Below are 1,153,433 nucleotides of genomic sequence, written 5' to 3'. Positions count from 1 at the left end.
TGACCCGCTCTGGTGTGCTGTATGAATGGTGTGAGAGTGTGTGATACGCATTTTTTGGCCAAATTTGTGTGTGGTACGTCTGCTGGTGTACATGGATTGGGTATAGGTGTCCTGTAAAAAATGCGGTGTAATTAGTGTATATAGTTTGTCTATTTTGTATTATATTCAACACACATGCATAAAACATTTTGTGAAAAAGCAATTCTTGATTAATTGCGAAATAAACCAAGTAATGGTGGATTAAAAACATGGACCGTATTATTTTACTCGTATGGTTGTTCAATAAATTTCTGTTTGAGTGCAGCTCAGTACTGGCAATTGTTACGTTCTCTAGGGATCAACCGAATAGCATGACAGACATTGGAGGCTGGCTCCAAGAGTGTTTCTCGGAACCATATTTATTTATTTATAGTTTTATAGAGCCCGAACCAGACCCGAGAGGGTATCAGAGCGCTTTACAGGATTAAGGGGGAGGAATACAAAGTATAAGGATGGGAGGGATCACATTGGGAAAGTTAGGGATACATTGTACGGGAGGAGCACGCAGTATATAGTTCAAGCTACTTGTGGGAAAAATTAAAGCAAGTAGATAAAAAATACAAGGGGATGCATTATACAGGAGGTGCGTGCCGTCAAAGGTCCAAGCTACGTGTGAGATCAATATTAAAGTAGTTACAAATGAAAGCAGGAAGGTATAATATACACGCAGTCTCAGCTTTTGAGGGGCGGCCCCGGACTGCAGGAAAATGTTTCCTCCGTGGAGGCCTTGGATAATGCAGAGGTGGAGGGTGGAACATGTCGATGAGGAGATTGAAAGGTATTCATTAGATGAGGTATTTTCCCATTAAGAACGGTTTGGTCTCCTTTTTAAAGTGTGCCAAGGACGGAAGTCTTCTAATGGAGGGTGGGAGAGAGTTTCAGATTCTTGGTGTGGCCCCAGAGAAGGCCCGATTTCAGGTTTTTTTATTCCGGAAGCGTGTTGGTTGCAGCAGCAGGTCTTTGGCAGATAGGGAGTTTCTGGTTCCTCTGGATATCACACGTTTTTGTGAGAGAAATAAAGGGGAATTGGTGTACAGAGCTTTGTGAGTAATGCAGGACAGTTTAAATTGTATTCTGGCCTCAGGGGGAAACCAGTTCAGTGCTTTGAGGTGGGGAGAGATGTGGTCGAATCTTTTTGAGCCCGTTAGGAGTCTGGAGGTGGTGTTGAGGCAGTCTTTCAATGAGGCCAGAGAGTTCTTGGGTAGCCCTGCAAGAGTAGAGCATCCATAGTCAAGTCGGGAAATGACTAGGGCCTGGGTTGCCGTTTTAGGGTCGGAGCATTTAGGAAGGGCTTTAGGTAGCTCAGGTGGAATCTAGCCATTTTGGCCATAGAGTTTATATGGCCTTGTATATTCAAGCTGCCGTCAAGGGTTATTCCAAGGGTTTTCGCCAAGTCAACAATGGTTGGAGGGCAGTTTAGTGCCGTGATGGTCAAGATCCATTCCTGGATGTCTGGATTGGGTTTGGGTGGGGAGATCAGAAGAAATTCGGTTTTATTTGCGTTGAGTTTCAGCTGGTTGGCAGTGAGCCAATGGACTGTCAGCTTCAGGGCCTCGTTAAGAGAGAGAATGTCCTCAGGGGAAGAGATTTTTATGTAGACCTGTGTATCGTCGGCGTACATGAGGTAGGAGATGTTGGCGGCACGAAGCACCTCGGTGAGAGGTTCAAGGTAAAGGTTGAAGAGGGTGGGGGAGAGGGTTGATCCTTGGGGGACTCCAACACAAACCGGCGAGGGGGCGGATAGATCACAGTAGATGAGGACTCTCTGTGAGCGGTTCTGGAGGAAGGATCTAAACCACTCAAGGATGGTGCCATCCAATCCCATCCTGAGTTTGAGGCTTTCTAGAAGAGTTTTGTGGTTCACCGTATCAAAGGCGGAGGAAAGGTCTAGAAGGATTAGGAGACAAGTTTTGCCTACGTCTAGGGCTTGGAGGGCGTCATCCACAATGTGGAGAAGGGTGGTTTCCGTGCTGTGCCCAGGTCTGAAACCTGATTGGAAGTCATCTAACAGGTGAAAGTTGTTGATGTGTAGACTTAGTTGCCGTTACACACATTTTTCCAGAACTTTGGCAAGGAGTGGGATGTTAGATATGGGTCTATAGTTCTCAGCGGCGGCAGGGTCCAGCGTGGTTTTTTTTTAGGATGGGGACAACTTGGCTAGTCTTGAGCGAATCAGGGATTGAGCCCTGTAGGAGGTAGGCGTTGATTATTGCGCTCCAGGAAGGGATGATAGCCTGAGAGGCAGCAGCTAGGCAGTTAGAGGGGAGAGGATCATAAAAGTGATTGTTCGGCTTTAAGGAGGCAAGAATTCGCAAGATAGAGTGATTGCCATAGACTTTAAAGTTGGACCAGTGCACTCGTTTTTTGGTGAGGTTTGGGAGGACAATGCGGAGAGAAGAGGTGGAGTTGGCCGATTTTGATTTTGGTGGTGTGATGCGGATTTAAGTTCATTTCCTAGAGCAGAGATTTTTTCACAGAAAAAGGTGGAGAATTCCTCGCTTGATATTAGGGGTTTAGGTGTTTCTTTGGCGTTTTTTGCTAGTTTGTTGGATTGGTGTTTGACCAAGTCGAACAGCTTGCGAGGTCGATTTTTTGCGTTATCCAGTTCAGTTCTGAAAAATCATTTTTTAGTGTTAAGGATTTTCTTATTGTGGGCATTTCTGGACTGTCGAAGGAGTTTAAGATGTCCTGCAGATGGGTGTTGTTTCCAGATTTGTTCCGTCTGTCGAAGGGATCTCCTCTCCTTGTTAAGGGATCCATTGAACCAGGGATTTCAGTCCTTGGTGTGGGTTCTTTTAATTTTAGAGGTGCCAGGTCATCTAGAATGTCGGTTATGGTGGAGGAATAATGGTCCGCTAGGTTGGTGACCGATGTGCACTCTGGGGGGTGGTCAGACTCACAACGCGCTGCCAGTTTTCGTGGTCGAGGTTCTTGGTGTCCCTAACCCATCGTTTGGGAATCACAGGTTGAGGTGTCCATGATTTATGGGTGCAAGGCAGGAGGAAAGTGATGGCGTGGTGATCAGACCAATTCTGATGGATTAAGCGGGCCAGGGGTGGGTTTGTAGGTGTGGAGGAGAGCAATGATTTCCTCCTCAGAGAGGTGGCAGGGTTGCTTACAAGGGCGCAAGTGTCTCAGGGATAGTGGTAGAGGGTGGAGGTGGGGCATAGTGAGGGGGAGGTGGTCGCATTCTGTGAGAGCCGTAGATTAGAGAAGGAGAGTTCAGTGATGTGAAGGAAGTGCTTAAGGTCCAGAATCGATTTCTGGATGCTCAGTGTTAGCTCGGAGGATCTGCGGTGGAGTATATCAATATCTCCAAGAGAGGTATGTGCTGGTAGGCCGGGGTCCAGTTGCCAGGGAGCGGTTCTGATGGTATATGCAGGTAGCAAAACAAGCATCCCCTGGTTTTATAGAAATCTAGAGTAGAATGCACCTTGTATCCTTCATGGTCATCTACTAGGTCTGGAAGAAGTGGTGTGTTGGCACGATTATCTGGATGTACTCTTTTCAAGATGGAAACATCGAACACAGTGTGTACCTTCATGGCTGTTGGCAAAACTACCTTCATATCCACTTTGTTTATGACTTTAGCTATGGTTTAAGGACCCAAATCTCGAGGTAGCAATTTATTTGATCCATGTAAATTCAGTTTCTTTATGAACAACTACACTTTTATCACCTACAGCATATGGTGGTTCTGGTTGATGGTGAGTATCGGTTGTCTTTTTAAATGTTTCTTTGGTCTTAGCTAATTCCATATGAGTATTGAACATTCACTTGAGTCCAGAGAGTGAAACCCAGGAGGCACGGGACAACGTTTCCACTAAGAATCAACATAAGGTTGTGCACGTACTTACACATTGTGACTAATTCAAAATCGGCCTGTTTTCACAGAGTATGTAAGGTGTTATGAAACTCCTGCACAGTAGGCATAGGGCTACTGTTAGGAGTTTCCCAAAGAATGATTGGTGGAAGCAGACCTTGAAGACAGTAGAAGGGAGACATGCCCTATGATGTATGTGCTGTGTGGTTATTTGCATATTTTACAGCCCATAGTAACTCAGACCATTCTTTTTCCATGGTGAGTATCAAACAATGGATGTAGTGCTCCTTAGTCTGGTTTGTTCGATCTGCCCGACCATCCATTTGAGGGTGGTAGGCAGAAGAGAGGTGCACATTCATATCTGAAGGCTTGCACAACTTCCACCAAAAATGTGTCATAAACTGAGAACCTTGATCTATAATCAAGACAGAGAGTATACCATGCAAACGTACCACATGTTCCATAGAGGTGGGAGCCAATTCTGCTGCCAAGGGTAATTTCTTTAACGGTACAAAGGGTGCCATTTTAGATAAGTGATGAACTATTGTGAGGATGGTTTTGAAAGCAGTCTTAGTTATGGGTAGATCTACCACGAATTTCATTAATACAGTCTTCCATGGAGATGCAGCAGAGTTAGGTAGTAGTGTTCCCGAAGGAAACGTCCGCACAATTCTTTAGAGTACAGTATTATTTTACATGCACATAATACACGATAAGTCTAAGGACAGCAAAGCAAAGTCGAATACGCAATGGGTGCTAAAGAACCTCCAGGCACCTACTACCTCAAGCTGCTATAGGCACACACAAAAAGTATACGCCACATGAATTAGAATCTCAATTCTCCACAGTCTTCCATGGACTTAGAGGCACTGGAATGGGATGCATAAGGCCAATGAAAGGAACATGTGTGTTTTTTTCTTTGTGCACAAATAGAAAACTGGTCAATGCGTTTTGTATCCTTAGACATGGATAGCCACCAGGATTGTCTTTGTAGGTATTCCAGGGTTTTATGTACCCAGGATGATTAGTGATAAAATGATTGTAACACCGATGCAATGCCTGATGTTGGTATTTGAGGGTAGGTAAGCCTCATCTATTGTCTTTATATAGATGATCGTCTCGATGCCTAAGGCTAGAATTATCAATGGCCCAATCTGCTCTTGTCTTTCTGTCTATCCTTTTGCGTAATTCTGTTGTGCCACGGACCATGGTTCAGCTTGCGATGCTGCCCTCTTCATCACAGCAGACCGCAGTGCAGCCTGCAAAGCCCCCTGCGACGCCGCCCTCTTCTCGGAGACGTTGCAGTGCTGCATCGTGGCTCGCTGTTCCAGCATCGCAGGTACACTCCGTGACGCTTATGTAAAGTCGGGCACACTGCAACACCACACGGCAGTGGCTCGTTGATGCACATTCAACACAGTAGGAATACCGCAGCTCCAGTTTGGGAATTGCAGCTTCCAGTATATTTTATTGGGAATGTCTTCACTCACCTTTGTTTGGCACATTATTCCTGAGCTCTGTTTCTTCTCTTGAGGCCATCTTGTTACCTTCGTCTTACCCTGATTCCTCATTCCTGTTTCCCTGAGGGCCTTGGGAAGGTTTTTGTTTTACCATTTCAAAATGTCAACCTTTCCTAGTCCTTACATTTTCTTTTCCCTATTCAAGATGGCAATTGCTTATTTCCTATTATATCGCTTCGTGCCTATGGGTATTTAAGGGTCTGGATCCTTCATTTCCTTGTCCACACTCCTGTTGGTGTCCTTTACTCCTGCTTGGTGTACTCCTGCTGCCTGTTGCCGCTCCCAGCTCTGTTTGGATTCCTTGAAACCTTCTACTCCTCTTTAGAATTCTTGCCTACAATTCTTCTTTACTTACTGGTTTTTGCCCTTGCCTGTGCTTTCTTTCCCTCCTTTCCTGGAGTCTTCGCCCTCAGCAGAGGTTGTTCCCTAAGGGTTTTTGTTGCTCTTGGAACTCCTTCTGGAAGGCACGGTCTGCTCTGGCTTTTTAATTGTCAGCAGCACTGTGGCTACAGGAAAGGGTCGCCATTACCTCAGAGAGACCAGGACCTTCATAAGCCAAAGTCGGGAATCACTCCAACACGCCAAGACTGGTAAGAAAAGTTAAAACGTTTAAGATTGCGATACCCAAAAACCCGTCTCAGACCTGATGCCATGGATCTTCCTAAGTGTCACCTCCGAAATGATCAGTAGAAGAATCACAGGCCCTAGTGCATACTGTTCAACAGCAATCCCAAGAATTACAACAACTACGCGAGGAAAATGTAGCTATGCACCAAATTTTAGCGGCTAAGACATCTCATGTGCCCATAGTTTCTACCATCACTCCTCGTTACTTCTAAGATCCTAAAAGAGTTGGAAGAATTTCTGGATTCTTTAACAGTATTTTTTGCCTTCCGTCCAATCCAATTCGCATTGGACAGAACTAAGGTTGGATATCTGATTAGCACCTGGTCAGGTCCTGCATTGGCATGGGCAGCACCCTTGGTAGCCACGAAGTATTGTATTAATGTCAAAGCTTCAATCAATCAATCAATCAGTCTACTTGTAAAGCGCACTACTTACCCGTGAGGGTCTCAAGGCGCTGCGGGAAGGGAGGGGTACTGCTACTGTTCGAAGAGCCAGGTCTTGAGGAGTCTTCTGAAGGTGAGTAGGTCTTGGGTCTGCCGTATGTGGGTAGGGAGGGTGTTCCAGGTCTTGGCGGCGAGGTAGAAGAAGGATCTGCCACCGGAGGTCGCACGTTGGTTGCGGGGGACAACGGCAAGGGCGAGGCTGGCGGAGCGGAGCTGGCGGGTGGGGGTGTGGAAGTTGAGTCTGCTGTTCAGGTTGGCTGGTCCGGCGTTGTGGAGTGCTTGGTGTGCGTGGGTGAGGAGCTTGAAAGTGATCCTCTTGTTGACGGGGAGCCAGTGTAAGCTTCTCAGGCGGGGCGTGATGTGGTTGCGGCGGGGGACATTGGCAATCAGTCTGGCGGAGGTGTTTTAGATGCGTTGTAGTCGTCGTAGGTGTTTGGCTGGGATTCCTGCGTATGGAGTAGTTTCTTACCTGTAACTCCAGTTCTGTAGTAGGGGTATCTCTTTTATAGTCATAATCTAGTGAATAGTCCCGCTCATGTGCGGGGACCCCGTAGCAATCAAAAATAATCTCTTAAGCTGTCTTTATGTGCAGTCCTGCATAGACACTTAAGAAAGAATTTAAAGACAAATAATGCAGCCTATACTTATCAGGCTACACTGTCTAGTACTTCAACTAGATATTCCACCAAAACTAAATTCAGCACAGCCTGCCAAGTTTCTCTCATAGAAAAACTTTCCCTTTTACCAAGAAAGTCTCTGGAAGATAGAGAGGAAGGGGTGGGCAGACAAGCCCCATAGGCTGCCATTATGTGGCTTAAAAAGGGATACTGTGCCTTTAAGGAAACTTTCTAGAACTCTCAGTATCCCAGAATGCACAGCAGGTCCCCTCCACTTTCAGTTCTTTTTGGAGGCGTAAAAAGCTAGACATGTAGCATTCAGTACATGAACATCTTTCTCCACCGGGGAGGAGGGTGGGCGCTTATGACTATAACAGAGATACCCCTACTACGGAACTGGAGTTACAGGTAAGAAACTACTCCTTCTGTAGTAGGGGATCTCTGTGTATAGTCATAATCTAGTGAATAGAATGGCAAGCCCATCCCCAACACCAAAGCGGCAGTGGAGAAGAAGAAATACCACACCACTACTGTGCGAACAGATTTCGCAGCGAAGCCTGCCCAACCTGAGCATCTGCCTTGGCATCAGAGTCCGGACAGTAATGCTTAGCAAAGGTATGGACCGACTTTCAAGTGGCAGCCCTGCAGATCTCTGCAATGGGAACATTACGGAGCAAAGCTGTCGTGGCCGCTTTGCCCCTGGTGGAATGAGCCTTAGGCTTACCCCCTAAGGTCTTATTAGCCTTTTGATAACACAATTGTATACAGGACACAATCCACCTCGAGATGGACTGTTTAGAGGTAGCAAGACCAGTCCTGACTGACCCATAGTTGATAAACAATTGGTCTGACCTACGAATATCCTTGGTTTTATCCAGAAAAAAATTCAACACCCTTCTGACATCCAGGGAATGAAGAGATCTTTCCGCTGGAGTGGAAGAATTCTGAAAAAATGTAGGTAACGTTATAGTCTGGTTAACGTGGAAATCAGAAATAACCTTAGGAAGAAACTTAGGGTGAGTACGCATTACAACCTTAGCAGCATGAAATACAGTATAAGGTTCTTGGCAACACAACGCCTGAATTTCACTCACCCTGCGGGCCGATGTAATGGCCACGAGGAATGCCGCCTTCCAGGACAGGTGCTGTAGCGAAGCCTTATGAATAGGTTCAAAAGGTTCCTGCATCAATCTGGGCAGCACCACATTCAATTCCCATGAAGGCGAAGGAAGACGAACAGGAGGAAACACTTTCTTCAAGCCTTCCAAAAAATCCTTTATCACAGGAATTTGGAAAAAAGAAGTCTGTGAAGGGCATTTCCTGTAGGCAGTCAGCGCAGCTAGATGGACCTTAATGGAATGTAAGTTAAGGCCAGACTGCGCCAAATGCAAAAGGTATGGAAGGATGACATCTTCCTTACATGTCGTCGGATCATTGTTCTCGGACTTGCACCAGATGCAGAATCTCTTCCACTTGTAAGCATAAGAAGTCCTAGTGGAAGGTCTCTTAGCCTCCTTCAGTTTGTCAATACAATCCGCAGGGAGATTTAAATGGCCATATTGCACTATCTCAGGAGCCATGCAGCCAAACTCAAAGACGAGAGGTTGGGGTGTACCATCTGTCCCCCAAACTTCGTGAGAAGGTCCGGCCGGCACGGCGGCCGTATGTGAGGAAGAAGAGACCGGTCCGTGAAGCACCACTGTCTGGGCCATTCTGGGGCAATTAGGATCATCCGCGCCCTGGACTGGGAAAGTTTGATAAACACCGCCGGAATCAGGGGAATGGGTGGAAAAGCGTACAGAAATCTGTTCGACCAGTTGATCCATAGCGCATTCCCCAGCATCCCCTGCTGGTATTACCTGGACGCGAAGTCTCGGCATTTGCTGTTTTCGGCAGTGGCGAACAGATCCACGTCTGAAGTGCCCGACCTGACGAAGACGTCTCTGAGTACTTCGTCGTTTATGACCCATTCGTGGTTTTCCTGAATCAGTCTGCTCAGTGCGTCCGCCTGAACATTCTGCACACCTGGCAGATGGGTAGCCGTTATCGTCAGTCCTCTGGCTAGCAGCCAGTGCCAGATCGCCTGCGCCTCCTGCAACAGAGTGTGTGATCTCGAACCCCCTGCTTGTTGAGGTAATACATCGTGGTCGTATTGTCCGTCTGTACAAGCAGAGAGTTGGTCTGAAAGGACGGATGAAAGGCCTTCAGTGCCAAGTGAACCGCTCTGAGTCCCAGGAAATTGATATGATACGTGGACTCCATCGGGGACCACGTTCCTTGTATCTGTAACTCTCCGGAATGCGCTCCCCAGCCGTGGAGAGAAGCATCCGTCACGATGGTCTGACTGGGAATGTCCTTGAGGAAGGGAACCCCTTTGAGGAGGTTCTCCGCTGAACACCACCATTTCAGAGACTGTAGAGCATGCAGAGACAGTCGTATCTTGTCGTCCCAGTTCCCTCGCCTCTGGTCCCATTGATCCTCCAGACACTCCTGCAGCGGTCTCATGTGCAGCCGTGCGTGTGGCGTGAGGAAGATACAGGAGGCCATCGACCCCAGTAGAGAAGACACCGTCCTCACTGTTGTAGATGGAACGGTCATAAGAGCCTGAGCCTTCCGAAGGAGTGATAAACGTCTCTCCTCCGAAGGAGACACGCTTGCTGACAGCGTATTGAAGGAGGCTCCCAAGTACTGAAGGCACTGGACCGGAGTCGGGACAGACTTGGACATGTTGATGTGCAACCCCAGCTTGTCCAAGAGAACGGACGTCTTTTGGAAGTGCGATTGAGCTTCCGCGAAGGAGGATGCCTTGATCAACCAATCGTCCAGGTACGGGTAGACAAACACCTTGTTCTATCTCAGGTGTGCCGCTACCACTGCCATGCATTTTGAAAAGGTCCTGGGCGCAGACTTCAGCCCGAACGGTAGTACTGTGTATTGATAGTGATTGGCGCCGACTTGGAATCGCAGGAACCTCCGGTGTTTCTGTGCAATGGGCACATGGAAGTATGCATCCTGAAGGTCTATCGCGCACAGCCAGTCTCCCCTTTGCAGTTGAGGGTAAATCTGGTGCAAAGACAGCATGCAAAACTTTTACCTGCGAATCCATTTGTTTGCTTGCCGCAAATCCAGAATGGGCCTGAACTCATTCTTGCCTTTCTTGCGTACCAGAAAGAACCGTGAGTAAAGACCTCTTCCCCTTTGAGACAGAGGGACGTCTTCTATCGCCCTTTTTCTTAACAGGGTATTGGCCTCCGCCTGGAGCTCGCACAGCTGAAACTGCGAGCAAACCGGTGGAATTGCTGGAGGTGGGCTGATGAACCGAAGACTGTATCCATTGCAAACAATATTCAACACCCACTTGTCCTAAGTAATTTTTCTCCACTCTGCCAGGTAGTATTGGACACTTCCCCCCACCGGAGTGGGTAACGGATGACGGGGAAGTAGCAGCTCAGGGCTTAGACCCGGCTGGGCCTTTGGTCGCGGTGGCAGATTGCTGCCCACCCCGGCCCTTCTGACGTTTTTGGAAGGGCCTCCTCTGGAACTGCTGCTGTTGTTGCTGTCCAGTTTGCTGGCCTCGCCCCCTGCCCTGCGCCCCGAACCGTCTCTGGAACGGGCGGTAGGTCTTCTTTTGTTTCTTGGGCTTCTCCAACCCGACAGCCGTGAGGGCTTCAGCCTCAGCCTTCATCTGGGCCATTTGATCATCAGCTTGCTTTCCAAAGAGGGTCTCGCCCGAAAAGGGTAAGTTGGCCATCCTCTGTTGGGCCTCAGGTTTCAAGGACGTAAGCCGCAACCAGGCATGACGTCTGTGGTTGACTCCATGGAAGTACCCGTGGGCTGCCAGGAGCGATGAATCGGCAGCTGCGCTAATCAGCTGATTAGAGACCAGCAGCCCTTCGTTCAGGATCTCCGTGAAATCCTCCCTCTTCTCCTTGTGAAGGAGGTCAGGGAACTGTTGGAGGGACTCCCACAGAGCCCGATAGTACCTTCCCAACAACGCCGAGGCACTCGCGGCCTTCATGGATGTGGCGGATGTCCCGCAGATCTTTCTGCCTGCTGAATCTAACCAGCGGCTCTCCTTATCTGGAGGCACGGTAGATGACGGGGTGGTGACATGTTGTTTCCGTGAAGCCGTCACTATCACCGAATCCGGTGCTGGATCCACCCTGAGAAATGCTGGGTGCGAGTCAGGAGCCCTGTACTTCTTTTGGAGCCTGGAGGGGGCTGATTTCGCAGTCGCAGAAGTGAGGAACAACTCCATGGCGGGTTCCTCCAATCCCGTGACTAACGGCAACAGAGGTCGAGACAAATGCTTCCTATGAAGGGTCTCAAAAATGACTGAGGTCGTCGGCGTGGGCACAGTAAGCATTATGCCGAGCTTGCTCGCCCCTCTCAGCAGTACATCCTGGAAGGATATAATGTCATCCAATGGCGTCACTCTCGTCGGGGGGACCACGACAGGGTAGGAGAGTAGCACCTGGCGCTGGACGAATCCGTACGAGATCTAGACCTGCCCCTCCTGTGGCACCGTCTAGATCTAGTAGACGAACGACGGCGACTCCTGGATCTCCCTCTCCATCCGGAGCGGGATCTAGATCTCCTCGGCCTTGGTCGTTTCAGAGGTCTCAGTGGCGGAAGTTGTGGCGGCCTGACCGGAAGCCTCGGAAGAAGAGGCCCTGCAAGCAGAGTCGGAAAGTGCGGCAACGAGGTCGACCTCGGTGGAGCAGGCGGCCGCCCATGAGGTGGGGGAGATGGATTCGGTGGCAGTCCATGAGGCGGCGGAGGAGGAGGATGATGAGGAGGAGGTGGTGGCGGAGGTGGCGTTGGAATCCGAGGGGGCGGATCCTTAGGCAACGGAGGCGGTGGTGAAGGCGACCTCGGTTTAGGGGGCGAGTATACCACAGAGTACACAGAGCCCGGACACTTCTCTCTCCTCTTCTTCCTAGCCTGACCCGACTGGGGAGACTGAGAGGCCGTGCCCCCTGTCGGTGAACGATGTCGCCGCCGTGCCCCCGTTGATCTGGAGGAGCTTCTGCCGTCAGAACGTCTCCTGGAGGACGAAGCCTTTCTCTTAGGCGCCGAGCGCCTCTTCGGCGTCGATGAACGCCTTCTCGACGCCGACGAACGGCGTCTCGACGTCGATGATCTATGTCTCGACGTCGGACTTCTCCTTCTCGACGTCGAAGATCGCCGTGACCTCGACGCTCTTCATCTCGACGTCGATGATCTTCTCGATGTCAACAATCTCCTCTTCGGCGTTGAACGCCTAGTCGACGTCGTCGGCGAACGGCGGTGTCGCCTCAACGGCGAGCGCCGGCGCAGTCGTGACTTCTCTCGACGACGATGACGACAATGAATCTGTACCCGACGTCGACCTCGACGGAGGTCTCGACAACAGTCCCCTCGACGTCAAACGTCAACGCCGCTTCGACCCAGAGCCCTGGGGTGACAGGGAACAGACCGTGGTCATTCCTCTCGACGCCGACGTCAAGGCCATCGACGTCGACGGAGACCGGTGGCGTTTTCTGGCCTTCTTCTCACTGGGGAGCCCCGCAGAGGCCTCAGCACGGGCAGAAGATGCAGATCCAGCATGCCCAGACCCACCTTGACCTTGATGTTTTCTTTGCTCCAGTCCTTGGAGCCTGATCTTCTGTCTGTCCTTCACGGTCCTGGAGGTGAAAGTCTGGCAGATCTCACACTCCTCAGGAACATGTGCAGAAGGGAGACACAGGATACACACCTCGTGTGGATCGGACTTGGCCTTCTTCCTAGAGCACTCAGGGCACTTATCATATTTGATAAATGAGGGCTCAGAATTACCAGAAAAACACCAGTAATTAAAGAAGGCTCAAAAACACGTCGAGCGAACACACTCCAACACTTGAAAAATGCAAAAAAATTGAAATAAAAAAGGGAGAGCTCAATGCCACAGGGTCCTGCTAGCAGGAGCTTGAAAAAAGAACTGAAAGTGGAGGGGACCTGCTGTGCATTCTGGGATACTGAGAGTTCTAGAAAGTTTCCTTAAAGGCACAGTATCCCTTTTTGAGCCACATAATGGCAGCCTATGGGGCTTGTCTGTCCACCCCTTCCTCTCTATCTTCCAGAGGCTTTCTTGGTAAAAGGAGAAGTTTTTCTATGAGAGAAACTTGGCAGGCTGTGCTGAATTTAATTTTGGTGGAATATCTAGTTGAAGTACTGGACAGTGTAGCCTGATAAGTATAGGCTGCAGTATTTGTCTTTAAATTCTCTCTTAAGTGTCTATGCAGGACTGCACATAAAGACAGTTTAAGAGATTATTTTTGATTGCTCCGGGGTCCCCGCACATGAGCGGGACTATTCACTAGATTATGACTATACACAGAGATCCCCTACTAAAGAAAGTGTGTTGCCGTAGTCTAGTCTGCTGCTGACGAGGGCATGTGTCACCGTTCTTCTTGTTTCGGTCGGGATCCACTTGTAGATCCTGCGGAGCATGCGGAGGGTGTTGTAGCAGGAGGAGGAGACGGCGTTGACCTGTTTGGATATGGAGCGGGAGGAGTCGAGGATGAATACTAGGTTGCGTGACCATGAGTCATCCCATGCTGAGGGGGTGGGTCCGAGGATGAGGACCTCCGTCTTGTCCGAGTTCAACTTTAGACGGCTGCTCCTCATCCAGTCGGTGACAGCCTTCATTCCCTCGTGGAGGTTGGTTTTGGCGGTGTGTGGGTCCTTGGTGAGGGAGAGGATGAGCTGGGTGTCGTCGGCGTAGGAGATGATGTTGAGGTCGTGTCACTTCTGCGAGGGGGTACAAAAGGGGATGATGGACGGAGCGTTTGAGCAAATCAAACACTCACCCCCAGTCAACTGATCTGGGTTTAATCCATCACCATTCTTTAGCCCACTCAGCCACCCCATTTCAGACATGGCTATATGCAAATCAGCCTGACCCTTTGCCTCATGGGAAAAGTCCAGCCCGAACTGCCAAGCCATGTCTTCCATGGACCGGAAACAAGCATCCTGGGACCGGTTTCGGATTCATAATCCTCATCAGCCAGGCTATCTTGAATCCAGTGGCCAAGTGAGCAAGGGACTCACGTCTGAGCATACCCTGCCACACTTAGGGCGAACAAAGCGATACAAAAGGGGATGATGGACGGAGCGTTTGAGCAAATCAAACACTCACCCCCAGTCAACTGATCTGGGTTTAATCCATCACCATTCTTTAGCCCACTCAGCCACCCCATTTCAGACATGGCTATATGCAAATCAGTCTGACCCTTTGCCTCATGGGAAAAGTCCAGCCCGAACTGCCAAGCCATGTCTTCCATGGACCGGAAACAAGCATCCTGGGACCGGTTTCGGAATCATAATCCTCATCAGCCAGGCTATCTTGAATCCAGTGGCCAAGTGAGCAAGGGACTCGCGTCTGAGCATACCCTGCCACACTTAGGGCGAACAAAGCGATACAAAAGGGGATGATGGACGGAGCGTTTGAGCAAATCAAACACTCACCCCCAGTCAACTGATCTGGGTTTAATCCATCACCATTCTTTAGCCCACTCAGCCACCCCATTTCAGACATGGCTATATGCAAATCAGTCTGACCCTTTGCCTCATGGGAAAAGTCCAGCAGGAACTGCCAAGCCATGTCTTCCATGGACCGGAAACAAGCATCCTGGGACCGGTTTCGGATTCATAATCCTCATCAGCCAGGCTATCTTGAATCCAGTGGCCAAGTGAGCAAGGGACTCACGTCTGAGCATACCCTGCCACACTTAGGGCGAACAAAGCGATACAAAAGGGGATGATGGACGGAGCGTTTGAGCAAATCAAACACTCACCCCCAGTCAACTGATCTGGGTTTAATCCATCACCATTCTTTAGCCCACTCAGCCACCTCATTTCAGACATGGCTATATGCAAATCAGTCTGACCCTTTGCCTCATGGGAAAAGTCCAGCCCGAACTGCCAAGCCATGTCTTCCATGGACCGGAAACAAGCATCCTGGGACCGGTTTCGGATTCATAATCCTCATCAGCCAGGCTATCTTGAATCCAGTGGCCAAGTGAGCAAGGGACTCACGTCTGAGCATACCCTGCCACACTTAGGGCGAACAAAGCGATACAAAAGGGGATGATGGACGGAGCGGTTGAGCAAATCAAACACTCACCCCCAGTCAACTGATCTGGGTTTAATCCATCACCATTCTTTAGCCCACTCAGCCACCCCATTTCAGACATGGCTATATGCAAATCAGTCTGACCCTTTGCCTCATGGGAAAAGTCCTGCCCGAACTGCCAAGCCATGTCTTCCATGGACCGGAAACAAGCATCCTGGGACCGGTTTCGGATTCATAATCCTCATCAGCCAGGCTACCTTGAATCCAGTGGCCAAGTGAGCAAGGGACTCACGTCTGAGCATACCCTGCCACACTTAGGGCGAACAAAGCGATACAAAAGGGGATGATGGACGGAGCGTTTGAGCAAATCAAACACTCACCCCCAGTCAACTGATCTGGGTTTAATCCATCACCATTCTTTAGCCCACTCAGCCACCCCATTTCAGACATGGCTAAATGCAAATCAGTCTGACCCTTTGCCTCATGGGAAAAGTCCAGCCCGAACTGCCAAGCCATGTCTTCCATGGACCGGAAACAAGCATCCTGGGACCGGTTTCGGATTCATAATCCCCATCAGCCAGGCTATCTTGAATCCAGTGGCCAAGTGAAGCCGTCACTATCACCGAATCCGGTGCTGGATCCACCCTGAGAAATGCTGGGTGCGAGTCAGGAGCCCTGTACTTCTTTTGGAGCCTGGAGGGGGCTGATTTCGCAGTCGCAGAAGTGAGGAACAACTCCATGGCGGGTTCCTCCAATCCCGTGACTAACGGCAACAGAGGTCGAGACAAATGCTTCCTATGAAGGGTCTCAAAAATGACTGAGGTCGTCGGCGTGGGCACAGTAAGCATTATGCCGAGCTTGCTCGCCCCTCTCAGCAGTACATCCTGGAAGGATATAATGTCATCCAATGGCGTCACTCTCGTCGGGGGGACCACGACAGGGTAGGAGAGTAGCACCTGGCGCTGGACGAATCCGTACGAGATCTAGACCTGCCCCTCCTGTGGCACCGTCTAGATCTAGTAGACGAACGACGGCGACTCCTGGATCTCCCTCTCCATCCGGAGCGGGATCTAGACCTCCTCGGCCTTGGTCGTTTCAGAGGTCTCAGCGGCGGAAGTTGTGGCGGCCTGACCGGAAGCCTCGGAAGAAGAGGCCCTGCAAGCAGAGTCGGAAAGTGCGGCAACGAGGTCGACCTCGGTGGAGCAGGCGGCCGCCCATGAGGTGGGGGAGATGGATTCGGTGGCAGTCCATGAGGCGGCGGAGGAGGAGGATGATGAGGAGGAGGTGGTGGCGGAGGTGGCGTTGGAATCCGAGGGGGCGGATCCTTAGGCAACGGAGGCGGTGGTGAAGGCGACCTCGGTTTAGGGGGCGAGTATACCACAGAGTACACAGAGCCCGGACACTTCTCTCTCCTCTTCTTCCTAGCCTGACCCGACTGGGGAGACCGAGAGGCCGTGCCCCCTGTCGGTGAACGATGTCGCCGCCGTGCCCCCGTTGATCTGGAGGAGCTTCTGCCGTCAGAACGTCTCCTGGAGGACGAAGCCTTTCTCTTAGGCGCCGAGCGCCTCTTCGGCGTCGATGAACGCCTTCTCGACGCCGACGAACGGCGTCTCGACGTCGATGATCTATGTCTCGACGTCGGACTTCTCCTTCTCGACGTCGAAGATCGCCGTGACCTCGACGCTCTTCATCTCGACGTCGATGATCTTCTCGATGTCAACAATCTCCTTTTCGGCGTTGAACGCCTAGTCGACGTCGTCGGCGAACGGCGGTGTCGCCTCAACGGCGAGCGCCGGCGCAGTCGTGACTTCTCTCGACGACGATGACGACAATGAATCTGTACCCGACGTCGACCTCGACGGAGGTCTCGACAACAGTCCCCTCGACGTCAAACGTCAACGCCGCTTCGACCCAGAGCCCTGGGGAGACAGGGAACAGACTGTGGTCATTCCTCTCGACGCCGACGTCAAGGCCATCGACGTCGACGGAGACCGGTGGCGTTTTCTGGCCTTCTTCTCACTGGGGAGCCCCGCAGAGGCCTCAGCACGGGCAGACGATGCAGATCCAGCATGCCCAGACCCACCTTGACCTTGATGTTTTCTTTGCTCCAGTCCTTGGAGCCTGATCTTCTGTCTGTCCTTCACGGTCCTGGAGGTGAAAGTCTGGCAGATCTCACACTCCTCAGGAACATGTGCAGAAGGGAGACACAGGATACACACCTCGTGTGGATCGGACTTGGCCTTCTTCCTAGAGCACTCAGGGAACTTATCAAATAAGGCAGGCATATTTGATAAATGAGGGCTCAGAATTACCAGAAAAACACCAGTAATTAAAGAAGGCTCAAAAACACGTCGAGCGAACACACTCCAACACTTGAAAAATGCAAAAAAATTGAAATAAAAAAGGGAGAGCTCAATGCCACAGGGTCCTGCTAGCAGGAGCTTGAAAAAAGAACTGAAAGTGGAGGGGACCTGCTGTGCATTCTGGGATACTGAGAGTTCTAGAAAGTTTCCTTAAAGGCACAGTATCCCTTTTTGAGCCACATAATGGCAGCCTATGGGGCTTGTCTGTCCACCCCTTCCTCTCTATCTTCCAGAGGCTTTCTTGGTAAAAGGAGAAGTTTTTCTATGAGAGAAACTTGGCAGGCTGTGCTGAATTTAATTTTGGTGGAATATCTAGTTGAAGTACTGGACAGTGTAGCCTGATAAGTATAGGCTGCAGTATTTGTCTTTAAATTCTCTCTTAAGTGTCTATGCAGGACTGCACATAAAGACAGTTTAAGAGATTATTTTTGATTGCTCTGGGGTCCCCGCACATGAGCGGGACTATTCACTAGATTATGACTATACACAGAGATCCCCTACTAAAGAAAGTGTGTTGCCGTAGTCTAGTCTGCTGCTGACGAGGGCATGTGTCACCGTTCTTCTTGTTTCTGTCGGGATCCACTTGTAGATCCTGCGGAGCATGCGGAGGGTGTTGTAGCAGGAGGAGGAGACGGCGTTGACCTGTTTGGATATGGAGCGGGAGGAGTCGAGGATGAATACTAGGTTGCGTGACCATGAGTCATCCCATGCTGAGGGGGTGGGTCCGAGGATGAGGACCTCCGTCTTGTCCGAGTTCAACTTTAGACGGCTGCTCCTCATCCAGTCGGTGACAGCCTTCATTCCCTCGTGGAGGTTGGTTTTGGCGGTGTGTGGGTCCTTGGTGAGGGAGAGGATGAGCTGGGTGTCGTCGGCGTAGGAGATGATGTTGAGGTCGTGTCACTTCTGCGAGGGGGTACAAAAGGGGAGGATGGACGGAGCGTTTGAGCAAATCAAACACTCACCCCCAGTCAACTGATCTGGGTTTAATCCATCACCATTCTTTAGCCCACTCAGCCACCCCATTTCAGACATGGCTATATGCAAATCAGTCTGACCCTTTGCCTCATGGGAAAAGTCCAGCCCGAACTGCCAAGCCATGTCTTCCATGGACCGGAAACAAGCATCCTGGGACCGGTTTCGGATTCATAATCCTCATCAGCCAGGCTATCTTGAATCCAGTGGCCAAGTGAGCAAGGGACTCACGTCTGAGCATACCCTGCCACACTTAGGGCGAACAAAGCGATACAAAAGGGGATGATGGACGGAGCGTTTGAGCAAATCAAACACTCACCCCCAGTCAACTGATCTGGGTTTAATCCATCACCATTCTTTAGCCCACTCAGCCACCCCATTTCAGACATGGCTATATGCAAATCAGTCTGACCCTTTGCCTCATGGGAAAAGTCCAGCCCGAACTGCCAAGCCATGTCTTCCATGGACCGGAAACAAGCATCCTGGGACCGGTTTCGGAATCATAATCCTCATCAGCCAGGCTATCTTGAATCCAGTGGCCAAGTGAGCAAGGGACTCGCGTCTGAGCATACCCTGCCACACTTAGGGCGAACAAAGCGATACAAAAGGGGATGATGGACGGAGCGTTTGAGCAAATCAAACACTCACCCCCAGTCAACTGATCTGGGTTTAATCCATCACCATTCTTTAGCCCACTCAGCCACCTCATTTCAGACATGGCTATATGCAAATCAGTCTGACCCTTTGCCTCATGGGAAAAGTCCAGCCCGAACTGCCAAGCCATGTCTTCCATGGACCGGAAACAAGCATCCTGGGACCGGTTTCGGATTCATAATCCTCATCAGCCAGGCTATCTTGAATCCAGTGGCCAAGTGAGCAAGGGACTCACGTCTGAGCATACCCTGCCACACTTAGGGCGAACAAAGCGATACAAAAGGGGATGATGGACGGAGCGGTTGAGCAAATCAAACACTCACCCCCAGTCAACTGATCTGGGTTTAATCCATCACCATTCTTTAGCCCACTCAGCCACCCCATTTCAGACATGGCTATATGCAAATCAGTCTGACCCTTTGCCTCATGGGAAAAGTCCTGCCCGAACTGCCAAGCCATGTCTTCCATGGACCGGAAACAAGCATCCTGGGACCGGTTTCGGATTCATAATCCTCATCAGCCAGGCTACCTTGAATCCAGTGGCCAAGTGAGCAAGGGACTCACGTCTGAGCATACCCTGCCACACTTAGGGCGAACAAAGCGATACAAAAGGGGATGATGGACGGAGCATTTGAGCAAATCAAACACTCACCCCCAGTCAACTGATCTGGGTTTAATCCATCACCATTCTTTAGCCCACTCAGCCACCCCATTTCAGACATGGCTAAATGCAAATCAGTCTGACCCTTTGCCTCATGGGAAAAGTCCAGCCCGAACTGCCAAGCCATGTCTTCCATGGACCGGAAACAAGCATCCTGGGACCGGTTTCGGATTCATAATCCTCATCAGCCAGGCTATCTTGAATCCAGTGGCCAAGTGAGCAAGGGACTCACGTCTGAGCATACCCTGCCACACTTAGGGCGAACAAAGCGATACAAAAGGGGATGATGGACGGAGCGTTTGAGCAAATCAAACACTCACCCCCAGTCAACTGATCTGGGTTTAATCCATCACCATTCTTTAGCCCACTCAGCCACCCCATTTCAGACATGGCTATATGCAAATCAGTCTGACCCTTTGCCTCATGGGAAAAGTCCAGCCCGAACTGCCAAGCCATGTCTTCCATGGACCTGAAACAAGCATCCTGGGACCGGTTTTGGATTCATAATCCTCATCAGCCAGGCTATCTTGAATCCAGTGGCCAAGTGAGCAAGGGACTCACGTCTGAGCATACCCTGCCACACTTAGGGCGAACAAAGCGATACAAAAGGGGATGATGGACGGAACGTTTGAGCAAATCAAACACTCACCCCCAGTCAACTGATCTGGGTTTAATCCATCACCATTCTTTAGCCCACTCAGCCACCCCATTTCAGACATGGCTATATGCAAATCAGTCTGACCCTTTGCCTCATGGGAAAAGTCCAGCCCAAACTGCCAAGCCATGTCTTCCATGGACCGGAAACAAGCATCCTGGGACCGGTTTCGGATTCATAATTCTCATCAGCCAGGCTATCTTGAATCCAGTGGCCAAGTGAGCAAGGGACTCACGTCTGAGCATACCCTGCCACACTTAGGGCGAACAAAGCGATACAAAAGGGGATGATGGACGGAGCGTTTGAGCAAATCAAACACTCACCCCCAGTCAACTGATCTGGGTTTAATCCATCACCATTCTTTAGCCCACTCAGCCACCCCATTTCAGACATGGCTATATGCAAATCAGTCTGACCCTTTGCTTCAGTGGGCTAAAGAACGGTGATGGATCAAACCCAGATCTTTGGACTGGGTGTGAGTGTTTGATTGGTTCAGATGCTCCGTCCATCACCACCCCCTTTTGTACTGCTTTGGCCGCCATAAGTGTGACAGGGTATGCTCAGACGTGAGTCCCTTGCTCACTTTGCCACTGGATTCAAGCAAGCCGGGCTGAAGACGGCTGGAATGCCAGAAACCGGTCCTCGGAAGCTTGTTTCCGGTCCAGGGAAGGCATGGCTTGGCAGTTCGGGCTGGACTGTTCCCATGAGGCACAGGGTCAGACTGATTTGCATATAGCCATGTCTGAACTGGGGTGGCAGAGTGGGCTAAAGAACGGTGATGGATCAAACCCAGATCTTTGGACTGGGTGTGAGTGTTTGATTGGTTCAGATGCTCCGTCCATCACCACCCCCTTTTGTACTTCTGCGAGGGGGGCCATGTAGATGTTGAACAGCGTTGGGCTGAGGGATGAGTCCTGGGGGACGCCGCAGATGATGTCGGTGATTTCGGATTGGAAGGGTGGGAGGCAGACGCTCTATGTTCTGCCGGAGAGGAAGGATGTGGTCCAGTCAAGGGCCTTCTCTAGGATTCCGGCTTCTAGGAGGCGTGTCTTTAGCGTGCGATGGCAGACCGTGTCGAAGGCGGCCGACAGATCCAGGAGGATGAGGGCTGATGTTTCACCATTGTCTAGCTGGCGCTTGATGTCGTCTGTGTCGGCGATGAGGGCTGTCTTGGTGCTGTGGTTTTGTCTGAATCCGGACTGGGAAGGGTCCAGGATGTTGTTGTCTTCGAGGTGGCGGGTCAGTTGCTTGTTGACGATTTTCTCGATGACCTTTGCCGGGAACGGGAGCTGGGAGATGTGCCGGAAGTTCTTGAGGTCCTTGGGGTCCGCTTTGGGTTTCTTGAGGAGTGCGTTGATTTCGGTGTGCTTCCAGCTTTCCGAGAATGTCGCTGTTTCGAAGGAGATGTTGATGACCTTGCGTAGTTGTGGTGCGATGGCTGCGTCTGTTCTGTTGAATACGTGGTGTGGGCACAGGTCTGACAGAGATCCTGAGTGGATGACATTCATGACCTTGCGTGTCTCGTCGTCGTTGACGTTGGACCAGGAGGTCATGCGGATGGTGCTGGTAGTGTTTGATGGGGAGGTGGCGTCTGGCGTAGTTGGGCCGGACGTGGTGTTGAAGCTGTCGTGGATATCAGTGATCTTGCGGTGGAAGAAGATGGCTATTGAGTCGCACAGTTCTTGTGAGGGTGGGATGTCGTTGGTGTTGGCGCTGGGCTTGGAGAGTTCCTTCAGGATGCTGAAGAGTTCTTTGATGTCGTGTGCGTTGTTATCCAGGTGGTTTTGGAAGAAGGATCTCTTGGCTAGTCTGAAGAGGTGGTGATGTCTGCGTTTGGTGTCCTTGTGTGCTGCGTGGTTGTCCGGTGTGCATTCTTGGAGCCATGTTTTCTCCAGTTTCCGGCATAAGCGTTTGGAGGTCTGGAGCTCGTCGGTGAACCAGGTGGCTCTCTTGCTGGAGTGGTTGTTGGAGGGTTTTTTGAGCGGGGCGAGGGTGTTGGCGCAGTCGTCGATCCCCTTTCTGAGGTTGCAGGCTGCGGCGTCTAGGTTGGTGGGGTCGGTGGGTGGGTTCTGGGCGAGGGTGGTGATCAGCTGGTCGTCGGTGACTTTGCTCCAGCAGCGGCGAGGTAGCTGTTGGGTGCGGTGGTGTGTAGTTGGTTTCTTGAAAGTCAAGTGGATGCAGCGGTGGTCGGTCCATTGGAGTTCGGTGGTGTGGTTGAAGGTGACGTGGAAGCCTGTGGAGAATACAGGGTCCAGTTTGTGGCTAGCGGCGTGGGTGGGTGTGGTGATGAGTTGTCTGAGGCCGAGGTTGGCGAGGTTGGCGATCAGGGTGGTGGAGTTGGCGTCGTTGTTATTCTCGAGGTGGAAGTTCAGGTCCCCGAGGAGGATGTAGTCCCTGGAGGCGAGTGCATGGGTGCTGGCGAGGTCGGCGGTGGAGTCGCTGAATTGCGCCCGTTGTCCGGGGGGTCTGTAGATGAGTGTTCCTCTGAGGGTGGTGTTGGTGTCGGTGTGAATCCGGAAGTGCAGGTGTTTGGCGGTGTTGAGGGTGTCGTCAGCGTGGCTGGCCACTTTGAGGGTGGACTTGTGGACGATGGCTATTCCTCCTCCGACTATGTTGGTGCGGTACCTGCGGGTGATCTTGTAGCCTTCCGGGATGGCTATGGCGATGTCGGGTGCCATGGAGTCGTTCCACCAGGCCTCGGTCAGGAAGGCCACGTCTGGGGCGGAGGTGTCGAGCAGGTCCCAGAGCTCGACGGCGTGTTTGCGAGCAGAGCGGGTGTTAAGAAGTATGCGGCGGAGGTGTTTGGGTTCGGAGCGTGGAGGTTTGGTGGTTCTGTCGCATGTGAAGATGCAGGTGCGGCAGGAGAATGGTCCGTGGTTCCGTTTTTTGGGGCCGCCTGGAAACAGGTGTGGTTTCGGCCGGTATGGAGTGCGTGAAGGGTGCTGATGTCATAAAGGAGTCAGGTGGCGTGGCGGTTGCCGGGTCCAGGGGTTCTGGCGCTGGGCGCGGTCCAGGTGCGGACGGGCGCAGAGGGTCTTGCCTTTGGCGCGCCTGCGGCGCAGTCGCGCAGTGTCCGCCATTTAAGGCGGGGAAGGAGGAGCAGCTGGGAGGTAGGAGCGGGGCGGCGAGGGGATGGCGCCGCAGGGGGTCCGCGGTGGGAATCGGGCGAAGGTAGATTAGGAAAGGGGGGAAGGGGGCAGGCAGGGCGCTGAGAGAGAGGGGAAGAAAGCTTACAGAAGCTTACAAACAGTGAAGATGGTAAACTACAGTACTATGTTAAAGGCACACAGCAAAGGGGAAAAAGTGGCAGTAGTGGGAAAACGAGAAGAAAGTGGTCAGCACAGCACAGCTGATAGCAGGATCGAACTTACGGCAGCGATGGGGAGGCACTGGTGCACAGGTGGAGCTGTGCGGCAGGAGGGGAGCGACCTGGCCTGTAAGCTTCCACATGTTGAGGTAATACACTTTTTAGAATTGTGAAGAGACTATCATATTTTACGTGAGGTTTGTTGCAGGATTTATTTGGAAACATTGTGAGAGCTTGGCTCGTACAAGAGCTATTACAGCGATGCCCAGACCCTTGGCTCGGCTCTGCTCACCCTGTTAATGTTTTGACTCACCCATCTCTAGGGGAGTGTTTGTGTAACACAGAACATTTCCCTAAGAATCTGTCATTACCATGTACAAACCTCTTGGGTAGGAGGAACAAACATGGCAGGGACACACATAAACATCACATTAAGGCCTTCTGTTGGGTTGTGCATGAATGAGTCGAATCAGCAGCATGCATGTTGTCATTTCATTATCGGGACTACATCTCCCATAACCTACGGGGCAAGGTTCAACTTGATGCCCATTCACAACGCGAAACTATATAAACTAGGTCTGGGGGGTCTCCACCCGCGAATCGTCCGGCACTTGACAATTCGAATCGGAGTTCAGTGGAGTCATACCATCTTCAATCATGCAGGAGCAAAATAAAAACAGTTTTTTGCCTTTTTTCTTGTTTTCACTCAGGGGAGCGAGTTCTTCCTTGGTTGCAATCTACATTGTTTCCATTTGCCCTGGAGCACGAGGTCAAGCCCCTCCCCTCTGCGGTTGTTGAACTTTTTCCCCACTCTGGAGCATAATCCTTTGCTTCCGACTTACTGGATTTCTCAGGCCGGGTTTTTGGGCCATTTTTCCAGCTTTGGTGGCCTACCTTGAGTCCCTCAAGTGGAGGGAAACTACAGCATATTTTACAGCGGTTGCTCTGTCTGTTCGGATTCCTCCAACGACCGCTATATCCAGTCACCTGGCGTCACAGGTACATGAACCCTATTCTGTGTTGCTCTCTGTGCCAATAACAAAGCGCGATGAAGCACAGCTGTAACACATGCTAATTCCTGAGTTAAGTACATTGTGATATTTCCTCGTATTTGTTGATCATGCCGGAGACTGTTTTAAATCTATCATTTAGTGGTTCAGAATAGATCTACTAACTTTATTCCTGCGGTGAAGCTCTGCCTGTGGGAATGAAATTTCATTTTTGTTTTAATTTTAGGTCTCCTCTAGTAAAAAGTACATCTTGGAATCGCTCTGGACTGACTTCCGGCCTATGGCTTGCTGGTATGCGCACCGGCTCGCGAGCGAACGCGCACCACTCGCGGGACTTCCCGCCTATGGCTTGCTGTTACGAGCGGCGGCTCGTGAGTGCTCGCGCACCACTCACGGGACGCTGTAGCTGCAGTCACGGCCGTGCTTGTAAATGACCTCTTGGAATCTGCTTGGTGCTACACTGCTTCACGTGTGTGTGTGTTATGCTGAAAAGCACCACACCACTCCCGGGCTTGTTTTTATTATTTTATTATACAATTTCAAGTCCAGTCTGTAGGAACTAGCAACGTGACGTCACCAAAGACCCCTGCACCCGTGCATGACATTCTCCCCTGTAAACAGCTCATGCGAGGGGCTGAGTCATTCCGCGCGCGGTTTAATCGTGGAGACACTTATAAAATTAAGAAGCAGCGTCGTCGGAACAAACTGAATAGCAGCACGCATCCGCGATAGATAAATGGGTGCCTGAAACCACCATTACGTAGGTCATCGAGCCCTACCAAGGCTGCAATATGATATAGTATTTTTCTTTCTTGTTACAAGCTGACTTTACAACAAGCTAACTTTAAACGTGCTTCTCAACTGCAGATTTGTCATTGTGAGGGGATATATCTGGTTACCACGTAAATGGGTAGATTTCAAGTCTGTGCCTACTGTGGATACCACATGGAATAGTGCATTACCAGCTTGCGGTTGCTTTTTAGGGAGAGCCTTGGCAGTGCAAGCACTGTCTCTCGACAGGCCGTATTTACTCTGGGGGCTGTTTCTGTTAAGTCTCTGTTTGCTTCCAGTCCAGCATCTTCTTGGAATACACAAGAAGTGAGGTTTCTTTTTGTAATTCAGCACACCTCCACATTTGGTCTAAAAAAACGTAGTGCACTCAAGCCTCTCCGGGCCATATGGGGTAGATCGTCCAGTCCAACTTTTTATTTTGCATTCTAAATCCCTCAGTTTTTATCATGGAATAAAACCAAGGCTGCAAAATCCACAATGCAATGAGAAAATCCAGACTGGTTGACCAACCCGCAAATAGACCTCAGGAACATCGAGAGCATTGCATCAGTAGTGTTACTGTGCTGGAGATATGCCGCGGGACAAGAGAGATTTACAGCGCACTTCACAATATAGTATTTTAGGTTTTGAGACACTATGCACATTATTTATGCACATTTTCTTCTTCATTAACTCTCATGATGTCTGTGGTAATTTGACATTATAGCAATTGACAAATCTTCTTGTGAACAATTTTCCTAATCAACATAAGCAACTGCATTTGCGTAAAATTGCTTTTTAGAGACATTTAAGCTGGATCTCAGGACCTAATTATATTATTCTAATATGCTATTTTAAAGACCATTGAGTAGTCATCTCTTGTAAGTGGCATAACATGCCTAATGCAGTCTTCAACTGTGTCACTTTTTAGAAAACATTGGCAAAGCCAATAGCTCTCTCTATACACATTTATAAGGTCCCAAAGGCGAGACCTATTGGCTATGCCAATGCTGGTTTATCTGCAAACACAACAGTGATGGACAGAATGTGGATCAATGTCACACATTCATGGTGCTGGTTTATCTAGCATGGTTCTTTTTTCCTTTGGATGACTGAGGCACATGGTGGAAGTAAGTCTGTTTTGTCCATAACCCATATTGACACATTCCAAGGGGAAGGGGGAGCGTACAGAGCTTGTACATCGTGTCTTTTTTTTGTCTTGCTGCAGGATACATTGAACCAGGCTGCCTATCTTAGAGAGAATAGACCTGGTTCTTCCTTCCTTCTGTGGATGTCATTCACATGTTGTATCCACCACAGCCTTCTCCTTTTGTTATTTTATCCCTTTTTTCCCTTTCTCGTAAGCGGTATCTTTTGTAAGGGTTGTGTACTTCCTACTCGCAGGAGATACCATACGGGGAAAAATGTTAACCCCTTCCCTGCGGGGCATATTCCCCCGCGGTGCTGGGGGGAGGGGGGCGCTGCAGCGCCCTGGTGCTCATGACGAGCTGAGCTCGTCATGAGCTACGGTGGTCGTGTGCTCATGACGAGCTCGTCATGACCACACCCGTTTCTTTAGAACGCTCGCACAGCAGGGGAATTTGCCCAGCGTGCGAGCATTCTAACGGTCATGAAAAGCTCAGCTCGTCATGAGCTGAGCTCGTCATGAGCATGGAAGGTGTTAAATAGCTTTGTACATCGCCCCGGCTCGCAGCTGAACTTCAGGTTCGTGGTATTCTAATCTGACTAACAGAATCTACTAGACACACCAACTATTGGCTCTGGGAGCATTCAGTTAAGCAAAACACCTACCTCTGGGGCCCCATTGACAACATTGATTTACCCAACTACAGAAATTAGCTTCAAGATTAATGTTATTCTGTGATTTACTTTTGCAGATCACTAGGTTTTCATGTTTCTACTTGTGTAATGTATATATCTTGACAGTCTGTTAAATAATAGCTTTTTCAGCTGTCATTTCTATTTGTTTTTTCTTACGTCTTATAATACTTTCACCTTCTAACTTGCTTTGTTATGCTTTTCAAATATGTTTAAGCGTAGGATTTTGAGTGGAGTGCTTATAATCAATTAATCTTTAAACCATACTAAAAGAAATACATGTATGAACATTGATTCAGTTCTGTGTTTATCTAAAGTAGTTATTGTTTAATCTACGGCTAGTAGGGGTTCTGTTTCTTTTCTACTTTAAATGCACCCTAAGGCCATTTGAGACGGGAAGCAAGGCTCTTCATGACAAAGTACCCCCATCAAGATTTTTCGAGGACGAACGTTAGGTCCCGGGCCTGAAGTCGCTCCTGTGACAAAATATTGTCATGATTTAAATCGTTAGGTAAATCCTAGAAAAAACATAATAAGTTGAAGCAGGCACCACAACAAACGCCAAAATGTTGTTCACCAACTCTCATGCTGGCACCATCGACTATGGATGGTGGCCAACCCATAATGCTGTCCGATGCCAAGATTTTTTCAAACTGTAGGGGTTATGTCCGTTTCGGGGGCCCGGTAGGACGTGCAATATTTTTTCAAAAAGGATTACCTGGCCACCAGTTATGGAACTGCTAATTACTCATGCAGATTTGGAAATACAACACATCACGTCATTGCATTTACTTTCACAGTTGTATTGATTCAACTTGATTTCAAACATCCTTTCATTTTTTTAAGCATGAAAAGAATACACATTTCATTCATTCATTTATACATTCCTCAAAAACTGGACAACTCAAAAACTTAAACATGACGACAATCAATTCAAATCTAACGATTAATTCAAACAATTACACCAGTCGGTGATTCAAACAATGCCTGTAAGCGCTATGATATTAAGCATTGTTCAGTTCGTTGAGCGCTTCAAACAGGTATACTGCGGTGACAACTTTCTCTGGAAGTGATTTGCTCTCGGGGTATATTTCATGTAGTGGCACCCTCTCTAGAGCTTCAATTAAAGCTTGCCGACGCGTTTCCAATCCCCTCTGCCTCAGGGGATTATCATCAGGGTTTGGACCACGGTGTAATCTAAATTAACAAATAATGAGATGTATAAATAACACACTACATCACCCTTTCTCTCTCTGCAATTAACTTTCACATATGCGCGTTTGGATTCTACACACCGTGTTAGCTTGTATTTCCTTCGTTTCCTCTGGCATGCTCCCTCAATCCACTCCTGTTTTCGCCCCGCACTGAGAATCCTGCAGTCAGTGAGAGAAGTGAGGAGCGAGGAGACGGCAGGCAGCAGGCTGAGGCTCCCGGCGGCAGGCTCCCGGTTGCAGCCCCCCCCCTCCGAGCTGAGCAGGTGAGACAGGCGGAGCAGCGGTGGCAGCAGGGGAGGGAGACAGCCTACAGCCCGCGAGCCCGTGAGCGGGTCACAGTGAGTCACAGCGGGAGCAGCGGGAACTGCGGAGCGGCAGGCAGGAAGAATGTGAGCCGCTGCGAACCACCGCTGCGTTAAGAGCACCAAACAGCGGTCCACAGCAGGGAGCAGCTTTGGAACTGCGGCGTTGGGACCGCAGCCCGCTGCAACCCACAACTCAAGAAGGACCGAGGCAGGAAGCACACGGAGACGCAGGAGGCGCACAGAAGGCAGTGGGGTGGACTGCACCAACACCAGTAGCAGCACTCACGGAGGAGGGTGTGAGGAGTGTGTGATCAGTGTGTGATCAGTGCAGGGCAGGGGGATGCCGAAAACCTGCTACGGCTTGGACTTGGGCTCGGTCTCGCCCCCCCCACCTCTCCCCTACACCTCCATACCCCTGTGCTCCTACAGCAAGATCGGCTCTGGCTCCCGGCCTCAGACCTGGACCCGGACCTCTGTCCCACCCCGGTTCCCTAGCTGCCCTGCGTGACTCCTGCTAAAGAGTCGCCGTGGGCCTGCGGGGAGTGGGCAAGCTGGTAGCGGGGAGCAAGAGAGCAAGCCTCCAGCCCCTCGCAGAGCTGCGGGAACAGCCTGGGAACAGCCCGGCACCAGTTCCGCACCAGTCCCGCACTAGCCCCGCACCAGCAGGAGTCACGGTGTGATTACCTCTGAGCAGAGAACGCAGGAGAAGCCCAGCACCTGCACCAGCACCGGCAACCGGTAGTCACGGCAGGGGAGCCACGGCAAGTCCTCCGGGAGCACATCAAGGCAAGAGTCGCGGTGAGACCCCCCCCCCCCCCCCCCCCGGTAAGACACCTGGTAGCAATCCGGCAACCTGGCAACAAGGCAGCAACACTGCAATAGCGGCAACCAAGACTAGATTCCCACAGGAACAGCCCGGAACCTAGGGAGCAAGGGAGCAAGGAAGCTTCAGAGGAACAGAGCACCAGAGGGGGCCGCAGAAGGTCACTCCCGACCATCTTTTTCAACAACCATCGACTAGCTGCAGCGAGGAGGCAAAAGAACATCACACACAGGGAGAGACACAGACACGGAGACACTGAGAGACACTGAAAGGGATTCAGCAGGACCACCATGAGGTCGGGAAGAGAAAGAAGACTTCCAACAAAGCAACCAACTAAACGAAAAAGAAATAACACAACCACGAGCTCAGCGTCACCAGGAAAAAATAAGCGAGCACCTAACACCACCAAAGAAACAGACAAAACAACCAGCAGCACCACCTTGCCGAAAAGTAGACCCAATGAAATCAACATCAGCACAACCGATGGTCTGCCATCTGATATAGATCACAGCCTAACCCTACTTCCATAACAACCCAGAAGCAACAAAAGGAAAAACACTCATCAACTAATTAATTTAGCGGGACAGAAAATGAAAACAAAATACAACTTCCAGCCGAAAATTTACACAAAATTTACCTTTTTAAAAAACCCAGGGAACGCCATCTACTCTTCAAATGACTCCATCACAGGCCTCTAATCCCCATTGCAACCTGCCAGCACAAACAACGCTCTGCCCCAAATTAAAAGCTACACAGCAGCAGAAATACACATGGCACCGACGCCAAGGGAGAGTACGGATCACACCGGAGGTGAAGCAGGCGCAGGGGACCACTGGGCACAAGAAGCCAGAAGGCAAATACCATCAGAAGGTGCCATCAGCCAAGCCCCTTTAATAGAGGAATGCATCAAGGAAATAAACCAAACAAGTCCATCGCCAAAGGGGAACACACCAAGAAAACACGCCCTAAAGCCGGAAGGGTCCCTGGGGCACTACAGCATCAAAAAACACCGCCAGCTATCCTCAACTCATCCCTCCTTACACACTCAGCAGGCGGTGGCAGATGCAACAATAAATCAAGAAACAGTATCCCCTCAAGCACACAACACCCATTCAAATGCAGAACTAAAAACTCAAGGCGACATTGAGGCTCCCGACACACAGGGATCAAAACCCGACCCCGGAAACTCCTCACCAATCATTGCAGAAGGGGATCAAAGTTCCCCAGACAGGGACATGACCTTCCTGGTATCACAAGAATGGAGCGATCTAGTGGCAGCATACAACGTCATGCAACCTACCAACAGCATCAGCGAAGAAAGCTCCCATCTGCCCACAGAGGGGATCAGAGACCCCGTTAACTCCTTTTGGGTAACCTTACTCAACACAATACAGCTGTCATCAACGGCACTCCAGTACCAATCAGACAAGCTAGACCTACAACTGACAGTCCTACAAAGGCTAGCAGAGGCCACCATGGGGATAGACAGAAAACTCGCAGATCTCAACGGCCTCATAAAAAGAGGACAAGAGTCAGTTAAACTAACCCAAATAGAAAGAACAATGTGCGTCTGCTCGCCAATCATCGACAAACTATCATCTCTACCCACGATGTTGGGCAACCTCTTGGAGGACATAAAAACAAACATCAGAAAACCCCCCCCCAACAAACGACAGGTCTGAGAGGAATGACACAAAATCAAACACAATAAAACTCCCACCAACAGAGGCCAGGTCCGATAGCCCTCCCAACAAAAGGGCATCAGGAAACAGCAACGACCCACAAAAAACAATCATGCAGTGGTGCCAGCCTCCAATCAACACAACCTTATCAGAAGAATCTCCCCAGAACACCCTCACAAGAGGACGAATCGAGTTACTGGGTAGCCCACCTAATGCCCGGGACCACCGAAAGCAAAAAAGAAAGGGCCGGAATAGGAAGCTAGCAGAAGCGGACAGCAGAGAAGAGAATAGCCATCTTATCACACCGAGGGACAAGGAGCCGCCAGGAGACAGTAAGCACCAAAGGGAACACACAAATCTTTCACCACAACTTATAAATTCATCGCACACAAAGATGCTAACAGCAGCAGGAACAGGAACCCTCATACTCTCAAATGAGGCACAAGCCTACATTCAGAGCAGAACCCCGCCGGCCAAACAAACAACCCAGCACCCAGAAACCCACCAGAACTGGAACAAAAAGGGCAACGGGTCTGCCAAGCAGCAATAACGCAATCAATCCCGGAAGTCAGTAAGCAGGCCCAAGAGGAGCCTAAACCAACCCGAACAGAAGTTACAACAAATAATCTCTCAAAAAAATGCACCTGCGACAAGACTGAGACCACAATTAGCGAACCAACACAGAATCCCCGAACTACAAGCGTCGCCAACGTAGAAAGCAGTCAGATAAAGGAGCAATCAGAGTGAGTGATTTCCAACTGCAGATCAACAACTTCGCATACCCACCAGCCACACGGGGACACCCAAACCGAGCAACAAACTCACCAGCAAACACCGCCCCCCCTGGGAAAACGACTCGGACACAATCTTATTCATTCCTGAATTTATATCCAGAGGAAGAGTGGACACTCTAAACAGGGGCAATATATTAAAGTTAATCAATTCAATAGACAAATTAAAAAACATAAAAACCTCCGACTTGCTTACACTCGAATTCCAACCAGCCCCTCACCCACAAGGAAACGAAACAACAAAGATTACATGGATAACAAGGGAAGTAGCAAACTCAATCATGGAGGAATCTCCCAGATTCTACCAGTGGGGAATCAAGCTCGAAGCAGTAAAAAGGCTAGCTTATCCTACTCTGCTCCTTGAAGAAAGGAAACAAGAACGCCCCCAATTGGCTAAATCAATACTGAAAGGAGCACGTAGTTACTCTCCAGGACTGGAAAAATATTCACCGCTTTCTCATAACCCAATCTCTCAGCAACTAGCACTACACAGATTAACAATAACACATACCATACCTGGAGGTGATACTAACTGACAAAAAGCATCAGCCTTAATTTCCAACTCTGTGGTCCCCCTCAAAACCAAAATCAAAATATGTAATTGGAATATCAACGGCCTTTCAGATAAACTGGAGGACCCCGACACATTAAACTATTTAAAATCGTTTGACCTGATCCTTCTCCAGGAAACATGGGAATCAAACGACATACCTCTACAAGGCTATACAACTTTGACTCACCCGGCAACCAGAGGATCTCAATATGGCCGCAGCTCAGGCGGACTGGCGATACTTACCTCAATATCAACCATTGGCACAACGGAAGTAAAAAGAGTAAACATTACCCCACCAAATGAAATACAGTTAATATCATTTACAGTCAAAAACAATCAGGTCACCCAACAGCTATATTTCATAAACACATACATACATCCGAACCACAAGAAATCTGGGTCAAGGGAACTCGTCAAAGAATTGACAAGGCTCATGGAGGATGGGGACATGGAGAACATACTTGTGGTAGGAGACTTCAACCTCAACCTCTTTGGAGATAAAACAACAGACGAAATGACAAAGGAAATGGATACCGTCTGGAAAATCCCAAGCCAATCCATCCCCTCCCGAAATAAACACACTAATACCTCAACCTAGCTAGTAAAAGAACTTGAGTAACTAAACCTAAGAGTACTCAACGGACGATTCATAGAGGACACCCCTCCAGCACCAACATATTTCTCATCTAGCACTTCTTCACACCTTGATTACATGCTTGTGTCACTTCCACTGTACGAGAAAATCAACTCGTTCAAGATAGGAGACAGTGCTCAAAGCGACCACTTGCCGCTAGAAGCCAATCTAGGACTGTCTTGCGTGAACGAAGCAGTCGAAAGAAGATACATTGTCACAGAACATACCGCCAACTACAGACAAATAAGGTGCAAGACCACTGAGCCTGAGAAACTATCAACTAATGCAAAAATAATCATACACCAGACATCCAGTTCAAACAAAAACACACTTGACGCCTGGGTAGACTTTGCAACGGAATTAGGAGCCAAACACGCTACAGAGATAAAAATTCAAAAAGGTAACACCCCTAGGTCTACACACGGCAAATTAACAACTGCAGAGACAAAAAACATAAAGCGAGAAATAAAAAAGACTCTCAAACAACTCCAAAAAACGAGGACACTCAAAAGACGCTCCGCACGCTAAAAGCACTGCTAAAAAAGAAGACCTGGGAAAGGAAAAGGCAATTGAATGAAGATCTCTGGATAAAAATTCTTCACAACTCCAAACAGAAGAACAGCTCTGGTTTTTGGAAGATCATCCACAGCCTCCAACAGCCAGGTCACAAAGGCATCAACTCCAACATATCCGAATCCGACTGGGCTACCTATCTATCAGCTCACTTCAACACAGCTGACCCAGCAATGGTCAAGTCAATAGGGGGAGACAGGTTAGATGGAGCGCGCCAGAGCCGCGACAAGATCGGCACACTCAACCACAATGAGAACCAAGTCCGCAGGTGGAAACCAACCCAGGACCATATCTCAACTGAGGTTAAAGGTCTACTACCAACTCCCGACCCACCCGTAAATGGAGAAGAAAATTCAACCCTGGATACAGCAGACAGGATTAGAAAACAAATCTCAAAGGGCAAACTTGAGGGGGCCCCTGGTCCCAACGGGATCCCGCCGATACTATACAATCAAGACCCTGTCTTCTGGAGCAACATCTTGACACCAGTATTCCACGAAATAAGGGAAACAGTAAAAACACCAACATCCTGGAGTGGCTCGTTAATAAGCCCGATCTACAAAAAGGGTGCCAGGAATGACCCAAGCAGCTACCGCCTCATAGCCTTAATCGATACAGAGGCAAAATATTACGCGGGCCTTATCTTGGAGGATTTAACATCTTGGGCAACAGCAAATAACATCATCCCAGCAACCCAAACCGGATTCCGTAGTGGCCAGGGCACCTCGACAAACATCATGGCGCTAACCCTTCTGCCTGACGCAGCAAAAGCCTCCAATAGTTCCCTCTTTATGTGCTTCATTGACTACAGCGTCGCGTTCGACCATGTAGATCGGCATAAACTCTGGCGGAAGTTGGATAGATGGGGAATTCCAGGCCTACTCCTACAGCAGCTGGTAATGCTATATACCAACACTTGGGTCAGGATTAAACTGGGACCCGGCACGCACCTCTCGAGACAAATCAAGACCAGCAAAGGTCTGAAACAGGGCTGCGTCCTAGCCCCCATGTTGTTCAATCTCTTCCTCGCAGACCTCCCTGGCGAGCTGGAGACAGTAAAATCTCACGCTCCTCGGCTAGGCAACATCACGCTCTCAAACCGCCTTTACGCAGACGACCTAGTCCTCATCAGCCGGTCCCCCATCGGCCTCCAACACCTTCTGGACAAAACCAATGCATTTTCCAAAACCAATTCACTAACAATCAACTTAAACAAAATAAAAGTCATGACAACAAACTACCACAGAAAACGGAAACTTGCATGGTTCCTGGACGGACAGAGGATAGACCAGGTAGCCTCTTACAAATACCTAGGCGTCATAATAGACGGAAATGGCTCTTTCAAACACCAACTAGAGGCCATCCGTCGGAAGGGCACGACATTCCACCTATCGATAAAGCCTTTGCAGAAAGCTCTTCCCGACCGGTCACTAGGCCCTCTCCTACAGGTACTAAGAGCTCGCTTACAGTCCATGCTCACCTACGGCAGTGAGTCCATGCGAGGCAATGACGCAACAACACTAGACAATACCATCAGTCGAGCATACAGGGCAATATTTCATCTCCCCATCAACTCATCGCCCGCACAAATCCGTCTCGAATTCGGCCTGCAGAAACAAGCGGTGGAGAGAAGAGGCGCATATATAAAAAGCTGGCGGAAAATCAGAGACGCCGACCGCGGATCTCTAAACGCCCATCTCTGGACCAAACTGTCCGTCAGAGATAACTCCCCTGCAAGGACCTATTTAACGGAATCACTGAAGACCTTAGGACTAACAAACCTATGGGAGTCGGCAACTGACCCTGGCACCTTCAAAAAAGTGGTGTCGAAAGTCACTAAGATGGTCTCATCAATTGAGGATAAAGCTACCCTAGCCAAGACAGCGCATGGATGGGTCGTGTTGAAAGGTTACAGCGCTCTAAAACCACAAGAGTACTTAATAACGGGCCTCACACAGAAGACAAAAAATAAGTTCCTCAACATGCGCCTGGGCAACATACCTATAGCTCCGCACTTTGCATCATGGAAAAGGGAAAACTCTGCAAATCAATGCCGTCTCTGTCTTTCTGGGAAAGAGGACCTCATACACATTATCTGCATCTGCACAAACCTCTTGGACATAAGGCGCTCTCTGCTTCGGGCCCTATGGAACCAGAAGGGCATAAGGAGCTGCAGGCAGGCTGTGATGCTTTGTTTTAATCCCGAAGAAACTCAGCTAATTGCAGAACAATAAAATACTTCGACATAGTGGCCACTAGACTGAATGAAAAATCCAGAGGGTTTACTCAAAGCATTAGCCAAACAAGAACAGTGTAAACCTCCCTGGCTACCTTCGCCTCCGAAATCTGCAAGCACCATGGTCACGTAAACCCCATAGGTCCTTATGTAACCCAAGCTGAGACTTTTACGATCTTAAATACTTGAGCCACAGCTCCTTTTACGTTTTATAAGAAGCTATTGACCTTTTTTAATATTTGTACATTTAAAAATTGTGAGTTTTCATTAACTGTACAATAAACTAAACTAAACCCTCTGCCTCAGGGGATTCTCATCAGGGCTTAGACCACGGTGTAATCTAAATTAACAAATAATGAGATGTATAAATAACACACTACATCACCCTTTATTTCTCTGCAATTAATGGGTAAAATGGGCACTAAGTTTATCTGGTACCTAATCTTCTTTGCTGAAATTCAGTCTCCTAATAGTATCCTCTTAGACACCTAAACATAGGTGAATAAATTGTGTAAGTATGAGGTTTTGAGTCTGGTCATTTTCAGCAGGTATAATTCATTTTTGTCTAAATACATGAGACTTACTGGAGTCTTCGTGTTTACTTGCGATGACGCCCACCTTGTATCCTTATTTGTGATTTAAATTGAGCCAAAATACTTCATTGAGGGCTTTACATTCCACCCCAAAATACAATTAAATTGCGTTATCGTCCAAGATGGCACTGCCCTGACATTGACTGAGGCCGCACACTCCTTTATTTGAGCCACAACAATTTAATCACCCATCTGATTCTCACACAGTACCTCTACCATCCGTAAGGCCACAAGTCCTCCTTGAACTATTTGGCTCAGTCTGATAATAGGGGCTATGATGATGGGGATGAAATTGCCTAGCCATACCAAGCAGAAAGCTGGTATGAAGACATCCAGGATGCCAGTGGTCTGGATATCTCCCCATACACTGGACTCATTTTAGCCGCCTACCCTCTGATGTCACCAAACACAGCACCTCTTTTGCCTAGGTTTTTTGCATTCTGTCCATCATTTGTTTACTGTTACACTTTTCGCCCTAAGTGGGATGGGTATGCCCAGACGTGGGCCTCTTGGTCAGTGTGCCACTGGATTCAAGCTAGCCTGGCTGAAGAAGGGTGACATACCCAGAAACGGGAAATATCCTTTACAACGCAACCATTACATCGCACTACACTTACAACGCAATCATTACATCGCAACATCCTTTACAACGCATGTCACTACAGCGCAGGCATTACATCGCATGACACTACATCTCATGACACTACATCACATGTCACTACAACGCAGGCATTACAATGCATACCATTACAACGCATACCATTACAACACATAGTACCCAAACACTATCCAAAACTTACCCTACTGTTGCACCCCCTGGAGTTAGAATAGTAATTTTTACCCCTATACTATCCAACACTTACCCTACTGTTGCACCCCCTAGAGTTAGAATAGTAATTTCTACCCCTACACTATCCAACATTTACCCTACTGTTGCACCCCCTGGAGTTAGAATAGTAATGTGTACCCCTATACTAGCCAATACTTACCTTGAATGCAATGGAATGGTATGTATTGTAAAGGTATAATGTGATGTAATGGAATGCATTGTAAAGGTAGTTTCTAAAAATGCGATGTAGTGTCATACGATGTAAAGGAGTGTGTTGTATAGGATGTTGCAATGTAAAAACTGTGTTGTAAATGTATGCGTTGTAAGGTCCCTTGCTCACTGTGCCACTAGATTCAAGCTAGCCTGGCTGACGAAGGGTGACATACCCTAAAACCGGTCCCAGGATGCTTGTTTCCGGTCCAGGGAGTACCTGGCCTGGCAGTTCGGTCCGGACTGCTCCCATGAGGCACAGGGTCAAGACTGATTTGCATATGGCTGGGTCCAAACTGGGGTGGCGTAGTGGGCAAAAGAACAATGGATTTTACCCAGATCTTTTGACTGGGGGAGAATGTTTGCATTGTCAGCATTCCGTCCATCATTTGTTTGCTGTAACACTTTTCGCCCTAAGTGGGATGGGTATGCTCAGACGTGGGTCCCTTGCTTACTGTGCCACCGGATTCAAGCTAACCTGGCTGAAGAAGGGTGACATACCCTGAAACCGGTCCCAGGATGCTTGTTTCCGGTCCAGAGAGGACCTGGCCTGGCAGTTCGGTCTGGACTGTTCCCCTGAGGCACAGGGTCAAGACTGTTTTGCATATCACTGTGTCCAAACTGGGGTGGCGTAGTGGGAAAAAGAACAATGGATTTAACCCAGGTCTTTTGACGGGGGGAGAATATTTAAATTCTCAGCATTCCGTCTATCATTTGTTTGCTGTAACACTTTTCACCCTAAGTGGGATGGGTATGCCCAGACGTGGGTCCCTTGCTCACTGTGCCACTGGATTCAAGCTAGCCTGGCTGAAGAACCGTGACATACCCTCAAACCGGTCCCAGGATGCTTGTTTCCGGTCCAGGAGGACCTGGCCTGGCAGTTCGGTATGGACTGTTCCCATAAGGCACAGGGTCAAGACAGATTTGCATACGGCTGGGTTCAAACTGGGGTGACGTAGTGGGCAAAAGAACGATGGATTTAACCCAAATCTTTTTACTGGGGGAGAATGTTCGCATTGTCAGCATTCCATCCATCATTTGTTTGCTGTAACAATAGGTTGTGAGAAGGGCAGAAGAGGTTCTTGACCTTCAGCTCCCTACTCAGGAAGTTAAGACGAATGTCTTGACTGAGGTACTTTCCCCTGGCCAGACAAATTCTGAGCCTCTTCATCCGGTCTATGCAGTTCTAACCTATATGGTTTTAGGGGTCTCGACTAAACCCTGCTCAGGTCCACTGGTTAATTGCCAGCACCACCGCCCTGTTCTAGGTAACCAAGATGTTTTGACTCACCTCCCTACATTGCTCGAGAGCTTTGTTTTGCAGGCTTCAGACAGGAAGGTAAAGCCAAACTCTCTTCCCACTACACCCCCTGATTGAAAATCAGAGGATAGAAACCACCAGTAAAAGAATGTTCTCCTCAACAAGCTTTGCCCTGTGCTGTGTAAACACCAGATGCCCTGTAGGACGCTACCCTTGAGTCTTATGGGACTCAGTATTCCATGTATTGCCCATGGTCTCTGAAGAAGCCCATGAAATCCTTTCTCAGGCCTTGCAGGGCTGTTGTAATGTGGCCGAATTCACCATTCACTCTGGGCCTGATACCACTGATTCTCTGGTTAGAGGTATCAGCACTAGTGAGGTCCTTCGCAGGCATGCATGGATTCTGCCCACTGGCTTTTCAGGGGATGTCGAGTCTCGCCACAAAGATAGCAGAGACACGGCGCACTCTGCCGGTATTTCTGCTCCCACCCGCCAGCCCACCAACAATTTCTGTGCTCTCTTGCTATGACAGAGGCTTCCAGTATCCTCAACAGTTTCAACTGGTGCACCAATCACCTCTGCCCGCTCGTAGTCGTGGCTGCATTGTCCACAAGAGAGAGCAACAGCCACACTGTGCAGCCCAGTCTCCCATCCCTTCAGCTGCCCCCCCCCCCCCCCCCCACCCCTAAGACTCTTTAGCATGTCCTTGAGGCACACATCCACCCTGTCAAAAGCAGGGTCTGACATAAAAAAAAAAAAAAGTTCTTTATTGTAATTTTCAAAATATAATATATAACAAAGATATACGAATAGAGAATGTCAATGCCAGGAGGGTTCCTACCCCCTGTCAACTCCTCCCCCACCCCACACCAGCTGGCCCGGCACACCTAACAAAATATCAGTTCTTCCATTGGCATGGAGAAAACAATATCTATAAAATCACAAAAAACAAATTCATTGCAAACAATTATATCATCATTGCAAAATCAGATAGAATACAGACCCTAATATTTGGGAAAACAATGAATAACAAAGAGGCACATAATGGTAATCCCTCCAAGTATTCAAGAGAAGATTAATCTTTTACTTCTTCTAATACCACAAAAGATTTTCAGTAACTACTTTATTTATTACTTTACTTTTCACTAGTTACCCCCCTCTTCGCTCTCAGGCAACCATCTTCTCAACAGAGTCCAGATTTCCATCCCCTTTTCTCTTGCCCAGCGCCCCTTTCTAGCATATACTGCAGTCTCTAATCTGTATACCGCCAAGAATCTACCTAGCCACTGTTGGTGGAACTGGATCAAGCCAGTGGGTGGCTAGACAGAGTCTGAGTACTGTCACGGCAATCAATAGAAAGGCCAGAACCCTCCCTGGAAGTAGAACGTTGCTCACTCCAAGTACAATCAGCTGTGATGACAAACATATGTACAATGTCTGCAGATTGATAGCCACAGCGAGGGAAGGATGAGCCCGCAACTCCTCCCCATTTTGTAATCTTCTATGGGGTTATATAAAGGTTAAACCATGTGTTAAAACACTGCAGCTGGAGATTAGCTGCAATAAATGACGTTCAGGCCAAATGTAATGAATCTTCCACTTCGCCCAATCCCACCTGTAATCGTTCCTGCCAACAGTCACAATGTTGGTTAAGTCATCCGGCATCGTCTCGTTCAGTCTTTTATACATCCCACCGAGTGTAGTTGGTCCTTTGAGCAATGTCTCGACCGAGATTCACCTTGGCCAATCCCCTGTTGCTGCCCCCATCTTTCTTGCTAAGAAATCTCTTATCTGGAGATATTTAAAAAACTGTCTATTTTCAACCCCAAATGTCTCCTTAATCCTATCAAACGCAATCACCCCTGTCTCACCCATAACATCACCAGTCATCCTATTACCTTTGTTGTACCAGTTTTTCATATGTCAGTCATTAAAGATACTAGGAAGTAACTCATTACTGTACATTGGGGTATAAGCATTAATAAGCCCCAGAGCGAGCATTTTCTGGACAGAAGTCCAGACTTTGAACGCACACATCAGCGTCTTAAACGTCACCCTTTTATAATAGTTTAAATCTGAGACGTTTTAAGGCATGGGGAAATTGGTTTTGGGCCAGGGCCCCAGCCTTTTAGGGGCCCCCAGATAGAGCCAGCTCTGTTCTTGTCCTGATGACCTTGAATAATTATTGGACAGTATGTTGTAAAAAGCATTTTCCTTTATCAATTTTTATTGTGGGTAATATGTGATAGTCTATTAAAGACATTTTGCAGACATATGGTTTGTTTATGTTCTTGCAACATCCTAAATAAACGTTTCTCTTAGATCAATATGGGAACTCACATATGAGAAATGGGAGGGGGTCACAGAGATTATATGTAGTAATATTAGGGAGCTGCTGCTATGTTACAATACTAAAAACACACATCACTGTCTCTGAATATTAGATGTAAATACATTTAGAATTTGGACGAGTCTGCATGTGCACAGTCAGTGACCTGGCTAAGGTAGCCATGAAAGCGCTGAAACTGGATCTTAAAGTCCAAGTGTTACAAACAGGGTCCCCCATAATGCGTTTGGCTCAGGGCCCCCAAATTCCTTAAAACTACGCTAGCGGAGTTTGCAGAGATTAGTTCCACGTAGCGGAGTCAGCTACTAAACTGCACCCACAAATGCTTTCATAAAGCAACTTTACATGCTAAAAAGCATATAACCAATTAACAAAAGTGAAGTTTGAAAATGAAAAATATCAGGCAATGAGAGAGGTGACGATTTTGGGGTCCCCCCCTAACATAGGGGGAGGACCAAACAGATGCCTTCAACACAAAGAGCACATCATGCTAAACGATTCAGTGGTGGTCCCATCCTTGTAGGATCACCCCAAGCACAGTTATGGGCAAAAATACAATCCAAACTAAAGGGCCTGCAAAGCATTATGGGACAAGATTAGCAGTGGGCAGTGAATATTATAGTATCAGATATCAAAATAATTCTACAAAGAGCTGCAGTTCAACTAGTCGTTACTAGGTGTCCCTCACGAGTCAAATGCAAAAGCATTGAAATTATTACATCAAGCTGCAGTTCAACTAGTCGTTGCTAGGTGTCCCTCAAGTCAAATGCTTTTGCATTTGACTTATGAGGGGCACCTAGTAACGACTAGTGGAACTGCAGCTTGATGTAATAATTTCAATGTATTTGCATTTGACATTTGAAAGCAAATATTAGGGAGGAGACTACTAATGGAAACTGGACCCGACATCTCCCCCATTATTTCTACTCTGGCCACAGGGTTGCTATACATTATTGCGATAGCCTTGATAAAGCATTCCCCTAGCCCTCAACTCAGAAAAGTTGCTCATAAGAAAGACTAGGAGACCCGATCGAAGGCTTTTTCCGTATCCAGCAGTAATAGCTCCATAGGGTCTCCGGTGATCCCTGGAGCATCAAAAAGAGCAATCACCCGTTGAACATGGCCGATGGCGCTGCGGCCGGGGACAAACCCATGTTGAGTTGGTGAGACCAATTTCTTTTTAATCACCACCGCAAGCCAGTTAGCTAGTTAGTTGTTTCTCCTCCTTCGGGATCTCCAGCCATACCTTGATGTTTCCCCTCTTATCCCAGCTTTCAGAGCGTCCATACTACCTCCACCTGTGTACTGTCCCTATTCTCAGCTATGAATCTGGGAATCCATATCCTCATATGTGAGATATATTCTTTATTGTAAAGGAGTGCTCTATCGAAAGTCTACCGTGGTGCCACAGACTTTGAAGTTTGCAATGAAATTTCAAGGACTAGCAAATTGTGATCAGACGTGGAAATTTGAAAATCCGGCAGATTGTCGATAGCCCCTGAGACACAAAAAAATAGCCTGGCCTGGCGTGTGACTGGTGTGGGGCAGAGAAAAAGGTATATCTTAAGTCTTGGGGTTCTTGTGTGGCCCAAACATCTATAAGCCATCTATAAGCCTGTGTGTCTTGCATAAATTGATAAGGGACTTAAAGACTTTAGGTTTACAACCATTATATAAACTTGGTCCTAGCTGGATATTACTAGTGCTCATATTTATATTATATTTATATTAAAATCTCCACCGACAATTAAAGGCAGTGGCCACCCAACTAGTTCCGTATTTAGCCAAATAAAAAGGACAGGATCATCAAATACTGAGCCATACACAGAACATAGCATAAAAGAATAGTTATCTGCATAACATTGAGTAATGACCCATCTGTCCAGTTGATCAGCCTTCAAGCGTGGAAATCTAAACGTTTTTCTACGAGACATAATAGCGACCGCTTTTGTATGTGTTCCTTGATTTGTGGTGAAAACCAACTGGTATCCTGCTCGTTTGGCCATCTTATGTATACCAACTTCTACATGTGTCTCTTGCAGACATATTATGTCTGCCTTCAAATATTGCGGGAGTAGTGTCACCTGCTTTCCTCCCAATCTGCCTCTTGCGAGCCATGAGGGGGGCCGCAATGGGTCCCAGCAGTTCCAGTTACAGCTGTGATATGGCGAGTTTGGTGAGGGCTACCTGCTAGGTAAATTGTTATGATAACGTCCTCAGGGTCGGTTTGTGGAATAGTATGCCCACCTCTAGATCGAGTCAACGCCTGAATAGCCGTAATGGCACAGAGCATTGAGAGGATCAAGTGAGGGGAAAAGATGAAAGAATCAGGGAAGGAAAGGAAGGGGACAGCAGGGAGGGAGATCTGTAAGATATAAACAGAGCACACACATAAGACTATGTTTGCATAAATCAGAACTGACAGTAGATATTAAACTACCTTATAAGAGTTATACCTGTAAAGGAAATTATAACTCTTATAGATGTGTAGAGGTGTCTGGCAGCGTAAGAATTGTTGCGGTGTGACTGTAGCAATACAAAAAGCACGTAACAGTAATATAACAATTGTTAACACCTTTCAGCGTCACACTATACATACAACACATAGAGAAGAACCTACCTAAGTATACCTCTAACAGTGCATCACAGGGGAAGAGTGTAACCATACACCTCTAGTATACCCCTGTTAAGTGGAAGAGGTAAATACAATAGTTAGCACCTATACACAATGCAATACACGCTGCCACCTTTTGTAATATCTATTTCCAGAAAAAAGAAACATGCGAAAACCCTTGGTACTGTAGTTCAATTATTCTCCCAAATAATGCCTCTTAGATGGGTTAAAGGGGATAATCCAAAGTATGTGAGGTGAAAATCATTCTTTGGTCCCCCGCTGATCACTAGCGGTGCAAATTGCTTCCCTGACCGGTCCCGCTGACTACGAGCGGAAGACCCTAATTTTAACTGTTTTTTCACCACTTGCCCTGCTGATCACTAGCAGCGTTTTTTAACTTCCTACCTTGTCTTCTGCAGCCAACCCATCCGCTGTTGTTGGACCGCTTGCCGGTGCTCCTCAGCGTTCGTGGGCGCCATTTTGGGTAGGGTTGGACGGCGATCCTCGCCACACCCCCTCGTCTCCTCCCTACTTAGGACCCGCCTTCACTTGCCTCCTGTGATCGCTGGCAGCCCAGTGGCAGTGGGCTTGCACGCGACTGCTGGAGCGCGACTGCTTTTAATTTTAAAATCATTCTTTGGTCCCCCGCTGATCACTAGCGGTGCAAATTGCTTCCCTGACCGGTCCCGCTGACTACGAGCGGCGGACCCTAATTTTAACTGTTTTTTCACCACTTGCCCTGCTGATCACTAGCAGCGTTTTTTAACTTCCTACCTTGTCTTCTGCAGCCAACCCATCCGCTGTTGTTGGACCGCTTGCCGGTGCTCCTCAGCGTTCGTGGGTGCCATTTTGGGTAGGGTTGGACGGCGATCCTCGCCACACCCCCTCGTCTCCTCCCTATTTAGGACCCGCCTTCACTTGCCTCCTGTGATCGCTGGCAGCCCAGTGGCAGTGGGCTTGCACGCGACTGCTGGAGCGCGACTGCTTTTAATTTTAAAATCATTCTTTGGTCCCCCGCTGATCACTAGCGGTGCAAATTGCTTCCCTGACCGGTCCCGCTGACTACGAGCGGCGGACCCTAATTTTAACTGTTTTTTCACCACTTGCCCTGCTGATCACTAGCAGCGTTTTTTAACTTCCTACCTTGTCTTCTGCAGCCAACCCATCCGCTGTTGTTGGACCGCTTGCCGGTGCTCCTCAGCGTTCGTGGGCGCCATTTTGGGTAGGGTTGGACGGCGATCTTCGCCACACCCCCTCGTCTCCTCCCTACTTAGGACCCGCCTTCACTTGCCTCCTGTGATCGCTGGCAGCCCAGTGGCAGTGGGCTTGCACGCGACTGCTGGAGCGCGACTGCTTTTAATTTTAAAATCATTCTTTGGTCCCCCGCTGATCACTAGCGGTGCAAATTGCTTCCCTGACCGGTCCCGCTGACTACGAGCGGCGGACCCTAATTTTAACTGTTTTTTCACCACTTGCCCTGCTGATCACTAGCAGCGTTTTTTAACTTCCTACCTTGTCTTCTGCAGCCAACCCATCCGCTGTTGTTGGACCGCTTGCCGGTGCTCCTCAGCGTTCGTGGGCGCCATTTTGGGTAGGGTTGGACGGCGATCCTCGCCACACCCCCTCGTCTCCTCCCTACTTAGGACCCGCCTTCACTTGCCTCCTGTGATCGCTGGCAGCCCAGTGGCAGTGGGCTTGCACGCGACTGCTGGAGCGCGACTGCTTTTAATTTTAAAATCATTCTTTGGTCCCCCGCTGATCACTAGCGGTGCAAATTGCTTCCCTGACCGGTCCCGCTGACTACGAGCGGCGGACCCTAATTTTAACTGTTTTTTCACCACTTGCCCTGCTGATCACTAGCAGCGTTTTTTAACTTCCTACCTTGTCTTCTGCAGCCAACCCATCCGCTGTTGTTGGACCACTTGCCGGTGCTCCTCAGCGTTCGTGGGCTCCATTTTGGGTAGGGTTGGACGGCGATCCTCGCCACACCCCCTCGTCTCCTCCCTACTTAAACGGCCACTATGTGTCAGCGCAGCGGACGAGCGCAGCGGGCGCGTCGTAGGCGCGCCGGAGTCGCACCAGAGTCAAGCCCGTCTGCGCCCGTCCGCGGCCGGCAGGGGCAAGGGGTAGGGGATGCCAGCCATTACATCTCATATACCGCTAGGCATTTGAGAGAGTACAACCTACCTGGACTGGCTCCCCCTTTAGTCACCATGGGGAAACTCACTGCACTTGGTATTTTATGTAACCCCCCCCCTTATACCTGACCCTCCTATCCATTGACTGCCCCCGCACTGAATCACAACTCCATCCGGGTTCTATTCTTAAACACCCGTTCAATGGTCAGACACCAGGTAGACATTTTCACCTTGTTGTTACAAGAAAGTCCTGACCTCCTCTTGCTTACTGAGTCCTGGCTCACGGAGAACTCTCTCCCTGACATCTTAGCAGCCCTTCCCCCAGATTATTTTATTCTCCACGCTGACCGTATTGCCGATCACCCTGGTGGGGGGGTGGCTGCTATTATTTCGAAACGATTTCATCTCATTTCCTCATCCTCTTTCGCACTCCCACAAGTAGATAATTTGATTGTTAACTTGGGGATGGAAGCTGGGGTTTTCTCCTTCGCCCTTTTATATCGTCCTCCCCGATCCATGCCAGATTTCGCGGAGACACTATGCGAACATCTGACTGCCCTTTTGCCATCACTACCTAGTTTCGCCCTATTTGGGGATTTTAATCATTGGTTCGATGATACCAACGCTGGGGCACAAGCCACAGCATTATCCGAGACTTTGACAAGTCTGAACTTGAGTCAGCAAGTTACCTCACCTACGCATGTAAAAGGCCACATACTAGATCAGGTTTGGACTTTGAATCTAACCCTCTCAACCCCTTCCACACTTCCATGCGTATGGTCAGACCACTTCATAGTCGACACGACCATTAATCTCAGTGGGCGAACCAAGGCCCCATTAATGGCAGGTGGCTCTGCACGTAAATGGAAGAATTATGATTCCAAGGGATTCTTAATCACCCTGGCTTCCACTTGTCCGAACATCTCCCCCCTCGAGGACGTTAATAGGATTGATACTAACATTCGCAATTGGCTGAAAGGGGCTAGTGACCAATTTGCCCCAGTAATTAAGTTCCCCTGTACCAGACACCCTAACGCCAACCGGTGGTTCACTGACAACCTCAAGCAAATAAAACTTGAGGTACGTCAATTGGAACGTATCTGGAGGCGGGATTATTCCCTGTTATCCAGACAGAAATATGTAACTGCTTGGAGAGAATATAAATTGGCTATTTTATCAGCCAAATCGGAGCATATCTCTGATAGAATCTCTTCAGCCGCCAATAAATCTTGCGAGGTGTTCAGGATTATGAACGAATTGACCACGGACGACAGGACCCTTCCAGCTCAAACCCCGTCTAAAGAGACCTGTGATGCCCTCAATCTCTTTTTCATCGAAAAAATTATCAAAATAAAAGACTCTATCACCTCTACCCCACAGCCATCACTATTATTGGATACCCTTCCGGACAATCCATCATCTCTTACTTCATTTCCCATTCTAGATCCACCTACCTTGGCGAAGTTAGCCAACCGTGTAAAATCGGGCTCCCCGGATGATCACTGCCCTCCTGCGGTATTGCGTGAGGTTTGCCTTAAATTGCCTGAGTGTATACTACCCCTCCTGAATGCTTCCCTCACCTCCGGCACAGTCCCTGGCTCCTTCAAGGAGGCCACTCTTGTGCCTCTTCTGAAGAAGCCTGGGGCTGACGCGGCGGAACCCTCAAACTACCGCCCAATATCTTTGCTGCCTTATTTGTCAAAACTCCTAGAAGCCCATGTCACCCTGTGCCTCTCTAATTTCATCGAGAGTTCGTGCTTCCTTGAGTTCAATCAGGCCGGTTTTAGGCCGGCCCATTCCACGGAAGCTGTCATTTTGGCAGTCATGGATACTTTGAGAGGGAATGCAGATGCCAAGAGACCACAGGCTTTGGTCCTTCTGGACCTGTCTGCCGCGTTCGACACGGTGGATCATGACATTCTTCTCCACCGTGTCGGACAAGCTGGCATCCGGGGCTCAGCCCTCAGGTGGGTGGATTCATTCCTGACAGGAAGATCACAAGCTGTACGTCTTGGTCCCTTCACTGCATCTAAATCCCCTATCACCTGTGGTGTCCCCCAGGGTTCTTCACTTTCCCCGCTATTATTTAATCTTTATCTTCGCCCTTTAATTCATTCCCTCCACAACTGGGACGTTATCGTCTTCAATTATGCTGACGATTTGCAGCTCGTCTTTCCACTCGATTCTCCTCAGGCAACTAACAACTTCCATGCCGTTATGACTCATATCCATCAATGGATGAATCTGAACCAATTAAAACTCAATCCTGGAAAGACTGAGCTACTCCTCCCTGGCTCCAGTGCCGCTTATTGGGGTCCGCAGTTTTGGCCTCCCGATTTGGGTTCCCCCCCTACACCACTCAAGGCCGTTAGGAGTTTGGGGGTGACGATCGACGCCGAATTGTCACTCAAGGCTCAAGTGGGTGCCACGATTTCTTCGTGTATGTTCCAACTCCGAAAAATCCAGAAAATCAGGCACCTACTTCCACATGCGGCCCTGTGTCAGGTCGTCATGTCCCTCGTCATATCGCGCCTTGACTTCTCTAACTCCCTCTATCATGCACTTCCGCGATTCCTCTTACACCGCCTCCAGGTCGTACAAAACCAGGCAGCCCGCCTTATATTTAAGATCCCTAAGTGGCAATCTGCGAGGCTTCTGCTCCGCGAGCTTCATTGGTTGCCAGTGAAGGAGAGAGCAGCCTTCAAGATGGGCTGCATGGTATTCAAATCCCTTCATTGTTCTTGTCCTGTGTTCTTAAAATCCCTGATCACTTTGTATCAACCTGCTCGTTCCCTCCGCTCAGCCTCCCTTCATTTGGTTGCTATCCCCAAATTTAAACTTAATACATTTGGAGGCCGTCGATTTGCTTTTCTTGCCCCTAAATTCTGGAACTCTCTTCCCCTGACCATTAAATCCAGCAACTCCCTTCTTCAGTTCAGGAAACTCCTTAAGACCTTTTTGTTCACTCTTTCTGAATAAACTCTCTCTGTTTCACCCATGTCCCTTCAGCCAGCGCCAAGAAACCTTTGGGTGTTAGCGCGCTTAACAAGAATCATTTAACATAACATAACAATAACCACAACAGGTAATGTGCGCCCTGCTCACCCCAAAAACCCCGTCAGGGTAATCTCCGTTGGCCGAAAATACCAACCGGGCCACATCCAAAGTCAAAATGGTCACACAACCTCCTCCACGGTAACAGCCGTTACCGAGTATATCCAAAACGAATAACAAACAATGAGCTCAGCGATCCCGCGATAGCGCTGTGGTGCCAGGCACCCTTACCTCACCAGAAACACCAAGTACTCCAAACGCCGCAATCAAAACTCTGGAGGAATTCCCGACACCGACGGCAGCCGCCGGCTGTCTTTAATGTGTTCTCGTGCGATCGCGGAGTAACGCGAAGGATCACGGGAACTGTAGTTTTCGGCCCAGTGCATGCCGGGAATCGTAGTTCATTCAGTCGCGATCGTGACATAAATGCATGGCTTCCAAACACACAATCAGTAAAGGTCATGAGTGTATGAACAGTGTGTAACATAATTCTTGTCACCCTGCAGGAGACAGTGCGTATGCTGTATGTGACTACATCCTGACTCTGTACCTGAATCCAGCCACTGAAGGGGAGCGGAGGTATAACAGCGCCCACAGAGCCACACACTGTACCATTGAGAGAACAGTTGGAATCCTTAAGAGCCGTTCTGCTGCCTCCATAAGAGTGGAGGAGCGCTACAGTACAGCCCAGAGACATGCTGCAAAATTGTGGTTGCCTGTGCCATGCTACATAATATTGCTACCAAGAAAGGAACCCCAGTGGAGCTCACAGATTCAGAGTCATCAGATGAGGAGGGACCAACTCAACGTCACAGACCAGCAGGTGGTGCGGGCGGCTGCCGGGCACCAGAGACGAGATGAGGTCACACAGAACTATTTCTAGGTGAGTAATGAGGACATAATGCTACAGATTGGTGCTAAACTGTGTTATTTATTTCCTTGCGTGCAGGAATATATCTGTCACACAGCCTGACTTTGTTACAATTGCTACCACATGTTCGTGCCACAGTGCAAGGATGTCAGTCATCCAATCAGTCAAGATGCAATGTGTTGCTTCACATATTGCCATATGCCCCTGAAGTCACTTCACCTCCTGCGGGCACGGCCTGTTGCCCCTCACTCAGGGTGCCCACTGCCCCCCATGGAGTCATCAGCTAGTCTCCCCTGCCGCGCACTCCGGCGTCTGTCTGGTAGAATTGGTGGAGTGATGCTGCTTCAGCTGGACTGATCATCAGTATCCAAAGTGCTCAGTGGTCCTATGCCACCTGTGGCAGCTGCTCGCATCTGGTCCACGGCATGTGTGGCCTCCACCAGGCCCCTGGCCACATCCTGGCAGCGGTGAGCCATTTCATGCTGCATGCTCACACACCAACATGCCAGCAGGGACGTGGCAGTCGACAGGCGGTTCACAGCTCTGGTGTACAAGTCCAGCCGGCTGTGAAGACGCAGTCTCTCCCTGCGCCTGGCTGCCCGGTCTCTCCTTATCTCTCTGCAGAGTCCTAACACTCCACCTGTCATGCCCATTACACCACCCCTCATCTTAGTCATGTTATTATTGTGCGCTGAGAACTGGCGCTGGATTGACTTCAATTTCTTCGCTTGCAGGCGCTGGACTTTGAGCATGCTGCCTTCAAACCCATAGAATGCAGTGTCTTCGCCGACATAAAAAGTGCTGGTGGACGGCCGTGCCTTGCGTCTCGACCCACTCCCTTCACTGAGATGGACAGGGGATTGTGGTGTGTGCAGTCCTGCATGCTGGTTCTGGACTGGCTGTGCCTCTCCTTCTGTGTTCGTTGGCCCTGCCTCCAGCAGTGGTAGTGGTGGCACTATGAGGCGCCGTCTGCCTGGCACAGGGATTGCTGGTCTGACTTCACCCTGCTCCTCCTGCCCTGCCTCGTCGTCATTTTCGGATGTGTCCTCCCCTTGTGCAATGGATTCCTGTGTTGCAGGTGGTGCTGTGAATGTAAATGCACACATTAATTATGTGTCCTGCCTCGCATTGGTAATGCAATACAGTTGACAAATTCTGAGTTACATGAGTGCTATCAGTCTGTTTTTTGCCTTTCCTGGATAACTCATACCTATTCTACCTTGCTGTCTCTCACTGCTCCAGGTTTTGGTGCATGTCACTACATCTCCCATAATGCATTGCTGGCTGTGCTTGTGAACATGAACTGGAGTTGCAATCATGTTTGGTGTCTGGGTGTTGCCTGCGTGTGTGAGTGGGTTGTGGATTAATCAGGGGGGTTATGGCATGCATCTTACCTTGTCTGGTGTCAGGGTGTTCGGAGCTATCCAGGACCGCCACACCACTCACACGCTCGGGCTTAAAGGTGCCCTCCACCAACTCCTCCAGGGGTGTCGAATCTGTTGAAGTGGACGTCCCACCACCAGTCTTTTTTGCCTCTGCCAATCTTGTTGCCACCTTCTCCTTGGACCTTTGACGCATTTTATACCACCTTTTTCTGAGGTTTTCAACAGTGCGGTGGGTCACGCCGATGGCGTTGACTTTCTCCTGTATGTCATTCCATATCTTCCTTTTGCGTGCCTCTGGCACATGTAGGGATTTTTTCCCAAACAGGAGCTCATGACTGATGACCATTTCCTGGATGAGGACCTCCTGCTCCCTCTCACTGAATTTCTGTTTCCTCTTTCTCACATTTTCCTCCTGCTGCTTCTCTGCGCCATGGGACTTCATTTCTCCTTTCAGTTGCAGAGCACAATTCTCCTCCTCTCCTCACAGCCTCTCACTCAGCTTCTGGCAATCAGGTGCAGCATGGCCAGTCACACTTCCTGGTTGTGATGTCATCAAGCTGCACATGAATTGCCGATTCTCTAATTTGCAATTCTTTAATTGCGATTTCGCTATTAAGGAATCGGTGACCATAGGACGGGCGGCGAAGGGTAGGTTACCCACGCGGACTCCACCGGAGAATAGGCTCCTACTATCGAGGCGCCCCGCGATCCTCCCACCTACGTTGAAGCACCTCGAACTAAATAGGGAGGTCCTTCACCTTTGACTACACAAACATAGATAGGTAGTCCATTCTGAATGATAGCACCCAATTAGCTGCATCATTTTAGTGTAGATATTTACCACGAACCCCCTTTGCACTTAGCACACACACATAGGTCCTGAAAAATTGCCACGGTACTAACAGACCAACAGGGCAAGAAACATGTCGACCCAGAGAGAAGAGCACAATATTGAATGAATAGCCCTTGTTAGGGCCAGTGCCACTCTATTTGTATATTTCTTTTAAACAAGGTGGATTACCAACCACAATAAAACACATTGTTTTGGAATATCCAACCTTTTTTAATTACACCCACAGCACCACTCATTATCTACACACACACGGGCCACTCACCCCACTTCACCATATGGCAAAGGAACAAAAGATCTCCGAAAAAGAGCCCCTTCGCGGGTGCCCGTTAAACATTGCAGCGCCGGGAGCAGGTCCATATGATGAAGCATGACACCTAGCTTGCTGGGTGTGTGAGGACCCTAGTTCCGCAAAAGCGGGATCCCCGATCCCACTACCTCCTTCTCTACCTCCCCCCCCCCCCTTTTTCCAACTCACCACCACTAATTAGTTGGCAGGTGATATCTAGGTCAGAAGAACAGCTTCAATTTTTTGTAGAGCATGACTCATGTGGGCACGGAGCCTGGACCTCTTTAATAAGCCCCCCACTGATCCCCCTCTTTTGGCAAAGCTATTAGGGAATCGCAATTTAGGTATTCCCATTATTATTCTGCGAATTTTTGAGAATCGCAAAGTATTTGCGATCTTTTATGTAATCGGGTTTTCCGATTCTCAAGATGCGATTTGCCAAAAATCGCTATTTGAGAATCGCAAAATCAGTTTTTCATACATATGCCCCCTAGTAGGTTTAGTAACTCCCACACAGAGATTGACACAAAGCACCCAATACCTTAAAAAAGAAATCACAGTAAATAGCACTAATACACAGTGGGCCCCGGGGGGGACCAAACCATATACTTAGAAAGTGGTATAAGAACCATGAATTGAGATAAGACAATGTTGAGAGGACGTAGAATAGCTGGGGACCCACAAACCACCCAAGGTAAGTAGATATTGACACCACAGAGAGGGTGTGCAATGTGTGAACACGACTGCGTGCTCCGTACAAGTCTATAAGCAATTCGCGGTTGGATATTTAAAGTTTAAGGATCCTTCCCGGTAGACCCCGAGGAAACCTCGTGGGTGACTGAAGGTTGGTGAGCCACCCCACCCGTGGATACCGTGGTACCCAATTTACCTATCCCAGAGAAGCCGGGTGCATAGGTGTGATCTGGCGTCGGAAACCGCCATCTAACCCAAAGAAGGAATTTGGGAAAGGGCAGCAGCTGGAAGAGGAAAAGATGTGCAGAGGAATCCAAATGTGGATTCTTGAAGAGGAGTACCTGAAAGCAGAGGCGACAGAGTCTATGTCACTCAGAGGTGACCAGGCGACTTGGAATACAAATGCCCTCCGATGTCGAGTGATTCAGCAAAGAGGACGGTGACCTTGACTCTGCAGCTGCAAGACAGGTGACGCTGAGGACGACCAGGACCCGGATCCGAGCTGTCCCACTAAGGATGTAGAGGGCTGAGGGAGCACCAACAAGCCTTGGCAAATGCAAACCACGCAGGAAGTCCAAAAGGTGCACGGTTGGGACCAGCAAGGTCCAGGAGACTCACCAAAAGCAGGGGAGTCAGGGCAGGCCTCGAGCAATCAGGGGAGCCCTAGGAAAACAAAGGAGACCCTCAAATGGAAACACATGCCGGAGGCAAAGGAGTCGCGAGAGGACCTCAAGCAGCTCGCCAAAAGATGCAGGCCACGATGCGGTGTGGCAGAAGATTCTGGTTACTGGAGGTGCTCCAGGTTGGGGCAACTTGGAGCCTGAAGATCTTCTTGCAAAGACGACAACAAGCCTTTGCAACTTTAAATCAGAAAATAAATAGAACAGTAAACTGAGCCCCATGGTTCAATTCTTCCTTGAGGGAACACAAAATAAAACTCCGCCTTTTAGAGAGACGCTGGAGGAAATCAAATGATCCCATTGACAGGGATCATTATAAATCTTTCCTTAAATTGTACAAAACCTGCATTCGGTCAGCAAAAGCAGATTATTATGAATCCCGAATTAACAACGCGGATAATGTACAAAAGGAAACTTTTAAGATCTTATCAGAGTTGAGCAAGAAAGTAGAGATCAGAATTTCCAATTGACTGTAACATCTTTCAACACTACTTCCTCGATAAGGTACAAACTATTCTTAATGAGATCCAGAATACTTCCAGCAGTCACTCCTCTCATCCATATCCCCAATTCCCTTCGCCAAACCACACTATCTCTGAGTTCCCTCTGATTGATTCCACAGCTCTAGAACAGCTTATGAATCGAATAAAGTCTGGCTCTCCTGCAGATCCATGTCCCCCTAGCATCTTTCGCCTGGCGCTTCCTGCTTTAGAAAGTCACCTTGTTTCCCTTTTAAACAAATCATTAGTCACTGGCCAGCTTCCATCCAGTCTCAAAGAAGCATGAGTTAGGCCCCTAATAAAGAAGCCGGGGGCTGATCCTACCAACTTAAAAAATTATAGGCCTATATCCCAGCTCCCTTTTGTGGCTAAGATTTTGGAACAGCACCTTTTGAGGTCTCTTTCATCATTTCTAGAGTCACACCATCTACTCCAGGAACGTCAAGCAGGTTTTCGAGCACATCACAGCACCGAATTGGTGATGCTCTCGGTGCTTGATGAGCTCAGAGGTATGGCTGACAGTAAAAAACAGAGTCCCCGATATTATTAGATCTGTCAGCGGCATTCGACACTGTCAGCCATGCCTTGCTTCTGGACAGACTGGCCGCATTTGGGATTCAAGACGTAGCCTACAAATGGCTCAAATCCTTTCTTTCTGGAAGATCTCAAAGGATTCAATTGGAGGACTGTATATCAAACTTGGGTATTCTGGAGTGTGGAGTCCCTCAGGGATCCGCCTTGTCCCCTCTCCTTTTTAATCTTTATTTGCAGCCCTTAATAGACTCCTTGGTAAGCATGGACTGTAAAACCTTCAACTATGCTGGCGATACCCAGTTGCTACTCAGTATTGATAACACAGCATCCGCACAGACCCACGCTCAAGAAATACTTAGGCATACGGTGAGCTGGATGACAGCAAATTCATTGAAGATCAATCCGGAAAAGACTGAGGTCCTGGTGGTTTCAACTGAGGCGTCCCCTTGGGGTGATCTGTTTTGGCCTCAAGACCTTGGGCCGACCCCTAAACCTTGTTCCAACGTAAAAAGCCTAGGCATAAAGATTGATCATGAGTTGTCAATGGTCAGCCAGATCTCGTCAGTGGTCGGGACTTGCACTAACTTAATTAGACAGCTACGTAAGTTAGTCCCTCTGCTTTCCTCCACCACGCTCCGTACTATTGTCACTGCTACTATAATCTCAAAATTAGATTATGGGAATGCATTGTATTTGGGCCTCCCCAAAACACTGACAAATAGGCTGCAAGTGGTCTTGAACGATGCAGCTAGGTTAATCTTTAGGCTACCCAGACGCACTCATGCATCTCCACTGCTTTGCAAGCTACATTGGCTCCCCATAAAACAACGGGTGGAGTTTAAAAGTTTGTGCATTGCCCACAAGGCAATTTATGGTCAAGCACCTGCTTACATTAAAGAACACCTTGGAGTCTATAAACCTACACGATCACTAAGGTCTTCGAACACTCAACTGCTGTCCTGCCCCCACTATAAATTAGCAACGAAGGGCGGCAGATCCTTCTCAGTGGTAGTACCACAGGTCTGGAATAGACTCCCCGAGTCTCCTCGTAAGGAACCCAACCTGTTGTAGTTTAGGAAATCGCTAAAAACACTCCTGTTTAGGGAGGCCCTAAGCTCTTCTTCGTGCCAGGGCTTTACGTATCTGCTTTTCTGTCAGCATAGCTTTCTTCTGTCAATAGCGCCTTGAGACCTGACGGTGATTTGGCACTATATAAGCTGTAGTTAACAACAATAACAATAACAATAAAGGGGACGTTGTACTCAGGGGTTTGGTTATTGCAACCCCCACGAGGACTACTGGCCTCAAACTTGGTGAGAGGGTACAGCAGGCCTTGGAACCGGGGGAAAAGCACCACCGGTGTTGCAAAGCCCACGACTCTGCAACACATCTGAAGACCGGTCAACTTAGTTGCGGTGCCTGCGAATGCAGCGGAGTGACTCCTTCACTCCAATGGAGATTACTTCAGTAGACCTTGATGCTTCACAGATCTTGGAAGGTTCCTGTATGATGCACAGATACAGACGGTGCAGCAGACTGGAAAGAAGATTAAGTCAGGCCCAAACAAAGTCCAGAAAGGTCCAGAGTGCCCAGACAGTAGAAGTGCAGTGGTTTCAGTTCTGAATCTTATCTAAACTAAGAATCTAGGGACCTACACCCAGGGAAGCCCTTAAGTACCCTAAGGAGAGGATTGGGAAGACTGAGGGGACCCCAGGGGAGGGGAGGGACAGGGGGGAGGTTACTCCCATGTCCTTTGCCCAGTTTTGCGCCAGAGCGGAAGCCAACAGTTCCCAGGACTGGTTTGAACTGAACTATGCAGAGGGACACCAAATGTACCCCTCATCCAGACTTTCAGGTGCTGGCAAGCGCACCCACCAAGCCCTAATACAGTGAATCCTGTGTGGGAGGTGTCCACACCTCCCTGGACAGGATGCCTAGTTCTACCTTCCCCTGCTCGAGCTTGACTCAGCAGCAGGAGGGCAGAAATGTGTTTCTGGTGGGCATAAACTCATTTTGTGCTGTCCAGGACTAGAAGGCTGGTACTGGGAGCACTAAGAGCCTAAGGGAGGGCTCTTCTAGTGCTTGGAATCATACCCGGTATGATTCCAACATGTTTTAAAACAAACATGATAGGATTCGGTGCAGCCGTTCTCGAGATGGTCACTGCGCGATTACGCAGTGCACCTCCATATAGCATATGGCTGCTTTACTGACAGAATGAACTCCACAGGCTGCAGAGATGTCCTGCTCATGCAGGGGCACCCTCTCACTTAGAACCAAGCACCCTGCACTCCGGTTTTAAAGCCCCGCTATAGGGGTGATGTGAAGGGACACCGATCCAGACACGACCTTGGCCCCTACAACGTAAGGGAACCCGTTTACCTGTAAGTTCTAGGATCCCAATCTCGCATGTCCGGAAGATAAACACGCCCCTTTGTCCTCTGCTTCCACAGGAACTAGTTCTACGTGACGCCGCAGGAGGAGGGAGTTACCCCGGAAGGACTGACCCGGGGGCGGAGAAAAAGAGCGAATCAGCTTCCAGTAGGCACGAAGAAGCCGGGGTACTGGAAGAGACGGAGAGACGAGAGGACGCGAAGCTGCAGGTCATCGAGGAATTTCGAGGAGAAGACGAAGAAGACGACGAGTTGTGGTGTGAAGATTGATGGACCCCACAGGAGGAGGTTCGAGAGTGGCCGCAACTCGGAGGAGAGTTGCGGCGGAGCCGGTGAGTCACTCGGGACAGAGAGGGGAGGGGAAGGCAGAGGGGTGGTTAGGGAGGGGGGACTGCAGGCGCAGAGGGGACACAATGTTTCTTTTGATGGCACGCCTTTTCACGACCCTACCCCTATTTTGAAATCGCCTCATTTATTCGGCCGCAATTGACTGAGTGCATGACCTCTTTTCGATTCCACCCCTATTTTGATACCGTCTTATTGACTCGGGTCGATACAGACCTAGGTCTCAATAACCGTACAGCCTACCTCTCCTTTTAAAACCTCCTTTCTAGTCATGATAAAGATACCCTTTTCTCAGCCTCATCAAGACTTCCTCAGCATGACACAATGGTGTTTGGTGATGGGATAGCCATACAGTAAAGGCATAGGATAGTGAACAGGACTGACGGCTCCTTCTCTCTTTTCCTCTCATGAGCCTCCGTGGTAGACACCTTGACCTAGGAGAAGACCGTGTGGCAGAAAAAGATTTGGAAGGAGAAGGTTCCGAAGATCCTGAGGAAAACACTGAACCCACTAAATGTGTGCCTACCATCTTGCGAACTGTTAATAAAAGATCTCCACTGGCCCACTACATACAGCCTCCTTGTCTGTTTATCTGGCCCGCTCTCCCACAGGTGACTTAAAGGTTTTAGGTGCAGTGACCCTTATATATAGTAAACCTATATCTTTAGTAAGTGGTGCATGCACCAACTTACACAGGCTGCAATGGCAGGCGTGTATTCTGCATGGTCTCCCATAGGTGGCATAATGCATTCTTCAGCCCATGGGAGACCTCTGGGGTACCTTTGTCCTGGGTACCTTAGTACCAAATACTAGGGACTGATAATGGTACCCCAGTATCCAATCTGTTGTGTACCTAGGTACTCAACACAACAATTTAGGGAGAAAGCAGATAGGCTGGGGTCCTGATTAGCAGGATTCCAGTCAGCCTAGTCAAAAACAGCATCACATCAAGCAAAAAGTGGGGGTAACCATAAGAAGCAGATCCTACTTTCCTGCACAACCCCTCCCCCCCCCCCCAACGTAAGGGGATGAGACTAACCTTGCCTAGTTGAGTCTTCATTTTCTAAGTTCAAATATCTGGAGAGTCCATGTGCATTTGCATGGTTACTCCCAGGTCTGTCTTCCACTGTATAGTCCATTCCCCTATAGGGAAATGGATCACCTCAAAAGTTTGGGGTTTTCACCCTTAATCTGTTTTAGCCATAAGAGGTGCCTATGGTCTGTCTGAACAATGAATTCAGTACCAAACAAATATGGCCTCAACTTCTTCAGGGCCCAGACCACAGCAAAAGCTTCCCTTTCTATAGTTGACCAACGTTTCTCTCTGGGGGTCAACCTTCTTCTAATAAAAGCTACTGGTTGATCCTGGCCTTCTGCATAAAGTTGTGGCAACACAGCCTCTACCCTTCAACTCAGATGCATCTGTCTGGACAATAAAATGCTTGGAGTAGTCTGGACTCTGCAGAAAGGGAGCAGTGCACCTGGCCTGCTTGAGATCATTAAATGCCTTTGGACAGCTAACTGTCCACTAAACTTTCTTGGACATTTTCTTGGAGGTGAGATCATTCAAGGTATTCACTATGCAACGATATCCTTTTACAAACCTCCTGTAAAACCCAGTCAGGCAGAAGAAAGCTCTGACCTGAGTTTGGGTAGTTGGAGCAACCCAGTCCATTATAGTCTGGATTTTGCTCTGAAGTGGTTGAACCTGGCCTCCACCCACAAGCTGGCCCAGGTACACAACCTTGCTTTGCCCTATCTGGTACTTATTAGCTGTTAGATGTGGGGGTCTCTAGTTGACACGGGTAGGTACTTATGACAAATAGGGACCCTTGCCTCTAGTCAGGGTAAGGGGGTACACTCCTAAAATAACCCCTGCTCACCCCCTTGGTAGCTTGGCACAAGCAGACAGGCGTATTTCAGAGGCAGTGGCCCAGAGACGACACTACAAATGGACACCACACAAGGTTTATATCAAAAATAAGTATTCTTTATATAGACTTAACACAAGACGATTAAACAACTGAAATCCACAATATTATACTTGAGATGGTAGTTTTAGCTTAGTTCAATTCAGTTCTTAAGATGCAACACTTTGCGTCAATGTACCTTACGATGCGTTGTGCTTCCACAACAATTAATTTTTCAGCGATGGAAATGCAGCAAAGTTCCGGTGCAAATAAATAAAGACATGAAGATCTTCCAGATGTGGCACGCTTCTCCAATGATGCGAGAAGTCTCGATTCGATGAGTCTACTGCAGCGGAGACACCCTTGTTCAGTGATGAGACGGCAACTGCTTCAGCTGCGACACTCTTCTCCAAGGTTTGCGAGCAGCTTCCGCTCAATGCGACAACCACACGCTGACATCCTTGTTCAGAAATGCGACAGCACAGCTCCGACTGTGGTGTGCTTCTCCGGGAATGCGAGGCGCTTTCCTTGATGTGGTGCAATGCGACAGTGACTGCGGCGACACCCTTGTTCAGAGATGCGACGGCAGCCACAGCGACGGCGACATACTTCTTCCTCGTTGCGAGACACTTCTCTCGATGCGGTGCAATACGACAGCTCCAGCGTGACACCCTTGTTCAGAAGTGAGACGGCAGCAGCAGCGACTGCAACACGCTACCTCTTCGTTGCTAGACGCTTCTCTCGATTAGGTGCAATACGACAGCTCCAGCGGAGGCACCCTTGTTCAGAAGTGCGACAGCAGCAGCAGCGACGGCAACGGCGACACACTTCTTCCTCGTTGAGTCGCGCTTCCAGCTCCTTGCGACACGCAGTCCCTCAGAAGGCCCAAAACAGCAGCAGGCACGTCCAAAGAACCCTGGGGAGCTGGTGGGTGAAGTCTGTTGTCCCTGAGACTTCAGCAGGAGGCAAGCTCTTTTCCAAGCCCTTGGAGATCCTTCACAAGTTGAAAGCCAAGTACACAAAGTTCCTTTCTCCTTCCTTTTGCAGTCAGGCAACCACTGCAGGCCAATCCCCTAAGCAGCACTTCAGCTTAGGAATAGTCTCTCCTCAGTTTCTTCAGGTTCCTCTCCTCAGCAAAGGTTTCTTCTTGTAGTCCAAAAGTGTTTTAATTTCTTTGGATCAGGGTCCCAATAGTTATACCCCAAAAGCCTTTGTTCTCTGAGGGGAGAGGGGCCTTTGCCTAGTCCAAACCAGTTATGGAGCACTCTGTTTACAAGACTCCTTCTTTCCTTTCACAGTGCAGGGCAGAAACATCAGACGCTCCACAGGAGGTGGAGCCAGCATTGTGTAGGGAAAGCACAGCCCTGGAGCACTTTGTTGACAGCATTCCTTGTCTTCTTTCACTGTGCAGGACAGAGACATCAAAAGCACCCCATGAGGTGGAGCCAGCATTGTGGAAGGCAGGCACAGCTCTATTCAAGGTTCAGGTGCAACTCCTCCCACCCATCTAGATGCAGATCTCTCTATTCACCACTGGGCTGACTAAACCGGTCTCTTGGAATCCCCCAGCCCTGTCTCTCTAAAACACCAGACAAGAAATACACAATCTAGCAGAGGGAGGCCTGAAAGGTTAGGCAAGAAAATACCTACTTTCTAAAAGTGGTATTTTTAAACACAGAATGTTAAAATCAACTTCACTAAAAGATGCATTTTATCATTCTGAGTCCAGGCATACTATACTCGAATTTCCACCATGTTCTCTGAGTCAGTTAGGATTATAAGAATGTAATAATCTAACTGCCCATGCTGGCCTATGGAGAACAGATAGCCTTGCAAAAGTGAAAAACGAAAATGGCTGTAATTCACTATTAAGACATACCACACACATCAGGGCTTATCCTACCTTATACTTACAATGCACCCTGCCCTTGGGCCTACCATAGTAGTGTCTGATTTGAAGAAAAGGGAAGGTTTAGGAACTGGCAAGTGGGTGCCCAGTCAACATCACAGTACCAGATTGCACGCAGGCTCTGCAATGGCAGACCTTAGACACATTTTACAAGGCTGCTTCTGTGGGTGGCACAACCCGTGCTGCAAGCCCACCAGCTGAATTTTGATTTACAAGCCCCGGGCACACTCAGTGCACTGTACTAGGGTCTGACAAGTAAACCAAACAAGCCAATCATGGAATCACTAATCCATACATCAATTTACAGTAGGAAGCACTTGCACTGTGGCACTGGACAGCAGTGGCACAGTACCCAAAGCATTTAACACCAGCAAAAACACATGAGGCAATAGCAACAACGGAAGTGAAACCCACGCCCATGGTGCCAGGTCTAACATGTGTCCCCTCCAGCTGAAATGTGGGGAGAATTACCCTAACTCCTGGGAATTCTCATCACTAAGGCGGAAAAATCTGGATAGACCATCAGTGTTGGCGTGTTCTGTACCAGGGTGGTGTTCCACCATAAAGTCAATACCCTGTAGGCAAATGGACTACCTCAACAGCTTTGGATTCTCACCGCTCATCTGCATTAACCATCTGTGGGCCTGAAGTATGTCTGAACCCGGAAGTGAGTCCCAAACAGGTATTGTCTCAGCTTCTTCAGTGCCCAGACCACAGCAAATGCCTCACGCTCAATAGCACTCCACCTCTGTTCCTGTGGAAGTAACCTCCTACTGATGAAGGCTACAAGTTCATCTAGGCCCTCCTCATTCATCTGTGACAAAACAGCCCCCACACCATGCTCTGAAGCGTCTGTCTTAACGATAAACTCTCTGGAGAAGTTGGGTGCCAGGAGCACGGGCGCCGCGAACATGGCAGCTTTCAGGGCCTCAAAAGCTTTCCGACAGGTGTCAGTCCAAATCACTTTCTTGGGCTGCTTCCTGGAAGTCAGCTCTGTCAAGGGTGCAACACCCCTTGACAAACCTCCTGTAATACCCTGTGAGTCCTATAAAAGCTCTCACCTCTGTCTGGGTTTTGGGGGGCTCCCAAGCCAGGATGATTTCAATTTTGGGTTGTAGGAGCGCCACCTGGCTACTCGCAACTTGGTGTCCCAAGTACACCACAGAACCCTGCCCGATCTGGCACTTACTCGCCTTGATCGTGAGGCCTGCCTTCGCAGCCCCAACAAAACTTCCCAGAGGTGGCGCAGATGTTCCTCCCAAATGGCACTGAACACTGCGATGTCATCCAGGTAGGCGGCACTGAACTCATTCAGCCCAACCAACACCTGGTTGACCAACCTCTGAAAGGTGGCAGGGGCATTCTTCATCACAAAGGGCATAACACGGAACTGGAAATGCCCATCTGGTGTAGAGAATGCTGACCTCTCCTTTGCCCCATCAGTCAAGGCGATCTGCCAGTACCCAGACGTTAAGTCAACCGTGCTGAGGTACTGTGCAGCCCCTAGCCGATCAATGAGCTCATCAGCTCTGGGGATGGGGTGCGCGTCAGTCTTCGTGACTGAATTGAGCTCTCTGTAGTCCACACAGACCGGAGTTCGGGTGTGGCACCCGGCGCTGCAGCCTTTGGGACCAAGACCACTGGGCTGGCCCAAGGACTGCTAGAGGACTCAATCACCCCTAGGGCAAGCATCTTTGAGACCTCCTCTTTGATGCAAGCCCTCAGCCTGTCAGTCACCCTGTAAGTTTTATGCTTCACAGGTAAGCGGTCTCCTGTGTCCATATCATGGCCGCACCAATATGTGCCACCAGGAACCAGGGAGAACAGATAAAAAAACTGTCCCAGCAACTGGCGGCAGTCATTCTGTTGCTCATGGGTCAGGGTGGAAGAGAGGTTAACACCATCCACTGATCCATCTTGCTCTGTTGCAGACAGGTCAGGAAGAGGCTCAATCTCCTCCTCCATTCCAGCATCTGTTGCAAAGAGCATGCCCACTTCAGACTTAAGGCGGTTGACATGCAGGACCCTCAAGGGGTTCCTGGGAGACCGCAAGTCCACCAAAGTAGGTAACTGGACACTTGTGCTCCACAACCTCAAATGGTCCGGTCCACTTATCCTGGAGAGCGCAAGGCTCCACTGGGGCCATGATCCACACTTTCTGGCCAGGTTGAAGCTCTACCAGAGTGGCATTCTGGTCATACCAGCACTTCATCTCCTCATGGCTGGCTTCCAGATTCACCTCAGCGAGTTGCCTGAAACGCCTAGCGTGGTTCCTGAAGGCGAGCATGTAGCTATATACATCCTGGGGAGGTTTCCTGGGAGATTGCTCCCAGCCTTCTTTGACCAGACTCAGAGGTCCTCTGACTGGGTGTCCATAGAGAAGCTCAAAGGGACTGAAACCTAGAGATTTCTGTGGCACCTCACGGTATGCAAAGAGTAGGCATGGTAAGAGGATGTCCCACTTATGCCTCATGGGTTCCTCAAGACCCAGTATCATGCCTGTCAGGGTTCGGTTGAACCCATCAACCAAATCGTTTCCTTGGGAGTGGTAAGGAGTGGTAAACTTGTAAGTTACCCCACACTCCTGCCACAGGGACTTCATATACTTAGAGATGAAGTTGGTCCCCCGGTCAGACACTACCTGATGAGGGAATCCCACTCGGGAGAAAATTCCCATCAGTGCTCGTCCCACCACGGGGACCGTCACTGTCCTCAGAGGTATGGCTTCCGGATACGGGGTGGCATGGTCCACCAAGACCAGGATGAACCTGTTGCCCATGGCTGTCTTGGGGTTCAGTGGCCCCACAATGTCAATCCCCACCCGCTCAAAGGGGGTACTGACCACAGGGAATGGCTGGAGAGGAGCCTTCTGCTTCCTCCCACTCTTTCCACTTGCCTGGCAAGTCTGACATGTCCTGCAATGAGTGTCTGAACTCTTGCGCATTTGGGGCCAATGAAAGTGGGTGACAAGCCTCTCAAAGGTCTTGTCCTGCCCCAAATGTCCTGCCAATGGTACATCATAAGCCAGCCCCAGAAGGAAGGCTCTGAAGCTCTTGGGTACCACCAGCACACAGGCTGACCCAGGCTCAGCAACCTTAGGCTCACCATACAGGAGACCATTCTCCCAGAAGATCCAATGTGATCCACACTGATTACCTGCTGCCTGGCTTGCAGCCTGTTGCCGCAAGCCCTCAAGAGAAGGGCATTCTCTCTGCTCCCAACAGAATTCTTCCCTGGAGGGGCCTCCTTCCTGCTGCCAATGGGTCAGCCCAGGCAGGTCCCCCAGTTCAGCTACCTGTTCCCCGGTAGGCTCCAGGGCATCCCCCTCAAGGTCTACCTCCTCCTGGGCCATGGGAACTTCAGGGGCCGGTTTTCCCGCGTCCTCTGCCACTTCTCTCGAAGGCAGGTTCCTGGGCCTCCCTCTCAGGCTCCAGGTCGTCTTGAGCACCCCTACTGGCTGCCATTGACCTGGGTGGTCACGCACGCCTAGTCAGGCAGACCCACCATCTTCAAATGAGTACTCTTCTCCAACTTCTCCCAAGGTGAGCTCTCTAAATCGTTCCCCAAAAAACAGTCAACAGGCATGGCCGGCCTCACAGCTCCCTGAGGAGTACCAGAGCCCCCCCCCCCCCCACTCAAAGGGATCCTGAGCCATTGGACAATGGCTCTCTGTGTTGACTGCGGCAACAACTCTGCAAAATGTATGAGGGACAATCTGCTCTTGAGACACCAGGTGACACCTGACAGCTGTCACACTGGCTCCTGTATCTCTAAGAGCCTACACCTTATGGCCATTGATGGTCACCCACTGCCCATATTTCTTAGTGATCCTGGGCAGCTGAGTTTCTGAGACCATCTCACAGTCTCCTAAAGAGACGAGGGTAATCTGTGCGGGACCCCACCCACCTTGGACATCAATCTCCTCCCCCAAGGCTACACTCACCATCTGCCGGGGTGGAGCACCAGTGGGTGCTGGTTTTCCAAACATGTGGCACCTGGGATAATTCGCCTTATGACCCAGATCACCACACTTGTAACATTTCAGGGGTCCCTGTGGAACAGGACTACCTGTCGGGACCCCTTGCTTTCTCTCAAGGGGGCGTGGGGGGGGGAGGGGGGAACCTTTCCCTTGGTTCCCTTGGGGAATACTTTGGGCCCCTTGCATGACTCCTTTTGTTTACCCTTGTCCCCCCACTCTTCTGCTGGGGACCCTGCCCACCTTTGGCTGAGCCTCCCATGTGACCCTTGTGGACCCTGGTGCTCACCCAGCGGTCCGCCTCCTCAGCAAGCTTCCTAGGGTTAGTCAGCTTGTTATCAATCAGGTGCCGGCGCAGCTCTGGAAAACAATTATTGGACAAGTGCTCCTATGCAATCAAATCAAAGAGACCTTGAAAATCATTAACCCTGCTGCCCTTTACACAACCATCCAGTGCTCTACAAAAGAAAGTGACATATTCCACCCACGTACTCTTCTCTATTTTGTTACAAGACCTGAACCTCTGCCTATAGAGTTCAGGGGTCAAACCATACCTAGACATTAATGCATCCTTCATGTGGCTGTATGAATTGTGGACTTCAGAAGGCAAGTTTAACAGTGTATCCCGCCCCTCACGAAGGAACTTTCCACACAACCCCGCTCCCCAATCTCTCTCAGGGACCAGGTGGGAAGACATGGCTACCTCATAGGCTCTGAACCACTGCCCAATATCATCTATCTATACTAATATAATAAAGAGAGAGTCCAAACCTTTGAGGCGGGTAATCTCAGGAACCACAGCACCAATCACAACACCCAATACAGCATTGGAAAGGGCGGTTGCAGCAGAAGGACATAGGCTATGCAGACGCCCACCATATACATTTAAATGGTAAAAGAACCGTGCCAGCAAAGTAGTCCCTTGTGGGCGTGTTTGGTTGTGCTGTGGGCGTGTGCTGGGGGGCGTGACAAATGCTGGGGACGTGTGGTACGTTCCGCCCTTCATGCCATGTCTCATATCGTGTGCTGTGGGCGTGTGCTGGGGGCGTGGGCGTGTGCGGGGCGCGGGATTACGGAGAAAAAAAAGAGAGCGTTGTGCCCAATATTTCATTGTTTTTTCTTCCCAGGTTCTGTACATTCCAGCTCCGGGTGTCCACCCTGCTCCCTTTAAATACCCCTGCACCCCATAATCATAACCCACCCATACTCCTTAAAATACCCCAACACCCTTAAACACTAACCCTTCTTAACCCTATAAATATACCCTGTACCCCAAAACCCAAACCTATCCCTAAACCCTAAAAATACCCTTGTACCCCAAAACCCAAAACTAGCCCTGAACCCTATAAATATCCCTGTACCTCAAAACCCAAACCTACACCTGAACCCTAAAAATACCCCTGTACCCCAAACCTATCCCTGAACCCTAAAAATACCCCTGTACCCCAAAACCCAAACCTACCCCTGAACCCCAAAACCCAAACCTAGCCACGAACCCTTAAAATAACCCTGTACCCCAAAACCCAAACCTACCCCTGAACCCTAAAAATACCCCTGTACCCCAAAACCCAAACTTAGCCCTGAACCATAAAAATAAAACTGTACCTCAAAACCCAAACCTACCCCTGAACACTAAAATACCCCTGTACCCCAAAACCCAAACCTAGCCCTGAACCCTAAAAATACCCCTGTACCCCAAAACCCACACCTAGCCCTGAACCCTAAAAATACCCCTGTACCCCAAAACCCATACCTATCCCTAAACCCTAAAACTATCCCTGTACCCCATAACCCAAAACTATATTTGAACCCTTAAAATACCCAAACACCCCAAAACATATACCTCAGTACCCCAAAAAATATACCCCTATACCCATACTTACCTTATCCAAACATTTAAAAAAACATGTTTTTACCATTCATGCATTTACAACGAATTTCGTTGTAAACGTATGCGTGGTAAAAGCATTTAAATGAAATGCCATGCGTTATAATGGCATTGCGGAGTCATGGTACTTTCGTAATGAAAGTATGTGGAGTGATGGTATGCGGAAAGAACGTTGCGGAATAATGGGTGTTTACCCTCCACCGGTAAGTACATTGGTGGCACGGCGGCCCACATCTCCAGCAACATACTCATATTGTTTCACCACCGATTTGAAAAATGCACAGGTCTCTCTCATTGATGGCCAGCTTCGACATACACTTTTAGACACACCTCCCGCCACAAGTTCTAGAATTGCGAACTTTAGAGCTGGGGAGCTACGTTCGAATCTCGGCATCAGCTCAACATCCTGTGATTCCAGGCAAATAGCTTTGTCTCCCCGTGCCTACCACAAATGAATGTGTTCTTCTGTAATGTAAATTGTGCTCATGCCATGTTGTCGAGTTTGCGCTATATAATATTGCAAGGAAAAATAAAGTAGGGAAACTCGAGTTCACACACTACTGAACGCACACTCTTAAGTGCATCAGCAGTGCACTGTGAATCGGAGCGTTTCACAGGCCTGTCACAGATAAGAAATGCTATCCAAACGAAATCCTACAAAACAATATACTACTGGCCGACAGCAATTCATACCCGGACAACGTCGGGACGGGCTGCTAGTCATTTTTATAAAACTCTTTCACCACATCCTTGGGAATATACACCCTAGCTTCCACAGGTACTGACGGTATGCTGCCACCAGAGGGAGTAACCTCTAAACTTTGGTTTAAAATTCCAACTCCCTCAAAACCTTTTCATGCTCAAACTGCAATTTCTTTTCCTCTATGTCTAATCTCCTATTTTCTATCTCCAGTTGCCTATTCACCTTCAACTTGGTCATCTCAATTTCATGCCTCCTAGACTTCTCTCTCTGTCCTCCAGCTCTTCTTGAAACAGACTTTTGTCAGAAGCACTGATACCTGCGGGGGAAGGTGCCTTCCTACCTCCTGAGCCCAATGGCCCTTCCTGCTGTACATCTGCATGGTCATCCTCTTCCTCAATCTCATGGGTTTTCCTTGCTTCTACCCAGGCCCTCAGGGCCTTGTAGAACTCCTCTTTTACTTTGAATCCAGAAGTGGAAACATTGTATTTCTTGTAGAAGTACTTCAGGTGTCTTACTTAGTAGCTTTTTAGCTTCTCTTCCCATTCACAATCAATAGAGGCTATGGATTCTACCCTCTACACGACAACTGAATCTGGCATCTTTCAAAAATAGAAAATCCAAAAAGGAATCTACCAAAAAGTATGTGGTTGCGTTATGGTCTGCACTCACTAAGTAGTGTTCACCAATCACTGTACATAAGTCACAATTGCATGTCCAGAATCCTCACCGCTGACCACCAATGTTAGATTTGGGGGTCTCTCGTTGGCACAGGTAGGTACTTGCCACAAATAGGGACCCTTGCCTCTAGTCAGGGTAAGGGGGTACACTCCTAAAATAACCCCTGCTCACCCACTTGGTACCTTGGCACGAGTAGACTGACTTATCCCGGAGGCAGTGTGTAAAGCATTTTTGAAGACATACAGTAGCCCAGTGACAACACTACAAATGGACACCACACAAGTTTTATATAAAAAATAAGTATACTTTATATAGACTTATCACAAGACCATTAAACGACAGAAATCCACAATACTATACTTAAGATGGTCGTTTTAGCTTAGTTCAGTTCTTAATATGCAACACTTTGCTTCAATGTATCTTACGATGCGTTGCACTTCCACAACAAGTAATGTTGCAACGATGGAAATGCGGCAAAGTTCCGGTGCAAAGAAATAAAGACGTGAAGATCTTCCAGATGCAGCACGCTTCTCCAATCATGCGAGAAGTCTCGATTCGATGCATCAACTGCAGCGGCAACACCCTTGTTGAGTGATGCAATGGCAACAGCTTCATCTGCGACACTCTTCTCCAATGTTTGCGAGAAGCTATCGCTCAATGCGACAACTACAGCGGCGACATCCTTGTCCAGAAATGCGACGGCACAGCTCCGACGGTGGCGTGCTTCTCCGGGGATGCGAGGCGCTTTCCTCGATGCGGTGCAATACGACAGTGATGGCGGCGACACCCTTGTTCAGAGATGCGACGGCAGCCACAGCGATACGCTTCTTCCTCATTGCAAGACACTTCTCTTGATGCAGTGCAATACGACAGCTCCAGCGGCGACACCCTTGTTCAGAAGTGCGACGGTAGCAGCAGCAATGGCGACACACTTCTTCCTCATTGAGTCGCGCTTCCAGCTCCTTGCGAGACGCAGTCCCTCAGAAGGCCCAAAACAGCAGCAGGCACTTCCAAAGAACTCTGGGGAGCTGGGGGATGACGTCTGTTGTCCCTGAGACTTCAGCAGGAGGCAAGCTCTTTTCAAAACCTTTGGAGCTCCTTCACAAGTTGAAAGCAAAGTACACAAGTTTGGCAGTCAGGCAACCACTGCCGGCCAATCCCCTAAGCAGCACTACAGCTTAGGATTAGTCTCTACTCAGTTTCTTCAGGTTCCTCTCCTCAGCAAAGGTTTCTTCTTGCAGTCCAAAAGTGATCTAATTTCTTGGGATCAGGGTCCCAATATTTATACCCCAAAATCCTTTGTTCTCCCAGGGGAGAAGGGCCTTTGCATAGTCCAAACCAGTTCTGGAGCACTCTGTTTACAAGACTCTTTCTTTCCTTTCACAGTGCAGGGCAGAAACATCAGACGCCCCACAGGAGGCGGAGCCAGCATTGTGGAGGGAAAGCACAGCCCTGGAGCACTTTGTTGACAGCATTCCTTCTCTTCTTTCACTGGGCAATGCAGAGACATCAGCCGCATCCCAAGAGGTGGAGCCAGCATTGTGGAAGGCAGGAACAAGTCCTATTCAAGGTTCAGGTGCAACTCCTCCCACCCATCTAGATGCATATCTCTCTATTCACCACTGGGCTGACTAAACCGGTCTCTTGGAATCCCCAGCACTGTCACTCAAAAACGCCAGACAAGGAACACAACCTAGCAGATGCAGGCCTGAAAGGTTAGGCTAGAAAATACCTACTTTCTAAAAGTGGTATTTTCAAACACAGAATGTTAAAACCAACTTCACTAAAAGATGCATTTTATCATTCTGAGTCAAGGCATACTAAACTCTAATTTCCCCCATGTTCTCCGAGTCAGTTAGACTTATAAGAATGTAATAATCTAACTGCCCATGCTGGCCTATGGAGAACAGATAGCCTTGCAATAGTGAACAATGAAAATGGCTGTAATTCACTATTAGGACATGCCACACACATCAGGGCTTACAATGCACCCTGCCCTTGGGCCCACCATATGGGTGTCTGATATGAAGAAAAGGGAAGGTTTAGGGACTGGCAAGTGGGGGCACTTGCCCAGTCAGCATGACAGTACCAGACTGCATGAAGGCTCTGCAATGGCAGACCTTAGACACATTTTACAAGGCTGCTTCTGTGGGTGGCACAATCCGTGCTGCAAGCCCACCAGCAGCATTTGGATTTACAAGCCCCGGACACACTCAGTGCACTGTACTAGGGTGTGACAAGTAAACCAAACAAGCCAATCATGCAATCACTAATCCATACATCAATATACATTAGGGAGCACTTGCACTGTGGCACTGACAACAGTGGCACAGTGCCCAAAGCATCTAACACCAGCAAAAACACATGCGGCAACAGCAAAAATGGAAGGGAGACCCACGCCAATGGTGCCAGGTCTAACAGGCTGACTTTCTGCAGAGCCTCCAAAACATTCTTCAGTTGGACCAGGTGATCCTCCCCAGTGGAGACAGCTATATCATCAAGATATGCTGCACTATAGGCTTCCATACCTGTGAGAACTTTGTTCATCAGCGTTTGGAATATGGCAGGTGCATTTTTCAAACCAAAGGGCATCACAAATTGATAATGCCCACTAGGGGTTGAGAATGGTGTTTTTAGTTTGGCCTCCTCAGCTAGTCTGATTTGCCGATAACCAGCAGTTAGGTCAAATGTGATCAAGAACTTGGCAGAGGCAAAAGTGTCAATAAGCTCATCTGCCCTAAGAATTGCATGAGCATCCGTCTTAGTGATTGCCTTGAGTCCCCTGTAGTCAACAAAAAACCTCATCCCTCTCTTATCACCCTCGGTGTGAGGTTTTGGTACCAAGACAACTGGACTACCCCAAGGGCTATCTGATGGCTCAATCACTCCCAATTCTAGCATCTTGTGGACCTCTGTCCTGATGCAATCCCTGACATGGTCAGGCTGCCTGTAGATTTTTATTCTAGACAGGCAGACTCTTACCTGTGTCTACTTCATAGGTACACCACGTGGTTTGACTGGGTGTCAAACAAAACATATGCCTATATTGATTAAGGACCTTCCTGCAATCAATCTGTTGTTGTTCAGTGAGGCTGTCTGCCAAGGGTACACCATCAACTGACTCATCATCATGGTTTTGTGAAAGGAGATCAGGGAGAGTGTCACTCTCTTCCTCCTGTCCCTCATCAGTTGCCATGAGCAAGCCCATGTCAGCCCTGTCTAAAAAAGGTTTGAGCCTGTTCACACGGAGCACCCTGTGGGAGCTCCTGAGAGTGCCAAGGTCCACCAGGTAGGTGACTTCAACTTTTAGCTCAATGATGGTGAGGGGTCCACTCCATTTATCTTGGAGAGCTGTGCCCATACCTTCTGGCTTGGCTGATAAACAATAAAGACAGCCTTTTGGTCATGCCAAGCGTTTTGCAATTCTTGACTGGCCTCCAGGTTTTACTTGCCTTCTTCATGTACTCAGTCATCCTGGAGCAGAGACCAAGTACGTAGTCCACTATGTCTTGTTTGGAGGTTTGAGAGTTAGCTCCCATCCCTCCTTCACCAAACATAAGGGACCCCTAACTGGATGCCCAAAGAGAAACTCAAAAGGGATGTAGCCAACCCCCTTCGGAGGGACCTCTCTGTAGGCAAAGAGAAGGCAGGGCAGAAGAGCATCCCATTTTCACCTAAGCTTTTCTGGGAGGCACATGATCATGCCCTTCAGGGTTTTGTTGAATCTCCCAACTAACCCATTGCATTGAGGATGAAAGGGTGTGGTGAATTTGTAATTTACTCCACACTCCTTCCACATTGCAGTGATGTAATTTGACATGAAATTTGTACCTCTGTCAGTTAAAACATCCTTAGGGAAGCCCACTCTGGAATAAAGTCCCTAGTGGGCCCTGGCCACCACAGGAGCTGTGGTGGTTCTAAGGGGAATGGCTTCTGGGTACCTAGTGGCATGGTCCACCACCACTCAATCAAGCAGGGAATTGTGAAGCGCACTACTCACCCTTAGGGGTCTTAGACCAAGGTGCTGGAGGGGGGGTGCAGCTCTGGTCAGTCGAAGAGCCAGGTCTTGAGGGTCTTCCTGAAGATGTGAAGAGTGGGGGTGCGTCTGATGTTGATCGGGAGCTCGTTCCAGGTCTTTGCTGTGACATAGGGGAAGGCTCTTACACCCTTTCTGGCTCTGTGGATGCGTGGGGTTTCTGCGAGTGCAGCAGATCAGAGGTTTCTATTGGGTACGTGGAAGGACCATTGAGAAATTGGGGTCCGGTGCTGTGGAGGCATTTGTAGGCGTGGGTGAGTATCTTGAAGGTTACTCTCTTCTTGACGGGGAGCCAGTGGAGGTCTCACAGGTGTTGGGTGATGTGTTTGTGTCAAGGGATGCCAAGAATGAGTCTAGCAGGGGTGTTCTGTATGGTCTAGAGCCTGCGGAGCAGAGATTTGTTGATCCCAGCATAGAGGGTGTATTCGTAGTCCAGTCTGCTGGTTATGAGTGCAAAAGTGATGGCCTTTCTAGATTCGGGGGGGACCCATTTGACGTTCTTGCAGAGTGTTTTGAAGCTGGTGGAGGCGACGTCGTTGATGGTGAGGGAGAAGTCGAGAATGATCCTCAGGTTTCGGGCATGGTCCGTGGGGGTGCTGCAGAAGTCGGTGGATCACCAGGTGTTGTCCCATGCAGAGGGGGAGGGTCCGAGGATGAGAACTTCTGTCTTTTCCAAGTTAAGCTTCAGGCAGCTGCTGCTCATCCAGAATGCAGCATCCTTCATTCCTTCCTGGAAGTTGAGTCTGGTTGTGAGGGGGTCCTGAGTGAGGGAGAGGATGAGCTAGGTGGCGTCGGCATAGGATACTATGCTGAGTCCATGCTGTCAGACGATGGTGGCAAGGAGGGACATGTAGATGTTGAAGAGCGTGGGGCTGAGCGATGATATTTGGGGTACTCAGCAGTTTATCTATGTGGGTTCGGAGAGAGAGGGCAGAAGCCTGATTCTTTTGGTTCTGCCAGTGAGGAAGGAGCAAAGCCATTCGAGGGCGGTTCCCTGTATGCAGGCATCGTGGAGTCTGGCAGTGAGAGTGCGGTGGGAGACGTTGTCGAAGGCTGGAGAGAGGTCAAGTAGGATGAGGGCTGCAGTGTGGCCTAGGTCAAGGGTGGTGTGGATGTCGTCTGTGGTGGTGAATAGGGCGGTCTCGGTGCTGTGGTTGCTGCGGTTGCTGCGGAATTCGGATTCGGAGGGTTCTAGGATGGAGTTCTCTTCGATGAATTTTGTTCGTTGGCCACAAAAGGGAGTAGAGAGATAGGTTGGTAGTTCCTGTGGTCCGTGGGACCTGCTGAGGGTTTCTTGAAGAGGGGTTGACTTCTGCATGTTCCTAGTCATCAGGGAATGTGCCTGCTTCGCAGGTGGCATTAATGGTGCATTGTAGCTTAGGTGCAATGGTGGTGGCGGCTCTGTGGAAGATGTGTGGAGGGCAGGGGTCTGTGGGGGCTGTTAAGTAAATAACACAATGGACTCAAGCGAAACCGCTTGACCTCTGCGCACTGTTACGTCTCCAAAGTGGATCTTTGCATAATATTCAACTTTATATCAACATAACAAGTTGCATGAAAAACTCTTAGACAATAAAAAATTGTAGTTCATGTATCTTTTACTGATTTCATCTCAATTAGACTACTCTTGATTCGTTTAGTGTAAGATAAGTACAATTCGCTCATCAAAAAACAGGAAATTTGATGTTTACATCACACCAATTTGTAAATTTTCATCTCACAAGGTTGCCCTGCCCAATGCATTTCGGGCCACATGGCCCTTCGTCAGGGGCGGTATTTGGGTAATAGTAAACAATGATGGCGTTATGTGTGAACTGGAGACCAAATTGAGGGTTACCGGTATGAAGAGCATAGCGGGTCAATGTGATGTCAGTTAAAAAGACGACTGGATGAAATAATCCGAACGGTCCTAAGGTCATAAAAGGGAACCTGGAAGGCTGGAACACACCTCAGTGTCAGTAGCGCATATGGAGTTGCCTGCTTAATTTTAACAACGCGGTGAGATTCACCCAACTTTACACGCACGAAGTATGACCAAGTGATACCCGGCTTCCTTAACTCAAGAAATGCATTGGGCAGGGCACCCTTGTGAGATGAAAATTTACAAATTGGTGTGATGTAAACATCAAATTTCCTGTTTTTTGATGAGCGAATTGTACTTATCTTACACTAAACGAATCAAGAGTAGTCTAATTGAGATGAAATCAGTAAAAGATACATGAACTACAATTTTTTATTGTCTAAGAGTTTTTCATGCAACTTGTTATGTTGATATAAAGTTGAATATTATTTCCAATCCAATCCAAAAAATCTTTATTTCGGCCATTTAGACCATAAAAGATACATGCAAATATATACAGCAATATTTAAAAAAAAAAATCATATAGTTAAAATACATAAACAGGGAACAGCATAGTTCATGACATGGGACTAAAATAAACAATATAATAAAAGGCATTTACCAACAGAAGCCATATATTACAGTGGGGCAAAGGCAAGGACATTCATTCTATATTGGTTTATCCTTAACGAGCTTGGACCTAATACGCCACATGGCAAGGAGAAATTTTGAAACTGCAAAAACAATGTGGGGGGAGGGGTCAGATTTCAATATTCTGTAGGATGTCAAACAGTTCCTTATAGCCATGTTCCTGCATAAGGGCACCAACCAATATTTCCTTGGGGATTTATAGGTGGGGCAAAAAAACAGAACATGGATTTCCTCCTCATCACACAGATTGCAGCCAGGGCATAGTTTATCCCCTCCATTGGTCCATTTACTAGTGAAGGATTTAATAGGTAGAGAGCCAAACCGCCACTGTATGAACAGCTTCCTTGCCATGATCGGATATATAAAATCCAAAAAAGTTTCAAATTTATAAGAGTTTTTGGATTGAGTAAAACAATTAGTTAGGGTGCCAATATTAAGTGCAGTCATGTGGGATGCAAGATTTTGTTCCTTGTATACTTCCACTAGTCTTTTCCTGGAGACCTTGTTACAACCAATTTCTGGAGTCACCCACAGCTCATTAAAGCCAAGCCTATACAATTCTTTTTTAACAAAGGCTAGCCAGGGGATCTTGTCATTGTGGTTTAAGCTCATAACATGTACAAGATCTTGCCTGTAGTGACTAAGCTCCTTTGTTGACCAGAGTCTATGCCAGAATCTTATAGGTTTGGATTTGAGATCCTCCCTAATGGAAGGTAAACCCAGGTCAAGACGTAAGGGGAGCAGGGGAGTTGCAGTTGGGAGGGCCAAAAGACGCCTCATAAAACTATTTTCGGCACTTACCAGCTCTGTTGCCGCTTGGTGCCCCCATAGCTCGCTACCGTAAAGTGCAGCAGGTTTGACTTGCACTTTATACATCTCAACTGCAGGAGCTATAGGTTTATATGTTGAGGTGTTAGTAACCTTTAGAATAGCCCCGGAGAGTTGAGAGAGACTTAATCGCGAGCTTGCGATCTGAGGGCCCCATAAGAGGTTCTCTTGGAGGGTTACACCCAAATACTGAAATGTTTTAACCCTCTCTAGGACCATAGAATTTAGGGATGGATTAGGTCTGGTTGTAGGTGAAGGGTTAAAAATCATATATTTGGTCTTCCCTGCGTTTATCTCAAGGCCATGCTGCCTGCAGAAGAGATCGAAGCCATCAAGGATTCTCTGGATTCCCATGGGTGATTTGGAAAGCAGGAGGGTGTCGTCAGCAAACATGATTGCTGGTACTCTCCTGCCTGCCAAGACTGGGGCGTCATTATCCCCAACATTAGCTAAGTGTGAGATGACGCTGTTCACATACAGGCAAAAAAGAGTAGGGGCAAGGACGCAACCCTGCCTAACACCCCGGGAAACAGGAAACCTATTTGTCAGTGCTCCGCCCCGCCCACAGCGTACCTGGGCGAAGTTGCCCTGGTGCAGTCTGATTATAGCCTGGAGTAAATTAATGGGCACTCCCAACTCCTTCAGGACCTCCCAGAGCTTTCCTCGTGGTACCAGATCAAATGCTGACCTTAGGTCCACGAACACCATGTACAATCTCCCGCCCTCGATGGTCACCGTTTTCCAGAAGAGGAGAACTAGGCGGAAGATTTGGTCCATGGTGGACGTATTTTTCCTAAAGCCAGCCTGGAGAGGACTTAAGATTTCATTTTCCTCCATCCAGTCCAACAGTTGGTCCAGTAGGAGTCGCGAATAGATCTTCTGGGGAACATCTATCAGGCTGATTGGCCTGTAGTTGGATGGGAGCAGAGGACAGCCCTTCTTGAAGATAGGGACTATCTCTGCCCCCAGCCAAGTCCAGGGGATCGCCATACCACGTGCAAGTGAGTTAAAAAGGATGTGAAGGTAAGGCGCCCAGATCTCTGGATGGGACCTAAAAAGGTCACCAGGTAATTTATCAAGGCCGGGGGAATATTATGCAAAGATCCACTTTGGAGACGTAACAGTGCGCAGAGGTCAAGCGGTTTCGCTTGAGTCCATTGTGTTATAAGTTGTTGGCGCAGTTTGGACATTGCGTCTACCTCCGCAGCACGCATGTTTTTTGAGTATTTAAACTTTTGTTCATTAGAGATTAATCAAGGTGTGCCTCTCCTATCACTAATTTTTGGCTGTTAAGTAAATGCCTTTCATTGTCTGCACAGTGTCTTCGGTGGTGGCTGGGGTCCAGGAGAAGATGGTGGGCTGGTTGGTGTTGCTGGAGGGAGGAGTGGAGTGGGTGTCCGGAGTCTGTTTGTTGAAGTTGTCGTAGAGGGATCCAATTTTCAGGTAGACGTAGGAGCAGAGTTTGTTGCAGAGGTCCTGGGAGGGTGTGATGTTGTGGCTTCGCTGGGGGGCTTGGTGAATTCATGAATGATGTTGGAAGAGTTCCTTGTCGTTGCTGGCGTTGGTGTGGATTTTGTTTTGGATAAAAAGGTCCTTTTGGTGGATCGGATGAGTTGGTGGTATTCTGAAGTTTTGCTGTTTCTCAAATTCTTCTTGAGACATCTGCAGTTGAGTCTGTATTGCTGGAGGTCGGCGGTGAACCAGGTGGCCTTCCTGGGGCGCGGTCTGTCAGGGTTGCGGAGGGGGCGAGCTTGTCTGCGTAGTTGGTGATCCATCTGTGAAGTTCTTTGGCAGCAGAGTTGGCGTCTGTCGAGGTGAGGGGCATCACGGTTGAGGGTGGAGTGGAGGTGCTCCTCGGTGACCTTGCTCCAGTTCCTTTGCAGAGCGCGTGGTGCAGGATAGGGGTGGTGGGTTTGTCGACGTGGAAGTATACGCAGTAATGATCCACCCAGGGGGGTTGCGTGGTGTGGTTGAAGTGGATGTTGTTGCCTCGGGTCGAGGGTGTGTCCTGCCTTGTGGTTAGGGGTGGTGACGAGTTATTTCAGTCTGAGGTTGGAGAGCTTGTCCAGGAGGGTGTTGGAGCTGGGGTCACCAAGGTTGTCGAGGTGGAAGTTGAGGTCTCGGATGAGCATGTAGTCCATAGAGGCAATGGCGTGGTGCCCGGTGAGTAAGCGAGGGTAGTATTGAACGCGGTTCAAGGTCCGGGGGGGGGTATGTAGGCAAGGGTGCTGAGCAGGGTTATTCTGGGGCTGGTCTGGATCTGGAGATGGAGGTGTTAAATGGTGGATGGGGGGGGGTCGCTCATGCTGGAAGTGGTGAGTCGGTGGGAGCTCTTGTGTGCGATGGAGAGTCCTCCTCCTGGGTGGTTGGGGCGGTCCTTCCTCTGGATCTTGTATCTATTGGGGATGGCGGTGGCGATGTCAGGCGCGGAGGTGGGGTTGGTCCACATTTCCATGAAGAAGGCGACGTGTGACGAGAGGGTGTCGAGGAGGTCCCATATCTCTATAGCATGTCTGTGCAGGGAGCGCACGTTGAGGAGGATGCACCTAAGGGCTTCGGGGGTGCTAGGGTTTGGCATGAGGGCGGCAGCCATGGGGGTACAGAGGATAGTGAAGGTTTGTCTGCAGTGTCGACAGGAGAACTGGCCATGGGTGGTGTTCAATGTAGACAGCTGGCAGTTGTTGTTCCTTCCGGGGGTGAGGAGGGCAGCTGAGTGGTAGAGGTGGGTGGCCAAAGAGCCGAGGTCCCTGGCGCTGGTCGAGGTCGGGTCGTGGACGGATGCAGACAGGCTTGCCTTTGGCGCACCTTAGGCGCACGTCTGCTGCAGGAACCAGCAGGGGGGAGGGGCCGCGGGGGCAGCATCGGCAGGAAAAAAATGGCCCAAAACGGGCAAGGAGGACACGAACAAAGGCAACAGGCACAGACACGCATAAAATTAAAGGCAGAAAATGAAAGGCACAATAACAAAAAGACAGACACAAAACTGGCACAAACACGAAGACAGACACCAGCGGACCAGCAGAAGAGCAAGGCTCTCCCACTGGACGACCAGGGATGAGGCGCAGGCAGGAGCCTGCCGGTGGAGGAGGGCCTCGAACACCTACCTTCACAGAGAAGTGTAGGGGCCAACGGCAGACTAGCAGAGCTGCTGGGGCAGACAGCAGAGTCCCTGACCAGTAGGTCAGAGGTCTTGCTGACACATCCGAGCAGCGGCCGCAATTAAATAAGGAAGGGGGAGGGAAGCACAGCTGGGAGGCGGGAGCAGGAACCAGCAGGGGGGAGGGGCTGTGGGGGCAGCAGCGGCAAGAAAAGGACAGCGAAAAACAGGCACGGAGGACACAAACAAAGGGCACATGTACCGAGACACATACAATTAAAAGCAGAAAAATAAAGGCACAATACTAAAAAGACAAAACAAAAAGACAGACATAAGACAGAAAAACTGGCACAAACATGAACTCAGACATCAGCAGAGCAGCAGTAGTGCAAGATTATCCCACTGGACCGACAGAGATGATGTGCTAGCAGGAGCCTGCGGGGGGAGGTGGGCCTCAAACACCTACCTTCACAGAGAGGTGTAGGGGCAGCAGCACAACAGTGGAGCTGTTGGGGGGGGAAGAGCAGAGTCTCTGACCAGGAGGTCAGAGGTCTTGCTCCACTGGTATGTAGCTGTGCCCAGATGCTGTAGGAGGGTTCATGGGTCCAATTATATCAACCCCAACCCTCTCAAAAGGGAACCACAACCACTGGACGTGGTATCATGGGATTTTTGTGGTGCCACCTGCCTTACCACTGCCTTCACATGTGGCACAGGAGCGACAAAACTCATTTGTGTCTTCAGACATGTGAGGCCAGTGAAAGTGAGGGACAAGCCTGTCCCAAGTTTTACTTTGGCCTAAGTGTCCTACTAGGGGAATGCCATGTGCTAGGGTGAGTAGGAAGTCCCTAAACTTCAGAGGTATAACCAAACCCCTGGTAGCACCAGGATTGGGGTATCTACCCTCTGAATAAAGGAGTCCCTCATCCCAGTAGATCCTGTGGGACCCACTGACATTTCCAGCATCCTCAGCAGCAGCTTGCTGTCTGAGGGGTTCAAGAGAGGGGCAGGTTTGCTGCTCCATACTAAAGTCTGCCCTGGAAGGGCCCCTTGTCCCTGAGAACTCAACCTGATTAAGCTCAAGCTCATCAGGGACTGTTCCTTCACAGGGACAGAAATCATCTCCCTCAAGAGACTGATCCTCACTTGGAGTCTTTGAGACGGCCTTACCCCTCCTGCTTCTTCTCTTTGAAGGCACCTGGTCCATTGTCCCAGGATCCAGGGCCTGTTCAGTGGATGCCAGTTTGGCATGTGACCTATTCCCAGCAAACACATCTGCAGAGATGCTCAACATTGCTGTGTGAGTCCCAAATTCAACCTCAGCCCAGGCTGAAGTTTCCAAATCATTGCCCAACAAACAATCTTCTGGTATGTCTGAACTTACCACAACCTTCTTAGATCCAGTTACCCCTCCCCAGCTGAAATTAACAACTGCCAAGGAATGATCAGTACTGACACTGTGTGCATTAATCACTTGGTACATTTCACCAAGTATGATCTGTCCAGGAGATACAAGTTTTTCTGTCACCATGGTGACACTGGCCCCTGTGTGCCTGTAGGCCTTTGGCTCTGTTCCATTGATCAAAGGCTGTTGTCTGTCCTTGCCCAGGTTACTGGGATTGACAAGTAAGGTGGCAAGATCTATGCCACGATCACAGACTAGTACAACCTGAGCTGGAGGTCTGACTAGGTCAGAACTCACCTCAGATCCCAAGGTTAACCCTAATACTCCTGTGTTCCCTGTACCACCACTTCTACTTGTGCTAGGGGGAGCAGTTGCCTTAGGGGCGTTGGTGGTCTAAGTAGTTTCCTTGGCTTTTGGAAAATCAGCATATTTTATCCAATGGGTTTTTACCTTACAAAGGTAACAGCAAGGTTTCTTTTTGTCTTTTCCATTGCTCGATTGTGGCTGACACCCCCTCCTCCGCCAGATGCAGGTTTTTGGGGCCCTGACGAAGACTCTTTTCTGTCTTTACCCTTGTCCCCACCCTTATCTTGAGTTTTTTAAGAATATTGCTTCTTCTTGTCACCACTATTGCTCTGGTTTTTTTGCTTCACTTTGGTCCGGACCCCTTATCTGCCTTCATTCCCATTTCTTGGGGGTCCACCATGTATTGATGCAATAGCTGATTTTGGCATTCATTAAGGATCTGCTCCCTCATAATCCACAAAGTCTACCCCAGTCATGATTCTGTTCCCTCTGGGTGTCACTGAACTTAATCCTGTATTGTACAGTGGTTAAGCCAAACCCATCAATGAGAGCACTCTTCAAAACTGAGTCACCTGTCGTATCCTCTGGGAGGTTGGAGTTGTCCAGGTGAGAGTCCTCGGGCTCCATTTGGTCAGGGGTAGATTCTAGGTCAAAGAACCCTATCTTCATTCCCTGGCCCAACCATGAGTGCAGTAGAACTTACTTATTCTAAGGTTGTATTTATATATGCCTAGTACTAGTGATGGTTTTCAGTCAATCAATATAAAGATGTATCTGGTTAACCAATGCAGGCTTGAATCCCAACCACTGAACACCAATGTGAGAAGCTGGCCCAGTTTACTATGCCCAATGATGTAAGTGGGCACCTTGCACCAGTCCAGACAACCCTTATGGCGATTTAGGAGGTCTCAGACAACCTTAGAAAGCTATCCAAGTGGTAGCTGTGGAGAGCAGCCTTCAGGCGTAGTCTTGAAGGAGTGTAAAGCAGTTTGTTTTCCCAGAATGCAATCCTGTAGCATACATAGATTAAATTAAAAAGAACCACACAAGGTATTTATAAAAATATGTATTTATTATATAACACTATCTAGTACGTTATAATATCTCACGGAGATAGAGACAAACCACACACAATACCTTAGCAAAGACATAACAGTACATAGCACTAATAAACAGTGGACCCCAGAGGGGACCAACCCATATACTAATAAAGTGGTATAAGAACCACAAATCGAGTCAAGACAATGTGGAGAGGATGTAGAATTGCTAGGGACCCACAGAACCACACAAGGTAAGTAGATAGGGACTCCATGGAGAGTGTGTGCAGTGTGTGAACACGACTAAGTGCTCCGTACAAGTCTATGTGCAAGTCGTGGTTTGATTTTTAATGATTAGGGACCCTTCCCAGTGGACCTTGAGGAAACCCAGTGGAAGACATAAGGTTGGAGAGCCACCCCACCTGTGGATACTGTGGTACCCAAGTTACCTGTCCCAGGGAAGCCGGTTGCATAGGTGTGAAGTGGCATCAAAAACCGCCGTCGAACCCAATGGTGGACTTCAGGAAAGTGCTGCAGCTGGAAGAGGAGAAGATGTTCGGAGAAATTCAAACGTGGATTCTTGAAGAGGAGTACCTGAAAGCAGAGAGGACAGAGTCTATGTCCCTCAGAGGTGACCAGGCGACTTGGAAGACGAACCGCTTCGGTGTCGGGTGCTCCAGGAAAAATGACAGTGACATTTGACTCTGCAGCGGCGAGGACCAGGCAATGTTGAGGACCACCAGGACCCGGATACTAGCTGTCGCACGAAGGATGTTAAGTGCTGAGGGGTCCCACACGCCTTGGCAAATGCAACCCACGCGGGAAGTCCAGAAGGTGCACGGTTGGGGCTAGCAAGGTCCAGGAGACTCACCAAAAGCAGGGGAGTCAGGGCAGGCCCCGAGCAATCAGGGGAGCCCAAGGAAAACAAAAGTGAACCTTAAATGGACCCACAGGCATGAGGCACAGAAGTTACAAGAGGACCTCAAGCAGCTCACCAAAAAGTGCAGGCCATGAAGCACCCGATGTTGTGGGCCTGAAGATTCTGGTCACTGGAGGTGCTCGAGGTTGGGCCTACTTGGAGCCCGAAGATCTTCTTGCAAAGACGATGAGTCTTTGCAACTGCAAAGGGGACACGGTACACAGGTGTTCGGTTATTGCAATCCCCATGAGGACTACTGGCCTCAAACTTGGTGAGAGGGTAGGGCAGACCCTCCCAGGTCCAGTTTCGCGCCAGAGTGGGAAGCAATGACTCCCAGGACTGGTTTGAACTGGACTATTCAGGCGCTGGAAAGCGCACCCACCCAGCCCTAGTACACTAAATTCTGTCTGGGAGGTGGTCACACCTCCCTGTGACAGGATGTCTATTGTTCTACCTTCCCCTGCTCGAGCGTGGCTCAGCAGGAGCGCAGAAATGTGTCCCTGGTCGGCAGCAACCATTTTGTGCTGTACAGGAATAGACTGGTACCAGGAACATTGGGAGCCTAACGTAGGGCTCTTCCAGTGCTTGGAAGCATACCTCCCACACCATTCACGGTGTGAGGGTATGATTCTAACATGTTTTGCTACCAAACATGATAGAATTAGTTGCAGCCGTTTTTGAGATGGTCATAGCTCGATTTTGCGATGCCCCTCTATATATTATGTGGCTGCTTCACTGACAACCCGGGAGAATGGACTCCATAAGCTGCAGGGGTGTCCTGCTCATGAAGGGGTACCGTCTCACTCAGAACCAAGCACTCTGCCATCAGGAATGTGAAGGCCTGTTATAGGGGTGACATAGCTTGTAAGTGCAGTGACCCTTAGATATAGTAAACCTATATCTTTAGTCAGTGGTGCATGCACCAACTTACACAGGCTTCAATGGCAGGCCTGTAGTTCCATTTTGCATGGTCTACCATGGGTGGCATAATGCATGCTTCAGCCCATGGGAGACCTCTAGGGTACCTATGCGCTGGGTACCTTAGTACAATATACTGGGGGCTTTTAAGGGTACTCCAGTATGTTATGCTATGTTAAGGGTTGTCTTATAGAGCGCTCAGCTACTCGGGCAGAGTGTCCCGGCGCTATAAGACCTGCGGGGCCAAAACCGAAAAACGCAGAAGGCTACTGTCCAAACAACCATGTTTTGAGCTCTTTCCTAAAGGAGAGCAAGTGGTCAAGCTTCCTGAGAGACGGAGGCAGTTTGTTCCACAATTGGGGTGCCAAAAGTCCATAGGAACGTCCCCCAATGCGAGCTTGTTTTATTGTTGGAACAATAGCCAGGGCTTGGGAGGCGGATGGTAGAAACGTACTCTTTTCCTTAGATAGAAGGCGCCGGTGCCATGAAGAGATTTAAACGCCATGGTGAGAGTCTTAAAAAGAATGTGTTTACGCACCAGCAACCAATGAAGTGAGTTTAAAAGAGCAGAGATGTTAGACCTACGACTGAGGCCAAAGATTGCTCTTGCGGCAGAGTTTTGAACAGATTGTAGGCGAATGAGGAGATACTACGGGAGGCCTAGATAAAGTATATCTGCATAATCCAATCGTGATCCAATCAAGGCCTGTACCGTGATCCTCCTATGGACATGTGACAAAAAGGGAAGAAATTTCCTAAGAATTTTAAAAGGCCAAAACATTGTCCCACTACACCAAGAATCTGGGGTTTAAGAGTCAATCCATTGTCCACTTTCACACCCAGATTTTTTGCCATGGGGGTAGCAGCTGATGGAGGAAACATATCAGCGGGCCACCAAGATTTCCAGTTGGCATCGGGGGGCAGCCGAAAAAAAGAACCTCTGATTTGTCAGAGTTGCACTTGAGTTGATTCAATTGGGCCACCAAGATTTCCAGTTGGCATCGGGGGGGGGCAGCCGAAAAAAAGAACCTCTGATTTGTCAGAGTTGCACTTGAGTTGATTCAATTGGAACCACGAAAAAAACTGCCTTGAGGCAGCTCATGATGTTAACGCCGTTGAAATCAGTATTCTTGTCACAGGTAAAAAGTAGCTCCGTTTCGTCGGCGTAAGATACAATCTGGGCTCCATAAGACTCCACCAAGGCAGCAAAGGGTGACATATATATATTAAAAAGAGTAGGACTCAAGATTAATCCTTGTGGGACTCCCACCTCCAGAGGTGGAACGGAGGCTGAGAATGGAGGGGCCCAGATTGATTGTTGGCGGTCAGATAGAAAAAAGACACAAACCAACTGAATACCGTCCCTCTCAAACCAATCTCCTTGAGTCTTAAAAGAAGACGGTTGTGGGGGACGGTATCAAAACCTGCCGACAAATCTAGCAGAACCAGCATCGCCTTCCCTCCATTGTCCAAAACCTCCTTAATAGATTCAGTAACCTCCAGAAGCGCCGTTTCCGTACTCAAATTTGAGCGAAACCCGGACTGAGTGTGATGGAGGATATCATGAGCCTTGAGGAAATTAGAGAGGGAGGATTGGACATGTTTTTCTTCAACTTTGGCCAGGGCCGGGAGTAACGAAATTGGTCTATAGTTAAAATGGGCAAGGTTGGGTTTTTTTAATAATGGGAGGATGAGAGCCTTTTTCAAAGTGCTAGGAACAATGCCAGTATTAAGAGAATGATTAAGAACCGGATTGATTATGGGATTGATGACATGCGCTATCTTGGCGAGGAACTTTGCAGAGCAAGGATCCGTCGGCGAACCGGATTTTAATTTGGATAGAAGTTCCAATGATATTTGTGGGGAAAGGGGAGGAAAATTTGTGAGCAAATGGTGCTCAGAATTAGAGGAAGGGGCCTGTAGAATAGGACCAGGATCGCTCGGTGGGCATGTCAGCATAAATGAGGCCTGAATGTTTTTAATTTTGTTAGCAAAAAAATTGGCCAATTGTTTAATCCAAAGTTCCAAAGGAGATAATTTGGAGATTGAGATTGAAGGGGAAGTAAATTCCTTGACAATAGTAAAAATTTCCTTTACTAGTGTTAGCTGCTGCTTCAATTCTTTTAGCGTAATGAGACTTTTTTTCAGAGATGATGTCTTTATGGTAAATTTTAATGCGTTCCTTGTAAGCCTCCTTGTAAGCCTCCTTGAGTAGAACATCATAATTTTTGCGCCAAGCTCTCTAAGCTTTCTTACAGAGCCTTCTGCTTTTGTGTAACGCCGGAGTAAAGCAAGGAGCCGAGGCACGAGAATTATGTTTGTGGCCGATAGAAGGAGGTGCCAGCTCGTCAAGGCGTTGTGTGAACCAGGTCTGAAAAAGATCTAAGTCATAGTCCAGATCACCTGTGAGCTGGCAAGGGTGCAAGGCCAAAGACTGCGCTAGCATGTCAGGCGACACACGGTGATAGGAGCGGGTAGCAGTGGACTGCGGACTGAGGCCGTTGATGGTCGACTTGGTCACACACAAGATATCAAAATTCACTAAGTAGTGATCTGACCACACCAAAGGTAGAGGAGGGGAAGAGGTGATTGGGATAGTGGAGAAAATTTGGTCCAGAGTATGGCCTTTATTGTGAGTGGCCGTGGTGAGATAAGGGATCAATCCAAATGGATTTGTAACATCCAGGAGTTTAATGGTATCAACCGCATCTGCCACATCCATGTGGATGTTGAAATCCCCCAAAAGCAAACAATGCTTAAACTTCATGATTATTGAGGAGATAGCAATATGAAGTTCATCATGAAAAGATCCAACATGGCCAGGTGGCCTATACAACAATAGCTCGGAACAAGAATGATGGGGCGAGAAAGACAGACAAAAGTCAAGAGACTCCACCCCATGAACATCTTCCGTTGGAACAATTGAGCAAGTGTAGCGGCTATCCACCACGATTGCAACTCCCCCACCCTTGCCCTTCACCCGGTCCTTTCTCAGAATATAATAGTTTTGGGGAAGAGCATTAGATAGATCAGGGCTAGAGGAATCTCCAAGCCAAGTCTCAGTCAGAAAAAGACACGCGGGATTAGACTCAGTTAATAGATTAAAAAAGATCAAAAGCATGTTTTGCCAAAGACCGCGTATTGAGTAGCATACATGAGTAATTTTTCTGAAGATTTTCCCCGAACAAATCCGGGACAGCCGGATTAAGAGAACACAGGAATTCCTTACTAGATGATTTGTTCAAAGGAGTCCATCCACAGCTGGAACAGCGAATGTCGCCCTTGAAGTTATTGGGGAACACAGGGCAGCGGCAGCCAATAATGCCCCAGAGAGTTTTTAAGTAGCCTGACTCATACATGAGCACATTACCAGAGGTGACGGCTAAGGATTCCACCACCCGCCCGACGCCTCCGGGACGCTGATGGGTGCAGACGGGCTTACCTTTGGCGCACCTTTGGCGCGCATCAGGCGCGCCCGCTGCACTCGTCCGCTGCACGTCCTCGGAGGCATACGTAAGATATAGGGAAGAGGAAGTGAGTCAGAGGACGCTAAAGACTAGCGTGCTGACCGCAGTTACACCCAAGATGGCGGTCGCGCTGTAAGCAGCGTTTTAGCCGGAGTGTCCAATCGTGGAAGGGCTAAGATATTCAAAGAATCGCTTGAATGTCAGCGCAACAGAATGCTAGACAGTAGCTGCGAAAACACACTGTCACCAAGAATAACATCAATGACACACTGTCACATAATATTTAAAAATACACAGCCTCAATCGTAAATGTATCAGCTAGCCTAGCGCGCGCGTTCCCGGCTGAGCCTCAGGAACAGGTCTAAGGCGGCGCTAGAAAGGGGGTGTTTTATGGTCAGAGGACGCTAAAGACTAGCGTACTGACCGCAGTTACACCCAAGATGGCGGCCGCGCTGTAAGTAGCGTTTTAACCGGAGTGTCCAATCAGGTAGGGCTAAGATAGTCAAAGAATCGCTTCAATGTCAGCGCAACAGAATGTTAGACAGTAGCTGCGAAAACACACTGTCACCAAGAATAATTTTAAAAATAACATCAATGACACACTGTCACATAATATTTAAAAATACACAGCCTCAATCGCAAATGTATCAGCTAGCCTAGCGCGCGCGTTCCCGGTTGAGCCTCAGGAACAGTATCCAATCTGGAGTGTACCTAAGTACTCAATACAACAATTTAGGGAAAAAGCAGATAGACTGGGGACCTGATTAGCCGGATCCTAGTCAGACTAGTCAAAAACAGCATCACATCAAGCAAAAAGTGGGGGTAACCATAAGAAGCTGACCCTACTTTCCTACACTGACACTTACCATGTGTGTTTGATTTATGTATTTAGAAACTCACCTTCCTGGGTTGATTTGGAATCCGCTGTTGACATCGCACCAGATAACCACCAGGTGTGCCTGTATGTGTGCTTCAGTTACCTCCAAGTAGACAGTGGTATTCTAGGGTGGGTGTTACATAGGGGATCTCACACTCCTTCACTTATTGATATGTATACCCTTACACTTTATGGTTTACTGTTGTATGCAAAGGAGGGACTTCCAATCACGAACAACCAGGACCTTCTACCCCGTGCCCCAGCTTCTCTTCCTTGTCAAGTAAGAGGTAAAGGTTTGTGGGGTTGGCCCAAATCGTCTCTGCAAGGTTAGGCTGCGGAAATAGGGTAAGATTCGCGGTGGTCTGACAAATTCAGGCAAGCCAGCTTGCAGATGACAGCTACCCTTAGGCTGCGTGCAAAAAAAGGGAACCATGCAATGAAATTGCAAGAAATCAAATTAAAAAAAATAGTATAATGTCAGAAGATACCTGCTATCCTGAAGAAACATGAAAGCTAAACAGCATTAAAACATACCAAGACATTTAAGACTTACCAAGACATTAACTCTGAACCATTCAAACATTGCATCCATTTTCAAATAAAACTGCGAAATTTTAGAGAAAGGAAATATTAGACAAAGATGCAATAGTGCTAGCAAAGTAAAACAGATACAAGAAAAGTTGTGAAGTCAACGGCCTTTTCTCAGTATACTTGTTCACACCAACTTAGATTTGTACTTCTACATAGACTGTCACTACTTTGACCACTATCTGGGAATGGCGCACTGAACAACTGGAGTGTCTGTTTGCCATAAACTGAATGTCAAATGGGGTGGTGACCATTGTTCCCTGTAAGGTGTGCACATGCACCCGTGGGCTCCGCCAAGCTCGCAGTGCCGTGTGTGAAGCACGCACACATTGAGGGGTGATTGTGATACCTCACATATGCTTAACATATGTGAGGTATTTTTCCCTGGTGGGAGAAGTATAATGGAGAACTGGTGTTGGTGGTTGTAGGAGGCTGGCTTAGTATATGGTGAACACCCTCAGGAGTGATGCACCTTGCACTATTCCAGGCAACCCTTATGGTGGTTTTAGTGGTCTTTGATAACCATAGAAAACTCACAAAATGGTGGCTGTGGACAGGAGCCTTCAGGCTTATCTTGAAGGAGTGTAAAACAGCTTGTTTTACCACATTTAATCTACAGTGTAGATTAAGTGAAAAAGAAACACACAGTGTCTATAAAAAGTAGTCTAATAATTATGTAACACAATCACTAACACATTAGCATATCTCCTCCCTGGAAATATCAACAATACACACAAGCAGGGGGTGTGGCCAACCGCCGGAGGAAATGGCAGCTTCTTGAGGCGCCTCTGTCCGAGGGCGCCCGTTTCTAAAAATATCTGCTACATACTGATCCCATGACTGGTGCAGTGAGCCACCGGAGTGCAGCACAAGATCCTGGGGACCCGAGGAGACAATCCCCGTGAATTTACGTTCTGTAATCGCGGAGATCTGGCCGGTGGCACTACTGGCCTGTGTTGGAACCGCCTCTCCGACGGCACGGCCTATGAGGTGCCGCGGCTTGCGGCCTGGAATTGGACTGCCTGCTGAGCTCCGGACATCGCATGACGCTCCCGGCGCCTGGGGCCGGCTGGAACGTGCGCTCCCGGATCTTGCGACTGTGTCGACGTCCCTTGCGACGTACAGACAGCGAAACTCAGCTATCTGTTCGATGGACTGCCGCCGGCTGTAGAGAGACCCAGCCGCCCCCGTCAGTGATGACAGTGAGTGAAGATCCTGGTGGCCCTCGTCTGGGCACCAATCGTTTTGCAGGGAGGCGGTGTGGCCTCAACCTCTTCTCAACGCGACTTGATTCCCACAGAGTGACTCAGCCTTCGTGGCGCAGCTACCCTTTTAGACTCCCGGTCCCACCCCACACAGTGTTGCTGGTCCCGCCACCTGGTTCATCTTCGATGACGCTGCGGGGGCTGGCTGCGGACCCTTTACTGCCTGTGGAGTGCCTGCGGCGATTTCACCTCCGTGCTGGACTACTGGGGCAACTGCATCGTGTGGTAGCCACCTTCTGCAGGCAGATACTGTTGGGGGTGTTGGGCCCTCACATTAATGGGGGCCATGTGGAACTGTCGGGCCCGGCTGGTCGAGGGCCCCAAACAAGGTGTGCTTTGCCGACACCACCAACCTAGATCTCAGGCTGGGGGTGCCTGGGTGCGCTGCCAGTGCCTGTGTGCCGGTACTCCCTGACCTCTATTGCTCCATCTGGACAGGCTTGCTGGTGTTCGGGGGACAGGCCGTACTTCGCGCCGCCTGCACAGGCCGGACCTCTGCCCTTTGTACTTTGTACTCCACTTCTCCAGAGCTATGGCGGCGGGCCGCAGTTCCAAGGCAGAGGTGCAGGCCAAGTTGACCAAGTATGCGTGGGATGGTGGCCCCTGTATTAGCTTGAAGGAGGGACCCGCCACTCCAGAGAAGCCGCAATCAGGCAGGAAGAAGAAGGAACCTACGCTGCAGGACATTATGGAGGCCATAACGACGGTGAGTACGTCTCTGGAGTCACGCATCAATGCTGTTTCCTCGGAGGTGTCCCTTATGCGGGCGGACATGCGCTCGATGAACTCACGGTTGAAAGACGTTGAGGTAAAGACGAGTTCCCTAATCGAGGACACCTCTGACCTGCAGGGCAAGATGGAGGCCATGCAGGCCCATGCCACAAAACTGGAGGCACAGCTGGACAATTATGGGGGGCGCTCCCGGTGCAATACTGTTTGTATACTTGGGGTACCGTAGCGGGTAGAGGAGCGATCAACGGATCTCTTCGTAGAAGAACTGATCACGACCTACCTGAAGCCAGCTGGCATTTCTAATTTCTTCTCAGTTGAAAGGGATCATCACGTGCCGGACGGCCAACCGAAAACCTTCCCCCCTCTACCCCCCCTCGGCCCTTGCTGGCTAGGATCTTCAATTTGCAGGACCGAGATGTCATCCTGCAATGTGCCCGGTCGTCGGCGCTGGTCAAATCACCTTCTTCCCGGACTTCACCCTAAGGGTACAGTGTCAGCGCCGCAGGAACAGAAATATGCCATGCTCTTCCCCGCCAAGCTGAGGGCGGAATCAGAGGGGACGGCTTTGTTTTGCACTACTCCTGAAGAGGCCTGGGATTGGCTCGAGGGGCATTCGTGTTCGGAGAGCGAGGCTAGAGGAGGGCGCAAACATCCGGCAGAAGTACCCCGCCTAAACAGCAGGAGGAAGCAACTGGTGGTCCGGAGTGACCGGCTTTCCCTAGGGACAGGTGGGTTGCTCCTGTTTCGGGGTATTGACTGTAATTATGCCTTCTCCTCCTGTAGGAGAGTAGGTTCTTCTTCCTATGGTTACCCCCACTTTTTGCTGTGGTTCTCTGGTTTTTCGACTTTAGTATGGCTTTAGCCTTCCAAACTGACACCACAGCTCTGTTCTTACAGCCTGGGTAAGGTGGTGTAGTCACCCCTTACTTAGATATAGTATACCTATAGCTATAGACACATAGTAACCTATAAGTCACTCCTATGGCAGGCCTTAACAATCCTGGAGGCAGAGTGCTTGGTTTTATGTGAGAGGGTGCCCCAGCATGAGCTGAGCTCCTCTGCAGTTTTCGGAACCATCTCCTTATAGCTGTTCTATAATATAGCCATACCATATACTCTTAAGTGCATTATAATCCTTGCGGTTAATGCTAACTTTGGTTTGGCTTTATCAAAACATGTCGTGTAAGGTGTCAAACACTTTGGAATACTACCCCTCCACCCCGCCAGTCCTGGCAGCAGGGGTAGCATTCCACCCTTCTAGAGGGAGAAGACATGTAGTTACTGGTAAACCAGTTAAAGTTAAACAGAGCCCCAGCATTACAAAATGGATGCTGCTACCACAGACACAAGTCTGCCCTCCTGCTGCTGGAAGAAACTCCGACAGGGGAAGCCTGGACAATAGGTTTGCTGCCCAGGGAGGTGCTAGCACCTCCCAAGACAGGCTTTACTGTATTGGGGCAGGGAGGGCTGCATTCAGTGAATGCTTTCCAGACATTGCCTGGGGCACACAAGGTGCTCCAGGCATTTCCCAGTTCATTTCCCAGTTCAAACCGGTTGCTGGGGCACTCAGCCCCAGCTCTGGTGTGAAACTGGATAAAGGGTAAGGGGTGTAACCACCCCCTCCCCAGGTGCACCCATAGGAGGGACCTTAGAGTTTGTCCAACCCCTAAACTTACTATAACTATAGAACCCCAGTCCCTAGGACTTTAGATTACCCTGGACGAAACTCTGCAACATATATCTTGGACCTTCGACATTCCATATCGACTGGAAGACAGAAGAAATCTCCCATGTGGTCAACGAGTAACCACCCTTTTCAAACAGGCACCAACAGCATCTTTGCTGGTCTGCATTTTCGAGGCTCCCGCCAGATCCCGAAGAATCTGGGGCACAAGATACGGACTTCCAGACATCTCTGACGCTGACCTGCGCTCCCAGCAAAGCTGAGAGCTGTGGCAGACACGAGGGACGTGGGACCGGAACTCCTGGACATCCTGCATTTTGCTACCTGCACCGACTTCCCGAGGTATCCCGAAGTTGTGCATTGGGGTGCTTGAAGCCCCAGCCCGAGCACCTTTTGCACCGAAGCTCAGAGGCCCACACTCCATGAGTGTCCCGTGGGCCCGCTTTGTGCATTTCAGCTCGACGCATCTTCGCAGTTCCTAGTCCGTTGGCTAGTGTGCCGCCAAGAAGAACAATCCTTGATTCACTTTGCTTTCCGGGTTGCCCCAGGCTTGCTCCAACTTCTCCCCAAAAGAGATATTCCTCAGACCTTGCTGGTCTGCACCAAAGCCAATCTCGACATCCTGCGTGGATTGCCTTTGCCAAGGCTTGTTGAGTCTAATCCGGATACCGACACCTTTGTGGGACACCTCGAATCCAGCTCCTGGTCGTCGTCGACGCCTTCTGGTCCTCATGGCTGAAGAAACAAGCTTCACCTTTTTACCTGAAATCACCCGCCATCTGGTAGCATCTTCCTTTTGCCGCCCTGGTCACTGGCTAGTGGCCCAGACTGTCTCCTCTGCTTTCAGGTTCTTCACATCTCCGATCCACCCTTGGATCCACCCAGAACTTTTCCTCTGGTCGCCTGCAGCACTTCTTCACAGCTCTCCATTGGAAATGACGACGAAACCAGACACCAAAAGGGACCTATGCACCCCGCTTCCCTGGGTGAGGTAACACGAGTACTCCGGTGCTCCCGTGGTTCTTGACTCTCGAACTGTCCTAGTCTAAAAGGGTTCATTCGTAGTTCACCTGGAATTGTCCTTAAATTGTAAATTTGTAACTTGTTCGTTTCCCGTAGAAAGTCAATGGTAACCCGAGGCTGTGTTTAGACACAGCACGCGTCTCCCGTGGGCCTCCTACATCCTAACCTTCGGTTGTTCCTAGAAGCCCCAGTGATTCCACAGGTCCCAGGCCTGCTTTCTAACTCTCATGTGGTTCTAATACCACTATTTTAGTATATGGTTTGTGAGGCCCCTAGGGCATAATGTATACTGTGCAACTTATCGTATGCTAATTAAGTTCCTTGTATTGTACTTTTACCTCTGACCTCACAAAGAGTGCAGAGAGGTTGTGTTTAGAATAAATACATATATATTTGATATATACCTTGTGTGGTGTGCTTTCATTTTGTACTCAAGAGATTATAAAAGGTAAAACAACTTGCTTAACTCGTCTCCACGTCTTAGCCTGAAGGCTGCTCTCCACAGCTACCACTAGGATAGCTTTCTATATGTTGACTTTATAACCTACCATCAATAAGGGTCGATTGGACTGGTGCAAGGTGCCCACTAGAATAGTGGACATCATATACCAGGCCAACTTCTCACACCTCCTACGATGTTGTCCATGCCTTCGGACTGCGGCTTGACCCTGTTGGGGACTCTTCCGTCATTGACTTTATGTGACTTTTCTTTATTGATCTTTGGCCCTTGGTTGTGTCCACATCATGTTTCTGGGGGATTTATCTGATGCTTCCAATTGCTTTCATTCTTCATTAGATATAAGCACCAGTTGTTAGTTGCTTAGACGGGTGCTTGATGAGCACGCGCTCCCACAAGTTTGGTAGGGGGCGGTGGGAGGTTCTTACACAGTCAAGCAGGGAGGCAGGGTGGGGGGGATTGGGGCTGGTTTCTTGGGTTGGGGGGATTGTTTTATTGTATGTTGTAATTTTTTGTTATGTAGGCATGGCACAATTTATTGGTTCATTCATGTGGGTGGGTGCGGGTTCCTCGTTTTGGGGACACAATTCTGTGAATGGCTTGTGACACATGGGACTTTCTTCCTTCCAGGGTCGCTCCTGGTGGGTCCCTCCGCACTTCTGTCTTCATTTGGAGTTAGGTAATGGGTACGACAACTAGACAGAAGCTTAAGTTACTGTCATGGAACGTCAAAGGGCTGGGTGACAAAATTAAAAGGGGGGGTGGTCCTCCAGTTTGTAAAGTGACCCGCCCCTGGCGTGGTGCTCCTACAAGAGACGCATTTGTTGGGCAATACATGCAAAGCCCTTTCCCGTTGGGGTTTCAGTCTACTGGCCCATTCGGCCTTTGGTTCTGGCTCCTGGGGGTGGGCATCTTGGTCCGGAAAACGTTCCCCCTGACTATAGCCTCGGTCCACAACGATGCCCTGGGTAGATACGTGGCCATCTCTAGGACATGGGAGGGGTGCACTCTTAACTTAGTTTTGGTCTATGTACTGCATACCCAGGCCTTTATTGGCCATGGTGATCTCCATCTTGGTTTGCCAGATGGCAGATTACTAATTATGGGCGATTTAACTCCATTATCTTGTACTCGCTTGACCGCTGGCCCCAGAGGGATATACCTCCCTCTCGCAAGCGGATCCATAGCCTCCTTGACGCGATGGGTCTTGTTGACGTATGGAGGGGCTTACATCTGACTGATCTGACACGCACTTGTCAGGGCCCCACCATAGCATGTCCGGAATAGATTATTTGCTTACGCTCGCCCACCACATCCACCTGGTTGGAGACATTCAGCACTTTGCCAGGGGGATCTCGCATCACTCACCCATTCTATGTTACTTGGAGGTCGGGGAACCAACGGTAGGCCGGGTAGCCCCGGTCAATTCCTGGTATCTGGTAGATCCCTCTGCCAGAGACACGGTCCTGACCGAGACGGATCTCTTTTTCCAGGAAAACGAATGTTCGGTTGACTTGCCAACGGTGTTATGGGAGGCCTACAAAGTGGTTATACGGAGAGTGGTCCTGTCTTATATTGCAGGACAACGCAAGGAACGAGGAGCCGCCGTGGCGTGCTTGGAGGCGAAAATCCTCGATTTGGAATGCGCAGTTTGAACCAATGACTCGGCAGAAACACGTCAGAAACTTTGCATAAAAATCAAGGAGTTTTGAGACCTAGCCTCAGCGGCCGCTAAAGCATACCATCATGCCGCACTCAGTAAGATTTATGATGTGGGAGACAAGGCCGGCAAACTGCTGGCCTGGTTGGACCGCAGGAACAGGGCCCAGCGGCGTTCATTTGTGTTCACTGTACCCCTTGTTAGCAGAACGAATAATTACGAAACACTGACTGTGTTATCCCGCCAGCATAAGACCCATGCACATATGTACACGACAGCTATTTTAGGCACCATGGCCTCTCTGACCGTTTGCTAAACCCCCGACACCCCTCCCCGCGCGCACTGCTCATGCATCAGCCACGAGACCCTCTCCCTCTGCGTGACCCTGCTCTAGAAGTAGCACTCCTGCTTGACCCACACGCCCCCATTTCCTCCCAGGAACACCCTTCCCCTCAGCTGACAACCCCCCCCCCCCGGCTGCACTTGACCTCTCGACCCGGTCCCAAGTCCTAAGACCAAGCCTCGTGGATGTACATCCCCCTTTTCCCTGCCCAGCATAACAAAACCGTGATACACCAACCGAAGTGTCCGACCTTATCACCTGACCAACCTTTGACCTGATCATCCCCCTCCTGCCCTCGTGCCCTGTAGGAATGTCCAGCTGAGAGGTCACAATCTCTTGTTACATTCAGGAGGGGAGGATGACATCTGAGCGACTGGTATGGGAATAGGCCTGAAGCTGGGATTCCAAGCATGCCTTTTCCCACTTCAAAGCGTCTTTATTGTAATAAGGAATGTTTGTGCATCATAAACATGTGTATAAAAGACGAAGCCTCAGAGAACTTGTTAGAGCACCTCCTGAAGACACTATGCGAGTGTCTGAAATGACAGGCTCTCCTCATGAGCAATAAAACTCTATTCTTGTCTTCCTGCTTCCAGCGCCCGTCTCTTTATTTGGTAATTGTTCAAAATGGGAACTAAGAGGCGTCTTGCGCCAGCAGCCTGGGCATCAGGTGTGTTATGGGCTGACTTTTCCTCAATTGGCGCCCAACGTGGGGCACGAACTGTTGAAAATGGCAATGTATGTGTACATATGTGGCGTTCATTTGTGTTCACTGTACCCCTTGTTAGCAGAACGAATAATTACGAAACACTGACTGTGTTATCCCGCCAGCATAAGACCCATGCACATATGTACACGACAGCTATTTTAGGCACCATGGCCTCTCTGACCGTTTGCTAAACCCCCGACACCCCTCCCCGCGCGCACTGCTCATGCATCAGCCACGAGACCCTCTCCCTCTGCGTGACCCTGCTCTAGAAGTAGCACTCCTGCTTGACCCACACCCCCCCATTTCCTCCCAGGAACACCCTTCCCCTCAGCTGACACCCCCCCCCCCCCGGCTGCACTTGACCTCTCGACCCGGTCCCAAGTCCTAAGACCAAGCCTCGTGGATGTACATCCCCCTTTTCCCTGCCCAGCATAACAAAACCGTGATACACCAACCGAAGTGTCCGACCTTATCACCTGACCAACCTTTGACCTGATCATCCCCCTCCTGCCCTCGTGCCCTGTAGGAATGTCCAGCTGAGAGGTCACAATCTCTTGTTACATTCAGGAGGGGAGGATGACATCTGAGCGACTGGTATGGGAATAGGCCTGAAGCTGGGATTCCAAGCATGCCTTTTCCCACTTCAAAGCGTCTTTATTGTAATAAGGAATGTTTGTGCATCATAAACATGTGTATAAAAGACAAAGCCTCAGAGAACTTGTTAGAGCACCTCCTGAAGACACTATGCGAGTGTCCGAAATGACAGGCTCTCCTCATGAGCAATAAAACTCTATTCTTGTCTTCCTGCTTCCAGCGCCCGTCTCTTTATTTGGTAATTGTTCAAGATGGGAACTAAGAGGCGTCTTGCGCCAGCAGCCTGGGCATCAGGTGTGTTATGGGCTGACTTTTCCTCAATTGGCGCCACAACGCGGGGTCCATCAGCGACATAAGGTCCGGTAAGAGAGGTCCAGACGATGGGGTGAACATCTAAACGATTGGAGTATACCTGCCTTGAGAGGGCCCTCGTCCGGCTGCCGATTGAATGAACTTCACCGATTCTGAACGGACCTCTCTCAAGTGACCTACTGTCCTGACTGGAATCCCACAGGAATGCTGCGGTAAAAACATGGAGAAAGAGAACGATGGGGCGCTGGAGAAAGGAAGGCGAAGAATTGCCCACATGGTCCGGTCCGGGTAAGGTTAAGTAGGACGTCTTTACGTCCGATTGGTAGGATGGCTTTATCCATCTGATTGATTGATTGATTGATTGTTTTGAAACCAGTATTTAAAATACTGGTATTGTTCATTGATTGGTTCATTTAGCCTTGGTTGCTACTTGAAGTATTGGTTCTCTTGGAGACATTCTCTGTTTGCAAACAGCGACGAATAGGAACGTTCCTCTCTCTTTGCAAATAGTGAAGGAGACCGACACTCCTCCGCTTCTCACTATGCCCAAAGACATAGCGGACACGCTCGGCCATTACTACCAGGCACTTTACATGTCCCGCACGACGTACTCTAAGGAAGACACCGCTTCTTACCGAGGAGGAAACCTCCGACAAGGATCTTGAGATCGCGGTGGAGGAGGTCGAGAAGGCCATCCACAATCTGCGGGGAGGGAAGGCGACGGGTCCCAATGCATACCCATAGAAATGTTCAAGATTATGGCAAGCAGGAGCGAGACGTACTTGGTCGCCATGTTTCGTGACAGTGGGTATCCTGCCCGAGGACCAGAGGCTGGCCAACATAGTAGTCATCCCCAAAGCGGGTACACCCGCTAACAAATGTTCATCTGATAGACCCATCTGATTGCTCAACTGTGAGGTGAAGATCCTGGTGAAGATCCTAGCCACTCGGTTGCTCAGGGTCCTCCCACGCCTGGTCCATTCGGATCAGTCGGGATTCATGCCGGCGAGAAACACCTGTCTTAATTTGCACAGGCTTCACTGGGTTATGGGTACGGTACCCACGATTCAGGAAGATGCGGTTGTGGTGTCCCTGGACGTCGCCTCCGCTTTTGACACCATCGAATGGCCATATTTGTTTGCCGTACTCCCCAAGTTGGGGTTTGGGTCCGAGTTCACTGACTGTGTGTGACATCTTTATTGCCAACCGCTTGTACAAGTTGTTGTCAACAACAGGAAATTCCCTGTGTTTGCTCTCGGTAGGGACACCAGACAGGGCTGGCCCTTATCGCCACTTCTCTTCGCATTGGCCCTAGAGCCCCTGGCATCTTGGGTCCGTCGGTACCCCGCTATCCGGGGCCTTCGTTGGATGCAGGGGTGGGGAGACCGTATTTACCTATATGCCGACGACATCTTGCTATACTTGGCCACCCCGGCGGCCTCCCTCAACATTGTCTTGGACATATTTGGTGTGTTTGGTAGATTCTCAGGGTAAACCATCAACTGGTCCAAGTCGGTGCTCTACGTCTTTTGTGGTGAATGGCACTCACTCTCCCGGGGCTGCCAGCTTGGGGCTGCACCTGACGGCTTCAAATATTTGGGAATCTGGGTCTCAAAAGACCTCCCTGGATCATATAACAAGAATCTTCGACCACCACTGGAGCGTTTTAAAGCCGATGTTCTCCGCTGGAAGTCGCTTCCGCTGACGCTCCTAGGGCGCGCAGCCCTGTTCAAGATGATGTCCCTTCCAGATTTCTATATGCAGTACAAAACACTCCCCTTCTAGTCCCAGCATTGTATTTTAGAGACCTTGACGGTGCGGTATGAGACCTCTTGTGGGAGGGTAGACCACCACGCATTGCCACTCATAAACTTACGCTTGGATGGTTCGATGGGGGTAGAGGGCTACCTGACATTAAGTGATATTACTGGGCGGCGTACCTTGTGGTGACGATTAATCAGTGCACATATAGGTTGTATACCGCCCCAGCCTTTCAAATTGATAGATGGATCCTTCCGGGGGGCAGCTTCAGTGGTGCGATCTATGCTCGACCCTTGCGGCCCGCTCCCACTGGTCCGACATGGCACTCGGTGACTATATGGAAGGCGGCCAACAGGAGTCCGGGCTGGGAAGGCAAAATTACGCAAGCCACGCCATTATGGCACAGCGACAAACTCAGTAGATTGATCCAGTCCAAGGGCTGTGACAAGTGGGACCTAACTGGCATATCCAGGGTTGGCGATCTCTGGAAGTCCGGAGATGTGGTGCCCTTTGCTCGACTGCAACAAAAATACGATCTGGCCACATCTGAGTACTTTCGTTACCTTCAGATTAGGTACACCCTGCTTGCGGTTCTTCCCAGAAGTAGTGATCGCCCCGAAACCTCCCCGCCGGAAGATAGGATACCTGACGGTGATCTACCGAAGAAGGTCATCTCCCTTGTTTATAAAAAACTCATTAACAATAAGGCGGACACCCTGACCAGCTTGCAGGCTAAGTGGGACCACAATGTCGCAGGTCTGGATGACGAGGAATGGCAGGTGGCGGTGGCCTCCCCTCATGAAGTGGCCATTTCCTACCAGCTCAGATTGGTCCAACTTAAGCTGCTTCACATGTCCTACCTGTTGGGACCTCTGCTGGTTCAGATGGGTTACGTCCCAAAGGGCAGCTGTGTGAGGCAATTCGGGAAGGAAGGTACGTTTATACATGGAGTGTGCGTTAATCCAGGGGTATTGGAAACGGGCGGCGGGCCGGATGGAGGTAGCACTGGGACAACAGATTCACTGTAACAAAGTTAGCACTTATTTGGGACCCTACTGACTTGAACTCTAAAGAGCAACTGTGGACGACGCATGGGTTCATGATTGTCAAACGAAATATCGCATGGCTTTGGAGAGCTCCAAAGTCGCCGAAACTTGTGGACTGGTCTAACGATATGGATTGGTGCATGGTGACTCAGAAATCTATCTACGAATCCAGGGGATGCCCTAATAAATGGACTCAAGTCTGGGTCAGTGGGTCTCTTACAGAGGGGAGATTTGTGCACCGCCATGGACCAGAGAGGACATCAGTGTGGGTTTAGATGTTGTGTACAAGGTCACTATCTAGCTATTATATTAGGCGCTCTGGGAGAGGTTAGATCATGACCACTGTATGAACCGCCTTGATTGCAAATGTGTTGTTTTTGTAACATGCCCTATTACTCAATTTAAAAAAAACAATACCCACAAGCATACTTCAAAATAATCAGGTAAGTAGCACACATATACACTGGTCTCCAGGTGGAGACCAACCCATATAGTAGGAAAGTGGAATGTGAAATGTAAAGGAGAACAGGACTTGGACAAGAAGACTCAGAAGAGCCAGGGACACAAGGAACGACCCCAGTTAAGTACCCAGGAACCCCACGGAGGATATGTGTAGAGTGGAAACACAGCTGCATGCCTAATGGAAGTCAATAGAGAAGTCACGTTGTAGTTTTAAAGAAGAAGGACCCCTCCCAGAGGACCCCGAAGAAACCCTTTGGAAGACCGGAGGTTGGAGAGCAACCCCTACTGTGGATGCCCCAGGAACCACATTACCTGCACCAGGGAACCGGGTGGATGGTGGTGAAGTAACAACAAAATCTGCCATAGGCGACAATGGAAGACTTCGAAGAAGATGCCTCGGGAGAAGCCTGTGGCGGCGTACAGTAGAATCGAAGACTGGATTTTTGAAGAGGAAAACTTGCAAGCAGAGGGGACAGAATCTATGCCACTCTGAAGTGACGAGAAAGCCCGGAAGCACAATGCCCACCGATGTGGAGAGCTTCAAGAGTAAAGATGGTGACGGTGGCGCTGCAGCTGTGAGGACCAGGCGATGCTGAGCAAGACCAGGAGCCGTTCACGAGTTGTCCCACATAGGGTGTCAGTGTCCAGGTGGTCGGTGTCTGGAGGGAGCGCCGAAAAGCATTGGTAGCTGCAACTGCTGTGGAAAGCAAAAAGTTGTAACGGTTGGGACCAGCAAGGCCCAAGGGACTCACCAAGTGCAGCGGAGTCAGCGTAGGCCCCAGGCAAGCAGGGGAGCCCACTGAAGCAAAGGTGACACTCGAGAGGACTCAGAGGCCGAAGGTACAGGAGTCACAAGAGGACTTCACGCAGCTCACCAAAGATGAGCGTGCAGAGGATGCAGGGAGGCTGAAACTTCTTGTAGCCAGGAGATCTCTGGAGTGCAGAGTCAACAACCCTTGGCTTCGGCAAGTCGACACTGTGCACAGGGGTTTGGTCCCAGCAGCTCTGATGAAGGATACTGTCCTCATAATTGCAGAGAAGACAGGTCAGACCTCTAAGGAGCTGCAGAATCACCACGTGTGTAGCTGGGCCTCGGGAAGTCTGTACGACGACAGGAACAGCAGACCGGTCAGCTTTGTTGCAGTGCCTGCAAATGAAGGGGAGTTACTCCTTCACTCCAAGGGAGATTACTTCAGATGTCCTTGATGCTCACAGGCCTCTGGAGAACCGGGATGAAGCACCGACACAGACGACACAGAAGATTTGAAGAACAGCGAGTCCAGGAGCAGCAGGAGTCTTCTTTGATGCGGTCTCGGTTCCAGTTGAAGTCCAAGTGTTCAGAAGGTTGAAGAGTGTCTTGGTTTCAGGGGTGAGTCTTGTTCCACAATAAATCTGAGGACCCACCCATAGGGTGCTTTTAAGAACCCTAGGGAAAGGGTTGGAACGACTCAGGGGTCCTTCCAAGAGGAGGGGTTGGACAGAGAGAATACCTCCCTGTCCTTGTCCAGTCTCGGCCAAATGGTATTGCCTCAACTTCTTCAAGGTCCAGACCACAGCAAAGGCCTCCCTCTCAATAGCTGACCAACGCTTCTCCTTGCGGGTCAACCTTCGGCTTATAAAAACTACTGGTTGATCCTGACCCTCAGCATTAAGCTGTGATAATACTGCACCTATCCCTATCTCAGAAGCATCAGTCTGGACAATGAATGGTTTGGAGTAGTCAATACTTGGGAGCAGAGCACATGGCTTGCTTCAGGTCATCAAATGCCTTCTGACAGCTAACTGTCCACTGAACCTTCTTATGAATGAATGAATGAAGGATTATTTATAATGCGGGAACTTAGCCCAAAGGGCATCAAGGCGCAGACTAAAACATAAAAAATACATAAACAGAAAAATAGAGTTAATAATAAGCCTGAGAGAAGAGCCAAGTCTTCAAAAGCTTCCGGGAAGTAATCAAAGAAGGTTGGTTTGAAAGCTCGGGGGGGAGGTTATTCCACAATTTGGGGGCCAGAGTGGAAAAGGCTCTTCCTCCCCATTTCACCTTTTTAAATCTGGGGACCGCAAGCAGATTTCTTGAAGATGAGCGAAGGGTTCTCTTGGGAGAATAGGGACTGACCAGAGTCTTTATACCATCAGGGCCAGAGCTGAACACGGCCCTGTGGGCCAGACATATGAGCTTAAAGGAAATCCTGGCATATATGGGTAGCCAATAGAGATCCTTTCTGGCCTGAGTTGCGGATGATAGCCTTGGAAGGTTTAGGACCATCCTAGCAGCAGAGTTTTGAACCATCTGAAGACGATGGAGGGCTTTCTTGTTTATGCCCCCATACAGCGCATTGCAATAGTCAAGCCTGGAAGATACCAGAGCAATAGTTGACTGCTTGCGAGCGTCAGTTGATAAGTAGGGGGCAATCTTTTTTAACATGCGGATGGTATTACAGCAGGTGGATACAGTTCTATTTACCTGAAGGTCAAAGGAGAGGGCCGAGTCAAAGAGAACGCCAAGGTTCCTGGCCGAATTGGAGGGTTGGGGACAATCTCCCAAAGAGGCAGGCCACCAGTCTTTGGACCCGATGTCATGGTTTCCTCCAAAGACTAGGACCTCCGTCTTCTCGCCGCTGAGCTTCAGGTAATTGCGTACCATCCACTGAGAGACCGCTTCCATACAAGTTCGAAATTTGGAAGCGGCCTCCATGGTCGGTGAGGTAGTAGAGATGATAATTTGGGTATCGTCTGCATAAGACAATATTTGATACCCAAAAGATCTTATCACCTTGGCAAGTGGGGTTACATAGATGTTGAATAACAGGGGACTCAGGGCAGAGCCCTGAGGAACCCCACATTGCACATCTTGGGAAGAAGACAGAAAGCCACCGAGCTGAACCCTTTGCTGTCTCTGAGAGAGAAAAGAAGACAGGAGACTCAGGGAACTTCCCCTCACCCCTATCCCCTTCAGCCGGTCAACCAGGATAGAAGGGGATAGGGTATCAAAAGCTGCTGTAAGATCGAGGAGCACCCGTAAAGTGGTCCGCCCTCTGTCCACCTCAGTGCGGATGTTATTAGCCACGACAGTGAGGGCGGACTCGGTGCTATGAGCAGCACGGAACCCATGCTGGGAAATGTCAAGAAGACCCATCTTTTCTAAATATATGGTCAAATGAGAATTAAGGTGGGCCTCGAGCATCTTTGCCGGGGGCTGGAAGCAGAGATATTGGCCGGAAGTTTTTTAAGACTTCTGGATTAAGAGAAGGTTTCTTTAGGAGGGACTTTACAACTTCCGATTTCCATGGAATTGGAAAGGATCCCTCATCAATGGCCATATTCATAACCTGCAGGAGGGGAGGGAGAACGGTCTCTTTGCAGGCCTTCAAGATTTTTAGCGGACAGGGATCAAGAGGCGAACAAGATTTAGTGACATCAAGAAGGCGATTTAGTCCCTCATGCGACAGGTGAGGGAAATTGGGGAAATTTGGCAGGGAATCAGAATCAGTGGTTTCCGTATATGAGGGGGGAGAAGGGGAGGGCAAGGATGTACTGTTGGCATCTAGTGAGGTAATAAGGGATTTGAGAGAAATGTAAATATCCGAGATTTTAGAGTGGAAGAATCCTGAGATATCGTCGCGGAGCTCTTGCGACTCATTCACTGATTCAATTGTTTTAGGTGTGGCCAAGGTGTCAATAATTTTAAAAAGTTCCCTAGAGGATTTCAGTGAGATGGTAATTTTATTGAAGTAGTTATTTTTTTCTTCATCTATAGCTTTTTTGTACTCTCTCAGGGCGGACTTGTGTAAGTTTTTCCTCAGGGGGTCAGGACGGGCATACCAGGCTCTTCCCTTCTGTCTACATTTCTGCCGTAGTGATCTTAAATGTTCAGAGAACCAGGGTGACGAGGGGCTTTTCCTGGCCGAGTAGTGTTTTTTAAGGGGTGCTAGCGAGTCCAGGGCATTAGTAAGAGCGGCCGAAAGAGCCATAGCAGCCTCGTTTGCATCAGGCAGAGAGAGGGGATGAATGTCTATCAGGAAAGGGGCGAGTGTAGTATTAGAAATGTTATTGTGGTTCCTCCTAGTCGCCCATCCTTTTTTATTGGTTCGATCAGAACCAGGGGGAGTAATAGTGAAATAGAAAGGAATTGCCGAGTGGTCAGACCAGGACAGGGGGATCGGAATACTGATCCCCAGTCTGGTATCGTTGGAAAAAATGCCATCTAGGGTGTGTCCAGCAGAATGAGTAGGACCATCAACTAGTTGGTTCAGTCCACAGGAAGTTAGACCCTCTATTAGAACTTTAGTGTTGTTATCCTCTAGTAATTCCAGATGAAAATTAAAATCACCTAGGAGAGTAAACTTAGGCTTGCTAATGAATGGTTCTAGTAAAGTGAGTAAATTGTGACAGAAATTAGTCCTTGGGCCTGGGGGCCTATAGCAAAGGATACCAGCAAAGGAAACAGAGGGAGCTAACTGTATGGTGAAATGTAGTGCCTCATAATTCTCCGTAGGGGATGAGAGGGGATCAATACGGCAGGTAAAACAATCTTTGCACAATATTCCCAGGCCTCCACCCCTACGGTCGGTACGGTCCATTCTAGTCAAGGCATAGCCATCAGGAATCGCCTCTACTAGATCAGGGCCGGCCGAGGTAGAACCCCAGGTCTCTGTAATGAAGACCCAGGAAGGCTTCCTCTGTACTACAAAATCATTGAAAGCGATTTTGTTTTTAATCAAAGATCTGGCATTGATAAGAAAGCCAGTTAAGTTTTCCAGATGTTCAGAGGACATCGCCTTGGCCTGACGTTTTCTAGATGATTTAGGACGGGCGAGTGGGGAGGAGTTACAGCCACATTTGGTGAGAGATATACCTTCTGGTGGTAATGTGTGATGACATGGCAGTGAGGGAGGTCTTAATGAGAGCAAGGTGGTGAGAATACCTGAATCTTGATTGGTGAGAGAGCAGGAGAGACCGTCTTATGCCTCCTTTTGGAGGTGAGATCATTAAAGGGTGTCACTAGGGATCCATAGCCCTTAACAAATCTCTGGTTGCACCCAGTCAGGCCAAAGAAAGCTCCGACCTGAGTCTGGGAAGTGGGAGCAATCCAGTCCATGATGGTCTGAATTGTGCTCACGATTGGTTGAACTTGGCCTCCGCCTACAAGGTGGGACAAGTACACAACCCTACTCTGCCCTATCTGGCACTTTGTGGCCTTGATAGTAAGGCTTTGCCTGACGCGTGTAATTATAAATAATGTGGGTGTGTCAAGTAAGCACAATCTCTTTGTCGAAGCCTCTGATGAGGGCGGATGCCCAGAAACGCGTCAGGCAAATAAGTGTCGACATGAGGACCTAGAGGACAAAGTGAGCAGAGAGCCTGTATCCGGAGTTGTTGTTGGAGGGTGCTGACGTGCCGGAGGGCAAGTTGGAGCTTTGAATCTATACGCGGCCGGCCCGGCCGCGACGTCTTGCACCACCCCGTAAGAGGGGGCCACGGGGCCAGAATCCTTCTGGGTCTCACATGGACCAACAACAGGGATTGAGGGCTGATGAACACTTTGGGGGCCCATCAAGGACCCTTGACAGTCGAAATTCGTGCAACCATCATGGGATTAATGCAGCTACGCACCACACAATCCAGAATGCAATGCGTTTTCACTCATCTGAGCGAGCCCATCAATGGGCTTGTAATTATAAATAATGTGGGTGTGTCAAGTAAGCACAATCTCTTCGTCGAAGCCTCTGATGAGGGCGGATGCCCAGAAACGCGTCAGGCAAATAAGTGTCGACATGAGGACTGAAAGGACAAAGTGAGCAGAGAGCCTGTACCCGGAGTTGTTGTTGGAGGGTGCTGACGTGCCGGAGGGCAAGTTGGAGCTTTGAATCTATACGCGGCCGGCCCGGCCGTGACGTCTTGCACCACCCCGTAAGAGGGGGTCACAGGGCCAGAATCCTTCTGGGTCTCACATGGACCAACAACAGGGATTGAGGGCTGATGAACACTTTGGGGGCCCATCAAGGACCCTTGACAGTCGAAATTCGTGCAACCATCATTGGATTAATGCAGCTACGCACCACACAATCCAGAATGCAATGCGTTTTCACTCATCTGAGCGAGCCCATCCATGGGCGTGTAATTATAAATAATGTGGGTGTGTCAAGTAAGCACAATCTCTTCGTCGAAGCCTCTGATGAGGGCGGATGCCCAGAAACGCGTCAGGCAAATAAGTGTTGACATGAGGACTGAAGGGTGCTGACGTGCCGGAGGGCAAGTTGGAGCTTTGAATAATATATATATATATATATATATATATATATATATATATATATATATATATATATATATATATATACATACATACACAACCATTTTTATTTTAGTGCACATTACAGGAAAATATGAATCGTGGCGTTGACACTTAAGTGCATGCAGTTTAGTCGGAAACGGAAATGTGATGAGTCAAAGTGACGTCACTCCGAGTGCAAGAGAGCTGACCCCTTGACCCACGCTGCGGGTATTGCGCAGAAGCAGGAGGGTAAATCTGAACTGACCAATGGCTGAAGAGGGCTGACCCAGAACCCCACTGTTTATGTTTGTTTTTAGGATTTTTTTTTATATTATACGAGGTTTGCATGCCAACTAAAGCTGTTTCTGGGCCAAGGCAGGCCTAACAAACGCAGGTGAGCTTTTCGGGCATGCACCTACGAAACAAGGAAGCTTCGAGTGTCTTTAGGGTTACTTCAAAGCGGTACATTGACTTGGGTTTTGGAAGACGGTGGTCATGGACTGGGGTGTTTCAGAGGCTCTGCGGATTGGAGTCAGACGCAGAGCTCGGATGTGTTCGCCAAAAAGATCTGCTTTGAACAAAAAAGCAAACAAAAAGGACACGTTATCACATTATAAATCATATTATCTCCCTTTTATCAGAAGAAAAGGGTGCCGCGTTAAAGCAAGTCTGTTGGGGGGGGGGGGGGATGGCAGCTCCCCATAGCTGGCCTTAAATAGGATGCAGGCGGTGCCATTAGGCACTCTCGGCCCTCGTGGGGGCCTCCGAGGTTTTATCACTGGCCAGCGGCCGGGAGCGAGGCGGGCCCAGAGAGGCCTGCAACTGCTGCAGCTTCCAGCTTGTAAAAGTGGGGGTCATTCAGAGGTCAAACCGGGAGGGGTTCGTTGCTTGGACACCCAGGGCCGTATTTAGAAGCTCCTTGCACCGCCGGAGGGTCACTTTTATAATGGGAGAAGTGACGTACAAGCGGCGCAATGGGCTTGTAAATAAGCCGGGGGCAGATAGTGTGCACGAACATGGACGCCTAAAAACCCTTTAAACCATTCGCGTCGCAAGCGAAGACATGATGGATATTCACAGCTGCCACTTTCCCACCGCCAAGCAGTCTTGGTGCTATGGGTAACATCATGATGCATTCTGGTATTCGTAGTTTCATTCTGAAATGACTCGAAAACCTCGACTCAAGAGTGCTGGTGGCGTATGATGACGTCACACATGGCCTGGGGTCACCCGACACCTTTGTAGCGCCTGGTTTGCTTTATTTTGCACCTGCTGACGTGATGACCGCTGCGACCAGAGCTAGCAAGGGCAGTTCGCGGGATAGCAAGAGCAGCGGCTGCTACCCCTGACGATCCTTGGCACCTCTGAAGGGAGCGCCTGAGGTCGGGTCCCTCCTTCACGCAGCCCACTGAAGGCTGCTTTTAATGTGACGGTAGCTTGTTTCCTTTCCAGTGTAAGAATTGGCTTTGTAGTTTGGTTTGCCCTGTTCCCATCATGCACTGGGACAGGAACAGACTAATTTGCATACAGCCAGGTTCTGAAACTGGGATGATGCAGTGAGCTAAAAAACGGTGTTGGATCTAGCCCTGATCTCTTGACTGGGTGAGAGTTTTCTGCTTAATTCAGAGACTCTGTCCATCACCACCCCTTGTTGTTAATTATTTTGTCCACCCTAAGCGTGGAAGGGTATGCTCAGACATGAGTCCCTTGCTCACTGCACCATCAGGATTCAAGCAAGCCGGGCCGAAGAGGCTGAAATGCCAGAAACCGGTCCCCGGTAGCTTGTTTCCTTTCCAGTGTAAGAATTGGCTTTGTAGTTTGGTTTGCCCTGTTCCCATCATGCACTGGGACAGGAACAGACTAATTTGCATACAGCCAGGTTCTGAAACTGGGATGATGCAGTGAGCTAAAAAACGGTGTTGGATCTAGCCCTGATCTCTTGACTGGGTGAGAGTTTTCTGCTTAATTCAGAGACTCTGTCCATCACCACCCCTTGTTGTTAATTATTTTGTCCACCCTAAGCGTGGAAGGGTATGCTCAGACATGAGTCCCTTGCTCACTGCACCATCAGGATTCAAGCAAGCCGGGCCGAAGAGGCTGAAATGCCAGAAACCGGTCCCCGGTAGCTTGTTTCCTTTCCAGTGTAAGAATTGGCTTTGTAGTTTGGTTTGCCCTGTTCCCATCATGCACTGGGACAGGAACAGACTAATTTGCATACAGCCAGGTTCTGAAACTGGGATGATGCAGTGAGCTAAAAAACGGTGTTGGATCTAGCCCTGATCTCTTGACTGGGTGAGAGTTTTCTGCTTAATTCAGAGACTCTGTCCATCACCACCCCTTGTTGTTAATTATTAACTATGGTACAAGCAGCAGTCACTGAGCTCCGCCAGACAGAAGTACTGCGGCAAGCCTCTGACATCACACAGGTATGACTGGTGCCCCATGAGCAAGAGAGGGCAGCGGAGCTCTGGGGTCAGACGGCGCAGTCATTCACAAGCGCCCGGGGCATCCTGAGGTGTCCACACGGGATCAACAGACAAGTGTGCGTCATCGAAGCTGTTGGCTAAAGGAATGAGACACCCATACAATGTGTTACATACGAAATGGGGCCACTTGGCAACTATGAACTGCACAGCAGTCACTAGAGTGGATTAAAAGCGCGAGAGCAAGAACGTTTTCTTACTTGTTGAAAGAGATGGGCTTCTCCTTGTCGTACCTTCCTGCAACCGTAAGCTGAGCAGGACTGCACCATCTTCACACCGAGCACTACGACTGCTGCTCGTTTTTAAGAGAGGACGAACAACATCGATATGTGCCTTTTTGTTTTAACAAATACCTCGTTTTGCGCTACCATTTGATTGCGTCTTCATTTATTGAGTTAAGGGAAATAGACGCCCTTCTCCAGTCACCAAAATGGCCGAAGCAGCTTCATTAGTGAATGTCACGTGATTGAAAGAGATCCTTGCGTCATAGGCTGAAGCTATTCTCACCATGACTGTGCTGCGATTGGTGTGTAGTTTGCTAGTCCCGCCCCTTGATCAATCATCGCCCCTTCAGCAATCACGATGTGGAGCAGAATACTTTACCAACTCGGAACTGGGCGGAATAAAAAAACAGGTGGGCGCACGCACTTCCGCGCAGGTGCAGAGTGATATTGACCGCTTCTCCGCTTGCTGATGGCGTACAAGAGGTGATGGACGGGACGAGAGGAGCCCAAGACACTCGGTGAGTGGGGGGGGGGATGCACGTGTGTCTATGTGTGTTTGAGTGTGTCTGTGCGTGTGTCTGTCTGTGCGTGTTTCTGTTTAAGGGGGGTACATGTGTGTATGCAGCGTGTGTGCGTGTGGCTATGTATGTGCGCATGCGTGAGTGTAGCTGTGTTTGCGGACCTCAGGGAATCTGAGGCAGGGGATCGGCACGGCGCCGGGCTGGGCGTGCGCGCCCGTGAGGTGCAATCGGCGCGTGTCCGAACCCTGTCTCAGATTCCCAGGAAACTGAAAACAATAGTTGTCGAGCTAGACCGCATGCTACGCATGCGCAACTCTAGCTCGACCTAAAATGGCATATGTTGGGCCATTTTCATGAGCGAATGTAGTTTTACAAACCAGCTGAAGCCTTGAAGCGATTGAATGTGTGCCTTTTACTGAATCACAGCACAACAAAGGCACTGGCAATTCATGTCATGGTGTGTGTATATAAATTGTAAATCTGCCTTAAGACCCTTCACATGGCACCGTATGGTTGGAAATGCACTCTATTGTCACTTTTAGAAGTAAAAGTTTGGTGTGATATTTGGTGCTGAACCCACATGCGTGGACTGGTTACTGACACATATCCTTGGCTGCAGTGTACATAGACCTTACACTGTTGCACACAGAGGAAAACAATTTGAGGGAACATTGGTGGTGACAAATGTTCCCTCTAAACAATTTTTCTCTGTGTGGAATGAGCTGTGGATTTTTAAAAAAATGGTCAATTGTCAGGCTCTGTCTTCCGAGGGAACATGGTGTTTACTTTTCTTTCTCTGACTTCAGAATGAGAGGATTTCTATGATAATCTTCTTGCTGGCTACTGAGGGTGTGCTGAACGGTGTGTTTTTTAGGTCGAGTCTAGAGTCAGTGTGCATGAGCTGCTCTGCGAGGCATGCAGTAATCGCTCTGTGGAGTTTTAACACACCTATCACTTTTATATTGGTTGCCTGGTCAGCCTTTCCAAATTGCATTGCTGTCATTGGTGAACAGTGTGCATTTGTCCCACCTTGTGGCTGGTTTGTTGCCCTGCAATTGACCATACTACATGGATCATATCATTAGTGCCAAATGTTTTGCTTCAGTCCACTATTTTTTCTTACGCCCTCTCCTTGCAGATCACGTGTTTTTGTTTCCTGTGCCTGTCTTCGGCACTGTCGCAGTGTGGGAACAAAATAATCACATTACAGGGCACCATCCTATTTAGAAGGGACAGCAGAGTCTCATTATGCAGGGCTGTTAATAACCTGTGTGTTTATTTTTACTTTAAGGCTAAAAGTAAAGAGCTCTCTCTACTTCCAAACAATGGACAGACCATTCAGACCTGGCACTTCCTCTGCTCCGCCAAAAAAAACAACTGCCATAAATTACTATGCCGGTGAGGACTGGAGCATGGTGGGTGCTGGGCCGGAGGCCTCAGTACCTAGGCTATCCTTGTGCCCACATTCCTATTAATGCTGAAGGGGCTGCATCTATTTAAATCAGAAACTACTGTCCTGTAAACTGCTTCTCTATCTTTTTTTAGGATGAGCCTAGCGGCAGCGCGCATGCACAGCTCACTCTGCGAGGCATGCTGCATTGGGCATGGAATAGAAGCTCTGCCAATTTCCCCGCCCATCTTTTCAAATGGCTTATGTTACCGTCCTTCCTAAATCGTTGCTTTTCTTTGGTAAATAAGCTTGCTAGTCCCGCCTTGTCTGCATTTGTAACCTCCAACAAGGACTGGACCTTTTACTTGTGGTGGTATGTGGTGTGCTTTATATGGTCAGTGAGCACTATTTTCTTGCACCAAGGCTGTACAGGGAACGTGTTGATTTGCTCCTCCGCCCTAGCTGCACTAGTAGTCTAAATGTTTCCTCCTGCACTAGCACCAAACTTTTAGTTAACATGGCAGCAAGAAGCCAGACCTACCCGTACCCCCGAGGCCCAAGCAAAAGTAGGGTGGAGGAGGCTTAGACTTTGCGCAAGTTATTAACAAGTGATAAGACAAATCGGTTGCCAGCTTAACTTTGACAGTGTGATTGACAGTGCAGGAGAAAATGTTGCCCTGCGATGTCAATCATACTCATAATAAAATGTTCCCGTTGTGGCAGAGAATGAAGAATGGAGGAAAAAAGTGAATGAGGATAAAGGTACAATCTTTCAAACATTCAACAACACCAGAAGAGACATCGTCAGAAGTGCTTCATAAGTAGCGCTGAGAATGCACTGCACTGACCAAAAATCGGTGGTTAAGACCAGGGGCGCGACCAGATCTTAACATTTAAAAAAAAGGGGCATTGGGGGGTTTACTAGTACTAAACTGTGGTAGTGGGGCTATTGGGTAGTGTGGCCACATGGCATGGAGGCAAATTCAAGAAAAGACTGTAAAAAACTCAGAACTATGGGTCAAAACTAAGGACAAAAAGTACATTCATTTTACAGACACATCCGAGATGTAGCCATTCCCCACTACTTTATTAATTCATTTATTTACTATTTTTAAGTCTAGCCTAGCGGCAGCGCGCATACTCTGCTTGCTCTGCGAGGCATGCTGTATTGGGTATGGAATAAAAGCTCCGCCCATTTCCCTGCTCATCTTTTCAAATGTCTCCTGTTACCATCCTTCCTAAATCGTTGCTGTTCATTGGTAAATAAGCTTACTAGTCCCTCCTTGGTACCACCTTGTCTGCATTTGTAACCTCCCGCAAGGACTGGACCTTTTACATGTAGTGTTATACGGTGTGCTTTATAAGGCCAGTGAGCACTGTTTACTTCAATAATCTTTCCCTATTACAATCACAACATCGCAGCTGGCCAAGGCGCCACGAAGCAGGCGCCCACTTTTTTTCTTGTTAATTAAGTATTACTTTGCATTCTTTTTTAACAGTAAATAATACCGCATATAATTACAGCTGACCGAGAACTAAGCAAACAATGGTGGCCGCACGGTTCGCCCAACTCCGTCAACATCTCCGCTTTTATTTTCACAACAGAGGCGCCACGCTTTAGTTTGCACCACGGTGCCCGCTTTTCCACTATTTGCTCCTCCTTGCTGTCCCACACCCAGGCTCATCTTTAAGTATTAACAACACGGGCGCCGTGCTTCATATTTTAGCAGACGCCCGTGCTAGCCTTTAAGGTAAAGAGATTTTTTTAATGATTACTCTTTGGAGATTAGAAGTGCTGTCATTGTATAGTGCCAACACGTCAGCTTTCTGACACGTTACAGTGCATCGCGATCCTGGAGTGCAAAAAAAGTAATTGCTGTATATTCCCTAGGAGCTCCGTTTGCCTGACTAGACTTCCCAAACAAGCATTTGCAATGCAATAGGTCTCACATATACACAAGTTGAAGCTATAAGCATTGTAAATGACAATGCATTTTATTTATGTTTTAAAAACCAAAACATAAATAAAAGGAATTGTCATTCACAATGCGAATAGCTCAAACTAACATAAATGCGAGATCTATTGCATTGCAAATGCTCGTTAATGTCTCCTTTCAGTCAATTAGCCGAGCAGTTGCACACATTTCTACTTCTTCCCCCAATTCTCGGACTGTTTTTTACACCACCATTTGCCCCAAATGGCAAATTACCTGCCCTTTTAATTGCAAAACAGCTGCCAGCCTGAGCGGAGGTAACAGGCAACTTGCCAAACACACTCATGTCTCATGTAAATGCAGGCATCCTTTTATGCCCCTAGTACACCCCATTTTTTACAGCCTTTACTGCTAACAATAGCGAATTTCTTCACATATTCAGACCTGCTGAACTAATAAAAGATGCACATTCCCGTCTCTGCTGCCCTGTGTGGCAAAAATAAACATCACACAGGCACACGTGTGAGCATAGACACATAGGCAAACTTGCAGACACAGACATGAATGAATGAATGATGTCATTTATAGAGCGCAGCTATCACTCCGAGGAGCATCTTGGCACTAATGCGGGGGGCAGAGGTATGAAGGTCATAAGAACAATCAGGAAATGATCTGATGAGTGAAAACACTATATTATCTGGGGAAGCAAAAATCCAGGTTTTCAAAAGTTTCTTGAACACAGGTTATGACTGTGAGAGTCTGACATGGGTGGGTAAACTATTCTAAGCTTTTGTTCCCAGGACTGCCATTGACTTTCCCCCTCTGGACGTAAGATGAAAGCTGGGAGGTGCTAGAACATTTTCAGAGGTTGATCTCAGTAGCCGTTGGGTAACATAAGGTTTGATTCTCGTCCTGAGGTATTTAGGTCCAATTCACCTTAAAGTTCTAAAGGTAATTACTAGGATTTTTAAAAGAATCATTTTGTGTATGGGAAGCTAATGGAAGGTTTTGAGTGCTGGTGATGCCGAGGACCCCCTTGGCAGTTTTAATACCAGACAGGCTGCTGCGTTTTGGACTATCTGTAGTTTTTTCAGAACTGCCTTCTTGGCTCCCGCGTATAGGCTGTTACAGTTATCCAGACAAGACAGGATTAAGGCCACTGCGACTGTCTTTCTAGCTGTAACTTATTTTATCATTAGGAAGCAAGTGCCGGCTACCGAGAGAGCTTGCTGTTGGAAGGACAATGAAGTATCAAATCTAATCCCCAAGTACCTCACAGTATCCACTGTATTAGGAGGATGTATTGTGTCAGTCGGCCACCACTGTTTGGGCATGAAGATGTTAGATTTCCCAAGAAGAATGATCTCTGTTTTTTGGCTATTGCATTTGAGATGGTTAGATTTCATTCAGTTGATGACAGCAGAGAGGCAGCGCTAAAAGTACTCCTTTGTCGCGGTGGAATCTTCATCTAGATTTAAGATTAGCTGAGTGTCATCAGAATACGAGATAGACTCGATGTCAAAAAATGCAATCAGATTGAGCAGAGGTACCATATATATTGAAGAGTGTTGTGCTCAGGGCTGAGCCCTGTGGAACACCAGAGAGCAACTGTTTCTCTATCGATTGGTAGTTGCCTAGGGTTACTATTTGTTTCCTGTTGTCAAGAAATGATTTTAGCCAGGGCAAGCCCTTATATGCGATGCTACTTTTAACTAACTGGTCTCCTAGGATGTGGGAGACAGTGTCAAATGCATACTATAGATCCAACAGAATCAGCACGGCATTTGTCCATTGATCTAGGACAAATGTTAATGTTTCTGTAGTATGTAGCAGCGCTGACTCTGTTGAGTGTCCAGGCCTAAAACCCGATTGCCTAGGGTGTAAAATGTTAGCTTCCTGGAAAAACTCATTTAACTGCGTATTTACTAGCTTCTCTTGTATTTTACTTAGACATGGTAGCAGGGAGATGGGCCTGAGATTTGAGACGGTTCTCGGTCCGGTAATTGCTTTTTTTGGAGGGGCCTTACTGAGGCAATTTTTCAATTTGCTGGTACTGTTGCTTGCCTAAAGGAGGAGTTTATTATTTGATTGATAGTTGGGTTTATAATACTGATGATTGCATGCAAAACTTTAGAGGGGCAGGGATCAAAAGGGGAACCCGATTTACATGGATAGCTTGGCGAGACTGTTCAAGACTAATCTCCCTGAAGCATGTCTTTAGGACACACCTTACAAACCAGCCAAGGAGGTGTTCTAAAATCCTTGCACCCGTGGACAGCTGGCTGCCGGGTAAGTGTATCTACTTTGCCTTTATCCTGCTTTTAAAGTATGCCTTTTGTCTCCCGGCCATCTTTCCCTGAGCTTAACTTAAAACACAAGAATTTTTAATCTGTAGTTTCTGCAGTCACATAGAACTCTGATCATTTAACAGAAGACTGCTTGGATAGGGGGTGCTGTTACCACATGCTTTGCTGTTGTAGTTTGCAAAAACATCTTTCTTTGTATGTAATTTCCTATTTTAAAAATGTTTTGTTTTCGTTCCGCATTTTGTTGTATTCAGGTGGAAGCAGGAACCTTGAGAAAATCCAAAGAAACATCAGTGAGCTGAGCTGGCATCGAGTAAAATAAGGGGGAGGGGCCCCCTTAGCCTGGGACATGTTTAGGTCGAGCCTAGAGTGAGCACGCATGCGCTGCTCTGGGAGGCATGCTATATTCTCCCTGTGAGGTTTGAACATGCCAACTTAGCTAACAAACATTGGCAAAACCAATAGCTCTAGCTAAACACTTATAAAGTCCCAAAGGCAAGACCTATTGGCTATGCGAATACTTGTTTAACTAGCACACAAGGAAATGAACTGTGCAGATGTTTCAGAATATATCAGAATTAGGGAAGGACAAATGAAGCACATTTTGTGGTAATTATGAAGTGTGGTGGAAAACCAAATATTTTAATACAATAAAAAAAACTATTCAGTCGGTGATGATAATTCCTCTTTATCATTTATACGCAATACACTTTCATCAATAAAACTGTATGTACAAATGTAATGGTAATTTCAACTGAAGATGTGTTGTATGTAATGGCAGAGCGCTACCACACCATGGATACTCCACTTTACCCCACTCCACTCTATGTACCACTTTAACCACTGCACTCTACTCTGCATCACTCCACATTGCATCAGTGCACTCTAATCTGCACCACTTCACTCTACATCACTTCACTCAACTCTGTAACACTCAAATCTATGCCAATGCATTATACCCCACTCCACTTTATGCCAATACATTCTACGCCACTCTAATCTGCACCACTCTACACCACTGCACTCTACTCAACTCTACTCTGCAACACTAACTACCTGCCACTGAAATCTACTCCACTCTACTCTGTACCACCACACTCTATGCCACTGAACTGTACTCTGCATCACTCTACGCCGCTACACTATATGCCTCTCTAGTCTGCACCAGTCTACTCTACATCAGTGCACTCTACCCCATCCTACTCTACAATGCACCACTGTCCTCTTTGCCACAGCGCTCTACACCTCGATTCTAGGCCACTCCAATCTACTCTACTACACTCCGCACTATGACACTCCATTGTATACCACTCTACTCTGCAACACTGCACTCCGACAATATACTCTACTCTGTATCACTCCACTCTACACTGCACACCACTTCACTTTATGCTGCTCAACACTAATTTACATCAATATACTCTACACCTCTGTGCGCTACACCCCTCTACACTAAATCATTGTACTCTATGTCAATATGCTCTGCACAACTTTACTGAAAACCGATGCACTCTACACCACTGCACTGTACGCTACTATACTCTACAACACCATACTCTACGCCACTGCACACTCCGCACCTTATTTTATTCATTTTTATTTATTTTATTTTGAAAGTTTTATAGAGCGCGAACAAGACCCAAAGGGGTATCAGAGCGCTCTACAGCGTTGTAGTAAGCAATTATACAGAACATAATGAAGGTAGCATTAGTATCAGGGTGCAATTTAGTGCTACGAGGAGACAAAAACAACAAAACATCTTACAATCAACAGTTGATGCAGTTAAAGGGGTTGTCTAAGATTAGAACAAAAAGAAGCGAAAAATATGTCATAGAACATCAGTGAAAAATATTTCAAGATTTTGGTTATTAACAGAATGTACTAACATGATCAGCTCGCTAACGTTCGTTAATTAGAAGCCTTTTAACCAGTTTTTTAGAGGAAGTAGTTGAAGGATTTGATCTGATCTCTGTTGGTAAGGAGTTCCAAATTCTTGGAGCAAGACCGGAGAACGCACGGTTGTACGATCTTTTCTTTTTGAATCTTGGAGGTTTCAGAAGAAGGGTGGACGTACTTCTGAGGTTCCTGTTAGAGCTCAATAGTGCAGGTTTATTAGCTAGATAGTATGGTGTATTGTAGTGTATGGCTTTATGAGTCAGACAGGCTATCTTGAGTCGTATTCTTGCTTCAATGGATAGCCAGTTTAGCTGCAAATTTCCTGGAACCCATTAAAAACCTGGCCGATGCATTCAATGTGGCTCGGAGAGGAGCCAAGCTAGCTTTGGGAAGTCCTGCGAGGGTCACCAGGCCATATTCCAATCTTGGGATAATCAGGGATTGAACCGCCGGTCTGAGATCTTCAGGGGGAGAAATGGTTTGATTTTCTTCAGTGTGTTGAGTTGAAAATTGGCTCCCCTAGTAGTCGCACTGATGTGTGCCTGCATGTTTAGGTGCTTATCCAAGATTTGGCAGAGTCTACAATGTGAGGAGTGCAGTTCAGAGCAGTTAGGTGTTTAATCCAGTTTAGGGTAGGAGCTGAGTGATTAGGTAGGGTGATCAACAGAAATTCCGTTTTGAGAATATTTAGTAGGAGATTTTTCTGAGATAGCCATTGTTGAGTTTGAGCAAATGCAGTGTTTAACATTTTTATGTCCTCTTGCGAGGATATCTTCAGGTACAGTTGTGTGTCATCCGCATACATGTGGTATTGGATGTTGGCTCTGTTCAAAATGACCACAAGAGGTTCCATAAATAGATTGAAAAGAGTGGGCGAGAGCGTAGAACCTTGAGTGACTCCAATAAAGACAGGGGTACTGGAAGCGAGGGCATGATTAACTTTGATCCTCTGCGTGCGGTGTGAAGGAAGGAGGAAAACTAGTTTAGGACCGGGCCCGACAATCCCATCCTATGTTGTAGGAGATCAATCAAGTTTTTGTGTTTGATGGTATCGAAGGCTGAGGACAGGTCTAGAAGGATCAAGAGACAAGGGACATTTTGGTCGAGGGCTCTCACGGCGTCATCAACAATGTGAGTTAGTGCCATTAAGGTGCTGTGCCCCGCTCTGAATCCTGACAGATGGGAATCCAGGAGTTGATATTTCTCAATATGTTTCCATAGCTGAGAGTGAACACATTTTTCAAGCAATTTTGTTAGGGTCATGCTGCTGGTGATAGGTCGGAAGTTGTTTGGATCTGATAAGTCCGCATTAGGCTTCTTGGGGACGGGAGTAACTTGCCCAGTTTTTAGGCAGTCTGGAATCTTTCCCTGTAAGAGAGATTCATGAATGATCCTGGACCAAAGAGGGAGAACGGCTGAGATTAAATCTTTATAGAGCTTGGCGGGGAGAGGATCACCAAAATGGTTTGAAGGTTTGAGGGATGCCATGTTGCGAAGTAACTCAGTGTTGTCTGGTAGGAGAAAACTGCTCCAAGAGGCGTTGTTCTTGATGTCCAAATGCGAGTGTATTGTCGTGGGTTCTGCCACCTCTCCTGCCGGCAGTATCTTGGATAGCAAAGTTGGGGTAGTGTGTGATAGCTCCAGCTCAATTTTCATTGTTTTTTCAGCTAAGTGAGCAGTAAAATCATCACCACTAGGGAGCAGGGATAAGGGAGTCGAGCTCTGGTTAGAGGATTGGTTAGATTGTTCCTTAATGATTTCGAAGAGTTTTTTCGGTCTGTTTTTGGCTCCATCCAGTTGAAGTCTGAAATGATCGATTTTCATCAAGCTTGTTGTAAATGCTTTTCATTTTCCTCAGTTGAGACAGATTTGAGGTGGAAGGTGAGTCTCTCCAGAGTCTCTCCGAGAGTGTTAGATTGCGCCGTTCATCATTCAGGGCACCATTAAACCATGGCTTAGAGAATTTGACTGGGTTCCTTTTGAGCTGTTTCGGATTAACAGAGTCAAGAATGTTAGAAAAAGTGTTAATGTAATGCTCCGAAAGATCACCAAGGTTGGTTAAATTAGGGGGGGGTGTGGTCTATTTTTAGTGATTGAGGTTATCAAACTAACATCGAGGTATCTTATATTGCGAGTCATTGCTTCGCTTTAAGGGCTTGTCCCTGTCTACCCAGTCCCTTGTCTAGGATGAGGAAGGGAATTTGAAAATGGTCAGACCAGTCACAGGGTAGGATTTCTCCTATTTGTAAGAAGTTGTCTTTGGCAAAGATGAGGTCTAGAGTAGCGCCTTTACTGTGAGTAGGGCCTTTACAGAGCTGTGAGAAATTGAGGTCAGAGAGGAAAGTCTTAAAGGAATAAACAACTGGATCGTTTGAGTCATTCCAATGAAGGTTGAAGTCTCCGAGGAATATATGACAGGGTTGATCCGATCTCGATCTAATAATCTCCATGACTTGCTCTGTTAAGACTAGATTTTCACCAAGAGGGTGATAGATCGAGTGTAGCACACAAACCTTCTTGTCTATGTTCCACATTTCAGAGACTAGCTGTTCACAGGAGGATAAGACTGTACTGCATGATTGTTTTACTCTAAGGTTAGAGCGATGAATGCAGGCAATACCCCCTCCTGTTTTATCTAGTCTATCACTTCTGAGTATTGAGTAGTCGGGAGGTATTAAGATGTCAAGAATGTAGTGATCTACAATTGAGAAGCATTGAGTTGATGTGCAGGTTAGATGTCACCACTTTTTCGTGTTTATATGACGTAGGTTCTCTATGTTATTTATTTATTTATTTATTTGAGGGATTTCTAAAGCGCACTATCACCTGACAGGCATCTTGGCGCTAGTAACACAACGACCATAACAACAGGAAGGAGGCAAAGAAACAAACAAACAAACATTGTTTTAAGACCTGAGATTAAGGCTCGGTTCCCTATTAGGGTCAGCAACGATAGAGGGTATGTTGAGCATAGATTTGAGTTGGAAGAACGTTTTAGAGTTAGAGTAAGACCCAAGCAGGGTGAGAATGTCTTCATCAGATAACTGAGGTGGGGGTCTGTGGGGCCGAAAGTGGTGGTTGGGTAGAGGTCTCGAGCTCAAGCTTGAGTTAAAGGTAGGAGCATAATGAGGTAATGCCTTTGGTAGAGTAAATCTTTTGTGGGATGTGGATAGCATTCCTCATCGTGGGGGGTGAAACCCAATGTTTCCCTGTCTCCAAGGAGAGCTGCAGAATGCTTTGCACCAACTCTTTCATTACCGAGATATCATGCTTGAGGTCATCAATCTTCTTCTCAAAGCCATGATTGTTCAGGCAGTTATTCGCCGCAATAGCCCATTCTGTAGTGGTAGGATCCACTTTTGTAGGGTTACTAGAGGTTTGGGTGGGACCATTGGCACAGATACATAGGGAGATAGGGTCAGACTCGAGATGGGGATACGAGCTAGGAGTGTGAATAGGGAGAGACGGAGTGGAAATAGTCGGAGTAGAGGGTGGTGAGAAGTGTTGTGATAACGTGGGTGATTGTCTGTCATTGATCAATGTAACGGCTGCACCAACAAGGTTCCTTGCCCTGAGATTGGAGGATACAGTGCATAAGGGGTGAGTATCAAACCCAAACTGTCTATTAGGGTTGGTAGGGTGGTCATCACTCCCTTTATTGCAATGAATAATGTGTGATATAGGGGATTGAGGATAGGAGGTGGGGCCATGTAGAGGAGGGGAATTGGAGTGGATAACAATAAGAAGGGAGGTACTCAGGTCAGTTTCATCTTCCTCTGCACGATACAGACGTTAGTTTTCCAGGTTCGTAGTGTTTGGGTTTGGGATGGTATCTGTTAGGTTGGGTCGTGCTGTGGGGAGCGTGTTGACAGACAGGAGCGTGGGCAGTAGGGAGGAGGAACCTTCCATCACCTCAAGATCTGAGCCATTGAGTGGAACATTCTGACTGAGTGTTCTTGAACTTCAAAAAAGCATAAATGAATAGCTTGATGTTCAGGTCCGAAGCTTGAATAAGAACATTACCATTATTGTACAGGAAGATAGTCAGCTCCGCCATAAGGGCCAGGGATGGAAGCGTGGTTAAACGAAAACCATGTGGAGTTTTGGTCAGTTTGGAACGCAGCATAGAGGTGAGGGTCTTTCTCCGCTACACTCTTCTGCTGGTGTAGAACATGATATCCGTCACTATAGCCTTTATTTGAGATATATGTGTCCGATATCAATGTTTCGGGCCATCTCTTGAGGATATTGTGTTTAAAGGTCTTCTTAGCCTTTAATGATAGGTTGGGGGTAGATAATCTTCACTGAGTTTATGCCAGATTGGACAAAGCGGTTAGAGGCGAGATAAGTACTGTGTGCCATAATAAAAGAGGAGTGTCGTAGGTAGTAGTAGGCAGAGATTAAAGGCGTAGTAGGTGTAGGAGGCAGAGATTAAAAAGAGCCCAAAAGTTTGGGAGGTAGCCAAATTAATAGGGCTACCTGGAAGAGATATTTCAAACTGTTAAATAAGATACTAAAACTGAAACTTAGGTGCTAGGTGTGGGGGAGAAGGTGAAAAAGATCACTCCAAGATGGCCACGAAAAGTTATAATTGGAGCAAGCTCTTTATCCATCCTTGGATTACAGAGCATAGAGCAAGCTTATTTCTCTTTCCATGGCTTGCAAAGTGTGGAGCAAGCATTTCTGTTTCCCGAAGCAGAAGCAACAGAGGGAACCAGCATAACCCCAGGAGTTCAACCACAGCCTGCGCATCCCTCCTCATCAATCAGCTGAGGTCAGCATGTTCTTTTTCAGCTTTTCAGTGTGTCTGTGGACGTTTAATGCCTAGGGTGCGGCGGCCATGTTGAGGTCAGGCATACAGATGACAAGGAGTCCCACCTTTGGTGCCAGAAAGCCTCAATCACTCATCAATGCACCTCTCACTAAAACCCTATTCGCCCCTTTAGTGTCCTTGCAGCAAACCAACCCGCCCAGCCATTACCTGCACGAAAGTGTTTTGATCGAGTTTAGAGCGGCCGCCATGTTGAAATCAGGCATCAGTCCTCCTCGTGTGTACCGAGGCTTCTTACCAAATTATGTTATTCCTCAAAAAAGCGGGTGGGGGGGAATCCCAGTCGTGGACGGCATATAAGTGATGATATCTTCACGCTGTTGGGGGCCGGCTCACGATGTAAAGCACAGTGACTCCGCTGTCCAATCTCCCTCCACCAGGATCTCTTCAGCGCCGGCGGACAGGATCGTCGGTCTCAAATTCCAACTCCTTGCTCGAGAGTCCCCACCGATCACAGTCTCCGCGCAGCTTTCAGGATCCACGAGCTGCAGTAAGGCAATCTCCCCCACGGCAGCAGCGCTCCTCGAAAAGCACAGGTGCCAGCTACCAGTGAAACTTCAGAATTTACATCAGCATCCCCAGCGGCCCGGGTATTCAATTCCAACCACACTGCGGGACGAGGGCAATGAATTGCTGCAGAGTTGATTGGGCCGGCAGCAACTCCAGTTATCAGCTCCACTTATAGTCAAGAGGCTCCATTGCACTCTATATCACTGCTCTCTACGACACTCTTCTGTACTCTACACTATTGCGCTCTGCACCACCCGACAGCACTCTATGCCACTTTACTCTGCACCACTCAATTCTATGCTGCTCTAGGCCAATGCACTCTACGTCACTCTGCTCTACGCCACACTACATCTCGCCACTACCCTGCACCACTCCACTTTACACCACTTCAGTCTTCTCTGAAACAATCTACTCTACAAAACGGTACTCTATGCCACTCAATTTCACTCTGCACCACTGCACTTTACGCTGCGGCACTCCATTCTATGCCAGTCTACCCTACACCACTCTACTCTACTCTACATCACTGCACTCTATGCACATCACTTTACTCAGAATCAATGCACTCTATGCCTCTACACTAAATGCCAACCTACTCTGTACTTTACACCACTTCACCCTTGGACACTTTACTCCATTCTATGCCCCTCCATAACACTCTCCTCCACTCTGTCACGCAACAACAATACTCCACTCTATAACGCTCTACGCACCTCCCTCTACACCAAGGCACTTTACTCCACTCTATTCTACGACCCACTACTCCACTCTATACCATGCCACTCTATGACACTTTACACCACTAAACTCTGCGCAACTCCACTCTACAACACACTACTCCACTCTAAGACACTCCACTCTACAACACTCTAACCCATGTAACGCAACACCCTCTACTCCACTCTGATCTACGCAACTCAAATCAACGATACTCCAATCGACGACACGCTATGACACTTCGTATGGTCGAGCTCCATAGGACTCTGAAACTGCCTCAGCAGGAGGCAGGAAGTTTAAAACAGGCAGATACCGGAAGAGAAGTTAGTTACATGTAGGGCAGTGAAGGTATAGTGTGTGGCTGCCTTTGGCAGTCACTATAAAAAATAAAGATTCAAAACAACACTCCTTGTGTCATGTCATTCCTACTGCATAGACACGATAACTGGCAACAAGACTTGCTATCCTGCCACAAGTATGTCGCGCTCCGACGCTGGCCAGCTCTGGAAAACCTTAAGAGAAGGTGAGCATTTGCTCGTGCAGCGATCTACCAGGCCTACACTCACCTGAGTGCACGTAGCGCTTTGACACTAGCCGGCCCTGGTGTATTCTTGCATGAACCACTGCAGTCACCTCATTTAATGGCCCTGTGCGGCATATAACTAAGCATTGCATTTGTCCAAGTCCTTGAGCCTGCCGCAGCATTTTTGACCATACTCCTTGTCCGCCGGCACCTTGGATAGGGAGGCCTGCCCAGATAAAGAAACTACCTTATCTGACAGCAGCCATTTTGAATTGGGAGCTGTTTGTCTTATGTCAGGTCTCTTTGACTGCAGGTGGCCATCTTGGACTGGGGTGGCCCACTGCTGCCGAACCGGTTTCCTGCTGACAGCCATTTTGGATTGGGAGACCCATCATCTCCTGATTTTGTGTCTACTCTGCTTGGCTGCCGTGCAGCATTGCTCAACAGTCAACATCGTTGCCACTGCAACATTCCTGGCTGTTTCCAGCTCACGACTTTCACCCATTATTGCCTGCTACCTCGGGTGTGGCCAGAACATGCCTTGTTATCATTTCTTCACTGTAAGTGCCCCATGCACACAGTTCACCACATGTCATTATGTTAGCTGACAAGCGGCCTGCATATGATGCTGTTGCATTCCTAAAAACACCACCATACACCCAAAAAGCTCAATATTGGGGCATGGTAAGCTGACTGGATTGAGATATTTGACCACTTCATTGAGGCCTTGGATGCCAAAATATTTCGCCATCTCAAAAACCTTGCAGGGAATCGCGTCAAAGAAGCCCTAAAGCAAATTCCCAAAGAAGGAGCCAGCACATAACGCTTGATCAAAGAAGAACTTGCAAAGCACTTGCAAAAAAGTTTGATCCTTCCACCAATGTGGACTATGAACAGTACATATTTGATAAGGCTTGCCAACAGGCAGGGGAATCGATGGATGACTTCATCGACAACCTGGAACCTTCATTAAACACTGCTGTTTCACCAAAATCTCCAATGAGGAGGATCATAGACGGTTGTCAATCCAAAGCCTTTCGAAGGCGAATGCTTTGAGAAACTCACTCTTCAAGATGCTCACCACAGACTACACAGAAGAACATGCTGACAAGCAGGAGGCTGACATCGAAGCAGATGGAAGCACTGTAAAATATGTACTGGCCATAGCATCCGCCACCAGGTACAAAAATACAAACCCAAGACACAGCTGTAAGATACCCCATTATTCTAACACTCCTCCAATCGCAGCAGACGCAGAGAAAACTGGGTAGCGAGCACCGACGGCATTTCAAATCAAGTGACAACCCACGCTTTCACTTGTAGGCTGTTCTCACCAGGCCCATTGGTCAGCCGCCAGCATCACCATCCTCTCAATCCACCACATCACCGGCTAGCGATAGTGAGGAAGATGGATACCTCATGATGAAGACAACATGCAGACCTGCGACCTCGAGTCCTACCGTCACCCTCTCCTTGAACAGTCGACTCATGAACTTCATCGTCAACAATGGTGCCGCTGTTAATGTTGTCAGCCAACATGATCTTGTCTCTCTCCAAGGCTGTGTACAGTTGATTGACACTTGAAGGAGATACATGTGTGCGTACAAGATACGCCAATACGCTGCCTAGGGAAGTTCACAATATCCCTCAAGTAAAGAGAGCGAAGCAGCACTGCTACTTTCTACATTCCAGACTGCTGAGTACCCATGCCCAGAGTCCTGGGACTGAATACTGGCACTAGCCGGGTACTCGTGCAAATACATGCGGGTATCAAAATGATTCAATCAGGTACACCTTCCAAACGCCACAAGCACCTACCCAGTTGTGCATCTAGTTCTGAATGGGCAATCCGTACCTTTTATTATTGACAGTGGGGCATCTATCAATGAAATATCCTTCAATAAATTCAACGTACTCGACCCAGCATCAAAACTCGCCCACTCGCCTGTCACTGTCTATACTTGACCTGCATCCAAGCCTCAACATAGCCGCAGTTCCTTCACTGCTACCTTGTCACATGGCAAGAAATCCATCACAGCTCCCATCCATGTGCTACAAGGAAAGACATCTGGAGCTTGTCTTCTCAGCTTTGCCATGGCAGCTGCAAAGGAACTAATCTCCATCAACTTCCACCTTGAGACAGTCCCAGACATCACTCCTCTTTTCCCAGCCCTCTTCACTGGTGTCAGCAATTCACATTGACAAGAGTGTGCACCTGGTTGTGCAGAGACACAAAAGAGTCACATTACACCCCTAAGAAAAGGTGGAAAGAAAAATCAACAATCTCCTCAAACTTGAAATCATTGAGGCATCTGAGGGCCAAATTCCAAGGGTTGTCTCCCATCGTGATTGTGCTGAAGAAAAACAATCCAGGGGCTGTCCACATATGCGCAGATATGTGCCAGCCAAACAAGGCATTACATTGAGAGAAGCATCCTGGTCTGCATATTGCAGACATAATCACCCAACTCAATGGTTCGTAGCTCTTCTCCAAACTGGACCCCAACAAGGGCTACCATCAGACTCAGTTGTATGAATGGTGCCATGACATTTACCACTCGCTTGAGCCTTTTTTGCTATAATAGACTGATCAACAGCAGCTGAATTCTTTCAGGAAGTAATTCGTAAAATCATCCAGCCGTGACCAGCCCATTAAACTACAGTGACAACATACTCATCTTTGGGGGCCACCTGTGAGGCACATGATTGCCCACTGGACAAGGTCTGCCATCTACTCTGCGAAGCTGACCTCACCTTCAACTCCAGCAAATGAGAATTCCACAAAAGCAAGTTAAAATTATTTGGAACCTCTTTTTAGAAGAGGGTAGAACACCAGACCCAGAAAAAGTTCTGCTACTTCTTGGGCATGGCCAGCTACTATGCCAGATATATCCAGCACTATGTCGCTATCAGTGCCCCTTTTCGAAACCTCACAAGGAAAGGGGTAGCTTTTCTGTGGTCACCGGACTGTGAACAAAGTTTCCAAAAAATAAAGACTGCTCTGGCTAAAGCTACCATCATGGCTTACTTTAACCCCATGCTATCTACAGAAGTAACGGTTGACGCCAGCCCGGTAGGTGTTGGTGCTATTCTCACTCAGGAACCCAGGAAGCCCAACGTCACGTTGTTGCTATGCTAGCAGAAGCCTCTCGGATACTGAATTGGCCTATTTTCCATCAGAGAAGAAAAGTCTTGCAGTGATTTGGGCCGGAAAGCCCCTCCATGTCTTCCTGCAAACAAAGTCAACATCAAAACAAATCATCCGGCCCTCCTACCTTTGGGAACACCAGAGGCAAAATGGCCCTTAGGACTGAACGTGGAGAATACAACTCCAATAATATGACTACATCATCATCCACAAGCCTGGCAAGGAACATAATTCCGCCAACTACTTCTTCAGAAAGCAACAGAACTTGCAGAAAAGACACACATCCAGGACTGAGGAATACCTATAAATCATACTCAGCACGAGTACATATCCCGTGCCCTCAATTCCTCAAACCGAAGAAGCCACAAAGGATGACAGCACTCTGATGCTCATCATGCATCTGATGAAACAAAAGTAGAAACGCAGCAGTGTAGTGATGACTCTGAGGAGATCAGGGCATTCTACAACATCAAGGATGAACTAGTAGTCAATCAAGAAGGACTTTGACATACCAGAAGGAGTGTGGGAGAGGGTAGTGGTCGACATCTGTGGCCCACTAGAGTCTGGTAAATACCTCCTAGTGGTGATCGACTAATAGTCCCAGTCCCACTGGTAAAGATGGTCTAACCAAGGTCCTCAAAGTTATGAATGACATATCCTATGGGTTTAAAATCTGACAACGGGACGCCATTCACCAGTGGTGACTTTATATAGACTTTATGAAATGCCTCGGTGTTAACACAAGCAAATAACCCTGCTTTGGCCTCAAGCCAATGCAATAGCACAGCAGTTCATAGGTATCCTCAAGAAAACTGTGGAGAGAGTCACAGAGGAGGACCTTGTGCTGAAGAAGCCCTCTGTCGGATTCTGAGGACATACCTGACCAACCCACTCTCAACAACTGGAGAAAGTCCGGCCACACTCATGTTTGACAGATCCGTTTATACCAAGCTCTCGCAGTGGACTTCAGAGCAACACGTGAGCTCTGCTGTGGTCAGGGTCACAGACTGAGAAAAGAAAAAGAAGAGGAAAGCCTTCTTTTAACCGGGTGATTCGTGGTAGCCAAGCAGAGGCAACGGAAGAAGGCAGACAACCCATTCAACACCCAGTCACCGCAGTTAAAGAGAGCATGGTCACAGCGTCTCAACCTGGAAGATAAATCACCTGTAATACATCACACTTCAGGACCACAGAGCATAGTGTAGACCATGCCATGATTATTCCTCACCGACAACAGTGAGCTCTGATGTACCAGCTACCGTCCTGAGTGACCAGAGGTGTATACTGCTGACACAGCCACTGACAACTACCCGGTCCGGCAGAGTGGTGAATAAACCTTACAGATTTATTGAAGGTAGCTGATTTTGTAAGAACATTGCAGCCATGTTTAAACGATAGAGGAGTAAAGTCTGGCTCTCTAGGACACAGAATCTGATTCCGGCAGTGTCATAACAGCCTCAGCCAGAGGCAGGAAGTTAACAAGCATTGGCATAGCCTTGGGGACCTTATAAGTGTTTAGCCATACAACGGTTGATGTTGTTACCCCAAGGATATTGTGCTGCATAACTAAATACGTATAAGGTCCCAAAAGTGAGACCTATTGACTATGCCAATGCTGTTTTAAAATTGAAATCAGTGGGGGCATGCTCTCTTCCCATTGAGGGTCAGGGCAGTCTTCAGTCCTTGTATACTGTTCTGCAGATCCGGACAAGCAGCTTGAGTCCGATAGCCTGAACTGGGTTCAAATACATCCAAAGAGCCACCCAGGAAATGTTCTGCTTTTGGCCTTGTAAGGATCCTACAAAAATGTTGATGAACGCGGTTTGTTTGAGGGTCGGATGAACTTTATATTTTTTTACGTAAATAAGGTGAGATCGGCCACCCCTTGTTGCATTTTCTTGACTCGCACATATAACCAACTGTTGCTTTACATTGGAAGGCCCTTTTAAAATGTTCACTGGTCTCTTTATTGCTTATGGTGGTACTCATGTGTTAAACTGGTACTAATGGTGTAAAACCTTTGTCCATGCAGTATTAACATGTAAAAATGACAAACTAATGGAGCAATACCATCACAAAATGCACTGCATTATGCTGCATAATGTGCCTTGTTGTGCTCCATAATTGGCTCCTTTCCTGTTGCATAATTCAAGTGGCCTTGCAGGTACCATATTGCACCAACATCACTATGGGATTAATGGGGAGCCTTAACTGTCCCAAATGTAATGGTAACTATGTGACATGCACTGCCATACTTAAGTAAATACATTCTCGCATAAAGAAACTAAGGGGCGCACAACAGAGCAGACCCAAGTCTTCATCACTAAGCTACGTGCACTATGTACAGCAGCGTCACATGCACTACTCACACAGAAAAGCACTTTCCTCTGTCCAACACCTGAATCGGATCCCACTTCTTGCACCCAGCGTGACTTCTCCTCATGCCTTACATCCAAAAACCACACAAAACACACAAAGCCCACAGCCTGCTCCAGAACCCTTTAGCCTCTTAAACATATACCAAGTAATTTCCTTGCATCCAACTAACACACATTCTCCTTTTATTTGCCTGGGCACAGGCATGGAGGACTGGGTACAGGGACATACTGTACAAAATTGTGTGTGCAATAACAGAGATCATAAGTTTCTGAGGCTAGGATGGGTTCTCCCAGGAAGTCGGTGAAATTAAAGTAGTTGGAGATAGCCACCAAGGATTGGACAGGGTAGGTGGAATTCTTGTCAAGAGCAAGGGGTAGTCACAAGTACCCTGAAGAGAACATGGCAGTGTTGGAGTACCAAGAAAGTGAACAATATTAACATGGGTGGAGTTCACGTATTTCACAGATAAGCTTAAGTCGGCTGAGAACCGCAAAGGAAAGGGTGTTAGGAGAACATATGGTAAAACAACCTATCTCTAGACCAACACCTTCCACACAGCAAACCAATCCCAACATCCACAAGGTTCCTAATCAACAAAGCACCCACAAGACCACAACTTACAACAATCCGCAGCATTTTTACACAGTTTCTGCTCCTTTCACCAGGTCACACCTTAAGTGCTCGCCTCCTTAACACCCACAATGTTCCTTCAACCACGAAGACCCAAACTGACTGCTGGACAGAAGTGTGACAAAATATTTTAAAGAACGTGAAATAAACTAACTGAGGAACGAGTGTGTGTGTATACCGCAACTTACAATCCAGTGTGTGCCTCACAAGAGGAACGGAGCGGGCTCAAATTGCATTTTGGGCCCTGATAGTTTGGGTTCCTGTCTAGAGGTTGGAAGTCCTCTGCTCGACATGTCGGAGCACACCGTCTCCCACTTCAAACACAGGATGCCCGCTGTGCCCTCCAGCTACCTGCCCAGCACAACAATTACAGCGAGAGCCGACACTCACCAGCAGCAACTGGTAATGGGGAGCAGGCCCGCAGCTCCAGATGGCACGCTCAGCTTTCACTATTAGAGCCGAGCCGTGGTTATTTTCAGAAAGAGCATTCCGTGCTCAGAAATGACCGCTTTAACTTAACACGAGCACGGTCAGATAGTGCACAACATTCCCATGTAAGGAGCATAAAATGGCATAAAAATGAAGTGCTCGATTTCAATAAAAGGCAAAAAGGTCGACCCATAATACCGACCACTACGTTTATTTTGATGTTCAAAAGAAAGCGCTGCATTACGAGGGAAACTGAAAAGCGGCCTTACCATTTTCCCGTTGTAGAAATACATCAACGAGTTGGTCCCCATCCTGGGCACAGGATAGCCACAATACATGTTGCTGCAGGAAAGCGTGCCGTGGGCTGGTAAAGTGCACCGCCTCTCATCAAAGCACACATCCACCCGCTCAGACAGAGCGGCTTCTCCTGTATGCGGAAGCCATGTTAGATATTAGTCGACAGACATGAACATCGCCGGCGCCATCTTGCTTAGCGAGAGCCACTGTATGCGCGTAAGCGGCACCCATTTTAGGCATCGCGGCCATTTCGTGCTCTGCGAGTCACCTATGATTCACCCTGACCTCGCAATCATCCCCAGCGCCCTGACTAAGCATGACCAAACGTACTGGGGTTGTAAAACCTTGTCCTCGTTACAAAGCCACCAGCAGCAACTGGTAATGGGGAGCAGGCCCGCAGCTCCAGATAGCACGCTCAGCTTTCACTATTAGAGCCGAGCCGTGGTTATTTTCAGAAAGAGGATTCCGTGCTCAGAAATTACCGCTTTAACTTAACACGAGCACGGTCAGACAGTGCACAACATTCCCATGTAAGGAGCATAAAATGGCATAAAAATGAAGTGCTCTCTTTCAATAAAAGGCAAAAAGGTCGGTCCCATAATACCGACCACTAAGTTTATTTTGATGTTCAAAAGAAAGCGCTGCATCACAAGGGAAACTGAAAAGCGGCCTTACCATTTTCTCGTTGTAGAAATACATCAACGAGTTGGTCCTCATCCTGGGCACAGGATAGCCACAATACATGTTGCTGCAGGAAAGCGTGCCGTGGGCTGGTAAAGTGCACCGCCTCTCATCAAAGCACACATCCACCCGCTCAGACAAAGCGGCTTCTCCTGTACGCGGAAGCCATGTTAGATATTAGTCGACAGACATGAACATCGCCGGCGCCATCTTGCTTAGCGAGAGCCACTGTATGGGCGTAAGCGGCACCCATTTTAGGCATCACGGCCATTTCGTGCTCTGCGAGTCACCTATGATTCACCCTGACCTCGCAATCATCCCCAGCGCCCTGACTAAGCATGACCAAACGTACTGGGGTTGTAAAACCTTGTCCTCGTTACAAAGCCACCAGCAGCAACTGGTAATGGGGAGCAGGCCCGCAGCTCCAGATAGCACGCTCAGCTTTCACTATTAGAGCCGAGCCGTGGTTATTTTCAGAAAGAGGATTCCGTGGTCAGAAATTACCGCTTTAACTTAACACGAGCACGGTCAGACAGTGCATAACATTCCCATGTAAGGAGCATAAAATGGCATAAAAATGAAGTGCTCGATTTCAATAAAAGGCAAAAAGGTCGGTCCCATAATTCCGACCACTAAGTTTATTTTGATGTTCAAAAGAAAGCGCTGCATTACGAGGGAAACTGAATAGCGGCCTTACCATTTTCCCGTTGTAGAAATACATCAACGAGTTGGTCCTCATCCTGGGCACAGGATAGCCACAATACATGTTGCTGCAGGAAAGCGTGCCGTGGGCTGGTAAAGTGCACCGCCTCTCATCAAAGCACACATCCACCCGCTCAGACAAAGCGTCTTCTCCTGTACGCGGAACCCATGTTAGATATTAGTCGACAGACATGAACATCGCCGGCGCCATCTTGCTTAGCGAGAGCCACTGTATGGGCGTAAGCGGCACCCATTTTAGGCATCACGGCCATTTCGTGCTCTGCGAGTCACCTATGATTCACCCTGACCTCGCAATCATCCCCAGCGCCCTGACTAAGCATGACCAAACGTACTGGGGTTGTAAAACCTTGTCCTCGTGACAAAGCCCCGGAGCCACTTCCCGCCCTAAACCCGTTTGTCCTTTCATCCTCCGCACACGAGCAAGCCCTTCTGATAACCCCCTGACCGGACCTGGCAGCTCGATCCAGTCCCACGCACTAAACCAATCCTTGTGGACATAGTTTATTGCCCCCACATGGCAGGACTTGTTGTATGAACAAACGCCTGATCTAATCAATGGCGCGAACCCTTAGATCTGACCGATTCCACACATTTACAGATCCTGTTGGAATGCCCAGCTGCGAGATATCGATAATTTGTTAGACCCGGGTGGGGGGACGATAACTGTTGGGTCTGTGTGAGAACCTGCTGGAGGGCGGGAATTCAGAGGATGTTTGACCACCTATAAACTGATGTAAACGTGTATAAAAGACTAAAGCTATAGTTCAGTACTTTGACCAGAATGTAGGGACGGTAGAGAGTGCGGCCACCCTATAGAAAGCATTCAAGGCCACTATTAGAGGTGTATGCATAGGCACAACGACTGGCATCCTACGTGACTTAAGAGAGCAGCTAAGGAAAACAGAATCCAAGTTGCCCGACTTGGAAGCCTCATATGATGCACTCCCTTCACTAGATACACTGGCACGCATTCGGGAATACACCGAGGAGCATAAAACTCTGGCGGAGTCGGAAATGAAGTACATCTCAAAACGGCATGTGGCGAGGGCATATGGGGAGGGGGGCAGACCAGGCAGAGTACTGGCCAACCGTCTACAGGAGCGAGAGAATGCACCCCCATAGATTACATTGAAGATGCAGACGGCACTAGACATCTCACCACTGAAGCTATACTGGGGCAATTTCACACATTCTATGAACATTTATACACATCCCGGGGTGACACTCCTTACTCGGACATGACGGACTACTTACAGGACACAGCCTGTGCCTGGTTATTGGATGCCCACAGGAAATATCTGGATCTGCCTATTGATGAGGCGGACGTCAGAGAGGCCATATTTGCCCTGCCGAATAAGAAATCTCCTGGCCCAGATGGGCTGACGGCGGAATTTTATAAACGCTACGCCGACCTCCTGGTACCCCACATATTGGCCATGTACGCGGAGGCACATGAGGTGGGATATCTTCCTCCGTTGTTGAGGCAGGCACTGATTGTCACTCTCTTAAAAAAGGATAAGTCCCCCTCAAGCTGCGAGTCCTATCGTCCGCTGTCCTTGATCAATATTGATGCTAACATTCTCGCGAAGATACTTGCCACCAAACTCCACCCATTGATGCCGATGCTTGTCCTGCCCGACCAGTCTGGCTTCATACCAGACGGCTCCACGTTTTGGAACCTTCGGACGATTTTTGCCATGTTCCATGTCCTCAACACCGATTTACATGCCGTGGCCGTGCTGCTAGATGCGGCTAAGGCCTTCGATTCGATCGAATGGCGGGATATGTTCTTTATCTTGCGCAGGATGGGCTTCCCCCCGGTCTTTATCCGTTGGATACAGATCCTATATACGGATGTCTCGGCACGGGTGAGGGTGGGTGGCTTCACCTCTGATCCACTGACTATACAACGTGGTACCAGGCAGGGGTGTCCCCTTTCCTTTTTGCTCTCGTGCTGGAACCTCTGGTATGCCGCATCCGACAGCAGCATAGGGGTGCGGCGCTAAACTTTAATAATAGACCGGTGGGTATCTCTGCATAGGCGGATGATATGGTGGTGTACGTTCGGGAGCCGCGCACCTTCCTGTCGCGGGTAATTCGTGAGTATGTCCGGTTTGGCCTATTCTCCGGATTGAGCATAAACTGGGAGAAGTCGGTTATAGTTCCCCTCACGTTGGCCACCCCCGCTCCCACGATGGAGTACCCTTTGATATGGACTGAGGAGCCGGTCAAGTACCTTGGTATCTGGATCCATAGAGACCCCGCCGTTGTCATACGCGAAAATTACGGGAGGGCCTATACTGACTTGGTGCAGCAGGTAGATCGGTGGGCTCACCTGCCTTTGTCACTGGCGGACCGCATTGCAGTCATAAAAATGGTGATACTCCCCAAGTTTCTGTACCTCTTCTGTAATATCCCCATTCGCTTAAATAAAAAAAAAATCGCGACATTGCAAACACAACTGCTCCGCCTGGTATGGGGTGCGCAACCTCCACTTATAAGCTGGAGCACCCTTACATTGCCATTTGATAAAGGGGGTTTTTGTGCTCCAGATTTTCACATTTATTACTTATGCTGCCTGGCCCACTTTGCATACTTCTGGTTCAGACCACATGGCTTCATTCCGCATGTGCGTGGAGGAGGGGGATGCAGGAGACACTCCATTATTGAACATAATAATGCACACACACAGACACACACCTAGAATGGAGATCAATACGATTGACGCTACGAATTCAGCCTGGCAGGAGATAGGCAGACGCACTGGTCGCCTGCCACTGTATGCACCGAGCATGTACATCAGGGGACATGCCGCCTTTTCAGTGGCACAAGAACCTGGCCCAATGCGAACGCTCACTGTGGCTGGCATCTCTCTAATGGGAGACCTGTTTGTGGATTGGACCTATATAACTGGTGGTGACCTGAACTATATTACTAACTGTTCACCCCTGTTCACATACACATGTTATAGATTGCGTAGAGCTGTGCGGGACCATTACCCCACTTTTTCACGGGAGCCTGTCGCCTCTTAATCATTACAGCTGGTCATTACTGCTGCCACTAGAAAGCATTTACTCATTAGACTATACAGGGCAGTGTTTTCAGAATTGGTCCTCCCAAGGGACAGTAGCTTAGCTCGATGGAACAGAGCACCTGGTATACAGTTGACAGAGGAAATGTGGGCCCAGATTTGTTCCACCAGGGGCAGGCTCTCATCTAACAGTAATTTGCGTATTATACACTTGAAGTTCCTCCATCAGATCTATCACACTCCCACTAAGCTTCACAGAACAGGCTACAGAGACACTGATTGCTGCAGGCGGTGCGGGCTGGCTGGGGCTGACTTTATACACTTATCTTGGCAGTGCCAGGCTGTTCACTCCTATTGGATAGCGGTTCTGAAAATGTTAGATGTCATGACAGGTCACACTTTGGACTGTACGTCCCTTCTGTGTCTTCTTGGACATATCCCTGAGGTTAAAGGGGTGCTGGGCCGCTTTGTGCAGGTGGCCCTGCTGTTGGCGAAACGAAGGGTGCTGTTCACGTGGGACGGGAAACGCTGCCCTAAGGCGTCCCAGTGGCTCAAAGACTTGATTTATTGCCAGGAACAATTGAATACATATTCGGAAGAACTTCCCGAGAGCTCTAGTCCTAAGGACATCTGGTCACCATTGAGAGAATACCTGCTGGCGTGCGGTGAACACGGGGAAGCCACCGAAGCTGCTATACAGAGTGAGGTGGTCTGGCGCAGTAGATACAAGTTGCCACACTGCTTGATTGTGGAGTTTTAATCATGGTCGCAGCCCAGTATATTCTGAATAATCTGTGTGGACGGGTGAATGTTATTGATATAGAATGTCTCAATTGCAGAATGTAGGGACTGGGGGGGGTGGGTGGGAGGTGATTGTTCTATTTACAGTTTGTTCTATATAAAATGAAAAACGGTCTCTGTATCTTGTAATGACGCTGCATTCCACTTGCTGTCAATAAACAGATTTTAAAAAACGTGTATAAAAGACTGAGCAGCGGAGAAGTTGTTAGAACACCTCCCAAAGACATTCCGTGTGTTCGAATTGATGTGTTCTCCTCTAGAGCAATAAACCTGTTCTTGCCTTCCAGTTTTACAGCGCCTGCCTCTTTATTTTGGTAACTAATATTGACGGAAATTAAAGGCGTCTTACGCCGAGCAGCTTTGTTAATCGTTAGAGAATGGCTGCTTTTTCCACAGTTGGCGTCCCAACGCGGGGCCCATCAGCGACACGTGGGTTCGGTAGAGAGGTCCTAACGACGGAGTTAACATCTAAACAATTGGAAGTTAACCTGCCTTGAGAGGACCCTCGTCTGGCTGCCGAACAACCTAAACTTCACAGGTTCCGAACGGACCTCTCTCGAGTGACCTGCGGTCTGACTGGGGTCCAACAGGAGTGCCGCGGTAAGATTGGAGTAAGAGGACGATCGGGCGCTGGAAGGGAAAGACGAAGAACTGTCCATACGGTCCGGGTAAGGTTGTGAAAAATGACTGTTATTTGATTGATTGATTGATTGTCTTGGAATTGTTTGATTTGAATACTAGTATTGCGCTCTTTGGTTCTTTGGTTCTTTTGAGACATTCCCTGCTTGCAAACAACGAAGAATAGGAATATTCTCTCTCTTTGCAGACAGCGAAGGATAGATAGTGCGGACCTTTGTCCGCGACAGTTTGAGATTTTTTATTGACCGCTAATACGTCATGCCTATCTTCTCCCCACTGATTGGTAATTGGTTCAGCCCGGACCGTTTATTAGAGGTCAGTCATCCGGCTCCACCGGAGGGCACCCCTAATAAGGACATGTACGTATAATACGGATTAATCGCTGTAGCTTATAGCAAACTATGGCATAAACACACTAAGAAAGATCGAGAAAATCAGTTGCCACTGACGGGATCTTTTGACCCCGCTAAAATAGAAACACTAGAAATAGCCCTTCGCAAAAAGAAAACTACACAGACCATGCTTGACAGCTTCGGTTTATGGCGAAAAGAAGCAGTTCAACGAAGGAAAAGAGACAAAGCGAGAGTAGATAAGGAATTACGAAAATCAGCTCACCTACCTAACAAAAAGTTAGAAGAAGAGATAAAAGAAAGAGAAAATGCTAGAAAGGAGCGAGAGTCAGGGATTTCGGGTCAATACCCCGTTAGAACGCCCTCGGCTCTTTACCCTGCACTACCATCGAAGCAAAGAGTAGATGATGATTTACTATTAGGCCCACCAATTATCTACATGCCACTTCCTTATGCCCCATCTCATCCTGTAGTACAACATCAGGAATCACAGAACATAGCCGAAGGTAGCGCCAGGGCCTCGGTATCCACGGCCTCTGCGCCTACCGAGCCTCTTGTGCCTGATACCTCGTCAAAAGACACGCTAGTAGGAATCGAAGCAAAAGAGAAAGGGCCGGTAAGAATCCCACGATTAAGTAAGAACGAACGAGCAGGCATCGAGAAAATAGCTAAAACCCTAGTAGACAGAAAGGAAATGGAAGAATACATAGCCGACATATGTAACTCCTACACTGACAATAACAAACGACACTTTGTCGTACGTCTTTGTTACCATACTCTCACAGCTTATGAAGAAAAATACAAGAATATAGGGCCCGACCGACTCATGGCTCTTTATAGGAAATTGGATACGGGAGATGAAAATGACTGTGATATAGCTTAACTCTTCTCATACACATTAGAAGTCTTCCGCCACCTCATAGAACAAGGACGGGTAGTCAAGGACACGACATCTGTAATGACAGAGCCCCGATAGAGAGGCTAGATAGTATGATGCAGATAAAAGAAGCTGCCCCCTATTGGGTCCCCCCTAGAGGACAAGGAACAAACGATGACATAAACCACCAGGACGCTAAAGGGAGGGTGGTCTACAACTGGGTATATCAACCCTGGGACAGACAGGACATTCTGACGTTCCGAAAATCCTTACCGGATTTAAGAAAGAATCCCACCGAGTTTTAAACAGAATTAGGTAACGCTCTAGGATCGACCATTATGACACTTGCCGACATTGATTTATTCTTTGGGCTATGTCTGCCAGCAGATGTGTGGAAACAAATCAGGAAAGTAGACCACTCAGAGCTGCTCGGTCATACCTGGGAACAACTCGGTGTGCTGGACAAACAACGAAACCCTGGGCAGAAACCGGTAAAAGCCATATTAGACCTAAAATAGTGCAAAAAGTAAAGACGATGATTCCCGAGAAGAAGATAGACTGGTCCATAGTAACCGCGTGCCGCCAGAAACCTCAAGAAGATGTTTCAGAATACTTCTCCCGGTTCAAAACAGTGTGCGACCGGATATCACTTGTTCGTACAAAATTATGTCAAAGGGCTGTTGCCGGAGGTATCGCAGAAGCTGCAGATCAGCGAAACCGGTTGGGCGGCCTCTAAACAGCGGCCTTCCTCCAGATGGCCCATTACTGTGAACATCAGAAAAAAGAAAATGATAGGGCTGCAGAAAAAAACAAGCATTTGCAATGCAATAGGTCTCGCATTAGGAAAGTTTGAGCTATTGGTTCTGTAAATGACACATTTTTTATTTATATGTTGGTTTTGAAAATAGCGAAATTAATAACTTTGTCATTTACAATGCCAATAGTTTTACCTTTCGCATATGTGACACCTATAGCATTTGTAATGCAATATGTGTTGTATTTACGTGACTTAGATGTATTGATATTATAAATAAAAATGGCTTTTAATTTTTTAAAGAATGAATACTTAAAAGGTATTGTAATTTATAATGGCAATAGCTTTTGTAAATAACTTTTGTGAAGATTATGTTCATTGTATTTTATTGTGATGAAAATCCAAGAACAGAAGTGAAATATTACCATCTTTTTGTGACATTTGTAATAAAGCTTGAAACATTGAGACAACATATTTGAACCAGTTGTTGTTGAATGGTTGCACATATTGATGCTGTGGTGGCGCTGAGTGATGTTGTGGTGGTGACGTGTGATGCTGTGGCATTCAGTGATGCTGTGGTAGCGCATAGTGATGTTGTAGTGCCCCTGAGTGATGCTGTGGTGGTGCTGAGTGATGCTGAGGTGGTGCGATAGATAGAGTGAGTGCGATAGATAGATAGAGGGAGGGCGATAGATAGATAGAGGGAGGGCGATAGATAGATAGAGGGAGGGCGATAGATAGATAGAGGGAGGGCGATAGATAGATAGAGGGAGGGCGATAGAGAGATAGATAGAGTGAGGGGGATAGAGTGAGTGTGATGGATAGACAGATAGATAGAGTGAGGGCAATAGATAGATAGACAGATAAAGTGTATTTATGTTGCATTGAGTAGAGTGTAAGTATGAGGTGTGCAATTATATGGCACTGAGTGGTATTATGTGGAGTGTATTTACGTTGCATTGAGAAGAGTAATTATGTGGCGTGTAATTATGTAGCACTGAGAGGTAATATGGGGAGTGTATGTTGTATTCAGTAGAGTGTATTTTGTGGCGTGTAATTATGTGGCACTGAGTGGTATTGGAGTGTATGTTGCATTGAGTGCAGTGTAATTATGTTGCATATAATTATGTGGCACTGAGTGGTATTTGGAGTGTATGTTCCATTGCAGAGTGCCTGAGGGTGCAGAGTGCGTGAGGGTGTAGAGTGTGTGAGGGTGCAGAGTGTGTGAGGGTGCAGAGTGTGTGTGCAGGTGCAGAGTGTGTGTGGGGGCGCAGTGTGTGTGCGGGCGCAGTGTGTGTGCGGGCGCAGTGTGTGTGCGGGTGCAGTGTTTGTGAAGGTGCAGTGTGTGGGGTGCGGTGTGTGCGGGTGCGGCGTGTGCGGGTGCGGCGTGTGTGAGGGTGCAGTGTGTGTGAGGGTGCAGAGTGTGTGAGGGTGCAGTGTGTGAGGGTGCAGTGTGTGAGGGTGCAGTGTGTGAGGGTGCAGTGTGTGAGGGTGCAGTGTGTGAGGGTGCAGCGTCTGTAAGGGTGCAGTGTGTGTGAGGGTGCAATGTGTGAGGGTGCAGAGGGTGTGTGTGGGTGCGGTGTGTGTGTGGGTGCGGTGTGTGTGTGGGTGCGGTGTGTGTGTGCAGTGTGTGAGGATACAGTGTGTGTGAGGGTGCGGTGTGTGAGGGTGCGGTGTGTGGGGGTGCGGTGTGTGAGGGTGCGGTGTGTGAGGGCGCGGTGTGTGAGGGCGCGGTGTGTGTGAGGGTGCAGTGTGTGTGAGGGTGTGCAGTGTGTGTGAGGATGCAGTGTGTGTGAGGGTGCGGTGCGTGAGGGTGCGGTGCGTGAGGGTGTGGTGTGTGAGGGTGCAGTGTGTGTGAGGGTGCAGTGTGGCTACAGACATGATCTATCAGCCATAAATAGGACCAGGCTGCTGTGTTCAGATCTTAAAGGGAGCAAACTTTCCAATGAATGAAGAAAATAACAGATAAGATGTGTGTGAGGGTGCAGTGTGTGTGTGTGAGGGTGCAGTGTGTGTGTGTGAGGGTGCAGTGTGTGTGTGAGGGTGCAGTGTGTGTGTGTGAGGGTGCAGAGTGTGTGTGTGTGAGGGTGCAGAGTGTGTGTGTGAGGGTGCGGTGTGTGTGTGTGCGGTGTGTGTAGGTGCAGTGTGTGTGTGGGTGCGGTGTGTGTGTGGGTGCGGTGTGTGTGTGGGTGGGTGTGTGTGTGTGCGGTGTGTGGTTGTGGGTGTGTGTGGTGTGTGAGGGTGCAGTATGTGCAGTGTGTGAGGGTTCAGTGTGTGTGAGGGTGCGGTGTGTGAGGGTGCAGAGTGTGTGTGTGAGGGTGCAGAGTGTGTGTGTGAGGGTGCGGTGTGTGTGTGTGCGGTGTGTGTAGGTGCAGTGTGTGTGTGGGTGCGGTGTGTGTGTGGGTGCGGTGTGTGTGTGGGTGGGTGTGTGTGTGTGCGGTGTGTGGTTGTGGGTGTGTGTGGTGTGTGAGGGTGCAGTATGTGCAGTGTGTGAGGGTTCAGTGTGTGTGAGGGTGCGGTGTGTGAGGGTGCGGTGTGTGAGGGTGTGGTGTGTGAGGGTGCGGTGTGTGAGGGTGCGGTGTGTGAAGGTGCGGTGTGTGAAGGTGCAGTGTGTGAAGGTGCAGTGTGTGAAGGTGCAGTGTGTGAAGGTGCAGTGTGTGAGAGGGTGCAGTGTGGCTACAGACATGATCTATCAGCCATAACCAGGATCAGGTAGCTGTGTTCAGATCTTAAAGGGAGCAAACTTTCCAATGAATGAAGAAAATAACAGATAAGCTGTGTGTGAGGGTGCAGAGTGTGTGAGGGTGCAGAGTGTGTGTGTGGGTGCGGTGTGTGTGTGGGTGCGGTGTGTGTGTGGGTGTGTGTGTGTGTGTGCGGTTTGTGAGGGTGCAGTGTGTGCAGGTTCAGTGTGTGAGGGTGCGGCGTATGAGGGTGCGGTGTGTGAAGGTGCAGTGTGTGTGTGAGGGTGCAGTGTGTGTGAGGGTGCAGTGTGTGTGAGGGTGCAGTGTGTGCGAGGGTGCAGTGTGTGCGAGGGTGCAGTGTGTGCGAGGGTGCAGTGTGTGCGAGGGTGCAGTGTGTGCGAGGGTGCAGTGTGTGCGAGGGTGCAGTGTGTGCGAGGGTGCAGTGTGTGTGAGGGTGCAGTGTGTGTGAGGGTGCAGTGTGTGTGAGGGTGCGGTGTGTGAGGGTGCAGTGTGTGTGAGTGTGCAGTGTGGCTACAGTCATGATCTATCAGCCATAAACTGGACTAGGCAGCTGTGTTCAGATGTTAAAGGAAGCAAACTTTCCAATGAATGAAGAAAATAACAGATAAGCTGTGTGTGAGGGTGCAGTGTGTGTGAGGGTGCAGAGTGTGTGTGTGTGTGTGGGTGCGGTGTGTGTGTGTGTGTGCGGTGTGTGAGGGTACAGTATGTGCAGTGTGTGTGGGTTCAGTGTGTGTGAGGGTGCAGTGTGTGAGGGTGCGGTGTGTGAGGGTGCGGTGTGTGAGGGTGTGGTGTATGAGGGTGCGGTGTATGAGGGTGCGGTGTGTGTGTGTGTGAAGGGTGCAGTGTGTGTGAGGGTGCGGTGTGTGAGGGTGCGGTGAGTGAGGGTGTGGTGTGTGAGGGTGCAGTGTGTGTGAGGGTGCAGTGTAGCTACAGACATGATCTATCAGCCATAAATAGGACCAGGCAGCTGTGTTCAGATCTTAAAGGGAGCAAACTTTGCAATGAATGAAAAAAATTACAGATAAGATGTGTGTGAGGGTGCGGTGTGTGTGTGCAGTGTGTGAGGATACAGTGTGTGTGAGGGTGTGGTGTGTGAGGGTGCGGTGTGTGAGGGTGCGGTGTGTGAGGGTGCGGTGTGTGAGGGTGCGGTGTGTGAGGGCACGGTGTGTGAGGGCGCGGTGTGTGTGAGGGTGCAGTGTGTGTGAGGGTGTGCAGTGTGTGTGAGGATGCAGTGTGTGTGAGGGTGCGGTGCGTGAGGGTGCGGTGCGTGAGGGTGTGGTGTGTGAGGGTGCAGTGTGTGTGAGGGTGCAGTGTGGCTACAGACATGATCTATCAGCCATAAATAGGACCAGGCTGCTGTGTTCAGATCTTAAAGGGAGCAAACTTTCCAATGAATGAAGAAAATAACAGATAAGATGTGTGTGAGGGTGCAGTGTGTGTGTGTGAGGGTGCAGTGTGTGTGTGTGTGAGGGTGCAGTGTGTGTGTGTGAGGGTGCAGTGTGTGTGTGTGAGGGTGCAGAGTGTGTGTGTGAGGGTGCAGAGTGTGTGTGTGGGTGCGGTGTGTGTGTGTGCGGTGTGTGTAGGTGCAGTGTGTGTGTGGGTGCGGTGTGTGTGTGGGTGCGGTGTGTGTGTGGGTGGGTGTGTGTGTGTGTGTGTGCAGTGTGTGGTTGTGGGTGTGTGTGGTGTGTGAGGGTGCAGTATGTGCAGTGTGTGAGGGTTCAGTGTGTGTGAGGGTGCGGTGTGTGAGGGTGCGGTGTGTGAGGGTGCGGTGTGTGAGGGTGCGGTGTGTGAGGGTGCGGTGTGTGAAGGTGCGGTGTGTGAAGGTGCGGTGTGTGAAGGTGCAGTGTGTGAAGGTGCAGTGTGTGAAGGTGCAGTGTGTGAAGGTGCAGTGTGTGAAGGTGCAGTGTGTGAGAGGGTGCAGTGTGGCTACAGACATGATCTATCAGCCATAACCAGGATCAGGTAGCTGTGTTCAGATCTTAAAGGGAGCAAACTTTCCAATGAATGAAGAAAATAACAGATAAGCTGTGTGTGAGGGTGCAGAGTGTGTGAGGGTGCAGAGTGTGTGTGTGGGTGCGGTGTGTGTGTGGGTGCGGTGTGTGTGTGGGTGTGTGTGTGTGTGCGGTTTGTGAGGGTGCAGTGTGTGCAGGTTCAGTGTGTGAGGGTGCGGCGTATGAGGGTGCGGTGTGTGAAGGTGCAGTGTGTGTGTGAGGGTGCAGTGTGTGTGAGGGTGCAGTGTGTGCGAGGGTGCAGTGTGTGCGAGGGTGCAGTGTGTGCGAGGGTGCAGTGTGTGCGAGGGTGCAGTGTGTGCGAGGGTGCAGTGTGTGCGAGGGTGCAGTGTGTGTGAGGGTGCAGTGTGTGTGAGGGTGCAGTGTGTGTGAGGGTGCAGTGTGTGTGAGGGTGCGGTGTGTGAGGGTGCAGTGTGTGTGAGTGTGCAGTGTGGCTACAGTCATGATCTATCAGCCATAAACTGGACTAGGCAGCTGTGTTCAGATGTTAAAGGAAGCAAACTTTCCAATGAATGAAGAAAATAACAGATAAGCTGTGTGTGAGGGTGCAGTGTGTGTGAGGGTGCAGAGTGTGTGTGTGTGTGTGGGTGCGGTGTGTGTGTGTGTGTGCGGTGTGTGAAGGGTACAGTATGTGCAGTGTGTGTGGGTTCAGTGTGTGTGAGGGTGCAGTGTGTGAGGGTGGTGTGTGTGAGGGTGCAGTGTGTGAGGGTGCGGTGTGTGAGGGTGCGGTGTGTGAGGGTGTGGTGTATGAGGGTGCGGTGTATGAGGGTGCGGTGTGTGTGTGTGTGTGAAGGGTGCAGTGTGTGTGAGGGTGCGGTGCGTGAGGGTGCGGTGAGTGAGGGTGTGGTGTGTGAGGGTGCAGTGTGTGTGAGGGTGCAGTGTGGCTACAGACATGATCTATCAGCCATAAATAGGACCAGGCAGCTGTGTTCAGATCTTAAAGGGAGCAAACTTTGCAATGAATGAAAAAAATAACAGATAAGATGTGTGTGAGGGTGCAGTGTGTGTGTGTGAGGGTGCAGTGTGTGTGTGTGAGGGTGCAGAGTGTGTGTGTGAGGGTGCAGACTGTGTGAGTGTGTGGGTGCGGTGTGTGTGTGTGTGCGGTGTGTGTAGGTGCAGTGTGTGTGTGGGTGCGGTGTGTGTGTGGGTGCGGTGTGTGTGTGGGTGGGTGTGTGTGTGTGTGTGCGGTGTGTGGTTGTGGGTGTGTGTGGTGTGTGAGGGTGCAGTATGTGCAGTGTGTGAGGGTTCAGTGTGTGTGAGGGTGCGGTGTGTGAGGGTGCGGTGTGTGAGGGTGCGGTGTGTGAGGGTGCGGTGTGTGAAGGTGCAGTGTGTGAAGGTGCAGCGTGTGAAGGTGCAGCGTGTGAAGGTGCAGTGTGTGAAGGTGCAGTGTGTGAAGGTGCAGTGTGTGTGAGGGTGCAGTGTGGCTACAGACATGATCTATCAGCCATAACCAGGATCAGGTAGCTGTGTTCAGATCTTAAAGGGAGCAAACTTTCCAATTAATGAAGAAAATAACAGATAAGATGTGTGTGAGGGTGCAGTGTGTGTGAGGGTGCAGAGTGTGTGTGTGTGTGTGGGTGCGGTGTGTGTGTGGGTGTGTGTGTGTGCGGTTTGTGAGGGTGCAGTGTGTGCAGGTTCAGTGTGTGAGGGTGCGGTGTATGAGGGTGCGGTGTGTGAAGGTGCAGTGTGTGTGTGTGAGGCTGCAGTGTGTGTGAGGGTGCAGTGTGTGTGAGGGTGCAGTGTGTGTGAGGGTGCAGTGTGTGTGAGGGTGCAGTGTGTGTGAGGGTGCAGTGTGTGTGAGGGTGCAGTGTGTGCAAGGGTGCAGTGTGTGCGAGGGTGCAGTGTGTGCGAGGGTGCAGTGTGTGCGAGGGTGCAGTGTGTGTGAGGGTGCAGTGTGTGTGAGGGTGCAGTGTGTGTGAGGGTGCGGTGTGTGAGGGTGCAGTGTGTGTGAGTGTGCAGTGTGGCTACAGACATGATCTATCAGCCATAAACTGGACTAGGCAGCTGTGTTCAGATGTTAAAGGAAGCAAACTTTCCAATGAATGAAGAAAATAACAGATAAGCTGTGTGTGAGGGTGCAGTGTGTGTGAGGGTGCAGAGTGTGTGTGTGTGTGGGTGCGGTGTGTGTGTGTGTGTGCGGTGTGTGAGGGTGCAGTGTGTGCAGTGTGTGAGGGTTCAGTGTGTGTGAGGGTGCGGTGTGTGAGGGTTCAGTGTGTGTGAGGGTGCGGTGTGTGAGGGTGCGGTGTGTGTGTGTGAGGGTGCGGTGTGTGTGTGAGGGTGCGGTGTGTGTGTGAGGGTGCAGTGTGTGAGGGTGCAGTGTGTGTGAGGGTGCAGTGTGTGTGAGGGTGCCGTGTGTGCGAGGGTGCAGTGTGTGCGAGGGTGCAGTGTGTGCGAGGGTGCAGTATGTGTGAGGGTGCAGTGTGTGTGAGGGTGCGGTGTGTGTGAGGGTGCGGTGTGTGAGGGTGCGGTGTGTGAGGGTGCAGTGTGTGTGAGTGTGCAGTGTGGCTACAGACATGATCTATCAGCCTTAAACTGGACTAGGCAGCTGTGTTCAGATCTTAAAGGAAGCAAACTTTCCAATGAATGAAGAAAATAAGAGATAAGCTGGCCAGCTCGACAGGCGTGGGGATTCCTTGCACAATAAGTGTGAAGAAAGCTAATTGCATTATGAAAGTTGAAAACACGTGTGGGTTGTGGGGGTCATTTGGCTGCTGTGCAGGCAGGCAACTAGAGCCAAATTTCGGGGGGGGGGGCTGAAAAAGATTTGGGGGGGGCTAATTCTGCACCAACACACCAATGTCTAGTGCAGGCCCGATCCTCTTTGGGCTAGGATTTTGGGACCATTTACATTGAATGGAGTTTTAAAACTCGGTTCCTTACAGTCCATCAGGCATCTATCTATCAATCTATCAATCAATCATGTGGCTTGTAAAGCATGACTACTCACCCTTAAGGATCTCAAGGTGCTGGGGGGATGCGGGTCAGTCAAAGAGGTTTTGATATTTCCATGTCCAAAATTCTGCCCAACTGCTCTGTTGTTCCCTTACTCTCTAAGCATTTCCTGCAGCTGCCAGTGGGACACACTCATTCAAGAAATCCAGGTGTTCTACAAGTGACTTTGTTCAGCATAAGTTTCTTTTACCCAATTTCAGGACTCAGTCCACGTTGGGGTATGCCCCTATAGAAACCAGGGGCGTAATGCCAACCCCTGCAGCCCCTGGGCTGCAGGATGCCCCTCAGCCCTGGTCCCATTCAGCCTAAGGTCACTGGATATGTATCAGATATAGAAATGAATTCCCAAATGGCAGAGTGGGTTCAATGAAGGTTCCTAATATCAAGGCACTATTGATCCCTCCTGCGGTTACAGTGGACAATACACTCATGTCTTTAGGATGTCCCCATTATGAAAGTAATATTCAGGACAATATTCCCCCAGAACTGAGCTGACTGAAATGATTCTCAAACATATAAGGATGCCTGACCAGCTGAAGCCCCGTTCTGTGGTTTCCCTAGATTTCGACTAAAACTGTGACTTGTCACAGCAAGTTGGAAATGGGACTGGGAACTTATTATGATCCTGTTCTGCCTGCACCTGACGGTAGCTTCCGCAGACTATCACGTTCATAGATCAAGTGATAAACGTACAAATGCGATTGCGTGTGAATGGGCGTTGAATCGTGCACTCTAAATGGGAGCGAACGTGTGAAGGGATGATTTGAACACTGGGTTGTGAAATACCAAATAAAATACACGTGCAACCAAGCGTACTGTTAGACGGGGACCTGGAGGGTCGGCCGAGCACAGTGATCGCACAGACAGGTAACTTCCCCCCCACAAATGGACACCACACAAAGCTTATGGTAACACCTTTTATAGGCACTTCGGGTAGTAGAGTGGTACGATACAGGGCGATCAGGACACGATGATCCTCTCAATTCTAGTCTCTAGTAAGGGAAGGGGGTAGCGGGACAGTCTTGGTACCCACGGGTACGGGTGTGTAACGGTGATAGCTCACAATCCTCGAGCTCGGTGTTCGGAGGGGTCAGACCGCGGCAGCGCCGGCAGGTCCCGAAGAGGTCGTAGGTGGCACGGGCCGCGGCAGCGCCAGCAGGTCCCAACGAGGATGAAGGTTACAACGGGCCGCGGCAGCGCCAGCAGGTCCCACGAGAATGCAGGTTGCAACGGGCCGCGGCAGCGCCAGCAGGTCCCACGAGGATGAAGGTTACAACGGGCCGCGGCAGCGCCAGCAGGTCCCACGAGAATGCAGGTTGCAGAGGGCCGCGGCAGCGCCAGCAGGTCCCACGAGGATGAAGGTTGCAGAGGGCCGCGGCAGCGCCAGCAGGCAGGACAATAGTTCACAAGGCAGGGCTGTGGCAGCGCCAACAGTCCGTCAAGGATGAGTTCGTCGCGGTGTCTCTCGACTCCAGGATACAACTGCCTTCCTGTCCTGGGGCTGCCTCAGTTATAGGTCTGGCGCCCTTTGATGTCCGGACCCTCGCTCTTGGAGGTCGGGAGGTCTGGGATGAGGGAGTCCAGACACCCAGCAGGGGGGTGGAGCCAGCGCCCGAGGAGGCTGGGGGTGCTCGGCACCTGGCGGGGGAGAGCCATCGACACTTCGTACTCCCATTGACCTGCCAAGTGGGCCGTTCACCTCCTGGGTGGAGGGTGGTGCCGGGATGTCGGGGCCTGGCCAGGCCCAGGGTTGGGGTCGGGCTGAGGCCGCGCGGCCGCGTGGTGCCGTGTCCAAGATGGCGGCTGGGCCGGGCAATGGTGCTGACGGTGGCTCGGGCCCTGTCCTGCGGGGAGGGAGCGAGCCCTTCATGTGGCCTGTCCAACGTGCGTCCCCCCCAGCTGAAGGCGGGGAGAGTCACCCATCTTCTTGGGGACTTTCCTCGTCGAGGCGGAAAAAGCGGGACAGGCCATCCGCGTTGGCGTGGTCTTGGCCGGGTCGATGTTCCACAGTGAAGTCCATCCCCTGCAGGGAGATGGACCAACGTAGTAGTTTCGGGTTTTCCCCCCGCATCTGCATGAGCCATTGCAGGGGTCGATGATCGGTCTGGACCCGGAAGTGGGCGCCGAAGAGATAAGGCCGGAGCTTTTTGAGGGCCCACACCACGGCGAAGGCCTCCCTCTCGATGGTGCTCCAGCGTCGTTCTCGGGCCAGGAGCCGTCTGCTGATGAAAGCCACTGGCTGGTCAAGTCCTTCGGGGTTCAGCTGGGAAAGGACTGCCCCAACGCCATGGTCGGAGGCATCTGTTTGGACGATAAATTCCCGACTGTAGTCGGGGGCCTGGAGCACCGGGGCGGAGCACATGGCGGCCTTCAGCTTCTCGAAGGCCGCTTGACAGTCTGGGGTCCAGTTGACCGTCTTTAGTTGGTTTTTGGAGGTGAGTTCCGTGAGGGGCCCTACGATGCTGCCATAGTCCCTCACGAACCGTCGGTAGTAGCCCGTGAGTCCCAAGAAGGCGCGGACCTCGGTCTGGGTGATGGGGGACTGCCACGACTGGATGGCCGCGATCTTGAGTTGCAGAGGGGCCACCAGACCGCTTCCCACCTGGTGCCCGAGATAGGTCACGGACCCCTGGCCAATTTGGCATTTGCTGGCCTTGATCGTGAGGCCAGCTCGTTGGAGGGCCTGTAGCACCTCTCGGAGGTGGTGGAGGTGGTCGGACCAGTGGTGGCTGTACACAGCGATATCGTCCAGGTAGGCGGCGCTGAATCCTTCGAGTCCTGCCAGGACCTGGTTTACTAGCCGCTGAAAGGTTGCTGGGGCATTCTTCATGCCGAATGGCATGACCTTGAAGTGATAGTGGCCATCCGGGGTAGAGAATGCAGATCGTTCTTGGGCCCGGGGTGTGAGACCGATCTGCCAGTAGCCCGCTGTCAGGTCGAAGATGCTGAGGTAGCGGGCAGCTCCCATGCGGTCGATTAGTTCATCGGCTCGGGGGATGGGGTGTGCGTCTGTTCTGGTGACCGCATTCAAGCCCCGGTAGTCGACGCAGAACCGGAGCTCCGGCGTGGCGCCGGGGGCGGCCGCTTTGGGGACCAGTACCACTGGGCTGGCCCAGGGGCTGTCTGAGGGCTCGATGATCCCGAGTGTGAGCATCTTGGCCACCTCCTCTTGGATGCAGGCCCGTACCCGATCTGGTACGCGGTAGGCCCGATGGCGGATAGGGGGACTGTCTCCCGTGTCCACGTCGTGTAAGCACCAGGGGGTGACCCCTGGGGTGAGGGAGAACAGGGTGGAGAACTGTAGCAGGAGGACTCGGCAGCCTTGGCGCTGTTCCAGGGTGAGGGCCTCCGAGAGTCGGACCCCGTCCACGGAGCCGTCCTTCTCCCGTGACCGTAGGAGGTCAGGGAGGGGTTCGGAGTCCTCCTCGGTTCCATTGTCGGTTGCCATCAGGAGGCTGAGTTCGGAGCGTACAAAGTGGGGTTTCAGTCTATTAGCGTGGGGGACCCGGAGAGGGTTTCGGGAAGATTCCATATCGATGAGATAGGTGACAGGGCTCTTGCGCTCGATTACTTTGAAGGGCCCCGTCCATTTGTCTTGCAGGGCGCATGGTTCGGTGGGAGACATTACCCACACTTGTTGACCGGGTTCAAATTCGATGGAGGATGCATTTCTATCGTACCACCTTTTCATGTCCTCCTGACTGGCCTCCATGTTTGCTTTTGCCATCTCTCTGAACCTTCTGGTCTGGTTGCGGAGGGTTAGGAGGTACTTGAAAACATCTGGAGGGTTCTTTAGAGGGGGCATTTCCCAGCCTTCTTTGACTAGGCTGAGCGGGCCTCGCACCGGGTGTCCATACAAGAGTTCGAAAGGGCTGAAGCCGAGGGACTTCTGGGGGACTTCTCGGTAGGCAAAGAGAAGGCACGGTAGTAGCACATCCCACTGGCGACGGAGGGGCTCTTCCAACCCCCCAATCATCCCTTTGAGCGTGTGGTTGAACCGCTCAACCAGTCCGTTCCCTTGAGGGTGATAGGGGGTCGTGAATCGGTAGGTGACCCCACACTGTTGCCAGAGGGACTTCATGTATTTTGAGATAAAGTTCGTACCCCTGTCGCTGACGACTTCTCGGGGGAAGCCCACTCGAGAGAAGATCCCCATCAAGGCTCGACCCACTACTGGGGCTGTTATCGTACGAAGGGGGACCGCCTCAGGATAGCGGGTAGCGTGATCCACCAGGACCAGGATGAAGCGATGTCCCTGTGCTGTTCGGGGGTCCAGGGGCCCCACAATGTCTATTCCCACCCTTTCGAACGGGGTGGTCACCACGGGGAATGGTTGTAGGGGTGCCTTGAGTTTGCGGCCGCTCTTCCCACTGGCCTGGCAGGTCGGGCAGGACCGGCAATGGTTGGATACGTCGTTCCTCATTTTGGGCCAAAAAAAGTGAGTCACCAGGCGGTGGTAGGTCTTGTCTTGGCCCAGGTGCCCGGCCAGGGGGACATCGTGGGCTAGGTTCAACAGGAAGTCTCTGAAGTGGAGGGGCACCACCAGCACTCGCCCGGCCCCCAGTTCTGCGATTTTCTGTTCGCTGTACAAGAGATCATTGTCCCAATAAACCCAGTGGGCCCCGGTGGTGTCTCCTTGGCTCTGGGCGAGCGCTTGCTGTCGCAATCCCTCGAGGGAGGGGCAGGTCTTTTGCTCCTGCCGGAATTGTTCCTGGGTGGGCCCCCCTTCTTGACGCCACTGAGCCAGGTCGGGAAGCTCGGGGGGCTGTGTGGACCCCTCTGGGGTGGGGTCCGGGTGGTCGGTCTGGAGGAAGTCTTCTTCTGGAGTGATCGAGGGCGGAGGTGCTGCCCATTCTGGTTCTTCTGGTCTAGGGATGGTGCGGGTGGCCATGGACCGGGTGGTTACGCATGCCCAGTCCGGGAGACCCAACATCCCCAGATGCTCTCTTCTTTCCACAGCGGCCCACGGGGAGCTCTCGAGATCGTTCCCCAGGAGGCAGTCTACGGGGGCATCGTCACGGACAGTTACTTTCAGCATGCCGGACACTCCTCCCCATTCGAAGGGGACGCAGGCCATCCGACACAGGCTCTCCGAGTTGTCTGCCGATCGGACGGGGCAAAGTACGTTTGGTAGGATTTGTTCTGGGGTCACCAGGTGACAGCGGACGGCCGTCACACTGGCCCCGGTGTCACGCAGGGCCTCGGCCTTGCGCCCATTGATGCTCACCCATTGGCTGTACTTCCGAGTGTTGGCGGGCAGGGGAGTCCGCGGGACCATGTCTCTTCCTCCCAGGCATGCCAGGGTCATGGCGGCGGGTTCCCACTCGAACTGCTCCGACTCATAGGTCTCCGTGTCTTCGGAGATTTGTTCTTCTCCCAGGGCGGCGGCCGCCATCTGGCGGGGCCCGGGGACCTGGTTCTTCGGGCAGGTCGGGTCACTGGCATAGTGGCCGACTCGCTGGCATCGATGACACGTCACGTTAGCTCGGAACCCCGGGCGCATCGGGGGGTTTCCCCGGCCTGATGGGGCCGGGGTGGCGTTAGTGGGTGCGGCCGGGGCGGCGTCTCTGCCCCGGCCCGGGCCTCCTCCTCCTCCTCGGGGACGATGGTGACCTTGGTTGGTTCTGTTCTGCTCATTCGGCCCACTCCGGGCCACTCGGGTGCTCTCCCACCGGTCAGCCTCGGTGGGAGCTGCCGGGGTTCAGTCAATTTACTGTCGAGGAGGTGCTGCCTGAGCTCGACAAAGCAGTTGTTGGAGAGGTGCTCCCATACAATGAGATTGAAGAGTTGTTCGTAAGTGGTTACGTTGTTACCCTTGATCCACCCCTCGAAGGCTCGGCTGAAATAGTTCACGCATTCCAACCATGTCGTACCTGGGATCCGGGTGCAGTTGCGGAACCTCTGGCGGTACATTTCGGGTGTAAGTCCATATCGACTGAGGAGGGCGGCCTTCATATGGTCGTAGGACGTCATTTGATGGTCCGGAAGCTGCAGCAGGGCATCACGACCCTCGTTGACGAATCTCCCCCATAGACCGGCTCCCCAGTCACTTCGAGCGACCCGGTGGGCGGTCATGGCAATCTCATAGGCTTTGAACCACTGCTGTATGTCGTTGTTCCGGTGATATTCCCGGACCACATCCTTGGGGATGTGGACCTTCTGCTCGGTAGGACCCGGGGAGTGCGGTTGCTCGGGCACCCCTAGGTTTTTGTTCAGTTTGCGTATTTCTATCTCCGCTAGTTTGCACTCGTGCTCGTATGCCAGTCTTTTTTCTTCGAGGTCTCTCTGTCTCTGTTTTTCCTCTCGCTCTTCTCTGAGCCGTAAGTGTTCTAAGTTTATTTTTTGTTCCGCCAGTTTCAATTCTCCGTCTAATCTGAGTCGTGCCAAGTCTAACTCGTGTAATCTATTTTTTTCCCGCTCCTGGATCTCTTCATGGGAGGGGCCTGGTCTCCGTTCCTCCGTCCGGGTGGTGTTGACTTCCGGGGCTGCGGGGTCCCGGGGGGTTGCGGTATTTGTCTCTGTCCAGGCCTCTAGGGCGTTTTTGAAGTCTTCTTTTGTGCTTAGCCCGGTGGTAGCAATGCCTAAGTCCATGCAAAATTGTTTGAGCTCTCGGTGGTTGTATTCTTCCAGCTTTTCCATCTGGAACTTCTCCGCCGATCCGCTCTCTTTGGTCGTCATTGTGGTTTTAGTCGTAGGGTGAGTTACTGTCTGTACGGTACGCGTTGGTTCGGATCGCGCCGCTAGCCACCAATGTTAGACGGGGACCTGGAGGGTCGGCCGAGCACAGTGATCGCACAGACAGGTAACTTCCCCCCCACAAATGGACACCACACAAAGCTTATGGTAACACCTTTTATAGGCACTTCGGGTAGTAGAGTGGTACGATACAGGGCGATCAGGACACGATGATCCTCTCAATTCTAGTCTCTAGTAAGGGAAGGGGGTAGCGGGACAGTCTTGGTACCCACGGGTACGGGTGTGTAACGGTGATAGCTCACAATCCTCGAGCTCGGTGTTCGGAGGGGTCAGACCGCGGCAGCGCCGGCAGGTCCCGAAGAGGTCGTAGGTGGCACGGGCCGCGGCAGCGCCAGCAGGTCCCAACGAGGATGAAGGTTACAACGGGCCGCGGCAGCGCCAGCAGGTCCCACGAGAATGCAGGTTGCAACGGGCCGCGGCAGCGCCAGCAGGTCCCACGAGGATGAAGGTTACAACGGGCCGCGGCAGCGCCAGCAGGTCCCACGAGAATGCAGGTTGCAGAGGGCCGCGGCAGCGCCAGCAGGTCCCACGAGGATGAAGGTTGCAGAGGGCCGCGGCAGCGCCAGCAGGCAGGACAATAGTTCACAAGGCAGGGCTGTGGCAGCGCCAACAGTCCGTCAAGGATGAGTTCGTCGCGGTGTCTCTCGACTCCAGGATACAACTGCCTTCCTGTCCTGGGGCTGCCTCAGTTATAGGTCTGGCGCCCTTTGATGTCCGGACCCTCGCTCTTGGAGGTCGGGAGGTCTGGGATGAGGGAGTCCAGACACCCAGCAGGGGGGTGGAGCCAGCGCCCGAGGAGGCTGGGGGTGCTCGGCACCTGGCGGGGGAGAGCCATCGACACTTCGTACTCCCATTGACCTGCCAAGTGGGCCGTTCACCTCCTGGGTGGAGGGTGGTGCCGGGATGTCGGGGCCTGGCCAGGCCCAGGGTTGGGGTCGGGCTGAGGCCGCGCGGCCGCGTGGTGCCGTGTCCAAGATGGCGGCTGGGCCGGGCAATGGTGCTGACGGTGGCACGGGCCCTGTCCTGCGGGGAGGGAGCGAGCCCTTCATGTGGCCTGTCCAACACGTACACATACAGAAAAGATGCGCGTGCGCGGAAACAGACAAGAGAACAGAGGATGCAGAAGCATAGTTTGCGGCTAGAGTGGACAACGGACTCAAAGAATACAAAACAAGCGTTTACAATGCAATGGTTTTGCCTTTGTTAAAGTTAGAGCTATTGGCATTGCTCTTGACATTATTTTTATTTATGTTTTTTTTAACATAAATAAATGGCATTGTCATTTACAATGCCACTAGCTTTATCTCTCGCAAATGACACACACAAACACACACACAGAGCCCCCCCGACACACACCCACACAGAGCCCCCCACACACACAGCCACACAGAGCCCCCCACACACACAGCCACACAGAGCCCCCCACACACACAGCCACACAAAGCTCCCCACACACACAGCCACACAGAGCCCTCCACACACCCACACAGAGCCTTCCACACAGCACAAGCAGGCAACAGGGGCACACGGAGGCACAAGCAGGCAACAGGGGCACACGGAAGCACAAGCAGGCAACAGGGGCACGAAAACGGAGGCACAAGCAGGCAACAGGGGCACACGGAGGCACAAGCAGGCAACAGGGGCACACGGAGGCACAAGCAGGCAACAGGGGCACACGGAGGCACAAGCAGGCAACAGGGGCACACGGAGGCACAAGCAGGCAACAGGGGCACGAAAACTGAGGCACAAGCAGGCGACAGGGGCACAAAAACGGAGGCACAAGCAGGCGACAGGGGCACGAAAACGGAGGCACAAGCAGGCAACAGGGGCACACAGAGGCACAAGCAGGCAACAGGGGCACACGGAGGCACAAGCAGGCAACAGGGGCACATGGAGGCACAAGCAGGCAACCCTACAACCTAAAAGACTACCCCTGCACAACCCAAAAATACTACACTTACCTCTCACTCCTCCATTGTGCCTCTCTTCTCCGGCTTCCAGCGACATCAGATCTGCACGTCGTTGTTTGGAAACGGAAACGCCTTCCAAACAACGATGTGGATAGCGCATACCATTACAACTCATGCGTTGTAACAACGCTTGCGATGTAACAACTTGCGAACTAATGGTACGCGTTGTAAAATCGCAAGTGTAGTAACGCTTGGGAAGTAATGGTATGCGCACTAGCAGCTGCACACTAAAGGTCGTTTACCTATTATATGTAGCGTACAAAAGTGTGAATCTTCTGCCTAACTCAGGAGAGTTTGCAAGTATACTCGAAAAGTGCTCAAATGTACGGATAATACACCTGCTAAATGGGCTTAAGATCTGACGTCACTTCTTGTGTTGCCACTCCCTATGATGTCACGTGTGCATGCGACCGATGGCATGTGGGATGATGTCATCAGCTGTGATGCCACTTGCTTACTGATTAACTAGGTTAGTCCCCGCCCTCTTCTTTTTTTAGAACTTGTGCCCTGTTCATAACCCATAGGAACATTTCTTAAAACGTCAAACCACAAACAAATGCTAAACCACAAACAGCTTGGCTATCAAAGCAGCATAAGGAGATGTGTGGGTCAGCGTCACAGCTGCTATGCTGACTGACTTCATGGATATCACATCTAGCACGTGCAAGCTAGACCACGTAGGCCGTGGTGGAAAGGGGGGGACTAGAACTACAAGTCCCAAAATGTAAAGGGCTGCTGGATGGAAGCCAAGACAGGCTGCGGGTGTCACGCATGACACAGGGCTATTGATAATCTATTCAATTAGCATTGTATGTTAGAACACCCTCGTGTTTTTTTGGGGGGTTTACCTGGTCATTGATAGCTCAGTTGACAGATAAATAAAAGTACGAAAATATGCGCGAGGCTACCGCACCGTAGAAACTGTAGGTAGGTTTGTTGGGGGGGGGGGGGAGAGGGGGGGGGGTATTTTGCGTCTTCCGCTCCTGTGCCAAGTAAACGTGCTCGGGACTGGAGGTAGGCACAGGGGCTACCGATCCTCAGCTGCCCAAGCAGCAGCTCCGCCTCCGTGTCCTGCCACTGCGCTTATTGTACCTGAGGCGGTGGGGAGTCAGAGCATATCTGCAGAGAGGAGGCGGAGGGGGCGGGCCAGGATTCCGCTCGGCTTTCCCCTCTCTGCAAACTCACCGGATCCGCCAGCTGAAGGAACACAGCTCCGCTCCTGCCGTCTCTTCCCCTGGGGCTCCCTCAGCACACGGGAGCCCCGCACCATCCAGCACTTCTCCTCCGGGGCTCCATGCGTCTCCGGGCGGGGGCGGGACTTCCGGCCAGCCGCGCCAGGATTGGCCGGCCGGCCAACCACTCCCGAAATGACGGCGGGTGCCGTCGCCTATGCCCACGCTTAGTAGAGCGACCAGGAATCAATGTTAGAATTTCCAAAATAGAGGCGCTTTACCCATTGAAATGCCTGCTCTCGTGAGATGACTCAGGACTACAGAGTGACGTCACAGCGTCTGCTCCTGTAGTTCTAATGTGTCGTTGTTCACAGGAATTTGCCGTCGATGCCGGACCAGATTCGGGGGCGTTCCCGAGAACAGGCTTTCGGCTGACGTAGCCAAAAGCCAAAAATTCTCGGGAACGCCCCCGAATCTGGTCCGAGATTGACGGACAGAGCCCTCTCCCAATGGCTAGCCTCCATTTATGGAGCTAGCCAATGGGAGGAGGGGGCGGATACCCGGCCCCACACACAGATCATAAGATTTTTCCTAGCGCATGCGTACTTCGTACGCATTTGCCAGGCAAAACCTAAAAAACAAGCAGACTGAACTCCTTTCGCCTGCATTGGGCATCATATTCAACAAAGGCCAAGGACTTAAAGGCCTTGCACACTGTATGCAGAGGCTAGTAACTGATTATGCACGGAGCAAGGGTGGCCTCATCTTTCCAGCAGAGAGGCCACACACTGAATGGACACGACCCCATCCTTCCAGCTATTGAGACCAAGGGCTAAATGTACACTGGATTCCTTGCCGTGTAAGTAATCCCTTCAGAGATTTATAGCAGCCTGCCCCTCGTTAGTGTTGAATAAAATGTCATCTTATTATTTTTTATGAGAATATTCGCCCATGAAATTGGTGCCTGCCTCGCGGGCGGGCTCAGGCGCAGTCATGGCCTCTGTTTGTGCTCGGAGCTCCGACGGACCTCTCTCTGCACGGGATCAGGTATGACTGCAGCTAATAAGCTTTGGTTGCACCGACCTCGGTCCATCCCCCCCCCCCCCCCCGGCAGCCCGTCTGTGCACCGCATACGAGGACGGCGCGTGGACAGGGATCCCTGGCTAATTGAGGCAGAATTCCCCGGGAGTTGGCAGAGGCTGCGTTCATTTCAGTAGCAGATTGGGAGCACCGTTTCCTTCCGTCAGAGTCAGACCATCAGCCCACCAATGTAACATGCTCTTTTCATATAGCGCTTACTGCAATTGCTGTCTCACTTTGTAGCGCTGTGCATATTTTATTGACTTGTATCTACAGCCTCACAAAACTATACAATCTATAGACACAAGAATGATTTTAAATGCTTTTTAACATGCACGATTTCTTTACAAATGAAACTAAATGTATCGCCATTGAAAGAGCGACTAGCTTCTGCCTGAGATTTTTAACCTGTGTGACCAGAACACTACACAGGCCTGGGCAGATGTTCAGTCTACTGAGCTACAGTCTCCAACTTTGATCTAATTTCCGAAGCTCCCATTGGTGGACTTTCACCAGATAAATATCCTTGGACAGGACATATGCACCTGCCCTGTCCCATTGCGTCTGTGATGTGGCAAAAGTGCCCACCGCTGGTACAAATAAGGAACATTACCACACTACAGCGCTTGGGAAGTAAAACACAAGGTGGGTCCCTAACATTCTTGGAGCCACTACACCTGCTGCACTGTTTGTAGCTAGTGTCCAGCCCAGCACCACAGCCAGCAAGCAGCGAGAGGGACGCTTTAACTCAAGACCTGCATAACAATGCCCTTTCCTCGATTGTAGCGGCTGGAAACGTATTATTTTATACAACATCTGTTCTTAAAAAATAAAAGGAGGGACAAAAATAACGTGACCTGCTCTTAATTGAACGCATTGTGCCCTATAATAATAAGTTCCTTCCCACGGCGAGGCACCAGCGTAGAAGAAATCACAGAACAATGCTTCCCCCGAGCTGTTGCTTTTCAAGGCCCAGAGATTCTCTCTGCCTCGCTCGCCCCCACCCAACCGACTCGTCGGTTGTCTGCATGTAATCTCCCTTTCCCTATGTCCCCGGACCACCCACCGAGGTCCCCAGCAACCCGGACACACTGCTGGCAACACAACTGACCTGCTTCTGGGAGCGCGCTTGTGCCTGCCGCTGCAAGAGAAACAAGCATTGTCCGCGCGGCAGTAAAGCTGCGCGGCCGTGAAAGGATCATCTGCATTTAAAAACAAGACGTGCGCGTGACGAACACTGCCGTGGGGCGGGACTTCCGTTTCCTGCTGGAAGCTTGCGCCCACGGAGTGGCTGGCCAGGAGAGGAGCAGTGGTGACGCGGGCGGGGCTCCCATGCCCGAGGGAGAGCCCCGCGGTGGCGGCTGAAGTCCGGAGTTGCGCCCATGCGGTAAGTGGGGCTTAGTTGAAGTGGGGGTGGCAGCAGGGGGTGGCGGCAGGGGAGGGGGGATGGGGGGGTGTGCGCGTGTGTGGGTGTAGCTGTGCGTGTGCGCGTGTGTAGCTGTGCGTGTGTATGTATATGTGTGACTGTATGTCTGTTAGCTGTGCGTGTGTATATGTGGGGCTGTGTGTCTGTAAGTGCGTCATGATGCATTGTGCCTGCATGTGTGTTTGTGTGTGTTTGTGCGCATGCGTGAGTGTGGCTGTGTGTGATTAAGAGAAGCTGTGAATCTGAGGCAGGGGATGTGCACGGCGCCGTGCGCGCCCACGAGAAGAAATCGGCGCTCGTGCCCATCCCCTGTCTCAGATTCCCAGGAGACGGGCGACAATAGTTGTCGAGCTAGACGCATGCTTCGCACGCGTATTCTAGCTCGACCTAAAAAGAAAGACTTAAAAGAAAGGGTTATGATTGCGCAATTTCAAGGGGTGAATACAGGAAGGGAACAATAAAAGGGAGGATATCAGCAGAATTCCCCTAGAGCACCACCACCCAGAAATAATTCATTGACGCCGTACACCGGACGCCGAGACTTAGGACAGGATCAGTGCGCATTTTGTAAGGGGTACGGACACTGGAAGTCTCAATGCCCGATCCTGTTAGGAATTGATAGGGAAAAAGGGGCGAGAGAACTAGCAAATGGACATAGAGGAAGGGGACATGGACAAGGGTACGTGAATGACGCTAGTGAAGAAAGGCCAGGAAAAACAAATACATTTGATCACCCCGACGGAATCAGTACCAACAATCAGACTACGACAACACGTACGACTTTGCATAGGACAGCCAAGGGCAAGGGAGGGATCCAGTCGAGTTCTATGTTGATCAGCAAGGCCCATATGTTGCAGCAAAGGTCCTGGGCACAAAGTCGCCATTTCTGGTAGACACAGGAGCAACACGTAGTGCACTATCCAAACGACTGATTCCAAGGGCACCCTTGTCTGGCTCACATGTGACCTCAATAGGATTTGATGGTACGCCCTCCACCAACCCTTTGTCTAAACCGATCCCTTTCAATCTGGAAAATAACATTATCGACACAACATTCCTTCTCTCCTCCAATACCCCAGACGCCATTATGGGTCTCGATCTGTTGAAGCATTTCTGTGCAACTATCAGATGTTCACCGGACGGAGTACGAGTCATCTTATATGACAACCACCAACACCAGAGAGATAATCCTTCCCAACATATGTATCCCATTTCCAAGGCAGACACGTCCCTACTAGACACTTTACCATCGCACTTATGGGCTAGGGCTGACTCAGATGTAGGACGAATGATGATTGACCCAGTACACGTGACAATACGACAAGACGCACTCTACCAAACGTACTAAGAGTACAAGATCTCACCAGAGGGTGAGAGAGCACTGACAGAAATAATACACTCACTGGTAAAAGAGGTAGTGAGCAATGTGTGTAACAGTCCTATTCTGCCAATCAGAAAGAGACACAGAGAGGGAGATGGGAAAGCCTACCGCTTTATCATCGACCTATGGGAGATAAACAAGATCGTAGTGCCTCAGTATCCGGTCGTTTCCGACATCACCACCATTCTGACCCTCATTCCGTCCACTGCTACCACTTTCACTGTCATCGATCTCAAAAACGCATTCTTTTCCATACCTATTCACAAGCACAGCCCCTATCTTTTTGGATTTACCCTAAGATCCCGCTCATATAGATTTTGTAGAGCACATCAGGGGTACACAGAAAGCCCGAGCATTTATAGCCAAGCACTCAAAAGACAGTTGGATGCCATACAATTACCAGATGGAGTAGCACTGATACAGTATGGAGACGATATCCTGTTAGCAGCAGACACCACTCCAATAGCTGTTGCTGCCACTATCCAGCTACTACATTTCATTGCTGAGAATGGTCACAAAGTCTCCCGAAAGAAATTACAGTTCTGCAAACCATAAGTGACATATTTAGGACACCTTTTGTCGAAGGAAGGGAGAACACTCACACCAGACAGAATCCAGACCATTCTAGATACTCCCGTACCCAATAACCAGAAACAAGTCCGCTCATTGATAGGCCTCACCTCATTCTGTTGACAATGGTTGCCGAACTTTAGCCTCATTGTCAAACCCCTTCTCGCCCTCCTAGCCAAAGACATCCCCTTCCCACTCCCTTGGACACCCGAATGCCAGTCAGCATTCAAAGAATTGCGAGATGCTCTTTGCTCAGCACCCGTTCTAGGTACACCAGACTACTACAAACCATTCTCCCTCTACACACACGAAAGGGAGGGATGTGCATTGTCCGTTTTGACACAATCGATCGGCCACAAGCAACGCCCCTGTTCGTATTTCTCTGCCACCCTCGACCCAGTAGCTAGAGCACTGCCAGCGTGCTTGCGCGCTGTAGCAGCCGCAGCAATATCGATACGACAGAGCGAGGGAATAGTGCTCTCCAACTCAATCATAGTGTTAGTACCTCATGCAGTCGACACACTACTGAACCAGACCAAGACACAACACTTGACAAGCACCCGACTGACAGGATAGGAGTTGATCCTGCTAGCACCACACATCACTCTGAAGCGATGCACCACCCTCAATCCAGCCACATTGCTACCCCTACCAGAAAATGACCCTAGTGTAGCTCCATTGCACGACTGCGTGACACTGACTGACGAACCGACAAAGAGTAGGGTAGATTTCCGAGACACTGCCTTTTCAGAACCAGATGGGGAACTTTGGGTAGATGGTTCATGTATCAAACTCCCCGACGGCATCACCTCAGCTGCATACGCTGTCACCACAGCCCAAACAGTACTAGAGACAGCCCGCATTGCCCAACGATCCGCACAAGCAGCAGAACTCATTGCCCTCACACGAGCATGTATTTTAACAGCAGGCACAACAGTGAACATATACACCGACAGTCAATACGCCTTCGGGGTAGTTCATCATTTTGGGCGCCTCTGGAGGGAAAGAGGGTTCCTGACATCACATTGCACTCCCATCCTGCATGGAGATCTAGTCTCCGCCTTGACCGAAGCAGTCCTCCTCCCTAAGCAGCTAGCAGTGATTAAATGCCAAGCGCATAAAAAGGTGACAGATCTCATTGGACAGGGAAATGCACTAGCCGACATTACTGCAGAGCCACAGCCGAGGACCGAAACACGACACGAATGTATGTGACCAGGTCACAAGCTGAAAGATGGACTGACGCTAGAACGACTGTACGAGATATACAAATGACAGGCACACAAGACGAACTGACTGAGTGGGCACGGGTGGGACTAAAAGACGAGGAAGGCTGCTGGAGGACTAAAGAAGGAAACAAATGGCTGTTACCAAACGCATATCTGATCCCCATACTGACCATGGCACATTTACCTGCACACATACAGTCCGCCCCCATGACCGAATTAATCACTAGGGTATGGCATAACGGCAGGATAGCAGACTCAGCAAAACGCCTAGTACAACAATGCATGGTATGCCTACAACACAACCCAGGGAAAGGGACAGCAGCACCACGGGGAGGGTTTGGAGTCCCTGACCATCCCTTCAAAATCCTCCAAATGGATTATATCCAGCTAGAAAGGTGCCATGGTCTGAAATACGTCCTAGTTATTGTGTGCGCCTTCAGCAAATGGGTGGAGGCATACCCCACTCGCGACAACACTGCCTTAGCTACTGCAAAGGTATTGCTGAAGGAATTCTTCCCTAGATACGGCCTTTGTCTAATTTTATGGAGCGACAATGGCCCCCACTTCGTAGCAGAAGTAATACAAAACATTCTAAAGGGTTTGGGGGTAAAGCAAAAGTTCCATGCTGTCTTCCACCCCCAGTCAACGGGCCTAGTAGAAAGACACAATGCCACCCTAAAGTTAAAGCTGGCAAAGATAGTCGCCACAACTGGGCTGAAATGGCCCAACGCCCTCCCACTGGCATTGCTATCAATGCGTTCCACCCCAACCAAACATAGACTGACCCCATACGAAGTAGTCTTTGGCAGGCCTATGAACATTTGGGCGGCACCGAAACCAACCTCCATTAATGATGTTCCGGACATATTAATGTCGGATTATCTGTACAAACTGACAAAGAATTAACGCTTATCCAACAGGTGCAGCAGGCCATACCAGACGTGTCCAGGGGCCCAGGACATGATATCAGACCTGGAGACTTCGTGCTGACCAAGAATTTTCAGAGGACGAAGAGTCTGGAACCCAGGTGGACGGGACCCTGGCAGGTCTTGATTGCTACCTGAACTGCACTTCGAGTGGAAGGAAAGCGAAACTGGCTCCATGCCCACCACTGCCGGAAGATCTCCCCAACACTGACAACCTGCGAGGAAGTGGACGTCCAAGAAGAGCTCCTGACGAAAGATCGACCAGCCCTGAACTGCTACCCACAAACAGAGACACTTGAACTCGCAGAGTATCCCGACCCTACAGTACAGTACCATCCAAGAAAGGGTACAACTTGAGGTCAACAAAAGGAGGGCGTCTCGACACGCAGACCACTAACTGAGTCAAAAGTCTCAGATCGGTAACTTACACTACAAATGCTACCAGGAGAAACGCTAGACGAAAGTATGTGGTCCTGTGAGACATCGAGCCCCTTGAAGGTGATGGAAGAACCCGGACGACCGAAGAACTGTCGCGAAGACTCCAAGACTGCCAAAGTTCACAGTACAAAGACAATTGCACTCGTAGCAGCATCTCTCGCCAGTCTCTTGCTAATGGTCACAGTCTGGATCATTGAGGAGAGTGCTCCTGCTTACCGAACACTGTCACCCACCATGCAACCCACCACTAAAAGAGAACACTATCTGGTGTCACTGTCACCACGCCTCCGAGAACGACGCAAATAATTCTGGAACAACTCTTTCGTCCAACTGTTGCACCAGCACAATCCTGCCGCAAATGCCAAAGAACTGTTGGGTCTGTGGGCTGCTACCACATGCCACTGAACATTCCATTCCTTTCATCCCTTCACCCTTCCCTGTTCATGGGTCTTGCCTTGCTTGGTTAATGCTCCTACAAGAGAGCTACAAAGACAATGCCACATGCGATGGGACAATCAAACAATTCTACAACGAGTTCTGGCTAAACAAAACTGGAAGAACAACTGCTCCCTTTTGTCCTCTCACTTCAAATGCAACCTTCCCAATGAACATTCCCGCCAAAGAAAGAGTTGAAATGCAAGTGTTTAACAATTCAGCCAGACCAACCTTTTCCTTTTTAAAGAAGAGAACAGCTGCAACCATGACAGTGGCCCTATCTGTGGTGAACGTCTCAGGTCTTTTCTGCATCGAAGGCCATGGGACGAAAATTGTGGGCCACAGCACTTGCCAAATCACAAGAACTCTGAACACTGCCGACCCTCCTTCATTTGTTGCATCACCCAACATGTACCAAAAGGCTGGGGGGCACATGCTACATCACCTTTGTTCTGCCTCCTACCTACACAGCACCTGCTGGACACCACCGAGAAAGGCGGTCCGAAGACACGACCAAGCAGACTCTGCTGCATCTCAGTTTCTCGATGGAGCAAAAGGCCTTGTCCCGCTCTGGGGTCCAAGGCAAACAGCCGGGCCATTCGACACCTGTCTCAAGCAGTAGAACGTCACAGCTGGCATCCTCACCAACAACACTGCCGAGCTTCAGGCGGTCCGCCTTTTGGCTTTGCAAAACCGTCTTGTTCTAGACGTGCTACTAGCAGACCGTGGAGGAGCATGCCGCATCATCAGTGCCAGCTGCTGCACTTTCGTCCCTGATAATTCACCTTCAGTCTACAAGGCAATTGAACATCTTCACAGGCTGGCATCAGAGATCCATTAAGAATCAGAGACTTGGACACTTGGAAGCTGGTTTTGGGGCATATTAAAAGAATGGGGTTGGAAAATATTGATGGTCCTCTTGGTTCCAATTTTCATAATATGTGGCTGCTGTCTGGGGATACACTGCCGCCCTTGTGTTCTCTATGTTTGAACTCTTTGTGCCCTAAGACTGTGAATACTGAAATAGAACGAATTAACGCAATATATGACACAGAGATACAAAACATTATGGGGATTGAAATAGAATAGCAAGATGGCTTAAGTAATGTTCAAAGGGGTGACTGTTAGATATTAGTCGACAGACATCAACATCGCCGGCGCCATCTTGCTTAGCGAGAGACACTGTATGCGCATAAGCTGCACCCATTTTAAGCATCGCGGCCATTTCCTGCTCTGCGAGTCACCTATGATTCACCCTGACCTCGCAATCATCCCCAGCGCCCTGACTAAGCATGACCAAACGTACTGGGGTTGTAAAACCTTGTTCTCGTGACAAAGGCCCGGAGCCACTTCCCGCCCTAAACCCGTTTGTCCTTTCATCCTCCGCACACGAGTAAGCCCTTCTGATAACCCCTTGACCGCACCTGGCTGCTCCATCCGGTCCCAAGCACTAAACCAACCCTTGCGGACATAGTTTATTGCCCCCACATGGCAGGACTTGTTGTATGAACAGAAACGCCTGATCTAATCAATGGCGCGAACCCTTAGATCTGACCGATCCCACACACTTACAGATCCTGTCGGAATGTCCAGCTGCGAGATATCGATCATTTGTTAGACCCGGGTGGGGGACGATAACTGTTGGGTCTGTGTGAGAACCTGCTGGGGGCGGGAATTCAGAGAATGTTTAACCACCAATAAACTGATGTAAACGTGTATAAAAGACTGAGCAGCGGAGAAGTTGTTAGAACACCTCCCAAAGACATTCTGTGTGTCCGAATTGATGTGTTCTCCTATGGAGCAATAAACCTGTTCTTGCCTTCCAGTTCCAGCGCCTGCCTCTTTATTTTGGTAACTAATATTGACGGAAATTAAATGCGTCTTACGCCGAGCAGCTTTGTTAATCGTTAGAGAGTGGCTGCTTTTTCCACAGTCACATATGAACCTACTCACACAAAAAACAAGCTCTGAAAGACAAATTTAAAGAGTACTCGTGCATGCAGAGCGTTTGCCTTGCGGAAACGAGCAGCAAGGAGCGATTATTGCAAACAGATGGTGAAGCTGCTCGCTCCCGCAAGGCAAACGCTCTGCATGCACGAGTACTCACTGGAAACAGTGCAAAACATGCACAAGTTTCCAAGAAAGTACAGAATGATTCCAAGAGGTCATCTCCTAAGTAGCTCTGGTGCGCGGCGTAGCCGAGACCTAAAAAGGGGAGGACACCAGAAGAGAAGTTAGTTACATGCAGAGAAGTGAAGGTATAGCATGTGGCTCCCTCTTGCTGCCATGATAAAAAATAAAGACTCAAAACACTCCTCATGTTGTATCATTAGAACTGTATAGACAGGACACACTTAACTCTATGACACTCTACTCCAGAGGCACAACTAGACTCAAAATTATTTTTTGGGGGGGTGGGGGGTGGATAAGAAAAAATTTCGGGGGGGCTGAATCTTTAAGCAACATGCAGAGTGGAGCTGCAGGGGCTCTTAGAAGGGGTGAAACAACAGCAAGGCCTCATTAACATGCAAATGGTCTTTTAAAGACCTGTGAAGTACTCGGGTGCGGCTGTGTGGGTACCCGGGAAGCTGTCTCATCCCAGGCTGCCACACACCACGAGGAGAGTGGGAGGGGAGGGGGAGGCTGAAGCCCTTTGAGTCCAATGGGTGTTGCACACCTTCTCTACTCCACCACTTTACGACACTCTACTCCCTCCAAGACATGACACTCCGTGAAATTCAACTCTATGCCACACTACACCATTTTTACCCTTTATGCCAATAACTATTAGCTACGCTGAACAGCAGCCACGCTGGTGTTCAACATGGCTAAAACAAATTTGCAACACAATAGCTCTTGCAGAGGCGAGATCTATTGGATTTGCCAATATGTGAACTATGTTAAAAAAATAAATACAACTTGGGCAAGGGGGATATACAAAAGTATGCTCACATCGTAGGCGGCTCAATGACAGCAACCAATTTCACCGATGTTATCTTTCCACTCTCCAACGTGAAGTGTGCTTTTCTTCTCTGGGACAAAGTAAACCTAACTCCGCCCACCGCTGTACACGTGCATAGGTTTTAGGGAATAATGAATGACATCAAAGGGGTGGGCGGTAGGCGGAATGAATTGCTCCTCCTCAGAGCACCGGACCGGATGGAGGGATGACATCTACGTCACAAATATGGCGGCCACCAGGTATCGTCGCTTCCTGAAACTCTGCGAAGAGTGGCCACTGGATGAAACGAAACGTGGCCGGGACCTGGGGGTGTTTCTGCGACAGCGCGTGGCCCAGGCCTTCCGTGAGGGCGAGAATACTCAAGTAAGCTCACTGGAAGACCAATTTAGGAGATAATCACCCGAGCCCACTGCAACCCTGTAGCGCGTGCGCAGCAGTAGAAAAACAGCTGGGCCAATCAGCCTCTGCCTTTTCTCACTGCTTTTAAAAGTAGAATATCATTTCGCTCACGTTGAGGTGATTGAGAGGCGTGGTGTTTTAACTAGGTGACTCAGTCTGACAGTCTTATAAGTGTAGCTACCAAAGTCAGTCTGTCTTTTAATATATCAATTTGTAGTCGTGTTGCACCTCAATTGGACTACATCTGCACATCATAATAATATATCGAAGGAAGAACTACAGAAATTGAATGCAGTTTATTGATGACGTCGGGCCGTTTGTTATAGAAAAACAAAAAAATATGGATTGAATGCTTGAATACATTTTAGACAGCCGCTGCTACTGTTAACCACTTACGCTGTACTCCAGTGAAGTTTGTTGTGATCCCCTCTATGCTATAGCAGAGATTAGCAATAGGCAAATCAGTCTTCCCTTTTGCAGTAGAAGCAGGTCAGGTCCCTGTGGTGTCGCAGAGCAGGAGTGTTGACACAGACTCACTGTTACGGGGTAACGGTACAACAGTAACATACGGAACCCCCATTTTCGGGGTTCCGACCTATTGATAACTTTCACATGCCAAATCATTCTTGCAGGGTCCGTGTGGATAACCTGGACATCACCCATCTCAGTTGTTTACCCTGGTGGGAGACAATCCCCAAATGCCCCCTCCAGATTAGGACACAAACCCAGGCAGGTTTTGGGCTTGTTGGGCCTCATTGGTAAGTGGTTGCACTAATTCCTGTGAGTAAATGACCCAGCTCTGGGGGCATACCAATCATAATTGGAGTGTTTCACTTAGGATCACAAAAGATGATGGAAGACATGCTTGAATTAATCTCTGTCGCTGGTGCCCAAGGCCTCACTTTTGCCCATCATATTTTGACCACCATATAACTCCAGCCATTTGCAAATCCGTTTTAGACATGCTACCAAAAGAAACATCCAGCCTGAACTGCCAAAGCCAGTGCCCATAAATGGGAACAAAAGCAGGCCAGGTTTGGCATTTTTGGGTTTCTTCAGTAAGGCGCTGCTTGAGTCCTGTAAAACAGTGAGCATGTTACTCATGTCTGGGTAACCAGCTGCACTTAAGCCGTCTCGCATAGAAAACAAAAAAAGTGATTTGTGTAATGCATGAATTAATGCAATAGAGCTATCTGGTACTTTAACATTGATCCATATCTTCTGGGCATTATATTTCCAGCCCTAACGTGCTTCATTGCAAATCCATTGTCAGTTGTGTCAATCTACTTAGCTCAACAGCAGCATTAACCGCAAGAATTCACAAGTCTTTCAAATGAAAGTCTGGGACTGAAAATGAGCAGCGCTCAGATTCATGACTCGCAGGTGAGCAACTGAAACACTGAGTTATTCAACTCTTAAATAAAATTCCTTGTCAACTCTCTATTGGAGCTGTGAACAAAATGATGTTTATGAATGCTTTGAAATGAGAACAAATAAAAAAGTTATCTTAATGATTAAGCTTTGAGACATACTTTCATGCGTTTAAGAGTATACTGTGCCACAGTTGTAGGTGTAGAGGGACACTGTTCTGACACATAGTTGTCCACAATTCCCTTCCTCGAAAACCACGGTGTCCTGAGTTACCTGGTAGTGGTATTGGATTATTAAGTTTGCAGTTATTGATCCCTTGTACAACCCTACCTTTTGGATGGAGTCTTAGCCCCCGAAGCTGCCATCTTTGTTGATCGATTAACCAGTTGATTTATTGCCCTGTTCTGTGCACTAGACCAGTGGGGGAAGAAGATGGTGGTGGGGGACTAAGTGGTGATTGGGCATGGACAAGCACAGTTGATATTATTGTGCACAATCTATGGATATAAAAAAGTAGGCACAAGCCTGTTGATTATGAGGTTCTTCATAGGACACTACTGTCAGGTCCGGGCTTGAATTGTTTGGTCCTAAAGTGGTTACTTCGTGTCAGAGGTGTCAGTACGCAGTGGCTGGTTTTTTTTTCTCTCTCATCTCCCAAGGTTTGGGGCTCATTCTTTTTCTATTTATTAAAAATAGCTTGTTTTTGGAAAAAAAAGAAAAAGCAGCAATTATGGTGGAGGGTACCATCTGTCGAATGTTTCACATGTTGACAGGAACGGCTGTGGCAGCGGTTCCGGTCAATGTACAGAGTTTTCCACAGGGTCAGTAGACAACTCAAAATTTGGTGGATGTGATGGGCCATCACTGGCATGATCGGAGGGCACAGCCCTACATACACTTGAGGAGTAGGCTGAGTCCTCCCTCTATGCAAATGGTTGCATCCCTCCTGTTGTTGGTCTGGATCCTGGGCAGGGAAGTCGGGATGCCTGGGGACTTCAAAGGGGCAACTCTAGAAGCTTCTCCCCCTACTTCAAAGGCACAACCGGGTATAAATATTGGATCTCAGACACCAACTCCTCAGTACACTTCTAGACCTGTGAATACTCTGCCAGGAAGAACGACTGTTGTGCTGCTGAAAGGATTGCCCCTTTGCTAGACTGCTGCTCTGAAGGACTGTTGCCCTTCTGTGCTGACCTGCTGCCCTCTTGTATGGTTGAGAAGGACTGGCCCTGCATCTCTTGAACCTAGAAGCCCAGAGTGACTCTAAGGGCTAGTTGACTGGCCTCCGGATCTGAAGCCTCAAAACACAACAGGCTTCCAACCAGCTTGCACCTGGACTCTGCCATCTATGAGTCTACTTTGCCAAGTGGTGCTGCCCTAGTCCTGGCCCCTTGAAAGTGGGCCCAAGGTGCTTTCTCAGCCCTTGTGGATCCAGTGGAATTGATGCATTTCCCCTGCTGAGTGGCGTAACCCCAAGCAAAGCAGGCTTTGAAACTAAAACAGGATTTTACACTGTAATGTCAAAAAGGATGCACACAGCCCCATCCTGCATGGTATGAGAGGTTCAGAGGAGTTATCTCTGCCCTTTCTGGTCCGTCTATTCTTTGCTCCCCTCACCACCTCGTTGGTTAGGGCCTAGGAGCCATTCCCACCCCCTAGCTGCCTTTCCAGGTATCTGTCACGCAGTGCAACTCTGTCATCTATTGGTTGGTCACTACATTGCCCTTGCATTCTACAGTCCTATGCTCCAAAATTTTCAAGTACCCAAAACACCACTCCATTTACAGACCTCAATTGATTGTTTTTTCATAGGTATACAGTTAAGTCACCAAATCGTCTATCCTCAAAAATAGTCCACAAACACTAATCTGATAAGTGCATTATGATGCAGGGGCTAAATGATCAACTTCAAAATGCATTTCTCTTTCCTACATATGTAGTTTATTTCGAAACGTAAGAAAAATGTATCATAGCGATTGGTATGAACAACAATCTTGAAACGGTCAATGTCAGCTAATTATTTTGTGGCTCATTGAATAGATGGCACAGATTCTGTGACTGCTGTATATTACTGATCTTGATGTTCATCTTATTGAGAAAGGACCGGATATGTCACTTGAAAAAGCTTATACCCATTTTACTATATGCTGTGTGTTCTATATGTTGACGACAAAGTGCTTCTATCCCAAACTGCTGATGGTCTAAAAAGATTTGACACTTTTTTGTTTTCTTTATGGAACAAATGAATTTGGGAACCAAGGTTGAAAATATTCACCATAGTGTCTGGTCCTAAAATCTTAAGGACACATACTGCTCAATTAAAGGAAAGTTTATTGAGAGGGACATAGGGGTGTCTTTTGACTCTGCCATCACGTGAGTTTCTTCCTAATCTATGAGGAAGCAACTTTTTGCACAGTCCATTGGATTTTTATTTTATCTGGCAGCTAACATTAGAAACAAAACAATTGCCCAACTTAAGTACATTTTTAATAGAAAATGTTTGCCTGTTTTGACATGTTTCTGGACATTGGAGTTACAATGATGTGAGTAGCTTACAGGGCGAAGAAAATAATATGTATTTGCGCCTCTTGGGCATACATCACATGAAGCGCTGTGACTAGGTCATGGGTACTCGTAAACACTTCCCCCGGGGGCTGCAAAGTACTGCCTGTGGAATGCCCGAGGCTCAGGGTAATTAAAGGTGGGCATAGGGCCACATGAAGCCAATGCATGTTGTAGACCACAAATCAAAACTTCACATAACTACTGGCTGCCCCAACGCTCTATTCTCATGCACCAAAAATTTAAGTAAAACTATTAACTTTTAATGGAAAACAAGAGAGGGAAAGAGATACTCATCTGGTGGCTGAATTGCAAAGTGTGAAACCAGAAAACGTGGTATGCGTCCTGCCACCCAACTTGATGAAATTGCGTGATCTTAGGCAATTGTCAATTTCACTTTGCCTTTATTTCTTCACTACCACATATTTGAGCCCCTTAAAATATACAAGTTTAAGATGTGTGCTATACAAAACCTTCACTAGTGTTTTATTTAGTAAACTATAATGTTGTTCAAACTATACAATTAACAAGACTACACACAAGGTGCACTTGACAAATGACTTGCCTCTTGGTTCACTAATGACATTGTTTTCAGAATGGGGCGGCATGAATGTTTCCAAGATCATATTTGAAAACTATCACTGGTAATAAATGCCTCTTGATTCAGTGATACAATCTGATCTACTATGGTAAAACGCTTATGCGTGTTAATAAGATACACTTTTTTTAAAAAGTTTGCAGACTTCATCATGTTTTTACATGTTTAGTGCAAGATGTCTTTAAAACTAAAGGTGTTCCTAAAGATAAGTTGTCTAGGATACTTTATTTTCTTCTTTACATTTACTTAATGTGTAAATTAGGTTTGCCCATTTGTTTCAAAGCTTTCTGAATGTTCCTGCTTTGTCAAGTTATCAGCAGCCAAGTGCCGCTGTTCTCCAGAGGGCTGCTAGTAAAAGTCTATTGGTGCCTTTTGGTTTTATGGAATTCATTATGGTGCATCTAATTGCATCTTTAAATAAAGCAAAAATACAAGACCATTAGGCTTGTGGCCATGGGCTGGAGCTTCCACAGATTGCATACCTAAAGTCTGGTACTGAGAAATTGGGTAGGCCTGCTGTGTTTACTGAGCCATCTGAAATGACACCTATAGACAAAAGATGGTTTAAAGCGTCTTTCTTGAAAACAAGGATCCAAGAAGGGAATGAGGATGAACTAAAAAAAACTCTAATAAAGAGTATTTTATGACTCAAGCCTGTCCACATTCGGAACAACAGCTAGACTTGGGTTTACATTCTTGGGAATGCTCGCTCCTCACTTGGTTTAGATTTGTATGCATAAGATGGCAACTCTGTTTCTCCTTGGGACAATACGACAAAACAGTAACAATTTGCAATTGCCATGTAACAAAACCTCATCTCGGACTCTTCTTCACTTGGTGTTTGCTCTGCAAAATGTATGGCGTGTATTCACAATTTTATTCCTGATTTTATAAAGGAACTGGGTTGTATTAAATCCAGACCAACATTGTGGTTAAATACTTTATTGCGTTATTAATAAAAATCATTGCAATCAAAACACTTCACAATCATGTAATATATAAAACAGGGGAACTCAATACATCAAATATTATTAATAATTGGACCAATGCATTCATAAATATCCTATTAAACAAAATATAGACCGGATCATACAATAAGAACTGATTCCAAAGAGAAACTCATTAATTTTTAAAAATGTCAATGATTATTATAGCAAGATATCGCACATATTAAAGTGCCAGCATGCATAAATGGTTAATCCATAGCTCAATGATAAAGTGCATCAATTTTGTTAGACCCAGGATTATTTTTAAAGAAAGATTCCACAAATACTATAACAAGATATCACACCTCATTGTTGTTAAAGTGCCAAAGTGTCATTTGTTAAAATTTCATGATAACAGGACACTAGTAAAGTGTAACAAGTATATCCATCCCGAAATAGGTATAGTAGGTTCTGTTTGTACTACTAGGTGTCTGACTGAATTTAGTTCATCTCAAACCGGCGATACCAAACACTTTTCAGCTGCATTTAAAAATGTAATTAACTGACATAACAACAGAACTCCCCAGATAAGGACCTAACAAGTGCCTGACTTGCAGATCTTAAAAAAAAGGTGTTTTAAATAAAGACGCCGTTATTGGAATTCTTGGACTTGGCCCGGGGGGGGGGGGGGGTGTTGCTCAAATGCTTTGCACATTGCTTATGAGATGAGCTTGACTGCTCATGCCAAGCTGCCAAGGGGGTGAGCAGGGTTTATCCTCAGTGTGTAACTCCCTGGCCCTGACTAGAGTGGTGGTTTCTGCCTGGCCTTGGCACAAGTCTTAGTCAACCAGAAATCCCATTTCTAACAGTAATCCATTTACCGGCAACTTGCACAATTGTCTTTTACTCACTGTATAATGTGTTTTTAAGTAAATACAGCCACCCACCTCCTTTCACGCATCCAACCCCCTCAGCAGAAGGATACACCACACCCCGAAACAGCTAGTGGGCCACAGAAACTATGGCTTCTCGAAGAAATCCCGATCATAGATTTCACTACCCTGGATAACATTTTTCGGGGAAATCAAATCAGGATCTCCTAGCGACCCAGCGCCCGCACACATGCTAAAGAAAGTCAAGGAAACTATCCTCCCAGTACTCCTGGAAATGCTCAACCTTTCCCTGACCACTTCTACAGTACCGGTAAGGTGGAAACATGCAATGGTGAAAGCACTTATGCAAAAAAATATCTGAATCCAGATAACTTGGGGAACTATAGACCGGTTTCACTCCTTCCATTCGTCAGAAAGATACTAGAGAAACACGTGAACAAAAATACTGTCCCACTATCTGGAATCACAAGACATTCTGCACAGATCACAGACAGGCTTCCGACCTAACCATGGGACGGAAACAGCACTCCTAACGGTAATGAAGGAAGCTAGGAAAGTGCTGGATCTTGGAGGAACAGTGGCAGTTATCCTGCTATATCTTACGGCCGCTTTTGATACGGTAAACCACAGGATCCTATTAGACAGACTCATAGAGATAGGAGTCGTAGGAAAGGCCTTAGCATGGTTGAAGTCATTCCTATCAGATAGAACGTTCCAAGTGTTCGAAGGCAGGTACGCATCAAGAGAGATTCCACTTACCTGCGGGGTTCCGCAGGGTTCATCTCTAAGCCCCACCCTTTTTAAAGTGTACCCAAAACCACTGGCCGAGATAGTACAGCCTTATGGAGTCAGAATAGTTCCATACGCTGACGACACCCAACTGGTAGTAGCCCTAGCACACCCTAAGGATAACCCCATTGACCTTAAGTCCTGCCTGGAGCAGGTAGCCACTTGGATGGACCAATCGTTCCTCAAACTCAATGGGGACAAAACGGAGCTAATGATACTCGGAAATAAAGCCGAAACACATTCAAGCATAAGTTGGCCAAGCTGCCTCGGTCCCCCCCCCAAGCCTAAAGAGAAGATTAAAAGCTTAAGAATCTGGCTTGACAGCTCGCTCAAGCTTGATTATCAAGCGGTTCTAGAAGCAGCCGCATGCTTTGGCATCCTAAGACAACTAAGAAAGATTCTACCACTTCTCCCGGATACTGTGCGCAGAACCATGGTACAATCCCTGATTCTCCCCCAGCTGGACTATTGTAATTCACTCTACCTAGGAACTCCTAAAACCACGATTAGGAAGCTCCTGATAGTGCAGAACTCCGCAGCCAGACTACTTCACAATATTCCAGGAAAACAATCTGCGAAACCAGCATTAATAGCTCTACACGGGCTGCCCATAGCAGAACGCGTTAAATTCAAAGCACTATGACAAGACGCTCTGGAATACAGGCCCTAAAATAAATCATGCCCTCCTACGTTTTCACCGACCCTCACGTAACCTTAGATCTGCCAATCTTTTCCAATCCAGTGTTCCTAAAACGAGGAGAGCAAGAGCAGGCAAACGCATGTTCTCGCACAATGCCTCCATCCGATGGAACTCTCACCCGACCAAGCTCCGATCCATTCCTGACCATCTAACGTTCAGGAAACAACTAAAAACATGGCTATTCCAGAACACACATTAAAGTCTCCTTTCTTGTCCGTTTGCTTGAGAGCGCTGGGATGCCTATGGGTAGCCAAGCGCTCAACAAGAATTAAATAATAATAATAATGACACACACATACTAAATCGACTAATGATTCTTGTGACCATCCACATAATCTGCAGCTAGTACCCTCCCATTGCTCAATCCAGGGCTGCCTATACTCTTTTTTCAGATTGTATTCCCATTCGTAGATTTAAGAAACCATTTTTTTATATTGGCAGAGAAATATGCCATCAAATAGGGCTGAATTAGTAACGACTGATGTGAATTAATCACATACCAAGCATGCTTTTTCTCTGCTAATGTGGTTTGATTCAATTTTAATTCGTTTTTTTGTACGTAACTTTTAATTAGACGGTGTGAATTCCTGAAGGGCTACTTGCAGACTAATATCCCTTAAAATGTTAAAATATGGGATCTCCATTTTACAGTATGGATGGTCTTATTTATATCAATGCAGTAGTAATTTCCCAGGGAGGCAGGGGCAGCAGAAAACATAGAGTACATACATTTAAAAAATACTCCAGCTGACACCACAGTCAGAGACCGAACTCAAATCTAACTCTTGCTTGCCCTACTGTCTCGGGAACCCAAAAATGGTTTTAAAAGCCTTGACCAGCAATAAATCTAAAAGTTTTACATCTTTTCCCCCTGGTAATGGGAGAACCATATCAAAGAGTTGGTTCTAACTTAGCTTTCATGACTTTAAGAATATAATCAGAAGATTGACAATTCAACAATTTTTTTAAAAACTTTTAAAAGTATGAATTAAAACCACTGTTTTTGCTCTTAGTTCTTTAAAATGAAATTTAAAAGAAACACTGTTATCAAACACCACTCCTCAATGTCTGTATGTTTTAACAACTTCAATTGGTGCTGCTCTAGCTCTCCATGTATCAAACGTTTGTTTGGTAAGTCCAATTTACATGGTTTTAGTCTTTTTATCATTCAATTCGAGTCTATATAAACATCAAAAGCATTTATGAGTCGTTGGAGAGCGATAGGTGTGTGGTTGAGAAGGGTAGTATCATCTGCATATTGGAGTTAGCTAATTTGCACTTCCCCCCCAACCTTGGCACATGAGCATTTACAGAGTCTAAATGCTGAGCAAGATCTGCTAAAAATAAGTTAAAAAGCCTAGGAGGAAGGACACACCCCTGCTTTAGGCCAATATATGTACTAGTTTTCTTTGTTAATGATCTACCATCACCCAATTTAACTTGGACCCAGGTATCCAGATCCAAAAGAATAATGTCCCTGAACAATTTGCCTGGGATTCCACAGCCTAGTAATTTTTTCCATAACAGATTTTGTGGCACTGAGTCAAAAGCTGCCTTTAAATCAATAAAGACTATTAATACATTTTTAGGTCTCGCCTGTCAATGCGCATGCGCATTGAGCAGAGCGAGACTATAGGGCTTTAAACAAAGTTTACCTAACTGCGGCGATTTGGTGCTGTGCCCGTGGCTTTTAGGTCAATGCGCTTGCTCATTGACCTAAAATGCGCGTGCACATCACCAAATCGCCGTCTGTTCCCTCAGCCGCATTCCTCCCACACCTTTTGAAGTGAAGCTTAGCTTCACTTCAAAGGCCCCGGCTGCTTCACACCCACATGCCGCTCTACCCGCTCCGCCCCCTCCCCTGCCCGCCGTGTCGCATTTCTCCTCCCCCCTCCCCTTCTCTGCCTTCTCTCCGTCTTGCTTTTTTTTTTTTTACCCGCTCCGCCCCCTCCCCTGCCCGCCGTGTCGCATTTCTCCTCCCCCCCCTCCCCACAGCAATGCCCTCCGCCGTCTCCCGTGTTTCTTTTGACTCGTTTTCGTTAGGGTTGGTGCTGTCTTTTCCTGCTGCTTCACACCACCTTTTGCAACAATACTTGTGTCTTGATTTGGGATTTTATCTTTTTACACCGAGTTGCAATAGGTTCGTGGTGAATTCACATGTTATATTGTTCAGCAAAGTGGATTATTATTATTCCAATCTGTAAAGTTGCAAAACAACCCCCAGTAAGAAACGTGAAACTGTAACTCGGGTCAAGAACTGCATCTCCGTCATTACCGCATGCGTTCATGCTTCACCGTGTCACTGATTAAGGTAAATCAGCAGTTAGTTGTATCTTTGAATTTGGAGCAAAATGTCATTGGCAAACCTCCTATTTTTTTTTATTAGACTGCATCATCTAAAGAGCTCCTATGCAGAGCGAATAATCATGTTATGCCGCCTCTCCCGATACTAATTTACTGGAAGTTTCTACTAGACAGCTTTGACTATCTATCCCAGCTGATACAATGTCAATCAGAAAAGTGAGCGAGTCAAGGATTTTAATCATAACTATTTTTATAACCCTTTTAACAAGACACGGTTTTATGGGCAACTCAACATTTCATATAAAAAATAGGAGATTAAATTCCTGCTGCTTCACACCCTCATCGTCTACACACACACCTATAAGCATTCCTCCAAGTTGTCTCTCTCTTCAATCATGTGTGTTGTATCCTGCACGAGCGCCGCGTCAGCTGTGACCCCGCTCTGTTCATGTGGACGCTGTGAATGTCCCTGCGTGTGCGCTCCACTCGTGTCTTTCTATGCAGGCTGCCTTCTGCTGTGTGCATGCGTCTGCTGTACTCGCAGACTGTATGGGTGCCTATTTGTGACTATGCCCGCAGGCGTGCGCCATGTTTTGTATACTCTAAGTGTGTGTTCTCTAAAGGAATGCATTTACTGTTGTAGGCACAGTTTGTGTGTACATTCACTTCGTCATCTGCTATGTAGGTATACCTTATGCACGCTGTGTGCGTGAGCCTTCTGCGATTGCCGTACGTGCAGCCTCCTGTGTGTGTTTGCGCCGTCTGCTCTGTCTGTCTCACCCTCAACCCCTCACCCTCACTCACCCTCAACCCCTCACCCTCACTCACCCTCAACCCCTCACCCTCACTCACCCTCACTCACCCTCACCCTCACCCTCCCTCAACCCCTCACCCTCACTCACCCTCACCCTCAACCCCTCACTCACCCTCACTCACCCTCACCCTCACTCACCCTCCACCCCTCACCCTCACTCACCCTCACTCACCCTCACCCTCACTCACCCTCACTCACCCTCACCCTCACTCACCCTCAACCCCTAACCCTCAACCCCTCACCCTCAACCCCTCACCCTCACTCACTCACCCTCACTCACCCTCACCCACCCTCACCCTCACTCACCCTCAACCTCACTCACCCTCACCCTCAACCCTCACCCTCACTCACCCTCACCCTCACTCACCCTCACCCTCACTCACCCTCACTCACCCTCAACCCCTCACCCTCACTCACCCTCAAACCCTCACTCACCCTCACCCTCACTCACCCTCAACCCCTCACCCTCAACCCCTCACCCTCACTCACCCTCAACCCCTCACCCTCAACCCCTCACCCTCAACCCCTCACCCTCAACCCCTCACCCTCAACCCCTCACCCTCAACCCCTCACCCTCAACCCCTCACCCTCAACCCCTCACCCTCAACCCCTCACCCTCAACCCCTCACCCTCAACCCCTCACCCTCAACCCCTCACCCTCAACCCCTCAACCCCTCACCCTCACTCACCCTCACTCACCCTCACTCACCCTCACTCACCCTCACTCACCCTCACTCACCCTCACTCACCCTCACTCACCCTCACTCACCCTCACTCACCCTCACTCACCCTCACTCACCCTCACTCACCCTCACTCACCCTCACCCTCACTCTCACTCACCCTCACTCACCCTCACCCTCACTCTCACCCACCCTCACTCACCCTCAACCCCTCACCCTCAACCCCTCACCCTCACTCACCCTCAACCCCTCACCCTCAACCCCTCACTCACCCTCACTCACCCTCACTCTCACTCACCCTCACTCACCCTCAACCCCTCACCCTCACTCACCCTCAACCCCTCACCCTCAACCCCTCACTCACCCTCACTCACCCTCACTCTCACTCACCCTCACTCACCCTCAACCCCTCACCCTCACTCACCCTCAACCCCTCACCCTCAACCCCTCACTCACCCTCACTCACCCTCACTCACCCTCACTCTCACTCACCCTCACTCACCCTCAACCCCTCACCCTCACTCACCCTCAACCCCTCACCCTCACTCACCCTCAACCCCTCACCCTCACTCACCCTCACTCACCCTCAACCCCTCACCCTCACCCTCACTCACCCTCACTCATCCTCAACCCCTCACTCACCCTCACCCTCACTCACCCTCACCCTCACTCACCCTCACCCTCACTCACCCTCACTCACCCTCACCCTCACTCACCCTCACTCACCCTCACCCTCACTCACCCTCACTCACCCTCACTCACCCTCACTCACCCTCACTCACCCTCACTCACCCTCACCCTCACCCACCCTCACCCTCACCCACCCTCACCCTCACCCACCCTCACTCACCCACCCTCACCCACCCTCACCCACCCTCACCCACCCTCACCCACCCTCACCCACCCTCACCCACCCTCACCCACCCTCACTCTCAACCCCTCACCCTCACTCACCCTCAACCCCTCACCCTCAACCCCCACTCACCCTCAACCCCCACTCACCCTCAACCCCCACTCACCCTCAACCCCCACTCACCCTCACCCCCCACTCACCCTCAACCCCCCACTCACCCTCAACCCCTCACTCACCCTCAACCCCTCACTCACCCTCAACCCCTCACTCACCCTCACTCACCCTCAACCCCTCACCCTCACTCACTCACCCTCACCCTCACTCACCCTCACCCTCACTCACCCTCACCCTCACTCACCCTCACTCACCCTCACCCTCACCCTCACTCACCCTCACTCACCCTCACTCACCCTCACTCACCCTCACTCACCCTCACTCACCCTCACTCACCCTCACTCACCCTCACTCACCCTCACTCACCCTCACTCACCCTCACTCACCCTCAACCCCTCGCCCTCACTCACCCTCACCCTCAACCCCTCGCCCTCACTCACCCTCAACCCCTCACCCACCCTCAACCCCTCACCCTCACCCTCACTCACCCTCACCCTCACTCACCCTCAACCCCTCACCCTCACTCACCCTCACTCACCCTCAACCCCTCACCCTCAACCCCTCACCCTCAACCCCTCACCCTCACTCACCCTCACCCTCACTCACCCTCAACCCCTCACCCTCACTCACCCTCAACCCCTCACTCACCCTCACAACACATATTGTGTTACAATAGGTGTCACATTTGCGAAAGATAAAACTATTGCCATTGTAAGTAACAAAGCTATTAATTTCGCTATTTTCAAAACAAGCACATAAATAAAAAATGTGTCCTTTACAATACCAATAGCTCAAACTTTCCTAATGCGAGACCTATTGCATTGCTGTGCTTCTCTCCCCTGCTGCACTCTCCTGCTTTCTAGAGATGTGGCCTAACGACCAGAGCTGCCATCTAAGTGACGTAAATACAAAACATGTTGCATTCCAAATGCTATAGGTGTCACATTCGCGAAAGTTATAACTATTGGCATTGTACATGACAAAGCCATCAATTTAGCAATTTTAAAAACCAACAAATAAAATATGTCATTTTACAAGACAAATAACTACAACTTTTCTAATGCGAGACCTATTGCATTTCCAATGCTTGTTGTTATTTTGAGACCGCTTTCTCTGCAAGTAGAGTTAGTGTCAATAGGTTTGTAGTGGTAGTTTGGCCCTTCCGAAATCTAGTTTGGTTAAACGGGATGATGCTCAGACCATTTTTCCAATTCTAATAATATACATGAAGCAAAAACCTTTGCATCAACATCCGGTAATGAGATTAAACAATAATTAGCGGGATTGTCAACCATACCTCTTTTATAGACAGGCTGCAAGATTGTGCCCTCAGGCACGGTTTCCAATGTCAATATATCTTAAACAAATTGGACAGAATGTCGGCCCAGTTGTCCAAACTTGCACGAAACAAGGCATTGGGCACCATTAGGACCTGGTGTTCCATTTGTGCGAAGCCCACGTAACGAAATAACTAATTGATTACTACTTACACTTTCTAGCAAATTATTCATATCGAGGCTTGAATCACTAATTTTAACAGGAGTAGTCATCCCCTTACATATGTCACTCTCCATATTGATTGTTGATGTACTTTTTCAATGTAACCACTACACACATCTTGTTTTGCCTCTTGACTCACCGTAGCATACTATTTTGAAATTAAAGTTACCCAGTCAGACTCAGAGACATTTACACAAAATGCCCTATTGCCCCCCTTTCAAGCTTATTTATTAATTATTCAGAAACTTTTTGCATCATTCCGTTTGGAGGCGCATAATAGACTATTCCAAAGTTCTGCTTGACAATTGAGTTTACCCTTCCAAACTTCACATTTGTATGCTTTTCTAAGCTCCTTCATATTTTCTTTATAAGCAGAGTTGGAATGTTGAAATCTATGGACATACACCTCCCGCACATCTCATTAAGGGACTTTTTTAACCTAAATAGCTTGAGGGAAAACCATTGGTTTGTAGATGTTTGTTTCCTATGTTTAATGGCAAAGGTCTCTACCAAAGATGTAATTATGAAGTTCCATTTGTCGATCATATTAACGTTCCCCCGATCACATTGATCTACTTCTTTTATCATTTTTTCTTCTTTGTCCATATGCCAACTTAGCCTCTTCAGATTATATGAGGAGTGGGCCACATTGGGAAGTTCTATATATCTAGTGTTACATTTTACTAATGAATTAAGGGCCACCATCTGAGGATTATGAGCACTTTCAAGCCGGGGAATTACTGCACATTCAGACACTTTTGTTTTTAAATTGTCTGAGATAATGTATAATCAATTATTGATCCTTGATTTTAATTTTTGAATGATGGGGTGAGCCTAGATTTTTCATTTAACAAACTAAACCCCGCCTGGGAAATTATATCACGGCATTCTTTTTCAGTTCCCTTAATCTTATTTACTGAAACGGAATAAGATGTAGATTAAATTCGCCAGAAACTTTAAGGCCTGCTTCTGAGTGCTTAATAATTAATGAACCAAGAACATCTCGTAGAACATACAGCTGCATGATTTTATTTTTCTTAGCTCTGAAATATACATTGAGTATGATTAAACTAAATTCAGTAGTGTATAAATCTAGTCACTGTAGCCAGTCCAGGTCAAGATCAACCACTTCCACTATTATGTTTAAATCACTCGCTATATAGCATGAGAGCCCACACTTTGCATGACCCATTTTATTTGTTCGTACTGCCTGGAGACTATACTCAAAGCCAAGTAAGGGGGTAATTTGCTCACTCCACGTTTCTTGTAATAATAAAATTGTAAAGATATTTAGAAATGATAATGTTTCGTAGTCCGACAATAAATGCGTCAATCCAGGGACATTCCAAGAACATATTCGTAATTGCACAACATTATCATCAATATCTTAAAAACTTTCAATATTCATCTCCTCTATGTACATTCGCAAGGGTAGCTGGTAACCAGGACCAGTCTTCTTTTCTAACATTATTTTTTGGCAACCACTCACAAATTCTGCTCTCCGAGTGCAAATTGGTAATCGGAAAACCTGAACTGCAAGCTTGGGTAGCTGATGCTCCTTTCGCTCCTCTAAATACTGGATTTGGCTTATAGCTTTCCACCTTTATTCTCTCCTTATCTACCTTGGGGGCCAATACCTCTAGCATCGGGTAAGTAATCTAAAGGGATCCACTTCTCCATCTTAATACCAAATTCCAGAAAATAACAACTTAATCTAAATTTGTATTCACAATTTCATTTGGCCATCCAAGTTGTAATAGTAGACTCGCAGGACGCGATTGTTTGATCTTGACCGATGCTAAATCTGAGGTTTTGATACATGCTAAATACGGGATAGTTGATAGTATTTTGAATATTACGCCCCAATTGAGGCTATCCTGGCGACTAGGGGATTCATACAAAGGGTGTAGTACCAGTTTTGTTCCCAGAGTATTTATACTATTATCCTGTATACTGCCTTGGATTCTTGATGAGAGTGATTTGCTGTCTTTATTTAAGGGGATATTTGAGGATACCTTTAAAGATGTTAGACTTTGGATGCCAATGGGCTTAATCGTTTCGTCCATACTTAGGCAATTCTGAGGGTGTCTACCTAATCTTGAGGGGTTGGCAGAATTTCCAGAGATTTATTAACGTATATAGACCCCTTTCCTTTCTTGGTCCCACCTGTTTCATGATTCTTTACTACCATTTTGTGCCTCATGTATTGAGTATTTCACTGGGCTGGATTGGCGAATATGAGGCTCCATGCCATCATGGGCAGGGTCCTGAACTGGGCATTTGTTATTGACACAATTAAAAAAAACATTCGCATAGCCAATAGATCTCCCCTTGGTGACCTTATAAGCCTTATAGCCGCACAGACATGCGATCAAAAATTATATCAGAGGTGAGAGAACTGGATGCCTTTATTCCACTGAGGTTTGGGCAATCCGGTAGAATACAGGCAGTACTAAAGGGTTATAAATTTGTGGATATGGCACTTTGAGTGGAACTATCCAAGACTTGCCGAGTTGCATCTCAGACTCCACAAACCCAGCATAGGCCTCAAAGTACTTACAGTGGTACTGGACAGCAGCAAACCAAGAATTCCACAGGGTACTGCAAGGGTCAGGTGCCATCCGTGCTTTCATCCCATGGTTCTCAGCAAGATGATACAGGTACCTTCTCTTTCTGCTACCTGCCATTTAAAAGATGCGCGAGAAGTACATAAGGAAAGCATTTAGCTCCACAAAAACTTCCTAAACGACTCTCCAATAAGATTCATTATGTGTGCCAAGCAGGTGATATGTATGGAGTTTGTATACAGATTTCTCAACACTGTGTTGTATGCCTTGAGCATGTATGCCGCGTTGTCAGTGTTAAAGGAAATAACGTTCTAAAAGGCTGTGAGCACCTTCACAACTGCTTACGCTACAGTCCCATGGTTGCACTGTGAGAGGAACACTGTGTCTGCCAGGTGGGTATGGGTCTGACGGCCATCCTGCGCAGAGACCACTGCAAATAACCCATTCAATACACACCGCCCTTCGACATCACGTGTTTCATCAAATATACCTCTGATCTTCTGACCTTACAATTGTTGTTCCAGCTCATTTTTGGCTTCTATATATCTCTATGGGAGATAACTTTCCTGAAGCTGATGACTTCCAGGTATCGGTCCACCATTCCATACTTTCTCGTGTATAAATTTGCGCAACACAGGGTGGTTGGGTTTGCTCACGGAATGTTCAGCGCTGTGCAGACATTGACCCACTTACTTATAATTTCATGATTTGAAGCACCGGCAGCTGTACTCTTTGTGAAAAGCGAGTTCACCGAAAAGAGCTGAAGAAAAAGAGAAACGCCTACTTCAGGAAAATAAAACACTCAAAATCAGACTTCTTCAGCCTCCAACTCAACCAAGCAAAAAACCGCCCTAGAAAACTGTTTGAGCTAATCAGAACACAATCCAAGGAACAACCCCAACCGCTCAACACTAGGCATGAGGCACCCTCCTGTGAAGACTTCGCTGCTTTCTTCATCCAAAAAACTGACAAAATAAAAAGCGATCTCCTCATTGACGCAAGCCTCTACTCCAAACCCCAATGCCTAGCACCCACTGAACCAAAAAACAATGCTACATGGGCAACCTTCGGCACATACTCGGAAGAAGAAATCGGCAAACTGCTCAGCACCCTGAAACCATCCAATCACCTCACGGACCCCCTCCCTGCCTCCGCAGTAAAAGACTTTACCCCTTTGCTTCTCCCTCTCTGGACTAAAATTATCAACAGCTCTCTCCAACAAGGAAGCATACCTGACTCCCTCAAAGTTGGTCAGGTCACACCTCTACTAAAGAAACCTACAGCTGACCCCTCTGATCTCAACAATTACCGGCCCATCACCAATATTCCTACTCTCGCCAAACTGTTGGAAAAATGCGCACAACTACAATTGACTAAACACATTGAGCAATTTGATCTCCTCAACACCCACCAGTCAGGCTTCCGAGCAGGACACAGCACAGAAACTGCTATGACTCACATAATTGACGACGCACTTCAAATACTAGACCAAAACGACACCTGCCTCCTCATCCTTCTGGATCTCTCTTCAGCATTCGACACCGTTAAACATGAGAATCTACTAGAACTACTAAACACAAGAATGGGTTTATCTGGAACTGTTCTCAAGTGGTTCACTTCCTTTCTTCACAACAGGTCGCAGAAATTCAAGAGCAACAACCTGATGTCCTCGCCAATACCTGTAACGCTAGGCGTCCCCCAAGGATCCTCTCTATCCCCAACTTTGTTCAACCTAGTCATGGAACCTCTCACCTCCTTGCTACATGCATCCAACGTAAACTTTCACATGTACGCCGATGACACTCAGCTATATCTCAAGCTACAATCCCCCAAAGACATCTTGCGTCTGAACTCAACGATCAGAAGCACCCAATCTTGGCTGGCTGACAACCACCTCAAACTCAACGCTATGAAGACTGAGTTCCTTCTGATCTCACCTCCCACGAAAATATCTACCACACAAACATGGCTTAAGCACCTAACAGCACTCAATGTCCAACCGACCATAGTGGATTCAGCAAAATCCTTAGGCATAACACTTGACACCAACCTCAACATGCAGCAACATATCAGCAAGGCAACAAAGGGAGCGAAATTCCAGATCAATACTCTGAGGAAACTTAAACCCCACCTCCCAGCCAAAGACTTCCAAACAGCAGTACAAGCGCTAGTCATCCCACGTATTGAATACGGCAGCACCGCCCTCTGCGGACTCCCCCGAACTACTACCGCACCACTAAGAGCTTCTCTGAATGCTGCAGCGAGACTCATCACTGGATCAAAAAAGCATTCCCATATTACCCCTGACCTGAAATCCCTGAATTGGCTGCCTTTTGAAGCCAGAATACATCTGAAAATCGCCTGCATGACACACAAGGCGGTACACCTAAACTCACCCGGCTACCTCGCTCAGAAACTGACAATCTCTGGGGGAATTAGAAACACGAGAGGCACAAACAATCTTCTGCTGAAACCTCGAAGATTCAGGAAGGAAAAAACATACAAGCGCTCCTTCTCAGGATTGGCGCCTAGGATTTGGAACTCACTCCCTCCCGAAACCAGGCTTATCTCTTCCACTACACTCTTTAAAAAAGAAGTAAAAGCTATCCTCATGGCTAAATACACTTGATCTATTATCTCGAACTCTGTTAACACCCTGCACCGATCTGTACTACATGCTTGACCCATCTACTTATTTGTATGAGTTGTCTTATTACTCACGTGATGGGCTTTGCAGCCACCTATCTGTACTGTACTGTTTGACTTTTTGTTTGACTATGTTCCCTCATGTACCCCTCTATTTAAAGCGCTCTGATATCTGTGAAGATCTTGTTCGCGCTATATAAAACTTTGAAAATAAATAAAATTAAAATAAATCTGACGGGCACGTTTTGGTGAAGAGTGATCTGAACGCACTTCAAGTGTTTTTGGGACTGCGCACGCATATCCACTGTGTGTTTCCGGATGTGGTCCACCGCCACATTGCACACACTGCAAAACAGCACGCTATCATCAGCATGCATCACAGTACTGTACTCTCTGGCCCGATCTGCTGTGGTTATATGGGTAGGTAGATGTGATCGGTGCTTCACAGCCTTCATAGGATGCAGAAACTTCTCCATTCTGCTTTTGTTGTGCTGGCTTATTGCTCCATTGGAATCCAAAAGATATTGGCGTTGTGGCGCAGTCACATAACTCACCTACAAATATATTTGGTGTTACTGGATGTGTTTCACAGGGGAAAAAGGCATTGCAATTGTTGAATGGAAAGTTAAGGAAGCGTAGGGGAGCAATGATTAAAAATGCATGTAACTCTGAAGCACCTGCAAATGGCAAAAAAATGGAAACCCTGTTGGGACAGAACTGCAATGGGAAATGGCACTCCCCAAACCGAGTTGAGCAAATGGTGTTAAAACAGCAGGGTCAGTTGCAAAGAAAGGAGAACGTGAAACCTTTTGAAGCGAATTTACATACGTGGAGCGTTAATGCATACAGGTAGGCAGAAGTCCTGCCACATGTCTTGTTGGTTCCTTTCGGCAAGTCTAAGTCCTCTTTATGGGGGTGTGGCGCAGTCGCGTAACTTGCCTACAAATATATTTGGTGTTACTAGATGTGTTTCAAAGGGGGAAAAGGCATTACAAATGTTAAATGGAAAGTTAAGACGACGTGGAAAAGCAATGATTAAAAATGCATGTACTTCTGAAGCACCTGCAAATGGCCAAAAAATGTAAAGCTTTTTGGGATAGAACCGCAATGGGAAATGGCACTCCCAAAACGGAGTTGAGCAAACAGTGTTAAAACAGCATGGTCAGTTGCAAAGAAAGGAGAACGTGAAACCTTTTGAAGCAAATTTACATACGTGGAGCATTAATACATACAGGTACGCAGAAGTCCTGCAAAGTGAAATGGCACATTTGTGTGGTCCCACTAGGCAACTTTGAGTCGTTTGTGGAAGGCAGTGGGGGTGAAAGGTAAACTTAAAAAACTTAAGGCAAAAATGTTTTCCGAAAAACAACCAACCCTTCCCCAAAGTGCCTGCAAATAAAAAAAGTAACATGACAAAGGTTGCATGGGTGGAGAAAAATGGACAAAAAAGGGCAGGATGAGCCACCTGCAAAGACAGTGAAAACTAACCGTCCAAAACATATTTGTACAACTGTACTTTGTAGGAGCACATAAGCTAGGCGTTTACACTCGGGGGAGGAGAAGAGTAAGAGCAGCCAAGTGCTTAACGGGTATGTATGGAAAATCCCATAATTGCCCAAAACAAAATAAACAATTATGAAACCCATTATTCATCTCCCCAGAAGTGTACAGAACACAAAACTCACCCGCGCTGTGCAGCAGCAAGCATATATTAGCTGCCAGGCGGCCCAATGGCTCTTGAACCAGCAGATTATTTCCTCCGAGACACTACAAAAGAAGAAAAAAAGAGTTGGAACAGGCTCGGCTAGCCCTTTCTATGTTACCTCCGCCACAACACTGCCACTTATCCCCCTACGCCTCCTTAAAAACCACAGCCCCCCCCATATGCCCCTGGGCTTGCGTCCCTAGTGTATGGCGGGCCCAAAACAAACATAAAAATAATGCCCCCCCTGGGCCTGCCGCACACTGGGCACCCAGCGTGCCCAACATGAACTTAAAAAATTAATTATGCCTGCAGCGTGCCCCGTATACCCAACATAAACTTAAAAATAAATAAAAATAGTGCCCGCCAGGGCCCCTCACGTCCCCCGTGTGTGGCGGGCCCAAAAAATAATACACACTGGGCACGTGGTGGGCCCAACAGAAGCTTAAAAAATATATATAGGGCCCGCCACGTGCCCCATGTGCCCAACATGAACTTTAAAAGAAAGATAATGCCCTCCAGGGCCCACCATGTGGGCATGGCTTAAAAATAATGCGCCCTGGCATGCTACGGGCCCAACATGAACTTTTAAAAAATGTATTATGCCCACGAGTGCCCACCACGTGCCCCAAAAAAATCCCACTGCGCATGCGGTGGGCCCAACATAAACTTAAAAAATTAATTAGGTCCGCTGCATTCCCTGTATAAGGCGGCCCCAAAAATAATGCCCCCCTGGGCTCGCCGCACACTGGGCACATGGCGGGCCCACAGCAACAAGCAGCAGCAGCACCTACCTGGGCCCGATGATGCTCCAGCCAGAGACCAGTCCCCTCAGCCCTCAGGAAGAAAAGCAGCAGGGCAGGTGAGCAGTGTAAATAAACACACCACCTTGCCTGCCTGCTGTGAGGACCCTCTTATTGGCTCCGTGGCGAGAGCCACAGGAGCCAATAGAAGGCGTCGGATTTTGCAGGTGCTTTTGTAAAAATCGCTGCATTTTTTCAGAACTGTAGATTTGCTATTTTTTTGCAAATCGCAAAATCCTGGAGGGTCTGCCCAGTGTGAGCAGGCATTCTGAGCAGCCCCTAAAGAGCATATTGTATAGCATTTGCCCGCTGCCCTCATTGATAGCACCGGGTACGCAGGTGGAAAAGTGCCTATCCTATAGAGAAAAAGCAATCAGATAGGCAGACTAGAGCGAGAGAGGAGATGAGGCGAGAGCGATAGATGGAGAGACCAATGGATGGAAAAAGAGAATTTACACGAGGAGATGAAGGGAGTGATTTCAGCATCTTTGCCATTGCTGCCTTTGATTTCCCAGCTTGTAAAGATATCAGTAAAGATTTCACATGGGCTGCTTCGTCACGGTCTTAGTGTTTACACCTCTGTATTGATTAAAAATAAATTGTATCAGTTAAACACTTGGTAGGCTTTATGCATGTCTGGTGGCACAAATTATATTTCGAACTAACCGGAAACCCATAGGAATATGGCGTAAGAAACAGAGCTGCCGACTTTGTGCCTGGGGAACAGGGTTCGAGTCTCCACTTTGGATTTACAAAAATCATGCAGATGGTAACCAATAAAGGTAAACTCTTATTATTATATTTAAACATGTACAGTTACCCAATCGGGTGAACAAATGGTGCTGGAGCAAAAGAAAACAAGGCGGGGAGGGAATTCATGGAACAGACGCCATCTGAACTCGTCTGATAAAAAACACACACATTTGTATTTCTTTGTTTATCTCTAAAGCCATTGTGGGAGTGGGAAGTGCAGGGAACAGATAGATACCTTCGGAATGTGTCTGATGAGCAGGAAACGTGTTAGCTCAAAAGCGAAAGTCAACAAAAAAATGCATTTGAAAAAAAAAGCACGGCGTCGCTTTCTGTTTAATTAGTACCCTGATCCAGGCCCGCCGCTGCTAGGCTCCCGAGACCCAGACGCCATGGGAGTCTGTGTTTAGAGAAAAGGCGGGACATGCACCTTCCTTTGGCCAATTGCATGCTTTCATTTTTGAAAGCCACACGCAAAGGCCAATAGAATATGTGCAAGTTGAAACAAGCATTGGAAATGCAATAGGTCTCGCAGCATTAGAGTTAGTGCTTTTAGAATTGTTTATGGGTTTTTGTGTAAATCTTTAGCATTTTTGTTTCCTGTAGCCAATGCTAAAGAATTAAAAAAAAAAGCCATAAACATTTCTAAAAGCTCTAACTCAAATGCTCCGAGACCTATTGCACTGTGTGAGGGTGAGGGGTTGAGGGTGAGTGAGGGTGGGTGAGGGTGAGTGAGGGTGAGTGAGGGGTTGAGGGTGAGTGAGGGTGAGGGGTTGAGGGTGAGTGAGAGCGAGGGTGAGTGAGGGTGAGTGAGGGTGAGTGTGAGTGAGGGTGAGAGTGAGTGAGGGTGAGAGTGAGTGAGGGTGAGAGTGAGGGTGAGGGTGAGTGAGGGTGGGTGAGGGTGAGTGAGGGTGAGGGTGGGTGAGGGTGGGTGAGGGTGAGTGAGGGTGGGTGAGGGTGAGTGAGGGTGGGTGAGGGTGAGTAAGGGTGAGGGGTTGATGTTGAGGGGTTGAGGGTGAGAGGGTGAGTGAGGGGTTGAGGGTGAGTGAGGGTGAGGGTGAGTTAGGGTGAGGGGTTGAGGGTGAGTGAGGGTGAGGGGTTGAGGGTGAGTGAGGATGAGTGAGAGTGAGGGTGAGTGAGGGGTTGAGGGTGAGTGTACAGCCTGCTTCAATAACCACGTTTTCAGGTAGTTTCTAAACTTCACACTTCCATACAGGGAGAGAAACGAAACAATTCAGAAATATTCAGAATATTGGAAGAGCGGAAACTGTGGAGGCTGGGAGGGAGGGGGGAGGCGGGGTTCGAAAAATGGTAGACATTGTGAGAATTGGCAGAGTACTACAGAGAATGAGAAAAATAAATTGTGGGCGTGGAGGGTAATTGAAGAGCGCAATCGGAGAGGCAAAGAAATAATGACTAGAACTAAAGCGACCAAAGGAATTAAAATGAACGGATTAAACAGATATGAAATAAGTGCATCCATTGCATGTGCTTGTACTATCAAATTAACTGTGCAGTTCTACGCTGTTCCCCTGTAAACACTTGTAAAGCACGCAAAGTCCTTCTTAGATTTAAAGATTTACTTCTCAGCACGAGCTTTTCTTGGTCGCAGTTTTCGATTTTCTGTATATTCTGATATTTCGATCCATTAGCTATTTCTGGGAGAGTCCAACAACATATGACAGGCTGTGAAAGGAAAGTAAAAGTTAAAGAGACAGAAAAGCACGAGACACGGAGAGAATTTCGCGTGAACTAAATCCCGCGGGATCCGAGTTTAAGAGGGCCTGCACGAGGAGAGCGAGCCGAGCCGTTCCATCTGAATGGAAACACTTCTGCAGTGCTCTGAAGCTGGCTATAAATATTTGAAAACATCAAAGGCGGTTGTGTTAAATTAAAAATGCTGTCGCACAGATAGGAACTAGCCGCGGGGGCTGCCAGCTCCGACATGTGGGCCTGGGATCAGACACAAAGAGGCAGAGCAGCAGCAAGGCAAGAAGAGAGCCGGGGAGTGAGCGAGAGAGAGAGCGACAGCAGAGGGGAGAGCAACGGAGAGACGTGGGGAGAGACCAGGGGTGAGGGGATACAGCAGGGGGGGGGGGGGTGAGGGGATACAGCGGGGGAGGCAGTCACAGCACGCTAGGAAGAGAATAGACTCAGAGCTTCATATTGTCTGTTTGGTCACGGATTAGCAGCGTAAACTGTGAATAATCACGTTTTTATCGAAAAAACAGTGGTGTGGAAAAATGTATATTTACGACTTGGCTCTGATTTTAACATGGCCATAGCAAATAGTTAAGGCAGCACAGTATCCCATGCTTTCTAGCGGCAGGCAGGCAGGGGAGGAGAGGAGGAGGGGGGAGGAGAGTAGGGGAGGCACGGCCTAGCGGCCGTGCAATCAAGTAGTGAGGGGGCGGAGCTGGGGGAGGGTGCGAGAGAGAGTAGGCAAGGCTAGCGGCAGGCAGGCAGGGGAGGAGAGGAGGAGGGGGGAGGAGAGTAGGGGAGGCACGGCCTAGCGGCCGTGCAATCAAGTAGTGAGGGGGCGGAGCTGGGGGAGGCTGTGGAAGAGAGTAGGCAAGGCGACACGGCGGGAGGGGGCGGAGCGGGTAAACAAAGACGGACATGCACGCGCCCGTGACTTTTAAGGTCAATGCGCATGCGCATAAGCTTAATGCGCATGCGCATTGACCTTAAAAGTCACGGGCACTGCAAGGAATCGCCACGATTCCTTGCAGTGTGGATAAAGAGTGGATGAGCCCCTATAGTCTCGCTTGCTCGATGCGCATGCGCATCGACAGGCGAGACCTAAAAAACCACACTGACAAGTTTTGAGAAAGTCTGGAGTGACTGCAAGAGGCCTCCCCATAGTGCAGCGCATGCGCACTCTGCTTGGCTCGACCTAAAAATGGGATAACAGTCCTTTAAGTTTATTGCTGTAACCACAACCGCAGCTGACTTCTTAGCCTTATTAAGGGCTTTCCGTAACCTTTCACTTACCCTCTTAGATAATAGAGAACAATCACTGAAACTAACCCCAGAGCTTGAACATGGAGAATTAACACACTGACTTGGCTTAATTTCCTTTTTTCTTCGAGAGACATGACCTTCATCGTTTTGTGTGTCTAAACCCAAGCAGATCTCCAGGGCTCACCGGATTCTTCCGGTTCCCTAATAATATCACTATTTACATCTATCAGGAGTTGTTGCTGATTCATAACTATACCGGATGCACCCATTCCCAAGGCTTCGTGTGACAGAGATTTTATCAGAAAAAGTATTCCCCACTGATTTTTTTCACTTCATTCTCAAGTGATCCTACTATTGTCGGAAGGTCGGCCACCTTCTCTAAAATATGAGAACATGTACATCTTATTAATTGATCGTTGACTTCATTTTGAGCCTTCACCACCAAGCGTGCTAGATTTTGCATTTTTTTTTATCAATGCCTGCCACATAGATGGATAGAGTGTTTAACAGCTCCACCTGTATTTCCAGTTTGTTAGATTGGAACTCGAGCGCAGTTGTAATAGCGTTCATTGTATTTAGTAAATTTTGCCATGCATCGTTATCTGCATTTTTATGGATAGTAGAACGCTCGTATATTATAGACCGAGCGTCCTATTTTTCCAGAAACTAGAGATCTGCGGAGTTTAATGAATTATCCATGTGCTCCGTGGTCTGTGTACCAGGTTGATTATTTATGACATTACTTTTGAAGGGGATTAGAGGGGAATGGGCATCTATAACCTGATCCCCATCACAGAATACTTTTGAAGGGGATTAGAGGGGAATGGGCATCTATAACCTGATCCCCATCACAGATCCCTGAGCCAAATGGACTCCATGTTTGCTTATTAATAGATAACTCCAACATAGACGAATCTAGATTCTCACAACCCCTATATTTGGTACATGAGGTTTCAGGAGACTTTGCTCTACAGGATTTATATACAATTCACCCACACAAATAACAGAATCAGTACTAACATTTGAGAGACTGTTACACCTGGATATATCTGAAGGAATATCTCCCGCCTGTTGCACACAATTCAGACTACGATTCAGATTGGATTGGGAAGCAAACACATTTACCTGCCAAACTTTGGGGTCATTATGAATTTGAGCTATAACTACTACCTCACCAGGTACATTTTGTGCTACAGGTGAATTAGTGTGAATTAAACACTAAAGGCAAACCACCAGCTGACTGTTCTCCAATGACTCGTCGCAATTTAAAGCAGAGGACGCATTTGATTTTAATGACATACAGCTTGCTGACAGTCTTCCTGTGCCTCTGTTTGTTGCAGTGCAGAATGGCAGCACCACAAAGTGTATGGACAAGAGATACACACATATTTTCTAATTCAGGCGTAGAAAGAGGAAGTTCGGTTTCATTTGTGCCTTCAAACAGAGCAACATCTTTTGCTTTAAAGAAATCCATTATACTTGACTGGGAAGAATGTGCCACACCAGCCCTCCCTACGGGGGATTGATTGCAAACTACTCCCACAACACTCTGTATACCCATCAGACTTTTTAAAGGCCCATCTGTGGCCTGTAAGTCCTCCTTTTTTGGACTTAAAAGTAAAGGTTGCACACCGCCCAGGTTTGGTCCACAGAACATCAGGGTTGACCAGGCCCCATCCCCCACCAATCAACCACTAGGACTGAAGTGGTCATTTGCAGGGGCTTCGCCGGTGATACTATGGGACCCCCATAACGGAAAACTGATTGTGGCATATGCCCCCAAATAGAGAATGTCACACTATGTCCAAAGAAAAGGCCTCTGAGTCGGGCCTGAAACAAGGTACTATGGACCGAGCCGCGGCATTGCAGTCCGCTGTTGCCATGGACGCCGCGTCTGGTCTTCCAGATAATGCAGCCCTCCTGGCGGCCATCACTCACAGTCTAGGCAGGCGCTGGAGACCCAGATTGGTGCAGTTGGGATTGAGGTCACACTCCTGTGACAGAACCTCCGTAACGCCGTTGATCACATCTCAACAGCCAAGATGAAATTTGAGGGGGTGGAAGATGCTGTAGCCACACTACAGCACAAAGTTACCTCCCTTGAACAACTGACCAAGGGACAGGCCCTCTGAGTGGAAGATGCAGAAGGTTGTGCGAGGAGAAACAATCTACGCTTTGTGGGTGTCCCTGAAAATTGTGAGGGCAACGACTCAGGAAAGTGCCTTGTGTTGGAGCGCGCACATAGGGCCCTGCAGCAGAGGCCTCCACTGGAGGCCAGGCCACGATCCATGATTGCACGCATCCTACATTTCCGGGATCGGGATGTCATCCTTCAGTGGGTGAGGACACATGCCGATCTTATGTTTGAGTCGCAGCGGATCATGATATTCCGGGGCTATACAAAAATGGTGCAACAACAGCGTTAGTCGTTCACAGCGGCCAAGGCGCATCTTCGCAACCTCAAGATCCCCTACATGCTCCTGTACCGATTAGTCTACGTGTGATTTTTAACTCTTTTTTTTTTTTTTTTTTTTTTTTCTTTTTTTTTTTTTTTTTTTACTCTCCTGAGGAAGTATTTAAATGGACTGACGAACAACAGACCCTGAAGTTGCATACTCCACCATGCAGAGACTTCGACTCCTTGACTGTAGAGTTGACTAGACCCCCGCCGAAGCCAAAAGACTGATGACCCCATAGGTCCCGAACCACCTGGCGCACTAAGAACAATAAAGTAGACGACGAATACATGCAGACTAAACAGAAATAAGACTGGGTATTATTAGGCTCTATTCTCCACTAGGGTCTGGGCACCGTTTTACTTTGGATGACCTGCGTTGGTATGCAAGTCTCAAAATGGGCCCTACATGTGGGTTAGCTCATGTCCCCTGTGTAGAACCCGGGCTAATATAGGGACTCTGATCCAATGGGGAGCTAGCGATCCGGCCACTTCCCCCGCCCCCTTTCCCCATGGGGGGGTGGGACATAGGGCTTCCCACGAAAGACACTTAAGTTGTTGCAAGGTATTGGAGTGGGCTAGGGATGGGTGGGTTTGTTGAGCGAGTTAGTGACTATGTTGCCTAGTTTTATGTATGCTGCGATGCTCAATCGTCCATAGGATCACACGCACTCTGTTTTGCTAACATATCATACAATCCCTAGATACAACAATGGCAACAGACTTAACAGGATGCTCTCCAGGCCAGATGCATGTTGTGGGATAGAATACGAGGGGTATGCTGGACAAGATTAAATGGGGAGTGGTGCTCCGCCATGCTAAACACATAGGAGCAGATGTCCTCTTTTTGCAAGAGACACACATGCTTGGAACAAAGGCACTCGGTCTTGCCAGATATGGATATGTACACGCCTTCCATGCTGGATTTGTGAGAGGTTCCAGAGGGGTTGCCATTCTGGTTCATCGCTGGGTCTCATTTACACTGCTATCAAAATTGGTTGACCCAGATAGTAGGTTTATTTTCGTGCATGAGGAGGTCGCAGGAGAGCAGATGATGCTTGGTACCTCTGGGCCACAGTTTTAAGGATCACTTGGCTAATATATGGGGTGTCATGCCAGAGGTCCTGGCGGTAGTAGGCGTGGACTGGAATGATGTAATGTTTCCAGAGATAGATTTGTGGCGCCATACGGGAACCAAGACCTACCCGCCCAACACTAAGCTCCGTACCTGGATAGAGATGGTGGGTTGGGTAGACACCTGGTGATCACACCACCCCAAGGAGGCCATCTACACTTACTTTTCTCACACCCATACCTCCTATTCTAGGCTAGACTATATATTCGTTCCCCCGTACATACGCCCTTAGAGTTCCAAATGCAATGATTTTACCAAGGAGTCTAGCAGATCATTCGCCCGTAGCTATACATGTTCTGACTGGCCACGGCAAAATCCCCTTTCGGTGGCTGCTCTCCGCATGGCATCTACAAACCCTCGACATATAGAGCTCATATACATAGCGCAATTTCTGAGTATATATCAAATAACACAGAGACAGTGCCATTGGCATGTACCTTCTGAGAGGCCATGAAGCCAACACTACAGGGAGTGGACGTAAGTTTTTGTACGGCGGAGCGTCGTAGGCATCGGCAAGCACTCACTCAGTTAGAAGCTCAGATTACGACAATGGAACGGCGGACCCGGAAAACAGATGATGCGGCTCTGCATCGGCAACTGCAGGTTTTCCAACAACCATATCCAAGCATGCAGATGGATGTGGCGCAGAATGTATGGCTTGCTACACAAAGCAGAACCTATCAGTGGGGAGACAAGTCAGATAGACTTCTCTTTCGACTGGGCCAACAAACATGTACACATGCTCCCATGCCCTGCGTCGGAGATTCTGATGATGCACTGATTACTGACCCTGCGGTGTTGGTGGACAGTTTTGCAGATTATTATCAAGCACTATATGCCACCAATGAGGTCCTTGACACCAATGAAATAGCAATTCTTTATTAATATCCCTCCAGAGGCCCTTTTCGAAGAGGCCCGCTAATCGCTTGAGGCCCCCCCCCCCGTGTCACTCGAGGAAATAACCGCTGCAATAGCCGATCTACATATGGGTAAGGCGCCGGGCCCAAATGGCCTTCCCAGCTAATTTTATGTCGCTTATATTGCCTTGCTGGGCCCCTTTTATCTGGAGGTCATACAGGAGGCAGCCCAGACTGCTGGCCTGCCCCCTGATTGGCGGCATGCCAAAATTGTTGTGTTCCACAAACCAGGACGCCCCCGAGAGCTCCATGCATCCTACAGGCCAATTTCTCTTTTAAATGTTGAGGCGAAGCTCCTGGCAAAAGCACTTGGTTCACCTTCCGGATCTGATCTACACGGATTAGGCCGGCATTATGCCCTAAGGTTCCACGCGGCATAATATACGCAAGGTACACAATGCAATCGCGGCTGTAGATCGCCTCCATCGCTCGGCCGCCCTATTGTTGGCCGATATCGATAAAGCATTGGACCCGGTCAGCTGGATATAGCGCCTAAATTTTGGCCCAAAATTCATATCGTACATCCGCTTGCTATATCATGGCCTGACTGCTTCTGTGCATGTTGCCGGTAGGGTCTCTACGCCATTTCCAATCGGCCAGGGTACTAGACAAGGAAGCCCACTCTCCACCCGGCTGTTTGCCCTGGCCATTGAACCGCTAGCAGCCTGGATTCGTTTGGACACCCAGGTTCGGGGATTTGAGTGGACTGCCAGAGAGTCTGATCGGATTGCGTTATACGCCGATGACATCCTTTTCTTTATGACAGACCCTCTTATCTTCAAATGATGCAAATATTTGGCGAGACTTCAGGGTTCTTCATAAATGTAAACCAATCTACACTATGGCCCTTGCGTGGGATAGAATATTAATTTTAGATGGGCTTCAGACCTCTTGCAGACCTGAGAAGTGCTGAAATGTCGAATGGTCTTCGTCACAGATAAACAGGGCATGGCGGTGCCCATAATCTAGACCAGGTCCTTATTAACATGAAGCCGGGATTGAAATCTTGGCTGGGCCTACCCCTCTCCCTATATATGGACGATCAGCTATATTTAAGATAATCACTCTCTCCAGGCTCCTCTATCCGCTCCAGAATCATCCATATCCCATTCCACAAACGTGGTTCAGACAGATAAATTCACTTTTAAATGGGTTTCTTTGTGTGTGTGTGTGGGGGGGGGGGGTTAGGGGGGACTGTCAGACTGGTGCATCACACATGTTTTCTTTCCACATATTGTGGTGGTATAGCAACGGCCAACATTCAATTATATTACTTGTCTGCCCAGCTCCAGGTGCTTAATGATTTGTGGTACTGCTCAAGAGGGGAACCTTCATACAATGTCGAGAGACTGCTATTGGGAGACCCATCGTTATATGAATTCCTCCATGGGCGTGCTAATACCCGAGCCCTTGCATCAGCCACAAGGGTGGTACTCGCAGTGTGGCGACCTTCTCTTTGCCGTATTGGCTGGTTAGATAGGCTCACGGGTAAGGTTGTACCACCTCTTCCCACAACTACAAGGTTTGCAGGGCTTTCAGGGATGAGACCAAATTGGGATGTCTACATTAGGGGACGTCCTACAAGGCACTACCCTTTAGTCATTCTCAGATCTACAGAAGGAATTCTCTATGCCACGCACCCACTTTTATAAATATTTACAGTTCCGCCATGCACTCTCCCCTTATTTTAAAAAATCTCCCAGACTTACCCGAATTCAGTCCACTGGAGGACAAACCTTCTTATGGGTGACCTACAAGAACACAAAATGTCTAAAATATATATCAAGCCCTGGTTACGCATAGTGCATCGTCATTGGAGTCCCTTTGGTAGGCCTGGCAGGCGGACAGTGGCCCGATTGACAATGATGACTGGAGGGAGGCCCTGGAGTCCCCCTGAGGAGCGGCCATCTCCCTACGATTGCGGCTGATATAACTAAAAGTTTTACACAGGCTATATTACACACAAGTATGGCGGTACAGAGCCGGGCTCATGGTTTCCCCTGCGTGTCTGCACTGTGGAGACTTGCACTTGCTTACGGTCTGGACATGCACGGGTTTAGACAGGTTCTGGACGGGGATTCATAGATGCTTAAATGAGTTGCTGGAATAGACCATAAGGAGAACACCACAATTAGTCTTATCCATATTGCAGAGCATATTGAGGACAATAGGTACAAGTGGCACTTTTTGTTCTTAGGATTAATCCTGGCTAAACAAGACATTGCACGCTCCGGGAAGAGACCCTCAGTACCGCTCGCTACTAGGGGTATGGATTTTTGTATGGGATTGGAAGAACTCCTCTTTAGGGCCCTTGGCTAGACTCAAAAACGTATGTGCATATGGCAGCTTTGGGCGTATTATAGAGAATTAGTACTGCCCCAAACCCACCGACTCCACCACAAACCATACTGGACAATTGTCACCCATTTCATAACACTGCTTTTATACATCCTGTTAACTTATTGATTGAGCAGATAAACCGGGACAATATCCAGGGACTGGCTTATTATGTAAAGATGTACTTTTATTTTGCCTTGATCGCAATGGGTTGGGTGTTTTTGTTCGATTTCAATTATGTTGTTAAATTAAGTAACTATTATATTCCTTATATATGTCAACATTATTTCCGGCCAATGATTGTATATTGATGTACCCAGAGCATGATGTGGACAGACAAAACTCAATAAAATATGTTTAGAAAAAAAAAGGATGAAGTGAAACGGTTACAAAATGTGCCGCTTTATGGCGTATTATTGACCTTTTCTTGCTGCGTAATTTACTCAATGCTGCCGCATAATTCAAGTGACCATGGCTATACAATAAAAATTCCAAAACTAGTTTTCTAAAAATCAAGAAATGAGAAAAATTACCCAAATTATTCAAATCCAGTCAGTAAACTAAACATTTTTTTTTTACAGTTTAGTCAAACTCTTCGCGACCAAAACTAGTTGCAATTTCAGGATGACAGTGATATAATGGTAGGCCGATAAACTGAGCGAAATGCCCTAGCCAATTTTCTTTACCTTATGACTTAGTCTACTTTTTGGAAGTCAAAATCCTCTGGTGCTGCAAATTAAAGTTTGAAGGTTGTGTCTGTTGAGGGCACATGAATTCGTTGGCCGAGGTACCACTGAAGCCATTGGTGTGGCAGGAAAAGTTTTGAGTGGGAACATTTTAATTTTGTTGTCGCCAAAACTGTCTAGTCAGTCAGATAATTTTTGCAACTTCACCAAGTCAAAAACTCTGTTTCTGTTTTTTTTCTGGAGCTCGGTAAACCTCCACCACCTGAAATGCATAACCAGGTTGATGTCACTGAAACCAGATACCTTGGCTACGAGAGTTGAAATATTCTTTCAGGTGGCAAAAAGCTCCAAGCGAGACCCACATGATTTTCTAGCCTGCTTAGGTTTTGCCTTGGATGATTCTTCCCAGTCCTCAGGCGATTTGAAAGTTGTATTTTTTTCCAACTTTCTGCAGTAGCTCCTCTTGGTCACTTCTAAGGCTCCCAGGACCTCGGGTTAGCACTCAAAGTTCAGGATCACCTCCAACAGAGGCCACCAGCACAGTCCAGTCTGGGTCCACTTGCTACTGGTAATTTCAGGAAAAAGCCTCTTGCAGTTTTTGTGTCCAGGAGGCCAGTCGGCGAACAATTGGAGTCAACTTCTTAGTCCTTGGTATAAAGTGAGCACGTTGAACACTTTAGGTCTCATACAGGTCACAGACAGAAGGTCCGTCCCGCTTCTGTTATTCTGCAGTTCCTGATGTGTTCAGATGAGCTGTTGCTTTTCTGCCACTCTTGTACAGTTAACTAGCCAGTAAGTAGATGGGGGTCGTGGGGCAGGGGTTTTAGGGAGGTGACTCTAAGACACACCAAACAAATAGGGAAAATGTTCCAAAGGGCAAACCTTCCCTAGGTTGGATTGCATACTGTTTGGTTTGCTTCATACTGTTTCACAGTTCACTGTTCTGAGGGAAAATCAAGATAGCAGATCTTCCTGCACATGGAGGAGGCTGCTGGCTCACCCACAGGTGTGTGTAGGAAAATGGACAGTCCCCTCCACCTTAACCCCTCCGGACTGGTTCTGAGACCAGTTTCACGTTGAAGCTCCTGAACCCTCCCCATCTACCTTTCCTGAGAGTGGATGAGCTACATACTGACAACCAGGTCTCAAATGGGCCAAGTCATTGTTTCTGCCCTGTGAGCAATTTTTACAACTAATCAAAGGAAAAGCACTGACAGGGAACCCAGCCTCGGCAGGCTAATGGCAATGAGGCAACTGAGGCTTCAGGTGTGCAAAGTCTAAATTTTGTAAACTTCTTTTTCCTGTATATGTTAGCAAAAATCCAGCTTCACCACTGAATCTGATTTTTACTAGATATTAAAAATAATGGTTGAGTGGGCTATGTAGCTTATTCCACCCAAAGTGACCAAAAATAGTACCTTAATTGTACTTTAGTGGGTCTCATAGGAACATCTACATACCTATAAAGGGGAAATAGCTTTTGGGAGTTAGTCACTGTAAGAACATGCCTACTAGAAATTCTCACATGTTACACATTTAAATACTAGGCAGCCTACCATATGGCCTACTTACTTATTAGTTAGTTATTTAATATTCCAAAAGGGGTTATTTTGACAGGTTCAGCCGCAGATTTAAAAGCTGCAGTAGTCAGGCTGTTTTCTTGGCCTGCCTATTGAATGGCACATTATGTGCTGCAGTCTACAGATGAATATTTGACTTACTTGGCAATGTTGTATTACCTGAACTAAAGCCATACATGAAAGCTAAAAAATAAAGAAGCTAAATATGCCAATTGGGTATTAGCCAATTTTACCGTGTTTTAGAGCCCTTGTTAGCAGTGCCCAAATGTGGTAGTTAAAAAGAACAGCAATACCACTCAGCATAAAATGGGGATGATGACGCACAAAGGCATTTTCTAACAATAAGTTTCCCCCACATTGTGTCTGTTTGAATGAGGGTCTCACTTAAGCAATTCATTTTTATTTGTTTTGTATTATGCCTCAAACTTTTTCAGTTCTTCATACTGCGCAAAAGCAGGACTGTGGCTCATGGTCTGACAGTCGTCTGCCTACTGGACATAAGAGCCCTGCCATATCAGGTGGTAAGTTCCAGCTCTCAATGTGTAACTGTAATAGCAAATCGTGTCCAGTAAGCCATTAAATTCTAAAGTCCTAGAAAGAAGTGGAGGGTTTGGATTATGGACGCAGACTGTAGTAAGATGCCGAGCTTCTTCCTTGAGACTGGTTGGACAGGTCTTGGGCCATCTGAAGAAGTCTTAATGACAAGTGGGTGGGAAGGGATTCGATCCAATGCATCTATCCGGACAGCCATAAAAAAAAAATGCCAATACCAACACTGGTAAACTGCGTTATTGCGCAAAGCAGCTTAGTGCGCTTTTTAGGTTTTGCCTAGCGAAAGCTGCGCTCTGCGCAGCTTTTCGCGCAGGCGAAATCCTGTTGAGAACTGTAGGGTGCTTTGGGTCGGCCCTCGTCATTGATTGGCTGGCTCCGTAAACGGAGCCTTGCCATTGGACGAGGGGCCTGTCCGTCAATGCCGGACCAGACACGGGGGCGTTCCTGACATTCTTTCCCTTTTGCCGACGTCACGCGACGCCGGGAACGCCCCCGAGTCTGTTCCGGCATTGCCGGCACCTCCCTTGCTCTACTGTCATCACCACAACACTGCGCCCATTTTATCCCAAGCTAAACACTCGGAGAGGCGCAGTGACCGGGTCTTTGAAGGCCGCTCTCCCAATGAAAACAAGTTTTCTCTCCGAGTCAGCACGAGCAGGAAGACGAGCAGCGCGCCTCCCAGCTGGCCTCTCGCATCAGCATCCAGAGCTGCCCTGCGCGGTGTGTAGCTTCAGTGGAGCTTCAGAGTGCAGAGTGGAGCTTCAGAGTGGAGCTTCAGAGTGGAGCTTCAGAGTGGAGCTTCAGAGTGGAGCTTCAGAGTGCAGCTTCAGAGTGGAGCTTCAGAGTGCAGAGTGGAGCTTCAGAGTGCAGATTCAGAGTGGAGCTTCAGAGTGCAGAGTGGAGCTTCAGAGTGCAGATTCAGAGTGGAGCTTCAGAGTGCAGAGTGGAGCTTCAGAGTGGAGCTTCAGAGTGCAGAGTGGAGCTTCAGAGTGCAGAGTGGAGCTTCAGAGTGGAGCTTCAGAGTGCAGAGTGGAGCTTCAGAGTGCAGAGTGGAGCTTCAGAGTGGAGCTTCAGAGTGCAGAGTGGAGCTTCAGAGTGCAGAGTGGAGCTTCAGAGTGGAGCTTCAGAGTGCAGAGTGGAGCTTCAGAGTGGAGCTTCAGAGTGCAGAGTGGAGCTTCAGAGTGGAGCTTCAGAGTGGAGCTTCAGAGTGGAGCTTCAGAGTGGAGCTTCAGAGTGGAGCTTCAGAGTGGAGCTTCAGAGTGGAGCTTCAGAGTGGAGCTTCAGAGTGGAGCTTCAGAGTGGAGCTTCAGAGTGGAGCTTCAGAGTGGAGCTTCAGAGTGCAGAGTGGAGCTTCAGAGTGGAGCTTCAGAGTGCAGAGTGGAGCTTCAGAGTGCAGAGTGGAGCTTCAGAGTGCAGAGTGGAGCTTCAGAGTGGAGCTTCAGAGTGGAGCTTCAGAGTGGAGCTTCAGAGTGGAGCTTCAGAGTGGAGCTTCAGAGTGGAGCTTCAGAGTGGAGCTTCAGAGTGGAGCTTCAGAGTGGAGCTTCAGAGTGGAGCTTCAGAGTGGAGCTTCAGAGTGGAGCTTCAGAGTGGAGCTTCAGAGTGGAGCTTCAGAGTGGAGCTTCAGAGTGGAGCTTCAGAGTGGAGCTTCAGAGTGGAGCTTCAGAGTGGAGCTTCAGAGTGGAGCTTCAGAGTGGAGCTTCAGAGTGGAGCTTCAGAGTGCAGAGTGGAGCTTCAGAGTGCAGAGTGGAGCTTCAGAGTGCAGAGTGGAGCTTCAGAGTGCAGATTCAGAGTGGAGCTTCAGAGTGCAGAGTGGAGCTTCAGAGTGCAGAGTGGAGCTTCAGAGTGGAGCTTCAGAGTGCAGAGTGGAGCTTCAGAGTGCAGAGTGGAGCTTCAGAGTGCAGATTCAGAGTGGAGCTTCAGAGTGCAGAGTGGAGCTTCAGAGTGGAGCTTCAGAGTGCAGAGTGGAGCTTCAGAGTGGAGCTTCAGAGTGGAGCTTCAGAGTGGAGCTTCAGAGTGGAGCTTCAGAGTGCAGAGTGGAGCTTCAGAGTGCAGAGTGGAGCTTCAGAGTGGAGCTTCAGAGTGGAGCTTCAGAGTGGAGCTTCAGAGTGGAGCTTCAGAGTGGAGCTTCAGAGTGGAGCTTCAGAGTGCAGAGTGGAGCTTCAGAGTGCAGAGTGGAGCTTCAGAGTGGAGCTTCAGAGTGCAGAGTGGAGCTTCAGAGTGCAGAGTGGAGCTTCAGAGTGGAGCTTCAGAGTGCAGAGTGGAGCTTCAGAGTGCAGAGTGGAGCTTCAGAGTGCAGATTCAGAGTGGAGCTTCAGAGTGCAGATTCAGAGTGGAGCTTCAGAGTGCAGAGTGGAGCTTCAGAGTGGAGCTTCAGAGTGGAGCTTCAGAGTGGAGCTTCAGAGTGGAGCTTCAGAGTGGAGCTTCAGAGTGGAGCTTCAGAGTGGAGCTTCAGAGTGGAGCTTCAGAGTGGAGCTTCAGAGTGCAGAGTGGAGCTTCAGAGTGGAGCTTCAGAGTGGAGCTTCAGAGTGGAGCTTCAGAGTGGAGCTTCAGAGTGGAGCTTCAGAGTGGAGCTTCAGAGTGGAGCTTCAGAGTGGAGCTTCAGAGTGGAGCTTCAGAGTGGAGCTTCAGAGTGCAGATTCAGAGTGGAGCTTCAGAGTGCAGAGTGGAGCTTCAGAGTGCAGATTCAGAGTGGAGCTTCAGAGTGCAGAGTGGAGCTTCAGAGTGGATCTTCAGAGTGCAGAGTGGAGCTTCAGAGTGCAGAGTGGAGCTTCAGAGTGGAGCTTCAGAGTGCAGAGTGGAGCTTCAGAGTGGAGCTTCAGAGTGCAGAGTGGAGCTTCAGAGTGGAGCTTCAGAGTGCAGAGTGGAGCTTCAGAGTGGAGCTTCAGAGTGGAGCTTCAGAGTGGAGCTGCAGAGTGCAGAGTGGAGCTTCAGAGTGGAGCTTCAGAGTGGAGCTTCAGAGTGGAGCTTCAGAGTGGAGCTGCAGAGTGCAGAGTGGAGCTTCAGAGTGGAGCTTCAGAGTGGAGCTTCAGAGTGGAGCTTCAGAGTGGAGCTGCAGAGTGCAGAGTGGAGCTTCAGAGTGCAGATTCAGAGTGGAGCTTCAGAGTGCAGAGTGGAGCTTCAGAGTGGAGCTTCAGAGTGCAGAGTGGAGCTTCAGAGTGCAGAGTGGAGCTTCAGAGTGGAGCTTCAGAGTGCAGAGTGGAGCTTCAGAGTGGAGCTTCAGAGTGCAGAGTGGAGCTTCAGAGTGGAGCTTCAGAGTGCAGAGTGGAGCTTCAGAGTGGAGCTTCAGAGTGCAGAGTGGAGCTTCAGAGTGGAGCTTCAGAGTGGAGCTTCAGAGTGGAGCTTCAGAGTGCAGAGTGGAGCTTCAGAGTGCAGAGTGGAGCTTCAGAGTGGAGCTTCAGAGTGCAGAGTGGAGCTTCAGAGTGGAGCTTCAGAGTGGAGCTTCAGAGTGCAGAGTGGAGCTTCAGAGTGCAGATTCAGAGTGGAGCTTCAGAGTGCAGAGTGGAGCTTCAGAGTGGAGCTTCAGAGTGCAGAGTGGAGCTTCAGAGTGGAGCTTCAGAGTGGAGCTTCAGAGTGGAGCTTCAGAGTGGAGCTTCAGAGTGGAGCTTCAGAGTGGAGCTTCAGAGTGGAGCTTCAGAGTGGAGCTTCAGAGTGGAGCTTCAGAGTGGAGCTTCAGAGTGGAGCTTCAGAGTGCAGCTTCAGAGTGGAGCTTCAGAGTGCAGAGTGGAGCTTCAGAGTGGAGCTTCAGAGTGGAGCTTCAGAGTGGAGCTTCAGAGTGGAGCTTCAGAGTGGAGCTTCAGAGTGGAGCTTCAGAGTGGAGCTTCAGAGTGGAGCTTCAGAGTGGAGCTTCAGAGTGGAGCTTCAGAGTGGAGCTTCAGAGTGGAGCTTCAGAGTGGAGCTTCAGAGTGGAGCTTCAGAGTGGAGCTTCAGAGTGGAGCTTCAGAGTGGAGCTTCAGAGTGGAGCTTCAGAGTGGAGCTTCAGAGTGGAGCTTCAGAGTGGAGCTTCAGAGTGGAGCTTCAGAGTGGAGCTTCAGAGTGGAGCTTCAGAGTGGAGCTTCAGAGTGGAGCTTCAGAGTGGAGCTTCAGAGTGGAGCTTCAGAGTGGAGCTTCAGAGTGGAGCTTCAGAGTGCAGAGTGGAGCTTCAGAGTGCAGAGTGGAGCTTCAGAGTGGAGCTTCAGAGTGCAGAGTGGAGCTTCAGAGTGCAGAGTGGAGCTTCAGAGTGCAGAGTGGAGCTTCAGAGTGCAGATTCAGAGTGGAGCTTCAGAGTGCAGAGTGGAGCTTCAGAGTGGAGCTTCAGAGTGGAGCTTCAGAGTGGAGCTTCAGAGTGGAGCTTCAGAGTGGAGCTTCAGAGTGGAGCTTCAGAGTGGAGCTTCAGAGTGGAGCTTCAGAGTGGAGCTTCAGAGTGGAGCTTCAGAGTGGAGCTTCAGAGTGGAGCTTCAGAGTGGAGCTTCAGAGTGGAGCTTCAGAGTGCAGAGTGGAGCTTCAGAGTGGAGCTTCAGAGTGGAGCTTCAGAGTGGAGCTTCAGAGTGGAGCTTCAGAGTGCAGATTCAGAGTGGAGCTTCAGAGTGCAGAGTGGAGCTTCAGAGTGCAGATTCAGAGTGGAGCTTCAGAGTGCAGAGTGGAGCTTCAGAGTGCAGAGTGGAGCTTCAGAGTGGAGCTTCAGAGTGCAGAGTGGAGCTTCAGAGTGGAGCTTCAGAGTGGAGCTTCAGAGTGGAGCTTCAGAGTGCAGAGTGGAGCTTCAGAGTGGAGCTTCAGAGTGGAGCTTCAGAGTGGAGCTTCAGAGTGCAGAGTGGAGCTTCAGAGTGGAGCTTCAGAGTGCAGAGTGGAGCTTCAGAGTGGAGCTTCAGAGTGGAGCTTCAGAGTGGAGCTTCAGAGTGGAGCTGCAGAGTGCAGAGTGGAGCTTCAGAGTGCAGATTCAGAGTGGAGCTTCAGAGTGCAGAGTGGAGCTTCAGAGTGGAGCTTCAGAGTGCAGAGTGGAGCTTCAGAGTGCAGAGTGGAGCTTCAGAGTGGAGCTTCAGAGTGCAGAGTGGAGCTTCAGAGTGGAGCTTCAGAGTGCAGAGTGGAGCTTCAGAGTGGAGCTTCAGAGTGCAGAGTGGAGCTTCAGAGTGGAGCTTCAGAGTGCAGAGTGGAGCTTCAGAGTGCAGATTCAGAGTGGAGCTTCAGAGTGCAGAGTGGAGCTTCAGAGTGGAGCTTCAGAGTGCAGAGTGGAGCTTCAGAGTGGAGCTTCAGAGTGGAGCTTCAGAGTGCAGAGTGGAGCTTCAGAGTGGAGCTTCAGAGTGGAGCTTCAGAGTGGAGCTTCAGAGTGGAGCTGCAGATTCAGAGTGGAGCTGCAGAGTGCAGATTCAGAGTGCAGAGTGGAGCTTCAGAGTGCAGATTCAGAGTGGAGCATCAGAGTGCAGATTCAGAGTGGAGCTTCAGAGTGGAGCTTCAGAGTGCAGATTCAGAGTGGAGCTTCAGAGTGCAGAGTGGAGCTTCAGAGTGCAGATTCAGAGTGGAGCTTCAGAGTGCAGAGTGGAGCTTCAGAGTGGAGCTTCAGAGTGCAGAGTGGAGCTTCAGAGTGCAGAGTGGAGCTTCAGAGTGGAGCTTCAGAGTGCAGAGTGGAGCTTCAGAGTGCAGAGTGGAGCTTCAGAGTGCAGAGTGAAGCTTCAGAGTGGAGCTTCAGAGTGGAGCTTCAGAGTGGAGCTTCAGAGTGGAGCTTCAGAGTGGAGCTTCAGAGTGGAGCTTCAGAGTGGAGCTTCAGAGTGGAGCATCAGAGTGGAGCTTCAGAGTGGAGCTTCAGAGTGGAGCTTCAGAGTGGAGCTTCAGAGTGGAGCTTCAGAGTGGAGCTTCAGAGTGGAGCTTCAGAGTGGAGCTTCAGAGTGGAGCATCAGAGTGCAGAGTGGAGCTTCAGAGTGCAGAGTGGAGCTTCAGAGTGCAGATTCAGAGTGGAGCTTCAGAGTGCAGAGTGGAGCTTCAGAGTGCAGAGTGGAGCTTCAGAGTGCAGATTCAGAGTGGAGCTTCAGAGTGCAGAGTGGAGCTTCAGAGTGCAGAGTGGAGCTTCAGAGTGCAGATTCAGAGTGCAGAGTGGAGCTTCAGAGTGGAGCTTCAGAGTGGAGCTTCAGAGTGGAGCTTCAGAGTGGAGCTTCAGAGTGGTGCTTCAGAGTGGAGCTTCAGAGTGCAGATTCAGAGTGGAGCTTCAGAGTGCAGAGTGGAGCTTCAGAGTGCAGATTCAGAGTGGAGCTTCAGAGTGCAGATTCAGAGTGGAGCTTCAGAGTGCAGATTCAGAGTGGAGCTTCAGAGTGCAGATTCAGAGTGGAGCTTCAGAGTGGAGCTTCAGAGTGGAGCTTCAGAGTGGAGCTTCAGAGTGGAGCTTCAGAGTGGAGCTTCAGAGTGGAGCTTCAGAGTGGAGCTTCAGAGTGGAGCTTCAGAGTGGAGCTTCAGAGTGGAGCTTCAGAGTGCAGAGTGGAGCTTCAGAGTGGAGCTTCAGAGTGCAGCTTCAGAGTGGAGCTTCAGAGTGGAGCTTCAGAGTGGAGCTTCAGAGTGGAGCTTCAGAGTGGAGCTTCAGAGTGGAGCTTCAGAGTGGAGCTTCAGAGTGCAGAGTGGAGCTTCAGAGTGGAGCTTCAGAGTGGAGCTTCAGAGTGGAGCTTCAGAGTGGAGCTTCAGAGTGGAGCTTCAGAGTGGAGCTTCAGAGTGGAGCTTCAGAGTGGAGCTTCAGAGTGCAGAGTGGAGCTTCAGAGTGCAGAGTGGAGCTTCAGAGTGCAGATTCAGAGTGGAGCTTCAGAGTGCAGAGTGGAGCTTCAGAGTGCAGATTCAGAGTGGAGCTTCAGAGTGCAGAGTGGAGCTTCAGAGTGCAGATTCAGAGTGGAGCTTCAGAGTGCAGAGTGGAGCTTCAGAGTGGAGCTTCAGAGTGCAGAGTGGAGCTTCAGAGTGGAGCTTCAGAGTGCAGAGTGGAGCTTCAGAGTGGAGCTTCAGAGTGGAGCTTCAGAGTGGAGCTTCAGAGTGGAGCTTCAGAGTGGAGCTTCAGAGTGGAGCTTCAGAGTGGAGCTTCAGAGTGGAGCTTCAGAGTGGAGCTTCAGAGTGGAGCTTCAGAGTGCAGAGTGGAGCTTCAGAGTGGAGCTTCAGAGTGGAGCTTCAGAGTGGAGCTTCAGAGTGGAGCTTCAGAGTGGAGCTTCAGAGTGCAGAGTGGAGCTTCAGAGTGCAGAGTGGAGCTTCAGAGTGCAGAGTGGAGCTTCAGAGTGGAGCTTCAGAGTGCAGAGTGGAGCTTCAGAGTGCAGAGTGGAGCTTCAGAGTGCAGATTCAGAGTGGAGCTTCAGAGTGCAGAGTGGAGCTTCAGAGTGGAGCTTCAGAGTGGAGCTTCAGAGTGGAGCTTCAGAGTGGAGCTTCAGAGTGGAGCTTCAGAGTGGAGCTTCAGAGTGGAGCTTCAGAGTGGAGCTTCAGAGTGGAGCTTCAGAGTGGAGCTTCAGAGTGGAGCTTCAGAGTGGAGCTTCAGAGTGGAGCTTCAGAGTGCAGATTCAGAGTGGAGCTTCAGAGTGCAGATTCAGAGTGGAGCTTCAGAGTGCAGAGTGGAGCTTCAGAGTGCAGATTCAGAGTGGAGCTTCAGAGTGCAGAGTGGAGCTTCAGAGTGGAGCTTCAGAGTGCAGAGTGGAGCTTCAGAGTGCAGAGTGGAGCTTCAGAGTGGAGCTTCAGAGTGCAGAGTGGAGCTTCAGAGTGGAGCTTCAGAGTGCAGAGTGGAGCTTCAGAGTGGAGCTTCAGAGTGGAGCTTCAGAGTGGAGCTTCAGAGTGGAGCTTCAGAGTGGAGCTTCAGAGTGGAGCTTCAGAGTGGAGCTTCAGAGTGGAGCTTCAGAGTGGAGCTTCAGAGTGGAGCTTCAGAGTGGAGCTTCAGAGTGGAGCTTCAGAGTGGAGCTTCAGAGTGGAGCTTCAGAGTGGAGCTTCAGAGTGGAGCTTCAGAGTGGAGCTTCAGAGTGGAGCTTCAGAGTGGAGCTTCAGAGTGGAGCTTCAGAGTGGAGCTTCAGAGTGGAGCTTCAGAGTGGAGCTTCAGAGTGCAGAGTGGAGCTTCAGAGTGGAGCTTCAGAGTGCAGCTTCAGAGTGCAGAGTGGAGCTTCAGAGTGCAGATTCAGAGTGGAGCTTCAGAGTGCAGAGTGGAGCTTCAGAGTGGAGCTTCAGAGTGCAGAGTGGAGCTTCAGAGTGGAGCTTCAGAGTGGAGCTTCAGAGTGGAGCTTCAGAGTGGAGCTTCAGAGTGGAGCTTCAGAGTGGAGCTTCAGAGTGGAGCTTCAGAGTGGAGCTTCAGAGTGGAGCTTCAGAGTGGAGCTTCAGAGTGGAGCTTCAGAGTGGAGCTTCAGAGTGGAGCTTCAGAGTGGAGCTTCAGAGTGCAGAGTGGAGCTTCAGAGTGGAGCTTCAGAGTGGAGCTTCAGAGTGGAGCTTCAGAGTGGAGCTTCAGAGTGGAGCTTCAGAGTGCAGATTCAGAGTGGAGCTTCAGAGTGGAGCTTCAGAGTGGAGCTTCAGAGTGCAGAGTGGAGCTTCAGAGTGGAGCTTCAGAGTGCAGAGTGGAGCTTCAGAGTGGAGCTTCAGAGTGCAGAGTGGAGCTTCAGAGTGGAGCTTCAGAGTGCAGAGTGGAGCTTCAGAGTGGAGCTTCAGAGTGGAGCTTCAGAGTGGAGCTTCAGAGTGGAGCTTCAGAGTGGAGCTTCAGAGTGGAGCTTCAGAGTGGAGCTTCAGAGTGGAGCTTCAGAGTGCAGAGTGGAGCTTCAGAGTGGAGCTTCAGAGTGGAGCTTCAGAGTGGAGCTTCAGAGTGGAGCTTCAGAGTGGAGCTTCAGAGTGGAGCTTCAGAGTGGAGCTTCAGAGTGGAGCTTCAGAGTGGAGCTTCAGAGTGGAGATTCAGAGTGGAGCTTCAGAGTGCAGAGTGGAGCTGCAGATTCAGAGTGGAGCTGCAGAGTGCAGATTCAGAGTGCAGAGTGGAGCTTCAGAGTGCAGATTCAGAGTGCAGAGTGGAGCTTCAGAGTGCAGATTCAGAGTGGAGCATCAGAGTGCAGATTCAGAGTGGAGCTTCAGAGTGCAGAGTGGAGCTTCAGAGTGCAGATTCAGAGTGGAGCTTCAGAGTGCAGAGTGGAGCTTCAGAGTGCAGATTCAGAGTGGAGCTTCAGAGTGCAGAGTGGAGCTTCAGAGTGGAGCTTCAGAGTGCAGAGTGGAGCTTCAGAGTGCAGAGTGGAGCTTCAGAGTGGAGCTTCAGAGTGCAGAGTGGAGCTTCAGAGTGCAGAGTGGAGCTTCAGAGTGCAGAGTGGAGCTTCAGAGTGGAGCTTCAGAGTGGAGCTTCAGAGTGGAGCTTCAGAGTGGAGCTTCAGAGTGGAGCATCAGAGTGGAGCTTCAGAGTGGAGCTTCAGAGTGGAGCTTCAGAGTGGAGCTTCAGAGTGGAGCTTCAGAGTGGAGCTTCAGAGTGGAGCTTCAGAGTGGAGCTTCAGAGTGGAGCTTCAGAGTGGAGCTTCAGAGTGGAGCTTCAGAGTGCAGCTTCAGAGTGGAGCTTCAGAGTGCAGAGTGGAGCTTCAGAGTGGAGCTTCAGAGTGCAGAGTGGAGCTTCAGAGTGGAGCTTCAGAGTGCAGAGTGGAGCTTCAGAGTGCAGAGTGGAGCTTCAGAGTGCAGAGTGGAGCTTCAGAGTGCAGAGTGGAGCTTCAGAGTGCAGAGTGGAGCTTCAGAGTGGAGCTTCAGAGTGGAGCTTCAGAGTGGAGCTTCAGAGTGGAGCTTCAGAGTGGAGCTTCAGAGTGGAGCTTCAGAGTGGAGCTTCAGAGTGGAGCTTCAGAGTGCAGCTTCAGAGTGCAGAGTGGAGCTTCAGAGTGCAGCTTCAGAGTGCAGAGTGGAGCTTCAGAGTGCAGAGTGGAGCTTCAGAGTGCAGAGTGGAGCTTCAGAGTGGAGCTTCAGAGTGTCAAGAGCAATGCCAATAGCTCTAACTTTAACAAAGGCAAAACCATTGCATTGTAAATGCTTGTTTTGTATCTATTCTGTAACCTGCGATCATTACAAGTTGTCAAGGAGTGGCCTCTGAAGGACATATAGAAGTTCAAACTTCTGGAAATTAAAACATTTACTCTAGAAATCTATGAACTTTGGAACTTGGATTAAAAACAAGCATTTGCAATGCAATAGGTCTCGCATTAGGAAATTTTGAGCTATTGGTATTGTAAATGGCAATTTTTTTTATTTCTGTGTTGGTTTTGAAAATAGCTAAATTAATAGCTTTGTCATTTACAATGCCAATAGTTATAACTTTCGCAAATGTGACACCTATAGCATTTGTAATGCAATGTGTGTTGTATTTACGTGACTTAGATGTATTACTGTTACAAATAACAATGGCTTTTAATTTTTTTAAATAATTAATACCTAAATAAAAGTTATTGTAATTTATAATAGCAATAGCTTAAACTTTTGTAAATAACTTTTGTAAATAACTTTTGTGAAGATTGGGTTAAGTGTATTTTATTGTGACGAAAATCCGAGACATTGAGAGAACATATTTGAACCAGTTGTTGTTGAATGGTTGCACAGATTGATGCTGTGGTGCCCCTGAGTGGTGGTGCTGAGTGAGTGCGACAGATAAATAGAGTGAGGGCGATAGATAAATAGAGTGAGGGCGATAGATAAATAGAGTGAGGGCGATAGATAAATAGAGTGAGGGCGATAGATAAATAGAGTGAGGGCGATAGATAAATAGAGTGAGGGCGATAGATAGAGTGAGGGCGAGAGATAGATAGATAGATAGAAAGTCCCTATAAATAAACCCATCAAAAACATAAACACCTAATAAACAAAAATGCCTGATTATTGAAAAGGAATAGACCAAGATAATAGATTTGTGCAAATACAATAAACAGAAGCAAGACCGTGGAGGGGCAGGAGAGAGTGAGACGGAAATGGAGGAAGAGTGGAGAGGCCAATACAGTGAAGGGGCAGGAGAGAGTGAGACAGAAATAGAGGAAGAGTGGAGAGGCCAAGACAGTGAAGGGGCAGGAGAGAGTGAGACGGAAATAGAGGAAGAGTGGTGAGGCCAAGACAGTGAAGGGGCAGGAGAGAGTGAGACTGAAACTGAGGAAGAGTGGAGAGGCCAAAACAGTGAAGGGGCAGGAGAGATTGAGACAGAAATAGATGAAGAGTGGAGAGGCCACGACAGTGAAGGGACAGGAGAGTGAGACAGAAATAGAGGAAGAGTGGAGAGGCCAAGACAGTGAAGGGGCAGGAGAGAGTGAGACGGAAACAAAGGAAGAGGGAGAGGCCAAGACAGGGAAGGGGCAGGTGAGAGTGAGACGGAAATGGAGGAAGAGTGGAGAGGCCAAGACAGTGAAGGGGCAGGAGAGAGTGAGACAGAAATAGAGGAAGAGTGGAGAGGCCAAGACAGTGAAGGGGTGGGAGAGAGTGAGACAGAAACGGAGGAAGAGTGGAGAGGCCAAGACAGTGATGGGGCAGGAGAGAGTGAGACGGAAATAGGGGAAGAGTGGAGAGGCCAAGACAGTGAAGGGGTAGGAGAGAGTGAGACAGAAACGAAAGGCACATGGCGAATTGCGAACAAATGTGAACATTAACATTGCAAATATACAACAAAGCAAGGCGAAGTTGTGGTGTGCATGGACCTACACTGCATGCAGCTCTGCTACACCCAGGAATACCCACGCCCAAAGAACAAACTGCAGGAAGAAGCTGCCTCAGCCATGTCTGGAGGATGTAAGAAGGGGTCGACAGAAGGCCATTCCTGGGGAGGCAGCCATTGTTCCAGTGTCGTCCCCTTTACATGGTCAGTAGGAGCAAGTGGGAGGAGGGAGTGGGAGAGGGGTGGGAGATAGATCAAAGCCTTTACTGTGATCAGTGGCCGCAGGCTGCCAGTGGGAGGGAACGAACATTTGGTGAGCGGCGGGGGCGTCTGGTGCGAGGCGTGATGGGCGGGGGAGGTGGAGCAGGCATATGGGGTGTGAGTGAGGACAAGCGCGCGCCTGGGGAAGCTTTTAAGCTCCAGTACACAACATGCATTGAAGGAAATCCGGCTTGTTCTAGAGAGTTTGGTCACATGTAATAGGTTTCGAGCAATACATTCCTCTACCTAAAAATAGGTATTCTGCTTATACAATGTTCTGCTAAACTGGCCAGGGGGTTACTGCTGCTAGAGGCTGATTTTCAAGTTTCAGCACATGACGAAATAGATCATATGTGCAACGCATGGAGCACAACCAATGCTTATGTTGCTCCATTTTGAAAATATGACAATTTTTAACATGTTTAAAAATGTCATGCATTTTTAACAGATGTCTCCGTCAATCAATTGCACACTTATTTTGCCCCCATCATAGTAATATAACCTTTTTATATGTAGGTACTCACAAGCCCTTTGTTTTGCTACATTTTACCATTTTAATGAAGACACCATTCATCTGCGAAATAACTTCTTTTCTACGTGGCAGAGAGAGCACTAGGGGATAAAAAAAATCCAATTAGCGTGTTCAACCCATCTGCTGTAAAATAGGACATTCACTAATCTGAAATGATTGGCTAACCTCCAAGAGTGACTGAAATTAATTTGATTTTAAAATGCATGTAATTAGGAAAATGTTTTAAGAATTAACAATTCAGCAACCACTTGATGTTATTAATCTTCCGGTTAAGCATCTGGCCATGATAGTAGTTGCACATCACATTGTCTTACATTACTTATGCCCTTTCTGGCTCCTTGAAGGAAGATTAAGAAGTTGGGCGAAGAATGTTATTTTTGCGAGGATGTCAGGTATGCAGTTACGTTGATAGCGGTGCAATGTGCAACACATCATAAAATGCCTGCTAAGGCAGAAAATAGGAAAAAGCATGATTGAGTAAATATGTGTATCTAGTGACACATCTTGCTGTATATGCTTCAGGATCTGTAGTGGATAGGTTTCCCTGAAATGAGTGGAATGCCTTATGGACCACTGACCGATCAATTAATATTTGCAAAGCGTTGGCGATCGAGGGACTTTGTCAAGATGAACAGTGATGCAAGATGTCACACACCAGTATTTGTACATGACGGAATTCTTCGGACTGCTCTGTAGCATCAGAGAGAACCGACTACAGTGAACATATGGCGAGCGGCGGGGGAGTCGTGCGGGGCGGGGAGGGGGAGCAAGCATATGAGATGTGAGTGAGGCCAAACGCGCGCCTGGGGAAGCTTTTACGCTCCAGTACACAACATGCATTGTAGGAAATCCGGCTTGTTCTAGAGAGTTTGGTCACATGTAATAGGTTTCGAGCAATAAATTCCTCGACCTAAAAAGGGAGAATCTCAAGGGGCAGTGGCACTAGAAGCTGATGTGATTTATTTATTTATTTATTTATTTATTTTTGAAAAACCTTTATTGTTCGAAATGCATATTACACAGCGCTTGGCTTACAACCCCTCCGGGCCAGCCGCGTTAGTCAATGATCAGGGAAGGTCCATTTGTGGAACACAGCCTCAAGGCCGACAGCCCTGAGGTTCGGCGGCGCATTTTGTTTCATGGCAGCATTTCACATTGTGCATAGTAGATCGTATTATAAACATATGAGTCCGTAGGTTTTTCATTTTTTTGTTTTTAGTTTAACGTATTTCCTTGGTCACCAAACTGTGGTAGTACTTCTCAGTGGCGTCACATGGACAATGGCCCTTACTCACTAATCGGTGCTATAGGTGACTGTGCCGGCGGAGTCCACCTGGTAACAGGGCATGATGTGTGAATATCGGAGGATATAGCAGTGCGACATCTTAAGTGAATCGATGTGTGAGTGTCTATGTGACATGTCAATCCTAGCAGGAGTAATGAGAGCTGGTGATGGTGTCCAGTAGGGATCACTCCTACTCTAGGCTGTTGCGTTCAGAAGTCCCATAGTGCGATGTGTCTGGGGACAAGCCTCAAGTAGCTCGGTCAGTAAGAAAATGGGACCAATGTAACAATAAAACAACAGAGCGATAAGTTTGGGAGTATGCGTGAAAGGGAGGGGGGGAGCCTGGGCGGACATGTCCTCGTGCGCACTGAAAAACGCGCGATGTCATTGCGTCAGTAGTGTTCTGATGGGCGGGCCGGAGGGTGTAGTGTTCGGTTCGTACATGTACCTACTTGTGAAGGGGGTGTTCCCCGTCATGAGGGCGTGCAGACTGTAACTCCCGGGCCATGAGGTGGGCCTTGGTCAGAGTACACACCAGGAGTTGTGTATTCGGGGATGCGGGTGGGCAAGGGGGCCCAAAGGCGTCACCACTAGATGATCAATTGAGCAACATACGCCTGTCGAAACGTGGGTTCAGCACTGGTGGTCGTTAGTGCGGTACGTGGCATGTGATGATGGTGTATATGCGCAGGGGGGATGGCAACAAGCCATAGGAGAAGGGGGGGGGCTGGTGGGTATATACGTGTTCCGCATTGACTCCCGCAGTGGGGGTACTGAGGTGGGGGCGCCACTTCTTTTATGTGATCCCCTGTTCCAGGCATGCGTGTCGGAAGGATTGAAGGATGTCATCCCACTGTTGTGCAATAGGGAATTTCCTAAGCCCTGCCGTCTCCTCTCGGCGCAAGACCGTGCTCTCCGCTCGCGCCCAGTTCATGAGTGAAAGGCACCAATGTCGTAAATGTGGGGGTGTGTCGGCTTTCCACCGCTTGGTGAGCAGGCGCTTGGCTGTGATCAGCCCAAGATCCCAGTATCGGGCCTGCACTTTGTTCAACTGTGTGCGTCGATATAGGCCCAGTAGACAGGCCTCCCAAGTCCGTGGTACACGTTCGCTAGTGCATTGTGTGAGCATCGCAGTCACCCTATCCCAGTACTGCTGGAGGTCAGGGCATAGCCAGAGCATATGTAAGAGGTCTGCCCCAACCAAGGAGCAGCGTCCACAGGCAGTGTCTGTTACCGAGAAGTATCTGTTGATTTTGTCCGGGGTTAGATACGCGCGGTGCAGTATGTATAGCTGTATAATTTTGAAGCGGGGGTTGCGCGGGACATTGACCGGCCCAACCAGTATCATTGCCCATTCCTTTTCCGTCCAATCCCTCCCTCGGTCCGCCGCCCATTTGTCCCTCAGCTGTACCGTAGTAGGTTGGGTGTGGAGGAGAAGAGCTTGTGCCAGCCAGTGTATGATGTGGGAGCCATTGCTCATAACGTGCAGGTATTGTATGAAGTGGTGCATAGGCGGCTCTTCGGTCAAGTCACCCCAGGCAACAGTCAGTGTACGGACGAGAGACGCATGTAATAGGAACTGCCCAGTCGGGAGAGACGTATCCTCTGCAAGATCCGCAAAGGGGAGGAGAGCACCATCTGAGAACAGGTCTCCCAGCGTGTCCACCCCTGCAGTGGTCCAGCTATCTAGGACTGCCGTCGTCAGTGTCCCAGTTGCTGTCGGTGTGCCAAGTAAAGGGAGGGTTGGAGCATATGGGATCGTCTCCCGAATAAGGCGCAGGCAGCGCTGGAAACATCTGCGCGCCACTGCCAGATATAGCTGAGAGGGACGGGGAGTCCGGGTTAATGGGTGAAACAGCACATGGATCTGTAGCAGAGTCCAGACAGTAGTATCGGTGGCCGTATTCCCCCAGGTTTTTACCACCCAGCCACCCCGACACCCACTGCATCTGTGCCGCTAGGTAATATAGCTCCATATTAGGAACTGCTAGTCCTCCTGCGTCTGGGGGCAGATAGAGCTTCGTCAGCGCAATGCGTGGTCGGCCTTTATTTCAGATCAGGTCATGAAGCAAAGCTTCGAGGTCCCGGAACACCCGGTTGGGGACGTAGATCGGGATATTTGCAAAATAATACAATAGTCTGGGTAGGACTATCATTTTTACCAAGGCAATCCGGCTGGGGACGTTTAGCGGCAGAGTTTTCCAGAACCCTATTTGCGACCGGATGGATGTAATCGCCCGCATCAGGTTCCCCTCTAAGATATCCGGGGGGGTTCCGGTAAATGTGGATACCTAGGTATCTAAATGTCGTGGGATACCACTGTAATCTTTCACCACCCAGGTATATCTCGCATTCGGGCGCATCCGGATCAAAGGAGTGGGCCCCCGATTTAGCCCAATTAACCTTCAGTCCCGACATCTCTTCAAAGGTGTAAAAAACGTCAGCAAGGGATGCTGGGACATCAGTCAGATCTTTATGATAGAGGAGGAGATCATCCGCATACAATGATACCGCATGAAGGCCATCCGCCATCGATATGCCCCACTCTGCGCCTTGGGACCTAAGTATTGCGGCCAGGGGTTCCACAGCCAGGGAGAATAGCAGGGGCGATAGGGGGCATCCCTGCCTGGTGCCCCTCTGCACCCGAATGGGGTCAGAGAGCAGCGATCCCGTACGGACGCGGACTGTGGATCTACGATATAGTAGCCAACCATGGTCTCGTAGTCGTCCCCCCAATTCGAATTTATCCAGGACTGCCCGTAAGTATGGCCATTCCACCGGATCAAACGCTTTCTCCAGGTCCAGTACTAGGCAGCCAGCGCGTGGCCATTGGAGTGTAGCGTATTCTTACATGCGGAAGAGGCGACGGATGTTATAGGAGGTGTGCCGTGTTGGTACAAAACCGTTTTGATCATGATGCACTAAAGTAGGCACCAAGGGGGCCAGTCTTCGGGCCAGCGTGGAAGCGAGTATTTTATAATCTGTATTGAGAAGGGCCAGGGGACGGTAGGAACCCAGTCGAGAAGGCGTCCGCGGCTGCATTGTACATTTTTAACAGTTGGGGAATGAGGATATCCGAGCTGGCCTTATAGAATTCGGCTGGCAAGCCATCAGGGCCCGGTGATTTACCATTCGAGAGGTTGAAAATTGCATCGCGAAGTTCCTCGGGATCCAGTGGCGCTCCGAGGTCATCTTGCTGCGTAATCGTTAAAACGGGCAGGGGTATGGGCGCGAGATATTCGGTTATGGCAGGCAATGGGAGACTCAGCCGGGAGCGATATAGTTCCGAGTAATGTTTTATGAATGCCTCATGTATATGGCGCTGCGTGTAGAGTAAGCCGCCCCCTCTGTCTGTATTGCTGAAACAGGTGTCGCGCGGTATTCACGCGCGATTAACCAGGTCAGCAACCTGCCAGGTCTGTCTCCCTGGTGATGTGTGCGAGCGGAGTGTGCCGCGAAATTAATGTTTCGCAAGCGCTCCAAGAGGCGATCGTGTTCTGCTCTGGTCGGCGTCAGGCGATCATCTGCACCTCCCACTGCTTCCCGTTCATGGTATAGCAGTTCAGTCTCCAGTCGCGTCAGATCGTCTGCTAACTGCCGTCGTATGTGTCCCTGCGTGCCCAAACAATGTCCCTGTGTTACCACCTTGAAGGCGTCCCACTCTATTTGGGGGGAGGATGCCGTACCAACGTTTAGCTCAAAGTACTGAGCTGTTTGTGTGAGTAGGGAATCGCGAAAAGTCGCGTCCAAGAGAAGGTCCGGTTGGAGGCGCGAAGTGGGGATAGGGGGGGGTGGACGTTCCCATGCAATATTCAGCGTGTGAGGGTTGTGATCCGAATGTGTGCGGCCCATATAATGCGTGTCTGTGACTAGAGGGAGGAGGTCAGAGGTGATCATGTATCGGTCTAAACGTACATGTAGTGCATGTGCACCCGACCAGTAGGAGTACGTCGGTGTCGTAGGGTTTCGTGTCCTCCATGCATCATGCAGGTCCCATTGTGTGGCCCAGTTAATAAGGGTTTTCGTAGTAGCGTGTGCTTGGGCATTAGCTGGGGGTGCGGAGGACCTATCCAGGCCTACATCTAGGACACAGTTGTAGTCGCCCCCCAGGACCCATGGGATCCCATGCCAGTCCGCTAGCGCCATTGAGAGGCGGGCAAAGAAGTTGCCCTGCTCGGTGTTTGGGGAGTACAGTGAAGCCAGCACTACAGGATGTCCATCGAGTCTACCTCTGACCATCACATACCTGCCCTCAGTGTCTATCTGCGTGTCCATGGTCACCCAAGGGGTGCCCGGTCTAACCCACAGAAGCGCCCCACGGGCAAACGAGGAATACTCAGTGGCGTAAAGCTGTCCGCGCCATCTTCGGCGCAGTGCTTGTACCTCTATCTTGTTTAAGTGCGTCTCTTGTAGTAGGGCTACATGAAATTTGTGGCGTTTCAAGTAGGAGTATATCTGATAGCGCCGCAACGGTGTGTGCATGCCCCTAACATTCCATGTACAGATCTTGATATCAGCCATAATCAACATTAGAGTGGGAGTCAGCTCACCCTCCATCCCTTAGGCGCGTATCTCCACTGGTCTCTAGGCGCCCCTCCTCCGCCCATATCAGACACAGGCATTGTCACTTGTAAGATGAACCCAGGCACTTCCCCAAGGGTAAGGTTGGAATAAAAAGCATACAGTCCAAACCATGCAAAACAATAACAAATTCCAAAAGGTCGGCTCCGTAACATGTCGCCGTCCAAACACTCTAATGAGCTAAGAAGCTATACAAGTCTAGGGGGTGGTAATTGGTCGGTAGCAATGGCAACAAGGTATTGTTGTTCCCAATGAAGAAGGGTAGAGAGGGATAGGGGGGATGGGGGGCTCCGCCGCCCACCCTAGGCCGTAGAAGTCTAGCCACAGCTGATGGGCGTCCCCTACTGCCACCCACCAATTCGAATAGGAAGAAATATCCACTCACAGTCACATTCTGCAGGAAGAGAGGCGCAGAAGGCACAGGTCATCAGCAAGCAGTGTTCTCACAGTTCCACCAGGAGGGTGGTCCTAGTAGTAGGAAAAGGGGTTCTAGTACTTCTAGCCAAATGTGTAGGATGGATGCAAGGGAGTACTCACTGCGTCTCGTCGTTGGCGGCAGCTGGCGAGCAAAGGGATCCCACCCATACCCATTCCCGACAAACTTCTAGTAAACAAAGGTGTGTCCGGGTCATGTCACTGAGGCCAGCCGCTGCAGGGCTTCGAGTGTGGATGTCTCGGCGGTCACCCCTCAAGCCAACCGCTCCGCCATTTGTGGTGTGATGTCTGGGAGATCGGCAGATCGTTGAGAGTCCGGCAATCCATAAATGGCCTCGTCGTCGCTGGGGAAAGCTCGTGGCCTGGTATGCGGTGCGGAGGAGGGTGTCGTGGAGTTGCTGATCTCCGATACTTTGCGCAGTGCGTCCCGTTGCTCCTGTAGTATCTGGTCCGCCGGGGGGGGGAGCAATGCCGCCGCTTCTTGTGAGTGTTGTGGCGTTGGCGATTTGTGCAGACGGCGTCGTCTCTGTCCTCTGGCGCGCGGCATCGTGGCAGTGCCTTTGGTCTTCCTCGGCGTCCCCTCCACTCCGCCGTCCAGCCAGGCTTCCACCTCTTCGGGATCCGTGAAGAAGTGTTTTGTCCTGTGCTACCATGCGTAGTCTAGCCGGGAAGAGGTGAGAGTATTTAGGGCCCAATTGTCTCAGCCTGCGTTTCGCCGCCAGGAAGGAGTGCCTTTGTCTCTGCACCTGAATGGTGTAGTCAGGGAAGAACATCACTGTGGTATTGTCAATCGGGATGTCTCCAAGTTTCCTGGACTCACGCAGGATAGTGTCCCGATCCCTGTAGTTGAGGACATGGAGGATCAGCGGTCTGGGGTTGGAGCCCGGGGGGAGGGGTCTGGTAGGGACACGGTGCGCTCTCTCCACCACGAAATGGGGCGATAACACACCCTCCGGTAGGAGGTCTTTGAGCCAGTCTTCCACGTGCCCAGTGGGGTCCGTCCCCTCCCACTTTTCCAGTATACCTACGAGTCTTATGTTGTTCCGTCTCGCCCGCCCTTCCGCGTCCTCCACCCGCTCTTCCAGGAATTCCACTCTATTCAGAAGATCGCAGACAGCTTCTCGGTCTCATTCACTCCGGGTTCAAGTGCAGTCATCGAGCCCTCCAGCGTCGTAGTGCGATCCTGTAGCTTCTTATGATCAGCTCTCAGATGTGTCGGGTCAATCGCCACATTGTCAATCTTGGCCTCCAAGGAGGTACGAGTCTGTTGGAGAGACGTTTCCAGGCGTTCCATTACGGCAAGAACGTTGTCTAATTTCGACGTTACGGCGTCCGAATTCATCTTAGGTGGTGACTTGGCTTGTTTCCCTTTAAGCAATGTGCCACCCGTGCCCGTGCGTGTCCTCACTCCCCCAGACATGAGCAAGACGTGGCAAGAAGGCGCAGTCTATGGCGATTTGATTAGGCAGAGGGTCTAGCGCCGCAATGGATGCGTATGAGCCGCAAAGGCGCCAGATCATCAATCTTTGTGAGGGACACCAAGCCGTGTCCAGAGGCAGAGCGCGGTGGCGGCAGTATCCAAAGCTCGCTACCTGTACCTCAGTTACTCAGTTCTCGTCCTGCAGGCAGCTTTATCAGTGATCTTGTCACAGTGGGTGGGTGGGGATCGGCGGTTTAAACGAGGGGGGCCCGCACCCAGCGGGGCAGCGTCGCGGGGCAGCACCGCAGCACGCTAATGAACCGCATTCAGAGAAGCCTGTGTAGGTCCCCACAAGTATGTGTCCGCAGATGCAGGCTTGTCTCACCCAGCCATCGGAGGAGGCAACCAGGTGGGCTCACCGTGATTTCAGCGTGTGTCCACTGTTAGCAGGGCGGGGGAGCGCGGGGGAGAACTCCATGCTGCAGCGCCACTGCGGTAGGGGTCGGTTGTCTGCAATTGTCTCCCCTGCGCCCGGCGCCCACCGCCCACGTGTTCAGTCTCCTTACCCTTGGAGGATGTCTATGTAAATGGCGGCCGGCAGGGCCGAGGCACCGCTCGTGTCTCACTTCAGTTCCCCACCGCCTCCAGGGTCGGCCACCCGAGTATTCAGTTCGGGGGTGGCCGGAGTCTCTCCACCCACTGGCGCCGCTCCAATTGGTGTTCCGAGGAAGCCGGATTGTGTTCCCTCAGCCCCACGGAGGTCGGGGCCCAAGGTAGCCCTCCGCTGTTCACCGGCTGGTCGATGCTCAATCCGCCGAGCGCAGCCTCTCCCTTCGGTTCCTCCAGCGCGTGCGGGTGCCTCTCCGCACCACCCGTCCCGCAGCAATTTGCGAGGCTAAGCGGAGGCAGTGCAGTAGGGGCGAGATAGCAAGCGTGAAGTGGCCACTTGGTTATTTCCGACCCGCTGTTGCTGGGATGGATGTGACATCAGGCCTTCCGCGCCAGCCAAAGCCCCGGCCTCGCTTAGCTAGTCATCCCGGAGCAGGGTCCACCCAGTGCGTCTGCAGGGGACGCAACCTCTGCCGGTGCGGCTCCCGGCCGGGGAGGCGCTGCAAACTCGGTCCAGGAGTCGGTGGGGGCTTCCCCCGGTTTAGCCCACCGCTGTGTCCCAATCAGGATATTATTGGCGGAGAAACGGCCTCGGGAAGGGGAGCCCAGAACGGAGCTCTACCCCTCCACGTCCGTCACCATTGCGCGCCAAGCCAAGCCACGCCCCACTAGAAGCTGATTTGATGGCAGCAGCCCATTTGTCCCAATGAACGTGGCAAGTAAAAATGTGCTTGCAAAGCTATCGTACTTAGTTTTGAATATATGTTGCATTTTAAGATAGTCTTATGGTTAAGGCAACTTCAAGAGAAATAGATGTACATCCAAGTTTCAGGGTAAAATATTGGTAGGATAGCTCAGGTGGTTAATGCAGTTGCACCCCGCCCCCTTGAGAATGGTGTGTAAGCTCTAGTCAGAGGTTTGAATCATCATAAAATATATTTGAGGGTTAACGGGTCTGCTACACGGCGTTGGGATTAACATGCAGATGACCGATTTGTGTGCATGTAAAACAGGCTAATGGTTAATGCTTGTTGCGAGTCCTCATGTATCCTGCAGTTCACAAGTTGTAATTCTGGCGAAATTGCTGAGTGAGTTGACACCTGCAACTATAAATATGTTTGAACTGTTGCAGGTTTTTGACTAGTTCTTTGCTTTTTTTTTTTTTTGTTTTTACCAATGATGACAGAGATGTTTTGCTTTGGGTAGTAATAATCCCTTGTTATTAAGTGACCTACATATTCAGTTTGTATTGTTTCGTGTGTAACAGCCAACCGACATGAATGAATGAATGAATTTGTATTTATATAGTGCATGGCTACCCTGGGGCCTCCAACGCTGTGGACTGCCGCAAATGGATACCGGCAGAAAACTTAGAGAGCTCCCTTAAAAAGGCAAGTTTTCAGAAGTTTCCGGAACGCCAATAAATTTGGCTCCTTCCGGAGACTTAATGGAAGAGTGTTCCAGAGCTTAGAGCAGAGGTCTTCAAACTGGGGGGCGGGCCCCCCTAGGGGAGCCTCAAGTGATCCCAGGGGGGACGCAAGGCTCTGGCCAGAAGAAACATTATGCTCTGTTTTCAGCCTAAAAAAATGAGCAGCAGTATGCACGTCTGTAATGGACCATCATTAACATCCTTTGTCATTTAAATCTTGCCTGGGAGAAGGTGTCAAAAGGGAAGGGACTTCAAATTTTCTCCAAGACCCACACTACCATTTTGAATAACCACACTGTGGATCCTTTGCACATTAGTAAGGCCTGCCTCGCCGGAGTAGTATGTTTGGAAATCATGTATTTTTTTGCATTTCTAAAACCGTGACAGAACCTAGCTGCATTGTTTAAACAAATCTAGACATATTTAAACATTGAAAGTTAAATAGAATAATTGTGAACATTTTTGAGGGGGGGCCCGGCGAATTATTTTTCTACACTAGGGGGGCGCGGAATTAAAAAGTTTGAAGACCACTAGCTTAGAGGCATTGAAAGAAAAAGAGCGTCCGCCCCAATCTTAACGTCCGTATTTTGGTGGAGACCACAAGAAAGGAGGAGCTAGAGTTTAGGTTCCGTGACGGATGGTACGGGATGATGAAGGAATGGGTAATGGCCAGAATGGGTAAAAAGCCTTGTGCGCCAGGCACATGGCCTTGAATTGTATTCTTGCCCCGATAGGGAGCAAATGAAGGCTCCTCAATGCAGGTTTGGTAGATTGCCTGCGGGGGATCTGTAGAAGCAGGCGGCCGCACAATTCTGAATCACTTGGAGCTTGTGTATGGTAAAATGGGGCGATCCCAGATAGAGGGCATTACCATAGTCTAGGTGAGAGAGAATAAGCGCCTGGACCATAATCCTTCTCTCCGAAAAAGAAGAAGGAGAAAGATAACGTGTATCTGTAAAGCGCACGTTCACCACTACGGGCATCTTGGCGCTGAATAACAGATGTTTGTTGTTACCCAACTCAATGGTACTCATTTTATCGACCTCAGATGGATGAAAGGTTGAGTGGACCTGCCGGGAATCGAACCTGTGACCATGAGGTCGAACACAGGCCCCTGCAGTGAACGCATTAGTCCACTGAGCCACCAGACCCGGATCTTACACAACATCCTCCTTAAGCCGTAAAAAGTAGCTGAGAGATTGGTAGCCTGGAAATCAAAACTGAGAGCACTATCAAGCCACATCCCAAGGCTTTTAATCACACCTGTCACACTCCTACATTGAATGCTTAGACTTGCACATCTTAAATATAGTTTACTCTTTCAGATCTTATGCTTATGTCTTGCAGTTTATGAAGTAGCTTGCTGGGCTTATCTTTGTTTTTCCCCTGATGGGAAGCTGAGTGGGTGCAGTATGAGAATAACTATCCACACTCTGCTTGAGCTTGGCCATCTGCCTCCAGCCGCAACACAACCTGTCCGTGAAGGGGGGGCATTTTCAGTCGGCCTTTATTTTGCTGACGTCAGAATAGAGATGGGACACATCACAAGAAATCAGTCCCAGGACAAGAATGGGTGCGGTAACTAGAATGCAACTGGTTCTTCCCTCAGCGCTGTTTGTAATACTGAGTATGCATGGGCAGTAGTGTTCGCCAATAAATGACACGTGTCTTCATCTATCCTCTCTTTGTACAGATCGCCAATCCTGAGACCTGTGACTTGATGTACGAGAGCTTGGCCCGCATCAACAGCAATTTCTACAGGGAAAAGGTGATGATTGATTGCTTATTTGTTGTTTGAAAATTGTGTTGCGTGTTTTTTGGCTTGTGCAGTTAAACGCAAAATGCAGTGATAACTAATGGCACAGTGCAGACAAAAGGACTTTGGCGTTTTTGTGAAGACATTTTTACCTTATAACAGACTCCCCGTTTTCTAATATCCACAAGATACTTTTAATGTTTACCATGGATGGCTCTGAATTCAACCACCATGTTTGAGAAGTGTCCAAGTCACGTGGGAATGTAAAAGATGCCTCACTTCAGCACTAGTGTCTCAGTAAGGTAGGTTGACAAAAACATGGCAACATTTAGTGCAATTATTACTTGAAACGGATTGTGCTACAAGTGAGTGGGAGAAATATGTTTAAAAGCCTATTTCCGTTAAGGATTACAAACATGCAATAATTATAAGGATCTGGGAATATGTCCGTAGTTGGAAGACACATCCTACAAGAGCATCAATCAAAGTTTCCTGCTAGCAAGAAGGGAAATTGATAGGAAATGGGGCAGCGCGATATGCCGGAACTCTGAGACTGGGAAAAGGGCATATAATGTGTCGAATGAGAGAGAAAATGGCGTGCGAGGGAATTGACTTCCCCCCACAAATTTGAGAAAGTATAGGGGAGGTGGGGCACTGAGGAGGAGAGAGGCATAAGAACTAGACCTGTACCCCAGGGGATCACCAGACCCCCCCAACCCCCACTCTGCTAAATGGCCAGACACTGGAGGGAACCGGCCCTCGTACTGGAGATATCATGGAGAGGAAATATGTTGGAATGGTGTAACGTATGCAACTCGTAGTATATGAGGGGTGAGTTTGAAAACCAGGCTAAACGTGACCGATATCGCAGACACCGATCAGCTTTGTTAAGGTTTGTTGGTTTGCAATGTTATTTGACAATCTGTCAATTACATTTTTTTTTTTTAATGTAATATATTAAAAAAATATATAAGGACATACAGAGCTGGCGGCATTTTTGAGTTGGCCGATATAGTGAGTAGAATGAGGGTTTATGCAGTGTTCTTATGCAGCAGTGCGGATAGTGATTTGGTTTATTACTGCATCTACGAAGCTAGGTTGAACGTTTGAATCACCAAAATTGTAGGGGTGGTGGAAGTGATTCAACGCACCCTTAAGCATGCAATGACCTAACAGAGTTGAATTGTTGTCCCCGTGGATGTCAATTTACCAAAATGCCAGCGGTAGCAGAAGAAACCTCACTCGCCCTTTGACAAATACACACTCACATAAACACTTGGTCTCTCACAAGCATGCACACAATGTACATTACAAATTATTTTTTTTACTTACAACAGCTGTCAGGGAAGGTCATATTCCAGCTAATTATACTCCATTTTTATTACATTAATAGTGAATAGAATATTCCATTATTCACTATCAGTGTAATTAAAATTGACAGAAAACAAGGAGAAGGAGCTCCAACCGTGGTCCAGAAGGACAAGCTGCTGCTGTATTCCAAGCACTGATTTTTGCCACCTCTGAGGTCAGGGGCCACAAAACAAGTGCTAGAGGCTGCAAGGGGCAAGCCAGGAGTCTGAGTTGCGACTCCTAAAATACGTTTACCGTTGTCCCACTCATATCCCATCAGCTGCCCCATCTTTGCTTCCGGGGGTCTGTAGGAAGAGCAACATGGAATTTGCAGAGAACAAACAGGGGTTTTCGAACCCTGTTCATTTTCAGTGCCATGGTTTAGCAACCTTTCAGACTAGTGGCACCAGAGGATAAGTTGCAGTAGCAACTCCTATGCCTCACTGACGTTAATGTATTTAAAAGATGTATGCCCCGTTGTATTGGGCTTGAAGACGTATGCTCAAATATACCCTGCAAAATCAAAGACCCAGTGTACTGTGAAAGGACAATATTACCAGAGATGTTCTTGTCTTTTTAATTGGACGAGTCTATGCGCTACACCTACGTACTCCAGCTACACCCCTGACGAAGCCCAATGAGGCAGAAGCACCTTTGGGGTTTCTTGTATGCCAATGCAGTTTTAAACAGCCTGCTACTTTGAGGACCTTATTCGTGGCTTACTTTTTGCTTTGCATGAAATTTGAAGGCGATTTAACATCCATAGAAGTACCGTTAATATGCAGTGAGACTGTTTTCCTAAATGAAATCCTGGACTGGTTAGACTGATTTTCATATGGTTCGCTTACTTCATAACGACAGACAAGCTTAAATTTAATGAAATGGTATCCGATGGCATAAAGTAATAGCTCTTCAAGCATTACCAAAATGTGTCCCTCGCTGTGGCAACTGAATAATTTCCCAAAACGTTGCTGCCAAAAAATAATGACCCATTACCCTGGATCGTAAAATAATATACAATGAAAGGTCATTATGCTACAATAGTTTTGCTACTACACAACATTAGAAATTGACAGCCTCTGTACACCATGTGTACTGTGTGGAAAAACACATCTCTTTTTTTTTAGTCTACCATACACCTTATGCATGTAGAGCGAGCCTGTTACACAACTATGGCAGGTGCCTGGAGCACATGGGGAAAGAATGCTGGCAAGTAAAGTCTTGGGTGAGTAGAAAGGATTCACCCCCTTCTTTTGCCCTGTGCAACTACCCGAGTTCCTTCTTCCCAACTTGATATAATCAATCTTGTATCGCCTCCCAGAACTCTCATAGATTTCTAGCACCATATGACAGCTCCACAGCCAGGTTTAGCAGTACAAGACTACCACTAGAGCAACAGGACACAGTTTCTTTCATGGTTCAACAGGTTTGTCTGGGCAAGATTTGATTCATCTGTTCTGGAAAAAATTCCAATCACGCACTGGTTTTTTTGTAGGGTGTTTATAAGGATTTTTCTGACACTCTGTTTCAAAGAGTTCACTAACTCTTTGAAACAGAGTGTCAGAAAGAAAAATCATTATAAACGCCCTACACAAAAACCATTGCGTGATTGGAATTTTTTCCAGAACAGATCAATAAAATCTTGCCCAGACAAACCTGTTGAACCTTGCTTACATTAGGGGGTTAGGGGTCTTCCCCCTGTCAAGGGCAAGAACCAGAAAAGAACATCTACGCTCATATGCTGGCCAGTAAGGGATTGGGACCTTTTTACCCCTACCTCCACAATTTCTTTCATGGCTTCACTTTCTTCAGACAGATTCCACTGGCAGGAGGCAAAAGAATGATCTGGGGTTGAACCAGTACTGGAACAAATTGTATTATGCTTCTATTGACTCCTACTGTTTGCGAAGTCCCACTATTGGTTAGGCATAGTTTCAATGGAAATGGTGCTAAAGAGTGTTCTTACACGTGCCCTCCTGCTGCCGTAGATTAGTCCTTTTTTTTTTTTTTTTTTTTTTGGACAACAGCAGTGGCTTGAATGCTTGGTTAGTGGAATGTAATACTGGATTCAATATTTAGACCTACAGTGTGACTTGAGGCAAGAGTTCAGTTTCAAGCAAAATCTGCTATCCTTTTTGTGTCAGTTTTGTTTTGCTGATAAATACAGATTGTTTTTAAGGATTGCTGAACCAGAGTTTTGCTCAGACCAGGGCTTGCTTTAGGCTGCTTAGGGTGGAGTTTCCATAAAGCTCAACAAATTTCCCCTCTCTCTTTTAGTATCCCCGTCTGAAGGACACAAGCTTTACCGGCGTGACAGCAGAGGAGTGCCGAATGGTGCTAGCAACGGGTAACAGTGCTTTGCAGTGTTTTGATAAGTCTTCCTAGAGAACTAAGAGTGATCCAAAAAGAAGCAGGCAAATATTTGTGTGTCTCTCTCGCTGTGGCTTTCAAGAGGTTGGAGCACCTGGAAGAGGGATATCTCTATGGAGAGGAAAAGGGACCTACTCTTTCTGCTTTCATGCTCTCATCTTGATGATTTGTATCAGGTTCTTCCTTAGCAATGCTTGCTTTTTCTGTAGGGAACATTGGATGTTGTCTTTACCCTGTGATCGGCAATGTCACTCCACTGCTAGAGCTATTGCTTCTTTCTCTACTTGTGATTACGAGTTGAGGAGGGAGGTGACATCACCATGGAATCTAACACTGCTAGTTCATTAAAGGGCCAGTTAATACATTGCTTCTAACAGACAGCTCATTCTTTTGCTGGACTAATTCAGAAATAACATTAACAAGTTTTATTGTTTTAAAGTGAAAAGCTACAGATTACGTCTTTCACTCTTTTCAATGTAAAGTATGTAAAATGTAGTCTTAGTTGAGGTAAACGGTAAAACTCCAGTGTACTTAAGAACGTGAAAAGCTATAAATTAGCGCAACATAGTAGATTCAAATAAAATCTAATTTAGTTTAGAAAACAAAGCGTTTAGAAGTCACAATTTAGAAAACAAAGCGTTTAGAGGTCACTTATTAACCCAGTGTAAAAGCACATGATGATTGTTTATACACTGGATTAAAAAGTGACCTCTAAACGCTTTATTTTCTAAATTCGTATCAACTGTTCCGGACTAAGCATCAGGACAAAGAGTGTCTCCACTTGCCTAAGTGACAATTTAATATATTTTAAAAGGTAACAATATATATAATTCATAAATATTAACTGATCAACTCATATTTTCCAATTCCTTCCATCAGAATTAAATTTATTAAAAATCAGTGAAGTTCTCAAGACATTGAAAGAGATTTTGCCTGGATTATACCTCAAATTTATTTTCAATGCATTGAATCTGCTACTTTATTTTTCAATGGACGTGTTGGAATTGCAGTGGAGAGTTGATGCAGAAGCAGGGCCCATGCAAATAATTTCACCCCATGTTTTGCCACACCCTTTAAATTCCATAGCATGGGCAATCAGGCACCACCCTTGGGTGGCTCTCCTGGCCTTGCCATTGAATCGTTCACATTTATGTTGCCCTGGCTAAGACCACAGTAATAGCTGGAGGACTTAATCATGGAAACCCTAAAAAAAGCATCCCTGAGACTAAACTGTCACCTGGAATTCCAATTAAGACCCTGAGACCTAACCATTATAATCCTGTTTTAAATTTAGGTAATTTTTTTTTTTTTTCAAAGCTTTGATGATTGGGTGAGCAAGAATTATGCCAACTAAGTTTACGCAGACCTGGTGTGTGAGTTTTCCGGACTTCAGTGAGAGAGGTAGTGGGGCAGTTAATAACTGAAACTATGACCTGGATTTCTTTCTCTGTCACAGACAGCTTGGATCAGATGGAAGATGACAAGAAGGGCATTTGGAAGAAACTGATGGAGAAGTTTAGCACAAAAGGCCCGGACGAAGCCCCCAAAGTATAGATATCCTCTGCACGTCAGACGCCTAGCCCATGCGTAAGGACACAAGTCTATCCGCATCATAGCCTAAATGAAGTGTATATATTTATAATGCTCTGTAAATTGCTGCAAAACCTTCATATTAAAGTAATCCCCATTTCCGATTGTTTCTGCTCTGTTTATTTGGTGATTGACAAAGCCATACACCCCTTTTCACCGAAATGCAGCCCTATGGTTGCTTGTGAGAAGAAGAAATAATTAATCTGTGGCTAATGTTGTTGGTTTTTCACTGTGCAATATTTTCATCTCCTCTCCCATAGGTTTGTCTTAGAACATCGGTCATATATACAACTGTTTAGAAAAATATCACTGTAGATCGCAAGTATGTTCCATAGATCTGGCACAGTAAAGAACGGGTTTAGGGACGACCCTGCAGTCTGAGAAATTGATGCAAACTAGGAATACTTGTGTATTTTTTTTAGGTGCTAGTTTAAGGTAGCACAACTATCTTACTGTGGGGAGAGTACATTTGATGTTGGATTTAAATAGGGTTACTTGAATTAACCTTGTTATGTCCTTGCGGTTATTCCTCGATCCATGGGTAAGGTGGGGCGACTTTGGCCACAGGAGTCTGTGTCCCACACCGTCCTCTTTAAGCCAGTAGCAGGTCAACTGGGGCTGGGCTACCAAGCTCCATACTCAGCGGGTTCAGTGATATCCTTTGCTGAAGGCTGGGGTCTGTCTTTGGCCACCAATCTGAACTTGGACCATACTCCCAGGTCCAGTAGACTCTGGTGCAATTTTGGACCATCATGGATCGGTCTCTTGGTGAGCCTGCGGCAGTTCGAAGAATGTGGCAATTGACTTGCCGGTGTGGCTTCTTCAGCTTTGATGGCTCTGATGCTGGTTCCAGGGAGTCATCTGACTGACCCTTGGAGTCACTGCTTTAGTCTGGGGCCCAGGAACGACTTTTCCTCAAGCCAGGAGCCACTGGCACAGCCCTCCCTTTGCTAGCCCAAGGTGCAGCAGATACAGTCCAGCAGTCAGTGCAGACTCACTTTGCCAGGTCCTGGGGTCAGCAGGGCAGTCCTTCTTTGGTCCTTTCTCCAGTTCCATTGTGATCTGAGATTCAGGGTCCCATATTAATGCCCAGCAAGTGACCTGTGGTGATGATGCAGTTGCTTGCCAATGGGTTACCAGGATCCTTCTCACCCTGTAACAACTTGTGTGGCATGTACCTATCCTAGAGTGCACTATTCTGCCCACTCTCAAGTTATCGGAACCCTTCCTCGGATGTTAGGAGCTTGGTAGCCCACTCTAGGAGTGTTGTGGCCCTTGGTCTACAGTTCCATAGAAAAAGCAGTTTTTGGTACTGGTCTCCCTCTGTGTTCTCACCGCCAGCCTGTCTACCGGAAAAAAGCCACCTTTGGTGGGCAAAATCACGATTTGCCCACCAAAGGCGGCTTTACCTTTTGAAGCTTGCCTTTTGGGTCAACAACCTTTGTGGCTTCCTGCAAGGGGGGCGTACCACCTCCCTCTGTTGCAGGCTATTTTCCCGAGCCTGGGAGTCGTTCATACAACTACCCAGGAGGCTGTCTGGTGGCCAGCAACTGTGCAAGGCCACCGGACAAGCTGTGCAACAGAGGGGCAACTTTTTAAAAGTTGCCTTTTCTTACAAGTGACATTAAATTTGAATTGAGTGTCAAGCCTGGTTTAATGCCAGGATTAGTTTGATATTTTGAGTACCCTTTTCACAGTAGTCCCATTCAGAAGTCAACTAACCTAGAGGTCTGGCGGTAAATCTGTGTTAGCCAATGGGGCTTCTAACATTTCCACAGCAAAAATGACAATTTGGAAGTTTTGATGTTGGGACATAATAAGAGTATATATCTTACTTAATATACAGCTCCCTTGTAGTGTAGTTCCTATATCCCTAATAGGCTCTGCGCATTGGAATAATATACGCTATAGTTTTGACATAGGACTGAGGTCAGTATGTCTCTATCGAGTATATCAAAATTAAATACTTTTGTGTCCAGCTAACTTAGAGGTCACTAGAAACTTTCTCGAATGAACAAGAAGGGATTAGTTTCTGACAACCGCATAAACATGACAACTTTGTTTCCCTTAGTCGGAACAATATCTTCAGAGTTGTGGAAATAATAGATTACAGTTTCACTCAGTCAGTCGTGCATGATTCGTTTCTACAGAGTTGCATAGAAATAGACCGGGCATTCAATAAAAAGGGTTTATTGTACAGTCTTATCTCTCATGCAAGAGATATGAACTGCTACAATCGTAGTAAGTCAGAATGCGAAGTATAATGCGTACAGCGTTAACATTAATATAAAATAATACAGTAATAGCATGGTCTGTAGCTATGACATATATAAAAATACATACATAAATAACACAGGCTAAAATACTCAACGGGTGCTTCTAAAATAACCCTACCCCAGTGTACCTAACCTAAGTCTAGTACGAGGGAAGAAGTAGGTGCTGTTTAGCTATAGTTTAGCTGTGCCAAGAATTGCCAAAGGTTTATCTAGGTTCTAATCCGCTCCATACCTTAGAATGAGAGCAGTTGGCATCTCTTTCCCAGGACTCGATCTCTAACACCCCTCAAGGGGAGTCAGAAACACTGGAGCTGGATTCTCGGCGAGGAGGATGATGGTGTCTGGTCAGTGCATCAGTTGGGGAGTTGACTTCCTTTGGGACTTGCTGTGGCAAGCCTCGTCATGCAAGTAGGTAGCCGAACCGTGCCTTGCCATAGCAAGTGAAGGTATATTTCTGCCTTTAAGGCGTTTAGGAATGCCAGTATTGACGTAAAAGTCGGGCATAAGAACGTCATGAATGAACCCCTAAGGAATAGATGTTCGTGCATAATAAATGAGTTCTTGGAGAAATCAATATCCAAGCAAGGGGAAGTCCTAAAGGCTTAAGCGTCTGGTTTTCCAAGAACATGTATTGACTTAGATGAACAGATGTAAGTAGCCATGCCTGTATTTGGGTAGCATGGACTATGCCTAAATAAGGGCTGATTTCGTATGCCTAAATAAGGGCAATGCGAATTGACCCTATATAAGGGCATGAATCGGGAAATTCATACAGAATCTAAATCGTTACACAAAACCCACTCCTCTTTCTTATGTACGATGTTACTAAATACTAAACTTGTTGAACATATCTAAAATATATTTACACATGAAAATGCATTGGTGCTGTACACATTAAAGCAATGTTTCATTCTGAGCATATGTTGACATTTGAAATGCAAATTGAATGAATCATGAAAATATACATTTATGAAATAGCTTGTAAATACAGGCCAAAACCATTTCATGTCGGATTACATAAAATTGTTTGTTTATGGACACTGTCACATATTGTCTCTGGAAGTATTCAAATAATTCTTGTTCTCTATGAATAGTTTTACTATAAGCAGATTACTTGTGCCAAAAAGTGAAAAAATAATCGTAGGAAAAAGTTCCAATGTTAGTACCTTCTTTTGAAAAATGAAGGTCATGTTCAAAGTCTCTCAGAACACTGTGTGCCAACATCAAAAGTCAGTGTTAGGGCTTGAAGAAAACATGAAATCTTCTATGTCTGTAGACAAAAAGTCGTCATTGTAGGCAAAAGTTGGATTACCTTGTTTAGAAGATTAACTGCGCATAGATGTGAAGCATCGCCTTCAGCATTGGTCGTATCAGCAATGTTCATACGGGATGTTACCTGCGCGCCTGTTATTTCCTCTCGTACCCCATCATCCGCATTTTGCGTCTGTGAGATCTCAATGAATGCTGTCATCCGAATTGGTAGCCGCTGGGGACAACACAAAGCATGGGCTGTTACTGGGCCCAGCAGAGTATCGATATTCGTAGGCATGACTGATGGGAGTGTTAGACAGATGTCTAGCATGCATTCTTCACCGCAAAGCAGGCAGCGTAGAACAGGAAAGATGCAATCTTGCCAGATTGGTCTGAATGACAGAAACCATGTAGTATTTAATTCTCGTAGATGAGGTAAACCCAGAATTTGAACGATACACTCACGACACTTCATCTCCAATAGAGCTCTCTCTATGGTACTTGGAGTGGCGTTGGTGATTTGGCTTGCCATATCGTAGCAGTAGGAGCAAAAATAGTATTTCTGCAACGAGTCCCAAAAGGAGGGGCAGTCCGCCAAACACAGAGTGCACGAAGTTTGGAATTATTGCGAGGATTGCTTGAAAAGGTGCTTACAGTCCTAAACATACGTTCTTAAATAGATTTAAAATACCGCTCGTATCAGACATGTTTAAGATGCGACCTAACATTTCTGAGAAATGTATAGAGCAGTTTGTATTCAAAAGGGCATGTATCTCGGCAGAAGTCCTTGCGACTTGTAGATCATAGGTTTCTTTGGCCGATGTCAGTGACATAGTTTTTTGCAAAAGAATGGCTTTCATTCTGCTTAGAATATCAATTCGTATAGAAGAGATGTTCAGTGAAGGCCATCGAGGTGACTCCCTGACTGTCTTGGTTTGTGGAAACAATACTTGCATATAGCAAGTGACCCTGGATGACACAGTTACTAGGTATGGAATACCTGGCAACATGCCACAGCAGCTGTGATCGTTCAACATGAGGTAACTTCCATTTGAAAGTTGTCCAAAAATTGGCTCAATCACTGCAGCTGGTGAACCTTGCAGGTGACGAGATAAGTTGTTAAAAGAACCATCGCAGGCCCCGTGTCAATTAATACCCTGGCAAAGGAGAGAACCGCTTAGTGCGTTTTCACAGTTTGAACCGCTAAGAAACATTTCACGTCCCCCACTCCATCTGTGTGTGTGTATGGTAAATCCCAGGATGTCTTGATTTATTCTTTACCCAACCTTTCATATTTGCCTGCTGATATGCATTTTAGGCAATACTGAAAATGGAAAATTGTAACTGGCAGAGTGATTGTTCAGTGTAAAATCCATTCAGTAGCCGTTTTTTCTGCCACTGTAAATGGTCATCTTTCCAGTGTTTCAATGCTCAGCACTGTATAGTCTGCTCCCCTTTGTGCCAGTTTGATCTGTTTATTAGTGAGATTGAATTCTGAAAACAGTGACGTAGTATTTATTAAACGCCAAGGCACATATCCTGCATGCAAATTTTGTAGCGTCCAGCCTAATAGCATGATAGAACATAACTGAGACTGACCATGTTGCAACATGACCAAGTCTTGTTCCATGATGTCTATATCAGAAGACCCAATGCTGTCGAATGAATATCTCCTGGACGACAGAGTCGTTAACCCTTTGTCTACTACAGAGAGAGATTTCTCTAAATTAATACAATCAATTTCTCGTATTCGTTCTGCAGACTCTGCTTGCGTAATCTTCCATATTTCGTTATGTGCAGCATATTTACCAGCATATATGAAACGTTTTCGAGACGGTTTTCTTGTCCTAGCAAGAATTCCCTAAGGTCTGCGCCATCTTTAAGTAAAGATAAGTGTTGGTTTACATCCTGTAGTGTAGCTTTTTGTTGCCAATCAAGGCATAGCTTCCCTACACTGTATGTTGTTATTACCCCAGGATGCTGTCTTTGAACATATCTTGGGTCTGCCCTATTAACTTTGAAACCTTGAGTTTTGTTCAGGAATCGATCTTGAAATGTATTTGTGTCTATGGACCAGAAGAACCATTTGTTCCAATATGGATCTGATCTGTTGTCATGCAAAATATTATGTACGTCGACCCCCCCCTCCCACACACACACACACACACCTCCGCCCCTCCCCGTGATGAGCTATTACTTTCAGCTATTGGTATGGTTGGTGTGTTCATATTTTTGATCTTGGCTAACCCAACTCAAGACGTTTGTTGGACAGTGTAATTCAAAAACATAATTTGCCCAGGGAAGAAACAGGTCCTAAACAAAGCTTCTACCCCCTGTACTTGCCAGTCTTTTGAACCCCAGACAGTTTTTGTCTCAATGTTGTCTTTCCAAAAGTCAAATCTCTGTCTAGACAGTTGGGTAAAAAAATGCTGCAGAATAAATCTGTTTTGTATTGGTTAACCTAATTTTCATTCCTGTTTTGTTCACATTTCTAAAGTAAAATGTTTCTGCATTGGATACATTGAACCCTGAAAAATATGGAAACTGATTCGCAAACTTTTTTGAGCTACCCCTTGGAGGTGTAGGACAATGTTTCCATTGGTTATACATATATACATTTCTAGGCATTGTAGATTTGTGCAAGAAATGACCATAATGGTTATAACAATACATTTGTTAAATCTCTAATGAACCTTCTAAATATTCATGATTTGTGAATACTGCAGATACCTTTAGATCAGACATCATATTATCAACAGTCCCAATCATCAATAAAGGTACTAGAGGTAACAAAGTCACTAAATGAAATCCTGAATAAATGTGGAATCAACAGCTCAGACGGGCCAAAAATGTCATTCTGTTTTGTCCCGAGCTATACCATCGGGTATAGTTTCGGCTGTGATGTTCACTGCTGACAAGTCTCTTTGTTCACGATGAGATGACTTGTGTGGCTGGAAAAGTAAGTTCACTTGTGTACCTGCTGTGTCCATTTTTACATATCTTCCATTTATCAGCATACCCAGAGTTATTACCAGAGCTAACGAAAGTTGAAAAAAAATATTCTCAACACCATCCATATTTCAGTCCGTGGTGAAACCAGATAAGTTTTTTCCAGGTGATGAAAAAAGTCAGTTGCTTGTTCTTTGAAAGTTCTTTTTGCTGGCATCATTTCAGGCTTACTGGGATCCTCAGAAAACGCATCAAAGTTAATGACATAGCCAGAGGCAGTTCTGTCAGTGGTTGGAATTGCATCCGGATTTGTTGAAAACGCTGGAACCACTTGATCACTTGTTACTTCGTTGTAAACAGGTGCTTCAGGATGAACTGTTATTTGGGTCTCAAGAGGAATGAGTTCCATAGCTTTGTTGCTTAGTCCTTCTTTTCTCACTGCAGATTCTTCAATGGTGATGAGTCTCTCAGTTTGAACCTCTTGGATTGTAGCTAGAGGAGTGTGTCTGCTACATTGTCAGAGTCCACTTGGCCTACTGCATAGTATCGGCCACATAGTGTGGTTTGATCAGGTTGATGGACACAAACCTGTTCTTTTTAACAGCAAGTGGCGGCAGTAAAACTATTCTTGATCCGTGGATTGCTAGAAGAGGTACTGGTTGCCTGCAAGAAGGCCCAAATTCCTTCTTGTCCGCGATCTTTTCTCTGACTAGAACACCAAGCTTTGAGATCAAGACAGGCCTTGCTGGGACAGTTGGTTTTTCCCCAGTGGTGGTTGGCTTCGGGAACACGTTGCTTTGTTTCGTTCTTAGTTCATTTGATATCAAATTTTTTAATATCCACCACTGCTGTATGACAATCAAGGTCCGGAATCCACATTCTTGTCCCAAATAGGACCTCATATGGAGTGATGCCTCCTAGAGAACGTCTTGGCAAGTTGTTAAGAACACGTTGAAACCCAATGAGATGTTTGACCCACCTGTCACCGGAACCTAATACCCTAGCTGTTATAGAATGCTTTATGTCCCGTTTTTTTCTTTCCACAACAGAATTTCTCTCTAGATGGAATGGAGAAGAGTACCGCAATCCAATGCCCAAACTGGCCATGGCTTCTTTGTAAGCTCTAGAGCATAGGTACTCATAGTACGGCCCGCGGGCTGCCAGAGGCCTGGCAAGCCTGCCTTGGCGGCCCGCTGACCTTGCAGACATTGTACCAGTGTTTTCATTTTTTTTTTTTTTTTTAAAGAGTGTCTTCAAACACTGCCAGTTGCAGCAGCGCGACTCAGAGACTCTGCTGATCTGTGGGGACCGTGCAGGGGGCTAAGAGGTGAAATACAACAAAGCCTCATTAACATACCAATGGGCTTTTAAAGACCAGTGAAGTGCTCGGGTGTGGATGTGTGTGTGCCCAGAAGCTGTCTCAGCCCCGGCTGATACACAGTCAGGGTAAGATGACAGAGGGAAAGGGATGGAGGGATAGGAAGGGAGAGGGGAGGCAGGGGAAGAGGGAGACCGAGACAGAGTTAGGGAGGGAAAGGGAGACAGAAGGAGCGGGAAGGAGGGAAAGGGAAGAAGAGGGAGAGGGAACAAGAGGGAGGGAGGGAAAGGGAGTGGGAGGGAGGGAGACCGAGGTAGAGGGAGGGAGGGAGGGAAAGGGAGGAAGGGAGAGGGATGGAGGGAGGGAAAGGGAGGGAGGGAGAGTGAGGGTGGGACAGGGAGACAGAGGGGGAGGGAGGGAAAGGGGGAGAAAGGGAGGGAGGGCTAGGGAGGGAGAGTGATGGAGGGAAAGGGAGACCGGGGGAGGGAAAGGGAGAGTGAGGGAAGGGAGGGAGAGGGAGTCACAGGGAGAGTGAGTGAGGGAGGGAAAGGGAGACTGAGGGAGAGTGAGGGAGGGAAAGGGAGACAGAAGGAGAGTGAGATTGGGAAAGGGAGACGGGAAGAGGGAGGGAAAGGGAGAGTGGGAGAGGGAGACAGATGGAGAGTGAGGGAGGGAAAGGTAGACAGATGGAGTGTGAGGGAGACATAGATAGAGGGAGGGAGACGGGGAGGGAGGTAGAGGGGGACGGAGAGGGAGGGTAAGGAAGGGAGAGGGAGAGGTAGGGAGAGTGAGGGAGGGAAAGGGAGACCGGGAGAGTGAGGGAGGAAGAGGGAGGGAAAGGGAGACGGAGGGGAGGAAGGGAGAGTAAGGGAGGGAGAGGCAGGGAGGGAAAGGGAGACTGAGTGAGGGAGGGAAAGGGAGACCGAGTGAGGGAGGGAAAGGGAGACCGAGTGAGGGAGGGAAAGGGAGACCGAGTGAGGGAGGGAAAGAGAGACAGAGTGAGGGAGGGAAAGGGAGACGGAGTGAGGGAGACAGAGTGAGGGAGACAGACCGAGAGAGAGAGAGAGAGAGACAGACAGATGTGTGTATGCCAGGTCTGGTGGCTCAGTGGACGAAGGCGTCCTCTGCCGGGACCAGTGATCAACCTCATGGTCAGTTTTTTTTTTGTTGCTCTAGCCCCGCCCCCTCCCCACTGACTCTGCCCCGATTGGTGCGGCCCTCGGACACAAACCACACTGTAAACTTGGCCCCCGAGAGAAAGTTTGTGAGTACCCATGCTCTAGAGCTAAACGCAGGGCCCTGGTAAGAATGTAGTTTGCCTATGGCGTATGTGCCAATAAAGACTCACAAATCTTTTATAACAGTTCAAGTGTCAGCCGAGCGCTGAAGGCACATACAAAGGAACCTATATTCAGTGTTTGTGGGACCGCATTCGTCCATTAAGGAAGACTGCATGTAGATAGTCAAATGCTGTCTAACAATGGTGTCTGTACTGGGCTGGCTATGCTATAGTTCGGTATCTGGCGGCGTTCTGTGCTGCGATCTCTATTGCATACTAAATGAGTTCTAAATCAATATCCAAGCAAGGGGAAGTCCTAAAGGCTTAAGAGTCTGGTTTTCCAAGAACTTGTAGTGACGTAGATGAAAGGATGTAAGTAGCCATGCCTGTTTTTGGGTAGCATGGACTATGCCTAAGTAAGGGCTGGGTTTCTATGCCTAAATAAGGGCAATGTGAATTGTACCTATATAAGGGCATGAATATGGAAATTCATACGGAATCTAAATCGATACACAACACCCTACCTTAGTGCTTCATAGGCCTTCCTTACGGGAGACATGTATATTAAGGGAAGTGGTGAATTTGCCATTGCTTTAGATGGCAAAGTTGAACTAGCAGTTTTAAAACTGCTCTTCCAGGCTGCAGTGGAAGGTAGAGAGCCAGTTTGTACTATGTCACACACAAGGTGGCACCATTCGTGCTGCAGCCCTGGGGGAGGTACTCTGTCTTGCATGCCCTGGTCACCCTTGGTACCATATACCAGGTACTTATCAGTAAGACACCCTATGCCAGTTGGGGGTAGACAATTCACCATACATATTGTAATGTGTGTGCGCACTAGCACCAAGGTTTGGTTAGAAGGCCGAAGTGCACTCTAACGGAAAAGAAAATCAGTAGTATCAGTCCAAAACTTTGGGGTTTAATGCAAAAAGAGGCATTACCTTACAATAAATCTGATTAGTACTCCTGTTATTCTCCTCAGAAGAATTTAATACTTTGTCATGCAGACACAATAAGTCGTTCACTCTCTCAACTTCACTTACTGTCAATCTTGATGACACAGAAGTCTGACAGAATAACCCTCAAGTTAGGCAGGGTCTGCCAGCAAAGTGTTCGACTTACTGTGAAGTCCTGCACTGCCATATTGTACCCAGATATTCTCAAAAACACATACAGCAGGGCTTAATGTATACACTTACTAATGTCATTCTACAAGCAATACTTTACTAAACACCAATCGCGCACTACGAAAAAGTTACCTGCAATTGTCAAGAAGCTGCCTCACTCGCAATAAAACCTGTCAGTCAATAAAATACCTCACTTGATTCTAACTAAAAATGGTACAGTCCTTAGAAGTGCTCTGTTCTCCAAGCTAATCTTTGTCACAAAATAGACCTTCATTGATGCGATGTCCATCAAGGTTTCTGGATGGAAAAGGTCAATTTTCCTACTCTATCGTTTTCTGTGGCTTCGGTGTGCACATCACCGTGGAATAGCAGCTCATCTTCCTCTCTGTATATGCTTTATCTGCCAGGTGCAGACACCGGCATAAGTACACACAGAATTGTCTGTACTACGACTTCCTACCATCCCTGGTTTGTGACTTCAGGCAAGGGACACTTGTTGACTCCATTCTACAGTAAAATAATGCCACATCTGTTTGACATAGTGCCTACCTCAGTTTGCTTTTGTTATCACCTTCAGAGAGATGAAAGTGGTTTAATTGCACCTTTCTTACTATCCCCTGCCATACTAGCCGTCAGAGGCAACATCCTGTTATGAAATTTCTACTATGATCTAACATTTAATTGTATTCTACTAAATGTACAAATTTAGGCGTGGCTAGCAACCAAACATGGCGGCAGCATAGCGTGAGAGCTCCTGAGGGCACTGCGGCCTAATCTTTAAATCCGACGCATTAATCCGCTACATTACCCACCCGAAGCGGCAGTGATCGGGTCCGGGTTCGGAGCGGCATCGCCAGACTAACTTTTGGCGGAAACCGAGGACCGGAGCCCGCCCAACTGCGCTCTGGCGCACTGAGGCCTGTGACCAGAAAGACAGCACCGACCTCAAGTGATCCTCCGGCCCCGGCGGAAGTGGGACCGGGCCGGCTTGCCTGAAGAAACACTCCCCGGCGCCCTGCTTGGAGCGCGAAACTGCCCACATCAGAAACCGGGACAGTGGAGACGTCCTCTGAGACGCTACCGAAGGCGGCATACGGCGTGTACAACTACCGGCGTCTACACACGGCCGAAAAAGGGAGAAGGCAGACTCGGAAGCGAGAGAAGAACGGAACTGCTGACAGCGTGCTGCAAGACGGTGAGCACCCCAAGGGAACGAGCGATCAGCCCAGAACGTCCGTGCCTACACACCGGCGGCCACTGCAGGTGCGACAAGCCTCATTCAACCTCAGGGACAGTGCGGCCGAGTACACTGAAACTAGGCCGAGTGCGGTGAATGCGGGTGCCCCCGGGGGACGGAGGGCTACGGTGCTAGCGCTCACAACAGCACGAGGGAATGCCAGCAGCGCCCACCCTAACATGACGACAGTGGCGAACCGGACCCACTAGAGAGGGAACGGACCTCAAGCAGGAATAACAAACACCCCGGCGGGGCCTCAACCAGACCAGTGGTGATAACACCGTAGAGGGCACATCGGTGACGTGCGCACCCGACAAGGAATTCTGTCTGGCGGCGTGGCGGCTGGGCTGTTCCAGCCCACGAGATCCAACAAACATACCGCTGACGCCGTACCTGCTCAAGAAGCAACCACAGACAGAAAGCGACACAGTGCGCTGGACACTGACAGTAGAGGAACAGGATGCCACGTTTACCACGGCCACTGCAGCGGCCTGCCGGACGATACCAGCACGACGATCCACAAATACGGGCCTGAAGCACGACTGAAAAAGAGGTCGGGGCAGTGGAAGTGAGTGGATGAGAGGAAAGTCCGTCCAAACGCTCGAAATACAGGAGTACACACCGACCCATTGTCCCTCGGACCTACACGCAAGAGACAAAGACGATCACCCGACGTTGACCACGGCGCAAAGAAGGACGGCCCCAGACCCCGCAGGCCTCGACGGAATGACGGGCAGAGGAACTAGGAGTGGCACCACACAGGCCAAGTTGGATAAGTTTGCGTACACCCACCACGGACAACCGCAAAGCAATGGGCGCAACTCCATGGGTGCTACCCCAGAAACAGAAGGGACACAAAAGGTAACATTCGAAGACATTATGAAAACCCTTTCAGAAGTAAAAGCCACGGTGGGCTCCATCTCCTCTGAAGTCGCGCTGTTGCGAGCGGACTTCCAAAAAATGACTGAAAGAGTATCCCAGGTAGAGGTGGTCACGAAGTCTCTTGTAGAGGACACGTCGGAACTACAAATAGCCATGGAACGCATGGAGAAAGTCACCAAACTCCTACAGGATAAGCTGGACGACCAGGAAGGGAGTTCCCGAAGGAATAATGTACGCATCCTTGGACTTACAGAAACTGAGGGGAAGGGGGCAATGGACCTCTACATCGAAGATCTCATACAGACCAAACTGAAACCCAAAGGCCTATCCCACTTCTTTTCGGTGGAAAGAGCACACAGGGTTCCGGGCGGAACACCTAAGCCGGGAGCGGCGCCACGACCTGTGCTGGCCAGGCTCTTCAACTTTAGAGACAGGGATGCAATCCTACAAGCAGCGAGGGTCTCCCCACCTGTTAAGATTCAGAACGCAACCTTGTCCTTCTTCCCGGACTACACGGCGGAGGTGGCCAGATGGCGCAAATCTTTCACGGAGGTGAAAAATGCACTACGGGACAGAGAATTGCCGTACTCCATGCTATTTCCTGCCAAATTACGGATAGTAGCCGATGGTAAAGCGTGGTTCTTCGACACACCTGAGGTAGCCCAAGACTGGCTGGAAGGTTGGAGACAAGAGGGACAACGTCAACGTCCGCACAGGGATCGGCCTAATCACCGTAACGGCAAGCAAACGGGCAGCCAGACCAGCCACTCGACACATCAGGATGGCACGGCAGCAACAGAGTCTGCCACTTCACAAGTCCCGCTGGACTCTGGACAACCGGCTCCGGTCTGAGAATTGACTAGATAAGGACAGAACTGAGCGTGCCGCAATGGACCTTGGACCTGTTGCGGCTGAGTAAGGTGGGCGCAGTTAGTGCCTGTAAGGGACTCACCAACCCCAAGAGCAAGTAAGATAGTTGGGGAGGGACTAAAGCACTCTGCATTGTTGGGGAAGCGGGCGGGGTTTTGTCCGTGGAGCAGTGGAGCAGGGAGGAGGGATGGGGGTATAGTTTTGTTGTTCAAGTTTCTATTCATGGTCATCACTCAATCCACACGTCATACTACCACTCTACAAATCAGCGGACTCCTACGCCCCATCGCGAGAGGCTACGGCTGCACGGAACCTAACGACACACTCCACACGACATTATCCCAACGATTACATGGCCCAACCACTTCAGGCTACACCCACTGAGGGTGCCCCGGTGACAGTAGGGGTCCCCCCATTGCGCATGCTAACTTGGAACGTCAGAGGCCTAGGGGACAAAATTAAAAGGGGCCTGGTCCTACAAGCCATTAAACGTCAGTGCCCGGACGTAGTTCTACTCCAGGAAACACACCTGGCAGGGACGACATACAAAGCGCTTGATAGGCGCGGTTACACAATGGCAGTACATGCAGAATTTACTTCTGGGTCCAGGGGGACAGGGATCCTACTGAAAAAGACGTCGCCCTTTATAATTACGCATCGAGCGACGGATGACCAGGGACGCTTCGCAGCTGTACATGGCCAATGGGAGGGCAAACCGCTTAATGTAGTATCAGTATACATCCCCCCGGCGCTCCACTCCATAGCACTACCTGCCCTGGGCAAATTCCTCCTAGATTTCCCTGAGGGGGACACAATCATAGGGGGTGACCTGAATGCAATAGTAGACCCTGCGATGGACGCCTTTCCCGTTAGAGCCCGCCCAAGAGGGAATGCATCGCTCCCTGACTTTTTAGAAGCACTGGGCATTATAGACGTATGGCGACATCTACACCCCGCAGCGTCCCAATACACTTTTTACTCCGCCGTACATAATAGCCTATCTCGTATAGACTACTTTTTGTTCCTGGGGGTGGGACTGGGATCGGTGGACAAAATAGATATCCTGCCCAGAGGTATATCTGACCATTCCCCAATCGTTGTAACTCTTACCACCAGAGAAAAGAAATGCGCTAGAATCTACCCAGTTTACCCAAATTATTTGAAAGTCCCTAAAATTCGGAGGAAACTTAAACTAGCGACGACACATTACTTTGCTGAAAACAGGGGAACGGTAGCTTCACCGTCACTCCTGTGGGAGGCTTATAAAACCGTCTTTCGAGGTGCTGCAATAGCAGCCATTACGGGACACAAACGAGATTCCCGGCAAGAACTAACAGAAATAGAACTAGCACTCCACGATGCAAACCCTGAGCATATGACGAACCCCTCTCCAGCTACGACACACACACTGCTGTTACGGCAACAGCAATACCAGGCCCACCTCAAAACGACAGTGCAAGGCTACATCACGAACACTGTATATAGAATATATGACGTGGGCGACAAAGCAGGGAAAATGCTGGCATGGTTGGACAAGAGAGGGGGTGGCGCAAGAGGTATTCAGAGACTGTGTACTAATGACGGCCGAGAACTGACACATCCGGAAGACATTGTGCGCACTCTGGCAAAACATTTTCAGAACATATACACCCCAGACCACATCGTCACTGCACAAACGGCGGCAATGTCAATAGCGGACATGGTCATCCCCAGCATAACACCAGAAAATGTGCAAGACTTAGAGGCAGACCCAACAGAGGATGAAATTCAAATGGCGATTCAATCACTACAATCATGCAAAGCACTGGGTCCCAATGGACTGCCAGTGGAATGGTATAAGTCAATGGCCTCAGTGCTCAGTAGACCCCTACTGGACATGTATATGGAGAGTAGGGAAAAGGCGGAATTGCCGCTGGATCAACGCACGGCCACAATAGTGGCCATACCAAAGCCAGGAAAACCTTCCACCGAATGCACCTCATATCGCCCGATATCATTACTCAATGTGGAGGCCAAGGTGCTGGCAAAACTTCTAGCCAACCGTCTGCTGCCACACCTGCGCACCCTGATCCACCCCGACCAATCGGGCTTTATGCCCCATAGAAGTACAGCGCTGAATCTCCGGAGGGTGCATGGAGTGTTGGCCCGTTCACACCTCCTCTCGGAGAAGGCTGTAATTCTCTCCCTAGATGCCAAAATGGCTTTTGACCTAGTAGAATGGGAATATCTCTTTGAGGTACTTGCACGTATGGGCTTTGGGCCGAAATATATAGCCTGGATAAGACTGCTCTGCACGAAACCGGTGGCGCAGGTAGTGGCTAATGGCCACATCTCGCCGGCGTTCCCGTTGGGTAGAGGGACCAGACAGGGATGCCCCTTGTCGCCCTTACTCTTTGCGTTGGTGCTCGAACCCTTGGCAATCCTGATTAGAACAACGCCCCTATTTAAGGGCATTAAATGGGAGGAGGGATGGGAGGATAAAATCTCCCTATATGCGGACGACGTGCTCATTTATATGGTTGAACCTGACGACGGGATCCCTGCCCTGCTGGAACTTTGCAACACACACGGGAAATCATCAGGCTATACCCTGAACTGGTCTAAATCGGTGATATATACACTCATGGGCCCGGCACCAAGGCTACAGGAGGACTGTCCCCTGGCGGCACCGACGACCTCCTTTAAATACCTAGGCGTGGTCATCACACATTCTGAAGCGGAATTCTTTGCTGCCAACCTCAAACCACCTATGGAGCGCTTACGAGCGGACGTTAAGCACTGGGCGACCTTGCCCCTCACCCTTCTGGGAAGGGCAGCATTGTATAAGATGATGGCACTCCCTAGGTTCCTATACATATTGGAAAACACCCCACACCCTGTCCCACCGCGATATTTCAAACAGATCGCTGCGTTTGTCTCCAACCTACTCTGGAACAATGGCCCAGCACGCATAGCCTATGACAAACTGGTGAAAAGTTGGTATGAGGGAGGGATTGCGCTTCCCAGTATTCAGCTGTATTACTGGGCAGCCCAACTTAAAGTAATTAACCACTGGATCCACACCCCGAGAGACGACCCAGCGTACCGGGCAGACTGGTCACAGCTGGGGACGGATTGTATGCTCTCGGTACTGTATAATAAACCGCAACTCAAACATCTGCACGGTCCAACACAACACACAGCGGCCCTCTGGCATATAGCACAGGCACGACTGGGATGGAAAGGAAGAATCACCAAAATGACACCATTATGGGACACGAGGTCACTGGGGAACCTTAGAACATGTAAAGGATTTGCGCAGTGGGACTATATAGGTATCTCCACGGTGGGGGACCTCTGGGACAAAGACACGGTAATAGCGTTCCCACAACTCCAGCAGCAGTATGGCCTCAGACCCACTGAAACATTTACGTACGTATTAGGCACGCACTACTCCAGGCGATCCCTACGGGCACTGATCTGCCGGAATCTTCACCACTTGAGGACAGACTATTGACAGAATTTATGCAACAGAGCGCAACTTCCCTCACATACAAAAAACTGATCAATAACTTAGAAGACCCCACGTTGAAACTTAAAGAATAATGGGAGGGAGAAATAGGCGAGGCGGATGAATCGGCATGGAACGAAGCCTTGGCCTCCCCGAGAGAGGTGGGCATATCGGCAAAGTTTAGACTGGTGCAACTAAAAATTTTACACCGCATCTATTACACCAGGACGCTACTCCGTAAAATAAATAGAGCACCCCATCCCTTTTGCTTGAGGGGTTGCGGGGAGGAGGGAACACTATTTCATACACTGTGGGAATGCCCGCACATACAGGAATTCTGGAGGCAAATACTGCGCACAATCTCACAGACACTCAAGATTTCCATTTTACCAGAACCACGTAAATGCCTCTTGAACATCTGGGACCCCAACGACCTAGATAGATATGGGGTACTTTGGGCTACACTGGCCATGAGGGTGGCTAAGCGTGATATTGCACAGAAGTGGGGGGCTCCGGACCTACCCACTGCGACCAGATGGGCTAAAAACATGGACATCCTGATGGTCACGGAGAGAACGGTATATGTCCTTCGAGCTTCCCCCCGCAAATGGAACACGGTATGGGCAGCATGGAATGTTTATAGGGGTGAGATTTGTGAACCCTTACCGGACGAAGACGACCTGGACTCTGAGGGGGAGGATGAGTGACGAATGGAGTTGGGGAGGATTGCTTAAACGAACCAAATGCAGCAACGTATAAGAATATCTCACCTGTGTGAAGTAGAGGGGGCACGGAGTATTGCTGATGGGAGGGGGAGTGTGGAAACGTAATCAAAAAGTGATGACTGAAGTTTGGGGGGTTGGGGGGCTTTCTCTTGTAGTTATAGGATAGCTGCACATGTTAGTTAACACATAGCGGGAGAAAATAGACGAACTATGATAACTCATGTACAGTTATACGGAAGAGCAGATACAGATTTTAGACAGGTAGACAGACACAAATGCAGAATGGATAATACAAGTTAATACTTCAAGAAATGTATCAAACAAACACGATTATAACAGCTTGAACGTACCATAATACCTGTATACATTGCCTTCATGTTAATAAAGATTATTAAAAAAAAAAAAATTTACAAATTTAGAGTTCCTTCAGATTTCCGAGAAGCTCATGCCTCCCTGCCACTCTCAGATTAGATACAGACCTCTGCTCTTCTTTTTTATAGAGAACCAAATAAAGATCTACTACCTAAATCCCTGTCAATAAGCAAGTGGTGGTTTTACTACCAGCGGAAAAACCACCAGGAGAAAAACCACCAGCAGCGAGAGTCGTCGGTCGGAAGGCTTTCACAAAGTCTGAGTTTGGCGGAAAGTTAAACTGTAGTATTTGAGATTTATTTTGGAAAAGCAGATACAGATTTTAGACAGGTAGACAGACACAAATGCAGAATGGATAATACAAGTTAATACTTCAAGAAATGTATCAAACAAACACGATTATAACAGCTTGAACGTACCATAATACCTGTATACATTGCCTTCATGTTAATAAAGATTATTAAAAAAAAAAAAATGTACAAATTTAGAGTTCCTTCAGATTTCCGAGAAGCTCATGCCTCCCTGCCACTCTCAGATTAGATACAGACCTCTGCTCTTCTTTTTTATAGAGAACCAAATAAAGATCTACTACCTAAATCCCTGTCAATAAGCAAGTGGTGGTTTTACTACCAGCGGAAAAACCACCAGGAGAAAAACCACCAGCAGCGAGAGTCGTCGGTCGGAAGGCTTTCACAAAGTCTGAGTTTGGCGGAAAGTTAAACTGTAGTATTTGAGATTTATTTTGGAAAATCCATAAACTCACACAAAATGCATACTATAAATATAAAACAAATTTCCTCTATACATATGTGCATACTTATAAATCGATCCAAATCAAATAAGACTATTTTATAAAGTACTCGAATAATTAGCATTGGGGGAGAAACATTGTTGATAATAACTTCCAATATCGTCAGGCTTTCAGGGTGTAATTTAACGTCAATTGTACTGACTTAACAACACAATCTATACACAGAGTTGAGCGCTTCACTATTTGAAACGTGTATTTGCGGAAGAAATCAAATTCTATGTGTCAGCAGCCCTAACCTCCTCAAAAATCAGAAGAACACTTCACAGTTTGGAAATACCTGATCTTAAACATGTCAGAAAAGTAAAATACATGTTGATAGCTGCGATTAGACCAGTGTGGTGAGCTTAGCCATAGAACACCAGGCAAGGAGGCAGAGCAGGGCAGCACCCTCAGACTAAGGCATAATGTTTAGCATGTTCATGGAGTGACTTTAAATGATAGATTCTTGTCTGAGCCAGTTTTTTTTTATTTATATATTTGGAAAGTAAAAGATAACCATTTGTACATCGTGTTAAGCCCACACATGTTAACATCGTGTATCATCTATTCCTATCTTGAGAATGTTTAGGACTATCCCAATTTAGCTGCAGCATAATATTTCATCCGGTATTGGAGTTCAGAACTCATCAGTGGAGACAACATGTATCAGTGCTTCACACATGGAAGAGGCAGCACAACAACAAAGAGGACTCCCATCAAAAGCATGAGTTGACTAGTAAAATCCACGTCCCTATATGGGCACTATTTACTAATTTGCAAGTATAAATCAGCCAGCATTGTAGGCTTGGTAATCTGTTCTAGGGCCCTGAGTTGAGTCTGCTATGTCGTTTCTGGTTTTTCTCGTCAGCCTTGTTTCACCAAGAGGCTTTGAATTGTATTTTTTTTAAATCACAAACTTAAATAATTATAGTGATCGGTTTATTGAAAAAGTACTAAATCTTCACATATAGAAGTACTCTATTGGTAGTAGTAGGCTTGTACAGATATTGGTATCTTTGAATAGAACCAAAGCAATACCTATTTAGTGGCGAGTCTGTGAGAGCACTCATACCAGAAAATTCAGCAGGAATGAGCCTACAAAATGTCCCTCTCGCTGAACCTCACTGTCCAGACAATAATGGTTGCTGAACGTATGGTCGATGAGTTGATTGAACAACTAGGCGAGGCCCAATATATCACCACACTAGACCTCACCAAGGGGTATTGGCAGGTTCCTTTGTCTACAAAAGACCAAGCCAAAACAGCGTTCACAACCCTCTCCGGACTGTATGAGTTCACTGTCCCCCCCCCTCTTTGGTCTTCACGGGGCTCCGGCCACGTTCTAGAGACTCATGGACATGGTTTTGTGGGTGCACCGGGGTTACTCCCCCGCATACCTGGATGACATTGTGATATACAGTCCTGACTGGGAACAACACCTAACGCATTGCCATAGAGTACTCGATGCCCTTATTGAAGCTGGGCTCCATGTGAACTCCAGGGTAGGGTATCAGAAAGTCTGCTACTTGGGTTACCTACTGGGGAACGGGTTATTGAACCACAACAAGAGAAAATAAAAGCCTTCACCAATACCCCTTTCCCCACAATGAAAAGGGACATCAGGGCGTTTTTGGGTCTGCTGGGGTTCTATCGTATATTCATTCCCCGTTACGGTGAGATAGCATTCCCTCTGACCGATCTCCTCCAAAAGGACGTTAACCTCTAAACCGCAGTGGCAATTCCGCCGCAATGCGGCAGTTTAGCACAGTGGGTGGGGCCGCGTCAGCCAACAGACAGGTAGTGCGCGCGACGGCCGTGGGCCATCAGAAACAGCGAAGGGGTTAAAGCAAAATACCTCCTTTCTCCCTCCACCCTAGCACGACAGGCCTTTCAAGATCTAAAACGATCCATTACCTCCAGTCCTGTCCTGATATCCCCTGATTTTACGAAGCCCTTCATCCTCCAGACGGATGCTTCTGACTCAGGCCTAGGGGCCGCGGTATTGCAGCTGTCGGAGGATGGACTGAAGTTCCCAGTGGTATTCATCAACAGAAAACTGTTTACCCATGAGATGAATTACCCTATCATTGAAAAGGAGTGTTTGGCAGTCAAATGGGCGGTAGATGATCTCCGCTATTACCTGGAAGGCGCACCCTTTGTCTTGTAAACAGACCACGCCCCCCTTTAGTGGTTAAGCCAAAACAAAGGGAACAATCCCAGTGTCCTAAGGTGGTTCCTCTCCCTCCAGCCCTTTGTACTCCGAGGTTCCGCCATCGGAAAGGTGCTTGCAACGGGAATGCGGACCTCCTATCCTGTGTTCCCCAGGTCCCCGAACGTGAACCGTCAAGGGGGGGAGATGTGTCAGGCTGTGCCTACCCAGGACAGGGAGGAGGAGGAGGAGGAGGAGGAGGAGGAGGAGGAGGAGGAGGAGGAGGCTGATTACCTTTTCCCCCCTTATGCCTCTCCTGTACTTTGTTTGCAGTCACCATTGGTACACTCATCGCTGGACAGTAGCGGTCTCTTTAACTTCCCCTACTGGCGTAATTCCGGGCCGCCCCACGTGACTCCATCACATGTTCCAATGAATGTGAGAAGTTGGTCTGATGTATGATGTTCACCATTCTAGTGAGCACCTTGTATCAGTCCAAACAATCCCTTATGGTGGTGGTTGTAAAGTCAACCTTATAGACAAGCTATCCTAGTGGTAGCATGGACTAAGCAGTCTTAGGCTAAACTCAAGAGGGCATGTGAAGCCAGTTGTTTTACCATAAACAATCATGTAATATCAAATGAAAGGACACCACACAAGTTATATATTATAAAAATACATGTATTTATTACTAGAATTATCCTCTGTACTCTTTATGAGTGCAGAGGCACAAGCGTTTAAACAAAAGCACAGTTAAACATATGAAAGTTGCACAATTATGGATAGGCCCGGTGGCCACTCAAACCATATATTAAATAACTGGTATAAGAACTAGTTTACGAACAATGGTAAGACCTAGGGCCTTGGGAATTGCTGGGACTACACTGGGCTAACAGTAGTTAGGACGGGAGTAGCCCGCGGGATTCGGGTGCAGCGCTAAAAGCACACGCATGCACCAATGCTAATTCAATGGTGTGTAAAAGTTACAAAGTTACTGTTTTAGAAGTCTTCCGACTGGCCTAGAACTTAGCCACTTAAAACTAGGACACTAGTGGTGTAAACCACTACAGGAGCACCGGCGTTCAATCGTTACCTCACCCACAGGAAGCGGGTGCATAGGTGCCAAAGTGTGGCGGGTTTCGTCGTGGAGATCTATGGAGCCTGGAGATGAAGATGCTGCAGGCGGCCAGGAGAGAAGAGTCCGGTTGGATCCAAGGGTGGATCGAAGATGGGAAGTACCTGAAAGCAGAGGGGACAGAGTCTGGGTCACTAGCCCGTGGCCAGGATGGAACCAGGAAGGAACCAGGCTATGTCGGGCGCAATCAGGTGGTTGTCGTGAAGCTTGTCTCCGCTGCCACGTGGACTCTGGGGCACCGAGGATGACCAGGAGTGGATCACAAGCTGTCCCACGAAGGCTCTCGCTCTCGGCGGTGTCGGCTTCCGGATCGGAGTCAACAGGCCTTGGCAAATGCAACCCACGCAGGAAGTGCAGATCGCTTCTTACTCGGACCAGCAAGGTCAGAGAGGTGGCTCCTTTTTAGGGAGTGAGGGCCAGTCTGGAGCAACCAGATTAGCAGAGTAGTTTCAAAGATTCATCGTCGTAGAGGCCACTAGCCAACAGGCAAGTAACCGGACAGACGCGTCGAGCAGCAAAATGCAAAATGGCCCCACGCAGCACTCGGTAAGTTTGGAGGGGTGAGCTTCGGTGCACGAGCTGCTCGGGGCTAGGGCTGGGGCTTCTCAAACCCCAATGCACAGCTTCGAGGATACCTCAGGAGCTGCACGGTCAGCACTTCGCAGTCTTTGCAAGATGGCCGGTCCCACATCTCACATCGCCTCCACGGGTCTCAGCTTTGCTGTGGCTGTGGATCGGGCTGTTGGATGTCTGGGAATCCGGTTCTTGACGATCTCTGTCGCTCGAGCTCTGGATGGAGCTGCAACAAAGCAAACCATTGGGCGCTGGATGGTGCATGTATGCACAGGGTGGTCACTCCTTGACCACAAGGGAGATTCTTCAGTCTTCCACGTCATGTGGGATGTCGAAGGGTCCAGAGTTCTGTATCAAAGTTTCAGTCAGGGTAAATCTATCTTCAATGGGCACAGCTCCTACCTTTATTCCAAATCAAGGGGCTGGATATCCTGCTAGGTCCCTCCTATGGGTGGGACCCAGGAAGGGGGTGGTTACACCCCTTTCCCTTTGTCCAGTTTCGTGCCAGAGCTGGGGCTAGAGTGCCCCAGCACCGGTTTGAACTGGGCTATGCATGGGACACCTTGTGTGCCCCAGGCAGTGTCTAGTTTCATTCAGCCCTCCCTGCCCCAATCCACTATCTCCTGTCTGGGGCGGTGTAACACCTCCCTGTGACAGGAAACCTTTTGTCCAAGCCTCCCCTGCCAAGTTTCGGTCAGCAGCAGGAGGCCAGACTTGTGTCTGTGGCAGCAGCATCCATTTTGTGATGCTGAGGCTCTGGTTACTTTTAACCGCATTTACTGTTACCCGCATGTCTTATCCCTCTAGAAGGGTGGAATGCTACCCCTGTCGCCAGAACTGGCGAGGGGGTAGTATTCCAAAGTGTATGACACCTTATACGACATGTTTTGATAAAGCCAAACCAAAGTTAGCAATAACCGCGAGGATTATAATGCACTTAAGAGTATATGGTATGGCAATATCCCAGAATAGCTATAAGGAAATGGTTCAGAAAGCTGCAGACAGGCTCAGCTCATGCTAGAGCACCATCTCACATAAAACCAAGCACTCTGCCTCCAGGATTGTTAAGGCCTGCCATAGGAGTGACTTATAGGTATATATTGTATTGTATTGTAATTGCATTTATATAGCGCTTACTACCCCTGACGAGGCGTCGAAGAGCTTTTTCGGCGGGTAGCACGCTACTCCGGGACCCACAGAGGATTAGTGTTGAATTAGTATAGTGAAACATGCAAGTACATTTTAAGTGGTAGATAGGTTAGTCAGTTATTTGGATTTGGAATGATAGCAGAAGGATAGAGTAGGACAAAGGTTTGTATTTATTTATCGCTCGCTTGTTGACGCATGCTATTCAGGGAGCCTATAAAGGATTAGTGGTGAATTAATATGGTGAAATATGAGATAATTTCAGTGGTGGATATTAGTTCTGTTACTTGGAGTGAGAAGGATAGCGGATGGATAAAAGGGTAAGAAAGATTTGCATTCATATAGCACTTGTTACCCCTGATGGGTGTTGAAGCGCTTTTCTGGCGAGTAGCACGCCATATGTGTCCAGATATAGGTTTAGATATAGGTATACTATATCTAAGCAAGGGGTGATTACACGACCTTGCCCCAGCTGAGTGATCAGCCAGTTGTGTCCGTTTGGATGGCCAGCCAGGGGTGGCAAAATATATGCTGCAGCCCCTGGTAGGCCTTGGATGCACCTATGCCCTGGGTACCTATAGTACACTGTACAGGGGCTGATAAGGTGACCCAATATCCAATTAGTTATGCACCTAGGGTACATGGAGTCCCTTTTAAAGAGAGAGCAGATAGCCTGGGGGTCTGATTAGCAGGGTCCCAGGCCAACTAAGTCGAAAATCAGCTAAACACAAGGCAAAAAATCTGGGGCAACCATAGTCAGGTATTCACCTTCCTACATACCCCCCCACCCCCAAACGAAAGGCGATAAGGCTATCCTTGACCAGGTAAGTCTATATTGCCTAAGTGGCCATATAAGGAAGTACCTGCACTAGCATGGGTACCCCCTGTCTCATGGTCCACTAAGCAATCCCTCACCCTAGGGGTATCAGAGGGTCTCCACCATTGGGAATCACTACCTGTGGTGTGTTTTGGCAAAGCAAAAGGCTGGTGTTGAGATGGAGTACTGAAGTGAGGCTCCACTAATGTAGGGCTCAACTTCCTCCAATCACTGTCCACCATGGATGCCTTTCTTTCCGTGACTGAGTTGCACTGTGCTCTCAGGATCAACCTCTGGCTGCCTACAGCTGGAGGCTGGGTCCCTTTGGTCAGCTTACTAGAGGGACAGGACAGGTTAGGTTTGGGGCCTTGGGGTCCCAGGTTTGGCTGTGCCCAACAGTGTCCATCTGGGGGAGGTCCCTAACTAGTTGTAAGGGGGATCCCTCAGGAGTTTTTGAATTTTTCACCTGGCTAGGGCTGCTAGCTTTGGTGCCCCTAATCTGCTGATGGGGGTGTTTTATTTGACAGGGGGCCCTTTGGGGTCCACTGACCTCCTTGACCTCTGCAGCCCTGGGCTGGCTGAGGCAGGGTAGAGAGGGGCAGGTTACCTGCTCCAGACTGGGTCCCACCTTGGAAGGGTTCATTGACATCAGGGGCTCTGCCAGGCTAGGCCTGACTACCTCTGGGGCAGTTTCTTCACAAGGGGTAAGATCAGTTCCCTGAGGAGGCTGATCCTTTCCTAAAGTCTGGTGGGAGGGAGATTTCTCTTCCTCCTCAATGCTCTCTGTTTGTGTGGAGTGATCCATAGTTTCAGGCTTCACAACACATGAATCTGTTTGAGTTTGGGCTGTGGCCATCACAGCCCCACCAACCTTTTCAGGAAGGGACTCAGTTTGGGTATGGGCTGTTACCATCACAGCCCTGCTAACCTTTTCAGGGAAGGAATCTGTTTGAGATTGAGCTGAGACTGGCACAGCCCTCCTAACCTGTTCAGGAAGGACATCTTGGATTGGGGCTGTGGCCATCACCGCCCCACTAACCTTTCCATGGAGACTTACCATTTTAGAATGAGTTACTTGTTCTACCTCAGCCCAGGCTGAGATTTCTAAATCATTCCCAAGTAGACAATCTACAGGCAAGTTTGGGGACAGTGCCACTCTCTTTGGGCCAGTGATACCTCCCCAGCTAAGATGTACTACTGCTATGGGATGATTTGTCTGCACTCCATCAATATTAGTCACCTGATATGTGGCACCAGGTAAAAGTTGCCTTGAGGGGACTAGATTCTCAGTCACCATAGTGATACTAGCCCCTGTGTCTCTATAGGCCTCAACATTTTGACCATTGATGAGGGGCTCCTGTCTGTGCTTGCTCAAATTGTTTGGGGGCACAGTGAAGTTGGCAAACCCCATGCCATTTTCACAGACAAGAGTAGCTGTAGTTGGGGACCTGGTTAGGCCAGAGTCCACATGAGTTCCAAAAGTAAACCCAGCCAAATTCTTGGGGGTGCTCCCACCACCTGGGGGATAACTACTAACAGTAGCAGTAACAGGAGGTGTTGGAGCCTTACTTGGAGGAATATTTTCTTTATTGTTATTCTTTGGACAACAGCTATCTGTCTCCCAGTGGCCAGTCCGCTTACAGGCATGGCAATAAGGTTTCTTTGGGTTAGAGGAAGTGTTTTGGGACCCACCCCCATCCTTGGAGTTTTGGGGCCCTGTGGGAGACTTGTCTTTTGATTTATCCCCGCCTTTCTCTTGAGCCTTGGAAGTATCCTTCTTTTGGTCATTACCCTGATTCTTAGGCCTAATCCTGGTTCTGACCCATTTGTCTGCCCTCTTGCCCAATTCTTGTGGAGAGGCCAGATCTGAGTCCACCAGGTGCTGGTGCAAAAGCTGGTTTTGACAATTACTAAGGATCTGCTTCCTCATAATCAAATTATACAATCCTGTATAGTCATGTACTTTGCTGCCAAGGAACCAACCTTCCAGAGCCTTAGTAGCACAATCTACAAAATCAGTCCAGTCCTGAGTCTGAGCTTTTTGGGTATCTCTGAACAACAACTTGTATTGCTAAGTGGTTAGGCCAAACCCATCAATAAGAGCACTCTTCAGGACCGTGTAGTTTTTAGCATCCTCAGGTCTAACTGTGAGGAGCTTATCTCTCCCTTTTTCAGGAAAGGAGTACAATAAGATTGCTGCCCACTGATCTTGGGGAACCTGCTGTACCATGCACGCCCTCTCCAGAGCAATCATCCATTTGTGGATGTCATCCCCTTCCTTATAGGGGGGCACAATCTGTGTCAGGTTTCTATTGTCATAGGACCTGTCTTTCTCTCTAGGAATATTGCTGCCACCAGTGGAATCTAATCCACTCAATCTTTGTTCCCTTGCTAAAGCAAGTTTAGCTTGGGCCAGGGCTATCTCTTCCCTCTCTATCTTGAGTTTGACAGCTCTCATCCTGGCCTTATGCTCTTTTCTCTGTGGGGAAGTCATTCCCCTTTGAGAAGCCCTTGAGGCATCAGAAAAGTTAGAGTCCCTGGAAAGGGATCTATCTCTTCTGTTGCCAGGGAGTATTCTGCTATTGAGTCTGGGGAGGTGGTTACCCTCTCCATTCCCATGTAGGCTCAAGTTAGCTTGGCTAAGCCTTCTAACCTGGACCTGGATGTCCCCCTGAGTATCTGACTCATGACCACCTCCCTCTTCTTCTTCCTCCTCCTCTTCTGGGGTGATGTTAGAATCATCTGGGGGGTTCACTCCTTCTCTTACCTGAGGGACCTGCACTAGCCTTCTCAAGATCATCCCTTTCTAGGACTCCTATCAGGATTGGAAAGGTAGGGTTGTGACCCTTTTTCAGCCCCCTTGTAGTGCACAAGACACTCAAGTCTCTGAAGCCGAGTTTGTCATAGCTGGAAGGTGCCTTGGTAAGGTCACCTGTCACAGGTAGAGAACTGGGTTGCTCACCTGTGCCAGACATGACTCTAGTGAGGTGTAAGTGGTGCACTTACCTACACTATGTGTTTTCCTACTAGAACCTTGCTAGTGAGTTGTAGTCAGGGTGTGCTAGGCCCTTTAATCTACAACTACTAAGTTCAGTAGAACGTAAGTATGTAAGCTTTGTTTATATGTACCTATGGTACTTAATGTGATCTTTCAAATGATATAAAGATTGCAATGGTAAAACAACAGCAAGCTCAAATCCCAACCGCTGCACACCAATGTGAGAAGTTGGCCTGATGTATGATGTTCACTATTCTAATGAGCACCTTGTATCAGTGCAAACAATCCCTTATGGTGGTGGTTGTAACGTAAACCTTATAGACAAGCTATCCTAGTGGTAGCATGGACTAAGCAGTCTTAGGCTAAACTCAAGAGGGCATGTGAAGCCAGCTGTTTTACCATATACAATCCTGTAATATCAAATGAAAAGACACCACACAAGTTATATATTATAAAAATACATGTATTTATTACTAGAATTATCCTCTGTACTCTTTATGAGTGCAGAGGCACAAGCGTTTAAACAAAAGCACAGTTAAACATATGAAAGTTGCACAATTATGAATAGGCCCGGTGGCCACTCCAACCATATATTAAATAACTAGTATAAGAACCACTTTACGAACAATGGTAAGCCCTAGGGCCTTGGGAATCGCTGGGACTACACTGGGCTAACAGTAGTTAGGACGGGAGTAGCCCGCGGGATTCGGGTGCAGCGCTAAAAGCACACGCATGCACCAGTGCAAAGTCAATGGTGCGTAAAAGTTACAAAGTTACTGTTTTAGAAGTCTTCCAACTGGCCTAGAACTTAGCCACTTAAAACTAGGACACTAGAGGTGTAAACCACTACAGGAGCACCGGCGTTCAATCGCTACCTCACCCACAGGAAGCGGGTGCATAGGTGCCAAAGTGTGTCGGGTTTCGTCGTGGAGATCTATGGAGCCTGGAGATGAAGATGCTGCAGGCGGCCAGGAGAGAAGAGTCCGGTTGGATCCAAGGGTGGATCGAAGATGGGAAGTACCTGAAAGCAGAGGGGACAGAGTCTGGGTCACTAGCCCGTGACCAGGATGGAACCAGGAAGGAACCAGGCGATGTCGGGCGCAATCAGGTGGTTGTCGTGAAGCTTGTCTCCGCTGCCACTTGGACTCTGGGGCACCGAGGATGACCAGGAGTGGATCACGAGCTGTCCCACGAAGGCTCTCGCTGTTGGCGGGGTCGGCTTCCAGATCGGAGTCAACAGGCCTTGGCAAATGCAACCCACGCAGGAACTGCAGATCGCTTCTTACTCTGACCAGCAAGGTCAGAGAGGTAGCTCCTTTTTAGGGGAGTGAGGGCGAGTCTGGTGCAACCAGACTAGCAGAGTAGTTTCAAAGATTCGTCGTCGTAGAGGCCACTAGCCAACGGGCAAGTGACCGGACAGACGCGTCAAGCAGCAAAATGCAAAAGGGCCCCACGCAGCACTCGGTGAGTGTGGAGGGGTGAGCTTCGGTACACGAGCTGCTCGGGCCTGTGGCTTCTCAAACCCCAATGCACAGCTTTGAGGATACACTTCGCAGTCTTTTCAAGATGGCCTGTCCCACGTCTCACGTCGCCTCCACGGGTCTCAGCTTTGCTGTGGCTGTGGATCGGGCTGTTGGATGTCTGGGAATCCAGTTCTTGTCGATCTCTGTCGCTCGAGCTCTGGATGGAGCTGCAACAAAGCAATCCGTTGGGCACTGGATGGTGCCTGTTTGCACAGGGTGGTCACTCCTTGACCACAAGGGAGATTTTTCAGTCTTCCACGTCGAGTGGGATGTCGAAGGGTCCAGAGATCTGTATCAAAGTTTGTCAGGATAAATCTATCTTCAATGGGCACAGCTCCTACCTTTATTCCAAATCAAGGGGCTGGATATCCTGCTAGGTACCTCCTATGGGTGGGACCCAGGAAGGGGGTGATTACACCCCTTTCCCTTTGTACAGTTTCGTGCCAGAGCTGGGGCTGGAGTGCCCCAGCAACGGTTTGAACTGGGCTATGCATGGGACACCTAGTGTGCCCCAGGCAGTGTCTAGTTTCATTCAGCCCTCCCTGCCCCAATCCACTATCTCCTGTCTGGGGTGGTGTAACACCTCCCTGTGACAGGAAACCTTTTGTCCAAGCCTCCCCTGCCAAGTTTCGGTCAGCAGCAGGAGGCCAGACTTGTGTCTGTGGCAGCAGCATCCATTTTGTGATGCTGAGGCTATGGTTAGTTTTAAACATTTACTGTTACCCACATGTCTTATCCCTCTAGAAGGGTGGAATGCTACCCCCGTTGCCAGAACTGGTGAGGGGGTAGTATTCCAAAGTGTATGACATCTTACACGACATGTTTTGATAAAGCCAAACCAAAGTTAGCAATAACCGCGAGGATTATAATGCACTTAAGAGTATATGGTATGGCAATATCCCAGAACAGCTATAAGGAAATGGTTCCGAAAGCTGCAGACAGGCTCAGCTCATGCTAGAGCACCATCTCACATAAAACCAAGCACTCTGCCTCCAGGATTGTTAAGGCCTGCCATAGGAGTGACTTATAGGTATATATGTGTCCAGATATAGGTTTAGATATAGGTATACTATATCTAAGCAAGGGGTGATTACACGACCTTGCCCCAGCTGAGTGATCAGCCAGTTGTGTCAGTTTGGATGACCAGCCAGGAGTGGCAAAAGATATGCTGCAGCCCCTGGTAGGCCTTGGATGCACCTATGCCCTGGGTACCTATAGTACACTGTACAGGGGCTGATAAGGTGATCCAATATCCAATTAGTTATGCACCTAGGGTACATGGAGTCCATTTTAAAGAGAAAGCAGATAGCCTGGGGCCCTGATTAGCACGGTCCCAGGCCAACTAAGTCGAAAACCAGCTAAACACAAGGCAAAAAATCTGGGGTAACCATAGTCAGTTAGCCACCTTCCTACAATGAACTACGAGGAAGACGAGATAGAGGACTTCAAAGCCGGATGTACCAGGACGGAAATGAGAAGCCGGGAATTCCAGGAGGACGAGGAGCCAAGGACCCGAAGGAGTGAGCAGGAATTACTACTACGGAGAAGAGGCGTCTAAGAATACCCAGGGCGAACCGGGCAGAGGGTGTTGTTAACCGCTCCAGGGTCGCGGGACTGGGAAGCGAAGAGGGATCCGGACCCTATCCGGTACCACCCACAAGCCAGCCACACTCCCAGAGGAGCTTGGCTACCAGAGGTGCGAGCCCTCATCCGGGGGTGGTTGAGGAGGGGAAGCGCAGCAGCGTGACAGCCAGTAGTAAGGGCAGAGGAGGGATAAGCGCGTAACAAACAACCCCTTCGTAGCATATTCATGCAAATGTTAACAACCACCTGGTGACGGTAGTGAGTGTGGGTGTTCGTCCCTCACTCCCCTCCCTATTAAAAACGTGCAGACGATTGAATGCACACCCTAAATCCTATTTTATTTATGCTTTGATTTCATGCTTCTTGGGACATCCTGCCTGGACGATGACTGTGTTGGCCTGCTGCCCAGGCCAATACCACGAGCCGCACAGTATACTGTTCCCCGGTAGCGAAGAGAATATCCCCTCCTTTCTCAGAAATACAGCTCCCAGTGTGATATTCAGAATACACAACCAAGAGTTTATATCTCCAAAAAATGAAAGGACCAAGAAGAACCATAAAGAAGTCCCAATCGCAGCCAATAAGAACAACTCCCGCCAAGGTGAAAGCTAGGAAATAAAAAGAACAGATATTTGTCAGAGATAACAATGCATACTACTAAACATATACATCTGAACATATTTCTATTAAGTTGTGCACTCTCCCCCACTTACCCGGTATAATACTGGTAGTGCCTTGACGAATGGTTTCTTGAAATAAAAGTTAGTAACAATCCTCTTTCTTAGCAGAAATAAAAGGAAATCCAGATAGTAAGCTTCTTCTGGTAAAACCTCAATGTCCTGGTCCCCCAAGAGAGTTCATGCACTCCTGTGCTATTCTCGAGGGAAGAGTAGTGTTGTCCAAATAAATTAAAAAAAATGGCCCAAAAAAAGGTCCGAGCCTACGCGCAATATCGCGGTCAAAATACAAAACTAAAGTCTGTACTTGGTAACATGGAAAGCCGTGAAGTGAAGCCAAAGAAGGCGGGGTGTCCCCCGTGGAAGGTCTGATGTTGCTTCACCGGAGCCTGGGAGAGAATAGCTGCAACCAGTAGCGTATTTAATAAAAAGAAACACACGCACGATAAATGTGCAGACTCGCAAAAACAAAACCGTGAGTAAATGCCAAAAATAATAGCGCGTCAAACACACGCTACCAGAAAAGTTGCTGAGGGATATTAGGCTGGGGACGGGTAGGAATGAGACTGGAGATGGGTGGGATTGAGGCTGGAGTATGGTGGGGAAGAGGCTGGAGAATGGTGGGTAAGAGGCTGGAGAATGGGGCTTTGCGGGGGGTGGCCGACCGGAGGGAGGCTCGCCCCCCGGGGAAGTTTGGGGCCCCGGGAGGAAGGGAGGGGGAAGACATTGACTGGGGGACAGGAAGGAATTTTGGGCTGGTTGGGCTTCTTGGGCTGGTTGGGCTTCTTTTCGGCTGGGAGGGTATAATTACGGCCATTTTGGGTCACTGGGCACCATTTTGGTGACAGTGACCCAGCAGCCGAGATTAGGAAGTTGTTGTGTGGGTAGTTGGTGGTGGTTTATTGTGGTTGTAGGTTGGTAGGGTGTAGTTTAGGGTGTAGTTCAGGCGTCGGAGCGGGCGTGTTGGTCAGGCGGAGGAGCGTGGAAGGGCTGAGCGGCAAGGCAGCGGTGATACGATTGAGCCGGTTGTGGGACGCAGGAGCGGTAAGTGATGGCGGAGTCGGCGATCGCGGACCCTCGCGTGCGGGAGGCGTTGCGCCTCTTGGGAGAGGCGGGCAGGATGGACCTGCTGAAGGGAGAAGTGCAGGTAAGGCACTCGCGGCGCGCTGCAGACGGCGCCGTGGCGGAAGTGGCGGCCTGTGAGCCACCGCGAGCGAGAGTGCGGAGGGAGGAGGGGGGGTGGGGGGGGAGGGGGAGGGGCGGGTCGGCGGGCGGCTGGGCGGCTGGGCGGCTGGGGCGGCTGGGGCACCGGGGAAGGCACGGAGGCCGAGGGAAGGACGTGGGGGCGCGAAGAAAGCGCCGCTAGTGTTTGTTGAGATGGCGGAGGGGTGGGGGGGGGCGGGCAGTGGGGGGGGGCACAGACCTGACACGTGAGGGAGGCGCTGGGGGGTTGGGGGGGCGATGCGAGGAGGGGTGAGGGGGGCACGCAGGAGACGTGGAGGGGTACACAGCTAGAGGTTTTGGCGGGGGGGGGAAGGGGGGCAGGAGCCCCGGGTGCAGGAGGAGGGGTGCGTGGAGGGGGTACCGGGGGTGTGCAGAAGGGACATGGTGGGGCGAATGGGGGGGGGCTGAGAGGGGGTTGCCTGATTCACGGGAGGGGGGGATTGGGGAGGGTGGGAGGGGGTGACGCAGGGTGGGGGTGGGGGTGAGGGGTCCGGGGGTCCGTTGGAGGCAGGGGCGGGGCTCCCCACTGCTGATTGAGGAGTCGGAGGGGGAGGGGGGGAGAGGGGAGGAGAGCGACCTGGACTGGGGATCTTCATCAGAGGGGGAGGGGGACATGGTTGGGCCCAGCAGGCCGGCGTCGCCGTGGGGCGGGCGGGGGGACGGAGGGAGGAGGGGGGGTGAGGCGAGGGTGGGCGGGGGAGGGGCGAGGCAAGCCAGAGGGGAGCGGCTGGGGGGTGGGGGAGGGGAGGTTGCAGTGAATGGAGTCGAGGGGGCGGGGGGGTTCGGGGGTGGCCAGGGTGGATCGTGGGGGTGCGGGGGGTTGGGGGGAGGTGCAGGGGAGGGATGGGGGGGCGTGGGGTGGAGCTGGGGGGAAGGAGGGTGGGGGGCTTCCGGCACGACGGGGGGGCATTCGGCGGCTTGGGGGAGGGGCGCGCCAGGAGGCTGGGGGGGTGAGTTTTCCTCGGCATGCTGGACTTCCCCAAATTTTTCTTGGCAAGAGCAGTTGGCAGGGGGCTTGAGTGAGCAGCATGCGGCTCCGACCCGCCGAGAGGATGGGCCGGCTCTGCCTTGTACGGGCGGTCGCGCTCCAACGAGGGACCATGTGCGTGAGGACAATGGATGGCAGGGCCATAGGTCTCTGCCGCCCCCCTCCCGATGGATCGAGACGGCCGCCGGGGGACGGGGTTGGAGCGATAATGTGTATGGACACTCGGATTACCAAGCGGAGAGGGGGAGAAGGGGAAATGTGGACCTGGGGGACTTGATGACAGCGTGCAGGGAAAAAGCTGGTTTGTGCAGGGTGAGCACTGGTCGGGCGAAGCAGTGGGGGGTTGGTGAAGGTGATGGGGAGATGGAGTCGGAGGAGGAAGGAGAGTAGGGGGAGGGGGAAACAAGTAATGCTGTTGAAAGTATCTTACAGGTATGCCCCCGGCAGTTGGTGCCGGAGGGACGGCCCCCCCAACGGAGCTGGTTAGGCGGCGGGATCCGGTGCGGACGCCAGCCTTGACGCCAGGTAAGGCCAGTACACGGTTGGGGAGTGGTTTGGGCGGGCCTCATGGAGGGCAGGTGCTCGGAGAGACGGATGGTGGGGGCACGAGGGGGTGTGGCCAGGTGTCTGTGGGTACGGATGCAGAGGGAGGGGAATTGGTGCGATTGGTGAAGGGCAGGTATGTGGTGGATCCGGGGGTAGGTACGGGGTCGGAGGGGGCTGCGGGTGAGGCAGCAACGGCGAGCGCGGGAACGGGAGTCGCGGTGCAGTCGGCGGGGTCGGCGTCTGGCGTCGGGGCGAAGGAGAGTTGCGATGTGCCAGTCAAGAGGATGCCGTACATGGGGGTGGCAAAACCTTTGGGGGCGCACTTGTCCCTGGCGACTAAGGAAAAGATTTGGAAGGGGGAATATGTGGAGATTTAAAAATTGCTACACAGGGAGTTGATGGCTAAGGAAGGTTCGAAGGAGGAGGAACAGGAGTTGGCTAGGCGCCCCAAGGTGCCCGTAACCATTGAGAACTGGTCGGCGGCTTTCTTGATATACGCCAGTGTGTATTGCGAGAAGTATCCGGACAGGTCGGTTGCGTTATTTAAATATATGGATGTAGTGCGACGGGCGCAGGTGACGTACAGCAGTTACGCGTGGTCACATTACGACGAGGAGTTCCGAGCGCGTATGGCATCGGACCCCGAGGCAAAGTGGGGGGAACTGGACGCGGACCTGTATCAGCAGACGATGAGTGGCGCAAAGTTTGGCCGCACCATCTACACGGCCAGCGGGCTTCCGCTGGCGCCACCACCCTTTACGGCCTGTCCCACCCGGGGTGGGGTGGGGTCGGGGGATACAGGAAGTGCGAATAGCGTCGGGGCCTGCTGGGACTTCAACAAGGGGTCCTGTCTCAGGCAGGTGTGCCGTTTACGGCACGAATGCTCTAAGTGCGGGAAGAGACACCCGGTGGTGTGCTGCTTGGGGGAGGGCCCCCACAGGGACAGCAGCCGGCTGCGGCTTCCTTTGGCGGGAGGGGGGAAGACGGGGGGGAGCGGTGCCTTGGGAAAAGGCTCATACACCGGTTAGGCTGGACAGGCTCAAGCTGCTGTTGGCGGCTTATCCGCGGGCGGATGATGCGGACGTGCTGCGTCGGGGTTTCAGGGATGGTATTCGGCTGGGGTATGAGGGTCCCAGGATTGCTTGGTGGACGGAGAATCTGAAATCCGTGAATGCGCACAAAGGTATCGTCCGGGAGAAGCTTTTCAAGGAAGTTAAGGAGGGGCGGATGGTGGGCCCCTTTCAGGAGCTGCCCCTGCCGGCCTTGATCATTTCACCGATTGGGGTGGTCCCAAAGAAGGAGCCGGGTCAGTTTCGGCTGATTCAGCATTTGTCTTGGCCAGAAGGCTCGTCGGTGAATGACTACATTTCGGCGGAGTTGGCGTCGGTGTCCTACTCGTCCGTGGACGTTGCGAGGAGGCTGGTGACGACGGCGGGGCGGGGTGGGCTCATGGCGAAAGGTGACGTGAAATCGGCGTTTCGGCTGTTGCCGGTACATCCAGCGGATCATCAGCTGCTGGGGATACAGTTGGATGGCCTCATTTTCGTCGATAGAGCTCTCCCTATGGGGTGCTCTGTGTCATGTGCATTGTTCGAGAGATTTAGAACCTTCTTGCAGTGGGCTTTTTCCTGGCGCACTGGCTCTGAGGCGGTGACGCACTATCTGGACGACTTCTTCCTGGTGGGTCGGCCCGGTTCGACGGACTGTCAGTGGCGACTGGACAGTTTTACGGACTTGATGGGTTACCATGGGGTGCCCCTGGCGCCAGAGAAGACTCAGGGTCCCAGCACGGTGCTGTCCTTTCTCGGGATAGAGCTCGACTCTGCGGCCATGGAAGCACGCCTGCCGGAGGATAAGCGGGTGGTGATGGTGGACTTGGTGACGGGCATGCTGGGTAGGAGGAAGGTGACGGTGCCGGAGGTGCAGGTGTTGCTCGGGCATCTGAATTTTGCGTGCTGGGTCGTGCGGGCAGGGCGGACGTTTTGCCGCCGGCTAGGTTTGGCTTTGTCCGGTATGACGTTACCACACCATCACGTGCGTCTCTCCGCGGGGTCGAGGGAGGATTTGCGCATGTGGCTGGCATTTCTGGAGCGTTTCATGGCGCCGCCGGAGGATTGGCAGTGGGATGTCACTATGTCGTCGGACGCGGCGGGTGTAGGTGGCTTCGGGCTTTACTGGGCAGGGGGATGGTGCGCGGAGCAGTGGCCGGCGCGGTGGCAGGCGGGGGGAAGGAGCATTGCGTTTTTGGAGCTATTTCCGTTGGTGGTGGCAGTGACGGTGTGGGCGCAGGAGTTGGCGCACAAGCGAGTGGTGTTCCAGGTGGACAACAGGTCGGTGTTGCAGGTGGTGAACAGGCAGTCCGCGAGGGAGGCCCAAGTGCTGAAGTTGATGCGCGTCTTTGTTTTGAAGTGTCTGGAACATGATATTCTGTTTCAAGCCCAGCATGTACCGGGGGTGGACAATGACATTGCGGATGCTTTGTCTCGTTCACAGTGGCAGAGGTTCCATGGGCTAGCCACGGAGGCGGACGCAGTCAAGACGGAGGTGCCGGAGGAGCTTTGGATGGTGGGAGAGCGCGGGTCGTTCAGCTGGTGAAGGCGTCAGTGGCGGCGTCCACATGGATGGCTTATGAGCAGGCTTGGTTGGAGTTCCTACGTTCGGGTGCGGTAAGGCGGCGAGGCAGGTGGCGTCGGGAGGAGCAGGTGGTGCGGTACATGCTCGGCCTGATGGACAAAGGACAGGCGAGGGTGACGATTGCGAGGAAATTGGCTGGGCTGGCGTTCATGGGGAAGCTCTGGTGGGGTTATGCGCCTTCGGCGGGGGAGTTGGGGGTAGGCTGTTGGAAGGCTGGGAGAGAGAGAAGGGGGCGCGAGTGATCAGGCGAAAACGGTGTTGTTTTCGACATTAATGTCATGGATGTTTTTGGTGCCTTCCGGGTATCGGAGCTGGTGGGGTTGCGCGGGGGCACGGGGGTGCGTTGGTCAAAGGTGGAATTGCGGGGCCGGGAGGTAGCGGTGCGTTTGCGGCAGTCTAAGACGGATCAGCGCGGAGTCGGCACGTGGGTGGTACTGGGTCCTGGGGGGTCGGAGGCGGTCTGTCCGGTGGAATGGGGGAGACGGCTGGCGGAAGGGCGTGATCGGGACGGGGCGGAGGTGTTTGGCCGGCGGGGGGCCGGGCGAGTGACGGCGGCTCAGTTGCTATGGGTCCTGCGGCACGCCCTACGGTCTATGGGTGAGGATCCAAAGGAATTTGGGACACATTCCTTTTGCATCGGTGCGGCGACGGAGGCGGCGCGACGGGGATGGGGTACGGAGGAAATAAAGCGGCTGGGGCGTTGGAAGTCGGACTGCTATAGGAAGTACGTCAGGATGGGTGGAGTGAGGTTGACATGTTTGGCCCATTACTTACATATGTATCTTTGCAGGTGCGGTGGCGATAGCAATGAGCATTTACGTGGTGGGCCATTCCTTTGTTAAGAGAGCGGAGAGGGCTGAATGGGAAAAACACAGGAACCTCAATCTGGAGCTGGATGAACAGTTGTTTAGGTGTCATTGGCGGGGAAAAGGGGGTATGCGTTGGCACTGGTTTTAAACAATGTGGTGCGGGGAGGGGTCTGTCCAGATTTGGTGGTCATCCATTTGGGTGAAAACGATTTGGTGCAGTGTAAGGGACTGGCGCTGGTGAAACAAATGAAAAGGGACTTGATGGAGATCAGGAGGCAGTGGGCAGGGTGCTACGTCATCTGGTCAGAATTTATTCCTAGACGGTCCTGGAGAGGGGCAGAGAGGCCTGCGGCCATTGACAGGACACAGAGGAAAATCAACAGGGAGATGAGGGTTTTTTGTGAGAAAGAAGGCGTGGGTAGGATGGAGCATCCGGAGTTGAGATATGGGGCAGTATATTTTTTCAGGGAGGATGGCGTGCACTTGTCAACGTACGGGATGGAGCTATATATCGTGCAGATGAAGGAGGCAGTGGATCGGGCGGTGGGGGTGTGCAGGCATCCGAAGGTGCAAGGGCCCTAGTGGGGGGGGATCGAAAGCTGTTTGGGGCTTTCGAGTGGCGCTTTTCCTAATTAGGGGGGTAGGATAGGAGGAATGAGGTTTCATGGACAGAGGGTGAGGGAGTGTACAGTGGCAGGAGTTTTAAAACAGTTGAGGCAGGCGTTGGGGTAATTGGTAAATATGTATATGTTGTTGCGGGGGAACTTTTAGGGGTGGGGGTGGGGGTTGAGCAGGTATGTGTTTAATTAGTTAGGACTAGTTTTGTACGGCAAAGGCCAAGGATGTGGTTTTTAAGATGCACCTGTTCCTAATAAAGCGGCCTTTATCACACCTTAAATTGTCTCCGGTCGGTCTTTTCCCTGCCCGTCTCCCGATGGGCCCCAATGGAGCTTTGTGGGGGTGGCCGACCGGAGGGAGGCTCGCCCCCCGGGGAAGTTTGGGGCCCCGGGAGGAAGGGAGGGAGAAGACATTGACTGGGGGACAGGAAGGAGTTTTGGGCTGGTTGGGCTTCTTTTGGGCTGGGAGGGTATAATTACGGCCATTTTGGGTCACTGGGCACCATTTTGGTGACAGTGACCCAGCAGCCGAGCTTAGGAAGTTGTTGTCCCACCCGCCTGCCCCAGGAGGTAGATTATGGGGGGGAGGGTGCTTGGGGGTTTTTCCGAGTACAAGGGGGTTTTCTTGGAGGGGTTTTGTTGGGAGCAGGTGTGTTGGTTAGGTTGACGGTATGATGTCGCTGGGGGCAGGTGCTGGAAATGGTTTTGTGATGGCGCTTTTCCTAGTGGGGGGGGGGTAGGATAGGAGGAATGAGGTTTCATGGACAGAGGGTGAGGGAGTGTACAGTGGCAGGAGTTTTAAAACAGTTGAGGCAGGCGTTGGGGTAATTGGTAAATATGTATATGTTGTTGCGGGGGAACTTTTAGGGGTGGGGTGGGGATTGAGCAGGTATGTGTTTGATTATTTAGGACTAGTTTTGTACGGCAAAGGCCAAGGATGTGGTTTTTAAGATGCACCTGTTCCCAATAAAGCGGCGTTTATCACACCTTAAATTGTCTCCGGTCGGTCTTTTCCCTGCCCGTCTCCCGATGGGCCCCAATGGCGGGGAAGTGGCTGGAGAATGGCGGGGAAGAAAAGCACGAACTCGCGCTTCACAAGAACCAATGGCAGGGACTTGAAATCCAAAGCAAGAATAGGAATTCAAAGCAGGAATAGCTAGGCAGGGATGCAGCAAACGACGGAAAGCCAAGCAGTGAGTCACTGCAGCTGCTGGCTTAAATCCTCCCCCTCACTTGACCAAACCAGAGCAGTGTGGGAGAGTGTACAACGCCCCCTTTGCCTCTACTCCCTCTGGGTGATGTAGTGTAAGAATCCCACGTGAAGCCTGACTCCTAACAGACGGGGTCCTCCCCTACAACCTTCCTCTGAAGCAAAGACAGGAGAGAAGCCAAACTGTGTTGTACAGTTTACCTCAAAGAGACTTCGTATAAAACCTCTTGTGCACAGCATTTCCTCTCTGGTCCTTCATTGCCCATTACACAGGGATAACACAACGCACACTCACACAGTCAAAACACAACACACGCATACTACCACTGACCACTCGAACAGCGTGCATACACATTGACAGACAACACAGTAACTTCACTTAATTTTGCGAACTTACCTTGTGCCGTTCAGGCTTTATTCCCCAATTTTCAGCCTGTAGCCAGCTGGTCACGATTGTCTCTCTTCTGCGTGCTGCTCTATCTCTCGAGGCTGCTGTTTACTGAAGTCAAGCAAACCTAACCAGTCCCGCAGCTGCTCTCCTGCTGTTTTCAGCATGAGAGAAGCATCAGGATTGGATGGAGTAGGCTAACCCAGTGCTCCTTTTGCAAGTGGGAGTCTGTCTGCAATCCCCCAACTGTTAACACAGCTGCTTGATTAGTGCGGCCAGAGGTGTGCTTGTCAGGCTGGCCGTCGCCACACAGTCCACTCTGCACTTGTTGTATCATCCCTGACCCGGCTACTGCCAATCAATCAGCACAGCAGGAATCACCCACCCTCACACTTACCAGTGAGCACATCATAAAAATAGTAATACCATTTTATTAATGTATCCATTTTTGTTTAAGGTTTATTGCTGCGCTCGCAGCAGGCGGGGAGACGCTCCTCCACCACAAAGGAGGAACTGCTACTGCCTGGTAGAATGATCACACAATCCTTCTGGAGGAAGGTTTTTGGCCAATACATAGCAGATCGTAATGTGGAGCATAATACAGCAGGAGACAGTTCTCCTCTGCACTGTCCTGCCTTTTTTCACTCCAGAGAACCCCACACAGAGCTGATGTCCACCCAGGGGTTCTTAGTACAATTGATATAGCAGCTCAACACTCTCTTGTTGTCCAGGCCATGCATTTTCTTCTCCTCCTTAGAGGTCTGAGGCAGGGCATAGACCACAGGCAGGGTGATGGTTAGACTGATGGGAAACGGTTAACTAAAGTTGGGTGAAGAGAGTCCTCAGGCGTTCACACCTATAAATCTAATCTGAAACAATTACACATATCCTGCCGTGCATTCAAAGAGGGAGAATATTCACCCAAATTCCCCAAGTTTTCAATCAAAGAGTGAATAAAACATTTTACAAATTCTTAAGCACACGCAACTTATAACAACAAAACAATACATATATCTGAAGGAACAAATGATTCTGTTTCTTAAGGCTTGTTCGGTCCTTTATTATACAAGATCTTCCATTCCCTTATGCCAAAGCGTTTTGCTGTCTTTGGGCATGAATGCTACGACTTCCTCAGGGCTGGGAGTAATACAGACAATCTATTTGTAATATTTCAAAAAAATACAGATACCATTTACATGATGTAAGCCCAAACATAACCTATTTTGCGTCAAGGGACTAGTCAAGGCAAAGAAGTTGTGTACACGGTACATGCTGAAAAGTGAAAATGCCTGTGTAAACGTATATACGCATCAATAACGTTCAAAATTTAAAATAACAATTCTACAAAAACATCCAATTCTATTCTGACACCCTCATTTACGTGAGTCCACACAAAGTTAGGAGAACAAACAATGTGCAGTTTATGTTAATGAACCACAAGTGCATTACATGCACAATTGCAACACAAATACATTAAAGATTGAAAAGGATGGTACCTTCATATATTACGCCAAAGTCGTCACTGCAGGGTCAAACTGCAATGAAAAAGCCTAAGTTAGCTTTAAATACTCCAGGCATGAGGCATCAGTCATTCATTACGTCATATCATGATCACAAATCACCACACTCCCAAGGTAACGCTTACCTCTCTAAACACTCTTGATTCCCAATATAGGATAATCTTTGTAACGTAACGTTTTCAGTAAACAATATGTTAAAACCCCAACCTCAACCCTGGAAGGGAACGCAAAGTATTCTTATAGCCTATGCAATGTTACCCTTCCATATATTTCTCAAACATAGTGCTTACCCGTAGGTATCACGGAGTATCCAAACATCACACCATCAAAATTCCAAAGCTCATGAATTCAGTTTCCAACATCGAAAAAGGATTCTCAATATATGCCAATGATCCCTGGAGTACGGGGCACACAATAATGCACACATTACTTGAAACAAACTCATCGTCCTGTTCACGATTCAAATAACATGCCCAGAAATCAAAAAGGTGTCTACAATACTGATACCACCAGCGCCATATTGGAATGGCTGGAAAACAGTAAATCTACTATTAAATTGTCAGAAAAAACGTATATCGCTACCCCCTATTTGAAGTTATTAAAATATATACATCTAACTATTTCTATTACTAAGAGCTTTATCAAATTCAAAAGTATACAAACATTCTAGTGAGTTCTTTTATAACAAAATTCTATATTGACAATAAGATATAGTTACATATAATGAGCAGTAGAATGATATTAACCACTCACGAGTTTCAAGAAAAAGCTACTATTCATATCCCGCAACTTTGCACTTCCCTTTTATCTATTGTTTTGCTATGCCAAACTCTGATAAGGCGAGCGTACTTATCCAAATCTATTCGTGAACCAAATAATTACGGCGCGCTAGTATCAACAGCGCCATCTTGAAAGGGTTCTAATTACATCAAATCTAACCATGGTTATCTGTCAACAAGCTGATAGCTCTACCCTCTATTAAACAAAAGGGTTTTTTGTTATATAAAAGTCAAATACTCTGACTACAAACAAATGTATATTGAAAATGATAACTGTTACTAAACAATTTCCAAGTTAATGGTATCTTGACTTTAGTCCATCCGAGGCTGATATATCTAATCATAATATTTGGCAAACTTACAGCAATTTAATTCTTCCTTCATCCCTAGACCATCTTATATTGAGATGCAATCTCTTACTCTATATGCCTCATTATACTGAGGTCACTCAATGCCTCACGCACTTCAATTCCAGTTTATAACTAGTGAGCTATATATCAATAATGAACAAATAAAATAATGATGCCATGGACACTACACCCATTAGTCACCAAGAAAATAGAACATATTAAACTAGATCCAAATAGTGGAAACAGAGAGCTGAAACTGCGGAGGCATGAGGCGCGGTGGATCATGCGTTTGCTGGCTGTGGAAAAAGGGCTCAATTATGATCAGGAATTGCAGTATTTTCAGACTAATGGCTGTAGTGTCCATGGCATGGATGTATTAATTTGTTCATTATTGATATATATAGCTCACTAGTTATAAACTGGAATTGATGTGTGTGAGGCATTGAGTGACCTTCTCAGTATAATGAGGCATATAGAGTAAGAAATTGCATCTCAATATAAGATGGTCTTGAGATGAGGGAAGAATTCAATTGCTGTAAGTTTCCCAAATATTATGATTAGATATATCAGCCTCGGATGGACTAATAAGTCAAGGTACCATTCACTTGGAAATAGTTTAGTTACAGTTATCATTTTCAATATACATTTGTTTGTAGTCAGGGTATTTGACTTTTATATAAAAACCCCTCTTTTGTTTAATACAGGGTAGTGCTAACCGCTTGTTGGCTGATAACCATGGTTAGATTTGACGTAATTAGAACCCTTTCAAGATGGCGCTGTTGATACTAGCGCGCCGTAGTTATTTGGTCTACGAATAGATTTGGATAAGTACACTCGCCATATCAGAGTTTGGCTTAGCAATATGATAGATAAAAGGGAAGTGCAACGTTGCGGGATATGAATTGTAGCTTTTCCTTGAAACTCGTGAGTGGTTATTATCATTTTACTGCTCTTTATATGTAAATATATCTTGTTGGCAATATCGGATTCCATTATAAAAGAACTCACTAGAATGTTTGTATACTTTTGAATTTGATAAAGCTCGTAGTAATAGAAATAGTTAGATGTATATATTTTAATAACTTCAAATATGGGGTAGGGATAAACGGTTTTTTCTGACACTTTAATAGTAGATTTACTGTTTTCCACCCATTCCAATATGGTGCTGGTGGTATCAGTATTGTAGTCACCTTTTTGATTTTTGGGAATAGTATTTGAATCGTGAACAGGATGAGGAGTTTGTCTTCACCTTATCGTGGTGTGGCACGAGGATACTTTCTTACAGGTACGTGCAACGTTGTGGTTCTTATTGACATTGGGAGCACTGGGTCTTTTTTATAGCCGGCATTGACACTCAACTGGCTTGTTTCTTTATTTACTTTTGCACAGGATGCCCCATAATACAGGGGCCTGTCGTAAATAATGGAATTACTATTTCCATTCCTGTTCTCAGCCTAAGAGACTTGGACTTGGATTTGCTTGTTTATTATATGAGTGGTAAGCTTGACTACTGTGTCAACTTGATGATCAGCAAATATTATAATTGCTTGATAAGTAATGTGGGCATTATTTTGTGCCCCGTACTCCAGGGATCATTGGCATAGATTGAGAATCCTTTTTCGATGTTGGAAATTGAATTCATGTGTTTTGGAATTTTGACGGTGTGATGTTTGGATATTCCGTGATACCTACTGGTAAGCACTTTGTTTGAGAAATATGATATGGAAGGGTTACATGGAATAATCTATGAGAATACTTTGCGTTCCCTTACAGGGTCGAGATTGGGGTTTTAACATATCGTTTACTTAAGACTTCCCGTTACATTACAAAGATTATCCTTTACTTGGAATCAAGAGTGTTTAGAGATGTAAGCGTTACCTTGACAGTTTGGTGATTTGTGATCATGATAATGATATGACGTAATGAATGACCGATGCCTCATGCATCATGCCTTTAGTATTTAAAGCTAACTTAGGCTTTTTAATTGTAATTTAACCCCTGCAGTGACGACTTTGGCGTAATATATGAAGGTATCATCCTTCTCAATCTTTAATGTATTTGTGTTGCAATTGTGCATGCAATGCACTTGTGGTACATTAACATAAACTGCACATTGGTTGTTCTCTTAGCTCTGTGCGGACTCACGTACATGAGGGTGTCAGTATAGAATTGGATGTTTTTGTAGAATTGTTATTTTAAATTTTGAACGTTATTGATGTGTATATAAGTTTGCACAGGCATTTTCACTTTTCAGCATGTACCGTGTACACAATTTCTTTGCTTTGACTAGTCCCTTAACGCACAATAGGTTATATTTGGGCTTACATCATGTAAGTAGTATCTGTATTTAATTTTGAAATATTACAAATAGATTGTCTGTGATACTTCCAGCCCTGAGGAAGTCGTAGGGTTCATGCCCAAGGACGACGAAACACATTGGCGTAAGGGAATGGAAGATCGTGTATAATAAAAGACAGAACAAACCGTAAGAAACAGAATCATTTGTTCCTTCATATATATGTATTGCTTTGTTGTTATAAGTTGTGTGTGCTTCGGAATTTGCAAAATGATGTGAAACAGTGCCACAATTTTCTGTCTGCAAGAAGGGTGCCCATGTCTGTTGAACCAGTTTGTCTGGGAAGAAGACAGTGTAAGGTGGATTGACACAAAGGGCCTGAAGCTCACTCACATGCTGTGCCGAGGTGATGTCAATAGGGAACATAGTCTTGATGGAAAGGAGTTGTAAGGAACAGCAGTTAAGCAGTTAAAATTGAGTGCACATCAGATAAGTCAGGACCAGATCATGGTCCCATTGTGGCATAGCAAAACTCAAACCCAGGACTTCTGGAAACTATAGTCTCTGTGACCAATCCAGACCAGTATGATGCCTACTCTGTCCTGATCTTCTTGAGAACTTGGGGCAGGAATTGTCTTGGTGGAAAAGCATACAGGAGTTCCGAGTTATACACAAGGGGGAACGCTTCTCTAAGCAAGAGACACCTTGGAAACTCCAATGTGTAAACGCTCAGACATTTCACATTCTCAGCTGTGGCAAATAGATTGAGTGAAGGTTCTCCTCATTCCCAGAGGGACCTTGCTCCACCTCCGGGTGTAACTGCCATTCATGATCCACTCTGTTCTGGCCAAAAGAAGCATTATGCTGATAAAAGTGCTTTGCTTTCAGCAGTAAGCCGCTCTGTAACGACCATCAATAAACATTTTTGTCACTTTAATGCTGGCTGGGAGAAGGTGTCAAAAGGGAAAGTACTGACAGTGGAAGAATGTGCTGAGCCATGGAGCTGTATTGCAGAAGAGTATGGACTCCGGTTCCAAGACTCCTGGCAAAGCCAGCGACGTAAGCATCCAAGCTGCCCTTAGCAAAGCGTGCCAGTGCTTGCCTTCCACTTCACTATACGGGAGTGTTATATTCAATACTACTCCTGAGCCTTAGAGTGGGCCCTGTACTGTTTCCTGCTTCAGTCCAGATGCGCTATGTCCACCATGGACTCCTGCCCAAAAAGTAGCAAAGATCCCTGATTGGGTGGCAACGCTTTGCAGAACACATTGGTGGTTCCCATGCCATGCTGGATGTCAGACTCGCCTATATCTGCCGTGTTCTCTCCATATCCAAGCCCATTTACAGCCTCATACTAGAAAATAAAGGACAGAACAGTCTTAAAATTAAAAACAATTACAACTAAAACAGAAATATGAAAAGAAACATGAGTGCCCGGCGACTGTCGGAGTGCCTGAAAGTAGCAACTGAAAAGGCCACAAAAAGAAACAGGAAGTATGTGAAGGAGAAGTGTTTATAGAGGGTTGTTCACACAAGAAGCATGAAAAGACAAGAAGCTTTAGAAAGTGGTGATGAGTAAATTGCACGAGGCTAAACCTCAGCTACGTAGGTAATGGGATGAGGAAGGAGATGAGGAGGTAATTTAAATCTTTAAATCCAAAAGTAAGAGTTGATCAGACAACCATACTTTCCAAAACCAATCCTGAATCCTCACAAACACACCTTCAGATGTAACTATACCAGCACGTGAACTGATAAAATCAGGATTCAGATATCTGTATAAGCCGTAGAGCATACTCTGTGTTCGTATGTCTCGCTGTCTTATACATCTACTGCATGATGCGCATAGCAGTGCGCTGTGCAGGACTGCTCCATAAAGTAGTTGTATTTTGAACAGCAGATATTTACGGTAATGATTAACCTGGTCAGTGATGTGTTCTTCGGACAATGCCTATTGATATTTTGTGAAAGAAAATGTTGTGAATGCACAGTGTATTGGGCATTAGTTTACTCAGTCCTCTCAAGGATGAGAACTGCAATCACATCCATAATCCACCCAACCAGATGTAATTTGTAAGCCCAGCATCGTTTTCTCTTCAGACCTCCCGTATGACAGGAGCAGTGTCTCCTGGGATAATATCTAGCACTAGATGTACAGCACTATTTCACACTGGCCTGGCCCGTGACGTTAGTAGTGTTGGGAGCTGAATCTGTGTTCCTTGCTGTATGTGGCCAGCAGCCACTCTGCCTTCTGTGCGAGTTGTTTCTGATCCAGATTTTGAGGTTGAAATCCTCCTGATACGTACTCTAAATGATCCTGTTAAAGAAACATAGTCGTTCATGCTGTCATTGTAGTAGGCGGACCTCTCCCTCTGCTGTATGCATATTGAGCTGTCCCTAAACACCTTGCATCTCTCTGCAAGGCAGGTTTCTCCTGCATCTACAACATTGCTTTGCTGATGTTTCGTTGTATGCTCAGGATTTACATACAAAGTCCAACACCTTGCTGTTGGGTCAGTGGATTCTAGCTGCAATGCTTTGCACCTGTGAGTCCATGTAATATGGCTCACAGATGGCCGCAGCAGGATATAATATGGGCACCGAGCTCCCGCCCATGTCCTTGAACTGTTCCAGTGCATTAACAGATATAGTGGTCAGAAAATGATATACCTGGAGCCTGGAGGCTCCCTTTGTTTTCCCCGCAGGTCTGGACTACCAAGTGTGCTTTTTCTCACAATGCTATGGCGGGTCTCCTGTTAGTCTCGTCCCTGTTGTTCTATTCTACTCTTTTTTTTTTCCTCATTTATGCAAAAGTTGAGATCTGAGTAGACAAGATCCCAAAATTTCCAGTCTGTTTCTGACTGACACTTTCGAAGAAGAGGTTGCCTTCACACCTTTCTGTGGGAGTATATCTTAAATCTCCAAATTCCTTAAGATGGTCTTTCATGGAACCACCAAGGTTACCATCTCCGAATTTGTTTTTATTGCTTTATTTTATTTACTAAATACATTTGGCGAAATCTCCGGATACCAGGTCAATCACCAGAAAACCAAAATAATGGCATGGAACTCTCGATTACCAACAGTAAGTACGAAAAACAGAATAAAATATTTAGGCATTGAGATACTAAATAAAATCGATGAAATTGCTCAAGTAAACTTCGCTATAAGAGCGAAAGAAACAAGGAAGCTGTTGCGATCTTGGGGAGGTCTACCCCTTTCTTTTATTAGAAGATCAAACATCATAAAAATGTCCATTCTGCCAAAGTTTTCCTTAATCTTTAATGCTATCTCCTAGGAGTGTGGAACTCACTGGAATAAGAAGATTCAAGGCGACATAATTCATATGGGCCTCAAAAGGAGTAAGGATTGATGGAAGAAATTACGCTGGAGAAAAGTCCAAGGTGGTATTGCCAGTCCAGATATTTTTTTTATTACAAGGCTTTTCAGCTTAAGAATATCAGAATTCTTCTCAAAGATCGTTCTTTCTTTACACCCTACTTACAAGCAATTACAGGCATTAACCATGTAATAAATAAGTTGGGTCACCCAAAGTACTTCAAGAAAGTCAAATTGAAGGTCCTATGGGCAGCATGCAAACAGTGGTTTGAGATCAGGAGAATACGGACATTTCGTACTATAGCAGTCTAGCACCCGTTTGGAATTCACCAGGAACCCACGAATGCCTGAAAGACATCTTGGCAGATGCATTAAAAAAGGCCGGCATCACAATGTGGGGGCAATTGCTTCAAGCAGGCTCCTTGAAAAGCTGGGACTCTTTACCAGCAAGTACGGATGGAAAATTGGCCAGATTTAAATACTACCAATTGGCAAACTGGGCAAAAGATCTGAAAGACCCCCAGGAGGATAAAACAGAGTTGGAAAAAGAATTACTAAGTGCACCAGCAAGAAAAGAAGTATCGAACTGGTACTGGCACATGATACAAGCAGGAGAAGAGGAAGTTACTCTACCAATGGACCAATGGAAGAAGAATTTCCCTGCACAAGACCTGCAACAGTTATGGCAAGTATCTTTTTCTTTACCATGGCATATAGTAGTATCTGCACCTCTCAGAAAAAAAATCTTTTCACCCTACACAGGACATACTGGGCACAGGGCATACCTGGCACAAGGCATACTGGATGCCAGAAAAACTAACCAAAATGAATGGGCAAATGGTGAAAAATGGTTGCTCTGCTAATTGTTCGAGAGGCCTTTTTTGTGAACATTGTAGCATTGACTCACCTTAATGCAGATAGGATTTTAAACCGCTGTAAATAGTTCTTCAGTTGCTTCCCGATACCAAAAAGGAAATGGATTTATTTTCCCCAGCCTCGTTTTTCTATTACTGTTTTACCTATTGCACAAATTGAAAGTTTCATAACAATCCCTGGATACCTTTCCACCTACTCCAAAGTACCTGTAGGCCAGAGAGCCATAGTGTGTAATACTGAGAGGATTTTATAAGAAACTTAGTTTTGTCGCCCTGTGACCACCGAAACGCTGCATTGAAGCACTTTTAAAAAAGTTCACTGTTAAGTAACCTTTTCAGGTGTATAATTGGGAGAGTCCAGTTGGATGCAGGAAATTTCAAAAGTGTTTGAATGTCTCTTGCCCTGGCGCACTGCTGTCCTAGCTTGGCACAGCTTGTGGAAGTCGATCACGGTCACTAGGCCTGAAACTTCCCGTTGGCAGAGGTTGGCACACATGTGCCTGGAGGGCCTGCGTGTTAGAGGTGCTACAATGGGCAAACCAGATAAGACGCAGCCGAAAACCAACTTTGAACAGCGGAAATCTAGACGTTGTGAGGACACAGCGGAATCTGTGATGTCTGAGCCTGACAACTTACCCGTAGATCCTATTGGTGATATAAAACAAATCATAGTGTCCATACAACAGGGCCTGTCGGCCATCGACGCTAAAACCAACACTTTGGCCTATAGAATGGACAGAATGTCGGAGAGGGTCGACAAGCACTCAGATCGTTTAGACATGGCGGAACGTCGCATTATGGAAACGGAGGAGGCCCAGTCTGACTTAGACGCTGCCCAGAAGCGAGTGGAGAAGACCTGGACTGTTTTGCAAGACCGAGCTGAAGACTTGGAAGCAGGATCGCTGCGTGTAATATCCGCATTACAGGCCTGGCAGAATCCACTGCGACGGGGAATATGGAGACCTTTGTGGAAAAATTACTCACGACGTTGCTGGGCGCTGATACTTTCTCTCCTATGTTTGTCATGGAGAGAGCACACTGATCGCTGGGCCATAGGCCCCAGCCCGGTGCCCCTCCGCAGCCCATCATTCCCAAACGTTTTAATTACCGCGAAAGGGATGCTGCGTTGCGGAAAGCGAGAGAACTGGGCAGCTTGCAATACGAGGGGTCATCTCTCTCCTTATTCCCTGACTTTACTCTTTGGGTACAGGAAGCCAGGAGACAATTCACTCTCCTGAAGCGGAAGCTGAGGGATCAGAAAAACGAGTATGCAATGTTATACCCTGCACGGCTCAAGGTGGTGTTTGATGGGAGAGCTAAAATATTCTCAGACATGCAGAAAGCTCTTAAAGACCGGGACAAAGCTGGCAGACATGGATCGGGACGGAAAGGCGGTTCCAGCGCTGATGATGCAACAGGTGACCTTGATGACAATGACTGATGTGTTGGTGTTGGAACCGGGCAAGTTCAAGTATGCTTTTGGCTATCAATTTTGGGGGTCGCTGTATGGGGGATCTATCAACTCATTGTGTCGCCTGAGGTTATTTGGGACTACATGCAGTGTTCACTCTGTCCTACAGTTCCTTGTTGGGGTGGGATTGTTTCTGCTATGTGTGGCTGCACTATGCAGGGCCTACCTGATTGGGGCTCAGATATTGATGGGCTACCCTAGATCTTTACGAAGCTGCTAACTCTTGCAGAAGACTTTTTGGAGATGCGATTGGGATTGACGCACATGGATTGGGTTAGACTGACGACTTATCGAACTGCTGTCATGGATGGTTGTCTGGTGTCAATGCCTGGGCAGCTTATGAGGAGGCTGACAGCGGCCGGATCCCTCCTAGTTCTCTATTCTAACATATTGCTGTGGGATGTGAACTACGATAGTTTACTATGAAGACTGCTGTCCTACTGCGCTGTTCATTGTGAATCTTTCATACTCCTGGCTACTTGGTTATGTGTATAAAATTGTAAATGTAAATTGATACTTGTATAGCGCACTACTCACCCACAAGGGTCTCAAGGCGCTTGTACGAATACCGCTGTGGAACCCATCCTGGCTTTCCCTGTGAGGTGTCCACTCCTGAGCACCCCCAAGGTGGAGGCCAGGCATCCTTAGCGTTGTGGGGGCCGTTGTGGAGATTAAGCAAGCTATTGCCCAGAGTTGCAGAGTGGGACTCAATGATTGGAATAGGCACCGAGGCGAGAATTATCAGGTCCGTGGAATTTTTGAGCCCAAGACCCGCCGAGGCGGGGAATTGAACCCTGGTCCCGGGATAGACCTCTGCATCAGGGTCTGCTGCTTTAACCATTGAGCCACACTTCTCCACTCTGTATACATCTCTGTTGCTGGGGCAAACTACTACAGAGTGCTCTGATTGGGGATCTGGTTCTAGCAGGTTGTGCGATTTTGGTAATATGGGTATCTCCCACTTGTCGCTGTTACTACTGTAGCATAATGTTTGCTGTTTGGTGGTGGGGCAGGAGATGAACTAGTGTGATATTGCTGGGTAACATCCGCCCCAATGCATCACATGCTGTTTTCTTCTGCATTTTGGAAGTTCATTGTTTTATCTATGTGATATATTTGAATTTGTTGTATGTCTCAGTTGAGGTAGGGTGGGCTGATACTTGCCTTTGCCTAGTTGGGGAATGCAAGGCGTGGGTGTGGGGTGGGACTGGGGTGCTTTTTATATTTTTTGTTTCACAGATCACATGTCGCAATTTGACCATGATTGGGCAGGGCAGTCTACAAAGTACTACAGGTTAGCGACAATGTATATAAGCACTCACTATATGGCAGGTCAGCATACTAAACATGGAAATATTAAGAGATTGAGCCTCATGACATGGAATGTCAGGGGCTTACACGATCACAGAAAGGTACGTAAAATACTGGCATATTCGAAGCGGAAGGAGGTTGACATCGCTCTGCTCCAGGAGACCCACCTTCACCCTGGTTATGCATTGCTCTCAGGCAGCACATTAACAGGTCCCTTTCACGCTGCATGTTTTACTTCCCACTCTAGAGGTGTTTTGACATGGGTTAACCCTAAATCGGGGCTCCACTTAGAACACTGTGAAACTGACATGGTGGAGGTATGTGATATCCAGATGCTATGGCAAAGAGCAGAATTTTATTATTGTTAACTCCTATGGCCTGAACTACGATAATCCACAGTTTTACCAGTCCATTTTTACACTTCTCAAGGACTGTTCTCCCTTACCGCTACTATGGTGGGGGGACTTTAATTGTGTCCTAGACCCAGCACTTGATCAATCAAGGGGTCCACCTTCTCCAATTGGTCTCGGTACTTTATAACTCACCTATGGCCCGGGTTCGAATTGGGCACACGGTCTCTGCCCTAATTCTAATATCATGGGGCACTCGTCAGAGGTGCCCCCTCTCCCCACTATTGTATGCAGTGACTGCTGAACCTCTGCTGCGGGCCGTAAGGGAGTATCATGGACACAGAGGACTACACTTTCCCACATACAACTTATTTATTTCAGCCTATGCTGATGACATGCTATTGTATATTTGTGACCCTGAGACACATCTTGCTCCTGTGATTTGTGAAGTGTTGCGCTTTGGGGGTCTTTCAGGTTTAAATATCAATTGGGATAAGTCCATAATTTGTCTGTTAACTCCGGCCACGGTGCCGACCCCTCTCGACTTCCCGCTCCAATGGATGTCTGACCCAGTTTGTTACCGGGGTATCCAAGTTCACTCCAATGCTGACCTGGTGCATAAGGCGAATTACTGCAGGGCTATTGTCAAGCTGGGCGAGGATATAGACAGATGGATTTGCCTCCCTCTCTCACTTATGGGAAGGGTTTCCTTAATGAAAATGGTGGTGCTTTCTCGCTTTCTTTTTCTCTTCATCAATATTCCCATAGTGTTGCCCCAACACATGTTTAGGGAGTTGCGTGCTCTGATGAATAGGCTGGCATGGGCGGGTAAGTCTCCGGTCATTGCACTAGACACTTTCATTCTGCCATATTCGGCGGGTGGACTGCGTGCGCCTGATTTAGAGCTTTATTACAGGATAGCGCAGGCCTCACATGCCCATAGTTGGGTCCATGGCCCACCGGATCTGCCTCACCTCCAGATTGAAAACGTTGCTGCTGTCCTGGACCCTCTACCTCGCTTCTTGACTAAGGCGCCCATGAGGCGTTGTGGGGTTTTAGACTTGGTGAACTACAGGGTCCATGCCTGGCATGTATTCCTTAAAACTTTTTCTGGTGCGCAACTTTATTTGCCCCGGTTGCGAGTTGAGTGGTGTCAGTGGTTTACTCTCAGCTCTGAGCGTGGAACTCTTTGCTCGCTGCACGGCCTACATATACATGAGATGGGTGGTCTGTTTAAAAATGGGCGGCTGGTATCATGGGAGGAGGTGGTTGCTGGCATGGCGGAGCCCTCAGCCTAACCCGCTTCCATTTCTTTAGAACTCGCCATGCTGTGCGCTCTGTATTGGGAGATAAGCTTCTAGAGCCAATGGAGATTCCACCCCTGTCCAAAATATTGCGCTCACAGTCGTCTGTTAAGCAAGTTTCACGTTTGTATCCTTCGACAGTACTTGCTAAAGCGACTCCCTAAACGAAAGCACGACTGGCCTGGCAGACTGACATAGGGATTCCACTCACGGATGATATTTGAGGTTACTGTTGCGAAGTTACACATAAGGTCTCCCTCAACGGACGGCACAAGTTACACCACTTTAAATTTTTAAACAGAGTACATTACACTCCACAGCGCCTACATAGATATGGGTGGCGGGACACAGATAGTTGTGAAGGATGCAACATACCAGATGCCGTTTTTTTCCACATTGCCTGGCAATGCCCCCCATCAGAGAATTTCTGGAGGAACATTTTTAGATTATTAAATGCTATTGTTGGTCTCTCTCTCACACTCCGGACTCCCTATTGGTGCTGTTGAGTTATACGAAACCTCTCCCAAAGAATGTTCGCAAACTGGTTGCTATAGGTCTCTTCCTGGCAAAGGGTAGACTCACAATGCAGTGGATGAGGGATCCAGTTCCCACAGTGGCTGAATGGGAAAAAGACATGTTGTATTGTAATACCCAATCGGATGTCTATAACAAACTGCTTCCGCCCTGCAACCAGCCAGAAGGTTTCTGGGAGCTTTTTACACAATATCGGATGATACGTCGACACAACGATAAGGAGCAGGAATGATGCTATTTATGTAACGACCACTGTCCATTGGATTTGCCTCTCTGGAGTATTGTAGTTATGCCGACTGTGCCTTTTTGTTTGTAATGAGCTGCCTTTCTATGTATATATCTGTCGCTGCTTGGGAATTGTAGCATTGCTGTACACTAGGCCAATTCACTGTGATGCACGCCAATGTGTTTCTTACTTTTTATGTGCACTATATTAACGGTGCGGCTGACAATGTGATCTGCTTTATTTTGTTTATGATGTATTTGCTTATGTTTCAAAATCAATCAAAACATTAAAAAAAGATAACTCCCCTGAACTTCCCAGAATATGCCGAGCAGGGCTTTGAGCATCCTTTTTGACATTACAGTGTTGACTTCTGAAGGAGTGTTGAATCCTGCTTGACATTTCTGCTGGCAAAGGAGAATGCCAAACAACTCTTGTGTATCTGTTATGTTATGTTACTTTATTTCTTTTATAGCGCACGGCAACTCCAGAGGAGCATCCCGGCGCTTTGGCAAAGAAAAACAGCATAGAAAGCAACCACACAACAGAAAAGAGCAGAAATAAAAAGACTATTTCCCAAAAAGCCATGTCTTCAAATCCTTTCTGAAAGTAAGAAGACAGGGGGCCGATCTCAGGGACAATGGCAATTCGTTCCATGCCTTGGGTGTCAGGTAGCGAAAAGATCGACCTCCCAATCGTGCACGGCGAATTGCAGGAACAGTAAGCAAAGACAGACCAGATGATCTGAGAGTCCTGCTTGGCACGTACCAGGAAAGACGTTTCCCAATATATTTGGGGCCAATACCATGTAAGGCCTTAAAGGCCACAGTCAGGCATTTAAAAAGGATTCGCTTGGAGATAGGTAGCCAATGAAGGGTGTTCAATAAGGCAGTGGCACCAGCTCTCCTCGGGAGTCCAAAGATGGAACGGGCTGCCGAATTCTGGACAACTTGCAAACGGGTCATAAGATATTTTGGTAGACCCAAGAAAAGAGCGTTTGCGTAATCCAGTCGCGACCCGATTAGTGCCTGAACGACTGTTTTCCTGTGGTTGAGTGATAGTAGAGGAAGAAATTTCCTCAACATCCGTAAGATGCCGAAGCATTTCCCAACAATGGACAGGATGTGAGGTCCAAAAGATAAATCACAATCTACTATCACTCCCAAATTCTTGGCCTTAACAGCGACCTTGTCAGGGGGAAACATATCCTGCGGCCACCAAGATTTCCAGTCATGTTCCGGTGCGCAACCGAAAAAGAGCAACTCTGACTTATCAGAGTTGCATTTTAAGCCATGACCTCTGAACCACTCAAACACCGCACCAAGGCAATCCCTGATCTTTGTGCCATCAAATGACCCACCCCTGTCGCATGTGAACAGGAGTTGGGTGTCATCGGCATAAGACACGATCTGGGCGCCGAAAGATTCCGCGACTTCCGCCAGAGGGGCCATAAAGATGTTAAACAGCATAGGGCTAAGAATGGAGCCCTGCGGGACTCCCACCTCTAGCGGAGCCATATCAGCGGAAAAAGGAGGCGCCCAGATCGTTTGTCGGCGGTCGGCCAGAAATGATTTTAGCCAGTTCCACACCGTTCCTCGAAGGCCACACTCCCAGAGTCTTACAAGGAGGACATCATGAGGAACGGTGTCGAAAGCCGCCGACAAGTCAAGCATGACTAACACGGCCTTTCCCCCCAAATCGAGTACTTCCCTGATGGCATCAGTGACCTCCAGCAGAGCGGACTATTGTCTGGTTATTGGAAAACTCTATTTTTGGTCTACCAGATCTCTGTCTCTGTCTTTATTGTAATTGTATTTATATAGCGCTTACTACCCCAGATGAGTCATCAAAGCTGCTCCGGAACCCGGTAGGTGATGTGCCGGCCGACCGATTTTAAAAAACAGTCAGGAAATGAAACGGAGGACGGTTGATACCGACTGACCCCCTAACGTGAGAATTCAGCAATCAAATTTAGACTAAACATCATATACTGTATTTGAAATTTCAGATACAATCAGATTTTAAAAGGAGAAACCACACCGATTAATGAATTCAGCACAGACCGCAAGAATATTTGTTTTTTACCCTGGAGAAGTCCGAGAGGACGAAACGCGTTGGCTACGGTCTTTTTATCTTGCTGAAAGAGAAGCTATGATTAAAGAATTTGAAGAAAACAACTCTGCTGAACTGCCATTCCTTTGATGAAATGTGATTTACTAATGTGTGTATAAAACTAATTCCTTCTTGTGAACCTCAACTGAAATGAGAGTGCTGGACCATTGTGTGTTCTTTATGGGATGAGTAAACGGAGAGATGGAGGAGGGAGGAGTCTCTAGAAAGGGATTTGAGAGATCATAGTAGTAAAATGAAGTTTGGGTTGAGTCAAAGGAATGGTACATGAGGGACGAATTTAGAAAGGGTTGTTTAGGAGACCATAACAGTAAAATGAGGTTTGGGGTGAGCCAAGGAGGGATAGAGGAGTGAAGAGTCTAGAAAGGGTTATTTTTGGGGATCATAATTATAGAATGAGGTTTGGGAAGAGTCAGAGAGTAGAGGTAAGGGATATATTGAGAGATTCAAAAGTTTTTTTTCTCTTCTACAGTAGGACTTTCAAGTGTTGCTGTACTTGAAGCTAATTTTTTTTTTTTTCTAACTATTGCTTTTGTTTATATTTTAGCTTTTCCTCAGTATTACAATAGTGAAGCATTAGTGGATAAAATACTAATCATACTATTTACATATTGTGATATATAAATTAAACAGAGACCCATAAGCAACTAATCAAATAACCTAAGCAGCTAAGAGGTATTTATATTTTCCAGATTAAGTAGGCGCATCTCCCGGGTTACCACTAGATGATGGATTCAAAAAGTTGCTGTGTGTCGGCAATGAGGCGAGCGGTGTTACCCCCTGAACCGCTCCAACAGGATGATCAGCAAGCTGATCTTCACAAACGGAAAGTTAAACAACTATGCCCCTGCACATATACACATTCAAATGTCCTGATCACGTTGTACGTCTAGTGTTATAGTCACAAGAGTAGATAGTAGCATCAATATCAAACGCAAATAACTCTTCAAGAATCAATAATTCTAATTCTAGATGTACAGATGGATGTCCAGTTTCGTTGGTGTAGATACTTCTGTTTATTGTTCCATAACACAAGCCAACACGTGTTTCATCGCAGGGAACAGTCTGCGAATCTTCAGGGCTTCAGAGGAGATTACTAGTACAAAGGATGGCACCCAGTCGGGGCGTTTAGTCAAAAGTAGTCGTCGACCATCTGTACATCTAGAATTAGAATTATTGATTCTTGAAGAGTTATTTGCGTTTGATATTGATGCTACTATCTACTCTTGTGACTATTACACTAGACGTACAACGTGATCAGGACATTTGAATGTGTATATGTGCAGGGGCATAGTTGTTTAACTAATCAAATAACCTATATGTTATGTTATGTTGTCTTGTAAAGCGCATGGCTACCCCAGCGATGGGGCGTCCCGGCGCTGTAGACCACTGGGGAACCCGTCCTGGCTTTCCCTGTGAGATGATCCCTGCTGGGTATCTCCAAGGTGAAACCAGGCATCCCCGGTGTATGTGGGGGGCCGTTGTGGAGATGAGGCAAGCTAATGCCCAGAGTTGCCGAGTGTGATCCCTGGTTAGAGTAGGCACCGAAGCAAGAATTATCGAGTCCGCTGACCCTGGTCTACGACCCTGCCGCGTCGGGAATTGAACCCTGGTCCCGGGCCGTCCTCTGCTTCCGGGTCTGCCGCCTCTAACCAGTGAGCCACACCACTCCACATGAAAACTATTCAGTGACCTATAGACATGATAAACATAGAATAATATATATATAGTTTTAAATATCGACAGAAACTCCTCCAAAGAAAGAGCAGAGGCCGCACTGGGGACAAACCAAGGAGGCACATTTATTCAAGCTTTACAGCGGCGAATGCATTTCGGCCCAGTCGGCCTTCGTCAGCGCCAAATGTGTTCAGGAGGCATTGAAAACAACACGCTATGTAAGTCCTGCTCAATGCTGATTAGTCAAAGCCCGCTCCACCCCTGATGTATAGGCTCACCAATAGCAGGTCACAAGGTATATGTGAACTGCAAGTTTTAAATATATGTAACTATAAACAATATATGCATTTGTTAAGCAGAACTAAAGAGTATCTGTATATAAAAAAAAAATTAGTTATACATATCTGGACGCAAAAATACGCATATCTAGATACATACATATAATCAAGTTATTAATGTTTACAAACACAGGAATATGCTGTACATTAGTGTTTGATTATGGTGGATATGTAGGAAAGAGACAAGTCTTGTGTAGCCTTCTGAAGATGAGATCCTTGGATTGTAGGTTTGGGGGTGATGAGTTTGATAGTTTGGCTGCTTGTACAGAGAAAGGTGTAACACCCATGGGTTTTTTCATGCATGGGGGGTTTGAATTGAGGTGCCACTCTTGCTCAGACGTTCCTTTGTTGAAGGTATTTGGTGATTTTATTCCTGATGAAAAGTGGTCCTGTTCCATGTATTGCTTTGTGACTGATACAAAGCAGATTGAATGTGTATCTTCAGGCTATCTGTAACCAATGTAGGGCCCTCAAGGCAGGGGAGATGTGGGCTTTTGACTTTACATGTAGGAGTAGTCTGGCAGCAGAGTTCTGAGTCTGTTGTAGTCTTTTCATTGATGATAAAGAAGATCCATGGCAGAGGTCAGTGGCGTAATCAAGTTTAGACAGTACAAGAGAGATAGTAGCCTGGACCTTGTGTGGAAATCCCAGGTGAGGGAAGATGCGTGCAGAGTTACATGTAACAAAGCTTGATCTTGCTAATTTGTATACTTGGGCATTCATTGATAGCTTGAAGTCCATGGTAATCCCAAGGTTTCTTACTTTTTTAGATACTTTAGAAGGTGGTCCCAGATCCTCAGGCCAGGCGCAGAGTGGGACATAATTTTTCCATCTGCCACATGTGAGTATTTCAGTTTTGGAAACATTCAATTTGAGATGGCTCCATGTCATCCACACTGATCAATGGCTCTGAGGCAACAGAAGATTTCTGAGTTTCCAATGTCTTTGGGGCTTTCCAGTTTAAGGAGTATTTGTGTTTCATCTGCATAGTTATAGCAAGGGAGCTGAAATGTATTGGTCATTGCTGGTAATAACTTCATGTAAATATTGAAAAGCATGAGCGAGATGATAGAACCTTGAGGGACCCTGCTTTTGTGAAGTACGGTTTGGATAAGAAAGGCTGGTGTATAGATAATATTTTTTCTGTTTTGAAGCTAGGATGAGATTCAGTGGAGAGCAGTACCCTCTATGCCAGCTTTGTAGAGTTTTTGTATTAAAGGGTCATAGTTAACTGTGATAAAGGCAGAAGATATGTCCAAGAGAAGTAGTGCAGCAACTCCGTTCCATTTTACTGTGGTTTTAAGGTCTTCCCAGATGTGGGTGAGGGCAGATTCTGTACCTGTTCCTGGGTGGAATCCTGTTTGGTAGTCTGAAAGTATGGAGTTATCTTCACTGAATTGTGACATCTGGGCGAGTGCTGCTCTTTGTATTAGCTTGCCCAGGAAAGGTCCATTTGTAATTGGCATGTAGTTGTCTGGATCATGTGAGTACATGGTATTGTTCTTTAATAATGGGCATATGCATGCCTTTTTAGGTCTTCTATAAAGATTCCCATACTTAAAGAATTATTGATGATTCTTCTTACTGGTGGGGCAGCTAAGGTATTTAAATTAATGTTTTTGAAGATTTGTGGTAGACATATTGTGGGTACAGTATCTACCCCAAATTGAATTTTAGGGCTAGATTTGGGATGACACTAGGATTACCATAGTATACACACACCCTGGCCCTCAGAGGCAAGTTTAAAGTAGCCAAAGACTTTTGCAATCCTAAAAATATCCCAAAGGGGTAGGTTTGGTGTTGTAGGCGGGGAAACTTAAATAAAGAAAAAAAGGCAAGACTCCTCTTTGACAAGGCAAACTCAGATTTTTACTGTCACGAAAGGGAGAGTAGCTGTCTCCACACAGGCAAACAGCTGGTCTCAATTTCCTGCTTTAAAGGCAGCCAATTTTATACTTAGTCAGACAATGCTTGTGCAGTACACATGGAAAATGCATTGGATTATTTATGTACAGGAAGGTGCCCCTTCCTGTACATAAATATTCTGTTAAGAAAATGCTATTTTGTGACTTCCATGTGTGCTGCATTAAGAATATGGCATTTAAAGATTGTATAATAAGTGTAATAAGACCATAAATTTCTTCACGTCTACAAACACGAGTTGTTCTTTAACTAGAGTCTTGCAGGTCATGCACTCTATTTTCAAATGAACTCTTCATCTCTCTGGCATCGGCACAAGATTTCGGCCTGCACTGCTCTTTCACCACATATACTTTTCTATTGCTTTTTACTGATGTCTGCTGTAGCGTAATTTCTTCACATATCATTTCCTTTAGAACATTGGCCATCAGGAACGGTTACTACATTGGTACGGGCATACCCAAGAGTCATTCCCAGCCAGAAGCTTGTGCCAGGCCTAAATGTGGCATCTCCAGGCAGCCATTTCTGAACACTTCTGGACAAGAGGAAGAACAGGTGACAGGACCTACTGTCTCTGACCTGAGAGGAACTCTGAAACACTAGATCTGCTCCTTCTTGTACCCAGGACAAAGAAGTGTACTCCAATGGTCATTACCTGATGTCCTGTGAAAGCTACAGGGACACAACAAGCTACAGAAGGAATTTTCCTGCAGCTGACCAGTGGGTAGTGGACCTTGCTGTTGGCCTCTGCCTGAAACTTTGCGGGTCTCTAATTGCCTCCCTTGAGGGGATTTATAAGTTCACTCCTGTGATGGATTGGAACTTAAAAGACTAAGTCAGAAAGTAAAATCAGGTCAGGGCGAACTTGATTGGTGTATCCGACCCGTGCTCCATCGCCGCCAGCTTCAAATTGCACTTAGGTCACGGTCTACTCTAATGAAACCGTTGACTATCATTGCCATTTTGTGCTTCTTGGCGGTATTGCTACTTAAAATTTTTAAATCTCATATATCCAGTTCCCCTTATTGGATTTTTTTCATTTTATTTATTGAGTTTTAGTCTATCTTTCTAATTTGGTTTATAATTTTTGTTATTTTGCGTTTAGACGTTTTACCGTTTTGGTACTGAATGAATACTTTACATGTTGCCCTAAGTTAAGCCTGTCTGCTGTGTTCCATAGCTACCAGAGTGTGGAGCTCAGGCCGGCTTAATTAGTTTTAGGGTTTACTCTGACAATGATTATTCCTTGAGGTAGGTAGTCACCCACCCAAAATAATAATACTATTTATTACAAGCCCCATGGTACTTGCTGCAGAAAACCTTTTGAGGGAAGTTAGGAATGTTAATATTAGGTTTAGTGCTCAATAATGGTACACTTGTCTACTGCATTTTCTGGGGAAATGAGTAACAGTTCATGTACATGCTTATACTTTCTTCACTCTAGAGGCTTTGATCTTAGGAGGCAGCCAGCAGAGTTACAGTCAGCGATGTTCTGAGGAACTTCTCGGTTAGTATAGCATGTTGTGGTTATGTGACTGCCAGCACTCAACTTTGTACGCGCTTCACCTGATGCAAGTCCAACTATAAAAGATTGGGGTGTGGAATGCTCTGTTGATTTTGAGGATGAAGAAAGTTGTCATCATTTTTGTAGGAAATTAATCTGAAGGATCAACTAGGATGAAGCGGTAGGAACTGTGCAATAAATAGATGCTGGGACAGTGTGGAATTCTGTGGGTGATTGACTTTGAATTGGAAAGAGGCTAGATAGACCGTTTGTGATCTCTGAGATTAATGAAGAATTCTAGTCCCAAGCTTGTTTATAAATGAGTCATATAGATGAGCCATTAGGACGGAGAGGTTTACCGAGTCAAATGGTAATGAGGTATCCATGGTGATGAGTGCTCAATGTCAACCTCATTGTTGTGAGCATCCATCCGCCTCTGTGTCTGGGTGATCCGAATTTGAATTGAGCTTTTTCTCATAGGTCAGTTTGGACTGGCATGATAGAGGATTGTTTGAGATTATCTCAAATCAATCTGGATTTTGTGGTTTAAATCTAAGGTTCTTTAGAGGGTAATATATGCTCTTTTAAATTTGATGAAGAACATCCCTCTTTTTGGTGAGGGTTGAAGAAAGAGAGTTAAGTTATCACAAAAGTGGCTGACATCAGGCGGTCCTTGAAGTCAAATGGTGGGCATGGTTCAGTGGTGAGCCAACTATCCCGCTGGTAAAGACTAGTTTCTGGAATTCTGAAATGGTGAAGAGGGGATAGACATTCACTGTTACTTGTGTAGGGTAATGTGGGTTGCAGTGTTGTTAGTTCTGTTTTGTGCTCTTAAAAGTTTTTAATTTTGAAGGACAAACTCTTGTGGATTTGACAGTCTGTTTCCTGTGGCCAGCAGGCATTCATGCAGTTCGACAATGCAATAAGAGAAAGCCAAGGGCCTTGTTCATTAAAGTACTGTCCTTTGCCCTAAAATATCAGTACACCATCCCTCATTATGCACTATTCTGGTATACTGAAAATTCCAGCTACTTAAACTTACACTTTACAAGCTTTTTAATATGGAAGAATTTGCGCCAGAAACAACTTCCCATCATTTTGATTTTAGTATATGCAGAGCAGTGTCTAACCTGTGCAAAATGTTATTAGGGCTTTCAGTCCAGTTTTGTAGCAGTTCTCCGTGCCTTTTACCAGTGGCACCAATGTGCCCTATTTCTGCCTGTGGTCCTGTTATGTAGTTGCTCTATTCTTGACTTTGGTGAAACTGCAGTAGGAAGTATTTATGCATTCTTAATGTGTGTCTGACTACTGCGTTCCAAGTGTGTTTTAATGGTAGGATTTAAATAGTGAGACCACCTCACTCCATGTCATCTTGGAAACTGTTCCCAAAGATAGGATTTTAACTAAGAGCCCTTGGCTGTCAACTGGGTTAAGCGAAGTAGGTAAATGGAAGGAAACTGATGGAGCAGGGTTTTCCATAAATAAACCTGCTTGGATTAAACTTCCCATTGTGTGAAAATCATTAGCAAAGTTTTGAAATTAACTGAAAAAATGTTTGCTAATATAGTTGAGAGAAAGAAAAATATGAAAGATGCGGGATAATGACAATGGGTTTATGTAGGCCATAAATGATTCCTGCATGAAAAAACAGCAAAATTAAGGGCAGAATGGTATTTTTCATGAGCAAATAGGAAATGAGAAACGTGTTCTTTTTATCGCTTAATAGAGCAATATTAATTACATAGAATAATAGTTTTAAATTATTGCATTATAATAGACTAATGAAAGATTGAAATGAAAATTGAATTGGAGATTTATTTTGAGCAAATAACCCTATCTGTTTGTTTCTCCTAGAGAAAACTGCAATTTTACAAAGAAGTCCTCCAGCTGACTTTGCTTTAAAATGTAGAAATGCCGAAATATTTTCTTTATTCTTTAAAAATGACTATTGTGTTCTTTCTTATCAAATGGCTGCTGCGTGTTTCAAGTATCAGAGTAACTTCCTACTGCCTGAAGCAAAATAATAATTTTGTGGATAACTGTGCTAAGAAATGTTACAACCTTTTTCAAATGTTTGCCTGTCAAGGAAGAAGAAGAATTTGATTTCCTCTGCTGAAGGATGATGACAGCATGAATCTAAACAAAGAACCTTTGAGAGAAAAGAGCGACGGAAGTGGTGTGACTTGACACCCTATGCTCCTAGACCAATGAGAGCGAGACTTTTCTGCATTTTGTTACCAAAAAGTTGGGATGGACTTTAATTGTAGGGTATAACTATTAGTGATAGATCCCATGTTTGGGAGGAACGCGGTGAGGGAGACCGAGAAGCATTTGTGTGAGCTGTTTCTTTGAGATCCTTTAGCTGAAGCTGTCTGTAAGCTGACTCTTTATCTTTGCTCCTCATACCTTATGAGGATTGCTCCAGCTTTCCCTTCCAGCCTTAAGGTTACCTTTTCAACTATTAGCACGCTGTGCTATGGATTTCTTAGTTTTGAATGATATTCTATAATTGCATTGATCATATGAAAATGCTCTTTTGTCTCTTACTCTATCCACTCAACTCATGCTCCTTAAATGAGATGTTATTGTGAATTACAGATTTGTGTTCTCTTGTGTGATGATTCTAATTCATTACTGTGCCTGTGTTTGACCATTTCATATGCTTTACAAAGAATAATAGATAAAAGCAAAGTAACAGAGAAACTGAGCCTGTCATCATTAATTATTGTAAATAATGAGATCTATCATAGTTATATATAGTGTGGTTTGAAAAATATTTGTTCTAGGTCCTCATGAGGGGGATATTCATCTAGATCTTTTGCCAAATCCCTGTCAACTCTTTGATCTGTTGGAGGACCTGATGTTGATATGGGCCAAATTCCAGTCTTACGTAATAGAGATTTATAGACTGATGCAGCACGTGTTGTAAAATACACACTCTACATTAATTAGCCAAACCCCATTTTTCAAAGCCAAGACGACAATACCCAGAATGCATTAGGTCTGACACCATCTTGGAGCATATCTCCATAGACAATGACTGAGACATCATCTTGGATCAGTGAAAAAGCCAAGATGGCCATGAGGAACATAAGGCCTTGGTTGGTGTAGAGGTCTTCTGGTTTTGAGAACAGCAATGCTGCAATGGAAATTGTAGGGGACACATTCTGTAATATCTTCATATGTGGCAATTATCAACAAATAGTCTTGCTTTTATAGGTGCATGCCAGGCTGCTTGACTGCTACTTTTCTCTTGCGCCTCTATACTTGGCTGTTGATTGATTTCTGTGGTGGTTTCTGTTGTATTTGCTACTGTTGCAAAGGCGTCCTTCAGTTTTTCCAGCATACCATGATAGACGGCAGCAGATGCTGCATCGTCGGTTCATGTAGCCACAGAAATATATATTTGGGATTGAGCTATCTAGGTCACTGGATCATGAGAATCAGGCTGCTTTGAGATTAGACCTACATGTGCTTCCTGAGTGGTGTGTCAGCACTCAAGACATATTAGTATTTTCCTTTAAGAGTTTTTTTTTTATATAGTGCGAACTAGACCCGAGCCATCGGGTATCAGAGCGCTTTACATAGCGCCAGTTTAGTTACAAAAGGCCACATTCAATTTTGTTAGGCACAGGAAGATTAAGTGATTTGCCCAGAATCACAGGAAGTTGAGTGTCGTTGCCGAGACTTGAACCCGGTTCCCCAGCTTCCAGGTCGACCGCTTTAAGTCTGTAAAAGCGGAATAGCCATGGACCTTGATTCACAATTGGCGGTGTTTACCACATCTAAGCATCCTTTGTAACAGGTAAGACTAGTGATACATTTGTTTGTTCTGTTTTGAACTAATGAAGCTTGTCCAAGAAGTGCAACTTTCATTGCGCCAAAAAGGCTGTAAACCCCTTTGAAACACTTATTTTTCAGGTGACCACATTTCCTGAAAAGTAGGTGCTAATGTCGAGGTTATGGCCTCAACAGAGGAAGATCTTGTAGTATATCGTTTTAGATTCCGAATGGATTTTCCCAATTCATGCCCTTATATAGTTACAATTCACGTTGCCCTTATATAGGCATAGAAATCCAGACCTTATTTAGGCATAGCCCATGCCACCCAAATACAGGCATGGCTACTTATATCCGTTCACCAAATGTCACAACAATTTCTTGGAAAACCAGCTTAAGCCGTTAGGGACTTCCCCTTGCTTGAATATTGATTTCTCCAAGAACTCAGTTTTACAATGAACACCTATTCCCCAGGGATTCATTCATGACGTTCATATGCCCGACTTTGCGTCAAACATGGCATTCCTAAACACCTTCAAGGTATAAATATACCTTCACAAAGCACGGTGGTTCGGAGCAGTTCAATGACCTACCTACCCGAAGCAGCTCGCTACAGCAAGTGCTGAAGGAAGCCGACTCTCCAGCTGACGCACTGATCAGGAAGCTGCCCTTCTCTGCCGAGAATCCAGCTCCAGTATTTCGGGCTCCCCTAGCGGGGTGTTGGGAAATCGAGTCCCGAAACAGAGATACCAGACCTCTTTCATTCTAAGGTACGGAGCTGATTAGAACCTAGAGAAACCTTTGGTAGATTCTTGACAAAACTAAACCTATGCTAAAGACCATACTTACTTCCTCCCTGTTGGACAGGCCCCACGAAGGGCTCGCTCCCTCCCCGCATGACAGGGCCCAGACACCGGCTCTCCGGGGGCTACCCGCAGAAGCAACCCGCAACCCGTCCCCTCCGGGACGCCTGCTCCCGGATATCTCTGTGTCACGGGCCCGGGCCCCCGGCAGCCCCATTGCCCGGCCCAGCCGCCATCTTGGACACTGCACCACGCGGCCGCGTGGCCTCAGCTCGACCCCAACCCTGGGCCCGGCCAGGCCCCGCCATCCTGGCACCACCATCCATCCAGGAGGTGAACGGACCACTTGGCAGGCTAATGGGAGAAAGAAGTGTCGATGGCTCTCCCCCGCCAGGTGCCGATCGCCCCCAGCCTCCCCGGGTGCTGGCTCCACCCCCCTGCTGGGTGTCTGGACTCCCTCATCCCGGACCTCCCGACCTCCCAGTGCGAGGGTCCGGACATCAAAGGGCGCCAGACCTATAACCGAGGAGCCCCAGAGCAGGAAGACAGTTGTATCCTGGAGTCGAGAGACACCGAGAAGAACTCATCCTTGACGGACTGCTGGCGCTGCCGCAGCCCTGCCTTGTGAACTATCGTCCTGCCTGCTGGCGCTGCCGCGGCCTTCTGCAACCTTCATCCTCGTGGGACCTGCTGGCGCTGCCGCGGCCCGTTGTAACTTCCGTCTTCGTTGGGACCTGCTGGCGCTGCCGCGGCCCGTTGCCACCTACGATCTCTTCGGGACCTGCTGGCGCTGCCGCGGTCCGACCCGTCCGACCGCCGAGCTCGAGGATTGTGAGCTACCGCCGTTTCACCTCAGTACCCGTAGGTACCAAGACTGTCCCGCTACCCCCTTTCCCTACTAGAGACTAGAATTGAGAGGATCATCGTGTCCTGATCTCCTTGTATCGTACTACCTTACTTCAAGAACTGCCTATAAAAGGTGTTACTCTGATCTTCGTGTGGTGTCCATCTGTGGGGGGGGGAAGTTACTTGTCTGTACGATCGCTGGAGACGGCCCTCACCGGAGGCCTCTCCCCTTGTGCTCGGCCGACCCTCCAGGTCCCCGTCTAACATTGGTGGCCAGCGGCGCGATCCGAACCAACGCGTAACCGTACAGAGAGTAACTCACCCTACGACTAATCCACAATGACGACCAGAGAGAGCGGATCTGCAGAGAAATTCCAGATGGAAAACTGGAAGAGTACAACCACCGAGAGCTAAAACAATTTTGCATAGAACTAGGCATTGCCACCACCGGTCTGAGCACAAAAGAGGACTTCAAACACGCCCTAGAATCCTGGGCAGAGACAAATATCGCCGGACCCCAGGACCCCGAAGCCCCGGAGACAAACACCACTCTGACGGAAGAAAGGAGAACGGATCTCTCCCGGGAAGAGATCCGAGAACGAGAGAAAAATAGACTACACGAGTTAGAGTTGGCACGGCTCAAATTAGACGGAGAATTGAAACTGGCAGAACAAAAGATGAACTTAGAACACTTACGGCTCCAAGAAGAGCGAGAGGAAAAGCAGAGACAGAGAGAACTCGAAGAAAAAAGACTGGCATACGAACACGAGTGCAAGCTAGCGGAGATAGAAATGCGCAAACAGAACAAAGACCTAGGGGTGCCCGAGCAACCGCGCCCCCCAGGTACTACCGAACAGAAGGGCCACATCCCCAAGGATGTGGTCCGTGAATACTATCGGAACGACGACATACAGCAGTGGTTCAAGGCCTACGAGATCGCCATGACTGCCCACCGGATCGCTCGAAGTGACTGGGGAGCCGGTCTATGGGGGAGATTCGTCAATGAAGGCCGGGATGCCCTGCTGCAGCTTCCGGACCATCAAATGACGTCCTATGACCACATGAAGGCCGCCCTCCTCAGTCGATATGGGCTGACGCCCGAGATGTACCGCCAGAGGTTCCGCAACTGCACCCGGATCCCGGGTACAACCTGGATAGAATATGTGAACTATTTCAGCCGAGCCTTCGAGGGATGGATCAAGGGTAGCAACGTAACAACCTACGAACAGCTCTTCAACCTCATTGTGTGGGAGCACCTCTCCAACAACTGCTTCGTCGAGCTCAGGCAGCACCTCCTCGACAGTAAATTGACTGACCCACGGCAGCTCGCCGCCGAGGCTGACCGATGGGAGAGCACCCGAGTGACCCGGAGTGGGCCAAACGAGCAGAACAGAACCAACCAAGGTCATCATCGTCCCCGAGGAGGAGGAGGAGGACAGGGCCGGGGCAGAGACGCCGTCCCGGCCGCTCCCGCCAACAACACCCCGCCCCCGGCCGGCCGGGGCAACCCCCCGATGCGCCCGGGGTTCCGAGCCAACGTTACGTGTCATCGATGCCAGCGAGTCGGCCACTATGCCAGTGACCCAACCTGCCCAAAGAACCAGACCCCCGGACCCCGCCAGGTGGCTGCCGCCGCCCTAGGAGAAGAGCAAGTCTCCAAAGAGCCTGAAGAGTATGAGCAGGAGCAGCCCGAGTGGGAACCTGCCGCCATGACCCTGGCCTGCCTAGGGGGAAGAGACCTGATCCCGCGGGCTCCCCTACCAGCCAACACCAGGAAATACAGCCAGTGGGTGAACATAAATGGGCGTAAGGCCGAAGCCCTGCGTGACACAGGGGCCAGTGTGACGGCCGTCCGTTGTCACCTGGTGACCCCAGAACAAATTCTGCCAAATGTTCTTTGCCCCGTCCGATCGGCCGACAATTCGGAGAGCCTGTGTCGGATGGCCTGCGTCCCCTTCGAATGGAGAGGAGTCTCCGGTATGTTAAAAGTGACTGTCCGCGACGATGCCCCCGTGGACTGCCTCCTGGGGAACGATCTCGAGAGTTCCCCGTGGGCAGCCGTTGAAAGAAGAGAGCACCTGGGGATGTTAGGCCTCCCGGGCTGGGCGTGCGTAACAACCCGGTCCATGGCTGCCGACACCATCCCTAGATCTGAAGAACCCGAACCGACGCTCACCCCATCCCCCGAGCCGACGAACTAGTTGACCGCATGGGGGCGGCCCGCTACCTAAGCATCTTCGACCTGATGGCGGGCTACTGGCAGATCGGCCTCACCCCCAGGGCACAAGAACGATCCGCTTTCTCCACCCCGGATGGACACTACCATTTCAGAGTGATGCCATTCGGCATGAAAAACGCTCCAGCCACGTTTCAACGACTTGTGAACCAGGTATTGGCGGGCCTCGAAGAGTTCAGCGCCGCATACCTGGACGACATCGCGGTGTATAGCCGCCACTGGTCAGACCACCTCCGCCACCTCCGAGGGGTCCTGCAGGCCCTCCAACGGGCCGGCCTCACAATCAAGGCCAGCAAGTGCCAAATCGGCCAGGGGTCCGTGACCTACCTCGGACACCAAGTGGGGAGCGGTCTGGTGGTCCCCCTCCAGCTCAAGATCGCTGCCATCCAGTCCTGGCGCCCCCCCGTAACCCAAACCGAGGTCCGAGCCTTCTTGGGGCTCACCGGATACTATCGGCGGTTCGTAAAGGACTATGGCAGCATTGTGGGGCCCCTCACGGAACTCACATCCAAGACCAACCCAAAAACAGTCAACTGGACTCCCGACTGTCAAGCGGCCTTCAGAGGCTGAAGGCCGCCATGTGCACCGCTCCTGTGCTCCAGGCCCCCGACTACAGCCGTGAGTTCATCGTCCAGACTGATGCCTCAGACCATGGCATCGGGGCCGTCCTCTCCCAACTGAACCCCGAGGGAGTCGACCAACCAGTGGCCTTCATCAGCAGACGCCTCCTGCCCCGAGAACAGCGCTGGAGCACCATTGAGCGAGAGGCCTTCGCAGTAGTATGGGCCCTCAAGAAGCTCCAGCCTTACCTCTTCGGAACCCACTTCCGGGTACAAACAGATCATCGGCCCCTGCAATGGCTAATGCAAATGCGGGGGGAGAACCCCAAACTATTGCGATGGTCCATCTCCCTGCAGGGGATGGACTTCACTGTGGAGCATCGCCCTGGCCAAGACCACGCCAACGCGGATGGCCTGTCCCGCTTTTTCCGCCTCGACGAGGAGAGTCCCCAAGAGGATGGGTGACTCTCCCCGCCTTCAGCTGGGGGGGACGCATGTTGGACAGGCCCCACGAAGGGCTCACTCCCTCCCCGCATGACAGGGCCCAGACACCGGCTCTCCGGGGGCTACCCGCAGAAGCAACCCGCAACCCGTCCCCTCCGGGACGCCTGCTCCCGGATATCTCTGTGTCACGGGCCCGGGCCCCCGGCAGCCCCATTGCCCGGCCCAGCCGCCATCTTGGACACTGCACCACGCGGCCGCGTGGCCTCAGCTCGACCCCAACCCTGGGCCCGGCCAGGCCCCGCCATCCCGGCACCACCATCCATCCAGGAGGTGAACGGACCACTTGGCAGGCTAATGGGAGAAAGAAGTGTCGATGGCTCTCCCCCGCCAGGTGCCGATCGCCCCCAGCCTCCCCGGGTGCTGGCTCCACCCCCCTGCTGGGTGTCTGGACTCCCTCATCCCGGACCTCCCGACCTCCCAGTGCGAGGGTCCGGACATCAAAGGGCGCCAGACCTATAACCGAGGAGCCCCAGAGCAGGAAGACAGTTGTATCCTGGAGTCGAGAGACACCGAGAAGAACTCATCCTTGACGGACTGCTGGCGCTGCCGCAGCCCTGCCTTGTGAACTATCGTCCTGCCTGCTGGCGCTGCCGCGGCCTTCTGCAACCTTCATCCTCGTGGGACCTGCTGGCGCTGCCGCGGCCCGTTGTAACTTCCATCTTCGTTGGGACCTGCTGGCGCTGCCGCGGCCCGTTGCCACCTACGATCTCTTCGGGACCTGCTGGCGCTGCCGCGGTCCGACCCGTCCGACCGCCGAGCTCGAGGATTGTGAGCTACCGCCGTTTCACCTCAGTACCCGTAGGTACCAAGACTGTCCCGCTACCCCCTTTCCCTACTAGAGACTAGAATTGAGAGGATCATCGTGTCCTGATCTCCTTGTATCGTACTACCTTACTTCAAGAACTGCCTATAAAAGGTGTTACTCTGATCTTCGTGTGGTGTCCATCTGTGGGGGGGGGGAAGTTACTTGTCTGTACGATCGCTGGAGACGGCCCTCACCGGAGGCCTCTCCCCTTGTGCTCGGCCGACCCTCCAGGTCCCCGTCTAACACTCCCTCGTACTAGACATAGGTTACGTACATTGGGGTAGGCGTATCTTAGAAGCACCAGTTGAGTATGTTAGTCTATGTTATTTATGTATGTATTTTTATATGTCTTAGAAACCATACAATGCTCTTACAGTATTATTTTATAATACTATTCTCGCTGTATGCATTATACTTTGCATTCTGTCTAACGATTGTAGCAGTTCACCTATCTGGCATGAAAAAGAAGACTGTTCAGTAAAACTTTTATTGAAAACGCCCATCTCACTATTTCTCTACAAACTCTGTAGAAACGAAGCATGCACAATTGACTGCTTGAAATACTTATCTATTGTTTTCACGACTCTGAAGATAGTTATTCCAGTCCTAGGGAAACAAAGTTGTCATGTTTATGCGGTTGTCAGAAACTAATCACTTCTTGTGAATTCGAGAACTTTTCTAGTCACCTCTGACCTAGCAGGCACTCACACTTAAGTTTAGTATATTCGATAGAGACCTACTGACCAAGTGCTATGTCATATCTATAGGATATATTATTCCAATGCATAGAGCCTATTGGGAATATAGGAACTACACTACAATCTAACCCCACAATCCACAGGGAATGGCTAAGGGACCTAGTCCAAGTGAGTCCCAGGTAAAGGTAATGTAAAATGTCATGGCAGTCTAATAAAACAGCCCTTTCTGCTTTGCAGTTTTCTTTTCTTTATGTGGAGTTTTAATGGCTTGAACCAAGTAAGCAAAATGTTGGTTGTTGGTTGTGGGACCGGTGCTGACTGTGCAAAAATGAAGCATTGGGTCCTAGAATGGTGGCACACAAAGGAAAACAAAAAAAGGAGAAAGGTGTACTGCTTGAATTAATCCCATCCACTGATAATTACTCTGGGCCACAATCAGCGTTAATTCAGCTGCAGGTTTGGCCGCAGGGGATTCTGGGAGCATGTGCCTGCAGTGCATGGAGCCAGATTGGAGCGTTAGAGCCAGATCAGTGTGTGGATACAGGTAAGTCATTTAAAAAAAATGTGTCTGTCCCCTGTTCCCCCCACCCCACAACTTTGCCCTGATACAGGCCAGTACTGGCCGCAATACAGTCCATTGTTTATTTGCATACCATGCCAGTTATATGCAAATCCACTCTAGCCCTCCTCTAATAGGAACAGTCCGGGCTGGTCTGCCAGGCCAGGTTCACTCTGGGAACATAAGCAACCTCAGACTTGTTTCAGTCTGTTTGGCCTTCATAATTCACTAATCTTTAACCATTCTCTTTTCAAAAATGTGTTCAGGAAGGGCAGGTCTAAGATATTGTTCAAGGAATTTTCCATCAAAGTTATTATGTAATGGAAAAAGCATTCCATTCCCCTACAAAATTAGGGGACGTTTTGCATCGCACATTTCAATAGTGAGAGGATTTAATGTCTTGCATGAAGATGGATGTGTTAGGATGTTGGCCATTTAATAGGGGGAGAGTTGCAGGCCTGGGGGAGAGTAAGTACGTAATTTTGACAAACAATCATCAGGATGCATTGATCTGATTATAGGCTTCCATTTCTTCAAGTAAGCCACCAAATAATCCCTTGACTGCAGTACTGGACGTCTGTAGCATCAATGAATCGCAACAGGTGTGGAAAGGGACAGAGGTAGAATACTGGTTCTGTTTTCCTCTGCCTGGTACTCTGCTCAAAAACAGACAAAACAAGCATTTCCAGTGCAATAGGTCTTTCATTACTGAAAGTTTGAGCTATTGGTATTGCAAATAATAATGCAACACCAATAGCTCAAACTTTGAGTAATGTAAGACCTATTGCTTTGCAAATGCATTGCAAAGCAAGGCTGCAGGTGCAGCAGCAGATTGAAGGGTTGATTTGAATCAATTGTTAAGTAACATAGCTCTGAAAAATAACCCTTTCCGGAGTGAACTGAGAAGCCATCTTGGTAGGGTCTCTTCCCCTTAGAGCATGTCCAGTGGCACAAAGAGCTAACCATAACAGCCATATAGACAAAGGTCCCATCTGGATCAGGTTGTTAATAGGCATAATGTGGTCCCTGAGAGCGTGGGTCCCTGGGCAGTGATCCTAGTGTTAAAAAAAAAAAAAAAAATAGAACATGTCTGTGCTCACTCCTCCTCCCCGCCGCCTGGCTCAATGTAATAGATAACGAGAAGGATCTTCCTAGTCACATAAACTATCTGAGGTTTTGCACTCGAGAAAAGCAAGGATACAAACACCTCCCTTCAAGGATTAAAGCTAACTTTTCACGGTGGCAATGTGGAGAAAACACACTTGCTTATCCTTGACCACGTGCACGCCTACATTGCAGAAGTGGAGCTTTAACTCAGGCACTTGTTTTCCTTATTTATCGAAGTGCTTCCTGTTGAGGTTTAAGTTTTGTAACTCTGACCTCCCAGGCACCAACAGCGATTAGATTCTGCACCAGGAACGTCAAGAGGACAACACCTACGCTGCGTTATAAAGAAGCTATCTCGGAGTGGTGGTGAGGGGCAGGCACAGTGTCGCAGGAGAGGTGGAAGGGTCAGCATGCTTAAAACGAAAGCAAGTAATACAGGCATTTGTAATGCAATAGGTCTCACATTTCTGAAAGTTACACCTATTGGCGTTGTAAATCATAATGGCTTTTATTTATGTTTTTTTTGTTTGCTGGGGTGGAGGGTACAAAGGAAGCTGTGCGCCAGAAAAAAAAGAAAGGCGTTGCTGCCATTGTTGCTGATTAGCAGCGGTGTACCGCAGTGTTTAAATAAAAAACGTAGAAAGATGTTGGAAAACAGTTGGGCGAGCTGTGCTGCAGCCATTGTTGAAAATTTTGTGCGGCATGTCGCACTACTGTAAAAAAAATGCTAATACTAATTCTAAAGAAATCAAAAAAGCGGGCGCCTTCTAAAATATTAAGTGTGGCGCCTTTGATGTTAATATGAAAGTAAAAACCGGGCGCTGTGCTCCAAATAAAATTTGGCGCCCTTGTTGTTAATATAAAACCAGGCGCTGTGCTGATACCTAAACCATGGCGCCCTGGGGCTGGATGGGGATGAAGGGCTGCGAGCCATGGGTGCCATTGTTGACAGTGTGTTCATTGATTTGGGTGAGCCGCGCATAACAAAGGAAACGTGCGGCCACCATTCTCAAACCTAAAGCGTTACTCGCATTTGAAAAAGAGAACATAAAGCGAGTCTTAAAACAACAGTGCTTTAAAAAATATATATCATGACGTGAGCTGTGTTAATGGCGCGGCCGCCATTCTTGAAGAAAAAAACATAACATAAAGAGCTGCTTAAAAAGTTGTGTGTGCAATAGGAGAAATTCATTTAACAAAATAGTGGCCACAGAGTGTAAATAAGTAAGTAACAACACCCATAAGAGAGACAGTCCTCATGGGAAGTTACAAAAGGAAGATCTAAGGAAGGACTACCAAACTTATTCACAAATCAAAAGCAACCATTTACAACGGACAGTGAAAGGAGCCAATTGAAAAGATGGGCGGAAAATGGGTAGAGCTCCAAATTTATACCTGAATACAGCATGTCTCGAAGAGAGAGCTCAAGCGCTGCCTAGGCGAGACGTAAAAACTGATGCTTAGGGGCTATCTGTGGGACTGTTGACTGAAGCCTCGAAAACACATGGCGCGTTAGTGAAACTTTTACAAAGCTCAGGAAGTGGCCTCATTCTGCTTTAAATGCTCAAACGAGGAATTGTGCCTCATCACCAGTCAGGATCAGAAGAAGCTGCCTTAAATTTTGTTAAAACTGCTTTTCCTGTCGATGGGGCTGATTATGGCTTTGCCCAGGCTTCCTTGATGTGAGGTAGCAAAGCCTCACTGAACTGCCAGATTGACTCAGAAGTGAGCTTATCTTTAAAAGCAACGTAAAATGAGGCTGTTCTACGTGCATGGGCAAATCAAGAGTAGGACTTTGGATAACCTGGAAAAAATTGATCTCTTTCTAATGATGTATTCAGAAGTTTTAGGCAGGAGAAAGAAGATGAAGCAAATCCTGTGAATCGCTGCTTTAATCATGTTCACCCACCTGTGGGGTGTTGTTAAACAGGCTTGCATACTAGTCCAAGAAGGGCCATACATCCTCGGAAATGCATGCTGTTTGGTTAATTTAGGCATATGGGGTTACTTTCGTTCACATAAGGAGCAGAATGCTTGAAGGAGATGCTCAGGATCAAATGAGTCACCTTCATTGCGACAGATTTCATGGGCACTGAAAGTGCCTCTTGCATCAACCTTGTAAATGTCACTACTGGCATTGAAGCGAGTGTCCTGGGCTGAACCACAGGTGTGGCGGTCAAGACCAGTCTCGAGGTTCAGGCTGAAGCTGTTGAGGTAGAAGTGCAGCACATCACACCTGGCTCCTTAATGGTCGGCAAACCCGGGCCTCTGGAATCCTGAGAAGCTGCACCAGAAGGCGATACTTTTGAAAGATATCAAATATAGCCTTTTAAAAGGCTTCAGATGTGAGCCTAGATGCCTCCCACAGAAGCTAATGATATTCTGCAGATTAGTCCCTGTCTCTCCCACAGACCTTGATCTCTTGCACCTTCTTTTCTGTTTATGAAAAGAGAAGAATGTTTCATGTGTCTTAGTTGACCAAACTTGGGGCACTGACTCCTAGAATGGGATTTTGAAGGCACACAAGATGGCTCCGTCAGACTTGTCAAGGTGACTGTTGCCTGCCGATTTAGGATTCATCTGTTCAATCAATCAATCAGTGAATTTGTAAAGCCCACTACTTACGCGTGAGGGTCTGAATGCGCTGAGGGGAGGGGGTGCTGCTACTGTTTGAAGAGCCAGGTCTTAAGGAGCTTCCTGAAGGTAAGCAGGTCCTGGGTCTGCCGCAGATGAGTGGGGAGGGTGTTCCAGGTCTTGGCGGTGAGGAAGGAGAAGGATCTGCTGCCGGAGGTCATTCGTTGGATGCGCGGTACAGCGACGAGGGCGAGGCTGGCGGAGCGGAGCTTGCGGGCGGGGGTGTGGAAGTTGAGTCTGATGTTCAGGTAGGCTGGTCCGGTGTTGTGGAGTGCTTTGTGTGCGTGGGTGAGAAGCTTGAAGGTGATCCTCTTGTCGACGGGGAGCCAGTGCAGGTCTCTTAGGTGGGAGGTGATGCGGCTGCGTCGAGGGATGTTGAGGATCAGGCGGGCGGAGGTGTTCTGGATGCGTTGCAGCTGTTGTAAGTGTTTGGTCGGGATTCCTGCTTAGAGTGCGTTGCCGTAGTCAGCCTGCTGCTGACGAGGGCTTGGGTCACCGTTCGGTTTCGGTCGGGATCAATTTGTAGATCCTGCGAAGCATGTGGAGGGTGTTGTAGCAGGAGGAGGAGACGGCACTGACCTGCTTCGACATGGAGAGGGAGGAGTCGAGGATGAATCCTAGGTTGCGTGCGTGGCCCGTGGGTGTTGGTGCTGTTCCCAGTGTGGTCGGCCACCAGGAGTCGTCCCAGGCAGAGGGGGTGGGGCCGAGGATGAGGACTTCTGTTAACTTGTGGTTAAAGCCCAATCACCAAACTTAAGGGTCATGTAAGTCAGTACTGACTATTTGCTTTCAACACCAATCAAAGGGGCATATTATCAAGGGGCTTTATCTCCGCATTTTTGGCTTTAAAAGCCAAGAAAGCGGAGATAAAATTATCTCCCTATTACCAAGCTGTCGCTAACACCAGTTAGCGACAGCTAATAGGAGATAGTGACCATCTTGGGCCCCGCTTTGCATGTCAGTGATATTTATCACTAATGACATGCAAAGTGGGCGTGCCAAGATGTTAGCGACTGGAAACAGTCGCTAACATCGCTATCTCCTATTACCAACTAAGCGCGAATATCTCCAAAAGCTAACACCTGCCCTGAGCAGTTCTTAGCCATGTTATCTAATGGGAGGTGGATAACATGGCTAAGAGCATTTGCTCGATAATGCATGAATATCGCTGACTTTTCAGCGATATTCATGCATTGCGGCCGTTTTTTTATCGCATTTGCGATAAACCTTGCTAATAGCAAGGTATATCTGCGATAAAAATCGCCGATTTGCGGCGATAATGTTTGTCTCTAAACAAGTTAGAGACAAAAATTATCTCTATTGGTTGGTAATATGCCCCTCAGTTCTTAAATCCAAAAGATTTTGAAAGGGAAAAAGTGTCTCAAAAGCAAAATCACCTTCAGGGGAGGAATATATACGGATCCTGTGTCTGCAAGGAGCATAAAAATGGATCTGGCATTAGTAGCACCAGTGGCTTGCTTAGTGATCTCCTGACATCACTTTTTAGCAAGCACACATCAGACATGATTTTATGAGGCACAGCATGATGCCCTTTACCTGTTACTGCTGTGGAAAACATGTTGGATCCAGAATGACGCCTTGGAAAGGTCCACTGAAGGAATCTGTGGCATCTAACATCAATTGAAAATGAATTTACCCTGTAAGACTTTATGCCATAATCATTTATGATCTTCCTCCTGTGAAGAATGCCTTTCCTCAACAAGAATCCAGTAGTAACGTGGACCTATACATGTTTAACACCACCTCAATGAGGAGAACAACGCCTAAGCCCCATTTCCAAGGACAAAGATCAAAAAATGTAGGTGCTTGGCTCCAAGTGGGTCAATCCAGGGGCCTCTTCCTGTGTATACTGACAAATGAGAACTTTAGTTCAGCCTTTACCTTCAAGACAACTGGGTGGTGACAGGAATGCTTGAATAAATCTCAGCAACTGTCAATTGCTCGGACCGCGTTCTAGACCCTCTTTGAGCCTTTACCTCAGCCAACTCCCTTCCTAGTCGAGTTAGTTCAAGCATTAGGCTGTATATGATAGAAGATACTATTCAGGGCGTCTGAAAATTGGAGTATTTTCAAGATGAAATAAAGTAACTCTTTACTCTTGCTTTTTATTGATGACCTGCTTTTCAGACTGTCTTTCTAAACTATAGTAGTATCAGCTTCAATGCCTAGCTTAGTCATTGGTATACTGCAAGGTACGTTCTCCCACAGACAAGTGAATGATGGATTTCGTGGCAGACTTTAGAGCCCAAGTTAAAACGCTGACTGGGGAGCCCCCTCTAAACAATATGGTGTCCTACTACAAATAAAGTCTACAGATTAGTTGTCATGTCTTTGCAATATAATGGTCCTTGCTACTAAAAGGTCTTTCCGCATGCCAATGTGGTGACCCACACCTTACTCCAAGGTCTTTAACAACTGTACTCTTAACTAAAAGTTAGTCTGTGTCTGCATGAGTTGTGTGGACCACCAATACATTTTACCAGGATCTGGTCAACAAACGACTTACTGGTGTCTCATCCATCCACTTCTGATAATTCGTCCAGTTTCCATCTTTGTTCTTTAAGTACCCACGTTTCATTAAAAGTTCTCTCATTTTTATTTTGTTAAAAGAAAATGTACATCTTACATCTCAAGTTTCAGAGATCAATAGGACATAACCCCAAACAATAACATACACTCCCTCAGTTTCCCTCCGCCATTGCACAACAAAAAATCACAAACACCATTCACAGTGCACCTCACCTCTGTGCCTTCCTTGATATGTGTCTGACTGGTTAATTAAGACCCGATACAGGGTAATCTATTCACACCAACAACCCTCCGCGCCATCTGTTTATGTTGCAGAGATGCAGAGAACAAATTGAACACATTGGATTGAGCACTCCGAAAAGGGAGTCAAAAGGTCATTTGGAGAAATTTCTGAGGTACAGCATGTGGCACAAATGTTTGGAATCCTCTCCTGGATGAAAGCAATAAGTTAAATCACCTACTTTACAATAATGACCAAATGTGATATTGCTTCTGTCTTCTTGATGTGTACTTACAAGCAATAATATGTAGTGTGTGTGTGCGTGTAGAGCGAATAAAATTTACAGTATCAAAACCTTCCCGTCCATATATACAGTAAACAATGATAACAAACCTGTCCATGGCATGGCAAGAAAGAATAGTGCCATCAATGTGGTCAATATTTGTTTGCTAGGTAGGGGTTGCCCACTTGGCATTTGCAAAAAACCAGGGAAGCTTTAGAATTCAGAACTAAAGGCCCCACCTCCGAGCCTTATCCTCGCAGATTCAAAATCCAGCAGAAGCCGCTCTAGAGGAACTAGACATAACTGTCAGTGGTCACTAGGATGTCTAGTTCTTCAGAACATTAGGAAGGGAGATAGGAATTCAGTGTTTGGACGTGAGCTAACAGCTCCAGTGGACAAAGGAATAAAGACTGAGAACTCAAAGGAGATGACAAGTTGAAGATGAGGGATTAAAACAGTCACCCAAAGACAGGATTCCTAAATAAATTCTCTCTCCACACATGCTAAAAGGTGATCCAAAGGATAGTGGTTTGCAACACATCTGTGAATTTGTGATGAAGACCTCAACAACTCCTAGTGATGAGAGACCACTGCATTCCTATGTGCATGCCCATCCCCCTTTCTTTCTCTCTGCGTTCTAATGCGTTTTAGAATTCATGAAACCTAGAAACTCGGGGATAAGATTTGTGGGCACACGGTCATGTATCCAGCCACCTAGGTCAGGTAAGAATGGCCCATTGTCCACCTCCACTGCTGAGCAGTCAGAGGTCTTGATTCCTGGGAGAGGGAAGGGATGGCTATCTGATCATTTCAGGTTGGGTTCTTGCGATCTGGTTGCTCCCGCTCGTACTGTTCTGCACGTCCACGAAGCCCATGCGCTGCCGTCGTTTCCTCTGCTCCGTCATCTACACAATCCAAGAGAGATAGAACCACGTTAGGAATGTGGAAAATAGTTGATTGGTTGACTATATTTGTTTATGCCCCTATCCTCTGCTTGGTCCTCAAGGAAGAGAGCTACATCAGGAAACATTAACATGTTGATGATAAAAAATATAATCATCAACGAGGATGTGAGACTTAACATTAACAAACTAGTCTCCTGTTAAATCTTTATACAATGCACACATTAAGAGAAGTTACAGTTAACTTACACAGCAAGAAAAATGAATCACTGAAAACGACTGCATATTCTGAGGCATTTTGCCATGCTTCTGCTTTGACTCCTTACTGTTTTTTCCACATCAAGTCTCCTCTCTTCCTTTCACCCCCTTCTTGCCCTTAAAGCATCACAATTGTTTCTGCTTTAATGGGATATCTGGTGCCAAAAGTGGCCTCAGAGGCTCTACTTATTTGCTAACATTCCTTGACTAAAAAGGGGTAGATTTTTCACACTTCTAAAATGGTATATAGAATAATGTTGACATCACAGCAATGACATGTGCCCTTTAACTTGACGCTAGTACAGGAAAATAACATTGCATTATCTTCGACCAGACAATGATCAGGGGCGGCCTTAGGCTTGTGCAAGCTGTGCACCTGCACAGGGCCACCAAACCCAGGGGCCACCACGCCAATATATATCCTTAATATAATAATCCTCTGAGGATGGATACATATTTGCATGGCGGCCCCTGGCAGGGATTTGGCGGCCTCCGGCTCTGTTCTACTTCCAAACACCCTGACCCTCCCCCCCCTCTTCTTTGGCCTCCGTGCCCCGCCCCACCCGGACCCCCTCTTCCGGGGCCCCCTACCTACGCTCCCTGCCCAGGGCCGCCATGAGCCTAGAGCCGCCCCTGCAATGATAGAGGTGGACATAGTTCTTCATGTCCAAGCATGCCACAAGTCTCACATTGAGCTCTTCAGTCTCCCAGGGCCATCACTGATAGTCCCAGATCGCAAAGCAAACACTTATACTAGATGAGCTACTCAAGCATGTACTTGGGAAATGTAAGAGCTTGGCTGACATAAACATATTATTATAAAACACTAAGGCACTCCCGCAACAAAAGGCCACAAGAAGCTAGGTGCTGGGAGTGTGCAGTGACAGAAGAGTAAGCCCTTTTATAGAACGCGGTATCCGCTTCTACAGCGCATTGTAAGGAGTGCACAGAAACTCTACCGGAGGGGCGTGGCTTGAGCGCCGCACAAGATGGCGGCTTAGCGTCGGAGCTCCGCTTCTCGAGCACCGATTCCGGTGAATTTCTCTCGCTTTCACCGGAGTACTTCAGCAATAAAGCCCTGTATCACTCGTCGGAGCATGAGGTGAGCCAGTAGCTCTGCTCCTTTCATTTTCAACTCGTAGCCATGTGCTAAATTTCGCCGTGACGCGGACCGCTTTTACCGCGGCCGCCATTTTGTTTTCTTCCTGACTCTCTGCAACTGCCGATTTTTTCCAACGACATGTTTCCTTTCTGCATTTTGCGGCCCCTCATGCTGTCTGCCTCCTTTTTTCTGCAATTTTCAGGACTCTATATGATACGTTAGCATTCTACTTCTCCTTTTCGCCTACTTTATTCCGGCCGCCATTTTGAATGGAACTGCATTTCCTCAGCATTGCTGTGTCTGTTTGGCGCCTTTTTTCAACACATTCCATTATGAACATTGACTCTTTGTGTGCCTCAGTGTTTTTCTTTGAGCGCTAATCTCACGGAGGTATTTCTGAGGACTGTGGCTGTGACATTGCATATCCTCTTCTTACATGGGAAAATTGCGTACCCTCAAGCTTACCTCTTCGGTTAAACCACGCAATTCCTCAGATTCTGAATCAGCACCTCTAACTATGGAAGATTCTGCTTCTCACAAATCTGACTTAGCGCCTGGGGCAATTCCAAAAACAATCTCTTCAACTAAACTTCCGCAGTCTGCTTCGACAAAGCGTCTGAAGAAAGATCCCTCCTCCCCAGGTTCCTCATTACATTCTGCCTCTATGGATCTCATTCTTGAGGAGATTCGTGCGCTAAAACCCTTCATGGCTGAAACCACTAGGACACTGCAATTTCTTCATGATAAATGGTCCTCTCTTGAATCGCGTGTTCTCTTAGTGGAACAATCCACGGAGTCCCTTCAGGCCTCATGTTCTAGGATTTCACTTCTGGAGAAAGATGTTTCACTTCTGAGGAGGCAGACAGAGGAGTTGGAAAATCGAAATCGCAGGAATAACCTACGAATTTATGGACTTCCTGAACATACAGAGGGGTCCAACCCTACTGCATTTTTTCAATCTTTTCTGCCAAAAATTTTGGATCTTCCTCCCTCCTCTTCACTCAACATACAACGCGCGCATGACCAGGTCCTAAAATCCCTGCTAAGCCTCGCGGCGTCATCATGCTGTTCCTGCAATACACCGATCTCCTTAAAGTTCTTTTCACCCCCGTTCTTCGTTCTGTATGTGTTGGTATGTTTCTTTTTTTGCTCTGTCCGTTCTTTCTACTATCTCTTACTTTTCTATCTCTTTTCTTCATTCTTTTCTCTCCTTCTTTCTTCCTTGATTCTCTCCTTTTTCTCTTCATTTGCTTCTCTTACCTGCCTCTTTACCTCAACTTCCTGTACTCTCATCTCTTTACATCATCTCCTTTCTCTATTTTATCTAATTCCCTATATCATTTCTTTCTTGATTTACATTCCGAGTAGTTACATGGAACGTTAAGGGTTTAAATAACCCCATTAAACGTCAACGAGTTTTAACACATCTTACTAGACTTAAAGCTGATGTAGCTCTCCGCCAAGAATCCCACCTTTCGGAAGAGGAGGCTTTGAAGCTAAAACGTTGCTGGGTGGGTCATGTTTTTCATTCTCCAGCTATTGGTAAGAAAAATGGAACTGTAATACTATGTCATAAGAAGTAAAATGTTTCTGTTATATCTCAAGAATGTGACGTAAATGGTTGTTGGGTACTTGTTAATCTAAATATAGATAAGATACCTATAGTTATTTTTAACATTTATGCTCCTACTGGTGTTGATAAACTGTTTTGGCCTGCTATTTCTGATAAATTAGTTACACTTGATGAGAAATATGTTATTTTCGGTGGTGACTGTAACCAAGTGCTCGATCCTATTTTAGACAGGAATTCTAAAGTCAAATTTGTTACCTCCAAAATGCACTCCCAATTCACTACATCTATTCATAACAATGCTTTAGTAGATATTTGGAGACTTTGCAACCCTGACCTCAGAGAATACACCTTTTATTCCCCTACTCATCACTCCCAATCTCGTATTGATTACCTTTTCCTTAGCAAATCCTTAGCTCAACTTGTCCTTCACTCTGATATTGGTTCCATTTTAATTTCAGATCACGCTCCCGTTTTTGTTGATATTGACCTCATTTCCTTTTCTCCCCACCCTGGGCGCTGGAGATTTAATAACTCCTCACTCCTTGACTCTGATTTTTGTACCCAATTTAATGTTTTTGCCACTGAATTTTTTACACTTAACCAGCTCCCTGATTCTTCCTTTGTGATGGTTTGGGACTCTTTTAAAGCAGCTGTCAGACGCTTTGTCATTAATTATGTCTCCCAAAAGAAAATGAAATCAATATCTAAGTCAACTCAACTTCTGGATAAAATTAAACAATTGGAATACGATTATTATAATTCTGGCTCTGAAAATTCCCTTCGTGAACTCATCGAAGCTAAATTCGCTTTTAATAAATTCACTACGAACGCTGCTTCTAATTCTTTACTAAAATGCAACTCCCGCTACTATGGAGGCCAGAATAAAATGGGAAAGTTACTAGCCAATTACCTTAAGATTCGGAAAGAAAGGACAAAGATTGAGTCTGTCCAAGGCCCTACTGGAGTATCTTTGTTTAAAGATAAAGACATACTACATGAATTTGTTTCTTTCTATCAAGATTTATATACTCCTGAATCCTGTCCTCCACTGATCTTCTCGCATATTTTCAAAGCATTCCTCCCCCCTCTCTTCTCATGTTGATTTTCACACGCATGATTCAGATATCTCGATTTCTGAAAGTTTGCATGCTGTCTCTGTGCTCCGCCGTGGTAAGGCGCCGGGACCTGACGGTTTCACTATCGAATTTTACAATAACTTTTCCTCTCTTCTCCTTCCTAAGCTACTCCTGTTATTTCAATCTTTTGTTGATTCTGGCTCTTCCCGGGGGACCTTCCAGGAAGCGTTAATCTGTTTAATTCCCAAACCAGACAAAGACCATACCTTGTGTAAAAATTATCGCCCTATTTCCCTTGTAAATACAGAATATAAGATTTTCACCAAAATTTTAGCTCTTAGATTAGATCCCCTTTTACCTGAATTACTTGGCCCAGAACAATCCGGTTTCGTTAAAGGTCGTCTTTCGTCCGATAATTCTCGTGTTTTCTTTGATATTTTAAGTAAGGCTCCTTCACTTTCCTATCCCTTGGCCGCTATTTCCCTTGATGCCGAGAAGGCGTTCGATAGGATAGGATGGGACTTCATGTTTCAAGCTCTTCGTTGGACAGGTTTTTCTTCTAAATTTATTTCTCTTATTTCTTTACTTTATTCCAGCTCTCACGCATCAATTTTTGCAAACGATATAGTGTCGGACTATTTTCCCCTTCAAAGGGGCGTACGACAGGGTTGCCCCTTATCTCCTCTATTGTTTGTTTTAGCTCTAGAACCCTTTTTGACGAAAATCAGACTCGATGAAAACATTTCTGGTTTCCATTTTGGTTCCCAGCAACAAGTTAAATTATCAGTTTATGCCGACGACATTTTGTTATATTGTTCTGACCCACATTCCACCCTTCCTTTCTTTTTAAATCGTTTCCTCCTTTTCTAGTATCTCCGGATATCGTCTTAATATTGATAAATGCGAAATTTTAGCCCTAAATCCTCTTTGTCAAAAGCACCTCTTTGACGCTTCTGGATTCTCCTGGCAACCTTCTAAGATTAAATACCTAGGTGTTTGGTTTGCTCCACGTCTCTCGGATACTCTTAAGTATAATTTTGATTCTCTTTCTACAAAATTAAATAAGGCAATCGTCCGCTGGAATCCTCTATTCCTTTCTTGGTAGGGGCGTCTCAACTCCATCAAAATGATGTTGGCTCCCCTTGTGCTTTATTCCATTTCCATGATCCCCATTCATATTCCCGACTATTACTTCAAATCGATAGACTCTATTCTACTCAAATTTTTGTGGAAAGGTAAAAAACCTTGAATAGCTCTTGCTGCTTTGAAAAAAGATAAATCACTGGGAGGAGTTAAATTTCCTAATTTTAAAATTTATCATAACGCCTTTTCAATAAAACAAGCTTTACGCTGGCTCTCTTCTGACCTCCCCTTCTACCCTCCTCTTTGGCTTAAATTAGAATCTTCCTTCCTCATTCCTTTTGATTTTAACGAGGTTCTCTCTTTCTCTTCCAATGTGACCTCTCTTCGCTCTCCTATCATTTCTCACTCTCGTACTCTTCTTGAGCCATACTTACCATCCTCTTACCCCTCTATTTCCTCCACTCATGTCCAACCTATTTGGCATAATAAGCATCTTAAAATTCGTAATCGTTCTTTATTTTGGAGAACCTGGCACTCTCATGGCTTAAAATGGATCTCTCAACTTCTTTCGGGTAATCAACCACTCTCCTTTCAGGATCTCCAGAAGCAATTCTCCTTACCCTCCTCCTCTAGTTCACAATATATCTCACTTCTTCCTAGTCTTACCCAATACCTACATTCACTCCCTACTGCAAATTCTATCCCTACTGTGTGTCTTCCCGTGTCTAATGCGCTCGAGCACTCACCCTCTGCTTCTTTTCTCTATAAATCAATTCAATTTTCCACTGATAGAATCAAATCCAAGGTTGAGTTGGCTTGGGAAAAAGATTGTTCCCAGACTTGGTCTCTCCCTTTATGGGATAAAATCTGGTCAAAAATTCATAGTACCTCTAGAGCTGCTAACACTACTCAAACCCTATTTTTTATTTATAACCGTACCTTATTTACTCCATCAATTTTGTCATCCTTCTCTCCAGACACTCCTTCTACTTGTTGGTCCTGTCCCTGCCCCTCAGCTGATTTGAAGCACATGCTGTTTGATTGTCCACCCATTTTACATTTCTGGCACTTGGTCTGGTCCCAGTTTAAGAAGATTTTCAATTTTCAGTTTCCTTTTTCCATTCTCAACATTTTTCTTGGTTCTCTCTCCCCCATTTTTACCAATTCCCCACACCGCTATAAATTAATTGACATTTTAATAGCTATTGCTTTACATCATATTACCTCTCATTGGAAGCAAGCCAATGATGTTACGTTCCATGCTTGGTGGAATGCAGTATGTTTTAACCACCGTCTAGATACCAATTTTGTCTCCCCCATTTCCCTGGCAATCGAGCGTGATCTCTTATGGCTACCCCTTACTAATTATTTATCTAAAACTGCTGTAATTCCCCCTATCCCCCAAGTTCACACTGATGAAGTGCAAAAGCCACCGTGACTTTTCTTTTCAATACACTTAATGTTTTTTCATATCATCTTCGTGTTTTATTTTACAGGTCATGACTTCATTTACTTCTTTATCTGTAACATTATTGCTTAATGTGTTTTACATTCTGTTTTATCAACCATATATATTTCATGTAAGAGATACTTTCCTGTTTTTTAACTTTTGATTGTTTCTTCATTTTCTGTCTCTGCCTCTTTCTATTTCAATAAACTCAAACTTAAAAAAAAATAAGAAACTCTACCGGAGAGAAAAGGGGGAAAACAGTTCATCGTGCTCAGGGTGACCGGTTTTACATTGTTGGTACCGGGATTACTCCGTCATGCAGCGTCAACCCAGTCTCTTGCCACCATCGCAGATACACACCCTGCGCAGCGCATGTGCTTGATGCGTTTAGCAGAGCCCTGACATGGTCGGTGCCGGCATCAGTAACCTGTGTCTCGGAACCAGGATACGATTCTGACCACCTCTTCACCGCAGGGTGGCCCTGTTCAAGGTCCTTTGGATCTTTGTGACTTGCTACAAATCCTTCTCGAAGGGTATCCTGAATTTCCACCTAGGGTGGCAATCCCTTATAAGCACCTAGTTTCCTATCTGGATAGTTGGGATGCGAGCCTTCGGTCTTTACTGGCTGTATCGTTTGTTTCTCTATGTTTTTGCTGGGCTGATGCCGCATCCAAAGGGTGGAATGCCAGGCAGGATGTGCCAGAATACTGTCCCCAGTGGGTCGCTAAATCAGAAGGTCAATGGGGGCGCACCCTGTAGTGCTGCGGGGGTGGTGTGTGTATTCCCACAGGAACTGGTGTAGGTAGAACTCGAGGTCATTTCCTTGATCTACCCCATTGCGTATGGCCAGATTAAGGGTGCACATGAAGCACTCTGCTTCCCTGTTGTCCTGAGGCCACTGCAGTGCGACTTTCAGTGCTGTAATCCTAGGCTAGTCACGTATTTCTTGAATTCTTAACCCTGGGATGGTGGGCCATTATTTGTTTGATTTCGTCTGGGAGGCCAAACTGGGCAAACACCTTTTCAATGACGGGCTTTACTCTACTGAATACCTTGATTGGGTCAACTCTGCCACAGGGCATTTGAAGTGGCTGACTATGATGACCACAGTTTCCCCCCCATCAGGAAAGCTGGCGAAGTCCATGCTCAGGTGGGCCCAGGGGTGAGGGTGGAAGCCCTTAGTTATGAGAGGCATGGGCCTGGTCCTACCACCTGTCACCTGAGAAGGATGGCACCACTACACTTTCTCCTCAACTGCCCTATCCATCCCAGGGAACCCGACTCTGTGTCAGACTCTCGCCTTTGTTTTGGCCACACCTTGATGCCCTGGTGAGCAAAGCTGATCACTCAGGCCCACAAGGATCGCAGGACAACAATGCACTGGTTTCCTGTGTAGCTCAACTCATCACGTACTCGCCTCAGTTGGTTCATCACTTGTTTGTCAACAGTTTCCCATAGTTTCGCTTAGTTTAGAAACCAGGCTTTGTGGTGTGGCTCCTGCACTACTTTCTGTAAGTTTGAGCCTTCAGCCATGGTAAACTGGATCTCCTTCAGCGGCATCACCGTGGGACAGGTGCCCAGTGAGACGATCTGTAGTCCTCTGCTTACTTGTCCTCCTCTTTGCAGCCATGGCGGTTTTCCAGAGGGTGTGTGGACTAGAAATTGACAGGAGTGGGTCCTCTGGGTATTACACAACATTAAAGGTATACAGCTGTAGATGAATCATCCCCTTCTAGATCCTTTGTGACGGGCTTCATGACGTGCCAGCAAACAATTGAACCAGTGGTTTGTGGTCAGTGATGACCCAGAACTGTCTTCCATACAGATATAGGTGACAATGTCAACATCCCTATAGGATGGCCAGTGCTTCTGGCTCGATTTGGATGTAGTGGGTCTCAGTGACTGTTAGGACGTGACTGGCATACAGAACCTATTGCCCCTTGCTATTTTCCTGGAGGAGTAGGCTGACTGGGCTAATGTAGACTATCAGTTCTGTGTTGCATTGCGGGTTGAAATAGACCACAGGCGCACTCCGCAGCAGACACATGTTGTGAATGAGTTGGTTACAAACTTCTTTGAGTTGATCATTATCCCCGCATGTGCTAGCTAGTGCTCTTATTCTTGACTGGAACCCATTGATTGTCTCATCCTCATGCTGTCAGACCTGGCGCTATTTAAAACTTTCAAAGTTGGGGTTCAATTTCAGATCAAAGTATACATTTACCATTCCGCTGCATCATACACATCATTAGTACCTTTGGCCAGGAGTGTCTTGAAGAATTGATAGATCTCCTCACCTCCAAAATGCAGCAGGAATGACTGCTTGACAGTACCGTCTGTTTTGCAAAAGTAGTAGTTCAACCTGCCAATCCACATCGGTGGCACTTGCCGGGTTCAGGGTAGGACTGGCCGTAGCGGCCAACAGGCGTTTCCCCGGTGGGCCGCCAGGGTGAGGGCCCCTATGGGGCTGTTTATGTTACCAGGGTCCGGTTTAGCAGCATTTGCAGCAATATTGGCCCCCTATAACAAAATCGGCTGAAACCGTCCCTAGCAAACAACTCCGCCCCCCTCCACCCGCCAGGGGATGGCCGAGCACTTTGCCAGGGCCGGTTTCGGTTCCCCCTCCAGCCCTGGCCGGGTTAATGAGGGCACTTAATGGTAGCTAAGCAATCATGGATGTATGGATGCCTCAGGCTGGCAGCTGTGGGTGAAGTAGGCTTAGTGCTGTGCAGTACTGTCAACCATCGTGCCACCTGTAAGAATGTTAGCACTCATAGAGGACTAGTAACTGTTTACTTCCTTCAACCAGCACTGGATATTAGGGGGCCAAATACTTGACTGTGCCATATCGTTGACTTTAGCGTCTGCCTCTTCTGCGCAGAGTCCTTGGGGCTGGTTCTGATCTGGAGCGCTGTGTACAAGAGGGCCATGCCTGCTGTGCTCCCATCAGCCCGAAGGTGGAGCCGTTCATTTGGTGGGAATGCAGTGAACAGGTGAGGGCTACTTCACCCAAATTGGCATATAGGCACTCCAGGCATGGTTGGATGTGTGTCCCCAGATGGGAGAGTGGGCAGAGGCAGTCAGGGTGGCGTGGCATTCCAGCACCACCTCACATTGGGAAGGTGTGGAACCCCTGCGGCCACGTTCAAGATAAACACATGGGCACCACTGTCTTACACTTCAGGGTACGGTATGGGGCCTTGTCGCCAGTGTAAACTGTGGTACTAGGTTATGCAGGATACAGTTGGGCCAACGAAAGAACACTTACATATGTACACTCTGTTACTCGTGTAGGACTGGCCTCGAGCATTCCACCCAAAGTTTATTTATCCCTTTATCCCATTAATTCTGAGAAGGAGGCTGGTAGATGAGGGGGACCGATCCAACTGGCAAAGTGTTGGATGATATGTCACTGTCTGGTCAGATGTGCCTCAGGCCTTGTGTTTACTGCTGCTGGCGTACCTCTCTCGCCTGGACTTGGAGACATTTAATTTGGACTCAGTTATAGGCCAGCGGTGGGCTTTAAAACAGCTGTAAGGATGACATGTAAAGTCGTTAGGAGGTAGGTATCACTAGATAGTGGTAGCCTACCTTCTAAATCAGTAGGGTTGGCAAATATGTCTTCACTTGCACACAACTGCCCCAAAGGTCGCATGGCACTATCCCACACCTTTTACTGTTGTAAGGGTATAATGTTGTAAGGGTATAAGAAGCCACAACGAGATTATCACAGGTGCCCAGAAAGTGTCAATATTCTTGGTCAATGTGTGGGTCAGACTACATCAGCTCCAGCCATCCCCTGACTTTAGATTCACCTGCACAATCACCTGCTGACAGGCATCTGCCCCAATACACCAAACACTTTGCACTTGTGCTTTGCAGAGCAGAACTAGATAATAGGGCGGGTTCAGCGACAGCTACACGAGGAAAAGTAGAGTGTTTTTTCTGGGTAGGCAGAAACAGCCTGCACACCTCTCTAATGCTCAGAAGGGGTCATGTTTATCTATATTTAACTGCTAAAGATGCCTTTCCGTTACAGAGATCTGAAGTATATTAGGAAAGACATAATAGTGCTGATATTAGATAAAATGTCATGCTCAACTTGGTAAACATTTTAATAATATTTTAAGACCTATTTATACATTCTTGGCCTTATATAGATTTTCAGGAAGCCTTGACATAATTTAGATAAAAACATATCTGTTTAGGGGATATCTGTGCACTCTTGTCACGTAGCGCACAATAGGGTGTGGTATGTACCAAACAGTTGGTAAATTCCAGTAACCCAGGGTAAGGTATTTACCAAATGTAGTAAAAATTTCCAATTGTCTGTTTTCAACAGAAAAATTATAAATAACATGCAGAACCATTTTTACACACATTCCGCATGTTTTAAATTTTTTTCTGGCCGTTTTCACACAATACATTTCAGCTGGTTTGACCTGCCAGAATCTGCCACGCAGCTTGTAAATACGATACCTGTGCAAACAAGAGTTTGCACAGGGATGGGAATTTAATCTTGAACTTCTGACGAGGACCTATGTGATTTAAAGAGGTTTGATGTTAATACTGACATTAGTTCTTGTACGTTTTGGTGTACAGTCCATATAATTAATGGTATTGCCCGGTGACTTTGTATAATTTCATGCTAGTTTATGACAACCAATATAGAATAGGGACACATTCAGTAGTGTAGCAAGGGTTCCATGGGTCTTACTGCAAGCAGGGGATTTATTATGGTTGTACTGACTGGGTGAAGTGGGCCAATCAGAGCCCTGTGCCCTTGGTTCCACTGCACCTGCTGCACTATTGATAGCTATGCATTTGGATACATGTACGTGTTGCAGCAATTATTTGCCGGATTTTTCGTGAAGGTTGGCACATTTTATAATGATGTGGAGGTATTGTTATTACTGTAACTAACTTGATATTAATGTAACTACCTAACCTAACGCGCTTAAAAATGATTCCATAATGTTCTTTTCAGTAACCCTTTGGGAAAGATCCCATCAGTATGTACAGATATTTAATCTCTACTCTGGTGAACAAACAGGAACTCGTGCTTTAAAAGTGCTTCTAGCCCTTTCCATTGTTTCACAATAATTCATGTGGTTATCACATCTACTATTTACGACAGACCTATGCCCGCACTTAGGGCCTCATTTATGAAAAGTGACGCATCGCTGCGTGAAAACAGCGATGCATCACTTTTCATTGCGCCCTCCTTGCGACACCAATGATGCGTTATATTTACAGTATGATGCATCATGTCGCAAGGAGTTACAGAAACGTCAGTATTTCTGACGTATCTGTAGGCGCAAAAGTGACGCATTGCTGGAGTGTGTCACAAAAGTGACGCAACTCCAGCAATGTGTCCTTTCACATGGGGCAAGCCCCATGTGAAAGGGCTTGCGCCAATCTTACGCCTGCTGTGAGGCTGGCGTAAGATTTTGACGCATTCGAGTCCTAGAAATGGCGCAGTGAAATCTCATAGATTTCACTGCGTCACTTCCATGACCCTTTCTTGCGTCAATACGCCCCCCCCCCTTACATACATTATACCTGGCGCAGGTATAATGTGGTGCAGGGGTTTACAAAGTGACGCATCTACCTAGATGCGTCACTTTGTAAATATGGCGCAACAAGGTGCATTTTTTACGCCACTGGTGCGTCACAAAAAGTGACGCACCGGCGGCGTAAAAGTGACGCACAGCCTCATAAATGAGGCCCTTAGCATTTTGGCCTTAACACATCAGCTGTGGGTGAACTAGGGGAAACGTTTGCCTTCAAGAAAGAATCATTCTACATTGAAGTGCAACCCAGACCCTCTATAAAAGTAACATTTTTGAGCTTTCTGTGAGAGGACACATCCCTGGTCTTCCATGTCAGCGATGTGGTGATAACTGTATGTACTGGACCAATACCTGTCCCCTTACCTGTTCCCTTATCCCACTGACCTGTCAGATCAGAGATAACTGGGCCTAAGTCTGTACCTGTTCCTTTAGTTCGTTGAGTTGCCCGGTGAGATGGGACACCAGCCTCATTGTGCCGTTCAGCTTGTCCTGCAAGCAGCGAAGCTCATTCTGCTCCCCTTCCCCTTCATTGCTGACCAGTGACATGGCTCGCATTCGAGGGAACCAGTCCAGGTTCTTGCTCTGAAAGTGAGTGAGAGATGTATTAGCTCATGCCCATTAGATAAATTCCCATGGTCACAAGAGTTTCATTCAACCTCTGCCGAAGCTTCATTTTACTATCTGCTTCTGTACTCTGTTTCCCTCAACTACCCTATTTTATATCATACCCTTGCCCTCATTTCCTCATCACACATACTCTTGTTTCCACCTTGTTGTCAACTACTCTTAATTATCACTGCCTATACTTTAATTTCTTTCCTACACTTAGTCTTCCATATTTCTGTGCTCCCCTCTTATTCCTACCCTTTTCTCTTGCCTCCTGTTGCGCTAATTTCAGACCCTCTAATCCCTCCTTATTCTTTCATACTTTCTACTTGTCTTGCACCTCTGCTCCCTTCTTCCTCCATGTCTTCTTATTTTATTGCTCATTCTGCCTATTGTTCCTCTTTCAGATAATATCATGTATCTATCACTCTTGCTCTAAATAGACATTTGTTGTTATCGCAAGCTCTGTGCCCTCTTTCACTATAAAGGTTCTTCTGCCTTCCCTTGACACTGGAGCACCTCACCCTTTTAAAAAATATTTTCTGTAAAAGGCCAGATAATCAGTGACAACCCCAAATCAATTGCTCAATGAAGGTAAAAGCCCTCCTCCCTTCCGATCCCACTGTGCACCTTGATCATCTGAGCGACGTAGCTCTCAGGCCCAGTGTAGTCCGTCTTGTTCTTCACCCGCACCAGCACAATGAAGTACAGGTAGTTCCAGATGTTGTGCTCCAGCTTGATATGCTCCTCAAATGACACCGTCTTATTGTCAAACTTATCTCTTTCTAGACCTGGAAAAAGAAGGGATGAGATGAGATCATTGGAAACAAAAATCCAGGCGCTGGCACCGATTCTGGTTTTCATGCTACCGTGATGCCTCAGGGAATGTCAGCTTGTGTGCTTTACCTGCACATACATGTTCTCGAATTGATTGCTGCTACTCTGGGATAGCCTGCATTTCGTTGCTTTTAGAATGCCTGACATGACTACACGTGAATCTTCAACATTTCATACATGTAGCCCACATGGTTCGTTACTGCCTACAAAGGCTGTTAACTTCAGGCCTACCTGCATCTGACATATTAGAATTAATTTGTATGCTTTTACGAGAACTCTTGCACATTCTTGTTCTCTTCTGTGCCTACTTTAGGACTGACTGTACAAGTCAGACTTTGATGTTGCCTTTTCTGAAACTACCCACACCTCACGATTTGTATTTTTCTGTAGAAGTCTGCGCAGATTGTCTAACACTGCTTGTTCTAGTCTATTTTTAAATTAACTTTTCATGAATCCACTCTGCGACTGCTTTCATATGCCTACCTCGGCACTTGCTAGATACTGCCAATTTCGTTTTTCACTATTGAAAGGCTATCTTGCCACGTAGGATAGAATGGGAGAAGCTTTGTAACAACGTAGAAGTATAACTTCCTGTTGGGATAAGATAGAGTAGTAAAGTTTAGATTCTCTGAGCTCAGAATTTAATAACATATTTTAGTAAAGATGGTTTTGAAATTGTGTGTTTGAAAATGCCACTTTTAGAAAGTAGGCATTTGCTTTTTTAACCATTCTGTGTGCCTCTGCCTGTTTGTGTATGGACTGTCTGGTTTTGGATTGACAGGGGCTGGGGATGTGCATTCTCTTAGCCACCCACTGGGGGTTGATGTGTGTCCTGCTTCTCATGAATGAGTCAGGGCTGGGCTGAAAAGACTGGGCTGCATTTAGAGTAGTGGGAGGAGATTTCCTTGCACCTGAATAAGGCCTTCTCCTTTGCACAAAACTGTCTCCACCCCCTGTGGTCATATTACACCAGTGAGGACAGAACTGGATTGGACTGGGCTCAGAGACCCTTGCACAAAGAGAACAAAGACCTTTTGAGGTATACGTATCAGACCTAAAACCCCCGAGATTTAGATTACTTCTGGAATCAAGAAGGACCTTTACAAATGAGAAGAGCTGGAAAAACTGGAGGAAGAGTACTGCCCCTTTGCTGTGTGCTGTCTGGGGTTGACATGCAGTAGCTGTTTCTGCCAAGGAAAGGACAAGGACTCTGCTGTGTGCTGTGTGTCCCTGCTTGAGGAAGATCTCCAAGGGCCTGAGTAGAGCTTGCCTCCTTCTGAAGTCTCAGGGTCACAAAGACTTCCCCCCCAGCTCCCCTGAGCTTCCTTCCTGGGACTTCTGACATGCCAAGAGGTGCCTGTGACTGTGGTGGGACTCTGGAGGTTGTTCCTGCTGTTGGGAGCTGGAAAAGTGCAACTACAAGAAAATCGACGCATCGCTCTTTTCGCGGCTGTTTTTCCGACCCAGCACGCTGTGCGAGAAGAATCTCCACGCATCGCTGCGCCGCTGATGAAACAGGAGCAGTGCCTATCGCCGCTGCCAGAACTGACACATAGAGGGATCACGGCTGAAGAAACCACCAATCAGCGGCGCTTGACACTGCCACATCGATCACCGATGCATCCTGGATTTCCACACATCGTACCTGTGCGGCAAGTTTTCCCGATGCATCACATATGGAAAAGAACCTTCTCGGAATTGACACATCACTTCCCCATACAGACCGAATTCTAAGCATCACTTCTGTGTGCAACAGAACGGTTGCATCGCCTCCGCAGGGTCTCAGGAACTGACACATCTCTTTGTTTTTTGACACTTCCCATCTCTGTGGCTGTTTGGCCTTGTGAATTTTGTCGCAACTACAGGTACTTTGAGAGAAATCAAGCATCCATCATTTTCTATGGACCAAGTTGTTTGAACCCTTTTTAAAGTCATATTCTTATTGCATGTATGTTGGATGTTGTTGAGTTTAGATAAAGATACTTTATTTTTCTAAACTGGTGTGGTGTCCATTTGTGGTGTTATCACTGTATTACTCTGTGTTTTGAGTACAAATACTTTACACATTGGCTTTGGGATAAGTCTGTATGCTCTTGATCTATGGTTCCATAACAGTAAAGCCCTAATAAACTGCCCAAGATGAAAGCCCCCACAGTGAAAAATGCAGAATATTTGTGCAGCTATCTGGCCTGTTGGACAAGTAGAGAATAGCATCTACAACCTCTAGCTATAGAGATCTTATTCTCAAGCACTACAGGGTTACCAATTCATCGTTACTATCATGGGGGCACAATAAGTTCCAGAAGTGTTCTCTCTACCAAGATATTGGCCAGATGCCATTTTCCCATTTTTAAACCGTTGTTCCCATTCAGAATGTCTTTGAGGTCCAGTCCAGCACCTCCATATCAGGGTCTAATAGAAATAGTGGAGGCATGTAACAAAGTGACATGTGACGTAACCCTGATCCCTCGTTGGCCCAGAGCAAGAACACATATAGGCCATACTACATAAACATTCCTTACACAATCAGGTACACATAAGAGATCAAAACCTACCAAAGGTCCTGAGTGCGAAGAACTAGGCAAAGGACAGAAGTATATAAGCATTTTACACTCCGCCCCTAATGTGTCCCTAAGCAGAAGCTCCCATGTTTTTTGCAGACCTAAGGAAGAAACGCCAAGAACCATATATTAAGGATTGACGAGAAATCAATCTATAGCAGGGACATAATATGAGCCTTGTGAAGCGTTAGGAAACAAAGCATGGCCTTCAGTTACACAACAAGACAAACAGGAGAACTCCGATGACATAATCAGAATCTGGGAAAAACAAAAGAAAATGATGGACGAAGCGTTGACAATACAAGCACTCACCCCCAGTCAACTGATCTGGGTTTAATCCATCACCGTTCATTAGCCCACTCTGCCACCCCAGTTCAGACATGGCCATATGAAAATCAGTCTGACCCTGTGCCTCATGGGAACAGTCCAGCCCGAACTGCCAAGCCATGCCTTCCCTGGACTGGAAACAAGCTACCGAGCACCGGTTTCTGACATTTCAGCCGTCTTCAGCCTGGCTTGCTTGAATCCAGTGGCAAAGTGAGCAAGGGACTCACGTCTGAGCATACCCTGCCAACTTATGGCGAACAAAGAAAAACCAAAGGAAATTATGTACGGAGCGTTGACAATACAAGCACTCACCCCCAGTCAACTGATCTGGGTTTAATCCATCACCGTTCTTTAGCCCACTCTGCCACCCCAGTTCAGACATGGCCATATGCAAATCAGTCTGACCCTGTGCCTCATGGGAACAGTCCAGCCCGAACTGCCAAGCCATGCCTTCCCTGGACCGGAAACAAGCTACAGAGGACCGGTTTCTGGCAATTCGGACATCTTCATCCCGGCTTGCTTGAATCCAGTGGCAAAGTGAGCAAGGGACTCACGTCTGAGCATACCCTGCCAACTTATGGCGAACAAAGAAAAACCAAAGGAAACGATGGATGGAGTGTTGACAATACAAGCACTCACCCCCAGTCAACTGATCTGGGTTTAATCCATCACCGTTCTTTAGCCCACTCTGCCACCCCAGTTCAGACATGGCCATATGCAAATCAGTCTGACCCTGTGCCTCATGGGAACAGTCCAGCCCGAACTGTCAAGCCATGCCTTCCCTGGACCGGAAACAAGCTACCGAGGACCGGTTTCTGGCATTTTAGCCGTCTTCAGCCCGGCTTGCTTGAATCCAGTGGCAAAGTGAGCAAGGGACTCACGTCTGAGCATACCCTGCCAACTTATGGCGAACAAAGAAAAACCAAAGGAAATGATGGACGGAGCGTTGACAATACAAGCACTCACCCCCAGTCAACTGATCTGGGTTTAATCCATGACCGTTCTTTAGCCCACTCTGCCACCCCAGTTCAGACATGGCCATATGCAAATCAGTCTGACCCATTGCCTCATGGGAACAGTCCAGCCCGAACTGCCAAGCCATGCCTTCCCTGGACCGGAAACAAGCTACAGAGGACCGGTTTCTGGCAATTCAGCCATCTTCATCCCGGCTTGCTTGAATCCAGTGGCAAAGTGAGCAAGGGACTCACGTCTGAGCATACCCTGCCAACTTATGGCGAACAAAGAAAAACCAAAGGAAACGATGGACGGAGCGTTGACAATACAAGCACTCACCCCCAGTCAACTGATCTGGGTTTAATCCATCACCGTTCTTTAGCCCACTCTGCCACCCCAGTTTAGACATGGCCATATGCAAATCAGTCTGACCCTGTGCCTCATGGGAACAGTCCAGTCCGAACTGCCAAGCCATGCCTTCCCTGGACCGGAAACAAGCAACCGAGGACCGGTTTCTGGCATTTCAGCCGTCTTCAGCCCGGCTTGCTTGAATCCAGTGGCAAAGTGAGCAAGGGACTCACGTCTGAGCATACCCTGCCAACTTATGGCGAACAAACGTGAGTCCCTTGCTCACTTTGCCACTGGAGTCAAGCAAGCCCGGCTGAAGACGGCTGTAATGCCAGAAACCGGTCCTGGGAAGCTTGTTTCCGGTCCAGGGAAGACATTGCTTGGCAGTTTGGGGTGGACTGTTCCCATGAGGCACAGGGTCAGACTGATTTGCATATGGCCATGTCTCAACTGGGGTGGCGGAGTGAGCTAAAGAACGGTGATGGATTAAACCCAGATCAGTTGACTGGGGGTGAGTGTTTGTATTGTCAATGCTCCGTCCATCACCACCTTTGGTTTTTCTTTGTTCACCCTAAGTTGGCAGGGTATGCTCAGACGTGAGTCCCTTGCTCACTTTGCCACTGGAGTCAAGCAAGCCCGGCTGAAGACGGCTGTAATGCCAGAAACCGGTCCTGGGAAGCTTGATTCCGGTCCAGGGAAGACATGGCTTGGCAGTTTGGGCTGGACTGTTCCCATGAGGCACAGGGTTAGACTGATTTGCATATGGCCATCTCTGAACTGGGGTGGCGGAGTGAGCTAAAGAACGGTGATGGATTAAACCCAGATCAGTTGACTGGGGGTGAGTGTTTGTATTGTCAACGCTCCGTCCATCACCACCTTTGGTTTTTCTTTCTTTCTATAATCAGAATCTGGGTTATTCTCTTTTCATTTGCCCTTAATTACTTTGATGTGCCCCTCTCTTCTGTAAGCTTCATGGGCAAAGTACTACCCACCGAACTGGGCTGAACTGGGGTGGCGGAGTGAGCTAAAGAACGGTGATGGATTAAACCCAGATCAGTTGACTGGGGGTGAGTGTTTGTATTGTCAACGCTACGTCCATCACCACCTTTGGTTTTTCTTTCTTTCTATAATCAGAATCTGGGTTATTCTCTTTTCATTTGCCCTTAATTACTTTGATGTGCCCCTCTCTTCTGTAAGCTTCATGGGCAAAGTACTACCCACCGCTTTGCTACAGGACTCCTTCCCCTTCCAATTGTAGGTGTTAAGTATGTAAACCTTTCTGTTTATTTATTATTTTGTGTATAGATACCATTTACGTTCTGTAATTGTTCCTATTATGTTAATGTCTAAGCACAAATGGTAAGCAGGCTGGGTCATAAAATTTGATTTGTATCAAAGTCTTCCTCCTCCATAAGAACAATGATGGTACAAAGTGGCCATGCCCTTTTACATTTTCCAGTCAATGTTAGGCCAGGATCATTCAAAGGTGGTTTATTGAATCGTTATGTGGTCTACATCAACAGAGGCTTCCACTCAGCGCCTTAGTTGCGATACAAAAGCCCCAAAACAAGAGTTTCAGGGGATGAAACAAACCAAAACACTGCAATAATCCACTGGCAAAAAGCAGAAGCTTAAGGAAGTCAACTGTGCCTAAGAAAAGCAAATTTGGCAAGATTATCTCATAGTAAACAGCATTTCTCAGGCAAAATACTCAATTGCAACTAGCTAGCCAATTTACACAGATAGGTGCTCCTATCCACCTCCTGCTCCGAACACTTGATTGATGTCCTCACTTATGCACTACACAGGCAAGATACTCTCAGGGCTAATAAAACATCTCCAGACCTGAGACTTGCCGGTTAGCTGCACAAAGCCTCATGCAGAGATGCACTTCATGTGCAGTGTCATTGCAGCATCAGTTTTGGCATCTGCTAATGTATGTGTCGAAACCAAATGCAAGACTGGCGAAATGGAATTCCTTAACATTCTTAGGCCCAATGGGGTGGGGGTTCTTTGTAATGCATCCATTCTTGTTTGTCACACTCAAAGGTCTATTATAGCATCTTTTGCTGAATAAATTACTGTGGTTTATGTGCTTTACATTCAGGGAGCAGACTTGTTACATGAGTTTGCTGTGCAAGTTTCTTTAAGACAGGTCGTTTCTTACCATGAGTTTGTATACATTAATTGTGCTGATATACGACCTGAAGAAGAAAATGTTTGACTTTTTTTTAGAAAGATGCATTCTAATTCTATGTGAATGGTGGTGTTTAGTTAAAGAACCCTTGCCCTCAAAGATGGGGGTATATCAGTGATCCAAAGCTACGTCATGTGTTTTCCAGAATGATAAATGTGACAGAGCGATCATCATTTAGTGGATCCCTACCCCCGGGTCAGTTGTTTTTTAAGCAAAGCTCTTTCTTAGTGCTATAGTACCAAATCAACTAATTTCTTTGTTGTAATATTACTCTGTGTTTTTTTCCATATGTGTTATAAAACTATCATAGTACTGTTTGTAAAATATGTGGGCCTCGTTTGTGGTGACCGGGTTTAGAATTAAATTATTTTCGCACATGATCAGGCGCAATAATGATCACGTTACAAGTATTGCCAGCAAAAAGGGGCATAGCGTGGATATGGGTGCTAATTGCACCCAAAACTGCCTGTCCTTGTATTTTCTCTGCATTTTTTTCTGGGTAAATATAAGCATGCCGACATTTTTATCTAGGGGCTGTCTATTTGAGTGCAACCGATACCGACCGGATGCCATAAAAAATGCACAATTCAAAACAGTTAGTATGTGCTACAATGTTATGCATTAAGTTGATTTGTTACAACAACCGATTTGTGTATCTGCTCTGCACGTGTACGTCTGTGCGGCCGTTTGGTCACCGCCTCTTTGTCGCTGGTCTCTGCTTGGCCCTCGGCAAAATCACACACAATGCAGGTATCGGTAACAAATCACTGATCACCGATTTAAGTGCCTCCTCTATGGCTGGTGGTGTATGTGGCTTGCCTGTCACTGCCTGTGGGTGAGTGCATCTTCTTCATAATTTTCAAAATGTTCCTACTGTCTGACTGCATGCATGAATAGCTGCTCAGCAAAAATATCCATCTGCTCTGTTAGTGGCCAGTGCATAGGGGCCGAGAGTGGCGTGCATGACCTATATGTTGCAAGGAGTCATGAGAACAACTGATTCGGGGCTTTCCATCTTCCATTTTCCCATGTTTGGCACTCATTCATTCCCTGCCCTTTACTCTGCTGTTTTAGCAAAGAGGAGTTAAAAGAGCCCTTATCAAGAGGCAACCCCATGCAGCACTCCTTACCGCAGATGAAACAGGTAGTCTTCAGCACCTCCTCCTTCTTCTGCTTCTCACTCCTCAGGTCAGCAAAGGTGTCAATGATGACCCCAAAGATGAGGTTCAGGACAATGATGATGACAATGAAGTAAAAGAGCAGGTCATAGACCACTCTGGCAGGGAAGAGTGACTCCTGTAAGGAAAGAGGAAAGGAAAACTTCATTTAGAGAAACTGAGAGGCAAATATGCCCTTATTACGTTTAAAGTCTGCTTAGCTCTCTTCTCTTCAAAGGCATACACCCTCAGTGTCCTCAGTTTTCTGTCAAGCGCACACAGTGCTCCTTCAGGCAAACATGAGGTCACCTCAATTTCCAAAAGTGAAAGAGATTTTCTTAATGCCCCTTCAGCAATCCCTTAACCACATACTGTCCCTCAGGTCCTCCTTCACAAGCAAGGTGTCTTTGGTGCCACTTCAGACACACAAGTTCTCATTAATGGCACTTAAGGCATTCACAGGATCGCTTGAGTCCTCCGTTCAACCCGGTCTCAGTGCTTCATCTGCAAACAAGATCTCATCCGTTCTAAGATGTGCTCTGTGATCCTTCAACCAAATAAGGTTGTGCCAATGTCCCCTAAGACACTCTGAAATCCGTTGAGTGCTGCTTCAGACATACATGAGGTGGTCTCAGACCAAATTCAGACTCACAAACTATGTCTTTGGACATGTAAGGCCTTCTTATTGTTTTTAAATGTTATTTATTTTACTAATTTATATATAGCTCGAACTTGACCTGAAGGTATTGGGTATCAGAGCGCTTTACACAAGCACCAGTTGCATTACATGAGGACACATTCATTTTTGTTAGGCACGGGGAGATTTAGTGCTTTGCCCAGAATCACAGGATGTTGCGCATCCTTGCCGAGACTCAAATCTGGTTCCCCAGATTGGAGGTCGACCACCCTAGCCTTTAAGCCAACTCCTCTCCTCTTAAACTCCTTCAGAAACTACTTATCTTTTTCTTTCACCTTTGAACACAGAAGGTCTCCTCTGTACTCCTTCGTACATATGGAGCCTCGTCAGTGCACCTTCAGACACACAGGTTGTCTTCTTAGTGCTCCTTAAGGCACACAAGATCTCTATAGATCTACGATGTATGTATATAGGAGGTTTTCTTATTGCTCAAGCACGCACATGGATATAAGGCCTTCTAGGGAGCTCTGTACATTCAGATAATGGATTTACTAATGTTCATGTCACATCTTCTGTGCTCTAATGTACATGACAGGATGTTTCCAAAACAAGAGGTGTCCTCAGTGCCCACTTACACGTGTGTGAATATGTTTAATTCATGAGTACAGACATCCCATCAGCACTTCAATACAGACTTCAAAGATGTTTCAGTAGTGCTGTGTACAGCTAGAGAGGCATCAATCATTTGGGAGACATATTCAAAACTTTTCTTTAGCAACCAAGCCATCCAGTCAACTACGATCTGACCAAGCCATGCATCTCACAACCCCAAGCAAATATTTGCAGGCCAGCAGTTTTCTGTCCTATCTCCAATCTTTTCTGACTCCAACCTGCTGTATACCAATGCAGAGTAAGACCAGCTTTTATTTTGATGAAAAGGAAACCCACTTGTCCAGCCCACCCACTGAATCTGATATTTCAAGTTTCCCCATTCTATGTGCGAGTGTCGCATCCAGTGCGCATTTTTTTCAATGCATTCGGGTAATTGTAGCCCTGAATTCTTAGTGGGATGAACAGGACTTCAAATATCAGAAAGCAAAGAACACACTGAGATGGGGGAGCTACACAGGCAAGAAATTAGGAAAACTGAGAATTTATGGAACCTGATGAACACCAGCATTTCCTCTTTTCAAATGCCTCTTGGTCTTCTCTTCATATCTTTACTTGTTTTTCCTACCTGCATCCCCATCCTCCACCTAAATAGCCCCTAACTACTTCCTACATCCTTAAATGGCCCACATCTCACTAATTCCACACCAACGCTGCACATTGCCATTTTGTAGGCGCTGCTACAATGGATGCATTACACATGGATATAAAATTGCTGACCACGCTGATCAACAAATCAAACTATGTTTTACTTTATTCTATATAATACAGTACCATACCGATTCTGTACAAATTGTTTCTTTTTGACATGTTTCAAGAAACAAAAATACAAAAAAAACTGGACTGTATCCAGAGACACGTGTAGAAAAGGCCTTCTATGCTCACATTCATATTATGGAGATATCTCTGTTTCTAAATAAATATAAAGAGAGTCTCATACACATATTGAAGTGGTCATTAAAGCTCTTGTACATATATTTATGAGCACCTGTTAATGCTCAAAAGCACATAATAGGATTTCCATAGTTCGTATGTACACACTTATAATAGGTTTATTCAGTGTTCATATACGTATACTGAAATTCTCCTTGGTGCCCTTATATATATATATTGAAAATGTATTGTCAATGTACATCTACCGAAGAGGTATTTCCTTGTCAAAAGGAATACACTGAGGAAATCTCTTTACTACATGTGCACGTATTAAGTAAGATGCATGCGTGCATATGGAACATACCCTCAACGTTCAGAAACACACATATTGAGAAGTCTTGGTTCTTGTACGATTATTCAAAAAGGTTTTCTAAGTGCCCGTACACACAAATTAAATAAATATCATCTGCTCGTGTCCAGTGAACTCACATCTTTAGAAGGCTTTCTCAGGATGTCGCCCACGCCGCCTCCGTTTCGCAATCCGTGGTTCATTACCGTGACTATGCACATGAGCAGGGTGTCACAGGCCCGCTCAGTATCATCCTCCTCCTCTTCTGGAGTACAAACAGTGGGAAAAGTGATGTTAGGTTTGGGCAGTTGGAATATTGATGTTTTTTTATTTCTTTAAGAGTTGTTTTACAAAAGCAAGCCCTGCCAACCCTGTTTTTTGCACGTTGTACAATTTATTACAATCCTTGAAGACCAGATGATTTTATTTTTATATTTAAAGAGTTTCATAATGTAATACATTTTTAATCCGAGGAACAAGTCTGTTCTGGTATATTAAAAAAGCTACTACCAGGTCAGACATTAAAACGCATAAATGCTCTCAACCGACAGGTTGGGACCCAAGAGGTTCAGAATGTGCTCTTCATCAGTTACCTTCCTGGGGGTCAGGCAGCACCATTCCAGCTGTGCAGCTCTCTTTATCACCGCTGCACGTATCTGCGAAGGCAGTGCCCATGGACTGTGCCATGCCGAGAGCACCTGTGGGAGAGGAGTCTTTATCATTTAAACAGCCTCGTGCAAACACCCCTTTGATGTTTAAAGTCCAGAAAAAATGCATACAACTTCCAAGTATAAGAGTAGAAAACTGGAAACGTTCATAGATTACAATGTGTCTAGCACCAATAAAACCTCAGTAGTTATTTCAAATTATGCAATTCTCTGAGTGGCTCACTGAGGCCTTCACTGAAAATCCATTCGCCTGTTGTTCGTTAGTGCTTGAAATTACTCTTAAAAATAGAAAGCAGGTAGATGCAACATCACACTTCACCTATTACTTGTAGGTATTCTGTGATAAACGCGGTCTTCTGCCAATTTTACCCGAATGCTAGTAAGACTTATTAAAGATGAAAAACTATGCCATTTTTAACACATAGAATTATCTCTACATTTCTCTAACACAACACAGCTCCTTTTTACCCTCTTGAACCTTATTGGGGCACAGTGACAGACCACGCTAAGAGTTTAAGGAGCATTGATAGACAGTTCCATGAACTTGAAGCACATGGCTAGGCAGTGTGATAGGCACACATGAACTTAGAGTGAAAACCTTACACGCAAACATACAAAATTGAGTTTTGCTAACCGCGCAAAAAAAACCGCCATGATTACTGCTCATCACTATATTGCCATATTTATGCTCTAAAACCTCTAGCAGAACTCAGGAAAACTGGTTGAACATTGTTTAATTAGAGCAACCTACAGCGTGTGGCGATCACTCGCTTGAGAATTTCTGCAGCAGTACTCAAAAATGTTGCTTATAGTACTCAGGTGTTTGGGGATATTCCTGGTCTACGGAGGGAATAATATGGCTTCTAGTATTGTCTCTCTGGTCGTGTGGAATACAGCAACTTCGCACGTCTCTCTTTGGGCTTGCAAATCCACATAGCTAATTTCTCTCAATTGTGAAGTCTTAGGGCACATGGACAGGCCGTGTGAGAAGGTAACGGAGCATGGAGAGTGTTAAGAACTTGGAGCGCATGACCAGGTTGTGTGGGAGACTCATACAAAGACAGTGGAAAGAGCTGGACACCAAGCAAATATTGTAAGGAGCCTGGAACAAATATCCAGACAGTATGAGAAGCTTTGAGTAATGTGTTATGTCCTGCTATTTGTTGTCCCATCTTTGGTTGCATGAACCAAGGAATAATCATGCTCCTAGGCCCAGCTGCCTCCCTGTAGTAGTTTTATACATGGTTGGGGGCATTTTGTTATTTTGCTCTGCGTATAGTGTGGTGATGTGTGCTTTAGTTGGCATGTTTGTGTTAATTCCTCTTTCTTTCTGTGTATCTTTGAGATGTTGCCGGTTATTGTTCTGTTGGTTTTCAGTATGTTGTATGGCCTGAAAAAGGTATTGAGCACCCCCCGCGGTGTATGCACACCAAATGCCACCTTGCTTAGTGGTATATAGTTTTGGTTAATCATCAGGAGTGTTGTGTGTGTACCACTATGGCTGGTGTAGATGCTACACACCACAACTGTTGGCCAATGTGTTTTGCATTTTCATTGGTTTGAATGTTGTGTTTTTGACCTGAACAATAAGTTGTATGCCACTCTAGCTTATTTACACACGTAAACACCGTGGTTGGTGGTGAATCTGTCATACCCTCTTTGGTGTATGGTTGTGTAATTGCTTTGTGTATTTATTAGTGTATTACGTGTGAATCAGTAGATATTTCGAGAACAGATAAACTGCTGAATATCCATTGCCATGCATTACTCATGTGGTAGTTGAAGTGCATTTTGTTCAACAGCCCATCAGTGTTTAGGAACTGTCATATGGAAAGTTCAGGGCATGATGGGGTTTGCTAGTATGTTCATGCTAGGCATAATTTGGTATTGTGAGTGTGTTGAATCACTGGATGTCATGTGGTGGGCTCTTCTGAGTGCTGGTTGAGCATCACCTATGTATTACATGTATCATATACTGCTGTTGTGGGCTGGTTGTATTTGTATGCAATTAGGTCTGCTCCTTTTCACAGTTGCTTCAATGTAGGTAGTCTGTGCATTGCCTTGTGATTTCTGATCTTCTGTGTTGTGTGATGCTGTACACTTTAGTTGGAGCATTGATGTGTTATGATCTTTAGTTTTGAAATTTAAAATAAAGGGAACTTCGGTACTGTGGAATGCATTTGATGAGAATAGGTAGGGCGGGAGCTGACCAAGAGAGAGCACTACTCCATAGGGTGTGAACTGCATGTAAATGGAAGCTGTGAACTTGCTGAATTGACCTATTTTAATGTAACAGCTTATGGCCATTACATACGTATGATAATGATAATCATGTATTGGATGAATGTAAAGTAGATCATCTAGAAAGATCTATTTATCCCCTTCCTCTCCTGCTACTCTCTCCTACTCTGTAAGACCTCAAAGCGGGTGAACTTCTGCTGCAATAAGCGTGGGAAGAATTCTAATAATGTAAGAAACCTTAATCAAGGGATCAGCAGAGCTAATCCTAGTTAGCCATAAATGTGTCTGTCTATCTCCCATACCCCCTCATCCATCACTGCGCTAAAGGCAGAGTACCGCAGAAAGATAAGATCACTTCTCTTGTCACTCATGCATGATACTAAAACATTGCCCACATAGCCATACCACAATCGCCAACACTCTCGCAGCCACGCACTCCAGCGCAGTGTAGCGTGCTACCAGTCTGTCTGTGAATGCGCTTCAGCTTCTTGCCCGTTGTATAAATACTAATGTGCAATACCATAGAATGGATGAACAAAGGACTTATTCACCAAACAGACAGTATGCGGAGTTTGAGGAACATGGACATAGTTAAAAGCATTGGCTGCATTAAAAGACAAGGCAGGGTTTTGGCACATGTTGAGAAAGTGTCAGGCGCTGGAATTAAAATTAATAGACAATATCATAAGCCCAGACACTGGAATGATCTGGGAGCAGTGTCAGCAGGTGCATGGTTATAGCCAAGCAACGTTAGGCCTCTGCCTAGTACACCATCAGCTAAGGGCTATATTGTCCCCAGATGCACACAGCATGGTTATATTGTAATTTAAGAGTGGTGATAAACTGCCACAGTGCCCTCTATGTGAGGAGTGTGGAACCTTCTGTACATTGTGTGAAGCCACCAGCTCAGACACTTGGACAGACAGTATTTGGGGCTAAGGGTGCTTAGTGTGAAGAAGCGAAGGCAGATATGTAGCTATCATACATACTGTTATGACAGGCTCCCTGCATTTGCACTTTATGGAGGTAGATAGTATTAATATTTTCTGTGGCTATTTTTAACTTTTTGTACTAATCAAAAAAACGATTAACTACACTTCCAGGAGGAGTCGGCGTTACCTTATAAACTGAGTATATATATTCTTTATAATGCTATTTACACTCCGTCCAGATTGTTCCCACCATGGCAACATCTGTCACCATTGAGAAAAACCCACTACCATGAAAGCCCTCTAAAAATAAAGCACACCTTCACCTACAGAATACCTACTGCAAACATCTCTAAATGAGGCCCAACGGAGTTGCTGGACATAAATTGCCACTAGGTTACGAGGATTTCATCATTAGCCACACAGGTCCTAACTCTGGATGCCCAATTCTATAGCTTTGTGCTGTTGCCAGTCAGGTATTGCTGTTTGGTGCCCTAGAGGTACCAGGTTGAATGTATGAAAAAGAGGTACCTTTGGGTTTGGGTAGTTGGTCCACTTCCAATATGAAGTCATCCTTGAGGAAGAGAAAGCCAACAATGGAGAAGAGGTAGACGAGGATGAGGGCCAGTAAGGCAGTGAGCAGGATGGACCGCCCGTTGCGTGTCACACTTTTGATTACGTTGAACAGCGTCTCCTCCCGGTAGATCAGGTCGAAAAGCTGCAATCAACCAGCAATGATATTCATTTGTTTATCAAATACTTTCCAGATAGAACAAACTGGATTGCTTGTATGAATCAGAATAAGCCTTCATACAAACAAACAAGCTGGGCAAAGAAAGTAAAATGGCAAAAGAGAAAATCCCACAAGGAAAACTACAGACAATAAGATAATGAAATAAAAAGTTTGTAAAATATTGAGTACGTTTGTGCACAATAATAGATTCTTTTTGTTAGCAATAAAATATATTTAAATGAGAGAATCCCCTAGCTCCAGATATGGTAAGTTTCAACATAGAGGAGTGTAGTTTTATGGCATCATAGCACACATTTATTAGTTTTCAAGGGGTGCCCAGGTGATGCAAAAGATAATATCTATTGACTTACTATTTATTGTAAAGGTGTGTGTGCACAGCGCTAAACTGCGATGTATAGCACCAGTGCCAATGCAGCTTTTAGACAAAATAGGCCTATCTCTATTGTGAAATTTTAACTTATTATTTTGAAATGCACACATTTAAATTAAGCCAGTAAAACAAAATGTTGTAAGTAGAATTCTTACAGATCAAGGGTAGAGTTGTCAATTATCCCCACTATATATTAACCTTGAAGTCAGACAGATGCCTTCATAATGCGACGCATGCATTCCATACTACGAGCCGCTCTTCCGACATATCCAGTGGCACTGTACCCTGTGGCCCCATTAACGCTGATAATTGAGTGTGAGATGACACTCATCTAATTTCTAAAATGTACAGAGCATGCCTCAATGTACGTCCAATCGCCGACGTCAACATTCGCACTGCTTGGGAACGTGATCTAGGCCGGCCCATATCGGATGATCAATGGGCTCAATGTTGCATGGTCACGAAGGAAATATCCCTCAACAGCAGGCTCAAACTCATTCATTTTAAATTTCTTTGCAGACTGTACCACACTCCACCCTGGTCGCACAAGATAGATCCTTGTAGACCACACCATTGTTTGAAATGTTCTGCCCCTCAAGCGGACTTTGCCCATCTTACATGGACTTTTCCAAAACTACAGCCGTATTGGGAACAGGTGCATGCCACATTAGGTGACATGACTTCCCTGTGGTTGACCGCTACTCCGGAAATCGCACTTAAGGGATACACGGTCAACTTCCCCAAGAAGATAAGGAGGTTTGCGGCACTTGGGTTTCTGCTGGCTAAGCGGGAGATAGCGCTGGTATGGGGCAAGAGAACTGCTCCCTCATTGCAGGCCTGGCTGCGTAGCCTAGCTTATTGTAATGTAAATTGTGAAATGTACGCTTCATTAATGCAGAGCTCCTCACGCCCCAAAGACATATGGGGCCCATATAGGGCGTATATTGCTGAGAGGTGCAGGGACACTGAGACACAAGTTGAATGTGGCATTGTGCCAGAAGGGGTGGGTTGAGATGATATAATATAGACATCTAATTCTTTTTATTTAGTGTGCTCTATACTCATATTTCTGTCATATGCTTATTTCATTGGGTGAAACAGACTACAGATTGTGTAATTGCTACATTATACCAAGACACGCCATGTTAGTGCATTTCTGAACGGACGAACTAGGGACCTGAAGTTTGCTAAATTCCTTTGCCCTTTGGACAGGTCTTCCTCTGATGATGCCACATATTATGATATGCATATCATAGAGTAATATTGCTATGTGATGAAATGCCTGACAATGTACCGCTTCAATATTATATCCTGATTATTGTGTATTAAAACTGGAAAATAAAGATACAAAAAAAAACCTTGAAGTCAGACTGTAAGTGGTTGATCAACAGGAGTCAGGGAGCAAGCATCGGATTGTTTGGAAAAATCCTTGCACCAGCTTGGCCACGGGTGTAAAGTCAACCATTTAAACAAGAGACCCTAATCCATCATCTTCTAAGAGTACATACACCTTTGAACTATTAGAATACTCCTAATGCTACTGGGGCACATTCCCCCAATATACATGGTTACCTTCTTCCAGTAGAAAGAAACATCCACCAAGGTATTTCCTTCCAAGACAGTTCTACTGCACTGTGCTAAGATGCTATCCCTCCATATAAGAGAACCTTTCTACAATAAATGACTGGTGGTCCACAAAAAACACATTGTATTGAATGTCATGAAAGGGAAACATAAATGGAGGGCCTGAAACACTGCACAGCACTTGATGCCTGATAGATGCTTCTAGGGAATGGATGACAATGACAATACAACACTGTTGGTCTTCACTACACTATTCTTTGCTGAACCTGGAGACAACACATATCTTGCCATGTGGTTAGTCATAGAAAACAAAGCTAGGTGTTCATAAATTATAACTGTACCATCTACTCTTGGATACATTTTTTACGAAGGCCTGGTCAGGCAACATGAATGTCTCTGTTACTCATACAGGCATGTTCCATTCCATGGGACTTGGGCGACTCTTTTAAACACAGTGGAATTTTGCTACCGTAAGCAATTCAAATGAACACTAGAATTTCTCAGAGCTGGTGCATTGACAAACATGGTGACCCAGACTCAGTTTTCTAACACAGCTGTACAGGAAACACTTCCTGATTCGTTTTGCTGCCCAAATCCTTCTATACCTTATAATCCCTTTGGTAGTGTTGTGGATGTTCAAGAAAACTATACTCAGAATATCTAATAAGCTTATCACATGCCTCGGTGCCCTCGTGTTTTAGCAGAGATGTGAGTGTATGCTAAGATACGTACCAGGATGCTGTAGAAAAGCTCATTCGCGAAGATGCCAAGCACACTGGTAAGGATGTAGGCGACGTGGTAGAGGAACTCCATATCCATGATCATGGCCTTGTATCCTCGGATGAAGGTACCACGGTTTCCCACAAAGCTGACCACAAACACAATCTTATTGGTCAGCTGTGGGCAAATGAAATTAGAATATTTAGCATGAGATTGGTGGGGTAAAATGTTAAGAATCAGAAAAATACAACAGAATGATAAACTGACAGATTCAAATGTAAACCGGAAAACAGGCTGAGATAAAGAAAAAACAGTGTGGCCAAAGAAAGAGAAGAAAACACAGATAGAGAGACAGTTCATATTGAGAGTGATAACCCTGAAAAGATGAAGAAAGAGTAGGGACACGTTAGCAGAATAATGAACCCCTAATTACAAAGACAATAGAGAATAGAAATATTTAGGCAATAGATGAAAGTGTGAGAGAAAGAAGGGTCAGTGCAGAGGCAGCAGAGAAGGATTGTTTGGTATTGTGAACAAACAACAGTATTAAATGTTATGTAAAGACATGAAACATCAAGGCATTGGTGTAGTGGCATAATGAAGGGGATTCCTTGCAGACTGTGGTGAGGGGCCCCTGAGACTTTCATATCTCATAAATATTTGTAGGCCTGGGGCTGAAAGGCGCTCATTGAAGGATATGTGCCTCCTTGTGCCTTAGGGCCTGAAGGGGCCTGAGTTACACTACTGCATTAGAATATATTTTGGGAAGTGAGTGACTGAGAGAGGTGGAAAGTTTAAAAGAAAATCAATGCAGCTAAGAGCGGAAAGAGTAAAAACAGAAATAACTTGTTTATACCATTTACAACTGCAGGAAAAGAGGTCCTTTGCAGGCTTCTATCACTGCATTTGCAGCTGTTAAGTAGGATTCACAGAGGGAATACTGCCTTATTAAAGCATGGCCTAGGGTTACTGCAAATCTTCCCAAAAGGGTGTTATGGACAGGGATAGATTAGTAAGTCCATCACAGACAAAAATGATCCTTGGCTTGCTTCATCGATACTGCTAAAACAAACGCTTCTGAAATACAGCCCCTAAGTATGCAAATCTAAATATCCTAATTTGCAAAGTGAATAAGTAGGTTACACAAAGACCAATAAACGTGAGAACCCTCTTCCTACATTTCGTGTTAAATACCATAACCTGGATCGCCATGTAAATATCCCACATATGTAAATTCCCCAGGAGATTGCAGCAAGAATCTTTCTGAACATGTTCTATCACTGCTTTTCTTCTTTTGGCATCCTTCATATTGGGGCTGGTGTACTAGAGCAACTTTTCCTACTGCCAACAAATCAAATGATGAATGGGTTTATATCACTCACATTGAGGGCACCGAGCAAGTTCAGGGTGGGCCCAATGCCCAGGTAATAGACTGAGCGCAGAATGAGTGCCACAATGAGGGGCCTCAGTCCGTACCGTCGGGTGAACAGGGACATGACAGAGAAGCCGATGAGCATCCAGAAGAAGACGGTTGTCAAGGGTGAGTCCAGCACTCCTATGTAGAAGAAGCAAAAAGAATCAACAGAAATCCGTATTTTCCTGAAGGACTCCTGTGCAAACAGTTTATGCTGTCTTTGAGGGTATTTGTAAAGCCAGTGCTTTGATGAATAGCCAGAATCTTTTATTCAATCAGATTTTTGGACTATAGTTGTCAGTAAAAAATATGTTCACTTTAATAGTGCCCCTTTGCAAATTCCATTATCTGTATGCTAAGGTATAAATCACAGCCATACTATATCCGTGCCTATTGAGCTGTAATATTATCATTTCATAAGACCCCATGGCTAGATTATGCTCAAGCATAACATGTCCCTTGATCTCAAACCTCCTGGACTTCGTTGGGTAGATATCATGCTCAACCTCAGTTCTTTATGATGTGAACTTGCCAAAATATTTCCACCAAAGCTTCCTTTAAATTTTAGCCCAGACTGCATTCCTTAGCTAGAACACCACACAGAAATCGGTTATCATCAGATATCTTCACAGAACCCTACTTAACACTAATGACAAAGTGCCCATGATCGTTTTTTGGTCTCCTGCTTCAGACTAAACTATATTCATCATCTATTGGCAGTACCGGCAGGTTTCATCATAAATCCAGAAGAGAGGGGGCCCTGCGGCTGCGACAGTAAGTCTCCGCAGGACACCCTTCACTTAGTTTTACTCTGCCCGTACTATGCCTTTTCCAGGAAACTGTTTTTAAAAGGCCTGATAGGAAAAGCTAGATTTAGACAGGCACGGGTAGCCTTGTTGTTTTTAAAACTGTCATCTGACGTCTTTACCCTTTAATGTGTGGCAAATGTTTTAAGAGGCGCTCTAAGGTTAAGAACAACAAGGGGGGATGGAGTATATTAATGAGTTTTATTTCACTGGTGATACATAGTAGGTCATTGATTTTTTAGTAATGATATTGTATTTTAGTCATTTTAGTAAAGTGTATTTTTATTGATTGTTGTTTATATGCTTTTATGGGTTGTGTATCAAATCGAAAAAAGCTGTTATTATTATTATTATTATTATTATCTTCACAGAGCCAGAGCTGGATCCAATATTCCAGACCAGGACAAAACTGAAACTATTCATATATTTGCAGATTATTTCAATTCCACATTTTTTGCTCAATGCAATTTTCCTGTAGAAGACCATAGACAAAGAGGACCATCAGAACCTACAGATGGTGACTCATTAGGATATTAATAGAGACATCACCCCAAATGTTCTTCAATTGAGGTGGTTGGCCTGTAAGACACTTCTGGGTACAATGTCATTGAAATTCCATTTTGGGCAGAAAGAGGAGTTAACACCTCAATCAGTATTACAAGTTGTGTGAAGTACATTATTACATGCCACGATTTTCCAAACAGATGTTTTGCCAGGAAAACCTGGTAAAATATGTGAGTGGAAACACCACACAATCCGGAATTTTGCAACACAAAACAAATGAATGTATGTGGTTTTGCTCCATTATGCCCCGTTTTAAGCTACGAAACTCAGACTAATGCAGAAATCCTGAACCTAGTAATTACATCCTCTATCGTATCAGTAATTAATGAGTGCGGGATTATAACCTCAAAATCCAGGGCACTTTTAAGGAGCCCTCTTAGTGATTGGATACTGTGCACCAGCACGATTAAATGCCAAACATGACTTTCAGTGTATATAAGAGGGACAACCATGAATATGAATCAATATGAAATTCATAGAAAGATAACTGCGGCAATCATTACATTTACTTCTTCCTCTAAGGTTTACTAACACATATAAATGTAAGAATCCTCTTCAGAATAATGGCCTGTAGACACAATCGCATTATGTGGGGTGTTAACAAGATTGAGATGTCTCCCTGGTATAGTAGGAGCAATGGGGTGTCTACTTGCGATGTTTTTTCCATAGAGAAATCACTTGTTTAAGCTGATTGGTTTATTTCGTTGATTGAGCTGCTCTAAGATGTTCATTCTTTATTTGAATTTGACTTACCCATAGAAGTGGCCTCCACGTAAGGATAGAAGAAGGCAATGATAAGGTTTATGAAGACAGCCAAGTTGAATGAGATGGTTCCCCATAGCGTCATTCGACGGGAGAACCAGAACATGAGGGGCATACCTTAAAGGGTGAGGACAAAAAGAGAGAGCATTAGATTTATACCCTGAAGAGGTTTGTTTAGCAGGCCATATGGTCACATACAACATAATTTCTCAAGATGTTTCTACTCCCGTATTTTGTCAAATAAATATAAAGAATATGAGTTATTCCATTTTATGAAGCCCTTGAACTAAAACTCATATTTGATCTACTGAAAAGTGGTTAATTTTTTCAAACCAAATCCAATCAGTTCATTGAAAAGCTCTTACATTATCTGAATAGCTCTGTAGAATGGAAACCACTAATATGCTGTGTAAAGCTACATTTTGATACTTAATAGGCTCAAAAAGAATGAAAAATTGGTGCACCCTGAGATCCATCCTCATATCAAACCAGCCTATCCTCACCGGCGACGTTCAGAACAACCTAACCACATTCAACAACTGCATCTCAGACTGCTCCAACACTTTGGCTCCCCTAAAGATAATCAGGCAAGCAAGAATTCATGCCCAAGCATGCTGGTACATGGAAGATCTAAGAGACCGCAAGCGCTACTGCAAACAACTAGAGGTAAGACAGAGAATCAGCGAAGATACACTCTAGAGAAGTCTACAAATCTGCAGTCAGGAGGTACCACACCCAGATTAAAGAAGCCAAGAAAGCTGCCCTCGTACTGAGACTAGAAACCTGCTCCAACTCTGGAAAAGAACTTTATAACATCGTCAGAGATTTCACAAATCCACGGCAACCACCAACTCCATTACCCCCTCACAGGACTTCTTCGATGACCTTTCTGACTTTTCCACAACATAATACTCAAGATCTACACTAACTGCGCACCACAATCCGCCACAGGGGACATCATCATGCAGCCACACATCACCAGCAATGCTCACCATCTAACAAATTGGAGCCTCCTCACCACAGAACAGTGTTATAAATAAGGGGAAAGCTACAATTTATCAAGAAAAACAATGGTTCACTAGGATATAAATCAACACAAAAGAACAATATGTCTCTATTCATTCAGGACACATTATGTTGTACCCAGCGCAAGACAAAAACATATTATGTAAAAGCCAAGGCAGGCAATATGTACTGTATAATAATCTATTCAGTAAATACTTTCTCATATCATTATAATGATTTTTCTGTTTGTCAAGAGATCCAGCGCTCACACACAAGTGAAAAAAGAGAACAGTGATAGGTGATATGAAAAGAAACAGTACATCACAGATAAAAATACATACGACTCCTTTCTGCTACTATTACCGTTCACGGAGTGGAGTCTATCAATTCTATTGTCTACAGCATTTTGACATCTGGCAATATGAGGTCATCTTCAGGATGGGGGCTGAGCACCCAGTAACTGAGACATCTGTGAAGCGGGACTCAGTCCCAGGGTGAATTGCCAGTCCTATTGTGCAATGCTGGAATACGTCCTAAGACTTCTTGCAATGCCCCTGTAGAAGGGGACAAGCGATCCTAAATCGCATCCGTGGAGCAAAACTGCTTGAATTTCAAATTGAAAGATGGCTTCCGAAGAAGTCAAGGCTTGGGAAGTGCCCAGGGAGGAACAGTCTTGTACGCAATGGCCAGCTCAGGCCCAATTCATTTAGTTGGGCAAAAGGTTCTCAGTGGAGGCGGATGGCTTTTCAGGTACCGCTATAGTCTAGGCACGGTCCCTAACATAACATAGACTGGTGTCTATTTGTTTTTTATTCAGCTCCAAACATTTCTGTATGTCCACTGGAATTCTAAGCCCAGTGGAATATGGATAAAAGTATGTAAGGAACCTCTCAAAAACAAAACTGAGTAAAAACGAATTATATGGATAAGTAGAGCACACCATTTGGCCACTAATAATGGAATAGTCCTTCTCATGTCATTTCCTGCATAGTACAGTCTAACGCTCCATCCATTTAAGCTCTCTTGGCCACTCCACATCAAGCTTGTCTCCTGTGCTCAGTCTATTGAAATAGTCTGACACTTCTAAATAATTCCACAAAACAAGGAAACCTCCACTCTAATCAAATGTATGGAGCACTTCAAACACAAAATGCATCTCAGCTATCTACTGCAGTATACCACCCAGTAAAATATTAAAAATAACAGTCCCATCATTCCACACACATACCTGTCACCCATTTATAGTGGAATGGGAATGGCTGACCCCTATATTCAAAAGCTCATTGTGACCGATCCCTCTTTCCATGCAACAGGATTGTCTACTGTTTTCATTGCAAACAATGGAAGAGTGCCTTCTGCACCCAATGCAGTATTATCTAAATTGATAAGTATAAAATACTATGTACTGGTATATCTTAATTTATATTACATGCAATGGAACTATCTAACAGAACCCTATGCAATTAGATTTGCTACTTTATTTTTCAATTAATGGGGTAATTAGCTCCACACTTTCCCCCACCTCTTTCTCTGCCTTCTGCTTGCCAAAATAAAGCAACAATTGTCAAAGAATATTCAGCAGAATTGGCTTATTCAGGTTTGACTTAATCATTGCATCCTTTCACAATAATAACAGCAGTAAGGTGGGGCAAGTTCCAGCAACTGTTGACCCAGTGGGACAGGTTCATGGATAGTCGTGACCTATCCATAAATAATACCAAATCTTACGTGATGCAGGTGGGGAAAGGAGCTGAAAAACAGTACCCTTTTATGGTAAATGGCACCAGGGTGCCTTTGTGCACCTCTTTTTCCTACCTGGGTGTCTATTTGGATCACCAGCTGAATTGGGCCCCTCTCTTAAATAAAAAAAGGGGAGAGGTTATAAGGGCTAATGCAGCCCTCTTTGACTTTGCTGCGAGAATGGGCAACAGACCAGTGGGGGCCATGCTGAAGGTTTATCGTGCAAAGAGCGTCTTGATAGCCAGTTATGGAAGCGAACTATGGGGATACTGTAATCTAGAGGGCCTCCAGGTGGTTGAAAATAAATTTCTAAAACAGCTCCTGTGTGTCCCACAGGGGACACCGAATATGTCCGTGCATGAAGAGACTGGTATGCCTTTCATTAGTGACACCTTGTCCATGCGTCCCCTTATTTTTTGGTTACAATGCTGGCTCAATAAACAGCTTGGTTTAACTCATAGTTTCTTAAAAGAGACATTGAGCCTAGATTGTATGACCAAGATTCCCTGGATGAAATATCTTAAAACTAGTTTTGGGAACGAAGGACGCTTGGACTTGTTTTTTAAACCCGGAAGGAATCACTAGAAATGATGTAGCATATATAAAACAGTCTTTCATTACACGAAAACGAATGGACAGGCAAAAAAAGTACCTGTTGAAGCCCAACGTGTGTCTCCAATTGATGCTCAAAACCTCGCTTGGCGAGAAACCATACCTACTTTGACCACTAACAGTACATGAGCGTTTTTTATTAATTAGGTTTAGGTTTAATTTGTTTCACCTTTTAATAGCAGTCCCCAGGGGGTGTCATAGAGGGACAGTGCTAGCACCCTGTGGCTGAGACAATTTGTCTCCACAGGATCTGCTGCACTTTATGTTTTTTTGTAAATATTATGAATTCCCAAGGGCTTTTTATCTTAAACCCATTTTAACCACATGGCTGCTAGAGCGATTCCCCTGCTGTGCTGGACAGTAACCAAAACGGGTGTGGTCATGACGAGCTCAGCTCGTCATGAGCACCTGAGAGGTATATGCCATGACGAGCTGAGCTCGTCATGAGCACCGAAGGGGTTAGAAAGATTGCATATTGTACAAGCTCGCCCTGCCCTATTGTACCTACAACTGTTAAAACCCGAATGTATACCCCATGTGACCGGCTTTTTAAAAAGCTCACTGAAGTATAGAAAATGTTTGGATACATAGAACTGTATAAGTAAATCCCCTGAATGATGTTCTTTCTAACATGTAATAGATGGATTTTAATGTTATGAAACACTTGTTTGAACTATTGTATATTTTAACATGTCTTTTTTAACTCAAAGCTTGAAATATATCTTGTCATGAGCTTTTATGGTTTTCTACAAAAAAAAAAAAACGAATAAAGTACTTTTGAAATTGAAAAAATTGAGTGCTTTCTGCACCCAATGCAATATTATCTAAATTGATAAGTATAAAATACTATGTACTGGTATATCTTAATTTATATTACATGCAATGGAACTATCTAATAGAACCGTATGCAATTAGATTTGCTACTTTATTTTTCAATTAATGGGGTAATCAGCTCCACACTTTCCCCCACCTCTTTCTCTGCCTTCTGCTTGCCAAAATAAAGCAACAATTGTCAAAGAATATTCAGCAGAATTGGCTTATTCAGGTTTGACTTAATCATTGCATCCTTTCACAATAAGAACAGCAGTAAGGTGGGACAAGTTCCAGCAACTGTTGACCCAGTAGGACAGTTACTGACCCATCACAAACATCTTATAAAGGGCAGTCACAGCCTATGTATTTTTATCCACTTCCACAAGCTGGTCCTCTGTCTCACCATGCAAGTCCCAATCACTTGATGGCACTGTGGACACATCCCAAAGTGGGTCACAGTATTTGACTTTTGTTTATGGCCACTCTGATTTGGTAACATATCTGCATGACATTCACCACATTGGAGCCCACACCTCCCCAATGCAATGTAATGGACAACTGATGAGATGACACCACTTTTCATTAACTAAGACTGAAATGTATCATTTGGCAAGGCCTCATATAAGACACCTATTTAAACACCCATATGACGGGACACAGGACCCTTACTGCGCAGCTTTCGTTGCCACTCCATCTCATTGTGCAGGAAATCGGACTGGTCGAAAAAGTCACTGACTTTGCTGCCCTGTTCATCCTGTTCGGTGGTGGTGAAAACCCGGTGTTTGGTCTCCTCAGTGAGAAATTCACAGATGTTGGGCACAGGAAAGACAATCTGCTCCATGCTGCGGTCCAGTCGCACTATCTGATTGGGGCACAAAATGAAACAGTTATTTAATACGGTATACAAGGCAAATGGTTGAGTCTCCTTTAATTCCCAAACAATGGAGACAGCCAATAACAATGTGACAACTGGAAGTCTTACAGTTTTGTTGTTGCAGCTGTTACCTTGTATTACTGGAATGTAGCTCCCACTGTTGGTGCCATCAAAGAATGAAATAGAGTAACGTTCTATGACTAAATCCTGTTGAGTGTTCAGGATTTCCAAAATGAATACTGAACTAAATTTAATTGCAATGGATTTGGATGTAGAAATAGGTGCATATTAATTGGTTACATTCAAAACCTTGTAGGCGGTCTACGAGGACTATCAGGCAAAAAAAAATCCACTTTGATGCCATTTTTCTTCCAAGTCTGACACACACAAATCATTGTTATATACCGAATTTCATCTTGACAACAGTTTCATTTGCCTCAGCCATACACTGACCTTTCATTCAGCTACCACCGAACTCCACTTTCCACTAACGCTCCTGTTTACTTTATGTAATACAAGACCATGCAACCCCTTTCAACCAAGACTGACATATGGGTTAACTCCAATACACTAACCATCCATAACTTTATTTCCTGCCTCTCCTCTTTTGACTTCAAACAGTCCATCGCAGAAGCTACACATGGTGTAGGCCATTGCTTAAACTAACTCCTCTTCTCATTATTTAGATCATCTCCTTCATTTATCACTGTCCTTCAATCTTCAGAGACTTCCTTATATGAACATCACCCGACTTTGTAACTAAAAATCCATCTTAGTTCTGGCCAAAGAAACAGGACTAGTTCTTTCCTTCCCATTTTTCATGTACATTTACTTACAATTGTCTCCTTGGTCCCTTCCATATATAACAAATCAAAATTATTCCATACATCCTCACTTCTTGACATCAATACACCACACTTCTGAAAGAGCACATATCATCTGGCAATGGTATTACAAATCTTCTGACAGTATCCTTCAAGCCATGAAGTGAAAGCACATTGAAATAGAGGAACAAAAATCTCAGCTTGGTAAGTATGGTCCATCCTCAATAGGTACCTGTTTTCCCCCACAAAATAGATCTTTCACACCTTAGTCTAGATGTATGAAGCCATTTTGCTGTCTGACCAATTTTCTACGGTGAGTCATCACCTTCGCCTGCTGAGAGACTCAGATGCATAGTTATAGGCACATCATGTGAACAAGAAAAAGATAAATCATGAATTTAAATGTTTTATATAGATTCCATTCACCATCTACACTCCTTTACCTTGGACTGGGAAATGTTTAGCAACTAGGGCCCATGCCATTGGTGTAGCCTTCCAATCATAGCTTCTTGCATTACAATTCGATTTCAGGGCTGTCTGCCCACCCATTGAAGCTGCATAGGCCATTTAAATTATCTTGTAGTGTCGTGAACGAGCACTCCTTTCAAGTGTGATGAGTCTACTGCTGCACCCGCCTTACTGGTTGAATAGCACTTCATATTGCTAACTCCTACACATCACAGATTCCAGGCTAGCGAAGGTGGGAAAGCGAACACACAACTGCCATCTTCAAATGCTACACAACCATCTCCGCGTTTCTCGATGCATCTTTTTCAAATACTGACCCTAAATCACCATGCTTTCATTGGGGCTGCCACAACCTATTGTGGCTTGAGTGGAATATGTATAAAGCAGAGTATCACTTAACCCGTGTCTGCACTAGAATATAACAACCTATAATAGGACAGATTATGAAAGAAAAGGGCAAGTGATACATGGAAAAGGGATTTCAGGCCTTTATAAAAACAGGGAAATAAGGTAGAAAGTGATAAAGCTACAAAGAGTTCTAAAAATAGTGCTCACCCACTTGATAAATAACACTGATTAAGGTCTCTGTCAAAGATTCCATGGCCAAAGAACACAAATATCCCCAGTCTGAATGAACACTAACACATTTAAATGAAAAAGAAAACAAGACCAAGCCAAAAACTTTAGGTATAAACACAGTCCCGATGGTCTACTTTTGGAACCGAGAGTCATCATCCGAGTGCTGAAGGCTTTTTTAACGCACAGAGTTGGTTAAATCAGTGTTGTGAACATTTTGCAGGCGTATGCACTCGTTCAATCTGTCACACATTGCCCAAGAACAAAGCAATCCATGTCCCTCCTGTTCTTCACCTCACACTAGAAGCCCCTGCCCTTCAAGAAAAAGCATGGTAAGGCTATTGAATGGTGAATAGGCTGTCCTGTGACAACACTGGAGCACTTGGAGGTTTAAATGGACCATATAAATATCATTTTATTTCATTTAGTGCCACCATAATACCGACTGTACACCACTCAAATGAAAGTCGCATTGCAGAACCTCTGTGCCACCGACAGGGCACTGCTAGATCTCATACCCCTATCTTTGCATACCTCAATCTGTGCTGTGTGACCTTCATAGTACGCCAGGGGGTCCTCCTCTTCCTCCTGCACAGGAGTTGTCGATTTTAACATCTGTGTCAGCTGTTTGTTGTTCAGACTGAGCTGGAAAGACAAATTTTAGGATTAGAACCTAGATTCACAACAGTCACAGTGCATATAGTGATGCACTTGATTTCCACTGTACTCTGGCAAACCCCACTAGCACACTCTCTACATCCTCAGATAGAAGGCTGTGGAGATAAACCTCCAGACACTCTAGAAATATTTTCTCTACAACCTTAGACTTTGGAACCTAAACATTTAGCAGCATAAACACGCTTGACTGGAGATTTCCAGAAGAAAACAACTGGAGCTTCTATGATGTGCAATAAGGTAATAAAAGTACTTGATAAGTTTTCTACATCATACTGACATTAAAACTACTGTTTAGTGATGTCCTACTGCTAGGCTTCATCAACACAATACCAAGGTGGTTATCACTGCACAGTGAAGTTCAAATCAAAATGTGATATAATATGGAGGAAATCAGAGTACTGATCACTTGTATGAGAATGGAAGACTTTGCACATCATCGTTTGTCCTCAGCATCAATGTCTTACCATAGATGAGATGCTTTCCTCCTCTTCTTGTATTCGCTTCACGGGTTTCAAGAGTTGCTGCAGCTGCTTATTGTGACGAGACAGCTAAAAACAGAAAAACAAAGCAACGCTTGATAAGAGTATAGCAACGCTCAAGCCAAACATTGGAAGGGTCATGAGGCAGGCAGTATCAGGTGGTCGCCAGCTCTTGACTATTCATGCAATGTGCACAACTGAACTGTTTATGAGGAGTTGGTGCCGGGATGGACATGCACGAGTGCTTGAGTCAATGTAGATCACATTAGAGCTCATAATTGACATTTGAGGTTTGAGGGCAGTGGTCCATGTTTCAATCAATAGCCATGTTCGAGATGGGAATCAAGTGTGGTCTATAGTCCATTATAACATTTGTAACCAGCTCCACCAAATGCTCCTAGTTTAGAGGCAGGTGACTTCAGGTCAAAAAGCTCCAGAAGCATGAAATGCCCTTGTTACAAATATGACAGCAAAAAGTGGCGGCCCAAACTACAGGAAGGAGACAAAAGAATACTTTTCGGGCAGGCTCTTGAATAACCAAACATGCCTAGATGTTCGCTCACCACCATACTGCAGATGTATCTGCAATTATGTAGGTGGCCTCTTTATGTCATTGTCTATGATCTACACTGCTGTGAAACCGAAAGTAGACCATGTTTCAGTGTATTTTCCTGAAATGAATGTCATATTCATAGATGTGAGAAAGATGTGATGATGATGCTTTCTTTTGAGCAATCAAGTATGAAAGGAAAGGCTGGGTTTGAAGTACAATTTCACATAAGCTAAGTTAAGGTTTTGTTTTTGGTTGAGGGGTTTCTTGTGTGGATGAACATATATTTATCTGTTTTATACAATATCTGTGGCATAACTAGGTGCCTTAAAATAGACTAGAATAATCACATAAATCAACAACACACATTTACACAATAATGGGCACACCATCAAAACTGATAAAAAATGATAGAGAGATGAGTGTAGATACGTGAATGAGGAAAGTCAATGGCACCTTTTTGACCTGCTCAAGCAATACAGACTGGATGATCACATACTACGAATGATCTGACTTTTGGCAGCGTGCCAATGGTGCGAGTTTGAACAAGCATACTTGTATTGTCCGCTCTCAAACTCTACATGGGTACCAAGCCGGGATGCCCGCTATCCTCCCTCCTGTTTGCTCTTGCTCTGGAGGCTGCCATCAGACTGTGTGAGGGGGAATGACATGGGGTATCCCGCTCAGAGACCGGACCCAGGGGGATTTCCACTAGTTGGATGACATCCTGCTCTCTATCCGAGACGCAAGATCTTATCTCTCAGACATCGCAGGCACCCTTACTGGGTTTGCCTCTATATCAGCCCTTCACGTTAACTGATAGAAACCTGCCTTTTTGCCGGGTCCCAGCACTGATGATCCGGGCGAAGTTGTGGGAGGTAGGCAGATGACTTGGCAACCATACACGTTTCCGTGATCTAACACAAAGCGGAATCCCTATTTGATGGCAACCTTGGCAGAGCGGTGATGGTCATTCAAAGCAAGACCTTCTTCTAGCACACTCTGTCCCCTCCCTAATGCCAGCAGAGTAGTCTTTCTAAAATGATAATTCTACAGTGCCTGTTGTACTACTTCACCAATCTGTCCCTCATATTGCCAACCTCGTTTTGTTGTTTGTTGAACAAAATCTTTGGTGACCGTATTTGGAGAGAGGGCCATTGCAGGGTGGTCTTGACCAAATTTGTCTTACCCACAACACGGGGAGGCCTAGGAACTCCAAATTTTGAACACTACTACTTGGCATCCCAATTGCAATGGGTATGCCAGTGGTTTGCGGAACACTACATTGATGACACTGCTTCAACCCTCCAACCCTGGTGTCTAGTCCTTGTGCTTTGCCTGTTTCATCCAGCTCAGACCAAGCCGCTCACAGCACCTCACCTTCTTCCCATTTCTATTCTATCAGAGAAGCTTATGTATCCCAAACTCTGCACTGACGTATGCTTCAGTCATTCCTTTGAAGGGCTTCCTGGGCACCTGGGGGCCGATGTCACAATTGTTGCTTGGTGACTAGCAAAACTGGGGGGCATGATGTCATCCTGGGTGACCTTCCCGATGACGCCACCCTTTTGTCTTACCACGACCTTACTGAGCAATGTAACATTCCTCAGGACACTTTTTAAAATATCTTGCCTTATCCCATGCATAATGCACCACTTGGCATTTCATAGACACCGAGCCCCCATTCCATACTCTTATCCAAAACCTCCACAATATGGGAAACAGCAGCCTGTCGGGAGTCATTTGAGATCTTCACCAGATACCCCTTAAGACTTGCATGGAAAATGGGAGGTGTACCTTTACTGACCCCTTCCCAACAAGGAATGGAACAGAATATTAGCTTATTCGGCAATGGTATCAAGGAGCGCTAGATTTAAATTTCTACAGTTCTTCACACTGAACAGGGCCTGCCTAAACCTGGCAAAGATTTCCCAGGAGTAAATGCAGTCTGACATGGTCCTGCGCCGCATGTTTTGGGCGTGTGATTGGGTTACACACTTTTGGATAGCGATCAATGCCCACCTCGCACAGCTGACCTACTTAGCACCTCTTCACACTTGTGAGGCGTACGCCATAGGCTGCTTCCCATGCCCTGTGAGGTGCCAAGTTGGGGCCTGTGTCCTGGACCCAGCCCTGATTCAAGCCATTTTGACCCCTTTGGGAGCTGACTGGGCCCCATCCCCATCAGTGTGGCAACTCTTGCTCCTGGCTTGGGATGATGCTGATCGCACCCTGCTCTGCAAGGAGTTAGCTTGGGGACTTCGCAAATACCCTACTGCTATGGAATGGGATGCCCTGCTGCTTACATTTCAGGAACTGGAGGCTGTAAATACTACTCCATTTTAGCAGTGCCTTCCCCACCAGGCCAGTAATGTAATGCACTTGCCCCTCTGGAGGATTACGACCTGCCTCCGCCTCTACCCACTACTGATCCCAGCAACACTCTTTAGGCATCACACACTCCCAAGAAAGGTTGGTATCTTGTAATAAACAGAGTTGGCTCAAGCTTGATATGAACAAAGTTCATTGAGCAATCTGTTTTGCTCTCAGATCATGGCTAGGCTAGTGATCCTAAGTTGCTGGTATTATTTCAGGTACGAACTGAGCTTGGAATGTGATCTGTTGTGTGGTATTAATTGTGGTACAGATCAGAGAAAGTGTTGGGAAGAAATGTACAATGTGTTGCTGTCTCTGCTTCAGGTAATGGTAATTTGTGGTATAGAGCCCAAATATGTGGTGTTTTCCGGTTTGCAATGTTGGTCAGGGAGGGTGATATGTTTTAATGTCAGATACAGTTTGAGGTTTTGGTTTTGCATGCCCTGGAGTTTGAGTTATTATAGGAGGCAGATATGTGTTATACTTAGTGTCTTAATATTATTATTACAAAGGGTAGTGGAAAGGTGTCATTTAAAATAGTTTCAAGTTGCAAAATTATTTTTGGCAGCAAGTTATTTCTTCTTTTGAAATGTGAGCCATTTCTAGTTTTACATGCTGGGCATCCTTCAAAGCAATATTCCCCATTCTCTGAAAATGACTATTTTCTTGACCTCAGCTAAGTCTGGCTGGTGTTGTGTGTTTGGCTGCATCAAAAATATGGCAAACTCATAAAAAGTGATGGGTGGAATGCTTGCACATAGTCTAATCGCTGTGAATCGCTTGGGGTAACATTTCGATCCATCATTCTTCGTCCGCTGGGTGTTTGATGTTATGCAGTAAGTGGCCATGGATATGCCCAGACATGTGTCCCCTGCTCACTGTGCCATCAGGTCCACGCTATAACTCACTGATGAGGCCTGTTAAGCTGCTGCGGCTGCCCCATTTGTGTGGAGGAACGTTGCCCCCTCCTGATATGGGCACAGAAAAAAGTGAAAAATAAAATGGTAATAAAGTCACTTTATTACCATTTTTTTTCTCTGCCAACCACCAGAGAGGAGTGTGAGGGCATTGCGGGGTCTTGCTGCAGTGCAGCCTGGAAAAAGGGAGGATTGGTGCCTGGCTAAACCATTTTAAACTGTGCATGTCACTTTGGCCGACTGTCTTGCGACAGCCAGCCTGACATGCGCAGTTTAAACTTCTCCAATCTGAGTTGTGTTAGACAGCCGGGTGGATAGACAGCACAGGACCCCAGTGCCAGTATGAGCACTGAGCCAGCCTGCTCCATCAATCCTGGCGCTGCTTTCATGCTGGTTAATGGAATGAGAGCAGTGTCGGGATTGGTTAGGGGAGTTGGCCCTGGGGACGTCACCCGGGCCATGCTCGGAGCCAGATGACTGGAGAAAGTACTGGTCTCTGCGTATCCCACTTTGAAAATAGTAAGTGGCCATTATAACAAATAGATTTGAAAGGACCTCCACCATTAAAGGCTACATGTGGGCTCGGCAACATGCATACTAATGACATCATTAGGACCGAGTGCTTCAGAGAGCATATGTTTATTTTGTTATGGTTCCCGTCACCTTCCAAAACGAAATTGTTAATATGTGTTTTTTAATTCAATTAGCACGAAGAGCTAATTTTCTTATATTTTTTCAAAAATAGGTTACATGGTTGATGTGGTTCTGCCTCCAGTTTTTCATGTGTGGGTGTCACTTCTAGCAGAGAGCACTCCTTTTTCGTGGCATTGAACTTGAACTCTGTCGACCGGTCTATAATGAGTGAATTGAAAACATCTCCTTTCGGAATGCGCCTTGTTAGACACTGGCTTCCCCGGATTGTATTAATCTGATGAATTAAAGGGTCTGCCTTGCATTCCGAAACCAAAACTACATCAAATATTGTACAGCATGCACGCATTTCTCTCCTGAAAAAGTCCTCTCTCATTATGACATTATGACTAGTGAGTGACCCAGGAGGACACCGTAGGCAGGTGCATCACTGCACCGCACAGAGGTAGCGCACCAGAGCGAAGATAGGCATGACCTCCTTGATCAAGAACATGACTTGGTAATCCGCAGGTAAGCTTTTTTATGTACACTGGAGACTTGTGGGTTCTAAAACATCCAGGAGCATTCGGAAGCATTGTGCATGCTGAAAGGGAACCCACCACTTTGAAATGTCATCAGCCACACCTGCTGTTAAGGCCGAAATCTGCCTGGTGTTGGTTGTGTTGCCTTTAGGCTGGGGCCACGCCTCGTAGTTCAGGAGTAGGGTCAGTACTGTTTTGCTTAAGGCAGGCCTCTGTCTAGAGTTGCACAGTGGCGAGAAAGCAGTGGGCCACACCCCTCCGCCCTAGTGGAGGAGCCGCCACTGCACAGTGGGAGAAAAACAATGGGTTGCAATGTGATTGCAGAGTGATTGCCAGTGGTTAGTCTATTTGCAAGCATTCCTACCATCTACCTTATGTGTGTTTGCTGTAATACTCCTAGTGGCCAAGGGTATGGCCAGTCATGCTCTGCTCGCAGTGACATAGGATCCAAACTATATCTCACTACCAAGGCCTAATGAGGCTATAACTGGTCTGGGGTTGCATGTGTTCTCTTCTGGAGGGGGACTCGCTTGGCAGTTCATTATGGACTGTTCCCACCGGAAGCACGGTCAATACCAATGTGCATAAGGCGGGCTTCGTTTTATAGTAGCACCTGATTTACCTGCTCAAATGTCCGTGCGGACTCCCGTGTGTGAGAAAAATAAAAACTCGCCTAACGAAACACAAAAGTGCAATTAGAAATAAGGTAATGAAAGCGCTGATTGCTTCACATTTTGCTGCCAACAATCATAATGTGAGCCAAATCAGATTCATGGTTTTGGAGACGGTCTCTGCAAAACAAGGCTTTGATAACAGAAAGAGACTCTTACAACAAGAAATGTACTGGATTAAGAAATTAAATTCATTTAACCCGAAAGGGTTAAATGACCGGATGGAATACAGTTGCTTCTTATGATTCTGTAATATCTTGTGAGAAATGTCAGTTTATCTATTTAAGGTCATATGTGTATTAGACTAAGCATTTTGAAAAGTATGATCTATTATTAATGCACCTTTCACCCATTTAGTTACCCTCTTGTTACTTGTCTCTATGAGCTCTGTTTTCTACACTCACACATCACACCCATTGGGTTACACAGTCATACAGCCCTCTCCAAGATGGCCGACACTTTCACTTTTCGAACCGCCTTTTTTTCCCCGGTTTTTACTCCACCATTGTCTACCGACTGATTGTGGACAATGCATCCTTACTGTCTGGTTTCCACGGTTTATTTGTATTTTATTTGTCACCAGGACTGCGGTTTCATAAACTCATTACGAGTTTAGAAGATTGGATCAGTCCGCTTTTTACCGCTACATATAGAGTATCAACACGCATGCGTGGCGTTCGACCAACAACTTTTTGCAGAAACCCAGACAGGACAGTCACCGATACTTTTCCGGTAAGCCGCCGTTACGGGGCACTGTAGATAATTTTTCACCATCTGGATATTTGTTAACTCACAGGGTCTTTAACTCGGTTTCCGAACGTGGGGCACTTCTTTCCATTTCTTAGCGGCACCCTGATCACCGCCATTAGAGTCTCTTTGTTTATACACGATTCATTGCACTTTTTAAGACTGTTCTCCATTTCGTTTTTACACTCGACACGGGGGTTGTGTGAAGGTCTACCACAGTCGACACTTTCACGAGTACTTCCTCCCCAAGCATGCACAGGTTTTTTTGCTTATGGATACGTGCTTCCAGTTTGACAGTCACCATTTATACTGCTTCACTTTTTAGGATCACACGTATTCTGTTCTACGCATGTGACTTACATGAATTCGCTCTCTTCTTATTTTTTCACTTCCTATAACCCTTATCTACTTCCGTATCATTTATACTTGTTCTACCATGTTTCGATTTATAGATTCACCACTTTCCCCTGATGAAGTGCATGAGCACGAAATGCGTAGGGATTTAAATGAATTGGTTCAAGATGAAATATGAAGATTAACATCTGGATTGTATATACTATGATGGAATCCAATATACTGAATTGTTGAAACGAACCCAAACGTGATGATTGAAAATCAAATAACCCATTGAAATATACTATTGATTATATTGTTTTATTTGGAATACCCAGGACTACTATTTTGGAAATGATTCAGTGCCACGAAGGAGTGCGACGGGCTGCGTTGTCAGTTCTTGCCAATGTGACTCACTTTCAATTATAACTAGTGACCCAGGAGGACACCGTAGGCAGGTGCATCACCGCACCGCACAGAGGTAGCGCACCAGAGAGAAGATAGGCATGACCTCCTTGATCAAGAACATCAAGAAGCACGGTCAATACCAATGTGCATAAGGCGGGCTTCGTTTTATAGTAGCACAGTGGGGGGGGAATAATGAGTTAGGAATGCTACCCCAAGTGACTGCCAGTGGTTAGACTATTTGCAATAATTCTTCCAATTACCTTTTGTGTGTTTGAAGCATCAAAAATACAGCCTTTTCTACTTGATGTCAATCCACTTTTTTAGTGTCAATGTAGTCAATCTTTCATTTCAGTGTTGAGCTTTAGACTTTTTTTCAGCGTGATGATTTACCACTCAGTTACATTATTTCTTTGGTACTAATGTGTCAAAATCTATTGTCACCTTCAGGCCGACTGTATCAATATGGCACAAATTGTTTCTTTCCCACTTTCGCTAGAGCCTATTTAAAGGTGTGCCGTGGTGAAAACAGGGAAAGTGTGCCGTAAATGTAATGCGGTCCCAGGTGTTTTTGCATCAGTGCTGTAGTCTTAATCTGTCTGAACTGTCTCCAAAAGCTGTGTGCTGCAGGGAACCCCCAGGCCCAAAGTCACTGTGTTTTTCTTTGTGTGTTATTAACAGAGAAGCAGTAAGAGACCGGCAGCAAGTGTCGCCATTATTCTGAGGAAGACACAAATTACATACAACCTGTGTGTCTTCTCAAAGGTACGGACTGTGACGCCATGAGCAGACCTTAAAAGGTGTTTTGTAAATCACTAGCCACAAAGACACAAAATTATAACTCTGCAAACATTCTAAATAATCTGATTAATCTGGTAATTACCAAAGACCCAGGCTTCTGTAGGGCAGACGATTCGTAGGCACCAGCATGTAATACAGATATTTATGGTTCCAGTGCTCTGATAGTGACGAGTCTGAAGTGTATGTAATCTGTTCTTCAGCTGAACTGTAAAAGGGCGTACATCACAGGTAATTCCTAAGGTTCCTCTGTTTTAGGGCTCTTCTACAGACAGCGTTTAGCTGTCTGTTGTTGATGACCTGTTGTGAACAATGCCAATACTTACAGTGGACTTTGGGATAGCCAACTGCGTACCATTACTTGGTTTGCTTGTCAATCGCATTTGCTTGCTTCTTATTCAATAGCTTTCTTTTCGCGTTTGCATTTGTCATTCCTCTGGAGCACAGCTTCTTTGCCGTCCTTTTGTTGGGATGATGTATATCCTTCACTACTCACATTCAGGGTTCCAGTTATTTTATTTTACTTTTAGCCCTCTTTGAGAGTCAGTGTGTCTCTCCTGGTGTGCTGCTTTCACCCTCATGTTCCTGCCCCCCTCCCCACATGTTCTCTGTTACTCCATGTTGCTCCTTCATGGCTTCCACCACTCTTTCCTGCCAGCTTCTTTTTGCTTTTTATTTCTTTAATTCTTCCCACCCTGAAGCTTCTAGGTTGCCCCTTCACATCTCTGATCCATGTTGCTCCCCCTGAGTTGACTTCTCCTGGGACGTGCTCCCCTTTTGCTCTCCGCACACATAGCCTGCAAGACCTATTGGCTTTGCAAATGCTTGTTATTTTTTACCTCTCATACAGAACTTACAAAGACAGCAGCGAAAAATACAACTCAAAGATGGCATCTCCATTAATGGAATTGCAGAATTCAGGTCAACCTCATCATAAGACATATTGGTTCTGCAAAATATTTATGTCCCAAGATGTTACTCATCCATATTACTCTTTTTGAGAACAACCACTAGGTGGTCAGATTATGCATAGTGTAAACACTCTTTTCCCCAAATATCAGCAAAGTCAAAGAACCCAATGTGTGGCAATTAAAGCCCCCCTCACCCCCCCAACCTCACCAGAAGCACTGAAACTAGAGTATGCCCAACTCTCTATATTTGCTTTGAAACACGCAGAGCCTTTGATTGGTTTCTCATCAAAATCATACAGCATGTACACATCCTGTAAGGAATCACTCATCAGTCCACTCCAAGTATCTAAGAATTGTAAATAAAATTAATTGCCTGGCGTAACAAGAAAGAACATGCCAGTAGACTCGTCCCAGAACTGAGAGACGCTGACGGATCCCCTATCTCGGACCCCCAATCCATAGTCAATCACTTTGCAGCACACTTTCACTCAGTCTACAGCTCGGTGGCGCCCTTCACAGAGTCAGACTCCTCGGAACTCATCAGAGATATCTCACTTCCAACCCTCTCTGAAACTGACCGAACTTTCATTGACAGTGCCCTTACCACGGACTAAATTGCATTGGCGATCCAAACACTCCAACCGGGCAAGGCTCTTGGCCCAAAAGTAATTCCAATTGAACTGTACAAGCTCCGCCCCGACAAATTAGCCCCTTATCTGAAACTCATGTATGAAGACAGCCTTGAAAAGGGTGCGCTGCCCCCGATCAGAGAATCGCCACTATAGTTACAATCCACAAAGACGGAAAGCCAAAAACAGACTGCGCCTCCTACCGCCCCATATACCTTCTGAACGCAGAACCCAAAATCCTAGCTAAAGTATTCGGTAACAGACTGGTTAAAGTAATCGGGGATTTAGTGCATCTCGATCAATCAGGCTTTATACCGCGAAGGAACACAGCTCTGAATCTGCGCAGAGTGCATGGGGTGCTAGGTCGAACTCCTACTATATGGGAGGATGCAGTCATAGCCTCCTTAGATGCCACTATGGCAGTTGACACACTTGAGTGGCCTTATCTCTTTGCAGTACTTAGGAAAATAGGATTTGGTCCAGTTTTCTGTCGATGGGTGCGCTTGCTGCATAGTGGGCCTATGGCTCAAGTAGTTGTCAATAACAGGAAATCTGAGACATTCAAGCTCAGCCGGGGAACCCATCAGGGGTGCCCCCTCTCACCGTTGCTATTCGCTCTGGCCCTCGAACCCCTTGCAGCGTGGATCCGCAAGGACGTAATGATCCAAAGGATGTGATGGTCGGCAGACTGGGAGGACTGCATCTCCCTATACGCGGATGATATTCTCCTTTACCTTACGTCCCCCAAGAGATCTCTCATTGCCGTTTTTGATTTCCTAGCCACCTTTGGCAGGTATTCCGGATTCCGTGTGAACTGGCAGAAATCTCTCCTCTATGTTCTACATGGGGGTTCTCCTCCATTGCCCCGGAATTGCCCCATACCTATAGTCTTGGACGGCTTCAAAAACTTGGGCATATACATATCTCTCGACCTACTAGCCAGACATGCGCGTAACCTTGCCCCCCCCCTGCAGCGACTCAGAAGTGACATCACGTATTGGAAGACACTCCCGCTTTTACTATTGGGTAAGGTGGCCCTTTTTGAAATGATGTCCCTGCCTCGCTTTCTGTATGCCATGCAAAACTCTGCTGATCCTGGTCTGAACCCGTATTTTAAAGAGATCGAAATGCTCCAGCGAGACCTTTTGTGGGGCGGAAGACCGCGTATTGCCATGCACAAACTTTTGCTCAGTTGGTACGATGGCGGTATTGGGTTACCTGATGTCAAGAGGTACTACTGAGCAGCACACCATGCGGCTATTAATCATTGCACATACGGCCGTCCAGATGATCCGGGTTTCATTATGGACTGCTGGCTCCTCCCAAACGGGTCTTTTACCCGTGCATTATACTCCAAACAGGACAGATACCCACTCAGCGGCCCTACAGAGCACACAGTTAAAATTTGGCATGCTGCAACTAAATCCCTCGGTTGGAGTAATACATTGACCCTCGCCACTCCGTTATGGGACTCGCAAAAACGAGGAGACTTGCGAAAATCTAAGGGCTTCGACAAGTGGGACCTAATCGGTATCTCCCACATCAGAGACCTGTGGAACTCTGAGGGCGTTAAACCATTTGCCACGCTACAAAGCCAATACTCCCTTGCGAACTCGGAGCGCTTTCGCTACCTCCAAGTCCGGCACGCACTAAAGACAACACTGCCCCGTGATGTCCCCCCCCCCAGAAAGCTTCCCATTGAAGGACAGACTGTTGGATGGACACCTACCTGAGAGGGCCATTTCCCTTACCTATCGGAAGCTGATCAATAATATAGGTGACCCCCTACTGGCACTGTTTGAGAAATGGACTAGGGATGGGTTCGAAGTAGATGATGAGGACTGGCAGATGGCAGTCTCCTCCCCCAGGACTGTTGCTATCCCTGCGCGGCTCCGCCTAGTACAACTTAAAATCCTTCACAGGGTGTACATGACTGGACCCCAATTAGTACACATAGGTGGGCTGACAGACGACTCGTGTAGGCGGGGATGCACTCAGACAGGCACATTCATGCATATCCTCTGGCACTGTGACTCCATCCAAGAATACTGGCGTGCCATCCATGCGGTCATGAGCGAAACATTGGGGGTCAAAATCAAACCAGAAGCACCCAGGTGCCTTTTCAATGCCTTGGAACCAACTGACCTCACTACACATGCAACACAATGGGTCACTCTCACCTGTATGATCGCCAAGAGGAATATAGCACAGCTCTGGGGGGCCACCCTTGCACCCACGGTCACTGATTTGGAAAAAGACCTTGATTGGAGTATGTTACGTGAAAAAACTGTCTATGTGGCCCGAGGCTGCCCCCGAAATGGTCTAGGATTTGGGCCCCTTGGAATGCATACCGTGGGGACATTTGTACTCCCCCTCGTGAATTGGACAGCGATGATCCACCCTCCCCGTAATTTCCATTGAATTATTCTATTGCAATCATATGCTTTTCTCTTGTAACCTGCTGTACCCTACCCACTAATCATTGTGACAATGTACCTTGATGTCGAGATTGTTTAATAAAAAGATTTATAAAAAAATTGTAAATAAAAAATCAGTCATGTTATCGTATTAGGAAAGACAATTTTTCCATTCTTGAGAGGTCTAGAATGCATAGGTTTAAGAGGCCTTGGTTTATACCTTCAAGAAACGGCAAGTTCTAAAAATGAGAAGTGGTAGGTAAAAATTATAAAGTAATGCACCTATTGATTAACCTTTCGGTACCTAAGCACATGCTCTAGAGGGATGGTTTTGGGAGAGGTCAGACACTTACACAAAATTTCATAGCTTTGTACCAGTGCTAGGATCGTAAATATCCTACAGACATCTCTCTAAGCTTTAGTGTCTCCAGGGCTTTCCCTTATCCCTCCTTCACTCTCCAATGTTGTAAGCTTGATGGAAGACACAACCCTTACCTGCAGTGCTAGGATGTAAATGTTGTGTCCTACTTCGCGGGGAGAGACATCAGAGTTTTCACATTCCTCTTCCTGGTGATAAGCCTGCTTGATGACGTCAACCTGAAAAGAATTACCAGTAATGAGCAAGAGATACAGTTAATTTTCCAGAATAATTATAAACAGTTGATAAACCTCCTCCCTAGACCGTACATGGGCCTTAGATCTATTACCTTTTGTTAAAGCAGAAGTCGAGGAACATGTGATTTAACCTACTGAGTTAGCTGTCACTTTGTATATTTAAATTGCCACACATGCTCTTATACAAAATACAATATAAACCATCCCACTCAAAACTTTAAATCCCAGGTCAGAGACATCACACTACTTACCAACTCAACTCATTTACCATAGAAGAGCCACTCTAGTAGTTACAGTTTTACTCAATGTGAAGATTACCTTCAAGATTTAAGGTACTACTACCTCACTTCCCATTTCAAATCTACCAATAGACAGGCAAGTCTCAGAACAACTCCAGAGCTACCTCCACGTTGAAAGGACTTGCGCCACTTCCTCTTGTTACTCTCTGGTTTACATCACTTGCTTTAGACTAGAGAATCTGTTTGCTGGCTGAGAGGTCCATAACCTACTTCCATTGTAATTGTACTCACTAGAAACAGACATTGCATAACTTCTCAGTACAACTCTGCCATTAAGGAAGTCAAGCCCTCAAATTTACTTAGGAATTTTCTTTTTAGATTCTTTTATTATTCATTCAAAAAACCCTCTAGATTCATTCTAGATCTTCTATCTCAAAAGTGTTAGATTATTCAGTAAAGTAGTTTTCAGCGATAATGGTCTGAAATTCACTGTTCTGTAGTATTCTGAAGACCACTCATTCTCCTTTGGGTGCTTACCAATTCCTGCGGCCGGAGACTAAGCAGAATGCGCTCTGCATTCTCGCTATCGTGTCGGCTCTCCATTAGGGCCAACAGTAACTTTGAAGCATTGTCCTAACAAAAAATAAACAGAGAAAGCAATTGATGCATTTGAACATTATAGCAGAATAGAAATAAAACATACCAGATGCTTTCAACGTTAGTTTGAGCGATGTGGTAAATTTCCAAGGTAGGCAAACACTTGAAATCACACATTTCACACCAATTGCGCTTTGACATTGGGGTTTTAATCATGCAGCTTCCGTCAAGAAATTCCCTGGTGAAATTTACATGGCCAAAACAGTGAGGGCTAATCCCATTCTGATTGCAAAAACTGTTACTTCATGTTATTTCGTTTTAACAGTGGGGAATCTCAAAATTCGGGGAAAACATGAACTCCATATCATGTGGCAATAGTAGCTGAATGAGCTTTAAATCCAATCTTACCACCTCACCTGTAATAAACCAGAAGTATGCAAAGATCTAGATTTTATCAGGTCATGTACTACACTTCTTGTAATGGAGAGGAGCACTGGCCAAGGGATTCATCACTCACAGTGGACGCCATTCTGCTACAGGCATGAACAGTCATCCAGTGGATTCATGACCCACTGGCCCATCCATCAGAAATGGAATAGCAAGTTACATATGTTCACCTTGTGCAGGATAGGTGCAGGATAGTGTTTGTACAGTCAAATAGACTAGAATATGTAAAAGCAGCTCTAGCTTCCATTAAGATGACTATTGCTACCTCATGATATCTATCCCATTGTAATTTCCTTGGGATTCGTGTGCAGCACAAGGTTCTTTCACTTTCCAGAATGGTTTCCATTTCCCTACGTTAGGGCAAGTGTATGTTATGTGTTTTTATAAAGCACACGTTTGACTGGTACTCAGAGCATTTGCTCGTCTTGTGGTGTTGCTCAAGGAATGTTGCAATGAATCAACAAATGATCTGTCATTGCTAAATCACTGCTGTCTTAGGATAGGTGTTAATTCAAAGAATGAAATCTTCTCATTTGCTAATGGCGTCGCACTGACACCCAACAACTACAGAATGCAGTTTCATTGAATGGTAGACTCTAAAATGAGGTACCAGTTGACATGACTGCGTTCTGCAGCAAAGGCTTGAGTCAAGCTACAGTGTGCTTCTGCTTCAACTACAGCAATTGCCTTGGTGAACAGAACATTTTTCATTTCCTCATGATTACTGAGTTGATATCTACTCCTGCCCTGTAATAGGTTATTATCGGCCTACAATAGACTTAGGGCCTGATTTAGATCTTGGTGGATGGGTTACTCCATCACAACGATGAAAGAAATCCCATCCGCTGAAATTTAAATCCCATAGGTTTTAATGGGATTTATATTTCGGCGGACGGGAAATCCATCACCCTTGTGACAAAGTGACCCATCCACCAAGAACTAAAATAGGCAGTTACTCACACAAGGCATGTCTGAACAACCATGCTTCTCTATAGCACCTGTGCACTGGCGACCCCAAAGTAGTGACCTTGATATTGGACCAGTCTTTCTGCAAAAGGAAGTATATGAAATCACTAGTTTGCTTGTATTGTCCCTCTTTCTACCTTTAGCTGAAGCACCAGGTCCATTCGGTACTTGCACAAGGGGCTGATGTCATTTAGGATCAACGCTGTGATGATGTCAATGCCATTGGACTCATGTGTCACGATGCAGCTCTGTGAGAGACACAAATAATGAGGTAAGTTAATTTGTTGATGAATAATGTTTAAACACAAACTCCATTACAGCTTCCTAAACATGCAGTAGCTTTCCAACCGTGTCAGGTCCGAGGCACACAATAATGAACTAGAAACAAAATACCCAACTCTAACAGCGCTTTCTCGATTGGACTAGGGGGCCCAATTTGCATAAATGAGTTGCACATTTGGGATGCTAAAATACTTGTTACAAATGTGTGGCTGGATTTGTTTGCTCGCATATTCTGCCCTTCTATCCATGAATAACAGAGCCGCGGACAGAAGCTCTAAGCTATGTTAGACATTGCTTCCCATGAGCCACATGGGCATGACCACGTGATGAGGTTTGGCAGGTATGGGCTTAGAGGACCTATATATGTCGAAGCTTAGATTTATATTTCAACCTAAACGTTAGTGGTGGGAATATAAATCTGTATTCCTCCCTCATGTATGTCATAAGTGGTGAGTAAGTAAGGAGTCTGAAACACAGGCAGTGGACTTTTCACATGTGGCAACCATATGCTAATGCAGGACTGCCACAAGGGAAGGGGAGATGGAGCAGGTACACATATCACCACATCCATCCATAAATGAAGTATACCTTGGAATCTGCACATCACTGACCACATAACCTGAGGGCCAGGTTAAGTTCTTGTGTGTACATGGCAAAATGCATGTGCGCAGCAAATTGTGTGGATGTGTAGATTTGTTTTGCAAATGTGTTTCTAACCAACCAGAGACTGGTTGCACATTGCCACCTTTAGGAGCATCATTAAAGATTGGGCAAACTTCACTGCTTATGTTGGAAAGATTCAAGAACTAAGAAGAGGCCTAAGTAACTAACCAGAAATAGATCCTGTCACGCCTTGTCACATACGTACATACAACCTACCAAAAGATTCCACTTTTCACTCTATCTACATAGAAACAAGAGAAAGTATGTCGACTGTTTCATGGACAGTAATGACGTTTAAAAAATAGGCATATTTAAAAGTAAATTACACCTTTGCATGGAGAAAAAGACATAGTGTCTAATAATTAAAAACCGACTTGATGTTCTCTATCTTGAAGCTCAGTAACAGAACAAGAGACAGACTCTACCACCATCTATCGTGGACAGAGTAGTTTACCTTGTGAGAGAGATGCTATTGGTCCCCTTCTAGACTGTCAAACCTATTCGCATACATAAATTCACATATGCAGATTTGCTCACCTTTAAAGTCACTCTTTCACCTCTTCACTTTTTGTTAGTGACCCTTTCCGAGTTTAGATTCACCCCTAAGTGTATATTTACATGTCTCCACCTTAGTGCTGAATTTCTAAAACAGTAAGTGCCTGGGCTCAAGGATTTGCTCAGAGGCTTGTGGCTTATGCTGAAAATATTGGCAGTGTTTATACCAAGGCTGTGTAGTCTTAATTCCACTTTATGCCTCTTTGATCCACCAACAGACACTCCCTGCCCCTTTATCTCACTATTGCATGTTCTTTTTCATCCCTGCTTTCTACCTTTGTCCCTGGTTTTCTGTCTTTTTCTTCTTCTTTCTTTCCATCATTTGTGTTTTTCTCCCCACTGCTCTGGAATGAGTGCCTGTGAGCCCACCTGTAACCACTGACACAAATTAAGCACTGCTCCACCCCCAAGAAATCTAAGACTGAATTTACCAGTGTACAGTTACTATTAATAATGTTCAGAGATCTTGAACACCAGGCCTGAGATCGTCATATGGTAAAGTATAAATAAAAATGATACTGTTTATTAAATTAAAAAGAACATGTTAAAATACGTTAATGTAACATAAATTGTACATTAATTTAAAATGATTACTAAACTAGAACTAATAAAATCATGTGACGGCACATTAACTCTTCAAATTAAAAGTTTATTACATTTTTAAATAATGAAAATATTAATTTTAGTCTCTAAATATTTTAAACACAATTTAAAAATCTCATTAGCATGTCAATATTAATATTTAGTAAATATATTTTAAAAGTTATATTTAATTAGACCAAATTCATTTTAACTTCTTTTTGCTTTTTGAATGTTCAATTTAATAATTTTTTTCAAAATTGGTTAATAGCTAATATTTGTATGTATATATTAGAATTTAATGTTTACCACTAAACAAATATATATCTATATATATAATTTTACTTTTAAAGTGAAATTATTTAAATTGATATAACATTATTTATTTTAAGTCCTTGTCTTGATTATTTTCTATGTGTTGCAATATCTTTGAGTGGCTATATATGCTGCTAGACGTACGCCAAGGCTGGGGTGGAGTACATTTTCCTGTCACTTCCCCTAGACCCACACAAGTTTCCTAAGAAGTAAACTTACATGTGCACAGATCTCCCCGATGAGGAAAAGACAGACGAGGTGAAGGTAGAAATCTTCACCCTTAGGTTTGTGAATTGCATTAGAAAGAAAGTAATACTACTGTAGTACTACTTTATGTACTACAAAATGTAGTTTGTGAGTTGGGTCCAATGTATATAGCCATGAAAATGCTCTTACTCAAGCATGCTGCCACATTTGATAAATTTACTGGTTAGACCTATCAATCTGGCAATTAGCAACTCTTCTTACTCCAAGATCTATTTTGTAGACTGGACCCCAATGGGTTTGTGTATTTCTGTTTGGTGAGATTTCATTTCCTCTATAGATTAAAAGGCATTTTGCTCACTATGGCATTTCACCTTAGGCTATGAAACATTTGGATTTGTACATGATGTTAATGATGTTGCTGCTCTCATATATGAGGAGAGCTGATGAGGATACAACAACCCCTCATATGTGCCCACAACAGCCCTCTGATGCTTGGTTATTTTCTACTGACCAAAGTTAGGGCAGCTTTTACCAGATAAGACACTCTCCCCATTGGTCAAAGAGCTCCATAAAACAATCTTAAAAAACATTACCTCATGCCCACTACGTGAATTAGGAGAACTTTATGAATCTGGAGTACTGCAAACTAGTCTCCCAAAGGTTTCCCATCAAACTCTGAAGACTTAGCAAGGTTTTTGTTGATGTTTCTGCTTGGTTGCCCAGACAGTAATAGGATAGTGTGTTAGAAAAAGAAGAAGCAGCTGTTGGAATGCCATCGCCTTCTGATCTTTGGGGTATTCCTTACCTGTCACTACATTGATGACTGAGGAGCCGGGTTTAGCGCTGGTGACGCCCGGTGAGACAATCAATTTTTGCACCCCCATCAACTCCTCCTCGGATTCCCTCACTACCACAGGGCAAAAGTGCCACTCAACTCTCCCCTCTCTCACATGCATTTAATTTGTTTTAAAACAATAGTAAAGGCTGGCTTTACTAATATGAATGTATATCTACCCAAACGAACAATGTTTAGCAATATTAGGAATAGTTAATGAACGACCAGGGGAAAAAATATAGAATCCTAACCTATTATATGCAATTTGCATGCAGCTCTTTGATGACAGTTTGTAACAGTCACTGTTCTATATCAGGGTTGTATCTTATGAACTGCTGTAATAATTGGATCTCTGTGACAAAAGCAGTAATCCACTCAGCTATCCAGATAAAATACAAATCTGTGATCTGCACGGTGGGTGTTCCTTGCAGCAGGCATATTAACCCTTTGGGCTACTTTATGGCGCGTCTAAACTGCCACTAGACAAAACTCCATTTCTCTCTCTAGCAGGAACATGAGTCACAAGAGTAATCCTGAAACTTTTATTGCTGCCTGAAAGCTGGACAAATAAGGAACTCTGCAGCTGGAGTTTTTAAATTGTAAGTTATTGCTAAACACAGCACTTCCCTTGAGGTCAGCGCACCCTGGGCTGGCTTTAGCCCTGGTGGCGCCCAGTGCAACAATAATTTTTGGTGCCCCCACACCCATGACTGCCTCGTCGGATTTCCTCACTACCACCGGGCAAAAGGGGCCCTCATCTCTCCAATCACAGGTCATTGCTAAACACAGCACCCCCCCTGATGTCAGTGACCCCTTCACAGGTCAGCGCCCAGTGCGGCTGCACCCATCGCACTGCCCTAAAGCCGGCCCTGAGCGCACCTTTCCCCAGGTCAGCACCCAGTGCGGCCACACCAGTCACACCGTCCTAAAGCCGGCCCTGCTGAGCCGAAGAAGGGCTGCATTTGCTGGAGATGCGTTTTTTTGGCATTGATGGTAAAACCTAGGTTGTGAAGCAAAGAGGCTGCTTTTTTAGTGTGCGTTAGGCATTGTTGTTTCCTGTGGCTCTTGATCAGCCAGTTGTCTAAGCATGTAAAGACGTGAATAGCATTTCTGCACAGTTGCACTACTACAACTGCTAAGTACTTTCTGAACACCCTTAAGGCTGTAGTGATTCTGAACTGAAAGTGGAGTCCACTTACCACAAACCAAAGGTACTGCTGATGTGCTGAGTGGATCAGGATATGAAAGCATGCATCCTTCAGATCCAGCATTCATATGATGTTGCCTTGGATAACGTCTTCTAGAGTGACCATGTGAGAGTTCGAAGAAGGTAGTCCCATTCAGTGGCTAGGGGTCGCAGATTGGTTGGAGGGAGCCAATCCTTTTTGGAGATTAAAAAGTATAAGGATTACACCCCCACGCCATATTGGCGTTCAGGTACTAGTTCTTTTGCGCCCTTTTGTAAAAGTGCCTAAACCTCATTCATCCCCCCAACGTCTATGCAAGGGCTTATGCTATTGGCAGTCCTCATAGGAAAAGTTGGTATTGTTGATAAGGGGGTCTCTGGCTTGTGTCTCCTGTTTTGAAATCTCCACTGGTTTGTTGCTCCAGGAAAGCAGACTTGGGACTCAGGGAGCTTTGTTTTTATGCTTTTTTAGTTTTTCAAGCATCTGATCAACCAAAGGTCTGAATAGGTGCCCGCCATCACAAGGTATATTTAAGAGGTGCTGTTGCACTTCAGACCTAAACCCCAACACCCTAAGGCAGGTTTGCCTGCAGGGGAGAACCCTAGTGTTGGTGCCCCTAGCTGCTGTGTTAAGAGCTGCTAACAGTTTTGCCCTCATTGACCTGCTCATGTCCCCTCTTTTGGTCCTCTGGTAGGTGCTTTACCACCTCCTCCATCTCCTCCCAGTGGTAGCAATAGTACCTGGATAGAAGCCACACCGACCTGGCAAATCACCAATGTGTGGCTGCCCCAAGCAGTACACACTTGCCAGCAATGTCCATCATCTTGGACTCCTTGCCAGGCAGGGGACCTTCTCCTATGGCCGGTGCTGGGGGGCTATTACAGGCAGTATGCAGCACCAAGGAGCCTTGGCCTTTACTAGCTCCTTCAGGTTGTCACTTGCTGACTTCAGCATACTTTTAAGCATCAGTAGATACTGTACCATGTGTATGGTTTAGGACAAGGATTCAACCTGAAAGTGGTCCTCGTCCTCCATTATATTGAGTTTTACATGGCAGTGATGTGTGGTCCTCTGAATTACTGCATAGTATGCTGAAGTGCCTTCTGGTAGGGATGGCTTGGCAGGGCATGGATCTAGGTCTGAAACATCCTGTGGGTTTAAGGCATAACCCTCCCATGGGTCATCTCCCCCTTGTGGCCTAAAGGGTTCATCATAGGTAACCTGGGGGTAATATGGACAGCATGGCTTTAAGCCAGAATCTTGTGGCAGAGGAGAAGGGAGCTGTGGTAGTAGCGACAGTGGTAGAAGAGGAGGTATGGCTGGTAATGATAGGAAAGGAATAAGACAGGTAGCCAAGTCTCTAACCCTTTTGTAGCTCAAGGGCATAGGAGGTGAACGGTGAGGCGTTGCTTCATCACTATGTGAATGAGTCCTGGTGCTAGTGGCTTGGCAGGAATTTTGTCTGTGTCTGAGTGAATGACATCAGCCAGCTTTTTGAAGACAGACCCATCCAAGATGTCCAACTTCATGGTCGAGGGCGGCTTTGATGCTGAGTTTGGAGAAGGTTGCCAGGAGGTCTTCCACATGAGTGATTCTGACAAGCAGCGTGGCTTTTCAGTGCTGAGAGGGTGGCCAGCATGGTGAGCTTCAGTGCTCTACCGTGGGTCCTTCATGGATAGCAACAAAATCTCTAAAGTTCAGTGCGTACTGACTGGTGGTGCGGGTCATAAAGGTTTATGCTGGTTACGGATATATTCCGGGCTCGATGCTCAGCTCCCATACCAGTATATTTTACATTACACATAGGAGAGAAGTAGAAAAGTGTGCATTCCATATAGTTGTCCTAAGTTCATTCTCGAGTGCACCTCAGCGGGACCGTGGAGAAGATGGTGGCTCGAGGCGCAATGCATTGAGGTGTCCCTCGCATTGGGCATCAGTTCTTAAGTCCTGAAGGTGTGAACTGAAGCTTTCTTCAATGCAGAAGCTGTTTTGGATGTTGGGTTGTAAGAGGGAGCTACTGGACCCAAAACAGACCTGAGAAAACAAGAAATGTTGTGTGTATAAATGTGTCAACTTCGGAGTCCGTTAGCGGAAGAAAATAATCTGAGGTTGACCCAGTGTGCTGGTGCATTGCGTACCAAGGGTGGAGTCACAACAGTTCTTATGACTCAAAAGTCTTTGAAGAAAAACAAGTTGCAAACAACTGGGGCCAACACTAGACGGTAGGAATATGCAGAGTATGTGTATCTACAGTCACACATGCTACAGACGTAGGGGCAGATTTATGAGGCTCTTGCGCCTCCTTGCGCCGCAATTGCGTCACGTAATGTGATGCAACGGCGGCGCAAACAATGCGCCCTATTTACAACGTGACGCATCTAGGAGATGCGTCACGTTGGAAACCCCTGCGCCATAAGGAGGCGTTCCTGCGCAGGGGGGGCGTTCCTGCGCAGGAACGCCTCCTAAAAGTGGCTGAGTGAAATCTATGAGATTTCACTCAGTCACTTTCTACGTCAATTCCCTACGCCTGCTTGAAGCAGGCGTAAGGGTGACGCAGCATGCATAGAATAGGTGGTTCCTGTGCATTGCAGGAGTCATGTCGCACCTGCGACATGACTCCTGCAATGCGCCGCACGTAGGCCGAGAGATGCGTCACGCATCCTCACTGCCTTGCACCATGGTGCGCCGCATCATAAATGCGGCGCACCATGGGTGGCGGAGCAGTGGCGCACTGTGGCGCATGTTAACTGGCGCATCCCTGGGGATGCGCCAGTTAACATAAATCTGCCCCATTATTTCTTCTGAGATGCCTTTCCTGTTTCACTAGATTGATTGCTAAATACATTATCCATCCTCTTGACCGAGGAAGGTTTGCTTGTTGAGGTTGCTGCCGCACATCCCAGGAAAGTTTTTTAGTTCATCATTCCCTCTGAGTGCTAAGGAGAGCATATAGGTTGACGTTTGAAAGACCACACAAAGATTAATTTGTTGGGATTTTTCCTGAGACCACAGGAAGAATCTTTTATAAATGTGCCTATCCCCGATCTATAGGAGGTTAGTATGTTGAGTGCCCTACCATAATTATTCATTTTAGAGATGTTTGTCTAGTGCCTTGGGAAATGTTTTGATAAAAATCATTACTCGTCCTTATGTACTATCAAGATATGTTAATTTCCCCTCCTCAAGATCTCCTGTGAGACAACAGGTGATTCCCTCCATTCTGCCACCTTTGTTGAGACCCAGAGAGATGCCCTGTGAATCTTAGTTTAGACTTATGTACCTTTACCAGCACATGCACCTGGGCACGGGGTGAAATATCACTGTCACCCCTTGTGTGATGCTGACGTTTCAGCACTCAAAGAAGCTGACTCTACTGATGAGCGCAGTGCTGTACCTGGTTCTCGTGGCACGGACCCTGGCAGTACTCGGTGAGTGTTTCCAAGGTTTGAATGATGAGCTCTACATTTTTCTCGTTGATGTAGAGGCCGAGGAGCCCCAGGCCCCCGGTGGTGCTGCCACACATGATGTCCAGGAACTGGAGTGTCTCACACACCAAATTATAATTGGCCTTATTGTTCTGGCTTCGTAAGAAATTCTGTCAGGAGAGAAAAACATAAACCATCTGTTACACTCCAGATGTATGGGTAGGGCTGTCTCTTTTTACTGCTGTTACAATATGTATAGATTGCATGCATGCGTGATCCTCTATTATAGAAACATATGTTCCTTTGATCATCTTGCTCATCATAACAGTATGGGGCTTTCACTAAAGCGATAGACTGGATCACCAGCATGATGTCAGACACCTCAACCCTGCTTAAGAGCAGTCCACCTTCCCCCTTTTGGCCCTGAACCTTCTTTCTTCGCTCTACCGATTGGCTGCAAGAGCAGTCCGCCACCCTGCACAGGGGCGGCCTTAGGCATGTGCAAGCTGTGCACCTGCACAGGGCCACCAAACCCAAGGGGCCTCCACGCCAATATATATCCTTAATATAATAATCCTCTGAGGATGGATACATATTTGCGTGGTGGCCCCAGACAGGGATTTGGCAGCCTCCGGCTCTGTTCCACTTCCTAACAACCTGACCCCATCCCTCCTGAGCTCCGGGGGGCTCCTCCCCGCCCACACCCCCTCTTCCGGGGCCCCTACCTATGCTCCCTGCTCAGGGCCACCGTTAGCCTAGAGCCACCCCTGCCCTGCAGCACTGGAAGGGTCGTGTATCATGGCGCTTTCACAGACTGTCAGTGCAACTGATGTCATATTTACAGTTTATCACCACACAGCAGCCGTAATCAACAGAAAGAGCCCTAACACACTCAAAAAAAGTTAAACCGCGGCTGCCTCAGGCTGTAATAGCGCTACTGCTCGAAGACTCAGGGTCTGTACCACCCTACTGCTGAAAAAGGGATACAGAAGTCTTGAAGATAAATATTTCTTAATTCCTGAACAGAAAGCAACAGTAGACAAATGAATGGGATGATGCAAAATAGCAGCACATCCTGAGTTCCAGTCTTTGTCCTAAGAGACCTTCCTAAGGACACAACCTGGCGTGAAAGTGTTACACATCTTTACCACTATCCAACATCTCACCATTATATACAGGAGTGTGAAAAGAACATGACTAATGCTGCAAAAACGGTGTTCCACACTGAGCTGTGCACCACAAAAACAAACATATAAAATGCTTATTTGCTATGCTTCCCTTTGAATACCTGCAGGCAGAGGTGTACAGTTAATACAGAAGAGGGGGCAAACTACACAAAACAAAGTCACAGTGTTCTTGTGGGTGGGGAATGGGCCTCTCACTCACCTGCAAGTTTGGTTATGGCACCATTCCCTGACTTGCAAATAGGGCTGGTTTGTGATTTCTGTCGCACGTGTGCAAGTCAGGGTTCAGGCTTATTTATTAATTTCGAATTTTCATAAAGCTCAACTCTACCGAGAAGAGGAGAGCGCCTTGTACAGAGAACTACTTTAGAGTTGGGTTATCTCTAAACAGAGAGAACCCATGAAAAAAGCTAGAGTCAAGTCAAGTCAAGTCAGAAATTTGTATAGCGCGCTACTCACCCAGAGGGTCTCAAGGCGCTTAAGGAAGAGGGGTTCGCTACTGATCAAACAGCCAGGTTTTGAGTTGCTTTCTGAAGGAGAGGTGGTTCTGTGTGAGACGGAGGTGGGTGGGGAGGGAGTTCCAGGTCTTGGCCGCCAAGTAGGAGAAGGATCTTCCTCCCATGGTGACTTTTCGGATGCGTGGAATTGCGGCGAGGGCTTGGTTGGACGAACGTAGTTGGCGGGTGGGGGTGTAAAAGGTAATAATAATAATAATAATAATAATCCACATTTGTAAAGCGCACAATCACCCGTAAGGGTCTCTAGGCGCTGGGGGCCGTCGGGAAGATTAAGCAAGATATTGCCCAGAGTCCCATGGTGCTGGGCTAATCTGCTGCCGGAGCCGGGGATCGAACCGTGATCCCCAGATTCCAGAGTCAGTCGCCCTGGCCGCGGCGCCACACCTCTTCCAGGCGAGTGTCGAGGTATCTAGGTCCTAGGTCGTGGAGGGCCTTGTGTGCGTGGGTGAGGAGACGGAACGTGATTCTCTTGTTGACGGGGAGCCAGTGCAGGTCTCTCAGGTGACCGGATATGTGGTTGTGGCGAGGTATGTCTAGGATGAGCCGAGGGGAGGCGTTTTGAATGCGTTGAAGTCTTTTCTGCAATTTGGCTGTGGTTCCGGCGTAGAGGGTGTTTCCATAGTCCAGTCGGCTGGTGACAAGTGCTTGGGTGACCGTCTTCCTTGTTTCGGTGGGGATCCATCGAAAGATCTTTCGGAGCATGCGTAGGATGTTAAAACATGATGATGAGATGGCGTTGACTTGTCTGGTCATCGAGAGGGAGGAGTCTAGGATGAATCCCAGGTTGCGAGCATGGTCCGTTGGTTTGGGTGCGCTGCCTAGGGCCGGGGGCCACCATGAGTCGTCCCAGGCAGAGGGGGATGATCCTAGGATGAGTACTTCCGTCTTGTCGGAGTTCAGTTTTAGGCGGCTGTTCTTCATCCATTCGGCTACGTCTTTCATCCCTTCGTGTAGGTTGGTTTTGGCGGTGGTTGGGTCTTTGATAAGGGAGAGGATCAGCTGGGTGTCGTCTGCGTAGGAGATAATGTTGAGGTTGTGTTGGCGTGCGATGGCTGCGAGGGGGCTCATGTACACGTTGAAGAGGGTGGGGCTGAGCGATGATCCTTGTGGAACGCCGCATATGACTTCGGTGGCCTCTGATCTGAAAGGGGGGAGGCGGACTCTCTGGGTTCTTCCGGCGAGGAAAGAGATGATCCAATCCAATGCCTTATCTTGTATCCCGACGTTCCTGAGGCGTTGTACAAGTGTGCGGTGGCAGACCATGTCGAACGCTGCGGAAAGGTCCAGGAGGATGATGGCCGCAGTTTCCCCGTTGTCGAGCAGTGTCCGGATGTCGTCTGTGGCTGCGATGAGGGCGGTTTCGGTGATGTGGTTGGCTCGGAAGCCACATTGTGAGCGGTTGAGGGAGTTGTTAGACTCAAGGAAGGTGGCGAGCTGACTGTTGACGGTCTTCTCTATGACTTTGGCGGTAAACGGGAGGAGCGAGATGGGGCGGTAGTTCTTAAGTTCGGTGGGGTCTGCTGTAGGTTTCTTCAGGAGGGCGCTGAGCTCGGCATGTTTCCAGCTTTCTGGGAAGGTAGCGGTGTTGAAGGAGCAGTTGATAATGTCCCGGAGTTGGGGTGCGATGACGGAGTCGGCCTTGTTGAAGATGTGATGGGGGCATGGGTCGGTTGGCGGTCCGGAGTGGATGGAGTTCATCCGGTGGATAGTGTCATCGGTGCTGATTGGGGTCCAGGCGCGGAGGGTGGTGGTGGGGGGTTTCGGTTCAGTTGTGAGGGGAGTGGGCTGGTCACCGAAGCTGTTATGTATGTCTACAATCTTGCTGTGGAAGAACGAGGCTAGAGAATCGCAGAGGTCTTGAGAGGGAGTGATGCCGTTGTTGCCGGCGCCGGGATTGGTGAGCTGTTTGACAATGCTGAAGCGTTCCTTGCTGTTGTGGGCGTTGTTGTCTAATCGATCCTTGAATGTAGATTTCTTGGTGGTGCGGATCAGCTGGTGGTGTTTGCGGGTGGCGTTCTTGAGGGCGGTCATGTTGTCTGTGGTTGGGTTTCTTCGCCAGGCTTTCTCGAGGGTGCGGCAGTTCTTTTTGGAGTTCTTGAGGTCGTCGTTGAACCAGGAGGCTTTTTTGCTTCCTGGATGTTGGAATGGTTTTTCAAGGGTGCTAGTTCGTTAGCGCAGTGGGTGATCCACTGTTCGAGATTGATGGCTGCTTGATTAGGGTCCGTTGATATGGCGGGAGGGTTTTGGTTCAGAGATGTGGTGAGCTGGTCGGTGGTAATTTTGTTCCAGTTTCTGCAGGGAACCTGTTGCGGGTGGTGGTGGGTCGTGGTCTTTCTGAAGCTGAAGTGGACGCAGCTGTGGTCCGTCCAGTGGTGCCCCGTGGTGTGATTGAAGGAGATGTGCTTGCTGGAGGAGAAGATTGGGTCGAGCGTGTGTCCGGCGTAGTGGGTGGGGGTGTTCACCAGTTGTTTGAGTCCGAGATTGGCGAGGTTCTCCAGCAGGGTGGTGGTGTTGTTGTTGTTGTTATTCTCCAGGTGGAAGTTGAGGTCCCCTAGGAGAATGTAGTCTTCGGAGGGGAGGGCGTGTGGGCTAACAAGTCAGCAATGTCTTCGCTGAATTGTGTGTGGGGTCCTGGAGGTCTGTAAATGAGGGTGCCTCTGAGTGTGGTCTTGGGGTCGGTGTGTATCTGGAAGTGGAGGTGTTCGGTGGCTATGAGGGTGTCGTCGGAGTTGGTCGAGATGCGGATGGTGTTCTTGTGGACGATGGCGATGCCTCCTCCTGTTTGGTTGATGCGGTCTCTTCGGATGATCTTGTATTCGTCCGGGATGGCTATGGCGATGTCGGGTGCTGAAGAGGCATTCATCCAGGTTTCCGTGAGAAAGGCGACGTCCGGTGAAGTGGTGTCGAGTAGGTTCCATAGTTCAATGGCGTGTCTGTGGACCGAGCGGGTGTTGAGCAAGATGCACTTCAGGTGGTTGTTCTTGGAGCTCTGTTTGGCGTTTGTGGTTGTAGAGTGGGTCCTGATGCAGCAGAACTTGCAGGATTGGCAGGTGAAGGGTCCATGGGTACGGCCTGGGGCGGCTTGGTGGCAGTCGTGGAGGCGGCCGGTGTTGAGTGCAGTGAGGGTTGCGGCGTCGTAAGTTCGGCGGGAGGGGTGGAGTTTGCGGGATCCAAGGGGTCTGGCGCTGGGCGCGGTCCAGGCGCGGACGAGCGTAGACGGGCTTGCCTTTGGTGCGCCTTCGGCGTGCATAGGGCGCGCACGCTGTGCGTGAACGCTGCGCGTATGCGACTGCCATAAGTGGAGAGCGGAGGGGGCGGAGGGAGGGAGGAGCAGCTGGGAGGCGGGAGCGGGGTTGCGAGGTCCGGAGATGCTGGAGGGAACGGGGTGGGGCCACGGGGGAGCAGGAGAGGCACAACAAATGGCACCAAAACAATGCAAGACGGGATCGGGGGCACAATCTGGCACAGACACGAACCACCAAAGCAGCGATACCAGGCAAAGCAAAGTAGAAATGATACCAGGCAGGCCTAGATGCGACTCACAAAGGCAGTGTGGATACGATACCAGGCAAAGCAATTTAGAAACAAAATTAGGCTAATCAACGTAGAAACAATAGCAGGCACAGCAATGAAGAAAACGATACCAGGCAGCCCAGGAGCGAGCAATGCAGAAGGAGGTAGCAATATGGAAACGACACCAGGCAGCTCAGGAGCGGGTGGAGCGACCGGTTCTGACCAGGTCAGGAATGCTATAATGCCATAAGTGAGAAACAAGTTCATAGGAGACAGAAAATAAAGTCTGTAGGGATTGGTGGTGGAAAGAGGATGTGGCAAGGGATGATGAAAAATGCAACAATAAGAATAAGACAGACAGGATGGTTGATTTTAAAAAGATAGAAGGCAGATAGTGAATGCTGAATGTGCGAGGGGAGATTGGAGGAGGACGGATGGTCATCAAACTGAATAAGAGTAAAAAACAGCGGAGTGGGGGTTGATAGAGAAGAAAGCAATAAGTGAAGGGAGCGGAGACATGTATTATTTATTTATTTATATATTTAATGTGACCTGCATGGTGCCTTTCGTTCCTGTCAATCACATCACAGTCGAGAGTGTGGCTCGTGCCACTCACTTGCAAGTCAGGGCATTGGCTATGGCCGGTCACCTCAATGGATACCTGTCATTCACCTGTAGTCATGGTGATAGTTCCTGTCACTCACCTGTAGATCCGGGTTATGGTTTTCGCACAGCAGTTGAAGGAACCGCAAGATTGGCTTCATGATCAGCACCACCGGCCCCATCTCGTTGCTCTCGCCGCTCTCGCTCAGCTCGTGCCCTTTGCGGAACTGCGTGCTCACTGCGTAGCGCGAGGGGGCGGGAGGCAGCATGTACTGGTTGCTCCGTCCTAGTTAGAGAGGCAGAGCATGGGTTAAAGAGCTAGAAGATGCTTCAGAGTTCAAGCAATGGCGCCTGTGCCTCCCACCCGGTGCCAGAAGGTGAGCTGGATTGGCATGAGGTGATTATAATGCGCAGAACCTCAAAATATTGATACCATCTGCGCTGCAGTGCTAGTACATTATCATCCATGCGGAGGGTCACAGTGCAGGGGTCAAAAGAAAAAGTCCAAAGTACTAGGCTGGAAACCGTGCCTGGCACAGGAAGGATAAACGTTGTGGGTGCCCTGCTAATCACAGAGCAGAACTTTATCCCAGGAATCCCAACCTCAGCCACAGTTGATCCAGCCATTACATGGATAGAACACAGCAAACGTTTAAAGAGACAATAAACCACCTAACTTCTAGGCTTAGTGACGTAGTAGTAGGGTGCGCCTTACAGATGCTGATCCCAAAGTTAGTGCAACAGGGTCTGTTCGGGGTTTAAAGGAAGAGCCTAGTTCTGCAAGAGATGGGTGGCTCCCGGATAAAGAAGCATTGCTCAGTGCCACAGTGGCAGCGCGTCCTGAATACAAAAGCAGAGGCGAGTGAGGGAAGAGTGATAGACAGAGAACTGGAATCCAGAGAGACAGTCGCACCATGAGCCCTGGACAGAGAGAGGAGCTGGGAGGAGGGGAGGCGGGGGGGGGGGGGGGGGGGGGGGGGGGCGGTGCACCTGAAGAGTGAGCAGACCCCAGGGTGAGAGCAGGAGCATGCGTCCGTGATAGAGACTGAGGCTCCCTATTAGAGAGTGAGGGCACATTCTGGTGAGTACAGAGCAGCGAGGTGGGTTCAAGATAGACGCAGAGCTCAGGAGTAGAGAAGGGCACAAGACGAGAAGAGGTGCTGATTTTAGGTTCAGAGCTGCTGGATGCGTCCTGGACATATATGCCAAGGTCAGAGAGAGAGCAGCACGACATGTCCTAGACAGACATGTAGAACTCAGGGTTAGAGACAATCCACCAGGTTTGAGCACTAGAATGAGATGATTGTGATACTGCAGCTTCAGCATGCAAACCAGAGAGGAAGCGGAAGCGAGGGGCTGGAGCAGGATGCACAACAATGAGGGAGAGAGCAAGGAGACAGCTGAAAAAGTAAAGCACTTCCGGGTCGATGACCAGTAATGATGGAGGAACAAAGAGCACAATGAGGAGAATGGCAGAAGAACTGGTAGAGAGAGAGCAGGAGGCGAGAGAGAGAGGATCAGAAAGAGATGAATACTGTCATTGGTAGTGGATGCTTGTAATGCCATTCATCTTTAGATGAGAGTTATGTGGCCAGCTTGCTCATGTTTAGACATGCGCTTTGGAGCTGTCTCTCTCCCTGTTAGCCAAGAGGGAGTCTATCCCACCTTTAGACATTGCCATGTAGCTGTCTCTCTCACCTTTGGACATGGACTGTAGTCACCTCTTTCTTTAAACATGGGCACTGTCAGTCTTTTTCATCTTCATAGGGCAATTGATGATCTTTTTCTCCCCATAAGATGTAGGCAGTGTGGGTGTCTCACCTTTCGACACGCTCTTGGAGGCAGTCTCTCTCACCTTTAGACATGCACTCAGTGACAGTTTCTCTTATCTCTAGTCATGCCCTCTGTGACCAACACATCCACCTTTAGACATGGGCACTGACAGCAACTTTCTCCTCTTTAGAGGTGAGCATTTGGGTGCACGGCCGGACTGGCTACCGGGCAGTTGTGTGTGCTGCCGAGCTAGGGGCTAATTTCTCTGTGGTGGGGGCTTATTTCGTTGATGGGGACCTGCGTGCAATTTAAATAAAAAAGCAAAACAAATTTCGTTTTGCACACTCAGGACCCCATCAACGAAATTAGCCCCCAGCACGGCAGCACACTCAACTGCCCGGTAGCCAGTCTGGCCCTGTTTGGGTGTCTCGCTCACCTTTCTCACCTTTAGAAATGGCCTATAATGCATCTCTTTCCCCTTTAATAAATTGTAAATTGATACTTGTATAGCGCACTACTCACCCACAAGGGTCTCAAGGCGCTTGTACGAATACCGCTGTGGAACCCATCCTGGCTTTGCCTGTGAGGTGTCCACTCCTGGGCACCCCCAAGGTGGAGGCCAGGCATCCTTAGCGTTGTGAGGGCCGTTGTGGAGATTAAGCAAGCTATTGCCCAGAGTTGCAGAGTAGGACTCCATGATTGGAATAGGCACCGAGGCGAGAATTATCAGGTCCGTGGAATTTTGAGCCCAAGACCCGCCGAGGCGGGGAATTGAACCCTGGTCCCGGGCTAGACCTCTGCATCAGGGTCTGCCGCTCTAACCATTGAGCCACACTTCTCCAATCTCCAGTCCTTTAATCATGGACTCTGTGTCGGTCTGTCTCACCTTCATACACAGGGTCTGTGTACACACTTTGGACAGGAAGTAGGGCTCTGTCTCTTGCCTTTGGATATGGCCTCTGACATAATCTCTTTCACCTTCAGATGGGTCAGTCTCCTTTACGTTCACCCATTCACTCCCTCTGTGGCCATCTCACCTGTAGTCGTGGGATCTACAGTAGTCTTCTCACCAGTACATACAGGCAATGAAGACAGTCACACCTTTAGGGAGGGACATGTAAGGGTGTCTCCCACCTATCTCACCTTTGAATATAGCCTACAAAGGCACCTCTGATGTATGCTCTGTGTCGGCTCTCTCACCTTTGGACGAGGGCTCTGGCACCGTTTCTCTTTCCTCCTGGTTGCCCAAGTCACTCATGTTCACCGAGACCATAGATTTAATCTCTTGCTGGGCGCTCTTCATGCGATCGTTCAGGACCTTGAAGAACTTCTCTGATTTGTTGTCCCCCTTCATCAGGTTGTAAATGGAATTCTAGGAGTGAGAGGGAGTCGAGAGAGCTTTAGTAAGTTCTGGGGTACAGCTACAATTGAAACAGTAGAGTGCATCAGTATTTGGGTCAAGAGCAGCTGGGGCAGTGTAATTTGTGCACTGTGGAGCTCTGAGGGTCCAGTGCCACTCTTATATGCCAAGATATTTCAGCCTAATTTGCCATTTGTCACTCTGGTCTGCTTTGTAGTGTCACACGCTCCCTGGTTGTGTATGTGGTGGGCATGGGAGGTGTGAGGACATATTTATTGTCTGAATGGAGGCTCATTGCATCTTTGCTAAGTCACTGAGGCCCTCCTTTAATGTTGCCTACTAAACAGCGCATTTGCTTTCTGTTGCAAGACAATATGGGTTTACCAAGAACATACACGTGACTTGCTTACCACTGGTTGACTTTCCTATCACTGTCATTTGCCTGCTTCTAATTTGTATCCCAGTTTGTCAATCTTGTGTTTGCCCCTCCCATGAAATATAGCCTCTTAGCCACCTCTTTTGCTGGCTTCTATGCTTCCACTGCTTTTGCTTGCTGTTTGTTTGCTTGCTTTTAAAGCACTACTCTTTTCTTTTTGTTTAGGCAAGCTATGGGAATGCATGTATTTTTCAGCATTGTCTCCTCCGCATTCTGTGTTGATCCCTGTCACCCATGTGCTTTTCCCCACCCCTCCATGTTGCACTTGTCACTGTGTACTTCCCCCTATTGCTTTTTTGCCCATGTACTTTCCCTGCCTGCTCCACGTTGCTCTTTTGCCATTTTGTTCCCTCGATAGTCCATTTTGCTCTCTCTCTGTCCTCTGCTTCTCCTCGCCTGCGTCCTCCGTTGCTTCCAAACCCCCACCCACGCCTCCATGTTTCGTCCAGTCTCCTCATCTGCATCCTCCAGCATTTTTTCATCGCCACGATCCTGTGTTGCTTTCACCCCACCCTGATTTTAAAAAAAAGCTTTGCACATTTTTATGTTTTAGTTACCGATGCTACTCGGATTGGTAACTACAAAGAAAACAAGCATTGGAAATGCAATCGGGCTCGGATTTATTTGAGTTTGAGCTAATGGCATTGTAAATGGCAATGTCTTTTCGCCATGTGTTATGGAGTGTGTGCATGTGGTGTGTAGTGGAATAATGTGGGTTAGATTTGAATTGTAGCAATGGTGGCATGCTGTGCTTTACATGAATATGTTTAAAAGTAAAGTGTACCATACTGAGATTGCTACAATAGTTAATTGTGGATGCGTTAACAATTGATGCGTGCACTGATGGCTGGTGGTGTGTGTGACTATGCCACACTGGTGCCACTGCACCTGCTGCACAATGGTAGCTACGCCACACTGGTGGTACTACACCTGCTGCGCAATCATAGCTAAGTAACACACTGATAACACCTCACCTGCTCCACGAATTGTAACTACGCCACACACTGGTGCCACTGCACCTGCTGCACAATCATAGCTAAGCAACACTACCACTGCACCAGCTCCACCAATGCTAGCTACCAATCACCGGTACCACTGCACATGCTGCACCAATGATAGCTACGCCACACTGGTGCCACTGCACCTGCTGCACAATCATAGCTAAGCAACACTACCACTGCACCAGCTCCACCAATGGTAGCTACCACTCACCGGTACCACTGCACCTGCTGCACCAATGATAGCTACGCCACACTGGTGCCACTGCACCTGCTGCGCATTCATAGCTAAGTAACACTGATAACACCTCACCTGCTCCACGAATGGTAACTACGCCACACACTGGTGCCACTGCACCTGCTGCACCAATGATAGCTACGCCACACTGATGCCACTGCACCTACTGCACAATGGTAGCTACGCCACACTGGTGGTACTACACCTGCTGCGCAATCATAGCTAAGTAACACTGATAACACCTCACCTGCTCCATGAATGGCAACTACGCCACACACTGGTGCCACTGCACCTGCTGCACAATCATAGCTAAGCAACACTACCACTGCACAAGCTCCACTTACTGTTTCTTCACTCCCGCTGCCTACTCACAAGTTGTAATTTGCTATCGTGTAAAGGAACTGCCACTGTAGATGAAAAGTCAAGTAACATTTATTTAATCTCTCCCCCGTACTGAACGAGTGGCTTTCCTGCTGCATTTTGAAAAAAATGTTATGCACGACTGCTGATATGGCCGGATGATGATTTGCCTCTTTGTAAAATCATATTTTGTAACAGCTTCCAGAGAGGACTGACAGTTTGCACGTTTTAGCCTTCTGCCAGAAATGTATACATAAACACGGTTACTTCTATACGAGTTGTCAAAACACTAGACCCTTCATTTATTTGCAAAAGGTGAAAATTGATAACGAATCAAATTGTGTTCTGCCATCCCTTAGCCCATACCGTATACACTTACACATGAAACGATGCACACGAACGCGCGCCCTCAAAACGCACTGCAGAATGGTGAATGCGCCCAGAGCATCTGGATTCCATTACAGCGGCTCCCTGACAGCTCCTAATTAAAATTTATGGACGGCCCTGCGCGTAACCGCACACGATATGCAGGAAGTGGCCCACGAGTAAAATATATGGCCTATTGCATTACGACTAATATAAACACGGCACAGCGAGGACCAATTACCATTCAGATTGGAACTAAAAGTACTGAAAAATCTCGCGCACTAAGGAATTTTTCCTGCACGATTCAGAAACCCCTTAACAATAGGAGCTCGGAGCTCCGCCCCCTGCTGACGCTGGGGGGGCGTAGGCCGAGCCCTAAAAAAGCGCCCATGTAATTTTGTAGGCACGCGCATGAGTGGTGTGCACACTTACATAATGACATGGCCGTGGAAAAGGCTTTCTTTTAAATTCTTTAGCCAACCATTGACAAAACCAATAGGTACCAAAGGCTTTGACAATGCTTGTTTGGAGTATGTAAGGCTATTTGTAGTAATACCACAGTTGCAAACGTTTGCATTATTTCTGTGGAGGCACAGTGTAAGAGCTTTATCCAGAAGCTACAATAGCTTACTGATGTAGAGGAGTCATTTTACTGTATTTGGGGTTGTGATACACTTTTTCCCTAAATAGAAACTTTGTGTTTAATGTGCAAAATATTTTCACCCAGTTAACATAATTTTTACATTCCAAGAGCTAATTATCTCATTTAAAAAGTATTCTTCACGGCCAGACACTCTCTACACTGTCGGAAAAAAATACACCCTTTTCTTATACATTTTTGTGCATCTGACATTTTGTAGCACTATTTATGAGATGCACTGGAAGCCAATGCAAAGGCAATAATGCTAGCTAGACAACTCAGGAGGCTAAGAAGGTTTTCCATCTAGCCCACCTCAGAGCTTCATTATCATGTTTGCATAGAGACAAAACCGCTAGGGTATTACAGCTCGAAAGTAAACTATGAGCATGCGTTTTAACTACTCATCTGAACACCGTAAAGTACCGTGGGGACCTTGTCTGTACAGATAGATCAGTCCTCATGTGAGAATATTCACAAATGGAGACCCGCTTGTTGGCTAAACTCACTTGTAATGTATGTACAGAGTGGGAGAATCGAGAGGGAAAATGAGGGATACTGACTTAAGCAGCTACAGTGATGCTTATCCAGGTGACCAGGCTCATGCTGATCTGTTTTCGTTATTTGCTGGATTAGTTGATGGTGTAATGATCAGAAACCTTATTAATGGAGCTTACCCCTAATTCGTAAGCGCTTTCATGTAGATGATCGAGGAGGGCGCTATATGAGAAGAAACATACAATTTGGAAAGAAAGGGTTTGCAGGGAATGATTGAAGATGATCCATAACACGCAGCTGGAGTCGAAGGAGGAATGAGGAGTTCTCATCTGGGAGTTTTCTTGTCACTGGTGAATGTAGGGCTGTTAAAAGAGAGGAGACTTCAGCTCCTTTTTCAAATGGAGGAGTGAAACTGTGCACTCGTGTGGAACAGAAGAAGGCAGAAGAATGTAAACGGAGTAAAGGATCAACCATGAGAAGGGCAGAGGGAGCAATCACTTCTTGCATACCAGGAATGCCATAAGGATGCAAAAGCACTTTCTTCAACTTTGATTGACAGTAAGCTTGGAGACGAGCAATAAACAAAACATAATGCGCTGCCTAGAGTCATAGACACGTGTCAGTGATACGCCAGATGCTGAAGGAGGTCGTACAGTAAGGACATGGCAGCCTTAGGACCAATCAATGGCGTTCTTTTTAGTGAAGTCTAACCATCTGATCATCAGAAACGGCCTCGGAGGAGGAAAGTGAAATGCTAATGGCTGCGCTCCAGTGAGATCGAAGTACACCGTAGGTGTGTGCAGTGATCTATATAGTGATGTATATTCGCCTGTATCTATTACCTGCTTCCCTCCTTATCCCTTTGTTGTGGCTCTGCAGTTTCTGTCTTATCTCTGTGTTTGTTCTCCTTCTTTCATAATTCGGTAGAGCTGCAAACGGCCTGCCAGAGTCACCATAAACGTTTTTTTAAAATATTTTTAGCCAATGGAAGTTGCATGCTGGAACTTGTAGTCTTGTTTTCTCCATTAATGGTATGGCCCCCCAAAGCTGCGTATGCAAAGTGTTGTCATTCAAAACGCTAAGAATTCCTGAAAGCCAACCTTATGGTATGGAATGTGAATCGTTGTCAACTATGGTTTAGGCTACTCATACTTCAATATATGTATTTGCCATTTTCTCAGGTTAAAATACCTTAGGAAACAACAACAATTATGTTGAATGCTTCTCTCATGAAAATACCATCTCATTTTGACCCACTTATACATTTTAAGCCAGATAACTATCTCTCCCTGCCTGCTATTCTGAATCCAATCAATATCAGTACTGTACGTATCTGTGATTATACCCCACTCACTGCATAAGGTGCCTCGCCCCAGCCTAGTACCTATTCATTAGTGCAGTCTAGCATGGTCTGCATTTTGCGTAAGTGTTACTAATTGCAACATCTGAACGTCCTTTCACCCAAAACCCTGTAATTTGGTCGCCCAAGTAGCAAGATTGTTTTACACCTTGTCGTCTCTTCAGGATCGCCTCATAAAGGTGTCCTCAGCCAATGTCCTCTCTGTCATATCTCTAATCCAGAGAGCTGTATTAGTGTTTCTTGTCCCCAGCCACCCTATAGCTATGCATCCTTTTGCTAACACCAGTGCTAAATGCACAACTTTATATTGCATCCTTTTCTTCTTTAGTTTTGCTACTATACCCAATAGACACTGTTTGGGAGAAGCTATATAGATATCTCCGTAGACCAATGCAGCCTTTCTGCAAATTTAGTCTAATCGTTCAAAATGTTTGTCTCAAGTACACATGAGGTGCATGAAGAAGGGCCCTTCGACCCCACACCAATGGGGGCACTTACCAGACCTATTTGGATAAATTCTCCTTAATTTAATCAGAGTTAGATATGTGTGATGCACATAGTTGAGATGTGTCGATTTAAATCTAGCATTACCAGAGATCCCTTTAACCAGGGCATATGTCGTAGCCCACACCCTATCAGTGAGTTGGTCACCCAAACCACCCTCCCAGGTTAGCCCGGTGCTCAACACCCTGTTGGGTACCTCCGCCTTCAGGGAATTGCACATCAAGATCATCAAGTGTCCACTTGTTCCAAGTCACGGGACTGCTTATAGTATTTCAGTCCGGAGAGGCGTATTTGGAAAGTCAGTCCAAATCTCTCTGGTTGTCCTGGCAATCCTGGTGTACTTCAGTAACTGACAGGGGCCCACTGTAAATGCCTCATGAGCTTCCTGAAATGTAATGAATATCTCCCCCATCTAACTCATCCTGTTGCTGAATCTCCCTTCCTTCCAGCTCATCACCGTCAGGCCTGCACTTGTGACTGCTCTCAATAAAGAGAGCCTTCAAGAGACTCGAATGACTAGGATAAATGTATGTGATCTAGTTCTTTTATAGGGAACTGGCTATCATGAATTTCAGGTGTGGCCTAGAGACAGCTTTTTTTAAATTGCTTTATTTTTTGGTTGTACAGAAAAGAGAACATAATTACCAAACATCATTAACTGCACTCTTGCAAAATCGATGAATGCAATTACGTTCCACCACTTTCTAAGTTCACAAGCCACCACTGCATTTGAAGGGCTGTTCATCCCACAACTCCAATTCCTTTGCAAAAGGCAATCGCTTAGGGACCCTACTAGTTCTGCATTCCCAGACCAGAGCAGTCTGTCTCACAATATAGTGGTATTACCTGGGCACCCCGGCTCTCCTCATGAGCAGTTCTATCAGTGGTGTATCATCACATGTCTCTTTTAACATGCATTTTTGTCAGTTATCCTCCCCAATCCTCAATGAGCAGCATGTTGCATGTCAGCAGCATAATAATACAATTCCATCTCCGGGAGGCCCAGCCCCTCCCCCCCTTCTCCTAGTTACATTTTAGCATATCCAAGGCTACTATGTATTATGTTCTGGCTCACACCAAAGACACCAGCAGCCTGTTCAGCTTTTGAGAAGTGTCTGGAAGCTGTGGACACGCTGCATTTTTCAAGATGTAAAGGCAACGCTTGAGGAACACCATTTTCGCAATAGCAATCCTCTCCATAATGGAAATGGGAAGCTCATTCTAAATACCTATTGATGTCTGCAAACCTTTCGGCACTCTCCCCCAATTGTACTAGTATTGTTTATCAGTGGAAGTTGCTACCATAAAACTAATATATCTGTATATATCCGTTTCCCAGTTAACGCCCGACAGGCAGCTACAGCCCTGGGCTCTCCACCCATGTCCCCAGTGGGAACAACAATGTTTTTTATATTAATCATAAGCCATGCTTTGTCACCAAACTCATCAAAGCAAACCAACAGACCATGGGACCAAATTGCTGGGCCGCCTCAAATAGAACAATACAGCATCTGCATTTAGGGAGACCACATGTGTGATGTCGCCAACCTTGATCTCCCTTCCTCCAATTTCTTTCCTGAGCCTCATCCACAAAGGCTCCATTGCCACGGAATAGAGTAGGGGTGAAGGAGGATAACCCTGCCTAGTACCTCACCTATGTCTCAGGCTGTGGAGACCATACCCCCACTCATAACCCAGGCCCTGGGATTTGTATATAGCAGTCACACCCAGCTATGAAAAATCCGTCTGACTCCCATAAGTTGCAGGACCTCCATAAAATATACCCAGTTTAGTGTGTTGAATGCCTTTTCAAGGTCACAATTGCAAGCTCCTCTTCCATATTTCCCAGCAAATGGAGGATATGTCCCGGCCTATAAATATTTATAGCCATACTCCAGCCCAGTGTGAAGCCGGATTGATCCTTGTGGAGCAAAGAGCCCACCACTGACCTCAGCCTCCCCACAAGGACCTTACACAGATCGTTATTTTTACTATTAATTATCGTCAGAGGCCTCAGAGGGTTACACTGGGTCACCACCCAGCTTGAGTATCATGTAGAAGCAAGGTGCCACTCATTCTAGCACCCCTAAATACCTTCAAAACGTCTCAGATAGCTTTGGTGCAAAAGTCTAAAGGAACTCCACCGGGAAGCCATCCCAGCCTGGAATTTCGCCTTTCTGCTTAGTTTTCAGGGCCTCCCTCAACTTTAAGGCAATCTCAACTTCAAGCCCTGCACTGAGTGGATCAGGGAGGTTTGGTAGCTCCACCATCCCTAGGATATCAGTAACCTGATCAGTCATGTCAGGGTCTGCCACTGCAAATGATCGCAGAGTGTACCGTTTATTGCAGCTTCCCATACCATCCAAACGAGTAATGCCTGTCTGTATTTAAGTATCCGGGCCAATAACCTACTGGACTTGTCTCTCTCCTTGTGTAGTCTCTGGCCATACTCTTTTGGTGTCAGGCCATCTAACCTGCCCCATAATTCTTCCAAGATTCTTCTGAACCCTAACAACTCAGCCTGCCTCTCAGGGGATGCAGTTTGACTGTGTTGCACCTTCTTCTGTAGCTTCAGATCTCTCTGCAGTTGCTGCTTAACCCCATAGACCTTGCCTAGGCATTCACTCCTTACCAGAGCATTAATCGCCTCCCATATATTGGCTCTATAATCTGGCAAACCCTGGATGGTCTCCAACCAGGCAGCCAATGAGCCATCCAGAGCATCACGGCATGTAGGGTCCAGAGGACCCCCTGAAGGCATTCTTCTGGATGATGGTGCTTCCTCTCCCCCTCAAACTCAAACAATAATGGAGAGGGGTCAGAAAGGAACCTGCCCAGATAATGCGCATCATGAATCTAAAATCTGTTTTTAAAAAATTGTTTACTCGTAAATTTTGCACTGTGTAACCTGCCTGCCTGGCATAGTTGAGGCGCTTTACAATACCTGTGCGAAGCATACCGACGGCCGATTTAGGGCTCCACTCGGTTGTAGACAGCCACCCGGAGGGCGACGACTTTGGCCGCCATCTTAGGGGAAAAGGCACGGTTGGCGCACTAGCGGTCGGGCGAATCACGGCCCGAGCGCTATAAATTGGTAAGCGCCAGCACAAACTACAACCTTTCTCACTCATAACAGAGACTCCTGAGGCGGAAAGCCGGGAGTTAGGCCTCAGACCACTTGTTTTTATTTTATGCCTATTTGCACTAAAATCTGTTTTTAAAAATTGTTTACTCGTAAATTTTGCACTGTGTAACCTGCCTGCCTGGCATAGTTGAGGCGCTTTACAATACCTGTGCGAAGCATACCGAGGGCCGATTTAGGGCTCCACTCGGTTGTAGACAGCCACCCGGAGGGCGACGACTTTGGCCGCCATCTTAGGGGAAAAGGCACGGTTGGCGCACTAGCGGTCGGGCGAATCACGGCCCGAGCGCTATAAAATGAAGTCCATTTCCCGTCCGCGCAGCGGGTGGGCGCAGCGGGCGCGCCGATGGCGCGCCAGAGGCAAGCCCGTCTGGGCCCGTCCGGGCCAGACCGGGCCTAGGGCCTACCACTATGCCCGTGGACCCTACGGGACCAATAAGATATTCAAATAAAGAACCCCTGGCGCTACAAGACAAGAGCGGTCAGTGGTGCCACCAGCTTGATTGGACTAACAAACAACTTTGTCGGTGCCTACTTTGTCCTGACTCCATCCCCGTGGGGACTAACGGTAAAGTGGCCGGCAGGGAGGTGAGGATGGCGCTACTAAACTGCAGATCACTACCTAAGCATGCGGTAGAGATCAATCTATTGATCGAAGAGTGCCGCCTTGACCTGCTCTTCTTAACGGAGACATGGTTATCTCCCAACGCAGAATTTATTTGACATTATCTCTGCTCTCCCAAGTGGATTTCATATTCAGAGTCAGCATAGCGACAAAGGGAAGGGAGGTGGTCTTGCTTTAATTCACAAAGACTCTCTGATCTGTGGATTTGAGGACTGTGGCATTTTAGATACAGAAAGTGCCTATTTCAGCATTCAGCTTACCTCCACCTGCTCCCTTTCAGGATTTCTTATCTACCGTCCGCCGGGCTGCATAAAACATTTTACAGACTCTCTACTAGAAGCTACTTTAGCTGCAGCAGCTCGGGCATCCAACTTTCTGGTTTTGGGAGATCTGAACCTACATTTTGATGATCCCAATGATAAAATGGCCACAGACCTCATCCTCAATCTCAAAGCCTTTGAATTGACACTGTTAAATAAAGAAGCCACCCATATCAGGGGACACTTGCTGGACCCGGTCTTTTCAAATAATAACCAGCTTTGAGTCAAATCCCCACTGCCCCTACCATGGTCCGACCACTTTGTAGTCCCATTCTCGTGGGAAATTCGATCGGAGGAGAGAAGTGCCCCGCGTCCTCGCATATTACAGAGAGCCTGGCCAAAGCTATCGGTGGAAGCTCTGAAACAAACGCTAGAACTATCGGCTCCTGCTGCAGAATCAGATGTCTTGCTAGCAGATTCAAATTTTCAGAATTGGCTTAATAGCGCCCTGAATACGGTTCTGCCTCTCAAAATGGTGACAAAAAAGAGTTGCACCTTTAAATCCCCATGGTACACCACAGAGCTAAGAGAACTCAGAAAATCCTGCAAAAAGTTTGAACGCATCTGGAGGAGGGACTGGGCAGCCAACAGCAAAACCTCCTACCAGGCCGCCTTAAGACTCTATAAAGCTGCACGGCAGAAAACCAAGGCATCTTTCTTTGAGGAGAAAATTAAACTTTCGGCTAACTCCTCTAGGGAAACGTTTATGTTTGTTAATCAACTTCTTAAAATCCCGTCCCCACCAACCGCACAAGAGGACACCAAAGCAAGGTGTGACCAGCTGGCAGAATATTTTGATGATAAAATACAGAAAATCCTCGATAGTCTACCAGAAACGGCATAACTCCAACCACTGAGACCCCCCCCCTCTCAACAACTAGTCCCCGGCTGGATCTGCTTAGATGCATTACCAGGGAGGATTTCTGTAAAACTCTAACCTTGGTGCATAGCGGATCTCCATCTGATCCAGCGCCCATGCACGTCCTTAAGCAAATCGCTGACACCATTGCCCCCCTTGCCACAGATCTGTTAAACTCCTCATTCACCAATGGCGTAGTCCCCCCGAGCTGGAAACAGGCCAGAATTATAACGCTCCTAAAGAAACCGGGACTAGATACCACCAACCCGGCTAATTTTCGCCCGATCTCCCTGCTACCGGGATTGGGCAAAATCGCTGAAAAGCTAGTAAATCAACAGCTCTCAGGATTTTTGGAGTGTAATGGCCTACTGAGCGACTCCCAAACGGGTTTTCGCCCAGGACAGGGCACTGACACAGCCCTTATAGTAGTGGCGGAGGAGGCAAGATGCATCTTAGATTCGGGAGGATCAGCGGCCCTGATCCTCCTGGATCAGAGCGCTGCATCTGATACCGTGGACCATGCAACATTGGTCCACCGGCTTGCCAAACTAGGCATTGTAGGGTCAGCTCTCAGATGGCTGGAATCCTTCCTGAACAATCGATCCTTCAGGATTTGGGAAAATGGCATTATGTCAAAGTCTACACCCCTCCAGTGTGGGGTCCCTCAGGGATCCTCCCTGAGCCCCACGCTGTTTAACGTTTACATGGCCCCGCTGGAGGAGGTAGTAGCCCCTTTTGGGATCAAATCCATCAGCTATGCAGACGACACACAACTAGTCGTCTCGCTGACACAACAGGAGGGATGCTCAGACAACCTCTCGAGCTGCCTTACTGCAATCTTCACCTGGATGACCGGCTTGAAGCTCAAATTGAACGGAGCAAAAACCGAGATCATGGTTTTGGGTCATCAATTCACATCCTTGCCCACAGAGTACTGGCCGTCCTGCATGGGTGAACCACCCCCATCAAAGGAGAAAATTAAAAGCCTTGGGGTCTGGTTCGAACCCCAATTAACTTTCAAGACTCAGGCACAGAAAGTGGCAGGTGGATGCTTTGGCCTGCTTCGCGCAGCACGGAAAGTCCTCCCCCTCCTGCCTTTTCAATCCAGGAAGCTACTAATCCAGGCCCTAATTTTATCCAGACTGGATTATGGCAACGCCCTTCTGCTAGCAGCACCAAAGGCCACAATTAACATCTTGCAGCGGGCGCAGAACGCTGCTGCCAGGCTGCTTATGGGGGCGCCTAGAAGAGCTTCAGCCAAACCATTGCTGAGAGCCCTCCACTGGCTCCCAATTCAAGAACGAATCGCCTTTAAATCACTTTGTATCACGCACAAGACACTGCAAGGCAAGGGCCCTCCGGCCCTAAGGAATCTGATCTGTCCTTATAGACCGGCCCGGGCTCTACGGTCCGATGGGGACAATCTTGCAATTGTCTCAAGAGTAAGGAAGGCTTGCACTGGAGGCCGTCGCTTCTCACTGAATGCAGCAAAAACCTGGAATGCTCTCCCCAGGGATATCCGGATGGAATTCTCTTATCTTCATTTCAGGAAATCCCTTAAAACATTTCTTTTCCCCAAATCACCATAAAAATCCCGATACCCCCAGAGTCTTCTGTTATTAGTTAGTTAGCGCTGGGACGCTCTAGGGCAGCCATGCGCTTTATAAATCAAATTTCATTTCATTTCAATGGGGTGACTCACCTGAAATCAGGAAATGATCCAGCCTATTAAATGTGTTATGCATCAAAGAGGGACACAAGTATTCCATATCTGTGGTGTGTTATTCCATACACACACCGCATATTTGCATCACCTCCTCCAAGGCTGAAACCATAGCTGTTTTAGCACGTTCCTTTGAGGGGTGTTTATCCATAGTTCCATCCAGCACACAATTGCAATCTCCCGCCCTTAGTATCACGGCATCCATAAACTCAACCAGTAGGTATTACACCTTGCAATAGAATGCTCTGTCATCATTGTTAGGAGCATAATTATTGACTATACACAGTTCTCTTCCATCTAATGTGCCACGTTGGAGGATGTATCTGCCCTCTATGACAAACCGGAAGAGAACCCCAGGTGCCACCAAATAGGCACTCCTTGAGCATACGAAGAGAAAGGGGAGAAGTAAAACTGGCCTTTCCACTTTTTCTGGAAATAACACCTATGCTGCCTGAGAAAAGACGGCACTCTGTATAGATTTTTTAGCCAATGAGACCACAGACATTCCACATAACTATCTTGTATTGTGCAGTCATCTGTGAGCTTGCTGGTACTCAGTGCATCTACCATCCCCGCTCACCTCTTTTTATTCGGGGATCCCTGATACATTACCCTCCAGCTGCAGAGGATCATCCGCGTTGACCTTCCATCCACAGTCCCCATTCCTACTCATGCGGGGCTGGAGCCCTCCCATTTTCGTCAATGGCAACTTGTCCTGTAATTGAAGCCACTCCTAGACTTTTTGTGCTCATACTTATTTCTATATGTCCCCTTTACAATGTTCGTACATTCCAGGCTAGCTTATAATTGTATGTTTTAATTCCTCGACGTTGTAGTGCTAGCCTGTTCCAGGTTTACACTTTTATGTCTTACTCTCTCCCTCACCACGTTAGTTTGTTCTTGACTATCACTACTTATCAGGGTCGATTTCAATCCCTTAATAACCTGGTGTGCTGAAAGTTTACCTATTCATCCTTTCCCATCGTTATGTTGGTATGCTCCACTCTTAATTGCGTTTATTTGAATGCATTAAGGTTTCCCGAACTGTGTAAAGAGGAGATTGCGACCTCATTTTCCTGCAGATGTAAAGCTTTACGGGGCTGTACCCTTCTACTTCCATTTTCAACAATACCAAGTTTGTTATTAATTGATTGCACAAGACCCACCAGGTGGCCTCATCATAGACTTGAGACACTGGTGTTCTGAATCGTGGATTAAAGAAATGTAGGTCTAAACTGCACACTTAACTGCTCCCGTTACCGACGTCTATATGTGTTCTTACACACCACTATATCAACTTGTACCTAGATACTTAGGCATATCTCAATGTGTATGTGAATCTACTCCAGACCGGAGTATCACCTGTGCAGCCCCTCCTCCCTTCTCCAGGTTGATCGGCATCCGGCTTTATTTGCATAGCTCTCTCAAACTGAAATTCTTTTTCATAAAAATCTTGCTCTCAATGTGTACAAACCCTTCTTCATCGGATTAACCTATTTCAGGCCTACCTGGATTTCTATTTCAGTTTGCTATTTAAATGAAGATATACTCCACCCTTTACTCTTTCGCTTCTGCTCTTACTTTTGCCTACTTTACCCCACCCTACAGTTAGCTGAATCTGCACAGATCTCCGCTTATTCTGTCAGTCTCGCCTCCAGAATCTAGGATCCCCATCCCCCAACACTATGTTGATCTTCTCCTTTATTGTGAGGATCATTCTGCTAATTCCTGTCAGCCTGTGCCTACTCCTCCTCATTCACTATCAGGATCTTCTCAAGATTAACTCAACTGTGACCATTTGGTGTATTGGCCCCACCCCTCCTCCAAGCATGTTGGTTTGCTCAAGAATAGCTTAGATTGTGTTAAAATACAACCTCTAGTTTGTTTGATCTAGGCCTTCCAGCATTTGTATACAGTCTCGTATCCACTGGATTCGCCTACCACAGGCATACCTGGATCTCAGTGTTCCCTCCATCCAGCAATCGGATGGCCAGAAGGATGCTCTCTTGGAAAATCTTGTCATTCTTTGAGTTCATTATCAGGTCAGACACAAGCTTTGTGGCTCCCTCCCGGTCCAGCTTGCATTGAACTGCAGCAATAATTGCCCAGTCTTGGTCTTGGCCTGTAGAGAAGGGAAAAAGCAGAGCTGAAATAGGCCTGTACAGCACCCAATGGGATGAAGAACAATTGAGGAACAAATCTTCTCTTGTTTTTATGAAATGTTGACGTTTTATTGCAAGCTCATTAAAAAGTTATTTCTTCTCCTCTACCCAGCAGTAAAATCTGATATTACATTAGCTAAAGTCATGAGTAGCTATCGTAACTAGCAGATTCAATATTCAGGAATTTACTTAGCACACGATTAATATCTTGTAGCTCAATAACTCCCAGTTTGCATGAAAAAGATCCACAAACCTTAGTTTACTGCACCTTTATCGCTCCATGAGGGTGAGAAGGTTTAGCACTATCATATATCGATGGCACTATTAGTGAACACCACTAACATCAATACAATCCTTAGAGAGTAGGATTGGGAGGGATCCATGGAGAGAGAATAACAAAACACTAACAGTGATTACCAAAGTGAACAATGCACACAAGATCCTGAGCTGGTTCTTTAAAGCATGTTCACAGTCTTGTGGCTGGTACGTTACTTACTTCAACAGAGCATTACCAGGGAGCCATAGCATCAGGTGGATGTGTATGCAGAGCCACAGAGCCAGAAGCACAAAACATTATTACTTATCCACGGGGCCAGCAGCATACCACATTCCAGACAGGCACTTAGGCAACAGAGCACAACACTAACAACGAGTCACAGCCAGCCTCAGTTCTCGCCACTTTCTTACCTCCGACCCCAATGTCAAGGATTTCCACCTTAGGGTTTGACTTCTTGTTTTGCAGATAATTACTTAAAAGCATTTTTCTCAAAACTCCCCCCTGACAAGAAAGAAAGGAAATTAATTTTATTCCATGAGATGGCCTCTGCACATAAAATATTAACTCATAAGAGAGAACACCATTGTCCATAGTGCACACATCTAACCCGCTCAAACGTATCTATAGGTTGGGTGACAGAGCAGAAGATACTCTTCCCCTCCTACATTGCAAAGCTAACTACAATACTTCGCATGCAAGCTATGTTATACACTCAGCATGTCCCACCTCCTGTATTGACCTTCGTGCCTAACCAGCCCCTATTTTTGTTTCCTATCCTTGTTGCTCTTATACTCTACTTTTCTTCTCGTTTCACTTTGATTATAGACTCACTACTCATCATCTACCCTTTCTCTTTACACTACCTGTACTTTAGCACTTTCCCTCCACACCTGGCTGCACTATCCCTGTCCTAACTGTTCAAGGATCCTCCAGCCTTGTTTCTTCATGTACCCATTTCCTATTCCACCTACTCTTGTACTTTCTTTTTATCATCTGCTCACTTACTCACCCGGTCCCCAAAGTTGTTCTTTTTGACCAACATCTGCTGCAGAGTTCGGAGCACCTTAATGCACAGCTTCTCCTCACTTGACATAAGATTCTTTGTGTGCTGAATCAGCCTAGAAACAAACAGATATTGGCTTAATCAGATGGGGAATGCAGCAAGAAAAACAGATACATTCTGATGAATTGTTCTGCAAAGGTGGAACAAATATTTTCTTGCCTGTAGGTGTAGTTTTGCAGCTTGAAGATTTTTCTGGATTCACATTATTCTGCCATGTAGTGGTTGGGTCTGGAACTCTCCACTTTTTTGTAGTCCTTCTTGTTTTGGTTTTAGTTATTGTTGGGCGTTGACAAATCCTCCATTTGGTGCTTCTTGTGATGTCGTACCCACCTTTGGTCGCCATCTTCGGATTCTATTTTTTGTCGGTTCTCTCCTTCAATCTTGTTGGTGGAGGCGGGTGGGTCGCTTAGAATCAAGAAAATCCTTCAAGCTGCAAAACTACACCTACAAATAACAAACTATTCATTTTGCAGAGTGAATCTTTTTTGGATTCACATGCTGTGCATTGAAACTGTAGCATCTTTGTTAGTTTAGCAGTGGTTGGGTTGAAGATGTACTTAGATTTGTAGACAGTTGTTTTAACACTATTTGTCCCATTTGAGCGTCCTTGTTCATTTGAATGTCTTTTCAGTGGTGCTTTTGAACATGTGTACAGAGCAACACGTTGCTGTCATACATATATCCTTTGAGGGTGTATTTGCTTGAAAGGCAATGGTTGCTTTTTTTTCCTTGTTAATTGTGCCTTTGGGGTTAAGGTTAGCGAGTCCCCCGTACTTGTGTGGCATAGTTGAATAGTTTTGTTATCCATCTGGCAATTATGCCCTTTGTTACAGGTTTTCCCCTATTGTTGTTTGCAAAAAAGACAAATAGTTTCTTTATCTTCCTGCTTGTTTTTGTCTTTTCAATGTAGTACATTATGGCACAATTCTGCTTGAATTTTTGGGTGTTGGAAAAAACTTGGAATTTGTATTGTTTGATTTATGTGGAAGTGTAAAAGTATCTTAGGTAAGAGAAGAGTTGTGCATCTGTCCTCATGACAATTATTTCCTTGGGATCCTGTAAATATGTCTCTTGAATTGTGAGGTCTTGTATTCCACTCACCCTGCAAAGAGATGTTACAGCCACCAGGAATGCTGTTTTTAGCCTGAGCATCTTTGAGGTAGCTTTGCGTAAAGTCTCAAAGGGTGCCTTCATTAGTTGAGTGAGTACCAGATTTAGATTCAATGTGGATGCAGGCTACCATGGGCGTCCGCAGGGGGGGGCAAGGTGGGGCGCTTGCCCCCCCTGGATCCAGGCCTGGTTCTAGAGGAGGGGCCCACGTATCTTGGCCGACTTTCCTGCTGGGGCAACACCTGAAAGGCTGCTGCTACAGCCCGAGTGCGACTCTCAGCAGGTCACAGAGTCAGCCGTTCCTCATGGGTAGAATGACAATGGGCCGACAGAGGAGAAACAGCATGGTGCATCTCCTCCCATCCCAGGTCTTAGGAGATGATGTTGAGTCCTTGGGGAGCTGCTGATGCCTACGAGCAGCACAATTAGAAAGTCTTAGGCAGGGGATGTGAGCTTTAGTCCCTCACAGCAGGCCACAACGATCAGATAAAAAGCTACGGGGCGCGAGTGGGGGCGTTTGGGGAGCAGGGTTAGTGCCAACATTTGTAGTTTAAAAACTGTGAAGTGACAGACCGGATTGAAATTGAAAATTTCTTTCTTATGAAATTCCATGAGTGCTGTATACAACTAAGAGTGAAAAAACTCTGGAAAAAACACTAAGGACTGAAATAACTACATTTAAAGAACAATATGACAAAAATTTGAATAAAAAAAGGAAAATTCGATTTTGACAATGTTGTAGTGAAAAATGTCATTAACCCTCCATGTTGAGACAAAGGGAGGTGTAAGAGCAGAGGAGAGATAAAGAGAGAGACAGAGCCAAAAGGAAAAACAAGCATTTGCAATGCAATAGGTCTCGCATTAATTAAGTTTGACCTATTGGCATTACTAAATATTGCAACACCAATTGCAACAAAAGTCAATAAATTGTAGGAAAAAAATGTGTATTTATTTTTGTAGTAATGATAGCATGCTGCACTTTAGATGAATATATTTAAAAGTAAAGTGCGCCATACTGCGATTGCTACAATAGTTAATTGTGGATACGTTAACAATTGATGTGTGCACTGATGGCTGGTGGTGTGTGTGCCTGTAGAAATTGTGCACTGATGGCTGGTGGTGTGTGTGCCTGGTGGAAGAGTGCACTGCCAGCTGGTGGTTTGTGTGCCTGGTGGAAGCATGCACTGACGGCTGGTGGTGTGTATGCCTGGTGGAAGCATGCACTGACGGCTGGTGGTGAGTGTGTGCCTGGTGAAAGCGTGCACTGATGGCTGGTGGTGAGTGTGTGCCTGGTGAAAGCGTGCACTGACGGCTGGTGGTGTGTGTGTGCCTGGTGAAAGCGTACACTGACGTCTGGTGGTGTGTGCCTGGTGGCAGCGTGCACTGACGGCTGGTGGTGTTTGAGCCCGGTGAAAGAGTGCACTGACGTCCGGTGGTGTGTGCTGGTGAAAGCTTGCACTGACGGCTGGTGGTGTTTGTGCCCGGTGAAAGCGTGCACTGATGATGTGGTTGTGTGTGTGGTTGTGTGTGTGTGTGTGTGATTTTGTGTGTATGGGTGTGGTTAGGTGTGTGTGGTTGTGTGTGTGGGTGTGTGTGGTTGTATGTATGGCTGTGGTTAAGTGTGTGTGGTTGTATATGTGGTTTGTGTGGTTGCGCGTGTGTGGTTGTGTGTATGGGTCGGAGACAGAGGAACGGAGAGGGAGACAGGGAGAGAGAGAGGGAGGGAGACAGATAGAGGGAGACAGAGAGAGAGAGGAAGATGGACAGAGTGAGTGAGACAGAAGGAGAGAGAGAGGGAGAGAGAGAGGGAGATGGAGAGGGAGGGACAGAGAGAGAGAGAGAGAGAGGGAGGGTGGGAGACAGAGACAGACAGAGATAGAGACAGACAGAGACAGAGAGACGAAGAGGGAGACAGAGGGATAGAAACAGGGACAGATAGAGACAGGTACAGACAGATAGAGGCAGAGACAGGGACAGACAGAGAGACAGAGAGGGAGACAGAGGGAGAGAGAGAAAAGGAGGGAGACAGAGGGAGGGAGTCAGACAGAGGGAGACAGAGGGTGACAAAGGGCGACAGACAGAGGGCGACAGACAGAGGGAGACAAACAGAGGGAGACAGGCAGAGGGAGGGAGACAGAGGGAGGGAGGCAGAGGGAGGGAGACAGAGGGAGGGAGACAGAGGGAGGGAGACAGAGGGATGGAGACAGAGGGAAGGAGAAAGAGTAGGAAACAGAGGGAGGGAGAGAGAGAGATAGGGAGAGGGAGGGAGACAGTGATAGAGAGAGGGAAGGAGATAGAGATAGAGAGAGGGAGGGAGACAGAGATAGAGAGAGGGAGGGAGACAGAGATAGAGGGAGAGATACAGAGAGAGAGAGAAAGGGAGCGAGAGAGAGAGAGTGAGAGAGAGAGAGAGAGAGCGAGAGAGAGAGAGAGAGAGAGAGAGAGAGAGAGAGAGAAAAAAAGATGTGTGTGTCCCGGTCTGGTGGCTCAGTGGACGAAGGCGTCCGCTGCAGGGGCATGTGTTCAACCTCATGGTCACAGGTTTTTTTGTTGCTCTAGAACCCCACCCCCTCCACCACTGACCCCGCCCGGGCCACAAACCACACTGTTAATTTGGCCCCTGAGAGAAAGTTTGTGAGTACCCATGCTCAAGAACCACATCAACCTGATTTAGAATGTTTTTGATTTTTTCCGGCCATTTTTAGTTTTTCCCTCTGTTTTATTGTAGTTGCCAGGTCGTCTGCTGTGTCGCCTCACAAGATTTTTCTCTTCCCCCTTTGGGTTTCATTGTTTATTTAAGAACTTTGTCTTATTAGATTTTTCTTAATGTATTTAATACTTGTGCTCAATCATGTCGGAGGATGGTGATGAAGTTAAAATGTTGCCCCCCCCGGAAACATTTCTGCGGATGTTGGTGATGCAGTTCTTTGCCCCTTCTAAAAACCTTTTTATTACCGAAGCTGCAAAGAAGCTTTTTCCTATGTGACCTCTCGTGTAGGTCACTATTGCAGCTAAGAGTATTTGCAAATGTTAACTTGCAGTCTAGTAGGTGTGTTAGGTATTTTAACACCATTGTATCCTCAGTGTTTTTCCTCAATAATGCCTTTTTGAGGCACAACAAGGAGTATTTCTTCCATTATGCAATGTAGCACTTCCTTGTTCTTGGCTTTCTTGCTTACCTAAGAACAGCCATTATGTTCTCTGGTGGTTTTACAAGACCAAAGTCTTCAGGAGCCAGGATGAAAGACTCCGGTTCTGTTCTGGGTGTAGTACCCTTCCTTCTTTGATTGACAATAGGTCTTGTTCTGTTGATAGTTTTAGAATGTTACCATGTGCCATTTCAATCAGCTCTGAAAAATATGTCTGTACCGCCCATTGAGGGGCAATCAGTATTAGTGTCATTCTGCTTTTCCTGCATCTGTCCTCATGACAATTATTTCCTTGGGATCCTGTAAATATGTCTCTTGAATTGTGAGGTTTTGTATTCCACTCACCCTGCAAAGAGATGTTACAGCCACCAGGAATGCTGTTTTTAGCCTGAGCATCTTTGAGGTAGCTTTGCGTAAAGTCTCAAAGGGTGCCTTCATTAGTTGAGTGAGTACCAGATTTAGATTCAATGTGGATGCAGGCTACCATGGGCGTCCGCAGGGGGGGGCAAGGTGGGGCGTTTGCCCCCCCCTGGATCCAGGCCTGGTTCTAGAGGAGGGGCCCACGTACCTTGGCCGACTTTCCTGCTGGGGCAACACCTGAAAGGCTGCTGCTACAGCCCGAGTGTGACTCTCAGCAGGTCACAGAGTCAGCCGTTCCTCATGGGTAGAATGACAATGGGCCGACAGAGGAGAAACAGCATGGTGCATCTCCTCCCATCCCAGGTCTTAGGAGATGATGTTGAGTCCTTGGGGAGCTGCTGATGCCTACGAGCAGCACAATTAGAAAGTCTTAGGCAGGGGATGTGAGCTTTAGTCCCTCACAGCAGGCCACAACGATCAGATAAAAAGCTACGGGGCGCGGGTGGGGGCGTTTGGGGAGCAGGGTTAGTGCCAACATTTGTAGTTTAAAAACTGTGAAGTGACAGACCGGATTGAAATTGAAAATTTCTCTCTTATGAAATTCCATGAGTGCTGTATACAACTAAGAGTGAAAAAACTCTGGAAAAAACACTAAGGACTGAAATAACTACATTTAAAGAACAATATGACAAAAATTTGAATAAAAAAAGGAAAATTCGATTTTGACAATGTTGTAGTGAAAAATGTCATTAACCCTCCATGTTGAGACAAAGGGAGGTGTAAGAGCAGAGGAGAGATAAAGAGAGAGACAGAGCCAAAAGGAAAAACAAGCATTTGCAATGCAATAGGTCTCGCATTAATTAAGTTTGACCTATTGGCATTACTAAATATTGCAACACCAATTGCAACAAAAGTCAATAAATTGTAGGAAAAAAAATGTGTATTTATTTTTGTAGTAATGATAGCATGCTGCACTTTAGATGAATATATTTAAAAGTAAAGTGCGCCATACTGCGATTGCTACAATAGTTAATTGTGGATACGTTAACAATTGATGTGTGCACTGATGGCTGGTGGTGTGTGTGCCTGTAGAAATTGTGCACTGATGGCTGGTGGTGTGTGTGCCTGGTGGAAGAGTGCACTGCCAGCTGGTGGTTTGTGTGCCTGGTGGAAGCATGCACTGACGGCTGGTGGTGAGTGTGTGCCTGGTGAAAGCGTGCACTGATGGCTGGTGGTGAGTGCGTGCCTTGTGAAAGCGTGCACTGACGGCTGGTGGTGTGTGTGTGCCTGGTGAAAGCGTACACTGACGTCTGGTGGTGTGTGCCTGGTGGCAGCGTGCACTGACGGCTGGTGGTGTTTGAGCCCGGTGAAAGAGTGCACTGACGTCCGGTGGTGTGTGCTGGTGAAAGCTTGCACTGACGGCTGGTGGTGTTTGTGCCCGGTGAAAGCGTGCACTGATGATGTGGTTGTGTGTGTGGTTGTGTGTGTGTGTGTGTGATTTTGTGTGTGGTTGTGTGTATGGGTGTGGTTAGGTGTGTGTGGTTGTGTGTGTGGGTGTGTGTGGTTGTATGTATGGCTGTGGTTGCGTGTGTGTGGTTGTATATGTGGTTTGTGTGGTTGCGTGTGTGTGGTTGTGTGTATGGGTCGGAGACAGAGGAACGGAGAGGGAGACAGGGGGAGAGAGAGGGAGGGAGACAGATAGAGGGAGACAGAGAGAGAGAGGAAGATGGACAGAGTGAGTGAGACAGAAGGAGAGAGAGAGAGGGAGAGAGAGAGGGAGATGGAGAGGGAGGGACAGAGAGAGAGAGAGAGAGAGGGAGGGAGGGAGACAGAGACAGACAGAGATAGAGACAGACAGAGACAGAGAGACGAAGAGGGAGACAGAGGGATAGAAACAGGGACAGATAGAGACAGGTACAGACAGATAGAGGCAGAGACAGGGACAGACAGAGAGACAGAGAGGGAGACAGAGGGAGAGAGAGAAAAGGAGGGAAACAGAGGGAGGGAGTCAGACAGAGGGAGACAGAGGGTGACAAAGGGCGACAGACAGAGGGCGACAGACAGAGGGAGACAAACAGAGGGAGACAGGCAGAGGGAGGGAGACAGAGGGAGGGAGGCAGAGGGAGGGAGACAGAGGGATGGAGACAGAGGGAAGGAGAAAGAGTAGGAAACAGAGGGAGGGAGAGAGAGAGAGATAGAGAGAGGGAGGGAGACAGTGATAGAGAGAGGGAGGGAGACAGAGATAGAGAGAGGGAGGGAGACAGAGATAGAGAGAGGGAGGGAGACAGAGATAGAGGGAGAGATACAGAGAGAGAGAGAGAGGGAGCGAGAGAGAGAGAGAGAGAGAGAGAGAGTGAGAGAGAGAGAGAGAGAGCGAGAGAGAGAGAGAGAGAGAGAGAGAGAGAGAGAAAGAAAGAAAGATGTGTGTGTGCCAGGTCTGGTGGCTCAGTGGACGAAGGCGTCCGCTGCAGGGGCATGTGTTCAACCTCATGGTCACAGGTTTTTGTTGTTGCTCTAGAACCCCACCCCCTCCACCACTGACCCCGCCCGGGCCACAAACCACACTGTTAATTTGGCCCCTGAGAGAAAGTTTGTGAGTACCCATGCTCAAGAACCACATCAACCTGATTTAGAATGTTTTTGATTTTTTCCGGCCATTTTTAGTTTTTCCCTCTGTTTTATTGTAGTTGCCAGGTCGTCTGCTGTGTCGCCTCACAAGATTTTTCTCTTCCCCCTTTGGGTTTCATTGTTTATTTAAGAACTTTGTCTTATTAGATTTTTCTTAATGTATTTAATACTTGTGCTCAATCATGTCGGAGGATGGTGATGAAGTTAAAATGTTGCCCCCCCCCGGAAACATTTCTGCGGATGTTGGTGATGCAGTTCTTTGCCCCTTCTAAAAACCTTTTTATTACCGAAGCTGCAAAGAAGCTTTTTCCTATGTGACCTCTCGTGTAGGTCACTATTGCAGCTAAGAGTATTTGCAAATGTTAACTTGCAGTCTAGTAGGTGTGTTAGGTATTTTAACACCATTGTATCCTCAGTGTTTTTCCTCAATAATGCCTTTTTGAGGCACAACAAGGAGTATTTCTTCCATTATGCAATGTAGCACTTCCTTGTTCTTGGCTTTCTTGCTTACCTAAGAACAGCCATTATGTTCTCTGGTGGTTTTACAAGACCAAAGTCTTCAGGAGCCAGGATGAAAGACTCCAGTTCTGTTCTGGGTGTAGTACCCTTCCTTCTTTGATTGACAATAGGTCTTGTTCTGTTGATAGTTTTAGAATGTTACCATGTGCCATTTCAATCAGCTCTGAAAAACATGTCTGTACCGCCCATTGAGGGGCAATCAGTATTAGTGTCATTCTGCTTTTCCTGCATTAGTTGATCACTCTGTGTAACAGTGAAATCAGGGGAAAAGCGTATGCAAATATCCCTGACCTGTCTATCATTAGAGCATTCCCCAGGGATTAGAGGTATGGCTGCCTGGATGCAAAGTGTTGGCCTTTTGCGTTCTCTGGGGTTGTGAATAGATCTATTTTTGGTGATCCCCAACTCCTGAAAATCTTTTTGAGTACTGTTTGATTAAGTTTCCATTCGTGTGAGCATGATGCTTGTCTACTAAGCCTGTCTGCTTCTACATTGTCCTTGCCTGGTAGGTGAACTTGTGTTATCTCCATTTTCTTCTGGATTGCACATGTCCAGATTGTTCGGGATAGATTTGAAAGGGAAAAGGATTGAGTCCCCCCTTGCTTGTTGATGTAAAACATTGTAATTTTATTGTATGTCTGGATGAGTATTGTCTTTCCCAATAGCTCCTGCTGAAAGGTTTTTACGGTTAGGAACAGCGGGCCTCATTTACAATATTTTGACGCACGGCAGCGTAGCAAGCCTTCCTGCTGCGCTGCCATGCATCAATGGAAAAGGGCAGGAAGTCACTGTATATACAGGATACGGCACATTCCTGTCTATTTCCCTGTATTGATGCACCATGGGCTGCCATGCACCAACCCAGGCACCCTTGCGCATTGGTGCAAGGGTGTCTGGTTGTAGGGGTGATTGTTTTTGTGCAGGAAGAAACACCTTAGAAAAAAAAAGGGAAAATGAGGAGAAATAAAGGTATTTCTCCTCACTGCGCCTCCCTTACGCCTCTCCCGGGGAGGCATAGGAATCTGATGCATTCCCAGGTTTACAAAACCTTGTAAATCTGGGAATGCGTCAGGTTCCATGGATGTTGCGTGGGAATACCCGCAGCAACACCCATGGAATGCCCATTTCACACAGAGTAATGCGAGAAAGGGGGCATATTTACAAGGCCATAAAAGCCACTCATGTGGGTTTATGTGGCCTTGTAAATATGGTCAGGCACGCTGATCCGCCGGTGCATCAAAAAAAGTGACGAACTGGTGGCGCAATGGGCTTGTAAATAAGCCTCACTGTCTTTAGTTCCAGGATATCAATATGCTGTACATGCTCCTGTTCCTTCTAGACTCCTTGTACTTTGAGTGTGCCCATGTGTGCTCCCCAACACACATGAGAGGCATCTGTTGTTATTGTTACTGCTGGGGTTGTGCAAATGTCCTACCTTGTGTTATCTCCTGATGCAGTTTCTACATGACAACTACTAGATTCTCCCAACTCCCTGTGGCTTGTGACTATTGGTTCTGAAGCCATTCCTGAATTTGTCTCATGTGTAATCTAGCACATGGAATTAAAAGGACTTCCCCAAAGTCCTTACTGACAGAGCTTGTCCCTTCTGATAAACGCAAGTTTTCACCAACAGTGACTAAATACTTTTCTTTGTATAGAGTTGATCTTTGCTCTCAGAAACATTTTTTCTTGTTCTGGGGTTGGTGATGACTTCTCAATGATTATAGAGAAACCCAGTGAGAATAGTGTAGTAATTACCTGCTGTATATGATCTTTGCACTTGTCGTGGGAGTTTGCTCTCACTAACAGGTGGTCCAGGTAAGGATAGACATGTATTCCCTGTCTTCTTAGGTGAGCTGCTACTGCTGCTAGACACTTTGTAAAGACCCTTGGTAATGATTTTATACCGAATGCCAGTACTGTGAACCGGTAGTGAGTTGTGTTCACCATAACCTCAGGTATCTCTTGTGTTTTGCATTCATTGGGATGTGCAAGTAGGCATTTTTTAGATCTATAGTTGCCATGTAATCCCCTTTTTGCAATTGTGGGATGACATCCTAAAAGGTTGTCATTTTGAATCTTTGCGTCTTTATAAACTTATTTATGAATCTGAGGTCTAAAATTGCGTGTAGAAACTAGTCTACCTTTGGTATCAGGAAATATGTTGAGTAATTTCCTTTACTGTTCTCTGTCTTGGACACCTTTCCTATAGCTCTTTTTCCAGCAATTCCTCTACCTCTTTGAGTAGCCAAGATGTCTCTTCCTTTGAATGGACCTTCTGTTTTGGTCCCCTTGCTGGAGGTATAATTTCCCATTCTATGCAATATGCAAACTCAATGACATTTAAGATCCATTTGTCTGACATTATCTTCCTGCACTCCTGAAGAAAGTTCTTGGCCCTGCATCTCACTGGTGTTGTGTATAGGATGCTGTGTGTTTATGGGAAGTTACTTGTTGGTAGGAGTTGTGCCTCCCCTGTGAGGCTGTCGCCTTCCCTGTGCTCTTCCTCGAAAGCACTGCCTTCCTTGCTGCGGATACTGCCAGTGCTGCTGGGCTCCAGAAGATTGGCTATTTCCCTGGAAGGACTGGTGTGATGTGCCCGTTTGGAAGACGCCTCTACTAGTAAGCCAATGATGATGACATAGTATGATCTCCTCATCTCATCATCTGCAGCTTCAAATGCCGATTTCCGGCATTGATTGGGGATATTTTTACCCGCTTCGACAAGGTGTGCAGCTCAATTTCTGTATTGATTTTACATGTGCTTCATCAGCTCTGCCATCTCCTCCCAGAGTTGGTAGGCCTGTTTATTCAGTAGAGCATTTGAATTTGTGATGCGCCATTGATTGGCTGTGCTGCATTAAAATTTTCCGCCCAAAAGGTCCATCCTCTGGCTCTTCTTGTCAGGAGGGTGACCAGATGTTGAGGGGATGTTGGCCCTCTTCCGTGCTGTAGAGATCATAATGGAATCAGCCGGTACTGTACCCTTGAAGTACGCTGGGTCCTTAGAAGAATATTTATATTTCCTTTCCAACCTTGGAGTCACTGCCCTACAAGTGGTGGGTTCCTTAAATACCTCCCTTCCTTGGTCCAGGACACTAGGCAGCATTGGAAGAAATCGGTTCTTGGCTTGGGAAGGCAACAGAGTTTCCAACAGGAAACAAGATAGTTGTTTGTCCTCCTCCAGCTGCACTCCATATTTGTCAGCCGCTTTTTTGATGAACTGGTTGTACATTCCAATGTCATCCGGAGGTGAAGACCTCGATGTATAACAGTTTACTCCTTCCACAGGGGAGTCCGTCTTCAGGTCCTGCCACTAAACCCCTGTGTATTCAGACTCTTCTGAGTCCTGAAACATCCACAGTCCTTCTTGCTCCTCTTCTTCCTAATAGAAGAGGTCTTCTTCCTCTTCCTGTAGCTCAGGTGTTAAATGAGGTTCGATATCTTCGACGTTCTTTCCTCCCTGGTCTTTAGGTATCGACGTTTTCAAAGGAATTCTATTTTCCCTCAAGGATTTGTTGACGTCTTTCTTCTTCTGTAACAGCACAGCCATTTCTGCCTTGAGGTGCCTCTTCTTCTTCTCGATCTCCGCCAAATGTTGTTCTGGATCGAGAGTCAACGTCGATGTTCTCTTTGACTTCAAGGATTCTGTCGACTAAATATCGGTCATCGAGCTTCTTTGCTTGCCTCAAGAGCTTTCTCGCTTTGAAGTCAAACCATCTCAACCTCATCTGTCTGGAGACATTTCTCCTGCAGTCTCACTTTCGAGGGATCTGAGGGTTTTTTCCTCTGGGGGCCTGCCTTTGGTCAGCGAGTTTTTCAACGAGGCCCTCTTCAAAACCTTTGAGCCTGTTTCTTGAGACCCATGCAATTTTTGGGGAATCAGTGTGTCTTCTACCTGTGATCTCTTGTCTTTCTTGGTTGCCTGGGCTTCCATGATTCTTAGGTCTGTGTCTGATGTTACCCCCTCAGCACCTTCAGTGACGTTTTCTTCCTCGTCGCTCAACAGTTCCAGGTCTCTCTTTGCTTCTCCCTCACCCTCAGTTTCTTTGACTTAATCAGGTTTTGCAGTTGTCACTTCGATGATCTATTGGTGGGCAGAGGTTGCAAACGGGTTGGTGGTCCACCTGCAAGCATTTGTTGACAATTCAGGCAGAACTGGAACAGTCTTCTCCATTACGTTGAACAGGGAGCCCCCTGCCCAGGCATTCCCAAAACCATCAAGGAAATCTTCTCCTTTAATTTAGGAATCTCCTCCGTTACCTCTTCGTCGATGTTCTTGTCTCAATGTTGTCCAACATTTCAATGAACTTCTCACAAACCTTTTCGTCCTCGTGTGGGAGAGCCTTCAGCCAAGTATCCAGACCCAAAAGTGTAAAAAAATAATATGGAGATGGTGACTAGGGGTGAGAGCTTCCGGGGGAGGGAGTACGTTGTCACAGGAAGCACCAAATGGGGGATTCGTCAATAGCCAAAAACAACAAAAACAAAAATATCAAAGAACTACAAAAAGGTGGAGAATTCTGGACCCAACCACTAGATGGCAGAATAATGCACAGCATCTGAATCCAGAAAAGATTCATGCTGCAAACCTCCAGAGGTGTATCCTGCTTAGATACCTAGGAGTTGACCCACACACATAAGAAGGCCTACCCCACAGAGTTTTATCTGGGAAGGGCCCACTAACTGTGCACTCTTCTAGTGGAGAGCTTTTAGAATGTACCCATGAGAAAGCACTTGTCGAAAAAAACAGCTCCCCAGGAAGAATATTTTGAGAAGACTAGTCAAGGAAGGCACCCATGATACTGCATAGTGGGGAAGGTATATCTATGATGATAAAACCAAAGAATGATGCATGAAATATTGATGCAAAAGATATATCACTGAAGGTTTATATGAGAAAAAAATAAAAGAAGTGGCAAGCCACACCTGAGAATACACATCTTTGAAAATATATATTTAAGGTGGTATTTGAGCAGATATGTTTGAGGAAAAGTGTTGAGGAAGACACATCTAACAATATACAGCTATGAAGACATCTGAGAAGTTACAATTGATAAGCTATAACTCAGAAGATGTATCTATGAAAGTGTATAATCGATTTCTGAGATATATTAACTAGTATATATTTACCCATATACAACATATATTTAGTACACTTAAAAGACAAAGTTAAAGTGTCATTATGTTGAAGAATTAAAACTGAAAAAAGACTGGAATTTGCTAGTATGTGTTAGGACCAATATTGTTAACTTGCACAACAGCCATGCAAACCAAAACTGCACACCGAGTGGTCCAGCCAGCAAAGGCATGTTGGAGAGAGCAAAAGAGAGACTCAAATACACCAAGGCTCTCATCAGACAATTGAACCCTGGTCTTACCATTGTTAGATTCTCAAATTGCCTCTAAAAAGAGGGGTAAAGAAAGTTAGCTTTTATCAGTAGGGATTACTGGATACAACAGAGTCAGACACTTTATTGGTAATGGGCTCCATCCGTGCATGAAAATTAATAAGCTGGTTTTAAGACTCCATTTTCAAGCACAATGATATTAGTCACTTATAAGTGTGCAGGAGAACTCTAAGTATCATGTTCTTGTAATTTGTGCCTGAATATTTAGAGAGGTGAGTGGAGTGGGTAATTTTAAAGTAATCGGGTCCTCTCTTGGATTGATGTTTAAGGAGAGGCGAGTGGATGGAAAGTGTTATGAAGAAAATAAGGCCCAGAAAGAGGGGACAAGAAGGGAGTGATGGGGCAGTATCAGAAAAAACAGTAAGCAGCATACTGTGTGCCCAAGCAGCATATCAAAATCAGACAACTAGAGCAAAACCTCATTAAAATAAATAGTTTTATACAGCAGATAAGCCATAAAACAATAGACCGTCTTCAGCTCGGTGCCAAAGGAGTGAAGAACCATGACATCCAGCAACATGTCTAAGATAAGCAAAAATATAGTCAATCTCCTTTGAGAAGGTAGTCTGGGGTCCAGGCCCATTAACTCTGCTGCAGCAGATGCAGGTAAACAAAAATGGAGGCAGGACAGAGGCCACAATTCTGTTGCGCTCTATTATAAGGGATGCCATAGTGAACCAGTCCACCAGATGCTGGGGAGGAGCACTGGGGGACTTCTGAGAATTTCCATGATTTGCGATCCCGGGCCAATCTGATCAGAGTTGAGTTGCCATCTTGTCAGCCATCTTGAAGACCTAAATCTTGTTAGCTCTTTAGATTGAAACACTTTTACAATCAGTGTGGTCTCTCTGCTTCAGTAGAGTATGAACCTGGTCAACAAGAAGCGTGTTGGATCCCATTGAACCTTATAGCTGGACAGTTGCAGCCCTTTATTCACTATTGGTTGCAGTGGTTTAAGTATGTTTCAGAAGTGTCACATCAAGGAATTTTATGATGAAAGGAATTATATTGAGTTTACTTAGCAAATTATTAGTAAATTTAGCATGGACTTGTGTGATGCACCATTAATTTCCTGAGGCAGGAGATAATGGACATTTTGGTCACAGGCCTATGTGCTTATGTTTTTTGCTGTATCTTCTTCTAAGATAAAATGGGAATGCGAATCTTCCAAGTTATTGTTCAAGGGCTGGTAGAGTGAGTTCACTGTATGTTTAATATGTGGAGCTTTTTGAATTCTGTATGAGAGAGGTGAATCCTGAGAAAGCACCTATGAGAATTCACAGCTGGAAGGCATTACTGGGGGTTATAGATAGATAGATAGATAGATGGATGGATAGATAGACAGATAGATAGATACGACTTAGAGAAATAGGTAAACAGATAGCGGTAAAGCTAAAAAGCAGAAAACACAGCCTTTGATGACGCTAATGAAACAGTAGAGGGTTTTATAAAATTAGCAAGGTGAGGTGCAGAAAAGTCCTCCAATGTCTGAAGAAGACTCTCTCAGCACCATCTTATAGCTTCTTACTTGGAGATGAAGCCTCCACTTTCACATCGTATCCGGGCATCGGTCCCTTCCATAAATAGCAGCTCTGGGTGGTGAAGCACATCCACAAGCACTGAGAGTTCAGCCTCGACTAGTGGCTTCAAGCGTTCCTCTAGGGTGTTAATGACTTCCTGTGGAACAGAAAGGACACTGACCATAAAGACCTGCTTATGTACCAAGTTCCATTAACCACAACATCTGCTTGTGCTCCATCGCTGAATAAGCTAGAAGAATTATCCCAGAACCTCCCTCTGAGCTGGTGGCAGAATTGGATCCAAAAGAATACCATTTAGAAGCGGACTGTTATTCTTCCATGCTTCTATAATCAGAGGGAAGTTCTACCTTTTAAGTTTTTATAACTTAATCATTCCTCCCCACATCTTAATCTTTTATTATGCAGTTTTGCTCAGTTGTGTAACTATAAAAAAAATCTGCCAGTCTCAAGCTATGTATAAGATGACATAAACATATTTTTAAAGAGCACTTTCCCCCTTTGGGGCATCTCAGAGCTGAGTAAAAGAAATGTAGTCTTATCCAACTTATTGGTTCTCATTTCATCGACTTGGAAGCCCAAAAAGCTTAATGGACCTGCTGAGATTTAAACCTGTGAACCTGGTGTCAAAAACAGATTCCTTGAGTGGGTGCATTAGTCCATAGAGCCACCAGGCAATCCTACTTCTTCACTGTATGTAGACAATTAGATGCATTTATGTTTTTATAAAGAGGTAAATATGCAACTCTACAACCAGAAAAGTTGCCTAATCCGTATCTGCATGCTATAGATATGCTGTTCTTTGTCTCAGCGAGGAAAGCATTGATGCCACAACTCTATGGGTGAAACGTAAGGCAGTGGTGGGGTACAGTGTTGTATATTGAGCTGTTACATGTTCTTAGTAGTGTACTATGGTGTTGTATAGTATTCGTTTAGTGTGATGTTGAGTAAGGAGGGGTGGCAAAGGGAAATGGTGTTTTAGTTATTGTATTATTCTAGAGTCAAGGTCATTTATAAAGCACCAAAAACCATGAACACCTAAGTGCCAGCACGGCAATAAGCAGAAAAGATTAGGAAATTAGAGGAGGAATGTCTTTAACATGCCAGCCTTTGCCCTGAGACCTTCATCCTGGCCTTCCATTCAACCTACGATGATCAGAACTATATAGAAAATTAATGTGAGTTACCATAGTCAGACCCAGTGGTTACCTATGGGCAGCTGTAGAGCATATGAAAAGTGGATCTGATGCAAACCCATTGATTTAGACAATTCATGCAACAACCGTCTGTTGTTTTTGTAACTGTCCCAAAAAGATTTTTCCTACTATCTGCGAAGAGGTTCCTACAGTAAGAAAGTCTGGATGCCTCTAGCTAGTGTATCATCAGCATAAATATGAATTCATAACCCCACAATATTAGGAGATTTTGAAAGGTCTGCATGGGCCTTATTTACAACACATTTTGCTATGCCGAGCTGCGTCATTTTAAAAGCGCAGGGATGCGTCCTATTTACAAAAATTGGCTGCCATGTGCCATTGTGCCTGTATGCCTCCCCTGGAGAGGCTATGAATTCTGACGCATTCCCAGGTTTATGAAATGTAAATCTGGGAATTCGACAGAATCCATGGGTGTTGCTTGGCAACGCCCATGGCATGCCCCTTTCACGCAAAGTGATGCGTGAAAAGGGAGCATCTTTATAAAGCCATTAAAAGCCACGCAGGGTGACTATGCATGGCGGTGCACGGAGCTTGTAAATAAGCCCCGATATATATAAAAAAAAGTGCAGGCCTTAAGAGAGAGTATTGTGGCACTCCACATGTCGAGTCAACATAATCACCCCTGATGTCCTATCCACAAGATATGAATTACACTAATTAGTAACACTGAGCTTTCCCTGCCTCTAAATGAAGTGGGAATAACTAAGAGGTAGGCTCATGGAACATCCATAAGTTCTTGACAGATGTCCTGTTACCGCCTTGCTCTAAATGATGTCCTAAAGCATGACTTCACCTGTAAGCTTAATGTTGTAAATCAATTTAGTTTTGCAGATTGAATTAGCTAAATAGTTCAATACTTTTCTATATCTCTTGGTGTTTGCTTTATATCCCCATACAGACACATCTATTGATCTCTTTCTATGAACAGTCAATCCTACAACAGTCCCTGTAACTATGAAAAGTTAATGTTGCATGCTTTACAAGTATCTATTTCTGATCATGTTCCTGCATCTTATCATAATGCAGATTAGTCTGTGTGTGTTGTGTGTGAGTCATTAGACACTTCTACCATGTTATGCAGTCATAGAGTGTATAATTCACTCTGTGTTGTTTTCATGCATGCATAACTTTAAAGGCTTGCACTTCATCGAACAACAAGCTGCATACCGCTCCTAGCATTGGTGGCCCGTACCTGCAGCTTCTCAATGATGTTCTTGTAGTCCCACTGGTTCTGTGTGTTGGTGACTCGTGGGAAGGAGCGGCCACTGGAGGCGGTCTTGAAGGTGGATGGGTTTCTCTGCAGGGAGCTGTTGGAACTGTTGAGCAGGTAACTGACATGCGTGTCCAGGTCCATAGGGAGGGCAATGGCGCGACTCTTAGCTGAAACCAGGAAAGGCCAATACGGAACAATCAGAGTCAAAGGAAACGAAAGACAAGTCAGAAGTGGGTCTTTCCATGAGAATCAGCATGGCACATGATTGGTTTTGCAAGAGACATCAGTAATAAATTCCAGTCACTCCATGAAAACTACGCCATCAAATACAATATGTCAGTTTCCCTGCCACCTCTTCTCCCTCAATTTTACTTAGTTTTCATCTCTTTATGCTTCAACAAGTGTGAAGGGCAAAGGATTAGGGCACAGTGATATTAACTCATAATAATGGATTACAAATGTGAATAATGAGAACAAATATCTTGTTATGTTATGTTACCAGGGTATTTGTAGAGCGCGCAGCTACTCGGCTGAGTGTCCCGGTGCTGAGTGAGTGTGACAGGCTGACTCAATAGAAGAACGTGGGACTATTGCTGGAACAACCACGTCTTAAGGGCCTTCCTGAAGGGAAGGAGATTGTGCATCTGTCTTAAAGTAAGCAGCATACAGTTCAGAAGCATACAGTTCCAAAGTTTGGCAACTTGTACCTGGAAAGATCAACCTCCTGTGCGAGAGCGGAGGAACCTGGGGTTGCTTACTAGCGATAGGGATGAGGAGCGCAAAGAGCGCTGTGGGCAATCAAACTGGACTCTTTTCCTAAGGTAGGTGGCCCGGTATCGTGTAGGGCCTTAAAGGCCAGGACAAGAGCTTTAAAGAAGATCCTCTTACGGATCAGGAGCCAATGGAGAGATTTCAAGTGGGGAGACATCCGCGTCCTGGGGCCAAGTAACTGAGATATCTCAAGTAACACGTAGATTTTGTTGTCAAAGTCTAGGAGTAACTGCAGCAATTTTGTAGAGAAGCTGTGCGGTGGGAGGCAAAGACCTGGCTACATTCAGTGCAACAACTTCTAACATTAGACACCGGCTGAAGAGACGCTTTCCTTTCGGTATACGAAGACTCTCCACAACACTACAATATAGTAAAACCTAACATGTGCACAAATGACAAATGTATCTCATTGGATGGTGCTGCAGCTGTCTTTTATGTGCTCTGGCCCTTAACTTGAATTAGTAGTGGAGGGCACTGCAAGTCAGGTCCAAAGTGCAGATGATGGGAAGGAGAATACAGTGGACATGTGTGTCAGGGGTGAGAGGTAGGTACGTACTGTGTTTGTGTTCGTATATGTGTGCATGTGTATGTGTGTACACAGCAATACTGGAAAGGTAGGGTTTGAAGAAAGTTAGCAATTAAATGCAATGACTGGACCCCTACAATGCCAAATCAGAATGTGTTGCAGGTCAATTTGCAGTTGCACACAATATTGCTTCTTGATTGGTATAAAATCCCAGAGAAAACATCAGTACCAGTATTACAAGATTACGGAATATCTTGCTTTGAGAGACAAGATATCGTTGGCATAGAAATTGTGGGGCCTTTTTGATGGGTGAATCGGAATGGAAATGCTAAGCTGTCAGTGACTCAACACACTCTTAATGTCACCATTTTTATAAAGGTCATTTGGTTTAATGAATGGTTCAAATTTAAATGTAGCCGATGGTAAACCACCTTCACCCCACATCCGTGACCACGCATGCAGTCACAACGCGGTCGTTAAAACGACCGCATTGTGACAACGCATACCATTACTCCGCAAGTCGTTACAACGACTTGCGTAGGGGGGGGAAGGTTTTAGATTTAAAATCCAACTCCTTCCCTAAAGTCTGCACCGGATAATGGTATGCGGAGTGAAGAGGCATATTCATAGCAGATGCTACAGGAAAAAAGTACTTTTTACATTAACTTTTGTCAGATATGAAAAGTCCTAATTTATATTTTTAGTCTAATAGAAGACCATTTACTTTCCAGTGTTTTAATGTTTACATCTCTCGAAGTAGTAGACAAATATTGATGGAAAATGTCCTAATTTTTATTTTCAGTCTAAGAAAAGAGTGGTAATCAAGTTTAATCATTTATTGCCCAGTGTTTGAATGTCAAAATAGTCGACAAATATGGTTTTTAGGGATTGTTGTAATATTTAGAGCTGTCTGAGTAATCACGATTCATTATCTCTACTAATATGAGGCGATTCGTGTCACTAAGATGGTGAGAGAAGATTCTGGGTTCCAAAGAGGAAGAGGAGTGAACCTCTAGTATGAAGTCAACAAGGTGCTTGAGTTGTTGCTCCTCACACTTAGAGAGAGAAATACAGATGTTTGTAGTACTGTCCAGCAATAAGCTGATCCAAAAACTTTTCATAAGGAAACGCTAGCTGACCACAAGTGACTCAGCTAATCAATATGTCCCTGCCCATTACCAACCCTTTAAATTCAGCAAGCTGGCCACCGATAAACCCATGAATATGTACACACATTTCACCCAGTGACCTTGCTGACATAGCCATTCCTTGGCTGCCATGTTCTTTGGTATCTGTAGTATGCAATACATGCCTCGCCAACAGAACTTCTACTAAACAAACCACAAATAGCCATCAGGAACCCTACACACCTGGCCACTTGTAACTATGAATAAACCTACATAAGCTCATGACTAACTCTGGCCATGATACAAAACTGGGTATCAGTCTTTGTGCCAATTTAGTAGTCTTCCTACAAAGACATATACCAAGAATTCTGCCAAGCCTTCCAGGCCTATTTCATCAGTACATCACCCAGTTAAATTATACTCCAACCAAACAAACTAACAGCCATTCCGTGCCATGCGGGCCTATGTTACGCCACTGGCCATCCTTCTAGAAATGATAGAAACAGGTGGTGTCAGGTAGGAAACCTGTGGCCTTCATACTTACCGACCATGGCAAGGGCCCGGATACAGGCCTCCACTGAAGCCTTGTACTGCTGCTGAAGCCACGGACACTCTAGAAGCCTTATGGTGGACTGCAGCAGCTGCACAACAATCGCCTGGTGGGTCTGTAAGGCAGAAGAGATCAATTTTTTTGGCTGCTCTGACCCAGATCTGCATTCCATTAATAGCACATGCTACTAAATTTATAGCACAGAGATGATAACTGTGTGGTACATTAAGAATACATATTGTAGCTCTGAAAGTGCTTGATTTATCTGTAATGAAAGCAAGCTATAAATTCTGTTTCTATTGAATATGTTACCTTTTTAGTCTAATGGGACATCATGAGCTGTGCACAGGCACTTCAAACTATCCACTTTTTAAAATTAATTTGTCAACCTGTGACACTTTAAAATATGTGTTTTCAAACCCCATGCTTTTAAGTACAATGAGGTACTTATTGGAATTGGCTAGTGGGGAGAAAGACCCCGTGGGCTCGATAATAAAGCATGAAATAAAACAAACAGCTGTTAGTCTGGCTGTATGTTCAAGCCAAACATTATCACGATCGCCAAACCTAAGGGCCAGGGTATAATAGAGAAGGCATTTATAACAGCTATATACGATATAAAAAGCTACATTAAATTGTTATTTATTGAGCCAATATTTGGTGTGATTTCTATTAAAGACCACACTCTTATTTTCCCAATGGTTTTTTGATACTGGATGTATTTTTCTGCATTTGTAGTATGAGACAATAAACCTATGACTCAATAAGAAAAGTAAAAAAAAAAAAGACCACAGTCAAGACCCCATGACAGGTGTAGCGGAGCAATAGAGCTTCAAACATGCAAAATGTACATATAACAATTGTACGAGCTTCTCTTGCATACAGAATACAGGCAAAGCATGAACATCTGGAGATTTTCTCAAACGAAATCCAGGTGTTGTATGGACAGCAGTACTGCTAACATTCCTTATTCACACCAAACAGGTACAGCTTTATTCAGCGCAAGCTTCCCTCATGCACAGGATAACTTCAGCCCTGGCCTGCAGACGGCACCGAGAGATACACTTTGCCCCTCATGCTTGTTCCAAGGCCTGGATCCTCCTGACCAACCTCCACCGACATTTGCCCCACTTACCTGGAGTGAGGTGCTGTTTTCGGAGAATGGTGAGTTGAAGAATGACCTGATGGTCTCCAGTACTACAGTGAGCACATACTTCTCCAGTTGCGTGTCAGAGGAACGCTTCTCTCGCTTGCTGCAGACCTGCAGAAGGAACGCATGTTAGTAAGGAAGATGCACGATTTCCAGAATTACAGTCACTAAAGCATTTAAAACCTCTGAATGGCATCAAGTCAACATCCTGCATGTTTTCCATGTGGAAACTAATGTGGCTGCCATGATTGGTTGAGAATGTTGTGGCCTATCAGGTCACACATCTAAAACCCAGCAGTTCTGGATGTAGATAAGAGAAGGGTGATGTCTCCTGAGGATACGCTCTGGCATAACTGTGGCATATTGAGACTGCGCAATGCAATCGATTTTACTTTCTTTGATGCATGACATTGTCTACAATTATTTCTCTTCCTTGAATATATGTGTGTACAAATGACCCAAGCCGGTTAAACAGTATCCCCACCCATCTTTTACCTATTCCATGTCTAGAGCAGACAATGTAAACAGTCTATGCTGGGGCTTCAAAATCCCCCTTATAAGGCATCTGTAAAGACTTCAAAATGCTGCAGGATGCTTGTTGACAAATCAAATCAAATCAAAGCATTTGTATAGCGCGCTACTCACCCGGAGGGTCTCAAGGCGCTTGGGGAGGGGGGGTCCGCTACTGCTCGAACAGCCACGTCTTGAGCTGCTTCCTGAAGGCGAGGTGGTCCTGGGTCCGGCGGAGGTGAGTCGGGAGGGAGTTCCAGGTCTTGGCGGCGAGGTAGGAGAAGGACCTTCCCCCTGTGGTGGCTCTTCGGATGCGGGGGACGGCGGCGAGGGCGTGGCCGGTCGATCGAAGCTGGCGTTTGGGAGCGTAGAAATTGAGGCGGCTGTTGAGGTATCCTGGGCCTTGGTTGTGCAGGGCTTTGTGTGCGTGGGTGAGGGGACGGAAGGTGATTCTCTTGTTGACCGGGAGCCAGTGCAGGTCTCAGGTGTCTGGAGATGTGGTTGCGACGGGGGATGTCCAGGATGAGTCTTGCTGAGGTGTTCTGGATCCGCTGGAGTCTCTTCTGGAGTTTGGCGGTGGTTCCGGCGTAGAGGGAGTTGCCGTAGTCCAGTCGGCTGGTGACGAGGGCCTGGGTGACCGTCTTCCTGGTCTCGGTGGGGATCCACCAGAAGATCTTGCGTAGCATGCGTAGGATGTTGAAGCACGACGAGGAGACGGCGTTGACTTGTCTGGTCATGGAGAGGGAGGAGTCCAGGATGAAGCCCAGGTTGCGTGCGTGGTCTGTTGGTTTGGGTGCGCTGCCTAGGGCGGGGGGCCACCAGGAGTCGTCCCAGGCGGAGGGTGAGGATCCCAGGATGAGGACTTCCGTCTTGTCCGAGTTCAGTTTCAGGCGGCTGTTCTTCATCCATTCGGCTACCTCTTTCATCCCTTCGTGTAGGTTGGCTCTGGCGGTGGCGGGGTCGTTGGTGAGGGAGAGGATCAGCTGGGTGTCGTCGGCGTAGGAGATGATGTTGAGGTTGTGTTGGCGTGCGATGGCTGCGAGGGGGCTCATGTAGACGTTGAAGAGGGTTTGGCTGAGCGAGGAGCATTGAGGAACGCCGCAGATGACTTTGGTGGCTTCTGATCTGAACGGGGGGAGGCGGACTCTCTGTGTCCTTCCGGAGAGGAAGGAGATGGTCCACTCCAGTGCCTTCTCCTGGATTCCGACGTTGCTGAGGCGCTGTACTAGGGTACGGTGGCAGACAGTGTCGAAGGCCACGGAGAGGTCTAGGAGGATGAGGGCCGCTGTTTCTCCGTTGTCGAGCAGAGCTCGGATGTCATCGGTGGCTGCGATCAGGGTGGTCTCGGTGCTGTGGTTGGCCCGGAAGCCAGACTGCGAGGGGTCGAGGGATCCGTTCGTCTCGAGGAAGACGGCCAGCTGCTTGTTGACGGTCTTCTCGATGACTTTAGCGGGGAACGGGCGTAGCGAGATGGGTCGGTAGTTCTTGAGGTCGGAGGGGTCGGCTGATGGCTTCTTTAGTAGGGCGCTGAGTTCAGCGTGCTTCCAGTTCTCCGGGAAGGTGGCGGTGTTGAAGGAGGTGTTGATGATGTCCCGCAGGTGGGGTGCGATGACAGCGTCGGCCTTGTTGAAGACGTGGTGAGGGCAAGGGTCGGTCGGAGATCCGGAGTGGATGGAGTTCATCGTGCGGACGGTGTCTTCGGTGCTGATCGGGTTCCAGGCGCGGAGGGTGGTGGTGGGGGGCGGTGGGTCGGTCGTGGCGTGCGTCGGTTGAGTGCTGAAGCTGTTGTGTATGTCAGCGATCTTGTTGTGGAAGTAGGAGGCGAGGGAGTTGCAGAGGTCTTGCGAAGGGGTGATGCCGTTGTTTCCGGCATTGGGGTTGGAGAGCTCTTTGACGATGTGGAAGAGTTCCTTGCTGTTGTGTGCGTTGTTGTCCAGTCGTTCCTTGAATGCAGTTTTCTTGGTGGTGTGGATCAGTTGGTGGTGTTTTCGGGTGGCGAGCTTGAGGGCAGTCATGTTGTCCGGTGTTGGGTCTCTGCGCCAGGCTTTCTCAAGGGCTCTGCAGTTCTTCTTCGAGTTCTTGAGTTCGTCAGTGAACCATGGGGCTTTCTTGCTGCCGGGTCTGCTAGGCGGGGTCCTCAGATATTTAAGGTGTGATCTTATCTCCCCTGTGCTGTACAACCTACACTATCTCCTCATGGAGAAAAGAGCTAAAGTATAGGGAGTGTATAGCCCACCGGGCCTTCAGCAAGACTGGCTACTTTATTTTTTAAGGAGTGCAGTGATACAGTATTGGAAGGCCTCTACAATGTGCCACTGCCCACCTCTTCACATTGCCATTATATCAGAATGTTAAAATAGGCAGCAGAACCATCTAAATACAGAGATCATTTCTAAGGAATAATATGGCACAGGATTTTGGAAGTTGATTTCCAGTTTTGTAATTCTGTTTTTCTCCAATACTTCGAAATTTATATGGAATTTTAGATAGGAAATGCCCTTTAAATGTCAAAGACACTTGATTTCAATGGGTATATATTTTTTCATGGGTGGCAGTCAACCCGAATTACTACAGCAAGCCATATCTCAGGAATAGATGAAAGTTCATAGCAAAATCCTTGAACCTTCCACCATTCATTGTTGGGCATTTCCTGCTTTAGTCCACAGACAAAGCAACACAATGGGGTACCATTTTTGTCAGGAGAAATGTAAGGATTGCAGTTGGTAGGACATTTGTCGATCCCTGCAGATTCATTGAAATGTGAGGAAAATTGACATTTAAATTGCATTACTATAGCGCTTACTACCCCTGACAAGGTGTTAAAGTGCTTTCCAGCGAGTCTCATGCCCAAAGTTAGCAGTTAATCCATTGGTTATTGGGATTAGTCTAGTGCTCTCAAAACATCAATGTATTTACTACAGTTTCTTTATGATACATTGATGACTTCAGTGTGATCATTTGAGAGGGTTAGGTGAGAAACAAATGGTTGATGGAATGGATAAATACTGTTAGGTTCCAGGGATATGGTTCCAAACAAGGAGAGATTAAGGTAGACATGTGATTTTGAGAAGTCTACGTATATAAAAGAGTCATGCACAAGTTAGGAGCAAAGTTGAAACGCATTCAAAATAAACATGGGAGGGAAAAATTGGAGGTCTAAGTCAAGGTCAATATTTCATGCAGATTTTTAGGAATATAGCAAGGAGATTTTATGTGATAAAGTGATTTCAGACAAAGTTTACCATTTTCAAGGCATTCTGGGTAAGAAGAACGAGAGGGACTGAAGTCAGCCCATGAATCCTGGACTTCCCCGGTTCTTTAGTTTTCAGACATTTCCAGGTTTGGTAAGGTTTACTGGTTGCTGCTCACCCCAGACACAAATACCGCAGCTACCCACATCCACAGAATGATTGAAATTTAAAGAAGAATCTTGATGTATCGCATTGCATTTCAGGGCTCTTCCTGTTGCATGCGATAGGCCCACTCACACAAGTGAAGGACTCTTTTTATTGGGAGATATGTTGGAATGCTAGGTGGTATGACTTTTGCTGATCAAAGCAGATTCCAGAACCTCTCCTCATGAAAATGTTAAGATATTCTTTGATTTTAGTCGAAGTTAGACCCTTGGAGGATATCCCAGGTGTGAAAAAGTAGTGAGAACCATGCAGGCTGCTACACCCTGGACTGCCCTTCCCCTGGGTTTCTACGTTTCAAAAATGTTTAGGTTGGTACCCTACCTTAAGTGCCAATGAACCGCAAGTCCTAAATACCACAGTTACCCCATCCTAAGAATCTATGAAAGTCAAATAAAAAATGTTGACGTTTCCTTGGTTTGTTTTTGTGCCTTTCCTGTCCTGTGCAATTGGCCCACTCATACATAAGGTACAGTTTTTATAAAGAAAGGTATGAGAATGCAGATTAGTAGGACATTAGTTATTATCGATTTAATTTCTTTGCATATTTGGCTTCCGAATGCAAGTGAGTCTACACAAAACAACACAAATCCTAACATGCCCCTCTAAATCACGTGATGTTAAGGGTGACGCTAAATTCAGATAATTATGAATACCCCTATTCCTAAAAACACACTCTTTGGCATATTTTAAAAGTGCATACCATTCCCTTATACATATTTTTGTTTATAAAATGTCACCTTTTGAAGTGATGCATGGTCACCACAATCTAAAATTATATGTCACAGCTTAGTTGATGACTCTGGGTAGCATGTTTTTTCGACAACATAAAGACACTGCATATTTATGCGACTGGACGAGACTTACAAGCTTAACGGTATGCTACAAGTATACAATGAAAAAAAGGAAAGTAATCTATTTTTTCCATACTTACTTTTTCCTACTTTTTTAATACAATCAGCCAGATTCATCTGGCGAAATGCGCTCGCAAAAGGGCCAGATTCTGAGAATCTGGCCCTTTGCGAGTGCAATTTTTGCATTTGGGATTCATCATCCCAAATGCAAAAATCGCTAATAAATAATTCGCAAATTTGCGAGGATTAGCATTTAAGGAATCTCTACTAGAGATTCCTTAAATGCTATTCATGAAACATTTAAAAATTGCGAATTCGCAATTTAGGACCGCTATTTACCACGAAGTCAAACCTCGTGGTAAATAGCGAAAACTTAGAAAAATGCATTTAAATGCATTTTTCTAAGTTGCATGCAAGCTGATATAAACCTATCTTTTTACTGGAATTATTTTTAGGCCTCTAATTGTTTGCAACGGTTTGCACAACACCCGATTTGGACATGTGTGTGCACAACATCAGTGTAAATTTACATTTCAGGGGTGCTACAGGGTGTCCTTTGGACACCCCTGCACCCTTGAAATCGCATCCTTATTTGCGATTAGCAAATTGCTAATCGCAAATAAGGAATAACTCCTCATTCATTCCTATGGGCCTGTAGGCCCATAGGAATGCATGGGGAGTTATTCCTTATTTGCGATTAGCAATTTGCTAATCGCAAATAAGGAACATGTAGGAATCGCAATATTTTTTGCAATTCCTACATGAATCCCGTTTTGCAAGTCCTTAATAGCGATTCCTTATGAATCGCTATTAAAGACTCGCAAAACGGGTCTTTGATGAATCTAGCAGAATGATTAGTTCATGTGAGAAAACTATGAGCGATCTACACAAAGTAACCTTTGCTGATATCGGAATTGTGTCTAATATTCCAAACATTATAACTTTCTGGGTTCACCCATGAGCTGCACATCTCTTTCCTCACAAACTGCAAGTAGATTGAAACCCCAAAAATAGGAACTATTGACCATCTCTTAGTAAAATGCAAAACCTGTAGTGTAAAATATTTTTTTTGCATATCTGCCAGTTTCTGAATGCAGGAAAGAGGGTGATATGACTGCAGCTATCCGTTTTTCTTGTTGCCAGTTTTTGGAGAAAAAGCACACATTTTCTTGCACAGCACTTTTCCCCATTTTTCCTGAAAAAACAACTAATTTTTTTATGAAGTTTAACAATTTTTTTAGTTCCCTCTTGGAAAACCCCCAAAACATGGGTATTTTCACAATTCCCAACACTTGGGAAAAAGTAAGCAAACTTAACATGGATATTTTTTTTGAGAACATGTTTTTTATAAAGGCTGAAGTGCGAATAGCCCTAAATATAAAATAAGGGAAATCCCCAACATCTAAAGGGTTAACTTATCATATTCCAATTCCGTTTCGGAAGTGAAACATCTTCTGCTGCCTTCTGTTACGTCGGAAATTATAACGTTGTTGATTCCCCAGATCAACAACAAACAGAATGATTCAAAAACCTTTATTGCTTCTCAGCTGTTGCTTTACCTGGCATTTTACGTTACCTTATTTCCTTAGTTTAGAATCGGTATTTGATGCCAGATGCACATAAAAGCATTCATAAGATAAATTAATGCATACAAAATTGCATGTCATTTAACCACGTGCTGAAATACCCCTTCGCTTCTTAGGAATTACCTAATTCGCAAAGCTTGAATTATTTGCTCGTACGTGATGGGCTTCAACGCTTCCAGAGAATCGCGCGAGTGTCTCTTTCAGCAGGTTGGCACTCATCTTAGGATAAAACACCTCTACTATCTCTCTGATCCTCTGGCCTCCGCTAGGCAGAGGAGATACACGATTCTGAGGACTGGAGCACCACAGTGTGCATTTGCCTTTAGCTTTGAAAACCTGCATCACTCCTTCGTGTCTCTCCTCTGACTATGTGAGATGCTGTAAAAGCGTCCAACCAGTCAAGCTCATGACATCACATCAGTTGCTGAAAATGCTAATGCCATAGCAAAGCATTTATACATGTACGAGGCCAGTGAACCCCTATGTAAAACAACCATTTAAAATATAACTATCCCAACATATACTGCAAAGTGATACACAATACAAGCATCTCTTTGTACAGCGAGAATATCTAATTGAAACTTGTGGTTTGGAACATTCAAATAATTGCCAGGTGGAATCACTTTTTAAATTATAGAACATGCATTACCTGCCTGAAAACACACATACATATTGTAAAGCATCAATGTATAATTTTGCTAGTTGTTTAGTTGTATGGCGCCATAGGCAGATTGCATGTAAGAGAGTTTTTCTTTAAGGCCACGCTGCGAGCAAGTGTGGCATTGATCTGGTAAGGAGAAGAAATGAGCCAATAGCTCAGCCTGGAAGGACAAATTGTGTCCAGTCACTTTAAACTCTGCCATGTCCTTGTCGGGGGAGGGGGGGGGTAATTAGAAAGGACAACGGGTGACAATTCATCACCTTGCTGACCGTACTGGTGAGGCTTTGAAGAGTTAGGCTCTTTGATACAATATGTGATTCCCTGTTTACCTCCACTATTGACATGACCTCATCTCCTTCGACCCAGAGAGGCAATGATTTCCTCTCCTGGACGCGTCTGACGGGTCTGTAATGCTGAGCCATAAACTCTGAATCTGATACTTCTTGGAAGTGCACCTTGCACTATGCATGCACAATACATTTTTGCCAATTTGTTTGTGCATGATAACTATTTTAATTTTTTTATTTTACAGAGTTTTATATAGCGCGAACTTGACCCGAATCGGGTATCAGAGCGCTTTACATAGCACCAGTTGCATTAAATGAGGATATATTCATTTTTGTTATGCACGGGGTGATTAAGTGATTTGCCCAGAATCACAGGGTGTTCAGCATCATTGCCGAGACTCGAACCCAGTTCCCCAGATTCGAGGTCCACCGCTCCAGCCGTTAGGCCAACTACTCTCCCCAAACTATATCGCCTGAGGAGAATACTTCTCTTTCCCATTGTCTGTTTGTCCCATTCCCAGTGTCCGTTTCTACGTAACCACCTTCGGTGTGTCCCGCTTTCACCAAGAGTTTGACCATAATACATTGTCACTACGGTTCCATCACAGGGTCGTAATGCCCCCTTCTTGCTTAGTGGTCAATTTGTGAAAAAATAAATGCAGGGCTCTCCTTAGGGGACAGCTTGCACCAGCCTATTGCTCCTATTAGTGCTGCCTATAACAGAACAAACTAGTAACCATGAGACCCTACAAGTGGGGATAAGATGTGGCGTAGTGGCAAGAGATGCCAATTTTGGAGCTGGAGAACCAGGGGGTGTGGGACTTGGCCCTTTTCCCAGAAATTTTTCGCTTTTTATTCCTTTAATTTAGGGTGCCCCCTATGTAACAAAAGTGAATAGGCCTTGTGTAGTGGAGATGCCCTGCGTAATGTTAAACTAATGTTAAGGTGCAGGTGCCCTCTTCCCCTAACATGGCTGCCCCTGACCCCTGCTACTGCAGCGTGGTCCTTTCAGGCGCATTCTAGTAGCCAGGAGCTGGCTGGAACCCTTCAAACAATGTATCAATACTAGCCTGCCCATAGCCAGAATGGTGGAACCTCCTAGAACCTCCCGGAACCTTCTGGAACAGGTGAGGTGACACCAACTGCCACTGCCAACTGTCAACTGGCACTATATAAGGAAAGGGAGGGAAACTTTCCTGTCAGATTGAGGGAGCACGGACCTGGGGGAGAACCTACGCAGGAGTTTTAGACAGTGGGGCCTAAGCAGGGACCTATGACACTGGGAGTGACAGGGCTAAGGTGCTGCCTTCCAAGTGTTGAGGAATCTTGAACTTACCCTCTGATCTGGCCCGGTGGGAGGGGAACCCAGAGTCCACCTGAGGAGACTGGCTGAGGAGATTTGATACCAGCCATCAACTCAACCCCCCCCCCTTTTTCTAAAGGGATGAGGATGCTAATGTCTTCACCATGTGATGCTAGTTCTCCTGCCAATGAGGAGTTACTTAATTGTCATTAAAGTGTTTAGGCCTGCAAAGGAAGCTGTTGACTCAAGGCCTCCAGGTATTTAAGGAACTGCTTAGTACTGAATAATGAAATGTTTCAGTTACCTATTTACATGTTTATTACTGTGGAACGCTCACCCTTGTTTGGTGAGAAGTGGGTAAAATGCCTACAGAATTAATAAGAAGCCATGTCATTTGGTTGTGTTTGTGATGTATTCCTTACAGGTGCTTTCGAGGAGCAAGGCGGAGGTCAGACCTGTGTTTATCTATTATATAATATTATCCAATATTTAATATTTATTCCTACAAGTATTTATTACAAAGTGTTGAAACCTATGTATTCTGAAGGAAAACTAATGAGATATTGATACTGTAATTCTTGATTACCCTAACTCTGCTCTATATATTGAAGTTATTTAATTTCTACACATACTCACTGGAGTGGCGTCAGTCATTGTGTGCCCATTTTACTGTCTCAGTGGTTGTGTGTGCTGTATAGTCACTTTACACGTAAGCTTTCGGATGCCTACCCGCTCGTGCCATGCTACCCTCGGGGAACTGGTGACCCCAGTTCCAACATATTGGTGTCGAGCGGTAGGATCCAGGACCTGTGGCCATGCAGCACCCTCCAGTGGGACAGGGTGCACAGCAATTAGGCTACACACCCATTGTGTGTGCAAGCCTAAGTAATTGACCCCTCCACTGTCTAGCCTGTAGAGTGTATCAAGACCTGTTTGACCTAATCCTGTCACCCACGTCCTGGTATCTTTTCCCAGATTTATCTGAGTCCCCACTTGGCATAATGGAGTTTTGTCAGGGGATAGGGGTGCCTGTTGGGCGGAGAACCGGGAAGAAGGAACTCCGTACCGCTTTGAGGGCATGGGTGGGAGCCCACCCAGAGGGGAGAGGGGTTGGGGAACAGGAAGGGCAGGTCACACCCAGGGAGGCGGGCACACCAGAAGACCCAGGCCTACTCAACATTGTTGTGCCTGACAATGTGCTACCGGGAAGATGTTCGGGGGCAGGGAGTAGAGTATCTGGGGGGTGTGCGTCATTGAAGATGCTAGAGCACGAGAGGGAGAGTGAGAGCCTTGCAATGGAAGAAAGGAAGCTGGTGCACAAGCTTCAGCTAAAGGAGTTAGAGCTGGAAGCCTTGGAATCATGTGTGCCAGGTACTCTTAATGGTGGCAGCGTACCCAAGGTTCGGGGTTCAGACCAGTCACAGGGTGTAGAACCTGGACTGGGGTTTCAGGTTCAGGAGTTGCCTGAACTGGCGGGTGGCTTACCGGTAACTAAGGACCCTACCGGTGAGACTCCCAGGGGCATCTCTCCGGGTAGAAGGGTGCGGAACTCTGGGAGGGGGTGCGGAGGGAGGAAGGACTCTCCTCTGGCATTGGTCCAGCCACAGGGTGTAGATCCCGGGTTGGGTGGCCGGGTTCAGGGGTTGACTGACCTGGCGGGAGGGACCTCTGTACTCAGAGTCCCCCCAGTGGTGACTCTCAGGGGTACTACTCCAGTTGGGAGGGTGCAGAACTCTGAGAGGGGGTGCAGGGAGGGGGAGGACTCACCCCTGTCACCAGTTCCACCTAAGGGTTTAGACTCTAGGTTGAGAAGGAGAGTGGTCCAAAGGTACCATGGGCCTGGCGCTACTGCCCCCCACTCTGAGAGAAAGCAAGGGCCAGAGGCTTCTGGATTGCCTAGAGGTCAGTCCTGGCCGCATCCCACTAGGGAACACCAGTGGGGTGGTTTGATTAGTGAAGAGCTGGCGGATGCCATTGAAGTAACGGGCCTGCGTCCACCTTTTTCCGCCCCAAGCAGGGAAGCCCATCAAGGTGATGATCGGTCTACCCTGGCTTTTGGCTGGGGGGAGACGTGTGGGACTTGGCCCTTTTCCCAGAAATTTTTCGCTTTTTATTCCTTTAATTTAGGGTGCCCCCTATTGTAACAAAAGTGAATAGGCCTTGTGTAGTGGAGATGCCCTGCGTAATGTTAAACTAATGTTAAGGTGCAGGTGCCCTCTTCCCCTAACATGGCTGCCCCTGACCCCTGCTATTGCAGCGTGGTCCTTTCAGGCGCATTCTAGTAGCCAGGAGCTGGCTGGAACCCTTCAAACAATGTATCAATACTAGCCTGCCAGCCTGCCCATAGCCAGAATGGTGGAACCTCCTAGAACCTCCCGGAACCTTCTGGAATTGGTGAGGTGACACCAACTGCCACTGCCAACTGTCAACTGGCACTATATAAGGAAAGGGAGGGAAACTTTCCTGTCAGATTGAGGGAGCACGGACCTGGGGGAGAACCTACGCAGGAGTTTTAGACAGTGGGGCCTAGGCAGGGACCTATGACACTGGGAGTGACAGGGCTAAGGTGCTGCCTTCCAAGTGTTGAGGAATCCTGAACTTACCCTCTGATCTGGCCCGGCGGGAGGGGAACCCAGAGTCCACCTGAAGAGACTGGCTGAGGAGATTTGATACCAGCCATCAACTCAACCCCACCCCTTCTTAAGGAATCAAGAGACTGGTATTTACAAGGGCGCAAGAAACATAAAGTGCCAAGAAGAAACTTTTCTTCTCACAGGACTAATAAGGGATCAACCAGGTATTGGTGCTGAGTCACCCCCTGCGCTCCCTGACGCCACCTGGGTTCCTTTTGTTGGTCTGCCACTGTTGTGTGGATTGTCCTGTTCGAACTATGAACTGCCTTCACCTAAAATAAACTACTGGTGTAGCGCTGTTAAAGAAACTGCCCAAACGCTGTATCGCCCCTCCAGCGCTTATCTACTAAGGCACTGTGAGAAGCACTGAGCCTGCTGATGCTGCCAGAGTGCGCTGTGATCCTCGAGGCTATAGTGACCCTGAAGCGCTATATCTGCCAGAAATGCTGTGTGAGGGCCACCTTGCATTCACCCTGGCGCTGTGAGCGGAGACCTGCTACCGGCCTGAGCACCGTGTCCGTGACTGTTGAGGCCCAGAGGCGATATAACTGCCCCGCGCCGTGCTGGCCTGAAAGAGGCTGTCACGCCCAGAACACGCCGCTGACTTACCGCTGCAATGCTGGAATCCACTGAATCTTCTAGCCTCCCCCGGTGGCCCCCGATGTCAGTGGAGGGCCGCCGCTGCATTGCTGTGGGCCGGAGTCTCTGCCGCGGCCTGGCCGAGGAGTGAAGAGTCACTTTGGCGGCCTCTGGTACCCTCAGAGGGCCGCCGCATTGAAAGGGAAGGCCGCCTTAGGCCTCGCTGAGCCCACCGAAGCCTCAACCCCGCATCACGTGACGGGGGAGCGCCGCATCATCGACCGCACCCCCTACAAGGCTGAGGAGAGAGTCGGAACTGCCCTGGGACCGGAAGGAGGCCCGGCGGGAAGAGCGCTGGGGTAGCGCGGGCCTCCCCTGACCGGTCCACCTTACCCGAGGCCGACGGACACTGAGGGAGGGCTCCGGGGAGAGTCGGAGTACTTCCCCTGGCACCGGAAACACCTTGGAGGGCCCTCCACTTCACCAGAAACCTCCGCAAGGGTCTTGAGGAGGCCGAAGATTAAAGGTAACCCCCAGGGGAGGAGGGCAGGAGGCCGCGGAAGGCCCGAGTTCGCCCCTCCCCTGGGGAACACTGTCAATGGGCCCCGTTGGCCCTAATTATTTATAGACGCCCCCTTCTGACATGGGCAGTAGCCCTTAATGACAGGATAAGAACCCCCAAAATTCCTCATTTCGTGACTGGACTGAGGAAAAAGTAGTCCCTAGTTGTGGAATTACTTTAGTCAGATTGCTTCTTAGCAGGGACTGAGTTTCACAAGGAGAAATCCCCTGCGGGTTCATGATCTATCCAAGCCTAATTAAATGTTTGGCCTTTTGAAGGGGTATTTACCTGACGGAATGTTTGCTTAACTGCTGAAATGGGAATGTTTATTCCAGGTCACAAAGATGTTTTCTTTACCTCTGCTTAGGAGGTGGTTCTTCCTGCCTGATTGTTAATGGTCGGTTTATCCCTGGGTGGTGGGATGTTGGGTTATGCCTACTGATATGGCTATTCTTCCCTAGAGAAATGTTGATGCATTGCCTACCAGTGTAAAATGAAATGCTCTACCCTGGTTTATTGATATGCAAAGGTCTGACGCAATGCAAAGTTAAATGGGAGGAAATGAAATGCTGAGCCTTCAAAGAAATGTTCATTCTTGGTGAAATAATTTAACGAAATGATCTGCATTTGATTAATGCAAAGGTTACCGCGTCAGGTTATATTGAATACTGAATTGCTCTCTGGATGAAGGAAACTAAGGGAAGGTTTATCTTGGGTGCACTGTTTATTCAGGCATCAGGTAATGGGACGGTTTTACCCTACGGAAATGGTCGTCCTTATCTACTGAATGGGTTACTTCTAGAGAAGGAAACGTTTATTCCAGCCTGACCAGTAATGAAATGTTCACCCTGGTTCACTGAGAAAAGGTCGCCTGTGTTCTAAAGGGATGAGGATGCTAATGTCTTCACCATGAGATGCTAGTTCTCCTGCCAATGAGGAGTTACTTAATTGTCATTAAAGTGTTTAGGCCTGCAAAGGAAGCTGTTGACTCAAGGCCTCCAGGTATTTAAGGAACTGCTTAGTACTGAATAATGGAATGTTTCATTTACCTATTTACATGTTTATTACTGTGGAACGCTCACCCTTGTTTGGTGAGAAGTGGGTAAAATGCCTACAGAATTAATAAGAAGCCATGTCTTTTGGTTGTCTTTGTGATGTATTCCTTACAGGTGCTGACGAGGAGCAAGGTGGAGGTCAGACCTGTGTTTATCTATTATATAATATTATCCAATATTTAATAATAATTCCTCTAAGTATGTATTACAAAGTGTTGAAACCTATGTATTTTGAAGGAAAGATAATGAGATATTGATACTGTAATTCTTGATTACCCTAACTCTGCTCTATATATTAAAGTTATTTAATTTTTACACATACTCACTGGAGTGGCGTCAGTCATTGCGTGCCCATTTTACTGTCTCAGTGGTTGTGTGTGCTGTATGGTCACTTTACACGTAAGCTTTCGGATGCCTACCCGCTCGTGCCATGCTACCCTCGGGGAACTGGTGACCCCAGTTCCAACAGGGGGCATATTATCAAGAACAGGCGATAAAATTATCGCCGCTTTATCAGCAGGAAACTGCCGCTAAAGTGGCGATAATGGGCTTGATAATATGCCCTTGTGAATTCCCATAGCAGCCCAGGTTAACACCAGAACCTGGGCTGCTATGGGAATTCACAAGGACATATTATCAAGCCCATTATCGCCGCTTTAGCGGCAGTTTCCTGCCGATAAAGCGGCAATAATTTTATCACCTGTTCTTGATAATATGCCCCCAGGTTCGAGTTTTGGCATAGGCTCAACATCCTGTGATACTGGGCAAATCACTGAATCTACTGATGCATACAAAAAAATGAATGCGTCCTTAACTGGTGCTCATGAAAAACGCTCCACTACCTTTGGGTCGAGTTCGCGCTATAAGCGCTGGTGTTGACACATAAGTGCTGGTGCCGAGCACCGGAAACCACCGGCACAAATTAGGCACTGGTCTTGCTGCTAGTATAATTGGCCCAGTGTCAGTGTGTCCCTATCCCATTGCCCAATTTGTACTATTCCAGAATCAGATTGTAACTGTGTGAGTGAATCTCAACGCTAGCATCAGTTCTCCCTGGTCTGGTGTAAGTGTGTTCATAACAGTTTGTCTGGATAACCCTGTACTGGCAGAAGTGTGTCCCAGACCAATATTAATGGGTCTCTATCTGGTGCCAGTGTATTCCTACCTCACTGTCAGAGTCTCATCGAATTGGTGTCCGATAGTTATTGACCAACTTCCTTTGAATCCCCTGATTTCTGCTCTGAGAAATGTCTATGTCCATCAAGGCTGGAAACATGGGTGGTGGATTATGCTCAAGTAAAAGGCAAAAGTGGGTGGGGGGAGAGGTCATATTGTTGACTGGGTAAAGGGGAGTCCATAACGTGGCAGAGATGAAGAGAGTTGAGATGATGTGCTTTTATATGTATACACAAATGTGGTATTTGTATAGTGCCAACCTATTCAACAGGCAGTAGACAGGGTCTGGCGGGGAGATAGCACGGGACTCTTGGCTGGAGAGCACAAGGCTCATTTCGCTCACCTTGTGTGTCACAATTTTCTATGTTACACTGTCTGAAAATATTTTGTGTTCCTTGCATTACAATTGAAGTCTAAGACCCTCGTTTCATTTTAGTGAAAATTTCAGTCACTGGGGAATCTAAATGGGATGCAAAAGGAGCGCCCAAGAATCAGCGAATAATCAAGGATAGCAAAGAGCTATTATGGAGGAAGCAGGGTGCTGTGAGTGGAAGAACTGAGCAGATGCCTGCTGGGCCTGGACTCTTTTCACCATAGCAGGCCCATCCCCAAGTAAAGAGAAAATGATAGTCAGGAGCAATATCTTTTTTTTTACCTACCCTTGCCATGTCCAGAGTAAAATTCTCAAAAAGAGTCCAGATGTGGTTGCTAGTGTAGATCTCCTTCATCTCTACCTCTGTGTCCACGTAACAGTGGTTTACAAAGTTCACATAGGAAATCTTAACCTGAAAGGGGGGAAAACAAATCACCAATTGGTATAAGCCTAAACTGCACTAGTCCTGGAATACAAATTTCGATCAAGTCCACCAGATCTCAGAATTGGCCAACATGCACAGCAGAAATGTTAAGGAGGTTTAACATACTTTTGAATTCCTTAATTTTCTGCCCACTATTCATTGAAAATGTCAAGAAGCATTCTCACAAGTCACTGTCAACGTTCTCTTCCATTATAACCCAGCCAACCTTTAAATCCCCAAACTTGTATCACCTGACGTCATTATCCAAATTTTACAAGTGTGACTTTACAAAACATCGTCTAGCAGTGATACATCCCAGACTTATTCAATTATTTGGTCAGCATGTCTTCAATGTGTCTCCTTCTTACGGTATCCCTTATGTTTCCCTGGTTTGGAGTTTATTTCATTAAGGCTGTCGGGTATGACTCATCCTTCACAGTCTCTTCCCTTACTCAGTGGTCGCGAGTACCTCTGTAATGCAGTCCTCATCAGTCACAACACGGACAACATCTTCCAGTGGTAGCAGGGACGTGCACTTAATCTCAGTGTACACATTCTTCCCTTCAGCACAGGCAGCCAGCAGTTCAACCAGAGAGATGTGGTACATGAGGGGGCTGTTTTCGGGAACACCATCCCGGGCAGCAGTCATCATCTCCACCATGTTGGCATAGGCAGCCTTGTCATTGTAAAATACCACAACATCATCTCCAGCATTTGTCAACTGTGGGACAGAGGTAGAAACATGTGTTTTATTTTTGGGGAAACACGAGAAATACCGACGACTTTTTCTCAGTACTTAGTAATGCTCATTTTGAAACAAAAGAAATTTGCAAGTGAATAAGCAACACAGGTTTCAGTGCCAACATCATAATCCCTTCATCAAGGTACATCAGGTACATCACCTCTTCCAAAACTGTAAAACCCACAAGTAAAATTGAATGCTGAACTACCTACTAGCAACACTTATGCAAACACAAGGCTGAGATCAGGGACAGCAGTGGCTACTGTCTTCTACAAGCCTGATCTACAAAAAAAGTGCCACCATAAAGAATGCTGGCACCAATGCTGGGTCTGGAAATACCAGAAGACACAACGAACCCTGAGTTTCAAGGACTGGCTATTCCACCCACAATAACCTAAAATGTCATGGGTTACCAACTTCAATGGTAAAAATACCAGGAGCAACAGCTGTGGAGTCCCACAGGAGTCAATCATCACTCCCAAGTTATTCTATTTCTACTTGGAACCACAAATGCTTACGGTACAGAGATGGAATTCTTCATCACAATACAGCACAATTCGAGGAGCTCCTACGAAGATAATATCAATGTTCTAGCATCCAGTTATAGATAACCTCAGAAAACCCCAGAAAAAAGGTCCTTCCTTTAGATTTAATTAACTTTTTATTAGCATCTACAATTGAATTGTTCTTTCACTTCTTCTTGACAGTCAACTGTCTGTGCCTTCACAAGTTACATTGTTGGCTTTATTTCCGATACTAAGCTAACACTTTGGAAGCATAGGGAAACATTTTATTATCCCCATCATATATAAAAAAACATGAAACCTCTTTTACAAATAGCTGGAATTTGTGTGGCAGTTCAATCCCTTGTAATGTGATGGGTCAATGAAGTTAAAGCTCATTTCCAAAGTGTACCCAGCACTATTATTGCTTCTCTGAAAGTTTTCCACACTCAGTGACAAGAGAAATATCAGCAGAGTAGAAAACCACATCTTACTTTTGCTCTTCTATGTTCTCTCCATACGATACTCCTGCATGTATGAATCAAATTTAAAGTGTGCTGTATCACACAGAAAGCTATCCATGACCAGGAGCATCATTGCCTCTCTGAAAATTGTCTGTGACAAAGGAAACAAGACAAAGCAGAAACAAAGAATCCCTCAGCATACCCACGGTCAATAACACTAATGGCCTGATGTATCAAATGAAATTCCCTATTCGGTGTCTATGGGAAAATGTTAGTACCTAATTAGTACTTATGGACCCAAGATGCTTAAGCCAGCCACCTCCTGCACAGTTCCAAATATATTGATGTCTTTCCATACAGATATTTGCTTTGTGCCTCCACTATTCAGGAAAAAAAGTTGGAAAAAGTACTATGTACCTCCTGCTTGGAGAATGATTGTGCAGTCTTAAGACAACGAAACTCATGCAGGTTTTTCTATCTTCCTTGCTATGTCTTCAAGTTCTTCCATTAAAAGCGCTTAGGTTTAATTAGATTAGGGTGAGCTACATTAATATCTGAAATTAACCATCACAACTCCTGAGTCAGAAACACCTGTGTTGTAGAAGAGTTGTACCTTTAGGAAAACGTACACAGCTAACACTTATAGAAATACCAGCATCCTCAATGAACAATGCTTTCCAAAAAACAGCTCAAGAGCTAACTGCAACCCAAGCCATGCAAATTATCAACACCTCTAGAAAGAACTAATGTCCACATAATTCTGAAGTCCTGCCAGTGATGAAATCAGTGACTACATAGCACAAATGTCGGCCACTTCAATGGTGTGTGCGCACAACAAATCAAAATGCCCATTATCAACGCCATAACAACCAACATTATAGTTAGCAGCATTTTAAAACAATACTGTGCATAAACATCACATGCGGAAAAAATAGAAACAGCATTGGGCAAAGATTGGCTTTCAAAACACAACAGAGACCGGTATCACAACAATAAAAAACAAAAGCAAGATTGACTCATGATGTCTAATGGTCACATGCCCAATAAGCAACAATTGGTTCACCAGTATCATCTAAAGAACTGCAACATGCTAGATAGCTCCACAGGGTCTGATTCAAAAAGATATTTCCATGTGCAAGTCTGGCTAACATGAGTGAATACAATTTTGCAAAACGTCAAATGCTGGTATAGCACTTGCAATAGTATTGTATCCCAAAGCTATTCTTGTGATGCATCTACTTACAGGGCCGAGAAGTTGTCACTCCAGGGTTGTTATGCTCTGCAAGTTTGTGCACAATAACAAACTTTTTTCTGATCCTTTCCCACCATAAAAAAAAGTCACACATTTATTCCTGAAGAAGACAGGAGTACATTCCTTCTAGGGAAACCCTCCGAATTGGTGAGTATGCCAAAGAAGGTATATTCCATGTTTATATTTGCTCAAACGAAAATGAAATTCACAAATGTTTTCCAGAAATATGGCTGGAAACCTGCAAGCCAAGTGGTAAAAGTCACAACAACCCCAAAATGGCAATGCGGGGCAATCTTAGGTAGTAGCATTTGTTTACAACAGATATTTATTTTGTGGCAATTAACTTGAAAATGTAACTTATTTCTTTTAGGGAAATTTTACTGAAAACAGGAAGCAGAATACTGGACTACAGTATTTGGTTGTAGAAAAAAACTAGAAAGATAATGGTATAGTTAAAAATGTAGCATTTTAGAATGAAGGATATTTGCTGTGCTAAACACACATTGTTGTAAAACAAGAGATCGTTGAAGCTGTGCTCTGCATGGTTCAGCTACAATGGGCACTAAAGTTCAAATTTTGTTTATTTATCATGAACACAATTTTGTATAAACAATGGTAAAGGTTGCCAGAGCGGGTCGCACTGCTAGTAAGAAGATGACACCTATATTTCAAAGTGACCAGTAAAATATTTTCTAGATGGTTTTTCGTCCCTCTGCATTTTGTGTAATTAACAATCACAAACTCATTATATCACAACACGCAGATAAACACCTATGAAAGGGAGACAATGATAAGGATGCTATCAGTTAGAACAAACATGCTAGTGATGCCATGAGCAAAAGTAAAGTACCACCACCACTACCATCACAGAGATTATCAACACACAGAGTACCTACAAAGCTCACTCATGGTACATTTTTTGTCAAAATACCACACACAAGGGAACTCTTACCTCAGTCATGATCATGTCCTGGCATTTCTTGATGTATTTGTTCTCTGCCTTGATAATGGTGTGCAGGAAGTCTAGATACTGCACGTGGCGACCATGTGTGGCCAGACAGTGAATGAAATGCTGCAGTACTGTTTCACTGATCTCAGAGCAGAGCTGGTAGTTGTTCAGAAAAATGTGCTGCATCGTCTCAGCCTCCATAAGCTGTGAAGAGGCCAAAGAAATTGCTGAATCAGAATTGGGAGAATTAGTCTAGATCATCGCAATACTGCATGGACCAATCTCTGCTCCCTCCATCAAAGATAAAACCACAGAGAAGACCTGTAAACTAATTTGAAAATCTACAGCTCCTTCTACCCCACATTAAGCCTGAAAAAACTCGACCACCTGATTCAGCTGAAGGGGACAATCATAGATCTAAGGCAATATACCCCAATAACCCAAAACTCCTTTTCCTTAGTTAGATCCATCTAAACGGAAGAATGACGGACCCCAAAGACCCATCTTTACTACACCTTAGAAAATACATTGCATTGGATGAAAAGTGTAACACGGATACTCTGACATAACTAAGAATACAAGATTTCCACTCCTGTCACACTGAATTTAGACCAAAGTCAAAGAGTGGTGTGACTACTTAAAGACATCAAAGGACAATTTATTCTATACCAGCTCAATGTTAAGCAGCCTGGCAATAGCTAAAAACCTTCTCAAGATAGACTTCAATGAACTATTCATTTCACCGCAGATCAGTCTTTATTAGAAGACCTACAGATCATATCAAAACTCCAAAGAATATTTGTACTGCCTTTACCTCCTATTATGCATGATAGAAAGGAACAAACACAACCACCCCAATCAATCAGCTACCATTCTCTACTTCAGTCCACTCACAAGGCTATACATGGTCATCTTACATTCGCAACGCAAAACGATTTTCTGCCAACCTACGAGTAATCCTTCTCACACACTGTGCACCTTCATTTTATCCCTTGCATTTGTGACTTTTAGAAGCTTGAAAACTTCTTCAGATCATCTCACAAATTGGAGTGGGATAAATAATTTCCAAGCAAAATATGGATAATTTTCCCAAAATAAACATATGTTCAGAATATATTTCACTGGTCCGCACGAGAGTTGAAGACGAGGACATAATTCACACACAAAAGTCATGCAAGGTACTGGCATGAGACTGGTTCAAGCAAAACTGGCTATGAGACAGCAGTGCATATCAGTTGTAGAGTTCCTGATAGACTTTTTCTCCATCAATCAGTCTCCTGTGAGTGAAAATTACATCAAAAAGTGTAACCTGGAGAAAGAAGAAAATGATGCAAAATACATAAAGCCTAACAATCAAGAATTATGTAACGTTTTTCTCGTATAACAAACATGTCAACAATGCCTACTCATTATGCTGCACCATAAGTATCTCATCTATTTTAATTTAGGTTGACATCTCAGGCCATCATGAGGCCGAAGTGGGTGTCTACTCATTGTCCTTGGATCAGACTGAAGAACAATTACAGCTCAAGACTCCAGACCATGTCTACGTCCTCCAACCTCCATCACACTGTAACAATACATTTCTCTCTCTAGAAGGGCACTGCATGGGCCACGTTATTTGACTATTCACAGTGCCTGGACATAATAACCGGTCCTGCCCACTGCTTTATACAATGCCCCCTTCTTTTAATCACATTCTAATTATGCACTATGACTGACAATTGCAGAGTACACCAAAAGCCCTCGACTAGAAACATAGGCCCTGATTTACTATTATTTGGCAAAATGCAGCAAGACAACTTGCTATCCCGCGCCAAATGGAGAAAGCAGGAATGCATCGTATTTACTTATATATGGCACATTCCTGCTCTCTCTCTCTGTGCAGGCGCACACAGTACTAGTGCCAACAAAGACACCCTTTCGCCATGGTGTAAGGGTGCCTGTGTTGCAGGCAGAATTGTTTTTGTGCAGGAAGGGACAACTTCCTGCACAAAACAATCCTGCACAAAACAATCCTGCACAAAACAATCGCAAGAGGTATTTTCCTCTTTCTAGTGTGCTGCAGAATTAGGCACATGTAGAAAGAGGAAATAACAAGAAGAAGAAAATATATTTCCCCTTGTTACTCTAGATTAGCTAAGCCATGCACAGCCATATAAGGTGGCTCTGCCTAGCTAGGTAAATCTCACTTAAGTCCTTGTGTTGCCTTGTGCCATCTCGTATGACGCAATAGAAACATAAGGGCTTAATAAAACTAGGCCCAGGTATCTAGATGACATAGTGACAAGTCATCATTCTAAGAAGTCAATCAATACCATTATTTGTGAAACTATCATTCACCTTCGACATAGGGGCCTTTGTAGAAGGAAGTGGCGGAGTGAGGCATTAGCAATCCTGGCTTTACGCCTCACTTGGCCACTTCGAAATGCAAAGCTGCACCATATTTACAAGGATATAGTGCAGCCTTGGGTTTCCCCCTGCGCTGGCGCTACACTTAGCAGTGTACCGACAATGCAGGCACCCTGGCACAATGGTGTGCAAGGGTGTCTGCGTGCAGGGGAGGATTGTTTATGTGTAGGAAGATGTCCCTTCCTGTACATAAACAATCCTAAAATGCCATTTGGTCACTTTTATGTGTGCTGCTTCATGCAGTACACATGAAAGTCACAAAATGGCATTTTCTTTTACAGATTGTTTATGTACAGGAATGGGGACCTTCCTGTAATGGCAGTTTACTATTTCCATGTGTGCTGCACAAAAATGAGGAGAAATAATGTATTTCTCCTCGTTTCGCCAAGTTAAGACCAAGTTTTCACTGGTCTTAATTTTGGGGCAGCCTCCTATGTACGCTGCCCTTGTACATAGGGGGCAGCGTCAAAATCATTGGGTGTTGTGGTGGAACAACATCCGCAACACCCACCGTCCACCCCTTTCACGCTAACCATAGTGAGAAAGGGGGTCTTATTTAAGTGGCTTAACGCTACCTTGTAAATAAGGCTAAACCCCTATCCCCACCACAAAGTCGGAAAAAGTGACTTTGTGGTGGTGATATAGGCTTGTACATATGCCCCACAGTCTCAAATTCTCTTCTTCTCTCTAGACTGTCGGAGGTCAGTATTAGTGAATTAGCTCAACTGTATTGTAAATCCAATCTACAGGATAGCAGTCAGGCTGCGTACCTCCCACTTTATAAGCCAGAATTTAAAACATTAACTCAGGTTGTCACTAAGGGGTCAGTGCTGAGCTCTACATTGTTTAATATCTACATTTGTCCTTTGAATAAACTAGTAGGATCTTTTAGACTGCATGACGTTTTCAGACAGTACTCAAATAATTATCTCCATGGATCAATAAGGGTTGGCATTTAATGACTACTTCCATCTTTGCATGTCTGTGGTCACTTCCTGGTTGTGCTACAATGTGCTTAATTAGAGCGGCAAAACAGAGGTCCTTTAAATTCTTCAAAGTCTCCCTTCCTGATCCTTGCCAACCTATTCCTGGCCTATATATTGGTCTGTGTCACATGGTCCAATGAAATCACTGCAAAATCTTGGCTTTTTACTGATCTTTCTTTGGTAAGACAAGTTAGCCAGCTCTCGTCCACATGCTGCTTGTGGTTACGGGTACGGAGGAAAATGTTGCCACCTCTTCCTGTTGTTTGTCATTTAGAGGTACAGGTGACCATCCTTAGTCACCTTGACTACTGCAAACTCATTCTTTCTGGGTGTATCATCAGGCCTGTTGATGAAGCTCTAACGCATTCAGAATGTAGCAGGCAAACTTCGTCTTGGTCTTCCTTCTCTGCTTTATCTACTGTTGCATTGTAACAATTGCATTGGTTCCCGCTGTTGAAGGGGATTGCTTTCAAATCTCTCTGTCATGTTCATCGATCCTTTAATTACACTGGTCCAAAATATCTGGGAAATAAGTTCACACATTATGTCCCAGGCCGTACTCTCCAGTCCACGATGCTTCCCTTCTTTCACTACTCAGATTTAACCGGACTGCTGGCAGGGTTTTCTTGTTCTTAGAAGAGCCAAACTGTGGAAAGCTCTTCCTGTACCTTTACATAAAACCCAGAGAATGCTGGACTTTAGGAAAGCCTTAAAGACATGGCTATATGCTCAGTAGCCTCTTTTCCTCTTCCTTCTTTCTGTTTTAAGACACCCGTATAGATAGCAGCACTTTGCATAAAATTAATAACATAACATTAATCAGAATGAAAATGGTGGGTAACATTTTACTGATGTGAATGAACCTCTTCCTCCTTCATGTTATGCCCAGCAGAATGCTTTAGCATATGCCATAATGCCCTTCCAAGTGAAGACCACGCGATTGTGAGTGACAGATTGCCATGCTGTACTCATACCAGGACTTTGAGAACCTCTGCTAAGGCACACCTGATAATTCCAACTAAGACACCCTTAAATGGGACTAAGCCAAGATGGAACTCCCTTCCTCTTGAGATTATGTTAATACGAGACCCCCTCATTCAGAAGATAGCTAAAAACATGGCTGTTTGTTAAATCGGTTATTTTGTTCCTGGCTATATCTCTTTTCTTGCACTTACCCCTGGAGTGAGAAAAAGGGACAAATGTTTGTGCAGCAAAGCCTGATTCTCCGGATTCCCCAAGCAGAACTTCTGCAGGAACTGGTGGGTGTACTTCAGAATCTCCCGCATCTTAGTGTCAGTCTGAGGGAAGGAAACAAAGTAAGAGATGAGGAGAAGCAGGTGTGTTCATATGTAGTCCCCAACACATTGTCACAACACCATTGTACTCTAGTCGTTCATATGTTGCTACTCAAAACAAATATAAAATGGCTTTACTTCAGAATAAGGACACTACCCCAAGTCTGGGAACTTTTGGACTAAATTCATCCTCAGTGAGGAGTGCAGTGAGTGAGTGACTTCGTATAAAACAATAGGCACAGCCAGTGAATCTTTTATGCATTTTGTTTAACTTAATGAAGTTCAGGAAAAGTACAAATTAGCTCCAAAAACTTAAGCAAGGAAATCGAAGGCCTCCATAAAATATACTGTTCTTTAAATAAGAATTCTAGATGTGAAGCCTCTAAAGTATTCTTTAACCACCCTGCATTCCTTGTGTACAGCTTAGGACTGTTACAAATCCCACTGATTGAATGATATCATATTTTGCCTGGGAATTTAAAAACGATATGGCAAGAGGACGCCATACGGGTCATCACTTAATTCTTAACTTCCAATTTAACCAATGAAGATATGTACATCTAACATTTTATGGATGAAACCAGTTTGACGTTCCAAAAAATTGAATCGCTTTTAGCATTCTAGGTATTAAAATGTATGGTTTTCTTTTGAAAAAAAATGTGACTAACAAGATGGGTACAGTCTTCGCTGAGCAAAAGTATCTAATAATCTACAAAACTATGTATTCAGTGCATTAGAAAGTAAATCTGTATATTCACATAGCTAGTCTCTGTAGAGCACTTTGAAGAAGGCCTACAAACCCTCAATGATGAACCAAAGGTATATCTTTTTTACAAGAAGAAAGAAGAGAGAAAAGAAAAAGAAGGAGCCTCAGCTGCAAAATCTCCTCTACATTTTTAAGCTGGAGGTACAACAACCATTGACACATGCATGATAGTCATTCCAGGGTACACAATTCCAATCAAGGAAACTGGAAGAAACAAGCTACTTTCTGTAAAAACTGTTTCGAATCTGGAAGACTTTATAGATGTACATGCAGTACATCCTACTTCTATCTAGAGATTAAATTGGTAAACGCTTCTTGATTACTTAACCCGTTTACCGTGAGGGCAATTCCACCGCGGTGCTGGCTTTCGACGGAGAGGGCGGGGCTGCGCCGGTCAACGGTTGCGCGCAGCACCCAGCAGGCCATTGGCCGATGCGAGCACAGAAGGGGTTAAATCTTAAAACTTTTAATGTCGACTACATTATGACATCACCCGAAACCCACTATGGCCAAGAGTTTAGAGACTATATTTAAAATAGCACAGTGGGCAAACAACTATGGTATTAAAAGTTATCCCTAGAGATTGCCAGTGATTAGATTGTTTATGAGCATTCAACCCATTGCTTTTTGGGTGATTGATTGCCAGTAGTATGCTTGGAAACCTTAGACTGACATAGCTGTCCAATCCCACTACTGCCAAGGTTTATGAATTTTATAAAGTAGTACATTTGCATCCATTCAAGAAGTACTTCTATGGGTGTAGATTTTCTACTTTTTTTGTAAACTGGTAATGAGGGGGCAAATTTACAAAGACGTGGAACAACGCAGTGCCGCATGCAAATTTGCTGCAATACACCACCTGAACATAGTTCTGCTCTCTCCGTGACCTAAAGTATACAAAAAGGTGATGAATGGAAAGCTTGAGATAATCTCAGCCACTGGAAGTTACTCGGGCCGCATCCCAATCCATCGTTATTTCGCACACCTTTCCACTTCCGTTTGGCCCCAGCCATATGCAAATCAGTCTTGACTTCACTTCAATGGTAACAGTCTAGCCTCAATTGACAGGCCAGGTCCTTCTTGAACCGGAACACAAGCAACTCAGGACTGGTTTTGCCCTAGTTAGGACTCATCAACTAGGCATAGCTTAGTTCCAGTGACACAGTATGCACAGCACCCACGTCTGGGTATACCCACTAAAGTATACAAAAAATTATGGATTGAATGCTTGAATTAAACTCAGCCGCCACTGGTAATTACTCGGGCTGCATCCTAATCCGTTGTTAGCTTGCAAACCCTGCCACCTCAGTTTGGATCCAGCCATATGCCTAGTTAGGGCTCATCAGCCAGTAATACCTTGGTTCCAAACTGAGGTGGCAAGGCACCTGCCCCAGCCCCCACAAAGCTAGGCCCCTGTGTGCATATCTGATATATTACTAACAAAAGGCAAGTTTTAACTTTCTTATGTGTACAATGCGCCCTTGGCCTCACGTGTACTGAGCTAATGAATAATAACTAAATCCAATTTAAAATACTAGTTTTGGTATAATTGGATGCTATTCTTGTTTCAGCTTAGTTTTTATTAAAAACTAACTTTTGCACTATCATTTTATTACTTTATAGCCCTCCTTACAGCTAGTGTAGGTAGACATATTTCTGGTGCTGATCATGGATTAGGAATAAATGTTTAGAAGCATTTTTAATATTGAGCCTGAGCACAGCTCCATCCATACTAATATTATGAAGAGACAGCCCAAACCTTTGAGGCGGGTAATCTCAGTAACCACAGCACCAATCACAACACCAATACAGCATTGGAAAGGGCAGTTGCAGCAGAAGGACATGGGCTATGCAGACGCCCACCATATACATTTAAAAGGTAAAAGAACCGTGCCAGCAAAGTAGTCCCTTGTGGGCGTGTTCACGTTGTGCTGTGGGCGTGTGCTGGGGGAGTGACAAACGCTGGGGGCGTGTGCTACGTTCCGCCCTTCCTGCCATGTGGGTTGTACATACAAAATAATCATATCGTGTGCTGTGGGTGTGTGCTGGGGGCGTGACAAACGCTGGGGGCATGACAAACGCTGGGGGCGTGTGCTACGTTCCGTCCTTCATGCCATGTGGGTCGTACATACAAAATAATCATATTGTGTGCTCTGGGCATCTGCTGGGGGTGTGACAAACGCTGGGGGCGTGTGCTAAGTTCCGCCCTTCATGCCATGTGGGTCGTACATACAAAATAATCATATCGGAAAAATAATACAAGGCTCACATTCACAGCTTGCGCCGGGCCTCAAGCGAGACCACACGCGAATGAGAGTGTCTGCGGGGAAAATTGCTGCAGCGTCTCTGGCGCGCTGTCACTCAACTGTGTGCATAATTTAATTTACATACAGCGACCGAAAAATGCACGGGAGCAAAAGCGTTCAAATGGGCGTTTGCGTTCATCTGGAGGCGCGCCAATTACGCAATTGTGACGCATCAATGGGCGTCACAAACGACAGTGGGCAAGGCAATTGCGGATTGCACGGAAGCAAGGGGCGTACACAATGTGCGCAGCAATCGGCAGCCACCAATCGCCACACATTCTAAAAATAGGATACCAATCGCGCACCTGGGCGTATGCCTTCAATGGGCGTCTGCGTTCACCTGGAGGCGTGGTAAGTAACCGTTCGCTCGACTCCCTTGGGGGACTGCACGTTGTCTCACACATACTGGGGACGACTGCAGTGTGCGCCTTGGCCTGGGTGCATCTCAAAGGGCCGAATGTAGTGTGTGCCTTGGACTGGGTGCGTCATAAAGGGCCGAATGCAGTGTGGGCCTTGCCCTGGGTGCGAATCAAAAACACTCGGGCTAAAGACCGTCGGTGTGGGTCTTACAGATATAATAAGAGCGGGAAAAAACTTTCAAGGCTCACACAATTCTAATTGTTATACGTTCGCCGCTGGGCCTCAAGCAGGGGCACACGCGACTGAGCGTGTCTGAGGGGACAACTACTGCAGCCTCTCCTGCGCGCTGTCACTCAACTCTCTCATTACATGAAATTACACGCGGCTGCTAACATCAACCAGGGCTGCTGCTGGGACTCAAGCGGGGGAACACGCGAATGAGCGTGTCTGCGGGGACAATTACTGCAGCCTCTCATACTCGCTGTCACTCAACTCGCTCATTAAACGGATTTACCCACGGCTGCCAACATCAACCGGGCTCAGGTGGCGGCTCACTCCACTTTGCGGCACTGCTGACACACTAAACTTAACACAGACTGCACTTTCACATATGCGCTGACTCTATACCGCGCACTGCATTTTGCATCCACCATTAACAAATCTCAAGGTCAAACGTACAAAGTCATAGGCATTGACTTACGAGAAGACTGCTTCACTCATGGACAGTTATATGTCGCACTCCCTAGGTCCGGCAATGTTCAAAACCAATTTATTTTCCGTTCAGATTCAAATGAAACAAAAAATGTTGTCTACCGCGAGATTTTAAAATAAATTGCCCTTGCCAAATACACACATTGCACACATTCTATTTCATACCCGGACAACGTCGGGACGGGCTGCTAGTTTTTAATAATTTGAAAAAATGTCTATTACATTGTTTTTCAAACGTCTTTCATCACTGAACATTATATCCAAGTTCTAAAAGGACCAACCTTTGACAAGCCATACAAACTCAGAGCCCTGTACAGACAAGGGTTACACTCCGCCAGGCATAATATTGTTTACCCAATATTCCCAGGCCCTGCACAAATATTGCTAGAAATTAACATGATTGGTCGAAAAAATGCTTTAAAACACAACATGCAAATAAGGAGAAGGGCAAGGGAAAAGGGGGAAAGGGTAGGAGGAGGATACAGAGCAGCCCCAAGACGCAAATGTGTACTGGGGAACCAAAAGCAGCCCTGGCAAAAATGCTCAAACAGGCTTGATCCCTTTGTCTCCTCAAACAATCTCTCTCCATCCATTCTCTCATCCTCCTCTCTTCCCCCTCACTCATCGCTTCTCTCTCTACCTGCCCCCTCCCTTGCTTTTTTCCCTTTCTTGACGTCTCCCCATACCCGCTGCAATTAACATCAGGAAGTTGGGGAAAGTGACAGAGGCACCAGAAAGCAGCCCTAGTCTCTCAAAACTGGTCTTCAAGGGCTTCAGCCGACCAGGCAAAGGCTCGATGGAATAATTGGCCAGCCCTTCCCTGCCAAAATGAAGTCAACACTTCCTACCATTCATACAGCACAGAAAACTGCCAAACATTTCATACAGCATACAGTCATGCCCCCTATGTTCCCTTTTGATATTAACGGTATTTTGGGCAGTACAAGATCTTCAAAAGTATCAGCCACAATAGCAAGGGAGAAAAAGGCGACTTATTCATCAAGGTCATCCATAAGGTGTTGCGATTTCCTCAAAATAAGCCTTGGCCACCTCGGGTTTGGTGAAGATGAAGGAATTGCATTCTTGGGACACTTTGTGTTGGGCTAGGTTCCACAGGTATGCTGGTGTCCCTAAGTGAAGAAACGTCTTGTGCAATTCCACAAGTTGTTTCCATAAACAATAATACACAACTACATTTAATCTGACTTAGGATGGCGACCTGTCTCAGGATGTTTTGCAATTAAGGATCATTGACGGTGCCCACTGTCTGCCGTCAAACAGTGTTTGCCAATTTATTGTCTTTTCCACTGCGAAGTTAAAACATTCAGGTACAGTCATGAGTCACAATCAAATCACAAACCACAAAAGAAACAATCTCTTTTTCTGACAGAGGGGTAGAATGTATCATCCTTGTTCATCTTGCTTCTCTCATGTACTTCTGTTCGGTTCTCCAACTGTAATATTGTGCCCAAAACCCTGTTCTGGAAGACCTGTAGTTCTTGGATCTGCAAGACTGTCTTAGCCCCTGAAACCTCCACTCCTGCTCTCTTTTCTTCCAACTTTCCCACTCATGCTTCCTTTGCAGTAACACACTTCTTCACGGTGCTAAACTTTTTTGTTTTATTCTACAGTGGTCATCAGACTCTTGCCTTTCAACAACTTGTCACCTGCAAATCTCTTCCAAAATCTCCACCATCTATCCTCTGCCACGGCTTTAAAAAATATAGCTTTTATCTTCTTAACTGTTTACCAGGCATTACATGAATAACTCTAGTCATGCCAATATAACTCCACCTCAGAACACTTTCTGAGCCTACCGGTCAAGCATGCACTCTTGGGGTTAGACTTTACTCCTCCTGCCCGTCATTCTGACCAATGCACCTCAGCTCAATGGTGGTTAAGTTGGCCTGTGCTTTGAGCTCCCACCGCCATATCCTGAGGGTGGCTGTGTGAGGAGATGGCAACCAAGGAGGATGGGGTACAATGCTCTAAACACCTGAACCTGAGTCCCTGGTGCCTCTTTCCCCACTGTCTTATCAATACATACAATCCTGAAGAGGGAACCTCTTGGTTGCTACAGTTTTCTCACAAGATGTTGCAGAAGCCAATGACAGGACCAGGCTTTGTACCAACATACAAGTCTCTTGTCAGAAGCATCACTTGGTGTTCAGCAGCCCGCAGGGCCCAAGGTGAAAACCAGCAGCAGTGCATGAGCAGCCATGGTTGTTACCTTAAGGAGTCACCCCTGCAATCCCATTGTTAAAGGCTGAAGTTCACTGATTGTACGCTACGATGTAATTGCTATTATAAAGCCATTTTATTGTAATAAATGTTTGAATGTGTACTTATTCACTGGTTCAAGTGCCACTGATATAAATTGAGGGAGCATTATATTTAAATCCTAGCAGGTGATGTGGCTGTGTAAGAGCACTGACCCATTTAAGTGACTCCAAAACATGTAGTCAGTGAAAAAGCACCACATAACATTAGCTGTTAGCTCCAAAAGACATTGCACATGCATCTGCATCTGCAGAAACTTGGGACAGAGACTAGGAAATAAATATTAAAATGAGGAGAAATGAGGACCAAACAAATTACTCTTGAGAATCCCTTTTTGTTGATATTATACCTTACCCATGCATTACAGAGAACATAGGACTGTTGGATATGTTTACTGAAAACAAGCGTGTGCAACAAAACAGTCACAGTTTCCAGAGACATTGGGTTGTGTCAATGTTGAGATCTATAAATGTGCACCACCAATTTGGATAACACCAAGAACTATCATGTACATTAATTTAAACCTGGGAGATGTTCGCATGTACGAAGAAACACATACTTATTTTGCTCATCCATGAAGAGAAGGCTGATGTTTTCTGTCTGCTCACTCTTAAAAATGTCTTACTCTTAAGAAGGCCGAATCTTACCTTCTCATATGGGATCTGCAGCAAGTCTAGCATCACTTTGTGGGCATCCATGTTCTTCAGCAACCTCTGCTGCTTCTTGCGCATTTGCTCTCCGACACCACACATCTTATTCAATCGTTCCAAAATCTGTAGGGTACAGAAGTCAAGGAAGTCAAGGAAGGAGCGAAGTCAAAGAAGAGCCATCCAACAGTGGTCCAGTCCACTCAGCTTCTTCCAAATGCCACATCACCCCATTATTTTGCCGATCCTTCAGTCTGTCCCTCGACAGGAAATTGCACTTTAATACATTGAAACTGCAATGGTTCACATACTTTGGAAAAGAAGATTCATGCAAATTAAATTGCCTTTTAGGCACAGACAAGTTATCAGAGAGCATGTATTCTCAAAATTACAGACTTGTTAATGATGTCAACTTATAATATTCTCCAAAGTCACCCATTTTATTTGGACTATACTTCTGACATTTTCACCAGTGTCATTGATTATTCTTCCTAGCTCTTGCTGGGTTTTGTAAGGAGTGGATTACATCAGGAGAAACATCTCTGGAATGGCTCTTTAATTTGATGGTTATGAGGACTTTCTGAGGTGTGCATGGGTGCATCTGTCTGAAATGAGGGTTTTGTAGGAGTAAACAGCAGCAACACTCCGCCTCCTCTCTCAACAACATACGTATGTGGGAAGATGAGCTGTGGCCAGCTCCACTGCCTCCAGTTGCGTACTGTAATGGAGTGATCCAAACAGGAAACAAAGCAAACTGCTTATCAACCCCCAGGGGCTGCTTTTGATGGTTGGTCCTGGTGCCAAGACTGGCTTTAGATTGTCAAAGATAGGAAAGAGGGGAAGGCTGTCGTGGTTTCTGAGGAATGCCTACTTTCTCAAACAGCTGGTAAATAAAGTATGGAGCTGGGGCAATACCAGAGAACACATGAAGAGCAGCAACACCACTGACATCCCATAAACGTGTCTAGATGAAATGCCTGCATACCTGGTAAAGAAAGGCAGCAAGATAAACAGAGAAATTGTCGAATGCATGGCAGAAACAATGGGTCATTGCAGATTTGGTAGTGGGAGATATGGAACTGGAGAAGAGGCTGACCTGGAGATATGGAGGAGAATAATCAGAAAAATGAAGATGCGGAGGTAAAGACAGACATGGAGAGGTGGCAGCTAGGGCAAAGGAAGGGGAGAGGTAGAGAAGGATATTATTGGGGAAGTATGGAGAAATAGGTAGAGGGAGAGGGGTTGGCCTAACGGCCAAGGCGCTCGACCTCGGACCTGGGGATCTGGGTTCGAGTCTCGGTAACGATGCCAAAAACCTCCTGTGATTCTGGGCAAATCACTTAATCTCCCCGTGCCTAAAAATGAAAGTGTGTCCTCATGTAACGTAACTGGTGCTATGTAAAGCGCTCTGATACCTGATTCGGTTCGGGTCTAGTTCGCGCTATATAAAACTCTACAAAAAAAAAAAGGTATAGGTAGAAAAGGATAGGGGAAGGTATGGTAGCAAAAGATAATGAGACAATAGTACCAGTGAAAGGAAGACATGGAGAAATGGAAGAAGGACTCAACAGAGATATGGGAATGTGCCGGAAATGACTGCGGAGAAATGGAGGAGTACACAAAATGGTGAAGGGAAACATGGAGAAGTAAAAGTTGACGGAAACATGAAGACATGGAGAAATGGAGACCTGGTTAGAGGAAGACATGGCAAGATAGGGTTGGGGAAGATGTAGAAGGGATAAAAGTGTAGGGAGCATGGAGTAATAGACGGATAGTGTAGGAAAGAGAATGAGTGAGGAGAGAGACACATTGGTACAAGTAGAGGGAGGTACAAGGGTAGGAGTAGACATGGATGAGAGAATAAAACAGTGACATAACAGGGGGTATAAATTAAACCTACCTCTTAAATTTATGTGGATTCTGACTAATTCCAATAAGTAATTCGGCATTTGGAATTCAGTGGCAGAATGCAATTTGACGTTGACTTCCCCGGGCTGATCAGTATGTGAATGGCATTTACAATCAACCAGTGTTTGAAAAGTGAGATACTCTTAGACAGCTCTGTGAAGACAAAACTTCATTGCCTTACAAGGTCCTCCAGAGTAGGCTTTCCCTTTGTAAAAAGTCTGGCATTTGAGGAATTAAACTCCTCCCAGAATAACATTTTGACACATAAGCGCAACATAAGATCAGCCTACAAAAAATGCTTTAGAGGCCGAGATTGAGGAGAAAGTCAATATCTTCCAACTTAGAGCAGGTATATGTAGAAGTTATTTGTGGGTAGACATAAAATACAATTAAATTAAAAATAGGACCACTTATGCATAGTCAGTTTTGAAAGGTTCTTGTAGAGAGGTGCACCTATTTAAATTTCTAAATGATCTTTACCATACCCCATATCGGTTGTATAAAATGAGGTTAAGGCAAGATGGAAAATGTTTTAGGTGTGGGGAGGAGGAGGGCAGAGGGGTACATATCTTTTCTGCTTGTACAAGGATACGTGGGTATTGGGATTAAATCTTCTAGAAACTGAATGGGATATTGCAAACTGATATTGTCTGGAATTGCAAAATTATCATACTCTTGATTCCATCAGAGGTTGCGGGGATTTATTTTTTTGCTATCTTGCTGGCTATATTAGTCTTGGCATGGCATTGCTTGCTATGCAAGGCACCGCACTCACAGTTTGGGAGGCATGAATTTGTTAACGCCTGCACTTTATAAATCTCCATCCTAGAAAGTATAAGCCTAAGTTCCAAATTGATACACATGTGGAACCCTAACAGATATCAACTACCATTACATCAATTCATGAAATAGTGTATCATTCACTAAAAGTAAGTTTCAATGTCCATAAATTTGTTCAATTTCCTTTAATTATAAGATAGTGACAAGATGGCGCCCGTGTAGAACGCCGGGTTTCTGTTAGGAGATAGAAGCATACGACTTATGTCTATTAAGTGGGAGACTAGTAATAGTACAATTTTTAACTGCTTTACATGTGGTTGACAAGGAACACTCTAATCAAGTCGGCAAATGGTTTCTTTTTGATTCCAGACCACGTATGCGTGTGATTTTGGAGAGTACCTTAGTGTTATGAACTGTGGAGTTTCGGGTGACTTGCGAAGAAGGGTGAGACGGCCTTCATTGTAATATGCTTGACCCAACTACTGAAGTATCGGGGATATATTTTGAATATAGACTTTCACCATGCAGTTGCTTGGTAATATATGACTTGATTTAGTGGAGAGGTACTCGGAATATATTTATTGGATGCCCTTGATGTTTGTTATTTTCAGATTCCAGAGAGGAGTCTTTATTATACGAATACATATGAGAATTGGGACATTCGTTCGTGAATATATAATGCTGAGTGTCGACAATGGAGGAATTATGATTTAATGCATTATGTCTACTTGGGAGAGAGAAATGGTAACGCTTTGCGCAGTTTAATATTCAACTTAGGGTCTTTTCATCTATAATTTAGGGTGTTAATAAATACAAGAACTTTTTTTTTATAGTATACGACGGAGTAACGGGTTCACGTATTTTAAATGAGGAGGTTCGTGTATGTTACATATTGCAATCTCTTTAATAAGCGAATTGACCATGAGACTAAATCATGATATTGGGGGATTGTTTTGTTCTTACTGGAGATGTACTTTTGTTTATCAAGTTTTGATATTGTGGTTTTTGATTTTACAGATATAGAGTTATGCGTTCTATACAGGAGGAGATACGTAGCTTTCATACTTTGTTATTCGAATCTCAGGTGATTTGATTATATTAGTGAACTAAATTTATACTTAATCTTTGCTCTTGGGCTTTCACGTTCTCCGGTGTCTAAGCGAGGGATACTTAGTGCTTTGATCTATACTTTTGAGCTTTTACTGGGACTTTGTTCTATTGCACAATGGGTGATGGTTTACTATGACAATTTGATTGTCTTTTCATTACTCTTTAGTTTAAAGTTTTATTATAATTGAGGTTGACTAATGTGTATTTACCATACTTTAGAAATAATGTTGCTTAAATTTTGCTTATTTTGGTTTGCAGCCCTGAAGAAGTCAAGGATGCTTTACTTTGCATGACGAAACACGTGTTGGCTGCTCTGAATTTTATACACTGAAGAATTGCCTTATTGAATGTTTTGGATACTTGGTTATGGACAGTTTGCTGTACCAAGAGAAGAACAACTGAATTAAAGGAAATTGAACACATTTATGGACATTGAAACTTACTTTTTGTGGATGATACACTATTTCATGAATTGATATAATGGTAGTTGATATCTGTTAGAGTGTTCGGGGAGGATATTTCTTATTTGTTTTTTACCCGGGTTTGAGGGTAAAGGTAGGGTTGTTAGGTAACCAACCTTTCTTTCCCTATGAGCACCACAATTTACTTGTTGTAATTTGTTACACTGTCCGCGATTCAGAGTTGAGCGCCCGTTCTGTGACCTGGTTACCTAGTGTCTAGTTGTTACACATATAGAACCCGATCAGAGCTTGGATATCGGAGGTTTATTCTGGCCATGAACCATCACTGGAATGAATTGTATCATTCAGATCCTTCTTTTGATTGAAATGTATACATTATATTATTAATTTAAAAAAGAACTGACTTCTCCCACCATTGCTTTGCCACAGTTCAATAACACAGAAGGTTCATCTTAGTGCAACTATCATTCTTTCGCTGAATTTCTGGATTTTGTGGTCACCACAGCGGTTAAATTGCATGTGTTGTATTTACTTGATAAAGAAGAAGGACATGTTTTGTACCCAGTGTGGGTCCTTCTAGCAATTCAGATACACAGAATGTCAGCTCCCAAAACTAACAGAACCTTTGTAAGTCGCACCCAGAAAGCTTAAGTGATACTTTACAAAGATACAAACATGTTATCCATTTCACCTTACTACGTCTGCCGTAGATTGACATTTTCCATTTGTAGTTGGTTTGTTGTATTAATTTAACAGAACAATATCTCCCCTTAGGCATATGGGCATCAGAGTAAAGTAAAAATTAAATATCACAGAATAATAAACAGACAATAACAATTGTCCATAATCAGTAGGAGCACAAGTTCCTTTTCATACGGATATCACTTTCACATCATGGGGGTCTTACCGCTTTCACCGTCTGGTAGTTATCACTGCTCTTCTCAACAGCTGGTTTCTCAAACCCCTCTTCACCCTGCTGTAAAGAGTAAAACACAATGAGACCATGTCAGGTAAGAACCCCTTGGACCATTATTCATCTCTCAAACAGATATAAAAAAAATGTCTAAAGGCATGGAAGGGTTCCAATTCAGTGGATACCTCCTCTGGCAGTGGTTGATGCTGGCACAGAATCATCAAGTCTTGTCAGGGACAAACATCTACTACAAGTCCATGCTTTGTTAGGTGGTTGATGGGTTCAGTTGCACCAACGTATCGGAGAGGGGGTGGAGGTGGAGAGGGCAAGGAGAAGGACTTTAGTTAAGAATTATTTTCTTACTTGGAATAGATTCAGAAGTATCCCTGGAGAACCTTGGTATAGTGACATCTGTGTGCTTGGAATGGACTCAGGAGTATACCCACAGGGACAGAACCCTGAGAAGTTATTGTCTACCTGAACCTGACTTAGAAGTAGTACTGGAAGCTTAACAACGGCACCAGAAAAGGAGCGCTAGTAGATATATCCTCCAGCCACATGAAATAAATACACTATAAACCTCAGAAATAGTAGCTCCAGGAAAGGAGCAAGTCTGGTAGAAGAGGCAAACGTATCTTGGCTTGGAATCATTCACCTCTCCCCACATTGATTACAATTTTGGGAAAAAAGAATCTGACCTCGGCCTTGGAAACTTAAGGACACAGCCCCATCCCAGAAGCCTACTCTGTGCTCACCTCTTTCTTTTCCTTCTTGCTACCTTCTTCTGTGCTGCTTCCTCCGGAGCTGCCCTTCTTATCCACCCACAGTTCGGATTTCTCCACCATTGTCCGGAGACAGTCAAGTTCAGTCTTGATTACTTTGTAGTTTTCAACATCCTGTGATGAGATGAGGAGCTGGACCTGATGGTAAGAGGGAAATAATATGGTGCAGTGAGAAGAGAAAAAAATCCTGAAATGAACAGTGTTGGCTGTTTTTATCACTGCCTAATGTACATGTTTGGAGAATTGCACACAGTTAAAAAAAAAAAAAACACGATCGCGGTAGATCAGACTCTGGGAGTCACCTATAAGGCAACTGGGTAAAAGTGCTAGGACAATGATTCACTCCTAAACAAAACTGAAATAAAGTGAAAAGTGGCAATGCCTGCTATGTCACCGATTGCTTAAAATTCTCTTAACCTCCTTTCAAAATAGATGCACCTTGAACAGCTCTAAAATTCAGGTTTTTAGACAAAAGTGCACAATGAAACATCATTTATTTAACTCGCGATAGGACAAGGACTGGAGCAGGCATTAAGTACACGTTCTTATATACTTTTGATTTAGACAACAAATCTGCCACTTCGGTTTAGCCCTTGCAGGGTGTTTCTATGTTTTCACCTGCTTAAATGTGTGCAGCACCTCCTGCCTCTGGCTGAAGTGTTTGAAGAGCAGCTGCAAGGAGCCAGATACCAGTGAAGGATAGTCATTCATTGTCAGGCGGATCAGCACTCGCAAAAACATCCGCCCACCCTCGTCGTCCACCTCTAGCATGCTGTTGCTCTTCCTGGTGCAAAAAGAACAAACCATGTATTGAATCATACCATTGAGGAGGAAGTCTAAGGTGATTGGTCAGAGAAAAGATTACAAGTGCCCAGTAAAACAGTAGACAGGGATCTAAGATGCACAAAATATGTATCTTCGTACAATTTAAATTTCTCATACATGTGACCATTAGAGAGACATCCATTATCTGAAAACAGGGGAAGCAGACATGAAACTCACCCTACGCCAAACATGGCTTCTGCCTGCTCTCCTAATCGATCCAGATTCATCGAGGCACCTGAGGTAGAAAAGTATGTAACATAAGAGGTGCCCCAATAGCTGTGTCATGGCTCTATAGCTGCAGAGATTGGGAAAATAGTAAGAGAAAGAGATATGAGGGTAATAATGCAAAGATAGTGGGAGAGATCATGACAAGGAGAGGAAGTGCAAGATAAATAAATACAAAAGGAGAGAGAGGCAGTGTGTATGTGTGTGTGTGAGCGTGATAAAAAGTTAGAAATTGAGATGAAGAGGGCAGGGCATTGATAATGAGAGCTCCAGTCACTGAGGGGCATATTATCAAGACAGGCGATAAAATTATCGCCGTTTTAGCGGCCTATGGAATTCCAATTAAATCACATGTTAGATGTCCTTCACATCTAACTTGGGCTTCAATTGAAATTCCATAGAGCGCATTATCAAGCCCATTATTGCCGTTTTAGCTGCAGTTTTCTGCCGCTAAAACGGCGATAATGTTATCGCCTGTCTTGATAATATGCCCCTAAATGTTTCTGCATCTAACTGGCCCTTAGGTGTGGAAAATGTTTAAATTGCATTTAGACAATTTAAATCCTAATTCAAATAAAGGTTTAGGGATGTTCAGAAGCTCATACTCAATTATCCCAAAAATCAGAACCAGTAATTCTGAATTGTGAGAGGGAAAATGTGAGGAAAGAGATGTCATGGGAAGTAAAGAGGGTAGAGTGGATGACGACAGGACAAACACTTGTGCACTCCACAACTTTATGCACAGAGGTTTCATATCATATTTTCCACCCAAAATCACACAGAAACTAGTCTGGCAAAAGATAGGCACACATATGCTTCTAGGCTGAGGAAAGAATGGTAAGGGTGTAGCTGAAAGACATTAGCCAAAGGTTAAACGTTTTTACATGTTGAGTTTTACATGTATGCTGTACTTACGTGGATGTCCACCTGATGGAAAATCTGCAGGTATAAATGTAATATGTAGGAGTAGTCATTAAACTCATTGACTCTCGTGCATTGCACGAGCACTCCACAGGAATTTTATGAATCCCAAAAAGTTTGAAATCTATTCCAAATACTGGAGGAAATGTACAAGGATTTCTGACTTTTTAAAGTCTGTCAGTAAATGAGACCATGGAGACATCCCGATGGTGCACAAACAATCCGAGTAGCATTTCCTCTACCTTTACAGAAAATATGAGTAAAATAAGGACATATTGCTTTTCATCACTATCAGCAACATTTTCTAGGTTAGTGCCATAAAAGCAAATAATTCCAAAATCATAAAAAAGTCTTACTCAGCAAACTACCTATTGACAAATCAGTAACAACTACAAAGTTGAATTTATGAATTTGAAACAGTTTACGATCATGTATCAAAAATGCTCTTTGAGATCACAATAAGAGAAGATGACAACCTAGTAATATTTTGGGAAGTTAAACTTTGTTTTAGGAAAAGAACACTTAGGTGCAAGGAGTAGGGCCAATCTGGGTGGAGTTGAGGAACACGCTTGAAATGAATTTATATATAGGGTAATCCAATTCAGGAAATGTCCCCAATATTTATTGTGAAGGCACATTATTTATTTGAACTATCTCGGTGACCATTGAAATGCAAGCACTTGCTTCATTTGTTAAAAAGAAGGTAAACCCTAATAAGGACTGAACAACTCTCTAGGCTAATGAATGGACACGATGATATCATGTTTGTACTTACTTAGATTTTTGTGTGATTCATTTTGTGTCTTATTTAGTATGTCATACACTTTCAAGATTTCATGTCTTCCCAAGATGGGTTTTTATAAATACTTAAGGATAGTGGAAAAGAAATAAGGGAACAGACAGCAGAAAAATGTAAGTAGAAAGTCAGCCATGGGAGCCACACACCTATATCTATGCATAAATGTGAAGTCTCAATGAAAAAACATCCTCAAGACCAACTATATGTTAATGGCAATTATGAGGGCATTTGATCAGTACAGTGATAATAAATACAATCAATTAAGACTTAAGCACAGCCCCAGAAAGAGAATATTACTTGTAGAGTCATAAGCTGGGGCAGTGCCGTCGGCTGCGCTATCCTGCATGGGGAAAACCTCCAAGAATTCCTTCCTGAACACTGACAGAAGAAAAGAGATCCGGTAATCCAGACGCACATTCAGGATGAACTGTGGAGAGAAAAACAGGATGCATGAACCGCCCGTGGAGCCATTGGCTTTGTGGTATTATTGTGACATGTTCGGGTACTAATGAGTAGCTGTCTAAAGTCAGCAATTTTAACACAGAGACATGGTATCTTGCTCCATGTGAAAACGAGACGATCATTTTCCAATGGGAAGAAGGAAAGGAAAGTCCAGAAATGGATAGAAAGATAGAACCAAGAGTCTACCAGAAGAAGAATTAGGTAGGATATTGCTGTTGTGCAAAGTGTGACATGTATAGAGGGTCGTGTATGGTCCAGACAGAGGGCCTGTCATCCACCAGAAATGCTAGAGAAGAATATACACGTATTCCAAGAAGACAGGCCTCGAAACAGCAGAGTATGGGGACAGGGGTCACCAGCGAGAGAGAGAGAGACATGAAGGGACAGATAGGTAACCTACAATAGAGATAGGCAGAGACTACATTAGGGTTTCGGCATCTCCAAACGGATTAATTGTAACATCTACTGCTTAGTGACGTATATTGCATTCAAAACAGCCTTGATGGTGTCACAAACGAAAGCAGCTCTGTGAGCCATCCATTGTGCTTGAGTTGCTGCTGCACCTGCTGCCTGATGGATAGGTATGCCTGGTGTGGGCCACATTTGGTCCCCGAAAATAGTGGTTAAATTGGTACAAACAGGATTTTTCTGTCGTTTTAGCAGTATGATCTAGAACTGAGTGTAAACTGTTGTAGTCCCCAGGATGCACTCACTTCTCAACAGCTCCTACCTGGTTTAAACACAAAGCAAGAAAAGGGCAGAAACAGTTGGCACCAAATTGTGAAAATACTGTTTGTACACACAATTCCCTATCTATCTGCTCACGTAGAAATTGGCTGCAAAAGTACTTTTTATTAGACTCTAAATCCTCCCTCAGATTTTAACCCCCAAATTACATTTGCAAACACCTGCAAAGTCATAATGTCAATTCAACTTTTTCTTTCATTTGATGCACTTGATTTGTAGGGCCACCCTTCATCGGCATGGTGTCCGGCCCATTTTTCACTTTGGTTCAATTATCCATAACTGTCCTCTTAAACTATGAGACATCTCTTTCACTTGGGTGTCAGTAATGGAAACATAATAATGTTCGAGTTTTGCTTTGATATAGGTAAGACAAAGAGAAAAAAAACAAGAGAGAGTCAAAGAGAGGTTCTCTCAGAGAAATATCACAGGAGCGGTTGTAGCATGACGTCTCAAAGTGAGCAATAAATGTAGGATCTCCAAAGAGAGGGACACTTCAACAAAAGAACGTTAGGAAACAAAGATACTGCAAAGAGGGTGGAATACATACCCACCCTAAGACAGTAGGGATAGGTACTCCGCGAGAGGAAGAGAAAGTCAGGGACAGGAATCCCACAGAGAGAAAAAAGAAAGAGATAGACATTGAATGAACAAAAGGAAGAAGAGGGATGCTGAGTGACCGCAGAAAGATTAAATGAGCCTGATTGCAACCTCTCTGCACCACGGGTCCGATTCACAGAACAAACTTAAGAAAAAATCCTAAACTTACTACCATTTTGGTATTCACAGAAGGCACTTACTCATTTCGGTATTCACAGAAGTTAGGAGTCCTAACTTTAGGACTCCTAAATGCCTTCTGTGAATACCAAAATTCTTAAAGTTAGGATGTTTCTCAATTTAGGAGTAGTAAAGTTAGGACTCCTAACTTTAGGACTCCTAAATCCCTTCTGTGAATACCGAAAGTCTTAAAGTCAGTTTAGGAGTAGTAAAGTTAGGACTCGGTGTAAAGTAGGCCATCTACATTTCATAGCTGTTGAAATGTAGATGGCTCGGAGGATAGTAGAAACGATTCTCTTTTAAACGCTTCTCTTTTCTTCTTGTTAGACGGTAGTGAAAAGAAGGACAAAAGGAAAAAAAAAATAATCCTCACGAAATTGTAGGTTGTAAGGTGTCGATCCCATCCTCGTCGCCAATTGTAAAGTAGAGGTGGAGGCAGGTTTCCTTTCATAAGGTTTATTTATAGTAAAGGATAAACAGGTGGAGCCAGGAAGCACAGCTGCACAGTAGCTCAGGAAGGCTTCAACTGCCCCAACATAGAATACGAACTTACAGGAGCAAATGCATTCTACAGAGTGGCTCGCTCTAACACGAGCCTTAAAGCAATACACATGAAATAAGTGAAAGCACAACATAACACTCGGGCCCCACATTCCCAGGGACCTACCTGTAATATCTCAAGGATCTTGAGCTTGGTCTCCATCACAATGACAGTCTCATTCTCTGAGGGCTTCTGCTTAATAGCTGTGTCTGCAGTGACAACAGACCCAAGTCCGGGTGGCACAAAGACGGACTGCTTCCGGTTCAGCACCATGGTAGACATAATCTGACCCACACCCTGGATAGATTGACGGACGTTCTTTCCTAGGAGGGAAGAAATGGCATGCAGATAAGAAGAGGATTTGTGGAAGAAGGGAAGGATGTGGTCAGGAAATTAACGTGACAGGTGGAGGGATCAGAGAGCCTAAGTTTCAAGATTACCAGCTATTCAAGCCACCAACAACCAATCAGTTGTTAGTTTTCACCAGCTCAAGGGGCCGATATCATACTGAGCGTTACACAGAAGCATTCAAGAGTAAAACTTAAAATACCGTTTGGTCAAATCACAAGGGATGGAGGGAGCTGGAGGACATGCTGAGGTTTCAGAGCTGCTAGCCTGATGAAGTGGAAACATGTGACAGAAATAGATGTCTAAATGCATGCTTTTCCTTCTACTGGAGCTCTGAAAAGCTTAGCCAAACTCAGATCTGAAGTATAACCATCAAACACAGATATGTGCCCCGTGGCACAGCAGAGACGCCATAGGCCCTAATGCAAGCAATGAATTCTCCTGTCTCACCGCTCCCTTGTTTGGCACTAAAAGAAAACTGATTGCAGGACAGAGGTGGCTCCACAGACCCCTGCACACAGGTACCACAGCATCATATATGCCAACATTTTAGAAGTGTAAAGTGTGACATTTAAAACCAATCAGCAGAATGTATTTCTCCCATTGACTACCATTGAGGCCTGAATCTGGTCTATTGGCATGTATGGGACTTGCAAATGTGCTGCTGCAGGATCGCATATGAGAAATGCAAATATAAGTTTTTTCTCACCTGTCAGGAAGGAGCGCAGAGAAAGCACTATGGAAGGCAGAAAGAGTGTGACAAATGTGCACTGGCCTGCAGAAGCAGGTTACTGGTTGTGCATACTCCGAGCCGCACAAAACCAGTCCCTGTCAGCTGTAGCCCGAAGAGTAATCAGGTTTTTAGGTCTTGCCTGCACTGACTCTTCTAGACATGCTGTATCGACTACATGGGCTTGAAGCATAGCCCATCTTTTTCAGTGGTTCCTCCTATTGTCATTTGGAATTGCCGGCTTTTGTTTCGTGAATACTCTTAGTAGTCCCTCCTTTTGGACTTTTGTATCCTCCCATGAGAACAGACCCAGTTACATATGCTCTACGCTTCAGGTTATTTAGGACACTTCGAGTTCAATCTTTTTTTATAGGCCTGCCTTTGCCCCTTAAGTGTTCAGTTTTGTTTACTTCATGCTTGAAACTTCAGTCCACTTCATTTGCTCTAGCATCATTTAATCTCCCTGTGCCATCCCCCACCCCTCACCTCTCCGATAACGCTGCTTGCCTAACCCCACCACTTCTCCGAGGTCGCTGCTCTTTTTTTTCTTTTTTCTAATTTAAATTAAATTACCACTTCATGTGCAGTGCTGTCATGTAATCTCTTTGTGCTTTCTCCCCCCCAATCCCTCCCACAACATTGCTTGCCCGTCCCAACCCTCTCTGAGAGATCGCTGCTTTTTTTTTCTTCTTTTGCTTAATTTAAATTACATTAGTAGATTTATATAGCGCGGCTATGCAGGAGCTCTCTAGGGGCACAGGGGAAATTAATAGCAAAAATATAAATTGTGAGTTTTTGGGGAGTAAATTGGAAAAAAGTGCTCCGGAAAAAAGTGTCTTTTCTTTCCCTAAAAATGCCATCAACGAATGGTGTGGTGCGCTAAAGTCACTATCTTCACAACTTTTAAGAGCATGAAGATTGGAATAAAAAAAAATCTTTTTACCCCAGTTTTGGCATTTTTCAAAGAGGTAGACCATTTTCAGATCACGCCTACGCAGCGCATGTGTGCTGTATCTTCGAAACTTGCTGTATCTACAATACGGGTTTCGACCACCGCCCATCTATTTGATTGGTTCATCTTACTGTCCTTCGTAAATGCTGGCTTTTGCTTGGTGAACGGTTGTCTGAAAAAGATTCCCCTGGGAAACCAATCTAACATGCCAATATGTTACACCACTCTACCACTCACACTTAGACCCCAGAAGGGTGTCTGTACACACTCTTGAGTCTATTCTCACATCAGAGTGAACCAGAAAACCAAATCACTGGCAACCAACTAAAAAATAAGATACACAAACAGTTTATTTAAAAAAAAAAAAAAAACTATTGAGGCAACAATAGACATGAAGTATAAAAATTCATAGTACAATATGAATGCAGATAAAAAACATTACATAGAAATACAATACCCTAACAGTGGGACAGAGCTACAACAAGAAACAATATAAATCAAATCAGGGAAACACCACGGTACTTAGACAATTCAATAAATGTTTTTTGATGCAGAGAAGCTCCAAGTAAAGAATATTTAATATTTAGGGCTAAATACTCAAGGATGTATCCGTCATGTATCCGTGTAATATTCCAAGACTAACAAAGCATCGACGCGTTTCGGCGGGTCCAAAGTAGATAACTGCCTGCCTTCTTCAGCACAACAAATATAATCTCCCCACATTTCAATATATATCTTTTGCCTTGCGGAGAGTTCTCTCACAAGTATATCTTGAGAGGGAGCGAGTTCCAGAATATATGATAACCAGCCGACACTCTCAGAAAAAGTTAAAAAATAGTTGCTAACGATCTATCAACTTCTTCCTCTTGGTAATTCGGATTATAAAATGCCACAGGACAGTCTTTTGCACCCCGCTCACTGAAGCTATTCTTCGATGCCTTTTATTTCTGGCTTAATGCAGTGTATAGATTAAAACGGAGACAGCGAGAAATAACCGTGCCTCACTCCGAACGGGAGTCCAGATGAACCAAAGGAAGGGTTTCTGACGCGGGGTAGTATACCTCCAAGGACGTCTCTTGGTGAATACACTTAGTAGTCCCTCTTTTGGACTTTTGTAACTTCCCATTAGGACTTGCCCTTGTTACATGTGCTCTTACTCTTTCTGGTACTTATGATACTCTGTGAGCACTCTTTTTTTGGTTTTCCTGCCTCTGTTCGTGTTTGCGACAGCTCTTGATGGTTCCTGTAGCCAGCCGTCAGAGCGCGGCCTTTGTGCTCATGCAACACTGCTTGTGGGGGGGCTACCGGGCCAGTTTATTATTAGATTGGGGGCTGGCCTGCTGCTGCCCACCCATGCAGCACACAGTGCTGTACGGAGCTAGCATTTACCAGAGAAGCTAACATTGACTAAAGGTGAGTGCAAGAAAATTGAAAGACTTGCTGTGTTAGTAGAGTGTTTTTCCTGCTGCGGCGCTTGGTGTATTCACAATGGGCCTCTGTTTTTTTTGTAGGAATTTGAATTGTACTGGAATTATATAGCACTCACTACCCCAACAAGGTGTCTATGCACTTTATTATGTCTTTCTTCCTCCCTAGGAACAGTGAATACAAGCATTGCCTCAACACGAATGCCACTTTTTTCGTGAAGCATGTGCGGCTTTCTTTCTATAATATGGTATAGTGTGTATGTTTTTTCTAAATGATTCTTTTTTTGTCTTTTTATTTTGAAAAGATTTTACGGGATAATTTCAACTTCTACTCTCCTTTTATGAAACTTGTGCGCGATGTCTTCTACGGCCTAATTTCTATACCACAGTATAACATGCATTTTTTTCTAAATAAATGTTCCTGTTCCTCTCCTTATTTTGTGAAGCTGTGTGCAATAATCCTTACTGCAGTGGCCTATCGTGAAGCTTGTGTGGGATGTCTTCCAAGAATTTCTTTTTATAACATAGTATAGCGTGCACATTTTCTTAAAATGCTCCTTTTTTATGTCTTTTTAATTTGTGAAGCTTGTGTGCAATACTCCCAACCCAATTGGCCAATTATAAAGCTTGTGCGTGATGTCTTTGATGGTTATCATCCTATAATTTTTAATACTGTGCATGCTTATTATCATAATACCATACAGCAATAAGAAGCGCTCTGAGGAGCCAAGCATTTCGTGTGTAACTGCATATAGCCTATGCTTGTTCTATACAAGAATCGTGAGGTGGGAGACTAACCTTGAAATCAGTGGTCTACCGACTAAATCAGAGGGGTTTGCATGTATGCACCATCTACTGACAGCTACTCCCCTCTTGGGCCTGATGTAGTCCCAGGATAGAGGTTATACTGGTGCAAACAGTGCTTACTGTCATTTTAGCACAAATGCCAATCTAGAGCTGAGTGTAAACTGCAGTTCACAAGTTGCGTTTACACTTATCAACAGCTCCCAACTTTGCTGATCTAGGCCGGGGTCTCGGGGAAGGAGCGGAGCAAAATGCACAGCACTTACTCAGATCCACTTGGTCTGGAATGATCCCAGAGCGATCCAAGTCTCCTTTGGGTATTACTTTCTGGTTGTCAGACAGCTTGAGGTTCAGCAGGTTGTTACGCTGAGCCAGGTGGCTCACTACACTAGCTGGTGCTAACTTTAAGCACGAAACAAGCACGAAATCTGAAATAATTGCTGCTAAATAGTACAAATACAGCTTATAGGCAGTCACTCCCTTTCTTCCTGCTCTTTTACAAATTAGGCACAAAATGCATTTAAAAAAACGCCAATGTTATTTGGGCTGGAGAAGATTTTTTGACTGACTTTTTTACCCAGACTTTAAGTGGCCTCTCTGTACTTATCCTGCACAACAAACTTCCAAACACCTGTCCATGCTAAGTCATATTGTCAATTAAATTTTTTCTTTGATGTGATGCAATGGTTTGATGGGTCAAACTTCATTAACAGGATGTTTGACCCCCCTTTCACTGAAGTTCAATCACCCATAACCGTCCTCTTAAACTTATCTGAAGTCAGCTTATAAAGTGTTCATATATCGCCATTCGTTGTTGAACACACATACGACACCTGCGTCTTTTAATGCTCATCACAGGGCTAAACTTTAGGCTCACACTGTCTCTCATCTCAACTTTGTGTGTTTCCTCTGACTCCACGTTCAACATTATCCTTCATTTCATCAGAATAAACATTCATATGCAGTGCTTAATTTGTAAAATAAATCAATCAGTGCCTCTTTTTCACTGGCACGGGCCACAAAGTAATGGAAACCTCCATATATTGTTTCATAAACGGTGCAGTGGTTAAGACTGACATTATGGATTTTAATACAACCAGCCACACCAGGAGGAAATTCTATGCTCGAGTTTGCAATTCTGCCACAAGGTGCTGCAAGGCTCCAACATGTCGATGATTCAATGCAGCAAGTGAAGGAACTTAGCCATATTTATTAGTATGGTTAAGTTCTTTGATAATAGAGAATACCTTCAGCGGGGCAAATGTAAAGTTCCCCCTGCGCCTAGCAGAACTGCTGGTGGTGCCAACTGGCAAACCACTGGCGTAACGAAAAGTGAGGGGGCCTCCCTGCACGGTACTTAGGGGGGCCCCCTCTGGGCTCAATCAAGAGCTCTCCCGGCCAGAGTTCAGTGCCGAGGGGGCGCCTTGGAGCTAGGCCCCCCCCCATACCGCGTGGGCTGCGGGGGCCTGTGTTACGCCCCTGTGGCAAACACCAGCTCAAATTAAGTACTGTTTATATGCCTAAGGTTTTCATTCCATTTCCACCAGTGCCACAGGCCAAGCTTAGATATAAACTGTTGTACTGTTTATTTTTGTAACAATGAAAATGGTGCAACGTGAGAAGGATTTGACCAGACACTAGTCAAGATTGATCAAGACAAGTTGCTGAACAATAGCAATATCTGCCTGTTCATCCTTTTTTATTTATCTGAGGTGTCTGATACCAGTAATTAATAAAGGCTCATCACAGTTCTCAAACACCACATGGCTTCAAAGGAAACATTCTCTGTAGGTTGTCCTCATTCCTAACTAGTCTCAAGCAGCTAGTTGAGTGGGGCAGCACATTCTCTGAATTCTCTCCCAGCCACTTCTCAAAGGTTCTGCCCAACTCGACCACTCCACAGAAGCAAAACAAGGCTATGGTAGGTCCAACACGATCCCCTTGAATTGAGCTAAGACCACCTGCGGCCCGTGCAGGTAAGAGCAGAGGGGTGGTGGGCCAGGGTGAGCAGGGATTTTGACGGATGACGATGAGGGAAAATTCATTATATATTACGTCGAAATCCCCTTTCCGCCAGCTCCAGCGCTCTTACCTGCACGGGCCGCGGCTGTCTAAGACAGAGGACATGAGAGTATGCACCGTGAGAGTGTGATCTGCTGTGCAGGTGAAGGCTCATGAGAAAATCCTCTCAGATTTTAATCAACATTACAATAACCTTTGTCATGGAGATGGGCTTTGCCTTTACACTGTGTTAAGCTAGCATGAGCTTATGAGAAGTTTAAACGCAATTTTTCCTCTCTGCTGCTTTTGCACACGGCACACAATATTATAAATGTTTAGAGTCTAGCAGAATATTTTGCTTCACACGAGAATCATATGTTTTCCTATAGTATCAGCCCTGCTTGGTAAGCTATGTCTGAACAGTGAGTGCCGAGGCCTTCAAGGTTATTTCAACACAGTGGTTGTTGTTCAGTCTGATCAGCGCACGTCCTAGACATAAAACATATGCAGCTGTGGCCACCTCTGATTTTGGCACGTTTAATAATGCACTGCACAGAGCATGCACACACAGTTTGGAGAACATTCGCATGCAGAGAGCTGGTGTAGAAAATGATGTGATCCCTTTTTACTAGGACCAGAGGTATGGGGCCGCCCTTGTAAACCCAAAGAGACCTTCTATAGATATAATATAATATATTAGCAAGGGAGGGTAAGACTGAGGTACGATTTAGCCTTCTTCCCTGTAGCATTTTAACATGCTTTCTCCCTTTGTATTTTATGGAATAGTAACTATGCTGATAACCTTGTTGCTTATAATATGTTTGCTTATATTAGCTAAAATACTGCGCTTGAGAACACGGCACTAGAAATAAATATTTCAAACTTACACGTGTCTTCATTTACTCCTCGTTTTGGACTGGTATGATAGTATAACGAAAGAGTGTTCATGTGTGTTCCACGTTACCTGAGGTATTCTAAGTTCATGTTCTGGGTTGTCTAATCATTGAGGGTATGAGACACTGATTGCTAGTCTGGTAGGGGATTTTGGATACTAAGGTGAGTTTTGGTACACCCTAATTTACTGAGGTTCCAAGTCTCTATGCACAGTTCTGTGTAGGAGCAGAATCCCTGCGACACCTTGAAAGCGATTTACCACAGACTGCATACCTTTGTATGGATCTTTTAATATCTCTGTAATGATTCACAATCTGAACCTATGCTGCATTCACAATCTTTGGGGTTGCCTATGCTGCATTTGCAATCCTACAGTTCTTTTCTTTTGTTTGCAAATTGCCTGGATTCTATCTTCAAACCACCCAGGAGCCCCAAAATAGTGGCATTTGCTTCTTCTTTTTGTGCATGCAAAAGGGGCATGAATAACTACCCTGTTCACATAAAATCTTACAATTGTATTGCTTATGTTTGCTTTGCACCCGATGGCTCAGAGGTAGATGAATTCCCCTTTTCATATTCTTTTTGTAGAGTTTGACTCCTCTGGACCAGTGTATGTAAATAAAGAAGCAGAAAGTACAATTGCAAATTTCAAAACATTCTGTAAATGTGAAAGAATTTGACATTGGAGGGTAAAAATGAACTTAGTATCCTGAGATCGATTTGTGGGAATAGTGCAAGAACATCGAACACAATGCAGTATAACAATGAGTGGCATCTATTGAATTTAGAAAAGCTCCAGCCTTCCTATTAAAATTAATTCTTTGTTTCTTTTTTATACATGTGAATTAAATAAAATATTTACTCATTTGTGAATTCGTTTGATGAATTAATGCTTCTGTATATTCTGTGTACCTTTTGTGGTTCAAACTTTCTAAAGTGGCCCTAGCTTTCCAGTGATCACTCACTGGGGTCCCTGGATTCCCATAATGATTTAGTGAGGATCCCCGTGTTCCAATAATAATTAAGAGGGGGTCCACAGAAGTCAAAAGGTTAAGAATGACTGCTCGAGACCATAAACCACTGGTGACAGGTCCATCATATAGGAACCTAATCAGCACCTGAATTAGTGCATCACTAAGTGTAACTATTGAGTAGACCATTACCGTCCTCTAATCACACCCAGATTTGGCAGACGTGGATCAGAAAAATAGCTATTTGTCAAGTTTAAAGCCCCTCACAGTGCCACTATATTGTATTTCCTCCATAGACATACAGATTTCCTTAACAGATCAATTAGTAAGACACTTTGGGAGGGTCATTGGCAAAGTGGAAATTCACATCTAAGCTTAAAAAGAATCTCTATTTTGAGACCAACTCTGCTGGCACCTACTTGATTTTTACAACTAAATGCCCTAATGTCTTCAGCAACTGATGAACCCTTGGGAAGCTTTTGTGAAACAGGTGTTCTATTAGGTGTATGTAAGGAGAGCAACACCATTCTCATGCATTTGGTAGTACTTTTGTTGGTAAAGTAACAATGACATGATCCTAGGGAGATTTAGAAGCACTAATTATTTTTGTTAAGTGTGAACAACCAGCCTCTTTCTCTTAAAATTAGGTGCATCTTACTAGAATGAATTAGAGTAGTCATTTTTTATACTTTGACACTGAAAAAATGGTTGAACAGAATTACACTAAATTTGTCATGATAGCAGAACTTTGCTCAAGGAAATGCTTTAAGTTCTGCATAGTATGAATTCGTGGAGTAGCTTTCAACAGATTAGCAAATAAGAAATGTTCAAGTCTGTGCATGAAGAGGTTAGATTTTAACAACATCTGAACTGTTAATCTGTGATCCTCCATGCATTTGCAAATCCACAGTGGATTTCTGAATCCAGTATAAAAAATTAAGGCACACAATTGGACTACAGAGCTTGTTCTCCTGTATGCCATAGTGTATTTGCGAATTGGGCAACGGATTTGCAAATCTGCTACACTCCAATTGTTTGGCTTGCACAGAATAATTTCTAATTTATCCGCCATTACCCAACATGTCGCAGAACCACAATGGAAAAAGAAAAAGGGCATTAGAGGCCATGATGAACCTAACCTGCACCCAGGCCCATGAAGGGGTTCAGAAAGGGACACCAACAATAAAATAAATATAACAATATGATTTTTGTTGTAGGATTGTAAAATCCTATATTGGGATGAATCCTGGACAAAAAATGTAATTAGAATTTGGAGCACTTCTACTGCTGTGTGCAGTCGGTGTGATGGACAGGGTTCGATTGGGAGTAGTACTTGGCCAAAGAGTGGGCGCAGCTGGATTGGCCAATCTATGGTAGGCAGGGGGCAGGTGATCAGCCCCGCTGTAATTAGCTGAAGACTATGCAAATGGCAGAATATTATGTGATGTGGGGTTAGTGACCTGCTGCGGGTTGGACACATGGTGATCATTTATGTTATTTACCATGTAATGAATGATGTCAACGGTAAGGTGATAAGCAGAACATGATGGGGTGCAAGTTATGCTCAGTTTTTAAATCACAAAATGAAACCAACCTAAAAATAACTGACATTTGTCAGATATAGTTTTGTAAATTAACCCTAGTTATGCACTACTTATGACCGTACATATGACATCATTCATGACATGGTAAATTACACAATTTATCTCCATTTCCAAACAACAGAGATAGATAGATAGATAGATAGATAGATAGATAGATAGATAGATAGATAGATAGATAGATAGATAGATAGATAGATAGACATATATAAACACACACGTGTATATGTGTCCTGTTTGTATATTACATTTTAAAGGGCACAATTCAGCATTGCAAACCATTTACAGTTTCCCGAGGTTGAAAGGAGAGATAACAGCTAATACCTATTGTATGTCACTGTTTATAATACAAATACACATAAGGAAAATCTAATGAGGGGTTTCAATTGCATATCTTTAGGCAGCATAGCTACAAGAAATTATGAATTCCATTCTTAAAGACCTAGTTTATGCACATATCAAGCTTTGTTTAACTATTGACACCAGTCTTCCTCTTTGGCCACATTTCTACCCGCTCATTACTAAATCTACTACTCATCCTCCACAAACCATGAGATGCCCTATATGTTAACATTTTTCCCTATAAGGGTCCAAACATATGGGTGAGTTAATTTCTTCCTAGCTCTAATCCTCATAACTGACTACGTTTTGCAAGTCCAGAGTCATAGAATGTTGGTCCTCAGCGGCATCAGTTATACAACATGTTTCTTCCTCTACACTCTTTCAGATTCAGAATTTCCAGTTATTGTTTTCATAGTTTCTGAACTTAATTGTCACAAGCCAAAGAAAAACATTTCACATTAGTATACGATTTCCTTTGAAGTCATTGTATTTCAATATTTCAAACAACCATAGAAGCGATACTCCATATTCAGTTTGATACTGATTGTCTATAGACCAATTAACCACCTCCTATTTATAGATGGTCTTCTGAAGGTGAAGTAAGATCATGAGCCATACGGGTGAGAAGGAACAATGTATGGCCTACCTGCCATATGGTTTTCCTGGCTTATAACCAGGAGATCCATCCTTAAAGTTCTGTATTTTAAATCACCTTTTATTCTGTATTATTTTAATGATCGTTTAGCATGTGATCAAGAGAGTAAATCAAGAGAATAAATGAAATCTTACCAGTTCCATCGTCAGTGTACATAGCTTGGAGCATCATGTTTGGGTTTTGTACACAGTCAATAATGCTGAGAAGAGTCCGTGTGAGACGCAACAACTCACTGAAGCTGTAAAACCCAAAGTATATGAGGTGTCGAGCAAGGCTGACAACCTGAAAAGAATAGAAAGACAGACAGTACAAATTCAAAATCCTGAAACCATTAGCAGAAGGAGCAGTGTGGAAAAATCAGTAACCAATGACTGCACTGACTTAATATGTGACTAAAGTGGGTTCTCTAGAGGAGTCTTGCACTTCCTCGAAATTGCTCAGATCTTGTTGGATGAGTTCTGAGAGGATATGGCCTTTCACTGAGATACTGAGATAAAAAAAAATTTCCTACCTCAAAGGTCAGTTTGTTCTTCTCCTCGTTGGCGAAGGGCATTGCGTCATTCACCACATTGTTCAGATATTCCTCTACAAACCCCATGGTGTTGGCAAACTTGTTTTTCTTATCATCCCGGGAATCAATCATGTTGGAATCATAACTTGAAATGAAGGAGGGCAGATAGGAATAGAGAGATCATTACGAACTTGATTAGCCTCTACTATAGTTTGTGTTACTGTTAACTAATTAAGTTTAGAATTACAACTATGAACTTCAAACAGCTACAGTTCAGTCAATTTTCTGTAAATGTCATGAAATATAAAGACATATCAATCATGCTGAACTATGGTTCTGTCTTATTGGGCTACTACTACCCCAAAGACAATTTAAAACAATTGCACTCAGACATCAACTTTTCTCACCTCAACATCAAGTGGCCTACAGAGACACCCACCCATTCCATTCTGCGACCATATTTACGTCCTTTTCACATGGAGCCTCGTCACCCATGAAACAATGATGATACATGTATAATTAAATCAACAACTCTTTTGACCTAGTCGCTTGCTACAGTAACATTGAAAATGGCCCATTTATCTCTTGAACCAATGAACAGATGCATCTCCCACAGCCTCTTACTTTTCAGATTAACCTACCAAATCAACATCTCACATAATCAACTTATCTTACTCAGACACATCAATCACATTACCAAGCTATGCCTTATCTCACTCAGCCATGTCTCATCCAGCTTCTGAACATATCTCATGTCATAGATTAATTCTTTCCACTTTCCAACTCATCCCAAATTGGGTTTTACTCATTGTAACCAGCTGTGCACTCAACTCTTCTATACATTGATTTATCTTGCTGATTTACTTTCATATGATGCCTTCCAATGTCCCTCCTCACCAAACCACCATTTCAGTTCAGTGAATCATCAAGCCATCTCACTCAACAATTTATTCGATTCACCCACATATCAGTCTATCCCCAAATCATACAACGCTCATTCGTACTCCCACAAGCTTACATCTACCTCACTCAAGAAGCAGTCTTGCTAACCCAAACATATAACTACTTCAGTCATTCCTCAGTATTCTCACACAACTAATAATTCATTTGATACAATCATACATTTGCCTCACTCAACCAAACAATCTATAAACCAACTATCAATCTCCTAAACAAACCATCACATTCAAACATGAATCCATCTTCCCTAGACATCAACTTATCTGACTTAACTATTGATCCTCCTCCCTATTGCATCAATTCAATTAGTTTCACCAAATCAATAATTGATCTCTTTCCCTTTTTGCTATGTTACGCCCAACCATTGATCTGTTTCACTGAACCACCAATCAGACTACATTGTCCATTAATTCATCTTAGTGAAATATCATTTTGATTGACCCATCAATTTAATTGTTCCACACAACCATGAAATAATCTCACCCAATCATCACTCCTTCTAACCTACCATCAATCGGCCTCATTAAACTATTAATCTATCTCATTGTACCTTCACCTTCTTACAAATATGCAGTACATGGACTCATCTAAGTAATGGCAAAGCAGTTAATAATTTCAATTTATTTATTTTCCTCTTCGACCACTAATCAGTCTCATCCAATCTTCCATCTGTCTCATCAAGCCATCAACGTGTCCCACCCAACCAACAGTCTGACGCACCCAATCATCACTTTGTCTCACCGAACCACCAGTCATACATCCAACCAGCAATTTATCATGTCCTGCCACCTACTAACAAGGAGAAACAACTCACCATACAATGATACATTTTAAATACCCAAGGGAGTTACTCAGGGCTTACTCTTTAATGGTGATGGTAGTAGGGATCTCAGACCATAGACGGGCAAACTTCACAGGGGTCACTAGCTCCTGTGGATCACGGTCCACATGCACATGAAGCATAAGATGACAAAAAGAGGCACGAATGTCAAAGGGCAACATCTCATCTGCCATGCAGAGAAAGATGAGGTCCACACCCAGCTGTTTGGAGATCTCGTCAATGGCTAGATACTGGCGGTCAAGACACATGCGGGCAAATAGCTTCAGCTGGTACCTGCAAGTCACAAAGTGAAAATGGCACAACAAACGTTTAGCAAAAAGAGAATTGAGAAAAATAGGTGAAAAGCGTAGGAAACAGAGCACATTTCTAAATGTCAAAGGAAATATTAGAGAAATAGTTTGAAGGAAGTAAAGGAGAGATGAGGAGTGACGAATATAAGAAGAGAAACAAAAGAGAAAGGAAAGTGAAAAACAGGCAAAGAGGAAAATCTATGAAAAGCTAAAGGAACATCAAAAGAAAAGAGAAACCTCACCATATGGAAACGAGATTGTTTGCAAGACAGAGAGCACAGTCAGACTAGAAAGAAAAAGTGGTAAGAAAACAATGAAAGGAGCAATAAATGGGACTGCAGAAGATTGACGAAGAGGTAAAGAGCAGTAAAGAGGGGCACATGATAGGAAAGGAAGGCTGGGGAAAAGAGGAAGAAATAAGTAGAAGAAAATTGATGGGGAGAAAGTGAAAAGGTAGTGGAGTGCAAGCCGAATAAAGGAAAGAGGAAGGAAGACAGAGCTTAATCTGTAAAAAAAAAGAAAATAATAATAATATACTACTACTACTACTCTTAATAATAATAATAACAATCATATAAGTGTATGGGCTGCCTGGGTTGATGAATACTAGGGCAGTCTAATTTTGATCCCATCAGGTGCCTATTTCTTCCACTGCAGTAAATTCTTGTGTTTTATCTCACTCTTGCAGGATCTTTTTGATCCCTTCTTATGCCCTTTGTCACCATTTTCCAAATTATTCTTACTTCTTTTTTCTCCATTTGCTTTCTTTCTCTTGCGCTGAGTCAAAGGCTTATGATGAAAGATATGTCCCAGTCCGCAAATATGGGTGGCCAGTGCTCACCACCTGCAACCACCAGCACAAATTAAGCACTGGATGAAGGGTTTGAGATAGTGTTAAAATGTGATTCCTGGTTGGCTGAGGTATGCACCCAAACCAGGCAGCAACCACCACTCCAGTCAGGGTAAGTAGGATACACACTAAACGGTTACCTGTGTTCACCCTCTGGTAGCTTGACACAGAGCAGTCAGGCTAAACTAAAGAGGCAATGTGTAAAATATTTGTGTAACACACACACACACACAGTAACACAATGAATACATCACTAAAAGACTCCACACCTGTTACCGGTTTATAAAAGTAGATTATTATATTATAAACAAAACAAGACCAACACAACACAAATCCAATGTATAGAAGTTGAGATATTGAATTTTGAAAGAATATGTGCAGTAAAGCACTTAAAAGCAGGTAGCCCAAAAAAAGGTCACTCTAGGTCGTGCTGGACTGAGGCAAAGTCAAAGTTTGGGCCAACCTCGTGGAAGCGCAGGCCGGCTTCAGGACCCACGCAGGCCCTAGTGAACAAAGTATTTTTCCTGGTCACAACCAAAAAGATGCGTCAAATTGCTCAATGCAGTGAAAACAATGGTATGGTCCGAACACAAGTCCCGGATGTGAGAGGTGTCAAGCAATGGGCCGGATACTTCCACAGCATTGAGGAGATGCGTCGATCTCACCAAGCTACAGCGGAGGCAATATGCTGTCCAATGCATCTCTGGAGGCAAAGAGCCAGATCTGAGGCGTTGTGCCAATTTCGCTCTCGCAACCAGGTCAATGTTCCAGCTCTGCTACGCACAGACAGGAGATACATAAAAATCCATGTTGCAAGTATCTGTACCACTACCAGTGCCAAACACAGGAGCAGCAGTAGAGACTTTGATATCTCTGAGTCTTCAGCGACAGGGGGCAAGCCAAAACGCCCGTGGAGGTCACTTGGAGTGAAGGAAGAGTCTAGCTCTCCTTCAGCAGAGTGAGAGTCTATTTGTAGCAAGGTAAAAAAGAGAAAAGCAGGCCATCCAGATCAGCAGCCCAGTTGAGCCCTTTAAGAAGCACATCAGTTCTTCTGGAGGAGCTTCAGTTACAAGTCCAGTAGTGTCCGATTTTAGGGGGTCAGAGACCCAGTACCTATACCAAAAAGTGTCTTTCATGTGGGGGGTGACTTCAAAGTAGCTCTCTGAAGTGCATAATGATCCCTTTCAACCCAGTCCTGTCTGACAGTCTATCTGTGGTGCGTAATCAGTCATTTGTGTGGGGACAGGACACAGCCTATTCAAGAGATGCTTTAGCCCATCCATCCTGCCCAGACAAGGCCATCAGAATGCAGATGTATGTAGATGGGTACTCAGACACACCTATCATTCCTGTGTTGTGGCTGTCTAGAGGGAATGGATAAGGTGTAGCTCTAACCCATCCCAGACATATATTGGAGACAAGCTGTCAGGCACACACAGCAGTAAGTGCAGAGAAATGTCTACTCTCTAAAAGTAGCATTTATCAAACAGTAATGTTAAGTCCAACTCCACCAGGAAGGAGGTTTTATCATTAGCATTCCAAACATATGAAACATGAAAGAGCTACTCCTCTCTGATCAGGAATTACAGCTCAAAAGTTTATTAAGTTTCTTTAAGAGAGGCTGTTGTTCCCAAACCGTGGAAACATGCCATGGTCTCACCCCTTTTAAAGAAATCCACTGCAGATCCACAGGATCCATCCAGTTTCCGTCCAATTTCATTATTACCCTTATTCTCCAAAATTTTGGAGAAACATATTGTCTCCCAACTTGCACACTTTACAGAATCTAACCTTCTCCTTCACACATCCCAATCTGGTTTTAGGACAGGATTCTCAACGGAATCCACCCTTCTTGGGGTTTCCGAAACCATACGCCGGCAAGTTGATGATGGGGAGACCGTGGCACTTATATTACTCGATTTAAGTGCCGCATTTGACACGGTCTCCCACACCATCCTCCTTAACATCCTGCAAACCTATGGCATCACAGGACCGGCACTGGCGTGGCTTGAAAGCTTTCTCTCCGACAGAACCTTTCAAGTCTTTTCTACCACATCCTCATCTAAACCCTACAATCAACCTTATGGGGTCCCTCAGGGATCAATACTGAGCTCTTTGTTATTTAATTTATACATTAGTCCCCTTGCCTTCCTCGCAGAACAATCTGGGTTGACAATCTACTCATATGCAGACGATACCCAGATTGTGTACTCTCTCTCAGCAAATGCACACTCAAACCCATCCTCCCTCCATTTGGGCCTTACCAATATTGCCAGCTGGATGCATGAGAATAAGTTAAAACTCAATGGAGGAAAGACGGAACTACTTCTGTTTGGTAAACAAGCCTCCTTGTGGGGCCCACAACATTGGCCCTCCCAGATGGGGCCCACACCCACCCCCTCTAGTACCGCTCGCAATCTGGGCATAATTTTTGATGAAGACCTGTCCATGAAACAACAGACGGTTAGAGTGGCAGCCACGTGTTTTAACATACTCAAGTGGCTTAGAAAAATCAGGTGGATGCTCCCCCAGGACACTTTAAAAACCGTGGTCCAAGCTCTAATCACATCCAGATTGGACTACGGTAATATCCTATACCTGGGAGCTCGCAAGGATGTTATTAAAAAACTACAAACAGTGCAGAATGAAGCTGTGAGACTGATATGCATGTTACCAAAAAGATCCCCTACATCATCTGATCTCCGGAACCTCCATTGGCTCCGGATCGAACAACGAGCAAAATTTAAAGCTCTGTGTTTCATGCATAGAATCAAAGCTGATAAGGCTCCTGCCTATCTGAGCTCCTTGGTTAAGAAATACGTCCCCCCCAGAATCCTACGTTCCTCGACCCAACATAAGTTCCAGGTACCTAGGATTAAACGAGTTAGACAGGGAGGTCGCTCTTTTTCCTACTTGGCCCCCTCATTATGGAACTCGCTCCCACTTCAACTCCGTAAAAATGAATGCCATCTGCAATTCCGTAAAAACCTGAAGACATGGTTGTTTAACCAATAAACAGATTCCATTTGCTCACTATCTTCCCTCTCCATTGTTACTTTGTTTTAGTTTCTGTCTTAGCGCCGGGAAACCTTAGGGTAGCTGTTGCGCTCTATAAAAATAAATATAATAATAATAATAATAAGGAATTTCCAAGGCTCGCCTGTGAGAATATTAGGCCTCACAGTAGTGAGCAACAAAATAAACTGTTTGTCACTATCAGGTTATGTAAAACATAAAGATACATGCTCTACCTTTTACCTACGTAGCGCCCTGCCCTTAAGGTTACTTAGGTCCTACCTTAGGGGTGACTTATATGTAATGAAAGGGGAGTATAAGCCGTGGCAACTAGTTTTGAATATCAAATCTAAGTGGCAGTAAACTGTGCACACAAGCAATGCAGTGGCAGGCATGAGACAGGTTTGACAGGATACTTGTGAGGGTGGCACAATCAGTGCTGCATGCCCACAATTAGCATTTGACATACAGGCCCTGGGTATATGTATATCAGTTTACAAGGGACTTACCAGAACATTAAATATGCCAATCAGGTATACACCAATAGCATCATGTTTAAGGAAGAAGCACATGTACTTTACCTCTGGTAAGCAGTAACAAAGAGATAATCAGCAGAAACATGTATAAGGTGAAATGAAAAAAGTCTGGGTAAAGACCACCCTAAGTATGACAGGTTTCACAGAGGGTAATACAGAAGAAAATGAGTGAAAACACAAAATAACAGGGCTAGGTGGTGGATTGCAGCCAAATCAAATCCTTTACAATTGCTACATTTATTTAGGGCACATTTGGTAATACCACACAGTTTTGTTATAATAGCTGTTTGTATTTTCAGCTTAATGTTGTAGTGAAATATGTTGTAATATGTATTCAGTACATCTAACTACTGTAGTGAAAATATTTTTGCTAATAACCTTTTCGTTCAACACTCCATATGCAATAGATATATTCCTTGACAGTTTGCTTCTCCAACTTCACACAGTGCTTTCTAATGGACTTTGTAGTCTAGAAGCAAATTAAGGACTACAATGACCGGAATGTGTTAGCTGGGAGATTAAAACAAGGATTTAATGCTTCCTATGAGTAAGTGTGACTTACGTCTGTAAAATCTGGGTGCAGAGAACGTTAAGTTTACTCACTGAAATATCGTTGTGAATTAGGCTCGGTATAAGCGTCACCTTGACATTGTGCCTATCATAACCCCTGAAAGGCTTGGCATTCCTACTGTGCATATGGATAGGTGGGGAAGGGAGCAAAGTACCAAGGCTCCATACGGATGAAGCAGCCAGCGCACTTACCTGTAGTATGTCAGGATGTTCTCATCGTGGGCGTTTCCAGCCCTGGCTTCTTGGGACAGTTGGCGGATGCTTTTTTCATGAGTGTCATTGTTCTTGTCGCTCCAGGTCAGCCAGACCTCGTCCTCACAGTCCTCAATGCTCATATATTCTGGAGACATCTCCTTCATTGGTCTCAACCTTAAAGAAAGATGATTAGATCCTCAGGGACTTCAAGAGGACCCTGATACAGACCTCATATACATCCATTACTGTGACAACTTCTACCCACTGCCTTCATTACAGGCCCCCTCTCAATATGAGAAAAACATTATTATTAATGTTTATGCCATTAACTGAACTCTGAAACAGAGAGTTGTTTTTCCTTTCCTTGTACAGTGTCATTAAATCATTATTTTCAATTCAAACACTGAGCTATCACAAAATGTTTTTTTGGGAGTAGAAGTAATCCCATCCTCGTCACCAAGATAATGTAGTAAGGAGGTCCACGCAGGCAGAATGTAGATTAAGAAGGTGTATTAAGTTCAGTAACACAATGATATGTTGCTGCTAAGCCGCCCCACCAGGAGCAGCCTGCCTCCTGCTAGACCATTCTCAACTGGCAACTTCACCACACAGGCACCCAACATTCTAAACGCATCATCACTCCAACATTCCATGCAGCACACAGCACATTCACACTGGCTGAGCAGGTGGTGATATAATGGCTGAATATTAACAAGAACTGGATACTACATACTTCCTATGTCTGGATGAGACTATAGCCAATAAACTTGTTATCCGTCCATGCTCAGCGGTTCCTACTACATATCTCTCCTGTATATTCCTTCACAACAGTCTGCATTCTGTATGACCTCATCACACAAATTGCATTGGGCTAGTGAAAATATAAACAGAACGCTAACTTTTTCTCATATTTAAAGGTACCCTAATCTTTTCTTTGTTTTTGGACACACTGCAGGATTAGGACAGGACTGATGACCCTAGAGCCTTTTACCACTGCCCGTATGTATTTATTTCCATTCTGTGTCTCACCATTGTGACCCTGCTTTGGTTTTATTATCCTGTTCTTCTTCTGGTTTCTAATTTTTACCAATTATGTTATTTGAGGTATTTTATCATTTGCCTTCTCAATCATTTTCACTGCAGCTCGATCTTTTCCTGTTCTGTTAATTCAAAACCTTCTTTCTAGTCGTTTTACTTCCAGCAAAGGATAGAGAACTTCAAAATCTCTTTACCTCAACTACAGTAAGTCCAAAGGCTTTGCTTCTTTAATTTCATATGACCTTCCCACTCTGCTTAGCGCCTCCCTTTTCTCATACTTCTGCCACCTCAGCCTGTAAAGCTGGCATTCGCCACCAATTATCTTGTTTATTTTCACACATTTCTGAGTCTTCCCTTCACTTCACATCTGTTTGTTGCATCTCACTCCTTGTACTCAACCCTCCCAAATTCTACTCGCTGATATTTACATTTCTTTGATATGTTTCACTTCTCAACTTCATTAACACAGTTTTTTACCTGCTTTCCTTAAGAACTCCCCTTGGTAACTAATCATAACTTGTTTGCTTTGTCTTTATCTAATCTGGGAATATCCCTAAATTTTCGGCATTCTATTTATCATACTTTCTCATTTATACTAAGTAAAGTGCCATGATATACAATGACATAGAAAGCAATATTTTAACGTATCTGGTATTTAACAAGCGTTTTTTCCTCCACTTATTTGACCAAAGTAATACAACTTTTGTATTTTCCCCAGTCCAAAAAACCCATGAAAAGATCTGAGGTTTCTCCCACGTGACACTCGCAGATACATGGAAAAAGCACAAGGGCATTCTCCATGTTGACACAGCACTCTCTCATTTTACGTCCCTAAAAAGCACCAGAAAGAGTAAACCTTAGAGACTGCAGAATCACGAGGAACCCCAACATCACAGTCTCTTATCAGTCAACTACCCTTAGCTTCTTTCAATAGCCAACAAGCTCTTTGAAGTGACTCAACAACAGAGTCTGTGTGTTATCCAGGGAAGGAGATGAGGAGACCTCAAAATGATTGTGTGAAAACATCCTCATCTACTTTCACCTCTTCTGATCTCTGTGGCCTCCTCATCTCTTAAAGCCTCCCTGGGTGGGCACATTGGCCGAAGTCACCAAAGGGATGGTCCCCGGAAAAAGATGAGGGTCATGTCATACTCACTCTGTCTTGATCATGATATCATTGTTCTTGGGCTCCAGCACACACTTACAGATGAGCTCTTGAGTTACAGGAATGGCAATGTTGTTGGACACGCACAGGTCAGAAAGATAATCCAAGAACCTGAGAAAACAAATACATTGCAGGTGACTCCCAACAAATTGCACAATTAATCTCTTTCAGTCTTTGTCAGAGCACTAGACGTATATTTGCCCATGAAAATCTCATGAAAGGTGTCTGTATTGTTTTTGGCCACAAATTCATAAGCAAATTGTATTGGGCAGGTTTGTGTTTACCACACAAGATTTCCTCAGCACATCCAAAAACCTTTTCAAATGACTCTCTTCCGCCTAAAGATTGTGCAGAGGACGTTCCAGGCCCATTCAAAAGAACAGCTATTAGCAGCACCTGCTGTTGTGAGATGCTGTTCAAATAATTTTGCACAGGTGCGAGCTGCTTGATGGAATCTCCTGCTTGTTGATTCATTTTAAACTAGATGGAACCACGTTGAAAGTGGCAGCAGCTGACAATTTGCCCATCCATGATTCAGGAAAGGCCTTTCAAGACAAATAACAAAACAATATATTTCCCTTTTCAATTCCAATATGTATATTTGCCGACGGACACTCCAGCTGCATTACGTCAAACTATTAAATGGAGGGGCCACGACCTTTTCCTGGTTATTATGGAATGTGAACCCAAGATGTGCTACCCTGGCATATATCAGTGAAGCTTGGAGACTGATCACATGTAATATCGCCCCCCCCCCCAACACAGACTATAAACGTTCAATAATGCCAAAAGCATACGGTCATTATATATAACACTGTGAGACTGTGCTGTCACAATGCAAAAACATGCAGATCTTCTGCAAAAATGCATCCAGAGAAAACAGCAGGATGACAACAGCAAGAAGTAACATTATGATATATTCCATTCAATCTCTTGCGTCTAGTGTTAGTTTGGTAAGGAGGTGCCCATCTTCTCTTTGTGTGCAGAGTGGAAATGCTCAGGTCCACTGTGCGTGCCTTTGCTCTGTGAAAATGAGCTATGCAGATGGACCTGTCTCAGCTACTTAACAATGAGTCGCTCAAGTTACGATTGTCTCTGCTGTACATGAATGATAGGAATGAAATGTTCAAGTTTCATTATTTTGCCTGTTCTGTAATAATGAGATGCTGAGGTTATGTGATGACAATCATCAAAATATGGAATTCTTCTAATTGTCACGTCCTAGCTCTAAACTCCTTCCGTCTGACTGGATTACTAGTTACAGGCCCAAAACGTCTTCCACAGAATTGGTAAATCAGCCAAATCCATAGTCCCCACACTGGATAGCATCAGTGTAATTCATATCAAAGAAATCACAAAACATGCTAGATTTCGCCTGAAGCTCTTCAATAACAAAATCACTTTGATGAGAGGCAACATATATACAACAGAACAAGGTAATAGTCTCTAATGACACAACACAGTCATGTATCTTGTTTTTCCGTCTTTTATTTTCAGTTGTGCAAATAAGTGCAGATGTAGCAAACAGCCAACGCATTTCACCCAGACATGGGCTTCTTCAGGGAAGACAAATTAGTTTATAGTGAGAAAATGATCCATCAACTAATGCGAAAACGGCAGCAAAGAATAATCTTATCTCTGAGTAAAAGAGAATCTATACTCTCGAGTAGGAGAGTGAAATTTTCTCACTGAATATCCCAGAATTCCATTATGGTCGCAGTGTATATACGGAGCTGTGTCCGGAGGCCGTCTTTCAGGCAGTGAAGTTATTTGTGTTTTATTAGCAGCAGGCCACTTGAGGTGGGCAATATACTGTATAAAAACTGTGACTCATCTTGCTAGTCCAGTCATTTAAAACCCTGCTGCTTGGTGTATATTTATAGCTCTTCAATAACATCACACAATTCATCCCCAAAACATGACTTCAATGTGGGTGTACAGGCGATATCTTGACTAGAATATAGAAAGAATGCCTTGAGAGGGTCAAGCAGTGACCTCAGTAGCTAGTTAGTATGGCTACCCAGCTCACGGCTTAACCCTTTAAAAGCAACCTTTCACTATGCAGATATGCTGATTGCTCATTCACCGCTGGTAAGGCCGGAGTAGTTAGAGTGTTGATGGGGAATCTGCATCAGCGTTCTGATGTATGTGGTGGAAGGGGGATACTGTTGTCAGGACTTGGGGACTCTAGAGCCCAGAAAGCATTTCACCAGCTAAGCCCAGGTGAAGGAGGGTCTGTTTAAGGGCAACACCACTAAAAGCGCTATCATCTTTCCATGGCACAGAACATGTGCGGGTACGAACCCAGGGGCAGACCGGGCCAAGAGCGGGCTCATCTGTGCCTCAAAGAGACCTGATCAGGCCACTGCTCTTTCTTCTGCTTCAGGCATCTGGGGCGATGGCTAAGTGGAAGTTAGCTAAAGCACAGGTTTCCTCCAGCTCTTTACAGACTAAAGCTCAGAAAGGTGGTCATGGTTAAGTTCACATTTTTTTCTTAGCTCTCCTCGGCCATGGGATCCATCTATGAACAGATCACCAATGTTGAAGAGGACCTGGATTCATACACAAGGCCAGACACAGTAGCATTGTTGGATAGCTTACCGTCTGCCCCGGTTAAGACTAGTATTACATCTTCGGATCATTTACATGGGAATATACCTGCTGTCACTACTCGGGACAGACTATCTAGTGATATTAGTTCTATATATGTGCAAGTGGAGGTGCAGCAGCTGAGCTCAGCCTTTATCACCGTTGTGGATGAGGTGAATATGGAGTATCAACTTCCAGCAAGAAAGAAGAAAACAAAAGATAAGCAGGGTCCGAAGGGAAAATAAAACAAGCATTTACAATGCAACGGTTTCACCTTTGGAGAAGTTAGAGCTATTGGCATTGTAAATGACAAAATTTGTATGTATGTGTTGGTTTTGAAAACAGATAAATAAATGGCATTGTCATTTACATTGCCAATAGCTTAATCTCTCGCAAATGTGAGAACTATTGTACCCTACGGACGAGCTCAGCAGACAGCAATTACTACCACCCACACACACACCCAGAGCCAGCCACACACACCCAGAGCCAGCCACACACACCCAGAGCCAGCCACACACACAACCAGAGCAGTCACATACACACACCCACTGGAGCAGTCACACACACACACACACACACACTGGAGCAGTCACACACACACACACACACTCTGGAGCAGTCACATACACACACACACACCCAGGAGCAGTCACACACACACACACACACACTCTGGAGCAGTCACATACACACACACTCTGGAGCAGTCACATACACACACACCCTGGAGCAGTCAGACACACACACACACTCTGGAGCAGTCGCATGCACGCACACACTGGAGCAGTCACACACGCACACACACACTGGAGCAGTCACATACAAACACACCCTGGAGCAGTCACACACACACACACACACACACCCAGGAGCAGTCACACACACACACACACACTCTGGGGCAGTCACATGCACGCACACACTGGAGCAGTCACACACGCACACACTCGGGATCCCTCATGTGTAGACAGCGGGTGAGATCGTTGGTGTTTTCAAATATAGAAGAACGGGCAAAATGGAAGACTTTACAAAGGTCTAGTGCTTATAGAAATAGTAGAAGTGCTATATAAAAAACATGAAAGTCGTGTGGTCACACAGCGGAGAAGGTGGACTGTGTGCATCGACGGGCTGGCGCTACCAGTACAGGATGAGCTACAGGACAAATTGCAGGCACCCAGTAAAGCGCACATCTAGAGAAGAACTTTAAATGAGTTTGTGACTTAGGGCGGATACTAAAAGGGAACGGGCACCCGAGGGAAAATTCATGTGAGACGAGTACTTACACAGTGTTCATTTTACAAACGTTTTTCTCTAGATTACCAGTTTACCACCCTCTTTTCACGTCTTTTCTTAAACAGTGCGAAGCGCCTAAACGTACAAATCTTGATAAAAGCCTGGCACGCAGGGGCCATATTACTCAGTCATGCTCGAGGGGCCCCTGCATTGCCTTAAGTGACATCCTCGACTTGTCAAATAAATCCGGTGGATGAAACGCTCACTGCGACATCTTCGCGCAACCTGCAGCCCACAGACTTAAATCACAGCGAGACTGTCAGTCTATCATTCTTCTTCCAAAAGTGGACATGATCGTTCACTTCAGTAACAGCAACACTTTTGACATGCAGTGCTACGAAACTCCAGTTTTGTATTTCCAAACGCTACCCTACATTTTCTTAAAGCTTCACTAGGCGCCGGCACCGTAAAACACTGTTCATCCGCTTTTAAAAAACAAATACAAGTCTTTACAACTACTCCCTCAATACGGCATGTGCCCCACGTCACGTGCACTGCGCGGGAATCGCCGTCACCCAATAATTGTTTAAGGGGCAAGGCTTTACTCAATTTTACTCGAAAAGCAGGGATGGATAACGAAGGGAAAGTCCCACCATGTTACCTCTTTTCAGATGTTTTAATGTTTCCTCAATGTTATTTTCTTTGCCGTATTTATCATGGTAGACTCGTGATTGGCCTCAAGGCAGGTATCAAATGGCCTCCGACTTTAAAAAGTCGCCTGTACTCTGGATTCGGCTGGTACTGCAATCATCTGGGGGCAATTGTCCCTAGCCTTTCACTAGCGCTGCCTATGGGAAGTGGAGCAGGCGCCATGGTCTTCTAGGCACCCCCAGGTACAAAGTGTTCATGCTGTGTTTCGTTTAATCAGGGTCGATAGCTTCCGGCTGCTAATCACATTGGTCAGCCTCCCAGAAGTGTTGAGCGCCCCCTACAGCCGTCAAGAGTAGCTGCAACCACCTGGGAGACTTAACCTGCTGCTGTGGCCACCAAGTGACCCCGCCCTCACCCCCCATATGTGGCACATTCCGTCAGTCCTGGTTGTGAAGCCCTTGGAATGCTGAGGCCTGCAAGTCCACTTGACCTAGAAATAACCCCAAGAACAACAAGTCCAGTGGAATAAAGCACATCACCTGAATGGTGAGAGACAGAAGAGAGCACGCATGACTGGCAGCAGGGGCGCGCTCGGCATCACACACCAGATCACCACAAACTATCACCACGTACAGGCGGCCGGAGTAAGGTCAAGAAAGCCATATGTAAAGAGCAGGCACGCAGAGATCAGAACACTGCGGACGGACACACCTAAGGACAGACACGTTTACCCCGTACACACAAATAGTATTATAGGAGCTATAACGTGCACACGCAGCGCTACAAAATAGGGAATTACTATTAAACGAGGAGGCACTGCAGAGGGGGCAGCAGGCGTGGTGGGGGTTAAGCACACCGGCACGAGGCTGAGGACAGCGGTCAGAGGTGAAAGGGCACCCAGGGTTGAGGAAGGGCACGGGTGCGAGGTCCAAGAGTGAAGGGTGAAGAGAGAGCGGGTAGGCCACGTTAGTGAGACAGAGGACAGGCAGGGTGGACACGTTAGTGAGACAGAGGACAGGCAGGGTGGACACGTTAGTGAGACAGAGGACAGGCAGGGTGGACACGTTAGTGAGACAGAGGACAGGCAGGGTGGACACGTTAGTGAGACAGCAGGACAGGCAGGGTGGACACGTTAGTGAGACAGCAGGACAGGCAGGGTGGACACATTAGTGAGACAGCAGGACAGGCAGGGTGGACACGTTAGTGAGACAGCAGGACAGTGGGGTGGACACGTTAGTGAGACAGAGGACAGGCAGGGTGGACACGTTAGTGAGACAGAGGACAGGCAGGGTGGACACGTTAGTGAGACAGAGGACAGGCAGGGTGGACACGTTAGTGAGTCAGAGGACAGGCAGGGTGGACACGTTCGTGAGACAGCAGGACAGGCAGGGTGGACACGTTAGTGAGACAGAAGGACAGGCAGGGTGGACACGTTAGTGAGACAGCAGGACAGGCAGGGTGGACACATTAGTGAGAAAGCAGGACAGGCAGGGTGGACATTGGGGTGGACACATTAGTGAGACAACAGGACAGGCAGGGTGGACACGTTCGGGGGACAGCAGGACAGGCAGGGTGGACACGTTAGTGAGACAGAAGGACAGGCAGGGTGGACAAGTTAGTGGCATAGCAGGATAGGCAGGGTGGACACGTTAGTGAGACAGCAGGACAGGCAGGGTGGACAGTGGGGTGGACAAGTTCGTGAGACAGCAGGACAGGCAGGGTGGACACGTTAGTGAGACAGCAGGACAGTGGGGTGAGACAGGACAGGCAGGGTGGACAGTGCGGTGGACACGTTGAGATAGCAGGATAGGCAGGGTGGAAACGTTCGTGAGACAGCAGGAAAGGCAGGGTGGACACGTTAGTGAGACAGGCAGGGTGGACACGTTGGTGAGACAGGACAGGCAGGGTGGACAGTGGGGTGGACACGTTCGTGAGACAGCAGGACAGGCAGGGTGGACACGTTAGTGATACAGAAGGACAGGCAGGGTGGAGTGAAAGATGACACGCGAGAGCACCAGAGCGAAGTCGGGCCGGGCCTAACCTGTGCTGTAGAGCGCTCCGGGAGGGTAGCAGAGCGGGTAGAGCGGCTGCGGCTGCAGGACGGGGGCTCTGGGGAGCCAGCTCTCCTCCCAGCCCCAGCGTGCAGGACTGGCCCTGGCTGGCGGCGCAGGCGGGTCCGCTCTGCCCAGCAGGGCCTCGATGGTGAAGGATTTCCCAGGCTGGGGGGCTTTGGCCTGCAGTTGATGGGTCCAGGGTGGCATCGGCTGCGAGAAGGCTTTGGTCGGAGGCTGCAGGGCCCAGGGCGGCAGCTGCTGAGCCATCATCATCATCCTCGGGGTGTCCAGGCTGAAGGGAGTGCGTGAGTGTGTGCACTTCTGTGGTGCACGGCAGATCTGAAGAGGCAGAGGGTTCAGCTCGACCTTTTATGCAGGACCCGCCGCCCTCTACAAACAGCCCCCAGCAGCCCGACCAACCAGTAGCCGCCCCAACTAGAAAGAGGCAATTAACGAAAGGCCGAAGCCCCGCTGGGGTGCCAATGGCCCCACTCAGGCCATGCTGGGCGCTGTGCCGCCGAGGACCACCAGAGGGCGCGCTGAGCACCACTGAGCAGGCCTGGGACTAAACTTTACAGCCTTCACACCTCCGTCCCTGTCCTGATTAACACCTTGTCCCCACCCAAAACAGAGCAGCACTGAAACCAACGCACAACAACGCCACTCAGATCGCAACTCGAGGGCTGACACAACATCTAAAACTATCACGACAGGCACGAGTCATGGCGCTGGGGCAAAATCACAACTCACCGCGGACCCGCGTTCGAGCACTGAGGAAAAAACACAACTTCACAACCACCCCGATAAAAACCCTAGTCCTGACCTTCGTACTCGACTACAATCACTCTAGTCCGCATCCTTGGCACTGGGACACAACGTAGTTAAATCCTGGCCTTAGCACTAATGTAAACCCACAACTCACCACGAACTCCATAAACAACCACAACACGCTCCGCGGTGAACCCCACAATGCTGGAGGGAGGCACACGGACAGCGGGAGGGGGCGGGAACGGGGAAAGGCACACGGACAGGGGGGGGGGTGCGGGAAAGCACTCACCTGGACTTCCTCCGGCTGCGGAATGACGAAAAGCAACCTCGACAAAACCAAAAATAAACCCCGCCCACGGCCGCGATGACGATGCGAAAAGGGTGGAGAGGGAAAAAATCTCGGGAACGCCCCCGAATCTGGTCCGGCCTTGATGGACAGATCCGGCTTCCAATGGCTAGCCTCCATTTATGGAGCTAGCCAATGGAAGAAGGGGCGGATTCAAGTCCCCCATACTGCAAAACAAAAGATTTCTCCTGGGCGGAGCTAGGAGCTCCGGCCCCAGGCGAAACCTAAAAAGGGGACTGAGTCTCGGCCCAGGGCAACCAATAGAGCATTAAGATAAGGTTGCCTTTAAGATTCCCTCAGGCCTTCGTTAAAAGAGACAAGGTAATTGAAAACACTTTATCTTACCTGTTTGATTACCTCAAGTCTGTCACCGCTAAGCCGGGTGACAAGTTGGTGGTAAGCTCTGTAGAAGAGCTGGGGTATGGTGGGAGGGGGAGTCTAGTATTCAAGCATGTAGTAGGCCATGGTTCTTCCACTGTCTCACAATAAATTAGGGGGCATAGTGAGCAATTGGGGGGGGGGGGGGAGTACAATACAAAAGGGCCCTACAATCCCTTCTAATGTTTACTCCCATTTTACCCAGCTTCAAAAGGGTTCTTAGACAGTTCAGCATTTATCTTTGTCCCAGAGAATGCCAGATTCTTACCTCTTCAGTATCAGGGGACGGCCTGGCCCTTTTCAGGGTTGTACAGGAGGTTTGTGTTTTGATCTACATACATGTGTTAACCTACCTCCCCCACCCTCCAACCCCCCCTCCCCCGGCAACACCTTATGTTGTTTTACTAGGCAATGCCCCTCCCACCCCCATTCAAAGCTGGTTTGAATGAGTCTTATGAACAGCTTCATAACAAAGTGAGTCCTTGGTTAGGGGCGCATGCGGTTGATGGACCAAGAATCGTACAATGCTTTAACATGGTACGAAGGGTTAGTTGGACTGGGAGAGACAATAAAAGTTTTGGTGAAGACTATGTCATAATCAATTTCAACTCGACTTGGGTGGCAGGTCACTTGATGGCAGTGACACTTTCTTTTAAACTGGGTCTTGTCTCCTCTATAATGAGGCTCCCACTAGTTTTTTTTATAAACACCAATAGCACTCCTTCATACTAGGGGGAATACTCCAACTTTGAAGAAGCAGGCAAATGAGGCCCTTGTAAATTTGGCAATAAGCTCTTTTAGAAGGTTTGAGCCTCTGAGCTCTTTAGCAAGCTGAGACTGACTCTACATGGATTATGGATGTGAGGTGTTAGCTCCCATAACTGGAAATGAGGTTACTCGTCCTGGATTGAGGAAAGTTTCAGACCTCAGAGTCATTAGTTGGAATGCGGCAGGGATATCTAGTATAGTATATAATGAGATTTGGATTTCCTTTGTCAAGCGATTTAACTTATTCTGCCTGCAAGAAACATGGGACACTTCGTGTAGCTTTTTTTTGGGAAGGATATAAGATTTCCTTCATCCTTGTGATTGCTTCTAGCTCTGGTCACACTAAAATGGTCTGATGATATTAACTTTCTTATTGTTGAAATGTAGATTTGATGCGCTAGCAACTGGTTCCCCTAACCTCCATGCCATTAGGATCACTCACCCTTAACATTTAATGTTATACTGCTGAATTTCTGCAATGATAATACCTCCTTGTGCAATATGGTTAACCTACATACTTTGAAATCGTACCTTGATAAGACAGTAGGCAGTACTTTTTCACCACTTGGTGTTATACTGCTAGGAGATTTTAATATCCATTTATGTGGCAACACAGAATGGTGTCTCAGGTTTCCTTCTTTGAGTGGAATGAATTCTGGATTGCACTTGGAACATACTATGCCAGGGGATTTTTTAAATTATCTTTTCTGTGAATTTAACCTTCTTTATTCCTTTGACAAACTTATTTCTCTTAATCCTTCTTGTCAAATTCCGTTTACTTTTACTGGTATGGGGCGCTTTTTGGCTAATTACTTTATTCTTGTTTCAGCCCAATTTTGGACCTTTTGGATAATGTTGGGCACGATTCACAGAACTAATTTAAGACAAAATCCTAAACCTACTACCATTTTGGTATTCACAGAAGGCACTTACACATTTTGGTATTCACAAAAGGCACTTACTCATTTTGGTATTCACAGAAGACACTTACTCATTTCGGTATTCACAGAAGTTAGGAGTCCTAAGGACTCCTAAATATCTTCTGTGAATACCAAAAGTCTTAAAATTAGGATTTTTCTCAGTTTAGTAGTAGTAAAGTTAGGACTCCTAACTTTAGGACTCCTAAATGCCTTCTGTGAATACCGAAAGTCTTAAAATTAGGATTTTTCTCCATTTAGTAGTAGTAAAGTTAGGACTCCGAACTTTAGGACTCCTAAATGCCTTCGATATTCATGGAAAGTCTTAAAATTAGGATTTTCTCAGTTTAGTAGGACTCCTAAATGCCTTCTGTGAATTCCTAAAGTCGCAAAGTTAGGATTTTTCTCAGTTTAGGAGTCCTAAAGTTAGGAGTCCTAACTTTACTACTACTAAACAAAGATAAATCCTAATTTTAAGACTTTCGGCATTCACAGAAGGCATTTAGGAGTCCTAAAGTTAGGAGTCCTAACTTTACTACTAAACTGAGAAAAATCCTAATTTTAAGACTTTCGATATTCATGGAAGGCATTTAGGAGTCCTAAAGTTAGGAGTCCTAACTTTACTACTAGTAAACTGAGAAAAAAACTAATTTTAAGACTTTTGTTATTCACAGAAAGCATTTAGGAGCCCTAAAGTTAGGCCTCCTAACTTCTGTGAATACCAAAATGAGTAAGTGCCTTCTGCGAATACCAAAATCGTAGTAAGTTTAGGATTTTGTCTTAAGTTAGGTCTGTGAATCGGGCCCGTTGTTATTCCCATCAGTAGTTTTAGCAATCACAATCCTATATACTTCTCTGTAGGACTGAACGGGATCCATATGCTTAAGGTGACGGATGTGTATAAAAAAAGCCTGTACTGAGTGACCAAGAGCAAAACTTGAGGTGATAACTTGAAAATAGAGCCTGATAACTTGAAAAAACAACTATTTTCTGGTTACACCCAGGATTTTGCTATTTGCTTAAACAAATACATACCATCTCTTGAGATAGTAAATGCTTTTGTGGAATATTGCTAGCAAAGTCAGGTCTCTTTTAACTGTATGGTCTCTATTCAACCATATAGGTGGTTCGATAGAGATTATTCCATTACACACAAGAATGTAATGCTTGCCCTGAAAACCAAACTCAGGGACACTAACATGGTAGCAGCATGTAAGATTAGATATAAGGCGGTGGTTGAAAAAATGAAACATCTTTTAAAAGATGAGGCCTGGGAGTGTCTCCTTCAAGCCCACTGTCTGAAGAACAGTGTGGTATTTTGGGAGATTGTCATTTACCCTCTCTTTGTACATCATGGTAATGGCTTGCTCTGCAATTATATCACTCCAGAAAGATGGGTGTTATATTTTGCTGAGATTTATAGTAACCAGCCACCTGACGTCTCACCTATTGGAGGGTCGTTGGAAAATGCGGGGGTCAAACTCAGTTTTTACCCTTGAGGAAGGTGAGCGGGTGGGATTTTGAGACTAGCCATGAGTAAGGCACCGGGCCTAGTTTGGGATCCAGCCAGAGTTATACATTAAAGAACCTCTGTATGGGTTCCTTTGCTTACTCATCTTCTGGATGCAGCTAATAAGTCATGGGCTTTGTGGTCATGGTCAGGTACAGGTGTTTAAGAAGGGGGCAAGGAAAATCCACAACGTTACAGACCCTTTTCGTCTTCTAAACTGCTTATTAACTTAAGCGGATAGCAATCATATCTTATCTGACCTGTTTTTAGGTTGCAGAGGACTACTGATGAAACGTGCTTGAATTTATATTTAATTGTAAATAAATACACAGTGGCAAGATCTGGCACGATCCATATGGTGTACATGGATCCCACGCATATGGATACTACTGCTTCAGTATGTTATGACAGAGACTCTCCTTGCTCAAGATCTTTTTGTACTAATAAAGGGGTTAATTGAGGAGGTATTCTTGCACCATTCCTATTTACTTAATATATTAATGCTTTAGAGAGCAATTTATTAGTGACAGGAGCAGACTGCCTTTAGGGAAGGACCTATTCCAGCTCTGCTTTACGTGGATGCCATTGTTCTTTTAGCAAGGACTGCCAAGGTATTGCATACTATTCTTGGCTCATTTGTATCCTTTATGGAACGCCAGGACTTATCAACTCATTTTAATAAATCTTTTATTATGACTGCCGTTCCTAGCTCCACTGAAACGAGGACTTTTCAAGCCTATGGTCATATCTTACAGAAGGTCCCTTTATTTTCTTATTTAGGCATTTTGCTTGATTCCCAATTTAGTTGGAATCCCCTTAATAAAACAGTAAACATGGAATTTAAGTGAATGATCTTCTCAGTCACTGGTTTTGCATCTCAATAGGGCAGAAAAGCTCTGAAAGCTTTACAGAGGTGTACCAAGCAAAATGTATTTCTTAGGTGGCTTATGGTAGTGATCTTTGGGGATACACTAACTGTTTCATACTTCAGATTTGTGAAAACAAATTCTTTGGTTAGGTGTAATTTATCTTTCTCATACCTTGACATTGCCCCTTCTCCACTGGGTTTCTGGTTGGACCAGGGAGAATGCTCACTTAAACAGAGACTTCTTGCTTGACTCTCTCTCTATGGACAATGTCATGATGATCACTTTGCTTAGTTATATTAAGAACTGTTTCTCAGCAATGGGGGAGAGGAGGTGTTTGACAATCTGAGTTCTTTGGTTAAAAGTGATATGATCTGGGTGAAAAGGAACTTTTTGATGAGGCAGCACTATCTAAACCTGCCCACCTCACATTGACATCACTCACATTGTTCATGTTGCTGATATAGAGATTTGATTATGTCAGATTATTACTGACCTCTAATGTATAAATGCTGACAGTTGCACCACTATTATTCACATTGTGTCAGGTTCTTATCACACAAACCCTTACCCCGTCCTCTTTCAGACAACTGCTGCTCATTACAAATATACACTCTTACGTATGTTATATGCTGTTCTCTATAAATCTTTAGCGACTGCTCACTACAACTGTATATATCTTGTAAGTGCCCTATGGTTATAGTGATATCATCCATAAATGAATATAGCTCTCACTTGCTTTGCATATATGTTAATTAAATTGTCTTCCACCTGCAGATGCTGTGCAAGTGATTATTTTAGTACCCTTACTAACAATAGATAATCAGGTTTCTGGTGTGCCACTGCTCTACATTCATGACTTGTCTGGGTTCCATTCATGTCTCTGTTCTGTAACAAGGAATTATCAGGTTGTGTGTGTGTCAGTGGTCTTTAAGAATGAGATGCTCAAGTTCTGTTACTACATCTTCTTTGGTAGAATAGAAACATGAGTTCCCTAGACGTATTCCATGAAGTGATGAACTAATACCTTGGTAATAAAAATATTTGCCAGCTTCTTCAAAAGACTTTAACCTAAAGAAAATGGACGCAACCATACTTGAAATGAAAGGGTTGATTGTTTTTTGGTTACCTTCATTTATATTGTGTACATATTTATTAGCATATAAACCCAGAACCGCTAAGTGTCATTGGCAAAGGCCTACTTTAGGGAAATATTGATGCTCTCAGCTCTGAAGACTTACCGGGGTTCTCGGTTCTTGCGCACTAGGTTGACAAAGGTCTCAACCTCTGTCTTTGTGATGTGTTTCTCAAGGAGTTTGCGGTTGTTGTGCAGGAGAGCGGTGATGGTGTCCTCAGCCAGAATATCGTAGCCAATCTGGGACTGCATGACACCAAACTGCTTGGCAATGTGTTCCTGAAGGTGGGAAACAAAGGAGCGAGTGTCAGGTCTGTTGAATGAGAGTATTTGGACAGAGTTTGCCTAACACAGGAGGCCGTTAGGGAATCCTGGTACGCGTGCTACCTTGCTATGAGCAGGGACAAAATATTGCTAGATGTGTGAGTGGTAGATAGTAATGGTGCTGAATGAAGTAGTCCTGGCTCTTTCTAGACTGGGATACATTCAACAAGCGTCTGGGTTGAGAGAAATAGGAAGAGGGCAGTGGGCTAGCAAACTGTGAAAAAAGGCAAAAAACCCAAGTTTTTAAGCAAGGAGCTTGTGCAGAGACTCAGGCTTGTCAGAATGTGTTGAGGACTTGTGTCACAAATACTATGTAGGGCCTCTCTCTGGTTTGATGGTAGCAGAAGCACCTCGGACAAAATAAAAGAAATGTTCTGGGACACATTTAGAGACGGTTCCTTCATATGGCCCCACCTAATGACATCTGAGGTGACATGTCTCTTCATGAAAATATCACAAAAGCCTAGTTTGTTATATAAATACATTTAGCACTGAGTAAGAGTGGTCCAGTGGCAAATGGCCCTGGTTGCACCCCCTTATGACAGCTTTGTAGTGATTGGTAGAAGTTGAAGGAGTTACTATGTGTTTTTGAGATGAGGAAGGCAAACCTTTGTCCGAAGCAGTTATATGAGAGTCTACACTATACTACGATGCTCCTAGGATGCTTGACCTCAGGCCATGTTAAGTGCATTGACTTGCGATGCCTACTTGGTTTTTGCGGTAATCTTCCTGAGAGTGGCGCAGCACACGGTAGCAGAGGCGGAACATATACTGGTATGGGGCATTCTTTTGATCTGAGAGTTCTTCCAGCCTCACAAGGGGTCCCTCGCTTCCTTTGTCCTTGAATGGCGCCTTCAGAATACCAAAGATCTGTGATGCACCAATGAAGATGGCAGTGGTTAAGAATTTTGCATTGTAACATCAATGTTAAAAATACATTATTTGACCAAGCATTGACCTCTAGATGAATCATGCTCATTTCAATCACTATTAATTGGTTTGCACTAATAAAACGTTACATGGCTAATTGAAAAGCAATGCCTACAATTGGTACACATCAAAATACTACACAAAAAAAGAATACATTGCATTTTAGTGCACATAGTCAATATTGTATTTGTAGGTAGATAGAAAAACACCAAAAATATCTTTTTAAGACCTGGTAATTTACACTTCCTGACTCCAGTTACAAACTTTGTAAGGGACATCATTGCAGAGACCCCTCCCATGTACTATTGCTCAATGGTTTCTGATCTCCTCTTTAGACCTTTGCGCTCTCCCCTTTAATTTGTTCTGCATCCGAACCCAGGTACATTTCTCAACATCTCTCAGTCCCACACATGACCTCTCCCACCACTTTCTCACAATCTCACCTAGCATCTCCCTAGGGGCTAAAGGCTTGGTTTATTCTTTGATAGACAGAGTAATGTCCATCGGGATAGCAAAGGACACTACCTCCACAATTCCAAGGATATTCTCTCTGTCAAGTTTAGAAATTACCACTGGTCCAGTGGTAATCTCTGTACCTTGAGAGGAACTACTAACACTGTATTTCTGTTCAAGGTGTAAACAATTTGAGGACGGCTGCCGTTGGTTTTGATGACCATTCACTAAACATTTTAATTTTTTGTTTTTTCTCAAAGTGTGAGAATATTTCTCAAAAATACAAGAATAATCAAGCTCCCACACTCTGGAAGTTTTCTCCCAGGGTGTTGGGGGAGGGGGGGCGGGTCATTATTTGCTTTTTTTGTGTCCATCACCAACAGGTTTTACCTGGTGGTGAGGGACAGAAAAAAGGACATTACACAATACACCCTAATTAGAGCAGTTGATGGAATGTCCTTTATCTGATGGCCCATACTCCATCACGCTGTTGGTGAAAGCTTTCCATCAACAGAGGCAACAAGGACAGAAAGCTTACAGTCTGCCTGTCTCTAAATGAGGGGGTGGACCGAGAATTTACTAAGGGGCTGCACTATGTTTTCAATGGACTAACCTGTCCACCACACTGTTAATCAGACTCTAAGTAACAATCCTCCAGTTGATGTCCAGAGTACACTCCTGACAGTTATCTGGCACTCCACTGGATGATGGCTCATGGCACCACCCACCCCACGACAACAGCTTCTTCTCCTCACAAGCTTCTATTCTGACTTCTTACTGCTCCTTATCAGCACCTTCATAATCCCATCCCTCCATCTTTTCCCTCATTATGTTCAACTCACTCCTCATATTATCACCACACCTCTTATCGCCAAGACATCTCGGGTAAATGCTGCGCTTTATAAATGTACATAGTGTAATCTCCTTTTTTCCCTAAGTGTTTCCCACCTGTTTCAGGATGTTTTGCTCCCGCATTAATTTCTGACGCTCTCGGTTGGCTTTCGTCATCGTAACATCCAAAACGTTCTGCCCATTATTGGGAATGTCCACCACGAAGAACACCAGATCCTCTAGAAGCTTTATCACAAATCTGCAAGAAAAGACAATAACACATTATATTCTCCAATGGAACAAAACTAGACTAGTGTGCTTGCTGTGTCTCGGTGGACTTCCCCAAACAGGTCAAGATAGCTCTAGACAAGAAGCCTTGTTGAAAGTGAAAAGCTGAACTACAGGGAGAGTTTGAAAAAGTCTAGGTTTCCACAAGCGATTCACCTAATGTACTCCTGGATTTGCATTGTGTCAAAATTCCTTTGTATTTGATTTTAATTAGCAAATATGACATATGGAAAGCTGCAAGTTACTGAGTTTCTACCTGGGCTCAGGGCTGTCACTTTTCCTAGTATCTTCAACATTACTGTCATCATGAAGAATATGCCCATGGCAAAGTCGTCCACCCTGTTCCTTTCCGGGCCTCAACTTGACATCAGTGGTAAATAAGCTTGAAGCTGTAAATAAGACTCTGCATTTGGGTTTAATTATTCACAGAAAATTTAACAAAAGCCATTTGCAGCTAGTCATGGTCACATTTTCCCTATACCGTTAATAACAAATTACTTTAGTTTGCAAGTGTGCAAAAATCCAGTTACCACACATTTTTACATGTTTCCATTGGACTCTACATAAGGCTGTTTGTGTCCCTCCATTAACCAAGTTCTCTGTGATGTATTTTCTGTGGTAAAGTTTGTAAATCGAGAGCTAGGAGTTGTTTGGATTTGATGCATCTGCTTCAGCTGCTCTATTTCGTTGATATACTAAACAAAATGTGTGTTACATTACAGCCCAGTGGCTAAATTGTTGTTAATGATGTATGCACAGGCTTAGTCATCCAGTGCTTTGAATGTGCTTTAGTAATAGTGCGTTTGTTTCAGTTCCAAGGCTTTAATGTATCCCTGCCCTGGGTTGCCAGACTGGTGGTCTTCTCAAACTTTTGGGTTATGCACATTGACATGGTAATCCTGAATGTGATGAATGTTTCAGTTGTCAGTGGACCTGCTGCTGAATGAGAAGGATGGATAGCAGAAGATGGCTATACCCGTCTCACCCCCAATAGGCTCATTTAGAGCCTAGTGAGTTGCACACCAGGACAGAGGAGACTAATGCCTCTACTCTCCTGTCAGATAACCGTCCATCCTATTTAGAGATCTCTGCTGCCAGTGGGAGGATCTGTAAGGCCTTGACTGCACCCACCATGGCATGGGTTGTCTTAAAAGCTGTGAGCCACAACATGGGGTTGTTGATGAAAAACAAAAAAAAACAATCCCCCTGCGTGGGGAGTGGGGGATCACTGGTCAATATCCGTTCCCAGGACCACCATGCATGTCAGTTACAGGAATTTAGCCCAGTGGCTGCCAGGTTAAGGATTTTTATCTGTGTTGCCAACTGGGGCTTTGCAAAGAAAATCCAGTGGTTCTCCTACTTCATATGGGTTAAGAGTGCCAAAGATTTGGTGGGAGGGGAGCACTACCATTTAACAGGACTGCTCCCGCTCCGCCAAACTCTAAAGGGTCTATCCACAAACAAAGTCAGAGAATTACGGGCAGAGATCTCTGCCTTTGACTGAACCCAAATTTGCGACTTTTGGTATTTATCAACATTTCCAGAATACACTTGTAAATCAGCACAGGCTTACTGGGGAACTCCAGGGAAGGTCATGTGACTTTTACGGCAGGGTCCTAATCCCAGTGTGTGGAGTGCACCATGATGGAGATTGCACAAAGGCGGAATAGGACTTCTGTGGGAACATACTTTTTTCTTTATTTTGCACAAGGGTAAAAAAAATTGGAAACCTTTTCCCTACACGTCTTCCAAACAGGGGATGATGCAGTCACTTTACCACCCTGGAAGGGAAGTTATGCAGGCCTTTGATGCAGTAAATGTGCAACGCTTTCCAGGGTAGAAAAAAGATGCGTGGAAGTTTGGGAATGCCCAAAATATTCATTTAAGGATATTCTTAGGCTTCAAAGACAAACAAACACCCACTTCCCACCCATTGAAAGTGATAAACAGCTGCACACATCTCCTCATTTGTGATGAAGATCTGTACATCCATAAAAGGATTTCCACCAGAAAGGAATCTCTTTGTAAACTTCTGGCAGGAGTAAAAAAGGTACATTCGGTTATATACAAATATGTATGACCCAATCTACTATTGTGAATAGATCCCTAAATGCCCCCCTCAATCACTTTGAACTGGAACAGAATGTTGAGTCAGGATAAGAAGGATATAGAATCAGTGACTGTTCTACATTGATGGTGAGGTATTGAAAAGAATGGCTGTTGTGTGGACTGTGGTATGGTCGGTGGATTCAAGGAGAGCATGAACAGATTGATGGACCTATGAATGAATGTGAGAAATGTGAATGTCTGAATTTTCGAAAGGTCAACCAGCTGTGCCACTGAGTTAAGATTGACCTAATGAGATTCAGACGTGATTCATTTGCCTTTCGTCGTGGAAATGTCTTCTGTTTCTCCCAGAGTGGTCTTTAGTATCAAGTCTGTATCAGAAGCAAGACTACAGTTCAAGGGGACAAGAATGACCTAACAGTGGTGAACTCACTTGAAAATCAGTCTGAAAAATAATTTGCAAGTTGTCTCTTGATACCTTTTAGTGCCACCAGTCGGTGGAGGCCAGACAGCAGCTAGGACTATGTTTAATAAACACCAATATATATTGTAAGTTTTAACTTTTAACATTAACTCATTTTTTACTTTTAACCGTATTCTGATTGGATACATGGCATGTGAAACAATGTGCCAGCGGTCCCTTCTAATGTGTTTGAGGCAGGGGGAATTATTCTCTCTCATCCACAAAAGAGGAGACTTTTAGATAACGCTGCATTTTAAAGCTATCTACCAGCAAGCATAATCCCTGAAATGTTCTGAAAAAAAGACTTTTTTTAAAAATACGCTCCAGACCATATTAAACTTAACAACAAAGAAACAACTGTCATCCACTTATCCCAGTTACTCTGATAGGTTTTGAGAACTTTTCTCAAGAGTATTAAGGCTGGGCAAGTACCATGTGAGGGAAGCTTATTTCAAAGGCTTGGAGACAAATGTCGCTCTGGACAGCTGAGCCGTAAGCATTTACCCTGATCTGATTTCAGACACCCTCTCAGGTTAAAATCCAAAGGTCAGTTCGAAGTAATTCTGTTATTTTAAATTGGAGAGCACAGTATATTTTAATTGAATCAGTCAAAGAACACTAAATCAGAATATGATACAGATCTAAGGAAGCAAACAACTAGACCCAGCTCCTGGCATTCATATAAAGATGAAACGTGTTATTGTATTGGTGATGGTCAGCACCAGTAAACTAGAGCTCGAAACATATACACTCAAAATAAACCAACAGAAATCAAAATACAAATAAAGAAGAATTCCATATGGAACATCTATGTATAAGAGGACCTATTTGCAAACTACAAACATGTCAACCTATGTGGCCAATCTATCCGAGCTAGTATTGTAAATATAAATATAGCATTGTGAAAAAGAATCTAACAGATCAGCTGCGAGCACTTTGGTAATGGTTTAGGATAATGTTTTTAAAGCAAATATTTTTTTATTCTGTTTAAAGTGTATTAAATGAAAAGTAACCATGCAATGGATAACGGCGATGAGTCATTCACAAATGCATATCTTTGAAGTCTGGGAGTCAGGCACCTTCAGATAAGGTAAGATAGTGGGGGAAGCATGAAATAGAACACAGGGACAGTCAAAAGTGATGTGAGCTTTTCTTGGTCATGCTAAAAAAATAATTTATCCTGGTGGGGAAATGTATACATATGCTTTGGTTTTGTCCAGTTTCTGCCGGGTCAAAGGGGTCCATCTAGCTATGCATTATCATAACCGCTGATGGCAGAGATTCCTAAGATGTTCAACGACCCAAGGGTGCCAAGAAGGTATGGTGCAACCGCACACAGGGAGGGGAGACAGAACAGGAGAACGATCTCAAAGAGCTGCTTTCAGTTAACAAAAGGGATAGCACACCTTAACGAGGTTATAAGTTCAGGGCTTGTTAGATCAGCCAAAAAGACCCATTTAATTGTAATATTTTTTCTTTAACTTAACTATTGTGCTTACGTAAGGCTGCTTCAAAGTGCTCCAAGAGTCAAAATGAAAGGACAAAAGGTGAAGAGGGCTAACAGATATTGTGTGTGGCAACGCCAGGATGAGTTCAATAGCCTAGAACCTGTGTGCAGATCAGAACAGAGATTTTTCAGAACTCTTATGAACTTCACATCTGCGATGGAGATGGGGGTGGTAGGAAATTCCAGAGGGAGGAACCCTGGATCTGGAGGTATCCGCCCTCTAAAACACCGGGTCTTTGGTTGGCAGGCTGAATTTGGGAGAGCAATTTCTGGCACCTTCTAGAATGGCATAGTTGGAACGCATGGGCGATGGCTATACAAAGCTTTCTTTGTCAGGTGGAAAATATTTAAATTGGCACATTGTTTCGCTGGAAGCCAGTAGTGCTCACGGCTGTGAAAGTGTGATCTGATCTCTACAAGCCAAAAATGCACGGCATGATTTTGAGCATGCAGAAATCTGCCCTATCATTTAACAGGGAAACAGGTTCAGAATATGACAGTCTTTTTAAGCTTTATTATGATTAATACAAAGATCAGTGTAATCCTTTGGGGTGCTGCTTAAAGGGAAGCACCCTGCATTAGACCCCATTTGATAAAATGCCAGATTTGCTGCCGTATTCATATTTATTGCAGACTCCATGAAAAATGACTGAGAGGTTGCTGTTGTGCATGGACATCCATGATTAAATATTGGTGAGAGACAAAGTGAACAGAACCCTCTAGCCTATAGCATCAATATCTAGTCATTATCCCAGCGATGTTACGTGGGTGAGTTATAAATGACTTGTGTAGTGAGTCAGATTTTGGAATTCTGAATATCGTTTCTCCGCAATGTGGAACACCCACTATTGTATGGTATGGACTCTGAATGCTGCCTGAATTCTACATCCACTCTGTATCTGATAAATGTTTCGTTAAATCCATTGGGCTTTTCTTCATCTGTCTCTCTTCAGAAACATGTAAAAAAATGCTAATGCTCTTTTGAGGGATTCCTGTTTCCAGAGTGTTTTTTGTGAATTCTGGTATATTTAGCAGTTTGCGAAATTCAGTGTTGATCCAAATGTAGTTGTAAAAAAAATCAGCGGTTATGATTTTTTGGGCAATTAGTACCATCTCTTGCAATTGATTTACATTTATTTTGCGTTCCTATTTTCAGGCTAAATATGCGGGCATCGAATAGAAATACAGTAATGTGCCATAAAACACTCAGACCTGCACTTCTACTATCCTCCCAACCCCCACATAGAGCAGCCCTCTTCCTGACACGCTATACCCCCTTCCAAAAAACAAATATTGCAGATAAACACTGACACTGTCCCAATAACAGTTTGACAGTCCTGAAGCACTGCATGTTGCATGGACCGGAGTTGAAGTATTGTGGAGGGGCGGGTTGGAGATTGTGGATGGGTAGTAGAATGACCACCTGGCACAGAGGCAAATTCTGGCCAGTGACTGTAAAAATTAACGACAAAGGATAAAATTCAGGACAAAGGATCAGTTTTATAAACACATCTAACAGGGTAAGGCAATATTGCTATCACTAGCGCACCATACTGGTTGAAGCTATCTTTGGGCAAAGAAATTCAATCTGCAATTTTGTGCCTCACCTGGGCATTTTAATGAGAAGTTACAAACATCTTGGTATCAGAACTGATGCTCAGTAAGCAAAGTTGACAGTGTGGGTGTGTCTGCAAAGTAATCAGGCACAAATTCACAGAAGGCTGCATGTTCACCCAATATGGTGATTCTTGCTTAAAACACCAGAATACGGTTATGCACCCAGCTCTATAACATTGTCCTTCATATGTCTGGGCACTCACATCTATCCGTATATTTCAAGTCAGCTTGGTGTCAATGTGAATTCCCACTTCTGAGGGCATCACTTAGAGTTTGAAATTATTGCAGACATAGGAGCCATGACTTTTGGGCCTGTTTTTGCACTAGGTCAAAATAAGAGTTGAGAGATAATTGTGCTAACTCAAATGAGCTAAATTTTATGTTAACTGCCAGAACTGCTGAGAAAAGCTGTGGTAACTAGTGCTATCTGAACACCGAAGCTGTTTGCGTCTGCTGAGCTTCATTCTTTCTGAAAAAAGGAAAAATGTAGTGCAAAAAACCTGATAATCACCAATGCATTTTATATTTTCACCAGATAATTATTGTGCCACAGGTGTAAGAGACTTTGCATGTGAGTTTGAAGGAAGCACACCTGTGAGGATGTATGGGTTGTGCTTATATATATATATATATATCGGATCGGAAAGGGACAACGCAGTAGATAGTTTGTTATAAATAGTAGAATATTTATTGTAATGTGGAGTAGCTGCGTCCCACCTATGTACAATGAATTGAAAAGCTTTATTGTGTACACACAGCAAATGATCCCAGCATTAGCGAGACAAAGATGGCCTCTATGGAAATACGCATTAGCGACTCTTTTTATGTCCTTTGTTTTTAACACTTTCTGAATAAGCAAATGAAATGATGTGTTATTTAAAGGTGAAAATGTTTTGTGGTAACTAACACTGACGAAGGCCAGGCGGCGGGAACCCGTGTGTTTGCTTTCTAATTCTGCCATAGCGTGAACAAGCCGAAAGGTGAAAAGCATCGGTAGAGGGCTGTTTTCTGCAATAAATTTAATTCTGTATTCTGGAGTGTCCTGGATTTTACTTAACAGGAGAAAAGTTGTGGATTTCCGCAATCTGTCCAGGACCGCCGCATAGCTGAGCCCCGCACTACCGGACAATTTGTGAGTGACATATATATATATATATATATATATATATATATATATATATATATATATATATATATACATATCCTAGGAAGCTGCAACCAGGAGTCATGGACATCTTGCAACGTTACAACTGCAGATGCATTTCGTGAACACCTTCACTTCTTCAAGGCATAATGGTTAAACAGCCGCAAAGCCTTCTTTTATCAACAAGGTACCCGCCCAGTGGCTACGGGCAAAGCCTCATGGTACTTGTCATTTCAATTGTATTCCCTCTGTGGGGTGCTGTGCGCTGTCGTCTTTACACCAATTAAAACTCCAGTGGGTTTGCAAGCAATGTCCATGGACCGCCAGGCTGCTCCGTGAAACTCCCAATATGACCTCCTGTCCTGATAAATGCTGATTAGCATCATTTGTGGGCCGCTGGTTTGCGGAGGGGCTCAATCCCTGACTGGGTCAGCCGGAATATATCCACAAACAAAGAGTTACCCCTGTAGATGAGCCACACCCAGGTAGGTGATAATCTTCGTATTTATTACAGGAAGCTGAAACCAGGAGTCATGGCCATCTTGCAACGTTACAACAGCCGACGCGTTTCGTGAACACCTTCACTTCTTCACAGGCATAATGGTTAAACAGCCGCAAAGCGTTCTTTTATCAACAAGGTACCCGTCCAGTGGCTACGGGCAAAGCCTCATGGTACCTGTAGTTTCAATTGTATTCCCTCAGTGGGGTGCTGTGCGCTGTCGTCTTTACATCAATTAAAACCCCAGTGGGTTTACAAGCAATGTCCACGGACCGCCAGGCTGCTCCATGACACTCCCAATACGACCTCCTGTCCTGTTAAATGGGGATTAGCATTATTTGCGGGCCGCTGCTCTGCGGCGAGGCTCAATCCCCGACTGGGTCAGCTGGAATATATCCACAAACAAAGAGTTACCCCTATAGATGAGCCACGCCCCGGTAGGTGAAAATCTTCGTATTTATTACAGGAAGCTGCAACCAGGAGTCATGAACATCTTGCTTTGTGGGTATATTCTGGCTGACCCAGGCGGGGATTGGAAGTGTCATGGAGTAGCCTGGCGGTCCATGGACATTGCTTGCAAACCCACCCATGCTGTAAAATAAGACTTTTCACTCCAGAGAGGAGTGAAAAAAATGCCACTCCGGAGGAAACCTTGTGTTAACTTCTTGTTGGCGTTGGAAAAAATACATAAATGCCCTAATGAGTTCTGCCACGTCCTATACTCTAGCTGGAATAGCATTAGCGCGGGTTGTCTCTTATAGGGATGCCATTGATGGAGCAAGGATTCGCACGTAAAGGGACCTGCTTGTACTCATGAACCTCGAATAACGTTAATTAACTAATCAATATGTTTGTCTTATTAATTTGCCCCTTTTCCGACATTTTTGGTTGTCCGAGTGAAGCTTGCTTATGTGTTTTCTAATCCTAATACGCTTGCAAAATAAAATGACTGCTGCTACGCGGGAATTTCTACTGCGCATGCGTCGGTCAAACCCATGTGACATGACGTACTCGCAGTTCTGGAGGGAAGCTATTCGCATCTGCGCATTAGAGCTAAGATGGCTGCTTTGTGTTCTCACATGCAAGAAGCTTGCATTGCTGCTTTTGCTAAGCTGTTCGTTCTGCTTAATCTTAATGCTATAGTTTATTATAAAGTAATGGGAATAGAGTAGAGATTCATGGTATACAGTGTATTAATGTATTCTGTGTTCTAAGACTGTTTCCTTTTACCTTTCATGTATCGAACACTTTGGGCCTGAGAGAAGGGAATACTCCATTTTGAAAGTTCTTTGCACACAGCACGTTATAAGAGGAGGGCTGAAATCATCTGACATTGAATCACAGCCAGATGGCAACTCCAGCCAAGATGCACCTGGGAAGACAACTCTCACCTAATCGAAGAAGCTGAACTGTACTGAAATTATAACATTGTATACAATGTTAAATTTACCATTGTTATGTATAAAGCATATGTCATGAGAACCTGAAATTGAAGGGGCGTATACGAAATTCAAATGAGGATCCTGGGAAAGTTCAAAATTTAGGTGGTGTGAGGACCTGTCCTTTTCTACTGTCCAATCGAAATTGGGGATTCTTACATTTGCAACATTTGGGGGGTGGTACACTGACCTGGAAAATAGTATAACTAGCATAGGTTTAGATAGAGATTTTGTCTGACTTGTCCGAATAGGTGACCTGTCACTGACCCAACACACTCAATAGCTGATCGAGAACAGAGGCGCTGCAAAGCACTCTGTCTGAAGACTCGCTTACCCAATCGGGGTTTTGGGACCTGAAGTGCTGGCGAAGCACTTTGTCGGGAAATTCGATAACCCAATCGGGGTTCTGACTGATAGCTGCAGAGAGGGTGTAGCGCAGGCGTTGCAACTGAACTGCGGGTGCTGGTCTCAACTTTGGTGGTCCGGTTCTGATCCAAATCTGGTTTTCCTGTCCTGTCTCTGACCTGCACTTGCTGGCCTACTGGCGTTTGCAACTTTCGGGGTTTCTGTCCTTAACTGACCCGTGGCCAGGGTTGGTCTCCACACCGTTCTAGGTAAATATAAATCTGTGAGGGAAACACATTTGCGTCCTTTTCTTACCCTTCCTGAATCTTGCTAGAGACATAATTGCATATGTTCTTTTTTTATCTCCTCCTCCTTTTTGAGACATTAATAAATCGTGATTCTTGCTATTTTAGCATGACCCATTTTTCCTATCCTTTAGAATTGAAGATAAAGAACTGTTCATGAAAATCAGGTGTTCTTTTTCTTTACCCTCCTTTAGCCGAATTAAATTGTTTGCTCTGAATTATTAGCGTGTTTCATTTTCTTACCTTCCCTATAGCTACATGGTCACTTCATTTTCGTCATTGCAAATTGAGTTCTTTTTTCCTCACCCATCCGTTGAAAGCGACTAAACTGTGAATTCTAGCATGTCCCTTATTTACCCCGCCCTTTAGAAAACACCATTTTAAGTCTGATTTCTGTGAGTTCATTATAGCATGTTCCCTGTTCTTACCTTCCCTTTAGACTTCTAAATGGTTGGCATAATATATCTTTTGCATAGTTACACGCTTTTCATGATTCTGGTTATCGATAGCTTGCTTGCTGTAAACCTTTGGCTCTCAACTCTTGATGAAGATTAGATAAAGGTTTTCAAAACTTCTCGAGTCTGTGGTTATTATAAAAGAGTGCAAATGTTATGGTAAATTTTGACTGGTTGCTTATCTTTACAACTAACTCCCTGATCCATTGTGGTCATAGGTACCAGTGACAAGGATTGGTAAGTTAATGGTATAGGAATCAGTAGGAATAAAAAGGACTGGTAGTAGAGTGTAGGTTACCCGATTAAGTAAATATGGTGAACTGAATTATGGGCCCAAGTGTGCATATGGTAAAGTTATAGGGGCAGATTTATGAGGACCTTGCGCCACGTTTACGCCGCTGTTGCGTCACGCAAGGCGGCGTAAACGTGGCGCATCCCTACGAACGATTTACAACGTGACGCATCTAGGCAGATGCGTCACGTTGTAAAGCCCTGCGCCGCTTGTGGGCGCAGGGGGGGGCGTTCCGGGGCAGGTGCACCTCGCAAAAGTGACTGAGTGAAATCTATGAGATTTCACTAAGTCACTTTCAGGCCAATGCTGCGTCAAAAGCCTGCGCCTGCTTGAAGCAGGCGTAAGGCTTGACGCAGCATTGTTAAGATGGGCACCCCCGAGCCTTGCTGGAGCTGCGTCGCGCTTGCGACGCAACTCCAGCATTGCGCCACCTTTACGGCACAGATGCGTCACGCATCTGTGCCGTTTTTGCCCCATGGTGCGCCGCATCATAAATGCGGCGCACCATGGGTGGCGGAGCAGTGGCGCACTGTGGCGCATGTTAACTGGCGCATCCCTGGGGATGCGCCAGTTAACATTAATCTGCCCCATAGTCGGGTGACCTGCGCGCTCTATCAGTATTTTCTGGTAGCAGATTGATGGTTAGGGATTAGTTAAGATAGGTGTGAAAATTAAAATTGCTGCTAAATAAGTATTGATCGATCAAATGTAAATTGTTTGACATTTTTTGAAATGTTTTGAAATATTACTGATGTGCTGCTATATTGATCTATGTATTAACAAAACCTGTTTGTGATTGTTATATGTTTGTCTGGAATCCCCGGGGGCAGAATAGCGGGTGGTAAGTGAAAGCCACATCGCAGTGAGGTCACTTACTTGCAGGAAGTTAGTGCATGGTTGTGCAGAACTGGAAGCACTAATTAGGGTTTCTGTATGAATGAATGAATAAATGATAGCAAAGAGTTCGCTGGCAAATATTCTATTGTGATATAACCTAGTAAGGGTCACACGGAAGGAGTAGCAGGTTCGTCTGAGCTTGATTGGTAGCAAAAGGGTTCACTGGTGAAACTTTGGACTTAGTATATATCCCTGAGTGGATGAGTCTAGAGAAGTAGCAGGTTCTCTAATGCTTGCGTGAAGGGTAGGCAGAAGGGATCTCTCCGCAGTATATGAAAAGTAAACAGAAGGGGTTTACTTGCAGTGAAATAAATCTTTCTTTCTAGACACTCGAGTACAGTGGCGAATGTTTAATGGTGTAAATTAAAACAAAGCACTTGCACTTTAAATAAAGAATTGAATTTTACGATACCTTGTGAAGGAGGGAGTCAGTTGCGGAGCTGCGCTGACGTCACTCAGTGCCGCGCTGGTATTGGTCGAGACAGCGGGTGTGTAGCTGAGATAGCATTGTAAAGGAGGGGTGAGCACAGGAGCGTGGGAACTCGTCTTACGAGAAAAGCTGCGCACTCATTGGTTGAAATTATTTTGAAATCGCAACGTTGGTTGGTTGCAGAGAAATAAAAGAAGTGTTAGTATTGGAAGTGATTTTGTAAACAAAGTAAATTTGTGAAAAGTATATGTTGTATCCAAGCCATCCAGAGATTTGACCTGATCCAAGATATCAAGGTTTTGTGAGAGAACAGTCGATAAAAGGTAGATCTCACATTATGTACGGAAGCAAGAAAAAAATGACACTTGTAGACAGAGTTAAGAATTACTTCAAGAAAGACAAGCCCATCAAAACTAGAGAAGGAGTCATTATTCCACCACCAAACACTCCCGCATCATTTATGTTGTTTGACAGAGGCTATCATGCTTGTGTATGGTTAGAAAATTGGGTGGAATATACTAAAGATGACGGAATTTTAGCATTTCCCTTAGAAGGTACATTTAATGGAAGAATTTTGTTTAACTGAAGGACCCGAATGAATGATTTACATCCCAGACCTAGACTGACGCAATATGAGGCCTTAGAGGAATGGGAAATAGAAGCTTTCGAGAGAGACAGGCCAGAATTGACAAAGGGTTAAGTAAATTCTATCCGAAGGTACAGAAAGAATCCCGAGATAAGAGAATGAAACAGTGGAGACAGAACATGTTAGTAGAAGGACTATACCATGTACTACCAGTGGGAGAGCCCACAGGAGGTAAAAAGACAGAGAAAACAAAACATTTAATGACCAGTGGTGATTAAGACGATGATTATCTGGAAGATTTGTTAATGAAGAATCCACCACCTTATAATGAGGAACCCAGATCCCTAAGTACGAGAAATCCATTTTTGAAACCAAACTATAATGAGGGACCAAGTATGGCAAATCCAAGTGCTCCAAGTTTTAACCCTCCCTTGATTCCGCAGATAGTACATGAAACCTCCATGGAAAAGGTATTATAGGATAGGGAACGAGAGGCTTTAATCAAACAAAGAACTGAACTAATCCAGAAAATCTCCCAATTAAATACCAGTTCTGAAGCTCTGACAATCCTCTGACAATCCCAGTAACTATTGGCTCAGTTGTTCCTTTGTACCGGGATAAGCAAGGTAGTCCAAAAGCTTCAGTTATAACTACATCTGTAGTGCAGCCAAGAAAAGAGCCCTTGGTAATAGACGACCAGGCAAGTGAATGTGAATCCGTAATTTCCTTAATGGATTTACCCATAAGGGAACCAGAAGGAAGTTCAATGAGAAAGAACACTCCTTTAAGTTCGAGAGAAGTCCAGATTGAGTCATCCTCTGGTACCAGAAGTGCTACGGTAGTGACTCCTGAAGAAATAGATCGATGGACCAGAGAATTAGAGAAACCAAATCCCCAGCCAAAACCATTAGATATATATATGCTAAGAATAGAATTAGAGGAACTGATGGCTGGTAATGTGGGATTGGACAGACTGAACACTCTTAGTGAAGATGAATTATTATTCATTTGCAAAAGTATCACTCGTAATACTAGAGTGTACCATGAGAAATTAATGGACACTGCAGCTAGCATGGGAATAGACATTGGCCAATCGAAAGTGTTGCAAAAACCCTACAGAGCAGAATTCTCAGACAAAGATTTAGAAAACATGAATGTGTCAGGGAAAAAGGTGCAGATAAGAGAATTACTAAACCTGTTACAAAAATGGGGAGAGTTAGAAAAATGGAAAGCCAGGTGGGCAAAGAAAAAAGAAGAGATTAGATCAAAACAAATGACTTCTCAATATGTTTTAAAAGAAGCAGAAAAGGTGGAAAAATTATATCCTATGAGAGAAGTGCCAGGTGGAGGATATGTACATGTGCCATGGTCCCGACAGGATATTGTATCCTTTACAAATGACTTCCCAAAATTGCGTGAAAAACCTGTAGAATGGTACAGGCAGGTTGAGAGATTTGTGAAAGTTTCAAAATGCCTTCTGAAAGACTTGGATGGTTTCTTTGACATTGTAGTTACCATAGATTTGTAGACAGAATGTAAAATTGCTGTTGATTGGCCAAGTGAAGAATACCTCAGAGACCCAAAGACAGGGGCACCTTCAGAGGACGTAATGAGAAAGTATAATCAGGTGATGTTGTATTTGAAAGGAAAGGTGCCTGCCAAGGAGACTGACTTGACCCGAATAGATAGAACTACTCAGAAGATGAAACTGTACACTCATACTATGAACGTCTGTTACAGGTGTTCAAGACATACAGTGGCCTGGACAATATTGAAATGAAAGACATGACCCACTTCATATATCGGTAGGAAAGAATTGGATCGGCCCGCTAAACGTACCTTTAAGATAGGGCAGCAATTGTGCCCCATAGATTATGTATTTATTCAGGCCTGGTGCTTCTATTTAATAAAACATTTTGAAGTACTTGGGGTAGAGGGGAGTGATCATTTCCCACTGCTGATGGAATTACAGGTAAACAGGGACCCGCCGAGACAGAGAGTGTTGCAAACTGATGTTGAATACCCAAAGCGGCTTACAACCCGGATAAGCGAGGAATATTTAAAGAAACTGAGAGCTCTCCAATTATTAGTTGGGCTTGAAAACACCCTACCAGGGGAGGCTTTACCCTGGTATGAGGATACAATAAGACAACTGGTGGAATGCCTCAGGATAAAAATCAAACGGGGAATTTTTGAACAAATAAGTAAAGATAGGGCATCCTCAATCAATAAACCTTGGTTTGATGATGAATGTCGGTATTTAAAGTCCGTAATTAGGAAACACGAGAGAGGCCTCAGGTGTAATTATAATGATATATCATCATTAGAACTAAAGAATCTAAGGATAAAATACAAGGCGACCATTAGAGATAAAAAAAGGTCCTTTAAGGAAAAACGCTGGGTGATCCTACTCGAGACTATTGAAGAAAAAAATGTTAAAGGATTCTGGAAATTGATTAAGGAATGCACGGGAAATGTTGTGGGATCCATGCAGTGCTCCATTCCAGAGGCTAAGTGGGAAGCCTACCTTGAAGAATTATATGGTAAATGGCCGAGCGAAGGGGAAATAATTCCAACAAGCTGGCCAGGAGTCAGGGAAGATATACTAGTGCATTTCACCTCAGGATATATTAGGAAGGTAATAGCTGGCTTAAACTTAACACGAGCCGCTGGCCCTGACAACCTACCAGCAATTATCATAAAAACTAACCCAGACTGGTGGGCTGAGTTTTTTTCAAATATGTTCCATGGGATATTAAAGACAGGTATTATGCCAGTAAGTTGGAAAGGGGCTATTGTTAGGCCGGTATACAAAAAAGGTGATGTAAATTCCCCCAAAAACTACCGCCTAATAAATCTCCTTGATATTGGGGAAAAATTATTCTCCAAAGTAATCCTAGGCCTGCTAAAGGAATGGGCAGAGGATAACCAGATAGTACCCCCAGAACAGGGTGGGTTCAAAGAAGGACATTCGACGGTGGACCACTGCTTTGCTCTCTGGGCCATCGCGCGGAAGTCGATAGAACAGAGGGGTAATTTATTCTGCTGTTTCGTGGACTTCCGCGCGGCTTTCGATCTAGTGGGCAGGGAGCAGTTATGGTCAACCCTGGAAGGATACAATCTACACGGAGACCTTTTGGCCATTATAAAAGCCTTACACACTGAAAACTGGGCCCAGATAATCTTGGATGAGGTGGGTGGTTTGTCTGGGAGGATCCAGATCGGAAATGGCTTAAGGCAGGGGTGTGTACTTGCCCCACTGCTTTTTTCTCTGTTTTTGGCCGACCTACCAGCAAAACTAAGAGAGGTTAAAGGGGCTAGTCCAAAATTGGGAGGTAAGCATGTCTCCTGCCTATTATACGCAGATGACTTAGTGATTATGGATCTGACGCAGATAGGCCTCCAGAGGAAATTAAACATGTTCAACGAATATTGTCGGAACAAAAAGTTAACCGTGAACATGGATAAGACCAAAATTTTATGCTTCGGTAGGAGTAAAACTCGATTCCCTTGGTGTCTGGGTACAAATCTACTCGAGAGGGTGAATGAATACAGATACCTAGGAATCTGGTTTATGAGTAATCTTAAATGGGATACCCATCTGGAGGCTCTTAAAATGAGGGCATCTGCCTCTGTGAAGGGGCTAAAAAGATTCAATAGCGTCTATGGAGAAAACTCAGATAGGCCGGTTATAAAAGCCTACTTAGCAAAGGTCCCCCCCCAATTCCTCTATGGGGCAGAAGTGCTTTACTTAAGTGGGAAAAAAGGGTGGGATAAAGAGGAGGGAAATATCCTAAAAAACTTGTTCTCATTGCCGAAATCCTCTATGGTACAGGCTGCAAGGCTTGAGATGGGAACTACTTCCTGGGCAGTAACTGCCTGTATGGCACTAATTTGCTTTTGGCAGCGCCTAGGATCTGGAGAGCACCTAAAAATTTCCCAGTGGTGCAAAAGCGAAATCGTTGATAGTGAACTGTCCTGGGCGAAAGAAACAAGAACCGCACTAAGTGAAGCTTATGGACTGTTGGGTTTAAAACTATCCCCGCAACTGGGTCATCCAGGTATAGCTAAGAATGAACTGAGGTCACTGGGTGCTGTGAGGTCCCACACATATGACAGAGAGTATCTTTCACGGAAAGTTTCGGTATCGCATATGACCCTGGCTTGGGAACTTAACCAACAGTTTCCCTATTTAGACAGATTGCCAAGCTTCCATTTAAGACGTGAGGTACTGAAAGTGCGAATGGGGATAAACCCCTGTTATGGGAATAATGGAGTTAAAAATTTTATGTTGAATAATAATGGGACCTGTACCTGTGCGTTAGGTACCCATTGTGATATTGTACATATTTTTTTAGATTGTATGTTGTTTTTAGATCTACGGAAAGAGATTTTATGCCCGATATTTAAAAAATACAGGATCAGAAATAGGATGCAAGCTGCTAGTCTTATAGTTGAAATGACGAATTTAGATATTGCTTGTGCTGTGGGGAAATTTATGAGCAAAGTCAAGGCGTTCCTTAAGTGTACAGAGTAAATATCGTATCCTGCGCATTTGGGGCAGGATGAGGCTGTGCATGTAAAGGTTAACGTTATGGCATGGAACCTCTTGGAAAGGATTTGATGCTGATGGAAAATTACTTGACTTAATTACCCAAAGGGGAACATTTGTATATAGTATGAAGGAAAGTGCTATTTAATGTGATGTACATTTGCCACGTTTTTAATATGATCCTGCCTATGTTTTTATAGAATTTTATGTATAGGGTATACTTTTAAGGTTGTAACTAACCAAATAAAGTTTTCTTACTGACTGACACTTCATATATCGATTTGTGTTAGGGTTAAGGCCTGAGATCTCACAGTGGATGAAAGACAATAAAATCTGTTGGCAGGCCAAACCAATTGATGAGGTCCTTAAATATGCTAAGTACTGTGAAGATGAGCTAGAAAATAAACGAAAAGAGTTGAAAGAAAAGGTCATGTGGGCACAGATCAAATTAGCAGAGCACCAAGAACAGCAGCTGAGCAAATTGACTAGTAATCAGAGTCAGGGCCCCGGGAATGGGGAAAAGCCGAGGGAAAAAATGAGCAGAGAAGAGGCAAGAAAAAAGTTTCCCTGACACGGGTGCGGAAAGGTGGGACACGGGAGGGACGAGTGTAAGGCTGTGCAGAATGGTAATGTGCAAATTAATGATTTAAATCCACAGACGCAGAATGAGATACCACAGGAGACCCAGCAGCAGGTAAAACAGAATCAGTTGCCTCGTGCACCTAGGCCAAATTATAGGAGCAAAGCACAACAGGGTGAAGACACCACAAATTGGGAAGGAAGGGAGGATAGAAATGCAGCAACTTCACAATTTCTGTTAAATGACACATTCCTCTGTGACGAACCTTACTGACGGTGCCTGAGGGGGGAGGACGAGGAGTGCGTGCTTGGCGCCTCCTTGCCGGTGGACCAGTCAGGGCCATACATTGAAGGAAAGGTTGAAGGAAATGATGTCACCTTTCTGTTGGACACTGGTGCTACCCGTTCTACTGTGAGAACAGCAGACTTTCCAAACCTACCCCTCTCGGGAGAAGCGATCCAAGTAGTGGGCGTTTCTAATAAACTAATTAGTACCCCAGTTACAGAACCGATGGAAATTAAAATAGGGAATTTTAAAGAGATGCATAGATTTGTTGTCTGTGATACAAGTCCTGTGAACCTACTAGGATGAGATTTGTTGTGCAAAATGAATTGCACCATCTTTTGCACTCCAAATGGTGTTGAAATTCAGACCCCAGATGAAGACGGAATATACCAACTAATGTTAGCAAGACCAGACTCAGAAATTAAAAGACTGACAATACAAGACGTACCTGAAGAAATCCAACAGACAGTGAAACCGGAGGTATGGGATTTTACTGGAAAAGATGTAGGATTAATGGCAAATGTTGACCCAATTAAAATAGCAATAAAAGAAGATGCAGTCTACCCAAATACTCGACAGTATAAAATGAGTGCAGAAGTAAAAGCAGGAGTTGCTATTGAAATAAAAAGGTTGCTGGAAGCAGGCATTTTACAAGAAGTGTTGAGCAGTCCTTGTAACTCACCCATAATTGGCATAAAGAAACCAAGTGGTAAGTACAGGGTCATACAGGACCTGCGCAAGGTTAATAAAATTGTTGTTCCTTGCTGTCCTGTCGTGCCAAACCCTGCAGTGATTCTATACCAAATACCATGGAATGCTGGATGGTTTACCGTCATTGACCTATGTCATGCATTCTTTTCGATTCCATTGCATCCAGACAGCAAATTTCTTTTCTCATTTGAATTTGACAGCCATGTCTACGTCTGGAATCGTGTTCCTCAGGGGTATACGGAAAGTCCTTCGATTTTTAAGCAAATTCTGAAAAAATGCCTTTAATCCTTGATATTGCCCGGGAAATCAGTCCTGGTGCAATACATAGACGACCTCTTGGTGGCGTCTAAAAGCAGGAAAGACTGTGTTGTTGACACAATTGCCTTACTGAACCATTTAGGTGAAGGAGGACATAAAGTTTCGCCAGAAAAACTGCAGTTTTGTACCTCATCAGTGAAATATCTGGGGCACCAGAAAGAGAGAGGTGTCATGAAAGTTAACACAGAAAGAATTAGAATAATTCGAAACATGGAATTGCCCTGTACCCAGAAAGAAATCAGAATGTTTCTTGGAGTTGTAGGATACTGCAGGCAGTGGATTGTGGGATTTGCAGTCCTAGCAAGACCATTGATAAAAATGACAAGGAGCTAAGGACCCAGTGGAGTTGGATGACGAGAGCATGATTGCTTTTGTAAAATTACGAGAATGTCTGTGTACAGCTCCTGTCCTGGCTTAACAAGACATCCAGTGGCATATTTTTCTTCCACATTGGACCCAGTGGCAGCTGGATTACCTGGATGTCTGAAAGCAGTAGCCGCGACATGCATGAGTCTTGAACAAAGTGAATCTATTGTTATGGGACATCCTGTAACAGTGTATGTTCCACATGCTGTTAGTATCTCACACCTTGTCAGCTGACTAAGTATGAGAGAATCCTTGTAGGTGCAGGAAACGTGACCATTGCTAGATGTAATATTCTGAATCCAGCTACCTTATTGCCTAATTCACTCTCAGCAGAAGTGAAGGGAGAAGTTGAACATCACTGCATTGATTTGACCGAGTTTAGTACAAAACCACGCCCAGACATAAAAGAAGAGCCCTTAACTGATGAAGATTATGAGCTATTTGTAGATGGCTCATGCATGAGACATGAGGAGGGAGGCCTAAGCGCTCCTTACTCAGTGTGTACTTTGGGAGGTCCAGTGGAAGCATCCTATTTACACGGAGTCAAATCTGCACAAGTAGTCGAATTGGTAGCATTGGCAAGAGCTTGTAAATTTGGGAAGAACTCGAAAATAACCATATACACTGATAGCCAGTATGGTTATGGCATTGTGCATGACTTTGGCCAATTGTGGATGCCAAAGGAGTTTCTGACTTCTTCAGGTACTCCTATCAGAAATGGAAATTATGTACAAGATTTACTGGAAGCAATCCAGTTACCAAAAGAATTGGCTGTGGTCAAGTGTGCTGCTCACAAATCTGGCAATGACAAAGTGACAGCAGGTAATCGATATGCTGACCAGTTAGCCCAACATTGTGCAAAATACTAAATGGCTATCAACAAGAAAGTTGTGGTGAATGGAAACAGCTGCCAACTTATGATGCTAGAAGGAATAAATACATGGGAGGAAGGGAGAGATTTACAGGGCACAGCAGAGCCAAAAGAGAAGGAAAATTGGAAAAAATTTGGTTGTCAGAGGAGGGTGGAAGATGGTGTCATTGTTTACCTTGATGATATGCCAATGTTGCCAGACTGTCTACTTGCTCCTATGGCTAGGTTGATACATGGAGACACACATTTGGGAAGAGATGCTATGATACGCATATTTAGACAGGCATGGTTCAATTCGAAATTCAGAAACATAGCAGAGGCACTCTGCCAGAGGTGTCTGGTTTGTCAGCAGTTTAACCCCGGAAAGAAAACTGTAGTATTGCCAGGAAAGATTGGAAAGGCAGAGGGCCCTTTCATACGATTACAACTTGACTTTATTCAGTTACCCCCTTGTCGAGGAATGAAGTACATACTTGTCATTGTCTGCCTGTTCTCAAAATGGGTAGAAGCCTACTCCACATGCAGAAATGATAGCATCACTGTAGAAAAATTGTTACTTAGGGAACTTATACCTCGGTACGGATTTCCAGTTACAATTGAAACAGACAGAGGAAAGCATTTCCATAGTGAAGTGATAAGGCAAATTTGTGAAGCATTCAAAATCACGCAGAAACTGCACTGTGCATATCGCCCAGAGGCTTCTGGGGTGGTAGAACAACTGAATGGCTCTATCAAATCAAGATTGGGAAAAATGTGTGAATCCACTCAAATGGACTGGCCAGATGATTTGCCTCTCGTTTTGATGGGACTTAGAAGTATTCCAGACCGGAACATGGGCTCGAGTCCCCATGAGATACTGATGGGAAGAGCAATGCGGAAAGCATGGGTGCCAGGTTACAAACTGATAAGCATATCTGATGATTTGGTACTAGAATACTGCAAAGAACTGGCTGACCAAGTGCGTTCTATCTCTCACCGGGTTGGGGAAGACGCTGTCGCCAGACCAACAACTCCAGCACATGACCTGAACCCAGGTGATTGGGTCGTAATAAAGAAACATACTCGGAAAAGTTGCCTTACACCAAGGTGGGGAAAGCCATGACAAGTAATCCTGGGTACCACCACAGCTGTGAAATGTGCAGGGGTACCACGGTGGATCCATGCCAGCCATACGAAGAAAGTGACTGAACCTGAAGAAACTGAGGCTGAAGGTTGTGCAGCTGAGGGGTCCCAAGATATCGGTCCTGAAGTAGCTAAAGAAGAACAACCAAGCTCAAGTCAAGATGATTGGGTCCCAATAATCAACCTGGCTATAGATCCTGTGAGAACAAGAAGACAAACCTATTTAGATAGACAGTGGGATAGTGAGGACGAGACAGGTGTAGAGGAAGATACTCAGATCATCGAAATCCAAATCAAATCTGATTCTGAGGAGGACCAGATAGGGAAAGAACAGGTAATTGACACTCCTCCGAGAACTCCTGAGCCAGAAGAGGGACTGTTGGACCTGCGATGGGCAAGCCCAGCACAAAGGGGGGTAGCTTGGCTCAAGTGTCAAGGCAGTGAAGGCTGTAGTGCTAAGCCGGCTCTGACCCAATAATAACCCCCTGCACAGTCACACTAAAAAGAAGGACACCACACCACTGCTGTAGAAAAATACGATTCCTTTATGTAAAAGTTCTCTGCTTGTGAATAGGGATCAATTGGAAAGCACAGTTACATTTCACTTTTCACAAAACTCTGGGATTCAGGTTAAGAATAAATACAGGGAATAAATACAATACATAGGAATTCAGGAATACTGGTATTGCATAAATATTGAGAATAGCTCTGTTCAATAAATAGAATAAATAGCAGGCTCAACTGTCACCATTACATGAATTAAATACCACTTGTACATAGCGCATTACTTTCTAGTTCATTTAGTCTTCAAAGCCACATTTCCATTTTAATAACGCTGCCACCAATTAGAGAAAGTCATGCAGTTGACTCTGGTAAGTAACACACTTTTAGTAAATGGTTGTTTACAGTACTTGTGGAGTTCTGAGGACTGCCTGCGGTCACACGGTGAGCGGGGACTCCTTTTAGTTCATTCGGGAACTATGCGCGTATGACTGGAAAGACAAGGAAATCCAGTAAGTCCTTCATTTGGCCCTACGCGACCACCGGGGAAGGATGTCCGCTGCCGGTGGGGGTTGACTCGAGCCTGCAGTGCTACTGTGGGCTCCTAGGCGGCTCAGTTCGACGTCGCTGGACGGACGAACGGCCGCACACAGGGGTTCTTGCCTTCAGCGCTCACTTAACTCAATGTCGGGCACAGTTCCACTTTACCGCGGCGCACCAACAGGGGAATCAGATTTCCTCACAACGGTTGGATCGATTAGCGATTCAGTCGGGCACAGTATTCTCCTACGCCAGCATCAGGGAACTCACGGGCTCCCGGGACCTCCCTCCAACTTCCTCACATGGGGGCTGGTCCCGCCCACAGCAACAGTTTCCCGGGTCTCGGAAAAGGCAGGGACGCAGATCCCGCCCAGTAAAGGCCGGCCTCTCCCCGCCCGGCGCACCACCTCACCTTCTCACTTTGGGCACCAACCAGGAAGCGCGCAACGCCGGTGGGGCTCGGAGACATCCGAGTCCCCCGCGCTTGGCGCTACACGTGAAGGGGGCACAGGATGAGGTCACGGTCACGGCGATCGGGCACACGCGCCTCGCGACCCGACTTCTTCCTCAGTCTGACGCCACCGGGGGGGGGGGGGGGGGGGGGGGGGGTGGAGGCACACAAACTCGGCCACAGTCTTCTGGGGCACAGAGGTGCTAGCTGGGCAGGCGCTGTAGGCACAAGGGTTCAAAATTACGCCTGACTGGAACGCCAGTCAGTATCCACAATATTAACCCTTGCCACACTACTGCCTGTACTCTCAGCCACCTCAAGGGTAAGCAGGGCAGGTGTCTTCTCTGGTGTCAAGTCAGGAATAGGGGTCACACCTCTTCAGCAGCTATCAGCATCTAGGTGTGGTAGTCTAATCAACTCCCCTCTCTCTTCAATAAAATGGCCGCCAGGGTCTGGGCTTTATATAGCCAGAGCCCTGAGGTACTGGCACCAGCCAGAAGGTTCTAGAACCTTACCTGGCTGTGTCAATGGGTTGACACATTCTGAGGTGTCTTATGGTCACTCACAGCCACCGTACTGGGGCTCTGGAGCGGCCATTTTGTGCACCTGAAGAAATCTTAAGAATTCCTGTCAGGAAAGCGTGCCAACCAAAAAGGGCGCCAAAACCTCAGAAGGTCAGGGTTCAAGGAGGCTCCAATGGGAGTCACTCTCATGAGGAAAATATGTGTCCACCATTTTAAGGTTAAACACACACAGGTTGCCAACCTCAGTTTAATGGCCACAGGTTTCGCCAGGCGCCTTGTACATAGGTGGCAGAAACCTTGTGAGCAACTGGGTGTCAAGGAACACCTAGCCCCATGAAACAACACACAAAAAGGTCCTGGTAGACAAATAAAAAGCGACAAATTTTGGGAGGTACAGGGGAACAAAAGAAATTATAGTGGTGAGGGGACTCTCAGAAGCAGACGGGTCCAACACGCGTCCCCCCCAGCTGAAAGTGGGGAGAGCTACCCAACCCCTTGGGAGTTCTCAACACTAAGGCGGAAATACCTGGAGAGACCGTCTGCATTGGCGTGATCAACTCCGGGCCGATGTTCCACCCGAAAGTCCATTCCCTGTAGGGAGATAGACCACCTCAACAGTTTGGGGTTTTCCCCCTTCATCTGCATGAGCCAGCGAAGGGGTCGGTGGTCCGTCTGAACAAGGAAGTGTGAACCAAACAGGTATGGTCGCAGCTTCTTCAGTGCCCAGACCACCGCAAAGGCTTCCCGCTCAATGGTACTCCACCTCTGTTTCCGGGGAAGCAGTCTCCGTGACAGAAAGACCACGGGTTGATCCAGACCCTCTTCTTTGAGTTGCGATAGCCCGCCCCAATGCCAATATCGGATGCATCTGTCTGGACAATGAACTCTTTCGAAAAATCTGAAGCCTTCAGGACTGGAGCTTTACACAATGCTTGTTTCAGAGTGTCGAAGGCTCGCTGGCAAGCCTCCGTCCAGATGACTCTCCTAGGTTGCTTTTTGGCCGTGAGTTCTGTAAGGGGTGCCACGATAGTGCCATACCCCTTCACGAACCGTCTGTAGTAACCTGTGAGGCCCAGGAAGGCTCGGACCTCAGTCTGGGTCTTGGGGGGTTTCCAGGCCATGATTGCCTCAATCTTCGCCTGAAGGGGCTGCACCGTTCCCCGGCCCACCAAGTGACCTAAGTACACTACCGACCCCTGTCCAATCTGACATTTGCTGGCCTTGATCGTCAAGCTAGCCCGTTCCAGGGCCTGGAGAATGGCTTGCAAGTGCTGCAAGTGATCCTCCCAACTGCTACTGAAGACAGCTATGTCATCCAAGTAAGCAGCAGAGAATGACTCCATCCCGGTGAGGATCGTGTTCACCAGCCGCTGGAAAGTGGCAGGAGCGTTCTTGAGCCCGAAAGGCATAACGCAGAACTGGAAGTGTCCATCAGGTGTGGAGAAGGCTGACCTTTCCTTGGCTCAATCAGTCATGGGAATCTGCCAGTACCCTGCAGTGAGGTCAATGTTACTGAGATATTGGGCAGCTCCCAACCGGTCAATCAATTCATCCGCCCGAGGGATCGGATGAGCATCAGTTTTTGTTACCGAATTGAGTCCTCGGTAATCCACACAGAATCGTAATTCTGGTGTGGTGCCAGGTGGGGCAGCTTTGGGTACCAAAACCACCGGGCTGGACCAAGGGCTGCTTGAAGGTTCAATGACTCCTAGATCCAGCATCTTAGCTACCTCGCTTCGGATACTGGCCTTCACCTTGTCAGACAGCCGGTAAGACTTTGACTTCACAGGTGGGCTGTCTCCTGTGTCCACGTCGTGGGTACACAGATGGGTCTTACCCGGGACAAGGGAGAACAGCGGAGCGAATGTCCCCAGGACCTGGCGACATTCCCCCTGCTGCTCAGGAGTCAGGGATGGTGAGAGTTTTACTCCCTCCACTGACCCATCCTTTTCTTGAGACGCAAAGAGGTCGGGGAGAGGCTCAGTGTCCTCTTCCTCCGATCCGTCAGTCACCATCACCAGCATGACTTCGGGCCTCTCATAGTGGGGCTTGAGGCGATTGGCATGTAACACCCGCTGCGGGTGCCGAGGGGTCCTTACGTCTACCAGATAGGTAGACTTGCCCATCTTCTCCAATACCTCATAGGGGCCAGTCCAACGGTCCTGGAGAGCACTCAGCTCCCACGGCTCCATCACCCACACCTTCTGTCCAGGCTCCAACTCCACTGGGTGAGCATTGTGGTCATACCACGCTTTCATGACTGCTTGACTGGCTTCCAAGTTGTCAGAAGCTTGCTTCCACAACTTAGCCATTTGGCTCCGGAAGGCCAGCATGTAGCTCACCACATCCTGGGGAACTTTCCGGGGAGACTTTTCCCAGGAGTCCCTCACCAGGCTGAGAGGTCCACGTACAGGGTGCCCGTACAAAAGCTCGAAGGGGCTGAAGCCCACTCCCTTCTGTGGCACTTCCCTGTAGGAAAAGAGCAAACAGGGTAGGAGGACGTCCCATTTCCTCCGCAGGCTTTCGGGTAAACTTCTGATCATACCCTTTAAGGTTTGGTTGAACCTCTCCACGAGGCCATTGGCCTGTGGGTGATAAGGAGTGGTGAACCGGTAGGTCACTCCACACTCCTTCCACATTGCCCGCATATACGCTGACATGAAGTTGGTCCCCCTGTCAGACACAACTTCTTTGGGGAATCCCACTCGGGTAAAGATCCCCATCAGGGCCTTCGTCACTACCGGTGCAGTAATGGTTCTCAGAGGAACTGCCTCTGGATACCTTGTGGCATGATCCACCAGTACCAGGATAAACCTGTGACCGGATGATGTCGGTGGATCTAGGGGCCCAGCAATGTCGATGCCCACCCTTTCAAAGGGGGTGCCAACGACGGGATGTGGTTCCAGGGGAGCCTTCAGCTTCATCCCTGTTTTCCCACTGGCATGGCATGACACGCACGACCGACAGTATGTGTCGGACGCCACCCTCATTCGAGGCCAATAAAAGTGGGGGACAAGCCGGGCAAAGGTCTTGTCCTGACCCAAGTGTCCTGCCAAGGGAATCTCATGAGCCAACTCTAATAGGAAGGCTCGGTAACACTGTGGGACTACCAGGGCCCGTGACAGTCCGTGCACTGGCGCCCTGGGTTCACTGTAGAGGAGACCTTCCTCCCAGTAAACACGATAGTTCCCAGACTCGTTTCCTGCTGCCTGGGCTTCAGCCTGTTGCCTTAGACCCTCGAGGGTGGGACATTCCCTCTGTCCCTTGCTTCGTTCCTCCCTGGACGGTCCTCCCTCCACTCGCCACTCAGCGGGGATAGGTAGGTCCTCCATCAGAACCATGTCCTCCTCCGCGGACTCCGGGTCCACCTCCACAGGTGGCCTATCCGTCTCACGGGGCACGGACATCGAGGCAGGCTCCTCCTGTCCTCGAGATGCTCCCTCATCAGCAGCTGGGCGGGCCATTGTTCCAGGCTCCAACCCATGCGACTTCTCCTCCCGAGCAGCCGCAGACCTGGTACTCACACAGGCCCAATCAGGTGTACCCAGCATCTCAGAATGAGTCCGGTATTCCACCTCCTTCCAAGCATTGTGCTCCATATCATTGCCCAGCAGACAATCAACTGGCACGGCGGGGCTTACGGCAACTCGAAGTGAACCTGCAACCCCGCCCCACTCAAAGGGAACCTCGGCCACAGGATAGTGGCCCCTTCTGCCGTCAGCCATCGCGGCTGGATGAAGTACGCCTGGAATTACCTGCTCTGAGGACACCAGATGACTCCTTACCATAGTCATACTGGCTCCTGTATCTCTCAGACCTTCCCCTCTATGGCCATTGATGGTGACCCACTGCCCATACTTGGTAGTATTTGAGGGCACCTGCATCTTTGGAACCATCTCCCGATCACCCAGGGACACTAAGGTGACTCCCGCCCACTCCCTCCCCTTAACTAAGGGCATCTCCTCCCCGAGCACTACACTAGCAACTGCCGGGGCCTTTCCTCCAGTGGGAGGGGGTGGTCTCTTTGGGCATTTCACATCTCCCTTATAATGTCCAACACCACCGCACTCAAACCAATGGACAACCCTTGGCTGCTGACTCTGGCCAGGATTAGGGTGCTTCTGCGGGTTAGCCTTAAAGTTGGAGAAGGAACTTTTCCCCTTAAAGTTATTTTGGGGGCCTTTGGAGAACTCCTTTTTCTTATTATCTCCCCCCTCTTTCTTCTGGGGAGCGCCCTGTCCGGACTTCTGAGAATCTCCTCCCGTCCCCCTGGTGGACACTCGGGTACTTGTCCAAATGTCCGCCTCCTCAGCAAGCTTATGGGGGCAAGTAAGTTTGCTGTCTACCAGGTGTTGCCTCAGCTCGGGAAGACATTTCTCGAGTAGATGTTCCTTGAGTATTAGGTCGTACAACCCTCGATAGTCTTCCACCTCACTACCTTGGACCCACCCATCTAGGGCTTTCTTGGCATAATCCAGGAAGTCAACCCAATTCTGTGAGCTCAGTTTGTGGCTGCCCCTAAACCTCTGCCGGTATTTCTCTGGGGTCAACCCAAACTTTCTGATGAGCGCCACCTTCATGGCGGGGTAATCTACCTGCTCCTCCCGGTCTAGGGCCAATAGGGCATCCCTACCTGTCGGAGGCATGTAGCGGTACAATCCACCACCCCAATGCTTCTCATGGATTCCATGGGCTCTTAAGGAGACCTCATAGGCTGTCAGCCACTTGGCTATGTCGTCTCCAGCGGTATAACTGGCGACCACGTCCTTGGGTAAATGAGGCCTGGGCTCCCTGACAAATTCCTTTGACTCGACACACCGCCGAGTGATGTTACGGGCTTGGAGGTCGAGCTCTCGTAGCTTGAGCTCATGTTCCATCCTCCTCCCTTCTCTCTCTCTCCTATCCTCCATCTCCAGATTGGCCAACTCCCATCTGAACTGTCTCTCCTCTCTCCTGTCGGCTAACTCGGTCTCTGACAACCCTCTTGAGGATACACTGCTGCCCTCCCGTGAGGTTACCTTGGGGCTGATTGACATCTCACCCACCCCCAGGGGACATTCTGCAGTTACCTCAATGACAGTACCTCTGTCTGACTCCTCCTCCTCTACCGTTCCCTCCGGATGTGCTTCCACCCAGGCTCGCAGACTAGTACGGAGCTCCTCTCTTTTGGCCCCTCGCCTAATGAACACTCCCCTTTCCTGACAGAAATCCTTGAGCTGTGCCACAGTATAGGTCTCCAGCTCTGACATTTCGAATTCCATCTTGTCAGTGAAAAGTGTGGACAACCACCCCGAAGTAGGTTATAAGGATATGAGACTCTAAGGGTCACCTCCACCCACTTCCAGAAGAGAATTTGAAAAAAACAAAATGTTAAATCAGAGGGCCGCTGGGAGAAAACTCCGGGTGTGTACCTGTGACGCACACTGAATTATTATGGGGTACAGAACAAGCACGGCTCGCAATCCCACCCGCTGCCACCAATTTTATGTTGGACCTGCGATGGGCAAGCCCAGCACAAAGGGGGGTAGCTTGGCTCAAGTGTCAAGGCAGTGAAGGCTGTAGTGCTAAGCCGGCTCTGACCCAATAATAACCCCCTGCACAGTCACACTAACAAGAAGGACACCACACCACTGCTGTAGAAAAATACGATTCCTTTATGTAAAAGTTCTCTGCTTGTGAATAGGGATCAATTGGAAAGCACAGTTACATTTCACTTTTCACAAAACTCTGGGATTCAGGTTAAGAATAAATACAGGGAATAAATACAATACATAGGAATTCAGGAATACTGGTATTGCATAAATATTGAGAATAGCTCTGTTCAATAAATAGATTAAATAGCAGGCTCAACTGTCACCATTACATGAATTAAATACCACTTGTACATAGCGCATTACTTTCTAGTTCATTTAGTCTTCAAAGCCACATTTCCATTTTAATAACGCTGCCACCAATTAGAGAAAGTCATGCAGTTGACTCTGGTAAGTAACACACTTTTAGTAAATGGTTGTTTACAGTACTTGTGGAGTTCTGAGGACTGCCTGCGGTCACACGGTGAGCGGGGACTCCTTTTAGTTCATTCGGGAACTATGCGCGTATGACTGGAAAGACAAGGAAACCCAGTAAGTCCTTCATTTGGCCCTACGCGGCCACCGGGGAAGGATGTCCGCTGCCGGTGGGGGTTGACTCGAGCCTGCAGTGCTACTGCGGGCTCCTAGGCGGCTCAGTTCGACGTCGCTGGACGGACGAACGGCCGCACACAGGGGTTCTTGCCTTCAGCGCTCACTTAACTCAATGTCGGGCACAGTTCCACTATACCGCGGCGCACCAACAGGGGAATCAGATTTCCTCACAATGGCTGGATCGATTAGCGATTCAGTCGGGCACAGTATTCTCCTACGCCAGCATCAGGGAACTCACGGGCTCCCGGGACCTCCCTCCAACTTCCTCACATGGGGGCTGGTCCCGCCCACGGCAACAGTTTCCCGGGTCTCGGAAAGGGCAGGGACGCAGATCCCGCCCAGTAAAGGCCGGCCTCTCCCCGCCCCGGCGCACCACCTCACCTTCTCACTTTGGGCACCAACCAGGAAGCGCGCAACGCCGGTGGGGCTCGGAGACGTCCGAGTCCCCCGCGCTTGGCGCTACACGTGAAGGGGGCACAGGATGAGGTCACGGTCACGGCGATCGGGCACACGCCTCACGACCCGACTTCTTCCTCAGTCTGACGCCACCGGGGGGGGGGGGAGGCACACAAACTCGGCCACAGTCTTCTGGGGCACAGAGGCGCTAGCTGGGCAGGCGCTGTCGGCGCAAGGGTTCAAAATTACGCCTGACTGGAACGCCAGTCAGTATCCACAATATTAACCCTTGCCACACTACTGCCTGTACTCTCAGCCACCTCAAGGGTAAGCAGGGCAGGTGTCTTCTCTGGTGTCAAGTCAGGAATAGGGGTCACACCTCTTCAGCAGCTATCAGCATCTAGGTGTAGTAGTCTAATCAACTCCCCTCTCTCTTCAATAAAATGGCCGCCAGGGTCTGGGCTTTATATAGCCAGAGCCCTGAGGTACTGGCACCAGCCAGAAGGTTCTAGAACCTTCCCTGGCTGTGTCAATGGGTTGACACATTCTGAGGTGTCTTATGGTCACTCACAGCCACCGTACTGGGGCTCTGGAGCGGCCATTTTGTGTACCTGAAGAAATCTTAAGAATTCCTGTCAGGAAAGCGTGCCAACCAAAAAGGGCGCCAAAACCTCAGAAGGTCAGGGTTCAAGGAGGCTCCAATGGGAGTCACTCTCATGAGGAAAATATGTGTCCACCATTTTAAGGTTAAACACACACAGGTTGCCAACCTCAGTTTTAATGGCCACAGGTTTCGCCAGGCGCCTTGTACATAGGTGGCAGAAACCTTGTGAGCAACTGGGTGTCAAGGAACACCTAGCCCCATGAAACAACACACAAAAAGGTCCTGGTAGACAAATAAAAAGCGACAAATTCTGGGAGGTACAGGGGAACAAAAGAAATTATAGTGGTGAGGGGACTCTCAGAAGCAGACGGGCCCAACAGGGACAAATAGAAATTAGGGCGGAGGTTCAAGCGGAAGTAAATCAAAAGTTCAAAGAGCTTGAACAGGACCAGATAGGAGTAGACAATTGTGTTCAGGAAGAAAAAGACGAAACAGAACAAAGCCAAATCCAGCATACACCTGAACAAGGCCAGTTTAGGGACCAGGCGGAAGAAGCTGATGTAAGACCTGGACCTAGTCAGTTAGGGAGAAACACAGAGGACGATCTTGAAACAAATGTGCCACAACTGAATGAAAATAAAAGAGCGTTTGAAGAAAGCCAAGACACAGTGCCAGTTAAAAGACTCAGAAAAGGAGACAAGGTATCTAGATTTGCCAAGAGACTGAGACTATGACTAAAGACAATTAACGAAGAACCTGAACAGGTGAATGAGGTCTCAAGTCAAGCTGATCCATGTGTGATACAAAGCAGGAGACGGAGTGCCTGAATAAAAAGATTGAAAAACAAGTATCAGAGTCCTGAATGGACTTATCTTGTATTGGAAGACTTTGAAACCCTGGAAATAAGTGACGAAAGTGATGAAGAATTGATTGCAGACCAGACCGACGAAGAGGTGAAAACCTCCTGAAAGCTGCCCCGAATAAATCAAGCTGTGCAAAATTACAAAGAGGGGTTGAAGCTTCTTTTGAGTTAAAATGTCTGATCCTTCTGTAAATGGAAGACCGAGACGAGGTTGTTTAAAAACATGCTGCAAAGTATGTTTATGTAGTGTAGCAATAGTACTTATACTTTGGATAGGACTAACAATAGCTATTCCTTCTATGATGAGTAAAGACACAAACCTGTACCCTACTAATCAATTGCCGAAAGACACCAAAGAGTTACAAACTAGAAATACACCACGAAGAGTAGATACACCAGAGAAAGCTCTTAGCCTTAAGCAAACAAAGGTAGATTTAGAAGCACCAGACGAGGAAGGAATACATTATAACAAAATCAAGAACAGAACTCATTTAAATGTTTTCGCAAACCTGTTAGTACATTATGTAGAAGCTATGGAAATAGACGACTGTTATGTCTGCATGAAGCTGCCTACTTCGGTAGCTGAGGGTGTGACATACCACCATCTGCCACTAACCTATGGAATTTCCTGTAGTGTTTTAGCTAGCTTGTTTTACAAAAGAGGACCTTTACAGTATTATTATTCAAACTTTGATGTGATATTTTCTGAACTGCCTGTGCGAAGAAACCTGAACCCTGTACATACAACTAGAGATGTAGCAAAATATATGAGTGAATGTTTTCTAACTGTAGGTAAAATAAATATATATGACGCACACAAAGATAACCTGACCTGTTCATTACACGAAAAAGAGAAACTGTTTCTGAACATGGTAGAGAAAAGAAGAGAAAGTTTCCAAAAGAAAGCAAAAGACAAGAATCAGAAAACTTCTAAATGGGCTGAAAGCATAGGGAGCACCTCAAATGGTGGAGCTAATGCTGCTATGTTGCTGGATTACGAAAAGAAGGGGAAACTTTGTCTTCAAAGAGAAAGAACCAGTTATTATACCAATATATTCATTGGTTCCAGTGAATGCGAAGACAATTACAAGGTAATTGGGGGTTGGGGTTTCAAAGATGGGTCAGAACCTGTGTTTCCTGGAATTTATTATATATGTGGAAACAAGGCCTATTTCAAATTGCCCGACCATTGGTACGGGAGCTGTTACTTTGGTATTGTCTTCCCAAAGATATACCATGAGGGTAAAATCACTGGAAGCACTGAAAGAACTAATGAATTAGTACGTAGTAAAAGAGAAAGTGTTGGTGAAATAGTAGGTGATATTTTTAGTGCATTAATACCTACAGTGGGAGTGGCTCTGAATACACACAGAATCTGCAAATTGTCAACAGTAGTAGATCGATTATCAACTGACACTGCTGGAGGGTTCCTGATGGTCAATACCGAATTGATTGCGATCAGATCAATGGTTTTACAAAATCGACTTGCTCTTGACACGTTATTGGCAAAAGAGGGCGGAGTCTGCAGAATGTTGAAAGCGCAACATTGTTGCACTTACATACCAGACAAAAGTGTAGAAATTAAAGGGTATGTGAGAAACATTACAAATTCGGAAAAAGAGCTTAAACCATTGGAGGTTGACAGTGCATGGAAGAGACTTACTGATGGTCTCTCTGCTGTAGGTAGGTGGTTTTCTAATTTAGGTAAGAGTCTTGTGAGCAAGTTCTGGAGGGAAGCTGTTCGCATCTGCGCCTTAGAGCTAAGATGGCTGCTTTGTGTTCTCACATGCAAGAAGCTTGCATTGCTGCTTTTGCTAAGCTGTTCGTTCTGCTTAACCCCTTCGACGCTCATGACGAGCTGGGCTCGTCATGAGGTAGCCTCCTCGCACGCTCATGACGAGCCCAGCTCGTCATGTAAAGTGCGAATCCGCAAAATCCAGCGTACGGGCGGAAATCATGCCGCACGCATGCGGTTAATCAATATGTTTGTCTTATTAATTTGCCCCTTTTCCGACATTTTTGGTTGTCCGAGTGAAGCTTGCTTATGTGTTTTCTAATCCTAATATGCTTGCAAAATAAAATGACTGCTGCTACGCGGGAATTTCTACTGCGCATGCGTCGGTCAAACCCATGTGACATGACGTACTCGCAGTTCTGGAGGGAAGCTATTCGCATCTGCGCATTAGAGCTAAGATGGCTGCTTTGTGTTCTCACATGCAAGAAGCTTGCATTGCTGCTTTTGCTAAGCTGTTCGTTCTGCTTAATCTTAATGCTATAGTTTATTATAAAGTAATGGGAATAGAGTAGAGATTCATGGTATACAGTGTATTAATTTATTCTGTGCTCTAAGACTGTTTTCTTTTACCTTTCATGTATTGAAAACTTTGGGCCTGAGAGAAGGGAATACTCCATTTTGAAAGTTCTTTGCACACGGCACGTTATAAAAGGAGGGCTGAAATCATCTGACATTGAATCCCAGCCAGATGGCAGCTCCAGCCAAGATGCGCCTGGGAAGACAACTCTCCCCTAGTCGAAGAAGCTGAACTGTACTGAAATTATAACATTGTATACAATGTTAAATTTATCATTGTTATGTATAAAGCATATGTCATGAGAACCTGAAATTCAAGGGGCGTATATGAAATTCAAATGAGGAGCCTGGGAAAGTAAAAAATTTAGGTGGTGTGAGGACCTGTCCTTTTCTACTGTCCAATCGAAATTGGGGATTCTTACATTTGCAACATTTGGGGGGTGGTACACTGACCTGGAAAATAGTATAACTAGCATAGGTTTAGCTAGAGATTTTGTCCGACTTGTCCGAATAGCTGACCTGTCACTGACCCAACGCACCCCATAGCTGATCGAGAACAGAGGTGCTGCGAAGCACTCTGTCAGAAGACTTGCTGACCCAATCGGCGTTTTGGGACCTGAAGTGCTGGCGAAGCACTTTGCCGGGAAATTCGATAACCCAATCGGGGTTCTGACTGATAGCTGCAGAGAGGTTGTAGCGTAGGCGTTGCAACTGAACTGCGGGTGCTGGTCTCAACTTTGGTGGTCCGGTTCTGATCCAAATCTGGTTTTCCTGTCCTGTCTCTGACCTGCACTTGCTGGCCTACTGGCGTTTGCAACTTGCGGGGTTTCTGTCCTTAACTGACCCGTGGCCAGGGTTGGTCTCCACACCGTTCTAGGTAAATATAAATCTGTGAGGGAAACACATTTGCGTCCTTTTCTTACCCTTCCTGAATCTTGCTAGAGACATAATTGCATATGTTCTTTTTTTCTCTCCTCCTCCTTTTTGATTAATAAATTGTGATTCTTGCTATTTTAGCATGACACATTTTTCCTATCCTTTAGAATTGAAGATAAAGAACTGCTGATGAAAATTAGGTGTTCCTTTTATCTACCCTCCTTTAGCCAAATTAAATAACCCTGGGCGTAGTACTTCGCTACGCCCACTGAGTGGGCGAAGTGTTGCCTATTTCGCCATTTGCAAAGTAGGCTTAGCAGGCAACACTACGCCCACTCCGTGGGCGTAGCAAAGTTGCCCGCCACCCGCCTCCCTCCCGCCCTCCCTAAATACTTAAATAACCTTTTTAAAAAGAATAAAAACCACTTACCTTGTCGGCTGCGTCCCCGGGGCTCCCTCTCGTAATCGCGCCACCGTCTCGGACACTAATGCGCATGCGCGGCCGCCCGTGCATTTCTCACGAGAAATGTGCATGCGTGGGCGGCCGCGCATGTGCATTAGTATCCAAGATGGTGGCGCGATTACGAGAGGGAGCCCCGGAGACGCAGCGGACAAGGTAAGTGGTTTTTATTCTTTTTAAAAAGGTTATTTAAGTATTTAGGGAGAGCGGGAGGGAGGCGGGTAGTATTTAGGGAGGGAGGGAGGGAGGCGGGTGGCACGTAGTGGGGCTACGCGAAGTGCGTAGGTGGAGATAGTTTCTTGCCCACTTCGCGTAGCCCCACTACGCCTACTACGCCCAGGGTTAGAATTAAAGTGGTTGCTCTGAATTATTAGCGTGTTCCATTTTCTTACCTTCCCTATAGCTACATGGTCACTTCATTTTCGCCATTACAAATTGAGTTCTTTTTTGCTTACCCATCCGTTGAAAGCGACTAAACTGTGAATTCTAGCATGTCCCTTATATACCCCGTCCTTTAGAAAACACAATTTTTAGTCTGATTTCTGTGAGTTCATTATAGCATGTTCCCTGTTCTTACCTTCCCTTTAGACTTCTAAATGGTTGGCATAATATATCTTTTGCATAGTTACACGCTTTTCATGATTCTGGTTATCGATAGCTTGCTTGCTGTAAACCTTTGGCTCTCAACTCTTGATGAAGATTAGATAAAGGTTTTCAAAGCTTCTCGAGTCTGTGGTTATTATTAAAGAGTGCAAATGTTATGGTAAATTTTGACTGGTTGCTTATCTTTACAACTAACTCCCTGATCCATTGTGGTCATAGGTACCAGGGACAAGGATTGGTAAGTTAATGGTATAGGAATCAGTAGGATTAAAAAGGACTGGTAGTAGAGTGTAGGTTATCCGATTAAGTAAATATGGTGAACTGAATTATGGGCCCAAGTGTGCATATGGTAAAGTTATAGTCGGGTGACCTGCGCCCTCTATCACCATAATGGCCTTGTATGCTCACCAGTGGTGCAGTTACTTTTCCTGCCTCCTTGGCAGCAGCTCTTAGACTGTGACCCTAACATTTCACGTGTCTTGTTGGGCTCCTTCAGGGTGCAGGCTCCTCCTCCACCCTTTTACGGCACCGAGGTCTCATATCCCCAGTCCTTCTTGGATTGTGTCTATGCGACAGGCCACCAATGGCAAGTAGTCCTAGTGTCTGAGAGCTGGCTTTGGGGCAAAATGAGTGTTAACACGCACTGGCCGAAGGAAGGCCTGTGCTGCCTGTTTATACTCTTGCGTCTAGGACCACACCTTTTCTAAACTGAATTTCTTTCCGAGTTAGCAGTCCAACAACAGGCACATGTATGGTTTAAATATACAAATACTGGCTTTGTCGTGCCACTTCTATAATTATAGACAAAAGGCATCCGCTAAGGAATCAATAATGATTACAAGCGGTCCATTCAAATAACGACCGCCTGGTCATCCTAGGGGGAGAGGTAGCGGTTTCACTTGCAAGAATCTGTCTGGTATTTTTGGACCAAAGGTAAAAAAGCCCAGTGCAAATAATACAGTGTTGGGTTTCGGTGCCAGAGTCCACAAAAATCATTGCAGGTCTGTGTTCTGGGCAATTCACTGCTCTCTCTCAGGTCTCTTCAAGGATGGTCAGAATCATGCTGGAGGAGCTGTGTGATATGGGAAGATATTTGAGGCAGCCATTCACATAAAGAGGTGCAAAATGGTCCTCCCTATGTAAGCTGTTTGCCCATTCTGCTCGCTTTCAGTCATTAACGATGGCTTCATATTTGAGTCTATAATGAAAAACCACTTCAGAAACCCACACATCTGAGGTGGCAGGGGCTCTGCAGTGGAGGCACAAGGGAGCAGTCAGACAGGACAGGCTCATGAGGAGCATCGTCAGTTACAGTCAACGTACAACATGCTCTGCCAATACAGATAGTACTTTACAAACTCTCCCCTCAAAGAAACTGAAAGTGAATAAAGCTTTTCTGACTTGTTTATTGCTCACAATGGGATGCATTAAAGACAGAGTAGTGAGTTAATGAACCTGCTGTGTGGAATTATGCATTTGGTGCAAGTTGTGATGCGCATCCATTCACGAGCCCCTGCAAGCTGTTGCTCTGCAAGATGCAGTAGACACTAAATGTGTGCGACTACAGCTGCCATGCTTGCCACTGCGGCCTTCATTACAAATGGCTCAATAATTCTAATGGGGCCAGTAAGTTTGACCACAAGGTAGGAGATGATCCGCTCTAATACTGTTCTATACACTCAGTCTCTTCAGTAGGACTTTGTGATCCACAGTTTTGAAAGCTGCTAAGACATCAATGAATATCAAAGCAGCCCACTAGTCTGCATCCAGGGGAATAAAAAGGTATTTTCTGCAGTTTCTGTTCCAAGTGCGGGGCTAAGACCTCTTTGGGGTTCATCTAGGAGATGTTTGTGTTCTAGGTATTCTTGTAATAGTTACCCCTTTGACTTGAATTTTGCAGGTTAGAATTTGACCATTAACCAGTTTGGTATTGCGGGGTTACCTTTTATTTCTTCAGAGGTGATGGTGGGTAATCACGTTTGAAGAAAGAGAGTGAAGTATGGAAGGGGAGTGATGGGAGGGTAGATGTTGTGACATACATAGAGTTCAGAACATAAACTTTTTTTCTTCTCTTTTTGAAACTTCAATTAAGAAGTGTTTAAATATACAACAAAGAAAAACATATACTGTCCCATCAGAAAACCTACTTTCCCTTGCCCACCCCTTTCCATTCAATGTGGCATTCTTGAATATTTTCTGTCTATGCTTTACTTTAAGATCATGGATTCTGGGCAGCCGCGGCCCGTGGAGGGAGTTGCGGTGGGGCAGGGAGGCGGGGTGGGGGAGGGGCAGGGTGGGGGGTGATAAACACCGGAATATGGATGATTACAGGTAAGTAAATAATTTAATTTAAAAAACGAATTTCGTAGCGTGCCCTGCATCGCATTTTGCGATACAGGGCACGAAACGAAATTTGTTTTAATAATTAAATTGTTTACTTACCTGTAATCATCCATATTCCGTTGTTTATCACCCCCACCCTGCCCTCCCCCGCCCCGCCTCCCTGCCCCAGCGCAACTCCCTCCACGGGCCGCGGCTGATTCTGGGCACAATCATGAGACGCCCTTCAGCCTTCCTTTATGCAGGGGACTTTACGGGCATCTTTCCCTCAAGTGGAGCTGACTGGGAAAAGTATGAATGCAAGTGCATGGTAATAGGTGGTGTCATTAGCTAATGGAGCGCACCGGAGTATATGAACACAGTGACAGCATGTTTTCTAGGAGTATACATGTATGTAGAATTTCAGGTCAGACTCAAGATGGGTGTGGGTCATACTAACAGGCCAAGCCAGATAGGATGTTTAGCACATTAAATCAGACATCACTTGTTGCTTTTCAATCTCTCTTGTCAGATTAGCTAGTTAAGGGACTTTGTGGTGAATAAACTATAGTTCTGCTTGCAGATTACAAGTGGTGTTCCCAAGTCGTATGATTTTCTTTAATACCTTATCATTTATTGGTGTTTTTATATGGCATATTGCTGGCGCAAGCCTGTTCTTTCTAAGCCTAGAAAAGGATTGGGAAATAACTGTCAGAATGGGATCTTGAGTTCATATTGTATTAAAAAAAATAACCAGCTGCTTACCAGAACTTGAAAGATCAGCCCTTTTGACAATTCCTTCATGCTTTCTATATATCCATGCTCCATAATCTTTGTAGTAGTACATACAGCCATGTGGAGGGTGTCATTTTTGTCTTGAGAACTAGGGGACCGATTCACAGCACTAATCTGATACAAAATCCTAAACGTACTACTTTTGGTATTCACAGAAGGCATTTAGTAGTAGTAGTAACGTTAGTAACTTTACTAATACTAAATGCCTTTTATGAATACAGAAAGTTAGTAACTTTTCTACTAATAAATGCATTTTGTGAATACCAAGAGTCATAAAGTTTGGATTTTGTCTCAGTGCAGTAGTAGTAAAGTTTGGAATCCTAACTTTACTACTACTGTATGCATTCTGTGAATACCAAAAGTAGCAAGTTTAGGATTTTGTCTCAGATTACTTTTGTGAATTGGGCCCTAGGTTTCTAGACCTGAAGTAGCCCTTTTTTCTCCAGTTAGAGTGTTTTTCATAGACATCTTATAAAACATACAACGGGGTTACCATTGAGTCATGCATTGTAAATTATGAACCCCACTTCAAGATAAGACACATTTTATGAATATATGCTCCATATTTTATGAATATATGCTCCATATTTTATGAATTTAAGTTGAAATTGTTGCATTTTTAGCATTGTATTCCTGTAACTGATTGAAGGAGTTCCACTATTGGTTGTAGTTCTATTTTTTTGTTTCTTCTGTTTTGTGAAAAAAATATATATATCATTCTAGTTTATGTTCCTGTACATGTGGATTTTTTTTTGTGCCAAGTTTTTTACCTGTGTCTTGTGCGTACACAAACATTGTTAATTTGTTATCTTTGTTACAGAAGTGTTCTTCACTCTTCGTTATTAAGTATCTGACTCCATTGTTGAAGGCAGCCAGCAGAAGCAGAGATGCAACAAATGTTACCACAAAAGCAGAATCCTTCTGAAGCAGCAGAGCGCACCCACTGGCTTAACCACACAATGACACAATTGTCTCTGTAAAACTCCTATTTCTAACACAATAGCAAGCCACGTACCTTCGGTCATTCTGACTGATGAAGCCTTCATTCAGCTTGGTGACGGTGGTGGCCAACATGGAACTAGCATCATTTGCAAAGTCGAGGTCTCGGATTTCTGACACTGGCACAGAGACAATAGCAAATGCTTCTTTATCTTCTTTGGTTGGACAGGTGCCAAGCTGAAAAAGTCAAAGAAAGTCATGGCAACTGAGTTAAACTAGGGCTGCTTTACTTTTTCACCATGTCCTGCACTGGATGTTTGTATCTTCCTGGAAAATTGTTCTTAATGTTATAACGAGGCAACAGTAAGTGGCAACTAAAGTAAATGAAGATGTCCTGTCCCTCGTGTGACTAGATAAAACCAGGCACTGAACGCTGGCTCAACCACGGCATCCACCCCCTTGTAACTAAACAGGAAGACATGATCAGTGTCAGGACCAGGGTGGATGGATGTGTCATGACACATTCTAGTACAAAGAAACATATTCTGTCAGCAATGGAGTTGAAACTGTAGGATCTGGTGAGGTCAGTTATTGCCAGGTGTAGGACTCTGGTTAGCAGTAATGCCCAGTGGAAGTTATAATACTCAAATGAAAGAGAACTTTCTCCAGAATTACACCTGAGCTCTTTAATTGGGCAGTTAGTGAAAAGAAAAAAGATCCAGTTCTCTTTATCAAAACTTTGCTCATTGATAACCGTAAACAATGAGGATTCCACAACGTTTCTTTGTTTGACGATGTCTGGATGTAGGATGGGCCCTATTTTGCTGTCACTCATTGTTTGGTTTCTTTAAGATCCGTTGAGTTTGGTGGGCAAACTGCATAGGACATTATGAGCTTCATCAACTTTCTTTCCAAGTATCCCACATACCTTCCTCAAACCCGCTATTTTAATTTAAGTAACTTGTTTAGAATTACGTTATCTTATAGTAATCTTGATCTGCACTGCTGTAGAGCTTGTACAGTAAGGGATCTCTTTTGGGTCATTCTACGTAAAAAGTCAGAATCTGAAAATGTGCTAGAATTATAACTTGAGAGGTTCATAAGGTCTCATCCGCCGTTGCATCTAGGAACCTTTAGTGCAGCTTCATCCTCGGACATACCATTAGTCGAATGGGTCTCTCCTCGCCGATGTCAATAGGTACGTTGGTACTCTGGATCCAGGTGTTCGTGCATAGGTGTCGCAGCCTCACAAATGAGTTCCTAAAACATAGCAATCAATCAGCCAATGTTACTGACTACTTGTGTCAAAGACATGCCTCAACTTATTCAGCATTATACCATACAATAACAATTACATCTACCTCTCTATAGTAATCAGAGAAGAGGGTAGATTGTAGTTTATACATTTATTTCAAACTCACAGTCTAGGAGTTGTAGTCTGTTAATCCTTAAAAAGGAGAAAACTTAAAATGTAACAAAATATTGGGATGCGAACTTTGGAGAAATGTTGGATGTGTAAGCTTTTCCTTACCAAAATGATTTCAATTATTTTGATCTTACCAATACAGTATTTATTGGGAATTTCCCTTTCTGAAATATCTGGCAGAGATTTAAATTCACAAGGCTCTACTGTCTTCCAAAAGCAAGTAATTCAAAGCAGTCCATATATTACCAATCAGTTGTAAGGTGCACGTAACTCATCAAACATTACATCATGTCACTATACAGTTGGTGCCATAATGTTCCATAAAATGTTTTTGTGAGGCTCCACTTGCCACATACCAGCGAAATAACTACAATGTAAAGTCTGTATTATTAACAGTCAAGAGGGTGTACTTGTTTTACAAAACGAGATGGCAGTCTTTTGCTTTGAAGCAATTCTTTTGTCTTTTTCATCTTCCTAACTCACTTGTCAGCGACATCTTGCTGCACCGCTGCGTGGAGTGATAGGGAAATTAAGAGTTTCCAAAATAGCTGGTAACCAGGCTGGCAGTGATGAGGCAGATTCAGCATCATGTCAGGCGAAGCTGCCTCAGTTGTCCAGGCCGCTGAGGGCCTCCTGTCTTTCACTTTGGATATTTCCCCCTTTGTTTTGATGTTTTTACTGCTATACAGAACTAACCTTGGTAAGTAAGAGGTGTAGTTGGATGTTCAGAAATCCTTGATGACAGGCGGTGTGGCTTATATGTGTATGAGTGATTTTTTAACATGATGGTAGCTCTAAACATGTTAGAACTGTCATGTGTAAGGGGAGTCTTACCATGTGTATAACCTCTACCAAGTTTATATCAGCTTTGTCAGAGCACCAACCTATGAAGATATCTCCACTACAACCTCAAAACCTCCAGGCATGGAGGACCTCTGTAAACACAGCCTTCTGTAGCATTGCAACCTTGTGGGAAAACTTTGAACAGAGATGAATATATCATTGAAGCCCCACTGCACCAATACATAATCTACACTACAGACGTGGCAGCTGCCAGGTTTGTCAATTTACTGAAAGAAAATAGGAATTTATCCATGAAAACATCAACTATTTCTTAAAGCATTCTCTGAACTGCATTTTCGGTAATTTGATTTCTGGCATATTGTATTGTATTGTAATTGCATTTATATAGCGCTTACTACCCCTGACGAGGCGTCGAAGCGCTTTTTCGGCGAGTAGCTCGCTACTTCGGGACCCATAGAGGATGAGTGTTGAATTAATATAGTGAAACATGCAAGTACATTTTAAGTGGTGGATAGGTTAGTCAGTTAATTGGATTTGGAATGATAGCAGAAGGATAGAGGAGGACAAAGGCTTGCATTTATATAGCTTGCTTCATTTTATAACGGAGCACTCCTGAGGCGGAAAGCCGGGAGTTAGGCCACGGAAATCATTTTAACTGCCACATATTGCACAACTTGCTTTTAAATACTGATTTTAAAAATTGTTGTTGTTTTTTTGCATTATTGCACACGAGCACTAATTTGGCCAGGGACAGTTGGGGCGTATTACTGTACCCACCTTAGGCTTACCGAGGGCCGATTCTGGGCCATACTCGGACTTTGACGGGCTTCCCCGAGGGCGACGACTTTGGCCGCCATCTTGGGAGGGAAAGCCCGGTTAGCGCTCTAGCGTCCGGGCGAATCACGGCCCGGGCGCCTTAAAAAGCACAGGCAACGAGGCATCAGTAACTTCATTTTATAACGGAGCACTCCTGAGGCGGAAAGCCGGGAGTTAGGCCACGGAAATCATTTTAACTGCCACATATTGCACAACTTGCTTTTAAATACTGATTTTAAAAATTGTTGTTGTTTTTTTGCATTATTGCACACGAGCACTAATTTGGCCAGGGACAGTTGGAGCGCGTTACTGTACCCACCTTAGGCTTACCGAGGGCCGATTCTGGGCCATACTCGGACTTTGACGGGCTTCCCCGAGGGCGACGACTTTGGCCGCCATCTTGGGAGGGAAAGCCCGGTTAGCGCTCTAGCGTCCGGGCGAATCACGGCCCGGGCGCCTTAAAAAGCACAGGCAACAAGGCATCAGTAACTTCATTTTATAACGGAGCACTCCTGAGGCGGAAAGCCGGGAGTTAGGCCACGGAAATCATTTTAACTGCCACATATTGCACAACTTGCTTTTAAATACTGATTTTAAAAATTGTTGTTGTTTTTTTGCATTATTGCACACGAGCACTCATTTGGCCAGGGACAGTTGGGGCGCGTTACTGTACCCACCTTAGGCTTACCGAGGGCCGATTCTGGGCCATACTCGGACTTTGACGGGCTTCCCCGAGGGCGACGACTTTGGCCGCCATCTTGGGAGGGAAAGCCCGGTTAGCGCTCTAGCGTCCGGGCGAATCACGGCCCGGGCGCCTTAAAATGAAGCCCATTTCCCGTCCGCGCAGCGGGCGGGCGCAGCGGGCGCGCCGATGGCGCGCCGGAGGTGCGCCAGAGGCAAGCCCGTCTGGGCCCGTCCGGGCCAGACTGGGCCTCGGGCCAGCCACTCTGCCCGTGGTTCCTTCGGGGCCTTCGCGACTATCGCGGGAGGTGCTCGTGGCACTTCAACATCTTGGGGACCCGGGCTGCCATCAGCACGCCTAGAGTGACGCCCCTTTCTGTTGTTGCCAAATCTGCCCAGACCAGAAGGAGTCTAACCTTAAGAAGGCTGGGCGATTAGTGGAGATGGCGCTACTCAATTGCAGATCTCTGCCAAAGCATTCGGTAGAGATCAGTCTGCTTATTGAAGACTGTAACTTGGACGTGCTATTTCTCACGGAGACATGGCTATCCTCTAACACTGACTTTGATATTATCTCCGCACTTCCAAGCGGCTTTAATATTAAGTATCAGAACAGAGAGCAAGGGAAGGGCGGAGGTCTTGCCATAATTTATAAAGACTCCCTGACCTGCAGACTCGAGGAGGGTGGAATTTCAGATGCAGAAAGTGCCGGTTTCAATATCCAGATCTCACCCACCCTTTCCCTCGCAGGCTTCCTCATCTATCGCCCCCCAGGAAGTCTTAGGCTTTTTTCTGACTCCCTACTAGAAGCCACCTTAGCAGCTGCAGCCCGGGCCTCCAACTTTATGGTATTAGGAGACCTAAACCTGCATTTTGAGGATCTCAAGGACAGATCCGCCGTAGATTTAATCTCAAACTTTAAAACCTTTGAACTTGAGCTCTTAAACAAGGAAGTCACCCACAACAAAGGCCATTTGTTGGACCCGATCTTTTCCAACAACTCCCAGCTTGTACTGAAGTCCCCTCTGCCCCTACCATGGTCGGACCACTTCGCCGTGCCTTTTTTCTGGGAAATTTTTCCCGAAAAGGTCAAGGCTCCACATCCTCGTATACTTCAAAGAGCCTGGCCGAGGCTTTCGGTGGAAAGCCTGAAAACTGCCCTTGAACAGTCCATTCCCGAAGTTGGATCCGATGTCCTGCAAGCAGACACAAATTTCCATAACTGGCTCACGAATTCTCTGGACACGGTTCTGCCCCTCAAATCAATTATAAAAAAGAGTAGTACTTTTAAATCCCCCTGGTTTACGGCCGAATTAAGAGAGCTCAGAAAGGCCTGTAAAAAATCTGAACGCACGTGGAGGAAAGACTGGGCACCTAACAGCAAGGCCTCCTATCAGGCGGCCCTTAGGCTCTATAAAGCCGCACGACAAAAATCAAAGGCAGTTTTCTTTGAGGAGAAAATCAGACTGTCAGCCAACTCCTCTAGGGAAACGTATAAAATCGTTAACCAGCTTCTTAAAATTCCAGCCCCAATCACCATGCATAATGAACCCGAAGCAAGGTGCGATCAACTAGCAGACTTCTTCGATGGAAAGATACAGAAAATTCTTGACAGCCTCCCTCAATCTCTTGCAACACCGTCTATCGAAGCCCTTTCCACCGCGTCTACTAGTCTTCAATTTAAAGCGTTTAGCGCTATAACCAGGGAAGACTTTTGCACCACTCTCTCGAACATAAAAAGTGGTTCTCCTTCCGACCCTGCCCCGATGCACATCCTCAAACAGATTATGAGTACCATAGCCCCTATGGCCACAGAGCTGCTAAACATTTCATTTACCACAGGCATTGTTCCCCCGAGCTGGAAACAGGCCAAAATCAAAGCGCTCTTAAAGAAACCGGGTTTAGACACCTCGGATTTGGCCAACTTTCGCCCTATCTCCCTGCTTCCAGGATTGGGCAAAGTGGCCGAAAAACTGGCGAATAGGCAGCTCTCTGGTTTTCTAGAGACTAATAGTCTATTGAGCAACTCTCAAACGGGCTTTCGCCCAGGCCAGGGCACCGACACGGCCCTCATAGCGGTGACAGAGGAGGCCAGATGCATCTTGGACTCAGGGGGATCAGCGGCTCTGATCCTCCTGGATCTAAGCGCTGCATTCGATACCGTGGACCATGCAACCCTGATCAAACGTCTCGCCAACTTAGGCATCACAGGATCTGCCCTCAAATGGCTGGAATCATTCCTGGAAAAACGATCTTTCAGGATATGGGAAAATGGTTCCATGTCTAAATCCACTCCTCTTCAGTGTGGGGTTCCTCAGGGCTCCTCCCTGAGCCCCACACTGTTTAATGTCTATATGGCCCCGTTAGAGGAGGTAATAGCCCCCTTTGGGATCAAATCCATCAGCTACGCAGACGACACACAACTCGTCGTCTCGCTGGCACGCCAAGGGGGATGCCCAGATGATCTCCACAAATGTCTAACTGCAGTCTCCGCGTGGATGACTGATTCTAAGCTCAAATTAAATGGAGCTAAGACAGAGATCATGCTTCTGGGTAATCAAGCGACATCTTTGCCCGCTGAGCTTTGGCCCCCCTGCATGGGTGAACTCCCTCCACCCAAGGAAAAAATTAAAAGTCTTGGGGTCTGGTTTGAACCTCAATTAACGTTTAAGACCCATGCAGAGAAAGTTGCCGGAGGTTGCTTTGGCCTTCTCCGAGCAGTGCGGAAGGTACTCCCTCTTCTGCCTTTCCAATCAAGAAAGTTACTAATCCAGGGCTTAATCCTATCTAGATTGGATTATGGTAACGCCCTCTTCTTGGCTGCACCTCAGGCCTCCATTAATACTCTTCAACGAGTACAGAATGCCGCAGCCCGGCTGCTCATGGGGGCTTCGAGGCGGGCCTCAGCCAAACCTCTGTTAAGAGCCCTCCACTGGCTCCCAATTCAGGAGCGAATCTCTTTTAAATCACTCTGCATCGCTCATAAAACACTGCAAGGCAAAGGCCCTCCGGCCTTGAGAGACATGATTCGCCCCTATAAATCAGCCCGAACCCTGCGGTCCGAGGGAGAAAACCTGGCCACCACTCCTAGAGTGAGGAAAGCACGTTCAGGAGGCCGCCGGTTCTCGTTGAATGCGGCAAAAAAATGGAATGCACTTCCCAGGGAGCTCCGGATGGAAACCTCCTATCCGAAATTTAGAAAGGCACTCAAAACCTTTCTTTTCCCTAACACACCCTAGATCTTCCCTTCTTGAGTTCTCTGTTATTATCACTATTGTTATTATTTTAACAGCGCTGGGACGCTCGAGGGCAGCCATGCGCTTTATAAACCCAATTTCATTTCATTTCATTTCATTTCATTTCTTGTTGACGCACGCTATTCAGGAAGCCTACAAATGATTAGTGGTGAATTAATATGGTGAAATATGAAGTAATTTCAGTGGTGGATATTAGTCAGTTACTTGAAGTGAGAAGGATAGCGGAGGGATAAAAGGGGAAGAAAGATTTGCATTCATATAGCACTTGTTACCCCTGATGGGTGTTGAAGCGCTTTTCTGGCAAGTAGTATGCCACTCCGGAACCCTAAAGGATTACTGTTGAAAATTAATATAGTAAAAAATATGAAGTAATTTGAGTAGTGGATATGTTATTCTGTTATTTGGGTAGTGTATTGGTATAGTTTAATATGGAATTTGAGAAGTGAACATGTTAGTCTGTTAATTTCGATTGAAAAGGATAGTGGAGGGATAAAAGAGTGAAGGATTTAAAAAAATTTTTTAGGTCTTAGCAGTAGGAGGAGGTTTTTGGATGAGTAAAAAGGAGTTTGGGAGAGTTTTGGAGGGGAGGACCCAAAGGGAAGAGTTTAGAAAGGTTTGTTTTAGGGGATCGGTATAGTAAATGAGGTGTCAGATGATGCAAGGAGGGGTAGAGTAGGAGAGAGTCTAGAAAGGGTTATTTTGGCAATCATAGTAGTGGTATGGGGTTTGGGATAAATGAGAGAGTGGATGTAGAGGATATATTGATAGATGTATAGGATGAGAGATAGGGTAGTGCATTGGAAGGAGTAGTAGAAGAAGTTTGAGATAAGCCAGAAGGTTGGGCTAGAAGATATATTGAGCGAAGGGTAGTGCATTGGAAATGCTAAATTAGAAGAAAGTGATAAATATATAGATCCATAATTACATTGAAAGTATATAGATACATAAAGGAGGTAAGTATATGTAGATTAAAGATATTGATAGAGGCACAGGTTGAGAAATAGGGTAGTGCATTGGATATGCTTTTTCAGGAGAAAAGTAACAGACACACAGATCCAAGTACATGGAGGGTACATAGATGCACAATGGACGTATGTACATGTAGACCAAAGATGATTTTTATGTATTTATTATTCTTATTATTTTTTTTTCTCTCAACAACATAATAATTTTACATGTTTATACAAAGTAATACACAAAGATAGGTTCATATCTATAGTGAAAAAAATGGTTGTATACAGAGGGATATGCTTTAAATTTCTGTTTGCGCATGGTGCTTATGTGGGGAAGAGCCAAATCTTGAGTAGTTTTCTGAAGAGGTAGAAGAGTGATCAGTATTGTGTGTGTTCGTATCAGGTGTGTTTTTAGTGCTGGTATTAGCTGTATTAGGATAGCAATCGTGTAGCTGTTCTGTATCGTGTTCCTCATCCAGCATGCTAAGAAGGCATTTTGGTGAGTCTGCATGTGTATGTGTTGGAGATGGTGTTTTAGAGTGAGTTGGAGTGCTGTATTGCTTTTGTAGTATAACATTGTTGTGAAGTAGACATGAGGAAGCAAAGTTGTGAGGTGTGGCATGTTGCTTATACTTTTTGCGGGAAACATCCTTTACAACGCAACTTTTACCACGCAATGCCTTTACAACGCGGTATTTACAACGAATACCTTTACCACGCATTGCTCTGGGGGGCGCTCTAGGATAGGGAATAGATTTAATTTACTATCCAACACCTTCCCTACTATCCATGGGGACTGGAGTTGGAATAGTAAATTAAACTATTCACTATCCAGCGCCCCAAAGCACTATGCGTTGTAAAGGTATTCGTTGTAAATACCGCGTTGTAAAGGCATGCGTGGTAAAAGCATGTGTCGTAATGTCATACATCCATTTTTTGCGTGTGTTTAAGGCGAAAGGTGTATGAGTCAGGGTAGGTGGTGCAGCATGTGGGTCATGTAGTAATGTTCTAAATTGTCCAATGGATAAGAGGCGGTTAGAAGAGAGGTGCTGTATTGCTGTATCTGTGTTAGGTGTGGTGGAAGAGTGAAAGCTTGCCATTGGAGTTTGTTCCTTTGTGTGGTTTGAAAGGTGGGTATATGTTTGTATTTTGTGATGGTAAGTATTATGAGGTGTTGCGCTTTGAAGATCTTGTTGTGATGGTGTGTGTGATATGTTTTGCTTTTGAGGAGTAGTGAAAAAGGGTGCTGATGTATATGTTTCATGCAATGGATTTGGTTTTGTAGTATTGTTTGTGAGAGGAGGTTGTGACGTAGAGGGAGTGGTGATGTGTTTATGAGCAGAGTGCATGTTGTGTGTAGGAGGGAATGAAGAAGAGGTGAGAGTGTTTATCTTGGACCGGTATGTTGCAAGAGTTACAAGGTGTGGTGGTGTGCAGTGTGTGTTGTGTGCTAGTGTTATTATGGTAGAAGGGAGAGGAGGGTGTTTGTTGGACAACTGATGGAAGGATGATTATATGTTTGTTAGTGATAAAAGGTGGTCTGTTAGGTGTAATTGCAGCAGGGAGAGTGTGTCTGAAAGGGATGTAGTTATGTATGGTGTTGATTGGTGTTGTGTTAGTGATGAGTGTATTGGTTAGTGGTATAGGATAGAGTTGTGTACTGTTTGTAGGTGATGGTGGATATGTGTGGTAGTTTGGATAATAGGGTGTGTAGATGTGGTTTGGTTTGGTTTTTAGTGCATGCTAGTTCATTAACCTGTGCATAGTGTTGTGCGTGGTGTACATTTGGTGTGAGTGTGTTGCTCTGTTTGTGGATGTGGATGGTGTGGGCTGAGTATTGCTAAATGAGAAAAAGGGCAGCATTTCTGGCCCTAGTCCCGACCAGGCTTGAACAGGCTCTAACAGGCAACTGCCCTTGTCCTCTCTGCCCTTAACAGGCTCTAACAGGCAACTGCCCTTGTCCTCTCTGCCCTTAACTGGCTCTAACAGGCAACTGCCCTTGTCCTCTCTGCCCTTAGCCTCGACGCCCGGATTGAGATGCCCTAACCCTGCCTTTTTTTTATAGCCCTAGTAATCAGGTGACCCCTTCAGCCAATGGGAACCCTAACACTATTCAATCACAACACTAGCCCTAACATCTAGAACCAATAGGAGACCATGACCTTACAGCCAATCATAGCCCTAGTCCAAGCACCCAATCAGTTCAAAAAACCTGATCTCTACATTCAAAAAAGGCCCTACCCCTACCAGTAGTCCCAAAACAAGTCCATGCAACCAATGGCACAGGTAGCCCTAGTCCCTACTTCCAATAGAAAGCCTAACCCTACTCCAAGTCCCACACCTAGTCCAGCAACCAATCACACCAGAAGCCCTAATCGCTACTTCCAAATAAAGGTCTAAACCTAGCCCTAGTCCCACCCTACTCCCAATGACCTATAATATAGGAAGCCCTAGTCCCTACTTCCAATAGATATCCTAACCCTAGCCCTAGTCCCAACCCTACAATGATTGAATCACAGACCCAGAAACCAATCAGAACCCTCAAACACCCAACCAATGAGGACATTAACCCTAATCCAATAGAAACACCAGATACAACCACTAATCAGTGTAGACATGTACCAACCACTAGCAGACCATATAAGGTCCCAGCGAACTCGGACAAGGTTTGCTGGCCAGGGAGTTGAAAGCTGCTTCTCCTGTTCAGAATCTCATAAGAGACAGACAGGCTCAATCCACACTTTGGACTTCAGCAGGTAAGGGCCTCACTAACTTGAAATCTAACAATACTGTTTGAAGAAACCTTAACTCCCTCTGCTGGCCAAAAAAAAAAAGAGCACATGCCCTAGTAAATACAGTTTAAACAGCTCACAGAAGCACCCTCTGATGTAGAAAATCCCTGTTGCTGGGTGGGGGGGGGGAGGGCTGGTCTCACTGGCTTGTGAACGCAAAATGGTGGCTGGGAGTGCACTGATTTAACATACAGGTCTTAGCACAGAGCAAAGGAGAAATTTGAAGGGAAAACAGAATTGTCACCAAGGAATGAGAGGGACAAACTATAGAGGCTGGACTGCAAGTCCCACAATTCAAGATGCTAAATGGAGGCAATCATGAGCAGGGAAAGACACAAGTTTAAAAAACAACACAGGTGATCAAATATGCAATTACAGGCAGGCTAAAACTACAATTTTTAACTGTAACAACCACAGGCAAAGACAGTAAAAACAGAAAGTGGAAATCGTTTTTTAAACAACTTTTTGTCTTGGGAAGAGACAGCACTAGCCTGTCTCCTTACCACTTCCTGGACTCTGCTCACTGCAATGCGGGGCACAGATAGACTGCAACTCACAAGATGGAGGAGAATGATTTGGGGTGCACCCAGAAAGGCTTTAAGGGGCTGGGCAGGTGTGAGAGGAGGTCTCAGACTTGCCTGGTAGCTGAATAGCCAATGGTATGCTGCCCTGGGGGTGGGGTCTGGGCAGCTGCTTCTCCTGTTCAGAATCTCCTATGAGACAGACAGGCTCAATCCACACGTGTGAGAAGAGGGCTCAGACAAAATAAAACGTGATAGAGGATGTTGAGAAATCGCAGCAAGTTTTTTTGCAATTACTACTCAATAATACTGAATGTAAGTGGATTATGAGAAGCAAACTGTGGAAAAGGTCTGAACCCAATGGAAGAATGGCATACGATTATTCTTACAAATTGCCACGTTGAGCGCATACTGATGATTTATTTTTAACAATTATTTCCATTCCTCTCTAAACTAATGCTGCCTTACACACAAATATTAATGATGATTTGTTGTTCACAACTTCTAACCTTCCTTACCATGATGGTGCTGTGTTTCCCAGTATCTTTAACATTTTCTGCACATAATCAAATAGCAGTTCTATATGTCCTTAAACTAATATACTGGTTTTACATCTGGGCTACATCAGGTTCGATTGATTATTGCCCTCCTCCTTCTGTAATCTCCCTAACTGTTCACCAAATGTTTCTACATCCAGCCATACATTAGGAGCTCTTTAGCAAAGCAAACTATCTAGTCCATTCACATTAGAGAGACAACTCATTTATAATGTGTTTTGTCTAATTCCAGCAACACGTGAGTGGCTGCTAAACTGTGTGTCTTGTTTTATCCATTTACATGACCAAAACAAACAATTTCTTAAATTACACACTACGAGCCAGATGTAGGAGCCATTTACCGACCGGTAAATGGGTTTTCGGTATGTAGGGGGCTTCATTTACCGATTCGGTAAATTTACCGAATCGGTAAAATACCGAATCGGTAATTTTACTGATTCGGTAACTTCGGCATGTAGGTGGGACTCTTCAGAGTCCCTAAGGCCTTACAGAATCGGTATTTTACCTCCCAATCCAATTGGGTGGTAAAATACCGATTCCAGGTGTGCATGCACATGTGTGCATGCACACCTAGCCATGTGACAGACAGACATGCCCTTAGGGCATGTCTGTGTGCCACATGGCAAACATGCCCGTCTTTGGGGTGCTAGAGGGTGTCAAAGTGACACCCCCTGCACCCTTGCTAAAATCGGTATTTACTGATTCTGTAATTACAGAATCGGTATTGCCCATTGATTTCTATGGGCTTCAAGGCCCATAGGAATCAATGGGCAATACCGATTCGGTATATACAGAATCGGTAAATACCGAATCTTAAAGATTCGGTATTTACAGATTCTGTAATACCTACATCTCCCCCCTTCATATTTACCGACTCTTAAATATCGAATCGGTAAAATCCGGTATTTAAGAGTCGGTAAATATGAATTACCTACATCTGGCCCTACATGTCCAGTGTCAAATTCTGATTTAACATCTTGTAGCATGGCCTGAATTGTGGGTATCACAAACCATTCTTAAAATGAGCCTCTAGATAACGTTACTCCGTATCAGTCATTTGTAATGTGCTGCTCCCTCTTATTGATTTATATGCAGCTGTCTCAGAAGGTCTACTTAATCTTGTTGATTTTTGCATCACGTTTTTAGATGTTTATTGGACCTTGAAAACGTAGTTATTCATTTTTGATTTTGCAACAGTCCTTTGCCCCTGGGTATGTGGGACATGTCCTCACTGTGGAGAGGTGGGCTAGGTATGTGGGGGGCCTCCCAGAATATGTATAAAAGAGGACATGACACGTTGGATGCACTCTGTGTGTGACAACAACAGCAAGCGATTGCCACACATTTATTTATAGCCTATGGTCTGTGCCTGGGCTGGAAGGCTGAAGTACAATACAAAGTATTGCAGCTGCCGGATGGCTCACTACATCCCTCCTATCCTTTCATAAAAACAAAGTAACAGAAAGTTATCAAAATAATAAAACATGAGTCCACCTCCAGTCCTTGTGGTCAACACATAGTTCAACAAACGAAATCTCGAAGTCTCTTACTCGGTCAGGGGTTCTCTCTCAGTCGATAAGGATGACCATGCTGAGAAACCCCTCACTCCTCTGCTCTGTGTCTTTCACTTTCTCACTTAGCTCCCTATCTTCTTCATTTTCTTGGATCCTGAAATCCGTCTCTTCACAAGTTGGCAGAGGTACTTTATCTCCTCGTTCCCTCTTAGGGGCTCCTGTGATTGGGAATCTTGTGAGCCATTACTTCCAGCCTCCTGTTGCGATGTGACTTTTTTTAACCACAAAACGTTCCTTGACACTTGCCGATTTCCTATTCATGCCGTAACCATTGTTCCTTTCATTCCGATGACCTCCCAGACCTCTTTCTCAAATGGGGTTCTGAGCTTTGTCCTGGATGTCTGTTTCTCAGAGCCACCTGGTCTCCCACACTGGGTTTCACCTTCCTCGCTTTTCGGCATCTCTATCATTGTTCCTCTTCCTTTTGACTTGAGCCATGTCTCCATCTATCGTTCCCGACATTCACTGTTCACTCACCTGAACAACATTTCTCACCGCTTTCCGTATCATGAGCTCAATTGGCGGGCACCAAGTCGTGCTATGGGGTGTCTGTGGATATGCCCTCAGGAACTGATGCAAATATCCTTCTAGCTCGACCTGCTGGTCCATGCAATCCTCAGTGACTTATTGAGAGTTAGCATGAAGCATTCGACTTTCCCATTAGCTTGTGGCCACTGGGGAGTCACTCTTCTGTGCTTGATATTACGATGGTGGAAGAAGTCTCGAAACTCCATCCCCTGGAAAGGCGGCCCATTGTCCGTCATGGATCTCTTTCAGCAGCCCTAGCATGTCAAAGGTCTTCTCCATCACTGGTTTGATGCATTCAAAAGCTGTAGATGGTACTACTTCACTATGGGAAATTTCGAATAGCTGTCCATCATTACCAATGTTGGATGCCCATCGAAAAAAAATCCAAAATCCATGCTTATGGCTGACCATGGGCGGGTGCTAGCCAGTTCTGTTATCACTGGAGGCAAGGGAGGTTCGCCTCCTGTTATCAGGCAGAAGTGGCACCCTCTCACAATCTCCACAATCATACTGTTGACCCCCGGGAACACACTTTGGCTCGCAACCTCACTTTTGTTTTAGCTATTCCCTGATGTCCTTGGTGTGCCAGTTCTGCTGTCCTCCTCAGTAGCTTCTGGGATACCATGATCTGCATCCCTTTCAACACCAATCCTTCTTCATTTTTACTGAGCTCATCCCTGCATTTCCACAAGCTCTTTCTTGCCTCTCACTCTTAATCTGTCAGTCTCTACACTCTGTCCAGGAAGTTCCTCCAGTTACGTCCATGCAACGCGTCCTTGATGGGCGTTAAACAGCCATCCTCTTTGGTGGCCTCCACCAACTCAGCCACAGACAGCGCCCTCGGGCAAGCCAGTTCCGTTATCAGTTTCACGAAGCTCTCCGCACTTCCATCCACCTCCCGCTGACAACGAGGGTCCCCAGCCATGGGGTGTCATGACAGATAGTTGGCCGGATTGTTAACTGCGGCCGAAAGACCACCTTGAAGCCATATTGTAGGAGCTGAATGGCCCATCATGCAATCGTCAGGGACCATTCCTAGCAGTTCCTCCAAACAGTGGCACCAGTGGCTTGTTATTAGTAACCACGCAAAACTTATGCCCACAGAGGTATATGTCGAAGTATTGGCATGACTATCTGATCGCTAGCGCCTCTCTTTCAACCTGCACATATCTTGTTTCCAAGGCTGTTAGTGCTTTACTCACATGTGCAAAGAGCACCCATTCTGGTTGTTCCGTCTGTTGCAGGAGTACGACCCCTAATCCTACGGGCCTGGCATCCACTATGAGCTCTTTGGGGCTCCCTGGCTAGAAGTACGCTACTGTTGCTCCTTTCAGGAGCACACTTTTCACTTCTTGAAAGGCATGAGAAGTTGTCCTTGTCCATTCCCATTTTGTATCTTTCTTTGTGAGCGCCCTCATCTGCTCCAAGATGGTTGCTATGTGGGGAATAAATCTTCTGCAATAATTCCCCATCCCCAGAAAGGATGGCTTCAACCTTGGCGGGATCCACCTGTAGACTGTCCTTGGAGAACTTGTAGCCAAAGAACTCCTTGTCTCGGTGCAGTGTCAAACCTTGTTCCACCATTCCCCTTAGCATGGTTCCTCCAGGGTTTGCAAGAAGATCAACACATCATTGCTAATGTGTATGATCCCTATTAAGCCAGAAGGGACCTCACGAATGGCATCTTGGTATACCTTGACTGCTGAAGATACTCCAAAACTCAGGCGCTTGAACCTGAGTAGCCCCACATGGGTTGAGAGGTTGTTATTTATTGGCTTGCCTCATCCAACCTCAAATGGTGGTAACCAGTGTTGAGGTCTACCTTCGAAAACTATTTTGCCCCATTGATGTCAGTGACAATTTCATCGATGGTAGGTGTGATATGTCTCTCCCTACTGATCACCTTGTTGGGCAGCTGCATATCCACACACAACTTGATTGCTCCCGGCTGTTTGGGTTTGGGAGCGATAACCAACGGGGACACCCATGGCATCGGCCCTGATACCTTCTTGATGACACCTGCCTTCCTGAGTTTGCCCAGCTCCGCCTCCACGAGTGCTCGCAGATGGAATGGCACTCTCCTGTAACGTAAGCCACAGGTTTAACTGCTCTGTCTATATGCAGTTTGACCTTCACAACTTTGAGGCCCCCCCAGCCCCTCGAAGAGCTTGTGAAACTCTGCCATGATTTCTGCTGCATGAGGCCGGTGGACATGTTGCACAAACATTACTAAACCTAGGTCCTCTGACGAATGACAGCGATTAGTGTCCCCGCACTGTCCTCTGTTACATGGAACTTCGTCGATGCTGAGATTTTGCCATGTCTGATGTCCACCTCAATTATTCTGTGTAGTAGAATGGGAGTATCACTCCCATACATACATATCTTTGCCTTCGTGGCCAGCAGCCGTGGGCGAGGACTTAGCTGGCAGTAATTTTCGGCATCCAGAACATACACTGATGCTCCCGTATTTATGAGAGCAATCACCTTGTCGCTGATTTATATCTGGCACATTCATGGGGATCTCTTCTTTTTGTTGCCACCCTGTGAATGATATTACAAACACCTCCTCATTTCTGTCATTGTCCATGACATGAAGCTGATGGCACAGGGTGTCCAGGCTTTCCAGTATCTCGGCCCCTTGTGTAACCTGTTTGACCTCGCCAAATCTACTGCCACGTCCTCCAGTGCCTGCTTGCCTCGCTGCACTCTGGCAGACTTTAGCGAAATGGCCTGTCTTTCCGCATTTCAGACACAATTTTCCATAGTCAAGACAGCCCCTTGGTTGGTGGTTCTCTATTCCGTAGTTGCGGCATCCCCTTCTGCCTTGGTGGGCATTTGAGTAGTTTTTCCTCATCAGACTCCCTTCTGGATGGCTTCCACCCTTCCTCCATGATGGTGATGGGGTGCGATTGCGGTATCCCTGAAAATCGTCGTGCCCGTGCTGACTCCATTCCTCCTGCTCTGACATACGCTAGCTCATGCGATCTTCCCAATATCAGTTTTTCATCTAATGTGATGCCGGGTTGACGGAGGATGAGTTTCCTCAAGTCAGTCTTGTATGAGCTGGGCCCTGATTTCAAGTTGTTTGTCTATTCCTGTGCATGAGCTCCCCAATCTTCGCAGTCACGTGAAAAACATGTCTACGGTCTCTCCTTCCTGTTGCTTCGCCTGTCGCAGTTTGAAATGTTCAAAATTGGAATTCAGCTGTGGGTCAAAATGCGGGTTGAGCGTTGCCACTGCTGCCTCGTAATCATTCTGGTCTCCGGTGTTAGGCAGATCTTGAAATAATTCATATAATTCATCTCCACCCATGTGGAGCATCATCGTTCGCTTGACCGCCCCATTTGTCTCACATGTTGCCAGAAAGCAATTTTTCCAGGCGTAAGATCCACTTCGTCAATTGTGGTGCAGTCATGGCTGAGTCCGCCAGCTAACTGAATGAGGGCAACGCTACTTACGTGGACTGCAAATAATGTTCCAACATTCTTCCTGCACCCCCTGATGCTCCGCCACCTGCACCGTCCCCCGCCTGCACTGACATGAGCTTAAGTCTTCTTCACCTATTGTGCTCCAGATATTCAGAGGCTGACACTCCTCTTTCAGCCTCTTACTCCACGTGCTACCTCACGGACGCACGCTCTCTGCTTGTGCTCAAGGGGAGGGCGGTAAACTCTTCCGATCCTAGCAGGAACCCTCCAGCGCTCCCAGGTGACACTGTGCTGCTCCTAGCGCGGGTTCTTCACAGCAGGCCACTGCACCAGCTACTGCCTCCACTGACTTGCAGAGCGACGCCGGACACCGCAGCGGGCACGGCCTCCTCACCTCTTGTAGCCAGATCATGCTGCCTGTCACAGCTCGTCCAGCACTTCGGCACCACTGACTGCCTCTACCGCGCTGCTCCTGCCACTCAACAACCAACGACGGTAAGCACCACACCACGCTGTTCACCTTAGTTGCTGGATGACAGCGCACATCGCAGACTCAGTCCGGCCTCGTCGCCAATGTGGAGGGGTGGGCTAAGTTTGTGGGGGCCTCCCAAAATGTGTATGAAAAGTGGACCCGCTACGTTGGATGCACTCTGTGTGTGACGACAACCACGAGCCATTGCTGCACGTTTATAGCCTACAGACCGCGCCCGGGACGGAAGGCTGAAGTGTGATACAAAGTATTGAGGTGGGCGGATGGCTCATTACACTAACGATGTGGGTCAGACATTGTTTGGTTAATAGAACCATTTCACAATTTAGACGGTGGGTAATAGTGCCCTGTCCCTCTTGTAATATGCCAATAGTACAGGTTGTTTTTCCCCCTTTTTTTAATCGATTCCCAAATAATGCATTTAAAGTAATTTCCATCTTTAAAAAAATGTGATTCTTTCATTAGTTAGTTTTCTAAATTTGTCTTGTACTCTTTCAAATCAATTTTGACCTTTTTTAGGTCGAGCCTAAGGAGATGAATTCTTGGAATCACTCAGGACGTTTTCGGAAACTCGTGCATGTACTGCACTGTTTCCAATGAGCCCTCGTGCATGTACAGCATTTACCTTGCGGGAGCGAGCAACGGCGCCATGTGTTTCCATTTATCGCGCCCAGGCTTGTTTACATTTGCCTGTCGCGCAGTTGTGTTAATTGGAAACAGATGGTGGTCGCGTTCACTTTTGGGGCAGCGCGTTTGCATGTTCTCCCACACAAGTTAACAGGTGATGCACGCAGGGACAGGCAGGCAGGCGCTTTCACGCACTCTCCCATTGCTTCATTATTGCACTCCATATATATTTTTCTCTATTTTCTTATACAAACCCGACTATGCTTAATCGATCATTTATTAGCACATAGCATTTTTGCACTCTTTTATCATGTCCCCAGACATTTTGTTATGCCGCCTGTTAGTTAACATCTTGTATAAGAAAATGTGACTGTTCTTACCTTGCTGCCTCGGGACTGAATTGTGCCCTTTTAAAACATTTAAATAAAAGATCAAACTTATGGCCCTTGTACTACAAAGGTAACCGGAAGTACCGACACAGATACAGTACAGAACCCTCTGAATTCCCCCATGGTGCTCGGTTCTGCACCTTCTCAAACCTTCCTATTCCAGGCCTAGACTATCTCAACACTTCTGCCCCAGCCCCGTCTGTGCCCTGTGTTAAGCTCTACACCTAGGGAACGAGCCAGGACTCCGCTTGTAGTGACATTCTGTGGTTCGGGAAGGGGAGTGGCAGGCCGTCCCGCAGGTGCACGGTCACACGTTGTCCACCGTGTGCGCCAGGCACTCGGTTGCAGGCCTGGCTGCATTCCTGTCTTTCTTGGCCAACGGAATGTTTACAGCCCGCACACCCTGGCAAACAGCTGTTTGTTGACGCGTCACGATATGCAGTGATGTAAACACCTGTTGGGCAGACACCAGGAAGTGAGACAGAGCTCGGACTGGCAGCAGGCCCGGTTCTAGCGGGTGGGCCGGGTGGGCCAGGCCGACCCAAACATGAGCCTGGCCCACCCAAACAGGAGCCTTGGCCCTCGCAGTGAGGCCTTGAAGGCAGGCGTGCAGCAGGTCGTGTGTGTCAGCCCGGGCCGAGACAGCTTCCCGGGCGGGCGCACACACACAGAGACAGTTTTAGAGATGATCGCAGCCGCACCCGAGTACTTCACAGGTCTTTAAAGACCATTTAAATGTTAATGAGGCTTCGTTTATTGTTTCACCCCTTCATCTCTGCATGGTGAAAGGCGACATATCCTTTCTTTGGCAATGGTAACCTTTGGTAACCTTTGCCTACTGTCCTGCTGCATTGATAATTCTTTTTCTAAGCACCACAGGAGAAAAGAAGTTTGTTTATTCCTAGTCACCTTTCCTGACCCCTGCAGCGGCTTATCACATCAGGCTGTGACACAAAGTTTGACTAATTTAGTAGGTAAGAGAATGTGTTACTACATTTTTTTCTTTTTAAAATCTGCACAGACCCAGCAGGACACATACTTCGTGTGTGCTTCATTTAAACATTTTTATCATTATCATGGCCGATGCAGGACAGCAATAAGACAATACAAAATGCCCAGATAACGCTGGCGATTGATGATCCTTCTAGAGAGCAATCATTTGTCTGTTAATAGTTTTTAAATGCAGGTGAACTTTATTGTATGTGGATAGCTCAGTGGGTTACTGCCTTTGTCACAGAGATCCTTGTGTTACTTGCAGTTCAGAAGTTACAATCCTAACATAGGACAGTGACCAATGAACTGTCACCAAAGAGCTGCATACAAACATGAATGGTATAGTTAGAACTTCGCTTTTTTTGTTTTGTGATATAGTTAGAACTTCCCCAGTCTATCATCATTCTAATGTTGCTAAAATGAGTATGTTTGGGCAGATATACATTTTTATCAGTAAAGCTGACCCCCATGGAATACTCTTTAAATGCTAAGGTTGTGTTTCCCCAGACCAAACACCCTTACAATATACTGCTCATCAGTATGGATGACCTGTGATTCCTACACCTTGTAATTCTCATTGGTTTATGTGACATTCCCTGTAGACTGATTTACATACTTGTATGATTCATTGACTCTGTATAATGTGTGTGTGGTGTAAAGTACTGACACACACTACACTGATATGAGTAGCGCTATACAACAAATGAAATGCATATGAGAGAGGGGCCACGTAAAGATGAGGGGCGCTGGTGGAGGGTGGCAGTGAGGGAATCCGAGGAGGAGGTAGTGGGAGGGGCTATGGAGCAATGAGGGGCACTGTTGGAGGGTGGCAGTGAGGGAATCCGAGGAAGAGGTCATGGGGTGAAGGGAGGAGCAAGGGAGAGATGAGGGGCACTGATGGAGGGTGGCAGTGAGGGAGTCTGAGGAGGAGGTCATGATGAGTAGGGGCTACGGAGAGATGAGGGGCGCTGGTGGAGGGTGGCAGTGAGGGAATCCGAGGAAGAGGTCATGGGGTGAAGGGAGGAGCAAGGGAGAGATGAGGGGCACTGATGGAGGGTGGCAGTGAGGGAGTTTGAGGAGGAGGTCATGATGAGTAGGGGCTACGGAGAGATGAGGTAATTGCAAACACAACAGTGATGGACAGAATGTGGATCAATGTCACACATTCACCCCAGTCAAAAGATCTGGGCCCAAATCCATAGTTTTTCCACTCCACACCACCCTGGGTTAGACAATGGCGATATGCAAATCAGCGCTGACCCTGTGCCCCATGGGAACAGTCCAGTCCGAACTACAAAAGCCATGTCCTTCCCAGAACGGAAACAAGCATCCGAGGACCGGCCCGGTTTCGAGGTAACACCTCTCATCAGCCCGGCTAGCTTGACTCCAGTGGTGTGGAGTGCCTGGGACTCACGTCTGAGCATCCCCAGTACACTTAGAGCGGTAATTGCAAACACAACAGTGATGGACAGAATGTGGATCAATGTCACACATTCACCCCAGTCAAAAGATCTGGGCCCAAATCCATCGTTTTTCCACTCCACACCACCCTGGGTTAGACAATGGCGATATGCAAATCAGCGCTGACCCTGTGCCCCATGGGAACAGTCCAGTCCGAACTACAACCGGGCCGGTCCTCGGATGCTTGTTTCCGTTCTGGGAAGGACATGGCTTTTGTAGTTCGGACTGGACTGTTCCCATGGGGCACAGGGTCAGCGCTGATTTGCATATCGCCATTGTCTAACCCAGGGTGGTGTGGAGTGGAAAAACGATGGATTTGGGCCCAGATCTTTGGACTGGGGTGAATGTGTGACATTGATCCACATTCTGTCCATCATTGTTGTGTTTGCAGGTACCGCTCTAAGTGTACTGGGTATGCTCAGACGTGAGTCCCAGGCACTCCACACCACTGGAATCAAGCTAGCCGGGCTGATGAGAGGTGTTACCTCGAAACTGGGCCGGTCCTCGGATGCTTGTTTCCGTTCTGGGAAGGACATGGCTTTTGTAGTTCGGACTGGACTGTTCCCATGGGGCACAGGGTCAGCGCTGATTTGCATATTGCCATTGTCTAACCCAGGGTGGTGTGGAGTGGAAAAACGATGGATTTGGGCCCAGATCTTTGGACTGGGGTGAATGTGTGACATTGATCCACATTCTGTCCATCATTGTTGTGTTTGCAGGTACCGCTCTAAGTGTACTGGGTATGCTCAGACGTGAGTCCCAGGCACTCCACACCACTGGAATCAAGCTAGCCGGGCTGATGAGAGGTGTTACCTCGAAACCGGGCCGGTCCTCGGATGCTTGTTTCCGTTCTGGGAAGGACATGGCTTTTGTAGTTCGGACTGGACTGTTCCCATGGGGCACAGGGTCAGCGCTGATTTGCATATCGCCATTGTCTAACCCACGGTGGTGTGGAGTGGAAAAACGATGGATTTGGGCCCAGATCTTTGGACTGGGGTGAATGTGTGACATTGATCCACATTCTGTCCATCATTGTTGTGTTTGCAGGTACCGCTCTAAGTGTACTGGGTATGCTCAGACGTGAGTCCCAGGCACTCCACACCACTGGAATCAAGCTAGCCGGGCTGATGAGAGGTGTTACCTCGAAACCGGGCCGGTCCTCGGATGCTTGTTTCCGTTCTGGGAAGGACATGGCTTTTGTAGTTCGGACTGGACTGTTCCCATGGGGCACAGGGTCAGCGCTGATTTGCATATCGCCATTGTCTAACCCAGGGTGGTGTGGAGTGGAAAAACGATGGATTTGGGCCCAGATCTTTGGACTGGGGTGAATGTGTGACATTGATCCACATTCTGTCCATCATTGTTGTGTTTGCAGGTACCGCTCTAAGTGTACTGGGTATGCTCAGACGTGAGTCCCAGGCACTCCACACCACTGGAATCAAGCTAGCCGGGCTGATGAGAGGTGTTACCTCGAAACCGGGCCGGTCCTCGGATGCTTGTTTCCGTTCTGGGAAGGACATGGTTTTTGTAGTTCGGACTGGACTGTTCCCATGGGGCATAGGGTCAGCGCTGATTTGCATATCGCCATTGTCTAACCCAGGGTGGTGTGGAGTGGAAAAACGATGGATTTGGGCCCAGATCTTTGGACTGGGGTGAATGTGTGACATTGATCCACATTCTGTCCATCATTGTTGTGTTTGCACGGAGAGATGAGGGGCGCCGGTGGAGAGTGGCAGTGAGGGAATCCGAGGAAGAGGTCATGGGGTGAAGGGAGGAGCAAGGGAGAGATGAGGGGCACTGATGGAGGGTGGCAGTGAGGGAGTCTGAGGAGGAGGTCATGATGAGTAGGGGCTACGGAGAGATGAGGGGCGCTGGTGGAGGGTGGCAGTGAGGGAATCTGATGAGGATGTCAATAGGGGGAGGCTAAGAAGAGATCAGGGGCACTGGTGGAGAGTAGTAGTGAGGGAGCCTGATGAGGAGTTCAATAGGGGGGCTACGGAGAGATGAGGGGCACTGTTAGAGGGTGGCAGTGAGGGAATCCGAGGAAGAGGTCGTAAGGGGGAGGGGCTATGGGAAGATGAGGGGCACTTGTGGCGTGTGGCAGCGAGTGAATCCGAGGAAGAGGTCAATAGGGAAGCCATGGAGGGATGAGGGGCACTGTTGGAAGGTGGTAGTAAAGGTATTTGCTGAGAAAGAGGTTATTGGTGCTGCGCAAAAAAGTTTTGCGCATCAGCGCTGAAGCCGGACCTGTCATGGCCTTTCTGTTTTTGTTTATTTAATTAGCAGTCGGGCCATAAGGGCTACTGTGGAACATACTTTAAAGTGCCTGCTAATTATATTTACTGCTATATTCAATGTTTTAAGTATGAAGGTGATTTTACTAATGTTTTTACCAGGAAAAATGAAAGTGGAGCCTGATGGTGCCTGATATGGGGCTGAGGCCCAATGTCATCTGTGAGATAAGGTGTACTGGAGAGGAATAGCGGCTAATCAAGCCTGTAAGGGAGTGCGTTGCAGAGTCCGTGGTCAGGTGGAGGTAGTAATGAAGAGGGATTCTCCCTGAGGCCCGCACAGAGGGAGCCCGAGGAATGTCACTTGCCTGATACTCCCACCTCAGAAACCTTCTCTTACCATCAAAGTAACATTACATGGAAAAAACACTTTTTGAGAGTGATAACATTAAAAAGAGTTTTGGAAAAGAGTGAGTTTTACTGGCCTTGTAAGACTAAGAAGAGATAAAGGAGGGCCCTGAAGCAGGCCTGCCTAGACATATATGCAACAAATCAAGCTCGCAGTGGCCCACCCAAATGCACCCTTGGCCCACCCAAATAAAAATTCCTGGAGCCGGGCCTGACTGGCAGCCCCCCGGATGTTGTACCCGGTACCAGCAGCAGCCCGACTGCACACCTCCAGTGCAAATGCAGTGACTGGGTAAAGTCTGTTCTGTGTCCCTGTAGCGTATACTCGGTGCATACCGAAGATGCTGTGTGGCCTGGCCCCTGCGGAGGGCATGTAGTACCACTAGGCGAGGGCGGCCTCTACCTGTGCACATGTGCAGTGTTAACGTAAGTGCGCATAAGCCCGTATAGTGCACATGGAAGGGTTACATGCTGTATATGCTGGTGCTTCCGTGATCCGAAATCTGTGCCTGGCAGTGTGCATTGGATTCTGCTGAGACTGGTCTCTGTGTTTCGTACCTGTTGTCCCTGCAGAGTATAGTTGTGACATTGTGATGCTGTCATTGCGCTGTGTGTCTACATCAGGTTATTTTTCTTCTTCGATGTGCCGTTATTTTCGTCCGTTACCTCCCCTATTTCTTTTTGTTTTGGTTCTTCCTCTGACCCCTGTTTCTTCCCACTGCCATCCCCCTTTCCACCTTCGGTCCAGGTTCTACACTCTTGATTTTCGAGGGATGAGTGCTGAGGTCAGTGGTTCTGTGCCAGGTGTTTCTTCCTCGGACATTAAAGGCACCCGTGGAATTTCCTAGTTTGGTATCTCCCGACCTCACGGCAGGTGACCTTTTCATGGCCTCATATGAGGCCTGTATCAATAATCTGGTATCTTTCTTCCTGCACATTGCACTGACAGCTCAGAGCTGTAGCCATCTTTGCTGTGCGGTGGGGGATAAGGAGAAGGAGGGGCGCCCTGGCCATTCCCTAATGTGCACTCACCCCCTCAACAGAGCCTGCTCTCCCTCAGACTCCGCCCTTCTCTCCATCCCCAGCACCCCGTTACCTTGGTATATGCCAGAGTATACCCTCTGCTAGAACTGCCATGGGCGGGCTCTTTTATTTGTAGGTTTGGGAGGGGTGCTGGGCTCTTCTCTCCTTCCCCAGCAGGTTCTGGTGGAGGATCGATAATATCTTTCCCATTTTCCTTTTGTTAAAGCTGGCTCTGATGTCTACACTCCCTTAGTTCCTGCCACTTATTTGACTACGGCCTAATAGAAAGGTGCAACCTGGTATCCTTGGGGACATGGGGACATAATCGTGTGGCATTTCCAAGTCTTTGGCGTGCTTCGCATTTTTTTCTTTTTGTGAACGCACAGTTATTGTAGACACAAGGGTCTACACCAAGCACGGTCTGTGGTGTTATTCCAGTTCAATAATGTAGTGCCTACTACGACAATCTGCCACTTCGGGGCGCTAGTGTGAGTTCAGCTGGGCTGCAGTGCAGAGCAGAAATCAACACAGGGAGATAATAAAGGCGAAAACCTGAAGTATTACAGAAAGCATTCAGAAATAACAGGACAGGGTCCACCTGGGAAGGGGTGGTGATTGTGTCCGTAGTGTGTCACAGACTTTCTTTATTTACCAAACCCGCTTCATCAAACTCTTCACTGATGTTACCTATGCTGCCATTCTCAGCATCACTGGGTTGGCTATTGGCAGATAGTTGATACAGCTGGCGTCACCCAAGCACCCTAACATAACATTCTACCAACCTTCGTGTCTTGTGCTTTATAAATTCTGTCCATTCTATACTGAACGTTGGTTGCAATATTTCAGTGGGAGTGGCCTCTGCCAGAGAGACGAGTGTCTCCTTTAGCACCTTTTACTCTGTGGAGCCTGTCGTTCTTTACCATCACTGTATTTGCTTAGTTTTGTGGGGTGTGTGGGTCGAACAGGCAACATTTGTTAGCGGTGGGATTTGTGCTTTATGGGGCAGATTAATGTTAACTGGCGCATCCCCAGGGATGCGCCAGTTAACATGCGCCACAGTGCGCCACTGCTCCGCCACCCATGGTGCGCCGCATTTATGATGCGGCGCACCATGGGGCAAAAACGGCACAGATGCGTGACGCATCTGTGCCGTAAAGGTGGCGCAATGCTGGAGTTGCGTCGCAAGCGCGACGCAGCTCCAGCAAGGCTCGGGGGTGCCCATCTTAACAATGCTGCGTCAAGCCTTACGCCTGCTTCAAGCAGGCGCAGGCTTTTGACGCAGCATTGGCCTGAAAGTGACTGAGTGAAATCTCATAGATTTCACTCAGTCACTTTTGCGAGGTGCACCTGCCCCGGAACGCCCCCCCCTGCGCCGGAACGCCCACAAGCGGCGCAGGGCTTTACAACGTGACGCATCTGCCTAGATGCGTCACGTTGTAAATCGTTCGTAGGGATGCGCCACGTTTACGCCGCCTTGCGTGACGCAACAGCGGCGTAAACGTGGCGCAAGGTCCTCATAAATCTGCCCCTATGTTTTTTGTGTGCACAATTTTCCGGAAGGGGTTTTCTCTCTGCTTTTTTCTTTCTTGCGCATGCGTTTTTTCTTTCTGAAAAAAAACTGACGGGGCAAATGTGCTTAAAAAACAGAGGTCAGTAACACGAGTTAACTAGAAGTTGCCCAAACCCATTCGTCAAGGTAATCATGATATAAAATAGTAGTCATGCCTTCACTAACCACGTTGCTTGCTAAACAAGCATTGGCATAGCCTATAGGTCTCGCTTTTGGGACCTTATAAGTATTTAGTTATACCGCACAATATCCTTGATGCAACAACATCACCTGTTGCATGGCTAAAAACGTATAAGGTCCCAAAGGCGAGACCTATTGGCTATGCCAATGCTTGTTTAATATAATTATTTTACCTAAGATCACGTGGGGTACGTTTCCATATGTGTGTCGGATATCTTTTCATGTATATGCTGCACATGCACTTAAACTTCCTGACAAATACTGAAAACTGGTTAGCATCTGTTGTATCTCAGATCTGGGTAGGCAGTGCATAGTGTGGGTCAATCTCCAGTTCATCTCGGTGTTCTTGGGTCTCTGCTTTGTTTTTTAGCAGACTACTCAGTTCATATTGATTGTTGTCCGGCTCTTTTCAATTTGATGCTTACATTTGCCTTACGTGCAGACCGAACCTCGCTGGTCTGACTCCGACGACACACTTAATCATAAACAAGGAATTATTCTGGTGACTCCTTTCAGCACCTTACATTCAGGTGAGCAGTGACGGTTGGGTCTTTACCCCTATCCGGCCAAGTGCTTTTAAACTGATTCTCATCACAATTTACTGTATTTGTGGATTCACCCCTTTAAATCAGACTGACCCATGACCATCCTCAATTAGTTTGGAGGTTAATTCAATCTATCCTCAAATGGGACAGCAAGCATTTACTCTGCAGCATGCCTAGTCTCATTCCGATAAGCTTTTCTTTAATGGCACTTTAATTTCCACCATTTTATTGGATTTCCATTCTTCGATTCTATGCTCCACTATTTTTCTGTTCTTTAGGACCTTCTGGCTCTACTATATGTACATTTACTTCCTCTTCCCAATGCCTTATAACCTTCTATTTAATTAATGTTTTCTACATTTATTGCAGTTATGTTTTACAGAGCTCCAATTTGTTCAAATAGCCCATTGTCCTGATGACTCCATCAGAAACAGGTCAAAATGCCATCGAATTGAACCCAGAAAAATAATGTTTTAATTATTCTGAAATCAATCTTGTAGCATTAGCATTCAACCTGCACAGCCTTGTATCATTCATTTTATATACACTCTAATATGTTTCAAGCACCACCCTTGTCGATCACTTGAGCACCAAGGACTTTTTATTCTTCTTCTTCCTAAACATTAAATTCGACAATGTAGTTTCTTGAGTTCTCGAAATGAGTGTTCCACATGTATGTTTTTTCATTTTTGGAATTTTTCTAAGCATAATTATTGTTTTCGTTTTTTTTTTACTCTAATTGCGTTGTCATTTTTACATTTGGAACCATTCTTGTGCTCTAGTTGTCTACTGTGATAGACTTTAAGCGGTTATTGAGGGATCACTGTTACAACTAAAGAACATTCAGGAAAAACTTTGTTAAATAGTTTTTTTCTTAAAGAACAGTAGTACAATTTCTCAAGGATGTCGTCATTGTAATACCTCGAAAAGGTCCAAATCTATTTCAGTGTCTCAATTTTGTAATCAGCATTTGGAGATTATTGCCCTTCCTAAATTCAAATTTCGAAAACAATGCTTCTTCCACTCACTACAAGCAAGCGTATGTGGTTTAGGATCAGAGGAAACATGTTTTACTAGCCTTTCGACCAAATAAACCTAGATCATCTGCCGCATTTTAGGAGGTAATGGCTGTTCTACATTCATTCTGTTTTTCACCCTGAAGCATTGTTTATTTTGGTAATCCGACTACTCCCCACAGAACACATTTAGTATATGTATGTAATTTTATTTTGTAAGCAAGTCCTGGAGCTACAAATCTAACTGCAGTTCTTACATTTCCCCACTAGAGAGCAGGCAAAGACTACAATCCGCACGGAGCGTGGGACGCAACTGCTCAGATAATATTACCAATTAGGGAGAATAACGTATCAGCCTGAAAAAAAGCGCCAGTAATGATAGAAGTTCCTGGCACTGGTTCCCGCCATTGAGAAAAAAAGCGAACTTCCTCATATCTACATACATAGCTGCCAAGGTTTCAGATTGCCAATGTGTGACATTTTCATAATTTCAGTGTAATTATGAGTGACATTCAACGACTATGAGTGACACTTTCTCGCAAGCAAAATCAAGCAATGAAGATGAGGGAAACATATAAATATCAGAAATTACACCCAATTGGGGGGCATTTTCTTTTCTTGGCCAAAGCAGGGCCATACACCGCCGTGAAGGCAACGGCTTAGCCCTGCACCCGCCCAACACCCTGCTCTAGTCCACCGAGCGCCATGAGGGAAACGGCCAGCAGCAGACCACATCTCCCAGGTGCCCCAGTGGCAGAGGCGCACCTGGAACGTCACAGGACGCGCCCGGAGGCGCCAACAAAGATCGGAGCGCCGACCGCTCTGAGGGGGCATTTTCTTTTCTTGGCCAAAGCAGGGCCGTACACCGCCGTGAAGGCAACAGCTTAGCCCTGCACCCGCCCAACACCCTGCTCTAGTCCACCGAGCGCCGTGAGGGAAACGGCCAGCAGCAGACCACATCTCTCAGGTGCCCCAGTGGCAGAGGCGCACCTGGGACGTCACAGGACGCGCCCGGAGGCGCCAACAAAGATAGGAACGCCTCCTGTCCCGCGGGACGCATACGGGTGGCGCCGGGCTGCGCCCGGGAAGAGGGCGGGCCGTCTGTGGCCGTCCGGGGCAGGAGGAGGCAGGGTAGGGCCACGCCATATACATCTGCATCGCCCCACCATATATTAAGGTACTGTGTCATCACGGATAACTGCAATGGGGAAGAGGAAATGTATGGAGGGTGTCATAGACGGTACTAGCACGCGGGTGAAAAGGAGAAAGTCTAAAAAGGCCACCAAAGTACCTAAACATGCGGGAGAGAACTGTGTAATGTCACGCATTGAAGATCTGATAGAAGACTGTAGCCTTATTCTCACATCCAAGCCCCAACAGAGTATATCTCGAGTGAAAATAGTGGGGAAGATGTAATTGATTTATTTCAGAAAAATGGCAAACGGCGTGCGACTCTTGTCCCTGGGATGTTCTTGAAGAAAAAGAACAGTCGCAATGTTAATGAAGGCATACGGGATGCTTTAAATGCTGGGTCAACAAGAGTAGATGTAGAAGCAGAAAAAACTCCCCCTAGCTTGCTTGATACAATTGTATTGTGTTCAAATAGGTTTTCTCCTCTCACTGACATTGATTGTTCAAATAAGGAGAACGGGGACCCTTTGATTCAGCTAATTCCATCTGATGCTTCCCAAGGGCAGGGGTTGGAAGCGAATTCGTACATACCCATTTCTGGAACCGGGAATGAAATTTCTGAGTTATGTAGCCTTGTGAACCGTTTATGTAACTTTATTCATTGTATGCAAGATAAAGTTGACATTTTAACTTCTAAAGTGCACAAGGTAATAACTAATGTAAATATATGCTCCAATTGTAGCCCAGTCAAAAAACAGTCGAGCATTGTTACTGTGGAGAAGCAAAAGGCAATAATTCCGCCTCCAGTGTCACAACAACCTAGGGGTAGTATCCTGACTAAAGTACACACGCCTCACAGTAAAGTAGGTAAAGGTATAGAGGCGCAAGCGAATCCCCTGCCTGTGAAAATCCCTAAACCCAAATCTCCCGATAGAGCAAAAAATAATGGGTACACAAAGCATAACGCTAGGCCTATCAACATCCCCAATACCACCAAGTATACCCCTAAAAATTGGTCGGGCAGATGCCTCTCCCTGCCTCGACCTATACCCCCTGATCTATCTAAAGAATATATGGTAAATGTCCCAAAAATAAGCCCAGGAAAGGACACAGAGACAAAAGACTCCCTGACAAACAAAGCTATACATTGGATTAGACATACCAGAGGATGCTGATCAGTGATAAGGGAAGATATTGTTAAGGCCACTAGGCTCTCGCAACCAGGACACGGAGCCGACTGTATCGAACTCACACTTAAAAGTCTAAACATGGCACAAAACCTGATACTATTGGAGTTCAGGTCCTGCTCCCCTGATCATTCATCCATCCAAATTAGATCTTCACCCCCCCAACAGTGGTTAAAAGATATGGGAACTCAACCTCAGGGGGTAGGTGTGGGTGGGTCGTCTCTGGAATACAATGATTGACTAATGCCAGATGACACTAATCCTAAACAGTATGTTGACATATCATCAATCACCCTAACTGCGTCACAGGACACCCCCATGGGAACACCTCGTGTAATAATAGACTCAGGGGTGTACAATGGGGAGGGTAGTCCCTTAGATCAGAGCCTCAATGTAAGTTTGGTGACAGATTTCGACACATTTGGCTCTATCATGTCATGGAATATTGCGGGGCTGAGTACCAAGGTACAAAGCCCAGAGTGGGCTTTGTTTGTCAGTCAGTTTACCATTTGTATATTTCAAGAAACGTGGCTCCTTGACCCTCAGCACTTCCCAGGGTTCCTAAATTTTAGTGTCCCCGCTGAAAAAAGCGATAGAGGACGACCCTCTGGTGGATTAACAATTTGGGTCAAACAGGAATCTGGAATCATTGTAAAGGAGCTCATCTAGAATCATAAGGATATACAGATTGTGTCCCTTACACTTAATCGGGCTAAACCCTTAGACATTTGCAATGTGTATGCTAGGAGCACAGGGGGGCGGAAGTCTGAAACCCTTGCTGTCCTCGATGGCCTTATTGAAAAATTCTCCACACATTCACGGTTGATTGTTGCAGGAGATTTTAATGTAAACTTCGAACCTTTGTCAAGTGGCGATTCTCATTTTATAGATGAACAAGACAGCCAGTGGGGGGTTCCTAAGTTAGAACTGGACCCAGTGAAAAGGTGGACTGATCTGGTGATCCAGATTAACTCTACCTGCTTAAATAAAGGACTAAGGGCAGCCAATGGCAGAACCCCTACAGATAGGGTGGGTGCGGTCACATTTAAGAGCGGCAACAAAGAAAGTAGAATTGACTATATATTAGTCCATCTCGAGTTGTGGCACCATCTGGAGGACATGATGGTTGTTGACCGCCTTGAGAGTGACCACAACCCCCTGTGTATGACTTTCTCCTACTGGGAAGTGCTAGTGACAACAGAGGGCCCAAGTGATGGAAGCTCCCAAACCGTCCTCCTTGCAAATGATATGCGCCACTTGAAGTGGGCCAAAGTCGCCCAAAGCCAGTCAAACATTGACTTTATTTTAAAGAATTTAGAGCAAGCTACCATGGAACTGAGTGCCTGCACCAATGCCGAACCTTCAACCCCAGAGAGAGATAGTGCAAACAAGGTGCATGAAACCTTCTTTACACAAATAAAAGGTCTATTTGTTAAAACAAACAACCCGAAAAAAACTATGTCCGATAAATCTCCAAGGTGGTATAATAAAGAATGTAGGAAGGTACGGCTGGATCTAGGGCAGGCCATTAAAACTGGATCCAGCGCCAGTGTTCGTATAGCTAGGAGCACGTATAAAACTGTCATCCAAAAATCCAAGCGCCCCTGGGATGTAAAAAAATGGGAGGAGCTTAAAGAGGCTAGTTCAATCAAGAACTCCAAACAATTTTGGGACTTGTTGAAATGGGGATCCGAAGGCCGCCCAGAAAACCCCAAAAATTGGGTAGCCCAGGATGATTGGGTAGCTCACTTTAGGCCCCAATACGCCAAAGGGCTGGAATTACCCTCAGAATAGAGAGAAGGGATTGTATATACCCCCTGGGCGGAAGATGCGTTTACTATTATGGATATCCAACATGCATTGGACTCTATCACACCTGGAAGGGTGCCAGGAATAGATGGTGTCCCGGCTGACATCTTCCTAAGCAACAGAGAACTCTGGGGAAAGTATATATTATTACTGGCAAATATGATAGCCAGTGGATCCCCAATACCTGAATCCTGGAACGGGGCGGAAATAATCCCTGTTTTCAAAAAGGGCGACAAATCGCTCCCAGGCAATTATCGCCCGATCAGTCTAATTGATACCATCCACAAGATCTACGGTAGACTGGTATTAAACATAGTCCACGAGTGGGAGCGTGAGATGAATATCTTGTCTCACCTTCAAGCGGGATTTAGAGCCTGCATAAGCACAGTCGACCAAGTGCTACATTTCGCCATGCTTTATTGGAAGGTTGTTCAACTAGGGGGGGTAGCCTGTATGCTGCCTTCATCGATTTGAGGGCAGCCTTTGATCTTGTCCAGCGTGCAAATCTTTGGTTTGTCCTGAACGACATGGGCATGCCTCCTACCCTTCTTTCCTTGATAGTCAAACTGCATGAGCATAACTATGCCCAGATAAGATGGGGCCCCCCTGGACGTGTCACAAATCAGTTTCCGGTAGAGAGAGGAGTGCGCCAAGGCCAACCCTCTTCTCTCTCTACATTAATAATGTGGCAAAGGTTTTGATACAGGCAAATGTTGATGCTCCAATTTTAGCAGGCGCTAAAATACCAATCTTAATGTTTGCCGATGACTGTCTCATTGTTTCCAAGACCCCAAGTGGCTTGCAAAAAGCACTTGGGATCTTCGAAACATTTTGCATTGACCACAGGCTGGAAATTAATGTTTTAAAATCCAAATTCATGTCTTTTAACCAACACAAGTCATTCAGAGGGAAGGTACTGATGAATAACCTACCCCTGGAACAAGTAAAATCATTCTCATATCTGGGTGTAACCATCCAGCATGATCTCCGATGGAATGAACAGATTGACCTATCAACCCTAAAGCAGAGACAAATTGTAGGGGCACTGACCAGTGAACATGCCAAGTCCCTGACAAAACCGATGGCCCCTGCAATCATGGTCTACAATGCGAAGGCTGTGAGCGCAGCACTCTATGGAGTTGAGATATGAGGGCACGGGTATCTAAGTAAGTTAAAAGTTTCCGAAAGTAGGTTCCTATGTAATCTTATCATGTTACCACATAGTACCCCCATGGGCCCGGTTCTTCAGGACCTTGGCATGAAACCAATCGAGATTATCGCAAACCTCCGTCCAGTATTATACTGGAGGCAAATATGGGTAACGCCAGAGCTGAAAATATTCGCCATGGGACTCCTGGACATTATTAAAAGTGATGTCTTTCACCAGATAAAATGGCTCTCTGGAATTAGAGCGGTTCTCAGAGAGCTGGGTCTGGCGGAGACTTGGGAAGACCCAACCAATGGTATATTCCCCTCGAACAAGGCAATTAAGGGATTGTACTGGGAGATGATATCCTCAAAACTGTTTAGGACCATTCCCCCACTTTCACTAACGGGGGTGTTTATGGAGTTCAAGGATGAGACTCTCTTTGAGTCATTCTGGGACAACATAACGAAGCCACTGGATAGAAAGCTCTATTTCCAACTGAGACTCGGTAGCATCCCTGTCAGAGCATTCACATCCAGATGGTCTAATGGTGGAAGTGCCTCTTGTCCATCTTGCCTAGATCCCAAAGAAACAGTTAGTCATCTACTTTTTGTGTGCCCTGCATACTCTGCCCCGCACAGAGTCTGGTTGCGGCCCATGGCCAAACTGCTGGGTACTCGGAGTGGAATTGTGGCTGCTAGAATCATCTGTACAAACCCATGTCCTTTAACATATATAGCTGTGGCGAGATTTTTAGGATGGGCCTGGATTATTAGAAATAAAAATGTAAAGGGATAGGCTATTGAATAACTACTTTTTTCCTGAACACTTGATGTATTTTAACATAATGAAATCCTTTATTGTAATGAATTTTAAATTTTTGTGTTAATTTTAACTCTATTTTTATAAATATATTTCTACCTGTAATGTTTTTATGACTATGTCGAATAAAACTTGTTTGACTGACACCCATTTGAGCAACAAGAAACTCTAGGTAGATCTTAAAACTGCTGTAAATCACCAGTAAATGATGAGCACTAACATAGCAAAAAGCAGTAACTCACAGATAATCCTCATAAAATACATGTTTTGTGAACATGCCTGGTTCATGTTGGATGAGCTGTGTGCTAGAGAGACATCTATAAACTTTCCAGCCCCCCTGCAGTTCTGTGGCAGTGTGGCAGGATCAGGTACACAGTGGCCTAATATTGGAATTAGGACAAAACTGGTTCAACACTGGTGTGACAACAAGGGCACAGCAAGCGAGTGCACCCCAGGTCACCAAATGAAGGTTCGTCATCTTGAGAACAGGATGACAGAAAGGTCCCCAAAATCTAATCTTGATGTTTTCCATCAAAGTGAAAAACATGGGTTTGGGGCTGAGAAGAAAACTGAATGGTTCAGTCAGAGCATGCACTGCAGAGATCTGAGTCCACAGGACTTTTCACGGTGAGGAAATGAGGGATTTCAAGCAAGCGCCCTGTTTCTACAAATACAGGCAAAGAATCAGAAGTAAATGAGAGTAAACAAGACATAAAACTATGATGTTTTATTTAATCCAGAAACATCCAAACTACGTGGTTCGAAACAATAAGTTTGCCTGTGTAACAAAACTCTCCTTCCTGTGTGTTTTCTCAACCTCGTGTTACAAATAAATCTTTATTTGATATGACAGTTCAGCTCTTTGAAATCGACTCAGATCCATTCAAGGGCAGCCTCAGGGCCTCCTGTAGTGTCAGACACTCTGCCAGCCCCATTCACTCCCATAGACCCAGTTTCCAGCGTACTTCAAGACCTAGAAATCCCCGATATGAGCATCTAAACAATACAGAACATTTTGCCCATTAAACCAAAATTCACCCCAATCTGACACTCGCACAGACATTTCATTGCACTACTTCAGTGCTCTCTTACCTGTGCCCCCATGACGTGCCCTGCAGTGCCACGGTGAGCCAGAGCATCTTTTACCAGGTTGCTGTGAAGAGGATCACGCAAGCTGCAGGCAGTAGTGCTGTAGACTGACTGAAGGTGGCTGTGCTGTTAAGAGGGTTGGCCTGCCTGGTTGGTGCAGTGACCCCTCATTGCCTCCGTGCTGACCTGCTCTCTCCGTTTGTGTCCCCCTGATGGCCCTGGTCTGGTCAGACATGTTCTCATTTGGGAGCTATGGTGTAGGCAAGAAGCTGGAGCTCTCATGTGTGCCTGTGTCGAGCTCTCTGGGGCCGCATTGGTGAGGGCTGCTTTTCACAGGGCTTGGATCAGCATGAATGGGTGTACTGGGTTGTGATTATTAAGTACTTGCAGCGCCGAGATACCCTTCGAGTGAGTCACGCTAATATGAAATTTAATTAAAATAACACGGTCGGCAGGTAGGGAGCCGCTACTGATGTCTGGTGGCCACAAGCGCCTGGGGGCTGATGGTGTAGTGGCGGTGTGCAGGGTTCGTGAAACTGCAGATGGCAGAATCTGGCCTGGGTTATCAGCCATCGGATCGCTATATATCATAAAACAAATGTCAGTTTATTCCTTTTTAAAATGAAAGCGAAGATACCGCACTCCACTTACACTTTGCTGTTGGGGTGGAATTCAAGCTCTGCAACTCAAACTGGCGGCAAATAATCAGTACAACTAACTCTGATTCTCACATAGGCAGCTGCAGCAGTCTAATGCGGGGCAATCTTCAGTCCGGGTCAGTGATTATTAATTATTATTATATTATTATAGCCAACGTGGCACACTCCACAGTCCGGCCAAGGCCTCTCGGGGGTGACAAAATGCTGATGCTAGTGCCGCGGCGACGCCAGTAATTTAAATTGTGCGCAGTCAGCGCACTCCACTGTCTGGTATGAATGCGGACACCGGGACGCGGAAGGCTGGCAGCTATCCCACAGACCAGACGCAATGACTGCGCGCCGGTGCGCAGCACGCTTCCTGTCTCCACTTCCTGAATCCCCTGCCGAGCTCACTTCCTTCCAGGAGGATGTGGTCACATGATCCCCCAGTTTTGCGGGGCGCAGCCGGCTGCCCGCCCACCGGCGCAATTGATAATTTTCATGACCCCCTCTTGCCACGCCATGGGGATATGAGAGTGAGTCCGAGTCTCCTGCCTGCGCTAGATTCACCCACCGCTTTCTGCTTACTTCCGAGTCCGGACATGACGGCACACCACCGGTGTTCCGTGCAACACCGGTAATTGACAGCAGCAGTGCACTATGGTCTGCCGAGAGAGGGCAGCCCCTCCCTCCCCTGCAGTGTGTGTGATGAGAGTAACTAAGCTCGGCGCCATATTCATTTCTTTCCAGGGCAACGAACACAGCAGGCCCTGGGCAGAGTTAGGATACACTGTAGCGCTCTCAGCCACTCCACAGAGGCTCAGAGCAGTCTCGGTTAACTATTTACGAACTCGAGCTCAGCAAGCAGCACGAGAGAACCTAGGCACAGGAGCCGCTGGTGGCATGCCTGGCACTGGTGACAAAATGCGTGACAATGCATTTCAGTGCGGTGATGCGGATCACCGCACTGGAATGCTTGAGTGTCACACCTGTTGTGTGACGCTTGGCAGGACTGTACATATTAGATTAAAATATAGTCATCAGCAAGTTCGACTGAGATTATTTGTTGCAGAAGCTACTTGTAGTATCAAAAATATTATTGTTTGTCTTATCCAAGCCCTATAGTATCAACTTTGATCTTAAAATTGTAACAGGTTAACTCGAATCCCGTTCTAACTGTGATGGAAAAGAATTTGAAGGGGGCGGATAGTTATTTCCTGAACAAAAATCCTTCCATATTTTGAAATGCATATTGTTACAACAACATGATTTTATGCATCATATTTCCAGGGCCGGCTTTAACATTGGTGGCGCCCTATGCGACAATTTTTTTTGGCACCCCCTCCCCTCTCCCCACCCGCGTAGCTATGGGGGGTAGGGGGGGCGGTCCGCCCCAGGCGGCACAATTTTTGAGGCGGCCGCACGGCACTGGAGGCCTGTTGCGGGCGCCGCGGCCTTTATAATTTATTTGGGAACGATGACACAGTGTCCCAAATAAATTAAGGCGGCCACGGCCTCAACGGGCGTCCAGTGCCGCGGGCGCCACCCAATCCAGGGCCGTTAATCAGGTGTAGCGCGTGCGAGTGCAAACAATGACGGCCCAGGCTGTCATGGACATTTTTGGCCAGCCCTCGCCTCACGATCAGAACGTAGCAGTGACGCGTTACGCGCTCACCGCTACGCTCTCGTCGTGTTGTTGAGTCCATTCTGGCCTGGTGGCGCCGGCGGGCAGTGCTTCATACTTGCAAGTTGCACTGAAGGCACAGTCAGGCAGCTAAGTATTTATTTATTGGATTTATATGCACAGAGCAGTATATGGGCTCTTTACAAGGTATCACGAACAATGACATTATTTTACCGTGTGAATGCACTGCGATGTATAAGCGCACTTTACAATATAACACCAACAGTGACCATATGATCTTAATGAAAACTGGTAATGAGAACCAGTTAACATGAGCTGACAACAAGTGGGGGCAAAGAGCGAGGGAACTATGAGATCGTATGCAGAGACGTTTTAAGGCATGGGAAAAGTTGGCTCTGGCCCAGGGCCCCAGCCTTTCAGCCCCGCCCGCCCCCCACCCCATAGAGCCAGCTCTCTTATGCATAGAGTCTTGCTCCTATGACCTTCAATTATTCTTAAACAGATTGTTTCAAATGTCAATGTCCTTTCATTTATTTTTAACGTGGGTGATGTGTGAGAGACAGTCTATTACAGGCATTTTGCAGACAAGTGTTTATGTTTCATGCAACATCCACAAAAAAGTTTGTTTTAGATAAAAACAGGGCTTCACATAGTCATATGTCACAGATATTATTTGCAATAATGTTAATGAGCTACTGCTGTGTTACAATGTTGAAAACACACGACTATCCCTGAATATTAGCTATAAACACTTTTAGAATCTGCATGAGTGTCCCTGTGCACAGTCAGTGACCTGACCAAAGAGGGCCTGAAAGTGTTGAAACTGGATCATAAATTCAAAGCTGCCACGGACAGAGGCCCCAAAATACGTTTGGCCCATGGCTCCCAAAACCTTTAAGATGTGCGTGATAGTATGGAGATATTTGAGAAGAACCAGGGGCCAGGAGGAGTGAAGGGTGTTGTGGAGAGGACAAAGAGCTGGAGAACTTTGAGGGAGTTACATGGGGGCAAAGGGAGCAGAATCAGGGTCAGATCATAGAGGCACGTGGGTTGGCGCGGAGGGGGAGAGCAAGTGGAGTCCAGGAAAGGGTGAGACACGCAACTTAAACTCACAGCAAATAATTATGGGCAGGGTTGAGGAAGAAGCTGAAGGTGAGAGATAAAAAAGAAATAGCAGGTGTAGTTAGGCAGCTAAGGAATTGGCTAGGTACACACATGTTGAGAAAGTCGAGGGGAAAGAGTAAGATAGAAGGGAGTGCCCGGTTACTTGCCGGTAATCTTCAGTACTCCGAGTCCTGGTCTTCCTGTTCCATCCTTGAGCATGCCCCTCCCTCCCTGGTTTCTGTTTGGTCGATTGATTTGTGTTTTTCTTTTTTCTTCAGTTTTCTTTGGTGTTCTTAGGAGGTGTGTGTGATGCACTGCACCCTTTATGCATGCCGGCCTGGGTAGGCGGCGCAATATTGGGGAAAGTATTTTGGCTTTGCTAGGTAACCGGTTTCTATGGAGCAGACAACCTGCTCATTGGTAAGGAAGGGGATGGGAAGGCGGACAAGGAGGTAATAGGTAGCAAATCTACAGCACAGTGAAAGAGAGGGACAGAGAGAACTGCACAGTCAGGGGGAAGGATAGGGTAAAGACAGAGATGGAGAATCATGAAAGGAACCGAGTGCATCAACGCATATAGTCAAAGACACATTTACTGCTTTTGGGTGAAATACTGACACTTACGACTTTAGGCTTGAATACAGTTTGAAGAGGTGTGCGTCTTTAAATGTTGATGGATGCCAAGAGAATGGGTTTATTTCTGTGGTCAGCAGAGAGAGAGAGAGTTACGTAAAAGAGTAGCGGCTCTGTTCTGAGAAGGATTTATGCTGTGTAATAGTGGTTTTGAAGCCTGGGACTTCCAGCAAAATATTGCTTTTGCTTCTGAGATCTCTTGAACCATCTGAAAATTTAAGAGCATTAGAAAAATAGGATGGCAAGTCAGAGTGGTCTAGGGATGAGGTATCCCAATTTAAATGTTATTTTGTCCTCAATATGGATCTTGTTATCACCTACCTGCGGAAAGAATGTGACTACTTACAGCACAAATAGTTATAATCAAAAGCTACCTTTGCAGTCTTTTGTTATGAACAATCTGCTGAAGGGCAGAAGCCTCCTAATGACTGAGAGGATGTAGCCTTACGGCTAGCGGCTAACTTCAAAGCTGGTGAACTAGGTTCGAGTCTCGGCAACGACGCTCAACATCCTGTGATTCTGGGCAAATGACCTGCAGAGCGTCAGGGAGACTCACTCCATGCATTGCGTCCTTGACTTTCCTTTGTTGTTATCAGGTGTGTTATACATATATGTGCTTTTCAAGCCAGCCTTATGCTACGTGTCTCTCGGACATCTTTCAAGTGCTCACCGTCCTTTTTCCCCGAGCACCCCCCCTCCCCCAAGGGGCGGCAATCTGAGGGATAGCCCCGGGCACCACACGCTCTAGCTACACCTCTGCTTCTCCCCCTCCCAATCCAATAACCACCTCTGCCACGGATTCCCTCACAAGCACCCTTTAACAGTGCCCCTCAAACCTCCATAACCATTGTTTCTCAGATTCATTTAGTTTTATAGTAGCACCACTCATACCAGTGTAAGGTGTCAGAGCACTTTACACCACACACACATTGCACAGAGACAATCATATGTGTGTAAATCAATGTATAGCATCAGACAGGACTACAAGGTGTAGTGTATGAGTGACATGTCATCGATACTGGTAGGCAATATAGTTTAGGAGTCCTTATTGTGGAAAAGCACAAATTCAGAATTTAAAACATAACATCATTGTACCTTGGTTCTCTTTAATAATTGTTTTCTAGACAAATGAATCCTTTTGACAAGATTAGGAAAATGAAAGACTTGGCAAAAAAACATAAAGCTCTAACATATACCTTGCAGTTTGCATGCAGCTGTAGGATGACAGTTATTAGCTCAATGTTCTATATTAGAATTTTGACTTATGAACGACAAGTAAAAAAATGAGCTGTCTTACAGAAGCAGTAACCCACTGACCTATTTACATTATATGCACTTTAACTGCATATTTGCAGCAGGCATTTTAACCCTCTGTACTACCTTAGGAATGGATGAGTCAAAACTTCCACTAGAACAACCTCCGATCTCTTTCCAGGAAGACGATTAATCACTGAAGTTATCTTGACATTTTAATTGATGCCTGGAAATTGCTGGAGGCCAGGAACGCAGTTGCAGGTGCTTTTAAAGTGATAATATACTTGCAAAAATTATGCCCCCAGCCCAAGTCAGCGCACGGTGCAGTGGCACTGATCACACCGCCCTAAAGCCAGCCCTGCATATTTCATTTGTTTTCCCCTATTCAAGCTCCTTAGGTGCGGATTAGAAGGACAAATTTAGGAAGAACACAATTTCTTCACAGATCATAAGAACATTCTTCCACAATTCGCAAACCTATGACAGCACTTTCAGCGTGTCATCACCATGAAAGGTCACAGATAAACTGTGGAATGCAACAGCTCTGTGAAATCAGGACAACTTTTCTTTAATCAATACATGCTATTTCACCAACAATGTAGGCTTCCTCCGGAAATTGGGTGTTCTTGTATTGCGGCTGTGATCCCAAGATAGCATGATGACAAGCCTAAAGTCAAACTTTAAGATTCTCTAGATCTGAAATCTTGGCACTTGGGGTCAAGCCTGTAAAAAACTAGGGGTAATTTACAAAGTGACAGACAGGGTATTCCGTTTCCAATGCGACAGAGTACCCTGCTTGCCAAGCCAACAGCCTGCCCACCCTAAAGGCCCCTTTGTGGAAGAAAGACTCGTCAAAGCCTCGCTCCTTACCATCCACTATAAATGAACCATTAGTCTATAATAAGCATAAGGGTGACATGAAACTTTTTGGGAGATTTTAAAGGGGTCTGTAGTGTGGGTGAAGAAGGCATAGTGCCTCACTTAAAGTCCTGAGAAGCAAAAAAGAATGACCTGGCAACCCTGTGGCAGAGGTTAAAGTTTTCAAACACCACGCCTCCCCCAGTTTTCCTATTGTCAAGAGTGGCCCACCCAAGCATCCACTGAGTCATGGAATCTACATGTGGATTTACCTGGGAACCAAGGAGTCAGTCTTTTGTAGCGTAGTTGGGTCAAGTTCAAAAAGGGATGCAATATCGTTGCCATGAGGAACCGCCACAAGCCGGTATTTTATCATCTCTCCTGCATTCCTGCGGTTGGCACGTGCTACGGCGGCCTGCAAAGAAGAAGACCAAAGGCCCATCAGGGACAGATAAATTGAGCACTCGCTATGGCTAGTTGAGACAGACACGCCCACTCATGGTCATGCGGGTGCTAATGCATAAAGAAAATGGAATGTCAATAATACCAGCTGCCATCTCTGGGGAACTCACTTCATGGTGTTGGGACTGTCTATGAAACTGCTCATTGGTTTAAATGTAGAGCATGTGCCTACCGCATGCAACATGTTTAAGATATTTCTGCGGAACCTTGTGAGCGACAATGTCAAATGGAGTGTTAATTGGGAAATAACATTGCTAAGGTTCAGGCTACAACTTTATCGATACCTTTGCTGATCATGAAAATGTCTTCCAGAAGAATTCAAACTAAGCAAAACCATTTTTTTCCACAATATTATGTGGATTTGTGTTTGGTAAGCAAGGCTATTTGGGATAAGTATGATATCACAGTGTAGTGAATCTTCTATATGAACGGAAATATATCTTTAGGCAAAAAAAAGGGTGACAAACAGGCACTAAGTGAGAGACGCAGGACTTAAGGCGAGAACATGACAGAGAACACATGAAAATGCCATACAGACAGTGAGCAAAATGGAAAGTGAATCAGAGTCTGAACTGAATTAGAGAGAAAAGGAGAAGGGAAAAGTGGCTCACACAGAATGAAAATATATTAATTTAAAACAAATAGAAATAGAAGCATTCAGGCAGCAATTTAGAAAGGTAGAGGAACTCCAGAGACAAAAAAGAACTGATATAAATAGAATGTAAATGCTGGCAGAATATTGACCCATGAAGTCACAGGCAAATCACAAAGCAAAGGATGGAGAACGATGGAGGAATGAGACAAACAACAAAGCTGGCAACCAAATCAGGATCTCAATTAGATCCTGCACCTCCACATATCTTATCCAAAGTGGAACAGAAATAAGACGGAATTAATGATAATAGGAAACAAGGCCATACCTAGACCGTTGAATAGCTGGCCAAATGACATGGGCAACCCTCCTCATCCCAAATCAGCGATAAAGAATCTAGTAGTCTGGCTGGATAGTTCCCTGGCAATGGATTTCCAAGCAAATAAGTTGTCTGGCAACTGATTTTTGCTACTTAGAATGATTTGGAAGATACTAGCACTGATCCCAGACCAGTTTAAAAAAACTGTCATTCAATCCCTCATAGTCTGGCGTCTGGATTACGGCAACTCTCTTTATGTGACTGCGCACAAATGTGTTATAAAGAGACTTCAGACTGTGTAAAATGTGGCAGTAAGGCTCCTTCTAAAGGTTCCTAGCAACATTTCAGTAAAAAAAAATCCCTCAAACAGCTTCATTGGCTTCCAATTGAGGCATGAATTAAGTTTAAATCCCTCTGAATTGCTCACTGGGCCATAAATAACAAGGGTCCAGAAAAACTCAGAAAGCTGGTATCTATGTATGCTCTAACCAGACTCTTGAGACCCTCTCAACTCCATCTCCTCAGTACAACCAGAGTCAAAAGGTCGAGATAGGGAGAAAGATAATTTGCTCACTTGGTACCGAAGCTGTTGAATGACCTCCCACACGGCCTCAGATCACTGCAAAATGAACTTTCCTTTAGGACGAAACTCAAGGCCTGGTTGTTTCCCCATTAAGGCACCTGGGGGCTCAGCTTTCAGCACAGCACTCACCAGCGCAGGGAAGCCCTCAGGCAGCCATGCGCTTTATAAAACACAAACATAAGCATAGCTTAGTTTTGGAAAGTCTGTACTTTGTAATTTGTACAGGCAGTGCAGACATACAGGAAGCAGCATTGCACTCAAGGAATCCTGTCATGGAAATGTTGCATTCAGGAGGACTTCCTTTCATGGTATTGTACTCATCTTGTAAATCCACTTCTACTACCATACTCTAAGACTGTCTGAAGGACCTAAAGGTCTTTTTAGTCACACTCAAAGGACAGAAAAGTAAAGAAAAGACATACATGATCATTTGAATGGTGAAATAAGAATGAAGAGACGAACTGAGGAGAGTGACTGCGAGAACAAAAAAAATCAGAGCCACAAGTTCATGGTAATATGCAAGGGTATAAAGGGCACAGCCCTAGAGCACAGCACAGAATAGCCTGTGTCTACCCAATGCATGGAGCAATATACAAGGCTCAGTAAAGATGTTACATCACTCACCGCAGAAGCTGATCCAGACTTTGACTCTGGAGCATCACCTTTGTAAGTTGGGTTCTCCTATAAAGAAAGCAAAGTAGAGATTAGATCACATTCCATCTGTGAGAGACTTCAGATAAAGGGATGCTAAAACAATATTGGCTAAAAGTACATCCTCTGTGATATAAACTAGACAGTTGAGTATTTAAGCATGAGGGCATAGTTCAAGCCGTTTGCTGCGTCTACGCTAATCTCTAGCCAATACATACACACGATGGGAGCTAATATGGCCAGGATTGGCATTCTTCACCAGAGAACTTGTGCCATCATGCAAGTTTAATAAGGCTAAGTATTCACAAATGGTGAACAGGCACCAACAAATGGCAGATAAGCACCCACTTATTGAGAGGATAAGCACCCACAAAAGGTGGACCCACAGCAACAAAGACTGGAAAGGGGACATGGGACAAACAAGCAGGTGACTAGCATCCAGAAAGGATGTAGCAAGGCTTTGAAATGTATTTGATATGTTACATAAAATATAGGCCTGGTTGTATGTAATCATGAACACTAATCGTGCATTTAAAAACACTGGAGTGTGTGGTGTAAGTTTAGGGCTTAGAAAGTATGTTTGAATGGTGCAGCCAATACACATGGGCATGATTTTCATAAACTCATGCTAAGGCAGCAGAGAAAGCGAATCTAAATTCTCTGGTACACACACGTACTGTTCATGAATATGGTAGCTAAAATGTAGCCACAAGCAGAACCTTGTTCCAGCATGTAGGAAGAGGGAAGAAATGTAACTGTAAACTTCCGTGTAACAAAACAAGAGTCCAGCAAGAGCCGTCCATCCTCACTCCATTCAACACAAAGCTTAATAATGTATATAAGGTGCTGGTGTAGAGGCAGGTTGGACATGCGGTGTTTGCTGGAGGGGATGCTGAACTATGGAGCTCTGACTTCAGGTCACATAGCTCAGTAAACTATGCAGAGGGGGATTATATGTTTTGTAATAGAATGAAGAACTTTTACAACCATGCTGTTTGAAGGCTGGATATAATTTAGGTAGGTTTTATTTATTTATTTATTTATTTATTTATTTATTTATTTATTTTATTTATTTATTTATTTATTTATTTCAACACTTATAAAGCGTGAACGAAGGCCCTTGGGCATCTCGGCGGCCCAATTTAAATGATTGGATAGGAGAACTGTGATGAAATAAGGTTTGCGCTTTTTTAACCATCAAACTAATTTGTATAGTTATTGCAGTTTATAATATTTACAATCATTCTAATACACATGATTTGTGAACAGAGTACATTACATAATCATATTTTGTTTAATCCCAATTGCTGTGTGTACTGATTTCGCAGTATGCGGCGGGCTCTGGATATGCCACCTGAGGAGGAGAGATTCGGTGACAAGTTTGTCTGATTCCTAGCACTCTTTTTACACCACCGCATAATTCAGTGGGGGAGGGGTGGAAGAAGCCTACCAGTTCTCCTTTTCTCTGAAAATGACATTTACCTTTTGGGGCTTAGGAGATCTGATAGTTGGGCCCAAAATTTTGGGGGTAACATGCCAGGGTGCCCAGCATGGGACCTGGCCCCTAAAGGCCACAGAAACCCAAAAATCAGTCAGGCACACACATGTATCGGGAGGGAATGTAGTCCCCTTGTCTAATTGGGGTTTGTTGAGAACCCAACAGTTATAAAAGCTATACCCCACACGTTTAGCTGCCTGTATGCTCAACTTTAATGTGGTCCTATCTCAATTTTAATTTATTTAATCATTTATTAATTCAGCAAGAGTTTTTATGAAGCACTGTGTATTCTGAGAAATAGGAACAATTTAAAAGAAAATAAAAAGCATTAAAAAAAACAAAATAGAATTGACAAAAAGAGTCCTAATAGCTGATAGTTAATGTGGGGGGAGTGACGGTATTGGTAGAACAGGAGGGTTTGGTCTGGGATCTGGCATCTGGAGGCCGGTACAAATTCTGGGTCTTTTTAAACAATGGCGGGAAAAGCAATGAAAGTAGAAATAGAAACAGTGCATGTAACAGAGAACGTACACCCCACCCCTACAATCCAGTTGATAGCAAGGGAGATCCCATTAACCAGGGGTGAAATCAGGTTATTGGTTGGTTCAGACTGTGTGTACATCTCTGAAGTATTCTATTCATGGATTGAAAAAGAAAAACGAGATGTATCCGGGTTAATCGCTTGATATGCATTAATAGAGCTTCGAGTATGTTACAATCCAGTCACAGTAACTGGTGTGCTATTAGGATACATAGAGCATATGCACCTGTTTCAAGGGATCTCACCACATGTGACACAAACAGTAAGTTTGGGACCTTTAATATTGCCTTCATTAAATACACACACATCTCTCCCACAAAGGGGTTGGCTACCCATAGGAGAAACCAGGAAAATGTTGACAGAAGTAGTAGCGATATGTGGACAAATTGTATATGTAGAAGGGGGCACTGAGGTCACAGATACTATCCAAACACCTACACTTGCACAACCCATTGCCATTAATCCAGTGTAAATAAATTAAATAGTAGGGTTTTGCCCAGCTAAATAAAGTGAAAAAGTCCATTGTTGGTGGTTTATCCACAATCATCTCCGCAGGATATATATTGAATAATGAACATGTGTCTCTCAATAAAGATGAGGCTTCATAAACTGCAATACCAATAATGGGGAAGCATATTTGAAACCCTTCCTCATGCCATTCCCTGTTTAGCTGTGTTACCTGAGGTTATGTAGCAGATGCAGAAAAGCATGATGCAGTAGGCTGTACCAAGTAGTATAAACCTGTTAGACAGCATAGATTTTATAGATGAAATAATTGTATGTAATGTTGAAAGGGACGCGGCTCTGTTGGCTGTACCCCAAAGAAATGCCATGACTCCACTAGATCAGAAGGAAGTGGAATTAGCAAATATTATTTCACAAGTTTATGTCTCAATTGGAAGAGACACCCTCGGAACAAAATGGCAGAAACCCCAATTAAAATCTAAATCCAAGAATGAAGCGAACCCTAAAGAAAAGGAAGAGGAAACATAGTGGTTTCACAGGTGTGGTGCGCAGACTCCGGGTAGATTCAGGAAATAAATTACAATATTATAAGAGAAAGGGGGATATAACTTGTGAGATAGAAATGAAATTAGGACACGGAGAGATAACTCCTCCGGTGAGCCCTATTTTCATTCTTCTCAGAATCATGGAGAAAAAAAACCAGAACCAAATAAAGGTGCCAACTATTCCCAGGAACCTCACAAAGCAATTTGACAAACATAGGACAACAAATAAAATGTAGCAATAATAATAGACCCAAGTTCGACACGTTTCACCTAGGTACTATACAGTGAAGTCCAAACTACACCACTTGCATTTACCGCCATATCTAAACTTACACAGAGGAGTGTTTTGCTCCGATAGAGACAGTGCTCACGGAAATGAAAATAGCTATCATTAAAAAGAGACTGTGAGAAGTTGGCCTGATGTGCAGTGTTCACTATTCTAGTGATCACTATATATCAGTCCAAACAACCCTTATTGATGATTGGTTGTAAGTCAACCTTATAGACCAGCTATCCTAGTAGCATGGATACGAGCAGTCTAAGGCTAAGACTCTAGAGGGCGTGTTAAGCCAGCTGTTTTACCATCACATTACCCCTTGAACACCCAGTGAAAGGACACCACACAAGTGTTATGAAAATAAACAATGTATTTATTAGAATCACAACAACCCTGTACTCTTTATGAGGACAGGGTGCTAGGCACACAACAAAACTCTTACGAAAATACTTAAGTTAGCACGTTATACACAAATGCCCGAGGGGCACGAAAAACCATATATTCTAAAAGTGGAATGCGAAATTACTAGCAGGTAAGTACAGTACTAATAGGCTTTGGAATCGCTAGGACTTGACTATAGAATCGTTAGATTACTTCTAGGAGACCTAGGGGACTCGGGTGCAGAGTGTGCACTCTCACGCGGGATGCGGGACAAAGTCTATGGAAGCTAGTAAAGGCAAAGTTAGTGTTCACGGGCGAACCCGACCTGGTAGGAAGAAAACGACAGTGGATCCTGACCCTAGGATAGTGAGGCTATGCTGGGACACCGAAGTGCCGAAGTTACCTAGCCCAGGGGCTGCAGCTGCATAGGTCTGAAAAGACGTCAGGGATCTCGTTGCCGGACCAGGAGCCTGGAAGAAGGAAGTTGCTGGCAGGCGACCAGTGAAGGAAAGTTCGTTGGATCCAAGCCTGGATCAAGGAAGAAGAAACCTGAAAGCAGAGGGGACCAAGTTCTTGAATCACTAGCCAGTGATTAAGTGGGCACCAGGATGGCACCGGGCGAAGTCACCTCGACTAGGTGAGTGGGCGACGCTGGCTCTGCAGATCTCACGGACCAGGAGGCGTTGTCGGCGACCAGGATGGAAAAGCGAGCTGTCCCACGATGGATGAAGCTGTCGGCGTCAAAGTTACCCAGGATTGGGCAACAAGCCTTGGCTAATTCAAGCCCACGCGGTGGACTCAAAATGGCGTCTTGAGTGGACCAGGAGGGTCCGGGGGGCTCCTCTTTTGGAAGGGAGCAAGGGCCAGCCTGGAGCAACCAGACCAGCAGCGGAAATGTCGTCGGGCGTCGTTCAGAAGGCCACAAGCCAGCGGGCTAGTAGCCAAACAACGCGGTGAGCAGCAAAAAGCAGAAGGGCCCCACGCAGATCGTGGAGATGCTGGGAGGCTGCACTTCGGTGCTGGAGCTGCTCAGGGTCGGGGCTTCTCGGACCCCAAAGCACTCACCAGGAAATTACTCGGCGGGCTTGCTGGAAAGAAGTCGTGCAGTCTTGAAGATGGCCGGTCCCTCGAGGTCTCGTCACACCCACGAATCTCAGCGTGACTGATGATGCAGGTAGAGGTCAGAGGTGCCAGGGAAGCCGGTTCTCGTCGAGCTGGGCAGTCTTGATCCGGAGGAGAGACTTGCAGCAGACCGCAGTGTTCTTAAGGTGGTGCCTGCGGATGCAGGGTGACTACTCCTTAGTCACAAGGGAGAAATCTTAGGAAGAAGTCTTGAGTTCCTTTCGTGGAAAGTAGTTTCAGGATTCAAAGATGATCTAATTTGGAAGGGGGCCAGTTCCTACCTTTATCCTGTAAAAAGGGGCTGGCACGCGACTAAGTCCTGCCCTAGGGGTGGGACTAGGAGGGGGGTGGTTACACCCACTTCCTTGGCGGGCTTTTCCCCAGCACAGGGTCTGGAGTGACCCTGGAACTGGTTCCAGCCAGCCTATGCACAGTGAGCACCGGGGTGCCACGTGCAGTCACCTTCCTCTAAAGCCCTGCCTACCTACAATACACAAAACCCTGTCTGGGACGGTGCTGGCACCGCCCCTGGCAGGAAACCCTTTGTCCTTATCTCCTGCTCTGGGAGGACTCCCAGCAGCAGGAGGGCAGACTTGTGTCTCGGTGGCAGCATCCATTTTGTGGAGCTGAGGCTCTGTTTGACTTTAACCGGGGTTAGGGGTTACATACATGTCGTGTCCCTCTAGAAGGGTGGAATGCTAACCCCGTCGCCAGAATTGGCGAGGGGTTAGTATTCCAATTCGTATGACACCTTACTCGACATGTTTTGATAAAGCGATACCAGAGTTGGCATATAACCGCGAGGATTATAATGCACTTAAGAGTATATGGTATGCGATATCATGGAAACGGCTAAGGGATGGATCCCGAAAGCCGCAGACAGGCTCAGCTCATGCCAGAGCACCATCTCACACGATTCCAAGCACTCTGCCTTCAGGATTGTTAAGGCCTGCCATAGGAGTGACTGATAGGAGATCTGTGTGTCCATTTTTAGGGTTAGATATAGGTATACTATATCTAAAGCAAAGGGTGAGTACACCACCTTGCCCCAGCTGTCGTGCAGCCAGTTGTGTCAGTTTAGTTAGTCAGCCCAGGGGTGGCATAATACATGCTTCAGCCCCTGGGAGACTTCTGGGTACACCTCAGCCCTGGGTACAGGGACTTGGAGAGGGCCCAGTGCCAATTCAGTACCTGAGTACAATTTGGATAGAGAGAACAGCTAGGCTGTGGGTCTGATTAGCAGGCCCACAGCCAGGGAAAGTCGTAAACCAGTGCAGCAAAAAGCAAAAATCTGGGTGATCATAGGATTGCAGACCCTACTCTCCTACATGACCCCCCCCAAACTTTGGGACAATAAACTAACCTTGACCAGGTGAGTCTTCTTGCTCTAAGTGGAAATACCTGGAGAGCCCATCAGCATTGCTGTGATCAGTACCAGGTCTATGCTCCACTGTAAAATCCATCCCCTGTAGGGAAATGGACCACCTAAGCAGTTTGGGGTTTTCACCCTTCATCTGATTTAGCCACAAGAGGGGCTTATGGTCTGTCTGAATGGTGAAGTGAGTGCCAAACAAGTAGGCCCTCAGCTTCTTCAGGGCCCAGACCACAGCAAAGGCCTCCCTCTCAATAGCTGACCAATTTTTCTCTCTGGGTGTCAACCTCCTACTAATGAAAGCAATAGGCTGATCATTACCATCAAAATTCAGTTGAGACAGAACAGCCCCCACACCCAACTCAGAAGCATCTGTTTGGACAATGAATGGCTTGGAGTAATCTGGACTCTTTAGGATAGGTGCTGTGCACATGGCCTGCTTTAGGTCATCGAATGCTTTCTGACAGCTTGCTGTCCACTGAACTTTCTTTGGCATCTTTTTGCTTGTCAGGTCATTAAGAGGGGTCACTATGGACCCATAATTTCTGACAAACTTCCTATAGTACCCAGTCAGGCCCAAGAAAGCTCGAACCTGAGTCTGGGTGATTGGAGGAGTCCAGTCCTTGATGGCCTGTATCTTACTCTCCAGTGGCTGAACCTGGCCTCCACCTACAAGGTGGCCCAGGTATACAACCTGTGTCTGCCCTATCTGGCACTTTGTGGCCTTGATAGTGAGGCCTGCCTTTTGCAGGGCCTCTAACACTTTCCTCAGGTGGACCAGGTGATCCTCCCAGGTGGAGCTAAAGACAGCAATATCATCAAGATAAGCTGCACAGAAGTCATCCAGCCCAGTGAGGACTTGATTCACCAACCTTTGGAAGGTGGCAGGTGCATTTTTCAGTCCAAAGGGCATTACCACAAATTGATAATGCCCTCCAGGGGTAGAAAATGCTGTCTTGGGTTTGGCCTCCTCAGCTAACCTGATTTGCCAATACCCAGCTGTCAAATCAAATGTACTTAAGAAGTTGGCAGAAGCCAATTTATCTATAAGTTCATCTGCTCTTGGTATTGGGTGGGCATCAGTCTTAGTGACTGCATTGAGGCCTCTGTAGTCTACGCAAAACCTCATCTCTCTCTTTCCACCCTGGGTGTGAGGCTTTGGCACTAGAACTACTGGGCTAGCCCAAGGGCTATCTGAGGGCTCAATGACTCCCAGCTCCAACATTTTCTGCACTTCAGTTTTGATGCAGTCTCTAACATGATCAGGCTGTCTGTAGATTTTACTCTTGACAGGCAGACTGTCTCCAGTGTCAACATCATGGGTACACCAATCAGTTTGGCTGGGTGTCAGAGAGAACATATGTCTGAAGGATTGCAAGACTTGCCTGCAATCCTGTTGCTGATGTTCATTGAGGCTGCCACAAAAGACAACACCATCAACTGATCCATCATCAGGATTCTGAGTGAGCAGGTCTGGGAGAGGGTCACTCTCTTCCTCCTGTCCCTCATCTGTGGCCATGAGCAAGCTCATGTCCTTCCTGTCAACATATGTCTTGAGCCTGTTAACATGGAGCACTCTGAGAGGGCTCCTGGGAGTTCCAAGGTCCACCAAGTAGGTAACCTCTCCCTTCTGCTCAATGATGGTGTGGGGCCCAGACCATTTGTCTTTCAGAGCTGCTGGGGCCACTGGCTCCAGCACCCACACCTTCTGTCCTGGCTGGTACACAGTCAGAACAGCCTTTTGGTCATGCCAAGCTTTTTGAAGTTCTTGGCTGGCCTCAAGGTTTTTGGATGCCTTCTCCATATACTCAGCCATCCTGGAGCGGAGACCAAGTACATAGTCCACTATGTTGGTTGCAGGCTTTTTGAGAGGTCTCTCCCATCCTTCCTTCACCAAACACAGGGGTCCTCTTACAGGATGCCCATACAGAAGCTCAAAAGGGCTGTAGCCAACCCCCTTCTGTGGGACCTCTCTGTAAGCAAACAAGAGGCAGGGGATCAGGACATCCCATCTTCTCCTAAGAGTTTCAGGTAGTCCATGAATCATCCCTTTCAGGGTCCTGTTGAATCTCTCAACAAGCCCATTGCATTGTGGGTGGTAGGGTGTGGTGAACTTGTAGTTCACACCACACTCCTTCCACATTGCAGTCAGATATCCTGACATGAAGTTTGTACCTCTGTCAGAAACGACCTCCTTAGGGAAACCCACTCTGGAGAACACTCCAACTAGGGCTCTTGCCACTACAGGGGCTGTAGTTGTCCTAAGGGGAATAGCTTCAGGATACCTGGTGGCATGATCCACTACCACCAGTATAAACTTGTGCCCTGATGCTGTCTGGGGTTCCATTGGACCAACAATGTCAATCCCCACTCTTTCAAAGGGGACCCCCACCACAGGTAGTGGTATGAGGGGGGCCTTTGTTGTGCCACCTGACTTACCACTGGCTTGGCAAGTGACACAGGAGCGACAAAACTCCTTGGTATTCTCATTCATATGGGGCCAGTGAAAGTGTGAGACAAGCCTGTCCCAAGTCTTTGTCTGACCTAAGTGACCTGCAAGGGGAATTTCATGGGCCAAGGTGAGAAGGAAACCTCTCAGAGACAAGGGGATGACCAGCCTCCTGGTTGCACCAGGCTTGGGGTCTCTTGACTCAGAGTACAGGAGTCCATCTTCCCAGTATACCCTGTGGGCACCTGTGGAATTCCCTGCAGCCTCAGCAGCAGCCTGCTGTCTGAGGGGTTCAAGGGAAGGGCAGCTCAATTGTTCCTTCCCCAGGTCTGCTCTGGAGGGTCCCCCTGAGCCCAGAAACTCAACTTGATCAAGTTCAAGCTCTTTAGGCTCAGTTTCCCTCAGTTCTCTCAGATCAGCCTCCTCAGAGACTTGATCCTCAACCTGGGGTAAGGGGGAAGGCAAAGCCTTACCCTTACTGCTCTTCTTCTTGGAAGGTGTCTGGTCCATCATTTCAGGATCCAGCACCTGTTCAGTGGGGCATTTTCTGGCCTGTGACCTAGTCACAGCAAGCACATGTGCTGGCAAGCCTAACATTTCCATGTGAGTCCTCTGCTCCACTTCTGACCATTGTGATGACTCCAAATCATTGCCCAACAAACAATCAACTGGGAGGTCTGAACTGACTACAACTTTCTTTTGTCCCTTCACTCCACCCCAGGAGAAAGCCACAATTGCCACACTATGACTAGTAGTGACATTGCTGGCATTGGTCACCAGGAAATCAGTACCTGGCATGATCTGTCCAGGGTCCACAAAGTTAGGTGTCACCATGGTGACACTGGCACAAGTGTCCCTATAGGCCTGAGCCATTTTGCCATTAATCAAAGGTGTCTGCCTGTATTTGCCCAAAGTATTGGGACTTATCTCAGGGGACATATCCATATCCCCTGTACAGACAAGGACAGCCTGAGTGAGTGTGCCAACTAAGTTGTCAGATCCCTCAGTACCCAAGGTTAACCCAACTAATGCCTTGGGAGGTACACTACCACTACTGACTGTACTAGGGGTGCAGTTGCCTTAGGGGCTGTAGTGGCAGGAGTTTGTCCTCCTCTTTTGGTGCACTCACTAAACCAGTGAGATTTACTTTTACAGTACTGGCACCACCTTTTTGACTGGCCATCTTGAGTCTTCTTCTTCTGGGAAGCCTGACCCCCACCCTCTTTGGTTTGTTGGGGACCTGGTGAAGACTTCTGGTCATTTTGCTCATTCTTAACATTACCCTTCTGGTCTGCTTTCTTCTGACCACCCTGGTTCTGGTTCTGGTTCTGCTTGATCCTTGTCCTGACCCATTTGTCTGCCTTCTTTCCCAATTCTTGGGGAGAGGTCAGATCTGAATCAACAAGGTGCTGGTGCAACAACTGGTTCTGACAATTGTTTAAAATGTGTTCTCTCATCATTAGATTATACAATCCTGTGTAATCTGTAACCTTGCTACCCAGCAACCAGCCCTCCAAAGCCTTAGTGGCACAATCCACAAAGTCAGACCAGTCCTGAGACTGAGTTTTCTGGGTGTCTCTGAACAGCAACCTGTACTGCTCAGTGGTTAAACCAAACCCATCAACCAGTGTATTCTTCAGGACCTGCTAATTGTTAGCATCCTCTACTCTTGTAGTGAGGAGCTTATCTCTACCTTTACCATCAAAGGAGAGCCACAGTATAGCTGCCCACTGACTCTGGGGAATGCACTGCACAGTGCAGGCCCTCTCCAGAGCAGCCATCCATTTCTGGATATCATCCCCTTGCTTAAAGGGGGGCACTATCTTAGTCAGGTGTTTAGTATCTAAACCCTTCTCTCTATCTCTTGGGAGATTGCTGCCACCAGTGGGAGCTAGCCCACTCATCTGCTGCTCTCTAGCAAAGGCAAGCTTCTCTTTGGCCAGGGCAAGTTCTTCCCTTTCAATCCTCAGTTCAGCTTGTCTCATTCTAGCTTCATGCTCTTTTCTCTGAGGGGAAGTAAATCTCCTCTGTGGAGGATTCCTTCTCCCCTGAGAAGAGGCATTAGAGTGCAGAGATCTATTGGAGTCCCTAGAAAGAGATCTATCTCTCCTAACTCCAAGGTTAGGCCCACTTCGGGTTAGTACTGGGGGTCCCCCAGATCCTAGCCCAAGTAAGTCTAAGTTGGTCCTGGTTAGCCTTCTGACTACCTCAAGACCTTTGTCTACCTCATCCCCAGAGAGTTCCTCCTGATCCTCCTCCTCCTCAACTGCAGTAGCAGTGTTGGGGAGGTCTGGATCCCCAGAGGTTCCCTCTAAGGCTGGCATGTTCTCATGCAACTGAGAAAGCTTTCTGGCATCATATGTCTCTAAGAGACCTATCAGAAAGGGAATGGTGGGGTTAGACCCCTGCTTCAGTTTTCTGGAGACACAGATCTGTCTCATCTCCTGGAAACTGAGAGCTGCATATCTTGAAGTGACCTGTGGAGGGTCAACACTGACCAGGGGAGTCTCAGTAGAATCTCCCTGGGTAGACATGCTTTTCTAGTGAGGTGTAAGTGGTGCACTTACCTACACTATATGTTTGCCTACTGATCCCTTGCTAGAGTTGTAGTTTAGGGTGTGCTAGGCCCTAGGAGCTACAACAGCTGGTTCAGTAGAACTCAGAGTATTCTAAGCTAAGTTATATGTACCTTTAGTACTTATGTGATCTTTCACAAGATATTCTTAGGGCATGTGTGGTAAAACAACAGCAAGCTCAAATCCCAACCGCTGCTCACCAATGTGAGAAGTTGGCCTGATGTGCAGTGTTCACTATTCTAGTGATCACTATATATCAGTCCAAACAACCCTTATTGATGATTGGTTGTAAGTCAACCTTATAGACCAGCTATCCTAGTAGCATGGATACGAGCAGTCTAAGGCTAAGACTCTAGAGGGCGTGTTAAGCCAGCTGTTTTACCATCACATTACCCCTTGAACACCCAGTGAAAGGACACCACACAAGTGTTATGAAAATAAACAATGTATTTATTAGAATCACAACAACCCTGTACTCTTTATGAGGACAGGGTGCTAGGCACACAACAAAACTCTTACGAAAATACTTAAGTTAGCACGTTATACACAAATGCCCGAGGGGCACGAAAAACCATATATTCTAAAAGTGGAATGCGAAATTACTAGCAGGTAAGTACAGTACTAATAGGCTTTGGAATCGCTAGGACTTGACTATAGAATCGTTAGATTACTTCTAGGAGACCTAGGGGACTCGGGTGCAGAGTGTGCACTCTCACGCGGGATGCGGGACAAAGTCTATGGAAGCTAGTAAAGGCAAAGTTAGTGTTCACGGGCGAACCCGACCTGGTAGGAAGAAAACGACAGTGGATCCTGACCCTAGGATAGTGAGGCTATGCTGGGACACCGAAGTGCCGAAGTTACCTAGCCCAGGGGCTGCAGCTGCATAGGTCTGAAAAGACGTCGGGGATCTCGTTGCCGGACCAGGAGCCTGGAAGAAGGAAGTTGCTGGCAGGCGACCAGTGAAGGAAAGTTCGTTGGATCCAAGCCTGGATCAAGGAAGAAGAAACCTGAAAGCAGAGGGGACCAAGTTCTTGAATCACTAGCCAGTGATTAAGTGGGCACCAGGATGGCACCGGGCGAAGTCACCTCGACTAGGTGAGTGGGCGACGCTGGCTCTGCAGATCTCACGGACCAGGAGGCGTTGTCGGCGACCAGGATGGAGAGGCGAGCTGTCCCACGATGGATGAAGCTGTCGGCGTCGAAGTTACCCAGGATTGGGCAACAAGCCTTGGCTAATTCAAGCCCACGCGGTGGACTCAAAATGGCGTCTTGAGTGGACCAGGAGGGTCCGGGGGGCTCCTCTTTTGGAAGGGAGCAAGGGCCAGCCTGGAGCAACCAGACCAGCAGCGGAAATGTCGTCGGGCGTCGTTCAGAAGGCCACAAGCCAGCGGGCTAGTAGCCAAACAACGCGGTGAGCAGCAAAAAGCAGAAGGGCCCCACGCAGATCGTGGAGATGCTGGGAGGCTGCACTTCGGTGCTGGAGCTGCTCAGGGTCGGGGCTTCTCGGACCCCAAAGCACTCACCAGGAAATTACTCGGCGGGCTTGCTGGAAAGAAGTCGTGCAGTCTTGAAGATGGCCGGTCCCTCGAGGTCTCGTCACACCCACGAATCTCAGCGTGACTGATGATGCAGGTAGAGGTCAGAGGTGCCAGGGAAGCCGGTTCTCGTCGAGCTGGGCAGTCTTGATCCGGAGGAGAGACTTGCAGCAGACCGCAGTGTTCTTAAGGTGGTGCCTGCGGATGCAGGGTGACTACTCCTTAGTCACAAGGGAGAAATCTTAGGAAGAAGTCTTGAGTTCCTTTCGTGGAAAGTAGTTTCAGGATTCAAAGATGATCTAATTTGGAAGGGGGCCAGTTCCTACCTTTATCCTGTAAAAAGGGGCTGGCACGCGACTAAGTCCTGCCCTAGGGGTGGGACTAGGAGGGGGGTGGTTACACCCACTTCCTTGGCGGGCTTTTCCCCAGCACAGGGTCTGGAGTGACCCTGGAACTGGTTCCAGCCAGCCTATGCACAGTGAGCACCGGGGTGCCACGTGCAGTCACCTTCCTCTAAAGCCCTGCCTACCTACAATACACAAAACCCTGTCTGGGACGGTGCTGGCACCGCCCCTGGCAGGAAACCCTTTGTCCTTATCTCCTGCTCTGGGAGGACTCCCAGCAGCAGGAGGGCAGACTTGTGTCTCGGTGGCAGCATCCATTTTGTGGAGCTGAGGCTCTGTTTGACTTTAACCGGGGTTAGGGGTTACATACATGTCGTGTCCCTCTAGAAGGGTGGAATGCTAACCCCGTCGCCAGAATTGGCGAGGGGTTAGTATTCCAATTCGTATGACACCTTACTCGACATGTTTTGATAAAGCGATACCAGAGTTGGCATATAACCGCGAGGATTATAATGCACTTAAGAGTATATGGTATGCGATATCATGGAAACGGCTAAGGGATGGATCCCGAAAGCCGCAGACAGGCTCAGCTCATGCCAGAGCACCATCTCACACGATTCCAAGCACTCTGCCTTCAGGATTGTTAAGGCCTGCCATAGGAGTGACTGATAGGAGATCTGTGTGTCCATTTTTAGGGTTAGATATAGGTATACTATATCTAAAGCAAAGGGTGAGTACACCACCTTGCCCCAGCTGTCGTGCAGCCAGTTGTGTCAGTTTAGTTAGTCAGCCCAGGGGTGGCATAATACATGCTTCAGCCCCTGGGAGACTTCTGGGTACACCTCAGCCCTGGGTACAGGGACTTGGAGAGGGCCCAGTGCCAATTCAGTACCTGAGTACAATTTGGATAGAGAGAACAGCTAGGCTGTGGGTCTGATTAGCAGGCCCACAGCCAGGGAAAGTCGTAAACCAGTGCAGCAAAAAGCAAAAATCTGGGTGATCATAGGATTGCAGACCCTACTCTCCTACAGAGACCCACTGCACAAGGCAAAAAACTGAATATAGTAATACCTATATAATTAATAGAGGCAGCTAGTAAAGCAAGTATACCAAAGTCTAGAACTTTATAAGTGCAACAGGTGCAACGCGCTGTAAGCCAAACCAGTTTGGACATTCAATTTGAGTATTATCCAATACTACAAAGACCGAACAGACTTGAATATATGTAAGCGGATGTATGACGTTACAACGCATGCTTTTACCACGCATGCTGTTACAACGCAGTTTTTACAACGCATACCATTACAACGCATAGCGCTTTGGGGTGCTGGATAGTTAATAGTTTAATTTACTATTCCAACTCCAGTCCCCGTGGACACTAGGGAAGGTGTTGGATAGTAAATTAAATCTATTCCCTATCCTAGAATGTCCCCCAGCGCAATGCGTTGTAATGGTTTTCGTTGTAAAACCTGCGTTGTAATAGCACTGCGTGGTAAAAGTTGCGTTGTAAAGGATGTTTCCCTATGTAAGCAATTCCAGCAACACCGTCAATCACACTATTAAATGATGATCACTCAGTATTTTTTGCAGACAGATTGGCATAGCCTGAAGTAGTAGGCACCAAACAATAATACTCTGCTGCCTGTGCAGCAGTAAAAGAACTGTGTGAGGGTGCTGAATTAAATCTACAGCATTTACATGTCCTTAGGTGACTTAACAACACAACTTCCAAATTGAACACCTCAATTTAAGCACTTTAAATAGCAAACGCTTCAGTCCAAATACAGATAATTTCGGACTCCTCGTTTTTGTTCAGGGGTACAAAGTAGATTTAAAACCTTGCAAATCAAATGCTAACAGAGGCTTTTGCAGAAATATGATAACAGCAAAGCAGCTCTAAGCAGGGACAGATGACTTCAGAAGTCTCAATTAGTGGATGTACAGCACATGTGGAAACACCAACGTGACAGAATCCATTCAAGAGGCAATTTTGCTGATGAGAAAGCTGCAAAATCAAGTTGCAAAGTAGTAACAGTTACCCCATTGCAAACTAAGAAGAACCCAGAAATACATACAGTAAATTAATCATTATACTAAATAGACTACCCGATCTGTGGCCTTTCTAGTGAAGTACAAATGCTTCTGGAAGAAGAAGAGCTCAATAAAGACATGATAGCAGAAGTGGGTCAAATGAATTGACTAGGGCTAATTTAATAAAAAACAAATACAGGAAGGGGTTGACAGCCCATGTAGGAGTCCCAGCTACTCCTTTAATGACAGTGAAGCCACTACAGACCCCTCTCACGAAAGCAGCACATCCATCTAAAATATTATACATCAATCATGGCAATCTGCTCAAACCAAGAAATAAAAATAAATACATATTGAAAATGGGAGATTACTATAGTGGTTTTATATCACTATGGCCATGGCACCAGGCACCAGGCACCAGGTCAATACTCTTGCAGTGGCAAAAGACCTGTGTTGCTTAATGGCGATAGATGGAGACAGCACAGTCCACTCAGCTAAAGGGCCATCTTTTACTTTTAAAGTATTAGTGGAAGTACACCTTTAATTCTCACATCCAGTCAGTCCCAGTTCAAACAGGGTTGCAGAGCGAGCTGAAGGAATGGTTAAAAAATGCTTGATTATGCATTAGTGTTACAGCAAACAAATGATGAACGGAATGCTGAAACTGCAAACATTCCCCACCAGTCAAAAGATCTGGGTTAAATCCATCGTTCTTTTGCCCACTACGCTACCCCAGTTTGGACCCAGCCATATGCAAATCAGTCTTGACCCTGTGCCTCATGTGAACAGTCCAGACCGAACTGCCAGGCCAGGTCCTCCCTGGACCGGAAACAAACATCCTGGGACCGGTTTCCGGGTATGTCACCCTTCTTCAGCCAGGCTAGCTTGAATCCAGTGGCACAGTGAGCATGGGACCCACATCTGGGCATACCCATCCTCACACTTAGGGCGAAAAGTGTTACAGCAAACAAATGATGGACGGAATGCTGACAATGCAAACATTCTCCCCCAGTCAAAAGATCTGGGTTAAAGCCATCGTTCTTTTGCCCACTATGCCACGCCAGTTTGGACCCAGCCATATGCAAATCAGTCTTGACCCTGTGCCTCATGGGAACAGTCCAGACCGAACTGCCAGGCCAGGTTCTCCCTGGACCGGAACCAAACATCCTGGAACCCGTTTCAGGGTATGTCACCCTTCTTCAGCCAGGCTAGCTTGAATTCAGTGGCACAGTGAGCAAGGGACCCACGTCTGGGCATACCCATCCTCCCACTTAGGGCGAAAAGTGTTACAGCAAACAAATGATGGACGGAATGCTGACAATGCAAAATTCTCCCCCAGTCAAAAGATCTGGATTAAATCCATTGTTCTTTGCCCACTACGCCATCCCAGTTTGGACCCAGCCATATGCAAATCAGTCTTGACCGTGTGCCTCCTGGGAAAAGTCCAGACCGAACTGCCAGGCCAGGTCCTGATTATGTATTAGAACATTGGAATGTTGGTAGTTCCATTGAAACCAATTGAGTGCTCCAGACTTCTAATGTCTGGTAGAAGCCCGGAGCTCCAACGTTCAAGTGTTTGACTTTGTTCACAGCTGCTGCTGTGAACAAAGTCCTCTCGGAGCCTGAGGGAGTTTAAACCCCCTCAGGCTCTGAGAGGCATTCGTTTTCACTAATTAGAATCCTCTGCCATCTAGGGGCAGAATCTTCAAAGCGTCTTAGAGCCCTCCTTAGCAGGCTCTACCAGTCAATAAAGGCCCAAGCCAAACGCTGGAGCTAGCCTGCTATGGCGGACTCTAAGGCTATAATAGTACATTGTGGTAAACAAGTACATATAGCACATAAAGAACTTTAAGGATATGCAAAGATAAGTCTTGATGAACTGTACACTGCTTCAGGAAATGATGTGCATGTGGCACAACTTCAGGGAGAGGAAAGTCCTCATGATCAGTCACACCGGGATATGTTACAGGATTTGCTCATACCCGACAAAACTTCAGCGAAGAGCAAGCAGTTACAGCCCCACCAAAGTCTGCTGCTATTGGCTGGTTACCCAGGGTCAGATGAGGTCATGATTACAGCAGTAAAACCATGGACACCAGTAGAACAACAATTGACGCTGGGAGCTTGCAAGAGGAGTAGGAGGCTGGTTGTCGCGCATCCTCTACCATCCCAAACCAAAGCTGATTAATCCAACCACCTCTGTATGGCAGACCTTACGTAAACCAACTGTGGTCATTATTCCTATTATTATAACAATAGTAATTGTACTACAATAATGGTTGTTGTAATTATAATCTAAATTGTAATTATACTCCAAAAATAGATGCCTCAATGTTGTTTGTTGGTGTTTCTAAGTAGCAGTGCTGTGAGGAGCCACCTACGATTTTAAACTCTAATCAGGCATTTTGGTGAACTGGGGCTATACAAGCAAAGCGCTCTCTGCCATACTAGCTGGGCAGTGTGAACCTGTCACTTGTGCAGACGTTTACACAGTGATAAGGAAAAGCTGGACTGTGTAAGGAATAAATCTTTGTCCTGTGCGGACATCTGCTGGCAGCTTGTGAGAAGGCAACGTTTCTTCCCCCCCAAAACGATTGGTTCGAAAAGCAAAATCAGAACCTTCGTAGTTGAAGACACTGTTCTGCGCTTCCGTAAAATGTAGCTTGAAAAAAACACAGTTTGACTAAATGCTAGAGGTGTACCCCTTAAAACCACTTCGAGGACAGGGCACAAGTAACTCATATGAGCATAATTTGTGTGAAATTGAGCAGGAAACATGAAAGAAAGCAGACACAGGCACCGGAACAATATATATTTTCTGGGAAGTCCATAGGAAAGAATAAAAGTAACATAACTTAGGATGAAGCGAAGCTTTAAAGAGCACATGGTAATTATGTACAAAGATAATAATTGTTTTGTAGAAAGGGCGATTACAGCACTCCAGGATAATAATGGTCTCTCTTATGTATTTCAGGCTGATAGCTCTCTTCTCAGAATTCCCGAGACGCGCTCAGGCTGGAACTGCAGACTCTCGGGTATATATGATTTAGAATTTGAAATAGGGAGTAGGAGAAGGCTCCTGAATAGAGCACATGGTAGTTAGATAGTTGAGTATCACTTCTTGTTTGTGTAGTTATTTTTTATTTTTTTGTCTGCCGAAGGTAGCAGTGAGAGAGCGCCATTTAAAGTGAATTTTGTAGATGTGCACCATATGTACAAGTATGATATGTGAAAAGAAAGAGTTCTCCCAGATACTTTAAGGTCCAGAGGGGGGAGAAAACAAACCAAGCAAGAAAAGCAGAACCTCAGTGGGGACCTATATTTCTTTTAACATTGAGTAAATCTAAACGATTTATAAAAAAGATGCCAAAAAGAGAAGAACTTTTACATTATTTTTCAAACATATAAGTTTATTTAAATATTTTTGTCGTTTTTTATAAGAGTTTTTTAAGAGACATTTGTGCAATTGTACATAACATTGTCCATGTGGAATTTCTCATTAGTCAAAAGTGCCCTCTATTAGCGATTAATAACAATTGATCCTGCTAGTCAAACATACATACTTTCATACCAGTCATACTATTTTTTTTAAAAAAGGGGGGAGGCATACTTAACATAAACACAGAAGCAAAATTTTTACAAAACACAAATCTAATACAAATGGCAACTCTAAGGTGTACTTATTGGAATACGTGTGAGGATCTAGATGGTATAATTCAACTAGTTATGATGGAATTAACCAGTTCGTATCCAAGACAGTAGATGTTGGGCCGACGTACGTTTCGGTGAGTGTCACCTTCCTCAGGGCCAAGGACAAACATATATAAAAATATATAGTGAATAATATTAAAAGTTTGAGGGCATGAAACAATGTTCTATAATGTGAGGGGTCTAGGCGTGGGTATATTTGCGAAGCCGGTATTGGTAGATTTCCTTGAGGCAAAAGCTTGAAAAACGGCACAAGTACTCTTTAATTTTCAAATACGTGGAGCCATCAAAAAAGATGAGATCGGGGGTCTGCTTATTTTTTACAGTCTGGAGTCACGACCGGGGGTCCAGGGACTTAGCCAAAATGCGGGTACTTTTTCGGATATATGTGCTCGGAGCCTTGTATTCGATGAGCTTTTGCCGCGACCGGGGGTTCTGGGGTTTGTTCTTAGCGTAGACTGTAAAAAATAAGCAAATAGATAGAGGCTTGCTGCCCTGCCTCTTCCGTGCTTCATAGACACGGAACATCACAAATGATTAGAAACCAATCCCCGACAGTCACAGACCCCCGATCTCATCTTTTTTGATGGCTCCACGTATTTGAAAATTAAAGAGTACTTGTGCCGTTTTTCAAGCTTTTGCCTCAAGGAAATCTACCAATACCGGCTTCGCAAATATACCCACGCCTAGACCCCTCACATTATAGAACATTGTTTCATGCCCTCAAACTTTTAATATTATTCACTATATATTTTTATATATGTTTGTCCTTGGCCCTGAGGAAGGTGACACTCACCGAAACGTACGTCGGCCCAACATCTACTGTCTTGGATACGAACTGGTTAATTCCATCATAACTAGTTGAATTATACCATCTAGATCCTCACACGTATTCCAATAAGTACACCTTAGAGTTGCCATTTGTATTAGATTTGTGTTTTGTAAAAATTTTGCTTCTGTGTTTATGTTAAGTATGCCTCCCCCCTTTTTTAAAAAAAATAGTATGACTGGTATGAAAGTATGTATGTTTGACTAGCAGGATCAATTGTTATTAATCGCTAATAGAGGGCACTTTTGACTAATGAGAAATTCCACATGGACAATGTTATGTACAATTGCACAAATGTCTCTTAAAAAACTCTTATAAAAAACGACAAAAATATTTAAATAAACTTATATGTTTGAAAAATAATGTAAAAGTTCTTCTCTTTTTGGCATCTTTTTTATAAATCGTTTAGATTTACTCAATGTTAAAAGAAATATAGGTCCCCACTGAGGTTCTGCTTTTCTTGCTCCATATGTACAAGTAGTCAGCACCCGGATATATAGAGGACCTTTAATCATGTTTAGATGCGATATATGACAAGGCATTTGAATGAATTGGCATCTGAAAATGTGCAGAACCAGCGTTACAAGGTGCAATTCCATGCTTACTGCAATGTAGAGGTGTTTTGAAATGAAATCTTTCACTAATGATAGAAGTGTTTAATTGATTAATAACGTGCCTTTGGATGAACTACAGCGAAATGTATAATCATGCTTTATGTACTAGATAATTAGTTCAAGTTAGAGCCAATGCTTTTGTCGTTAAGGTTGGAGGCCTAAGTGAACCGAGAAAGTGTTAAAGTAAAACGTTAGGCCTATAACCAGCAGAGGCCTAGTACATGGAAATGGCGCAGGCCTGTATGAAAATGTCTTGCTTAAACATATAAACGATAGAAATGCTTATGAAAGAACTTTTAGGATATGTTGCAACATTTGTAGACTGTGAGTTATGTGCGTATTTCTTTGCAGGCGTCTCATCGAGCAGATAGTAGAGTAGAAGGGCCCATTGTGTATGGGCGTTAGGATGCTAGACTCAGACATGGAGGAGTAGACTAGGAATTTACAGAAGCGACTTGAAAGGAAGAAGAGCCTGAGACCCAAGGACGTTTGAACGGACAAGGATGGACCAGTGCCATGTTGGAAATTTACAGAACCCAACACCTTCTTGAGGGGCGTACCAGAAGGCGTGACATTAACATTGTGGGGTTTGGTATTAGGGACAGTGCCCCGAGGGTGGAGGTAGAGCAGACGAGCTGAGGAGCTATAGAGAGCGGTAGGATGGGCAAAGAGCATAGATGCAAGTCAAGAATGATAGTCTAAGAGAATGTGGGCGAACTTCACTTGGAAGTCACCACGGCTGACACCTTTGTGATAGGACGGGCGGTTGTTGAGTAGGGATGTCATCTAGTATAGAGTAGGGACAGACTAACCTGAATATATGTCTATTATCCTGATGAGTACCAGAACTCAAGTGATAGCAATTTTGTTTAGCCTGATGGTCCTGGAATTGATTCTCATTCTGTTCATTAGCCGACTGAGACTTTTCCGTAGGATTATGTTTGTATTAGTACCTGTTTATCTTTTGAACCTCTTGCTGAGGTGCCTGTATCTCCAGTTATTTTTGGTTATGTAATAAACCTTCTAAATTCAGTCTTTAGTCAGTGGTTCTTTGGGGAAAGCAATTGGGTATTATGAATTTGATCTGTTTAGTGTCAACTAGGTTGCCTTATTCACTCTATGACAGGTAAAAAGGTCCAGTCGACCTGTGACGGGATTCTAGAGAATGGGAAGCAGACTCTAGAGGAGAAATCCCGCCGTATCAGCAGCACCGGCCACCGAGTCAAGTGAAGTCAATATCTACTTCTGGCCTCGAAGCTGGGTAACCAGGTTCGAGTCTGGCGGAGACTCAAGCATCCTGTGATTCTGGGCAAATCACTTAATCTCCCCGTGCCTAAAATGAGTGTGTCAGTCTGTAATGCAACTAATGTTCAGGTAAAGCACGGTGATACCTTCGGGTCCAGTATGCGCTATATAAAAACTGCAACAACAATAAAACTAAGGGGCATATTATCAAGAACGGCGTTAAAATTATTGCTGGTTTAGCGGCAGAAAACTGCTGCTAAAGCGGCGATAATGGGCTTGATAGTATGCCCTGGATAATTCCAATAGAAGCCCATGTTCACACCAGGACATGGACTTCTATTGGAATTCTCAAGGGCATATTATCAAGCCCATTATCGCCGGTTTAGCTGCAGTTTTCTGCCGCTAAACCGGTGATAATTTTTAACGCTGTTCTTGATAATATGCCCCCACATGCCGATGCTTGTAGTCGACTTTCTTCAGCAGTGTCTCCTCCCCTTTCTTTTCACCCCACTGATGCTTCAATTTCGCTGTTCCAAAAACTGTTCTTCGTGATGCCTTCTTGGTGGGATAGGTGGGTCTACATCGCTCCCGGGATAGAAGAACACAAGGTTAATGTTGCATCTTTGAGAGCTTGCCTACCTTATGTACAGGACCAGACTTGGCTCAGGTTTCTAGAGCTATTCTGCAGCCCATTAGCACACTGCACCAGGAAATTAGTGCTTCGTGTACAGAAGATCAGTCCTTGCAAGCTGAGCTGGGAGCTCAGTGCTGGGAGCTGGCAGATACTACTGGGTGTGCACCAATGCCTCACAAGGCTCTCAGCCTGAAAGATCAACTGGGACAAAATCAATGGACTCTTCCCCCCTTATGAGGGTATTGTGTCCATTGCATTTAGTTCCACAGTAAGGGCCAGGTGTACGACTGTTTTTCCTGTGGCAAACAGTAAATTGGCCCACTGGCGACTGCAAAACAGGTCTGCCCTATTTACAAACCCTATTTAGTGAATCGGTAATGTATTACTGACTCGCAAAATATGGATTTGTAACTCGCTATTAGGAAGGGGCGTGCCAAGGACATCCCTTCCTATTAGCGACTCACTTCAATGTAAGATTGTTTTGCGTCCGCAAAACACTTGCAGTTTACCTCCCATTTCAAATGAGTGGTAAGCCCCTCGTAAACGGGAAGGGGTCCCCAGTTGACCCCTTCCCCTTTATGACTGACATAGAATTATTTTTTAAGAACGGGCAGTGGTCCCACGGACCACCGCCTACTCTTAAAAAATGAAACTTTAACATTTCATTTTTCTTTTTTAAACGCATCCTGTTTTCCTTTAAGAAAAACAGACTGCATTAAAAAAAAAAAGATTTATTTAGAAAGCAGTCACAGACATGATGGCCTGCTGGCGCCAGCAGGCCACCATCCTTGGAGTGCTAGCCATTCTCAATGGGGTCGCAAGTTGCACCTGCCTCATGAACATTAATGAGGCAGGCGATTTGCGAACCCATTATGAATCACAAACAGTGTCTGAGACAATGTTGTAAATTCCAATTTGTGAGACGCAAAACAACGGGTCGTACATCTGGCCCTAAATCTGGGATTATAAATTTAGGATGTATGACGGTACGACGCGTACCGTCACAACGCGTGCTTTAACAACGCGTCCCTTACAACGCAAGTCGTTACCACGACTTGCGTTGGGGGCGCGGATTGAGAATAGTATAATTTACTATTCTAACACCAGTCCCCGTGGACACTAGGGAAGGTGTTGGAATAGTAAATATACTATTCTTAATTCTCTAGCGCCCTCCAGCGCAAGTCGTGGTTACGACTTGCGTTGTAATGGACGCGTTGTTAAAGCCTTGCTGAGTAAAATCCGCGTGGTAAAGGATGTTTCCCATAAATTTACCCCGTAATGATCGGATGAATATAAGACTGACACTAAGGTGGCTATAGTGTGACCTAGAAAATCCCAGCATGAAAAAGTTGGACATAAGTCAGAGGGATCAGAACTCCCGCAAGTATGGGAGTTAAAAGGCCCCTAATCAAGGTGGAACGTGGAAACAAAATAAAAAAAATTGAACCTATGTGTATATTGTGGTCAGTCTGGCCGTTTCGTAAGGTGCAAGGGAAGGACATATGTACTAGAGTATTTGCTAAATCACAAGCTTAAGTGGACTCTGAGACTAATGTATCACTGTATTGTGAGGACCATTAATCAAGAGGTTGCAAGCAGTCCTTGTGCACACCCGGCAAGCATCAGTTTCCCATATTTACTTAAAAGTCAGGATAAACATACCTGGGGAAGGCAAAGAAAAAGTAACAGCTCTGTTAAACTCAAGAGCTGCTGGCCATTGTGGAGCAGCTGGGATGGCACATGTTAGAAAAGAATGTCCGGTACCCATAGAGGCAGTTGATGTTGTAGACTTGTCTTCAGGACCTGTGAGCTACAACACATGTACCATGTCAATGTAAACTATAGGAGAATGTGTAGAAAAATACAATTTGAACTAAAAGAGACCCTGCAATTAAGCGTATTCTGAAATACCAAAGTTAACGTTGCATGACCCAATAATTCGGTGGGTAGATTGATCTGTACATATTAGCTCAGTTTATTCTCATGGGCTCTCCTGACCATCCAACCAAGTACTTGGCAACAGCTGCAACTCCCTTGTACATCTCTAACCTATCGATGTTGCCTGAGTGTGACAAGGATTTCAGGTACATGTTTGATAAACAATTGGTCCATATTCTTCCACCACAACATGACTATGACGGCCGGATAGATCTACAGCCAGTGGCCTCACATCTCTTGTAGCAAATCCTATGACCACCTGGAGCCCAAGATACAGTATCGAAAGTGGTGGTCAGAGTCGAATTTGGCTTCAGACTATTTAAGACCATCAGAATTTCCAGCGTAATTTCTGCTCTTTGTTACTGGAAGGAGATGAGGGAACTCCACAAGTGTTTTGGTTACTGAGCTATAAATTGAGGCACTATAAAAGAAACATCTGTATCCACTGCTGTTATTTCCAGTCCTCTTAGGCCATTTCACAGGGGCTATTCTTTTCACAAAATTAGACCTTCAAGGGGCTTACCACTTTTTTACGTTTCGCTAGACCAACAAGTCGAATACTAGCTTTCGGGTCAAGTATGGTTTCTACTGTCTTAAAATAAGGCCATTGCCTTTTGGGATATGCAACACCGCAGTGGTCTTTCAGTACTTGATGGATAATGTCTTAAGTGGGTGCCTGGATGTAGTCTGTGTTGTCTACTTAGACAACATTTGTATTTACACCTAAACCAGAGGAAAGCACAAGAGTCATATTTAAGAACTTCTTGGAGCAGTCCTAAAAACATTGGCTAATCCCAAATGAGAGAAGTCTATGTTTTACACTGGGGATCCTAGGCCACCTCCGATTTTTCAGGCAAAAACAGCTACACCAGATGAGAAAAGTGTAAACCTTACCACCTGATCAGGCGGATTGACGGAGCTAGCTCAAGAGATTCAATCAAAAAATACAAAAAGTTGATTGCGAAGTCAAGGCCAAACTCTGTTAATCAGGTCATATGATTCTAAATTAACCTGACATCCCAGGGCAACCAAAACACTTTAAAGCCATAATTAAACCTGACTTGTGTGCTGCTTTCCAGATATCAAATTAATTATTCACCTATATTTCTGAGGTAATAAGCTGATCAATGGGCTACAGGGTGGAAACAAATACTCCTGAGAAGGATAGTCTTTTAAGGCTACAGCTTTAGATTCCAAATGCATCTGAGGGGACCTTACACTGGGTAAAACATCACACGTTTCAAAATAAGCCCTCCATAGATATAAATGGAAATAAATTACAACTGCGATTGAAGGACATTCTAGTATCTACATATTTAGACTAGGCCCCTGTCGTGGCGCGACCTCAGAGACATCACTTTCCCTCACTGGGTTGTTTTGCTGCGTTTGTCTTAAGGATCCGAGTGAACAACACCAAAGGTTTGCTCAGAAACAGGACACCTCCAGTGCTAAAGAGCCCTGGGTGCCCTTCCCCCTTCCTGTAGGCATGACAGTCTGGAAAAGACGAATCTGGGATGAGTACATCTAAGAAAAAGTGTGAAGAGAGATGCACACCTTTGTAATCCTTATTTTAACCATTTTAGACTTTTTAAACTTTCACTTCAATTTCAATTTTATCAGCGTGCAATGCCTGCTTCGCGCTTCGTCTCGTTGCGCTGTAACGTGACTAGACCCAAAAGAAGGAACCCATTTTCAGCTCCATCAGGCTGCACAGCCCCACCACAATTTGAATCCAATGAATCAATTTCGTTTTTGGTTTTCAACTGTTTTTTTCCTTAATTTCACCTTGCTTTTCATTCGTTTCATTTTAACTTATGTTCAATCCATTTTATCCAAATGACGCTTATTATCAGAAAAACACAGGAATATACGGTAGGTTTCACACGCCATGACTTTAATCCATCACCCAATGCATTTCGGGAAATACATTTCCCTTCGTCAGGGGTATCTACAAATAAAAGTACAGGTTTTACAATTAAGCTTACTGTATTTTCCTGATAAAGCATATAATTAATGAAAAATATATCCCCAAAATTTAAAAACATACATTGTATCTAGACTGCAATCTTGTTTGCTGAAGCATATTGTACACTCGTTTAATGCATGCTAACGTATTTACTCTAACAAATCTATCTCCACCCATACTCTCCCTGTTAATCAAACCGGGTATCTACGTTGCATAAACAGTAACATTTTACCGTAATTGAAAACTACTTTCACCCATGTACACTCACCATGGCCTGCTACCAAATCTGTTCTATTAAAAGATTAATCCAGTTTATTCTTTCAGTCTAGGCGTACAAAGACGCTCAAACCTCCTTCTTGTGCGAGCTAGACATGAATGCTAAAACCTCTTCTTTTCCCTCCCCTTCCTGGTTTGCAATCACCCGTTTAATTAATTGCACATGTGGACACCACAGCTCTGAACCCGTCCTCTCATTGGGTTTACTTTGTTTCCTAATTTGTGTGAACACGATCTCACTACATTTCCCAGCATGCCATATATTCTAACACCCCTCCGTTCACGAGTGTCTTGTTGTTTATGCTTTCATTGTAATAAAAGAGTTCATTTGCAATCCATTCTTGTAATAAATCCTTCATCTTAAAAAGTGATGACTTGTTGAAATGCTTCCCTTTTCATCATCATATCTCACGGAATGAAACCCTGCTCCTGTGATTTTTCTCCGTCTATAATACTATAATTCTTCTGTTTATAACTTCCAATCTTCTCCTTGTCAGCATGGGTGCAATCTCAATTGAGACGAAAGAATTCATACTATGAAAGAGTGTGAAGAGAGATGCATACCTTTGTAAATGAACTCTTTTATTACAATGAAAGCATAAACAACAAGACACTCGTGAACGGAGGGGTGTTAGAATATATGGCATGCTGGGAAATGTAGTGAGATCGTGTTCACACAAATTAGGAAACAAAGTAAACCCAATGAGAGGACGGGTTCAGAGCTGTGGTGTCCACATGTGCAATTAATTAAACGGGTGATTGCAAACCAGGAAGGGGAGGGAAAAGAAGAGGTTTTAGCATTCATGTCTAGCTCGCACAAGAAGGAGGTTTGAGCGTCTTTGTACGCCTAGACTGAAAGAATAAACTGGATTAATCTTTTAATAGAACAGATTTGGTAGCAGGCCATGGTGAGTGTACATGGGTGAAAGTAGTTTTCAATTACGGTAAAATGTTACTGTTTATGCAACGTAGATACCCGGTTTGATTAACAGGGAGAGTATGGGTGGAGATAGATTTGTTAGAGTAAATACGTTAGCATGCATTAAACGAGTGTACAATATGCTTCAGCAAACAAGATTGCAGTCTAGATACAATGTATGTTTTTAAATTTTGGGGATATATTTTTCATTAATTATATGCTTTATCAGGAAAATACAGTAAGCTTAATTGTAAAACCTGTACTTTTATTTGTAGATACCCCTGACGAAGGGAAATGTATTTCCCGAAATGCATTGGGTGATGGATTAAAGTCATGGCGTGTGAAACCTACCGTATATTCCTGTGTTTTTCTGATAATAAGCGTCATTTGGATAAAATGGATTGAACATAAGTTAAAATAAAACAAATGAAAAGCAAGGTGAAATTAAGGAGAAAAACAGTTGAAAACCAAAAACGAAATTGATTCATTGGATTCAAATTGTGGTGGGGCTGTGCAGCCTGATGGAGCTGAAAATGGGTTCCTTCTTTTGGGTCTAGTCACGTTACAGCGCAACGAGACGAAGCGCGAAGCAGGCATTGCACGCTGATAAAATTGAAATTGAAGTGAAAGTTTAAAAAGTCTAAAATGGTTAAAATAAGGATTACAAAGGTGTGCATCTCTCTTCACACTTTTTCATAGTATGAATTCTTTCGTCTCAATTGAGATTGCACCCATGCTGACAAGGAGAAGATTGGAAGTTATAAACAGAAGAATTATAGTATTATAGACGGAGAAAAATCACAGGAGCAGGGTTTCATTCCGTGAGATATGATGATGAAAAGGGAAGCATTTCAACAAGTCATCACTTTTTAAGATGAAGGATTTATTACAAGAATGGATTGCAAATGAACTCTTTTATTACAATGAAAGCATAAACAACAAGACACTCGTGAACGGAGGGGTGTTAGAATATATGGCATGCTGGGAAATGTAGTGAGATCGTGTTCACACAAATTAGGAAACAAAGTAAACCCAATGAGAGGACGGGTTCAGAGCTGTGGTGTCCACATGTGCAATTAATTAAACGGGTGATTGCAAACCAGGAAGGGGAGGGAAAAGAAGAGGTTTTAGCATTCATGTCTAGCTCGCACAAGAAGGAGGTTTGAGCGTCTTTGTACGCCTAGACTGAAAGAATAAACTGGATTAATCTTTTAATAGAACAGATTTGGTAGCAGGCCATGGTGAGTGTACATGGGTGAAAGTAGTTTTCAATTACGGTAAAATGTTACTGTTTATGCAACGTAGATACCCGGTTTGATTAACAGGGAGAGTATGGGTGGAGATAGATTTGTTAGAGTAAATACGTTAGCATGCATTAAACGAGTGTACAATATGCTTCAGCAAACAAGATTGCAGTCTAGATACAATGTATGTTTTTAAATTTTGGGGATATATTTTTCATTAATTATATGCTTTATCAGGAAAATACAGTAAGCTTAATTGTAAAACCTGTACTTTTATTTGTAGATACCCCTGACGAAGGGAAATGTATTTCCCGAAATGCATTGGGTGATGGATTAAAGTCATGGCGTGTGAAACCTACCGTATATTCCTGTGTTTTTCTGATAATAAGCGTCATTTGGATAAAATGGATTGAACATAAGTTAAAATGAAACAAATGAAAAGCAAGGTGAAATTAAGGAGAAAAACAGTTGAAAACCAAAAACGAAATTGATTCATTGGATTCAAATTGTGGTGGGGCTGTGCAGCCTGATGGAGCTGAAAATGGGTTCCTTCTTTTGGGTCTAGTCACGTTACAGCGCAACGAGACGAAGCGCGAAGCAGGCATTGCACGCTGATAAAATTGAAATTGAAGTGAAAGTTTAAAAAGTCTAAAATGGTTAAAATAAGGATTACAAAGGTGTGCATCTCTCTTCACACTTTTTCATAGTATGAATTCTTTCGTCTCAATTGAGATTGCACCCATGCTGACAAGGAGAAGATTGGAAGTTATAAACAGAAGAATTATAGTATTATAGACGGAGAAAAATCACAGGAGCAGGGTTTCATTCCGTGAGATATGATGATAAAAAGGGAAGCATTTCAACAAGTCATCACTTTTTAAGATGAAGGATTTATTACAAGAATGGATTGCAAATGAACTCTTTTATTACAATGAAAGCATAAACAACAAGACACTCGTGAACGGAGGGGTGTTAGAATATATGGCATGCTGGGAAATGTAGTGAGATCGTGTTCACACAAATTAGGAAACAAAGTAAACCCAATGAGAGGACGGGTTCAGAGCTGTGGTGTCCACATGTGCAATTAATTAAACGGGTGATTGCAAACCAGGAAGGGGAGGGAAAAGAAGAGGTTTTAGCATTCATGTCTAGCTCGCACAAGAAGGAGGTTTGAGCGTCTTTGTACGCCTAGACTGAAAGAATAAACTGGATTAATCTTTTAATAGAACAGATTTGGTAGCAGGCCATGGTGAGTGTACATGGGTGAAAGTAGTTTTCAATTACGGTAAAATGTTACTGTTTATGCAACGTAGATACCCGGTTTGATTAACAGGGAGAGTATGGGTGGAGATAGATTTGTTAGAGTAAATACGTTAGCATGCATTAAACGAGTGTACAATATGCTTCAGCAAACAAGATTGCAGTCTAGATACAATGTATGTTTTTAAATTTTGGGGATATATTTTTCATTAATTATATGCTTTATCAGGAAAATACAGTAAGCTTAATTGTAAAACCTGTACTTTTATTTGTAGATACCCCTGACGAAGGGAAATGTATTTCCCGAAATGCATTGGGTGATGGATTAAAGTCATGGCATGTGAAACCTACCGTATATTCCTGTGTTTTTCTGATAATAAGCGTCATTTGGATAAAATGGATTGAACATAAGTTAAAATGAAACGAATGAAAAGCAAGGTGAAATTAAGGAGAAAAACAGTTGAAAACCAAAAACGAAATTGATTCATTGGATTCAAATTGTGGTGGGGCTGTGCAGCCTGATGGAGCTGAAAATGTATGAGTACATCTAACACACACTAAGAATCTTTCATGCCTGAGCTGTAGAGAAAATCTGGGATAATTACCTTGATATCGATTTGAGGGACACCTACATTTTAAAAGTGACAGTCCCGGTCAATTGGCACTCGTTCTCCCTACACTGACCACACATTGGATTTGTACTCACACATCTGAGGAAAGCAAGGGCCATTTGGAAAACCTTTTATAGGTGTGACTCTCAGGACTAACCCAAGACCTACAAAGCTGTTGCAATCCCTGTACCCAGAAAGAAGAGTCAAGTGGACCAGCTTCTGACTTCGTGGACCAGGCCTTAGGCCCATGCCATATAAGCACGCTGAGACGAGCAGCTTGAGAAGAAGGAGCCCACTTTTAAGTAAGAGGAAGAGGATCATCTACCAGCTGTAACCCAAATATAAGATCATTAGGAAATAGGACAGGGTTTTTTAGCAGAATACTATTGAATAGTGCATAAGTGTTGGGAGGTGTGCAGCACCCCCAACATAACGGTACTGGCGTTCAGAAGGTGAATGAGCAATAAAGATGCCTGGAAGTTTAGTTTATATCTTGTCAGATTTGCTGTGGGCCCAGAGACAGAGAGCAAATGTCAGACCATGCCTTCTGATAAATTGCTACTTATTCTTTTAACATGGAAAATTATGTTTTCTTTTCTTTCTCTGACTGCAAAATGAGAGGGTTTTGTAAAATGAACTATGTGACTCTTACTCATGTGAAAGGAAAGATTGCAGAATGTCATTCTTTCAAACTCACAGCAAAATGTTAAGATCTATAAATGAACTGTATAATATTGCAAAATACATTAGCAATTAGGAAAGCAAATATGAAGCACTGCTTTGTAATTCAGAAGTGAGACGGAAACAAATATTTTAATAGGATAAAAAAAATCAAGACACTTTATGTGGTGAGACACTAATGTCAAATATTTGCTGAAATCCAATTTACACACATTAGCTCTTGTGCACTATAAAGTTAAGTCACTAAAGCTGTATGTTTTGCAAATTTAGTAGCCATTTCAATTAATACTGTGCTTTCTGTAAATGACTTGGCTCTACCACACCATGCTTTTGTAATATATTTGCAACAGTGTGCTCCAAAATGCACCACCAGCTCCATACTACTCCCTTATCACTCTCTTGCCAGGTGGGTGTAGCTCATTGCTACATGTGTTCTTTGAGTGACACTTGGATTTTGACATGCTTATAAATTCAGAGATGTAACATTGATGGCAGCCCCCACACTCTGACAATCATTTCACCACCACTGGATTAGAGACGCCTATCCTCCATCCATTTGAACACCTGCCTCATGCAGTCTTGGATTTAGCAGCTAGGCTTGCAATGGGCAGCTGTGCAAGCATGTACTGGAGGATTACACCTGAGACTCTATCCAATTTCTCTTGGTGAAGTAAAATCACTTGGATTTCTAAGGGTGCTAGTACTGCTTGCTTTTTGCTCCCAGTGGATACTAGGGTACCCCCTTTACTTGAACTTTGTGAAGTACTGCCAATATTGGCATTTGTTATCTTGTGTTATAGTATGTTATTGTATGCTATGTTATGTAATGGTATGGTATGATATCAGTAGCATCTGGCACTGATCGAGGGTAGTGTAGATAAAAGAAAAGAAAACTTACCGTCTCTCCGTGTCGTCCCTCGTCATCTCGCCTCCACTACAGCCGAAAAAGGAAGCAGCCAGGCTCGCCTGACCAATCACAATGCTTCAATGCAGCATTGGTCTGAGGGCTGTGGTTCGCGCTCAGATGGGGAATGGGGGCCTGGGCATGTTCTCCATGCAGGCTGTAATGGAGAACATGCAAAGTGCGCATGAGTGTTTGGCCGGCCTGAGAGGGCCGGTCAAACTTTAACGCACACTTTACTGAGTGTCACCACTCCTTCCCCTACTCTGAGAGCAGAGCAGCCCTGAACCGCAAAGATGTAGGAACAAGTAAAATGATAATACCGTCCAGTTATTATCATTTTATTTTTCTTTCATTTCCTGATTAAGAAGGAGCGCCAGATCTTGCGAACACTGCAGAGAGCTGAACCCGTGCCCAGAGTACATCTTTTAATGTGCAGCGCTGAATGGTTATCCTGTTCCACCAGAGACCATTCAGGTGATGGCGCCCCAGGCAACGTTCAAATTAATTCAGTGCGATGAAGTCTAAACATGTACGTTTTTTGAGAGCACTTCAGCAAGTTGCCAAAAGAATCTGCAGCTGTGAAGGAGGAAAATAAGAACACAGAAGACCCATGCCTAAAAGTCACCTGAGAAAAGATAGATGGCAGTGCGGCTGTCAGAAGGAAGCATGTATGTTCTTGTAAGGCACTGACTGCTCTTATTCACGGCGCACCAGCCTTCAGAGATGCTGCAAGGGGCTTGACAGGTGTTTTGCTGCAGAAACTGATTGGAAGATGATGTGTAATTTAGAAAATCTCAGGATCCAACCAGAGATAGTCTCAAATACGAGACTTGGGTAGTATGACAAACAACCATTAAGACATTGGATTAAGGAGGTAAGGGGTCAGACTCCAACAGTTTCCAATTGTCCGACCAGACGCAGCATACCATAGGAACGGTCTGATTTTTTTTTTTTGTCAGACTTTCAATGAATAAACAACTGTACCTGGAGTCTGCAGTCAAACATGTAAACATCTTCCTGGTTGGCCCAGCACCAGGTGCACTTGGGTAGCTGAGTTCCGGCATTAAAACAACAACTCCTGCCAAAGGACTGAGCTGCACCCTTTCAAAGGTGAGTTTGACAAGGTTCATAAGAAAAACGCCTGTGTACACAAGACTTCTAACCCACATCAAGGGCGCCTTATTTAATTAGCACAATGTGTCAACATCACCCTTTACCTCGAAGAGTTGTAACCAACCTCCTTTTTTCACAGATCTGGCTGAAAACAAAAAACAACATTGAACGTTTTGGTGTAACAACGTCTAGATAAGGAATATTTATTTTTTCCTTCGCAGGATCAGTTCCTATGTTTAATTATATGAACCGTTCTGCGGGATATCCTTGCTCACCTTCACAAAAGCCCCTGCGAGACTTGGATGGAAAGGAATGGTCTTAGAAATGGCATCCTGAGGAGTGACCACTTGCAATCAAGGAATTTGTATTAGGGATAAAAATGATCAAGCCAAAAGTTACAACAAAGAAGGAGGCAATGTGAGGGAAGTGCATTATGGAGTCACCTTAAATTCAGTCAGAAGAACTATCTTATGTTTAATTTATTAGGAGTTAACATTAGACACAGTTTTAAAAAACCCCATAAAAGAGTTTAGCAAATAGCTATAAATTAGAGGGACATTTTGAAGACATTCTAAAAACTGACAGACTTGTTAATGGACATTGTAGTTTCATAAATAGTCACTACATGCTACCTTATGCAGCTTCTTCTGAGAGTGTACATAAATGCCTGATAGCATTTTTTCAGGAAAAGTCCACACCTCACCCTCCTCATCAGTGTGCACTCAAAGGCAAGGGTGAGTTGATAAGAGTTCAAAGTGAAACTGAATGCCATGACTTTTGCTCTAAAAGGAGTATGTACAGACAGCATTAGAGAACAATAGCATACACACATAATATGTAGAGTTGGAAGACTTACTCCAGACTGTGACCTTCCGGATTGGGTTGAACAGTTCTGATCTCAGTGAGCACCACTGTCATAGGAGTCAGTTGTTTTCAGGTCTTGGCAACTGTTTTTTGGATCAGAGAGAGCACATGCCCCATTGAGTTCTATATGTATTCTGAGAGGGATGGAATGTATTTGAGTATTGTCTGGGCCTGGCCTAAACAAAAAGTGACAACCTCATGCACGCTCTCTGCAGAACAGCAGTTGTGTGTCACAAATATTGACTGAGATGCATACTTTAACTGATTACTTTTGAAGATCTGAAAATGAGCGGATTAGAATGCCTTTGTATACTGTTGTATAAACTGTTGTATAGTATGATCTGATGAGGAGAGTTGAAAGAAACCCAGTATTAATGTCGTCCTCTACATTCTATCATCATAAATCTGTGCTTGTAGGGGGTGAGAAAGTCCTGAGATTGGCTGCTATTCTTTAGACACCATCATACAGTCATCTGGGTGGTAAAAGGCCCAGCAGTCCATGCTACTGATCTGCCACATGAAGTGTTTCACCTGGATAGACTAAAAAGATCAAATCCGGTGAGGGTCACTAGGAGATGTTCCGCATTTGACTGTCGATGGATGGCCACAGTGATATTTTAATTTCCTTCCTTTGTCTATATCCAAATCTACTCATGCTTGTCCATGTGCTTTATCCCTTCCTAGTTCATATGGGAGCACAATCACGTTAGACGTCACGTTACTATAAGTCTTTCATAATGGGGTATGCCATAAATGTCCATAAAGAGGTTTAGGTTGCCTAGTTTTCTTGCATACAATTGACCTTTAATGTCATTATCTCCTCTCTCATTTTGCGATTTTCAGTGAGTGCTTCAACTCCCGCTTCACAAACATTTACCCATATTTGTGGTCAGGACTAGTTCCATTTACACAGCAAGTCGTTTTATTTTTTTCCTAAACATTGTCTGCCCTTAAACATGGTTCACAATTAAAAAGAGATCAGTTGCACACGCTCCTACCGGGATTCACGTCACCCCTCCTTGTGTGCTGTTTCTCACACAATCGTGCTGCGAGAGCTGAACACACTTATCGCCCCAGCAAGCATTCAGGTTAAGAAAACAATAGTTATTTGTACATCCTGAAATCTGGTTCGACACTGGGGTGAGAGTAATGGAAACTAGAGCTACACTACCCATGGTGTTCTCGGAAAAAGGCACAGAAATTTAAAGAACATTGTAATTCCCATATTGTATTGAAGGGAATAAAACACAGAATTACACGATCCATGATGCCCCACAACACAAACACTGAACCAGGGAGATGGTGGCAAAACCTGCAGTGAAAACTATCTGAATTATGATAGATTGCAATTAGTAAAGTAGATGTGTAAAATGTCATTTTCATTTTAATTTTAATTGAAGGTTCAGGGTTGATGTTTGAGTTTAGGCTGAGTGTTATAATGATGTAATGGGATAATTTGGACATAGGGTTATGGGTTTGTGTCAGGATTATGAGAAGTCTTGGAGAAAGAGCGAGGTGCAGGGTCAGGGTTAGTGACCGAGTTATGGTCAGATCACATTAGAGTTAATGCTAGAGTAAAGGTTGGGGTGAAGTGTAATGCAATTAAGAATTGTTGTGTTACTTTACATTTGTTCACAATTTAGGGCCGGATTTAGACTTTGGCAGGTGAAGTCAGGGCACTCAGAGTGGCAGAGACATTTGTGTCCTCCACCCTGCCATAACTTTTTGGGTTTGTATGGACTGAATCAAGGAGGTTCATAAAAAGCTATTGAAAGGTTTGGTGTACCACCGTCATTGGTGATGGACGCTTACACAAACTTTAAAAAGTATTTTCTTTTCCGAATACAAACTCTCAAAGCGGAAGTTTGTTGTTGGAAAAAAAACGAATGGCCCCAATACCATGGTAGTTTTCTCCCATGGTGTGGGGGTATGTTTTTTTAATTTTATATTCCTGGCATTGACAAACAGTAAAAAAAAGCCAGTAGACCACCAACTCAAAATAGAGCAGTTGGTGGATGGCTTACTGCTAAAGGCCTGTATCCCTTGGCCCATCGAAGGAAGGTTTACATGGATGGAGTACATTTTACTCTGTTGGTATAAACCTGGCAGTCTGCCCCTCTTTAAATCAGGCAGGTGAACTGGGATTTTGGAAGACAGTGTACTCTGCTAGAGTACCATGTCTGCCAAGCTCTGAATCAGGCCCATGGTTACTGCTGTATGCATTCATTTATTGTAAAGCTCTCGAATTGTGGGTTGCCAAATTTCAAAACAGTATGTTTCTTACTTTAAGTTTCTAACTGAGCCCTTATTACGATGTCATCGGAAAGCATTCAGACCGACTCGGTGTCGGAATGGTTTCCGACCGAATAGGATTCAGGGAGTCCAACTGACCAATTACGATGTTTCCGAACACCGTTGGGTCAGACTCCCATTGACTTCAATGGGAGCCTGTGTTCTGACTGGTAACACAGACTTTCATTGAAAAAAGGGGTGGTTGTGGAAAACCTTGCACCCAGTGGCGCAAACCCCATGGTGCCTGTCACACTGCGCATGGTTAGAAAGAGAGGACCCATGGATACCCCCACGGCTCCAACCGGAGGCCTTCAGGTGAAGGAGGGCCTGCTACGGCCCCCAAAAGTCAGGTTCTGACAGCCGATCAGTGTCAGACAAACCGAGTCAGACGGGCTAGCCAACATCGTAATCGCTCAGTTGAAAACGCAGCCCATGGAGTCATACGAGTCGGCTTCGACCGCCTAGGTTTCTCTGAATGCTGGTCGGAACCGAGTCGGAAGGACCAAACGGTTACCTACCATCATAATAAGTCAGTCGGAAATGTTTCCGTGGTTGGTCGGAAATGCGGGCTTTGAATCGTATTCGGACAAACCGAATGCCGTTCAGAGCCTTTCCGACCGACATCGTAATCGGCCCCTAAATGTCTTTCAAATTACTTTTTCAGAAAAATGACTTGATTCTTATGTTTTTATGTTATGTAGAAATTTTTTGTAGAGCGAACGTACACCAGGTGGTTTCTTAGCGCTATATATAGGAGTAGCCTGGGTTCTTGTGAGTTATTCATATGCCTGAGTGAACAGTCAGGTTTTAATGAGTTTCCTGAATCTCGGGATGTCTGTACAGGATCTGATGTCAAGGGGCATGGCGTTCCAGAATCGGGGGGCCAGCACCGCAAATCTGCTGCCACCTAGCAGCTCTGATTTATAGGACGGGGTGAGCAGAAGGTTCATGTTGGCTGAGCCCAATTTGCAGTTGGGTATGTATCTCCGAGTGATATTGGAGACAAATTCTGGGCAAGTGCCATGCAGGGATTTGAAAGTGAGGCATCCTATTTTGAAGGCACAGGGTTGTGATATGGGGAGCCAATGTAGCTTCCTCATAAGAGGGGAGGCATGTTGCCATCTGGGCAGATGAAAAATCCGTCTTGTGGCATGATTCTGCACAAGTTACAGTCTTTTGATTAGATATAATGGCAGACTGAAGTACAGTGAGTTAGTGTAGTCTATGTGAGAGATGACCAGGGCTAGAACTACCTGCACTGGTGCTTCCCTAGTAAGAAGTCTACTGATTTTCCTTATCTTCCGTAACTGAAAGAAGCAGGTAGAGACTACCGTTCCGATCTGAGACTTTAAAGATAGGTTGGAGTTGATTATGACCCCAAAGCTCTTAGCTGAGGAGGATGGGGTTGAAGGAGAGCCCAGCTCAGTTGGCCAGAAGTGTGAGTTCCAAGAATTTCGAGCACCTCCTACAGAATCAGCTCGGTTTTGTCTGGATTTAACTTTAAGTGGTTACTGGTCATCCAATTGCGGATATGTAGCATGGTGGCTTGGAATTCGGACATAAAATCAGACGTGTTGTCGATGGTAAATATTAGTTGCAGGACATCTGCATAATTAAATGCACTCACATTTCTTTCTCTTAAGGACAATATTAGGGGGAATAGATACAAGTTGAACAGGTGCGGGAATAGTGAAGATCTCTGAGGTACTCCGCACGTTGACTTCAGATTAGGTGCATTAAAGTAGGAGAGGGGAACAGACTGGGAACGGTCCTCCAGGAAGGACATAATCTAGCTGAGAGCTGAACCCTGGAGTCTCACATCCCTGACACGGTCCACTAAAATGCTGCTGACAGATACAACAGCACCAGAGCCTGAGGGGTGCCCTTGTTAGCATCCTTCCGTAGCTTGTCCAACACAGTCAGTATTACTGCTTCAGTTGAATAAGAAGGTCGGAAGCCTGTTTGTTGGGGATCAAGGTAATGCGACTGCTCGATGGGATTCCAATACCTTGGCCAGGAAGGGAAGCAAGGATATGGGGCGGTAGTTAATCAGGATCAGGGGATCTGCCCCAGGTTTTTTCAAAAGGGGATAGCTTTTTTGAAGGCTCTAGGGATTTTATGGCTCTATTCTTAAAACATCTCCCCCTCCAGAAAATGTCTTCTGTGAGGGCAACATCTCGTTCCTCACACACATGTTCAGGAATGGAGGTATTTCGACAATCACAAATGTAAGCAGATGTACAAGCTGGGGTGGGTTTAATGGCCTTTTCAGTGGGCCCATCAGCAATGGTTTGGAAACATCCAAAGCCTTGCAACTTTGTTAGTAACCAACATTTATTAGGTAGTTTCCTGATACTGCAAACACTGTTGCGGCAGAAAAACATACTTGTTACGGTTAGAATCAGGGAGGCAACACCTTAAACATGACAGGAGTGTTGAGAAATTAGAATGTTTGCATGTGTAAATTTGGGCACATGACAGCAGTGGAAATCTATGACAGCTGTGAATTTCCTGCAACACCACAGCAATCTTTTTTTCAAATCCCACAAAAATAAAAAATATATTCCAAATTTAGGAGCAACCCACCAGGAATACATTTCCAACTGTTATTACGGTGGGATTGTCAGTCAGCTAATACTTAGCCTGCACAGCACTTGCCACGGTTCAAAGAAGGTAAAAAATGTTTCATGTCTCCAAATACCATTCAAAGCAAAGCGACAACTTCTAATTACACTTAGTGTCTGAGCCTGGACTTGGTGCCAGCTCTCGTCCTTGCAGTTTCCACTGCCACTGCTTGGGCGCAAGCGAGAGTACGCCCAACAGTGCTGATAAAGGGGGCCAAGGCCAAGGCTTCCACTGATCTGGGCATGTAAGGAGTTCTGAGGGTCCACCTCTATGAATACTGGGGCCAGGCTTTTGCCAGGAGCAGCACTTTGAGCAGGCTGCAGGGCCAACTATAGATCTGGCAGGAAACTTAGGCCATTCCTCAGTAACCAGTGTAATCAGGGTCTGCAGCTCATCTTTATCTGTTAATGATCTGGCAACAAAGCAGAATTTAAGGGAAGAGAATGGAGGTAGCTTTGGGAGCGGTGAGAGCTGGCAGTTTGTTACAGACACTCAGCATTGGCAATAAATACAGTGCAATATAGGCCAGTGGCACCTTTGCTCTTTCATTTCTAGAACATACTTAGAACTAATGCAGTGGACCCGAATCATGGCCTGCAGCACCATGATTCGGCTGGGATGTGAATGTCTTTCCTTGACCTCTAAGAGCAGTTTGCGTCACCAAATTCAGGTTCATTGCTAAATGTTAATGCCCTCGCAGAGCTCTCCCCCGCCCCGTGCTGTGGTAATATCTGAGGATTTGACCTAAACATGGTAGTAATACAAGCCTGAATCTGTTTTTATTATTGCACCTCCTCCCAATAACATGTTTTATTGGGCCACACGTTTCTCACTGGCAATCCATTTATTAATATTGCTTTCATAGTAATATTAATATTGTTGAGTGTGGGGCGGGGGTATAACTTATGAGAAGGGGCACATCACGATGCCCCTCCACTACGTTAACAAAGGAAATAAATAGCATATTACCCTCAGCACATCTATATGCACAGTCCATGCCATGCTGTTATTTTCATATACACAGACATTATCTAACGTTTAGCTGAGCACAAATCAAGCTAGTAGGCTAACATTACAGTAAGCTGGCATTGGCAGCATGCCCCCAAAGGCCCAAATGCTTTCTTTTGTAAAGTGATAGTAGAGTGGGATTTGTAAGGCAATAAGCATTGTTTTCTCACTTAAATTGCCCTCTGCTGCGGTAATAACATGGAATTAATTTGGCCATTATAATTTAATAAATGTATGAATGTATAAATGTATATATGTGTGATAATACATGTGTAATTTGGTGACATTTCTTTTCAGTTGCATGGCATATAATATGTATTTATTTACACACACAGACAAGCTGTGGTCCTAACATTGAGAAATTCACACATCAATCGAGGGCAAAATTCACTACCTGTAGCCTCAATCAATGAAAACCAAAACAATTCCACTATAACATGCAGTAAAAAGCTACATTCTTTTGAAGATTGGCCTATCTTGCGACACTGCTTGTGGCCCTTAATATATTTAGTACAAAACGAGTACAAACCCTCTGCATTCAAATTAATTTGAGTGAATATTGTGCCCAACAACACCCAAAATACATGTATCATTAAAAAAACAAGATATCGTGCATGAATATGTAAGTAACGATAGGAAATATACAGATCTTGTATTTCTTTTATGTATAGGTTAAATTATCTTTTTTATTTGACCTTACTATAGTGTTCCGACCTACCACTCCGTTTCAGTGTGCCCCAATCATTCAAATGATGGTTCCATAACACTTTTTGTACCCTCCCAGTAAAATGATTATATTTTTTATTATTTTATTTTTTCCTGCGCCTTTCCCATTTGCCTTCACGTTTTTCCTTTTAGTTTCATGAACTCACTACTTTTCAACTTGATATTTTGCCTAAAATGAGGACATTTCACCCCAACTAATAAGCACAACCTGAAGCTGCATCAGTTGTTATGATGTTTTAAATAAACCCTGTCTTCTGGAAATGAAAATCTTTCCATTCCTTTCTTTTTGCGTAATACTCAAGACCCGTTAGTATTTAAGAAACTATTAAAAACTCATTTGTTCCCGTAATTGCTGGCTGTTAAGTAAGAAACTCCTCTTGGCTCCGCGCTGGGACAATCCTTGGAGTAGCTATTGCGTGCTATAAAAGGATTTAACATAATATAACATAACATTATTGTGGGCATATTTATACATTTCTCACTGTATGCTTGAAGGCTGTCGACTGGGAAAGCTTATGCAGAATTCAGTATGCTTGAGTTTATTATGGTGGCAAGGCTAAGATAAAGGCCACAGGCCTGATTGGTCCTAGGATGCTTGTTGCCAGTCCAGGGAGGACCTGGGCTAGCAGTTTGGGCTGCACTGTTCCCATACGGAGCAGGGTCAAGACTGATTTGCATATGGCTAGGTTCAAACTGGAATGGCATGGTGAGCAAAAAAACCGATGGATTTAGGCCCAGATCTCTGTAAAGGGGTGAATGTATTACATTGTTCTGCATTCTGTCCATCAATTGTTCTTTTTGCATTTGTCACCCCGAGTGACACGGATATGCCCAGACGTGGGTCCCGTGCTCTCCATGCCACTGAAGTCAAGCTATTCTGGCTGATGAGGGATGAAACCCTGAAACCGGTCCTAGGATGCTTATTTCCAGTCTAGGGATGAACTGGCCTTGCAGTTCGGGCTGGACTGTTCCCATTGGGCACAGGGTCAATACTGATTTGCATATGGCCGGTTTCAAACTGGAATGGCATGGGGAGCAAAACAATGATGTATTTAGGCCCAGTCACGGCCGGTAAACATATAAATACATAAAACTAATTTCGTTGTGTGCACTGCATCACCAAATGTGATGCAGTGCGCGCAACAAAATTTGTTTTATTTATTTCTATGTTTACTTACCTGTTAAAGTCCGTAATCCATACATTACTACCCCCTCCCCACGTCACCGCCCTGCAGTTACACCTACTACCGGCCGTGGCTGTTTAGGCCCAGATCTCTGTACTGGGATGAATGTATGAAATTGTTCTGCATTCTGTCCATCAATTGTTCTTTTTGGAATAGTCACCCTGAGTGGGGCGGTATACCCAGACATGGGTCCCGTGCTCTCCATGCAACTGGAGTCAAGCTAGCAGGGCTGATGAGGGGTGAAACCCCGAAACTGGTCCTAGGATGTTTGTTTCCAGTCCAGGGAGGACTTGGCTTAGCTGTTTGGGCTGGACTGTTTCTATAGGGAGCAGGATGAAGACTGATTTGCATATGGCTGGGTTCAAACTGGAATGGCATGGGGAGCAAAAAACTAGGTTCAGATCTCTGTACTGAGGTGATAGTATGACATTGTTCTGTATTCTGTCCATCAATTGTTCTTTTTGATTGGTTCATTGGGAACATTTATCTCAGGTACCATAGGTATCATGTTTAATGTGAAAGGTTACAACCAATGTATTATGTAAAGCATTGGAGAAAGCCAATAGACCTTTAACCCATTAAGTGCGGCGCACATTCAGCAGACGTCGCGTGCACTACCTCGATAGTGCTGCGCACGTCCGCTGAACGTTGCGGCCCCGCCTGCGCAATAGAACGTTCCGCACCAGCGCAGAATATTCAGCGCAGCGGAGGGGTTAAGAGTGGATTGGCATTAAACTGTGTAAATGCTTTAGAAAAATATTTTGCAGCATGGAATCTCACAGATTTTCATTTTAGGCAAGGTTTTTTTTGTTGGCTACCCCATCTGGAGATGAAGATTTGAAACGTGATTATTCTTGTTAAGCCCTTTCAGAGGGGTTGTATAGTGTTTACCAGCTGCAACCTTGTAGATATTTGTAATTGTAGGACTATGTGCCTGATAATTGCTAGGTTGACGATTATGTGCAGTGCAGAATCCCTCAGTTGTTTATGGCGACAAGCAATATAATATATTGCGTTTATAATTTTTTCTGCGGACTCTTTGTTATAATGGATGCAGGTCTTCCTGACAAGCCATTCTTGATTTTTGACAGGAGTTGATCTTTCATTGACACATTTTGCTATTAGAAAGCACTACACAAAATACTCTGAATAAACGGAATTTGCACAAAAGCAATTTTGACAGATTATGGCTTTAACATTATTATCAATAAATTCTGATTAGCCAAATCTTTGACCCAAACATCTGCTCTGAGAAAATTCCTAAAAAGTTATTTTTTTATAAAAATAAATTTTTCATTGCCTGAAAAACACTGGTTCTTTGAAAAAAAAATACAAATTGAGTTTTAAAACTCAATTTGGTGACAAAAATGAACAGGCTTATCAAATTAAAAAAAACTGAACTAATTAGTTACAAAAACAAATGCATTCTTGTAAAGCATCAATTCACAAGCTTAATTCACTGACCAAAACTACCAATAGTGAATCATAGGAAAAAAACATACTAACTCTAGACTTTTCAATAACTGAGAAAAATTCTTACAACACCATATACTTTTTCCCACAGTTTTTAAAAAAAAAGTGTCATAATGTAATTGTTTGTGTATCATCTAAACATTTGAAAAATACCCCATCTTCGTAGACGCTTACAAGTCATTACTGATGAAGAACAATCTTATTTTCTACTTGCTTCCTTCCATACCTCTGCAGCCAGGTAGTGTCCTGTGGCAAGATGCTTGAAACGATACAGACTATTCCAGTGCCCGGCGCCTCCTCGACAGGGATCGTGGTGCACAACCTGCAGACAAGAGAAGGAGAGATAAGCACAATAGATGATCCACCCCTATCTAACAAAAATTAAACTTAGGTCTTAACAAGAATTACCATATAAGACATATCTGTATTGTCAGACAGCATGTACTCTCCAGATGAACTGGCACCCTGAAGCATGAAGTGTGATAAACTATGTCTCCGAGTTTGAACTCAATGGTGCACATTGGAAGGAAGGAATGCCAGATATATATATATATGTATATATATATTTAGATATACACACAAACACCCCCCCCCCCAAGAATGCAATGCGCCCATGTGTAGACACAAAGAGCTCAAAGTCCACAGTGCAAAAGGTTTATTTGGCAACATGTTTCAACTTTGTGGTCTTCCAAAGGACCAGAAAATCATTGTGCACCACCACCTTATAAAAAGATATGACAATTTTGTGCTGATCCATCAAGCTAGCCCTGGCCACGGCTTTCTCACATTTAGTTCCTCCCTGACACACACACAGTTCTGACCCCCCTTTTTATGTTTGCAGGCTGTCCAACACACCCCTTGTCCTGATGAAGACCCGACACAGATGGCATTTAAGTCTGCACTACTACATAGGGTCGAAACACCGACGCTGTTTATGTCAATCTGTCCATGCAAAGTCGCACCGCAAATAAGGAAAAACTCCATTCTGTTGTGACTATTGGTTTCAAAAGTGGACACACAAGAACTTATGTTTTGTTTACATGTATGAATATATGTCACCTTTCTCATCCTTGTACAGCACGGTCATCACCACTCACTACCAGTCACTAAGCATTCCACGGTTTATGTGTTCTTTATGTTATTTTGTTTCGGACAGTCAGTTATCCATTGATTAATACATGCAAAGTATATACTAAAGAATTGCCTTTGGTACTAAATTCAGTGCCGTGTGTCTTTGTGTACCATACATCCAATGTTGCTACATAATATGTAGTAAGTACAGTGAAGCAAAGAAATTTTTCTATTTCCGACAGAACCACTGTTTTTGTTTATATCCATCAAGCGGGGCCAAGAAAAAGGGGCCTCCCCAAACATTGATTTCCATAAGAAACTTTGCTCTCCAATACAGACAAAAATGGCTGGACATGATTACACCAAATTTGACAGAAAGAAGTTTACTCAGAGAGTTTTTTAGATCGAGCTGAGCGGCAGCGCGCATGCGCTGCTCGTTCTGCGAGGCCCGATGTAATAGAGTATGCAGTGGAATCCCCGCCAACTCTCTGCCCATATTTTTAATTGGCTTGCATCATTGTTTTCGTAAACGCTGGCTTCCGATTCATTATAAGGCTTGTTAATCCCTCCTGGGTACCTCCTTGTCTCCATTTGTTAACGCCCATAACAACTGGACCTCTTACTTGGTTGGTTACACAGTCTGCTTTATCTAGTAGGTTAGCACTATTTTATTTATTGACACTAATGGGGACAATGGGGGCTGCTTTGTTGTATTTGCATGCTGAGTGCGGCACCCACTTTAGGGACACCACACTCAGATTAAATGTTATATTTTAAAGTTTGATGTTTATTTTTTATTTTAACTTTACTACTGAGTGCGGCGCCCGCTTCAGGGACCCCACCTTGGTTTTATTATTATAATCTTTTTACCTGTAATATTGAGCATGGCGCACGCTCCATGGACCAGCGCTCAGTTTCATTATTATTTTTCTCTCTTTTCGTCTGAGTTAATTTTTATGGTGTGTTTTTACTACTTTATGTAATGGTGTTTTCTTCAAGCAGAGTTTGTGATGGTAAAAAGTTTTGTATTGTGAAGTGCCCTAATGAAGGTCCTTACCGAGGCAATGGCTGACTTCCGATTGTTGAAGCCATGTCACAGTCTGAGCACTCACAGTAGAAAAAGAGATGAGACTGGGACATGTCTTACAGATACTAATTTCAGACGGTGACATCAATGCACAAACGTCACGTCAGACATCATGACCCTAACATTGTACTGCGATATGCATGTAAGATATGGCTTGCAACCAATCACAGACAAGGAAGCAATTCAATCAGTTGGACAAGATATGTCCATTTGCACATAAACCAATTGGACAAGATTACAGCGCTTCCATTATGATGACATTTCCCTATGACATCAACACACAAGCATTTGCAATGCAAGAGGTCTCGCATTTACACGAGTTTGAGCTATTGGCATTGTAAATGACAATGCACTTTATTTAAGTTTCAAAACCAAAACATAAATAAAAGGCATTGTCATTTACAATGCCAATAGCTCAAACTTGTATAAATGCCAGACCTGTTGCATTGCAAATGCTTGTTCTGATTTGGTGTAAATCAGTTAATCTGTTTTTGAGAAATTAATTTTAAATTGTGCTCTCCTTTTAACTCCTACAGCACTTTCCATAACCTCTAAGAGAAAATCATTCATGGAGCACCTCCTGACCACTTGACTCAGAGGATCAGGGGCAAGAAGGCCCCCCTTACATTATGATGAAAATATAAATATATTTTTGCTGTAGAGTTTACTGACTTGAAGCATGGTTTACAGACTCCAGTGAGTCTCTGAGATCTGTGAACCGTGCTCCTGTCCCAGGTCCCCTCTTGGGTCTGCAAACCTAGGCCCTGGGCTGTGAATCCAAGAAGGTACCAGCAAGTGTTTAGGAACCTGTAAGGGTTCGCAAACCTCCAATGGGGTCCTGCAACCCTTCATAAAATGTTAAAAAAATACAGAAGAAAAAGAAAAATTGCACTGAAAGAGATAACTACCCTTGGTGGACTGAGAGCAGGGACTTATCAAAGGCAAGCCCTGCAGGCAACCAACTCGGCACACGAAGGCTATGCATTCTGGTGGTTGGACACCAGAAAGGGGTTGGGCATAGAGTCTAGCAAAAAGGGGTAGTCCAAGAGTGCATGGGCATATATAAATCAGTGCACAATAGTGGACTTGCTTTGGAGCCCATGAAGGAGATGAATTACTATGTTGCTGCCATCAGCCTGTATGTGTTGATTATAAAAATGAACATGGTAGGGAAGACTTTTCTGCTCCTGCACCTTATTGGCAAACAGGTACACAAAAAGTGAAATGGAGTAATGCATGATTAATCCCACAAAGTTGGAAATTTGCTCAATATGTATTTGTAAGCCTATCAGTGTAAATGTGTGACTTTCATTAGGAACTGGGCATACCTTTGTTCATTGGCAGCCACTTGGAGTTCACTTGGCCTTACATGCTTTACCTGGTCAATGGCTTTTTAAGACAAGTCCAACGCTGTCACAGCGTCCATGCAGAGAGTAATAAAATCTACAGAATTGATCCAGTGTGAAAGTTAAGTAACTCTCTGGGGCACTATAATCATCTCTCACCTCCACCTCCCAGAGTGCGTTTGAACTTGTGGCTGAGGTTGCTGACTGGCGGAGTGTGGTACGCAGGAAGACGTGTAGTTTTGACTTATACTCATCACAGGTTAGGAACTTCTCTTGCTCGGCGTGAAACAAGCGCACAACATCCCCCTGGAATTGTGGGACATAAGATAGAACAGCAAGGGATAAGGTGAGATGTTACACCAATGGTTTGCATCATTATCAGCATTTTATCTTCAGTATTATCATCTGTATTGTTATTATCAACAAATCGGTATCATCGTGATTTTCATAGTCCTCGATAATTTATCATCACCAATAGTGGAAGCATTAATAATGGGAGAAAAATCATCATAATTATTATTATGAGCACCATCTTTATTATCACCAAAACAGTAAATTAGGAAATGAAATTGAATAGTTGAAGAAAAACATGAGGTTTCTAAAAGAGTTGAAATAATAAGTAAGCAAAAAAAGAAGGGAAATACAAATGATTAACGGGTAGGCAGCAGATGTAAATTTCCATTGAAGCCATTTCTGACAATGGGTGGGGTGCTGAGAGCACAGGAATGACTCAACAGCAGGATATTCTTTTTCTGGATATTCTCAAAAAAGGACTTCCTCACCCAGGAACCACAAAAACCATTGTGCTTCCAGTATCATAAGAGTGGCTCATTCGTCATTTGGACACATGAGGATTAGTCATTTAAAGGAAATGGACCACCCTAGCTACAAAAGGGCAAAGAAGCTCAGTCAGTTCTTAGCTTCCACTTTTGCGAAAATCACTATCACAGTTTTTTGGTATCCTTCTGGAACAGAAAATATCTGATTCTTCACTCCTTGGAGTAACAGCTCTTCACCCTTCATCAAACAAATTTACATATGTCTTTGATAAAGTATGCGTCTGGAAGCTTAAAGTAAATATTTTTCTTAAGTTAAAGAAATATGCAGAACAATGCCCGATGCTGCTGCATTGTGCTACCCAGATTTGTCTCTGGTACCATGGCTCCACTTCCGAGGTTTAGCTCCTGAAGTCTAAATTAGTCCTGAGGCAAGTTTTGAATAATTGGTGCTTGTTCTTCTTGGTAAATAAGAGGAATTCTATCATGGTGGCATTGAGCCTCAAGTTGGTGCTGAACATCCAGGTCTGGATGAGGTGTGGGCAGTGTCTGAGGTTTTGGATGTCTGGAGCAGAGGATTCTTTCAAGTAGAGTTGCCAAATAGTTTACTTTTGATGCTGTTATTTGTGAGTAGAAACCCAAAAATCTGCATGTAAATGTTGAAAATAACAAGGGGACAGGATTGAACCCCATGGGTTTTCACGGCCGATAGGGATTTTCTGGGATCTGTAGGTGCCTGTATGAATGAACTGATGTTGGATTGATAGGTGGGAGAACCAGTGAAGGTCCTTTCAGGATCTGGTGAGGGTTGGATGATTGGCGGTTTTGAAGACAACTAAGAGGTCCAACAATACCATGAGGATTCTTCCTATGTGGGCGGGAGGCCATAGTCTAAGATATGATGATGCAACTAGTCAGTTCCACTAGATGGTTAGTTTGGAGTAACAGGAGGATATTACTAAGCTGGAGAGATAGATATTGATCACTTTGACAACTGCAGCGACTTGCTGTTCCGTGCAGGAGGTCCTTAAGTGAGGCCAGATTGGATTCTGGGGTGCTATAGCGTGGGGATTGCCACCATGCAGATACGAGGCAATGAGGGCTTGAACAACAAATCTGAAGTAGCTTAAAAGGAAGAAACTATTTCACTTTCTTTAGTAGAGGGAACTGGTACGAGACCTTCTTTGTTTAAATGACAAATGTGTTCCTTGAGTGACATGGCATTGTATGAAAATTGGGTTTGAACAAGAGTTGTAAGTGGTTGATGTAGAGGTCATTTGAAGTGTAGTGAGACAAGATCTCTCCTTCCCACAATGATGCTCTTAGTCTGGGGTCCACCTAAAAAGGCAAAGCTCTATTTCATCCAAAGGAGGACATGAAAACAAATTGTAACAAAATGTTTTAATGTGTATGCTTGCCTTGTGGATTAGTACATCTGTAGCTATTGTATCCAAAAGGCACAGTATCAATAGTTCTTCTCTTATGTTATCCTTTGAACATCATGTAAATGTCATTCCTCACAGGATATATAAATGAACGCGCCTGTAATTTGGTCATGGGTTTGCTTTACAATCAGGGGCGAGAGGGAGCCCTTTATGCATTCTCCGGTTGACCCCATTAGGTCAGCATGCCTCATGTGGGTTTGAAATAACTAAGTTGAAACAGGTAACATGGGGTGTTGGCTTGGCAGGAAAATGTTTTCAATATGCAGTATGATTGGTGGAGTTGCCCAAGGGGCATGAATGGTTCCTCCTTAAAGAGAGAAGGTTGAGAAATTTGATTGAGAGGCTGAGAGTGCCATCAGAGGGAAAGCTTTGAAGGAGGAGGCTGTCACTTGAACTAGGATGTGGGACAACTAGGTGGTCCAGCATAGGAAGGTGGACTTGAGGAGGAGCCCTTGGTCTTACTAACCGGACGATACTCTTTCGGAGAGGCCATTGTGGCCCAGAATAAACACATCCCCATTTGAATGGGTGCACGTGGAAGATACAAGTCTGCTCTGGAGAGCCTGGTCAAGCTTCATTCCTGTTAAAGGGACTTCTCTGTCTCCCGTACGGGAGTGTAGCACACATCCACTTCATTAATTCCTTAGCAGAGAAGCTGTATGCATATTGAATCTCTCGCCCTTAGGTTCTTGGCGGTCACCAAACTCACTTCAGCCACTATCAGTCACCTGTCAGACTTACATGAGCCTCTCATGTTTGATACTGCGGGCTGTGCCACCTCTGGTACTGGTCATTTGGATAAAGAACTATGTCCTATGATATGGAGTTCATTTTTCTTGGAGTGTCTGAATGGTGCCAATGGCTATATTAGTATCTGCAGCTTGCCCTCACAATTATTTTTGGCTGACACTAAAACAGGATTTTCATTTGAAAATTGCAATTTATGCCATGCGGACAGTAGCATTACATCATATGCATTGATTCTAAAAATGAAAACGTCCTTCTGGCTACAGGAAGCATCAAAGGTTTACCACACTCTTGCCCCTCAGTTATGGTTTTGAAAGTTTGAATGACTTTTTCTGACTGGGCCCTTTGGGCTTCACAGATGCTCTGTCTTTTATTTCACTAGAGCTGCCCACAGTCAGCATGCAGGCACTCACAAATGAAGGAATATGTTCCTCTGATGAGCAGCAAGAACCATGAAAAGCGTCAGGAGATTTCCAGCACTGACTGAGCTAAAAAATAAATAACCCACTTACCTGGAACGGTTGGCCCGCCACCCTACCAGCCGCCTCCTCTCTTGTGTCCTCTGTCATTTTTCTGCAGACTCCCTGCCAGCATTAGGAAGCACCCAGCCCCCATGCTCTCATCAGCCAATCACAAGGCTGCGGGACAGGGAGGCTTTGCATGTACCTCACCAGGCTGTGTAATGCAGCCTGGTGGGGAACATGCAAAGTGTGCATGACTGTTTGGCCGGCTCAAGAGGTAACAATAGTTATTATCACTTTATTTTTCCTTTTGTTCTGTGGGGTACACTTCCCGACAGCGGAGGATCTGCCACTTCTCAGCGAGAGCATATAACCAGGGATCTTCTACTGTATTGCCATTTATATAGTCACTTATAGGTGCTGACTTCCTTTGTAGATGGGCTGCATGCCACTCTGCAGGATGTTTAAATTAGAGTTGTAGTTTGTCATACAGTTTATCAGTCGGTTATCATACAATTGTATGCAGTTTGCCAACTAATATGTAAATTGTAAATGTAAATTGATTCTTGTATAGTGCACTACTCACCCGCAAGGGTCTCAAGGCGCTTGTACGAATACCGCTGTGGAACCCATCCTGGTTTTCCCTGTGAGGTGTCCACTCCTGGTCACCCCCAAGGTGGAGGCCAGGCATCCTTAGCGTTGTGGGAGCCGTTGTGGAGATTAAGTAAGCTATTGCCCAGAGATGCAGAGTGGGGACTCCATGATTGGAATAGGCACCGAGGCGAGAATTATCAGGTCCGTGGAATTTTTGAGCCCAAGACCCGCCGAGGCGGGGAATTGAACCCTGGTCCCGGGCTAGACCTCTGCATCAGGGTCTGCCGCTCTAACCATTGAGCCACACTTCTCCACAAATATGTCATGCAATCTGTTATAAGAAGCTGTCACAAACTATCATGCAGTCTGTCATGGCATATATCATCAAGATATTGTGCAGGCTGTCATGCAGGTGGTCATTCAGAAGATTGCACATGCCACCGTGTAGTGATAATGTAAAAGGCCACAAGAGCAGTCACTCACAGCAGGGGGCAGCAGATCGTGCTTCCCTCAAAGATACCAGATACAGCATTCAGGGTGCACAGACATAATATCGACTCCAAAATATCGACTGGAAAGAATATCGAGTTTTAAATATCGTTTGGAGAAAATATCGACTAGACAGAATATCGACAGTCAAAATATCGTTTTTAAGGTAAGTGAAGTAATATCGACTGTAAATAATATAGACAGTGAAAATATCCAAGTATATAATCTAGATAGTAAAAAATATAGTTTTTTCAATAATATTTAATTATTTATAGTGTTTTTATGTTATAATATATGTGAAAAGTGTCATTTTTTTTAATAATTATTTTTAATTAATAATTTTTTTTAATTATTGTGTAATTTTATTCTGTAGCGGGTTGTGGGTTTATAGGGGAATAGGGTGGGAAGTAATTTAATTATAATAAATTAAATATGTAAATTTATTAATTGGTAGTAATAATTAATTAATTGGTAATTAAATAATATATGTTAATTATTTACAATTTAATTGGTAATTAATTTAATTTAATTGATTAATTGCTAATTATGTTAAATTAAAGGGGTATTTTTAGGGTTCAGGGTCAGTTTTCAGTTTTTGGGCAAAGGGGTATTTTTAGGGTTCAGGGTCAGTTTTCAGTTTTTGGGTAAAGGGGTATTTTTAGAGTTCAGGGTCAGTTTTCAGTTTTTGGGCAAAGGGGTATTTTTAGGGTTCAGGGTCAGTTTTCAGTTTTTGGGTAAAGGGGTATTTTTAGGGTTCAGGGTCAGTTTTCAGTTTTTGGGTAAAGGGGTATTTTTAGGGTTCAGGGTCAGTTTTCAGTTTTTGGGTAAAGGGGTATTTTTAGGGTTCAGGGTCAGTTTTCAGTTTTTGGGTAAAGGGGTATTTTTAGGGTTCAGGGTCAGTTTTTGGGTAAAGGGGTATTTTTAGGGTTCAGGGTCAGTTTTCAGTTTTTGGGCAAAGGGGTATTTTTAGGGTTCAGGGTCAGTTTTCAGTTTTTGGGTAAAGGGGTATTTTTAGGGTTCAGGGTCAGTTTTCAGTTTTTGGGTAAAGGGGTATTTTTAGGGTTCAGGGTCAGTTTTCAGTTTTTGGGTAAAGGGGTATTTTTAGGGTTCAGGGTCAGTTTGGGGTTTTTGGGGTACATATACAATATTGCCTATTATTTAATTAAATTTTGTTACTATATATATATGTTTTAAGAAATATGATGAAAAAAAAATATTTTTTTACTTTCATTAATTATTTAATTATTAAAAGTTATTTTAAGTATTGTTAATTATATTTTAGTAATTAATTTTTTATATTAATGTAATTAAACATTGTTTTTAGTAAAGTCGATATTTTTAACAACGATATTTTTGTAAACGATATTTTGTACTCGATATTTTTGTACTTACCTGTTTGTAGATAGAAACTCGATATTTTGTACTCGATATTTTCTCAACGATATTTTGGGTAGTCGATATTCTTTCAGTCGATATTCTTTCAGTGATCCAGCATTCAGGGAGCAGTACTGCAAGATTCCCTCACTGAGACCAGATACAAAGCTTTCCTCACTGAGACCAGATACAGCATTCAGGGAGCAGCACTGCAAGCTTCCCTCACTGAGACCAGATACAGCATTCAGGGAGCAGCACTACAAGCTTCCCTCATAGACACCAGATACAACATTCAGGAAGCAGCACTGTACTCTTCCTACACTGAGACCAGATACAAAGCTTTCCTCACAGAGACCAGATGCAGCATTCAGAGAGCAGCGCTGCAAGCTTCACTCACAGAGACAAGATACAACATTCAGGGAACCGCCCTACGGTTTCTCTCATAGACACCAGATACAACATTAAGGAAGCAGCACTGCACTCTTCCTACACTGAGACCAGATACAAAGCTTTCCTCACTGAGACCAGATACAGCATTCAGAGCGCACCACTGCAAGCTTCCCTCACTGAGACCAGATACAGCATTCAGGGAGCAGCACTGTACTCTTCCTACACTGAGACCAGATACAAAGCTTTCCTCACAGAGACCAGATACAGCATTCAGGGAGCAGTGCCTGCAAGCTTCCCTCACTGAGACCAGATACAAAGCTTTCCTCACAGACCCAGATACAGCATTCAGGGAGCAGCACTGCAAGCTTCCTTCATAGAGACCAGATACAGCATTAATGAAGCAGCACTGCAAGCTTCCTTCATAGAGACCAGATACAGCATTTAGGGAGCAGCGCTGCAAGCTTCTCTCACTGAGACCAGATACAGCATTCAGGGAGCAGCGTTGCAAGCTTCCCTCACTGAGACCAGATACAGCATTCAGGGAGCAGCGCTGCAAGCTTCCTTCATAGAGACCAGATACAGCATTCAGGGAGCAGCACTGCAAGCCTCCCTCACTGAGACTAGATACAACATTCAGGGAGCAGCGCTGCAAGCTTCCATCACTGAGACCAGATACAGCATTCAGGGAGCAGCGCTGCAAGCTTCCATCACTGAGACCAGATACAGCATTCAGGGAGCAGCACTGCAAGCTTCCTTCATAGAGACCAGACACAGCATTCAGGGAGCAGCACTGCAAGGTTCCTTCATAGAGACCAGATACAGCATTCAGGGAGCAGTACTGCAAGCTTCCCTCGCTGAGACCAGATACAGCATTCAGGGAGCAGTGCTGCAAGCTTCCCTCGCTGAGACCAGATACAGCATTCAGGGAGCAGCACTGCAAGCTTCCCTCACTGAGACCAGATACAGCATTCAGGGAGCAGCGCTGCAAGCTTCCTTCATAGAGACCAGATACAGCATTCAGGGAGCAGCACTGCAAGCTTCCCTCGCTGAGATCAGATACAGCATTCAGGGAGCAGCACTGCAAGCTTCCTTCATAGAGACCAGATACAGCATTTAGGGAGCAGCGCTGCAAGCTTCTCTCACTGAAACCAGATACAGCATTCAGGGAGCAGCGCTGCAAGCTTCCATCACTGAGACCAGATACAGCATTCAGGGAGCAGCACTGCAAGGTTCCTTCATAAAAGACCAGATACAGCATTCAGGGAGCAGTACTGCAAGCTTCCCTCGCTGAGACCAGATACAGCATTCAGGGAGCAGTGCTGCAAGCTTCCCTCGCTGAGACCAGATACAGCATTCAGGGAGCAGCACTGCAAGCTTCCCTCACTGAGACCAGATACAGCATTCAGGGAGCAGCGCTGCAAGCTTCCTTCATAGAGACCAGATACAGCATTAAGGGAGCAGCACTGCAAGCTTCCCTCGCTGAGATCAGATACAGCATTCAGGGAGCAGCACTGCAAGCTTCCCTCGCTGAGACGAGATACAACATTCAGGGAACCGCCCTACGGTTTCTCTCATAGACACCAGATACAACATTAAGGAAGCAGCACTGCACTCTTCCTACACTGAGATCAGATACAAAGCTTCCCTCACTGAGACCAGATACAGCATTCAGGGAGCAGCTTTGCAAGCTTCCCTCACTGAGACCAGATACAGCATTAATGAAGCAGCACTGCAAGCTTCCTTCATAGAGACCAGATACAGCATTTAGGGAGCAGAGCTGCAAGCTTCTCTCACTGAGACCAGATACAGCATTCAGGGAGCACCACTGCAAGCTTCCCTCACTGAGACCAGATACAGCATTCAGGGAGCAGCACTGTACTCTTCCTACACTGAGACCAGATACAAAGCTTTCCTCACAGAGACCAGATACAGCATTCAGGGAGCAGTGCCTGCAAGCTTCCCTCACTGAGACCAGATACAAAGCTTTCCTCACAGAGACCAGATACAGCATTCAGGGAGCAGCACTGCAAGCTTCCTTCATAGAGACCAGATACAGCATTAATGAAGCAGCACTGCAAGCTTCCTTCATAGAGACCAGATACAGCATTTAGGGAGCAGCGCTGCAAGCTTCTCTCACTGAGACCAGATACAGCATTCAGGGAGCAGCGTTGCAAGCTTCCCTCACTGAGACCAGATACAGCATTCAGGGAGCAGCGCTGCAAGCTTCCTTCATAGAGACCAGATACAACATTCAGGGAGCAGCACTGCAAGCCTCCCTCACTGAGACCAGATACAACATTCAGGGAGCAGCGCTGCAAGCTTCCATCACTGAGACCAGATACAGCATTCAGGGAGCAGCGCTGCAAGCTTCCATCACTGAGACCAGATACAGCATTCAGGGAGCAGCACTGCAAGCTTCCTTCATAGAGACCAGACACAGCATTCAGGGAGCAGCACTGCAAGCTTCCCTCGCTGAGACCAGATACAGCATTCAGGGAGCAGTGCTGCAAGGTTCCTTCATAGAGACCAGATACAGCATTCAGGGAGCAGTACTGCAAGCTTCCCTCGCTGAGACCAGATACAGCATTCAGGGAGCAGTGCTGCAAGCTTCCCTCGCTGAGACCAGATACAGCATTCAGGGAGCAGCACTGCAAGCTTCCCTCACTGAGACCAGATACAGCATTCAGGGAGCAGCGCTGCAAGCTTCCTTCATAGAGACCAGATACAGCATTCAGGGAGCAGCACTGCATGCTTCCCTCGCTGAGATCAGATACAGCATTCAGGGAGCAGCACTGCAAGCTTCCTTCATAGAGACCAGATACAGCATTTAGGGAGCAGCGCTGCAAGCTTCTCTCACTGAAACCAGATACAGCATTTAGGGAGCAGCGCTGCAAGCTTCCATCACTGAGAACAGATACAGCATTCAGGGAGCAGCACTGCAAGGTTCCTTCATAGAGACCAAATACAGCATTCAGGGAGCAGTACTGCAAGCTTCCCTCGCTGAGACCAGATACAGCATTCAGGGAGCAGTGCTGCAAGCTTCCCTCGCTGAGACCAGATACAGCATTCAGGGAGCAGCACTGCAAGCTTCCCTCACTGAGACCAGATACAGCATTCAGGGAGCAGCGCTGCAAGCTTCCTTCATAGAGACCAGATACAGCATTCAGGGAGCAGCACTGCAAGCTTCCCTCGCTGAGATCAGATACAGCATTCAGGGAGCAGCACTGCAAGCTTCCCTCGCTGAGACGAGATACAACATTCAGGGAAACGCCCTACGGTTTCTCTCATAGACACCAGATACAACATTAAGGAAGCAGCACTGCACTCTTCCTACACTGAGATCAGATACAAAGCTTCCCTCACTGAGACCAGATACAGCATTCAGGGAGCAGCGTTGCAAGCTTCCCTCACTGAGACCAGATACAGCATTAATGAAGCAGCACTGCAAGCTTCCTTCATAGAGACCAGATACAGCATTTAGGGAGCAGCGCTGCAAGCTTCTCTCACTGAGACCAGATACAGCATTCAGGGAGCAGCGTTGCAAGCTTCCCTCACTGAGACCAGATACAGCATTCAGGGAGCAGCGCTGCAAGCTTCCTTCATAGAGACCAGATACAGCATTCAGGGAGCAGCACTGCAAGCCTCCCTCACTGAGACCAGATACAACATTCAGGGAGCAGCACTGCAAGCTTCCCTCACTGAGACCAGATACAGCATTCAGGGAGCAGCGCTGCAAGCTTACATCACTGAGACCAGATACAGCATTCAGGGAGCAGCACTGCAAGCTTCCTTCATAGAGACCAGACACAGCATTCAGGGAGCAGCACTGCAAGCTTCCCTCACTGAGACCAGATACAGCATTCAGGGAGCAGCACTGCAAGTTTCCTTCATAGATACCAGATACAGCATTCAGGGAGCAGCAATGCAAGCTTCCCTCACTGAGACCAGATACAGCATTCAGGGAGCAGCGCTGCAAGCTTTCCTCACTGAGACCAGATACAGCATTCAGAGCGCACCACTGCAAGCATCCTTCATAGAGACCAGATACAGCATTCAGGGAGCAGCACTGCAAGCTTCCCTCACTGAGACCAGATACAGCATTCAGGGAGCAGCACTGCAAGCTTCCCTCGCTGAGACCAGATACAGCATTCAGGGAGCAGCACTGCAAGCATCCTTCATAGAGACCAGATACAGCATTCAGGGAGCAGCGTTGCAAGCTTCCCTCACTGAGACCAGATACAGCATTCACGGAGCAGCGCTGCAAGCTTTCTTCATAGAGACCAGATACAGCATTCAGGGAGCAGCACTGCAAGCCTCCCTCACTGAGACCAGATACAGCATTCAGGGAGCAGCACTGCAAGCTTCCCTCACTGAGACCAGATACAGCATTCAGGGAGCAGCGCTGCAAGCTTTCCTCACTGAGACCAGATACAGCATTCAGAGCGCACCACTGCAAGCTTCCTTCATAGAGACCAGATACAGCATTCAGGGAGCAGCACTGCAAGCTTCCCTCACTGAGACCAGATACAGCATTCAGGGAGCAGCGCTGCAAGCTTTCCTCACTGAGACCAGATACAGCATTCAGAGCGCACCACTGCAAGCTTCCTTCATAGATACCAGATACAGCATTCAGGGAGCAGCACTGCAAGCTTACCTCATCGATACAGAGAAGGCACAGCTCTGCAAACACCTCTTACACACAAAAAAGTCACAGCACAGGCACAGGGTAATTGTCACTCACACAACAGAATGGGTGCAGTATAAGCATCATTAGGGCAAAAACACTCAGTACAGAAAGGCAGGCATATCCCCAAAGCACATAAACAGATGTGCAAACCCGGAGAAAGTCTAAATATTTCCTAGTAAGGTTCTCATTACAAGCCTCGTTGTGAGGCCTTGTGCTTGCCTTTCCCCTCTGCCCCCCTCCCCGTACCTACCAATACCAGAGGAACTGGTAACAGAAAGCCAGAGTTACCGGTAAATCCACAGAGAGAAGTTAACTGGGATTACAAAGGGGACCCAGAGAATCCCCTCAGAAATGAGCAATTGCTGAGAGAATCGTTATTATAATTCTAGGTTTATTAGTGTTTGTGCCCCTTCCTCCTCCTCTGAATGAATGAATGAATTCTTCTTCCAGGTTCAGTTTAATTTAAGGGTTTTCTGAAGCACCATTTTTAGTGACAAAGCAACAACTTGCAGATTCAATGGCCTCTGGGTCCTGTTCATCTATTTTATTGTTTCTATGAGGTTTATGGATTATTCTGAAATAGTTTTGCGTATCCAGTCCGGTAAGGCCAGTGATGTCATTAGAATAATCGAAAGTTCTGTTACTTTCCTTTAACTTTGTACAATGGAGGCCAACACAGATGCATTGATATACTCAACGTACTTTGCTAATATTTATTCTACTCATTTTATAGATAATCATTCTCTTTTTTTTACATTTGCCCCTTTTGTGATTGACTCACACTCGGGTTACGAGTCACCTCCTATAGCGATTCCTTGTACATTGTCAGGGCGATTTAGCTTGTTATGGGTGTACTTTGTAAGTCAGCTTTATTGGACAAAGTGTTCTAATTTAGCCCTGGAAAGGGCGTTCAGTTCTTTCTAGCAAAAAAAGAGGCAGGAGGGGATCACTCACATGGCTGTTGGAGACTGTGTGGCCAGGCAGCTTTAGCTCAGATTGTTGCTACCACTTACTTGAATGATGTTACTCTTGGCAAACCATGGCTTTACCTCACTCTGCGTACTTTTGCTTTACAACGAAAATAGGTGAACACTTCTTCGTGCGTGCTTTAATAGAGTATCATGTTACTCTACAGATAATAGTGCGTGTAGACAAACTCACTACATCGTTTTGAGAGCTTTCCCTCGTAAATCTTTCTAATTGTAAGGTAAAGCAAGGTTATAAATACTAACAAATGCTGGCCGATATAGTTATAGCATCTAATATATACAATTCAAATTTTCAGAACTCTAAAAAAAACAGTGATCCGCTTTTGATTTATATTTTTAGCACGGATAGTGTAATACGGTTTCTTGGCTGGATTTTTGTGCTGGCGCAGAATTCCTTCCAGGCCTGACAGGAGAACAAGAAATCATATGATGGTGTGGAAGAAAGACAGGACTAAAGTTATGTAAAAGCCATTAGAAGGGCTGCAGACTTTTGTACGGCAGAAAGGGAAATGCAGGAAACATATGGCACGTCCCTTACCCCTTTGAGGACATCCTCCATGTAATCCCGGAACTGCATGAAAAGGTTGATCTTCCAGCTGGTGTTCGAGTTTACGGAGTTGACCTGGAAAGAGAAGCAGACAGAGGTCAGAGCAGTCCTGACGAAAGCATGGGTTAGGTGATCAGTGAGGTAAGGCGCCAGAGGAGCACCGCTGGGAGCACTGATGCTCCTAGACGCAGAAGGGCTGAGCAGCCAACCTGGGAGCCCCTATGCAAGGAGGAACGGGCCCATGAAAACCTACTCATTATTATTATTATTGAACTTTGTATGCGTTGAATGATCAGCCTAGTGGCAGCTGGCAGGGAACGAGGGTGGTGGGGGTGGCGTTGCAGGGTGGGGAACACATTTTTTAAAAAAAACACTTCCCTTATCATGCCCGCCCCGCCGTCTCTCCAACATTGTCTCGCTGCTTCTCTTCCTGGTGAGTCCAAGAAGCACACTGGCTCCCCTAAGCCAATCACAACGTTGCAATGCAGCATTTTGATTGGTCTGAGCGTGGTGGTTCAGAGCTCAGATGGAAGCCTGTGCATGTTCTCCAGCCAGGCTGCGTATTACAGCCCGGTGGAGAACATGCTAAGTGTGCATGTCTGTTTGGATGGTCCAAGGCAGCCGGCCAAACTGTCATGAGCACTTAAGTGCATGAACCACTCCCCCCCTGTGACACCAGCCCCGCCCACCCTAACCCAGCCCTGTAGCTTTGAAAAATAAAATGATAAAAATAAAATTATAATAACCATGTTATTATCATTTTCTTTTTCCTTTTTCCTGCTCTGAGAGCAGTGGGGTGACGCTCGTCCGCCCAAAAATTGACACAACCCCGAAGCAAAACCTGGGCCTCAATTTACACTTTTTTTTAACTCTGTCACAAAGAAATTGGTAAAAAGGAGAAACGGGGCAGTAAATCCATGTTGCTTAGTTGATTGCAAATTCTGTATTTTAAAATATCTTATGGGGTTAAGGCACCTGCTGCAGAGATCTTTGTGTACCCAGTAAATCTAAGGGTTTAATAATAATGGTAAGATAACTCTGGAGGTTTATGCACTTGCTGGAGAGATCTGTGTTTTGTCTGGTCTCAGCTTTTGAATCAAAGTAGCATGGAGAGTTAATATGTCTCCTGCAAAACACATCATGTAACATGCAGATAACAGATTTGTATTCTATGTAGATGGTAAGTGGTTTACAGCTTTTTAGTCAGAGATCCTTTAGTTACTTGCAATTTATAAATTGTAATCCTTGTAATATAGCACAGTGAGCTACGAATGACATGTGACTCCTACACCTTGTAACCCTCACTGTCTTATGTAACACATCCTGTAAATGTATTTACACAAGTATCATTTATTGATTTATTGTAAATATATAATGTGTACGTGTGATGTAAAGCACTCCAACACCCTGCATTGGGATGAGCAGCTCTGTAAAAGGAATACAACAAAATGGGAAACAACCTTTACAACGCAACTTTTACAAAGCACTACCATTACAACAAAACTTTTACAACGCAACATCCATTACATGGCATGCCATTACAACGCAACCATTACAACGCATGACACTACAACACATACCACTACAATGCATGTCATTACAACGCATACCATTACAACGCATAACATTACAACGCATAGTACCCTTACACTTTCCAACACTTACCCTACTGTTGCACCCCCTGGAGTTACAATAGTAATTTTTACCCCTACACTATCCAACACTTACCCTACTGTTGCACCCACCTGGAGTTAGAATAGTAATTTTTACCCCTACACTATCCAACACTTACCCTACTGTTGCACCCCCCTGGAGTTAGAATAGTAATTTTTACCCATACACTATCTAATACTTACCACACATGCAATGTAATGTTATGCGTTGTAATGGTATGCGTTGTGAAGGTAGTATGCGTTGTAATGGAATGCGTTGTAAAGGTAGTTTTAAAAAAATCGTTGTAATGGCATGCGTTGTAATGGAATGCGTTGTAATGGATGTTGTGTTGTAAAAAATGTGTTGTAAATGTATGCGTTGTAAAAGTATGTGTTGTAGCATCATATATCCCAACAAAATAGTGATATTTAAATTGTTCTTTGTGTAAATACTGTGTAAATACTGGGACAGACCAATACATCTGGCATTTTTACAGTGCATGCATGTCTAACATATACAGGGACTAAAAAAAGTCAAAAGCACGCCTCCCTTAAGTACTTGAGAAGTAATAACAAGCTGTGTGCCTTTGTTCCCCCTCCATTGGATTTGCATCTAGGTGTGAGGCTTCAGATATCTCTCAGCCAGGATACTCAGATGTAACTAAGTTGAAACACACCTTTTCGGCCTATTGATGCACCTTCAGAAACAAAAGAGTAGCTGCAAACTCGTGGATTTTGCATGGTCAAAGTCTGGGGAGAATAGCTATGAGCTGGAAATCTAGCCAGAGCACCAGACACGGCTCTGTGGAAGAGAGATGTACCATAGTCTGGCGCAGACGGCGCGGCCATCCATTTTGAGAGAATGAGGGGCTCCCTCTGGGGAAAGACAGAATGTGGGTGCCCACGGCCCCTAGCATGCCTGCCACCTGACGCTTATGCGCCAAGACGGCCTTATCAGCAGACCCATACCTTCGATGGCGGCTGAATACACTCACAGGCCTATCCGAGGGGATAAACGAGGACTCGACGCTCACGGTTAATTTCCCTGGGTTGTTTATTGTTCATTCTCACCTGCTCAGGTTACCGTGGCGCAGCTCCAGCCCGCCCATGAAAGAGCTCGCATGCTCTGCTGAATGTTAACAGTACTTTGTAGTTGACAACACATGTTTATGCAAATAAAGTAATACAATTGGTTTAAAACATTGTTTAAATATTATTACCTTTGTGTTGAGAGCTACTCTGCGCAGACAGCCGGGCAAAGGTCATGGGAGACGATAACGGGGTTCCTAAAATTCACAATGCAGTAAAAAAACACAAAAAAACGAAAGATTCCAAAGTAGTTAATTCACAGACACCGTACTGTATGTAGAGGGGCACTACCGAAGATTTCACGTTGTTGGCGGGAATGAGTCAGCATGGGGGTGGGAGGCATAGGACTCAGGTAGTGGAAGGTGTTTGAAATCGGCTTGCTCCTTGATGAGGTGAGTTTTCAGTTTCTTCCTGAATTGTAGGAGGATTGGTACTGTTCTGATTTTAAATTCCGTTTGAGGGGGCATAGGCAGACAAGACTTGCTTTCTTGTTTGCTTCTTCCTTTTGCTGATTAGGCTCTAATCTGGCAATGTCAGACCTGCTCATCTGGCATTGACCGGTATTGTTAGTAGTTAGCTAGGTAGGTAGGCATGGTGCATGGTGGAATGGGACTTTTAAGTGATGCAGTTGAACTTCAATCAATCAGGTGACTGTAAAGCGCGACTACTCACCGATAAGGGTCTCAAGGCACTGGTGGGGGGGGGGGGGTTGGAGGGTGAGTTGGAGACTGCTGATTCGTCAAAAGGCACTGTGGTTAAATCATAGAGCCAGATCTTGAGATCCTTCCTGTATTGAGGCAGTGATGGTGATGTCTGAAGTGCAGAGGCAGGTTGTTCCAGGTCCTTGCTGCGAGGTAGGCGAAGGATCTTCCTCCTGCCGTCGTCTTGCGGATATGTGGGACGGCGGCCAGGGCCAGTTGGGCGGAGCGGAGGTCTCTGGTAGGTGCGTGGAATGCAAGGCGGGGGTTGAGGTATGCTGATCCGGCGTTGTGTAGGGCTTTGTAGGCGTGTGTCAGGAGCTTGAAGTGGATTCTTTTGTTGACTGAAAGGCATTGGAGGTCTCTCAGGTAGCCAGTGATGAGGCTGCAGAGGGGGGATATTTAAGATGAGTGTAGCTGAGGCATTCTGAATGTTCTGCAATTTCTTGAGACATTTTTAGAAAATGCCGGAGTAAAGTGCGTTTCCGTAGTCCAGTCTGCTGCTGATGAATGCGTGTTTGATCGTCTTTCTGGACTCAGCGGGGTTCCACTTGAAGATCTTTCGGAGTAAGCGTAGCGTTTGGAAGCAGAATGATGAGACGTGCAGAGCAGGAATTGGACAGAGAAATATCGTGGGACATAAATATCGCCGCGAAAATATTGTGGGGAAGAAATATCGACAACAAAAACATAGTTGACAAGAATATCGACTGGCAGGTAAGTAATATCGATTACTAAAATATTGTTGTAATAAATATAATTTACGAAAAAATATAGTTGACAAAAATATCAATTTATTAATAATGTTATGTATTTTAGTGTTTTTTATTAGAATTGTTTGTCATTTTATTATATGTTTAGTATTTTACTAGTTATTAATTTATTTTAAGATTAATTCTGCGTTTTTAGTTCCGTAGCGGGTTGTGGGTTTATAAGGGAATAGGGTGGGAAGTAATTTAATTATATACAATGTATTGAATAATTAATGTGTTAATTGATTAATTAATAATAGTTGAATAAATAGTTGTTCATTAATTTCAATTAGTCAATTAATAATTAATTATGTTAAATTAATTTTAGGTGTATGTTGTGGTGTTTATATGTGTAAATGGTGTGAAGGGTGATAAGTAATTAATTTTTTATTGAGCAATTATTAAATATTTTTAAATTAATTATCATTAATTAATTAGTAATTATTAATTGTAATTGTGTAATTATTTTTAGGTGTGTGTTGTGAAGTTTATATGTGTAAATGGTGGTAAGTAATTAGTTCTTTTATTGATTAGTTAATAAATAATAATAATTTAATTTTGATTAATTAATTGGTGTTATTAAATGTAATTGTGTAATTAATTTTAGGTGTGTGTTGTGTGTCATTGGAGTGGGAATAGTAATTTTTACCCCTCCGCTATCCAGGGATTTCCCTACTGTTGCACTCACTGGAGTGGGAATAGTAATTTTTACCCTTACGCTATCCAACGCTTTCCCTACTGTTGCACTCACTGAAGTAGGAATAGTAATTTTTACCCCTCCGCTATCCAACGCTTTCCCTACTGTTGCACTCAATGGAGTCAGAATAGTAATATTTACCCCTCTGCCATACAGCGCTTTCCCTTCTGTTGCACTCACTGGAGTGGGAATAATAAATGTTACCCCTCCGCTACCCAGCGCTTTCCCTACTGTTGCACTCATTGGAGTGGAAATAGTAATTTTCACCCTTACGCTATCCAGCACTTTCCCTACTGTTGCACTCACTGGAGTGGCAATAGTTAATTTTACCCCTCCGCTATCCAGCGCTTTCCCTACTGTTGCACTCATTGGAGTGGGAATAATAATTTTTACCCCTACGCTATCCAACGCTTTCCCTACTGTTGCGCTCACTGGAGTGGGAATAGTAATTTTTACCCCTCGCTATCCAACGTTTTAACTACTAATGTTTTTATTTTGTTATTAAATGTATGTATTATTTATTTTAAATAGTTTAAAGTGTTAATTAAATATAGAATATTTTATTTTATTTAAAATTATTTATATATGTTTATTTAATTTTTATATACTTAAAAAAGTTCATAAATTAAATAAAGATAATAGTTAATAAAATGTATTTAAGTAAATATATGTATATGTACACTTTTTTGTGTTTATATTTATTAAATTAAGTTTATTTGTTATAATTATTTAAAATATATTACATTTAAATAATTTTGTTAATAATAATAATATTATTTAATTTAAGTTCTGTAATTTTTCAAGTCGATATTTTTTACATCTATATTTTTGACATTGATATTTTTTAGTCAATATTATTGTACTTACCTGTTTATGTATAGGGAGTTGATATTTTTGTAATCGATATTTGTACATCTATATTTTTTTCATCAATATTTTTCACATCGATAATTAAACATGGAACCGATGAGACAGCATTGATCTGGCGGTTCATGGTGAGTGAGGAGTCCAGGATGATGCTGAGGTTTCGTGCATGGTCTGTGGGTGTGGGGGGGATCCCAGATCTGCAGACGACCAGAAGTCGTTCCAGCTGGAGGGGGTGGAGCCCCGGACGAGGACTTTCGTCTTCTCTGAGTTTAGCTTCATGCAGCTCTCCTTCATCCAGGTGGCAACAGCCTTCATCCGTGGAAGTTGTTCTTGGTGACTGTGGGTTTGTTGGTGAGTGACAGGATCAGCTGGGTGTTGTTGGCGTGCGAGATGATGTTGAGTCCATGGTTCCTGACAATAGCTGCGAGCGGGGACATGTAGATGTTGAAGAGAGTGGGGCTCAGGGAGGCGCCCTGTGGCACGCCGCAGCCCACCTCTGTAGTTTCCGAGTGGAACGGTGGTAGTCTGGCTCTCCATTCCAGGGCTTTGTCGCAGATGCCGGCGTCATGGACTCTTGTGCATAAGGTGCAGAGGGTGACAGTGTCGAAGGCAGCCGAGAGGCCCAGGAGGATGTGGGCTGCAGTTTCACCTCGGTCGAGGAAGGTGCGGACATTGTCTGTGGTAGCGAGGAGGGCGGTCTCTGTGCTGTTGTTGCAGATTGGGAGAGTTCCAGGATGTGGCTCGCTTCAATGAACTCAGAAAGTTTGGCTTTGATGGCTTTCTCGATGATCTTAGCTGGGAAGGGGAGATGGGGTCTCGTTTCACTGGGTGCGGTGGTTGCGAGTGGGATGAGAGGGTCTTGGGTGTCGAGGCTGTTAAAGCTGTCATAGAGCTCCTTAATCTTGCAGTGGAAGAAGGTGCTGAGGTTGTTACAAAGGTCTTGGGAGAGTAGGATGTCTGCGGTCTCTGTGTTACGTTTGGTGAATTCTTTGACCACGGCAAAAAGTTCTTTGCTATTGAATGCATAGGCGTTGATCTTTTCTTGTAGGACGGCTTTCTTTTTTGTGCTAATGAGGTGGTAGTGTGCGGTGACAGTGGTTTTGAAGACTGAGTGGTCTTCCGGGGTCTTGCTGCTCCTCCGTATCTTCTCGAGCTGTCTACACGTGTGTCTGGACTCATGAAGGGTGGAAGAGAACCAGCTGGCTATTTGGGAGTGTCACTTGCCTGTCACTTTCTTGAGAGAAGCCAGTGTGTCGGCACAGTTGGAGATCCATCGGTGGAAGTTGTGTGCTGAAGTATTGGCGTCCGCGGAAGTCAGAGGCAGGGTTTTGCTGAGGGAGGTGGTCAGCTGTTCTTCAGCGACTTTGTTCCAACTTCTCCGAGGGTAGCGATGGGCATAGTGGAGTATGGTGTTTTTGTTGAAGGAGAGTGGACACAGTAGTGGTTGGTCCAAAGCAGCCCAGTGGGGTGGCTGAAGTTTTTGTTGTCAATGACGGACAAGATGGGGTCGAGCGTGTGTCCTGATGAGTCAGTTGGGGAGGTGACCCTTTGTTTGAGTCCAACGATGGCGAGGTTCTTCAACAGGCATGATGTATTCTTGTTGTTGGGGTTGTCCAGGTGAAAGTTGAGGTAGCAGAGGAGCATGTAGCATAAAGAGGCGAGAGCTTGGGGAGCAATGAAGTCGATGATAGAGTCGCTGAAGGGTGGACCACCCTTTATTGCCCCACACACTCTGTTGTCCATGTTGTCTTCCCCACCCTCCATTGCAAAGAACCCCACACTACCCTCCACCAGTAATAACAAAAAAGCTCTATGGAACAGACACTATTGGCCAGGTGATAGGGCTTTTTTTGTCAGCTCTCCCACAGTATTGACTCGCTTCCATGGGCCTCCCACTGTGCCCTCCCTCCAGCATTAATAATAGATCTATTATGCAGCCAGTGCTGACTGCATCTTAGAACTTTGTTTGCTAAACTTTAAGGCATGCTTCACAGCACTGCTGTAGAACATGGCTAAACATTGACAAAGCCAATAGCTCTTGTCTTGGAGGTGAGAACAATGCTTGTTTAACTATGCGATAAATGCCGCTATTTAGCAGTTAGGACACATGTGAAACTTCTATATGGATTACTAATGAATATATGTCTATTTGGACTGTGTAATACAATACACTTTTGTTATTGATTTTATATGTTTTGTGAAAGAAAGATGATGATAAGAGCAATAATGAGTTGCCTACGATTACTTCTTACGAAAATCTTTATGAGTTCAGTAATTGAGATAATGGTAGAGAATAACTCTCAGGTAATAATAACATATGAGCAGTGATGCTTAGGACTAGCTCATAAAAATATTATAGGATATTGATCCCCATTTGGGAACGCAGCGGTGGAAAGGCTCTTTCCTATCTCGCCCCCATGTACTGAAATAAGCTACTTCTTCCTGTGCGTTCATGCCCAAATTACTGTAAATTTAGGAAACAACTCAAAGCCCAATTATTTTAATCTCTCTGATCGACTCCTGTTTTTGCTCCGCAACAGCGCTGAGATGCCGTATGGTGAATTGTGCGCTATACAGCCGCGGGCCGTGGAGGGAGTTACGGTGGGGCAGGGAGGCGGGGAGGGAGAGGGGCAGGGTGGAGAGGGCTAAAGACCGGCATATGGATAATTACATGTAAGTAAACAATTTGAATAATAAAACGAATTTCGTAGCGCGCACTGCATCGCAAATTATATCTGTCATGGTCATCATATTAATTGACATTCGGAAGTTCTCATTTGATAGCTTGCCCTTTAGCAATTTTTTTCGTCCAGGCTTACTTAGACCAAGTACAATTTGCTTATCTTAATGCCAAGACCTTCATGAAGGCCTTACAATCTATGTTAAATATCCGAATTGGTCTACCATTTTTCTTTATAGGAGGATCCTTGTCAGATTTTGTGATCAGAATAGTGAACATGCCCTATCCAGATAGAACGATGGAGAAACAACAGGAAGCGTTTAAATAGTTTTGGTTCACCCTGTTAACTAAAGATTAAATAGAAGAAGAGCAGCAGCCGTCTAGCCCCAAAGTCTCCTGTCTCTTCAGTAAGTTGGTCTGTGTTGTCCTGTTTGAGTTATAGGGACCTTCTGGTATGTCTTTAGTGTTCTTGTATAAATTTGGAATGTCAAAAATGTTTCTTCAGCTCAGTTAAAGAGGGGTGGATTACAGATGGCCACAATTGTTGATTTAACTCATTACTCCACATATTTTAGAGACTTAGGGCCTGATTTAGAGTTCGGTGAGGGTTACTCGGTAACAAATATGACAGCTATCCCATCATCCGTATTACAAGTGCATTATATCCAATGACACTTGAAATATGGCATTCAGAATATCCGTCACATTTGTGATGGAGTAACCCTTTAGCCGAATTCTAAATCAGTCCCTTAAGTCTTGCTTTTGTTATGTCTGTTCTTCATTGAGACAACTTTGGTGTTGTCTTTTCAGATTTAAAGAACGTTTTCAATCATTTACACTCCCTTCACTCTACCCCTGTGAAACTCTGATTATTGCATTTTTGTTAGGCAAATAGGGTTGTTCTCCCTCCAAATAATATGAACAGGATATTCTCCATGGGTTACTCGTCCAGCTCATCAACCTTTGTTCATTCAAAGCTCTCAGATCCTCGACATCCTTTCTTCCTTGGAAACCAAGCAGACAGACTTGCTCCCCATAATGTCATTTGTAGTTTTACTCCATCTAATTATGAAATTTATTTAAATTAAGGAAATGGCAGTTACAAATCCTATGATTTTGCACCTTTCCCATGCTCTCAAGAAATGCTATATTTCTTTCTCTGGGTCCGCTCGTTGTGGTAACTTGTCACATGAAGCCCTGTTTTTCCTTCTATTTGTAGTGTGTGCAGGGTGGAAGCTGAAAGCACAGTCCTGCAGCACAAGCTTTATCTCATGCCTTGACCAGCGGCACTACGCATTGAAACTCTTTTTGTCACTACTCGAGTTGCAGGCATGTCACTAATGCAGAAAGCAGTCATTACTCCACCCTTCAGCATAATACAGATCTCTAGACAAACAATAGACACCTCACACTGCAGTGGAAAATCTCGCATCCCCTCCAAGCTCAAATTCCTACCTGAGACAAGTGTCAGAATGTCCACCTACGTGACACCTGAGGCTGTCAAAGATTGATGTGTGGTATGTTCTGAATATCTAGTGTGAGAAAACCAAGGTTAGTCACACCACACCAGCTTTTTTTGTGGAATTCCAGTAGTCTGTCAGGGGAGTGCAACATGGTTCCATGGGACTGCATCCCTGCCACATTGAAAGACAACCAGTGACTACATAATTGATCTGCATTATTATTAATTTTGTAGAAATCTATCATACATACATATACTACAACTCTGACATTTATGGGCATGGAAGATGCATGTGTGTTTTTTAGAGTGAGCCTGGCTAAACAGCAACAGAGCGCCACTATCCTTCTCAATGCAAATAACTGACTAATATCCACCACTCAAATTACTTTCATATTTCACTATACTAATTCACCACTAATCCTTTATGGCTTACAGAGTAGCGTGCTCCTCACCGAAAAAGCACTTTGACGCCTCGTCAGGGATAGTATTATTAATCCAATTACAATTATATGGATGATCACAGAAGCCCACCAGGGTGGAAGATAAACCATCAACCACAAAGGGTAATGTTTCTAACTAGATCTCTTACAAAAAGAGAATCTTCCAAAAGATGCCTCATAAATGAAGGCAAATATTACATTGAGAGAAACCATTCCTGTCTTTCAGTGCCCGTATTCCATACTAAGATAAAGAAGGGCAAAAACAATTATAAAAACAATATTTATGTATGATTCACAATTTCCCTGGACATGTTTTAGTTTTTCACAAAATTATGAAATATATAAAAAGCATCACTTGACCACAAAAGGTATTTTATTTTCTGAAGTATACTCCCATTAAACAATGTCATTAAATGTTTTAAAATGTATGCTTTTTTCACCATGTTTTTCAACAGGTTTTCTGCTGCAACTTTATGTGCGTTTTCAGATGAAAAAGAAAAGTGAAGTTAACGTTTTTCTACACTTCACTGCTTGTGTGTGTTTTTATGTTGCCATTTGGTTTAATATGCAATTGAAAAATACATATAAAAAGATTTTAATTATTCAAATAAGAGAAAAGTAACATGCCCATCTCTAACTTCAGTCATAAATCTTGAGTTTCACACCTCTGTAATTTAAATAAAATCAATAGCACATTAGATTACCTTTTGAAAAACCTCATTTATGGCTGACATATATTGACAATAGGGCATGGGTGCAAATTCGGGATGGTAAGAGAAAAAATTCAGGACAGAGGATCAAAATTCAGGACAGAAGGTCAAAATTCAGGAAAAAAGGTAAGTTTTACAGACACATCAGAGGAAGTTGCGCAATAGTATAAAAGTACGTAAATAGACACCCAATTAAGTACAAGTCAAAATAATCTATTTATATGTCCAGTCTGATATTTTGTTTACAACTCAAGGTCCTGAGCAGGCATGTTTGGTGAGAGAAGTGGTCAGGAAGATCTGCTCGGATAGACTTTATTACTAGCATCTCATATCTGAAAGCCTTTGTGAGATGTAATGCGGCACACATAGGTGAACTAAAGGGAGGACTGCTCTGATGAACCCACTATAGGGAACGCATTATGGGTGTTTCAGCAAGTGAAACTTAAAATATGGAATCTGACTTTGCTTATGGGGACTTCGCAGAGAGTTGCACAAGCTGACGGCAGTCACAAAGGTGCTTTTCCCTGCAGCTTTCCTAAAGAATGCACTGTCAATACACTATTACATAGTTTATTTTTGACGCCTTGCCTATTGTTACAAACACAATGTACATCTCAAGCACAGCTCACGGTACTATGAGACGCTCCCTAAAATCTTACCCCTAAAACAAAACATGCAATCATTTACAATTACTATCGTAACATTCAAGTAGCAGGTGAGTATCACTCAAAATGTCATCTATGAATTCTTTCATCCATCAGTCAGTCTTTCACCATTCATTCTGTCCTTCCATCTGTGTGCCCATCCATATCCAAAGCTTTTCAACCATTTGAACACCTATCCATCATCTATCCTTCCATCCATCATTTCACTCATCCATCCACCCTTTCACCCAATCCATCCTTTCACTCATCCATCCACTCTTCCACCCATCCATCCATTCACTCATCCATCCATCCAGCCATTTACCCTTTCACCCAAGCCATCCTTTCACTCATCCATCCACTCTTCCACCCATCCATCCATTCACTCATCCATCCAATCTTTTACCCTTTCACCCATCCAGCCATCCTTTCACTTACTTATCCATCCACCCAGTCACTCATCCATCCACCCATTCACCCTTTCACTCATCCATCCATCCTTTCTTGCAGCTCTCCACCCTCCCTTTCACTCATTTATGCATCCGTTCACTCTTCCATCTTTACATTCTTCTTTTCACCCATCCATGCACCCATTCATCCATCCATTCTGTCAATCATTCACCCATACTATCATTCATCCATCCATCCATTATCCCTTTGTCTCTCCATTCCCCTTTCACTTAGCCACCCATCCTTCACCCATCCACCCACCCCTCCAGTTGCAGACAGAAGAGGCCCATCAAGAACTTCACCCACGCTGTAGTTCCTAAAGCAAAGGGTGGGGTGGGGTGGGGTGGGATGTGGTGGGGGTTCATTATGCCCCTGCACATAGCCAATCTGAAAACTTTGAAGTCATGATGCACAGTGCCAGGGCACAAGGTGACTGTAACATGGTGTTGTTTCCAGGGCTTTAAGTGGGATGAAAAAATTGGGGGTCTCTCCAAGGGGCGTGTCTGATGTAATTAAGGGTTTGGCTTAAAACACCTCAACTTAAAATATATGCTGAGCATAATGTGCCACCCAACTGGTATTTTGCTGTTTCTATCATTGCATTCAGTAACATTAGACATAGGACAAGCCAGGACTATTGGCTTTGTCAATGGATGTTAGTTGCATAAAATAAATAAAAAAGCAGCAACTCTTCGTTTTATATAATAATAAAAATGCTTCAGCTCTGAAATGATGAGACTGTGTAAGAACTATAACCTCTTCTTTTTAACTTCGTACATTTGTTTTGTACATTTTTCCACCTAACCCTAACAGAATACCCTGCCCTGGACCACAGCAGGAGGAGGCCACCACATGATGTAAGAGCCTAAACGGGTCCATTGTCATTCTGTATGTGGCAATCAGTCGCATACAGAATGACAATGGGCGGGGTGGGGCTGCTCTTATGCTCCCAAGATGAGCGCGAGTGGGCCCCATCAGGGAGCTGAGGCCTCTCACAGGGGAACAGCTATGTTCCCTGCAAGGCCCAAATTACGGACAAAAGGCGTCCGTAAAAAGGATCCTCACAGACAACGGACCTGAGGTCTAAATTACGGACAGTACATGGAATTTACGAACGGTTGGTCACCCTAATTGACAAGGCTTAACTCGTTGTTGCCTCCCAAATGCATGAATACAAGGAAAAGTACTGCAAAGGTGTGGAGGCTGAATGCAGTAAATAGAACTTCCACTGGAACCCCCATCGCACCTCATCCTGACAATTATCCATAGCTTCAGCCTACTTTCCAATCACTGATCCACTTCCGGCTTTCCAAGACACCGTCTTTAAAACACAAAGCTACTTTGGTTCTCTTGCAACTCAGCCCAAACATATCCCCTTTAGCGCCAGTCTTAATCCTATATCACTGGACCCAGTCTGTAATTTTGCATCAGCCTACATGTACAAACCTACCTTCAGCCTTAACACATTATGTTAACAACTCTACTCCTCCATCCTTGCACACCAATTCCTACACACCAACAGACTCATACCATTTGCACAAAAGCCAACCTATTGTCGTTTGACACTCCCATTAATAAACATACTTACCAACATTCACTTCAAACTGTCTACCACACACAGACCTACCTACCCATAGCCCTTTAGACCTTCCCTCCTACTCGCACTCCAATGTACTTCAGTCATATTACAACCACTTCCAAACAAAAACTGGCCTCTGGCCCCTCCTTAAAAATAAACCAAAAATCTTCGTACCTCTTTGCAGCCGGGGTTGTCAGCCAGCTCGTAGTTGCTGGCGTGCAGGGGCTGCCCGGCATTTACTGGATTTAGGTTCACCTTGTCCCCAACTACCACCTGGAGAGGAAGACAAAAAAGAGTCAGTCAGGAGAAATTCTGAAACATATCTCAATTTGATACTCGCCCCTAAGTATAACTCGAGCTTTTCATCAAACCTTGCCTTTCAGTCAGAGAGTGTGCTCTCAGGCTGTGTGGAATAGCACAGAGTTGCCAGTTGTAAGGAAAATACACAAAAACGAAATCTCATGCATTGAAGAGAACTATTATCTCTTTGATAGGATGGCTTTAAATCTCATCTCAGAATCAAGTCACAGTTAGAGTTTGGGGATATTCAAGTTCTCGTACATTCACCCCACTCCATTGCAAATGCCTTGATTATAAGGCCAAATGCCTTGAAAGAAGGATGCATGCATGTTCAAGGAGGGTCTATGCATAATATCAGAGACCTCTCTGCTTCTTTTCTTCTGTACCACATAATGCCTGCTTTAGTCACGTTTTCTTTACTCACCATAATATTGAAATTGTTTGCTTTTGTCTGAGAAGAAAGAAGAGAATAAGGTATAGTCTACAGAGTGGTTGTTTTCTTGGTAAAGTTTATATTTCCTTTTCGTCTTGTTCCACCTCTTTTGTTGGACATCGCCCCAAGCACCCAGAGAAGTATAGGAGTCATTAGAAATCCTGGGATGTTAGGGTCTTTGTACAGCCTTTCTTGGATGCCTGTTCATTAAAAGGCACTTTTCTATAACTGTGGTTCAAGGAATTTTGTCACTATGGATGAAATTATGCTTTTTCCCTTATTTCCATTACAGGATCATCATATGTGTTCATAGGGCCAATCTGCCACTGTCTGTTCTGTGACTGCGGCAAACACAGAGTCTTACCCCTTAAACCGCCCTGCTGCTGTTGTCGGTACTCACATTGTCTCCATTGCTCCGCAGCTTCCAGAAGGGCTGGATGAAGAGCCAAGAGCCCTCATTGCCCGTTGCATCGAGGGTCACTCGCATAGCGTTCTTCTCTAGCAAAGCTGGGAGCCTCTTGTTCACTGTTAGGTACTTGTTGCTCTTCATGTGAAGCAGCTGTAGAGAACACAGGAAGAGAGGTGGACCAGTTACACAAATAAACATATTTACTTTCTCAATCCGATCTGATGAGACAAGGCCCTAACAAGGTGTGTGAAAAACACCCACAACTCTCCTTTTGAGGGGCATTGAAGAGAGGTTGTGTCTGGACACCACTAGCCTAGCTTTGTACTTGTTCCTACAATATTGTTCAGAAAACCTCAACCTGAATTTGAAACTTATTTGTCCCAGTCTTACAAAACTATTCAGTGTTGTGATAGCTGTTGTAAACCTTTTCCCTGTATTACACTGACCAATGCTGAAAAAAAGAAATACTAAATCATCTGTGTTAGCGACAACTGGCTATTCCAGGAAATGTTGTGCTTCTATTGGATGATTATTTTATATCTACTCAATTTTTCCAAAAGTTTTCTTATGTAAGACTTTTGTTAAAAAGGGATCATAACTGTTAAGACAGATATATATCAGCGAGTTGATGTTAACAAATAACTCATACAATCTTACATCTCTCATACATTCAGACGAGAATCGTATGTAATGTGTTTATGATGTTGACTAATTATCTGCATGAAATACACTTTTCATTGGGAAACATTTGTATAATCTGTATTTCATATACAATTGTCAAGCCTAGATAAATCCATACAGTTTGTGTCTACTGAGCAAAGCGAGTCTTTTTAAGTGGTACACATATATTATTTATAACAAAATTATATTTCATGCAATCTCTCTGTTATTTGGTTTTTTTCTCTAACAGATTTTTTGTGTGGTTTCCAGCTAGAGACACTCTTGATAATGTCTTGGTGAGCTGACAACCATGCTCTCAGAATTCAAGACACCCGACCTCTCTGTCAGGAACTTGTGTAATATTTTCCCTCCTACTATAACAGCTCCTTGCTGAATTTTCCTATTGTGATATTTACTAAGGAATGGAAGTATCAAAAAAGAGATTAACCTCAAAGTACAGAATGACAGAGCAAATTTGTCAGTTAAAGACTCAAATAATTTGTTAACGTAACTCTTTAAGTTTCAAAAGTAAGTTTATTGAAGAAACTCAATTAATCAACAAAACTTCGTACAAATAATCAATTAAGGAGAGATAAATAAATGAATAAATAGATGAAGGATACTGATAATGTATAGTTACATTGGAATGGACAAGAAAAACATATTGGAAGCTAAATAAATCGAAAGGGGGAGAAAGTATGGTTCTTATTAAACAGCAGCAAAGAACAAAAGGAAAGTGTAATGTTATCTCAATAAGATATCAGATACAGAATATTAAGATAGGATATTAAACAATTCTAGTACAAAATAAAGGGAGTCAAGGAGGCTTTGCAACTTCTTGGAGCGGTGGCTGGGGAGTAAAATATTAACATAACTCTTATGACTAACAATAGCTCATTTAGGGTCAAATCCAAGGTATATAATATTGGAAGAAGGTTATAATCAGTGTCTATCTAATTTCAGACATTAGGGTGCTAGAGTGCCAGATGGAGTGCCATGTTTGCTGCAGATTTACCCTCAGTCTTAACAGTAGGCCAAACCATGGCAGTATTGTCATGCCCAATTACACCATCCCTCAGCTCTAACCAGGAGACCTAAATGCAGGCTGACATCTACACCTCATAACACATATTATATTTTGCCCCTAAATACATGCCTAAAACATCTTCATAGGCCATCAAAATGGAATTTGTTAAATGCCTTTTCAGAATAAAATTACATCTTCAAATCATGCATTCTTTAAAGTACCCATCTCAAACAATTTACAAAACACCTCGTCATTATTAAACTGTTCTTTTCCATGTGAACTAATGCTAGAGAGGAAAGATCCACTTTTTCTTCAAGGCTACTCATCAAACTTTGCCAATGGATCTGCCTAGAACATTTCTGACAAATGAACCAGCTTCAATGCTTTCACTACCTTCAGATTCAGGAGACCAAAGGGTCCCAAAGTCATTTTGGGTCAGTGCCACTTATCTAATTTCGTGATACATTCTCAACCCAACGTTTCCCCTCTATAATAAAGCTAATACTCACTGCACCTGATTCTTCATATTTTTTCCAATTTGTAGAAAATGGTCTATGTCTACGGGCATATAAAAACAGAATACATTGAAACTGAATTTTCATGATACGTTGTTTTTCCCAGCAAAATTTAAATTAACAGCAAGTGACAAACAAGTCAATGTGTAAATGCTGTTTATCTAACCATCTGACTTACTTTTCACAACAGAAAGCTGCAGGTTTTTTAAAAGCATGTATTCTTGGAGCTAAAATGATGTCTTTACAAAACATTACCAGACACACCAATTCTTGTACAAGATACTGATTGTTAGGCTGGGTATTCACACATTCTGCACTCTTAAATTTCCATGAAAAAGCCCTCTTGATTTCGACCACACTGTGCAGAGTTAAATACATAATGATTTAGTTATGTTCTAATTGTTGTTTGTAGAGGAGTCCTTTATGATTACTCACCTTATGTAGTACCCATTGAAAGTGAACATAAATAGAGTATGAATTTACAATCTAGTAGTGAAAATCGAGGGGGAAAAAGCTCTATTGTAGGCTTGAAGCATCTGCTCTCATTTACCCTTGCTCTATAACTTATTGGGACAAGAAAAATGTGAGGCTTTCACTCTCCAGAATCTTGAGACTTTGCATCGCTATAACAGGACACTGTTGAAGCTGCCGCCCCGCGGTGTCCATAAGGATGAATTTGGCTCAACATCTGGGGCATTATTGGTTCGAGCCACAAGAATTAGTATTAGGAGCATATTAAATTGAAAATGGGGAGCTATCTCAAACACACAAAAGGTAATAGGAGTATGCTTGCAAAACGTCTAACCCCTGGCAATTGCTTGCGGTAACATTCCAACCCATCGTTCTTTTGCTCACCATGGCCACCTCAGATAAGACTCTGCCTCTATGACGACCTGGCCTGGCAGTTCGGGCTGGACTGCTCCCAAGAGGAGCAGGGTCAAGGCTGATTTGCATGGCTGGGTCCAAATTGAGGTGTCATGGAGAGCAAAAGAACTATGGATTTGGATGCTACTCCGAGCTATTGGAAGGGCGAGATTTTGATCGATACCTTATCACTATTGATCCAAACCTCGATCTGGTCGACTGAACCTTTGTTGCCTGTCTTTGAAGGAAGAAAGTGTCTCTCTCCCAAGTTAGTTCACCCAATAAAGGACCCCGCTCCAAAAGATCACAAACAACTTCTAGCTTTCAAAAGTTTATTGTAAGGATAGGATAAGCTGCAAATACAGGCATCTCAGAATGAGATTCACGAGATACACAGGTCCAACTACATACATGTGCTCTCTGAAAGCCCTCAGACGAGCAACGGAAATTACTAACACAAGTTCTAAGAATAATAAAGCTATCAGCATTGACGCATATCTCTCCTTCATTTAAGTTGGAGGAAAACACACAGGTTAGGCTGTCCCTACCCTGCTCTAGATGGTATCCCTACTTAACCAAATCCTAACCTAACAAAGGTGTCAGCAGTGAATGACCCCCAAGGGAAGTCACTCACTCTAAGTCTCTTGGTGAAAACCTATAGTTCTCCAGTCATGACCCCTCTCTGCCTACCCATCCGCTCTCTAAAGGGTCCTCAGGTATCTGCTCTAACTCCACCCAGGGGTGCTGTCCCTAATACAAAACAGTCAACAACATTTGAGACGCCCCTCGTGAGACGCCCCTCACGTGGTGTAGCTTCTGGCTTTTTCCATGCTGCTTTGTATTGGGCCTCATACGTTGGAGTTGACCTTGCTTCTCAGACTCTTCTCCGGCCCGCTGATACCCCTTAAACATTCCGGAACCCTCCTCCATGTCTGGGCCGTCTACTGAACAGACCTCTATTCATATTATTTATAATCGGATCCTCCCTTTCTCTTGCAGACAGACATCTGCAGCCAAGAACCCAACTCTCATAGACTTCCAAAAAGGTTTGCAACATTTCTTGGTCCAGACATGTACGTGTAAATCAATGTTAAAACATTTCAGGCCTACAGCATTTCTCATAATGATTATAGCATTCAACTTCTTCATTAATTAAAGCATGTTAATCATGGCCCATTAATGCAATGACCAAAACATTAGTACAATCTATGTCGTGAAAAGAAACACCTTCCCTTTTAGCTCTGGCCCTGAGGCCTACCACATTCTGCGTTTAACCACATACCATCTTACATTTTAACAGCTACACGACATGGATTCAGAAATAATCACATCTAATAAAATCATATAGTGTCACACATTTCTGTATTAGTTCCACTTCTACTTAAATCTCTACATTAGCTATACATTCAGAATATAATTTCAGATACTATTAGCACTCATGGCATTTCTCCTCATGATTTGTGCTTACTACAGGTAAGTGTGATGCACTCATACATTTAGGTCAGTTTGCGCTCTCTCAGTTCCCCCCTTTGATGACCTCTCGGGGTCATCACTAACATTTAAACTGTAGTTATTGCTAGCATAACTTGTCTCTGCGCTTCCAGAGCCCTCAGACTCCTGTACTGATTATCTTGTATGGCAGCCAATCTCTGCAGCTGCTCTCTTTGGGCCCTTTCTGACCTTCTTGCTCTGTACCATTTGAATACCCTCACCAATCCCCACAATATGATCCCACAGATCAATATTATGATGACAGGTTTTAGTATATACCACACAAAGCTTTTGCCTAAGGTGGAAATCCACCCTCCAACTTCACTCATTCCGTGGCCCACCTTTTCCCAGACATTTTCTCTACTCAAGTCTTCGATCTCCTTGTGAATATCAGTTATGTTCCTAATAACTTTCTCAAGGGGCTTTGAATTGTCTGGAATGTAAGTACAACATTCCTGGACCTTCAAAGCCTTACAGACTCCGCCCTCTTTTGCTAGTAGGACATCTAACGCAAGACGGTTCTGAAGAACCATAGCCCTTATCGATTGCATCTCTCCTTCTACCAGCATTAAGGACTGAGCAGTGCTGGCAGACAACCTGTCGACGACTGTTGCCAGTCGTCTAATTTTAACATCATTAAGGATTAGACCCAAAAGAGGGAACATAGCTCCAAAGACATCTCCAACCATTTCTGCATCTCCTATATCTCTCCTTCCCCTCGATGATGTCTTGCCCTCAATGATCTCTAAGTCTTGTGCATGATATATTTTGGGGAAGACAATTGCTAGGTAACATGATCCATACCAGTTATCAGGTAGTCTCACGTAGGCATTTCTTCCACATACAAAATACACATTTGGAATCACTTGCATTCCCTTCAGGAAATCTTTAGTATAGTACTCTATATTGAAAGCATGTTCACAGTCGACTTCTCCCACGTATACATTTTCATAATACGTTTTGGCTCGGTGAAGACATAGCTTTCCTCTCTGCGTCTTATCTAAAGCTATTGGACCACTACTACCCTTTCTCTTGTGTGCCTTCTCTTCCTCGGTCCAATCTGTTTTCCATTGTCCTGATTTTTTCAAAATCTTTTGTCTCCTGTAACGATCATCCACCTGCCCTATGAACTTCTTCTCGACTTCTGACACCTTGCATGTCAGGTTATTTCTACGGGCATGTGAAGTATCTAAGGTAATCCAAGGAATGAAGAACTTGGCCAATCTGTCTTCACTCTTCCAGTAGTCCCATTTGTTCATCTGCTTATAATTTGGGACTTCTGGCAACACTGAATCATAGTTGGAGAAATAGTATTCAAAACTATCTCTCTCATAAAATATACTAAGCAATAAGCTACATGTAATGCCATATGTCAGCGGGAGGTGATGATATCTAATGCCTTCATCTACAGACGCCGGCAACTGCATGCAGACGTAACAGTCCTTAACCTCCATGGCATCCACGTATTCATATAAGAGTTTAGCATAAGCATTTGACCTAAAATCTCCTTGGGACTCATCTACGTGTAACCTGCGGGCTTCTGCAGCTAATAACGCTTTCTCTTGAGTGTTTTCCCTTTTCTCACCAGCAACAGTGGGTGTAAGCGTTTCTACAGATTTCACATCAGTTACCTTTGCCTCTTCCTCATGTCCCTTTACATAAGAAATTGTTACCACTAAAGCTATTAATATTATCACTCCTACTATTAGTGTACCTATTATACATTTAGCTCTGCGGTTCTGGGTGCCGGCTTCCATTTCGTCAGACAATATGGCTCTCTCTTATCTTAGCAAAAAGTTCTTTTCTTCTCGTTCCTTTACAGTCTCTTTTTAATCCTTTTGTCTTTAGAATCCACACAACTGGAAGCTGACAACCTTCTTCGCAAAAGTCCTTTAACAGTTCAATAAAGACAACCCTAGCCCTTCTCCATCAACTCAAGGGAAGTTCCCTAATATTCTCTGCTTCCTGGGCGCTAGGTAATCTTCTTTTTCTGCTTGCTTTATTTACAAAGTCCTTTAAGCATCTACTATCAAGTTTGTGCCTGCAGCTTCGATAGCAAAGTTCAGTATTTCCAAACGAAGATTGTGCTCTTCATGGGCTGTTATCGTTGTACCAAAGTCGGGGAATTGCAATTCTGAGAGAAACATATGTTTTAACTTGCTGAGGCGGGGAGGTCTGGGGAGCATGAATGTTAGTGACCCTTCTTGTTCGACTCCGGGTACCAACAGTCGTATTTCCACGGTGACGATGGGCTCAGAACTGGACACCACCACCGCTCGGATCCTCCCTGTCTCCTGTTTCACAGACATTTGTCGCCAGATATGTCCACTCAGGGGTGGAGTATCTTCTGCTTGGCACACGCACTCTTCTTGACCTTCTTCGGTCCGGTGCTTCAGCGCCCTGAGCACCTTCTTCCGGGTCTGAGTCTTCTGATATCGGAGGAAGGGTTACCTCTGGAGTTGACCTCAGGCTAGAGCTCCTTCTTTGCGGCCAATTAGCTTCTCCACGTGCCCTTCTACTCCTTCTCCTTCTTGTCTGTTCTCGCTCTCTGTCAGACCTGTCAGTGTCTGACTCGTACTCCCAGCTACTTTCTCCTTCTGTAGCGTCGTCTGTTTCGCTGTTGTACTGACCGTCCTCAGCTTGGTCAGACTCGTTCCCTGCTTCCGCTGGCACCTCTACAGCTTGGCTAGCCCCCTCTATGGCTTCTCGGTCCTCTGTTGGACGTCTATCCGAGAGAGGAGCTGTTTCTTCCAGAGGTGCTGGAACCCTTCGCGTATGTGACGCGTGGATCCAATTGGGCAGGCCTCCCACCTTCACAGCCGTGTTCGTGATCAGGATGATCTGGAAGGGCCCACGCCAACGAACATCCAGGCAGCTTCTTCTCACATGTTTTTTCACCAGGACCCAGTCCCCAGGGTACAGGTCATGGCACGGGCCCTGGCACGATGGAACCTCGGCAGCCTGCACCTGAAGGGACACAGAATGAATGGCGTCAGACAGCCCCTTACAATAGTCCAGGATCATATCATCTGTGATATTTAACAGTGCAGTAGTTGGGACAGATGGCAGCCTCATTGCTCTCCCCATTAACACCTCATGTGGTGACAACCCCGTTCTTCTGTCTGGGGTACTACGAAGGCTCATGAGGACCAATGGCAGGGCGTCAGGCCAACTCAGGGTCGTTGAGGAGCACACTTTTGCAATTCGGGCTTTGATCGTGCCATTGATCTGCTCCACAATTCCTGAGGCTTCTGGTCGGTAACTGCAATGCAACTTCTGATCGATATTCAGAGCTGCACAAATCATCTTCACAAGCTCGCTGTTAAAATGCGTTCCCCTATCTGATTCCAAAAAGGCCGGCACCCCGAAGCGCGGAATGAGTTCCCTAAGCAGTAACTTGGCCACTGTGAGGGTGTCGCACCTACGTGTAGGGTATGCCTCAACCCATCTGGAGAATACACAAACAACCACCAGGACATAGCGGAGGCGGTTGCACCTTGGCATTTCAATGAAATCTATCTGCATTCGATTGAATGGACCTCCAGACCTTCCTATGTGACTCAGTGCAACTGGTGTTCTTTTCCCTACGTTCAGCTGCTGACAGGTCACGCAACGCTGGCACACTGCTTCTGCTGCTATTCTAAACTTAGGATTGTACCAAGTCTGTCTAAACACTCTCAGCATAGCATCTCTCCCTAAGTGTACGGGACCATGTATGAGTCTGGCCATTGGACTCACCATCTCATTGGGCAACACTGCTCTGCCGTCTGCTGAGACCCAAAAATGGGACTCACCCATTACACATCCTGCCTTTTCCCATGTTTCTTTTTCAAAATCAGGAGCATTTTCTTGCATGTTTGACAATTCATCCCAAGTATCAACAGTTTCCAGTATCATGGCTAATTCAGTCCTTACATTTATTCCACCCACTTCCACCTCTGTGAAAGAGTACCCTTGCTCCGCGCAATACCGCGCAACTTCATCAGCATATCTATTGCCTTTCGAAACGAAGTCCTCATTTCTGGTATGTGCGGTGCACTTTACAACTGCTATACCTGCTGGGCATTGCAACGCCTCTAACAACAGGCGCACAAACTCTCCATTGCGAATGGGAGAGCCTGAAGAGGTCATGAACCCTCTTTGAGACCATAACTGCCCGTAATCATGAACCACCCCATAACCATATTGGCTGTCGGTGTATATGGTGACTCGAATTTGATTGCTTGCCAAGCAAGCACGTGTCAAGGCAATAATCTCGGCTACCTGAGCGGAGTGTACTCCTTCCAGGCACCCAGCTTCCACAACTCCAGTAATTGTACAAACAGCATAAGCTGCTCTCAACTGCCCAACTTCGTCTCTTACACATGAGCCATCGACAAAGAAAATTTCGTCTGGGTCGGTCAGTGGCTCATCTACGATGTCGGGTCTGGGTTTGGTGCATAGTTCAGTCACATCGAGGCAGTCATGGTCTGTACATTCATCATCATCCTCGATATCATTTGGGAGTGGCATCAAGGTGGCAGGGTTCAAAACAGAGCATCTCTTGAGGGTCACATTCTCTGCAGCAAGAATAACTTGCTCATAGCGCGTGAGCCTGCTGTTGGTCAGATGCTGTGTTTTGGTCCTGGTCATCAACAGTTCAACAGAATGGGGCACGCACACCTCTAACGGGTGCCCCATGACGATATTTTCACATCTCTCAATGCTGACACCCGTTGCAGCAACGGATTTGAGACATCCGGGCAACGCTGCGGCTACTGGGTCTAAAGTAGCCGAGAAATAAGCAACTGGTCTACGGGCATTCCCATGGATTTGGACTAACACAGACAACGCGCAACCTTCTCTCTCACAACAGTAAAGCGAAAATGGTTTATTGTAATCAGGCATTCCCAATGCCGGAGCACGACACAGGTCCTCTCGCAGCTGTAAGAATGCCATCAAACAATCTTTGTCCCATGGTACCGGGTCGCTCACCTCCTTGTGCGTCAGTTTTTGCAAGGGCTTTGCTTTCAGTGAAAAGTTCGCGATCCACTGTCGGCAATAACCCACCATCCCTAGGAACATCCTGACCTCTCTCTGTGTCCTAGGTGCATTCATTTTCATGATCGCCTCTATCCTGTCTGGTGACACCTTCCGTTTGCCTTTATTCTATGTCCCAAGTACTGCACTTCTGTCAGGCAGTACTGCAACTTTCCCGGGGACACCTTGTGCCCATTGGCAGCTAGGTGATTTAACAAAGCAATAGAGTCCTCCCTGCAAGCTTCTTCTGTTTCTGACGCCACGAGGAGGTCGTCTATGTACTGGACCAGAACTGACTTCTGGGGCAGCACTAGACTTTCAAGATTTTTCTTCAAAAGCTGGTTAAAGATCGATGGGCTCTCTGTATACCCCTGAGGAATACGACACCATGTTAGGACGCGACCTTCCAGCTTAAATGCGAAAAGAAAATGGCTTTCTTCGTCCAGAGGGATCGAAAAGAAAGCCTGACAAAGATCAATCACAGTGAACCACTCAGCTTGGAATGGAATCTGAAACAGTATCACTGATGGGTTCGGTACCACTGGACAACACGAAACGACTATGTTATTAATCTTTCGAAGGTCCTGCACTATCCTGAATTTCCCATTTGGTTTCTGCAGACCCATAATCGGGGAGTTGCATGGACTACCCACGATTTCTTTCAGTATTCCCTGTTTAATCATGGACTCGATCACGGGTTTTATGCCTGCAATCGTTTCTGGAGTCAATTTATATTGGGGTGTTCTTGGGAACTCAGCATGCGGTTTCACTACAATTTTCACTGGGTCCACCCCTTTGACCAATCCTATCTCTTCCCCAGTGAAATCCCATACTTCTGGTGCCACTGTCTCTCTCAAGTCCCAGGGGAGCTCATCTACTGTCAAAGTAGGGTACAGCTCCACGCATATTCTTGAGTTTGCAACTTTGAAGTCTGCGTCATCATCATTGGTCAATACCTCCACTCCCTGAGGTGTACAGTATATAGTACAATTCAATTTACACAACAGGTCTCTCCCTAGCAGACACACAGGACTTGAATCGCAAACCACAAATTGGTGCTCATCGCTGTACTTCCCTATTTTCACCTGTACCGGTTCTGTCAATTGGCTGGTTATTCTCCTGTTTGCGACCCCCACCACTTGTATGGTCTCTCCAGACATGGGCAGGTCTGGAACTGCAGCTGATCTGATCGTGGATCTAGTGGCTCCTGTGTCCACCAGAAATGTCGTAGGGCACCCTGCTACTTCTGCTTCGACATAGGGTCCCCTCTGGTCTACCTCCAAGGCTGCCCCGAGGGTGCAGTCTTCTCTTTCCACTCTCTGTCCGGTTAATGGGTCCACGTAATAGCACTCTTCTCCTTCTACAAACAGGGGCATTTGTCTATAGGTCTTACCCATAGTCCCTACTCGAGGAGGTTGCGGGAACTGGGCTCGGGGAGGAGCCCCCCCCCCTTTGAGCACCTTTCCCTGGTATGGCGTCACCCCTCTTGTAGGCGCGCTCTGGACCTCTTCCTCCTCTATCTCTTGTTCTCCTATCTCTACATTGTAGGGACACTCGCGTTTCCAATGCCCCACCTCGTTACACTGGTGGCACCTAGTCGTTTTCTTCAAGGCAGCTATGTCTATTCTGGGTCTAAAGGTGGAACTCTCCTCATTGCCCTTGTTCTGACTGTACTGCTTCTTTCCTCCTGTACCTGTTCCTTGCTGCTGTTGCTGCTGTCCCCCCTTCCCTGCTGCCTGCATCTGTACCACCATCAACTTTTCTTTTAGTTTCTTAGCCTTGGAGTCTATCTCATCACAGCAGTACCTGGCATATCTCAGTATTTCGTCTAGGGGTTTGCTTTGCCAACAAATCGAGTGTTGCTGAATCATTAAACTAATATCCGGTCTCAGTCCCAGGACGAACTTGGACACGAATTGCCCTATGTCTTTTGGATCCATTACATCCAGGCCGCTATACTGTTTAAACGCCTTCAGCAATCTCTCGTAATATTCGTGGACTGTCTCTTTAGGTTCCTGTCTGGTTCGATCTATTCTGACCCAATCTATGTCTTGCATTGGCACTTTCTCTTTCAGCCAAGTCATCACTCTCTCGAATTTTGCCATCACAATCTCGGACGGCCCATTAGTCTTAGCATCTCTCTCTGGCTCCGTTGTGGGCCACTCAGCGCTAACCTTGCATGCTGTCCACAGATCTCCTGGTACTACAATGTCAAACAGCGTGTTCAGATCTATCCATAGGACCTTTGAGATTTTTACAAATCTCTCGACTTGCTTGTACCACTCCACTGGGTTTTCCCGCAATTTGGGGAAGGAGGTGGTAAAAGCAGCTAAATCTCCCCTACTCCAAGGGACATGCACATAGTTCCCATTTGCGACTTCACGCAAAGGGTATGCTTCTATTCCCTGCAGTCCTCCTGGTGTCATACCAAGCGTGCTTCTCCTGACGGTCCCTTTCTTGGACCACCTCTCTTCCCACTTATCTAGTGCCCTCCATGTCCTTATTCCAGTGATCAGTTCCCTTATGTGCGTTTTCAGCCCAATCGTTCTCCTCTCATCTAGGTCTCGATCTGTGTAATGTTGCCTGTGGTTACCCTGTAATGCTTTGGTTCTTGACAGGTCCACCATATATTTGCCTGCTAGTTCGACTAACTTCTCATGGATTGCTCTCGCTTTTCGAGTAATGTCCTTTGCCATATACAGTATTTCATCTTGCTCATACATTTCCATTCTTTCTAGAGGCAGGGTACCATCTATCATGTCATCCAGGTCTGACCTTAAGCTGGCGACATCGAGTCTCTTGGCTTTTATCTCAGCTCGCAATATGTCTTTCGAAGGGGGCTCACTAGTCTCCCTACCATCCCAACTTCGAGCTCTACGTTTGGGCTCGGGAGAGTTAATGAGTGCCTTCCCTTGCTCCCATCTCTCCAGGTCCCATGCTCGGCCATCCGATCTTGGAAGGTGATGGAACACGGGCCTGTTACCCCCACTCTTACTCTGCCCACTCTCTTCTTCTTCTCTCCTTTCACCGTACGCCTCTCTGTTATTTTCCCTCTGGTCGCTACTCTCCCTTTGCCTAGTATCGCTCAGTATCCGATACGATCCTTCCTGGTTCCCCATATTCCCTGGGCTGCGCTCATTTCCGTCATCACAGGGACTATGGTGCGACCTCTCACAACTCCCATTCAGTTCTCTGGTGCCGGGCACACAGTGTGGACACTTAAAGCTGTTTCTGTACTCTTGCGCTCTCCTCTCCTCTTCACTGAGTATTGGGCGCGCCACCCTCCCATTCCCGGGGCCCCCGTTTTCCAGGTCTGTTCTACCTCCACTCCGGGCCCAATGGGTGACTCCCCTACTATCTCTCTCTCTACAGTCCCACTCCGGGCTGCTCTCCCCAGCCCTGCAGTGAGTCCGAGCTCTGCTGTCCTGACTTTCCCTTTCAGCTTCTGCAGCTATGATGCTCTTGTGAGCCTCCACTGCCTCATCCCACTTCTTCATGTACTCATTTAGCTCTTGAAAGGATTTTCGTCCAGATCCCCTCAGATCCACTGGCCATCTAGGGCCCCCGGGATCCCCTCCTGGGTCCCCTGCTGTGTGCATCGGGGTGCTCCACTCTCTTGGTATCGGCATCTGACTTGGGGAATTAATCGTATCGTTCCTCCTTGCCGTCCCTGCTCTTTCTCTGTCCTTCCGTACCCGTTCTTCCCCTCTTGCTCTCTCTTGGTCATATATCGATATTATAGGACCTATGGTAACAGGTACCTGTAGTGCATCTGGTAATGCGTAGGATGTGGCGCTCTCCGTTTCCGGCGCTCTTTGTACCACAAACCTCCCGACTACCTGTTGCACCTGACTAGGCTGGGACAGCTCTTTCTTTGCCTCAGGATCCCACTCTGAACTGGGAAGCGGTCCATGCTCTCCTGCATTGCCCCCCTTTTCTCCTTCACTATGCTCGACCTCTCCCCCTGCTCTATTATACGGGGGTGGCCTGTCTGTCAATAATCTGTTTATCAGGCTATCCTCTGTTTCGCTCTCATCATCTTCTTCTAGGGGGCTTTTATTTCCGGGCACCTCTAACACTGGGTACAGTTTATTTACTTCCATGTTATGCACTCTCCATCTTTTAGCATCCGCATCCCACCTGGCATCCTGCACTGCCCTTACCGATCGTTTCACCCTTTCTTGTCGTCTGTTCATATTCTTTTCATGCGCTGCCCTAATCCATGCATCAAGAGCTTCAAACTGGGTCGGTCTAGGCAAGGGTCTCATTGAGGTCATGACTGATTTTAATCGATGTAACACCTCTAATCTGAACGTCCCGTACTTCGGGAACGTCAGTTCCTCATTTCCTTCCGTAATCTTACTCCACTCTGATATCCAAAGGATCGTATGCAACCCAACATTCACTGCCATGTAACGAGCCGGCGTACCCTCCGGCGGGGCTTCTTCCCCTTCTTCCGATCCCCGCTTCTCTTTTTTAAACACCGCTCTCAGCCATTTAAAACACTTCATAATTATGCGCACAATATCCAGCCTCGCTACTCTGTTTACTTCCTGATGACAATCCACCAATCCTGTCGCGGCTTTGCTAACTTGGCCTATCGCAGCGCGGTCTTTCTCCGGTCGGCCAATCACGTCGCGACACTTTCTGACGTCTTTGCTAGCTGGCCTATCACGGCGCGGTCTTTCTCCGGTCAGCCAATCACTGCGCGACACTTCCTGACGTCACTTTTCTCCGCTTCGCAGCAGCACCCCTCCTTTCTCAACTCGTCTCCCGGTCATGCATGCGTCCCATTCATACACCGAAAAATGACTACTTCCGACCAAGCGGTCACTTCCCTCGACTGTACGTCCACAGTCTATATGTAATTGTCAACACAACTGACGAAATGTCTATCGTCTCTCTGATAGGTTGCTTACACACACAGTAACCTCCGACCAGCGTCCGTTACTCACGCACTCACTCTTACGTTCCCCCTATCTCGGTCTTTCGGGTGATCAATGGTACCTCATGACCCCCTTCACACTAGTTAACAATTACTCTGGGTGTCCGATACACCCGAACCACTTAAGCTCTCCTTGAACTTAAGATTTCCACCGGTTGCGCGCGCTCACAACCTGTTCCACAGTCACTCTACAGACATTCAACTCCGCCAGACATTACAACATAGATACAATACAAAAACACCGCAATCTAACACGCATGACCCTTTATACTCACTCTCGACCGATACTGCTGCTTTTTCTGTCTCACGTCATCCGGATCTTCTTCGGCGGGCGGTTCTTCCGATCATCGATTTCTAGGGGCCTTGGGGTAAGCTAACCTGGCCTAGGTCACCGTCCTCAAGAAGGCAACCATCCTCTATAGCTACCAACTGGAAGGGCGAGATTTTGATCGATACCTTATCACTATTGATCCAAACCTCGATCTGGTCGACTGAACCTTTGTTGCCTGTCTTTGAAGGAAGAAAGTGTCTCTCTCCCAAGTTAGTTCACCCAATAAAGGACCCCGCTCCAAAAGATCACAAACAACTTCTAGCTTTCAAAAGTTTATTGTAAGGATAGGATAAGCTGCAAATACAGGCATCTCAGAATGAGATTCACGAGATACACAGGTCCAACTACATACATGTGCTCTCTGAAAGCCCTCAGACGAGCAACGGAAATTACTAACACAAGTTCTAAGAATAATAAAGCTATCAGCATTGACGCATATCTCTCCTTCATTTAAGTTGGAGGAAAACACACAGGTTAGGCTGTCCCTACCCTGCTCTAGATGGTATCCCTACTTAACCAAATCCTAACCTAACAAAGGTGTCAGCAGTGAATGACCCCCAAGGGAAGTCACTCACTCTAAGTCTCTTGGTGAAAACCTATAGTTCTCCAGTCATGACCCCTCTCTGCCTACCCATCCGCTCTCTAAAGGGTCCTCAGGTATCTGCTCTAACTCCACCCAGGGGTGCTGTCCCTAATACAAAACAGTCAACAACATTTGAGACGCCCCTCGTGAGACGCCCCTCACGTGGTGTAGCTTCTGGCTTTTTCCATGCTGCTTTGTATTGGGCCTCATACGTTGGAGTTGACCTTGCTTCTCAGACTCTTCTCCGGCCCGCTGATACCCCTTAAACATTCCGGAACCCTCCTCCATGTCTGGGCCGTCTACTGAACAGACCTCTATTCATATTATTTATAATCGGATCCTCCCTTTCTCTTGCAGACAGACATCTGCAGCCAAGAACCCAACTCTCATAGACTTCCAAAAAGGTTTGCAACATTTCTTGGTCCAGACATGTACGTGTAAATCAATGTTAAAACATTTCAGGCCTACAGCATTTCTCATAATGATTATAGCATTCAACTTCTTCATTAATTAAAGCATGTTAATCATGGCCCATTAATGCAATGACCAAAACATTAGTACAATCTATGTCGTGAAAAGAAACACCTTCCCTTTTAGCTCTGGCCCTGAGGCCTACCACATTCTGCGTTTAACCACATACCATCTTACATTTTAACAGCTACACGACATGGATTCAGAAATAATCACATCTAATAAAATCATATAGTGTCACACATTTCTGTATTAGTTCCACTTCTACTTAAATCTCTACATTAGCTATACATTCAGAATATAATTTCAGATACTATTAGCACTCATGGCATTTCTCCTCATGATTTGTGCTTACTACAGGTAAGTGTGATGCACTCATACATTTAGGTCAGTTTGCGCTCTCTCACTATCACCAGGGGTTAGACAAGTTGCAGGCATCCTTCCCATCATCTTTCCTATGCTCGATGAGTAGCTATCAACAGTAGGGATTTTTCTATTGAGAGTTGTGAGTGATATCATTGACAATGAGAGCGAAGTATCTGTTTTTGTTCTTCCTCTGGGTGAGAGAGAAGTAGGACTTGGTGGGGACATGCTGAGAAACCTCTGGATGATATACCATCACTTCTTTCTGGGGAGCCTTATGGAAGCGTATGTCCCCCTAGCACAGTTGCACTTGTGGAGGTAGTGTGATTGGGTAAGTCTAACCTGGAACAAACAAGGATGGCACAAGGTCTACTGAGAAAGCAAGGATTAGTCGTCAAAGCAAGGGACACCAATACTGACCTGGATAACACTGCCGTACTTGACCACCTCTCCATGGACTTTCTTATTCTCTGTATCATTCTGTTTCTGTTCCAACTGTGCTGCATGCTGTGAAAAGAAGAGTAAGCTTGTTTGGTGACATATTTCAACATTTAGGACTGGTTCAATAACTGCGTCTAAGCACAATTCTTCAGCGTGCCTTCAGCTGATCGACAGGACCACAAGCCATGCATTGCTTCAGCTGAACTTGAGGCAACAACTTAACAATGCTTTGCAAAATCCGATTGTCAAATATCTTTTTGGGGCATCTATTCCCAGCAAACAGCCACACAAGTTGGTGCACCTTAGTAAAACTTTTAAGTGAACAAAAAATTGCACATACTCCCAGATGGCAGATCCCGAATAAAAGAATCAGGATCTGTGCAGATCTTTGAGAGAAAACAATCTGCTGCATGGCTGTAATCTTCCACTAGCATAGGGAGTGGTTTACAGGTGGGAACACGGCTATTCCCAGGTAAGCATTAAGAAAGTGTGCAGTCCAAATGATTGGAACACCCACAAAGTTGCAAAATTGTTAGTATTTACTGATATTTACAAATTCTTTCCCGAAGTAATTGAACACAAACTTGCACGTGCAAAAGCTAGCAATACAGGTTGTGGTACGAGTTAGATAGGTCATGAAACACCCCTATTTTGGGGGACATATGACTAGAGATTTACTCACAAGAAAAAAATAATATCCGTGTGCAGTAAAAACAGAAGGTGTAATTGCTAATTGACACTTTTCCGATCAGTGCAGGACATTCAGAGGACCATATGTTTCTGCAACAACAGGGCTTGCAGGTGTGCACAAGGGAAATTCGAGATGTTGTAGTTTCATCGGGCATATGGGTGTCAAATTTTTGAATCTGTAAATCTATGGAAATCGTATACATATGCATATGCAAGCGTGGAGTAACTTTTATTTTAACATGTCTAGACCTGTGCATGTTGACATGCTGACTTTTAGAAAACATATTATTTAGCCTTGTAGCCAGCTGCCGAGGGCTATAGCAGTTGTTAAAGGCCCTGAGTCTGAGTAGTAGGCCTGAGCCACAGAAATGTAACCTGAGAAATGTATACATGCTATAATTTAACACAAGTGCACATTGTGATGCCCTGGGCTCAGTCCTTTGTTTTCCAGTATAGCCTATTAGCCCGTTGCAAAGGGCTATACCAGTTGTTAATGGCCCTGAACGAAATGTAGGCCCAAGACTCCGGCAAGGGCCTTTAAATAAGGGGGATGGCCTTAAACAGCAGACAACCAGTATAGCCTGAGGCGGAAGGACAATAAAGCTATAAAAAAATTCCATCCACCGAGAGGATTTTCTAAATTAAAAAATTCCAGCCACTGATGGTGTAAAGTTTCGAAATTAAAAAAGGAGAAAAAGAAAGACAAGTTTTGTGACGTTGGACAAAAACGGTGATACCTGTTATTATTTTCCCTGAGTCACTCTATTGTCTTCAGTTGCTCTCTCAACATTCCATGTTCTAATTACAGTTATGTCCTTAGCTTGAGGTGTCTGAGGAAAGCTTTAATTATATGGTATTATATGGTATGGTTGTGCGACCTCACCTTGTAATAAACTCATAAACCGGTCTTTTGTCCAGTCAGGCTTGTTTGCAAAATGCTAGCTTAAACTGGGTAGTTGTGGATTCAAGCAGTTAGGCTTTGTCAAAGGAACAAATGCAAAGCATTTAGAAGTACCAAAACAGCTGAACAAAAAAGAAATGTGACATAAAGAAAATCCAACACAAATTCATAAAAATAGCTCTTCATGTTATTAATTTTTAGATACCAAAACAAACAAAATTCACCAGAGGTTTCTAGAGATGAAAATTATTAAGCAAAGAATAAATCACTGCTTTTAATTCAAATCGCCAGCAAGTATTGGCTGTGAGAAGTTGGCCTGGTATATGATGTTCACTATTCTAGTGAGCACCTTGCACCAGTCCAAACAACCCTTGTGGTGATGGTTGTAAAGTCAACCTTATAGACCAACTATCATAGGGGTAGCATGGACAAAAGCAGTCTTAGGCTAAACTCAAGAGGGCATGTGAAGCCAACTGTTTTACCATATGCAATCATTTTAAAACCAAATGAAAGGACACCACACAGGTTATATATTCAAAATATATTTGTATTTATTTCTAAACAACCCCCTGAACTCTTTATGAGCACAGGGAGCACAAGCGCATAACAAGTATCTTAATATAACATACAAAAGTTGCAAAAATATGGGTAGGCCCTGGTGGCCTGTTAAACCATATACTAAAATAGTGGTATAAGAACCACGTCACGAACAATGGTAAGGCCTAGGGCCTTGGGAATCGCTGGGGATACACTGGACTAACAGTAGTTAGAGAACAGGAGGCCAACGGGATGCGGGTGCAGTGCCTAAATGCACACGCGTGCACACATAGAAGTCAATGGGTGCGTAAAGTTAGAAAGTTAAGGTTTTAGGAGTCTTCTGACTGGACTAGAAAATAACCACTTGAAACTAGGACACTAGGAGTGTAAACCTCTACAGGAGCACCGCAGTACTCGCATTACCTCGCCCACAGGAAGCGGGTGGATAGGTGTCAAAGTGTCTCAGGTTTCGTCGTGGAGTTCTATGGAGCCTTGGAGAAAAGATGCTGCAGGCGACCAGGAGAGAAGAGTCCGGTTGGATCCAAGGGAGGATCGAGGATGAAGAGTACCTGAAAGCAGAGGGGACAGAGTCTGGGTTACTAGCCAGTGACCAGGATGGAACCAGGATGGAACCAGGAAGGAACCAGGCGATGTCGGGGAGCAATCAGGTGATGTTGCAAAGCTTGTCTCTGCTGCTACGTGCACCGGGAGGTGTCGACGACAACCAGGAGCTGGGCACGGACTGTCCCACAAAGGCTCTCGTTGTCGGCGGTGTTGGTTCTCAATTCGGAGTCAACGGGCCTTGGCAAATGCAACCCATGCAGGAATCAAAGATGGCTTCTGGATCAGACCAGCAAGGTCTGATGGCCTGCTCCTTTTCAGGGGAGCAAGGGCCAGTCTGGAGCAACCAGACCAGCATTGGAGATTCAAAGGTTCGTCGTCACAGAGGCCACTAGCCAACAGGCAAGTGACCGGACAGACGTGTCAAGCAGGAAAATGCAAGAGGGCCCCACACAGCACTCGGTGAGTGTGGAGAGGTGATCTTCGGTGCAATGGATGCTCGGGGCTGGGGCTTCTCAATCCCCGATGCACAACTTCGAGGGTACCTCAGAAGCTGCACGGAAATCGATTCGCTGGCTTTTCAAGATGGCTGGTCCCACGTCTCTCGCCCCCTCCACGGGTCTCAGCTTTGCTGTGACTGTGGATCAGGATGTTGGATGTCTGGAAGTCCGGGTCTTGTCAGGCTCTGTGTTCAAGCTCCGGCGGGAGCAACGACAAAGCAAACCGTTGAGCGCTTGATGGTGCCTGCTTGCACAGGGTGGTCACTCCTTGACCACAAGGGAGATTCTTCAGTCTTCTACGTCGAGTAGGATGTCGAAGGGTCCAGAGTTTCATATCAGAGTTTCAGTTAGGATTATCTAAAGTCTTGGGACTCAGCTCCTACCTATATACCAAATCTAGGGGCTGGATTACCTGCTAGGTCCCTCCTACGGGTGGGACCCATGAAGGGGGTGATTATACCCCTTTCCCTTTGTCCAGTTTCGCGCCAGAGCTGGGACTGGAGTTCCCCAGCACCGGTTTGAACTGGCCTATGCATGGGACACCTTGTGTGCCCCAGGCAGTGTCTCCTTTCATTCAGCCCTCCCTGCCCCAATACACTATAGCCCGTCTGGGGTGGTGCTAGCACCTCCCTGTGACAGGAAACCTATTGTCCAAGCCTCCCTCGCTGGAAGGACTCCCAGCAGCAGGAGGTCAGACTTGTGTCTGTGGCAGCAGCATCCATTTTGTGATGCTGAGGCTCTGGTTAACTTTAACCGGGAATAATGGAAGTAACATGTCTACTCCCTCTAGAAGGGTGGAATGCTACCCCCGTCGCCAGAATTGGCGAGGGGGTAGTATTCCAAAGTGTAGACACCTTACACGACATGTTTTGATAAAGCCAAACCAAAGTTAGCATCTGACCGCGAGGTACATAATGCACTTAAGAGTATATGGTATGGCAATATCCTAGAACAGCTATAAGGACATGGTTCCGAAAGCTTCAGACAGACTCCACTCATGCTAGAGCCCCATCTCACATAAAACCAAGCACTCAGCCTTCAGGATTGTTAAGGCCTGCCATAGGAGTGACTTATAGGTGTGTATGTGTCTAGATATAAGGTTAGACATAGGTATACTATATCTAAGCAAGGGGTGATTACATGACCTTGCCCCAGCTGAGTGATCAGCCAGTTGTGTCAGTTTGGATGGCCAGCCAGGGGTGGCAAAAGATATGCTGCAGCCCCTGGTAGGCCTTGGTGCACCTATGCCCTAGGTACCTATAGTACACTGTACAGGGACTCATAAGAGTGACCCAAATCCCAATTAGGTATGTGCCAAAGGTACATGGAGTCCATTTTATAGAGTGAGCAGATAGCCTGGGGCCCTGATTAGCAGGATCCCAGGCCAACTAAGTCGAAAACCAGCTAAACACAAGGCAAAAAATCTGGGGTAACCATAGTCAGGTATCCACCTTTCTACACAGGCAACCATCCTGGTTAGTGGTTACGTAGAAAACGTTTCAATTTTTTGGGAAAGATGACAACCATTACTCCAGCCCAGTCTGGCCAACAAACTCCAGCAGGGAACCAGTTACAGGGGTGATTGAGTCTTGGCAGGACAGTTACCGTGCAGTTAAAGCAGTCTACAGTCCAGTTCCAGGTTCTGTAGGCGAACCGCCATAGACATCAATGAAGTGGTCCTGATACAAAAGTTACAGGATGCTGACGATGCTGAAGGATGCTGAGGATGCTAATCTGGTGACAGGAGCCTTCCTATGGCCACCCCTCTGTCCATGGACATGATGTGGCGAGTGTGGTCAGAGTGATAAATGATTCTCGAAGTCCGTTTGAAGTCCAGCCAAAAACAGTTGCCATTGTTCTACTGGTCTCTGGTTACAGAAAAAACAGCAGTTCCCTCTAACTGAGGCTAGTGACTTTAGATGACTCTCCTCGATCTAGCACACTTGGGTGTAACTTTTGAGCATTGAGACTCGGTCTCAAATGCTGTGCTTCTGCTGTCAGTGACGGTCAAGCAATCTTAGCTACCAACTTGCCAAGGCCCCTTCTTCAGCTTTAGATGTCCTTTACATGTAACAGGAAATCAGGCAACTGACACTTGGAGTCACTTCTATCTGAGGCTCTGGACGAATTTTCCTCGAGCCGGGCACACTGAGCATCTCTCTTTTCTAGCCCAAGGATCGGCAGGTGCAGTCCAGTCTTTGGTGCAGCCCTTCTTTACTGAGGTCAGGGAAGAGCAGGCCAGTCCTTCTTTGGCCCTCACTCCTGTGCAGACACGATATGGGGTCTAGGTGGCACAGGTGCCACTTCTATGGCCTGGTTGTGCCCCACAGATGAGGCAACTACTAGCCAATGGGCTATCAGGTCCCCTCCTGCTTAGTGACCACCTCCTGTGAAGTATGGCATCTGGATAGTCCAGAAAGCACTATTCTGCCCACTACCAAAATGGTAGCACCCTTCTCCAGGTGTCTAGAGCTCCCTAGCCCACCCCCAGAGGCGTGGCTACCTGGGACTACACACCCACTGAAAAACTGGGTTGGCAATTGTGTTCCCCTCTCTGTTCTCAATGCCAATCTGTCTTCAAGAGCAAAAGAGCAGTTCCGATCATATGTCCACCGCTTGCCCTTCCAAGGCTGCTTCCCTTTTGCAGCCTGTCTTTTGGGCTCACACCCTGTTTTGCCTTCCTGCCAGGGAGTGGTCACACCTCTCCCAAAGGTAACCCCTTTATGTTCCTTTCTGAAAGTCATACACACCTCCCCCCAGGATGGACAAAAACTGTATTGTGGCCAGAAACCGTAAACAGTCAATGGAAAACTTTGGGTGACAGAGTGACAACTTCCTAAAGTTGCCATTTACTTAAAAGTTATATTAAATTCAACTTGCCCATCAGGTCGGGTTTAATGAAATGATTATTTGAATTCTTGAAGTACCAACTTTGGTACTTCCATTCAGTAGATAGCACAGCTGAGTTGTCAGCATGTACCCCTGTATTCGCCAATGAGGCTACTAGTCTTTCTACCAGTAGCGGTCGGTCATGGGAGTGCTGCCGGGTGGTGACGTGGGGAGGGGGAGGGGCAGGGTGGGGGTAGTAAACTATGGATTATGGCAAATTACAGGTAAGTAAAAATAAATAAAACAAATTTTGTTGCGCGCACTGCATCGCATTTGACGATGCAGTGTGCGCAACGAAATTCGTTTAATTTATTTTTATGTTTACTTACCTGTAATCGGCCGTAATCCATAGTTTACTACCCCCCACCCTGCCCCTCCCCACGTCACCGCCCGGCAGCACTCCCACGACCGACCGCTACTGCTTTCTACAGCAAAAATGACAATTTGGGGTTTTTACTGTTAGTACATCTAAATACATATGTTCCATTTTTTTGTATCCCACACCTTGCCTTAGTTCTCGATAGGTCTGCCTTAACAGTGACTTATATATATATTAAAAAGGAAGGTCTGGACTTTGTCATTATTTTAAATGGCAAAGTCGAGGTGGCAGTTTGAAGTCTGCTCTGCCAGCCAGCAATGGCAGGATGGGAGACATACTTTCTATGTCACGCTTATGGTGGCACAATAAGTGCTGCAGTACACGAGGAACACTTGCACTTAAAAGTCCTGGGTAACGCTAGTACCATGTACTAGTGACTTATAAGCAGGGCCACTAGAATTAAGCGATTGTACTGTGATTTCCACATTATTATGGATTTGCCATATTTGCCAGAATCCATCATCTGCTGCATAAGCTGCAGATTTTAAGAAAACAATTGTTTCTAGCTCAAACAAATAAAAAGTTACTAAAATTGCAGTGACACATGTTGCTGTGCAGCAGAAGGCCCTTTGCAAAAGTTGACTGGTGAACTTTCTGTTGCTTACTGCTGTATTTGAATACTAAATTGCTCTTAATGAGTTGCAACCAAAGCCCAAACCGTGATTAACAAGTGTAAAAAAGAGAAACTACTATTATAAAATGTGCCACATTATACCGCATAATTTTCTTTTCTTGCTGCATAATTTACTCAACCCAGCAGCATAATTCGGCCTTCTCCTGCCCCATAATTCCAGTGGCTCTGCTAATAAGTAAACTTATGCCAATTGTGGCTGAATCAATCAGAACCACATGTTTAAGGATCAGAGCACATGCACTGAGGTCTGACCAGCAGGGTCCAGTGCACCTCAGAGCCATAACACCAGCACCTAATAGTCAAAAATGGGGGCGAACCTGCATAAAGCCATTTCCTCACAAGGTGGTCTTGGCACCCGAAATGAAAGCACACATCAGTTCAGAGTTTAGCGGGAAACTCATGGACGTCAGACCAGCGGAGCTGGCGGCTTTCTTCTCTGCATCTCTCAAACTTGTTTTTTAATTAAACTGAGATCCCTGCAGAGATTTTGAGACAAATATTTGCTCAGTGTTGACACGCACATTGGACAATATCCTGGCAAAGAATTCTTTTCGGTTGCCTGGTTCCCCTTAGGGAACCTGAGTGTCAAAGGAAATTGGACACCCAGTTGGCAAACAGAGCTCAGTAGATGATACCCCACATATGTTTTCAAAAATGAATCATGCCGACTGCCTACTCCTTCCTGAAGGCAGATATCTGTTTTACGTCTTTTACACACATTTACATTGTTTCCATTCCATCTGTAAGTCAGTTTGTTCACATCCGTTCAATCGGTTCACCTGTTTATTTCTTTTCGTCCTTTTCAGTTCAGTATCTCTAAATTAGCTCATATATGTCAATCTCTTTCTTTCCCTCAGGGCCACAGGAATTATGAGGGAGTGGAAGGAACACATTATGAGGCATGGATAATTACTCTATTGGGAGAGAAAACTCAAATTATGTGATGTAATGCAGTAAATTTTTTGATAGTATAACTTTCCTATTTTGTAATGTTTACAATCTTAACGCTTTCTGGTCAGAGGTTGCATCACATTAGGATCAGTTACCACCTGAATACAGCAATCAGCCAAAGAAGAAAAGAGACATGCCACTGCATAGTAAAGGGCCTATTACTGTGCGGCAACACATGTGGCAGCATTTGTAGCACCTGTTGATCCTTTTAGCTCAAAATAATTTTTGTTAAAATCTTCACGTTATGCCGATGATGATCAGTTATGTGGCAGGCATGCCAAATCCGTCATTATGCAGAAAATGCCACAGCAGCAGAATCGCAGAGCGCCAGTGACCTTGCTTTTAGTCTCTATTTCCCGGTCTCGTTCCAATCTATCAGTGTTTTTCTCTCTTTTCATTTTTTTTGTGTGCCTTTTTCGTCTTCAATCTTCTTCAATCTTTGTCTTTTTTCAGTTTCTTTGCTTTTCTTCCTCCATCTTCCTGTCTTAAAATCTCTTTTTGCATCACTCTGTCTTATTCAGTATTTGTGAGGAAAGCGGTTTATTATATTGTGTGGTTGAGCGGCCTGACCGTGTAATAAACTCAAAAACTCATCTTGGGTCTAGTCAGGCTCACTTGCAAAACCTCAGCTCAGCCCTGGGTAACTGTGGCTTTGAGCAGTTAGGCTTTGTCAAAGGAGCAAGTGCTAAGCATTATGAAGTGCCAAAACAGTTGAATAAGATAGAAATAAGACACATAGAAAATCTGACCCCGATTTATAAAAATAACACTTATTTTTATGAATTTTTAGACACCAAAAGAAATAAAGTCTAATGGTAGAGTTTCAGAGATATAAATAATTATGGCACACATAATAAATGTCTACTTTTCATTCAAACTGCAAACAAGTATTGGCAACTATCCTGGTTAGCAGTTTCTTGGGAAAGTTTTGAACACTTTTATGAAGTTGTGTCTGGCTCCTCCGGCCCACTTTGGGCAACCAACTCTGGTCGGGAGCGAGCCACTGAGACTGGTGAGAGTTACCAAGGGCTCCCTTTAACTGAGGCTAGTGTCCATATTGAGTGACCAAACTGCACTCTGATGACTCTCCTGGGTCCATCAGACACAGGTGCAACCTTTGAGTGTTGAAACTCAGCCTTCAAGGCTGCGCTTTGGTGGTCAGCAGCGATGAGGCAATCTGGGCTAGCAACTCACCTTCTTCAGCTTCTGAGGCCCTGTAGTTGTAATAAGAAGTCAGCCAACTGACTCTTAAGAGTCACTTTTTCTGCCTGGGGCTTGAGGAGGACTTTTCCATGAGCAGGGCCCCACAGGTACAGTCTTCTCTCTGCTAGCCTAAGTATCAGTGGGTGCAGTCCAGTGTTTGGTGTAGCCTCCTTTTGCCAGTTGCAGGGAACAGCAGAGCAGTCCTCCTTCATTCCTCTCTCCCGTGCAGAGGTGATCTGAGGTCCGGGTGCCAGGGGTGACACTTTTATGCCCAGAAGTTGCCTCTGAGATGCATGTCTACTACCCAATTGGCTACCAGGTCCCCTCCCACCTGCTGACAATTTTCTTTCAAGTGTGGCATCTAGCTGTCCCATAAAGCAATATTCTTCCCACTCCCAAGATGGCAGAGCCCATCCCTTGGTGTGTGGAGCTTGGTTTTTCTCCCTAGAGTTTGGCTACCTAAAGTCTACACACCCACGAAAAAGTTGTTTGACAACTGTTTCCCCCTGTCTGTCCCCAACACTAACTTGTCTACCAGAACAAAAGACAACCCCTCTAGTGTGTGTTCACCATTGGCCTTCAAAGGCAGCTTACCCACTGAAGCTCGCCTTTTGGGCTCACACCCCATTTAGCCTTCCTGCCAGGAAGAGATAACACCTCTTCCAATGGCAGTCTTTTGTGTTCCTTCCTGAGAGTCGTTCACACCTCCCTTCTGGAGGTCAAAAGGCTGTCCCATGGCCAGCAACCGTAATCTGCCACTGGAAAACGTCTGCAACAGAGGGAAAATGTTCAAATATTGCCAATTAACGAAGAATGTTACATTAAATTCAATTTGGACATCAAGTTGGGTTTAATGTAAACATTCTTTGATACTTTGAAGTACCAACTTTAGTAGTTACATTCAGAAGTTAGCACAGCCGAGTTTTTACTGTTAGGACATAGGCACTTGGACTTCCGGTAGCTTGGCATTAACTACAGCTGCTGAATTCCTGGAAGCAGACGTAACATGTCTTTTTGGGGGACACTTTCTTTGTGGTCATAGAGTGACTAGAGTTGAGATCTCTTACTTAGTATTGTGCTCTCAGTAACATATCGTACGTGTACCTCCTCTATACCTAAGATTTAAACACCCCTAGTACTTTGTAAACCTCAAAACATCGACTCTCAATCTCTTTCATTAGTTCATTCCCAATTCTCCTGTATACGTTTCTCTTAACACAAACGATCGCCTCCGGTGGTAACCCAATGTGCCATGGGCCCTATGCAAACACAGAAGACGATCTCAACTACCACAAAATTAATAGTAAAAGATTTCCATTATTGGGTTGCAGTGTGAGACCCCTGTGCCCCAGTGGCCCTGTACCTTCCGAATTATTGATAGCTATGTCCCTGACCTTCTACCCGGGGTACTTCTCACTTTCCCAAATTTTCCTCTAGGATCTTCCTCTGTCCCCAAATCATCAGTTTACTGCTCTTTCATCTTTATAGTGCTCTGTTCGCAGTACCTCTCCAATCACCTAGTATTTCACCCACCCCTTAATTATCTAAGGGTCTCCTCAGGGCATAATGATCATTTGGCTAAATCATAAGTGGTGTTATAGTTCTTTCAAAAGTGTCAATGGGTCAAGTGTGGTCACAGGAATATGAGCCTGGGTACTTAATAGATTCAATTAATGGTGCAGAGTTGATCAACGTGGGTGGCAGGCAAACCATCCCTGTCTCTGCATTCAAAAGTCGGTGGGAAGTTTTGCCTGATGACATCCTTAGAAGTGCATACTTGGGTCAAAACATTGGCATTAGTATTCTATAAATACTTGTGTAATGATGTACACATTCCCAAATGGCAGAAGATAAGTCTCTATAAATCATTACAGGACTAGCTTCATTATTTGTATCTCTATGATTTGTATATATTTGTTGCACGTATCATGGATCACTATGCCATTTGCACTATGTGGAATTTCTTTTCAGTATTTACATAATTTCCCTAATGTAAATATAAACATTTGATGGATACAATATTGGGCCCTATGCTTTTGATTTGTTTGAATTTTGTAACTCATTTTTCTTTCTGACGTGTGCTTTTCCTTAATTTTTTCCATATGACAAAACTATGATGAAATAAAAGAGAACTGTTTTCAGATCTGATGATACAAATATTCTGCTTGTGAGATGGAAAAATGTTCAGGTCCTGGGATGCTTCTTTTCTCTAATTAACAAATGCAGTTAAAAGTGTTTACAGCCCTGCCTCTTATTCGGGAACTGCTGATAAGAAACTCTACAACCCTGCCTTTATTTGGGAACACTTTGTGAGTGTGATGAGGCAGAGTCTTTGTGATGTGTAAGTGTGGTATGTGAAAGCTCCTCTCCCTCATCCTGACAACACCCATCTTCCCTTTTTCTCATTGTCTAGGAGGAATACCTCAAGACCAACTTCCAGCTACACTTAGTCATATGACCCAGGGTACAGGTTGCAGGCACCAAATGATTAGGGCAGGAAAAATACAACTTTCTAAAAGTGGCATTTTCAGAAATGTGATTTAAAATCCAACATTATCATTAAAGAGGGTTTTACATTACAATTATTTAAAGACCAAAGTTGACCTTCCTACCTGCTCCCAATTGAAAATAATCACTTATTAAATGCTATCAGATAATCCAATGTTATCCAATGGAAGAGTTAAGCCTTGCAATAGTGAAAAAATAACTGAAAGGTTTTTCACTACCAGGACATGCAAAATATATAGGCACATGCCCCACTTTTTTAATGCATGGCATCCTGCCATCTAGCTGTGTGAAGGCTATCATGGGGGTACCTTAGATGTATTAAGGGGGAAGGGTTAGGCTTGGCAAAAGTTGTATTTTTCCTTGTTCAAAGGGCAGGTAAAAAAACTGCACACACAGCCTGCAACAGTAGGACTGAGACATGTTTGAAAGGCTACTTAGGTGGATAGCACATATAGTGCTGCAGGCTCACTAGTAGCATTTCATTTACAAGCCCAGGGTACAGGCAGCACCACTTTACCCGGGACTTACAAGTACATTACATTTGCTAATTAGGTATAAGCCAATGTTACCATGTTTTAGTGAGAAAGTACCAGCCCTTTAGCACTGGTTAGCCGTGGTAAAGTGCCCAGAGCCAGTAAAAACGAAGTCATTAAAAACAGGCGGATGGAAGGCAAAAAGTTGGGGAAACCACGCTAAATATATCAGGTCCAACAAACTGAAAGTAAGAAAGTGATCTCAGTGGTGAGGGCTGTGTCCCACTTACCTATCTGGATAGAGGACAAATCTGTGGCGCGCATCTGTATGTATAAATTATTTCATTTTGCTATCTAAAAAAAATCCTTCCTGTACTTCCCATCCCTTCTCCCTCTCTTTTGTCCCAATCCTTTCTGACTAGCATGAACTCCCAAACATCCATCTCAAAGTTTCACTCCTCCTTTTTAGGTCGAGGACCGTAGGCTGCGCTTGCGCAGTCTCTGTCCGGAGATTTAATGTTTCTTAGTACGGGGGCTTGAACCCGCCCCTCTTCTCCATTGGCTGGCTTCCTAAACGGAGGCCAGCCATTGGAGGAGAGGGGCATCACTCCGTTTAAGCCCCGTCCGTTTCGGATTGAGGGGCGTGTTTTTTTTGCAGTTTTCTCGCTGTGACGTCATCAGTCACTCAAAAAAAAACACGCCCCCCAATCCGAAACTTCCCAACTTTCATCACGACGTCTCCCTCCTGCTGGCCAATCCAGGCGTGACGTAACACATCTCCCATTCCGCCACGCTCAGCCAATCAGCACCTTGTTTGCATCTAGCAAGGCTGAGGCTACCGGAGCAGCGACATTCATTTCGTGGTGCACCCGTTATCGAGGACCGAAGACCAGCTGAATCATAGGTGAGAGGCATTGGAGGAGCTGCGATCTGGCAGCCGCACTGGCATCAGTGGGTGTTTCTGCACTTGCATTTTGTTGGGATTTTAAAGACACACGTTTTGCGGAGTCACATGTGGTATTTGAAGGTCGTGGTCAGTTGATTGTGGCAGATGACTGACTGGTTGCTAATAGATGGTAATAATTGACGTTCTCTGCAGTGGTTAGTGGTAGTGTCTGATGAACACCCTTCTTAAGGTTGGCGGTTTCAATTCAGCTAACCAAGGAGGTGTCACTAAAGTTCTGGGCTTTTTGTTTTGCAAAAAGTTGTTTTCTGGTGTGTCAGTTCAACAGGGCCAAGAAAAGCAGATCTACCGCTCCCAGAAGTGGCTGCTGTCTGCATCCTTAAGGTCTTGGTTTTCTAGTAACATTACACCATCTCGGTTATGGGCTACGAAGATTAATTATGAGTGGGTGTGGAGTTCCCACGGATGGGCTTACTTGGAGGAGTCTAGTGATCATCCCTGGCCTAGGTGTGTGCGGCCCCAGCGTGCAAAAACATGTCATTTTCCTTTTGGTTGCACTCCACAGAGGAAATGATCTTCTTGCGTCCACTTAAAAAAGCTATGTGTGCGATGTAGGTTCAGGTTGGGTCTTATGCCACATAAGCTGTGCCGTCTTGGGCGTTGGTTGCCGCCAAAAGTTAGGGCTTTCTAAGGACAAGGACAAGGGCATGGATGAATGCCATTACCCAGTGCCCCCTTGTAGTATCTTGGTAAAATGGTGCTGGAATATGGTGTGCGCTCAGCTGCGCCACGCTCCTCTCTTTAGGGACCCCCTTGCAGCCTGTTCGTTCTTTGAATGCAGGGCTCTTCTGCCTTGCTCGGTTGCTGTGGCTCGCGCCTGCTGCTGGCAAGCAGTGAAGCTCCCTGTTGAGCTTTAGTAGCGGTAGACGGCTCCGCGATGGTTGCTGGCTGTCTGCTGCATGCTCAGTCCCTTCAGAAAGACTCCTGCCCCCGTCCCCTGTTTCCCGGCACAACAGTCCCTGCACACGGCTGCTCCTTCCCTGTGGATCCCCGGCCCACACTCCCCTGAGCCCCAAGCCTCGGCGGGACACCTTGCTGGGTCTGGCACTCAAGTATGGTGTTACGGTGAGCACTGACCACTTGTTTGATTCAGACACTTAAATGTGTCTACCGGAGCTCTGTGCTGGTGGCTTGTAGTATTACTCAAATGAACGGACTATGAACGTGTATGATTTATGTGTATGTTGGCTTGTTGTGCTTGCTTTTCTGCCCCTGTTCCCTTGTTGTGATCGTTTTTTATGGACTCTGTGCTCTGTGTGTGGCTCTGTGTGTGTGTGTGTGTGTGTCTCTGTGTGTGTGTGTCTGTGTGTGTGTGTGTGTCTGTGTGTGTGTGTTTGTCTCTGTGTATGTGTGTGTCTCTGTGTGTGTGTCTCTGTGTGTGTGCATGTATTTGTGTGTGTGTCTGTGTGTGTGTGTGTCTGTGTGTGTGTCTGTGTGTGTGTGTGTCTCTGTGTGTGTGGGGGGGTCTTTGTGTGTGTGTGTGTGTGTGTGTGTGGCTGTGTGTGTGTGTGTGTGTGTGTGTGTCTGTGTGTGTGTGTGTCTGTGTGTGTGTGTGTGTATCTGTGTGTGTCTGTGTGTGTGGGGGGTCTGTGTGTGTGTGTGTGTGTGTGGGTGTGTGTGTCTCTGTGTGTGTGTGGCTGTGTGTGTGTGTGTGTGTGTGTGTGTGTGGCTCTGTGTTTATGTGTGGCTCTGTGTGTGTGTGTGTGGCTCTGTGTGTGTGTGTGTGGCTCTCTGTGTGTGGCTCTCTGTGTGTGGCTCTGTGTGTGTGTGTGGCTCTGTGTGTGTGTGTGTGGCTCTGTGTGTGTGTAGGTGGCTCTGTGTGGGTGGCTTTGTGTGTGTGGCTCCATGTGAATGACTGTGTGGGTGGCTCTGCATGTGTGTGTGGCTCTGTGTGGGTGCAAATGCAATAGGTCTCGCATTTGCGAGCGATTAAGCTATTGGCATTGTAAATGACAATGCCATTTATTTATATGTTTTAAAAACCAAAACATAAATAAAAATAATGTCATGAGCAAATCCAATAGCTCTAACTTTAACAATGCCGAGACCATTGCATTGTAAATGCTTGTTAGCCATGCCAACCTACTAACAAGCACAAACTAGGACTACTTAAAAAAACGTACTATTTCCCCCTTCAAATTCATTCCCATCTTCTATTTCTATTCCAAATTCTCCTTTTTAAAATCCATTCCTATCATTCTATCCTCACCCCAAACTCTACTAAACATACATAAAATCAAGATCACAGACTTAACGCAACTAATGCACAAGAAAAAGATAATGAAAAGAAGTTTACTAAGCTACTAACTACTAATCTTGAGTTCTCTAAAAAGTGCTTCAATGCCTCCCCAAGAGTCGTAAGTGCTACATAAATAATGAAATGAAATGAAATGAAAAAGAAATTTATAGAGCGCTCTGTGGCCATGCGGCTTCCTGGCGCTGAGGAAAACATCGGAATCTGCCTAACTGGTGCGGGAGAGATTAGCCCGGGAAAGCCTGAAGAAAGAAAAAAGTTTTGAGGGCTTTCCGAAAATGGGAAAAAATGGGAATGGAGCGGATAGAGAGGGGAAGAGAGTTCCAGATTTGTGGAGCATGCACAGAGAAGCGGGTGCCCCCTGTGCGGGACTTACGGAAGCGGGGAACGTGAAGAAGAGAGAGGGAGGAAGATCGGAGGGAGCGAAGAGGGGCATGGGAGGAGATCAGAGAATTGATGAAGAGAGGAGCGGACCGGGCCTGCGCCCTAAAGGCCAGGCAGGCAAGTTTGAACTGGGACCTGAACTGAACGGGGAGCCAGTGAAGGGTTTTTAGGGCGGGAGTGATGTGAGAGAACTTAGGTAAACGAAGGACAAGACGGGCCGCCTGGTTCTGGATGGCCTGGAGACGACGGGTCTCGTAGGCAGGAATGCCTACATACAGGCCATTACCATAATCCAGGCGGGATGTGATGAGGGCAGTGATGATAACTTTAAGGGCATCAACAGAAAAAAACCGGGAGATCTTACGGATGAGGCGGAGGGAGAGAAAACAAGAGGATACGACAGAACTAATGTGCGCATGTATCGAGAGGTCATTGCTGACCTTGATGCCCAGAGTCCGGACAGAGGGAACCGGGGAAGGTGGGGGACCAAAAGAAAGGGGCCAGTGGGCCGAGGACCAGGGGTTAGAGGGGCCACCAGTGAGGACAAGCTCTGTCTTGTCAGGGTTGAGCTTCAAGTGATTGAAGCTCATCCACTGAGAAATAAAGACAAGAGTTGACCTGAGCTTGGGAAGAGAGTGAGTGGGAGAGGATAGATCAAAGACGAGCTGGAGGTCATCAGCGTAATTATACACTGAGACCCCCAGCTCAAGAAGAGAGGAAATGAGGGGGCGGATATAGAGGTTAAAGAGGAGGGGGGAAAGAGAGGAACCTTGGGGTACCCCACACGTGACCGGGAGGGGAGGGGCCGAGAAGGAGGAGAGGTGGACTGCCTGCGAGCGTCCCTGCAGAAAGGACGCGATCCAAGAAAGGGCAACGCCCTGAATGCCCGCTGCGCTGACACGGTCAAGAAGAATAGTATGATCGACCGTGTCAAACGCAGCGGACAGATCCAAAAGGACTAAGGCCTGAGGAAGATTACCATCGGCCTTGCCCTTCAGTTCGTCAAGGACCGCAAGGACCACGCCCTCAGTGGAGTGGCCCGGTCGAAAGCCGGCCTGATGGGAGGCCAAGATGTTATTCCCCTCGATGTAGGAAGAGAGGCAAGATGTTACGTGGCTCTCGAGAATCTTCCCTAGATAGGGGAGGAGGGAGATCGGCCTAAAGTTCGATGGAAGGGAGGGATCCAGGCCAGCTTTCTTCAGGATGGGGAGCACGATGGCAGACTTGAAAAAAGAGGGGACAGAACCCAGAGCCAGACAGGAGTTGAGGAAGGTTAGGGGGGGGGGTGGGACAACTAGTGAATAAGGTTCTGAGGATGCGAGCAGGTGCGCAATCCACCGGAGAGCCAGACTTGACCTTAGCAAGGAGGTCAAGAAAAAGCTCAGGTGAAATGGGTGTGAAGTGATCAAAAACGGGGGAAGAATTTACATATAAAAACTCATGTTCCACTTTTTAATATACAACACCTTGCCTTAGGGGTGATTTAAATATTTTAAAAGAAAAAGTCTGGACTTTGTCATTAGTTTAAACGGCAAAGTCGAGATAGCATTTTGAAAACTGCTCTGCCAGCGTGCTCAGACTTCAGTGTACTGAATGAGTCGGTCAGGCTTTCAATCACTCCCTCTCCATATCTCATCTCTTTTCTTCGAATCTCCTCTCTCTATCACTTCGCATCACTTCCGCTTGCGTCTTCCCATGCAAGAAGATCGTCTAAGCAGGTGGATTATTGGAGACCAAAGCACATGACCAGGAGGGGGGAGGATGAGACAAGCGAGAGAAAAGCAAACATCTCAACCTCGCCCCAGACCGCAGCCAGAAATACCATTACTAGTAGCAGGAAGTATGTGATGTCATTGCTAACCACAAGTGCTGTCCGGCTGTGTCCCCAGATTCCACCTTAATTTGCACTTGCTGTACTCATGTTTGTATTTCTAAGGAAGTTCAATAAAACTGCAAAACTCTTAAGTGCTGCTACTGTGAAACCACCCAACAGGAGGGGAAAGGACGAATGACCGCCTTCTTCCCATGGTGTTTCTTGCTGGGTTGGGTGGAAATTTAGACTCCATTTTACTGGATTGACAAGCTAAGAGGAAGTGGATGATTTTATTTCGAAGTGTCTTAATGTAAACTATTTTCTAAACCCCACCCTTTTAACTAGAGTTCAAACCTTTTAGACATTTTAAGGCCAGAAGAAAGCCAGAAACAGGGGGCGGGAAGCCCTTGAGTTCCATATACTGCAGCATATTTAAAACATCAATTCAGCTTCGGAACCTTTAAAAGTAGTCTTTAAGTGCTCTCTTTGCGGACACTTTCCCTTCATTGTCTCCTCCAGTCCTTGTGCCAGAGTGGGACTCTTACATACCCGACTTGATGCTCTCCCTCCTTTACATCCTGGCCTTTCAAAGCAGAGAGGAGGGTTTTCTCTTGGCGCTCCATGAAATGGGGTTTACTTTATACCTAAACTTTCAATCGTGAAAGTATTCAAAAAGCAAGAAAATAGTACTGGCCTCCAGGGTTTTGGCATAGAATATTTTGGCTCCCTCCTCTCCTCTTTAAAGTTATGAGAAGCTCTGCCAACTTGTTTTCTCAAATCAGGTCTCCTGTTTCAGGCATTGGGAGTCTACTTGGCACAATGAAGATAGGATGAACTCCAAAGGAGGCGGCTACCTTTGTATAACACAGATCAATAGAATTAGTCCAGTGGTGTTAGTAGGTGTAATAAGATGTCGCCTTCTTGCACAGAGGCACTCGGAGGCGACCCGGATGAGCCTTGTCAGTACCGCTGCATACGTCTCAGGTACCGACAATACTGCAGTGTGGCACCCCGCAGCCCTCCCGTGAACCTAAGAGCTCACATGCTCCACACCCTGTACACATCGCTGTGCACGCTGTTGTTTGTTTTGGATCAATAACTATGACGTACACCGACAGCCTGTTTGAAGCTCAGTCTGGGGTTTTGCATAAGTTGAAACTTCCATTTCCTTTTGCGCTCGGCTACGACAACCACGGTGCTCCTCGTGTCTACCGAAAACGACAACGATAAGACATGACGGGGTTACCAGAGTCTCCGTTTTTTGTTTAATGTCACGTTAAAATTCGGCAGAAATATAATTATATGCAATAGTTATACAAATGGAATCGTGCCTTTTTCAAAACAGGTAAAACAATGCTCACTGGTCGCTGCCAACCTACAGCATGTTTGTTGGTCTCAGACACGTTAAAACTTAAACAGGTAAATGCACGGCAAGGGAGAACGTGGGCGCCCCGGTGCTGAGCGTCGGGTGCTGCTGTTCAAGGTGTTTGCACATCAAAGGGAACAGTGCGAGGGGAAAAGCTACCTTCAAAAATAGTTCCACCTTAGGGTCCTATTTCAAGATTTGCATGGTCTTCTCAGAAAATACTTTTCCTTTGGCTCTAGGATTTGACACCAGTTTGACAATGATGTGGTTTCCTGGTGCTTCACGTTGTATGCATATGTCTATTATAAGTTGTGAATTTGCCAAACGGAGGTTGGTTTGACCATCATTTGTCGCATTGTGGGTGATGTGGTTTCTTGGGTCATGCGTATCTCTCTGATAGTGTCTGGTTTAGCAAGTGTCTTTCAACCTAGTCTACCCGCCGGAGTTTCACTATCAAGATTTGTGTCTAAAATCCCTCCACACACCCAATCACCTTTGGCAGTCTTATTTGTCATGTTTGGGTCCCAGAAGATCTATGTATAAGTGACAGGACTGCTGCCCTTTCATATGGTATGCGTGGCTGCATGTTACGTAGTTGTGGAGCTGCACAGGGTGTCATAAAAGAAACCGACAAACATTCCAGTTTGTGATCACTCTTTCCTGGATTGCAGAAATGAGGACCCATGCACTTAAGCATAAAACAGACTATATTACAGAGGAGCATCTTTGAACCATCATACAGCAACTGGACATACCCAGTTATCCTGGTCCTGAAGCCCATTGGTACTGATGGAACAAGGTGGAGAAACAACATTTTGTGTACTACTTGTAAAGTCACACTTCCATAATCATAACTTGAACTAATTGAGTGATGTGTGAAATTAACCAACCTAGAATAAAAATTGCACCTACACAGACATACGTGGGAACTAATTTTGCTTATGTTGCAATCATAATTAACTAATTATGTGATTTTGTTGTGTCCTAAACTAATAAGCAGCTTTGAAATAATGAAATGCGGCATAAATGTGCTTTTTGTTTACATATTTTGTGGCAAAACATGACGACAGGTGAGCATATTACGCCTAAATGTTTCTTATCTCGCTAGGTAACTAGTAATAGGGAAAACCTTAGTAAGGGGGGAGGTAAACAGAAGGGTTAGATTTCCAAAATTAACGTTAGTTTGTGTTTGTTTCTATGATAGTTTCCATTCTGGCCTGTGAGGCCTAGTAAAAATATGGCTGTCTTACTAAACTGCGAATAGAAGATGAACTGAGCATGCGCAAGCCGGACTCTGAGTTCGAATGCGAGCTGCTTGTGCCTGGAGTGAATTCAGTTCAAGGACAGTATGGCCTGGAAGTCCAGATAGCTGCCAAAAAGGATGAGCACAATGGCTCTGAACGTTTGAAGATCTCATGAAGTAGGTAGTTGAGAACGTGACTAAACAATGAACCTTTTAAAAATCTAGCTGACGGAGGAAAATTGAATGTTGTAATGATGAGGTGATGCTCATCCACCCCAAAATTGTCCAATCAGAACTCGAATTTATGCTGAAAGTTACACTTTTAGATAGAAAGAGCTAGTCAAAAAGGTATAAAAAGTGCTGGTTTTACTGAGGAAAAAACTTCTTTTCGATTTCTTCCCGAGATGCTGCCGGTATGCTGATTTTCCTGAGACTCTGAATAATTTTCTATTTCTTTTTGAATGAGAATTGAACTTTAGTTGAGGGTTTTAGTTAGGGAAGTTAGGAGAATAAATGAATTTTGGGAACTATCTGTCCTTTGCTAATACTTGCATTTCTGAAATCTAAATAAGATGTCTATTTCTGAATTTTCTAAAAATAAATGAAATTAACTGTTTGAGACAAAACTCTTATTCTTTTAAATGTCGATTTTGAATAAATAAATAAATAAAGTGAATAAACTTTTAGACATGCTAAAATTTGCTTTTAATAAAAATTAGATAAATGGAGAATTAAGCTGGTCTTGAGTTTTCCCACGCCTAATTTTTTACTAGCAGATTCGTCGACCACAGTGGTGGCGTGTCTAAATAAATGTTTCGTTAATGAAAACCATGGTAAAATTCATTCAAACTGCAGGTGTAAATAGTATAAATATCAGTTATAGTTTAGACACTCCACTATGATACAGCGGCTCTCCTTTGAATCTCACCGATCCATGAAGTAGGGTGTAAGTGTTTTGTGAGTGACTCACGGTGTAATGGGCCCCACTGTCGAGTGTATGTATGATTTTGTACTTCAGGGAAAGGTGTCATGGTTTTAGAAATTATTTCCGGAGAACCGCTGCATCAGTATCTTTCAGTTTTGTATACAAACTTGGCAACTGAGTTCCATCTTCATTGACTACCCCATGCCAAGGGATGATAAGCCATCTGAAAGACTTGGCAGGGCCATGCATATTAGTGCTCTTTACCTCACCAAAGGGTGTTGACAGGTACGCCTCAGCATAACTGGATGACACTATATTATTCAGTCCTTCTTGGACATCTCATCGCGAACACCTACAGAAAGTTTTAGACCCATGAGACGTGCTCAGAAGCCAATCCAGCCTGATGCAGGTTGGCAGCAAGATACATGACCTATCTCAGGTGCACCCTTATACGAAGTACAGTGAAATCTCCACCAGAGAAAAGAGCAGCATTAAAACAGATTAACAGGCTCGCAACAAGAACGAGATCAGAGAATTCCAGTTTTTATTGGGTACTTTTGGGTCTATTTCAAACGTTCCCTCCATAACTTCTACACTCTCAGCCTTACAGTAGAAGACTAGTCCTAACTAGATGTTTTTAACTGACCTACATGAGGAAGCTTTACTTCTCCTAATAGGGGAATTACAACATGCTCTGGTATCGGAGTGTCCTGATTTCTCCCTTCTGTTTATAGTGTATACTGTCGCCTCAGGAGTGGGATTGGAGCAACTCGCGCCCAAGACTTTCCTGATCGAGTACATCACAGTTTATAGATCTGCCACATGGTGTTCTGTCACAAACTGGCTTAAGCAACACTGGAGGAGCATCTTACGAATAGGTCGGCTATGGATGTTACTATTTGCAGGGTCAAGCCATTATCCCTTTCTAAGGAAGTAATCCCTAAATTGGTTCCTAGCTCTTCAACCCTTTTCCTATATGGTTACCAACTGGTCCAGTGCATTGAATGGCAATATGAAATACTTATTCCTGTTGCCTGATCTGGCCATACCCAAAAGCATATGGGATAAATGTGATGCTGTCAACAATATTCCCCAGATAAAACCCAATAATCTATCCATACTGGGTACTGGATATTTAAAGATTGGGTGCATACACACCCAAGCATTACAAGTAGAGACAGGACCCATTCCTTTCTACTTCGGATGCACTTACCAAACAGGCTGTTTCAAACCCAGGGTCAACAGAGACTAAGATGCTGCGGCGGTGAAGCAGACTATGCTCCATCACGTTGGAGCCAGACTGGCTTCTGTGGCAGACACCCAGACAAGTTCATCAAAATGAATAGACTGGCATGAGAATGGTTAGAGATGAGCTGCAAAAAGGGCATGGCTGACAACAGTGGTGCTGGAAGAATTCTAGAGTGGGGTTGCTGGCCAGTAACATCACCTCAGTAAAGGTATGGAGAATATGTAGCATGCAGCCTTTCAAAATACCACAGATGCTGCCAGAAGAAATACATCTGAGTGGCCCCTTCATTGTTAATTCTGTAACTAAACCCTTTGAAGATTTATGGGGGTCAGTGGCTCCATTCCCACAGGAAAGCGCAAATGTCTCAGAAAGCACATGTTAAGAAAGATGGCCAAAAAGCGCGACCCTATTTATTTGTTGTGTTTCCATGACATCTTCATTAACATGCAGCGGTTGAAGTGCATTAAAAAAGTATGGGAACTCTGATCCTGAGTGCTCTGGGGGTGGGGTCAAAGATGTGGCTAAAAGGAACATCATTTTCTGCAACTATTTTGCTATTTTTTCACCTCCAGGTAACTGCATATAAAATAACACACACAGCCAGGAGCATGAAGACTAGCGTTCTTCAAATAAAAAATAAATGCAAGTTAAACCAAGATTTCTGTGGGAAATGCGCTCTTTTGTATTATGAAACCACAATTGGTTAACGTAATAACTTCATGTGTCTGACCAGAGAATTGCAAAATTGAATTCTTGCCATAAACATGGGAAAGTTGACTCTCAGTCAAACCATTAGTTTGCGTCCCTTATTTAGAGTTGGGTAGACACTAGATAGTCTGCTTTCCATCGACGGTGCCCCCGTTGGCTATTTCGTTTTGAGTTGAATCATTTTTTTACATTTTTCCTATACTTTACCATGGGAAGACACTTTAGTCGCTGAAGAACTCTGAATATACTTTATTACCTCAGAGGTTCTAGACATGAATGCAATATCCAATTAACTATGTCCACACTATGTAATCAATGGTTCAGTCTTACTGCCCTACATCTGCCTCTGATGCACACATGTGCTCCAAGGATTATGGTAGTTGTGTTTTTTCTGTACTACATAAAAAGGGTTTTCAGTTCCACTAATATGAAAGACAGAACCAGCCTGTCTACTCTAATATTAAATTTGGGTAGATAAGATGTTTCTCGTGCATAGAACCAATAACCTTTCCATGGGGATAACCCTCAACACTACCACAAATCCTTTTCCAGCCATTAAACTTAAAGGGGCAACCCTTGTGCCCCATGCCTCTAAGTGTCCATTTAGTATGCCAATCACACATCCTTTCAAATACTTAGAACATCAAATTTAATGTTAAACATATTATCACTGTAGCAATTATTTTGTTTTTTAATTGTAATTCATTTTCTATTCACTTTTTTAATTGTAAAGAAATATCACATACATCGAAAAATTACAAAATGTTCTTTATTGATATTTAAATTGACACAGTATTGTCAAATTAGAATTGAATATTTGTATGCCACCGTAAGATTTTTGTGTGCTATAGATTGCAGTGTTCATTTGGGTCTAAAATGTTACAGGAAGTATATATTATTGGATAAAAATGTTTCTGAAAAGTAACTTTGGTTTTGATAAACAATGTTATTACTACTAAGGCCATAAGGCATTATAAAGACACTTTTGTAGAGCCATTATTTTTGACATCGAGTCCTAAGCACAATAGGTCTTGTTTTGGAAAGATGTTCTAAACCTTTAAAGTACTCGCACATTGAGTTGCATTTCAGATTCATTTTCTTAAAGTCCTTTGTTTCCGGATTGACAGATGATCATGTTCCTTTGTGGGTACTAGTATATCTCTAAATGAGCCTTAATGTAAACCTTTCAGATGATGTAACTGACTGACTGAGTTCATAGTTTTGCCAGGAAAACGCCAGATGAAACATCTGCAGCAAAAATTCTCAAAGGTATATGCAGATTTTTCTGGCTGTACACCAGCCTGATTGCTACTGCCACGTACTTTTTTCTGTTGGTTTCTCCTGTAGATAGAAGAACGGCCAGAATTCAGGCAGATTTAAGATTAGTGGTCGGTTTTACAGATTCAACAGAACCACGTCTGCTTTTTCATAGAAATGATCTCTTGCCTCTTTGTCTCTGTTGCTTAGCTAAACTGGAATGCTGAAGCCACAGAGGAGTCTGGAGGCGGGTCAATTGCCCAATTAGTTGTTTGCTGTACATTTATGATTTTCACCTTTGATTAAGGTTTCCAATTTATTTAACAGTGTCTGTCTCAGCTCAAACAAAGTTCTGACAAGAAACACCTACAGAAAAAGTACTTATTTTTTCACCTTAATGCACCAATTCATAATGCTCCACTCCCCAAGTGTATTCAACTAAGATTATTGCTCAGGTCCCCTTTAACGTCTTCAGAAACTTTGTAAATCACGTTGGGAGCCAGCCGTTACTGTTTCATGCTATCTACGCCTCAAATAAAATTCAGAAATATACAGATAATTACAACAAGTTATGGGTTATTCCTGCTAATTGGCTTTGCGACAAGCACTTTTTCAGATAAGCATATTTTAAGGTCAGAAATAGTAACTAGACACTCAAAGGATTCCTTCAGTTTCACTTCATTCGAACTGTAAAGTCTTGGTAGTATGTTCTTTTGACATATTAGATTTACATTGAATATCTCCTTGTGCGCAGTGGATTTGAGCTGGTGGTTGCAGATGGGAGCCATCTGCTCTTTTTTTTGGTGACAGACAAACAGGTTCAATTGGCTTCCTGCCTCCCATTATAAAAGTCACCAAGGAGCATGAAACCTGGCACTGCACCTAAATATTATCTCCTATTTTCTTTGCGATGGATATCATTTACTACCACAATTTAAGCCAAAGAAGTGATTTCCAAAACAAATTGAGTGCAATCTATTTTTAGTCATTGCATTTTTTGACTTTTTTTCCAAAAAGCTTATGTATGCCCTGGTCACAAGGTCTATCAAAATTGCTTGGTAGTCTGCTGAGCAAGGTAAATACCAGGTAAATACCAGTTTCTCTTTTTCAGTGATAACAACACTGTTTCAAAGTCCTGGATCAAAACTATATTTTTTACTTTCTTTGTTTTCAGGGTCATATTTTCCTTCTATTTAAAATATTGGACTTTTTCTAAAACAATTCACCTAACATTCCTTAGCTGTGTACAGGAACCATGCTCAGAAATTGTAGAAGAGTTTGTATCTAATATTTATTTTTCTCTGAACCATATGCATTTTCATAAACATCTTATGCCACTCAATTAAGGGAATACATGTGAACTAGAATGAGTACATTTGCACAGGAGTGGGAATAATTAAACTTACATAAACCTCTGTAATAGTCCAGAGTAATTTTACTTAAAAATGAGAGGTTAATCAAAAGATCAACATCAATTGTTGCCTTCTTTCACAAAAAGGAATATTTGCAAATCCCTAAACCAAGCAAGATTTTCACCTTCATCAAAGCCAAGATTATAGATCTGGTACAAATCTATCTGAAATGTGCTTTGAGGAAATCATGGCAGCAGTAGTCTGTTGATGAAACAAATGTTTTGATGGTGCTCCGGATTTTTGTGTTTCCATCTAATGTATGATAGAAAAGCCCTACTCGCCTTACACCCCACATGTAAAAAGGATGAAGAGCTATTTCTGAACCGTACCGTACCATTTGTAAAAACAGAGCTAATGGTAAGAACCTATTTTCTATATATTTCAAATCTGGTTCTAGCTTCAAGGAAGCCTTACATCTCGGATGAGCTATGTCAGCCTGAGCAATTAAAAATGTTCCATTGAATTCCTGCGTAGTATTAAATTGAGTAGAGTGTGATATTTATAGATTGCCTTGCCTTTTCTTAAGGTTGAAAGCTGACGCGTATTATCAGGTTTCCTGCTTTCCCCGCCAGCATCTACTTTTAGAATTGTAATTGTTAGCATACAGTACTAATTCCGTAAGTTTTCATTTTTTCATCTCCATTGTTTTACTGTGAATGCCTTTTTGCAACCGGCAGCACTGTGGAATGTATGGGCACCATCATGGCTTCCTAAAGCTAGGAATATTTAAAAACATACTTATAAAAATAATGAACAAATAAATTGTTGTTAATAACTTGTTTGATACACCAATTTATCTCATTTCCTGAACTAATAACACATTTTTAAAGACAGGATATCATGTAACTCTCTGTTATCTTAGGTGTACTTAAGGGATACCACAGACAATAGTCAACTTTTATTGCAAATTCTTGCTATTGCATGTCTGATACCCACACCTCTGCTTTCATTATGGTCTTGTCATTCATGACAGACTCCCAATTATATGGCTGTTCACTTCTGTAATTCACTCATTAAGGCACATGACTCTGGAGCAGTGGCGGCCAGCATTGGCTCACAGGTGGCGGGTTGGCGGGTCACGCTGGGGTTGAGGAGTCATGTGGGGGCTGTCGCGCTTCGTACATATAAAAAAAAAGGATTAAACTTACCTGTGTACCAGGTCAAGCATCTCTGCTCCTGGTCTCCTTGTGGAACTCAAAGAACAGGAAGCAGGCCTCACTGGCCAATCACAACGCAGCAGTGCAGCGTTATGATTGGTTTTGAGCATCCTGGTTCGACGCTCAACCAGGTAATGGGGACCTGGGCTTCTTCTCCATGCAGGCTGTAATATGGGCTGTATGGAGAACGGGGAAAGTGTGAATGACTGGTTTGGATGGCCCAAGAGGGCCAACTAAACAGTCATTGCACACTTAGGAGTGGGCAAACCACTCCCCCCCTGCCCTGCTCCAAAAGCAGGGCAGCTCCGCCTTCCACCCCCACCCACAAAGCAGCAGGAAGCATAAAATGATAATAACTTAAAGTTATCATTTTAAGTTTCTTTTCACACTGCTTAAAAGCAGTGGGGTGATGCTCCTCCACCATATCGGAGAAGCCGCCGTCATCACACCTCTTCATTTTTCACCTTGGTCCAGGGCCGGGATCCTCCTCAGAAACACTCCTTACTCATTGTCCTCAGTGTCATGACATGCTACAGTGATAATGTCTCCACTTCTACAACTGTAGAAGCTGTGAGAGCCCAAGGCTTACAGCTTTTCACAGCACATCACTCTCACTTTCTACCACGCATCACTCTCACCTGGAGTTTTTGCAGCAAGAGCACATCTGCAATTTTCTCCTTGTCCTGTTTCGTCTGCTTGGCCTTCCAGAACTGCTTCTGTGCGGAATATCGGCTCATAGGGCATACCTTGAAGAGACAATCTGGGGAGACAAGAATTAGAGGAAATGGGTCATTGGTGAGATAATATTGGCGCCTGACACAGAGAAGAGTTTGAGGTTTCATATACATCAGAGATTTCATTAGGAACCTTTCTTCTGTATTCTCTCAAAAAGCATTGGCGGGAGCATTGTCAGAATACTGAATTTAAAATATAATATGAAAATATCAAGCCAACTGCCATCAGCTATCAACATACTGTGAATGTAAGAATATATAGTTAGATATAGATTACTATACTTGATTCGAGATATATGCACCTTGATGATGTATGTATGTACACATCATCAAGGTATGTAGCGGTTGAGTTAAGGATAGTAAATGTATACTACTCTACATACACTTGCCTTCTCAAAATTTTGATAGACAATATTTTGACATACAACCCTAGGAGACAGAGGGGGTCATCCATTGGATAGCTTAATTTGTGAAGCTAAGACCTAAGGAATTTAGAGGCGAGATGGTGGCAGCCCATAAAACTCTACTCATTTGACTATTCCAATCAATTTTGCAATCCAACTGCAGACAAACCTTTGCTGGGAATATTGGCTTCAGCCTAGATGTGGTGCTTACAGGTAAATGTGTGAATTCATCGATCAGGTACTAGTAGACTGCTTAGAAAAGAGACAGCTAGACTAATACATTGCGAACCAGGGTACCCACAAACCTCCTTCATCACCATCCTTCGTACGAAAATTGTTGTAGTCCCTGAAAGTCTTACAGCTTTAATGGAATAAGGTGGAATTAATACATTTTGAGCTCCACGGTTCAATTTCCCACATCGATGCTACTGTTCAGTGCTTTATCACATTCTTATCTTAATATCTAGGATATGTTTCTTTTTAAATTAGGCCCATATCCATCTCTGTTGGTACTCGCTCCAGAGTACAGATAGGGCCGCCACCCGACCCTATCACTGCCCGTGGACAAGGCCTCGCAACTGACGTCATAATTTCGACCAACCCAGTTTATCAGTCTTCTGTGGGAAGTTAAATTTTGTAATTGTAGCACCTGTTATTTACAGTATTCAGAAACTGGAAAAAACGGTAGTACTAAGCTCTGTATACAAGAAAAAAATATTATTATTCCAACTATGTAATAGTAGGCCTTCTGACTTGTTTAAAGAACAGCAATACTGCAGTAAATCGGAGATTAGCGATGTTTAGTGTAATAAAAAACTGGCGGACAACAGATTTTGTTTATTACCTTTTTAATTCAAATTGGTGATCCAGCTACCCAAACCTTATGACGTGGAATGACAGCAATATAGATTTGAGGCAAGATTGACAATATTTGGATTGAGCTATTGCCCTCACTTCAATCTTTTTGTGCCCAATTTATAAAGTTGTTTATACATCGTTAAGGGAGACATTTCTCCTATCAGTCACTGCCATCAAGGGATTCAAGGTGGCTCTCGCCCAATTGGCACAGGAACAAGATGGGATACGCACAATGTATGGACACAGATCATGTCTTAAAATGCACTACCCATAAATAAATGAAATTAAATTGCATTTCATTCCGGAGGAGTTGGATTGCAGATATAGCTCATGTTCCTTTGGGGCAAAATATCTAAGACCTAGAAAAAATTCAAATAAGCCTTGATAAATTTTATGGGTTGCGCTTTCGCCTAGTTCACACACAAAAACTACACAGCATGCAGAAAAACAGGCAGAAAAGGTGCACGAACAGGCCTTTTGCAAGACAAAGTATGGCATTCTCACACGTTCTTGCAAATGCATTTGACATAATTGTTTAAAGGAGCGTGTAGCCTTTTTGCGGGAAGATACCATACGTAAAATGGCTTATCTTGAGTAGGCACCCTTGAACACAAATAAACACAGGGACACACATACAGACACACAACCACTCGCATATAGACACACATGCATGGCTGCAAAACCGCGGGCAACCCCATGCACTGTGGGCACCTGCAAACAGTTCTGCGTTCCTGGAGGGTTTATTTTTTACATGCTGTGATTTTTTTTTCTATACTCATAATGGTAAAAGCAAAACTATGCAGTACAGCAAATTGTAACTAAAAGACAGGACTGGGAGAAGATGTCACACATTGATATTGGCCACTTGGCAACTCTTCACATAGATGCAGGGAGGTCGTTGCGTGACTCAAATAGTTTCTATGAAGGCTCTAGTTCTTTCTAACGGTGGGTACCTTCATCTTCAACAGTGACATTTAATAACCCTAGGCCAGACACTGAAGAGAAAATCACCTAGGGCATCCCTCAGGGTCTGCACTGGATCCATATATTTTGTTTTTACAAAAGCTGTCACGACATGTACACCAACAATTATAGACATCTCTCAGAGAAGGGCTAGCGTCATTGTGTCGAATATCCTTAAGAGAACTGTGTTCACCCCAGTGCTGAGGAAAACCTACACCAGAGGCAGGTGAACTCACCCATTATCATCCAACATCAAATCTCCCCTTCACAGTCAATGTTCTGGGTCCGGTGGTTACATGCAACATGGACTGCGATGTTGATCTAAAAATACTTCTTTTGGGTGCCTTTGTGGCCCACTGTCTAGAATATTAAACCTTTCTTCATATTCAGGTGACAGACACTTTATTTGCCATGAGTTTGGTGAGACTCAGGAGGATGGGCAACTGGGAACGTATTTCCTGACGGAGGATCAAATATGAAATTATCTTTGGAATAAAGTTAGGTCCATCTGAATACTGTGAAACAATTGCAAGATTTTGAAAAGGATATAACATGGGGTACAATTCACCGACTCATCTGGCAGAGCTGATTGCCAATAATGTTCATCCTACTGACCAGTCCACACTGAGATGCCCACCGAACGACCCAGGAAAGTTAGCAAGCAGTAACGTTTGCAATGCTGTCCTTGGTGGTGTTCGGCCAGGTGGATCTTCCCATGCTACACGCTACAGACCTTAGGATGGATGGACGTAGTCATTACTGATAGGGTACACCCGTTCTGTATGCTATCCATACCTATCAGATACAGGTAGCTGAGCTCTTAGTTTCATTACAAGAGATCATCGGCCTTCTTATGAAAAGTTACAAATCTTGCTGTTCATGAAGTCATTCAATTAGTCTTTGTATGTCATCCTTGCCCCATAAAGTTACCCAGAGTGGCATGAAGGTCCTTACAAAACATGTAATTTTTCTTCAGGGTGCGTCCCGGAAATGGTCTGTAAGCCTAACTGAAGCATGGAACAACTCACTTCATCCCTAACTTGATCCCAAAACTACATCTATTTCTATGCAAAAATGTCCAAGATTCTTCTTATGTACACAAGGTAAATAAAGGGATCCTCAAAGCATAATCTAATACAACATTTGGACTACATAGACCCCTTCTATTTGTCCATTAAGAATATTAAAGTTGTCTTCATGTTCCGACTGTGTAGTTCGTATTTACATATGGATTGGGTGAATCCCAAGAGGACATACAACTAGGAACATATCTACTGACTGTGCAATGTGACGCAATCTTTTGAGTAAAGGCTGGTTGACTTCAAAGGCCTAATTAATCACTGTGAAAGATGTGCAAGAGATTGAAAATGGCAGCACACAGGACTTGTTGCTGCCTAGTTCATCTGGTAAAGCTAATTGTAAATTAGAGTTAATGCCCAGGAAAATCATGGAATATTTATTGCAACTTAATCGCTGAAGTACTTTCTTACTTTCTTAATAGTAAGACTGGAGGAATGGTGAAAAAGAACACCGACTGGCAGCTGATAAGGGAGGCTGGATCCCCACATGACCAATACTGTTTGAGCTTGGAGACATCTCTGATGGAAATGAGGCCAATCCTGAGGATCCACATGGTTACGTTTGCGCCACTGATAGTCACTGATACTTATGTGGTGCATGGCGAATGAAGTTATCTGAATATTTATGCCTGCAATCAGTTTCCTCCCGTGTAGTATGTACTTCATAATTGTTACACTAGCTCTTTAAGGAATGTCCAACGTAAGTTCTTATTCCATGTTCTTAGAATGCTATGATTGTTGTCTTGACCATTGCAAACCTGGTGTTCAACTTTACTGGTCGTGGGTTGATTTACTCAACTTGAATAAACCACCTATGTCAACTTTTATATCCGGATTTCTATCTTATTTGATCTACAACCATACAACATTTATTGGCGACGATCGGAAGCTGATAGGAATCAAACCCACCGACATGAGCAGTTCGACCATGGACTTTAAGGTCACTAGCTCCAACAATTCTAACAATATCGGATTTTGATCCTTGGAAGTTGCGTTCTCAAATCGTGAGACCTTCTAAAAAAAAGCCGTGAGTTATTGTTTAGTTAATTCATTACCTGAAAACCATCTTTGAACGCGGCCTGCTTCATACCGTTATTTTCAAAAACGCAGAGCATTCTACGCTCGTGAAGTAAGCTGGGCAATTGTGTTCCATCGCGCTGCTGACACACGCGCAGTACGTCTACAGCGTCACACGTCACTCTGGAACGCGCCCAGCGTATGCTGTAATTTGTATGCGCTCCAGCTTTGTTAACCTGTTCGGCGCTCGACTTCAACTCCTTGCGCTCCAACTTTATTAACAGGTTTAGCGCTCGACGTAAACTTTAAAAAGAAAAACGTCACTTTCAGCGCTCAGCATCTTGTTGATAAAACGCTGACAGGCATCACATATATGTACTTCTGATCTACGCGACCTTTTCTTTGAAGTTTTAGTCGTCTTCTATCGAGTTTTAAAAGATCGTTTTTCTGGACAGTCTGACAAGTAAGAATTTATTATACAATTTATGTGAATTTAATATGGCAACTTCAGGTAATAATAACAATGGGATTGTAGCACCTCCATCGTTTTTAATTGTTCCAGGCAAACCTCCTACTCCATGGCACAAATGGCTACGTGTCTTTACAAACTATTTGGAAGCTATTGATGCTCTAGATTACCCTGCATCTAGAAAAAGAGCTATACTTTTCAATCACTTAGGAGATGCTGGCCAACAATTATTTGATAATTTAGCAGTTGTTCCAACTCCTGCTGATGATGACTCATGGAATGTATATACCGAGGCATTAACACGTCTAGGCAAACAATTTAAAGATGATCCATCAGTCATGGTTGAAAGACATATGTTCTTCAAAAGGAAACAATTACAGGAAGAGTCTATAGAAGACTATGTAGCTACTCTACGAGTTCTTGCATCAAAATGCGAATTTGGTACCTATTTGGAGACTGCTCTACGTGATCAGTTAGTATTTAATTGCTTTAATAAGAAAATCCAGGAGCGGATTTTGACTTGTAAAAATCCAAATTTAGATGAAGTTATTGTAATTGCGAAAAGTATTGAGTGTTCTGTTGTCTCCTCAAAAATTTTAGCTGAACATGCCGCTTCTTCAAGTGTTTGCAATATTTCACAGGCATCTGAGGACAATTGTAATGTTAATGTTGTTTCTAACCGCAATACAGGAAAAAAAGTTTTTGAGTCTAAAGCTAATGTATTTTGTTACAGGTGCGGTTCAAAGTTTCATGTGGCAAATAATCCTAAGTGTCCTGCACAAGGTAAAAGGTGTTCTAATTGTAAACGTGTAGGTCACTTTGCTGCATCATGTCGCTTACCTAAAGATAAGTCTAAAGTTAACATGGTTTATTCTGAGGAAGAAATTTGTGATGCGTTAAATCTTTCTTCTATTTCATTCATTCAAGTAAATGCTTTATGTGATTTCAGTATCAAGGGTCCGATTTGCACCATTTCAATTGGGGTTCAGACCATACAGGTTATGGCTGACTCTGGATCCCCTATTACCATTTTGGATGAAACTACCTTTCAGTGCTCTTGGAATAACAAAGAATTATTTACTACTGATGTTAATCCCAAAGCTTTCGGGGGTTTTGACATAACCATGCGTGGATATTTTCCAGACAACATTGATTTTAAAGGTCGTGTTATCTATACTAAAATATACGTTGCACACAATGGCCGTGATATTATTGGCTGGCAAGACCAAGCCAGACTAGGCATTATTTTAAAACCCGGTCATCCTGAACCTGTTACTTTGGGTGATCTTCCTATACTAGCTGTTTTTGATTATTGTAATGACCCCATTCTTTGTAATGTATTAGAAAAATACAAGGTTGTTTTTGAAGATAGGATTGGGTTGGTGAAAAATTTCGTGCATGATATTAAGTTAAAAGACAACGCTTGCCCTGTTATTCAAAAGGTGCGGCCTGTCCCTCTGTCTGTGAGAGAGGATTTGAGAAAACATATTGAATCTCTTATTGCTCAAGACATTATTTCTCCTATTGAGTCTTCAGAATGGGTTTCTGCTGCCGTCGTAGCTCGAAAACCTTCTGGGGAAATTCGTTTATGTGCAGACCTGCGTGTACTCAATCGTAACATTATCATTGATGTACACCCCTTACCTAAAATCCATGATATGCTGGCCAACATCGGTAGTAGCAAATATTTTTCCACTATCGATTTGCGCTCAGCGTACCACCAAATTCCTTTATCTTTAGAATCTCAACCTCTCACAACATTCGTTACACCTTTTGGTGTATATATGTATAAAAGGTTACCTTTTGGGCTTGCCTCTGCAGCCAGTATATTTCAAAGATTAATGGACTCCATTTTTTATAATTGTCCCGGAATTCAGGCGTTCCAGGATGACATTTTGGTTCATTCTGAATCCCTGGATCAACATTACATATTGATGGAGTATGTTTTAAAGTCTCTACTAAATAATGGTCTTACCGTCAACAAGAAGAAATGTAAATTTTTGGCTAGTGATGTAGATTACTTAGGCCACAACCTCTCAAAAGATGGCATTAAACCCAAATCTTCTTTGCTGGATGCTATTAAAAATGCTCCTCCCCCTCTTGATAAAGACTCACTCAGGGCATTTTTGGGGTTGAGCGAATATTATGCTCGTTTTGTTAGGAACTATGCTCTTGTAGTTCAACCCCTTAGAGATCTGTTAAAAAAACATGCTAAGTTTGTGTGGTCCCCTGAATCTCAATCTGCTTTTAACTCTGTCAAAGATCTGATACTCTCTGCTCCTGCCATCAAGCCCTTTTCCCATGGTGTTCAAAGCATCATTACCGTTGATGCTAGTTCCCGTGGCCTAGGAGCTGTTCTGAGTCAAATAGTTAAAGGTGAAGATTGCACCGTTGCATTCGCTTCTCGTTCATTAACTTCAGCTGAAGCAAATTACAGTACCATAGAACGAGAAGCCTTGGCTTGTTCATGGTCAGTTGAAAAATTTAAAATGTACATTTGGGGCACCAGATTTCTTTTATACACAGACCACAAGCCATTAATTTATATGCTCGGCGAGAGTTCCTCCAATAGAGCTTCTTCTCGTTTAGTTAGACTATTGGCACGTCTTCAAGAATTTAATTTTGAAATAAAATACTTACCTGGAGGAGAAAACATTCGTGCGGATTGTTTATCACGCATTCCTTTGTCCACTTGTAACATTGTCAACTCTGACTTAGAATATGTATTTGCTGTTGATGATGCCCTTCAAGGTACAAAACTTACTAAACAAGACTGGTTAAAAGGTATGGATAACGATTCTTGCTTACTCAATGTCAAGAAATTTTTGATTAAAGGTTGGCCCAGAGATAGAAGCATGTCAATGGAAGAAAAACATTATGCACAAGTTGCATCTGAATTGTCGGTGTCAGGTGACATTTTGTTCAGGCAAGACAAATTTGTCCCACCCGTTGGCATCCGGCAATCCATCATTTCTCTGGCCCATGAAACTCATCCTGGTATCACTGGTACCACCAATAAAATTAAAACCACTTATTGGTGGCCTGGTATCGATAACCAGGTTAGATCCTTTGTCAATCAATGTCCACAGTGTCTATGCTCTGATAAACACTGGAAGTTGTCTAATTCACCACTGGTTCCTGTAGAGTGGCCTGAATCTCCTTGGCAGAAAATTGCCATAGACTTTTCTGGTCCATTTGCTGTTTTTAAGGATGACCTCAAATTCTTAATAGTTGCCATTGATTACTTTTCCAAATGGATTTATTTTTCTTTAGTCAAGAACCCTAATTCTGTTGCTGTAATTTCATTTTTAAAGGGTTTGTTTGTCATCGATGGTACTCCACATGAAATTGTTTCCGATAACGGTTCACACTTTGTCTCACAGGAGATGAATTTGTTTTTAAACAATGTTGACATTAAGCACATGTTAGTTCCTCTTTACAGTCCTGCTTCTAATGGTCTTGTAGAAAGAGCCAACCGTTTGTTGAAGGAAGCTATTCAAACAGCCTGTGCTAATAAACTTGATGTAGCTGAATTTCTTAGCGAGAAAATTTGGAACTATAATTGCACCCCGCACAGTACCACAGGAGTGTCCCCTTTTGTTTTACTGCGGGGCAGAATTCCCACTTCTAGGATGAACCCTTCTTGGTTGATGAAAAGTTCTCTTGTCAACGTGGATTTAACTAAAATTCGTGAACATGTCAAGAGTAAACAAGAGAGTTACAAAAATAATTATGACAAACGCATGCATGTCACAGAAAAACCTCTTATTTCGGGCGATTGGGTCATCATTAGGAAACCTGTGAAAATAACTAAGGGGCAATCCAAATTTTCTGCTCCGGTTAAAGTGTTGAAAGTTTCTCGTTCTGCAGCTCTTTTATTTGAAAGGGGTTGGTGGAACAAGAATGCCCTTATTAAGATCTCTGATCAACAAGCAAAGATAATTTCTTCCAACAAACAGACCTCAGATTTATCGGATGATCGCTATTCTGACTGGTTTGGTGTTGGTGAATCATCCACCTCTCCAAATGTTCCTTCTGTTCCCGGCAATAGCCTTGTCCTTGACACTTCCCTGTTAGCACATGGTGATTCCAACGTTCTCATGCCTCCTCCCACTTTACAGCCTGTTTCCAATTCCATTGGTGCGGGGGATGGTAGGGATCACAGTCGGAGAATTAGATCTGTTCCTGTAAGATTCCATGATTATGTGTTGGATTAATCTTGTTTTTTCTTTGTATGCATTTGCTTTCTTTACTTTGTTTTTTTTATCTACTTTTTATCTTTATATTTATTAGGGGAAGGATGTGTAGTATGTACTTCATAATTGTTACACTAGCTCTTTAAGGAATGTCCAACGTAAGTTCTTATTCCATGTTCTTAGAATGCTATGATTGTTGTCTTGACCATTGCAAACCTGGTGTTCAACTTTACTGGTCGTGGGTTGATTTACTCAACTTGAATAAACCACCTATGTCAACTTTTATATCCGGATTTCTATCTTATTTGATCTACAACCATACAACATCCCGGGGTATACTTTGCAAAAAATGATATTTTGTAGGAATAAGTAATTTTTTGAAATTTCTATCTCTCCAGCTGACAAAAGGGGTTGAATGGAGGCTACCCTCACCTAAACAAGTGGAACACAGTCATGATGTTGCTGGTGTTCACCTCAACAAAGGATGTTCATGAAAAATGAGTGCTATTGGGTCCAGAGAGTTCACTGGTATAAATGCTGTACTTTCCCCTGAGGGTCATCATTTTGAAGCATGACATGTAAGTTATTGTAAAGAATTGAGGCCAGAATAGAAGGAATATTTAAATCTATTGCCCGTGGCTTAAATTTCAGAGAGGACAGATGAGTAGACTGAAGCTGTTCTTTCAGATATTATACTTCATCAGTATTTCCCTAATTGCAAGTCTAACTGGGGGAACTACACGGACATAGGAGGCCATTATCCTAAAGCACTCATTAGAGTTAGGCACTCAATGAAGGAAATATTCTCTATGACTACAGAAGGGAAACTACTCTCTGTGGAACCAACAATTATCTAACGATATGTGAAGGGTTTGCTGGTGGAACTCCTGAGGTTCTGGAGGGTTTTTGGCCCTGGGTGGAAGTGAGTACCAGCTTACTGTGGTGCAGACTTCTTGATCAGTCAGACTTCTAGAGAGGGTAACACCGCTATAGAGGGACTCCCTTTATCCGGCCACCGACGCCCGCTATACCGGTCCCGCATTGCCGACCGGATTTACCCGCACTTATTCGGTTAGCTCCACCACGAGCTCTACTACGCTCCTCACGCAATCTCTAGCGGCTCCATTGTGAGCCAAGTTATTCTTCTTCAAGCCTAAATTCCCATATCGCTACACCGGAATTGTAGCTCAAGAGCCCAATTCCTCGTCGAAGGCAGCTGTTTTACATTCAGGCATGTAATAACACCATCCTGATGATGATCCCATTATCTCATTAAAAAGGGATCGAAACGTTGTCGACCTTTGGAATAGTTTCACATGAAAAAACATTGTGTTACATCAGTGTGAATACTTTTAAGGATAGCTTGTCATGCATTTCTATTGACTCAAAGCCTCCTTTGTCCTTTGCCTGAAATCCTTACTGTTCGTGTGTATTTGTCGTCTGTTTCATGTGCTGGATGCAGGACTGCGTCCCACTCTATTGTTGGTTGCTCTTCATAATGTTGAAACATTTACTTGAGTGATTAAATTATGTATCCGGATGGACACTGTGGAATATAGTACTAATCTTGGTCTATATTTACTTTTACTATGAATGCTTTTTAAGGACCATTGTTACCAATATAAAGTTGACACCAAGGGTCCTTATTTACCTATTGGGTTCCCTTGTTTTCTTTAAACACTGTATTTACACAACGACACATGATGGCGCAGGGTTTTTTGGTGCATTGCTGGAGTTGATGGGAAAACCAACAGAACTCCAGCAATGCATCACAATACAGAGCCGATGCATCAGTTTTCACTAATGCTCTGTCTATTGAATGGGGAACAATGTGATAGAGCGTGAAAAGGTGGCAAAGTCAATTAGCGCTTAAACATATTGGTCCTGAATGTGACGCATACAAGTGGGCCTAGTGCCCACTTGTATGTATGTGAGACATCAGCACAAAATGTCAAAAACTGTGACATTACGTGCACATACATACCATCTGTGGCCCAAATATGTTGTGATTCAATTGCATATTGCAATCAAGTCACTACAGCTGGTGCGGTCCCCTGGTCACAGCCAATCTGTCAACTATATGCCTAGGTTTAGCAGGGGTAAGGATTGTGATGCATTGGCAGCGCAGCAGCCCGAAACAGGGAAAAAAGTGGTAAATCCCACTGCAGCAGTTTTACGGTAGGTGTTTCCAACAGAACACCTACCTTGCATAAATTAAAATCTAACTTGGTGCAGCCAATTCTGACGCAGGTAAAAACCGTCAGAACCTTGAAAATATGATGCATTTGCATCCATGTAAATATAGAACAAATCAAGGGCCACCGTTGTGTTAAAAAAAAGTGACGCAAGGCAGTGCAAGGGACTTGTAAATAAGCCCCTATGTTTGCAGCACCCCATATGCCTTAATGATCTTAAAATTGCAAATGACTGTTGAACCTGTGATTTGCATGGTTTGGAATAGCTGTGGAATTTTCTCGTTTGTGGGTGAGCTGCCAAGAGGCCCTGGTAGGCCTCTGTAAGCACATCTGATTTCATGTCAATATTGTGTCAAAGGATTGAAAGAATTAAAGATAAGAGAGCTGCAGAACATTGATGTTGACACAGGTGCCTGGCTGTGAGCCAGAGAATTTTGCCATTGCTCCTCTGTTCACCTTGGTCTTTCTTCTCATCCTCCTCAAACCCAAAGGGTCCTCCCGCCAGCCCAGATGAGAAGCTGAGTATTTTTATTACCTTCCATAAGCTCTTGAGTGTGCAGCCAAACCTCAATTGCAGGTTACTTCTGCCTTGTCTCCGGGGAGTCCTCTAAGGTGCAGAAGTTATTCTTAGCGTGTGATCACCATTGGCTGCAGGGTCCTCCCGCCCAATGCCTGGCTTCATGAATCGCGTCTTTGTTTTATAAGCCGTTCAAAGAGGTGCAGTTCTGCGAACCACAAAGTGCCTGCAGAGCAGGGAACCACTTCCCGAAGCATAATCAACCTTTCAGACACCGTGTTTATTGTAGGGCCAAGAACACAGGTGAACCACGGGATATGGATATTTTACAGGGTTAGCACCGGGCAGCAGGGTGCTATCACTAATCGTTTGATGTCAGATGGGGCTGTTCAGAGTGAGGTGCACGTCATTGGCCTCATTAATATTAAAGGAGGCATGCTAAATGCAATCCGAAGTCTGAAGTCTTTTTTCTCATCCCGAGGCTGTGTGTTTTCAACCGTTAGAATCAAATGCGTGAAGGAGATTTTTATTTACGACCAGCCAGCAACTAGGTAGTCTTTTTAGGAAAAGTTTCATTAATTCCTAATCTTTTCCTGTTGGCACATCGCACTTTCACATATTCTGTTCCACCTGAAGAGCTAAATGTGGGTGTAAGAATCCATAAAATAAAGATGAATCCTTAGTTACTCTGTCCAAGGGGTAGATTTATTGATTAAATGAAATTACAAGGTGGACAGGTACAGAATGTAACATAGATGGTAAGTTCCAGTAAAGGCCCAACCGGGAGCATCCATCCCTGCTGCTCAGCCTCCGGAATAACTGCCAGTACACTTAAACATACACAAATAGAACGTGGATGACCTCACAGAGACTGGCTGAGCAGCAGAGTACAAGACACTATGAAAGGACAAGGAAGGACGAAGAGCAGGATACAACAAGGAGGCCTTCAGCAGTCTAGTTTTTTTGTGCTGGCCACCAATCCACTATTTAGGGCCTTCAGCTGTGCATCTGCCCGTATGGTGCTCTGAAGGCATGCCAAAAGCAAGACCGTCTTTTGCACGCCAGCATCTCAGAAGCGCCAGACATGCTGCCCGGCTTCACCCCCAAATTTGGTATACTCAAGAAAAATAACAAGTGGAAGAATGCCACAAAAACTGATACAAAGATCAGTAGTAAAAATCTAAAGAATCTTAATATACTGGATTAAAGGCCGTGACTTTCAAAACAACACCCAATTTGATATTAAATAGTATGCTACTTAATTTTAGCTCGATGAATAACCACCAGAGAAGTTAACACTCCTCTTAGAAACAGAAAAATGTGATATTCTAAGGCTCCCAAAAACGTGGCAGAAAAACAGGAGGGTGCGAGGGCCTGGCGGTCATTTTCCAATCTATTTTACAAATTTGGAAAGGTGAAGTAACACATTTTAATTTGGCTGAAACCCTGCTTTTCATAGTGAAAAGTTCAGTCAAAGCGACCGTCACCTGCTTACTATTATACCAACACCCACTTGTTGTGCCAATTTCTGACCTATTTTAACAGATTTTATTGCCTTTTACCTACTAAAGTGTTCTAATCTAAGTGTAATGGGCGTTTTTAACAGATCACTCACATAATACAGAATACCAAAATATAGACTTACCATAATATCGATTAAAAAATATAGAATGCAAAAATATCGAATTCCCATCTACAAACAGGTAAGTACAATAATATCGAATTACTAGTCCCACTCCAGAGAGTGCAACAGTAGGGAAAGTATTGGATAGTGTAGGGGTAAAAAATACTATTCCCACTCCAGAGAGTGCTACAGTAGGGAAAGCGTTGGATAGCGAAGGGGTAAAAATTACTATTCCCACTCCAGAGAGTGCAACATTAGGGAAAGCGTGGGATAGCGTAGGGGTAAAAATTACTATTCCCACTCCAGAGAGTGCAACAGTAGGGAAAGTGTTGGATAGCGGGAGGGCAAAAATTACTATTCCCACTCCAGTGAGTGCAACAGTAGGGAAAGCGTTGGATAGTGGGAGGGTAAAAATTACTATTCCCATTCCAGTGAGTGCAACAGTAGGGAAAGCATTGGATAGGGGGAGGGTAAGAATTACTATTCCCACTCGAGTGAGTGCAACAGTAGGGAAAGCGTTGGATAGCGTAGGGGTAAAAATTACTATTCCCACTCCAGTGAGTGCAACAGTAGGGAAAGCGTTGGATAGCGGGAGGGTAAAAATTACTATTCCCACTCCAGAGAGTGCAACAGTAGGGAAAGCGTTGGATAGCATAGGGGTAAAAATAACTATTCCCACTCCAGTGAGTGCAACAGTAGGGAAAGCGTTAGATAGCGTAGGGGTAAAACTTACTATTCCCACTCCAGTGAGTTTAACAGTAGGGAAAGTAATGATTTAATATATTAATAAAAATAAATTAAATATCAATACCAATAAAACATTAATTAAAATGAATTACCAATTTAATATTATGTAACATTAATTAATTAGAAATACAAATAAATATTAGTTATTAAAAATCAATTACCTATTCATAATTAATTAACAACTAATTAATTTCCAATAACAAAAACTAATTATTAATACAAATTAATACCAATTAATAATTAATTAACAGTACATTAATTATCAATACACAAAAAGTATTTTTAATATGCAATTAATTACAATTACATTACTTCCCTCCCTATTCCCCTATAAACCCACAACCTGCTACGGAAAATAAATTAATACAATTATCATAATTATCAAAGAATGAATTAATAAAAATGAATTACCAATTAATAAAAATGAATTACCAATTAAAAATTTATTAACAATAAATTAAAAATCAATACCAATAAATAAATAAAAAATATTTACTTAATTACAATTAAATCACTTCCCACCCTATTCCCCTATAAACCCACAACCTGCTACGGAAAATAAATTACTAAAATTATCATAATTATCGAAGAATTAATTAATAAAAATGAATTACCAATTAATAAAAATGAATTACCAATTAAAAATGTATTAACAATAAATTCAAAATGAATACCAATAAATAAATACAAATATTTAATTAATTACAATTAAATTACTTCCCACCCTATTCCCCTATAAACCCACAACCCGCTACAGAACTAAAAGCTACATTAAATTAAAAATAATTAATAATTGTTAAAAATGAATATTTAATTTAATATAATTAAATTACTTCCCACCCTATTCCCCTATAAACCCACAACCTGCTACAGAATTAAATTACGCAAAAATTAAATAACATAAAATTCATTACTTACAAAAAATGAAACATACATTACAAAAATAATATACACTTTTCACACATATACTTACATAAAAAACACTTTAAAAAATTCGATATTATTAAAAATTCGATATATTTTAATGCCTATATTATATACGTCGATATTTTGACTTGGATATTTTGACAATCGATATTACTTACCTTCAATTCGATATTTTTACCACTATATTGTGTCTATTTGATATTTTGTCCATTCTATATTTTTACTTCGATATTATGTCCATTCTATATTTTTGCTTCGATATTATGTCTTGTTACCGTTTTTAACATATGGTATGATATGGAAAGTAACTGTGACACTGAGGACCTGACAGCACTGAACTTTGAGCAGAATTCTCTCCCTCACATGAGAAGGGTCACTTAATTGGCCTTATTGTTTTTGACAAAGAATGAACTACTGATAGTTGAGAAGTCATCCATTACCTTGTTGTGGTCGGATCATTATAAGGTTCCTTTCTAGCTGGAAAGCACAACACAATATAACTGGAGGCTTCCCCGGGTCTCACTCCATCGGGCATTCATGGTCACAGATCACAGGGACCTCTTTTAACAAAGCCATTTGTGATTCGTTATCCCCAAGTAGGTAGTATAATGAGGATGCAACTGAGCTGGCAATGGGGAGTGATGGGTTGATTATCAATGCGCTAAACTCCAGTGCACCAACGAATCAAAAAACAATAAAAATAAATACCCCTCAACTTCTTGGTCTTCCACACATTTGGTGACTGCTAAAACATGCTGAAAGCAATAAGAACGCAGTTGGAGAAGAAGTTATTCAAAGGAGGAAACAATTTGAACAGACTTAAATTGAAAACCTAAAAAAAAGTATGTAGGTTGGCCAAGAAAATAAATAAAACTCTTTTGCTGAGAACTCTGGTCGATAAGTATTTAGGGTGGTGATAGATCTATGCATTCCCTTCTTTTGTAAAATGGAGATTGATGCTTACCAAGAGTTTGTGAATCCTTGTCAGACTTCTTTCATGAAAAGATAAACAATATCAGCAGGAATTGTAATCGTAAGAGCCATGGGGACGCGGTATTCACAGACCCTAAGGTTAGCCTCATTTCAACACTACCACGTTTTGAGATGTCACAGGCCAATGGGCTGAAAGCCTCCACGTTAACAATAAAATCTCTATCTCCGATGAGCCCATGTCCTGCCTCAAGTGTTCATACGCTGGTGGACACTCTGGCACCGATAATTAAAGCCTGGTGGAATTTATCTATCAACTCAACAGTTTGTCCTCAACTGTGAAAATATGCACAAATCCACCTCATTCAACAAAACAAAATCCTTCAGCAGGTCCCTTCCAACTGTCAAATTACAGGTCCATCTCAAGATTACCTTTTGCTGCTAAAATACTGGAAAAATAAATCGACAGGCAGCTGAAAGGCCATTTGGAGATAAATCAGGTGCTTGATCAAACATAAGTGCGCTTTAGACCACTTCACTCTACTCTACTCTACAGTGACCTCTTTTCTGTCAGTTCTGAATGAGATCAGAATGTTATTGGATAGCGGTAGTGGTACAGCGCTGATCGTGTTGGATCTCAGTGCTGCGTTTGATACACTCTCTCATGGTACCCTGATGCACAAACTACTGTTCTCTATTTTACACAAAACAAAAGGTAATCTGTGAAGAAAAGGGGCTGGAACAAAAAAATTGACTAATGTAAACTGATATTTGTCTAAGAGTTGTCCTCTATTAAGGACAAAAGCCCTCACAAACCGACCTGATGGCATGCTTCATTACTGGGCTCCTACTCATTCCCTGCTGCACAAGTGAGCTTTTAGGATGGTATGTGAGAGAGCAGATGGGGTTTGAGTGAATGTTGTTTATATCGTAAAAAAAAAGGGGGGGTCAATGAATCCCTATCAGGTGGGTACAGAGAAGAGTTAGTGTTAGAAATATCTAATAGGTGGACCACATATAATTTACTACTGTCCCCTACAAGGTATGTTAAAAGTCAGGAGAATTATTCACCCCGAAAAGGTAGACATGTTTCAGCACTGTATTATGCCCTAATCAAAAGTTGCTGGTGGGCTTTCTTCAGGACCTACTTAGTGGCTTATACTCTGTAACAATTTTGTATAAATGGGTAACAATAAATGAAAAACAGTACTTCACCAACTATGATTTCTTCTGACTATCACGTCATTCAAAAGGAAACATATTTTGTGTTGTCCCTTCCTCCTGCATCACAGGTCCTGGCAGAATTGGGATTAGTTTGGGTTGCATACACATCCTTAACATCCTCCCAGGATATGATCTGAACCTTTCATAGAGGTGCACAGTCCTAAGAGATCTCCCCTACATTCCACTTCCTTATGAAAGCGTCAGATAGACATTTACACAGTATTCTACTGTCAGTGCAGGCCCAGATCAAGCTAAAACGCCTTTACAGGTACCAGATCTCCCCTGCGGCTCAGATTTTGACAAAGTCCTTTAATTTACTTTTACAGGTTACCATCTCTAATTCAATAACTAATATAGGCGATTTCATTATTTGATCGCCTTTATTTTTGTACTTACGTTTTACATTCGTATAGAGCACATTCAATCAAATGGGTGTCAGTGGGCAGTACATCAAACCAACATAAAGTTAGACTTCAATTTACATAGGACTTTCATGTAATACAATTGATTAATATGCAGAGAGAAAAATGTTAGACAACATCAAGGATTACAGTGATTGGGAAACAGTAAGGTTCTAGGAAGGCTGACTGATGAAGGGAGTTGGAGGGGCTGCTCAAAGCACTGATCAGAGTTGTGTCATGAAGAGGAGGTATAAAGGCGTGAGATCTAAGGGATTCGCTTAGACCTGTGTGTAAGAGGTTTGTGAGAAGGAAAAGTCAAGCTGAGAGAAGGGATTGAGAGTCGAGGGATGAGGAATGGGAGAAAGGGAAATGTCGGTATCGAGTAAGAGATAAATACAGGAAGGGGCTACGAGCAGGGGAATAGAAAGGGCAGAGGAAACTTTGTGGAAGGCAACAAGATTGGTAAGCAAGATGTAATGCAGATTTTACAGAGATGCAGAATCCCCATTTTCTCTTGACTCCTCCTAAGTAAAACAAGCATTAACAATGCAACATTTGTATTTATGTGCTTTTGAAAACAGATAAATAAATGGCATTGTCATTTACAATGCCAATAGCTTAATCTCTCGAAAATGCCACACACAAACACACAGACCCACACCCACACACACAGAGGCCCACACACACAAAGAGCCCCACACACAGACACATAGCCCCACACACAGACACAGCCCCACACACACACACAACCACACACACACAGAGCCCCACACACAGAGCCACACACACACACACACACACAGAGCCACACACACACACACACACAGAGCCACACACACACAGAGCCACACACACAGAGCCACACACACAGAGCCACACCCACAGAGCCACACCCACACAGAGCCACACTCACACACACACAGAGCCCCCACACACACAAAGCCACACACACACAGCCACACACAGAGCCCCCCACACACACAGAGCCCCCCAACACACACAGAGCCACACACACACACACAGAGCCACACACACACAAATGATATCTGCTGCCTGGGCTCCCCAACCCTCCATCTTAGGGAAGATTTTTATCACACAAAATTGAAGCCAGTGTGGGTCTGATCACAGGAACTACAGACAACAAACACTCTGCATCCATGCCTGCAGAGATGAGCAAAGGCCCAGGAGACTGGAGACTGGATGACAATTTAAAACAGGAGAGCAGCCTATTAGGCCTGCTTCTGAGCAGATGAGAGGTCCAAAAAAAACATCCTTGCTATGCTGACTAAAATCAGTATCTCTGCCACCACTGTCTATTCCTTGTAGTGTATTCAAAATAAGTGTGCCCTTCTGACCACTGGGCTTAACTCTGTGTCTCACTCAATGTTACAAAATGCTGCTGTGCACATTCACGATTGTCGTCTGTGCTGAGGTAGGGGTCAGAAAGACTACAGCTTGCTAGAGTTAACTTGACGCAGGGGTGCACGCTCTCCTGAGCCATGCAGTTGTCTTTTTGCTGAAGCATTGCCCCTGTTGGAGCCACACGGGGCTCTGAACACAATATGCCAAAACGGTGCAGCCACACAGGCTCTGGAATCAGATATGCCCCCCTAGAACAAATTAGCGTAGTCACCACTGGCCGTTGGAGCCCCCACTGGGGCCCTTAAACAAAATGTGCCCCAACGTTGGAGCCACGGGTGCTCTAAAATGAAATATGCCCCCCAAAATGTGGCCCAAAACGAAGTTAGCACCAGCCAAAGAGGGATGGGGGGTGGGCACCGGCAATGTGCCCCGACGCCCCCCCAACAGTAATGAACCCCGGAGCCCCACTCAGCGGACTGTCTTGGCTGCTCCTCTGGTGGGGGTCCACTCGCTCTCAGGGGTCTTTGGCAGCTGCACGTGGGGCTCTCTTCTCCACACGGGAGCCCCGCCAGCCCCTGCAGCACTCCTCCATGACTCCCTCTGCACCACGGGGCTCTCCCTCGCTCTCGGGGGCACCAAGTGCAAACACCGCTCCTCTTTACTTTTCAGGAGCGCGGGGTAGGCTCCCGTCCGCTTCTTGGTGCCGGTGCAGGGCAGGGCTCTCTCCAAGCATGGGAGCCCCGCCGGTCTGTTCGTGCTGCTTCCACCCCAGTGGGCGCGTAGCTCCGCCCCCAGGCAGGAACACTTCCGGGTCGCCGCGGGCAGCGCGGCGGCACCTCTCTGGAACTCTGCGTCAATGCAGGGTGGGTTCCTGCTTCCTTCTAGGCACACAGAGGATCCCCACACCGGGGGGTCTCCTCAAAGGCCACAACAGCGGAGTGGGCACCAGAGATTTAGATAATAAAAGCGGCAAGGTCCCTGGCAGGGTGGGCACCCGCTAGGGATATAAAATATGGCAAATATGCGGGGTAGGCACCCGCTTCTGACGTATGATTAAGAACTGGCAAAAATGTGGGGTGGGCACCCGGTGTGACGGAAGGTGCAACAATAATTTGTTTTCTCAGATGATTTCCCCGGGCAAAGAATGGGAACTGGATTTAGACAGGGGACATACACATCTACGCTGCCGGAAAGCATTTCCTGAAAACACCGATTAGATCTGTATTGCCCGCTTAAGCCTTTTTCGGTTGTCCTTGTTCTGCCATTTGTAATGTTAACTAACGCCACAGATGGGCTGGTGAGGTATTGACATGAAAATTTGCATGGCTCGGTGATGCCCCTCTTGAGTGTAATGTCATTTTACAAAGTTCTTTTTATTCTCTCTCCACCTTCATGTGAACTCCGGGAGATCACAAAGCCTTTTGTCTGTAAGCCCCATCCTTTTCAGACCGGGGGCGTGTTTTTGACCTAAAAACATCAAAGAATGTAAACAACAGTCATAAACACGCCCCCCAGTCTGAAAAGGACGGGCTTAGATAGAAAGAAGAACGTCACTAGGACCTCTTCCCCAATGACTGACCACCGTTTAGGAGGCCAGCCAATGGAGAAGAGGGGCGTCTCTCCACCTTCATGTGAACTTTGGGCGATCACACACCCTTTTGTCTATAAGCCCCGTCCTTTTCAGACCGGGAGCGCGTTTTTGACCTAAAAACATCAAAGAATGTAAACAACAGTCATAAACACGCCCCCCAGTCTGAAAAGGACGGGGCTTAGATAGAAATAACAACGTCACTAGGACCTCTTCTCCAATGGCTGGCCACCGTTTAGTAGGCCAGCCAATGGAGAAGAGGGGCGGGGCTTAGCCTCACTAGATGTTCTCCTCTATCTCATTAAATCTCGCCAGCGAGACTGCGCAAGTGCAGCCATCATAGGCTGAGACCTAAAAAGGATAGCACTCTGTCCAGGGACTCCCGCTGCACTTCACTAGTAAGGCCTAATAGTCCAAATTGCTAGTGTTACAGTGCTGAAGGCCTGTAGTCTAGCAATCTGGGCTTGAGTTCTCCTTAATGCATGAGGTCTTGATTCATTTGTATATCATTGGTACACTTCGATAATCGTATTTAAGAGCTATAAATTTAAAACGTTATCTCAAGCATTTTAATGCATCATTGATTTTTATTAAGGTGTACCCAGGGCCGGACTGGGAACCACAACCGGCCCTGGCAAAGTGCTCGGCCGGCCCCCCTCCCCGCTCGGGGGGTCGGTGGAGGTGCCGCCGAGCTCTTTGCCAGGGCCGGTTTTCATCCGATTTTGGTACAGGGCCGATTTTGCAGCTATGATGCAAAAACGGCCCTGTAACAAAAACGGCCCCCAGGGGCCCAAAACCGGCCCCCACCCGTGCGGAGCACCAGGGGATTGCCCAGTGACCGCTATGGCCAGCCCGGCCCTGGGAGTACCGAGATATCAGATTTTCCTCAGTGGCATTTCTTTGTAGTCAATGTCCACCTAGGTTACACCACTTTCCACATAAACACATCAATTTTACTGTTCTAACGCCACTGCGCACCAGTATGCAATCACTGCGTCCACCATCGCAGAACCCTCTACCACTAAACCACACACATTCACACATACTTCCATTTCCTCTATGTATTCCTTTATAGACAGTCTTTCAAACCTGAATTCAGCATTTTGTCTACCAGACACTTCTTTCTGATGGGTACAGTAATGGCAGTAACTGTCCCAATCACAATTATGAGCTGAAAGCCGGGGACAAAATGAAGATGCCCTGGGAGAATGGGGCGAAGAATTATTGATTCCACCAGTAATTATATATTTGTCTAGGCACTCTAAGGCCTTGTTAATTCAGCAGCCACAGGGTTAGCAAGAACACTGCTACACTTTGGGTACATAATAAACACCCCTTCATCCTAGTCACTCATAATGAGGCACATATTGTGAACATTTCAATCAACAGTCGGCATTAAACTACGTGCCCTACAATTGTAATAATATTGAACTGTTTCAGATTGAAAAATTTCTGGTTGGGTTTCCTAAGTGGAACTTATTGAACTTTGTACCTGACTCATGATTATACACTAGGCAGGTGAGAAAAAGATCCGAGCAGTGACAGCATTAAAAAAGTCCATGAAGTCTTAAGAAATACTACAGAAGTCTTCTTTTCACTCCACTGCCTCTTGTTCAAACCTCTATATCACTGCAGCACCTACCACTCCCTGGTGGGTGTAGCACTAGAGCCCAGAATGTAAACAAGAGCTGACAGGAAGGAGCCTGGGGTGTTTAATTATACCGTACTTTCATGTTTTATTGTTTCTAACAACATAATGACCCTATGTGAAAGAGACTGGTAAATCTTTCACTTGTAGACTCTTTTAGGCAGAGCTACTGTGAAGCACATGGGACGTCAGGACCTATGAGGGATGAGTGGACTGGCTCAAGAACCATGTTCCAAACTACTGGGCCACTGAAACGTCGATCAACGTCGTGTAGTATAGTATCTGCAGAGAGCCGCATGTCTGAAAGGCTCATTTGATGGTCAGGAATCCAAGAAAGTAGATCATGTGTGGGAGCCAGTTCTTGCACCATGTAACTCACAACTTCTAAGAATAGTTTAGAAAGAGAGAGAGAGCGAGAACATTAACTTCTAAGAATAAGTTAGATAGAAAGAGGGAGACCATTAGGTAGTAACCTTAGAGCATCCACCCAACCATTCCACCATCTGACCACTACATTGACTTGATCCTTACCTAGCACTTGCTATTACCTCTCCCTGCCATTATTTCTTCCTCCACTGAGATCGTTCCTGACCATTTCCTCGACTTGTCATTACCTCAACCTGCTATTAACTCAGTTTCTGCTACAGTGACGTATGATGCCATTGATCCTGACCATTTACTCGATGTTTGGTCTCCTCGTCTTGCCTCAGTCGCCCATTTTGTCTTGTCCTGAAGTTAGAATAGTGTACCCGGTCAAAGTAACAGTCGTGATTAATCTCATGGCCAGGCCAGTGTAGTGGTCGTTTTCAGTAATGGGACGGAGGTCTTCTGTACAGTCAACTTAGTGCAGTCAGCCAAAGCATTTGTCAAACAATTAGAAGTAAAATAATCTGTGCTTTTCAGCAAACTGCATACAAACTGTAAGGAATTGGGGTGCTTATCTGTGGGGAGTAGCTGTCACAGTCTTGCTGGGAGATTTGATTCTGCTCCATCACAACCCAAACAGGCTGGCTGAAAGACTGAATCTGGATTCTGTGAAGAATGCTTGGCTGGTTACTTGGCCTCTGCAGCAAGGTTTTCCTTAAGAAATGTGTGAAAACTATGTAAAAGGACCATTGTAAATACTATTAAAAAAATACTAAGAGTAAAAAATTGGACACTAATAGTCCATGGTAACTGTTTGACTTAGTTCAGTTCTAATTTGCAATTCAGATCAAATCAGCAGAGCGAACAATTATGTCTCGCTTGTAGAGTCTTATATTATAAATCACCATGGGGTGACCCAGTATCCCTCAGAACCTGGGCAATACAATATAATATCAACAATGGTTCTGTCGGGTACGATACTGATTACTTCAAAGCATGTCTGAAATCATTTTATACTTCATTCCTTCATATAACAATGAGCTCAGAAAACCATTCAAGCTCACTTTTCCTATTTTCAATGTAAATCCACACTATGAGGCAAAATTTTTGTAAGAGTAAACATCCGTTTTCTTCTAATAATGCGCCGTTGTACTATTGATGAATTGTAAATTGAATACTAATTAAATGAAATTCATGTGAAAAAATTACACTTATCAATGAATAACCAATTGATAAACTGATTAAAAAACGGATGTTTACTCTTACAAAAATTTTGCCTCATAGTGTGGATTTACATTGAAAATAGGAAAAGTGAGCTTGAATGGTTTTCTGAGCTCATTGTTATATGAAGGAATGAAGTATAAAATGATTTCAGACATGCTTTGAAGTAATGAGTATCGTACCCGACAGAACCATTGTTGATATTATATCGCTTGTAGAGTCAGCGTCTAAATAACAGCGTGCAGGCTCAGAGGCTGCAAGATGCAGATTTTGGCAATGGAGCTCTGCCTTGACGAATGCTCAGTTCAAGCGTGTTGAGTTGCTTGGCAGGAAACTGAATAATAAAGGTGATATTGCATTACTTATCTACAGCTATCAGTATCTCAAATGTGGTAAAGCTCTGGTAGGGCACTGGCAGATCATGAAGGGGGGCTGGTCGAGACAGCAGGACCCAATATCACAGGGATTCAGGAGCGGCTGTTTGGAAGTCTCTGATCAGATGTAAATACACTTGAACCTGTAGCTCAGTGTGGATTTAGTTTTGAGCATAGTGCTTCAAAGTTAATTCGAAATCTAGATCCTTGGTGATCTTGCCTGGATAGCCAAGTCTGGGTCCTGCCATCCTGCACAAGTGGACTAGTCAAGACTCAATCGATAGACACTAAGTAACATGAATCTCCAGCCCGTCGAGATCAGCAGGAACTTTTCCTAGGCGAGAGCTTGCATTACCATTCGATAAGTGATTGCCATGACGATTTATTACGAGTCAACATGGCGAAAAATTACCTCCCCGAGGGAATACCTGATGCTGAGATATAGTTGTCGGAGCAATGAGGATTTCACAGCCTCCTCGAATGGTAATCCACAAAGAGAAAGTTTGCTAGAAAAGTACTCCCTGACTGCAAGGCGTGAAATGGATCTGTCTTCTCGACCAGGTTTTCTACTACTGTGGAATTAAGAGTAAGCAACTGGTGGCCTGTATAAGAGATCCAGCAGGTATCAACTAGTGCACCTAGAAACCAGTTTTGGTGGACACTAACTACCAAGACAGCTGGCTGATCTCTTGCACACAATAGGCCTGCAGAGGAACGCAGCTGAGTTGTAGCTGTCAGGGAAAGATTTACGGCTCGCTAGGAAAAGACGGGTAAATGGAAGCATTTTAGGGCACTGCTATATGTTTTACCCATAATTTCATTCCTGTTTTTGACTTGCAGGCATTCACTTAAAGGCAACAGCTAGATCACCCATTGTTTCCCATTGGTTAGAGGGTGGGTACTTTTGCATCATCCCCCAAACCCCGAAATACGGGCAGGGAAGTGAGAGGATATCATGAAACCCTTAACTAACTTTATAACATTTAGTATTTGTTTGCAGTTGCATTTACGTTGCATACACTAGAATATTAATAACTTCCATTGTACAGGGAAGCATTACAGATGCTCTTTTGAACTTTAGTAGACTGAGCCGTGAAAGATTCCCAAGGTCACTCCTATCCAAACTAGTGTTTTAGCTTCTAAATGACAAAAGCAAGGCCATTTCCAAACATCATCAACTGGAAACACAGCATTCCAAGATGGCTGGCCAGTGCACTGACCAATAGCCAGAAGGGCCCATTGAACTTTTCGTTGATTTGTAATATGTCTAATTGCGATGTTTCCCATCTCTAACCCATAGAATACGTGCATTTCGCCTGCTGTGTGTGTGGTTCTTCTCATTCAGTAGCTAAAATAGAACGACAAGCAGCAGCATGCTCTAGACTTTAATGGCCCCAGTTATAGCAGCTAATGATTACTGCAGCTCGCTCGCAGCACCAAAGGAATCTCTACCAACCATTGTGATGTGCTCGGAACATCTTTGTCATGCACCACGCGCACCCCCACCCCCCAGCAACCACTGCAGATTCTAGTACAAAAGACAGGCATGTTAGCCATTCAGGTGACAAGGGGCTTTCAGGATTGGCCTAATCTCCAACAACGAGTTCAGGCCTGGGACCTCATTCTTTATGTGTGTGGGATGAAGAAAGAAAGAGCACTGAAAGCATGACGAAGATGAAGTGTGGAAGAATTTAGAGGAGCCACAAATGGAGAAACAATTGCATATATTCCATACAAGGAGCACTGTACAATAAAAAGAGCAAAAATCAAGACCATAGAGCAATTTCTGCCATGAAACGTTACTGGCAGGGAACAACCAATTAGAGAACGTCTGTATGTGAAAGTAAAATGAGCAAAGTTGTTTCGAGGGTGTGAGATAAAAAATATAGAAGTTTTCAGTGCCATTACAACATACTGTTTTTTAAATCTCTGTTACAGAGCTTTTATCACTGAGTATCTGTGTAAATGACTAAAGGCTACATAACTCTTGAAAAGCCACACAAAAACTGGCAAGCTGCATGCTCCGTTTATAAAGATGCCCTTCTTCTCCCTCCTCCCAACTGTACATGCCAAGTGTGGGGCACTGACAAAGGGAACAACTTGCAGTCTTTATTTTAGAAAGTGGACTACAAGCACTCAAGTGCTGAAACACAATGTTGAATATTATTATGTGACTGAATTCAGATTGAGCACAGTGCTTCTCAGGGATTTTATGAAAAGATTCCAAAGGGACTTTAATGATTTTATGATTTGTAGAAACAAATAAAAAGAAGTATGAAGAACATTAACTTTTATAAATTAATCAGTAAGTGGATCTAAATAAACTGCGGGTAAGGCTGAAGGCTAGAACAGGATACTACCATTTTTTATCATTCCCGAGCCAGCCATCACATTCATCAATGGAGTTTAAGGAACTGTCCTCAATCGCATTGCTGCTGCCAGGGGCTTCAGCCTCTCTGTCCAAAGGTTCAGGATCTTACCCTCAGATGAAGTCAACACATGAGACTAAGCACCTTCATCTGAGTTAGCTGCAGACTTCACCGGGCACTTACATGCGGAGCAGGTCGTATGTCTCACTCCTGTGGCAATGTCAAGCAATACAACCTCCAAGCCACCCCCTTTACTGCAAATCCGTGATTCTTCAGCCATGGGAAGGAGAAGAGTAGTTTAACGTTAAAGGGATCAAATGGTCTTCTAGGGCCTGGATTTTGAGTTGGTGGAAACAGGAAATCCTGTCATTTTCTGTGGTTGTGTTGAATGAATGAGGAGTAGAATCCACCGGTGTCACTGTTATTGCCTCCACGATTCTTGCCCTAGGGAGGAGGAGGAACATTCATGTCTGGGCTCTCCTACAGATTCAGGAAGTTCTCCAGAAAGTAAAGGATTTTCCAGTTCCTTCCATCTCTGGTCAACTCAGGAGGGGCGCTCCTGTGCTATTGTCTCGTTAGAACACTCAACTGAAGACCCTGAAAAAGGGAGTTTTTTTCAGCTTCGTCAACTTCTGTAACATGTGGTGTAACAGTCAGAGCTTCTGTCTTTGGAACTGGGGACCCAGGTTCGAGTCCTGGCTTTGGCTCAACATCCTGTGATTCTGGGCAAATTGGTTAATCTACCCATGCCTCCCAAAAAATGAATGTGTCCTTGGGTAACATAACTTACCTTCGGATCAAGATCATGCTGTATAAATCTGCAAAAATAAATTTAAAAAAGACTTCCATTGGAGCTCCCTGCAATCCTTTCAGGCACAGTCATTCACTGCCTATTGCACTTTCTATGGTTTCCAGATTTTTAACTTGGTTGCCTCAGAAAGATTGATATTACTGAATTGAGGAGGTTAGAGACCAAGGGCCTAATTTATTATTTTGATGCTTTTCAGCATAACACGCCTTCCTGCTGCGCTGCCGTGCATCAAAATAAAAGGGTAGGAATATGCCACATTTCTGTCTTTCTCCCCTGCGCCGGTGCACAAACAGCAGCTGTGCGCCAATGCAGACACCCTTGCGCCATGGTGCAAGGATGCCTGTGTTGCAGGGGTGATTGTTTCTGTGCAGGAAGGGCCCCCTGTATGAACAGTGAGTGAAAAGGATCACCTTTGCAACATAGGAGGAAACATTCTGTCAAACATCTTAGATTTACATGTAAGGGTTTCGGGTTTTTGTTTCCTGCTGCTGACAAAAACATTTTTCCATTGTGCACATTGAGTTATTGTAACACCACATGGATAAATGTTTACATCATTAAATGAGTGGAAACAGGAATTAGTTGCTTAAAGGTAACTCGTAAACTTTTGCAGAGTCAGGCAAGGTGCTTCACTCAGTGTTCAACAATTTCAATAACGTTTGAACCCAATGTAGCTCGTTTCTCGTGTTCTCTTCCTAAGGAAAAGGTGCTGGGTGAGGTGACCCCCAAACCTCTTTGACACCAAATGTTACTTTTTCCTATGCCCTTCTCCTTTTCTTTACAGCTCTATAATCTGCTTTTAAATTGTTTTCCTTCAATTCGCACCTCAATCTCTTTTGCACTATTTATTTTAATGCTAAATATCCTTTAGCAATATGATATGAACTCTAGTTGGGGCCCAGGACATTCTATACAGAAATTATAAATGGTGACGTACACACACACACACAAATACCAAACCGCACCACAGGTAGTATTCCTCATTGCGCCATGGTGCTAACAGCCATGGTGTTTGTGTGACTTTGTGACTCTTGAAGACACGTCCATTCTCCATAGTGTGGGAAACAAATGCTACTCCACTGCCTCCTCCTTGCATGAACAGGCAAGCAAGGGAGGTCTATAGGAACATATAGAACACAGCAGTCTAAAGAGCATACAGACATCAAAGTAAAAGCAGTTCAACCAGAAGATGCCAGGGTAAGGTAAAGGGGTTATGGCAAAATCCAGAAAAATTCAAATCTTGGAGTAGGATAGACACCAGGAAACTGGTACAACCAGAACAAATCAAGACACCAAAGAATAGGCAAATAGACTATTCAACGGAAAAGACACATTTAAAAATTTGAGAATTCATGCCATCTACAGTCACACACCTACTGTTTTAGTGGAAGTGGTTCTTCAGCTGTGTATTGCTCAATGAGAACTTGGGAGCTAACTCTTTATATTTCAGTGTGAATGAACTGCCCTCGGTCTATTAGAAATATATTCCCAAAATATAAGTTATGCACTTTGAAGCTGTGTTACAAGTGTGTAAAGCCTGGTGGGTGGTAATGCACCCAACACGTTTATGGGGAAAAAGAATTAGATGATAGTTCTGGTTATAAAGACACTCCCCTGTTAGGAGCATCTAATTTCAATTCCCTGTAAGATTTTCCAAGCCAAAAATGGGATCAAGAAAGTATTTGTATTATGGAAATCTCACCTCTGAATTTCTTGGGTGGGTTGTCCAGGTCTCCAGCCGCAGGTTCGACCACACAGCGATCATCGACCAACCTGAACCAAGCAAGAGAAATAAGTGATAGATGAAAAAAGACATATGGCAATGGAACTTTTATTCTTGTACTACCATATGTCAGGATTGGCCAACATAGGAAATAGCCTTGTGATATGCAACAGCCCAATGGGAGGAAGAATCCTAAAGGATACTGTCTCTCTTTATACACAACTTGCCCCAGTATCACAATCAGCTCTGACCACTATTCTTATAGCTACTGTGCAGTGCCTTCAACCTCCCTGCCCGTGTATCCAGTTCAGTTCAAATAACTTTATTCGATTCTTTAGAATCATAAAAGTTTGCATATATACATAATAAAAACAGTTAACATTTAAAAAGGTTTCGACATATTCCATTCCATATATTTTGGTGTAGCAATAAAAATGTTTTCGACTTTTAAAATCATCATACCCCTCCCCATAGTTTGTACATTTGACTAGTTCTAATAAATACCTACACAAATGTGCATTCTTTTTCACAATTCATAACGTTTTCTGATTAAGAATGCAATTCTAATAAAACTAAGCACTGCACTTGAGATTACAGCTGTAGACAATGACCTCAAATAGTCAAAGCCTTCCTGATAGGAACCGGGCCGAACAGTTTTCATTACAGGCTTAATAAAGCAGGCTCTTGGGTCTGCATATAATGAGCAAAACAACATGAGATGCATTGTGCTCTGTTTGGCATGATTGTTACAAGGACTAGGGACTAGTCTCTCACACCAGCCAGCCTGTTTAGGATAGGCCAATAAAAAGTGCAGAGTGCCCAACCGAAATCTAGTAAAAGAAATTGTGATTGTACATGTAAGGTAAAAGACAGATAAAATTGCTGATGTCTTAACACCCCACCATCCAACATGCCCATGTCCTGATTAGACATGCTTAATTCAATACAGTATGCATTTTTAATAATCATTTTTGTATTAGGTTGAATGGTATCCGGGTTGTTATAATAATTGTCTAGACCAATTTTATAGAAGGTATCCTTAACCCGTTGCATGCTGATGACGGAACCGCTCCGTCATCAGCTGCGGTGGCGCTGTGCTGATGACGGAGCAGTTCCGTCATGGCCCGCCCGACGCGCCTGCGAGACGCGGACTCCGCGCCTGCGCTGGGCGTTCTATTGAGCGGGCGGGGCCATGACGGAACCGCTCCGTCATCAGCACAGCTCAACGGCGGCTGGTGACGGAGCGGTTCTGTCAACAGCATGCGGCCGCCGCGCGGCCGCCCCGCCCCCTTAGCACTGCGGTGGAATAGCCGCCGCAGTGAAGGGGTTAATATAACGTAGCCAAGGGAGTGACATTGCGTTATCCATGTTCATACAGTCCTTAAGGATACTCCTTGAGAAAGTCAGGTCTTCTGAAAACCAGATTTATACCCATATGATCAGTGGAGCTATGTTTATACTATCTTTCACATATTCCAGGCTCACCTCTGCCTTCAGCTGTATAGTCGAGTCAATGCTCCTGGCATCATTAGAGAATAGTGGGCGATTTATAATCTCCCAAAATCTCTTCGAGTCCCTGAGTGCGGTGGTTCTCTCTAGGTCCTCCCAGGCTGTTCTTCTTAAATCGTTTTTCCTGCGGTTAATACCTTTTTTATAGGGCTGTTTTACTGTCTTTATCAGAGCCATGTTCCGAGGGGCCATTTGTAGGGCTTTCTTAAGTTCTCTTTGCGCCTTTGAGCACTCTGCATTAAACCACCTAATTTCCGGCAGGTCCCGTTTTCTAATTGGCTTCTTTCATTTTTTAGCCACATCTACACAGATTGATTCAAATGACTGAATGACTATGTCTGGGGGGAATCAAAGGTGAGGCAGGTCATGAAATTACTTTGATTTTCTTTAATAATGGCCTCCTCAAATTGCTTTGAGTCTATTGAATTCCATTTCAACCTTACCCCTTAGTTGCGGTTATACTTTAACGGGTGCCCGTGTATCCATGTGTGTAATGATCTTCATTAAAGCGTCTGGGTCCCCTCTAGGATAACCGGAATCAGCCTTGTCATTACTTCCAGGTACTTCTGTGTCTCATCTTTCTCCACATCAGAAGCACCATTCCCAGTACAATGCTGTACCAAGCCTTCAACCCCACTGTCTCCAGTAATATAACTCAATAAGTCTCTGTGCCACTCCAGCTGCACCTACATCAGCCCATGAGATATAAGCAGCTATTTTATCATATTCACTCTTCCCGCATTACTCCATATTTTTCCCTTTAGTAACTATCCCTGCAGAGTAACAAGGCCACAGCACGAGGTGTCATGGGTTTTTGAGGGTGGATTAGGCTGAGAATGCAATGCTCTGAACTTCAGCATTAAACACATACTTTGACAGTGCTCAAGGTGGTTACGTTTGCCATGCACAACTAGAAAATGCTTGTGCCTCCCTGCCTCACAGGAAATATTAAGGATGCACAGATAACAAATAATGGAGGGTACATGACTAGGCAGTATGCTTGGATAGAGTTCTAACTATTGCCTCATCTCAGGCTGTGTTGCACGTCTCAATATTGACCGAGGGCACTGTCAGGCATAATTTTGTCAGTAGTTGCATCTGTAAGCTTAAAACTATCACCGTGTATAGCAAGGGATACAATGGACCCTAAGGCAGGCTAGAAATATTCCGCCCATTTACTGGTTTTGTTGTAAAAAAAAGGCGTAATTGTCGTGCAGTGGGCCCCTCAGTTGCCTGGGCCACGGTGCCACTAAGCCTGCAGCACTATTGGTAACCAATCCGCTTTTCTTAATGGCATATGAAATATTTCACACACTCCACAGGCAAGACACAAAGGGGCAAATATACAAGCCTCTTGCGCCTCCTTTTGTGACGCAGCGGTGGCGCAAAACCAGCGCCATGATGCGGGGTATTTACAACGTGACGCATCTGGGAGATGCGTTACGTCGTAAAGCCCTGCGCCAGAAGTAGGCGTTTCTGCGCAGGGGAAGGCGGCGTTCCAGTGCAGGAACGCCTTTTAAAAGTGGCTGAGTGAAATCTACAAGAATTCACTCAGTCACTTTTGAGCCCATGCTGCGTCAAAACCCTGCGCCTGCTTGAAGCAGGCGTAAGGATTGACGCAGCATTGTAAAGATAGGGCACCCCAGAGCCTTGCTGGAGCTGCGTCGCGATTGTGACGCCACTCCAGCAATGCGCCGCCTTTACGGCACAGATGTGTCACGCATCTGTCCGTTTTTGCCCCTTGGTGCGCCGCATCCATGGTGGCGGAGCCGTGACGCACAATAACTGGCGCATCCCTGCTGATATGCAGGGATGCGCCAGTTATTGTAAATCTCTCCCAAAGGTTCTGACATATGTGTTGGTAGCAAGATTTCCCGCTTGTATTGCATCCTATGAGGAGCAAGAAAATATTCTATAGCTTCACAACAACCAGTGGTTAATTTATAAAAAAATAAGGGCTGGGGCTATCGTCAGGAGGCAGTTTGCACCAGCCTATTTCTCCTGTCAGCGCAGCCACAAACATAACCGACTACTGACCCTGAAAGTGGGGGGGGGGTGGCGTAATGGCCAGAGCTGCCGACTTCTCGAACTTCTTCGAACCAGGTTCGAGTCTCAGAGCTGGCTCAACATCCTGTGATTTGGGGCAAATCACATAATCTCCCTGAAAATGATGCGTCCATAACTGTTGCTCATGCAAAGTGCCAGTGTTGATGATACAGTGCCGGTGCCGAGCTCTGGAAACCACACGCTCAAATTAAGCACTGGCAACAGCGATTACTGCCAGCTCTTTGTTGGTAAAAATAGAAATGCTGAACACCATAAGTATAGCTCTAGAAAGTCACAACTTTCTTCCCCACTAGATTATAGTTTCAGCTGCGGGCTTAATTTAAAAGGATAAGGAAAAAAACAGTGAAGAAATTAACAAAATTAGATCCCTAAATGTTCAAAGAACAAAGATTGTCTGCTTGGTGTTTAAGCTATGGAAAACATATCAAGGGCGACCATCTAAGTAATTAACAAGTAGGCGGGTGAGCACTGTTGTGAAGTTAGCAGGCTAGTGGTTGTGGGTGGAGCTTAGGGGGTGGACAGGAAGAGGAGGAGACCGATGAGGGAAGGGCAGTTAGAGTAGGGACAGGAGACAGGCTGGATGCATAAGAATAAAGCTCCAGTATTGATAATCAATTGTGTCTGTGGTTATTGTAGCAAGATGCTACAACTGGCGACGAGGGTGGGATATCACTAACTGTGGCCCACAAGATCACAAAGAGACACCCTGTCCCTTGCAGCGTCGAGGGAAGAGCTCCGCTGCTGATAGAAGCTGAGGCCGGACGAGAAAGGTCAAGAGCAAGCGACCACGGCCCTGAAGACGTCGAGGAACCCCGAGGAAATTCCGACCTGGGAGCGCTGAAACGCTCGTTCGAAGAAACCCCTGAGCGCGAGTCCCGCCGTGCAGAAACAGGAGTCGGGAGCCCACTCCGACCCTGTCCAGCGCCCCACAGTGAGTGAAGAGGCGCCCTGGTGGTAGGGGGCGCTGCCCTGAGAAGCTGCCGTCAAGCGCGGCCAAGCGCGCCAGAACCGGAGCCTGTGCCGGTAGAAGTGCCTACCTCACGCCTGATGCGTGGGTTTTGGCATGCGGTCGGCCGAGAAAGCGGGAAACAGAAAGCAAGTTGGGAGCCCACCCCGGCCCTACCTGGTCGCAGCAATAGATGAGGAGGGGGAGATCCTGAAGCGTGCTGGTGCTGAAAACTGCCAACCGGTGAGTCCAGAGTGGACGAGTGATCGAATGAGCAAAGGGGAGAAAACCTCGTGTGTCTGCAGTGACGGCGGCCATCTTGGAATCAGGCGCTCGTCAGGACAGACCCCTTAGCTTTCAAAGAGCAGCCATTTTGAAGTCAGGCACTAGAGAAAGAAACAAGCATTGGCAAGGAAACAAGCATTGGCGCCAGGAAATAAACAAACATTGGCAAAGAAACAAGCATTGGTACCCGGAAATAAACAAGCATTGGCAAAGAAACAAGCATTGGTACCCGGAAATAAACAAGCATTGGCAAAGAAACAAGCATTGGTACCCGAAAACAAACAAGCACTGGCAAATAAACAAGCATTGCTACCCGAAAATAAACAAGCATTGGTGAGACCTAGTGAGTGTGACAAAGACACAAACAAGCACTGCAAAGATGTCCGACGATGATAGAAATCCGCCGCCACTGGCTGATGTCAAGCCTAAGGTTCCAGGTGGGTCGCATCTACGAGCGCCCGAACCCCTCAAAGTGACCACTGGGGGAACCATGGGTCCCAAATGGCAAGAATGGTTCGAAGAATTTGAAGATTACATCGAAGGATCAGAAGTGATTGAGGATAAAAAGAAGTTGATTGGCCTGCGCAACTTGGCGGGGCGGGAGATAGTCAAAATAATCAAAGACCTTCCTGCCGCAGAGGCGGACACCTATGACAAAGTGCGTGACGCACTAAACAAAAGATTTCTTCACAAAAAGAACGTCGACTATGAACGCCATACATTCCACTCGGCTCGTCATGGGAAGGAGGAACCAATGAGCGCTTTCATGATGCGCCTGAGGAGACTAGCCAAGCATTGTGCATTTGATAATTTCTCAACAGATGCCGCAATTAAGTCACAAATAATTGGTGGGTGTCACTCCGACCAATTGAGGAGACGATTATAGAGAAAGGAACATAGCCTCGACGATATAGAGGAGATGACATGAATATTTGATCAAGCAGAAGAATATGCAGCAGACATCGAAACGGGACACAAAGGAAGTCGCGAACAAGTGCGACGCGTGTACGCCAAGAATGAGAATCGAAGGCGTTCGAGAGACAGACACTGGAGGTCACACCCGTCATCACGGCGAGAACAATCTAGACATCAGTGGCGAGAGCCGTGGAAGAAGGAAAGGAGATCAGAGAACGTGAGGAAATGTTACCGTTGTGGGTATGATTACCCCCATGTAGACAGTTGCCCTGCCATGGGTCAAAGATGCCGGAAGTGTGGTCGAACGAATCATTTTGAAGTGATGTGTGGGGAATACAATAAGGAGAGACGAAGTGGTGCCACAAAGACAACTCAGCCTGACTCACGAAGAGGTACCCCGAGAACGTCCCGATCCGGCACCCGAAGACACCATGCACGAGCTGTCCAAGAACAAACTGAACAGTCTTCTGGGTCGTCACACTCCAGCCGAGAGTCACGTCGGTCCAGGTGGGAACGGAGGTCACCATCCAAGGAATCGAGGCCGTCATCCAGAGACTCAACATATACTATTGAATATCTGAACTTAGCCGCAGATCCAGATCAGCTTAAGACCTATCCCCGGCTGGACATCAAAGTTGGCAATCATGATACAAAGTTTGTACTAGACTCAGGTGCATCCCTGAACTATATTCCAGTCACCGAATATGAAAGAATGAGTCCGCGTCCTCCTCTGACCTTTGCACCAGTCAGAGTCTTCACATGGATGGCCAAGAAGCCACTTCCTTGCCTCGGGAAGTTCTCGACGACCCTCCAACATGAAGACACAACCATCCCACCGGTCATCCATGTTATTAAAGGCCCAGAAGCGGACTGTCTATTGAGCCTCCCGACAGCTGAACGTCTTCACCTAGTGGAAATCCTTTTTAAGGTCAGTGGAAACCAAGATGTGACCCGCCAGTTTCCCAGACTATTTCAAGGACTAGGCAAGTTAAAAGACTACCAAGTACGATTGCATATTAATGAACAAATCAGACCCGTCGCCCAACACCCTCGACGGGTACCGTTTCATCTCCAAACCGCTGTGGAGGAAGAACTCCAGGATTTGCTAGCTGCTGATATCATCGAGCGCACTGAGGGTCCAACACCGTGGGTGTCCACAAGTAGTTATCGTTCCCAAGAAGGGCATGGCCAACAAAGTCAGACTCTGTGTGGACATGCGCCTGCCCAACACTGCAATCGAAAAAGAACGACATCCGGGACCACACTTGAGTGATATGATCTCGGTTCTAAACGGGGCAAAGATATTTTCCAAGTTGGACTTAAATAAGGGGTACCACCAGTTGGAATTAGAGGCAAAGTCAAGATACATTACCACGTTCGCAACCCATCTGGGGTTGTTCAGATATAAGAGACTCAGTTTTGGGGTTTCCTCAGCAGCCGAAATATTCCAAGAAGCCATTCGGCAGGTCATTCAGAACATTCCCAACACGTTCAACTATAGTGATGACATCCTTGTCTATGGTTCTGATCTACGAGAGCATGATATTGCACTCAATCGTGTCTGCCACGCACTACTAGAAGCAAACCTGACTCTTAACAAAGAGAAGTGCGAATTCCACCAGGACACACTGAAATTCTTTGGTCACATCTTCTCAGGTGCTGGCATGAAACCTGACCCCGACAAGATTGGGACTCTGAACAACACCAAGAGTCCCCAGGACGTCAGTGAGCTCAGGTAATTTCTTGGAATGGCCAGTTATTGCGCCCGCTATATCAGGGACTACGCAACAATCAGCCATCCCCTTCGTCTATTGACCAAACAAGGCCAGCCGTTTGAGTGGACTCCCCAATGCGAGAAATCATTCAAGGAGATCAAGAAGGCGGTGGCATCTGCGGATCACCTGTCATATTTTAACCCACAGAGAAAGACTGAAATAACTGTGGACGCCAGCCCTGTCGGGCTTGGTGCCATCTTGGCGCAATATGATAACGACTCAGATCCACGTCGAATCATTGCATATGCGAGTTGTAGCTTGACTGACCCGGAGCGGGCATACTCGCAGCCCGAAAAAGAAAGCCTTGCCGTAGTGTGGGCATGTGAACATTTTCATGTTTTCATATATGGTAAACACTTTACTTTAATCACAGATCACCAAGCTCTTGTCACCATTTACGGAAACCCACGATCCAAGATGCCCCCAAGAATTGAAAGGTGGGGCCTAAGGCTACAGGAGTACATGTTCACCATCATCCACAAGCCGGGGAAGTCAGAAAACCCGGCTGATTATATGTCCAGACACCCAGCCACATCGTCAGTCTCTAAATCGTCCATTGCGGAAGAGTACATACATTTCGTGACTGATCAAGCTCTTCCTCCCGCTATCCCAATGGACACCATCCGAGAGAGCACAGCACAAGATGTCATCCTGCAGAAGGTCCTGCGCAGGATTCGACACAACAGGTGGAGGCATGATTCTCAGGATGAAGAGACTGATCCTATCCTTAAACAAGAAATGCAGGCTTTCCGGCACGTGTGCAGTGAGCTGTCAGCCACCACTGATGGCATAATACTGCGAGACCAGCGAATCGTGATTCCCACTCAACTAAGACAAGGAGTGGTTGCCCTTGCCCATGAAGGACATCGGGGTATTGTGTCAACCAAACGCGCATTAAGAGAGCGGGTGTGGTTTCCATATCTCGACCAAATGGTAGAAGCCACCTTGAAGGACTGTCACCTCTGTCAGCTCACGAGCAAAAGTGACCCTCCAGCACCACTGAACATGACCCCTCTGCCACCTGGGGTGTGGCAAGAAATTGCTATTGATTTCTATGGACCCCTGACATCGGGCAAATACGTGCTGGCCATCATTGATGAACATTCTCGATACCCCATTGCATACTTTGTACCGTCTACAAATGCCGCAAGTACTCTCAAGGTACTGGACGAAGTCTTTGCGGCCTGGGGCGTTCCCTCAAAAGTAAAGACAGACAACGGACCCCCATTTAATGGAAAGGACTTTGCAGCATTTGCGAAACACCTAGATTTCCATCATCGTAAGATTACACCCCTCTGGCCACAGGCTAATGGAACAATTGAAAGATTCATGGCCACGCTCAAAAAGACTTTCCAACATGCGACAGCGGAAGGAAAGGATTTACAAGTCGCCCTCAACGAGGTCCTCCGAGCTTACCGGACAACTCCTCACGCAACCACAGGGCAATGCCCGGCAACACTCATGCTGGGACGTCCCATGAGGAATCGTATTCCAACATGGGAAGGGGCCTTATGACCATCATTGTCACCCACTCAAGATCATCAGGAAATGATGAAAACAGACCAGCGCAGAAAAGACAAAATGAAGTCATATGCAGATCACCGGAGAAGAGCGAGGTCACTCTCGTTACATGAAGGAGACCAGGTGCTCGTCAAGCAAGAACAGCAGAAAAAGACCGACTGCCTGTTCAAGGATGAACCGTTGCTGATCACGAAAAGGAAAGGAACTATGTTGACTGCGGAATCAGAGCAGAGACAAATCACGAGAAATATCTCGCATTTCAAGAAGTTGCCACGCGATACCACCGGGACCTTACCGAGTGAAATGGACACTCCCTGTTCGGAAGAATCACATTCGGTCAGTTGTGAGAACACTGGTCCAGTCAATGAGACACAGAGTGACACTAATCTGAGAATCAGGTCACCACGACCTCATCGTGACATACGTCCACCCAAAAGACTTATTGAAGAAATGGACTAAGAAGTCAGTGCGTTTATTTGTTTTGTTACAAAGGGGGGAGATGTTGTGAAGTTAGCAGGCTAGTGGTTGTGGGTGGAGCTTAAGGGGTGGACAGGAAGAGGAGGAGACCGATGAGGGAAGGGCAGTTAGAGTAGGGACAGGAGACAGGCTGGATGCATAAGAATAAAGCTCCAGTATTGATAATCAATTGTGTCTGTGGTTATTGTAGCAAGATGCTACAAGCACCAACACCCACACGTTGCTTCCATGAGTAGTCTAACAGGCACGCGCCACAGAGCCCTAAGGATGAGGCTACCAAGGCTGGCCTTCTCCCATGTCTAATATCTAGGCTACTGTGTTTTAGGTTTAAAACTATAATAACTGCAAAATCCCACCAAATGGGCAATAGCCCTTATGGGTGTAAACATATAAACACAGATAAACATGTACACATTGATAAAAGAAAATACCACTTAAAGAAAATAGAGTGAAAAGGAATTTCTCAATTTTTATTTCTTCCTGAAGGGGCCAACTGAATAGGATGAGGCAGCAGCAAGAAAGGCTGGCCTAAGTTTAGTCTACTTGCATTTTGCTGTTCACAATGTCACTAAAATGTTTCTTTTTCCTTTTGACTCTGCCAGTTTTGTGTGCTTTGATTAAAGGTACAGGGCTAGAAGTATTTTCACAGGTCTGGCCTGATTATTTTATATTCTGAAGTGTCCCTGGGAATATTAAATCATATTTGATCTTTGAACCTGTCGCTGATTGGTAAAATGGCTATCTCATACAAAGATGCATTGTGCAGGTTTGTCTTGCCATTAGGCCTCCTGCCCGGCTGCCCATTCAGAGAAACTGCAGGATGCGCATTGTCTGCACTTTAGCGCCCCACAGGTTTAACTCTGATCCCCCAAGCAATTCTCACACCTTCAGCCCGATATCAGCTGTAAAAGAGGTGCTTGTAGTTGGCTGAGAGGAGGAGCTGTGGCCCTGGAGTAGTCTGAACAAAGCAGCTCTTCTGGAGCCCTGAATATGTCATGTATGGAAAACAGAGGGGCCTCACACATTCCATTTCGACCTAGGGCCCCAAAATCCTAGAACCGGCCCTGATCTTTCACATTGCATGACAGGAATAAATACAACATTACAAAAGTCCCATTCATGATGAAAGAGCTCCACTTGAGCAAGACTACTTTTCTCGCTCACCAATTGAACCATTAAGTGGTTTCTACTGAAATCCAGCCAACCAGCTGCCTCCAAGATAATCACTGCAATTAGGTGCAAGGATACCCCGTGGGCAGAAATAAACAAAATCTGGTGTGCCCTCACTTAAATCCACCTATTACGAGTTAAACCTCATGGAATGGAGAACAACCATGTAAACCCAATTGTTCATGGCAAAATTCTGTATGGAATTCCAAGTTCCTTGGTATTGAAAGCTCCCATTTAACATCTTCTCTGACCAGGTAGCAGATCAGAATGGGAGACTGAGTGGGGTGGGAGGCAGAGATGGAGAGGACATCAGGGGCAGAAGAGCCGTCGTTTGAGAAGGCTGAGCGGTCTGTACCCCTTATACCGTAGAAGGGAGTCAAGCAGGGTTGTATGATACAGCCATGCAAGCCTAAATCACACATGTCTTAACAACGTGGTCTGAACTACGACAGTGTCTTTACCACGCATGCATTTACCACCTAAGCCTTTACAATGAATTTCATTGTAAGGGCATGTTTGATAAAAGGATATGTGTAGTAAATTTCATATCCTAGCCCACCTGCCCCAGCCCTGTAATCCACTTTGCCCCAGCCCTGACCCTTCATTAAAAGCCATACACTTGGTCCCTGTCCCAAAAAACAACATCGACCACCCCCATCCTGAGCCCTCAAACCGACCGCACCCTGCCCTTAAAATAACCTCACCTCCCTGCCCTGACCCTAAAACAAATCTCATCCTGCCCCTAAAATACGCCTTTCCCCTCCCCCCCACCCTGAGGCCTAAAACATGTGCCTGCCAAAAACGTCCCCGACCACAACTTCCCTGCCCTGAGCCCTAAAACTGAACCCCGCCCTGCCCGTAAAACTACCCCTTTCCTTTCCCCTGCCCTGAGGCCTAAAACCCTGCCTTAGCCCTTAAAATTACCCGACCCCCCACCCTGAACCATAAAACCCTGCCCCCTACCACTGGTGTGGAGTAGTGTGGCTCACTGGTTAGAGGCAGCAGACCCGGAGGCAGAAGTCGGCCCGGGACCAGGGTTCAATTCCCGACGCGGCAGGGTCGTGGACTTGGGTCAGCGGACTCGATAATTCTCGCTTCGGTGCTTACTCTAATCAGGGGTTCCACTCGGCAACTCTGGGCATTAGCTTGCCTAATCTCCACAACGGCCCCATCAATTCCGGGGATGCCTGGCTCCACCTTGGGGACTCCCAGCAGGGACCATCCCACAGGGAAAGCCAGGACGGGTTCCCCAGAGTTATACAGCGCCAGGAAACCTACGGACGGGTAGCAGTGCGCTTTACAAGCTCAAATACATTTACATTTTACCATAAAAACTACGACGACCCCCTTCGCCCTAAAACCGATCCCTACACCTAAAAAGTAACCCCCAAAACCTGGCTCCAGCCCCACTTAGGTTGCCAGTCCCAGTGCTTCCTGTCCCTCTGCCCGCCGATCTATACCACTGTCTGACTTAGGCAGATGCGTTGTTTAGGCAATTGTTGTTCCACTTGCGGGAAAAGGGCACGCGTGGCTCAGCCGCATTGTAGAGGCTGTTTCCCGTCAAGCACTGGTAGTGGGTGAAGGTCAGGGGGCAGACCAAGCCCCAGGTGTTGTTACCAGCCAGGTTTTCCGGCTTATAAAATCGTTCCTGGTGTTTTCACACATGGGAAATCCAGGTTCACGAACAGTGTGGGAGTAATAATCAGGCGGAACAGTGTCCTAATCAGGGCTACCCCTCCGCTCAGCATGTACACGTGACTTTAGACTGAAATTCTATAATGTTTTTTTCCGAAATTTCAGAATTGTGTCTGATTTATTAGAAGCCTATGTTTAAGTACATACTAATATCTGTGTTGAAAATCCTATCTGAAATTGAAATTGGACACACACAGTGCGAAAAACGAATTTCCCAGTCCACTAAAATAATAAATGTTTCAAATTATGTTAAATATTGTGCAGGGTAATAGCAATTCATTCTGGCCAAAAGTAACGAAGCACAAATTAAAGTGCAGCGTTTTCGGGGCTGATCTTCAGAAAGAGAATTTAAAGCATGTCTACAGTGCCACTTTCTTTCAAAGTGGCTACTTCTTGTCCATGGAAAGCTCAGTTGTTATTTTGCATTCATGACTTAAGGCAACTGGTGAAAGTTTCCTCTTGACCTTTTAAAAGCCTTCCACCACATAACAAAGAGAAGCCCAGGCTCCCTCTGAAGAAGCAGAACAACTGGAAACACTGAACTATGTTGTCTTAAGCCTGACAGCCATTGACATCGTATGCATTGTACGTGACCTCAAATACACGAAGAAAGCTGAAAGTAAACATAGAGAGCAAAATCAACAGGCTCAGGCCTTCAACTAAAAGCACCTGCTACATCACCATCAATGCACATTAGATGGCAGGATGGTGTGTAACTGAGAACGTTCATCCACAACTATAAAAGGAGACGCAATACCATCAATCCAACATTCCACCATGGATGGATGAAGCAGTATACCATGTACCATGGTTATGCCCAAAGCACGCATTGAAACCTCAACCTCATCAAAAGCAGCTCCACCTGGCATGCAACCTCATGAAAAAATAATGAAGGAAAAGAGTGCCTATGACAAGGAGCTTCAAGCAAAGTCTACTACATAAGGACTACACCAACCAGAAACCTGCTCAAGGATTCTGACTCAACAAGGACAAGATGAACGATCACCCAGACCTCACCACATCCAATCTTACATGTAACATAAACAAGTCCCACAGCATGATCACACAGACCAAACTGTTGTATGTACTAGGCCACTCGGTCAATACAGAAAGTCACAAGAGACACAGTCCCCTCCTTTTGGTTGGGTGTCTGTACGGCAAGTCACAGATGCACACAGGCCCCATGTGGTATGCCATATAAGTTTCCCCTGGACACCACTGAGACATAAGAATCACACAGACACTTCAGCAATGCCAATGGCCTTAATATCCCGTTGGTTTGTGATGCCAAACTACACATCAGCACTTAGTCTTAGTTCTATCTATCACAGATGCCAGGAGAGTGTCAACAAGAAATCAAAAACGCATGTAAAAACCACACACTGTCGCTCTAAAAGCTGCAGCCATCACTTATAACTCTCCCTTCCACCACCAAGTGACACCGGATACGTTTCAGTAATACTCCATCCTAGCCACCGGTGGACAGAGATAGGGCAGAACACACATCTGGATGTGAGTTGACATCAAGTGTGCCACTGAGGGGCTCTAACAGGGCTACATAAAATACATATTATGGGGCGATGTAGAGACACTTAACTCCGGTGACATGCTGCAGTCTTGCTTAATACTATACAACATGACCCTCAAGCGACCACTCCGAATCCTGGGTGAGAAAGAACAATATTTGGTATAGCCTCCAGGGATGCTTCGTGCTGTCAGGCAGCCATTGCAGCCCCAGGTCCCTGGAATGGCCTCTGAGCACTGCAGCCAACAGCACGATTGCTGACAGCTACAAAGGTGAAGACTACACATGCACTTATGTGCTTGTTGGAAGCCTGGGGGCCTCAGGGTACAGTTGAGATAAACCCATAAACTAGGCACCACAATTACCTCACTTATTACATCCATTACAGAGATAGGGGACAGGGCAAAAGCAGTGGGGAAATGGTTGTTAAGACTTAAAGAAACAGATAAAGATCATCAAGAGTGACAGGTTCCTGAATGCACTCATTGACACTAATTGTAGCTTTCGGCGTATAAAAATAGCAGACTAATAACAACCCTTGGACACTGCATGGGCTTCAAAGAAAATGCCTTAAATTGGTTTTCTCCTACTTAACAAACAGGCTATATAGAACAGTGCTTAAAATGGAAAAATAGAAGTGCAGGTACTCTGTAACAGAGTACCTGCTTATTTCTGGGAAGTGCCGGTACTCTCCAATTACAAGTATTACATTTTTTCTTGAGAAGTGCAGGTACTCCCCCTCTCAAAATGTCTTGCACTCAGTACCAGACATTACCGGCAAAACTGAGACCATTAAAACTGCCTATGGCATTCAGCGAACAAGGTAAAATAGTTAAATAATTCTATACCAAAGTCACATTACCATCTGCACTATTAGTACCACGTTTGGCATTCAGAGAGCGCCCTCTCCGTAAACAGTCCCTGTGTTAATGGCACCCCGCCATACTACTGTCCACCACACATATCATCTACTCTACCCTACACCAAAGCTGATGAAGAGTGCTGATGTATCTTGTTTCTACCCTTCTGCCCTATTCCCCTTCTTCTCTACTGCCATCCACTGCCCTTGCCTTTTGCAGTTCTGGTTTATTGTAAAGCACTGGTTGTGCTGCATACACGTTTCAACAATCGGTACATAAATAAATGTATAGATGAACAGAGCTAACTGCAGTGGGAGGGGTGGTGGTGCTTGAAGACTATGCAGCCTACACACAAGACACAGGCAAGCTCAACTGACTGCACATGGGAACAATGCAAGGGGCAAGAGGAACTTACCTAGTACTTAATTTGAACCAGTGGTTGCCGGTGGGAGTTTGGGGGGTGGGGCGGGGGAGGGGGGAGGGCACCGGCACATATATTTGGGGGCCGACACATATTTTTCTGCATCAGATATTTACCAAGAGCAAGAGATGGAACAAATACAAACAGGAAAGACAAGACAGAGCGAGATGGAAAAAAATCACAAGGGAGAAAGCAAAAACCAGCGGAGTGAGATAAAGGGGCAGGGAGTGTCTGGCAGAGGATTAACGAGGCCTGAGGCAGATTCACGACTAAGCAGCCTTGGTATTCCGTGCATTCACATTTAATTGCCCCGGTGGAGTGCTTCAGAGCAGAGCTTTGGGCACCGGCACTCTTTCATTTACAAATTAAGCCTGCACAACAGATGAATTGCCCCAAGTAGCTGGGTAGAAATATTCTGCACATGGTTCCATGTTTTCAACGAATATTTCTTCTCCTTGATATGCGAGTCTGCAGCCACTGCCTGGTCCTTTTTCAGTGATTTACTTCTTTATGTCACGACCCTTGTTCCTGCGGTGGCCTTTAATCCTCTGCCACCTTCTGCTGATCTTCAAGCTCCTGGGGACGCTTCTGATTGTACTCATCACCCTGTCGATCTGCAGGATCCGAATCGACCTCTCCTGGGATCTGTTCAGTGCACGCTCCTAGGGATCCCACTGTGTCACTCGCCTTTACCTCCCCTCTCCCTATACCTGCCTGCAAGACCCTTGGTCCCTCGGTACACTGACCCCTACAGATGTGCATTAGTGACTGACTCTGCCCCATCCCTGGACACTCTGGGGCAGATTAACAAGTCCCTTGCGCCACTTTTGCGTCACTTTGTCCATGTTAAAAGTGACGCAAAAGTGGCGCAAGGGGCTCGTAAATCTGCCCCTCTGTACCCAGCAGCACTGCTACACCCCCTGCAACCTCAGTTCCATTGTGCCCTGATGAATGGCATCCTGCCACCCCTCGCTGCTCTGCCCCACAACAGTCGTCGCCTGTGGGGATGGCACCTTGAATCTCTGCCCATGGTACATGTTGTGACAACACAGGGGAACAAACAGAATGTGTATGTGAATGACACAGCAACGTACAAGCCCTTTGACAAGGGGTAGAGGTGACCAGGAAAACAACACACAATGTCAGCTGTTAAGGCCCAGCACTTAGGTACCGATGGAGGCTGTTGAAGGGGCAGAAAGAAACCCACCAACTTTTAAACACATCTGATTCACGGGCGCTAACACCAAACAGACATTCATTTACAGCTTTCCAATGCATGCTCTTCCAGGTCCCGCTTCTTATTTACACACGTCTTTTTCCCAAAAATATAATTTCGGATTCAGAGATGTTGTTCTTTATAGAAATGAGAATGGAAAAAGAGTGGCAGGCATTCAAAGAGGGCTCGGGCCTGACTGGGGTCAAATACAGAATGATAGTGTTTACTGCAAAAGTAATGGCATGCTTTGTAACATCACATAACCAATATGTTGTTGATTGGATTGTGTGCCAATCCGCAGCGTGAGTGCGTGTATGTGCACGTGCCTTGTGAGAGACAGTGTTAGTTACTGCTACGTCTTCATTGTGGGAGGACATCCTGGTTACCGGTCTCTCTCCGGCGAGAGAAGCCGGGAACAAGCTGGGAGCTTGACTTTTCTCTTGAGTCTGGCTCTTCAAGTCCGAGAGAGCCCTGTCTGTCTTTGGCTTCTCTCCGGTGCCCCCGGTTCCACCTTCCTAAAAGCTGGACTGAGAGCGTAGGGCTTCTCACACACCTCCGGTGGGAGTGGAGCTGGGACTCAGGAGTCCAGGTGGATCAGGGCGTGAGTTGCTTTGACCTCTCAGAGCACCGGCATCTGAAGCTGGTGAGCATCAGTTGTTCATTTTGCACATCTTTGACCATCCCAAGGCTTCATACGTTTGAAGTTGTCCTCGCAATGGCAACAGCATCTACAGTCATGGGTTTTGCTGGGTTATGTGATGATACAACGCATGCCATTACCCCGCATGCCGTTGCAATGCACAGCTTTACCCCGACTTGCTGTCGGGGGTGCGCTGGAAGTTGGAATAGTTTACCTTACTATTCCAACTCCAGTGTGTGCAACAGTAGGGGAGGTGTTGGAGTTAAATCCAACACCTTCTCCCCACTGCTACACACCTTTCGCGTTGCAACGGCATGCGGGGCAATGGCATGCATTGTACCGGTTGCGGTGAAACCGATGTTTCCCCAACATATTAAGTTATCCCTAGGCACTCATTGACTCACCAACCCATTTAACAGTTCTCTCCATGAATTGAGAGCATTAATTCAAAAGGAGACATGTGCAAACATTTCCAATGAAGATTTCAGCAGATTGTTTCTCCCCATTAGGAACATGTGCACAACAAGAGCAAACATTACCATAACTCTGACAAAAATGCTTGAGCGATCAAATGTTTGCGCACGCTGCCACCAACATGACGTACCTATGCTTCTGCACGCATTTGACTGTTAACATTGCTTAGAAGAGTATGTATGAGCGCATGTGTAAGGACTTTCCTAAACCTTTATGAGTACTCAAAGTTTTCGTATGATCAAGCACTGTGAAGACATATTTGCATTATATGCTTGTTAGTATGGAAAAGCCCCCTGCATGGTGATGGACGTGCACCCACTGCTCTGAGTGCGTCTGCAGCATGGATATCTGGATTAGTGGTACTGATTTTTGGTAAGGGGCAAACATGGATCTTGTGTGTGCACCATGACCTAGGCCCACTAACTTTTACAAAAAGTATAGAAAAAAGTAATGGATGGAATGCTTGACTTAATCTCAGCCACTGATAATCACTAAGGCTACATCACAGTCCACTCTTATTTTGCACAACATACCATGTAGACCTCAGATTGGACCTCGCCATATACAAATCCGTCTTGACCCTGCTCCAGTGGGAAAGGTTTAGACCAAACTGCCAGGCCAGGTCCTGCCTGAACCAAACCACAAGCAACCTACGATCTGTTTCGCCTAGGCCCGTCTCAAGGTAATGCGCTCTAGTTAGACCAAGAGGGGTGCACCAAACACTCCCTGCATAGTGTTAGAGAGCTATAGCCCTTACCAAGAGTTAACTGACATGAGCAGGGTAGTGGCAGCATACCCATTATGTGTTTAATAGTGATCAGTAGATTGACCTTTTTACCTTTGTCAATGGAGTGGTGTCTACTTGCCCGCTCATATAAGGTTCAGCTGCTGTGTACAAAGCTTACCCTTGGCCTTCATGGTGATTGTGTGTAGCACCAGCGAACACATGATACGTGTTTGTGCTGAGATGTATGTGTACCTCTTGACGATACATAACGGGGAGATCTGTGGGTTCCATCCTTGGCCTTCTTGGTGAATGTGTGTAATGCTGGACTGTGTGTGATACTTGTGCGTGCATGCTGGGATGTATGTGCACCTGTGCATGGTACTTAACAGAGGTCTTTGGATTCAATTTAGGACTGGAAAACTCAGGGACAACTCCTAGGATGACACTAGCAAGCTGACTTGAGAGACTGTGGATATTATTCAGTGTGTTGCCAACTATGCTTTGTGTCCTTATAATATTATGCTATTTTTTTCATAAAAGTAAGTAGTTTGCTACATAATCATCTTATTGCAGTTACTCTTTGTATCTTGAGTCTTGCACCAGTGTATGCCCTCCCCACAACCCTGGAAGAGCCTTGGACTGCTTGACCCGTGCTACCACTGAAAGAGGTACTTGACCCAGTTACTCAGGATCCGTAGTAGGACAGGTTCCGGGACAGCAGGAGTAAAAGACCAACCCCCAACCCCCCACCCCACCCATATTTAATCCAGGTAACCCGTGCTTGCCCATGGCCCTCTTAAGGCAGTTAAGACAGTACTATAAAGAGAAAACAGATACAAGTCAAAAACAAGAATTGGTGAAGCCAACAGGTCTGGTTATAGCCCCCAGTCTTTTGGCTTTGTCATTGCTTGTTTAGTTTTGTCATGGTTTTGGTAAAAATGCATTATTAGGGAGCTGCCAGGCTCTAGTCAATATTAAAAATAATGGCCAAAAGCAAATCTTTTTGTCTCAAATAGCATATAGATTCATATACATTCCACGCACTGAAGGGAACTACTTTGTGGATGTGTTTTATGGATTAGAAAACCAGATTGGTGTCACTCACAGTGAAGCCTACAAAGTCTTAGATGGGCTGGACCATTGGCCCTTGCTGTATGCTGTAGTAGGCAGATGAAATGTGAATTTCATAACAAAAGACCAATGGATGAAAAGGGCTGACTGAGCCCCTTTAAGTAAGTATATATTTGAGTTTATTACATCAAAAGGTCTTAGATAATACCATGTCTAAAAACAAGCATCGCCAAAGCCAATTGGTCTCGCCTTTACAAGAGTTATTGTCTTTGTTATGTTATCATATTTCTAAAGTGCATTGTAACTCCAAAAGTGGAGTGTTACTGCGTTAGGAGGGCATACTACTATGGTTACATAGATTGGATTTATTTAAAACAGCCAAGTTTTGATTTTTTTTCTGGAAAATCCATTCAGAGCTTTTCTGTCTTAGATCCAAGAGGAGAGAGTTACACAATTTGGGGGCCAGTAGGCTGAAAGAACAGCCTCCTAACCTGGCTCTTTTCACTCTTGGCACTGCTGCTAATCTGGCCTCATAGGATCTGAGGCATAGATTTGGGCAATAGGGCTTCATCAGGGAGTGAAGGTAATGTGGTAATTTGTCATTTAAAAGTTTGTGGCAAAAGCATAGGACTTTGAATACCACTCTGTTTTTTCACTGGGAGCCAGCGCAGGTTTTTGAGTGCTGATCCTAAAGAAGAGCACCTGGAAATATTTGGGAGCAGCAGAGCTGTTGCATTTTGTACTCTTTGCAGCATTTGTAGTCTGCCTTGAGTGACACCCAGATAGAGGATATTGCACTAGTCTAGTCGGGAGGTCAAGAGAGCTTTAATTGCAGATTTCCTGATCACTGCTGGGAGGAGGTCAAAGATCTTATATAGCATTTTCAGATATCTGGCTGTAAAACTTCAATTATTGTCAAACCTTATTCACAGGTTCTTTATTTTTGATTTGGGGGTTGAAACTGTGGCTAGGATCGCCAGCCACTATGCTGTAGACCAGATAGAGGGCTGCTTTCCAATGAATAATACCTCCCTTTTCTCAGTGTTCAATTTCAGGCAGTTCTGGTCCATCCAGTCCACCACGCTCACCAAACAGGAGTGAAAATCAGCCGGTTTTGGTGTTGCCAATATGTTTGAGCCATATTGTACACCAGTGTAGCTGCTGTTCAGCTTGGCTAAATGTTAGTGAGCTAACGGAGAGTGGAGTGTCGGAAAGTGGAGTAGAGTGGAGTGTTATGGATTGGTGTAGTAAGTCGTAGAGTGGAGTGTCGAGCTAAATGGCATGTAGTGGAATGGAGTGAAGCAGAGTGGCATGGAGTGGAGTAGAATGTTTTGGAGTTCCGTTGAGAGAGAGTAGAGCGTCAAAGAGTGGAAGGCCAAAGAGTGGAGTAGAGTGTTGTAGAGTGTTGAGGAGAGGGGTAGGTTGTTTTACAGTAGGGAGGCTTAGAGTGTAGTCGTTTAGGAGAGTGGAATGCCATTGAGTGGAGTACAGTGCTGTAGAGTCGAGTGGCACAGAATAGAGAGGAGTGACATAGAGTGTCAGAGTGGAGTGGCATTGAGTGGAGTGGATTGGTGCAGAGTGAAGGAGTGGGGTAGTGTGTCATACAATAGATTGGAGTATAGTGGCATGGTCTGGCATAGGAGGAATTTCATAGAGTGTAGTACTGTTGTTGAATGGCATAGAGAGCAGTAAAGGGTTGTAGAGTTGAGTGGTATAGAGTAGAGCAAAGTTTAAATGAGTAGAGTGGAATGTGCAGTGGAGTGTTGTAGAGTGGATTAGAATGTAGTGGAATAAAGTCCAGTGGTGCAGAGTAGATTGGCATAGACTACAATGGGTTTGAGTACAGTGGTGTAGAATCCTTTGGCGTAGAGTGCAGTGACACCGAGAAGAGTGTTGCAGAATAGATTGCTGTTGTGTAGAGTGTAATGGCATAAAGTGGAGTGATGCACGGTAGAGTGGAGTGGTACACGGTCGAGTGCAGATGTGTAGAGTGGTGGACAACTCAGTGGCATAGAGTAGAGTGATTTATAGTGCAGTGGTGTCAATTGCAGAGGTGCAGAATAGATAAGAGTTGTGTAGAGTGGAGTGATGCAGAGTAGAGTGGCGTGGAGTGTAGTGGTGCAGAGTAGAGTGCATTGTCTTAGAGTGCATTGTCTTAGAGTGCATTGGCTTAGAGTGGAGTGGAGCAGAGTACAGTGGTGCAGTGGCGAAGAGTGCAGTGGTGCACAGTAGAGTGGGGTAGCATGCACTGGTGTAGAATGCAGTGTCATAGAGTGCACAGTAGATTAAAGTGGCCTAGAATGGACTAGCATAAAGTGGATTGGGGTAGAGTACAGTGGCATAGAGTGCATTGAAGTGAGTGCAGCAGAGTAGTGTGGTGTAGATTAGAGTGCAGTGGCACAGAGTGCAGTGGTGCTGAGTAGAGTGATGCAAAGTTCAGTGGCAGAGAGTGCATTGTTGCAGAGTAGAGTGCAATGGTGTAGAGCAGAGTGTCACGGAGTGCATTGGTGTAGAGTGGTGCAGAGTAAAGTGACGTAGAGTGCAAAGGTGTGGAGTGGCATAGAGTGCAGTAGCATAGTGTTGCAGAATAGAGTATAATGCCATACGATGCAGTGGTGCAGAGTAGATTGGCATATAGTGTACTGGCATTGAGTGAATTGGGTTTGAGTAAAGTGATGTAGAGTGTAGCGGCATAGAGTGCAGTGGGGGTAGAGTGCAGTGGAATGGTGTAGGGTAGATTGCAGTTGCATAAAGTAGAGTGGTGTACAGTGAAATGGCGCAAAGTGGGATAGATTGGCGCAGAGTAGATTGTTTCAGAGTAGAGTTAAGTGCCATAGAATGTAGTGGCATAGTGTAGAGTGTATCAGAGTGCTCTGTCATAGAATGCAGTGTTGCAAAGTAGATAAGAGTGGCTTAGAGTGGATTGGCATAGAGTTCAGTGGTGAAGAGTGCAGCGGTGCGTAGTAGAGTACTGTGGGGCAGAGTGCATTAGCATAGATTAGAGTGCTTTAGAGAAGAGTGGCGTTTAGTGAGGAGGCATAGAGTGGAGAGGTGCAGCGTACAGTGTGGAGTGGCATAGTGTGAAGTGGTGCAGAGCATAGTGCTGTATGAAGTGGCATGGTGTAGTGTGGAGTGGTGAAGAGTGGAGTGTGGTAAAGTGGAATATGCATGGTGTGATAGCGCACTGCTACCAAAGAGAACACATCTACAATTGAAATTACCATTACATTTGCACAGACATGCAGTTTTACTGATAAAAGCATACAACACACAAACAATAAAGTGTGGAAATGACATCACCTAGTATATTGATTTGTTTTGAACATATTAAAATATTTGTTTCAACTACACTTCAGAATTACCAGATACTGTGCTTCATTTGTGCTTTCCATATTCTGAAATATCTGAACAGTTAATTTACCGACATTTGAATTCTGTTTTGTGCTAGAAAAAAAATTGACATCGTACAGCACACCCTGAGTAGCCATCATGATTGTCACATAAATCCTCTCACTTTGAATTCATGGAAAAAGTAAACACCAAGCTCCCTGGAAGACAGCTTGACATTTGACCTCTATCTTTGAATGCACAGCAAATGTGACAAGATACGAACAAGATTTAAAGGCCTCTTTACAGAAATGTATTACTGGTGGAAGAATTCAGTCAATAGGATTACGACAAGGGAAGGGACAAACTCAAGCTGGATAGCCTTAAACAATTAAAGGCAGCCAACAGAAAGCAAGCCAATGTGAGTTACACATCACAAAGCCAATGTGATGCAATGAGCAGAATGTCTCCAAGATGTCGTTAGCAAACCAGATAGCTCAGCTGTCTGGTAGGCTTCGATGTAATGACAGCCAAGGGTATCGGGGTATTGTACAGTTGTTAAAAGTACTAAGTTGAGCTTATGTACACAATGTTGTTAAGATGCATTGGTTCAGCTTGCTGGAGTGTTTTGTTCTTACAATCACTTAGCCTAGCTTGCCAGTGTAGTAGTGTTAACACAGCTTGCATGTATGTGCTAGCATGAATAAGCTGTGAAGTGCTGTTAACATGACATACTCCAGGGTGTATTAGTATCATTAACGTGACTTAGCAGAGCTTGTGTATTGCTGTTAATTTGACTTACGTAAATGTTTTGTCAGTAATTCTTAAAATGACTAATCTGCGAATTTCCTTGTAAAGGCGTGATTGCTAAAGGGATATGCGTGGTAAAGTGAACACCCCAGCCTCCACCGTACACCCTAACACCCAATACCCCTGCCCTCCAAACCACCCCACCCCTATAAACTACCCCGACTCCCCACCATGAGCCCTAAAACCCAGCCTGCCCAAAAAAACTACCATGACCCCAGCCCCCCAGTCCCCTGCCCTAAGCCTTAAAACTAACCCCAGCCCTGAAAACTGCCGCTTCCCCTGCCCTGAACCCTATAACCCAGCCACAAGCCCTAAAAACTACCCTGACCCCCCCGCCCTGAGTCCTAAAACCGACCCCCAGCACTAAAAACTACCCCCCCCCCCAAAAAAACCTAGCCGCAGCCCCAATTACCAGCCAGCATCCCTGAGCTTCCTCTCCCGATCCTTCCGGTTCCTGTTCCGTACATCTAGGCCGCTGACTGACTTAACAAAAGGCAAATGCGTGCATTAGGCAAGCATTGTTCACCTTGCACTGAAATGGCACCTGTGGGTCAGTCTGCGTGTTAAAATTGCTGGATACAGTGCAAACTGTAGATCAGTGTGTCTTTATGTTTGCAAGTTCAAATCTCTCTTAGATTAAGCAAACTTTTTGTGTATTTATTTATTTGAAAGTGCGAACATGACCCTCGCGGGTATCAGATTACTTTACAAACTTAAAGAGAGCAGAGCAATAATAAAAATAACATTGTATTCGAGAAGAAATACAGGATATGGTAGTACCAAGAAAAGTGAGGGGAAGCTTTGCAATGTGCAGAGAGCAGAGGAGATAAACCAATAAAAACACTAAAATCATAGTCAAGAACACTGCTTCAATCAATCAATCAATTAGAGTATTTGTAAAGCGTGCTACTTACCCGTGAGGGTCTCAAGGCGCTGAGGAAGGGGGTGCCGCTACTGCTCGAAGAGCCAGCTCTTGAGAGTCTTCTGAAGGCGAGTAGGTCTTGGGTCTGCCATAGGTGGGTAGGGAGGGTGTTCCAGGTCTTGGCGGCGAGGTAGGAGAAGGATCTGCCGCCAGAGGTTGTTGGTTGGATGCGGGGAACAGCGGCGAGGGCGAGGCTGGCAGGAGCGGAGCTGGCGGGTGGGGGTGTAGAAGCTGAGTCTGCTGTTCAGGTAGGCTGGTCCGACATTGTGGAGGGCTTTGTGTGCATGGGTGAGGAGCTTGAAGGTGATCCTCTTGTCGATGGGGAGCAAGTGTAGGTCTCTTAGGTGGGGGTGATGTGGCTGCGGCGGAGGACGTTGACGATCAGTCGGGCGGAGGCGTTTTGGATGTGTTGTAGTCGTTGTAGGTGTTTGGCTGGGATTCCTGCGTAGAGTGCGTTGCCATAGTCCAGTCTGCTGCTGACGAGGGCCTGTGTCACCCTGCTTCTTGATTCGGTCTGGATCCACTTGTAGATCCTGCGGAGCATGCAGAGAGTGCTGTAGCAGGAGGAGGAGACGGCGTTGACCTGTTTAGACATGGAGAGGGAGGAGTCAAGGATGAATCCTAGATTGCGTGCATGGTCGGTGAGTGTCGGTGCTGTTCCCAGTGTGGTCGGCCACCAGGAGTCCTCCCACGCTGAGGGGATGGGTCCGAGGATGAGTACCTCCGTCTTGTCCGAGTTCCGCTTCAGACGGCTGTTCCTCATCCAGTCGGCGATGGCCTTCATTCCATCGTGGAGGTTGGTTTTGGCAGTGTGCGAGTCCTTGGTGAGGGAGAGGATGAGCTGGGTGTCGTCAGCGTAGGAGATGATGTTGAGGTCGCGTTGGCGGGCCACTTGAGCGAGGGGGGCCATGTAGACGTTGAACAGCGTCGGCCTGAGGGATGAGCCCTGGAGGACGCCGCAGATGATGTCGGTGGCCTCGGATCGGAAGGGCAGGAGGCGGACGCTATGGGTTCTGCCGGAGAGGAAGGACGTGGTCCAGTCAAGGGCCTTTTCTTGGATTTCGGCTTCTAGGAGGTGTGTCTTTAGAGTGCAATGGCAGACCGTGTCGAAGGCGGCTGACAGGTCCAGGAGGATGAGGGCTGTTGTTTCGCCGTTGTCTATGTTGGCGCTTGATGCCGTCTGTGGCAGCGATGAGGGCTGTGTCGGTGCTGTGGTTTCGTCTAAACCTGGACTGGGATGGGTCCAAGATGTTGTTGTCTTCCAGGTGGCGGGCCAGTTGCATGTTGATGATTTTCTCGATGACCTTCACCGGGAACGGGAGCAGGGAGATGGGCCGGAAGTTCTTGAGGTCCTTGGGGTTCGCCTTCGACTTCTTGAGGAGGGCGTTGATTTCGGCATGTTTCCAGCTTTCCGGGAATGTCCCTGTTTCGAAGGAGATGTTGATGACCTTCCGTAGTTGGGGTACGATGGCAGCGTCTGCTTTGTTGAATACGTGGTGTGGGCACGGGTCTAACGGAGAGCCTGGGTGGATGGAGTTCATGACCTTGCATGTCTCGTCGTCGTTGACATTGGACCAGGAGGTCAGGCGGTTAGCGCTGGTGGTGTTCACAGGGAAGGTGGGGTCTGGCGTAGTCGGGCGGTCATGGTGTTGAAGCTGTCATGGATGTCAGCGATCTTGCGGTGGAAGAAGATGGCCAGTGAGTTGCACAGTTCTTGATCAAGCAGAGTCGACAATATGAAGGCTAATGTCAGGACTGATAAGGCAAAACCACTAAAGTGACCAGTGAGAAGTAGTCATATGTGTGATTCATGTGTTTTTAGTTAACAAAAAGAGTACCAAATTTAAACTGTTGTTCATATACAGCTGTTCAATAAATATAACTTGAATAGTAAGTGCAAAACATATTACTCACAGGTATTTCTGTACTCTGCAAAATCTTTACATTAGATTAACGAAATACCTGCCGTACAGGGCCGATCATCAGTGCATCAAGAGCAAGGCTGCGGGGTGCTCCCGGCGCCGTTGCCTAACAGCACTGTTATTGCGGAATGTGCCATCCATGTACTGTGGGTGTGAAAGATGCTTGCAGGTCTGGTATATAAGCTGTACCTGGCTGTTGGACAGGCCACATGAAGGGCCGCTCTCCCCCGGCCCAACCAGGCCCGAACCAGCCACGCAAGTACCACACACCACCATTGCACGTCCACCGTCCCCGCAGGGACCCCTACACTCGAACCTGTTGACCGCGTAGGCCGACCCACTACCGGCCTGCGCGCCCATCCTGGGCGCCATCTTGGACACTCCACCACGAGGCCGCCTGGCCCCCGATCGACCTCAACCCTGGGCCTGGCCAGGCCTCAGACATCCCGGCACCAACATCCACCCAGGAGGTGAGCGGGCTACTTGGTCAGTCAATGGGAGCAGGAGGTGTCGATGGCTCTCCCCCGCCAAGTGCCGCTCGCCCATCGCCTCCCCGGGCGCTGGCTCCACCCCCCTGCTGGGTGTCTGAACCCCCTCATCCCGGACCTCCCGACCTCCAAGTGCGAGGGTCCGGACATCAAAGCACACCAGCCCTATAACTGGGGCAGCTCCAGAGCAGGACGGGAGTTGTATCTTGGAGTCGAGAGACGCAAAGAAGAACTCATCCTTGACGGACTACTGGCGCTGCCGTAGCTCTGTCTTGTGCACCCTCGTCTTGCCTGCTGGCGCTGCCGCGGCTTTGGGAACCACCCTATCCTTCATCATCGTCGGGACCTGCTGGCGTGGCCGCGGACCGTTTGTAACTACCACCTTCATCGGGACCTGCTGGCTCTGCCGCGGACCGTCGTCTTCCTTCATCCATCTCGGGACCTGCTGGCTCCGCCGCGGCCCGTTCATCTACGCCACCGAGCTCGAGGATTGAGAGCTATTTTCCATCTTTTTGGTAACAAGACTGTCCCGCTACCCTTTTCCCAACCAGAGACCAGAATAGAGGGGACCCCTGAGTCCAGACCTCCTTGTACCATTCTACCGTACTCGAAGAATTGTCTATAAAGTATCGTTGAACTTTATCATTGTGTGGTGTCCGTCTGTGGGGGGGAAGTTACTTGTCTGTACGATTCACTGGAGACGGCTCTCCCCGGAGACCTCTCCCCGTATCCTCGGCCGACCCTCCCGGTCCGTCTAACATTGGTGGCAGCGACGGGATCCGAATCACCGCATAAACCGTACAGAGAGTAGCTCACCCCACGGCGAATCACGATGTCAACTAAAGACAGCGGATCAACGGAGAAATTCCAGATGGAGAAATTGGGCGAGTACAGCCATCGTGAACTTAAACAGTTCTGTATCGAATTAGGTATCGCTACCACCGGACTAAATACCAAAGATGACTTTAAGCAGGCCCTGGAATCTTGGGCAGAAACCGGGGCTGCCGGAACCCCCGATCAAGACATCGCAGCACAAACCCCCATGGCCCCTGAAGAACGAAGAACGGGTCTCTCGCCAGACGAGATCCAGGAACGAGAAAGAACCCGACTACACGAGCTGGAAATGGCCCGGCTCAAAATGGACGTTGAACTAAAGTTGGCCGAACAGAAAATCAACTTAGAGCACCTGCGTCTCCGAGAAGAAAGAGAGGAGAAACAGAGACAAAGGGAGCTCGAGGAAAAGAAACTGGCATATGAACATGAGCGGAAATTAGCTGAAATCGACCTACGCAAACAGAATAAAGAAACAGGGATGCCCGAGCAACCCCACACTCCAGGGGCAACAGAGAAGAAGGTACACATCCCCAAGGATGTCGTTCGAGAATACTTCCGAGAGGACGACATCCAGCAATGGTTTAAGGCCTATGAAATCGCTATGACTGCACACCGGATCGATAGAAGCGATTGGGGGGCCGGTCTGTGGGGGAGATTCCTCAATGAGGGCCGCGACGCCCTGCTGCAACTCCCGGACCAGCAGATGACCTCCTATGACCATATGAAAGCTGCACTCCTCACCCGCTATGGCCTCACACCCGAGATGTACCGTCAGAGGTTCCGAGACTGCACCCGCATCCCAGGTACAACTTGGGTGGACTATGTCAATTACTTTAGCCGAGCCTTCGAGGGCTGGATCAAAGGAAGCAAGGTCACAACCTACGAACAACTGTTCAATCTTATGGTATGGGAGCATCTGTCGAACAATTGCTTCATTGAACTTCGCCAGCACCTCCTCGACAGCAAGTTAACGGATCCCCGGCAGCTCGCAGCCGAAGCAGACCGGTGGGAGATCACCAGAGTGAGTCGAAATGGGTCCTCCGAACAGAACCGGAACAACAATGGTCAGCATCGTCCCCGAGGAGGTGGAGGCCAAGGACGCGGAAGAAGCAACGCTCCGGTCACCCCCACTACCAGCCCCACCCCCCCGGCCAACCGGGGCAGCACCCCAGCGCGACCGGGACATCGAGCCAATGTTACCTGCCATCGATGTCAACGAGTCGGACACTATGCAAACGACCCAAACTGCCCCCAGTACCAGAGCCCAAGACCCCGCCAAGTAGCCGCTGCTGCTCTGGGGGAGGAACGGATCTCAGAGGAACAAGAAGAATATGAACAGGAACACCAAGAATGGGAGCCAGCCGCCATGGCTCTCGCCTGCCTAGGGGGGAGAGACATGGTCCCGCGGGTCCCCCTACCCGCTAATACCCAGAAGTACAGCCAATGGGTGGGCATCAATGGACGCCGGGCTGAAGCCCTTCGTGACACTGGGGCCAGTGTAACAGCCGTCCGCTGTCACCTGGTGACCCCCGAACAATACTTACCAAACATTCTCTGCCCTGTACGTTCAGCCGATAACTCAGAAAGTCTGTGTCGGATGGCCTGCGTCCCCTTCGAATGGGGAGGGGTCTCCGGCATGTTGAAGGTGACGGTCCGAGATGATGCCCCCGTAGACTGCCTCCTGGGTAATGACCTGGAAAGCTCTCCATGGGCAGCAGTCGAACGAAAGGAGCACCTGGGGATGCTGGGCGTCCCGGACTGGGCGTGCGTCACCACCCGGTCCATGACAGCCCGTGCCAACACCCGCCCAGAGGAACTCGAATGGCCGGCGCCACCGCCTCCGGTCGCCCCCGCCGAAACCACCGACCGTGACGTCCCCCCCGAACCAGCTCAACCTCCAGACCTCGCTAACCTCGACCAGTGGCCTCAAGAGGGGGGGCCCACGCAAGAACAATTTCGCCAAGAACAAAAGACCTGTCCCTCCCTCGAGGGACTCCGCCAGCAAGCGCTAGCCCAAAGCGCAGGGGATACCTCCGGAACTCACTGGGTCTACTGGGACAATGATCTGCTGTACAGTGAGCAAAGAATCGCGGAGCTGGGGGCCAGCCGAGTCCTAGTGGTACCCCTCCGTTTTAGAGACTTTCTGCTAAACCTGGCCCACGATGTCCCCCTGGCAGGACACTTGGGTCAAGACAAAACCTATAGCCGCCTGGTGACCCACTTCTTCTGGCCCAAAATGAGGGACAATGTACACCAGCATTGCCGATCTTGCCCCACGTGCCAAGCCAGTGGGAAGAGCGGCCGCAAACTGAAAGCCCCCCTGCAACCTTTTCCCGTGGTCACCACCCCGTTCGAGAGGGTCGGAATCGATATCGTAGGGCCCCTGGACCCGCGCACAAAACAAGGCCATCGATTCATCCTGGTGCTAGTGGACCACGCCACCCGCTACCCGGAGGCTGTTCCCCTGCGGACTGTGACAGCCCCGGTAGTCGGCCGGGCTCTGATGGGGATCTTCTCCCGAGTGGGCTTCCCCCGGGAGGTCGTCAGTGACAGAGGCACGAACTTTATTTCGAAATATATGAAATCTCTCTGGCAACAGTGCGGGGTTACCTACCGGTTCACGACCCCCTATCACCCTCAAGGAAACGGACTCGTTGAGCGGTTCAACCGCACGCTCAAAGGGATGATCGGGGGGTTGGAAGAGCCCCTCCGTCGCCAGTGGGATGTACTGTTGCCGTGCCTTCTCTTCGCATATCGAGAGGTTCCCCAGAAGTCCCTGGGCTTCAGCCCATTTGAACTGCTATATGGACACCCCGTGCGCGGGCCGCTCAGCCTAGTTAAGGAAGGCTGGGAGATGCCCCCTCTAAAGAACCCACCAGATGTTTTCCGCTACCTCCTAACACTCCGCCACCAGACCCGGCGATTCCGAGAACTAGCAAAAGCCAACCTAGAGGCCAGTCAGGAGGACATGAAAAGGTGGTATGACCGGAATGCCTCCTCCATCGAATTTGAACCTGGGCAACAGGTATGGGTGATGTCCCCCACCGAACCCTGCGCCCTACAAGACAAGTGGACAGGGCCCTTCAAGGTGGTCGAGCGCAAGGGTCCGGCTACCTATCTCATCGACTTGGAATCTTCCCGGAACCCCCTCCGGGTCCTCCACGCTAACAGACTGAAACCGCACTTTGTACGGACAGAACTCAGCCTCCTGATGGCCACAGACAATGGGGCTGAAGAGGACTCCGAGCCCCTCCCGGACCTCCTACGAACGCGGGAGAAAGACGGTTCCGTAGATGGGGTCCGACTCTCAGAGGCCCTCACCCGAGAGCAACACCAGGAGTGCCAAGTTCTCCTGTCACAATTCGCCAGCCTGTTCTCCCTCACCCCAGGTGTCACTTCCTGGTGTACGCACGATGTGGACACGGGGGACAGCCCCCCTATCCGCCACCGGGCCTACCGCGTGCCAGATCGGGTACGGGCCTGCATCCAGGAGGAAGTAGCCAAAATGCTCACGCTCGGGGTCATCGAGCCCTCAGACAGCCCCTGGGCCAGCCCTGTAGTACTGGTCCCCAAAGCAGCTGCCCCCGGCACCCCCCCAGAACTCCGGTTCTGCGTCGACTACCGGGGCTTGAATGCGGTCACCAGGACAGACGCACATCCCATCCCCCGGGCAGATGAACTAATCGACCGCATGGGAGCTGCCCGCTACCTCAGTATCTTCGACCTGACGGCGGGCTACTGGCAAATCGGCCTTACACCCCGGGCACAAGAACGTTCTGCCTTTTCCACGCCCGATGGCCATTACCATTTCACAGTCATGCCCTTCGGCATGAAGAATGCCCCAGCAACGTTCCAACGGCTCGTCAATCAGGTCCTGGCGGGGCTCGAAGGATTCAGCGCCGCCTACTTAGACGACATCGCTGTATACAGCAACCAGTGGTCCGAGCACCTCCACCACCTCCGAGCAGTACTGCACGCCCTTCAGCAAGCTGGCCTCACGATCAAGGCCAGCAAATGTCAAATTGGGCAAGGGTCTGTAACCTACCTCGGGCACCAGGTGGGAAGCGGCCTGGTGGCCCCTCTGCAGCTAAAAATTGCCGCCATCCAGTCCTGGCAGCCCCCCACTACCCAGACCGAGGTACGAGCCTTCCTGGGCCTCACGGGCTATTACCGAAGGTTCGTGAAAGACTATGGTACTATCGTGAGGCCCCTCACAGAGCTCACGTCAAAAAATCAGCCCCAGAAAGTCAACTGGACCCCAGAGTGTCAAGCTGCATTTGAACAATTGAAAGCCGCCATGTGCTCCACCCCTGTGCTCCAGGCCCCCGACTACAGCCGGGAGTTCATCGTCCAGACGGATGCCTCCGACCATGGCATTGGGGCAGTCCTGTCCCAAGTGAACACCGAAGGCCATGACCAGCCGGTGGCCTTCATCAGCCGGCGACTCCTACCACGGGAACAACGCTGGAGCACCATAGAGAGGGAGGCCTTCGCGGTGGTATGGGCCCTCAAGAAGCTCCGGCCCTACCTTTTTGGCACACCCTTTCGGGTACAGACCGACCACCGACCCCTGCAGTGGCTGATGCAGATGCGGGGGGAAAACCCGAAGTTACTACGCTGGTCCATCTCCCTACAAGGGATGGACTTCACAGTTGAACATCGGCCTGGGCCCGATCACGCCAATGCAGATGGCCTGTCCCGGTTCTTCCGCCTCGACGAGAAGAGTCCCCAAGAGAATGGGTAACTCTCCCCGCCTTCAGCTGGGGGGGACGCATGTTGGACAGGCCACATGAAGGGCCGCTCTCCCCCGGCCCAACCAGGCCCGAACCAGCCACGCAAGTACCACACACCACCATTGCACGTCCACCGTCCCCGCAGGGACCCCTACACTCGAACCTGTTGACCGCGTAGGCCGACCCACTACCGGCCTGCGCGCCCATCCTGGGCGCCATCTTGGACACTCCACCACGAGGCCGCCTGGCCCCCGATCGACCTCAACCCTGGGCCTGGCCAGGCCTCAGACATCCCGGCACCAACATCCACCCAGGAGGTGAGCGGGCTACTTGGTCAGTCAATGGGAGCAGGAGGTGTCGATGGCTCTCCCCCGCCAAGTGCCGCTCGCCCATCGCCTCCCCGGGCGCTGGCTCCACCCCCCTGCTGGGTGTCTGAACCCCCTCATCCCGGACCTCCCGACCTCCAAGTGCGAGGGTCCGGACATCAAAGCACACCAGCCCTATAACTGGGGCAGCTCCAGAGCAGGACGGGAGTTGTATCTTGGAGTCGAGAGACGCAAAGAAGAACTCATCCTTGACGGACTACTGGCGCTGCCGTAGCTCTGTCTTGTGCACCCTCGTCTTGCCTGCTGGCGCTGCCGCGGCTTTGGGAACCACCCTATCCTTCATCATCGTCGGGACCTGCTGGCGTGGCCGCGGACCGTTTGTAACTACCACCTTCATCGGGACCTGCTGGCTCTGCCGCGGACCGTCGTCTTCCTTCATCCATCTCGGGACCTGCTGGCTCCGCCGCGGCCCGTTCATCTACGCCACCGAGCTCGAGGATTGAGAGCTATTTTCCATCTTTTTGGTAACAAGACTGTCCCGCTACCCTTTTCCCAACCAGAGACCAGAATAGAGGGGACCCCTGAGTCCAGACCTCCTTGTACCATTCTACCGTACTCGAAGAATTGTCTATAAAGTATCGTTGAACTTTATCATTGTGTGGTGTCCGTCTGTGGGGGGGGAGTTACTTGTCTGTACGATTCACTGGAGACGGCTCTCCCCGGAGACCTCTCCCCGTATCCTCGGCCGACCCTCCCGGTCCGTCTAACACTGGCGAGTGTGTGTAAGTGTGGGCAGTGGACTGAAGCCAACACTAGTGTTCGAAGTGCCACTTCTGAACTGTGGGCATGAGGGACACATGCACTTCTGCCACTGTCAGACCCGTGCCAGTTCTCTGTGTGAGGGGCACTCGCACGGCAGCTGAATATGCTGTACCTGTTACTATGTGTGTGGGAATACTGCAGAGATGCACACATGCATACATACATCTTCGGTATATGGTGGAAGCTTGTGGTGCTGCTGCATGTGCCATACGAGCTCTGGCTATGTGAGGGAAGCTCGCGCTGCTGTGAGAGAAGCTGGCTCTGCTGTCAAGTGTGCTGTACCTGTTTATGACTATGTAAGGGGGAAGCTTTCACTGCTACGTGTGCGGTACGTGGATTACACGCACAGGAAGTTTGCACAGGTCCCGCTTTGCGTGTGAGAAAAGCTTCCACTGCTGGCGGTGTGTGTATAATGTATGAGGGAACATTGCACTGCTGGTGCTGACGTGTATGTTTAAGACACTTTTGCTGTCAGTCAACGGCTGTTCACGAGCCAAAGGAACCTTTAAAATAACCCAGATGACTATGCACATTCGTTTCTTTCAGAGCAGCATCGCTAGGTTGAGTATATTTCTGGAATGTGTAGGTTCCCAGAGGAGGAATGTATGCAGCTTATCGTGCAGGGCGGTAGTTTGACAGCAGTGTGTACCGAAGGAGGGCGGGGTGCGCGGCTGGAATTAGAAGCTGGTCTGGCCAGCTGGGCTATTACATTTTGCGTTGCACTGAGAATGGAACCATATATTTCACAAGTCTGTGTGAGAGGTCAATGTACTCTTTGCTTTCCTTCAGTCTTCGTGCTCCAAGGCAGGGCGTAGCTTATATTAATAAAAAAACGGCATTCTTGCACCTCGGTTACCGGTGTTATCTACCATTCTGAACCAGTGCCTCTAGCACTGGGGGGACTCTGACCCCCTTCAACCCTCACCACCGAGCCCACTTTCTTCCCTTTTTCCAATAGCCAGAAACACAGATCTCAAGGTCCAACGCCTTGGAAGTGAGATTTGATTGTTTTGCAACAAAACATGGTGTCTCGTGGGAAATCATTCCTAGGCGCAGGTTTCCTTTGACGTTAGGGTGACCACCAACCACCATACACGTCATTAAGACACTGTTTCCAGTCCTGGTCTTTTTTATGATAACTATGAATTCTAGATGTTGCCGTCTTGCTTTGCAACCTTTGAACTGATTAGATTAACACACCTGAAAAATGCGATTTATTGCTGAAAAGTACAAGATGAAAGACCATGTCCTTATTAGCCTACACTAGAGTGAGGTAGTCATCATATTTGAAGGCAAAACAACCTACAAGGCTAGTCAGAGGCTTGTGTCTTCCATGGAGTGCGACTTGAGCTTTCCTCAATAACAAGACTAGGGGAAACTAGGAGATGAAAAATAAACGTTGCGTTCCCACGGGGTGGCCCTTGCATCGTTGTCTCACTCCTGGACACTTTTCATGTCATTATATTTACTGGAGTTACCCGCTTGGACGCCTTCAAACACCTGATGTCAATGTTGAGAACAGTCTCGCTCACTGGGTGTCGATCTTACACCTCGGAGCTGTCTAACTCTGGGTATGCCTGAAGTTTCACTCCTCTCACACGTTTTCCAATTTGTACCATTAAACCTAATCTCTAATGGTTTTCCCACCTCACCATGCACACAGATTTCAGCTGAAACAATCCAGATGAAGCAATCGATCAGACCACGTTCGGAGGTGGGGGTGGGGGAGAGGGTGGGCACTGGGCAAGCTGGGAATATTGGACCTTCACTGTGGGGATCACATTGTTTGCTTTTGATGTCCTGTGGTCTGTCCTACAATGGTGGTGCAAACTGGGCCAAGTACAAACCCTTCAGCTTTTGGCTCTGAGCGACAGCAATAGTGAGCAGGTGCAGGCTTCTCAAGGAGGAGCATGGGGATACTCAAGCTCCGAACTCAACAATCACCAAGTAGCGCACCAACGGGGACTGTATTACCGAAGTGCCCTGGGGGTGAATGGGCATTAGCACCCGTTAAGTGCGCCCACAGGGCACTTTGTGGTATTACAGAGGGTTGTACAACGGAGATAATTACTTTGCTTGCCTTTGCCAGTCATTTTTTAGCGAGCATGTTTTTACTGCGAATATGCATTTGCAACGCATGCCAATACCACGCATTGTTTTTAGATTTAAAAACAATGTATTTCTGGGGGGAGACCCCCACGACCAGCAACTAACCTTAAATGTGTGGTATTGACATGCGTTGTAAATGTATATTTGAGGTAGAAATATGCATGCTAAAAATGCGTGGTAAATGCACAACGAGGTAAAAACCTCATTGTAAAGGCTGTTTCCCTTACAGAAGGGTCCGCCAGACACTTGTGCAGCGCCTTCTTTAATACATATCATCAGAGGGCGTTCCTTCATTTGCATGGGGGCGCGGACCCATGCAAGTGAGGGAATCACTTTGCTCCTGTACCTGCTTCATAAATGCAGGTGCAGAGGCACGGAAGCTGTCAGGAGGTGCATCACCTAAAAGGTGGTACACTGTCAGTGCGGCCCCTGATGGAAGTCCCCTGGAACGGGAAAATGGGGTCCTAAGGATCCCTCAGACATCCCGTTGCAGGCAGGTGAAGTCACTCACTGCACCCACCTGCAAGGGGATCACTCTCCCCTCTTAAAGGTGCAGGCGGGTTGCCACCTGCACAGTGAAACACAGAGAGTCTGCTTCAAAGCCACTCAGTTTTTCACTTGAATGTGCTGCCCCAGGGCAGCACCACATTGAGGCTGCCGTGAGGCAGCGCATTCAATGTAAGGCGTAGTTTCCCTTTTGCGCCTGAGGTACCTTTTTTAAGTGCAAACAGAGAAAGTGCGCCTTATTCACAACACGGCCCCCGATTATCTAACCCAGTGCTTTACTTAATAAAATAAAAGTACCTTTTTATACACAATAACAAGAAACCATATAGGTTATAGCGAACAGGCACAATTTAGTAAACTCGTTGCTGGGGCTACTGTACCTAAATCATTTATCCACTCCATTCCCCCCTTTCTCCTGGGGTTCTCCTCCTCCTCTAAAGCAGGTAGTTCTTCCCTCTTTTTAAGAATGCCTATTAGCATGAATCAAGATTCAGGCACAGATTATCTTCCTCTGGATCTTTTATGTGCGCAGTTTGTCACAGTTCTCATAAGTCTTGGGTATCTCACTATGATGAGGGTCTCTGAAGCGCAGGGCAAACACCTGCAGCAAACGGTGACAGCTCGCCGTCTCTCTCCCACCCCTGGGATAGAGCACCCATTCCAGTCAGATGTGACCTGTGAGGGTGCAGAGGGGGTCAGTGAAAGAAGTTGACTTGAGAGGCAGTCTGACTAGGGGTTTCAAGTAATCTAGAGTTGCAGTAACTCCCAGGGGTGGGTCTGACCACAGTCGTTCTTAAGCCTGCTGAAAATGGTATGAATGCATCAGAATCTGGGTCACATCAGTATAGAATGAGCTGAAGTTGCACTTCTTGGTCACAGTCGCCTGGGGTGAGCCACAGTGACACTTCTTGGTCACAGGTGCCCAAAATGAGCCATGGTCAAACTTCTTGATCACAACTGCGCAGGATGAGCTGTGGCCATACTTCTTGATCACAGCAGCACTGGATGAACCATGCTCACTCTTGTCTGGTCGCAGTAGCCCAGGATGAACAACGGTCATACTTCTCCGGTCACAGCGGGACAGGTTGTGCGGTGTTAGCACTTCCTAGTTACAGCAGCAAGACCAGCCGTGATTCTGCTGTTCCTGACTGGAACCTCCACATTGAGAGTCTGATTCCTGCCATCATCTGGGGTTCGCAGATCTCTCTCTTTCATCCTCCTTCCTCTGGCTGACCACATCAGCATCGGGCTTCTTTGCTTCTGACTCTTCCTGGGCAGTAATCTCACCTTCGCTCTTCTAGCAGGAAGGTTGGCTTCTGTGCACTTCAGGTAAGAAGAATAGATTTTTCAGCATGGTCTTGCGACCCTCACAGGTGAGTAGCCACGCTTTACAAGCCCTTGATTGATTGATTGAAGTTGTCACATGACGTCCCCTCACTGCTGGTTAGCTGACTGTCCGCAAACAGCAACTATGGTTTAACAGCAGTCCTGTAACTATCTGCGGAGCACCCCCCTTTCTTGGTCATAGAGAACTTGGAAATGGAAAAACAAGTGGTCAGTAGCTCCGACATTTATACAGTAAAAGCAGACAAGAAATGTGAATCCACTGTCTACACTTTCAAAACCAGTTTAGGGTGGTTTCGGGTGGTTCTCCTTCCAAGTGTCTTGTCAGGCTTCTCCCCAGACACAGCCTTTTGTGAAAGTGATGCTCATCACAATAAGGTGGTCTGCAGCCTTCACGCCCCAAAACAGAGGAACAAAGAGGTGTGAACTTTCTGCACCTGGCTATCAACAGCCACACTGAAAAGTCACCAGAGGAAAGAGTATCTTTCCTAAAGGGTCTCTTTCACCTGGAACAACAGACACTGTAGTCCCACACTTCATCCACACCATGTACCAAACAGCAGCTCCTCTCATCAAAAAGCCTAATCAAATTACTAAAGAAGCCTTGTCTCCTCTCTCCCCAATTCAGTGTCTAGGTCTCCTCCCTCCAGCATCAGGAGCGTCACTGATACACTTCCACTGGATCCCACAGGCCCCCCTTAATCTGGCTTACTCATGCACACAATGCACATATGTTGCAGGCCACATACATAAACGCACAACATGCACTTGGGACTTTAGTGCTAGGATCTTGGTTAGATATGGAACTTTACATGAGTGAACCAGTAGACCTCCACTCCAGTGGTAAAGACAACATGGTCTAGTCACAACTAAGGATTCACAAAACACAGTACGCTGCCAATGCAAGCTATGCTTACTACAGCATTTGTGCTTCTCATGCCTTTAGTACTCAACCTACACTAATATACACGTTGCTACCATTGTGACTCAAATTAAAGCAACACGGTCTATGACACTTATGGACCTCCATGTATGATACCAGACATCTCCGACATAAGGATCATCATGCTAGCAACTGCTCTGCGCCTCATCTATGTGATAGCAGCTTGCAGGACTTCTACTCTCGGTGAAAATCCCCATTCTGTAACGCATTCCTTCAGTAGCCATAGCAACACCGTCCGCAGCTACACATTGCAGACCATTATGCATTACACCAAACATTCCTTAATGTAGATCACAGCCCATTCTTGGACCTTGTCAATCACACATCTAGAAAATGGCTGTTTGTCCTCTGCACCTGTTCTTACTTTCCAGTACAATTACACGTGGTAACTGATGTGACACTACATAAAAACACAGAGGCATGTTACCAACAACTAGCGATAATTATCGCTATGTTAGCTTAGCGGCTATAATTTTATCGCCGTGCAGCGATGATTTTTATCGCTTAGGAGCCTTGATATTATCAAGGTTTATCTCCTAAGCGATAAAAATCGGCCGAAATGCATGAATATCGCTGAAAAGTCAGCGATATTCATGCATTACCGAGCAAATGCTCTTAGCCATGTTATCCACCTCCCATTGGATAACATTGCTAAGAACTGCTCAGGGGCAGGTGTTAGCTTTTGGAGATATTCGCGCTTAGCGCGAATATCTCCAAAAGTTGGTAATAGGAGATAGCGATGTTAGAGACTGTTTCCAGTCGCTAACTTCTTGGCACGCCCACTTTGCATGTCATTAGTGATAAATTTCTCTGACATGCAAAGCGGGGCCCAAGATGGTCGCTATCTCCTACTAGCTGTCGCTAACTGGTGTTAGCGACAGCTAGGTAATAGGGAGATAATTTTATCTCCGCTTTCTTGGCTTTTAAAGCCAAAAAAGCGGAGATAAATCCCTTGATAATATGCCCCACAGTCCTTGACGCACTGAGAACTATCACACACAACACCTGACACGGATAGCCTTCTCTTCAACCAACAACGTAGGTATTATCCCTATTACCTATCGCCCTGTAATGCTAGAACATTGCCTCTAACTGGCCAAAAAAAAACTCCAATATACCATGCCAGTTGCCGATGTACACTATGCAAATACATTGACATGCCATAAAACTGGAAGTGAGTGTCATATCCTGAGAGTTTCATTCAGTGGGCATCAGTCACACACTGTAGAATACAGTCTTGTTCACATAGTGTGACTCTCACACTTAGGGGTACAATCTCACTCTTGACTAGTCCAACAGACTCAATTTAAATGTAGCTTTAAGTTATGGGAGTTTATATAATATCTCAACATAATCTTCCCTTTGAAAACCTATAAAATATATCACTTGTCATTCTGGCCAGAGATCTCCGGAAGTGACTGTTCCACTCTTCCATAATAGCCTGCGTCCCAGAATATTCCAGTCTCTCTGAACGTACCAGCGACCCCTGCCTCAGTGTACGAGCTATGTTTATCTCTAATATCCGTGAAATTGATACTGATCACATTATATATATCAATTCCAAATTGGGTTTATTTTCTGAGCAGGTGGATGCTGAAGGGAAACAGTTGCTAAATTAGGTAGGGCCTTCCTGTTAAAATAAATGTCCCAAATTGGTGCTGCCTCAGACGACCTGCCAAGAACTAGAAGGCATAGAAGGAGGGGTGGAAAGGTGGAATTTCACTGCCAAGACAAAATGATTAAAACGGTAAAAGGTAGGTTTAAAAAAAGCATCAGGCCTCTGGCGTGTAGAGCAGAAATAACCTTTCACAACTATCCACTTGCCCACGTCACGCGTTACTCTAATCCCCCAGACCGACATGTACCTGTTTTTCCAGATGTCGATCTCTTTTCCCCGAGGTGAAATGGACTTGTTGCGCTTGTGCAGCCAAAGTTGCCTCGAATACTTTAACGGATGCACATAGTTTTAACTTGTTGGTTTCTGCTATTCAGCTTCGCACTGCCAGAAATAAAGCACAAGTGCCTGCCCTAAAGAGCCATTCCCATTATATGTCTGTAATTAAATTTAGTAAAACCGCTAGTCACGGCACACAAATTTCAGTAGAAAAAAAGCTATATACATATGATGTGATCAAGGCCGCATGTCTGGCGGCCGAAACGCGTCATTTCGACATTTGATGCACTAAATAAACATTAAGCAACAAGTCTTGCCTGCGGAGTCTGTTTCCAGGTACTGCGCCGCTCCCTGTGAAGGTTGCATCGCTGGGATCCTGATGTGACACATATATATATATATATTACTTTCTTACGTCCTCCACAGGATTCCTCCACAAACGGACACGGACCCAAAGTAAGTGCAAAGGTAGGTTTTATTCCTTAGTCACCATGGAGATATATATATATATACATATATGGGGGCTGGCTGGCTGGAAATAAAGCACTTTAATTAAGCACCGATTCCTGGGTCTGCTCTTCGTCATTTCTAAAGGCAGGAGCCTTTTTTCCTGGTGACGACTTACTTTCATATATATATATATATATATATATATATATATATATATATATATATATATATATATATATATATATATACACACTCGCATATATATATATATATATATATATATATGTATATATATATATATATATATGTGTGTGTGTATTTACTGAAAAACAGATGTTAAAGGGTTGTTATAGTTAGGTAAAAATGTCAGTTAACACCTTCTGAGTTCTAGATACTCGAGGTAACTATAGCTAGTGATTTTCAGTGGTTTTGTTCTTTTAAAACAATATTTTTAACTGACATTTTCACCTAACTACCATGCCGTCTTAACCCTTGTTTTTTTCAGTCAATTTCTATGTTTTTTTAAACGTAAAATAATATGTCAATTGCCATGTGTGGCGTGGGTTTGCTGTTGGGCCTAGCCTGTGGCCACACCCTGCGCCCAACGTCCTATGGGCGGCTAACCCCTGGGAGCCACGCACAGTCGGCTATGTCTTGTAATAATATAAAGGGTGTCATTTCACTTAAGGCAGACCTACTGGCTGTGTCAAAGGGTCAAAATACAAAAAGCTGTGGGCCTATTGGCCTGGTCAAGGGGTCAGTACATCAACATATGTGAAGCAAACCTATTGGATCCATAGACTGCAATGTTTAATAAATGTGATTATCTCAAATAATTTTTAATAAAACATTTTCAATAAAGAATATTAAACGTGTTTGAGTCTTTTTATTTTAAAGTTTTCAACCCACAAAGTGAAGCCAAAGAACCAACCACAAAGGGGCCTTGCACTTCAGCTGAAGAGAATCCAGCTCCAGCTTGGAGTGCTTTAAAGAATTTGATAAACTCCCCTGGGGTGAGGAATTCAATGACTCAGGAGTCATACTGTGTTTTTTTAATAAATAAAGCTGGTGGTGCCTCTGTCCCTTTTAGGTGTAAGGGCACCACCAGGAATGAAACAATAATAATGAGAAAATGCCTATGGCATTATGTGGCGCTCCTTCAATGGAGAAGTGAATAATAAATGAGCAACTCCTGCCACTCACATATTCATTTAAAAAGAAAATTTGCGCCCATTTAAAGAAAAAAAAATTGCCCACACACGGGCAGGAAACAGCAGTGTCCTAAGGGCGGAGTCCCCAAGATACTGCTCAAATTGAGGACCGGGGAATGTGGTTCCTGGAGCCAGTGAGCAGCTCAAGTACGAGGGCCGGAAGCCCCTTTCCCCTAATAATAAGTATCCCCTGGGGGGTGTCTCTGGGGTTCTAATTAGGGTCGGGAAGGGGGCTGCACATCCACCTCTGGATGGACCCGCAGGTCAGATAAAAAAGAAAAAGTAAATTTTTGGTTCCTACCCTGACCTATACATGTTTTTTGTTCCTTTTCCTTCAGGACAGGGGACCAAGTCCTAATCAGATCTTATTTTAAGATCTGTAGACAGGGCCGGCTTTAGCACTGGTGGTGCCCCGTGCAACAATGTTTTTTGGCGCCCCCCCAATGATCACATCTGCAACGGATTCCCGTACTACCACACTTTAGCCCCTTCCATGCTCATGACGGAACGGTTCCGTCATGAGCGTCTGTGGTCCTGTGCTCATGACGGAACCGTTCCGTCATGAACCCATAGGTTCTTTAGAACCTTCAGCACTGCAGCGGAATTCGCGCAGCGCTGAAGGGGTTAAAAGTTTCCATAACAACTCTCTCTCAGATGCATTTAATTGTTTTATAGTGTCACTCAAAAAAGTGAAGGGTGTCAGAGCACTTTACATTGCACTCACATTACAGAGACAATCAATCATATGTGTATAAATCAATGTATGTGAAACGTTACACAAGACAGAGGACTACAAGGGGTAGGATTTATATGTCATCCATACTGGTAGGCTGTTTAGTTTAGGGGTGCTTGGTCTGGAGAAGCACAAACTCAGAATTTAAAATTTAACACCATGGTTGGGGGTTCTCTTTAATAATCAGAATTGATTTCTAACCAAATGAACTATTTGTGCAACATTAGGATAATGAAAGTCTAGGGGAAAAATCAATACGCTCTAATCTATACTTGAAGTCTGCATTTTAGTTCTTTGATGACAGTTAATAGCTCACTGTTTTACTTTAGGATTTTAACTTATAAACTGCAAGTAACAAAAGGAAGTCTCTGATGAAAACAGTAACCCACTGACCTATTAATGTTATATTCACTTTGTGATTTGCATGGTACACATTCTTTGCAGCAGGCATAGTAATCCCCTGCACTACTTTATGATGAATCAAAACTTCCACCAGTAAAACTTTCACTAGACAAAAGGCCCAAAACAGGAAGAACATTAATCACCAGAGTTACCTTGAGATTTTTATTGTTGGCTGAAAATTGCTGGAGGCCAGGAACGTGGCAGTGGGTGCTCTCAAAAACAATATAAACTATCAAATAGATGCCCCATGTGAAGTAAGCACCCGGTGCGGTGGCACCGGTCGGGCTGCCTTAGAGCTGGCTCTGTCTATAGGTTTAGGGGATCCTCCTCAGCATGGAATACCTCTTTTACATCCTTAATTTATCAAAAACTCCGGAATTAATTTACACCAAATTACCAAAAAGCATGCTTTTTGGGCCAAGATCTCATTTTTTGCCAAAGTTTTCTGTAATTCCGTTCAGACATTTTGGTTGTTGCTGTGTCTTATATTCCTATGGAAAAATGAATAGGGGAAAACCCACTCTGGGACCCCCCTATTGATCGGCCCTCGCTTGACAGATCACCCCAAAATAAAATTTTCCAGGAAGGAGCTGAGGTGGATGAGACTTAAAAAAAAGGTGTGTGAAGATTTGTGTAGATTTGTTTAAGGGCGGCAAAGTTATTAGCAAACTAAACAATCCATTTTCAGGGGAAATATTGAAAAACCACCACTGGTTAATATACAGCCACTTATTTCCAAGCCAGATTCCAGGCTAAAGAAGGAAGCGGCACAACTCGATCAGGTGAAAAAGCTTCTTTATTTTCTTTTTTACAATCTCAAAGGAAAGTGCATTGTGCAACAAACAAAATCCTACACGTTTTGGCCTGAGCCTTCCACTAGGCCATCAAATATATAAATATATATATTACCTACTGGAGGTTGCTAGTATGTAGTTATAGTTAGGACCTAGTTTCTGTAGACAAAGTGGTTTTTGTTGTGTTAATAACTGTAGCGTCGTTTGACGAATCTTCACAAACTTTTCAAATCTAGTCTACAACTCACTTCAGCTGCTGTCTGAAAAGTTTCGGAGTGATTCATCAGGCAGGGGCTGAGAGAAAGAGGTGGTCCCAAAACACGTTTTTCTCATATGGATTTTGAACACAACTACAGCCCGAACCAATAAACGGAATTACACCAGATTTGGGAGAAGGCTATCTATTGGTCCAGAAAGACCCCTTTTAAGGTTTCGCCCCAACCAGCGCACATGCGCCACTCTGCGAGGCTTCTAGTAAGGACTTTCAACTGTACCACATGCTCGTGCATATGCTTTTTATTTTTGCTCACACCCTATTGGCCTTTGCATTCGTCTAAGAAAGACAGCACGCAATTGGCCAAAGGTGGGTGCATGTCCTGCCTTCTCTCTCCCCTGGCCCTGGGAGCTCGAGAGCGAGCAGCTGCGTGGCAGGGTGCCAGCTGCATACCTCACATTCCTTGCAGTGCGCGCACACCACACTTGTTAATTAGCGTTAGCGCGTTTGCTTGGAATCACTCTGGACTCCGCCTACGGCTTGCGGTCACGGACGCACCGCTCACGGGACGTTACAGCTGCATTGCTTTTACAGCGCGCATCCATCCTCTTGTGAATGGCGCCGAAACTGCTGCTCTGCCATTTCCCAGCACCGCACATAATGACCCGCATTGATAACGCCCTCCCACCACACTCCAAAACCCACCCAATCGTGCCTACTCGCGCAACCACCTCCCCCTCACATAACATCCTGTCGGGTTCCCATGCAAACCATACTATCTGCAATGTAGATCGCAGGAACCACCGGCCTCAGAAGGATGAAAGGCTTAGGCCTGAAGACCGGGCTTTGAACTGCCATTCAATGACAAAAGCTGCTCCCTGAACCCTCTCACCATACGGGTTGGTGCCATCACGGCATTCATTTTTTGGGCAGAGTACCAACACCCTTCCCCCTCACCCAACCATAGACACACCCCCACAACCTCAAACAGTCTTCCAGCGACATACTCTGAAACATCATGGTGCAAATTGAGACACCTAGCCCCACGCAAAAGGGGTCATTCGGGCTCACTCGCCATGCCTACCTCTTTGCACAACCTGTGCCCACCCTCCATACAGCCTCCGTTTCGAAGCCCGCCCATTACCACAGCCCACGTGTACAGAACTCCATTGTCTGGACCACGCATTGTCCGGAACCTGGCCCAGCCACAAGCTGCAACCATCTCTTTCAGTACCAACAAAGTCTCCACACCTACTCTCCCATTCACCCAGATGCTCATCACATGATGACCGAACCGCAGATACAGCGGTACTCCTCCACCTTCGATCGTGATGATGCATGGACACGCTTCCCACTCAAGACTCCTCCAAAAACTAAGACTACCGCCCTGAAAAACACTCCCTCCACACAGCACCTTGCCTCCCTGTCCCGGATTCGAGAACGTGCTGCCCTTCAAAGAGGGAAAACAATTTAACGACAATTCCTCTGGACGTATCCCGAGGCCACCAACACTGGTTCAAAGATGCACAGCCCATGCTGTCGCCTACTCTCTATCCCAAAACTTTATTTTACCTGTGCCATCTTGTGTCATCACCAAAGGACTCTGGCCCTTGTCAGAATGGCGCCAAGCCGCCAATCCCTTCCCTCTGGGTGGCCCTCCCCGCAATGCCTCATGGAGAAACCCCTCCCTCCTCCCCCCACCCGATTTGAGGAACTGCCCAATCACTGATAACCAGCCCTACCCAGTTCTTCTTATCTGAATAATTCCCTCTCCTAGACGGCCTCGCCCCCGGCTCCCCCCAACACTGCCACTAGACCCATCGCTGCCTCTTCCCTCACTGCCTAAATTAGTGTCCCCTGCCCCCCCCCACCGCTTGGCATGAGCAATATAAAGCTCCTGCCAAGCAAACACAGTGAGTCCGCTTCCAGCAGGTGGGAGCATCAAAAATGTTCTCACCCGCTGGGAATGGAATTTTCATTTATTTCCCTGCCCGCTGTGAAGAGGGCAGGGAAACAGATGAAAACATTTCTCCCACCGACAGGGAGCAGAATTTTTAGCTGCTCCCTGTGGGTGGGAGTTATGCTGTCTTCAGCTGGAGGCGGGGAGCTGACTGGAGCCACGGGGCATTGGGGTTCCCCCTGCGCCCCCCCCCCCCCGAACAATGGTGAAGTGGGTGCCTTGGTTGGGCTCCAGTAATCGCAGTACTTCCGATGATGGCAAATCTCAGGCTCTGATACTCCTAGATTTAAGTGCGACCTTCGACACGGTCTCTCAGGCGACTTTACTAACTTGCCTCACTGAGCTGGGAGTACAGGGCAAAGCTCGGACCTGGTTTACCTCCTTTTAAAAGGAGCAAACTTTTCAAGTTATATTCCTGCCTTGTTCCTCATCCCAAATAGCACTGGTTCATGGCATTCCCGAGGTTTCAGCGCTCAGCCCTACCCTTTACAATATTTACATCAGACCCCTGGCTGAAGTAGTGAAATCCTTCGGAATCTCACTGGTATTGTAAGCTAATGACACTCAGCTAATCATCCCACTTTCAGCAGAGTTGACTGACGGCTGTGTCAACTTTAAAAACTGTTTTACAGCAGTTGCAGGATGGATGCACGACAACTGTTTAAAACTTAACACCAATAAAACAGAGATCCTCCTGTTGGATGGACATGCACTTCTTTGGAGTGATCCATCCTGGCCAGAAATACTTGTGTCCTCTCCAGAATTTCTCCAAATCGGTAGTGAACAATCTTGGAGCATCAATGGATGATGCTTAATCCTCTGAAACCCAAGTCAAGACTCTAGCAGGAACCTCAAGCCCATTATGACACTCCTCCTGGCAATTGCGCCAATTGATTGTTCAATCCCTTCTCATTTCACACCTGGACTACTGCAACATTCTATATCTGGGCTCAAAAAAATCTGTTCTGAACCGATTATAGGTTGTTCATAATGCTGCAGCCAGGTTTCTTTTTTCCCTCCTCAAATTCAGCTATGCCTCCCGACTTTTGGGCAAGTTCCATTGGCTATCTATTAAAAAGCGCACAAAATGTAAAGTCCTATCCATCTCCAGTAAAATCCTACATAAACAAGGAGCACCCAGCCTATCTGCCTTGATGTGATTCTACATGCCCTCCATATCACTCCGCTCCGCTGATATAAACCTTCCTCACATACGTTGCTACATCAGAGCCAAAATGGCGTGTCTTAGCTTCGACCTTATGTAATTCTATGCCACCTAACCTCAGAAAAATTCAAAATCACTCACAATTCCAGAAATAATTGAAGGCCTGGCTATTCTTCAGCTAGGCTAATGATCACGCTTCCCTGCCTCTGCTTTGTCTCGACCATGATTAGCGCCGGGAGGCCCCGTCTGTGGCAGCTGTGCACTTTAAAAATATTTTTAACATAACAAAACAAATTGTCTGGGACCCAGGGGATAGGGTCCCCGGGGCCGAAATTGGCCCAGGGAGTCAGTGGCTTAACATAATTCCCCACAGCCACCGCGGTGCGAGGGGACCCCGAGCTCCAGGGGGCCTACTCAGCACAGTACCCTGGCCTTGAGCTCCTGACTGACTCTGGAGGGGGTTCCCTCCATGTACTTTGCAAGTGGGGGGAGGAGGCACAAGTATCGTTATGCCACTGCGGGGCGTGGGGCTGCGTGCCCCCCTTCCCCTTAACTAATTAGCCAGGCCCCAGGGGATGGGGTCCCAGGGGCCAATATTGGCATGGGGATTGGGGCTGCATGCCCCTCCCCTCTTTATCAATACATCAATAAATCAATTCGTTTATTTCGGTTCAGAACCATAAAAGCAAGATGAAAACAGTAAAAATTAAAAAAATTGTTCCACATAGAGGGTTGATATTTCGGTGCCTTATAATTTCCTTCAATGAGATGTTGTGACATACATATCAAATTTTGAACAATAAAAACCTCAGAAGCAAACAGCAGATTTGCAGGTTGAACACTCAATACTGGAAGATATTTGCTTCTAGCCCATAAGGGTTAGGGTTCATGAAACCAATGGTAGACTTAGAAATACAAAACAATGTTATGCAAATTAAGTCATACTACAAGGGACAGGGAAGAATAACAAAATTTGAGGGTCCCCAAGAGCTTTCACTAAAGTCACCCCAGACAAAGATCAAGAGTGGCCCAGGGATTGGGCCGAGAGTGAAAGTGGTCTGCACTGCTATGTTATCGGGAGTGCTTCAAAAGGAACATCAAAGGAAGCTCCTTCAAAACCCAATTAAAGTTGGTTCATGATATTGGCTCTTATACACCAACTCCAATGTAGGAATTTTGCTACAGCACAGACAAGAAATTCAGTGGTGTCTGCGCGCAGCAACCTAAATGCCATACAACATTGCCTAGTTCCCAGTTGCCGGCAGACTGGAATCAGCCACTGTTGCCCCAGGCGATCATAACCCAGACAAAAGGAGAAGCAGTGAAGTAGAGTTTCATCCATCTGGAGGTAAACTGAGCAAACAATACCCGAATCTGTGGAGCCTTTCCACTTCTTACAGAAGCTCTTGAAGGGCACAGTACCATGACGAAACTTGATACACAGCTGCCTAGCTGGGGGGTGGGGGGAGGGGGAGGCAATATAATCAAGGAAACCTTCAAAGTCATTCAGATTTTTTAAATCCATAAAATCTGAGGTGAGCGTGCCTAGATTCTTACTGAAAACACAAGAAGATGATGGACGGGGCGCTGAAACTTTTCACTCACCCATGTCACAGATCTAGGTTGAATCCATAATCATTCTTTAGCTCACTTCGCCACCCCAGTTCAGACCCAGCCATATGCAAATCAGTCTTGACCATGTTCCTTATGGCAACAGTCCAGTCTGAACTGCCAAGCCATGTCTTCCCTGGACTGGAAACAGGCATCCTGGGACCGGTTTCGGGTTAACACCCCTCATTAACCAGGCTAGCTTGAATCCAGTGGCAAAGTGAGCAAGGGACCCACGTCACATAAAGCCATGCTCTACACTGCATTCGATACTGTCTCACACACCATCCTGCTTGACAGACTACATAATATAGGGATTAGAGGCACTTCCCTGGCCTGGGTAAGATCATTCTTAACGGGAAGAACACAGCAGGTCTGGTGTCGACCTTTCGTCTCCAAAGAAAAAAAAACCTTGAGCTGTGGAGTTCCCCAGGGATCGGCTTTCAGCCCCCTCGTTTTTAATGTTTACCTGTCACCACTAGCCGAGGTCATAGAAGACTGCGGGGTCAGAGTGGTCTCTTACGCTGACGATACTCAGCTGATCTTCTCTTTTAGTGATCACTCTGACAAAGGCCTTTCTAACTTTAACCCCTTCCACGCTCATGACGAGCTGGGCTCGTCATGAGGTAGCCTCCTCGCACGCTCATGACGAGCCCAGCTCGTCATGTAACATGTGTTTTTGTTGTTTCCAGCACACAGCGGGAAAATGCATAGCATCGATGTGGTTAAACAGTGCCTCACAAAGATTGTATCATTGATGATTGGTAATACCCTCAAGCTGAACTGTGATGAAACCGATGTGTTGTTCTTTAATCAAAAGGCCCCTTTGCTGCCATCGGTGTGGTGGCAGGCTGAGCTCAACCCTCCCCCACTCCCAGTTGACTCGGCCCGAAACTTGGGCTTTGTAGTAGACAATGAATTGTCGTGCAAGGTCCAAATCAATAAAGTCACCTCTGCTTGCTTTGGCAAATTGCGCATGATTAAAAAAATCTTTCTGTATCTCCCTCTGGACTCGCGCAGGACGGTCATCCATGCCCTCATTACCTCCCACCTGGATTATTCCAACAGCCTCTATGTGGGAGCTCCAGCCTATCTCCTCCATCGATTACAGATCAAACAGAATGCGGCCGCTAGGCTGATCTGCAACATCCCGTACCGGCATTCAATTACCCCGCATTTGAAGAAACTTTATTGGCTCCCTGTTTCCTCCCGCATTCAGTTCAAGGCCCTGGTCCTGTCTTTCAGGGCACTGAACGGCAGGGGACCTGGATATCTCCGGTGTAGGCTTAAGTTGGCGCACTCAGCCCGCACTCTCAGATCCAATCACCTCTGCCTGATGATCCCCCAGGTTCCAACCGCACAGGAAAGGAGGCAGAGCTTTTGTGGTGGTCACAGCTATGCTTTGGAATGGTCTGCCCCTCAGTCTCCGTCTTATTGACTCAGAACCCCTGTTCAGGCGCAGCCTAAAGACCTGGCTGTTTTCTACTCTCTAGCATGTTTTCTGGTGCTCGCGGTTTCTGCTGTCTGCAGCGCGGGACACCCCCGTTGGGGGTAGCCGTGCGCTTAACAAATTCCTATAATATAATTCAGGGACCACAAACTGGGGAGAGCGAAACCAAACAGGTGAATAGGAAGGGTAGGACCCTTGACGAAGTACGTTTTTTTCTCGTGCTGTTTCCGATCATGCTTAACTTTAAACTGCGCTGATATTCCACCTTAAGACGCAGCATTTATGCTACCCTCATTTCAAAAACCCTTTAAACACAATAGGGTTCTACTACAGGGCGATCATATATCCTTCCGCCCCCAAGGATCCCATACAGACTGGGTGAGTTAATGATTGTGATTTGTTAATAGTGATGCTAGGATAATGGGTGTAATCATGAAGTATGGTTGTTTATATGGATCGGTTCTTCTTTTTGTAAAGAATAGCCAGATATATAATCCAGGCATGAGACATGTTTTGGAGGGTGATTGCACAAGTTGGGCACAGATAGCTATTAAGTCAACTGAGAATATGATAACGCAAAACATATGTGTAGAAATCCCTCTCCCTAATTATAGGAGGAAGAGACCTTGCATGCTCCAGGAGGGTACCCGAGGCGAATTGCCGCATATAGGAACTCCCTGATTGAATGACATGATGTGAATTTGAGAATATTATTGTCATTGCTGAAACAGCATGCATGGGATAATGCATGCCACTAATGTAAAGAGTCACGGTGTGGTGATTGACTCAATTGGAGAAATGCACTAGACCTTACTAAAAATAACATGATATTACGACTTCACTGTTACAGGTCGGATCACAAAGAAAAAGGGCAAGTATCTTCACTGCCTAAAGCATGCACTAGCTTGCATGCATTATGTATTTAAAACAGCTTAATGAGCTAACAACTGGGGAGGTGAGTTGTATCACCCTGATGAAAGTCCTGGACCTGCTTAGGCCTTCAGAGTAGGGCTGAAACATGTTGTTTAGTGCACTCCACAGGTATAATAAGGAAAACCACCTGCATGTTAACCAGAGCAAAACCAAGATAGTTGTATTTGGTAAATATCCACACAAAAGGTAAGCCCATTGGCAATTGGGTGATTATCAAATAGTGACAACACCCGACTACCCCATGTCTGGTTCTCGCAGAGGGCCAAACTTGCTACTCACCTAAAACACCTAAGCGCAAAGGTGGAATGTGTAATCTACACAATGAAGCGACCAAGCCAACGCTTGAAAAATCCTGAAAGCTAAATTAATACCAGCTGTCAACTACGGACATTTGGCCTTCCTGTGTGCCCTGGATAAATTCATAGTAGCAGCACAGGCCATACCATACAAATCAGTGCCGCTAGCTCTGAAGCAAGCTAGGAAAGATAGATTAATCTGGAGTTTGATCTCGCCAGATCAGACCTGGCGCTACAGGGGTACCTAGTCAAGTTTTACATCAGGGTCTCAGGAGCCCCAGAAAAAAATATTTAAACATCAACTGGGTACTATCTTTAAGGAAGAGGATTCCACCTGGCATTCCAAGCTTGGGCAAGCAATTGGCAATTTGAAGATCGATGCAGAAAATCTGCTCTTACCAGATATCCCGATATCTGCCTGGAAAAATGCAATGAAGAGACAGGTATTGGTCATCTCGTTTGAAAAGGACCTGGTAACATTCCACTGCAACTCCATCACTGCAGCACTGGATACGTCATACAACCCGGGAAAAGCTCCGCAATTTGTACGCGACACACTGTCAGATCAGGCCCGCAAGAAAATACTCTGTATGAGGCTCGTTCCATTAAGAATCACTGATTTCAACCCAGCTTGGGCATGCAAGGGAGAAGAAGGGTCTTGTAGGTTATGCTCATATTACAAGTAGGGCTCCCGGTTTTCCGTTTATACGGATTTCTACATATAAATACAGACGGAAAACTATTTTTCCTTTGTCTGTATTTATATTTAGAAACTGCAAAATACTAGTACATTTTGCTGCGCTGCCGTGCTTCAGAGTTGCCGCGCCACGCCCCTGTTCCTGATGCTTGAAATTCCTTTCAGTTCCTGCCAATCAGGGTCTTTTAGTGACCTACTGTTGACCTATTGGCTCAGGGTCTTTTAATGACGGCCGTGACACTGAGCCAATCCTGGTCGTATCCAGTGTAAGAGGACAGCAGTGCAGAAACAGCTACAGGTATCAGCAAGGAGCCGAAAGTGCTGGGGCCACTACTACGCTCTCCCAGGGCCTCTTGCAAGCCCTCATGCACCTCGAAGCAGTCGGCCTCTTGCACCTCGCACCCCAGCCTCCGCTTGCCAGCTGCACCCTTCCCTAGCCCAGTTCTTCTGGTCCCCTGTGGCTCTCGCCCCAGTATGTAGCCAGGCCGGGGCCCCTCCTGTCTCCCTGGATACCCACTGTTGCTTGCCGTACTTCGGTGTGTACTGTTATTTCACCACTGGCCTTCCTAGAAGATGGCAGGGTTAATTGCTTCTGATCGCTGAGAAGTTTGCTTCTGATCGCGGGGACAGCTGCATTGAAGATCGGCGAGTCTCACCTTCTGGAGGAGAATGTGCAGTTTCTGGAGGGACCTGACAAGATAGTAAATGTAAGGGGGCTTCATTTTATCTCCCTAGACACCCATTACACCAGCAGTCCTGTTTCCACTACTGTAATTGTGAACTTTCTGTTTTGAGTCTGTTTTTTCAGGGGGGTGTGGCGGGGGGGGGGTTGTGGTGTCGAGACGTGGTTGAAAAGTACAACATGGCACACCTCCCCCCATGCTTTGTAAGGCACAAGGGGATTGCTGGAAGGGTTTCTTGGAGGTTGACAGTCAGAGTAGAGGTGCAACTTGAGCCAAATTTCGGGAGGGGCTACTAAAAACTTCAGGGGGGGCACTGATTCTTCCAGCAATATGCAGAGTGTAGCTGTAGGGGCTCTAAGGGCTGAAAAACAACAAGCCTCGTTAACACGTAAATGGTCTTTTAAAGACCTGTGAAGTACTCAGGTGCGGCTGTGTGTGGGCCGGGTAAGCTGTTTCGGCCCCAGCTGCCATACATGACAGGGAAGGGGGGTGCTGAATCCCTTTCAGCCCAATGGGCGTTGCACGCCTGAACTGTCAGACCCTTTGAGAGCCTGGCAGGCCGTGGAGTGTTAGAGCTCCAAGGAACATGCTGGGATGTTATTTTTCAGCAAAGTAAACCACATGAAAGTAGCAGGCATCTTGTAAGGATGAAAGGAGGAGTAGCCTTGGGTATCTTGTAAGGATGAAAGGAGGAGTATCCTTGCTAAAAATTGATCATATGGCCTGAGTTCCCACTTGGTGTACACAACAGACGCACCAACCCACTGTGCTAGAGGATGCCAATGTTCCATACTCTGGGTCAATAGCAGGGCTAACATTGGCACTGGTACGAGCGCCACTGTTCAATTCAATTTGGAACAACATATTCATTGCAATGTGCTCGGGAAGTAGGAAATCCGCCCTTTCCGAACCTAGCTGTTATTTCATCTTACAGTCAATCAATCAGTGGTATATTTCTAGAGCGTCTCTGGTCACCCGTTAGGGTATGCAGGCCCTGGGAAACCCCATTCCATCTCCTATGAACTAGCAACACCATTTAACAGGAGCCCAAAGTAAGATTTAAGCAGGGATCTGTGCTTCCATCATAAATATGGGGTCAATTTAAATAAATGTGGGAAAATACTAGCTGTAGAGTCGTCTTTTGCTTGTTGCAAAAATAAATGTGGATAAATACAGATAAAATGCCCAAAAAATAAATATGGATCAATACAGACGGAAATGGCCAAAAAATAAATACCATAAAACCGGGAGCCCTAATTACAAGCAATCCTGGTTGCTCTGGTGTTATTGTCCCAAATTGGCAAATGATCGCCACTGCTTGCTCCGACCCATCTTCAGAGACTTGTAAGGAGGCCTCGGATTTGTGCTTCATCTAAACCAATGTCTGCAACCTCGCAAGAGTGTCAAAGTTTACACAATTAATGATTATATCTTTTATAACACCTGCGGGTCAAGCAGCTTACTGCTATCAGGCAGTAGGCGGGACCCGGATGCAGAGATGCCATAAAGGAATGGCACCTGAGGGCGCAGTACTTTCCTGTGAGATAAAGAACGTGGTCGGTCACAATTTTCTTGAGCGTTTCCCTTCTTTGGCTTAACATTGGCCTTCTAAATGAAAGGCAACTATGAAAGCATTCACACCTTCCCTCGGGGGCTATTTGTTATCATTACGAATAATTCATTCCAATCCTCTCCCCAAGAAGGTTTAGTTTTAATTTGCCTGAAAATTGTGTCGGGGTGCTCTTGGCCGGTGCGGTTGGTGGCCTGGTGGCGAGACGGTCGATTTTACTAATGATATATTCTGACTGTAGCGCGCCTTCTACTTCAAGATTGGAAATTGAAAAGTTCCATTTTTCTGTGCTTTTAACATCTTCTGAAACCCAATTTCCTGTGCATAGCTTCAGTCCCATTCTGGTGTGTTTTATTTTATATCCTCTTCGTATTTTGTGTAATATTCCGGCTTTCAAGGTGTGTTTTAAACACGGGCCTGCGGAGTGTGCTCCTCCAGAGCGGTTCTCACAGCCCAAAGCAATCGTCTTTCTCTTGCAGTCACATGCCAGGCACTCACTGAGCAAGGTGGTGTTTTAAAAGGGCGCGACCTGCAGAACGGGACACCCATTAACGAGTACTGTGCATTTGACGGGGTGGTGGCGGTCGGAGGGGGCGGGGTGGGGGGGGGGGGGGGGCATTCTCCGTATGTACAGGAATGTCGTGCACTCATTAGGGCTGTAGCATTCCTCCGCGGCTCCGCCCAAGCTCTAATCTCTGCTCCGGGCAGTCCGAACTTTGTTTGTTGAAGTTAAGGCTAAGGGTTGAGGCAGTTGTATAATATTCTGTGCTTTAGACGGAAAACAATAAGTGCAGGTACTCACCATTGAGATGTGGGCTAGGGGGCGGGTCTATGGGGGTAGAGCTATGGGGGATGGGGGTACAGATAGTGCTATGGGACAGGGCCAGAGGCACACGTTTAATTTGATTGAGATTTAATTGGTGTGTAGATATGCACACTGCAAACAGCACTCACTCATACAAGAACAAACACAGGGACATAGAAGCACTCGTGCAAGCAGATAGGGTATTTAGTTCATGTGCACCCACAATAAACTGTGCTAAAAGCAACAATTACCTGGAACAAGTGGATGAACGTGGAGGACTGGCCACTTATTAAAATCATTGATAACACCTCATGACCGAATGCAACCCTTCATTAAAGAATTTGTTTCATTGGCACTTTTTTAGAAAGTGTTTCAAAGGTACTAAGACAAAAGTTCACTAACATTTATTTTCTAATGTCATAAATATTTTACTTTTGATTGAATGTAAACCCCTTTCTTAAATTGTGTCCATTGTAATAGTGCCTTGAGCCTCACAAGCATTGGGAAACTGCTATAGAAATCAAACATACATAACACAATATCACTAACTTTCTTGTTCAATAACATTTTGAAGGAAAGGTATGCATATTATTTCTCTTTTTTATAAGAAGCTCTGACAAGGTACAGCTGCAGTGTGTGTATCAGTAGGGAGAGGGGCGAGATGCAAATTGGGCCTTTCATCTGTCCTCCACCAAGTCTTTTACGCCTTGCAAATGGGTTGAAGAGAGCGCAATACAACCCCTCATATGCCCACTTACATACCCAGACAGCCACTCACATACCCATTTACAAACCCATTCAACTACTCACAAGCACCCACTCACTCACTCATACAGCCACTCAAATTGCCGTTCATTGACTCATACAGCCACTTGGACACCCACTCACTCACCCATACAGCTACTCACACTAGCATTCACTCACCTATGCATCTACTCACACAGCCACTCACTCACTGATACAGCTACTAACAGAGTTACTCACTCACCCATACAGCCACTCACACATCCATTCACTCATCCAGAAAACCACTTAACTACCAATTCACATATCCATAGAAGCACTCGCACTTCCACACACTCACGTTAACAACCACTCACACACACAAGTGCTGTGCAAAACAGCCACTCACACACCTACTCACTTACCCATGCACCCACTTACACACCAAGTCACTCACCCATAGAGCAATTCACACAGTCACTGAGTCACCTATACAACCACTCACACACCCACTCATCCACCCAGAACCACTTACACAACTATTTAGTCATCGATACAGCTACTCACACACACACTTAGCCACCCAGAGTGGCCTGTTTTAAATAAACCGATGTAAGATTTTCTCTGTCCTAGAGTGCTGTTTCTTTCTTTAATATGGAAGGACTTTTGTGGCATTTAAAAAGCGCTAGCGGTAGCGCATTCACGTGCACCAACAACATTCTGGCAGCGCGCCGACCAAACCGCGACCGCTTGTTAATTATTTTCTATATATATATTATCTATACAGATATAATAGAAATATATACAAAATATATATTAATTTAACATATATTTATATATATTTGTATATAACAGAGGAGACAAGATAAATGATGCTACCATTAACCTTTCAGTGGTATAATTATGGATGCAATTTTATTTCTTTGTTTGAATATGTGTTGTTATGCAATGATACTGCGGTATGGGGTGTTTTTACTTATTGATATGCATTTTGTGAGGCCGTGAGCTTCGGATTTAGTGTATGAGTTATAGCTTGCATGTCTCATGGATGGGGAAGCATTACTGGGGATTTAGGTAAATTGTTTCGGTTTTAATTCATAACCATAACTATGTTTTTATCGAACTTCAAGGTTTTCAACCTAGTATTAATATGTTTAGATTAATAAATACTATAACTCCATTTTTACTATGTTTTTCAATAAATTGTTGTTGTTTTTTATTATGAGATATTGCATATTTCTATATTATGCCCACTGAGCCACTGCAAACGGTGTTTGGCAATATGATGCGGGGGTTGGCCACAGGGCCAGGCTAATGTGGTTCCAAGCCCTGCTGCACAGGCCTTCAACCAGGCCCTGGGCCCATCCAACACAAGATCCTAACCCCACTGTACACAGAGCCTTCTGCTGTATACAGCTGTGGTTGGCTTCAGAGCCTGACCGTAGCTAGGTCTTGCAACTAAACATCACATGATGCCCAACTCCAGCCGTGCCTGTGCAGCTGAGATGTGCTATTTTGATTGTGTAAATTATTTTTTTACAGGATTCACAGAATTCTGGCCAGATTTGTAGATCTTGAGACTTTCAAAAGAATACATGTGACCTAGAGAGGGTCTAAATTCCAAATTTTAAAAATTGATTTTTTTTCCTCAGGGGAGTTCATTTGTGACCCACCACATGGGCCTGGTATGCAGACATTCAGAACATGCAGACAGGCAGATTTCAATATGGATCTGAAAATCTGATAAGGATGATGGGAAAAAGTTCTTTAATCCAATGGCATTTTTTATATTTTTGGGCATGGGTGGTATTTAGAGGTTGATCCAAGAGACTTACAGGTCATGAAAGAAAAATCGGCTCGCAAAGGGCCAGATTCTCAGAATCTGGCCCTTTGCGAGCGCAATTTTTGCATTTGGGATTCATCATCCCAAATGGAAAAATCGCAATTAGCGAAATCGCATATTTGCGAGGAATTGAATTTAAGGAATCTCTATTTGAGATTCCTTAAATGCAATTCATTAACCAATTTTAAAATGCGAATTCGCAATATTTGGCCGCTATTTACCACAAAGTCTGACTTTGTGGTAAATAGCGAAAAAATGGAAAAAAGCACTTTAGTGCATTTTTCTCAGTTGCATGTTACACACACACACATGTCCTTTGGACATGTGTGTGCACAACACCTGTGTAAATTTGCATTTCAGGGGTGCTACAAGGTGTCCTTTGGACACCCCTGGCACCCTTGAAATCGCATCCTTATTTGCGATTAGCAAATTGCTAATCCCAAATAAGGAATAACTCCCCATTCATTCCTATGGGCCTTAAGGCCCATAGGAATGAATGGGGAGTTATTCCTTATTTGCGATTAGCAATTTGCTAATCGCAAATAAGGAAGATGTAGCAATCGCAATATTTTTTGCAATTCCTACATGAATCCCGTTTTGCAAGTCCTTAATAGCGATTCCTTATGAATCGCTATTAAAGACTCGCAAAACGGGTCCTTGATGAATCTAGCTGTTAATACTTCACTCGATCTATCTCTGATAATAGTTCCCTGCAGATGACCATACGGTGGGGGAAAGATGTTCCCAGAGTACCAGTGTGGCACTTGCAACTAGAGGCATTGTGTGATAAGGCTTTCCCCATGAGATAACAGTGGAACATATATATATATATATTTTTTTAACATATTTTATTGATTTTTAAGCATCATACAAATCGAAATTAGCATCCACTTCACTTAGAGCCAACAAATATATCTTCAAGTTTATCCCCAACCAAACCCCTCAGATAACAGTGGAACATATCACTCACTATTTAAAGATTAATGAAGGATCTGCTTCATCTAGAGCAGTTGAGTGAGACGGTTTTAAGGCAGTAATTAGAGTACATTGCATTAAAACCATTTATGGGGTAAAATTCACTCTGAATGAGAAAGTGAAAAAGCTAGAAGAGCAGATGCGCTTGCTAGGAATGATCAAAATCTGGGAGCGGGCATGAAACGGAGCAGTATACAGAAAGGATTTGGGTCAATGCGTGCATTGAAGCAATCGGAGACCTACATAAGGAAGGTACATTGAGGTTCCTTTGAAGAGATACGTGCTGATTTTGACCTACACATTAGTCAGCTCCTCACATATGGGGCAGTGGCGAAAAATATTAAAATACTGCGGGGGTTGACTAGGGTGGAATAGTCCAAGAATGAGATGTTCCTGCTTCCTACTTGGAAGAGGTAGAAATACAGAGTCAGCTCTATATGCAGCATTGGTGCCTAGCTTTTATCTTGATATCAATAAGATTAAAGCTCAATAGTAAGCCAACTTGCACGCACACATATCAGATGTAAGCTAGTCTCACACATTAGAATATGAAATCAGAGACTTTTGATGTGTCTTTCCAAGAAGATAAAATAACTTTAAAAGCAAGAGCGATAAAAAGGTCAAATAACAAGGAAATAGGAAAAGAAGCATTAATATCAGGTGATAATGATCCTAAAAAAACATTTTGAAAAGATAATGGCAAATCACAGTGAAAAACTTTCATACAAATTGGAGTGCAAAAAAACGATGGATTTAGGCCCAGATCTCTCTACTGGGGTGAATGTATGACATTGTTCTGCATTCTGTCCATCAACTGTTGTTTTTGCATTTGTCACCCCGAGTGGGAAGGGTATGCTCAGACATGAGTCCCGTGCTCTCCACACCACTGGAGTCAAGCTATCCTGGCTGATAGCCAGAAACCGGTCCTAGGATGCTTGATTCCGGTACAGGGAAGACATGGCTTGGCAGTTCGGGCTGGACTGTTCCCATGAGGCACAGGGTCCTATTGATTTGCATATGGCCATGTCTGAACTGGGCTGGCTGAGTGAGCTAAAGAATGGTGATGGATTAAACCCAGATCAGTTGACTGGGTGTGAGTGTTTCATTTGCTCAAACGCTCCGTCCATCATCCCCTTTTGTATCGCTTTTATTCGCCCTAAATTGGCAGGGTATGCTCAGACGTGAGTCCCTTGCTCACTTGGCCACTGGATTCAAGATAGCCTGGCTGAAGAGGATTATGAATCCGAAACCGGTCCCAGGATGCTTGTTTCCGGTCCAGGGAAGACATGGCTTGGCAGTTCGGGCTGGACTGTTCCCATGAGGCACAGGGTCAGACTGATTTGCATATGGCCATGTCTGAACTGGGGTGGCTGAGTGAGCTAAAGAATGGTGATGGATTAAACCCAGATCAGTTGACTGAGGGTGAGTGTTTCATTTGCTCAAACGCTCCGTCCATCATCCCCTTTTGTATCGCTTTTTACTACTTGCAGTTGGGCCTGGTACAGCATCATGTATTTTGTGACCTTGGCCCGACTGGCCCTCTTGACCTCCTCAAAGCTGTGTCTCTGCTTTTGCGGAAAAAAAAGAATTATTGCATTTTCGACCCATAGATCACCATGCCTGCGTAGTGCCAGCAGGATAGCGTCCCAGTCCCTGTAGTTTAGTATCTTGGCAATTATAGTTTGTGGAGGGTTGCCCGGTCTTGGCCACACGCCGGGTGCCCTATGCACACTCTCTACAGAGAAAAGGTTAGAGAGTCTCTTAGGCCAAAGGTTATTTAGGATTAGATCTTCTAAGAAGAGATCAATGCTTAGTCCCTCCATGAGGCACAGGGTCAAGGCTGATTTGCATATGGCCATGTCTGAACTGGGGTGGTGTGGAGTGCAAAAAAACGATGGATTTAGGCCCAGATCTCTGTACTAGGGTGAATGTATGACATTGTTCTGCATTCTGTCCATCAACTGTTGTTTTTACAGTTATAAGCAAAGCAACACTTACCTATTCAATGTCCATTTCCAGTAACATTTTTGATCTCATCCTATTAAAATGTTGTCAAATAAATGCACTTTCACTCACTAATAACTACAATGCAAAGGACATTTTTCTTGTTAATCCACCAGTGCAGTGTAACTGACTTGACTAAATGTTACTTACATTTTCATAGATTCCATAGTAAAATTAATTGAAAAAAGAAAACAACTAAGGCTGTCACACTGACCTAACTAATTGTGATTCAGTCTCAATTCACAGATTTAGTCACTTTGTTTTGGATATATATATATATATATGTACCTTTGTTTATAACTACTCCATATGAAGAAACAGCACAACATAAACTATACATGAAGATTCAGCTGAGTGTATTACCATTTTTGGGAGAGGACAGGGGCATCAAGCCCTTACTAAAACTTTGCCTCTTGTGCATCATGGCCTCTCTAAACACTTAACATTGGTAACAAATAGCACACAATACTTTGTGCATACATATTACATAGTGGTGATAAGGCATTTTTAAATTGCCTATGACTTTTCATCCCATGAATAGGTTTGGATGAACCATCATAATCCAAAAACTCAATGCGTTACATTTTGGCCCGCCAAGCTTTGTGAAGATTCGTCCACAGAAAAAGAAAGTTAAAAGTGGTTTGAAAAAGTGAGTGGATTTTCCAGGTTGGCTCCTACAGAAAATATTACTCTCATCTACAGCCATAACAGCTGATTGGTTTTACAACAAACTTGGCATAAAAGTAGAAACTTTACTCATAAAGTGTATATTTTTTTGTAGTTTGGAGTAAACTGCAATATTTTTTTAGATATTAGTGTTTAACCGCATGCGTGCGGCGGCTTTTCTCACGCTGTGCGGCTTTTTTTAAAAAGCCGCATTACATGACGAGCTGAGCTCGTCATGAGCATGCGAGCGGCACATCTCATGACGAGCTCAGCTCGTCATGAGCATGGAAGGGGTTAACGGCCATATGTATCAAGCCTTTTTCCTGTTTGCAAACGTGCAGATTCTCAGAATTGGCCCGTTAGCGAATTGGAAAAAGGCTTTTGGGATGTATCATTCCAAAAGTCCATCTCAAAACAGAGAATAGCACAATTTGCAATTCCTTAAATGCAATTCTAGAAGCATCAGAAATTTGATATTTGGCCTTAAGGAATTGCAAATTACCACCAACTTCAAGTTGGTGGTAATTTGCGATTTTCTTTAAAAAAGCACTTTTTTTATTTTTTTACAAGTGCCATATGTCACACATACATGCCCTTAGGGCATATATGTGCACAGAATGTGCACACATGCATATTTCAGGGGTGCAACATAGTGTCCTTTTGGAACCGTTGCAACTTTGAAATTGCATTCTCAATTTGCGATTCTCTAATTGGTAATCGCAAATTGAGAATGTCTTCCCATTCATGTTTATGGGCCTCCTAACTCATAGGAATGAATGGGAAGGTATTCCTTAATTGTGAATCTCAATTTGCAATTCATAAATAAAGAATATGTAGGATTCGCAACATTTTTAGCAAATCCTACATACATTGCATTTTACGATTCTCTAATTGCGATTCGCTAAAAATTGCAATTTGAGAATCGCAAAAGTCTTTTTTGATACATATGGCCTAAGAGAGATGCCAAGTGGGATTTAAAGTGTTAGCACTTTGGTATATCTCTGCCATTTAAACTTGCGAGTCAATTATGTCAATCACATTTTCAACCTTTAATACAATGCAATTGACTATGTTAGGGCATAAAAATATTTTTTGACATATTGAAACTTGCAATATGGCTCTAATTTACGACATTTATACTGTGAAAAAATGTTTACAGGTTACCCCAAAGGTAGCTTAATCCTGGACAGTGGTCATTGATACTCAGTTACAAGGAAAATCCACAACAAAGCTAAAAAAAATAAAAATAAGAAATACTGTTTTCGGGATACGACTTAAGTCAGATTTGTCTTGAGAGCTCACTAGCGGCCATTTTAGGCACTGAATTTGATAGCAATTTTGTACCTGAAACTCGAGTGTCAGTTCCTGTGATTCAGTACTTTAAAAAGAAAAAGTACAATCAAAACCAAACACAAAAACAAGTGTTTGTCTTTGCTTGGCATGCAGAAGGTAAGACACAGGGCCTGGCTGCACTCTAGGCCCTCTTACCAACCTTAGGTAAGCAACAGAACACATGTTCCGTGACATATGACTGAAGGCCATGCTCAGCAGGGGTTGGGTGGCCATGGAGGGATGGATTCAGGCTTTGGTTGCAGCAGGAGTTGAAAAATAAGTGAATCATAGAAAAAACAATGACATTCACTAAAAAGTTTAACCCCTTCGACGCTAATGACAAAGCCAGCTCGTCATGGGCGTTACCTGCGCTATGCGGATTACGAGCTGGCTTTGTCATAAACAGCGCGATTTTAAAAAATCAGTGCACAGCGGGAAAACGCGGTAGCGCGGTAGCGGTTAAAAGTTATGTTTGAAGGTCTAACAAGCAAAACCACTGAAATTCGCCAGTTATGCCCGGAAACGCAACACAATACATACCGTGCATATCTCATTTTCATGGATTCATTCTGACACATCAAGGTGTGTTTTAAATGTGCATCTACATAAGGTTCTGGTGAAAATATTACATGTGATGCAAATAGCTTCTAGAACACACTTTGCCAGGACTCACTAATTTGCAAAATTGTCCCCTCCCTCAAAAACATGCTGGCCACGTGCAGAAAAGTGGTCTTACTCAATGCAAGTAACAGTAAAGCCACATGTACGTCGTAAAATCGGTCAGATTCAGTCCCCACTCATAAGGAGACACAGTACCGCTAAAATGCAGAAGGGCTAAATCCATGGCAGATTTTTAGGATAACCACCGACCATGCAAATGATTTTCATTTCCATTAACTGTATTTAAATATATCTTATATGGATTTCCAGATGATCTGGCATAAAACCATGCCTCTCTGATCCGTCTTCGACACACCTCTAAACCGATCATATGATCATTTAAATAATCTACAGAGAAAACATTGGCATATTTGAATCAATCCTTTACTTTTATTTGTTCAGAAGGGGATTTGACACTGCAAGACCACTGCAATGTGTTGTACACAGCATTAAATAGACAGAGACTACTGGTACTCCAGGTTCCTGCAGTCAGATTCAGTGCTGAAGGACAAACACGAGTCAACAACACTCTGATACCGTTGGGGCTAAGCAGGCATCCCATTCAGGACGCATTGCTCAGACCAAGCTTCAACTCTCTAGTTGTCCATGAAAAATATTCTACCATGGAAAGGGAGCAACAGATCACCCAGAGCTAACAGCGGTTAATGATCTAGGGTTCTAGGACATGTCAGAGATGAACTGCACACTTCTGGTGTGAGGTCATCAGCGCCAAAGGAGCAAGGGGCTGGAAAGTGCACTCTGTTTTACAGCTAGGCACATACGATCTGTATTGTAGCTGTAAAACATGCTGAATCCTTAAGGCTAAACTCTCCCAGCAAATTCAAGATATCTTATTTGTGGTAATCAACGAAGGTGTTCATTGATTTTATCTCAACAGCCTGATTCACGAAGCCATTTGCACATGTAAGTTCAACTTACGCGAGCACATGCCTTGATTTACAAGTGCAAATTCACTTTTGCAAATCATAAATGATGAATGGGCACTCAGTCTGCTCACACGTAATGTTATCCCAGAATGTTTTTTCATGAATGTAAACCGGAAAACACTGAGGTGTTCAAGGTATACTCCTGGAACAATATAATTGTCATATCTTACTTACGTCCTACTGGAAACCTTTCTGAATCTCAGAAATTTTACAATAGGTGCTGAAATGTAAGAGTAGATTTTCAAACCTCCTTGCTGACGCCCACCATAAGATGTCACTTCAAGCAAAGCCCTTCAAGGTAGGTTTCCCAAATGTGTACACACACTACATAACTGAACAAAACATTACACAATCAACTATGAAAAGATTACAATGGGCTCAGAACTCGACTGCTAGACTACTTTTACATATAAAGCCAGAAACCCACATTTCCCCTGCCTTGAAAGCCCTGTATTGGTTACCAGTTGCCAGAAGATCCATGTTCAAGCTGCTTTGTATCACCCACAATGTGATTAATGGAACAGGACTGCTCTTCATCAAGAATAAAATCACAAAATAAATTCAACTAAGGAACCTTCACTCTTGATTGACACTCACCTCAAAAGCCCACAGTACAAGAAAAAAAACATAGGTGGCACATCCTTCTCTGTTCAGGCAGCCAAATTATGGAACTCTTTACACCCAAACATAAGATCCACGGATAACCACCTTTTCCTCAGAAAACTATTCAAGAATTGGCTCTTCCCCATATAACCACCATACTCAAACATAAATATACAGTATATCCCTCTGTTTATAAGCATTTATTTGGAATATAAATGTGTACCTACGGATGTATGACATTACAACGCATGCTTTTATCACGCATGCCTTTACAACGCGGTATTTACAACGCATGCCTTTACAACGCATAGCGCTTTGGGGTGCTGGATAGTGAATAGTTTAATTTACTATTCCAACTCCAGTCCCCGTGGATAGTAAGGAAGGTGTTGGATAGTAAATTAAATCTATTCCCTATCCTAGAGCGCCCCCCCAGAGCAATGCGTTGTAATGGTTTGCGTTGTAAAAGTTGCGTCGTAAAGGAACTGCGTGGTAAACGTTGCGTTGTAAAGGATGTTTCCCTGTACCTACATATGTGGATTGCTTTGTATAAACATGCATAATAATTATGTTTTTAAAGATATGGATATTTGTTATTTCTGCTTAACAAATATATATATTACTTATATTTACATTATTCTATGTTTAACACGTATGTAAGTGACCACATAAATAAGTAAATCCTTTATCATAACTATCTACAATTGCTTCACTATTGATATATAAAAAAGTTTTAAGTACTGCAGCAGTTGAAAGTCTGAGCTTATTAACTTTAATTTACATATATTACCTTACTTATGCATATATGCCTTCCATGTACTTATGATATATCTTCCATGTACTTATGTATCTTTATATTTGTTCATTTGCTTCTAATTCAGCATATCCAATGCACTACCCTATATCTCATCCCATATTTCTCGCAATATATCCTCCACCTCCACTCTGACTCATCTCAAACTTCATTCCACTACTCTCTCCTATGCACTACCCTTTTTCTCACCATATACCGCTCTTAATATATCCTCTACCTCAACACTCTGACTAATCTCAAACCTCATTCTACTACTCTTTCCAATACACTACCCTATTTATCACCCTATACCTCTCTCAATATATCATCTACCTCCACTCTCCCATTCATCCCAAACACATACCACTACTATGATCCCCAAAATAACCCTTCTAGACTCTTCCCTCCTCTACCCCCCTTGCATCATCTCATACCTCTTTTACTATTCAGATCCCCTTCACCTCCCCTTTGCTCATCCCAAACCCCCTCGACTGCTATGAACTCAATATAAAAACTTTACAAGACCCTTCCTTCTTCTATCTCTCCACTATTCCCTTTACAATCAAAATAACAGACTAACATGTCCACCGCTCAAATCAAATTTATTTCATATTTCCCTACACAAATTCACCATTAATCCTTTTTGGGTTCCAGAGTAGCCTGCTGCTAGCTAAGAAGTGCTGAAACACCTCATCAGGGTAGCAAGCGCTATATAAATGCAAACCCTTCCCTCCTCCATCCCTCCACTATCCATTGTAATCCCAATAATAGACTAACACGTCTCACGCTCAAATTAATTTCACATTTCCCTACACTAATTCACCACAAATCCTTTTCTGGTTCCAGAGTAGCGTGCGACTCTCCAAAAAGCGCTTCAGCACCTCATCAGGGATAGCAACCGCTATGTAAATGCAAACCTTTTCCTCTTCTATCCCTCCACTATCCTTCTCAATCCAAATAACAGACTAACATACTAAACTGCTCAATTAATCTCATATTTCACTATACTAATTTACCACTAATCCTTTTTGGGTTCCGGTATAGCATGCTACTTACTGAAAAAAGCACTTCAATGCCTAGTCTGGGATAGTAAGTGCTATATAAATGCAATTATAATTACAATTACCATCATGTATTAATACTTACGTATTTACTAAACGTCCTGAAGAGAAAAGTAGCACAGAGCTTACATCAAATTGCAGACACGAGTGTAGCGCAAAGTGAGACTTTGCAAGACGATTTCAGCAGTTACTCAATACATTAGACCCTAAAGCCCTGAGATAATGTCCTTGGCACTAGGGATGTCTAAGGGGAAAGGGTACAGTGGAGAATGGAAGATTCACCCAATTAAAGGAAATGATGTTTAAGGGCTGATTTAAAAGGGCTCAGGGGTCAGAAAGATTTCTGGGAGGATCTTTGTATTAGTCTGCCTCGTGTTGACCTTCTAGTTGGCATGGTAATTGCCTGGAAGATTCATGTAAGGAAGACTTTGTTAGATTGTGCAGGTTTATAATTAAGATGTCAGTTGGGCTCCTGCAGGAGTGGAATTGTGAGCTCGTGCGGAGTGATGATGAACTGTATTCGTACGAGAGATAACCCGTTTTAAGAAACTCTTCGGATCATTACAATCTTGTAGTTGTGGGCTTTCATGAAAGCGTTCAAGGGTTTAAAGGTTTCTTGTAAAGTAGGGGACCTGGTGTAGGTATGAGAGGTGCGGAGAAGACGGCACAGGGAAGTTTGAACAAGTGTGTCTGGCAGCATTAGGCCCTTTTTTAGGAATAGTAAAGTAGAAAAAGGAAAAACCTGCAGGAGTTAGGAGTCCGTCTTAATTGAGGAACAGTGCAGCAGTCACAAAGAGCTAAGTAAGGTGGTATGAATTGTGCGAATGCTGAGCGGACGGCAGCAGGTAGAAGGGTCGCTAATGATCATATAGGTGGCGAGGCCCACCAAGTCTCTAAAAAAAGACCAAGGTTTCAGTGTGAGAGAGACAGAGGAGAATAGAGTCAAGAGAGAATTTGTTGGAAGATGGACTTGCCTTGGGGAAAAAAGAAGTAAGGTTTTTGGTTTGGCACTGGGCAGTATGTGGTCACTGAAAACCAACAGCAGACAGGCGGTTAGTAATGCGAGAGAGGATTGAGTTTGTGACAGAGATAAAAGGGCAACTATATGTGACAAACAGACTAGCGCTGTATTTGCATTCATACTATGAGCTGTCTCCACAGGAATGAGGAAGAAACCAGAGAAACACGTCTCCTAATTCTCCTTAGAGAAGACATGGTGAGAGTTAAAGGCAGCGTTCTATGCAACACTGTTTTCGGTGTTGAATTGCCCACAATATAAAATCCCAGAATCTCTTTGTCATTTCTTACCCCCATTGTGAAGTCTGTCACAGTAATACTTGGTAGTCACTATCTTCCTCCTTTGTGCTGCTCCATGGCTCACTTTTTAGGTTGAGCTTTCGAGACCTCTTGTATATACTTTAGTATATACGTATATGTGTATGTACTTTGTGGGCTCTGGAGATCAGCCCTAGGACTTGTCTGCTTCCGCTAAGGGACTTTTTTTCTGTTCAACTGCCTCTATTTAACTGTCTTGATAGAAAACGACCAGCAGAAGTCAGTAAAATACCAGAATCACTTTAGCATTCTCTAGTTTCCAGTCCATAGAAATTGTCTTCAACAAGCACCCTTAGACAATAATATTTTGTTTTTTCAGTGATATGACCACAGAAGGCCCTGATTTTATATTAAAAACAGAGCTTTGGACTATACTATTTCCTGCTGAAAGGCAATATTTCTCTCCATGTGTTCCCATACCTGGTGTGTCACTCAGTTTGGTGCTTACTTTCCCTCCATGTTAAAGAACAGTAGATGTTTCAGCACCCAGGATAATATGCTGCGTAGCTAAATACATATAAGGTCCCAAAGGCGAAACTGATAGCATTGCAAATGCTTGTTTCACATGGAGACGAGGCACGTGTTAATTTGTGCTGATGCGCTGGTATGAGTACTCCACAGGAAATAACAAACTAGAATGTGTCTCTCACTTCCTCTTAAAAAGCATCAGAGAACAGCAAGGAGGGAGGCAGAGAGTAGCTGCCAAGTGCTAACATACAACTGTTGGAAGTTGTTGGAAAAATAAAATGAAGGGGTGATTCTAGGGTTTTGTATTGAGGACCATTTAATGCTCAAAAAAGACATTGGCTGAAATCCACGCAGTACCAGTATTATGTTACCTCAGAAGTCAGTGACAGGGTAAGAGGTAGAATGCGAAATTGGCACTAACAGCGTGACGTGATATGAGTGCTTGGGTAAGGGGTGGGGGGGATTGAATTGTGCTTTTTATTTATTTTGTGCAGTATTATATAGCGCGAATTCGCCCCGAAGATATCTAAGCGCTTCACATGAGCACCATTTATATTTCACAAGGTCACATTCATTTTATCTATTTATTTTGTTGTGGGGGGAAGGTGAGGGGCATTACGTGATTTGCCGGGAATCTCAGGATGTTGAGCCTGACGCAGAGACACGAACGTGGTTTCCCAATTCCAAAGTCGGCAGCTCTGTCAATAACGCCACATCCTCTACCCAGCTTTGCCCGTGTTAGCTAATGCATGTGCACTAATCCCGCTGAACGTTTATCTCAACCTTAGCAGAAGTAACATTATCGTCAAAGTGAACAGCAATTACTCACAGGAAGCCCCAGGTTACAATATATATCTGTGATGTACAATGACTGAGATCATATCCTGCAGTGCGTTCTTTAACTGGGAGGAGTAGGCAAGTAATAGTTTTTGAGTAAGGTGGTGCTCCTCCATGTCGGCCATTAAAGGAATTTACACTAGCTGTGCATGCCGAAACTAGAAGACTGACTCAGCACAACGTGACAGCCAAGCTTAAACACCCCCAGTCCTAAATGGGATGGTCCACACCCTGTGTCAAGAAATGATTAGCAGGGCCCAGCTACTTTCTGCAGAAGTGTTTGTTTAAGACTCTTTTTGGCACCAGAAGCTCACATTCTGAGTCATGAGTCAGAAGAATGCAAGACCTGGCTGATACTACATGTGATGCAAACCGGCATAAGATGAAGGATTGCGCCTGAGGTGCAAAGCCAGTCGCTGCAGCCAAATGTCACAGAGCTCACAAGGACAGATAACCCCCGCCTCTCTGACCATGGCGAAATAAATATCTTGTCCAAGTACAGAGGTTTTTAGTTATGGAATTTGATACTGTTAGTTGCCTCTCAAGACTACTGTTTTGCCAAAGAACTTGTACATACATTACACACCTAGAGGGGCTCTTGGTCAGCGAGCATCATCCATTGGTCTATTAACATGTTGCTTTCACCCACCACTGTTTACAGCTGGAGGCAATGGGGCAGTCACTTTACCCATTGTCTACCTTCACTTCTAGGCACTGCACACAGCTGCACAAGTTGCTCACATCCATCTAAAAAATTGTATTTCTCTTCAGGGACCAATCTGTTTCAAAGTGCGTTTTATGTTTTTTATATTAACTTTAAATACTGGCTATTTATTTTGCTTGTACTTTGGGACCCCGTTTGTTGGTGATTTATTTCTCATCTCCGTTTTAAAGTTACTATAGAGTGTTGTTATCAAGGCTTAAGTGACACTGTAATATTGTACCTGTCTGAAAAACAAGCCCCTGATTACATCTTGAATTCTTGTCTCCTACACAAATAATAATAATAAAAAGCATGGCAAAAACGAAAGGCCTGTATTAAAAAAAAAACACCACCAGTATATGGCAACATCATTTAGGTTTCTGCATGTTGTCTTTTGATTTTTGTGGCATATGGTTGCAATAAAATATTTTTAAAAAAGTAATTATCTCGCCTTTTTGCACAAGTCTGATCTATTTGCTTGCCCAATACTTGTTTGCTTTGGAAAGCCAGCAATTCAAAAACTTAGTAACTGCACTTTCAAAGCACATTTCAAAGATTTATGACAGCTTTATTAGGGTGGAGTTAAAGGGTTTTGTACAACTGTTGAGGTTAACTGTTATGACAACTCACTTGAGTAATTACTCATTGGCAAAACGGTTGGGGACAATGGGGCTGTATCAAGAGACAAAGGGAGGGGAAACACACACAAGGCAGTTTACGGAGGGACAGAGCACAACAGACATGATATTGTCACACCAATGGGGGTGGGGATCACGCACAGATTGAGCTTAATATTTGGACATGGAATGTAAATGGTCTGGACAACACGATTAAGCGCACGCTGGTGCTACGGCACCTATGCAGTCATGCACCAGACCTTATATTACTCCAGGAAACACATCTTTCGGAAAATCACTACAGGCTCTTGATCGATTTGGTTATTCACTAGCAGCACATGCGGGTTACACCACTGAGTCCGAGGGGTGGGGATCCTCATTAAGAAATCTTTCCATTCATAACACAAGTGGCATGAACCCCAGGGTCAATATGTGGAAATATCAGGAACATGTGAGGGTGTACTCTAAATATCTACTCCTTATACACCGCGTCTATACGCAGCAACTCTGCTGGAAGTAAGTGCACTGCTGTTGGATATTCCTGCAGGAGGGAGGCATGAATGCAGTGGTTGAGTCAGGGTTAGACAGGGAGACTAGTGGGGCCATGCAGGGTGAGCAGGGACCAATGAAGCTCTTCATAGAGACGTTGGTGATGATAGAGCTTTGGAGGCTGCATCACCCGCAACAGTGGCAGTCCACATATTTTTCTGCGCAACACAGTGGTTTCTCCTGTCCCAATTACATCTTCACCCACCACATGTGCACAGGCAGATTCCGGGCAGTGATGCATTATGTGAGGGGTATTTTGAATCATTCCCTGGGAGGACCAAACAGAGAGTTACTGATGCCCCCGAAGATAGCACCCTGGTATTTGAAAGATAGGGGCATCAAGGAGAAACTTAGGGAAGGAGCCGAGACGTATTTTGCCAGAAAATCAAGGGACTGTGAATTCCATGTTCGTACTTTGGGAGGCATTCAAGATGGTTATATGAGGCCAGGCCCAGGCTTTGATAGCGAGAAGAAAGAAAGAAAGAAAACAGACTTAGATGCTCCACCATTGAGAGTGATATTGTAGCAATGGAAGCCAGAGTACTGTCAGAAGGATCGGCGGAACCTAGCAATCAATCAATCAATCAATCATGGCATTTGTGAAGCGCGCTACTCACCCGGGAGGGTCTCAAGGCGCTGGGGGAGAGGGGTATGTTACTGCTCGAACAACCAGGTCTTGAGCTGCTTCCTGAAGGTGAGATGGTCTTGGGTTCGCCGAAGGTGGGTGGGGAGGAAGTTCCAAGTCTTGGCACCAGGTAGGAGAAGGATCTACCTCCGGCGGTGGCTCTGCGGATGCGTGGTACGGAGGCGAGGGCGAGGCTGGTCGATCGTAGCTGGCGGGTGGATGTGTAGAAGGTCATGCGGTCGTTGAGGTATTTGGGGCCCAGGTCGTGGAGAGCCTTGTGTGCGTGGGTGAGGAGTCTGAACGTGATTCTCTTGCTGACGGGGAGCCAGTGCAGGTCTCTCAGGTGTCCGGTGATGTGGCTTTGTCGGGGGATGTTCAGGATGAGTCGTGCGGAGGCGTTCTGGATGCGTTGGAGTCTTTTTTGAAGTTTGGCTGTGGTTCCGGCGTAGAGGGTGTTCCCGTAGTCCAGTCGGCTGGTGACGAGTGCCTGGGTCACGGTCTTCCTGGTTTCTGTGGGGATCCATCTGAAGATCTTGCAGAGCATGCGCAGGGTGTTGAAGCATGATGAGGAAACGGCGTTGACTTGTCTAGTCATTGAGAGGGAGGAGTCCAGGATGAAGCCCAGGTTGCGTGCGTGGTCCGTTGGCTTGGGAGCGGTGCCCAGGGCAGGGGGCCACCAGGAGTCGTCCCAGGCGGAGGGTGATGATCCCAGGATGAGGACTTCCGTCTTGTCTGAGTTCAGTTTCAGGCGGCTGTTCTTCATCCAGTCGGCGACGTCTTTCATCCCTTCGTGTAGGCTGGCTCTGGCGGTGGCGGGGTCGTTGGTGAGGGAGAGGTTCAGTTGGGTGTCGTCGGCGTAGGAGATGATGTTGAGGTTGTGTTGGCGTGCGATGGCTGCGAGGGGGCTCATGTAGACGTTGAAGAGGGTTGGGCTGAGTGAGGATCCCTGTGGTACGCCGCAGATGACTTCGGTGGCCTCGGATCTGAACGGGGGTGAGGCGGACCCCCCTTGTGTCTCGGACAGCAAGACCTCAGAGCATTGGCAGAGAACAGGGCACAGAGTCATGCACTGGCGATGCAACACCGGCTGTATGATATTGGGGCAAAGCAAACAAATTGTTAGCCAGCCTTGAAAAAAGACATGGGGACCACTCCTGGGTCTTAGAAGTTGTTGATGGGGAGGGCACACTCCAAACAACTAGTTCATCCATAGCAGACACACTTGCTAATTAATGTGAGGGTCTTTACACTTCCACAACATCCAGAACTACAGAGGATTGTGACAAATTCTTGGGGGAGTTGACCCTAGAGACACTCACTAATGAGGAGAGGTAGGTGTTGGAAGCTGACCTGACAGAAGAGGAACTTATAGGTGCATTGTGTGGCTTGCAGTTGAGGAAGCCAATGGGGCCTAATGGCCTACCAGTGGTACTATATAAGGGGATGGTGGACAAAGTGGCTCTGCATGTGCTAGCTATGTTTCAGGGGGTGCACGAAGGGGAATGTCTGCCAGGGGACCTGGCAATACCCACTATAGCAATTAAATAAATAAATAAAACTATTTAGCTTCCACTCGCTGCATCGCCAACTCAGCGATGCAGCGAGAGCAAGGTACATAGTTTTATTTATTTGCTTCTTTTACTCGTGGACATTGTATGTCCGACTCTACTACCCCCCCACCCTGCCCCTCCCCGGCCCCGCCTCACCGCCCTGCAGCACTCCCACTTCGAACCGCCACCGGTGGTGATGGTAGAGGAGTCCTGGATGAAATGGCAGAAAATTTGGCTGCGAGGGCGGAAAAACGGAATACCTCAAGAGTGTGGGGGAGTGTTGATCTACCAAGACTCACGAATTGGAGGTCTGATTTAGACTAGTCCCAGAGAGCAAAAAACGTGGTGTATCGGAGCTGGGGCAGCTCTAAGAAGTGGGAGAAGGGTTCGGGAGCCTGGTAGGCTTATAGAGCATACTGATGGGTAGTAAGTGAATTCTAGGGGACAGACGATATGCTATGCTGGATGGAAGGCAGTAGCCTTTCGTATAAATTATGGTGGGCCATAAAAGCGCCACTATTGTTTATGATCTATGTCCTGTTTTGTGCTGCTGTCCATTCTTAACTGCCACGTATGTAACACAAAATATGACAATGCCTTGTCGGGATACAATGTATGATGAGCATGGTTTCAATAAAAAAAGAGTTTTAAAAAAAAGAGGAGAAGCACTTATTTCCATCACAGCCTTTCTTCTATGTCGATGATTGTGAGTGTGAAGATGAATGTAATGCTTAACATCAGTCTTCAAAATGTTCAGTCTTTGTTAGGAAAAACAAAGAACTCAAGCCTCCTCCCATCCCTCCTTTATCCCCAGCAAAAGCCCTGAATCCCCTCATTGTCTTCGTAGCTAATTTTTCCTCCTGCTCTCATTGCTGCCGTGCTTGGAGAGCCTACATACCAATCACAACCAATCTGAGGTGGCTCTATTGCTCCTGTGAGGAGGATGCAGGGTAGGCAAAGAGCAGCCACAACTCCTATAAGGAGCCAGGACTACCTGCATTAAGAAGTTAAAGTCCTCTTCTAGATATGGGGTCAGAATGCTGGTCATTCTCATCTACTGTGGAGAAGCATGGCTCAATGGTTAGAGCGGCAGACCCTGATGCAAAGGTCTGGCCCGGGACCAGGGTTCAATTCCCGCCTCGGCGGTTCTTGGACTCAATTTCCCCAGACCTGATAATTCTCGCCTCGGTGCCTAGTCTAATCATGGGTCCCACTCTGTGACTCTGGGCAATAGCTTGCTTAATCTCCACAATGGCCCCAGCAGTGCTTGGATGTCTTGCTTCACCTTGGGGTTGCCCAGGAGTGGGCATTTCACAGGAAAGCCAGGGTGGGTTCCACAGCGGTATGAACACAGTGCTACGAGACCTCTGGGTAGAAGTGCGCTATATAAAAATACAAACACATACATTTACTGCCTGCCCTGGCTTTTGGCCTCCTGGAGGCACACATGAATAACCAACATCAGGGCGATACCACTACACTGGGGGGGGGGGGGGGGGGGGGGAGTACCAACTCGAGGGACACCATTTGCACATGCACTCTAAAAGCACATACTACCACTAAAATGATCATTAACTACAACGCAATAGCATCTAATGATATATTTGTAGGTAATAGAGGATATTTGATTATTAAAGGTTCGTCTCTCCTCCCCACCCACTCATGGCTGTGAGCCCAAAGAAGGACTGTGTTACTTGTATTGAAAGAATCTATAAGAACATAGGGAAGAAAAGGTATGCAAAGGTAAAGCATGGGTTTTTCCGATCAAACTTAGCCATTTGTGACTGCTTTGCAAGAAGTCTCAGCAGTGCATTTCAAACTTTATATATGCATGGATATATGTATGTATATGGTATTTCTATAGCGTGAACCCAGCCATAAGGTAGTGGAGTGCTCTACTTGGTCAAAGACAAGTGTAAGGCCAATGAGCAATAGGAAATTAAGCTAGGTTATGGGCAGATAATGCATTGAAATGTAGTGTTCTTTGAAGGGGTGAGTTTTAACTCTTTCCTAAACTGGAACATACTTAGATGTTGTTCTAGGTCCCAGGTGCATAGATGGAAAAGGCATGCTGTCTTAGTTTTCTTATTTACATGCCTTAGGCTGAAGTCTGATGGTGCACTGGCTGCATGTGTGCCGAGAACCACTAGAGATGGTTTGCTTCTCTGCAAGATAAGCACTGGTGCTTCTTGTGATCGCTTTGAAGATGATGGAGCAGGTTTTGAAAATGTGGCAGGCAGCAGGGGGAGACAATGAAGCTCCATTAGGATGGGGGTGATGGGATCATATTTCATTAGGTCCTGGATGAGATGTGTTCTGGTGTATGGGATGCCAGGGTGGAGTGTAGGAGGCAAGGGAATAGAGCATTACCACCATCCGGATATGAGGGTGTGCGGGCTTGAACAGCAGCTATGAAGTCGCTTTTTGGAAGAAACTGTTTGACTTTCTTCAGAAGTAAGAGCTGTTATCAGGTTGTTGTTTTTTTTTACAATGTGTTCCTTAAGGGTCAGTTTGGTGTCCAGTGTGAATCCAAGTAACTAGGCATTTGGTGAAAGTTGGGGTTTGAAAGCCTTCAAGGTTCATGTCATTGAGTCAGGTTTGTACTGTGTATTGTTTGTTGTTCTTTGAAAATAACAGAATGTCTATCGAGGTTGGAGTGAGCTTCATGTAGGCATAGGACAAGCAGGTTTGGATTATGTGCATGCAGTGTTTGACGGGTTGGATGTCTGAAGCAGAGGAGGCCTTCATGTAGAATTGAGTGTTGTTGGCATATTGGTGAATTTTGATGCTGTTATCTGTGAATACAGCACCAAGCGGCTCCAGGTAAAGGTTAACGATGACAGGCGACAGTATGGAACCCTTGAGGACTCCACAGGTGATGGGGATATTTTGTGACCTGGATGTGCACTAGTGACCAAACTGGAGTTGGGTGGTAAAGCAGAAGGAGAACCAGAGTGAGACAATGCCGGGGAATCCCATTTGAGACTCCAGGGTGCATATGAGGGTTGGATGTTCAACTGTGTCAAAGACAGCTGAGGGACCCAGCAAAATCAGGAGACAAGAGTCATCTTCATCTGTGTTCATGAGGGCAACATCCACGATGTATAAGGTATTTGTCTCTATGCTGCAGCATGATCTGAAGCCACAATGGTGACTGTGCAGGAGATGGTTAGCATTGATGTGACCTTTGAATTGAACACAGACTGCTTTTCCAATTAACTTATCGGTGAATGGTAGGTAATTGATGGGCCTGTAGCTGGGATGGTCTTCAGGGTCTAATGTAGGTTTCCTTATGAGTGGGATGCTTTGGCCCATCTGGGAAGATGCTTTGTGTGAGGGATGCATTGACCATGGAAAGTAGGGGTAAGAGAGCATCCCAGTGAGAGCTCTAATGAAGGACAATGGTAAGACATCATCTTTATACGAAATGGATTTGAGGGAGTTGAATATGTCAATAAGATCTGGGAGGATTAAGGGTTTAAAGGCTTATTACTGCTTGATTCTATGTGAAGGGGTGGGTGTAAGAATTGAAGATGGCTTGGTGTCCTCAATGTGCTTTTGGATCTTCAGTACTTTTCCACTGAAAAAGTTAATGGCATTGCACTTTTCCGTGGAGTGAGCATAGGTGGGGAATGCAGTGGGTTGATTCTGTTGGTGGCTTCACTGATAGTGTTGGTATAATAATTTCCTTTGGCTGAAGAGTTGATCCGACAGTGTGTTTTGTGGAGGGACTTCAGTATCAAGAGGTGCCAAAGGCTTTGGCTTGCACCTGCATGTTATAATCGGTGCATTGATATCCACATATCTTTCTAAAATATTCTTGAAGTTGCTTAGAAGGGTACTTGTATTGGACATGGGGTGGATAGGGTGAGAGATGAGTTCAAGCATTAGGTTGCCTAGGCAGACGTCTCTGAAGGATCCAAAGTTTGGCCTTCTCATTTGTATTGACTTTGGCAAGTTTGTAGGATGCTGAACAGGCAGATAGTAATGGCAAATTGATTAGTCCAGTCCAGGGGTATGATAATTTGCATTGAATTGTTGGTGATATTGAGAAGACAAGGTCTAGGATGTGTCCTTTGGATTATGTGTGTTGTCTGACATGCTATACCACGCTGAGTGTTTCAATGAGTTCGAAAGAAGATGTTTTGTGTTTTTTGTTTGAGCTTGTATTGTCTGGGAGGTTTAAGTCACCTAAGAGGGTTGTATGGTTATGTCAGGTAGACGAGGAGGAGAAGAGTTCTAAGAATTCATAGGTGAAATCCTTGTTCTGCTTGGGAAACTGTAGATGAGATGGAAGGTGGTGGTCTGAGTTTTAGAGAGTGGTAAATGGTACATCAGCAGCTCTGTGGAGTTGAGCGTTACTTTCTTGCATAGGTTGCAGTACCAGGAGGACTTATGGAAGACAGCGAGGCCTCCTCCCTTCTTATCTGCACGGTCCACAAATTGGTTGCTGTAGCCTGTGGGAAGAAGGACATCCCGGATGTGAAAAGATGTGGGTCTGAACCATGATTTTGTGATGTAGAGGGTGTCAGGGTTGTTATAAGTGATGAGATCTGAGATTTATGGATGATGAGAAATCCAGAGATTTCTCTTCACTTGCAGATGGATAATGGGAAATGTAGTGGTATCACTTCCTGTGCAGATGGATGATAGGATCGTCTCCTGAATACATGTGTTGTGCCCTACTCTGCCAAAAGATAATGAAAGGTGTCTGCTCTGCTGCAACCACATATTCATGTCCCACCTATCAATAGTAAAACACATTACATGCATAACATACCTTTCTGCTTGCCTCTGGTGTGGTGTGTGATCCTGACCACATGTGCTTTTCTTTGTGCAGTATATACAAATGTATATATTGCATGTGTGAGTATATATGTTTATATATATGTGCGTGTGTGTATATGTACTGAAAAATACAAAGGTTACAGGGATGTTATAGTTAGGCTCAGATTTCACTTGTGCAAAAACATAAAAATTCAGCATTTATTATTTTTCTAAGCTAAGAGCCTCAATAAATACAGCTGCTAGAATCATCACAGGCTCCAAGAGAAACTGCCACATTTCCCCGGAACTTCGCTCCCTCAACTGGTTACCGTTTGAAGCCAGAATCCATTTGAAAATCTCCTGTATGACACATAAGGCATTGCAGCACAAAACCCTGAGATACCTTGCGGAGAAACTAGTGCTATCGGTTGGTAACAGATCTACAAGGAGTGCTGATAATCTTCTACTCAAAACAAAACGTTTCTCCAAGAGAAAAACATGTAATCCTACCTGCTCAGGAATAGTCCCCAGGATTGGGAACGCCTTGCCCCCAGAAACGAGACTCAATCCATCTGCTGCTTCTTTTTTAAAAAAGAAGTGAAATCCATTCTCTAGTCTAAATTTACCTGAACTTTCTATTCACTCTTGTAGATATGTGCTAGTCTCTAATAGTTACCAGTAATATGTTTGCATAATTCATTTTATTTATATGTATATGTCATTCACCTGTATTTACCCTGTGAAGCCCTCTGATACCCAAAAGGGTCTTGTTTGCTCTATACAAAACCGTCAAAATAAAAACAAATATAAATATATATATATAATTTACACCCCCGCAATCAACTGCTTATGACCTCACATATTACAACACTCATGACATGGTCAGTGACATCACTGATGACATCACAAATGACATCACTGATTACATCATCCAGTGAGTGTGTAAATGTGTATGAGTGTTACACATATATACTAAGGTCCTACAAAAGTTACAATTGTATACTTTCTGTGCTACTAACGAGTGATACTATTTCTAACATATATTATTTGAGTTGCTGTGTGACTGCATGTATCCATGTGAGTACGTGTCTGAGTACCCGTATCTGTGTGTGCGAGGCTGTATGGGTGTATAAGTAGATGAGGGAGTCGCTACGAGAATGAGTGGCTGTGTGAATAACTTTATTGGTCAGTGAGTGGGTGTGTCAGTGACTGTATGGGTGTGTTAGGGGGTGTGTGAGTGAGTGGCTGTATGGGTGGCTGAGTGGGGCAGTAAGTGACTGTATTGATGAGTGAGTTTGTGTCTGAATGACAGTAAGAGTGAGTGACTGGCTGTGTAGGTGGGTGTAAGAGTGATTGAGTGTTTGGTTAAGTGAGTTGGTGTGTGAGTGGCTGTATTGTTTAGTAAGTGTGTATGTGAATGGATGTATGGATGAGTGAGTGGATGTGTGAGTGCATATATGGATGTGTGCATTGGTATCTAAGTGGCTGTGTGGGTATGTGAGTGCTTATATGGGTGAGTGAGTGGCTGTGTTGAGAGGCTATATGGGTGAGTGAGTGGGTGTGTGAATGCATGTATAGGTGAATAAGTGGGTGTGTGAGTAGCTGTATGAGTGAGTGTGTGACTGTGTGTATGGGTAAGTGACTGGTTGTATGAGAAGCTGTATAGTTGAAAGAATGGTTGTGTGAGTGGCTGTATTAATGAGTGAGTGTGTGTGTGACCCTAAGGATGGGAGAGTGGTTGTTTGAGCACTCGCTTAGGTCTGTGAATGGGTTTTTGAGTGGTTGTGAGGATGTGTGAATGGGTTTATGAGAGGTTGTACTGAGATGTGAGTGAGTGTGTGAGTGCGTCTGTGGATGATGTCATTTAAGATGCCATCAGTGATGTCACTGACCATGTCATGAGTGATGTAATATGTGAGGTCATAAGCTGTGCATTGAAGGGGGCATAAGTTATAGTTAGCTCAGGTAACTAAAATTGCTGAATTTCTATGGTTTTGTACAAGTAAAATCTGAGCCTAGCTATAACGTCCCTGTAACCAGGGCTGGACAGGCTGTAGCAGGCACCAGGTGTTTCCCCAGTAGGTTGCCAGGGTGGGCCGGTTTTTGGGCCCCTAGGGGCCCAATTTTGTTACCAGGGGCAAGCAATATCAGTCCCCTGTAACAAAATAGGCTGAAATCGGCCCTAGAAAACAGCTCGGCTGCACCCACCCCCAGGAGGCCGGCCGAGCAGTTTGCCAGGGCCAGTTTCAGTTCCCAGTCCGGCCCTGCCTGTAACCTTTGATTTTTTCAGTGAATTTCTAAAGTTTTTTAAAATTCTATTTCCTAACCATAACATCCCTGTAACCCTTGCTTTTCCAGTTACTTTCCAAGCTTTTTTTAATTCTATTTTCTAACGATAACATCCCTGTAACCTTTGTTTTTTCCATTGAATTTATACATTTAATTTTTTTTTTATTTCTTTACTGTATGCTATAAACTTTGGGAATGGGCTCTACAGGTCAGTGAGTGCGTACATGAGAGTCTGAGTGTGTGTCTGAGTGGTCGCATGTGTGTCTGAGTCATTCTGTGAGTGGGTGCACAAGTGCCTGAGTGGGTGGGTGCATGAGTCTCTGAGTAGGTCTGTGAGTGGGTGTGGGAGTCTCTGAGTGGGTGCATGGGTGTCTCGGTGGGTGTCTGAATGGGTGCACGCATCGCTGAGTGCATCTATCAGTGAATGCTTTAGTGCCGAATGAGTCTGTAAATGTATACGCTCAGGTTTTGGGGGGGAAAAATTAAAGCTTCGTGCAAAGAAAAGTGCTGAATTGAAAGGACATTTTGTGTGTAGACTCATCTTGGAGCACACCAAACAAGCCACTCCCAAAAGTAATCAATGACCTTTCATGAGAGACATGCTTGTCTCTCTCTAATCCACCTATCTTTCACTGTGCTATTTGTATGCGCTCAGCTTCACCGCTGTGTATGCCACCTCTTCATGCCTCAGCTCCAGTGCAAACACATGCACCAAAGTTTTTTTGTTGATTGTATTTTTTTACAGGACATGTCTTAGTTGTGGAAGCCGAGCCAGAGATCGGCAACATACAGTAGTTTGGGTGTTTCTGCTGTGTGGCTTTGACCCTCTCGGTTTGACACAGTTGTTTGCTGGGGTGATTGCTGGCGCTACAGGCATTTCACCTGTTAATGAGGTTTTGGGGCGAGCTAGGTTTATACTGTTAGTGCAGCAGGTGTAGTGGAGTGACTGCGGCTCTGCGTAGACCAGGCCCGGTTCTAGGGGGTGGGCCGGGTGGGCCAGGCCCACCCAAGCATGAGCCTGGCCCACCCAAACAGAAGCCTTGGCCCTCGCAGTGAGGGCTTGAAGGCAGGCGTGCAACAGGTCGTGTGTGTCAGCCGGGGCCGAGACAGCTTCCCAGGTGGGCGCACACACACACAGAGACAGTTTTAGAGATGATGGCAGGCGCACCCGGGTACTTCACAGGTCTTTAAAGACCATTTAAATGTTAACGAGGCTTCGCGTTTATTTTTTCACCCCTTCATCTCTGCATGGTGAAAGGCGACAAATCCTTTCTTTGACAATGGTAACCTTTGGTAACCTTTGCCTACTGTCCTGCTGCGTTGATATTTCTTTTTCTATGCAGCACAGGAGAAAATACGTTTGTTTATTCCTAGTCACCTTTCCTGACCCCTGCAGCGGCTTATCACATCTGGCTGTGACACAAAGTTTGATTAATTTAGTAGGTAGAGAATGTGTTACTAAATTTTTTTCTTTTTAAAATCTGCACAGGCCCAACAGGACACATATTTCGTGTGTGCTTCATTTAAACAGTTTTTATCATTATCATGGCCGATGCAGGACATCAATAAGATAATACAAAATGCCCAGATAACGCTGGTGATTAATGATCCTTCTAGAGAGCAATCATTTGTCTGTTAATAGTTTTTAAATGCAGGTGAACTGTATTGTATGTGGATAGCTCAGTGGGTTACTGCCTTTGTCACAGAGATCCTTGTGTTACTTGCAGTTCAGAAGTTACAATCCTAACATAGGACAGTGACCAATGAACTGTCACCAAAGAGCTGCATACAAACATGAATGGTATAGTTAGAACTACAACTGTTAATGTGATCGCTGTTCTGTTGCCTTCAGGCTTTTGTGCCCCGTGAATCTCCTGCTGTGTGCCCCATTGTTTACTGTTTTACTGTATTTGCTCGTGTACTTTCTCCCCTCTGCTGCCCCGGTAACCTCCCGCCCCGCTCCCCGCTTCCCGCCTCCGTTGGTTTGCCACGCCCCCTTTTCTTTCTGTGCCCTCCCAGCTCCCGCCTCCCAGCTGCTCCTCCCTCCCTCGCACTTCGCCATAAATGGCGACCGTGCGAACGTGCAGCGGTCACGCGCAGCGGGAGCGCCGATTGTGCGCCGAAGGCGCGCCAAAGGTAAGCCCGTCTGCGCCCGTCCGCGCCTGGACCGCGCCCAGTGCCAGAACCCCTGGCCCTCGCAGACCCCAGCCCACCCGCCGGACGTACGACGCTGCCACCCTCAACGCACTCAACACCGGCCGACTCCCGGAATGCTACCACGCCACCCCGAGACGCGCCCACGGACCCTTCACCTGCCGCTCCTGCGAGTTCACCTGCATCCGGTCCTGCACTACACCCGCACCCGCCAAGACCAAGACGAGCAACAACAACAGCCACCTGAAGTGCATCCTGCTCAACACCCGCTCCGTCCACAGACACGCCGTCGAGCTCTGGAACCTGCTCGATACCACTTCACCAGACGTCGCCTTCCTCACGGAAACCTGGATGAACGCCTCTTCAGTGCCCGACATCGCCATCGCCATCCCAGACGGCTACAAGATCATCCGAAGGGACCGCATCAACCAGACCGGAGGAGGCATCGCCATCATCCACAGGAACACCATCCGCATCACGACCAACGCCGACGACACCCTGACAACCGCCGAACACCTTCACTTCCAGGTCCACATCAACCCCAAGACCACCCTCAGAGGCACCCTCATCTACCGACCCCCGGGACAACGCACACAATTCAGCGAAGACATCGCCGACTTCATCAGCCCGCACGCTCTCCTCTCCGCTGACTACATACTCCTCGGGGACCTCAACTTCCACCTGGAGAACGACCGCAACACCACCACCCTGCTGGACAACCTCGCCAACCTCGGACTCAAGCAGCTGGTGACCACCCCCACCCACTACGCCGGACACACACTCGACCCCGTGTTCTCATCCAGCAAGGACATCGCCTTCAGCCACGCCACCGGACTCCACTGGACGGACCACAGCTGCGTCCACTTCAGCTTCAGAAGGACCACGACCCACCACCACCAACAACAGGTTGCACGCAGAAGCTGGAACAAGATCACAGCCGACCAGCTCGCGACTTCCCTGAGCAAGAACCCACCCACCAGCGCAACGAACCCCAGCCAAGCGGCCACCAACCTCACGAAGTGGATCAGCGACTGCGCTGACGACCTCGCCCCCCTGAGGACCCCGCCTAGCAGACCCGGCAGCAAGAAAGCCCCATGGTTCACCGAAGAACTCAAGAGCACCAAGAAGAACTGCATTCAAGGAACGACTGGACAACAACGCACACAACAGCAAGGAACTCTTCAACATCGTTAAAGAGCTCTCCAACCCTAACGCCGGAAACAACGACATCACCCCTTCGCAAGACCTCTGCAACTCCCTCGCCTCCTACTTCCACAACAAGATCGCGGACATACACAACAGCTTCAGCACTCAACCGACGCACGCCACGACCGAACCAGCGCCCCCCACCACCACCCTCCGCGCCTGGACCCAGATCAGCACCGAAGACACCGTCCGCTCAATGAACTCCATCCACTCCGGATCCCCGACCGACCCATGCCCTCACCACGTCTTCAACAAGGCCGATGCTGTCATCGCACCCTACCTGCGGGACATCATCAACACCTCCTTTGACACCGCTACCTTCCCGGAGAGCTGGAAGCACACCGAACTCAGCGCTCTCCTGAAGAAACCATCAGCCGACCCCACCGACCTCAAGAACTACCGCCCCATCTCGCTGCTCCCGTTCCCTGCAAAAGTCATCGAGAAGACCGTCAACAAGCAGCTGGCCGCCTTCCTCGAGACGAACGGATCCCTAGACCTCTCGCAGTCTGGCTTCCGGGCCAACCACAGCACCGAGACCGCCCTGATCGCAAGCCACCGATGACATCCGAGCCTTGCTTGACAACGGAGAAACAGCAGCCCTCATCCTCCTAGACCTCTCCGCGGCCTTCGACACGGTCTGCCACCGCACACTAGTGCAGCGACTTCACAACGTCGGTATCCAGGAGAAGGCTCTGGAGTGGATCATCTCCTTCCTCGCCGGAAGGACACAGAGAGTTCGCCTCCCCCCGTTCAGATCTGAAGCCACCGAAGTCATCTGCGGCGTTCCTCAAGGCTCCTCGCTCAGTCCAACCCTCTTCAACGTCAACATGAGCCCCCACGCAGACATCGCACGCCAGCACAACCTCAACATCATCTCCTACGCCGACGACACCCAGCTGATCCTCTCCCTCACCAACGACCCCGCCACCGCCAGAGCCAATCTCCACGAAGGGATGAAAGAGGTAGCCGAATGGATGAAGAACAGTCGCCTGAAACTGAACTCGGACAAGACGGAAGTCCTCATCCTGGGATCCTCACCCTCCGCCTGGGACGACTCCTGGTGGCCCCCCGCCCTAGGCAGCGCACCCAAACCAACAGACCACGCACGCAACCTAGGCTTCATCCTGGGCTCCTCCCTCTCCATGACCAGACAAGTCAACGGCGTCTCCGCGTCATGCTTCAACATCCTGCGCATGCTACGCAAGATATTCCGATGGATCCCCACCGAGACCAGGAAGACGGTCATCCAGGCCCTCGTCACCAGCCGTCTGGACTACGGCAACTCCCTCTACGCAGGAATCACCGCCAAACTCGAGAAGAGACTTCAGCGGATCCAGAACGCCTCAGCACGACTCATCCTGGACATCCCCCGTCGCAGCCACATCTCCGAACACCTGAGAGACCTGCACTGGCTCCCGGTCAACAAGAGAATCACCTTCCGCCTCCTCACCCACGCTCACAAAGCCCTACACAACCAAGGACCAGGATACCTCAACAGCCGCCTCAACTTCTACGCTCCCAAACGCCAGCTTCGATCGACCGCCCACGCCCTCGCCGCCGTCCCCTGAATCCGAAGAGCCACCACAGGGGGTCGGTCCTTCTCCTACCTCGCCGCCAAGACATGGAACTCCCTCCCGACCCACCTCCGCCTGACCCTGGACCACCTCGCCTTCAGGAAGCAGCTCAAGACCTGGCTGTTCGAGCAGTAGTGGACCCCCCTCCCCTAGCGCCTTGAGACCCTCTGGGTGAGCAGTGCGCTATATAAATGCCTTGATTGATTGATTGATTGATTGATTGAACTTCGCTTTTTTTGTTTTGGGATATAGTTAGAACTTCCCCAGTCATTCATCATTCTAATGTTGCTAAAATGAGTATGCTTGGGCAGATATACATTTTTATCAGTAAAGCTGACCCCCATGGAATACTCTTTAAATCCTAAGGTTGTGTTTCCCGAGACCAAACCCTCTTAAAATATCCCACCCACCAGTATGGATGACATGTGATTCATACACCTTGTAATCCTCATTGGTTTATGTGACATTCCCTGTAGACTGATTTACATACTTGTATGATTCATTGTCTCTGCATAATGTGTGTGTGGTGTAAAGTACTGACACTACACTGATAAGAGTAGCGCTATACAACAAATGAAATGCATATGAGAGAGGGGCTATGTAAAGATGAGGGGCGCTGGTGGAGGGTGGCAGTGAGGGAATCTGAGGAGGAGGTACTGGGAGGGGCTATGGAGCAATGAGGGGCACTGTTGGAGGGTGGTAGTGAGGGAATCCGAGGAAGAGGTCATGGGGTGGAGGGAGGAGCCAGGGAGAGATGAGGGGCACTGATGGAGGGTGGTAGTGAGGGAAATCCAAGGAAGAGGTAATGGGGTGGAGGGAGGAGCTAGGGAGGTATGAGGGGCACTGATGGAGGGTGGTAGTGAGGGAGTCTGAGGAGGAGGTCATGAGTGGGAGGGGCTACGGAGAGATGAGGGGCACTGGTGGAGGGTGGCAGTGAGGGAATCTGATGAGGAGGTCAATAGGGGGAGGCTATGGAGTGATGAGGGGCACTGGTGGAGAGTGGTAGTGAGGGAATCCGAGGAAGACGTCAATAGGGGGGCCATGGAGGGATGAAGGGCACTGTTGGAAGGTGGTAGTAAAGGTATTTGCTGAAAAGAGGTTATTGATGCAGCGCCAAAAAAGTCTTTTGCATCAGCGCTTAAGCCGGCCCTGTAATGGCCTTTCTGTTTTTGTTTATTTAATTAGCAATCGGGCCATAAGGGCTACTGTGGAACATACTTTAAAGTGCCTGCTAATTATATTTACTGCTATATTCAATGTTTCAAGTATGAAGGTGATTTTACTAATGTTTTTACCAGGAAAAATGAAAGTGGAGCCTGATGGTGCCTGATATGGGGCTGAGGCCCAATGTCATCTGTGCGATAAGGTGCACTGGAGAGGAATAGTGGATAATCAAGCCTGTAAGGGAGTGTGTTGCAGAGTCCGTGGTCAGGTGGAGGTAGTAATGCAGAGGGATTCTCCCTGAGGCTCGCACAGAGGGAGCCCGAGGAATGTCACTTGCCTGATACTCCCACCTCAGAAACCTCCTCTTCCCATCAAAGTAACATTACATGGAAAAAACACTTTTTGAGAGTGACAACATTAAAAAGAGATTTGGAAAAGAGTGAGTTTTACTGGGCCTAAGAAGAGATAAAGGAGGGCCTTTAAGACTAAGAAGAGATAAAGGAGGGCCCTGAAGCAGGCCTGCCTAGACATATATGCAACAAATCAAGCCCGCAGTGGCCCACCCAAATGCACCCTTGGCCCACCCAAATAAAAATTCCTGGAGCCGGGCCTGGCGTAGACTGAGCATGGGTGCCTCTATTTATTGCCTGAGATCAATGCCCTAGCTTCTGTTAAGTTCGGAGGAGCAGTAGCATTATCCGTCATCTATCATTATAGAGTCCGCACAGCAGTGTCTGGAAAGGAGGCAGGAAGGGTCTCTGCAGCAGGGTATGTTTGCAATGGTAACTGATAACAGCTGCGAGGCAAATACTCCATGCCCCCACACCTAACCAACGGAACTGCGCCTTCTTTGCCAGCGGGTCTTTCAAGCTCGCAGCCGCCTCCGAGTGAGTCGTGATCACAGACAGGACACAACTTATAAGAGCAAACTTACGATGTGAGGTTGGTCTTGGTCACTAAAGGCGCATTTACCACCCCTAGGAGTTGACTCACAAACGTTCCCAGGTACTGGTAGGCCCTTGCACCCGCAGCTATTACACATCCTACACCCCACCCCATGGAAACACCTCCCCTGTCTCCTTGTAAGCCTGGACATCTCCCTGTAGTGAGTGCTCTGCCTGTCTCCGGTACGGAAGCGCCCATGTGCAACCCCAACTCGGGTTGCTGTTGCTCTGCAGCTGGTCCTTACACGCCTCTCTCCTCCCCTACCCACTATTTTCCACAGACACGGCCCTCCCCCATGGTACATTTTCTCCCAGTGAGCTCGAGCGGCACATTTCCAAGATGTTGGCGACTCTGTCAGTATCAGCAGCCGCATCTGCCTGAGCTTCACATGCTACTGGACTCACAGGGGTGAGTACATGCAAGGGCAGCAGATCACTGTGCAGTGTCAGAACCACCTTGTGGGTCAATGCAGGGTAAACCAAGAAAGAGATAGGCATGCCGTATGCAAACAGGGTAGGTGCCGAGGTAGGGCAAATGTCAGGACTCAGGACTTGCAATCACCGGAGAGGTCGTTCAGAACCATGCTCTTGGAATGGAAGCATCTAGAAGAAGGGGTAGATAAGTGACAGCAGCACTACACAGCAATAAGCAACAAAGTGGGAGGAACTGTTGAAGCTGTAGATGCATCCATACCGCAAAACACTAGGGGTCAAATGTTCCCTGTAACTAATGGCGTTAAATGGGCAAGTCTACAGCAAATGGTTTGTCAGTAATTAGATGTTACGCATTCACAGTTAAGAGAAGTGCATCCCGTCCAGAGTTTCGGTTGTCTGAGATGCCAGCACTGCGCGCTTACCGCACACCTGGCTGAAGTTTGGGTGCAGCAGTACACATGCTTCTGAGCTGCCGTGTCCCTCAGCTGAGAGCGCGGGCAGCACCTCTCTCACCCATCATCACCACTTGTCCAGCCCCAAGGTTTGTCACTTTCCTTCCTGCACTCACTCTGCACTCTTTGCTCCCGGCCTCTGCCGCCGGCTCCCAATAGAGGGCGAAGCCGCCGCACTTCGCTTTTGACATCACTTTTAAGGTTTGTGCTACCACAGCAGTGCTTTTGGCCCCCTGTTCTTAAGCGGGAAGTTAGGCGAAGACTCTATGACTAAGACCTCGCTCTGACTTTAATTTTCATTGATGATTAAATGGTATCTGAGGTTCATTAACCACAAGATGAACGCCTGGGCCGAATAGATGAAGGAAAGGAAAGAGAATTGGTGTCACTCAAAAATGGATATTCCCTTTTCAGGACAAATTCCCTCACCTTCCAGAGGTGGGATGCTTCATCATAAGGAACCTCCTCATACTGTGATGCCCAGTCACGGTGTGGGCTACAACCCCCTCTCTAAAGGAAGGAGCTCAGGGATGTCTTCAGAGGTATAATAAATACCTTACTAATAAACATGAAGTGGTGAGGGAACAGCAGGGCGTGAGTGAGAAGTATGTGATTTAAAACTGGCTCCAAGGTATGCAATACCATTTATTCAATCAATCAATCAATCAATCATGCCATTTGTATAGCGCACTACTCACCCGGGAGGGTCTCAAGGCGCTTGATTCATGCATCCCTGGGTCATGGTTAAAAACAAGCAGAGGGCCAGGCAGGTATGATTACATCCGTTGGTTCTTTCCAAAGGAGTAGGTCGAAATGTTTCTGCCTGTGACCCTCCTTAGAGGTGTTGCAGCATTCTTCAGGACCTATATAACAAAAGCTCTTACGTATGTGCTCAAGTGATAAAACAGAAAGGTGTCAAAAAAAGTGAAAATACAAAACTAGTGTTCCAAATAAGGTCCAGTTAGGCATCCACTGGTAGTTTCCCGCTATTGTCGGGATTAAGGCCTCAACTTGGGCCCTGGCATGTGGCTCTGGGTATATTCTCCCCTGCGGTGTCTGTATGTCTATTGGCAAATCACGCCAAGTTACCTCCGCAAAACTACTACTTTTTGGGGCGGTAATTCATGCTGGTCTCTAAATCTCCCTGGCCCCCTTTTGTGTGTTCGGTCTGATATTCAATAACATCAGCTCTGGGGGGCACGTGGGGAGCACTTGTAGTGTGTGACGGTTAAAAAACAGATGCAGGAAACCGCTCTTGTTTTTTAAAAATTATTTTTTACATTGGATTTGTGATTCCGTCACAAATTTGATGCTAAAGTATTTCTTTCTAAAGTGCTTTTTTTCCCCGGCGAGGTCCCAGCATGACCCCCAGAACCAGAGCTAGGCGGTTGGGGTATTCCATCCCTGCCCCTCTTCTTTTTAAAAAAAATGTTTTTCTGGGACTCCGCAGAAGCGGAGTCCCAAGATGACTGCAAACACTTCCTGGTTCAAGTGTTGGCAGCCAATCAGATTTCAGCACGGGTACTGTCAGACCCTCGGAGGAGCCACGTTCCTATATATACAAATTTAGGTTTCCTTTAATATCGTAAAAACTACTGATCCGATATACACTAAATAACAAAAAGGGTTCTTTCTGGACCAAGGGCTACCTTTCTGCCAAATTAGGTGTAATTCCTTTAAGCAGTTCATGATGTAGTTGTGTCTAAAATCTCTATGGAAATTAACATGGTAAAAACACTTTTGTTGACCTCTTCTTTTTCGCGGCCCCCACTAGACATATTGCCCCAAAGGTTTCTAAGCACAACAAGAATCATTGGTGTAAAAAAGAAAAAAGAAACGTACCTGCTGTTCGCGCCAGTCATAAGCCGCCATCTTTCCTCTACACAAGAACCAGGAAGCAAGCACCTAGGCTCCCAGCCAATCACAACGCTGCAATGCAGCGTTGAGATTGATCTAAGTGCTGTAGTTTGGCGCTCAGATGGGGAATGGGAGCCAGGGCATGTTCTCCACCCAGGCTGTAATGCAGCCTGGGTGGAGAACATGCAAAGTGCACAGGTAGGTTTGGCCGACCAGAAAGGGCCAGCCAAACCTACAATGCGCACTTAAGGTGCAGCCACCACTCCTCCCGGTGACGCGGGGAGCCCATCCCCACCCAGTCGCTTCAACTGCAAGCTCAATACAAAAAATAAAATGATAATAACAGAGCGTTATTTTCATTTTATTTTTTGTATTGAGCTTGCAGTTGAAGCAGTAGGGCTACGCTCCTCTGCCTTAGCGGAGGAGCCGCTGCTGGTGTTTGGGGTTGAGATTATCGCACCCAGTGCAGTGGCACAGTGGCACAGTTGCACCACTCTAAAGCCGACCCTGGCTCCAGATGTGGCCTTACCAGGGTTATGTTCACTGGGAACTCAACCTCTCTTTTCTGTTGATGACATCACCGGTCCTCCACCCCAACATTCACTGATGCTGGCCTTACTGCACCTGTCTGTATGCAGGATCCTCTCCCTGTGCCTGTATGTATGAGGGATTCTGTCCATTTTTTGTCTGTTATGCGCATGTCTGTAAGAGAAGCCTTGACTGCTGCTTTCAATCCCCTCAATCACACTCACCGCATGCCTCCCCTCAGTGCCCCACGTCAGGGGCAGCCAGACATGGGCATCGAAGAAGACACAACTCCTGCAACAATTCAACCACGGTCACTTCTAACCGAGAAGAGGATTAAGACAACCTGTGGTCAAATGCACAGTCACATAAGTAGGGCGGGTCACCATGGAGCACGCTACTACACACTATAGAGTGGAGAAAAAGCAGTGTAGTCCACTTCGATCTGTGATTGAAATCTGTCTGCTCTCCATAGTGGCTGTGATTAGACCTGAGCATCACCTGGAAGCAACCCAGGACGCGCATAAGTGAAGCTGCTCTGATAGTTCTGAGCAACATTATATTAATGTTGGAGCGTTACTGTGATGTCTCAGCATATTTCCTTCCCATTGAGAACACTTCAGAAACACCAGCTTTTGCAAGGGATGTCGGTGTTTTACATTACGTCACTGGGTGGAGTGTGGACACAGAGCAAGTGTTGTATCCACTCACTGTATCTTTGGGTGCATCACATATAAAACATGGATACACATTTTTGTTCTGAACGTTTGCAGAAAATGCAAGCGAATCTGACCATAATTAAAGGACGATCCAGAATATGACCAAATGAGGAAGAACAGAGGCAGACGAAGCGGCAGTCCCCTTTTGAAGGTTAAGCTGCCGAGGGCGAACCCTTGGCTGTCCCTCTGCCTGCAAATAAAAAGCACTTTGTGACAACCCGCGCAGGGGAGAGCAGGGCTGGCTGGGCCGACAAAGGGCCCACAAAGGGCTTTTCATGAAGAGACGTCAACATTTGGCGCGCTCTCCACGCTGCTGCGTTCTGTGACTGGGGACCTGGGCTCTGCGCCTGACTCCGCCGCCTCAGACAGGCGACACCTAGCGCCTGACTACAAGTAGCCTGCATCATATAAATATAATTATTATATCTTCCGCCTTGTGGGAGAATAGTATTTAGTACTTTCTGTGCTTAACGCACCAAAATCTGCATGTCCAGGTAAATACTGGAACTTTTACCTAGGTAAATTCTGGCAGGTTTCATACAACTTTCATAAGATACATATGACCCTTAGCCCGGCAAGCACTTCCCTCCCAGCAGCACAAAACGCTCATATTATGCTATGTTATGTATATTTGTATAGTGCACTAATCACCCGTGAGGGTATCCAGTCACTTGAGCAGGTGTGTAGGTAAGTGTTCCTTCAGAGTAATTTGAACTCAAGTAGTGAACTGTGATATAGAGTGCAGTGGCGTAGAGTGGAGTGGTGCAGTGCAGAGTAGTGTAGAGGCATAGTATCCAGTGGCGTAGAGTGCAGTGGCACAGCGTGTCCTGGTGTAGAGTAGAGTGGTGTCGAGTAGAGTGGTGCAGAGTAGAGTGCAGTGGCGTATAATGCAGTGGCATAGATTGCAGCTGCATACTGTAGAATGGTGCAGAGTAGAGTGGCATAGAGTACATTGGCATAGAATACAGTGGCACAGAATAGAGTGGTGCAGAGTAGAAAAAAATGGCCTAGAGCGGCGTTGAGTGGCATAGAGTATAGTGGCATAAAGTGAAGTGGCATAGACTAGAGTGTCATTGTATGGAGTGGAGTAGAGTAGAGAGACAAGGAGTGGCATATAGTGGAGTGGCGTGGAGTACAGTGGTAAAGAGTAGAGTGAAGAGGCTTAGAGTGCAGTGGCGTAGTGTCCAGTGGTGTTTAGTGGAGTTGCATAGAGTGGTACAGAGTAGAATATAGTGGCATAGAGAGCAGTGGTGCACAGTGGAATGTAGCATCGTAGAATGCAGTGGCGTAGAGTGCAGTGGTGTAGTGTCCAGTGGTGTTTAGTGGAGTGGCACAGAGTGGTACAGAGTAGAATATAGTGGCATAGAGTGCAGTGGTGCACAGTGGAATGTAGCAGCGTAGAATGCAGTGGCGTAGAGTGCAGTGGTGTAGTGTCCAGTGGTGTTTAGTGGAGTGGCACAGAGTGGTACAGAGTAGAATATAGTGGCATAGAGTGCAGTGGTGCACAGTGGAATGTAGCAGCGTAGAATGCAGTGGCGTAGAGTGCAGTGGTGTAGTGTCCAGTGGTGTTTAGTGGAGTGGCACAGAGTGGTACAGAGTAGAATATAGTGGCATAGAGTGCAGTGGTGCACAGTGGAATGTAGCAGCGTAGAATGCAGTGGCGTAGAGTGCAGTGGTGTAGTGTGTCATGGTGTAAGGACGAATGGAGCAGTGTAAAGTGCAGGGGTGCAGAGTGTAGTAGCATAGAATGCAGTGGCATAGACTGCTGTGGCGTACAGTAGAGAGACACGGAGTAGAGTGACTAAAAGTGTACTGGCATAGAATGCAGTGGTGTAGAGTAGAGTGGTGCAGAGCAGAGAAGCATAGAGTGCAGTGACGTAGAGTGGTGCAGACTGGCATACAGTTCAGCGGCCTAGAGTGCAGTGACATAGATTAGAGTGGTGTAGAGTAGAGTAGAGTGTGGTGGCATAGAATACTCCACATATTCAGAGAAAAAAACAAATCAGGACAAAGAAATTCGCATATCCAAGTGAAATAGTAGCACAACATTTTCATCACCTCGTTTAACATATTCAAAATATGAGCTCAGGCAGACCCTCTACCATACATCCCACCACCTACAAATATGCAACTTTAACAATTAAAGGGATATCCACATATAAATAGAACACAATGGAACAGGAATCTCACACAACAGCTGAGACATACCTCACAAAGAATAACTCTAACCTCGAGGCAATAGACATTTCAGCTGACTACAGTGATTAATAGGCAAGTAGTAAAGACATCCAGTCATGACTCACTGCAAAACCAATGGATAATACATTGCCACCTAACCACCTAACTGGGTCACTTATTGACCTCTACAACTGAACTCAAGGATCAACCTTTATATCACACACGAGACACACAACCTCTGTTAAGGGTGGACCAGAATACAGGGTCAAGTAGGCTCACCATCTGCTCAGTAGTTCTTGCTCTCCTCCATAACCACCTCCATTAAATAGATATTTGTCTTGATGCGCTGGGTGGACTCAGATCCTTGTGGCTAGCCATCATCAACATTTGTACTTAGGTCCAGACTAGGTTGACATGATCTAACCACTCAGTCTCACATATGGACACCTCAAACTACCGGTAACCTGGGGGTTGTGGGGGTTGTCTTTCAGTAGGCTTGGCTAGTTCTTTGGAGACATGGCAAGTTTACCACAGAGCCATACGAGTAAACGCCAAGTTCTCTGTAGCCATCTCCCCTCCTGCACCTCCGTTTGTCTGTTACTTGCCTGTAGCTTGCACAGCCACTATCATGGAACGGTGTGCCCCCTCCACTGTAGGTGTGCCTCCAAGCTACTCCAAAACCGCCACTTCAGGTGCTTAATTCACTGCAGGGATTGGAGATTCTGTCCACAAAACTCAGACTGTTGTTCCCTGGTTCATGGCCACGTGACAGTGTGTCTTCGTCTCTATGCTCCTCGTTGTGCTGTTGTCCTTCTAAATTGTTGGGTCTAGCAGGGAGTCCCACAGCACAGCAGCCAATATCCCATTGGGCGATTGCCTCCACCACATGGATCTCAAGGGTGTGAGCTTCCTTGCAGTTCCTAGCGCTCCAAAGCAGTGCCAGAAAGGCCATGCCGGAGTTTGCAAAATAAGTGGCTACTTTGGTGCCTGGCTGTCCCCACCCCCTAAAGACCATGCTAAAACTGAAAGGACTATCCGAATTGTTCTTTGTTCATCGGAACCGCCAGGTGCTGGTTCTTTTTCCGTTGCCAAGCGCCCAACCAAGGACCCTTAGAGCAAGGTCTCTCAGACCATGGCTGTGATGCTATCAATCATGCATCTAAACGGAGGGTTCCAGTCCCCATGACAATGTGAAGACGCTGCTCAGGCTCCTGTGTAGGGGACGGGTACCTTGGAATGGAGGACTAGACACACCAAGGGAGATGGGTTTGAACAGTGAGAGCACACCAAGGATGCAGCACATTGATGTCAGTGAGCAGTTTGTTCTTGGTGATTTAGCAACTTTTTACATGGCTGGAACTTACAGCTGGCTGCCCCGTTTGCAGGAAGTTTGATTGCTTAGTGATTGACTAACCTTTATTTTTGTTTTTAGTACCTCTTTAATAATTCAGCGATATTGTCCTGGACCAGGGTTCCATTAGTGACGTACAAGGGCCACATATGGTCCTCATGGGCTCTTAGGCATACTTCGTACCCAATAAGGAGCATGTCAGACTGAGGATATGATTTTATATTGCCAGAGGTTGCTTTTTTACATCTTGTTTACTATTCAATTTACCGCTCAGAGTCACCCTTAATCACTTGTTCTTACCATATGTCAGTTACTTGATTACCTTTTAAGTGTGTTCTTTCAGGACCATCATATCATTGTGTGAGTGAGGACGTTTTGGGGTGGGAGGCAGTTGATCAGATTACAGTGGTTGTTGGATAATGCACTGAAATGCTGCATGACAGGGCTGGAAGTATGGTGGGGGCCACATAAGAATGTATTATTGTGGGAGATAACGCAGGTTATTAGAATGATTGGCACTCAAGACACATTGGAGTGCTTTCTCATTGAATGTGAATGGTCTAAAGGATAAGGTTACGCAAGGTATTGTCACTCAATTCCTGCACAGATACTACCCCCGATCCGGTGTTTATCCAAGAATTTCACCTTCTAGACAATGAGTATCACATTTTTGGAAGGGTAAAGTACTTGCTCCCAGCAAATGCAGTTTCTACAACGGGTTTAGGAGGTGGCGATTTATGTGTGAATATGCACCTTATATTTGTGTACGGATGTATTGGTTGGTTGGAGATCATGAGGGTAGGACAGTGACATTAAGATGGTCCATGTGTTTGGAGTGGTCTTTAGAAACTTCTACCATTTTTAATTGACAGGTGATGTGTGTGTTAAGGACAAGTTCTTGGGTGAACTTGGAGTCAGTGCCAGCTGTACCGGGTGCTGAGCTGAGGGAGGGCGTGCTGTTTTTAAAAAAATGTATGTGTTTAGAAACACTTGCTGCAGAGTTCCTTCTAAGCCCAGGAATATTAGGAAACAATCAAAATGTCAAGATAATTCTGGTGATTAACGGACCTGCTGGAGAGATGGAGTTTTGTCTAGTGGCAGTTTTGACTCATAATAAGGCAGTGCGGAGCATTAGTATGCCTGCTGAAAAGAACGTGGGCCATGCAGTCCACATCATGTTATTTTATGTAGATAGCTCAGTGGGATGCTGCTTTTGTCACATAGATCCTTTTGTTACTTATATTTCAGAAGTTAAATCCTAATATATCAAAGTGAGCTATGAACTGTCATCAATGAGCTGCATGCAAACTGCAAAGTTTAGGTTAGAAGGTTATTTTTCCCCAGTCTTTCACTATCCTAATGTTGCTCAAACAGGTTTGTTGAGTAGAAAGAAATTCTTTTTAGTAAAGCCAACCCTAACTACAGTGTTATTTTGAATTCCGTTTGTGGTGCTCCAGATCAAGCACTCTTAAAATATACTGCCTGCAAGTATGGATGACATGTGACTCTGCTACACCTTGTAGTCCTCATTGTCTCACAACTCCTAAACACTGATTTACACACACGATTCAATTGTCTCTGTATAGTGTGTGTGTGATGTAAAGTGCTTTATGAGTAGCTCTATAAAACAAACAAAATGCATGTGAGAGAGGGGTTATGGAGAAATGAAGGACACTGTTGAAGGATGGTAGTGAGGAAATCCGTGAAGAAGGAGGTAATTGTGGGGCACAAACAACTATTGTTGCACTGAGCACCACCAGTACTACAGCCAGACCTGCTTGTAGTTCCTAGATTGTTGGGTTCTGAATTACTGAGGCTCAGTGAGGACCTCGCCATGGAAGATTTGAAACTCCTATGGTCCAATTGCAGTAGGGTAAACTTCTAGGTTCAAATTTCCTCTATGTGAACCATATTTCCAACTAGTTTACTACTACATTTCTTTTTTAGAGTAATATCTGAGGGTAGGTTGCCTCTTAACTTGAGAGAGGTCCTTATTACACTTACTTTTTAAAGCATGTAGCCTGCAGCTGAGAAATGCTTATCACATCTCTCTATCTCCCTCATAAATGTGGAAATAAGCTATTGGCCAAAATCCCTCCCACTATCCTGGGTTTTGTTATTTTATCCCTTGTTCACCCAGAACGGTTAGGCTTTGTGCCCCAAACACTTGCATGCCTGAATCTGCGTCACCTTTACAATTACATCAACAGGGTGAAAACCACAGGCGAGCATTTGGTTTATTTTTCCGCTGATCTCAAAAAAACAATTGACTTCATTGAGTGGCCTTACTTATTAGAGATTGTGTGGGAAATGGATTTTAGACTAGAATTTGCTGGCTCATACTGCTGCTCCATACGGAACCCTTTACAGTGGGTAGGGCAAATGGATTCTGGTTTGGACAGTTTGATTTGGGGTGAGGGTCAAATCAGGGCTACCCTCATGCTCTTTAGTGATGCACCCATTTACATGCTGGATCTGACAGTACCCCCTGGTAAAAATGTTATGATGGATGGACCCTAATGAGGGTTGGCTGTCCAAGTGTCTGCTATAAATCGGTGGAACACTGTTCATAGGTTGTGTGTGTTCAGGGAATTTAGGCTGCATTAGAGATTCAAGATAAATTGGACCAAGTCTACTTTGTTCCATGTGCAGCCCTGGTCTGTTGACTTGCTTCCACACACTCCCCTTAATGTTAGTATTGAGGGTTTCTGCTATTTGTGCATTGACATTTATGTCAACTAGGGAGTTTCAATGATTTTTCAACTGCAGCCATACCATGCTCCCGAAAAAGTTTAGATGGTGTCTCGCAAAGAGTAATGTGTAATTTTCTCTTCCGGGTAAGGCCATTCTCTCCTGAGGTGTTATAGGTCTTAACAACATTTTAAAGGTGGTTGATCTTGCTGTGAGGTACCAAGGCTTTATGGATCACTTTAATTAAGCTGTGTTCATGAAAACAGAAGGGAGGTATTTCATTGCCCTTCTTTGCGACAATACTACACAATTTCCTAACTCGTGGCAATGAATGACTGCTCATATGCCCCACTGGAGAAACTGTTGATGTGTATTGACAGACCAACAGTGGGGAAGTGGAAATACCTCATTTGCTTCAGCATGTGAAAGGCATTGGGAATCTACCACAATGCTATGATTACAAAGATTTAGCTGTGAGTGGTGGTTCCCAGGCTAATGAGATTGAAAGTTACATTGACCAAAGTGACTTCTTAATTTGCTGGGGACAGCAAGGATATGAGCTTGGAGGGCTTAACAGTCTAGAACATGATAAGCATTTCCAAGCTGGAGGCATAAGTGGGAAGGACTCAGTTAAAGACCTCTGTATTGACCATGGAATTGAACTTAGCAAAAAATGAACTCTATAGGTACCTCATGCTCGGGCATGTGTATTTTCCGATCTAGCCATCAAACTCTGGTAAAGGCCCAAGTGTTCATGTCAGAATTGATGATGGGCGCAATCCTGAGAATCAAGGTGACTCTGTAATATAGAGGTGCTTTACAATATTTAAAGACTAGTGGAATCTCGCACTAGACGAGCGGAAGTAAGTGAGTAATGGAGAGAGATCAGTGAGCAGAACGACTGAATCAGTGAGAGACTGGGTCAGTTGATTGGGTAAAATGTTCAAAAAGCAAATATATGAGGTAGAAGGCATCTCACTGTGTGGTTGGTGAGTGAGTGAGTGAGTGAGTTGGTAAGTGTGGAGGCTGTCCAGGAAGCAACAGAATAATGGGTCGGTATGAGGAAGGCGGGTGTGAGCTGCAGGCAAAACAATGAGCGGATGGGGGTGTTAGTCAGGCCAAGGGAATGAGCAAAACGGTGCTTGAGCATGAAGAATGAACTACTGTGGAAGAGTGAGAAGTCAGTTGTTCAGCATAGATAATGCATGAAAGTATGAAGGGGCAACGAAAGGGAAACGGAGTATGAGCAGGAGTAAGTTGTGAGGCGGTCTGGGGATGAGTGGAACAGTAAATGAGTCAGTATGTGGGGTGTATACCATTGAGCAAGTCTGAAAATGAGCCATGGGGGTGCTTGTGACTCAGCTGGGGTGTGAGAGGAAAAGTAGGACTGGCAGTGAGTATACGGGTGGCTGCAGGCCTCAGAGACTGGGAGGGTGAGGGAATGCGTCAGCGCTTGTAATGCTGTCATAGATGCTACTGAAAATGCTCTCAGGGCAAGAGATGATTACACTTTGGTTGTTAAAACCGTACTCAAAGTTTTTTTAAGTAAAGGCTGGGTCCCTGGAAAACCGTGTGGATTTGGCAAGACCGCCTATGAAGCAGGGCGAGCACTAAAAGTAAGTCCATGCGCAGAGAAAACGCCTCTCTGTCCACAGAGTACAAGCAGCAGATGCTTATTCAATGAGAGGGATGTTTCGATGAATGGTGACTAGAAAAAATCTTGTCTTGAAAACACTGAGCAAAATATACAACTAACCCCAGTTAGCAGACTTTGGACACCAATTCCTGACGAGATGATCCTAAAAAATACCAGAGGACTGCCTTCAATCATTAGATGCATACCCAAGCAAGCAAGCACTGAGAAGACACCTGGGGACAAATGTTGAGTAACAGAGGCTAGGCAGCAGAATGAGGGTTAGTTTATTTTGTGAATGTGTCAAGCACAGTCCTCCATATATGATAGGCGCCCCACCAAATGAAAAGCAGGGATTTTCAATCTAGAATGCCACATGAGAAGAACTGTCCTTGTGGGAGAGACAATGCTCTCTTGTGTGTGTTATTGTGGTCATTTTCAGTGGGCTGACACTCATACGGACTTTAAAAGGTAAGTAAAAAAATAAAACGAATTTCGTTGCACACACTGCATCGCATTTGGTGATGCAGTGTGTGCAACGAAATTCGTTTTATTTATTTTTGTTTACTTACCTTTTAAAGTCTGTAATCCATACATTACTACCCCCACCCTGCCCCTCCCCCTCCTCACGTCACCGCCCGGCCGGTACTCCCACTACCGGCCGCGGCTGCTGACACTACGATTGAACTGAGTTAGTGAATTAGAAATTGTAGTGTGAAATGAACTGCCAACCTTAGCTGAACTAATCTCCAAAATCAGGCTAATCATCAAAACTTAATTACCATTGCAGCATGGTTATTAACCAGAATAGTGACCAGCCGGGAAATCACCAAACCAGTATAGCCACCAAACCTGCATAGTCAACAAACTAGCAAACTCACTAAACTTCCCTAATCAATAAACCAGCCTCGTCATGAAACAAATCTATCCTACAAGGCGAGCTAATCATTAAACCAACCTATTCTTCTAAGCTATTGATCAAACTGGCCTATTCATGAACTCCAAATATACTCAAACAATAACTGTTAGTCTATTCTCAAAACTATTCTTCAAACTGGCCTATCATCAAATTTACCTAATCTCAAAACCAACCTGTTCACCAGATTTAATTATTGACCAAACCAGTCTTTTCACCAAACCAATCAGAATGTCCTTAGATAAAGGCCATTCTATGATTCTGGTGCTGTTGGAGCTGATGGAGCGAGGTGGCAAACGCAAAATGTTGTGTACCCCTCTTGAAGTCAATGTCCCATAACGATAACATTTACTAAAGGTGTTTCGTGTAATTATAAACCATAGAATAAGATGCACACATTTTATTATACACAGGAGTACTAATTTTGCTTGCATGTTGCCATATAATTAATTAATATGTGTTGTTATTGTGTTGTGAATTAATGCGCAGCTTGAATATAAACAAACGCAGACTAAATGTGCTTATTGTATACGTTTTTGTGCTAAGAAGTGGACGATTATGTAAGTATAAAATGCATTTGTGTGGCTTATTTGCTAGATAACAACTAATGAGAAACATTAGTATGGTGGGAGGTAAACAGAATGGGTTTTAATTCAATAACTAACATGAATTTGTGTTTGTTTCTATGATAGTTCCAAAAGTGGCTTCTGAGACCTAGATAAAAAATGGATGCTCGGGTAAACAGTGAGCAAGAGCAGGACAGCCCAGGCACGCCAAAACCTGCAAGTCAGAGTGAACTGCCTGTGCTCGAGGAGGTTCAAGGCTGCCTTGGCCTGGAACCTAGGATGGGTGCCAAACATGGACGCTTGAATATTGTGATCGTGGGAATGGGAGATGATGTTTCAACTTAAGGAAATAGCTAAGCTATGGACAGTCCTAAAACAAAGACCCTTTATTTTCTGAACCAACGAGAAAATGATGTTGTAATGGTGAGATGATGCTCACCCACCCCGAATTTGTCCAATCAGAGTTTGAATAAATAGTGATAGTTACTTTTTAGATAGATTAAGTTAGGGAATTAAGGTATAAAAAACCCTGATTTTGTCTAGAAGGGGTCGCTTTTTCGATTACTACTGGAAGTGCTGCCCGACTGATGACCGATTCCTGGATGTAAGACTCTTATGATTTTATTTGTTTGCTTTGCAGGATTGAAGGATACTATGAGGGTGTTAGTTAGGGATGTTAGGAGAGAATGAATTTGGAACTATCTGTTCTTTGCTAAACTTTAACTGATTTCTAAAATAAGCGATTTTTCCTGAGCTCTAAATAAAATGATCATTTTGAAATAAAGATTAAGATTTTACTGAATAAAGAATTTATTAATGCATAAATGTCAGACATAGTAAAGTTTTGCTTTTAATAAAATTGGGAAAATGGAATTTTAAAAGCTGGTCTTGTTATTTTCCTACGCCTAATTTTCTTTCTAGCAGATCCATTGCCACCATGGTGGTGCGTCTGAATAATTAAATGTTTGAATAAAACCATGGTAAAGTGTAATAATCTATAGGTGTAAATAATAACTGATTTAAATAGGTTTTAGACACTCCACCAAATGTTACAGTATTTCTCCAGTGTGATTCAACAAAAGCCTTGAAGCCAAGTGTAAGTGATCAGAGTAAATGCGCAGTGTTATGGGCCCCACTGATGCATGATTTGTGTGTTTTAAAGGTTTCAGGGAATTGGTGAGTATTGATTAGAAATGATTCCCGGAACCGCGCTGTAGCAGAGCTATCCGCAGCGTTCGACACAGTTTCTCATAGTGTCTTGCTCAGAAGATTGGAAGGGGTGGGGCTGAGAGAATCAGCTTTATCATGGATGAGGACTTTTTTGTCTCGTCGCGCACAGTGTTAATCTTGGCTCGTATCGTTCGGCCCCTGCGGAATTGACCAAGGGAGTGCCTCAGGGCTCTTGTCTGAACCCAACACTATTCAACATATATGTCGCTCCCTTGGCCAATCTCGTAAGGACATATGGGTTTATTCCTGTATCATACGCCGACGATACACAGCTCCTTTTTCCATTCAACAAACTCACAGCTGTGGTCCAGTAGGCTTTCTCTGATGGAATGCGAGTTGTGTCACAATGGATGGTAAATAACTTTTTACAATGCAATGTGGGGAAACCGAGGTAATGCTCTTTGGTGAGGCCCCTCTCTTGTGGACTCCTGATTGGTTGCCATTGGATTTGGGTCCCAACCCGGTACCCAAACATGTAGTAAAAAATCTGGTTATCCGCTTAGATCAGGCCCTTAGCCTGAAAGAGCATGTTACTCAGACAGCTGGGTCCTGTTTCCATGTAATAGGCCACTCTGTCGAGTCTTCCCGCTACTTCCTGACTCCACCCGTAAAACTCTAGTTCAGGTCCTGGTATTAAGTCGCCTGGACTAAAAATACCAGCATTTGTAAAGCACACAGCTACCTACAACGGAAGTGTCCCACGCTGTCCGTATACCGCTTAGGAACCCTTCCTGGCTTTTCCCTGTGAAATGTCCACTCCCGGGCACCCCCAAGGTGAAGCCAGGCATCCCAGCGCTGTTGGGGCCATTGTGGAGATTAAGCAAGCTATTGCCCAGAGTAGCAGAGTGGGACCCATGATTAGAATAGGCACCGAGGTGAGAATTATCAGGTCTGAGGAAATTGAGCCAAAGACCCGCCGAGGCAGGTATTGAACCCTGGTCCCGGACCAGACCTCAGCATCAGGGTCTGCCGCTCTAACCATTTGAGCCACTGTAATGGTCTGCTGATCTCGGCCAATAACACCTAACTCAGCAGACTACAAGTAGTCCAAAATACAGCTGCACGGCTGGTCCAGAATGCGCCACCTAGGTCACCTTCCCAGAATAGGCACCGAGGCGAGAATTATCAGGTCTGAGGAAATTGAGCCCAAGACCCGCCGAGGCGGGTATTGAACCCTGGTCCCGGACCAGACCTCTGCATCAGGGTCTGCCGCTCTAACCATTTGAGCCACTGTAATGGTCTGCTGATCTCGGCCAATGACACCTTACTCAGCAGACTACAAGTAGTCCAAAATACAGCTGCACTGCTGGTCCAGAATGCGCCACCTAGGTTGCCTTCCCATCCCCTGCTTGTAAAGCTCCATTGGCTTCTCATTCACCAACGGATCAAGTTTAAAACATGTTGTGTCATCCATAAAGCGCTCTAGAACCTGGGCCCTTCCTATTTGGCGGAGAAATTTATACCCTATACACCCTTGCGACCTCTCCGCTCTAGTAGTAACCATCTTCTTGAAGTACCCAGTATAAGAAGGGCAAGATTGGGAGGGAAGGCTCTCTCCTATCTTGGCCTGTGTCTCTGGAACGAGCTCCCTCTTTCTCTTAGATAGTGCTCGGAGCATATAAGATTCAGGAAACTGCTTAAAACCTTCTTGTTCTGTACTTGTTAAGCATGCCAGGATCCTCAGCCTCTCCTCACAGTTTGCTTAAGTGCAGAGATACCCCTTCGGGGGTCAATTCTAGCGCTATATAAACAGATAAATAAATAAATAAAAATTCACCAGGCCAACCTCTTCATGAGGCAAGCATGTTCACCAGACTTGCCTAACCTCTAAATCGTTCTATTCAACAGAAAAAACTATTAACCAAACTTGTCTACTTTTCAAACCAAACTATTCACCGAATTGACGATTTTTTTGTCAGTGAGCAGGGGGCTGGGTGAGGACTTATGAGCTGCCTACACCAAATCTTCCACGAAGTCAAGCAGACAATGGGGATGGGGTGTAGGTCTAGAGGGAGGGTGGGCTAGGATGGGTAGGTCAATTTTCTTATTGTGACTGTATGTACATGTATCATTTATTGTCGATGTACTTCTGATGCTATTGATGTGCTATGTTTTGGAGCTGGTTTTTATGTAATAAAAAGATTTAAAAAAAAAAAAGAGAGATCAGTAACTGGTATTCTACCCTTGTTCTGTGTGGTAGCGAGGAGAGGGCAAAACTCCTCTTCAGAGATGAAGGGCAGATAAATAAAGAAGGAACCTAGCCTAACACAATAAAGGATGTCCAGCCAATTACATTACATGAGTCTCAGCTGTGGTGTCAACCCGACCCTGGCTATATAGCTCTCTTCCAGCACTATCTCCTAAAAACCCTATCCTTGTACACTCGATGCATCACCTTCCTGCAGATCCTAATCCTCATACATTCAAAGCATTTCCCCAAGAACCCCAAAGCATTTTTGTCACACATGTGTGCATCCTCAGTTACAATAGACATCCCTGGTCATCAGTGCCTCTCCATCACACGCAGCCTTGAGAAGAGAAGATTAGTTGTGCCTTCATTACTTTCACCCATCCCATTTCTTATCCTTGACGGATGTCCGTACTCAAAGACATGCATCTCGATGGCAGAGCATGGCACGGGATTTGTATAGCCCATATATTACGCCACTAGTTTGTTTTTGCATTGTTGAGCTTGGCTTATTTCAGATGCTTTTGTGGTTTCTGTTTCAGACTGGATTCTGACTTCTGGTCATCTTAGCTGTATCATTGGTAGTGTAAATGTGGGTTTGTTGCAGTTTCCTTATACATGGCTTTGTTGCAGGTCTCTTGATACATTATGTGGGTGATGCACATGGCCGCAAGCCATATGGAGTCTGCAGCCTGCGTAGACTGGTATGGGCACAGCACAGATTGCACTATCTGGGTGAAGCCCCCGACTGTGGTGTCCCATCTAGGAGCGATAATAGCCACATCCCAGTCTATCTGAGGCGTGTTGGATGATCATTATGGTTCTGTGTGTTGTTGTCGCCAAACTAGAAACGCAACGCCCGTGATATATTCATTTCCTCAGTTATAATGCTATGGGAAGCCAGATCTTTGGGCTGAATGTCTCATAGACTTACAGCATCCTGGTGCACCTTCAGTCCCCACTGCTCAACACAAGTGAAAAGGGAGACCCAAATGTGGAACAGGAGCACCCTACAGCCATGGGCCAGGATGTCCCACCTCACCCGGTGGACCTGGTGGATCCGGCCGGCCAACATGAGGCACGTACACTCAATGAACGCCTCCCTCAAGGAACAGTCGAACTGACCCTGGAAACAAGCACACTCAGCCATCTGCTGAAAGTATGCTTACACTTTCAGACTCTTCCTGACTGTGCCAAAGTTGACGATTCCTCACACTCCCTACAGAGCTGTTCTCATAAAGTGCAGGACATCAATAAACTCCCCAGAACCGGTGGCCCATAGAAGCCGGGGTAGCAACCTCTCGCCCAAAGCGGAACCTACGAGTCAATGCCCAGAATCTCCAAAGTTCTATAGAAACTGGTTTGTAAAAGAGGAAACGGGGGTGGCCTATGGTAGCATTGACGCCGTAAATACATCTGTTACTTTCATGTGAATGAAGCCAAGACAACAGCCGTGCAAACATTCATCAGTTTTTGATGAAACTGGGCCCCATCCCCACCCCTCAAAGTCTCACGGGGAACATTTCAGCCATGTGCAAACCACGCACCGGCCAACGTGTAAAATGTGCAGCTGCGGAAAGGAGGGCCTTGGAAATATAATACTTTACGATTCTGCCGACTCATAAAATGTCTCAACCGCATGTGTTCGCACTCATCCAAGATAAACATTACACTACTCGACTTGAAATTGCAGGTGGGTGGGTGAAGCTTTCCCAGAGTAGGGGGCCCTTGAAAGAGTGTGTGGGGAGAAAGTTTCGAGAGGAGTGATCCTTTCTCAGTTGGGGCAGTGACAGCGAGCACCGTACGGCTTTATTTCCATGAAGTGTGGCTTACTGTGTATCAATTCTGCACAGTAACGACAGCAGCCAAGCCTCAGTACTCGTTTTTTGTTTCTTTTCTGAAAGGGGGGATCTGCCAGAAAACATTCTCCCCTACCTCCACCCACATCCCTAACTCCAACCCCACTAACAAGCCCCCCCAAATACATTTACCATCTACTCAGAGCTGGTATGTGTTAAACCACGCAGAACGGGGAATTCCTTGTGGATATGTAGCCAGAAACAATAGGCCACACACAGTAATTCGCCATTCAAGAGGTTTCACTTGTAATTCCATTGCACTGGGGCAAATGTACTGCAGGATAGCAGCAGCATGGCATGTGATGTTAGTGTGCACCTGGTATTCTGCAACTCAGAACGAGGGCCTTAGATTGTCTGGAGCTTCCACGCACTCCAAGTATGTTATATGGGACATCTGCCACTTTTTGAGAACGTACGGCATCTGCCAACCTCTAAAGGACCTTAGTCCCAAATTTCTGGGAACAAGCCATACTTAACTGAAAACAAATCTTTTCAAAGCAGTCCCTTGCTGATGTAAGTTATTTAATTTAAATACGTCTAGACCAGTGGTGGTCAGTAAATTGAGCTGGGGGGTTGGGCGGACTACACACGCACATCCATGTATTCACACACACCCATTTACAGCACGCACTCACTAATACACATACATTCATATATACTTATAAGCATACATTCGTCAAACATGAAAAAACATAAAACTTACCAACTGCAACATCTCAGGTGGTGGAAGGGAAGCCTTGGTGGTTCCTGATGATTGGGACTGCTGCACCCTGACACTGGATGACCTTAGCTCAGCCAATGACAGGAGAAGGCATGCTTAACTCGTCTCAGGGTGGGATGGGGTTGCTGACCCCACTACACTCTGTGACGAGGTGTCAGTGATGGACACTCGGCCGTGGCCACTTCAGGACTTGAAACTGAAGCCCCCAGGTCTGAGTCTATCTGTCGTGCTCCCCTTCATCATGAAGGGGCTTGCACTTTGCTGGGCTGAGGGGGTGAATACCACACGGCTGAACCATCGTCAACCAGGCAAAGTTCATCTCAGGCAGCAAGGTGCCTGTGCATTTAGCGCGTGTACAGCACATGGCTGCCTGACCTGAACAGCAAAACACACAAGATGATGGCCGGAATGTTGCACAATGGCAAAACATTCACCCCCAGTCACAGATCTGGGTTTAATCCATCGTTATTTTGCTCACCATGCCACCCCAGTTCAGACATGGCCATATGCAAATCAGTCTTGACCATGTGCCTCATGTGAACAGTCCAGACCGAACTGCCAAGCCATGTCTTCCCTGGACCAGAATCAGGCATCCTAGGACCGGTTTCTGGCTATCAGCCGTCTTCAGCCAGGATAGCTTGACTCCAGTGGCCTAGTGAGCAAGGAACCCACGTCTAGGCATACCCTTCCCACATAGGGTGAACAGCAAAACACACAAGATGATGAACGGAATGTTGCACAATGGCAAAACATTCACCCACAGTCACAGATCTGGGTTTAATCCATAGTTATTTTGCTCACCGTGCCACCCCAGTTCAGACATGGCCATATGCAAATCAGTCTTGACCCTGTGCCTCATGGGAACAGTCCAGACCGAACTGCCAAGCCATGTCTTCCCTGGACCGGAATCAAGCATCCAAGCATGCAGAGTGTCTGTCAGGCTAACCTTTTTCAGGCAGACAGACACTCTTCACGTCAGGAAAATGGTGTGTGGGCGGGGTCCCTCCGCCCTTAAGAATGGGCCACCACTGATATAGACTGCTTTTTAAATACATTTATACCTTTTGTCAAGGTCTTGAACTGACCTTACAAAATACATTTGAAGGAATATATTTGAAGAAAGGGGCATTATTCAGGCAAAGCCCAGAACCCATTGCATGTATAAAACCAGAGATTGCACTGCATCCACTACCAAGAGCCGCTGAAAAATGGCCTTCAACGAGCACGTACACTGAAGGCTCCAGCAGCAGGAAGATGTCCATTACAGGCTACAGTAGACATTCCTGCACAGGACTGGAAATGTGCTTCCACTTTCTAGGCAAAGAATGCAGCGGCATTCCACACGTGTATAATGATTCTCGGGTCTTGCATCCAAGTGTGATGTAAGGAGCCCTCGAGGGGTGAGAAGTGAGGCTGGATGTCCTGATTCTGGATATATGAGACAGCTGGCAGCAAGAAGCACTGCCTTAGGAGAGTGTGGGGCATTTATGATGCCCACTATATGTATTGTGGCGTGTATTCTGCCACTGGCAATTCCCAACAATGTTCTGGACACCACAAGTGCCAGAAACGGTTTTAATGACCTCCCCACGCATAAACTGCAGCTCCTACGGTGGCAAATGTTGGTAGTAATTTGTGGACTCAATTAACGTTGTTTCCTGGTGGAACATTCTGTTGACCAGTTTCAAACAGTTTGAACTGTAGCCAAATGTCCAAATATTGGTTTTTGAACAACTATTAAACTTCTATTGAGGGGATTCCAGTCGATTCGTGCTGCAAATTGGAAATGGTTATTCGTGACTAATGGGGTCTATTCATTTCATTTCATATTTTATATAAGCAGTAGGATTTCTTTTGAATTTTTGTGCCAGCCATTTATAAGCCACTATCCAAACACAAATACCCTAAAAATGGACCCAGAGGAGTCATTTGTAATCGTCCATCTGGATTTTTCACCAGGATGATCTATTTTACCAGTATCTAATCAGAGTCCAGAATAATATTAATATTAATAATAATATGATCTAAGCGCATGGCTACCACTGCAAGGTGTTCCAACGCTGCAAAATAAAATCTTAAAACTTGGTCTGCATGAGAAAGCGGGTGGCACAGCACAGGTTGCCGCTCCTACAAGCCATGATGAGTAGGATGTTGACAGTACTTGGTGGAAAGCTGAAGGCATTTTATTTTATTTGACTTTACGTGCAAGTATTTTTGGATAAACAGAGGAATGGGCAGCCTGGATACACCTGGCAGATCTTGTCTACCCTGAGAGTACTGGATTGCAGTTTTAAGGGTGATAGGCACCGTGACTGCCAACTGACATACACTCAGAAAGGAGCTATGGCCTAGTAGTTGGGTTGCTAATGAAGATGTCATGAAGCCAGTGATTCGATTTTCAATGTTTTGATGTTTGGACTTGTCAATATCCAGGCCTGGATTAATGGATTTCCTGCAAAACGATCTGTAGTGAACAAAGAGCTGATGCGGTAAGGAGATTAACAACCAAATTTGAACCATCCTTAAGAGATGGTGCAATCCTTACTTGGCTAGCGGAGATTGCTACTATAGGCTGAATACGTAACAGAATCTAGGGTGGTTTACGGATTTCCTGTGCATCCTTTGTAGCTCCCCTTTTAGAAAACAGTCCTAATTTTTAAAGGTACAGAAGACTTTTAAATATCTCATTTAGTTTAACTTTCCCCAAATGTCTTTTCCCTTTGACCATTTGCTGCAGTTCAATCACGGCAGAAGTACACTCTGCCAAAACGACCTTCCTATTGGTCAGTTACATGTAGCATGCTAAAAGAGGTTGTAAACCAATACCTCCAGTTTGGGGAAGCGCCATTCCATTGATATGTAGTAAGGTAGCTGAATGGTTTGCAGGACATCCTGCACAATCGAATGCTCAGACAGCCTAAAATGTTATTACAGTCCTGCAGGGATGTATGACGTTACAACGCATGCTTTGCTGTTACAACGCAGTTTTTACAACGCAAACCTTTACAACGCATAGCGCGTTGGGGTGCTGGATAGTGAATAGTTTAATTTACTATTCCAACTCCAGTCCCCGTGGACACTAGGGAAGGTGTTGGATAGTAAATTAAATCTATTCCCTATCCTAGAGCGCCCCCAGCGCAATGCGTTGTAATGGTTTTCGTTGTAAAACCTGCGTTGTAAAAGCACTGCGTTGTAAAAGTTTCGTTGTAAAGGATGTTTCCCGTCCTGCAGCACCAAGATTTCAGGCAGCACAATGTTTGCAGATCTTTATTTGCTTTAGGGGTTTGAGTGGAGCAGAGTCCAGATCATCCTGTGCCATAATGAATTCAGGATATGCAATGCTTCCAATTTTAACCTGTCACAGGAATCCAAGCAATGGAAATGTTGCATATGGTCCTCTACAACGAGGAACTCCAACAGAAGAATGCTGCAAACTCTCTGCCCCACCAGAAGTCCCACTGCCAGCGCTCAGGCAGTGGAATGTTTACAGTTCTTTCTGCCCTGCCAGCCTCAGGCAGTGGAATGTTTACAGTTCCTCCAGCACCACCATATGCACAGGCTGTGGAATGTTTACATTTCCTCCTGCACTGCCAGTGCTCAGGCAGTGGAATGTTTACAGTTCCTCCAGCACCACCATGTGCGCAGCCATTGGAATGTTTACAGCTCCTCCTGCACTGCTAGCGCTTGGGCAGTGGAATGTTTACAGTTCCTCCTGCACTGCCAGCGCTCAGGTAGTGTAATGTTTACAGTTCCTTCTGCACCATCACATGCTCAGGCTGTGGAAATTTGCAGTATCAGTGCAACACAAAGTGCTCAAGCAGCAGAATGGTTGCAGGTCCTCCTGCACCATCACAAATTTAGACTGCAGCCAATCATAAGGTCAGGTAGTGGGATATTTCCAAAACCTCACAGCATCACAAACTCAGACAGCAGTATTTGGAGGGCCTCCTCTCTCTTTGAATATCTGTAACTCGATTATTTACACTGTTTCCCACCATTACCAGCTTGGATAATGCATTATAAAAGGAGTACCACACCATTATAATCGAAGGACATTGCAAATTTCCAGGGCTGTCTCTGTATGTGCCATTGCAAAATAAATACTGCAAAGTTTTGTGGCTAAATCCTGATATTGTGGGAGACGAGAATTGGGTACAGAAGTGATAACAATTGGTCAATAGCCATGAATATGCTAGAAAAGTGTATTTGGTGGATGAAAGGTTCTAATGTTAATTGCTGCGTTTGAAGAATTAGCAGAAGGAATTAGCTTTTATTAGTATGTCATTGTATAGGTGGGTCTGGCTATTTTCCACTCCCGTTATCTAATCGATTATTCCCTGAGGCTCTTCTGCAAGTCACCGACCCTCTTTCCCTTTGTTATTAGCAGGGGCTGTTTCTCCATTAGGGCTGTGGGGCTGCGTCCCTCTGAAAATTCCTACACATTTACATAAAAAAATATAAAATAGATTGATTTATTTAGAGATATGATCGTATCTCTAAATAAATTGATGTATTTAAGACTGGGTTGTCTATTTCAGGCTGCCTGCCCTGCCTCACTCTGAAGCAGGAGACGGAATGCAGGCAGTAATTCAACTTTCTTAACGTGAAGCAGGATGCAGAGTTTTCTGTTTTAAAGCCCTTCATTGCCATTGGGGTCTCTGGTTGTATGAACACTGTAGGCCAGTGACGGAATAAGCGTCATGGTTTCGGGCATAGGAGACTTCATCCCTGTGTGGTTTCAGACATCAATCATTCAAAGACGTGGATCCCATCCTTTCGTCATACGTGAGAGTGGATGCAAACACGTTTGATACGGTGCCTTTTTCTCGGTAAGTGTAAGTGTTTGCAAGCTAATGCTGTGTTCTGTATATTGTGCCAAGACCCCTCATCACTATAACTCCCACATCCCCCCCACTGTGACACCCCAGGCCCTGCTGCACATTGCTCGCTCCTTTAGAGGTGGAGCTGCGGCATTTGTTCCCTTGCAAAATGGATCCAAATATCCGAGTCAGGCCCAAAGCGAGAGATATATGCTTACTGTGTAACGCGCTTACAGTGGACAGTTCTTAGGTGTATGGCATTAAAACTTGCCCTGTGTACATGCCCCTAAGTTAACACTGATGCTAAAAACATGGATTGACTTGCAAACAATGAATGTTAAAAAAGTTAAGGGAATGCATTTCAGCGATTTAGTTCCTCTCTTAATTTACATGCTTTACTTAATCTTGCATTACCCACGTGTTAGCTATTTTGTAATGTTGTTTATCGGTATTTTTTTCTGTGCACACTTTGAAGCTTGACCCATGCCAGGTGTTTATGAGGGGCTTTAATTGAGCGCTCAGGGCTAAGGCTACAGCCAAACAAAGTGCCTGTAAGTGGGTTAGCCTCTCTGCAGAGCATACATAACAATGTTTGTGTATTCCATTTGCAACTGAAATTCTGTAGCTCTGTGTGTGAAGGGGGTACACTGATGTCAAAAAATTTACAAGGCAAAAGTAAGAGAAATTAAAGTGCTTAAATTTGATGGAGTGCAGTGCATGATGGTGCGGTGAATTGACAGAGATGCGAGGAAGGGCTTTCGTGGAAGAGTGAAAAGAGGATACTGAAGAAGAAAGAGAGGGGGTTGAAGATGTGCAGATGGACAAGATATGCAGAGAAAACGAGGATACATATCTAAGATAAAGCACACATAATTGAAGGCCAAAACTCCTTTCACGGGCCTCAATGCTATATAATTCACAGACTCACTATTTCAGAATTTAAACATTTCCAATGTTAATTATTTATAAGAAATCATTGTTGTTACTCATTTATCTTCAAACAGCTAACACCCAGTGACAAAGCCAATCATACTGACGGGCTTTAGCCATATGTCAGTTGTGGTGCCATTTATCTGGATAAAATTACACCTCAGAGAGAAACCAAAATATTGGTCAGGTGGCACACTATGGGAATCACAGGAATGTATTTGACATGTTCCTTTATACAGAGCACCTATTTTTTTCATCTCACTTAAAGACCTGTCTGCACATATTTCTATATGACTGGTTACAGCCAGTGTCTGGGTGCTTCTCGAAGTCTGATAAGAGCATATTTTTCCAAAGGTAATGCTGCATGCAGTGCAAAACACTGGGCAAGCATACATTTTAAAGGGCTAAAGTTGTCATGCAGATGAATTTACACATTACGGTAACTGTTACACAAATCAATGCAAGAAGATAGTGGGCAGTTTTTAATGTGTTTAATATTTCAAGACTATATGTTCCCACTGCTTGATAAGCCTTTCTTTATTGCTACATTCATTTTCTTTAAAATGCACCATTTGCCAATCTTTTTTAATTTTATTCTCGGGAGAGGGACTCCCCCTGGAGTCCAAGTTTCTCCATTGAACTTGTTCACATCGCTTGCTATATAAAAACCATGCCTAACGTTTTTGCCTCGCCACTTTCAGATATCACCAGCCGCCACTGGTTATTAGCCATACTTGTTCAAAATAGGGCTGTTCCCGAGATCAACTTGTAGGCTGACACATACATACTCCAACCAACCATCTCTTACATGTCCATAAATACATGTTAATAACAAGGAACAAGGGAATGCCGGGTGCCCCTTTGTAATATTAGCACGGAATTTTCCGACTAAAAATGGCAATGCAGAACATTCCCCCTGCACCTCCCCCGCATCTGCTGCGCCTGCTGCCTGGCAGTAAAGAGACCTAAGATTGCAGCGCCTCCTCCAGGGAATGAGGGCTTCTGGGAGGAAATGTCTCATATCCTGAGCCGCTGTATCTTATCTCATCGACCAACCTTCAGCTGCAGCTCTGGCTTACACTTTGGCCTGACAGAGTTTGCTTTTGTTAACCCCACCCGAAAAATCCACCAGCAACTACGAGGCTGACTCTAAAAAGGCGTGATCACAAAGGCAGCACGTGATCGCAAACCCAACACTCACTGTTTGCACATGCGGGCCCAACCCTTGCATGAAAACCCTCCCACTGCAGGCATGGCCTGCTGAAGAGCAAGAGGTTCGTCAGCTATTGGGCCGGGTTCAAGCAAAACCACATTTTCGCAGAGCTCATATAAATAATCTTGCCAGGGATGCCGGCCGCGAATGCATTTCATATTTTTTAACTTTTAAACACATTTCCGTTTTGAGGCTATCTCTTTCTTTGTTGCAATAAAATACGAGGAGACCGGATAGAATTAGAGATTCCGATCCACCGAGATCCCTCCACCTATATCCAGGGATTATGAGTTACTTTCCTAGGAAAGGGGACTAACATAGAGACCTCGGAATACCGGATACAATTCCATGCGTTTTCCTCTCCTTCCAATCTCGTGCATAAATCCATACTCATTTATCACCTGCTTATGGTAACAGGAGGTAAATATCTGTGGGGCGTTTTCTCTCTTCCCTACCAGTTCTGTTTTTATTCCGGGCCAAGACACACTGGTAAACTAGTAGGTGCACATGATGGTATGTCCTAGAGGGGATACTGTTCTCTGTAATTCGTGGAGACGAGTGAGTAGGCTGATTTGTGGGTCCAATACAAGTAAAGAATCACCGCTGTAAATGGTAAAAAGTCTTAAGCATTGGATGTAGTGTTTTGGCAGTTGTTTGTTACCTCAGTGTCTAATATGTATTTTATTATTCCAGAATAGCACCGTGTAAGACAATTTAACAGATTTGATTGACTGATGGCTCGTGATCCATGGTATTGAACGCTGTGGACATATCTAGCAATATTAACTCATTAAGGTGTATGTGGTCCATCTGGATCCGTAGATCTTCAACCGTAGTTCTACGGTTTGGATGAAAATCCTGATTATTGCCTGGGACTCAACAAATGAAGGTGATGGAGATAGTGAAGGAGAAGGCTAAGTCATCATTCATAGAAGTGCCTTCTGAATTGGAAAGAGTACACCCCACCTCGTGATCTGATAAAGATAAACTTAAATATGCAAGTCTCCAACAGGGTGGCTCTAGGCTCGGTTTAAGCCAAAGTTTGTATGACACAATGGAGATCAAGAGTCAATGAACTTAGCAGCTAATCTAATTCTTGTATATGTTTAACTTAAGAACATGCGTTTAAAGGCGTTATTTCCAACATTTGGTTATTAAAGGGGAGAGGTGAGTAGAGTAAGTGCAAGTCTTGTTAGGCAAGAACTGATTGCTCTTAAGAGGATAAACAGAAGGGGCAAATATTTTAAAGAGAGCAGAAATTGCATCAAGTCCTGAGTAATACACTTGGATGAGAAGTTAAGGGATAACAATTCTTTGCAACGGTGCCTTAAATCTGCTGTACGGGAAGTGATAGAGTGTCAGCCCAGAAGATGGACAAGGATAGGGGCATGGATGGTGTTGGCGAAAAGCTAGGGGATAAAATTGGCAGCACTGGGCTTGGTCAGGCCTGGACTGGCAGTCAAACTAGCGTTTGGTGTACTTTTGGGGCACCAAATGATGTGTGAGTATATGATGTATACATATTATAGCATAAAAAGAAATCTAGGTGGGCCCAGTAGCTTTCCTTTTACAGCCTGGGTACTGAGTACACATACTGCGTAAACTTTACGATGTGTATATATTGACGTCTTGGATATGTGCCTTGCTGTCTCTAGTTTTTGTGGTGTGCAGATGTTATCTAATGATGTTTGATGTGTTCCATTGTGTGAGGACGTCTGGTGTATATATGTTACAGTGTATGGATGTCTGTTATAAGTGTGTGTATGCATTGATGTGCATGTTGTGGTATGTGTGTATTGTGTGGTTTGCTGGTGTTTGTATTTGGTGTGAGGGTTTGGGGGAATGGGACTCGACTATGTACCGAGGGGAAGGCATGTTGTATTCTACTGTATACTATGGAGTGCATTTTTATGGTTATCTGTTGTATGTGTGTCTGCATATTTGTGTGGTTATGTTTGGGTATGTGTTTGTGTGTACGGGGAGGTGTGTGGATGACTGGTGTATATAGGTTGCAGTGTTTGGATGTGCTGTGTGTTTTTGTTGCAAGTACTTATGTCCTGTATGGAGTTGAGCTTGTATGTTCCAGAGTTATAAATAATGCAAACGGCATTCTGGTCCTTATTCGCAAAAAGAGAAATAAGCTACTTATCAAGGGCTTTATTTAGAGAATGGTGGTAACGTATAATCCTCCAAAAGGCAATTAAGTATCTTCCATATGTGTAATTTCCATCAGATGATTCTCAAAGAAAATGAATCGCTGTCCTCCAGGCATTGTACCATGACAGTGGTAATTGCACTGAGGGTGAATTCTCCAGTGGAAATTAAAGAAATCACTTTAGCATCACATTTTTGAGTATCATAGGTTGCTGCCCTTCTCTAAATTTGGTTGCTATTGTCAAACTTCAAACTACTTTATTGCGGCTACAAGCCATAAACGTACAGAACACAATTTCATCAATATAATACATTAGTATTTAGGCTGCTATTGTCATCTTGTAGTCATTTCTGCTCATTGCCTTACCAAAGTCGCATAAGAAGTATAATAAAACAGAGTATAAAGATTGTGGAATGTTTACTTGAAAAATATACTAAATGCCAATAAAAATGATATTTAAAAACAAAAAGAAGTATAATAAAACAGCAATGTTTTCCAAATCCAAATTACACTCCTGAATATCGCAGAATGTGATTTGTTTGCTTTATCAGTTGGGCCAAGGTATATTCCAATTTTCCATGCCATGGTACCTTGTTCCTCCACTGTTGGCTTGTGCTATAAACAGCTTTTTAGCTATGATGGTTGTTAATCTGATGCTCAGGTTTCACGTTCCAAACCGACACTAACAGGGCTGTAGACTACAACCGAACACAAGATTTAAGGACACTTATAGGTAACTCCCACTAAATAGCTCGAGCCAAAAAATGGGAAAGGCAGAGCATAAATTCCATGTTTGCCCCTGGTCTACACATCGAAAGCACTTATTTTCTTCCACACATTCAATTGTTTCAATTGATACACAACAGATTCATAATTTCTCCAACACATTGCTAGTTTGTCAAGCTATACCTTTTGCTACATACAATGAAAGTAATTTCATTTTTTATGAGTAATTTTCTCATTGGTATTTCAAGCAAAAGCGTGAAGATCTGAGGTAATATATCTCACAATAAGGGGTTTGAAGAGAACAATAGTGCAGCAGGTCTGAATTCCCCAAAATATCTGATGAATTCAGGTTGTCCCGCACAGGGGTGAAAGTGCGGGTCAAGGACATTTAGTAGGACCTGCAGACTTCCCAGATACTCTGCAAAAAATCTTAAGACAGAATGTAAAAAAACATAATCATTGGACCTACCAGGTGCACAATATCATATTTAGGCTCCTAAAGTCGTTGATTACCACGTACTGCCCACACATATCCTTCTCCTCTAAAGTGCGTTCTGCAATCCCTCAGCAGTTTAGGGACCATTGTCCAAAGACAAAGTCAGTAAAAGCGCATTCTCCTTTCAACTTGAGGTGCCATCCTTTGTAGGAGGTAAGCAAAAGGCCCAAATTACATTTATATGGTACAGTGGGCCTGGGATGAAATAATGCAGCCACCTTCGTGTTGGACCCGGCCTCATGGCGTGGTCCTACTCCTTCCGCATGGCGAGCACAGAACGACATCGGCCCTCCACCCAGCAGCGGGCAGCCCTTTTGCCCGACACTGCACGCCCCAACATTGCTGGTCCGGCCACCATCCCGGACCCCCACTACCGACCTGGCCCTATCGGGGGCCCCTCACGACATAAGCATGAGGCCGCGCCCGACTCCATCTTGGGCCCACCACGTCACGACCACGTGACCTCTGCTCCGGCCCGGGCCCCAGCGAAGCCCAGACATCGAGGCACCAAGATCCACCCAGGTGGTCGAGTGGCCACTCGACAGATCCCGGAGAAGAGGGTGTTTCGATGGCACTCCAGCCATCCCCGGACGCCTGGTTTCGATCGCCCTCCGGCCTCCCTGGGCGCTGGCTCCACCCCCCTGCTGAGGGTCTGGACACCATCATCCCGGCCCTTCTGACCCCCAGGCGCGAGGGTCCGGACATCAAAGAACTCCAGTCCTATATCTGGGCCAGCCCTGGATTAGGAAGTCAGTTGTATCCTGGACTGGAGAGCCCGCTGGCGCTGCCGCGGCCTACCTTGCTGAAACCCTCTTGAGAGCCTGCTGGCGCTGCCGCGGCCTACCTTGCTGAAACCCTCTTGAGAGCCTGCTGGCGCTGCCGCGGCCTACCTTGCTGAAACCATCTGAGAGCCTGCTGGCGCTGCCGCGGCCTACCTTGCTGAACCATCTGAGAGCCTGCTGGCGCTGCCGCGGCCTACCTTGCTGAACCATCTGAGAGCCTGTTGGCGCTGCCGCGGCTCGAACCCCTCGGAACCCCCCAGCTCGAGGATTGAGAGCTGTGCGTAGGGTATCCCTTCCTCCGCCCAGAGCTAGACTGTCCCGCTACCTACCCCCCTTTCCGAGACTTTACGGATCCTTCGATCCATCTGTATATACTGCCAAGAGCCAGCAACCTTTTCTACTTATAAAAGCTTAAGAACTTGATCTCTTGTGTGGTGTCTGTTTGTAGTGTTGTGATTACTCGGCTGTACGATCCTCGGAGAGGGCCCTCATTCAGGAGGCCCCTCCGTAACGCTCGGCTACTTCTCGAAGGAGAGGCGGACCTGGGGTGGTCAGTCAGACCTCTTCTGCCTCCCCCGGGGTCACCTTTCTAACATTGGTGGCAAGCGCCGGGATCCGAGCCCACGCAGATCGTACAGAGAGTAATTCACTCACTACCAAGAAAAACCCACTACGACCATGAACACAGAATTCCAGAAAGAGAAAATGGAAGACTACAGCCACAAGGAGCTAAAGCAATTCTGCAAAGAGCTAGGCATCGCTACCACTGGCTTAAGCACCAAATAAGACTTTAAATCGGCCCTGCAGGCCTGGGTGGACGCCGGCGAGGCGCCACCCCCGAGGGAAGATAACCCGGGCCCGAACGGCGGCCCGGAGGCCGAGACGAACCCAGCGGGAGGGAGACCCGCAAACCCAGACGCGGGCCTCTCCCACGAAGACGCCCGAGAACGAGAGAGGAACCGGCTCCACGAGTTGGATCTTGCTCGACTCAGACAAGAAGGAGAAATCCAACTGGCAGAAAGGAAGTTAGCCCTCGAGGAGAAAAAACTCATGCTCGAGCACGAGCGCGTCCTCAAAGAAATGGAACTTAAAGCCAAGGCATCCGAGTCTGCCATCGCCGGGGGTAAGACCTCACCCCCGCCGGTGGACACAAAGGTGCACATACCCAAGGATGTCGTCAAAGAGTACCATAAGAACGACGACATCCAACAGTGGTACAAAGCCTACGAGGTCGCCATGGCCGCCCATCGAGTACCCCTCAAGGACTGGGGCGCCGGCCTGTGGGGGAAGTCTATCAACGAAGGAAGGGACGCCCTGCTGGAGCTCCCTGATACTGAAATGACCTTGTACGAGCACATGAAGACCGCCCTCCTCACGCGCTACGGACTCACCCCCGAGATGTACCGGCAGCGATTCAGAGACTGCAAGAAAATCCCCGGTACCACGTGGGTGGAGTACGTGAACTTTTACAGCAGAGCCTTCGAGGGGTGGGTCAGGGGCTGCCAGGCCACCACCTACCAGCAGTTGATTGACCTCATTCTATGGGAACATCTGTCCAATAACTGCTTCATCGAACTCCGGCAACACCTCCTCGACAGCAAATTGACTGAGCCACGAAAACTCGCTGTCGAGGCGGATAGATGGGTGAGCACCCGAGTTCCCCGGAGTCCACTGGGAGACTACGGCCGGGGATCCCCGGGGAACCACCGACCACGAGGTGGCGGAGTAGGCCAGAGCCGGGGTCGAGACGTCCCCCAGGGGTCCTCCTCCACCTCCACGTCGCCATCCCTGGGCCAGAGAGGGGGCCCCCCAGCCAGACCGGGGCCCCGCCCGAACGTGACGTGCCACAGATGTCAGCGACTGGGTCATTATGCGAATGACCCCCTCTGCCCAATGAATCAGCGACCCGGCACCACCGGTCCCCCAATCCGCCAGATCGCAGCCGCTGCCCTGGGGGAAGAAAGGAGTGAGGAGGAGGACGACAACCCCGAGCAAGCCGAGTGGGAGCCCGCCGCCATGACCTTAGCATGCCTGGGTACTCACGACCTGATCCCCCGAGGCCCGATCCCCGGCAACACCCAGAAATACCGCCAGTGGGTCACCATCAATGGACGCCGGACCGAAGCCCTCCGTGACAGTGGGGCCAGCGTGACAGCGGTCCGCTGCCATCTGGTGACCCCGGAACAGATCCTTCCTAACATCCTGTGTCCAGTCCGGTCCGCAGATAACTCCGAGACTTTGTGCCAGATGGCCCGCATCCCCTTCGAGTGGGGGGGAGTGTCGGGCGTGCTGAAAGTGACTGTCCGCGACGATGCCCCCGTGGACTGTCTCCTTGGGAACGACCTAGAAAGTTCCCCCTGGGCTAACGTCGAACGGAGAGAGCACCTGGGGATGCTAGGCCTTCCCGAGTGGGTCTGTGCGACCACCCGCTCCATGACTGCCCGAGCCTCCACCCCAACGGGGGAAGCTCCCACCGAGGAGCCGGAGTGGCCCGCCCCTCCGCCGCCCGTCGTCCCCGAGGACGCCGACCCCGAGCACGGCCCCCAAGGGCCCAACCAAGAAGATCTCACCGAGCTCGACCACCTCCCAGAACTCGCCCAATGGCGCCAAGAAGGTGGCCCCACCCGCGAACTGTTCCGGCAGGAGCAGAAAACCTGCCCCTCCCTCGAAGGGATTCGACAGCAAGCCGCTACCCAAGCAGCTGGAGACCCCGCGGGGTCCCACTGGATCTATTGGGACAACGACCTTCTCTACAGTGAGCAAAAGATTGCTGAACTGGGGGCCGGCCGGGTACTGGTCGTACCCCGCCGATTCAGAGACTTCCTCCTGAACTTAGCACATGATGTGCCCCTCGCCGGGCACCTGGGGCAGGACAAAACTTACAGCCGCCTGGTGACCCATTTCTTCTGGCCAAAAATGCGCACCGATGTGCTTAACCACTGCAGGACCTGCCCGACCTGTCAAGCCAGCGGGAAGAGCGGGGGGAAAGTCAAAGCCCCGCTCCAGCCCTTCCCCGTGGTGACTACCCCCTTTGAGCGAGCGAACCTCGCAGGGGCACCGCTTCATCCTCGTCCTGGTTGACCATGCTACCCGCTATCCTGAAGCCATTCCCCTCCGAACCATCACAGCCCCCGTGGTGGGCCGAGCCCTCATGAGCATCTTCTCCCGAGTCGGCTTCCCCCGAGAAGTCGTGAGTGATCGAGGCTCCAACTTTATCTCGAAGCATATGCGGTCCCTATGGCAACAGTGCGGGGTCACCTATAAATTCACCACCCCGTACCATCCCCAAGGAAATGGACTAGTGGAACGATTTAACAGAACATTGAAGGGGATGATCAAGGGCTTAGAAGAACCACTCCGGCGCAAATGGGATGTCCTGCTACCGTGCCTCCTGTTCGCCTACCGAGAGGTACCCCAGAAGTCCCTGGGGTTCAGCCCCTTTGAACTCTTGTACGGACACCCGGTCAGAGGCCCCCTCAGCCTGGTCAAGGAAGGCTGGGAGACAGCAGTTCGAGAGGCCCCACCTGATGTCTACCGGTACCTCCTGACCCTCCGCAATCAGACTCGGAAGTTCCGGGAACTTGCCGAGGCCAACCTGGAAGCTAGTCAGGAGGAGATGAAACGCTGGTATGACCAGAACGCCTCGTCCATCGAATTCGAGCCGGGCCAGCAGGTCTGGGTCATGTCCCCGGTCGAACCTTGTGCCCTCCAGGACAAATGGACGGGGCCCTTCAAAGTGGTGGAGTGCAAGAGCCCAGTCACCTATCTGGTGGACATGGAGTCCACCCGGAACCCCCTCCGGGTTCTGCACGCTAACCGGCTCAAGCCACACTTTGCACGCACTGAACTGAGCCTGCTGCTAGCGACCGATGGCGGAGCTGAGGGCGACTCCGAACCCCTACCAGATCTCCTCAGCACCACCGAGAAGGACGGCTCCATCGAAGGGGTCACGCTCTCCTCTTCCCTGACCCCAGAGCAGCAACAAGACTGCCGGAAGCTGCTGGGGCAGTTTGCGGATCTGTTTTCCCTCACTCCGGGGGTCACCCGGTGGTGTGTCCACGATGTAGACACAGGAGACAGCCCGCCTGTGAAACACCGAGCTTTTCGAGTGCCCGACCGGGTCCGGGCCTGCATCCAATCCGAAGTGGCCAAGATGTTAGCTCTGGGGGTAGTCAAACCCTCCAACAGTCCCTGGGCCAGTCCCGTTGTCCTGGTCCCTAAAGCCGCCCCCCCAGGAGCCGCTCCGGAGCTCCGGTTCTGTGTTGACTACAGGGGACTGAATGCCGTCACCAGGACCGATGCCCATCCCATCCCCAGGGCGGATGAATTGATCGATCGCCTAGGGGCCGCCAAATATCTCAGCACCTTCGATCTCACGGCGGGGTATTGGCAGATTGGTCTTACCCCTGGTGCACAGGAGCGATCGGCCTTCTCGACCCCAGACGGCCACTATCACTTCAAAGTGATGCCCTTCGGCATGAAGAACGCACCCGCAACCTTCCAGAGACTAGTGAACCAAGTGCTGGCCGGTCTAGAGGAGTACAGCGCCGACTATCTCGACGACATTGCAGTGTACAGCCTCCACTGGGATGAGCACCTGACCCACCTCTGGACAGTCCTGACGGCCCTTCGGCGGGCAGGACTCACCATCAAAGCCAGTAAGTGCCAGATAGGCCAAGGGTCCGTGACCTATCTGGGACACCAAGTGGGGAGCGGCCAAGTGGCTCCCCTCCAACCAAAGATAGACACCATCCGGGCCTGGGAGCCCCCGGTCACCCAAACCGCCGTCCGCGTCTTCCTGGGGCTCACCGGATATTATCGGCGACTCATAAAGAACTACGGGAGCATTGTGGGGCCCCTCACAGAACTGACCTCAAATAGACTACCCCCGAAGGTGCACTGGACCCCCGAGTGCCAGGCAGACTTTGAAACTCTGAAGACTGCCATGTGCACCGCCCCTGTGCTCCAGGCCCCCGACTACAGCAGAGAGTTTGTGGTCCAAACCGACGCCTCGGAGCACGGCATCGGGGCCGTACTGTCCCAAGTGAACTCCGAAGGCATCGACCAGCCTGTGGCCTTCATCAGCCGACGCCTACTGGCACGAGAGCAGCGATGGAGCACCATCGAGAGGGAAGCCTTCGCCGTAGTGTGGGCCCTCTAGAAGCTCCGGCCCTACCTCTTCGGCACCCACTTCCGAGTACAGACCGACCACCGGCCCCTGCGGTGGTTGATGCAGATGCGAGGAGAAAACCCGAAACTGCTGCGCTGGTCCATTTCGCTGCAGGGGATGGACTTCACTGTGGAGCATCGCCCCGGCCACGACCACGCCAATGCTGACGGCCTGTCCCGATTCTTCCGCCTCGGCGAGGAGAATCCCCAAGAAGATGGGTGACTCTCCCCTGCCTTCAGCTGGGGGGGACGCGTGTTGGACCCGGCCTCATGGCGTGGTCCTACTCCTTCCGCATGGCGAGCCCAGAACGACATTGGCCCTCCACCCAGCAGCGGGCAGCCCTTTTGCCCGACACTGCACGCCCCAACATTGCTGGTCCGGCCACCATCCCGGACCCCCACTACCGACCTGGCCCTATCGGGGGCCCCTCACGACATAAGCATGAGGCCGCGCCCGACTCCATCTTGGGCCCACCACGTCACGACCACGTGACCTCTGCTCCGGCCCGGGCCCCAGCGAAGCCCAGACATCGAGGCACCAAGATCCACCCAGGTGGTCGAGTGGCCACTCGACAGATCCCGGAGAAGAGGGTGTTTCGATGGCCCTCCGGCCTCCCTGGGCGCTGGCTCCACCCCCCTGCTGAGGGTCTGGACACCATCATCTCGGCCCTTCTGACCCCCAGGCGCGAGGGTCCGGACATCAAAGAACTCCAGTCCTATATCTGGGCCAGCCCTGGATTAGGAAGTCAGTTGTATCCTGGACTGGAGAGCCCGCTGGCGCTGCCGCGGCCTACCTTGCTGAAACCCTCTTGAGAGCCTGCTGGCACTGCCGCGGCCTACCTTGCTGAAACCCTCTTGAGAGCCTGCTGGCGCTGCCGCTGCCTACCTTGCTGAAACCATCTGAGAGCCTGCTGGCGCTGCCGCGGCCTACCTTGCTGAACCATCTGAGAGCCTGCTGGCGCTGCCGCGGCCTACCTTGCTGAACCATCTGAGAGCCTGCTGGCGCTGCCGCGGCCTACCTTGCTGAACCATCTGAGAGCCTGTTGGCGCTGCCGCGGCTCGAACCCCTCGGAACCCCCCAGCTCGAGGATTGAGAGCTGTGCGTAGGGTATCCCTTCCTCCGCCCAGAGCTAGACTGTCCCGCTACCTACCCCCCTTTCCGAGACTTTACGGATCCTTCGATCCATCTGTATATACTGCCAAGAGCCAGCAACCTTTTCTACTTATAAAAGCTTAAGAACTTGATCTCTTGTGTGGTGTCTGTTTGTAGTGTTGTGATTACTCGGCTGTACGATCCTCGGAGAGGGCCCTCATTCAGGAGGCCCCTCCGTAACGCTCGGCTACTTCTCGAAGGAGAGGCGGACCTAGGGGTGGTCAGTCAGACCTCTTCTGCCTCCCCCGGGGTCGCCTTTCTAACACTTGTCTGTTTGTTGAAGCCAGTCATTAAAATCTGGGGACAGCGAACACTTCTAGCAAATGAAGACAAACAGAAACGAGGAACATATCTCAGTTCCGGAGACTATTTTTTCAAGATCTAATCCCTCCTAATTAGCTTCACAAATCTCTCCGCCTATGCTACAAACCTCATTTCATAGGGCTGAATAATCAGTGCTTCCATGAGGCCACACCATCTTGACCGACTTGTCTAGGTTAATCTTGCCTGCAGATATGTCTGGGGTTTGTCAGGCAGGCCCATGTGCCACACCCATGATGAGGATAAGGAGCGATGAATGCGCATCCACCCCTACCTGCCTCACCCCCGTTACTGCTGCGCCCTCGGACGACTCTAGCACTGGGCTTCGATTCGATTCTGAGCAGCATCAGCGAGCTGTCTGTCCTGTGCCAGTTGTGGGCTCAGGGCAGCAGAGAGTGAAAGGCTCTGGTTTCGGCAGAGGAGCGCAGAAAGCCCCATTTGACTGTTAAATGCGGCCGGCCTGGCTCAGTGACGCCCCGAGGGGAGTAGCGTCCTTCCGTGCACATCCCTTCAGTCACTCGCCCTCTCTGTGCAGCTCAGCTGCAGCCTGGGGCTCAGAGCGGGCCCGTGCCCTGGCTGGGTGAGGGCACCCGCCGCCCCACGCGGAGGTATCAAGGGGGCTATCAGTCACTCATAAGACCCAGGGAGGCACCGAGTGCTGCTCTCTGCAGCTGTGTTTAAGGAAACACAAACACAGAAGAAAAGAGGCTGATATACCAAACACACAACACAGGCAGGAACATAAAACACAACACGCAATTGTCAGGCCTCCCCATAAAGTGCACAATGGCAGGTGAATAAACACGGGGTGGCCCATTGACATCAGTTCGGGCTAGACAGGGCTCTTTGACACCTGCGGTCCTGCCTTGATAGCCCTGATATTGGGGGTCAGGAAGGCAACGAAAGGAACAGAAAGCAGGGTTCAAAGAACCCAAACTACGTTCTCTAATTCTCACTCCTTGCCCATACCTCATCAGAAAAACAAGGCTGTGGAAGGTTGCGTGAAGTGACAGCAGTGGCATTCTCCTGACCACACTAAAGTATAGGATCAGTAGTGTTACTTTATTGGGGCTTATTGACTCATTCTTATCTGATAGGACACATTGGCCCTGATTGCAAGAAGTGCAGAGCGGAATACCCTGAAGGAATTATCAGCCACCCCTATTTCCTTGTGTGGGAACAACATACCCACTTTTACCAGCAGGGAAATTCAGCTGGTAAAATCACTTTGAGAAAGGAATATATTGCAGTCCGGGCCTGTTTCTGTGCCCCCACCTGATCCTTAGTCAAGGCGTTGTGGGAGCATGTAATGCTTCTCCCCTGCTGTCCCCCAAATCTCCTCACCCCTCAGTCCCCGTGCTCTGCACAGAGGTCCTGCAGACATTTGTCCCCAGCTCAACCGTGGTGATATCAGCTGGCATTCTCTTAGCTTATAATCAGTGCATCTCTGCTTGCGCTCACACCAATATAACACAGATTTCTCTGCGGTGTCACCCAGCACTTCATGTGCTTCCCTACTTTTTACAATGTATTCACTCAATCTTTTGTCTTCTCGTTCATGATTTACACTGAAGACACCACTGTCTCATCAGCATCTCCTCACAGGCCCCATTTTACAAACTGACTCTGATCCTTAGATGACTGGATGAGAAGCAACCTCTGAAAGCTACAGCTGTCAACAAAAATCTTGTTATCAAGCAATGATTCAAACAGCATCCAAGACCCTCTGCACTACGGTCGGGCCATCCCCAGCAATGTGGTCAACAACATGGAGGTTTGTTTCACTCTGTCCTGTTGCTCGCTCCCTCCTGTTTCTTGAGTAGTCAAGCACATTCCTCTACTTTGCTAAAAATCTTTTCGGACTACTCCATAATAATGAACCCCATCTACTTCTTTGGCTCTTTAGAAAGTCAACTCTGCTGATTGCATTAACCTGGTAGTTCTAGCCTACTCAATCAAAAGCCCAACGCCTACCAGATGGATCTGCTAAACCAGTCACAATTAATCCTCTGAGAAGACACGTGACCAAGCACTTGGATCACATACATCACGTACTCCCTGATTAGACCCCGAAGGCACCCTTGGTATGCATCCACCCCCCTCCAACTTAAATGAATCAATGACAAGATAAGATTTGAGGCTGTTGTCATTGGTTTGTGGGTACCCACAGGTCAACTTTACTAATACAAAACATGAGATCAATCATCTTATTTTTGCTAATTCTAGTCATTACAATAAGCAAACAATATAAAATGTTCTTATCACAGACCCATAGCCAACAGGACACCTGCCGTGAACCCCCTCCTCCACACCACCAAGTATCAAAAAGAGTTACCCCATACCACGTGACCGGGAGCTACAGCCCCACACCATCCACTGCAGAGTGAAACTGTGAGACAACACCCTGAACCCGGAGAGAACATGTCCATGCAGAAGGAAGCCTGTCTGACAACATCAGTGCTGTCCTGGAGGTAATACTGCAGAAGAGTGCTAACTTTAAAAATTAGCATTTGGTGTGGCCTGCTATCCCTTCATCCTGCCTGCATAAAAACAACTACACCCAAAACCCAAAGATGAGGATATGGGTGGGTGGAAAATCGTGCCAGTCGCATCTGTGTTCCTAGGCGATGCAGCTCTTTTTGTCACATTAACAAAGATGGCAAGTCAAACACGGCATAGCTTTAAAATGGCCTCCACCTCCTCCCACGACAACAGGATCCACTGTGTTGCGATTATCGCAACAACCATTTTGAGCTGCCTGCAACCTAGCAGCACTCGTGAGAGGCGGCCTGCCAATAACACAGTGGGATACCTGTGTCATCTCTTCCTGACCACTGATCTGAACGCAGAGTCGCAAAAGCAGAGGTGGGGTAAGGATCCATGGGGGCCCCCGGCCTATAGCCACGCACCCCCGAATCAGGGGAGTGCTTTAATAAAAAATCAAGCATAGCCTGATTCAAGCTTTTGAATATGCAAACGAATCATTAGGGCAGAGTTTTATACCTAGATGGGTGGGCGATCTTTATCTCTGTTGGCCCCACAATTTTAGAAATCCTTTCCCATGACTTGATAACCTTCTTCACTTCCAAAATAAATGGAAGTTCTGTTTTACCCCCAATTTAGCACACATTATATGAAATATAGATTGGCTCACTGAATTTGATGGCAAAAGACATCAGGACAGGATTATTGCCTTACAAAATAAGGACAGAAACAAACATTTCCTTGTGAGTCAAAGAATGAGCTGGCCAAAAAGGTCAGCTCCTTTAGCAAATTTGACTGTGATCTTCACAGGGACTCTCTCATTCTTGTTTGCTGCTTTATTTCCAGAACGCTCACAGTCAATCAGACAAACTAGGGAAGGCTTCTGGGATTACTTTGCATGTAGTCGTTTGATAGGTTCTCAAACAATTCCAATGGGTGGTGATGCAGTTGGTTGGTCAGATCTAGTGCCTATAGTCAACGTCCTCTCTGTGGCAACAGTTAGTCCAGGCATCCCTCTGGTTCTTCCTATGACTGTATCTCCTATTCTCTAAATTATCTTTTTATTTAAATATATCTTTATTGGTTTTTTCCATTATTACAATCTGGTAAAACGTCTTGTACATGCGGTCTTGCACCCTCTGCTGCGCAATTGGTGTTTGTAAGACAGTCAACACAGTTCACATTTATTTCCACTTTGTCTCAGTGAATAGTAATGTGTTCTGCAAATATTGCTAATCTCAAGCAATGTACATGTCCCCTTGATCTATGTGTTCTCAAGAGAGTTATCCCAAATCCCAAGTAAGGATATATTGAAACTCAGCCAATGCAACCTTTAAGTGAACGTGTTGGTGGAATGTCTCCCAGTGCCCCTCCCCCCCCAAGGCCGCATTGTGTTGCTTCTTTCAATAAGGATTATTTTACTGTCGTTGAGGTGTAAGGGGGTCTGTGGTCATCTTCAGTTGAGTCGTGTGAGGGTGGGGTACCTGTATGGAGGTATGTAATTTAAAGTCTTTCTCATTCATTTTCTCATCTAGGTTCTCTCGTCTAATTCTCTGGGCGTGGGTCTACTACTTATTGGCACCCCTGCATTTCCTCCTCTCCTTCCGTGTCTAGTTCATGTCTGGCCTCCCAATTTCTTAATATTTCTGTCCAAGGGCCTGCTATAGGTCTTCGGCGTATGCCTCATGCATCCTCTGATTGGAGCACTCCCAGTTCTGCTCGGGACCAGGTATCTACATTACATTCCCATGCTGTTATCGCAAGGCCAGTCTGTGATTTCCACTGCAGTGCAATCTGTCTCTTCGCCAGGTCATATGGGCAAACCCTACATCTCTCAAGCCACATCTTAGACAACTCAGGTTTCGTCTCCGTGTGTAACATTCAGTCTATGTGGAGTCAGGTATACCATGTGCACATAGTTGAATTGTATCACCTTAAAATTTGAGTTTCTAGATACTCGCTTCGGACACCCTAATACCCATTCTTTATCTGATATCTCTCGCCCCATCATGACCCCCTCCCCCATTAAATTAAATTATCTTTATTGGCATTTTAGTGTAAATTGCAGCAGGCTTTATGACACTGTGCACCAGCAGTTGGTTGCAGCTTGTTGCTGCGTACATAAAATTGAGAGCAGGAGCAAGAGAATTTTTGTTCTCATGTGAGTCGTCAATAGTCAGTCAGTCGAACATCTCCTACTCTTGTAAATTATCATGCTTATTAAATTGAGATGAGATGAGATAACAAACATAGTAAACAATAAATAAAAGTCTAACAATTAGAAATTTACCATGCAGAGAATTAAGGCAGAATCACTAACTAGGTGTTGCTGCAAAAGGGTAACATAACTGCGCATTCCATAAGTGACATTACAAGTACAAAGTGAGAGTATAAATGCTGCTTACGCATTATGTCCTCAGGCGTCCACAGTCTAGCCTCTCTTAGAGGTCTTAAGGCAGGGATAGCACACAAACCTGTTATTAAGGTGAACGACCCTTAGAAAAATTACAGGATGCTAAGGTGGCAGTGTCATGATCGGATTTGTCTTTCTGGTTGAGCAGCATCTCCTTCCAATCATTAGCTATTGGGTGTTTTCTACAACCTCTAGCCTCCTCCCATTTTAACGTGGCTTGATGCCAAGCAAATAACATAGCGGTGACTTAGCCATCTATTTCATGGTTATTGTTCTTTTGGCAAGCAGAAGGGCAAGACCCAAAGCGCTCAGTTGTTCTACTCTTCTTGGAGCCTTTAAGGAGACTCAGAGCACAAATGCACCAGCTTCTCATACTTGTGTGTCCAGTGACAGTATGGAGCTTATCAATAACTTCAGTCCAGATACACACCTGCGACTGGCAGTCCCATAGCATATGATGAGGTTCAACTGACTCGTCTGCGCAACCACGACATGAAGCATTTGCGTCAGGAAATATTCAGCGAATTTTTTGCCGGGGTTAGGCTTGATCTATGTAGAACATTGAATTGAATGTATGTTAATGTTGCAGTATGGGAGACTGCCCCACTCCTTATCACATTCTCCCTCTTTAATTTCCCCATATATTCTTTAAAATTTGTAAGGGTACTTGTGTTTTAGGGCCACGGCCCTTATATGTCCAGAGAATGTTGTTTCTTCCATTACCTATCATAAACAGAGTTTGTACCAGGGTATGATTTGGGGGCTCCTCGTCAGTAATTTGCCATTTTACCCAGAGAGCATCCAAGAATTGGCCTTTGTGAATATGTAATTGTTCCCACAGGAAATCGAAGGAGAGCTGCTGGCCATCCTGAAATACGTCTTCGGGTATCATAAGACCTGCATCATCCCAACACCTTAAATCTCCAGAAGAGAGGTGACCTTACTGTTTTGGCAAGCTAAACAATGGGATAGTCAGTGGGTAATGTGTTCTGTGTGGGGTGAGCAATAAGCGTCTTATAAAGCAATTCAGTGCAATGCGTAATAATCACGACTATCCCGGCCAAGTTTTAGTGTCAAGTAATAAGAACTCATACAAGCTATCGAGCTGCTGGTGTCCTCGGTCCATGCAAGAATTTCCAGAGCAAGTCCCGAGAACCAGTGGCAGGCCCATTGTAGCTGAGCTGCCAAATAACAATGCTGGAAGTTTGGGTATCCCAATCCACTTTATTGGACCAGGAGGTGCAGCTCAACTAATGCCATCCGAAACCTGCTGTTATGCAATATAACCTGTTCAAGCATTCTATGTCCTGAAGATGAATCCTGGGGAGGGGTAAAGAGAGATTAGGAAACTAATACAACAGGCAGGGAAGCATCACCATTTCGGACAATAGCTGCCCATGACTGCCGGACCCCAATACCTCAATGAAAGAATCTCCTTCCACGTCCCCAAGAGGAACCTCCACTCTGTCGACCTAGCCCTTGCCGTGATCCCCCGCATCAACAGAGAAAGAGCAGGGGGCTGATCCTTCTCCTACATCGCGGCCAAGACAGGGACCAAATGCTCCCTTAGCATCAGGCAGAGCCCTACACTGCAAGCCTTCAGTAAAGACATCAAGACCTGGCTCTTCGGATGACCTTGGAGTTGCTCGAATTCTCTCTCCCCTCCCCCCCCCCCACGCCTTGAGACCCTCACAGGTGAGTAGTGCGCGCTATAAATCCCTGATTGATTGACTAGAAGGAAGAATACCTTGGTAAAATGTCCGTCAAGCAGGTCACACTCAGTGTACAAAATACTGATCCCCAGGTAAAGGAATGACACATCTTCCCATGTCTATCTGCATGGCAGTAGCCTTTGGGAGCAACTGGAACATACATGATGTAGATCAGATAACTTGAAAAGCTGAAGTGGTACCAAACATTTTAAGGGTCTAGGAAATGTTATCATGGCCCACTTGAATATCTTTGACATAAACTAACGTAGTCAGTGTATAATTATATTGCATGGGTTCTGTCTGGTAAGGGAAAGTCCTAGGAACACCCTCCAGTCGTAAACTAATGGCCATGGGTTCCATGGCCAAGGCGAATAGCAGGGGAGATAACGGACACCCTGTGGGGTCCTTCCATAAATGTTAAAGGGGATGGATAAAAGTTTGCCAACCAGGACTCAGGCAGTCGGGTCTGCGTGAAGTAATTTAACCGCCATATTATTCACTCCCCAAATTTAACCAGCACTTTGCACAAGCAGTACCGGTCCAAGGTGTCAAGTGTCATGTACCCCTTCTTAGTTTATTCGGGATAAAAATATCCTTGATGTTGGTCTCCGTTTTTATGTGTGCTTTCAATTCTCACTTGGAGCTGGACATTGTCCTATTGCTGTTATGTTCACTGCCGCCTAAACAGGAAATCGTAACGGTTGTCATGTCAATATTCATAGGTCAATTTTTTAGGATTGTACATCAACTTTTGCATTAAAAAACTTTACCACTTGTGGTCTTTCAGTTTGAGAAAAAAAGTCATGTGTAACCATGCTAGGTCAGTGGTTGTGTTTTCCCCTTTCCAGGACAATCGTTCTTTCTGGTAGTGTTGCAAGGTGGCTCAAAGTAAGGCACATCTGTTTCTTGAGTGGAGTGTCCTTATATGACATATGTAATGTGGCAACTTGGACATCTCTGCACTCCCGTGAACAGCATTATAAGTAGGTGAAATTAAATGAAATGTGATATTTATAAAGCGCAAACTGTCACTCCGGAAGGAGCCTCCTGGCGCTAGGTGGACTAGGTGTGCCCAGTCCAGTATACATCATTGCTTCATTACATATTTGTGGTGGGACCAACGTGACGTGGAACAGATTGACTAGATTCTATTGTCTTGAGTACATATTGGCGTTCTTAACTACTATGGATTCAAATCTTCCTTGTCTCAGTCCTGTGTTTCCCTGCCTCTCATAAGCACCCTATTTCCCGAATACAGATAGAATTCATTATAGCCGATCATGATTTTTAATGCTCCCTGTTATTTCATTATGGTGACTCTTCAAAAGTTCCATGTTGGCTGATGAACAGCTGAACTAATAGCAAAAACAAGTCTGGACCTTCACAACCTATTATGCTAGGACCTGTCAATGCGTTATGTTAACAAAGTTTTACGCATATCGCTCTTATCTGGGGATCTCATGGCACTAGGAAGGGTAGTGACAGAGAGGCAGAATTAATAGTAACAAGATGCACACTGGTCGTCCTAATAGCAGAGGGAAGCGAGCTCCACGTGGATGGTGTGAGACTAGTGGTCTCATGAGAATTACCTTTGACGATACAGGGCACTTCCAGTATGGTGAACACAGCTCCAGACAGGATGAGTTTGTTTGGTGAATACACACTGATGGGCCGGAAAAGGGTTTTTAAAGTGACTATAGCTGGAGAGGTATCCAGTGGAGTTGGCGCAAGAGGGGCGCAGCCCTGCAGTCACCTAGGGATCGAGTGATAATGTAGGCATTGAATACGAGTTTCGCTTCTGCAAAGAGGTGAACTGCTTTGCAATAATCAAGTTGTAAGCCAATCAGCGCAGAGATACTGGGCACTCAGGCGTAAATATAGGAAGAACTCCTCTCAGCCTATGTTTCTAAAAAATACAAGGCGAAGTGACTGCGGCAACTGACGCCATCTATGCGCTGAAAAGGAAGAGGATCCCAGATTTATGAGTGACTGTATCTTGAACATGTGTAGACTTTAATATCCGAGGTCCCTTTTCTTCCATTGTGTTAAGTGCGCTGTCTTCTTGTGCCAACTACTAAAAAAATAATGCGAATAGGTTTTAAAAACTTTGGGGCAGATTTATGATGACTGGCGCATCCCCAGGGATGCGCCAGTCATATTGCGCCGCTGCTCCGCCACCCATGGTGCGCCGCATTTACAATGCGGTGCACCATGGGGCAAAAACGGCACAGATGCGTGACGCATCTGTGCCGTAAAGGCGGCGCATTGCTGGAGTTGCGTCGCAAGCGCGACGCAGCTTCAGCAAGGCTCGGGGGTGCCCTATCTGACCAATGCTGCGTCAAGACCTACACCTGCTTCAAGCAGGCGCAGGGTTTTGACGCAGCATTGGTCTGAAAGTGACTGAGTGAAATCTCATAGATTTCACTCAGCCACTTTTGCGAGGCGCACCTGCCCCGGAACGCCCACCCAGCGCCGGAACGCCCACAAGTGGCGCAGGGCTTTACAACATGACGCATCTGCCTAGATGCGTCACGTTGTAAATGGGTCGTAGGGATGCGCCACGTTTACGCCGCAATTGCGTGACGTAAACGTGGCGCATTACCATCATAAATCTGCCCCAGAATGTGGGGAATATACGGTTTCCACTATTACCTGATTCCTTACATTGATATGTGCACTAGACAGCTAGGCCCGACGGGATTTATCGGGCCTAGCTGTTCCGGAGTGAGGACATCCCACAGAAGTTCATGGAGAATTAAGGCAATGATTACAGGAAGATGGATGGTGGGCCTTTGCTGGGCAAAAGTGGCAGGATTTAATGGGTCTTGCAGCCGTTGAGAGGAGACGTGATAAAGACATAAACGGAGGAATAAGGGAATGACTGCAGTGGTATTGGAAGTAAGGAAGACGGACTAGAGATTTTTGCTGAGTAAAAACAAGAAGAGGAGATATCTGTTTTAAAATAATCTATTTGGGAATTTGGACAATGGGGAATTGCCAGAAATAAATGTGGAGAAATAGGACTGATGGACAAACAATAGGAGAGGCATAGATCATAAATACTGGGATTGGGATAGGACTAAGAAGTAAGGAGCCACATCGCCCATCACTTGCACGACTTGGATATAGAATAGAGCCCTGATGATGTCCCAGATGGGACGAAACGCGTAGGCTGTGGATTTATAAAAGAGAAATCTTTTTTGTACAAGGTTTTGAATATCTGTATCTTGGATACCTTCATCAAGAAAGACTGTTCAGATTGATCATTCTACTTTAATAAAAGAACAGAATATAAGTACTAAGGAAGCTTGCATGGAACTTTGTGATTTTTCAGGGACAGCAGTAATTAATGATACTCGATAATATTGTTCACTTTGACGCTCCTTCTACCTTTGTTTGAATGTTATGACTTTATCAAGGAGGGAGTAAGAGTATTGTGGAAGGCACAGTAGGAGGCGGTTACAATAGTGCCTTTTGTTCATCACAAGGGAATTAAAGAGAGATTTGCATAGCAGTGTGGAATGGGAGGTGGGGCGGAGAAGCCATATGCCAAGGAACTGGAATCTTGCTTCTGTTGTGCTGCTAGTGATAGGAGGAGTAAGTTGTGTGCTGGAGTCAAGCAGTAGTCCGGGGTCTCTAACGGAGAAGGAGGCAGCTCAAGCATCAAAGGAGTATAACATGGGGGAAAGTATGGTTGTCAGAACAGAGAAGGAATGAAAATAGACTGTTTCAGTTTCAAACCTGGGGGCATATGGCAGTACAGTGACAAATGACTGTTAGACAGAGATTCGTGTTTAATTTGTCAGATACATGAGTGAGTGAATAAAAGCAACTGTGAAAGCCTAAAACTGATGGGCGAAGGCAAAGGGGGCTCAGTGGAGGGAGAATGGTAGAAGGCTCAGGCTACTGTCTTAAAGGATGAACCCAAGTAAGGGAGTGGGCAAGGGATGGCCGAGTTCGACCAATTGTCGGAGCAGTGAGTTGGAGAGATCTGAGGAGGACCATTGAAGTGCTCTAACATTAACACGCGGCAGGTAAGAGCTGAATGCATGGCTGGTGATGGAAGTATCAGCAGCACCAGGCAGGTCAAAGAACATAGAGAGCGGAGGTGATGAAGTAGGAAACATGGCCTAAAGCTGTCTCAGTGGGATGTAAGGTCTGAAAATCGGATGTAAGGGGAGGGGGGATCAAGGAATATGTGTCAAGAGAAATATTAAATGCACCTAGAGCTCGATGATTTTTTAGAAAAACGGTGAGTTTGAATGTTAGAAATGACATGAAAGGATTATAGTCGACTTTTTGAGTAATGGTAGGACCATATGTTAATGTTAAGCATACTTATAGAGTGCGCTATCACCCCACGGGCATCCTGGCACTAGATATGGACAAAAAGCACAGCAAATGCAACTGTGGAGAGGGAGAGAATGATTAGTCCACTGGTGGGGGGTAGAATTATAGATTTGATGGTCTAGGGGCAGAAGTGCTCACCTGAGGGTGCTTGATGGGTGTCCAGATAAAAAAAATAGAAAGAAACTCAGTGGAGTATGTCTGAGTAATGGAGACATAGAGAGCAATGTACTTCAGCAAAAAGATGAAAGTGCAGTGAGAAGTAACTTGAAATGCTTCTGATTGTGTTGATGCTGCTGGTGGGAAAGAAAGGAAAATTGCTTGCAAATGGGCTTGAATGCAGTATGGTATTGCATGGTGGAGAAAGTAATGGGAATATTGTATGGGACAAAAGTTGGAGGTGGGGCTCCAGCGCTGCAGTAGATTGCTGGCAGTATTAAGCTTGGGCACCATCAGGAGCTACTGGAAGGGTATCTAAAGTAGGTGCCCTTGTTTAAGTGATAGCACACTCATGGGTATATGTGACACAACCATGGCGGATAACTTTGAAACCACTTGCATAACTGAAGGGTTGGGAGCATCTGTTAATCAATTCTCTGCTATAGGCTTTAGAGCACTGATCTCCAGGTCTCTGATGACAACATATAATGGAGGGTATCGAGGCACCATTGAATGTGTGTTGATGAGAATCATAGCTAGTGAAAAAGGCATATTTAATGCTCTATCTTCCACTAGTGACTTATGGGAAACACACGGTGTAAATGTGTGCGGTCAGAAGGATGTAATGAGTGTCAGGGAAGTAATCAACATAAAACGAGCGGATAAGTAATGAATGGAAACTGCGATGCTTGCCAGGGTAAACAGATTCCAAACGTGAAAGAACCAGCATCTTTGGCAACAGGGTGGGAGCAAGAAGTGCCCTGATAAATCAAGCCTGAGAAGGGTTTTATGTGTTAGCTTGATTTAATCAGAGAATATTACTTTTAGAATGTTGCCACTGTGAATAGGGACAGAGATGCGAGGAGTTTTCAATTAGGGGAGAAACACTAGGCGAGGGGGATCATATTTTCCCAGTTCAGGTAGAAATCGGTTTGTAAGATGTTATTTGTGACTGCTGGTGTTGAGACAAAGATTGTAATCCATTTTTTACAGTCATGGAGTCAAGCCCTGGGAGGCAATTGATAAGGTGTAGCTGGATGGACTGAGGGGAATGGGTTTGTAGATGATGTATAGGCATTCCCTGGCGGGTTCCTGTGTGTAGCTTATTCTGTGAATGCAGGCATGGTTTTGTTTCATGTGGGCCAATCCACCTCCAGTTTTATGTATATGGTAAGCATGGATGATGGTAGCACCTAATAAGGTTTGTGGATGAGAAGAACTAACGTTGGGATGGGATTGTAGGTCTAAGTTTAGATTACTGAAGGTGCAGGAGCTGTCAGTGAAGTGCGTGTTGTGTGGAATTTAGTTAGTCAGTGATTCATAGTTTGTCTTTAAAAATCCATAATTTGGAGATTTTGATCCTTGTGACTTCAATTATATCATAAAGGGGCATGACATAGCAATGTATTTGGTGAAGATAATGGGGAATTGTTTGGGGATTAGATACACACTGGTTTGGAGTAACATTTTCTAGCGAGCAAGCAGTTTGTACGGTTTATATGTGATGCTGTAGAAGCAGTTGGACTTGAAGTTATCATTTAGTTAGTGGAGGACCATGGAAGCATTTAAGGGGCCTGGAGATAGGTGGGTGATAGTGTGATGTGGGCAATGTAGAGAGCAATATTGGCTTTTAAAAGAGTCTAGATGGCAGGGTTTGGCGTTTCTAGTATCTGTGTGGATTAACCTGGGTTATGCAGTTTTCAGGAGATGCTATGAATGTGATTAATTTGTCCTTTTTTCCCTTCAAAGTCTCCTAGGCTCAAAATGCTTCCTCTTATTTATCTCTCTCTCTGTCTCTCTTTTTTATGTCTTACTAGAAAGTGCAGCTGTCTGCTACATGTATTGTTACCAATTATTTGAAGAATAAATATTGTGTATTTTGGTTGGAGAAGTAATGCTCTCTTGAATCATGCTACTGGCAATTTGGTGTATCATTCCACCTTTCAAGAAATGATTTCATTGAAATGAAAGCGGGACCACTTTACAGATAAAAAGTACACTCAATCTTCACACTATTTGTCACATTCATTTTTTTATTTCCTATACGCATTAATTACAGAAAGTGATCATTGTTGCTACTTTTTCCTACATTGACAAACCCCACAGCGAAGGCTTTAATTTAATAAACAGCATGTGTGCACTATTTGTTTAGTGTTTAAATAACATAGCATGTGAAGAACACATTTAACTCGAGGGGCCTCTTGGTGCAGAATAACAGGTGTTTATTGTTACTCAAGTTATTTGTACTGATCCTATAGACATCAGAAGGACGAAAGGTTTTTAGGATTGAAACCTATGTTAGAGAAGTTCCAGGACTGGATGCATTAGTTCACTGACCCAACAGATTTGGGTGCCACTGTTTTACAAGACCATAGACCAAATTCACTAAAGGACTGTGCTGTTGAGAACTGAAACAGATATATTTACCTAAGTGTTTTTGAGCTGGTCAGGTCCTCTTTCTGAGTGCAAAATCACTTTGTGCTGCTTCGTGTCAAGGGGGAATAACATGCACAGATCAACGCAAACACCCATCTGTTTTCATACAAAGTCTGCTCTATTAAGATAGCCAGAGTGAACTTTGTATAAAAAAGAATGCCTCCTTGAAGCGGACGTTAACAAGGAGAAATGTATTAATTTCTCATTAAATCAATCCCTGCATTGCATATGTGCTAAAGCAAACAACACTTGTCCAATACATGGGATCCTTTTCAGTTTGTGTGGACATAGAAATTTGCACTGGAAGGGTGTGCTTCCAATAAAGAAATTATGCTAGACATTGCAATCTCGGCTCTGCACCATGGTGTGAACCTATAAATAATGCAAGACATACTTATTAGAGCATCAGTGCAAGGGATGACAGCAGCAGTGGGCCAAGTTTAGTAGATATGGATCTGAGCTGTTTTCGCCTCCTTGCAATATGCAGCAATTTTGGTTGCTATACTGCGTTGCATGAAAGCTTAGTAAAGCTGGACCTGTGTCCTTGTATGCACTGCATGTCTTTGCATGCACTGCTACCCTTGTCCATGACTGTCTCCAAAAAGGGTTCAAAACACCATTCCGGAAGGGCTGGAGCCATGCCAGATTTTCAAGATATCTTCATGAGATAAATGCACATCCAAACAATCTAAAGTGGGATATTTTACAAGGTCATCGGTTAGTTTGAAACGCTGGCAGTAGCATTTGAGTGGTATGATCGCCAAAGGGTATTTTTCTTTTTTGGCTAGCTTCTATGTTCCATATTTTTATGTCCTTATTTTATAAAATATCATGTGCGGCTGAAACTCCTCAAATATATTTGAGGACTGAAGAATGATGGCAAATTGACATATATCGATGAATGTAACTCACTGCCTGGTGACGGAGTGGAGCGCTGAAACCTTTCAGACACTCACCCCCAGTCACAGATCTGTGACTGGGGTGAGTGTCTGAAAGGTTTCAGCGCTCCGTCCATCATCGCCTTGTGTTTGCTTTGTTCGCCCTTAGTTGGTAGGGTGTGCCCAGACGCGGATCCCTTGCTCACTTTGCCACTGGATTCAAGCTCGCCTGGCTGATGAAGAGTGTTACCCTGAAACTGGTCCCAGGATGCTTGCTTCCGGTTCAGGGAAGACCTGGCTTGGCAGTTTGGGCTGGACTGTTCCCATGAGGCACTGGGTCAAGACTGATTTGCATATAGCTGGGTCTGAACTGAGGTGGAGAAGTGAGCTAAAGAATGATGATGGATTCAACCCAGATCTATTACTGGGGTGAGTGTCTAAAAAGTTTCAGCGCTCCGTCCATCATCTCCTTGTGTTTGCTTTGTTCGCCCTAAGTTGGCAGGGTATGCCCAGACATGGGTTCCTTGCTCACTTTGTCACTGAATTCAAGCTCGCATGGCTGATTAAGGGCTTTATCCAGAAGCCGTTCCCAGGATACTTGTTTCTGGTTCAGGGAAGATCTGGCTTGGCAGTTTGGGCTGGACTGTTCCCGTGAGGCACAGGGTCAAGACTGATTTACATATAGCTGGGTCTGAACTGAGGTGGTGAAGTGAGCTAAAGAATGAAGATGGATTCAACCCAGATCTATGACTGGGGTGAGTGTCTGAAAAGTTTCAGCGCTCCGTCCATCATTTTGTTGTGTTTGCTATGTCAGAAGTAACCATATTCGTTAGTGGTTACCAATGCTGACGCAATACAAGAAGGCCTCTCAGAAATCAGCAAAAAGTGACTTTGTGCTGAAGTTCATATGGCCTTTGTACAGTGAGAGATTTGATTGTGTGTGAGTTGCTAGGTGGTGTGAAGCGCATGTATTTTAATTGATATGTATTGCTGTTACATAGCGCTGCGATTATTATTATTCTGCACAACTGACATTGGTATGGCCTCTTGGCCCCTTGTTAGCCAAGTACTATCACCTCTTTATATGGTCTTCGGTTGATAGTCCTTGAAAAGTAGAATCTGTGTATTGGCCTCATCCCAAAAAGTCAGCGTTAGTCAGGTGTGCATTTTGGCGTTTCCTCTTTTTCTGGTCCCTCACTACATTATACACTTTGGAGTTGCATAATTCACTGTTCAACTTTTAAATCACATTTGGAGGTTCAACAACCCTAATTCTCAAGTTATAAAGGATTTTAATCATTATAGTTTTAGGAAAATATTTCCTCACCAAATTGTGCTTCAATGCAACGCCTACCTAGTACATAATTTACTGTGCAGCTCATCAGACAAGGGTAGCACGGTTGGTTTGTAAACAGTTTAATATTCATTCTGTGCTGCAAAGAAACATCTCCCTTTGGTGCCCAGTCACCATCCCTTAGGAAGGAATAACTTGAATCCATAAACCTGAGATATGTCTAGGTATTAAGCATCTACTGTGTACAAGTGTACTGGAATAGAAGTTGTTTCAAATAGGGATGATAATCTAGCGCCAAGACCCCACGACAATCGAGCGCTCTACAAACATATATCCTATAATATCCTAAGCAGAATTAGCCCTGGAGTGCAGCTGCCAGACAAGTGGAAAGGGGTGTGGCCGATGCCAGAGGATGCTTTGCGTCATTCGCAATAACCCACAATGTGTCCCGGCCTTTGTATCTGCACCCGCTGTCGCTGCTGCTTCTGAGTGCTTGTGTAGAAAAGAAGCTGGCAGCACTGATGCCTTGACCCATCACAGGTGCTGCAAGGGTGTGTTTCCTATGTCTGATGTTATGCATGGTGGTTCACACACCCAACCTTCCATCTTTGGCGATTACTCCTACGTAACGAAGTAACTAGTGCAGGGCTAGTACTGCAGCATAGATTAGGGCCTGGTTTTAAAGGTCTGTGTTTGTTTAGTCAAGTGTTGGATGCTGTTGTGGGTTTGATGTTGCGATATTTATGCTGGTTAGACTGCCACCAAAATATCACTGTCACAACATGAGCCAAATGGGCTAGGAATCGATTGCAAAGAGTGGTCGTGAATTGCATGCCAACATTTTACTAATCAATTGCAAAAAATGATTGCAAATTTCGCACCAACATTTTGCAAATCAGTTCTGATTTTGAAAACCGATCTACGTGCTATTAGGCTGATTCGCAAAATCATAATTCTGAGTGGGTTACAATTCACCTACCTGATTGCCGTTCATACGGTAGTTTGCAAATTGTCACTCACTCCAATTGAATGCAATCACAGGGATGGTGGCTTGCTGGGGTCAGCAGACCTCCGTCCCTGTGGGTGCATTTAAATAAAGCATTTTTTAATGCAGACAGATTCCTTTAAGAAAACACGGCTCCATCTAAACAATATATATATCCTTTTATATTTAACAGTTGCCAGTTGTCCCGTCCCAAACAAACGTTTTGTTTACGTTTGCAAAGTAGAAGGGGCCCTAAAGGGACCCCTTCCCCTTTGCAAATGTGTTACCGCCTCATTAGAGAAGTCAGATACCTACTTGTCAATGGTTTGTGACTCAAATTGCCGTCGCACACCATTGTTATGTAACATTGTGAAGCGCAATTTGGGAGGGATGCCCTAAAAAGGACGCTTTGAAATTACAATTCGATATGCATTTCTAAAGCCACTTAATGAATAACTACATGGATTTGGAGCATTCTGAAAAGCCACTCAGCGGATGCAAACAGGGTTTGAGACTGCTATGGCTTCGTCCATCCAGCCCTTCCTCGGCTCTTCTGCGCACAGTATCAATAAGTAGTGGTTGACCAGTGGACGTAATTGCTTGCGAAGACCAGGGTCTCTTCACATTATCAAAATAACCATAATGAATACGTGTGTCTAACACGCACCACGCTCTAAAGCGTATCCCCATGCTCGTAGAAAATGTGTTACATTTTATCACAAAGGTTCCCCATTTTATGAGCCTGGGAAGACTGTAAGGCTGATTTTGTTCTGTTAGGATCGAGAACAGTAACCGACGGCATACACACCTCCGCAGCAAGTGTTCAACCAAGTGAGCTATCTCAGCAGCAACCTTGTTTCGGCGATGGAAGCCCTGGCACGTGCTGTCACTGGCGGAACGGTCCTCGGGGTGGGTCTAGCCTTTATCTGGCCTGGCTGGATTCTGTGCCACACAGCGGGGGGTTGTGTGGATTGGCGAGTGGGGGGACGGGGCATCGACCCTCCCTACACTCGGGAGCAGGGACCCTCCCTACACTGGGGGGGGGGGGGCAGGGACCCTCCCTACACTCGGGGGCAGGGACCCTCCCTACACTCTCGCTGCATCCTCCGTTTAGTCCTGCAGCCCCTACGAGTGAACGTGCAGGCTGTCTGTACTCTCTGCACCCTCCTGCCCATTCCCTCTTTTCCAGAGAGGCCTCTGAGGTGGAAGCTCTTTCTCTGTCCAGCCAAGTAAACTGTGGAATCCGCCCGCCCGGCGACAACAAGGGCCACCAACTGGCACCTAAACCAGAGAACCGCAAGAGAGACGGGCCTGCTCCCAAAAGGAATGGACTCTCTCACGCTGCAGGTGCTTGTCTGCCGCCTGCGACGCTCTTACACTCTCTCGGATCCCAGTTATGAGTGGGTCACTGCTGCAAGCCTGGGGCACCCCCCCCCCCCCCTAGCCTGGGTGGTCAATGGGCAGGGGAGCGCTACAAAATACAAATACAACACAACACAATGCTGCTCAAAGAAGTGGCTTAACGAAACTTGCCACCACCTTTCCCCCCCAGCAAAGTACGCGCGTGGAGGGGGCCATCCACGCTGCAGACCCTGCCAGGAGCTCTGAGGCCAGGAGCCCGGCGCCCGTGCACAGTGGCGGAAGGGGGCACCCGGAGCTGCCCCCCCTGCACCAAGGGGGCTGCGAGGGCTAATTGTATGCCACTGGGCAAAAGACCGCAACATAGGAAGCGCCAGCCAGTGGATGACACGGGGTCACTTCCGCTCGTAATGGATCCCAAGCAAAGATTACTTCACAAGGAAACTGACTCGAATCACCATTTCTGGAGGCCTGACAGTGTCGCGCGGATTAAGATCTATACATTTATGTCCACGTGCCGCCCTCCGCCCCACACATTTACACGTGAATAACTGGAGGAACAGCTTCACACACACACACCAGACGAGTGAACGAGGCGTAACTCCGAAGATAACTCCGTTACTTTTACTCGAAGAGAGCTAAACGTCTGACAGTGGAAGTGTGGGGCATCCTCAGAGTAGCATTAGATGGCACGGTAAGGTCTCCCAATGCCCGTCCCTCGCCTTGTATTCTTTTGGAGTGCACACAAGGACACTCGACTGCGCCACGAAGCCACATTAATGCCCACTGCGCGCTATTCAACTGCCTCTAAGCGGTATATTTCTCCCTCTTTCATTGCGGTGCCATCATGAAGCCAACATTGGTCCCTGTTCTTGTCTGTTTTTTTCATTTTCAATCACAGTCACAAACGTGGTCTCGTTGGCTGTCTTTCCCCACAGTTACACGTTATTTGTGACAAGACCCGTTTACAATTTCAGGAACCGAAAGATAAAATGCTTTAAGTAGAATTACACACGTTTTTCTTTTTTTTAAAACAAGCCTCGGCCAAGATTAGCACTCAGGCGCCAGGGTGCAACGTGCAAAGTCAGCACAATCGCCAAAGCAGAACCACCGCATTGTCTATTCAACCGCACCTCTGGCTTGCTTGTCTTATCCCAAAGCATATCTGTCAAGGTGCCATGGCATAGGAGTATGGGGGGGGGGGGGCACAGTACCCCAGTTATGGATGTCTTCTAGTACCTAACTGAGTAGCAGAGGGACAGTCCCATGCGTGCATTAGGGCTCACACCGCCGTTCTGCTCGGTCTCTATCTCTCCTCCATTTCACCTCCTACAATTCGCAACGCATGTCTTTCCTCCCTGTGTGTCACCGGCAGGCACACCCCAGGGCTTTCTCCTCAAAGTTCCTCTCTCCCTCATCCAACACCTCAGGTACTTGTCTTGGTCTCACCCCATTACACACATGACATCAGGGATACTTATGTGTTTCCCTCTCCCATCAAATACCTCAACATACTACTTCTGTCTCGCTCTGTCCTCAACCCAAACAACCTCTCCCTGTCTCACTCTCCCATCACACCAGACACTTCCCACTGCCTCCCTATTAGGCCACACTCACCTCACACACGTACCTGGCCAAGCACACGCTCTAGTGCCCTCCTTTCCTCCTCTCCCCACCTCTGCCTTCTTCCCTACAGGAGGGAGGGATGAAAACCTATTGTACAGTCAGGGTTGGACTGGGACAGAAATAGTCCCCGGGCACCACATTAAAAGTGACCTCCATTAGCGAATCAGATAGATACAAAGTGACCTACATTTGCAGATCAGGGCAGGTTGGAACTTGTAAAGACACGCTGTGTAAGTGTTTCGCAAGGTGTGGGAGACTGCATCCATGTGTGATTGCTGCAGGCAACGGTTGTTGCAATATCACAGAAAGGAACAGCACACACCGGCCATAAAAAGGCAATAAAGCAAGTCCACAAACAACCCCAAAAAACAGTCCATGCACTGATCGGTGAGACCAGGCCTTCGTGCACTGCCCTGTAGGCCAGTCCTGCACGGTGTGCAGGTGTGTCCTTCTCCCAGAGTGCCACAGCTCCGCGAGCCCTCGCCTCTGGGTACCCGGCCTGCAGTGCCGCGCGTGAGCAGAACCAAAGCACCTCTGCCCACCTGCGCCCCGCCGAGAGGAGGCGGTTCCAGACATGCCTTTCTGAGCCGTGCAGCCCCGGTGGCAGCGCGCTGCCCTCGCCTGCAGCCTCACACTCGCACATGAGACGGGCACAAACATGTGTAATCCCTCTGGATGGCACTGTCCCCTTTAAAGTGCTGGAGCATCAACGTCGTGTTGTGGTTTGCCAAAAGTACTGTAATATTTTGACTTTCAAAAAAGTGTCATAGGCTTCCTTTAAAATGCCAGAGCTTCCCTTTAAGTACAGAAGATTCCATCACAAGTATCTTGGTGCAACCTTAACCTAAACACCCTCCTCTATTAGACAATAGCGGCTCATTGAAGCGCCGGTGCCGCCTCTTAATGCGTTGAGAATGCCGCGAAATGGTGTGTCCCCTCTCAACGTGCTGCATCTCCAATGTAAGCACTGGGACATCGAAGCACTACAGCCTTCACGGCAGCCTCCCTTAGAAGTGGCACGTCACCCCTCCATTTTACTGCATCTCTTTTGTAAGTGCTGTGTGCCCCCCTTAACACCCCGGAATCTCTCTCTAAAGTGCTGAAGCCTCATTTACAGTTCTGGGTCGTCCCTTTGAAGGGGGCGCGCCTGTCTTTGAAAGGGCCCCTGTCTGCGCAGTGCCGGAGCGGGGTAAGGGGGTAGGGGCGGCTCTCACTCACCCCAGGGTGCTGATGAAGCCGCTGACGGATCCCTCGGCGTACAGGGAGACGATATCTCCGATGTGGAGGAAGCTGGACATCTCGTTCATGGTGAGACCGTGCCGTTCCCGGACTGCTGTTCCCGGCGCTGCTTCCACGCACCTCACACCATGTGCCCGCGTTGCCCGTCGGCTATGGGGTGTCCGGGGCCTGGGCCTAGGAAAAGCCGGTCACCTCCGTTCGCCCGGCCGCAGGTGAGCTCCGCAGTAGCTGGAAAGCCCCGCTGCAGAAGTTTAGTTTGCAGCTTTCGGTTCCCTTCCTCTGTCTCGGCTCCCGCTGCCTCCGCTGCCTCCCCTGCTACCTGCGCCAATGCAATGCAACCAGGAAGCCGAACAGTCACAGCATGCAAATGTACAGCGTGGGGAGGGCTGCAGACCGCACCTCTCTGTCCCTCCCTCCAGCTCGATCCAGCTATCCCACGCCCCACTCCGCCGTGCCCTGCTGCAATCAAACCCGCTACTGTTCTTCACTTGCATTCTGCTCTATAGCCCCTTCTCTCTCGGTAATTCTTTCTTTCTTTCTTTCTTTCTTTCTTTCTTTCTTTCTTTCTTTCTTTCTTCCTTCCTTCTTTCCTTTCTTTCTTTTCAATTATCCACTCCATCCGGTCTCACCCCATAGCCTTTATTTTCGGTTTACAGTATCCTTTTGTTCACATTTTCCTTTCATTATATTTTCTTTTTTCTTTTTCTCCGAACAGGCTCCAAGAGTGGTCAGAGTGCCTCCCAACGCTTGCCTGCATTTTGTATATTATATTAAACAATGTAACAATATATACACCGAAACATATGAGCACACTCAACACCAAGTGGGTACCAGAAAGGGGTACGTTTTAACAGTTATTCTGCATCATTAGTCATAACATATTCCAAAGTTTTTCCTTGTGCCACTGATTAACCCGCAGCACCCTCGCTTGTATTTTTCCACAGTTTCCATCCCCTAAGAAGCACCTCCAGGAGCATGTCTTAGTCCAAAAAGATGGGTGGCGCCGAAGAAAGACAAAACGAGAGTGATTGGGGTATTGTTTGAGGAGGTAGAATTTCAGGGAGCGCTTGTTGAAAGGTTTAGCTAGTCTCGTGGATCGGTGTAAAGAATTTCAGAGTTTATGGAGACAGGCCTGGAGGAGGAAACTAACCAGGCTGATGTACAGAGGGCAGTCTTCAAGGCTGCTACAGCTTCAGGCAAAGGACTGTTTCTTTGCTGAGCCAGTGCCATGTGCTCAGCCAGTGCCATGTGCTCGCTCAGCTAAGTATTCTGTTCTGCGAGAATGAACTTCCAAAGCAGGAGTGTGTTCGTGCAGAACTAAATATTAAAGGCCCAAAGTGCAGGTAGTGGTCTCGTTGCATGACAGAACTTTGAATGATTTTGCTTTCTGGTTGCCTTCTCTGGCCAGCCGGTCCTGGGTAGCTGGTACTGTGATCTGATGGGTGGGCTGCCTGGTCGAAGCTTCCCGCTGGCAGAGGCAGCTGTTGGAAACTGTGCATTTCCCCTTCCTCAAAATGGGGCGAGGTAACCAAGGGGTTCATTGTAGATACTGAATTATTCAATAGCAATGGTGCCAACATTGAGCCTTGGAATACGCCACCAGTTTGGTATCAGAAGTGGTGGAATTGGAAAACTTTTCCCCTGGGAACCCAGAACTTGCAGGTCAAGGTGTGGCAGAGGAAAAAGAGTGGAGTCACGAGGGCAGTCATAAAAAGTCTGTCATTCAGCTTATCCATACATTTTTATAAAATTTCGCCCTAAAAGTCGTCAATAAGAACAAACGTGACAGTAAATATTTTTCAAGCTTGTTAATTGTTCACAAAGAGGATCCATTTTAAAATGTCTTACAAGGTTAGGACACCTGCTGCAGAGACCTTTGTGTGACTAGAGATTTCCAGGGGTCTATAATAATGGTAAGATAATGGTGGCATTTAATGCAGTTCAGAGAGAGTTCGGTTTTGTCTCCAGTCACAGTTTTGACTCATAAAGTATCTTAGAGGGTTAACATACAGGTTGCAAAGCGCATCGTGTAACGTTCAGATCACAGATTTGTGTTTTATGTAGATAGGTAATAACGTTTTGTTAGTGCAGACAATCCCAATCACCGCATCATGTTTTCAATTTTGAATTGCACACTTAAGATATAATTTCTACAAGTATTGACAATATGTGGCTCCCACACCTCATAACCCCATTGTTTTGCGTAACATTTCTTGTACATTGATTTACACACACGATTTCTTCTCTGTCTGTTTGTAAAATAAAATAATCTCACACCACGGGGATGGGTAGCGCTATAAACTAATTAAACACAAATATTTTAGCATATGCAATTTAAATAGTTATTTTGGAATATATCATACATACAGATACAAATGGCATTCATACAGTGCATGCACATGGGGGGGGGGCGTGGGGATGGATGGAGGGAGATGAAAAAAGCCAAAAACTTACCTCCAAACCTTGGTTTCTTCAAAGTACTTGTGAAGTGATAAGCTGTCTTCCTTTGTTTCCTTTCATTGCATTTCCATCTAGGTTTTAGGTTCCAAATGGCTCCAGTCAAGGACGATACCTGAAAAAAAAGACAGAAGGCCCTTTAAACCAGGCCTTTGTTTTGTGCAAATAAGAAAACACTCTTACCGCCTGCAAGTTGCTGGTCCAAACAGAAACAAGATAACATGCATGCATGCTGAATTGTGACCCGGTGTAAGAAAATTACTCCACGACAAGTTCAGCATATTTTCTTTGGGTCGGCCAGATCCCAGTTCTTGTTCAGAATTAGCTGCTGGAACCGGGATCAGGAATATGGTCAGGTACTGTCGAGTCATCCTCCCCTACTCCATTAAGCCATCTTTTAATCTTTAACTTCCACCCTTGGGGGCCCCTCCTAGTCCAGTCCGATCCACCAACCTCTTCCCCCAAGTCAACAGTGTAAACAACACACCAGTTTGGATTAAAGGTCATAAATCCCGGCCGTATTTTATTTCATAACAATAAATAAAACATTGAAAACAATATTTACATCATTTATACAATATGCAGAAAATCCGGGCCATTACATTGATATGTACAGTGTGTCATTTGGCTATCCTTAACATGTTTCTAATACATAGCAATTCCTATCATAAGCTAAGTGGTCAGCAATATTATCTTTCTGCGTATCCCTGTTTGAGCCTACGGCATGGTCAATGACTGGTCCAAGATCAAGGTAGGTTCCACCCTCCTACCAGAGTGACCTTGCTCAGGGGACCCAGTTCACCGGAAGGTTACCTCACCCCAGGCACCCCCTACGCCCTTAACATTATCTCCAAGGGGCTGTGCAGTTATGCCCAGCTTACTTGCACCCTTGCACGTGTGCAGGGGTTAGCCAAACAGCCTACTGGAAGCGGAACTTACCCTCCCCCGCACCCTTCCAGCCTACCGGCTGTATCTGCCCCTGGAGTTCCATGAGCGACCATCTGTCCCACCCTCATACGTCCCCATTTGACAATGGTAATGCCTGTTAAGGACCGTAAACTATGCTCACCAATCATGACCTTACCGCCATAGGCCAGCATAGTTGCCTGACTATCTGATCCCCCCTTTGCCTCCAGAAGGTCATTGCCTGCTCAGTGTCCCCACTAGCAATGAAAGCAAATTTTCCAGGAATAACTCATTACCCTGCTTAGAGAGGTGCACATCATCCTGTAGGAAAAACGGATCCCCCCGGATGCACCCATACGCGATTGTCTGCAGTTTCAGGGATCGGTAAACTCATCAACCTGGTTGTTGATCTTTTTAACTGAATGATTCAGGGCCCACACAGACTTGCCCCCTTTCCACTGAAATCTGGGAATCATGTGTGACCAAGCCAGTACTGCTTGTGGGCATCTCTTTGCCAGCCACCCCACCTCTGTAATCAGGGCCTCCACTATGCCTTTCCTGCTCAGGTGCACCAGGTCATTACCCCCTAGATGCAAGATAACACTGCAGGGGGTACCTGAGTCTTGCCCAGCAAGCTTACCAACATATCCTTGAGCTGGCCAAAGCGTAGCCTCCCCTGACCGTGGAAAGAAACATTGAAGCCGGCCTCAACCTTTTTACAGAGGAGTGGCCAATAATCCGCACGTCCATTTCCCTGTGCTTCCAGGCAGGCACCTGGTGAGTAACACAAGCTCACAGTCGACGATCCGCTGCAAGCTTCCCCCTGCGGGACAGGATGTAGGAACTGCAAGTCAAATCAGGGAGAGAAAACAAACGTAAGTGAAACACCACAACTCTAGAGCATATGCAGCAGCACATAGTGCTTGTAACAGTCTGAGGACCACCTACCAATCCTCTGTACTGTGCTTCCAGAAAAACCCTGCCTGGGCTTCCTCTTCAGTGGCAGCCCCTATTCTGAAAGAGTGGGACCCAAAACTGCCTGGGTCTCAACCGGCCGTCTTGATGGCCGGGCCCATAACCCTTCAGAATTGAAATGTAGTCAGGGTGGTCCCATCCGCATGTATTAGCAATGGCCCCTGCGCCCCTTGGCCAATGTTCCAGGAACGCCTCTAGGTTGGCGATGGGGCAGCAAGTTTTCCCTTCCACCCTTCGCAACAACACACCGTCCCCTCTACCGACCTGATCAGTCTTTGACCTGGGAATGGATATGAAGAAGGAGTCCCCATGAACTTTTAAGTGGTTGAACTTCCAGTTGGTGCCTCAGCTTGAGGCCCTTGCGTCCCTTCAGCCTGTGAAGTGGCAAAGAAAGAGACTGATCTGCCGCTATACAGCCTTTTTATGCCTCACTCCGGCCGGGGAGCCGGTTGGAACTGACTTACCGGCCGCCTGCCCCACGTAGGACCTGGAAGCGCTTCTTTCGCTTCAGGGTCAAACCCCTGGATGTCCAATCAGGTGCAGTGAGGATGGGGGACGCACGCGTCACTACTGTGCATGGCAACCCCTCCCTTCGCCTGATTGCGGGGGACGGGCGCGACCGCCATACTCTGCGGCGTGGCCAAGTCTGATCCCCCTTTTGTAGGATCCTAGTCATTTCCTGCAATGTGTATGAGTGTATGACTGGATTATTTTTAGCTAGACTAGGAAGAATTTGGTTGACTTTATTGTTTGCTTTGGCTGGTCAAAATTTTTGATAGGATGTTTTTCAAAAATTGTGTTCAAGGCATGTTGAATAGAGTTTCCTCCATTTTCTTTAAAGACTCTGAAGGGCCGGGTTTGCTGATTTAGATTAGTCACAGTACCAGATTGCAGACCTCGTTTTTGGAGGAGATGATTGAGGAGGAGTTTGTGTTAAATTTACTGACTAACCATTAGTGACCTACCCTCTGAAACCCAGGTGGCTCTGAAGAGGTGGATGGTGTTCCCTTTAATGAGTGGGGGGTTTCCAATGAATTGTTGTAGGTCATGATTTTTTAGAAATGGTATAAAGGTGTGGGTGGCTGGGTCTTTCTTAGTCTCTGAGGGGAGATTAAAACACACCCACAAGAGATTCATATTTCTTGAATAGTAGTTGTCTTGTCATGACATGTAATCAATTCAAAAGCAACAGGGGTATACCCAAATAACCCTTCTAAACCTGGGTATCAGATAAAGTAGGAATTACCAACAGTCGGTATGAAGGAATAAATAATACACTCATTTTGGTGAAGGTATTTTTAATTTACCTTCCCTGTGTTTTATAGTTCACAATGAATATGTCATACATACATTGTATCATCCTAGCCAATAACACCTAATCAATGAGTTACAAAAATTCACATACAAACACATTCTGTACAAGGATAATAAACTCTACAAGAGAACCACAAAGTAACCCTAAATAATAATACAATTTTGATAGTGGCTTCCATTCACATCTGGACAGACCACTCGGAGGTAGTCGTAAACACACACTTCTAAGTCAAAAACAACTACTTCTATACTTTACAGCGTGACACTCTTGTAATTTAGAAGTACACTATATCTCTATTGACTCCTCCTTAAAAGTGTCGTCATATTTAGCATTTTAACAAACATGTACACTGTACATTAATCAACAATATATTGCACAGCAACGGGAGCTTGACCAATTCATACCGACTGTTAGCTATTCCTACTATGTCATGTAATCAAAGCATTGATCATAGCTTTGTCTTCAGGTGGATGATATATATTGTGGATTTCTATGCGCTTTTGTACTTGTAGTTCCATCTGAAAACATTGGAAAGAGATAAATGCCTGGGTGTTGGATGTACTGCATTCCAGCTAGGTTTTATGAGTTAAGGCAAGTTTTCTCCCCACTCCTCCAGTTGTGTCCAATCTTTTGATCTTATATCTGGTGGAACAAGTAGGCCCACATAGGCTTGAGAGTTGTCAGAGCACCAGGTTTCTTTTAGCACCATAAGATCTACTTTTGTTTAACTGGTAGTCTACTATTTTGCTGCTCTTGGTGACTGTAGAGCTATGATTATGTAGGCTATAGTTGATTTTCATCAATAATTTTCCTTTTTCAAGCTCCGGAGAAGTTTTATTGCAGATTAGGTCATTTGTAATGGTTTGTGTCAGAGGCTTTTGACCACCTTTGTAAAAGCCTCTTATAATTGTAGGGCTGGTAAAGGCAGAAATGGATTTGCTTGACAGCTATCATAGTATCCCCTTTGGTAGAGCTAAACAAATCAGAATGCTACACAATTCTTTACTTCTCACGTAGGGTTCCATGTTTGTAGTCATCGTTTTATTAATCTCTCTTCATCCTCCTCTCCTATTAAGCACCGTTGCCTGCCACTTTTTCCTCTCCAACACTAACCTGTTTAGGATTAATCCCTCCTCTGTCTCTTCTACCTGGGATGAACTCTCCCCCTAATAATCCCTCATCTTCTCTAATTATTCATTTATTCATTCTCTTCCTCAAATATTTCGACTTTGACCTATCTTAATTTGGCGTCCTCTAGCACACTCATTTCTCTTACTAGTTCTCTTTCTTCTCTCTGCCTATGTCATTCCACCTCTTCCCACCCTCTCCTCAACCTATTCCCCACTTTCACTTCTTCCTTTTCCCTCATTGTTCTTTACGCATTCAGCACTCCTATTTTCCACCAGTCTTCCTTTCACCCACTCAAGTCTTTCTCTTCAGTCATCTTTAGATCTTACCAGTCTCATGTAATCAAAAAACTTAAAGAAAACATACATACCTAGAGGGCTTTAGCTCAGCCCTGTTCCTCCACTGGTCATTCACTTTTCACTTACGCCTAACACAGCATACATCCTATGGTAGTGGGTCAGTCCACTTCAGCCATTAGCTCTAATGTACAGTGAGTGACCCATTTTAGCTGATCACATTGTACAACTGCTTATAAGAAGGGCTGGTGGGCAAACACTTTACTTTCCTGTGTTTTTTCCCCTTCCATTCTTTATCACTTTTTCGTTTTTTAATCATCTTTTTGTTTAAACTATTAAACATTTTCTTTGTCAATAAAAATCATATTTTCCCTTGTAGTGCATTAAAACCAAAACTGGTTTGTATATCGGCTCAAAATACACCTTACTGATAGAAAGAACTTGTACTTATCTTTTAAGATTAGCTGTGTTTGTTATATTGCAAGCAAATGACTGCCACATTTAACAGATGCTCCGTCCATCACCACCCCCTTTTGTACCGCTTTGTTAGCCATAAGTTGTCAGGGTATGCTCAGACGTGAGTCCCTTGCTCACTTTGCTACTGGATTCAAGCAAGCCTTGCTGAAGACGGCTGAAATGCCAGAAACCGGTCCTAGGAAGCTTGTTCCGTTTCATTAATAGCTATTTTTTGCGCGTTTGTTAATACTGTATTATTTAAGGACTTTGGACATTTTTATTTTTATTTATTATTTGAACCCACAGTGGATTATGGTGGTCCTTCAGCGCCGAGTAGTTTTTAACTATTATTTCAGACTTTCGTGTTTGTTATTGCAGACAGTTCATCATGGCCGCCACAAGTTTGTGCTCAGCATAGCGTTTCTTCAAACATGGCCGACCCGCGTATCGTTCGTGTAGTCCTGTTTTCAGCTCACATTAGTGTTTAACACTCCCGTGACACGCATCTCCGTGTTCCGATACCAGTATTGTGATTGTGTAGACGCGGAAGAACTTCCTACAGGTAATAGCTTGTCTTGCGAGCGCGTGATATTTTATGCAGCAGATTAATCAGGTCAGTCGGTGACGGCATGTTGTCTTGATTTATTTACAGAATATCCACTTTGGCTATCGATTGAATCTGCCGTATGTCGACAGATAATGGTGTAAACCTCAGGTATCTCAGGTCATTTGTAGATGACTTTAAATAAATTATTTCACTAACGTGTTGGGGAGCAGCCTGAAATTTTGAATATTTGTCTTTATTTTAGAATCTTCGTTGGCAGTAACATTAACTGTTTGTTGGATCACGTTTGGCATTCAGAAGGTACGGTTTCTAGGAGTACACAGAGTGCTTGAGTGCATAAACTCTTAATGTTTCGGTTACAAGTAGCGTTTTTGTACTTTTTCAGTTTCTGAGTGTCTCAAGTTTATTGCTGTTGACAAAAATAGAGCAGGATAACCTCATCTTGAATCTGTGGTAAGCTTTGATTCTCTATGTGTTCAGCTGTTGACTATCACTAACTACTAATAATTGTGCTCATAGTGGTGCATATAATCATGTTGGCGCACATTATCTACACTTCATTTTTATAATAGACATATGTAGATCTTCGTTCCTCCTTGTTTGCTTGATAATTACAAAAATCATTGATACTAGAACAATTCTTTTATTTCAGCTCCCCTGAAGAAGAGATCCGTGAGATCTCGAAATGCATTGGGATTTACAACAAGATGATAATATTAATGTCAAATGAAATCATATATTGTACTTATACATTGTGGTTTTGCAAAGAAGAAATGCTTTAATCGAAATGTTATTGTCATTATTTGCAAAGAAAAAAACATTTTTCGTTTAACAAATAAATGATGAAAATGAGAAGAAATTCATTGTTATAACACATTTATATGTTTGTCTAAAGTTTGCATGTAAAATTTAAAACAAAGTAGCCAACCTTAGGGGTTAGCATCAGCAGTGCAGTAAGGGCCCGGTGATAAGTTCATCACCTATCCTGTTATTTTGATTACCAGGGGAGTAGCATCCTCTTCCCTCCCTGCACGCCCAGTCAAAACGATAAAAACTATCAAAAATTGGATCTAATTTCGTGAAGTCTAGAGTGCACAGTACAACCCCCTCAGATTTGTCCGGTCCAGGGAAGGCATGGCTTGACAGTTCGGGCTGGACTATTCCCATGAGGCACAGGGTCTGACTGATTTGCATATGGCCATGTCTGAACTGGGGTGGCAGAGTGGGCTAAAGAACAGTGATGGATTAAACCCAGATCAGTTGACTGGGTGTGATTGTTTGATTGGTTCAGATGCTCCGTCCATCACCACCCCCTTTTTGACCACATTTAATTGATGGCTTCTTTTCTTTTTACTTTCTTTTTGCGTCATATGCTTGCAATAAACTAAAAAAACACACACACACACACACACACACAGTACAAGCTTTTAACAAGGCCAGCCCTGTTGGTTTTGTCAATGCTTATTCCTTTTCCCACACCCTCACCCCTCGATTGGTTCAGATGCTCCGTCCATCACCACCCCCTTTTGTACCGCTTTGTTCGCCATAAGTTGGCAGGGTATGCTCGACTTGAGTCCCTTGCTTACTTTGCCCATGGATTCAAGCAAGCCTGGCTGAAGACGGCTGAAATGCCATAAACCGGTCCTAGTAAGCTTGTTTCCGGTCCAGGGAAGGCATGGCTTGGCAGTTCGGGCTGGACTGTTCCCATGAAGCACAGGGTCAGACTGATTTGCATATGGCCATGTCTGAACTGGGGTGGCAGATTGGGCTAAAGAACAGTGATGGATTAAACCCTGATCTGTTGACTGGGTGTGAGTGTTTGATTGGTTCCGATGCTCTGTCCATCACCACCCCCTTTTGTACCGCTTTGTTCGCCATATGTTGACAGGGTATGCTCAGACGTGAGTCCCTTGCTCACTTTGCCACTGGATTCAAGCAAGCCTTGCTGAAGACGGCTGAAATGCCAGAAACCGGTCCTAGGAAGCTTGTTTCCGGTCCAGGGAAGGCATGGCTTGGCAGTTCGGGGTGGACTGTTCCCATGAGGCACAGGGTCAGACTGATTTGCATATGGCCATGTCTGAACTGGGGTGGCAGAGTGGGCTAAAGAACAGTGATGGATTAAACCCAGATCAGTTGACTGGGTGTGATTGTTTGATTTGTTCAGATGCTCCGTCCATCACCAATCCCTTTTTGACTACATTTAATTGATGGCTTCTTTTCTTTTTACTTTCTTTTTGCGTCATATGCTTGCAATAAACTAAAAAAACACACACACACACAGTACAAGCTTTTAACAAGGCCAGCCCTGTTGGTTTTGTCAATGCTTATTCCTTTTCCCACACCCTCATCCCTCCCTACTTTTTCCCACTGCAGGCACCTGTTTTCGGCTCCTTCTTGCTCGTTTGCTTCCCTTTGTCAATCTTCCTTTACTCTGTGTGCCTCTCTCCGCTTCACCCACATTTTTCACTCGCCCATCTCCATTCGCAGCACTCACCTTTTGCATACTCACTTTATTCCTCCATATTATTCCTCCCACCCTCTCGTTCCAATTTTCATCTCTCCTACATTAATCTCCCCTTCTCTCTTACCGTCTCCCCTCTTTTCCTATTCATATCTCTCCCTCAATTCCAGTCTCCATTTCCCTCTGGCTCTACACTCACACCAATAGATCCGATTTAGGTGAGACTCCCGATTTTTGAAGCCCAAAATGGCTTTATTTTAGCTGTCTCGCGCCTGAAACTGAGTCTGCTTTAACAGAAGTCAATAAAGAAAACATATTCCCTAGAATTCTTTCTCAAAATTTCACACGTTTCTAAAACGTTGTCATGTGTGCCCCTACACTTTTCCTCATTTTTTCCTCTTTGCATTTCGCCCCCCCTCCCTGCATATGTCTCCCATTAGGATTTCACTCACTTTCTCTCCCTACTTCTAACTCTCCTTCCCTTCGAGCTCGGCCTGTCCTTCGCTCTACCCTTAGGCATGTCTTCTCCTCCTCCCCCATCCCTCCCGTGTTCCCTTTCACGCCCGAGCCTTGCCCAGTAATTGGGGTGGCACGGTCTCCTGCAGGCAGACAGAACACCAGGCAAGCCGCGACCTGCGCAGTCTGTCAGGGAGGCGCGCGCGCGGCAGGGCCCGGGCCGCTTCCCGCGGCTGGGTTTAAAGTGGATTTATTTAAGCCTCTTTTTGCTTCCCGAACGCCGCCCTGACGGGCCCTTGCTTTGTCTGCATCGGACGTCATGTGTGTCCAGTGTTTACAGCAGTTTTCCTGAAGTTCCTGGCCGCTCCCAGCCCGCCAGCAGAGCGGCTCTCAGCAGGTCCCGGCTCGGTGATCCTGCTCCCACGTGGAGCTCCCGCCTTCAGACGGGAATGAGTGGAGAGGGCTCGTGCGCTGCCACCCGGGGCGCAGGTGGAACTGCACGGTGCGTGCCAGTGGTTACTTTGCAAATAAATCATAAGCAGTCCAGGTTGCAGATTGCGTATGTGTGCCATCTTCACACAGCGGGCTTATGTGTGTCGTTTAAATGCATACTGTGGCACTTTACGTAATATACCAGACCAGTTATGGGCACAGTAGAAAACACATTTTACAATTGTAATCTTTTTTGTCCAATGTGAGGCTCTAGAAATGGCCGCCATGCTTATAAAGTACAAGGCAAGCAGATTATACCGTACACTGCACTGTAAGGAATTAGCTTCTGTCTTGTAACTGAATGATATAACAACGAAAACTATGACAACGCATACCTTTACAAATCTCTGAATACAACACAGCTTCCATTACAACGTATGCCATTGCAAAGCAAGTCATTACAACGAAAATTACTATTCTAACACCGCCAGGTGCTTGCCTCAGGGAAGGTGCTGGTCAGTGAGAGATATACTTTGTAATGGCATGCGTTACAATGGCATGCGTTGTAATGGATCCGGCATTCTATTGACTGCCTAGTAATGGATGTTTCCCCTTGTAACTACATCATGTCATGGCAAGGCATGTGTTGGACAGTGAGAAGCTGCCGCCCCAGGCCAAATACGGTCCTTTCCCCCATCGTTGTGTGATACTTTCAGCCGTGACGCACTGGTTACGCTACTGTTGTGTTCTGGGATGATGTGTAGTTGCCTTATGTATGTTTTGGTTACTAAGTTAGAACTCTTCAAAATGTTATGCTGGCCCACATCCTTGTTACAGCAGTCAGTCAGTGAGGGTGAGTTTTGAACATCAAAGAATGATGTTTATTCCAGTGTTGAGCAGAAAGTCCAAGACAAGTGGATCAGGTTGAAGACAAGGGCAGACCACCTGACACCAATTTGTGATTCTTTGGAGGAGCAGAGCTGTATTAAATTAAAATACCTACTTTCAATGTGGGGGGGAGGGGGTGTTGTTGGTTTGTCAGCAGTTTTACAGTTGCTATCAGAGATAGTAATGCATGACATCCTTTGGAGACTTTTATAAACAGATTTTCTATATTGGTACGACTCATAGCTTGAACACATACAAGTCTCTAGTATTCCATACTCGTTTTTTCAGACACCACAGCAGCTGGCACAGCAAACACTTTAGGTTGTTGTCTGTTTAGTGGCTTATTTTATACAGATTCATTTATTTTCAGGTAACTTTCAAAATAGATATCCAGAGTTTCCTCGCTGCTGATACAAAGCGATATGAACTCCTCAGCAATTTTGACTGTGATTTAAAGATTTTACAGTTAGAATTTGGTTCTAGAATTTTTAGCAACTTTGTCTTTATTTGTTTACGTTTACTCCTTTGCTTGGCATGTTTAGTTTGAGGCAGCTGCCATTCTAATGAAGGGAAGAGTTACTACACCCTTGTGCACGGCAAGTGCAGCGTCTAAGCATGTTTGCCAGTGCACTGCCGCAATTGGGGGTCTGCAGACCTGGAGGAGCATGGCCAGTATTCATTAGACGGCACACTAGTGGAGACAGGCCAGGAAGGACAGCAGTTGAGGGTAACAGGGAAAGCAGCAGGTCCTTCACAGCTCTGGCCAACCTCTGAATGCATGAGGTGCTTGCACTTTCCTTAGCTATATTGCAATCCTCTGACTCAGTCAACCAGTATAGACTGTAGAGAACAGTATTCATTACGGGTAAAACAAATATTAAAGTACTGGCTGGCCAGAGTGTGTCACCACCTCAAAGCAAAAGCCTTCATATGGGCCCAGGGTCATTAATTGAATCTGGAAGGATCCCTGTCCTTGCCTGCTGTATATATACCATGGGAGTTAAGGACAATGTTTTTAGACATCACAAGAAACTAGTGTATAAGGGTGTTGTTTGTTTGACTGGGGGCATGCACTTGGATTTATTTGTTCTGTTTTTCGATTTTTTAAATGTATTGTTGTGAGTGGCTTGCAGTTTTAGTAGGAGCCTAGTTTTTTGAGCATTCAATTTATCTTCTTTTGTACTGGAAACATTTTGTACAGTTCAGTAAAAAAAAGTTATTCTCCATGTTTTTAATAAGTTTGCAATATTGATTGATTTAATGAATTCACCATATGGCCTAGTTTGCCAAATAGCCACTCAGCCAGTATGCCCTGCACTATTCATGGATGCACAAAACAACTGTTTCTGTTGTGTCTGTAGAATTGAAACATCATTTAGGCCATGGATGGCATTGGATTAAAACACAAAATTTAGATTTTATGTGGTTTTTCACATTTTTCCATGCAAATATTGTTTAGGTGGGGCAATGTATGTGGGGGATGCGCGTTGTTGTGAACATTTCTAGCCCCGTTAATTTTCAGTTTTTGCATTACTGAATTAATGCTGTGTTCTCTGTGTTACCATGCCTCTTTTGTCTGGCCACAGTGTGTGTGTATGTGTGTTTGGCATAGGCCACCATTTGACTTTGTTGTTCAAGAATCAGTATGCCATGTGACCGGGGGCCATTTTGTATAGTCCGTGTCCACCCGAGGCCTACATGTGTTCTTTGTTTTCCAGGCCTCCTGTATGTTGTTCTGATGATGTGGCTGGCAGCAATTTTGTATGGCCAGCCAGTGTGCTTTGCTTTCCCCATAGGCCTGCATTTCTTCTTTGTTTGTGGCCATGCCCCATTGCTGGTTGTTGTTGTCAGCCCATGTGGCTGGCGGCCATTTTGTGTAGCCAGCCAGTGTGCTTTTTTGTGTATGAAATTTATCTTCTTTTGTTTAGTGAAAATGTTAGACAGTTCAGTACATTTTCTTTTTTCTTCGCCATGTTTTTTTAATAAGTTTGCAATATTGATTGATTCAATTAATTCACTATATGGCCTAGTTTACCAATGAGCCTTCCAGCCAGTAGGCTCTGTACTATTCATGGGTGCATGAAACAACTGTTTCTATGGTTTCTGTAGAATTGAAACATTATTTAGGCCATGGATGGCATTGGATTAAGATACAAAATGTGGATTTTTTTGTGCTTTTTCATGTTTTTTTCCATGCAAACATTGTTTAGGTGGGGTTAATGCATTTGGAGGAGGTGTGTTGTTGTGAACAGTTTTAGCCCTGTTAATTTTCATTTTTGGCATTGCTTAATTAATGTTGTGTTCTCTGTCTTACCATGCCTCTTTTCCTCTTTTGCCTGGCCACTGTCTGTGTGTGTATGTGTGTTTGGCATAGGCCACCATTTGACTTTGTTGTTCAAGAATCAGTATGCCATGTGGCCAGGGGCCATTTTATATAGACAGTGTCCATCCTAGGCCTACATCTGTTCTCTGTGTTCCAGGCCCCCTGCTGGTTGTTGTTGAGACCATGTACCTGGCGGCCATTGTGTGTGGCCAACCAGTGTGCTTTACTTTCTCCATTGGCCTGTATTTCTTCTTTGTTTGTGGTCATGCCGCCGTGCTGGTTGTTGTCGTCGGACCATGTGACTCATGGCCATTTTGTGTAGCCAGCCAGTGTGCTTTCCCCATAGGCCTCCATTTATTTTTTGTGGCCATGCCCCTTCCTGGTTGTTGTTGTCAGACCATGTGGCTGGTGGCCATTTCGTGTAGCCAGCCAGTGTGCTTTCCCTATGGGCTTGCATTTCTTCTTTGTTTGTTTATGGCCAAGCACCCTTGCTGGTTATTGTTGCCTGACGATGTGGCTGGTGGCCATTTTGCATAGGCTTCCAGTGTGCTTTTGACATAGGTTTGAATGTGTTGTTCGTCTATCATTATTTGCGGCCATGCCTCCTTGCTTGCTGGTTCACCATGTGGCAATGGCAGGCATCCATTTAGTGTGTCCAGCCAGTGTGGCCCTTGGCCATATGGTTGCATGAATGATTGAGCAATGAGATAGCAGTTCAATAAATAAAAATGAATGATATGCTAGAGGATAATAGTGATATAGGTGTGGAGGGAACGGCTTTATCTTGGCTGAAAAGCTTTCTCTCGGGGCGTGTACAAGGTGTTAAATTGGGCTCCCATTCTTGGATCTCAAGGGAGCTCACTAAGGGAGTGCCACAGGGCTCATGCCTAAGCCCCACGCTCTTTAACGTGTATGTGCCCCCCTTAGCAAACATCATAAGATCTTATGGATTCACCCCGGTGTCATACGCCGATGACACCCAACTTCTGTTTCCTTTCCAAACCCTCACACCCGCAATTCAAAGAACTTTTGCGGACGGAATGAGAGCAGTGGCACACTGGATGACACAGAACTATCTCCAATGTAATGTGTCCAAAACCGAAGTAATGCTATTTGGGGGGGCAACTCTTTTATGGTCTCCAGACTGGTGGCCCTTGGAGCTGGGTCCGGTCCCAACCCCTAAACTAACAGTAAAAAACCTTGGTATTAAACTAGATCAGGCACTCCTACTTAAGGAACACACTACCCAAGTGACAGGTGCATGCTTCCATGTGGTGGGGTTGCTTCGGCGCGTCTTCCCTTTTCTGCCGGACAACCACAGGAAAACACTCATTCAAACTCTAATAATAAGTAGAATGGACTACTGTAATGGCCTATACATATCGGCAAATGAGGAACAACTGGATAAATTACAAGTAGTCCAAAACACGGCAGCAAGATTAGCTCTAAATGCTCCCCCTAGAACTCCCTCCCGTCCCCTCTTACACCAACTCCACTGGCTGCCGGTGAAGCAGCGTATCAAGTTCAAAATATGCTGCATGATACATAGATGTTTGTTCGGTGCAGGTCCCAAATATCTTAAGAAAATATTTGCACCATACATCCCCGGACGCGCACTGCGCTCCAGCAACCATCTATTGTTACAGGTTCCAAAAGTGAGAAGAGCCAGACAAGGCGGACGAGCTCTATCATACAATGGACCAACACTCTGGAATTCCTTACCAATTGCTCTGAAACTGATCCCTAGCCTGGAATCTTTCAGGAAAAAACTTAAAACATACCTTTTCACACTGCCCTAATACAATCACCTTTATCCACTGTACTCATAACTGAACGTTAACAGCGACCAGACAGCAGAAGCAAAAAAAAGCGCAGAGATATCCCTTCGGGAATTGAATCAGGCGCTCAATAAGCAAATAAATAAATAAATAAATAAATAAATAAATAATGTCTCTTATTCAAAATTTTCTTACTTTACATTTTTGTCAAGTTTTTTAAATTTAGAATTTTTTTTGTTGACTTTTTATTTTACCATTTTCATAGCATCTTGCATTAATGAATCAACCCCATGTCTGCTATAGGTTCCCAACAGGAATCATTGTGTAAGGATTATTCAATTGTCAATGCATTTGTCAGCTGCACCTCCCTGTGTGCCACATCTCAGATGATACATTGCACATAAAGCAAACAGTTACAGCTGTATTGTTTTGTTGTAGTTGCTCTTTCTAATACTTCCTGAGTGTACAGTCACTATGAAAATTTGTCTTGGTGTAGTTTTCCGATTTAGGAATTAACACTGACTGTATACTATCATGAATTATTTATAATAACTTAAGTAAGTACACTGAATGATATTGTTTATTTGTACTACTACTTGAACTGCAACAATGCCACTTTTCACTGATGTCTTTCTTGCTCACAAGAGACATCATCACCCTCAGTACTGCCAGACAGAAGGCCTGTGCACTACGTGATGCGTGACTGATTACGCAACACAGTAATCTCTTCAGCTTGTTGTGAAGCTAAGTGCCAATGTCAACTGACAGCTTCAAGATGGCCCCAAAGAAAGGTGCTGCCAAGAAAGTGGCTACTGGGGAGTAGAAGAAACAGATTTCCATTACTGGTGTGCCAAATGCAACCTTTTTCAGGAGACTTGTACCAGCCGCACCAGCCTCCAGTGAGCAAGGTAAGAGCAGCACTCCTCCATTAACAGCACCACCTCCCCAACCTAAGCCCTGCACCATGTCTGCCAGTGAGGCAGCCAGTGCAATCATGTCAACGCTGATGAGTAGCGATGTTGAATTGGATTTGTCCCTTTCGCAAAGTAGTACACAATCTTTTCAGGAAACACAGCAAAGTGGACAGCAGCCGCAGCCAGCAATGGATTTTTCAGATGTTGGAGCAGAACAGGAGGTTGAGTTTCCTTCAGAGCAAGAAATTGAAACTCCTCTTTTAGAATCAGTGACTCCCACCTCTCCAGCAGGGAAAAGGAAGGGTACTGCAGCACCATATTCTTCAAGCAGCACCACTTCTGATGATAATGATAGGGACATGGAGCGGATCCCAAAAGAGACCAGGAGACCACAAGAGTGGCAAGGGAAAAGAAAAGTTCCAGAAAGACATAGACATATGGAAGGGGATGAAGAGGAGGATGACAATGACGAGGAAGTCATGGATTTTTGGCCCATGTTTATACTTGATCCACAGTACAAAAACAACACCAAAAAGAAGGACTGGACACAACCTCTGCATTGTATTGTTTTCAATTGGTAGGGCTCAAGTCCAGTGCAGAGGCGATGGCAAAACAGATAGAGCAAGTGGCAGCACCAATGACCATCCATAGAATGTTCCCGGAATATTTGGATGATCTAAAAGAGGTCTATATGGATCAAAATCCATTGATGTATTAATATGGGAAGATGCGCCAATGGCCAGAGTTTAGCAGGCTGGCAATAAAGTATCTGGCTTGTCCTGTCGCCGGGGTGTTTGCTGAACGTGTGTTCAGTGCAGCTGGTGTGGTCGTCACAGTGAGAAGGACCAGACTCCTGCCTCAAAATGTGGAGAGATTGACTCTGATCAAAATGAACCAACATTTTATGTTACACAATTATACCGTTACTGAAACAGCAGCAATGGAGGTGTAAGAGGGTGATTGGTCTGAAATTGAATCAAATATGTTAGCTGACCAATTTCAGGGTGAACCACCTGCGTTTGAGGACAAACTCTACTTCCCGGACTAGGGATGACAATGCCCCCATAGAAAAGTTTCATGTTTTCTCATTGATCTTAGTTTTTTCTTTGCACATAAAAAAAAATTGCTTGGGGAACATTATTGTTTTTGTGTCTGATTTGCGCTGCCCCACATTTTCTATGGTCACATATATATTGCTGGATTGAAGTTGGACCAGTGTGCATTGAAGAAGCCTCCACAATTCATTCATGATATTGGGGACTATGCCTTCCCCCCCTTGCATGCCTATTGTCTAATGGCTATCCCTTTTTGCATCACTTTGTACTAGAACTGCAGCCCCATAAAATCCTTTATTATGTACAGGATTGCCTGCCAATACCAAATTCCAATGTGTTGCCTGCATCAAAGATGATTGAATACCCAATACCTGAACTATCTGTGCTTGCCTTGGATTGGATGAAGTAACTTCAACTATTGCAACAGTGAGTGACTGATTGCATGGGTGATGATTTAAGTTGATTGAGGATTCATGTGGTAGCATACACTCAGGGAGGGTGTGTGTTGTTGAACTGTAATATGGGACATTGATTATTGATTTGCATTGTTTGGGGCTTGAGTGATGGGCACCTTTCCCCCCCCCCCTGTAGGTGATGATGATCAGCCCATTCACACTTTGCCAGATTTTTTTATTTTTTATAATAACATTTTATTGAAACAGAAAAGGCAGAGTCGACAATCCAATCACAGGATAACAGCAACAAGGTTGATTCAATACACAGTAGGTAGCAGAGATGATAAATCAGTGTGCATTACAATGTGAATGTCCAGCTCCATCCATAGCCAGCTCGCCTGTTGGGGACTCACAAATGTCACCTCTAAAATGATTCCACTGCCCCCATTTCTTGTCCCACTTTTTAGGGCAGCCTCTCAGTCTATACACAGTCTTCTTGGTGAGCATACAGCGATCCATCTCGGCCAACCCTTGCCAGAGTTAATTAATTGCAGGGGTGTTCTCCTTTTCTTCTGGTTCTTCAGACACAAGAACAGTCAATTTAGTTATCAAACAAAACCCTAAGCAAAATATTGCAATTCTGTTTAATTCCCTACTTGTTCTACAACAGCAGTGCACTGCTCTCTACTTATATTTTGCTCGGGTCCTCACGATTCATGATGATGATTCATGATGATGATAATGACTGGTCTGGTTCTGGACTGGTACGGGGTTACTCAGAGTCACTCAGGACTGGTGGAGTATCATGGAAGAAGAACTCAGGGCAGGACTGGGAGCTACAGGACTACCTAATCAACACACAGCAAGAAGCAAGAAGTTATCGAATATCGGCTTCAGTTCAAAGGCAAACCAAGAGTCTGAGGCCTAGTACTACTCAGCAATTTAGAATAGAGATAGGTGTATTTGTGAAATGTTGCTCTGTGTGTGTTTGTGTGTGTTGGACTTGTAGCAAAAGTGAAACTCTGAGCACCCCCTCTTGTTTTGTTGCTTTGCCTCTGAGTCTTTTTATCTTGATACACCCCTCGTGAAGCGTACCTTCCTTCTATCCTTCTCCTCGACTCTAAAATACAGTTTCTCTTTTACAATCCGCAGGCCTTCTTCTAGTCTCCTTCCCGAACAAAAGGCGAAAGATATATGTGCTCAACAACACTCCTGCTTACCTATCGGACCAGTGCAGAGAGGCTACAAAGAGTGGACATTCCAGAGGAGAATGCAGATGCACTACACAATTTTGCAATACAATATAATTTTTCTTTTAACAATCGTATTAACTAAGAGAAGAAGAGGGTGGGTGGGTTCACTCCCTAACCTAGAAGATTGAACATTTGGATATATGATAAATTGGGTCTCGGCCTGGGGGAGAAGGGCTGTTTGCAATGCATGTATCTGTACTCTGTCATCCTCATTCATTTGTTTCCTTCTAACAACAGATTGATGGCGAATGATGTGCTGCAGATGAATGTTGACCTTGTGTTGTAGTGTTTGTCTATGTCAAACCTTTCCCCAAATCCCATTACTCATCCATTCATCAAACCCCTAACCCTGTTCCCCCGAGCTGTGTGATTTATTGCGCTGTGGCTTAAAATTCCACCATCAATGGATCACATACTTGGTGGTATGGATGTGGTGAAAGCAACACCAACGTACTGTAGAATCTTCGAAGCAGTAGCCAACACCAGCCCATTACCACCCCACGCATTAAAAATTATCCATAGTTTTTTAGATATAGAATGAAGAACATCAGTCATCAGCATCATCACTAACCGTTAAACCCTAACCTAAGCTTGTCAGATCCAAATTTTGAGTCCATTTTTGATAAATTGTGGATTTCACAAACAATACTGATAGCTCCACATTAGCCAAAACTTACTAGTATTACTATTTTTCCTATTTTAGCACAATCAGGCATTCTCATTGTGTCATCACCATCATGTACTACTCAGGTGGTGTCAATTGTTTGTAAATCTTTGATAAATATATATATAACCCACTTACTCAGTCTTTCTACTTCCATTTAGTTGCCTATGATGTAAAATCATCAATCATTCAAAACACTTCCTACAGTTGGATCTCACCTGGGTGGAACTGGAAGTGGGACCTCGCTTGTGAAGTTGTGATGCCTCCCATGTTATTGCTGTACATATATTCAGGTAAGATAACTAATATGGCTGTAATTTAACTTAGTAAGAAAACAATTAACTGCTACTGTTTTTTATCTAGATAGTTCAGACCCTGGACACAATATAGCCGTGGTCATCTCATCATGGCTGCATGCCCCATAACGGTCAAGATAGTTAGAGAAGTATAAGCCAAGACTCTATAACTAAGTGCTACGATATCTCTAGTCATACAAGCACATAAAAGGCTGCATAAAACTACTTGAAGGCAGCAGTGCAAAGTAAAAGTAAAATAAGCCACTTCAAGCATAAACTTAGATTATAAAAATGATTTCCAAAGCAACCCACCCTCTCCACCCAAACATGCCCACCCTTCTCCCAAACAAAATGACCATAGCAGCATAACTCAAAATGTTCATCCAAGTCTCTAGAGTCCCACGCCTAACTCCCTTCCCACCCTCTCCACCCAGCCCCAACAAACAACAAATCCCTCCCACCAAAACATAATATAAAAAAGGGTTAGAAGAGGGCATTATGGAAATCAGTCCGGAGCTGGTCCATGCTCTGCTCCATTGAGGTGAGCTGGCTTTCGATAGCGTCCAGATGCTGCAAGATGAGGCACATCAATGGCCTGTTGCCATTCTGGTGAGGGTGGGGGGGTGGCAGCAGTTGGCTGGCAGTAGCACCAGTGCTGGGATGGCTGGGAGGCTTGAGGCTGAGGGGGGACCAGCTGCACTGGGGCCCGGGAGCTGAGCATTGATCTCCTCCGCTTCTATGGCCATCAGCCACCGGTATTCAAGTTGGATACGCTGCAGCTTCTGCCGCCGCAAACACGCCGCTCTCTCCTGCCTGTTGGGTGGTCCAGCTGGACCAGCAGGAGCAGCTATATTAAAAAAACTAATTGTAAATAATGCTCTTTGCAAACAAATGTTTTTAAATAACAGCTGGTCCCCTAGGGCCATTTGAATTTTCAATTTATTTGATGTGATGATTATGATGAGGAGAATCACAAGGCCAATTTTATGTTTTCTATTACCCACACATGTTGCCAAACATAAAAAAGCAGTGACTGTGTGGCAGAAAAGTAACAGGCAGACTGGCAGAGAATAACATCACCGGATTAAAAACACAGCAATTAGATACGTTTTTTCTTCTTAAGGCAGTAAGACAATTTCACTTGAAAATTAAATGACTTCTCATTGATGAGTACGGCATTATGCACTATTATGGAGTACAAGTTGTGTGTGATGGTAAAATATTGAAGTCATGCTCATTGCTAGCCAACGCCTCTGCTAGTTTGCTACTAGCTGCAGCTATAGTTGACAATTATCTAATTCCAATGGCCATGCTCTGCGCCAAATGCATTTCCCTTTCTACCCTGTATCCAAAGAGACTGATGAATAATAAATAAGATACTACGTCAGTCACATACTTCATGTATGAAATGCGGATATTAATATATCATCCTGTCTACCGTAAATAGAAGTTGAGGAAAAGGAATGTAATGGACTGCACTGCAGGCAAAGGAACAGATTATACACATTTTATTTGGCACACTTGTTACTGTGTATCCCATATGCCAAACTTAATATCAAATGATGTACTTATTCCCATTGTACTCTGTGTCCGCTCCTGCCACCACGTTTTCCAACAACTTCATGTGCTGGGCAAGAACCAAGGAAAAGTCTGATCATCGATAAATCATCTTTGGCTTATTCACTCGCTGTTAAGTTCACAAAGGAAAAATCTGAACAAGTGTAAATTCATCTATTATGGGAAACCATGATATGTGTTCTTGAATTACTTCACATGGGTATCGCATGATTAAATGTGGCGCATACCAACAATGGCCCATCCACCCTTTCACTCATATACCTTTTCCTTTCTTTGTAATTGCCTTCTGTTCTTTCGTGTCTTCCTCAAAGCGCATTAGGTGAGATTTTGCTGCATTAGCAGATAGAAGAGTCCTTAAAAACTCAACAACCGCTGTGGCTGGTAAAGCGGGTGGGGGGGTTCACCTCACAGTAATTTCTGATGACGATGATGAACAACGCCAAGGTAATAGCTAGTGAGCAAAGTAATTGCAAGAAATATGTGACGTACCAATGTCCATCCTTGCTGCCGCTTTTCCCCCTGCAAGAACTGAGCCGTCGTCATCTCCTCCTGCAGCAGCACTGGAGCCGGCATCACCTATGTTCTGTGTGGCTAGAATATAAAACATTACGCATAGCTTTCTTTAGATTCCAGATACACAACCCCAAATACAACAGCAATCAAGCAATGCAGCACTACAGCTCAGTTAGAACGTATCTTCCAAATATCACTCTGGGCATTTGATTGGTTGGTTCACAAAGTTAGACAAGCCAGGTAAGGAATAACGTTCAGTGAAAAACCTTTGGGGTTAAGTGGCAAATGCAATGCAAGTGGGACCTCATATGTTTTTTCCCAGCCTTGCTGCACTGTCATTGGAAACTTGTGGTATACTGTAACAATAAATGAACGGGACTGCAGCACACCTCATTGAGGGGGGTCCATGATGACCATGACTACTGTCTCGTGAACTGAACAGAGCTAGGCATAAGCAGAAAAAAGGAAAACGTGATTTAAAAAGTACTAGCTTACTTGGGCCTGCTAACTGAATCTTCACGAATCACGATAGATCGCACAAACATTCCAATTGGCAAAATATAGCACAAGATTCTACCGCCCGTTCTACCCAAAGAAGTCCACAACAATCATAAAAGGACTTACTAGGATCTGCAGAGCCCTCAGCAGCGGCGCTGGCGGTCGGAGCCGGCGGACCTGCTTGCCTTGGACTCTCCGAATCGTCCCTCTTCTTCCCATTGGGTGCTGATGAAAGAAATAAAGAAGATAAATGTAAATAGATTAGTGATTCTGATAATTATCTCCACAAAATGTTTTATGAAAAGTAAACGCAATCGCTAAAACAGATCACCTACAGTACTACTGGATTCTTTCGACTTGATTTAACTGGATAGTTAAATCCATGTTCCAAATTTTAAAACTACACATTGCAGTTAATGATCTTCAATTTGATTCTGTTCCCATTTCTCAGCACCCTTGATGAGCCAACTCACTCTCCTTTTTTTCCAATACATAGATGGCTGCATGCTTCACATCATCGCTGCAAATTCAAATAAATAAATAACCTTGAACTGTACCAGCTACATAAACAAAGTCACAGAGAGAATATGGTACTCAGTGATTCACTATAGTGATAGAAGAAACAGTTTGCAATGGCTTCTTTATTAATCAGCCAAAGCGAGCTCCTTGTGAATGCGATTAGGTAGCTGCACCTGCCTAGCCAAACCAAGAAACTGGATCACACAATAATAATAATAATATACCAGCATTAAATCTACTAAACACATAAGCTACCACTGAGTGTGAGCAGTATGCTATTTGGATTTGTTTTGCATTGTAGAACACAAACACAACAAATAATTAATACTCACTGAGCCCGGAATCTCGCAGCCTAAGAGGTTGAGCAGGTCCCTGTCGAGAATGTCGGCCCAGAGGTGCCTCATCTGCGGAGCGGTGCGCCGAACCTCGCTGTGGAGCCTCGCGCACCGGCACACCATCCCTCAGTGCCGCCAACGCTCCCGCAAGGAGTGGTCACTACTGGGCATGCCGCCTGCTGCAAGCATAGAGGGAAGGTGGTGCCCCACAAAGAAAACTAGTGCTGCCACCTCCTCCTCTCCAAAGATTGCCCGGGGCTGGACACATGGGCAGTGGGGCAGCGGGCATGGGAGCTGCCACTCTGCCATGGCGGTGGGTGGGGAAATCAAATAAACTAAGACAGGAAAGAAAGGGAAAGTAAAGAAGAAAGAAATAAGGAAAGAAGTAGGGGGAAATAAACTAGGTCAAAAAGTCACAAAAACACACAAAAATGTAATTAAAAATGTAAACTTCACAAACACAAAGACGCACACTATTATAAATAGTAAAAATGAGAGGTAGAAAAGTCATAAAAGAGGAGGAGACAAAGATTAACCACAGATTAAAAATCAGGCCCAGCACCATAATAGAGAGCAGAAAAACAAGATGGCTGCGCCCATGCGGACCGCGTGGTGCTCTGCGTGCATGATTTAGAATTCAATAACACTTCAGGACCACGTAGCGCAGTTCATGCAATATTTTGGAACATGCGGATGCACTCTGTATTCCCAATGCAATGCAAGCGGGTACGCTGGCAAACTCAACTCGAACACAGAACTCTGCATAGCATGGCAGAGGTTTTGCAACTCCGCAGAATTCCGCGTAGTGGGACTCAGCAAACTCCACCCACTCCTACCTGGGACCATGCAGGACAGAACAACATTGCCCAGCTGGACTGAAACCCCCTAGACATGTGATCAAAAGATCTGGACTCCACCCACACTGCATTTTGTGCCCAGAGTCATCTGGTTAAAGTACAGATGTGTGCCGTGATGCTGGGTTCTCCCTGCTGCACCTGTCCATTCATCCTGTCCTGCGGACTGCCTGAAGAGACTCAGTGGGGATTTGTTTTGTTGTTAATTCACTACCACAAGTTGGACTTGTTTGTTTCTTTTTCAATAAAGTTTGGGAGAGATGTAGTGTCCTGCTGGACACGTTCTAGTGTTCCAGGAATGTACTGTGTCACCAGCCACTCCCTGATGGCTGGCTTCCACACTGACCCCACACCCATTCATCCCAGGTGCCACCGGTCAGGTGACCCTGCCAATAATAGTGTCCGGGCGCACATGCCTGTACCATACACCATGTGTCAGTGTCGTCTTTCATGCTGCATGCGGGCCTTGGGCCCAAGACCCTACAACATGGAAACTGCCACACATTAACCCAATGAGGGCAGCAGGAAACTCCATGGGGGCAATCCGGACACATGCTGTCTGGCCAATCACTATGACAAGCCCATGTGTGTGGTAACCAGGGGAGACTTTCTCTGCTAGTCTCTGACAACAGAAACAGATTTACCTCTGCGCAGGACCAGTTTTGGAAAATGTGCAGTCCCACACAACCAGAGGCACTGTAAAATTAAACAAGCTGCTCGCTCTAATTGTGTGACACTCATAGGCCTTTACGGTAGTGCAGAGAAATCCACCAAATGCGTTGTTCTAACCTTTAATGTGTGGCACTTGGTAGGGTTTATAAATAAGAGAAGGGGCACAAGCACTTTTGAAAGGAGTCTGTTGTCACTGCTGTTGAGTTTCTGGATAGGCAAGGGTGCATTTAGACCTGAACTTTGAGAGGGGGGGGATTTCTGATGGGTTTAACAGTCCAACCAAAGGAGGCATGGCTACCACTTCAAACAATGAGGAGAAGCTATCCTTAGAGTCAAAAAAATATAAAATAGTGACAAATTGTTCTTTTTAAACATACTTGTCAAACCCTATAATGATGAGAACATGTTTTAGTGAATTTTGACAATATTTATAGGTTACTGGCAGATATTTACAAAGGAGAAAGAGTGACTTGACAACTAAAAAACAGCTTCTGCATATCTCAAGAGGATGACCTTTTCTGACAATTCTCCAAACATTCCTTCGACGAAATGGCAATGAGCTCATGAAAGATTTATTCCATCTTCAGAAAGATTCTTCGGTCCAACTGTTGACCAAAGGTGTATTGCAGTGTGCTCACTGGGTCTTTGCAGGATGTGCTTGTTTGAGAATATTCAGCTTGGGTTTGATTTCTGATGTATCTTTCATTCCTCCTGAGACTGATTGCCAATCTGTTGGAAGTATGACTGCTTGTTAATTACTCGGTCAGGAATCTATGCTATCCTAAATCAAATAAAAATAGTTGCTGTTAGCACCTCATATTGAGCAGTTCTCAAATGAGGTGACTCGATTACTTCCACACGGAAGGCCACCAGGCCTGCAGGATTGGCAAAAAAGAGATGTCTTGAAATACCCTTGCAACGAATGGAGTTCTAGCATGCAAAAGCTACAACTATTCCTTCAACCTCCAGAACATAAGAACACATAGAATGCGTGGCTGCTGTCAACATCCTGCAAAGAGGTCACCACAATAAAAGAGAAATACTGCCTCTTAATAGTATATGGTCTAGGAGCTATGCTCTCAATTCTGTTGTGAAGTCCCCAGAACACAATTTATCAAATCCACTAAAATATCAATGCTAATGTGCAATTTAAAAATTCAGCATTTGTTACAAATTTCTCCAAAAGTCCGTTTAGAAGAATGAACATATTCGCTATAAGGGTTGCTCCTAAATGCAGTGCTTAATTTGAGCTGGTGGTTTCCGGTGCTCAGCACCAGCACTTAATCATCAGCAGCAGCGCTTTTTATGAGCCCCAGATTTTTATACCTGACAAGGGAATCAAGGAATAAAATTGTTATTACGATATCTCTTAGTCACTTTTAACACTATTTGCCTGCACCTATTTAGGATCCTTTTCTTTTCCTGTTTCTTATTGTTTGTATTGTCTACCCCTCCCTATTGCTCCACCTCTAGCTTTGGTCTGCGCAGAGGCATTAGGTAGCAGCCCTATGATGAAGCATGCCACAATTTGTTGTGGGTGAGGGCAGTTTTTACAAAGTGATTGTGCTCCTAACATAACTTCATACATTCTAAAAACTTTGCAACTGGTATTCACCTTACCTCCTTTAGTGTATATACACCAGTTAAGGACACATTCATTTCTGGTAGGCACATGGAAATTAAGTGATTTGCCCAGAATCATAGGATGTTGAGCTGGTACCGAGATTCAAAACTGGTTCCCCAGCTCTGAAGTCAGCAGCTCTGGCCATTATATCACATCCTCTCCCCACTTTCATGGTTAGTTGTTGGTTCTGTTTTAGGTGGCGCTAACAGGAGAAATGGGCTAGTGCAAGCTGCCTTGTGACGAGAACCCAGGCACTTCTTTTTTTACAAATTAACTACTGCCTAAATGTCTATGCTAATTATAGCAATTTGCCTAGCCTGGGTAGAGAAAGGGGCAACCTTGAATGGGGCACAAGAGACAGCAGGAAGACAATATTGTTACTGGTTTGTCATTGTAACACTAGAACTAGTGCCAGCACACAAAGTAGCATTTTCATTGTGTAAAGCTTTTGCGTTACTAACTGATTATACCCAAACATCTGAGTTATGCTGCTTTTAACAGACCCATGTTTAGTTTTACAAAAGAATAAAGGTTCATAAGCATTTGCTGGCAAATTTCACCAGTTTGAAGAGGTAGGACAGAGTGATTCAATGCCTACAAACAGAGAGTGCGGGGGTTACTGCTGCTACATAGGCACCACCTGGAGAACAACCACACAAGAAATATATTAAAGCAAGACACTGAGAAATTGATCCTAGAGGAATGTGCTTTTGTTGGAAGAATGTTTCTGGTTAAATAAAAATTACATGTTAAGACTTCACATAGCGGAGCTATCTCTCAGTCTAGCCAGGCATCCAACACCAGAGCTGTCTCTCAATTGATAATCCTTCATCACCAGAGCACAAGACCCATCGCCCATAATTTCTGCTTCATTGCTTCTAAAATTGTAACAGGCCCTACAGTTTGTGCCTGAGGTCATGCACTAATTATACTGAAAATCTAAACATTCAAGAAAGGAGTTGAGATGAGTTGCTACTTACAAAGTGCAACAAACGCTCTATGGCACCTTGGTACAGAAAAACATCATCAGAAAAGAGATAAAGAAAATCAATAACACAGATTTATTTTAAGAGGCTTCCTCAACATTGATGATCCCCCCATTTTGTGCATCCCAAAACAGAGTGTATTCCAAATGGAAGAAGCAACAAAAAAGAAGATGCATGCCCTCACTCCCCTTAAAACCCACTCTTTGGGCCTTTCCAAATCTGGGGGCAGGTAGCAGGGAGAAGAGCCAAAATGAAGGGATCTCTTAGACTTGGAAGCAAACGCATAATTATGCAGGCTCTATGCGCAAAGCAGAGCACCCTATCTTGGATCCTTCTAGAAACTGGCAGTCAGTTCAACTTGCAGCAAACCTTTCCTAAAATTCATGACAAGTCATGCTGCCATATTCTGAATGTATCAAAGCTGTTTTAGGAAGGCCACATAGTAAGCAATGCCATAGGTCAATGAGGCAGAAGGCATCATTGTAATCTTGTCTGGCGTCATTTGTTACAGCCACAGGGCAATCTCAGTGTCTAAACCAGGCCTTAAACTCATCTAGCAAGCATATAGAAACTTGTGCTCTACAAGATGTTTGGAAAGCTGGTAATCCAGAAGATCTTAGCAATTTTAGTGACTGCTTGCAAAAGAAAAATTAGCCCATAGTTCGCTCTGCCTTGTGGTCTAAGTTTAACTTCTTCAAAATGATTTTGATGACCCCTTTCTTCCATCCACTAGTGGCACCATCAAATGACAACAGTTGTTAACGATAAAGGAAAAAGCAGGTGTAACAATTGCAGATAAAGATTTTAGAGTCCTAGCAGGACATACATGATCTAGGCTATTAAACACTAAGAATTACAGCAGGTAGAAAAATGGGTAAACTAGGTGGGATTGGTGACCACAAACTGAGTCTAATATATTGTAAGCTATGCACCTTTTTAACCCATTGGCTGCGGGGCACATTCCCCTGCTGTGTTGGTGGGGAGGGTGGGGGGCGCCCCAGTGCTCATGAACCACGGTTCTGGTGTGCTCATGACGAGCTGAGCTCGTCACGACCACGCCCGTTTAATGGAACGCTCAGCACAGCAAGGGAATTAGCCCAGCGTGTGAGCGTTCCACGACTCATGACGAGCTCAGCTCGTCATGAGCATGGGAGGGGCTAAGTATCATTCTGCCAGATGCACAAAGACAGGTTTGGATAATAAGACCATGGTGCCCAATTATGTTGAATGTGGGTGATAATTAGTCTATGCAGTAATTGATGCTACCCTGGTTGCACTCCCCACCTCGGAATAAAGCCTAACATGTGGAATTGGTGTTTACCACTGTTGGAACTGGCAGTGTCTGGTTGGCTGGAGGGATGCCCCGAGCCAGGTAGAACCTACTGCTCCCGTCAAAGGCAAGTGATTACACTCCTGTACAACCCTTGCTCAGCCTTGGGTAGTTTGGCACCAAGCAGTCAGGCTTCTATCAGAGGCAATGTGTAAAGCAAAGTCACGGCAGCCTCACACGGTAAATACACTGAGCATCACAACAGAGACTTCACACAAGTTGTATGTAAAAACATTTATATTCAGCTCACATATTGAATCATTATAACATGAACATCATATAATTTTTGGAAATATTACTAGCAGTAATAGGCCCACTTGTAGTGTTAAGAGATCAATAGTATCCACTCTGTGGACGATTCCTAATCTAACCCCCTCACTCACCCAATTGAGAGAGAACACCCTTATGCAGTGCACAATATCAACAATATGTACATACATGAAAGTGGAATACTTTTTAGCAGCACCACAGGCCTGAGCCACGTGGGAAAACCCAATGTCAAATGTATTGTGCTATTTGCATAGAAACAACGTATGTAGCGGGTCAGTCGGCTAGTGTCATGAATTAAAGGTGGTCCGCCCACAATCACTCCCACTCATATACACTCACTCGCACCGCTACACGATGCAACAGGTATCTGCCAGTCTGTACGGAACACTCTTGCACAAATATGCACTCAGCACCCTAGTGCGGTGCCACTGGTACCCAGCAGGTTAATGGTCCCACTCTGCAGACTCCATTGCCCAAGCCCCCTGCACACTCTAGTTCATCCCAATTGCCCTATGCCCACGGATGGAGGATAACCAACCATACCTCCCGGACATGTGGCCGAAGTCCTTAATCTGTGTCCTCTGTAAGCAGGTGGGAATATGTAGCAGTTTTAATTAGGAGGTAGACGTGATCAAGGTAAGGTTAGCAGCCACTTGCTCAGTTAACCCACAGGGCTCAAAATACAAAGCAGTCACCTTGTATCTTGACCCACCTCCAAATTGTCTCAGAAGCATTCCTTCAACCCGGTCAATCTCTCTCGCTACTACCGGGCGCCAATATGTCTTTGGGAGAGGCCATGTGTGGACAGTGCAGGTGCTCCACCGCGGTGAGGATCAATGGAAAAACCTTGGCAAGTAACACAGGGGAGCCTCAATAGGATGAGGCACCCCGTTCCATACACAATGATATGGGTCGTGCGCAGGCAATCCAGTCACAGGTATGAGTCACACCAGGCACTTCAGTTTACAAACATGATGAGTTACAAATTCCACACCTCCCTGGAAAGGAGTCACAATGACCGGTGTGCACTGAGACGGGTTGCACCAGGCAATTCCATTCACAAACAGCAAAGCAATGCAATTCTGTACCTCCCTGTAAATGAGGAACAGCGTTTAGTACACAATGATACAAGTTGCACCCGACCAGTCTGGTCAAACACACACACAGGCGCAAGTTCAGCAATGCCACATGAGGTAGAATGAGGCACTGCTACGGATACATCCATTCCCCTAAGGGTTGCACCCTGTGAATTGGACACTGAACGCAATGAGCATTCAGTCGGCGTGTTGCACAAGAGAGATGTGGCACATTCAATAAAATGGGCCATGCGGGGTCCTGCAACCAGTGAATCCACTCACCACCAACTAGATGCTTATAAGTGTTGGGGCAGTACAGGAACCACACTCCTTAGATGCAGGGCACTATTCTGGGGCTCTGCACTAGGCAATACGGCATACAGACATGTCTTTATTCCATGCTCACATCACGCTACCAGTTGGAATTCAGTAGCCGAGGTTGGCACTTGAGAGGGCACCACTCTACAGATGTCACAGGTAGATGTCCCTGAGATCTCTGAGAGAACAGGAGGCCCGTGGTTGGGCACTTGAAGAGCACACTTCGGGCACGACAGTGAAGCATGTCCTCGGCCCAGGCTAGCCACTATTCAGACAGTTATCCTCCATGTACACAACAGAGTTCTCTGCCAAATGTGCACCACGCAGTCTGGGTTCTCCAGTCCCACATCCCTACAACTGTATCTCACCCTTTGATGAACAATGGCACCCGTAGTTATACTGTTGTGAATCTTTGAAGTTGAGAATGGTTTAGGATTTTCCCTTTGAACGACTGATGTCTCCCCTAAATTGTAGGACTATCTGCCAAGGGGCTACGGAATGAAGATATTATTCTTTACTGGGGCCATGATTCGGCCCCTAGAGGCTACGTGTCACAGCCTCTATCTTCAAACTATCCCATTAAGCCCTCAAATGGCAGAGGTATGTCGTTCCTGCGGTATGACCATGGTTAATGGCTGTCGCTTGTGGAATTCAGAGATGTGCTCCCCACGACCCCTAGCGTCTTCTGGAGCTAGGTGCCACAGTCCCGAGACTTTTGGAACATAGAAATGTCCATATTTTTTAATTGGCATTTCAACGCGAGTTATGCCAAAACCCCCTTTACCAATGGAAAGGGTTTGGTACTACGAATCCTTTGATATGAAACATCATGAGGATGCTCCACTGCAATCCACTATTGCAGTCCGAAGTAATGTCAACCACTTCCCCGTGTTAACCTTTGGGATGAGCAGGCCTCATAGGTAGTGAAAACACACATAAGTATTCCTCACTATCTGGGCGCACGTGCGCTAGTGCTCACACCAACCTGCAATGGCAGGTGAGACATATAGTTCCCAGGGGTGCAAGTGCGCCTGCCCAAGTCTGAACAGCAGACTGGACATGGGTTTAACTAATGGGTTTATCTGTGCACACGCACAAGCATGTGTTGGCAGGCGGCAATCGCAATCAAGGGCACCATAGCGGCCTACTATGGCAAGCTCATCATGAGCTTACTCACGATACAAGCTAGTGCGCACCCAGCAGTCTGCAATGACAGGTCGGCCCATGTTTCAGAACATTGAATTAGTGCCACTTCCCAAAATGGATAAGTAGGGCGCATGCACTTTCAAGCAGCAACGACAGGCCGGGCACCTTGAGTGTAAGTGCGCTTACACAGGTCTGCACTAGATGTTAGAACACCGGGGATGCAAGTATACGCTTACCAGCCCACGATGGCAGGCCAGGCACCTATCCAAAATGCCATAAATGCCAGGTGTGTCCTCCAGCCTCCAAAGGCAGGAGGGACACATATTTGAAACAACATCTGGGCCAGTGCATACACCCCAGTCTGCCATGTTTTAGAACATCATGTCAGTGCCTCTTCCTAACTGGTGTAGGAAGGCTCACACACTTCCACACTGCCATGGCAGTGGGGACGTGCTCAAGGCCCGGAGGCCACACAAGAGAATCAGCAACACCCCGGGAGTATCCTATGGGAAAAGATGAACTCCAAGGCAGGGGAAGCCCAATTTGGACGTTCCTCTCTGCCTGGGCAGGGAACCTCCATATGTATGCACCCAGACTTCAGCCTATCACATCCAACCCAGCACCCATCAGGGCTTTTCCGGGGGGGTTCTCATGGTATGAGATGACCCACTCAGGTTTAGCGGAGGCGTAAATGATACCACCCTAGGTAGGGGTGCAATGGCGCCCTACAGGCTTGCAATGGCACCCCCGATACAGGGTTGACAGGCTATGTGGTGGTTGCCACAATCAGTGCTACATCCCACTACTAGTCATTGCCATACCCACCCTGGTTATGTGGTGTACCTGTTCACGGGGCGCACAAAGATACGGCATTGCATATGCACTCCCTGAGGGAGAGGAGGGCACTTGTACATACTCCCTGCAGTACAGTGGGAAGGTGCCCAGTTTCCTAATGTTAGGCAGAGGGAGTTGGCAAAGACTAGGAGGAAAAAGCGAAACGTTTTGGAATAATTTCCCCTAAGAAGGCCATACCCAACAACCACACTTATTACTTATGTTTTGCATTTGTGTCTTAGCATTTTAGCCTGATAGATTTCCTCAGTGTTTGTTTAGTGAAAACTGCAGAACATGGTAATTGATGCAAACCTCAGAATTACTCTCTGGCATAAGGCCTTGTATTCAGAGCCTAACAGATCAGAAAATTAAAAAGTGCTATGTGAATGCTGTTAAGATACAGGAAAAGTTGACTTTGAAACATTCAAATGTACCTGCATGTACTTCCACATTTAGGATTGTCTTTGGAGCCACCAGCGGTGTGAATACAAAACGTTGTACTGGATAGTGTATAGACAGAGTAAAGGCTCCAGGTAGCCAGGCCACACCATTTCCAGTACTTGGCTGTTCAGCTAAAAGGTTATCACCATTTCAATCTAGTTAGTTCAATGGAAGAAACCATGGTTAAAACGTACAAATCACACCAGGGTGTTAAATGAAAGCCCACCTGTAAACATTTGGTCCTCCTGTTGGTATGATGCTGAGTGCCAGTCCTGGTGGGAGATGCAACATGTTACATGCCTATGGTGGCGAAAACTCTTTGGCCTTGCAAACTTTCACTGATGAAAGTCTCATTGCTTCAGTTCAGGTATCATGAGTGAAACAAAGGTCCCTAAAAACACATTCCGTTGATCAGATTGTTTATGAAGGAAGCTCACAAACAACTCAATTTGTGACCCCACTTCAACATTTTGATTCCCTACAAACTCCAGATGTTCTAATCGAAGTAAACTGAGTTTACTGCTGCTCTGGGCGATATTCCTGCCCTTAAAGTAAAAACGTGGCTTTCTAGTGGACAACAAACTCTTCTTGAAGCCTCAGGTGGCAAAGGTATCAGTGAAAGTTTTGCAAAACTGAAATGGCTACGAAAACGATTTGGATTCTCCCCGTACACACCCAAAGAACTGTTATCCAGGCACTTATTTTTTTTAATTTAGCAGTTTTTGGTGCAAGTTTATGCCTGTGGGACCAGTGTTTTGACCGTTTTTTGGCACGTATTGCATGTGCCACTTTGCAGCATTATGTTATATCAGCCGTGGCAGGGCAGAGTGGCTGGTTGGGGGTCAATCAATCAATCAATCATGCCATTTGTATAGCGCACTACTCACCCGGGAGGGTCTCAAGGCGCTTGGGGGGAGGGGTATGCTACTGCTCGAACAGCCAGGTCTTGAGTTGTTTCCTGAAGGCGAGATGGTCCTGGGTCAGCCGAAGGTGGATGGGGAGGGAGTTCCAAGTCTTGGCAGCCAGGTAAGAGAAGGATCTTCCTCCGGTGGTGGCTCTTCGGATGCGTGGTACAGCTGCGAGGGCGAGGCTGGTGGACTGTAGCTGGCGGGTGGGCGTGTAGAAGGTCAGGCGGTTGTTGAGGTACTTGGGGCCCAGGTCGTGGAGAGACTTGTGTGCGTGGGTGAGGAGCCGGAACGTGATCCTCTTGTCGACGGGGGGCCAGTGCAGGTTCCTCAGGTGGCTGGAGATGTGGCTGCGTCGGGGGACATCCAGGATGAGTCGGGCGGAGGCGTTCTGGATGCGCTGGAGTCTTTTCTGTAGCTTGGCTGTGGTTCCGGCGTAGAGGGCGTTTCCGTAGTCCAGTCGGCTTGTGACGAGTGCCTGGGTGACAGTCTTCCTGGTCTCGGTCGGGATCCAGCGGAAGATCTTGCGAAGCATACGCAGGGTGTTGAAGCACGATGAGGAGACGGCGTTGACTTGTCTGGTCATCGAGAGGGAGGGGTCCAGGATGAAGCCCAGGTTGCGTGCGTGGTCGGTTGGCTTGGGTGCGGTGCCCAGGGCTGGGGGCCACCAGGAGTCGTCCCAGGCGGAGGGCGAAGATCCCAGGATGAGGACTTCCGTCTTGACCGAGTTCAGTTTCAGGCGGCTGTCCTTCATCCACTCGGCGACGTCTTTCATCCCTTCGTGTAGGCAGGTTCTGGCGGTGTCGGGGTCTCTGGTGAGGGAGAGGATCAGCTGGGTGTCGTCGGTGTAAGAGATGATGTTGAGGTTGTGCTGGCGTGCGATGGCTGCGAGAGGTTTCATGTAGATGTTGAAGAGGGTGGGGCTGAGTGAAGATCCTTGCGGGACGCCGCAGATGACTTCGGTGGCATCGGAGCGAAACGGGGGGAGGCGGACTCTTTTTGTTCTTCCGGCGAGAAACGAGATGATCCACTCCAGTGCCTTCTCTTGGATACCGATGTTGCTGAGGCGCTGGACTAGGGTGCGGTGGCAGACCGTGTCGAACGCAGCGGAGAGGTCCAAGAGGAGGAGGGCCACTGTTTCCCCCTTGTCGAGCAGGGTCCGGATGTCGTCGGTGGCTGCGATGAGGGCGGTCTCGGTGCTGTGGTTGGCTCTGAAGCCGGACTGCGAGGGGTCGAGGGATCCGTTCGTCTCGAGGAAGGCGGTCAGCTGTCTGTTGACGATCTTCTCGATGACTTTAGCAGGAAAAGGGAGGAGCGAGATGGGGCGGAAGTTTTTGAGATCGGTGGGGTCCGCTGTAGGTTTCTTCAGGAGGGCGCTGATCTCGGCGTGCTTCCAGCTCTCCGGGAAGGTGGCGGTGTTGAAGGAGGCGTTGATGATGTTCCGGAGTTGGGGTGCGATGGTGGAGTCGGCCTTGTTGAAGACGTGGTGTGGGCAGGGGTCGGTCGGTGATCCGGAGTGGATGGTGTTCATCGTGCGGGCTGTGTCTTCGGTGGTCACCGTGGTCCAGGTGCGAAGGGTGGCGGTGGGGGGCGTTGGTTCGACGGTTGGGTGCGTGGGTGGGGCGCCGAAGCTGTTGTGGATGTCGGCGATCTTGCGGTGGAAGAACGAGGCGAGGGAGTCGCAGAGGTCTTGTGATGGAGTGATGTCGTTGGTGCCGGTGCTGGGGTTGGAGAACTCCTTGACGATAGTGAAGAGCTCTTCGCTGTCGTGGGCGTTGTTGTCCAGTCGTTCCTTCAGGGATTTCTTCTTGGTGGTGCGGATGAGCTGGTGGTGCTTGCAGGTAGCGTGTTTGAGGGCGGTCATGTTGTCGGTGGTCCGGTCGAGGAGCCAGGCTTTCTCGAGGGTGCGGCAGGTCTTCTTGGAGTCCTTGAGGTCATCGGTGAACCAGGATGCCTTCTTGCTTCTGGGTCTGCTGGGAGGGTTCTTTAGTGGCGCGAGGTCGTCGGCGCAGGCGGTCAGCCACTGTGTGAAGTTGCGGGCTGCTTCGTTGGGGTCCGTTGTGTTGGCGGGTGGGCTCTGGCTGAGGGAGATGGTGAGCTGGTCTGCGGTGATCTTGCTCCAATTCCTGTGAGGTACCTGTTGCTGGTGGTGGTGGTGGGTCGTGGATCTTTTGAAGCTGAAGTGGACGCAGCTGTGGTCGGTCAAGTGGAGTCCGGTGGCGTGGCTGAAGGTGATGTACTTGCTGGAAGAGAAGACGGGATCAAGCGTGTGGCCGGCGTAGTGGGTGGGGGTGTTGACCAGTTGCTTGAGTCCGAGGTTGGCGAGGTTTTCCAGTAGGGCGGTGGTGTTGCGGTCCTTGTTGTTCTCCAGGTGGAAGTTGAGGTCCCCGAGGAGGATGTAGTCGGTGGAGGGGAGGGCGTGCGGGCTGATGAATTCTGTGAATTGTGTGCGTGGTCCCGGGGGTCTGTAGACGAGGGTGCCTCTGAGGGTCGTCTTAGGGTCGGTGTGAATCTGGAAGTGGAGATATTCGGCTGCGGCGAAGGAGTCGTTGGCGTCGGTCGTGATGCGGATGGTGTTCCTGTGGACGATGGCGATGCCACCTCCGGTCTGGTTGATGCGGTCCCTCCTGATGATCTTGTACCCGTCCGGGATGGCGATGGCGATGTCGGGTGCAGAGGAGGCGTTCATCCAGGTTTCCGTGAGGAAGGCGACGTCCGGTGATGTAGCGTCGAGGAGGTTCCAGAGTTCCACGGCGTGTCTGTGGACGGAGCGGGTGTTGATCAGGATGCACTTGAGGTGGTTGCTGCTGGTGTTTGTCTTGGCGGGTGCGGGGCAGGTTCGGAGGCAGGTGAACTTGCAGGTGCAGCAGGTGAAGGGTCCGTGGGTGCGTCTCGGGGTGGCTCGGCAGCAGGCGTGGGTCCGGCCGGCATTGAGTGCATTGAGAGTGGCGGCGTCGTAGGTCAGTCGGGTCGTCTTGCCTCGGCGGGGAGGGCCAGGGGTCCTGGCGCTGGGCGCGGGCCAGGCGCGGACGGGCGCAGACGGGCTTACCTTTGGCGCACCTTTGGCGCTCAATCGGTGCTCCCGCTGCGCGCGTCCGCTGCGCGGTCGCTCTGGGGGCGTCATAAGTAAGGAGCCGGGAGGGAGGAGCAGCTGGGTGGCGGTAGCGGGGCGGCGAATGGAATCACAGGGGGCCGGGGCCGCAGGGAGGCAGCGGCGGGAAATTCCAAGAAGCAGTGGGCAGCGGGAAATTCCCAGGAGCAGCGGGAAATTCCCAGGAGCAGCGGGAAAATTCCCAGGAGCAGCGGGCAGCGAGCGAAGGAATCTGCAGGCAGGAGGCGGCAAAGGCAGGCAGGAGCGGCAGCAGTGAGTGGGGCGACCAAGCCCTGTGGAGGGCTGAGCGAGGGGACAACAACGGACTTCGACGAACAAAAATAATAAAATACAAGAACTTGCCTTCAGCCAGTCGCATTGTGCTCTTCTACTCCTCTGTAGACAGGCTACCAGTATGCCCTGTGGCCAATCCTGTTGCTGCTTTTAGGCAGGATGAGTGCAGCATCAGGATTGGTCTGTGCGCCCAGGCATTGCACCCCCACTGAGACTGGGAGCTGTGCCTGCTGTCTCCAACGGCTGTGCAGCTCGGGTTGGAGACAGTTTCAGTGCGCATGTCGATTTGGCCGTCCTGAGACGGGCAGCCAAACCCACATGTGCACTGAATGCAGTGCATACCACTCCCCTCAGTGCCTGTCAGCCCCTTTGCCTCAACCCCAAGACACTTAAAACAAAAAGAAAACGATAATAAGTGTTTTGTTATTATTTGATGTTCAGGTTTTTGAGGGTGTTGGCGGGGGGGGGGGGGGGGGAGCTCCTGTGCCATAGCGGAGGAGCCACAGCTGGTGTATAACAAGCATTATAAAGACAGATATTGTTTGGTAAAGTTATAGATTGTCAGGGTTGTCTCTTGCATAAAAGAGGACACTAGTACCGGACGGAGCGCCACCGTTCTGCATGCAAGGAAGCGAGACAAGTATCCACTGTAAGGAGAAGAATGACGTGGTCCCAGTGCAGCCTGCTTGTTCACACTTGGTGAGAGATGACTAAGTCAGCATCAAAGCAGATGCCTAGGTCGTTCACTTTTCCTAAAGCGTATGGGCTGCTAAAGGTCCTTAAATATAAATAATCAGTACTTGTGCAACCAGGCTACTTTTAGTACAACGTCCTGCTTGCAATGCAGAACCTCTTCCGGTGGCCCTTGAGTCTTGGTTCAGGACATCCAGCAGTGGCCTAAACCAACATTACCTGAATATCAGGCTCAACTGTAAACATTGGTAATGAATTGTGTGTGAGTACTGCTGACATCAATGCACATTCCACAGCTGCTTGCTGAGTAAACCAATCTCAGACAATAAAAAGAGTTTGTACACAGGTGGGACCTCCAGAGTTTGTGGGTGTGTGAATACGTGTGTACATGCGTGCGTGTGTCAGTGGTGAAAGTTATGCCACAAGTGTGTATGTGTGGTAGCTGGAAAGAGACGTTCTTGTGTGTCTCTTTTGTCTGGAGAATACGACACGCATAGTAAAATTTTAAACCGTGTTTGTGTCATAAAAGTGACACAAAATTATGCTAAATCTTTTGTTATCTGTTCAGTTTCCAGTCTAAAACCTGTTTAATGCTTGAAAATCACTTGAAAGTAATGAAAAACAGTGCATAGCGCTGCTTTGCATTATTTAGCGCCAAGGGGGCGTACCATGGGTGGTGCAGGGGCGTTCCCTTGCAACCACCCACGTTTTATGACGTTAACCCCTATTTACTTTAAAAAGTAGACACGGTTCAGTGTCAGAAAATAGTGCCCATTTTAGATGAGCGCTATGAAGGAGAAATGCTTTTTTTCTCCTTTATTTTTTGACTTTGCATGTATGCTCCACTGTACAGCACCCATACAAAGTGGGAAAATGTTTAAAGTTAGTTTTAGCATAGTATTTTATACTTACAAAACTTATGCTAGACTCACAGAGATAGTATGGTGCAAAGGTATGCCTGTGGCGTCCGGCTGCACATTTCGGTGCTGGCATTAGGGAGATGGGAGGATAGTGCCATATTTCTGTAGATATTGCACTCTCCTGCTCTCTCCTTCCCACGCAGCACAGCATTTGCGGCTGCTGCACTGCATGAGAAACTGGTAAGTCTCAGTTTTCTAATGTGTTCGTGTGAGGCCAGATAGGAAGGAAACGCATGCCTAAAAAACCTTTATTACCAACCCCAAGTGACCGGAGTGAGCATGACACGCACTATGGTCTTTGTGATGAGTTAGAGGTGTCATTCTTAACCCAAGAAAAACTTTCAAACAGAATGTTTTGCAAAACAACATGCTAAAAATAAAATTTAAGAGCTGCGCATTCCTCACAAAAACATATGAAAGATTATCTATTACAGTACCCATCAGCAATATTTCTCATTACTACTACGACCCTCATTTTGATGTAGATCAGAAAGCCTACGACCTGTGGTAGGACGCTTTCCGACCAACATCTTCAGTTTCACTTTCAACCGCTGTATTACAACTAAAGTTCTCTGATTACATACTGGTAATCTTCATTACTACTAGTTTTACTCGTCCTCGTCACGGTCATTACTTATTAGGTGGTTTGAACCTTAATACAGGACAAATGCTGTATTGCAAGTCCAGCCCACTCAACTGTGACTATAAACTGGCTAAGAATTCCCAGCATCCGCCTAACAAAACCATGCCAGACAAGGCCAGTAACCAAAGGTGGGTGAGTATATGTTAATGACGGTGATGAGGAGGAGTGTGACAAGGCGCAATGAAGATTACCAATAAATATTCAGGACATTACCTCTTCATCAATCATCCTCATCTCAGTCATTAATTATAAAGAATATTAAAGGTCCAGTGGCCTTTGAAGTCAGAAAGAAAGAAAGCACATATAACAAAGGCAGTAATCCCAATGTGAATTTATTAACATGTGAAATGATTCAATATTCAAGGCAGAATGGAATGAAGAACACCCACACCAATGTTCCTTCTATCAGCTTCTACTCTCTGAAGTCTATAGTCCGACCAAATATATTTGAAGACGATCAAGTGGTCACTCTGTAGATCTATATCAAGGGAACTCCGTGCTCCTCTGCCCAGGAGGCCGCTAGACTTCTTGTCGACTTGTCCTGAATTCCTTCCTAAATTGTGGAAGAGTGATTGTAATTAAAAAGTAAGCTAAGTCTATTGTTGACTTTAGATGTACATTGAGGATGCAGTGCTTTCCTGACTTGCAGCTCCAAAGATGGCAAATAAATAATCAGTCTGTTAGTGCAAGATCTCTTCGAGTAGCACAGCTCTTTTGACATCAAACAAATGTAATAATACCTCTTCTAGACAAGGAGAATGAAAGAAAGTACAGAGGCAAAACTACCTCCTGTTCCCTGTGAAAGGTAGAGGCTACTTTTGGAACAGAAGGTGGATCAGGTCTAAGCACAATCTAATTTTCTCGAATCATGAGTGGGAGGAGACATATCAAATCTCCCAGGGCCTAATTTACTATATTTTGATGCACAGCAGTGCAGCAAGCCTCCCTGCTGTGCGGCAATACATCAAAAGAATAGGGCAGGAATGTGCCATATCTACAAGATACAGTGCATTCCTGTTCCTCTCCCCTTTACCGTCGCACAAACAGCAGCCGGGTGCCAACACACACACCCTTGGGCAATGGTGCAAACATTCATTAAAGGTGATCTGCTCCTTCTATGTGTGCTGCAAAATGCAACACACATAGAAAGACCAAAAAACAATACCAAATAAAGTAATTCTCCTTGTTGCGCCACTCCTATGCCTCTTTGTGGGAGGAGTAGGATTCTGACACATTCCCAGGCTTACGACTCTGTAAATTTGGGAATGTGTCAAAAATTTGGGAATGTGTCATGTTCTGTGGATATTGCGTGGGAACACCCACAGCAACACCCATGGAGTGCACCTTTCACGCAGAGTAATGCATGAAAGGGGCCCATATTTACAAGGCTATGAAAAATCACTGAGGGTGACTTTACGTGGCCATGTAAATATGGGCAGGCACAATGCGCCGCCAGTGCATCTAAAAAAGTGATGCATCAGTGGCGCAATGGGCTTGTAAATGAGGCCTCCTGTTTCCCAATCTTCTGAGCTGATATGATTGCAACTAAGAAGGTGACTTTCATGATTTGAAATGTCATATCCATTGAGGATAAAAGCTCAAAGGAATAATTTTGGAGAGCATCATCAGTTTTGAAAACGCAGGGCCGTTCCTGGTGCCTCTCTCACTTTCTCTAGCTCCCAAGTTTAATTGCAGCAGGCACAGTGGGGCTTGAAGAGAGAGACAGAAAGTGAGGGAGTTAGGTGTAGAGAAAGAAACAGAAGGAGGGAGTGAAAGAGGGACAGAGCAAGAAGAGCAAGGGAGGGGGCTGGTTTGAGAATTCGTGCCATGCCTGCTTTCTTTCCCCAGCCTGTTACTGCTTGTGGTAGAGGCGGCAAGGATGAGGGGGAGTGAAATGCTCTTAACTGCCCCAGGAGTTCCTAAAAAAGCTTTACTGTCCACCCCTTGTACTTTGGAAGGATGGCCAGTGTCTAGAGGATGATCTCAAGGTAGAAGGGCTGAGACACTGCTGAATGACAACAGCTAAGTGAGGTGAACTTTCTTTATTCTGTGTCCCCCTTCAACTTTCTTATTGGTAGGGACAGTCTGTTCTAGAACAGACATCCCAGTTGGCAAAGAGGAGCTGTTACTAGAGGTAAAAGCCAAAAAGAATGACTTGTTAGGGCATTGAAAAGGATATCCCAAACCCTGTGGGGCCAGGAAGGGACTATCATAAGTACCTCCCTCTCCTATTCCTGGATTTCAGCGGGTAGTTTGGAAATCCATGGAAAGGAAGGTAATACACAAAAAAGTGAATCATTGGGTCATGATACTAAGAAACAAAGAGGTCTGGTTGTCCCAAACCTCCTGAAAATCTTGTTGAAAACATCCTTGGTCAGGGACAGATCTTGGGAGGAGTGGAAGATCCTGCTCAGCTGGTCCACACACGTGTTGTCCAGACCTCTAATATCCTCTAATATGGAGAGCCGGCAACAACATGTGCTCACTTACCCAGATGTCCATTAGAAGTGCAATCAACCCCAGAGACCCTCCTTGGAGATTTACATAAGTCATAGAAACTATGTTATCTGAGTGCACCTAAACGTGACACATCTGGATCTGTGCTGGAAATCAAAGCAGGGCTTGAAACACAGCAGGCAATTCCTTCCAGTTGAAGGATTTTAGACACTCCTTGAGGGACCAGCAAGACTGAGTGGCCCCAATCTCCTGACCTTATATATTGTTATGTTAGTAATACTCAAAATCTATAATAGATTCAATTAGCTTATTATACTTGAGGAGCGTGCAGCTGCAACTCCATCTCAGTCTCCGTCCTCCCCGCAACTGTCCTAGAATAAAATCCCTAGTTATGCTTTGGATTCTATTCTACATTTCAACATGACATAAACCCATAACATATCCCCCTCTTCACACACAAAAGCTGATGAACAGTATGTAATATTAATAGCAATGAAGGGATAATCATTGAAGAACATGAATAAAATAACTGAACAAACATTATGACATACACAAGTTCTACTGAATACAAAAGTACATTGGGAAACATGAACTGAAATAACATTAAAGGAATAATTATTAAACAGCAAGAAACACATGTACTTTGTGTATTAAGTATACAATGAATTAATCAAGTAACCTATTTTTTATGAACAATGCAATCTTTTAACCAACCTGGTGGTCTCCTGCACCTCTTAGAGGCATCATCACTCATAGATCCACAACCATCAGAACAGCCAACAGCACTCTTAGGTACACCACCAGTACAAACAACCATCCCCTGAAAAAATGTGGAGGAGTTTGCTCCATATATCAGAAACATCTTCTAAGGCAACTTCTGTGTCACCATCATCTTCACACACAATTATTACCTGATACTTCCTTCCCTACCTCAACAACTTCATCAAGTATTCATCTAAAATACTATTTTACTGACCTACAATGTTTCATCCACACATTATTTGACCCAACAGCTACCCTATTAAGATTTCTAACTTTACCAATCCTGAACATTATGCAAAACCTCCACAAATTCTTCCAATTAATACAATTGAGTCTCCCTCTTTCAAACAATGCCAGGTTTCTTAACACAAACCCAGTCACAAACTTCCATCTTGGTGGGCTTAAGCCCATGTTTAGCATCAAACTTGGGCTCTAAACCTGATGGCCAGAATGCCTGCGGAGGACTGATATGGGCTCATGCTGTGATTTAATGGATTTGTCCAGTGTCCACTCCTCACCAAGCAGGACTAGTTCACTGTCCACACTTCACCATTAAGCAAATGAGCAAAGAAAGTATTTACTCCACTATTACTTTATGAATCCATAGAGGGTACCAACTATGAGAAGGTAAACATAAATTCCATAGGTCAAGAAGAACTTTAATCTCTTCCAGTTACATCGTACAGTGCAATGCCGAAGTAGTCTCAAAATTGTGGTTGCTGTGTGAGAGCTCACAACTCCACCCATATGAGATGCCCTAATCTCTATGGTCGCTGTGTGAGCAATCACAAGTATAACTCGAATGTAATGTCGATGCCCACTACAAAATGACTGAAACAGAAGGTTACGTTGAGTGACCTTGTGCGGTGACACCCACTCAGAAAAAGGAGGTTATGTTTCCTGGAACGTTCAAGGCATGCAACACAAGATTCTCTTTGCTGTAGGTAAGCAGCGGAGTAAAAGATTACCATTCCCTTGGTCCAATGGGTGCAGTCAATAGTAATTCCTTCAGAAGCGCTTAATCAATACCTGATGTGTTGCAGTGAGAGCAGTCAAATGAATCAAATAATGTAACAAACCTGCAATGAAGATATTCACAGCCATTGTTTCGTTGCACTATCAGACAGTATTATTGAACCAGAGAACAGGGGGTCGGAGGGGGGGGGAGTTGGGTTATCTTAATATATTTTTTCAGTGTTGATCAGATATGTTGTGACAATGTACAGTCTATCCTTGCTTATCCCATTACTGTTACCTTCAGAAGATGTTATTATCATGTGTTCCTTGGTTATCCTACATTGCTCACTTTATGCACCGTTTAGTATATTGTTTCTTCCTAATTCCCGATACACTGTACGGACATATTTTACATGAATATGATGTTTTGTTTAGTACTGCAGATATTTGCAATGCACAGTTACCACAGACACAGATAAATGTTTTTTGTGCGATGTTCTATATCACAAAATCACTAAAATAAAAACAGCAAAAGTCAGCACAATCTTCCCTTTGCACACATGGGCTCCACTTCCTCAGGTATACTTGTCACTACATGTTATGTTAGAAATACCCCTGCTACAAACAATTTAGGGCCATATTTATGAGATGCGTGCACTGGCATTGTGCCATGAATGGTGATGCAACTGTGGCGCAAGCAGTAAGTCATATTTATAAAACAACACATTTGCCAAAATGCTTCGTTTTATAAGGCTTGCATGGGGCAAAAGCTGCACTGAAAGCAGCTGCAACATGCACAATTTAATATATGCAAGATAGGCCCCCCCCCGCAAAATCGGACGTAAATATAACACATTAATTTTTATGGAATTGCCAATGTGTTATGCATCGCTGGGAAGCTGAACCCAAAGCCTGCAATGCACCAGAATTGCTGCCCATTGGCAAACCAGGCATAGGAAATTACACGGTGGCTGTGGTACAAAAAGAGCAACCCCATAAAACAATTTGGCACCCTCATCTATGCCATGGAGGTTGTCAATCTGAAATTAGGAGGTGCTAGGAGACTACCATCACCATGTACACAGTGAAGGATGAAGGAGCGTGTGTTCCGGCAGCGCCTATTCCTCATTGACATTAGGGAAGATGAGGTCAACAAATTCTTTAGGCTCAGGAGGGAGTCCATCATTCAATTACTGCATAAGATTGGTCCAAGTTTCCAGCCACCAACTGCAATGCCCAATATCATTCCCACACATGCAAAACTCATGGCTGTGCCCCACATGCTGGCATCCAGTTCTTTCCAGATCTCAACAGCCAGATTGGCAGCAATCTCACAGGGAGCATTTTCTGCATTCTTCTCCTCTGTCTTGGATGCCATAATCAAAACTCCCAACCTAGTACCGCCTCTTCACCAAAACTCAACAACAACAACAACTGGATACCAAGTAAGGATTCTACACCTTTGCTGGATTCTGATATCTCCTTGGTGCAACTGGTTGCACAAATGTGCTTTTGGTGTCCACTGCTGCAACATCCTACCTCTTCAGAAACCAGAAGCACACATATCATATTCAATCAATGTCCAGCCCATTGTGGTTCATCAGGGAATGTTTATCAATATGCTGGCCAAATAACAATGGAAGTGCACATGATGCCTATGTCTTTGCTGCATTATAATAGATGAGCGGTTCCAGAATGTGAGATATAGGAATGGCCTATTTATTGGCAAGGAAAACAGAATTATACATCATACTAACTAAGACGTTGTAATGTATGACATAATAGCCTTCCCCGTGTCTGTCTATGTAGGTTGTGTCATGTGCACATAGTGGGAAGAACTTACTCCAACATGTAGACAAAGATGTTCCATTGTGTTATTCCGTCACTAATCCTGCAATGTTAGTAGCAAAATAACAACTGTGAGAAGTATTGTGTCACACTGGACACATCCATACAAACTGCACTGGTTCACTAATCAATACATAAATCATGTGATACACAAGTAATGTCAATATGAGTACAAAGGGTACATATTAGCGCAATGTGAGATGAGTCTATGTTCATTGGTGTACCCAGTCTCGCTATTAGATAAAGTTCCACTCAAATAATGGTTTATGAACAAATCTTGTGTTCTTAAATTAATGTGTCTCACATGGCAGTAACACATATTTTGACTAAAGTATCTGAAGCAATACTGGAAGAAGTTGTTGTAAATACCATTTGTGTTATGCAATGTAAGTGTAGGCCCAAATCATGTGTAAATGTAAATTCATGGTACATATGTGATACCAACAGTACACAGTACACAGATGTCTCAGCCAGTCTTGCAGTCCAGATACAAACATACACATAGGTATAAACCCACATTGACACACTTCAACAGTGTGATAGATGACCAGTTTTGTGGCGTACGTTGCCAACATTCACTGCATCTGAGTCCATCAATGTAAAACTCACAAAGTCTATCAGTATGCTGTCAGACATGTTATACACCAGTAACTAACGTAGGATAAAATGCTATCAGGGTAAGGTAACACACTGTACTAAAGATCCCATCCTCAACACTTCATTGCCACATCAATGAAGTCATAATCAAGGCATATAAGTACTGAATAACCTACAAGTCAAACTCACATACATACAGGTGAAATCTTGAAGTGTTGCGTCCAGGTCTGTATAGAATGTTATCTGTATCTACATCAGCTTGTCCTATATAAAAACGTCCTACATTGCCATACTTATGTGTCAATCTAAATTCACCATGACACCTTGCCTCAAAATGCATTATCTGTTGGTTGACTACAAAATATAATATGATCCATGTCACATGTTGGACATTCACTAAATTTAATAAGCAAATAGCCAATCTAAATTAAGTGAAGAAATCAAAGGCTGTGCTAATGTCATGTAGGCAAGCAATGACATCAGAGGTATAAAAAGGATAAATGTATGTGTGAATGTCAAACATGTTAGCACTGTCACAACCTTCCTAGGGGTGAATATATGCCAGAGAAGCTGATTTGTCACTATGCACATATAGTGTGTGCAAATAACATGGAGAAGTCAAGAACATTTTAAACTACCTGTCCTAGTAATCTAATACCTAAACATGAAAATCAGCATGTAGAAGTGTCGAAAGTATCAGGACATGGTCAACATTTGCAATGATGCATCAAACTTGAAGATACATGTGTAAACCAATGGACAGCAGTATCTAGCACATATTGATCAAAACTGTAAGAAATGTGTCTGAGTTTGTCAGCATGCATACATAACACACATGGGCAGTAATGTCTCTGTAACAATGTGCATAATCAATTGCTGTTGTATTTATGTACTTCGAGGTCACCAAGGATTTGAGTTGCAATCATTGGTCATGGCCCCATTCACTCATCCCAGATGGAGCCTGCAAACAGTAAAACATGGCACACAGCAAGACGAGGAATGTTGTGGAAAGCACTTTTGGAATCCTAAAGTCCAGGTTCACATGTCTGGATATGTCAGTGTGAAGACTGTTGTCCTCCCCCCCAAGGTCTGCAAAATAATTCTCGTCTGTGCCATATTACACAACATCTGTGAAAAAACAAATCTTTCATGGCACTATGAGCCACTACATACAGACCAAATACAAGGGGATGAGGACAACAAAGGAGACATCCAGCACACACTGGCAGGTCGGTGGAGACGTGACCAGATTATGGCTAATTTCTTTAGCTAAACTATATCATCTGATGGTGAAATGAACAGAAATATGTCAACTTATCAACATAGAAACACATTGTTGTTTTATCTAAATGTGAGCATCATTATCTAAATGTGAACGTCATTGTTAAAATCAACTTATTCTCATCTTCCAAACTAGATGTAGGCTTCAACATGTGTTAGGAATGGGGTCTCTAGTTGGCATAGGTATGCACCCTGTCCAAGTAGGGATCCACAATCCTAGTGAGGGTAAGTAGGTTACACACCAAAGATAGCCTTTGCTCACCCCCTTGGTTGCTTGTCACAGAACAATCCGGCTTATCCAAGAGGCAATGTGTAAACAATGTGTCACAGTAACACAGTGAAAACACACAAATATTTTTCTGAGTAAAACAAGACCAAAATGACAAAAATCCAAGTCAAGATATGAATTTTTCAATATGAAATGCAGTTATAGTGCTTAGAAAACTATACTGAGGCTATTTTCAACATGTTTGAGTATGTTGAATTCACAAGTTCGGGCAGACCGCAATGAAGCACTGGCCGGCTTCTGAGTCGCACTGACCCCAGCACAGTACAGTGGAAACGTTGGGAACCAAAGATGGTGCACGGCACAGGGGAGGTGAGGTGTTGAGTAGGCAGGTGCAGCATTGGTTCCTTACTGCTATGCAGGTCGTTGGTACGTTTGGACTCGGGGACAGTGTGTTGTACAACAGATGTGATGCATCACTGAAGCAAGTGAGGCGTTGTTTTCTTTAGGTGGGGCGGAGTCTTTGAGCCACTGAAGGCTGGGGATGTTGCAAGGTGCAGGAGAGGTGATGCGGCGTTTGCAGTGATGACTCAGTTTGATGGTGGTCCAGTGTCGATGGAGCTTTGTTTGTTAAGCCATGAGGGGTTGACTCTACGGTGTTGATGTAAAACCACGGGGCCACAGGTGCTGTGGTGGAGTCAGGCGCTATGGACGTCAGTGACACGATACTCAAGACTGCCACTGTGGTGGTGCTTCGGAGGCACTGCGATGGCATCAGGGCCTGTGTTGTAAGTTGCAGTTGTTGAATTGAGCTGGGACCACTACTCCGGTGCAGACAGGGGCGCAGTGTCAAAGAGCAATGTCAGTTCTGAAGTGAGGCCTGAAGTCAATGGGTTGGTTTCTTCTTTTTGTCATAGCAAACTCACTTCCAATGGCCCAGGAACTGGATTTGGAACCACTTGGCAGATTAGGCCTATCAGCAGAGGAGCCCATGTGCTTCAGGTGAAGTCGTTGATGGCCTTGAGACTTCCAACAGGAGGCAAACTCATCTCAAACACTTGGAGAAACTTTAGGAAGCGAGATGCAGAGAGCAAAGTCCAGTCCTCTCACTCTCAGGACAGAAGCGGCATACAGCAAACAGCAAAATATACTCCTTGCAGCACAACAGCTCTCCTTCCTGGCAGAATGTCATCAGTCCAGAAGTGTTCTGAGTATATTGTTTCAGAGGTTCAGTACTTATTCCCATTTTAGCCTTTGAAGTAGGGAGATTTCAAAGAAAGGTCTTTGTAGTGCACAAGACCATGCCCTTCCTGGCCCTGGCTCTAGACAACCTATAGGGGGGTACGCAGCTTATTGTGTGGGGACAGGAACAGCCCTATAGCTCAGGAAGACCCATCAGCCTGGTGATGTGCAATCAGGATATGCAGGGCACACCTCAGCTCCCTTTGTGTGTAACTGACTAGAATTAATTCACAGAGCCCAGCAGTCATCTAAACCAGACATATAGTCTAGGGATAGGCAGAGGCACAGAATAGTTAAAGTAAGAAAATGCCAACTTTCTAAAAGTAACATTTTCAGACAAGAAATTTAAAAAACAACTTCACTAAAAGATGTGTTTTTTAAATCGTGAGTCAAGAGATAACAAACTCCAATTTTCTATCTGCTCCCAATTGGAAGATGCACTTGTAAAGTGTTAGAAGGCACAACGAATTTAACAGTTTTTCACTACCATGAGATTTAAATCTTACAAGTACATGTCCTTCCTTTTAAATACACTGCACCATGACAATGGGGCTACCTAGGGCCTATATTAGGGGTGCCTTACATGTAACAAAAGGGAAGACTTTGGCCTGGCAAGTGGGTGAACTTGCCAGGTTGACATGGCAGTTTAAAACTGCACACACAGGCTCGTCAGTGGCGGGCCTGAGACAGGTTTGAAGGGCTACTCATTTGGGTGGGTCAATTAGTGCTGTAAGGCTACTAGCAGCTTTTGAATTACAAGCCTTGGACATATGCAGTTCACTGTACTAGGGACTGCAATGTACTAGGAGACTTATTCGTAAATCAAATGTGCCCACCATGGAGAAACCAAGCATAACATGAGCGGTGGAAATTTTCCCAGAGTCCTAAATCCAACAAAAGAAAGTCATACAAATAGGAGGAAGAAGGCAACACGTTTGGGGATAACACTGCAAAAAGGGTCAGGTCCAACAACATGTAACAATCGTGTTGTGTGAGCTGCTGAGCAACATGAGACCGTAACTCAAAACAATCAATCAATCAATGCAGCAAGCCAATGTGATACAGTGTTCTGCATGAAAGGAACAGGGCAGGATTGTCAAATATCTACATCTTAATTGTCAATTTGTGTCCTCATAAACTTAAGCAGTGAAGTGCAGGGCAGCTATCAGTCTTGCTGTGTTCTTCAGCAAAAAAGTGTGTCTCATATGGTTCTCAATGATTGATGGAACACAAATCTCCAAAAATGTCATTACCCAAGGCAGACCACTCATTGTAGGGATTATCACAATTAGACAAAAATGCAGAATGACAGCACTTTGCAGGAGCAAATGTTGTTGCTGATACCATCACAGATTATGAGTGACAGTTGTCTTGGACAAAGGCCTAGTCCCAGATATAGATGTGACAATTTCATATGTAAAGAAGACATACCTGCATGGTAGAGAGCCACTAAACGCTACACATGTGACACCTTTCCGGGTCAGTATCAAGTAAATACTACACCTGGCCAAAGTTGACAAGCTACACATTTTCCATGCTTTGCACAGCAATGCTATGAAGCTCAAAGGTCTTAGGACATTAACCATAGAAGTAAGACAATGGAGCAATGGCGTAGCGTGGGTTGCCAGTGCCCGGGAAAGTATCCTTCCACCTTTCTTTTAAAATGTTGTGCTCCTATTAGATTTTGCACCCTTAAAAATGCTCCTAAGAATTATGTGCCTGGGGCAAGTGCTCTGTGCCCCCCGCACAATACGCCACCGAAATAGAGATGTTTTAGCAACCATCACATCACCTCAGCCATTCAGAGACAGTGAAAGTGTGAAGTATTTATTTAAAAGTTAAGCACAAATGTAAGTGCACATACACATTCTCATTGAATATGGTGCAACAGAGATGTTGGGTATGAAATAACCCTAGCATGGTAAGAGTACCATACCCCTCTCATGAGCCTACAACTAGATAGCTGACTGGCTCACCAACTCTGGTATATACCTAAAAGGGAACAGGGAATATACATGTGTGCCATGACATAGGCCTGTTTGAAGGATTGCAGTCTGCTTCAACCTGGAGGGCCACACAAACACCTACCCACATAATAGATATACACTACCGCCTTTGCCAGGTTTAAAATAGAGCACAAGTGGAGATGAGAGCATATATTGTAGTGAACAGTAGTAGTGTAAATTATCAATCAACACTGGTTCATTCCAGTGAGGCCTTTTGGCTCACTCACCTCTTCAAAAGGTCTTTTAGCTGTGTGTTATACTCACCCCTGCACAACATCAGGTTGACCATGAAATGTGTGCATGATAAAACCATGTGCAGAATGCATGTGACTGTGCAAGACATACACAAAACATGGGTTCGTATGCGTAAAAGTGTGCACATGGTTAATATGTATGTTCAGAATGACACACTCTAGTACAGTTCAAAGCGAGTGTAGAACCAAATAGTGTGCGGTGACTGAGTCTGTGTACTGCATGTCATCTTGCTGGTGGTAGCCCGATATATGTGGATCACAGTATTGGTCACCCAATGTCCTGTGACTGTAAATTGTAGGGCATAATCAGAGCATTGTCACACAATGCAGCACATCAAATCACCTAACTGCACTACTGCTATGTGTGAAACCAAAAGGGCATGTGTTGTGCTGCATTTTGTAGAATACTGTGCTTTTTTGCCTTTCCCCCTGCCTCAAGCAATTTTGGCTGCCTAGTGACAACGCAGGCACCCTTGCACTAGGGTGCAAGGGTGCTTTGCTTGCATACACAAATTCATTTGAGTATGACGGGGCTCATTCCTGCAAAACAATACATCTTGAGAGGCATATTCCTCCATCTACATGTGCTGCAGAATACAGCCCACATTGAAAGAAGTAGTAACTAGGACATTCTAAGTTATTAACCTTTGTTGACCCTCTCCTAGGTAGGTGGATTCTTCTGGCAAATTACCAGGTTTACCAAGTTTGGTTAGTCTGGAAATGCAACTAAAAACGAGAGTTGCATGGGTACACGCATTCATAGCCATGGAACCTCTCCCTGATGCATAGTAGGCAAAGTAGTGATTTGTGATGCATTGCCTCTTTTGAGATTCATAACCCCACTTAGGGTGGCTTTGGGTGATATCACAAATATCATATTAGAGTTGTATTTTGCATGTATCATGTTCTCTTGTGCAAGTACCACACAACTCAGGGCATACATATACCCCTTAGTGCAGAATTGTCTCCACCACTTCATGACACGGAGGACCTTGGCTAACTTTGTGTGTAAGACATGACTGCCTGCTCAAAACATGAAAAATATTGGATTTACACCAGATGGAGATTGACAGTACAGCAAAGCTGCTAATTAGGAGGGACATACACTGGAGTATGAGGGAGCACGCTTGTCTCTGTGCTTCCCTAAGTGGGTTTTGAATTTGTGATACATCACAAGAAGAAGGGTTCCTGACACAGTGTAGGAAGAGAGAAAATTGACTGAATAAGGAATCAAATGGAGTGGCCCATAGGCCACAGGATAAATCTTAACATGAACATGTGATTGCGGGGCACATCCAGGAGTGTAATGCCTGGGCAAACTGATGTTTGATCATACAGCTCTTGTTCCTTATTTGCTGTTGTGAGAAGCTGGCCTGGTATATGATGCCCACTAATTAAAGGGGACACCTTGCACTAGTCCAGACAACCCTCATAGTGATTTAAGAGCTCTCAGACAATCTTAGAAAGCTATCCAGTGGTAGCTGTGGAGAGCAGCCTTCAGGCTTAGTCTAGAAGTGCAAAGCAGCTTGTTTTACCAGAATGCAATCTTATAGTATAGATTAAATGAAAAGAGAACCACACAGTAGTTATAAAAATCTGTATTTATTATATAAAACTATGTAGTATGTAACAGTATCTCCTACACGGAGATAGACACAAAGCACACAATACTTCATCAAAGAAACAACAGTAAATAGCACTAATACACAGTGGGCCCAAGGGGGGGACCAATCCATATACTAAGAAAGTGGTAAAAGAACCACAACTTGAGTCAGGACAATGTCGCGAGGACATAGAATTGCTGGGACCCCAAGGAACCACCCAAAGTGATGAGATAGAGCGTGTGCTGTGTGTGAACACAATGCATTCTCCATACAAGTCGATGTGCAAGTTGCAGTTGGATTTTTAAAGATTAGGTACCTTCCCAGTGGACTTTGAGGAAACCCCATGGAAGACAGAAGTTTGGAGAGCCATCCCACCCGAAAATACCTAAGTACCCAAGTTATCTAACCCAGGGGAGTTGGGTGCATAGGTGTGAAGTGGTTTAGGAAAACACTGTTCGAACCCAATGGAGGACTTCGAAGAAACGCCGCTGCTGGAAGAGAAGAAAGTGTATGTTGGAATCCAAACATGTATTCTAGTCGAGGAGTACCTGAAAGCAGAGAGGACAGAGTCTGGTTGACCAGGGGCTCGGTAGATGAATGCGTACCGATGTTGGGTGCTTAAGGATAGTTGACGGTGACCCTGACTCTACAGCTGTGGGGGACCAGGAGACGTTGAGGACAACAAAGAGCCGGATGCGAACTGTCCCACGAAGGATGTCGAGTGCTGGGGGGTCGGTGTCTGGCGGGAGCACCAACAAGCCTTGGCAAAATCAACTTACACAGGAAGTGAAGTAAGTGTATGGTCCGGACCAGCAAGGTACAGGGGACTCACCACAAGCAGGGAAGTCAGGGCCCAGAGCAATCAGGGGAACCCAAGTAAAAGCAAGATAACTCTCAATTCGACCCACAGGCCAGAAGCACAGGAGTTGTAAGAGGAGCTCGGGCAGCTTCACAAAACAGCATGCCACGGAGCACACAGTGCAAGGTGGTTGAAGATCTTTGTAGGAAAATTTGCCAGAGGTTGGGGCTCCTAGGAGCCCAATGCACAGGCACTTGCAAACGTACGAGGTGGAAAGGGGTTCAGGTATTACAGACCCTACGAAGGATTCTGACCTCAAACTCAGGGAGAGGGCAGCTCAGACCTCGAGGAATGTAGAAACCCACCACCTGTGTTGCTGAAACTTTTGGAGTCCATAGTAGCTCGGGATCAGCAGACCGGTCAGCAGTGTTGCGGTACCTGCAAATGCAGAGGAGTGACTCTATTCTATTCTAGGTTTGGTGAAACGCAACAGCTACCCCAGCAATGGGGCTTCCCGGCGCTGAAAGACAGGCACACACCTTGAAGGACGGGGAGGGGGAGGGGAATTAGAAATGCACTAGGGAGGGGGGGAAAGGAAGGTCTTGATTGTTTTGCAAAAGACAGAGAGACAGTCAATTGAGCGTATGCTGAGAGGAAGATCGTTCCATATTTTGGGACCGAGAACCCTAAAGGAACGGCCTCCAGTACGACAAAGCTTAAATCTGGGAACTTCCAAGAGAAGTTGGCTAGAGGAGCGTAATTTACGGCCAGGGACATAGGGGCGAGTCAAGTTTCGCAGCAACGGGGGGTTTCCCAGTTTGACGATTTTAAAGATCGTGATGAGCGTTTTAAATTTAATTCTATGTTCCACAGGCAACCAGTGGAGTTTGCGAATGGTGGCTCTGGCTGAGCATCTGCATGGGAGGCCAACCAGCGTTCTCGCCGCCGCGTTCTGGATTCGTTGGAATCTAACCATTTCTGGTTTGTTTGCTCCTAGTAGAAGGATGTTCGCGTAGTCCAGTCGTGACAAGATGGTTCAAGAAAAAGAGGAGCTTTAGAGGGAAAAGCCAGTCAATAGGTCGCCCTCCACTCAGTATGCAGCAAAAACACAAAGACCTAGACTATAGAAGCACATGTGAAAATTTACCCTTCTTTTTGAAATATTTCGTTCGTTGCTATTCTTTAGCAAACATAACTCCCCTTGTTACATCATTAATTGGGGTAGCCAAAATATCTTGGGTTGGTGCTTAATTCAAAAAATTGCCTGATTCTCATATAACAGTAACATTTTACTGTTATATGAGAATCAGGCAATTTTTTTGCTAAAGAATAGCAACGAACGAAATATTTCAAAAAGAAGGGTAAATTTTCACATGTGCTTCTATAGTCTAGGTCTTTGTGTTTTTGCTGTGACAAGATGGTTGCCTGGACAATCAGCTGGCGGACCTTAGGGTCAAAGAATCCGAGTATAGGCCTAAGGTTTCTCAGGAGACCTATACAGGTTGCAGCCACCTTTTTGGTGTGTGTCTGGAAGCTAAGGTTAGCATCCATCCATCCAGACACCCAAGTTTTTTACACAGTTTTTAGGGGATGGGGTGGCACCAAGGGATGACGGCCACCAGTGCTCGTTCCATAGGCTGGTGTTCCTGCCAAGGAGGAGCACCTCAGTTTTACCGGCGTTAAGTTGGAGGAAGTTATTCGTCATCCATCGTGCCACGACTGCCATGCCTTCTCGAAACCTGGATGCCGAGACGGACGGGCTTTCAGTAAGGGTGACGACCAACTGAGTGTCGTCAGCGTACGATACCAGCGTGAGCCCCCACTCTTTGGCCACAGCTGCAAGCGGCAGGACATATAGGTTAAAGAGGGAGGGGCTCAACGCTGAGCCCTGGGGGACTCCTTGTGCTATCGGATGGGATTTTGAGAGGAATGGGGGGGCTGAAACCCTGAAGGATCTGTCCTTAAGAAAGGAGTGGAACCAAGCTAGGGCAAGGCCAGACACACCGGCCCTCTCCAGACGTTTCAGAAGAATGTCATGGGATACCGTGTCAAAGGCTGCGCTGAGATCTAAAAGAATCAGCGCAGCACTTTGACCGGAGTCTAAAATCGTCCGGAGATGTTCGGTGGTGGCCAATAGGGCGGATTCGGTGCTGTGGCCCGCTCTATCAGACCCCCCAGGATATAGCGGCATGGATTAGCAAATTTAGCGGCACAAAAATGGAAATTTAGCGGCACAAAAATGGAAATTTAGCGGCAATTTTGCGGCATTTTATTTGGCCCTGGACCTTGATAAAGCGGCCTCCAGTGACCCCATTTGTCACCCGTCCTTCCTTACACTCTTTCTGCCTCCCATTTCTCCCTCTCTTAGTTGTGTTTTGCCGCTTTTAGCTCCTCTATCTTCCTTCCTGTTACACTCTTTCCACTGTCCCATTCAGCTTTCTGTTTCTCATGCCCCTTCCTTTCTGTGCCTCATTCACTCATCCTCTCTCACACACACACATCTTTCTCTCCTTATCGATATCTCTCTCATCAGCCCAGTCTCTTATCCCCTGTCCCTCTCTCTTTCCATCTTCGGATCTCTCTAGCACCCTGCCTCTCTAGTTCTCTCTTGTCTCCCTCTCTCCCTTCCTCGCCCTCTCTTCTCTCTCTCACTCTCATACTTTCGTTCTTCCAGACACTGTCTTTCTTCCCCTTCCTCTCTCGCCCTCTTTCTCGCGCATTCACCCTCCCTCTTTCTCTCCTGCTCACTCCTCTCTACTTTTCTCCACCTTTCAGTTTCATTCGCCCAGTTTCTCTCACCCCATACTACCCTTTCCTTCTTTCCCACCTCTATGACTTCTTTGCTCACCCCCCCTCTCTTTCACCCCTTCTTTCTCGTCTCACCTGCCCCATACCCTCAGTTTTCATTCTTGCTCCTCCTCTTTACCTTTGCGCTCCACCTTTCACCTTCATCCTCCCAGTTTCTCTCACCCCTACCCTTTCCTTCTTTCTCCATCTCTGTGACCTCTTTTACTCACTCCCCCTTGGACCCCTTCTTTCTCTTCTCACCTGTCCCATACCCTCAGTTTTCATTCTGGCTCACCCTCTTTACCTAGCGCTCCACCTTTCACCTTCATCCTCCCAGTTTCTCTCACCCCTACCCTTTCCTTCTTTCTCCATCTCTCTGACCTCTTTTACTCACTCCCCCTCTCTTTCACCCCTTCTTTCTCGTCTCACCTGCCCCATACCCTCAGTTTTCATTCTTGCTCCTCCTCTTTACCTTTGCGCTCCACCTTTCACCTTCATCCTCCCAGTTTCTCTCACCCCTACCCTTTCCTTCTTTCTCCATCTCTGTGACCTCTTTTACTCACTCCCCCTTGGACCCCTTCTTTCTCTTCTCACCTGCCCCATACCCTCAGTTTTCATTCTGGCTCACCCTCTTTACCTAGCGCTCCACCTTTCACCTTCATCCTCCCAGTTTCTCTCACCCCTACCCTTTCCTTCTTTCTCCATCTCTCTGACCTCTTTTACTCACTCCCCCTCTCTTTCACCCCTTCTTTCTCGTCTCACCTGCCCCATACCCTCAGTTTTCATTCTTGCCCCCCTCTTTACCTTTGCGCTCCACCTTTCACCTTTATCCTCCCATTTTCTTTTACCCCTTCCCTTTCCTTCTAAACGCCCCACTCTCCCTTGCTTTCACCCCTTTCCTCACACATGTGCCCCCAGCCACTCCTCCTTTCTTTCACCCCTTTCTTCTCCTCACACGTACCTCCAACCCCTCTTTCTCTCTCCCTCCGGTCTGTGATCCTCCGTGCAGGAAGCCGACTGTCTGATGAAAGCTTGCACCACCGCAATCCCCTGACACCTGCCAGAGCCGAGGATAACAGGTGGGGGCGTGAAAAACTAAGCCTCATTAACAAGTGAAAGGTCTTTAAATGACCTGTGAAGTACTCGGGTGCGGCTGGCAGTTTTGAACTGCCAGCCGCACCCGAGTACTTCACAGGTCATTTAAAGACCTTTCACTTGTTAATGAGGCTTAGTCTGACTCTCTGTGTGTGTCCCGGGAAGCTGCTGACACACACGAGTGGGGGGGGGGGGCGGCGCGCACAGCCAGGCATTCTTTGTTTTGCTGTCTCACTTGTTAATATCGCGGCCAATATGGTTTTTATCGCGGCCATCGCGGTAATCTGCCGATTTCGCGATTTTTTCGTGAATCGCGAAATCGCGATAAACTGGAGGGTCTGTCTAAAGCCATTTTGAGATGGGTCCAGGATTCCATGAGAGTCCACATGTTTAGAGAGAATGCCATTGATGTGGGCTTCTGCTATCTTAGATATCCAGGGGAGGAGGGATATTGGCCGGAAACTTTCTGGCTTCGAAGGGTCCAGGGTGGGTTTTTTAATTATTGGTGATACCCAAGCTTGTTTCCAGGCTATGGGTACAGAGGCAGAGGTGAAGGAAAGATTGAGAATATCCATCATGGGGGGTAGGAAAAAATCAATCGAATCCAGAAAGTGAGAAGGGCCCATAGGGTCCGTTGGGGAGCCCGATTTCACTTTCTTACAAAGTTTCGTCAGATCGGTGGCCGTGATGGCAGGAATTTGGGTAAGTGGGCTGATGGTGGAGGTAGGATCATCGAGTTCCCCAGGATAAGGAGAGTTCTGCCGAAAAGTTGCATAGATGTTTTGAACTTTCTCTACAAAATAAGTGGCCAACTGTTCACATTGTTCGTTGGATGTGATTTTGGGGGTGGGTGACCTGGAGGTTTGTAGTTCATTGACAAGTTTGAAGATAACTTTGGAGGGGTTCGGGTTGGTACTGATTTTGTCGGCATAGAAAGCTGCACGGGTAGTACTAATGGCTTTGTGATAGGTTTTAAGCATAGAGAAATAAATAGCTTTATCCTGACTGTCAAAGTTTTTCCTCCATTGACGCTCGGCTCTTTTACAATCCTTGCGCATAGCTTTAAGGGTGTCATCATACCAGGGATTAGAAGGTGTGATTCGCCCTTTAGTTAGCTTGGCTGGGATGAGAGTATCAAGCCCATCTGTGATCCAGGTAGTGAAAGAGGTATAGATTGTGTCTATATCCTGGTTGGACTCACAGTGAAATCTTCCAAGGGTTTCATGCAGAGAAGAGGTAGAAAGCCTGTGCCATGGTCTTTTTAAGCGACGGTTGGATTCAGTTTTGTGCTGTCGTTCTGGGGCTGGGACCGTTAGCTTAATGAGGTAGTGGTCTGTCCATCCCATAGGGATGGGGACCTCTGTGACTGCCTCTTTGATATTAGTAAAGACCGGGTCTAAGGTATGGCCGGCTATATGAGTGGGAGCCTGAATGAGTGAGTTAAGCTGTAAAGTCGAGAGATCGGTGAGGAGATTGGCAATAGTGTGGTCATTAGTTACGTCAAAATGCAGGTTGAGGTCACCCAGAATCGTGAAATTTGCGGATTTGGTAATAAGCGCCGTAGACGTCTCAAGAAGGGCGTCAATGAATCTGGAAGCAGGGCCTGGTGGGCGGTAGATGTATAGACCCTTCATAGTAAACTGAGGGCTAATGCTGATTTTAAAATGAGCGCATTCACAGTCAGTTTCTTTAGCGAAAGAGCAAGTGAAGTGCTTTTTATAAATTACTGCGATGCCACCACCTCGAGTTTCGCGGTTTATAACAGCCAGGTGAAACTCATCTGGGAGCGTAAGGTTAGGGATGGTAGAAATGCCATCTCGTAACCATGTTTCACAGAGAAAGAGGATGTCTGGATTTTCGTCCAGTAGGAGCGAGTTTACCTCTAGGTGGTGTTTAGAGAGGGATCTGACATTGAGCTGCAGTATCGTCAGAGGTGGAAGTGTGGTTTTGTCACGTGATACCCGAACACGAGTAGGAGTGACGGTTGAGAAATGGCAGTTGTTACAATGGAGGTGCGAATGGCCAAGAGTACCTGTGACATCCGAACATCGTTGGCTATAATTCATAGCAAGGAGTTGCTCGCGGTCATAGCGGATGGGCATATGAGGCGTGGTAGGATGTCTGGCGATTGGCGATGTCGTGGCGATGACGAGCGCAGACGGGCTTGCCTTAGGCGCTCCCGCTGCGCTCGTCCGCTGCGCTTCCGGTGACAGCACATGATGTAAGGGTCAGGGGGGCGTGGCCTTCAGGGGGCGTGGCCTCAGTCCTCGCCGGGTTTGGCGTTTTGACAAGGAAATGATTCAACACCGAGTCAGCGCTAGATCCACTGCTCGCTGTGCTCGTGATTGGGGTAAGTGAGTGCCCTGGCGCTAACTAGCGCGTGGTGAGGTTAAAAAACAAATAATTCAGTGACACAAAAAATTTTGTTTAACAGTTCTAAAAGCTCCCGGCTTTCCGCCTCAGGAGTGCGCGATAGTCAGAATTTAGGCGCTTGTGATCAGCTCTTTAAATACTGCGTCAGGGGGGCGTGGCCTTCAGGGGGCGTGGCCTTAGTCCTCGCCGGGTTTGGCGTTTTGACAAGGAAATGATTCAACACCGAGTCAGCGCTAGATCCACTGCTCGCTGTGCTCGTGATTGGGGTAAGTGAGTGCCCTGGCGCTAACTAGCGCGTGGTGAGGTTAAAAAACAAATAATTCAGTGACACAAAAGATTTTGTTTAACAGTTCTAAAAGCTCCCGGCTTTCCGCCTCAGGAGTGCGCGATAGTCAGAATTTAGGCGCTTGTGATCAGCGCTTTAAATACTGCGTCAGGGGGGCGTGGCCTTCAGGGGGCGTGGCCTCAGTCCTCGCCGGGTTTGGCGTTTTGACAAGGAAATGATTCAACACCGAGTCAGCGCTAGATCCACTGCTCGCTGTGCTCGTGATTGGGGTAAGTGAGTGCCCTGGCGCTAACTAGCGCGTGGTGAGGTTAAAAAACAAATAATTCAGTGACACAAAAGATTTTGTTTAACAGTTCTAAAAGCTCCCGGCTTTCCGCCTCAGGAGTGCGCGATAGTCAGAATTTAGGCGCTTGTGATCAGCGCTTTAAATACTGCGTCAGGGGGGCGTGGCCTTCAGGGGGCGTGGCCTCAGTCCTCGCCGGGTTTGGCGTTTTGACAAGGAAATGATTCAACACCGAGTCAGCGCTAGATCCACTGCTCGCTGTGCTCGTGATTGGGGTAAGTGAGTGCCCTGGCGCTAACTAGCGCGTGGTGAGGTTAAAAAACAAATAATTCAGTGACACAAAAGATTTTGTTTAACAGTTCTAAAAGCTCCCGGCTTTCCGCCTCAGGAGTGCGCGATAGTCAGAATTTAGGCGCTTGTGATCAGCGCTTTAAATACTGCGTCAGGGGGGCGTGGCCTTCAGGGGGCGTGGCCTCAGTCCTCGCCGGGTTTGGCGTTTTGACAAGGAAACGATTCAACACCGAGTCAGCGCTAGATCCACTGCTCGCTGTGCTCGTGATTGGGGTAAGTGAGTGCCCTGGTGCTAACTAGCGCGTGGTGAGGTTAAAAAACAAGGGAGATTATCTTCAGGTGCCTTGGATGCTCCACAGGTCCTGCATGGATCCTGTACGGTGCACAGGCACAGACGATGCAGCAGATCGAGAGAGAGACAAAGTCAGACCCAAACTAAGTCCAGCGAAGTCCAGAGTGCCCAGACAGTGGAAGTGCAGTGGTTTCAGTTATGAATCTTGTCCACAACGATTCTAAGGTCCTACAACCAGGTAAGCCCTTATATACCCATGGGAGAGGGTTGGAAAGATTCAGGGGACCGGCCCAGGGGAGGGTCTGGACAGGGGAGAGGTTACTCCCATGTCCTTTGTCCAGTTTCACGCCAGAGTGGCAGCCAACGGCTTCCAGGACTGGTTTTGACTGGACTATGAATATGGAAACCAAATGTGCCCCTCCTGTAGGTTTTCAGGTGCTGGCAAGCGCACCCACCTAGCCCTAATACACTATATCCTGCTCAAGCTTGGCTCAGCAGCAGGAGGTCAGAAATTTGTCTATGGTCGGCAGCTACCATTTTATGCTGTCCGGAGTTAGAAGGCTGGTACCGGGAACACTGAGGGCCCCATGAAGGGCCCTTCTGGTGGGTGGAATCATACCTCCCACAGTGGTTACCAGTGTGGGAGGTATGATCCCAACATGTTTGACACCAAACACAATAGGGTTTGTTACAGCAGTTTTCAAGATGGTCATCACGTGGTCGCATAATGCCCCTCTATATTAGTATATGGCTGCTTCACTGACAACCCGGGATAATGGACCCCGTAGGCTGCAGGGGTGTCCTGATCATGCAGGGGCACCCTCTCACTTAGAACCAAGCACCCTACCTTCAGGATTATAAAGGCCTGTTTTGGGGGTGACTTATAGGTTTTAAGTGCAGTGACCCTTAGATATAAGGAACCTATATCTTAAGTAAGTGGTGCATGCCCCAACGTACACAGGCTGCAATGGCACTCCTGTAGTTCCATCTTAAATGGTCTCTCATGGGTGGCATAAACCATGCTGCAGCCCAGGGGAGACCTCTGGGGTACCTATGCCCTGGGCACCTGGGTACCATATACTAGGGACTGACAAGAGTAACCCAGTATCCAATTTGGGTTGTACCTAAGTACATAACATAACAGGTTAGGAAGAAAACAGATAGACTCAGTCAAACTAGTCAAAAACCAGCTTAGCACCAGGCAAAAAATGGGGGTACACATGCAGAAGGATCCTACCTTCCTCCAGCTGTGCTGCCATTCTGCCTGCTGATCCACTGGCTGGGTGATAAGGACTGCACATCTTTTCCTTGAAACCAGACTGACTGTGCTGGCATTCTGCAGGTCCTGCTGTCCTGATGTCACAGGCACATGGAAGACTTCCAACCACCCGGCTTCACTACCTGGACACTCCCCTCTGTCACACAGACCTGCCAAAAGTTGCCACCCACTCCTGGACCGATGAAATTGGTCCATATAGTGTATGATCCAGCATAATCAAGGCCTCAGCATTAAATCCAATGCATCAGACCTGTTGCCTGGGTCTGAACATACGCACCGCACCAATTGCGAGGGTCAGAACCTGCACATCGCCACCATTGCATGGAACGGAATGTACTGCAGAAGTGGTACTGTGCAGTGTATCCATCACACAATGTCAATTTGCAGAGCAATGCATCAGAAAAATCAACGCAAATGAAGGAAACTTGCTGGACACACCCAGGAAATGACACAATGAGTTTGACAGGCAGCATACTAGGAAGTGTGAAAGTTAGCTTCACTTTCTCTTACAGTCTGTTAGTCTATGCTGGGTGTTGAGGTGTTTAATAGAGTAGCTGGTGTTTTGTTGCGAGCTTTTGGTCTCGTCGGTGTCTGATCTGTCCCTGTCAAGTGAATTGTATGCCTTTTGTGTCTTATTGTACAGTATTGCATTCGTTTTTGTCTTTGTCTTGTTGGGTGTATGTCTTTTTAGGGGTTTTATTAAAAACTGTTAGGCTAAGTTCAACGGATATTTGTATGGGGTATTGGATGTCAGGGAGGGATAGAAACTTGTCTGAATAGATAGGGGCAAAACAATTCCGGATGGAGAGTTGGGGGCCTCCTAAGGCTAATGTCCACTATCTGCCCATGATGCTTGCCTCTCGGAGTAGGATCAGCTAAGGGTACCCACCCAAGCACTGCATATCAGCAGAGATGCGCTAATTAAGTTGCATCATGCAATAAAACCCTTGCGCCACCATGGATGCGTCACATTTACAATGCGGCGCACCGTGACACAAGGATTGATAGATGCGTGACACATCTATTGGTGTAAAGGCAACGCATACCTGGAGTCATGTCGCAAGCACGGAGCAACTCCAGCAATGGTTCGGAATGCCTATTTTTATGCTGCATCACTCCTTATGCCTGCTTCAAGCAGGCATAAGGTTTTTACGCAGTGGCATCGTAAAAGTGAATCTGTGAAATCTTGTAGATTTCACTGCGTCACTTTTACAAGGCTTTCTTACCTCAGAACGCCCACCCTGCATACATTATACCTGACGCAGGTATAATGTAGCGCAGGGCTTTACAACATGACGCATTTCCCTAAAGTAATTGCTGTTAAACATATGGAGTGCTAGTAGGTGTCAATGCATGTATTCAGTCTAATTAGCATGGTGTGGGCAGTTGGAGAAATGCACTAGCCTGCACATGCATTGGCTTTGCTATGCCAACATCCTGCCCTGTATATCCTCTGTGTTCCATATCTGGGATGCATTCATACAATGCAAGGTATTAAGTAAAATTGCTGCACTGTGTAATAGTTCACATGCAGGACTACTTTGTGTTAGGAGCATACAGCCTATGACACTGCTCACATACTGGGGGCTAAGTTAGGCTGCCTAGCACTAACGCAGTCACCCTGCTTCACGGGTTCCTGCATTATACACCACAAAGTTATTTCTTGTACATATGCATACTCCAGCATGCATACATGCATACACAAGCTACTGAGAAGCATTGTCTCATTTTAAACTGTGCGCTGACAAATGCAGCACTGGGAATCAGTGTACAAAAATATGTTTAAGTAAAGGTCAACATGGTATTACTATAAGTATATACCAGAAGCTATATATCAGATTTCTGTGCATTTACTTGAGACTAAATTGTTGAAGTGTACCCCAATAATGTTTTGCAGGAGGTAGTTAACAACCCTCCTTCCATGTATTGGCTACCTGACGCTGAGCGAGTGAAGTCAACAATGTGTGCTGATGCCTTGTTTAACTCCAGATGGTTTATGTAATGCAGAGGCAAATACTTAACTGGCTTACCTTAACAACTGTCTCCTATGTTCATGAGCAAGTTTCTGCCTACTTGCAGGAAATAATACCAACACGCAAAGTTTCAATAAATGGACCATGTGTCCAATTTTCAATCAATAAATCATCATGAGTGTGACTCACTCTTCAAAATTATATGGTTGTAATCATATTGGGCCAGATGTAGGTAGGCTTTTACCGGGTGGTAACGGCCGAATTCGGCCGTTACCACCCGGTAAAAGCAATTTGACATGTAGGTCCCTGTAATTTACAGACTCGGTAAATTTACCGATAGGTAAATTTACCGAGTATGTAAAATACCGAGTCGGTAACATTACGGATTCCGGTAAATTGGTATGTAGGTGGGACTCTTCTGAGTCCCACAAGCAGTACAAAATCGGTATTTTACCATCAAATAATACTTGATGGTAAAATACCGATTCTGGTGTGCATGCACATGTGTGCATGCACACCTATGCCATATGACAGGCAGACCTGCCCTTAGGGCAGGTATGCCTGCCACATGGCACCCGAGCCTCTTTTGGGGGTGCCAGAGGGTGTCAAAGTGACACCCCCTGCACCCTTGTGACAGTCGGTATTTTCCGACGCGGTAAATACCGACCGGTAAATGCCCAATCATTCCTATGGGCTTCAAAGCCCATAGGAATGCATGGGCATTTACCGGTCGGTATTTACCGCATCGGAAATTACCGACTGTTTCCGATTCGGTAATTGCACATCTGCAATTACCTACATCTCGGTATTTTTATTTTCCGACCTCTGAAATACCGAGTCGGTATGACTCGGTATTTAAGAGGTCGGAAAATAAAATTTACCTACATCTGGCCCATTGTGACTACATTTTCATATGGTAACCCTACACTGACTACACTTGACACAGTTTGCCTTGTTCACGAAGGAGAAGTCTTTGTACAGAAGGTATGGTGTCCATATCTCTCCAACAAATTGGTGTTGGTCTGGACAACCACATATGATCCAGATCCAAGATGGTCAACGGTTATGGGCTAGGGATCGCCTTATGGTGTAAAATCCCAGAAAAAGCTCCCCCCCTCCATGAACTATCACCCTTCAGAATCCAAAGAACATGATCCTGCACGGCCGATGCGGTGCAGCATTTTGAGATGAAGACATGAAAGGAACCAGGAAAGATTCCCCAGGCTAAAGGATTGATGTTGGTGGAACTTCTGCTTTGTGCCTATAGGCAGCTGCCAGTCCTGTTGTCCCCGGCACACCCAATCTCTGTTCGAAGGAACAGGAATCTGACCCAATCCTTACTTTGGGGGCTCGCTGTCTCTCCCAATCTCCTGCACCTCTGCAACTTGCCGGAGCGTTTTTTTGGAGAGAGTGGAACGACCATGTTGAGGTACAGAGATACCACCTCCTCCGTTGCCCACTGGGTGCCCATGGACATCCACGAGCCCTGCTATACCTGCTTCCCTTATCCTCTACTGGGGGAACTCACGGTTGCTGCCTCTCCGTTCCTCTACACGCCAGGGTCCTGGAGTTGGGAATGGAGTGAGTGGGGTCGCAATGTTTAATGCGAGGAGAGCCTACCACCATACACCCCTAGTGTCTGCCTTCCCAGCACTGTGTTTGCCCAGCCACCTGGGATGAAGACTCCCTGATGTCTATGCAGCACTGTTCGACAACCGGAAAGGTTATCCCATGTGGGGTTCGTAGACGACAGCCTGGCTGGAACCTCCCACGGTTGCATTTCCTACTCGTCAGTCAACTGCTATTGTACTTTGAATCAATGTTTTGGTTAAGGATCTTTGAGATCATAACTCATCGTATGATGTATTCAAATCACAGGTATCTATGTGCTGAAGTGGAGGGGCCTACAAAATACTTGTCTTGACCACTTTGTCAGCATCTGAGTGCATCATGGGCGAGACCAGGTTTAAAACATAGTTGGGATTGAGGTCTATGGCTAACCGTTAAGGAGGTCCTGCCCACCTGCAGGTCAGTTGCTGGGACGGGCTAGCTTCAGGGGCAACATTCTACTGCATTGTTGTTTGTCCAATGTACACGGGGGTACACTCGTATATTGGTAGTTTACACTCATTATTCCATGCCATTACATTCAATGTTCTTATGACTCTTTTATGCAAATTCTAGTTCCACACTGTTACTATATGCCTTTCTTTTGATCACTTCACGCCAACACTGCTATTTACCTTGTGTCGTTACATCCTACCATAACTAACTCAGAACATTTTGCTCACATTTCCTCCTTGCCAACTTATTTCTCTGGTATATATTATTGCAATGTATTTGTGTTTACATTTATGTAATGGTATACACCCCATATGTAACTCATGCAACTGCTACTGTTCTTCCTGTGTACACAATTGCTATGTATCTGTGTGTACCCCACGTGTGATCCATATGTAACTCATGTCTACTCTGCCAACTATGTAAACCACTCTGATACCTTCGGTAAAATCTGCGCTATAAAAAACTCTTCAAATTAATACATAAATTAATTAAATTAAAACAATGTCAACCTATTTTTGCACAAATCATGTATATTTACAACTCGAGCTAATATTCATTTCCTTCACCTCCCTTTACCTCCCAGCATGACAGCTGACGAGGTGAAAACCTTTATATTATGTAATGGATTCTTCCATCACATCTGCCACATATCATAGATGTACAGAAAAATGGGCATTCTATATGAACAGGGCCAAGGTAGCGGGGTCCTGGGATTCCAGAAAGCACAACAAAATCTAGTATTGATAAAGGCCAGAAGAATTTCCAGCAGCAGCTGCTCCAACCACGGTTCACCGCCGAACCTTCTACTATTTCTCAGCAGCCACCCACATGGCCCAAGAGGCCTAGATGATCAAGTTTTAAGTACTACCTTTTATAGAATTGAATAAGATTCATCGGCGGATGCATGACATACAGCAAGAGCAAGCCAACTCATGTAAGCATTTGGAAACTTTGTAGGAGGCCATGGTGCAGATGTCTGCACTATTATAAGACTCTCCCTCTGGGCATTTCCCTTCCCTTTTCTCTAAATTCTGTTTGTTTTATACTGCTATTAGGCATAGTGTTAGTTAGGGTAAGGTATAGTATAGTGCAAGTAGGTGTTAGATATTTGTAATTTTAGTGGGTACTTATTTTTAACTCTGTTTTTATACTCAGGCTTTTATGTGGATGGGGTTGATGAATAGTGTGATTATACAACATATAATTTATATATACATATATATATATAAATATATATATATATATATATATGTATATATATATATATATATATATATATATACATAGATAGATAGATATATAGATAGATAGATAGATAGATAGATAGATAGATAGATAGATAGATAGATAGATAGATAGATAGATAGATAGATAGATAGATAGATAGATAGATAGATAGATTTATTTATTTATTTATTCGATTTTTAGAGTGCACAAATACCCTTGCGGGTGTCTCGGCGCTAGTGTTGCAGAACTCTCTCAAAAAAGGTGGAAAGGTAGTGAATTATGCTGGGAACAACCACGTTTTAAGTTTCTTTCTAAACTGCAGAAGTGTAGAAGCAGTTTTTATATGGAATGGTAATGTGTTCCAAAGCCTGGCCGTTGACGTGGTGAAGCATCTATCTCCCCAGTTGGACTTTCTTGTCCGTGGGACTTTCAGCAAGTGGGCTGATGCTGAGCGTAGAGTTCTTGAGTACTCAGGTGGGGCAAAAGCTTTTTGTAAATATAGTGGTCCTTGCTTATTGGTGGCTTTATATGCTATGCATAGAGCTTTGAATTTGATGCGGCTCCTGATAGGAAGCCAGTGTAGCTGTTTAATATACGGGGAGGTCGATGTGAATCTAGGAATCTTTAAAAGGATTCTGGCTGCGGCGTTTTGCACGGTCTGCAGTCTATTGAGGACTTTTTCTTGGGAGTTCAGTAGGAGTGAGTTACAGTAGTCTGTTCGAGAGAACACTAGTGTACTCATTAGCATTTTCCCCGCGGTTGGAGGTAGGTATGGGAGCAGTTTCTTTATCCGTTTTAGAATAAAGAAAGCTGATGACACCACCGAGTTGGCGTGTTGGAGAAAAGTCATCTTGTTATCAAAGATTACTCCCAAGTTGCGTACCTTAGTCACCGGCAGGGGGGGTGCACCCATTTGTGTTGGCCACCACTGAGGGGACCAAATGGGTTGCAAGTTCCCGAAGGTGCCGCTCGTGTGGAGTATTTGCCCTGCTGACCTGCTCGCCATTGTCCTGGCTGGGAGCCAACGCCTGTTTGCCTGGGGAGACACCGCCTGAGAGTCCGGCCGCAGTGGAGGTGAGAGGCGCAGGCGTGCGGGACTGCGAGGACCAGCATTCCATTGGTCATCGTCAGCTGGTTCCTCTTCCCGCCGCGCCGCGCCCCCTCCCAGTGCCGCGCCCCCCCGCCTGAGCCCTTACTTAACTCCTCGCGGCCCCCGCTCCGCGGGTGCCGCTCGTGTGGAGTATTTGCCCTGCTGACCTGCTCGCCATTGTCCTGGCTGGGAGCCAACGCCTGTTTGCCTGGGGAGACACCGCCTGAGAGTCCGGCCGCAGTGGAGGTGAGAGGCGCAGGCGAGCGGGACTGCGAGGACCAGCATTCCATTGGTCATCGTCAGCTGGTTCCTCTTCCCGCCGCGCCGCGCCCCCTCCCAGTGCCGCGCCCCCCCGCCTGAGCCCTTACTTAACTCCTCGCGGCCCCCGCTCCGCGGGTGCCGCTCGTGTGGAGTATTTGCCCTGCTGACCTGCTCGCCATTGTCCTGGCTGGGAGCCAACGCCTGTTTGCCTGGGGAGACACCGCCTGAGAGTCCGGCCGCAGTGGAGGTGAGAGGCGCAGGCGAGCGGGACTGCGAGGACCAGCATTCCATTGGTCATCGTCAGCTGGTTCCTCTTCCCGCCGCGCCGCGCCCCCTCCCAGTGCCACGCCCCCCTGTCATACTTAGGTGAACTCGCCCACGCGCATTGCGGGACGCGCGCGGGGCGGTCACCGGGGCGAAGACCGGGCAAAGAGCGGGCCGTTCTAGGCCGTTAGAGGCCGGCAGAGACCGGACCGGGCCACCCCTCTGACGCCCCGGGTTTACTTTGGCTTCCCTTACATACTCCATCATGGCGACCAGAACCTTACGAAGCAAGTCTGCCCAACAAGGTACAAGCACTCTGGATAAATTTTTCCCAAAGACTAGTAACCTAGCTAGTAAATGCTCGTCAATCCCTGAGGCCCACCTCGAGATGGGCCCGGAAAGTGTGTTCCTGGATGAGGGGGATACCTTTTCTACAGACACGAGTACACCGATCACACTGGATGCCACCCACATGTCACTTCTGGACAGCATTGACCAGACGATTGAGTCGGTCCTTCAGCAGTTAAGAACTCCTTTGACGCAGAGGGACAGGAACTCATCCCGCCTATCTGGGATTTCTGACCATACTACCATTCCGGAAAGCAGGGGAACAGTCCTGCAAGATGCAGGTCAGGCTGACTCGCCCATAGATGATGTAGACAGCATAGTAGAACACCCCCCCAAAAGGAAAAGGTCCAGGAAAGCAAAAAAGGCTAAAAGGGCTAAAGTGGACACAGTAGAGCTAAACCAGACTGACAGCATAGACATTTCTGCCTCTCCTGACCTCAATCTATCACGGTCCAGGCCAATTCGCACGGGCTCGCCAGCTCCTGCTTCCCTACCCTTGCACACAGGCCCTTTTATTTTTGGTGGGGCAACTTCCACTTCTACTAGCACTGATTCATTAGTTAACACACTCACTGATATTATGAGGAACTTGTTAACCCCCATTGCAGCTAAACTGGACGCCATAGAGTCCAGATTGAAGGCCCTGGAAAGTAGTCATCTAAGGAAAAGCCCTGGGTCAGACAGAAATGTGACTAACCCCCCTCCAGTCCCCCGGGCCTCCCTGGTAAATAGCCTGCGGTCCGCTATACCGTCACAGGGCGCTAATGCGGTGCTGCCAGGGACGGACGGTGCGCCTGTTTCTCAGGCGCCCCCTTCGTTGCCCTCGGCTTCCAGGCCCCCTGTTCCGGCCCCAAGGAGATCAAAGCAACTTCCAGCGCCACAGACTGGGGGAACTGTGATCCCTACAAATGGCCCTACTGATGGTCCCGCTCCCCAAAGTGATAGGCGTAGGGTGGTCAACCTGCCCCCAGAAGCGGTCCCTTACACGGTAATCATGGTGGGAGTACCTGAGTTAACTGGTGATATGAGGGAGTCCCAAGACTCGCTACGCAACAAGGTGATAAGCTGGCTTAGCATCAACAGGCCGCTGCCTCCTAACCTGAAAGGTGAGGTCCTGATGGCTAGGAGGATCCCCTGGATTGGTCACACCCCAAAGAATAGAGCGGGGGATTGTATCATCATAAGTTTTAAAAGCCCCCACGTAGCTAACTACATTTCTAATTGGCTTGCTAGGCCAGACAAGTCCAATATAGAATTAGTCCCCCTCTCGTACTTCTACCCAAATGCAAGTAGCAAAGAGGCAAGGGGGGAGAAGGGGTGGACTAGAGTGGGCTTTGCTGTGGATGGTTCACGCTACAGACCAAGGCACCACATTCCACATGCCCAGGCAAACTTCATTCATCACAACAGATTCTCCTGCCTAGACCAGGTCGACTGACTACAAATCAGTGGCACCTCGTCTGGCTCGGGAAAGATGGTAGATGAGGTTCGCAGGGGGGTGGGAGAGAGCAGAGCCCCTGTAGCTGAACCTGGTTTCCAGGTGAATGCTAAAGTTAAAGCGCAAAGTCGGGTGGGAATGACTGTAGCCCCCGTAATAGATTTTGCCCCGCAGGTCAATGTTAGTGACCGACCACCGAACAGCGGTGACAGTCTGGGCTTACAGGGGACTTCTCACAACACCGGGACTGGCCACATCCTGCAACCTGGGGGGGACGAGCGGGCTGGTCCACCTACCATCGTGCCAGGAATTCATCTACCCACCGTCCCTATGCAATCCCCCACTGTGGGTCAAGGCGCTCTTCCCATAGATCAGGGCCTGAGAATTGTTTCGTGGAATGTAGCGGGTATTGCAAACAAGGAAGGCACACCTGAGTGGGACCATTTATTGGCCAGTAGCGACATCCTCCTCCTTCAAGAAACGTGGGCGCGGGACACCGTAATCAGGAATGGGTTTGATGTATTTGAGATTCCTGCCAAATGGGGGGGGAGGGGGAGGCCGTCGGGCGGGCTGGCGATCTGGATTGCGAGTCACACTGGATGTCAGGCGGAACAGGTACTTACGTCCTCGCAGGACATCCAGTGTGTTCGGCTCACATGGCCTGGCAAACCATCATGGGCCATTGTGAATGTCTACTCTCGACCGGTTGCCACGCCTGACGAATCCCCCACCCTAAACGATCTCTCCTCCTTCTTGGGGCAGCTGCCGGGAGACCTCAAGGTGGTGCTTGGAGGAGACTTCAACTGCCACTTTGAACCCCTTGAGGGCATGTCGGAGGGTGCCCTTACGGCTGAAGATGACTACTGGGGAGTCCCACCCTCGTCCTCCCCACATCCTAAAGCCTGGTCCCCCCTTGTAATACAACTTATGTCCCTTACCCTGAATTGCGCACTGAGGGCTTGTAATGGGCGCACCATCTCCGATACTCCCTCAGTGTGCACTTTTAATAGGAGGGGTCATGAGTCGAGGCTAGACTATATCATGGTGGATATCTCACTCTGGCCTAAAGTCCACGATTTCAGGGTAATAATCAGGTCAGATAGCGATCATAATGCCCTGTGTTTAAATATCCAGCGGCCTCCCCATGTAGCGGGAAAAGTGGTAGAAAACTCAGGGGGAGAGGAGGGGGATTTGGTTCTTACAACCAGTAGGCGACGGGTTAAGTGGGGAAAACTTGTGAGCTCAGAAGAGGCCATTAGCAAACTATACGGGTTGGCAATCCCAAGGTTTATGGAGGTGGATGCACTGCTAAACGCACCAAGAACCCCGGAATACTATGAGAAACTGGGTGATATCCACCAGGGTCTTGTAAGAGATTTGGCCGAGGTATTCCACCCGTTGGTGCCAAATAGAAAGAAAAAGACCCATGTTCCCACCTGGTATACCTCCTCTTGTAGGGCAGCAAAGTCTGAGCTCATTGCTGCAATAAAAGAGGGGTCAAACAAGGCCAAGGTGCGTGCCCACAGGAAACACTATAAAACAGTGATGGCGTCTGCCAGGACCGAGTGGGACTGGAACCATTGGCATGATCTTTGTGATGCCCTAAAAGTTAGGGACTCCCGCAAATTTTGGGCCCTTGTTAATAATGGCACAGGGGAACTCAAAAATGCAGTAGAACCTAATATTGCCCCCGAGGTTTGGGAGGCCCATTTCGGGGAACTTTATCAAGATACCAATCCTTGTCCTGTCACAGCTCTGGATGCACCTTGTGGCACACAGGACCATGAATTGGAACTATCCCTGGGGGAAGTGGAGGCAGCCCTGAAGCAACTACCAGCGGGGAAGGCGCCGGGTCTAGATAGGCTACCTGGGGATTTGTTTAGGCACCATCTGGACATCTGGGGTCCTTACCTCCTTATTCTTTTTAATGCCATCTTAGGAGGTATGTCAATCCCCGGGTCGTGGCTGGGGGCAGAGATTGTTCCGATCCACAAGAAGGGATCTACTCTGCTCCCCGCCAACTATAGGCCCATTAGCCTAATAGATGTCCCCCAAAAGCTCTTTGCGCGCCTCATCCTTAATCACCTCCTGGACTGGGTGGAGGAAAATGACATCTTGACCCCCCTCCAGGCTGGCTTCAGAAAGAACACGTCGACCATGGATCAGATCTTCCGCCTTCTTCTCCTATATTGGAAGACTGTCACCATAGAGGGTGGAAGACTGTACATGGTCTTCGTGGATCTGAGGTCAGCCTTTGACCTAGTCCCTAGAGGGAAACTTTGGGAGGTTTTGCGGAAGCTAGGAGTGCCCCCACACCTTCTCAGTACTATCATCAGGCTCCACGAGAACAACTATGCCCAAGTAAGGTGTGGGAGGGATGGTAAGCTCTCAGGCAAATTCCCTGTCCTTAGAGGAGTCAGACAGGGCTGTGTCCTGGCACCAACCCTCTTCTGCCTCTTCATTAACAGTGTCATTCAACACCTTGACACTGTCGAGGACAATGACGCCCCGGTTTTGGCAGGCAGGAGGGTTCCGGCAATCATGTTTGCTGATGATACCCTCCTGCTTTCCAAATCCCCCATGGGGATCCAGAGGATTGTAAATGGTTTTGGCCTTTTCTGTCGGCAACATGGGTTGGAGGTCAACACAGAAAAAACTAAGTTTATGATCTTCAATCCCCCTGCCAGAACCAGACCCAACCCAAAACTGGGGGAAGTTAGTCTTGAGAGGGTCTCGACCTTTGTCTATCTGGGGGTAACATTACAAGAAAACTTGGCCTGGGACTGCCAGATAGCGAGATCAAGGCTGAAGTTATCCCAGCTAGCGGGCGCGCTCCTGAAGGTGGCAAATAAATCCACCTTTAAGCCTGTAAGCCCGGCCCTTGAAACCTATAGAACTCAAGCGAAGGCAGCAGCCATGTATGGCAGCGAGCTGTGGGGTTACAAAGCAGGGAAGGCATTGTTAGCGGTGGAAAATACATTCTTGAGACGCCTACTTGCTCTCCCGCAGGGAACGCCACTCCTCCCCTTAAGATTGGATCTGGGCCTACACTCCATCGCTGAAGATCTTTTATCTAAACCCGTGAAGTTCTGGCATCGGATATGGTCCACTGAGGATTTACATCACTATAGACAGGACCTTATCCATGTACTGAGGTTGAATGGCAGCAACAAAATCCCCTGGCTAGCTTTTATTAAATCAGAATTGTCCAGTTTGAACTTGCCAGACCTCTGGGATGATCCAGTTCAGGGTTGTCAAAGGATCACACGCAAAACTCTTGCCCAGCTGTACAAAAACAAAAATTTGGCTAACATGGACAATGCTCATAGCACCGGCACCCTGACGAGTCGTTTTATGGAGTCCAAAAATTCTTACCTCTTTGAATCTTTTATGGATTTTATTTTTCCTCTTTTGGCGAGGAAACTGTTTCTGCAATGGAGGTTTGGCACACTCCCCACCAAAGTATTTACTCACAAATGGCTCACTGGGGGTGACAAACTCTGTCCTTGTTGTAAAACCAAGAACGAAGATGATCTGCACATAATGTTTGTTTGCCACGCATACCAGAATCCCAGGAAGCGCTGGATTGCACCGCTGTGCCGAAACCTGGGTTTTCGTGAATACCTACAAGCATATAGGGTTATGAAAACCAATACCCTAGGACACATTGTTTTTGCGGTATCAAAATTCTTAATGGCAGCTTGGTTAATAAGGAAGAAAATGTCCCCCTGAATTGGTGCCACTGTGTTTCCTTACCTCATGCAGACCCTCTAGCCTTTTTTATGTAATTTTCTGTAATATATGCATTCCATTTTACTGTGTATTTATGTACCGTATTTTACTGCATCTTTTATGGCCCAGGCGGCCGAAATAAAGAATTTTTGGAATTGGAATTGGAATTGGAATTGGTTGCAAGTTCCCGAATGTCATCACCTCTGTTTTGTCAGAGTTTAATTTCAAACAGTTGGATGACATCCAGGAACTTATTGCCAGCATACCCTCTTGAAAGTTAGCTGCCACCGACGTACCGTTGTTATATACTGATAGCACCAGTTGTGTGTCGTCGGCATAGGTTGTCAGGGCAATTCCATATGCTTTTATAACCCTCGCCAAGTCCGCAACATAGATATTGAAAAGCGTCGGACTTAGCGAGGAGCCCTGTGGTACTCCGCAAGGGAGGAAGAATGTTTGGGAGGTGTAATTGCCCATTTTAACTGTCTGAGGCCGGTTTGTCAGGAACGAGGTTAGGAGCTCTTTGGCTTTGTTTTTAATTCCTAATGCCGAGACACGGTCGATCAGAGTGACATGATCGACCGTGTCAAAAGCCGCGGAGAGATCCAAGAGTATTAGAACCGCCGATCCTCCCTTGTCCATTGTGGCCCTTATCTCGTCTGCTGCTTTAAGCATAGATAGATAGATAGATAGATAGATAGATAGATAGATAGATAGATAGATAGATAGATAGATAGATAGATAATACCAAAAAACAATGTATATTTGATTAGGATTGAATGTTAAATGTATAGGTAGTGCATGTTTAGGATGTGGTTGCTGTTTGCATTGTACTGATCTATGTGTATTAAGGGGTGGGGGGTTGATGTTTAACTTCTCATGTGTGTATAGTAGTTAAGATGGTTTAAGAAAAGTTAAGCTAGTTTAAGATAAGTTTAGATAGTTTAGGCTAGTGTTAGGTTTGTTAGTGTAGGACAGGTAGGTATAGGTAGTAATAATAGTTTTCATACATTAATATTTTTAATACATTCACTAGTACTTCATCAGTTCATATGAAAGAGTTGGTATCATTTTGTATGTTGAGTTCAGTACATAATGTAGCAATAACCTGCGCTCTACCAATCCAAAGAAGGGGTTGTCCAAGTGCACACCTGTCTTCAACATTTCACAACACCAGTTAATCAATTTGGCCTTTTCGCGTGCAGCCCGGAACCGTGGTCTGCCCAACAACCACATGTATAGAAACTTCATCAAAAGCTGGAGTAGAGTGACACTCCTGTGCCGGGCGCACAGTTTAACGCCTGAATCATTTTAGATTTCAACACGTTTGTCCACTTTCAATTAATTTTATTCTTGTATTCCACAATTTTTACACTAATTCTTCAATTTTATCATGTCACATGAGAGATGCTGTTTATTTTATATCTAATGCTGCAGATATGCCAATCCAGGCCTTTTCTGCAGTAAGAATGTACACAAATAGTCTTCGGTGGTAAGTATAGTTCCCAATGCATTTCGGGCTAATTATCGCCCTTCGTCAGGGGTACACTACAAATTAAGAAACATTAGATAATATGTTCAGATGATGGTGTTTTACTAGAAATTAACAGTGCATCAAAAAGTACATGTTTCATTTTAAAACTGCCCCCTACATTGACGTTTTCCCTCTAACAGCGTGTCTACATGGTGCATATAAAGTGCCCAAACTAGCTTCTCCCCACCTCTCTAATCTTCCTGTCATATAACTTCACCAGTCAAAAGTAAAACACTAAGTGTTTCCTTACGGGTCATTTTAATTTTACAATAATTTTGTCACTACAGATTGCTGCTCCTTAGCTGTGCTGGAACACGTACTGGTAGCTTGCTCTACCGCACACACCCATGCACCATTGTGCAAAGGGGTCATTGATGTTGACATGTTACTAATTGTGTATGTAATCACACCTCCCTGGAGAATGTCCATCATCATTGTTAATGGCTACTTGCTAAATATGGCACATCATGCAGCTCACTTTGGTCAACTACTTTCAAAGTTTCATGCCCATATATCTCCCATTTGCTCTTCCCCAGGGGAGGTCTTGCATTGTTTCTGGTTCTGTTGTCTTGCACTTATAGGATAAATGTATGCACAATGTACATGAAATGTAATGTGTGGTTGCACTCACACTCAACACTTATTAGGCCTTTCAGGGGCAGAGGAACATATTTTATTTACTTATCATCCTGCCCCCCCACCCTTGAACATGTCAGATGTCCATGACGTTACGGCTCACTAAAGCCACTCAATGCTTAATGTACTTGACTCAGTTGCACCACTACAGCTTAAAAGAATGAACTCTAAACTCTCCAATCCATGGTTCAATGAAAGGCTTCATTCCGAAAGAAGAAATGAAAAGACTTGCAGAAAGGCTGTGACGATACTATCCCTCCCTTGAACATCTCTGCCACTTAAGGTCCCTGAGAAGCTTATACAACAAACGCATCAGATGCTCGAAGGCCACCTTTTTCAGAACTCAACTAGACCAAGCAAAAAAACGGTTCAAATTCATCAAGTCCCAACCTAACAGTCATCCTAACCTCTCCTCACTGGGTCAAGGGACATTGCCGAAATGTGAAGAATTCACTGATTTCTTCACTGAAAAGACTATTAAGATTGAAACTGAATTACGCTCTGCCCGTGATCACCTGTCAATCAGTCCACTAAGCACCCTCCGTCCCCCAGGTTTGGATATCACTGATCCTGCGCAGCCCTACCTCTCCAAAAAACAATTGTATCCTGGGGTCTGTTCCAAACCTTGGATGAATGCACTATATGGAAAATGCTGTCGACTTTGAAACCTTCCAATCACTACAATGACCCTCTGCCATCTGACCTTTTCCTGGAAGTTAGATCCTCCTTACTAACACTTTAGACTACTATTGTCAATACATCACTTCGGCAAGGTGCTATTCCGGATTGCCTAAAATCGGGTCAAGTTACCCCAATTCTAAAGAAACCAACTACTGATCACACAGACCTTCATAAGACTCCTTGCTCAGCTAGCCACAATCCAGGCAGAGCACGGAGCAGAACGGAGCACGGAGGAGGAGGAGAACGCGGCGTGCAGTATTGTGGCAAACCTGCTCACCCGACCGCATCCTCTCAGTGCTCACTACTCGGTAGACGTGAGCTGGAAGCGGCGGTTTGCAAGGAGCTGCAGTGGGGAACCGTGAGAGCCTTCGTATCCCGTATCTCGCTTTAACACCGCTTTAACACCGGCGGAGCTCCAGTTCATCCGGTGTAGATTCAGCGTGAGCCCGCTTCTGCTTCTGCAGGAGCGCCGTGAGAGCCAAGGTGCGGAGCGGAGCAGAGGAGTGGAGTGAGAGAACGACATACCTCTCGCCTTCGGCTTCCTTCCAGCCGCAGCCACCAAAGCAGGCGAGGGGAAGGCTCGGCGGCAGCGAGGCTCAGGTCTCGATTTCCCAGCGAGTGAAGGGTCTGCACGGCAGGATTTGTCAGGTGGGAACCGACCCCCTAGGGCCCCCACGGAACCCACGAAGGGCTGAGAAAGCAGGCGGGTGCTGCACCAGCTGCATCGGTGTGGAGCCATCGGAGCGGAGCAGAACGGGGCGGAGCCGGAGGTGAGCCACAGTGGTGAAGGCTTCAGGTTCACCCGTGAACTACAGGAGCAGTGCTGCCCCCAGGACCCGGCAGGAACCACAGGGCACTGTTGAGTTGAGTGCCTTTCAGGACGGTGAGCTGCCTGGCTCTGTCACAGGAGTAGGGGACAATTTGCTTGGCCCACGTGTGGGCCTATCATCGGCCCTTTACAGCAGAAGGAGCAGAAGGAGCCAAAAAATAGCGCAGAGCACCAGTAGATTGGGAGTTATAGAGGGAAGAGGCTTGGGCCCTCGCGCGCTGGTGGCGAGGAGGCGGGCTCAGAACATTCATTAACAAACTGTGACCTAGTGACCAAATTGGGACAGCAGGGCGGGAGCAGCAGAGAGCCCGGTAAGAGAAAAAGCAGGGCCCACTAGGGTAGTGGTATACATACAACAGAAGTAGCTCTGATGAATTCAGAACTATGAGATCGGTGAAAATTAGACAAACGACGACAACTAAAAGATCAAAAAAAGTCAAAACAAAGAAATCCTTTGAAGCAGCCCCGAACATAAGCCTGAAGGGAGTAGATTCAAAAGTAAGAGCGAGACTAGTTTCAGTATCCACTCCACATATAACAGTAGTGAGTCCAGACAGGAAACACGGGATTCAAAAATTCTTTTTCTTAAAAGACCCAATGGCAGCAATCTATGCTTCTACAGCAGAGGCCACCAAACTCCCAAGCCCTATCCTCCCAGACAGACAAATCGCTCCAGCAATCCTTGAAGACGGAAAGCAAACTTTTATGAACTCAATGTCGGATCAGCCAGTGAGTAACCTTGTTACGGTAACAGCGCAGGTCCATCAGAGTAAAAGTATCGTAACTACAAGGTAAATGAACAAAAGTGATCAACACAAGGGAACTAAGGGAACTAACGTGGAACATATGGAGGTACAACTAAAACAGAAAAAACAGCCCAGAAGCTCAAACCCTGGAGGAAACTTAAATTAAAGGGAATTTAGGGACGACTCCAAGGAAGGTCCTTTAAAATTAAGCGATTTGCAAAAGCAGAGAGTAGCAGGGGCAGACCCTTGGCTAAACTCTTTCTCTATATCCAATGACGCAAATCTACTTGAAATTATGGAAATTATCACACAAAAAAAAGAAACTGAAAGGAACTGCACGCCACCAGACGACCATCCAGGAGCACAACAGAGCAGGCTGGGAATGGTGGCATCAACCCCACGAACACACGAACCCAGCACCGATCCACATAGGATAACATTAGATGACAGCATTACCCCAGAGCCGAAAGCAATCCAACTGAATTCGTCAGCACCAATAACAATATCATCAGTCAGCATCATAGATCATGTACCAGGGGAATCAGGGAATTGTAGTAAACCACCCCCCAGCATACAGTGGAGCCAGTCTTTGCTAGGCTCATTAGATCGAGCAATAAAGGCATTGAACTTTCAATCTGACAAAATGGATGTACAAATAGACCTTATAAACCTCATTGCCACACACATTTCCAGCATTAATTCCAAAATGGATTTGATTACGTCCCTATTAAAACAAATGGGAATCTCGGACCAACAAAGAAATAAAGATAACCAACACCCGACTGCGGATGTGGGAAAATAATAGAGAAACTGGCAAGTCTCCCCAATATTTTGATGGACATTTTAGGGGCGGTAAAATCAACAAAATTAACAAATAACAAAAAACAGAATACGGAAATCGTAGATGGGACAGACATGAAGGTATCTATAACACGTAATAACGTAAACATAAGCCTAGACAGTGAAGGCAAAGGAGATCACGAGCAAGCGGAACTCGATGACCAAGTAGACATTACAGTAATACCAATGGAAACACCACAGAATGCCTTTGAGATTTAACCCTCCATAAAACCCACAAAAAGGCAGAGAAAACGTGCAAGGAAGGCCAGGTTGAAGCATAAAAAGCAACAAATCCCGATTTCAGGAAAGACATTTCCAATTATTGCAATCAAAACATCTCGAACGAGAAAAAATGTTTTGTTGGAATCATCACCGGGCGCGCTCGTTACAATTAACTCAGCTCAAGTGAAGCCCTCTGAAGAACTTAAGAGTAAGGAGGAAAGTTCTCGCATCACCGTTTATTCCACCTCTAACTTGCATATAAATAGAAAAAAGTCGAAGCATTGCCCTGTTATAGTATTAGAAAGCCCGGACATCATGGAAATAGACCAGAACAATGCTCCCTGTAGCAAAAAAAATCGAAACACAGATAGAGGAGACAAAGTTACACCTCGGGAAGAGGAAAGTACCACCAGGAACAATCAAGGAAATAGGGCCGAACCAACTAGCAAGAGGTGGACACAGGAAATAAAAAATAGCCCCCACTCCGAGCATAACCTGATAAAGGTCATCACAAGAGGAATGGAACGAAAATGTATGCTCCCCACCACGGAACTGGAACTCGACCCAACAGGGAAAAGGACATTAGATAACTCAGATATGATTACTAAGAGGGCTCACGGAAATTACTCGAGCCGTGTCCCCAACAAAGCACATAATTCACTGACAATTAATCACTCGTTATCTCCGAAAGAAGAAATCGCACAAGTTCCCAAGTATTCTCAAACGGAATCAGACGCATTTGAACCAAAATTGACATTTGTGCCAGAATATGCAACCAAGGGAAGGCAAGACATTTTGAACCAAGGTAACCTGCTAAAGCTGTTTAAAGCAGTCCCAGAATTAAACGGAATTACCTCGCAAGATTTAACAGCTCTCGAATTTCAACAACAAGGGTCAAACCCTGATATAGAACACTCAGTGACAACATGGTCTTCAAAGGAAATAGTAGACAAGATATTCGCAGTAAAAACAAGATTCGGAGCCTGGGGAATCACACTGATGCTGCATAAATGTCCAAGATACCCTTACCCCCTCCTAGACAGTTCAAAACACAAAAAAAAGGAGGACTCACTCGGGAAACATCAGGACACATGCATACGAGGAGCACGATCTACTACACCAGTCAAGTCAAGTCAAGTCAGGAGATTTATATAGCGTGCTACATACCCAGAGGGTCTCAAGGCGCTTGAAGAAGGGTGAGGAATTACTTGTCGAATATCCACGTTTTAAGTTGCTTTCTGAATGCTAGGTGGTTCTGAGTAAGGCGAAGGTGAGTGGGAAGTGAGTTCCAGGTTTTAGCTGCCAGGTAGGAGAAGGATCTACCTCCCATGGTGGTTTTGTTGATGCGAGGTACAGTGGCAAGGGCTTGGTTGGAGGATCGTAGCTGGCGGGAGGGGGTGTAGAAGGACAGTCGTGTGTTGAGGCATTCGGGTCCAATTTCGTAAAGTGCTTTGTGTGCGTGGGTTAGGAGGCGGAAAGTAATCCTCTTATTGACGGGGAGCCAGTGGAGGTTTTTCAGGTGACCAGAGATGTGTTCTTTACGCGGGATGTTTAATATGAGCCTGGCTGAAGTGTTCTGGATGCGTTGGAGTTTTTTCTGGAGTTTTGCGGTGGTACCGGCGTATAGGGTGTCTTCGTAGTCCAGGCGGCTCGTGACCAGTGCGTGGGTGACCGTTTTTCTAGTTTCGGTGGGGATCCAGCGAAATGTTTTTTTGAGCATGCGAAGAATGTTGAAGCAAGATGAAGAAACGGCGTTGACTTGTCTGTTCATCGAGAGTGAGGAATCCAGGATGACGCCCAGGTTCCGTGCGTGGTCCGTCGGGATGGGTGCTTTTCCAAGGGCCTCTGGCCACCAAGAGTCATCCCAGGCGGAGGGGGAGGTGCCTAGGATGAGCACTTCTGTTTTGTCTGAGTTCAGTTTCAGACGGCTGTGCTTCATCCATTCGGCTACTTCTTTCATTCCTTCATGCAGGTTGGTTTTGGCGGTGTTTGGGTCTTTGGTGAGTGAGAGGATCAGTTGAGTGTCATCAGCGTAGGAGATGATGTTGAGGTTGTGTTGGCGTGCGATGGTCGCGAGGGGGCTCATATATACGTTGAAGAGGGTGGGGCTGAGTGAGGATCCTTGTGGTACGCCGCAGATGACTTCAGTGGCCTCTGACTTGAATGGTGGGAGGCGAACTCTCTGGGTTCTTCCGGTGAGGAACGAGGTGATCCATTCCAGTGCTTTTCCTTGGATTCCGACGTTTCTGAGGCGCTGTAAGAGGGTGCTATGACAGACTGTGTCGAAGGCTGCGGAGAGGTCGAGGAGGATGAGGGCGACTGTGTCTCCATTGTCCAGTAGAGTTCGAATGTCGTCCGTTGCTGCGATGAGGGCGGTTTCAGTGCTGTGTTTGGCTCGGAAGCCGGACTGTGAGGAGTCGAGGGATTTGTTGGTTTCGAGGAAGGCGGCGAGCTGGTTGTTGACCGCTTTCTCGATGACTTTGGCCGGGAATGGAAGGAGCGAGATAGGGCGGTAATTTTTGAGTTCGGTGGGGTCAGCTGTGGGTTTCTTCAGGAGGGCGCTGATTTCGGCATGTTTCCAACTTTCCGGGAAGGTTGCGGAGTTGAGGGAGCAGTTGATGACGTCTCGGAGGTGCGGTGCTATAATGGAGTCTGCTTTGTTAAAGATGTGGTGAGGGCATGGGTCTGTGGGGGATCCTGAGTGGATAGAGTTCATCAGACGGATGGTGTCCTCAGTGGAGATTGGGTTCCAGTCATTGAGGATGTTCAAGGGGGGTGGGGGTCCTGCAGAGGGTTGGGTGGGTTGGTCTTCGGGTTGGTTGTCGAAGCTGTTGTGGATGTCTGCAATTTTGTTGTGGAAGAATGAGGCTAGGGAGTCGCAGAGGGCTTGAGAGGGGGTGATGTCGTTGGAGTTGGCTGAGGGGTTGGTAAATTCCTTGACGATGTTGAATAGTTCCTTGCTGTTGTGGGCGTTGCTATCTAGTCGGTCCTTGAAAGCGGCTTTCTTGGCATTCCGGATCAGTTGGTGGTGTATGCGGGTGGCGTTTTTGAAGGCGTCCTTGGTGCTGGTGTTTGGGTCTTTTTTCCAGGCCTTCTCAAGGGAGCGACAGAGTTTCTTGGATTTCTTAAGATCATCGTTGAACCAGGAGGCCTTCTTGCTGCCTAGTTTGATATGTCGTTTTTTCAGTGGTGCCAGGATGTCGGCGCTGTTGGATAACCATTGGGTGAGGTTAGTGGCTGCTTGGTCGGGGTTTGAGGAGTGGGCGGGGGGTTTTTGAAGAAGCGATGAGGAGATCTGGTCGATGGTGATTTTGTTCCAGTTTCTTCGCCGAGTGGGTTGGGGGTGGCTGTTGGATGTGGACTTGTTGTAGGTAAAGTGAACGCAGCTGTGGTCAGTCCAGAGGAGAGCTGTGGTGTGGCTGAAGGAGACATGTTTGCTGGAGGTGAAGATAGGGTCGAGTGTGTGACCTGCGATGTGGGTGGGGGTAGTGACAAGTTGTTTAAGTCCGAGGTTGGCGAGGTTGTCCAAAAGGGTGGTGGTGTTGCGGTTGTTGTTCTTTTCAAGGTGAAAGTTGAGGTCTCCCAAAAGGATGTAATCCACGGAGGGGAGCGCGTGTGGAGTGATGAAGTCCGTGATGTCTTCACTGAATTGTGCGCGGGGTCCTGGTGGCCTGTAGAGGAGGGTGCCTCTGAGTGTGGTCTTGGGGTCGGTGTGGATCTGGAAGTGAAGGTGTTCAGTGTTGGCGAGGTTGACGTCTGAGCTGGTTGAGATGCGGATGGATTTCTTATGGACGATAGCGATGCCTCCTCCTGTTTGGCCGGCACGGTCCTTGCGAATGATCTTATAGCCTTCCGGGATGGCAATGGTGATGTCTGGGGCCGATGTGGCGTTCATCCATGTTTCTGTTAGGAAGGCGACGTCCGGAGAGATGGTGTCTAGTAGATTCCAGAGGTCGATGGCGTGCCTGTGGACCGAGCGGGTGTTGAGCAGGATGCATTGTAGGTGGTTGGGGTCGGATATCTGTTGTGTGTTCGTAGATGAGGAGTTGTTCTTGGTGCCGTCAAACTTGCAGGAGTTGCAGGAGAAGGGTCCATGGGTGTGTCCAGGAGCTGTTTGGATGCAGGTGGGGGGACGGCCGGGGTTAAGGGCTAGGAGGGTGGTGGCATCGTACGTAATGCGGGAGGGGAGGGAGGTACGGGGGCCAGGGGGTCTGGCGCTGGGCGCGGTCCAGGCGCGGACGGGCGTAGACGGGCTTACCTTTGGCGCACCTTCGGCGTGGCCGTAGCGCGTGGACGCTGCGCGTGGGCGCATTTGTCATTAAAAGGACTTTGAGGGGGGAGGGGCGTGGGAGGGGCAGCAGGGAGGCGGGAATGTGTCGAGGAGGAAGGGCTCAGGGAGACAACAACAAACAAAATGGAGGCGGAGAAAAGTCGAGTGAGGCTGGGGCACTGTTATAATATTCACAAGCGCTTTAAAACATGCAGCGTTAATGTGCACAGATAGAGCGCAGCTCCGTTTCCGTCGCGCTGTTTAAAAGGCACAGACAATGCTGCGATGCAGAACACCAGAAACGCTGTAGCGTTATTAAGTGGCACAAATTAGGAAGGCTGATAAATTACCAGAAGCGCTATTGCAAATGCACAATGAGAAGTACAGACACACAGATAGTCGGTATTCAGTGAATGAGTAACGATACCACCAGGAGCCAGGGCGCGTGGGAGCGACCGTGTCTGACGAAGTCATAACATTGACAGAGAAGGGGCCCACAAAATCAGCAAACGCGCCCGAGAAGAGAAGCAGAAAATTGGACAGGTTGGACTGGTCATGGCTGCCAATGATACTAAGTAATAAACATACCTAACCAAGAGGCAACACTAAACGTAAGAGAAGAGAAGCTGGTTGTTATCACGGTGGGAACAAAGCATGACAAACTTTCGATCTGTTCCTGGAACGTTCACGGGTTCAAAGATATGGACCAGGACCACAAAACACTAGTTTTTTATCAACAATTAGATATAATCATGCTTCAGGAAACCTGGAACCTGACTCCAGTTGCAATTCCTGGATTCAAGGAACACCATATCCTCGCTGAAAGATTTTTAAACTTTGGGCACCCGCGAGGAGACCTGTCACTATACACCTCACAAAAGTATAATTGGTTAACCAAAGAACTGGACGTGGGGGCCAACTGGGTACAGCTGATTAAAATCTCTGGAATATCTACTTCAAACAACCCAAAGTGGGAACTCCTACTAATGAACGTTTACGTACACCCTGAGAGAAAGACCCAGCAAGAAAGATACTCCATTTTAATGGCCCTGATCAAAACTTTGCAAAGACCTTATGCACACTGCCCTATGTTCATCTCTGGAGACTTTAACAGCAATCTCATAAGCAAAGACCAAATAAAAGGAAAGAGGTTAGGGAACCAGGGAGGCCGAACATTAAGGAAAAAGATAAAAGATCTGGGACTGTCCATCTTGAATGGAAAAGTAACGGGGGATACACCAGCGGCAATAACGTATTTGAGTGGTAACGTTCGATCAAAAATAGACTTTACCATCGTCAGTAACGAGTTACTCACTTGCATTGATTCCTTTTGCATCACCCAGCGCACATAAAGCGATCATTTTCCTCAAATAACAATAATGTCTGATTCCATCACATGGGCAAAAAAAACTAACTCATTTATACAACCCTCCAAAAGGTTTAACTTGCGGAAATTGAAATGGCGAGGGGGAAACCTGAAAATTATACAAGAGACGTTAAGGGAGCTTGTGAGCGAACTGGGGTCACAATTAGACGAAGAACGTGTAAAAAACTGGGAACATTTGGCCCACGCAATTACCAGAAAATTTCCAGCACCATCTGGCAGTCAAAGAAGATCTAACTCCAGGAGGGATCCCTGGTTCAGTAACGACCTGAGAGATCAAAAAAGTAGGATCTCAAGAGAGGTACGAATTCAAACCCAAGTGACAAGACTAGGCAATAAACCAATTAAAAGTAAATTGAAAGAACTAAGGAGCCATTACAAGAAAACGCTAAAATGGCTTACAAGGAATCGATTTGGACAAACTTACTGTATGCAAGTAAATTGCCAAGTAGCAGGGACTTTTGGGGCATCATAAATAACCTGAATAAGGGAGCAAGACTCCGACAAGAACCCGGAATTGGAGCCGAAGCGTGGATTGAGCATGTGGGGGTTATGTATACCAGTACGGCAATAGGGTCCATTGAAGGGTCGCAAGGGTCAACTTTGGTAATGGAAGAAAGGAAAGTAAAATCTAAGCGGGAAAACCTGGTTCTGCAAAACCCATTACAGGCAGGAGATGGCAGTGATCAAAACACCCGGACGACCACAAAACAATTACGCGATATTATACTAAGGCTCATTGGGAAAAAAGCCAAGAAAAAACAACTTTTAGTAAGGTGATAAACGACGCAGCAAAAAAGAAATCCTTTCCGGAGGACAAAATTACAACATCTAAACGTAGGCACGGGTGGACAAATATTTCTTCCTACAAAGTATTGAAACCTCAAGCTTACCTAACATCCCACTTTAGCTGGCACCTAAAGAAGTCTTACATAAACTACAGGATGGGTTTGCATGCTTCGAAAGATTTACGGCCGTCTTGGAAACAACCCAAACAAATACCTCAGTGTCGCCTGTGCGGCTACCAAAATGAATCCCTAACTCACCTTTTTTGCGTTTGTCCAGCAGTTACGACTTGGAGGAGATACTATCTAAGACCTATCTTTATTGAACTCCAAATTCGCACATGCAGGCAAGCCGTTATACGCTGGATGGACGGCTCTTCTATTATCCTGGCCTGCCGAGGAGTGAAATACCTGGCAGAAGTTAAAAAACTATTACTCAAAGCTGATCAGGAGGGGATCAGAGAAGTCTGAGCAACTGGACATAGTCTTATTTGGAATAAGTTGTGCAATAAAAGGACTAAAAATTAGACCTCCTTAGAAAAGCAGGACTAAACTTTAACTGTAAATTAGACCTACTCAGAAATGCTTGACTAAATTTCACCTATTGTACTTTTTAAAAATATTTTATGTGTTGGTAGAATCCTCACATTGTAATTAATAGGATATAGTATTAATGTAGCATGGTTTTAACTGTGGATGTAATGATATTCAACTGTTTTAGATATTTGTAACGATTTTAATTAATCATACAATAAACTTGAAACACAGACCTTCATAACTTTAACCCAATCTCTAACATCCCCACCTTGGCAAAGCTCCTGGAGAAATGTGTGCTCACCCAACTCTGTAACCACATCGACCATTTCCAACTCCTGGACCAATGCCAATCTGGTTTCCGCCCGGGCCATTGTACAGAGTCTGCGCTAACGCACATTGTCGATGATGTGCTAAGAATGCTGGACCATAATGAGTCATGCCTATTGATCCTTCTTGACCTTTTGTCAGCATTTGATACAGTCAAACACGATAACCTAATTGACCTCCTGGAACACAGGATGGGGCAGTCTGGGCCTGTTCTAAACTGGTTCTCTTTGTTCCTTCACAGCGGATCCTAAAGCTTCAAGGTGAACCAATCCTTATCCCATCCTGCACTGGTCACCCTGGGGGTTCCTCAAGGTTCAGCACTTTCTCCCATGCTCTTTAACCTGTACATGGAACCTCTGACAGAAATTCTGAAATAATCCACCATTCACTAGCACATGTATACGGACGATACCCAACTATACCTGAAGATTGCCTCCCCCGAAGCCATTCAGGCCCTCAACTCAGTCCTGCTGGAAACACAAAGCTGGCTGACACTTAACCACCTGAAGCTTAATGCTCTAAAAAGAGAATTCTGCCTAATTTTACCCCACAAACAATCTCCGGTCATGGAACAATGGTTGAATAAGCTTACTGCTCTCAACTGTAGATCTCACCTCGCGAATTCAGCATCCTCTCTGGGTATTATACAAGATAAAAGTCTGAACATGCAGAAGCACATCAGTTCCCTCACCAAAGTAGCGAACTTCAAACTCAGCAGCCTAAGGAAACTCAAACCCTTTCTCCCTGATCATGACCTATAGGTTGCAGTACAATCATCAGTGATCTCAAGGATGGACTATGGTAGCGGAACGCTTTGCGGCTTGCCCAGAGTGAAAATGGCTCCTCTTAGGGTATTACTCAATTCTGCTGCTAGGCTCATAATTGGCACTAAAAAAATACAATCATATTTCTCCGGCCGTGCGGGCCCTGAATTGGCTTCCATATGAATCTTGGATATAGTAAAAAAATTGCTTGCATGGCACACAAAGCCATCCACTTCAAGACCCCACTGTACCTCGCTCAGAAACTGGACCTCTCGTGATGTTCGAGAGCCTCCAGAAGCGCCAGCACCCTACTGATCAAACCACAAAAATTCAAGAGAAAAAAGCCTACAATCGAGCCTTCTCAAGTATGGCTCAGATGATCTGGAACACCCTTCCCCCAAAGTCAGGGTGAACCCTTCCACTGTCCTCTTAAAAAAAGAAGTCAAAGGGCTCCTGATGAAGAAATTTCTGCCTCAGTCTGGCTTCTCCATTTGATTCTGGGACCATAGCTGTTATCTTGTGGCCCAGCTGCCTGGCTTAAGGGAATGACGGACATTTTTAGACTGTGAACTTTTCGCTTTGTTGATTCTGTTTTGTTTGCTTGTACCCTTCTTGCTGCATAACCTGTAAAGTCCTCTGATACCCTCGGTGGTCATGCTCGCGCTATATTAAACTTTCTAAATAAAAATAAATGAATAAATAAAACAGTGGAGCATTTTTGAAAAATTATCAGTTGACACAGGTGCCCGACATGAACACCTTTCATTTCCTGGTTACTGACCATCAAGGTATTGGATTAGCCTTGTGAATCCTTGTGTGGCACAGTTCTGAAGAACATTCAAGAAGAATATGGGCATGAATATCTGCCTATTATTCTTACAACCATGCAGATGTAAGTACTGTAGAATCTATTTACAACTACATGACGAGTGCCTCTGACTGGATGAAGACCAACTGCCTGAAGCTCAACGCAGACAAGACGGAAGTGCTGTTCTTTGGGAACAACACCTCTCTGTGGAACGACACCTGGTGGCATTCTAAGCTCGGACCCACATCCACACAGACAGACCGTGCCTGGAACCTTAGCATCATCCTGGACAGGAAACTCTCCATGAGAAGTCAGATCAACGCAGCCTTCTCCCCTTGCTTCCACACCCTCCATATGCTCCATAAGTTCCTCAGATGGCTCTCCATTAACATCAGGAAAGCCATCTCTCAATCCCTAGTTACCAGCCAGCTGGTCTACAGCAACATGCTCTATGCAGGAATCAGCACCCAACTCCTGAAGATATTACAGACGATTCAGAACGCAGCCACTAGACTCATCCTTGACCTCCCTAGTCAGACCCACATCACCCCCCACCTAAGGAACCTTCACTGGCTCCCCATCCAGAAAAGATGTCACTCCAAGATGCTGGTCACACCTACAAGGCCCTCCATGACCAATGACCAGCATACGTCAACCAATACCTGAACATTCACCAACCCTCCAGACACCTGCGCCTCGCCTCCCTTGCACACACTCCTGCATCTGCGGAAGCTATATTGGAGGACAATCCTTCTCTTACCTAGACAGTGTGTCAGTCAAATGACTGCAGCTTGTTGTTCCACACTGACATTCCATCGGGAGAGACACATTGCTCATTATACCATTCTTGTGGTTTAATTTGGTGTAGGGGCATACTCAAAGACAGCATGTGCAATTGGGTTTAGCTCCCTCTTCTTGAGATGCAAGCAAGTCGGTTATGAATGTACTCTTCCACCATGGTATGTGTAGTCCTTTCTGCACAAAAAAAACATACAATACTCTTTCTGGTGTAGTACAAATGTGCGTCTAACGGTTATTTTTATTGAAGATTGTTGGTCCTTCGCAATCTTTTACAGGAGGGCAAGTTTCAAATTGTGGTCAACAGCAACAGGTATGGAAAGCGTAGATGACCAGACAGAGTCCATTCGGAGTGAGGAGTATTTTAGTGAGGAGGTACAAATTGCCGTTAAGGAAGGGACGGTTGTTTCAAAGTCCACAAGAGGATAAAATCAAGAGGTGCACAAACAAACAGTACAGTACTCGGTTACAAAGGAGGTGGCATGATGTCAAACACAGGACCACCATGAAACTGGCCAGGAGGCACTGACAAATGTCATCGGGCAGATCGCCGGCGTGAACTGGTGAAGTCCACATCTTCATCCTCTGATGGGCGTTGTGCCTCCCCTGCAGTTGGTGGTGTTTATATGGGAGGCATCTGAGGCACACACACACACACACACACACACACACATCAGGGGCAGAAGATGTGGCTTCCCTGTCCCCACCAGCATTCATAAGCGCCAGTAAGGCAGCCTGGAAATCCCTGGCAAGGGTCTGGCAGTTTGGAAAAAAAAGCAACAGCATTGCTGTTGGCGGCACCCATTAGTGCAGTGAAAGAGTCAAACTTGTGCTCTAGGGATTTCATGGTGTTATGGAAGGTGACCAGCTGTGTAACAACTTCACTTGTGTCACATGTTGAGGGCTGTTGAAGTTCCCTCTGCATCATGACACCAGCGATGTAGGTTAGGGACTCATCAATCGAATGGAGGCAAGTGAAGGTGTCTGTAATGGCCTTTGTCATACCCTTATTAGGCTCAGACAGCTACAGACTCCTTCTGTGGTGCCTGCTATGGTCTCTATCCTCGCCTACACATCATCTGCCATTTGCTGCTGGTCCCCCACCACTAGCCGCTGTAAAACAGTTTCAGAGTCCTCAGCTGGGACTTAACAGCTAGATGAGGCATGTCCTGTGTGGGTTGCTTCCTCTGGGGGCCCATCATTGTTGTCCAACCCTGCCACAACAGGAGGAAAACGTTCAAAAGAGTCCAGGAAATGTTGTAAGGTCTCGTCATCCATGGAGGACAGGATGGCATCACCAACAGGTTGGTCATCAAGGACAGGCTGCTCCACAGTAGGTGTTGTTTGTTCTTCTGGAAAGAGACGTATCTCAATTATGATACATTACAGATGTAGACATGAGTGTTTTTGATGACAATAAGACAGATTTTTTATTCAATTAAAGTACACAGGGATATGTGGAACATATGTTACTACAAGTAAATGAAGCCATGTTACGCTATTGTTGCCTTTCACATGGCTATACCTATAAATCGTTCACACAGCATTTGTATGAACAATGGGGCCTATATATTTAATGAAACACAACGCAACACAGCTTGGCAGCTTACTGACCAGCCCTGCCTGATATAGTGAGTGCAGGTAAGGGCTCCTTTTGACATATTACTTTGCTTTTTTAGTTTGTGCCTACACTTTTTATATAACTACTGAAACCATTACACCATGTCACCAGGGTGACTGCATTACTTCTCTGCATCAGTTTGCACCCCAGAACTAGCCAGGTAATCTAATGTTATGTATAACATATTATTATGCACTGTGCCTTTCACACAGTACGACACATCAATCTGGCTTGCTTTTCGGTCTTGCATGCAATTTGTGCAATAGTGTTGCCTAGGGGTCATATTTGACACACATGCATAAAACTGTATACAGCAAGCCACCCTCCTGCACTGCATGAATAGGTAAGGGCATGTATATACCATACTTTGCCTATTTCTGTGGAATCCAGTAGTTTCCAAGCACACACACAGTTATCTCTAGAGTCCACAACAGTAGACCCTGAGCCATCTCTGAAGGGGATGGCCATGTTCACACTTGGAAATATGCAACACCTCAAGTGCACTCCATTTCCTCTGAAGCCAAGATGCTAATCTGCAGAGTACCACATATGTCTTCACTCAGTCCCACTCACTGTGCACTTTTACATTACTCCACTGTCAATCATCATTCTGACCCAGGCCCTGTACCTAATCTCACACACTATTAACAAACACATCAAACACTGACTCTCAGGAGACATCAACACCCCCATTTGTTACATCAAGCAATTGACCAACATGGCAACCTAAATGTGATAGTAATGGTTGTTCCTAAACCTCACAAGACAGTAGTGAGGATATTCTGCAACATGTGCCTACCTTGGTTACCCATGGGACTAGGCCAAACAGCTCACCCTCCAACCATCCCAGAAACATGACCCTCATCCTGGACTCCTACCCTACCCTACCACCTCTCAATTCCCTGTTTTACCTCCACCTGCTTACACATATTTTGCATAGTTAGACTTTTCTTCTCATGACTCCCTCTAACACCTGTGAGGCCTTCACCCAGGCCCTCATCGCATGTTGACACCAATGCCCTGTACCATGGCATCTCTGCGCAGCTGCTATGCAAGTGACAAATTAATAAACACAGCAGTGCTAGACAATGAGTTAGCCTACCTCGTCGCACACATATCACACCTCCCCATTCAGACGCACTAGCAGTTCAAGATGCTCAGCCGCACCTACAAGGTACTGCATTACCAGCACTACTAGGGGTCCACCTAGCTCACACACAATCTATACTTCCACCAAACAATCATGGACCTCTGCCATGCATCACTTGCATTCACCCCCACCCCCGATATCCATTTGAGCAAGACAAGAGTCAGGCTGGTCTCTTACCTGTCAGCCAACACCTAGGATAACTCACCCAGCAGATCAGGACAGATGCGCGCAATATGGTTTCGTGCTATTGCATGTACCCTTAGCTGGTCAAGTGATCCTACATGGAGAGGCTGCACATACCAAGCACCTACAAATACACTTGGTGAGAAATTCACCCTCTGGCAGACCACATTACTTTACATTTTCATTGCATTCCACTTTTGTCTGCTTAGCCCCAAGACAGGCACAACTTGCTTTATGGTGCAAGGGTGCCTGCATTGGCGCTAGGCTGCCAAAAGGGTGCCAGCACAGAGGAAAGGCAGGAATCAGCCATATTGCCTTAAATAAGGTGACTTCCTGCCCTTTCTATGTCCTGCAACATCATACTAGATCCATTCTAAAAAGTGCTTCAATTAAGGTCAGACTCTCCTTGGAAATCAACTGGTACTGTGGAAGGATGAGCAGAATACCCTTGGTGAGAGAGACAAGATCATACCTCTTTTAGACCATCCGGGAAGTTTTCTATTGCTAGACCTTGCAGGAGGTAGTTGTCCAGATATGGATAAATTCCCTAACCTTGCACATACAACTGGGTCACAATTGGAGCTACAACCTTGGTGTATACTCGAGGTCCAGTGCAAAGACCAAATGGGAGAATCTTGATCTGAAAATGTTTCTTCTGGTTGCAAAATCTCTGACATTTTTGATGATTCAGACCATCCATTAAATTAATTGAGCACCACTAAGATGATAGAGTAAACTCCTAATCCCTTTTCCTGCTTCAGGGCTGGAATTATTGCAGATCCAGTGAGAAGGCTGGACACCAGTCACTGGATCAATTTCTAAGAGTGATTGCGAACATGGCTGTCATACAACTTTTACACAGTAGCCAGCTAAGCTAGGCTGTGTCTGTTTTATAAAACAATAGCACAACAAATCAAAAATGGACTATTCCCTAGAAGCTAGTAGTCAAATGCATCGCTAGAAGCTAGTAGTCAAATGTGCCAGAAGTTAATTGCATCTTTTCTGTCCTATATCCATTCAATCACATGCAAATTGTTCTACATACTGTCTGACAAGATACAGTCTAGTTTTGCTGACTACTCATATGAGACTTTGTTGGTCACACTAAAAGGACGGCGGCGTGCTGCTTTGGCATCTTGCGCAATCTGCGACCTGCCCTTAAATATTTTGATGCCGCAACCCGTCAACTTGCGGTACAAGCAACGGTTTTGGCTCGGCTGGACTATGCCAGCTCCCTTTTCATAGGGTTAAACCAGGCCGAGCTAACCCGACTTCAAAGAGTGCAGAACGCAGCGGCCAGAGCAATCGTAGGTCTTCCTAGGTTTTGCTCGGCCGGTCCAACCTTGCGAGCCTTGCATTGGTTACCCGTTAGGCAGCGGATCCATTTTAAAGTACTGTGCATATCTTTCAAGATTCTGAAGGGCCTACCGCCTCCCTTACTGTGCCAACTTTTGTGCTCTTACATCCCGGGCCGCACTTTGCGTTCGTTGGACCAAGAACTAGCGGCAGCCCCTCGGTTCAAACTCAGTCGGGCGGGGGGTCGCTCTTTTAGGGTGCGGGCAGCCGCGCTCTGGAACGCTCTCCCCTTGAAACTCCGGACCCTTGGCGACTTGCTTTCCTTGCGCAAGGCCGCTAAAACCCTTCTGTTCTCTGAGTTATGTTAAAATCCATACCCCCATTTTTAAATAATATTTTCTGTTTTCTGTTGTGTTGTGTTCGCCACCTTGTCGGTGCGCCGGGACGCTCCTTCGCTGGAGCAGCCGTGCGCAATACAAATAGCCCTAACATAACATAACATAACATAACAGAGTCATGTTCACGACCACTCTGAGATTGATCCTATCTTTTTCCCTATGTGTCTACATAGGATCATAACTAGTTGTATATACTTGTCTCACAGTGACTTTATATATGATGTATTTTTAGTTTGTCTCCTGCCCCATTGACATGTATATTAGGAGACAGCGACTCAACACATGCCATAGTAAGACACATTTTGTTTAAGCTTGTATTGGTATGTGTGAGGCTGAGGGTATGCATGTGCATGTTTGAGTGCTACTCACTTCACCATACATGTATTTTTTTTACTGTGACACTATGTAAGGAATGACAGAGAAACCCCACTACAGACCCCCCCTTACTTACCTCCTTCGTCGATACCTCTCCCAGTGCCGTCCGACCAATGAGGCAGAACTTCAAACAAACAAGAAACAAAACGTACCAAACTAAAAATTGACTATCCGTATTCTGCATATAGGCGAATGGCGGAGCAGGTAGAAGAGGGAATCAATCAGAATACCTGGAAGGAGGAGAAAAGGAGAACCAGAGACACAGAGGATGGAAGAAGGGAAACGAAGATTGGCGGAGGCCCCGGATGAATACGGAAGACATAGAGAGCGAGGAGACTGCAGGGAAGTGGCTGGAGAACACCGAGAATACCAAGAGCGAAGACAGTCTCGAGACGCAAAGACTCCGGAGGAGTTGAATAAGGAGTGGTGGTCTCCCATGGTGGACTCATACAAGCTGCCGCAACTCAGGAGAGTTGCGCCAGACACAGTACGTGACGTGGACAGGGGGACATAACGGGAGTGGGGTGGGTTGGTTCTGTAGATACAGGGTGGCGGTGACGAGGGGCATGGCAACTTTGTTTTAATTCTTCACTGATGGGTTCTTTGTATGTTTTGAAATGGCATAAGGCAAAGGTGGAATTTTCATTAGACCAAACCGGTACCTCCTAAATTTTCTTGGTTTGTGGTAGAGAAGGACCCCTAGATAACGGGTGTCACTGAGGAATAAATAGATGACGCCTAGGAAAAGGGACATTACTGAAAGTGAGCAAAAAGAATAATAATACAACAAAGGAAGCCCTTTGAAGTGGACTGAGGTAATCCACTTCTGGCCCAGAAAGGTTCTTTTTAATATAGGAGACTTTAATCTGGGCGAGGCCTGTCATTTTTTTAAATTTACTCATGTTATGCCCGATAACTAGAATTCCCACTGTCACCTGAATGCGGTGAAATTATCTATCCTGATCTAAAGAAAAAGAATAGATATACTTACCGCTCCCTTCTTCTTCTTTTTGCCTCTGAGCCTCCGTCGGACACCCTCCTGGAATAAGTTGACGGCCTAGAAGAAAAGTGCAGAAAGAAGATGTTGAATGGCACTCTTTCTTACCGAACATACCACCATACATTTTTCCAGAATTTTTTTTTTGCCAATATTAAGGAATACGTTCAGCCTGCTCGCTTGTTTTTATGCCCGTCCCTCCCACACACTTATTCTTTTTTATTAGGAAACAAGAATACATAAATAAATATTTGTTTCAGTCTCCTGACCTTCCTTACACAATTTTTAATAGGTTCACCTATGACATAAACTGATTTCTTCCAATGGACTTATAGGCAGAGTATTAGCATCTCTCTATAAGTTTAACTAACAACTAATGGTCATTGTGCGCTAATTAATGCGCACCAATATCAGAGAGGTACAGTCCTTAAGAAATCCTTCGGCACCTATTTTGGCTATTTTAAGGCCTGAATCTTGTCGATAGGCAGCGTGTTATAAATGGGATCTCTGGTTGGCTAAGACTTGCGCCAAAGCCAGGCAGAGACCACCACTCTAGCCAAGGCAAGGGAGTTACACGCCAAAGATGCTCACTCCCTTGGTAGCTTGGCACGAGCATTCAGGCTTATCCTGGAGGCAATGTGGAAAGCATTTGCGCAACACACACAGCAACAAATTACTAGACACACCACAAAAGGAACTCCACACAAGGTTATATCAAAAATAGCCTTTGTATTATCATAACACACCTTAGATGATAATCACGGAATATACACTGTGCCACCTTGCACTGGGCAATATTTACAGGGGATTATATACACAAGACAGGGCCACGTGGGCCACTGTCAGAATCACCACTTAGTAAAGATAATAAATGTAGACATATAATAAACGTAGAACACAACCAGTAGTTACAGGCAAACACTGTACTCAGCATTATCCTGTAATATTAATCACATTATGCACAGTATCACATTAGGCATGAAACATATTCTGCGCCAACCTCATAAGCCTAAACATATTAGACCATAACCTCCTAAGTAACACTCACATTAGGAAATAATCTCACTAGCATAAACCACAGTAAAGAATTACTCAAACATAAACACAGTATGCAAAACCTCATAATTATAAAACCACATTTAGAGCCATAAATCAGGGTGCGTAAATCATAGCATATAAATCAAATTTCCTAGCACCACATAAACACATTAGGGCCTGGCGCCATACAAACCTAGCTGTCCCCCTGGCCAACTGGCCTTCTCAAAGAGGGCTCAAATGCCCTGTGTCCAAATTGTCAGGGCTGCTGCCAATGCAGCAATTCAAGAGCGCGCACTTGCGCAGACCTACAAGTTGCAGCTGATGCTACTTGCCATGCAGCTGTGAAAGTATGGGGCAAAAGGAGTGCATTGCCCTCCTAACTCAATCCAAAATGCCCCCAAGGAATAAATGGCCTAAACGTAGCAGCTGGCACTATGTCCTGCGCAGCTGTGAATCTCACTGTAGGTGGGTCCTCACTAGGACTCCTATCATAAAAAGGCTGCAAGATGGTAGAACTGGATCAAAAATAGGTGATTCACTTAAAAATAGTCTTTGGCAACAGATAACCCCAATGGGAGTAATCACGGCGTCAAAGTCAAAGAAATCCCAAAGTACGACGCTGACCGTGAGGTGCGCGGCATTGGGCCCGGAGTCAAAACAGAGCCACAAAGAACGGTACCTTGGAAAAGCGTAAACAAAGACAGCTCCCGGCGTCAGGGAGATGCGGCGTCATTGGCGCGTTGCGGCATTGGTTCCTTGCTTCGGGGAGATGATGCGTCGGGCCCTGGATGCTTGCGATTCCTGACCGGAGAGGAGGTGACGTCACGATGGCGCCGAAACCATGGTTCCATACGATGTCGATGGATTCTTGACCACCCACGTCGAGGATCGGTTTCGCAATGATGTCGGCTTCAGAGTCGATGTGACACCGCAGCAGGCGTCAGGCCGGAGTCGCAAGTTGGAGCAGCGCTCACGGCTATGGCAGGCTTACGATGTCTTTCGCTGGCGTCGATGTGGCACGGCGGCCAGCGTCGGGTCCACCTTGCAAGTCGGAGCAGCGCTCACGACTTCGGTGCAGTTTCCGGTGTCGCTCGCCGGCGTCGGTATTGCAGAGTCCTTCTGTAGCACTAGAACAGCAAGTTCCAGATGCAGGCAACAGAAGGGGGTGAAGTCTAGTATCCCTGAGACTTCGGTCAGGAAGCAAGCTCAAATCAAGCCATTGGAGTAATATTCTGCAAGATGATGAAAGTCCTTAAAAAGTTCCTTCTCCTTTCCTTGGCAATGAAGAGACCACTGCAGGCCAACCCAGCAAACAGCACACTGGCAGAGGGGCAGTCCAAACTCCTGCAGCTTCCTTGGTTCTTCTCCTTGGCAAAAGGTGTGTCTTGTTCCCAGAAGTGATCTTTAGAGGTGAAGGGGCAATGCCGGGCCCAGGGAGGCAAGCCCTCATGGTAGCCCCCCTGGGCCCCAGCAGCAGCACGCCCTGGCAGGAACAGCACCAAAGTACAGAGCTGAACTGAGCATTTTCATGGGGTCACAGCCCCTATATTTATCTAACATTTGATTTGTGTAAAGTGCAGGGCATGGGGGAACCATATGCAACTGGTTTATGGGAGATTTGGAGCACTTTGTTTTTCAAGCTCCTCTTCCCCTTTGTCAGGTGGGGGTTAGGTGATCAGACACACCACAGGGGGCGGAGCCAGCATTGTGCAGGCTGGGCACAGTCCTATTCAGAGTCAGGGAATTACCCCTCCCACCACTCTTCCTTCAGGTATCCCATTCAGCTCAGCGCCGACTCATCCTGCCCCTCCTGAAGCCACACAAACCTCTCAGCTCCTGTCACTCACAAGCCAGACATGCAATTCACATCAGGCAGGCAGACACATAGCACACAGAAATGCCAACTTCTAAAAGTGGCATTTCTAAAATAACCACAATAAATCTGTGCACACCATTGCGCAGCATTTATTCACACAATTTCATACATACCAGACTTGACCACACTGCTCCTCTCATAACAGGAATTACCACTGACATACACTGATCAGGGCATCCCCAATGCATTCCTGTGGGAGGACAGGCCAACCTTACAAATGTAACACAGGGAGCGCACGCACTTTACACTGGACCACAGTGCTAAAGTGCCAGAGGCCTAAAACCACTAATACCATGTCAGAGAAAAGGCAAAAAGTTTAGGGGTGAACCTGCCAAAAAGGGCCAAGTCCAACAAATAGCATAATGCTTCACATTCTATCTTGGTTTTAATCCTTCAGGCTGGAGACACAAATGAAACTATTAGTCTAGCGGTGGGAATTTTTTAGTTCTCCTCTTTCCTCTGTATCACACAGCAGACAGCAGGGATCTTGGATCATCCTTGCAACTCCGTGGCACCCTTCTCACCTCAAGAGCTCGCCTCATTTTTAGATCTCGCCTAGGCAGCGCATGCGCTATCTCTTTGAGGCATGCTGTATTCAGAATATGTTGTTACTAGAGGGAGACTTGGGTCCTTGCGCAAACTAGATAGGACCACTTATATATTTTATACAAACAAAGTGTCTAGTTGTCTTGTTTTTCAATTGTTCAAAAGTAAACGAATGAACCAATTCCCTTAGTTCATTAGCCCTTGTGATTTATTTCACTTTTTTTTATATTTTTCAGATTTTATTTTTGCATTTAAAGCATGTCTTCATAAAGGGCAACACTTAATTTGTGAACACACTTATTACAAACATAAATAGAACATACATAGATCACAGTTATGTTTACATAAATAACATGTACAAACCTACTGACATATTTATATACAAAACATTTTGACCAGTCCTTTATTGACATATAATACACATGACGGAAAAATTACTTTTGGTAATTTACATTATGTCCTGCCATTATATGTAGCCCTGGGAATGCTGACTTAAAATGTTGTCAAGACGAGAGCAGTACCAGTTTTAGATCTCTCCCAGACACTAATGCTGCAAATGTCCTTTCCCAGGGGTGTGGGTCAACGTGTTTCAAACCCCAAGCTTTTCAGGGGTTCTCGTCAGGACCTGGACAAGGTAATTTCTGCTTCCATTATGTGGAAATGGGGGGGTTCCAATGTCAACTCTTGCCATATCAGTTGTTTGTGGGAAATCGAATTCCTTTCATTAGAGGCGCACTGTTCCCCAGTCTGTATTTTCATGTTTGGGCTCCATATCGCTGCCCTTGTTGTGGGCAAAGCCTTCAGTGTATTGACTTGTCTTTGGTTTGGGCACAATGTTTGCCAATTTATATTCCCACCTGTACTCTCCTTTTGGTTGCCCTCTGTAACGGGGAGGGGGGGGGGGTAAGAACGGGAGAGAAACCAGGTGTGGTAGTGACGGTTTTATTGTCCCTAATACACGTCTCCTTCTCGCAGCCAGTCCAGTAGGGAAGGGGGAGAAGAGTTCTTTAGTGGATGTGGTTTGTCCTCTCCGGGCGCTGTCCGGTCTTCTTCCTGCCTTCGAATTTGTCGGCTGCCAGGGGACTCCGAGGTGTTTGGAGAAAAACAGAGCAGAGGAGAACGGGTATAAGGATATGGTCGAGAACGAAGTTGTGGGGTGGGGAGTGAGGGGACACCACACACCGTGACAAATGACTATATGAAAGTGATGGTGCTCAGGGTAGGGAGAAAGCAGGCAGCATAGAGAGGGACCCGGCTAGGACACAGTATGCCTATCCCTCCTCCCAATCCAGCTTGTGACCCGCTCCTAAACCTTAGAAAGCCACGCTCCTCCTGGAGCGTGGCTGGGTCGCTTGATGTGCCGTTGGCCTCCTGGCACTCCCGGGGCTCTTGAAGATGCGGCCACACCATCTGGTTTCTCTTCGGTTTCTTCTTTCTCTCCGCAGTACACAACGCTCCGGTCACGGACACCTTCCTCCTCTCCGGTGTTTGCACACACCCACTTCCTGGTATCGTCCCTCGCTTACCGCGCTGCACGTGGTGATGTCATCCAGGGGTGGAGTTTCGTTGTGAGAGAATTCCCAGTCAAGTGAGCTGTTAGACCTGGCACCATTGGCGTGGGTCTCCCTTCCATTTTTGCTGTTGCCTCATGTGTTTTTGCTGGTGTTAAATGCTTTGGGCACTGTGCCACTGATGTCCAGTGCCACAGTGTGAGTGCTCCCTACTGTAAATTGATGTATTGATTAGTGGTTCCATGATTGGCTGGTTGGTTTACTTGCCCGACCCTAGTACAGTGCACTGAGTGTGCCCAGGACGTGTAAATCCAAATGCTGCTCGTGGGCTTGCAGCACTGGTTGTGCCACCCACAGAAGCAGCCTTGTAAAATGTGTCTAAGGTCTGCCATTGCAGAGCCTGCATGCAGTCTGGTACTGTCATGCTGACTGGGCAAGTGCACCCACTTGCCAGTTCCTAAACCTTACCTTGACTTCATATTAGTCATCCCTATGGTAGGCCCACGGGCAGGGTGCATTGTAAGTATAAGGTAGGACAAGCCCTGATGTGTGTGGCATGTCCTAATAGTGAATTATAACTATTTTCGTTTTTCACCATTGCAAGGCTACCTGTTCTCCATAGGCCAGAATGGGCTGTTAGATTGTTACATGTTTATAATCCTAGCAGACTCAGAGAACATGGTAGAAATTCGAGTTTAGTATGCCTGGACTCAGAATAATAAAATACATCTTTTAGTGAAGTTTATTTTAATATTCTGTGTTTGCAAATACCACTTTTAGAAAGTAGGTATTTGCTTGCCTAACCATTAGAGCCTGCCTCTGCGGGGTTGTGCATTCCTTGTCTGGGTTTGTGTGTGACAGGTCTGGGGAATTCCAGGAGACAGGCTGGGGCTGCCCGGTGGTGAATAAGGAGATCTGCATCTAGATGGGAGGGAAAAGTTGTACCTGGGACCTGAATAGGACTGTGCCCGCCCCCCACAGTGCTGGCTTCACCCCCTGTGGTGCGTCTGATGTCTCTGCCCTGCACACGGAAAGAAGAGAAGGAAGACTGTCAACAAAGTGCTCCAGGACTGTACTTGCCTTCCACAATGCTGGCTCCACCTCCTGTGGGGCGTCTGATGTGCCTGCCCTGCGCTCTGAAAGGAAAGGAGAAGTCTGGTAAACAGAGTGCTTCAGAACTGGCTTGAACTGGGCACAGGCCCGTCTACCCCTCAGAGAACAAAGGAGTTTGGGGTATAAGTATTGGGACCCTGATCCCATGAAATTAGATCACTTCTGGACTTACAAGATAAAACCTCTGCTGAGGAGAAGGAACCTGAGGAAGCTGAGGAGAGACTATTCCCAAGCTGAAGTGCTGCTTGGGGGAATGGCCTGCACGGTTGCCTGACTGCCAAAGAGAGGAGAAAGAACGTTGTGGACTTTTCTTTCAACTTGTGCAAAGATCTCCAAGGGCTTGGAAGAGAGCTTGCCCCTGACCGAAGTCCCAGGACCAGTGGACTTCACCAGCCTTTGTGAATTGCTACTGGAAACAAGTGGCTACAGAGGCAGGGAGCAACGACCGACTCTCACGACCGGCCCGGTGTCCTGTAGGCACCGCATCAAGCAACGTCCGCCTCAAAGAACACAAGCTCTGCGCTCACCGAGTCCATCCTGACGCCGTCACCGAGCCGCTGCCTGCACCGTGACTGGTAGACACCGCGACGTGCAGTGCCTTGCTACACCGAATCGAACTGGTCTGACCGACGCGGTCACTGCTGCTGACTCCGAGTCCTGTGACCACACCTGAGTTGGGCTCAGCCTCGCATGCTTTGCAACTCACCACCCGACTCGCACCGCTGTCCGGACTGATCGATGCCAGCTCCCGTACTCCGGCTCGTTCGCCGCACCGCAAGCTGCAAGCACCGCATCGAAGCACCGTCTCGCCCTGCAACGCAAGCCTTGGATCCACCAACTCTGTCAACGGGCTGCTGCCTGCACCGCATCGAGGGACAACACGTCCTGCGACGCTTCCTTTCTGCACCGTGACAATCACCGGAACCGGCTCGCACCTCCGTGCTGGCCGCCCCAAGTAAAAGGTACTGTGATTGAGTCTGTCGACCATTGAGTGGGCCCGTACCGACGCGGTCCACTGGGTTTGCTAGACTGTTATTTTTAACAACGCTGTAGCCCGTCCGGGTTACCGACTCGCACAGAAACCTTGATTTAAGCCTTTTTCAACAAGAACTCTTGAAAGCTAATAGTACTGTGGATTTGTTTTGTCGTTTATTGGTCTTGTGGTAACTCTATATAAAGTATAATTTATTTTTGATATAAAACCTGTGTGGTGTCCATTTGTAGTGTTGTCACTGGGTTACTGTATGTGGTCATAAATGCTTAACTTACACTGCCTCTGAAATAAGCCTTGACTGCTTGCGCCACGCCTCCTAGAGGGTGAGCAGGGGTTATTTTGGGAGTGTAATCCCCCTTACTCTGAATCGAGGAGAGGGTCCCTATTTGTCACAAGTACCTACCTGTGCCAATTAGAGACCCCCAATTCTAACAGGAGCCATCTCCGTAATCCTCTGAAGCATCCAGTAGTGGAAGGGACGTTGAACTCCACTCGTCCTGTTGGAGAGAGATAAGAGGGGGAGAGGGGGATGTTGCAGTCCACCAGTCCACATCATTGGAGTATCCCTCTGCCGTTGACCCCACCTTCTCACACCCTTGTTATGAACAAAGCTCAAAGTTTTCTCCGATGTCCCTTTTGAGTCACCACAGTTCTCGCTCCCACAGCCCATCCAGGATATGGCAATGAAGCTCCACCCACTTTCCGCTCATCTTTTTAATTGGCTCCTGACATTGTCCTTTGTAAATAGTGGCTTTTCATTGGTCAATAGGCTTAGTAGTCCTTCCTTAGTACCGCCTTTTCTATTCTTGTAACCTCATGTGACGACACCCCCTGTTACATGTGTTGCTACTCTGCACATTTTAATTACAGCCTTGCAGCACTATTTTCTTAAATGGCTTTCGCTGCAGCCAGGACACGCTCTCCCGCAAAGCTTATCTTTTTCTTTTATGTACCCAGAGCTGAACACCTCGGCTGGAATTTTGTTATTTGAGGTGCCGAATGCGGCCGCATGCCTAGTTTTTTCTATTTATTTACTTTTGTTTCAATACCAGCACCCGCGCTGTAGCTTTAAACATCTTAAGCGCAGGTGCTGCGTTTGCTTCAAAAGTAAAGAAATTGAAAAAAACATAAAAAAAATATATATTTCTATTTCTTTACTTTTCAATGAATTGCAACACCCACGATTTAGCTTAAGATGTTTAACCACGATTGCTTTGCAATGCAATAGCTCTCGCTTTACTGAAAGTTTAGCTATTGGCTTTACATTATTATTAGCAACGGCAATAGCTCAAACATACAGTAATGTGAGACCTATTGCATTGTACATGCTTGTTTTTTTGTTAAGGTCGCAGTCCACTTGAGTAGAATCAGTTAGACTTGAGATTTTGTAACATAGTTCCTTTCAGAACCATCCGCTGGGCACTCTTGTGTTATGTGAATTATTGTTGTAGAGGGTGTACCAAGCCTTGTATCCCTTTCTTCCCCTTTAGTGATATTTAATATATACACAACTCTACATAGGGTAGTCAAATCTATCTTGGGTATCCCCTATCCAATAGGGTTCTAGTATCTATTTATATTTGTATAAAATATTAATTTGGTGTATTTTGTGGTATGTATAGAAATCTTGCCAATATAATCATTTTAAATAGGGCCATTCTGCCTGTAAAGAAGATAGGTATTTTTTGCCATTGCGCTACATCTTGTTTTAAATGTATCTAATAGGGGACTCAGATTTCTTTCAATGAAACTATTTGTCTTTTGAAGGTGCCCATTCCTGCACAAAAACAATCTACCCATAACGCAGGCAAGGGTGCCAGCGCATGTCAGCAGTTTGTGCACCAGCGCAGGGGGAAGCACAGAGATGCGACATATTGTTGTAAATATGTCACATCCCTATGCTTCAAAACTAATGCAGCGCGGCGCAGCAAAATTACTTGCGGCACCGCGCTGTGTTCGTTTCATGCACATCTGCCTCTATGACTGTGCGTCTTTACAAGTTCAAAACTGGCCCAATTTGCACACATGGGCCATTTTTTAGCGATCAAATTCACTGATGGAGCCACTTTTATTTTGGTCTATTTTCTATCTGAGTCTGAGCCTAGAAGAGGATAGGTCTAGCCCTGGGCTCTGAGTTTGGTGTTTACCCTCTACTATCCTCCAAATTGTGCATGCGGTCTGTCCGAACACATTTGTCAGATGCAGGTATTTTCTTCAATTTTACTGAAAAGTTTATTCTGATGTATTGATTGTTTTACTATGGTTCCACAAAATAAGTGGCCTGAAAATCCAGTGGGTCATGTAAATCCGCACTCTAGTCGTTACGCGTTTACTACATTACAGGGCAGAGGGGTAGTGGTCAGTAATTCTTGGCCCACGGCCTACTTGCTGAACCAGAACACAAAATAATGTCAGAACAGATGCTAGTTTATGATCGTGCCTGCTGTCGCATGAGCATGAGTTGCCAATAGAATACTGAGGATTCCGATTCTTGTTTCCACTTTATGCCTTTCTTTAGCACTACCCTTCACTTCCGGCCTCTTTGTCTCACTCCTGCTGGTTGTTTCTTATCCCTCCTTTGTCATTGTTTTCCTTCATTTCTCTTCCTCCTCCCTCATGCCTATTCTGCTTCTCTCTCTCTCTTCCACGATCAATGTATGATGATGAAGAATAGTCCTGGCCCTTAAACGAGTGCCGGTGCCACCGGTCCGACTCCCTGCGATATTAAAACTCTCGGTTCCATGTGTGTGCGTGTAAAAAGTTCCTTGTCTCTGCTCTGCGAGAGCGAGACTGTAGGCGTTCCCACGTGTGCCTCTCTTCTGGGGGAAAGAGTCTCTCAGGCTGCCTGTGTGTGACGTGAGTTCCTCCGCGTGCGGGTTGTCAGGGCCGTTGCCAAGGTGTAAATCGTAGGAGGGTCACTCGAGGGGGTCAGCCTCTATAAGGAGCGTCACTAAGTTTGTTGCCAGGCGATTGATAGCAGCGAGTTCAATATGTGTTAAAATAACCCATGACGTTGACCATTATTGCACTGAGTGCTAATACTAGCAAGTCTATGGTGGGGTAGTAAGGCGTCAGCATTACCAGCTGTAGGTCAAGTGGGGCCCATTTCACATCAATGTATGGGTTCCCCTGAATATATTCGGGCCACATTCTAATGTGTGATGATGCGGAAATACGGAAATAGAAAGCTATAAATGAACATTAAAACATAAATACTGCAAAAGGCAAGAGGGGTTGGGGAACAAACATAGCATGGATGCTCCTAGCAGGCCTTTGTTTAAAGCTGCTGGCTCCAGGCTTTCTCCATCAGCGGCAAGTGGTCCACTGCTACCACCACTGAGAAACTGAGAACTACAATGTTCCAAAGGGAACGTGGGTGAGATCAGACAGCACAGTGAGTTATGCAGATTGGAACTTTCTACCCACTCTCTATGTTTGTTTTTGCGTTTGCCTTGTGTTTCTGACCCAGCTTCATTGTTTAAGAGCCTCACACTTGTTTGCCTAATCGGGCAGCCTACAGATAGCTCGGATGTATTTTACATTTCTGGCCCTCTCAAACATTAAATGAGTGCATACATAAAAATGGAAGACAAGGGCTTAAAAAAAAGCAACAATAAAAGAAAGACTAAACATTGTGTGCAAGATAAATAAAATAATACAACTAAAGCAGATACAAATCTATTGTTGTACCATATATATACATATATATATATATATATATATATATATATATATATATATATACACACACACACACACACACACACACACACACACACAGACACAAATATATCACCGTATTTCATCAAGAACATCCAATCCAGCCGGATAGAAGAATATTCGTAGACCCAAAGTTCTTTGTGCAAATTGATTTATTTAGTATACACCCTGCATCGCCGCCAATATATATATATATATTTTTTTTTAAATCCAAGAAGAGTTAGCCCCAATGGGACAAGCCATGAGGTAGGAAATAGTTCAAATATTTTAATGAAGGCAGCTGCATACAGGTTCCTGCGGGGTGACAGTTTATCAAGTCCTCAGCCCCACCAGATGCGTTTCGGGAATCTTCTCCCTTCATCAATGGCAACCAGTTTAGCTCGAGACAGCCTTTCCAGCACCTTTTAACTTCCAATCAACCAGCCTCATTGGGCGTGGCCATCCTCACAGCCTTGTGGTTATTGTAGTACCGGAATATCCCCTCAAGTGAATCCATCTCATTTGCTCAGTAGTTCATAGGCAAAATTAAAACCGAGTGGTTACTCAGTCCCACTGCAAGTACCTGCTGTCTTCACCAGCCGTCCTCGTGAACTCTACCTCCCTTTCACTTGTGACGTGTGTGTGTGTTGCCTTCTTGTGTGCCCCACAAGAATTCCTTCTTGAGATATTTGGATGAGCAGAAAAAAGTAAACGGGGTTTACTTTTTCCTACTACCTTTGTGATGTCTCAATGCAGGGGTCGCAAAGATAGTATCAGGGGTTGCAAGGAGCGAGCCAGGCGGTTGTAGCGCAGACCCCCTGTTGACCCCAAGTGACGTCCAAGCATACAAAGTGGAAAAAGTTTTAAAGTAAATCTAGACAAAGGGGCATATTTACAAGAAAGTGGTGCAGCACGGTGTCACAAGCAATTTGCTGTGCCGAGCTGCTTCATTGTCTAAGTGCAGGAAGAATACACCGCATTCCTGTATTCACCCCTGCGCTGGCACCCAAACAGCAGACGTGTACGATGAACACACACTTGCACCATAGTGAAATGATGCCTCTATTGCGATGGTTGTTGTTGTGCTGGAAGGGACACCTTCCTGCACAAAAACAATCATTTATGGCGTTTTGCTCCTTCTATGTGTGCTGCGGAATACAGCACACATCAAAAGAGCAAAAACTGAGGAGAAATAAAAGCATTTCTCCTCAATTGCGCCACCCTTATGCCTCCCCAGGGGAGACGTACGTTTTTGGTGCTGCCTAAGATTTACGATTCCTTGTAAATCTTAGGCCAAAACTCCCACAGCAACACCCATTGCATGCTCCTTTAATGTAGAAAAGTGCGTCAAATGGATCGACATTTACTAGGCTGCATTAAGCCACGCAAAGTGGCTTGGTGCTGCCTTGTGAATATGGAGCAGGATGCAGCACCACCGGAGTGTCACATAAAGTGATGCTCCGGTGGAGCAGGGGCCCAAAGTATTTCGTATTGGAACGGTACCCATGAGATACTAAACATCTATGCTAGATTCACACACTCATTTTAGCACCATAGTGTGCAAAGGTGTGTGCGCGTGTGTGTGTGTGTGTATGTTGTAGGGTCGGGCCTAAGGCCCTCATGCTGGGTAAATGACTGGACGCAGGACACACTGCTTGCTCGGTGCAACTGGCCCAGAGCACGTGCGCTCGGCCTCTTTTATTGGTACTGTGTCACATGACCTGTGACATCAGTGGTGGGTGGGTGTTCAGTGTAGTTACAGGCTCAGCACTAGAATGCTGACTTGTGCTGGGCATTACATCCCTCCCCAAATTGGTTAAAAAGTAAACCAAACATGAAAAGTCCAAACACCTGTGGGGGAAAGAAAACACAGAAAATAACATTGGACTTGCGCTTTCAAAAGAGTCTCTTTGGCTGCTTGCAAGCCGCAGGCAGTATAGTTCTTGCGTTTTGAATTAGCAGTTCTTGCGTTTTGAATTAGCAGTTCTTGGTGGCACGGTTCTTAGTTGTTCGGCGGGTTCATTCTTTCTCTGTCGGCTGTTCTCAGCCCTGCCTTTTGCTTTGCTCTCTTGGTGACGAATGGTTCAAGAGAGATGGATGACGTGGTTGTTGTTTGCCTTCCGGCTTCTTTTCTCCAAGCTGGTTGCGTGTTGTTTCCAGGCAGGCTTCAGTGTGTTTCTTAGCAGGTGAATAGAGTAGGTGCGAACATCCCTCTCACTAGGATGCCCCTCTCGCCGGTTTTCTTCTGCCACAAGATGTCCGGGAGGACCTCTTTGCCAGGTTTCCACTGAACTGGTGTTTTAGGTCGCGTTGCTCTACCATAGCCTTCGGGCCGTGAGCAGGGCGCTCCACGAGCCTCACCGTCGTGTCCTAGTTCCACCTGAAGGTTGGGTTGTCGGCTCTCTTCATTGCTCTCGAGGCTTTCATCCTCTTGGGTCCTGCAGACGTGCTTCTGTAGATCTGTCTCCCGTGTGGGACTTGCTGCCACCAGAGTTCCTTGAGGCCTCTTCTTGGGTTGCCACGGGTCGGTGTGGAGTGGTCAGTTCATCAGCTGGATGTGTGAGCACTCTCGCCATTCGATCTTCCGCCAACCCCAGAGGTAGATGTCTTTAACAGTCTATCTTGCTCTCTTCTGCGTTCGCCATGTGGATGGATGACTCGTAGGTGGTTGTCTTTGTTCTGCTCTGCCGGTGCTCTTACCAGGCTTGTTCTCCATTGCACTCCGGTGTTCCAGTGCCTGTCACCTTTCTTCTTTTCTTAGTGGCGGTGGCCACTCTCTTCTTTCTTCCTTCTTCTTAACCTGACAGTCGTGCCACTCTGATTACTTCTTCCTTCTTTTCTTCTTAGTGGCAGTGGCCACTCTGTTCTTTCTTCCTTCTTCTTTTCTTCGGTGGCGGGGTGCCGCTCCGATCTTTCTTCTTGAAGTGACTGGGTGTCACTCTGACTTCTCTTTTCTTCCTTTCTTCTCTTTTCGCAACGTACCCTGTTCCCCTTTTCTTCATCTTTTCTGGCCAGGCTTCCCCATGCAGCGCGCGCACTCTGCACGTGTCTTCCTGGTCTTGTCCTGGTCCTAGGACACTATCTTCTTGTTACTCACTTCCCAGGGTGAGCGTCGCGACCTTCACATCTTCTTCCTGTTACTTTCGTTAATGTGTGTGGTTGAAGTTCGTGGGTCTAGGTCGTCGGACCGTGCCTTGTCTGAACTTCTTGGACGTCGTGCTGGTCCCTTCTGCCAAGGTCTGGCAGGTAGGATTTGTGGTGCTGAGCTTCTTGGCCCTCGCTGGTCCCTTCTGCCGAGGTCTGGCAGGTAGGATTTGTAGTGCTGAGCTTCTTGGACGTCGTGCTTTGTGACCAAGCTGAGTGGTCAGGTTGCTTCTGTGTTGAATCCTTCAATGCTGCGGGTTGACTGCGCAACCATTTTCTTTTCATCTCTGTTTGATTGCTTTGGTGCGCAACAGTGTGCGCTCTTCGTGTCGTCTTTGTGACTTGCTGCTTTGGGCTAGTGCTGTCCGCACTGTTGCGCATTTGCGTCATGTGCTTTCGCACTTCCTGTTGCTGGGTTCTAGAACCATCGTTGGTTCGTGTGGGGGTGTTCTTGCTTTCGCCATTCTGCTGCAGCGATGGCCTGTGGCCACTAGGCATCGCTGTCTTCTCTTCTGGCGTGGTGCAGATGCTTCTTGGGTGTTTGCGTCTGGAGGGTTACGTCACCACTCCATGGATCTCCTTCTGTTTGGTGCTGGTTGCGATTCTTGTGAACTTCTTCGCGTGGGCGCACTTGTCGCGCGTTCTCTTGGATATCTTGTGAGGAGTCGCTGCACTCCTGGCGCGCTTCTGGGGCTTCAGGTGCGATTCTTAAGTTCTGTTGTGTTCTTGTGCTTCCGGCGCGTTCCTGCGCAGTTTCCTCCCAGTGCCTTAAGTGTAGGTCTTGTCAGCTTGTCTGCTTGGTGTGGGCAGTGTCCTTGCCCTTGGTCCTTGTGACCAGTTACAGTCTTCCTTTGTCGTAGCCACAGGCTGGTAGCTGCTCTTTGTAACCTTTTGCTTCATTGATGCTGTGGCATTTCTTTTCATTTCTTTCCTTCTTAGTGGTGGGTGCAATTCCGTCTTTTGGCCACTAGATGGCGGGGGATCTCGTGGGCAGGCACCATCAGTCTCTCCCTACGTTGTGTGTCTTATGTCCTGTGCAAGGTTTCAGTGGCAGTTAGGAGACTAGGGCCCGGGACCACAGTGAGTGCTTTCACTGCGTCATTCATTTTGCAGGCCCGGGTGCACTCACTCTCTTTTGCAGGGAATAGCTCTTGTGCGCAAAATTGTGTTGCGCGATGGACAGGCGCTGGGGGCTCATTCAACAGAGTCAAAACAAGTCGAATGCCGTCTTTATTTCCTTGCGCCCCGCCGCTGCAGCTTTAGTCCTCACATGCTGCGCGGCGGGGAGGGGTGTCGGAGTCAGCTGGTCTCTGAGACGTTCACTGCTTTCGCCGCGCATATACAGCTTAGTGGTGCGGCCGCGGCTTGATGACTTTCCCCTCGTGCATCAGGGTGAGTTCTCATTTACCAGGGCTGCGCCGGGGTGTTCCGATGCTGTTGTTACCGGCTGCTGGCCGGGTGCAGGCTTCTCTCCTTCTCTACCCCTACCGCCGCGGCCACACATCACACGCGGCGCGGGGTGACAGCACTGTATAGCGGGTGGGCTCCGCTGACGATTACATTAGCTGCGGGTGGGCTCCGCTGGTACTTCAGTTCATCGCGGGTGGGCTCCGCTTCAATCATTCGGCGCCCGGCAGCTCTCCTCACGCTGCGGGCGCTGTGCGCTAAGGTTTTTCTTTTCACCCCGCCGCCGCACTTCACACACGCGGCGGGGGAGGCAGCAGGCAGGCCGCGGGTGGGCTCCGCGAGCCTTGCTTTATCATCGGGGGCATTGCGGCCGACGCCGCGTCGCAGCAGGCAGGCCGCGGGTGGGCTCCGCGAGCCTTGTCTTAATTGCGGGGCCAGTATCCAACGCCGCTCACGCCTTAGGGGCACAGTCAGTGTTTTTTTTAGCGGGTGAGCTCCGCTTTGTATAGCCCTGGGCGGCGCTAGCGGGCGGCCGCCCTTATCGCTGTTGTGATCATCGCGGGTGGGCTCCGCTTTTGGTGCTCAACAGTCTGGGCTCACCTTCGGCCGACGGGCCTGTTCTTCAGCGGGTGGGCACCGCGATGGCTCCGCTAGTCTTTTCGGGGCTCCGCCACGGCAGGGCGGACCACGGCAGGCTGGAGAGGTGCGGGGTGAGCTCCCGGTCACCTCCTCCTTCTTCTCTCGGCCCGGGGCTCGACACACGCCCCACGGGCCTCTCAGCGGCCGGCCCGTTTCTTCGTAGGGGGGTGCTCTCAGGCGAGCAGCATTCTCTTCCCCTTTTCCTTGTTGATTTTGAGAGCTGTGGCACGCGTGGACACAGCTACCCTCGTCGCCATTGTAGGGTCGGGCCTAAGGCCCTCATGCTGGGTAAATGACTGGACGCAGGACACACTGCTTGCTCGGTGCAACTGGCCCAGAGCACGTGCGCTCGGCCTCTTTTATTGGTACTGTGTCACATGACCTGTGACATCAGTGGTGGGTGGGTGTTCAGTGTAGTTACAGGCTCAGCACTAGAATGCTGACTTGTGCTGGGCATTACATATGTGTGCTTCAAGGCAGCCAGAACATGTGGTAGTGCTTTCGAAGAGAGTAGAAGCACGTTTATCTTATTCATCTAGACATTGTGCTGTGCCGCTCTTTCAAGCAATGAAACTTGCTGTGCTGCAGTGCGTGAGTTATTAGAACATCTGCTACTGGGATAGTGCGCTGTCTGGCAGAAACTATAACTCTAGGAACGTGTCTCACACTTGCTTGATGAATCATGTGGCGCAGCTCCTTCCAGTTCAGAAGGCCTCTGCTCTGTGAGCCACTTCTGCTCTTTCCCGCCCTCTCCGACTGTTATCGGAGCTGGCACTGAGGGACCTTATAAATGGACTTCCTTCCCCTCCGTGTGTGTCGGAATTCCTGTCACAGGCACTGCTGGAAAAGCAGCAAGGCTGATAGAAAGCCCTCATTGTGCTGCTTCTGTGAGTGGCTGTCAGACTTCAGTGGAATGGCCTTTTAGGAATCCCTAAGAATTGCTGTTTCCATCCAAAGACTGCACTACTTATGTGACTATCACAGATGGATTAAATACAAGGAAAATAGAATTAATTCTCCACAGGGATACTGCCCCCTGTAGAACCGGGGCAAAATCAGTTACATGGCATGCTGTTCCTGTGTGGAGACGATAGAACAGTGCCTCTACAAAACATCTCTCGTGCTCTATTGGCATGCCAGCCAGCAGCCTTCCCAAGACTAGCTGGCCTTACTTGACCTTTATGTTCTCTACTTGTTACGTCTACTCCGACTTTAATTACGTCTATATCCCTGAAGTGGAAGCATTTTGCTCTTAAAACCTAAGTCTACTGCACATTCCCAGTGCAAAAATAGACCATCTTTCAATGCTCTTCTTAACTCAAAAGAAAAATGATTAAAATATGGCTAAATGTGGGTGTGTATGCATAGGTAGCAGCCATCTTTTTTAATTTGTTTTTAATTTACTGCTCCAAGATGGTGAATGCCCACCTTGAAATGATAAACTAAAAAAAACATAAAGTACACACAGAAGTTTACGCAGTTGAAAAGAAGCAAGCAGCCCAGTAGCAGTGTCCAGGTCTTCGAAATTATATTAAAATATGATTTCAAATGTAAAAAGTAAAAGCAGGGGGTGTATTTAGGAGAGAAGGGGCTGCAGGTTAGAGTGCTGGTATTACCGTGCAGGAGGGAGAATAGTTAACTCCATTGGGGTGGGAACAAGCACTGGCAAAACCAATAGGTCTTGCCTATGCAAGAGCTACTGGCTTTGGCAATGGGTTTTAGCAATGTTGTATACCAGCATGGCTAAAGGTCAGTGGCGTTGAGTGTCATAGAGTGGAATGATGAGGAGTGGAGTAGTGTTTTTGGAGTGGCATAGATTGAAGTAGTGTAGAGGGGCGTACAGTGGAGTGGTGCAGAGTAGAGTAAAGTGAAATGGTGTAGAGGTTTTTGGCATAGAGTGTTGCAGTGTAGAGTGACGTAGAGTGCAGTGGAGTAGAATGCAGTGACATATAATTCAGTGGTGTGGATCAGAGTGTTGCATTGTAGTGTGTAGTGGCCAGAGTGCAGTGGTGTAGAGTGGAGTGGTGCAGAGTAGAGTGGCATATAGTAGAGTGGCATAGAGTGCAGTTGTGCAGAGTAGATGTAGAGTGCATTGGCGTAGAGTGGAGTGATGCAGAGGAGTAGAGTGCAGTAGCGTAGACGGCATTGGCATAGAATGGCGTATTGCAGAATAGTGTGGCATAGAGTTCAGTGTTGTAGAGTGTTGTAGAGTACAGTGGTGTAGGGTGGCATAGAGTGCAGTGGCATATTGTAGAGTGGTGTTGAGTTGAATGGTGTAGAGTGCAGTGGCGTTAAGTACAGTGGGGCAGAGTGGATTGCAATAGGGTAGAGTGCTGTGGTGTAAACTAGAGTGGTGTAGAGTAGAGTGCAGTGGTGTATACTAGTGTGTGGAGTGCATTGGCGTAGAGTGTTCCAGAGTATAATGACATGGAGTGCAGTGGCGTAGATGTGAGTGGTGCATAGTAGAGTGTAGCGGAGTAGAGTACAGTGGTACAGAGTGAAGTTCTGCAGACTAGATTGGCATAGCCTGCAGTGGTTTAGAGTATAGTAGCATAGAGTGCAGTAGTACAGAGTAGGGTAGAGTGGTGTATAGTGCTTTGGCATAGAATGGAGTAGTGCAGAATAGAGTGGCATAGAGTGCTGTGTTGTAGAGTGGCGTAGAGTGCAGTGGTGTAGAGTGGCATTGAGTGCAGTGGCATAGCGTAGAGTGGTGTTAAGCAGAATGGCGTAGAGTACAGTGGTGCACAGTAGAGTACAATGGCTTAGAGTGCAGTGGTGTGGAGTGAAGTGGTGCAAAGTAGACTGCAGTGGCATAGACTGGCGTACAATAATGTAGAGTTGAGTGGGCTGGTGTAGAGTGCATTGACATAGAGTGTTGTAGAGTATAGTGACGTAGAGTTCAGTGGCTTAAAGTGTCGTGACATAGAATTAAGCAGCATACGATGCAGCATTGTAGAATGTTGTGACCTAGATGAGAGTGGTGCATAGTAGAATCTAGTGGCATAAAGTACAGTGGTGCAGAGCAGAGTGGTGCAGAGTAGATTGACACAGAGCACAGTGGCTTAGAGTACAGTAGAGTAGAGTGCAGTGGTGTAGAGCAGAGTGGTGTAGAGTAGAGTGGCATAGAGTGGAGCAATGCAGAGTAGAGTAGTGTAGAGTGCATTGGCATAGAGTGAAGTAGCGCAGAGTAGAGTGGCGTAGAGTTCAGTGGTGGAGAGTGCAACCTTGCAGAGTACAATGTAATAGAGTGCAGCGGTGTAGAGTGGCCTAGAGTGAAGTGGCATAGAGTAGAGTGGAGTAGAGAGCAATGGCCTAGAGTACAAGGATGCAGAGTAGAGTGCAGTGGCTCAGAGTGCAGTGACACAGAGACGATTGTTTCAGAGAAGAGTGAAGTGGTGTTGAGTGGAGTGGTGTGGGGTAGGGTAAAGTAGAGTGGCAAATAGTGTAATGGTGTAGAATAAAGGGGTGCAGTGGCTCGGAGTGTAGTGGTGCAGAGTTGATTAGAGTGGCGCACAGTGGATTGGCGTAGAGTGCAGGGGCGTAGAGTGAAATGGCACAGAGTAGAATGCATTGGTGTAGAATGTATTGGCATTGAGTGCAGTGGCGTAGAGTGCAGAGTGGCATAGAGAGGAGTTGTCCAAAGTGGAGTGGCCTAGACTGGAGTGGTGTAGAGTGCAGTGGCGAAGAGTGCAGTGGTATAGAGTAGAGTGGCGTAGAGTGCATTGACATAGAAGCAAGTGGTGCAGAGTAGAGTTTAGGGATGTAGACTGAATTGGTGTAGAGTGCAATGGCATAGAGCGGTGCAGATTCAAGTGTAGTGCAGTAGTGCAGAGTGCAGTGTGCAGTGGCAGGGAGTGGTGCAGAGTAGAGTGCAGTGATCCTCCCTCAGCCCCACACTGTTCAACGTCTACATGGCTCCGCTCGCCCCCATCGTCAGAACCCATGGACTCAACATTGTTTCATACGCAGACGGCACCCAGCTAATCCTCTCCCTATTCAACGAACCCAACGCAGCCAAACAAAACTTTCAACAAGGCATGGAAGCAGTCGCCAAATGGATGACGAGCAGCTGCCTACAACTCTTTTTTTTTTTAATTCTTTATTGAAAATCAGGCATATTTAATATACATTATATATAACGATTATATTAGTTTATCAGCATCGACAATGGTCACACTAAAATGTTCCAGTTTCCACCATTTTATATTCAGATATTTACCGGGTAATGTACATTTTACATTGCTATTAAATTGCGTCTTACATTCTTTGGAGGTGGTCTCCAAGATTTAATAATAGAAATTAATAAAATACACACAGAATACTACTATTTAGATGCATACATATTTAACCAATGCCGTGTCTATCTTGTTTCCCCATCCAGAAGGTTAAGGGTTCCCAGATATTCAAACATTTTCTCATGGTTTTTATCCCTTTACACTTATAAAGGGAGGTTTCCTGATGACCGATATATGCTAGCCTGTATAGCCATTGGTGAAATGTAGGAGGCTCCCGATCCTTCCATGCTGTGGCGATCAAAAGACGTGCAACCGCTACTGTTAAGAACACAAAATCCCTCTGTGCTACGTCTAGCCGCACCCGATTGTCATATCCCAGTAACATCATAGTAGAAGAGATTGTTATCTTTTTATTCAATGACTGAAACCAAAAAGTCTTTGTAGGAGGGTAGGGTCTGCTTCCTATGGTCACCCCCACTTTTTGCTGTGATTATCTGGTTTTTTGACCTTAGTGTGGCTGTGGGCCTGCTAATCAGACCCCCAGCCCAGCTGTTCTCTCTCTAAATTGATACCATGTACTTTAGGTACATACCTAATTGAGAATTGGGTCACCTTTGTGAGCCCCTGTATAGTGTACCATAGGCACCCAGGGCATAGGTGCATCCAAGGCCTATATCTAACAATAAGGAGCTTAGAGGGAAAAGAAGAATCATAGGTCGCCCTCCACTCAACAACTTTACAAAAACCAGAACCTAGACCCTAGGCACTATATAATTTTGTACTTAATGGTGTATCATATATCGCAAAATATTACATTAGAGCTGGCCTCCCCTATTTCAATTTACTGGGGTAGGAGAGACATCCATATTGTGCCGTATTTAAAATTTGCCCAGTCCCTACTTGTAAAAATCACACAGTTGCCAGAATACAAAAAACACACACCCTGGTGTCACATTCAGACAACGGAAAAAAGTGTGTGTGAGCGAGATGGCACCTCACGGGCGCACCACCAACGGGAACCTGGCAGGTACTCACCAGGGTTGCCCTGTTCTCATCATTGGTGCCATCAAGCTCGAAAATAATTGTGTCCAAATAAACAAACAAAGAATATGTTTGTGACAAACGTGCAGTGTAAGTGAAAAAAAGAGAAATGACATACATATAGTCAAAACAACATGAAAACCACAAACAACACGGATAACCAATTTTATTCTTTCTCCGTAGTGTTGGTTGTGGATGATAAAAAAGTGAGTGTGGTTACTACTTATCCAACCATACTCCACTTGCCGACATGTTTCATTGCCATTTAACTTTTTGGCAATTTCTTCAGGGCATTACGTAGTTCAAGCCACTGCAATGGACATATATCGTCTTGACAACTGTGAGATTATAAATTATAAAATACAACACTTTAGTTATTGTCAATCTGCCATGTGAAGTAATGTTATTGTAGCCAAACCAAATTGCACAAAACTCCAACATATTTACCCTCTATCAGCTAACTTGTCTCGTACCAGCCGAGAGGTAAACCCTGTTTGTGGTTTTAGAGATGCTCCAAACGTGAGTCTCTTGTCTTTTCCATCCGCGACTTACACTGCAGGAATTTTAAAACAATGCAGGGTTAAATGTGTATCCTATTTTCCAAACCTCTATATTACTTAGTTCTGTGCTTCATCTCGATGTCGTGAGTATTTACTAGACTGCCCACTCCTTTATCTCCAAACAGTCTAAGCTTTCTGAAAGTCTAGCTGGTTGTGCTCAGCGTTCCGAAACTTCGTGCACCCAACAATCTAAGCTTTCTAAAAGTCTCACTGGTTGCGCTCAGCGTTCACCTTTTCGAAGCGAAAAAACGGAACGTCTTACTGCCCGCCTTTTTGTCTGCAAAGTGCATTGACCTTTCTCATGCCCGTGCCCCTTACTCCTTACCGGTATAGAGCAGCCACTAGCGTTTCATCAGCCCGTGTGTGCCTCCTCAAAGAATTCTCCCGTATAAAACCATCGGGTGTTCCGGTGTTCTCCGTATTCTCGCGAGATCTGCTACATCTCGACTACGGGCGCCATCTTTGAATAGGCAACTATATGTTAAAGTGTCATATTTTAAACCCGAATGCCGTTGTATAATCAAATATACAGGCTATGTTAATATGTTTTGAATCTTTTTTACGTGACCGATCCATATGGAATTATTCCCGTTTTTTAAAAAAAAGGTTTATAACTCATCTAACCGATTCTAGATCTGTCTACAGGTGGAATGGTGTAACTAGATTTTATAATAGTGTACATTCCAAGGAGATGATCGCCTTTCAATCTTCCCCCACATAATGAAAAAACACTTTATCCAATTAGAAACCGCATTTGGAACGTTTTGTCTTGAAACTCAAATTTTGCCAAACACATGTTCCAGGGATATATGGTCCATACATTCCCTATTTCGATTTTATATATAACACCTCAACAAAATATGGCTTATTAGTTAAAACAGGGCTGGATTTATACATAGCTGGTCTATGGAGGTATCAAGCTTGTACACCTTCACACATGGCAATGAATCACCTAGGTTAGACGGTTAGACTTGAAAATAATGAGTCCTGCTTTCTCAACCCAGGGAGTTTTTACTGTACTTTATTCCATTCCAACAGGTCATTAAGACCTATTTTCTCACTTTTTTCTTGGTAGATCCATCTGGCCTCTTTTGCTATGAGCAGGCGTTCAATTGAACCAGAGTCGCCTGTCACCTTTTCTAGCACCACCCACTTGAATGTGTGCCTATTGCTGTGACAATGTTGAACCAACTTTGTGGAAAGTTTTCCGGCCCTTATCGTGCTCAAGTGTTCCTGAATACGTGTTTTTATTTTACGTTTAGTGAGTCCAATGTATTGTAGACCACATTCGCAGTCCAACCTGTATACCACATTGGTGGTGTTGCTGTTGCTGAACTGTCTAAGGCTCCATTCTTTACCTGATTGTAACCTTACACTTTTCACTTTTGATGTTAAAGGACACACCGAGCATGACCCGCATGGAAAGTGTCCCGAAGGGACCGTGCTGTTACTCGTTGTATTGCATATTTGTGGGCGTGTATGGACCAACTTGTCTTTGAGGTTGCTAGCACGCTTACAAGCGAATCTTGGCTGGGGCATTTTGAACTCCTTTGTTGATAGCAACGACCAATGCTTCCGGATTGATTGCCTTACTTTTGTGGCCAAAGGATCGAATGCCATTACCACCAGCAGGCAATCTTCCCTGTCCCGATGGTTCACCTCCAAGAGTGCAGTTCTGGGTGTATTCAAAGCTCTCTTTCTTGCCTGTTTGATGATTTTTGCAGGATCATTTCTTTGTTTTAATTTGTCTGCCAAAACCTGTGTCTGCTCCTTATATATGTCTAAACTGGAGCAATTTCTCCGGTATCTAAGAAATTGGCCCACCGGCAGATTATCTCTAAGTGCTCTTGGGTGGTATGAGTCGTAGGACAATAAAGAATTCCTGTCGGTGGGCTTCTGATGAACACTTGTCGTCAAGCCTCCCTCACTGGCTTTGATGTCTAGGTCCATGTAGACTGCAGTATCTCTGCTATAGGACCACGTAAACCGTAGGCTTCGATCTTGCATGTTAAGCCAGTTAAGGAATTCCAGCACGCTGGACTCGTCTCCAGTCCAGATGCAGAGCACGTCATCTATATATCTCCTCCAGGGACATACCTGGTCTCTGAAGGGATTGGTGGAAGGATAGATTACGTGCTCTTCAAACTGGCCTACATATATGCAGGCAAGGCCTACCAGGGGCTGCAGCATGTATTATGCCACCCTTGGCTGGCCATCCAAATTAACACCACAGGCTGATCACTCAGCTTGGGCAAGGTGGTGTAATCACCCCTTGCTTAGATATAGTATACCTATATCTATCCTTATATATAAACACATATATACCTATAAGTCACTCCTATGGCAGGCCTTGACAATCCTGAAGGCAGAGTGCTTGGTTTTATGTGAGAGGGTGCTCTAGCATGAGCTGAGCCCCTCTGCTGCTTTCGGAACCATGTCCTTATAGCTGTTTTATGATATAGCCATACCATATACCCTTAAGTGCATTATAATCCTCGCGGTTAATGCTAACTTTGGTTTGGCTTTATCAAAACTTGTCGTGTAAGGTGTCAAACACTTTGGAATACTACCCCCCCCGCCAATTCTGGCGGCGGGGGTGGAATTCCACCCTTCTAGAGGGAGAAGACATGTAATTACTGCTTTACCTGTTTAAAGTTAAACAGAGCCTCAGCATCACAAAATGGATGCTGCTGCCACAGACACGAGCCTGACCTCCTGCTGCTCGCGAAACTCCGGCAGGGGAGGCCTGGACAATAGTTTGCCTGCCTTGGGAGGTGCTAGCACCTCCCCAGACAGGCTTTTAGTGTATTGGGGCAGGGAGGGCTGCAAAATGAGACACTGCCTGGGGCACACAAGGTGCTCCATGCAAAACTGGACAAAGAGAAAGGGGTGTAACCACCCCCTTCTCAGGGTCCACCTATAGGAGGGACCTAGCAGGATGTATGACGTTACAATGCATACATTTTTTACAACGCAACATCCATTGCAACGCATTCCACTACAACGCATGCCATTACAACAAATTTGTAAAAAATCTACCTTTACAACGCATTCCGTTACAACGCATACTACCTTTACAGCGCATACCATTACAACGCATAACATTACATTGCATGTAAGGTAAGTATTGGATAGTGTAGGGGTAAAAATTACTATTCTAACTCCAGGGGGGTGCAACAGTAGGGTAAGTGTTGGATAGTGTAGAAGGGTACTATGCGTTGTAATGCTATGCGTTGTAATGGTATGCGTTGTAATGACTGCATTGTAATGACATGCATTGTATTGGTATGCGTTGTAGTGGCATGCGTTGTAATGGTTGTGTTGTAATGGCATGCGTTGTAATGGATGTTGCATTGTAAAAGTTTAGTTGTAATGGTAGTGCGTTGTAAAAGTTGCGTTGTAAAGGTTGTTTCCCGACCTAGCAGGTAATCCAGCCCCTTAGATTTGTATAAAGATAGGAGCTGTGTCTAGAGACATTAGATTATCCTGGACTGAAACTCTGAAATGAAACTCTTGGACCTTCGACACTCTTTACCGACTAGAAGCCTGAAGACATCTCCCTTGTGGTCAAGGAGTGACCACCCTGTGCAAACAGGCACCACCAGTAACTTGAAAGTTTGCTTTGTCGACGCTCCTGCCAGAACCCGAAGACTCAGTGACTCAGGAACTAGACTGCCAGACTTCTCTGACTCTGATCCACATCCACAGCAAAGCTGAGCCCCGTGGCAGACATGAGAGACGTGAGACTGGACACCCTGGACTACCTGCACTTTGCTAACAGTGCAACGACCGAGGTACCCTCGAAGTTGTGCAGTGGGGTTTGGGAAGCTCCAGACCCGAGCGCCATTTGCACTGAAGCTCAGCTCTCCACACTCCACGAGTGCCGCGTGGGACCTGCTCCTGCATTTCAGCTTGATGCATCTTCCCGGTTGCTATCCCATTGGCTAGTTAGCCCTCCGAAGACTTTCTTGTAAAACTACACTGCTTGCCTGGTTGCTCCAGGTTTGCTCCAGCTTCTCTGTGAAGGAGCAGCTCCCCAGACCTTGCTGGTCTGACCTGAAGCCAATATTCCCTTCCTGCGTGGATTGCGTTTGCCAAGGCTTGTTGGGTCCAATCCAGATACTGACACCGCATTCAACTAGATTGTTTGTGGGACAGCTCGAATCCAGCTCCTGATTGTCGTTGACGCCTCCTGGTCCTCGTGGCTGCAGAGACAAGCTTCACCTCTTCACCTGATTGCATCTCGACATCGCCTGGTTTCTTCCTGGTGTCTTCCTGGTCACTGGCTGGTGACCCAGACTATGTCCCCTCTGCTTTCAGGTTCTTCTCATCTTCGAGCCACTCTTGGATCCACCCGGACACTTTTCTCTTGGTCGCCTGCAGCACTTCTTTGCAGCTCGCCATAGGAAACAGCGACGAAACCCAACACGAAAAGACACCTATGCACCCGGCTTCCCTGGGTGAGGTAACTCGAGTACTCCGGTGCTCCCGTGGGTGTTGACTCTCGAAGTGTCCTAGTTTAACAGGGTTTTACGGTAGTCCATCCGGAAGTGTCCTTAATCTACTACTTTGTAACTTTTACGTTCCCATTATAACTCTATGGTAACTCGGGACTGTGTTCCCACACTGCATGCGTCTCCCGTGGGTCTTCTACTTCCTAACCTTTGGTTCTGTAGTGTAGCCCCAGCGATTCCCTAGGTACTAGGCCTATTCACTATTCCTGAAGTGGTCCTTATAGCACTTACTTAGTATATGGTTCGTGAGGCCCCTAGGGCAGAATTGTATTTGTGCAACTTATAGTATGCTAAATGAGTAACTTGTAACATATCTCGAACTCTGACCTCATAAAGAGTGCAGAGGGGTTGTGTTAGTAATAAATACATATATATGTGTTATATACCTTGTGTGGCCTTTCATTTGGTATTCAAGGGATTATATATGGTAAAACAGCTAGCTTCACATGCTCTCTGAAGTTTTAGCCTACGACTGCTGGTCCATGCTACCACTAGGATAGCTGATCTATAAGGTTGACTTTACAACTACCATCATAAGGGTCGTTTAGACTGGTGCAAGGTGCCCACTAGAATAGTGGACAACATATGCCAGGCTAACTTCTCACATTAGTGTGCAGCGGTTGGGATAAGAGCTTGCTGTTATTTTGCCATATAATCTTAAGATATCATTTGAAAGATCACACTAAGGTACCTAGAGGTACATATAAATCAAGTCTTATAATACTTAAGTTCTACTGAACTTAGTTGTTGTAGAGCAAAGGGCCTAGCACACCCTGACTACAACTCCTAGAAAGGTTTAGTAGGTAACACTTAGTGTAGGTAGGTGCACACACCACACCTCACTAGAAAATGTACTTAAGAGGAGAGCCTAGTGTGTCTCTCCCAGTAGAAGATGACCCTCCCAGGGCACCTTCTCACTATTATACGTTTACTTTTAATGAACCTAGAAGTTTATGCTCACTCAGGAAACTGAGACAAGGACAGAGTCCAACCCCGAGGCACCTGATAGATCTATTAGTGGAGTGTGATACAGAAAAGGCAGCAACCCCAGATCAGACAGGTAGTGGAGGGGGGCATCCTTCAACAGAGGATTCCCATGATAACCATCAAGGGGGTACTGATGATGAAGAGGATGATGATCAGGTCCAAGTTGGAGAACTAAACCAGGTCAACCTAAGACTACATGGGGCTGGGGAGGAGAGAATCCAAACCAGGCCCCAAGTAGGCTTAACACTGAGCACAGAAGGGGGAGATCACTTTCCAGTGAATCTAACCACTCTGGTGACTCAATAGGGGCAGACACCTCAGCAATGGGGAGAATGACTTCCCCTCAGAGAATAGGGCATAAGGCTAGGATGAGGGAAGTCAAGCTTAGGATCAAGAGAAAAGAAATTGCCCTTGCCAAAGAGACCCTGGCTCTTGCTAGAGAGAAAAAATTGAGTGGATTAGATTCCACTGGTGGCAGCAACATCCCTAGAGATAGGGAAAGGTCATATGACCATAGAAACCTAAGTAAGATTGTCCTTCACTACAAGAGTGGGCATGCCATCCACAAATGGATAACTGCTTTGGAGAGGGCCTGTAAAGTACAACAGGTACCCCAGAGTGAGTGGGCAGCTATACTATGGCTCTTCTTTTCAGATAAAGGCAGATATAAGCTCCTCACAGTTAGTGATGAGGATGCTGACAACTACACTGTCCTGAAGAGTGCTCTGATAGATGGGTTTGTCTTAACCACTGAGCAGTATAGGTTGCTGTTCAGAGACACCCAGAAGACACAGACTCAGGACTGGATTGACTTTGTAGATTGTGCCACTAAGGCTCTGGAAGGCTGGTTACTGGGCAGTAAGGTCAAAGACTATACAGGATTGTATAATTTGATTATGAGAGAACAAATTCTTAATAATTGTCAGAACCAGTTATTGCATCAACACCTGATTGACTCTGATCTGACCTCTCCCCAAGAATTGGGAAAGAAGGCAGACAAATGGGTCAGAACCAGGGTGAAGCAGAAGGTACAGAACCAAGGTGGTGATCAGAAGAAGTAAGACCAAAAGCGTGGGGAGAAAGCAAAAGACCAGAAGTCTTCGCCAAGTCCCCAAAAAGCTTCTAATGAGGGGGGTTCCAAGAAATCCAAAAAGAAAGAAGGTCAAAATAAACTTTGGTGTAATTTTTGTACGGTTAATACTCACTGGACCAGTGAGTGCACCAAGAAGGAGGCAGCTCCAGCCACCATTGCCCCTAAGGCAACTTTTTCCCCTAGTACAGCTAATAGTGGTCGTTCTCAACAGAAGGGTGTAGTAGGGTTAACCCTGGGAACTGAGATGGATTCTGGTCTAGTCAGAATACCAACTCAAGCTGTTCTTGTCTGTGATGTGGACATGGCTATGTCCTCTACTGTGAGCCCCAGTAACTTGGGCAAGTACAGACAGACTCCTTTAATTAATAACAGAGTGGCTCAGGCCTACAGGGACACATGTGCCAGTGTCACCATGGTGACACCTACCTTTGTGGACCCTGGACAGTTTATACTAGGTGAGAATTACCTAGTGACCAATGCAAGCACTGTCACTACCACCCATAGTATGGCAATTGTTAATTTCTCCTGGGGAGGGGTACCTGGCCTCAAAAGAGTTGTTGTTAGTTCAGACCTCCCTGTAGAATGTTTGTTGGGCAATAATCTGGAATCTTCAGTCTGGTCTGAAGTGGAGTATAGGACTCCCCCGGAGATGCTAGGTATATCAGCACATGTCCTTGCTGTGACCAGGTCACAGGCCAAAAAGTGCAAAACTGAACAGGCCCTGGATCCTGAAACTATGGACCAGTTGCCTACCAAGAGAAAGAGCAGTAGGGTTAAAGCAGTGCCTTCACCCTTGCCTCAGGATGAGGATCAGTCTTCCAAGGAAGCTGACTGTGAGACCCAAGAAGGACCTGTCCTAGAAGAGCTTGAGCCTGATCAGGTTGAGTTTCTTGGGACAGGGGACCTTCAAGGGCAGACCTGAGGCAGGCGTAAGTGGACTGCCCCTCTCTTGAACCCCTCAGACAGCACGCTGCTGCTGAGGCTGCTGGGAATGCGACAGGTACCCATAGAGTGTATTGGGATGAAGGGCTCCTTTATTCAGAGGCTAGAGACCCCAAGCCTGGTGTTTCCAGGAGGTTGGTCATACCTTTGGCATTCAGGGGCTTCCTTCTTACCTTAGCCCATGATATTCCCTTAGCAGGACATCTTGGCCAGTACAAGACTTGGGACAGGCTTGTCCCTCACTTTCACTGGCCACACATGTCAGAAGATACCAAGGAGTTTTGTCGCTCCTGTGTCACCTGTCAAGCCAGTGGCAAATCAGGTGGCACCACAAAGGCCCCCCTAATACCACTACCTGTGGTGGGTGGTTCCCTTTGAAAGAGTTGGGATAGATATTGTTGGACCAATGGATCCCCAAACAGCATCTGGGCACTGGCTTATTCTGGTGGTAGTGGATCATGCCACCAGATACTCCGAAGCTATTCCCTTAAGGATCACAACAGCTCCTGTTGTGGCAAGAGCCCTCCTGTGAGTTTTCTCAAGAGTGGGTTTTTCGAAAGAGGTTGTCTCAGACAGAGGTGCAAACCTTATGTCTGGATATTTGACTGCTATGTGGAAAGAGTGTGGAGTGAACTACAAGTTCACCACATCCTACCATCCACAGTGCAATGGTCTAGTTGAAAGATTTAACAAGACCTTAAAAGGCATGATCAAGGGTTTACCTGAAAAGCTTAGGCGAAGATGGGACATCCTTCTGCCCTGCCTTTCATTCGCTTATAGAGAGGTCCCACAGAAGGGGGTTGGCTACAGCCCTTTTGAACTTCTGTTTGGGCATCCTGTAAGAGGACCCCTTTGTCTGGTGAAGGAAGGATGGGAGTTACCTCTCAAAATGCCTAAACAAGACATTGGGGACTACGCACTTGGTTTCCGCTCCAGGCTGACTGAGTCCATGAAAAAGGCATCCAAAAACCTTGAGGCTAGCCAGGAACTTTAAAAAGCCTGGCATTACCAAAAGACTGTGCTGACTGTTTACCAGCCAGGACAGAAAGTGTGGGTGTTGGAGCCAGTGGCCCCAGCAGCACTCCAAGACAAATGGTCTGGACCCCACACTATTGTTGAGCAAAAGGGAGAGGTAACCTACTTGGTTGACCTTGGAACTCCCAGGAGCCCCCACAGGGTTCTTCATGTCAAAAGATTGAAGGCATATGTTGACAGGGAAGACATGGGATTGCTCATGGCTACAGATGAGGGACAGGAGGAGGAGAGTGACCCTCTCCCAGACCTGCTTTCTCAGAACCCTGACGATGGGTCAGTTGATGGTGTAGCCTTGGCAGGCAGCCTCACTGATCAACAGCAACAGGACTGCAGACAAGTTCTCCAGTCCTATAGACATATGTTTTCACTGACTACAAGTCAGACAAACTGGTGCACCCATGAGGTGGACACTGGTGACAGTCTGCCTGTGAAGAGTAAAATCTACAGGCAACCTGATCATGTCAGGGACTGTATCAGGACACAGGTCTAAAAGATGTTGGAGTTGGGAGTTATTGAGCCCTCAGAGAGCCCCTGGGCCAGTCCGGTAGTTCTTATGCCTAAACCTCACACCCAAGATGGTAAGAGAGAGATGAGGTTTTGTGTGGACTACAGAGGTCCCAGTGCTGTCACTAGGACAGATGCCCACCCACTACCAAGGGCAGATGAGCTCATTGACAGATTGGCTTCTGCCACGTTTTTGAGCACATTTGACTTGACAGCTGGCTACTGGCAGACCAGACTAGCTGATGATGCAAAAGCCAAAACAGCATTTTCAACCCCAGGAGGACATTATCAATTTGTGGTAATGCCCTTTGGTCTGAAGTATGCACCTGCCACATTCCAAAGGTTGGTGAACCAAGTCCTCTCAGGTCTGGATGACTACTGTGCATCTTATCTTGATGATATTGCTGTCTTTAGCTCCACTTGGGAAGATCACCTGATCCACCTAAAGAATGATTTGGAGGCCCTGCAAAAGGCAGGCCTAACTATCAAGGATACCAAGTGCCAGATAGGGCAGAGTAAGGTTGTCTACCTGGGCCACCTTGTAGGTGGGGGTCAGGTTCAACCATTGGAGAGCAAGATCCAGACCATAAAGAACTGGACTCCTCCAACCACCCAGACACAGGTCAGAGCTTTCTTGGGCCTGTCTGGTTACTACAGGAAGTTTGTTAAGAACTATGGGGCAGATTTATGATGGGAATGCGCCACGTTTGCGTCACGCAACTGCGGCGTAAACGTGGCGCATCCCTACGACCCATTTACAACGTGGCACATCTAGGCAGATGCGTCACGTTGTAAAGCCCTGCGCCACTTGTGGGCGTTCCGGTGCAGGGTGGGCGTTCCGGGGCAGGTGCACCTCGCAAAAGTGGCTGAGTGTAATCTATAAGATTTCACTCAGTCACTTTCAGGCCAATGCTGCGTCAAAACCCTGCGCCTGCTTGAAGCAGGCGTAGGTCTTGATGCAGCAATGAGGCACCCCCGAGCCTTGCTGGAGCTGCATCGCGCTTGCGACGCAACTCCAGCAATGCGCCACCTTTACGGCACAGATGCGTCACGCATCTGTGCCGTTTTTGCCCCATGGTGCGCCGCATTATAAATGTGGCGCATCATGGGTGGCGGAGCAGCGACGCAAAATAACTGGCGCATCCCTGGGGATGCGCCAGTTATCATAAATCTGCCCCCAAGGGTCCATTGTGACTCCTCTTAATGACCTCACCTCAAAGAAAATGCCAAAGAAAGTTCAGTGGACAGTACGCTGTCAAAAGGCATTTGATGACCTGAAGCAGGCCATGTGCACTGCACCTATTCTGCAAAGTCCAGATTACTCCAAATAATTAATTGTCCAAACAGATGCTTCTGAGTTGGGTGTGGGAGCTGTTCTTTCACAATTGATAAAGATGGTCAAGACCAGACCATTGCTTTTATTAGCAGAAGGCTGACCCCTAGAGAGAAACGTTGGTCAGCTATTGAAAGGGAGGCCTTTGCTGTGGTTTGGGCCTGAAGAAGCTGAGGCCATACTTGTTTGGTACTCACTTCAAGATTCAGACAGACCATACGTCCCTATTGTGGCTAAATCAGATGAAGGGTGAAAATCCCAAACTGCTTAGGTGGTCCATTTCCCTACAAGGGATGGACTTTACAGTGGAACATAGACCTGGGACTGACCATGCCAATGCAGATGGACTCTCCAGATATTTCCACTTAGAACATGAAGACTCAACTGGTCAAGGTTAGTTTAATGTCCCTGCGTTTTTTTTTTGGGGGGGGGGGGGTTGTGTAGGAGAGTAGGGTCTGCTTCCTATGTTCACCCCCACTTTTTCCTGTGATTTTCTGGTTTTTCGACTTTAGTGTGGCTGTGGGCCTGCTAATCAGACCCACAGCCCAGCTGTTCTCTCTCTAAATTGATACCATGTACTTTAGGTACATACCTAATTGAGAATTGGGTCACATTTGTGAGCCCCTGTATAGTGTACCATAGGTACCCAGGGCATAGGTGCATCCAAGGCCTACCAGGGGCTGCAGCATGTATTATGCCACCCGTGGCTGGCCATACAAACTGATACCACAGGCTGATCACTCGGCTTGGGCAAGGTGGTGTAATCACCCCTTGCTTAGATATAGTATACCTATATCTACTCTTATATATAGACACATATATACCTATAAGTCACTCCTATGGCAGGCCTTGACAATCCTGAAGGTAGGGTGCTTGGTTTTATGTGAGAGGGTGCTCTAGCATGAGCTGAGCCCGTCTGCAGCTTTCGGAACCATGTCCTTATAGCTGTTCTATGATATAGCCATGCCATATACTCTTAAGTGCATTATAATCCTCGCGGTTAATGCTAACTTTGGTGTGGCTTTATCAAAACATGTCATGTAAGGTGTCAAACACTTTGGAATATTACCCCCCCCCCCCCGCCAGTTCTGGCGGCGGCGGTAGCATTTCACCCTTCTAGAAGGAGAAGACATGGAGTTACTGCTTTACCCGGTTAAAGTTAAACAGAGCCTCAGCATCACAAAATGGATGCTGCTGCCACAGACACGAGTCTAACCTCCTGCTGCTGGATGAAACACTGGCAGGGGAGGCCTGGACAATAGGTTTCCTGCCTTGGGAGGTGCTAGCACAGACAGGCTTTTAGTGTATTGGGGCAGGGAGGGCTGCAAAATGAGACACTGCCTGGGGCACACAAGGTGCTCCATGCATAGCCCGGTTCAAACCAGTTGCTGGGGCACTCCAGCCCCAGCTCTGGCGCAAAACTGGACAAAGAGAAAGGGGTGTAACCACCCCCTTCTCAGGGTCCACCCATAGGAGGGACCTAGCAGGTAATCCAGCCCCTTAGATTAGTATAAAGATAGGAGCTGTGTCTATAGACATTAGATTATCCTGGACTGAAACTCTGAAATGAAACTCTTGGACCTTCGACGTTCTATACCGACTAGAAGACTGAATACATCTCCCTTGTAGTCAAGGAGTGACCACCCTGTGCAAACAGGCACCACCAGTAACTTGCCAGTTTGCTTTGTTGACGCTCCTGCCGTAACCCGAAGACTCAGCGACTCAGGAACTAGACTTCCAGACTTCTCCGACTCCGATCCACATCCACAGCAAAGCTGAGACCCGTGGCGGACACGAGAGATGTGTGACCGGACACCCTGGACTACCTGCACTTTGCTAACAGTGCCACAACCGAGGCACCCTCGAAGTTGTGCATTAGGGTTTGAGAAGCCCCAGACCCGAGCGCCATTTGCACCGAAGCTCAGCCCTCCACACTCCATGAGTGCCGCGTGCGGCCTGCTCCTGCATTTCAGCTTGACATGTCTTCCCGGTTGCTAGCCCGTTGGCTAGTTAGCCCACCAAAGACTTTCTTGTGAAACTACACCACTTGCCTGGTTGCTCCAGGCTTGCTCCAGCTTCCCTACGAAGGAGAAGCTCCCCAGATCTTGCTGGTCTGACGTGAAGCCAATCTTCTCTTCCTGCGTGGATTGCGTTTGCCAAGGCTTGTTGGGTCCAATCCGGATACCGACACTGCAGTCTACTAGATCCTTTGTGTGACAGCTCGAATCCAGCTCCTGGTTATCATCGGCGCCTCCTGGTCCTCGTGGCTGCAGAGACAAGCTTCACCTCTTCACCTGATTGCATCTCGACATCGCCAGGTTTCTTCCTGGTTCCTTCCTGGTCACTGGCTAGTGACCCAGACTCTGTCCCCTCTGCTTTCAGGTTCTTCTCATCTTCGATCCACCCTTGGATCCACCCGGACACTCTTCTCCTGGTCGCCTGCAGCACTTCTTTGCAGCTCTCCATAGGAAACAGCGACAAAACCCGACACGAAAAGACACCCATGCACCTGGCTTCCCTGGGTGAGGTAACTTGAGTACTCTGGTGCTCCCGTGGGTGTTGACTCTCGAAGTGTCCTAGTTTAACAGGGTTTTACCGTAGTCCATCCGGAAGTGTCCTTAATCTACTACTTTGTAACTTTTACTTTCCCATTATAACTCTATGATAACTCGAGACTGTGTTCCCACACTGCACGCATCTCCCGTGGGTCTTCTACTTCCTAACCTTTGGTTCTGTAGTGTAGCCCCAGCGATTCCCTATGCCCTAGGCCTATTCACTATTCCTGAAGTGGTCCCTATAGCACTTACTTAGTATATGGTTCGTGAGGCCCCTAGGGCAGAATTGTATTTGTGCAACTTATAGTATGCTACATGAGTAACTTGTAACGTATCTCGAACTCTGACCTCATAAAGAGTGCAGAGGGGTTGTGTTAGTAATAAATACATATATATTTGTTATATACCTTGTGTGGTATCCTTTCATTTGGTATTCAAGCGATTATATATGGTAAAACAGCTGACTTCACATGCCCTCTGAAGTTTTAGCCTAAGACTGCTGGTCCATGCTACCACTAGGATAGCTGATCTATAAGGTTGACTTTACAACCACCATCATAAGGGTCGTTTAGACTGGAGCAAAGTGCCCACTAGAATAGTGGACAACATATGCCAGGCTAACTTCTCACAGTCTTTATCCCTTCTTTTAGCCTGTCCAGCTCTCCACAAGAATAACACATATGTACAATGTCTGCAGCATCAATTTGACACCTCGGACATTCGTCCGTCTGCCTCTTTCCCCACTCGAAAAGTTTGTATGTTGTATAGTAAAGATTATACACTGTTTTATACTGTTGAGCTTGTCATCGTACACGGTGAAAGACACAAGTGGCATGAGGTCTGGAAAGGAATACACGGAGAAACCAGGATTTGAGAGTGCAAGAATACATTACATTGGATTGATTATACTTTGGACATGCCGCTCAGACCGGAACCCCAATGTGGGTCGGAAGTATCAGCACATTTCAAAATTCATTGATTTGAAGGATCTAGCCTTGAGGAAGTCGCGGGACCATGCCCCTTAAGCAACTAAACACATGTTGGCTGTGGCTGTTGACAACTGATGTACAAGACCACGAGAATAAACTCGAAAAAAGAAAAAGATGAAATTGTTCACAATTTATGTTGTGTGATGGTAAGTTAATGGCTTGTTCTCAGTAACAATAGGGAAACCATTTTGGAATGTGACGTTCTCCACACCCTGCAGCACCGCTTTTATAAATATATAGAACTCAGATCAATTTGTGTGACTCTACCAAGAGGCGCCTTAACCCTATACATAATACCACGTTTCGGAGCATTGAGCTTTAAGAATAGCTGACATAAAAACTTTATCCCCAATCTCAAAAACCATATCATTATCCTCCTCCCCATCCCCAAGCTTATCCATCCATCTCGATTCTGGTTTTTCAATATCATCCGGTACGTTCTTCAGCAATTATTTGTAAAAATCCTTAATTCTATTTTCTGAGTTACCCATAATCTGCAAAATTGGTATCGGCCCATATTGGTACAGTCCTTAGAGATTCCTCTTATACCGTTACGTACTTGTAGGTATTTAAAACAGGAGTCTCGTTGAAAAACAAACCTTTGAGCTAGTTCAATAAACGCCATCAATTCCTGGTTAAAATACAGATCTGATACTGTGGTAATCCCCGCCAACTCCCATTTCTTGGCCATAGAATCGTATACTACGGGTCGTAGAAAGTACGATTGCCAGAGTAGTGTATATTTATTGTACCTACTTATTTTACACATTTTCTCTACCATTTTCCATATCTTCAGCGCACTCTCTGTGCATTTATAACCCTTCTTTTTTATAATAGTTCAAATTATCCTGACGTTGATGTACTCCTACTGCAGCTTCCCACATAGCCAACTGATAGATAGTAGGTAGTGACGGGCTGTCTATCTTCCTATAGACATAAAAATAGAGGATACCTAGTTGTTGTAAAGCAGTAGTATAGCTGTAGGTTAGGGGCTCCCCACCCCCGCGTTCATCTGGCAAGGTCAGGTATTCAAATGCTCGACGAATCCTTTGATAACCCCAGATAAAGCTAGATAGCATACGCTCGATTTTATGTATTTTACTAGCAGCTAATTCCAGAGAATAGCTCAAAATAGATATAACACCTTTCGGAATATCTTCATTTTAACTACATTGATCCTACCAATTCGCCACTGCCGTCATACAGCTGCAAACATTTTCTGCGTCTTTCTAAACCTGAGATGAGATGGATACCACTCTCTGTGTATCGTTGGCATATGACAGTACCGTCAGACCAAAACTGAGGATCATTTGTACCAGGGGAGTCACATACACATTAAAAAGAGTGGGACTATGTGCCAAATCCTGCGGTACTCCGCCAGGGAGTGGGAAAGGATGTGATTTTACGTTTCCCATCTCTAATAATTAATTGATCCCATTATTGGATTGATATTTACCACCCAGAGCCTACCTTTTTTCGGTGTTAAGATTACCCCCTGATATGTCGCTGCCTCAGTTACACGAGGATCTTGTAACAAACATTGGGAGAAACAGATGATTCGAGTTTTAGTTTTATTTAAAAGATATCCAGACTTCCTCCCAAATTTTTCTGCCATCTTCTCTATTTCTATAATTGCCTCCAGGGGTGCTGATGTTACTATATCAATATCGTCTGCATATGCGAGAATCTTTGTCTCATAGCCTTGTGTTACAACCGGCTTGATTAATTGATTATTCAAGCCTTGGACAATAAATGGATCTAAGTAAAATGCAAATAAAATAGGGGAGCAGGGGCAACCTTGGCGTGTACCCCTTGCGATCTCAACCCTCCTAGATGTATACTCCATTATTTGTATCTGTGCATGCGGTTTAAAATACATGGCTTGAACTGCCCTAAGGAACCCAGGGTCGAATCCTCTCTCGATCAGGTTAGCCCACAGATATTTACAAGTCACCCGCTCAAAGGCCTTCTCTGCGTCCAGGAGGACCAGAGCCACCTCTCTAGTCTCTACCTCTGCGATGTCCAGAATTGAAATTACACGTCTTATGTGGTCTGTGGTACCCCTTCCAGGTACAAAGCCATGTTGCCATGGTGAAATAAGTGCAACTATAGTCCTTTGCAATCGGGTGGCCATGATTTTAGAATACAGTTTTGCATCTGCATTCATGAGCGAAATTGGTCAATACGAGGATGGCAATTCTGGGGGTTTACCTTTCTTTAAGAAAACCACAACATCCGTAGCCTGCCAGGAGGCTGGTGGTATCCCTCGATATTGTGTACCCTCAAAAAAGTCTTGCAGAATGGGAAGTATTTGTGGAGAGAGCATTTTATAAACTTCCATCTGGATTTTATCTGGCCTCGCAGCTTTCCCGGATGAAAGGGATCCCAACTCCTCCTGTACTTCTTCTAAAGCAATTTCCTGTTCTAATTCTTGATATATTTCGTTCTCCACCCTAGGGAGCAAAGGACTACAGTCCTCTGTATCTAATTGATCTAGTTGGTCCCCTGACTAGGGATCCGGTTGATATAGCCTGCTATAAAATTCCTCAAAGACTTCAATAATTTTCTCAGGGCTTGATACTAAATAGTCATTTTTATCTTTCATTTTTAATATATTGTTCCTAACACTTTTTTGCCTGGTTCTAAGGGACAATAGCCTCCCTGTTGTCTCTCCATATTCATAGAGTTCTCCTTGATAGGTCTGAAACCTTTGAGCCACCTTCTCCTGATAGAAATAATTGATCTCGGGCTTAGCCAACACAAGTTTAACCATATGTTCGCTCAATTTGTTTCCCGAGTCTCCTTTGTTGTTGATCAATCTATCAATCTGTACCTTGCGCTATTTCCGTGCATGAGCTACAAACCCGATCACTTCTTCCCTCAGGGCGATACTGTGCTTTCCATTGTATATACATATACAAATACCTGATTTCCTTTTTTTTATTTTGCTTATCCCACCACCCCACCACTTAAACCGCCCCCTATTTCCCTCCCATGTACTTTGTGTCCCCAACATCCACCACCCCTTTCACCCCCTGTGCCCTTCTGAAATACCCACCCCCTCCCACCCTTCTTCCAATACACTGGCAAAAGGGCCAATGGCCCTTGCGATGGAGAGAGACTTGCGCCCCGTATCCCCTCTCCTCGTACTCTTATTTTGGATAATAAACGGTTTCAATGTATGTCTAACTATTAACCATCATACTATATACATATTGCTCTTGACCGCTACATACATTTTGCCGTATTCACATATCCCTTTGTCAGTAGATAGTTAGTTATTCTAATCTCAGCCTCTTAACCATTCTTATTTCCACATGTATCTTCAAATATTTCAGATAAGGTTAAAATATTCTTTGGCTTGAATTTCGGATATAAAAAACGTGTTTGACCGTTGCTCAAGACTTTCAGTGTTGCTGGATTCAGCAGAAAGGCCTGTGCCCCCCTATTCTGGAAGTGACCTATAAGTTGTCTCAGCTGCCATCTTTTCTCCACTGTATGGTGGCAGAAGTCAGGTCTTACAAAGAATTGAACCCCTTTACCCTGTTGCTTCTTTTCAGGTCGTGCTAAATCGTACAGTCCCTGATGAGCCAAAATGTTGTTTAAGCAAATCAAGATTGCCCTTGACCGACTTTCTGTTTGTCCATTTCTAATAGCAGGTTGTTAGAACGGAAATCTATGGGCTCTCTGAATCTCGCTAGCCCAATTCCACATTTGTAGTTCCGGGAAAGCTTCAATAAACAGTTCCTTCACAAAGTTCTGCACGTCTGCACCCTCTAACCCCCTGGTATACCTAGTATCCTGAGGTTATTTCGTCGTAGCCGGTTTTCTAAATCAACTATTTTGAGTTGCATATCATCTCTGTGAGATGTTATCATATCCATATCAGCTCTTTGTACCACCATTTCATTGTCTAAAACAGATATCCGCCCTTCCGCCATATAAATTCCCTCTGTGAACTCATTACAGGTTTTTGCTATTCTCCTAACCGTATTTTGAAATTTGCGGCAGGCAGTATGTGTCTTCTGATTTTCCATACGGGTCTCTGCTCTATAATCTAGTATTAATTGGTGGATTGCGGTTAACGATACTTCATCCGAGTTGAGAACTGGAGCTGCAGCTCCCAAAGGCTGTTCCTCGACATTATGTACATCAGGTGCGGTTTGAGGGGAGAGAGATATTTCCTACATGAAGCTCTTGCATGTCCCGGATTGAGTTGTCTCCGCCTTCTCTATCTTTTCCAGTTCGGGTTCCTTCCACATCATGGTAGCATCCAAACTCTTTCCTTCCAATATTGAGTCATTATGTTCACTACATAAGCTAGTAAGTGAGCCCTCTAAAGATCCACTTTTCAGCCCTTCATCTTGATCTTCATCTGATGCATCTGATGGGTCTGAGAGCGAGTAGAAATGTTCACCCGAGTCACTCTCCCTGTTGGGTTTAATTTTGTTCTAAGACATGACTAGTAGGGGAATCAAGGGCAAAGAGGTCTAAATCATTTATTCCTTCATCCTGAGTTTGTAAAGCAGTCTCCTTCTGTTGTATCAAAGTCTCAGAATGACCCAAGGGCAAACCTTCTCTCCCTGATTGTACAGTGGCTGTTTGACTCAAAGTGTTAAAAGGTTCTTCATTATTCCAGATACCGTCTACTGACTCTCCCACTTGTGTTGCTTTCCCTTTAATCTCATTTGTAGATATTACTTTGGCTTTTTCTTTTTCTTTTCTAGGTGCTGTAAACATTTGGGGAACTTTCTTCTTTTTTATATCACTCATGTGTTCACCACCCTGAGTAGAGCAGTCCAGTTCTCCTTCTGCACCCTCCAGAGCTGCTTTTGTATTGCTTCCTCCCTTCAATATATCCTGTAATCTATTAACAACTGGGGTATTGGACATCCCCCTGCTCTTGCCTCCGCGAGCAGATTTAGGCGACATCTTGAAGTGTGTTTTTTATTTTTTTGTTTTTTCTACTCCTGTTGGTGAAATATCTTTGAGAAATCAACTTTCGGTGAATACCACTTTTAATTAATAACGTCACCACTCCCCGGCAAAGAGGCGCTTTCCCCGGTGCACTCACTGCCACTTCTCTGCCCGGCCGCCTGACTTCCAGATCCAGCGCTCCCCTGATTTGAGGAACAACGATGCCACGCACCGAGCACTGAGCTCCGAATCTAACTCCAAAGCGGCCGGCCACAGTAGCTCATTCCAGCTCTGCTACGGCATCTGCAATCAGCACAGGTGCTCCACCCAGCAGACACGCCTTCCGGCAGCCCAGCCCAACTTCAATCTCACCGGTACCAAAATGCTTCTGAATGGAATTCTCCAGTATACTCTGTTCGATATTACTTCATTGCGTGTTTTTCCATTAGTATACTGCTTATTCTGCATTCATATCACGTTTAAAATGTAATCCTTGCAGGTCATTCCATACGGATTTTCTTGAGGAGAGAGGAGACGCTGAGGAGCTCATCGCTCACCCGTCCACCCTGCGGACGCCATCTTCGCCTTTAAGCAACAAAAAGCCGAGCTTCACTGCCTACAACTCAACACAGACAAAACAGAAGTACTCATCATGGTCCCACAACCCGATGCCTGAAACACATCTGGTGGCCCTCCACCCTCAGAAGCCCGCTCACCCACACAGACCATGCACTCAACCTCAGAATCATCCTGGACTCCAAACTCAAAATGGACCGCCAGATCAACTCTGTTGCATCTTCCTGCTTCCACACCCTCTGACTCCTACGCAAGACCTTCAATTGGATCCCCCTCGAACACATAAAGACCATCACTCACGCCCTCATCACCAGCAGACTTTTTTTTAATTAACTTTATTTTCCAGTTTTACCATACAGGCATTGTAGCGATGGTACATTGCAGGTCATAGCATTGATATGAACAAGTTACATATATAGCAAAGCAAGCGTTGTATATTCACGTAGAATAATGGAAGTGAGAGGTGAACCATGGTCATGAATTGAAGCCATATATTTCTCGAAAAAACCCAAACACAGCGGATCATGGTGGAAGGAAACAACAGTGTACACAGCAGTTAAAAGCAACCTGGCAGCCGTGAAGTAACAATGACCATAAACAATGATAAACATTACCCCCCAACATGTAGTCAAGAGTGAACGCCTAGCCAACCCCCTCCGGGACTATTCCACTGGCCACTTGAGAATCCTGTGCCGACCTGCGTCTGGTGATGTAGTCCCTGTACGGGCCCCATATGTCCACTGGTCTGGATGAGCTAAGGATTAAAGTAGAAAACTCTTCACAATTTACATTGCAAAATGCCAGACTCCTAAGCCATGCCTGCAGAGTGGGGACTCTTTTGCTACCCCACAACATCGCAATATCTCGCTTGGCCAATAGGAAGCCTAAGGCCGCCAGCTTTCTGACCTTCCGAGGGAAGTTGGACACATAACCCAACAGTGCGATCTCAGGAGTGGGTGAAAGCTGCATGGATAGCATGTCCCCCAGTGCCGAGTGGACCAGGGTCCAGTACTGATGTATCCTAGGACATGTCCAAGCGAGGTGGGCAAAATCCGCAAAGGGAGCCAAGCATTTCTGGCAGTGATGGGGCCTGGTGTGGTCTATTCTATGGTAGCGCGCGGGAGTGTGATACATTCTGCGAAGGAACTTAAAATGGAGTCATTTGTGTCTGCTGTTCAATTAGATCTCCTTGGTGGCTCTACAACACTGCTCCCACTGACCGTCAGTAATGGGTTTACCTAGATCCCCCTCCCACGCAGCTCACACCTTAGCGCCAGACACTGGCCGGAGCGCACAACACTGCTTGTATAGCTTTGAGACCAAATGCGCACCAGTAGGGCTCTGTATCAGTAACGTCAGTGGTGGGGTCAGCTCAGGGGTGGAAGGGAAGGAAGGGAAAGTGGCCCGAAGTATGGAGCGAACACGCATCATAACAAAGGAGCGATCACTGAATTGGGCCTCTTCCAATATCGAAAAGGCGTGACCCTCAGGGAATAAATCTCCGAGTGTGCGAATGTGAAATTTCTCCAGGGTGCGTTGGACCAAGGTTATTGGGAGCAAAGAAAGGTTAGGCAGAGGCAACTCAGGCGAGTACAACGACTCAAGTCCCAGCATCCTACTCAGTCTGCTCCATGCCCAACATGTGGTAGAGACAGTTTGCACATCTCGCGGATCTTGGGGGAATCCTGTAGGGAGGATAGTCAGAAGCTGGCGTGGGAGTACCGGGTCCGCCTCCGGTTTCAAATATGGTAGGCGTGCGTCTGGGTGAAACCATACATGCGCGTAGCAACATTGTGCTACCAGGTAATATAAATAAAAATCCGGAACCCCGAATGCCCCCCTGTCGTATGGCAGAGTCAGGGTCTGCCAGCAGACACAAGGAGTTTTATCTCCCCACACAAGCCGTAGTAGTAACGTACACAGCTGTAAGAAAAAGGTCTTCGTCAGGGGGATAGGGAAATTAGTAAAAAGATAGAGAATCCGGGGCAGGACCACCATTTTAATTATAGTAACTCTCCCAGCCAATTGACAGCAGAAGACGTAGCCATTTCGCAATCTGGGACTCCAGCGAGCTAACTGCTCTGCCGTAGTTAAGTCGAATCATTGTAGCTGTATCGAGATGAACATGAACACCAAGATACTTGTGAAATTAAGAGGGGGCCCATACGAAACTGAAGGCCACGGTGCAAGTGGTTCTCCTGAAATTGGCACACCAAAGGGTCCATGGCCAGAATAAAAAGTAGCGGGGATAGAGGGCACCCCTGCCTCGTGCCACGAGACAAAGTGAAGGGGTCTGAGAGAGTGCCGTTCAGGCGTAGTCTGGCGGTGGGCCTGGTATGCAGAAGAGCCACCGTAGAGACAAAGCATTCCGGCATGTCCATACGACGCATGACGGACAAGAAAAAAGGCCATTCGAGGGAGTCAAGCGCTTTTTCAGCATCCAGGACTATAGCGGCAGCAGGCATGGAAGGGTCAATCCTTTGCAAAACAGTGTACAAGGTCCTCAAATTAAAGGAGGTGGATCTATGTGGCACGAATCCTGATTGTGCTGGTGAAATGATAGATTCCATCAATAAAGACAGTCGAATCGCTATGACCTTGGCCAATATCTTATATTCAAGGTTCAACAATGACAGCGGCGGGTAGGAGTCACATAATTTAGGATCCTTCCCTGGTTTGGGAAGGAGAATAATGACCGCTTCCCTAAATGTCAGGGGGAGGATGCCCACCTCCAGCGCCTCCGCATACACCTCCACCAACCGCGGAACCTGTATGTCCTTATATGCCTTATAAAAATCGGCAGAAAACCCATCCAGCCCTGGGGCCGAAGAGCCCCGTAAGGCATCGATGGCCTCCACAATACTATCTGGGGTAATGGGAACTGACAGAAAGTCCTGTATGTAACATTCTAAATATACCAAAGCGACTTCCGCCAGGTAGTCCCCTTGTTCCCGCAGATCCCCAGTAAGTCTGGAAGCGTAGAACGTCTTATAATAGGAAAGGAAATGGCCGCAAATATCTGGAGGAGAATACAGTGGGACATCATTAGGGCCAGTTATTTCAGTGATGTAAGCGGAGTCTCGCGGGGGGCGCAGAGTATTTGCTAACAATTTACCGGGACGCTCGCCTCTCCATATCGCCGCGCCACATGTTGCTTACTGAGGAACAACAACTCTCGCTCCGCCGCCTCTCTAAAGTCAAGCAGCAACGCTAACCGCCTTGCCTTTCCTGCATCGGAGGCCGCGGCAAATAATTCACGGTCTAAAGCAGCGATATCACCCTCAATGCGATTCAAAGTGGAACGGAGATCTTGCAGGACTCCAGCATGTTTGGCAATGCAGATTCCCCTAATATATGCCTTAAAGCCTTCCCAGAGTACCGCCGACTTGTCCACCGACCTTGTGTTGATGTCAAAGTAATCCTCAATCGCCTACCCGACCTCCTCATTAAAAACCGGATCTAACAATGCGCTTCCGGGGAACCGCCACTGTCTCTCGTAACCTCCCGGCCTGGGGACATTCAGCCGCAACACCACTGGGGAGTGGTCCGAGAGTGTGCGGGGGAGGGTAAGGATACCATCCAGCCGACCCGCCACCCCGGGAGACACCAACCAATAATCTATCCTGGTCCTGGTCTTATGAAACCCCGAGAAGTGTGAAAAGTCCGGAAGGTGTGCATGCAATTGGAGCTCAACGTCTATCAAGGAAAACTGAGCACATATGTCTTTGAGGGCTTGCCGGGCACGGGGCTTCATATTGGGAGAAGTAGAAGTGCTGTCCCTAGCTGGGTCCAATAGTAGATTGAAATCACCCCCTAGGATCAATAGCCCGGGGTCAAGTGAAAGGAGTCGTACCTGCAAATCATGGAAAAAGGCGGGGGAGTCTACGTTAGGGCCATACACCCCAACCAAAGTAACCTTATGTCCCATCAAGGAACCAGTGACGATCAGGGTGCGGCCTTCAGTGTCCAATAATGTGTTATGGAGAGCAAAAGGGACTCGCTTGTGTAGTCAGTCAGTCAAAAAGCTTTATTCGACGATTGTCATAAAAGCAATACATTATAACATTTCATGCAGTAGGAATGAATAAAATACACACTAGAATAATACAAAAAGTTAAAATTCATCAGAATGGGAAAATATCATCAAGTATAAGGAGTTCAAGGATAATAAAATAATTATTCTTTAGTAGTTTTACTTCAAATGATTGCCATAGAAACAGAACATTAGACAATTCTTCCTGTAAAAATAGTGATACAATTTTCTTAAAAATACTAAAAAAGCTAAAATCCATCCATATAGTAATGTTTCATCGAGACTAGGGGCGTCGTGAATCATAAGGTTGATCATAGGGTTGCTTGTCCCTTGATATATTTACTTCTGATAACCCATGCCCAACCCAGAAATTTAGCAACTGCTATGTAAATTAAGGGGCTGGGATTCGTACAAATGATTCTAAGGGCCAATAGTCCACTCCTGGTGCCCAACAACTTGGCCATTGGGCGCAACCAAGCTCTACGTGGTGAAGTGTATACTTGACATTCAAAGAGTAAGTGGCTAATTGTTTCCCTAGAAAACATGCAAAATGGGCAAGCGGGATTACCACCATTAGACCACCTGGATGTAAATGCTCTGACAGGAAGACTCGCTTGTGTATGAAGATTGCAACCCCCCGAGCATAGCGACTGTAGTTGGAAAAAAACCTATGGGAACCCCAACTTGCCGCAACCGCAGTGTGGTCGGAAGCTGACAAATGTGTCTCCTGCATGAAAACAATATCTATGTTATGTCGTACAATATAATTGAGGACTTGCCTACGTTTTCTAGTATTGTTTAGGCCTCTGACGTTCCATGTCATCAGCGAAAGCCCGGAAGGACCGGGCAGATTCCTGGCTTAACCATTGAAATATCGTTACAGCAAACACATCACAATGCTTGCCTGAATCATGCCATACCATCACAACTGGATCCAATAGACTGCAAAAACCATTGAAACTGTACCAACAATCCCCCCCCACCCACCACCCAGTCTCTTGTAAGCCCCAAAGAGGCATTCCCCAAAATGACTAGACAAGTGCATGTGTAATGCAAACATTAAGATACCTGTAGGAGCAAAGGGCGCACATAGCAAAGCAACAATACTAAGTAAAAACTCTACGGTATTCACCATAGGGCATGGCAACGCCACGCCAGCCGGGCAATAGAACAAAGAACATTATTGCATTGAAGAGAAAAAACAATGAGTGATCATATTACGCATAGCAGAACACAGTGAAGAAATATGAAAAATCAATTAACCAGTCCCGGGTTGGGAGAAGAGCTCAAAACTGTTCTGGGAATTCCCCTGTGGCAGGGAGGCAGATCTCGGCAAACCAGACGCCCCAGCATGGTTCTTCTTCTATTCCTGGCAAAATTCCTGCGCCTCAGTCGGAGTGTCAAACACCCGAAATCTGCTGTCTACGTCCACCTTTAATCTTGCCGGATACAGCATGCCATATCTGAGACCCAGGTTTTTCAAAGCTGCCTTGACCCCCTGGTATTTACTCCTTGCCTCCTGCACCGTGACGGAAAAGTCCGGGAAGAAAGCCAATTTGTTACCCGACCATTGGATGTCTCCCAAGTCTCGAGCAGAGTGGAGAGCGGCATCCCTGTCTCTGAAATCCATGAGCCTGGCAATGATGGGCCTTGGAGTTAGGCCTGGCCGAGGACGGGGCCCCAGTGACCTATGGGCGCGCTCAGCCACCAAGCCCTGCGTGAACGTTTTCCTGCCGAACAGTTCCACCAGTAGTTGTACCACGAAAGTGTCCATCCGGCCAGTGGCTGTCGTCTCCGGAATTCCAATGATTCGGATGTTGTTTCGGTGGCTGCCGGCCTCCAAGTCCTCGTTCTTGATAGCAACGTCCTTGAGGATCTTCTCCATCCTATTCAGCCGCTTCAAGGAGGATGCAGCACCGTCCTCGACGTTCAACACTCTCGCCTCAACGACATCCAGTCGCCAATCATGCGCTTGAATTTTAGACCCCATGTCATCCAACTTTTTGTCCAGTTCATCAAACCGGCCGTCTAACGCCCCAAACCCGGCTCTCATTTCTGCTAACATGGCCGTGTCTTCAGCATCGCGTGGGACAGCATCCTCATCCGACTGACCGGCAGGGACATCCGACGGGGCGCCAGTGGCTTTATCAAACTGAAGCTTACTTTGCTTTCGGTCTTTCTTCCCAATCTTGCGGCGAAAGAGAAGGGGGCCCTGACGATGAAAGAGCAAATCTGCTGTTATGACACAGACAAAAGACGAAGGGGCAATCACCAATCAAGCGGTATGAGCTCAGCTGAACTGCCAGGCCACAAAGTGTACATGTGGCAAACACCGTGACGTGGCATGCACGAGGAGTGCAGGCCTCAAGTAGAGCAAAGAGACGTCTCCGAACAGCAACGGGGGGAAAAACCTTTATGACCGGCACAGGGGTAGGATCAGGCGTTAGTAAGGCTCAAGGTCTGCGCGGCATGTGTGTAGTGAAAGATCGCGCCAGGCGCGGTATTGCGGGATACTGTAGTAGGCCCAGGTCACAGTGCAACAGTAGGTGCCCAATCTGCACATTCGACATAGGTAATAGCAGCCACACAGCAGGAAGACAGGCCTGCAGCTGATTCCAGATTTATAAGACCAGAAGCGGGATCCCAGGGCAGCCTTTAGCTCAAATATTGATCCTGCAAAGGGTGGAGCGGCGCCAGCAGCTCGAAGTGAATCATTAGGATGTCTCCCAGGGCAGGCCTCCGCAGCTCCTAGGCCGTCGTGCACACAGGAGAGCCTGGGGGGGAGGGAGCCAACGCGCCCAGGTGGCCCCAGCACCGCTACCGCCCCCCGCCAAAGCATTGAGGCCTCCCCGCAAACCCAAACCCCGTCCTGGCCGAATCAAGCAAGACAGGCCCCGGTCTAGGACCGCCCACAAGGCCGCTAAGCCCCGAGAGGGCACCGCCGACAGTGGGGCCCGACCGGAGGAGCGGCGGGGGGGGAGGGAAGAGGAAAGCCCGCGATCCAAAAAGTCAAGGAGCGGCAGGCAGTACAAGGGCGGTCATCGGGCAAAACGCACCACCCTGCCAGCCACAATCCTCACCGGCAATGCAGGCGGCAAGGTCATGCCAGCCCTCCGCACCGGCCCGCGCTGCAGCAGTCCTGGGTCAAATGGTGCACCGCTTCAGGCATCTGATGAGGCTCTACATGTTCCGGGCACTGTAGGAAGGTGTCCACTGCGATGACGGAGCTCTTACATCGAGCTTATCAGCAATATTGCAGCCCGACTGGCGGAGCTTCAGGTGGATGCGGCCATATTGGTCACCTCCGTGGCCACGCCCCCCCATCACCAGCAGGCTTCACTACGACAATGCACTCTACGCCGGAATCAACAAAAACCTTACCTGCAAGCTACAAAACATCCAGAACTCCGCCGCAAGACTAATCCTCAACCTGCTACGACACTGCCACATCTCCCAGCACCTGCGCACACTTCACTGACTCCCCATCGAGGTTAGAATCATCTTCAAGATTCTCACCCACACACACAAAGCCCTCCACAACACCGGACCAGCGTACCTGAACAGCCGACTCAAATTCTACGCACCCCAAAGGACCCTGTGATCAGCCCAACTCTCCCACGCCGCGTTCCCATGCACCAGGAAGTCCAGATCGGGAGGCTGCTCCTTCTCCTTCCTCGTGGCCAGAGCCTGGAACGCCCTCCCGCTCCACCTCAGACAGCCGACATCACTCCCCATCTTCACAAGAAACCTCAAAACATGGCTCTTCAATAGACCTCCTCCATGATGGACTGGATCCTGCACCTCCCCTCCACCCCAGCGGCTTGAGACCCTTACGGGTGAGTAGTCACTCTTAAAAAAACCATGATTGATTGATTGATTGATTGTGGCATGGAGTGATGCAGAGTAGAGTGGAGTATGCATGGTGTGGTAGCACACTGTCATTACAGACACCACATTTTCAATTTAAATGACCATTTCCTTTGCACAGGGATACCGTTTTTTTAGTAAAACTATACAGCACACAAACGATAATGTGTGGAAATGGCATCCCCTAGTGTATTGCTTTGTTTTGATCATATTAAATATTTGTTTCCAACACATTTCAGAATTATGAATGAATGAATGAATGAGATGATTTTATAAAGCGCACATTACCTGAGGGTGTCTTAGCGCTGAGCAAATTCAGTCCAGAATGAACGAGGGAGTCATGGTTTATGCGATGGGGGGGGGAAGAGGAGAGACCAGGTGACCTCCTTGACTTAATGTGGAAACAGCTAGGTCTTCAGCTGCTTCCTAAATACCTGCAGCATGGGCTGTGAGCGGAGAGCCAGGGGGAGAGAGTTCCATAGTTTTCCTCCCTGAAATGCTAGCGTTCTGCTACCCCAGTTGGCTCGTTTGATTCTAGGGACCGTAATCATAAATGCGGAGCTAGCCTAGATCTAAGGCTCCTGCTGGGCCCGTACCAGGAGAACCGCTCTTGAAAATACGATGGGCCTGTCTTATAAAGCGCCTTGTGCATAAGGCATAGTGCCTTGAAAGACACCCTTTTTTAAGCTGTTCTGCCTTTAGTGCTGGTGAGAACCAAGGAGCGGAAGGATTTTTCCTATGGCTTCTTAGCATTTTTTCAGGTACCACTTTAGAACAAGCCGCATCAAGCCAGTGTGTGATGCTGATAGTGGCGCAGTCTAAATTGCTCTGATTGAGGTAAGGCCTCACACAATGCTGCCACTTTAGTATGCTTCCAGGGCCTGTATTTGATTATTTTGTTAACACTGGTTGTGGTAATTGAGTACTTAATCTTGTAGTAAGAATAGAATGTAAGATGTAGAATGTAGAATGTTAGTTGTTTGTGGAATCTTGTGTGTATTCTGTAGAAAGCTGTTCAGACCTGAGTTGCACCTCAAGCTGGCAGCACCCTTATCCTTTACCTGCTATCTTTACTTGAATAAAGAAGATCTTGAACATATCTTTGCTTGGAGAGTTACTACAGATTTGGCGACTTTGTGAATCGGGAATGATGGCCTAAAGAAGTTTGATTCCTGTAATTTTTGTCAACGGTACAGTGTGCGAAGGGATTTTTTTTTCTTTTCTTCACTGAATGCACCCACGGATCTCCTTTTGGGAAAACTACATCCGTTGATGGTGAGTGCACTTTATGTATTTTTATTTTTTTTAAAAGTGTGTCTCGTCATCAGTGTTGAACTTCTACGATCCTGGTACATCTTATGAAAACGGTCCCGCGCCTCTAACGAACTCTGTTACCGACAACTCACCTTCAAAGGATGCAGCATTGTCCTCGCTCGCTCTTCATGTGACGCACAGCCAGCGACCACCTCATCTTCTGAGAAAGCCGCGAACATCGTCACCCAGCAAAGTGCATTCTGGGTACACTCTACATGACCCGACGTAAGGTCACGTTTAGCGGCCATCTTGTAAATATTAATTGCGGTCGATCGGCAATTTACAGTCAAAGCTGAAAGGAGACGACGAAAAGGGACATCGCAGTGTACTGACAAACGGGATTTATTATTTCTATTAACCTTACATACAGGATCATTTAGTGGCTTTCAAGGGTGCTGCCCTACAAGATTTTTTTTCAAGGATCGTTTACTCAGAATATATTTTTGGGGGAGTAATTTAGGACACAGATTTGGTAAAGTGTGAGGTGCAATTCTCAACAAGAATCTTCAGTGGCATTATTCTAGTAACTACCTTTCAAGCTTCACTTTCAAGTATCACCTCTTACATTTTGACCATGCCTTCTACCAGTGACAGTGCCTCTAAGGAAACATCTTCACAGGGCATGAGTTTAATGTCTCCAAGGGAATTTCTGACAGTTGCGGGTGATCCACCGATTGCTTGGTTAGATTGGAAACAATATTTCCTCAACTACTTTGCTAACATGGAAGATGTCGGTGGGTCATTCTCTCCAGAAAGGAAAAAGAGGATTCTTTTATTATGATTGAGTCCTGAAGGATTGCGGATTTACAATCAACACAAACAAGATAGAGATGGTGGAGACATTGATGTTTTCAAAGCAGCATTACTAGATTTGGACGACCATTTTTCCCCGAGTGTCTGTATTGCAGTCACTAGGCGTGCATTTTTTCAACGGAAGCAAGAAAAAATGAATCTATTGACGATTATATATCTGCATTGAAAAAGTTAGCTATCAAATGTAGATTTGCTCAGCTTCATGATGAGTTTGTGCGTGATCAAGTTGTGATGTATGCAAAAAACAAATCTATTCAACATAAGTTGTGGGATGAGGGCGATGGTTCATTGAAAGAAATGATCGCGATGGTTGAAAAAGCCGAATTGTCTGAAAGATGTGTGAAAGCATCCTTGGCCAATGAAAGAAAGGATGTAGAAGTTGTTAATAAAATTTCAGATAGCAAGAGCAATTATAAAGGCAACAGGGATGTGAAGGCAGGACTTAAAAAGGATAACGTAGAAACAAAAAAGTTTTCCAAGTTAGTTTGCTTCAGATGTGGCAGTCATTCACATTCGGCTCACTATCCAAAATGTCCTGCTAAAACAACAAAATGCTTAGTATGTGGAATTGTGGGACATTTTGCTAAGGTGTTCCAAAAAAAATGTACAAAAATTACAAAAGAAAAGTTGCATGCATTCAAGAAACAGAACCAGATTGCAGCTCTTCATCCAGTGATGAGGGTGTTCAAGTGCAGATTGCTTCTAAGAAAAAAGTTGTATTGAATATTTCTGGGTCGTCCGATAAACCTTTGTGCCAGGTTTCTTTGGGAGGAGTTCTTATCCAATTGGTGCTGACTCAGGTTCCCCCTTCACAATCATAGCTCAGCACATATGGGATGAACAGTTTGTTTCCCAGATTGGAGGGTGGTTAGAACCGCCTGACATTGCTCCAGAAAGTTACACTGGAGAAAGAATTGACATTTTGGGTTTTAGAGTATTAGTCTTTAGATTTAAAGGAAGACATGCCACCTGCAAGTTATACATTTCTAAAGATGGGCCATCTGTTTTAGGATGGAAGGACCAGAAAAGCTTCGACATCATCCTGGATCCGAACAGAAAGGAACAGGTGTTGGTTTCCTGCGATGGTGAAGACACAAAAAAATGGGAACTCAATGAATTTCCTTTAGACTTTTCTGATGGTATGGGCAGGTTGAAAGGGTTTACCCATCATATCCGATTTAAGGATATGAGTCCCTAGGATTCCCAAACCAAGGAATATTCCAATGATCATAACGGACAAAGTTAAATCTGAACTAGATAAATTGTTAAATTCTAAGGTCATTGAGACTGTGGAAGCGGCAGAGTGGGTTTCTCCGTTGGTCGTTGCACGCAAGGCCAACGGAAAGGCCCGCTTGTGTGTGGATTTGAGGTATTTGAACAGTCAAATATTGATTGATCAATACCCACTTCCACGAATAGACGAAATGCTGTCTTTAACGAGAGAGGCTAAGTGGTTTTCCACCTTAGACCTGTCGGCGGCGTATCACCAGATAGTTCTAGACCCCGACAGTAGACATTTCACATCATTTTGCACACCTTTTGGGTGTTTTAGGTTTAAGCGAATGCCGTTCTGCTTAGCCTCGGCAGCTGCTGTCTTTCAGAGATTAATGTCAAGGTTATTTGGTCACATGTGGGAGGTTATTTTCTTCCCAGATGACATTTTAATAATGGAGAAGAGCAAATCTCATCATGACACTGTGCTTAGAGAAGTACTCAAAATCCTTTCAGATAATGGTCTGGTTGCCGAGTTGAGTAAATGTAAATTTTCAGAAAAATCTGTTACATATCTTGGGCATGAGATATGTGATAGTGGTATCAAACCTAAAGCAAAACTTGTGGAAGCGATTGTAAATTATCCTGAACCTAAATCCAAGGATGACCTCAGATCGTTTTTAGGTTTAGCAGAATTTTACTCCAAGTTCGTAAACCAATTTTCACAGAAAATGTATAAAATGAGAGTTTTGATGAAGAACAAATCACCATTTGTGTGGAGTGAAAGTTGTAGGAAAGCTTTTCATGACATCGAGTTAGCAATTTGCAATGCTCCAATGCTACAAGGCTTTGATCCGTCTGCTGAAACTTTCCTTACCACAGATGCTAGTGAACCGGTTTAGGAAGTGTCCTCTCACAAATGTCCAAGCAGGGCGTGGAAGTAGTAATAGCATTTGCATCACGCTCCTTATCACCATGTGAGGAAAAGTATTCCGTTATTGAACAGGAAACTTTAGCGTGTGTGTGGGCAATGGAGCATTTTTGCAAATTCATTTGGGGCAAGGAATTCACTCTCTGTTCGGATCATTAACCGTTGACCAAGCTGCTGACTACTGAAGGTTTATGCAGAGCATCAGCCAGGATTGCAAGATTTTCCATGAGACTTCAAGATTTTGTATATACTATTGAGTATGTTCCAGGAGTTAAGAATGTCGTGGCAGATTTCTTAAGTAGGTTGTCTTTGCCTTTGAGAGAAGTTGAACATAACTCCTGGAATGATTGCTGTGTGGCTGGAGTATTTTCGGATTCACAAGCTTTGTCAAAAGAGTGGGAGAGTGAACGTACAAAAGATGTGGTGCTTGAAGGGGTCCAAGAGAAAATTACTAATGGTTGGCACACTCAATTGAAAGCTGATCCCCAATTCAAACCATTTTGGGAAGTTAGAAACGAGCTAAGTGTGGATGGCACATTTGTTTGCCGTGGCGATAAGCTAATTCCTCCAAAGGGAGTTCGTTCAAAAATCATTACTTTAGGACATGAGGGACATCCAGGTATTTCCAGGACCAAGAAGAACATTAAAGCTTTGTATTGGTGGCCGGGGATTGATTTGGAAATTGAAAGGTCTGTAAGAAATTGTATCAGTTGTGAGTGTTCAGACAAAAGTCAGAAAACGTCAATCCTCCAATGTCTTCGTTGGGTTGTCCCAAATTACCATGGGAAGATTTAGCGTTGGACATTATGGGACCGATAACATGGCAAGATGATTCTTTGAAATATATTTTAGTTCTAGTTGATTTGTTTTCTAGATGGATAGAATTAAAAGTTGTGGACAAAATTAACACGCAAATAGTTATCAGATTTTTGGATGAGTGCTTCATCAGAGAAGGTCTCCCTGCGTCTATCTTGACTGACAATGGAGTGCAGTTTAAATCTGATGCTATGAAAGTATTCTTGGAATCAACTGGTGTTAAACAAAGGTTTTCTGCTTATATATCAGCCTCAGGGTAACTTTGTTGTGGAAAGAGTGAACAGGGTGATTAAAGGAACGTTACAGCTAGCAAACAAAGGCAGAAAGGATTGGCGCTGTGAATTAGACAAAATGTTGTGGTCATATAGAATAACTTTACATGATACATGTGGTGAGAGTCCTTTTGGATTAATGAGAGGCAGATTTCCTTATTGCAAAAGAAATCCTGTTTGGATGGACAGAAGTAGGAAATATTTTTGGGATGCAAAAGAGGTCAGAGAAAATATTTACAAATCTCAAAATAAAAACAAGATGTATTTTGACAAAAAACATGGAACCAAGGAGACACAAGTAGAGGTCGGTCAATTAGTTAGAGTCAAGTTGTCAAAGAAGGTTGGGAAACTTCAACCACGATTTTCAGATCCCAGAACAATCACCAAGGTAATGCGCAATACAGTTATGTTAGATGACGGTAGCATTCATCACATGAGTAAGATTGCCTTTGCCAGATCGTGTGAATCGCGAAACAATTTCAAGGAGGGAGATGGGGGTGTTTGTGCTGGTGATTTAGATGATTTCTGGCGGTTGAGCCCGGTTAATGCTTCGGAGCTGAGTTCCGTTCAACCATTGGTAGTCCATTCTCATGATAATGTTGTTATGGAGGATAATGCTTCAGGTGTTGCAGATCATGTGGAGTTGGGTCTTGAGGTTAATTCGGATCCATCTCCACACGAATCTGTGCTGGAGAACTGTTCTAATGATCTCAGTAGGGAACAACAAATTTTCGCCAAGAGTGGAAGAAAGGTTATTGCAGCTAAATGTTTACAAGAATATGTTTGTAAGTAAAGTAATAATTTTATTTTGGTAGCTCATCACATTTTAAAAAAATTTTTTATTAAGAAGGGAGATGTGTGGTAATTGAGTATTTAATCTTGTAGTAAGAATAGAATGTAGAATGTTAGTTGTTTGTGGAATCTAGTGTGTATTCTGTAGAAAGCTGTTCAGACCTGAGTTGCACCTCAAGCTGGCAGCACCCTTATTATTTACCTGCTATCTTTACTTGAATAAAGAAGATCTTGAACATATCTTTGCTTGGAGAGTTACTACACTGGTGCTATCTATGTTGTTGCCTGTGGTTGTGACTGAGAAGAAGATGGTCTTGTGATCTGACCATAGGAGTGGCAGAAGCTTGTCAATAACTAGGTCTGCATTATTGGTGAAGACTTCATCTAGCGTATGGCCTGCCGTGTGAGTGGGAGCATCTATTAGTTGATGTAAATTGAAGCTGTTCAGCATGTCGACCAACTGCCCTGAGTTCTTGTTAGAGGGCAGCTCAAGGTGATAGGTGAAATCCCCTGCCAGCGTAAAGCTGGCATGAGCTGCACAGAATTTCATAAACAACTGGATTTTATCAGTGAAACTCGTACCTGGGCCTGGGGGTTGGTATACTAGCATTACATGAAAAGTATATGATTTGTTTAGCTTGATCCCAAACATAAGTGCTTCGCAGTCAAGCTGGAACATTGGGGTAAAACTCACCTCAAGCGTGTTGCGATATACAATGGCCATCCCCCCTCCTCTCTGACCCATTCTGTCCAGCCTTTGGATGTTAAAGCCCTCCGGGATTGCAATCTTGATATCTGGGTCCGATCCCTCATTGGCCCAGGTCTCTGTAATAAAACAGATATCAGGGTTTTACTGACTCATGAAATCTTCAAATTCCATTTTATTTTTAATGAGTGATCTGGTATTGAGGCGCAAAAAGTGGTGTGTCTTGGTGCCCCTCTGTCATGCTGCTATTTTGCTGACATGTGCTCTTCCGGGTTCGCCCGATAATGGAGAAGCGGTACACCTTATACTCAATTTTGAGTTTTTCCTGATTATATGGATTCCCCCTGAAGAAGTGCGGTTCGCACGAAATGCATAGGGGATAGTTGTACGATTCTTATGTTTTGGAAATTTTGATCTTACTCACCATGTTGGATTGATTGGATTCATGTGATCATTATTGGAACCAATCGTTAATCATATGATGAAATATGATGAACTCTGATTCATTGATTGAAGCAAAACTCGAAGAATAAATACAAGCATCTCTTGAACTTGTTTCCTTATTTCTAGGATAATTCATATACGCGTTAATTCGCATGAAGAGTGCTCAAAGTTAGTCCTTCCTCGCAGGAAGGCTTCCTGTTTCTCTCTGGGTACCACACATTGACCCCCCCACCCATATAGGGGGAGAAGTTGCACACACAGCAGATATACTCCTTGGATTCACCATGGGGGAAACAATGGCTAATAGGTCCAGTATAGCGTAGTGCAAGGAGTTCCTCTCTTCTGTGGGAGACAGGGGTCCTGGCTCCTGGCGCCGTACAGGCGCGGACGGGCTGTTTCATTTGTGCTTTTCTAATTCTGATATATTCTGGAATACTTGCACAGTTCATTTAAATCTTGCTGCGTGCTAGAAGAAAAACCTTTCCTACCACCCAATATCGAGACAGCTTGTCACATAAATTAATCCTCTCAGTTTGAAGTCAGTAAAAGAAAAGTAAACACCAAGCTCCCTCGGAAGACAGAGGCTGACATTTGACTTCTGTCTTTGAATACACAGCAAATATGACAAGGTAAGAACAATATTTACAGGCCTGTTTAGAGAAAAGAGCACTTGTGGAAAAATACAAGGAGAGGTAGTGTAAAAAGGCTTTACTCCCTGGGAGGGACATACTCACACTGGATAGCCTAAAATAAATACAACCAGCAAAGAGAAAGCCAAAAAATGTGAGTTACAAACCACAAAGCCAATGGTAAGCAATGGATGGAATGCATTCCCAGGGAAGCTTTAGGAATGTCCCCTAGATTATTTTTGCAAACTAGACAGCGGCTCTGTTTGGTAGGCTTTGCCCTAAAAAGCGGGGGCTACTAGCATTGGCAGCTGTTGTGACCTCATTAAAAGAACAACAAACATCACTAAAAATATAGTGAAAGACAATTAAGAAATTGAGGTGAGCTTTGGTCTCCCGGAGTGCAAAAGGGAAATTATAAAATAGTCCCCTCACGTCTGCAGTGGAAGGATACAAGTCAGCAATTCAAAATGATGATAAAGAAGCAATGCTTTAAGTGCAGAAAAAAAGAAGAATAAAGAGAAAAATCATTGAAGGAGAAACATGGAAATGAGATACTCAAGAAAGTCATACAGTCATGAGAAAGGGGGATCGAAAGCCCACTCTTTGTATATTGCATAATAGACAATAGGTTGTCAATACTAGACAGCTAAAGCTGACACCTAAAAACAAAAACAATCATCCCCTCTGATACTATGTCAAAAGTGCAAAAAGAACAATTGTTTGGCAGAATGCAGAACAATGTCATACATTCACCCCAGTATAGAGATCTGGGCCTAAATCCATTGTTTTTTGCTTCCCATGCCATTCCAGTTGGAATCCAGCCATATGCAAATGAGACTTGACCCTGCGCACAATGGGTACAGTCCAGCCCGAACTGCCAGGCCTGGTCCTCCTTGGACTGGAAACAAGCATTTAGGACCGATTTCACCCCTCATCACCCAGGATAGCTTGACTCCAGTGGCATGGAGTGCACGGGACCCACGTCTAGGCCTACCCGTCCCATTCGGGATGACAAGTGAGCTAAATAACAATGATGGATTCAACCCAGATCTGTGACTGGGGGTGAGTGTCTGAAAAGTTTCAGCGCTCCGTCCATCGTCTCCTTGTGTTTGCTTTGTTTGCCCTAAGTTGGAGGGTATGCCCAGATGTGGGTCCCTTGCTCATTTTGCCACTGGACGCAAGCTAGCCTGGCTGAAGAAGGATGTTATCCGGAAACCAGTCCCAGGATGCTTGTTTCTGATCTAGGGAAGACCTGCCTTGGCAGTTAGGGTTGGACTGTACCCATGAGGCTCAGGGTCAAGATTGATTTGCATATAGCTGGGTCTGAACTTGGGTGGCGAAGTGAGCTAAAGAAGATGGATTCAACTCAGATCTGTGACTAGGGGTGAGTGTCTAAAGAGTTTAAGCGCTCCATCCATAATCCCCTTGTGTTTGCCTTGTTCGCCCTAAGTTGACAGGGTATGTCCAGACGTGGGTCCCTTGCTCACTTTGCCACTGGATTCAAGCTAGCCTGGCTGATGAGGGGTGTTACCCCGAAACTGGTCCCAGGGGGCTTGTTTCTGGTCTATGGAAGACCTGGATAGGCAGTTCGGGCTGGACTCTACCCATGAGGCACGGGGTCAAGACTGATTTGCATATAGCTGGGTCTGAACTAGGGTGGCGAAGTGAGCTAAAGAACGATGATGGGTTCAACCCAGATCTGTGACTAGGTGTGAGTGTCTGAAAAGTTTCAGCACTCCGTCCATCATCTCCATGTGCTTGCTTTGTTTGCACTAAGTTGGTAGGGTATGCTCAGACGTGGGTCCCTTGCTCACTTTCCCACTGGATTCAAGCTAGCTTGGCCGAGGAGAGGGGTTACCCAGAAACCGGTCCCAGGATGCTTATTTCTAGCCTTGGGAAGACCTGGCTTGGCAGTACGAGCTGGACTGTACCCATGAGGCACAGGGCCAAGACTGATTTGCATATAGCTGGGTCTAAGCTGGGGTTCCGAAGTAGGTAAAGAACGATGATGGATTCCACCCAGATCTGTGACTGGGGGTGAGTGTCTGAAATGTTTCAGTGCTCCATCCATCATCTCGATGTGTTTGCTTTGTTCGCCCTAAGTTTGCAGGGTATGCCTAGACGTGGGTCCCTTGCTCACTTTGCCAATGGATTCAAGCTAGCCTGGCTGATGGGGGGTGTTACCCCGAAACCGATCCCAGTATGCTTGTTTCTGGGTTAGGAAAGACCTGGCTTGGCAACTCGGGCTGGACTGTACCCTTGTGGCACCGGGTCAAGACTGTCAGGACTAGGGCGGCTTGCGGTCTAGGGCCCGCCCCATCCTGTAGGCCTGTTCCAGTGCGATCAACCCTTATGTGGTAAAAGTCATAGAGTAGCCCCTGGAGGATTGTGGTGGCGAAAATGTGTAAAGATGCATGTTCTTGTGTCCTAGTATGTTTGTTCTCTTTACTCACTTTTTTCCCACTCAGAATGCGTGAGATTTGGCATCTCACGCGAGATGCGTGAGATTTGGCATGGGCGTGCCTACGATGACGTCAGCGGCCGTGCCCTGTTCCCCGTGCTCACTATTCAGCGTCTTTTGGTGAAGGAGGAAGAGAATCTAGGGGCTCCGATTCTCGGCGAGGCCAGCTTTCTTCTTTTTGATCGGTGGAGAGTTCTGGGTGCCTTAAGACTGCTGCAACGCTCGCTGAGCTGCAGGAGGAGTTTGGAATCTGCGGAGGCTTCTCTTCTTAAACGGCTCCCGGTGAGGCTAGCTTTTGGGGGATTACCAGTCACTAACCCAGGTTCAGAAGTAGAGTAGGTCGTACTCTACAGGTAAAGATTGCGAATCTTGTTAAAACCATTTCAGTGAATTATTAGGAACATTTGTTTTGATTCTCAAGATCATTACCTAATTCACGAGTGTGATTCTTGTTCAGTAGAAATTCTATGCATGTTTTCTCTAGCTCATTACCATATTCACGAGTGTGGCTCTTGTTCTATAGTAGTTCCATGAATGTTTTTAGGAATACTTTTAAAGTCACATAAAATAAGGAAATATAAGACACTGATTGTTAGGTGATTGAAAACCTAGTCATAGAAAGACCTAAACCAAATTCTGCCGCTTATGCCTTTGAGCAGTTGATACTGAAGTGAAGTTTTATCGCAACAATATTGCGGATCTAAGAAAGGTCAACTAAGAGTCTGATTGTCTGAATAAACGCAAGCCACGAAGCTCTTAAGCTAGTTCCTGATTGAAGGACAGAATCTGATGTCCTAATTTACGGCTTTGTGCAAAGGAAAGTGCGTGTATTTTTGTTTGTGAGTAACTTTTCCTTTTCAGATCTCCTTCCCAGCTGTTCCCTTCCTAATTCCCTTTCCCCCCCGCTTAATCACTTCAGTACTCTGTGTAATTATTACAATCAGAGTTGGAGCTATTGAGAGGTGGGCCCCTTATATCATCACTCCAGACCCTGAGGAAGAAGCAACCTGACAAAGACTGATTGGAATATAGCTGAGTCTGAACTGGGGTGGCGAAGTGAGCTAAAGAACGATGATGGATTGAACCCACATCTGTGATTGGGAGTGAGTGTCTAAAGAGTTTCAGCGCTCCATCCATCATCCCCTTGTGTTTGCCTCGTTCGCCCTAAGTTGACAGGGTATGCCCAGACGTGGGTCCCTTGCTCACTTTGCCACTGGATTCAAGCTAGCCTGGCTGATGAGGAGTGTTACCCCGAAACCGATCCCAGGGGGCTTGTTTCTGGTCTATGGAAGACCTGGCTAGGCAGTTCGGGCTGGACTCCACCCATGAGGCACGGGGTCAAGACTGATTTGCATATAGCTGGGTCTGAACTAGGGTGGCGAAGTGAGCTAAAGAACGATGATGGGTTCAACCCAGATCTGTGACTAGGGGTGAGTGTCTGAAAAGTTTCATCACTCCGTCCATCATCTCCTTGTGCTTGCTTTGTTCGCGCTAAGTTGGTAGGGTATGCTCAGACGTGGGTCCCTTGCTCACTTTCCATTTGGATTCAAGAAAGTCTGGCCGATGAGGGGGGTCACCAGGAAACCGGTACCAGGATGCTTGTTTCTGGCCTTGGGAAGACCTGGCTTTGCAGTACGAGCTGGACTGTACCCATGAGGCACAGGGTCAAGACTGATTTGCATATAGCTGGGTCTAAACTGGGGCTGCGAAGTAGGTAATGAACGAAGAAGGATTCCACCCAGATCTGTGACTGGGGGTGAGTGTCTGAAATGTTTCAGTCCTCCATCCATCATCTCGATGTGTTTGCTTTGTTCGCCCTAAGTTTGGCAGGGTATGCCTACACGTGGGTTCCTTGCTCACTTTGCCAATGGATTCAAGCTAGCCTGCCTGATGGGGGTTGTTACCCCGAAACCGGTCCCAGTATGCTTGTTTCTCGGCTAGGAAAGACCTGGCTTGGCAGCTCGGGCTGGACTGTACCCTTGAGGCACACGGTCAAGACTGATTGGCATATAGCTGGGTCTGAACTGGGGTGGCGAAGTGAGCTAAAGAACGATGATGGATTCAACCCACATCTGTGACTGGGAGTGAGTATCTGAAAAGGTTTAACGCTCTGTCCATCTTCTCCTTGTGTTTGCTTGTTTCACCCTAGGTTGGCAGGGTATGCCCAGACGTGGGTCCCTTGCTCACTTTGCCAATGGATTCAATCTAGGCTGGCTGATGAGGGGTGTTTCCCTGAAACTGATCCCAGGATGCTTATTTCTGGTCTAGAGAAGACCTGGCTTGGCAGTTCGGGCTGGACTGTACCCATGAGGCACAGGGTCAAGACTGATTTGCATATTGCTGGGTCTGAACTGGGTTGGCAAAGTGACCTAAAGAACGAGGATGGATTCAACTCAGATATGTGACTGGGAGTGAGTGTCTGAAAAGTTTCAGCTCTCCGTCCATCATCTCCTTGTGTTTGCTGATACTATGTGAGCCAAGCCCTCCACCTCAAAGACTGTTGGATCCATTCAATTCATAAAGATGAGCGATAGAGCTGTCTGTGAGAATTTTGCCACATAGAAATACTGCAGTAACACACGAGGCAGCTAGATACCAGGCATCTGCTCCTCAAAGACGGCACTGTGGGGACTCGCTTATCAAAGACCACCGGAGTGCCGTTCTTGAATTGGCCAAATTACCATTTCTGCTTTTACGAAACTGCGCCTCTGTGGTTGTTGCAGACCACATGTTCAACATGACAAAGCAGCTCCAACACAGTAGTTTACTATTCAACGCAATCACTTTGACGCTGTTGATCCAGCGGAAGCGGTGTAAAATTTATAATAATACACATTAACCCTCCTATATCCTAAATAGGATTTTTCCTCTATAAGGAAAGCTTGGGCCCATAGAAACTCAATAACCACTTACAAATGTCAGGTCGTCTGATAGATCTTTGGTAGAGCTAATAGGGACTCGATAATAAGAGACGGATGCTATTTCCTTCAAAAGGACCTAAAATGAAGAAAATGCCTAACTAACAACCATAATCACAATATTCAATTTGGCAATAATTCATCAATAATGACAAACTCTGAATACTTATTAAGTTAATTTTATCTAAATATTTCAAAATATGGATGATCAATACACAAGTGCATAAGAATGTTACAGGTAATTCTACAACAAAGGAATACAATTTATGACCAATACATCATATAATCAATAACAAGTGCGTGAGAGGAGAGAGAGAGAGAGAGAGAGAGAGAGAGAGAGAGAGAGAAAAGGAAATATTTCATTACAATATCAATATGCAAATCAGATTTTCAGATGAACCTAGATCAATGAAAACTAATGCACAGCGTGCAATAGTCAGAAATAGCTAACCCTTAGGCCAAAAAAGTATAGCTTAGGCAACATCACCAGCTGATGAAATGAAAAGTAATCAGGATAGTCTCACTGAGGAATTGCAAGGATAGCAGCCAGCCAGAAAAGCATAGAGAGTAGAGCAGCAAAGGCTCTCTTCTCATAGAAACAGCTACTGACAAAATCTTCTCTCACGGTAATAATTTTACACCAAGGGGCAGATTTACAAGCCCCTTGCGCTGCCAGTATGTTACTTTTTGTGATGCACGGGCAACGCATTTCTCTGCCCCATATTTACAAGGACAGGAAAATCCACCCTGCGTGGCTTTTCCTGTCCTTGTAAATATGGCCCCTTTACACGCAGCACTTTGCGTGAAAGGTGCGTTCCATAGGTGTGCTGCAGGTGTTCCCACGCAACACCCATGGAACCAGACACATTTCCAGATTCATGAGGAATTGTAAACCTGGAAAAGTGCCAGCATGCTACACCACCCTAGGGGTAGCGAGGCGCAACGAGGAGAAATGTTTTAATTTCTCCTTGTTTCTTTCCTCTTTCAATGCTTGCTGCATTCTACAGCACGCATTGCAAGGGGGAAATGCCTGTAGTGATTGTTTTTGTGCAGGAAGGGGCCCCTTCCTGCACAAAAACAAACTCCCCATGACGCAGGCATCCTTGCACCATGGTGCAAGGTGCCGGCCCATGGCAGCTGTTTGTGCGCCAGCGCAGGGGAGAGCACAGGAATGCGACATATCCTTGTAAATATGTCACATTCCTGTGCTTTGAAAGTGCTGCAGCGTGGTGCAGCCAAAGGGCTTGCGGTGCTGCGCTGCGGCACTTTCTTGTAGACCTGCCCCCAAATGTTCAAGAATCCAACCCCCTTAGAATTTCCATTTTACAAATTCAGTGATTTCATTGGTCAGGTTTATAAGGTGACCATCACCCTAGCCAGTTCATCCAGATTTCTCTGTTAAAGTTCTTTGTTAAAATGGATGTCATCATCGCTCTTCGGAACCAGGAAAAGACATTTTGATATCTTCATGTCGTCGTGCTCGCTGCCGTATCAGCTTGCAACATAGTCAACACAATTATTCATAGAGAGAAATAATCCAACCGTTGGAAGAGGAAATCCTTGTGATACGTTTACATTTGTGCACAACGAAACAAATAAATCAGCTTTTTAGAAATAATGAAGGAAAAAGTACATTCTTCTGAGGCCTACATTAGGAAGGAAAAATACTTTAGCATAGGTTGGTGCTTTCTTGGATAAACCATTAAACCATAGTTTTTCTGAAGAAATAAAAACAAATTTATCTATAATGAAAACAGGTAAGTACATTTAGAAAATCGTTTTTAGGGATTCATTTTTCTTGTTAAACTCATAAGAATCATCTTATTTTTAAATGCAAACTATTAGTAATTAATATTTTTTCTCGTTAAAGGAAAAGTAAAACATTTATGAAACATTTCTCAGGAAGTGTTTTCCATTATTACTATACTTGTGAGTTTTTCTAAATGCACATTAATCAAATCTCTCTCATGTTGCATGTATTTTCATAAAAAACATGTTTTCATTTGGTTTCTGCACAGAAATCATCTCAGCTCTTGATTATTAAATGTGTTGTCTCTTGCTTGTACATTTCATGTTATACTTTCGAATATTCCCATGTACATAACATTAACATTTTTCACACTGTTAGTCATTTGTTTTGTTAATTAACACACTTATGAGCAGATTGATCAAGCAAGATTGTTTCACAAAAATCATGCTTCATCAATCCCCCATCTGATGACGATCACACAATCTATATAAACTGATTATGATCTGATTGTTATCAGAATGTACACGTTCTCATTTGTTTCAATATGACACCTTCTATGTCTTATATTACTTAAAAATAAGCTCCCTTCCTGTCTTTTAACTCAATTTCTTCTCGCTCCATGGTTTGTCTTTTTTGTCTTGTATTTACAGCATTCGTATATCAGTATTACTATTAGTATGCCAGAAGCAATAGCAATTTCTGGTGTTACTATTCTCCCTAACAAGCTGTTACTGTGAGAAGTTGGCCTGATATATGATGCTCACTAGTTCACTAGTTCTAGTGATCACCTTGTATCAGTCCAAACAACCCTTATGGTGATTGGTTGTAAGTCAACCTTATAGACCAGCTATCTTAATGGTAGCATGGACAAAGCAGTCTTAGGCTAAACTCTTTTGGCATGTGAAGCCAGCTGTTTTACCACAATATAACCCCTTGAATACCAGATGAAAGGACACCACACAGGTTGTTATGAAAATAAACAGTATATTTATTAATAACAAACACTGAACTCTTTATGAGATCAGAGGGCTAAGCACATGACAATCTCTTAGGAAAAATACAATAAGTTGCACAAGATTACAATGGTGCCCTAGGGGCACAACAAACCATATACTAAGTAAATGGTATAAGGAAATCGATAGAAGGAATGGAGCTGTCCAGAGGCTGTAGGATCGTTGGGACCACGCTACCCTAACTCTAGGTAAGTAATAGGAGGCCCACGGAACGCGTGTGCAGAGTGTGAACTCACACGCGAGATGCGTAACAACGTCTATGGACAGTACAGTTCAAGAAAAAGGTGAGTACGGACAATCCTGACTAGTTAGGACTAAAACGACTGTGGAACTGGACACTAGGAGAGTTACTCTACCCTTGAGCACCGAAATGCTCTTGTTACCTCACCCACGGGCTGCGGGTGCATAGGTGCAAAGTCGTGTCGGGTTCCGGCGTTGAAGTCTATGGAGCCTGGAATAAAAGATGCTGCAGGCGACCAGGAGGAAGATGTCCGGTGTGATCCAAGGGTGGATCAGAGATGCTGAAGACCTGAAAGCAGAGGGGACAATGTTCACAGTCACTAGCCAGTGACTGGAGTGGAACCAGGAAGGAACCAGATGTCGTCGTCGCGATCAAGTGGAGAGTGGATGCTTGAATCTGCAGCCATGTGGACCAGGAGGTGTCTTGGACGACCAGGATGGAGGCACTAGCTGTCCCACGCAGGCTCTCGCTGTCGGCGGTGTTGGTTCCGGATTCGGCGTCAACAGGCCTTGGCAAAGGCAACCCACGCGGTGAGTGGAAAAGGCGTCTGGTGCAGACTAGGAGAGTCCGGGGTGCTCCTCTTTTAGAAGGGAGCAAGGGCCAGTCTGGAGCAACCAGACCAGCAGTGAAGATTTCAAAGTTCGTCGTCTAGGAGGCCACTAGACAGCCGGCAAGTGACCAGACAACGCATCGAGCAGCAAACAAGCAGAAGGGCCCCATGCAGATCTCGTGGAAGCTGGAGGGCTGATCTTCGGTGCAGGGGCTGCTCGGGGCTGGGCCTTCTCAATCCCCAAAGCACTTGGTCGAGTTTACCTCGGGAGTCGTGCTGGAAGCGAAGTGCAGCTTCTTCCAAGATGGCCGGTCCCACGTGTCTCGTCGCACCCACGGATCTCAGCTGTGCTGCAGATGTGAGTTGAGGTCGGAGAGGTCTGGGAATCCGGGTCTCGTCGGGCTCTGAAGTCTGGATCCTCGAGGGAAGATGACAAAGTGAAGCCGCTGGAAGCTTGATGGTGCCTGCAGTTGCAGGGTGGACACTCCTTGCCCACAAGGGAGATTCTTCAGTCTTGTGTGGAGCAGAACATCGAAGGAATCCTACTGGGGTAAGGGCGAAGAGTCCACCACAGTGGTGTGGGAGCACTTAGTGTTTTGTAAAATACCCCTCACACACCAAAAGGCCCCTTGGTGTCATGCTTCATCATCGGGGTCTTCGCACCCCTCTATCGGGATGCGGCGTGCTGCAACCTACGACAACGTGGGAGCACTTAATAGTTTGGCTATGTGTGGTGCATGTGTGTGGGTATTGTTATGTGAGTGGTGGGACGTGGTGAGAAGGTTAAAAAGTACCTGGCTCGTGAGTGTAATGGAATTTTTTTTATTTCTAACTCCGGCTGGTACTATTAAAAGAAGTGCAGTGCGAGGTCAGATCTGTCGTATTAATGGACAGGACCTCTGGTGTGCGTCGACATGTTTCGGAGCTAACGCTCCTTCTTCAGGACGGGGGCACAACTTCCCCACCTTACTCACGTTTCAATAATCTTTCCAAAGTGTATTAAGGTTAGAAAAAGTGAAAAAAATGTAAAATTATGTGTAGTACTTAAGGCTATAATGTGCCTACAGCGGTCCGTTACAGGTGCGATGCGAATTGCATGACCTGAGAAAGAAAAATAAAAATAAAATTAAAAATCATGGTTACCCATGTAGCGGGTAGTTCAAACAGGTGCAGTCACCTGGAACCAAACCATGTGCTTGAATAAGCCCTGTGAAAAGAAAAACACTGACAAACACACAACACAGAAACATATAAAACCAGGCAAAAGAAGAACTTGTTGGGTCATACTTATAAGACTTGTTTGCTTGCTTCATGAGCATAAGGGATCTCTGGGGTGTGTATGCTAATAAGCAATCTGTTGTAAAAAATAATGCAGGTATGAATACTCATTTTTACTAACCTTGATGGTTTTAGAAATGCTTATTAATATCATTGTGTACTCACGAACTCGGGATGAGTTTTCCTCTGTCTTACCCCACGGCGCTGCTCTGCTGAAGTGAGGAGAGCACAGGGCAATCGGTATTTATACCCTATCTGGGGTTAATTAGTTCCCTTATTGATTCGAAAAAACAGAAGTGGTACCATGACCTTAATAGGTCTTTCCGCCGTTTCGTAGGCAAGGTTGGTTATTCAATTAAGTGATTGCATGCCCTTGTTTGGGGCGTCCGGTAAAGCCAGCTCCACCGTGTGCACCTGCGGTCTGTCCTGCCTTGCTGTGTGATTGATGTGTAAACAATCACATCGTGCATGCGCGAGGTGTACCGATATACACGCGTGCATGCGCAGTGAGGTATGCGGGCTGATGTCGGAAAGTCTCGAAGCGCATGCGCGAGGCGTAGCGGCAAGCGCCCGTGCATGCGCAGTGGGCCAGTGGGGTGTAAACTAAGCCCGGGGCATAGATTTTTAGCGTTTTGCAATCTCATAATTCAGAAAAGCCTCAAACTATATATAACCAACCATTAGTTGGAAAAGGTTGCTTAAATAGCATTTAAAGACATAATAAATGGTACAGTATGTCAAGTGGTCTAGCTAATAAAGAAAGTATGGGGCAAAACTACCTCTCAACTGTAAGAAGATTGTTTTTAGCGTTTTGCAGTCTCATAACTCAAAAAAGCCTCTAACTATATATATAACCAACCATTAATTGGAAAAGGTTGCTTAAATAGCATTTGAAGACATAATAAATTATACAGTATGTCAAGAGGTCTAGCTGGTAAAAAAAAGTATGGGGCATAACTACCTCTCAACTGCAAGAAGATGGTTCAAATAGCGTCATTTAATGGGATAGTTGTCCCCAAGGTACTTCGTCGTTCAGTCCTTCGATGTGGGTTCCTAGCCGGAACACCCACCTTTGCTCTTTCTGGAAAAGACCTACATCAGATGGCAGTTGTTCAATCACTGTCCACCCTAGGTCGTTCACGCAATGTTGGGCATTGAGGTAATGTGTCGTCATTTTTGTTGTACTTTTTTGGCAATGTACATAGAGTATGTCGGCATGACTACCAGGGCCGTAAAGACACGCATGAATGAGCATAAGAGCAATGTACGTTGCAAAAAAAGTACAACAAAAATGGCGACACATTACCAGGGAAGACCAGGATCAGGGCAACCCCCGAATGACAAGAAGCATGACAGGTTCCCTTCCAAACCAACCATCAACCAGCAAGAGTGGGACTTAGTGGTGAACCTGACACCAATGCCCTTAACTGAGATACAAAAAACTGTGCTGAACAAAGGTTTGGGTTTTGTGCCAACGCAAAAACCCGATATCTTCAGGCTAAACATGGAGATTCAAGACTTTGTCAGAAAACTAAAACTACAGGTTTTCTTTGTTGATAAACCATCCATCAAACCAACCGACACGGGTCTCCGACCAAAGTCCTCTTTCACTCCACCAGACTCAATGCTCCCTATCGAACTACTAACGTTTGAAAAAGCTATCATGACTGAAGTTAACAATTTAGATACGTCCAATACCAACACCTTTTACAATACAAGTAAAGTGGAACAACAAGCCATCAAAGCACTGGCTGAGGATAAAGACGTGATAGTAAAACCAGCAGATAAAGGTGGGGCAATCGTCCTACAAACCGCGGAGGCATATGATAACGAATGCATGAGACTATTAGCAGACAGACGTAACTACACCATTCTGCATCAAGACCCCACAGAGACCCTACGGGTAAAAATAGGAGGCATGATCGAAGAAGGTTTAGCACATGATTGGCTGAGTAAGAAGGAAGGTGAATTCCTGGCACAAACTGCGCCGCGTATTCCCTAGTTCTACTGCATCCCCAAAATCCATAAGAACATCACGAACCCACCAGGGAGACCTATAGTATCAGGCATAGGCTCAATACTAGAGCCCTTGTCTAAATTTGCTGGCGCATTTTTACGTCCCCTGGTGCAGGCAACAGACACCTATCTAAAGGATACCACATCTGTTTTACAACTTATACAAAACCTTACTTTTGATCCCAGTACCCAACTCCTCTTGAGTCTGGACGTTGAAAGTCTTTACACAAGTTTGCCACATGATGAGACACTCCAGATCATAGAGGAGGTCCTCTTTACATCGTCTTGGAAGTACCAAACACCTAGAAACCTGGTCCTGGAATGTATATCCCTGGCACTACAGAAGAACTTTTTTCAATATTGAAAGGAAGAGACACACGCCGTCTTGAAGTAGATCTTCCTTTAATTACGTCCAGTGTCCAGCTCTCCCGACAGCAACTGCCGTTCCGGGAATTCTATGTAACATTCAGTAACAGAAGGGCACGAGTTCAACATAGCTCGTGAAGAAAGCTCATGGCTATTAAAGAGACAGTATAATAATATGTATATAGCATCCCAACACATCCCTTTTCCCTCAATAAACAAACAATGAGCAAAGTAATTTTTTTTAATAATAAAATAAATAACTAACTAACCCACCCCATCCCTAAAAAAAACAAATGAAAATGCAATCATTCAATAAGTGACAAAATCCCGAAACTTCACAGGAACAACTTTGCACCTGGTGGAACATCGTTGAGGAACATCATCATTAGAAACCGAACCAGGGCTAGAAGTGGGCAAAACTCAAGGAATAGAATTAGCAGGAAGTAAGCCTGAGTCAGAGGTGGGCAAAACTTGAGACCTCAAACCAAATTTGTTCTTCACATACTCTACTTTATGCTTAGGAACTACAGAAACACGAGACTTGTTCCAAACGTTACCATTCTCTAGAACTACCACATGGTCCTTAACTTCCTTAACTTGAACAGGAGGGGAAAATCGAGCCAATCCCTTACGCAAAAGCACAGGTTTCCTGATTCTCACCCAGTCCCCCGAGCGCACAGGAGATGATCTAAAACTACCCTGAGCGTAATTGGCCTGAGTAAAACTTCTAACATCAGCCACCTTACCTAGCTTGACCACATCAACATCTTTCCTCAACATCCAATCCTTGTTCAGTTCTGAACCGGCTACTCTGCCCCTGAGTAAAGTAAAGGGTGACACGCCCGTGCTAGAATGAGGGGTAACCCTTAATGCCCACAACATGTCGGAAAATGACCTTCTTCCAATTCAGACCATTGATGTTAGCCAACTGCAATTGATCCTTTATCACACGGTTCAAACGCTCAACCAAGCCATTGCTTGAAGGATGATAAAGAGAGGTGAGAATGTGTTTGATGCCATGAGACTTTAAAAAACTTTGCATTTCACCAGACACCAACTGAGTGCCATTATCGGACACCAATTCTTCTGGAAAACCCTCACGCAAGAAAACATCTTTAAAGAAATTAATAACAGTAGCAGAATTGATACCCTCAACAAACCTAATTTCCGGCCACTTTGACATGTAGTCAATTACAACTAGTGCATATTTCGGAGTTGTTCCAAGATTATAAAATGGGCCAGCCACATCGAACGCTAACTTATGCCAAGGTAATTCCTCAACCTGCACAGGAGTCACAGGAGAGGGACAAGTAACTTGAGACTTATCACTAAGAACACAAGCACCACAGTCACGAACTCAGTGTTCGATCGCCTTATCCACCCCAGGCCACCAGAAATCTTCACGTACCCTCCTTTTCATAGCACGAATACCCAGGTGACCTACGTGAGCCAAATCCAAAACCTTTTTGCAAAGAGTTTCCGGAACCACCAATAAACCACCTCTACGTAAAACACCATCAATTAAAGACAATTCATCACACACTCTTCTGAAAGGTACCAACTCTGAAGGCAAAGACTTGTCATCGGGCCAACCATTAGTTAAGTAATCAATAACACAACACAAATCTTTATCCTCAGTTACAGCAAGCTTCCAATCAGCTTCCGATAGCGTAATACCAACCTCTGACACAGGACTAACTGCACACACCATTTCCAATTCCTCGCAACTGTGTTCCAAATCATTGTGAGGAAGAGGCAACCTGGACAAACAATCAGCCACATTGTTCCTAATCCCAGGTACATATTCCAGATGATAATCAAACTCACTAAGCCTGTATTGCCATTTAGCAATGCGAGGAGTAGCCCCCCCACCACCTTTAGTAGTGAAGAGATCAACAAGAGGCTTATGATCAGTTTTGAGTATAATATGATTCCCCCAAAGAAAATTTCTGAAATGTTGCACACCCCACCATAAAGCTAACGCTTCTTTTTCAATGGTAGAATAGGTGCTTTCCGCTCCATGTAAGGTTCTGGAAGCAAAAGCAATTACTTCCTCCTTGCTATCAGGCCTCTTCTGCAAAAGAACTGCCCCAAGCCCCACATTGCTGGCATCAGTAATTACAATACATTGGTCATTGATATTAAAAAGCTTGAGAGGACGTGCCTGTACAATTGCATCCTTCAGTAATTTAAAATCATTCGCACACTCCTGTGACCAATCATATTTCACATTCTTTTTCAACAAATTCCTTAAAGACACAGTCCTATTTGAAAAATTACGAACAAACTTAGCATAATATTCAACTAGTCCCAAAAAGGAACGTAGTTGATCCTTGTTCAATGGTTCTGGTGCATTTTGAATGGCATCCAACAATTTCATTTTGGGTTCCACCCCTTTAGCTGAGATGTGATGTCCCAAATAATCCACACCCTCCCTGAGAAATTTGCATTTGTCCTTCTTCAATGTTAAACCAAACTTCCCTAGAATTTCCCAAACCGTTCTCACTCTGCTATTATGCTCATCTATTGACTTCCCATAAATGAGAATGTCATCCTGAAAGAAGACGACTCCCGCAGTATCCTTAAAAAGATTGCCCATAAGGCGTTGAAAAACTGCGGAAGCCGACGCCAGTCCGAATGGCATCCTCAAATAACGGAAGGCACCTTCAGGAGTCACAAAAGACGTAAGGTGCCTTGAATCCTTGCTTAACACAACCTGATGGTATGCCGAAAAAATATCCAGGGTGGTAAAATACTTGGCACCCTCCAATGTAGATAGCATTTCATTAATGTTGGGTAATGGTTGTCGATCAACCCAAATACAAGCATTCAAGTCGCGCAAGTCTACACACATCCTAAGAGACTTGTCGGCCTTGCGAGCTAAAACTATGGGAGACAACCATTCTGACCCCTCAATGGGTTCAATCACTCCCAAAAGACACAATCTCTCCAGTTCATTCTTCAATTCATTACGCATACTAAGTGGTACTTTGCGAACCTTGTGTGCAACTGCTCTAATCCCTTCTTTCAAAACAATTTGGTGCTGAAAACCCTTGAGTTTACCCAACTTGTCACAAAAAACTTCTGGAAATGTATGCGCCCATTCACTCTCACATGAAACACTTAGAGAGTGCACAGACTCAAAGTCATGCAAAGAGGCATAATACTGCTTAGCCTCTCGTCTTGACAAAACCATGTCCTCATGATTTGGATCAAGAATCATGCCAAGCTCACCTTGTTCATGCCAACCTAGCAAATTTGTGCCATCTTTGACAACATAAATAGTAGAAGATGTGAAATCACCTTTGTATTCAAGCTCACCTCTAAACTTTCCTAATACTTCCACCCGTTTGCCCCCGTATGCAAACATTTTAATAAAGGATTGAGACAAAAGAACTCTCCCTAGATTGTCTAAATCTTTAACATTGACTATGGAGAAAGGAGAACCTGAGTCCGCCATAAATTTGATACAAACACCATTCACATTAATAGAACAAGTCGGGGACTTTCTCCTACGAGACCCATCCATAGAAGCTATTTCAACTACGCCATCCGCATCCATGGTAGAAGCAGACAACATTAACAACTCATGATACTCATCATCATCATCAACAACATACTGCCATTCTTCAATACTCTTCACCATGTGTGAAGACCCCTTTTGTACACCTGTGGCTTTGCACATACGTGCTAGATGACCTTTCTTCCCACATTTGAAGCAGGATTGATTAGCAGCAAAGCAAAATTTGAAGTTTCCCAAATGGGATCTACTCCCACATCGATAACAAGATAAGCCTTGAGTATCATTCCTGGGCTTGTTGGTAACAATTGAAGAAAAACGAGGAGAATTAGTATTGGATGTCCTCCGTTCCGAAGTCTTTGTGGCCGCTTTAGTGGTGACAGCATTGATTTCAGAAGACTCTGCTGAAACCACAGCAGTCGACGTAGGAGTTGACACAGGAGTACTCATTTCCTTCATGCAAAACTGGGAATGCTCAAATGATTTGGCCAAGGTCAACGCAGTTTCTAAGTCAGGATCATTAGAAGATAAAAGTTTTTCACGCACTTTCCTGTCACAAGTGCGTTCAATTAGCTGATCCCTAATAATTTCATCCCTAAATTCCCAGTAGTTGCAATTAACTGCCAAAATCCTCAAAGCTGCAACGAAATCGTCAATAGACTCTCCGGGCATTTGCGCACGTTGCAAAAACTTATGACGTTCCAATACAATGTTTCGTTTGGGACTAAATCTTTTGTCTAGAGTTTTGATAAGAGAAGCATATTCATCAATTACTTGTGCATCACCGTCATCTGCTGAAACAGATATTCTCACTTCTTCAAGTGGTAAGGTTTCAAGAATGGACCTTCCTTCAGGCCCCAAATTGTACACTAATAACGCCTTCTTCTTTTTAGAGGTGAAGGTATCACCATCAATGGCTTCAATGTAGGCCTCAAACGTGGTTTTCCACTGCTTCCAGGACATAGGAGGAGGACCAGAAGACTATAAAAAGGGAGGTGGCGAGGTTACCTTTTCCATTTGCGTGGGTGAGTTGCTGCCACAAAACCCCAAGAATTAAAATCCAAAATTAACAATATTTCTAATAAAATGTCACTCAAAGTGCCTGTATTCCTCTTTTTAAAAAAAATTTTTTATTAGTGTATGTATTCACAGAATTTACTGTGAAAACACAATGTCCATGCCATGTTATGCCTATAAGCGCATCATAATCTGCTCAGAGTAGCAGAAGAACGCACGTCACAATGCAGAATAATGCGCGTCAAAATCTGCTCACTCCTGCAGTGACAGCAAGCGTCGCAATGCGCTTCCAACATAGAGCGAGAGCAGAACGAGAATGGCAGCGCGCAGTAGAACAGGAATGACGTGCAGAGATCGCGCGTTGGCTCGAGAGGAGCAGAGTTCGCGCTTAGGCACTAGAAATTGTCACACGGCAGAGTTTTCAAAAAAAGAAAGGAATAAAATCTTTTATGAAACTCACGGCACCCTATGAATCACACCAGCGAGAATGCGTGAACGTCTTGCCGCTTCTGTTTGTAATTCCTTAAGCATCTGGTAGATTGTCACTAAACTCCGACGTCACGGTTGCTTCGTCTTTTAAATCTGACGAAAAGCAACTCTAAGGAGAGACGAAGCACTGGACCCTCGTTGCCAGTGAAAGGAAGAGACACACGCCGTCTTGAAGTAGATCTTCCTTTAATTACGTCCAGTGTCCAGCTCTCCCGACAGCAACTGCCGTTCCGGGAATTTTATGTAACATTCAGTAACAGAAGGGCACAAGTTCAACATAGCTCGTGAAGAAAGCTCGTAGCTATTAAAGAAATAGTATAATAATATGTATATAGCATCCCAACAAATATAAATCCACAATCTACCAGCAGAGCCATGGGACCAGCATGGGTAGTACTTTCGCTCCTAGTTTGGCAGGGTTGTATGTACACCATTTGGAAACAACTAAGATTCTACATACCGAAAACCCTTACAGACAAAACATTAGGTCGTGGAAGAGGTATATAGATGACATTTTGGTCATTTGGGATGGTGATCAACAGTCTGTCAGCGACTTCTTGCTTTGGCTAAACAATCAGAATGCATTTCTGAAATTCACAAGTTCAGTCTCCAACCAAACATTGGTTTTCCTAGACCTAAACATCTATGCGGAAGGAGGGGTGTTAAAGACAATGACTCACTTCAAACCGACAGCAAGGAACTGTCTCCTGAGGTATGATAGTTTTCACCCCAGACACCTTAGAGAAAACCTACCCTACGGCCAGTTCTTATGCCTCAGGCGTAACTGCACTGAAGTTTCGGAATTTAGAACACAGGCCTGTGATCTAAAAGAGAAACTTATACTACGGCAGTACCCGGTAAAAATCATTGATAAAGCAATGAAGCGAGCCAGAAATAACCAAAGAGAAGCGTTATTGGAGGATAAGCAGAAGGCCCCCACAGAAGTCACACGACCCATCTGCATCACGACTTACAATACAATGTCAAACAAAGTTTCTAAGATCATTAACAAACACTGGGGCATCCTCAATTGTGGCAATCTCCAACTTCAGAAACCTATGTTTGCACACCGCAGAGGTCGGAATCTAAAAGATATTCTAGTGCACACACGACCAAAACCTGCCCACCAATCTAGACAGACCACCATTGGAGTCCATGGCCATTTCCCGTGCGGGAACTGCAGCAGTTGCCATCTTACAGAAAAAAAAAGTACCTCACTAACTTTCAGGAATGGCACTACATGGGAACAACGCAAAATGACAAACTGCAATACCAAGAACGTGGTTTATCTGATCACGTGTCCCTGCGGTCTAGAGTATGTCGGCATGACTACCAGGGCCGTAAAGACACGCATGAATGAGCATAAGAGCAATGTACGTTGCAAAAAAAGTACAACAAAAATGGCGACACATTACCTCAATGCCCAACATTGCGTGAACGACCTAAGGTGGACAGTGATTGAACAACTGCCATCTGATGTAGGTATTTTTCAGAAAGAGCAAAGGTGGGTGTTCCGGCTAGGAACCCACATCGAAGGACTGAATGACGAAGTACCTTGGGGGCAACTATCCCATTAAATGACGCTATTTGAACCATCTTCTTGCAGTTGAGGGGTAGTTATGCCCCATACTTTTTTTACCAGCTAGACCTCTTGACATACTGTATAATTTATTATGTCTTCAAATGCTATTTAAGCAACCTTTTCCAACTAATGGTTGGTTATATATAGTAAGAGGCTTTTTTGAGTTATGAGACTGCAAAACGCTAAAAACAATCTTCTTACAGTTGAGAGGTAGTTTTGCCCCATACTTTCTTTATTAGCTAGACCACTTGACATACTGTACCATTTATTATGTCTTTAAATGCTATTTAAGCAACCTTTTCCAACTAATGGTTGGTTATATATAGTTTGAGGCTTTTCTGAATTATGAGATTGCAAAACGCTAAAAATCTATGCCCCGGGCTTAGTTTACACCCCACTGGCCCACTGCGAATGCACGGGCGCTTGCCGCTACGCCTCGCGCATGCGCTTCGAGACTTTCCGACATCAGCCCGCATACCTCACTGCACATGCGCGTGTGTATATCGGTACACCTCGCGCATGCGCGATGTGATTGTGTACACATCAATCACGCAGCAAGGCATGACAGACCGCAGGTGCACACGGTGGAGCTGGCTTTACCGGACGCCCCAAACAAGGGCATGCAATCACTTAATTGAATAACCAACCTTGCCTACGAAACGGCGGAAAGACCTATTAAGGTCATGGTACCACTTCCGTTTTTTCGAATCAATAAGGGAACTAATTAACCCCAGATAGGGTATAAATACCGATTGCCCTGTGCTCTCCTCACTTCAGCAGAGCAGCGCCGTGGGGTAAGACGGAGGAAAACTCATCCCGAGTTCGTGAGTACACAATGATATTAATAAGCATTTCTAAAACCATCAAGGTTAGTAAAAATGAGTATTCATACCTGCAATATTTTTTACAGCAGATTGCTTATTAGCATACACCCCCCAGACGTCCCTTATGCTCATGAAGCAAGCAAACAAGTCTTATAAGTATGACCCAACAAATTCTTCTTTTGCCTGGTTTTATATGTTTCTGTGTTGTGTGTTTGTCAGTGTTTTTCTTTTCACAGGGCTTATTCAAGCACATGGTTTGGTTCCAGGTGACTGCACCTGTTTGAACTACCCGCTACATGGGTAACCATGATTTTTTATTTTATTTTTATTTTTCATTCTCAGGTCATGCAATTCGCATCGCACCTGTAACGGACCGCTGTAGGCACATTATAGCCTTAAGTACTACACATAATTTTACATTTTTTCACTTTTTCCAACCTTAATACACTTTGGAAAGATTAATGAAATGTGACTAAGGTGGGGAAGTTGTGCCCCCGTCCTGAAGAAGGAGCGTTAGCTCCGAAACATGTCGATGCACACCAGAGGTCCTGTCCATTAATACGACAGATCTGACCTCGCACTGCACTTCTTTTAATAGTACCAGCCGGAGTTAGAAATAAAAAAAATTCCATTACACTCACGAGCCAGGTACTTTTTAACCCTCTCACCACGTCCCACCACTCACATAACAATACCCACACACATGCACCACACATAGCCAAACTATTAAGTACTCCCATGTAGTCGTAGGTCGCAGCACGCCGCATCCCGATAGAGGGGTGCGAAGACCCCGATGATGAAGCATGACACCAAGGGGCCTTTTGGTGTGTGAGGGGTATTTGACAAAACACTAAGTGCTCCCACACCACTGTGGTGGACACTTCGCCCTTACCCCAGTAGGATTCCTTTTGTTTATGTAAACTAGTCTGTGGAGTAAGAATCCTCTTGTATTTACTCTGCCTCCCTTTCTTGTTCTTTTTATATTATAGGCAGCGCGCAGCTGCGGGAGTTTTTCCACACACTGTATCACACACATAGGAACATACACCCTAGGTTTAGCTATCATGGAGGACGAACATGGCCTCACGTTTGGGCAAGACGAAATAGATGAAATTCTAACGGCCATCAATCCCTTTGAAGGCCTGAGTAATCCGGAGACTGGTCCAAACATCACAGACTGGAACGAATTAGTCAACTTGAGATGTTACCAGGTGAAGGCAGCCCTACATGGACTGCTAATGACCGAGTACCTAAGGAACAAGATGGGCCCACCAGGTCTAATTGTCAAAAACGAACCATTCATATTCCAAACCGACCTGAAGTTTAAAAAGGAATGGTCACTCATCTCCTGGCACTGCACGAGAGACTGGCTGGTCTTGATTGTTAAGACGGCTGCTAGGATCACTCACGAACTTAAAATCGAGATCCAGAAAATAGAGGTACAATTGAGCACCTACATATCCCCTGCTGACCTTAAAATCAGGTTAGATGAACTTAACCAACAGATGACAGAGTTTGAATTTACACTGAAACAAAGTAAGTTCAATAAACTACGCAAGGATAAGGACAAATTTACACCAGAGGGGGCATATCCCTATACCAAACAAGACTATGTCTCTAAAAATCTAAACAGTGACATCGGCAGCGATGGCTCCGATAATGGTTCATCGGGCTCTAACTCTAGTGGTAATCAGCGACATCGACCAACAAGGGGTGGTTGGAGACAGAAAAGGCAACAGTTTCCAAGACAACGAGGTTGGAGAGTATAACAACCCCCGCCTCAGTTCCAACAGTATATGGAACCTCCACCATTTACCCCTTTCCAGTTCGGACCTCCCACGGCTGGACTTGGTTACCCACAATGGACCCCGGAATTTGATGGGCATTTCTATGGTCCACCACCTTTTTTAGGTACCCGCCCAGGGCAACGAGGGAGGAACCGGAAGGGCAACAATGTTGCTTGGGAAGACCAGGATCAGGGCAACCCCCGAATGACAAGAAGCATGACAGGTTCCCTTCCAAACCAACCATCAACCAGCAAGAGAGGGACTTAGTGGTGAACCTGACACCAATGCCCTTAACTGAGATACAAAAAACTGTGCTGAACAAAGGTTTGGGTTTTGTGCCAACGCAAAAACCCGATATCTTCAGACTAAACATGGAGATTCAAGACTTTGTCAGAAAACTAAAACTACAGGTTTTCTTTGTTGATAAACCATCCATCAAACCAACCGACACGGGTCTCCGACCAAAGTCCTCTTTCACTCCACCAGACTCAATGCTCCCTATCGGACTACTACCGTTTGAAAAAGCTATCATGACTGAAGTTAATAATTTAGATACGTCCAATACCAACACCTTTTACAATACAAGTAAAGTGGAACAACAAGCCATCAAAGCACTGGCTGAGGATAAAGACGTGATAGTAAAACCAGCAGACAAAGGTGGGGCAATCGTCCTACAAACCGCGGAGGCATATGATAACGAATGCATGAGACTATTAGCAGACAGACGTAACTACACCATTCTGCATCAAGACCCCACAGAGACCCTACGGGTAAAAATAGGAGGCATGATCGAAGAAGGTTTAGCACATGATTGGCTGAGTAAGAAGGAAGGTGAATTCCTGGCACAAACTGCGCCACGTATTCCCTACTTCTACTGCATCCCCAAAATCCATAAGAACATCACGAACCCACCAGGAAGACCTATAGTATCAGGCATAGGCTCAATACTAGAGCCCTTGTCTAAATTTGCTGACGCATTTTTACGTCCCCTGGTGCAGGCAACAGACACCTATCTAAAGGATACCAAATCTGTCTTACAACTTCTACAAAACCTTACTTTTGATCCCAGTACCCAACTCCTCTTGAGTCTGGACGTTGAAAGTCTTTACACAAGTTTGCCACATGATGAGACGCTCCAGATCATAGAGGAGGTCCTCTTTACATCGTCTTGGAAGTACCAAACACCTAGAAACCTGGTCCTGGAATGTATATCCCTGGCACTACAGAAGAACTTTTTTCAATATAAATCCACAATTTACCAGCAGAGCCATGGGACCAGCATGGCTAGTACTTTCGCTCCTCGTTTGGCAGGGTTGTATGTACACCATTTGGAAACAACTAAGATTCTACATACCGAAAACCCTTACAGAGAAAACATTAGGTCGTGGAAGAGGTATATAGACGACATTTTGGTCATTTGGGATGGTGATCAACAGTCTGTCAGCGACTTCTTGCTTTGGCTAAACAATCAGAATGCATTTCTGAAATTCACAAGTTCAGTCTCCAACCAAACATTGGTTTTCCTAGACCTAAACATCTATGCGGAAGGAGGGGTGTTAAAGACAACGACTCACTTCAAACCGACAGCAAGGAACTGTCTTCTGAGGTATGATAGTTTTCACCCCAGACACCTTAGAGAAAACCTGCCCTACGGCCAGTTCTTACGCCTCAGGCGTAACTGCACTGAAGTTTCGGAATTTAGAACACAGGCCTGTGATCTAAAAGAGAAACTTAAACTACGGCAGTACCCCGTAAAAATCATTGATAAAGCAATGAAGCGAGCCAGAAATAACCAAAGAGAAGCGTTATTGGAGGATAAGCAGAAGGCCCCCACTGAAGTCACACGACCCATCTGCATCACGACTTACAATACAATGTCAAACGAAGTTTCTAAGATCATTAACAAACACTGGGGCATCCTCAATTATGGCAAACTCCAACTTCAGAAACCTATGTTTGCACACCGCAGAGGTCGGAATCTAAAAGATATTCTAGTGCATACACGACCAAAACCTGCCCACCAATCTAGACAGACCACCATTGGAGTCCATGGCCATTTCCCGTGCGGGAACTGCAGCAGTTGCCATCTTACAGAAAAAAGTACCTCACTAACTTTCAGGAATGGTACTACATGGGAACAACGCAAAATGACAAACTGCAATACCAAGAACGTGGTTTATCTGATCAGGTGTCCCTGCGGTCTAGAGTATGTCGGCATGACTACCAGGGCCGTAAAGACACGCATGAATGAGCATAAGAGCAATGTACGTTGCAAAAAAAGTACAACAAAAATGGCGACACATTACCTCAATGCCCAACATTGCGTGAACGACCTAAGGTGGACAGTGATTGAACAACTGCCATCTAATGTAGGTCTTTTCCAGAAAGAGCAAAGGTGGGTGTTCCGGCTAGGAACCCACATCGAAGGACTGAACGACGAAGTACCTTGGGGGCAACTATCCCATTAAATGACGCTATTTGAACCATCTTCTTGCAGTTGAGAGGTAGTTATGCCCCATACTTTTTTTACCAGCTAGACCTCTTGACATACTGTATAATTTATTATGTCTTCAAATGCTATTTAAGCAACCTTTTCCAACTAATGGTTGGTTATATATAGTTAGAGGCTTTTTTGAGTTATGAGACTGCAAAACGCTAAAAACAATCTTCTTACAGTTGAGAGGTAGTTTTGCCCCATATTTTCTTTATTAGCTAGACCACTTGACATACTGTACCATTTATTATGTCTTTAAATGCTATTTAAGCAACCTTTTCCAACTAATGGTTGGTTATATATAGTTTGAGGCTTTTCTGAATTATGAGATTGCAAAACGCTAAAAATCTATGCCCCGGGCTTAGTTTACACCCCACTGGCCCACTGCACATGCACGGGCGCTTGCCGCTACGCCTCGCGCATGCGCTTCGAGACTTTCCGACATCAGCCCGCATACCTCACTGCACATGCGCGTGTGTATATCGGTACACCTCGCGCATGCGCGATGTGATTGTGTACACATCAATCACGCAGCAAGGCAGGACAGACCGCAGGTGCACACGGTGGAGCTGGCTTTACCGGACGCCCTAAACAAGGGCATGCAATCACTTAATTGAATAACCAACCTTGCCTACGAAACGGCGGAAAGGCCTATTAAGGTCATGGTACCACTTCCGTTTTTTCGAATCAATAAGGGAACTAATTAACCCCAGATAGGGTATAAATACCGATTGCCCTGTGCTCTCCTCACTTCAGCAGAGCAGCGCCGTGGGGTAAGACAGAGGAAAACTCATCCCGAGTTCGTGAGTACACAATGATATTAATAAGCATTTCTAAAACCATCAAGGTTAGTAAAAATGAGTATTCATACCTGCATTATTTTTTACAATAGATTGCTTATTAGCATACACACCCCAGAGATCCCTTATGCTCATGAAGCAAGCAAACAAGTCTTATAAGTATGACCCAACAAGTTCTTCTTTTGCCTGGTTTTATATGTTTCTGTGTTGTGTGTTTGTCAGTGTTTTTCTTTTCACAGGTCTTATTCAAGCACATGGTTTGGTTCCAGGTGACTGCACCTGTTTGAACTACCCGCTACATGGGTAACCATGATTTTTAATTTTATTTTTATTTTTCTTTCTCAGGTCATGCAATTCGCATCGCACCTGTAACGGACCGCTGTAGGCACATTATAGCCTTAAGCAGGGCTTTAAGTGGGCCGGGTCTCAAGGGGTCTGAGCACCGGCAGTTTTTTTCAGGGGGCCTCGAAACGGGTCTCTATCGGGCTCTGTTTTGAGCCCTGACACAGGCGGACCGTTTTTTTCCCCAGATTGCAGTGACAGCTGTTTGCTGTCACTGCAGTCCAGAAAAAAGTGCCAGGATGCAGAACAAAGCCCGATAGAGACTCGTTTCGAGACAGCCTGCTTGCACATCGATGTGCGCTGCTCACACTGCTCACTTCTCACTAGTGGAGAAGTTATAGCAAGACGTCATGTTGTGGAGGAAGGGAAATCCTTTAAAGAGTCATTTTCTTTCTGTATTTCCCTTACCTTTCTGAAACGCAAGAGCAGCAACATTGTGGTAGGGTCACCAGGGCTTTAAGTGGAAGCTTTGTCAATATTATATACAAGCCATAGTTGCAGCTTATTTATCTTCTGCAACTAATAACCATTGACAAAGCCAATAGTCCTTACTTGTTGTATCACATGTCTGGATGCCATGACCGAAACAGCAAAAAACAAGTCGGGCGGCACATTATGCTAAGCACATATTTTTTGTGTGAGTGTTTTAAAACCACGCCCCTAATTACACTGACCACGCCCCTTTGAGAGACCCCCCAGTTTTTTCATCCCACTTAAAGCCCTGGCCTTAAGTACTACACATAATTTTACATTTTTTTCACTTTTTCTAACCTTAATACACTTTGGAAAGATTAATGAAATGTGAGTAAGGTGGGGAAGTTGTGCCCCCGTCCTGAAGAAGGAGCGTTAGCTCCGAAACATGTCGACGCACACCAGAGGTCCTGTCCATTAATACGACAGATCTGACCTCGCACTGCACTTCTTTTAATAGTACCAGCCGGAGTTAGAAATAAAAAAAATTCCATTACACTCACGAGCCAGGTACTTTTTAACCTTCTCACCACGTCCCACCACTCACATAACAATACCCACACACATGCACCACACATACCCAAACTATTAAGTGCTCCCACGTAGTCGTAGGTCGCAGCACGCCGCATCCCGCTAGAAGGGTGCGAAGACCCCGATGATGAAGCATGACACCGCGGGGCCTTTTGGTGTGTGAGGGGTATTTTACAAAACACTAAGTGCTCCCACACCACTGTGGTGGACACTTCGCCCTTACCCCAGTAGGATTCCTTTGGTTTATGTAAACTAGTCTGTGGAGTAAGAATCCTCCTGTATTTACTCTGCCTCCCTTTCTTGTTCTTTGTGCAGAACGTCGAAGTCCAGAGTTTCTTCTTGTAAAGTTGTTCAGGATAATCTAATTTGGAATGGGACCAGCTCCTACCTTTATTCTCCTAAAGGGGGCTGCACTACTGACTAGGTCCCTCCCCTGGGTGGGACCAAGAAGGGGGGTGGCTACACCCCCTATCCTTTGTCCGGTTTCGCGCCAGAGCTGGGCCAGGGATGCCCCAGCAACTGGTTTGAACCGGTGAATGCACAGGACACCTTGTGTGCTCCAGGCATGTCTCATTCCTTTCAGGCCTGTCCTACCCAATACACAAAATCCTGTCTGGGGTGGTGCTAGCACCTCCCAAGGCAGGAAACCCTTTTTCCAAGCCTCCCTCGCTGGAAGGACTCCCAGCAGTAGGAGGTCAGACTTGTGTCTGTGGTGGCAGCATCCATTTTGCGATGCCAAGGCTCGAGTTAACTTTAACCGGGGATCTCAGTTACATACATGTCGTGCCCCTCTAGAAGGGTGGAATTCTACCCCCGTCACCAGAATTGGTGAGGGGGTAGTTTTCCAATTCGTATGACACCTTACTCGACATGTTTTGATAATGTTATACCAAAGTTAGCATTTAACTGCGAGGATTATAATGCACTTAAGAGTATATGGTATAGCGTTATCATGGAACAGCTATTAGGACTGGTTCCGCAAGCTGCAGACGGGCTCAGCTCATGCCAGAGCACCATCTCACATAATTCCAAGCACTCTGCCTTCAGGATTGATAAGGCCTGCCATAGGAGTGACTGATAGAAATATATGTGTCCATTTTAGGGTTAGATATAGGTATACTATATCTATAGCAAAGGGTGATTACACCACCTTGCCCCAGCTGTCTTGCAGCCAGTTGTGTCAGTTTTAGATGGCCAGCCAGGGGTGGTATAATACCTGCTTCAGCCCCTTGTAGGCCCTGGGTACACCTATGCCCTGGATACCTAAGGTACTCTGTACAGGGAATGATAAGGTGGCCCAGTACCAATTGGTAAATGCACCTAAAGTACATGGAGTCCATTTTAACAGAGAGAGCAGGAAGCCTGGGGTCCTGAATAGCAGGATCTCAGGCCAACTAAGTCAAAGACCAGCAAAACACCAGGCAAAAAGTTGGGGGTAACCATAGTCTGACATTCACCTTCCTACAGTCTACCTTCCTGGATGCGGTTGGCGCCCTAGCTGTGCTATGTCTCTGCCTTCCATTAATAAGACCGACCACGCTGGGTATCCTTGCATGCTGCTCAATACTAGATCTGTGGGCAGACATGCGCAGGATATTTATGATCTCCTAGACATGGAAAAGCCTCTCTGTCTCATGTTAACTGAGACGTGGCTGGGGGAATTCTCAAATCCCGATGTGGCTTCTGCCATTCCTTCTGACTATAATGTTTTTAGGAAGGACAGACTCAAGGGTAGGGGCGGGGGAGTGGCTTTGGTGGTGAAGAAATGCGTGGCTTGTTCCATTCTGCCTGTAGATGACATCCGCGGCTCTGAGTCCCTTGCTTTCTCCATCACCTTGGCACCCCACCAATCCTTTAAAGGTCTATTAGTTTACAGACCCGGATACTACCAAATTTCTGGAGGCTACTGCCCCCTTGGGCCTGATCCCGTATCTTCAGGGACCAACACATGATAAGGGACACACCCTTGATCAGGTTTTTTCGACATCTCCTTTGGAGGTTAAGGAGATTATTCCGGTGCTCTGGTCAGACCATAGGCTAGCCAAATTTTTGGTTAAAGGCACAACGAGACCCGCCAATTCCGCATCCCTGCAACAGCGCCGCGCCCTTCGGGCTTACCATTGTTTGACCCCGGCGATGCTTGCTCAGGCTGCGCTGGATCATCCGTGCCCCTTCTCAGGAGACCTGGAGAAGGACCTCGAGTCTCTGCAGGCTTGGCTTTCGGACAGGCTAAATGACCTTGCCCCAGTGATGGCCCCCCGCTTAACTCCGAAAAGGGTTTCGGCCCCTTGGTTCACCGCGGCATTGTCGACCGCTCGACAGTCTTGTAAGGCGGCAGAAAGAGCTTGGCGCTCTCAATACGATTCTGAGGCAAGACTGTTCTATAAGACAGCGGTTAAGGCATATCAGCGGGACATTCGTCTGGGAAAAAAAGTCTATCTTGCTGGGAGAATAGAAGCCGCCTCCAACTCCTGTAAGGAGATTTTCTCCATAGTTAGAGAATTTACAGCCTCCCGTCCGAATGCATCCCGAGGCATGCCCCCTAAGTCCTGGGCTTCGGATCTTGCTAATTTTTTCACCAGCAAGATCAAGCTTATTCAGGACTCTTGGCATCGGGTGGCACCCGTAGGGTCGATTAACATCAAGGATGGCTCGCGCCTTGCGGTTTCATCAGGCCCGATGCTGGCAGTTTTTCCCCCTCTCTCAGCCTCTGCTTCCTTAGTGCTTATGGGCAATCTTAAATCTGGGTCGCCCCTGGACCCCTGCCCGGCTAAGTTTTTAGCAAAAATGGCGGAAGCTTTAAACCCATTGGCCAATCCACTTTTGAACCTTTCGCTGAGCCAGGGTTTGGTTCCGCAAGCATGGAAGCAGGCTATGGTCATCCCCCTGCTAAAGAAGCCTGGCCTTGATCCTGAGGCATTGGTCAATTACAGACCGATCTCTCTCTTGCCAGCTCTCACGAAAATCTTGGAGAAGCACATACACACGGTGCTCTCCAATTTCCTGGAAATGCACGAGATTCTGCACGCCACTCAATCCGGTTTCCGCCCAAACCTCAGCACAGAGACAGCGCTCCTGGAGGTGTCGGAAGACATTAAAGGGGTACTGGACTCTGGGGGTAAGGCTATGCTGGTCATGTTGGACTTGTCGGCGGCTTTCGACACCGTTCCCCATGAGGGCCTTCTCGCTAGACTCTATGAGATTGGCCTGAGGGGGACGGTGCTCAGCTGGTTTTCATCATTTTTAGCTGACCGCCGACAAACGGTCTGGGCCTCCCCGGACTCTGCCGTGATGCCGCCACTGGGAGTCGGGGTCCCGCAGGGCTCTATATTGAGCCCGACCCTCTTTAACATCTTTATGACCCCTTTGGCGGCATTGGTGGAGTCTTTTGGGACGACACACAGCTTCTCTTCTCTTGTAAGAGTGGAGGAGATTTTTTTTTTTCTCAAAACAAATTTTATTAGGTTTTAGCAGTTGACAGCATAATAGAAATAATCCACCACTCCCTAAGTAGCAGAGAGGCAGTGGGCATATCAAAAACATCACATTCATATACAGCCAGCTAATATTCCCCCAGTTCCCACCCACCACTAACCCACCCGGAACCCTCCCTCCACCCCGCACGGTGTCTGTATTGTCTATCTAGAGGAGCCTAGCAATCGTAAACGCTGCACGTGAGCCACGTCACCCTAAGCCAGTACAGACGCGATCTGCGTCGGTGACCCGAGGCTCCGGGGGGGTCCAGCAGAAGGCCTCTGTAGTCAGCCCATTTCTTCCAGATCTTATAATGTTTTGCAGGACACCCCCTCGCCTCAAATATCGGACGTTCTAGACCCATATTAAAGTCCAAACCTCGTTTCCACACCTCAGCAGGGGGGCTCTAGTAGCCTTCCAGGCCCTAGCTATGTCCCTCTTGGCCACTATAAGGCCCAATAGGAGCAAATGCCGCTTGTACAAATTCCCCCCCACCTGTTCCATGACATGGAGAAGGCCCAACTTCGGCGAGCGAGGGAGCTCCCAGCCCAGCACCTCTTCCAGGCACTCCCTCACTCCTGTCCAAAATCTCTGCAGTCTCACACACTCCCACACCGTATGAAGAAAGGATCCCACTGCACTGCCGCACCTCAGACAGTCCGGGGAGGCAATCAGACCCGCTTTCCACAGTCGTTCCCTCGTATAGTATGCCCTATGGAGGTACTTGAATTGAATGAAGCGCAGGCGCACCGCAATCGCTGCTCCCCTAGGGGCCTCCAGGGCCTCCCTCCAATCCTCTTCTTCCAAACTCCCCAACTTTCCTTCCCACACCAACCGCAATTTGTCTAGGGAGGGGGAACAATGGGTGACTAGTGTCTGGTATATACTGGAGATTATTTTTGTTTCCAATTCCCCCATGAACAATTTAGCCTCAAGAGGACTGAATTCTGGCAAAGAAGTCAAGTTCGCTATGGTAGGGGTCAGGGCATGTCGAAGCTGCAGGTATCGAAAGAATTGGGATTGGGGCATATCATACTCATCTCGCAGAGCCTGAAACGACTTTAGGACCGGGCCCTTCATAACATGACCCAGCGCCGAGACGCCAATTGCGTCCCAGCCACCAAAGCCCCGCAGGGAAGCCAAAGCCGGCAGCCTCCCATTGTGCCACAGCGGGGTTTCCCCCGTCAGTCTGTTCCACCATCCCATACGGCGGAGCGCATCGCGCCACACCCGGAACACGAGTGGAGGAGATTTTAATGGAGAGAGTATCCGTGATTGCCTTGAGGCTGTCTTTAGATGGTTTCATCTGAGCGGCCTCAAGTGCAATTCTGAGAAGTCCGAGGTACTCTTCTTCGGGTGTGCGTCGGATCCTGACTGGCAAACCTGGTGGCCTATCAACATGTTTCCACCATCCTGTCCATCTTTAGTTGCTAAGAACTTGGGGGTCAAGATGGACAAGGGCCTGACGATGAGATCTCAGGTCCTTGGGGTGACGGGCACCTGCTTTGGCCTCCTCAAGGTGCTGAGGAAGTTTTTACCCCTTCTTTCGGAAGAACATCGGAAACTGACCGTGCAGGCTTTAATCGGATCCAGGCTGGATTACGCTAATGTTCTTTACCTGGGCCTGCCGGAGTATCTGCTGCAGCGGCTCCAGGCTGTGCAGAATGCTGCTGCGAGAGCCATTTATGGCTTAAATAGGCGAGCCAGTGCTGCGTGTCTTTTGCAGTCCCTACACTGGCTGCCTATCCGCAAGCGGATCACCTTTAAAGCATTAACCCTGGCCTACAAAGCCCTCCATGCTGGGGGAGCGAAGTATCTCCAAAGGAGACTTGCCTTTTATCGTCCGACCCACTCTCTCAGATCGGAGTCATTGTTTCTGGCGGCAGTACCACGTGTAAGAAGAGCCCGTATTGGAGGCCGCTCCTTCGGACTGCTGGCACCACAGCTGTGGAATTCTCTGCCGCTGACACTTCGGGGTGCCTCCAGTCTACTTGCTTTCAGGAAAGGTCTAAAGACCTGGTTGTTTACTCTTTAGGTTTTCTTTTTCTCTTCTCTTTATTGGGCTTTCTACTTTGCTTTTATTGCTGTGTTGTGTTATTTCATCGTAGGTCTCATTACTAAAGCGCCGGGACACTCTTTTTGAGTAGCCGTGCGCTATATAAAAATAAATATAACATAACATAACATAACATAACATAACAGTTACTTAGTATTAAAAACCAATTACCTACTCAGGAAAAACCTTACCAAGTTTTTCCCAAACACAATCAGCTTTGAATTCTGTTAAATCATTTCGCAAATGTGTAATGTTACTGATATATGCCTCCAAGTCTTTGCTTTTGTCAGGGATATAAGTTCAACATTATTGAATTTTCAGCATACTTGACTCCACCCTCTTTTGCCAATAATACATCTAGAGCAAGTCTATTTTGCAAAACAATAGATCTCAATGCAACCATTTCAGTGTCAATCATCAAGAACCCACCAGCAGTATCTGTTGATAAACGATCAATTACAGTAGACAATTTTCTAATCTTATGTGAGTTCAAAGTTACTCCCACTGAAGGTATTAATGCACCAAAAATATCTCCTAAATCTCTGCAGCACTAATTACTCTTTTACTCCATGTTAATTTCTTTTCATTGGTCCCATTATTTTCACCTACATGATACATTTTAGGGAATACTATGCCCATGTAACAACACTTATACCATTTTTGTGGCAATCTATAATAAGCATTTATTTCACACACATAATAAACTCTAGTATAAACTGGATCAGTACCACCTCTTAGCCCCCAACCTCCTGTAATTCGGAAGGTATGTTCACATTCACTAGAATCAATGAAATAACTGTTATATTCAGTCTTTTGTCTTAGTAAGCAAAGCTTCCCTCTGTGATGCCAGTCTACAGTCATTGCAGCATATGTCTCACCTTTTTTATAATCACCCTCCCCATGTGCCCATGGAGGTATTTTAGTCTTTTGTTCTGCAGCCTTTCTTTTAAACTCTTGTCACCTATCTTCTACAGTATTTATAAATTCCATTTCTACACTTCGTAAACTACAGGTCAAATTATTTGGAGATGCGTATACACTATGTTATATTCATATTCTTCTTAACAGGAATTTCTGAGAACACAAAATAGTAGTTGGAGTAAAAGTATTGAAATTGCTCTTTGGCATAAAATAAACTTGTTAGTCCACTACATGAAATTTCATATGTTAATGGAAGGTGGTGATAAGTCACCCCTTCTTACACAGACAAAGGTAATTGCATGCATACATAACAATCTTTTGCATCCATAGTGCACTGTCAACATATTCATAAAGAAGCTTAGTGTAAGCATTTAACGAAGAGTCATTAGTAGAATTAATTCCCTGTTAGTTTCTAAATATTGGTCTCTGGATCCTCTTTAAGATCTTTCTTCATATCAGTTAATGTATTTACAAAACTAGTAGTAACATTTGCATTAACAGGATACATAAAACAAGGCACTACTAAGAGTAGTATTAACCAGACAAACCATATTATAAGAACACATATAAATCACGCGTTAAGACACCTTCGCCCAATTAAACCTTTGTATTTGATTACCAGTCTTGTTTCTATCCATTTTATAGAAAAATGAAAAACTTAAAACTAAAAATTAGTCAATATTTTCGTTTGATAAGGTTTGTGCACCCCATACACTTTTCAAGCCTCAGGTCATGATTACGATTATAACCTTAATTTCAATTTCTTCTCTCTTTTTATGCACCCTTTTTCTTTAGAACAATTCATTTAGGGCGGCTCTTTGTTAGACCTGGTACAATTGGTGTGTGTCTCCCTTCCATTTTTTTGCTGTTGTCTCCTCTGTTTTTGATATGTTTTTCTGGTTACATACTTTGAGCACTGTGCCACTGCTATTCAGTGCCACATTGCAAGTGCTCCCTATTATAAATTGTTGTAATGGATTAGTGTCTCCATTATTGGCTTATTTGATTTACTTGTCAGACCCTAGTACAGTGCAACATGTGTGCCCAGGCCTGTAGATTAAATGCTGCTAGTGTGCTTGCAGCACTGATTGTGCCACCCACAGAAGCAGCTTCTAAAGGGTGTCTCAGCCCTGCCATTACAGAGCCTGTGTGCAGTCTAGTACTGTCATGTTGACTTGCTAAGTGCACCCACTTACCAGTCCCTAAACCTTCACTTTTCTACGTTAGCCACCCTTAAGGTCGGCCCTAGGGCATGGTGCATTGTATGTGAAAGGTAGGACATGCCCTGATGTGTATGTCCTAATAGTAAATTACGGTTAATTTAGTTTTTCACTATTGCAAGGCTACTTGTCCCCATAGGCCAGAATGGGCAGTTGATTATAACATTTTATAATCCTAACTGACCCAGGGAACATGGTAGAAAAACTAATTTAGTATGCCTGAATGCAGAATGATAAAATACATCTTTTAGTAAAGTTGGTTTTAACATTCTGTGTTTGAAAATACCACTTTTAGAAAGTAGGTATGTTCTGAGCTAACCACCCAGCCTGCCTCTGCTAGGGTGTGTATTGCATGTCTGGTTTGTGAGTGACAGGAGGGCTTGGGCTCCAGCAGTCTGATGAGTCAGGGCTGGGCTGAATAGGACCTGAGCTGCACAGAGAGTGGGGGGGAGATTTCCTTTCACCCCCTTGAGCACTCATAGAATAGAGAGTAGGGGGAGGAGATTTCCTTTCAGCTACCTGGGTCAGGTCTGCTTTCAGAAATGCTGTAATTTTCTTAATACTGTAATGTGGATTTTTGTTGTTTAGAACTTGTGTTAAGTCTATTTAAAGAATACTTATTTTTATAAAACCGGTGTTGACCATCTGTAGTGTTTTCTGTCAGGAACTCCCACTCCCCTGCTGCCTGCTAACAACAGCGCGAGCAATCGCAGGAATGGCATAACGGCAGGCGGACGAACTACGTGTACCAACATGCCTAGCGCGGGCCAAGGCGCAGGCTGAGAACGCCCATAAAAGACGTACACAGTAGAGGAAAGGCGTCAGATATTGAGATTCTTGCCGGCCTTTCTTGGACCTGGAGACCGCGGACCCGTGTTTACCTGGAAGCTGCCGTGGACCGGAGTAGAGTCTGCTGCTACGAATCCTGAGGTAAGAGTGAGCGGCTGCCCACTTACACCCCGCTAGTTCGGCTCCTCGCGGTCGAGTGCCTGGCCAGGTATTCCCGTGAGTGGAGCGGGCAGAGACGCACACCACGGAAGTGTTTGCCGTGTTCTCTGTCCTGGGGATCTTTGACCCTTGTAAACGCAGAGAAGAACAGAGACGCTCACCACGGAGGTGAATATGGGCGTTCTGTTCATTAGGCGTTGTGCATTGGAAGGTCGAGCGGCTGCTCCCTTCACCTACAACGGGCAGGTCTCGGTGGAGTGCCAGACCCGGTTTTCAGAAGACTAAAGCCAGGGGCTTTTTGAACCATATCTGGCGCTCTATGGACGCATCACCGACAAGTCTTCTTAGCAATCATTCGAACGGCATTGTCGGCCGTTACTGAGCACAGTGACCTCCGTTGGGGAATACCAGGACCGGTATTCATGCGGAGGACGGTTGGATTAGAAGCCCTACAAGTGGACCTGGGCTGGTACGGGTATCGTTGCATTAAGGATTATTGATTATTTTTCCGTTGACGTTATCTGTGGTCGAGGTTCCACCGCGCATTTAGCTGGACTGCCAGTGTTTAGTGTATTGTTTTACCCTTTGTTCAACACAACCAATAAATACTTAATTGAACGTAAGACGCGGTGGAGCAGTGTTGTTATCTGGCAGCCTTTCCTCATCCCCGACCCTGAGACCATCAGGCAGATTACACAATATCCGACCTTTACTATCCTATCTTTCTCCTGGTCGGGGGGAAGGCACCATGGCCACTCTGGATGACATTGTGGCAGCCTTAGCGTCTGTTCAGGTCGAACTAGCGGCCTCTAGGCAGGAAACGGTGGATTTAAGAGCCAGACTCGACACCCTGCAAAGGAACCCCTTTGATGCAGGAACTGCAACAGGAACCCCTTCTCCGGCGGTGGTGGTGGAGATGCACATCTCCGTTCCCTTGGCCACACCCGAGAGGTACAGCGGACACCCTAATTCAGAGCAGGTCTTCCTCACACAAGTGGCCTTGCACCTGTCGTGCAAACCCAAGGCGTTCCCCACCAGCCAGGCAAGAGTGGCGTTTCTCATTTCGTACCTGGCAGGGAATGCAGCGCAATGGGCTGTTCCACTGGTAAGCCGTGACGACCCTATCCTATCCGATTGGGGTGCCTTCTGTGAAGAGTTCCTGAAGATGTTCGATAGACGGGCTGATTCCTACACCGCCGACAGGGAAATGCTCAAACTCCGCCAGGGCAACAACAACCTTGTGCAGTATCTGAATGCTTTCAGACGTCTTGTGGCTGAAACCAAATGGCCAGTCTCAAAGCAAACGGCGCTATTCCATCAAGGGTTGAGCGACGAACTCAAGGACGTCGTGGCACAGATTGACCCGCAGCCCAAGACGTGCGAGGGACTTATCAACTTGGTTCTGCGCCTGGATCACCGAATGGGCGTACGCAAAGTAGATCAAAAGAGAAAAGGAAAGCCTCTGCCTTCTTACGTAGCCCAAGGAACCACCGAGACTACCGCCACAGCCAAAGTGGAAGCAATGGATATCGGAGCCATCAGAGCCAGCCTAACCGCTATGGAGAAAGAATCACGCCGCAAACAGGGCCTCTGTTTGTATTGCGGAAAGAAGGGGCATTATGTACGTGAATGCCCGGCCAAGCCAAGGAACAGTCGATTCCGGTCCAACCGCAACGTGACGGCCGCAGTGGACGTTCAGGCGGAAAACTAATAGACTCCCGGAACAATGAAGGGGCCTCTCGGAGTCACACATGCATCCCTTCCTTGTCACGCCTAGACCAGGTACGACAGCAGGATCTGTTCATTATCATACACGTGGAGGTCCAGACACAATGGATTCCTGTGTTGGCCATGGTCGATTCAGGGGCCACAGGCCTCTTCATGGATCAGAAAGAGGCGCAGCGACTGGGCATTGCTCTGATACCCAAGGAAGTCCCGGAGGACGTGTACGCTGTGGACGGAAGAAAACTGGTCACGGGCCCTGTCGGGCACCACACAGGGGGTGTTCCCGTACTTTATGGGGAACAGCACATGGAGGTGATCGATTTCAGCATAATACGGGCACCACAGTACGGTATCATTCTGGGTCTGCCGTGGCTGCAAACGCACAATCCCTCAATTGATTGGATGACCCACGAGCTGCACATGACATCCCAGTATTTTCTCCAGAATTGTAGCGTGAAACAGGCTCCCATTGTTAGCGACCAGGGTGTAACCCACGTGGTGGCCACGGCGGTGGAGAAAGCGGTCACTCTTCCTGGGGTTTACCACAGCTAGACAGATTTCTTTGACGAGGTACGAGCCGAGGTGCTCCCTCCGCATAGGGTCTATGACTGCCAAATTGACCTGGTTCTGAGAGCCTGTGTGCCCAATGGCAGACTTTACGCCTTAACAGAACCTGAGAATCTCCATCTACGCTCCTACCTCGACAAGCTGCTAGGTCTTGGGTTCATCAGACCATCCACATCCCCGGCGGCTTCGCCCCTATTTTTCATCCCTAAGGCCAACGGGGAATTGAGGGCTTGTCTGGACTTCAGGGCTCTAAACGCAATCACCGTCAAGAACCGGTACCCCTTACCACTCATCAGTGTTCTGCTAGAACAGGTGAAAAAGGTTCGGATCTACACAAAACTCGATCTCAAAGGGGCATACCACCTCGTGCGCATGCGGAACGGCGACGAGTGAAAAACGGCCTTCAAGACCAGATTCGGTCTCTTCGAGTACCTCGTTATGCCGTTTGGGCTCTGCAACGCCCCTGTGGCCTTCCAGTTTTTCCTGAATGAGGTGTTTTGTGACCTATTAGATGTATACGTAATAGTATACATAGATGATATCCTCATCTATTCCAACACGGAAGAAGAACATGTACAGCACGTAACAGCGGTGCTGCAAAAACTCAGAGAGCATATGCTGTTTTGTATACTCAGCAAGTGTGACTTCCATGTCACGTCCGTGGTGTTCCTCGGGGTGATGCTGAGCCCCAACGGGCAGGAGATGGCGGAGCGCAAGATCAAGGCAGTTGAGACATGGCCGACTCCGCAAGGAGTCAAGGATGTACAGTGTTTCATCGGGTTCGCCAACTTTTATAGGCGGTTTATAGAAGGCTTCTCCGGACTTGTGGCCCCGATTACTCATCTATTGCAAAAGTCGCAAGAATTTGTGTGGAGTCCGGAAGCGCAAGAGGCGTTTGTGGCCCTGAAGAAGGCGTTTGTTACGGCTCCTGTTCTAGCTCACCCCGATCCGGAACAGCCGTACGTGGTGGAGGCGGATGCTTCCGAAGTGTCTCTGGGGGCCATCCTGTCGCAGCGACATCAGCACACGGGCATGCTGCATCCGGTGGCCTTCATGTCCAGAAAGCTGAACGACGCGGAAAGGAATTACCATATAGCAGAGAAGGAGCTGTTGGCGATCAAGGACGCATTCACAGAGTGGAGACATCTGCTCATGGGAGCCAGGCATGTGGTTACTGTGTTCACGGACCACCGGAATCTGCAATTCATGACGGCGGCTAGACATCTCTCTTCTCGGCAGCTGCGGTGGATGCTCTTCTTCTCCGGTTTTCGCTTCCAGATTACCTATAGGCCAGGCAGGGAAAACAGGAAAGCAGACGCCCTTTCACGTCAGACGTCTGTCTCGGCGCCGGTACCCGGCCTGGTACACTCCATCATCCGTCCGGATGCAGTGATAGGGGTGATACACCCGGATGCGTTCCTCAGGGGTGTCCAGAATGGGATTCGTTCCTTTTCCTGGAAAAGCTGGCTTCAATGTCACAAGGAATGGCAAGTCAAGGACGGTATACCGGTGAACGGTCACCATATGCTGCTACCAACTTTGCGCCTACGGAAGCAGGCTTTCAGTTGGCGTCACGTTTTGCCTTGTGCAGGTCATCCCGGGGCTGAGAAGATGGTGGCCTGTCTGGGACGGCATTTCTGGTGGCCGTCGATGAGAGCGGACATCATGAGATGGCACGCTGCCTGCACGACATGCGCCGCCATGAAAACGGACCACAGCCGTCTGCAAGGGATGCTACGGCCCCTTCCTACGCCCTGCCAACCGTGGGAGAACATATCCTTGGATTTCGTAGTGGGGCTGCCCGTGGACCACGGATGTACGGCGATCCTGGTGGTGGTCGATTACCTCACAAAGATGGGTCAGTTTATAGCATGTAAGCAAGTGCCCTCCGCTGGTCAACTGGCGTTACTGTTGTTGAAAAACGTGGTGAGGTTACACGGCTTGCCCAGCGTAATCGTGTCCGACAGGGGGTCCCAGTTCACGGCTCAGTTCTGGAGGACTTGGTGTTCAGCGCTGCACGTCACGTCGGCCATGTCAACGAGCTACCACCCCCAGACTGACGGTCAAACGGAACGCTTGAATCAGTCCCTCAAGCAGTATCTGCGTTGTTTCGTAGACCAAGGTAAGGAGGAATGGGTGGATCTCCTGTGGCTGGCAGAAATAGGCTACAATAACGCCATGCATAGTTCCATCAAGTCATCCCCTTTCTACTGCAATTATGGACACCACCCCAGGTTTCTCCCGTTTGTGCATCCCGTCCTGGACCATAGAATGCCTGAAACCTCCAGGAGGGTTGCTCACATCAAGGACGCACTCCTGCTCTCTCGGAAGTGCTTGGAGGCTGCCAAAGCAACGTACAAAGCCTCGGCTGACAAGAAAAGGAGACCAGGGCCCTTGTACAGGGCGGGCGACTATGTTTGGGTATCAACCAGAAACCTGCGATTTCGCAAGCACAGTGTGTTTCATCCGAAGTACATTGGCCCCTATCGTATCACCAAGTGTGTCAGCCCTGTGAACATGAGCCTGTGTTTGCCAAAACACATGAGAATCCATCCTGTTTTCCACGTTTCGCTGCTTAAGCCCTCAACTGCACGGAAACGTATGCCGCCCTTGCCGGTGTCGGTGGACGCCGAAGTGGAGTATGAGGTGGCCGGCATACGGGATTCGAAATGGAGAGGGGGCAAGTTGTGGTACCTTGTGGCCTGGAAGGGATATGGCCCGGAGGAACAGTCGTGGGAACCGGCGTCTGGAGTGCATGCGCCCCAGTTGGTGTCGTCCTTCCACAAGAAGCATCCTGCCTGTACGGGCCCGTGATAGAGGGGGTTGTTGGGAGGCGGATGTACTGTCAGGAACTCCCACTTCCCTGCTGCCCGCTAACCACAGCGCGAGCAATCGCAGGAACAGCATAACAGCAGGCGGACGAACTACGTGTACCAACATGCCTAGCGCGGGCCAAGGCGCAGGCTGAGAACGCCCATAAAAGACGTACACAGTAGAGGAAAGGCATCGGATATTGAGATCCGTGCCGGCCTTTCTTGGACCTGGAGAGCGCGGACCCGTGATTACCTGGAAGCTGCCGTGGACCGGAGTAGAGTCTCCTGCTACGAATCCTGAGGTAAGAGTGAGCGGCTGCCCTCTTACACCCCGCTAGTTCGGTTCCTCGCGGTCGAGTGCCTGGCCAGGTATTCCCGTGAGTGGAGCGGGCAGAGACGCACACCACGGAAGTGTTTGCCGCGTTCTCTGTCCTGGGGATCTTTGACCCTTGTAAACGCAGAGAGGAACAGAGACACTCACCACGGAGGTGAATATGGGCGTTCTGTTCATTAGGCGTTGTGCATTGGAAGGTCGAGCGGCTGCTCCCTTCACCTACAACGGGCAGGTCTCGGTGGAGTGCCAGACCCGGTTTTCAGGGGACATAGCCCTAAAGCCAGGGGCTTTTTGAACCATATCTGGTGCTCTATGGACGCATCACCGACAAGTCTTCTTAGCAATCATTCGAACTGCATTGTCGGCCGTTACTGAGCACAGTGACCTCCGTTGGGGAATACCAGGACCGGTATTCATGCGGAGGACGGTTGGATTAGAAGCCCTACAAGTGGACCTGGGCTGGTACGGGTATCATTGCATTAAAGATTATTGATTATTTTTCCTATGACGCTATCTGTGGTCGAGGTTCCACCGCGCCTTTAGCTGGACTGCCAGTGTTTCGTGTATTGTTTTACCCTTTGTTCAACACAACCAATAAATACTTAATTGAACGTAAGACGCGGTGGAGCAGTGTTGTTATCTGGCAGCCTTTCCTCTTCCCCAACACTGAGACCATCAGGCAGATTACACAATATCCAACCTTTACTATCCTATCTTTCTCCTGGTCGGGGGGTAGGGACCATGGCCACTCTGGATGACATTGTGGCAGCCTTAGCGTCTGTTCAGGTCAAACTAACGGCCTCTAGGCAGGAAACGGCAGATTTAAGAGCCAGACTCGACACCCTGCAAAGGAACCCCTTTGATGCAGGAACTGCAACAGGAACCCCTTCTCCGGCGGTGGTGGTGGAGATGCACATCTCCGTTCCCTTGGCCACACCAGAGAGGAACAGCGGACACCCTAATTCAGAGCAGGTCTTCCTCACACAAGTGGCCTTGCACCTGTCGTGCAAACCCAAGGCATTCCCCACCAGCCAGGCAAGAGTGGCGTTTCTCATTTCGTACCTGGCAGGGAATGCAGCGCAATGGGCTGTTCCACTGGTAAGCCGTGACGACCCTATCCTATCCGATTGGGGTGCCTTCTGTGAAGAGTTCCTGAAGATGTTCGATAGACGGGCTGATTCCTACACCGCCGACAGGGAAATGCTCAAACTCCGCCAGGGCAACAACAACCTTGTGCAGTATCTGAATGCTTTCAGACGTCTTGTGGCTGAAACCAAATGGCCAGTCTCAAAGCAAACGGCGCTATTCCATCAAGGGTTGAGCGACGAACTCAAGGACGTCGTGGCACAGATTGACCCGCAGCCCAAGACGTGCGAGGGACTTATCAACTTGGTTCTGCGCCTGGATCACCGAATGGGCGTACGCAAAGTAGATCAAAAGAGAAAAGGAAAGCCTCTGCCTTCTTACGTAGCCCAAGGAACCACCGAGACTACCGCCACAGCCAAAGTGGAAGCAATGGATATCGGAGCCATCAGAGCCAGCCTAACCGCTATGGAGAAAGAATCACGCCGCAAACAGGGCCTCTGTTTGTATTGCGGAAAGAAGGGGCATTATGTACGTGAATGCCCGGCCAAGCCAAGGAACAGTCGATTCCGGTCCAACCGCAACGTGACGGCCGCAGTGGACGTTCAGGCGGAAAACTAATAGACTCCCGGAACAATGAAGGGGCCTCTCGGAGTCACACATGCATCCCTTCCTTGTCACGCCTAGACCAGGTACGACAGCAGGATCTGTTCATTATCATACACGTGGAGGTCCAGACACAATGGATTCCTGTGTTGGCCATGGTCGATTCAGGGGCCACAGGCCTCTTCATGGATCAGAAAGAGGCGCAGCGACTGGGCATTGCTCTGATACCCAAGGAAGTCCCGGAGGACGTGTACGCTGTGGACGGAAGAAAACTGGTCACGGGCCCTGTCGGGCACCACACAGGGGGTGTTCCCGTACTTTATGGGGAACAGCACATGGAGGTGATCGATTTCAGCATAATACGGGCACCACAGTACGGTATCATTCTGGGTCTGCCGTGGCTGCAAACGCACAATCCCTCAATTGATTGGATGACCCACGAGCTGCACATGACATCCCAGTATTTTCTCCAGAATTGTAGCGTGAAACAGGCTCCCATTGTTAGCGACCAGGGTGTAACCCACGTGGTGGCCACGGCGGTGGAGAAAGCGGTCACTCTTCCTGGGGTTTACCACAGCTAGACAGATTTCTTTGACGAGGTACGAGCCGAGGTGCTCCCTCCGCATAGGGTCTATGACTGCCAAATTGACCTGGTTCTGAGAGCCTGTGTGCCCAATGGCAGACTTTACGCCTTAACAGAACCTGAGAATCTCCATCTACGCTCCTACCTCGACAAGCTGCTAGGTCTTGGGTTCATCAGACCATCCACATCCCCGGCGGCTTCGCCCCTATTTTTCATCCCTAAGGCCAACGGGGAATTGAGGGCTTGTCTGGACTTCAGGGCTCTAAACGCAATCACCGTCAAGAACCGGTACCCCTTACCACTCATCAGTGTTCTGCTAGAACAGGTGAAAAAGGTTCGGATCTACACAAAACTCGATCTCAAAGGGGCATACCACCTCGTGCGCATGCGGAACGGCGACGAGTGAAAAACGGCCTTCAAGACCAGATTCGGTCTCTTCGAGTACCTCGTTATGCCGTTTGGGCTCTGCAACGCCCCTGTGGCCTTCCAGTTTTTCCTGAATGAGGTGTTTTGTGACCTATTAGATGTATACGTAATAGTATACATAGATGATATCCTTATCTATTCCAACACGGAAGAAGAACATGTACAGCACGTAACAGTGGTGCTGCAAAAACTCAGAGAGCATATGCTGTTTTGTATACTCAGCAAGTGTGACTTCCATGTCACGTCCGTGGTGTTCCTCGGGGTGATGCTGAGCCCCAACGGGCAGGAGATGGCGGAGCGCAAGATCAAGGCAGTTGAGACATGGCCGACTCCGCAAGGAGTCAAGGATGTACAGTGTTTCATCGGGTTCGCCAACTTTTATAGGCGGTTTATAGAAGGCTTCTCCGGACTTGTGGCCCCGATTACTCATCTATTGCAAAAGTCGCAAGAATTTGTGTGGAGTCCGGAAGCGCAAGAGGCGTTTGTGGCCCTGAAGAAGGCGTTTGTTACGGCTCCTGTTCTAGCTCACCCCGATCCGGAACAGCCGTACGTGGTGGAGGCGGATGCTTCCGAAGTGTCTCTGGGGGCCATCCTGTCGCAGCGACATCAGCACACGGGCATGCTGCATCCGGTGGCCTTCATGTCCAGAAAGCTGAACGACGCGGAAAGGAATTACCATATAGCAGAGAAGGAGCTGTTGGCGATCAAGGACGCATTCACAGAGTGGAGACATCTGCTCATGGGAGCCAGGCATGTGGTTACTGTGTTCACGGACCACCGGAATCTGCAATTCATGACGGCGGCTAGACATCTCTCTTCTCGGCAGCTGCGGTGGATGCTCTTCTTCTCCGGTTTTCGCTTCCAGATTACCTATAGGCCAGGCAGGGAAAACAGGAAAGCAGACGCCCTTTCACGTCAGACGTCTGTCTCGGCGCCGGTACCCGGCCTGGTACACTCCATCATCCGTCCGGATGCAGTGATAGGGGTGATACACCCGGATGCGTTCCTCAGGGGTGTCCAGAATGGGATTCGTTCCTTTTCCTGGAAAAGCTGGCTTCAATGTCACAAGGAATGGCAAGTCAAGGACGGTATACCGGTGAACGGTCACCATATGCTGCTACCAACTTTGCGCCTACGGAAGCAGGCTTTCAGTTGGCGTCACGTTTTGCCTTGTGCAGGTCATCCCGGGGCTGAGAAGATGGTGGCCTGTCTGGGACGGCATTTCTGGTGGCCGTCGATGAGAGCGGACATCATGAGATGGCACGCTGCCTGCACGACATGCGCCGCCATGAAAACGGACCACAGCCGTCTGCAAGGGATGCTACGGCCCCTTCCTACGCCCTGCCAACCGTGGGAGAACATATCCTTGGATTTCGTAGTGGGGCTGCCCGTGGACCACGGATGTACGGCGATCCTGGTGGTGGTCGATTACCTCACAAAGATGGGTCAGTTTATAGCATGTAAGCAAGTGCCCTCCGCTGGTCAACTGGCGTTACTGTTGTTGAAAAACGTGGTGAGGTTACACGGCTTGCCCAGCGTAATCGTGTCCGACAGGGGGTCCCAGTTCACGGCTCAGTTCTGGAGGACTTGGTGTTCAGCGCTGCACGTCACGTCGGCCATGTCAACGAGCTACCACCCCCAGACTGACGGTCAAACGGAACGCTTGAATCAGTCCCTCAAGCAGTATCTGCGTTGTTTCGTAGACCAAGGTAAGGAGGAATGGGTGGATCTCCTGTGGCTGGCAGAAATAGGCTACAATAACGCCATGCATAGTTCCATCAAGTCATCCCCTTTCTACTGCAATTATGGACACCACCCCAGGTTTCTCCCGTTTGTGCATCCCGTCCTGGACCATAGAATGCCTGAAACCTCCAGGAGGGTTGCTCACATCAAGGACGCACTCCTGCTCTCTCGGAAGTGCTTGGAGGCTGCCAAAGCAACGTACAAAGCCTCGGCTGACAAGAAAAGGAGACCAGGGCCCTTGTACAGGGCGGGCGACTATGTTTGGGTATCAACCAGAAACCTGCGATTTCGCAAGCACAGTGTGTTTCATCCGAAGTACATTGGCCCCTATCGTATCACCAAGTGTGTCAGCCCTGTGAACATGAGCCTGTGTTTGCCAAAACACATGAGAATCCATCCTGTTTTCCACGTTTCGCTGCTTAAGCCCTCAACTGCACGGAAACGTATGCCGCCCTTGCCGGTGTCGGTGGACGCCGAAGTGGAGTATGAGGTGGCCGGCATACGGGATTCGAAATGGAGAGGGGGCAAGTTGTGGTACCTTGTGGCCTGGAAGGGATATGGCCCGGAGGAACAGTCGTGGGAACCGGCGTCTGGAGTGCATGCGCCCCAGTTGGTGTCGTCCTTCCACAAGAAGCATCCTGCCTGTACGGGCCCGTGATAGAGGGGGTTGTTGGGAGGCGGATGTACTGTCAGGAACTCCCACTTCCCTGCTGCCCGCTAACCACAGCGCGAGCAATCGCAGGAACAGCATAACAGCAGGCGGACGAACTACGTGTACCAACATGCCTAGCGCGGGCCAAGGCGCAGGCTGAGAACGCCCATAAAAGACGTACACAGTAGAGGAAAGGCATCGGATATTGAGATCCGTGCCGGCCTTTCTTGGACCTGGAGAGCGCGGACCCGTGATTACCTGGAAGCTGCCGTGGACCGGAGTAGAGTCTCCTGCTACGAATCCTGAGGTAAGAGTGAGCGGCTGCCCTCTTACACCCCGCTAGTTCGGTTCCTCGCGGTCGAGTGCCTGGCCAGGTATTCCCGTGAGTGGAGCGGGCAGAGACGCACACCACGGAAGTGTTTGCCGCGTTCTCTGTCCTGGGGATCTTTGACCCTTGTAAACGCAGAGAGGAACAGAGACACTCACCACGGAGGTGAATATGGGCGTTCTGTTCATTAGGCGTTGTGCATTGGAAGGTCGAGCGGCTGCTCCCTTCACCTACAACGGGCAGGTCTCGGTGGAGTGCCAGACCCGGTTTTCAGGGGACATAGCCCTAAAGCCAGGGGCTTTTTGAACCATATCTGGTGCTCTATGGACGCATCACCGACAAGTCTTCTTAGCAATCATTCGAACTGCATTGTCGGCCGTTACTGAGCACAGTGACCTCCGTTGGGGAATACCAGGACCGGTATTCATGCGGAGGACGGTTGGATTAGAAGCCCTACAAGTGGACCTGGGCTGGTACGGGTATCATTGCATTAAAGATTATTGATTATTTTTCCTATGACGCTATCTGTGGTCGAGGTTCCACCGCGCCTTTAGCTGGACTGCCAGTGTTTCGTGTATTGTTTTACCCTTTGTTCAACACAACCAATAAATACTTAATTGAACGTAAGATGCGGTGGAGCAGTGTTGTTATCTGGCAGCCTTTCCTCTTCCCCAACACTGAGACCATCAGGCAGATTACACAATATCCAACCTTTACTATCCTATCTTTCTCCTGGTCGGGGGGTAGGGACCATGGCCACTCTGGATGACATTGTGGCAGCCTTAGCGTCTGTTCAGGTCAAACTAACGGCCTCTAGGCAGGAAACGGCAGATTTAAGAGCCAGACTCGACACCCTGCAAAGGAACCCCTTTGATGCAGGAACTGCAACAGGAACCCCTTCTCCGGCGGTGGTGGTGGAGATGCACATCTCCGTTCCCTTGGCCACACCAGAGAGGAACAGCGGACACCCTAATTCAGAGCAGGTCTTCCTCACACAAGTGGCCTTGCACCTGTCGTGCAAACCCAAGGCATTCCCCACCAGCCAGGCAAGAGTGGCGTTTCTCATTTCGTACCTGGCAGGGAATGCAGCGCAATGGGCTGTTCCACTGGTTGTCGTGTATTTCTATAGGTTCTGAATCGATCCCCCTATTCCTGACCAAATTCTGGTTAACCTACCTAGCTAGTTAACTAACAGTCAGCCCATGAGGCAAGAAATCCCCCATGATGCAGATACCGTTATCTGACGCAGTCACACTACGGCACAGGAACGTGTTATCTGATTAGGTCATAACGATTGAGATCTAATTAGACAAGCGACATTCCTCCAGCCCCTGATAAGGCATACGACGTTCTCATAACAAATCAAACCTATGACAACCTGGATAATCCGTGCGGCCATTGTTTTGATTTCACAGAGAACTTTAGTAAAGAATGTGCTAACGAGCAAGTCGTATGACATCTTTATTGACGTACCTATGTCCATCCTTACGTCAATCCCGGCACCTTTAAGGTATAAATATTGCCGACCTTGCCCTATGCAAACACACGCGTGGTGACAAGACGGAGCAGCCATACTTGCCGAAGCCGAGAGCAGAAGCAGACCCCGCAGGCAACAGCCCCGCCTTCCTGACGCGCTGAGAGACCCGCTGCTATCTCAAGCCGAGAGACCCAGCACCGGCGCTTCTGGGCAGCCCTCGCAGGCAGCCTGGAATATCGAGAGCAGAGAAAGAGATACCATTCCTCATTCATCCTAAATTCCAGGTACAGAACTGAATAACCCCTCCTAGAGAATTCTTTAGTTATTCACTTGGCAAAAACAAACTTAACTTAAACTGTAACTTTCTATTCCCGCCCACGTATTAGACTTAGGTCAGGTACACGGGGTAGGCGTATTTAGAAACACCAGTTGAGTACGTTTAGTCAAATGTATATGTGTATGTAAATATATTTTAATCATTTTAAACATCATATGGCTCAGAAACCATATTAATGTTTTTACAGTATTATTCTATACTATTGCTTTTAATGTATGCACTTTACTTAACTATAAGTATTGCAATAATATCGATCCATTTCTCTTGTACGAGAAAAGAGACTGATCAATAAATAACATCTTTTATTGAACACGCCCGTCTCCTCCTTTTCTCTACATTCTGATGAGACTAAGAATGCACGTACTGACTGAGTAAAATAATTGCCTTGTGCTCACACGACTCTTGAGATTGACTCTTGATTAGGGGAGAGCAAAGTTGTCATGTTCTATGGTTGTCAGAAACTAAATCCCTTCTTGTCTAATCAGGGGAGTTAATCCTTCCTTGAACATTCGAGAAAGTTTCTAGCGAACTCTGAGCTTAGCTGGCAAACCCAAAAATTAAGTCTAGTATCGACAGTAGTAGACCTAGTTAACGTCTGGCCTAGGCCTTTACTGCTGTAGGTACTATTCCAATGCGCAGAGCCTATTGGGAAGATAGGAACTACACTACATGGCGCCCAACGCGTTTGGAAAGGGCGATAAAACTAACGTAAGACATTTAGAGTAACTCAGTCGTGCTTTCTCACTCAGACCCCTTTTCCCAAATACTCCAAAGACGTCTGGAGTGGGTGAAAGGTTATAATATCCTCCAAAACCTCGCAGGAGGGAACTCCTATGTATGGTTCTTGGTCTAAGTCAACGTTGAAGGATAAACAGTGTTCCAAAATATTGTGCATCTAATCTCTGTTTCCATAAAGAAACCTGATCTGCAAATAAACATAATACCATCCTGTCAGCAAAATGGACAGCGATGAAGAACGAGAGGTTACTAGATTAGCTACTGAAATAGCAGATGCTGATGCTACCATGCAAGCAGCAGACGCGGATATAATACTCATTCCGGTCGCCAAAAGGAGATCTATAACCTTAAAACTTATAGAAAATGGACTGACACCTAGAGGTGGCACAGTCATATTCGTAATCGAGGCACACGAATATCGGCAGACAGAGGTATACTATACATGGATACATTTTCCAGCAGCTAATACTATAACAAAGTACTTCCACTATTACAAAGTAGAGGAACCTCCTAATGAGTACACTCCTTTCGAGGAGGTGGAAGTACCACTCAAATTCCAAGAGCATTTGCTCTTATTTGATGGCGCCCTAAAACATAATAATCACATTACAAGGCTCGGTCCTTTAGGAAGACCAGGAGCAACGTGGCCGGTCTTAGCCGGATACACACCATATCCAGACATCGAAAGAATGCCTGCAGCAGAGCTGCTAATACAGCTAAAACAACTACTAAAAATTCACAGACAATTAGTTCAGTATGTAATGCGGACTTCAACAATTCAGCCAGCGATTAAACTTCCACAGCTGACCCCTCACCAGGGGAACACAAATAAAATTACACCACAGAACATCCAATCCTGCCTAGGTAAAGTTCCAGCTAAACGGGAACAAATACCATTCTGGTTGGCACAGAAAATTACCCAAATAGAGGCGGTGTTTCCTGACACCACCCCATTAGAAAAACACAGGATTCTGACTATATGTCTCCCAATGGGAATCGCACCACACATTGAGGACTGTGACACTTGGGGTACAGTCTTTGCTTCCATCTACACAAAAACGCACGGTGTTCCATCCATTTCGGTAATACCAGATGTGCTAAAACAAATTCAAGATGAATACGGTCCAGAACCTGCTTTAACTCTTGGTATGAAATTACTAAAAGACTTCAAGCAGGTATCGGCTATATTACTAGCCAACATAAAGGGTGAAGCAGCAAACGTGGCGATCCGCCAGAGGTTAAAAGAGACAGATATAGCAGACCAACCAGCTGAAATTGCCAGAATCATAGAAAAATCCTATGAAGAACTAGGCAGAGATAGTCTAGGTGAAATACCAGTAAAACCGCAACTGACTACAAGTCCAGAAAAAATGTTTTTTAATAATAATAATAATTCACCAAAAAAGAACTGGGATGGGAACAAACAATCCAATCCAAAAGAAAAGAAATTCCAGTCCAGAGGAAGGTCTCCTAGGCGAAGAGAGAAATCTCCAAACCCGAGACAAAGGTCACCTCAGAGTGAACCCTCTGGGAATAGATATAACCTTAGAAATAGGGATAATATTAAAAAACCTGATAGATATCAAGACATTGATACACGTCCCTCTCAATCTTTTCAGAATTCCTCGCAGAAATCGGAAAGAAGAGGACGATCAGAAGAGCACGCCAAGTCCAAAGACAAGGAACCTGCTCAACTGAAAAAGAAATCACAATTTCCAAAAAAGAAGGTAGCCAGTATCAAGGTAGTTAACAATGCCGAGAATACTGAGGACACAACTGAAAAACGGAGAGTGGGCTCAGACAATGCTAGACAGCGCAGCAGAGGTGAGCATAGCTCGCAAAGTCCTTATGAATCATCTGGAGACAGTGGACACGAATGAATATCTTCAAGTGGAAACTGCAGATACCAGAGTTAGCAAGCCCCACAAAATATACGAGATAACATTACGTATAGAGGGAGATAAGACTAGGAAAATAAGGGGACTATTTTGGGATAACCTCTCAAAGGGTTATGACATACTTCTAGCTGAAAAAGACTGGCCACCAGAGTTTGTCAGGGAGTGCCCTCATGGCGAAGAAGTAATTATGCCTGCCTTCTCGAATCAAATCCCGATTCATAAAAAATACACACTTGCTAGAAAGTGGGCAGTGGCCTTAGCACCTGCTTTATATAAAAATCATGTAGGATGGGATGAGGATTCTCCTCCTCACAAAATCCAGTTAAAATCACAACCAACTGCACAAAGGCAGTACCCAATTAAGCAAGAAGCTAAAAAACAAGTAAATGAAATACTAGATCAGCTAGAATACCAGGGGGTGATTGAAACTTGCACCTCACAAATGAACAATCCTTTGTTTCCGGTCTCCAAACCAGACAATTCATACCGTCTAGTTTTGGATTACCGACACCTTAACACATGTTGCAAAACTTTTGCAGTGCAAAACTCACACAGTGCTGCACTAATGAATAACATAGTGCGCAAAAAATACAAAACTACCTTGGACATCTCCAACGGATTCTTTTGTCAAAACATAGCACCAGAGAGCAGATATTTAACAGCTTTCTCAGTAAATGGCACTCAAAAACAATTCTGTCGGTTAGCCCAGGGGTACAAGAATAGCCCGGGGGTATTCTCAGCGAGAGTAACAGAATTACTACAACAATATGATGATGAAGCATTATCTTATGTCGATGACATTTACTTAACAGATGATGACTTGGAAACTCACTTGAAAAGAGTGAACACCATAATACTTGGTTTCGCTGCAGAGGGTTACAAATTCAACTTCAAAAAATCCAGAATTGCCCATCTGACAGCCCTATTCTTAGGATATGAGTTATCAAGTGAAGGCAAAAGCCTGGCAGACAATTTCCTAGAGAAAAGTGCCGTAATCCAAGCTCCTAAAAACACTAAAAAACCTACAGTCAATTCTAGGCTTCCTAAATTTCGGAAGAACTTACATTGCAAATTACGCAGAAAGGGTCAAACCCCTTTACGATCTAATTAAACCAGACTTTAAAAGATCCAGTTGGACTCAAACACACACAGAAATTTTGAGATCCTTACAAACAGACATGCTAATTAAAACAAAATTAGAAACCCGTGATAATACACGCAACCTTGTGATCCGAGTCATCCCAGGGAGATGCGGATTCACATACCTGACCTCTAATGAGGGAGAAAAGGTACCAATTGCATTCAGATCACACTTGTACACAAAAGCTGAACAGAGATTCAGCAACAAAGGAAAAATTGTTCAAGCAGTTCAAACCGCAATAGCTAGAGAAAAAGACATAGCTGACGGTAGACATATCACAGTCAGAACAGCTGAATCAGCCTTTGAAGCATTAACAACACCGTGTAATTTACCAACAACAACATTGGATCCAGAATGGTTACAATGGGTAAATTCAATCACAACGGACAAAGTATACTACTGCTTTGATCCAGAACTAGAAGAATTAAAAAATCTAAAATATGAAAAAACGTATCCTCTGCCAATCGACATTCTGCCTCTACGACATTACGCCTGTGTAATCTATACAGACGGACATGCTCAACCCTCCGTTTGGGGAGAACATGCATACAATCCCACATGTGAGATCACAAAAGAAGTGTGGCGCGGAGGTAAACTAAGACCTCTATTAACAAAATCACACTCAGTAGAAACAAATTCAGAAATGCAAACTGAAATAATAGCTTTGAAAATGGCGCTAGATAATGCGGATCGCGAATTCCCGACACTTATAGTGTCAGATTCATATTTCTGCGTCAAAGCATATAACAAGGATTTGCAGACATGGATTCAGAACGGTTACAAAGATGACACAGGTGCACCAATAAAGCAGAGACTTCTCTGGGAACAAGTAGCTCTTTTGAAGAAAGAACTACCAAAGACTCACGTGACTCACTCACCGCTTTTAGACACCCAGGCAAAGCCGGCAGCTGCAGGATCAAGAGTGGCTGAAAAATATGCCACTGGACAGCGTGCTCTTCCATCCATTTGTGTTAGAACTGAAAGTGCACATCCGTCGCTTTCTCTACTTAATAATGCAAAATCCTTACTGAAATCAGGCATTCCCAATGCGGGTGCTCAACACAAACTGTCTCGCAACTTGAGGAATGCTTTCATGCATTTATCATCAAAATGTATAGAATCTGACACATCTTTGTGCATCAGTCTTTGCAATGGCTTGGCTATCAGTGGAAACCCAATGATCCAATGCCTGCAATATCCAACCATTCCAAGAATCATTTGAACTTCTTTCTGTGTTTTTGGTGGATTCATTTGCAAAATAGCATTGATCCGATCTTGAGACACTTTTCTGATTCCTTTTTCAATATTGTGACCTAAGTAAAGAACTTCTTTTTTTATAGAATTGCAATTTTGCTTGTGGCACTTTATGCCAGCCTACTGCCAAATGGTTCAGTTGAGCAATTGTATCTGTCACAAAAGCCTCATTTGTCTTTATTGAAGATTGAGGGGCTCTCTGTATACCCTTGAGGAACTCAGCACCATGCCAAAACAAGGTTTTCGAACCGAACGCAAATAAATATTGACTATCCGGATGCAGGGGTATTGAGAAAAATGCTTGACATAAATCAATCACTGAAAACCATTCTGCTTCACAAGGAATTTGATAAAGAATCACAGCTGGATTTGGCACTATTGGACAACAAGGTATTACTATCTGATAAATTTTACGTAAATACTGAACTATCCTGCACTTCCCGTTAAGTTTGCGAATTCCCTTAATAAGTGAATTGCATGGACTCCCTAGAATCTCTTTTAGGCTCATTTTGTAAGCTGGTGTTCTTGGAAACTCTGCATTAGGTTTAACTGTAATCTGAATTGTAGCTACTCCTTTCATCAATCCAATGTCTTTCCCTGAAAAAATCCCACACATCAGTCAACACTGTATCTCTCAATTCAAAAGTCAAATCATTTGCTGTAGCTAGAGGATATAAATCATTCACCTCTGTTCCCTGCCTTGCCATTTTAAAGACAAAGTGGCTGATTAGCATGGCAGGCGTACTTTGTCTTCCCCCCATAGCCCCAGGAAATGGGACCGCCCACAATACATGCGGCGGTCCCGCGTTTACAATTAGGATGCGCCCACCACACTGGTGGGCGCATCCCACATTTTTTGTATTTCGGTGGGCGTGCTGACAGCAGCACCCGCCGTAATACAAAAAAGGCATGTGTGCATTTGCATGAATAATGGGGCAGGCACCGCGTGGTGCCTGCCACGTCGTCCATGCAAATGCAGGAGGGTACCGTAGATACCTCCCATGTGCCCCCTCACCTCCCCCAATATCCCGGGGGCCAGCAACTGTCCCGCCAAATCAGTCAACCGCATGTTATTCCATCCTCCGGGGTCCCCCCCGTACTAATATCGCGGGGGAAATGGGTGGCGGGCGGGGTGTTATGTAGGGCGGATCGCCACCGCACACATTGCGGTGGCAATCCGCCCTACATCATAATGGACCCCTATGTCTTCATCTTTTGTATGAAATTCTATTCCATCGGGTGTGCAATAGATGGAGCAGTTGATTTTACAGTCCCTTCCCAATAGGTTAACTGGACTTGTGTCATACACCAAAATTCAGTGTAAGTCTTGGCAACCTCTCTCGAGAGGGGTAGGTTGGGAATTTCCACAGTTCTCACAGTGGAACAGGTAGCACCAGTATCTGAGAGGAACGTAATTGAATTTCCATCAACTTCGCCATCCACATAGGAACAACACTTTTTTTCCTCTAAGGACGCGCAAAGGAAATACTCCTCCTTCCCCCTCAGGCACCATCATTAAAATATGTCAGAGTCATTCTCTTCCCACTGGATCAGATATTGCGAAGAAAACCTACACATTCGAATTCACTTGATCATTTGTATGAAAACCCAAATTCACATTGTATTTTTGTACTTGACTATTCAGATTCAGATTCTGTATAAGGAGCTTGAGGTATCTGTTGACCCTGACGTCTACCAACTGGCATTTGCTGATTCTGATTCTGTTAATTCATCTGCATTGGATTCATTTAATTTACTCCTGTATCACCTGTATTTACTTGTAGACTTCTACACTCGCACTTCCAATGCCCCAATTTTCCACACGCATGACAAGGAAACTTCTTTTTCAATTCATTTGTATTACCTCTACCTCTCCCTTGTGGAATTGGTATCATTTGTGTTACTGTATTTCCATTTCACACTACATCTCTCATACCTGTAGTAGTCTGACCATTTCCTTCTGAAAAATCTGTATTTAAAAATCCTCCTTTCTTTGCCGCTTTCATCCGAGCTAACATTAGTTTCTCCTTTAACTTTTTGAGTCTCGTTTCAATATCATCACCACAATACTTTGCATAACGAAGAATTTCATCGATCATCTTACTCTGCCAACAAATTAAATGCTGCTGAATCGTAGGACTAATTTCTGGTCTCAATCCATACACAAACCTATACACAAAATGTCCCATAGCTTTTTCAGTGACGTTTTCAATGCCACTGTATTGTTTGAACAGCTGTAGAAGCCTTTCATAGTAAGCATGGACTGACTCCTTGAATTCTTCAGTAATTCTATCTCTTCTCACCCAATCTGTTTCATTCAGTGAAATTTTCCCTTTCAAATAAGTAATAACCTGATTATATTTTTTCATAACGTCTTCAGATGGTGCTCCTGTTTTTGGATCTCTTGGAGATTCTTCTTCTGGCCAATCTACGGCAATTTTACACTCAATTCACAAATCAGCTGGAACTACAATATCTACCAAGCCATCTAAACCCTTCCACAAAACTTTTGAAACCTTCACAAACCTCTCTACTTGTTTGTACCATTCTATTGGTTTTTCTCTCAATCTTGCGAAATCATTCATAAATGATAATATACCCTGTCTTGACCATGGGACATGAACATACCCTCCTCCTGGCACTTCTCTAATAGGACATAGCGTTGCATTGACTGTTTCTGCTCCTGTCTCCCTCACAGGATACAATGGTAAAGCCAATGAAGTCACTATTGTATCTTCCTTCTTTTTAGCCCATCTTCCTTTCCATCGATCTAACTCACCCCATCGTTTCAATGTGCTAATTAACTCTTTAATCTGCAAACGTTTTCCTGAAACATTCAAAATTTCCAAATATTTGTCACTGAAATCTAATCTATATGTTTTTTGCAAGGCTTTAGACGTCTCTATATCAACTCCATACATTTGTGCAAATTCAGCAAACTTTTCATGTAGGTTCCTTGCTTTCCTTGTAATATTCTTACACATAAAGAGCAATTCTTCATCCTGATATTTACCTAATCTAGCTGGGCTAATTGTACCAAGAATAATTTCTTCCAAATCTGCTTTTACCCTACTCACATCTACACTTGAATTATTGTTTTGTACACTGCAACCAGGTGCTATTTCTTTTATCCACTCATCTAATCCTTCTGGAGAAGGACCTAATGAATTCTGAGTATGTTCACCTGTTCACTCCTTGAATCTCTTGATATAGGTGTCACTCTTTTCTCAGTCTGCAACAATCTTTTTGGATCTTTATGATCTTTCTGGAATGTTAATCAGTTGGTCTGATTCTCTTGTTGCTATACTTACATTTTTGTTCCACTATTTTCAATCAGTCGGTGATTAGTCTCATTTATTTTTCTGTAGACTGTATGAACTCCACCAATATACCTATCTGGTATCTTTAAAGCATGCATTTGAGAAACTCCTTGTCCATCATTGTATAATGGAACAATCGGACCAATAGTCAGTTTATTATTTTCGACAATTCTTCTCTAACGGAATTTCGATTCTGACTTGCACTTACAGGTGTTTTCTCATGAGGGACTTCTATTTGAATTAATGGAGCACTTGGTAAAGAGTTTGCTTCTACTCTATTCTGATCCTCTTAATAAGGTGGAGGTCTATTCATCAATAACTCATAGGATTCATCATCTATAACGTCAATTCCTTCAGCAAATTCTGTATTCCTAGATTTCTGTTCTTATATAATTTTCTTTTCACATTTGTCTCTTTAATTTAGCTGCCATAACTGTTAACATTCTCGCTCCATCTTCTATGTCTCTTCTCCACATTTGCTTTTAGCATCCCATTTTGCTTCTGAATATCTACTCATAGTATTCTTATATCTATTCTGATACTTTTCTCTTTCTCTTTTGTATGCCTCAAAATCCCATTCTTCGAGTTCTCCATACTGCAAAGGTCTAGGATTAGGTCTCAAATTATTAATTTGTCTCCTTAAATTCTCTAAAATTCCAGTATTAAAAGTACCACTCTCTGGAAATGCTAAAGTACCATCTTGTTCAGTGCATTTCATCCAATTTTCTAACCATGTACACGTATGATAACCCCTTTCTAATTACATGTAAGCAGTGGGGGTTCCTTCAGGAGCTACAGGAATTCCTTCTTTAATGGGTATTGGCTCATCTTTACTAAACAAAGTTTTCAGCAATTTTAATAAATTCAAGAATATTCTACGCTAACACTAAACTATATAAGTAAACCTTCAAAAGTTCTTCTTCCGTGTTATGATTCTCTGCTACCAATCAAAATTATTCACGCTGTCCAATTCCTGCGCGACTTACAGCAACCAACCTATACCAGTGCAGCACCGTTCTGTGATGTTTTCACCTACTTAACCAATACCAGTCCGTCACTTTGTGACGTCAGTATAACTCCTGCAACATACCCTCCTTTTACAAAATCAGCGTCAGCGTCTTTTCAAAGTGTTTAACAAACAAACTACATAAAACCATGGCTTGCCTGCTCCACTAAAAGAAATAAAACAATAGAAACTTTTACTCTGAAAATTCTCTTGCTTCTAGCAAAATCTCAACTAGCGCAATTTTCCCTTCACTCAAGTGATCATTTTCGGGACTTCCCCAGATTTGCTTTCTGAAGTGACCTAAATAAATCTCCACTTATTCACACTTCAAGATTCCCTGTGCAAGAACTGACAATGCGACCATTACTCAGCACTGCATCAACAGCAGACAACGCACACTTAGTGTATGCCACACTAAGACTGCCCTTGGGCTTATCAAGGGATCTTGGGCCAACAATGGACCTGTTACTTCCATTAAGGTCAACGACAGACCACAACATAAAACATAAAGGTATGTAGTCAGTCAATAAATGTCTGTCCTTAAATTCCATCCCTTCATTACCTAGTATATTGAGTCTAAGCTAACCATCCTCTGCTAGCAAAAACTGATCCAGCGTAAGTGGTGTACAATTTATAATCATACACATTAACCCTACTATATCACAAATAGGATTTTTCCACTATAACCAAAGTTTGGGCCCATAGAAACTCAATAACCACTTACAAAAATCACGTCCTCCGATAGATCTTTGGTAGAGCTAATAGGGACTTGATAATGAGAGATAGGTGCTATTTCCTTCATGAGGACCTATCATAAGGAAAATGCCTAACTAACAGCCATAATCACAATATTCAATATGTCAATAGTTCATCAATAAAGACAAACTCTGAATACTTATCAAGTTACTTTTACCTAAACATTTCAAAATATGGATGGTCTATACACAAGTACATAAGAATGATCAATTCGTTGTTATTTCAAAGTTACAGGTAATTCCACAACAAAGGAATACAATTCATGGCCAATACATCAGATAATCAATAACAAGTGAGTGAGAGGAGAGAGAGAGAGAGAGAGAGAGAGAGAAAAGGAAATATTTCATTGCAATATCAATATCAAATCAGATTTTCCCACAAACCTAGGTCAATGGAAAGTTATGCACAGCGTGCAATAGTCAGAAATAGCTAACCCTTTGGCAAAAAGGTGTAGCTTAGGCAACATCATCATCAGCTGATGAAGTGCAAAGTAATCAAGATAGTGTCGTACATGAATCGCAAGGATAATAGCCAGCCAGAGGAGAACAGAAAGCACAGCAACAAAGGCTCACTTCTCATAGAAACAGCTACTGACAATATCTTTTCTCACGGTAATATTTATACCCCAAATGTTGAAGAATCCAACCCGTTTAGAGTTTCCATTTTACAAATTCCGTGATTTAATTGGTCAGGTTTATGAGGTGACCATCACCCTAGCCAGTTCATCCGGATTTCTCTGTAAAAAGTTAGTTCTTAAAATGGATGTCATCATCGCCCTTCGGAAGCAGGGAAAGACATTTGATATCTTCATTTCCTAGCGTTTGCTTCCGCATCAGCTTGCAACATAGTCAACTCAATTATTCATAGAGAGAAATACTCCATCCGTAGGAAGAGGAAATCCTAGTGCTATGCTTACATTGGTACACAACTAAACAAATAAATCAGCTTTTTGGAAATAATGAAGGACAAAGTTAATTCTTCTGAGGCCTACGTTAGGAAGGAAAAATACTTTAGCATAGGTTTGAGACTTTCTTGGATAAACCATTAAACCATCATTTTTCTGAAGAAATTAAGCAAATTATTAATCATGAAAACAGAGAAATACATTAAGAATATCGTTTATAGGGATTCGTTTTTCTTGTTAAACTCATAAGCATCATCTTATTTTTAAATGCAAACTATTAATAATTAATCCTTTTACTTGCTAAAGGAAAAGTAAAACATTTATGAAACATTTCTCAGGAAGTGTTTTCCATTATAACTATACTTGTGAGTTTTTCTAAATGCACATTAGTCAAATCTCTCGCATGTTTTGTGTATTTTCATAAAAACCCATATTTTTATTTGGTTTCTGCACAGAAATCATTTCAGCTTTTGGTTATTAAATGTGTCATCTCTTGCTAGCACATTTTCATGTTATACTTCTGAATATTCCCATGTACATAATGTTAAAACTGTTCACACTGTTAGTCATTTGTTTTGTTAATTAACACACTAATGAGCAGATTGATCAAGCGAGATTATTTTGCAAAAATCATGCTTCATCACTGTAAACTCAATTTACCACATAGAAAATTCCTCCTTACCAGCATTTACCAACAAATCTGGTAGAGCAGCACTTCTTAGAAAACTAAATACTTTTAGAAGAATTATATAGTGTAGACACTTAAAAAAGCAACATGTAAAAATGAACATTTTGTAACGATCCGGAAAAGTGGAGCAATTAGAAATTGAAGGCCTGAACAATAAGCTGGTATATTTTGCTTAATTAGTGGGAGTGTCAAAAGTACAGAAAGCAGAATGTAGTAGGAATGATTGGTAGACTCTAAAACAAAATAGGGCATGCATTAAAAGCATAAAAGACAGTAATACGCTAGGGACTAGCATATCACATCTGTCTTTTAGAAATGAAACCAACAATGGAAATGCGCCAAACATCCCATTAAAATTAAATGTGATTTTTGTATTTTGTTGTATCTGCTTTAAATAAAATATTTTCCAATTTGTGTAATGATTTGATGTATACTTCTTTCTTTATTTGTCTATATTGTTTTGAGGGTGAAATTATATATTATGGGTGTCTGCAGAAGTCAAAACTTAAGAACCGCTACTTTAAGAATTCAAGATGCCTACCACCATTTGCAGTCTCAGGAGAATCCTATGGCTACGTAGGATTTGTAGTGTTTCATGGTTTTAACGCATGCTTCTAACTTAACATGTCCATCAGAGACACAAAGCTTCTTTCCAGGTGGCACCAACACATTGCTCACTCTGTCAGCCACTTCTGCTTCTAAAAGAGTGCATTTTGAAGACGTTTGGAGCACTGCATCTCTGCCAGGACCAGTGTAAAGGTATGAGCTGTGGTTCATAGCTGCTGTGAGGGATTTTCCAAATAAGGAACATCCCTACAGCTGAAGGATGTTAGTGTGGGTCTACCAAAGAGGTCGGAATTCCCAGTTCTGGCTAGCACCCTACATCAATATCTAATGATTATGAGCTGTCTCCATTGAACTGGGAATAACCACAAACACCTGTGAATACTAGGTCTTTTTCATTTGATTTTCCCTGATTCTGGGGAAAAAACTGTTGACATTTTCCACATGCTCAGAGCAGGAGGGAAATGTCATTGGGAGGACTGGTTTTGGTTGGGGTGGGTGATGTTGGCAGGGCCAGAGAAGGGTAGAGGCACTCTGGGGAAAACGTTATCTGCTGGTTCCCTGTTGAGCAGGAGTCACTCAAGGAAATGACTGAAGGAGGATTTCTTTTTAAAACACTCATCTCAAAATGGTAGGGGTTCTGCTGAAAGAATATGTATGGCCATGCCTTCTGCCGCTACCCTGCTTCAGGGGCAAGAACTACTGATTTCTGAGAGACTGGGGAATAGAATGGAAACAGACAGTGGCGATATTCAATTCAAACTAGCCTGGCTGATGATGGGTTACATACCCTGAAACCAATGCCAGGATACTTGTTTCTGGTCCAGGGAGAAACTGGCTTAGCAGTTTGGTCTGGACTGTTCCCATGAGGCACAGGGTCAAGACTGATTTGCATATGGCTGGGTCTAAACTTGGGTGGCATGGTGAGCAAAAGAGTGATGTATTTAACCCAGATCTTTTGACTGGGGGTGAATGTATGATTCATTCATCATTCCGTCCATCATTTGTTTGCGTAGCACTTTTCGTCCTATGTGGGATGGGTATGCACAGACATGGGTCCCTTGCTCACTGTGCCATTGGATTCCAGCTAGCCTGGCTGATGAAGGGTGACATACCCTGAAACCGGTCCCAGGATGCTTGTATCCGATCCAGGGAGGACCTAGCTTGGCAGTTCGGTCTGGACTGTTCCCATGAGGCACAGGGTCAAGGCTGATTTGCATATGGCTAGGTCTAAACTGGGGTGGAATGGTGAGCAAAAGAACGATGGATTTAACCCAGATCTTTTGACTGGGGGTGAATGTATAATTCATTCAGCATTCCGTCCATCATTTGTTTGCATAGCAGGACACAAGGCTGGGCCCCTGCTAGGAAAATAAACAAACAGTGAGTGCAAACAGAACATGGCAGCTGTAATATACTGAAAAGGGCCTGGGATCCTATGCACAAACTAGGGATTGCAGCGGACAGTGAAAAGGCAAGGAAATCCAGAAGGACTGGAGAAGAAAATAAAACCAACTTGTGACTACAGAAAAACCAAATTGGCCATGGTCTGCAGGTAGACGAAGAGAGAGTTTTTATTGTAGGTATGGATGGGGGCAGTTGAGGAGAGATGGGAGTAGAAAAGGCCAGAAAGAAGCCTGTGACCAGTGTCCCTATATGGTGGCCATGGATTACAGGAAGGGGCTGTTTATGATGAGGTTGCAGGGTGACAGTAAACAAAGGAAGAGAGGCAGGCAGACAGGAAGCCAAAAAACCATCACGAGAGACAAAACATGGCTGCCACAGTGTACGGGGTGTGGCAGGACCACCCAATGAAAAGGGGATATGGAACAGATGAGGGATGAAGGCACTGAAAAACAGATATACTGGAATGGCAACAGATGGAGTCTGGAGCAATGAGATAATAAAAAGGGTGCAATAGACAAGCAGACTGTAAGAGGGGAAAAGGGAATAACCTTCGGACAGGGAAGCGGAAGGTACGAGGGCCACTGTGACTTTGGCTGTGACTCTGGTGCCACAGCAGGGGCATGGTACTAAGGAGCACATTAAGAGTGGCTGAAAAGGTGTAAGTAGGTGGTCGCTGAGGATAGCTACAGCTTGCACCATGGAAGCAAAACTGCCACGGATTACTGGTCTGTGCTAATTTTTTGTAATTTACTGCAAGTCATTCACTCTAAAAAGCAGGGAACATTGGAATTTGGAATTCTAAATGCAAATATATTGTTTTAGATGCTTATAATGTTTTCATCCTTCTGACTCTACTTCAGCTTCTCATTTATATTTCAGAACACGTGCCATATTGGAATACATGCCTTATAAGAAAAACATTAGAAAAAATGCCAGTAGAAGCAAAATAGTAGGACTATATTTGATGTTATAATTACATTAGAACCCATGGAGATGGAAAATGTGATTTTCTGATGAATCTTCAGTCTAAGGGATTGATTGTGAGATCCTCTATCCCCTTGTCCGAGATGGGTTATAGAACATGTTCAAGTACGACCAGGAGATTAAGGACTTCAATAATGTGCGAAAATATTTTTTTGTGTTAAAAATCGTCTTGAATTCACTTCAAATCAGCCTTTCAGGCTTTCCCTCGTGTTCAATCTCCACAAGTGCAGTACGTTCAAACCAAGAGGTACACACCAATTACAAAGTTGAATGGATCCTCGAGGGATCTCCATGCTCACCCATTGCACCATTAATCCTCCAATAAACCTTCAAATGGCACACACTTAGGGAGATTCGGATGAGTTCAGGGCTTGAAACTCTGGAATGCTTTGAACCTGCGCCTCAAGGCAACTCAGGACTACCTCTGATCATCTGGCGCCTAACAACGAAGCTCCTCAAACTGCCAACCGACTGAATTTTCATCCTCTCAAAGAGGTGAGGGATGTCGACTAGAGGTGCAATTCTCTGGCTCAGTCGTCTCTCACTCTCGATCATATTGTCCTATATTATTTAGACTCCTTATGGAATGACCGAACAATTAAATATATCCCTCAGGGACAACTAATGAAATATTGTAGTCGGTTGTCAACAAACTACAAAAATGTAAGATTAACTTTAAATGCAGTGCTAGTATTAGCAAAGTACCTGTAAACTAATAACAATTACTTATTGTATGTATCCTAGCACGTCGCAACAACCTTATGTCGTTAAATCCAGACAAATCCCAGGTGTGCGAATAACACTACTCAATAGGGCTCATTTTATTGACTTCTGAAGAGGATGAGAGGCTGCCTCCATCCAGGTATGATCTTCCCAGCAGACCCACATACATATGGGTTTCTTAGAAACTTTACTCTGTCTCAAAATACGTACCATTCCAGTGTTTCGACAGACAACGCAGTGCAGGAGCAGGACCACTAAAAGGCACCAACCGGACGCGTGGGGCCTGCATTGGATTGTGGAGGGCCTGCAGTTCCCTCTCCCGGCGGCTGTGTGCTCGGCCCAGCAGGTATGGAGGCATCCCCCGGCATGACAACTCTCAGAGAGCCGAAGAGGCTCAAACGCCAGGTGCTGACACGCCTCTCGCAGCAGTGACAGGTGATAGTGCACAGAGCAGTCTTTGCAGCAATTATGGGGAATTAACGCACGCTTGACCTAGCGCGACGGTCTCGGTGAGAGAGAGATACATTCCTGTGCGTGAAAAGTCAAAGCAAAATGGCTGAAAAGTCAAATGAGGCATGAGCAAAGGAAGGCGTGGGCAACGTGGAGTCAAAATGATCTGAGCATTAGTGTTCTAAACGGATAGATTTAGACCAAATAAAACCTGCTAAAAACATAAGCGTGCCGGGGGTGCTGGAGTTTGGAGTAATAATTATTCTTACAGTGTCTTTCCAATGAAGGCGCTTCATTTCAGGTTTTTGAGTCTTCCGCCTTTCTCTGATTGTGCTCAATATTTCATTTTATATTGAAGTACGAAACAAATAAAATGCCAAGAATAAACATACGCACATTCTTTTGAGATAGACTAACAAGGACTGTTTGCCTGGACTCTACCTGTACAGGAAGAACACTTGGGGGTGGCAACCACAGCACGGCGGTGGCAGGGCCTTCCTTTACCGGGGAGCATGGCGACAGGCCGCGTTATCGCCCGGGCCAGACTAGCGTCTGGAGGCCGCCCTGGGAAATACTCCATTTCCACGTCCATATTATTTTCTGTAGCAGAAAATCATGAATAAACTGATAGGATAACTGTGTCTGATGGCTGCTTCTGGGCCTGGGTGACCAGGAAGCTGCTTCCTGCCCTCCAGGCTAAGAGGGGTTTTCCGTGTGTTTAGTGTGATGAGTTCCGCCCTGTGTACTGCCACCAGAGATAATGCAAACACTGACAGGGCTGGAATGACATGCGGATGTTGATGTTGAAGCACCACAATCCGCAGGTGCTGTAAATACCATACACATTTCCCGTGTTAAACTGCAGCAGGTTTGTCCTGCCAAAATGTAGTGACGTATTTAACACATCCAATATTTATCAGATACGTTAAATACCTCCAAACTTGTGAATCTGAACAGTGCACAAACAGGGGGAAGACACTTAATTTGGCCCTAAGTATCACCAGGAAATTTCTGTGATGCTCTAGCACCACCAGTTGACCCTATGTGCCAGGGAGGATGGTTCACAGACCAATCATCTGACATCCCGGAAGACTAAAGAGCACCCAACCGCTTTGTCTCCAGCTTGTTGGTATGGTGAACAGACTTATCAGTGTGGAGCATTCTTGTTGCAACTTTACAAACTCTGCTCTATCGAAGCCTCCCTCTAGAAGGAACTCTTGCATTTCAGGGAGCTCTACAGAGCAAACACTAAGCACATGGGGCTTCCCCAGAGGTTGACTCTGGTGGAGATAGGTTTTCAGAGTACTCTGCGTGGACATCTCAGTGGCGGTGTGCAAATGCAGTTTATCCTAGCTTTTGGAAGCCTCACTTTGAGACCTAGGATCAATGTAAATCTCTAAGAGGGCTTACAGGGCATGGGGCAGCTGAGACTCTATTAAGCACAATAGGACAGAGCCATTCCCACTGTCTCTCACTCCTATTTTCACCCAGACAGCCTTCACATTCGCCTCGAGTGAGCTTTCGGAGTTTTAGTTTTTTTGTTAAAAGCGGGTTGGCATTATCAGTATTGCTCCTCCATAATCTTTCGAGGGGCTACATGCTCATTGCTCACCATAGTGAGGTTAACTCTGGAGCTACAACAGGTGGTCACCTTCCTACCATCAATCAGCAGAAAAAGCAAGTGGTAAACGTTAGAGGGAATGGTGAGGTGAACAGTGGGATCTTCTAACTACTCCTCACTACCTCAATGGCTACCTCCTCTACTGCCAGGTTTAAGCCAAAGCCCAATTTGGCAATTCGGACTCCATTGACCTTATTAGGGCATCTGAAGTTCTTGCTTGTGAGACGTGTCACCACAGTCCTTGCAGCCATCATCTTCCATGGAGGGAAACATTTTCTGGCCTTTTACTAGACTAGTAACACGTATTCAGGGGGTTCTCCCTTTGATTGGATCCCTATTGTGCCAGAGCACTGTTTTAGATGATTTCTGGATAGCATGTTTAATACCATCACTCAACTTCTATGACTGACTTCTAGTTGGGTCTTAAGGGCAGCCTTATTGGCATCTCACCAGTCTACTGCTGCAGCTAAGGTTTTAGGGTTGTACCACGAGAGTCATCAAGATACTGTTGCAGTTTTGAAGGTTAAAAAGAATAGAGCTATAGAAGAACAATAGTTACTTACCTGTAATCTGTGGTTCTCCAGTATTGGTGTCTTTCATAGATTCACATGCCTGAATCATTCCCCGTCGTCGGAGTGGGAGTCCCACGGTATATAAAAAAGCAATAATATGCTATAAATACATAGTAAATACCAATAAAAAACAAACCAGGAAGTAAAGTAGCCAAGCTACAGGAGAAAAAACTTCCACATTAGTGACTATCCCTGTCATTTTGTGTAGCCCAAACTGCAGCCAATCAGGCGACAGCACCCACCAGAAGGTTCCCCCCAGAGGCTCAGGCTGTCAGATTTTGTCGCACGGAGTGATAGTAAACCAAAGTATGCTAAGAGCCTCTGAAGGGGAGGTGGGCGGGTGCATGTGAATCTATGAAAGACACCAATACTGGAGAACCACAGATTACAGGTAAGTAACTATTGTTCTTCTCCAGTATTAGGGGTGTCTTTCATAGATTCACATGCCTGAATCAGAGTAGATAGCAGTAAATATCCTTGCTAGGCAGACGCCATAGTAACCCAGCTTGTCAAACTGTGCACATTATATGAATTATATATAAAATGCCTTAGCATAGCCTGGAGCATGATAAAATGCATCTAGTGAAGAATGAGCACTCTGAAAACGGTAGCAGAAGCGTCTGACTGCAGGAAAAAAGGAGGTGGGAACAGAGGCTCCCCTTAGCTGAAAAGATTACATAGAACTGCTGGACACATGGAAATATCGGTCCTACTGGCTGCAGCAAACAGTAGTGATTGGAGAAAGCAAGGCTGCTAACCTAGGTTGCCGCTCTGCCGAGGTGCTGGAGAAGAACTGCATCAAACAGAGCAGTTGAGGAAGACATTGGCCTGGTAGAGTGCGTTCTAGGGGCTGCTAGCAAAGCTGTTCAACTTGTGCATGGCAAATATCGATCGGAGCAAAAGATCAATAATGCAACTGTTCGCCCGGACCCTGTTGGGTTTTAACTAAACGTACCTTAGTAATAAATTGATCAGATCTGCGAAAACCGAACTATCCCTTGTAAACAGAACATTTGAAACCTTTTCTATTATCAAGTGTATGGAAAAAAACCACTTTGTTGATAGTGGTGGAGGCAAAGATGCAGTTGAATTTACCGGCTCGATCCGAAAGAAATTCCGGAGGCACGTTAAGTAGGAATTCCAGAGTAACTCGAACCACCATAGAGTTATAGAGAACTGTATGAAAAGGCTAAAGAATCGAAAGATCTGAACCTAACTGACTCTAATAGAGGACTGTTAAAGCCAAGAAAAAGAAAATGACACCTTTCTAAGTCATCGTAGATCATCACTGAGGAAAAGTTGAAAGGATATCACATGAACTGCCCTATTACCACACTGAGATGTCTCGATGGTAATGGACGAACTGGCGGAGAAAAAACAATCTGAAATTTTCTTGAAGGATTGAGTTATATTTTTTGAGGAATAAAAAGATGTGATCCCCTCTTGTCGGCATCTGGAGCCGCTGCCAGGTAAGGCACTAGTAGAATTATGAGGCAATCCTGAACTTGACAGCTAAATGAGAACAAACTGGAAGATCCTTTCCATTAAGAGTAAAAGGATGAACTCCAGCCGAACAATATCAGATACCGCAAAAACATTTGCGTTGGAGACCTTGTCCCTGTTATGGCGAACACTCCCTTGCAAACCGCAGGGATGTTTAGATAGGCGAACCAAAGGTAATCAGGGGCTAGGCCACTGACCTCAAAAATGGCTGTTCCGAGTGATAAAACTGGCCGCTCTGGAAGAAAATAGATCCGGAGGTGGACATGTCCGGATTGATTCGCACTCCGACTGGAAAAAGGAGAAACTCAGTAAACCAGTCTTGGCGAAGCCATGAGGGGTGAAGAGGGACACTCGACACCACTCCATTTTGTTCTTTCGGAGAACTCTGGGACCCAAAGGTATCGGTGGAAAATGGAATCAGATTGAGATCAGTTGGACGACAAACGCATTTCCCTGTAAATTCTTGTGGTGATGCCAACTTGAAAAGCACCAGTATGTGCTGTTCTTCTTGGTCGCGAAAAGACCAGATCTGGAAGCACCCTACTGCCGAAATTTGAATCCACATTCCGTAGAGGAAAAACTCAATCGAGAGTGGAAATTGTCGTCCTGCTGAGAGTGCCTGCCAGACTGTGTCTTGTACCAGGAACGTGGAATCGCCAGAAAGTTGTGTGCGTTCTATCGCTCATGCACATAGATCACCGGCTTCCTGAGGCAACAAAGCTGATCTAGCCCCTTGTGTTTAGTGACATAGAGTACACCAGTTGTATTGTCTATGCGCCACAATACAGTTGTCTCCTCGAAATTATTGCGTAACAAAATTGGAGGGCAAGGAAAATGGCTCTTCGCTCAGCAGGATGATGCACCAACCTCATATGAGGGCTCATTTCCCTAAGACCTTCAGCCCCTAAATAGTGCTCCCCAATTCCTGAGGGATGTGTCCATGGTGATTGTGCAATTTGATACCTTTTTGAGGGAAAAAACACACCTTGTGTATAAATTTCTGTCTTGGATTCACCCAAGAAAAAACCTCTCGCATCGAGGAGGGATTGTAATGAGATCTTCAAATGAATCAGAGACGTGAAACCAATGTTTATGCAGTTGCTGTAGCAGCGTTATCCTGTGCAGAAGGACACTCACAGGAAGCAGGTGGAGGTCATGGCCCGCTGAAATTTGGAGAATGTAATGAAATAGACTAATGTACTCAAAAGAAACAGCAAGAAAGAGCTGCAGGCTTCTCATTCGTAAGAGACAAACACCCTTGCTGAATTAGCATGGACTGTTGTTCCTAGAAAATCCTGTGTCGTAACTAGGAATAATTGGGACTGGACATGGTATATCGATAAAAACCAGGCATTGAAACAGTGACTACAAAGTCTGGGTGTACTGGATTGCTTATTAAGAAGAGTGATCCTCTGTAAATAAACCTGTCTCAGAAATGATGAATGCGTATGTATTGCAGACACAGATAGGCTGCCAGAATCTACATAAGAATCACGTGGAGTGGACCGAGAGTCCTGACAAGACAGGCCTGTCATATAACTTAGAGTATAGATCAACCACGTTCCGTGCTGTGGAAGCATTGTTACCTAAACCTTGACACTCTGGAGGTCGAGTGCACATGTTAGGTCCCTGGCAGTAACATTTGAAAAACTTTCTGGAGGTACAACCTTTGAAAAATGTTTGTGCAGAGATGACAAAAATCCGGCGCTACATATCTGACCAGCTAGTTGAAGAGGATCTGAGAGGAAAAAACCTAACTCCTTATTAGATTCAGAACCACTCCGACGGTCCCTGATGTATCCATAAGTCAATTTGTAAATGACTCGCGCAGATGAGTTGAATGCGGTCACTATGAAGGCGTAGCATACAGGAAATTGCCAAATTCTAGAGCATGCTCTTTTGACATCACAATTAGAATTTTCCATAGATAAATAGCAGTGGTGACCAAATGAAATCTTAGAGATATGCCACCCTTATCCCACTTGAAATGGAGTCATGATGGGCTTTAAAGTAAGTCGTAGTGTCCTGGAAAAATGACGTCCTGTATACGATTTAGAGTCGAATCATACAGTTGTATATCAGGTACTGGGTGGAACTTCTTGGATTAAATGCGAAAACTGTCCTCGGGCACCCCGAAAGAGTTGATCCCCGTACTGTGGAGAATCGAAGGCGCGGTATTGTCTGGTCAATATGATGGCCCAGAAGTAACAACTATAAAAAGGTACGGCCATTATCTCAGTATGAACTTGTGGGCGAGGAACTAAGGGTTCCTCCAACCTTAACTCCGCAACACAATACTGCAAAACTTGGAGATGTAATGTACACTGCACGGTGTTTTGTTGATGATTATCTTTTGTCCATCCTTTTTGTTAAAAATTCTAGAAATGCCAGTGTAGGGGTATTCAAGGATACGCACATTCTGTGCCCCTATGTTAAAATTGATCCTGTCCAGAGAGCTAAAAGATTGCCCGAGAGTCACCAGCGTCGATCTTTTGGCTTAAGCAGAGCTCAAAACCACTGTCAATACAATATTGAAAGAGAAAGAAACCGTCCGCCTCCATCCTGGTGACAAGGGCTTGACGAAAGCGCGTCACCGTTCCTTACATGAGGAGGTTAAATCCGTCAACATCCGCCGGAGGATAGAAGAATAAAGAATCATGCAAGATCCCGTAACTTGCTGAAAGGAGGCTACGACTAATAAGTAGGGTAAAGTAACACTGTAATAAGCCCAACTGGACCAAGCGTCGACTAACCTGACCATGGACTGGGTCCAGCATCAGAGAGGTCAACAAGAAAACGTGACCCTCAGTGTCCGCATAGGAAAACTGTTGCAGACTTAAACTACTGTGGAGGTGACTGCTGACGCTGTCAGTCTACAAGTCCTCCGTAGACGTACTTCTTGTTGGCAACGAAAACTGATCCTTAACTTGGCCAACATTCCACAATAAAACTCACCATCACTGAGGATGATTGATGAATCAAGTAGTTTGTCAACTTTGAAAGTCGTCGACGAGCCTGCTAGTGATTAAGAGAACTGTCGTCAATGGGCCAACTGTGTACGGACCTAAAGCCTGCGTGGCCACTGCCGATGTGCCCACTGTTAATGGCCCCAACTGCACTGTTTATAGGCCCACTGTTGATAGCCTAGAGATGCCAGGTCCACTGCCAATGGCCAAGTGCCGATGGATCACATGTCAGAAGGGCCACTGTCAGTGGCCCACTGCTATTGAGCCAACCGTCGCCCAAGCTTTCAGTTGACTATGTCAGCTGAATAGGCTCACAAACGCCGACGAGACTCTTCACCGTCTATGACTGCTCTTCAGCGTCGACGAGGGACACACTGCTCCGTCGACGAGGCACCTCATCTCACCGTCGACGGGGCACTCCTCCGTCGACGAGGCTCCTCACCGTCGACGGGGCACTCCTCCGTCGACGAGGCCCCTCACCGTCGACGGGGCTCCCCACCGTCGACGATTGCTCTTCAGCGTCGACGAGGGACACCCTGCATCGTCGACGATGTTCCCCACCGTCGACGAGGCATCTCACCGTCGACGAGGTCCTTCACCGTCGACGAGGCACCCCTCCGTCGACGAGGCTCTCCACCGTCGACGATTGCTCTTCAGCGTCGACGAGGGACACCTCTCACCGTCGACGAGGCTCGCCGTCAACGCGGCTCGCCGTCGACGGAGCTCCCTCGTCGTCGACGAGGCTCGTCGTCGACGCAGCCCCCTCGTCGTGGACGAAAGGTTCCCGTCGACGATGCCACCATCACAGTCGACGTTGCTCGTCGTCGACGCGGCAATACTCGTCGTCGAGGCTCAGCATTGACGAGGCAAAAGTGCATGTTGTGAAAAAGCTGTTGGTCAACGAAGCTCTTTGTCGGCTGCGCAGCATCCTGCGACTTACAACCAGTGCATTTGAGGGCTCTGTCAACAGGATCCTGTAGCCCTGTGACACCGTAGATGAGAAAATATCACAAAATTTAATAGATATATATAATATAAATGAAGAAACTGAGCAGAGCTCAGGGAGACTCCCTGCACACGACGTGCGGTAAAAAATCTGACAGCCTGAGCCTCTGGGGGGAACCTTCTGGTGGGTGCTGTCGCCTGATTGGCTGCAGTTTGGGCTACACAAAATGACAGGGATAGTCACTAATGTGGAAGTTTTTTCTCCTGTAGCTTGGCTACTTTACTTCCTGGTTTGTTTTTAATTGGTATTTACTATGTATTTATAGCATATTATTGCTTTTTTATATACCGTGGGACTCCCACTCCGACGACGGGGAATGATTCAGGCATGTGAATCTATGAAAGACACCCCTAATACTGGAGAAACATAGTTCATCAGAGTCAACACTGTCTGCCCATTCACCCATCCTTTTTAGATCTTAGTGCAACAAGCATCCAAAAAATTTCACGCACCTTCTTGACAGTCTCTTTGAAAATGAATCTGTATTTGGTAGGGGTATAACCTAAATGCCTGATTAATCTATTTTTCCATTATCCTCAAGGGCATTCACATCAAGTTCAGTCACAACTTTCGTCCCGCTGAGAGGCAAGTGGGCCAGGCGGACCTGCAGCTCTATCCTGTTTAAGATTACAAGCTTCACAGGCTAACTCATAAGAAGTAAACCATGTCCAATAATCTGGGCCCACAGAATGCCTTTATACCAAATTCTTCAATATGCTGGGATAACGAGGAAAGAGATTCAGAGGGAACTCTGCACCTATTATTATTATTATTATTATTTAAAATGTTATATAGCGCGCAGTTACCCTTGGGCATCCCAGCGCTTTTCCAGACACCATCAGATAATAAAAATGGCAAGATTAGTGCAGTCAAGCAGGAAACAAGTGAGTTTTAAGACATTTGCGGAATCGCAAAGTGCAAGTCTCGGCACGCAATTCAAAAGGAAGCGAGTTCCACAGCTTAGCTGTGTTAACTGAAAACCTTCTCCCACCGGTACGGGCCCTTCTAACTCTGGGGACTAAGAGAAAGTGTTTTTGATCAGAGCGCAGCGTTCTGCTCGCTTTATATGCACCACTAAATTCCTCAGTATTGGGGGGCCCTTCCCCAGGAGGATTTTGTGGGCTGTACAGAGTGCTTTAAATTTGACTCTTTCCCGCACTGGCAACCAGTGCAACGCCTTTAGAGCAGGTCTGGCAAACTGTGTCTTGGGGATGCCCATGAGCAGCCTTGCTGCCGCATTTTGGACCTGCTGGAGTTTGTTCAAAGTGGATTCCGGGACGCCCAAAAAGATTGCATTACTGTAATCCAGTCTTGATGTAATCAGACCCTGGATTAACAGCTTCCTTGATGTTACAGGCAGAAGAGGAAAAATTTTGCGAGCTGACCGTAGCAGGGCAAAACACACTCCTGCAGTTTTCCTGGCATGGGTCCTAAACGATAAATCTTGATCTAACCAGACCCCCAAGCTCTTGATCACCTCTTTCGAGCTAGGGAGGTCTCCCATGCAACTCGGCCAGCTGGTCAGGGGGAGTGAAGAGATTTTACTCCCTAACAGCATTATTTCTGTCTTCGAGCCATTCAGCTTAAGAGCTGACTCATCCATCCAAGTGTGAACTTCCGACAGGCAGGAGTGCAGTAGGTCGGGATTCTCTACCAGTTGGGATAAGGTGACCACCAACTGCGTATCATCCGCATAACTGACGATCTTAATGTCGTAGGGGGCCACCACATCCTCCAGGGGGGCCATATAAACATTAAACAATGTCGGGCTGAGAGACGAGCCCTGTGGCACTCCGTACTGGAGGGGGATAGATGTAGACCGATGACTGCCTTCCCAAACCTGGTATGTGCGTCCGGTAAGAAATGACCCCAGCCACTTCAGGGCAACCCCTGACACACCTACCTCTGACAGCCGCTGAATCAACACCTGATGGTTCACGGTGTCGAACGCCACACTGAGGTCCAGGAGGATCACTGCCACTGACCATCCTGAGTCCAAAATGCGTCTAGTTTCATCCACGACTGCCAAGAGGGCAGTGTCAGTACCCTGGCCTGGGCGGAATCCGGTTTGTGAATCTCGAAGCAGTCCGTTGGACTCCAGGAAGCCCGACAGTTGTTGATTCACCAACCTTTCCGCAATTTTGCCGAGACCCGGCAACAAGGAGATGGGCCTAAAGTTTGCCAGGTCTACGGGGTCTAGACTAGGCTTCTTTAGGAGTGCCTTTACAACCACTGTTTTCCAGCTCGGTGGCACCGAACCCAGAGCAAAGGAAGCATTCATTAAATCTGTGATGGGGGCCCCGATGGAAGCTGCTACTAGTTTAAGGAACTTCGTAGGGACCGGGTCCATAGGAGAGCCACTTTTCATGGATCCAAGGGCTTTCAAAACTTCCGCCACTGCTACTGGGCCAAAAGTATCTAAATGGATAGATGCCTCGCTAGGCTGTGTTGCTATGTTTGGCTTATGATTGTAATGAGGCAACTGGGGCTGAGGCAGGGTAATTAAAATCTTCTCAATTTTCGTATGAAAGAAGTCTGCGAGCTCCATACACTTCTGTTCATCATGGGTAACCACGGGCTCAGGGACTTTGAGGAGTTCTTTGACCACTTTAAAAGTCTCTCTGGCAGAGCTAGAGGCGGATTTTATACGCTCTTCAAAAAATTGGGCTTTAGCCTTCCGAAGAGCGGATTTACAGCCCCTAATTGCAACGCGATATTCCTCTCGCCTAGTTATCTCCCATTTCTTTCTCCACAACCTCTCCAGCTTTTTACAACCCTTCCTAAGGGATCGAAGCTCGGCAGTGTACCATGGAGCGGATCCAATTCTTTTCTCCCTCTTTTGCACTCTCTTTTTCGGAATAAGAGCATCAAGAGAGGCGGTCAGCCATTGATTGAAGTTGGCGTCTCCCTTAATTGGATCCGCATCGAAGGGAAGGAGCATGTCTTCCAGCTTAGAGGTCCAGTCCTCAATCGATAACCTAGACCACGCTCTGTCTTCCAAAAAAGCCTGCTTGTCAGTTGTGGGCGGCACGTCGACTTGCCAGTTAGCAGATACCAAGAAATGTTCAGTCCACGGGAGAGGAATTGCTGGCCACACCACCAATCGGGAAATGTTGGAAAGCATAGGGTCTAGTAAGTGCCCTTTATCGTGCGTCACCCCAGCATTGATTAAGGCCAACTCGCAAGCTTTCAGATCCTCCTGAAGATCTCGGGCTTCTAGGTCGGCAGAATCGTTGAAGTGGAGATTAAGATCTCCCAATACTAAGAAATTAGTCGTGGATGAGGCCAAGGACGTCACAGTTTCCATTAAGGAGCTAGCAAAGTTACCCACACAGCCCGGGGGCCGGTAGATCAGTAAACCTGATAGAGATACTGTAGGACATATCCGAAAGGAGAAATGGCAACTCTCGCAGTCCGAAACTAAGCCATTTTGGGCCCTACATACATATGTGTCCTTGTATAAAATAGCAATGCCACCCCCTCGCCCCTCAGGTCTGTCAAGATGATACACAAGAAAACCGGACGGAAGAGCTTGCACTATGTCGGCATCGGAACTGGAAGTTATCCAGGTTTCCGTCAGGAACAAGATATCTAAATCCCGCTCTTGTATGAGAAGGTTAACTTCTACTGAGTGCCGCGGAAGAGAGCGGCAGTTCAGTAGACCTAACAACAAGGTGTTCTTGCCTTTGTCAGGAGAAGTAAGCTCGCTCGGCCTAGAGACTGATGGCAAAAACAAGTCGTCATAGGCCGGTTTGCTTCTGACAGTGTGCAAATGGCCCAATGTAATCAGATCGTCCCGAGCGTATGTCCGTCTAGCTGTAGATGTTATGGACAGAGTACCAGGCCCATGGCCCGTCTGGGCCCAAACGGGCACAGATGGGCTGGACTCTGGCGTGACTCCGGCGCTGAGACGGCGCCTCCGCTGCGCGTCACCGCTGCGCGTCTCCATTGCAGCTTTAAATAGGGGCCGCGCCTCCTGTGACTAAGATTAAAGCGCTCCCAAAGATGGCGCATGCAGAACGTCCCTAAACTACCCCCAATATGGCGGCGATCGTATCAATCTGCCTGAAGACCCGCGAAAAGCGCGGTGAGGACACGATTATTATGCAAGTAAGTGCTACTCTGGGGTAATCAGGGTATGATAACAAATAAAATAAAAACAAATAATGACAGAAACGGGATGCTCAATTTAAAAACGCGCGTCTAAGTCCACACAGAATACTCGCTAACTAAAATTGCTCCTTCTGCCGAAAACACAGAGCAAATAGCGCTATCCGCTTTTAGAGTGCACAAATCTTTGTCTTAACATCTTTTCAAATTTAAACACAGCAAATATGAGTACGCCCCAAATATCTAAACATTTTTCTGCATGGCATTTCAATTACAGTTAAAGCAAGTGCCTAGATAAAGTTACAAGCTGCTCTAATAAACTCGAATGCGTTTTCATAGATGAAAGCGCCTAGCTCGCTAACAATGGCTTAAAGGCCTGGCGCTATCTCACCAGTGCAGTTTTGTTGACTTTCCCGGGGCATTGGTCTGTACCCCTTACAGCCTCTGCGGGCCAACGCGGAGCGGATCCCTATGAACATTCAAAGCCGCCACTCACCGAGCAATGGAAGGGAAGGGGGATGGGCGAGCCCTGTGCTCGGACGGGCGTCTCACTCACCGCGCTCTCAGTGCAGGCCGGAGTCGGCGGTTGGAGTGGGGAGCTGGAGCCGCGTAGGCAGGCGAGAGCGGAGATCTCGGGCCGTACCCGCACACCGAAGACACACGGCGCGCAGAACCACCGACCGAGGCTGGGAAGGCTGCACTTAACAGTGCAGTGTTAAGTATCACGCATACCAACTTGATGTGCTTTTCTTCGAGAGTATGCTCCTGGTACTTCTCTGCTGCCTACTCTCTTTCATTTCTCATTTTGCACTTTCTCTGCATACAAATTCCCTCTCTGCCCTCTCCGCCTCTAGTTATATCTTCACTACTTCCAGCTAAAATGTCTTAATCTGGAGTCAAGTCAAGTCAAGTCAAAAAGCAATTTTTATTTAGACCTTAGTCTTTAAACAATTGTAAAACTAATTACAATAAAAGTCAAAAACAACACAATTTATACATTCTCAGCATTAAAATTGATGAGATCTCAAAAAGGGAGTACCGATATTCACTTTTCTGCGCAGGGACACACGGCTCATTACAAAACCTATGTATGGCATACAACACTCTTCACTATACTGTGCAATTTATCTATTGAAAATGTTTGTATTAACCTTTAAAACAATTTAACATCCCTAAAATAAGGGAATTTTGAATTACTTTAATATAGTTCCCCAATGCGACCGCAATCTCAAGATTAGACATTTCTATTAGTAGATCTACTGCCTGTGGTCGTAGCCTTATACCATAGTTTAGAAATAATGGGCGGAGGTATTGTTTACACTGCTCTAATACTGTTACACAATCTAGAAATATGTGCAACTTATCACCTTTAGTTCCCAATATGCACTTACAATAACCATCCTGATGCAACATTTTCATTTTTAATTCATCATTTACCATCCAGGGGTTTATACCAATTCTCGTCCTTAAGGTCTCCTGTCTATACCAGTGGTTTGGTAGATATTTCCAAATAAGGAAACCAATTTTCATTTAGCCATGAATCCCTCATAAATTGCACAGATTTTTTCGTAGACAGATAATTCATATCTGCTCGTCTGCAGACCTCTTGGCTATGATTTCTAAGACCATTCTTAGTGAATTCTACATACAGGGATTCTTGGCAAACTTTCACATTTATATTCTCACAAACCGATAATATTTTCTTCCTTGTCTCCTTAGCCCATTTTAAGATGCTAAATTGGATCTCTTTTCTGCACCATTGTGATACCTTCTGACCTGTCTCTATATCCAAACGTTTCCAAAATCTAATTAAGGCCATTTGTGCCTGTATACTCCAGGCAGTTGTGCCTATCTCGGTTCTTATTGCTTGGATCATTGACGAGTGTGGGAGTCTCAGAAGTGTTTTCAAGCATTTTCCTTCCTCTAGGTTCCAATCGAGTTTACCACTTAAATATAGGACTTCTGCTCCATTCAGTACTTGTGGAGGTATCATTGCTCTAAAAGCCTTTACCAGCGGTCTGTGGGACATATCTCGATAGTCCCGATTAAATTTTTCCAGTCCACAGATTGACGTAAAGGCTTTGGCTTTCTGGGCTTCTAGATGAGTACGCCACTTTAAGTTACTATCGAACCACAGCCCCAGGTAACGATATTCATTCACTATTTCTAATTTAAAATCACCTAAAAACCAATTAAATCTAATTGCTTTTTTTCCAAAACATAACATTTTTTTTCCCTATTTACAGTTAAAAAGATTTCATCACAGTATTCTCTAAAAACATTAGATTTTCTTTGGAGGCCAATTTCAGTCTGATCCAAGATCACCAGGTCTTCTGCGTACAATAGACATGACACTTTATTTCCATCAATTCTCGGGCTTGCGCTTCTTTTAACCTCTAAGGTAGCAGGTAAATCAGCTAAGAAGATGGCAAAAAGTAGAGGAGCCAACACACAGCCCTGTCCAAGGCCATTCTCTATTGCTTTTTTTGTTGTCAGTGGCCCTTCTGTGTCTCTGATTACTTGTGCCCAGTTTCCGCTATGCAGCTATTTTATTATAGCTAGCAGACCTTCAGGGATATTTTTCTTTACAAGAGTTTCCCAGAGGCACTTCCGTTCAGCTGAATCAAATGCGGCTCGAAAGTCCACAAAACAGCAGCACAGCATACTATTTTGTTCTATCGATTTACGTTCGACTGCCCACAAGGCAAAGCAGTGATCAACCGTGGAGTGGCCTTCTTTAAAACCCCCTGCTCGACTGGTACAATTAGAAACTTCTCCACCCATTCCTTTAGTCTATTCAGAATTATTTTTGCAAATACTTTTTCCCCTATGTCTAGCAAGTTAATTAGCCTGTAATTTTGTAGTGCGTTCCATATCACCTTTTTTATGAACAGGCCTTATTACCGCCCCCTACCAATTCTCATGTATTTTCCCTGTATCTAAGGTTACCATAAACATGTGGGGAAAAAAATTCACCCACCACTTCATCTGTGACTTTATTATTATTGCTGGGAGGTTGCCTGGTCCTGCTGCTCGTGTTAATTTTAATTTAATTATTGTATTTTCTACGTTTTGTTCTGTGAAATCCAGTTTTAGTTCTTCCATTATCTCTTGCCAGGGCTGGGGCACTTCTACTTCTAGGTCCCTACAAAGGCCATACAATCCCTGCAAGTACTTCTCCCATGCTGCCTCATCTACTACACAGTTCATTGCACCCACTGGATGATCGGCTGCTGCTTTTACCAGCTTCCAGAATTGTCTAATATTCTTTGATTCAATAGATTCCAGTAAGTTTTCCCAACATTTGTCTTTGTGGGCTCTTTTTGCATTTGCAATTAACTTTTTACATTCTCTTTTTAATTTATTAAGATGATTTTGTCTCTTCAGGTTGTGTTTTTTACTAATACTTCTTGTTTCTTTCCGTATCTCTCTTTTTTTCTTTAGGCAGTCTACTGAGAACCATTTAGGTAGTCTAACTGGATTTATCTGTTGGTTTATTTTGTCTTTTTTTAATTAAATTCGAAGACATTGCACCACTTGAGCTATTTTTCCCTCGTACCATTCCAGATTCTGGCCCCCTATATCTGCCAAGTCTACCTTCTGTTGGAATTTTCCTAATTTTACTATGTACTCTTCCGTTAGTCAGGTAGTCACTCTTTTGGGATATTCAACCTGTTGTGGGATTACTTTATCTCGGGGTATCGGTTTTCTCCCTTGAATCTTCAACTGCAGGGGGTTATGATCACTGCCTTCCTTCCGAAGTATCCTAAATTTTCTTATAAGAGAAAAATTCCAAACAAACATAAAGTCATAATCTATTGGACAGTTTTGTGTGCCTATTTTAAATGTTTTTTCTGCTGGGCTGTCTGATCCAAATCTGCCAGTCAGACAGAATAAGCCCTTCGTCCCTAGATAGTTTCCTAGATCTTCATCCTGTCTTAAGGTTTCACAGGTTGGAAAGGTTGCTTTGTTTTATTTCATATGCATCCAATATATCCCTGTTCCAGAGACCTACCTTCTTTGGGTTCAATGTTATGTTATGTTAATATGTTATGTTAAGAACTTTTTATAGAGCGCGTGTACACCCAGAGGTTTCATGGCGCTGACTAGCCGAATCTCAAAAGTGAGGTTGGGTTATGCCTGGGCCTGAATAAAAAGCTAAGTTTTAAGTTGTTTCCTAAAGATCAGAAGGTCAGTGCAAGAGCGGATGTCCAGAGGGAGGGAGTTCCAGAGTTTGGAAGCGAGAGTCGCAAACCTACGTCCTCCCTGACGCTTCAAATTGAAGGTGGGGGTGGCCAGCAGATGGAGATTGGCGGACCGGAGGTTGCGAGAAGGGATGTACCTGGGCAGGAGGATGTGAATGAACTGGGGGCTGCGGGAATGGAGAGATTTAAAGATGGTACATGCAGTTTTAAAATTCTACTCGTTGGGAAACGGGGAGCCAATGAAGTTGATTTAATAGTGACCTGGCCAATTGCCAACAAGGTTGCTGGTGAATCAGCCTGGCTGCTTGGTTCTGCACCAGTTGGAGACGTCTACTGAGGTAGAGAGGAAGGCCCAGATAGATGGAATTGGCATAATCCAGGTGTGACAGAACCAATGCGATCACCACCTGGATAAAGGCCGACTGGGTTAGCACCCGGCTGATATTCTTAATCCTGCGGAGCTGGTAGAAGCAGGAGGAAACCACCGTGCCCACTTGGGTTTTTAGAGACAGATCCTCATCGATGACTACTCCCAGGCTTTTTACAGAAGCGGAGTGGGTGGGGGGCCGAGTTCGAGGGGCCAATAGTGTGGGCCCCAGAGTGTTTGGCTTTAGCCATTGAGAAATAGCTCTGTCTTACTGGGATTCAGTTTTAGGTGATTGGAGTCCATCCAGTAACGGATGTATGATTAAAATCCCCTAACAAATAAAATATATCCAAACCATACTTTTCACATAAAGTGTCTATATTATCTTTAAAATGCGCCAAACTCAATTCCGTACTCCATAGCATTCTCCCATTGCATATACACGTTTATGATGATTACATTTTCATATTTTTTAACTAGTCAGCAACGATAGACTGCATACCAAGAGCCATTTACATTTTACTTTTATCGAAATCACATTCTTAGCTACTTTTGCAGACAATAGGGTCATAATCCCCCCTGCTGGTCGCCCAAACCTTTTTTTCTTGGCTGGTCGGTTGAGCTGGATGAAACCATCAAAAATTGGTGTTTCGTTGCATAGCCATGTCTCTTGCAAACAGATGATTTCCACATTCTTTACTTGCATTTTTAGGCATTCTTGTTTTATTACATCTCCAAGACCATTTATGTTCCATGATAGGAAATTAAGGCTATGCGACACCCCTACATCCTATTCCACCTCACTTAGCCCTCTTTCTTCGTACGTATCTTCCTATACTGCTGGGAGGGGCCTGTAAGACTGCTACTTTGACTCCAGTTACCCCAAGAATTATCAATTGCAGAATTATTAATTACTACATTCAAAGTACTTCCTCGCTCTTCTTTTTCCTCCAGTAACCTCACTTGTCTCTTTCCGAGCCCTGCATGACATTTTAGAAAGTCACTCTCAAAACGGACATTTCCCCCTAATTCTCTCTCTGGGATTAGCCGTATCCCTTCCTGCTGTATCTCCCTCCCCGCTTTCCAAATTGCCAATTTTACCAGATCTGAGTAGACTAAAACTCTTGTGATCCTTTTTCCATTTGAGTTTTCTATGAAGCCACCCGTCTTAGATCTTTTGTTCCTATTACCCTCAAACTTGGACATTTTGAATATGAAAATAGGATTTTAGATCTGTTTAAGGATTGGATCTTCCTTATTTTCTTTCCCCCTTTTTCTGGTTGATAGGGTTCAAAATACAGCCATTTATTACTTCCTATCTCTATCCCTGTCTTTGGTTCTTCTATACCTGTCTGCCTGGTGTTCTTCCACATAACATTCCCTAGATTACTTTTTACTTCTGTCTTATCTCGATGATGGTCCGCTTTTTCTTGGATTTGATTCTTCCGAAGATCTATATTATATCCCGTATTATTCGTTTTTAGTACGAGTTTTGTTTTTAGTTGCTCCTTACTTGGTCCCTTACTATTCTGTTTCTTAGCTTGATATTTGGAACCCTTCCTCTTACCCTCGGCTCTAGGGGTCTTTAAACATAACGATGTTGGTACAGGGGTTTTAAGATAGTCTCATCCTCCTTACCCCTTTTTCTTTCCCTTGTTTCAGCTTTTGTTTTCCTCTTTCTACATATCCCTCTTTTTAAATGACCCCTATTGTTCATGAGGCTATATCTAGAGTTTTCTCCTCTTCTTTTTACCAACATTGGGCATTTAGAAATATATACATTATGTGGGGTTTCTACAGTTTCTATACTCCCTCTCTCCTCTGTAGGCTGTGGGTCCACTACTGGTCTCATCATTTGTGGCATTTGAACTCTAATTCCTTGCAACTCCTCCTCAATCTTTTTTAAATAGGACTTTTGCGTTTTCAGGACGCCGTTATTTAGCATAGTGACTTCTAATATCCCCTGCAGGGTTTTCTGAAGCATCAACAATAAATCCATCATTCAGGAGGAAGGGGTAGCAGAAATGTCTAGGACTTGTAGGCTGTTTCTCTCAGGATCATTAGTTCTTTCTATTCTCAATATTTCCGGCGGCATTTGTTTTCTACTCGCTTTGCCCTTGATAACAAAGTATTTAGTTTGTCTCCCCCGGTCAGTTCTCAGTCCTTGGCTATTATCTTCCATTTGACCTGAAGTCTCTGGTTCCTGCTCTGGCAGCGAGAATACTGTGGGGGATGAGGACAGTCGAGGTGCTGTTGTAAGATCCTCTTGACTTAGGAGTGAAGGGTTTATCAGAAATGATGCCTCCAGTATTTCTTCAGAAAGTTATACTATCCCACTACTATTCTGTAGCGCTAGTTCTGCTTCCATGGGCTTCGTTGATAGATCCAATAATTTTTAATGTTTACCCACAAAGTCCTTTATGGATTTAGAGGCTAGCATACTTCCGTTTTTTTTCTTGCAAGATCTCTTTAATAGTTCTTTTCTTTTTTCTTTTTGGGGTACTCCTTTAATCCTTTCACTGGGGCTGGCCTGGCTCACCTGGCTCTCTTCCAATGTCCTAATCTTCCCGGAAAGCTCTCTCCTCCCAGGGCTTTGCTCCATAGGCTCCTTGAGAGTTTTCTGCTTCTTTTTTGGTGCCATAGCTCTCGTCCCGTACGTTTAGCAAACGTGTTTAGTTTTTTACACTCTTATGTACCCCTATTGTGCTGTGCTTGCTTTGTCCCGCCTTTAATAGCCCCCTAATCAACCAATTTTAACAATGAGTGGATACTTAGAAAGGCGTTGGGCAAACGTTCATGCAATCATTCATCCACTTACCTCTGTTGTGCCTTTGTCCTGCCACGCCCTGTTTAATTAAAGTTTTTATACTTCAAAGTTCTGTACCTTGTTCTTAATTTGGCGTCCTGCGAGCGCTCCCTTGCTTCCTCACTTCTACGAGGGAGTATTCCAGTAATGCACCCAGGTGCTTCAGTCTGTCTCCTCAGGGCCACTCTGGCACTTTACTTACAGCCTTCACCTCCTTCTTCTTCCTTCCAGCTCCAGGCTGAGTGTGCTCCCTTTGACCAGCCTTCTCCTGCCCACAGTGCAGAGCAAATACTCGTTATGGGCTTATTAAGTCAAGTGTAATGGCAACACTTTTCCATCGGAAGCCTCTCCTTGCGGCTTCCACGGTCTCCACGGCTTCCGTGACTTCCGCGGCATTTATCCCCGCTATGTCGCGGGACCTTCACTTCATTCACGGCGAGACCCGATGTTTTCCTAGGGCCCGCCGAATTTTTTACTTTAAGCTGAATTGTGGCGCGGCTGTCTGTCCATCCGCGTCCCGCGACTTTCGGCTCCGGTGGGCGGTCCTATCCGACGCTAATTGCGTCTCTCCACTTCTCTCCGTAGCGTGGGGGCAGGCAGGCGGCAACAACAGGGTCGTGCAGTGTTCGACTAGTCCATCAGTTTGTGGGTGATATACCAACATCTCTGGAGTCATTTGAAAATCTAGAACATGCAAGACTAGAAAGAGTTACTAGATAGGATACAGAAAAACTGGAATCGCGTTTGGCTGAGTAACTATATTGGAGTACCAGCACTGTCATCTTCCCTTTTAGGTGCAGCTTGGTACTCGTGCAAAGACTGAAAAAAACATTTGTTCCCTGAGGACCTTAATTGCCTCCATTTACCCTGTTCCACACGTGTCTCTGCAGTCATGCTCCCCAGATCAATGTATTATAGATCTAGCAATGAGGCTCAGGCTCAGATTGCTACCAATGCCAGACTGGAATCAGGTGAGTAGCAGAAACCTCCACGGAGGCATCAGTTCTAGAGTGGCAGGCCTGGGAACATGATCTGAGGGACGGCACAGCCTCGTCCTCCCTTCCAGGGGACATTTGAAACCTGAAACACCTATCCACTGAGGGCTGCACCATGACAGTGCGGTGGAGTTTCTGGGACGGCTGGAACTAACGTACACTCTGCATTGTGTCAGACCTCTGATCTGTAGAAGTCCCCTAGTGCCCCATTGGCAGGTATACCATAATAGGCAGATGCTCTGCAATAATCGAGGACAGTGGATTGTACTGTCTGCTTCCCTGGGACAGTGGCTCTCCTCGTGCCTCCCCACCCCCATAGGCTAAGTTGAAAAGATGAGAGGAAGGACTCCGGGTCACAACTGGTGTAAGCAGGCCTTCAACATGTTAAGATGTCTCTGCACATCCTTCATCCTCTACAACCCAGCTGCTCAACGCACACTATACAAGAAATGCCACAGAAAATATTCTGTCCCCTGAAAATATCACGCTGCGATGGGCAGATCCTAGGGCCATCATTCAAAACTCCAATTTGACTATCGGTGGCCCCCTGTGAAACTGGTCTGCCCCAGTGGACATTGCGGGTGCGGATATGAGGCTTTGCTACTCGCAATGCAGAGTAGCCTGACATCCATTGAGTTCAAAATGGACTCCCTCTGCACCAGAATGGATAATATAATTTGGAAATTGGAGAAACATGATGGTCATTTACAAGTTGAGAAGCATATGTCAAAGTTTGAAGATGCCATGTTATCCCAGGTTGATACCCTCCTCAACATGGAAAAAGTTCTCAAGGTGGTAGCAGTCGAGAACAAGCATTTTGGAGACGTTCTCCCGTCGTAATAATATCTGAGTTTTGAGAGCGCCCAAATCCACCAACACAGGCAAACTAGATAAATATGTTGAAAATCTATTGGTTCAGATCTTTGGGTCAGACATATTCTCCCACCTGGCCATAGTGGAACAAGCACATCAATTGCTTGCCAGTCGACACCCACCAGGAGCGCCTGTTTGTCCAATAATTGCAAGACTCTTTTAAGTTTCTGTGATCGAAACACCGCCCTTCAAATGGCCTGTAATAGGAAAGGGGTAGGGTGTTAGCAGTAAATTGCATGGTGAGCATACTATCATTTTCTTTTTCAGCTGCCTGCTCTGAGACAGTGGTGCAACACTCCTCCGCCATTGCAGAGCAGCCACCGCTGAGCTTTTGATTGGTTTATTTTAAAGGTTTTATATAGCGCGAACATGACCCATAAGGGTATCAGAGCACTGTACAGCAGAAAGAGGATACGATAGGTCACTGTAGAAGCAAACATAATAAACATTTTGTAGTGGTTTGTATCACAGGGTTTTCTCTGTTGTGGAATCCTCACCCCTTGCAGGCGCCGCATGTGTGCATTCCAGCATGTGTGCATTCCACAACAGAACTCAGAATGTGTAGTTTTAAATATGTTGGGCAGTTTGAAGTTGATGCTAGCGGCTGCTGCGCAGTCCCTGTTACGAATAGTTACTTTGAAGATGGTTACCTGATTCTGCTGCAACGTTTCTTACTACACATTTGTAGCTAACCTGCACAGTTAAGTCATAAGTCATAGATTCTTATATAGCGCACGAATCACCAAAAAGTTACAGAAAGAGCAAACCAAACATGTGGAACATGTAGCGAGAACATAAGTGGCATCCAGAAAATGCCTTAATTAATGAGATTGCCCTGTTGTCTGTAAGAAATATCAGTTAGTTATGTTGTTTTCAGGTCGATTGTTGCAGCTGGTTATTCAGGAGAAGGACGTCCTTTGACTTGTTTTTTGAATGAGGAGGTCGGAGTGTTAGAACGGATATCTGGAAGAAGAGAGTTCCAAATTCTTGGGGCCAGACCGAGAAGGCTATGTTGTAGGTTCTTTTCTTTTTTAATTTGTGAGGTTTCAGCAGGAGCTTCTTAGGGTCCGATTCATACCAGAAAGTTCGAGCTTTTTAGCCAGGTAAGTGGGGAAACTCAGCAAGTTATGCAGTGGATGATAGATTCTGTGTCAAAAGCTGCAAATCCATAACTATGCTGGAAACGCCACAGCTGCAGAATTAAATCACTTTTAACCCAAGGCTAGGGGTCAAGGGTGAAGTAATTAGATGCATTTCTAGAGGGTGGAGAAAAGCATTTGGGAGTTCTGGAAATGTGAAATTATTTTGTTGGCTTGTGGTGGGCTGTGGGGAACACCTCACACCAGTACCACCTACCGACACAGGGAAACAGCATCTGTCCAGCAAAACAAAATACATCTGTTAAATTGTGTCGCACACATTGTTGCACCCCATTGCACTCACAGCATTGGTGACAATGTGATAGCTACACCTCAAGCTGAACAATATCTCTTGGCTCTTTTAGGTTGGATAGTGTTATCTGTAAATTCCTGAATATTTGTGAACCTCAAAAGGATGAAACATTGCAACAGCCCACATAAACGCAGTCTTAATTAACTCCTGTTTGCACAGTTTGTGGGTGACTTCTTGGGGCGCTGTATGTTTACTAAGGGGTGTGTTGTGTCAGCCCATGTGGTCAGGAGAAATTGACTTTATCTTTGAGAAAACAGACATTTGCAGCGTTGTATCGTGTTTTTATCTTGGCCCGGAGACACATTATTGCTGAGCGGCATTTGATGCACGCCTCTGTTTGCGTACAAGACATCAAACTGCATGAAGCGTTCTACAGCGCGACGGATGCGCGGGGCACTAGAAAGCGCGCGACGGCCGGGCCTGCTGACTGCCTCGCGCTGAGCAGGAAGAGCTGTTTCAGAGAAGTAGTGCAGGGTGATATGCAAACTCTGCAGACCTTTGAATTGCCGTAGCAATTGTATGATGACAAAATCTAAATCTCTGCACCAATATGTATAATCAATAACTCGTGATGTATAAAGAAATCCCTCAAGTTTGCAAGAACTGTTTGTGCTGTTTTATTTAGTTGTGTTGTGTAGCTGCCTTGTCGGGCGCCAAGACGCTCCTTAGCTGGAGCATTTGTGCGCCTAATAAAAACCACATAACATAACATAACATAACATAACATAACTGAGTGTAGCGTCAGATTGTACTAATACCAAAGTTATTGCATGTACCTTAGACGAAACGCTCAGCGGGCCCTGCATGTATTCCAGTTTTTAATCTTGGAAGCTGCAGGTTCTCCAGTTCTCTGAAGTAGGCACGTTATTATGCCGGGCAACACAAACAGCTCTAACGACTTGGCGCAGGACAGCTAAATGTTTTTTGTATAAACGTATGCAAATGTAAGACCTTCATTTATCGCCTTTCATTCCACTGTAGATTGCACTACGATACACTCTTTACTTTCCATGATTCATAAAAGTACTTTGGAGTTAAGAATTATTTTATTGTGAGACTTATTTTTCTTTTTAAAGACCAGGAAAGGACGGCTGTTGGGGTTGCTAGACTCGGCTCGTCCAAATATACGTAATCATTGTAGGCCTGTTAAATTAGCAGCCCTTCAGACTGTCCTCCATGTGCTCACCTGTCCCCTTGTAGTAGCCCCGCCTTCTAGGGTGGTTCCTGTCACTACAGGCCCACCATGTCAGGCATGGTGGAGGTCAAATAAAACACAGAGCAATATGAAACAATTGATCCATAACGTTATTTAAAAAACGATAACAAGGCAAGTTCACGTGGACTCTTTTTTTCTATAAGTGCGTTTTACTCCAGCATAGGTGTGATTACGCCTGTACTCCCAAGATACTCGTACCAACAGATTTGTTAATTGAGCCCAGAGTGAACGAGTGTGCTTTTATGGAAACACTAGGTCCAGTGGCAGATGAGTTCCTGTGTCCCAGGCACACGTTGATTCCAAGGGTTACAGTCCTTGGCAGAAGCGTGGCACTGGAAGCCTGAGAGGTGTGACTAGGTACAACCTTTTTTTAACTGAATTGTCAGTGCAAAAGGGGTCATGGGAATGATTGAAGCGATGGGAGGGTGGATGAAAAGCACAGAGGAATATAGAGAGAAGGGGGCAGGGAGGGAGAAGAAATCCATGGGGTGGGGCGGGGGGGGGAGACAGAGAGAGAGAGAGAGAGAGAGAGAGAGAGAGAGAGAGAGAGAGAGAGAGAGAGAGCGAGAGAGAAAGAGAGATTGCACAGAAGCACACAGTGCAAGAAAGTGGGGTTATGGGAGAGAAGAAGCATATAAAGGAGAGAGATAAAACACATATACGCTCATGCAAGCCTTCACGAAAAAGCTAAAACGAGTTCCTGGAAAGCAAGCACTCCTGGAAGAATACAAGGAGCCAACCAGAGAGGTAGTTAAGAGGCTATGCGCCATGGGAGGGACAAACACAAGCTGGACGGCTTAAAACAAATAAAGCCAGAACATAGAAAGTAAACAAACAGGGATGACAAAAGGCAAAGCCAAGGGTAAGCAGTTTGTGGAATGCCCTTCTAGGTAAGTTTTCTGTATGTCCCTAATATGTCTTTCTGAACGAGACAACTGTGCTGTCTGGTGGGCTTTGGCATAGACAAGGCCCCTACATTGACCAGTCAGATTAGTCCTTCTGGCACTGCCAGATTGCCCTCTCAGCCAGTCCAAACCTGGTCAGAGGAAGAGTAGGGTATGTACACAAACTAAGCAGCCCAATATGTTTGCTCAGATGTTAATAATGCATCCTTCCTAACACTACTCAATATGAGTATTGGACGTACACAAAAATGTGATGAGTTGTCCTCACACACCACCAGGTGTCATGCTTCATCATAGGACAGCCCACACTCTTCAAAGACCCGGTTAGATGGAGAGCGGGCCTTCATCTGGAGTCAGGGAGGCACGTCAACTAAGAGTGGACCCGTGATTACAGCGTATTAAAAACCACTGTGGCATCCTAAAAACTTTTTACTCATTATACATGACACTTGGTAGTAAAATCAAATGTGGGGACAAGAGGATTTAGTACCCCATCACCACTATTACCGTCAACATGTTTCTGTCTTGTGGCTGAACTGAGTCCATAGCATTCTTCAGGACAGATATATGGAATCCTAATAAGGTAACCTTGCATTCTGAGTAGCCTCTAAGAAAGAGTGACTTATGTCTACCTCTTAAATAGTCTGACTCTGCTATACCACAATGAAGGGCCTTCTGGGCCCCATGGAGAGAGAGCTCAGGAACCACTGCAGTCATACTTTCGTCAAGGGGCGTGCCTCACATTTGACCTAAATGCATCTGCTCCTTCCTCCTGATGTGTGTGAGGTAGAGTAGCCCAGATTCGTCCCATGTGGTCCTACAATTTCAAACTCCCATAATGCACAAAAACAATTGTTTGTTGGTACAGGACTTTACTACTCATGGGGAGGCAGTAATGCTCAAAGAGGAGCAGCTATTAATGGACAGTAGTGAACATTTTAAACAACATTTTTTATCTACAAAACACAAATAAAGTAACTGACAACATAACATATCTTACCTTGACTTACACTTATATTTTCCTGAGACATACACATGCTCTGTCTCTCGTGAGACATTTTATTACCTTAGAATGGGCTTAGAGGCTGACCATGGCTTACCATTGGTTGGCTCAATTTCACTCTCATGTGCGTGTTTCCTAATTGTCAGCTTCTGTAGGCTTCCTACTTCTTCTTGTGTTTGTCGCTATACTGGAGCATTGGTGGATTACTGTGTCCTTCCACTGCTCGCTTTATCAGGTTCTCCCTCCCCCATTCAACTGCCTCCCACCTGTGTACTCCTCCAGCTCCTCCCACCTACGCCCGTTGTCTGTTTGCTCCCCAAACCCTCTCACCAGTCCATGGGTGAGGGGGAGAGGACAGGGAAGAGGAGATGGGGAGCACATGACAAAAGTAAAAAAGCTCTATGACACAGCCAATGCTAATATGATTATTTTTTTATAGTGCATTAGTGCATGCCACATCACTGCACGTTTATAACATTATTTTTAGCTATGCTGTATACCAACTGCACTGCTGTATAGAGTGGCTACAAATCTTTGCCAGTGACCTAGCTCTAACAGGCGAGACCCAGAGGCTTTGCCAATGTTTGTTTGCTTTCACAATGGAGCCTAGAAACAAACAATACAAAAAAAACATCCTGGCTAATCCTGAACAGAGTCACAAGTATTGATTGTACAAAGATTCTGTTTGGTACAGCTGAATGAACAGAAAATATTAATCCTTGCTAACCCACCAAAGCACACTGCTGACAACTGGTCAAACTTCACTATATTCACTTCCGTTCAGCCGCGGTGCGTCCATTGGGGCGTAGGGGCGTAGCCCCACCAGCCCATGGACCCGCGGCTGCCAGTAAATAATTAAAATAAATGTGTTCCAACAACTTGCAACTTCCTGACTTCTCATCATGCGCCGCCGGGCAACACCCGACTGAAACGGGAGTGCGCAGGGGGGCGGGCTGCGGGGCTGCAGTGTCAGTGATGGACAGGCGTCGAGACGTCACGAGACAGACGAGTCAGAACGCACATCACAGCTTGGGGCAGAAACTTGCCTGAGCATGCGCATATTAAGGTGCCCCACTGAGTGACTGGGGGGGGTGCATGTTTATTCACGTGCGGCGCAGCCCTGGTGTTAAAAGGGCGACAGGGCGAGCATTTCGTGTGCCCTCCAAGCCAATCCTGGCGCTGCATGCAACGCCAGGATTGGCTGGTCACCGTTCCGCAGAGCAGGGGCAATCCATATTGGATGCCGCGCGTGGGTGGCTCAGCCGCAGTGCACAATGGCCAATCACTGTATCTGACTTCTTGTAGTCATGCAGTGATTGGCCATTGGCGTGCGGCGCTGGTAACGGTTCTTCACTACGTACTCACTACTAGTCCGACTCGCCTCGTGGTTGTGACTGCTGTGTGTGGACTGTGGACTCGAGTCCACTCGTCGTGTGCTGGTGCTGTGCCGTGCTGGTGCTGCTCGTGTGGAGTCAGTGGAGACAGTACTACTGTCTGTGTGTGGTGAGTGACTAGTGAGAGTAAACATACCATGATACGCCATAAATTAATGAGATTCCGTGATTAGCATGCGCGAACGAACACTGTAGAACATTTATGCCTGTTTGCACACAGTGCACGATTCCCTACAGTACCTGTCCATTTAAAGAACTGGCTATGGACTACCCAGTCTGCCCTTGAACTGGCCCTGCCCCGCGGGCCACGCGAGATGCCTAGAATTAGGAGGGGAGGCTGCCCAGGAGCGCACGGGGTGTCTGCAGGGGGTGGCAGCCCAAGAGCGCAAGGGGTGTCTGCAGGGAAGGCTGTCCAGGAGCGCACGGGGCGTCTGCAGGGGAGGCGAGTAGATAGGTGGCCTAATGCACTGAGGGGCTGCACTGATGGTCAGTGCATCCGCCACGGCGAATCTAGTGTCACACTCACTGCTTGTACTGAGAGACTACCCGAACTGTGCCCAGGGAGACTTAGCAGGACGCATGCAGGGTCAGCAGAGAGAGGGGCTTGACTACCCTGTATCTTCTACGAACACGAAAGGATATTGTAGGGGCACAGCCCGTGGCCTCAATCAGATCAGATGGCGTTAGACAGGGATCCGAGACATCTGCAGAGTGGCATTGTCGGGCAGCAGCCACAAACCACAATGTCGGCATGGGATGGAGGTGAAAAAGGGTCAGAGTGTCTCCTGACAAGGGGGCCGTTATACATCCCGATAGGACTACAGTTTGGGTGGGAAAGCTGTGCGCAGTAATAACCGCATTGGTGAGATAGCTTATTGGGTTAATGCCGCTGCCCAGAGATTCATATGTAACTTGCAGATCACAGATTTGAATGCCAGCGGCCAGTCAGCATCTCATCCTTCTGAGGACGATTCAATGAGTACCATAGGTTGGAAAAGCCTTGATGTTTATTTTTTCATAGCTCTGCAAAACTTAAAGGCGCTGGAAACAAGCACATGATAAAAACAAAGCATTATTTTGTATCCGGGCGAAAAGGAACGTCCGGACAGGTTTGCCCAGGACAGGGGCATCTTTCAGGGTGTGTGACAGTCATAACTTTTGCTGACATTTGTCAGATTGGTTGGATTAGGTGTAGGATGTCAGATGAGCTCTGCAGTGGGACTCTTGCTCATCAGCATGGTTGTTTTTTTATGGGTCGTGGTAACCTATGTGTGGCCCAGGACTGATCATTATGGTTTGAAACTAGTCTGTAATGACCGGGGCCGTTTGTTTAGTTCCAGATTACTCTACATGCTTCCGGGTTGTTCTTCTTGGTCTCGTGGTGGTCGGTATCATACTGAGCTGCTAGTGTGCCTCTGGGTTATCTGGTTTCGGGCTAGTATCTATGTTTCCGAGATGTCCTGTATGGTTCTGGGCTGACCGGTATGACTATGGACACTACAGGCCTACCGGTTCAAGGATAATATAGTTGGGGGTGTCAGAAATGACATATATTGTTCTTGCCTGACTAATGGATGTCAATTCACCAAAATGCTAGGGGTAGTGGAAGTGACATCACACGCCATTTGACCTCACACACACACACACACTCTTACACATTCACTCATATACATACACAGTCTGTCTACATAAACTCACTTTAACCCACAAGCATGCACACAACTTATATTTATAAGCTTTTTTTACTTACCTCAGCTAGGCTCTTATTCCAGCTAATAGTAATAAAAAAATGGACTGAAAACAAGGAAAGTGAAGCCCCAGCCGAAGTCCATAAGGACTATGTTCCTGAAGTGATTTTGCCACCTCTGAGTCCAGGGGTCACACGAGCAGTGCCAGGGTCCGCAAGTGGAAAGCCAGAGGTCGCAGCTGTGGCCGCTAAATGACATTCATGGCCAGGTTTGTAGGGTTCGGGATGGTTAATTATGGTTCCAGATGACCTAACATAACGTGTATTTGTAATGCACACGTTCACCCATAAGTATCTTGGTGCTGAATAACCAATGTTTATTTTTACTCAATTCAATGGTACTCATTTTATTGACCTCAGAAGGATAAAACTACACAGATTTGCTCACCTTTGTTCACTGGCCGGACCTGTCTCCCGCAGGGTGAACGATTCGTTGCTTGTGTTGCCTATCAAACCTTTCCCCTTGGCAAATTGCGAAAACCTTTATACCATTTATGTTTGGGGTACTTGCGTGGACCTATGTGAAGTTTGTGTACAAAGCTCAGCTCAACCAGAATGACGGTAACAGCGCATTGCGCTGCCTCTTTTATATTCAGTATATTGTAAGACTGTTTTTCTTCTCCCGCCTTTCCTTGTTTTGTTTCCCTGTTTTCCCCTTGCTTGCCATTCGTTACTCTAGAGTCTAATATTCAGTATATTGTAAGACTGTTTTTCTTCCCCCGCCTTTCCTTGTTTTGTTTCCCTGTTTTCCCCTTGCGTGCCATTCGTTACTCTAGAGTCTAATAGAGTCGGAAGGCCGTAGGGGAAGACTGTGGACTTTTCTTCAAGTTCCTGACGCTCCTGCGGAACGAGCCTGGCAACCATTACACTGCTGTGCAACTTCTTCTACTCTTAGAGCTGAGATTTCCATGAAAGTCTTATAGTCTGAATTCAGCACCTGAGCATAATAGGACGGAATGTATGAAGCTCTGTGGTAATACTGAATAAGCAGCTATCTATGTTATGCCATCTATTAATGTAATAACTGCACTTTCACAATTGCTTTATTAACCTTCCTGCTTTCTCAAATTTGCTTGAAAATGCACGATTTTTCTTCTTTTTTTTCACGCTCGCTACGGTGCTAGATGCTAATTAGTTTGCGCCCCACCATTTTAAAATATCACCCACCGCCCCTGCTTCCGTTCTGAGAGGAGAACATACATAGAGTCTAAAAGAGAGTGGAAGCAGAGAATGCAAGAGCTGCTTATTCCATATTGTTTGTTTCTTGCGAAGTACAGCTGACCCTAGAATATGTTAGTAGTAATGTGAGCCTCCTGGCCATCTAGCTCTGTTGCTGCCGAGTCTTTAGTTATGTGGTGAATTATTTTATGGCTTAATGATCATGCTGTGCACTGGCAAACATTTGTTTCATTATGATGATACATTTATGCAAATGCGACAGGAATCTGTATGGACGGGTGAAAGCAGACATACAGAAAGGCTTTGCATCACAAGATGAGGAAAGGAAGCTACAAACAAAAGGAGCAAAATATTTATCAGATCTAAAGGCTACAGGGCGTGGCTTGGCACCCGGACGATATGGCGGCAACTCTGTGAGGCTCCGAGACTGAGGACGGGGAGACGCGCACAAGGACCGTCAAACGTGTAGCCAGATAGTGGACTTGGTATGTGAAAGCCCCGGGGGCTGAACGTGCGCACTTTTAATCGCCAACGTACCTTAACTCGGCAGCATTTATTGAAAGACGCCTGAAGGCAGGTACGCGCTATTGTGGCAGCCATTTTGTTTGGGGAATGCGCGGAATGCACGGAATGCGCGGAATGCGCGGCAGCGCTTCTCTCTTTACAACTTGGGCAAATTCAATGTCACAGTAAAGGCTTATCCAGCGCCTCATATTAGAAGGCCATTACTGTATTCCTGTGAAGGCTCCTTGCATTATGAAGACAAGTATGCATTTTTGTATAATCTCCTCTCTCCTGACCCAGCAATATTAAGGACGCCATTTTAGAAGACATGCAGACTTTCCCTCAGAGATTTTGAAGGCTACATTAACTAGCCTGTCTATATAAATGCAATGCTGCACATGTGTGATATGCCCAGATAATCCTTCTGTTTTCTGAGCAGTATAACAGGAACATTTCTGTGTTAAAATTGAAGATTACTTTTGCCCTATTACCAGTATAATTTATCCAAAGTGGTGGATGCAGCATTCTTTGTGCATGATGTTGTCAAGTTTTTTTTGGTGTGCAATATAACTGCAATCTCCTTTTCCTTACGCCCCTTATATGTTTGGTCCTTTGCTGCACCACGCTTAATTGTTACATGACTTCTATTCTATGGATTTAATAAATAATTAATGGGCAGAACGAAAGGCTCTTCTTCTTTTGCAACTAAACCTCAATGTGTTTTCATTAAAAACTCAAAAATATTTTCCGAGCTCTCATAATTGGAGGATTCGGAATTTTCTGAGCCGCAGAGCACCACTGTCACAATGAATCAATCGAAGTCTACACCAGGAAAGTCCAATCGCCTAAAGCAAGACCCTCCATCTCCACCCAAACCAGGGTCTCCAGTATCCATGGATCTTTTGCTGCAAGAAATAAGGGCTTTGAGACCCTTTATGGAGGAAACCAATTCCAAACTGCAATTACTTTCAGATAGTTGGTCATAACTGGATTCTAGATTTTCAGCGGTGGACCACAAGGTTTTATCATTAGACAAAACTTCCAAAACAGTTTCCTTCATGAAGTCGCAAGTTTCAATACTCCAAAAGCAGGTCGAGGACTTGGAAAATTGCAATGGTAGAAACAACCTACGTATTTATGGTCTAAATGAAGGAGTCGAAGGATCAGACCCTATTACCTTCTTCAAATCTTTTCTCCCCAAAATCTTACACCTGCCCGAGGATACATCTCTGAACAATCAGCGCGCTCATAGACTTGGTCGGATCTCCAGCAATTGATCTTCTTCGCAAAGACCCAGAGGTGTTATCCTATACTTCTTGGAATACACAGATCTACTAAGAGTCTTGACGGCTGCTAAGGCAATTCAGCGGATTTCGTGGTCTGGGTCTACATTGTTTTTTGCGCAGGATTATTTAAAAGCCACGGCAGCAAGGCGCAAAGCTTTCCTCGACATGAGATCTGATCTTCGAGCCATGGGAGCAAGATACGGTCTATTTCATCCTTGTACATTCTAACAAGATGGATCACATGAATTCTTCAAGTCCTTCATCCTCACATGTTACTTGATTTTTATAGTTGTGTATAATTTGATTTCACGTCAATTTGTTTGCAAGGTTTTTCAATGTTTACTGTTTATCATACTTGTAGGGTTATTTAAAGCCTTTTGACATTATGATTACTGTTACTTCGTTTTAACGATTCTCAGATTCGCTGTTTTACTCCTTCTTTTATTACTTAATGCCTTACTAAACATTCCTATTTTTCTGTTTTATCCTTTGCCTAAAAAGTGCTGCTCATGGTATGACGTATCCCCTCCTTGGATATCCCGGTCCTTACCTGAAGTTCCGCATGTCCCATGTGGTTCCACCCACCCTCGATTTGTATTCCCTCATTGTAAGTATGTTTCTTGTCTTGTCTTTTGTTCTTTGTTATGTCTTACAGTTCTCCCTTTATTTTCAATATGGTGACCTCAATACTTTGTTTTATCTCCATGTTTTCAGTTCCCAAGTTTATTATTCTTTTTGTCTTCTGCTATATATACTGCAATCCAATCCTCTACTCCTTTTCCTATTTAATTCCTTGTTTTTGTCTACTTTCTTCTCTCAGTGTGCTGAATCTCCTGCTTTTCCATTCTGTCTTTTTTAACGCTAAACATTCCTTCTGTTGGAAATCATACTCTGATGTCTTAATCACGATTTTCTTTATTTTTCTCTCCGACACCTTCTCTCACTCTTGCTCCGATCTTTCCTACATCTCTCATGGTATTAAACTTATTTTCGAAATTTTGGGGTGGGTCTTGAGCACACCTGTTTTCTATTTTTTATTTAGAAATTCTGCTGTTTGTTGCAGTTATTGTCCTGCTTTTGCGTGCAGCTTGGTAACTCTGGGCTGCCTAACCCTGAGCCTATCAAAGCTATTGAAGATTGGTTGTGACACTATCTCAACCATACCAGGCGCACAGCCATTAATTGCGTAATTCCCCCTCTACAAAAATTCTTACTTTTCAAACTGAATGCTTAATTCGCATATTTATTCCGGAACCTTGTTCCACATGAATTATTTCAAATTATATATTGTTGCATTTGCTTAGTTTAAACATAACGACTTGCATTATACACAAATTCATATTTTCAGGATCTTTTCAAAAGACATCTTATAACATAAATGCATTCATAACAATTTATCGACGATTGTTGATGAAGTTGGCCCGATGCATTTCGGGACCAGTGTCCCTTCTTCAGGGGCCTCTGCGGAAGAAAATAATATGCCTATTACTCACTGTATACTATTTACACTTTCGCCACTACTCAGTCTTGAGCGTCTAGCTCCTTGATTATCATCAATTACTGTGTTCAAACGCATATCATGTAACAATGCACAGAATCATGTATTCAGTTCATGGTAAGTAGCTTGTGCAGAATACTGACATTCATAATGATTGTTAAATGGCCTCTTGTGATAACAGCGCCTCAAATGTAGTTAGACAAGCAGTTTTTCACATGGTTAATAAGACTCACTCACGTGTATGTAAACCGTCTGCGTGGACTTCACTATGAATGCGAAAGACGCTCAGCCTTAACACTGCTCTGTGAAAAATAACAAACATGTCCATAAGGGACTGTGTCGTGTCGTACTCTGAATCATTGTGAAAGCCAGAAAAAACAAAAAGTTACCTGCACTTCTAATTAGCAAACGAAGTGTCGGAGAAAATATCTGTAATGACAATAGGGGACCCGTGTTACACACCGGTTGAGGAAAAACTGTCTAACGTGGCAATATTAGATCTTAAAAACGAGCCTGCTTACCCGCGATTAACCGGAACGTTTTCAAAAGGGTCCTGCTCAGCTGTGCCTTGCGGTCACAGTGAGAAGAATCCCCGATACTTTAAAAGAACGCGATGATGAAGGGTGATGACAAGCGAAAACGGACTGTGCACAAAATGTGTCGGCCATATTGAACCGGGGTGATTCCAGTTAACACCGCTGAGATGGCGAGTGAAACCTAGCTACTCTAGAGATAAAGAGTTTCAAAGGACTACTGAAACCGTTTATAATAGTAACTGGATCAACAAAACTAAATAAAATAAAATAAATTAAATAAACGTGGGTGTGATTGAACCGGTCTAAAACCCTATTGGACCTGTATAATTACACAATCTTGTGTGTGGAAGATGCGATCTTCACTGGATACCTGAATAGTGAAAAGTGTGAGTGATAAAACCTGGAGAACCCGGGTTTATAAACAATGGCCTGCAAGGGTTAGTGTGAATGGAGATGAATCTCAATGCAATGTGATGCGAGCCTAGTGTTGACATTAATGCAATCTAAACAGTACAGTATCTGTTTTGTCATACAAGTAGAAGAAATCTTACACTCACAGAGCAGTGTTAAGGCTGAGCGTCTTTCGCATTCATAGTGAAGTCCACGCAGACGGTTTACATACACGTGAGTGAGTCTTATTAACCATGTGAAAAACTGCTTGTCTAACTACATTTGAGGCGCTGTTATCACAAGAGGCCATTTAACAATCATTATGAATGTCAGTATTCTGCACAAGCTACTTACCATGAACTGAATACATGATTCTGTGCATTGTTACATGATATGCGTTTGAACACAGTAATTGATGATAATCAAGGAGCTAGACGCTCAAGACTGAGTAGTGGCGAAAGTGTAAATAGTATACAGTGAGTAATAGGCATATTATTTTCTTCCGCAGAGGCCCCTGAAGAAGGGACACTGGTCCCGAAATGCATCGGGCCAACTTCATCAACAATCGTCGATAAATTGTTATGAATGCATTTATGTTATAAGATGTCTTTTGAAAAGATCCTGAAAATATGAATTTGTGTATAATGCAAGTCGTTATGTTTAAACTAAGCAAATGCAACAATATATAATTTGAAATAATTCATGTGGAACAAGGTTCCGGAATAAATATGCGAATTAAGCATTCAGTTTGAAAAGTAAGAATTTTTGTAGAGGGGGAATTACGCAATTAATGGCTGTGCGCCTGGTATGGTTGAGATAGTGTCACAACCAATCTTCATTAAACTTATTTTACCAGTTCTTCTTTCCTCTCTCTCTTCTAAGGTTATACAATGTCCTTGCAATGAATTGGACTTCTATATTACTTTCTTGGATTATTCTATTGTTAGTTCTCTATTTAGTTTACTGACTTAGTCTGTTGCTTCACGTTGTTTTTATCATTTCACCTTAGTACCCATGTCACTTAAATTAGTCTCATGGCACATCAGGGGTTTGCACTCTGCCATTAAGAGACAAAGAGTTTTATCACATTTGACTAAACTGAAGGCTGACATTGTGTTCTTACAAGAAACCCACCTTACAGATACTGAATCTATGAAATTGAAAAGAGGTTGGGTGGGTGAGACTTACTTTTCTCCTGGGGATGGTAAACGGAATGGAGTGGCAATATTATGTCGTAAATCTTTACCATTCACGTTCTTATCACAAGAATCGGATGATGAAGGGAGGTGGATCATTGTAAAATTATCACTAAAGTGTGTTGTGGTTTCTTTTCCCAGTGTTTACACACCCACAGGAGGTAACTCCTCCTTTTGGCCCACACTGGCCAACCATATTTCCCACTGCATTGAGGATAATTTTATTATGGCAGGCGACTGCAACCAGGTGATCGACCCCTTTTTAGACAGAAACTCAAAAGTGTCCTTCATACCCAACAAGTCACATACATATTTTACTCACACCATACATCAACACAAATTGCTTGACGCTAGGCACCTTTGCAACCCAACTGTCAGAGAGTATTCCTTTTATTCCCCAACTCATCATACCCAATCAACAATTGATTACATTTTTGTATCTCATAACATTTCGCAATCCCTCACATATGCTGATATTGGCCCTATCCTCCTGCACCAGTTTCAATTGGCTTTGACATCCTCCCTAGGAACAACGCTCCCAGAAGGTGGCATTTTAATAATTCACTCCTCTTAGATCCCAACTTTACTACAGCTTTCACCTCCTTTTCTATAGAATATTTTGTAAGAAATACCACAGACTCTTTATCTCCCGCAACCATTTGGGACGCCTTCAAAGCATAGGCTAGAGATTTCATTTTAGGTTATGTAGCCAAAAAACAAAGAACTGCACGTAAGATCACCAAAGACCTTCTTCAGGACATTAAGGCATTAGAACATTCATATTATGCATCACATTCAGAGGATTCTTTAAGAAATCTTATTAATGCTAAATTACAATTCAACAAAAAGTCTACAGAGGATGGTTTCCTCTATTTATTAAAAGCAAGCGCAAAATTCTATGGAGGTAAAAATAAAGCAGGAAAATTTTTGGCCAATTACTTAAATATCCACCAAAACAAGCTAAATATTAAGTCTATCTTTGATGAGCACTCAATTTTAAATGAATTTTATCTCTTTTATAAATCTTTATATTCATCAGAAACTCAACCTACAGATCATCAACTATCGCACTTCTTTTCAAACATCCCAAAACCTCAACACACTCCTTTGGATCTACCCCCCTTAGAATCAGACCTTTCTCAGCATGAACTTTTAGCAGCCCTTCAGAAACTTAAAAAAGATAAAGCTCCAGCCCGGATGGCTTCACCGTTGAATTCTATACTAATTTCTCCAAATTTCTGATACCCAAATTGCATTCACTTATAAATTTCTTTTGTGCTTCCAAACATTCTTTTGGTTCATTTTCTGAAGCCCACATTTGTCTTATTCCGAAAGAAGGTAAAGACTCTAAACATTGTAAAAATTACAGACCTATCTCGTTGGTCAATATTGACTATAACATTTTTTCTAAAGCTTTGGCCCTACGTCTTGACTCTTACTTACCAATCTTACTAGGAAGGGTGCAATCTGCTTTCGTCAAAGGACGAGTCATCACAGATAATACAAGGCTCTTCTTTGATATCCTCTCCAAATCATCTCATCTTGATCACCCTCTAGAAGCAATTGCTCTGGATGCCGAGAAAGCTTTTGACAGAGATAGTGAAAATATTTATTTTATGCCCTTGAATGGTTTGGATTTGGCCCTAAATTTGTAAACTTATTATCTCTCCTTTACTCTAATCCGAGAGCTGCAGTTGGTGCCAAAGGCCTGCTTTCTTCATTTTGCAACTTAGGCAGAGGAGTACGCCAGGGTTGTCCTCTTTCCCCTTTTATTTTCAACTTAGCCCTAGAGCCATTCCTATCTAAGTTGCGTCAAAATCCAAACATTTATGGCTTCCAAACACTGAATGTTCACATTAAACTTGCAGCCTACGCAGATGATATTCCGCTTTTCCTTTCTAGGCTAGAAGTCTCAACTCCGGCTTTTTTAGCAGAGGTGGAATCCTAATCACTCATCTCCGGGTACAAATTAAATAACGACAAATGCGAAATACTCCCATTAACAAAACATACTTTCAGCTCACAATTTCAGGCTTCTCAATTTAAATGGAGTCCAAGCCAAACCAAATACTTAGGTTTGCAATTTAAACCTTCCATCTCTGAAACTGTAGCATTATATATGAGTACTTGCCATCAAAAGGTTTCAGAACTTACTTCTAAGTGGCATCCCCTCTACCTGTTCTGGTGGGGCCACCTAGATACCATAAAAATTATGTTATCACCCATAGTTTTATATACAATCTCGAACATCCCAATTTCCATTTCCTCCAAATTAATTACAAAAATAAATTCTACATTATCCTCCTTCTTATGGAACAATAAGAAACCTCGAATATCTTTATTAAAACTGAATCGCCCTAAAACAGAGGGCGGAGTTAATTTCCCAGATTTTCAGGCGTATCATAAAGATTTTTATTACATCAGGCTTCTCTATGGCTGCTTGACTCTGAAGAAGATTGTCCCCTTTGGACCTCAATTGAACGCCTTTTTTTATTTCCTTATTCATTTCGTGAATATCTTTCTTTCTCACGTAAGCCGCAACCCATTTCCACACCTATACTAAAATATACGGCCAGACTGCTTGACTTACCTCCTGACTATACTCCTAACTCCAAAGACTTCTTTTTGCACTCAACAATTTGGCACAATAAACATTTATTAATCCATAATAGACCCTTTTATTGGAAAACTTGGAGGGAAAGAGGCTTGATTTGGATTCACCAGCTGTTCTCGGATTCAGAGTTTCTGCCTTTTACCACACTCAAGCAGACATTTAATCTTCCAAATTCGTTCATCCATAAATACATTCTTCTTAAAAAAACTATCTTGGGGACATACTCACAATCCCTATCATACCTGCTGCTTCTATCAATTCAAAGCCCTCTTTAAGACTTCACACCCTGTTACTGACCACACCTAACGCCTCGACTATTTACAAACACCTACAATGCACTACTAATGACAGACAGAAAACGAAGACTGAGGAAGCTTGGAAAAAAGACTTTGCGGTATGTTGGCCACTCTCACTTTGGAAAGACATTTGGTCCAAATTACGCAACGCTTCTAGAGCAGCTAACACCACACAAACATTATTTTTTGTCTACAATAGACTTTTATTCACACCAGCCATTCTAAGTAAACGCTTCTCCACTACTCCTGATATATGTTGGACTTGCTCCCCCCCCAATGCCGACCTCTTTCATATGTTATTCACTTACCCTCAGGTACACACTTTTTGGAAGCAAGTTTGGTTACAAATTACCTTGATTTATGGTACGAAGTTTCCTTTTTCCTTCATTCATATCTTCTTTGGCAGCCTCTCTTCTATCTGGGATGGAGCTCCACTTTATGTCAAGATTATTGACTTATTATTAGCTATCGCTTTTCAACAAATTACTGTCAATTGGAAAGACTTTTCAAAAATTTCATACAGAGCCTGGTGGTATAATGTCTGCCACAATCATAGATTAGATACTGCTTTTGTGTATCCTCCTCAAAAGGCTGAAAAACATGCTGTCATGTGGTCACCTGTTACAACATTCATTGATGTTAGCGACAAAATATGTTTTTTACCTACACCATCTCAACAGGAGGTTTCCAAACCACCCTAATTCCCTGATTGTTCCATAATTTCTTCTTTTACTTTCCTTGAATGCATATTTGCCCATTCTATGTACATTTGTTATATCTCTTTTTTGTATTATTAGTCCAATTCTTTCACCTTCTAAGCAACAAATTTGTTTTGTTATGTTGTAAAACTCATTCTATTCACGTTGTATGGTCACCTTGTTTGCTTTACAATAAAATCACTTGAACTTAAAAGATCTAAAGGCTACAGTTTGCAGACGGATAGCACGTTGCAAATTAATGACTGGAGCGTTATTTATAAAGAGCTATCAAAGACCTCAAACTTTTTTTTTTTTAAATCTCTTTATTGAGCAAAATAAGGAATCCACTTGTGTACAAAGAAAAATGAAATAAGCCTCCAACAGGCCCCGTTTGCAGTATAGTCCAGTAAACCAACAGTCGTACAAAGGGATCATGGCAAGTGAGCATAACACATTACAATTTTCCATTTTTGCTTTCAATGAAATCATAAGCATGACATTATAGAAAATAAAATAAAGAAAAGAACTGAAAATCAAGCAAGAAATCATAACAGTGAGTACCTGGGAACAGAGGAGCAGACTAATCAACACATTAACTATGTTGAGTTGAGGACAATTAGCAAGCGGTTGCAATCATTAATACAGTCAGCAGCGGCATAGGCCGCAGCAGGCAATACCCAAGGAGGAAGTCACCACCAGCCGTGCAATGGACATTAATCAAATCTGTACATATAGCATACAGGTTAGTCCCATTCATCACCACCATCTTCTGCCGAGTATGCGGCCAAGTTGTGTCTCCCCAAGAAGCAGTGGAACGGATGGGCACAGCGCCCTCCCACAAAGCATCCTAGCCCATCACCCTCCGGTACAATGGAGGCAATTGCACGGGCCTGCGCCTCCTGGGTAAGTTTCACAACATATGAGCGGTATGGCCCCCAGATGTCCAATTGTCGGGAGGCAGAGGGAAGTTGTTCAGAGTATTCCACACTGTTAATGTTGCAATAGGCCAGGCTACGGAGCCAAGCATGTACTGTGGGGGGTCGTCTAGCACACCAGAGCAACGCTATCTCCCTCTTTGCCAATAAAAAGCAAATGGCGGCCAATTTACGGAGAGGGCGACGAAAATTGACCACATAGCCAAGTAGAGCTATTTCCGGAGTAGGCACCAATGTTAGGCCCAAAATGTCGCCCAGAACCTTGTGTACCTGAAGCCAATATTCCTGCAAAAGTGGGCATGTCCAGGAAAGATGGGCAAAATCAGCCTGCGGGGCATTGCATTTGGGACAGGAGTGCAGCCTGTTGGCATCTATCCTATGAGCAAGCACCGGAGTGTGTTAAACCCGCCTCAAAAACTTAAAGTGAATACGTTTATGTCTGCTATTAATGGACACTTCCCTAGTGGCAGTGCAGCACGCCGCCCACTGATCGTCAGTAATCTGGGGTCCGAGGTCGCCCTCCCACGTGGTCCGCACGGCCGCATCTGAGGAAGGAAGCGAGGCCAGGCAGAGTCTGTAAAGCTTCGAGACCACATGTGATCCCGTCTGATCTTGGATTATGTATGTGAGCATGTCAGCGTCCGCGGGAGGAAGCGGGAATGTGCGAAACTCAGCACGCAGCATGGATCTAATCCTAGTCAGCGTGAAAGAGTCCATAAATGTTCGGTCTCGAAACCTCTGGTCCTCAGTTATGGAGAAAGCATGGCCGTCTGGGAAAAGATCCCCAACCGTGGCCAATTGGAATTTGGATAGGGTACGACGCACCACCGGTTCGCCAGTGATGGGGAGCCAGTGAGGGTTAGGCAACGGAAGAGCAGGGGAATACAGTTTATCAATGCGCAACAGCCGTCTCAGCTTCTCCCAGGCCCAGCACGTGGTGGAGACAGTTTGTATATCTTGAGGGTCTCTGGGAAGTCCTCGGGGAAGAAGTGAATTAAGGGCCACAGGCAGTGCCAGATCAGCTTCTGGCCTCAGATAAAGAATTCTGGCGTCAGGGTGAAACCAAGAATGGGCATACGAGCATTGCGCAACTAAGTAATAAAGGAAAAAACCAGGCACTCCGAAGCCGCCGCGCTCATAAGGAAGCGTCAGCGTACGCCAAGCTACTCGGGGGTTCTTTCCGCCCCATAACAAACGCAGCAAGACGGATCGAAGTTGAGAAAAAAAAAACCCTGTGAGTGGGATAGGGATATTGTTAAATAAATATAAAAACAGAGGGAGTACGATCATTTTAATAATGGCAATCCGGCCAGCCATAGACAAGGGAAGTCGAAGCCAACGCTCCGTATTATCTTCCAGGAAGTCTAGTGCACAGCCGTAATTTAAGCGGACGATGAACACCGTGTCCAAATAGACATGGATTCCCAGATATTTCACGGAGTCCGTGTTCCACTCAAGAGGGAAAGTGCTCGTCCACTGCGAGGTGGCGGGGGTAAGTGGAAAAATTACAGATTTGTGCCAATTGATGCGAAGGCCCGAAAATTCGCCAAATCGGGTTATTTCCAGCAATAAGGGTTCTAAATTTGTCCAAGGAGACCGAACATACAGAATTGTGTCTTCTGCATATAAGGAGACTAGGAGAGGGCCAGTGTGAAACTGGAGTCCGCGATGGAGGTGCTTCTCCTGAAAATGGCGCACCAGAGGGTCCATAGCAAGAATGAACAGCAAAGGGGACAATGGGCACCCCTGACGGGTGCCTCGGGAAAGAGTGAAGTTCGTGGAGATGGTGCCGTTTAAACGGATCCGGGCAGTCGGCACTGTATACAACAGTTCTACCGTCGCCACAAACAGCTCCGGCATACCCATACGCCTCATGACTGATAAAAAAAAAGGGCCACTCTAAAGTGTCGAATGCCTTTTCGGCATCCAAGAACACCGCTGCAGCGGGGGTGGCCGAGTCAATCCTGTGCAAAACCGAGAACAGCGTGCGCAAGTTCAGGGAGGTGGACCTGTGCGGAACAAAAACGGATTTGGCCGGGGAAATAATGGGCCCCATCAATAGGGACAGACGGATCGCAAGGACTTTAGCCAAAATCTTATAGTCCAAATTTAATAAAGACAGGGGTCTATAAGAACTGCATAAGGAGGCATCGCGGTCCGGCTTAGGAAGAAGAACAATCACCGCATCCCGGAGTGTGGGAGGGAGAACGCCAGACTCAAGAGCCTCCGCGTAGACCTCTACTAGTTTTGGTACAAGTTCCTCTTTATACTCTTTGTAGAAATCAGCAGAGTAGCCGTCCAGGCCCGGGGCCGAAGAGCTTTGCAGTGAGTCAATGGCCTCAACAATGCTATCCGGAGTTATGGGCATGGCTAGAAATTCTTGCATATATTTTTCGAGGTATACCATGGCAATCTCATTTAGATAAGGGCCGGGGTCGCGCCGCTCGCCCACTAGCGAGGAGGTGTATAAAGTTTTGTAGTATGTCAAGAAAGTGTTGCATACAGCAGGAGTGGAGTAGTGTTGTGTGCCCTGCGTGTCCACAATTTCTGGTATATTGGCTGCCTGGTGGGGAGGACGGAGCATCTGTGCGAGCAGTCTGCCCGGTCGTTCACCTTCACCATATTGACGTGCCGCATAGTGTTTGCCCAAGAAGCGCAGTTCTTTTTCAGCAGCATCCCTGAATTCTAACAGCAATGCCAGTCGTTTGGCCTCTCTGGATTGCGATGGGGATGCAAGTATTTCCCTCTCTAGTGTAGAAAGCTCAGCCTCAATGCGGGACAGAGTGGAGCGTATCTCCCGCAGAGCCCCCACATGTTTAGCAATGCATGTCCCGCGAATGGTGGCCTTGAAACCCTCCCATAGCGTGGCCCAGGAACTCACAGCGCCCGTGTTAATGTCGAAGTACTCGTCAATGGCTCCGCGGATCTCCTCTTTAAAAACCGGGTCTTGCAGGGCTCTGCCAGGGAAGCGCCACTGCCTCTCATAGCCACCCAACCTAGGGACCATCAGAGTCAAAACAACAGGAGAGTGGTCCGACAGCGTGCGCGGCAGCATGGAGAGGTCCTCCACCCAGACAGCGACACCAGGGGAGAGGAGCCAATAGTCAAGTCTAGTGCTAGTGTTGTGAAAGCCAGAATGGTGTGTGTATTCAGGAACGTTAGGGTGCAGTCGAGCCTCTATGTCGATTAGGGAAAAATGTGTACAAATGTCTGCAAGGACTGATCTGGCCTGACTCTTGCAGTCGGGGAAGGGGAGGTACTGTCTCTACCCGGGGTCATTAACAGGTTAAAGATGCCCCCCATCACTAATAGATCTACGTCTGAGTGGAGCAGAGTCAGTTGTAGGCCCTGAAAAAAAGCGGGAGAATTCACGTTAGGACCATAAACCCCAACCAGCGTGATCTTGTACCCGAAGAGCACACCAGAAATCAACACATATCGACCCTCATCATCTGTCTTACTACCAGTTAACACAAAGGGAACACGTCTGTGCACAAAAATAGCAACCCCTCTGGCATATCTACTGTAATTCGAAAAAATTCTGTGCGCTCCCCATCCCTGAGCCACCGAAGAAGCGTCTGCCTGCGCCAAGTGAGTTTCTTGCAGAAAAAGGACATCAACCTTGTGTCGTGCCACATAATTCAATACCTGTTTGCACTTGCGCGTGTTGTTTAAGCCACAAACATTCCATGACATAAGCGTGAGTCTGGACGGGCCAGACTGCAAACCTACCCCGGCCATAGCGCTGCATCAAAAAGAAGGACATTCCAGCTTGCATTAAACAGTCCATTCCCAGTAGTCCCATCAATACTCACAATCAAAAATGACCAAACAAAGAAAACAATCCCCGCCCTCCACCCGCCACCCAGCCTCCCTACGACCCCAGAGAGGCAGACCCTAAACAAGCGCTGATGTGAGGCACAAAACTGAGCAGGTAATGACAGTGCCATCAATCGAAAATGCAGCAAATAAACCAAAACCCCAGATAAGAAAAACAAGCAGACATACGCCATAGGGGGTAGCAACGCCACTCCATGCGGGCGGTCTAACTAAGGCGACCACAGTAGTGATGACAATTGAACAAGTGTCAAAGAATAGGAGGTCACATCAATTCAGCAGGACCACGGACAGGTTCCAAAAAAGCAGCCAGCAAAGAACCTTCAGCCCTGGACGGTCTCAGCAAATAGGTCTGCACTGGACTGTGTATCATTCCGGGCCGGTGAATGCGCCGCGGATCCAGAAGCCGATGGGGAGCCCTGCCATCTGTAACCTTGACAAAATTCCTGAGCCTCCGTGGGGGAGGCAAAGATGCGGTATCTGCCGTTCACATCAACCTTCAGTCGGGCAGGATACAGCATTCCGTATTTTAAACCAAGATTACGAAGAGTTGCTTTGACCCCGTTATACTTGCGGCGGGCCTCCTGAACCATAAGCGTGAAATCCGGGAAGAAGGATAGGACGCCGCCCTGCCATCGTACCTCGCCGGCCTCGCGGGCAGCGCAGAGCGCGGCGTCCCGATCCCGGAAGTTCATGATCCTGGCTATAATGGGCCGCGGGGGTTGGCCAGGGCGAGGCTTAGGACCTAAAGACCGATGTGCACGCTCGACCACAAAGCCAGCCGTGAAGGTGTCCCTGCCGAACAGTTCAATGAAGAGGTGCTCAACAAAAGTGTCAAAACGACCCGTCGCAGTCGTCTCCGCCACACCAAGGATTCGTAGATTGTTGCGTCGACCACGCGCTTCCAAGTCCTCATTTTTTATGGCCACGTCTTTAAGAATTTTCTCTACCCTATCCAGTCATTTAAGCGCTTTAGCGGCACCGTCTTCTGCATCCGAAATCCTGGATTCGGCCAAGTCTAGTCGCTTGTCGTGGGCCTGCACCTTGGTGCCCATATCAGCAATCCGCTGGTCTAGGCTGTCGAAGCGGGTGTCGAGCGCTTTGAAACCTGCGCGCATTTCGCTCATCATGGTAGCTACCATGGCGGCGGTGCCACCCACGTCTGCGGAGCCGGTGGCCCCAGCGGATGAGCCTGGCGGAGGGTCCATGGCAAGGAGGGATGTCTTGTCAAAGCTCAATTTTCGCTGATTCGGGTCCCTCTTCCCCATGATCAGGGCAGTGAGAGTAGCGTTGGCGCCAGCGAAAGAGTGTGTGTCCACAGACGGCGTGGAAGGATGTGCCAGGGCAGAACCAGGCCTCAGGTAGAATCACGGCCACAGTGTGCGGCGTCCGACCGGGGGGTGTAGCAACCCAGCGGCGGCGTGTAGAGTCAGCCCCGCTTCCCCGCGTCAATCGTGCCAGAGAGCAGGGACCGCCGCGGTCCGCCTTCACAGAGCCCCACTGCGAAGTAAAGCCCACCGCGGCCTGAACAGTATGGGAGCGTCCCTCTCCCTGAGTGTATCACAGGATGGTAGGTGGGAACTATGGGTCCCCACGCGTGGCTTCTAGGCGGGGCCGCCTTGGGTGAAAGGCAGTGTCCCGCGCCGTCCCAGCCGCCACCGCCCCCAACCCCCACCGCAACCGGGCGGACGGCTCCGCTCCCCGCCCCAGTCCCGCCGCAGGCCCGAAAATCGAGGCCCCGGCTCCAGCGCGCAGACAGGCCCGAAAGCCTCGGTCGCACCCCGGAGACCAGCGCCCCACCCAAGAGCCCGCGGTGGACCAGCGGCAAGCGTGAGAGCCCGCACCCAGTGCGTGGCAGGACGGAGGCCCGGCAGGAGAGCGCCGCGCCGCACTCACCGCTCACTCCGGCGCAGAGAGGGAAGATGGCGCCGAGGCCCGAACGGCCCCGATTCCCCTCCGCCAAAAACACCACTCAGGACGCTCCTGTGTCCTCCGGATCAGCCCAGCTGGTCAGGGCGATATCCCCATACGGATCGGCAGCAATGTGGGGACCAGCGACAGCGGGTCACATCTATTCAGTCGCCGTCAGGAGCCCGCATGGAGGAGCTTCACTCAGAGGCGGCCATCTCGCTCGCCTCCGTGGCCACGCCCCCACAAAGACCTCAAACTTAGTGGGTGTTTTATATTTTGACGGATGGATGGATCTCCCAGGTCAATGAAGTAACCGCCTGCCAAATCTAAAAATGGCAGGCAAGCTGGCGGTCATTCCTGAAGCATTGGCAGGAACAGCCGGAGCAGCAGTTCCTTTCAATGCCTTTTTAAGTGAGGCATGACTCCATCACCATGACTGAGCATCCGTCAAACGTATGCTTTTTTTTTATTTTCAAAGAAAAAATTCCAAGGCGGAATTTCCTTTTTGAAAATTAAAAAAACAATGCACCCCTCGCCATGGGAGTCACTCCGATGGCGAGCGGGTATTTAAAATATTTTACTGCCCCTTACCGAGAGAGTTTTCCTGGCAGTGACAGGCAGTAGAAAACTCAATGGCGGCTCCTCTGCTAAGGCGGAGGAGCGTCACCCCACTGTTTTTCAGCAGTGTAAAAAAGGAGAAATAAAATGGTAATAACACGATGTTAATATCATTTAATTTTCCCTGCTGAAGCAGTTTTGTAGGGCAGGGCTGTTCTGCACGTAGAGAAGGGGGAGGAGTGATGAGCACACTCTGTCGGTGCGCATGACGGTTTGGCCGGCCGTCTTGAGCTGGCCAAACAGTCCTGCCCACCTTGCATGTTGTCCACCGGCTGTGATGCACAGACAGGGAGGAGAACATGCACAGGCTCCCATTGCCTGTCTGAGTGCCAAACCACAATGCTCAGAGCAACCACAACGCTGGATTGTAGCGTTGTGATTGGCTTAGGGGAGCCTGTGTGCTTCCTGCTTCTGTTCCGACCTGAGAGACGTGGAGAGACGACGGAGGAGAGATGCAGTTAAAAGGTAAGTGTATTTTCTTTTCTTTCTTTCCGCACCCCGATCGGTGCCAGCTGCCGCTGACAAAAACGGCTATATGTCAATCCATCGAAATTAGACAAATTGCCAGTTCTGGAGTAATCTTCAACATTGCCAAACTATGGTCTGTCTGCATAGAAAATTGGCCGGAGGATCATTATATTGGTTGTAAGTATACTCCGTTGCAATTCCGTTGTGAATTATCAATGGGTGCAAACTGTCTTATTTTGCACTAGTTTATCACTATGACCGTTTGCTTAATCCATTTTTTATGTTCTATTTTTAGGACCCTAATCATGTGGGTTCCATAATGATATCAGAATGCAATCCTTTTAATTAAATGCATTAATAAATATAAACTAAAATATATCAACAAAAAACGTTTTAAAAAATATCAACAGAGAGCATAATGGAATTGATTACTTTTGCTTAATATAACCACCCTGACTCCAGCCTCACCACTGCAGCAAGAAACCCATTAGCCAGCAACATAGGTAAGATTTGTTCAAAAGGGCTACCCCTGTTCCACCGACGAACCTAACATTTTTCACTTTATTTTGTTTGTTTTTGGGCTTTGTATATCACTCATAGTTCTCTCTAAAGCCACGTCGGAAGTTAGTTTTCCATTTTGCTGGACATTGGATGGTACAAGAGTTCTTGAGGAGGGTTGAATCCATCCTGTCCTTGTGGCTAGATCTCAAGTGATCCAATGTACATCATGCTAGTGTAATAATACCGTAGATCCCTTGAAAGGGGAGTTTATCCCAAATGTGTTTCTATTTGTGCCAAGTGCCTCTTGGCAAAGGGGCTATCTCTCAGGACATCTTGGACAACAGGGCCTATTTGAGCGAAGGTATAATCGAACATTTTTGACTAGGCAAGTTACTAATATTAGACTGATAAACCTTGATGGAAGTAACGATTCCCCACATATCACCAGCTAGCATTCATACTTAATTGGAGACATGTGCTTTATCATTACTTTCTACTCTCATTTTGTACCTATTTTATTGAACTTCTATGTGATATAACCTTTGGAAAGCGCTTTGATACTCTTCCAGGGTCTAGTCCACGATATATAAAACTTTTCAAACAAATAAATAAAATATGAAACATTGCGGCCTTGCGTAAAAAAAGATGGGTGGATGTTGCAGTGATAATTCTTTTTGAATTTATTAAGTATGCCATGTTCAATTTCAGGGGGCAACAGAAGTTAATATGAGCTCTTTTTCAAATGGCTTCTTGCTCTGAGTGGAAAATCACTCATTCTGCTGTTTCCATAATGTTTGTTCAAAGCCCGGTATGAGGAAGCATAGGGTTTTCTTTGATGACTTGCTTACCTTCAAACACGGAAACTACAATCAAACTGAGATAAGGATTCCAGAGAAAGTAATATGAAAAACCGGTTCAGACCCAAGCTAGCCAGAGTTAACCAATAACTGGTTTAGTCTGTAGCAGTCCCCTTAAATGAAGAACAGTTTAAATGATAATGATAATGATGAAAGAAATTGCTCTCTTTGCAAAGGATCCCATTAAGAGTCTGCAATGGGAGATGTTTTTCTTCTGTCAGTTGAAGAAATACAACAAATGACCACTTCTACGTGAAGCACTGTGTCTTAAGATAGGGTGGAAAACAGCATATTAAAAAATATAGTCAAATAAGGAAGGACAGACTCAATACGTGAGTTCTAGGATGGAATTAGAAAATGTAGAAATGTTTATTACGAAAATTCAAAGAGTGCTATACAAAAATTCAGATCCATAAAGTCATTGCCATGAAGCCTCTCCAAAATAGAGCAATACAAAATATTAGCCCAAATCAATAATTATCCTAAGTCCCAAATGAGCAGCAAGCAGGTAAAAATCAAACACCAGCTAGCAGCATTCGAAAAGTCTCTGGATTAGCCCCTAATCTGAGGCCTTTGCATAGGAAATATTCTTAAAAATATAGCAAAAACTGCAAATCCATCATAGTGTGAGCAAAAGAGTTACAATTTCAGCAAATCAGAACATTGAAAACTACGTCATACTGCTTTACCACTGAGCACTATCCCACTAAATAAACATTGATTCAGCCCCCTCTATGCAAATGTCATACACAGAAGAACAAAGTAGTTATAAAACAGTGAACTATTGTGAATGAATTTGATACAGTGAGCAGACAGAAGAAATCTTGACCGTTGAAACATTACTGAGTTTATGCCATTTTGAAGAAAATGACATTAAGGCCAAGCTGAGGCCTATCTAGAATAGCCTGGAAAAGTCACTTAACAGGTCATATCAAAATGTTTCAAAGGCAATTGCATCATATAAATATACACATGTGAATTCAAGTGTAGACCCATATTATGGCCATTGTTAACGAAAAGTAAATAATATTAATTCACATAATAACACAAAAACATCCATAAATTCTACTTTCTGATTATCTTATAATCACTAAAACGCACATTTAACTATAATACAGACTGTATCATTTTCTGCTTCTTGCCATTTGATTCCTCCAACTTTGTCATTGTTAATTTCCTTTTAGATAACTTCTTTTTCTCTTTACCCCCACAATTTAGAAATATGCATTCAGAAAATGTTCATAAGATAAACAGAACATTTGCACAAAGTAACATAAAAATGAAATGGGTTAGTATGGTCCTAAACACCCCCCACCAACTTATCAATCCACTCAACACCTTACAAAACACCCTTTCCAATTTCGCTAAACCAGGACCCTACTGCTTCACACAAGCCATACCCTTCAAAAGCTTGGGCTTCACAAGAAACATAAGTTGTATTTGTGAAGTACTGGGGTCTGGCTGTGTGTGTGCATGGGAAGCTGTGTCTGCCCGGGCTGACACACGCACACGGGGGGGATTGGGGGAAGAGGACAATTGGTGTGGTGACAGAGGACAGCAGGGAGTGAGAGCCCAGCGAGGTGGGAGGGCAGCAGGGAGTGAGAGCCGGGGTGAGGTGGGAGGGCAGCAGGGAGTGAGAGCCTGGTGGAAAGAGAGGGCATCAGGGAGTGAGAACCCGGGTGAGGTGGGAGGGCAGCAGGGAGTGAGACCCAGGGTGAGGTGCGAGGGCAGCAGGGACTGAGCGCCCGGTGAGGTGGGAGGGCAGCAGGGACTGAGACCCCGGTGAGGTGGGAGGGCAGCAGGGAGTGAGAGTCCGGGTGAGGTGGTAGGGCAGCAGGGAGAGGGAGTGTTGGACAGGCCACATGAAGGGCCGCTCTCCCCCGGCCCAACCAGGCCCGAACCCGCCACGCAAGTACCACACACCACCATTGCACGTCCACCGTCCCCGCAGGGACCCCTACACTCGAACCTGTTGACCGCGTAGGCCGACCCACTACCGGCCTGCGCGCCCATCCTGGGCGCCATCTTGGACACTCCACCACGAGGCCGCCGGGCCCCCGATCGACCTCAACCCTGGGCCTGGCCAGGCCTCAGACATTCCGGCACCAACATCCACCCAGGAGGTGAGCGGGCTACTTGGTCAGTCAATGGGAGCAAGAGGTGTCGATGGCTCTCCCCCGCCAAGTACCGCTCGCCCATCGCCTCCCCGGGCGCTGGCTCCACCCCCCTGCTGGGTGTCTGAACCCCCTCATCCCGGACCTCCCGACCTCCAAGTGCGAGGGTCCGGACATCAAAGCACACCAGCCCTATAACTGGGGAGGCTCCAGAGCAGGACGGAGTTGTATCTTGGAGTCGAGAGACGCAAAGAAGAACTCATCCTTGACGGACTACTGGCGCTGCCGTAGCTCTGTCTTGTGCACCTTCGTCTTGCCTGCTGGCGCTGCCGCGGCTTTGGGAACCACCCTATCCTACATCGTCGTCGGGACCTGCTGGCGTGGCCGCGGACCGTCGTCTTCCTTCATCCATCTCGGGACCTGCTGGCTCCGCCGCGGCCCGTTCATCTACACCCCCGAGCTCGAGGATTGAGAGCTATTGCCATCTTTTTAGTAACAAGACTGTCCCGCTACCCTCTTCCCAACCAGAGACCAGAATAGAGGGGACCCCTGAGTCCAGACCTCCTTGTACCATTCTACCGTACTTGAAGAATTCCCTATAAAGTATCGTTGAACTTTATCCTTGTGTGGTGTCCGTCTGTGGGGGGGAAGTTACTTGTCTGTACGATTCGCTGGAGACGGCTCTCCCCGGAGACCTCTCCCCTTATCCTCGGCCGACCCTCCCGGTCCGTCTAACATTGGTGGCCAGCGACGGGATCCGAATCACCGCATAAACCGTACAGAGAGTAGCTCACCCCACGGCGAATCACGATGTCAACTAAAGACAGCGGATCAACGGAGAAATTCCAGATGGAGAAATTGGACGAGTACAGCCATCGTGAACTTAAACAGTTCTGTATCGAATTAGGTATCGCTACCACCGGACTAAATACCAAAGATGACTTTAAGCAGGCCCTGGAATCTTGGGCAGAAACCGGGGCTGCCGGAACCCCCGATCAAGACATCGCAGCACAAACCCCCATGGCCCCTGAAGAACGAAGAACGGGTCTCTCGCCAGACGAGATCCAGGAACGAGAAAGAACCCGACTACACGAGCTGGAAATGGCCCGGCTCAAAATGGACGTTGAACTAAAGTTGGCCGAACAGAAAATCAACTTAGAGCACCTGCGTCTCCGAGAAGAAAGAGAGGAGAAACAGAGACAAAGGGAGCTCAAGGAAAAGAAACTGGCATATGAACATGAGCGGAAATTAGCTGAAATCGACCTACGCAAACAGAATAAAGAAGGTAGCGTGCCCGAGCAACCCCACACTCCAGGGGCAACAGAGAAGAAGGTACACATCCCCAAGGATGTCGTTCGAGAATACTTCCGAGAGGACGACATCCAGCAATGGTTTAAGGCCTATGAAATCGCTATGACTGCACACCGGATCGATAGAAGCGATTGGGGGGCCGGTCTGTGGGGGAGATTCCTCAATGAGGGCCGCGACGCCCTGCTGCAACTCCCGGACCACCAGATGACCTCCTATGACCATATGAAAGCTGCACTCCTCACCCGCTATGGCCTCACACCCGAGATGTACCGTCAGAGGTTCCGAGACTGCACCCGCATCCCAGGTACAACTTGGGTGGACTATGTCAATTACTTTAGCCGAGCCTTCGAGGGCTGGATCAAAGGAAGCAAGGTCACAACCTACGAACAACTGTTCAATCTTATGGTATGGGAGCATCTGTCGAACAATTGCTTCATTGAACTTCGCCAGCACCTCCTCGACAGCAAGTTAACGGATCCCCGGCAGCTCGCAGCCGAAGCAGACCGGTGGGAGATCACCAGAGTGAGTCGAAATGGGTCCTCCGAACAGAACCGGAACAACAATGGTCAGCACCGTCCCCGAGGAGGTGGAGGCCAAGGACGCGGAAGAAGCAACGCTCCGGTGAGGTGGGAGGGCAGCAGGGAGTGAGAGCCAGGGTGAGGTGGGAGGGCAGCAGGGACAGAGTGCCCGGTGAGGTGGGAGGGCAGCAGGGACTGAGAGCCCGGTGAGGTGGGAGGGCAGCAGGGAGTGAGAGCCTGGGTGAGGTGGTAGGGCAGCAGGGAGAGAGAGCCCGGTGAGGTGGGAGGGCAGCAGGGAGTGAGAGCCCAAGTGAGGTGGGAGGGCAGCAGGGAGTGAGAGCCTTGTGAAGTGGGAGGGCAGCAGGGAGTGAGAGCCTGGGTGAGGTGGGAGGGCAGCAGGGAGTGAGAGCCCGGTGAGGTGGGAGGGCAGCATGGACTGAGAGCCTGGGAGAGGTTGGAGGGCAGCAGGGAGTGAGAGCCCAGTGAGGTGGGAGGGCAGCAGGGAGTGAGAGCCCGGTGAGGTGGGAGGGCAGCATGGAGTGAGAGCCCAGTGAGGTGGGAGGGCAGCAGGGAGTGAGAGCCCAAGTGAGGTGGGAGGGCAGCAGGGAGTGAGAGCCTTGTGAAGTGGGAGGGCAGCAGGGAGTGAGAGCCCGGGTGAGGTGTGAGGGCAGCAGGGAGAGAGAGCCTGGTGAGGTGGGAGGGCAGCAGGGAGTGAGAACCTGGGTGAGGTGGGAGGGCAGCAGGGAGTGAGAGCCCAGTGAGGTGGGAGGGCAGCAGGGACTGAGAGCCCAGTGAGGTGGGAGGGCAGCAGGGACTGAGAGCCCAGTGAGGTGGGAGGGCAGCAAGGAGTGAGAGCCCGGGTGAGGTGGGAGGGCAGCAGGGAGTAAGAGCCCGGGTGAGATGGGCGGGCAGCAGGGAGTGAGAGCCCGGGTGAGGTGGGAGGGCAGCAGGGAGTGAGAGCCGGGTGAGGTGGGAGGGCAGCAGGGAGTAAGAACCTGGGTGAGTTGGGAGGGCAGCAGGGAGTGAGAGCCGGGGTGAGGTGGGAGGGCAGCAGGGAGTGAGAGCCCGGGTGAGGTGGGAGGGCAGCAGGGAGTGAGAGCGGGTGAGATGGGTGGGCAGCAGGGAGTGAGAGCCCGGGTGAGGTGGGAGGGCAGCAGGGAGTGAGAGCCCGGGTGAGGTGGGAGGGCAGCAGGGACTGAGAGCCCAGTGAGGTGGGAGGGCAGCAGGGAGTGAGAGCCCGGGTGAGGTGGGAGGGCAGCAGGGAGTGAGAGCCCGGTAATGTGGGAGGGCAGGAGGGAGTGAGAGCCCGGGTGAGGTGGGAATGGAGCAGGGACTGAGAGGCCAGTGAGGTGGGAGGGCAGCATGGACTGAGAGCCTGAGAGAGGTTGGAGGGCAGCAGGGAGTGAGAGCACAGTGAGGTGGGAGGGCAGCAGGGAGTGAGAGCCTGGTGAGGAGGGAGGGCATCAGGGAGTGAGAACCCGGGTGAGGTGGGAGGGCAGCAGGGAGTGAGAGCCAGGGTGAGGTGGGAGGGCAGCAGGGACAGAGTGCCCGGTGAGGTGGGAGGGCAGCAGGGACTGAGAGCCCGGTGAGGTGGGAGGGCAGCAGGGAGTGAGAGCCTGGGTGAGGTGGTAGGGCAGCAGGGAGAGAGAGCCCGGTGAGGTGGGAGGGCAGCAGGGAGTGAGAGCCGGGGTGAGGTGGGAGGGCAGCATGGACTGAGAGCCTGGGAGTGGTTGGAGGGCAGCAGGGAGTGAGAGCGCAGTGAGGTGGGAGGGAGCAGGGAGTGAGAGCCCGGTGAGGTGGAAGGGAAGCAGGGAGTGAGGGCCCAGTGAGGTGGGAGGGCAGCAGGGAGTGAGAGCCCAAGTGAGGTGGGAGGGCAGCAGGGAGAGGGAGCCCAGTGAGGTGGGAGGGCAGCAGGGAGTGAGAGCCCGGGTGAGGTGTGAGGGCAGCAGGGAGTGAGAGCCCGGGTGAGGTGGGAGGGCAGCAGGGAGTGAGAGCCCAGGTGAGGTGGGAGGGCAGCAGGGAGTGAGAGCGGGTGAGATGGGCGGGCAGCAGGGAGTGAGAGCCCGGGTGAGGTGGGAGGGCAGCAGGGAGTGAGAGCCGGGTGAGGTGGGAGGGCAGCAGGGAGTGAGAGCCCGGTAATGTGGGAGGGCAGGAGGGAGTGAGAGCCCGGTGAGGTGGGAATGGAGCAGGGACTGAGAGCCCAGTGAGGTGGGAGGACAGCATGGACTGAGAGCCTGGGAGAGGTTGGAGGGCAGCAGGGAGTGAGAGCACAGTGAGCTGGGAGGGCAGCAGGGAGTGAGAGCCTGGTGAGGAGGGAGGGCATCAGGGAGTGAGAACCCGGGTGAGGTGGGAGGGCAGCAGGGAGTGAGAGCCAGGGTGAGGTGGGAGGGCAGCAGGGACTGAGTGCCCGGTGAGGTGGGAGGGCAGCAGGGACTGAGAGCCCGGTGAGGTGGGAGGGCAGCAGAGAGTGAGAGCCTGGGTGAGGTGGTAGGGCAGCAGGGAGAGAGAGCCCGGTGAGGTGGGAGGGCAGCAGGGAGTGAGAGACCGGGTGAGGTGGGAGGGCAGCATGGACTGAGAGCCTGGGAGAGGTTGGAGGGCAGCAGGGAGTGAGAGCCCAGTGAGGTGGGAGGGCAGCAGGGAGTGAGAGCCCGGTGAGGTGGGAGGGAAGCAGGGAGTGAGGGCCCAGTGAGGTGGGAGGGCAGCAGGGAGTGAGAGCCCAAGTGAGGTGGGAGGGCAGCAGGGAGTGAGAGCCTTGTGAAGTGGGAGGGCAGCAGGGAGTGAGAGCCTGGGTGAGGTGGGAGGGCAGCAGGGAGAGGGAGCCCAGTGTGGTGGGAGGGCAGCAGGGAGTGAGAACCTGGGTGAGGTGGGAGGGCAGCAGGGAGGGAGAGCCCGGTGAGGTGGGAGGGCAGCAGGGACTGAGAGCCCAGTGAGGTGACAAAGGGCAGCAGGGAGTGAGAGCCCAGTGAGGAGACGGAGGGCAGCAGGGACTGAGAGCCCAGTGAGGTGGGAGGGCAGCAGTGAGTGAGAGCCGGGTGAGGTGGGAGGGCAGCAAGGAGTAAAAACCTGGGTGAGGTGGGAGGGCAGCAGGGAGTGAGAGCCCGGGTGAGGTGGGAGGACAGCAGGGAGTGAGAGCCCAGGTGAGGTGGGAAGGCAGCAGGGACTGAGAGCCCAGTGAGGTGGGAGGGCAGCCGGGAGTAAGAGCGGGTGAGATGGGAGGGCAGCAGGGAGTGAGAGCCCGGGTGAGATCGGAGGGCAGCAGGGAGTGAGAGCCGGGTGAGGTGGGAGGGCAGCAGGGAGTGAGAACCTGGGTGAGGTGGGAGGGCAGCAGGGAGTGAGAGCCCGGGTGAGGTGGGAGGGCAGCAGGGAGTAAGAATCTGGGTGAGGTGGGAGGGTGGCAGGGAGTGAGAGCCCGGGTGAGGTGGGAGGGCAGCAGGGAGTGAGAACCTGGGTGAGGTGGGAGGGCAGCAGGGACTGAGACCCCAGTGAGGTGGGAGGGCAGCAGGGAGTGAGAGCCCGGGTGAGGTGGGAGGGCAGCAGGGAGTGAGAACCTGGGTGAGGTGGGAGGGCAGCAGGGAGTGAGAGCCCAGTGAGGTGGGAGGGCAGCAGGGAGTGAGAGCGGGTGAAATGGGAGGGCAGCAGGGAGTGAGAGCCCGGGTGAGGTGGGAGGGCAGCAGGGAGTGAGAGCCCGGGTGAGGTGGGAGGGCAGCAGGGAGTGAGAGCCCGGGTGAGGTGGGAGGGCAGCAGGGAGTGAGAACCTGGGTGAGGTGGGAGGGCAGCAGGGAGTGAGAGCCCGGGTGAGGTGGGAGGGCAGCAGGGACTGAGAGCCCAGTGAGGTGGGAGGGCAGCAGGGAGTGAGAGCCCGGGTGAGGTGGGAGGGCAGCAGGGAGTAAGAATCTGGGTGAGGTGGGAGGGTGGCAGGGAGTGAGAGCCCGGGTGAGGTGGGAGGGCAGCAGGGAGTGAGAACCTGGGTGAGGTGGGAGGGCAGCAGGGACTGAGACCCCAGTGAGGTAGGAGGGCAGCAGGGAGTGAGAGCCCGGGTGAGGTGGGAGGGCAGCAGGGAGTGAGAACCTGGGTGAGGTGGGAGGGCAGCAGGGAGTGAGAGCCCGGGTGAGTTGGGAGGGCAGCAGGGACTGAGAGCCCAGTGAGGTGGGAGGGCAGCAGGGAGTGAGAGCGGGTGAGATGGGAGGGCAGCAGGGAGTGAGAGCCTGGGTGAGGTGGGAGGGCAGCAGGGAGTGAGAGCCCGGGTGAGGTGGGAGGTTAGCAGGGAGTGAGAGCGGGGTGAGGTGGGAGGGCAGCAGGGAGTGAGAGCCCGGTAATGTGGGAGGGCAGGAGGGAGTGAGAGCCCGGGTGAGGTGGGAAGGGAGCAGGGAATGAGAGCCCAGTAAGGTGGGAGGGCAGCAGGGACTGAGAGCCCGTGAGGTGGGAGGGCAGCAAGGAGTGAGAGCCCGGTGAGGTGGGAGGGCAGCAGGGACTGGGGGCCCAGTGAGGTGGGAGGGCAACAGGGAGTGAGAGCCTGGGTGAGGTGGGAGGGCAGCAGGGAGTGAGAGCCTGGGTGAGGTGGGAGGGCAGCAGGGAGTGAGAGTCCAGGTGAGGTGGAAGGGCAGCAGGGAATGAGAGCCAGGTGAGGTGGGAGGGCAGCAGGGAGTGAGAGCCGGGTGAGGTGGGAGGGCAGCAGGGACTGAGAGCCCTGTTGAGATGGGAGGGCAGCAGGGACTGAGAGCCCTTGAGGTGAGAGGGCAGCAGGGAGTGAGAGCCCAGTGAGGTGGGAGGGCAGCAGGGACTGAGAGCCCAGTGAGGTGGGAGGGCAGCAGGGACTGAGAGCCCAGTGAGGTGGGAGGGCAGCAAGGAGTGAGAGCCCGGGTGAGGTGGGAGGGCAGCAGGGAGTAAGAGCCCGGGTGAGATGGGCGGGCAGCAGGGAGTGAGAGCCCGGGTGAGGTGGGAGGGCAGCAGGGAGTGAGAGCCGGGTGAGGTGGGAGGGCAGCAGGGAGTAAGAACCTGGGTGAGTTGGGAGGGCAGCAGGGAGTGAGAGCCCGGGTGAGGTGGGAGGGCAGCAGGGAGTGAGAGCCCGGGTGAGGTGGGAGGGCAGCAGGGAGTGAGAGCGGGTGAGATGGGTGGGCAGCAGGGAGTGAGAGCCCGGGTGAGGTGGGAGGGCAGCAGGGAGTGAGAGCCGGGT

At 46.2% G+C, this 1,153,433-nt stretch overlaps 3 protein-coding genes across 3 annotated transcripts; 1 reads left to right on the top strand and 2 right to left on the bottom strand.

The window, feature by feature from the left end:
• The first annotated feature begins 167,409 nt into the window (after positions 1-167,409).
• UQCC2 (ubiquinol-cytochrome c reductase complex assembly factor 2) lies at positions 167,410-232,092 on the top strand. The gene is made up of 4 exons (XM_078641252.1): positions 167,410-167,593; positions 226,619-226,693; positions 230,309-230,378; positions 231,858-232,092. The coding sequence occupies exons 1-4, from the start codon at positions 167,456-167,458 to the stop codon at positions 231,953-231,955; spliced, it is 381 nt and encodes a 126-aa protein (XP_078497378.1). The 5' UTR covers positions 167,410-167,455; the 3' UTR covers positions 231,956-232,092.
• A 78,537-nt stretch (positions 232,093-310,629) lies between these two features.
• Positions 310,630-879,083, bottom strand: ITPR3 (inositol 1,4,5-trisphosphate receptor type 3). Its single transcript, XM_078644240.1, has 58 exons — positions 878,729-879,083; positions 733,079-733,149; positions 703,991-704,112; positions 676,374-676,460; positions 659,676-659,834; positions 658,717-658,815; positions 644,814-644,897; positions 632,483-632,629; positions 629,046-629,141; positions 585,543-585,599; positions 583,235-583,377; positions 542,533-542,632; positions 541,449-541,609; positions 501,988-502,129; positions 500,365-500,526; positions 499,439-499,611; positions 486,106-486,225; positions 483,909-484,085; positions 478,477-478,728; positions 476,655-476,799; positions 476,278-476,425; positions 465,545-465,741; positions 463,192-463,321; positions 461,127-461,184; positions 460,743-460,908; positions 460,098-460,262; positions 459,337-459,405; positions 454,210-454,335; positions 447,020-447,142; positions 442,450-442,650; positions 439,006-439,257; positions 438,399-438,524; positions 423,106-423,231; positions 421,965-422,085; positions 418,976-419,163; positions 416,557-416,705; positions 401,798-401,906; positions 401,199-401,289; positions 400,302-400,471; positions 386,124-386,295; positions 383,252-383,436; positions 377,302-377,502; positions 369,422-369,532; positions 367,812-367,907; positions 366,916-367,017; positions 354,480-354,563; positions 353,872-353,982; positions 351,265-351,457; positions 346,417-346,542; positions 344,262-344,434; positions 342,892-343,056; positions 339,983-340,169; positions 336,207-336,311; positions 335,754-335,878; positions 333,059-333,224; positions 325,335-325,495; positions 324,519-324,680; positions 310,630-311,986 (listed from the first exon to the last, which is right to left on the bottom strand). The coding sequence occupies exons 1-58, from the start codon at positions 878,815-878,817 to the stop codon at positions 311,879-311,881; spliced, it is 8,034 nt and encodes a 2,677-aa protein (XP_078500366.1). The 5' UTR covers positions 878,818-879,083; the 3' UTR covers positions 310,630-311,878.
• Positions 879,084-970,664: 91,581 nt separating this feature from the next.
• On the bottom strand, positions 970,665-1,096,801 carry LOC144753616 (uncharacterized). The gene is made up of 3 exons (XM_078641251.1): positions 1,096,694-1,096,801; positions 975,594-975,659; positions 970,665-970,931 (listed from the first exon to the last, which is right to left on the bottom strand). Exons 1-3 carry the CDS (start codon positions 1,096,764-1,096,766, stop codon positions 970,726-970,728), a joined length of 345 nt encoding a protein of 114 aa, XP_078497377.1. The 5' UTR covers positions 1,096,767-1,096,801; the 3' UTR covers positions 970,665-970,725.
• Between the last annotated feature and the right edge of the window lie 56,632 nt (positions 1,096,802-1,153,433).

The sequence above is a fragment of the Lissotriton helveticus genome, chromosome 5_1 (assembly GCF_964261635.1).
Source record: "Lissotriton helveticus chromosome 5_1, aLisHel1.1, whole genome shotgun sequence".
Classification (NCBI taxonomy): Eukaryota; Metazoa; Chordata; class Amphibia; order Caudata; family Salamandridae; genus Lissotriton; species Lissotriton helveticus.
Note: the sequence above shows the minus strand (reverse complement) of the source record. Positions and strands in the feature narration are given on the sequence as shown.

Excerpts from the sequence above, each read along its gene's own strand:
- UQCC2 (XM_078641252.1), top strand. The coding sequence starts at position 167,456 with ATGGCGGCCACCAGGTATCGTCGCTTCCTGAAACTCTGCGAAGAGTGG. Across the intron at positions 226,694-230,308 it reads GCAATTTCTACAGGGAAAAG|TATCCCCGTCTGAAGGACAC; the intron begins GTGATGATTGAT and ends TCTCTCTTTTAG. Across the intron at positions 230,379-231,857 it reads CCGAATGGTGCTAGCAACGG|ACAGCTTGGATCAGATGGAA; the intron begins GTAACAGTGCTT and ends TCTCTGTCACAG.
- ITPR3 (XM_078644240.1), bottom strand. The coding sequence starts at position 878,817 with ATGAACGAGATGTCCAGCTTCCTCCACATCGGAGATATCGTCTCCCTG. Across the intron at positions 438,525-439,005 it reads ATGAGGACTGCATTACAGAG|GTTAAGATTTCCTATGTGAA; the intron begins GTACTCGCGACC and ends CCCCCCTTTCAG. Across the intron at positions 333,225-335,753 it reads TGAGAAAGCCTTCTAAAGAT|GAGTCACTCTTCCCTGCCAG; the intron begins GTGAGTTCACTG and ends CTTTCCTTACAG.
- LOC144753616 (XM_078641251.1), bottom strand. The coding sequence starts at position 1,096,766 with ATGCTCCCCGGTAAAGGAAGGCCCTGCCACCGCCGTGCTGTGGTTGCC. Across the intron at positions 975,660-1,096,693 it reads CAAGTGTTCTTCCTGTACAG|GCCGTCAACTTATTCCAGGA; the intron begins GTAGAGTCCAGG and ends CTTTTCTTCTAG. Across the intron at positions 970,932-975,593 it reads AAAAGAAGAAGAAGGGAGCG|AAGAACAAACAACACCTACT; the intron begins GTAAGTATATCT and ends GTCTCTTTCCAG.